The sequence below is a fragment of the Ahaetulla prasina genome, chromosome 4 (assembly GCF_028640845.1).
Source record: "Ahaetulla prasina isolate Xishuangbanna chromosome 4, ASM2864084v1, whole genome shotgun sequence".
Lineage (NCBI taxonomy): Eukaryota > Metazoa > Chordata > Lepidosauria > Squamata > Colubridae > Ahaetulla > Ahaetulla prasina.
In genome coordinates this window covers 129,890,763-130,998,036 of record NC_080542.1, presented here as the reverse complement: position 1 = coordinate 130,998,036, position 1,107,274 = coordinate 129,890,763, and the positions used below count along the sequence as shown (strand labels likewise).

The 1,107,274-nt window shown below is 39.4% G+C and overlaps 3 protein-coding genes across 26 annotated transcripts; 2 read left to right on the top strand and 1 right to left on the bottom strand.

Moving 5' to 3' along the window:
* Positions 1-38,732: 38,732 nt before the first annotated feature.
* CREM (cAMP responsive element modulator) lies at positions 38,733-86,057 on the bottom strand. 12 transcript variants are annotated; one of them, XM_058184379.1, is made up of 9 exons: positions 85,737-86,057; positions 85,342-85,549; positions 69,481-69,597; positions 67,422-67,568; positions 64,834-64,931; positions 64,578-64,720; positions 58,386-58,574; positions 42,202-42,358; positions 38,733-39,420 (listed from the first exon to the last, which is right to left on the bottom strand). In XM_058184379.1, exons 2-9 carry the CDS (start codon positions 85,423-85,425, stop codon positions 39,276-39,278), a joined length of 1,080 nt encoding a protein of 359 aa, XP_058040362.1. In that variant the 5' UTR covers positions 85,426-85,549; positions 85,737-86,057; the 3' UTR covers positions 38,733-39,275. The 12 variants fall into 12 exon arrangements, with proteins under 12 accessions (XP_058040362.1, XP_058040374.1, XP_058040361.1 ...); XM_058184391.1 differs by lacking the exons at positions 85,342-85,549; positions 85,737-86,057 and adding exons at positions 75,119-75,309; positions 78,659-78,979 and having other exon boundaries at positions 69,481-69,601; XM_058184378.1 differs by having other exon boundaries at positions 39,279-39,854.
* A 116-nt stretch (positions 86,058-86,173) lies between these two features.
* CUL2 (cullin 2) lies at positions 86,174-140,837 on the top strand. 2 transcript variants are annotated; one of them, XM_058184377.1, is made up of 21 exons: positions 86,174-86,321; positions 88,114-88,252; positions 91,917-92,019; positions 92,301-92,395; positions 94,289-94,394; positions 96,694-96,776; positions 104,023-104,119; positions 104,215-104,325; positions 106,726-106,888; positions 107,501-107,625; positions 109,776-109,883; positions 113,821-113,880; positions 114,556-114,684; positions 114,782-114,868; positions 116,164-116,316; positions 118,308-118,385; positions 127,896-127,962; positions 133,440-133,642; positions 135,572-135,673; positions 139,120-139,236; positions 140,226-140,837. In XM_058184377.1, exons 2-21 carry the CDS (start codon positions 88,134-88,136, stop codon positions 140,355-140,357), a joined length of 2,238 nt encoding a protein of 745 aa, XP_058040360.1. In that variant the 5' UTR covers positions 86,174-86,321; positions 88,114-88,133; the 3' UTR covers positions 140,358-140,837. The 2 variants fall into 2 exon arrangements, with proteins under 2 accessions (XP_058040360.1, XP_058040359.1); XM_058184376.1 differs by lacking the exon at positions 96,694-96,776 and adding an exon at positions 96,535-96,617.
* An 87,887-nt stretch (positions 140,838-228,724) lies between these two features.
* PARD3 (par-3 family cell polarity regulator) lies at positions 228,725-963,659 on the top strand. 12 transcript variants are annotated; one of them, XM_058181702.1, is made up of 26 exons: positions 228,725-229,197; positions 347,557-347,658; positions 508,445-508,613; positions 567,933-568,111; positions 597,226-597,360; positions 658,904-658,992; positions 663,675-663,758; positions 674,581-674,706; positions 676,929-677,305; positions 687,059-687,198; positions 692,316-692,441; positions 704,113-704,151; positions 723,415-723,603; positions 726,183-726,353; positions 757,399-757,549; positions 764,803-764,992; positions 768,026-768,174; positions 770,788-770,832; positions 782,335-782,562; positions 785,361-785,577; positions 821,547-821,648; positions 835,301-835,549; positions 941,238-941,352; positions 951,529-951,579; positions 952,221-952,348; positions 961,637-963,659. In XM_058181702.1, the coding sequence occupies exons 1-26, from the start codon at positions 229,078-229,080 to the stop codon at positions 962,061-962,063; spliced, it is 4,098 nt and encodes a 1,365-aa protein (XP_058037685.1). In that variant the 5' UTR covers positions 228,725-229,077; the 3' UTR covers positions 962,064-963,659. The 12 variants fall into 12 exon arrangements, with proteins under 12 accessions (XP_058037685.1, XP_058037690.1, XP_058037686.1 ...); XM_058181707.1 differs by lacking the exon at positions 597,226-597,360; XM_058181703.1 differs by lacking the exon at positions 770,788-770,832.
* The last annotated feature ends 143,615 nt before the right edge of the window (positions 963,660-1,107,274 follow it).

Here is a 1,107,274-nt window from a genome sequence, read left to right as displayed (position 1 = left end):
GTTTCTGGTTCAGCCAATGGTAGAAGACCCATCTTTTCGCTTGGTAAGCTGTTGCATCCAAACCATCACATATCGAAATACATTTGACAGATCCAAGCATAGCATCTTTTTAACTCTACAGGTAGTCCCCAACTTACAACCATTCGTTTAGTGACCATTCAAGAGATACATAACAGCACTGGGAAAAGGGTCTTACAGTGATATGGGTGACCATTGCAACATCCCATAGTCACATGATCAAAATTGAGATGATTGGCAACTGATTCATATGTATGAAGTGTGCCTGGGTCATGTGATCCCATTTTGCGATTTTCTGATAAGCGAAGTCAATGTGGAAACCAGATTCGCTTAACAGCTGTTTTGCTAACTTAACAACTGCCATGATTCATTTAACAAACTGTGGCAAGAAAGTGAATTAAAGGGACAACACTCTCAACACCTGTCTTGCTTTAGCAACACAAGTTTTGGGCGCCACTGTGGTCATAATTCGAAGATTACCTGCACACAAAAGTTTCCCATTTTGTGTAAATCTATCTTTTTGTAAGGTAGCAATCAGGATAGTAATTGGCTGGAGTGAGATTTTTTTCTCCATTAATTTTGTACCATCTTTTGTTCTCCAGGAGCTCAAGGCAGGGTATGAGGCATGGGTCCTTTCGGCTTTTCCCAAATAAAATCTTTGAGAGAAAGTGACCACCCCTGAAGCATTTAATATAGTTCCATGATGGACTGCACTCAGTGGTGGGTTGCTAACAGTTCACCCTGGTTCAGGCGAACTGGTAGCAGCGGTATGGGGGAGGCTCAACCCACCCGCCTGGACGTCATCAAATACAATCTGCACATATGCAGAAGCTTCTGCGCGTGTGTAGAAGTGTGGCACACACGCAAGCAAACCGGTAGCAAAGGTAAGTGAAATCCACCCCTGACTGGACTCAAATATACCGTTTCTTAGGCTTCATAAGTGTTTCAGGTAACTACCTCCCACAATTTATTTTTTATTTATAAATCATATTTATATAGCTACCAATCTCACAGAAGGTGACTCAATGGCTTTCAACAATTCAGTATAACCATAAAAATATAAAATAATTGTTTCTTTATTTTTACAAACAAACAAAAAGTAAAAATAACCTCAGGAACAGATGTAGCACTAAGTTGACCAAAAACATGAGCAAATGAGGATTTAAAAAAGGAGAAAGATGACTAGGTATCTATGAATAAATATATAATATTTGAAAAGATATGCACATATTTTAAACCCCCATATTAAATACTTTGGTTCAAAACAACCTGTCTATGCATGAAAACGAGACCATGAGTTCAAGTCCTGCTTTAGCCATGAAAGCCAGCTGGGTAACTTTGAGCGAGTCATTCAGCCCAACTCAAAAGTTAGTTGGGGGGGGGAATAGGAGGAGGAAGGTGTATTAGATATGTTTACTACCTTGAGACATTTGTAAAAATAAAAGCAGAATATAAATAAATATTAGCATAACAAATGATAGCCTAGTTAGACTGAATCTGTTTTTCATTGTAAAATTAATTCTTTGATCACGTAATTTCCATTTTAAAGCCATGAAAGTTACCTTCTTCCAGTAGTTAAATATTAGTATTTAATCTTAGTATTTAATAAGTTAGCACTTAATCTAAAATACACAAAGTGTATTTTAAATACAGGCAATCCTTGGATAATACTGGTAATTGGGAACCAGAATTTCCATTTCTAAGTGATATGATTATAATATGTGATGTCACATGATCTCTCAGCAATGATACTGGGCACTTCCTGTTGCCATCGTTAAGCAGGCATCCTAGGTTAAGTAAATCCCAGGCAGCCCACAAGAAGGCAGGTAGACGACCCAAGTGCAACACGGGCAGAAGTGTCTTCTGCCAGGTGGCAGACAATGCGAGCAACTTACCAGAGCTCTAACTGACTGATAGGGAAACGGAAGGATTTTTTTATTCTTTGCAGCCATCTGCCATTAGCACTCTGAGAGTTGATCATTAGCTCTCTGAGGCCACTTGGGGGTTTATCTGTATCTTCAGAGCCATCTAAATCAATGGATATGGATGTAGAAGCTTCTTGGAACTGCTAAAAGGATGGCGTTGTATCCATCCCTCTCTGTTGAAGGAGAGCTGTTCAATTTTAACATAGATAGCCTCCTTGACTCCTCTCTCAAGTGCTTACCAGAGCAACTTGCAACCTTCCCTGTCAGATTTCTATTGACTTTTTGGGATGTCAACAAGAAAGGTCGTAAATTACAATCATGTGACACAAGGGTACTTAGAAGACAGGAACTTCCAAGGACCGGTGATAATTCCCAGTTGTTCAGCACCTTCGTAATTTAATTGAAATTAATCCTGATAATTTATAGGGGTGGCTTCTTTTTCCAGTGCTTTGAGCTATAGTAAAAATTACTTATGTCCCCATAATAAAAAGTCCTACATCCCCATAATAAAAAAGATGCATTCTGGGGCATACCAAGGAGTCAGAGACATGTAACATGTGATCTCTTGACAATTAGAAATGTAATCTGCCCCCTCCTCCTTCCACTTTTACAACCAGCTTTGCTCAGTTGGGACCTGGCATATTTCATTCATACTTAATCATGTTCCAAAGTGTTAAATAACTGATACGAAATAGCATCTTTGAAGAGATTAGTCCCAGTGAGGTTTGTAGGATCACAGTATCTGTCAGATAGTTCCAAAGACATTTCTAGTTATCACTTTACAGCTAAATATACACATGGGAAAAAATAAACATCAGAAAGTTGTATTTAAAGGCTAGTGTCAGATGAGTGATATGTGAAAATATAGTGTACAGTATGTGCCAATTTTAAAGCTTAAAGTATGTGCAACAATAATGTGAGTTCAGTCTTTGGTGATAAATTAAAAGCTTAGGGGAAAATCTGCTACTCAGTCAATGGAATTATTCATTTCCCTCTCTCCGGTTAAAATAGAGAGCATTGTACACATCTGTGACAATGGTTTAATAGGAGACAGTCTGGTGATTTAGCAAGGCTGTGACATGGACAGAACAACTGGGCTAACTAACGACATTAGTTCATCAAGGTGGTAATGAGGAGCATAGATGGGAGCAGTTTGCAATAGTACATGCTCCAGTCTCCCATCTCTGGAAAATTGAATTTAATTTCTGTCTTGTATCCATCCTGAATCATGTAGATTAGTATGTTGTAATGACATGATGCAGCTTGACTTTATAATCAACCAATTTTTAGTTGTTGGAGGAGAGTAGTTATATGAAAAAGAAAACAAGATTAAAATATTGAGGACGACTTCCGGTGTCCAGCGGCAACGGACGTCTGGAAGGCTTCTCCTGCCTCCAGCGCCCGAATCCAGCCGCCGCCGAGGCCCTCAGGGGCCAGGTGTTCCGAAAAGGACACCTGCCGCACGGACGGCTCGCCAGGGGTCTCCCAGCCGACATACAGGACTGTGGGGACCGATGCTGGCGCGTCCTAGGCTTGGCGGGGTTTGGAGGCCACAGGCCGCGGCCATTATTTTGGTCGTCGCCTGGGCCGCTGTGCCCGGTGACACCGGGGCATTGGATTTATAACTGCAGCAGCCTGGTGGTGAACAGGGAACGGAGAAGAATTGAGGAGGAGAAGGGAAGGGAATATCGGTTAAAGTGAGTGGAGTGCTCCGGAGTGCGGGGGGGTTTTTTCTCCCCTGCGGTTGGAAGGAGCACGAGTTATTCTGGAGAGAGGAGAACTTAAAATAAGAAGATTACCGGTTTTGTGGAGCTCTGGAGAGAAGAGGTGATGGAGAAATTTAGGAGGGAAGGTTTGAGGCCCCCCCTCCTTCTGGGGAACAGTGGTGGCGTCCAGCTTCCGCCTTCATTATGAGAATTTTGATGACATCACTTCCCTTCGGCTTCCTGGTTGACTAACTGTACTCTGGACTCGTTGCTCCTGTGAGTGCCCCTTGGTGGATCCGGAGGAAATTACAAGGATACTGTGCCTGCCTGAGGATTTTGTATTTTTTTTCCTTAATGGCAAAAGGTCAGAGACCAACTGCTGGAGAGATGGAGAGAATTTTGGAAAAGTTATCTAATATGGACAAGAAATTGATGAAATAAGAGCAGAAATTGTGACTATCCAAAAGGATTTAAAGGATACTCAACAAGTTTCAGCAGAAAACAAGCAGAAAGTGGAAGGTTTGAGGGTGAGATGCGGCAGTGCAGAAAAGAGAGGAGACGACAGGCAATGCTGTGCTTGGACTACAGATGGATAAAATGTCTTATTTCCTTAGGTTTCAAAATTTGGAAGAAGTGGACCAAGAAGACTTGAGAGATGTTGTGACTAAATTGTTGGGAGAATTTCTTGGGAGAGGTGTTGATTTCATGAATTGGGATGTGGATCGAGTTTATAGAGTTAATTTGCAATATGCACGCACGCATGCAGTTCCCAGAGAGGTTCATGTCAAATTTGTGAGAAGAGAGACGAGAGATGAAATTCTTAGAAAACATAGGAGTGGGGCACTGATTTACAGGGGCAGGGAGATAGCCATTCTGAGGCAGATTCCCAGACAGGTACGTGAAAAAAGAAAGAAATATTATTTTTTGTCAAGCAAATTGTACCAGAAGGGAGTGGGCTTCAGATGGCTGATGCCAGAGGGATTGATGATTTTCCGGGAGGGCATTACGAAAAAAATCAGTACAATTGCGGAGGCTACGGCCTATGTGGAGGAACACAAAGCCCTCCTGGAATCAGATGACCCAGGAATTGAAGAAGGGGAGGTTATAGATCATGGGGCGGAAGCGGCTGCCGCTGTTGCGGCCCTGGAGTTGGGTCAGGCTGAACCCAGAGTTCTGAGATCCAAAACTAGGAAGTGATAAAGATATTTGGGATTGTGTTGGTTTTCCTTATTCTCTTTTGTACGATATTCTGTTTATTCTTGACCCTTCTTTATTACGTATTTAAAATTTGTAAACTTAGCTACTTCGTGTCACCTGCTTGCCATATGGCTGTTGTATGTGTTAAAAAATTTGAGTAAAATTCTTATTTTAGATAAGAAAAATGAAAATTTACCATACCTGATATGTATTTGTATAAACCTTTTTTTGACTAATAAAAACTTTTTGAATAAAAAAAAAAAAAGATTAAAATATTGAAATAAATATATAATTGTTTTCTGAGGTTTTCGCAGGTGTTTGTATGTAGGTCTTTGGTTATTCGGGTTTTCGGGTTTTCTCCCACGTAAAATTGGAAGTGTCTTGGCAATGTTTCGACAAAGTCTCATACGTCATCTTCAGGCTTCAGTTTCGTGCTTCTGGGAGAAATGTGTAACCACAGCTGTTTCTTCCTTTTAACTGCTAGTGGGGGTTTGAACTGATTGGTGGGAGCTTTTTTTTTTTTTTTGATAGTCCATAATTTAAACCAACTGTAGTCCCTTTTTATTTCATTTTGTCACAACAGTATACACAAACATTGTCATAAATAAAACAACCTATCTAGAAGAATATATATATATATATATATATATATATATATAGGTCTTTGGTTGTTCGGGTTTTCTCCCGTGTAAAATTGGAAGTGTCTTGGCGACGTTTCGACGAAGTCTCATTCGTCATCTTCAGGCTTCAGCTTCGTGCTTCTGGGAGCAATGTGTGATCGCAGCTGTTTCTTCCTTTTAACTGCTAGTGGGGGTTTGAACTGATTGGGTGGGAGCTTGGCTGTGCTCTGATTGGATGGGGGTTTTTCTGTGCTCTGATTGGCTGGGGTGTGTCCTGTGTTGGTGGGGGCTTGGTTGTGCTCAGTCTAGTCTGTGCTGCAGGGGGATTTGAGCTGGTGAGCTGCATAGCTGTTGTTTGGCTTTGTGGTCGTGCTACATCTTCATAGTGGGTGTCAGTCTGCTGCATGAATGGATTGGAGGGGTTTGAAATGGCTAATGTTGCAGCTGCGGTCTGGCTTCTGGTCCTTGGTCGTGCTTCATGATCAGTGTGGGTTTGGGTCTGCTTTCTGGGTGGATGTGCGGTGGTGACATCCTGTGTGGACCTTGTGAGTGTGGGTCTGGTGTCATTCCTCGTGTTAGGGACTCGTTTGTCAATAAGGCGGGTTTCCAAATGGCTGGTAGGCGGAGGTGTCATCTCGTTTGTTCATGCTGTGTGGGCGTTTTCTATCTCAATGGCTTCTCTGATTATTCTGTTGTTAAAGTGTTCAGTTTTGGCGATAGTTCTGGTCTTTTAAAGTCAATATCATGTCCTGTGACTTTAAAGTGTTGGACCAGGGAAGAAGTTGGTTCCTCTTTTTGAATGAGTTCTTGTGTTCTTCAATCGTGCACTTATTCTTCTGTTGGTTTGTCCCATGTACGTGGTGGGGCAGGCGGTGCATGGGATTTCATATACTCCTTGATTTTCTAACTCAATTTTGTCTTTGGGGTTTCTTAGGATGGTGGATATTTTTCTGTTTGTGCAGAATGCTGTCTTGATGTTGTGTTTGTGGAGGATCTTGCTGATTCTGTCTGTGGTGCCTTTTATATATGGGAGGAGGGCTGTGCCGTTTTCTTGTTCTCTGTCTTGGATTTTAGTGGGGGGTTCTTTTTGGATTAGCTTGGTAATCTTATTTGTTTGGAATCCATTGGATGTTAGTACGTTAGTGAGAGTGTCTAGTTCGGGTTTTAGGTGTTGTTCATCAGCTAAGCATTTTGTTCTGGAGATGAGTGTCTTGGCTACGGAGTTGACTACGGAGTGGTGGTGTGAGAGTGCGTGCAGATAGCGGTTTGTGTGTGTTTTCTTCTGGTAGATGGTGTGTCCTAGGGAGCCAAACCAACAGAAGAATAAGTGCACGCATTGAAGAACACAATAGGACAGGAACGGTAGGCACTTTTGTCCTCTTATGCACGCCCCTTTTAGTTCTCTTAGGAATGGGGTGAGGTCAATAGTAGACAGTTTTTGGTTGAAGATTTTGGGATTTTGAGTAGAGACTATGGAGTCAGGTAATGAGTTCCAAGCATTAACAACTCTGTTACAGAAGTCATATTTTCTGCAATCAAGTTTGAAACAGTTGACCTTAAGCTTGAATCTTTTTTTTGCTCTTGTAATATTGTGATTGAAGCTGAAGTAGTCTTTTACAGGAAGGATATTGCAATAGATGATTTTGTGTGTTAAACGCAGGTCATGACGAAGTCGACGGAGTTGTAAGTTTTCTAATCCCAGGATTTCAAGCCTGGTGGTATAAGGTATTTTGTTGTTTTCAGAGGAGCGAAGAACTCTTCTAGTAAAATATTTTTGGATGTGTTCTATTGTATTTATGTCAGAGATGTGGTTTGGGTTCCAGACAGATGAGCTGTATTCAAGAATAGGTCTGGCAAATGTTTTATATGCTCTAGTTAGTAGTGTAGAGTTTTTGGAAAAGAAGCTGCGTAAAATTAGGTTTACAACTCTTAGAGCCTTTTTTGCTATGTAGTTGCAGTGGGCTTTGGCATTAAGGTCATTTGATATAAGAACTCCAAGATCTTTGACAGGGTGGGGGTCGTCAGTAAGGTAATGACCATCAAGTTTGTACTTGTTGATAGGATTCTTTTTTCCAATATGTAAGACTGAGCATTTGCTGTGCTCTGATTGGCTGGGGGTTTTTTTGTGCTCTGATTGGCTGCGGGTGTGTCCTGTTTGGGTGGGGGCTTGGTTGTGCTCAGATTAGTCTGAGTTGCAGGGGGATTTGAGCTGGTGAGCTGCATTGCTATTGTTTGGCTTCGTGGTCGTGCTACATCTTCATAGTGGGTGTCAGTCTGCTGCATGTATGGATTGGAGGGGTTTGAAATGGCTAATATTGCAGCTGTGTCTGGCTTCTGGTCCTTGGTCGTGCTTCATGATCAGTGTGGGTTTGGGTCTGCTTTCTGGGTGGATGTGTGGTGGTGACATCCTGTGTTGACCTCGTGAGTGTGGGTCTGGTGTCATTTCTCGTGTTAGGGACTCGTTTCCAAATGGCTGGTAGGCGGGAGATATCATCTCGTTTGTTCATGCTGTGTGGGCGTTTTTCTATCTCGATGGCTTCTCTGATTATTCTGTTGTTAAAGTGTTCAGTTTTGGCGATAGTTCTGGTCTTTTTAAAATCAATATCATGTCCTGTGGCTTTAAGGTGTTCGACCAGGGAAGAAGTTGGTTCCTCTTTTTTGACTGAGTTCTTGTGTTCTTCACTGCGTGCACTTATTCTTCTGTTGGTTTGTCCGATGTGGTGGGGCAGGCGGTGCATGGGATTTCATATACTTCTTGATTTCCTAACTCAGTTTTGTCTTTGGGGTTTCTTAGGATGGTGGATATTTTTCGGTTTGTGCAGAATGCTGTCTTGATGTGTTTGTGGAGGATCTTGCTGATTCTGTCTGTGGTGCCTTTTATATATGGAAGGAGGGCTGTGCCGTTTTCTTGTTCTCTGTCTTAGATTCTCTGTCTTGGATTTTAGTGGAGGTTTTTAATCCAAAAAGAAACCCCCACTAAAATCTAAGACAGAACAAGAAAATGGCACAGCCCTCCTCCCAATTTTCCCACCTGGCCTCCAACAAAATCAATGGGGAAAGCTGCACTTCCTGAGAAGTAATAAACAACCATCAAAGCGGACTCATGGAACTTAAAGAGCTGAAGAAACTTGCATAGGTATGCTCATACACCGGCTAAAACAGTAGCTGATAAACAGCAATAGACCAACAGAAGAATACAAATTCAAAGACCCAAATTCTGCTAAGACCCAAGTTCTGCCACAACGCTGCTAAGACAGCCTTCCCAAACTGAAGACAATCTAAATGTTAGACTTCGGCTACTAGAATTCTCAGCACAGGCAATGTTGGCTATTCTGAAGGTTAAAGTCTACATGCCTGGAGGGCACATTGGTTATTGGAAGGTTGTACTAATACCTACATATCTAGGCTACGTTTACCTAGCCATTTTCCAATCCGATACACATCATTGTTAGTAACATTTTGTATAGGACAGCCTCTGACTAAACATTTAGAATTGGAAACAACACATTCAAAATACATTTGGAATTCTACTACTAGCTTTTGCGCTGTTATAGAAAGAAACTGTAGAGAAAGATCAGGAGAATCTGCTGAGTAACAATTTGTAAGACATTTTTTCTCCCATGATCTTTTTAAAGGATGTTAAACGTGTGTTTAAGTGGCTTGAATATTTTGCTTGATATTGTGACAAGCTTTTGATAAAAGAGCCAGTCTGAATAACTCAACCGGTATTTTATTTTGTTAGAGGAAAATAAGCACATACTTTTCCCAAATACGTGCATAATGCATTGTATATGCATGTTAGGCACTAATGCAAAATACATTACATATCTGATTAATTTGATCAAAGTTCATGAAATCTTCAGGATAATAGACAATCTATTTAATTGTGGACTCAGATTTGACTCAGTTAAAAATATTTATTTTCTAATGTGTCACAAAACTGTGCTTGCTACATCAGATATTTTTTCAGATTCCAGAATTTAAAATTCCAATCCTTAACCCCATTTATATTTTAAAAATTCCAATCTAAAGTTTATTTTATACTTTTAATAAAATGCATTCAAACATCCTTTCCATGATTCTTTTTTTAATAACAATAAATCCATTGCACGTTCATGGAAGACAGAATAAGGGACTTTAACATATTTCTGTGTTGCCTTTCAGAATAGTTTACAATAAGTCATGAAGCTCCAAGGAAGCTTTTCAAGCAACATAACACAAAAGTGACAAGTTTTGGAACATCCAGTGCAGTGATAGGTTTCAAAACTTTTCCCTACTGGTTCTGTGGGTGTGACTTGGTGGGTGTGGCATGGCTTGGTGGGCGTGGCTTCAGGAGGATAATGTAAATTCTCCATTCCCACCCCACTCCAGGGGAAGGCTACTGCAAAATCCCCATTCCCTACCAATCAGTTAGGACTTGGGAGGCAGAGAATAGATGGGGGCAGAGCCAGTCAGAATTTTTACTACCGGTTCTCCCAACTATTCAAAATTTCTGCTACCGGTACTCCGAATTGGTCAGAACCTGTTGAAACCCACCTCTGATCCAGTATTCCAATTTTGAAGGCTTTGTGGGTAGCTTAAAGTGGTTATGGATTTATTGGCTGTTATTAGGCACTGCAAATAGATTTCCCTTTGGTTAGAAAAATGGAATGTGCATCAGATCCTGAGAATAATACAAGCAAAGGAAAGCCATTTATATGCTCAACTTTTAAGCTTTCCAGAAACATTTGACCACAGTTCAGAAAGCTTCGAATCAATCCTGAAGGTTCCCTTATGTCTGGATTTTATTACTGAGGAGCACCTTTTTATTGTTATTTCTTCTCTCATGTTAGGATGGTTAAGATTAAACCAAGGAAGATGAGTTCTTTCCTGCAATGTATGTTTTGTTATTGATTCTGATTAGCAAATATGATTCACCCAGAGAGAGCTGAGATTTGTAGAATTGCCTCACATACTACATAGAAATCTCTCTCTCTCTCTCTCTCTCTCTCTCTCTCTCTCTCTCTCTCTCTCCCCCTCCCTCCCTCTCATCATGGATGGATAGACAGACAACTGACACACATAGATACAAACAAACGATAAACTCATGTTTGGGAGAGAGTGGTTCTGCCTGCCTTGATTGATTTGATGGTCAGAAAATCATTGCTGAACCTAATGGTTCTGGACAATTTTCATTCAGTCTTTAACCTTCCCTTTTTAGGCCAGTTTGTTGAGGAGTACTGTGTTTCCCCGAAAATAAGACCCTGTCTTATATTTTTTTGAACCCTGAAATAAGTGCTTGGCCTTATTGCCATGCACTCAAAAGCCTGATTGGGCTTATTATGGGGGGATGTCTTACTTTGGGGAAAACAGAGTAGTCTCATAATTCCAGGGGGTTCTGGAGGAAATAGATTATGTGGGTTTATTGCAGTTGGATTTCAAGCCTGGATACAAAATTGAGATAACACTGATCAAGTTTATGTATATTAATAGTGGGGGGAGGAATCATAGATAGATGGATGAAGAGATAGATAGATAGATAGAAAGAAAGAAAGAAAGAAAGAAAGAAAGAAAGAAAGAAAGAAAGATAGATAGACAGATAGATAGACAGACAGACAGACAGACAGATACAAATGGATGACAGAAAAAGGTAGAATGTTTATTTAAAAATTTCCACAGAGTAAAAGCAATACAAAATTTAAAGAGAAGCAAAATAGAGAAAAATAGTAGAAAAGTGGTGAAAAAAGAAGGAAAAATAACAATAAAGAAATTCCAATCTTAATAGCAATTATAAGTACATTTATATTAACTTCTCTCTATGGCTCCATCAAAGTTCCTTTCCATTATCTATCCTTTTCAATTATCAAATCCATAAATCATCAGTTCGGTGTGTTTTTTTTTTCTCAGCAAAAACTCCACAAAGTCAGTAATAAATGCAGTAACTGAATCTTCTCTAAGCAAATTTGGGGTGAGAGCTTTTCTAGGACATTAATTAAGGACAGATCCAATCTAGAATTAAGGAGAAACTTCCTGACGGTTAGAATAATTAATCAGTGGAACGACTTGTCTCCAGAAGATATGGGTGCTCCAACACTGGAGGTTTTTAAGAAGAGAGTGGATAACCACTTGTCTGAAAAGGTACAGGATTTCCTGCTTGGCATAGAAAACCTCCAAGGTCCTTTCAACTGTGTTATTCTGTTAATGTTCTGTTAAACACTGATTTTGCCATCTTTGTTCCTATCCTATTCACCAACCTTTCATTACTAGCACCGATCAAGTTTGCTGAGGACCTCTGGTGGAGCGAAGATAGAGGTGGTCTGATCATCCTGATTCTTCATTTTTTGATCCTCTGCAACTTTCAATGTCATTAATCATGATCTTCTAGACAGACAAAACTCTAGGCTGGCCAGTCACTACCTTGGGACTTAATTTATTTTACATTTTCAACAGGAAAAGGAGGAAACAATGTACGCATTGTCTTGAGTTAATATTACAATTCTCTGATTCATGGTAACTGATGCATATAGGAATTTGACTTAAACCGTAATGGAGGCTGCTTGTTATGGTTGCAAGTTGTGACAGTCATTCAGCAATTGATGTGATTGCCTTGCTTAATGACCCCATCCCTGCTCTCCCAGTTTTTAAGCAGATCGCACAATCCCAAGTTGTCCCCATCCCATAAGACACTCAGTGTTCTGCAACCCACCCTTGCTGAGTCCTTCCAGATTTTGGGCCTCATCCTGTTGGATCCCACATCCTCCTCCACATCTTGTCACAGCTCAGTCCACTTATCTTTTCCAAAAATCTTCAAGAAGCGGCCATTTGGCCATGCAACCTTCCTACACAGAGGCCTCATGTCATTATCCCAGATGTGATATTTTGGGAACAGCCATGATAAATCGTGGCTATTCCAAAATGGTACTCACTTCCAAGATGGTACCATGCCACCTTTGCACTTTGTGTTCAAATTGTGTTCTGGCTCTTTTTCTTGAACACCACCTCTAAGATCCAGATAAGGTTTTTTTCCCTCCAATATTCTCAGAATCTTTTAGCAAAAAAATAATAATAATAACAACACAGTTGGAAGGGACTTTGGAGGCCTTCTAGTCCAACCCTCTGCCCAGGCAGGAAACCCTACACCATCTCAGTCAGATGGTTATCCAACATCGTCTTAAAAATTTCCAGTGTTGGAGCATTTACAACTTCTGCAGGCAAGTTGTTCCACTTATTAATTGTTCTGTCAGGAAATTTCTCCTTCATTCTAAGTTGCTTCTTTCCTTGATCAGTTTCCACCCATTGCTCCTTGTTCTACCCTCAGGTGCTTTGGAGAATAGCTTGACTCCCTTTTCTTTGTGGCAACCCCTGAGATATTGGAACATTGCTATCATGTCTCCCTTAGTCCTTCTTTTTATTAAACTAGACATACCCGTTTCTGCAACCGTTCTTCATATGTTTTAGCCTTCAGTCCCCTAATCATCTTTGTTGCTCTTCTCTGCACTCTTTCTAGAGTCTCAACATCTTTTTTACATCGTGGCAACCAAAACTGAATGCAATATTCCAAGTGTGGTCTTACCAAGGCATTATAAAGTAGCACTAACACTTCACGTGATCTTGATTCTATCCCTCTGTTTATGCAGCCCAGAACTGTGTTGGCTTTTTTAGCAGCTGCTGCACACTGCTGGCTAATATCTAAATGGTTATCCACTAGGACTCCAAGATCCCTCTCACAGTTATTATTATTGACCAAGGTACCACATATATGGTACCTGTGCATTTTGTTTTGTTTTTTGCCTAAGTGTAGAACCTTATTTTTTTCACTGTTGAATTTCATTTTGTTAGATAGCGCCCAATGTTCAAGATCCTTCTGTAACTTGAGCCTATCTTCTGGAGTGTTGGCTATTCCTGCCAGCTTGGTGTCATCTGCAAATTTGATGAGTTCCCCATCTATCCCCTCGTCCCAGTCATTGATGAAGATGTTGAAGAGTACTGGGCCTAAAACAGAGCCTTGGGGTACTCCACTGCATACTTCCCTCCATGTAGATGTAATTCCATTGAGGACTACATGTTGAGTACATGTATTAATTGATCCCAAAATCACCTTAATTCAGTGGTGACATCTGAATCGGTTTACTACCAGTTTGCTGGCTGCGAAGTGCACGCGCACAGTGCACGCCCAAAGGAAGCATGTGGTAAGTAGAGCAGCGCGGGGTGGGGTGATCAGCTGTAATGCGTGATCTTTTTTTTTTTTTGCTTTTAAAAGTAAAAAGAGCTCTGACGATCACTCGGTTCAGCTGGGATTGTCAGAGCCTTTTAAAAGCATTTTTTATAATTTCTTCAGCCAAAGAGGTCGTAGAAAAAATGCTTTTAAAAGTAAAAAAAACCCCTGATGATCAGGCAATTTAGCTGGGATTGTCAGAGCCTTTTAAATGCATTTTTTACAACGTCTTCGGCAGAATAGGTTGTAAAACAATGCTTTTAAAAGTAAAAAAAAAAAAGGCTCTGACAATCATGTGGCTCAGCCAGTCATGGGCGGGGGGAGCAGGGATTTTTGCTACTGGTTCTCCGAACCACCTGCCACCATCACTACCAGATTGGCCGATCTGGTCCGAACCGGGAGCATTTCAACCCACCTTAATCCAGGGATTTCAACGTATAAGTATATCCCAAAAGGAGCAAAACCATTGTGCCATTGTTTAAATGAGATAAGACTTGCTTTCTTTTTGCTATAAATAAACATCAGATAAATCATTAAGCTTATAAATGGGGGTTTGAGAAGAATTAGTCATTGACCTAAAAACGCTTCTTACTAGATCTTAATACTACCTCTTTTAAGAGTGTTTTTAAAAAAGCCGACTTCCTGATAGAAAAAAACAAAAGTAGAGCCTATGAAAAGTAGGTATCATAAAATTGAAAAACAAAACAAAACATCAAATGGTGGCAGCTCAAACCAAAATCAAATTGTAGGAAATATAACTGGCACACAATGTTCTTATTATATAGGTTTCAGAATTTTTTTTAGAAAGATGAGTGAAACTGGTAACTATGATCCCCATGAAACAAACCACATCTTTAACAGAAGGAAAATCTAAAAATAGGACTTTTCTTAATTTAGCAAATAGAAGTAGATAAAAATTCTAAGTGACTCACATAAATGTCAATAATTGTCAAGATCTTCAGCTTTGTCAAAGGATCAGATCACGGTAGCTTTCACTTTCTCAAATATGCTCATTATTTTTTTTAAATATATTTTAAAATTAACCAATCTCTGGAATCTTCCAAGTCACACAATATTGTTTGTGGTAACACCAAAATCCTTCATAGGATCTCACCAGGATTTCCCAGCTAACACCATGGAAAACTTGTAAGATTTGGCCATTTCAAGGGAGTTTGGAGAGAGAGTGCCACCATATGAAACCACACAGTGGCCTTCAGGATCTGAAACAATTGCGGACTCTTGGGTTAAAGTAATAATGCAATGAAAAGATGGAAGAATATAATAGAATAGAATTTGTTATTGGCCAAGTGTGATTGGACACACAAGGAATTTGTCTTGGTGCATATGCTCTCAGTGTACATAAAAGAAAAGATATCTTCATCAAGGTACATTTACAACACAAATGATGGTCAATATATCAATATAAATCATAAGGATTGCCAGCAACAAAATTACAGTCATACAGTCATAAGTGGAAAGAGATTGGTGATGGGAACGATGAGAAGATTAATAGTAGTGCAGATTTAGTAAATAGTTTGACAGTGTTGAGGGAATTATTTGTTTATAGTGATGGCGTTCGGGAAAAAACTCTTCTTGTGTCTAGTTGTTCTGGTGTGCAGTGCTCTATACCGTCATTTTGAGGGTAGGAGTTGAAACAGTTTATGTCCAGGATGTGAGGGATCTGTAAATATTTTAACGTCCCTCTTCTTGATTCGTGCAGTATACAGGTCCTCAATGGAAGGCAGGTTGGTAGCAATTATTTTTTCTGCAGTTCTAATTATCCTCTGAAGTCTGTGTCTTTCTTGTTGGGTTGCAGAACCAAACCAGACAGTTATAGAGGTGCAAAGACTCAATAATTCCTCCGTAGAACTGTATCAGCAGCTCCTTGGACAGTTTGAGCTTACTGAGTTGGCGCAGAAAGAACATTCTTTGTTGTCCTTTTTTGATGTTTTTGATGTTAGCTGTCCATTTTAGATCTTGCGATATGATAGAACCTAGAAATTTAAAGGTTTCTACTGTTGATACTGTGTTGTCTAGTATTGTGACAGGTGGAAGTATGGAAGGGTTTCTCCTAAAGTCTACCACCATTTCTACGGTTTTGAGTGTGTTCAGTTCCAGATTGTCGGTCATTGTTGTGATTGTTCCCAGACCCTGGGGATAGGCTTCCCTGGCTTAGCCATTTTATTTATTTTTATTTTATTTATTTATTTATTTTGTCGCACAGTATATATAAGCATAAGCATGAAATAACTATACAGTATATAAGCATATATATGTATAAGTATGTAATAACTATATTAATTGGATATAATGAAAAGAAACAATAGGACAGGAACGGTAGGCACGCTTGTGCTGTTATGCACGCCCCTTACAGACCTCTTAGGAATGGGGAGAGGTCAATAGTAGATAGTTTTTGGTTGAAGATTTGGGGATTTTGGGAAGAGACCACAGAGTCAGGTAGTGTATTCCAAGTATTAACAACTCTGTTACTGAAGTCATATTTTCTGCAATCAAGATTGGAGCAGTTAACATTAAGCTTAAATCTCGTGTGATTCAAATCTCATGTGCTCGTGTGTTGTTGCAATTGAAGTTGAAGTAGTCTTCAACAGGTAGGACATTGTAATAGATGATTCTATGAGTTAAACATAGGTCATGCCGAAGGCAGCGGAGTTCTAAGTTTTCTAAACCCAGGATTTCAAATCTGGTGGCATAAGGTATTTTGTTGTATTCAGAGGAGTGGAGAACTCTTCTTGTAAAATATTTGGGCTTGGTGTTCAACCCTTTCCATTTCTACTGGCACTTACCATCTATTCTAGTTGGTCATTCTTGGACAATTAGTCATTGTTATACCTGTTAATTCTGCTTTATGGATGGAGAACTATCGCAGGATGTCTCTTTCAATGTTTAACCTTTATTACTGGTATATATACACACAGAACATTTTGAGTGGGGATATTAAAAAGTGCAAACAAATAGTAATGCAGAGGAACATGAAGTCATGTCTGCATGTCAGATTTTAAGACCTGCGCCTGTCATTTTGTTCTCCTCTCTAGCACATCACTTATTTCTTCCACAATCTTTGGAGTTATATTCATATATACATTTATTTAAAGAGTATTTATTTATTAATATTATAGTGGAATAACACTAGGTATTGGCCTAGCAGGTAATACGCTGGGCTTGTTGACCAGAAAGTTTGCAGTTTGAGACCAAGCACCGTGTGCAGGGTGAGCTCCTGTCCTTAGTCTCAGCTCCTGCCCACCTAGAAGTTTGAAAGCATAGAAACGCACGTAGATAAATAGGTATCACTTTGGTGGGAAGGTAAAGGTGTTCAAGTGCCTTGGCATATAGACATGTTGGACACATGACCACAGAAGGCTCTTCAGAGAGCCCTGGCTTTCTTGACTAAGAAACAAATGGATACCACACTCAAGAGTCAGACATGACTGGACAGGAGAAACTGTTACCTTCTCTTTAGAGCAAGGATAGGCCTTGACTTATGATCACAACTGAGCCCAAAGCTGCTATTGCAAAGTGAGACAATTGTTAAATGAGTTTTGTCCCATTTTATGATCTTTCCTTGCCACAGCTGTTAAAGTGAATCGCTGCAATTGTAAATTAAGTAACATGGCTGTTCAGTGAATCTGACTTTCCCTATTGATTTTGCTTGTCAGAAGGTCACAAAAGTCCACATAAATATGGACCATTTGCCAAACATCCAAATTTTGATTGTGTGATCATGGAGATGCCTGCAATAATCATATGAAAAATGGTCATACTTTTTTCAATGCTGATGTAACCTTTAATGGTCATTAAATGGTTGTAAGTCGAGGACTATCTGCAGCAGTGGTGAAATGTAAAATTTGTTACTACCAGTTCTGTGGGCATGGCTTGGGGGGGGGGTGTAATGTAACTGGGTGAGCATGGCCAACTTTTTGTTTTTACTTTTAAAAGCATTTTTTCTACCATCTCTTCGGCTGAAGAGGTTGTAAAAAATGCTTTTAAAAGGCTCTGACCATCAGGAAACTCAGCTGGGATCGTCAGAGACTTTTAAAAGCATTTTTAACAATCTCTTCGGCCAAAGAAGTTGTAGAAAAAATGCTTTTAAAAGGCTCTGAGTATTCCAGCTATGCTGCACGATCATCAGAGGCTTTTTTTAACTTTTAAAAGCATTTTTTAAGCCGAAGAAAAAATGCTTTTTAAACTAAAAATAAAAACCCTCTGATGATCACGCAGCTCAACTGGGCATGGGGGTTGGGCAGGGATTTTTGCTACTGGTTCTACGAACCACCCACCACCATTGCTACCGGATCAGGCGATTCAGTCTGAACCGGGAGCATTTCACCCCTGAGGCAAACTGAGTGGACCTTGGACCTGTCATATCCTCTCATCCCTAGGAAGGAGACAATGGCAAACTACTTCCAAAATCTTGCCAAGAAAAACTGCAGGAACTAGTCCAAACTGTTAACAATTATTTGAAAGGACATACATATACACACAAACACAAACTAGCATGACGATAGGATCCAGTAATTTGAAGCAATGGTGGCTAATATTATTACTGAGTTCAAAATAATAATGTTAATGATAGCCCATCAGATATTATATCTTCTTTTGAAAATACAGAAGGAGAGTAATAAACATATTAACTATTGTGGCTGGGTTAGTGTTTGATTAGATGAGAGTGAGACCTCAGAAAAATAGCCTGCATGAACACTCAGCCCTCAAGTAAAGGAAACTGAATAGTCAAAACAATGTAGGGACTAGATGGGGAAAGATTAACTAAAGAATTCAAGTCTTCTTCCAAAAAAGACAGGAAATAACAATGGATGCCTAGGAGGACAATTGCAAGATACTATTTCAGGGTTTGTTAAACAGTAGAGATAGATGGGAGACCAAGGTCTGGAAAACCAGTTTGACATTGTGAAAAATATAGTGAGGGAATAGGAAGAATTCATCAAATTTGCAGATGACATTAAACTGGAAGGAATAGCCAACACTTCAGATGATAGGCTCAGGATCTAAATAACCTTGACAGACTTGAACACTGGGCCCTATCCAACTATCCAGCTAAATGAAATTTAATGTAAAGAAGAATAAGGTTTTACACTTGGGCAGGAAAATGTACACGTACAGATTAGGTGAAACCTGGCTCAAAAGCAGTAACATAAGAGGGATCTTGGGAGTTCTAGTGGACAATCACTTAAATATAAGCCAGTAGTGTGAGGGAGCAGCCAAAAATGCTAATGCAATCCTTGGTTGCATAAACAAAGGGGTAGAGATCATGTGAAGTATTAGTACCACTTTATAAAGCCTTAATAAAACTACATCTGGAATACTGCATCCAGTTTTGGTCACCACATTATAAAAAAGATGTTGAGCCTTTGGAAAGAGTGCAGAGAAAAGCAACTAAGATGATTAAAGGCCTGGAGACTAAAACTTATGAAGGGTTGCGGGAATTGGGTATAACTAGAGAAAAGAAAGAGTAGGGGATGACAGGAAAGCAGTGCTTCAATATTTGAGGGGCTGCCACAAATAAGAGGGGGTCAACTTATTTTCCAAAGCATCAGAAAGCAATACATGAAACAATGGAAACTGATGGAGAGCAGCAATCTAGAACTAAGGAGAAATTTCCTAACAGTAAAAACCATTAAACAATGAAGTGGCTTGCTTTTAGAAATTGTAGATGCTTCATCATTGGAAGCTTTTGACACTGGACAGCCACTTGTCTGAAATGACATAGGGCAGCGATGGCTAACCTTTTCCAAACTGAGTGCCCAAAGCGTGTGTGTGTGTGTGTGTGCACGAACGCACACGCACACACCTGATCCCCCAAAATGCAATGCGAGTGTGGGCCCCGTGCATGCGCCCTGCCCTCGCACATGTGCACATGGCCCCTGTGCATGTGTGCGAGGCCCCTTCATGCTTCCTGTCCCCTGTGCATGTGTGTGCACTCCCTGCACGTTCCCCACTCCAGCGCATGTGGACACACACATACACACACCTTGCTCCCGCATGCGTCCTGCCCCCCCATGCATGCGTGCGCAGTCCCCCCGCAGTGCCCTGCTCCCCTCCCTTGTGCATGTATGGCAGAGACCCAAAGACCAGCTGGCCGGCGGGAGGTGTACGTGCATGCATGGTGGAGCTGAACTACAGCGGCGGGTTCCAAGTTATCAAAGTTGGAAACTATTCTTGGGAAAAAAGCTTCAAAATTGCTGTGTGTGTGCTGGATATGTGAGCTGAGGCCAATGAGATCCTCTGAAGAAGGCATTGTGAATAGCATTAAAAAAAACTGATGGCTATGTTTGGGAGTAAATCTCACAAGATTGGTTGGTGTCAGCATGCGTGCCCTGATTCCTGCCTACCATTAGCAGGAGCTTCATTTGTCAAACCTGAGCAGCCTGAAGGATCAGCCCAGTATACATCTAGGTCTAAACTATTGCTGGGATAGTAAGTATTAGTTTAAAGAACTCTTATGTTGACATGGCATCTTCTACTACTGTTGTTAATTCTGCACTGGCTTATCGAAGGAACTACTGCAGATAGTTGACTTATGGCAGTGATTAAGCTTAGCAATTATAGTCATGATAGTCATAGAGCACATTGGACTCATTTTTCTACTTTTGTGGCTGTTGTTAAGCAAACACAGCTGTCATTAAAGAAACATGCTTGACTTCATTGGTAAAACTGTTGGCAAAACTGTCATAAATTATGGTCATGTGACCGCAAGGCACCGGATATAGCTGAAATGCAAGTTGGTGGCTGAGCACCCTCAATGCAGAGTGAACAGTGTAAATTTGAAATCAGGTCTTAAGTTCCTTTTGGGGTGTCTATTGTAACTTTGAATAGCCATTTAGCAACCAATCATAATTCAAGGCCTACCCGTATTTCAATTTCAACCTGAAAGTAATCTAGACATGTATCGGTGCATATATCCTTGCTCTGTGCTTTAGGTAAAAATATGTTAACCTTCCAGATCAACCATGTCTCAAAAGTCGAGAGGTTTTGGTATTGAACCACAGGAAAGCACTTTCTGGCTTTGTCTAGACCAGGGGTCAGCAACTTGCAGCTCTAGAGCCACATGTGGCACTTTCATCCCTCTGCTGCAGCTCCCTGTTGCTGGTCAGCTCCACAATTGATAGGGCTTTTGGTTAGGACAGGTAAAAGAAAAAGGATGGGGGAATGGACTTCCAGCCGGCAGAGGAAAAAGGACGCCAGGCTAGGAGGAGACTCTTGTGTGGGAATCGGACTTCTGGTCAGCAGAAGAAAAAGTACGCTGCGCTAGGAGACTATGATGGGGGAACTGGACTTTCGGTCAGCTCCAGTATTGAACAGGGGCTTCCGGTTTGGACCTTTGTGGCTCTTTTGAATGTTTAAGGTTGCCGACCCCGATCTAGACCACTTTAGCAACCTTCCAAGGAGAGGATGTTTTTCATCTTCTATTAATCAGCTAAAGAGCAAGCTATTTTGTTCACTGCGTTCCATTTATGCTTTTCTGCTTCTGAGATTGCCAGAAGAAACAATTACCTTGGATTAGTTTCAAACTGCTTCAAGTAGGATTGTAAGGTAGAAATGCTGGTGATGCTACTCTTTTGTGTGACTGTAAAACTCAAAGCAACCTCTATTTTTTGTCCTGGTACTGCAGAACTGGTGAATTGTATTGGAGCATGTTGCAACAATGCAATGGTGTAGTACATCTACTAACTGCATTAAACAAAAAAGATTGATGAAAAGACCAGAAATGTGTATGGTATGAATCAAATATTTTATTGCAACAAAATAAATCAAAATAAGTGAACAAAATAACTACATCTTTTCAGATCAAAGTGGCTAAAATGTGCATTTTTGAAGAAAAAGCATCATAAATAAAAGGAAACAAGTATGGAAGACTTTCAAGCAACAATTATTGTGATTTCATTGGCATTACATGGATACTAAGCAAATAATCCCCCATGAATTGCGTAGAACATATACATTCTGGAAGCTAAAACATATGAAGAACGGCTGCAGGAACTGGGTATGTCTAGTCTAATGAAAAGAAGGACTAGGGGAGACATGATAGCAGTGTTCTGATATCTCAGGGGTTGCCACAAAGAAGAGGGAGTCAAACTATTCTCCAAAGCACCTGAGGGTAGAACAAGAAGCAATGGGTCTAAACTAATCAAGGAGAGAAGCAACTTAGAATTAAGGAGAAATTTCCTGAAATTTCCTGACAGAACAATCAATAAGTGGAACAACTTGCCTGCAGAAGTTGTGAATGCTCCAATACTGGAAGTTTTTAAGAAGATGTTGGATAGAAGATGTTGGATAACCCGTTCCAGTCCGTTCCAGTCTAGACCCGTTCCAATCCGGCTTCTGACCCGGATACAGCACGGAGACAGCTTTGGTCGCATTGGTGGATGATCTCTGGAGGGCCAGGGACAGGGGTTATTCCTCTGCCCTGGTCCTATTAGACCTCTCAGCGGCTTTTGATACCATCGACCATGGTATCTTGCTGCGCCGGTTGGGGGGATTGGGAGTGGGAGGCACCGTATATCGTTGGTTCTCCTCCTATCTCTCCGACCGGTCGCAGACGGTGTTGACAGGGGGGCAGAGGTCGACCGCGAGGTGCCTCACTTGTGGGGTGCCGTAGGGGTTGATTCTCTCGCCCCTTCTGTTCAACATCTACATGAAACCGTTGGGTGAGATCATCAGTGGCTTCGGGGTGAGATACCAGCTGTACGCTGATGACACCCAGCTGTACTTTTCCACCCCGGGCCACCCCAATGAAGTTGTTGAAGTGCTGTCCCGGTGTTTGGAAGCCGTACGGGTCTGGATGGGGAGAAACAGGCTCAAGCTTAATCCCTCCAAGACGGAGTGGCTGTGGATGCCGGCATCCCGATTCAGTCAGCTGAAGGCGAGTTATTCAGTCAGCTGGAGGCGAGTTATTGGCCCCAAAGGATAGGGTGCGCAACTTAGGTGTCCTCCTGGATGAACGGCTGTCGTTTGAAGATCATTTGACGGCCGTCTCCAGGAGGGCCTTCCACCAGGTTCGCCTGGTTCGGCAGTTGCGCCCCTTCCTTGATCGGAATGCCTTGTGCACAGTCACTCATGCGCTCGTTACCTCTCGCTTGGATTATTGTAATGCTCTCTACATGGGGCTCCCCTTGAGGTGCACTCGGAGGCTTCAGTTAGTCCAGAATGCAGCTGCGCGGGTGATAGAGGGAGCTACGCGTAGCTCCCATGTAACACCGCTCCTGCGCAGACTGCACTGGCTACCTGTGGCCTTTCGGGTGCACTTTAAGGTTTTGGTTACGACCTTTAAAGCGCTCCATGGCTTAGGGCCTGGGTACTTATGGGACCACCTGCTGTTACCACATGCCTCCCACCGACCCGTACGCTCTCACAGAGAGGGACTTCTCCGGGTGCCGTCCGCCAAGCAATGTCGGCTGGCGGCCCCCAGGGGAAGGTCCTTCTCTGTGGGGGCTCCCACACTCTGGAACGAGCTTCCCCTGGGTCTATGCCAAATACCTGACCTTCGGACCTTCCGTCGCGAACTGAAGACGTATCTTTTCATTCGCGCGGGGCTGGCTTGAATTTTATCAATTTTAAATTTTTTATTAATACTTTTAAATGGGGTTTTAGTTTATTACATATTTAAACTTTTTAGGCTAATTATAAAATAAGTTTTTTAATTCGTATTTTAAATTGTATATTGTACTACCTGTTTTTATTTTTGCCTGTACACCGCCCTGAGTCCTTCGGGAGAAGGGCGGTATAAAAATCAAATAAATAATAATAATAATAATAATAATAACCATTTGTCTGAAATGGTGTAATTAAGACTTCCAAGGTCCCTTCCAACTCTGTTATTCTATTCTGTTCTGTTGTTCTGTTCTGTTATATTCTTTTCTATATAAGCTGAAAATACTGTGAAGTTATTTCCTAATTAAACTTTGGTTCTTCTGACCTTAATTCACACAGGACAGGTAGGAAGCCATTTGTCTAAAACTAATCTATCAGAAAATATAATAATTTCCCACAGGAACACATTTCTCATAATTTAATTAGGGAAATCCATATTCTGCTATGAGCTGTCTAAATTTCTAAAAATTTTGGTTAAACATTTATATGTCCATTATTTCAAAATAGTCTCATCTACTGTACCAGATTTTTTAAAAAATACTTCCCTCTAGTGGTTTGGACCTGAAATACATTTTTAGGTTAAGCAATGTGTATATTTTGCTTTCTATTTTCAGAAAGTTGCAAAGATTTTGCATGTATGTAAAATGCATATTACTTTGCTTTAACTGATATTCTAATTGCAGTGCTGTAAACTTGTTTGCAGTTATCCTTAGCAAAATTCAGTGTAATAATTTATAAGCAAAGTTGCCTTTATGGACAGTCCAGAATCATCAGAGTAAAATGCAACTTCCCAGAGAGATGACAGGACGATACAATCCTAATAGACATATAGCACAAATTTCCAACTTCAAGCTACTGAATTTTAAGAGGGCAAGCATGTGGCACTGCTGAACTATATTACTAATAATATGCACTATCGTGAGGAATGCTGAGACCTACAAGTCAGAAAAATCATGATTGCCATAAATTGTCCATTGCAGTTTAGGGTCAAACTATAAGTCAGCTCTGACACATGCTTGCTGAAGGTACTTTTTGCAAAAGGCAAATGGAAGCTTTTTCAGTTCAGATCAGGATTAGTTTGGATCAGGATTAGATGAGAAACAAAATATTTTCAAAGGAAAAAAAATCAAGAAGTTGCCTCTTGTAAAAAGACCTTTTGGAACAATCATGACCTAGATCAGGGATAGTCAATCTTTTTATACCTACCACCCACTTTTGTATCTCTGTTAGTAGTAACATTTTCTAACCGCCCACCAGTTCCACAGTAATGCGCCATGTATCCTCGTCTGCACTACCCTCATGCATCATGGATTGGGTTTGGGGGGGCGCTGGCTACCAGCTCTCCTTGTCTGTTATAGCTGGGTGGTGGTGGGGAGATGCGCGAGCTATTCTGGGATGAGACTCTTTTGTTTGCGGTCGCACTATAGCGCCATTTAGTTTCACTTACATAACGTGAACTAAACCTATGTGCGGGCAATACAAATAGTATATTTTCAGAAATTTAAATTGTCTTTTTTATGAAAACTTAATGAAAATGTTTTTAAATAATGCTATGAAAATTTTTTAAAAAGTCAATTAAATTTTTTAAAAAAGGAATGTGCTTCAGTATCGGACAAAACCCCTATCGCCCACCATGAAAGCTGGAACGCCCACTAGTGGGCGGTAGGGACCAGGTTGACTACCACTGACCTAGATGATTGAGAATATCCAAAGACACATTCCTGCCAATTCTCATATATGCATAATAGATTTTTAAAAAAAGTTTCAGAATCTTTTATACATACAATCAGGTAGTATTAAGCAGTTAGAAGTTTGAAAGTTAGGAGTAAATTTGTTTAGTGTAATTAGCTCATTATTTATTTATTTATTTATTTATTTACCACTGTATCTACAGACTGGTGAAAGTTTGGATCAGAATTAGGGGAATTATACTTATTCAACACTAGTAATGCTCAAGACTCATTCAGATTATGGGCTGGGATAATATGAATGTTATAACACACAAAGTAGATCGTTGATGAATATTTTTGCTGCAATTGGAAGCAAATAAGGAAAAGTTCCTAATCTATTATTTTACAAGAAACTTTCAAAGTTATAACTACTATCTGGAAACTGGAGTCTAAGCCTAGTAAATTTCTGTGCTTAATTCAAAATCATGATAACAATAATAATAACCCTAGCTTCATTACATTAAAATCGCTTAGTATTACAGTTCTGACTTTCATAGTTTTATTTTAGGTCTCACTAAAAGTGAAATATGAGAATTATAGAATTATACTCTGAAGCTTGGATGTTTTTTACTTCCAAATCCCAATTCATTAATATGGAGCTACCCATATTTTGACTTTCTATATCCACAAGATGGCATTGCTCAACTATTTACAAAAAAAATAATAATCTCATTTTAGGACCAGGGCTTTATAATAAATCTTGGTCTCTTAACTTTACATAGTTCAACTTGGCTACTAGGCTCAAACTTGTCTTTTGGAGGTACAATATAGCATGCTTAGGCAAGAATCTTCATTGTAAATTAGATTGCAGGCACACTAAACTGTTGGTTGTCCCTATGTATGGAAATTTCGCTCTTACATGATAAACTTCTAAAACTAAAATTCTACAACATCTCAGGACCCCTCCACAACTGGATAACAGCTTTTCTATCAAACAGACAACAAGTGGTCAAAATTGGCAATGCTCTATCAAACCCTGTTCCTGTTAAAAGTGGTGTTCCCCAAGGCAGCGTTCTTGGACCAAAACTCTTCATATTATACATTAATGATCTCTGTGACCATATTACAAGTAATTGTGTTCTCTTTGCTGATGATGTCAAACTATTTAACACCACCAACAATACAGCTATCCTCCAAAAAGACCTGAACTTCTTATCTGAATGGTCTAAAACTTGGCAACTCCAAATCTCAACCAGCAAATGCTCAGTCTTACACATTGGAAAAAAGAACCTAAACACTAAGTATAAGCTTGATGGACATTACCTTACTGATGACCCCCACCCTGTTAAAAGATCTTGGAGTTTTCATATCAAAAGATCTAAGTGCCAAAGCCCACTGTAACTACATCGCAAAAAAGGCTTTAAAAGTTGTAAACCTAATCTTGCATAGCTTCTTCTCCAAAAACACTACACTACTAACCAGAGTATATAAACATTTGCTAGACCAATTCTTGAATACAGCTCGCCTGTTTGAAACCCATACTACATTTCTGACATCAATACAATTGAACGTGTCCAGAAATATTTTACAAGAAGAGTACTCCACTCCTCCGAATACAACAAAATACCTTATGCCACCAGACTTGAAATCTTGGATTTAGACATGACCTGGGTTTAACTCATAGAATCATCTATTACAATGTCCTTCCTGTCAAAGACTACTTCAGCTTCAATTGCAACAATACACGCGCACACAATAGATTTAAGCTTAATGTTAACCACTCCAATCTTGATTGCAGAAAATATAAAGTAAAGTAACAGAGTTGTTAATGCTTGGAATACACTACCTGACTCTGTGGTCTCTTCCCAAAATCCCAAAAACTTCAACCAAAAACTACCTACCATTGACGTCACCCCATTCCTAAGAGGTCTGTAAGGAGAGTGCATAAGAGCACAAACGTGCCTACCGTTCCTGTCCTATTGTTTTCCTTCGTTATATCCAATTAATATAGTTATTACATACTTATACTCATATACATACTTATATATTGTATAATTATTTCATGCTTATGCTTATATATACTGTGTGACAAAAATAAAAAAATAAAAAATAAAAATAACAATTTAAGCTACCTGACTTTTGGTTGTTGACATGACTGATATTTCTGCCGTGAGGAAGACTGGTTCTCAATTTATCTCTCTCCTTTTTCAAGTTATGAGAGAACTAATTACAGTGATTAGATAAATCAAGTTATTTTCCACCTAATAATTTATGAACAGATAAAAGATTAAAACTTGACCTCAATTTAATGCAATTTTTAAACATAAATATTCTGTAAAGATGCCAACAAGTATATTCTAAAAACTTGAAGGTTTGCATGAATTTCAATGTATTTTCAAATGAAGTTGGCATAAATCTCAATAAAATACACTTAACCTCTATGTTGTTTGACTGTTCCATTATTATTCATCTTTATTCTTTTTCCAGGTGAAGATATTATATCATGCCGTTATCTCCGGAGTGGAGAGTTAAATGAGAATGTGATTTTTGAAAAAAGATACTTTACTGTTTCTGACAGGAAATTGGATATTGACGACTTGTATTCTAGAGTTAGCAGTACTTTGGTTTTAAATATCATTCTAATGGAAAATAATTGAATTAAAAACTACAACAACTTGATTCAGTAATTTAAAAAAAACCCAGCAGAAAATAATTATGTTTTTCCATCAGCAAAACCAATTTCCAGTGATGGAACAAAATACAGAATTAGAATATAGAATAATAGAGTTGGAAGGGACCTTGGAGGTCTTCTAGGCCAACCCCCTGCTTAGGCAGAAAGCCCTACACCACTTCAGACAAATGGTTATCCAACATCTTCTTAAAAACTTCCAGTGTTGGAACATTCACAGCTTCCGGAGGCAAGTCATTCCACTGATTAATTGTTCTCGCTGTCAGGAAATTTCTCCTTAGTTCTACCCTGTTTCCCCCAAAATAAGACATCCTCTGATAATAAACCCAATCGGGCTTTTGAGCACATGGCAATAAGGCCAAGTGCTTATTTCAGGGTCAAAAAAATATAAGACAGGGTCTTTATTTTCGGAGAAACGCAGTAGGAAATTAGTCACCCTAATTTCCTTCTTATGCATATCATCCCAAAATCTGATCACAATTTAGGAGTCATGCTCTTGTCATTCAGGGCTTATAAAGGGAGGGGGGCGGAGGAGAAGACAAATTTTCTGCAAGTAAGTTTTGCTTGTGCACTAGATTCCACCACAATTTACTACATTTAGAAATCTGGGTAAGAAATCCACAATTTACTACATTCAGAAATCTGAGTAAGAAATCCACCACAATTTACTACATTTAGAAATCTGGCAAGTAAGTTTTGCTCGTGCATTAGATTCTACCACAATTTACTACATTTAGAAATCCGGGTGGGGGGGGGGTTGTGTTTTTTGGGGGGGTAATATACGATTGAGCCTTAGAAGGACAAATTTAACTCAGCTGCAGAAGGGAGATGTAGGGAGCTCTGAGTTTTAAGCAAGCTCCTTTTTTTTGTGGAATTTGTGGAGGTTTTTTTGCTTTTTTTTAAAGAGCCAGAAGTGCTACTAGTTAGGACAGCGGTTCTCAACCTGTGGGTTGCGACCCCGTTGGGGGTCAAATGACGATTTGCCAGGGGTCGCCTAAGACCATCGGAAATATGGGAAGTATACTTGCGAGTCGAAGAATCGCGCTCCAATGGTTGACTCCACAAGCCAGCTGCAGGCTCTTCAAATCGCTAGCCGAATTCGGCTTCAGGCGCGATGAATTAAAAAAGAGAGAAATCTTTGCTCTGATGTCTCCCTCTCAAGCCAGCTGCAATCACTCCCAATCGCTAGCCTAATCTGGCTTCAGGCGCGATAAACTTAATAGGGGAGGAGTCTCCGCTTTAATGCCTCCGTCCTCAAGGCAATCGCAAGCAGTTCAGATCGCTAGCCAATACGGCTTCAGGCGCGATAAATTCAAAATGAAAATAATTTTACGGTTGGGGTCGCCACATCATGGGGAATTGTATTAAAGGGGTCGCCACATCGTGGGGAATTGTATTAAAGGGGTCGCAGCACTATAAAGGTTGAGAACCACTGCGTTAGGAGAAGAGCAAGAGATCGCTATGAGGCTGGCGGCTTCTGAAAGAAAGCTGAGCATCACATCTCATCAGTCAGGCTCCTCTGGAAAAAAATAAAAAAGGTAAGTTGGATGCCGCTGAGCCCTGGAACTTAGTGAGGAACAGGCCCGCAAGTCTCTTGGATGGCTAGATATGAACTTGGCCTCGGCTTACAAGTTGTAAGTGCCCCGCGTGCCAATCATTTCCCTGGCCTGACTGGGAATGGCGGGCTTGGGAGCAGGCTGAGGCCGAGGAGCAGGGCACAGAACCCTGGTTTCCCCAGGAGTTGGGAGGTCTTGGTTTGGGCCTCTAAGGGCCTTGTTCATCCCTCAGGCAAACCAAGTGTTCCACATAACAAGGCGCACATTCATTCAATGATTGCATTCGGGAGAGCAGGAATGGAAAGGTCATTAACTGATGCTTCACTTAATGGCCATCGCAACATGTGACAATAACGGGCAGGTTTCGTTATAGTTGAATAGACAACCTCTATTTAAATGTTGAAATGTATCAATTCCTTGGTGCTCTCTGAGTTTGTCTGTTTTCTTGCAGACTTGTTTCGTTATCCAAACTAGGTTTGCCATCATCAATACTAGTTTAGGAGTAGGATTTGCTCTCAGCTCCCCACTCCTAGCTAGCACTGATGATTTTACCTAGTTGGGTAATGAAACATCTGCAAGAAAACAACAAAGCTCAGAGAGCACTAAGGACCCCTCATTTAAAGCCTGAGCTATAAATATTCTCCTTTTTTTTGAAGTATACTAGACAACGCTAGTATATTAGTATCTTTTCTTTTATGTACTCCAAGAGCGTATGCACCAAGACAAATTCCTTGTGTATCCAATCACACTTGGCCAATAAAGAATTCTATTCTATTCTATAAAATCTGTAAAAAATGACACTTATGAAAATAACATGCAAAAAGTATACTAAAATGCATATTAGGCAAAGCTGAAACAGAAATCTATAAACCAAATTATTTTAAGACATCTTAGACATTTCTAAAGCAAATTTTATAAAGTGGACTTGACAAATTTTCAAAATAAGAAAAATAAACTTGGCAGATGCACGTAATTCAGAAATTGACTTATGCATATTTATACAGCCAATATATTTTTTTGGATTTACTGCAAAAGAAAGAAAAGAAAACCCTGAGAAATTTATACAATGTACTATATCCAGATAATCAATATAGTAACAAGGAATGGAATGTTACTCTTCACTGCCATTGACAGTAAATGGTAAGAATTCCCCACCATTCAGCCAGAACTATGGAAGCTTCTTGGATGAGAAGCAAAACATTTTCAAAGAAAAAAAACAAAGAAAATCTAGTTGCTTTTCCGGTTGGAAAAGCACTTTTGGGACAACCATGACTTGAATAATTGAGAATCTCTAGACATTTTGCCATTGACTAATATTTTTATTTTTTTTTGCATCCTTGATCAGGTAGTTCTATTAGGTAGATCAAGTGGAAAAATTCAATGTAGGGTTCAAAGCAATCTGAAGAACCACTTTCTAAGAACAGAAAAAACAGCAATAGTTGTGTGTTTTTATTGCCTGCTTATAGAATGTTCAGAGGCAGGTATCTGAGGAATAAACAGGCTTTAATGTGAATTAAATATTTCACTGTGCTCTTATAGTATACTAAGAAGCAACTCCTAATACAAACTGATCTTTGTAAGTATGTTGTACAAAGATACTGCCTTTAAAAAAAAATTACTAGGATAAGTTTGTCTCAGTCATATATATGTCCTTGCGGCATAACAAAATTATGTAAGACTCCATTGCGTTTTAAAGATTCCATTTGATTTTAGTTTTAAAAAGTTCAAGGATAAAAGGTTGTGAGACACTCTGAAGGAGCACTGTCTCAAAGTACAAGTACTGTGCTTTTTTTTAATGAACAGACTCTCCCCTATTTTGCACATAGTACATCATTCAGATGTTTATCAGAACTAATAGTAATATATTCAATCAATCTTTTTTTCTCTAATATGAACCTGATGTTACAAAGTCAGACCTCATAAAACATGCCACCACAGCTCCTTACACTTTTGATTGTAGAAGAACTGCCCTCTAAACTCAGTGAACAACAATTTGCTTGAAAACAAGATGCAGGAGTGACATCAGTATCCTAACCATTTTTTTCAGGTTAACCACATCAAACATCATTAACACAGTCATTTCAAGGACAGGAAAAACCCCAACAGGTAACACCACTTCCTTTCTTGCATTGTTGCTACTTCATTTTAAGTAGACTTCAAAAGGCAGTTTAACATGATTTAATTCACCCTCCTTCCCACCGCCATTAATCTGCTTGATTCATCTTTCCTGATGACAGCATGTGCGTTAATCATTTGTGACCTGAAAAGTATGATGAGCAATGGTGAATACATGTTGACAGGCAGGTTCAAAACACTACGGTTCAATTGGACTGTCCAATTTGATACCTTTACACTGCCAATACAGCATTGGAGTTGGGTGGCTGTAATAAGTTTAGATAATAAATTCAAAAACGTTGAGAATTTTGGAAAAATTGGTTAGGTTGATGTTGATGAAGACAAATACCAAACAACCATAGAAATAGAATCAGGTGGCATCCCACATAACAAAGATAAATAATCCCTTTCATTAAAGAAATCAGATTAAACATAATATTTAGAAGCTAGGACAGGGAATTTTAAATCAGTTACTGTCTTTCCCATTGGAAGGGAATACTTCTTGAGAACTCAACCAACCATCAATAGAAGCCTCAGAAGAAACCTGCAAGGTTACAAACACGGCATCTGGACACAAGCAATTCCACAAAGAGGGAAAAACTTAATAGAAATATTGTTTTGTTTTTTCTTACTAAAATTTGAAAAATGCAGTTATTTGGGGACTTCTGCACATTCTCGGTTGGTAAAAGTATAGATAAAAATTATCAACATTATGAATACTAACCCAATATTTTTTATTAGCTATAAATATTTGACAGAGAGATACAGACTTTAGCTCTTTACTAGATATTATTTTTCCTAAGCATTTTTTTCTCCAATACTATATTGTTATTGTACAGGTAGTCCTCAACTTAGAATCACAATTGAGGCCAAAATTTATGTTATTAAGTGAGAAATTTGTTAAGTGAGCTTTGCCCCATTTTACGACTTTTCTTGCCACAGTTGTTTAATGAATCATTGCAGTTGTTAAATTAGTAATATGGTTGTTAAGTGAATCTGGTTTTCCTATTGACTTTGCTTGTGAGAAGGTTGCAAAAGGAGATTACATGACCCCGGGACACTAAGGCTGTCAGAAATGTGAGTCACTTGTCAAGCAGCCGAATGTAACTCACGTGATTCCTGGGATGCTACAATGGTCATAAGTGTGAAAAATGTCACGTTTTTCAGTACGGTCGTAACTTCGAATGATCACTAAATGAACTGTTGTAAGTCGAGGACTATTTGTCTTGTAGCTTAATTACTATTTTCCTGCCTGTTATTTTGCCTACCTATATACTGAAATTTCAGTTTTCTTTCAATACTGCCAGATATATGTACCAACCATAAATAATGTAGGTAACTGAATAACAGATCTGAAATGTATAGGAGTCCAATTCTTTTTTCTAAGTTCTTTGAATCACTTGTAAGAATGTAGCTTCTCGTTCAAAAAATCTTTATATGAACAGCCATTCATATAAAAACAAAATAGTATTGTTATACATATATGTATATTATTGTCTTTCTGTCTCCCCTACACATATATTCTATTTACCACTGAAAAGCAAATGGACTGCATAGAGCCACAGAAACATTTTTCTGTCCCAATATGCCATAAAAATGAAGGGTCAGTATTTGCTATTTATTGGACTATTGTTTTAAAGAAAGAATAAATTTCAATATAGTTTGTCATTTTAAATCTGCTCTATTATCTTTATTCCTAATAAAGATCCATCCGGTAAGTTTGTTGGCAGAGTTATTGTAACTGCTCTTGGTTAAGAACTGCCTAAGTCAGGGGTGGGTTCCAAATTTTTTTACTACCGGTTCTGTGGCCGTGGCTAATTTGGTAGGCGTGGCTTGGTGGGCATGTGACTGAGTGGGTATGGCCAACTTGAAGTCACTCAACATAACAGACTCACACACAATGTAAAAGCAGCTGCACTTCACCCAAAATGGCCCCTGCAACAAGCAGGAACCTCACAGAGCCACAAAAAGCTCAAAAATCAACTTTCACACTTTACACACAAACAACACAACTGACTCACACACACACACACACACACACACACACAAAATGCCACATACAGCTTTGTGAAATTCTGTGTGTTTGTGTAGTGAGAGTGAAACACTACAGAAACACACCAAATTTCAGAAAGCTGCACAAATATTTTATTATTTTATTTTATTTATATTTTTTAGAGTACTCGGGACTTGGGCCTCCAGCCAGAGTACTCGGGACTTGGGCCTCCGGCTGATGTTATGCAATGCAAGGTCCGTGGTTAACAAAGCCCCCCTGATCTCAGATCTAATTCAGGAGGGGTCCACGGACGTTATGGGCATTACGGAGACCTGGTTGGGCACGGAAGGGGGGGGTTCCCCTAGTGGAGATGTACCCACCAGGTTTCCGTGCATTCCATCAGCCGAGGGCCCAAGGTAGGGGTGGCGGGGTGGCAGTTATTATTAATGAAAGCCTAGAACCGAGGGAGACCACTGTGGCTCAGATAGCTGGTTATGAATCCCCCTATGTGAAATGGGGTCGTAGGACTCAGGTGGGCTTGTTGATCACGTACCTGGCTCCTTGCTGCGTGACAACAGCCCTGCCCGAGCTGTTGGAGTTGTTGGCTGGGTTGGCAGTTGAAACCCCTAGACTGTTGGTCATGGGGGATTTCAACTTGCCATCAACTGGCGTGGCATCCTCAACGGCTCGGGAGTTCATGGCTTCCATGATGGCCATGGACCTGACTCAATTAGTGGACGGCCCTACCCACATCGGAGGAGGCACTCTAGATCTGATTTTTGTCTCTGGCCAGTGGGCGAATGATCTGATTTTAAATGATTTAGTTACTGAGCCTCTGTCATGGTCAGATCATTCTCTTCTTCGTCTCGACTTTCGGACCGCTACTCATCACCGCAGGGAGACGGAACCAATGCGTTGGTTCCGTCCCAGGCACCTGATGGACCCAGAGAGGTTCCTGACAGAGCTTGGGCCGTTTCCCGAGAACCTGGCCGAGAACCTGAAGAACTAGCCGTGGCTGGAGCTTTGGACCGTGTCGTGCCTTTGCGGCCTCTGACCCGGCGCAGGTCTCAACCAGCTCCTTGGTTCTCCGAGGAGCTGAGGGAGATGAAACGCCGGAGAAGACGCCTAGAGAGTGTCTGGAGATCCAGCCATTCCGAGACTGACCGGACACTAGTTAGGTCCTATATTAGGACATACCTATGGCATTGAGGGAAGCGAAGCATTCTTACGTTTCCTCCCTCATTGCGTTAGCAGATAACCGCCCAGCCGCCCTGTTTCGGGTCACCCGCTCTCTCCTTCAACAGGAGGGGCGGGAGGACCCACTACAAGGGTGCGCCGAGGAGTTTAACGGTTATCTATATGATAAAATCGTTCAGCTTCGGGATGGATTGGATCAAAATAGGGCCGGTGAATGGCGCAGGCTGGTAAGGCCTGTTATTAAGAACAGCCTGTTATTAAGAACACAAAGCCTGCAATTACTGCAGGTTCGAGCCCGGCCCAAGGTTGACTCAGCCTTCCATCCTTTATAAGATAGGTAAAATGAGGACCCAGATTGTTGGGGGGGCAATAAGTTGACTTTGTAAAAATATACAAATAGAATGAGACTATTGCCTTATACACTGTAAGCCGCCCTGAGTCTTCGGAGAAGGGCGGGGTATAAATGTAAACAAAAAAAAAATTGGGTAGATCCAGGCGAGAGTTGCGAGACTCGTCTTGTTGAGACCATTTGGGATGATTTTGATCCTGTGACTCCCGAGGACATGGACAGGTTGCTGGGAAGGTTGAATGCCACCACATGTTTACTGGACCCGTGCCCCTCCTGGTTGGTGCTGGCCACACAGGAGGTGACACGAGGCTGGCTCCGGGGGATTACAAATGCTTCTTTGCGGGAGGGGGTCTTTCCCACTGCCTTGAAAGAAGCAGTGGTGAGACCTCTCCTCAAGAAGCCTTCCCTGGACCCAGCTGTTTTAGGAAATTACTGTCCAGTCTCCAACCTTCGTTTTATGGTGAAGGTTGTAGAGAGTGCGGTGGCACGTCAATTACCCCAGTACCTGGATGAAACCGTCTATCTAGACCCGTTCCAGTCCGGCTTCCGGCCCGGATACAGTACGGAGACAGCTTTGGTCACGTTCGTGGATGATCTCTCGAGGGCCAGGGATAAGGGTTACTCCTCTGCCCTGGTCCTATTAGATCTCTCAGCGGCTTTCGATACCATCGACCATGGTATCCTGCTGCGCCGGTTGGAGGGGTTGGGAGTGGGAGGCACCGTTTATTGGTGGTTCTCCTCCTACCTCTCTGACCGGACGCAGACGGTGTTGACAGGGGGGCAGAGATCGACCCCGAGGCACCTCATGTGTGGGGTGCCGCAGGGATCGATTCTCTCACCTCTCCTGTTCAACATCTATATGAAGCCGCTGGGCGAGATCATCAGTGGTTTTGGGGTGAGATACCAACTGTACGCTGATGATACACAGCTGTATTTTTCCACCCCAGGCCACCTCAATGAAGCTGTCGAAGTACTGTCCCAGTGTCTGGAAGCCGTACGGGTCTGGATGGGGAGGAACAGGCTCAAGCTTAACCCCTCCAAGACGGAGTGGCTGTGGATGCCGGCACACCGGTACAGTCAGCTGCAGCCACGGCTGACTGTTGGGGGCGAGTCATTGGCCCCTATGGAAAGGGTACGCAACTTGGGCGTTCTCCTGGATGGATGGTTGTCTTTCGAAGATCATTTGACGACCGTCTCCAGGAGAGCTTTTTATCAGGTTCACCTGATTCGCCAGTTGCGCCCTTTCCTGGACCGGGATGCCCTATGCACGGTCACTCATGCTCTCGTGACTTCTCGCTTGGACTATTGCAATGCTCTCTACATGGGGCCCCCCTTGAAGAGCACCCGAGACTCCAGTTAGTCCAGAACGCAGCTGCGCGGGTGATAGAGGGAGCGGTTCGGAGCTCCCATGTAACACCCATCCTGCGCAGACTGCACTGGCTGCCTGTTGTCTTCCGGGTGCGCTTCAAGGTATTGGTGACCACCTTTAAAGCGCTCCATGGCTTAGGACCAGGATATTTACGGGACCGTCTACTGCCATCTTCTATCTCCCAGCGACCGGTGCGTTCTCACAGAGAGGGACTCCTTAGGGTGCCGTCAGCCAGACAATGTCGACTGGCGGCCCCCAGGGGAAGGTCCTTCTCTGTGGGGGCTCCTACCCTGTGGAACAAACTTCCCCCTGGACTTCGTCAACTAGCCGAACTTCTAGTTGTAGAACTACTACTATTGTGTTGTAGATGTTGTACCTTGATGAACGTATCTTTTCTTTTATGTACACTGAGAGCATATGCACCAAGACAAATTCCTTGTGTGTCCAATCACACTTGGCCAATAAAATTCTATTCTATTCTATTCTATTCTATTCTATTCTATTCTATTCTATTCTATTCGGACCTTTCGCCACGAACTTAAAACCTATTTATTCCGTTTAGCTGGACTGGCTTGATTTTAAAATCTTTAATTTGTTTTTATGGGTTTTAAATTTTTGTAAATTTTTATAGAGTGTTATTATATTTTAAATTTTCGGCCAATTGAATAAGTTTTTTAAGGGGTGTTCTTAATATTATATGTATTGTTTTTCTTTGTATTTTTATTCTGGCTGTGCACCGCCCTGAGTCTTTCGGGAGAAGGGCGGTATACAAATTAAAATATTATTATTATTATTATTAGATCAGGGGTCTCCAACCTTAGTAACTTTAAGGTTTGTGGACTTCAACTCCCAGAGTTCCTCAGCCAGCAAAGGCACTAAGGAGATGGATTGCAGGCAGCCAGGCAGATTCAGTTGCTAGCTGATGCAACTGATTGCAGAAGCCAAAGGAAAGCGAGCCTGAAAGGAGCAGTAATTATGTAAGTGGGTAGGGGGGATTGGGTGGGCCAGAGGAAAAAATGATTTTAAAAGGCTCCTCTGACAATCCCAGCTGAAGATGCCTAATAGCAGTCCAGAATCTCTTAACTCAGCTGGGATCGCCAGAGGAGCCTTTTAAAACCTTTTGTTTTAAAAGGGTTCTGATGATCCCTGCTGAGCCGCGCGATCATCAGAGGTTTTTTTTTTTTTTACTTTTAAAAGCCATTTTTTAGCTGAAGAAAAGATGCTTTTAACAGTAAAAAAACCCAAACCTGTGATGATCGGGGAATCAGTTTGGGAGCATGGCCAGCCAGCCATTACTACCGGTTCTCCGAACGCCAGCAGATTTTTACTACCGGCTCTCCAAAACCGGAGCAAAATGGGAGCAACCCACACTGGCCTAAGTTCTTAACCAAGTGCTCTTGGTTAAGAACTGCCTAAGTATGACATCATGGTAAAAGGAAGTGTTATTATATCACTGAACAGGATATCCTCCCTTATAATCATTCATAACAACCTTGAAGAATTGCTTCGTGTCAGCACAGACTCCATACTATTTACTCCACATCAAGAAAACCTTTTGTTCAAATACGTATTGCATTAAATGACAGCATGAAGCTATGTTTACCTTCTAAAACAAAAAATAAGCATCAGAAGTCCTGCCTTCATTGAGACTTTGTCTCAATGTCACAACTATTTCTTTTCCCAGCCACAACTTCTCAAGATGTCCTTCACACCTGGTTCACAGTGCAAGGTTTCTAGAAAAAAAAACTTTTGGTGGGGGGAGGTATGAGAATAATAAAAATTAGATACTGTAGCCACACTACAGGCTAAGACAGATATAAGTCAAATTATAATAAATAAATTATAATAAACTGTTGGAACATCTTGAGTTCCATTGCCAAAACAATAGGGGGGTATAGATGTATAAAGTAAAATCTCACAAGATCAACACATATCACAGAATTGGGTGACTAGCTCATGAATTCATGCAATACCACACGAAGATATCAATATTTTGCACATTCTCACTTCATCCGAGAACACAAAATTCTTTTGAGATTGGAGTATTATCAGATTTCAGCTCAATAAGAATTGCTTATGGAACTAGTGTGAAAAATCTGAAATATGTTTTTTTTAATTAGTGTTAGCTATAATTCTGGAGAATCTCAAAGGTTGTTTTTTTTTCAAAAGGAAAGTGGACTTTCTTGGTTTTTGGTTGAAGACGTTTCGCTTCTCATCCAAAAAACTTTTTCAGTTCTGACTTAAAAAGCTTTAACAGAAACCTCTTGGATGAGAAGCAAAACGTCTTCAAACAAAAACGAAGGAAATCCAGTTGCCTTTTGGAAAAAAAAAACACCTTTAGAACAACTGTGACCTGGATGACTGAGAATCTCCATAGACAATTCTGGAGAATGCTTGTGAAATATAAAAGACAGTAAATTGTCTAATAAAATATTTCACAGCATATGCCATTAGTTTTATTCTTTAAAAATACGGAATAGATAATTAAATAAATACCAAACACTACAAAGTTTATGCAACATGGTTCTATTTAAAGTAGTTTCAACCATGGCACTCAGTGACAGCAATACAATTTTTCTTCACAAAGCAATGAATACAAAAATATGCCATAAATTCATTTGTAAACCAGTATTCTAATACACATACGTCATAGCACAACGCACATGTTTATATAACATCTTCCTGAGATACTTTGGGTGGTTTTTATTTTATTGTGTTAGATTATCTTTGATCAATTTAAAACTGGTGCAAGTGGGACACTAATATAAAGAAAATAATTCAAATAATAGGTAGAGGAGCAGCTCTTACACATGCTTCCTCTAAAAATATGGGACATACACTGTGTTTTTAAAGTATTTGACTCTTTCTGGGTGAGAAAAAGTGAGGTGAAGTTTCATTTAATAATCTAGAAAAAGCAGCAGAGTGTTTCAGGAATGTTAGAGGTGGAGTAGAATACAAATGATAGAAAGGAAAAGTCATAATTCTTTTGACTAGACATTTTCTGCAGTAGCATTTGTACATGCTGTACCCAGTTCACAGTTTCAGTATCGACACTAATCTGTCTTGGAAGAGCAAATGTCTTTTAAAGTTTCTAGCTCTTCTATAAGTTTCTTGTTCTGGACTTCTAACATTGCAACACGACTCTCCAGACATTTCACATATTCTTTCTTCCTTCGTCGACATTCTTTTGCAGCTTCCCTGAAAAAACAGTAAAAAGGGCAAACAGAAAAAAAGCTTTTGTGACATGCTACTGACATAAGATAGGATGGGGATGGTGCAGTGACCAAGGTCAATACAATATGGAGACAGTGATGCTTTCCAAAGATTAGAAATCACACATCTTTTTAGAAAAAAGACCTAAGAAAAGCCAAGATCACAAAGACCACACACTGCCCCTTTCTTAAGGGTCACTTGGCAATCTGTAGAATTGCTTCATCTCATGCCTTGATTACTGTTCATAGTAAAAAGTTCCATGGCCAAATGCCAGTTACTCTGCTTTATGGCAATAAAGGTCTTTGAGTGCCTTGAGTTCCTCAATGAGCGTCTTGTTCTGATTTTCTAGAACCGCTACGCGATTTTCAAGGCACTTGACATATTCCTTCTTCTTCCTGCGGCATTCTCGAGCAGCTTCCCTGGAACCAACACAAGGCAAATGACTACTCAATCAGCTACAAGGCAAAGAAAAACCTGGATAGCTAGGATAACCTCTGACACCAGAAAAGCTGAAGTGATTCAGTAAATGCCAAATCAAGTACACTGTACACCAGTCTCAGCATAAAATCAGACCACAGTGCTCTGAACACAATGCAGAACAGACAGACAGAAGACACCAGACAGAAGACACCACATAGTACGGAAGTGAGAGGAAGCTGTTGTAAAATCAATTATGAGATAGTGCTTTACAAAAGCAACTGAAGCTATCACAGAACATGCATCAAAGTAACAGCTCGTTATCTACAGCCCCCACATCATCTGTTCACCAGTATTAAGCCCACATGCTTAAATAAGTAGCTCAGTCATCTCAGAGTATACCTGAAAAACGTTAGGAAATTAACTGTTGGAAAAGAAAACATGGTACCTTCTCTCTTCAGTTTGAAAATTTCAGCTTCTCTTTTCAGGTAGTTTGAAATGTTTTGTTAATTGTCCCAATTTTTTATCAAAACCAATAATATTATTTAAAATGAATACAATATGAATTAATATTTATAGTTTAAGCCTTAAACATTAATATAATAATTAAGGATGAATGGGAAGTTAAACTACTATTTAAACTTTTATGCTTCCTGCTGGTTCATTTATTGCACTTCAGACCTTTTAGTTCTCTAAAATCATTAGCCTTTGAGTGGGAGATGAAGAAGCAAACCATCATCAATGTTACCTCTTTAAATTATATAATATTTTATATATATGTTACTGCTTCTAAGGCCTTTGTAAAGGCCACCATATATGAAACTTTTTGTTAAAGCATTGAACAAAAATGTTTAAAATTAATATAAATTCCCTAATTAATTTGGAATACTGTGATGACATTAACCCATCTGAACTTATTTCTCTCAAAGCTACAAATTTTATTTTGGAGTCCTCCCTGCTTTAATTTTTACAAGGACAAAGCCTGTCAAAGCCTTTTCCTTGTATATTGTTATAGATAAGATTATTTCTCATAATGCTTTTCCTGGAATACTAAACTAAAAAGATCCCTAAGATCTTTGACAGGATTTTTAAGAAAATACAGTCTAAGAGGAAAGCTCAAAAAAACTACATGAATGAGAAAAGTATCTGTAAGTGCTAAGCAAGAATGTTGGCTAGTTGGTAATCAAAATAAGCTGACACATATTATTTAATTGCCAGTAACAATAGACACTAGACAACCTGAAGAGAGAAGAACACGAGATGGAAACGAAGACATTTCTGGATTAGCAATTTGAAATTAAAAGGCATGAGAAAAAGCAATACCATGAAGCACGATTAAGCAATAGTGGGGTTAGTTACAAGAAGTTCAGCTTCTTCCAGTAAAGCACATGCCAACAATATCCACAAATACTAGCAGTGGACAATGAGTACAACATTAATACTAACACACATACAGGAAGTAAATAAACAAAAGGGTAATTTAGCCTGGACAATGTAAAAAATTTAATAAATAAAGTGAGAGAAATGCAACCTAAAGGTCACACCCAAATTCTTAAAAATCAGTTTACTACAAAATACAAGAGGACATTCCACAGTGAATTTATTTTCTGCAATAAAATATAGACTTGCAAAAAAGCTTTACCCTTTGTTAAGTTTACAAAATCACAGGCTTTGGTAAAACTGAATCAAAACAGAATTTGCCATTTAAGCAAATGACACGTGCCCATAAAAATTAGATGTATAAAGTATTATTTAAAATATAGGCATTCTCCATTTAAAATCTATTCATTCAGCGACTATCTGAAGTTACAGTAGCACTGAACAAAGAATACTTAAAGTGAATCTTCATAGTTGTAGCCACTGCAGGGTCCCATAGTCACAATTGCCATTTGTGACATTCAATGCCAATCCTGCCAGTTTCTCCATTGACAAGCGAAGTCAATGGAGAAGCTTGCAGATGGTCACAAATAGTGATCATGTGGCCAGGGGACACTGCAACTGTGTAAAATTCGCCTAACAACAGTAATTAGGACTTTTGGAACTTCCACTAAAAGTCAGCATTACCATCCCTTAGCAATGGAGTTCCCAGTCCTAATTACTGTCAGTAAATGAGAATTATCTGCATTAGGATATGCAACCGTATGTATGATATTATAATCTGTTTCTGTGTGAGAGAAAAATTTTTATTCTTATTAATGCTATGGATTTTCTGAGTGGAAAATGTGTATAGTATAATATAGTATAGTATAGTAGTTAAAGTACTACACTAGTCTTTTTAGCATTACTATTTCCTTACCACTGATTCTGGGAAATAAACAAATAATTATTAATTTAAATTCTAATTGGTACCTATTTTTCATAAGCCTTAGTTCTCTTTTACGTGTTGCTTCTTCCGCTAGCTGCTGCGGGTTATGCAGTGTTCCTGGGGAAGCTGCCATGACGACTCCTTGAGGTAAGGCTGTGGTTGGAGTACGGATTTGGTAAGTTGGCATGTCGCCTGTAGCAGCTGCAATTTCAAAAAAAGAAGACATTATCTAATACAAAGGAAAATGGCATAGTTTATTATCAAAACAAACAAACAAAATAATAAATGTTGTAGCATGGCGTATCAGCAGCCCTCATTTCTTTCCTCTGAACTGATTTTTACACTTTTCTTCAACAAACATTGATTCTTTCTTTCTAACCCAACCTTACACAACATAATAACCCACAGGCTGCATATGACCCACCAAGCAACCTTGTGCAACTTTTTATAAATATTAAGTAAACTGACTACTGTCCCATCAGACTTTGTGACCCCTAATAAGGATCCACTACCAGTGCCCCGAAAAGCATGCTAAGTGCCCCCAATTCCTCCAGAGCTTTACCAACTCCATTATCACTGCCACTCCTTAGCTGGAGAAGAGCTGATTAGCACACCAAGTATTTCCTCCTATGCATTAAAATCATCTTTAACAAAACCAGTGCTCACGTCTGACCATCAGACCAAATATATTGGACCTATAGACTGGGATTTAAAAAAAAAAGAATGTATGAATATAAACTAACGGGATTTTTTAAAAGACAAAATTACTAATCTCACTTATCTATCCTGATTTTGCTGCAAAATGTTAAATTTCTACCTTTTCTCTAAGCTTGTGCACAACAGGGCAAATGCAAATTTTATTTAGAATCTAAAATCCAACTAATGTACTTTAAACCAGCATATAAATTATAAGAGAATGGGAAATGTCTATCTTCCTGCCTAATGAAGGAAGGCAAATCTTTAATTCATAGACTATCCATATAGCCATCTGGAAGGGAAGAAAGCTAGAACTGTGAAGCAGACTCAGATTCCTGAATGTGACACAATTTCCACAATTCCACAATTATATTCCCTATAATGCACAAGCAGGTAGTAGGAAGCCATTCCTGGCACTTCATGACAGTTGACCGTTGATAAATTGGCTTCAGCGATACGTAACTTGAAATATGTGTAATACAAGAAAAATCAGGGACAACTGATTTTATCAATAATCAAACTCTTCTTTTACTGTTACTTTTCATGCTGAAGAACCCCAATTTACTGTTGCAGTAATTTTAAGCGAATGACAGTCATGAAGTCAAGACTAGATTTTTTTGGCAGTTAACATATTTTACATATTATTTAAATAAGCCACAGCAACAATACTAACAAAAAGTTCATTTAATTTAATAGTATTACCCAAGAAATGAGAACAAGGGATAGACCTCCACAACATACTAAGATAAACAAAACCAACTAGCAAAGAAGATCTGACAAGACCCAGATAGCATTTAGTTTTCCTGGTCCCAGAAAAATAGCAAAATGAAGCCTCTGATGATCACAATGTTAGTTTCCTCAACATGGCATCCTACAAATCGTGGAACATTTGTGGATTCACATTTTATGCTCAGGGGCTAACTCCACTTGCTATTTTGAATCTTTCAAAAAATATATTTATCTTTTCTTTTATGAAAATGAACAGGCAAATGATAAAACAAAGCAATGACTCCAGCTTCCATCATCCTTACACAATACACATATCCTTATTTCCCATAATGCATTTTGGGCCCTATGCAGTCCCAAAGGCTTTTTAAAGAAAAAAAATCACATTCTCAATACACATAGCCCTGAAAAATGCCCAAACTACTTGCAAAACAAGTTTTCAAAAAAAAGAAAGTTAGTATTGTTGTCAGAGGTTGAGAAAAAAATAGTAAACAAATATAAGGAGGAGTGTGAACTATTGCTAAATGGAATATCAGCTTATATTTGTTTGAACAGATGAATGGAAACTTTGGGAAAAGAAACAACTCTGATAGGTAAAAATCCACAGAGTGAAGAGATGTGAGGTCTACATGATTACTGGGCTAACAAACTAATAGCAAGCTTTCCTTCAAATTAAATTGGTAGTGGGGATTTATTCAATTTAAAGAAATTTATAAAATAGGTTACCATATTTTTCGGTGTATAAGACGCACCTTTTTACCCCCAAAAAGAGGGTGAAAATCTGGGTGAGTCTTATATGCCGAATGTAGCCCCGCCCACCTGCCGGCCTCCACCCTTCGGAGGTTGTACGTCACATTTTCCAGCGGGCGGAGATCCTCACATTAAGGTGCTGCTTGGAACCAGCTGAAAACCTCTGCTGCTGCGTTTTCATGGGGATGCGTGGTTCTGCAAATTGCATCAGGGAATTGAGGAGGAAAACACCGGAAAACGCAATGTATGGAGGCAATGCTCTTTTTCCTCCCCGACTGCCCAAAGCATTCGCAAAGCCACGCGCCCTCCTCCTCCTTTTCTGTAGTCTCACTTTCTCTTTCCTCCTGGCCAGATCCGCCTCCCGGGCCAGGAGCAGAACCCAACTTCAGAAAAGGAGGAGGGGGGCGCGCGGCTTTGCAAATTGCTTCAGGCAATCGGGGAGGACCCAGCCTGATAGGTGGGGGAGAGCGCCTTCCTGGACGAGGCCAGTTTTGGTCCTGGCTTCCTTCTTGGTGTGATCCCCTCTGCTTTGGGGTGGGGGAAAGGAGAAAGGAAGGAAAGGCAAAGGAATACCAGGCAGATGGAACTGCTTATGGTATGCTCTTGTAGAGAAGGAAGGGAGACTTCCAGCTCTGCAGGAGGTGTCATCTCTCACACTATTGCAAAGTTGGCATTTCACCTCGCTGGTCTGTTTGTCAGTTTCCTCTGGTATTCCTTCGCTTTTCCTTCCTTGCTCCTCCCCCCCTCCAAAGCAGAGGGGATGCTTTCCTTTGCATAGCGTAGCAGAGAATGGGGGTGGGGGGGGCTTGATCGGTCATTTGAAAGGGAGGGGGAAGATGCACGCTCTTAACTGCATGCGCCATGGTCAGTGTGGAGGAGAGGCAGAGGAGCTGGGGGTGCTGATGCTTTGGCCCTCTGCCCCACACCAGACTGCCCCAGATAAGATCTCCACCATCAAGCTGTTTGGAGGAGGTTGCAGATGGCTTTGTAGTACTCACTAAATTGGCTCTTCAGCCATAGCACCCGGCACCTCTCCACCATGCAGTCCTTGCAGAAGGCTTTCACCGAGGAAAGAGCCAAAGCCGGCGTCATCCAGGAAGATGTCCCCCCCAACCTGTCAGCCTGGGTCCTCCCCCATTTCCCTTGTAGAAGTAGTCAACCATGTCCTCTGAGACCCGCTTGACGGTGGAGATTTTATCCGGATGCATCTTCCCTCTCCCCTTCAAATGACTGATTAACACCCCCCCCACCCCCATTCCCTGCTATGTTATGCAAAGCGCTTTCCTTCCCGAATCCAAAAAGTGCGGCTGGCGCTATCACCTGAAAATGCTTTCTTCACTGGTTCACCAAAGCATATTGGAGGGAAACTGGCCGCCGCCTGAAACACGGCTCTGCAAATTGCATCGGGCCAACGGGCAGAGGTAGAATTCTTGTTTTCTTGTTTTCCTCCCCCAAAATTAAGGTGCGTCTTATACTCTGGTGCGTCTTATACATCGAAAAATATGTTGTATCTTCTTGAAGTGAATTAGAAACAGAATTAAAGTTTAATTCACCCAGGAAAAGATATTCAGTGACATTCATTATGCTCTGAAGCTTTTGCGCTACTCAGTATTAAAATACAATATAATGTTTTAATCCTTGCATGCTAAAACTACTTCTGAAATAGATACAAAAAAGTAGAAAGAGTAGAAGAGGTGAAATACTTGAAATATTTACATTATGTAACCTTTGCTGACATTCAGACAAAAGACAGCAAAAATAACTGTATGAGGTAATTTCATTAATTGTTCCAACAGGGTTTTTTTGTACAACCTGAAATGATTTTGCTAATAGCCATGCGGGTTGGGGAGATATTGGGATTTACAGTCCCATGAACTTTACAATAGCTAATTAATATGTACAGAGTATATCATCAGTACATTGTATTTTTAAATTTTTGCATTTTGTTTTAAATGGGGAAAAAAACCTAAAACGATCAAATGCTTATTTAAATAAGAAAAGAGTATTAGTTCTGAAGGTCACTGTATCATAGATTAAAATCAGGTGACTTCCCATCTTTAAAAGGATCATTTGTTTATATTTGTATTTTATCATAAACATGTACATCTGCAAATACCAATAATTCCTTCAAAAAAGTTAGTATCTGAAAAAAATCATTGTCCAAAAGAGAGCCATATATAATAATAATAATAATAATAATAATATTTTAATTTGTATACCGCCCTTCTCCCGAAGGACTCAGGGCGGTGAACAGGCAGATAAAATATAAATACACACAATAATTTAAAAACAACCCTTAAAAAACTAATTTAAATGCCCAAAACGTTAAAAACATACTCCCTGTAAAATAACACAATTTTAAAACCCATCCAATAAAAATAAAAATCAGGCTAGTCCAGCCATATGAAATAAATAAGTTTTAAGTTCGCGAAAGGTCCTAAGGTCAGGTAATTGTCGAGTCCGAGGGAAGTTCGTTCCACAGGGTCGGAGCTCCCACAGAAGGCCCTCCCCTGGGGCCGCCAGTCGACACTGTTTGGCTGGCGGCACCCTGAGAGTCCCTCTCTGTGGGAGCGTGCGGACGATGGGAGATAGAAGCCGGCAGTAGGCGGTCCCGTAGATAGCCGGTCCTAAGCCATGGGCGCTTTAAAGGTGGTAACCAATACCTTGAAGCGCACCCGGAAAACAACAGGTAGCCAGTGCAGTCTGCGCAGGATAGGTGTTATGTGGGAGCTCGAGGCGCTCCTCAATAACCAGCGCAGCGTTCTGAACTAGCTGAAGTCTCCGGTGCTCTTCAAGGGAGCCCCATGTAGAGAGCATTGCAGTAGTCCAGGCGAGAGGTAACAAGGGCATGAGTGACTGTGCATAAGGCATCCCGGTCCAGGAAGGGCGCAACTGGCGGATCAGGCGAACCTGATAAAATGCTCTCCTGGAGATGGTCGCCAAATGGTCTTCAAAGGACAACCGGCCATCCAGGAGCACGCCCAAGTTGCGTACCTTCTCCATCGGGCCAATGATTCACCCCGACAGACAGCCGCATCTGCAGCTGACTGTACCGAGGTGCCGGCATCCACAGCCACTCCGTCTTGGAGGGATTAAGTTTGAGCCTGTTCCTCCCCATCCAGACCCGTCGGCTTCCAGACACCGGGACAACACTTGACAGCTTCACTGGGGTGGCCGGGGTGGAAAAGTACAGCTGGGTGTCATCAGCGTACAGTTGGTATCTCACCCCAAAGCCACTGATGATCTCACCCAGCGGCTTCATATAGATGTTGAACAGGAGGGTGAGAGAATCGACCCTCGGCACCCCACATGAGGCACCTTGGGTCGATCTCTGCCCCCTGTCAACACCGTCTCGTCCGATCAGAGAGGTAGGAGGAGAACCACCGATAAGCGGTGCCTCCCACTCCCAACCCCTCCAACCGGCGCAGCAGGATACCATGGTCGATGGTATCAAAAGCCGCTGAGAGGTCTAATAGGACCAGGGCAGAGGGTAACCCCTATCCTGGCCCTCCAGAGATCATCCACCAGCGCGACCAAAGCTGTCTCCGTACTGTATCCGGGCGGAAGCCGGACTGGAGCAGGTCTAGATAGACAGCTTCATCCAGGTACTGGGGTAGCTGACATGCCACCACTCTCTACAACCTTCGCCGTGGCGAAGATTGGAGACTGGCGATAGTTCCCTAAAACAGCTGGGTCCAGGAAGGCTTCTTGAGGAGGGTCTCACCACAGCCTCTTTCAAGGCCGGGAAAGACCCCTCCCGCAGAGAAGCATTTGTAATCCCTGGAGCCAGCCTCGTGTCACCTCCTGAGTAGCCAGTACTAACCAGGAGGCACGGATCCAGTAAACATGTGGTGGCGTTCAGCCTGCCCAGCAACCTGTCCATGTCCTCGGAGTCACAGGATCAAAGTCATCCCAAACCACCTCAACAAGGCGGGCCTCGGAACCCTCGCCTGGATCTACCCAATTTTGATCCAATCCGTCCCGAAGCTGAGCGATTTTGTCGTATAGATAACCGTTAAACTCCTCGGCACGCCCTTGTAGGGGTCCTCCGCCCCTCCTGTTGGAGGCGGCGGGTCACCGAAACAGGGCGGCGGGCGGTTATCTGCCGGCGCAATGAGGGAGGAAGCGTGGGCAACCGCAGCCCTCATTGCCACTAGGTAGGTCCTACTATAGGACCTAACTAGTGTCCAGTCAGCCTCAGAGCGGCTGGATCTCCAGGCACTCTCTAGGCGTCTTCTCCGGCGCTTCATCTCCCTCAGCTCCTCGGAGAACCAAGGAGCTGGTTGAGACCGACGCCGGGTCAGAGGCCGCAAAGGCACGACACGGTCCAAAGCTCCAGCCGCGGTCCGTTCCCAGGTCGCAACTAGCTCTTCAGTCGAGTTGTGGGACAGGTGTTCGGGAAACAGCCCAAGCTCCGTCAGGAACCTCTCCGGGTCCATCAGGCGCCTGGGACGGAACCAACGCATTGGTTCCGTCTCCCTGCGATGGTGGGTAGCGGTCAGAAAGTCTAGACGAAGGAGAAAATGATCTGACCATGACAAAGGTTCCACAACTAAATCATTTAAAACCAGATCATTAAACCACTGGCCAGAGATAAAAATCAGGTCTAGGGTACCTCCCCCGACGTGGGTAGGGCCGTCAATTAACTGAATCAGGTCCATGGCCGTCATGGAAGCCATGAACTCCTGAGCTGTCGAGGATGCTACGCCGGCTGATGGCAAATTGAAATCCCCCATGACCAGCAGTCTGGGGGTCTCAACTGCCAACCCGGCCAGCAACTCCAACAGCTCAGGCAGGGCTGTAGTCACGCAGCAAGGAGCCAGGTACGTGATCAACAAGCCCACCTGAGTTCTACGACCCCACTTCACGAAGAGGGATTCACACCCAGCTATCTGAGGCACAGTGGTCTTCCTCGGCTCCAGACTCTCCTTGATGATAACCGCCACCCCTCCACCCCTACCCTGGGCCCTCGGCTGATGGAATGCTCGGAAGCCTGGTGGGCACATCTCCACTAGGGGAACCCCCCCTTCAGTGCCCAACCAGGTCTCCGTAACGCCCATAACGTCCGCGGTCCCTTCCTGAATAAGATCTGAAATCAGGGGGGCTTTATTAACCGCGGACCTGGCATTACATAACATCAGCCGGAGGCCCAGGTCCCGATTATCCTGGCCACTGGTCACGGGAAATTTCTGGGGGCGGAGCACGCAATCGTCAGAAACAGCGAGGCGAGCCCCGAAACCTGATGTGGCCCCCTTCCGTCATATCTGCCTCTCCCACTTACCGTAGTAATAGCTCGACCCTGACAAACTGGAACGACACCTCGCCATAACCCCAGGACCTATTAAGTTACCGCGAACACATGGTGGACCTAGCCCCTTCCTGATGGGCCCATCCACCCCCAGAACCAAACCCGTCAGTTTCCTCCCCTTAAAATTCCCCTTAAAACTCCCTGGTAAAAAACGATTAAAACAGTTCATTAAAAATCCCCTAAGCCTCCTAGATTTCGCATGCCAACTCTCGGGGTTCCAAAACCCGTCCTCGAGATGTGCCCTCGATAGTGTGGAGGGCCAGACCTGCGAGAGAGGGGAATCTCGCAGGGCAAGAAGGTCCGCAGTTGAAAATCTTCGCATCAATAAAAATACAGTACAGTCAGCAGTCCATCCAAGCCGGTCAAGATGGCAAAATGTCATTGCAGCAAGACTAGACTCCCTGGCTGGCGAGATGGACCATGGACTTCCAGGATTCCGTGGGGCCGTTATTCTACCCCCAAACCCAAACGGCCCCACTTTCCCAGGTCCAGATGACAAGCCATTCTCCTCCAAGTCAGTCCGTACGGCCTTGGTGTTACAATCAATCTAGGCCTTGATGTCAGAAAAAGGGGGGTCTAAAAGAAGGTCAGCCTCGCCTCCAACTCCTCCCTCAGCGGGCCGAACCCTCCAGATGACACATCTGACCCCCTGCGCTACCACTCAGCGACCGATCTTCTCCTGTCTCCTCGTCTCTGGCAAATGATGGAGAAAAGTTCTCAAAAGTTCTCAAACGTTGATAAAAAGTCCTCGGCCCCTGGGAGTAGGGGAGGCCGTCCGCCGCCGCTGCCACCGCCGGCGGAGCCCGAGGGGCAGGCGCAACCACCGCGGCCATCACCCCAGCCATGGCCCACCAGAGGACAGAGGAAAACGCCGAGAGAAATGTCAAGAGCCGAGGGGAGAAAGTCCGGCCAGCATCGATGAAAAAAGTCTTAGCCCCTGGGGGAAGGCCGCCGCCGCCAGACCCGAAAGTCATACAGCGACCGCCACGGCCGCGGCCGCCATCCCAAGCAGGCCAAGGGGGACACCGAGGAGCCGCCAAGCCTCCGAGCCACCACAGGGCCGCCGAGCCCACCAGCTGTTCCGAGGCTCGGAGGGAGCCGCTGAGGAGCCGCCAAGCCTCCGAGCCACCACAGGGCCGCCGAGCCCACCGCCAAACGACCGCAGGCCCAGGCCGGCCGTGGGAGGCATCGAGGACGCCGCTGAAGCCGCCGAAGCCTCCGAGCCCACCAGCTGTTCCGAGGCTCCGGAGGGAGCCGCTGAGGGAGCCGCCAAGCAGCTGAGCCCCCCACCGAGCGGCCACCGCCCCAAGCCGGCCGTGGAGACGCCGCCCCAAACAGGCCGAGGAAGCCGCCGGAGGAAGCCGCCGGAGCCGAAGCCGCCGAGACCGCCGAGCCTATCAGCTGTTCCGAGGCTCCGGTCCCGGTCAGCCCCAGCCCAAACGCCGCTTCAGATGTTCACCCGGCAGGGTCCGGGACCGAGAGGGCCCAAAAACAGCCCCTCTCGGTCCCAGACCCCCGGAAAGCCACCAACCGCACCGCCGAAAATCCTCAACGCGCCATCTGAAGAGCTGAAGAGCTGAAGCTGGAGTCTAGAAGGCTAGACAGTGCATATTATAACAACATCATATGGAACAATGGAACAATTCATATCTCCAATAATTAGATGAACATATCTTAACAATTTCTTTTCTAAAAAGACTCATGCATTTCCAATAGTCACGAAATAACATTATTGCTGAAATAATTGTAATTCCATGTTTTAATAATTATAGATATCAAAATGATCTTCTGTTGTCATTCATATACTGAATGGTCCAATCCCTTCCATCATACTTTTCAATCCTCTTGAATATGCAATCTGTATAATGTATAATCTGACCTTTTCTAATACATATTTATGATTGATTTACCATTTTGTAAAGAACATATTTAGATGTGAAATGATACTTATGCTCCTCAGATTCGAGACACTATCATTCCATTAGTTTCAAATATAAATTTTCCCATATTTTTTAGGATGTTCATCACTGTCAAACTGAAAAACTGAATTCTATTAACTTCTGAACATATTACAAATTTAATATCAATGGACATTTTATTCATATCCTGTTTACTCTTACTGTTTCTATTGTTTTGCTATAGAAGTCTGCTTTTACATTCTTTGTGTACCCCCATAAAAATATTATGTATTGTTGTGGGGGTTTTTTCCTTTCTGACATGGGTATCTTATAACACTTAGAACATTTTTTTTATTTTTTCAGCATAAATTTCATCAGAAAAAATATGAATTATTATTTAGATACTACATGACATTTATACTTATCAAGTCATGGAAAAATATTTGTTGTTGCTCCATAGCTGTGTCCAACTCTTCACAACCCCATGGACCAGACTGTGCCAGGTCCCCTAATCTCTACTATGTTCCAGAGTTTGCCAAATTCATGCTCATTGCATTGATGACACTATCTAACCAGGAAAACTATTAAGGTATTTTAAAGAGGTTAAACGATTCTACTCTACAAAAGCGCCAGGTCTATATGAAAAAAAGAAACAAGGAATTTTGATTCACTTTAAAGCTCTCAAATTTGTTGGGGGGATATGCTGTCATGGGCTTCTTTAATGGACTACAGCCAAATTCAATGGTGGACTTTAGAGAAGTTTATGCCACAATAAACATGCTGCTTGTGTTATTCTACAAGACACAGACAGCCAAGGAGCCTATTCAAAAGTTATACAAAGCTTTATATCATAGATCGATTCTAAAACTCTTTCTGCAGAGCAGAACTTGACTGACTACATATTAGGAAGAATACTGTTACACCCCCTTTCTTTCTCCTCCCTCTTCTAAGGCAGTATCTTACCAGAACGATTATAAACTTTTCTCAAAAGCCTGTTGCGCAGCTCCTAGTTCTTTGCTCAACCAACCCGAGGTCTTTAGAAATAGCTGAGAGCAGTGGGATAAATAACACAAAACACACAAACCAGATTTACTTAGCTCAAGAGATCAGGAAAGCGGGCTACAGAGTAACACTACAAAACATGCCAGCAGTTCTAGCTGAAGCAGAAAGGAACTGACTAAATCACAGCATGACTTGCGGCTGACGTCAATGTAGGTGTTGTTTGTAGAGTTTAAGTTTTCCAGCTCCACCACTGAAACATGATTCCAGGAAATCTAGTGACGTCAGCCCTTTGAACTTGATTAGCTGTGGAGCAGACCACTTTCAAAGGGTGGGGGGGCATAAGATAACGAACAGTCCGCCAAAAGTTTGCTAGACTCAATTCCCTTTTACTGCCATAGTGATCTGTCTAAATGAATGCCAAAGGAGTAATTGCTGAGCTGAAAAAAGCACACACATCGCCACTAGATTCCCGCTAACAGAAGCCTAACAAGTGATCTTTCATTCACACCAAAGTTTAAATAGAAAGCATCAAGAGAGATAAGTTGCTGGTTTTTCATGCTACCTGGCTAATAACTGCAATAAACTGAAGTGAAGTCTTCACTACTGAGGAAAAAAAATTTTTTTACTCCACGCTGAGCTTGCAAGAAGAAACAATTTTTAAACAAACAGCAATCGGTTCACCCTAAAATATTTCACTCCCTTAATAACATTTTATAACGCTTAATAAAAATAAGTAGCAACCAAAGAACCAAGAATCAATAATTCTTGGTGAGGCTTTTAGCAAAAAAGTGAGAGCTGTGATGAACCCGATTACGTCTGTGCTGTCAAACATCTCACTGAAGAAAACAGGATTGCCGCACCCCAGCCTGAGTTCTTTCTTTGGAAAGAATCATACAGGTTCACCTACCAGTTTCATCTCTGGTTACAGCCATGACCAGCAGCTCGTACTCAAAGGCTTCACGTCTGCCACCAACTGAATAGAAAATTTTCCAAACAAACAAACATGTGCGGGATTACAAGCTTCAAGGACTGACATCAGAATGACCTCACTAGCCTACCCCGTCATTAATGTGCTTTCTGGCTGGAACAGCTCTTTAAAACAGGAACTGGGGGAGGGGGAGACTAAATTGCAAATAACTGCTTTGGCATTTTCAGCTTTGCTTTCCTTTTCAATATATTAAAAACATCCACAAATCAAGGGAATCAACCAAAGATTAAGCATGCCAGATTTATTTGTAGCAAAGAAGGAAAGCTCTGCAAACACTTTTCAAAACAAGTTAGTCTGGAAGCTGCACTTTAAACAATAATGCAATCCAAACCCAAAACACTTCAGGAACCCCAGATGAAACAGTTTTCTTCTGTATCTTAATTTAGCAACAGTGAAGACAACAACAGAACCAACCACTATTATTGACTGTGGTTGGTTGCACAATCAGCTTGATGTTCAACTGGATTTGGCAGTTTTATCCCCCTGTTGAGTTCTTCTCAAGAACTTGGAATAGGCAAATGTTGCTTAAAGGCATCATCCCAGGATGCAAGCTGTTCCTAGTAAAGCTGCCTTTTGCAATTGACGGTGATACTGTCAATGCCAGTGGCATTCAAGTGATGCTCCAAATGTTTTGGGATTGCATCCGGGGTGTCTATTGGTACTATCTTTACTTTCCTTTTCCTTTGCTTTCTTTGTCACATCATTCTATTTCAATTTGAAAGTCTTTGTATTTTCTGATTTATTATCAGCACCACCATTGACAAATCCTATATTTTCTTTAACACTGTCTGCTATCTCACGGTCTTCTTAATTTCATCTCCACAATAATCCTAAAAAGTAGTCTGAACTGCAAAAAATCATACATTGAGCTCTATAATTAATTACAGGTTTTTGACAAAGATCGCCTGCACTATGCTAAGAACTGTTAAAGAGTGTTATAAAATGCAAGTGTAATCCAGCATCCTCAAGTAGATTCTTCTACAATACGAAAAGTTATTTCAAACTGGTAATGACTGTTACCAACTGGTAACTGGTATTTGGAAGCATTCTTTTCCAGATCACTAAGTCGTATATAGGTATTTTGATTGTCAATGATATACCTCAGGAAACCACTTTATCATCTGCAACTTAAAACCCTAACCCTAATCCAAAGAAATGTATAAACAAAGGGGGGTGGGAACACCTCCACAAAATAATTTCTCTATTACTAGATTTTAAAAAATAGTTTATTTTGCTCAAGAGCACTAATTTATCCTTGTAGGGAAAGGGCAGGCAAACCCTTCATTCCCATCACCCCATCCTACATTCACTGACATTCACATCTGAGTTTCAACCTCCATTCGTTAATTTTATTTGCCTAAGAGAAAAAGATGCATAGATTTTTTTAAGGGAGTATTGGGGAACCGATACTTGAACAACTAACAGGGGACTCTTCATCTCCCCAACAGCCTCAGATTCAGCTAACTAGAATCCTCAGGGATTGGGAAGAAAATCAAGGAAGAAACCTGTTGTCTAAAAAGCAGCTTTCTTCCATAGATAAAAGCTGTTTCAGTATAGGTACAGTGTTATGATTACCGACTGTGGATATTTAAGCCTAATTTGTCATTTTGGAATCTAAGGCTTCTATATAAGCTCAGTTCTGGTGTGTTTTTGTGCAACCTAGAAAATTGTTGTTTCTAACTATAAAACTATCTTGTTGGTCAGAACTTTATATTTTCCTTTCTATTGAAGACTAAGATGCTCTCTCATTTTTGCAGCTCTTTATTTTATCTCTATCACTAAATCTTTGCACACTATTCAAAAGAAATATTGACGTTTTCTCTTTCCCCCTTTCTTCTATAAAGCTTTTTTCCCTTATTTATACCCTGTGAGGTTGATCTATCTACCAAAACCAGATATTCATTATAGCCAGTAAAGTGCAGACTGTGGAAGTCCTCTCTCTCCCCCATGTGGCAATTGGGATAAATGGTGGTAACAGTAACTAAGAAGTCATTTCACTAAAGCAGAAGCATGATTGGGATGTGTAGATGCAGGGTGTTTTTGAGAAAAACCAAAGGCTTGAGACCTCCAGGCTTTCACACTCTAGGCTCAGCCCTGCTGTTACAACCAGACTTGCTTTGCATCTAGTCTAATTCACTATTTCATAAGAGTCCAGAGAAGAGCAACTAGAATGATTAAGGAACTGGAGGCTAAAACATATGAAGAATGGTTGCAGGAACTAGGTAAGTCTAGTTTAATGAAAAGATGGATTAGGGAAGACATAACAGCAGTGTTCCAATATCTCGGGGTTGCCACAAAGAAGAGGGAGTCAAGCTATTCTCCAAAGCACCTGAGGGTAGAACAAGAAGCAAGGGGTGGAAACTAGTCAAGGAGAGAAGCAACCTAGAACTAAGGAGAAATTTCCTGACAGTTAGAACAATTAATCAGTGGAACAACTTGTCTGCAGAAGTTGTAAATTCTCCAACACTGGAAGTTTTTAAGAAGATGTTGGATAATCATTTGTCTGAAGTGGTGAAGAGTTACCTGCCTAAGCAGGGGGTTGGACTAGAAGACCTACAAGGTCCCTTCCAATTCTTCATTAGCAAAAAATCTCAGGACGTTTCTACAGATATACCAGCCATAATCATTGGAATCACTGTAGTAATTGTTCAATTTTAAAAAGAAACCATTAAAAAAACCCATTTACTGGGCTTTTAGTTCTGTGCAACAACTCACACAGAAGTCTTAGCCACCATTCATGTAAAGTTTCTATAACAATAATTTCCTTGCAAGTATTCACAATAGCACTCAATCATAGATTTGGTGCTAAAACTAATTATACTCTCCTAATGCTAAGTTTCCAAAAATCTAGAAATCAATCATAATAAAATGTTCAAGATTAGAACTAGGCTATAAAATGTATGAAAGTATAAATGTATAACCTATACTGGTAGATATAATCAAAGTTGCTAGCTTTATAAAAAGCCAGAGTGTTGGAACATACATTTACCTCAATTATGTGCAATATGTGGCATATATATAGTCCTCAACTTACGACCACAATTGAGCCCAAAATTTATGTTGTTAAGTGAGAAAGTTGTTAAGTGTATTTTGCCCCATTTTACAACTTTTCTTGCCACAATTGTTAAATGATTCACTGAAGTTGTTAAATTAGTAATATGGTTGTTAAGTGAATCTGGTTTCCCCATTGACTTTGCTTGTCAGAAGGTCACAAAAAGGGATCACATGACCCCAGGATACTGCAACCGTCATAAATGTGAGTCAGTTGTCAAGCATTCAAATGTAAATCACATGAGCATGGGGATGCTGCAACAGTCGTAAGTGTGAAAAATGGTCATGTCACTTTTTTCAGTACCATTGTAACTTTGAACAGTCACTAAATGAACCGTTCTAAGTCGGAGGACTACTTGTATTTCTAAAGCATTGAATCTCAAATTACTATTTTTTCAATTTAATAAAATCTAAAACATATTGCTCGAAGCCCATGAGTTGGAACACTAAACCAAAAGTCAGTATATTTTATTTTAGATGAAACAAGTCATTATGAATGTCGCGCCTTCTGCACTCAAATATTTTAAACTGGACCTTCTTCCATTTAATCTTATTAGCCATGAAGAGTGGGCAGAATCAGAACTGGAAGGGGGAAATGTAATTCAGAATAATAATAATAATAATAATAATAATAATAATAATAATAATAATAATAATAATAATAATAATAATAATAATAATAATAATAATATTTTAATTTGTATACCGCCCTTCTCCCGAAAGACTCAGGGCGGTGAACAACCAAATAAAATACAAACACAAACACATACAATACTAAGAACAACCCTTAAAAAACTTATTCAATTGGCCAAAGAAATTTAAAATACGAATTACACCCTATAAAATTACAGAAATTTAAAACCCATTAAATTAAATTAAAATTAAAATTTACACGTGGGTACGCATGCAATCCTGTCAGAAGCATTTTAAACCAAAGTTGTCTTTTCCCAAGATCATGCCATAGTTCCTAAAAATTGCTCTTGAAGAACTGCTGTTAAATGTTCTTGAGAAACTCTTCATGCATGACCACATAGACTTCAAATTTATTTTCTGTTTTAAACTTGGATTTCTTGGAGGTCTGTTACCTACGTTTTTTTCCAGATTTTCTTCTCCCAACTGAAGTGATTAAATTAACTCTTTCCATAATTTCATATAACCAATAAGATAGGACTCTTTTTCCGCCTTGATGCACAATATCATTAATGTAAGAACTTCTCTAGGTTCTAAAATTTACTTCAGCGATTTTCCTTCAAATTTATTCACTGCTAGGAAGAATAAATTATAACTGATGGAAGTCCCATTTTATGGAATATCTCTTCATGCCTAGATAAAAGATACATCAATAATGGTGTCTTTCCAATGAGAAATGCATTATTTTCTAAGTGACTAATTCCTTGAGTGCCTTATTTTTGTATAATAATAAGTATTTGATTTTTTTTTCAAGCAGGGTTACTTCTTTGTTAGATTTACAGTCTGTCATTCAGAAGCTCAGCAAGGAATAGGTAGCATTCCCTCTTTCCAGTTTTTCCAACTACCCAGGGAAGTAGGTTCGGTACAGAGAGGGTGACCGACCCAAACTCACACAGTGAAAGTCTGAAGCTGAAAACAGATTACAAACAAGGTCTTCCCACTTCTAGTCCAATGCTTTCAGCACCATGCCACCTTGGTTCTTTTACCATTTGCAGTAGTTTTTCTTTTTTATTACAACCCAGTTAAGAATTATTCTTAACTCAGTTAAGAATAGAGAAGCAAGTAATAGAAGTTGAAAACAAACATATTTATCTGTTTAATAAAAAATGAACATTTTACCTTGGACAACAACCTGACTCCCAGGTACGAAGAACTGTTGAGTGCCATCAGGTGTTTGAGTTGCATATTGCACAATCGTAGCACCAGGTTGAGGAGCTCCTGAATTTGTCATAGTTAGTGTTTGTAATCCTTGAACACCATCGGAAGTTGGATTAGAAATCTGGATGGTTCCACCTTGGGCTATAGCAACTTAATCAAAAATAAATTTCTATGTAAGACATCAGCAGTAGAGATAAAAACACTTTAATTTAGTTGCTCCCAAAGAGTGTTTAAGGGCAAGATGACATGAATGACCAATATCCAGTATGAAACTGTATACAAACACACACACACCAGTTTACAAAACTGACCTGGAATGCCTATTACTTGGGGCAACAGAGCTCTGACTGTTTCCCAACTTTTTGCAATTAGGTTTTATTTTAAATAAATCAAGCACCGAATATTAATTTTGAAAATCAGTTAATAGGAACTAGAGAAAGTTGTTTTTCCATATATATATAGCAGCAATACCCACTGGCAGTAGAAAGGAAGGAAGACTATTTAGACTCACTTTCCATATTGCTCTATAACAGGGGTGTCAAACTCGATTTCATTGAGGGCCGCATCAGGATTGTGTCTGACCTCGGGGGGCCAGAGTGGGCGATGCTGGGGTGGGAGTGGCCAGCTCGAAGTCACTTGTGGCGGGAGCACCTGGCCCCAGCGCTCTGCCAGAGAAAATGGGCTCCTGAGCTCCATTTTTGGCTGTGACAGCTTTCTGCAACCCTCTGACAGTGAAAACAGAGCTCGGGAGGTCTCATGCCTTTTCCCTGGTAGAGGCACCATGGACCAGTCCTTCACTGCTTTCAGGGCAGCCCTGCGGGCCAGATCTAAGCACCCCGTGGGCCAGATACGGCCCCCGGGCCTTGAGTTTGACATCCTTGCTCTATAAGATCCTCCTGATATTTAAAGCAAATATTTTGTGGGAGGCCAGTTTCCCTCTCTTCCACCTTACCTTTTTGTTTTAACTCACTGTTTATTAACATATACTGTATTTAAAACTATGTAGCCACTATTATTATTTTTTTCTTATGCAAAGTTGTACAGGTAGTCCTCAACTTGTGAACATTCACTTAATGGCCATTCAAGGTTACGGCACAAGGGAAAAAAGTTGCAACTAGTCTCCGCAATTAAAATTTGAATGATTTGCAACCAGCATGTATTTACAACAGCTGCAGGGTCCCGAGTATTATTTACCATCTGCAAATTTCCCAACAGCTTCCAACAAGCAAATTATAGCAAGGTTCACTTAATGACCATGTAATTCACTTAACAACTACAAAGATTCGATTAACGATTGGAGGAAAAAAAGGTTGTAAAACCAGGTGTGATTCACTTAATAATCACCTCCCTTAAGGAGTGAAGTTCCAATCCCAATTGTGGTCATATGTTGAGGAATATCTTGTAACAAACATGATATTATGACAGGAAATGCTGAGTTTCTGATTATAAAGGGACACTATAGGCACTCACAGAAAGAACTGACAGTCAAAACATGCTATTAAAACTAGGTCCGTTTTTCCAAACACAAATTCAATTGCATAATTATTATATCCTGCAAGTCCCTTGGACTGCAAATATATATATTATTTATATATATATATATATATATATATATATATATATATATATATATATATATATATATATATATATATATATATATGTTTTCTGAGGTTTTCACGGGTGTTTGTATATAGGTCTTTGGTTGTTCGGGTTTTCTCCCGTGTAAAATTGGTTAAATTTTGTAAAAAAATCATGAGTTAGAAAATCAAGGAGTATATGAAATCCCATGCACCGCCTGCCCCACCACATACATTGGACAAACCAACAGAAGAATAAGTGCACGCACTGAAGAACACAAGAACTCATTCAAAAAAGAGGAACCAACTTCTTCCCTGGTCCAACACTTTAAAGTCACAGGACATGATATGGACTTTAAAAAGACCAGAACTATCGCCAAAACTGAACACTTTAACAACAGAATAATCAGAGAAGCCATTGAGATAGAAAAACGCCCACACAGCATGAACAAACGAGATGACACCTCCCGCCTACCAGCCATTTGGAAACCCGCCTTTATTGACAAACGAGTCCCTAACACGAGGAATGACACCAGACCCACACTCACAAGGTCCACACAGGATGTCACCACCGCACATCCACCCAGAAAGCAGACCCAAACCCACACTGATCATAAAGCACGACCAAGGACCAGAAGCCAGACCGCAGCTGCAACATTAGCCATTTCAAACCCCTCCAATCCATTCATGCAGCAGACTGACACCCACTATGAAGATGTAGCACGACCACAAAGCCAAACAACAGCTATGCAGGTCACCAGCTCAAATCCCCCTGCAGCACAGACTAGACTGAGCACAACCAAGCCCCCACCAACACAGGACACACCCCCAGCCAATCAGAGCACAGAAAAACCCCCATCCAATCAGAGCACAGCCAAGCTCCCACCCAATCAGTTCAAACCCCCACTAGCAGTTAAAAGGAAGAAACAGCTGCGATCACACATTGCTCCCAGAAGCACGGTTGAAGCCTGAAGATGACGAATGAGACTTCGTCGAAACGCCGCCAAGACACTTCCAATTTTACACGGAGAAAACCAACAACCAAAGACCTATATATATATATATATATATATATATATATATATATATATATATATATATATATATATATATATGTTTTCTGAGGTTTTCACGGGTGTTTGTATATAGGTCTTTGGTTGTTCGGGTTTTCTCCCGTGTAAAATTGGAAGTGTCTTGGCGACGTTTCGACGAAGTCTCATCCTACCAGCAGACAAGGGCAACGCCACGGTGGTTATGAACACAGCCACGGTGGTTATGAACACGGTGGTTATGAACACATCTGACTACCAAACCAAATTAACCAACCTACTCCAAGACCCTGCATACAAGCCCCTAAAAACAGACCCCACCACCTACCTAGAAAAAACCACTAGATCCAAAATAAAAGCCTCCCCCATCAGCGAAGAAATCCAACAAAGAATCATTCCCAGAGAGAAATCATCCAGATGCCCTAAGCTCTACGGCCTCCCCAAGATACACAAAGAAGGAACCCCACTCAGACCCATAGTTAGCTCCATAGGCTCACCTCTACAAAACCTAGCCAAATTTCTCGCCAAACAACTACAGCCCTATGCAGAATCCATCGCCTCACACGTAAAAAACTCATTCCAGTTCATAGAGATCATAAAGAAACAAAACTTACAGCCCAGCGACCTACTCGTGAGCTTTGATGTCATATCCTCTTCACCCAAGTGCCAATCAAAGAAGCCTTGACAGCTATCCAAAACAAATATAACCCCCAAGCACATCCTAGATCTGACCAACCACTGCCTATCCAACACATACTTCATCTATAACGGACAAAAATACAAACAAATAGAAGGCGCACCCATGGGATCACCCTCTCACCTGTCATTGCCAACCTCTACATGGAACACTTTGAAACCCAAGCACTAGAAAAATCTGATCACAAACCCAAACTCTGGCTCAGATACGTAGACGACACCTTCATAATCTGGCCACACGGGAAAGAAAAACTTGAAAACTTCCTCACACACCTCAATAGCCTACACCCCAAAATACAGTTCACCATGGAAACAGAAGTTAACAACCAACTTCCTTCCTAGATGTCTTAGTCTACAAGAAACCCAATGGCTCCCTAGGACACACCATCTACCAGAAGAAAACACACACAAACCGCTATCTGCATGCACTCACACCACCACCCAGCACAGATCAACTCCGTAGCCAAGACACTCATCTCTAGAACAAAATGCTTAGCTGACGAACAACACCTAAAACCGAACTACACACTCTCACAAACGTACTAACATCCAATGGATTCCAGAGAAATAAGATTACCAAACTAATCCAAAAGAACCCCCACTAAAACCCAAGACAGAGAGCAAGAAAATGGCACAGCCCTCCTCCCATATATAAAAGGCACCACAGACAGAATCAGCAAGATCCTCCACAAACATAACATCAAGACAGCATTCTGCACAAACCAAAAATATCCACCATCCTAAGAAACCCCAAAGACAAAATTGAGTTAGAAAATCAAGGAGTATATGAAATCCCATGCACCGCCTGCCCCACCACATACATTGGACAAACCAACAGAAGAATAAGTGCACGCATTGAAGAACACAAGAACTCATTCAAAAAAGAGGAACCAACTTCTTCCCTGGTCCAACACTTTAAAGTCACAGGACACGATATTGACTTTAAAAGACCAGAACTATCGCCAAAACTGAACACTTTAACAACAGAATAATCAGAGAAGCCATCGAGATAGAAAACGCCCACACAGCATGAACAAACGAGATGATACCTCCCGCCTACCAGCCATTTAGAAACCTGCCCTTATTGACAAACGTGTCCCTAACACGAGGAATGACACCAGACCCACACTCACGAGGTCCACACAGGATGTCACCACCACACATCCACCCAGAAAGCACACCCAAACCCACACTGATCAGGAAGCACGACCAAGGACCAGAAGCCAGACCGCAGCTGCAACATTAGCCATTTCAAACCCCTCCAATCCATACATGCAGCAGACTGACACCCACTACGAAGATGTAGCACGACCACGAACACGAAGCCAAACAGCAGCAGTGCAGCTCACCAGCTCAAATCCCCCTGCCACCCAGACTAATTTGAGCACAACCACGCCCCCACCAACACAGGACACACCCCAGCCAATCAGAGCACAAAAACCCCATCCAATCAGAGCACAGCCAAGCTCCCACCCAATCAGTTCAAACCCCACTAGCAGTTAAAAGGAAGAAACAGCTGCAATCACACATTGCTCCCAGAAGCACGGTTGAAGCCTGAAGATGACGAATGAGACTTCGTTGAAATGTCGCCAAGACACTTCCAATTTTACACGGAGAAAACCCAATAACCAAAGACCTATATATATATATATATATATATATATATATATATATATATATATATTAGACATATATATATATATATATGTATGTATAGGTAGGAAGTGTCTGGCGACGTTGATGAAGTCTCATTCGTCATCTTCAGACTTCAGCTTCGTGCTTCTGGGAGCACGAAGCTGAAGCCTGAAGATGACGAATGAGACTTCGTTGAAATGTCGCCAAGACACTTCCAATTTTACGCGGGAGAAAACCCGAATAACCAAAGACCTAATACAAACACCCACGAAAACCTCAGAAAACAAATATATATATAAAATTATTATATCCTGCGAGTCCCTTGGACTGCAAAGCGAACAAACAAGTCAGTTCTAGAGGAGATCAACCCTGACTGCTCTTTAGAAGGCCAGATCCTGAAGATGAAACTGAAATACTTTGGCCACCTAATGAGAAAGGAGGACTCACTGAAGAAGAGCCTAATGCTGGGAAAGATTGAGGGCAAAAGAAGAATGGGACGACAGAGAACGAGGTGGCTGGATGGAGTCACTGAAGCAGTAGGCATGAGTTTAAATGGACTCCAGAGGATGGTAGAGGACAGGAAGGCCTGGAGGAATGTTGTCCATGGGGTCGCGATGGGTCGGACACGACTTCGCAACTAACAACAACAAAGATAGTTCAGCAGTAGGCAAACTTGCCATGTTTGGCAACTTTAAGATGTGTGGATTTCTACTCCCAGAATTTCCCAGCCAGTATGAATTCTGCAATTTGAAGTTGATACCTCTTAAAAATTGCCACGTTTGAAAAATATGTGCCTATAGCCTGTTTGGAATTAGATCTTAATCACAAATAAATGGCTGTCAAAAATGTGTCTTTATGAGAAATAACTACATAGATATGTCTTATGTTCCATAGTCTGTGACCAAAGGTCCTAAAACTAAATGCAAGAAGGAACATTAGTAAAAAGATGGAAAAAAACCCATAGGAATACTGTATATCAAGGACATTTCTATTTAAGTAATAACCTATCTACGAGGTTATTAAAATAAATTGTAACAAGGAAAGCTGCATCCAGGTTTCATGGCTTAAAAGAATAGTTTTATTATTTTTTTTCTATCAACTATCACTTAATTTTATTGCTTTTCAAAATTGTAACTTTCCTTTTAAGAACAACAGATTATTAAACAGGTAGCCTAATATTACAGAAGACCTACTGTATTGCCCGGTGCTAGTCTGATAAAGGCTGGTTGGCATGGCCATAGCAGGGATTCCAGAAGATGCTCCTTCTTCCTCTGGTTTTCCTTCTTCAATCTTAGCAACGCCAGGTGCATCAGAAGAAAGCTCATTCAGAATTTTTCTGCCACAAATAAATAAATATTTAAATAAATATTTTTAAGGATGCTGACCTATGCCATGAAAGAGTGAAATAGTAAATAAACATAAAAACTTTTGTATTAGGACAGAGCTTACCGATATGAAGGCCTCCTTGAAAGTATCTCCCTCCGCTTCTGAGAATCAATTACTACCTCGGATTCTGTAGATTCATCTGCATTTGTAGCCGGAGCAACCTATTTTTTTAAAAACAAAAATTTAATAAGCTGCAATTCTAGAAAGTTTGTTGCCTGAAACTCTGTTCAATAGTCAGCCATTTTCACTGTAATGAAGCCTGATTTCTATTGTAAGATCTAATGTTAATAATCTGTCACATGGAATTTTATTCACTTGTTCTATTTCTATCCCATTGTAATAACAAACAACTTTTGATTGGTATAACACTGTTTTGCAAATTTAACAGACTATTATAAAGTACAAACAGATACAGTAGTTTTGAAGAACATATTCAAGAACAGACTGTATGCTTGACAAAAGAGGCAGAGAGAGAGGGAGAGAGAGAGAGACAGACAGACAGACAGACAGAGGGAGACAGAGAGGCTGAAGGGCAGAAATGGCAGTGACAATCAAGTTTCATGGAATAAGGGGGGAAAGGAAAAAAAGTGAACCAGTAGAAAAGAATAGAGTGGGACAGGAAAGCAAAGGAAGAGAGAAGGAGATAAAACATAGTCAACAATGCCAGAAAAGTTTTAGAGTTAAATTTTGAAGTAGATGAGTAAATAGGCCTGATTAATGCATCATGAACGTGCATGCACACACACACACACACATACAGACCAGTTTGGTTTTGACTCAGGGCTGAAAACAGACCAATCCCATGAAAGAAAACATTGTTATCAATTGTACCAGCACTGGCACAATTCACAATAACAAAACCAATGACTAATCCACATTTTGACTTACTATGTCAAGCCTGACTATAGACATCTAACCAAGACGGCAGGGTTATTAATGGCTAGGCATGAAAGAGGATTGCAAAAGAAGTTACAAGTTCAAGATTACATTAATTCCAGAATCCACTGGTAATTGCCAGAGTTTTTAAAAATGAGAAATTAAAAGAGCACACAGGCTAGCAAGTTACAGGTAGCCCTCGATCAGTGATTGTAATGGAGGCTGACCCATTATGGCTGAAAGTTTTGACAGCCATTAAATGAAGTGCCTATGCGATACCCTCACCTAATGACCACCCTCCTCCCATGCAGCAGCCGAGCAGCAGATTTGCAAGCAGCAGGCTTAGGGGCAGTGAAAGTGAGCAGCAGGCTTCAGTGCAAATGAAGGCAAGCGCACCCAACTCAGCTTGCTAAGCAGCAGGCTTGCAAGTGCTGAAAAGAGCAAATTGCTCCATCCCTAGGCCATATTCCTCTGTTCCAGAAGGAAGCACCACAATTCACCATGGCCACTATGAAAATGGCAGTTGCTTCGGGAGTGTAGGCATGCTGCCTATAGACAAAGAGGGACAGAGCAGCTACTTCCCCAACCTGAGCTCCAGAACTTCCAAAAGATCTATAGTAAAAAATAAGTGATTGGTGGCAGGAATGGGAAAGAGCATGTCGGATGTAGGCCCAAGGCTTGTGGGGACTCTAAGGGATAGGATTGGTGGGGATGGTTTGCAATAGGTGGGGCGGAGCTTTTCAGCATCCCTGTGATTGGTCTTAAAGGCCAAAGACCACGGGGGTGCTGCAGTGACTGTAATTTGAAAACCAGATCCTAAGTAGCTTTTCTGGAGGCGATCATTGGAAAGTCAAGGACTACCTGTATAGGACAAGAACAATTTTAATTGAAACATTGCTTTTCCTTATCATTCTCTTCTCTCTACAGATTCCATCTTCCTGTCCTCCAAATATTTTCCTCTCATTTTTGCAATTCTCATGCCACACATGTTCTATTTATATCATAGCCTCTAATGCCAGCATTCATAATTTGTGATTTAATATTAGCAATAGCAGCAATCCCTGGCTACACTGGAGAACTGAGAGATTTTGGGAAACGTTTGCCCAATTTTTGTGTCGTAAGTCAAGGACTAATGGTAGACAAGCAAGCAAGGGATACTATGAAGTGATAAAATGTTGACATCAAAAGTGCTTACTACAGTATTTACTAACTGTCCTTCAGATGCTGAACCCCTGTCCAGAACCAAAAGAACTAAAATATGTTTTATAAAGAAAATAAAACTGAATGCTTTTTGACAATCTCATCAAATGAACACATTATTTTCTGTAGTTTGTTCAATTAGATATGGATTACTTAAAATATTAATAAAATTCTGTCCATTTAGGGAAAAAAAGATGGAAAAGGACCCTCTTTTGATTTGCAGTTATCATATTTTTAAAAAGGAACCTGAAGCATGGTATCAATTAGGCATACAAAATGCTTTGAATAACACCATTCTAAATTCAAAACATATTCTATATACTGTTTTGAAGTAGATGTTTGAAATCTATAATTGGCATGTTTTGAGTTCAAAGCGCTTGTTTGAGCTAGAAACAAAAGTTTAGAGTCAAGGCATTACATTTTTTTTTAAAAAAAATTGCACCCACTAGTATTATGTTGGCAACTAGAGAAATAAGTACACTTATCCCCTAGTGTTAAATATAGGATCTTTTGTTCGCACAAAAATAAATAGTCTACAAAATCAAAGAAAAGTTAATAAAGGAGACACAACTAACCTGAACAGATTGCAACTGTGGTGATTGAATTACCGAAGACTGCGTGGCTTGAATCACTCCCTGTACGTGGACAGTTTGGCCAGAAGGGAGCTGCACTACAGTTACAGAGGGAGATCCTCTTCCAGTTGTTGATCCAGCTACAGAAACCTATTTGAGGTAAATAAAGCATACCATGAAAACAGCTTAAGTTGCTAGCTGTCAATGTTTGTTATCTGACGAAGTCATCCTTCGGCTTCAGTTAAATTTCACCTTTAACACCGAACAGGCTCTTTTATAATATATATATATATATATATATTGGCTCATATCGAAAAGCAGGGGAAATATCATTTGGGTGGTACTTCTGCTTTCCTATTATGAACATTATTTATTAAGCATTATTATCAGAGATGTTATTATAATTAAAAAAGTAACCTCTTTCCTTCAATCAAAAGAAAATGCAGTCTCACATAAGATGTGATGGGGTGGAATTTTGCCCAAGATACAACTGTTTTCGTAACACAGCTATATTGTATCTTTTTACAAATTTACTATGGTGTTATTTTTCTGCACCAAAACATTGCAGGATCGTAAGTCAATTTTAACGAACAGAAGGCTGAGAACTAACAACTTGCCAAAAAAGCCACAAGCTTCTCAGTTTAATTCCACTTGAAGTAGGGATTTACTATGCTATTTTAATATTTATTAATATTAATAATGTATTATGATTGTCTTAGTAATACTTTAGAGTTGCATGACAATAATTGCATCTGAATATTGTCAAAGCATATGAAACAGTTGACAGCTCAGTACATCAGTAGCTCCTATTTCATTTTTAATACACTTGATAGCACATAAGAATGCCCGTTTCTTGTAATTTAATATGTCATCATGTTTAAGTTTAGAACCTGTCTCTAAACATATACTTTTACTCCCTCCTTCCTCTTCCATTTAGATTTAAAACATGTATTTTGAGGCTGCTGGAAATAAAATAAATCTGTGTCCAAAGAACACTGACTGAAAATTATTTTATGATCCCTTAATATTTAAAGGCCAAAGTATCTTTGGGTTTTACTACATTGCTGCTTTAGAAACTGTGCCAAGCTACATGTTCACTGACACTTCATTTCAGGGAAAAATGAAATATTTTAACAATTGAAAAAGAAGCATGTATGCAGGATCTGACTCTTAAATATGATATAGGTAAAGAATGGCATGAGCTGAATCGGAAGATGATTTATCCCCATAAGGAAGGATTTCTGTAAGTAGGGTGTCATAACTAAGGAGACTCCTGTCTTTGTAGGCAACTGCTTTACTACAAAGAGCCTCCAAAGGTGGCTTCCTGCCAGTTTAATTATATGTGGAAGAAAACTCATCCATCCCTGAACAACATGCAGTTCAACAACAGCTCTGAGTGGCCCATTGGCATTTTCAATGTCAATACACTTGCTCTTGCCCTGGAAAACATGCTACCAAGCATGTCTAACGCCTCAAAGTCTCAACATCACTGCTACCCCTTTGCCAGCCACCAAACAGCTGATTTGTGCCCCAAGTATTCCTTTGCATCTTAGGAAGTTTTAATTTATCACTATGGTCCTTTCTCACCTAAAAGTTATGGAGACCAGTCTTGTTCACAAGCTGTTTAAGACTTTATAAGGTTCTTTATGTTGATAAGAATTTCTGCTTTTAAAAATGACTCATACTGTTGGATTCAGTAAATATCCATTTTTTATACTGAGCAAAATTGACTTATCAAAGTGTTTCTCAAAACCTAGAGTAAGTCCAGGAAGGTTTTTCTCAATACCAACATTGCAATAATTTATTTATTTATTTATTTATTTATTTATTTATTTGTCACAACAATATATATAAGCATAAGCATGAAATGACTATATGATATATAAGCATAAATATAATCATAAGTATATAATTATATGAAATTAGATACAATCAAAGGGAACATTAGGACAGGCACGGTAGGCACGTTGGTGCTCTTATGCATATTATTCTTATTTCATATTATTCTTCATATTATCGATGAATAATAGTATTAAAAAATAAACAGAACATTTCTTATTACTTGAGCTATAGTGGAGATCTGATTTTGGCTGATAGGCGATTGCAAGTTGGCAGAATCGCTTTCTGTAACAGACTCTGTTGCGCTGCCATCTTGTGGTTCAATTGTTTCCATGGTCATCTGTCTAATGGCAAGGGGGAGAGAGTGAGAGAAAACAGGTTAAGATATGAAATATTCAATAATTCGTATACTTCTGCTCGTTTGTTTATTTCAAATTCTGTTACATAAAATATACCACAATAACTTTGTAACTTATAAATGTGCATGAATACGAGAGTCAACTAGTTCCATGGATATGTCCAATGTATTCTATCTAGCTAACTTGTTTCAACATATTACGTTGAACTATAAACATAGATTTAATAAGCACTGAACATAAAAGCTTGGATTATGGGAGTCTCAATCAAGCATTTTAGACAGAGACGTATATGAGTTGCATCTATCATATCTGGAGGTTAAAGAAAGGTGACTTAAACTTTGTAGAAAACTGAGACCTTATTTTTCTTCCCCAGAAGAAAAATATGCCCCAGGCATAATCTTATAATTGAAAGAGAGAGATATTCTTAAGAGATGCAGCACAGCACAATTTCATCACATTTAAAATGTTTGTTCATTGAAGCTTCATTTTAATTTATACAATAATTGCTTTATGTTTTGCTAAGCAATTATGTCCCATCTTTTGCCAAGTATTAAAAATTTATTGCAAATGTCATAATGCACATTTAGACACTTTTAAAAAGTTGGTATAATTACAAAATTGATCTGAAACATTGCAGATATGAATTAGCTGCATGTAGAATATTGCTGCCTGTGATATTCTATTATTGCTTTTTTGTTGAATTCATTGTATCAATGGTTTGTTATTTAGAAGCCAATACAAACTTGGGCAGCAAACATTTATTTCTGGAAGAGCAGAATTTATACAGGGAGCATCAGCTAATATAGGCGGCTAAGGAAATTTGCCACTATCAACCGGTAGGAGAGTAGTACGCACATACACACACTTAAAAGCTGTAGAAGAATTAGAAGTAATAATAATCACAACCAAATTTCAGAAGAGAGTTGCTCCCATACGTCTGTCCAGTCTGAGGGACTGAGTCAAAAGCTGGAGGACAACTGGCTAGGACTAAACAAATCTTCAGACTCAGTCCTCCAATCTGAATGGATGAGAATACCCATGCCTGGCTGCTGTCTCCAACAATACGGAGAATGACAAAAATAACTTATCACTATTTTATTTATTTATTTATTTATTTAGTAATCAAACTTATATACCGCACCATCTCCCGTAGGACTCAGGGCGGTTCACAGGCATATTAAAACAATATAATAAATAAACATTAAGACCCAGTTAAAACTAAATATTATCATGGCCTGGTCACTAAAACAGTAAAAACCAATAAAAACCCCATTAAAATATGCTAAAACATTTTATCTTAGGCTAGTCCTGCGCGCTAAAATAATAGAGTCTTCAGTTCACGTCTGAAGGTCCGGAGGTCGGGTAGTTGTCGTAATCCTGGAGGAAGCTCGTTCCACAGGGCTGGTGCCGCCACAGAGAAGACCCTCCCCCTGGGGGCCGCCAACCTACATTGTTTGGTCGATGGCACCCTGAGGAGGCCCACTCCCACACTTCCAGGCGGGAAGTGACTAGGGCATGAGTGACTGTGCGCAAGGCGTCCCGGTCAAGGAAGGGGCGCAACTGGCGAATCAGGTGGATCTGATAAAATGCTCCCCTGGCGACGGCGGTCAAATGATTCTCTAAGGACAGCCGATCGTCCAGGAGGACGCCTAAGTTGTGCACTCCCTCCCTGGGGGTCAGTACTTCCTCCCCCACAGTCAGCGATGGTGTAAGCTGACTGTACCGGAACGCCGGTACCCATAGCCACTCTGTCTTGGAAGGGTTGAGTTGGAGCCTGTTCCTCCCCATCCAGACCCGCACGGCCTCAAGACACCAGCCCATCACCTCGACAGCTTCGTTGGGGTGGTTCGGGGTGGAAATGTACAGCTGCGTATCATCAGCGTACAGATGATAATCCACCCCAAAACCACGGATAACCTCACCCAGCGGCTTCATGTAGATGTTGAACAGGAGAGGCGAGAGAACAGACCCCTGAGGCACCCCACAAGTGAGGCGCCTCGGGGCCGATCTCTGCCCCCCTGCCAACACCGTCTGCGAGCGGTCAGAGAGATAGGAGGAGAACCACCGATAAACGGTGCCTCCCACCCCCAATCCCTCCAACCGTCGCAGCAGGATACCATGGTCGATGGTATCAAAAGCCGAAGAGAGATCTAAAAGAACCAGGACAGAGGAACAACCCCTGTCCCGGGCTCTCCAGAGGTCATCCACCAACGCGACCAAAGCCGTCTCGGTGCTGTAACCGGGCCTGAAACCGGACTGGAACGGGTCCAGATAGACAGATTCCTCCAGGTGCTGAGGAAGCTGATATGCCACCACACTCTCAACAACCTTCGCTAAAAAGCGAAGGTTGGAGACTGGACGATAGTTCGCTAAAATAGCCGGGTCCAGGGAGGGCTTCTTAAGGAGGGGCCTCACCACCGCCTCTTTCAAAGCGGCAGGGAAAACACCCTCCAACAAAGAAGCGTTGGTAACTTCCTGGAGCCAGCCTCGTGTAACCTCCCGTGTGGCCAGTACCATCCAGGAGGGACACGGGTCCAATAAACATGTGGTGGAGTTCAACCTACCCAACAACCTGTCCATGTCCTCAGGAGTCACAGGATCGAACTCAGCCCAGATAACATTCTCAAGACTCGTCTCCGCCATCCCACCTGAATCTATCCAATCAGTGTCCAAGCCATCCCGAATCTGAGCGATTTTATCAGACAGATACTGAACAAAATCCTCAGCACGTCCCTGTAAGGGGTCCTCCCGAGCCTCCTGCCTAAGCAGGGAGTGGGTCACCCTAAACAGGGTGGCTGGGCGATTATCTGCCGATGCGATGAGTGCGGAGAAATAGTTATGTTTCACCACCCTGATCGCCACTAGGTAGGTCTGAATATATGACCTCACTAGTGTTCGGTCTCGTTCGGAGCGGCTGGACCTCCAGGCGCTCACTAGGCTTTTTTTCCGCGCGTCATCTCACTCAGCTCCTCGTTATACCAAGGAGCTGGCCGAGTTCACCCCGGGGTCAGAAGCCACAAAGGCACGACGCGGTCTAAGGCGCCAGCGGCCACCTCATCCCAGGCGGCCGCCAGCTCCTCAGCCGAGCCGTGGGCTAACTCCCTCGGGAATGGCCCAAGCTCCGTCAGAAACCTCTCAGGGTCCATCAGGCGCCTGGGACGGAACCATTGAACCGGTTCCGTCTCCCTGCGGTGAGGTGCAGCGGTCCGAAAGTCTAGCTGAAGGAGTAAATGATCAGACCATGACAAGGGTTGAGATATTAATTCCCCTAACTCCAGATCATTTAGCCACTGTCCCGAGACGAAAATCAAGTCCAGTGTGTTACCCCCGACGTGGGTGGGGACCGCAACTACCTGGGTCAGGTCCAAGGCCGTCATGGAAGCCATGAACTCCCGAGCTGCCATTGACGAGTCGCCCGCCGACGGCAAGTTGAAATCCCCCATGACCATAAGCCTGGGGGTCTCAACCGCCGTCCCGGCTATCATCTCCAGCAGCTCGGGCAGGGCTGCCGTCACGTAGCAAGGAGCCAGGTACGTGATCAGCAAGCCCACCTGCACCCCCCGGCCCCACCTCACGAAGAGGGTTTCACAACCGTTTATCTGCGGGACAGCGACCTCCCTCGGAGCCAGACTCTCGTTAATAACAACCGCTACTCCCCCACCCCTACCCTGGGCCCTCGGCTGATGAAATGCACGGAAACCCGGCGGGCACATCTCAGTGAGGGGAAACCCCCCCCCTCCGTGCCCAGCCAGGTCTCCGTAATGCCCATTAGGTCCGCTCCCCCCTCTTGAATAAGATCGAATATGAGGGGGGCCTTATTCATGACGGACCTGGCATTACATAACATCAGCCGAAGGTCCAGGTTCCGGGGGATATAACCACTCGGGACCTGAGTAAAGCCTAGGGGCCCGGAGTGCGGTATCGCTTTTAAACAGCGAGGACGCACTCCCCAAACCTGATACAAGCCCCTGCTTCCGCCATACCTGCCCCTCCCTTGAACCGTGCAGATGGAAGTACCCATACATGGTCGAGCCTTAACCTCCTCTAAGACCTTCAATTTACAAACCTCCAGATCGTGAACCTTAGAAGGGACTAGCCTAATCCCCTGTGGGCATGCCCCCCCACCCACCCCACCCCCTAACCCCTTATTTGAATTGGCTAAAAGTTTACAAAAACATGAATTTAAAAACCTCCTTAACCCTCTCTTAGAACTACAACGTATTTTCAAATTTAAGAGATATGGAACCAAAATTGAAAGTATTATTTCTTGGAATCAGGTAGAACTATGTACAAGGAGGTTTTGGCTGTTGTTTGACCATATCCATTTTAAATTCTTATTTTTATTTACATTCTATGTTTGGTTTATAGTCCTGGCGTGTTTTATATTACTTTCAAAGATTATAAGAAAAATTTCACTTTCAATCAAATTATAGAAAATAGCTAAGGTCCATAATGATAAAAAAATCACTGCAAATTGCTATAGTTAAAGACTCGGTCCAATTAGCAACGAGGAGATTCTACCATTCCTGACGGCTGTTTTCCCCGACTGGGAGAATGAAAGGTATTCACTTTAGCTTCTGCAATATTGTTTTAAGTTGTACTCTTAAATCATTTCTGTTTCTCATAGTGGTCTTCATTGTAGTTTCTCACACATATTAGAACTTCATTTGGCTTACATCTTTGTTAACAACTGTTCATACTATTTCACCCCCGTTTTGTTTTTTTAATATGGTTGAAGCTTACCTCCACATGTAACAAGTCAAATGTAGCATCTAACGCAGCCAAACTCCAGATGTGCTGGTCTTTTGACTCCCATAATTCCCAGTCAGCATAGTCAATTACTAAATTGGCTGTGGAGTTGTAGGAATTGACAACTTAAGACATAAGATTGTCCGTAGTTTTACTGCTGCTTAAATTCATGTGTCAAACTTGCATTCCTGTTTCTCAAAATCTCAATCACTCCCTATTTTCAATCTATAAAAAAGTTTTATTTGCTTACTTTATACAAATTAAGTAATTACAAATTACTTAATACAATATGTGAGGCTCAATTTTATTTATGAAAAAATGCTTGATATATTATGGAATCCATTTCACTCCCACAATTCTACTTTAAAAATAGACATGGTGTACTGAGATGCATTCCATTAGAATGGTAGAGTTGTTCTCTTCTTGGTACTTGTAGAGCTAGATAAATGTATTCTGAATACACAAATCCATGCTGCTGTGATTTATTCAGCATCTCCCAGAAAAAGATCCGAACCTCCGAGTAAAAGATTAAAAATTACTGCTTAAGTCCAAACATAATGTATTGCTGAAAGTAAGCCAAATTTAAAACAATTGAGTTAACACATTTACCCACATTCTCACACACTTGCTCTAAATAAGATTGGTAACAAATGCTTGGCTGCATTCCCTTTATCAAAACTATTACTGTAATACAGGGCACAAGCCTGCTATGCAGAAGCATCTTCTAGCGATAGCTAAAAATATAATGGCTACCTTATATTAATTCTGGCATGCTGTTTTTTGCTACATTTGCTCATGATTGAATTTTTTTTTTAAAGGACTTCTTCCTTCTCCAGACCACGCTCTTCTAGTGAATCTTGTAATGAAGTTATGTTCTGTTTGTGATGTCATAACTATTGTTATGGCAACCTACATTCACAATATTACATAGTATTTAGGGTTCGCTGTAGAAAGGAAAAGGAATAAAGGAGAACCGTTTTAGTGCTAATGCAGGAGATTTTGTAAGTGTTACAAAGAACCCTTTGAAAGGAGGAGAAAAAATGTAAAAGAAAACTTTTAAAAAAGATACTTTTATGAAAACATTAGTTGAAGCACTTTTTAGGAAATGTTTGCAACTCAGCAATTTCAGTGCAGTCTGACACCAAATCTTTCGGCATATTTGGTAAATATTGCATGCTCATTTGCCCAAGTGAGGAAGCACATGCAGTTTTAATACAGATACACAGACCGACTTGTGGAACATCAGTGAAATCCAATGCTGATGTAAGATTCCAACATGCCGATGCAAAGGTTAGAAATATTTTAACTTAAAGAGGATGCTTAAACTTAGAAATATTTTTTTATTTTAAATATATATAATTCCTCAATTGGGAAGGAAAAATGTTGCCAATAGAAAGCTACATTCAACTTTTATCTTTTATAGAATGTATTATCATGCCTGAAAATAGAATGGGATCATTTATAATTCAATGAACTTGTTAAATTATGCATGGATACTATTGCTAGTAAATAAAACAAGTATGTTTACAATTTAATCATACTCCAAAAAAAGTATATTACTTTTGAGTGGCACTCTCTTTGGAATAGCATCCCAATCAACATATGGTTGGCTCCCACATTGCCTTCTGGAAGCTGCTCAAAACACAATCTTGGTATGGTTTGGTTAATTTAACTTTATTCTATTTTGGTTAGTCTGTGGATCCTTTATGTATTTTTGGCTGTATGTTGTTTATGTTTCTTATTTGTAACCCCCCCCCAATTAATACTAATTACTAAATAGGTGGGTCAGTTGCAAGCATACATCCTGCAGCAAAGTATTTTCGCCTGTATCTTTCAGCCAAAGAAACCATTCTCCAATTTTTCTATTAGTTTAAAAAGACCTTTTCCTCAAAGAACTTCTAGATTTATAAATAATTCTTTTCATAGAATCCTACTTCGTAACTCGAGATCACACATCTTTCTTCTCCCAGGGACACTATTCTATTTCAGGCCAGAAAGTCTGAAAACTATGCGGCTATGACTTTTTTCCTAGTATAATGGGTACTTAAATTTGCATTCAAAAACTCCAGTAAAAAAAGCAGACTAACAAGCTATTTCTCCCATTTTATGAACTTAATTTTACTGAACATGGTATTCTATCATTTGCTAAAGGATCAAAGATGCAGGAGATGAGAACAGAGCATGGTGATAAGCACAATATAAAAGCAAATATTGAAATATACCGTAGCTCTGAAAAAGGACATTTTTAATCATCTTGACTAAAACTCAGAAATATTACAAACAGGTTTCTAAATGTGCAGAAGCCTTCCAAATGTAGTCTGCAATGAGATTAGGTAGCTCAGCATGTGTGCGTGATAGCTACAATTGATTCTTGCTTTGTTGAACTATCACTCTTTTTTAAACAGGGAAACCCTTCTCAATTATGTCAAAATCTGCACAGAAGGTATTTGCTCTTTTTACAACTTCCTTCCTCCAGCTTTATTTCTTGCCTGTGTTCCTTGGTAGCTCCTTCCACTTATATATGAAACATTCATGCAGAATTGCAAAGAAACCAAATTTTCATAGTAATTGACAAAACGTTGAATACATTAAACTATGGTTTGTGCATTGGGTTGTATTACATCATTTTTTAAAAAATAAATCTAAAATATTTTGCACAAAACAGTGCTAATATTTTATTTATTAATTTAACCAAAAAGTAAATAAATGCTTTATTCTTCGGTTCAATCCATTCTAATATATGCAGTACATTCAACTGCAAAAATGGAGCATTTTTATATCCCCCTTCTTTTAAAGTAGTTTTAGAAATTAATTCTAAAAACTACAGATTAGAGCTTTTTTAAATCATGCTCCCGCTCCAATCAAAATCAAGTTATATAATGAGAACAATGGTGTAATGCAACTGAAGAGGGCAAAATGAAGCTGGTTTGGGGCTATTTCTTACAACCCAGTAGCCAAATGATTTATTTGTGGCTTGCTATGTTTAAGTCTAGGGACACAGTGGCTCAGAAGCTGAGCTTGTCGATTGAAAGGTTGGCAATTCAGTGGTTCGAATCCCTAGTGCCACATAACGGAGTGAGCTCTCGTTACTTGTCCAGCTTCTGCCAACCTAGCAGATCAAAAGCACTTAAAAAATGCAAGTAGAAAAATAGGGACCACAGACCACAGGGTAACAGCCCTGTGTGCGCTTTCGGCATTTAGTCATGCCAGCCACATGACCATGGAGACATCTTCGGACAGTGGCTCTTCAGCTTTGAAACGGAGATGAGCACTGCCTCCTAGAGTCAGGAACAACTAGCACATATGTGCGAGGGGAACCTTTACCTTTATGTTTAAGTCTAGCAACTGTGGTTAATTTGTGGCTTGTTACATATTGGCCAACTCAACAAACCAGGTATATTAATAAAATACAATCAGTTAGTGCTTTGTGCAAACACAGCCAATACCTACTATCTCCAATTGATGTTCTCCAATATGGTGGATCTCTTGGCTAGCCGTTATTAATTGGGATTTACTTTTCATTTTTTCTCAAAGAATTCAAGGCAATATGCATATCACATGCTTCACTATAATTAATCATTGCAACAATTAATGTGAGACAGGAGAGCTGGGAATTTAACAGGCTTAAACATACTCAATGAGCTGCTTTGACAAGCACAGATAGGGACTCGGTCCTCCCCACCTTGGGCGAGAACCTCCTAAGCAGCATATCGGCGCCAAAGATCAAGAACAGCTCAGCCAGCATTAATTGGGGGAAGTTAGGAATTGTTGGTCACATGCTTGGAAGCCACAAGTTTCAGAATGAGGACAGTACCGCACTGCAAACCTACACATGTTGATACAGGATCAAAGTAGACTGAGCACTCAAGCAAACAGAATACGAAAGTGCACTATGCTTTTTGAATACCCCAATTCCATTAAACTCACAGTCTCTAAATGTGGCAATTATCGCTGCAGAGGAGCAGCACGTTCCACAAAGCTAAACTCGTGAATAAGGAAGAACCCCCTTTGCACATGCGCAAATCCCTCTGGACTCCACGAAGTTTTCCCCTCGGCGAAGAGTACGCCGGTCGGATTAAGCTCCGGTATTAAGGCGAACTCCGACCCCCGTTTAAACAGCCCCGACTCCTCGCCCGGCCGCCTGTCCGTCCCTCCCTCCCTTCTTCGAGTCCTCGGCACACGCCGCTTCTTCTCCTGCCCGAGAGCCACCCCTGTGCCACTGCCTCCAAACGCCAAACCGCCTTGCACACAAACACACACACCCGGCGTGTCTCCGCCCCCTCCTCGACTCACCAGAGTACGTGGCGCCCCCGTCACAGGAAAAGCAGGCGGGGAAGAGGGATTGGGCCGGGCGAGCCCGCGCGTCGCCTCACGTCAGTGCTGATGCCGCCGCGCCGTCACCGCAGGGGGCGAGGGAAATGGCGGCAGGCGCCGTTACTGCACAGCCTTTTTCAAGGCCTGTGCAAGGAATAAGAGGCGGGGCGGGGCGTGATCCGCCTCGCCTCGCCCCGCCCACCCAGCCCCGCCGCGGCTCCAGGGCCCTGCTCATTGGCCACTCGTGGGACTCAACCGCTGGAATTCGCGCCAACCGTCTTTCAAGCCCCCACCCATTGGCTAATTACGAGGGGCGGACACGCGTTTAATCGCGCCGTTCTTTGCCTTGTAGGATCGCAAGTGGCGATCCGAGTAAGGAAGAACAGCTGCTCCCGGAGCTGCGCCAGCACAAAGTCCCACGGCTCCACGTAGGCAACCCTAATGGACCTAATGGTATCCCTGAAAATACCTCGAGTGTAAAAGCCCGTCAAACCCCGCCCCCCCCGTTTTGCTCCGTTCTTTCATGAGCCTGCCCTCAGTTGTGGCATGTATGGGAATTAGATTCGGGCTACTCTGTCCGGCCTCAAAACTTGATACGGTCCCTGGAGAACAGGGTAGAGTCATTGTGGTCTGTGCATCTTGTTGCTGTCATCTAGTGGTCATCCAGATTTTTAGAACCCAATTTTGCTAGTCTTCATGGAAGAAAGTGCTCCAAAGTCTCTGAAAGGGTTGGCTGCCTGATTGTTATGTTAGGCAAAATATAGTTGGTTACTTCCTAACACAGTGTATTATTGGTTCTTTGAGAATTTCCTTTCAAGAAGTTAGTAACTGGACTTTTAGGCTGCCTAAAAGCTGGGTTCCTGTAGCATTGAGAACTAGCTAGCAAAACATGTTTGCCCAGACAGTTAACTTGATGGATCAGTGCATCATATTGACTTGAAAAACTTAAGTTAATTCAAAACATGTGATTTCAGTAATTGTGTACGGTGATCATAAAGTATATTCTATTGGATTTTATGCAAGCAATATGTTAGGCTGATTTTATATTACAATAAATGTAGAGATTTGTGAAGTACCATTTTTATCATTGAATAGAACAGAATTTTTTATTGGTCAAGCGTGATTGGACACACAAGGAATCTGTCTTGGTGCATATGCTCTCAGTGTACATGAAAAGATACCTTCATCAAGGTACAACACTTGATAGACATAGGGTACAAATGTAACACTTAATGACACAATACTTAATGATAGTCATGGGCTACAAATAAGCAATCAGGAAACAATATCAATATAAATCGTAAAGATACAAGCAACAAAGTTACAGTCATAAGTGGAAGGAGATGGGTGATGGGAACGATGAGAAGATTAATAGTAGTGCAGATTTAGTAAATAGTTTGACAGTGTTGAGGGAATTATTTGTTTAGCAGAGTGATGGCGTTGGGGGAAAAACTGTTCTAGTGTCTAGTTGTTCTGTGTGGAGCTGAGGCATATAAAAATTAAAAGTTCAATAACTAAACAACTTTCCATGAATAACTAGATATTTAAAAAAAACAAGGCCCTACAATAATAGAAAATGTGTAGGAGTGCTTTGGACAGCACTCAAGCCAAGGAACAGTATCTCCCACTATTCATTAAGCAGCTTGACTTTCTTTCAGCTTCCATGTAGGCCTGGAAAAGAGTTACAAATGTTTTGTATTGAGTCATCTTAAACAGGTGTAACTTTTTTTCCCCAAGATGGTATACAGCGCAGAGATGATTATCTAGCATGGACTCTTTATAGCAATGAGCAAAACTCATTCTGAAGGAGCTGAACCTCCTTCATACCATGTAATTTTGTTTTACTTCCTGATTCTGCTGAATGATCCCCAGGATAACACAGTCTAGAATGCAGCATTTTGTCCCCAAATGAGTGGCTTTTGGCAGTATGATTCCCTTCTCCCTTTATTTGCAAACACCACCACCACTTTCTATCTTCATCCTACTCACTTTAACCATTAAAAACACGAAAGGCAGAGAAAAGGTTTCTTCCCTTCTCTTTTTTTTAAATCTGTTCTATTTATTCATCACTGGAAGGATAATAAAACTCTGAGTCTGATATAGGAAAGATAGAATACAATTTTTCTCCTTAATACTACCAACAACATAAGGAGAACAAACATGTATATGATTAATAGTTTCAAAATATGCACATATGTATGAACTACAAATTGCATCATCTCTCATATTAACCATGTTCAACTATATCTAGATAGCTTTAGGTTGCCCTGCCCTGGAAGTTCTTTTTCAGCTTTCATTTTTCATATCCTGAGGCTCTTTCACAATAAAAACCAGTTTTTGAAGATAAAAAATTCCATCATTTCACTTTGAAACCACTCCACTGGCCAACACACCCACTATTTTGGGTGTCTGTTTCTGTGATTCAGTTTAACTGATTGCAGAGGAATTTTATCTGCCTTTAACATGCCTGGAGAAACAACTGATCACCAGATAAATGTTTATCTGTATAACAAAGAATGGGGCTAAGAAAGAAAATAATTAAACTATTCTTTCTTGGCTGTATTTTCTCTCAAAGGGTCCCAATTTTCTTCCAAGTCTATGCTTATCCTTTGTATTACTATTACTACATTTCTGGTTCTAATAAAATCATCACCCATGTAGTGATTATGGATAAAATTCTCAAGATATTTTTTTAATCTAGTGATTATCTGGGAAGGACTCAGAATGATAGATCATTTTCCTTCCAGCATATGCCACATACATACACCCTAGGATTATAACTTCTGTCATTTATAGTCAGTAGGGTGGAGATAAGAACTGTAATCAAATGCATCTTGACGTTTGAGAAAGATTGAGTTATGTGGCTCATCACAGAAATCTGGCTTCTGGGGTTATCACTAAGGAAAACTAAACCCTGAGGAAATAAAAAAATCATCTAGAAAGTACCATCATGTCTTTTTTCTTCTATTTACATTTTGGGTATGAGGTCCTGTTTTTGAAGGAATTAATTGCTGCTGGAAGCAGAGGGCTAAATCTGAGGCCCATAACTACATCTTGAATGCTGACATGTCTCTTTAGGACAGCTATGAACCACTGCTAAATACTGATCCATTGTATTATAAATGCAGGTGTTATCAAACTCCACAAAACCCAAGTAATTTAATTGGGAAAGTATCTGAAGTTGGTATGAGCACAGTACCCATGGTATTTCTGTTCTGAGAAGAGTGCTCCTAAACAAGATGCACATATAAAACAATGTGATTGAATTCAATTTTTTAAAATGTGTATTTTGTAAAATCACACTACTCCTTTTTTTGAAAATTTGGTTTCAGAGTTAGCATGTCAAGAGAATTTAGTAAGACATTTAAAATATGTGAAATTATAATTTTATTAACTTACTGGATTTATATTTTTATATATTTATTTAATAAATTTGTTTGCCCTCATCTCACCATGAGGTGACTCTGGCTTACAATGTTTAATGGACTAAAACTATACAGAAACATACATATAATAACAAAATACTATAAAAATACAACATCAGCTGTAACTAAAAGATGCGGGGGAAGGGAGTAGGATGAGCGGGAAAGTGGGTGGAGAAGTGGGATCTGTTGTTAATATATCAAACCATCTCCAGCATGACGTTCCCGTATTAGACCAAGCTAAGTGGCAGAGCCAGGTATTCAAGCTCTGGCAAAAAGTCAGGAGGGCGGGAGCCAATCTCACGGGAGGACGGGAGACAGGACACCAACCAGAATTCCCTGGCTGATGGGGCCCACAGCATGTGCCTTCTGCTAGCATGGGTGGGACAAGCCAATCACATTGGGATGATTCCTTAAGTAACCACCCATCTTCCTATTCAACGCAATTTTTTAAATAAATAAATAAATATAAAAGCTTTAATATGAAAGCATTAATATATATAAAAGCTTTAATATGAAAGCATTAAAATTAACAGCAATTACATAAATATAAAAAAAACCAAGAACATGAACAGTACAGGAATGGGCTTTTGTCTATTGTTCCACAAATACTTCCAACATAGCATGTCCCCATTGGTTACCTAAGGCAAAGCCAAATTTTAAGGCCTTTCTGAAAGGTAACAACTGTGGTATTGAATCTCACCTCTGGCAGTAAGATGTTCCAGAGCACAGGGGGTCATGGTATAAAAGGCTCTTTTTCCAAGATCCTGCTAGTTGAAATTTCTTGACCGATAGGATCTGCAGCAAGCTCCTTCTGTCAGAACAAGTGGGGTGGGCCAATCCCATTGTACTGAGTTATGAATGACCAGCAAACTAGCTACAATTAATAGCTAGCTACAGTTTCCTTCCCCCTACCCCACAACCTCCCCATGCCTGCTCAGCATCTGGTTCTGCAGTAAGGCAGCCGTGGGAATTGCCAATCCATCGGCAGGCACACCGGGCTCCGGGAGCCCAGGGGGAGAAAGCTGCACTTACGAGAAGGGGGGCAGTCCCCTCTTCCTTATGGACCTTGACTTTGCTGGAGCTTCTTTGCCCACTCTTAACACCGCCGACGCCGCTGCTGCTGGGAGACTGGCTGGACACAGCTGAATGAGGCTTGCTGTCCTGCCACAATTAATAGAAAGTGCCTAGGATCCAGGCTATGATCAAGATCGCAATGGCATTAGCCCGGATCCACCTCATTGTAAGTCTTCCGAGCTGCCTGGGAGTTCCGTGTCAGCTGAAAAAAGCTTCAGTTCTTGGGGAGAAAAGAGCGAGAGAGTGATGGGGAAATAATGACACCCAATTCTCTCTCCCTCCCTCTCTTCTTTGGCTGGTTCAAGCAGTCACAGCTGTTTGTTGGCACTCTTGTCTCCCGGCTTAGTCCCGCAGAGCAAAATGAGAGTGAGAGAGACTGAAGAAGACCAAGATATCAAGGGCTGCAGGGAAGGAGCTAGCAGCTTATTCCCTTCCCTGAGGCCCTGCCATGCTTGCCTGAGAATCAGGTGTCACCATTTCCCCATTGCTCTCTTGCTCTCTTTTCTCGACTGACCATAGCCTGGATCCTAGGCACTTTCTATTAATTGTGGTAGGACAGCAAGCCTCATTCGGCTACATTCATCCGGTCTCCCAACAGCAGCGGAAGCAGCGTTAAGAGTGGGCAGAGAAACAACCAGTGAACGACAGGATGTAGGGCTAGCAAGTGGAGCCAGGGTGAGGCTTCCCGGGTGGCTGGAATGTGGGACGGTTGGATCCGTTGGCTGCCGTCCCCGCCAAAATGACAGCCCAGCGCAGCGGAGTTGACAAGAGAGAAGAAAGAAAGGAAGGAAAACAAAGAGAAAGAGGGAGAAGAAAGGAAGGAAGGAAGGAAGGAAGGATGGATGAAAGAGAGAGAGAGAAAGAAGAAAGAGTGAGGTGAGTGACATCATGTTGGCTCCGCCCATCCAGTCACATGCTCACCAAGCCACGCCCACAGAACTGGTGGGGGAAAAAATTAGATTTCATCTGGCTTATGTCTTTAAATAAATTCTGTTACTTGGAAAAAAGTGCTTTCAAACTGTCCTGATTTTTTGCACATACTTCTCCCAGAGCCGTAATGGGAAACGTATGGCACACGTGCCACAGGTGGCACATGGAGCCAAATCTGTGGGCACGCGAGCATCGCCCTAGCTCAGCTTTAGTATGCCTGTGTGCACCAGCCAGCTGAAGTCAGGAAACAGGAAATTTCTGGCCTCCAGAGGGCTTCCGGGATAGGGGAAAGGCTGTTTTCGCCCTTCCCAGGCTCCAAGAAAGCCTCTGGAGCCTGGGGAGGGCGAAAAACAGGCCTAGTGGGCCCACCTTTTTGCCGTTGCGTGCCAAAAGCGGGGGGATCAGGGGAGGGGTGTGTGCACATGCATGGGGGGGAAGGGCGCAGGAGGACTGAATTATGGTTGTGGGCATGCACGGGACTCCCTGCGCTTCCCCACTTTTGGCACGCTACGGCAAAAAGGTTAGCAATCACTGTGCTAGAGAATATACATTTCTGTGTGCAGCAGGGGGCAGTGCATAGTTTTCCTGATCCTAAGAAAACTATGAAAGCTGTACCTGGGAAATAGCAGGGTGTAGAATTAAAAAGAATATAATGGAAGAATCTCTTGCTAAACAAATTACGGAGGATTAAGTTTTATGATGCCAGGAAATAATAAGGCTTTTAGGTTATTTTATTCTCACTAGAGGTTATGTGTTTATTTCTCCTTCACCACCCTCTCTCCAGCAACCGCTCACTTGGGGGCTAATGACACAAGGTCAGGGCCTAAATTAAAGATGAAGTTGAAAAACTAGCACTCATTTTAATGCCTTCCTATTCTTGCATTTGTTGAAAGCAAAAAAAAAAAAGTGGGTGGGTTGTCCCAAAGATGCTTTTTTCAAGAGCCAACTGGACTTCCTTGTTTTTTTCTTTGAAGACATTTAGCTTCTCATCCAAGAAGCTTCTTCGGCCCTGACTGTACAGTGAGGATTTAAATTCCTCAATTTATTTACATAAATTTCAAAACGTCTGGGCTTGAGAAAAAGCAGGTTTTCCAACACCAGATTTGATTCTGTATCACAGTATCTTGTCAAACGTTTTAATATTTGGAAGACAAATCTCAGATAAATCTAACCTTTGCGAGGGAGGAGCGGGGAAAAAAGATTCGTAGAAAGCTAGAAGCCCAAAGAACCAACCGTGAAATCGGAGCCACGATTATGCTGCAAAGTCGCAGCCCCCTCATCAGCTCTCCGAGCCCGGCAGGTTCCTATAAGGCACATCCCGCGGTCCTTTATATGACCTGGATTAAGTCCAACAACCCCCTCAGCCGCAGAAGCTCACTGGGTCTCAGATCACCTCAAGGGGGGCTTTTGTCGGACAAACCCGAAGGCGAGTGTTCAGCTCCTGAGGGAAAAGCGAAATACAGTAAATCGAGGAACCGAAGCAGCATTTAACCGGACAATTGTTTCCCTCCGTAGATATATACCGATTTTTTAATCTATTCTATAAAGGCTTCTCTCAAAAGAAAGGGAAACAGAGAGTCGACTATACTCTTCCCCCACTCTTTGACCAGACAGCAGCGCGGACTCACCTGAGACAGTAAAACCCCACCGAACAGGTTAAGGTCTGACTGCGCCTGCGCAATCCAACCCCTCCGTTACGCCGGAGGAAACCGTATTAATTCATGTATGTGAAGGAATGGCAGTGGCGTGTTTGTTTGGCCCTTCTCGTATCCCATACACGGGGCGAAACCAACTCTCCCCACAGCCTGGGAGGGAAGGACAAGTAAAAAAAAAAAAGAGAGAGAGATGAAAAGGAGTCAGGTTATTATTGGTGTTAGCCTGTGGCGCACTGTCTGAGAGGGCGCGCTTGACATGCTGAGAAAAGACGTCGTTGTGGAGAAACGAAACGACTGCCTTCCGGCTTCGGAGGGCGCCAAAGAAAGAGCGGTGAAATGGTCGCGCCTCCTCTGGCCCACAAACCCCCCCTCCTCCTCCTCCTCCGCCCTCTCCAAGCCAATGGGAGCCCAGTGGGCGGGGCTCAACGGGCAGCCGTGGCGGCTGGGTAATGGCAACCCTGTGAGGAAGGTCTGGGAGATCAATCTGCGCGCGCGATACACACGGTGCGGCGAGGGCGTGGGGGACGCGACGCTGACCCAGGCCTCCCCTGTTGCCAGGTAACAAGCAAGAGGAAAGAGGCTACAGGGGTGCATGTGTGTGAGTGGAGGGGGTGGTGGGGGGAACGCTCTTCCTTCTCCAATCTCCCCTTGCCGCCCCCCTCCCTCCCTACCTCCGCGAGATCTCCTTTCATCGCTTCCCGGAGGATCCGGTGCCTCCCGGCCTCTCTCTCTTTAATTTCCCTCTTCCCGGTTACCTCCGTCTTCATTACACTGATACATTACACATCGCACGGCTGGTCGGCAGCCTCCCCGCCCGCATCCCTTAGCCGACCACCGCTTTGGCTTCTCTCCTTTCCCTCCCACCTCCGCTGTCGGCATTCAGTGTGAGTATGTGAGACACACAGACACACACAGACACGCGTGCCTGTGTCTGGAGGTGGTGGTGGTGGTGGTGGTGGTGGTGGTGCAGCGAACCCGTTTCAAGCGGATCGGCTGACATCCGTGCCGGCTTCGTCCCTGTGGAAATCGGCAGAACGTTAAAAGGATGCCGGGGTTTGGATGCTGGAAATAAGACACCGGGCAAGGCCTTGACCCCGCAAAGGCATCCACCAGATCCGTGTGTCAGTAGTTGAGGGCAGAAAATTCGTGTAGGATCGCCCGGTCCGCAGCGGTGTTTTTGTTTCTAATCCATAATCAAGGTGTGAGGGGAGGGGGAAATGGCTGGGTTGAAAAAGGAAGATTTGCACGATCCCGAAAGCAAACCGGCTGATCCAGTGTTTAAAAACCAAAAAAAAAAAAAACCCCAAAAAACCGTGTTATTTCCTTTAATCTCGGTGATGAGATATAAGATAAATTGCCTTCAAACTCCGGGGTGTCCAAGCTTCTGCTGGTTGGTTGTTTTCTGTTTTTTCTTGTCCATACAGAATAAAGGATGCAAAAATGATGATTAAATTGTGGCCAAATCCTAAAAAAATTAAGAGAGTTATATTTAAATTGTACATCTCAAAGACATTTCCCCCCCCCCTTAATAGCTTTTTTTTCTTCACGTGGATGGCCTCATGCCATATCAACCAGACAGAGGATATTTACTTTGCTTTCGCAATGCTGGGGGGGGGGGAGAGAGGATAACAGGAGATTGTGCTCTACTTTAGAGTTTGCAATATAGAAGGACAGCCAGATTATAAGGCATTTGGGAAATGTAATTTAGTGACAAAACCATGATGAATACAAATGTTATATCACTTGCACTTATTCTAGTAATGTAATGTTTTTATAAAAAGTGCTCAAGCTATGCTGATGAGCCATTACTCCCAATTACAAGCCACCACACATGTCAAAAATGGTTCACCAATTTGGCCTTTTTTGTCTTGTTTTAATTGGCCATAAGAAAAGTTAATTTAGGGGCTCCCCCAGTAGTCTAACTATTTGCTTTAATTAAACCTTTATAATAGCCAACCTGCTCTTTAGATTTCATTGTGTATTGCAAAATATAATAGATAATAGAAATAAGCTATTTTTCTTGATACTATGTTATTTTTATACTTCCTTTCACCTAAAAAGTTTTGCTGGAAATTCATCTAAAATATTCTACCATGATTTAGGATTTGTAATTCAGGTGGCAGTAGTAATGATCATATGATCTAAGGATAAATGACCAGTAATTGCAACTTTTTAGGAGCAGTGAACGGTAGAGTTCATTAGGAAAGTTCAGAGGAAGTACCAGCCTTTCTAGCAATGTAGAATATTTTTGACGTAGATATTTTAACCAAAAGAAAATAAGATTGATATCTCAAAAATATATAATTATATTTGCAGCAGATATAATTAATAATTTGGATTTTTTTTTCAGATTCATTTTACTTCCCCACAATGTCCTTGAAACCACGAGTAGTTGATTTTGATGAAACATGGAACAAGCTTCTCACAACTATTAAAGCTGTTGTTATGCTGGATTATGTTGAAAGAGCAACATGGAATGATCGCTTCTCGTATCCTTTTATTAGAGGACAGATATTGATTACACAGGATTAAATGATGTACAGAAATTGATTTACTTACAGAATTCAGAGCTGAATAAAATACATTCGACATCAGTTCTAGCACCAATAGGTTTTATAACATAGTGTCTGTTAAGAATTATGTATGGTATACATAGTAGATTAAGCAAAGTCTAATAATTTGCTAAGAGTGGTAAGTATGTCTAAACTATAAAGAGTATGTTTAGTATTTGATTCTTTGTAATCTGTTCTAAATAGAAAATGTGATTTCTAATTAGGAAAGTATAGTTCTAATAAAGCCCACCAGTTATTCTGGTTGTTCTTGCTAACCTCATTTGAACTACTGTTAAGCTTTATTATGGGCCCATCAAAAGGCACAAAACAGATTTTCATTTGGAATTATTTTGAAGAAAGACTAGCTAGAACTAGAGAATCATGTGCTCTAGAGGAAATGACAGATGCTTTTCTTCCACCTCACTAGCGATTTTGAATCTTGTAAAGTTCTGTTTCAAGGGCAATATATTAGTAAATATTATTTGTGCTTGACCTACTGAATTGTGCTGAGTTGAATATAATCCATCTGCAGTTCATAGATAAGCTTTATTATTATATGAGGGTGTCCATGACAGGGAGATTAAAGTTGTTTGTGGAACAGAAGAAAACCACTAGGAAGTGAAAGTTCAGGAAATCTTTTTCAGGGACTGCATCAGTAGCCATAGATCCAGTCAGTCTACTGAACTGCAATTTATATGCCATCCTTTATTTTCTTTAGATGTAGGATGTTAATATAATTCTAGCCATTACAGTTTGTAAACCATGGCTTAAAGTTAGCATATTTTGTGTTGTAGGAGGCTGTGCTTTATTGACTTCAAGTAGCATGGCTAACTTTAATGTGACAAGTAGCAACTGTCTATGTTAGTACCAACTTTTTAAGACTGTTCCCAAATGATATGTATGAATTTTTACTTTGAAGGGGAGTCCTGTGCTCTTGTCTCCAGCTTTTTCTCTAGATTACTTTTAACTTAATTAATTTATGTCTTTTAACTATGGTTTGAGAAAGACAGCAAATGTTCTCAAAGTTTTTGGTGCATAATTAATATATTTGTGAAAGAAGGTAGAAAAAAATTCAATCATACTTAGTAGTTTTAGATGTAACATAAACTGTATATCTAGGAAAAAAATCTTGTATCCTCCTTAAAAATATAGATTGTTTTACTCCTTTAATCAGAAGCAGAGTTTAGTTGTATCATAGATTTTAATTCCTCTTTTATTTAAGAAATGCTCCTTATGGAACTGAAAGCAAGATTAAGTATGCTTCAGACATTGTGTGTCCAGTATAGTTTCTAGTCTTTTGGAAAAAAGCAATGGAAGGCCACATAGCACTTTTATTTGAAGCAGTAACTCACTTTCTCTTACCTTTTGACCTTCACATCTCCTCTGTTCGAACCTCTTTAGAAGTGAGATATTTCTGGCCCTGCTATGTTTGTGCCACCCTCCCAGCAGATGTATGACAACTTAAGTCTGTTTCTAGAAATAACTGAATGTTTTATGACTTCATTTTATAAAATGATAATTGTTTTTTTATATATTGAGTCCAGGTTACCTTCAGAATGTTGATTTTTTTTCACACTAAGGAGCTCTTTTAAAATTCCGTTCTGCCTTCTCCTTTATTTATGTATTACCAAATAAATAAGACAATTTCTTTTTGCTTAAGGTCTTGTGACTTCCTGCCTCTGGCTTAATTCAATCATTTTTCACAAAATCTTGCTATTTATTTATCCCAGTACTTGTCAAATCTTACAATTGAAAGAGACTACAAGTAATCCTTCACTTACGACCACAATTGAGCACAACGTTTATGTTGCTAAGTGAGAAATTTGTTAAGTGAGTTCCGCCCCATTTTATGACTTCTCTTGTCACATTTGTTAACTGAATCACTGCAGTTGTTAAATTAGTAACACCGTTGTTACTAATCCAGCTTCCCCATTGACTCTGTTTGTCAGAGGGTCACAAAAGGTGACCACAAGACCCGGGACACTGCAACCGTCATAAATGTGAGTCAGTTGTCAAGCATCCAAATATAAGTCACATGACCGTGGAGATGCTGTAATGGTCATAAGTGTGAAAAATGGCCATAAGTCACTTTTTTCAGTGCCTATATAACTTTGAACAGTCACTAAATGAACTGTTATATGTCAAGGACTACCTGTATACAGATACTTAAACCCTGCCCTTTGGATAAAGGTCTAACCTTCATTTGAACATTGCAATAAATAATACCATCTTTGTTGTTAGTTGCGAAGTCGTGTCCAACCCATCATGACCCCATTGACAATGTTCCTCCAGGCCTTCCTATCCTCTGTCATTCTCTGGAATCCATTTAAGCTCATGCCTACTACTTCAGTGACTCCATCCAGCTACCTTGTTCTCTTGTCATCCCTTTCTTTTGCCCTCAATCTTTCCCAGCATCAGGCACTTCTCCAGTGAGACCTTCCTTCTTTCTCATTAGGTAGCCAAAGTATTTGAGTTAATAACACTATCAGTCTTGGTAATTGGTTCATTGTCAACTTGTTGTGTTAGGAATTTTTTCCTTTCTTTTAGTTGGAAAACCTTTCCTTCTTACTGATTTGTTAGGGTTTTTTGAAATTTCACCTTTATTACTTTATGAGAAAACTCAAGGCAGTGAACATACATAATACGCCTTCCTTCTCCTATTTTCCCACAACAACAACCCTGTGAGATGTGTTGGGTTGAGAGAGTGACTGGCCCACTGTTTCATGCCTACAGTGGAACTAGACCTCAAAGTTTCTAGCCTGAGCCTTTAACCACTAGGCAAAATTGGCTCCTGTAGTTTCAAACCTGTGGTCTGCAATAAGGGAAGACATGTTACGGCTTTTCAAGTGTTTAAAAATAGTGTTATCTTTCCTCAGTCATTTTTTTTCAAGGCTGTTCCAAATTCTTTGAAGAAATTGGGTGTTGTTTTTAGGAACTAAGACCATGGTGATCTGTAAACTTGGTGTGATTTTCAACTTAGCACAGAAGCAAAACAATTTTTTTTCTGAGACAGACAATTCCTTCTATATTGTATTTTCACAGTAGTGGTATGTAATCAGGATAAAAACCCACAAAAATGCTAAGTAAGCCCTTTAAAAAGTTGACACAGGAGAGAGAAAATTTGAGCGTTAGTATCAGGCTTTCTAGCCCCAAGGAAGACAACTATGCCAACACAGTTGTTTAAATTCTACAGCTAGGTAACGGGCTTGTGCTCTAGAGTTGAACAAATCATCTGGTCTTTAGAAAACAATGATTTGAAAGATAGTTTCCTTCCCATAGATTCAGTCCAAAGGGCTTTTACACGATATCCTATGAATACATGGATGCTACGCAGTGCCGTATTTTGGAGAAAGTTCTCCCTTTCCACCCCAAAGTATTCTCTACATTACTTTCTGAGAGAAAGGGATCACAGAATTTTTTTCCCCTGTAATCTGAAAAAGTTTGAAAATCATGATTCTTCAAGCAGCTGGAAAAGGCCAATGAATCAATCTCTTTGGAACTCCAGTAAGACATTGGTGGGTTTTTTTTTCTTTCTGTCAATATTTCATTAGAAGTTGAGTTACAAAAACATAAAACATTTTAGCCTTGACTTAATACCCAGGGACATATACGCTTTGTGTGTGGCCTATCCCGAACCTCTTGGAGAGAGACTTTATATGGAAACTAAAAATTTTTTGGAAAATCATGTACGCCATTTGCACAAGGTAACCGTGGAATGGATAAAAATAAAATGTTAATGCTGCATGTCAGAATTAAGTAGTGGGCAAGCTATTTTATAGTCTGCTGGAAGAAAACAGCCATTTGGGGTTTCTTTTTTAATTTTTATTTTCTGAAACAATATAAAGGTGTTAATGTGGTACCTCCCAAATGTTTGAAATAGTTCATATAGTTGAATTTATCATTCAGGGAATTATGTTTTAACATTTCAAATAAAATAGAGCACGAATAATAAAAATAATCTAGTTCCTCTGTTTTTTTCCTATAGAAAGTCTTGGACTCTGAAGAAAAAATATTGGTAATGTATCATAGAAATTGGGATGAATACAGTAAAGGGGCAGACTATATGGATTGTTTATACAGGTAAATGCATTTTGAACTTATTCTGGAATTTGGAAATGTGATTACTCTTAATTGAGTTATGGTTTTGATCCATTGTTTTGATGCTTTCTGTGAACATCCTTACCAAATTTTCATGGGGAGAATCTTGCAAGTGTACAAAGTGGAAGGTTTTGAGGCATGGCTAATCACATAATATCCAAAAGACAATTTATTGCATTCAGGCCACATGTTTCCCACTTCCACTATTGTATTGGTAAAACAAAATAGGATCACAAATCTGTTGGAAACTCTTCCCCCCTCCCGATATCAGGTGTGTGTTTGTTGGAAGGTAGAAAATGGAACAGAAATTTTAGAGAAACGTCTGCACAGTTCTCTAAAATCACAGCGATGTTTGTTTGTTACGGTGCTTTTAGAAGAATTACTTCTAATAGATACCATGACCTTAGCTCAGTGCTTCTCAATCTTGGCAACTGTACCAATTGCTGTGGTAAAACATGGACCAATTCCCAGAATTCCCCAGTCAGCCAAGGCTGAAAAGCACTATCTTAAAGTTGCCAAGGTTGAAAGACACTGCCTTATCTTAACAAATTATGAAAGGTCCTTGGTGCTTTTTGAGCTTGGTTGTTTTCTTGCAGATGTTTTAATACACAAACTAGGTAACGTGATCAGTGCCAATGTTTTCACCAGTTTGGGCAATGAAACGTCCGCAACAAAATCAAGCTCAAAGACACCAAGGATCTTTCATTTGAACCCTGAGCTTCAATTATTCTCCTTTATTGGTTAACAAATTATACTTTTCAGTAGAAGACGATGTATGTAACTCATATGAAACTCCACAAACTTACACATTTTCTTAATATTTTTTATTGTCTTTTTTCCTCCCTCTCTCATTCACAGAAGAGATTCTTGTTATAGGTTTGTTATACTCATGCCAGACTCTCAGGCTTGTTTTTAGTCTAGAGAAGAGAAAGGGGGGGAAATGCTTTTCTAAATAGTTTGGAATTCTGCCACCTTTGTCAAGCTATATTTTGTCGAACTATCAAGTCATAGTTACCTTGTGCATCCTTATAAAACTGTTACCTGTTCTATCCTTAGTAATGCTTCAACCTTTTCTACCAGCCAGTCCACTCCGTAGAGCTGTTTTTTTTTTTAAAAAAAAAATTCCTATTTGGAGGAAATGTGAATCATAGCACAGGTATCTTTAGGAGTGATCCTCTCTCATGCTGATTGGAAGGAAGTCTTATAGGAAGTTCTCTTCAAGATTTCTAAAAAGAACTGTTCTTCATCCAAGCAATCATGATCTCGTTCAACTTTCAGATCGTGCTGGATCCTGAGTTGTAGGTTCCTCCTCCTGCTATACTTAGATTCATACAGTACACATTCAATACCAGCCAACCGCCAACTGTCTCCTTTAGGACCTAACACTTTTCATTTGTTTTCATTAAAAGCAGAGGTGTCTGCTCTTGGGTATTTTAAACAGGCAGGAAACTTCAAGATCTCTATGAGACAGTTTGCCTTAAAAAGTCTTTAAACTTTAAAACATTTTACATAATTCCATGTCCATCAGGCAGTCCCCTACCAGAGATAGTTCATTATGGAGGATAGTTTACCTGTGGGAAACCTTAATCTTAAATAGAACCACAGGCTGAAAGCTCAGAGTTTTCAGTAATTGCAAATGTATCAAGCTTTTATTCTCTCTGTGTGTGTCTCTCTCTCTGTCAACTGATTTCTCCAGGAAGTCAGCCAAAACCTGAGCACCAGCCAAGCTTTGGAACATGGTAGAGATTTGTCATCTTACACGCATATATATTCCTTGGGTCTAAAAATGTTTTTAAAAACTGCTGTGCATTTCCTGTTATTTTCTCTTCCATAGAACAGTTTTATAAAATACCTTACTATAATTTTTTTTCATAGATACCTCAATACACAATTTATTAAAAAGAACAAATTGACTGAAGCTGATCTTCAATATGGTTATGGAGGTGTGGATATGAGTGAACCATTGATGGAGATTGGAGAAGTAAGTAGTATGAAAAAGAATTTTGGAGCGGTATCTGTAAAGTACATATTTTCTGACCACCTAATCATCCGTTAAGATAATTTCTGCCTTTCAAAATTATGTATTTTGTGCAAACCATAAAACAAATCTTGCTTTTATTATTTTCCTGAATAAGATAACACTTGCAGCTATTATTGGCTTTTTTATTAGCTTTGATTTATTTGTTGAGAGAAATTGAAATTTATGTAGTTAGACAGAAAGGAGCAGATATGGGCCGCAATGTTCTGACAAGAAAAATCTCTGGTCCTCCCTATTCTATTGTTTTCTTCTATTTCTTTGCACTGTTCATTTAAGAATGTATTCTTATCTCTTCTACCTATTCTCTGGAATTCTGCATTCAATTGGACATATCTTTCTCTTTCTCCCTTGCCTTTCGCTTCATTCTTTCCTCAGCTATTTGCAAAGCTTCCTCAGACAGCCATTTTGCTTTCTTGCCTTTCTTTTTTCTTTGGGATGGTTTTAGTTGCTACCTCTGGTGCAATGTTGTGAACCTCTGTCCATAGTTCTTCAGGCACTCTATCAGATCTAATTCCTTAAATCTATTTGTCACTTCTACTGTATATTCATCAGGGATATGATTTAATTCATACCTGAGTGGCCTGAGGCTTTTCCCTACTTTCTTCAATTTAAGCCTAAATTTTGCAATGAGAAGCTTATGATCTGAGCCACAGTCAGCTCCTGGTCTTGTTTTTACTGACTGTATAGAGCTTCTCCATCTTTGGCTGCAGAGCACATAGTCAATCTGATTTCTGTGTTGACCATCTGGTGATGTCCATGTGTAGAGTCGTCTCTTGGGTTATTGGAAAAGAGTGTTTGATATGACCATCGTATTATCTTGATAGAATCCTATCAGCCTGTGCCCTGCTTCATTTTGTACTCCAAAGCCAAACTTGCCTGTTATTCCGGTTATCTTTTGGCTTCCTACTTTAGCATTCCAATCCCCCATGATGATAAGGACATCATTTTTGGGTGTTAATTCTATAAGGTGCTGTAGGGCTTCATAGAACCGGTCAATTTCATCCTCTTCAGCACCAGTGATTGGGGCATAGACTTGGACTACTGTGATATTGAATGGTTTGCCTTGGATTCGAACTGAGATCATTCTGTCATTTTGGGGATTCTATCCCGGTATTGCTTTTCCTACTCTTTTATTGATTATGAAGGCTACTCCATTTCTTCTGAGGGATTCTTGCCCGCAGTAGTATACCTGATGGTCATCTGAATTAAATTCACCCATTCCTGTTCATTTTAGTTCGCTGATTCCTAAAATGTTGATGTTCAGTCTTGTCATCTCTTGTTTGACCACGTCCAGCTTACCTTGATTCATGGATCTTAAATTCCAGGTTCCTATGGAGAAAAAATCTTTACACATCGGAATTTCCTTTCACCACCAGATACATCCACAGCTGAGCGTCCTTTTGGCTTTGGCCCAGTTGCTTCACTATTTCTGGTGCTACTAGTACTAGCCCTCTGTTCTTCCCCAGTAGCATATTGGACACCTTCCGACCTGAGGGGCTCATCTTCTGGCGTCATATCTTTTTTCCTTTTTGTACCCATAGGAATTTCATGGCAAAGATACTGGAGTGGGTGCCATTTCCTTCTCCAGTGGATCACGTTTTGTCAGAACTCTCTGCTGTGACCTGTCCGTCTTGTGTCCCTGCACGGCATAGCTCATAGCTTCATTGAGCTATGCAAGCCCCTTTGCCACAACAAGGCAGTGATCCATGAAGGGGCGTACAACATTAATAATCTTTTCATTGAACTGTTTCTTAAATCCTGTATTTTAAACAAAATATTTACCTCATGCAACACATTTACCTAAATTTATAAGAAAACTGGCAGGGTTCAACAAAAACACAAGGAAACATCCCTCCTTCGCTTCGTTTCAAGTGAGAGGAAGCCAATAAGGTTTTTTATTTGGTAGATATTCAGTTGCTGAAAATTTCCTTCACAAGAGGAAGATTTGCTGCACTTTATTTAGCTATTTAGTATCCTTTCACTGTATCCCTCTTTTTTTGAAGCATTTGAGACTGAGCATTAAAAAAAAATGAATGAAATGGCAGTTCTATCATTGACTTTGTTTTTTATCGTACCCTAACAGCTAGCACTTGATATGTGGAAAAGATTAATGATTGAGCCCTTGCAGGCTGTCCTCATTCGAATGTTGCTCCGCGAAATTAAAAAGTGAGTACTTTTTTTAAAAAAAATGAATGAAATGGCAGTTCTATCATTGACTTTGTTTTTTATCGTACCCTAACAGCTAGCACTTGATATGTGGAAAAGATTAATGATTGAGCCCTTGCAGGCTGTCCTCATTCGAATGTTGCTCCGCGAAATTAAAAAGTGAGTACTTTTTTTTTAAAAAAAAAATGTATTATGTAGAATAACTTCTTTGAATGCATATATATTTATTACACCATGGAAATTGTATTTTATGCAACTGTATGTGAGATACCAGGCTGTTGGTATATTTCAAATGTAATAATCACAGCCACCTTTTCACTACAAGTGTTTACCTAAATGCCTAAATAAAGCCAGTGTTTTCTGCTATAATATCAAGAAATGTGTTCTCTTAGTGAATGAAAGCTATAGGAGTGTTAGAACCATTCTCGCTCTGCTAGTTATTGTTGGAACCTTGAGGTCCATCTTTTTTCTAATTCTAGCATAGAACATTTAAATAATTCCATTACTAAATAGCTCTTGTGATTTTAAACTTATTTTAAATTGGGCATTACAGAGTATTGTATAAATGTTTTTTTAAAGAAAAAAAAAAGACTGACCCCAGATTAGATTCCTTTCTGAAATTCTGAATGTGTTACAGAACTGATCAGCAGTACAAGCTTCAGCTACTTCTGTCAGTCAGCCTTGTTTCAGGGTAAGGCTTTGAGTGTCAGCAATATAAAAACCTTGCATATTCTATAGCTTATTAGCGATTGTATAGAAAAGTCAAGTCTAGGCCATCTGATAATTGATTTATTGTAGTTATATACCACTGAATTCATCAAAAATTACTCCTGCTGGTTTACAACACGCTATGTTAAACTGTATGCTGTCATTAATTTGTAATATCTGTTGTAATATAAAATTTGTTGATGAAACACAATATTCTTAAGTTTTATTATTATTTTAAGTTTTATTATTATTTTATTTAACGATGTCAGTATGTTTATTTATGTCATTAATTGTAATATCTGTTGTAATATAGAGTTTGTTGATGAAACACAATATTCTTAAGTTTTATTATTATTTTATTTTAGGGTGTCAGTATGTTTATTTATGGCCTTGGTTACATCCAGTATTATGTATAAATCAATACAGTACATAAGAGTAATGAGCCCAAGTATTCTTAGTATAAAATTTCAAGCAAATGTCAGGGTTTTTTTAATGTCTGCTTATTCAAATATATGTGTACACTTTTCATGGCAAATAATTATTTTAGTTATTTTGAGGAATGAGGCTATCTATCATCTCTCCTTCTCTTCCTATCTCTCTCTATCTATCTGTGTCTGTCTCTCCATCCATCCATCCACCTATCTACCTACCTACCTATCTATCTTCTCCTTCCTTAAAAGGAGGGGTGTGTGTGTGTGTGTGTGTGTGTGTATATTCAAATATAATTTCAAATTGAAAGATCAATTTGAAATAATTGAAGTTGAATTTATTTAATAAGAAATAAATTATTTCTTATTATATGTATTATATATGTATAATTATATATGTAAATATATATGTAAATAATGTTAGATTATATATGTATTCTTCCTTTTATATAAGGGACACACACACACACAAATTTACATATATACATATACTATACACCATATTTTTTGCTCCATAAGTCATACCTGACTATAAGGCGCACCTAGGTTTAGAGGAGGAAAACAAGACAAAAAAGATTCAGACTGAGAGGACCAATTATAGGTGAACACTCATGTGCTAGGTCTGCTAAAGAGACAAAAGAGGCGGGCAATGACAAAAACAGAAGAGGCGGGGCTCAGCACTGTAAAAGGACGCCAACGCCATGTCCTGGCTACTATTCACCAAAGACTCATAGACTTTTCCACCCACTTTTGGGAGGGGGGAAAGAGTATCTTATGGAGCAAAAAATATATGATGAAGTGATGCTCCTAGTATATTTCATTCATATATTTTTTTTCTCTTACAAAACTGTTCTTTATTTTTCTTTACAACAAAGGTTCACAGTAACTTGCAAGAGAGACTGTTAATGCCTGTTTATGTCTGTTCCTTTCTAAACTTTTGTATTTATCGTCTTTATTTTTTGTTGCTGGTGATAAAAACTGCTGTCATATTCAGTGGCTAGTTGGTTTTGATCTATTTGTAGATCTACCTTCGTAAACATGTTAAAGTTTAATTGGTGGAAATTAAAAAATGACATTTAAAAGATTGTAGTAGAACTTTGCATGCTCAGCAACTGTACTGTTCTCTCCTTCGTTTGGACTTTTGGACCGCTACTCACCACCGCAGGGAGACGGAACCAATGCGTTGGTTCCGTCCCAGGCGCCTGATGGACCCAGAGAGGTTCCTGACAGAGCTTGGGCTGTTACCCGAGAATCTGGCCCGCGGCACGACTGAAGAACTAGTCGCGGCCTGGGAGCTTTGGACCGTGTCGTGCCTTTGCGGCCTCTGACCTGGCGCAGGTCTCAACCAGCTCCTTGGTTCTCCGAGGAGCTGAGGGAGATGAAACGCCAGAGAAGACGCCTAGAGAGTGCCTGGAGATCCAGCCGTTCTGAGGCTGACCGGACACTACTTAGGTCCTATAGTAGGACCTACCTAGTGGCATTGAGGGATGCAAAACGTTCTTACGTTTCCTCCCTCATTGTGTCGGCAGATAACCGCCCGGCCGCCCTGTTTCGGGTGACCCGCTCTCTCCTCCAACAGGAGGGGCGGGAGGACCCATTACAAGGGCGTGCTGAGGAGTTTAACGGTTATCTATACGATAAAATTGTTCAGCTTCGGGATGGATTGGATCAAAATTGGGTAGATCCAGGCGAGAGTTTCGAGACCCGTCTTGTTGAGACTGTTTGGGATAGTTTTGACCCTGTGACTCCCGAGGACATGGACAGGTTGCTGGGAAGGTTGAATGCCACCACATGTTTACTGGACCTATGCCTCTCCTGGTTGGTGCTGGCCACGCAGGAGGTGACACGAGGCTGGCTCTGGGGAATTACAAATGCTTCTTTGCGGGAGGGGGTCTTTCCCGCTGCCTTGAAAGAGGCGGTGGTGAGACCTCTTCTCAAGAAGCCTTCCCTGGACCCAGCTATTTTAGGAAATTACCGTCCAGTCTCCAACCTTAGTTTTACGGCGAAGGTTGTAGAGAGTGTGGTGGCATGTCAACTACCCCAGTACCTGGATGAAACTGTCTATCTAGACCCGTTCCAGTCCGGCTTCCGGTCCGGATAAAGTACTGAGACGGCTTCGGTCGCGTTGGTGGATGATCTCTGGAGGGCCAGGGATAAGGGTTACTCCTCTGCCCTGGTCCTATTAGACCTCTCAGCAGCTTTCGATACCATCGACCATGGTATCCTGCTGCGCCGGTTGGAGGGTTTGGGAGTGGGGGGCACCGTTTATCGGTGGTTCTCCTCCTACCTCTCTGACCGGACGCAGACGGTGTTGACAGGGGGGCAGAGATCGACCCCGAGGTGCCTCATGTGTGGGGTGCCACAGGGATCGATTCTCTCGCCCCTCCTGTTCAATATCTATATGAAGCCGTTGGGTGAGCTCATCAGTGGTTTTGGGGTGAGGTACCAACTGTACGCTGATGACACGCAGCTGTACTTTTGCACCCCAGGCCACCCCAACGAAGCTATCGAAGTACTGTCCCGGTGTTTGGAAGCCATACGGGTCTGGATGGGGAGAAACAGGCTCAAGCTTAATCCTTCCAAGACGGAGTGGCTGTGGATGCCGGCACCCCGGTACAGTCAGCTGCAGATGCGGCTGACTGTTGGGGGTGAGTCATTGGCCCCGATGGAAAGGGTGCGCAACTTGGGCGTGCTCCTGGATGGGCGGTCGTCCTTTGAAGATCATTTGATGACCGTCTCCAAGAGAGCTTTTTATCAGGTTCGCCTGATTCGCCAGTTGCGCCCCTTCCTGGACCGGGATGCCCTATGCACGGTCACTCATGCTCTCGTTACTTCTCGCTTGGACTATTGCAATGCTCTCTACATGGGGCTCCCCTTGAAAAGTACCCGGAGACTCCAGTTAGTCCAGAATGCGGCTGCACGGGTTATTGAGGGAGCAGTTAGAAGCTCCCATGTAACACCTATCCTGCACAGACTGCACTGGCTACCTGTCGTCTTCCGGGTGCGCTTCAAGGTATTGGTTACTACCTTTAAAGCGCTCCATGGCTTAGGACCGGGATACTTACGGGACCATCTACTGCCGTTCTCTATCTCCCAACGACCGGTGCGTTCTCACAGAGAGGGACTCCTCAGGGTGCCGTCAGCCAAACAATGGCGACTGGCGGCCCCCAGGGGAAGGTCCTTCTCTGTGGGGGCTCCTACCCTGTGGAACGAACTTCCCCCTGGACTTCGACAACTATCTGACCTTAGGACCTTTCGCCGCGAACTTAAAACCTATTTATTCCGCCTTGCTGGACTGGCTTGATTTTTAAAACTTTTAATTTGATTTTATGGGTTTGAAATTTCTGTCAATTTTATAGGGCGTTATTACATTTTAAATTTGGCCATTTGAATAAGTTTTTTAAGGGTTGTTTTTTAGTATTGTATGTATTGTTTCTTTTGTATTTTATTTTGGCTGTTCACCGCCCTGAGTCCTTCGGGAGAAGGACGGTATACAAATTAAAATTTTATTATTATTATTATTATTATTATTATTATTATTATTATTATTATTATTATTATTATTATTATTATTATTATTATTATTACTGTGCCTCATGCTCTTCCACTCACAATATCTGAGAAAAATAAAATATTCTAATGTAATCTGCCTTAGGTACGCTGAGCACTTCATTTTAGTTATATGTTGATAATAAAGAAAAAAGAAATCCTAGACATAAAGGAGACTCAAACACAACTGCTTCTAAATCTTCAAAAATGTTGATTTGTAGAAGATTCAGGTTTGCAGCGAGTTCAGGACTTAATATTACAATAAGTTATCATAATTAAGTTACATAGCATTACAACTTGGGTGAGTTTATATGATTTCATGCGGGGAAATGTCATGTAATATTAATATTTGGAGCCAAATATTCAATGGCACATTATTCAGCTTCAACTTCAGCATCATTGACTTGGGAAAGCCTGAAAGGAGATAGAAAGTAAAATTGGCCATGGCCCCAGAGCATTAAAATTTGGAGGGGTTAAATATGATCAATTCATGACTAGTTACAGAATTATTTGCATACAAATCAGTATGTCAAAAACTGGTGTTCAGTCAGTGCTGCGGTAGATAGAACAAATGAGATAAGGAATAATTGTAGAAAGAGTAAATTTGCAGCAAGTTTTTGAGTAAGAAAAGAACATTGAAGGCAAAAGGAGAAGGGGACAACATAAAGTGAGATGGTTAGATAGTGTCATTGACTCAGTAGGCATGAGTTTGAGTCAATTTGAGTCAGAAGGGCCGTGGTGGCTCAGGCTGTAAGATAGCCTGTTATTAAAACACAGCTGCCTGCAATTACTGCAGGTTCTAGTCCCACCAGGCCCAAGGTTGACTCAGCCTTCCATCCTTTATAAGGTAGGTAAAATGAGAACCCAGATTGTTGGGGGGGCAATAAGTTGACTTTGTAAATATACAAATAGAATGAGACTATTGCCTTACACTCTGTAAGCCGCCCTGAGTCTTCGGAGAAGGGCGGGATATAAATGTAAATAAAAAAAAAATTTAGGAGACAGTGAAGTAAGGGTGGGGGCTGGCAAGCTATGATCCGTGAAGAATCAGACATGACTTAGAACAACAACAAAGAACAAAGAAAAGAACTCGCATAAGAGTATGATTTTTAAATTGGCCTTTGAATGGTCACTTTGAAATACTGTAATTGAAGTTGAATTAGCTGGAATAGTCTTGAAGTTAATCTGCTAGCATACTTGAAGTGGAAGCCCAAAGCAAGTTCACGTCTAGATCATAAATCCCTGACAAGTTTGTTTGTTTGTTTGTTTATTGCCCTTTGGAAATCATCTGGGGTTTTTTTTCCCCTCAGACTCCTGGGTCTGAGAAAAAGTCATATTTATTTATTATTATAATTTCATACCTTATTTTCACTCAGTTATATCTAGAAGATGTCTGCTGCGGTAGAAACCTTGATTCCAGATTTTAATCTGCTTGATGTAAAGAACAGTATAAGTGTAGTGTGAGTTGTAGTTGTTAAATATCAAAGTTATCCTTTCCTTCCTACCTATGCTTAACAGGGGAATATTTTGATGGATGAAATAGCTTTTCTGTTGAAGCTTTATTTGCTGGCATGCCCTCCTTGTTGCCTCAGATAGTAGTGGTTATAACTATTTTAATTTCAATCTGGAGCCTACACTATTTGACACAAAGGTGGAAACTTGAAAAGTATTGGTGGATCTTTCTCTTCTTTCTTAGGGTATTTTTTTTCTTTACCTTCTCCAAAAATTCTTTCAAATGGGAAAACTCAGGATGTAAGTCAGTATCATTGCCAAACATTCTCCATTCCAATTGTTTGTTTAATAAAAAAAGAAAATTATTCCTTATCCTTGGCTAAGAAGGAATCCCAGAAGCTTTAGCTAGACTGGTACTGAACTGCAGATGAATTAACGAAACAACAATTTTCTATTTTTTACTTCCTTGGCCAAATCCTAGGTATAGCAATAGCAATAGCACTTAGACTTATATATCACTTTACAATGCTTTTGCAGCCTTCTCTAAGCAGTTTACAAAGTCAGTATATTGTCCCCAACAATCTGGGTCCTCGTTTTACCCACCTCGGAAGGATGGAAGGCTGAGTCAACCTTGAGCCTGGTACAATTGGATCTGCCAAACTGCTGGCAGCCGGTGATCAACAGAAGTAGCCTGCAGTACTGCACTCTAACCACTGTGCCACCACAATTCTATATAAATGAAACGAGAGTTCATATCCTGGTTTTAGGCTTATCAGAGACTCTAAGAATTGCCTTGATTGATCGATCACCTTTGACATAAATACTTGAAACAATTCTCCATTTTTGAACATGAACTACTTAGCACTATTTGGTAACTACTATAATATGTCGTGAAGAATTTGGATGAGATCCTCCATCCTCAAAAATAAGTTCTAATTTTTTCAGGGTCTTTTATATAAGCACACTGATATTTTTGAAAATTATATTCCAGAATGTAATATGCTTCAGTATTGAAAAAAAGCTGTTATCTCTGTGAACAACAGTTTTATCATTGTACAGTTATTTTTAGAGTTTAGACAAGTGTTTATCAATCTCAAGATCTTTGAGATGTGTTGACGTAAAACTCCCAGAATTCCCCAGCAAGCATGATGGCTGGGAAATCAGGAAGTTGGAGTCTATACATTTTAAGGTTGCTAAATTTAGAATACTGGTTTAACAGTATATATAAATAGTATGAATTCTGAGAATATTATTTTTCCATCTTTCAGTGATCGTTGTGGAGAAGATCCAAATCAGAAAGTAATCCATGGGGTTATTAACTCCTTTGTTCATGTTGAACATTATAAGAAAAAATTCCCTCTGAAGGTAAAAAGAAGTTTTATTTCCGTCATGGGAAACAGTAACAAATATTTGTTCCATTTGTTGTCTTTTTTGGGGCTGATCCAATTTTCTCAATTTAGTTTTATCAGGAAATTTTTGAGTGCCCTTTTCTGAATGAAACGGGGGAGTATTATAAACAAGAAGCTTCAAATTTAATGCAAGAATCAAACTGCTCACAGTATATGGAGAAGGTAAGATGATCATGTGTATTCTTTGTTCTGTGTATTTTGGAACAAACTGCTTTCCAAGAATTTCAGAAGCAGTTTTGGTGTAAGTCATCAGTGTCATGAGGGTTGATGGTCTGGGGGCGGGGGGAATCAAAATTTTGTTTTGCTAACGTAAGACCTCCTCATGCATCTAAAATGCATTATCAGCTGATTCATATACATACAGATAGTCCTCATATAGTAATTAGAATAGGGACCTGCAACTCCACTGCTTAACTGGTCATTAAGTTGTCATACATGATGACAGCTTAACCTCAGTTTTGACTGCAGTCATTAAACAAATCATTATGGTTCATTGAGTGTGGGTCACTGATTCGCGACTTCCTGCCAGTTTCCCCATTGACTTCATTGGAAACTGGCTGTGAAGGCCATAAACGTAGATCGTGTAACTTGCAACTGTAAATGTTTGCCTGTTGCCAAGTGCCAAAATTGCAATCACATTTCTGCAAGGATGTTGCAATGACCGGAACTTCGAGGACCAGTTGAAATCTCATTTTTCAGGGCTGTTGTAACTTTGAACGGTTGCCGAATGAGTGATCAGTAAGTGAGGATTATCTATATAACCAAAGTCATGTGAAGACTAAATCAGAGGAAGCATTTGCTCTTATTTCCAAAAGCATTATCTTTTTTTTAAAAAAAATTGAACTTTAGTCAGATTGTATAATTATTCTATTTGTGATGCGGTATGTAAGTTACGCTCTATGTCATAAATCAATACTCTAAATTAGATAAAATAAGATGCTTAGAGAAATAAAAGGCATCCTGTTGCAAATAACATATACTACATTGAGATCAATAGGACTTAGACTTATATACCACTTTGTAGGGCTTTACAGCACTCTCCAAGCAGTTTACAGAATCAGCATATTGCCCCTAATAATCCGAGTCCTTATTTTACCATCCTCGGAAGGATGGAAGGCAGAGTCAATCTTGAGTCGGTCAAGATCGAATTGCCGAACTTCTGACAGTCAGCAGAATTAATCTGCAATACTGTATTCTAACCACTGTGTCACCACCGTTCAATAGTTCTCTAGCCTTGAACCATTCTGTTGTCTTTTCAAGAGGCTTTTTTTTCCTTTTTTCTCAGAAAGCTCACCTTTTGCACTCTTAAATTTTAGGTAACCCTTTGATAATAAATTATTTGACTTGGTGTTGTGTCAAAACATTTTATTTGATTATCTACTTTTTAGTCACTGGTACTTATTTATTTACTTATCCATTCATTTAATTAATTTATTTATTCACCCTCATTTTCCTTACAATATAACCACTTAGTAGGCTCTCCAACAATCTCACTGCATCCACAGGCCAGATGGCAAAGCTATGTCTTCAGGCTGTTCTGGAAAGCCAACTAGATGGGGGCTAGTCTCACTTCAGGGTGGGGGATGTTGTTCCAGTGGACAGGCATTGCAGCAGAAAAGGTCTCTTTCTGAGGTGACATTCTTTATGGAGAGGACCTATGACATCTCTGGATCTGATGTAATGGGTAGATGTAACTGGGGAAAGGTGGTCCCTCAAATAACCTGGCCCCATGCCACATGGAACTGTTTAGGTCTCTGCTAACATCTTGAAATGAAGTCAGTGCAACTCATGGAGCAGAGGTATAGCAATCTAGGTGCACAAATAACTGCTCGCATCATATCTTATACCAGATGAAACTTCCGGATACTCTGCAAAGGCAGCCCATCTGTTAAAATAATCCACACAGGAGATCACCAGGGCTTGCTCTATCTTTCTTGTAATTATCCTGATAGGTATTTATTTACTGATATTTTGTAACTTGACCACTTCCAGTTGTGTATATTTTACATAAAACAGTAAGCAAGACGTATGTTCAGAATGATGCGATGGGTGTGAAGCATTAATTAAACAGAGAACAGAATTATAATTGATACTAGCCAAATAACTAATATTAATATGGGATTTTGGATCACCCTGCTTTGTTTCCTTGTTTGTTAAACAAGGAAACAAGCCAGCAGCCAACAAGTCTCTGAAAAGACTTTCAGAGGAGACCGTCCTGATGAATATTTTGAAATTGAAATCTTAAGAATATTTGTTTCAAAAGTTCCAATACAATCTTATCAATGTTGCTTGCTCTTTCTTAAATTCTTAAAAGTCTCTTACTTAGCACCACAGTTCATCGTAACTCATTTTTCCACTTTTTTTCCTAAAATGTTTTCCCTTTGTAATAACATCACAAATAATGCAATTAGATTTTTTTAGAGTATGTAGTTTGAAAAGTGCCCTTTTTATATTTGCCTCGGTATTGAATTGGCCCTGATAACTTGAAAACATATGCTACTCCCTTTTACTTTTAGGCTCTTACCATTTAATTGTGTTCTTAATGTGGAAAATTACTTTTAGGTTTTATCTAGGCTAAAAGATGAAGAAGTAAGATGTCGAAAGTATCTACACCCCAGTTCCTATGGCAAAGTAATTAATGAATGCCAACAGCGAATGGTAGCAGACCACTTACAATTTCTTCATGCAGAATGCCATAACATCATCAGACAAGAGAAGAGAAATGGTAAAAAGTGTCCTGTGGGACAAAAGTTTGAATACCTATTAAAAGTAATATATGTTTGAAAGTATTTTTCCTTCTAACCGAAGTGAATCAGACATAAGAAAGATGGTCATTGGTCTGTGAGGCTATTTAACGCAGAGAGTAAATGTGGATTAGGGCCAAGAGTTTCATAGAAGGTTTATGGATATCTCTCTATTCCTTTTATTAAACTTTGTTTAAAACTAGTTTATGATTCAACCTTCTGTCATGTTCAATGCTAAGTAGTATAGCAATAGCATTTAGACTTACGTACTGCTCTATCATGCTTTATAGCATTCTCTGAGAGGTTTGCAGAGTGAGCATATTGCCTCCAGCAATCTGCATCCTCATTTTACCCACCTTGAAAGGATGGAAGTCTGAGTCAACCTCAAGCCGGTCAGGATCAAATTCCTGGCTGTAGACAAAGTTAGCTTGTAGTATTTGTAACAACTGCATCACCAGGGTTTCTAGTTTGTTTACCTAATGGCATCGGTCAACAACAGCCCATACAAGGTGATTTTATAAAGCAGATTTCTTGAGAGTAATAGTTTTTGAAAAAAGTGTCTATCCTGAAAATCAAGTTCTTTCTTTACGCAGATATGGCAAACATGTACACTTTGCTTCATGCTGTGCCAAGTGGCTTACCTCATATGATTCAGGAACTACAAAACCATATCCATGATGAGGGCCTTAGGGCAACCAGCAATCTTTCTCAGGAAAATGTAAGTTTTTCTTCTTCAGCAGAAGAAAATGATTTGATACTTCAAAATATAACGACGTTGCTAGTGACTGTAAGTTTGCTTGTTTGCTTTATCTTAAGTTTTTGTAGTTTGGTAAACTGATAGACTATATTGCTAATTTCATTAAAGAAAAAAAAAGAGTGAATTAGCATTTCATTGGCCTTGAATGATTTACAGTGGAGTAAGTACAGCAAGTCCCAGACTTGCAACCGTTCATTTGGTGACCATTCAAAATTACATTGAAAATAGTGACTTACGACCATTTTTCACACTTGCAATAATTGTAGTCTTCCCCATGGTCATGTGATCAAAATTCAGACGCTTTGCAACTGGTTTTTATTTATGATGGTTGAAGTGTCCCGAGTCATGTGATCAGCTTTTGAGACCTTCTGACAAGCAAAGTCAATGGGGAAGCCAAATTCACATAACCGTGTTACTAAGTTAACAACTGCAGTGATCCACTTAACAACAATAGGGCAAAAGTCACTTAACAATTGTCTCAGTTCGCAACAGAAATTTTAGGCTCAATTGTAGGCATAAGTCGAGGACTACCTGTGTTTTAGCTCATGCATTCAAACTTGGCTGAGGTTAAAAATGGGCCTAGTACTTGAATGAAAGACAATAAAGAAATCCCAAGTCTGTAGACAAGACTGAGACATTGAAGGAACATCTCAGAAGAAAGTAACAATAAATTATTTCTCTATTGCAATCACGAAAATAGCACAGACAATGTATTTAGAACACCAGTGAAATTCAACCTAAGAGGATCTTTAACCCTGGGTATTTAATAAAGTCCTTTTCATACTGGTAAGTTTGAAATGCATTAAGCTTTCAATTTTATAGAATAAAATATGTATAGCTCAGGGTTGAACTGTGGAGTCTTTGGTGCCTTCTGAGCTTGGTTGTTTGCTTGCAGACATTTCATTACCCAACTAGATAACATCACCAGTGCTAGTGAGAGTGAGATTTGTTCTCTGCTTTTTAACAGTAGCTTACCCTGCCAGTATTAGTGAGAGTGTGGTTTTCTTCTTGGTGGTTCCTCGATTAGGGTATTGTTTTCTGTTTTCAAACTTCTGCATATGTAATGGAATGTGTGGATGAGCTTGGGAACACCCAGGAAACAATCAGACAAGATAGTTAAGAGCCCCTAATGAATTAATAGTCAGAAGAAGAAATGTAGGAAGAATTTGCTCTTAATTGTTCAAATGGTTAAAATTTATGCCTTCGGACTTGCAAAATTCTGTTAAGGCAGAATAATAAAGTAGAATTAACTCATCTAGTAGGATTTTCTATCCCACTTAATTGAAACAGCTTATATCGCAATACTTTAATCAAGAAGCTACCAAAGTGAAAACTATACTTCCACCAACATAGGCAGGGCAAACGACTATATAAAAACAGGGAGAAAACCCAACAGTCACTCAATCCTGATGACATTATCTAGTTGGGTAATGAAACATCTGAAAGCAAACAACTTCAGACAGCATCAAGGACTCCATATTCCATCTTTGATCACCCTGAGCTAAATCTGTAGCCCATCGCATTTTGAAGATTGCTTATAAATATAATATACAAACATATTTCAGCACTATAAACCAAAGTACCAAGCATAGGTAAACACAGTCACAGCCCTGCCTGAGATTATATGCCTTCCAATTATCTTAGCTAAACCTGAATTCTGGCAATCATCAAGATTCTTAAATGAAAATATTCATATATCTGCCAACACAAGAAGATACGTATTTTAAATTGCACTGTCAGCTTGTTCTTTTCAGTGAAGAGCTAGCAACCCATTTATCACATTTGGGCAGTGTTTCTTAGTAGTAATAACCATCATCCTTCTCTTTAGATGAATTGAATTTTAACTTGGGAGGTTCGATGAACTGGGAATTGAGGGAGTTGACTTGCAAAACATTGGGAGTACAACATGCAATAAAATTTGAAAACCCAGGTTATAGCATTGTAAAATGATAACAGCAAACATATTCTGAGAATTATCTTATTCTTTTACAGATTCATACTTCTAACAGGATATGAGTTTAGGCAGTATTTTCTTTCTACCAAAATTATTTTGCTAATAATTGTTACAGAACTGGCTGATTCTTTATTAATCTGTCTGATTTTGTCTTCAGATGCCCACTCAGTTTGTAGAATCAGTGTTGGAAGTACACAGTAAATTTGTTCAGCTCATAAATACTGTTTTGAATGGTGACCAGCGATTTATGAGTGCCCTTGACAAGGTGAGCCCAATGAAAATACTACACAGACCATGTAGTGATGAACATAGGGTTCTAACTAGAAGTAAACAGATTTAGAGCGAATTCATGTAAATTAATGCTATTTGGAAGCTAAGAAGGGTTGCCCTGGTAAAAATTGAACAGGAAAACCACCATGGAATGCCATTGTGGTTGGTAAGACTAAGATGTTATTTAAAAAATAAATCGGAAGGAGCAGCATAAAACCCTTTTCACATTGTTGTGAAGAAAAATATTTGGGTGGCTCTACTGAGTCCTCAGCTTAAGATGAAACACCCTTTTTTATTATTCATACCAAATTCCTTTTTTTGGAGTAGATCTCTTAAAAGATGCCTCGAGACAGTCCTTAATTTGTGAGGATGATTAACTTTTCCATTGAATGACAATCCTAAAGAGCAATGGTGAAACGGGGCTTTATTTATTGTGACTTAAAAATTTCTGTCAGTTATTTTATGCACTTCCCATTCGTAATTCTTTGTAGGTTAAGCAGTGTTTTGCAAAACTTGGAAAAGCATTAAAAAATAGAAAAGCAAAGAAACATATATATATGCATACATAAATACATACATACATACATACACACACACACACACACACACACACATATATATATATATATTATATATATATATATATATATATATATATATATATGTTTTCTGAGGTTTTCACGTGTGTTTGTATATAGGTCTTTGGTTGTTTTCTCCGTGTAAAATTGGAAGTGTCTTGGCGGCGTTTAAATCTCATTCGTCATCTTCAGGCTTCAATTGCTCCCAGAAGCACGAAGCTGAAGCCTGAAGATGACGAATGAGACTTCTAGTCACAAGACACTTCCAATTTTACACGGAGAAAACCCAACAACCTATATATATATATATATATATATATATATATATATATATATATATATATATATATATATATATATATATGAAAAAGTGTACTATAGTGTACTATTTAATTAATTCCATTTAATTTCCCCACCCTTGCAAAAACTCATTGTTTCATACCTCTCCATACTTTGCAGCTATTGGATTCTGAAACAGAAAATTTCTTTGGATGGATGTGCTTGTTGCCTCTCTCAATGTTTGAGTTAAGGTAGCCCTTACAGACAGTGGTGGGATTCAGCCAGTTCGCACCACTTTGGGAGAACCGGTTGTTAACTTTCTGAGCAGTTTGGCAAACTGGTTGTTGGAAGAAATCATTAGGGCAGAGAACTGGTTGTTAAATTACTTGAATCCCACCACTGCTTACAGAGTACATTGTCACCACTCTGTCCCTCTCTCCTTTATCCAAATTGGTATTTTCCTGGAACTGCATGAGTGTCCTGCAGGTGGCGGAAAGGTGTGGTTTCTTTAAGAACAAGCACACATGTATCACTGAACCACTTGTTTGGCTTTGGATCCCACAAGTTCCTGTCTCTTTTGTTCTTTTCACAGGACTCTTTTTCTGGGGGAATCTCTTCAATTCCATCCACTCACATTTGTCTCATTTTCCTTCCCTCTTAACTCATTCTCTCTTTCTTTGTATACTTGTTTGTAGTTCAAATGCTTTTCATTCGTTCTCTCACTTTGTTTTATGCAGCAGTTTTTTTGTCCTTAACTCTCTTTATTTTACCAAGCAGATTTCCTGACCCATTCTCCCTGCATTCAGTTTCATTTTATGATTTCTCTGATGTTCCTCACTGCCACCTCTGGATTAGAGGATTAATAAAAGAATTACGTTCTCCCCTCCTCCTTTTTTTTTTTTGAACAATCTGTTTTTCCTTATAAGCATATACTGCAATGGTGGGTTTCTACCAGTTTGCCCTGGTTCGGGCGAGACAGTAGCAGCGATGGTGAGCTAAGAGCGAACCGGTTCGCTCCGACTGTCAACTGGAGCCTCCCGCCCACCCTTGCGCTATACCTATCTATATTTGTTTGTTTTTAGCCCAGCTGAAAGGCATTGCAGAGCGGTTTGCCGTCCCTCAGCTGTTTGAAATGCAATGCGCTTGCACGGAGCACAAGTTTGGCGTGCATGCGTGAAGCAAACTGGTTGTAACACCGGTTGAAACCTACCATTGATAGACTGCCCTGTATAACAATACTTTTCAAGCCTGGAAACTTTAAGACATAGATACAGAATCTGAAAAATTCTGGGAGTTGAAATCCACATGCCTTAAAGTTTGAAAAAAAACAAAACACCCCACTCTCTGCTATCTCTTAAAATTTCTCCATCCTGTCCCCTGTTTTTAGTGTCCATGAGAAGAAAATGTGACGTAAGAAATTTGTTTTGTAAAAGCAGACATCCCAATTGTGTGATTTCTTTTTGAAGCCAAAGGATATATTGCTATACTTTTTAACATGTGCTTTCAAGAGGAAGAGCAAGGCTTAGAAACAGCTGAATACTTGAATAAGAATGTATTTGCTTTGGCCTATTTTTACCTCCACTTAATCACACACTACAAAAGAAGATAAAACCTACTCCAAGGATATGAACAGCTTGGCTACCTGGTTAAAATCACTAAGGTCCTCTGAAAATGGGTTGACAGATTTTAGCAAATCTTGGAAGCTGCAGTCCCATGTAGGAAACAATAAATGTTAAACTTTCCAGCCCATAAGGAAACAATTAGGTAATAACTGGTCATAGGATGAAAATGAAGTCACTTATTTGTAGATATCACTCTGGTTAACAGATGAGTCCTGACTAACAAACCATATGTAAAGCTCCATGGGATAAGAAAATTCCAAACAGTTTCATCAGCCAACCAAAGTGTGCCCTATAATAGAAACAGACATCATTAAAGACATCTGATTTCTGCAACTTCTTTAATTTAGTAATGCTAAGAAGAGGTACATAGACTTCGCTGCATCTCTCAAGAAGCAGGAAGGACAAATTACCACTGAGTTCTTAGGCATAATATATTTTTAAAAATGCTTCCCCTTCCCAATTCTAATGATGTCTTTACTAAATGGGGTTTGGAAGACATCTCCAAGTTGAATAAATCAAGATGGTTCTTTGCTTTAGCCAATCATCAGTCCAGCTTCGCCACAGAAAAGGGAGATTGACATATTTCTGAGTTAAATAATTATTGGGAGGAAAGGGGCAGCATTGGTTGCTGGTGTGGTTTTTCTGTCTATAAATTGCCCCTTGAATAGTAGTTTTCCCTAGGGCAAAAGTAGAAATTAGTGAGCATGTCATTTTTAATTTAATAAGACACCATTATTCTTGATTAAAAATTCAGTTGACAAAATTATACATATACATATATTTCTCCATCTGTTCCCTATTTTTATTAAATACACTCAGACCTCTACTCCAGTTTGCCCTTATATTAATTTTCAGCTCAGTACTCTTTACTGTATCATGCAATGTGTATAACAATTGTGCAGATCTTTTGGCTTCATAGCCAGTAATGCAGCAACATCTGCATACAAAAATACCTGTATACCTGTACCAAACCAGTGCAGCCTCTAATGCCATTGCATTTGTCCGTAAAACATTAAATCCAGGGGACCTCCTGTATCCTTGTCATATTCTATGCACTGGTGTAATTAAAGACCATAATCTAGCCTACTGTTTATCTTACTAAAAATTTTGTAAATAATGCAGCACATGATGTTTACAAGTCAATTTTGGAAACCATGTGCAGTGTTAAAATTTAATAAGAAATTAATACATTGGTATCTATGCCATCATTGTAGACTATAATATAAAGGATTTGGGAAGAGAATAGGTTGAGATGTAGTGATTGATTCAGAGTCGTAAAGTGAAATTCCATAATTTGAGTATCAACTTGAATATAAATTTCTCTATTCATAATCCAACTTCCCTAATCACAGCGTTGGGAATTTATTCTTAGAGGTATTGTTTACATATGTGTGGTCAGTGCTATGACATTTGCATACCTTATTAAAGTTATTTTTCTTGCACTCCTAATTAGGCTTTAACATCAGTAGTGAACTATAGGGAACCAAAGTCTATCTGCAAAGCTCCTGAGCTGGTAAGTGTCAAATACTAGTTTTATGTGCTTAAATGTAAGTGTAGAACACTAGATAATAATTTTGTAGGTTTTCTGCAGGCAAACAGATAATGAAAACTTTCAAAATGGTGGCCAGAATTGTTATGGACATAGCTTAGTTTGTCTGGATGACAGGAATTGGACTGCAATACCAGAAGTTTTTGGGGTGCAGGTCAAATTCTGGTTGTCACTTTGAAGTCCTACAAAGCTCAGGACTTGGGTATCTTCACAGTTATCTGTTTCCAACAGTGTCTGCTCATCCAGCAAGGTCTGAAATGGAAAATCTATTCAGGTTCATATTCTAAAAAAGTGTCTCCACAAGGGATCATTGGTCTTTTCCATTGCTATCCCATTTCTATGGAAAAGTATCCCTTTTGAGTCAGATCAACACTGGTCCTATGGGAATTAGTAAAGCCATTAAAATTTGGTTTTTCTAGGAAGTATTATGGTCTGTTCAAAATCTGTAGAGTCTGTTTGCAAATGAAGTGCATGTAAGTTTGAAGAATAAATATACAAATAAATGTAATTTCCTTTAATTTAGATAATCTCTTCAGACTGCTGCATCTGATTGCTTCACTTAAGTTGCTTACCATTAGTTAGTTATCATAATGATTTCCTTTTGCCTTAATGACTATTCTTTTTGTTCCTTAACTTGAGTTGGCCAAATATTGTGACAATTTGCTAAAAAAATCAGCAAAAGGCATGACGGAAAATGAAGTGGAAGACAAACTTACAAGCTTCATTACAGTTTTCAAGTACATTGATGACAAAGATGTTTTTCAAAAGGTAAATAATCATACAGATCATTATACTTTTATTTTTCCCCTTGGATAATACTTTTGTTATGCAAGGAAATCTGAACTTCTGCTTTTTTTAACTGTAGTTCTATGCCAGAATGTTGGCAAAAAGGCTTATACATGGTTTATCGATGTCCATGGACTCAGAAGAAGCTATGATTAACAAATTGAAGGTAAACATTAGCTTATCAGTACAATAAACCCAGCTATTCTTGATGCTTAAATTTATTCATGTTATAAACAGTTTCTAACCTGATTGCACATCAATTTTTAACAATATGATGAGCTTTTTTCAGGCTGCTAATATAATTATATCTAATACAATTAATAGATTCTAGTTGTCTTCCAGCTAGAAAATTGCTCCGAGAATTAACTTGCTGAAAATTGCATATTAAGAAAAGAACCTGCAGGTGGTGCTAAGATTATGCATGTTAGAAAAATTCTTAATTTAAAGTTGTGTGCTAATTTTTTTTTCAGTTAACTGAGAGATGTTCTTCACAGAACTTTTATTATGTGTAGTAATAGATCTCACCAGAATCTCCTGTAAATTAGTTCTACCTAATTCAAAATATATGGAAGTTTCAGAGGAATTGTTCTTTATAGTTTTTATTTTTCTTTGTAATATGCACTTGTTTACTTGTTTACACTACTTATAGAAAAATAAAAAAAGGTTTGAAACTGCTCCTAGCATGAGAACCAAGAAGCTGCTATTCAGTTATTCTGTAGAATAACAGACACTATCCAGCTTAGTACCTTGTAGTTGGTATCTAGTTAGCTTTCTTGAATACTGGCTGAATACAGATAGTCCTTGAAGTTACGACAGCCCCCACCCCCAATTATTTATGACTCAGTTCTGACAATTGCCCCTGTGGTCACTTGACTGGATGTCAGGCTTTTGGCAATGGGCCACATTTATGGCTCTTTTCGGCGAAAATGGCCCATAGCAAACAACGGGCTTACGACTGTAGAGGTTGCTTTCCGACCACCACAAAAAAAGTTATATAATGGCCTGCTTTATGACTATTACAACTTAAAACTATAATGAGTAGGCTCCATTATAGTCATAAACCAAGGATTACATGTAGTAGCTTTTCATTTTTAAATTATTCAGTGTCAATATGATGTACAACAGTGCTTCCTAAACTTGTTGCTTTCAGGTTGCATTCTGACTTTTAAAAATAAGAGCTATGGTTAGATTTATTGCTATTAAAGATAAAAACTAATGTGCTTGTATAATATTTACAGAATCACATATAACACCACACTATATTTTTCTAAAGTCCTCATTCTCCATAAAACAGAAATAGCTTCTTTCAAAAGCATCTGTCTTTTCACATATACTTTTTGGATAAATACCTCTAGCAAATATGTTGGTTATGGTGTTATAGGTTATTCGTTCATCTAATCCTTATACCTTTTTCAGTGTCAGGCTACAAATCTGGCATGTGTGTGTTCTTTTGTTTTACAGCAAGCCTGTGGTTATGAGTTCACTAGCAAACTCCATCGAATGTACACAGACATGAGTGTTAGTGCCGACCTTAACAACAAATTCAACAACTTCATAAAAAATCAAGACACCGTCGTAGATTTGGGAATTAGTTTTCAAATATATGTTCTTCAGGTATTTGAAAAGGAAATGTATCCATTTGTGTTTTCATTTGTATGTGTCCACATTTAGTGTGTAATGTTGATGGCACAAGAACAAGTACAAGAGATACTTCTGCTGTATCTGGCTTTCAGATACTATAGTGACTATAGAGAATTCCATTGAAGGATGGAGGGAAGGTTCACTGCCAAGGCAGTGATGAGTAAACAGGACTTGAGCCCAGATCAAGAAAATAGTTTATGAAGACTCCTTAGATAGTTTCCTGCCACCTCAATTCTCATGACAATAAAAAGGGGAGGAGGGGAAGCACGTTCATAGAAATAGTTCTCAACTTACGAACATTCATTGAATGCTTGTTTGAAGTCATGATGGCACTGGAAAAAATTGACGACTGGTCCTTGCACTGGTGACTGTCACAGTATCCCCAAAACCATGTGATCAGAATTAGGAGGGTTGACAACCAGCATATATTTACAACAGTTGCAGTGTCCTGATATCAGGTAATTTTTCAATATGGGACTTCCCAACCTGATTCTAGTAAGCAAAGTCAATGGGAAAAGCTGGATTCACTTTAGTGATCATGGTGATTCACTTAACAGCCATGGAAAAATCATAAATCAAGTGTGACCATGTTCAAAATCCCAACTGTCCTATGTAGAGAGCTAGCTGTGCTTGCAAGATTTTGTGACAATACTGTTCTAATAATAACAGTTATAGGTCTGCATAATATTTGTTTCTTGGTCTGGTCTACTTTTTAGGGTTACTTGCTTTCAGAATTTTTTCTTCTGTTATAAACAGCCTTCAACTTTATATGGCCACTGTACAGAATAAGATTTTAAGAGATATTTTTTCCCCTTTCTGTCTTCAGTTTTTTTTTCCTAAGGCATTTTGTTAATAAATATTAATTTATAACTTTTGTATGATCCTCATTTTGATTAGATTAAATTTTGATATCTGGATTTACTGATAACATACAAGGCAGAGCAAGCATTCATTGAATGTAAATCCTAAATATTTTGTAAACTTCTTTCTATAGATTTTTTTAAAAAATATTTTATACAACTTCCTCATTAACACAGAACATTTTTTACAGTAGTGTTAATGCAATAACATCTGTACAGATGAGTCAGAGGCAATTCTGCAAGAATATGATGGAATGCTGCAAAAAGAAGTCTTCACGGACACCAGCATCCCAGAATCTCTTGTAACATGTTTATGACATGCTTGGAAGGAACAACTGTAGTGCTGGTTTTCATATTGACCATGACTGCTTTTGTCAAAATGAGAAGCTCAGTTAAATGCTTTATATTTATGACTGGTTGAAGAATCTGGTGAGAAAAGTAAAGTAATAAAATCAGGAGTGAAATGTGTTTGGATGAGTTTCCAGTTTGGGTGACCCGTAGTGATAAAAACTGCCGGTTTGGGCAAACCAGTTTTTTTAAAAAAAGCTATTACATTGGGTAAACCAGCAGTTTAAAAAGCTACCTATTTGGACGAACTGGTAGTTTAAAAAAGCTACTGGTTCCTCTGAACTGGTATTTCCAACGACCAGCTTTGCAGCGGGGTTTAGCTTTGCTGGAAAGCAGGAAACCCTGCTTTATAGCAAATCTAGATCGCACGCCACAGCTGATCCCCCCCCTTGCTGTTCTACTTATTTTCCCAAGGCTCCTTTTGGTTTGTTCTCCTATTTTAATTATTATCTACTAAAGCCTACCTTTTCTTCTAAAGTCAATTTGCCTTTTTGCAGCATTTTGCTTTGTTTCCAGTATTACTGACATAGACATGTTCAAGAATTCGTAAGGAACCAAGGAGATTTTCCTTTAGTTAGCTTTCCATGAATTTCTATGCTTTATAATTCCAAATAAGATTATTCACAGCTCTGATTCTCTGATTGTAATTGGATCTCGGTTTGTTTGCTTTTTAAGGATAATAGCTGCTTTATGTGCTCTTTTAGAAAGATGTAATTTATTTTGGTGGTGATGTAAAAAAATATTTTTCCCCCCCAGGCTGGGGCATGGCCTTTGACCCAGGCGCCTTCATCTACCTTCGCAATTCCTCAGGAACTGGAAAAAAGTGTACAGATGGTAGGTTAGTAGGAGACTTATTGCAGATTTAACAATTTAGGAATGACTGAACAGAAATTAACATTTTTGGAGTTTTGACTTTCAGGAAGATGTAACTAATATAACTTTTGGCTTTATCACAGCAACCCTTTTCAGTTTCAATACACTGGACCTTTGTGGTTTTTGCTGAGAATTGTCAGAATTGGTATACATTTATACATAGGTTTATCTGCATTGGGGAAGGTTCTTCACAAAGTACTTCTGTATATCCATATGTCTTCTTTAAGAAGTAGGTGATGCAATCATATCATTCTTCTAATATAACAGTCCAAATCAATATCCTTACATATTCTATAGATTTCTTTGTACTAGAAGTCTGAACACTGTCTAGCATTACAGAATGAATAGTAAGCAAACCTCCCTTGGTTTTCAAATTCTTTTGAGTGAAAATCCAATTAAAACTGACGAAAGTTTGCCAACAATTCATTCTGTAATACTAAACAAGGCAGCTGTGCTGACCTCTGTGGTAAGGCTTAAATAGGCTTTGTGGTTAAAGATAATTTTCCAGGAATTCGGAATATCTATTAGGACAAACTGCCTTTAACAAAAATATTAATTTATATCTTGCTGTTATATGTCTTTTGCTGGATGCTTTCCTAACTACAATGATTCACACAGTATTTGTAACAGGAGAGAGTAAATGTTAACAATGGAAGCATCTTAAAATTTGACTGGTCTCCTGATATGACCCACATGTTGAATATACAAACCTTTTTTGTAAATATAACCTTAAGATTGTGAGATTTCAGAGTACATCTTCAGTTCATCCAGCATTAATCTGGCACTCTGGTAAAATTTTCTCTGCCTTTATAAACAGTAAGACCTGGCAACCTCTACTGTTTATATAAATTACAAGGGTGTGTGCTTCTAGTCTGACCTAACTATTGAATTCAGGATCTTGGTTTTTATGCATCATATTTCTTTCCTGAAGGAATTAAATTTTACAAAATGTAAAATTGCATATTGGGAAACTACATACATCCCCTTTTAAGGAATATACCTGTGTATACTACAGGCAAGAACATTTGTGTGGGGGAGAGATAGACTTTCTCCTGAATTATTTATTTATTTATCTGTATCACACTTTTATTATTTTTAGAAGTAACTCAAGGAAGTGAGCCTATCTAATACTCTTTCTTCCTATTACTTTCTCAACATCAACTCTGTGGGGTGAGTCAAGCTGAGAGAGTGACTGGCCCATGGTCACCCAGCTGGCTTTCATTGCTAAAACACAACAGTCTTCTGCTTACTAGCCTGGTACTTTAACCATTATTTTTTTGTAATCTTGATTGTATAGGAATAGTTCAGGCTTCCCTCCCTTTCATGAAAGATCTTCACTGAATGGTGTTCTTTCACATCTATTTTATCATTATTACAATTCAAACTTCATATATCAGGCTCTTGGCTAATATCTACTTATTAGTATTTTTTTTAAATTGTGGAATGGTTTTTCTAACAATATTTTTATGTTCTGTGGCTAGGGTTTTCTGAAACACCCATCCAAGTTTCTTCTTGTTTTGTGATTTGTCCCTACAAGGCCCCTCAACATAAAATAAATAGTTGATTAATTCTCTCTGTTTTCTGCTTTTTATTATCCATCTTTTTCATAAACTTGTGAAAAATTCCAAACTACTTGAAACAGTACTTATATTCCTTCAATCAACTTTCAGCTCAATATTTTATTTCCAATTTTCCAGCATCAAGAAAGAAGCCTTTGGTCTTTGGCTTAAATTGATGACAATTTAAATGAAGCCCTGTATCTCTGTCTCTTGCCCCAGCCTTCTATCAGATTTCTGAAAAAATGTATCCTCCTTTCTTTGCCTTAAATTTATTTCCATTGCAATTAATTAGTCAGAGGTACATAAAACTTTTCTGTGATAAATCTACTTCTTCGGCCATAAACTTCTCAGAATCAGTTAGCTTTTCTTTTTAGCAAGGATGCTTCTCATAATTCATTCTTCCTCTTTTTCTTTGCCTCTTCCTCCCCTTTAAGAGCTTCATCTTTTCTAGCAATCTCAAGGTCAGTAAATTAGGCAAAGAAATGTCTGTGCTTTGCCACTGAGATTAATGTTCTAACAGAACCACCCACCAATCCTTAGTCTTCCTGTTATTTGTTGTAGTCAGTTACTGCCCAGTATGGATGCTTTTAGAGTTTGTAAAAATCTGCTGGAGGTATAAAGTGCTCTCTGCTTTTATAGGCTAGAATGTGATTTCCAAGAATATTCTAAATAACTTCCTCAATTGCAAAAGCTATGGCCCTGGGCTTCCCAACAATGCCTGGATTGGCAGATTGAGTTGGGTACCTTGGTACTCAACTCAACTGCTTTGAAATTCATTGAATTTGGTACTCAACACATTTTGACCTGAAAATTTTGCCCCATTACTCATTATTTGTGTGGTACTCAATGCACATGGGGTTTTCATGGCAAAAATACTGGAGTAAGTTGCCATTTCCTTCTCCAGTGGATCACATTTTGTCAGAACTCTCCGCTATGACCTGTCCGTCTTGGGTGTCCCTGCACGGCATAGTTCATAGCTTCATTGAGCTACGCAAGCCCCTTCGCCACGACAAGGCAGTAATCCATGAAAGCTAGAACTTGTCAGCTGTCTTGTGACTCAGTACATTATTCCTTATGGGAAAAATGTACTTGGTACTTAACATTTTTTGTACTCATTATGCCTCCCAGAACCAATTAAGAATGAAAACTGAGGAACTGCTGTATATCTGAGAAGACCAGTTGACTGGTGAGGAATAAAACTGTCCCATAGTAGCAACGCTTAAAAATCATTTCGACTCCTGATAATCAATTCTATAGGCATGTTCTTTTCTCCTTTTTGTCATTGGTCGTTACCGATTAGTGGCTTTACATTGGGGACTGAAAAGTTCAAAACTGGAAATCATGCATCTAAGCTACAATGAATGTAGGAATACAGTGTCATCAATTATAAAAGGAAGCTTTCTTTGTTTATTTCCATCCCACCTTTATTATTTTTATAAATAACTGAAAGTAACAAACATAATTAGTACTCCATATCAACAGTCCTGTGAGGTAGGTTTGGCTGAGAGTGACTGGAGCACGATCATCCAGCTGACTTCGATGCTTAAGATGGTATTAGAATTCACAATCTCTTGTTGCTTGTCTGGTGCCTTAACCACTAGACAGGGGTGTCAAACTCGATTTCATTGAGGGCCACATCAGGGTGGCCCTCAATGGCCAGCTCAACATCACTCGTGTCCAGGGCACCTTGGTGGCTGAATGCTAAGGCAGGACTTCCCTGAGATCCTTCCTCACTCTCATTATATCCTTCCTGCCTTCCTTCTCTTTTTTTTTTCTTCCTCTTCATTCTCCTTTCTTCTTCCTTCTCCTCCTTTCTTCTTCTTTCTCCTCTTTCCTTATTTCTCCTTCTTTGCTCTCTTCCCATCTTTCCTTCTTTTTTCTTTGTCTTTCCGCTTTCCCTTTCTCCTTTCCTGTCCCCTCTTGCATGTTCAAATGCAAATGGAGAAATATTTCTCCTTTTATTTTTTTTAGTTTGTTTTGCTATCCCTCTGCCAGCGAAAACAGAGCCTGGGGGAGCTGCATGCAGCCCCTCTGTGAGCGAAAACAGAGCGTGGGGGGTACATGCAGTTTGCTGTTTTGGGGCCAGATCTAAGCACCCCACAAGCTGGATCCAACCTGTGGGCTTTGAGTTTGACACCCCTGCACTAGACTAAACCTGGAACAGCTTACACCCTGTGATGATACCTTTATCACCATCGAGCAACAACATCTGCCTAGCCCAGGTCCCTGGGAAGGATTTTATAGGTGGATACAAATCTGAAATCTATTCTAAACATCCGACTTGCCTGTGTGGCCAACCATATAATAAAGAGAGGAGGAGTAGTAAAATCCATAGAAGGAGAAGTTGGTCATTATCAACTTTGTATCCAATTTTTTCAAAAAAGAAGCATCTGCTTTAGGTACAAAAAAACTTGCAAAATAATATAGATAATTTAATGCTGAGAAAGTTCTGATAGGGACAATTTTGTGATCTGGTTTTGAAAATGCCAAGTGCATAAATGTTATCCTAAGCCTGCGATTCCATGGGATATTTAAAAAATACAGATACCAGAATTGCAGGTTCTAATAAATAGGTGGTAACTGGCTAGAGAATGAAAAGCACAGGACAGGAAAGGTAGAACTAGTATCATATTGGCATCTGTTTCTAGTATATTTATTTATGTTCCTATAACATATCATCCTTAACATTTTAACTTATACTGTTTAACATTTGTATTCAGTTTAAGGTATTATAAAATACAAAATACAAAGTAAATAGAAAAGCAATGGGGAGGGGAAGGGAAAAGAGAAGCGAGGAAAGATAAGGGAGGGGGAAGAAAAAGAAGCATTGACTTCCCACTCTTTCTGTTGCAGTAAAATAAGGCAATAACATCAAATCACAACTTTTTGCTTTTTCATAATAATATGAAGAAGCCATTTCTATAAAGATCTATCAGTCTAATCAGTAAAACCCAAAGTCAGAGTTTCTTTTTTTATTATTATTATTTACATTTATATCCCGCCCTTCTCCGAAGACTCAGGGCGGCTTACATTGTGTAAGGCAATATCCTTTTCCACATCAAGCACAAAGTTCAGAAGAGGTCTCCATGTGGAAACAAAAGCACTTACGTTATTTTCTGTATTCAAAGTGGTCAATTTTGCCATTTCGGCCAACTCCATCAGCTTCTGCAACCATTCGTCCATGGTAGGAATCGACATGTCCTTCCATTTTTGTGCATACAATAGTCTTGCTGCTGTCAACATATATAATAACAAAGTTCCAATTTTTTTCTCCAGTTCTTTTTCCATTAGGCCCAAGAAGAAAAGTTCTGGTTTTATTTTTATCTTTATTTTCAAAATTTTTTGTATTAAAATACAGAAAATACTCCCCAAAAATTTTGCTTTATCACATGTTCACCATAGATGATAAAAAGTCCCTTCCTTCCTTTTTACACTTCCAACATTCACTTATACATCTTAGATAACTTATCTGATGTTAAATACCAACGATATATAATAATAATAATAATAATAATAATAATAATAATAATAATAATAATAATAACAACAATAACAACAACAACAACAACAACAACAACAACAACAAACAACAACAGAGTTGGAAGGGATCTTGGAGGCCTTCTAGTCCAACCCCCTGCCCAGGCAGGAAACCCTACATCATCTCAGACAGATGGTTATCCAACATTTTCTTAAAAATTTCCAGTGTTGGAGCATTCACAACTTCTGCAGGCAAGTCGTTCCACTTATTAATTGTTCTAACTGTCAGGAAATTTCTCCTTAGTTCTAAGTTGCTTCTTTCCTTGATCACATAGTATAGACCTATGGCAATATCATCTATGGCAATATCATCTCGTAGAATTTACATTATAATTTAATGTAAATTTTAAACCCTTCATCCACATATTTTCCCATTGTTCAGGCATCTCATTGTATCCAAAGTTCCTTGACCACTGAATCATACAATGCTTTTCATGTTCATTTTCCAAATTCAATTTCAACAACATTTTACAGATCTTAGCAATAATATGTTCATCATTGCCACATAATGAAATTTCCAATTCATTTTTAACAAAGTCAAATCCATAACATTTTTTAACCAGTTTAAACCTTTAATTTCAGTTGTTGATAGGTAAATCAATGGCAAACCTAACCTTATGATTCAAGTTCTTCCCTCAGCTTTAATATTGGGTCACCAGAGTTGAAAGATAACATTTTACCATACGTCAACCAGTCTGGCTTTGCCATCATTTCTTTTCTGAAAAAACCTTCCTATGGTGACACCCAAAGGGGCAACATCATAGGCAGCCTTTTTTTATATATTTATTCCAAAGTCTTAGTGGCATATCTAACAAAATGGTTATTAAAATCAACATTTACTTTTATCATGCCATAAGTACCCTGCCATCCATCTGTGCCATTCATGGCCCTCTACTTCAGGTAACCTCTTATTCTGGGGGCTCACCCATTCTTAACATTTTAACTTAAAAAGCAAGCTCCTCTCCCAGATCTTAGGCTTCTACCTGCCATCTTGATTCAGACATTTGCAAAAAACTTAAGTTTCTAGTCATTACTATACCATATAATTTGGAACGGGTAGTATAAACTCTTCGTTTAAATATCTTCTCAATTTCCTGGTTTATAATGAGAAATTAACGGAGGGAAATATGCAAAAGTTTTGTGGTCCAACTAATATGGTCTAATTGTGGTCCAACTAATATAATGGTATAATTAAATCAAGAGGAATCATGCTTTAGAGGATGTTTAACCAAAATCTAATAATCAGAAAAATATTCTGCAGCCTTGTAAAAAGAAAGGCAAATTTGTCTGAAATACATTGCATGTAACCTTGTAAGATATTTTCCAGGAATAGCCATTCACTTGATACATAAATATAAGATAATAGCTCGAATATGTATATTAATTAGTCTAAAAACTTTATTCAATGGAGCTTACTTCCTGTAATTGTCTCCTACAACCTGACTCATTCTTAGGAATTGCAATTCAAATACGTTGGGATGATACCTGATAATAAAAAGATGCAAGAAAGCTTAGTAGGGAAATAATTGTCTAAAACCTTGAAGAAGCTGCCAACTTCCAAAAAATTTTGGCCAAAATTTCTCTTTTGTCTATTAAATTCCTTACTAAACCAATCTGGGGTCCAAATGTGGCTGGCATTATGTCAGTGGGCATTCAAGACAACTGTTGGAGAATTGAGGGAATGTTTAGCTTTTTTGTGTCTACTTCTTTGCAGCTAGATAAAATTTCATAATAAGCAAATTCTTAACTGACTTCCTTGCACATTTTGCAAATGAAAAGCTAGCTTGATCCTCAATGAAAACATGTTTATTCAATTATGTGTTTGCTTTCTGATTCACTAGATTAGAGTTAATTGGCTAATATTATTTGAATTTAGCTAGAATTTGCTTTTGCTTTTTAGTTCATTTCAGCTAGGTCCTGAAGCGAGAAAAGAGATATGAAATAGAAAATTTATTCTTTCTTCTTTTAAATCTCATGACAGCAGTGGGAGAAGACACACCACATACTAAGTTCTGAAATTTGGGAATAAAATTTAAATCAGTTAAATGAAGTTAAATGATATTATTGTACTAATTTCCACTCTGGGTATTAATTTCATTCAGTGCACTATTAACATAAGTAACAAGAAATAAATGTATCTTAATACAAAATATATTAAAACACCAATTAAGGTGTGTGCACTTGATTTATAGGATTAAATAGGCACTCATGTAATAAACATTTTTAATATTTCATCATAAGTCATTAATGTGGGGTTTATCTTTTGCAATCAGTGTAGCAAGAGATTCAAAATACTTTTTGGAGTTATTTGAGAATCTGTAGAAAGCCTGTTCCATGTTTCTTTCATCAAAGGACAAACTGTTCTAAGTGCTGTTTAAATCTTCTCAGAAAACAGGTTGCTCTGTTAAAGTAAACGCTAAAGGAATGGAGGTACTATAGTTCCTGTTCTTTATGTTTTTGTTATGATAAAGACTGCTGTGTAGTCTTTTCAGTTGTGGCTTATTGTTGAGAATTAATTTGCAATTTTTGTAGCACAGTTTTAGGGCTGAGGTTCCTTAACTTATTTTAAATTGTCATCTAAGAAGAAATGGCTAACTAGAACGTTTTCCACATTCTTTAGGTATGTCTTTAGGAGTGTCAGATGCCCAATGAATAAAAGAGTAAGGTGTCCCATTTTCCCTGCCTATGGACTTCTTAAAAGCAGTTCCCAATTTCCTTAGTCTCCATTTTCAGATGGGACTGATAGTGATTTGGGGCACATTGTTGCCACGTTATATAAAAATGTACAAATTCATTTAAATGACGCTGTGAATATAACAATATGAATAGAGCTGGAAGGGAGCTTGGAGGTTTTCTAGTCCACCCCTCTGCTTAGGCAGGAAACCCCGTATCATTTCTGGCAACTGGTTGTCCAGTCTTTTCTTAAAAACATCCAGTGATGACATTGTACACCCATGACATTGTACAATTGTTGTTGTTAGTTGCAAAGCCATGTCCGACACATCGCGACCCCATGGACAATGTTCCTCCAGGCCTTCCTGTCCTCTACCATCCCCTGGAGTCCATTTAAACCCATGCCTACTGCTTCAGTGACTCCATCCAGCCATCTCGTTCTCTGTCGTCCCTTTCTTCTTTTGCCCTCAAACTTTCCCAGCATTAGGCTCTTCTCCAGTGAGTCTTTCCTTCTCATTAGGTGGCCAAAGTATTTCAGTTTCATCTTCAGGATCTGGCCTTCTAAAGAGCAGTCAGGGTTGATGACATTGTACAATAATTATATATAATTATAATATAATAATTATAACAAATCTGATGTGAGTATAACATTAAAAAAGGATGAATTCTGTCTAAATCAACACAGATAGTCCTCGACTTACAACAGTTCATTTAGTGACTGTTCAAAGTTACAACAGCATTGAAAAAAGTGACTTATGACCCTTTTTGCCCATTGCAGCATCACTGGGGTCATGTGAACTGACTCATATTTATGATGGTTGCAGTGTCCTGGGGCCACGTGATCACCTTTTGCAACCTTCTGACAAGAAACGTCAATGTGGAAACAAGATTTACTTAACATCCATGTTACTAACTTAAGAAACTGCAATGATTCACTTAATAACTACAAAGAAAATCACAACATGGGTCTCACTTAGCCACCAAAATTTTGGGCTCAGTTGCGGTCGTAAGTCGAGGATTACCTGGAGTAACAAATTGTAACAGATTTGGAAATGATCACCGACTGGACAACTAGTGTGTAAAAGATATGTCAGCTCACAGGAAAGTTTCCATAGGAAACTTTTCAGAAATAACCTTCACTATTTTTTGGGAAAATAAAAAGAGAAAGGGGAGGGGGAATACTTTCAATCTTGCAAGTTTTTATTAATGTATCTTTACAATAAAAATAGAGCTAGTATTCCTAGTTGTGCTCCTTGACTGGGCTACCTTGCAGGGCAGAAATAAATTAGATTTGGATTTTCAGGTTCGAGAAGAAGAATTAGAATTTTGGACAGCTTGGCAGCTTTGAATAAATCAGTGTTTCTCATCTCTGTGAAGGTGAATGAATGTACACTGAGAAATAGTAAGAAACCATTGTTTCTATGAAGTGACATTCAGCTATGTTTTGCTTTATTGTCCAGGGTTCTGCATTCAGAAGTGGAACTTTTTTTACAGGATATAGACATATTTTTACTATGTGTAGTTCAATTATTCCACCTCTGATCTTAGATAGCCTATCTGAAATGCTCATATTTAATCAAGCCGATTATTGTGTTTTAGATATGGTCATTCTTTTTAATGTTTTTAAACATTTTTTTTTGCTTTTACATATTATTTTAAAGTCCATGATATATTTGACCAAAAGAATTATTTTGTTTTTCAGTTTGAGTTATTTTACAGCCAGCATTTCAGTGGAAGGAAACTTACCTGGTTACATTATCTTTGCACAGGTAAAATAAATTTACATGATCCTTAGTTTTTAAAAACATCACTACATTTTTTTTCTTTGCTTAGATGAAATGTATACTGTATATCCTTTGAAGTTTAGACGATGATAATGAAACATTAAATTTAAATTATTTTCTCTGTTTTAGCTAATCTGGTTTTCTTAATACATCTCACTTGAATATTTTTATTACATCTCTTCTAATTGTTATCTGAAAAATCAGTTGTTTTAAATTTTAAATTTTATATTCTTAATTGACGATTTTTTTCAGGAAAAAAGTTAAAAAATAAAATTTCATTGGTATGAGTTGCAAACAATAAAATCTTGTAATAAAAATGGATTTAGGCATGCAGGTAATCCTTGGGTAATAGCCACTTATTCAGTGATCACGTAACAGTAATGAGGGAGTGGTACAAAGTTTTGGCCCACCCAGCACCTCCCCAGTTATGTGATCATGATCTGAATGCTTGACAACCAGTTTGTACTTGTACAGCATCACATGATCATCATTTGTGTCCTTTACTGTTGGTTTCCCACAAGCAAAACCAAGCTGGTGGAGAAGGTTGCAAGATGGTCTGAGGGATCTCATGCTCCATAGCAAATGCATATGCAGCAACTTGGTGTCAAGGCGCTCTCTCCCTCCCAGCTGCAGCCTAACTGTGCTTATGCTGTAGTGGCCCCCTGCACATCCTCTCTCACCAGATAGCAGTCAATCCCTGGCTCCATTGCACTCATGCCATATCACAGCAGCCGCTTGTAGGCTTTCCTGTCGACTTCCCCACTGATTTTTGCCTTCTGTGAAGCCAGCAGGAAGTAACAAGGTTCCTTTCATAACCACCTTATGATCCTTGGTTGACGACTGCAACAGGGATTGTCTGGATTGTGTCCACTAAGTGGATGCCTTAGCGACGTAAATCCTGGTGCTTCAAACAAAGGCCTACCTATAATGGCAATTCTGAGTTTGAACCAAAATTTGACATGTTTGAGAGAAGGACAAAAGCATCATAGAAAAAAGTCAAGCATAAGCAAGTGGTAGCATGTATTTGATTTTGGCTGATTGAAGGTGGGGGGGGGACCTAAATACAAGTCAGGATTTGGATAGAGATCACCAAGGAACCCAAAGATTGTAAACTAGACATTATAAGAGCCACAGTGGTGCAGTGATTAGAATGTAGTACTGCAGGCTACTTCTGCTGACTGCCGGCTGCCGGCAGTTCAATTCCTGACCAACTCAAGGTTGACTCAGTCTTCCATCCTTCTGAGGTCGGTAAAACAAGGACCCAGATTGTTGGGAGCAATATGCTAACCCTGTAAACTGCGTAGAGACGGCTGTAAAGCACCATGAAGCTATTTTTAAGTTATTGTTCTTGTGTTATTGTGTGTTATATGTGTTATTGCTACTACATGGGAGATTGGGAAAAAAATCCAATGAAAAAATGTATTGGAAGAAAAAATGAAAGAAGATGGTGGCAAACTACTGCTTTGTTGCCCAAAGTTGTTGTGCTTAGCATTTTCCATACTGTATTCCCATAAACCAAAGGATATATTCATATAACCACCAGAATTGGAGCCTTTATATTTTGTTCAAGAGAGTGAATTTTTGGAGCACTGGATTATGGCAATCAAGGTTTTTACAGTGCCCACTTACGCAAAAATTATTCAAATTCTTTCTTGCCTTGTTACAATCTTTTGGATCAACTGAATCAAGCATTGTAACTTAAATTTTTAAAAAATGTTTCTGTATTTTTCAAAGTACAGTTAATCCTCAACATACAACTGTTCATTTAATCGGAGGTTATGGGGGGGGAATGTGTTCCTTTTTGTGAGGGTGGTTCCATTTGCACGGTAAGTGGGAGGGGCAGATATGGCGGAAGGGGGGGATCGTATTGGTCTAGGGGGTCACGCGTTCGATGTCTGCAAGCGATCGCGTGCCCCGATCCCTCTGACTTTTCCCGTTCCCCGGATGGTCAAGACCCTCAGAGCCTGGGCCTTCGTCTTATGTTATGCAACGCACGGTCCGTGGCCAATAAGGCCCCCCTAATACACGATCTTATCCAGGGGGGCGCCGCGGATCTTATAGGCGTTACGGAGACCTGGTTGGGCACTGAAGGGGGCGTGCCCCTGGTCGAAATGTGCCCACCGGGTTTCCGTGCATTCCATCAGCCGAGGGCCCAGGGTAGGGGTGGGGGGGGTGGCGGTTGCTATTAAAGAGAGTCTAGAGCCGAGGAGACCACTGTACCTCAGATTGCGGTGTGAATCCCTCTTTGTGAGATGGGGTCATAGGTGTCAGATGGGCTTGCTGGTCACGTACCTGGCTCCTTGCTGCGTGACAGCTGCCCTGCCGAGCTCCTGGAGGTGCTTGCGGGGTGGCAGTGGAGACCCCCAGACTTTTAGTCATGGGGGACTTTAACTTGCCATCTGCCGGCTCGTCATCGACAGTGGCTCGGGAGTTCATGGCTTCCATGACGGCCTTGGACCTGACTCAAGTAGTTGATGGCCCCACTCACATCGGGGGTGGCACTCTGGATCTTATTTTTATCTCTGGTCAGTGGTTGGAGGATCTGGGTTTGAGAGATGGAGGCATAGGACCTTTGTCATGGTCAGATCACTCTCCTTCGCCTGGACTTTCTGACCGCCACTCAACACGCAGGGAGAGGGAACCACACCGTTGGTCCCGTCCCAGGCGCCTGATGGACCCGGAGAGGTTCCGGACGGAGCTTGGGCCACTTCCTGAGGGTCTGGCTCACGGCACGGCAGAGGAACTAGCCGCAGCCTGGCAACGGGCTGCGGCTGGGGCTTTAGACCGTGTCGTGCCTCTGCGGCCTCTGACCCGGCGCAGATCCCAACCGGCTCCTTGGTTCTCCGAGGAGCTGAGGGGATGAAACGCCGGAGAAGGCGCCTAGAGAGCTCCTGGAGGTCTAGCCGTTTAGAAGCTGATCGGACACTAGTTGGGTCCTATACTAGGACCTACCTAGTGGCACTGAGGAAGCGGCGTTGCTCGCCTCCTCCCTCATTGCGTCGGCAGATAACCGCCCAGCCGCCCTTTTTGGGTGACCCGTTCCTCCTTCACCAGGGGCGGGATGACCCGCTGCAGGGACGTGCTGAGGAGTTTAACGGTTATCTATACGATAAAATCGTTCAGCCGAGACGGTCTAGACCAAAATTGCGGCGATTCAGATGAGGCGTCTGAGGGTGGTCTTGGTGACATTTGTTGGGATGAGTTTGACCCTGTGGCTCCGAGGACATGGACAGGTTGTTGGGTAGGCTGAATGCCTGCGTGTTTACTGGACCCGTGCCCCTCCTGGCTGGTGCTGGCCACTCAGGAGGTGACACGAGGCTGGCTCCAGGCGATTATGAGTGCCTCCTTGTTGGAGGAGTCTTTCCGGCCGCCTTGAAAGAGGCGGTGGTGAGGCCCTCCTCAAGAAGCCCTCCTGGACCCGGCTGTCTTAGGTAATTATCGTCCGGTCTCAACCTTCGCGGCGAAGGTTGTAGAAATATGGTGGCATATCAGTTTCCTCTGCACCTGGATGAAACTGTCTATCTAGACCCGTTCCAGTCCGGTTTCCGCCCGGTTACAACACGGAGCGGCTTTGGTCGCGTTGGTGGATGATCTCTGGAGGGCCAGGGATAGGGGTTGTTCCTCTGCCCTGGTCCTATTAGACCTCTCAGCGGCTTTCGATACCATCGACCATGGTATCTTGCTGCGCTGGTTGGGGGGATTGGGAGTGGGAGGCACCGTTTATCGGTGGTTCTCCTCCTATCTCTCCGACCGGTCGCAGACGGTGTTGACGGGGGCAGAGGTCGGCCCCGAGGCGCCTCACTTGTGGGGTGCCGCAGGGGTCGATTCTCTCGCCCCTTCTGTTCAACATCTATATGAAGCCGCTGGGTGAGATCATCAGTGGCTTCGGTGTGAGGTACCAGCTGTACGCTGATGACACCCAGCTGTACTTTTCCACACCGGGCCACCCCAATGAAGCTATCGAAGTGCTGTCCCGGTGTTTGGAGGCCGTACGGGTCTGGATGGGGAGAAACAGGCTCAAGCTCAATCCCTCCAAGACTGAGTGGCTGTGGATGCCGGCATCCCGGTACAGTCAGCTGAGTCCTCGGCTGACTGTTGGGGGCGAGTCATTGGCCCCGATGGAGAGGGTGCGCAATCTGGGCGTTCTCCTGGATGAACGGCTGTCTATTGAAGACCATTTGACGGCCGTCTCCAGGAGAGCTTTCCACCAGGTTCGCCTGGTGCGCCAGTTGCGCCTTTCTAGACCGGGATGCCTTATGCACGGTCACCACGCCTCGTGACGCCTCGCCTGGATTACTGCAATGCTCTCTACATGGGGCTCCCTTGAGGGGCATCCGGAGGCTTCAGTTGGTCCAGAACGCGGCTGCGGGTGATAGAGGGAGCCTCGGGGCTCCCTTGTTACACCTATCCTGCGCAGACTGCACTGGCTACCTGTGGCCTTCCGGGTGCGCTTCAAGGTGTTGGTGACAATCTTTAAAGCGCTCCATGGCATAGGGCCGGGCTATTTACGGGACCGCCTACTGCTACCAAATACCTCTCACCGACCCGTGCGCTCCCACAGAGAGGGACTCCTCAGGGTGCCGTCAGCTAGGCTGTGCCGTCTGGCAACACCCAGGGAAGGGCCTTCTGTGGGGCTCCCACCTCTGGAACGAACTCCCCCCAGGACTTCGTCAACTTCCGGACCTCCGAACCTTTCGTCGCGAGCTTAAAACGCACTTATTCATCTGCGTGGGACTGGGTTAGATTTTAAAGTTATTGGTTTTAAGGGTTTTTTTATTATTTATATTGTTTTTTAAATTCGGCAATAGAATAAGTTTTTTAATTGTTGTTTTTTAATTTGTATTTATATGTATTTTAACTGCCTGTGAACCGCCCTGAGTCCTTAGGGAGATAGGGCGGTATATAAATTTGAAAAATAATAAATAATAATAATACAGTGGCACTGAAAAGAGGTGACTTATAGCTATTTTTCATACTTAGGACAGTTGCAGCATCCAACATCCCAACAGTCATGTGATCAAAATTCAGATTCTTGGCAACTGATTCATATTTATGATGGGTGCAGTGTCCCTATTATCTCTGTTTGCAACCTCCTGACAAGCAAAATCAATAGAGAAAGCCAGATTTGCTTAGCAACTGTGTTACTAACTTAACAGCCGCAGGGACTCACTTAACAACTTCGGCAAGAAAGGCTGTAAAATCGGGCAAAACAACTGTCTCACTTAGCAGCATAAATTTTGGGCTCAGTTGTGGTCATAAATCAAAGACTACCTATAGTTATCTTTTTAAAAATCTAATTTCTCTTCAAGACAGTCTTGCAAATTCAGTTCTTGTTTTGCTTTACCCTTGGATCAAATATTGCTTTCTTCTTGCTGCCGACTTGGAGGAACGAAGTAAGGCTTTAATAATAATATTTGAGGTTTTTATTCCATTAATTCATCCGCTTTATACTTAATTTGCAGGTGAGGTCAAAATGAATTATTTGTCCAAGCCCTATGTAGCCATGGTTACCACCTACCAAATGGCAGTGCTGCTGGCTTTTAATAATAGTGAAATCGTCAGTTACAAAGAGCTCCAGGATAGCACACAAATGAATGAGAAGGAACTGACCAAAACTATCAAATCCTTACTTGATGTCAAAATGATCAACCATGACTCAGATAAGGTAAGTTACACACACACACACACACACACACACACACACACACACACGACACATTTGAGAGTGGGGACATTTTTCTATTATGTTTTGAAAAAATAGGAATAATAGATAGTACAAATAATAAAAACAGGTACAGGTAGAAAATACAGACAGATTAGCAACAAAATTGAACTATTATGAAGCAAATATATTCTATAACTATATATATAGGGAGGATAAAATGAAAATGTATCTATAATCGCTGGCTTCAACTGTCCAAAGGTTAAGTAGTAGGGCAGCTCCACCCCCCCCCATCCCCACCCTAGTTTAATTTTTATACATGCATCCTGGAGTGGGCGGGGTCTTAATTAGGGCTTATTTTGGGGATAGCTCTTATATTGGACACGCCTGTAAAAATAAAGCTAGGATTTACTTTTGGAGTAGGTTGTATTTTCGGAAAACACGGTGCATATACTTTACTGTAGCATAGAGAGTACCTGAGACCTCAGTAAAACCACGAGATACCAAGATTAAATTAGCCAAGAGAAGAAAATTACCATTGTGTCATTCATAATTTGATTGGTATACTAAACTGTTCGGTATTGGCTTAACATGCTACATGCATTCCTTTCACATGGAATGTAAATTAGCATGACGTATCATATGAGCTCACCAGTTGCAGATTACTTTAGAAATTGTGCCCATGTGATGACAAGGACATTGAAATTGTTTCACACCACATGATCATGGCCACATGACCATGGAGATGTCTTCAGATGTATCAGAACTATTTTCCTCTTCGCTAAACTGGGCGTGCCCAGCATGTGACACATCTGGGCCAGGAGTTTGACAGCCCTAGTTCAGATCTATCACCTGAGTAAAAATTGTATTAATGTAGCATTTGAGGAGTTAATCTTATATTCCATTATTTACTTTGCTATTGTTAGTCTGTTATTGTATTTATTTGTTTCACTCTTTTTATTTGCTTTGTTCTTTTAAATTTGTCTGATTATTAACTGAATACATATTATTAATAGATATTTTACAAATTATGGTGCAAATGCAGTCGTAGAGCCAGTGGTAGTATTGAAATGTATCTTTTGTCACTATAATTTAAACCTACCCTTAATGTTATTTCTGGGACTTGGTGGCTCAGGGGCTAGGACGTTGAGCTTGTCGATCGAAAGGTCGGCAGCTCAGCGGTTTGAATCCCTAGTGCTGCCGTGTAACGGCGTGAGTTCCCATTACTTGTCCCAGCTTCTGCCAACCTCGCAGTTTCGAAAGCACGTAAAAATGCAAGTAAAAAAAATAGGGACCACCTTTGGTGGGAAGGTAACAGCGTTCCATGCGCCTTTGGCATTGAGTCATGCCGGCCACATGACCACGGAGACGTCTTCAGACTGCGCTGGCTCTTCGGCTTTGAAATGGAGATGAGTACCGCCCCCTAGATTGGCAACGACAAGCACATATGTGCGAGAGGAACCTTTACCTTTACCTTTAATGTTATTTCTATCCAATAGATTGAAAGGAAGTTATCTCGAAAGAGGTGCTATTTTATAAAGCTGTATTTAATAGCTGTAAAATATTCTGTTCTGTAGCCAAAAGATATTTTCCCAAAAGATCACATTTGCTATATGTAAATCTTACTAACATGAATGTTTCTGTGTTTCTTTTACTGAAAGAATTACATTGGGCTGAGTTTGAAAACATATGTATTACCTTCACTATTTTGAGCATCCAAGATGCTCTGTAGATAATTGAAGTAGTTCAGACTTGCCAAATTGAATAAGTAGCGATATGTTTACATTTCATCAGTGGAGATGTAATCCATATGCAAGCACAGATTTTCAAAGCAAGATGTTCTTCCTTAAACCGACAAGTCTTTGATATGTTTGGCATCATTTATGCGTGTGTGAAAGGAGGAAAAAATCCACTCTTTTTTTTTTCTTGCAGGAGGATATAGAGGCAGAGTCCACTTTTTCATTAAATATGAATTTTAGCAGTAAACGAACAAAATTTAAAATCACTACTTCAATGCAAAAAGACACCCCCCAGGCAAGTATTGTTAGTGTCAATAACAACATGTAACTGTATTCCATGAGGGATCTAACACTGAATAACATCTCTTTTAAGTCAAGCTCACTTCTGGATATTTCTGTGCAGTTTTCTGGCATTCTTTTCTTCCAAAATTATTTATGGGCTTCCAAGGCTAGTCTATATTAAAGTCCTTCTTTATACCAGTACTAACCAGTTCTGACATTGATTAGCAGGTGAGCCCAGACAACAGATTTAGGGTTGACAGTTACTGAAACTTAAAACTGAAACTTGAAAACAGTTGGAGACTTTGTGAAATTAACTATCTGTAAGCATACTTTTTGACATTCCTCTTTCTAGTTGAATTGTCTCAACTATGGTTTGGATCCCCAGTTATTAATATGTAGAGGAAGCCCATAGCATCATCATTAACAAATTCTATTACTTTTAGCAGGTCTTCTTTAAAACTACATCAAACATTCACTAATAATATCAGAAATAAATAATTAAAAAGCACTTAACACTTCTATCTAACCAGCTTTTCTAATTTTTAAATTTTTTATATTCCTGAAGATTTGGGGCAATTTAAGGCGAATTCAGGATTTTTTTCAGTAATTCAACAATTCAATACAATTGAATTATTTATTACAATAAGTAATAAAACTCGAAATGAGAAGGAAATATATTTTAGAGGGGAGAATCAGAAATATTTCTTAATGTGTGTCTTTTCAAAATTAACAGCCATAAAAAACAAACATGAAAAATAGCATATTCTGTTTTCTGATTTATTGCTGCTTGGTTCTTTTTCATTTCATCTGGTGAAAACTACCTATTCTCTACTCTTTGACATAACTTGGAATCTTTTTTGGAAATGCAACCCTATGCATTTTTAGTGCAAGGTAAGATCCATTTACCACTTCCAGACACCGCAAGGAACCAGAATTGTTTATTGCTTATAACTAAGCAACATGGTGGTTTTTGCTACCTGTGGATGTTGCTAGTAAATTTAGACAGCTTTATCTGTTTATTTTATATTTATTTCATTCTTTACAATACTCTATGATAGGTGCCCATATGTTCAGTAGTATTTATCCCCCAATAAGATTATGATATTAGTTCTTCATTTATTATCTTTACTGTCTGTTTTTGTTCAGAACATCTTCTCAGATTTTGCTTCCACATGCATTAAGTTCTATTTACCATTTCTCTTTAACTTACAAGGGATATGTAGGTTCCCCTACAAGACTCTTGTTTTGTATTTTATTTATTTGTTTACTTATGATTTGGGTATATTTCTAAACTAGTAACACTAATATAGTCAACATTATTACATTAATAAATACAGTAGTTCGCACCAGATATTTGTAACACAGCATTACCAATAATTATTTCACTGCAACTATCTAAAATTAATTTTATTAGCCAATACCCTGTTTTGGAAATGATAGCCAAAATGATATTGCCACTATATATTATACGTTTATCTTCAAATAGTTTTATTTTCTGTTCAAAGAACGTTTTTGTTGTATTGAAAATTTCTGAATTTTATCTTTTACATGAATTTGTTTTAACCGATTTCAAATGTAGTTATTGTGCTATTTATTGTATAATAAAATGCTTTTCCCAGAACCCATTATTAGTGGAGATTGGCTGAGAATTTTTTCTTCAAAGGATCACTTGAGGTCTCATTGGTTCTGTACAGCTAACAGTCCTGGTTACTTCAGCATGTTAATAATGACTGCAGCCTCAAAAGTATAAAATAAACTTGGAATGTCATTCCCTTCAGCCATATGTTTTAGGAAATATCTAGAGCAGCTAAGAATTAATGTGTCTTGAACTTCAATTTCATAACAAGTATCACATTGTACTTATTACTCCACTGATCCGATAAGAGTCTTTGGCAAAGAAATGCTAACTGTACTTATTAGGCGGTAAGCTTCTCTAAGATGATTGAAATTACTTCTTGTTTTTAAGGTGTCTGACCATGTTTCCTCAAAAATATTTTCTGTTTTTCAGTGTATGTGGGGGAAAAAAACAATGTTTATTTCATTCCTTAAATTCAGCAGCGCTATACTTCATATTCTGAAAAAGTATTTTTGTTGATTTCATTTCAGATTTTTTAATCTGATAGTCAGATTTAAAGAAGAGTAAAATAAGTGTTGTCTTTGTTTAAGATCTTAAAATTATCAATTTTTTTTTTCATCTTCAATGATAGTTTCATAATATTCATAATTTTATTGTGTCTGGAATCCTTCTAGTTCTGATTAAAAGATGAGCTGAACTGGATCTGATTAGTGGTTCATTTAGTTCAGCATTTTCTTTTCCATGCTCCCCTGATAATCCCAGGAAACCCGGAAGGTAAACACAAAATAGTAGTTTCTGTTGTAGTTGCATCCAGCAGCTTGGTAATTCAGTGACATATCTCCTTTGAGCTTAAGGTTTATACAGAGCTGCAGAAAAAGTACTTAAAGACTGTGGTGACTTCATTTTATCACAGAGTGGAAAGCAGAATTCTTAGTGCTCTATCTCTATATAGTACATTATTTGGATTTATACCACAGGATTTAGAAATATTCGATGAATCCAGAATTTGTAAGAACACAAGCATAGTTTGATGCTCTGAATTATAATAATAGGTAAGAAATTTACTTAAGGTCTCCATCATGTTGCCTGGATTTGAGTACCATTGGAAGCTAAATCGCTATATAACTGGTATGTTGTCCCAATGACATTACTTCAGAAAAGTTGCTTTACAGCAGGGGTGTCAAACGCAAGACCCAAGGACTGAATCCGGCCCATGGGGCGCTTAGATCTGGCCCGTGAGCCCACCCTGGAAACAGTGAAGGACCAGCCCGCAGTGCCTCTGCCAGTGAAAAGGAAGCTTGGGAGGGGTGCATGGGGGTGCATGCGGCCCTGCCAAGCTCCATTTTGAGCCGCGACTGCCTCCTGCAATACTCTGCTAGTGAAAACGGAGCTCAAGGAGGCCATGAGCTAGCCACCCCCCCCCCCCCCCCCAAGGTCTGATACGGCCCTCAATGAAGTTGAGTTTGACACCCTTGCTTCACAGGATCAAACCAAGTATGGCCTACTCAGATCTATTTTTAGCTGTCAACCTCTTTCTTTAAACCAAGGTTTCCCAAACTAGGCAAAACTTTTAAGATGATTCAGTTTCCCCATGCTGACTGTAAAATTCTGGGAATTAAAGTCCACAGATATTAAAGTTATCAACTTTGGAAAATAGTGGTTTAAACTCTGCAAAAGAAGCTAAAGCAAAGGTTTCCCACGGTCCCTTTATTCATGTTTCCTTTAGTTTCTAAGAATGTCAGAGGATTAGCTTTTTCCATATAGTTTATTAAGAAAAGAATCGTTTTCATCCAGATCACAAAAGACTACGCCATCTGAATAAGCCTGGCTCTGCAGGTGATCTCAACTCCTAACCCACTGAATTATATGGTCTTGTATTGCAGGAAATGGAGCAAACCAGGAGCGCTGTAGATGAAGATAGGAAAATGTACCTTCAAGCTGCAATTGTCCGCATCATGAAAGCACGAAAGTTGTTGCGACACAATGCTCTCATTCAGGAGGTAAGATTATGTGCCAATTGGCAATTAGAAACCTTATTAAGTTGGGTGATTAGCTGGGCCAATTGAAATAAGGTGGTCATCCTCTTCCAGTTGAAATAAAGTGTGCCATGTTACATGCTTGACCCCTGGCTATAGAATACAGGTACTCCTTGGCCTACAACTGTAATGGAATCTGGATTTCTGTTGTAAGTCATTAATCAAGGCACCCATGAGACCAGGACCAATTTTACAACTTTTTTCTGGCTCTCATAAGCAAACACTTATTGATTGTTAAGCAAATCAATGTATTATCAATGGTTTTTTTATGGAAACCGATTGAAAAAAAACAGAAAGCGGCAAAATAATCATAATGGTCAGACGGTTGCTAAACACATGAAATGCAATTGTTTGACCACCATCAAAAAAGATTATGTACAGTTCCAGAACCAGGTTGTAAATAGCTTATGGGGAAAGGGGTCTTCATATCTTCAAATGGTCACTAAGCAACAAGTCATTAAACGCAGACTATCTGTACCGGGTTACAGATACATACTTTATGATGTGTAGTGTCATGCTTAGTACTGTTTAACCTCCACCAACTGGCCAGCTTAAAATATGTTGTCTTGCATCAGAAAGATGGTTGATGACTCTTGAACGTAAATGGTTTTGTTCTAGTGATTCTGTTTATGCACAATTCTGAGCCTATTACAGAGACACATGGTATATTAGTATCCAAGCATGAATCGAGTGGTAGTATTTTTCCTTTTCACAAAAGTGCTTTTCCAAAAGTTGTGATCCTAGACATTGCTGCCTTTGCATGAATAAGGAACTTTGCTCCCAAACTCTTCACTTGCTCCAGAAATACACAAACTGCTGTGCAATTTTAAGAAAAATGAATCTGTGTTTAATATATAAATTTGGCTTAGTTTTGAAGTTTCCCCCCCCCACCCCCATCTCCTTTCATTAGGCAGCATTTTCATCAGGTTTTCTTTCTTCTCTCCTTTGCACAGGTAATTAGCCAATCAAGAGCTAGGTTTAACCCAAGTATCAGCATGATTAAGAAGTGTATTGAAGTTCTGATAGACAAACAGTACATTGAACGGAGCCAGGCCTCGGCAGATGAGTACAGCTATGTAGCATGAGTTTAATATTCTGCAGATATGGCTGTAAGGAGATCGTTTCTGTCTCTGCTTGGTGTGTTCTGTGGGGAAAAAAGCAGGTCTGTGGTGCCTCCATAACTGGTCACTTGGCAGCTCCTGTTTTTTCTGCTGTTTACAACATCACCAGTGCCACTCTTGAGCATCAGTGAAGAAAAAAGCCTATAGATATCCCGAGCTCATGTCATTATGACATTTCTTAAAACTTTATTAAAAGAGAATGAGTGAAGTCTTGCTGAAATGTGAAAATTTTGGTTGGATACCATTCTTCCCCTTTCACCTCTCCATCCTCCCACGTTTGCAGTTGATGTTTTTTTTAATGTATCTTAAAACACAAACTTAAAACAGACTAAATATTGTAATATGGCAGATAACATAATAATTGTATCTACACTGAAATGTAAAAAAAAACGAACACAATACTGCTGCTTATCAAATAAATAAAAAATGGAATATGTTGTGCAACTTGTTTTAATTTATAAATTGAACAACGCTGTAGCTCATTCCTGGGCATTTTATTGTTTGATCGGCAGGATTTAGCTCCTATGTAAGCATTGCCCTTTCTCTGTAAAACCAATGATGGTATTTCCAAGTTACTCTGTTTAGAAGCCAGCTTGGAAAAGAGATAATTCTGATTGGCTGGTTACTCTTATGCTAATTTGTATAGGTTCTCCTGCTTAAGCAGGGGGCTGGAATAGAAGACCTCCAAGATCCCTTCCAGCTCTGTTCTGTTCTGTTCATTTTATCTATGAAATAATGGATTGTGTGGTCATTACATCACTGTGATTGGATTTGCCTTAGAAGGCAGGAATAAGTTTTAAAACCTTCCCCCTTTCCATGCGGGCGCCCATTTAGGAAGAGAAAAACTAAAGGCTACTTTAATACCTCAGTTTTAATTCATATGATCGCATATTTGACAACTCAAATTGTGAAGAAAAGTTACTATGAGCCAGGCTGTCTAACTCACAGTGGGAAAAAGTTAATGAATTTATGCTAAGATTTTAGGTACTTGAATTTTTAACGAAGTGTCACTAAATATATGCTTGGTTTTGTTGCATTAAAATAATGTTGAATAACATCCTGGCCCATAAGAATTTTACAAAGTCCTTGGCAATTCCAAACCTTTTCTTTCCCTTACTTTAGACATAATCTCTGTATAATAGTTTTGTCAATGAATATCTTCTAATCTTTATAACATCTTCCCCATCTGTGTAGAAAGAATAGATTAAAATTAAATTTCATCACAGCATCTGTGAAGGAAAACTAGATTAAAATTAAACATGTTGCTTATTTATTTATTTGATTTTTATTTATTTATTCATATCCCACCTTTTATTATTTTTACCCATCCCACTTTTATGTGACCCCAGGCAAATTAAAATAAAACAAAAACGCAAAATGTACTTTAAACAAAAATAAAAATAGATAGCCACAGGGCACAATCTAATCTATAAGCCATTCAATCAAGAGGCAGGCTCTCATCCACAACCATGCCCTAGGCTTCAGCACAAAGCTGGATTTCCAAGGCCTTGCAAAAGGCCTACAGGGATGGGGCCAATCTGATTTTAAGAGGGCTGATTTTCCAAAGGTTGGATGATACAGCAGAAAAGACTCTCTTGTTTTGAGCCTCACCAGTTGACATTTCCTAGTTGAAAATATCTGGAAGCATGCCCTTCCTGCCATATGAGATAGGATGAGTAGAAATGATTGGGGAACGAAAGTCCTGTAAGTAACTCAGTCCTAAGCCACAAAGGGCTTTGAAGGTGATGATCACACCTTGAATAGCACACCAGAAGCTAATGCAGCTCACAGAGCAGTGGTGTCACATGATGAGTAATAAGCACCAGGAACTGCTTGCACCACTGCCTTTTGCACCAGTTGGTGTTTCCATCTTCAAGGGCAACCTTGTGTAAACGTCACTGCAATAGTCCAATCTGAAGGTCACAAGGGCATAAGAGACTGAGTAGGGCTATCCAAGTCCAGGAATGACTGCAACTAACACATAGACCTAAGCCATGCAAAAACCTTTCTAGCTATGGGTGCCACCTGCTCCTTGAATAGGAGCTGTGAGTCAAAGAATTGCCAGTTTGCACACTTAATGTCTAAGCTAGTGTGATCCAATCTATATTCAAAATAGAAAGTCGTCTGGAATCTTGATCTTGCTTGGATTGAGCTAAAACTGTTGCATCCCATCCACGTCTCCACAGCCTCCAGGCAGTGAGACAAAACTTAGGCATCACTCAGACACCATGGTGGTGGAGATATACAACAAGACATCATGTTGAAGATTCCACAAACTTCATGTAAAGATAGGACAGGAGAGAGCATGGAGCCCTGAGGCACCACAAAAAGAAGGGGCCACCAGCTGGATCTCTCCATTCGTTATGAACATTGAGTGGAACTTATTCTGAAGGAAGAAGGAGAACTAGCAGAAAACTGCTGGCCATTTCCAACTTCCAGAACAAACCTAGAAGGATTTCATGATCAATAGTATTGAAAGGCACTGAGAGGTCATGAAGAACAAGGATGGACATACCATTTCTATCCTACTCCTGCCAGAGATATCCAAGCATGCAGTCAATGCCTTTGTCCGTACTTAGTCTTGATTATGTATCTATGTACCTTGAGGGGTTCTTGTTCTCTAAGCTTGGTTGTCTTGCAGATGTTTCATTACCCAATTAGGTAACATCTTCGGTGCATCGATGATGTTACCTAGTTGGATAAAGAAATGTCTGCGAGAAAACAATCAAGCTCAGAAGGCAAGAAGAACTTCATAGTTCAACCCTGAACTATGGTACACAGGAGAATATTCTCTTCTGTGTACCTTATCTTGAAAATATCAGTATAAAAATCCAATAATATTTTTGGAAAACAGTGTTTGTAGCTTCTATCACACACTGTTAAGTTTTAGTGTTGGAGTTTTTAATTATGTTGATTGTTGTAAAGATTAATTACTGCATGAATGCCTTCTAGGAAATGTAACCTGCAAATATGGAAACTGAGGAAACTCGGCTCCTGTTCTTCAGGTAAAAAACCTGTAAAGGAGATTGAGTATGGACTGACCCAAAATGAACTCTATGGTCAAGGGTAACATACACTTGTGATCTTCACTGCTAGTCCCATGCCTTAATTGCTAGAATACACAATGTATTTATTTTGAAGGTTTCATAATCCAGTTGGATTTCTGTATGTGGCAAATAAAGACAGTCTTCTCTGTGGATAAGAAGTACACTTTTATATCTTGACAGCATCCAAGAAATCTTGCATAATTACAAAAGACAAGTATTAGCTGTTCCTTTTTATAAAAACATTAATTTTTTATTTTCTCTAATAGGATTCCTTCTCCTCTTATCTTCCTTACTGTGATTTATATTTATTTCTAATTCAATATACTGTCAGAACCATCAGCCTGGGGAGAGATTAGTTAACATATACTGCTGTTACTCTTGGGAAAAAATTGATTGTGTGCCAACTTACTATCTGAGCTATTGATGGCATTCATATGGTGTAATGGACAAGGTGCTGATGAACTAGGACCAGGGCAAATACACTCAAATCTGGGTAGCATAGGTGGGTGCAGTCCAGTCACTATTAACTAGCCAGCTTGCTTCTCAGAAATTGTTACTTTATTCTTATAAAAGCACCCTCTACTTTATGTAGTATGAAGAAAACCCACTATAGCAGTCTTCAACTTAGAATCTGAATTGGAATTGGAAAACATTATTGTTAAGCGGTATAGCTATTAAGTGGGGCATCATGTGACCATGCCTGATTTTATGACCTTTTGCCGCAATTGTTCAGCAAAACATTGTGGTCATTAAGCAAGGAATCATGTAATTGTGTGATTTGCAACCTTTCCTGCTGGCTTCCCCATTGACAACTTGTAAGAAGCTGACTTGGAAGGTCGCAAATGGTGATTGCATGATCTTGGGACACTGTAATGATCATAATTGTGAGCCAGTTGCTAAGCATAGTCATGTAAGTATGGGAATGTTGTGAGAATTATAACTATGAGATCAAAGGTCATGTCAATGCAGTTGTAATTTCAGTTACAAATTGAGTGATCATAATGTCAGGGAGTATGAGCTAAAAAGAATGCCATGTTTAAAAACATTCCAACCTTTTAATAATAATATCAAACCTATTCTTTGCTTCACTAACTTTTCCAAGAATACAGGAAAGACCTAGAACAAGAAAACAATGCATTGATTCTTGAATAGATTTGGGGGTGGTTACAATGCATCATTTTTAGATATACAACATGTAAATCAACTTTAACATTAACTATAAATAAATTATTAATTATCAGTCCAATTTCAGATAACATGCCAAATCCCAGTCATATTAGCTGCCATTTTGGCTTATTGCATGCCTACCTTTTTGGTAATCAGTTTACCAACTATACTTGTTGTTGTTGTTGTTGTTGTTACCCAATCAGTTGTTGTTGTTACCCAATCAGTCACAAGGGAGCAGGAGGAATGGGTTGAGTGCTTTCCCAGCTGCTTCTACATCCTTACCGCTATGGGGAAAAATGGAACAAAAATGTTTTGGCTAGAATCATTCTACAGGCAGCTCTCAACTTATGACTGCAATTGAACCCAAATTTTCTGTTGATAAGCAAGATAGTTGTTAAGCGGGTTTTCCCACATTTTATAACCTTTTGAATGACCAGAAGATTGACTTAATAACTGTAGTTAAAATGATTCATTACAGTTATTAAGTCAATCTTCTGGTCATTCAGTGAATCTGCATAATTTTGATTATTGGAAGCTGGCTGGGAAAGTTATAAATAGCAATATCACTTATATACCACTTCACAGAGCTTTACAGCCCTCTCTAAGTGGTTTACAGACTCAGCATATTGCCCCCAACAGGGTCCTCATTTTACCCACCTCGGAAGGATGGAAGGCTGAGTCAACCTTGAGCCTGGTGAGAATCGAATTGCCAAATTTCAGGCAGCTGGCAGTCAGCAGAAGTAGCTGTAGTAAGTACTGCACTCCAACCACTGTGCCACTGTGGCTCATAAATAGCAATAGCACTTAGACTTATATACTGCTTCACAGTGTTTTTTCAGCCCTCTCTAACTGGTTTGCAGTCAGCATATGGCCCCCAACAATCTAGATCCTAAATGGTGATACATGAGTGCAACCGTCATAAATACATGCCAATTGCTAAGCATCTGAATTTTTATTATGTTATAATGGGGCAATATTATACAAAAATGCAGCAGTTGTATGAAAAACAGTCATTTTTTTCAGCACTTTGAACAGTCACTAAACAAATCCAGTCACTAAACAAATCCAAAGCCAGTCCGGCTTCAGGCCTGGGTACTGCATAGATAGAGACTGCTTTGGTCGCGTTGGTTGATGACCTCTGGAGGGCACGGGACAGAGGTTGCTCCTCTGTTCTTGTCCTGTTAGATTTGTCAGCGGCGTTCGATACCATCGACCATGGTATCTTGCTACAACGGTTGGGGGGGTTTGGGAGTGGGAGGCACCGTTTTACGGTGGTTCTCCTCCTACCTCTCCGACCGTTCGCAGACAGTGTTGACAGGAGGGCAGAGATCGACCACTAGGCAACTCACGTGTGGGGTGCCGCAGGGGTCGATTCTCTCACCCCTCCTGTTAAACATTTATATGAAGCCGCTGGGAGAGGTCATTCGTGGTTTTGGGGTGAATTGTCAGCTGTATGCCGACGACACTCAGCTGTACATCTCCACCCTGAACCACCCCAACGAAGCCATCGATGTGATGACTCGGTGTCTTGAAGCCGTTCGGGTCTGGATGGGGACAAACAGGCTCTGACTCAACCCATCCAAGACGGAGTGGCTGTGGATGCCGGCAGCCCGGCACAGTCAGCTTACCCCATTGCTGACTGGGGGGGGGCAAATCTTTGGCCCCCAGGGAACAATTTAGGCGTTCTCTTGGACGTACGGCTGTCTTTAGAAGACCATTTGACGGCTGTCGCCAGGGGAGCTTTTTATCAGGTTTGCCTGATTCGCCAATTGCACCCTTTCCTGGACCGGGACTCGTTATGCACAGTCACTCATGCCCTTGTCACTTCCCGCCTGGATTACTGCAATGCTCTCTACATGAGGCTCCCCTTGAAGAGCATCCGGAGGCTCCAACTGGTACAGAATGCGGCCGCGCGGGGGATTGAGGGAGCTCCTCGTAGCTCCCATGTAACACCTCTCCTGCGCGGGCTGCATTGGTTGCTGGTGGTCTTCCGGGTGTGCTTCAAGGTGTTGGTTATCACCTTTAAAGCGCTCCATGGCATCGGACCGGGATATTTACGGGACCGCCTGCTGCCGCCAGTTCCCTCCCATTGTCCAGTGCGTCCAATGCACTCTCACAGGGAGGGCTTCCTTAGGGTGCCGTCGGCCAACCAATGTCGGCTGGCAGCCCCCAGGGGAAGAGCGTTCTCTGTGGGGGCCCCGGCTCTGTGGAACGAGCTGCCGGTGGGACTCCGTCTTCTCCCTGATCTTCGGACCTTTAAACGCGAGCTCATGACTTTCTTTTTTCACCAAGCGGGACTGGCCTGATTGATTGATTTTAATATTTGGGGATTTTAGCGGGTTTTTAACAGGGGTTTTATCTTTGTATTTTTATCTAATAGTTTTAAGTATACAGTAGTTTAATTAGATTTTTAATTTTGTTATGGTATTTTAAATGGTTTTTTGTATTATTGTCGTTTTATTTGCTGTACACCGCCCTGAGTCTTCGGAGAAGGGCGGTATAAAAATGTGAATGAATAATAAATAAATAAATAAATAAATAAATAAATAAATAAATAAATAAATAAATAAATAAATAAATAAATGGTTGTAAATTGAGGAACTACCTGTATTTTGCAGGCCCTCCCATTTCAGCATCTGAATGCAATAGAGTCAGCTGCCACCTTATGGTTGGTTGTGCTTTGCTGCTATACACTGACAAACTACCATGAACTGTTGGAAGTGTGGATGAAGGAGGGGATACTTCAGGAAATGAAAGTAAATGCTGTATCTCCTTGAGATGCTGCCTCAAGGTCACCCAGCTGTGAAAGAAAGGGGGGGGGTGCATACCAAGCATCGCTTGGATTGACCGTTATGAAAATCTCTTGCCTGAACCTGATTATTGATTATTGGTTACTCTAGGGTGGGTAATGAGATACAGTTAAGGAATGGAAAAATAGAACTTAGGTATTTTGGCACGTGATTTTCAGTTCTGGTTTTGCAATATTGCAATGCATTTGATCTCTAATAAACTATATCCTTCTCAACAAATGGAGCCAAGGATCGTTTTTATTTAGAGATTTAAGGCGTGGCAGGTCCATGCATATCATGCATTAGTATGATTACATCATAGCAGATTCTTACACCTACTATGAACATATTATCATAGTATGATATACTGTGACATATTATTCACAGTATAATAATACTACATCATAGCAATGCTGTGAAAAAATGGGAGCAGAAGATTAGAATTGTCCTGATTTGCAACTCTTTCCATCTCAGGATCTGAAAAATTAGTAAGTAAATCATGTCAACGCGAAATACAGTACAGGTGGTGGCTAAACCACTCCTCAGCACTGCTTCTTAATCCAAGGACTATATTAAAAAAAAACAACCTAGTCTTAAGATCCTAGCAGTCAATTCAGTTATATATCTTCTACAGAGACAATATATGATTCATCTCTTCCAGGGAAGTCTTTGACTTTGGATAGAAAAGTATATTGAATAATAACAGCAAGCTAAATTGTTAAGTCTTTGTAGGATACAAAACACAATGTCAATTTATCTAATTCGGAAGCATTTAATAGTCTGCGGTAACGCCATAATATCTGTAACTTGAATTCTCCAAAGATTTCTTTTTTTCGGGCAAAGGCAATATTTTTTTCCCCCAGTTCCCAGTCCCTTTTTCATTAGGCTGGTTAGGAAATAACAATATACTACTGCTGCTAGTTCTCAACTGCCTTTATTTGATTACTCTTCACTTTTATGCCCATCTTTGCCCCAAACACATTGCAACTGTATGAGTATCAGTTTCCTGCCAGGAATTAAATCACATTTATTTTGTTCTAGCAGCCACGAATGTCAACATTTCATATTAGGAGGTGCCAGAATTGGCTGATGCCTGAAGGCTTTATATGCAGCAGTATGCAGGCAATTCCATATCCCATTAAAAATTTTTATTATAAACAAGTGAATGAGATGCAAAATTAAAAAAAAAAGCTGCAGGTTTTTTTTTCCTGACCCAAAGATTGAAGAATAGAAAACACAGAGAAGTGTTTTTCAAACGTGGCAACTTTTAAGATATGTGCACTTCAAACCTGCTGACTGAGGAACCCTGGGAACTGAAGTCCTCATATCTTAATTTTTCAAAGTTTGCAAAAACACGAGCTGTATGAATGTACAACTCTTCCATGCATCTTAATTTTATTAGCAACATTTTCCTCAATATGGACAGAAGATTATATATTCGTATACCATATTGGATTAGGTCAGTTTGTAATTGAGTGTGTTATTTTAACATCTGCAAACCAGGCTATTTTTATCAAAGCATAATTCAGGCAATCTCAATTTACAACCACTCATTTATTGGCCGTTCAAAATTAAAATGACAGTGAAAAAAAGTGGCTTACAACTGGTCTTTGGAGTTATGTCTGTCGTGCCATCCCCAGCATCATGTGATCAAAATTTGGGCGCATGGCAACCAGAATGTATTTACAATGGTTGCAGCATCTGAGGGTCACATGATCACCATTTGAGATTTTCCCAGCCAACTTCTGACAAACAATGTCAAAGATGAAAATAGCAAAGAAAGGTCACAAAATCTGATGGTAACTGTTAATAGCAGCTTCACTTAGCAATGGAAATTCTAGTCCCAACTGTGCTCATAAATCAAGGGGTACCTGCGTGAATTATTTGGGCATAGTATGTTATAGGGCCACAACAAAAGTGTTTTGTTACCCTGGATTTAGGCTATGTGCAATGTAGGAACCAACTTAATGAGGAAAGTTGCTATGGCCATTTGTGTGCTTGCACAATCTGTTTAATTTTGCTATATGTTTTCATATCAACAGCTGCAATTATCAAGGAAGGTAAAGATTAAAGATAACTTGAATTTATAACACGGAGTAAAATCTACACTAATTTGGTCCCTCGTTTGCATTTTGTTCCATTATGAAGGAACTGAAGTCAGAAACTTGTTTGTCAATAGTACATTTCTTCTGTTCCTTTGTTTCCAAACTTCTCACTATTGCGGAATACTTGTCATGTACATTTGATACATAGAACATAGTTATGTTCCCCATTAAAGATGCATTTAAATTACTGCTGGGAACTGTTAGATTGATAGTGAAAAAATAAACCACTTCATGCCCTTGCTATCTGGCTGACATTAGATGTGCTATTAATTTCTCAGTGATAAATAATGTGGATTTATTGTTACTTTTGGGAGGATTAAGCCAAGCAGGCAACTAATGCCAGCTAGTCTTCTGAATCAAGCCTCTGAATTGAAGCAGACAATGGTCTGTTGTGAGAAGTAAATACGAAAGATGTAATTGTGCCATAAGGAATTCTCTGCTGCCCAGCTAGCATTATCCATCTTTCTTTCCAGTCAGTTCCTTGTTTTATGAAATGAGGCAAGGAGTCAGTTACAAAAAGTGGGAGGATGGAATGGTAGAAGGGGGGGGGAAATAAAGCTTCATCTTTACAATGAAACTCTGGAAATTTTTGACAAATCATATGAGGAAAAGGAGAAGAAAATACTTTCTAATATTCCAGGAACCGAGTCTCCTGAGGATTGCTTGAACAGAAAACTAAAGTCGGAAAGAAAACTTTAGAAAGTATTAACAGGTGCTAATAATTACTTTTGCTATGGGACATATCTTTGAAATTGAACATGTTATCTCCGGATACATTACAGTATGTCAAAATTGCTTACATATTCAGTACTTGATGGATTAGAGGAACATCTCAAAATGAATATTATTGGACAACTTTAGATTTTCACTGAGCTAATTTCAAACATTTCGTGTTTCAAAAGTGCTGCATATTTTTTTATATATTTCTTTTACCTCAGGCATCTTAGGCACAATAAATCCTGCCTTTGGGACTCTGTCATGACGATACTCAATATTATTTTAACGTTTTTCAGCTGTCCAAGAAAAAAAGGATATCCCCTCGAATAAGCTTCCTGCTTTGTAGACAAAAAGTTATAATATTTATACCTGTTTTATATTTGTTCTGTTTATATGCATGTTTGTTGGGAAATGTAAAGAGCACTAATGAATTTTTTGTTTTTCCTTGAGCAATTCTAAACTCATCACTTAGTCCATAACTGTTATCAAGGGACCATCTTCAAATGTCAACCCTCATGTCTTGAACATATAACCTATTTTCTGCATTTCCTTGCCACCTTCCCGTCTTCTGTTTTCTGTAACATTTTGCTTGACAAAAAGTTCTAGGAAACTTCAAAGCTTAACCATTATTTTAGTTATTCCCAATAATAGCAACTACACTCAACTTGGGGATTGGTGTGTTTGTTTATTTCTTAGGGAATGTCATAGCAAGCAATGTCCTATTTATTTTACACCTCGCTGTATTTTATTTTATTTATTTTCCAACTCGCTGCATTAAATTACAGAGGTGTTGAGTCATTTTTCCACTGTTACCCATTCAACACGCTCTCAACTGTTATCCATTGGCAAACTACCTATAGACCTGAAGTAAAAATGGAAGAATAAGTGTTCCTGGGTGTTTCTAACAAGCTGTCAATTAATTATTTACTGCTAAAGTTATGTTCTACTTTTGAATTAAAATGGGTACTCTAGGATCATGAAGGAAAGGCAAAAGCAATAAAGACCTCTCCAGATGGAATATAAAACACCTGTGTAAAAAAACAAACACAAAGCTTTCTTCTCTCTTATTAAACCGATGAAGCTTCTTTGATGAAAAATTAAACATCTTCCTCAAAAACAGTCCAGTTGACGTTTGAAAAAGAGAGATAAAAAACACCTTTGAGACAGCCATGACTTGGATGACTGAGAATCTTGATAGACATTACAGGTTTTTTTTCCCTTTCTTTTGGTTGTCTAGTGCTACATTTCAATTAATGGGAAATTGGAGAATGAGGAGGGGGGAGGGAGGATACCCCATGAGGAATTGCTTTCTACAAGAGGTATGAATGCATAAAAATAAGAGGACTGCAACCGAGATTATCCTTTTTTCCAGCACACTCAGTGGATGAGAAATACTGTAATTATTAGTACAATTATGTTATTTTCTCCAATATGCATAAAATGTCATTCTTCGCAGCTGTGAAGGAAACGCCAACACACAAGCGCACACACGCACACACACACACAAACCCTGCAATGCTTGCCTGCAAATTACTTTGGCACCAGTCCTCCTCCATGCTTTGTTTTCAGCTTTGTGCTCAGCAAAGATCATACTGCCTTTTATTTATGGCTTTGTTGGAAAAGCTTGTCATTCATTCCTGCCAGACCAAAGTCATGGTCTTCTCTAACACTTAACAAAATGCAGCTGGCAGATGAACAGACATATGATAGAGCAGGTTAAGATGTATAAATATTTGGGTGTTATTTTCCAGCCCTCAGGATCTTGGAGGGCTCAGGCTGCTTACATTATAGAATCTGCTCAGAAATGTGGCTACGATTCTCTTTTTTCATTTCTTTTGTTCGCAATCAGAGTGAGCATATTATCTGTGCCGTTAGGTTCTTCTATGGCAAGATGGTTATGCAACTGTTGCATGATATACGGGACTTCTCCTCCATTCAGACAACTTAGTCCATACTTTTGAGGGCTATCTTTGAAGGTCCTTGTTGTACGCCCAATGTTAGGGTGGCAGAAACTGAAGACAGTCCTTGACTTCAGCTATAACTGGAACCAGAATTTCCATGGCCAAGTTACATGGTTAATCAAATCAAGAAGAGGACCATGAAAATATTTACAGATCCCTCATATCCAGGACATAAACTGTTTCAACTCCTATCCTCAAAACGACGCTATAGAGCACTGCACAACAGAACAACTAGACACAAGAACAGTTTTTTCCCAAAGGCCATCACTCTGCTAAACAAATAATTCCCTCAACACTGTCAAACTATTTACTAATCTGCACTTCTATTAATCTTCTCATCGTTCCCATTACCAATCTCTTTCCACTTATGACTGTATGACTGTAACTTTGTTGCTGGCAAGCCTTATGATTTATATTGATATATTGACCATCATTTGTGTTGTAAATGTTGTACCTTGATGAATGTATCTTTTCTTTTATGTACACTGAGAGCATATGCACCAAGACAAATTCCTTGTGTGTCCAATCACACTTGGCCAATAAAAAAATTCTATTCTATTCTATTCTATTCTATTCTATCTATTAAATTAATCACGGCCAATTTTACAACCCTTTTTGTGATCATTGTTAAGTGAAGCACATGGTCCCTTAGTGAATCTGGCTTCCCTCATTGATTTTGCTTATTGGAAGACATCCGGGAAAGTCACAAATAGCAATCATATCATCCTGGGACATCGCAACTGTTGTAACAGTGGTGGGTTTCAAAACTTTTTACTACTGGTTCGGTGAGTGTGGCTTGGTGGGTGTGGCTTGGTGGGCATGGCAGGGGAAGGATACTGCAAAATCCCCATTTCCGCCCGATCAGCTGGCATTCAGAAGGCAGGGAATAGATGGGGGCGGGGCCAATCAGAGGTAGTATTTACTGGTTCTCTGAACTACTCAAAATTTCTGCTACCGGTTCAAGCGGAACTGGTCAGAACCTGCTGAAACCCACCTCTATGTTGTAAGTACATGCTAGTTGTCAAGCACCCAAAATCTGATCATGTGACTGTAGGGATGCTGCAGCGGCTGTAAGTGAATGGACCAGCAATAAGTCATTTTTTTCAATGCCGCTGTAACTTGCAAAATAGTGGTTATAAGATGACGATTATCTGTGTTTCAGCTGAGGTGTGAAACTGGATAAGCAGGATTTCTTATTGCCTTAAATCAAGTTTCTGCCTAAAAGCTAGTCTCCTTGATTCCACTACAGAATATGGAGGAAGTGTGAGAGGATGAAAATACATAACTGTAGTGTTTCTATAATTATCCCTACAGTCCTGGGATTTTCCCAAAGCTAATAGGAATAGGAAACTGTGGATAGTGATTTCCAGGGAAGCAATCTGAAGATCTTTTGTTTTGAAAACAGAAACCAGCGATGATTTTGCCCCAGGAAAATATTGTAACTTGGATATTGTCAAATATCACAGCACTTGTTCAAATCACCAGGACCCTACAAATTACATCCCAGAGTTCCAAAGGAACTAGCAGATGAGATCACAGAACCATTGAACCATATATTTGAAAGATCCTGGAGCACCGGGGAATTATCAGAGGACTGGAAAACAGCTGGTGTGGTTCAGTGGTAAAATCCCAATTTTTTTACTACCAGTTCTGTGGGCATGGCTTGGTGGGCATGGTGTGGCTTGATGGGCGTGGCACGGGAAGGATACTGCAAAATCTCCATTCCCACCCCACTCCAGGGGAAGGATATTGCAAAATCTCCATTCCCACCGCACTCTGGGGCCAGCCAGAGGTGGTATTTGCTGATTCTCTGAACTACTCAAAATTTCCGCTACCAGTTCTCCGAACTGCTCAGAATTTCCATTATTGGTTCTCCAGAACCTGCTGGATTTCACCCCTGGTGTGGTTCCTATTTTCAAAAAAAGGAAGAAAAAACAGATCCAGGAAACTACGGCTCAATCAGCTTGACATCAATACCTGGGAAAATCCTGGAAAAGATCATCAAGAGCAGATCTGCAAACACCTAGAAGCAGGCTAAGTTATAACCTGAAGCTAACATGTGTTTGTCAAAAACAGATCATGCCAAAGAAATCTTATTTCATTCTTTGACTAAATTAATGGACCAGCGAAATGCAGTGGATATGGTATACTTGGATTTCAGTAAGGCATTTGACAAGGTAGACCACAACCTACTTTTTGGTAAGCTTAAAAAAATGTGGGGTATACAGCATCACCACCAGATGGATTTACAACTGGCTGACAAATCGCACTCAGTTCTCAATGGAACTACATCTGCATGGAAGTAAGTATGCATTGGGGTTCTCCAAGGGTCCATTTTAGACCCAGTTCTCCTCATAAATGATTTAAATGGAGGAATAGAAGGGGAAATCATAAATAAATGGTCATAGGTTTACTTTTTTCATAATGTAAGTTTGAAAGGTCTTTATATGAACCGTTGTAAGTCAAAGACTACCTGTACGGTCCACTGTGAATTGTAAAACCTCAAGCAATAAGTTTTAGCTTCTTTTTAGTCCTGAGTCCAGTGCACTGAAGTAAGCCGCTATTTTGATTAAACTGTCCCAAGGACAACTACAACACTGATCTGGCTTGAAAGTCAAAGATGATTACAAAATGGGAGAAGATGATCATCCTTTTAAGAGCAGTGGTATTAGGTTAGAAAATAAAATGTTTGGGTATGCTGAGCGCGAATGTTCTCTGTTTAGTCGTTCTCACACCTGGAAAGCACTGGTTCTACAGGCTTGCCAAGGCAGCCTGCCCACTCCCTTCCTTGTTTGCACTGTTCCTGGGCATGAGAGATAATGTGTCCCAACCTGCCTTGCTTTTTTGACAACTATGCAAGGAGAATTCATGTGGGAACATTTTTAACATATTGCATGATCTATTATCCTGATCACAGAATATGTCTCTTTCCTTTTTAAAAGATTTTTTTTTAAAAAAAAAAATCAGAATTGGTAGATCTTATAAACCTAGCCTGGATAGAAAAGGAAAGGTTCAATATGCCATTGGGCAGAAAACCCATTTTTGTAAGATAGGCTGCTTTTAGAGAAATATTGAAAGTAGTTCTTTTTATTTTAAACAAACAGAAACCTCTGAAAACCGAATGAAAAAATAAAGGATATGTGAAGCAAAAACTACCTGTATCATAAATCTGCAGTCTTGACCTTAATAGTTTTAATTGTTGCATTTCAGGTATCAGTTACCGTGCTGACTTCTTCAAAATGCTGGCTAGCCTTTGAGAAGTATGTTTCTCCTGGAAGCTACTGCAAGCATGAAGTCATCCTTAGAACCAGAACTGTAGCCAGGATATTTAATTCAGAAATAGACCCTTCCCCCATAATTTTTATCCCCAAAGTAAAACATTGCTATCTTTGTATATGAGAGTCAGTTTGATTCAGAAATTAAAAAATCTGGCCAGGAGGTTGTGAATTCTAATCCCACTTTAGACATGAAAGCCAACTAAGTGACTTTGGACCAGTCACCATTTCTAGTCTTGTCTTAGCCATTAAAGTCAACAAGGTGATCTGGGGCCAATCACTCTCTCTCAGCCCAACTGACATCAAAGGATTGTTATTGTGGGGAAAATAGAACGAGGAAGGAGTATAGGTATGTTCATTGCCTTGAGTTATTTATAAAAAATAAAAAAATAACCTGAACATCTGAATTTTGAATTGAATTTTGAACTGAACAAGTGGAATTTTGGGAGCAAGCTGCATCATTCTTACAAAATGGCTGCCCATGAAGAAATATGACAAATTCCAAAACACTGATTACAAGAATACTACCTGTTATTCCAGAAAATCCCCTACTCCCTATTCTCCATATCATCCTCCTCTATAAGGATGTAAAACCCTTCCAAGAAAGTGGCTGCAATATCCAATATTTAAATTTACCAAGAAAGATTGTGAGGGTAAAGAATAATTTTTAGCTTTGGCGCCGGAAGTTAACACTTAACATATTCAACAAGCCAGTTTCCCTTTTCATTTGCTTTTGTTTGTGGAGAGAGCAGGGACTTCTTCTTAACTATTTTGGCACTCTCTGATACCAGTTCCGGACCCTGGAGATTCAAAGTTGAATTTTAGTTAAATATAGTCTTCAACGTATGACCACAACTGAGCCCAAAATTTCTGTTGCCAAACAAGATGTTTGTTAAGTGATCTTTGCCTCATTTTTTGACCTTTCTTGCCACAATTATTAAGTGAATCACTGCAGTTTATTTATTTATTTATTTTGTCGAATACATATTAAATAATACATATAAGTATAAGCATGAATTGAATACATAAAAGGAATACAATTAAAAGGAACATTAGGACAGGGACGGTAGGCACGCTGTTGCTCTTATGCACATCCCTTACAGACCGCTTAGGAATGGGATGAGGTCAAAAGTAGACGGTCTTAGGTTAAAGATTTGGGGATTTTGGGATGAGACCACAGAGTCTGGTAGTTCATTCCAGGCATTAACAGCTCTGTTACTGAAGTCATATTTTCTGCAATCGAGATTGGAGCGGTTCACTTTAAGTTTGAATCTATTGTTTCTATTATTTAACAACTATTATCAGTTGTTAAATTAAGAACATCGTTGTTAAGTGAATCTGGCTTCCCCATTGATTTTGTCTGTCAGAAGATCACAAAAGATGATCACATGACCCCAGGCCAATGCAGCTGTCATAAATATAAGCCAGTTGTCAAGCATCTGAATTTTGATCAGATAGGAATGCTGCAAGCACGGAAAAACAGTGATCTTTTTTCAATACTGCTGTACCTTCAAATGTTCACTAAATGAATGACTGTAAATTGAGGATATCTATAGTGGCAATGAGTTTGGGCCTTCAGTCACAGCTGAAAATCACAGTGTAAGGTGTACAAAATAGACTAGGCAAATAGCTTTGATTTCCAAAAGCAAAAAGTTATGGGAGGTGATTGCAAACAAATTCAGAAGAAATAACCAGGGCTCAACTGCTACCACCTCCAGTACTGCACAATTTCTTTCTTTCTGTGCCTATAGCAAAACACAAGATTTAAATAGAGGGTAGTAAGTATGAATTGAGGTTTGCAGACTGATCTTCATCTTATCTATATGTGAAGACACATAATACAGTCTCTCGAATTAGCAACATACTAATTCCCTAGAGTCGGGAAAGACTAGCATAGGGGTCTGCAAACTCGGCTCTTTTAAGACTTGTGGACTTCAACTCCCAGAGTTCTGGGAGTTGAAGTCCACAAGTCTTAAAAGAGCCGAGTTTGCAGACCCCTGGACTAGCACATATGTGCGAGGGGAAACTTTACCTTTAATTTAATGCAGGGATGTCACAATAGTGTGTGTGTGTGTATGTGTGTGTATATATATATATGACCTACATATATATATATATATATATATATATATATATATATATATATATATATATATATATATATATATAGGTCTTTGGTTGTTGGGTTTTCTCCGTGTAAAATTGGAAGTGTCTTGGCGGCGTTTCGACGAAGTCTCATTCATCATCTTCAGGCTTCAGCTTCGTGCTTCTGGGGGCTGAAGCCTGAAGATGACGAATGAGACTTCGTCGAAACGTCGCCAAGACACTTCCAATTTTACGCGGGAGAAAACCCGAATAACCAAAGACCTACATACAAACACCCGCGAAAACCTCAGAAAACATACATACATATACACATACATACATACATACATACATATATATTCCAATTCAAGGATTTGATTGAAAGTGAATTTCAATCCTAGCAGAAGCACCTGACGGTCACAACCGCAAATGCCTCTCTCAAAATTAAAAACAAGAGGCCATCTTCAGTGCTTAGCTTTTTAGCTGCAGGGGAAATTATTTAGCATAGAGCAGCTACTCCTGTGTCATCATTAAAGGAGGCCTCCTTACCTATGGGGGTTGCTGGCAAGGATTCAGTAATTATGGGAGGGTTCCCATTTCCATCTGTGTAGACTGCCAGACTTATGCTGTGTTTAAAATCAGTGCAAATGAGCTTCCCCACACTCTCTTCTGCCTTTGTCTCCTGGGCTTATTCAGCTTCGTAGCTAATTGCCATGCCATGTTGGGCTTCTCCAGCATGCCCACCTGCTTGGCTGATGCTCCCATCTCCTCTAAGCAGCTGTCAAGAAGGAATATTCCCTTTACAAGCAAAACTGCTTTAGTTAAGCACTTGGCCCCCTCTTTGCCACTGTTTAAATTAAAGCATAGTAATGGCCATTGTGAAAATTTCCTTCATGGGCCATAGAAAGGTCAGCATATGCTTTTCCTACTGTCCCCATTTATTTGTGTTCATTTCTTTCGTTCATATCCATGTTTATATTTATATCTGCTCTCTTGTACATGTTTGACAAACTAATAAATAGAAATATGCTACATTGGTGTGTGTGTGTGTGTATGTGCAACCTGCAACCCATAGACTTTTTATTTTGCTCCCCAGCTTTGGTCCAGTCCCCCCCCCAGTTTTATATTTCTATAGCAGGCCTCCCTGCAGCCTCCTGGGGGAGCACGAGGGGGAGGGTCAAGTGCAGATGTGTGGAGGAGCCGGGTGAGCACAGGGGTTGACACGCACATGTGCAGGGGTGGGGCGTGGGGGGGTCGCACACATATTGCATTATGGGTGCAGGCATGTGCGCGCACTTTTGGCACGCAACAACAAAAAGATTAGGCATTACTGATCTAACCAATCTAATCTAGGGGACAGGAGATTAAAACATAAATTGAGCTATTACAGGAACTGGGCATGGCTAGTCTAGTGAAGACAAGGACCAGTAGAGACATGATAGCAGTCTTCCAATATTTGAGGGGCTGCCACAGAGAGGAGGGAGTCAACCTATTTTCCAAGGCACCTGAAGGCCAGACAAGGAATAATGAATAAAAAACTGATCAAGGAGAGATTTAACCTGGAAATAAGGAGAAATTTTCTGACAGTGAGAACAATCAATCAATGGAACAGAATGGAACAGAATGGAACTGCCTTCAGAAGTTGTGGGTGCTCCATCAGTGGAAGCTTCCAAGAAGACACTGGTCTGCTATCTGTCAGAAATGGTGTAGGGTCTCCTGTTTAGGTGGGGGGGTTGGACTAGATGACCTAGAAGGTCCCTTCCCATGCTTTTATTCTTTTAATCTAGCCTAGGGGTAGTCAACCTTTTTATACCTACTGCCCACTTTTGTATCTCTGTTAGTAGTAAAATTTTGTAACCGTCCACCAGTTCCACAGTAATGTGCCGTGTATCGTTGTCTGTGCATGCCTCTCACGCATCGTGGATTGGGTTGTGGGGGGGACCGGCTACCAGCTCTGCTTGTCTGTTACAACTAGGTGGGGTGGGGGGAAATACGCGAACTATTCTGGGACGAGGCTCTTTTGTTTGCGGTTGCACTATAGCACCATTTAGTTTCACTTAGGTAACATGAACTAAACTTTTGCGCAGGCGATACAAATAGTATATTTTCAGAAATTTAAATTGTCACGGGGAATTTTATGAAAACCTAATGAAAATGCTTTTAAATAATGCTATGAAATATGAAATACGAAAAAATGCAAGTAGAAAAAATAGGGACCACCTTTGGTGAGAAGGTAACAGCGTTCTGTGTGCCTTTGGCATTGAGTCATGCCAGCCACATGACCACGGAGACGTTTTCGGACAGCGCTGGCTCTTCGGCTTTGAAATGGAGATGAGCACCGCCCCCTAGAGTCGGCAACAACTAGCACGTATGTGCGAGGGGAACCTTTACCTTTACCTTTATGAATTTTTTTTAAAAAGTCAATTAAATTTTAAAAAAGGAAAGTGCTTCAGTATCGGACAAAACCCCTACCGCCCACCATGAAAGCTGGAACGCGCACTAGTGGGCAGTAGGGACCAGGTTGACTACCACTGATCTAACCAATAATCCAAACAAATAAACAATACAAGGTAGTCTTCAATTTACAACCATTTGTTCAGCAATAATTTGAAGTTACTATGGCACTGAATGGTGGTTGCCACCATTCTTTGGAATTCCCTTCCCCACTGGCATCTCTTGCCTACCCTTGCTTTACAACACATCACTTAGTAATGGAAAATGTGGTCTTGATTACCATCGTAAATTGAGGACTATCTGTACCTGAATTGGTTTACAGGCTAGTTTGGGAAACTGAAAATAATTATTCTGGGAAAAGGCAGTGATAATACATCCCTTCTGCATTTTGTGGGGGAAATGCATATAATAGCATGCATACAGTCAATTTCAGCTTGAGAGAATCCTTACCTTGCTCTTTATCTATTTGGGACAGCAGTGGGACTACATAAAACCTCCTCAATCCAGATTTCAAATCTTGGTCTTCAGGATACTCCAAAACTGTGCTGCCAAAATTGAAGGAAGTTGCTAAAATAAGAGGAGAAATAAGTATGCTAAATCAAAATGGATGGAAAGATTCTGGTCCAAATCAGTTCTGGAACGTTAAGCTAATCTGACTCCATTTCCTAAATCAATTTTTTTTAAAAAAAAACAACTCACAGTATTTGCACAAGCATTAAAGCTGTTTCAGGTTGTTAAATCAGTTTGATACTGCAACCTGAATTGTCAACCCAAGGCAGAAAAATGGAATAAAACCACCTTCAAAGTGAATCATCGAATGAAAAGCCTCATACTAAAGCTCTCTGACATAAACGTGCCCAATTCAGTTTTAAAACATCTCTAAATGTAAAATATTCAGCTCTGCTTCTGAAGCACTAGACACAAAGTGCTTCCAATTTGTTAACATGGAATTCTCCGCTCATGGCAAAAGAGTCAAGGAAAGTCCTTCTTTGGAGATCTGAAAAACAAAGACTGCTTTGTCGAATAATTTGCCATAAATCAGAACGATACATAAACATATACACACCAACTACATTTAATTAAAAAGTCCTTTGTTTCAAAATCCAGTGAATATGACACAAATCATCTTGACCTACTTCCAGGAACTTGTAAACTGAAATGTGATCACTGTTGGAGCCAAAATTTTCATTCCTAAACAAGGCGGTTGTTAAGTGATTCATGTTCAATTTTACGACTCTTTTACCATGGTGGTTTAGCAAATACCTTCAGCTGTTAAGTGAACCACATGGTTGTTAAGCGAATCTGGCTTCGCCCATGGCTTTCAGGTTGCATGGGAAGGCCGCAAATGGCAATCACATGACCCCAAGATGCTGCAACCATCTTAAAAAGGTAAAGGTAAAGGTTCCCCTCGCACATACATGCTAGTCATTCCCAGTTCTAGGGGGTGATGCTCATCTCCGTTTCAAAGCCGAAGAGCCAGCGCTGCCCAAAGACATCTCCATGGTCATGTGGCCGGCATGACTAAACATCAAAGGTGCACGGAACGCTGTTACCTTCCCACCAAAGGTGGTTCCTATTTTTTCTACTTGCATGTTTATGTGCTTTCGAAACTGCTAGGTTGGCAGAAGCTGGGACAAGTAACGGGAGCTCACCCCGTTACATGACAGGGATTCGAACCGCCTAGCTGCCGACCTTTTGATCAACAAGCTCAATGTCCTAGCCCCCTGAGCCAGTCAACCAGGAACAAACAGTACTAGTTAAGCAGTTGATTTGCTTGCCACGAAGGGGTATAGCAGCCCGTGCTGCTTTTATATCCTGTGGCTCCATGATTGAGCACTTCCTAGGCCTGCCCCACCCTTGCTTCTGCTGTTCCTGCCTCTCCTGCCTATGAAACCTAGGGTCCTGCCAGGCCTGATTGCCATCAGCCGGGTCTGGAGGCGTGGCCTGGGAGGGGGGAAGAGTCAGGGGACGGAGGCCTCGTTATCTCCTCCACCTGGCCTGCCTCTCACTCCTGGAGCTGAGCCAGGGAAGCCGGTGCTCCAGAGGTAAGTCCTGGTGGCCCTTCCCCCTCACTTTCTGAGTCACTTTCTGGCAGGGGCCCCAGCTCGGTGGGCGCAGACACAACAATAGCATGGTCCAGGCTATCTAAGGAACCATCTCATCTCAGTGGGATTGTCCTGCCCATCTCATTCTAACAGAAGGGGCATGCAATGGACCCCCTTGGCCAAAGAATTTCAACCTAGGAGGAGAGTTTTTTCCTACCATGGCTTCCGCTCTCTGGAATATGCTGCCCCTCAAAGTGATATTCCACCCACTCTCTTGGACCTCTGAAATTGCATGGGAAACCTGCCTCTGCGAACTGGTTTGGGGACCCAGTGGGGACAGTCCATGCTCCAGTTGGTTAGTGGATTAAAAAGAAGATTCCCCCTCCTCCACCCCATTGTGAACTGATTCCTATCTGTTATTTTATTTTTAGTCACTTAATAGTGAGATGAGTGATATGTAAGGTTAATATATAAATAAAGTTTAGCTACCTGCCTACCATGACATGATGTTCTCCAAGTGTGTTATAGTTAAACATATTTTAAGGGAAATGGGGAAATGTTATTATAGTACGGGCTGTAAATATATCCCATAAAATATTTAGGGGCATGTAAAGAATATCTGAGATAGACACAATGGGAACTTCATCCTCTTCAACCCAACAACAGATCTCTCTAGATGCTTTCTACATTGTAGTCTTTTTTTCCTGCTGCATCATTTTTTTTAAAAAGCAATGTTATTTCCCTTTTTATACTTCTTTCTATCTTTCTAGGTACCAAAACATTTACTTCTACCTATGATGGTAGAAAAGCATATCTTGATTATGGAGGCATCTTCATGTCCTGCAATTTCAAATGATTTCCATTAAAAGTGTAATAAGTTTATGGTTTGGACTTGCATTTGAATTTCATCCATGGCATGGATGGTAACCCCCATTTGCTTGTTGTTTTTAGCCTTCCTTTTTAAGAATTTAATTTTAAGTTTAGATAGTTCTTCTATTATAATATCCTGATTTTTTACACCAATGGAAGCCTTTGGGATTTACAGGATGCATTCCTATTTAACATATAACATAACATAACATAACATCAGAGTTGGAAGGGACCTTGGAGGCCTTCTAGTCCAACCCCCTGCCCAGGCAGGAAACCCTACATCATCTCAGTCAGATGGTTATCCAACATTTTCTTAAAAATTTCCAGTGTTGGAGCATTCACAACTTCTGCAGGCAAGTCGTTCCACTGATTAATTGTTCTAACTGTCAGGAAATTTCTCCTTAGTTCTAAGTTGCTTCTTTCCTTGATCAGTTTCCACCCATTGCTTCTTGTTCTACCCTCAGGTGCTCTGGAGAACAGCCCAACTCCCACTTCTCTGTGGCAGCCCCTGAGATATTGGAACACTGCTATCATATCTCCCCTACTCCTTCTTTTTGTTAAACTAGACATACCCAGTTCCTGCAACCGTTCTTCATATGTTTTATCCTCCAGTCCCCTAATCATCTTTGTTGCTCTTCTCTGCACTCTTTCTAGAGTCTCAACATCTTTTTTACATCGTGGCGACCAAAACTGGATGCAATATTCCAAGTGTGGCCTTACCAAGGCATTATAAAGTGGTACTAGCACTTCACGTGATCTTGATTCTATCCCTCTGTTTATGCAGCCCAGAACTGTGTTGGCTTTTTTAACAGCTGCTGCACACTGCTGGCTCATATCTAGATGGTTATCCACTAGGACTCCAAGATCCCTCTCACAGGTACTACTATTGAGCAAGGTACCACATATACGGTACTGGTGCATTTTGTTTTTTTGGCCTAAATGTAGAACCTTACTTTTTTCACTGTTGAATTTCATTTTGTTAGATAGCGCCCAATTTATCAGGCAAAGAGGAATTCCAGAGGGAGTGTTTTAAATTATTTAAAGAGAAGCAGTTGTGAAGTTCATTATGGAAAAGAGGGGGTGAAATCTGTGCTTTTCAGCACAAGCTCTTTATTTTTCTGGTCCTCTGGGAATTTTGGTGTATCATTTAGAAGCTCTTTGGCCAAATGCAAAGCAAGTGGATTTTCTGCCCTTGAGATGAATATTTTTAATACATTAAGAAATAAAGAAGTAAAAGTTCTCTTTAGGGAAGGAAACACAATCCTAGAGTGCAACTGCTGCGCACATTTGCACTTAACTTAGCTAACCAATATTCTTTTGTATATTTTATTTGATTGTAATAAAATATGTTTTGAAGTTGTATTTTGGACGCTTGGGAGAAGATTAAAATAATTATTGTACCAGGCGCTTCTAAATTACAAAGTGAGATAGAATGATATTTTAAGAGCCAGACCAAACTCCAAAGGGACAAAAATCTGCCTCATTTTAGTAGTTATGAGAACATACATCACAGTAATATTTGGCCACATCTTAAAATAAAATCTTAGAAGTAACTTGATGCAACCAGATTGTCCCAATCTGCTCCCCCTCCAGATTTCTTGCTTTTTTTATTATGATCAGGATAATAGAAGTTGTTTTGTTCAATCACAAGATTGAACAAAAGCATAGGCAAGAATCCATGTTGGATTGGACTGAAAGGGATGCCTAGAAAATTTGGCGAAGCAGTGGTTGAATTTGGGAAAAATAGTTTCAAGTAAAGCTGTGAGAACTATGATTCCATAACGCCAGATATCAGAAATATCAGTATTACTATGTGTGTAATTAGTGGTTCAAATTAGTTAATTGGTCATCATCATCATTATGAAAAGAGGCATAGTGGTGCAGTGGTTATTAACAGTATTGCAGGTTAATTCTGCTGACTGTCAGCAGTTCGATTCTGACTGGCTCAAGTTTGACTCACCCTTCCATCCTTCCGAGGTGGGTAAAATGAGACCCAGATTGCTGGTGGCAGTATTCAGACTCTGCAAACTGCTTAGAGCAGAGGTGTCAAACTCAAGGCCTGCAGGCCAGATCTGGCCCATGGGGTGCTTAAATCTGGTCCGCGGGGCCGGACTGGAAATATCTCTGCTGGCCAAAATGGGCCATGGTGGGGGGGGGGCGTGCGGGGAGTGGTCAGGGAGTTTTTCTGCCTGGAAAAGCAATTTACTATTAAACAATGGGGTATAAATTTAAAAATAAAAAGTTTAGTGGAGTATAAAGAATAAGTAAAAAATGTTTGGCAGTAATATCTGGTAGAAAAGATAGGTAAATGGTTATAGTAAAGAACTGTGGAAAGAAAGAAGAGAAGGGAAATATATGCATCTTGAGCCTGTGTCAAACGCCCACTATGGCCACGGCCACTCCAGCCATGCCCACCATGGTCACTCCCGCCTCCAGCCACACACACACACACACCAGCCCTCCGAGGTCAAACACAACTCTGATGGAGCCCTCAGTGAAATTGAGCTTGACACTCCTGGCTTAGAGAGGGCTGTAAAGCACGGAGAAGTGGTATATAAATCTAAGTGATATGGATATTGCTATTAACATCATCACCTTTTCTGTTGTGACATCTACCCTCTGCAATGAAGTCCCTGCTGAGATCCAGGTAGCTCTTTGAAAGAGCTTTGAAAGCAATTTAATGTCTAGAATATGAATATTTATTTTCCTTTAAATTACCAGCACGCAGTAAATTACAGGTAGTCCTCAATTTACAATCAAAATTGGGACCAGAATTTCTGTTGCTAAGCATGGTGGTTATTAAGTGAGTCACACCCAATTTTATGACTTTTTTTGCCATGGTTATTAAAATTAAGTGAGTTATTAAGTGAGCCACTGCAGTTGTTACATGAATCACACGCTCATTAAACAAATCTTATCTAAATTTTATATACAGTTTTTATGTTTTAATATTTTACTCTTGTACTACCCACAGATCCTCTATGTAGAAGAGGGCAGTGGTGGGATTCAAGTAATTTAACAACCGGTTCTCTGCCCTAATGATTTCTTCCAACAACCAGTTTGCCAAACTGCTCAGAAAGTTAACAACCAGTTCTCCCGAAGTGGTGCGAACTGGCTGAATCCCACCACTGGAAGAGGGGCAGATTTCAAATTTAATCAACAAAAATAAAATAAATACAGCTTTCCCCATTGACTTTGTTTGTTGGAAGCCAGTTGGGAAAATCACAAATCATGTGACTTCTGGATGCTGCAATTGTTGTAAGTACATGCCAGTTGCCAACCTCCTGGATTTTGATCACATGATCATGTAGATGCTACAATGGTTGAATGTGAGGACTAGTCATATGTCACTTTTCTCAGTGCTGTTATAATTTTGAATAGTCGCCAGAGATGGTTTTTTATTTATTTATTTATTTATTTTGTCACACAGTATATATAAGCATAAGCATGAAATAACTATACAATATATAAGCATATATATACGCATAAGTATGTAATAACTATATTAATTGGATATAACAAAAGGAAACAATAGGACAGGAATGGTAGGCACGCTTCTGCTATTATGCACGCCCCTTACAGACCTCTTAGAAATGGGGTGAGGTCAATAGTAGACAATTTTTGGTTGAAACTTTGGGGATTTTGGGAAGAGACCACAGAGTCAGGTAGTTTATTCCAAGCATTAACAACTCTGTTACTGAAGTCATATTTTCTGCAATCAAGATTGGAGCGGTTGACATTAAACTTAAATCTATTGTGTGCTCGTGTATTGTTGCAATTGAAGCTGAAGTAGTCTTTAACAGGAAGGACATTGTAATAAATGATTTTATTTATTTATTTATTTATTTATTTATTTGATTTTTATACCGCCCTTCTCCCGAAGGACTCAGGGCGGTGTACAGGCAAGATAAAACCAACAATACAATATACAGGTTAAAATACCATTTAAAAAACTTATTTAAAATTAGCCTGAAATTAAAATTACCATAAACTAAAAACCCCGTTTAAAATTCATAAAATTTCACATTAAAAATCCAATTTAAGCCAGCCCCGCGCGGATAAAGAGATGTGTCTTCAGTTCGCGACGGAATGTCCGAAGGTCAGGTATTTGACGTAAACCCGGGGAAAGCTCGTTCCAGAGTGTGGGAGCCCCCACAGAGAAGGCCCTTGCCCTGGGGGCCGCCAGCCGGCATTGTCTGGCGGCCGGCACCCTGAGAAGTCCCTCTCTATGGGAGCGTACGGGTCGGTGGGAGACATATGGTAACAGAAGGCGGTCCCGTAAGTACCCAGGTCCTAAGCCATGGAGCGCTTTAAAGGTCGTAACCAACACCTTAAAGTGCACTCGGAAGGCCACAGGCAGCCAGTGCAGTCTGCGCAGGAGCGGTGTTACATGGGAGCTACGCATAGCTCCCTCTATCACCCGCGCAGCTGCATTCTGGACTAATTGAAGCCTCCGAGTGCACTTCAAGGGGAGCCCCATGTAGAGAGCATTACAGTAATCCAAACGAGAGGTAACGAGCGCATGAGTGACTGTGCATAAGGCATCCCGATCAAGGAAGGGGCGCAACTGCCTAACCAGGCGAACCTGGTGGAAGGCCCTCCTGGAGACGGCCGTCAAATGATCTTCAAATGACAGCCGATCATCCAGGAGGACACCTAAGTTGCGCACCCTATCCTTTGGGGCCAATAACTCGCCTCCGACAGCCAGCTGCGGCTGCAGCTGACTGAATCGGGATGCCGGCATCCACAGCCACTCCGTCTTGGAGGGATTAAGCTTGAGCCTGTTTCTCCCCATCCAGACCCGTACGGCTTCCAAACACCGGGACAGCACTTCAACAACTTCATTGGGGTGGCCCGGGGTGGAAAAGTACAGCTGGGTGTCATCAGTGTACTGCTGGTATCTCACCCCAAAATCACTGATGATCTCACCCAACGGCTTCATGTAGATGTTGAACAGCAGGGGCGAGAGAATCGACCCCTGTGGGACCCCACAAGTGAGGCACCTCGCGGTCGACCTCTGCCCCCCCGTCAACACCGTCTGCGTCCGATCGGAGAGATAGGAGGAGAACCACCGATATACGGTGCCTCCCACTCCCAATCCCCCCAACCGGCACAGCAAGATACCATGGTCGATGGTATCGAACGCCGCTGAGAGGTCTAATAGGACCAGGGCAGAGGAATAACCCCTGTCCCTGGCCCTCCAGAGATCATCCACCAATGCGACCAAAGCTGTCTCCGTGCTGTATCCGGGTCGGAAGCCGGACTGGAACGGGTCTAGATAGACATCTTCATCCAGGTATTGGGGTAGCTGTCGCGCCACAGCACTCTCTACAACCTTCGCAACAAAGCGAAGGTTGGAGACTGGACGATAATTACCCAAAATAGCTGGGTCCAGGGAGGGCTTCTTAAGGAGGGGTCTCACCACCGCCTCTTTCAAGGCGGCAGGGAAAACCCCTTCCAACAAAGAAGCGTTGATAATCCTCTGGAGCCAGCCTCGTGTCACCGCCTGAGTGGCCAGTACCAGCCAGGAAGGGCACGGGTCCAGTAAACATGTCGTGCCGTGAAGCCTCCCCAACAACCTGTCCACGTCCTCGGGAGCCACAGGGTCAAACTCATCCCAAATGGGCTCAACAAGACGTGTCTCCTCTCCCTCACTTGGATCATCCCAAATTCGGTCCAGACCGTCCCTCAGCTGAGCAATTTTATCGTATAGATAACCACTAAACTCCTCGGCTCGTCCCTGCAAAGGGTCATCCCGCACCTCCTGATGTAGGAGAGAGCGGGTCACCCGAAACATGGCGGCCGGGCGGTTATCTGCCGACGCAATGAGGGTGGAGGCGTAAGAACGCCTCGCTTCCCTCATTGCCACTAGGTAGGTCCTAGAATAGGACCTAACTAGTGTCCGATCAGCTTCGGAGCAACTGGACCTCCAGGTGCTCTCCAGGCGTCTTCTCCGGCGTTTCATCTCCCTCAGCCCCTCGGAGAACCTAGGGGCCGGACGAGATCTACGCCGGGTCAGAGGCCGCAAAGGCACAATACGGTCCAAGGCCCCGGCCGCGGCCTGTTCCCAGGCCACGACCAGTTCCTCAGTCATGCCGTGGGCCAGTTCCTCAGGGAATGGCCCAAGCTCCGTCAGGAACCTCTCAGGGTCCATCAGGTGCCTGGGACGGAACCACCGTATAGGTTCCGTCTCCCTGCGGTGGTGAATGGCGGTTCGGAAGTCTAGGCGAAGGAGAAAATGATCCGACCATGACATTGGTTCTGTTACTAAATCATCTAACACCAGATCATTTAACCACTGTCCAGAGCTATAAATCATATCCAGCGTGCCTCCCCCCGTGTGCGTAGGGCCATCATTTACTCGAATCAGGTCCAAGGCTGTCATGGAAGCCAGGAACTCCCGAGCTGCCGTCGATGACAAGCCAACTGATGGCAGGTTAAAATCCACCATGACTATAAGTCTGGGGGTCTCGACCGCCACAGCAGCAAGTACCTCCAACAGCTCAGGCAGGGCTGTGGTCACGCAGCAAGGAGCCAGGTACGCGATCACCAAGCCCAACTGATTCCTATAGCCCCACCGCACATAGAGGGATTCACAGCCGGCAATCTGAGGAACAGTGGTCTCCCTCGGCTCTAGATCCTCCTTAATAACAACCGCCACCCCCCACCCCTACCTTGGACCCTCGGCTGATGAAATGCTCAGAAACCTGGAGGGCACATCTCAACAAGGGGGACCCCCCCCCTCTGGGCCCAACCAGGTTTCCGTAATGCCCATAAGGTCCGCGGACTCCCCCTGAATAAGATCGCAGATCAGGGGAGCCTGATTAACCACGGACCGGGCATTACATAACATTAACCAAAGATCCAAGCTCTGAGGATCATGGCCACCCGAGGAACGGGTAGGGACTGAGGGGCCGGAGCACGCGATCGCTCTCAGACATCGAACACGTGCTCCCTCAACTCGGTACGGCCCCTCCCCCCCGCCATATTTATGAGTTAAACTCAAGTTATGTCGAAGGCGGCGTAGTTCTAAATATTCTAAACCCAGGATTTCAAGTCTGGTGGCATAAGGTATTTTGTTGTACTCAGAGGAGTAGAGAACTCTTCTTGTAAAATATTTCTGGACATGTTCAATTATATTGATGTCAGAAATGTGGTATGGGTTCCAGACAGTCAAGCTGTATTCAAGAATTGGTCTAGCAAATGTTTTATATGCTCTGGATGGTAGTGTAGTATTTTTGGAGCCTTCATTATATCAAATTAACATAGTTGTTGCATACTTTTGCTTATATATATGTTTTTCTTTTATGATGTGTTGTTGTTTTATGTCGATGTTTATGTATACTGTTGTGACAAAATGAAATTTTAAAAAAAGTTTAGGTTTACAACTCTTAAAGCCTTTTTTGTGATGTAGTTGCAGTGGGCTTTGGCACTTAGATCATTTGATATGAAAACTCCAAGGTCTTTAACAGGGTGGGGGTCATCTGTAAGGTAATGTCCATCAAGCTTGTACTTAGTGTTTGGGTTCTTTTTTCCAATATGTAGGACTAAGCATTTGCTGGTTGAGATTTGGAGTTGCCAAGTTTTAGACCATTCAGATACAAAGTCAAGGTCTTTTTGAAGGGTAGTTGTATCGTTGGTGGTATTAAATAGTTTGACATCGTCAGCAAAGATAATACTTGTAATATGATCACAGAGATCATTAATAGGGCCTCTGGTGGCGCAACAGGCTAATGCAGCCTGTTATTAACAGCAACTGCTTGCAATATTGCAGGTTCAAGTCCCACCAGGCCCAAGGTTGACTCAGCCTTCCATCCTTTATAAGGTAGGTAAAATGAGGACCCAGATTGTTGGGGGGCAATAAGTTGACTTTGTATATAGTATACAAATGGATGAAGACTATTGCTTGACATAGTGTAAGCCGCCCTGAGTCTTCGGAGAAGGGCGGGATATAAATGCAAAAAAAAATAAATGTATAATATGAAGAGTGTTGGTCCAAGAACGCTGCCTTGGGGAACGCCACTTTTGACAGGAACAGGATTTGATAGAGCATTACCAATTTTGATCGCTTGTTGTCTGTTTGACAAGGAAGCTGTTATCCAATTGTGGAGTGGTCCTGAAATGCCCTAGGATTTTAGTTTTAGAAGCTGCAAGTGGGCAAGTGGGCCAGCGAGCGACCAGGCGATTGGGTGGGCATGGGGGGCAGGGATTTTTGCTACTGGTTCTCTGAACCACCTGCCACCATTGCTACCGGATCGGCCAATCCAGTCCGAACCGGCCGATCCAGTCCGAACCGGGAGCATTTCACTCCTGCTTTACAGGTTTGTTTAGTTCTCTTTTTCAGCCATCTAAACTGAGGGTCACTATCACATGATGATGATGATCATCATCATCAATGTGGCACCAAACACCACCAGACAGATTTGCCCCCAATAGAGCTGAGGTTAAGTCCAACTGCACGATTATACTGCTGCAGCAAAATTTTGCAGTTAATATCTTGCTGTTAGTATTTTGCAACTGGAATTGGCATGGTGCTTAACAAGAGTAATAATAAAAACCAGAGAAGTGCCTACCTGTAGATATTTACAATTTATGCAAAATGGGACACAGAAAAGGAGAAGCAAAGAATCACAGAAATATGTGGGGGAAGGAGTTGGGTTCTTTTTGGTAAGAACTTAATAGGTTAGTAACCAAAAAGAATGTGTCAAAGATTTTTGCAGGGGGGAGGGGGGGAGAATGGTACTGAGGAAGAATAGGAATAGGATAAATACTTTATTTATTTATTAATTTATTTATTATTTAGATTTTTATACCGCCCTTCTCCCGAAGGACACAGGGCGGTGTACAGCCAAATTAAAACAATACAATATACAATTTTAAAACAACAAATTAAAATAACATATTCTATAATGGCCGAAAAATTTAAAAACCATCAAATTTGACCCAATAAAACAGAATACCCAATTTAAAATTATTAAAATTCAAAAAATTCAAAATTTAAAAATTAAGAATTAAGAATTAAGCCAGTCCCACTTGGATGAACAAGTACGTTTTCAATTCACGGCGAAAGGTCCGAAAGTCAGGTAATTGACGCAAACCAGGGGGAAGTTCGTTCCAGAGGGTAGGTGCTCCAACAGAGAAGGCCCTTCCTCTGGGGGCCGCCAGCCAGCATTGCTTGGCGGACGGCACCCTGAGAAGACCCTCTCTGTGTGAGCGTACGGATCGGTGGGAGGCATAAGGTAACAGCAGGCGATCCTGTAAGTACCCGGGCCCTAAGCCATGGAGCGCTTTAAAGGTGGTAACCAACACCTTGAAGCGCACCTGAAAGACCACAGGTAGCCAGTGCAAACTGCGCAGGAGCGGTGTTACCCAGGAGCAACGTGTAGCTCCCTCAATCACCCGCGCAGCTGCATTCTGGACTAACTGAAGCCTCCGAGTGCACTTCAGGGGTAGCCCCATGTAGAGAGCATTGCAATAATCCAGACGAGAAGTGACTAGAGCATGAATGACCGTGCATAAGGCATCCCAGTCAAGGAAGGGGCGCAACTGGCGAACCAGGCGAACCTGGTAAAAAGCTCTCCTGGAGACGGCCGCCAGGTGGTCTTCAAATGACAGCCGTCCATCCAGGAGAACGCCCAAGTTGCGCACACCCTTTCTGTTAGGGCCAGTGACTCGCCCCCAACAGCCAGCCGTGGTTGCAGCTGACTGTACCGGGGTGCCGGCATCCACAGCCACTCCGTCTTGGATGGATTGAGCCTGAGTCTGTTTCTCCCCATCCAGACCCGTATGGCTTCCAGGCACCAGGACAGCACTTTGACAGCTTCGTTGGGGTGGCCCGGGGTGGAAAAGTACAGCTGAGTGTCATCAGCGTACAGCTGGTAACTCACCCCAAAGCCACTGATGACCTCACCCAACGGCTTCATATAGATGTTGAACAGGAGAGGCGAGAGAATCGACCCCTGAGGTACCCCACAAGTGAGGCGCCTCACAGTCGATCTCTGCCCCCCTGTCAACACCATCTGTGACCAGTCAGAGAGATAGGAGGAGAACCACTGATAAACGGTGCCTCCCACTCCCAAACTCTCCAACCGGTGCAGCAGGATACCATGGTCGATGGTATCAAAAGCCGCTGAGAGATCTAACAGAACCAGGGCAGAGAAACAACCCCTATCCCTGGCCCTCCAGAGGTCATCCACCAACGCGACCAAAGCTGTCTCCATGCCATATCCGGACCGGAAGCCGGACTGGAACGGGTCTAGATAGACAGCTTCATCCAGGTACCGGGGAAGCTGCCATGCCACCACACTCTCTACAACCTTCGCCAAAAAGCGAAGGTTGGAGACTGGACGATAATTACCCAAAATAGCTGGGTCCAGGGAAGGCTTCTTGAGGAGGGGTCTCACCATCGCCTCTTTCAAGGCGGTGGGGAAAACCCCTTCCAACAATGAGGCATTTATAATTTCCTGGAGCCAGCCTCGTGTCACCTCCTGAGTGGCCAGCACCAGCCAGGAGGGGCACGGGTCCAGTAAACATGTAGTGGCATGTAACCTCCCCAGTAACCTCTCCACGTCCTCGGGAGCCACAGACTCAAACTCATCCCCAACAACATCAACAAGACGCGTCTCCGTCATCTCATCTGGGTCATCGCAATTTTGGTCCAAACTATCCCGAAGCTGAGTGATTTTATTGTATAGATAACCACTAAACTCCTCGGCACGTCCCTGCAAGGGGTCATTCCGCCCCTCCTGATGTAGGAGAGAACGGGTCACCCGAAACAGGGCGGCCGGGCGGTTATCTGCCGACGCAATGAGGGTGGAAACGTAGGAACGCTTAGGTAATAGGCTTCACTTCTAAAAAAAATAAAATAATGCTTTCACGATACTAGCATTGAAATGGCACAGGGTCAAAACTATAACAAAAGTTAACTTGTTCTGAACCAAATCAAAAAAACAAAAAACAAACAAAGACACCCCGCCCTTAACTGTGTGGGGGTGCTTAGTTTATGTAAATGTGCATAACTTATTTTGCATAGTGCATTGTTTCCATGTTGTACATAAGAGTGGACAGTGAGCTCTGTGGAACATAAACATCCTGTCCCTGTTAGAAGTTTGCTCCAACCTTACTTTTCTCTTTAGAAATCTCCACATTGCTACACATTTCTTTCAATAAGGACAGGAAGATGCTTTCTTAAGAAACTGAAACTCCCATGAAGGTTAGTTCTGCATCTAATGCTGAACCATTTTTGAATAAACCACCCACCACTGGCTATGTTTCAACACTAAGATAGGCTATGGACCAAAATTTTAAAAAAGGCAATGCTGAATTTACCTACATATGTAGCTACAAATACCAACTTTTTCCTGGGGTGATTCCAGTTAATGTTGGAAATGGATTGAGGCAGTGGTGGAATCCAAATTTTTTACTACCAGTTCTGTAGGCCTGGCTTGATGGGTGTGGCTTGGTGGGCATGGCAGGGGAAAGATACCATTCCCACCCCACTCATCGGGGAAGGTCACTGCAAAATCTCCATTTCCTCCCCACTCCAGGAGAAGGATACTGCAAAATCCCAATTCTCTTCCCACTCCTGGGACAAGGATACTGCAAAATCCCCTTCCCTCACCACTCCTGGGGGAAGGATACTGCAAAAACTCAGTTCCTACCCCCTTCTAGGGGAAGGATACTGCAAAATCCCCATTCCCTCCCCACTCCTGGGGCCAGCCAGAGGTGGTACTTGCCAGTTCTCCAAACTATTCAATGTTTCCACTACCAGTTCTCCAGAACCTGTCAGAACTTGCTGAATTTCACCCCTGGATTGAGATCTAACTCTAGAATCTTGCTTTGCAGGGCTTCTCGGGACTTCACAATCTCTCCATTGTTATTTAATATTTTAAAAGGTAAAGGTAAAGATTTCTCTTGTCCAGGCATATCTGACTATAGGGTGTGAGGCTCATATTTGTTTCTTAGCTAAGAAGGCCACATTGTCCAAACACACTTCCATGATTATGTGGGCAGCCTGACCATATCCTGAGGCTGCCTGGGATAAAGATATACAATTGAATCAGGAATACCTTAATATACTAATCCTTCCCACCAAAATGATAACTCCTTGTAGGTCCTTGATTAGTATATTAAGGTATTCCTGATTCAATTGTACATCTTTATCCCAGGCAGTCCAGAAGGATACTATGAATGACAGTATCAAAAGCTGCTGAGAGATACCTTAACCAAGTAGTACCTTAATACCCTAATCAAGAAGGTTCAGCACCAACCTTGACAAACAATTGAGCAGCCTAATGAAAGAACTATCAAAAAGAAAAAATACCCCCACCAACACTGATAAGGCAAGTCATTGTATATAAATAGAGAGCAAATCCCACTCCTTTCTAGCATTAAAGGTGTTACCTAATTGGAAAATGAAACGTCTGCAAGAAAACAACTAAGCTCAAAGAAGGCCAACATGAGTAGGTAGCTCCCCTTTCTGATTTCCCAGGGTTGAAATCCAGCAGGTTCTGACAGGTTCTAGAGAACCGGCAGTGGAAATTTGAATAGTTCGGAGAACCAGCAAATACCACCTTTGGTTGGTCCCAGAGTGGTGTGGGAATGGGGATTTTGCAGTATCCTTCCCCTGCCACACCCACCAAGCCACGCCCACAGAACTGGTAGTAAAAAAAATTGGATTTCACCACTGAAATGTTTTTCAGATAACGAAACACATATTTTTTTTCCTGATGGGCCAATAAAATAGTGGCTTTTAAATCCTGGAGATCTGGTGTCATATAATTCTATGTTCTTCGTTGCATTTGCTTAGCACCTTAAAATTAACTATAGCATCCCACAGAGCAATCCAATTCTGTTTTTCCTGTGAAAAACTAATTATATATAACAGCTTTTTATGGCCAACAATAATCTGGACCTATCACTAATCCTCTTCTGTGTGTTTATATCAGTGCCAGGCACAAGAAATTAGGATCCAGGGTTGTTCAAATGAGTACAAGTTTATTCCATGCTATCTCTCTAAACTACTAGCGGTCAAGGCAAATTGGCTGTAAATAAGTGTCAATAGAATTCAAGGAGGGCTGGACTTGGCTCTCTTGTAGGCATGAAAGGATTCCAACTGATGACATGTTTGACCTCTCCCTCCGGCTCAGCTTGGTCAACTTCTACAATGAGTAGAAGACTACTTGCTATCCAAAAGAATTTATAACAGTATGCTAACTATGGAAAGATATATGTTATTATTTATTTATATTTCTACTGCAATATCAATTTATCCTGTGAGATGCTTGTAATCAGAAACAACATAAAAGTATCAACAATAAGTAAGTATTAAAATAAGATATAACAGGTTCAAAACTAAATTGCTTTTAAAGTTTTTATTAATTTCTCTACTCCTTTTGCTTTTCTATTCCGTTATTTCCAATTTTTATCTAATGTACAAATGCACAAAGATTACTTTTTTCTAGCTATAGAATTACATAAATTCTAGATCTTTTCCATCATCACTGAAATATAATTTCTCATAAAATATAAAACTCTTGTGTGAAAACTGTTGTGTTCTTTTTAAAAAAAATTCAGTCACTGATTACATTTTAAAATATGCAATATCCTTTGCCAAGTTTTCTCTCATTTTCTGTGACTCTAAAGGGAACAAGTCCAACATAATTTAATGAAATGTTTTCCTAAATGGGATATTTGCTTTTTCATTTGTTATTATAGCAACCTAGCAAGCTGAAATATTCTACAGGCTAACTGCCTATCGTGTCACAGCAAATTATTAATTTAACATTTGCCTCTATTAGGAAAAAACAATAGCCCTTAGCAGTTGCCAGTTGAAGCAGAGGTGGTAAATTTCAAATCTGCAGGGGTATATTGAAGCAGCGATTTTGGCTAAACAACTACATCCTGTTTGCAAACAATCACCATCTGCAGGAACTTCTGCCCTGCTTCTCTGAAAAAGCCAAGTAAAAATTAAAATGTATTTTTCTCTCTGCCAGCATCAAGTGAGAGCATCCTCCTCTATAAAGAGAGCTGCCGTAGATGGGCGTTTAATGGAAGGAGCCTCATTCTATTAAACCCCGCCACATGATGTCATCCTCAACCCCATGAAGAGGTCTTTGTTTGAGCTCTCATCCGAAGTCCCCTGCTTTCAACAAAAGCAACCCATCCCATCCTGGTCTATTAATTTCAGAGATTTCAACTATACTGGTTGGAAATCCTAGAAAATGAAGTTCCCAAAAAATTTGGAGGGAACTAGCCTGAGACTGTATCTGCTTATCTTCTGGCCTTCTGGATATCAAAACCTGGCTTTGCTGGTTGTCCTACGATCCTGAAGGGGGACGCTCCCAACTGGAGGTGTGTGATGGGATAAGAAAATCTCATCCATCACCCGTCCAACTCTCAGCTTTTGTAGGCATGGTTTTTAGCAGTTTTTAATAATATTTTAATGTCAGTTTGTTTATGTAGGAGATGATCAGACTGAGGCTGGTCAAATGAAGGGATCAACTGCATCATCAGTCATGAATCCTTTTGCACCCACAAGAGTTCCAAGTCCAGCCCAACTTAAATTCCTCCTGCTCTTATCTCCCACTAATTTCCCTTGGGCATTAGTAGTTTAGATTCTTGTTAAGACCTCAAGCTTACAATAAATCTTTATACCATTTGAATTGTCTGGATTACAATTTAAATTGTTTAATATTTTTCTATTAAGTATTTATTATTTTTCACTTGTTCCTATAATTTGTAAGCCACTCAGAATCACCTTGAAGGGGAGATGGGTGACATAGAAATTTAACGAGCAATCAAACAAACAAATATCTGGAAATAAGTCTCATTGAACTTTTCTGAATCGACAAATCTGCAATTATGTTTTTGATGAATACACAGTTTAAAGTCATCAACTTTTTGAGTACATTTTTATTACGAAATAGAGATTGGTTTCAGATTTTTTGATCAGTGATTTTATTACACACAGAGAGACATAAAAGCATACCAATTAGTGGTGGGTTTCAAAAAAATTTACTACCGGTTCTTGGGTGTGGCTTGGTAGGCGTATCTTGGTGGGCGTGGCAGGGGAAGGATGCTATTAAATCTCCATTTCTACCCCACTCCATACTGCAAATCCCCATTTCCTCCCAATCAGCTGGGACTTGGGAGACAGAGAATAAATGAGGGCGGGGCAAGTCAGGATTTTTACTACCAGTTCTCCAAAACTGGTCAGAACCTGCTGAAACCCCCTTTGATACCAACCAATTCTAATAGGATCTGCCCCATTTTCTAATACAATCAATACATACCACTGCATGAATATTGTAGTTTTTAAAGAACTGACCACAAGACAATAACTATGCTACTTGCTAACCTTCTTAAATAAATGTTAACGTTATGAGAAAAGTTTCTATTTGTTAACATTTCATCAACTGGGCAATCCACAAATCAGTAGAACTACAACTTCCATAAACGCTTCAGCTGAATCAATCTAAAGAGATTAAAAAGAAGCAAAAGATGAGAATGGAGCATATATCTGGATTTCAGAAGTTATTTTTCCTGATTCCACATTACTTCCCTGTCCTCTGCCACCCTCTAACTCACATTACCAGACTATTTTTTCCTAGTCAAAATACAGGCCAAAAATAACAAGAAATGTAGACATATGAGCAGTGTCACACACAGATTAAACTTCAAAGAAAAAAGTTTGCAGGAACTAGAGGTGAACATTCCAAATTATCTCTATGTGATGGTGTTGGAATGTGTCATTGTAAAAGCTGAGAGCCTTAACAAGTTTATCACTTTAAGTTAAACAGTTGAAAAGCATGTGCTTCAAGGGGTTTTTTACTCTTGTACCCCTGCTTGTGCATTGCATCGATATCAATACACTTCCCTCTTGGGATGTTTTGCACACCTTTTATACCAGAATACACACTCAGATAGAAATGGGGACTCCTGGAAGAGCCATTCTAGAGCAGGAATTCCTAACCCCTGGGCCACGGTCCACTACCGGGCCACAGCCTGTTTGAAATTGTTATTGTTTGTAGGAGAATGGGCAAGAACATGTACATGAAGCTCCACTTTCATGAGCGGAGAGTACTTAAGTTTACACATGAAGCTCCATTCATGCCAATGGAGGTTCATGCATGAGCACTCTTTGCTTGTGCAAGTGGAGCCTCCTGCTCAAGCACAAGCGCCTGCTGCTTGCATGAGTAGAGCTTTGCACATGAGCGCAAGCACACAAAGCTCTATTTGCATAAGTGAAGGGTGTGCGTGAGTGCCACTCGCACAAATGGAGCTATGGGGGCACGCACCTATCTGCCAATCCCACACACCCTGAGGACACAGATAAACCTCCAAGTGCTTTAAAAGGATGCAAATGACCAACTGTCTGTAAGGAATATAAATTTTTCTATTCTTCACTGTCTTGTCAGAGCTGAAGAAGCTTCTTGGATGAGAAGCGAAATGTCTTCAAAGAAAAAAGAAAGTCCAGTTGCCTCCTGAAAGAGCACCTTTGGGACAACCATAAACTGGATGATTGAGAATCTCTACAGATTTATATAAATATGGGTAATCTTCGACTTACGGTTGCTTGCTTAGTGACTCTACAAATTTATCATGAACTCCAAAAAACATACTTACAACCTGGATTCATAGTTCCAAAACCCTCTCCAAATCACATTATTGAATTTTGTGGGTTTATATCTGTTTGCAGAATCCTGCAATCACATAATCCCAATTTATGATGGGTTTTTTTTTTGCTTGAAACTGGTATTTACTCCCAGTTTCTGGCAAAAAATGTCCTTTGTTGACCATGGATTCAATTAACAACTTTTGCTTAATGATTAATATGTTTAGTGTAAAACCAGCCGGTTTGCTTAACAACTACTGCAAAAAAAAAGAAAAAAGAAAAGATCATAAAATCAGATGCTGTTGCATGATGATCTGTTTAACAACCAACACGACTTCTGGCTGTCATTCCAGACTCAGTTATGGTTTTAAGTTGGGAATTTGTACAAACGTGGAAGAACATTCATTTCTTAAGAACTGCACAACTATCTGAAGAACTTTCTATATTTGAGCAGGCATTTTATTACGCAGAATCTTGATTGGGATATTATAAATTTTGTCTAGATAGAAGAGGGAAAATTGCTTTGCAAAGTGCATAGTGTACCTATCAGAAATTTCTTATAGAACCTGGGTCTTTTTAAGTGCACTGTATGAAGACAGCCGCTAAGTCTTTGTGAAGCTAAATTATGGGGCAACATTTGTGATGCTTTACACGTTTATCAGAGAGGAAACTCCATGGAATACAGAGAAGAAATAGACATATAATTGCAATGTCACAATGTCGAGTGGCTAACTAGCTCTTATTCTTGACAAGTATGTGCATCCTGTGGTGGAAACAGAAATTTCAGGTGCTTTTGCGCGCAATATGAAGCCTGTGATAATTTGCATCATTGTTCCATCTAAACATCAGCAGCTAGGCTCTGTGGGAATTACTCTAAATGTTGGCAACGAATTAGTTGGTGCTATCTCAGATGAAAGAGGAAATAAAAATTAAGCTTTTCTCCATGTCAGATGATTAATGGCTGTCATAAACAAGTCAGTAAACTTTTCCCTAGACAACAGCCCAGTTTAATCTTAACAAAGATGCAAGATATACCTCCTTTGTACAAACAAGCCATTAATATTATAGTCTCACTGACTCAAGGCTTACAGTTCTATCTAGATACCTTTGTCCAACTCATTTACAAATAATTTTCATCTTCAATCATCTTTTTTTTAATGTTTATTCCTTGCAACTGTAGTAGTTGGTGTATTTTACCCATTTTTCCTTCTTATATCATTTGTTTTTATGTTTGCAAAATCTCTTGAATCATTCAGAAGTTGTAGATCTGATGATGTTTTTGCCAGTTGTCCTCAACTCCCTTGTAAAATAATTTTCTGGGAAAATTCCCAGAAGAGCTGTCTATTTAAAAGAAGTATTTGCATGAAGAGGTAACAGTTAACTGCCTAAAGCCACTCATGAGAAAACTAGAACAATGACGAGTGAAAGTTATCCACAGCGATATAAACAAGCAACACCTTTTAACCCACCAATGATTCTTTTCAAGACATTTCCCCAAGTTTTGTATTCCCCAATCAAGCTGTTTTTTTAAAAAAATGTATATTATTTTTGATTTGGTTATTGTTTCATTTATGTTGTTCTTTCCTTTGTGACAATCTGATCCGATATATGGCTCATGAAGAAGGAAAAAAAACCGTTGAGGAAAGAATTCATTCAGAAGCTCTGAAATCTTAGATTCTACGTAGCCAGGTTTGTTGCTGAAGATACATATTCTAATAGGGAAATCTTTCATGTGATTGCATGAACTTACTACTTTAAGCAAAAAATATTCTTAGGCTCCGTAGTTTCGTTAGTATGGTTTAGTGGAGAACACACCAGTATGTAGTCTGAGTGCTGGCTTTGAACAATGTTTAATAACTGTAATGGAAAGTTGTTTTTTTATTTTTTTTATTTTGTCACAACAGTATACACAAGCATCAACATAAATCAGCAAAATATCATACAAGCATATATATGAGCAAAAGTATGTAATAATTGTATTAATTTGATATAATGAAAGGAAACATTAGGAAAGGAACGGTAGGCACTTTTGTGCTCTTATGCATGGCCCTTATAGTCCTCTTAGGAATGGGATGAGGTCAATAGTAGACAGTTTTTGGTTAAAGCTTTTGGGAGTTTGAGAAGAGACCACAGAGTCAGGCAGTGTGTTCCAAGCATTAACAACTCTGTTACAAAAAATCATATTTTCTGCAATCTAGATTGAAGTGGTTAACATTAAGCTTAAATCTACTGGTTGCTCTTGTATTATTGCGATTGAAGCTAAAGTAGTCTTTAACAGGAAGGACATTGCAATAGATGATTCTGTGTGTTAAACACAGGTCTTGTTGGAGTCGGCGTAGTTCTAAATTTTCTAATCCCAGGATTTCAAGTCTGGTGGAGTAAGGTATTTTGTTGTTTTCAGAGAAGCGGAGAACTCTTCTTGTAAAATATTTCTGGACATATTCAATTGTATTAATGTCAGAGATGTGGTGTGGATTCCAGACAGGTGAGCTGTATTCAAGAATACGTCTAGCAAATGTTTTGTATGCTCTGGTTAGTAGTATAGAGTTTTTGGAAAAGAAGCTACGCAAAATTAGGTTTACAACTCTTAGAGCCTTTTTTACTATGTAGTTGCAGTGTGCTTTGGCACATAGATCATTTGATATGTAAACTCCAAGGTCTTTAACAGGGTGGGGGTTGTCTGTAAGGTAATGTCCATCAAGCTTGTACTTAGTGTTTGGGTTCTTTATTCCAATATGTAAGACTGACCAATTGCTGGTTGAGATTTGGAGTTGCCAAGTTTTAGACCAATCGGATACAAAGTCAAGGTCTTTTTGAAGGGTAGTTGTATTGTTGGTGGTGTTAAATAGTTTGACATCGTCAGCAAAGAGAACACAGTAACTTGAGATAAGCTCACAGATATCATTTATGTATAGTATGAAGAGCGTTGGTCCAAGTTCTCTAAAAATATTTTAATAATCTACATTCTGTGATTGTGAGAAATCATTTACAGGTAGTTCTCAACTGACAACCATTTGTTTAGTGACTATTTGAAGTTACAATGGCATTTTAAAAAATGTCTTATGACTATTTTTCACATCACGACGGTTGTAGAATTCGTGTCCATGATCACATAAACATTTGGATGCTTGGCAATGATGATGCACTTAGTTGCAGGATCCCAGGGCCATGATGATCATCTTTTGCGACCTTCTGCCAAGCAAAGTCAATGGGGATGCCAGATTCACTTAACAACCATGTTACTAATTTTCTGGGAAAATTCCCAGAAGAGCTGTCTATTTAAAAGAAGTATTTGCATGAAGAGGTAACAGTTAACTGCCTAAAGCCACTCATGAGAAAACTAGAACAATGACGAGTGAAAGTTATCCACAGCGATATAAACAAGCAACACCTTTTAACCCACCAATGATTCTTTTCAAGACATTTCCCCAAGTTTTGTATTCCCCAATCAAGCTGTTTTTTTTTTAAAAATGTATATTATTTTTGATTTGGTTATTGTTTCATTTATGTTGTTCTTTCCTTTGTGACAATCTGATCCGATATATGGCTCATGAAGAAGGAAAAAAACCCGTTGAGGAAAGAATTCATTCAGAAGCTCTGAAATCTTAGATTCTACGTAGCCAGGTTTGTTGCTGAAGATACATATTCTAATAGGGAAATCTTTCATGTGATTGCATGAACTTACTACTTTAAGCAAAAAATATTCTTAGGCTCCGTAGTTTCGTTAGTATGGTTTTGTGGAGAACACACCACTATGTAGTCTGAGTGCTGGCTTTGAACAATGTTTAATAACTGTAATGGAAAGTTGTTTTTTTATTTTTTTTATTTTGTCACAACAGTATACACAAGCATCAACATAAATCAGCAAAATATCATACAAGCATATATATGAGCAAAAGTATGTAATAATTGTATTAATTTGATATAATGAAAGGAAACATTAGGACAGGAACGGTAGGCACTTTTGTGCTCTTATGCACACCCCTTATAGTCCTCTTAGGAATGGGGTGAGGTCAATGGTAGACAGTTTTTGGTTAAAGCTTTTGGGAGTTTGAGAAGAGACCACAGAGTCAGGCAGTGTGTTCCAAGCATTAACAACTCTGTTACAAAAAATCATATTTTCTGCAATCTAGATTGAAGTGGTTAACATTAAGCTTAAATCTACTGGTTGCTCTTGTATTATTGCGATTGAAGCTAAAGTAGTCTTTAACAGGAAGGACATTGCAATAGATGATTCTGTGTGTTAAACACAGGTCTTGTCGGAGTCGGCGTAGTTCTAAATTTTCTAATCCCAGGATTTCAAGTCTGGTGGAGTAAGGTATTTTGTTGTTTTCAGAGAAGCGGAGAACTCTTCTTGTAAAATATTTCTGGACATATTCAATTGTATTAATGTCAGAGATGTGGTGTGGATTCCAGACAGGTGAGCTGTATTCAAGAATACGTCTAGCAAATGTTTTGTATGCTCTGGTTAGTAGTATAGAGTTTTTGGAAAAGAAGCTACGCAAAATTAGGTTTACAACTCTTAGAGCCTTTTTTACTATGTAGTTGCAGTGTGCTTTGGCACTTAGATCATTTGATATGTAAACTCCAAGGTCTTTAACAGGGTGGGGGTTGTCTGTAAGGTAATGTCCATCAAGCTTGTACTTAGTGTTTGGGTTCTTTATTCCAATATGTAAGACTGACCAATTGCTTGTTGAGATTTGGAGTTGCCAAGTTTTAGACCAATCGGATACAAAGTCAAGGTCTTTTTGAAGGGTAGTTGTATTGTTGGTGGTGTTAAATAGTTTGACATCGTCAGCAAAGAGAACACAGTAACTTGAGATAAGGTCACAGATATCATTTATGTATAGTATGAAGAGCGTTGGTCCAAGTTCTCTAAAAATATTTTAATAATCTACATTCTGTGATTGTGAGAAATCATTTACAGGTAGTTCTCAACTGACAACCATTTGTTTAGTGACTATTTGAAGTTACAATGGCATTTTAAAAAATGTCTTATGACTATTTTTCACATCACGACGGTTGTAGAATTCGTGTCCATGATCACATAAACATTTGGATGCTTGGCAATGATGATGCACTTAGTTGCAGGATCCCAGGGCCATGATGATCATCTTTTGCGACCTTCTGCCAAGCAAAGTCAATGGGGATGCCAGATTCACTTAACAACCATGTTACTAATTTTAACAACTGCAACGATTCATTTAACAATTGTTGCAAAAAATGGTTGTAAAATGGGACAAAACTCATTTAACAACAATCTTGCTTAAGAATGGAAATTTTGGGCTCAACTGTGGTCATAAATCAAGGAGTCTTCTATATGGGAATTACCTTAATGTTAATATAGTTGCTGGACATTGCTGGACATGTGTATGTGTGTTATTTATATATATAAATAACACACATACAGCAATGTGTGATCGCAGCTGTTTCTTCCTTTTAACTGCTGACCTATATATATATATATATGTTATGACAACCAAAGACCTATATATATATATATTTGTTTTCTGAGGTTTTCGCGGGTGTTTGTATGTAGGTCTTTGGTTATTCGGGTTTTCTCCCGCATAAAATTGGAAGTGTCTTGGCGACGTTTCGACGAAGTCTCATTCGTCATCTTCAGGCTTCAGCTTCGTCTTCTGGGAGCAATGTTTGATTGCAGCTGTTTCTTCCTTTTTAACTGCTAGTGGGGGTTTGAACTGATTGGGTGGGAGCTTGGCTGTGCTCTGATTGGATGGGGTTTTGTGCTCTGATTGGCTGGGGTGTGTCCTGTTTGGGTGGGGGCTTGGTTGTGCTCAGATTAATGTGAGTTGCAGGGGATTTGAGCTGGTGAGCTGCATTGCTGTTGTTTGGCTTCGTGTTTGTGGTCGTGCTACATCTTCATAGTGGGTGTCAGTCTGATGTATGTATGGATTGGAGGGGTTTGAAATGGCTAATGTTGCAGCTGCGGTCTGGCTTCTGGTCCTTGGTCGTGCTTCCTGATCAGTGTGGGTTTGGGTCTGCTTTCTGGGTGGATGTGTGGTGGTGACATCCTGTGTGGACCTCGTGAGTGTGGGTCTGGTGTCATTCCTCGTGTTAGGGACTCGTTTGTCAATAAGGGCGGGTTTCCAAATGGCTGGTAGGCGGGAGGTGTCATCTCGTTTGTTCATGCTGTGTGGGCGTTTTTCTATCTCGATGGCTTCTCTGATTATTCTGTTGTTAAAGTGTTCAGTTTTGGCGATAGTTCTGGTCTTTTAAAGTCAATATCGTGTCCTGTGGCTTTAAGGTGTTGGACCAGGAAAGAAGTTGGTTCCTCTTTTTTGAATGAGTTCTTGTGTTCTTCAATGCGTGCACTTATTCTTCTGTTGGTTTGTCCGATGTATGTGGTGGGGCAGGCGGTGCATGGGATTTCATATACTCCTTGATTTTCTAACTCAATTTTGTCTTTGGGGTTTCTTAGGATGGTGGATATTTTTTGGTTTGTGCAGAATGCTGTCTTGATGTTGTGTTTGTGGAGGATCTTGCTGATTCTGTCTGTGGTACCTTTTATATATGGGAGGAGGGCTGTGCCGTTTTCTTGTTCTCTGTCTTGGATTTTAGTGGGGGGGTTCTTTTTGGATTAGTTTGGTAATCTTATTTCTCTGGAATCCATTGGATGTTAGTACGTTTGTGAGAGTGTGTAGTTCGGTTTTTAGGTGTTGTTCGTCAGCTAAGCGTTTTGTTCTAGAGATGAGTGTCTTGGTTACGGAGTTGATCTGTGCTGGGTGGTGGTGTGAGAGTGCGTGCAGATAGCGGTTTGTGTGTGTTTTCTTCTGGTAGATAGTGTGTCCTAGGGAGCCATTGGGTTTCTTGTATATATATATTGTGCGTGTGTGTGTGTGTGTGTGTGTGTATATATATATATATATATATATATATATATATATATATATATATATATATATATATATATATATATATATATATGTAGGTCTTTGGTTATTCGGGTTTTCTCCCGCATAAGATTGGAAGTGTCTTGGCGACGTTTCGACGAAGTCTCATTCGTCATCTTCAGGCTTCAGCTTCGTGCTTCTGGGAGCAATGTGTGATTGCAGCTGTTTCTTCCTTTTTAACTGCTAGTGGGGGTTTGAACTGATTGGGTGGGAGCTTGGCTGTGCTCTGATTGGATGGGGGGGTTTTGTGCTCTGATTGGATGGGGGTGTGTCTTGTTTGGGTGGGGGCTTGGTTGTGCTCAGATTAGTCTGTGTGGCAGGAGGATTTGAGCTCGTGGATCTGCATTGCTGTTGTTTGGCTTCCTGTTTGTGGTCGTGCTACATCTTCATAGTGGGTGTTTGTCTGCTGCATGTACGGATTGGAGGGGGTTGAAATGGCTAATGTTGCAGCTGCAGTCTGGCTTCTGGTCCTTGGTTGTGCTTCAGGATTAGTGTGGATTTGGGTCTACTTTCTGGGTGGATGTGTGGTGGTGACATCCTGTGTGGACCTTGTGAGTGTGGGTCTGGTGTCATTCCTCCTGTTAGGACTCGTTTGTCAATAAGGGCGGGTTTCCAAATGGCTGGTAGGAAACAGAAGTTAACAACCAACTTCCCTTCCTAGATGTCTTAGTCTACAGGAAACCCAATGGCTCCCTAGGACACACCATCTACCAGAAGAAAACACAAACAAACCGCTATCTGCACACACTCTCACACCACCACCCAGTACAGATCAACTCTGTAGCCAAGACACTCATCTCTAGAACAAAACGCTTAGCTGACAAACAATACCTAAAAACCGAACTATACACTCTCACAAACATACTAACATCCAATGGATTCCAGAGAAATAAGATTATCAAACTAATCCAAAAAGAACCCCCCATTAAAATCCAAGACAGAGAACAAGAAAATGGCACAGCCCTCCTCCCATATATAAAAGGCACCACAGATAGAATCAGCAAGATACTCCACAAACACAAGATCAAGACAGCATTCTGCACAAACCAAAAAATATCCACCATCCTAAGAAACCCCAAAGACAAAATTGAGTTAGAAAATCAAGGAGTATATGAAATCCCATGCACCGTGCCCCACCACATACATTGGACAAACCAACAGAAGAATAAGTGCATGCATTGAAGAACACAAGAACTCAGTCAAAAAAGAGGAACCAACTTCTTCCCTGGTCCAACACCTTAAAGCCACAGGACACGATATTGACTTTAAAAAGACCAGAACTATCGCCAAAACTGAACACTTTAACAACAGAATAATCAGAGAAGCCATTGAGATAGAAAAACGCCCATACAGCATGAACAAACGAGATGATACCTCCCGCCTACCAGCCATTTGGAAACCCGCCCTTATTGACAAACGAGTCCCTAACACGAGAAATGACACCAGACCCACACTCACAAGGTCCACACAGGATGTCACCACCACACATCCACCCAGAAAGCAGACCCAAATCCACACTAATCATGAAGCACAACCAAGGACCAGAAGCCAGACTGCAGCTGCAACATTAGCCATTTCAAACCCCTCCAATCCGTACATGCAGCAGACTGACACCCACTATGAAGATGTAGCACGACCACGACCACGAAGCCAAACAGCAGCAGTGCAGCTCACCAGCTCAAATCCCCCTGCAACACAGACTAATCTGAGCACAACCAAGCCCCCACCCAAACAGGACACACCCCCAGCCAATCAGAGCACAAAAAAACCCCCATCCAATCAGGGCACAGCCAAGCTCCCACCCAATCAGTTCAAACCCCTACTAGCAGTTAAAAAGGAAGAAACAGCTGCAATCACACATTGCTCCCAGAAGCACGAAACTGAAGCCTGAAGATGACGAATGAGACTTCGTCGAAACGTCGCCAAGACACTTCCAATTTTACGCGGGAGAAAACCCGAATAACCAAAGACCTACATACAAACACCCGCGAAAACCTCAGAAAACACACACACACACACACACACACACACACACACATATATACACACACATACACACACATATATACACACACAACGCGTGTGTGTGTGTGTGTGTGTGTGTGTGTGTGTGTATTAAGTGGGGCTTTTTCCTATTGAAGCAACCTTCGATAGGAAATTTAATATTTAAATTTATATAGCTAGCTGATGAGACCTAAATATTAAAATAGATCTATACTAGTCTCCCTTGATTTCTTTGTCAGTAAGTATAAATTTAACACAAAATAGTTTGTCGAGAAAGCGACTGCCTGTGAGGGCTCCTGGATTGGGGCTGAAAGGCAAAAGGGAAGCATATGCTCCCTCCCATATTTGGGTAGACCAGGTTGCTTTGATAGGAAAAAACTCACTTAATCTTTCCCCTGGTACAGCTGACAAAGTAAGGATAACCTGTGACTTAGAGATTAATACAATGCACATATGCAGAAGCATGCGCAGATCACCAAATATGATGCAGGGCAGGTGGGCAGAGCTCCCGCTGCTTTTACTACCAGTTCTCAAGAACCAGACAGAACCGGGAGTAACCCACCACTGGTAGTAACTATACTACCATTCATAGTAACTATATATAACTATATGTAGTATATCTATCCCTATCCCTCTCTCTCTTATCGTCTGTCTGTCTGTCTGTCTTAACCAAAATATTCTGCCAAGTCTTTTCCCATAACTGAAAGAAAAAAATAAATATTTTCAGGTTACAAAACTGTGAAAATAGTGCACAGTGAAATTTAACATTTTTTCTTTTAAGTATATTATATGTAATATCCAAAATATATACTATATATGCTGTTGGGACACTCTCATTAAAAATTGATGTCAACTTTATCTTGACATGAGTTTTGTGCTTGTTTTCCTAAAAAATTTTTTTTTTTAAAAAAAGCTATGTATACCCAATTCTTTGTGTGTATATACTAGATTTGTGTTTCTCAGACTTAGCAGCTTTAAGATCAGTGGAATTCAACTCCCAGAGTTCCTCAGCCAGCATTACTAGAAAATTCTGGGAATTGAAGTTGACTCATCTAACGTTGCTAAGGCTGAGAAACACTATACAAGACAGAGAAAGAACCTAGTTAATTATTGAGAAAGTTTGGTGATATAAATTGTACAAAAAGGATGATAATCATAAATGTTTATTGGAGTATGGTTAGAAGGTTGAACAGCTTATAAGTAAGACATAAGTAGAAGCCCATAGTATTTTATTGCATGTTTTTCTTTAAGCTGGAAAATCTCAGTCTCGACCTTGGAAGTTGATAGTTATATAAGAGGTGATATCCACAGAAACACACCTATTATATAGCCATGCAACCTTCAAGGTCAAGATTGAGACGGAGGAACAGCTTCCTCAAACCTCCAACCCTTCTAACAACCAGCTGCCATAGACTGCACTGGAACTATGAAAGTAGGAAATTGCTAAATGGATTGCGCACAGGAGCAGGAAGCTCAAAGGACAATATTAAAAAATGGGCCTTCCCAATGGAAAATACTCTGTGTGACTATGGAGAAGGACAATTAATCTCACATATACTAAGCTACATACAATATCCTTCAACATGTAGAGAGGAAGTCCTCATTCTGATGAGAGAAAATGGCCCAATATTGGGTGAATGTCATTTAGTTTTAGTAGCAATAGCACTCAGAGTTATATAACATTTCATAGGGCTTTACAATTTACACTAAGCAGTTTACAGAGTCATCATGTTGCCCTCAACAAAATGGGTCCTCATTTTACTGACCTTGGAAGGATGGAAGGCTGAGGCAACCTTGAGCTAGTGAAAACTGAACAGCCAACTGTTGGCAACCAGCGGTCAGCAGAATTAGCCTGCAATACAGCATTCTTAGCACAGCGCCACAACGGCTCTTATCCAGGGGTGAAATGCTATTGAATAGGACCGGATCGGGCAAGTAGGTAGTGGAGATTGGGTCTGGTTCGCTGATCTGGTAGCAATCACTGGCTGGCCATGCCCCTGAACCAGTCCACAGCCCGCAGTCCAGCCTTTGCAAGTTGGAGACCGAGGCCCATTACCCGAGGTCCCGGAGCCGCCGCCTGCCCCAACCAGGTCAGGGAATGCACCATTCCCCGACTCCGGCCTTTCTCCAGAGCTGCTGCCCACTCGCTGCCTGCTCGCCGCCCGTTCGCCCTTCGCTTTTGGTCAGGGCCCAGAGCCCAGGGATGCCTCATTCCCCTGAGAACTCAGAGCCACCACCTGCTTGCCGCCTGCCTCAAGTGGGTCAGGGAATGCGCCATTCCCCGACACCAGTCTTTCCCTGGAGCCGCCACCCACTCTTCCTTCACCACGCGGCATATACTTACTTTCCTCCAGCGGCTGGCTTTCAGGAAAGGCAAGCATCCAAAAGTTACTGGAGTCCCTCTCCTTGAATATGCCGCCGCCATTACTTTTCCATGCACCGGCTGCGCAAGCGCACACCGTTTATTTCATTTATTTATCAGCGGCAGGTTGGGTGTGTGCTTGCGCAGCCGGCGCATAGAACAAGGCAGCATATTCAAGGAGAGCAACTCTGGTAACTTTTGGATGCTTGCCTTTCCCTGGCAGCCAGCCACTGGAAGAAAGTAAGTATATGCCGCGTGGCGAAGGAAGAGTGGGCGGCGGCTCCGGGACAAGACTGGTGTCAGGGGATGGTGCATTCCCCGACCCGGTTGAGGTGAGCGGGCGGTGAGTGGGCGGCAGCTCTGGAGAAAGGCCAGAGTTGGAGTTGGAGAATGGTGTATTCCCCGACCCCGTTGAGGCAGGTGGCGGCTCCGGGACCTCGGAGAATGGCACATCCCTGGGCTCTGACCCAAGGTAAAGAGAGAACAGGTGGTGAGTGGGTGGCAAGCGGGTGGAGAGGCTGCAGCTGCAGGCATCTTGCAAAAAGGGAAAAGGCAGAATAGAAATTTAAAAAAATTTCCTACTGGGTTCTGTGGGTGTGGCTTGGTGGGGGGGTTGTAACTGAGTGGGCGTGGCTGTGAGGGACAATGAGTTGGCTATGCCCACTCAGTCACAGGACACACCCACCCACCAAGCCACATCCACAGAACAGGTAGCGAAAATTTTTAGATTTCACCCCTGCTCTTATCCTACTTATTTTACATACTGTTTTTTTACATTTGCTATATTTTTATGAACTATTTCAATTGCTCAGTTTGAATGTTATATATTTACAATTTGAAGGTGCTTGTGACATGAATAAAGAAAGCCTGAATTCCTTGTTGTACTGGTTGAGTAAGTCTATGCGTAGCTAACTTTTCCAAGATTTTATCAATTGTTGCTTTTTAGAAGTCTATGCGAGATGTTTCAAGATACATGCCATGACTTCTACATAGAGTTTTCCTTCCATTTTTCATCATCTTCAGAAGTTTGATTCAGCCATCCTCCAGAACTTCCAATCAGCATAGATGATGGCATCCAGAAGTTGTAATTGGACTGTATTATAAATAGCTTATCATTCATCTGATTCTGTGAGGATTCCACTAAAAACAGAGTTAATTATTTGATTATTTTCTTGATGTGAGACCCGCAAAGAAAGTGACATAGCTGCAGGCATTGCTCCAAAGATAGTGAGATTGGTTCAGAATTGTAGGACAACGGGCCCTTTTAAATCCATCTCTTTCTCTGCATGCATTTGATTTCCTCTTATTATGCATTCTCTATACATGCCCTGGAGAATAGAGCTGATATAGGCAATTTAGAGCTGGCCCAACAGATTACATGGAAGACGGCTAAACTCTTCCTTATGTCTTGGAAAGGTTGAGCTAAAATATTTATTAAAATTGGTTCTCCCTTTAATTTGTGACTTTGCAATTTTGAGGACTTCTATGTTAACATTTGAGAATGAACCTTACTTTGCAAGAAGGCTAGATGTTCTATAATATGTACAAAAAAATGAATTGGCTAGATCACAGCATGACAGAAATCTGGTTCCAAATGTATTAACTGTGGAATATGATTAGGAAATGTTTTTCCTTTGACACTAGTAAGCACTTGTACATGTACTTCATGAGGCTCTAAGACTGTACCCAGTCCCTCAAACCTTAGCCTTGTCCCTTAAAACTCTTCCAGGAGATGCCACCAAATTGTAATTTTAAGTGTGAAGAAAGAAAAATGATTAAAGTCACATGGATAAATCATATTAATTATATTTTATTATGTCAAATAAAGTCTAATGTTTGTTTCTTCCCCCTTTGTCCTGTATTTCACTGTGTGGGTGCCAATCAAGGTGTGAAGAAAATCATGACCCAATTGTTTAGAATGATTATTCATGTAGATTTTCCTACCTTATGTAAATGTCCATTGATAAGAATAATTACTGTTATTTGTGACTTCCCTGACAGTCCTACAGTAATGTTAAGAAACAATGGCCAATTCTAGTAGCATTTGCTGTTTAACTTGCCATGCTATACACTTTATGCCAAGACCTGAGGCCCTGTCCCATCCATTTCTTTCTTAAGGATGGTTTTAAGCAGGTTGAAACACATCTGGGAAAGAAACTTTGTCTTTGTCTTGTTGTTCAAGACGCTGCTTTTAGCTTCCCAAGGTCCACACCTGTTTCACTGTCATTCTCTTACTAATGTTTGAGGCATATGAAGTGGCTCTTATTTCTTCTTATGACACTAGAGGTGATTTATTCAAATAAGACAAACTACATCTCCTAAACTGCAATGTACTAAACTTCATAGTTAATTTTTTGCTTTTTCCTACAGTTGTCTACTATAGAACCTTGTTCGGGCTTGTTGTAATTTGGCAAAGCTACACACACTATTTTTTTTTAAAAATTGGTTGCGAAACTCCATAGAACAGAAGGTCTTCAGTCAAGTTTCCCTTTGCCTGCTTAGGTTCCAGTTCAATTTCCATGAAATTGGAAGTTTTCTTAATAGTCTATTAACAGGGTGTCTTCCAGCTTTATCCATGGCTGTTCCAAACCACTATCTTTCAACCATTCATGAGAAGCTGGTCAAGAAAAAAAAAAATCCTGGGGAAAAAAAAACCCTAGGAATTCCATTTAGTTACTCCATAACTTTATTGCTGAAGAATTTCCAGGAATTCTACTTAGTTACTCCATAACTTTATTGCTGCAGAGCACAATAACTTTATCTTGAAAGCCAGTCGAGGTTTCTTTCTGTTCTAACATATGCTTACAACCATTCATTTAGTGAGCATTCAAAGTTACAATGGCACTGAAAAAAGTGACTTATGATTGTGTAGGAAGTTAGAATAGAATAGAATAGAATAGAATAGAATAGAATAGAATAGAATAGAATAGAATAGAATAGAATAGAATTTTATTGGCCAAGTGTGATTGGACACACAAGGAATTTGTCTTGGTGCATATGCTCTCAGTGTACATAAAAGAAAAGATACCTTCATCAAGGTACAACATTTACAACACAATTGATGGTCAATATATCAATATAAATCATAAGGATTGCCAGCAACAAGTTATAGTCATACAGTCATAAGTGGAAAGAGATTGGTGATGGGAACTATGAAACGATTAATAGTAGTGCAGATTCAGTAAATAGTCTGACAGTGTTGAGGGAATTATTTGTTTAGCAGAGTGATGGCCTTCGGGGAAAAACTGTTCTTGTGTCTAGTTGTTCTGGTGTGCAGTGCTCTATAGCGTCGTTTTGAGGGTAGGAGTTGAAACAGTTTATGTCCAGGATGCGAGGGATCTGCAAATATTTTCACGGCCCTCTTCTTGATTCGTGCAATATACAGGTCCTCAATGGAAGGCAGGTTGGTAGCAATTATTTTTTCTGCAGTTCTAATTATCCTCTGAAGTCTGTGTTTTTCTTGTTGGGTTGCAGAACCAAACCAGACAGTTATAGAGGTGTAAATGACAGACTCAATAATTCCTCTGTAGAATTGGATCAGCAGCTCCTTAGCACCCACCCCTCTCCTAGAAAAATGAAATATTCTAGAAAATATTAAAAAGGCAGAATATTTTCCTTAAAAGAGAAATAGAAATCTTAAGACAGAAACTCAGCCCCAGCTCCCTGCCCTCAGCAGATACTTTGGTTATTTACATGACAAAAGGCTGGGCCAATTTATCTACAATACAAAAGACATGGCCTTCAGGACATGATAGGATTAGCCCTCACTTAATATCCAAACCAGGACAAAGCCAATAAGCCATAATAGGAATTGCCCAAAGTCCCTTCATTACATCATCACCCAGCAAGATCCAACCAGGTCTGGGACACAGCTACAAAGTTAGCTAAGACTCCCACCCCCTGGCAATCTGAAAGCCAGTGGGATACATTTCCTGTACAGGAACAGGAAACTCTAAGGTAGGGCCCAAGAGAGAGTATAAATATATCCCTCTCTCCACTCCATCTGCTCTTTTCTGCCCAGGACCCAAATACTCCATGTGGTCCTGTCTGCCATTAAACCATCTTTCCAAGCAGTCTCCATGTTTCCAGTGTCTTTCTCCCCACTTGGAACTGAATCCAGTTGGACATTTCTTCCAACAATTGTTTTTCACGCTTATGAGCATTGCTGCATCCCCATTATTATGTGATCAAAATTTGGGTGTTGGAAACTGGCATGTATTTATAACAGTTGCACCATCTTCAGAGTCATGTGATCATCATTTGTAATCTTCCCAACTGGTTTCCAACAAGCCAATCCAATGAGGGGAAACTAGAATCATTTAATGACCATATGATTCATTTAACAACCGCAATCGTAAAATGAAGCAAAACTAAGTTAATTGTTTTGCTGAGCCATGGAAATTTTGGGCTCAATTGTGGTTGTAAATCAAGGACTACCTGTATTAAACAACATCAAGAAAGGTATTTTAAGTTTCTTTCTCATGCTTTCTTCTATCTCTGAATTATATAATCTTTTACCCTGAGCAAGTTGGTAATATTTTCTCCAAAATCAGAACTAAATATTTTTTACACTTTCCTCTTTACTGTTTATGTCAAAAATTTGTAAGAGACAGATTTTTTTAAAGAGAAAAAAAAAGATAATCCAGATTTCCCTAACCCTTAAATGGATCAAATAACAACTACCATTGCCATGCTGGACAATAATGATAGAAGATACAACCCAATTATACTTGTGTGCTAGTTAAAGAGATTGGAATAAAAGTATAATTACTCCACGTCTCTGTCATTAATACATTTATTATATAGTTACCTTAATTAGGTATCTTTCAGTTGGCTTTGGCTCCTAGTAACTACCGTAATATCAGTCTACTTATAACTTGTGCAAGGACATTCTAGCAAACTCTTTGGTCCTATCTCTCCATCCCTCCATCCATTAATCTTATTGTCTTCTTTTTTTCTACTTTTCTTCAATTTGAGCAACTTGAGTTTCTGCTTGCTGATCAATAGAGCTGTTGCAGTGGTGAAATCCAATTTTTTTACTACCGGTTCTGTGGGCGTGGCTTGGTGGATGTGGCAGGGGAAGAGTACTGCAAAATCTCCATTCCCACCCCACTCCAGGGGAAGGATACTGCAAACTCTACATTCCCACTCAACTCTGGGGCCAGCTAGAGATGGCATTTGCCGGTTCGCCGAACTATTCAAAATTTCCGCTACCGGTTCTCCAGAACCTGTCAGAAACTACTGGATTTCACCCCTGAGCTGCTGGCATTTATTTGATCCAGGACTGACTAATTGGTACTTTTTACTATCCACAGTATTCTTAGAAGTTGTCTACAATTCCCTATCTGCATGAGTACATGTGTAACTCCATGCAGAATCACACATTAGAGTCACATATTAAATCTGATCCTATTCTGGTTTGTTTGGCATTGCTGAGGTGATGTGTGAACCCTGCTATTAACTTTTGTTATAATGGTTTATGTACTATGAGGCAAACTAGCGACTGCATATTTAAGAAACCATCATTAAACAAATCATACTACAATGTTTAAATCCAATTAATTATTATTATTATTTTTTTTTATAAAAAGTTTTATTTTTACAATCATATCAAATAATTCATCCAATGTACAGTTATATACAATTAGTCGGGCTTGCCCAGTCACCACCACCCTTTTTAACACTCTTCCCTCTTCTACCTTCTTTTACTTTCCAAACCTTCCTCTCCTTCTCTTATCTACATCCGCTCCTCCCTCCACCCTACATCTTCCTTCTCCCTCTACTATCCCTCTTCCTTCCTCTTCTCCTCTTTCCTACCTCCTACTCTCTCTTTTCTCCCTCCTCACCGTTCTAAAATGGTAACTATGCAGACCTGACCCTACATTAATTATATTTCTTCAATAATCCCTGTACATTAACCATCACTCCATCTCTACCAAACCCCCAATTCCCTCCCCTTACCCCCACCCCCACCCCGACTTTCCAGAACAAAATGCAGGGTATCAAAACTAACAATCATAATCCAAAATAATTCCTAAATTATAATCTCTAGTCACACCACACCACACTTAGTCACACTCTCAGTTCCCCTCTCCTTCAAAAATATATCTAATACAAAATATTCCCTAAATTTACTCATATCCTATTCGATATTTTTCTATCTGATACTTATTTTGAATATAATCAATCCACATTTTCCCTTCTAAAACATATTTTTCTAGTGTATAGTCTTTCAAGTAAGCGGAGATTTTGCCATCTCTGCCAGATTTGATACTTTGAGTGTCCATTCTTCGATTGTAGGTAATTCTTCTTTCTTCCAATACTGAGCAATCAAAAGTCTTGCGACTGTTATTAAGTTCAAAATCAATTTAGTCTCTATAGCTGTATAGTCCATAATTATTCCTAGTAGAAAGAACTGCAGTAAACTTAATCTTCTTTTCAAAATATTCTGCATGATCCACCATACTTTAATCCAAAATGCTTTAACTTTTTTACAAGTCCACCATATATGGTAATAAGTAGCATCTTCACAATCGCATCTCCAACATTTAGCAAGATCTAATATGTGTTTCTTGTAAACAGGTAATGTCATTTTTAAATTGTTTCAAATAATGAAATACTTTCCTTCTCTTCTGCGGTGAATTCAGGCCATTAACATTCCAAGATAATAGTTTAATTGCCATTATCAGCCGAAGGAAACTTTTGGAACACCAGCCGCAGATCACATTTTACTTTAGGCCTTGCTCCTCCCACTGTTTCCGTTGTAGTAGTTGCCAGTTGTTGTTGTGCCTTCATCTCTTGTTCCTTGCGTTTAGCAGCAGCTCTTGTCAGCCTTTGTTCTTTTGAATCTAAACCCGTCGTAGGTATTTCCAACACTTGTAATAAATCTTCTTCCATCACAATCTGTTCTTGTACCTGCTTCACTTCTCTTTCCTTCACTTCAGCCCCCTTCTTCTAGCTTCCAATGGGGGAAGACTTCCAACTTTTAATACCTCAACATAAAATTCTCTTGCTTTTCCAACTGTATTGAAACGATGTACTTTCCCTGCATAATATACTATTATACCAGTTGGAATATCCCATCTATATTCAATCTGATGTTTTTTAAGTTCATTCACCAGGAAGGCAAATTCCTTCCTAGCCCTTAACATTTTGGTGGAATTTCCTTTAATATCAAAATATCTTGACCAGCAATCTGAATCTTCTCCCCCTTATATGAAGCTTGCAAAATCTGATTTCTCACTGTTCTGTTTGTAAAATAAATAACAACATCCCTTGGCAACTTTTTTGCCTTGCTATCCAAGAATTCACACGATATATTTTATCAATTTGATAAGCCACATCTGCTGGACGAGCTGCTAATATCTCAGCAAATACTTCAGAAAAATTTCCTTAAATTCTCTTCCTTATTTTCTTTCAAACCTCGAATTCTAAGAGCAAATTCCATATTTCTATATTGTATCAAAACTATTTCATCCTCTGTTTTTCCATTTTACTTTGAAATTCATCCATTTTATTTTCTAATTTTAAATTATGTTGCTTAATTTCTTCAACCTCCTCTTCCAATAAAATCACATTCGTTGCCAAACTTGTACTGCCATTACAAATCCTTCTTTAACTTCTTTATTTCCCACTTGAATTTCTGATATCTGCTCTTTCATTTCAGACATCTCATCAGTTATTACTTTAAATTTTTCTTCTATAAAGCCTTTTAAGTTCTCTTGTAACGCCTCTAAATTCAATGTTCTAGTCTCTGCTGTATGAGCTGGAGAGGCACCAGCTGATAAAGTTCCAGAGCTCTTTGTTACAGTAGACTTTAATTGTTTGGCTGCCATCTTCTATAAAATTATTTATTTATTTATTTCCAACTTAATATTCACTTTAAATCTTCTTAACCTCTAAGAAACACAGTCTTTTAAAGCAGTATTTAAAAATCTCCCCTAGATTCTATCAGCAGGCAGCAAAGAGTTAAAGAGTAAAAGCAGCAAGTAACATGCAAATTACCAACTGCAGACGGCAAACGCTGAAAGTATCACTTTCGCTTTCCACTCGTTAACTTGTTAACAATTCGCCTCCATTTTTTTACTGTTTTCAAGCTTGTTACAAAGTATCGGGGAATCGGCTTGGCTACTTGCATAAAGTTCTCCCACTTTCGTTCTGTCCGGTATAATCCTTTATTGTCCAAAATAAATCTCGGCGTTTGGTCGTGGTGATTGGTTCCGCCAAAGCAGAAGAATCCTCGGATCTGGAGCACTTCGGGTTACTGGAGGGAACTTAACCCTTCAAACCCCTTTTTTCTCAGGGGCTTTAGGGAAATTCAACCTCTGCCCTCAGCTCACCACCTTCTCCTTCTCCCGAAGAGGGGGTTTTCCGAACCGCTGGACAGCAGATTTAAGCTGTCCTAGCGATTCCACATAATCCAGAGGTTGGTGATCGTAAAGATCACCGCCATCACCTACGGTACCAAACCGGAAGTCCTAAATCCAATTAATTATTAATTACAAATGAATAATAGACTTCCCATTACAGTAGTGATCCAAAATTTTAAACCAAAGTGCAGCAGAAATATTGGAATGCATTTGAAGTATATTTATTTACTTTGTCAAGTCCGTTTGTATTAGATAATACATATCAGTATAAGCATGAATTGAATACATAAAATAAATACAAATAAAGGGAACATTAGGACAAGGATGGTAGGCACACTGGTGCTCTTATGCACGCCCCTTACAGACCTCTTAGGTCAACAGTAGCCAGTCTAAGTTTAAAATTTTGGGGTTTGGGGATGAAACCAAAGAGTCAGGTAGTGCATTCCAGGCATTGACCACTCTGTTGCTGAAGTCGCATTTTCTGCAATTGAGTTTGGAGCAGTTCACTTTAAGTTTGTATCTATTGTGCACTTGTATATTGCTGTGGTTGAAGCTGAAGTAGTCATTGACAGGTAGAACATTTATTTATTTATTTTATTTGTCAACAAATACAAGAAAACGAGTCCCTTGGACTGCAAGGCGAACAAACAAGTCTGTTCTAGAGGAGATCAACCCTGACTGCTCTTTAGAAGGCCAGATCCTGAAGATGAAACTGAAATTCTTTGGCCACCTAATGAGAAGGAAAGACTCACTGGAGAAGAGCCTAATGCTGGGAAAGATTGAGGACAAAAGAAGAAAGGGACGACAGAGAACGAGGTGGCTCGATGGAGTCACTGAAGCAGTAGGCATGAGTTTAAATGGACTCCAGAGGATGGTAGAGGACAGGAAGGCCTGGAGGAATGTTGTCCATGGGGTTGTGATGGGTCAGACACGACTTCGCAACTAACAACAACAAGAAGAAGAAAAGAACAAACAGAGTAGACACAGACATGGACACATGAAAAAATTTTGGCACCAAAAAAAAAGGATATAAATAGGCAAAACATAGCCATAAACACATAGAATGATTACATATAATTGGGAACAGTAGGACAGGGACAGTAGGCACGCTGATGCGCTTATGCACGCTCCCTTACATTATAGCAGATAAAAATATATTGATCCTAATCTTACATATCTCTCTTATTTACTTGGATATTGGAATTATCAACTTCATTGACGGGATGCCACAGAGTGTCTCTCTCAGCTAATTGCATCCAAAGAAAGTGTTTGTTTCGTCCTTTAACTTTCTAAGCATTCTCAGGGCTTGGAGTCAGTCACTCCCAAAGTGGTGATTCATTCCTGGGCCTCGAGCAAGTCTCGTCACTTGCTGCTTTGTGTTTCAGATTCTCCCTTCTGACTTTCCGGGTGATATTCCGTCCCCCTTCCCCACCCCCCATTGTCTGGGATTGGAAAACAGTTGCTCCTTTTCTTGATTTATAAGCTCAGAGAGCTGAAGTCTGATCCTTTATCCAGCTCTCCTTTGCCTCAAAGAATCTTGAACAGGGTTGAAAGACACGATGCATAGTAATGGTAATAGTGACAGTATAGTTAATAGAAGTCAGTTTGGTAGGTAGATGGTTTTTAACCCTGGATTTAAAGCTCTTATGCCCCATGGGAGTCTGACAACCAATCAGAATACAGGAACAGGAAGCTCCAAGGCAGGGACCAAGAGAGGATATAAATCTCTCTCTTCCTCCTTCCCTCCCTCTCTCCCATGTGCTCTTTTTGCCCAGGACCTCAAACCGTGTGGTCATATCCACCATTAAACCATCTTTCCAAGCAGTCTCCGTGTTTCTACTGTCTTTCTTCCCACTTGGAACTGAACCCAGATGGACATTTCTTCCAACAATTCTTAAACCCATAAGAAAAACAACAGCTACCCTGTATGGGTTTGTGGAGTTTAGGATCCTAGCTGGAAGCCTCAAGACTATTTTCTCCCCACTCTATCACTCTGGCTTTGTTGTGAAGTGGCGTCTTAGGGTTGAAGATATTTTTTTTCCCTTATTCTTTTTTCTGTGGTCCCTAAAATACTCCTCTGATGGGTTGCCAAAATTGGGGAGTTGATTTGTTGAAAATGGATGGCACCGCTTAAGACAGGCTTGAAAACAAAAGAAAAACGAAGCAATTGTCCTTCCTATTTTACAGACAAGTTGGCTGAATTAAATCTTTATTCACTTCTGTTGAAGCCAGAGGGCTTTCCAGCCATCTGAAGGTAGCTTAAGGAGCCAGGGATGTCTGCAGGATATGGTTAAAAAAACAGTAAATAGAGTAGCTGGAGTGGTGCAAAGTTCTGCCCATTTTTTAAATGAGCATCACACTTTTTTCACCAACTCTGAGGAGCACAGAACAAACTGCCATGGTAACCACAGCGCTCTCTAACTCAGTATTTTTCAAACTGAAAACTTCGAAATGCTGTGTAGATTTCAACTCCCAGAATTCCCCAGCCACTATGCTAGCTGCATAATTTTGGAACATGGAGTCCACGCAACTTCAACTTGCCAATGCTGAGAAACACGGCTCCAGCTGTTATCATGATCTAACTTTTGATGCCCGAGGCAACATCTTCACTATTCTTACTGGAAAAACCAGTTCTAAAATGGGGGAAAGTGGAAAATCCTGTTCTGTTTTATGGAAAATGGCCCCCTTTTCTTTCTTTTCTTGCCCCACCTGCTGTAGCATGGGCCCTGTAGGAAACAGCAGCTCATACCCTTCCATATTTTCAGCTTTCACAATACTAGACAACACAGTATCAACAGTAGAAACCTTTAATTTTCTAGGTTCTATCATATCGCAAGATCTAAAATGGACAGCTAACATCAAAAACATCATCAAAAAAGGACAACAAAGAATGTTCTTTCTGCGCCAACTCAGAAGGCTTAAACTGCCCAAGGAGCTGCAGATTCAGTTCTACAGAGGAATTATTGAGTCTGTCATTTGCACCTCTATAACTGTCTGGTTCGGTTCTGCAACCCAGCAAGAAAGACACAGACTTCAGAGGATAATTAGAACTGCAGAAAAAATAATTGCTACCAACCTGCCTTCCATTGAGGACCTGTATACTGCACGAATCAAGAAGAGGGCTGTGAAAATATTTACAGATCCCTCACATACAGGACATAAACTGTTTCAATTCCTACCCTCAAAACGACGCTATAGAGCACTGCACACCAGAACAACTAGACACAAGAACAGTTTTTTCCCGAAGGCCATCACTCTGCTAAACAATTAATTCCCTCAACACTGTCAAACTGTTTACTAACTCTGCACTACTATTAATCTTCTCATCGTTCCCATCACCAATCTCTTTCCACTTATGAATGTATGACTGTAACTTTGTTGTATCTTTTCTTTTATGTACACTGAGAGCATATGCACCAAGACAAATTCCTTGTGTGTCCAATCACACTTGGCCAATAAAAATTCTATTCTATTCTATTCTATGAAATTGTTCTTAGGTGCATTGTTCAATTTGGACTACAGTAGACATAAGGTAGATCTCTGATGACATGGGAAAAGCCACTCTCCTGGCTTTGTCCAGGTAAAAACCAGTATAAAAATTCAGATTTTTATAGATAGCTTAACTAATTCCTCCAACTACAGGGGGCATCTTCTCAAGGTCTGTCTGGGTTTAATGTATATATGAAATGGCTTTATGTAATTAGGACGTGTCATTTGTTGTTTTAATAATTGGACTTTATAGGCAAGTGCTCTCAGCTGCTACCTGTCAAGCACAACTTCTTTCGGTTGTTGAATGTTTATCTTCGTATCAGTTTTGATGTTATCAACCCAGTGTGTTCTTTGCTTGCCCCTTCTTCTTGCTCCACTATCCATTCCATTCCATGACATACTTATAAAATAAGTACAAAATCTGGGACTTACATCAGAAAGTGCAGAGAGAGCCCTCAAATTAAAGTGGCCTTCATTCTTGCAAATGAAAAGGCTGCAGCCTTCAATTATTCTCCCTGGAGCTGAACTCCTATAACCCTGTGGTTAGTAAATTATAGGATGGAAAGAAACAGGGGAAATGTCTAGAGATGAAATACAACTTTGACATGCAGGGTTTTTAGTAGTGAAAAAGGAGGCAACCTACAGTATATGTTAAACCAAAAGCTAAGTGCATGTGATAACTTTTGGGAGAATGGTTAAAAATGTACAGAAGAAATGTACAGAAATGTACAGAAGTTGCTTTGATGGGTTTCATACTAACGCTATCGCAAGTTTTATTATATTCTTAAGCCCCCCCCCTTCATTTTACATGTACCAATGTATCCAACCTGCTATGTATCTGCATCTGCTAACAATTTAGTTTGGTTTTTGTGTGTCTATATGAACAGGGAGTTCTTTTACCAGTTTCCCAAAACCCACATGAACTAATACAAACCACGAAATAATGTTAAGGGTAGCCAAGGGAGGTCTTTAGATATCCAAGTATGCTCCTGAAATTAAATGGCCATCATGCCTACCCTGTGCAAGTAATTGCCTCCCTAATTTTGTATGTAGTCTCAGTTTGCAATAATTCCTGGTCCTCTAAATAGTATAGTATAGTATAGTATAGTATAGTATAGTATAGTATAGTATAGTATAGTATAGTATAGGATAGGATAGGATAGGATAGGATAGGATAGGATAGGATAGGATAGGATAGGACAGGACAGGACAGGACAGAACAGAACAGAACAGAACAGAATAGAATAGAATTCTTTATTGGCCAAGAGTGATTGGACACACAAGGAATTTGTCTGGTGCATATGCTCTCAGTGTACATAAAAAGACAAGATGCATTCATCAAGAATCATAAGGTATAACACTTAATGATAGTCTTAGAGTACAAATAAGCAATACTAGGAAACAATCATACTAGGAAACAATCAGTATAAATTGTGAGGATACAAGCAACCAAGTTAAGGAAAGCTCATTCACAAATAACTTGCCTATCCTTAAAATGTAATATTCACTTTTTCTGGAAGCTCTTGATGATTCAGAAGACTGTTAGCTATTTAAATAGCATTAAGGTGAAATATTTTATTTTTGTATTTTTCAAGTTTGTTTGAAACTTGTGGTTTGGCACAGCAGTCCTGTTGCAACCCATCCCCCTCCAAAAACAGTCAAGTGATGAATCTGTTGTAATTTTCTTGATAGAAATTCAGTGTACCCCATCCAATCTTAAAAGGAAGGGTAGAATCAGAAAACAATTATTATTATAGTCCTTCAGGTTTTTGCAATATACTCCTGAAAAATATTCAGAAGCAGAAACTGGTGCAAAATAAAGCAGCCAGGCTGCTAACTGTACAAGAAAAGAGACCTTATGGCCTTTTGGGGCACAATGTATGGCATTGTTAATTGCCCTCTATTGAGCTACAATGATTTGTAAGAAAAATCCTTCTGAAGATCCGTCAGATGCCCATTTGGTGGGACATGAAATTGTTCCTGTTTTTCAGTAAATATGGTGAACATCCTTTTAGGTAGGTTTTTGAAGATAATTTGCTTACTTATTTATCTTTTAATTTTACTTGTTATTTTTATAGATAGATAGATAGATAGATAGATAGATAGATAGATAGATAGATAGATAGATAGATAGGAGATTTTCAGACTTCTCTACAAGGTGTGGTCAAACAAGTTAAGAGGAAAGCCATGAAGATGCAGTTGTAGACATCAATGGAAAGTTTGATAGTCTATTTCTATTGTAAATAAAATGACTCCACATAAGCCAAGTGAATAACAAACAAATTTCATTCTGGCTAACCACAGAGCTAACCCCCAGAATCAGGGGTTGGAATTAAAGGAGGGATCAGCCCAGTGGTGGGATTCAAATGTTTTTACTACTGGTTCTGTGGGTGTGGCTTGGTGGGATACTGTAAAATCTCCATTCCCTCCCCACTCCAAGGGAAGGTTACTGCAAAATCCCCATTTCCTACTGATCAGCTGGGATTTGGGATGCAGAGAATAGATGGAAGTGGGGCTAGTTAGAGGTGGTATTTACCGGTTCTCTGAACAACTCAATTTTTTATTTATTTTATTTTGTCACAACAGTATACACAAGCATCAACATAAATCAGCAAAATATCATATAAGCATATATATATGAGCAAAAGTATGTAATAATTGTATTAATTTGATATAATGAAAGGAAACATTAGGACAGGAACGGTAGGCACTTTTGTGCTCTTATGCACGCCCCTTATAGTCCTCTTAGGAATGGGGTGAGGTCAATGGTAGACAGTTTTTGGTTAAAGCTTTTGGGAGTTTGAGAAGAGACCACAGAGTCAGGCAGTGTGTTCCAAGCGTTAACAACTCTGTTACAAAAATTATATTTTTGTATCAGAGTTACAAAATTACATAATTTCTGCTACTGGCCCTCCAGAACTGGACAGAACCTGCTGAATACCACCTCTGGATCAGCCTAGAATCCTATGTAACCACAAATGGCCTAAATCCAACCCATCTTGAAAACTATTGACTCTTATTTTACTCCAAGCAGGTTAGTTGAAAAGATTCCTATGTGTAGGCCAAGGATCCCCAAACCTGGCAGCTTTAAGACTTGTGGACTTCGACTCCCAGAATTCTCCAGCCACCATAGCTAAGCATAAGTCCATAATTCTTAAAGCTGCCAAGTTTGAAGACCTCTGGTGTAGGCTTTTAGCAATAAATCTGTTTAATTGGACCTTCACGTATGGACCTGGTTTTTTGTGCCTGACATTAATCTTCTCAACTAAAGGTCACCACCTGCTTGTTCAGAAGAATTACATACAGCACAGTTTAACTAGGAAAGAAACATGATTTCTAATTGTTGTTAATGACCTAATGTTAATCTAATGAGAGAATTACTATTCATTTCTGTGATCGGACAATATAGCCTAACCAGAGTTAATGTGGCATTTCTTTTGAATACAGGTAGTTCTTGACTTACGATCAGTTACTTAACAACCATTCAAAATTACAACAAAGCTGCCCCAAAGCTACTCACAATTTATTTTTGAAATCATAACAGCCACAGTCATTTGATTGCATTTTGAGGGTTTGGCAATTGGCTTATTTTTACAGATGTTTGTCCTGCAATCACATGACCATGATTTAGAATAGAATAGAGTTGGAAGGAACTTTGGAAGTCTTCTAGTGCAGCCCCCTGCTCAAGCAGGAGAACCTTAAATAGTAAAGGTAAGATAAGTGACTATCCAGTCTCTTCTTAAAAACCTCCAGTTTAAGATGGAGCGCTCACGATTTCTGGAAGCAAGCTGTTCCACTGGTTAATTGTCCTCACTGTAAGGAAGTTTCTGCTTAATTACAGGTTGCTCCTCTCTTTGGTTATTTTCCAACCATTGTTTCTTGTCCTGCCCTATGGTGCTTTGTAGAAGAATTTGACCTCATCTTCTTTGTGGCAGCCCCTCAAATTTTTTTTGACAGTTTCTGGCACTTAGTTTCAGGTTAAATCAAACAACAGCCACTGGGGAAAATTGGTTCACTTAACGACTGCTGCTGCAGGAAAAAATATATATCAAAAAATTTAATCTGGTCATGTGATGCCTTGAGTTATGACCACAATGATTTACAACCATAATGCTGGCCTCAATTACTGTCTAAAATGGAGGATTGTAATGATTCTTGCATTCAGGCATAATTACTTTAGTCATCAAAGGCTTCTTAGGAGGAGGAAATTACATCAGACGTTTTAATTAGATTTTTTTTTTGTCAGGATTCACTTACTTTTGATACAATTCACGGAAATTTGAAAAAAAAAAAGAAAAACCTAACAATCCCTCCGGAAATTGTTCTATCTTGTTTACCAAACTTCTATTATAATTTATTGTGGCAGCCTATATTTTCACAATTCCTGGTTTCTCTGGCATGTGAATTAACTACAGTATCACCCACATACACCAGGAAATTATGATGAATCATGATTCACTCAGAGGGGAAAAATTAATCTCCTCTTGGGCTTGCATATTCCCATGTTCCTTTTCTCTAGTACAGCTACAAAAAAAGAAATAAACTGTGACTTTTTCGTTTTAAACAACAAGGGCTTATTTGATTTATTTAGTTTATATTTTTGTACCTTTCTCTAACAGGAGTCCAGCAAGGCTGCTCAGGTTCTCACAAATTTAGCTGTTGTTCTTGTGAAAGAAGCTTCTCTCCACAGAGTTTGCAGACTGTTTTATTTCATCTGATCAGTTAAATATAACCACAGTTTAAGTTTACCATCTAGCAGTCAGATAATTTCTATCCTGTATGCTCCAAAAATTTACAGTACACTAAACTGGAATTGGACGAATGACAGTAGTTTTATTCTAACACCAAAGCAGAAATTTCCCACCTTTTCATGGTGGTTTTGAACAGGGAAAGGTGGTAGGGGCAGCATATAAACTTGTAGTGTCATTCCTTGCAACAAATTGTAGCTTATTGAGAGATGTCCATATGCTGCTGTTATATGCTACAGGCCCATTAGGAAAACAGTAAAGAAAAACAAACAAACTTGTAAACTTGATGGGAGCATATTTTAAAGTGTAGAGTTGGCAAGGCTTAGAAGCTGAGTCATACAACATAAATATTGTATTTCAGACATCTTATCTTGCTCTGTTTATTGTCAGATGTCTTCCTTCTGCTCAGCCAAATGCAGATGTATATTCAGGGCATGACATATTGTCATATACATTTTAGTTCAGCAGAAAGAGATCTCCAATTTCACTGGCTTCCACAGCTGTATTTCAAGAGCTACAAACAGGAAGAAGATGAAAGAGAAGAAGAACCTGATGAAAAAAAAAATACAGGTAGTCTTCAACTTAAGGACTGTTTAGCAGCCATTCAAAGTTACAGCAGAGCCCCTGAAGCTACCTATGACCTGGTTTCAAAGTTATGACAGCTGCAGCCCCCCGCAATAATTTGCCCTTACAACCGTGAGGATGCTGTAGCATCCTACCACATATCTTCCACATCCCCACCCCTCAGGTTATGGTAGGCCTTAGTCTATTTCCCACCCCACCGGTTGTTTTTTTAAATTTAATTTTGTCATAACAATATACATAAACATTGTCATACCCTCCTCCTCACTTACCTTTTGAAGATCTCTGGAACATGGGTTAGGAAAGGAAGGCAGGTTGCTCCATTCCTGGGCCAGGTAGCACAATCCTGGAAGTGGCCACCGTGTTGGAGTGCCCACAATTCAATACAGCCACCTTGAAAATGCTGGTCGTTTCCACAATTGTACCACGCAGCCCAATAATGGTGCAACTTGTCTTCATAGCTTAAACCAAAGCTCCTGAGATCTTTGAATTGTGTGCAGTTGGTGATTCAGAAAAAGGAGGAGGGTTGGAGCTTAGTGGATTGGGAAACAGGTCTGTGGGGATTTTGAGTAGTGGGAAGTAGAGCACTGAGTTCTTCAAGGGGTGTCCTAGCAGGGTGGGGCAGGGCTTGAATTAGGCCTCCCCACAAAGCACCATCTATTTAACAACCTGCACATTCATTTAGTTAATTGCATTGTTAGGGATAGGGGTCATAACTGAGGCAATCAAATGGGGCTTTACTTAATGGCCACATGTTCTGTGAAACCAGTGGTGGGTTGTCCCCGGTTCGCACTGGTTCTATAGCACCGGTAGTAAAACCAGCAGGAGGCTCCGCCCACTGACCTGAGCCTCATCAAAAGCGATCTGCGCATGCGTGCGCGGGCACAATGAGAACCAGTAGTAAAGGTGAGTGGAACCATCTAAAACTTATCATCTAAAACTAAAACCACCCCTATGTGAAACCATCTAAAATTTATCATCAATGGTACTTCTGAATCTCTCCTTATTCTGATTTTTTGGGGGGCTTTATTTCCTATTGATCTTGCTTTTCCTGGGCTTACAACTGCTAATAAGAAGGTGGCGGTCTACAAAAATGTGAAAATTAAATTTGATTTTCGATACTGCTACTCTTCTTCCACCAATCTTTGCCAAGCAATACTGAATTCCTGGTGTCTCATTTTTCTCCATAAGACTTATTCCTGAACTACAAGCAGCAAAATAACTCTGGTTTTCAAGAAAGCATATTTCTTATTTATGTGCCATGAATAACATAAATAAACATAAATTTATTGGGGACATATCTATCTGAATGATAGCCAAGGAAAACCTTTTAGGAAAAGAGTCAATATATTTCTGCATATTGTATCGGTTTGACCTTGCTACTATGTTAGCAAGATAATGCATTTTTATATTCTTCCCATAATAGTGTAATGTAGTCCTGACTAGTTAAAAATCGGTGGTCTAAGGAAGCACAGATAATACAGAATATCTAGCATCTTAATTTATACGCAGTTAAATTGTATTATGGGTAAAATGTCCTTAGTAGAATTAGGGAGATAAATTCACGAGGTGATTTTGGTGGAAAGTCACAAGCTGAAGTCCCTCCTGGGGAATGGATGCTGCAGTACAATCTTAAAAATAAAAAGGATATCGTTTTCCTTATCTTGTTACTTCATTGTAATTGTGTTTTAGAAAAGGAAAAGCACAACAAATAGTTGGCACACTGCCATAAAGGAAACCTCTATGCTCTCAGATCAGAAACAAATACACACATTTTTACTTGCATAAAAATAATATTCTACACATTTCAAGGGAAACTAGGGATTTTTTTAAAAAAGTTGAGAATAACTTTTTTAAAACAGGCATATATATTAGTTAGACATTTTCTTTCTTTAGAGATCAATTGTAGCATAGGGATTAGAAAAAGAAAACTGCAGTCCAACTTTGGCACTAGTTCTTAATTGTCAAATTCTTTGCAGCATTTTATCCATAAAATTGCCGAGGGCAAGAATTGCTGTTGTCTTGGCTAAGCTGATAGAGTGTGCTGCCTGAGGAATTTTGGGAGTTGAAGTCCACACATCCTGAAGTGGCCAAGATTGAGAGATCCAGCATTACCCAATAGGAGCCCTTGATCATTTTTTTGGGGGGGGGATCTACGACAACTCACCATGGCTAACTTCCCATGGGACAACTTGCCACAAGAGTTATGCTAATATTGAACAAATAGTGAAATAGAAACATTAAGGAAAGGATGCCAAAAGAGGGACAAGATGAAATGTCTATGACAAAAATTAAGATATGTTTTAAAATTATTTTAAATAATTGAATTGTTGAATTATTCCATAATGAGTTGTCCCATGGCAAATTGGCCATGGCAAATTGGCCTGCAGTGAGTTATCCTGCAGTAGGTTGGCTGCAGCAAGGTATCCCATTCCATCATATATCAGTTGGCATTAAGTTAAGAACTGAAGGATTTAATGTAAGACTAAATATGAAAGTAACTACATTTCTCATGGGGCAAAATTCTGCCTCTGAATGCTAGGAAAATGCCATTTTATCACAATTTGTGGTTCTGTTTTTGAGAAATCTTGTAGCAGTGGCTATTTAAAAGATTGTCCTAAAATCTCAATCTAGAACAATTCTACTAATCACGGTTCTGGGAATGATTTTACTCCATTTTATTTCAAGTTGCCTGCCCATGTTGGCAGAACTCAAAACAATAAGTTAATTCTGTGGGCAGAAGAAAATCTTACCCTGGAGCCAATATTTACACAGGATATGTGAGGTTAGAATTTTGGTGACCTCAAAGAAGCCTCTCAGAAAGCTTTAGAAACACATGTTTGTGCACAACACTATAAAATTCTCTTTAAAATGTTTAAATATCCATTGCATTATTTTAAGACGAGGGTCTTTAAGCAATGTACCACGCATCTTCAAGGATCCAGAAAATCAACAAATCCTGAATATATGAGTTTGGGAAGGCTTCCACAAAAAAATGAAACTATATCTAGAACATTTTTCCTATAACTTTTTTTTCTGGGGCTACATCCCTGAAGTTGGCATGCAACTTATCTTACATTCCTGGTGTCTCGCTCTAAAATTCCATTAAGACTTTGTCATAAATAACTCTTAGCTTCCTCATACTGCTTTCCATCTATGTAAAAAATAAGAAATAATATCAAAACATAAAAATGAAGATTGAGGCAAAAGTAGGGAAACCATTTTTTTAAAGATTACCTGTGTTATTAAGTCTTGCTTACTGTATACAAGTAGTGTTCGACTTACAACCACAATTGAGCCCAAAATTCCTGTTGCTAAGCAATATAGTTGTTAAATGAATTTTGCCCAATTTTATCTGTTTTATACATCTGTGGCAAGAATGCCACAGATGTTTAGTGAATCACTGCAGTTGTATAGTGGAGGGTTGTTAAGAAACTGGCTTCCACATTGACTTTGCTTGTCACAAAGTCACAAAAGGTGATCACGTGACCCAGAACACTGCAACCATCATAAATATATGCCAGTTTCCAAGTGTTCAAATTTTAATCACGTGACCATGGGGATGCTGCATTGGTTGTGTGAAAAGTGGTCATAAGTCACTTTTTTCCAGTGCCATTCTAACTTTGGTCATTGAATAAATGTTGTAAGTCGAGGACTACCCATAATCATCTTGGGTTAGTTTTCCTAAGGCCTGTTTATTTTAAAAGGGTCATTTATTTATTTATTTATTTATAATTTCATTTCTATACCGCCCTTCTCCCGAAGGACTCAGGGAGGTTTACAGCCATATTTAAAAACACAAAACACAAACAGCAAATTTAAAACAGAATTAAAACCAAATATTTAATAGGCCGAATCAAACTAAAACGGTCATAGACCGACGTAAAATCCATTTAAAAATTTCTATTTAAAATTACCCTTAGGTCAGTCCCGCACGATCAAATAATAAAGTCTTAAGTTCACGTTTGAAGGTCCGGAGGTCGGGGAGTTGGCGCAACCCCGAAGGCAGCTCATTTCAAAGGGCCGGTGCCACCACAGAGAAGGCTCTCCCCCTGGGGGCCGCCAACCGACATTGTTTGGTCGACGGCATCCTGAGAAGGCCCACCCTGTGAAAGCGCACAGGTCATTGGGAGGCTATTGGTGGCAGAAGGCGGTCTCGTAAATAGCCCAGTCCTAAGCCATGGAGTGCTTTAAAGGTGATGACCAGCACCTTGAATTGCACCCAGAAGGCTACCGGCAGCCAGTACAGGCCGTGCAGGATCATCCATATTGAAATCAAACTAGCAATAGCAGATCAATTTTTAAATGTTGTATGCTGTTCTGAGTCACTGCCTCTGAGTTGGGAAGCCACATGAAAGTGTTTAATAAATAAATAATAAATAAATAAATAAAAAAAACCATCATCCACATTAAATAATGACTTTACTGAATCCACTGTAATCAGCTATGTTTATATAACACAGAAAGCCATACCTTGCTACTGGTTAATTACTTTTATTAATTAGACCATATAAAGAAATAATGGACACCAGTCACAATAAAGGAGAATAAGCTAAAATAGAGAAAATAAAGTAGGGTGAAATAGAATGAAATACAAAAAATTAGTAAGTTGGATATTACAATAAAATATAGTCTATGCATGCAGATGAAAGCAAGGGTCCCAATGTTTTCTATAAAACATGTTTTCAGTTGACTAGTCCTGACTATGAACTCAGCGGTTCTCCTGACTATACATATGCTTGATTCTTGATGGAAACAAGACAACTATTACCACCCCAATGGGTAGTTTTGTCAAATAATGTCTGTAAATACTCCATATGTTTCTAAAATGACTGCCATAAATTATTGGAACATCTAGAGCCAAAACTAAAGAAAACAAATTATTTATAATACTATGAAACACTTCAAATATGAAATATGACTATTTGAAAGCTGCAACAGGTCTGGAAGACAGTGGCATATGTAGTTTTGGGTACTCCATGGTTCATCCAATTTATACCAGGGCTGCATGAGCTGCACTGGCTCTCAGTCACTTTCCAGGTGTAATTCAAGGTATTGGTTATCACCTTTAAAGCCCTAATCATACAGGGCTAGCTTATCTATGAGACTGCCTCTCCCTGAGCACATTTGCCCATCCTACTAGGTTAAAAAAAGATGGATACACTCTAGTTTCCTCTCTTATATGTTGACAACTGATAGGTCCTGGTTGGTGCATCTCCTAGGCCAGAGGTGTCAAATTTGATTTCATTGAGGGACACATCACAGTTGTGTTTGACCTTGGGGGGCTGGTTTGGATGTGACCAAGGTGGTGTGGCCAGCTCGATGTCACTTGTGTTGGGGGCACTTTTGGTCACCCGAGAGCTCTGCCAGAGAAAACGGGCTCCCAAGTTCTGTTTTTAGCTGCAACGGCCTCCTGCAACCCTCTGCCAGCAAAAACAGAATCCAGGAGGGCCGCATGCAGCCCTCGTGAGCTCTGTTTGCACTGGCAGAGGCACAGCGGGCTGATCCTGTTATGTATTTGAATTTTTGGAGGGAATTTTGGGCGGGAAAAAAAGCATGTTCCTGATTGGCTGGTGCCTCAGCCAAGATACTATATAAGGAGGACTGTTCTGCTATTGCTTTGCTGAGTTCTCACAATAAACTTAAGAGCTGTTGTCACCAATGACTGTCTCCTGCCTCCTCATTGCCTGAACTTAACAGATCCTTCGCTGTTTCCAGGGTGTCCCCACAGGCCAGATCCAGCCCCCTGGCCTTGAGTCTGACACCTTGTTGTAGGCGGTCCTTGACATAGGCTTTGTCCTGAAATCGAAGGAATCCTTGCCTTTAAACTTTCAAGAGGTCATGAAGATTTGTCTCTTTCCCTAAGAACTGCATTAAGATAGGAATTATACACGGAGGCTGTTTGCTCTGGTATCTTAGGGGAGAAGTAGTTTTCTCTTTATGGATTGTTGTGAGCAGCCTAGAATCATTATATAATCCGTATATGTCCTGTAAATAAATAAATACATAAAACATGGAAAGTCATGCAATCCCAACAACCCACATGCATACAGAGGTCAAACTTAACCAAAATATATAGAATAGAATAGAATAGAATAGAATAGAATAGAATAGAATAGAATTTTTTATTGGCCAAGTGTGATTGGACGCACAAGGAATTTGTCTTGGTACATATGCTCTCAGCGTACATTAAAAAAAAAGATACCTTCATCAACGCACAAAACTTACAACACTTAATGATAGTCATAGGGTACAAATTTAACACTTAATGATACAACACTTAATGATAATCACAGGCTACAACTAAGCAATCAGGAAACAATCAATATTAATATAAATCATAAGGATAAAAGCAACAAAGTTACAGTCATACAATTATAAGTGGAAGGAAATGGGTGATGGGAACGATGAGAAGATTAATAGTAGTGCAGATTTAGTAAATAGTTTTGATAGTGTTGAGGGAATTATTTGTTTAGCAGAGTGATGGCCTTCAGGAAAAAACTGTTCTTGTGTCTAGTTGTTCTAGTGTGCAGCACTCTATAGTGTCATTTTGAGGATAGGATTGAAACAGTTTATGTCCTGGATATGAGGGATCTGTAAGTATTTTCACAGCCCTCTTTTTGATTCAATGCAGTATACAGGTCCTCAATGGAAGGCAGGTTGGTAGCAATTATTTTTTCTGCAGTTCTAATTATCCTCTGAAGTCTGTGTCTGTCTTGTTGGATTGCAGAACCAAACCAGAAAGTTATAGAGGTGCAGATGACAGACTCAATAATTCCTCTGTAGAACTGTATCAGCAGCTCCTTGGGCAGTTTGAGCTTTCTGAGTTGACGCAGAAAGAACATTCTTTGTTGTCCTTTTTTGATGATGTTTTTGATGTTAGCTGTCCATTTTAGTCTTGAGATATGGTAGAACCTAAAAATTTGAAGGTTTCTACTGTCGATACTGTGTTGTCTAATATTTATTTATTTATTTATTTATTTATTTATTTATTTATTCATTCATTCATTCATTCATTCATATTTTTATACTGCCCTTCTCCGAAGACTCAGGGCGGTGGACAGCCAATAAAACAACAAGAATCCTAACAAATTAAAATACTATATCAAGTTTAAAAAACTGATTCAATTGCTGTATACTTAAAATATTAGCTAAAATTTATCAAAACTAAAACCTTAGTAAAACCCTATTAAAACCCACTAAAACCTCCCATACTAAAATCAATCAGGCCAGCCTGATTGATTGGTGAAAAAAGAAAGTCTTGAGCTCACGTTTAAAGGTCCGAAGATCAGGGAGGAGACGGAGTCCCACCGGCAGCTCATTCCATAGAGCCGGGGCCCCCACAGAGAACGCTCTTCCCCTGGGGGCCGCCAGCCGACATAGCCGACGGCACCCTAAGAAGACCCTTCCTGTGGGCGCGCACTGGACGTACCAGACAATGGGAGGTAACTGTCGGCAGCAGGCGGTCCCGTAAATATCCCAGTCCAATGCCATGGAGTGCTTTAAAGGTGATAACCAACACCTTGAAGCGCACCCGGAAGACCACTGGCAACCAATGCAGCCTGCGCAGGAGAGGTGTTACATGGGAGCTACGAGGAGCTTCCTCAATCCCCCACGCGGCCGCATTCTGCACCAGTTGGAGCCTCTGGGTGCTCCTCAAGGGGAACCTCATGTAGAAAGCATTGCAGTAATCCAGACGGGAAGTGACGAGGGCATGAGTGACCGTGCATAATGCGTCCCGGTCCAGGAAAGGGCGAATCAGGCGAACCTGATGAAAAGCTCCCCTGGTGACGGCTATCAAATGGTCTTCTAAAGACAGCCGTGCATCCAGGAGAACGCCTAAATTGCGCACCGATTCCCTGGGGGCTAATGATTCGACCCACACAGTCAGCAATGGGGTAAGCTGACTGTGCCGGGACGCCGGCATTAGCCACTCCGTCTTGGATGGGTTGAGTCGGAGCCTGTTCGTCCCCATCCAGACCCGAACGGCCTCAAGACACCGAGTCATCACATCAACGGCTTCATTGGGGTGGTTAGGGTGGAGATGTACAATTGAGTATCGTCAGCATACAGCTGACAGCTCACCCCGAAACCACGGATGATCTTTCCCAGCGGCTTCATATAAATATTGAACAAGAGGGGTGAGAGAATCGACCCCTGCGGCACCCCACAAGTGAGTTGCCTAGGGGTCGATCTCTGCCCCCCCGTCAACATCGTCTGCGAATGGTCGGAGAGGTAGGAGGAGAACCACCATAAAACGGTACCTCCCATCCCCAGGCCAATCACCGCAGCAAGATACCATGGTCGATGGTATCGAACGCCGCTGATAGATCTAACAGGACAAGAACAGAGGAACAACCTCTGTCCCGTGCCCTCCAGAGATCATCAACCAATGCGACCAAAGCCATCTCTGTGCTGTACCCAGGCCTGAAGCCGGACTGGCACAGGTCTAGATAAACAGTTTCCTCCAGGTACTGGGGGAGTTGCCAAGCCACCACACTCTCTACAACCTTCACCAGAAAGCGAAGATTGGAGACTGGATGATAATTAGCCAAAATAGCTGGGTCCAGGGAAGGCTTCTTAAGGAGGGGCCTCACCACCGCCTCTTTCAAGGCGGCTGGGAAGACTCCCTCCCTCAAAGAAGCGCTGGTAATTCCCTGGAGCCAGCCTCGTGTAACTTCCTGGGTGGCCAGTACCAACCAGGAGGGACATGGGTCCAATAAACATGTGGTGGCATTCAACCTCCCCAGTATCCTGTCCATGTCATCGGGAGTCACAGGATCAAACTCAGCCCAAACAATGTTTTCAAGACATGCCCGCGTCATCCCGTCCGGATCTACCCAATCTGTGTTCAACCCATCCCGAATCTGAGCGATTTTATCGTGCAGATAACTGGGGGAGTTATTGCGAGAGGTGGAAGTTTGCAAGGGTTATATAGATATAAAACATATAAATATATATTTATATGTTAAATAGCCATTGTCTATCTAGGGCAGGATGAAGGCCTCTTTTGCATGTTTCCAATCAATACGGTCTTGAGTTTTCCTTTGCTAGTTGGGCTTTATATTTATATAAAAATATAAAACATACGCTCTGTGTTCTAAAAGAGAAAAGAAACTGTTGCCCCAGAAGTACTAATTTCATGAACTGAGATTTAAAAATGATCACCCAACGATGCAAATGTCAGCAAAAACCTTTAGGTACCTGGAATGGCTAATCAGAAGGAATATACAATGTATTGCAACTATTTATTTCATAGTTGACAATAGCAGAAGGCTGCTATTGTCATCTAAGCCATTCATTGTGTGTGGTGTGTGTGTGTGTGTGTGTGTGTGTGTGAGAGAGAGAGAGAGAGAGAGAGAGACGTGTGTGTGTGTGTGTGTGTGTGTCTGTGTGTCTGTGTGTCTGTGCGCGCCCATGTGTGTGTAGGGTATTCAGCTTATATTGGAAGGACAAATCTCTGGCTACAGTTTAAACACAGTGTGCCTTCTAAGCTCCTTCTGGCAATGTTTATTAGAACTGACAACCAATTAATCACTTAACTTTGAAGTTGAAATGTCTGTATTAGCATTAATAGGTACTTATATCAATGCATACTTTACTTGCATCTTCTTTATATAGTGCAGAAGCAATATGAACAGTTGTCTATTTAGACTTTTAGAGAAAAGCTACCTCCTAAATCATACACTCTGCTACTACTTAGGATAAATTCCTGTTCACTTTAAAAGAGACTATTGACAGAACCAAGTATCAAAATTTATTTTTTCTCCTATTTTCATATGGTACAAAATTAGTCCTTAAACAATGGTTGGGGTTGTTTAAATAAAAATGAAATATTGGTACTCCTCTGAATTTTGTTGTCACGTCAATTATCTTAGAACAGAAATTATTTAACAACATTTTCATTAAAGATGAGATTTGTCACATTTTGAAGAGTTATTAGACAGGACAAAAAAATAAATTAGCATCTGAAAAAAAGGTGTGTGTGTGTGTGTACCACCCATGATGAAATAGGGTGTTGTTCCATTACACGCATGGGAAACATTTTAAATTTGTATAGAATACACTTAATCCTTTCCAATTTTATTCTTGATCACTATAATCTGTCATGTTATTTCATTTTGTATGTCTTTTCTTGAGTCTTCTCAGAAGCTGGCTTACTTTTAACTAAGTCCTTTTAAAAACATATTGTCTGGGTGATCTCTGTTTCAAAATGAAAACCATGAAGTATTGAAAAGCAGACATTTGTTCTTTCTTCAAAGGTCTTTCTGGGGTTAAGATCTGGCAGTAATAAAACTCCACAGCTGCCTGGTTTTGAAAAACCTTTTCCACATGACCAGGAAACTATTGTGATTTGCTTATGTAAGGGTAAGCTACAGTTTGCAGAAGAGAAATGTTTACATGGAAATGAAAGTTTATACCAAAGTTTAAGACATGTATGTAATATATTGAGGAAAACACAAATAAAACCCACTGAAAGGGGCCATTCTGATCATGACAAATGAGAAATAGCTATCACGCTACCTATCACACTGAAAATTATTTAACAGCTTAATTATATATGAGTTCAAACTCCTTTGCATTAAATGAATAAAATAATGTGTTTTGGTGAACATACCAGCAAAAATGAAAGTTACCTACATAGTTGAACCTCAGCAGATGACTTTGGCTGATCTTTAAAAGCTAAATAAAATTGGACCTGATTCATAGGAGGCCATCAGGATATCCTCAAAACTATTCTCAAAGAACCCAGGGAATTCCATTTTAATTCTGCTGCCAAAGAAAATGGCATGGACTTTCCTGTCAAGTCACCTCTTCACCTTCTGTCAGTCTTCCAATCACCTGATCGTGTTTCCCATCTGATGTGTCAGACTAGGATTGTGCCTAAATGTTGATTCTGTAAAGCTTTCTGAATGGCAACTGTCTTGCGTGTTTGGGATTTTTTGCATTCCCCTTGTTCAAGGAAGCAATCTGTACTCATTGCTGTTTTCTTTGATCTCTAACTTTGAACACTGAATGGTTTACCCAATATGCAAATGTCAAAAACTAACAGACTGAATTGGACTTAGAGTAATATGTGAATACAATAATGCAGAACGCAAGTTGTACAATGATAGTCCCTTTATTTTACGTAACCAGTAAGTCAAAAGAGCTTGAACTCTTTTGAATCTGGCTAACTGGATGACATCTAATTTCTGCATTCTTTAAAGTTCTCTAAAAATGGAGAAAAATATTATTTAATTCACAGATGTTTCAATAGGATATTTCATTCTACCTAAATGTGTTGAATGTTCCTTTAAAATACAGTGATTTAAACACTCCTTTCAGCTAGGCAGAAGGCAATTTCAGTGATCACTAAGACATAAAATAGCAACTAGTCAACAGAAAAAGTTTTATGATCTTCAATAATGAATTTGATAAATTACCAGTGCTATAAAACAAGAAATGCATTTGTCAGTTCCAGATGCATTGGTTGAAAACAATTTATGCTAGCATTAGTTTTTCAAGGCATTTATACAACAGAAAAATTTTGAACAATGTGCCTGTGAAAATATATCTTATATGGATACCCAGATTTTATTCACCAGGACTACGAATTAACTACTATACTATAGGTGGTCTACTGCCACCTATAACCTCTCATCGGCCTGTGTGCTCCCATAGGGAGGGCCTCCTCAGGGTGACGTCAGTCAAACAATGTCAACTGGCGGCCCCCAGGGGGAGGGCCTTCTCTGTGGGGGTTCCTGCCCTTTGGAATGAGTTGCCTCCGGGCTTGCGTCAACTCCCCGACCTCTGGTCTTTTAAACGCGAGCTCAAGACCTTTTTATTTCACCGTGCGGGGCTAGCCTGATGTAATTTTTAAGTGGGGGTTTTATGATGGTTTTATCTTAGTTTTAATTCTATTTGGCCATTTTATAATCAGTTTTTTAATATGTTTTTAATTTTTGTTTATGTTTATGTTGTTTTATTGGCTGTAAACTGCCCTGAGTCCTTCGGGAGAAGGGCGGTATAAAAATCGAATAAATAAATAAATAAATAAATAAACAAACAAACAAACAAACAAACAAACTGCATTGGATTTTGAACAGTTAAGATTATAATCTAATGCTTGCTTAGGGTTAAGGGTTAGCCCAACTGAGCTCAATGGACTTTACTTTCATGGAAGGATTACCTTGTAAGGCGAAATCATATCCACATTTATTTTGTTATAAGTCATCTAAATATAGTGTGGCAGGAACCACAAGCAGAAATGCTATCTATGCTTTGATTCGATATAATCTATTATACAGGTAGTCCTTGATTTACAACCACAGTAGGAACCCCAAAAATTGTCATTAAGTAGTGCATTAAATGAGGCATTAGCAATAGCACTTAGACTAATATGCCGCTTCACAATGCTTTACAGTCCTCTCTAAGCAGTTTACAGAGTCAGCATATTTCTCCCAAAAATCTGGGTCCTCATTTTACCCACCTCAGAAGGGTGGAAGGATATATCAACCATGAGCCAGTGAGAATTGAACTGCTGAATTGCTGGCAGCCAGCAGTCAGTGTAAGTAACCTGCTGCATTCTAAACATTGTGCCACCACAGCATTATGTGACTGCTCCTCCTCTTGATTTTATGACCTTTTTTTGTCATGGACATTAAGCAAATCATTTGTTAAATAAATCATGTAGTTCCCAATTGACTTTGCTTCTTGGAAGCCAACTGAAATATTACAAATGGCAACCGCATGATCTGCAAACATCGTAAATACAAGCTAGTTAACAGGCCCTTTGAGTCACATGATTGCAGGGACTCTGATATGGTCATTAGTGTGAGGACTGGTCAAAAATTTTCCCAGTACCACTGTAACTTCAAACAATTGCTAAATGAATTGTCATAAATTGAGAAATACCTGTAATTCATTTACCTGCCCAGCAAACAGAATTCTGTCATCAACTCTGCTGGGTTATGTCTGTCTCCATTGATCACTGCCCCCCACCCCGAACATGTTGAAATACACATCTGATGTTGTCCCTTGTTGCCTTGCTTCCCTTTATATCGTTGCTTCTAAATCAGAATAACAAGAGCAACAAGAACATTAAATCAGGATTATCTATTGTGAACAGATTGAAAATGGTCTAGTTATACACGTGGTTATAGAATGTGGGTGAAGACTAAAACAAATTGAGACCCTCTCTTTTGTGGGACCTCTCTAATATTTTGTCTTATCTATGGATAAAACAAGGATTATTTAATCCCACAATCAAATATGATGGAACAGCTGTTTGTGGGATTAATTTACCTATGTCTCCTGCCTTAAGCAGGGAGAATTAGTTTAATCCTATGCAAGTTTGGTTCAGTTTAGATTTAATCTAATTCCTGAGAGTTAACTGATTTGGTCAGTTAGCTACATTTTAAGGTAACCATTAGCACTGCTTCAGTTCAAAAGATTGCAGGAAAGGGCTATTCGTGTTAATCTACCCCAAATACAAGGAGAAAGAGCTATTGAGGCATTGCACAACAGCTGGATCCGTATCCTGCATTGAGCCCTATTGTGCACCATTTTGTTTAGTGATGTATCAATTTAGAATCATAGGGTTGGAACCTCAGAGATCTTCTAGTCCAACCCCCTGCTTTAAATAGCATCTTTCTATAAGAACCCAGCCAATTCTGCCAATTCATGGTTTAGCTGTTAAGCCTTAGTGTGAACTATGAACCTGGTTAAGAATAGAATATTAATTTTGTATTAGGCCAAATATTTATTTAATTCAGCAATGTGCTTCTCACAAGATGCAGTCACAAATCTATTGGATTGTTAAATAAGTAAGCCGCAGGGGCAAAATTCATACATAACACCAAGCATTACCCACTGTTTATACATTGTCATGTTGCGTGAATTCATTTATCAAATTTTATATGCTGCTGCAATCACAAGACTCTTGATAGCTAACAAGATATAACAGTCATTAAGTCAAGACCAAACAAATCACATTAATTGGCATATTAATTAGCATATGCATTCACCCAGCGAAAGTTACTAAACTGAGATATTATCGTATTCAAGCTTCCTTAGAGATTTATTTTCTTGAGCCCTTCCCCTCTGAGCCTTTTTACTCCATTATTTTGAGAATCAATTGAGTCTTCATAAATAGAAAAGAATTCATTCAAACCTGTAGGTGAGGATATTAAAAAACAAATCCTTAGATTAAAATGGGGTCGCAGTCAGTGGTGGGATTCAGCCAGTTCGCACCACTTCGGGAGAACCGGTTGTTAACTTTCTGAGCAGTCTGGCCAACTGGTTGTTGGAAGAAATCATTAGGGCAGACAACCGGTTGTTAAATTACTTGAATCCCCTCACTGGTCGCAATCTTGTGTCTTTAGAAGTTACTTTACATTTAGTAATTACATTTTTTCATCTTTAATAGTTTTGTGCTAAATTTCAGCGGTGTAACTGCACTGCACCTGTTAAAATATGTCAATGTAATTCAAGATATGTGAGCCTTTTGCTCCTGTCTTTCTCTCTCCTTTTCTCCTCCCCCACTTCTCTCTTTCTCTTGACTACAGAGCTTTTACTAAGGTCCCAGAAATTAACCTTATTATATATTTGAATAAAATGGAGCAATGGTATTATAATTTAATTTAAAAAACAATACAAATCAAGTCACTGTAGCCCTCAATTTTGAGCTTGGTAAATATTCTCCCTAATCCCCAAATGACACTGGGCATACCAAAGTGCCCAGATCTAACACCCTTGGAGATGGTTAAGATCTCTCCTTATTTGAATTGTGCTTTTAAAAAAATCAGATTGAAAAAAAAAACACCAGCAAAATGGCATGCTGCCAAGTAAAGCAAAGCTCTGATTTTCAGCATCATCTGCTTAAAAAAATGTCCCAAGATTCCTAATGGGATTTATAAACTTTCCTAAAAAGTACACCTGTTACTTTTAGAGTAGGGATAGCAGGGTCAAAATAGTCAAGATGGCAGCCATAACCATGTAATTGAAACCCTGCCCTTATTTACGTGCTTTGAGATACACACAAAAAGGACACACATTTTTGATCAAACAGCTGTGAGCATTGTTTTGACTTCTTTTTTGAATAGCCATGGATACCCTTCCTATAGGAAAGTGTTTTTTTTTGGGGGGGGAGAGAAATGCTCTTATGTGAAGAAGAAAAAAAGGATGGTAAACAGATGTTTAAAAACATTCTGCTGAAGGTTTCCAAGGTGCTTTTTCAAAGGACAACTGGACTTACTGGTTTTTCTTTGAAAGATGTTTAGCTTCCCCTCCAAGAAGCTTCTTCACTTCTGAAGAATTGTTCAGTTCTGAAGAAACTTCTCGGATGAGAAGCAAAATGTCCTTCAAGGAAAAAACAAGAAAGTCCAATTGCCTTTTGAAAAAACACCTTCAGGACAACAGGTGATGGTTGTCCTGAAGGTGTTTTTTCAAACCATCACCTGGATGGCTGAGAATCTCCATTGGCATTCTAATGAAGAGACAGTATTCTGGTGTAGATCAGGGGTTATAACTAGTTCTGTTGGAGAACAACACAACTAATTCCAAACTTGCTCCACCTACTAAAAGTCGATTACTCCCTCCCTCCTTAAAGGTTCAAGACTTCTACTCTCAGTTTTGCAGAGAAATTAAGCTCTTTCATCAGGGCTTATTTATTAGATTTTTATCCTGTCTATATCATTTTATACGGAATTCAAGCAGGAGTGAAATCCAGGCGGTTCTGACAGGTTCTGGAGAACCGGTAATGGAAATTTTGAGTAGTTTGGAGAGCCGGCAAATACCACCTCTGGCTGGCCCCAGAGTGGGGTGGGAATGGAAATTTTGCAATATCCTTCCCCTGGAGTCGAAAGGGAATGGGGATTTTGCAGTATCCTTCCCCTGCCATGCCCACTAAACCACACCATGCCCACCAAGCCACGCCCACAGAACCGGTAGTAAAAAAATTGGATTTCACCACTGAATTCAAGACAAGGGACATAGAAGTTGATTTACAATAATTCTTCATATGACCCTTCAAAGTTATACTAGTATTGAAAAAAAAATGACTTGCGATTGTTCATCATAGTTGAAGCATAGTCACATGATCAAAATTTGGATCCTTGGCAATTGGCATGTATTTATGATAACTGCAGTGTCCTAGGGTCATGTGAACACCTTTTGCAACCTTCTGACAAACAAAGTTAATGGAAAATCTAAATTGACTTAACAACCAAATTCTAAATTAAATAAATTCAGTTAACAACTTAACTGCAGTGATTCACTTAATGACTATCACAATAAAGGTTGTAAAATGGAGCAAAACCCATTTAACAACAGAAATTTTGGGCTAAATTGTGGTTGTGAGTGGAACTAAGGTAAAGCTAAAGGTTCCCACACACATGCGTGTGCTAGTTGTTTCCAGCTCTAGGGGGTGGTGCTCCTCTCCATTTTTAAGCCAAATAGCCAGCGTTGTCTGGAGACGACTCTGTGGTCGGGGGCCGGCATGACTCAACGCCCAAGGAGCATTGTTACTTTCCCACCAAAGAGGTCCCTATTTTTCTACTTGCATTTTTATGTGCTTTCAAACTGCTAAGTTGGCAGAAGCTGGAACAAATAACAGGAGCTCACTCGTTACATGGTGCTAGGGGTTTGAACCGCTGAACTGCTGACCTTCTGATCGACAACCTCAGCGTCTTAGCCACAGAGCCACCACATCCCTTTAGTTGACTTGAGACTACCTGTACTTAATACTCTCCCTATTTTCTCCATACAACTACTCTGTTAGGGAGCATAAACTGGTTCCTCTTCTGCAAAGGGATGCTCTTCCCAGAACATAGAATCCTAGGGCTGGAAAGGACCTCAGAGATCTTCCAGTCCAACCCTCTGTTCAAGGCAGGAGATCTTATCCCATCATGCTTATTCCAAAGACTCAACTCACTTAAGAGAATGGTATAATCTTAAACTCTCTTATTTAGGGAATAAAAGCCCACATCAGGGATTCTCTGGGATAAAGATGATTGAATTCCAGTTCTCCCATTTTAACTTGTTCCAGTTTAGGGCTTTGTATCTTTACCAATACTGCCAAGCTAGATGCACTTATTTCAAAGCAAGCACCAATATCCTGGACTGGGCCCCTGTTGTGTATTTTGTGCTCTAAAATCAATTAATGTTTACTAAATCACGTTTACTGTGTTCAGATGGCAGATTTATCCAGGATTAATCCTGGCCCATTTATTTACCCCCGTTTTGCAGGAGAGACTAGTCATATAAGCTAGGCTTGCCCAATACTCTAGGCCAGTGATGGCTACATTTTTCGTCACTGCATGCTGAATGCACACATAATGCAATGCACCTGAGCCCCCCACCCCACCCCACGCATGCACACGCTTCTCCTGCATGTGCCCAACCTCCCATGCATGCACGGCAGAGACCCAAAAAACAGCTGACTGGCAGTAGGTGGGTGCGCATGTGCGGTGGAACTGAGCTGGGCAACAGCTTGCTTGCCTACAGAGAGGGTTGTGTGTGTGCCACCTGTGGCACACGTGCCATAGGTTCACCATCATGGCTCTAGGCTGAAATCTGAATGGATGGCTACAGGAATGCCTAATATACTTAACACAGTTGAGGCCAAGGTTTATATGGTCAAGCAAGACAGTTAAGTGAGTTTTGCCTCATTTTATGATCACTGCTGTTCAGCAAATCACCATAGACATAGTCAATGAATCTGTCTATGGAGTCTCTCAGTCATAGAGGTCACGGTTGTCCCAAAGGTGCTTTTTCAAAAGGCAACTAGACTTTCTGGTTTTTCTTTGAAGATGTTTTGCTTCTCATCCAAGAAGCTTCTTCAGCTGTGACTGGATGGTGGAGAATGGAAGGATTTATACTCCTTGCAGACAGCTGGTCATTTGAATTCTTTTAGAGAGTCTCCTTAGGGTCACCTGAAGGTTTATCTGTGTCATCAGATCACCTGAGTGGTGCAAACTGGTATGGAGCCTTCTTTTAATTGCTGAAAGGATTGTACTGTAGATTGGAGGCTCAGAGAATCTGGCTTCTCCAGTGACTTTGCTTGTCAGGTTGCAAAAAGTGATCACCTGATCCTGTGTCACTGCAACCATCGTAGATACATCTACATCATCATCATCATCATCATCATAACAACCACCTTTATTGTCACTGCACAACATATGTACAATGAGATTGGTGGAGCTCCCTCAGTGCAGCCCCCCAACACAATACAACTCACAGTGGAAACAGAAAATCCCTAATCCAATAAATCATATTAACAAACAGCCAGTCCTATTACACCAGTGTGAACATGTTACACGTTACGCCGGCCCTGCAAGTCCATTGTATTACGTAGTTATGATGTTATTTGGCATTCAGGAATCTGACACCCCACAGATAAAAACTGTTCTTCAGCCTGTTTGTGCAACTGGCTATGCTTCTACATTTCCTTCCAGATGGTAGGGTAAAGAACTAGGGGTGTGAGTCTTCCCTGAGGATTTTCCTCACTCTTCTAAGGCAGCGAGTGGTATCAGGGGAAGTCCATATGTCAGTTGCCAAGCATCTGAATTTTGCTTATGTGACCATGGAATGCTACAATGGTCATAGGTGTGAAAAATTTATTTATTTTATTTATTTATTTTTGTCACAACATCATACACAAAGATTATATAGTATATACACATATAAACATATATAGGAAGAAGAAAAGAAAAACAATAGGACAGGAACGGTAGGCACGTTTGTGCGCTTATGCACGCCCCTTATGGTCCTCTTAGGAATGGGGTGAGGTCAATAGTAGAAAGTTTTTGGTTAAAGCTTTTAGGATTATGGGAAGAGACCACAGAGTCAGGTAAAGTATTCCAAGCACTGATGATTCTGTTGCAGAAGTCATATTTTCTGCAATCTAGATTAAAGCGGTTTACATTAAGTTTAAATCTATTGGTTGCCCTTGTATTATTGCAATTAAAGCTGAAGTAGTCTTTGACAGGAAGGACATTACAATAGATGATTCTGTGAGTTAAACTTAGGTCTTGTCGAAGGTGACGGAGTTCCAAGTTTTCTAAGCCTAGGATTTCAAGTCTGGTGGGATAAGGTATTTTGTTGTTTTCAGAGGAATGGAGAACTCTTCTTGTAAAATATTTCTGGACACGTTCAATTGTATTGATGTCAGAGATGTGGTGAGGTTCCAAACAGGTGAGCTGTATTCTAGAATTGGTCTAGCAAATGTTTTATATGCTCTGGTTAGTAGTGTGGTGTTTTGGAAAAGAAGCTACATAAAATTAGGTTTACAACTCTTAGAGCTTTTTTGCTATGTAGTTGCAGTGGGCTTTGGCACTTAGATCATTTGACATGAAAACTCCAAGGTCTTTAACGGGATGGGGTCATCTGTAAGGTAATGTCCATCTAGTATGTACTTAGTTTTAGGTTCTTTTTCCTATATGTAAGACTGAGCATTTGCTGGTTGAAATTTGGAGCTGCCAATTTTAGACCAAGCGGTTAGATGGTCAAGGTCGTTTTGAATGATAGAAGTGTTGTCTGTGGTGTTAAATAGTTTGACATCGTCAGCAAAGAGAACACAATTACTTGAGATATGGTCACAAAGATCATTAATGTATAGAATAAAGAGTGTTGGTCCAAGGACGCTGCCTTGAGGAACGCCACTCTTGACAGGAACAGGATTTGATAAAGCATTGCCAATTTTGACCACTTGTTGTCTGTTAGACAGAAAAGCAGATATCCATTTGTGGAGGGGTCCTGAGATGCCATAGGATGTTAGTTTAAGGAGAAGTTTATCGTGTACTACTGAGTCAAAAGCTTTGCAGAAGTCTATGTAGATTGCATCTATTGATTTGCCTTGATCTAGATTTGAAGTCCATATGTTTTTGCAGTGGAGAAGTTGTAAGTTACATGATAACTTTTTCCTGAAACCAAATTGTTTGTTGGAGAGTAGGTTGTTAGTTTCTAAGTGTGAGGTAATGGATTGGTTGATGATAGATTCCATGACTTTGCAGGTGACGCAGCAAAGGGAGATCGGTCTGTAGTTTTCGACTAAGCTGGGGTCTCCTTTTTTGAAGATGGGGATGACTGTGGCTAGTGACCAAAGTTTGGGAAGAGAACTGGTAGTGAAAGCTTTATCAAAGATAATACTTAGGGGTTCAGCTATATTAATGGAAAGTTTTTTTAAGAAATATGCACATAGTCCATCGGGTCCAATAGAAAGCGATGGTTTTAAGTTGTGAAGAACTTAAATGGTCACGAATCACTCTTTTTTCAGTGCCCTGTAACTTCAGGTGGTCACTAAGCAAACAGTTGTAAACCGGGGACTACTTGCACTTGGTAAATTCGTGTGCCTTGAAAATGTAGCCTCAGCTTGGTGGGCCTTTTCCTTTAAGTAAGAAGGCATGGAATTGTCCTGACCTTTAAAAGCTCCTTGCAAGACTTAAGTTTTAGGGGACGGGGTAAACTTCGTTGCAAAGTAAGCAACCCACCGAAACGAGATAAATTTTATAGAGCTGCTAGGGAAAGAGGGAAAAAAAACACGCTTAAGAAAAGTGAAAAATTTCCCCCCGCTCCCTGAGTTAATTGATTTTACAACGGAAGGGCTCTTTAATCGGGCTCTCAGGTAGTGGGCGTGGGGGGAAACGAGGCAATAAAAGCAATACCCGGCACAGCCTTGGCGGGGAGACAATTCGCCCCTTTTCCGCAACATGAGTGAGGCGAAGAGAGAGAGAGCCGCCGCCTGGCTGTGCTCAGGAGAGACGCCGAACAGGTGGCCACAGGCAGTTGCGGGCGCGCCAGGAAGGCAGCCGACAAGCAGCGAGCAGGCGTGCGTAGCGCTGTCGGAGCCCTCCCCCTCCCGGTCCGCAGCATGTGAACCCGTCGGCCAGTCCTCCGGAATAGCGGCACGATTCTGCCTACTTGGTTGCCGCAGGGTGAGGCGCCCGCCCTCGGGCCGGGCTCCCGCTTGGCGCTGCTGGCCCAGTAAGAAGAACGTTCCCCCCAAAGATCAGTCTCCCGTGGCCGGCCAAACCAGACTCGGGTGGAGACAGTCGTTCAGTCGCTTCTCTTGGAGGGCCGTGTCTGGAGGAAAGCTCCGAAGAAAGAAGATGAAAGTCACCGTTTGCTTCGGCAGGACCCGGGTGGTCGTGCCCTGCGGGGAAGGGAACATGAAAGTTTTGAGTCTGATTGAACAAGCCGTCACCAGGTACAGGAAGGCAATCGCCAAGGTGAGTTGGGAACGCTCTCCGGGGCCGCGGCGGAGGCACCCGCTGTCGGAGGGAGGGGGCGAGCGCCTGGTTGAGGAGAGAGATGGGGTAGAGAGAGAGGCGAAGAAGGCGCAGCCGGAGGAGGAGGGGGGGAGGGAGGGAGTGAACGAGGGCGCCTGGGATCAATATGGCGCTTCCTGGAAGGGGGAGGCAGGCAGGCGGGCGGAGAGGAAAAGTGGTGGCTGAAGGGGCTGAGGCTGCTTGCTTGGCGGGAGCGAGGAGAGGGACCGGCGAGGGACTCTCCTCTCCTTCGCCCCGCCGACCTTTTGGGCGCATTTGTGGTACGCGCGAGCCAGAGGTGAAAAGCTCCCTGAGGGAGCGGGGAGAGAGAGTTGGAGAGCTGCGGCCGCTTCCTCGCTTCCCTCCCTTCACCTCGGTAAACTTTCCAGTGCCGCTGCCGAGCTCCTGTAGCTTTCAGCCGGCTGGGAAGCCAGCCGAGAACGCGGGCGAGGAAACCCGCAGCTCTTCGCCAGGGGTTGGCGTGGCCCGGGGGCGCAGCTCCATCCGCTTTGTGGAGCGAGCAGAGATTTGTTTCCGAGACCGGGTGGAGAGATACACAGTTGCAAAGGGTCGCGGGTGACGTCTGGGGCCTCAACTCTTTGTTGTTAGGTGCCGGGGAAACCCGCAAGTGCCCCGCCAGCAGGCCTGTAGCTTTCCTCCTCCTCCTCCCGCTGACTTGCCTCTCCTCTCGTCCCCGAAGCTTTGGGGAGCCTCTCGTGCTTTTCTCTTCCCGGCCAGATCACGGGTGGGATTAAGCCCTTCATCCGTCTCCTCGCTGTTAACGTTGGGATCTGTACGGTGCTCGACTGCATCGGGACCGAAGGCACTCATAGCTTTGCACAATATGCGACCGCGGTCCTAACACACACACACTTTAGCCCGTTCTTTTCCCACTCCGCTCTCGGTGTGCAAGTTTCTTCTCCTGGTGGTAATTCCTGCTTATCAAATCCAGCCCCAGGCTTTCTAAGCAAGTCCAGGCCCAAGGTGGGGGAAAGTAATGGTGGTGGAGATGGAAAACAAATATCAAACAATCATGGAGGAGTCCTCATACTTGTTGGGAAGAACCATACTTTGTCTGGTGGAGGTTCCTTTGTGTTTGAAGAAATGCTGTGCTGCCACCTCATTTTAGTTAACCATAAACACCAGCAACACATGAGTTGGACAACTATTTCTAAAGGGGGGGATTATTGGGGAAAAAGAACCCTTTGCTTTGGTTATAGTGTAGGCCAAGTTTCACACAGAAATGGTATTTTTCCCCTGCATTTTTAGAAAAGCAGCCAACATGCAAGAATATATGTCTCCTTTGAGAGGGGAAGGGCAAATGGTAAGGCATTCTGGAGATGGGGCTCTCATTTACATGGTTATCTCCTGGAAACAAGCAACCAGTGAATGGGCCGATCCTTTAAGTGCTAAAGTGTAGGAGCAGTTTGTCTAGGACAGTTGCTCTTAATCAAACAATCTAACGTGCCTTTCTGGCTTGTAGAAGCTTGTTTCAATGTTTATTAATTTTTGCAGTTCTGATACCAAGGATGTGTTGAGAAAGAAAGAAAGAGCAACATTGATGAAATCCTGTAACTTTCCTTGGGCTGGTTATACATACCTGCAAATTTTCACCCTGGAGATTGTTTACTTCTAGATCTTTCCATCTTGCTGCAAAAGTGGAGGATGGTTTTAGGGTAGCTGTAGAAAACTCACAATGGCATGAAAATATTTGGGGTTAATGTGCTCTTTTCTGCCTCTGAAGTGGAAAGTTCTACTCTGAAAGTATAAATTGGTGTTTTGTTTTGTTTTGTTTTGTTCCTTGCCCAAACTCATGGACTTTAGTGCAGGGATAGTGAGAAGTAGAATAAAAGTTTGTGAACAAAGTCAAAAGACTACTTAGGAAAATGAAATGTGACCCTTGAACCTGGAAAATCAAGTGTAAATGCTTTAATAGTTATTAGAGGTATGTGCTAGTATACTGAACCATCACACAAAGTTCAATAATCATAATCTTGTTATGAAAAGGAAATTGAACTCCAGGAAAAGACAGGATTGGAGGAGCTGCTGATACTTGTTGAAGCACAAGAAGGAATTCTGCTCTTCACTATATAAAATTATGAAAAGCAGTGTACGTTTTCATCCAATGAGAGAAGCACAAATGACTATATTTTAAAATAAGTAAATTAATCCCTCATGAAGGTGTCATAAATGCATCAAAATTACAATTCCAAAATCCTCTGCCAACATGATAATGAATTGCAATCCCACCACATTGGGGGAAGACCAGATTGGGGAACAAATTGAGAGATGATCAATGACCTCTGATTTAGGCATCTCAATGCTTTAACTGTGGTTTGTTATGTAAAACAAAGTTGACTGAGTTTGTACAGCAAATAATCCGTAAAACGTGGCTTGTAAAACTGAAGCAGCTGAGTTCATTCATACTGGTCACTAGATTATAATCCAACAAACTGCATTTTGGGTTAGTGTGGTCCAGCCAGTGTGTACTAATCTGTTCCTTATGTCTTCCATGTGCACTCATGACCACTCTAATTTAGTTCATGCACTTTGCTTCCGTGGTCCTTTACTATTTCCTTCCACATTCCCTTGCATTACAGACTTCTCCACACAGTTAGTTATCTATTTACATAATGTATCTAAAGTATGATAATTTGAGCCAGGTCATTTGTGCCTTTAGTGTAATGTTTTTCAAACTTGGCAACTTTTAAGATGTGTGGACTTTCCCATACTGGCTGGGAGTTCTGGGAGTTGAAATCCACACATCTTAAAAGTTGTCAAGTTTGAGAGGCACTACTCTAGCGATAATAGCACACATTTTAAAAGGTATAGTACAGTGATGGCAAATCTTTTCAGCATCAAGTGCCCAAATCAGAACACACTGGAGCCTCGGAAACTAGTGTGCTGGACAGCTAATCTTCCTGTGCGCCAGAGCCCCAGAAAGTCTAGCTGGCCAGTGCACATGCGTGTGCTGGTCTTTATGCATGGTCAGCACGCACATGTGCACTGGCCATCTGGTTTTCGCACACATGAAGATCAGCGTGCTGGAAACCAGAAAGCCGCTGGCGAGGGCGTGTGTACCCAAAGAGAGGTCTCTGTGTGGCACTCATGCCATAGGTTTGCCATCATAGTACATAACACTTTATTGTTGCAACCTTATATTGACGTTAAACTAGAGAACAATCATTGGGTGTTCCTATTGACTTGAGGTTTTAATCAGACACGTGTCCCTTAAATTTAAGCCTTTACTTTTGGATTTCTGCATATGCCAAATATATTTAATGTTGGCATTCGCAAATAATCTCTAGATATAGTCCAGATTTGCAAAAGGTTCTGTATTGCAGCTTTTATATATTTAAACGGGGATGTTGTGAAGGGAATATCTCTGAATATTAATATTTTCCTTGAGTGAGAAGTCTGTGCATCATACTTCAATCAATCTCTCAACACTAGAAGCATCAATTGCTGGTTTTTAAACTCGGCCTCAAATGGATAATTTGGCTTCTAAAATATTGTATGTTCCCCATCTTTATGAAATGTTACTTTTTATTAGTATCTCCACTCCTCATCTCTTCTGCTAAATCTGGTTGAAACAGGCAGGAAAATAGGAAATAGTGCATTTAACCTGATTCAGAAACAATGCTTTGATTTTCTGGCTGGTAAAATTTGCCATATACTTGTACTGAAATAATAAACTTTTAAACTATCCCTGGAGTGTTGCAGGTATAAACTAAAGGAAGTTTATTCAAAATGTTTGGATTAATTTTGAACTGTAAAGAATAAGTACAGTAATAAGTTTGCATTTTAAATAATGTGTTAGCACCAAATGTGGTGCATGAATTTTGTCTTAATTGTTAAAGGGATAGCACACTAAAAGGGCTAGCACACTATGTGAATACAAACACTGAGTCAGATCCAGTGGTGGGATTCTGCCGGTTTTACCCGATTTGGGCGAACTGGTAACTGGGGCTGTGGGAGGCTCTGCTCACCCACCCTGACGTCATCACATCCGTGGTGCGCAGGGAGGTGGTTGCTCACATTTGTGAACCAGTAGTTAAGTGAATACCAACCTTGGTCAGATCTGAGGTTCATCAAACCTACCATTCTGCATTATGGCTATAGCATCCCAATATTTCAAGCAGCTTTTCCAACTTTATCTGGATAGTCTGGGAGTTTTATTTGGGATCTCCCACAGGGGAGAATTTATCTTCCATTGCACTGTGACATTTTGCTTAAGATTAAATTGTAAAAAGTGTTGAATGCTGATGTTTAAAAATAATTATCTATTTCAATCATACATATTTATAAATACATGTGCTTACATGTATTTGTGTATTTATAAATACACACATCATATTTAAAAATATCATGTAACAAAATTAGTATGTTTAAGATTTCAGCTGTTGAACCTCAAAAACAGGTTAAAAAGTCAGTATTTGGGTATTGCAGATAAAACTATTTGCAATGTAATGTTTTTATCATAAGCAATTTAAATCTATAGGTAATCCGTGATTTACAACTGGTAAAATGTGAGTTTATGACAAAGCTACCTAGGGATACTTTCAATCTGGATTGAAAGTTCTGATGGTTACTACACTTGCCCCTTCAGTCATGTGACTGAACTTCAAATTCTTGGCAATTGGGTTGCATTTGGGACGCTGTTTGATTATCCCATGGTCATGGGACAATATTTTATGATGGATTTGTTGAAACTTATAGCATTAACTTCTGGTTTTCACAAAATCCAGTCCATTGTGAACCATGGGTTCATTTTAATGACTATGGCATTCACTTTACAGTTGCCATTTCTGCTTAATGACCTCCATAGAAAAGGCCATAAAATTGGTTTGATCATGTGACTAGCCTGCTTTATGGCTATCAAGATTGACAACCTAATGGACAGGCTCCATACCCCAATGCTTGTATACCCAATGCTTGTATTGCGATTTAGTAGTACCCATTAGAAATCTTTATGACTATATGTGTTTGCAACCTGAGATTTACAAATTTACTTGGTAAGAAAGCCTTGTGGTCTACAGCAGCTTATTTAGGGAACTTATTTATATGGCTCAACACTAATATAATACACATCTGAATTGTAGGATCAAGTTTGTGGCGGAAATGTATTGAATTATCTGTTCTATTTTTCCTTCCGACATAATTATGTGAATGCAGGCTGTCAGAGGAGTATTTTTTCAAATTAAGAAGCAGAGCTGTATTCTCAAGAGCTGATAATGCTTTTGTAGGAAGCAGTGCTCCAAAAAATTAAACCTAGTATAATGCAAATTACATCTTTTGTTATGGTTACAAGGGCCCTTTTATGATAGGAAAATGAAAAGTTAATTACATGGCAGGAGACAGAACTTGCTGTAAACAAGAAGACTTAACAAAATCAGGTATGGTTAAATATACCTTTATTTTGCTTTGTTTTATAATAAAGAACAGATTGAATCATTTTTCATCCCTCTTCTCCACATTTTTAATTGTGGACTCAGACACACACCAATTTTTTTTTTTTAAAAAAAAGACTTTGAATGCAGGATGGATGGTAAGACTAAGGCTTTATATATTATATGTATGTATGACATTGATGGAGCTTCTATCCAAGCAACTTTGTCACTGAGGCTTAGACATAAATGCATTTTGGGATATGTCTCTCTCTCTCTCTCTCTCTCTCTCTCTCTCTCTCTCTCTCTCTCTCTCTCTCTCTGTGTGTGTGTGTGTGTGTTTTTCTGATCAAGCATTGGGAATGACAGGAATACTTCAAAATAATCACAAACTATAGTTTATACAGATCTATAAACCCCAAATACTGATGTCACTTGAGGGTATTTCATTTTCATTTGTATACTAGTGTGTGTATCTTCAGCTCAGGTGTCTCATGACTGCTATCTTGCCAAGGTTTTAGAAGTGATTTGCCCTTACCTTCTTCCTGAGACAGAACTTGGTGGTCCAAGATGAGCCTAGAACTCGTGGTCTCCCGGTCTGTAGTTTGATGTCCAACCAAAACTCCCACTTTGTATGATAGATGGAGCTGTGAAAGATTGTTCTTGGAGCTTCAAATAGATGGTTGGATATCACCACTAATAGTCAAACTACAATTAGCATGACATATTGTTTTGAAATCTGACTTTGGTGTGCTTTCTTTTCATCCATTTAACTTATTAGTTGCCCTGCCAGGTTTTCAAGGTCTCCAAAGAACAACATCAGAGGCAAATCTTATCTTTTTGGAGAAGGTGAGAAAACAGCATGGAGGTTATTAAAATTCCTTCTTTCAGTGCTTCAGTTTCTTTAGTTAATGCTTCTATTGCCGTTCCCGCCCCCCGCATCATCACCTTAGTTTCTTTTTCATAGTTCATATAAATTACTTGTTATCTGGATGAGCTCAAATTTAACCCACCTTTTCCCTTGTAGCTCTTAATCAATACAAGAGCTGGTTTTTGTATTTAATCATTTTTTTTGTATTTAATGAATCAATGGTTTTTATACTTGATGTGTACTAATTTTTAGGTTCTGCTCTTGAAAGTGTTGCCTTTTGCTAAGAGTTATTATGAACAAAAGCAAATTAAAACCACCTTTATTTTCAAACAGCTGCTCAGTGAAGTCTCTTATTACACTACCTTAAGTTGCTTTTGTTTGGGAAGGCAGAATTTTGGTTTGGGCCAAGATACACAGGTTTCTACAATATCTGCCAGCAAGTTTGGTATATTGTCCTTCACAGCATAAAAAGCATGTAAATTCCATCCTTGTTGATTCACAGCCCAGCTTAATTTCTTGTATAACTGGTTTTTGGTTCTGTGGGAATTATACCTGTTTAAATTATTTTGAACAGCATTAATTTTACAGCATAAAGGATAGAACTGTGTGGTTGTCAGTACACGTTCAACATCTTACTAAAACGATTCTTTAGTGATAAAGATTCTAAAACAACTTCTCATGGTAGGAATGGAAGATTTGCATAGTTAGGTTTATGCATTGCCACCATTCAGTTACCATAGTGCTGAACAAGGAGGATTATGACTGGTCCTTGGAGTTTTAGCTGTCACAGAGTTCCCACAGCGATGTGATTGGGATCTGGGTGCTTGGGTGCCCAGCTCAGAATTATGACATCACAGCCAGCTGTGGTCATGTGATCACCATTTTCTGGCTTCCCCACTGATTTTGCTTGTGGAAAACTGGCAGGGAAGCCCACAAATGGCTTCCATAAGTTGCTTCTGCTGGTTTTTCTTCCAAGCAGCCCCACTTTGCAGTTTGAAATCCCATGGATTTCTGTTGCACCCCCTTGCCTGCTTGTGTTCTGTAATGCCCAGCTGCATTCACTACCTGTAACACTGCCATCAGCCTGCTTGGTAGCATTCAAGTCATGTGCAATCTTTTCTTCTCGACCTGCATGGTCTCTAGACGACATTGGCAACTGGGACTGCTAGGATTGTTGCTAAGTGATGGGGTCATGTGATGCTATGCTTTACGATTGCATCACTTAGTGATGGAAATTCCAGTCCCATTTGCAGTCATAAGCTGAGGACTATTTGTAATCCTTTCAATGCCGCTTAGGACCATTTGAAAATTGGCCACTTTGGGGAAAAACTGAAACAAATTGGAAATGAGATCTGTTCTGTCCCTTGGCCCGAATCTTTATGACTTAAAGTCTGCCATTTCCTTCTTTTCTTAATTAAAATTAACCTCTCAATTTTTGTTCATCTTTATCTACTCTTGAATCCAAGGGAATAAAGCTATTAATCTCGAGAGTTAACTGAATGTCCATTGAACACACTGTCTGAAACTGTGTTTTCTAACTATGTTATCCTTTTTTATTCATATAGTGGAGTTAAAAACCATTGCTTTTTTCCTAAGAATTTGCATATCTCAGGTTGTTAGTATGTTTTGACCAGTTTTGATTTCATCTGTCACTTCTTTCAGAGTTTGGGGATGTGTTTGAAGCAGGGAAGGGTGCCTTTGAGTCAGTTTTGACTCCTGATAACTGCCTGGAATGATCTCTGAAGATTTCTTGGCAAGATTTCAGAAGTAGTTGTCCTTCCCTTTTTCTTAGGACTTGAGAGGGAGGGACTGGCCAAGGTCACCTAGCTGGCTTGTTGCCTAAGGCAGGACTATACTTAATCATTATTTCAAATTGCCTCCCTGTTCAAGTCCTACTGTTCTTAAAATTTTAATTAAACAGATATGGGGCCAATATATCCTCGTTTTATTTCATTTTCTCTTGTGAACTACTTTGTTTCTCTACATATAGTTATCATAGTAGCTTTTTGTTTAGGTAGAAATTCTCCAAAGAAGAATCAGCTGTCCTGGTTTTTGTTAGCAATAGCATTAAATTTATATACTGGCCCACGGTGTTTTACAGCCTTCTCTGAGCAGTTTACAGACTCAGCATATTGCCCCCAACAATCACTGTCTTCATTTTATCAACCTCAGAAGGATGGAAGGCTGAATCAGGATCGAACACCTGGCAGTGGGCAGAGTTAGCCTGCAATACTGCATTCTAATCACTGTGCCACTACGGGCTCTAGCCTTAATATATTCCACGTTCTGGCACAGTTTAACCAAAATCAGTAAAACAAAGGTAAATTTGCTCCGATACTCTTATTTGTTTCCCCATTATCCAACTTGCCTTGGATACCTGCTATCTGATTGCAGGTCCTTCTGCCTTTTCTAAAATCTGCCTGTTCCTTTGACATTTTTGTCATCTTTTTAAGATCTTACATAATACTTTGCATTGATTGAAATTGATTCAGTGTTTGGTTTCTCATATTGTCTTTATTTATTTATTAAATTTATCAGGCAACAATGAGAAACACTTGTGTCTCTCTTCTTAGGTTTAGATGTATATACTAAATATTTTCCAATTTGTAAGTCACAAGACTTGTGTCGTATTTGTTGATGTAGAAACAGAACAGAATAGCAGAGTTTGAAGTGATTTTGGAGGTCTTCTAGTCCAACTCTCTGCTCAAGCAGAAAACCCTTCATTATACCAGATAAATGGCTGTCCAATCTCTTCTTAAAATGATGGGGCACTCAAAAATTCTGATGGCAAACTGTTCCACTTATTGATGTCAAGCACTGGAGAAATCAGGATATTCAGGCAGTTCTAATAAGTATAATAATTTATTGTAAGCTTAAGCTTTCTACAAAAATCTGACCTACTAACAGAATAAGAAAGCATTCAAGATGGGCTGGACTTAGATCTTTTGCAGGCAAGCAGGGACTCATGACTTATGACTCATTTGACCCCTCTCTCAGGTTCAGCCTGGTCATGTCCTGCAATTAATAGTTCTAACCAGGAAATTTCTCCTTATTTCTAGTTTTCTTCCTGATTAGTTTCCATCTATTGCTTCTTGACCTGCGTTCTGGTGCTTTGGAGGATAGGTTGATTCCAGGGGTGAAATGCTCCCGGTTCGGACTGGATCACCTGATCTGGTAGCAATGGCAGAGGGTGATTCGGAGAACTGGTAACAAAATCCCTGCCCCCCCCCACCATGCCCAGCTGAGCCCCAGGATCATCAGAGGGTTTTTTTAAACTTTCTTCAGCCGAAAAAATGCTTTTAAAAGTAAAAAAAAAACCAACCTTCTGATGATCACGCAACTCAGCTGGGATCATCAGAGCCTTTTAAAAGCCTTTTTTCTACAACCTTTTCAGCTGAAGAGGTTATAAAAAATGCTTTTAAAAGGCTCTGGCGATCCCAGCTGAGTTGCCTGATTGTCAGAGGCTTTTCTTTTCTTTTAAAAGCAAAAAAACTCATACTTTTAAAAGAAAAGAAAAGCCCCTGATGATCAGGCAACTCCGCTGGGATCTTCAGAGTGTTTTAAAGGCATTTTTTTACAACTTCGGCTGAAGAGGTTGTAGAAAAAATGCTTTTAAAAGTAAAAAAAAAGTTGGCCACGCCCACCCAGTCACATTACCCCCCACCAAGCCACGCCCACAGAACTGGTAGTAACAAATTTTACATTTCACCACTGGTTGACTCCCCCTATGAAGCTATTAGTGTTTTAATTCCTCTCACCCTGATCTTTAGACATTTCAGCAGATTTTTAATGTTCTCCTGAAGTCTTATTGACAGCTGGTCTACTAACTGTTGTCTAGTGGAATGGCTTCCTAAAATTACTATCTTGTCGCTAATGTTTATTATTCTTTAATTCAGTTTACAAAGCATAAAATAGTATTTCCATTTTCATTTAAGCAATTTATCCCTTTTATAGAGGTGTCCTGTAATAATTTCTAAGTATCTCTTGCCTACCTCTCTGCAATTTGTTAAAGAACATGTTATTTTTCTTATTTCCCTGTTTGCTTCTGTTCTTGTTAGAGATGACTTTCTTTATCCATGCTTGCTAGATGTTAGAAGGGTTTACTTTTATATAAATATAAAAGTATACATTAAATGTACCAAATCTGTTCCTTATATTCTATTCTGACTGAATGTCCTTCAGTTCATAAACAGCTAGCAAGCTTACCTACCTGTAATCTTTTACCTTTTAACCCATGTGCTTGTAACCAAGAATTCATAATCTGCTTTACGATTTGCACCTGGAAGGAAATTGGCTAACTGTATTACACTTCTGCATCGTCATTATATTGTTTTAATCCAATCACATAGTTAGTTGATTTGATTCCAGTGTGTCCATTTGGTAATGTTCAGGTATGAAGAGATCTTTGTAATATAGTCCATATTTTCTTTGCAAAACCAGATTACCCGTTCCTTACATTATTGCATTTGCCCATTGCAAATCTTCATCTAATTCTAACTTCCTTCATTTTCCAACTATGATTACCTAAAACTTAATATGATAGATGTCTTTTAAGTTGCATTTAACATTTCTTGCTATTCCCATATAATTATTTAGTGTCTTTCGCTATTATGTTTGTAATAGTATACAAGCTATATGTCACTTAATTTAATGGCTCTTTCCAATTTCAGCATCTTGTGTAATTTACAGCATGCTACACAAATTAAAAATAAATTCGTTTTGGTAGTTTTGGTAGTTACCTGTATTGGCTTGTGTGGGTGATGATGGCATGGGGACCAGTTTCCAGATTGGCATTCAATTCTTTTGTTTTGATAGAACAAATATTTTACTATTCTATATCCATGAAGAAGCACTCCATTATAATCCTAAGCATCATTATTTGAGAATATGCCTCAATGAACATTATTAATTCCCTAAAACCTGTGGTGCTATTCAGTTGGTTCTATCTTGTTCGGGTGAACCGATAGCAGCGGCTTTGGGGGGGCTCTGCCCACCTGCCTGGACATCATTACATCCCGGTTTTGACGCTCTGCGCATGTGTGTGCGTGCATTCCCATTTGCGAACTGGTAGCGAAGATAAATGAATACCACTCCTGCCTAAGACTACAAATTTATATTTTCTGTTGGGTGTCTGAAGAGATGTGCTGGATACATTTATTGCTGAGCAAGCAGGTTAGCTTTTAACATCCATGTAGTTTCTTTCACAAATCTTGATTTTATTTGGCAAAACATTTTAGCAGCTTTGGGTTTAGAGAGTAGCAGCTCCATTGGTTGTTTTTCCAATAATATGTTCCCGATGCATTGTGAGATAAAAGGAGATGTTTAAACAAAATCTTTGTAGTTTCTATCCTTCTCTAAATAGCCCTCTAAATAGCCCATTGTTTACCCAAAAGTCTATAAATTTTCTTATTTAAAGGTGGTGCATTGCTTACAATGGAATAGGGCTTATTTTAGCAAACACACTTGGTTTCACTCATATGAGTAGCAACCAAATGTACCCCTTGACCCCTACATTCTTGCTAAAAGATATGACATGGCTAAACCAACATTTGTTTGGTTTGTTCAATCAGTCACAATTGGTAAGGGTTACAAAAAAACAACTTTTTTTTTTGCCTGGGGAATTCACCTCATTGGAGCCTGGGTTTCAGGAGGCATATGTGATATTGAAAGACAAGTGGAAGGCTACATTTTGATGTTATGTATGTGTTTTATGTGGGTGCTTGAATTTTTAAAGAGACCTGGTAGGCTACATTCATTTTGCCTGCACCGAAAAATCACTGCTGAATTGTAGTCATATAGATTTTGCCTATAGCCTAAAAGATTTTGTGAGAGGCAAAACTGAGCTTACAAAGTCCTTCCATTAACCCTGGCATATAAATCAGTTTGTTAACTGATAACATTGAAGAATGTGCAAGACAATTGAGTAGAGAGATGAAACAAATTAATGTCAAAATTTTAGAAAACAAATAGAAATAGTAAACAGAAGAAATGAAAATATTCCCAAAAGATGAAAAAATGATATGAATAATGGATTACTATTAGGTTTACAAGAGAAAGAATCCTGATTGAGATTCAGAATATTTATTGGACAACTTGGTGCAAATTGTAAGGAGATACTGTTGAAGTCTTGCATTTTTTTTAGGATGGGAAGAAGATATGGATGGAAAGCAGATTATACAATAGACTTAATGTCAAGTCAAGAATTAACAATGCTAGAATGTTATGTAAGAGAACAGAATACAAAATTGATGAGAATAAGGCAATAATATATATGTATGTATATATATATGTATGTATATTACAAAATATGGTAATCTTTTATGGATTTCTTGCTGAAAATATAACTCAGTTAATGATCTTTGGATTTTCCAATGGAAAAGCATTGGATATGGAAAGAAATGATCTATGTAATGTAATTTGAAAACAGGAGAAGTGATATTAAGTTTGTAACTGCTGTAAAGTCACTTCCTTAAATATCTTATTCTTTTTCCTTTTTTCTTTTCTCTTCCATTTCCTGCATTTTCTGTTCTTTCCTTATATTTTTCTTCTTTTATTTTTTTCTCTTAATCTTATTTTGCATTAGCTTTTATTATTATTTAAATCTTTAACAATATTTTTTTTTAAAAAAAACAAGGGTTATAAGATCAGCTTGTTAAAACAACATCAAACAAGTCTCAGTAAGTGAGATGTCAGTATGTGTGAAGCCAATTTAGGGACTCTGAGCAAGCACAGCATACATATATACATACATAAGCAGAAACCTTATGCTTGTAATCTTAAAGAAGATCCTTTGAAAAATGGTCTAGATGTTCTCAAGATAAGAAGCATAATCCAAGACATTGGGATCTAAATAATGTTTCTGAAAGAAGTAAAAGTTAGCACAGTCTTTTACATGCCATTCTTAGCAGCACAAATGCAATTGAATTCACTTGCTTACATATATAGGGCTGGAGAGTCTTAAAATATTACAAAAAAGCCATTTAATAACATTAGCAGAATATAATAACTGAAAGCACTTAACAGGAGCCAAAGAGATCTTTATAATATAAAGCCCAAGTCTCTTTCTGAGTATTTTATATGTTTTTAATGGATTATAACAAAGCTTTCTCTGGATGTGGTCCCAATTTTGAAACTCATAAAAGGGTCAGATTTGCCAAAGCGTCTATCCTCAAGACTAGCATAATTGTGTGTACATTTTCTTTAAACCTGGGAAAATTCATACCCGTGACAATTCCAGAAAAGTAGAACACACTCTGGCTCCAAATTACACATAGTAGATGCACACAGGTATATTACAAAAATGGCAACCCCATTGTTTCTTGAACTCAGCAGTTCAAAGGGAGAGACCTTGGTACAAGCTGAAACAATTGACATTCCAGGTAGAAAATTTGAATGTCTTTAGTCTCTTTCATTTCATCTTAAACATTATGAATAAATTCAAACATAGTAGGTTAAAAAAAATCCTTCCTCATACTTGGCCTGCTTTTGGGATCTGTTATCTTGCCTGAGAAAAAGTTCTACAAACTTGAACGCTTGCATGTTGAATTTGGAATCTTTTAACCAAGATATTTCTTGGTTAAAAGATATTGATACTAATGCATAAAACGCTTAAAATACAGGTAGTCTTCTACTTATGACCTCAATTGAACCCAAAATTTCTGTTGCTAAGTGAGACAGTAGTTAAATGAGTTTTGCCCATTTTATGAACTTCCTTGCCATAATTAAGTGAATCACTGCACTTGTTAAATTAGTAATTGCGGTGTTAATTGAATCTGGCTTTGCTTCCCCATTGACTTTGCTTGTTGGAAGGTCACAAAAAATGATCACATTATGACGGGACATTGCGGCCTTCAAAAATACGAGTCAGATGCCAAGAGTTTGACTTTTGCTCACGTGACCATGCGGATACTATAACAGAAGTGTGAAAAACGGTCATAAGACACTTTTTTCAGTACTGTTGTTATTTTCAATGGTCACTAACTGAACTGTTGTAACTTGAAGACTACCTGTATGTCCCAATTGATTGACCTGATGATCGGTGTAAAAAGAGAAGGCGGTTTTAAAACAACATTGATGAGATGAATAAATAGGTACTTGTTGATAAAGGGGAAAATATGCTAATAGAAATCTGCATTCTTCGCTAGTTTATTTTCTCTTTGTCATCTTCTTGGATCAGTGAGCCGAGAGATAAATAATAAAAGAGAATATGTAGCTCAGGATTGAACTGTGGGGTCCTTAGTGATCTCTAGGCTTTGTTGTTTTCTTGCAGGTGTTTCATTACCCATCTAAATAACATGATCAGTGAACTATTCAGTAATGAAAGAAAACAACAAAGCTTATAGGGATCTAGATAAATAATAAGTCTGTAAACATTATTCATCGGAAAACAATGGAATAAGACTTTATTTTCTGTCTCCATCCCTCCCTCCCTCTCTCTCTATCCATCTTTCTATCTATATTTTTCTCTCTCCTCCTCCCTTCCCTCCCTCCCTATCTTTCTCTTTCTATCTCTATCCATCTTTCTATCTATATTTTTCTCTCTCCTCCCTCCCTTCCCTCCCTTCCTCCCTCCCTATCTTTCTCTTTCTATCTCTATCCATCTTTCTATCTATATTTTTCTCTCTCCTTCCTTCCTCCCTTCCCTCCCTATCTTTCTCTTTCTATATCCATCTTTCTATCTATATTTCTGTCTCTCTCCCCTCCCTCCCTCCATCTCTCACTCTCTGTATCTCTCTTTATCCTTCTTTCTATCTATAATTTTCTCGCTCTCCCCTCCCTCCCTCCCTCTCCTTCCTCCTTCTCGCCCCTCTAATTTTTATGCTGTACGTCTCATTATCAAGTGACTCTGATGATATATAATGTAGCCATTCAAACAGAAAGTATTGGTGATACTTTGGAGAGTATCTTTACCTTTGGAGTACTCTTTGGAGAGTACTTTAACTTTTCACAAAAGTGGGAAAAAATGGAAAAAGAATTTGGAGTAAATTTTGGAAAATAAGGATTATTGTTGGGAAAAAAAAACCTTGAGCCCTTTAATCTACATTTGTACACAAACTCCATTGGGATTAACCTTGCTAAATTTGTTAGGATTAACATCCAAGTAGACCAGGGTTTTTGAATGAAAAGTATACTTTCTCACAAATTTTCTTTCTTAGAAAGCAAAATGTTGATGCTACTTAAGGTATGAGAATGTGTGAGGATAATAGTATGCAGTTATATATAAAATGGTGTTCGCGTGTGTGTATGCATGCATGTGTGTATGTATGTATATAATATTTTGTCTCTCAGCTAACAACACTTGGCTGAGTATGGAAAAACTAAGCAGGATCAGATCTCTAGGGAACATTTGTCCCAGGGGCTATAAGCTAGACTAAGAGGCTGAAAAAAAAGAACCCTGGAAAATAAGTGGAAAAACAGCTTTCATATTATTTGCACACACACACACGCGCGCGCGCACACACACACCGTGTTTCCCAAAAATAAGACCCTGTCTTACATTTTTCTGAACGCTGAAATAAGCGCTTGGCCTTATTGCCATGTGCTCAAAAGCCTGATTGGGCTATTATCAGGGGATGTCTTATTTTGGGGAAAACAGGGTACATACATACATACATACACACATATATATTTGTATTACAGTGTTAGAATCTAGCCACTATGTTTTCATTGCCCTTTGAAATGGATTGTATTGAAAAAACACAGAAGGTTAAAAGCTAGGTTTTATTTTTGTGATGTAAGTTACAACAAACTCTTCCCTCTTCTAAATATCTTCTCTGTGTATATATATACAGTATATCACAGTATATATATATATATACAGTATATCACATTTTGTAAATATTTTAAGTATATTTTTTCATGTGACAACACTGAAGAAATGATACTTGGCTACAATGTAAAGTAGTGAGCATACAGCTTGTATAACAGTGTAAATGTACTGTCCCCTCAAAATAACGCAACATACACCCATTAATGTCTTAAACCGCTGGCAACAAAAGTGAGTATACCCCTAAGTGATAATGTCCAAATGGGGACCGTTTCCCTCCCTGGTGTCATGTGATTCATTAGTGGTACAAGGTCTCAGGTGTGAAGGGGGAGTAGGTGTGTTAAATTTGGTGTTATCACTCTCACTCTCATACTGGTCACTGGACGTTCAACATGGCACCTCTCTGAGGATCTGAAAAAAAAATGAATTGTTGCTCTACATAAAGATGGCCTAGGCCTGTGGTGGCACGCAGAGCCATCTCTTCAGGCATGTTGCCCTAGGTCAGTTCCACCGTGCATGCGTACGTACTGGTCTCTGCCATGCCTGTGGGCTGCACGTGGGGGCTGGGGGGTCACACGGATGTGTGTGGTGTGCCCCCTATGCCTTGCTTTTTGTTCCAGGAGGCTTCAGGGAAGCCTGCTAGGCCCAAAACGGGGCGTGGGGGTGCAACACGTGTTCTGTCCCCACCAACCACAACCAAGCAGACACGTGAGCTGACTATATCTGCCAGCAATTTACTCTGACAACAGATATCAGTTCTGGCAACGAACCTGCAATTGCCTGCCAAGTTCTCCTATCTCCTCAGACCAGCGTAATTGCAGTTCAGAAATAAACAGAAGCCAAAGTCTTAATCTCAAACTATTGCAGCCAAAGTTTCCAAGAGTCAGTTTTTGTCTGTCACAAGAAGCTATAGAGCAGCTCCTCCTGCTTTTATACCCTGTGGGGTGTGACTCCATGACTCAGCACTCTCTAGGCCTGCCCCACCCCTTCTTTTGTTGTTCCCGCCTCTCCTTTCTGCGATGCCTGGGATTTAACCAGGACTGATTGTTAGCAGCTGAGTCTTGAGGCATTTCCTGGGAGGGGGAAGGTGCGGGAGAAAGAGGCCTTGTCATCTCCTCCACCTGGCCTGCCTCGGACCTGGAGCGGAGCCAGAGAGGAAGGTCCTGCAGAGGGAAGCCCTGTCGGCTCTTCCCCCTCACTCTCTGAGTCACTCTCTGCCAGGAGGCCCGGCTCGGGGGGCTGAAGACACAACAACATGCATGCAGGGGAGGCGGGGAAGCACATGGGGGTCCTATGCACATGCGCAGGGGGGGCACATGTGGGACATTGCATTATGGGTATGGGCACGCAAGTGCATGCTGTCATGTGGATGCTTTCAGCACCCAAGGGGAAAAAAACGGTTAGCCATCACTGGCCTAAGCTATAAGAAGATTGCCAAGACCCTGAAACTGAGCTGCAGCATGGTGGCCAAGACCATACAGCAGTTTAACAGGACAGGTTCCACTCAGAACAGGAGTCGCCATGGTCGACCAAAGAAGTTGAGTGCCTGTGTTCAGCGTCTTATCCAGAGATTGGTTTTGGGAAATAGATGTATGAGTGCTGCCAGCGTTGCTGTAGTGTAGAGGTTGAAGGAGTGAGGGGGTCAGTCTGTCAGTGCTCAGACCATACGCCAAATGCTGCATCAAATTGGTCTGCAGGGCTGTCACTACAGAAGGAAGCCTCTTCTAAAGATGATGCACAAGAAAGCCCGCAAATGGTTTGCTGTAGACAAGCAGACTAAGGACATGGATTTCTGGAAACATGTTGTGTGGTCCGATGAGACCAAGATAAACTTATTTGGTTCAGATGGTGTCAAGCGTGTGTGGTGGCAACCAGATGAGGAGTACAAAGACAAGTGTGTCTTGTCTACAGTCAAGCATGGTGGTAGGAATGTCATGTTCTGGGTCTGCATGAGGGCTGCTGGCACTGGGGAGAAACAGTTCATTGAGGGAACCATGAATGCCAATATGTACTGTGACATACTGAAGCGGAGCATGATCATCTACTTTTGGAGGCTGGGCTACAGGGCAGTATTCCAACATGATGATAACCCAACACACCTCCAAACTGACCACTGCATGTTTCCAGACCTAAACCCTATTGAGCATCTGTGGGGCATTCCTGAAATGGAAGGTGGAGGTGGTCAAGGTCTCTAACATCCACCAGCTCTGTGACATCATCATGGAGGAGCGGAAGAGGATTCCATTGGCAACCTGTGAAACTTTGGTGAACTCTATGCCCAAGAGGGTTAAGGCAGTGCTGGAAAATAATGCTGGCCACAGAAATTATTGACACGCCAGATAGTAATGCAAGATCTCATACTAATTTTGGTTTCTGTTCTCCGCAAATGCACCAAAGCAGGAAAAGAAACTGACACCTTGCTAGATTGTCACACAGTAGAGACCCAGCTGGGGGGCGGGGGGCGAATAGGCAGGGTGAATGTTGCAGTGCCTCTGGTCATGCGTAAGTGTGAATGACTGCCCCATGGTGTTGCAATATTTGTAACTTCAGGACTATGTTGTAAGTACTTGGGGGGCAGGATTATGTCATAACTTCAAATAGTTGCTAAGTGAACTGTTATAACTCAAGGATTACCTGTATATTTTTAGTACGCACGTATCTGCATGTGTATAAACACATTTAATGCAATAAGAACATGTATACATCTGATGTATTTTATGTAGATTAAATGTTTTAGTTAAAGTGAGAAGATTTGATGAAGCAGTTTGTGTTTTTTTTATAAGGGCTTCCTTCATAAATCTAACTGCAGACACAAACATCATTCATAAATGACACAGCATTTTCTTCACTTTTTTGGATGGAAAAATTTCACTGTCTGGTTTGTGGTTAGTATATTGGGACGAGTCAAAAATTTCTGTGGTTTTTTTGGTTATTTTGAGTGTAAATGGAAAAGTATTAAAAATAGCTGGTGTGATTGCAACATGTTTTTTGACTGTTCCAGATAAATGATATGGTGGCCCCAACTATTACATTAACTTTTCCTTTGCTGTAAATGTAGAGGAATACATTAGAGAGTAGAGAAAGATTGCTGTACAAATTTGACAAAAAATAAATTAATAAGCATTATTTATTTATTATTTATTTATTATTTCAACTTCTATACCGCCCTTCTCCCGAAGGACTCAGGGCGGTTTACAGCCAAGTAAAAGCAATAATACAAAAGTTAAGAGCAATTTTAAAAAAACTAATTTTAAATTGGCCGAAATGTAAAAATTTGCTAAAGCCCATTAAAAAACTAAAACTATTAAAAACTACTAGGCCAGTCCATGCTAGTAGCATGCGATATATGTTTGTATATTGAAATATTCTTCATCCAAACCTTATTGCTGAAAGGGAATGTAAATTGGTTAGTTTTATGCAACTTTTCTTAAGGCTAATGTTCTTCAGGTATGTTGATTATCCTGTCTGAGAATTCAAAAAGTCTTAATTAAGATTAACCAAGTTGAGAGTTTTTAGATCATATTAAATGATGGTCAGTTGATCACAGAAGTTAATCTTTATAATATTCTTTTCAGAGCTGCACCAATTCTTTCATGTAAAGTAAAACATTGCTTATTGTATCAAATACAATATTTTGGCTAGTTCTCAATTTACAATAATTTTTTTAGCGACTGAAGTTACGACAAGGCTGAAAAGAAAGCAATTTACTAACCAGTCCTTGTTTTTATGACTGTTGCAACATTCCTGCAGTCGTGATAAGAATTTGGGTGCTTGACAACTGACAAGTATTTATGATGGTTGCGGGATCCTGGGGTCACATGACCATGATTTGTAACCTTCCCAGCCTGTTTCCAACAAGCAAAGTCAATAGGGGAATCAGGATTCATGTAAGAACCTGTGTGATTCAGTTAATAACTTGGTGATCTCACTTAGTGATAGAAGTTCTCTATCTCTTGCCGCCTCCTTGTGCAGCAGACTTAAATTTAGTGCACTTCACAATGGGGGAGACGGCATCTCCTCTTCCTTCTGGATCCCATTATGACACAGAGCATCGGCCACAGTTGGGCTGGGCCAATGTCTCAGACCAGAGAGAAAGTCGCATGTCTCCCCAAGTGACCAAGGTTGTGCGCAGCATCAAGAAACACCGGAAGAAGTGCCCGCAAGATGAAAGTATAGGGGCGTTTCTCTCTTGCTCTGGAATATGGAGTGGGTCCCCATCCCTGCCATCGCCCTTACCTTCTCAGGCCACGCGAAGAGTGACTGGGAAGGGGGAGTGAGCAGTGGGGCCAGCCAGCTGGCAGGGAGCCACAGCAGGGGGATGAAAGAGCCGCGTGCAGCTCGGGAGCCACACATTGCCAACACCCAGTCTAGGACTATCTGTGTTAATGTACAGTTCATTAGAGTACAATAATTTAGATAGCAGAAGAGTGACAACAATCTTGTTATAGTGACCATTTTTTTTAAAGAATTTGAAATTAGTAGAAGGAATTAAACATAATGGAGAATGTGCTTAGACTTGAAGCTATACTAAATACGGGCTAAAGTTATAAAGCAAAGCAACTTTTCTTGTTAAGATTTCTTTATAGATCCCACACAAGTAGATGCCATGGTGTATATTTAAGCACTACCATCTGTGATGAAAGAGCTGAATTTGACATAGAGTTGCTATTTTGGGGAACATCATTATATCCTCTGTTACATGTACTTTTGCCCTTAGTTTTTTAAAAATCAAGCTGTGCATGTCAAGCAGAGAAAGAAAAATGCATTCCTGGAAACTTCTAAGGGAGAAAGAAGCATTTTTAATGGTATTTCCCCTCCATTAAATGGTTTTGGAACATGTGCGTATTGGGCAAGCATAAATTGTTAATGATAAGGGGTGGGGGAAGAAGCACTGCAGAACTTGTTCAATTAAAAATGGGTTGTTTCTTCAAATATATAATTGCCTTTCTGGAGCAGATCAAAAGTCCATTTCGTGCAGCTTTCTTTATCTCACGTTATTCTCTGTGTGGTTTTCAGAAAGAGATCATGAAGATATTGGTTATATTCTTATTGATTTTTTTTTCTAGTGTTGGTTACTTAGGGATGTGTTATCTCTAGACATAAGAGTCCCTTTCAGTATCAACGCTCTACTGCTTGCAGCCATCCATTATGCTAGGGGTGTCAAACTCAAGGCTTGTGGGCCGAATGTGGTCCACGGGATGCTTAGATCTGGCCCGCAAGGCTGCCCTGGAAACAACAAAGAACTGGTCCACGGTACCTCTGCCAGTGAAAAGGGAATTTGGGAGGACCACATGCAGCCCTCCCAAACTCCCTTTTCGCTGGCAGAGGGTTGCAGGAAGCTGTCGCAGCCAAAAACGGAGCTCGGGAGCTTATTTTTGCTGGCAAATTGCTTGGGCCTTGACAAGAGTGACATTGAGCTGGCCATGTCCTCCCCAGCCAGTGGTGGGTTTCTACCCATTCGCCCTGGTTAGGGAAAACTGATAGTGGTGACGGCGGGAGGCTCTGCCCACCCGCCTGGACATTATCATGGCTGTGCGAGCGCACGCATGTGCACGCTCCTGATTCTGAACTGGTAGCGAAGGTAAGTGGAACCCACTACTGCCCCTAGTCCTCAAAGGTCAAACACAACCGTGATGCAGCCCTCAATGAAATCGAGTTTGACACCCCTTCATTATGCGATAGACGATATCCAGATGAAAGGTGAAGCAACTAGACAAACAGTAGTATGCAAGAATTGATTGTAGTGAGGTGTTGGTGATCATCTTGCACAGTCTCTGTACAGGTAGTCCTGGACTTACAACAGTTCATTTAGTGATTGTTCAAGGTTACAACAGTTCTGAAAAAAAGTGATTTATGACCATTTTTCACACAAGAGTGACAGCCGTCCCTGTGGTCACATGATCAAAATTCAGAAGCTTGGCAACTGACCCATATTTATGACATAGTTGCAGTGTCCAGAGGTCATGTGATCTCCTTTTGCAACTTTCTGACCAACAAAGTTGAGGGGGAAGGCAGATTCACTTAACCATGTTACTAACTTAACAACTGCAGCAATTCACTTAACAAATGTGGCAAGAAAAGTCAGTAAAATGGGCTAAAACTTACTGAACAAATAAGTAGCAACAGAAATTTTGGGCTCAATTGAGGTTGTAAGTCGTGGACTATCTGTACTTATGCCCATGTTTACAAATTAGGAAAAAGCTGTAAAAAAATTGTGATATTTGGGATGAATAGGTATGATAATTATGTTTTAATCCATGCCCAGAGCTCATCTTTTCATAAGACATAATGTATGTTATTGCATTTGAACTTATCATGATACATCAACACATTTATTTTAATTTGAAAACTTGTAATTTGGAATGGTTGGAAAAGGAAGGCCAGCTGTGACATCTTTCAGATACAATATCAAGCAAATTCTTGTCATATCATGATGTGAACTGTTTCCAGCATCACTTACTGGAGATCTGCATCAATTTTAGCCAATCTGCTGCTCTTCTGTTGTGTTGAAATTAAAACTCCCAGAATTTCTAAGAAACCTAGTCAAGACTTGTGTTTCTTAGAAATTCTGGACATTGTAATCTCATCATATCTTGGAGACCACTACGTTGGGGAAGATTGATTTCTATATTTTGTTGTGGTCTGATTGTCTGTCTGACTTTTTCTCCACTCTTTTCTAATTTACTGTTAAACAAGAACCATAACCAAATTGGCTGGGATGGAATTTCACCACATTGCCTTCATTATGACATTCTTTTATAATCATGCAGGCTGTTGGTTCCATAGCTTTGCCATCTATCAGTAAAGGAGAATATCTGTAACTCAGGGTTGAAATGAGGAGCCCTTGATGCTCTCTGAGCTTGCTTGTTTTCTTGCAGATGTTTCATTATGCTAACTAGCTAACATCACCAGTGCTTGATTGTTGGTCTAAACAATATCTATATACTATTCAAAAGAGACAATCAACCAGCCCAAAAGAGAACAAAAAGACTCCAGCACCTCTCCACCAGTAATCAGCATTCAGATCAGCATAGATTAACTTCAAGGTTAACTTCAGATCAGCAATCAAGTAAGCAGTAGCCCAATCAAGAAACTGTCAAAGAGCCCAAATAAATAATCTCTTAAGACTACCCCCACAGACAGACAAAACACCAATAATATAAACCAGGGGTCTCCAACCTTGGTCCCTTTAAGACTTGTGGACTTCAAGTTGAAGTCCACAAGTCTAAAAGGGACCAAGATTGGAGATCCCTGATATAAACAGACAGCAAACATCACTCCTTGCCAGCACTGATGATGTTACCTAGTTAGGGCAATGAAACATCTGCAAGAAAACAAGCTCAGAGAACACCAAGGATCCCTCACTTGTCATCTATATTTAGTAGGGCTGTCCAAACTTTCAGAGTTGAAGGAAAATAACAACATTTTAAAACATAGATGAATCACCTCTAGGATTCCTGCCTCCCCCCCCCCCCCGGAATTGGGCTGCCCCTTTGAAAGGCAGCCATACAATTGTGGAAAAAGATAACTTCTTTAAGGAGTTGCTGACAGATATTACATGAGTACTACTGCTGTTTTGAAAGAATCCAAAGAACTGCAAAGCCGTATCAAACAAATAGTGTTCTTTCTATAGTTAGTATTGTATTGAGGGAGAGCACATTCTACGAACACTTCTCTTCTTTTGTTCTTAGTTGTTGACTTTGGTTCTTGGATACAAGGCTCTTTCTAGGATCAAGTAGGAAGCTTGAAAATAGCAAGGCAAAAGAGAGGAAATTTTGGAACAAAGGAGAGAATTGAGTTGGTTTGAAAATGTAAGAAAACATGAGAAGCTTCTGCCGATGTCATTCCTCTGGTGAATAAATTAAAGATTGAAATTAATGGGCTTGAAAACTGACAGTATGAAAAAGATGGATTAATTGCGTTGTATTGAGGGTTGTTTAAAAATGATTTTATTTTTTTTTGCGTATGAGACAATATTAAGATTACATTAAACAACAAGAATACATACTATCTTATTATCTTCCGGACTAGAAGATAATTTTTTATTGCTTTAATGCCTTTTAAATTGTATAATTTTAGAATTGTGAGCTTCCCACTTTAGTGGGAAAGTTCTATGTGCCTCGGCATATAGTTATGCTGGCCTTATGACCACAAAAGTGTCTTTGGACAACGCTGGCTCTTCAGCTAAGAAACCTGCCCCTAAGGTCAGGCCCATTTGGATGGGGGAAATGTTTACCTTTAATCCTGCAAATCAGGTCTTGATTTCCGATATCATTGAAAGTAAAATGTAGGTCACACATCAACAGTATGGACATGATTATCACAATCCAAAATCCATAGGGGTTCATAGAAAAGGCCACTGTAATATAATGCTTTCCCACACGTGCTTACCTTCTTTGGTTTTTTCAACTTTGATGCCAGTTACTTTTTGGAGAGACTGGTACAGTGGTGGGTTGCTACCGGTTCTCCCGGTAGCAGAGATGTTGAAGTGGCAGCGAACTGGTTCTCTCCAACAGTCATCTGGTCCCTCCTGCCTGCCCTTGCACTATACCTACCTTTATTCCTCCGTTTTCAGCTCAGCTAAAAGCCGCAGCAGAGCGGATTGCAATGCCTCAGCTGTTCAGCAAGTCATTGCACTTGTGTGAAGTGCAAGTTTGGTGTGCACGTGAGCGAAGCGTGCATGTGTGTGCCGATTGCACACAAAGCGTGTGCATGAAGCGAACCAGTGGTAACACCGGTTAGAACCCACCATTGGACTGGTGCTGTGTGTTTCTCCATTTAGAGAAAAAACTTTTGCACTCCAAATATTTATCATGCAAAGTTCTTTTTTGTCCCTTTTATAGATGACAACCACATCTTAGGTTACACCCATCCAGATCCTCCACTCTGGAGGAAAATATATGTTTGGCCTCCTGTTATTTGTTTTATTTTATTTATTTATTTATCAAACTTATATACCGCACCATCTCCCGTAGGACTCAGGGCGGTTCACAGGCATATTAAAAACAATATAAAAACAATATAATAAATAAACATTAAAACCCAGTTAAAATTAAATATTATCATAGCCTGATCACTAAAAAGTAAAAACCAGTAAAACCCCCATTAAAATTTAAACTAAAACATATTGTTCTTAGGCTAGTCCCGCACGCTGAAATAATAGAGTCTTCAGTTCACGTCTGAAGGTCCGGAGGTCGGGGAGTTGTCGTAATCCCGGAGGAAGCTCATTCCACAGGGCTGGTGCCGCCACAGAGAAGGCCCTCCCCCTGGGGGTCGCCAACCTACATTGTTTGGTCGACGGCACCCTGAGGAGGCCCACTCTGTGGGAGCGCACAGGTCATTGGGAGGCAATCGGCGGCAGAAGGCGGTCTCGAAGGTATCCCGGTCCTAAGCCATGGAGCGCTTTAAAGATGGTAACCAAAACCTTGAATTGCACCCGGAAGACTACCGGTAGCCAGTGTAGGCCGCGCAGGATAGGTGTTATATGGGAGCAGCGCGGTGCTCCCTCTATCACCCGCGCGGCCGCATTCTGGACTAACTGGAGCCTCCGGGTGCTCTTCAAGGGGAGCCCCATGTAGAGAGCATTGCAATAGTCCAGGCGGGAAGTGACGAGGGCATGAGTGACCGTGCGTAAGACGTCCCGGTCAAGGAAGGGGCGCAACTGGCGGATCAGGTGGACCTGATAAAAAGCTCCCCTGGCGACGGCTGTCAAATGATCCTCTAAGGACAGCCGATCGTCCAGGAGAATGCCTAAGTTGCGCACTCCCTCCCTGGGGGTCAGTACTTCCTCACCCACAGTCAGCGATGGTGTAAGCTGACTGTACCATGACGCCGGCACCCACAGCCACTCAGTCTTGGAAGGATTGAGTCGGAGCCTGTTCCTCCCCATCCAGACCCGTACGGCCTCAAGACACCAGCCCATCACCTCAACGGCTTCATTCGGGTGGTTCGGGGTGGAAATGTACAGCTGAGTATCATCAGCGTACAGATGATAATCCACCCCGAAACCACGGATAACCTCACCCAGCGGCTTCATATAGATGTTGAACAGGAGAGGTGAGAGAACAGACCCCTGAGGCACCCCACAAGTGAGGCGCCTTGGGGTCGACCTCTGCCCCCCTGCCAACACCGTCTGCGAACGGTCAGAGAGATAGGAGGAGAACCACCGATACACAGTGCCTCCCACTCCCACTCCCCCCAACCGTCGCAGCAGGATATCATGGTCGATGGTATCAAAAGCCGCCGAGAGATCTAATAGAACCAGGACAGAGGAACAACCCCTGTCCCGGGCTCTCCAGAGGTCATCCACCAATGCGACCAAAGCCGTCTCGGTGCTGTAACCGGGTCTGAAGCCGGACTGGAACGGGTCCAGATAGACAGTTTCCTCCAGGTATCGAGGAAGCTGATTTGCCACCACACTCTCAACAACCTTCGCTAAGAAGCGAAGGTTGGAAACTGGACGATAGTTCGCTAAAACAGCCGGGTCCAGGGAGGGCTTCTTGAGGAGGGGCCTCACCACCGCCTCTTTCAAAGCGGCGGGGAAGACACCCTCCAACAAAGAAGCGTTGGTAACTTCCTGGAGCCAGCCTCGTGTAACCTCCCGAGTGGCCAGCACCATCCAGGAGGGACACGGGTCCAATAAACATGTGGTGGAGTTCAACCTGCCCAACAACCTGTCCATGTCCTCAGGAGTCACAGGATCGAACTCAGCCCAGATAACATTCTCAAGACCTGTCTCCGCCATCCCACCTGAATCTATCCAATCAGTGTCCAAGCCGTCCCGAATCTGAGCGATTTTATCAGACAGATACTGAACAAAATCCTCAACGCGACCCTGTAAGGGGTCCTCCCGAGCCCCCTGCGTGAGCAGGGAATGGGTCACCCTAAACAGGGTGGCTGGGCGATTATCTGCCGATGCGATGAGTGCGGAGAAATAGTTATGTTTCGCCGACCTGATTGCCACTAGGTAGGTCTGAATATATGACCTTACTAGTGTTCGGTCAGGTTCGGAGCGGCTGGACCTCCAAGCGCTCTCTAGGCTTCTTTTCCGGCGCTTCATCTCTCTCAGCTCCTCGTTATACCAAGGAGCTGGTTGAGTTCGTCGCCGGGTCAGAAGCCGCAAAGGCACGACGCGGTCTAAGGCGCCAGCGGCAGCCTCATCCCAGGCGGCCACCAGCTCCTCAGCCGAGCCGTGGGCTAACTCCCTCGGAAATGGCCCAAGCTCCGTCAGAAACCTCTCAGGGTCCATCAGGCGCCTGGGACGGAACCATTGAACCGGTTCCGTCTCCCTGCGGTGAGGTGTAGCGGTCCGAAAGTCTAGTTGAAGGAGTAAATGATCTGACCATGACAAGGGTTGAGATATTAATTCCCCTAACTCCAGATCATTTAGCCACTGTCCCGAGATGAAAATCAAGTCCAGTGTGTTACCCCCGACGTGGGTGGGGACCGCAACTACCTGGGTCAGGTCCAAGGCCGTCATGGAAGCCATGAACTCCCGAGCTACCATTGACGAATCACCCGCCGACGGCAAGTTGAAATCCCCCATGACCATAAGTCTGGGGGTCTCAACCGCCGTCCCAGCTATCATCTCCAGCAGCTCGGGCAGGGCTGCCGTCATGTAGCAAGGAGCCAAGTACGTGATCAGCAAGCCCACCTGCACCCCCTGGCCCCACCTCACGAAGAGGGTTTCACAACCGGCTATCTGTGGGACAGCAACCTCCCTCGGATCCAGACTCTCGTTAATGACAACCGCTACCCCCCCACCCCTACCCTGGGCCCTCGGCTGATGAAACGCATGGAAACCCGGCGGGCACATCTCAGTGAGGGGACCCCCCCCCCCGTGCCCAGCCAGGTCTCCGTAATGCCCATTAGGTCCGCTCCCCCCTCTTGAATAAGATCGAATATGAGGGGGGCCTTATTCATGACGGACCTAGCATTACATAACATCAGCTGAAGGTCCAGGTTCCGGGGGATATAACCACTCGGGACCTGAGTGAAGCCTAGGGGCCCGGAGTGCGGTATCGCTTTCAAACAGCGAGAACGCACTCCCCGAACATGATACGAGCCCCTGCTTCCGCCATACCTGCCCCTCCCACTTACCGTGCAGATGGAATTGCCCTCATGTGGTCGAGCCTTAACCTCCTCTAAGACCTCCATTTTACGAACCTCCAGATCGTGAACTTTAGAAGGGACTAGCCTAACCCCCTGTGGGTGTGCCCCCTCACCCACCCCACCCCATAATCCGTTTGTTTTTTTTTTTTTTATTCAAAAAGTTTTTATTAGTCAAAAAAGGTTTATACAAATACATATCAGGTATGGTAAATTTTCATTTTTCTTATCTAAAATAAGAATTTTACTCAAATTTTTTAACACATACAACAGCCATAAGGCAAGCAGGTGACACGAAGTAGCTAAGTTTGCAAATTTTAAATACGTAATAAAGAAGAGTCAAGAATAAACAGAATATCGTACAAAAGAGAATAAGGAAAACCAACACAATCCCAAATATCTTTATCACTTCCTAGTTTTGGATCTCAGAACTCTGGGTTCAGCCTGACCCAACTCCAGGGCCGCAACAGCGGCAGCCGCTTCAGCCCCATGATCTATAACCTCCCCTTCTTCAATTCCTGGGTCATCTGATTCCAGGAAGGCTTTGTGTTCCTCCACATAGGCCGGAGCCTCCGCAATTGTACTGATTTTTTTCGTAATGCCCTCCCGGGAAATCATCAATCCCTCTGGCATCAGCCATCTGAAGCCCACTCCTTCTGGTACAATTTGCTTGACAAAAGTAATATTTCTTTCTTTTTTCACGTACCTGTCTGGGAATCTGCCTCAGAATGGCTATCTCCCTGCCCCTGTAAATCAGTGCCCCACTCCTATGTTTTCTAAGAATTTCATCTCTCGTCTCTCTTCTCACAAATTTGACATGAACCTCTCTGGGAACTGCATGCGTGCGTGCATATTGCGAATTAACTCTATAAACTCGATCCACATCCCAATTCATGAAATCAACACCTCTCCCAAGAAATTCTCCCAACAATTTAGTCACAACATCTCTCAAGTCTTCTTGGTCCACTTCTTCCAAATTTTGAAACCTAAGGAAATAAGACATTTTATCCATCTGTGGTCAAGCACAGCATTGCCTGTCGTCTCCTCTCTTTTCTGCACTGCCCGTATCTCACCCTCCAAACCTTCCACTTTCTGCTTGTTTTCTGCTGAAACTTGTTGAGTATCCTTTAAATCCTTTTGGATAGTCACAATTTCTGCTCTTATTTCATCCAATTTCTTGTCCATATTAGATAACTTTTCCAAAATTCTCTCCATCTCTCCAGCAGTTGGTCTCTGACCTTTTGCCATTAAGGAAAAAAAATACAAAATCCTCAGGCAGGCACGGTATCCTTGTAATTTCCTCCGGATCCACCAGGGGGCACTCACAGGAGCAACGAGTCCAGAGTACAGTTAGTCAACCAGGAAGTCAAGGGAAGTGATGTCATCAAAATTCTCATAGTGAAGGCGGAAGCTGGACGCCACCACTGTTCCCCAGAAGGAGGGGCCTCAAACCTTCCCTCCTAAATTTCTCCATCACCTCTTCTCCAGAGCTCCACAAAACCGTAATCTTCTTATTTTAAGTTCTCCTCTCTCCAGAATAACTCGTGCTCCTTCCAACCGCAGGGGAGAAAACCCCCGCACTCGGAGCACTCCACCACGCCACCGATATTCCCTTCCTTCTCCTCCTCAATTCTTCTCCGTGCCCTGTTCACCACCAGGCTGCTGCAGTTATAAATCCAATGCCCCGGTGTCACCGGGCACAGCGGCCCAGGCGACGACCAAAATAATGGCCGCGGCCTGAGGCCTCCGAACCCCGCCGAGCCTAGGACGCGCCAGCATCGGTCCCCACAGTCCTGTATGTCGGCTGGGAGACCCCTGGCGAGCCGTCCGTGCGGCAGGTGTCCTTTTCGGAACACCTGGCCCCTGAGGGCCTCGGCGGCGGCCGGATTCGGGCGCTGGAGGCAGGAGAAGCCTTCCAGACGTCCGTTGCCGCTGGATACCGGAAGTCGTCTCCCCATAATCCGTTTGTTGATTTAGGTAAAAATTTACAAAAAGCTGAATTTAAAAACCTCCTCAACCCTCTCTTAGAAGCATGCCACCTCTCGGGATTCCAAAATCCATCATCAAGGTAGGCCCTCGATAGAGAGGAGGGCCACACCCGCGAGAGGGGGGCATCTCGTAGTGCAAGAAGCTGGTTATGTGAAAAAGTCTTCAGAGTCTGAAGAAGTGGTGGTATCCTGGTCTGTCGAGATCTTGAACGACAATCGTTGGGTAAAGCCCTTAGCAGGGAAACGGAGAGATCTGAAAAAGTGCACGGTATAGACAGCATAGTCCTAGGTGGAACTAAGATGGTCAATCACCCAGGTTCTCACGAAGATTCCAAAATAGAGAGAAGAGCAGCGACCGCCACCGCCGCGGGACGTCTTCCGCGATAGCCACGTGCCATCGCCGTCGTCACCACCCCGGCATCCAGCAGCCGCTCACGGAGCCATTCTAGGACCCCCCAGCGGAGCCCCCAAGAGGCCACAGAGCCCCCCTGAAGGGGAAGGGTGGGAAAGGGCGAGTCAGTCACCGTCGCCAACACCTTCAGGATACCACTGCCGGCGTCACAGATGTTAAAGGCAACCCCCGTCACCCCAACACAACACCCCCCCAACAGCAGGGGCCCCAAGGCCCCAAAGGGCCCCGTCGGGTACCCAGAAGGGCTCCACAAGTCTCCCAAGATGTATAGGATATTTAAGGGCCAAGGCCCAAGTGCGTCCAAAACAAAACTGTGGGCACCGCTGGCTCCCCAGGAAATAGATTGCCAACAGAAGAAAACATCTGTGGCTGTCTCCCCCGACAAGTCAGCAGGGCCACAGCCACCCTCAGGGCCCGCTCCGCCGGTCTTCGCCATCACGACGTGCCTCAGCTCATCCCCTCGGCATGTCCTCGGCCTTTCTGCCACCTCCGTTCTCCCCTACCGCCTCGTCGTCGTCACCCCCGTTCGTCCTCGCTGCCTCTGACCGTCCCAGCATGAAACCGCCAGCCACAAGTCAAGAGACCCCGGGGAACGACGAGAGAGTGCCGGGGAAGCCGGGGGCGGCTAGCCATCGCCCCGCTCAGGCCCGCCGCGCCTGGAAGCCACGCCCAGGAACCGCCGTCTTCGAGCTGCCTACTCTATCCACCAAACCTCCGTTTCCGTCGCCCCGACCGTTCTCGAGGGTAAAAAACCCTCATCGGGACGACGAGATGTTCTGCTGCCAGGTACAGGGGCCATGATGACAAAAAGCCCCCTCCTTAGCCCAACATAATCAGAAAAACCACCAGCCTCCGCTTCGCTCCGTTCCACTATACCGCCATCTTGCGCGTACAGAAGTCTTCTTTGTTACAAAATTTGTTACAATTTTGCTGACCATTAATTATCTATGTAGTACTAAATGTCTCATGTCTTTTTGATTGGTCGTAATCTTCAATTAGGTGAAATGGTGCATCATAGAACAACACTTTTTGAATCAATGTATAGAAGGTGTCCAAAATTCTATGACCAATGGATTTTTGGGGGATTGAAATGGGGCAAAGCTACGTCTGCTTCATGAAACGTCAGACGTTTTTCAACTATACTATACAGGAACATCTAGAATGTGTGGTGTAAGGAAAGATGAGAAGAGCATATCCTTGCTCTCTTTCCTGCCTCCCTCTGGCCTGCTCCCAATGAGCTGATGGCAAGGCCTGATGGGCAGGTGGTGTCTGAAAGGTGAAATTTTAGATCTTTTAACAGAATGATGGGGAGGAAAAAAAGAGGGTGTGATTTAGATGCTTGTTGGTGAGGTAGAATTAACTGGGAGGAGGGTTTCCTGTGGACAATGGATGAGCAGTCTTCCGTCCTGGGAGGGACAGGTCTCTTGGCAACATACTACAATAGGGAACAAGGGTGCAATTTCATCTGATCTACAGGTCATTGTCAGCAAAGTGTCAGAAAATTCCATACATCCTCCAAGGAAGAGAAGGCTTCGCTGGGGCTCTGCTGAGAGTCATAAGGAGACTGAAATGGCACAATCTATATTATATGTGTAAGGAGAGTGATCCAATGGGTCATAGATTGTCTAGTGCAGGGGTCTCCAACCATGGCCATTTTAAGATTTGTGGACTGGAGGGGATTCTGGGAGTTGAAACCCACAAGTCTTAAAGTGGCCAAGGTTGGATACCCCTGGTCTAGTGAACCTAGTAATTATGTTCTGGGTTTTGTTTTGAAGTTTTACTTTTTCATATTATTTGGCTACTTCAGCTTTGGTTATGTCAATAAGCACTTAAAAAAACAACAACTTTGAGACAAACTGGGACTCTGGATGCTTGGCTGACTTCACCTGAGCAAGGAAAATAAGCAGAATTGGCTTTACTCATATGAGAGACCACTTGGGATTGTGGAAGAGGAAAAAACAATCACAAAGAAGACATTGGCATACCTTTTTTGTATTGCTGCCATGAAAATAGCAAGGGTTTGTATCTTTCCCCTTTTTAATCCAAGTAATGCGTAAACAATAGTGCACTTCTGATATAGATAATCGATGATTCATTTTTAAAAAGAAAGCCCAAATGGCAGATTCAGGACAAAGTACAGGGTAGTTAAGTAAAATCCTTTATCTATATCCCTTAATGGTTTTAACAAGATCCCTTTTAATAGCAGAATAATTTAGATTCTATAGTTTCCTCATTAGGACTATATTTTACAGTCTAGGAATACCCATAACACCAAGTCAATACATCCAGTAGTTTGAGATACTTCCAAACAGCTAGAAAAGATCAACGTTTTCTTATTCAATTTAATTATAGACCTTGTGGAGAAGAGGAAGAACTTGTTTCTTCACTTGCTATTTTAACTGGTTATGTTTTTAACCAAACATCCTTGAGATAAGCTAAATTCCAAAATTATGCAGCAAAAAAATTATAAATTAACATTGTCAACTGCATACAAGTACAAAATGTTTTACAGGTGACATTTAACACCAGTGAGATTGGCTAAAATGTATGCAAATATGAAACTGGAGTGCTGAAAGTGCAAGTGCAAAGATGGAACATTTTATCATATGTGGTGGCAATGCCGTAAAGCAAAAAAAAAAAATATTGGGAACAGATAAGGAGATGGCTGCAGGAGATAACAGGAGAACAAATTAAAATTTAAAGCTGAATTAGGAATGATTAACCGAAAAATCAAGAAGCAACTCCAGTACATTATTCTACACATAATAACAGCAGTGAGAATTGTCTACGCTCAATGTTGGAAATTAGAAAATATATCAGCCAATGAGATTATTATATACAAGATACTAGAATGTGCTGAGATGTACAAGCTCACGTTAGAAATGAAAGGCAAAGAAGAAGCAGAATTTTATAAGGTGTGGGAGTTCGCACCACTTCGGGAGAACCGGTTGTTAACTTTCTGAGCAGTTTGGCAAACTGGTTGTTGGAAGAAATCATTAGGGCAGAGAACCGGTTGTTAACTGGTTGTTAAATTAAATTGAATCCCCCCACTGGATAAGTGGCATTTCTCTGGTTAGAACAGAGAAATAAAAATAGGAATAAATGTAAAATACCTGTAAGAGACACATGACACAGTACTGTTAAAAATGTTTATTGTTATTTAATTTGAAAATAAAAAATAAAATTGGGGGGAAAAAGAGATAAGCTAAATTCCGTGTCCATTTTGGTTTCTAGACTGCCGTGTGAAAGTAGGTTGCTATTGTTTTCTTCTTGGATGTTTTTCTGACCAGCTTACAGCCTTAAGATTTCTTGATGATGACAAGCCCTTGATGATGACAAGGGCTAATTATTAGATCTTGGTTAGCTTTTACCAGAACAGTCAAATGCTATATTCCATAGTAGTAGTTATCAACTGTAAGATGTGTGGACTTCAACTTCCAGAATTCCCCACTCAGAAAATTGTCCTAAAGCAGAAAAGAACAATCTGTGTCCTTAGTCCTCTATGCATACCTCTCAAAGTCTTGTGTTAAACTACAGCTGCTGCCTGTGATAGAACTAAAAAATTAGTCATTTGTTGGGTTGGTGATTAAAGTTATATGTATGTAAAGTAATTAAGTTTATGGCTCTTTCCACTCTTTAGGGCTGGCCTTGCCAGGTTTATAGTTAAACCACCTATATGTTCCTCAAAGACAGATTTGGCTTTTGATCAGAAAAAAGCTGCATATGTCTTTTCACAATAGCTGCTAAATTGCAGCAAAGGTGCATTTATCACAGGCTACCTCATTTTCCTGGGTAATGCACTACATTGATTTGAGACATTAAGGAACCAAATAGCCTATATTCATACATCAGTTGAAGCTGAAGCCGTGAAAAAAAGTAGCTAAGTTCACTATTAAGCAAGCACAACACACTGTTTGCTTGTACCTGCAAGTTTTTAAAACTAATTTGGTACACATATGGCAGAAATATTCCACCAGGCCAATTGTCCCAGGACAATTAGCTCACATTATGTGCCCTGCAATTCCATTCAGGAAGAAATCACCATGTATCTCAGATCTCTTGTGTGGAGGGGTGGCATGGAATTGATTTGAAGAGTCGTCTTACCTTCAAATCAGCAGATGGAACGGCTAGTCTGTCCTTTGGCTGAAACTGCTAAAACAATTAGTGAAACATTGAGTTAAAGCATATACTTGAATCGCAATGGAAAGACATCAGATGAAACCACAGAACAAAGGGAGAACTGGGAAGTGTAACTACCAATCAGATAAGCTTGTTTTATTTCTCTTACTTAGAGGTTGTTTCATTTAGAAGTTGAAATTGGGCATAGCCAAAAAAAGAAAGAAAGAAAGAAAGAAAGAAAGAAAGAAAGAAAGAAAGAAAGAAAGAAAGAAAAAAGAAAAGAAAGAATAAAAAAAAATTAAAAAAGAGAAACAAAATATTCCTATGAAGTGAGAAGCTAATTAAACAATATATACTTAGGTGACTAGTGAGAGCTAAGGAAGCTGAGTAGGAGAAGCAGCCCAATTTAGAAGAAAGCTTATCATTTTTAGATAAAAGGGGGCTTGAAAACTAGCAGAAGCAATGCGGGACCAGGCAGGGTCAGCATTTCTCAACCTAGAAGCATATGCCATTGCGAGGGGAAGATACATTTAGTCCTTGACACAATTGAGCCCAAAATTTCTGCTGTTGAGACGTTTGTTAAGTGAGTTTTGCCTCATTTTATAACCTTTCTTGCCAAGGTTGTTAAGTGAATCTGGCTTCCTCATTGACTTTGTTTGCCAGAATGTCACAAAAGGGATTCACATAACCCCAGGACACTGCAGTAGTGTTATAAATATGAGTCAATTGCCAAGCGTCTGAATTTTGCTCATATGACCATGCAGTGGTGGTTAAGTATGAAAAATGATAATAACTCACTTTTTTTCTGTGCCGTTGTAACTTTGGATGGTCCCAGAATGAACTGTTGTAAGTCAAAGGCTACCTGTAAAGGTAGAAAAAGGTAAAAGGTGAAGGTTCCCCTGGCACATATGTGCTAGTCGTTCCCGACTCTAGAGAGTAGTACTCATCTCTGTTTCTAAGCCAAGGAGCCAGTGCTGTCCGAAGATGTCTCTGTGGTTATGTAGCCAGCATGACTAAATGCCAAAGGTGTAAGGAATGCTGTTACCTTCCCACCAAAGGTAGTCCCTATTTTTCTACTGGCATTTTTTATGTGCTTTCGAACTGCTAGGTTGGTAGAAGCTGGGTCAAGTAACGGGAGCTCACCCTGTTACACGGCACTAGGGATTCAAACCGCTGAACTGCCAATCTTTCAAGTGTCTTAGCCACTGATCCACCGTGTCCCAGATTAAAAGGTAGAAAACACAGTTTTTATTCAGATTTAAACTGTTTTGATCAGTTTTAGCTGATATAGGCCTATGTATTTCTACAAAAATCAGATTTTTTTTTCCTGTTCTACTACGTTGGGGATTTTTAAACTTGGAAACTCTAAGACTTCAACTCCCAGAATTTTTTAGTTCAGTCATACTGGCTGGGGAATTTTGAGAGTTGAAATCCATAGGTCTTAAAATTGCCAGGTTTGGAGATTCCTGACCTATAAGATCAGGCCAGGAAATTAACTTCACAGTAAAGCTAAATTTATATTAACTGAGACTGGCTATAATTAAGGAATCTTGCTTCTCTGATTATGCTGAACCTCTGGCAGCTACCTGAACTGTTTCTGGATGTTATTAGAAGCAGTTTAGACCCTTTTGCCTAGTTAACCATTCTTGTCTATTTCTATCAAGGGCATCTTCCTTACTCTCTAGAGCTCTCCAAATATTCAGATGGGGTTTTCCCCCATTATCGAGAACTGAACTTGGAATTTCTGCATGTACTACTGAGCTATACAGTGCTCTCTAAAATATTGTTATTCTTGAAAGAGCCAAGTGGTTGCATGTCCTTGGCACTTTCCAGAGAACTGTAGAGTAATTTGTAGTTACAATATATGCCAACAAAAACATGAGCTCACTTGATCCGTGAGACCATCAGGAAGTTTGAAATAAAATTTGCACAGCAAAAGTTCAGAATGTGAATTCAGGCCCAGAATTCTGGAATTTGTACTTCTAACTCATCTTTGAGAACCACAGAATACAGGAAGCTGAAAAAGAGGAACAGTTGGAAGAGAAGTTAATAAAATCATATTGGATGATTTGTATAGATCAGAAGTCTTCAAACTTGGCAGCTTTAAGATTTGTGGACTTCAACTCCCAGAGTTCTCTGCCTGGCTGGCTGGAGAATTCTGGGAGTTGAAGTCCATAAGTCTTAAAGCTGCCAAGTTTGAAGACTTCTGGTATAGATTATGATTTGCTGTTCTGTTTGTATATCCATCATTTTGACAACTGTCAAAAAGCTAAGGGATAAGTTGCAAGTATACTGTGAGTTATTTAGTCAATCAAATTTGCCCTCAGGACCAGTAAATCAGTAATGGAGTATGTCTTGTTCTAAAGGGCATTCTCAAAAGGACAACTGGAAAACAAGATTACAGGTATTTGGGTAATGAGTTTGAATTTTCAATTTCATTTGCTGCCGAAAACCTTGGTTGGTTTTCACCATGCCTGAGTCTTCCTTCTGAGTCGAATGGGACAACTCACAACAGCCAATGCACCATGGACAACTTGCCATGGACAACTTATCATGGCCAATTCACCATGGACAACTCGCCATAGCCAACTTGCCAAAGGACAACTTACTGCAGCACAATTCAATTTAATTGTTTAAAATAATTTAAGAATTTTTCTAATTTGTGTCATTCACATTTAATTTTGCCCCAACTTTGTCATCCTTTCTTTAATGATTCTATTACACTATTTCTACGGTTAATGTAAGTCTTGTCCTGCAGTGAGTTGTCTCGTGGCACAGTAGTGAAATTTAAAATTTTTACTACCGGTTCTAAGGGTGTGGCTTGGTGGGTGTGGCAGAGGAAGGATACTACAAAATCTCCATTTCCACCCCACTCCAGGGGAAGAATACTGCAAAATCCCCATTCCCTCCCTACTCCTGGTGAAAGGATATTGCAAAATCTCCATTCCCACCTCACTCTGGGACCAGCCAGAGGTGGTATTTGCTGGTTCTCCAAGCTACTCAAAATTTCCACTACCGGTTCTCCAAACTACTCAAAATTTCCACTACCGGTTCTCCAAACTACTCAAAATTTCCACTACTGGTTTTCCAGAATGTGTCAGAACCTGCTGGATATCATCCCTATCATGGCAAATTGACCATGGCAAGTTGTCGTAGACCTCCTTCCGAGCCTACACATATAGGGTTATATATATATATATTGCACCACCAAGATTTTATTGTAAATGATTATACACACACATACCACACACACATACACACGCATACATACACATGGTATTTTACCCTTAAATAAAAGAATTAAAAGAATTATCTGCTTGGAAAAGATAAACACGGGAGCTTTGAAAGCAGTGGGATATTCCTTATTAATAAGATAAGCCTACCTGTATTCTTCCTAGACAAATTGTTCTCCCTCTTCTTTAATTTACATACATTTGTGACCTTTTGCTTTAAGAAATACTTGTTGGAATACAGATGTGGATATAAAATGAATAAATGAACCAGACAATAACTTTGTGTAGCAAATCAAGGAAGGGTAGAAAGTTTTAAGCAAGAGGATGGAAATAAACTGATGTTAATTCTGGATGATTTACAGTAATAGTCATGTAACACTCTGTATGTCAGTATCTTTGCAAACACTTATTCCAAAATCTTCTGAATTAGGAAATTGCCCTAATGACAACAGAATGCTTCAGATTTAGAGTTTGGTTTGTTTAAAATGTATTGATGGCATTTATATCATACGTTTTCTTCAAAGAGGTGAATCTAATCATTTATTCTTCTCACTGAAACATCAAAACAATTTGATGAAAGCCACCTAAAGGCCATGGATCATCCACTGAGTTTCACAGTTGAATAAGGGATTTGAATGTGGATTTCTCTAATCCTAGCAATGTTCTTAACTGACACCATCGCAACCTTGACTTTATGCTAGTTGGGTGTTTTATCTGGGATCAGTACTGAGATAGCTTTGCTTACCAGGATTACCCATAATTCCTTTCCCTGTGCTTTCCTGACTAATTTTATTCTAGCAGCAGGATAACTTGACTGAAAATGTGTGGCTAGTAATTCTGGACTTTTTGAGTCCAAATAATATTCATTAAATGTCAGGACAAGCTCTGTAAAGAAGACATATAGCTTGGATTAGACCTTCCATTATCTCTGGCCAATTTGCCTCTGATGGAAGCTGATGTAATCTAATGCATCTGGAGGTCGCCAAGGGGGAGAAGACTATAGCATAAACTTGGACAATGGTTCAACTGTTTGACCCAATTTCAAAAATAATATCATTAACTAGGGAAAAAAAATCACTGGCTGTTAGGAGTGGGTATTTACACAAGTATCACAGCAGGGGCCAGCCCAAATTGGATCCTTGATTGACAAACAAGCAATTGCAAATTGTCCTGGCCTATGCCCCAAATACCCTCTGGGAGGTATCTCAAGTTTAAAACTATTGTGCTACAAGAGCAGTGCATTGGCCTCTTTTTCTGCTATTTACATACTGATGAAACTTATTTATAATGTACCATTGACTTGTCCATCCAAAAGAAACTTCATGCCTGTCAAACTTCACATAAATCAGGACACACATTCATCCTCTCTGATCTCTGAAAACCACCCCTTTAATTAAGATTAAAAACAAACAAGATGGTTTTGATTTAAATCAAATACACTTAAATCATTGTTGGAATCAATCAAGATAATTCTGTTTTCTTGTTTTAATTGTGTTTTATATTCTAGGCAGAAAGATTCTGTATAATAATCAAAGTTGTTTAATGTAACCCAAACACATATTTTTCAATGCTCTATAAGTAATCTTATTTTTAAAAGAAACGGTGATATAAAACAATACTAATCGTTATGTCTACGGAGATTCACAGTCATCACGGTCATGGTTGTCCCAAAGGTGCTTTGTCAAGAGGCAACTGGATTTTCTGGTTTTTCTTTTAAAGATGTTTTGCTTCTCATCCAAGAAGCTTCTTCAGTTCTTAATCACAGAGGGTCAGTTTGATATCATGTTTATGGCATTAGACTAGAAACGGGAAAATTCTTGAGTTTCCTGTCCTAGACATAAAAGTTGATTGAATGACTTTGGGTCAATCACCAGGAGGTTGTTAATTCTAATCCTGCTTATGCATAAAAGCAAGACTTTGGACCAATCTTCAGGGGACTTGAGTTTAGTCTTCTCTTAAGCATCTCCTAAGCATGAAAGCTAGCTAGCTAACTTTGGGCCAGTCTCAGCCTAACCCACTTACAGGGTGGTGGTGTGGGGGAAATAGGAGAAGGAAGAAATATTGGCTATGTTTCCCAAATGAATTATTTATTAAAATAATAAAGGTGAGATAAAAATAAATAAACAATTCTTCCCTCCTTCCAGAGTAATTGTTAAGAACAATTTCATGAAAGTATTAAAAAAAAATAGAAATATCAAATCTATCTGGCAGTATTAAGTTACCACAGGTTTCTAACTATATTTTGTTCAAAGGCTAAAATTGTAATAGCTTCTTTTACTGTTTGATTCTTCCTGGGATGATCTCTTCTGCCTTGCATTTTTATTTATTAACTAAGCACATTTAAAAAGAAGGCAGTTTTCAGGTCTATAAATGATTTTATCATGTGCAGGTTGACAAATAAAACACATAGTAATTAGATGTTATATTCATGATTATATTTTTGAAGATTTTTTTTATGAAACCCTGATTTTGAAATAAATATATTAATGAATTTTACTTGCTCTGGCGTTCTGACTATTTGTGTATTTTAGCTGCTCAAAACCATAAAAGTTAAGATTTGTATTTTACATCATTTTTCAGTATCTCTGGCACCTTATCATTTACAAAGAGTTATTGTTTTAATAACTCTTGGAAAGCAAATGCTGTTTGTTTGGCTTTTTAAACCATTGGCAATGTATATTGGCTAATGCATTTGTATCCAGTTTTTCAGTTGCTTGTACACGTTCACAACACATTAAGGCTGCAAACCTGAATAAAGTCTCATTTAATTCAGAATTATTTATGTCTGCACATTAGTACTTTTTAAAGATAATGAAAGTCTTGTTGCTCTTCTTCATATATAAGAGCTAATAACTTTATTGGGCACAGTAATGATTGATGCAAACAGCCTGCCATGATTAGATTTTTCTGAACTCTGCCTAAATGATTTGTTGAAAATTTAAAGCGTTTGCGTTTTACCCTGCTAATTTAATATAATCAGAATGTTATTATAGGCTGCTGTCAAACAATAGCAGAGTCTTGCCAAAAAAACCTTTGTGAATATTGTGGGTTCAGTTGTGGCTGTGCCTCAAGGATTATCTAATAATTAGCTTTTCTTACTAGAAACTGGTTTTCTTTGGTTTTAAACATTTTTTGTGTGTGAATGAGTTCTTAGGCAAATTAGGAAAGAGCCAATGTGTAGTTAAGGTAGTTGAAGTAAAATTGGGTAGATCCTCTTTCAAGTACATCAGCAAGCCTGTTTGAGGATGACTTTAGGTCAGTGATTCTCAGAAGTATTGTTTGGGAAAAGAAGAAGAGAAGATTCAATCTGCATTGCTCCAGCTTATGGAGAAAAGGTAGAATATAAATCTATAATACTGGATTGCTACAAAAACTATGGAATTGGGGTTGAATGGTTGGTGTAAAGGGCCATCCTAGTAATGAGTCGTAGAGGTTGATAATAAAAATAGCACAAAGAAAAATGTAGTAGTGTGATAGAGGGTAGATAGAACTATTTATGATACTTCATCATTTAGAAATTGCATTACCCTCTTCCTGTTTAAATTTTTAACCTTTAGATGAGGGATGTCAAACTCGATTTCATTGAGGGTCACATCGGGGTTGTGTTTGACCTTGGGGGACTGGGGGCATGGCCAGGGTAGGTGTGGCCAGCTCAGTGTCACTCAAGTTGAGGACACCTGTGGTGGCCCAAATACTTTGCCAGCCAAAACGGGCCATTTTTGGCTCCTGCAACCCCCTCTGCCAGCAAAAATGGAACTCCGTTTTTGCTGGCAGAGGCACCGTGGGCTAATCCTTTGCTGTTTCCAGGTCAGTCCTGTTGGACAGATCTAAGCACCCTGCAGGCCAGATTTGGCCCCCAGGCCTTGAGTTTGACCCCCCCTGCTTTAGATAATACATTGATTGAGAAATCCATATATTTCTGAATGTTCTGCAACCCAACAAGAGAGACACAGACTTCAGAGGATTATTAGAACTTCAGAAAAAACAATTGCAACCAACTTACCTTCCATTGAGGACCTGTATACTGCACGAGTCAAAAAGAGGGCTGTGAAAATATTTACAGATACCTCACATCCTGAACATAAACTGTTTCAACTCCTATCCAAAAATGATGCTATAGAGCTGTGATGGCAAACCTATGGCATGTGTGCCACAGGTGGCATGTGTAGCCATATCGGTGGGCACACTATCTCAGCTCTGGCACGCATGCGCGTGCTGGCCAGCTGATTTTTGGGCCTTGTGGCCCCACCAGAAATAGGGAAACAGGTTGTTTCCTGCCTCTGGAGGGCCTCAGGGGGCAGGGAGCCTTTCTAGGAGTCTGGGAAGGGCAAAAATGGCTTTCCCCACTTTCCCAGAGGGCAAAAACAGCCAGTTTGTCAACTTCTGGTCCCACATAGAATTATGAGTGTGGGCAGGCACCAACACGACCGCCCCCCTCTCCTGGCACGCGATGGCAAAAAGGTTAGCCATCACTGCTGTAGAGCACTGCACACCAGAACAACTAGACACAAGAACAGTTTTTCCCCGAATGCCATCACTCTGCTAAACAAATAATTCCCTCAACACTATCAAACTAGTTACTAAGTCTGCATCACTATCAACCTTCTCATCGTTCCCATCACCCATCTCCTCCCACTTATGACTGTATGACTGTAACCTTGTTGCTGTTATCCTTAAGATTTATATTGACTCTTTTCCCTTGACTATCATTATGATAGTATGATTCTTGATGAATGTATCTTTTATTTTATGTACATCAACAGTGTATGCACCAAGACAAATTCCTTGTGTGTCTAATCACACTTGACCAATAAAGAATTCTATTCTGATAAAAAATTCTATAATACATTGACTGAGGAATCCATATATTTCTTCCGAAGTTAGGGCTGTGTTCTGCTGCTCTCTGGAGAAAAGCCAACCGGGGCATAGACTCACTGTTTCTCTAAAATGTGTAATTTTTGGTCTGAAACAAAATCCACATTCTTGAGGAAACTCATTCCTCGTTAGCTTTTTTTGGCTCTAAAAAACAGCATTTCATAGAACCCTTTGAGATATTCATAGGACTCACCGTCTCCTTGAGAGGTCTCACCACTGTCCGTGCTATCTGACCCTTCTTCTTTTTCTTCATTAGTAATGGAAAAAGAGGAGAAAGACAGGAATCAAGATTGTTCTACACTGAATAGTATTACTTGAAGTTCAGGTCTTTATGAAGCATCTTAGAATAAGAGTCCATAGCTTTTAAAGACTCCAGAGCCTCTAAAAATTGCCACCAAATAGTACTTATATTGTGAGAGGAGACAAACGATTAAATATATGGAAAGTCATTGTATTAACAATATATAAATGTGGATTAAGTACAAATTTAATAAATACTAGTGAAACAAGTTTGGCTGTATCATCTTTTGCAATGTGGATCCTGACATGCTTTTGTGAAGATCCGTTGTGTCTCTCTGCCCTTGACAATCTGTTCATTTATGCTTCTGGAAGAGAAAAAGAGACAAAAGGGAAAATTAAAAGCTATGATGATGATGATGATGATTATTTATTAGATTTCTATACTGCCCTTCTCCCGAAGGACTCAGGGCGGTGTACAGCCAGAATAAAAAACCCAAACACTACAATATACAATTAAAACAAAATTAAAAAACTTATTATACAATTGGCTGAAAACTTTAAAACATTTAAAATTCTAAAAACCCATTAAAATCATATAAAATTTAGAAATATAAAATATAAATTTAAAAATACAACAAAATTTAAGCTAGCCCCGCGCAAGTAAATAAATACGTTTTCAATTTGCGGCGAAAGGTCCGAAGGTCAGATATTTGGCGTAAACCAGGGGGAAGTTCGTTCCAGAGGGTAGGAGCCCCCACAGAGAAGGATCTTCCCCTGGGGGCCGCCAGCCGACATTGTTTGGCGGACGGCACCCTGAGAAGTTCCTCTCTGTGTGAACGTACGGGTCGGTGGGAGGCATGAGGTAACAGTAGGCGGTCCCGTAAGTACCCAGGCCCTAAGCCATGGAGCGCTTTAAAGGTAGTAACCAAAACCTTAAAGTGCACCCGAGAGACCACAGGCAGCCAGTGCAGTCTGCGCAGGAGTGGTGTTATATGGGAGCTACGTGGAGCTCCCTCGATCACCCGCGCAGCCGCATTCTGGAAGCCTCTGAGTGCACTTCAAAGGTAGCCCCATGTAGAGAGCATTGCAATAATCCAAGCGAGAGGTGACAAGAGCATGAGTGACTGTGCATAAGGCGTCCCGATCAAGGAAGGGGTGAAACTGGCAAACCAGGTGAACCTTTTGAAAAGCCCTCCTGGAGATGGCCGTCAAATGATCTTCAAATGACAGCCGTTCATCCAGGAGAACACCCAAGTTGCGCACCCTTTCCTTTGGGGCCAATAACTCGCCTCCAACAGTCAGCCGCGGCTGCAGCTGACTGAATTGGGGTGCCGGCATCCACAGCCACTCCGTCTTGGAGGGATTGAGCTTGAGCCTGTTCCTCCCCATTAGCATGTTAGTTTCTTTTGCTGTTTGTTTATTTTAACTTTATTGATGCTTTGATTGGAAAAAAATGAGATGTGTTGCAATTAGTCCTCAATTTACAGCCATTTGCTTAGGGATAATTCAACATTACAGTGACACTGAAAAAATGACTGATGTCTGGTTTTCACACTTTGGTCATTGTAGCATCCCTATGATTATAATTCAGGTGCTTGGCAATCAACATGTATTTTCAATGCTTGCAGCATCCTGGTGTCATGTGATCATCATTTGCAACCTTCCCATCCAGCTTCCGATAAGCAAAGTCAATGGGAAAACTGGATTTGCTTAATAACAATATGATTCACTTAATGACTGCAGGCATTCACTTAACAACAGTGGGGGGGGAGATCACAAAATCAGGTACTGCACACTTAATCACCTTGCTTAGCAAAGACAATTCTTGTGTAGTTATGGATGTAAACTACTTGTGTCTGGATTCCATCACCTCAGAAAAAAGGCCCTGAAAAAAACAGGTCTAGTTAAATTCTCTGCACCTTTTTTTGATTCCAAGTTCATTTTTATTTAAGTTCTCTCTTGTTAGTTCCATTGGAAGGAAATTCAGATATGCAAAGCCCAAGATGTGGTAAAAGAGAACCTAGTTTTGACACTTTCCAGTAATATTAAAAAATCCCATTCCAATATGTCTATTCTTACTGACTACTAGTGATATTTTTAAAATTATGCTTTAAGTTGTGAAGTCATCAAAAAATTCACAGGAATTCTACAGGAGTCCCCAACTCCCATGTCGTGACCCAGTACCGGCCTGCAGTCTGCTTGGAACCAGGCTGCAGAAGTGATGGGCGAGCATGTGTGTGCATGTGTGAAGCTCTGCTTGTGCAAGCGCGAGGGCATCCCCATTTGTGTGAGCAGGAGTTGTGGGTGCCCGTCATTTGTACACATTGAGCTGCTCACAAGGAATTGTTCCCCCCCATCCCGGTGGGTCCACAAATCTAGAAAGATTAGGAAACTTTGCTCCAAGGTAAACTCACATCAGGCAGTACAAGTAGTTCTCAACTTACAACCATTCATTTTGTGTCTGTTTGAAATTACAACAGCCCTGAAAAAATCCCTTGCAACTGGTCCTTGCAATCAAGGACCATGGCAGTATCCCCCATGATCAAAATTCAGGTGCTTGGCAATGGACGTGTATTTATGATGGCTGCAGCATCCTGGAATTATGTGATCCCTATTTGTGACCTCGGCCAGATTCCAACAAGCAAAGTCAATGGGGAAAGCCAGATTCTCTCTAACAGCCATATGTTTCATTAAGAACTGCAGTGATTTGCAGACTACGGCAAAATAAACAAAAAAACATTGTGAAATCAGGCACAGCTTAATCACTGCCTTGCTTTGCAACAAAAAGTTTGGTTCTGATTGTGGTTGTAAGTTGAGGACTATCTACCGAAAGTCTTAATGCTGAGATGGTTGGCTATATAAATCAAAATAATAAATAACCTGATCCATTGTTATCCTGATCCAAAAGATAAAAACCAAATATAGTTTTAAGTAAAACAAATACGAGTGAAATCCTAAAATTGCAAATAGGATTTAATATTTCTGTATGTATGTATTGGTATGGTAGATGGTAGGGGATAGGAAGGCCTGGAGGAACGTTGTCCATGAGGTCGCAATGGGTCGGACACAACTTCACAACTAACAACAACAACAACATGTATGTATTGCATACGTGTCAGTGCCCAAACTGGAAGAAAACTGGACACTAATACACTTTAGTGATGATTCCACCATAACTAAGACTTTAATTCTATGCCAGTAATTCTCCCCCCCCCTCGGATACACATACAGAGTTATAATTCAATAACCTTATTTTAATCTCAAAAGTAAGTATATTTAATACGTCTGTTTAATTATACTTTGCCCTAGATGCTCTTGGGTGGGGAACAGAAACAGGTGCTGCAATTTTTTTACATGCTCTAACATGGAGTGACACTGATAGGCAGCTCTCTTATGCGTGGGATTATGTTTTCATTATTTATCCACGTGTGGAAAGTTAAGCCTTAAATTATTTAGAATGTTAGGATGAATATTGAACAATTTGTGGTATTTTTCATTGGAAAAAAAGAGATTATTGCATTATGTATCCTGATATTTGGACATGTATTTTTTTCAGAGTGGCTCATTTTTCCAGGTTTAATATACCATTATTTAGTGGATTAATAGACACTTGCATAATGATGAATTAACTTCCTGAAAAGAACTTGGAATGTTAAGAAGTAGACATAATATGATCTGAGTTGTTACTGCTGGAAACCTTGTACCCTCATAAAATAAGTACAAATTGGTTCATGGGTTTACTGCTGCAGTAGCAACAACAAATAAAACATTTCCAATTTGTTGTGTGCATTGACAGACAGACAGACAACTGCATATTTTTGGTCAAGATTTTTTAATAAGTAGTTTGCCATTTTTTCCTTTCTAGGGCTGAGAGAAAGTAACTGGCTTAAGGTCACCCAGCTGCTTTGTGTTAAGAAGGAACTACTCCAGTTTCCAGCCCAATGTCTTAACCTCATCACTATAGGATCTGATTGTTACAACATGGATGTAATACGTTACAATATTAGTCTTTTAAAATAAAGCAAATAAAATAATATTGGTATTAGATTTGACATTTTATATACCAATTTCTCTATAGAGCATGCAATGATTATGCTTGCATTACAGATAAGAGGTAGGTTAGTATGATTTGAGGAAGGAGAAGATACTTGAAATTCAGATTTAGGTAAGCTGCTATTTAAGGAGGTTGAGATATAGACAGTAGAATTGCCTTTAAAGACGTATATCGGAAGGAGTTTGACGCTATCTTTTCAGAATAACCAATTTTGTGGACTACAGACCACAGAAAGTACAATGTCCATTAAGGCACATGGGACTTCTTAGAATCATTTGGATAGAATTAAAGAAATAGAGTTCCAATATATACATTTGTTTTAAAGCATGGCTTATTTATTATACATTTAAATTAGGAACCATTAAAAAATATTTCCCTTGACTCATGGTTGCAAGCTGGAGACTTGTTGATTTAGTTGACTTTGTATATAAATATACAAATAGGATGAGACTATTGCCTTACACAATGTAAGCCGCCCTGAGTCTTCGGAGAAAGGCGGGATATAAATTCAAATAATAATAATAAAAAATTTAAAGCAATGTATCTCTAGCTGGATGCAGGCAAATACTTTGAAATCTAGCTCCGGTTTTAGCTGGAATAGCCAAACTTTGAGGTTAATGGGAATTTCCCAAAAAACTGGATGACTCCCAGGCTGTGTCAGCATTTGTAAAACTTACTGGAAGGGAGCATGGATGAGAGCAATGATTTAATTACACCATCTCGTATAATCACAGAATTTTGTGGGTTTTTTTAGTTGAGTATTTTAGTTTGGACTCCCTGTTGATTAATGTTTCTTAATGTTACTGGGTTTTTTTGAAAAGTTTTGTATGACACTCAGAGACCACTGGAGTTATTTTAAGATTTAAGATAATCTTTATTGTCATTTTTTACTGTGGGCACACTGGCAGATATTAAAAATGAAATTCAGTTGCCTGCTCTCAATGTAACACTTATATAGATATGCTATATACATATTTTTTTTTGTTTACATTTATACCCCGCCCTTCTCCGAAGACTCAGGGCGGCTTACAATGTATAGGGCAATAGTCTCATTCTATTTGTATATATTTACAAAGTCAACTTATTGCCCCCCCAACAATCTGGGTCCATATATATGTATATACCTACACTCATACATATAAATACATATAAATAAATGTTAATCATTGTGCATCTTGAATACAAAGGAGAAAGAGGAAGCTTGAGAGCTATGTATTATATTGCTAATTCAACAACTATTTTGAAGTTATGGTTCTGAAAAAGGAGATCTATGACCAGTCCTTGAATTTTTGAATCGTCACAGTGGTCCTGTGATAACAATTCAAGTGCTTAGCAAGGGCCATGTGTGTATGATGGTCACAGTATCCCAAAGTCATGTGACTATGGCCTTAGTAACTGGCTTCCAGCAAGATCAATGGAGAAGCTGGCAGGAAGTCACAAGTTAGAGCCACATAATGTCACACTTAATCACTGTGGGATTTTGGTTGAGGACTGTGACCAGAATTGATGATGTTAAGTTGGGTTTGATTTTAGGTTTCACTTAGCGACATAATTGCTGGTCCCAATTGCAGTTGGTAAGTGAGGAGTACCTGTAACGATGCATTTCCAGCCTAGTTATGGGGATGATTACTCTTTTAGTCATAGAGTGTAATGCTATATGGGAATAGAATAGAATAGAATAGAATAGAATAGAATAGAATAGAATAGAATAGAATAGAATAGAATAACAGAGTTGGAAGGGACTCTGGAGGTCTTCTAGTCCAACCAACTGCTTAGGCAGGATACCCTATGTCACTTCAGACAAATGGTTGTCGGTCTCTTCTTAAAAACTTCCAGTGTTGGAGCATTTACAACTTGTGGAGGCAAGTTGTTCCACTGAATAATTGTTCTAACTTTTTTATTATTATTTAAATTAATTGTTTCCTTAATTCTAAGTTGCTTCTCTCCTTGATTAGTTTCCACCCATTGCTTCTTGTCCTGCCCTCAGGTGCTTTGGAGAATAGCTTGACATCCTCTTCTTTTTGGCAGCCCCTGAGCTTTTGGAACACTACTATCATGTCTTCCCTAGTCCTTCTTTTCATTAAACTAGACATACCCAGTTCCTGCAGCCATTCTTCATATGTTTTAGCCTCCAGTCCCCTAATCATCTTTGTTGCTCTTCTCTGCACTCTTTCTAGAGTCTCAACATCTTTTTTTACATTGTGGCAACCAAAACTGGATGCAGTATTCTGAATGTGGCCCAGAGGTGGGCTTCAGAAGGTTCTGACCAGTTCTGGAGAACTGATAGTGAAAATTTTGAGTAGTTCGGAGAACCGTAGTAAAAATTCTGCCTGCCCCTGCCCCCATCTATTCTCTGCCTCCCAAGTCCCAACAGATATGGAGGAAATGAGGATTTTGCAGTAATCTTCCCCTGGAGTGGGGAGGAATGGAGATTTTACAGTATCCTTCTGCTGGAATGAGTGGGAATGGAGATTTTACAGTATCTTTCCCCTGCCACACCCACCAAGCCATGCTACACCCACCAAGCCACACCCAGAGAACCGAAAGTAAAAAAATGTTGAAACCCACCACTGATGTGGCCTTACCAAGGCAATACTACACTTGGAATAACCTTAGGAAGCAAGACTGGGATGCAAACAAGACAACAGCCAGATAAAAAGTAGCATAGTGCACAATATGAGGATGGAACAAGACACTCAGCAAGGACCCTCCCTAGTTTTAGAGCTGTAAAAGAGAGAGATGGAGGGGCTGTCTCTTTTACAGCTTTCAGACTTGCAATATTCTGTTAATATAACGTTACAATAAAGTTGAATTAGCTCATCTGATTGTGCTTTCTGCCTGGTGTACCTTGTAAGACTGACATACATTTTAAAGTTCAGTTGAGGCCACATCGGTTGAGCCAGAAACAACCAAGCCAGAAAGTTAATCTGTGTTGATGTCCCTATCTTTTCTTTGAGATTTTAATCAAAAGTGTTTTCAAGGTTCCCATGCCAAGTGCGGCTGGCTAGGTGTCACTTGCTGTTGATGAGACTGGATTTTCCCAATAGACTCTTAACTCCAAGTCAATAGTAGTTGGGCTTAAGCAGAAGTTGTTAGAACATCCTTTTGATTTATTTTTCATTCTGATACTGTTTTGTCTCTTCCTCTATTAGCAGGATAGGAAAAGCAGTGGTAGGATTCTACTGGTTCGGACCGGTTCACCCAAACCGGTAGTTCCCACTTCCTGCTAAGAGCAAACCGATTCTCTGTGCTGTGAAAGTGGGCCCGCCGGCCTCTTCCCGGGTTTTACTGACCTTTATTCCTGCTTCTGAAGCCCAGCTGATCGGAGGCGGCAGATGCGTCTGCTCAGCGAAATGGTTGTTCAACTGGTAGGATCCGACCCCTGAGGACAAGGCATTCTTTCTAGAAATCCAAATGAAGTGCTTACAGGCAGCTTTTGAAATGTGGTACTTTAAGATCATGAGTTACTGATTCTGATGCAGTGGATGACAACCTGGGATAATCATCAGTGTTATTCCAACTCTGATTGTATGAGTTAACTTACTTGTAGTGAAGATTTATTATTTATCTAGGTTCTTTTAACTTTTCATTTTTTTTGTTGATTGACTTGGATGATGCTGTAGAGAACATTAGTTTATGGCTTGTTTTAAGGTCTTGGTTATTTTATGAGTCACCGAGATAATTCATGAAATGGCTTCTTGTAATTCAGAGATACAGAAGGAAGCCTGCCAAGTTAACAAAAGCTTGATCTTATTTTCATACTGAGCCATAGTTTATGATCCTGATGAGTTTGGAATTTTGTTTTGATTTTAAGGAAGCAGTTTGAAGTTGTTGCATAAACATAGAATTCAGTTTTCAAAGAGACGGGTCTAAGTTGCTATAAAAAAGGCTCCTCCAAATCATGGTATTACTCTGGCTGTCATAGAGTGGAACAAGATGGAATTTTAATTTGCACGTTGGGTCAGATCATGGCAGGATTTTTTGGGGTTTGTCTAAACGGTGGGTGAAAGTAAGCAGAAAAGTTTGAAAAGTGTGTATCAGGATGCTGTTCATTCATGATCATCGGAGCCCTCAATTCTTTTTCATTCTGACATGTGAACATTGTGGTATCGACACACTGAGAAGTAATTCACTTCTCCACTGGAAATCCACTCTTCTTCTTGATACCGTGTTTCCCCAAAAATAAGACCCTGTCTTATATTTTTTTCAATCCCGAAATAAGGGCTTGGCCTTATATTAAGGGGGGGGGGTGTCTTATTATTTTGGGGCATAATTTGGGGGTGGCAAGTGGGGAGGGGGAGAAACGAGGGGCAGGAAGCCCTGCCATGCTCGGTGAGAGAAAAAGAGAAACGGTGGAGGGGAATGGGGTAAGGATCAAGCCTCCCTTGCCCAGGAAGATCGGGTAGACGAAATGCCGGGCGGTGAAGGTGGCGGCCATCGCCTGCCACAAATGAAGCACCAAGTGGAAGTACCCGCTGTGTAGGGGCGGCTGAGCCTGCATCGCACGGCTGGCTTCGGTGGGTATCTTCATTTAGATCACACAATACAAAGAGGTTGCCTATATCAGTGCCACACAAGTTCATGTCTTAACATGTTAAGAGTACTTTGTGTTACAACACTCTTGCTCTTGCTATCTGGCCTGTAAAAAAGTTGGTACCAGGAAAGGAATTACAGTATCACTCTACTTTTGCTCTCTGTCTCTGACTCACCCTTTACCTTTGGGTGGGTTGTTTCACTTCGTCCTTGCTCATTGTACAATAGGGATGTACTCTGTTAAGCTACTCTGAGAATAAATGTTCTTGTTTCCTGTTTCTGCAAACAGTCAAGTCTTAGCTGTGTCATACTACCTGGGGAATATGCACATGAAACAGCACCAATTCACTCTGCACAGAGAAAGGATCCTTTGAGTTAGAGTGGTTAGAAATAATGCACTCAGATGACGCTGGAATTCCTGGTCTTTATGACATGCAAGAATGTAGTTAATAATGTACTGATAGAAGTAATGGCTTCTTGAACCAATTTTTATTCTTCTTTTCTTAGGCAGATGTCATCTATAGATCTTTCTATAACTTTCAGAATTGCTTCTGATGGCAATAAAAGCTGGAACCCATTCATTAGTTCTTACAGGATTAAATGGGCTTCTTATAATTAAATCTGTGCTTTTTATTTATTTTATTTATTTTTATTTATAATTTAATTTCTATACCACCCTTCTCCCGAAGGACTCAGGACGGTTTACAGCCATATTAAAAACCATCACAAAATACAAACAACAAATTTAAAAACAAAAATTAAAACCAAATATTCACAATAGGCTGAATCAGACTAAAACGGTCATAGACCGACATAAAACCCAGTTAAAATTTCCATTTAAAATTTTTGCTTAGGCCTGTCCCGCACGATGAAATAAGAAGGTCTTAAGTTCGCGTTTGAGGGTCCAGAGGTTGGGGAGTTGGCGCAACCCTGGAGGCAGCTCATTCCAAAGAGCCGGTGCCGCCACAGAGAAGGCTCTCCCCCTGGGGGCCGCCAACCGACATTGTTTGGTCGACAGCACTCTGAAAAGGCCCACCCTGTGAGAGCGCACAGGTCGATGGGAGGCTATCGGTGGCAGCAGGCGGTCTCGTAAATAGCCCGGTCCTAAGCCATGAAGCCATGAAGCGCTTTAAAGGTGATAACCAGCACCTTGAATTGCACCCGGAAGGCTACCAGCAGCCAGTGCAGGCCGCGCAGGATAGGTGTTATATGGGAGCAACGTGGTGCTCTCTCTATCACTCGCGCAGCCGCATTCTGGACTAGCTGGAGCCTCCTGGTGCTCTTCAAGGGGAGCCCCATGTAGAGAGCATTGCGATAGTCCAGACGGGAAGTGACGAGGGCATGAGTGACCGTGCATAAGGAGTCCTGGTCTAGGAAGGGATGCAACTGGCGAATCAGGCGAACCTGATAAAATGTTCCCCTGGTGACGGCCGTCAGATGTTCCTCTAAGGACAGCCGATCGTCCAGGAGAACGCCCAAGTTGCGCACCCTCCCCCTGGGGACCAATAATTCACCCCCAACAGTCAGCGATGGCGTAAGCTGACTGTGCCGGGACGCCGGCATCCACAGCCACTCTGTCTTGGAGGGGTTGAGCTGGAGCCTGTTCTTCCCCATCCAGACCCGCATGGCTTCAAGACACCGGGACATCACCTCGACGGCTTTGTTGGGGTGGCTCGGGGTGGAGATGTACAGCTGAGTGAATTTTTTAAAAATTCACATCAATATATCTTAGAGGATCCTGACATTCTGCCTTGGCCCCTCACTCGAATGAGTTGAATTTCCTCCATAATAGCAGTTTTCTAGGGTTTGCCCTGGATTAATAATTAGCTTAATCTGATAAATCTTGTTACATTTTAAAAAGATGCACATGATTATATTTAACTTCGACCCGTAGTTTTTATTCCGAAGAAGAATGATAGACTTAAGAAGGACAACACGAGGTATAGCACAGGTCGGAGTTTTTGACCTGCATTTTCAATATGCAGTGTTTGCTAGATTTCATAATTTATTTTGATAATTGAACTTTGGTGGGGAATTTTGGGAGCCTGTGCTGTCTGTGCTGGTTGGGAAATTCTGGTTGAGCTTGTTTGGCAGTACAGTTAACAGTAAACAGGTCAACCAAAGAACAAGGAGAGGACCACCTCTACCAATACTGACAGGGCAAGCCACTAGAATCTAGCACGGATGATGCTATCTAGTTTGGGTAATATTGGGAAGAAAGCATCCAAGCTCAGAGAGCACCAAGGACCTCTTTATTTCAATCTTGAGCTAAAAAAATATTCTCTTTTAAGATACGAATGATTTAATAAATAAATAAACATAACCATTGAACAAAAATGCATGCATTGAACAAAAATGCTATTTTTTATTATAGATTTGAAAACCTCAACATGATTTTTCCTCCAATAAAGAAATAGCAATACCACTTAGACTTATATACCGCTTCATAGTATTTTATAGCCTTCTCTAAGTGGTTTACAGAGTCAGCATACTGCCCCCAATAATCTGGGTCCTCATTTTTACCAATTTGGAAGGATGAAAGGTTGAATCAAGCTTGAGCCAATCAGGATCGAACTCCTGGTAGTGGGCAGAATTAGCCTGCAATACTGCATTCTAACCACTGCAACACCATGGCTTCTTAAGTTAGTAAAGTTACTAGTAAACAACCTAGTTAAAGAATCACAGGTCCATTCTCACTAAGAGTGACAGGGCAATCCACTAGAATATAAACTTCATTGATCTGCATTGAACAACATGCTATTTAATAATAATAATAATAATAATAATAATAATAATAATAATAATAATAATAATAATAATAATAATAATAATAATAATAATAATATTTTAATTTGTATACCGTCCTTCTCCCGAAGGACTCAGGGAAGTTTACAGCCAAAATAAAATACAGCAACACATACAATACTAAAAACAAACATTAAAAAACTTATTAAATTTGGCCCAATATTAAAATACAAGTAAACCCTAAAAATTAGTAAAAATTAAAACCCCTAAAATCGGCTAAAAAATTAAAATTAAAATTCAAGCCAGTCCAGCAAGATGGATTTTCTATTATAGTTTTGAAAAACTCAGCATGATTTTTTTCGTATGGTTTTATTATGTTCAATTTGACTTCGACCAAAAATTATAAATTGATTTCATTGTTGGAACTCCGCACGATTTTTAAACTGGAAAATAAATAACATAGTTAAGATGGTAATATTTTTATAGAACTGTGTTTAGAAGTATGAACTTGATATTCATTGTTCAATTTAAGAGCAAGTTTAGGAAATGCATGACTGGCTGGAGAGCAATATGTTCAGTGCATAACTCATTGCTAAGTAATTTATTCACTTTCTGGGATGAGAAGGAGAACAAGAGATCACCATATTTAGCATCCCATTCTTGGAATTTGTGAATGGCCTGGGCATGCTTAGACAAAGTAGCTAAAAGAGAAGTCACAAGAGTTTGCTTTTCTAAAGTAAACATTTTGCAATGCTAGCTTACACATACACGCCTACAAACACTTGAACATTTGCTGAACTTGCAAGAGTAGCATGATTCCTTAACACTGTGTGTTCCACTTTCTGTTTTGGATTTCTGAGAGAGTAGAAGGATGTTGCAACATTTGTTGCTTGAACATAATATTTAAGTACAAACACAGGGTTTTCCATTGATGAAATAGAAATGAAAAAAAAAATCTACCCCTCCAATATGGTAAATAACTCTGAAAGAAATAATCTCAAACTACTAAAACAATTTTTACAGCAAATTTGATAAAGCATCCAGTTTTGTATAGCCTTTGGAACAATTTGTTTTTGGTGAAGGGAAATTCTGACTACTATTTGTTAAGAAGTTCGTATCTTTCATGCAACTTACATTTATTAACAAAAATATTAATAATGTTCTCCAAACCAACATGAATGTTATTGTACTCTTTTAATGACCTGGGAAGTATTGGGGCAGTATAAGCATCGAGATACTTATGTTCTACATTCATGTTTGTTTATATTACACTTTCAGACGGACTCTTATATACAATAGAATATCATACAGAGGATTAATGGACAGAAAATGAACTTAGGAAGGAGCCCCTTTAATGGATCAAACAGTTAAGGCTACTAGCAGGAAGTTTGTACTTTCAGATATGCAGGATTCTGTTAATATAGCTTTATGATAAAGTAGATTACGTTCATCTAGCTGTGGGTAATTTGGTGCTCTCTGAGCTTGGTTGTTTTGCAAATGTTTCATTACTGAACTAGGTAATATCATCAGTTGAACTTGTTTGGCAGTTCCTAGGAACAGTAAAGCTGACAATAAAGAGCCCAACCAAAGAACTTTCAAGACCACTTCCACCAATACTGACAAGCCACTAGAATATAAACTGAGAGCAAAGCCTACCCTCTTCTAGCACTGATGATGTTATCTAGTTTGGTAATGAAACATCTGCAAGAAAACAACAAAGCTGAGAAAGCATCAAGGAATCCATTCAGTTCAACTCTGAACTACAAATATTCTCATTTAGTTATGTTTCCTGTCTGGTTTATCTGGGAAAACTGTCACATGAGGATATATGGCCTTTCTTTCAAAGACTGACCCAGCATTGGATGACCAAATGACTTGCAGCCATTTTTTCACACTTGCAATCATCCCTTTGGTCACATGGTCAAAATTCAGATGCTTGGCAACAGGTTCATATTTATGATGGTTGATCACCTTTTGTGACCTTCTGATAAGCAAAGTCAATGGGGAAGCCAGATTCACTTAGCAGTGAATCTTGCTTCAAACGCTCTACCATCATCCCAGTGCCGAAGAAGCCCACCATCAAGGAACTGAATGACTACAGACCAGTTGCTTTAACATCTGTAGTCATGAAAACCTTTGAAAGGCTAGTGCTTTCCTACTTGAAAACCATCATGGATCCGCTGTTAGACCCCTTGCAATTTGCATACCGAGCAAATAGATCAACAGATGATGCTGTTAATATGGCTCTGCACTACATCCTACAACATCTTGAGTCTCCAAAGACCTATGCAAGGGTCCTTTTTGTAGACTTTAGTTCAGCATTCAATACCATCATTCCAGACATTCTTCTAACTAAGCTAAACCAGCTACAGGTACCGGAACAGACTTGTAAGTGGATCACAAGCTTCCTAACAAACAGGAAGCAGCAGGTGAAGCTAAGCAAGATCACATCAAATACCTGTACAATTAGCACAGGGCCCCCCCAAGGCTGTGTGCTCTCCCCACTTCTCTTCTCTCTGTATACCAATGACTGCATCTCCAACGATCCATCTGTTAAGCTACTGAAGTTCGCAGATGACACAACAGTGATTGGTCTCATTCGAGACAATGACGAATCCGCATATAGGCGAGAGGTCGAACGACTAGCCTTGTGGTGCAACCAAAACAATCTGGAACTGAACACACTCAAAACCGTAGAAATGGTGGTAGACTTTAGGAGAAACCCTTCCATACTTCCACCTCTCACAATACTAGACAACACAGTATCAACAGTAGAAACCTTCAAATTTCTAGGTTCTATCATATCGCAAGATCTAAAATGGACAGCTAACATCAAAAACATCATTAAAAAAGGACAACAAAGAATGTTCTTTCTGCGCCAACTCAGTAAGCTCAAACTGCCCAAGGAGCTGCTGATTCAGTTCTACAGAGGAATTATTGAGTCTGTCATTTGCACCTCTATAACTGTCTGGTTCGGTTCTGCAACCCAACAAGAAAAACACAGACTTCAGAGGATAATTAGAACTGCAGAAAAAATAATTGCTACCAACCTGCCTTCCATTGAGGACCTGTATACTGCACGAATCAAGAAGAGGGCCATGAAAATATTTACAGACCTCTCGCATCCTGGACATAAACTGTTTCAACTCCTACCCTCAAAACGACACTATAGAGCACTGCACAACAGAACAACTAGACACAAGAACAGTTTTTTCCCGAAGGCCATCACTCTGCTAAACAAATAATTCCATCAACACTGTCAGTCTATTTACTGAATCTGCACTACTATTAATCTTCTCATAGTTCCCATCACCAGTCTCTTTCCATTTATGATTGTATGACTATAACTTGCTGCTGGCAATCCTTATGATTTATATTGATATTGATCATCAATTGTGTTGTAAATGTTGTAGCTTGATGAACATTGTGTTGTAAATGTTGTACCTTGATATCTTTTCTTTTATGTACACAGAGAGCATATGCACCAAGACAAATTCCTTGTGTGTCCAATCACACTTGGCCAATTAAAAAAAAATCTATTCTAAGTTGAGGACTACCCATATAAGTAATTTTCAATGGGGAATCTTGTTCAGAACCAAGAAAGGAGAATTGAAAGACCAGAAGGACCACCAGTATTTACGTATAGCCAATCAGCCCAGGGGTGAAATGTAAAATTTGTTACTACCGGTTCTGTGGGCATGGTTTGGTGGAGGGTAATGTGACTGGGTGAGCGTGGCCAACTTTTTTTTTTTTTTACTTTTAAAAGGATTTTTTCTACAACCTCTTCAGCCGAAGAGGTTGTAAAAATTGCTTTTAAAAGCCTCTGATGATCAGGCAACTCAGCTGGGATCGCCAGAGGAGCCTTTTAAAAGCATTTTTTCTACAACCTCTTCAGCCAAAGAGGTTGTTAAAAAATGCTTTTAAAAGCCTCTGATGATCCCAGCTGAGCCGCACGATCATCAGATGCTTTTTAAAAAAATTTTAAAAGCATTTTTTTGGCCGAAGAAAAAATGCTTTTAAAAGTAAAAAAAACCCTCTGATGATCGCACGACTCAGCTGTGCATGGGGGGGAGGGATTTTTGCTACCAGTTCTCGGAACCACCAGCCGCCATTGCTACCGGATCAGGCGATCCGGTCCGAACTGGGAGCATTTCACCCCTAATTCAGCTTTGTAAGGATTAAGATTGAGGCTGTTGCTTTCTATCTAACCAGAGCAGTCTTTCGAGAATGAAACAGGAGCTTGGCAGCCTTTTTCGATTGATCAAGTCTTACGATGTAAAACTGATTACCATCAGTTTTATGTACTGATAACTGAACCCATTTCACTACATATGTTCATCATCCAGTAGATGTTAAATGGGAGGGGTTGAATATTGAGCCCTTCAAGGTAATATCCATCTTAATATCAGAGATGTTTCACAAATGTCTGAGTGGTTCTGAAGGGGCTCTTCGATTTCAGAGAATTATGCATTGTATTAAGCCAGGGGTCCTCAAACTTGGCAGTTTTAAGACTTGTGGACTTCAACTTCCAGAATTCTTACAGCTGCCAAGTTTGAAGACCTCTGAATTAAGCAAGCCATTGAATATTTCATAACATTAAGCCCCCTCAAAAAAAACAAAAAAAAAACCCAAACCCAAAACCCAACATACTTAAACAAATAATGACATGAAGAGAATGAAAGCCATTCACAGCATGCTGAAATGTTGTGAAGTCTTACTGCCTCTTGAGTTTTGAGCAGAAGTCATATCATGATGCTATGCCGCCTGTAAAATGTTCCTTCTGCTAAAGGCCACCTGTTCTGGCTCCATTTGGCTATCCCATTTTCAAAGCTGGTTTTGGACTCAGATACATCTAAGCCTGAGGGAGGAAATTCCAAGTTACAGTAGCAAAATCCATCTGGAATGATCTGGAGTCAAATTATACAGGACATAAAACTGTATAGGGTTTCAGTTTTGGTGCAAATGTTTTCCCAGACTTTTTTTCCCCAAACCATTTCCATCTGAATACTTCAATATGTAGAAACGAACTGTGTTTATAATTTTAAAGGTTATTCAAGGACCATTCGGCATAACTCACAAATAAAATAAGGCAGATCTTTTCCAGATTTATTATTTCTCTCAAAAAGGCGATGGTTGACATAATATGTAATATGAAAACACTTAATCCTAATTTGGTCTTAATTAGCATCTTTTTTCTGTGATTCCTCCTTCCCCTTCCTCAAGGGGTAACTATAGTTACATTATTTGGTAGTTTTTAGCTCACCTGCATTCTTGTATTTATTTTTATGAGTACCAGTTGAGTAGCAAATTTATAATTTACGCTCTGTGAGCTAAAAGGACAGCATTTGCCTATTTCCAAATTCTAGCACAACTGTTTTTTTTAAAAAAATAGTAATTTTATTAAAAATTATACTTAAAATATTTTAACACTAATTAAATCTAAAAAAAGAAATGCCAAAGAAAAAAATGAAATAAAAATAAAGAAAGAAAACAAACACACACACATATATATGAATATATATATATATATATATATGTAGATTGACAGACAAAAGATATATGATAGAGAGATTATTGATAGATAGATAGATAGATAGATAGATAGATAGATAGATAGATAGATAGATATTTACTATATTCTTAACTTTTTCTGATAGCATGACTTTCTGAAAAGCAGTTTTCTATTGTGTTTTGGGTTCATCAATAAAACTGGAGCCTTTTAGTCATTATGTCAAGGTACAAACATTTTCCTTATTTTTATTTTCCTAGGGTGTGTATGAGAGAAACATGCTTACATCTGTAAAAATTGGCAATGCTTTTGTATATCTTACAGAGTTGATTGTGAGAGTTGTGAGAAGCAAAGAGAAGGAGCTCTGGGGAAGATTGCATGACTAATGTGAACCAGCTTTACTGTGTATATAATTTCACAGCTGTCGTTCCAACATGTGACTTCGGGTAGATGGTTATGATACGGCTGCCATTTTGCCCTGAGTGCTTGGAATGAATGGTGAGATATTTCCAAGGGTGATAATTTGTTTTTCCCTCTGGCCAAATGCTGTTTTCCGATGTCTATTTTTCTCTGTTTGTTAAAAGAAAAGATGAAAGCATATTTTTTACAAAAGAATGGAGCAAAGTTGCACATTATTTAATATATATTTGTATATTATTATGCTAAAGTTGTTATGGGATAATATATATAGAATATAGCATTTTTATTGGCCAAGTGTGATTGGACACACAGGGAATTTGTCTTGGTGCATATGCTCTCAGTGTACATAAAAGAAAGATAAATAAATGTTCAGAGATAGCAGCAAGTATATCAAACTTGTGGCTCACACACTTAAATTGGCTTAGATCTTCCCTTTTCACATTTTCTTATTTTTTCTTCCCTTCCTTCAGGAAGACCATTTATAGACCTACAGTTAGGTAGAACCATTCGTTTACTGACCATTTGACATTGTCCTATTTTATGATCATTTTCACAATTATAAGTATTGTAGCATCCCCTTGGTCACATGGTCAAAATTTAGATGTTGGCAGCTGACTCATATTTAAGATGGTTATAATATTCCAGGATCATGTGGTCACTTTTTGCAGCCTTCTGACAAGCATAGTCAACAGGGAAGTCTGATTCATTTAACTGTGTTGCTAAACAACTGCCCCACAGTCGTTAAGTGATTCACTTAATGACTGTGGCAACAAAGGTCATAAAATAGGGCAAAATTCACTTAACAACCATCTTGCTTAGCAAATGAAAATGTTAGGTTCAATCATGATTGCAAGTTGAAGACTACCTGTACTTAAGACTGCATTCAGTTTTCATGTTTGGAGTTTCTCTACCATTTCATATAATTGATGAAACTTGCTCTATATAAAGTTTCTGAAACTTGAATGTGGAGACCTGTTTGGTAAAGCTTTATTTGCTTAAAAGTTGGAGTCGGCTAAAAAAGAATATAGTAATGAAAATAAACTGGGAGATAAACTTAATTTTGAGGCGTTCTTGATGATCTCTGAGCTTGCTTGTTTTCTTGCAGGTGTTCTTGGTAACACCTAAGTAATGAAAAGTCTGCAAGAAAACAAGCAATCTCAGAGAGCACCAAGGATCCCTCCTTTCAGCTCTGAGCTGCCAATATTCTCCTTTATTGAAACTTAATTTTTGAAGCTCAGGGCTTCTGCAAAATTATGTAATGGTCCTTACAACCTTTTTTTTTTAAAAAGTAAACTTTGGTGAAGATATCACCCGGCAGTAATCAACATTTGTTCTGATGTCCAGAGTTTATTGGATTTTTTGATTTGACTAGGAAATATCCAGTTGAACTGGGGAGTTTCACTCTTGAGAATTTCCTTGCTTTGAAAGCATCTCTGGAAAGAAAGAGACCAAGGAGATTCAATAGCTGCTCCTAATCTAAAAAGAATGTGGAAAAATTAGAAAAGGGGTTTAACAACTGTGGTGCCCAGCAGGTTCCTCTTCTCCTTTTTCAGGTTGCAAGTATCTTAGCTGTGTGCTATAACAGAAATGCTTACACATGCAAGCACATATGCACCCACCCCACCCGCAGATACTGCTTTGTAGGAAAATCTGAGCAATAGGTAATCATCTTTAAAATGTTCTCACAATGCTTGTGTAATTCTCTGCTAACTGCTGTTTGCCATTGTCATCTCCCAGTTCTCTGGTAATAAAATCTGATGATGGGATAGAGGCCAAGTGAGAGGTTAGGAATTGGTTTGATATTAGCATTAGTTTGAAAGGACACTTAGACAGATGGTCAGTGCTGGAGTCAAACATGTATCAAACTCACTTCAAATTAAAAAGGAAAGCAATGGTCTCTGGCGTTCCCAGTTTTTATCAGCAATAGGGTCCTAACCAGTTCAGGCAGAAGGCATATCCTTTTTTGGAAATATAAAAATGTTGTTAGTGGAATGATCATAGGACTTTTTATGATATGAAGAGCAACCTGGTACTTTCTATTTGGGGCGGGGGGGGGAGTAAAGTTTTTTTAAAAAGCATACATCAATATCATCAATATCCTTGCATGGACAGTGTGGCATCTATTTCTATTTATGGGTGTCATTCAGTTTGATCCAAACCAATATTAATACAAGTAAAAATTACTACATTGGTCAAACTGTAGTCTGGTCTAATGTTATTATACATATTTATATCAGCACATATTCCTTCATTTTTCAATTATTCAATATTAGCTATATCCTTCTAATAGTCATGACATTATTCTTGAGCATATCTGATATCCTTTTTCAAAATCTAATCTTAACTTCTAAAATTCACTTTAAATGTGTTATGCAAAAATATGTATAACAATATTCCCCCTGTTTCTAATTTCTTAATCTATTCTAATTCTCAGTACAGCCAGTCTTGGTTTTTGTTTTAGAAAAGATCCTTTCTATCCATCATCTCTCATCCTCTTGGAAGTTTCACTTCTTCTCTTTTTAACTAGCCTCCCATACTCCTCCCTTGGGTCTTCATCTACATCCTTTGTTTTCGACACAACTGTTATTCCCATCTCCACTATTTTTTGCTGCCAACCCACCCACGGGTCTGCCAAATCCTTTGTCTTTTTTCCAAAAACATTTTTTGATTTATTGAATTCCATTTTTCTACCACCTAATATATATTCTCCCAACTTTATTTCACCCAGCTTTATTATCTCCTTCTCCTTTTTTCCTTGTTCTATTTGTTGTGTGGTCTGTTCTGTCTCATCCTCTAAGCTTCCCGTTGTCTCCCCTGTTTCCTGGATTTTATTATCTTGATTTCTTATTCCTTGTTGCCCATTTTCAGTCTTTCCAGTTATGTCATTTATCTACCTGAAGTTCCACATCATAGTGTCATACGTGTTTTGGAGTAACAACATATTTTCTTTTTGAAGTTCCTCCAATTCTTCCTGAAGATCCATCTTGCCTTGTCTAAAAAAGTCCAAATAATACTCAAGGTTCTGTCAGTAATATGTCACCGCTCTAGAGTCTATTCTTTTTGACTTCCCAAAGCTAGCAGGTTACTAAATCTTAACATTGTTCATCAGGAGATAGTTCTTTATATCCACAGTTAGTCAATTTATACAGTCCAGGGGCTTTTCCAAATAACTCTTTAAATCCACTCTTTAAGTTGCTAGGTAGTTCCAGTATTCAGTCATTCCATTAGATATCTTCCAGGTTTTCAAGGTTGATCCTCTAATGAAGGATCAGAAGAAGACTCTTTTATTCCATCGAGCAGGGCTAGCCTAAAAATGCTGTTTTAATGGGGTTTTAGATTGTTACTATTTAGTTTTTAGATAATTCGGCCATAAGTTATATTAATTTTATCTTATTTTAACTTGTTGGATATTGTGTTTTTAAATTGGCTGTTAACCGCCCTGAGTCCTTCGGGAGAAGGGCGGGATACAAATATGATTAATAAATATGATTAATAATGACCATAAAGTAGATGTGAACAGTAGATAATACAGCAGACTTCCAGGTGTTACTCTTCTCTTATCAAAAATTTTCAAAGTTATTTTATTATTCTAGGAGTATAGCATAGTATATATCCATTTACTAGTAGATGGCGCCTTCAGGTTAAAAAGCCAATGTTAAAAATCCACTTTAAAAACTATTCTGCCAGTTATTTATTTCAAATTGGTTAAAACAAGATATCTAATAATCAGATGTCCAGCCTTTTAAAATGCCTGTTCAAAATCATGCCAGTAAGATTTATACATTCAGTCTTTTCGTATTTTATAGCTTTTACTTATTTCCTGTTAGGGTTCAGTTTCTCTCTGCCTCTCTTTAATCGCCGCTTAAGAACATTCCAAAGAGCCTCTTTTCCTGGAATAATTTTCTTTTCGGGTCAAATCCTAATCAAAAATTAAAATTCACCTCACCCAGCTCCAATCATTATCCACTCACACCGCTCCAACATAATCTTAATTTCCTTGGCTGCCCCTGCTTCATGACAGCCATGATGGCCACCTTGTCTTCATTTCTGGCAAAGAGGGAAGAAACCCTGGGTCCAGCAGGAGAGCCACCACTCTCCACGACCTACAGGATGCCCCTTCTTATGAGTCACCCCTACAGGGTAATTTTAGTCTCTTGAGAGGCCTTCTGATGAAGAGGATTCGGTGTGAGGGTGCGGAGCCCCACTCCCCTGCACCGATCTTGCAGCGACATCACCGAAGCCTGATTCTTGGCTAGTAAGAAGGTCCAGGCAAACATTTACCGTGTATGATATTGTTCCAGGTTGTTTAGATATGATTGGGAGTAGGCAAGAAGAAACATCTGCAATGTTTCTTTGTTTTCAAAAAATTCACCATAAATGTGACAAATGATGGAAAGCAGAAGGTAGCAAGTCCTTAGTTTAACTGAGGAGGTCTTTTACTTTATTTTTAGGGTTGCTTAAGGAACTGTCCAGAGAGGAATTGAAAATGGGACTTGGAAAATGGGATCAATGAGGAATTTTCCACTTATTTTAAATGCAGCTTTCTATAAAACTGCAACTTCCGTAAGTCATGACTTATAAAACGAGTCATCAATGTGACCAGATATGATTTTACAATATTTTTTGTGGCAGTTTGAAGCAAACGTGACAATCCTTAACCGAATCCATTGTCTTTTATGGGGAATTTTTTGCCAAAAACGGGAAGTAAATGCTGGTTTTCAGCAAAATCATAGTCACATGACTGTGGAACACTGTGAATGGAGGTAAATGCAGGCCAGTTGCCAAGCACCTGAAATTTGACCCTGTGGACTCACCTGGCTGTCAGAACTTTGAACCTGGTCATAACATTTTGGGAAGGAGCCTGTTTGTAACTTTTAATGGTTGCTATGCAACTGGTCATAACTTGAGGTTTATCTGAACAATTTCCAAAATTATCAGCCATTCAGCTTCCTGTGGGGAGAAACTTGCAGCTCATCACCATACAGAATGGAACTAAATTAGGAAAAGTTGACTTGGAGGCTTTTCATCTTTTTTGCTCTGAGTTGAAAGAACTTAGAATGAATCATTGATTAAATATTTCCACCCCTGTTAATATTTAGTTGATTTGCTGGTAGCTGCTCTTGGGAAAAATTAGGAATAACTAAACTGTAATTTGCAGTTTACAACTCTCTTGCTTGTGAGGGATGAAGTGAATGAGCAATATTTTTTATTCATCTTGCAAGAAATTTACAGCCCCAAGATCTACCCAATATTATTTCCTATTTAAATCCTGCAGTCCAGGAAAAATGCAATCACAAGTTAGGCTATTGTGATTGCCTAACCCTAGTTAGCATAGCATTTCACTGTAGGAATCATGTTAAGTGGTGCACTGAACCCAATTGTGCCAAGAGAATTTGTGTCTTGATTTTTCACAAGAAATAGATTGCATAAGAGCATAAGAAAGTACAGCTCAGGACTGAATTGTGGAGTCCTTGGAGCTCCCTAAGCTTGGTTGTTTTCTTTCAGATGTTTCACTACTCAACTAGGTAACATCTTCAACATCCATATGTTCTGCCCACTATAGCACTGATAATGTTACCTAGTTGGGTAATGAAATGACTGCAGACAACCAAGCTCAGAGAGCACCAAGAACTCCACAGTTCAGCCCTGGGCTACAAATATTGTCTTCTGTTGGCCTTATTTCTCCTTCTCACAAGCTTATTTGGTGCCTCAATTATCATGTTGCCAACTGTGCAGCTAAAAGACAATGTTGTGATCTGCTGGTTTCCATGGCCCAGGTGCCTTACAAAACATGTGACCACATGTTTTCAGATCTGGATCAGCTATTCTTCCTTTATTGAAAACAAGATGCTGTTCTATCCCTTAATCACATTTTCTACCTTAGGGCTAACTTTTAATTCTTCATAGATTACTGGTGTTTTTCTTTGGCTAAGATTTTAAAAATCAGTGCATTTAAATAAAAGAAGGTGATTCTTATTTGTTCTTATTTCCCCAAGATATATTTGTCCTCTTCTTTGCAAATTATCCCAACTTGGTACCAAAATGGCAAATTATCAAATGCTTCTCCTGCCCAAGAAGATCCAACAATAGTAAGAATAGCATAGCATAGCATAGCATAGCATAGCATAGCATAGCATAGCATAGCATAGCATAGCATAGCATAGCATAGCATAGCATAGCATAGCATAGAATAGAATATTATTGGCCAAGTGTGATTATATACACGAGGAATTTGCCTTGGTGCATATGCTCTCAGTGTACATAAAAGAAAAGATACCTTCATCAAGGCACAACACTTACAACACTTAATGATAGTCATAGGCTACAAATAAGCAATCAGGAAACAATATCAGTATAAATTGTAAGGATACAAGCATCAAAGTTATAGTCATAAGTGGAAGGAGATGGGTGATGGGAACGATGAGAAGATTAATAGTAGTGCAGATTTAGTCAATAGTTTGACAGTGTTGGGGGGAATTATTTGTTTAGCAGAGTGATGGCATTGATGGAATTATCCATAAAAGGTCTGCAGATGTTTTTATCAAGAAAACTGCTAACTGCTTATCAGTTGTTCATTGCATAAGGCAGAATTACACAAACCTAGAACTTGCATATCCAACCTATATCTACACCATTTTTTTTCTCAGCAGAACATGGGGATTAGAGTAGAACTACTTTTTCATACCAAGCAACCAATTGGTGAACAACTATAGATGATAGATGGGCAACTATCATAAGAGATTCTTCTGCAAGCTGTAGCAAAGAATATTACACCAATAACTAACATTGATATGTATTCAACTGTGTGTGATTCTTTTGGTTTATATTCCACACACACACATACACACAAGCCAAGCCTGCCCAATAAAACCCCTTTTCTCACCAACCTACTGTACCAAATAACAACCCCTCGAAAAATCAGTTCAGTATACCTTTGTAACAACTGCACTCCTGTGAGCATCTTTGCACAGTTCAAACTGCTATTTGTGACCTTTAAAGCCTTTCATGGCACAGGGTCTTATCTGCAGGACCACTTAATTTCAATTCCCACTACCAATCTGATAAGATCTGACTGAGTTGGTTTTCTCTAGGATCTGGCTCTTAATTAGTCTTAACTGTTGGGACCCAAGAATGGATCTTCTCTGTCACCATACTTGCCCTAAAAAGCAGCATTGGCTCAAAAATTCAGATGGCCCCATGAATTGAATCCAAATCACTACATGCCCATGTCAGGACTGAATGGTCATATGTTAGAATAGATGCATTCTTGGATTGGATTGGACTGGATGACCTCTAAGATCCCTTCTAGCACGCTGATTACACAATAAGCTGAATGGCTCAATGCTGTGGGATATTTTCAAAAAGGACCTCAGCTTTTCCAATGGAGTTGTCTTACTCTTTCATAGATCAGTTGCAGGTAACATCGATTCAGAGACAGCTGAAAAGAGATAATAGGGAATAACACTGAATTCTCTCCAATGTTGCTTTGGCTCAGCAATTTCAGTTATGTAATAATTGTGACTGTTTGGGGATGGGCAGTAGCATTTCTTTAGAAATGCCAAAATTTTTAGGTACTGGATTATTACAATAACTTTGCCATGCCTCCAGGCTATCCAGAAGTGCTCAGTTAATACACAGTGTTAGCCTGTGACCTTAATATTTGGCAATGAACCAGATTCCTTTGCTAATGGGGCCTGGCTGTATCATCTCAGCTAGGAGAAACACTAGTTATAAGTGATTATTGAAGTGTGGGTTGTGAAACGAAGGAGATAAGGTCCTTGTTGAAGTTGGCCATATCTCTTGTTGGTTAAATTGTTATCCTTGCAGTACTTCACCCTCTTTGAAGAAATCATGAGGTTTACCTAATTTACGGGTGCACTGAAACATCTTATCAGTTGCCTGGTAAGAAGTTCAATAAATAAAGTCCAAATTCTCCTGTTGGAATTTATCCATTTCATACATTATCATTTTTAACAGGAAAGTTTTTTTTTTTAAAAAAAGCAGAAATGTTTTATATTTCTCCTGACTTGGAAAAATATTGTTAGAGTAATTTGGCAACTGTTTTGCTTATCTGAACTGTGTTTATTGAATAAACCAGTTTGCTGGTTTCAGAGATATAAAGTCAAAGTTAAAAACCCCCCACATTATGGCTTTGTTAAATAGAGTTGCAGTTAGAATAGAGTTTCTGAAGGTAGTACCTAGGAAGATAAGTGTTCTTTTAAATCTTAATTTCCTTTTTATAATATGGAGAGGATACAACTTCTTAGGAATTTTTGGATGAATTCCTGAGATAATGTAATAATGTCATATTTTGAAATGTTTTGGATTATAGCCAAAGGCAATGCTATTCGGGAATGAAGATAGGATGTGATTTAAGACAATATTGATGCAAGAAATTGTGGAAGACAGATGTGGGATTATGGCAAACACCTTAATTACTCATTAAACATTACTAATTCAAAAAATGTGGCACTGTAATTTATTTTATATCTCTCTGTGAACTGCTCTTCTCAGATTTCTTCAGAGTGGTCCTATTGATTATTTTAGAATTAAGTGGTTGATAGATCTCAGTTTCCTTCCTCTTGTGTTAGGATGTGTCTATATTAAAAATGCAGATTATAATCACTACTTCAAATTGTTTTTAGGAAACCTTCGGATCTATTTGCTTTCTGTCAGAGAAGTACTTGCTGTCAATGAATAACCAGGAAATTAAGAGATTTCTAGCATTCATTGTTACCGAAATAGCTCAAAACTCATCTGCCCCAGAATGCATGACTCAAAAGAAATGGGAACAGATAAAAAACACATTCTATTGTTCTCAGAATAATTAGGTTATTTTAAATCTGAGGGTAATATTTTCTACATTTCAGTCTAAACTCACATCTTTATAATCAATGGTATAATTTGTTGAGTGTTATGTTGGAAGAAATATCCATCTGGGTTCAGTTCCAAGTGGGGACAAAGACACTGGAAACATGGAGGCTGCTTGGAAAGATGGTTTAATGGTGGCCAGGATCACATGGCTTGAGATCCTGAACAGAAAAGGGCGAGATCCTGTGTGCTCCCTGGTTTTATGCTTTTTCTGAGCTTTGAACTTTCTGGGGCACAGGAAGAGTACCCTGATTGGCTGTCAGACTCCCAGGGGGTGGGGGTCTTAGCTAGCCTTGTAGGTTGTCCCTCAAGCTTGCCTGAGCTTTGCCATGTGGTGAGTTTCAGTTCTATTGTGTTGCAAATGATGGGGGGATTGAGTGAGCTTGGCTGAAGCCTTAATTGCCCATTGACAAAGGTGGGGAGTGGCAGGAAGTTGCTTTGACTTTAAAACATGTTTCTCCATTTCTCATTCAGGGAAATATATTCTGCCTTTTAAATATTTTCTAAAATATTTCATTCTTCTAGGAGGGGGTGGGTGCTAAATTCCTACAGTTACAAAATGAACTCATGTCTTGCTTTGAGAACTCCTTTAAAAATGAAAGTAACTCAAGGATCCATAAAGAAATTTCCAATATAATACAGTAAATATAGTACAATAGAGTAAATGGGATAAGAACAGTTTGTAACTATATGCTTTTAATTTTCAACACACAAGTAGTCCTCAACTTAATACAATAGTTTGTAAGCACTGAATATTGCTATTCAACAGCACTGAATTGTTCAATAGCACTGAATAAAAGTGACTTAATGACTGTCTTTTACATTTAATGACTATTGCAGCATCTCTATGATAGTGTGATCAAATTTCGGATGCTTGGCAACTGGGAGGTATTTATGATGGTTGCAGAGTCCTGGGGTCCTGTGATCAGTTTTTGTGACCCTCTGCCAAGCAAAGTGGGAAACTCAGATTCACCTGACAACAATCTTACTAACTTCACAACTGCAGTCATTCACTTAACAACCTGGCAAGAAAGATTTTAAAATGGAGCAAAATTCACTTAACAGTTGTCTTGCTTAGCAACAAAGATGTTGGCTCAATTGTGGTTGTGAGTCGAGGGCTATTTGTTTCAATAAAATCTTTTTATTCAGCATCTGGTATTCTGTCAAGTCAATTTTTTAATCGTTTTATTGCTGCTGTTTGTTTTACTTTCCCTAGTCTCTTTCCTGAACTTTTCCTGAAGTCCCATGTGATTTGAATCTAACCAGTTCACAAATGGAGCCTTGGAAGGGAATTTTAAAAGGTAGCACTTCCGCCCAAAATGGTGGTTATATAACTCATGAACTCTTTCTTCTTTTAAAATACAAAAGAGGATGGAGGACATTAAGCAAAAAAATCTTGGGATAATAACTAGAACCATACAGATCTTCATGAGTTACTTTAGTGCAAGCAATGTTGTATCACTAATCATATCAATACCACTATTTATATGTATGGATAACAAGGGACTGCTTTCAAAGCAGCCATTCCAGTCTTCCATATGTGTAAATCAGGGGTGTCAAACTGGATTTCTTTGAGGGCTGGATCAGCATTGTAGTTCCCTTCCACGGGCTAGCGGGGGGGGGGACGGGAGACGGGGGATGGGATGGACACCTCCTGCAGCACCCGGCTGGCCAAAACGGACATGGCGGGCCGTGCACCTCCCTCATGCCCCATTTTGGCTAGCAATCTGGGATGAAAGGCCATGCGCAGCTCCCATGACCTATTTTAGTAGCAGAGGCACCATGGGTTGGTCATTTGCTATTTCCAGGCTGGCCTGTGGGCCAGATTTAAGCAGGCCTTGAGTTTGACACCCCTGATATAAATGGTGGTGTTGGTGTGTAACAAACCAGAATGAGGTCAAAGTGATAAGGTGTACAGTCATTTTATGTAATTATACCCTGAATGGTCTAGCACCTGATCTCAACCTTCTGTTTTGAGGTAGGATCCTGGGACAGATAGGAAATGGAAACAAAATGAAATGAATACCTATGACAAAAGTTGAGCCCAAATTTTTTGTTGTTAAGCGAGACACTTGTTCAGTGAATTTAGCCCCATTTTACAACCTTCCTTGCCACAATTGTTAAATGGATTCCTACACTAGTTATATCAGTGACACCGTTGTTAAGCAAATTTGGCTTCCCCATCAAATTGCTCGTGAAAAGGTCGCAAAACGCATTTCCTGCATCAGATGAGGAGCTCTTTCTCCTTCTGCCTTGGCCATTTTTTTACAGAAGAATGATTGGGAGTGTTTTAACAGACTGTATCCCTGTTTGTTGATGGCAGCAGTGCCTCAGATAGAAGGTCCATTCAGAGTGTGGTAAGGACAGCTGAGAAGATTATAGGAAGCTCACTTCCTGTCATTCAGGATACTGCTTATAAGCGCTATGTGCTTAGAACTCGAAGCATTGTTAGAAGCCCCACACACCCACTTCACGGTCTGATTCTGTTGCTCCCCTCTGGGAGGAAGTTTTGAAATATTTCTAGCAGGACTACCAGATTCTGTAACAGCTTTTTTCCCTATGCCATTCCTCTGGTAAACTCGCAAGATTTGTTTTTTTTGCCATGTATACGTAAACATATAAATTAGACTATGTTGTTTCTTAGTGTCATATAATATATATGGGTATATGCATAATTCTTTCTTTCTTTCTTTCTTTCTTTCTTTCTTTCTTTCTTTCTTTCTTTCGTGATGTTTATGCCAGTGGTGGGTTGCTCCCAGTTCGCTCCGGTTCTGGAGAGCTGGTAGTAAAAATCTGCTGGCATTCGGAGAACCGGTAGTAATGGCTGGCTGGCCAATCCCCCGAACCAGTTCCCAGATCATCAGAGGTTTGTTTTCTTTTTTACTTTTAAAAGCATCTTTTCTTCAGCCAAAAAAAAAAAAATGCTTTTAAAAGTAAAAAAAAACCTCTGATGATCGCGTGGCTGTGCAGGGATCATCAGAACACTTTAAAAAAAATTTTTTAACAACCTCTTCAGCCGAAGAGGTTGCTAAAACAAAAGGTTTTAAAAGGTTCCTCTGGCGATCTCAGCTGAGTTAAGCGGTTCTGGGCTGCAATTAAGCAATTTAATTAAGCTGGGATTGTCAGAGGAGCCCTTTAAAATCTTTTTATTCAGCATCTGGTATTCTGTCAAGTCAATTTTTTAATCGTTTTATTGCTGCTGTTTGTTTTACTTTCCCTAGTCTCTTTCCTGAACTTTTCCTGAAGTCCCATGTGATTTGAATCTAACCAGTTCACAAATGGAGCCTTGGAAGGGAATTTTAAAAGGTAGCACTTCCGCCCAAAATGGTGGTTATATAACTCATGAACTCTTTCTTCTTTTAAAATACAAAAGAGGATGGAGGACATTAAGCAAAAAAATCTTGGGATAATAACTAGAACCATACAGATCTTCATGAGTTACTTTAGTGCAAGCAATGTTGTATCACTAATCATATCAATACCACTATTTATATGTATGGATAACAAGGGACTGCTTTCAAAGCAGCCATTCCAGTCTTCCATATGTGTAAATCAGGGGTGTCAAACTGGATTTCTTTGAGGGCTGGATCAGCATTGTAGTTCCCTTCCACGGGCTAGCGGGGGGGGGGACGGGAGACGGGGGATGGGATGGACACCTCCTGCAGCACCCGGCTGGCCAAAACGGACATGGCGGGCCGTGCACCTCCCTCATGCCCCATTTTGGCTAGCAATCTGGGATGAAAGGCCATGCTCAGCTCCCATGACCTATTTTAGTAGCAGAGGCACCATGGGTTGGTCATTTGCTATTTCCAGGCTGGCCTGTGGGCCAGATTTAAGCAGGCCTTGAGTTTGACACCCCTGATATAAATGGTGGTGTTGGTGTGTAACAAACCAGAATGAGGTCAAAGTGATAAGGTGTACAGTCATTTTATGTAATTATACCCTGAATGGTCTAGCACCTGATCTCAACCTTCTGTTTTGAGGTAGGATCCTGGGACAGATAGGAAATGGAAACAAAATGAAATGAATACCTATGACAAAAGTTGAGCCCAAATTTTTTGTTGTTAAGCGAGACACTTGTTCAGTGAATTTAGCCCCATTTTACAACCTTCCTTGCCACAATTGTTAAATGGATTCCTACACTAGTTATATCAGTGACACCGTTGTTAAGCAAATTTGGCTTCCCCATCAAATTGCTCGTGAAAAGGTCGCAAAACGCATTTCCTGCATCAGATGAGGAGCTCTTTCTCCTTCTGCCTTGGCCATTTTTTTACAGAAGAATGATTGGGAGTGTTTTAACAGACTGTATCCCTGTTTGTTGATGGCAGCAGTGCCTCAGATAGAAGGTCCATTCAGAGTGTGGTAAGGACAGCTGAGAAGATTATAGGAAGCTCACTTCCTGTCATTCAGGATACTGCTTATAAGCGCTATGTGCTTAGAACTCGAAGCATTGTTAGAAGCCCCACACCCACTTCACGGTCTGATTCTGTTGCTCCCCTCTGGGAGGAAGTTTTGAAATATTTCTAGCAGGACTACCAGATTCTGTAACAGCTTTTTTCCCTATGCCATTCCTCTGGTAAACTCGCAAGATTTGTTTTTTTTGCCATGTATACGTAAACATATAAATTAGACTATGTTGTTTCTTAGTGTCATATAATATATATGGGTATATGCATAATTCTTTCTTTCTTTCTTTCTTTCTTTCTTTCTTTCTTTCTTTCTTTCGTGATGTTTATGCCAGTGGTGGGTTGCTCCCAGTTCGCTCCGGTTCTGGAGAGCTGGTAGTAAAAATCTGCTGGCATTCGGAGAACCGGTAGTAATGGCTGGCTGGCCAATCCCCCGAACCAGTTCCCAGATCATCAGAGGTTTGTTTTCTTTTTTACTTTTAAAAGCATCTTTTCTTCAGCCAAAAAAAAAAAAATGCTTTTAAAAGTAAAAAAAAACCTCTGATGATCGCGTGGCTGTGCAGGGATCATCAGAACACTTTAAAAAAAATTTTTTAACAACCTCTTCAGCCGAAGAGGTTGCTAAAACAAAAGGTTTTAAAAGGTTCCTCTGGCGATCTCAGCTGAGTTAAGCGGTTCTGGGCTGCAATTAAGCAATTTAATTAAGCTGGGATTGTCAGAGGAGCCCTTTAAAATCTTTTTTAAAAGATTTTTAAAAAATCTTTTTTCCTCTGGCCCACCCAACCCCACATCCTCACTTACCTCATTACAGCTTCTTTCGGGCTGGCAAAGCTGCCTGCCTGGAATCCCATCTCCTCAGTCAGCAACTGCTTTGCTGGTTGAGGAACTCTGGGAATTGAAATCCACAAACCTTAAATTTACTAAGGTTGGAGACCCCTGATCTAAAAAATATAAATAAAATAAAATAATAAAATATTTGTGCAGCTTTCTGAGATGTGGTGTGTTTCTCTAGTGTTTCAGTATAACTACACAAACACACAAAATCTCACAAAGCTGTACGTGGCATTTTGTGTGTGTATGTGTGAGAGTCAGTTGTGTTGTGTTGTGTTGTGTGTGTGTAAAGTGTGAAAGTTGGTTTTTGAGCTTTTTGTGCCTGTGGGAGGTTCCTGCTTATTGCAGGGGCCATTTTGGGTGAAGTGCAGCTGCTTTTACATTGCGTGTAAGTCTGTTGTGTTGTGTTGTGTTATGTATGTGTGTGTGTGTGTGTGTGTGTGTGTGTGTCCCTTCGCAAGGACTTGGAGGCAGCTCCTCTGAGGAAAAGAGGCGGCGGCGAAGCTCTGGCTGGCCCGCCCACCCCCCGGGAGAAATTGCCCTGTCTCTGCAGCATTGGTCATGTGACTGAGTGGGCGTGGCCAACTTGATGTCATTCACAGCAAGCTGCTCCCCTACCTTGCCCTGAGTGACTTCAAGTTGGCCACGCCCACTCAGTCACATGACCACCAAGCCACGCCCACAAAACCGGTAGTAAAAAAATTGGAACCCACCCCTGGTTTATGCAATGCATATTGGAGGTGGTGACCCTTTGAGAGCTGTATGCAACAAGATTTCATTTTAATGTTTGCAGATTAGTGCATTGCATAAACCAGGGGTGGGTTCCAATTTCCAAGTGACAGTAAAGTTATTCTAAGTGCTAAGGTGATCACATGACCCTGGGACAGTGCAATCATCATAAATATGAACCTGTTGCCAAGCATTTGAATTTTGATCATATGACTATGGGGATGCTGCAGTGATGTTAAGTTTAAAAACAGTCATAAATCACTTTTTACAGTGCTGTTGTAACTTGGAATGGTCATTAAACAAACTGCTTAAGTTGAGGACTACTTGTAATAGATACACCGAAGGAGGCCATTGGTTGCTTATTTAAAAAACGGTAATTAAATCCAGTTTCCAAGAAATCTGGGAGGAATATTTTCAAAAGGTACCAATATATTTCACCTTAACGAATTCACTAATAAGCAAGGGCTAGAAATTTATCTTGGAGTTTTTAATATTCTGCTCCTGCAGTTTTCTTGGCAGCATTTTCTTCCTAGGACTGAGAGAAAGGGATTGGGCCAAAGTCATCCAGCTGTATCTAAGGCAAGGCTATTTATTTATTCATTAAGATTTAGGCACTGCTAGACTCCAGACTAGCTCTGGGTGGCTCACAATATCACCAGGAAACAAAATAAAAAGCCAGTACAATAAAAACACAGCCAAGATGATACACGGATGCAATGGAGAATGTTCACAATATTGCCAAGAAACAAAATAAAAACACAATACAATAAAAACAAAGTCAGAGTGGTACATGGCTCAATGCAGAACATGTGCAAAATTTTTATCAAACAAGGGATTGCCATACACCCCTAATTTAAGAAACGTATAATCCTCATTTGTTCATTATTCTGTATATTTTTTCTGGAGGTTTGAATATTGTGGCAAGTTGTGAGTAATCAAAAGTAGAAGCTAATTTTTCCAGACATGGCAGAGAATAATGTTAATGCTAAAAGGCTTGTGTTCATTTAGAGTTAGATTTGAATCAGCTTAATTTGCCAATGGAGATCCTGTTTAATATAGTGGTTAAGGTGTAAGCTAGAAACTAGGAGACGGTGAGTTCTAGTCCTGTCCTAGGCACAAAACCAGTGCGGTGACATTAGGCCAATCTCTCCTAGCTCTAGGAAAAGAGGGAAGGGCAAATCACTTCCAAAATCTTGCAAGGACGTAAGACATTGAAGGAACACAAGAGTAAAAAACTGAGTCAAAGGCATTACAAAATATGCCAGTGAGGAGCGTACATTATGGTGATGCCCCATAAGCCACAACTGATTGCATGATTGTTTTTGAAAAGATGACAGATCCCTTTCAAAATCAGCTGTATTATTGAGTCATAAGGTGTGTTTTGCTTGGTGTATGAACAGTCCTTGTTTGGTAATTTGCTTTATGTCTTACGTTTTTAATGCACTAAGTTCATTGATAAACTGTGATTAATCCAAACTATGGCTTAGTATTATGCTTGAATCTAATTAATGGCTTGATTGTATGAACTGGGCTACTTCAATGAAAAACAGAATGATGTCTGCTTTAATACAGGATTTTTACATTGGAATTGCCTATCTGACTGTAATACACCTGTTTTACTGTAATAGATGGTAATAGTTCTTCCTCTTATTTCTTATTGGTCAAAGGTAATATTCCATGGATCCTACATGATTATGTTAGAGTTATGATTATGTTGGGGTTACCTTGAGGTAGCAGCCAGTGAATTTTATGAATGAATGAATGGACAATTGTTTTACCTAAAAATATTTAGGAAGCATATCAGTGCAGCCTCTGAAATAGAAGAATAATCAAGAAATAATTTCTGTTTATTGTTTGACATCTAATAAAATATCTAATAAAATGCATTGCTCCATTGGCAGTTGTTTAGAAAGGAGTACCATTTATCTGTTCTTTTATAAAAAGCAGAACTTCTGCACTTAAAAGCTACAGATTGAATTTTCAGTCCTTTGCTTCATACATGAATCAAAACTCCCAGGTTAGGAAGCTATTCATTTTAAAAATAATGGTGCGACACATACAGTAATTGCTATTTCTTAAGTTACCTTCTGTTCACCATTTTCTGTGTTGTCCCCCCTCCCCCAGTTCTTTTTCTCCTTGTCTCCAGCAACAGCTGTGGTTATATAATATCCCTTTCTTAGAATTGTTCTCTGAGCATCTGTTGAAATAGACGGTGACCTGCAAAAGCTTATGTGATAATCTTTAAGGAGCCGCAAAAGTCATTGTGGTTTTGCTATGCAGAATTCATGCTTGAACAGATCTAAGATTTCTTCTGGTTCTGAGATCAAATACAGCAGGTTCCATTCTTGTAAAATGGGGAAACTTCTGTAGTGGCCTCCTCCATCTGACCTGGGTTGATCTCAGAAGGTAGGTAGAAGGAAGCGTCTATGGAGATTCTCAATCATCCAGGTCATGGTTGTCGCAAAGATGCTTTTTTTTTTTAAAGGCAACTGGATTTTGTTTTTTCCATGAAAATGTTTCACTTCTCATCTAAGAAGCTAAGCAGCTTCTTCAATTCAGAACTGAAGAAGCTTCTTGGATGGGAAGTGAAACATCTTCAAGGAAAAACAAAGTCCAATTGCCTTTTTAAGAATGCACCTTTGGATGGGGGAAGTGGACTCAGCTTGAGTGCATTCACAGTCATAGGAACAACAAGGGAAGAGAAAGCTGAAGCAATAGTTCAATACTGGGATTTGTACAGCAAACATCAGGAGCTATACTTCTATCTTTGTCAGCATTAGTATACTTCAGGGGTGAAATCCAGCAGGCTCTGACAGGTTCTGGAGAACTGATAGTGGCAATGTTGAGTAGTTTGGAGAACTGGCAAATACCACCTCTGACTGGCCCCAGAGCGGGGTGGGAATGGAGATTTTTGCAATATCCTTCCACGAGGAATGGGAAGGGAATGAGGATTTTGCAGTATTCTTCCCCTGCCACGCCCACCAAGCCAGACCCACAGAACCAGTATTTCATTTGGATTTCATCTCTGGTATACTTCCATTTCTTGATAAATGACTGTTATCTGATAGTTTATAAGAACAGCTCCATGACAAGAAAATAGATAATTGGAATATGCTGTTTAATTCCATCCTGTACTGAAGTTTGCATTGTGTACTGAAGATCTATTATCTTACATATGTTTCTGTAATGAAAGACAACCAGAAATATTTATTTATTTCATCATACTTACGTAGCTGCCCATCTGCACAAAAAGTAACTTCATAAAGTAAAAACAAAGCATAAGATAAAACAAATGTTACTGTTAATAAAGACCAGTATATGGGAGTTTCACAGGGAGAATGCCGTATTAGCAAAGGCCTTTTTAAAAAATCTCACCAGATGTAACATGAGACCTGCAATATGCCTCTTCTGCTGGACCAGATAGGACAAGCAGGTGTAATTAGGAAGAGGTGACCTCTCAAAATATAAAAGAGTGGTTATGTTTACATTATTTGACATTATTTGCTAATAATGCAACTAGTTAGAATAATGCAACTAGTTAGAATGGGCAGGCAAAGCTTGCAGAGTCTGTAAATCTTGCCTTGAATATAAGAGAGAAAAACACAAATCGTGATAATACAGAATATTGGAGAAGACATAAAAAACTTGAAATAAATGGGGCATAGGTTTTAAAAAAAAGAGTGGCATGTATTTGAAGATCCGTAGAGTTAGTTAATTAAAGCTGAGCTTTATTTACATTTCTGTTCCACTAACTTTGGCTTTTGGATGTTAATTTAAGGGATTTGAAGAGAGCTACATGCTGAAGTGGAATTCTGATCTCATCTTACCTTTGGCTTGCTTGATTATTTATATAACAACAGAAATGCTAATTCGCAGAAGAAATGGAAGCTTGTTGATACATGCATATTGTTTATGAAGAAAGTCTTGACTTTCAAAAAGAAAGATCAGCAATTTTCATTCAGAATCTCAATCTTCCATTTGTTCAGGTCTCAGCACTCCATGAGACTCCTACACTTCCAGTAGCAGTTTTCTTGGACTGAACACATGAGATGAGACATTACATGCCCCCCTCTCAATAATAATGCTTATCAGTGCAACCAATTAGGTAAAAGTAAAGGTTTTCCTGTCACTCATGTCTGTCTCTAAGGCATGGTACCCATCTCTGTTTCTTGGCCAAGGGACCCAAAATGCCCAAAGAGATTTTCCATGGTCATGTGGCCAACATGGCTATATGCCAAAGGTGCACGGAACATCGTTATCTTCTCATTGATGTGATACCTATTAATCTATTTGCATGCTTTTGAACTGCTAGGTGGGCAGAAGCTGAGATTGTAGTACATCCCCTCCTATAATAATGGTCCTCAGTGCAAGTATCATATTTTTCGGAATATAAGATGCTCTGAAATATAAGACACATCTAGATTTTGGGGAGGAAAACAAGGGAAAAAAATCTGCCTCTTCCTCTGCCTCCCAGCAGTTTATCTCCTTGCAGCAAACAGCCTTGTCAGTTTTAACACAGCCTGATTTAGCACAAGTAGCTGATTGGCAGTTGGATAGGTCTCCCGGAATACCGCCTATCAACTGATCCAGGCTGTGGGGATCGCCACCGCCCATCGCCTCTGTGTGTCCCATTTTTGGCCCATTCCAGGCGGTGGGGATCGCTGTCACCACCGCCAATCCCCGCCTATCCCCCAATTGACTGCTTGTCAGAAGCCTGATGGAAAGGTTGCAAATGGCGATTACAATACGCTTGGACATTGTAACCATCGTAAATACATGTCAGTTGCCAAGCCCTGGATTTTAATTATGTGATCCTGGGGATGTTATGACAGTTGTAAGAGCAAGGATCAGTTGAAAGTCACTTTTCTCAGTGCTGTTGTAACTTTGAATGGCCGCTGAAGGAATTGTTGTAAGTCAAGGATTACCTCTAATCTGATTTGGCTATTACATTCCTGTTCCTAACAACCTTATCCTGGTCACTCCACTCTCAACCAGCCATCCCGTCTAAACCACATTCCACATAAACCCATCTGTAGAACTAAAAAAATGTTAACTTTCCCAATTATCTTCATGGGGGAAAAATAGTAACAGATGTCATAGTCATCCATTTTTTTTGTTTTGTTTTCATTGGCCCTCCATGGTAGACTAAGCTTGGAAAGAAAAAGCACACAAGCTAGTATTATTTTATTTTAAGTTATAGCAATGGAAACTTGTAAGTCTGCATGTGCTTCTCCCTCACTCTTTCTATCTTCATAAGAACTAGGGTGAATCATGTCTCAGATACTTTCACAAATTATATTTCTGCCCCAGACTCTGGTTTCTTGTTTGAACATTGCCTTGATTGCAATTCTTCCTCTTATTTTCAAAGTTATTCCCGTCTACTCATCATAGTTTTAGATTCAAAGGAGAGATTAAATTTGGTTTCACCAAATCCAAGTAACCACTCAGCCATGAACTTTTTCTTATAACTTGCAATGGTTGGGTAAGTAGAACATATCAGAACATAAAAGTGATTCGTATATCATTGATTAACATATTGTCCAAGCCCAACCACTATGGTTTGTAAACTATTATTATTCAGGCCGATTGTCATTTATTTAATGAAGCATGCCTAGAAAAATAATAATTTAGGCCAAGGTTAGTAGAGCAAGGTGCTATAAGTTGGAGGATGGGGGTGTTATTGCTTTTTTATTTTTATTTCTATACTGTGTTTTATTGCTTGTAGGCCTCCTAGAGTTGTTGCGAGAGAGTAGGTGGTTATATAAATTTTCTAAATAAAGTAAATAGAATAGAATAGAATAGAATAGAATTTTATTGGCCAAGTGTGATTGGACACACAAGGAATTTGTCTTGGTGCATATGCTCTCAGTGTACATAAAAGAAAAGATACGTTCATCAAGGTACAACATTTACAACACAATTGATGGTCAATATATCAATATAAATCATAAGGATTGCCAGCAACAAGTTATAGTCATACAGTCATAAGTGGAAAGAGATTGGTGATGAGAACTATGAGACGATTAATAGTAGTGCAGATTCAGTAAATAGACTGACAGTGTTGATGGAATTATTTGTTTAGCAGAGTGATGGCCTTCAGGAAAAAACTGTTCTTGTGTCTAGTTGTTCTGGTGTGCAGTGCTCTATAGCGTCGTTTTAAGGGTAGGAGTTGAAACAGAGTATGTCCAGGATGCGAGGGATCTGCAAATATTTTCACGGTTCTCTTCTTGATTCGTGCAATATACAGGTCCTCAATGGAAGGCAGGTTGGTAGCAATTATTTTTTCTGCAGTTCTAATTATCCTCTGAAGTCTGTGTTTTTCTTGTTGGGTTGCAGAACCGAACCAGACAGTTATAGAGGTGCAAATGACAGACTCAATAATTCCTCTGTAGAACTGAATCAGCAGCTCCTTAGGCAGTTTGAGCTTACTGAATTGGCGCAGAAAGAACATTCTTTGTTGTCCTTTTTTAATGATGTTTTTGATGTTAGCTGTCCATTTTAGATCTTGCGATATGATAGAACCTAGAAATTTGAAGGTTTCTACTATTGATACTGTGTTGTCAAGTATTGTGAGAGGTGGAAGTATGGAAGGGTTTCTCCTAAAGTCTACCACCATTTCTATGGTTTTGAGTGTGTTCAGTTCCAGATTGTTTTGGTTGCACCACAAGGCTAGTTGTTCTATAAATAAATAAGTTAGAATGCCAGTTAGTCAAGTTATTTCCTCATTAAAGATGTCAACTAGCAATCTTTCTTCTTAAGGCAATAAAATGATCTCTGTTAGACCTTTTGAGAGTAACCACCACTTTCATTCCTCCAGAGGCTCTGAGTTCGTGTAGGTGTAACTGTCATAATATAATCATATTTCTTTGACAACCAGTTACAGGAAAAAATTTCTAATCTTTACTATCATATCATCAAAAGCTATCAAATTCCCGAAGGTGCATTGCTGAATAAATTGAACAGTCTTTGTTAGCTTTTTCAATTAAAATTGACTTTTAAGTAAAGTCAACTTTGGTGATTAATTGGACATCTCCCATGTGATTTTCTTTGCAAAGAGACAGAAGGGATTTGAGATTGCCTTCTTCTATGTTTTTTTTCTTTTTAACTTCTCAGTCCAGTCCTGAGTCCAGTCCTGGAACTTCTGATGTCATTCTTTAAGCTTTCCCAGTTTTTGAGAATAACCACTATTGGTTGGGTGATTGATTGTTTAAAAAATTAGGTTACTATAGTGGGGGACAGTGGTATGTGAACATTTTTCTCTCTGAGCATCTACCTGAAATTTGAGGCAGAGAGGAGTGATTACAGGAATCCAGCTTCCCAGACCTCCAGATTTTGCCTCTTACTGGACGGAAAATCTACCAAAAAATTAAATTAAATTAAATAATGAGTGCATGCAGTCCTTGGCTTATGACCACAATTCAGCCCAAATTTTTTTTACTAAGGAAGACAATAATTAAGTGAGTTTTGCATCATCTTGTAACCTTTCTTGCCAAGGTTGTTAAATGAATCACTGAAGTTGTTAAATTAGTAGCGTGGTTATTAAATGAATCTGGCTTCCCCATTGGCTTTGCTTATCAGTTGCAAAAGCTGATCACATGACCCTGGGACACTGCAACCATCATCATGCATGCCAGTTGCCAATTATTTTGATCACGTGACCATGGAGATGCTGCAATGGTTTTAAGTATGAAAAACAGTTGAACTGCAGTTGTAATTTTGAGCAGTCACTAAATAAACAGTTGTAAGCCAAAGACTACATGTAATATGTCCTCTGCCTGTATTCTCTTTAATAAAACCTTAGTGATGCAAGCTCAGTCAGCAGGAGTCTACAAGTATCAAGTTTTGGTAGTATTTTTTCCTGTTCACCAACTTGGCATTTAGAAGAACTGAAATGCTACTGCACAGTAGTACTTTCAGCCAAGGGGGATCTTATACAGACCACACAGGAGGAAAGGCTATGCAAGAAATACAATACAATTTACTAAAAAGACGAGACACCCTCCAGTCAAACTTGATTCTTGGCAACTACCTTGGATATACCCATGCAATTTTCTTGGCAGTAGTGCAAAAGTGATTTGTCTTTGCTACCTCTTGAGGTTGTTTTCTCTAGCACCTAGTCTAGACTGTGAATCTGGAATCCCCTCTTGGTATTCCATCCAAGAAGTAGCTATGCATGTCCTACTTTAGCTTCTGAATCCAGATCATGTCAGCAAGGTTGTACAATATTTGGATTTTCTTTTTTTCAGCATGATGTGAAGGCTGGATCTTACACTTAATTATTGAACCTAAAGAGTTGAAGTCTAAAGTGAAATGACCCACTATCATCTGCATCCAAACTCAAGTCAGATTCTCATGTATGTCTGTATGTAGCTTATGAATTTGAAAGATGGGCAAGATTAAAAAGTAATGAATCATAAATATTTTTTTATCTCCCTTTATACATTTTGGGGAATTTCAAGTTTTTCCTCTTTTCTATTGAATACAACCTATGTGCTTTAAAAAAAAAGATATTATGCCATGAGCTAGGAAGACTACTCGTCATAAAGTGCTTGATGTGATAATGAAATAAATCCTTTATAAAAACCGGTTAGTCTACTGGGGTGCAGCTAGTTCTCTCTTATTCTCTCTCAAGTAAAGGCATCCAGCTAAGCTTAAGGTGAACTAAGTTAGGGACAATGTGACATGTGATTGAGGCAAGGAAGAAAAGTTTTTATTTAATCAGAAGGCCCTGTACGTGTTAAAATATATTTGTGTTGCATCAACACTTTTCTGCTTTTCCTTCCATACGTTTTTCCAAAATCCATCATACAAAATTTGTTGTGAGAAAATATCCTCTCAAGAAGGATGACTCATGCAAACACTTAAGCTGTTTGTTTATTCTCATTAAGGCACCTTTCAGGGTTTTATTATAGTTTAAAAAGAATTAGTACTACTTCAAAAGGATTTCAATCAGAATAGAGCTGGAAGGGACCTTGGAAGTCTTCTGGTCCAGCCACCTGCTCAAGCAGGAGTCCCTATACCAGGGGTCGACAACTTTAAACATTCAAACAACCACTTGGACCTATTTCTTACAGGAAAAAAAAACGCACTGGGAGCCACAAAACCTGGCTGGGCGTGGTTAACTCAATGTCACTGACTCCCATCCAGTCACATGACAACGAGCCACACCAACCCAGCCACAAAACTATTCCCTATGTTTCTCTCCCCCTCTTTCCCTGTTGTGTTTCTCTCCTTCTGTATCTCTCCCACTCCCTCTCTCTATGTATCACTCTGCATGTGTCTCTCTATGTCTCTCTCTCTCTCTCTCTCCACCCTCCCTTCTGGTGATCGTCCTCCTCCTCCTCCCCTCCTCTTGTAACTCCCTGGCTGGCTATGCCTGAGCCAGGAGCGTTTGCACACTTAAGGAGACTCCAGCCTAAAGTGGCAGGAAGCGAAGGCTACCTTATGTGCAAATGTGGCATGAAGGCAGGTACAGGACAGCTTCCCTCCTGGACATTCTGGTGACCCACTTCCCTCTCCTCCTCTCAGGATGCCCGAGACATCCTGTGGCTGACCTGGGAGTGTGTGCACATGCGAGGAGATCCTCCTCAAGTGAATGCCAAAGCTCAGGAAAGGCACGTTTCGGGTGGGCAGCAGTCTCTCCATGCATACTCATGCTCCCAGCTCAGCCATAGACGGCCAGGGGGTTATGAGAGGGAGGGGGGAGAGGAAAGTGCAGAAAATGCAAGAGTCCAAAAAAGAAATAAGAGGGGCGGAGTGAACCAGTGATGGGGCAGGGAGCTGCAGCAGAGGGCTGAAAGAGCGACTTGTGGCTTTGGAGCCATGGGTTGCCGACCCCTGACCTATACCATTTGAGACAAGTGGCTGTCCAGTCTTTTCTTAAAAACCTCCAGTGACGAAGCACCCACAACTTCTGAAGGCAAGCTGTTCCACTGGTTAATTGTTCTCATTGTTAGGAAGTTTCCAGGTTGCTTCTTTCCTTGATTAGTTTCTATCCATTGTTTTTTGTCTTGCCTTCTGCTGCTTTGAAAAACAAGTTGACCACTCCTCTTTGTGATAGCCCCACAAAAACCAGAATACTGCTGTCATGTCAGTCTAGCTCTTCTTTTCTCTAGACTAGCGTTAGCCAGTTCCTGCAACAGTTCTTCATATGTTTTAGTCTCCAGGCCTTTAATCATTCTAGTTGCTCTTCTCTTCACTTTTTCCAAAGTCTCAAGATCTTTTTTGTAATGTGTTGACCAAAACTGACCACTCTTTATTTTTTAACCTGCATTTACATGTTCTTGCTTTCTTTATAATCCTTCTGCTATGATCAAATCAGACTTTCATATTTTTTTAGACGTTCCTCTGATTTTTCAGGACTAGATCCTCTATGGGCTTATAATCAGATCAGCTTGAAGATTAAGCAGTCTTTTTTCAGGCTTTTCTCTCCAATATGATTGTAATTATTGCAATTTTGGACTCAATTTTGGGTGGCCGTAAATCAAGGACTATCTGTACTGTATTTGAGTCTCTGTAGTCAAACATACTACTGCAAATGCTGGTGGAGATGCAATCTCATTCAAGAAGCATCACCATCATTGTGGTTCTGTTCACTGGTCACAGAAGTCTTTGAAGGATTTTTGCAGGTGTCCGTTCCTTAAAAGTAGAAGAAAGCTATTGATCTGTGTAGAAGTTCATGCTCAGGAATTTATAAGGAGGTTACAGTTAGGCTTAGCTTGTAATTTGAATTTTGACATTAGTTCTGCTTGCAGAATTTCAGATATTTTTAAATGGATGAGGATTTTAAAAAATTAACCACATGGTACAATCTCATATGTGGAGAAAAAGGAAGCAAGGCAAGGCAGAAAACTGGTAGACTGAACTTTTTGGGTGGCAGATGAAAGAAGAATCTGGGAAAGAACAGGCTACACTTTAAATAATCTGGATCAGGGCTGATAATCCTAAAAATGGGAAACCTTTAAAAGACTTGCTTACCCTCTCACAGATACATAGGACTCCTGCTTTATGGAATAAATACTAAGATTTGTATCCACAAATGAGTCTTGGCAGAAGAAACATGTAACAGGTAGTCCTTGATATACGATCATAATGGAGCTTTACATAACCGACTTGATTTTATGTGGCCGTTAAGTAAATATGGCAGTTGTATTAAGTTTGAATGCCCTGGTCATCAAGCAAATGCCATGATCATTAAGCGAACCCATTGTTCGCTTTGACCTGGGTTTTGCTGAAAATCTAAAATGTGTGCTGGTTTTGAGCAAAACCATCATAAAACATGGGCATGAATGAGAGATGCTGCAAATGGCTGTGAATTCACCTGAAGTTCAGTCATGTCATTATGGATCATTGGAATTTTGAATCCAGGTTGTAAGTAGTAGGTTGATCATAACTGAGAATTATCTGTATGGGACAGTTAAGGATGACTTGTATAGAAAAGAAACCGTAGGCATAGACAGTTGGTTACAGGAACGTAGAGAATTTTTTTTATTTATTTATTTATTTATTTATTTATTTATTTATTTATTTATTTATTTATTTATTTATTTATTTATTTATTTATTTATTTACTTACTTACTTACTTACTTACTTACTTAATTACTTAATTACTTAATTACTTAATTTCTAAACCATTCATCTTCCTCAGAGAAAGACTATATAGAATGAGAGAATATAAGATGAAATCAAGACATAAATTAAGGGCAGAGACATTTTGTTTTCAAAGGTTTGCTGCCTACAGATAAGAAGATTTAAGATAGCTAAGAAGGCATTTGGAATTGAACAGCACAACACAGAATTTTAAATTGATCTATATACACATGGCAACCTATAATTGCTAAATTGTATAAACTTTTGTTTGAATTTGGAACAGAATAAAAAGAAAAGAGTGGTTGGTAAAATTTGCTAAGAACTTTGGACATAATGTACATAATGAAACAATGGGAAAATACACATCTGAAAGGACTAAAATTTACATTATGATTTAAAAGACTTTTAAAGAAAACTTTTTTAAAAAAGGTGCTGTTGATATATGAGTCCAGAAAAATTATCTAGATGGTGTAAAGGTATTTGAAATTTATGTTGGAAAACATAAAAGAGTGATTTTGTAACTCTTCTAGTAAAAAATAATAATAATAATAATAATATTTTAATTTGTATACCGCCCTTCTCCCGAAGGACTCAGGGCGGTGAACAGGCAGATAAAATATACATACACACAATAATTAAAAACATCCCTTAAAAAACTAATTTAAATGCCCAAAATATTAAAAAACGTACTTCCCCGTAAGATCACAGAATTTTAAAAACCCATCCAATAAAAATAAGAATCAGGCTAGTCCAGCCATACGGAATAAATAAGTTTTAAGTTCGCGGCGAAAGGTCCTAAGGTCAGGTAATTGTCGAAGTCCGAGGGGAAGTTCGTTCCACAGGGTGAGCCCCACAGAGAAGGCCCTCCCCTGGGGCCGCCAGTCGACACTGTTTGGCTGACGGCACCCTGAGGAGTCCTCTCTGTGGGAGCGTGCGGACGATGGGAGATAGAAGCCGGCAGTAGACGGTCCCGTAGATAGCCCGGTCCTAAGCCATGGAGCGCTTTAAAGGTGGTAACCAATACCTTGAAGCGCACCCGGAAAACAACAGGTAGCCAGTGCAGTCTGCGCAGGATAGGTGTTATATGGGAGCTCCGAGACGCTCCCTCAATAACCCGCGCAGCCGCGTTCTGAACTAGCTGAAGTCTCCGGGTGCTCTTCAAGGGGAGCCCCATGTAGAGAGCATTGCAGTAGTCCAGGCGAGAGGTAACGAGAGCATGAGTGACTGTGCATAAGGCATCCCGGTCCAGGAAGGGACGCAACTGGCGGATCAGGCGAACCTGGTAAAATGCTCTCCTGGAGACGGTCGCCAAATGGTCTTCAAAGGACAACCGACCATCCAGGAGCACGCCCAAGTTGCGTACCTTCTCCATCGGGGCCAATGATTCACCCCCGACAGACAGCCGCATCTGCAGCTGACTGTACCGAGGTGCCGGCATCCACAGCCACTCCGTCTTGGAGGGATTAAGTTTGAGCCTGTTCCTCCCCATCCAGACCCGTACGGCCTCCAGACACCGGGACAGCACTTCGACAGCTTCACTGGGGTGGCCCGGGGTGGAAAAGTACAGCTGGGTATCATCAGCGTACAGTTGGTATCTCACCCCAAAGCCACTGATGATCTCACCCAGCGGCTTCATATAGATGTTGAACAGGAGGGGTGAGAGAATCAACCCCTGCGGCACCCCACACATGAGGCACCTTGGAGTCGATCTCTGCCCCCCTGTCAACACCGTCTGCGTCCGATCAGAGAGGTAGGAGGAGAACCACTGATAAACGGTGCCTCCCACTCCCAACCCCTCCAACCGGCGCAGCAGGATACCATGGTCGATGGTATCAAAAGCCGCTGAGAGGTCTAATAGGACCAGGGCAGAGGAATAACCCCTATCCCTGGCCCTCCAGAGATCATCCACCAGTGCGACCAAAGCTGTCTCCGTACTGTATCCGGGCCGGAAGCCGGACTGGACCGGGTCTAGATAGACAGCTTCATCCAGGTACTGGGGTAGCTGACATGCCACCACACTCTCTACAACCTTCGCCGTAAAGCGAAGATTGGAGACTGGCCGGTAGTTCCCTAAAACAGCTGGGTCCAGGGAAGGCTTCTTGAGGAGGGGTCTCACCACCGCCTCTTTCAAGGCAGGAAAGACCCCTCCGCAAAGAAGCATTTGTAATCCCCTGGAGCCAGCCTCGTGTCACCTCCTGAGTAGCCAGTACTAACCAGGAGGGGCACGGATCCAGTAAACATGTGGTGGCGTTCAGCCTACCCAGCAACCTGTCCATGTCCTCGGGAGTCACAGGATCAAAGTCATCCCAAACCACCTCAACAAGACGGGCCTCAGAACCCTCGCCTGGATCTACCCAATTTTGATCCAATCCGTCCCGAAGCTGAACGATTTTGTCATATAGATAACCGTTAAACTCCTCGGCACGCCCTTGTAGGGGGTCCTCCCGCCCCTCCTGTTGAAGGGCGGCCGGGCGGTTATCTGCCGACGCAATGAGGGAGGAAACGTAGGAACGCTTCGCAACCCTCATTGCCACTAGGTAGGTCCTACTATAGGACCTAACTAGTGTCCAGTCAGCCTCAGAGCGGCTGGATCTCCAGGCACTCTCTAGGCGTCTTCTCCGGCGCTTCATCTCCCTCAGCTCCTCGGAGAACCAAGGAGCTGGTTGAGACCGACGCCGGGTCAGAGGCCGCAAAGGCACGACACGGTCCAAAGCTCCAGCCGCGGCCCGTTCCCAGGCCGCAACTAGCTCTTCAGTCGAGTCGTGGGCCAGGTGCTCGGGGAACGGCCCAAGCTCCGTCAGGAACCTCTCCGGGTCCATCAGGCGCCTGGGACGGAACCAGCGCATTGGTTCCGTCTCCCTGCGGTGGTGGGTAGCGGTCAGAAAGTCTAGACGAAGGAGAAAATGATCTGACCATGACAAAGGTTCAACAACTAAATCATTTAAAACCAGATCATTAGACCACTGGCCAGAGATAAAAATCAGATCTAGGGTACCTCCCCCGACGTGGGTAGGGCCGTCAATTAACTGAATCAGGTCCATGGCCGTCATGGAAGCCATGAACTCCTGAGCTGCCGAAGATGCTACGCCGGCTGATGGCAAATTGAAATCCCCCATGACCAACAGTCTGGGGGTTTCAACTGCCAACCCAGCCAGCAACTCCAACAGCTCAGGCAGGGCTGTAGTCACGCAGCAAGGAGCCAGCAAGGATCCAAAAATAATGGATGGGCATTATAAAATAAATTTAGGGATATTATTTTCATGTATGATAATTACTGAAAGATGGAAAAAACAAAAAGGCTCTGAAATACAACAGAAGAGTGAATGGTGAAGATGACAGAATTAGAAAAACGGACTTCTTTGATTAGGAAAAGATAGTACAATAATTACATTTATTAGTGATTGAAAACGCTATGGACTTCTTTGCTGAAAAAAAGAAATTGATCTTGTGATTTATAGATTTGCTTGTTAGAAAGGGTAGACCATGGAAAGAAGGAATTTGTGTAATAATCTTGGAGATAATAAAATATAAACATATTTTTAAATTCTCTTAAGGTAAAGGCTTCCCCTGTCTAGTTGTGTCCAACTCTAGATGTCTGTTGCTCAGCCAAGGTAGCCAGCATTGTCTGAAGACATTTCCATAATCATCTAATCAGCATGGCTGTATGCCAAGGTGCATGGAATGCTATTACTTTCCCACAGAAGTGGTACCTATTTGTCTGCTTGCATTTGCTTGCTTTTGAACTGCTAGGGGATGCAATAGCTCAACGGTTAAACAAACTGACAGCCCAGATTCTAGACTTGAGCACTGCATGATGACAGAGCTTCCATTACTTGCCCCAGCTCCTGCCCATCTAGTTCTTTAAGAGCACTATGAAATAATGTCTTCATTGTCATTATTTCTTTGCTCCTCCCCAAGATTGACTCTTGACTTGTTTTGATCTTGTTCTACAATGTATAGTATAGTTAAAACCAGCCATTCTTAACCTAATGTGTGAACTGTTTTATATATTTTTGGCTTAGGGTCAATGAGCTGATTAGGCTACATATTTTAGTAGGGTTTGGTTTTTTTTAGAACATCAACAACTGAAGACTTGGGGGAAATTTCATAGTGCTTCCTTTCTACATGTAAGTGGCTGTCCAGGCATTTTAAATACCAAATTTATTCACCTGGTCCATACTTTACTCAGTTTTAGATATGAGTCATTTCATTGAAATGGATGGCATGCCAGTCAAACAAATGCTTTCGTTTGGGTTAAATTTTCCTTCAGACATTATGGAGATAACATCTTTATCTTTTCCTGCTATCAGCTGTTTTCAATTTTTCCTGCTAATTTAGTTTTTTCTTATATTGATGTGGCTCCAGATCTTACAATAACAGCTATTAGAACCAGAAAAAACCCATAAACAAAAACAGTAACATAATTAAATGATAATAAAACAGCTTCATAAACTTGATCTAACCCAAATGACATCTGAGCTTTGTTCAGATCACAATTCTAGGTCACCCTGGGGAAAGAAAAAAGAAATAACAGTGTCCTGCTTTGAGCATTAATGAAAAGACATAGATCTGACTTAGGTGTAATATTATGCCATGAATTTTTAGGCATACTTTATTGAATGAGCACATCAGTTGTCGCTAAACTATAAATGGTATTTTAGAAATCCCTAGTTGCATTTACCCACTAGACTAAATCAAAACAAAAGAAACCACAACAAAGGAGAGTTAATACAATCTCTAAAGTTATCCATAGCTTGACATTATGTCTGGACTGTAGAAAAGGATCAGCTCTTTGGAGAAGCAGCTGTACCAGAAATGTCAAAAATATTGGAAAGAATTACTATGGAAGTAGATTGCTGCTTGGTTACTAATTAGTGAGTGTTAATGGCCTTTGCCAGTTAAATGAAATGAAGCAACTGTTGTTGTGACTTCTTGCTATTAAAGAGATGTTCAAGAATGTCTTTCAGTCTTGTTAATTGACCAAGAATGCCATTTCAGTTGAATGGATTGGGGACTGTATCTTAGGCAGTGGATGGCTAAGAGAACTAATGCTTGAACCGTATTGTTCAGTCCTGAAAAATGCATTGCACTCACTTCTTAATGAACTGTGATTTCTGGCTTAACGCAATTTGTGAGAAATTAAAAAACAAGTGCATAATTCTGGAAAAGGTTCCATAGAGGAATAATTACCATAATGTCTTGTTAGATAAATTCTTACTTATATTCACTATCTACTATTTTTTCCTTCTGTAATTCATGAGCGTACTACATTTTTTGTGGAAATGATCAATTATGGATTTTTGAAAACCTGACATTTTAAACTAATATTGGCTAATGCAAATGTGTTCATTTAAATTTGGGGTCTCCAAACTTGGCACTTTTAAGACTGGTGGACTTCAGCTCCCAGAATTCCCCAGCCACCATGGGGAATTTAAATTCCTAAGTCTTAAAGTTGCCAAGTTTGGACACTCCTGGTTTAAATTGTTATAGTTATTCCCTGGTAACCGTTGCAGTATAACTTTCTAGTTTGTACATTCATTCATTCAATTTTAATATTGTTAGATGTCTAGTTTCTAATTGGATGTCTGTCTATTATCTATCTATCTATCTATCTATCTATCTATCTATCCATCCATCCGTTCTAATTTCTATTTCTTACATTATCATGAGTGCACCCAGCTGACCTGGCTAAATTTGATCAGAGTATGTGGAAATTTTCTGTTTGTTAGTTTTTGTATGCTTTTTTTTTAGTCAAAATTGTTCTTAGACCAGTGTTTCTAGCCTCTATTACATTCCCTGATCTCATTTTTAAATAGTGAATATTTGGCCCTTAGAAGAGCTCAGTACTTAAAAATTACATTGGTCTTGGCAATGATGCGGAAATGGTGTACTATTTTTTTGGTCCAGATTTTTTTCCTGTCTAATATAGAGCTTCTGGATCTTCTGTGATATGTTATCCAAATACAATCATGTATTTAAGATAGGTGGCCATTATTTAAATCCATTAAATAAACAAATAAATAAGCAAGCAAGCAAACAAAGTGAAACTCTGCTATGTTTTTTTCAAGATCAGCCAACGCTAACTCATGCTGTCATCTGTCCATTGGTGGAGCTTTGATGGCCCAATAGGTTGGTTTTTTTGACCTGCAAATTTCCCTTTGAATGTTGTGGAGTTTCAATTCCTACTGGATTGAAAGCTTTCCTCTCCCATTCTCAGTTTGGTGGAAAGGTCAAATCTGTGAGACTGTGGCTTCCATGTGAAAAAGTCCAACTATCCCTGACATGTTCAATTAAAATTATCAAGTAGTAAACTAAAGGAAGAGAAACATTTCTGAGAAGTTGAGCAGGAGAGTATGTTTTCCGTTCAATGTGTTTTCTGAGTGCACATTCTTGCCCTTTTAGAAGCAGCTGTCAAAATGTATTTTCCTCTGCTTGGGATATTATAATAATTGCTCACCAAATAATCACCAATTAGTGAATAATCTTTGCTGGCTTCCTTTTGTTGCAGAATGCTAACTAAGCACTTGCTGAACACTTTTTCCAATGGAGAACCTTCTTTTTCAAGCCTTAGATTAGTCTTGGGTAATCTGAAGGTCTATGTTTCTCAATTTGGCAACTTTAAGAGTGTGGACTTCCAAAATTTCTCAGCCAGCCCTGTTGATATAGGGGGATATATTTCCTCTAGGAAATCATCAGGTTGAGAAAAAACTATCCTAAAATATTTGTACTTTGGATCATTAAATCACTCTTCTTATGATCTCACTCTACTGCATTAAAATGCAGCTGATGAATAACCAACAAAGGACTTTCTAAAGAACTAGGCTGGATGAGTTACTCTATGCTTTACAATTGCATGAACAACTTTTCTTTAACAAAATACAGCGTGGGCATAACAATGAAATTTTGTATGGGAAAGGATACCATGATTCTTTGATCTCTTCTTATGATCCAAATCTGTATGGATATTGCATTCCTGCAATTTAGGTCTTAGTATTATTTATAATAGAGGATTTGTCTACATGGGCTGCTTAAAATGCCTTGTTTTGCATATCCACCCGTCTAGTTTCCAGTACTCCTCAGCCAAAGGAAGAATATGCAGAAAGAAGAAGTGTTTTAAATAACTTAGCGCTGTTAATGTGATTACTGATTATATGGATGGTGTCTCACTTAGATTTTCAAAACACAAAAGAATATGAGCAGAATACCAGCCAACAATAAAAACAAAATAGAATAGAATTCTTTTATTGGCCAAGTGTGATTGGACACACAAGGAATTTGTCTCTAGTGCACGAGCTCTCATTGTTCACACAAGCAATAAGTGATAAATCATGATCATAATCGTCATAAATCATGATTCGTCATAAATCTTAAGATACAACATAGTGATAGTCATACAGTACTAAATAAGCAATCAACATAAATCATACTAGATTACTAAGTAAAACAATATAAATTGTAAGATACAAGCAATAAAGTTATAGTCATAAGACGGAATGGGACTTTTTGCCTTGCCTGTTTCTCCTAAAGGTTTTCGCCTCCGTGTTATTAGCCACAAAGTTTTCTCCTTGGCTGGCCCTCCCGCAGTCTTTCACCCCAGCACATGGGCCACGGCCCCTCTGTCCTAGTCCCTTCACCATAGCCCATTTGTTGAAGTACAGTTTGCGTCGGGGTTTTGGCTACCCAGGACAGTTTGCAGCCAGCCAATCTGAACTTCCAGGTGAGGGGCTCATGGCTGGGGGAGGGGGCAGAGGCCCTCCTGAGCCTCCCTCTGAACTGCAGGCCCCGCTCTTTCACCCCGAAAGCCCCCAAGTCCCTGCACCGATTGGCTGGCTGTGAACTGTCCTAGGCAGCCAAAAGCCTGATGTGCACTGTACTTTGACGAATGGACCACGGAACAGGGATGGAGGGGCCGTGGCCCATGTGCCAGGGGGAGGGCCAGCCAAGAAGAAAAGTTTGTGGCTAATAACACGGAGGCAAAAATTTTGAGGAGAAACAGCCAAGGCGAAGGGTTCAAGCCGAAAAGTCCTAGACCCTCATAAGAAGATAAAGATAAGGAGATAGGTAATAGGAAAGATGAGAAGAATAATAGTAATATAGCTTTATTAGATAGTTTGACAGTGTTGTGGGAATTAGTTGTTTAGCAGAGTGAGGGCATGGGGAAAAACTATCCTTGTGTCTAGTTGTGATTCCACATCACAACAAAATTGATTTCAGCTTTGACATTTGAAAGTTTGAGAGCCAGTTTGATCTAGTGGTTAAGGCACCAGGTTAGAAAGTAGCAGACTGTGAGTTCTAGTCCATCCCCCCAGCCATGAAAGCCAGTTGGGTAACGTTGGTCCAATTTCGTTTTCTCAGCCTAACCCATCACACAGGTTTGTCAGGAAAATAGGAAGATAAGGTATTTATTTATTTATTTTATTTATTTATTATTTAGATTTTTATACCGCCCTTCTCCCGAAGGACTCGGGCGGTATACAGCCAGATTAAAAACAGTACAATATACAAATTAAAACAAAAATTAAAATAACATATTCTATAAATGGCCAAAAATTTAAAACCATCAAATTTGACCCATAAAATCCATAAAAATACCCCAATTAAAATTATTAAAATTCAAAAGTTTTAAAAAATTAAGCCAGCCCCACTTGGATAAACAAGTGCGTTTTCAATTCACGGCGAAAGGTCCAAAGGTCAGGTAATTGACGCAAACCAGGGGGAAGTTCGTTCCAGAGGGTAGGTGCTCCAACAGAGAAGGCTCTTCCCCTGGGGGCCGCCAGCCGACATTGCTTGGCGGACGGCACCCTGAGAAGACCCTCTCTGTGTGAGCGTACGGGTCGGTGGGAGGCATAAGGTAACAGCAGGCGATCCTGTAAGTACCCGGGCCCTAAGCCATGGAGCGCTTTAAAGGTGGTAACCAATACTTTGAAGCGCACCCGAAAGACCACAGGTAGCCAGTGCAGACTGCGCAGGAGCGGTGTTACACGGGAGCAACATGTGGCTCCCTCAATCACCCGCGCAGCTGCATTCTGAACTAACTGAAGCCTCCGAGTGCACTTCAGGGGTAGCCCCATGTAGAGAGCATTGCAATAATCCAGACGAGACGTGACAAAAGTGTGAGTGATCGTGCATAAGGCATCCCGGTCAAGGAAGGGGCGCAACTGGCGAACCAGGCGGACCTGGTAAAAAACTCTCCTGGAGACGGCCGCCAAGTGGTCTTCAAACGACAGCCGTCCATCCAGGAGAATGCCCAAGTTGCGCACTCTTTCTGTTGGGGCCAATGACTCGCCCCCAACAGTCAGCTGCAGTTGCAGCTGACTGTACCGGGTGCCAGCATCCACAGCCACTCCGTCTTGGAGGGATTGAGCTTGAGTCTGTTTCTCAAGGTATGTTGGTTATATTTGTCACATTACTTGTAAATGTAATAAAGGGAGGATAAATAAATAAATAAAATTCCTTGACAAGGTGGCAATAATGTTGCAGAAGAGTTTAATTGTACCGTATTCAGATTAAGTGCGCAGGCATAAACACAAATGGGTATGAAACACTCACACCATGCATGTGGTTGTATTTGTTATTACTTGCGAAGTCATGTCTGACCCATCATAACCCCATGGACAACATTCCTCCAGGCTTTCCTATCCTCTGCCATCTCTGGAGTCATTTAAGCTCACACCTACTGCTTCAGTGACTCCATCCAGCCATCTCATTCTCTGTTGTCCTCTTCTTCTTTTGCCCTCAATCGTTTCCAGCATTAGGCTCTTCTCCAGTGAGTCCTTCCTTCTCATTAGGTGGCCAAAGTATTTGGGTTTCATCTTCAGGATCTGGCCTTCTAAAGAGCAGTCAGGGTTGATCTCCTCTAGTACTGATTTGTGATTGTATACAAGTGCATATATTTATTTCTTAATTTCAATACTTATGTACTTCCCCACTTATGGACTCTCTCTATATATATTTTTATTTACATTTATATCCCGCCCTTCTCTGAAGACTCAGGGCGGCTTACAGTGTGTAAGCCATATTTGTAGCACTTGAGGTAGAACTGTAACACAATCTGCCCATTGTGGTTGTAGGTTGTAATGGTTGTAATATGGAATGGACACACGACTGATTTAATTTTGTCCATCGTTCGCTATAGTTCAGTGTTGCTGAAAATCATAAGTAAGGGCGAACTTTTAGCCAAAATGTGGTCATGTGATCACAGGACCATGAAAATATCTGTAAATACAACAGTGTTGCCGGTACCCAAAGTATACTCATGTGACTATGGGCGTAGGTCCTGACCATCAGAAATTCGAATCCAAGTATAACTCCACTTTTTCCAATCCACCAAAACTTTGAATGGTCATTAAGCAACCCGTCTTAATGTAGCCCTTGACTTACAACATTCATTATTCATGACTACTTGATGTTGCAATGGCACTGAAAAAAGAGTGCTTTAAGGCCAATCCTTGCCCTCATGATCATCACAGCATCCTCAATGTCTTGTGATGAAAATATGGGCACTTGGCAGTTGACAAGTATTTGATGCCATGATGGTGTAGTGGTTAGAATGCAGTATTGCAGGCTAACTATGCCCACAGTCAGGACTTCAATCCTGAGTCATGGTGGACTCAGCCTTTCATCCTTCTGAGGTAAGTAAACTGGGGATCCAGATTGTTGGGGCAATATGCTGACATCTGTAAACTGGTCAGAGAATGCTGTGAAATATAATGGAGAGATATATAAGTCTAAGACTATCGCTATTCCTATGACAGTTGCAATGTCCTGGAGTCATGAGGTTGCCATATGTCATCTTCCCAGCTCAACTTGCTTGCAGGACAACTCACCATGACCCTCTGGCCACAGGACAAGTTGCTGCAGGACAAGAGTAACACTAACATCAAAGAAATGGTGAAATTGAGTCTAAAGAAAGGATGCAAAAGGCGGAACAGAATAAAATGTCAATAGCAAAAATTAAAATATTTTTTACTTATTTTAAATTATTACATAAATTCTTACAGCGAGTTGTCCTGTGGTGAGTGGTCTGTGGCACGTTGTCCCACGGTGAGTTGGCCATGATGAGTTGGCTGTGACGAGTTGGCCATGGTGAGTTGGCCGCAGCAAGTTGGCTTTGGCAAGTTGTCCCATTCCTTTCCTAGCTTGCGACCAATGAACAAGCTGGAGTGACAATCAAAGTCAAGGGAGGAAGCTGGATTTGTTTACCAACCACATGATTCATTTAACTAGTGCATTGATTCTCTTAACTGTGACAAATAAGTCATAGACTTAGAATTGAACGCGATTCAATTAACAATCATTCTAATTGGCAAAGGAATGTACTGTCATGCACTCAAAATAGTTAAATACAGAATTATTAAGTAGCTTAACTTTTTGATTTCCTCTAGCTGTCATAGAGTCACCACACTTGAAAGCCTTAATCTCACCTCCTATGTTTGTAGAACAAGCCAATTACCTTTACATTCCAGTAGGTGACACCATTTCTTCAGCTCTGAAAAGTGATGCTGATGACATACTGATATTTAGTGAAGATGGTCCTGGTTAGATCTGGAATTACTGGATTTCGCCATCTTGTTATCAATCTGCACATTAGCTCTGCAGTGCTGCTTTTCCTCCTACTGTTCATGGTCCTCAGATTTGGGTAAGCAAGTCCTGTAATTAAAATATTGTTTTGTCTATATCCAGTTTGATGAACTGGCATTTTATTGTTGTAATAAAATACATATTCTTAAGAAGGGTTTCTTTTTTATTTTTTCATTTGTTTGGTTTTGTGCATTGGAAAAGAGGTTATGTTAAATTTACTTTATATGTGTGAGACAGGGCTTTTTTTTTTTTTAAAGTGACAGAAGCTGTTTCTTAAAAACTACTAGAATAGAATGAAGAAAAATGTAGCTTCTGGGCCTGCAATTAAAAATTTATATGTATTCCAACACCTTATATTATTTCATCATCAAGTACTTTGATGAACGTATCTTTTCTTTTATGTACACTGAGAGCATATGCACCAAGACAAATTCCTTGTGTGTCCAATCACACTTGGCCAATAAAATTCTATTCTAGTCTATTCTAGTCTATTCTAGTCTATTCTAGTCTATTCTAGTCTATTCTAGTCTATTCTAGTCTATTCTATTCTATATTATTTTAGATAATGCTAAAAGAGTTTGTCTGGAATACTATATTGGTTATTGATATATTTAATTAATCTATATCGTGCCTTTATTATTTTTATGAATAGCTCAAGGTTCTTATTTGGTTAGACCAAGACATGGCAAGGAGAAATTTCCTGACAGTGAGGACAATTAATCAGTGGAACAACTTGCCTCCAGAAGTTGTGAGTGCTTCAACACTGGAAGTTTTTAAGAAGGTGTTGGATAACCATTTGTCTGAAGTGGTGTAGGGTTTCCTGCCTAAGCAGGGGGCTGGACTAGAAGACCTCCAAGGTCCCTTCCAACTCTATTATTCTATAATCCTATAATTTGAGTCTCTTAAAACCCTAATTCTTATAGTTTATAGTACACTCTCTGCCAAAACATACAAATTGGTGGGTCTTTCTTCTCATGGCCTGAGACTGCTTTTACCATTCCTTCCCCCACCCTGTTTACGCCTGCAAATAATTGTTCAACATAAGATTACTTAAGAAAAGAGTTATGTAAAAAATGTTTACGAATGTGAAAATGTTGAAAAGAAGAAAATTGTAAAAAGGTCTTTTTTGTTTTTTTAAAAAAAACTATTTAATTAAAAATTATTTTTTTAAAAAGATTATTTAAGATGTCTTACTCTAGAATGTAAGACTAGAACATCCTAAAATACAAATACAAGGGAAGAACTAAGGAGGACGAACCTCATTCTCATCTATACTAGTGCTATAACATGGTGATTTGTTTTTAAGCACAGCTCAGATAGAACCGATAATTGCAGCGAGTTGAAAATGGCAGATAAATCTTTTTCCAGTCACATCTCCAGGGTAATATTGAAGGCAAAATGAGTATGCAGAGATTGTGTCTTGCAAAAATAGCACTAAACTAAGAAGTGCATGAAATAATGTGGCGAGTCTCGCTGAACTAAGCACTGCTTGGGCATCGGGAAGAGATGTTCCAAATCTTCCTAGGTTGTGAAATTCCAGCTTGTGAAGACGCACTCAAAATGTAATCATAGGGAAAATATAACTGGGTGTAGGCAGGAAATAAGATTTGACTTGTCTTATTTCCTAAGTGAGTGTACCAAGCTGTTTATCCAGTTTTCTGGTAAGCTGGTCCATCCAGAAATGTAGAGCAGCCAATACACATTTTGTAATCATAGTTTCTTACATTATTATTGTTTCAGTAGATGGCAGTATCAGGCTGGTCCTTGGGTGAACTCAGAAACTAAGCAGGATTTGGCCTGGGCAATTATTTGATGGGAGATTTATTTATTATTAAATTTATATGCCACCCATCTCATTATCAAGAGACTCTGGATGGCTTACTTGGGGGACATTAGTTGGGAAGATGAAGCGTTAAGTTCTCCGGCAGCTATTGTACATCAGACCAAAAGTTACTTTCCCAGAAAAGATTCTCACAACCTTTGTTAACTGAATGTTCTGAGCTGAGCGGTATGGGGCTATCGGAATTTCAACAATTAAAAATTTCTTATACAAAGTTCATTTATCTCGTGAAATAACGTTGGGTAGGGACTTATTTCATTTCTTGGTGCTCTCTGAACTTTTGCAGACATTTCAAATCCCATTATTTACTAGCACTGATGATGATACCTAGTTTGGGTAATGAAATGTCTACAAGAAAGAAACTAAGCTCAGAGTGGCAGCATGAAGGACCTCTTATTTCAATCCTGAGCTACAAATATTCTCCTTTAGTGATAGTTCATTTCTTTTTAATGACTTTCTAGTGAAGTGTCACAGGTCTCTGTAGACTTGTTTAGCATGTGGCCTCCTCGCTTGATCGCTTGGCCTGAGGAGACCAGTACAGGTAATTCTTACTCTGCTTAGTGAAAGTTCAAAGTTACCACAGATCTCCCCAGAGATATTTATGAACCATTTTTGAAGTTCTAATGGCCATATACATCTCCCTCTAAAAGTCATGTGATCACATTCTGTGGGCTTTGCAACCAGCTTGCATTTATGCAGTGTCCCATGGTCACATGACCATGATTGTCAGGGTGTTGAGTAGTTGTTTTTTTTGCCAGTTTCTGATCTTTATTTCCATTTACAGCAAAAAAAAAAAAAAAGACCATTGAAGAAAACTGGTTTGCTTAACAACTGCACTGTTCACTTGACAACTATTGCAATAAAGGTTGTACAATTGGGCATAGTTACGTCATAATCTACTTAATAACTATCACAACTTATGACCCCAGTTCTGATCTCAGTTATGGGTGTAAAGCAAATAAAACTACATATATCAGGGCTGTAAGGTAGATTGTAAGGTTGGCAGTTCAGCAGTTTGAATCCCTAGTGCCGTGTAACGGTGTGAGCTCCTGTTACTTGTCCCAGCTTCTGCCAACCTAGCAGTTCAAAAGCATGTAAAAAATGCAAGTAGAAAAATAGGGATCACTTTTGGTGGGAAGGTAACAGCGTTCCATGCGCATTTGGCATTTAGTCATGCTGGCCACATGACCATGGAGACGTCTTTGGACAGCACTGGTTCTTTGGCTTTGAAATGGAGATGAGCACCGCCCCCTAGAGTTGGGAATGACTAGCACATATGTGCAAGGGGAACTTTTACCTTTTAAGATAAGATTGAGAAACTGAAAAAAAATCCAGAAAATTATTACAGGATCAGCCAATAGGGCTTGACTTGAAGGAGATCTTATTACAAGATTCACGGGACATATTGTATGATTCAGTTTTACACAATTGGACATATATTTAACAGTTCTTTCTACTAAGATCTTTATCCAAAGTATAGAAAACACTTCTATGTATTACATTTGCCATGTTACTTTTAGTTATTGAAATCAGAAATATGAATCTGGAAACTCAGCCTGAATTTACAGTTTTTAGACTGGCAGGCTCAGTTTGGATTTTGAGTGTAGGCGAAAGTATCTATGTAAATTGGCTGGCACTGGGAAGATTTGCCTGTTTGTAAAATGGCTTCATTGATGGATGTGCCAAGTCACAATGCACCTGTTTACCAGGTTGACAAAGTTGCTTCCCACCATCTTATCTGACTATCTAGGACTGTGTTTTTCAAACTTATCAACTTTAAGATGAGTGAACTTCTACTCCTACTTCTACTTCTACTTCTACTCTAAATGAGCCATGGTGATTCAGAGGTTAGAGTGCAGTACTGCAGGCTACTTCAGCTGCCTGCAGGCTGCCTGCAATTTGACAGTTCAACCATGCTCAAGGTTGACTCAGCCTTCTATCCTTTCAAGGTGGGTAAAATGAGGGCCCAAATTGTTGAGGTCAATAGGCTGACTCTGTAAACAGCTAAGAGATGGCTGTAAAGCACTGTAAAGCAGTATATAACTTTTAAGTACTGTTGCTAGTGCTACTCCCAGAATTCCCCAGCCAGCATGCTGGTTAGGGAATACTGGGAGTTGAGCTCCACACATCTTAAAGTTGACAAGTTTGAAAAAGTTTGACGATATTCCTTTATATTTAGTTTTGCAGCTCATTGAGTTCTAAAGCAATTTCTGGTCACATTTTTTTCCATTTTATTAACTATGAATGTTGTTGTGGTCCAGTGGGAACCTAATCAACATTGCTTGTGAGCACATCACTTTGAAGCATATCAACTTCAATATTCTTTTTTTATATCTGAAAGAATCTTAATTAGAACATGGCTGTTTTGCAATGTATTTGCAATATATTATCTGCCTCTTAGAGTCCATGAGTATCACATTTGTTTCTCTGATAAACCAGATACCTCTTTCCCAGTTATCTCCCAATTTTTAGAAGAAAATATATTATTGGTTGCTTGATAGAAAGTTGGCAAAATGTTTCTGAGGATCAGCAACACAGTAATTTATTGTTTTCTAAAAAGCTAGGTGAACTAATTTTTTAAAAACATAATCCCAGCAAACGACTGGCTGAAACAGTATTTTCCCATTTACTTGTAAAATAAGCTACAATTAGACTAGATTGAGGTGTTTCTATCTTTGTCTCTTCTTGCTGACCTATTATTTGTGCCTTGTCAAACAGGAACAATGGTATATTTGCCTACTACTTTCGCAAAGTGTCATGCAGGAACTCTATGTATGTAAAATAAAAAAAAACTTCTAAAAGGAGAACAGCTTAAACTTGAGTGAGAAGCAGTATGTCCTAAAGTACTATAAAAGAAGAGGGAGCAATGCAATTTTTATAAACACAAATGCCTTTGTTAGCTTTATTACTATCATTAAGTTTAAGGTGATCTGTATCAAATAATTTAGGAGCCTTTAATTCAGCTGATCATGGCTGGTTTTAAAATAAATTAAACAGAGCTGGACCTAGTTTGTACATCAGTGGGAGCTTCAGAGAAATAACCGATTTTTGGAAATTTGAAAAATTGTGCTGGAACAAGACACATTTCCTGTTTCTGGCATATAGACTACATGGGCAAGAATTAGGCTTAGTTTAAGAAACTCCATCTTTACCTACACCAGGAGACTGCAACCTTAAACACTCTAAGAACCATTTGGATCTGTTTCCCACAGAAAAGAAAACACCTGGAGCCACAATATCTGGGTGAGCGTGGCCAACTAAATGTCACTCACTCCCATTCAGTCACATGACCCTCCAGCCACACCTACCCAGGTTTTATGGTTCCTGGTGGGAAATGGGTCTCTCTCTCTCTCTCTCTCTCTCTCTCTCTCTCTCTCTCTCTCTCTCTCTCTCTCTCATGCGCATGTGCATGTGCACAAGCAGGGATAAAACTTGTATGGGGGAGTTTTCGCCATCTGGAGGATGCTTTTCAATCAATGCCGGCACCGCTCAGCTAGAGGAATAAAGAAACTCAGGGCAGCGGGAAAAGGGTGCTGGCCCTGCTGAACCTCGCACTCCTACCCTGGGGATCAGGCTCAGAGAAAGCCAGAGCACCCTCGGCAAAGACGCTTGCTCATCAGCCAGTCAACCCGTCTGCTCCACATGCCTTCGCTGCGCTTTGGCCAACCCTGGCTGCTACTTTAGGAGGGTATCATGTGCACCCTCCTGGCCAGGGGGTTGCATGAGGAGAAGGAGGAGGAGGGTCATCTTTGGGGAGCCGCCACCGTGGCTCATGCTCTCTCAGCTGTGAGCATGTCTCCCTTTCTATTGTACCCTCCTCCTGGATCCCATTCCCACCCCGTCATCCCTCGTGTTATCGAGGTTGGTATCAGCCACGGCTGAATTGGGCCAGTGTCTCGGGGGCAAATAGCAGGTCATGTGACCGAGTTGTCAGGGAGCCACAGGAGAGGGGTCAAAGAGCCACATGCAGCTCCAGAACTGTGAGTTGCTGGAAGTGGACATATACTAATATTTCCACATATTCTTATACAAATTTTTGTGTATTTTTAAACATAGATCAATCACTCTATCTGTCTTGTGCTGGGTGAAACTGAAGCTTAAAAATGACTGTTTTCTTGAAATGGTCTTTGATTCATAGAAACAGTGAAATGAAAAATCAGGTATCACTGTCTTGTCTTTTGATAACAAAGATGGTTTAGCTGTGATAGAAATTTAATTTGGACCCTGATTTTTTCAATAACTTAAAAATAGTCATTTCAGTATTATTATATAGTCTAAATAGAACATTCTTTGTATGCAAATAACTGTTTAAGAAGTCTTGTTGCTGTCAGTATATAATTACGCAGTGAAAGTTTGGAGTCTGTAATTCTGCTGATTCTAAGAAATCTTTGTGAATGTGGATTTGTTTTTTTAGAAAAATAACAGTGCAGGCAAAGAGCTGAGTTTAACTGGAACCTTGATAACATTGAACTAAATATTCAATGATGGATATCACTAATTGCCCTTGATAAACTGAAGCCTGGAAATGAAAGATAGTGGAAGAATATACTTTGATTTGGAAAATGTGCCTCTTATTTTCCTTAAGAGTGGCTAGCTTTGGTCTGGCTGAAAAGTTTGAACATTTATATTTATTGCTATGTGATTCAAGAGGGAAAAAATACAGTCTGGATGATTTTTATCACTTGAACCATTGTAACCACTTACATTTTAGTCTGTTAGTAATATTGCTTATGCTACAAAAGTAACATTACCCAGAAGAAGAATAAAAATTCTAGCAGATCTTTCTAACAAATCTTTAGGAAGAGGAAATATCTTTAGGAGATAACAACAACAACAACAACAACACCCACACACCCACACACCCACACCCACACCAACAAACCAGTCAAATAAGTCAATACTGACTGGGGGAGGGTTTAGAAGGAAACAGAGAGGTTGGAATTTTAAATAGGTTCCTTGGCTGCATCCTTTTGTCTCAAATTCCCATTTATGAAGAATGAAGGTGTCTACACTGAAGCTGCTTTCACCCAGACAAAAATTCTTTGGGGCCCTAGGACCATAGTAGCTTTGCTAGTATTTATTATAGCAATCATGCCTTTCCCCCCCCAGTCTTACACATGGGAGGCTGAAAAAAAAAATTTGTTGCTGCTTTAGTAAACTGGCTCGCTAAAGGGACTCTTATATAAAAATGTTATTTTTTCCTCCCTGTCTTTCTATGGATATATGTGTGAGAGAGAGAGGTAGGTAGAGAATGTGATTTGTACAAAGCATGCAATTGTGGAGGATTAAGTTAGAAAGCCCTCTGGTGGTACAGTGGTTAGAATGCAGTACTGCCAGGAGCTCGATCCTGAGGGTGCTCAAAGTTGACTCAGTCTTCCATCCTTCCAAGGTCAGTAAAATAGGATTCAGATTGTTGGGGGCAATATGCTGAACTGTTTAAAGAGGGCTGTAAAACATTAAGAAGTAGTATATAAGTCTGAGTGATAGTACAGGAGCAATTTTTTTGGCCCCTGTTCTTCCATTATTGGAAATATAGCTTCTGGGTATATATTTTATACATATGGTACATACATACATACATAATACATACATATATACATACATACATACAGGCATGTTCAAATAAATTATCTGCCGAGCAGTGGTGGGTTCTAATCAAATTTTACCACTGGTTCACATCACACATGTGCCTTGTGTTTCACACAAGCTCATTGAGTAAAAAAACAGCTGAGGCATAGCATTCCACTCAGCCCTGCCTTATAGCTAAAAACAAAAGAATAAAGGTAGGTATAGCACGGGGCCGGGTGGGAGGGCCCAGCTCATGTTAGGAGCGAACCAGTTCGCTCTCATATCAAGATTTCTGCTACTGGCTCTCCTGAACTGGGGAGAACTGGTAGCAATCCACCACTGATGCCGAGGGAGGGAGGGAGGGAGGGAGGAAGGAAGGAAGGAAGGAAGGAAGGAAAGGTCAATGGGAAGCTGACAGGATGTCAGAATTCATTTCCATTCTCACTGCTTTCCACTGGGATTGTTCTGTTTCTCAATAGAAGTTATTTCTCAAAGAATATCCCAACTGGGCACAGATTATCTAGTATGCACTAAATGTATCTCCGTTGTATTTCCATCCTTATTTTTATATAATCAAACTATAGTAGATGACAGCATATGCCTCAATAATCTTTTGACTTTTAATAATCTCATTTTTAAAATCTAATTTTAAAGGTGTATTAAGCATGCTTTTAATACACTTGGCTAAAGTGAACGGGTTGTCAACTGTTGTTTGGCACAAGAAGTTGGTTAAATTAAAGCATATAGAACAACCTGCTCATCCTGGCCTCTCAGCAGCTCCTCTTCATATATGCTCACAAATATGCCAAGAATTTTAGATGCCAAAATGCATCCCCAAAATGGCTTTGGCTTATCTGCAGACAGGCTTATTTGAGAGTATATACAGCAATACTTTTTAAAAGGACTTGTCTATTCTTTATATATGTTTGCTGGTAACTCCATTCATAGCTAAGCTAACCATCACATTTTAACCAGAACACCATGAAAAATGGGTAATCTGTCGATTATCCATGGATAAGCGAATTATGAAAATTAAAAATATAAAACATATTGAGAGCTGTCTTATTCACAGTGGAATATTTTTCACAGTATTTGAGTTAAAAACCCAAGGGTCACCCTAACCATGGATGGATTTATATGTGAATATGTATGTTTTATGTTTTGCACCATATATCAGGTAAAAATATGGAGTTGAGGAATTTGGGATTTTTAACTGGCAGAACTGTAGTCTAAAACAGTAGGCAATAGATATCCACTTGAAGTATAAAAAGTAAAGGTAAAGGTTCCCCTCGCACATACTTGCTAGTCGTTGCCGACTCTAGGGGGTGGTGCTCATCTCCGTTTCAAAGCCGAAGAGCCAGTGCTGTCCGAAGACGTCTCCGTGGTCATGTGGCCGGCATGACTCAGCGCCAAAGGCTGTTACCTTCCCACCAAAGGTGGTCCCTATTTTTTCTACTTACATTTTTACGTGCTTTCGAAACTGCTAGGTTGGCAGAAGCTGGGACAAGTAACAGGAGCTTACCCCGTAACAAGGCAGCACTAGGGATTCAAACTCCTGAGCTGCCGACCTTTCGGTGTACCTGTTAAAATGCCAGGGATTTTTTTTTTTTTGGGTAAGAAAAAACTTCCATCTTGCCACTCTACTCCACAGCTCAGACATAGGAAGAATACAGGAAACTATTGTCACATATAATACACAACCAGTATCTATGGGAAATATCTGTAACTCCTTTAATGTTGCTGTAGGCCTCTTGGCAGCCTCTCAACCAATTTTCTTGTTTTCTGATCTATTTTGGAAGAACAACCAGTTCCTGGAAATGTCATTGTTATGCCATACTTTCTCCTCTTGTTGATGACCATCCTCATTAGGTTCCATGGTAGATCCAATGTCTTGGAAATTTTTGTGTGCCCTTCTATCTGATACCTTCCAACAATGAAATGCCTTGAATACTTTGGAAACTCTTCACAGACCAGGCCTATTGCTGTAAGAGGCAACTCAGAAAAATCCTAGTATAACTTCTGAACTTTATATGGCCTTGATCAGAGTCATTTTAATTGATGGCAGGCGTTTAATACTATTTTACCATCAGTTTGAATATAATTGATTAATTCTGAACACAGCCACATTCCTACTGACCAGCTAGTGTGCACGTTAAGCATATTATTGTGTGTTTTTTTAAATTATTTCTCTCTCCAAAGATTTCAGTTTGTTTTTTAATCGCACACATACACATATTATATTATATTAAGGGTGGGAAAAATTCTGAAGTGATTTATCTGATTTTTTTTGTTACATCTAAAAACATGGCATTTTAATAGGTATGTATAGCCTTTTTATATCTAATGTATACAGTGTAAAGGAAGTCTTTGACTTACAACCATTCATTTAGAGACCACTCAGTGTTACAGTGTTACTGAAAAAGGTGACTTGTGGCTAGTCCTCACATTTATGACCATTAGAGCATCTTCATGGGCACACAACCAAATTTAGGTGATTGGCAACTGGTGTGTATAATGGTTGCAGAATCCAATAGTTGCAGAATCCATGTGGCCACCGTTTGTGACCTTCCCTAACCAACAAGAAAATTGAAGGGGAGTGGGCAGGAGAAGCTAGGTTCACTTAACCATGGCAAAAAAGGTAAAATTCGGTGCAATTCACTTAACAACTGTCTTGCTCAGCAATGATAATTCTTGTCTTAATTGTGGTTTTAAGTTGATTATTACCTACATCCGTGATGGCGAATCTATGGCATGCATGCCGGAAGTGGCACGCAGAGCCATGTGTCTGGGCAGTTCTAGCATGCTGGGCAGCTGGTTTTAACATGTGCAGGAGTGCTGGAAATTGGAAAAGCATCTGCCTGGTCCGCATGCGCATGCTGGGAAGATGATTTTCCTGTTTCTGGCACACGCATTTGCACCAGCCACCTGGTTTACAATTTCTGGCATGTATGTACGCATGAAGACCAGTTGTCCAGAGCGCATGTGCATGCTGGAAATCGGAAGTTCATGTTCCTGCTGTGCACATGCTGTTATGTCCTCCTCACCTCCATCCGAACGATGGCTTAATTAGCCGGCTCTTATCAGCTCTGGCAGCAAAAAAGCCAGCGTCTGCGAAGAGCCCTCATTGGCTGCCAAGACGCTGGTGAGTCACAACCTCCAGCTCTAGTCAACCTGTGGATTTGCCTGATACAAAGAGACACACCAGCTCTCACTGTCTTTTATATCCTGTGGCTCCATTTATTATTATTTATTTTATTTTATTTGATTGTTGTTCTCTTCTCTCCTGCCTACGAAACCTGGGATTGAGCCAAGCCTGATTGCTGTCATCTGGGTCTACAGGCGTGGCCTGGGGGGGGGTCAGGAGAAGGAGGCCTCATTATCTCTTTCGCTTGGCCTGCTTCTGGCTCCTGGAGCTGATCCAGGGAGGCCGGTGCTTCCGAGGTAAGTCCTGATGGCCCTTCCCCCTCACTGTCCAAATCACTTTCTGGCAGCAGGCCCGGCTCCAAGGCACTTTCGGGCATGGGGCCAAGTTCGGAGGCAGGAGCCACAACACATGCGCATGTGTGCACGTTCCCTTTCAGCACTCTGTTCCAAAAAGGTTTTCCCAACATTGACCTACATCAGTGGTTCCCAACCAGTGTGCCGCGGCACTAAGGGGTGCCGTGAGATCTTTTGAGGGTGCCGGGAACTTTTGAGCTACGGAGATTTTAAATATCTATTTCCTTATAAGGGTGCCGGGAACTTTTGAAAGGCTTTCCAAGGGTGCCTCAAACAAGAAAAGGTTGTGCCTCAAACAAGAAAAGGTTGGGAACCACTGACCTACATCCTTCAAAACTGATTCAGAAGTAGTACTTGAATGTTTTTACAAGCACTTCTCAACCTCTTGGTTGCGAATTAAAAGTAGTCACATTCTTATTTCAAGTTTCTATGGAAGGCTGCTTTAAGGGGTTAACTGTTTAAAGCATGCCAGATTTGGAGCACTTCTTCCAGAAAATTTTCAGAACCTGCACAGAACTAATATGAACAGAGTTAGATATTTATGGGCCCCTGTGTTTACTAACTCATTATTTTGCCTTCCCAGATTCTGCTTTCCAATGTTTTTTTTTAAATCCCCTAGGTTAATTTGGTAAGGCTGTTATAAATTTAAACTTCTATACAAGCTAAGAACTATGAGGGAGTAGAGCAAGGGAGTTCCAGCTCATAAGATTGAAGAATGATAACTTTGTTTTATAATCTGTTTTCTTTATGAGCATAAAAGCTTTCTTTTTCTACTTGTTTTCTTTTGGGCTCTGCCACCAACAGTGAAATGATTGGGAGGGGAAAAATGTGTACCTATACCACATAGATCACACGTACACACACACACACACACACACACACACACACACACAGAGAGAGAGAGAGAGAGAGAGAGAGAGAGAGAGAGAGAGAGAGAGATTTTAAAGAGGAGTGTATTAAAAAACTAGTTTCAATAACAAGTTAATCTTAAGGGAATGTAAAAAAGGTGAATGTGTTAAAGTTAGTGACTAAGAGAAAAAAAAGTTTTAGATATATGTTTGGATGTTGGATATATGTTTTAGTAACTGAATGATTCCTAATGCATGATGCTCAGGTGAAAAAAACACAACATGGGAATGCCTTGGAATTTGAAGGACAGTTTGAGTGCTAAACTGGCTAAAAACCAGGAGACTATGAATTATAGTCCCACTTTGAGCATAAAATCTGGCTGCCATTGTCATATTTAAGGACAAACTACCATGCACTTTGGGCCAATCACCAGGAGTTCTAGTATCACTTTAGTCAGGAAAGCAGCTGGCTGATTTTGAGCCAGTCACCAGGAGGCTGTGAGTTCTAGTCAGTGGGAGGATTCAGCCAGTTCACACCACTTCGGGAGAACCGATTGTTAACTTTCTGAGCAGTTTAATTAACTGGTTGTTGGAAGAAATCATTAGAACAGAGAACCAGTTGTTAAATTATTTGAATCCCACCACTGGTTCTAGTCCCACTTTAGGCATTAGTCATGAAAACTGGCTGGATGATTTTGAGCCAATTACCAGGAAATTCTAGATTCTAGTCCCACTTTAAGTGTGAAATCTTGCTGCCATTGTCATATATAACAACAAAATGTCCTACTTAGGCATGAAAGCTGGCTGGGTGACTTTGGGCCCGTCCCTCCCTCTCAGCTCACAATATCAGGCTCACATGACAAGCCAGTTGGTCAATTCCTGTTGCAATCAATAGATGAACAAGAGATGAACTTTTTATTGATCCACCAAAAAGTGGACCCTGCACTTTGGGGGGGAAATGCTGTGGGAAGAATAACAAAAGATTAGGAACTCTTTCCATGAATCCCAGCCTACTCCCCCCCACATACTTTATCTCAGTGAAAACAACCAGTACTCTCTTTTAAAAACAAATATTCTGGGCATTTGCACTTGCCACTGTGTGCATACTTTATCATATGTTTTAATAATGACATTAATAAAAAAAAATTCTGCAGCCCCAGAGTTGGGAAAGTTCTGTGATCATACAATGAAGAACTAAAGCCTACTATACTGATTAAATATAATAAACACGTCTCCCCCAAAAGCATTTTTAGAGGCTTATGGTTGGAATTCTGCAATAAATCATTTAATATTTCTGCATTTTCTTTATTGTTTTATGGTTGGAAGTCTGCAATAAATCATTTAATATTTCTGCATTTCCTTTATTGTTTTATGAGGATTACATTACAGTAATATTAAGACTTGAGAAAGATCCTATAAGATGTGCAAAGTAAAGTTCAATATATTTGCTTAATGTGCACAGTAAAACATTGCCTGAAACATTAGCCATGAGGTTACAAAGGATTATATTATCTATAATTCATCCATATCAATCTAGATTGATAAAAAATAAAACAAGTATATGACAATATTTATGTGATGATTGATAGCAGGGCTATTACAGAAAATAAATTGGAATTGGCTGTTAATCTAGTTACATGCTGAAAAGGCCTTTGATAGGATTCAAATTAAATGTATAATGTATTCTAGTAAAGTTCGGCTTTTCACTGTCTTTTGTTCATTGTACAGTATTACAATTTAGTATCTCCACCTAGTGGCTACATTTATTAAAATCTGATTTGTTTCTCAGCCTATCAAGTTATATCATGGCACCCAACAAGGATATCTTATTTCCCCTAATCTTCAGTTTGGTTCTCATACCCTTAGTTTGTACATTAGATTGTCTCAAGGTATTGTGCATTGGCACTCAGCATTGAATATAAATTGTTCTTACATAAACTATTAAAGTTATGGCTAATGTCATAACCAAAATGGTTGAAACTCATAACAGAAATACAGTTTATACTCTGATTATATCATTAGCTGGAACAAATCTTTTTTTTTTTTTTTGGAACCTATTCTACCTCTAGATTACTATGTAGGATTAGGATTGCCAATTTTTTTAGAATACCTTTAAAATACTTGGGTTTAGTGAATACCTGTAATTTCATTAGATATAACAAAGTTAAAATTTTTGGGGGCAAGTTTAATGTTATGATTAATCTTAATTCTATCAGATATTAGACCTTTATATTAACATCTATATATTTTTGAATAAGATACATTTTGGAATGAGACTTTTTATGACTTTGGTCTACTTGGAATGTAAGCATGTAATATATATGAAATTGTGCCAGGTTTTAAAGTCCAGGTATATTTAAAATGATTCTTCATTTTCAACTTGGAAAAGTGCCAGGCGTGAAGTCTCAAGTGACAACAAATTACAAAATTGTAGGGTAGATTTTTAGTTTGAATATTGGGCCAAACAAATCAACACATTTGGAACAGTTGATTTCTAATTGTTATAAAATATTTTAGAAATAGTACAGTATGCTGAATATGACTCATAACAATATTTGTTTAGTGATACATGCAGGGCCAGATAGTCTAGCACTCTGTGAGGTAGTTGTAATTTTGCACAAGAATCAACAATTCAATTTTATGGGAAAATATAAAAAAAATTTACTATAAATTTTTACTATATACCTAAATTAGGGAGTAAAAACCTAGAATATCCAATTCTGAAGAATCAGTGGATCATGTCTGTAAATAGAATAGAATAGAATATAATTTTTTATTGGCCAAGTGTGATTGGACACACAAGGAATTTGTCTTGGTGCATATGCTCTCAGTGTACATACAAGAAAAGATATGTTCATCAAGGTACAACATTTACAACACAATTGATGATCAATATATCAATATAAATCACAAGGATTGCCAGCAACAAGTTATAGTCATACAGTCATAAGTGGAAAGAGATTGGCGATGGGAACTATGAAACGATTAATAGTAGTGCAAATTCAGTAAATAGTCTGACAGTGTTGAGGGAATTATTTGTTTAGCAGAGTGATGGCCTTTGGGAAAAAACTGTTCTTGTGTCTAGTTGTTCTGGTGTGCAGTGCTCTACCCTCGTTTTGAGGGTAGGAGTTGAAACAGTTTATGTCCAGGATGCGAGGGATCTGCAAATATTTTCACGGCCCTCTTCTTGATTCGTGAATAATAAATAAATAAATAAATAAATAAATAAATGTGAAATATATTTCTTAGGATTTAAAAATGTAGTTGATTCATTGAAATATTATTGTCTGTTGAATCACTTAAAGAAATGGTTAAAAGGGTGTGGACTTCAGATTTTATAATGTTGGCATTGGAAGAAATTTGAATGTTCTTGAGCTCAAATTCTGTTATCCAAAAAGTGAATTCATATCGTTGATGAATTTTGCATTCAGTTTTGGTCGCCACGATGTAAAAAAGATGCTGAGACTAAAGAGTGCAGAGAAGAGCAACAAAGATGATTAGGGGACTGGAGGCTAAAACATATGAAGAACGGTTGCAGGAACTGGGCATGGCTAGTTTAATAAAAAGAAGGACTAGGGGAGACATGATAGCAGTGTTCCAATATCTTAGGGGTTGCCACAAAGAAGAGGGAGTAGGGCTGTTCTCCAAAGCACCTGAGGGTAGACCAAGAAGCAGTGGGTGGAAACTGATCAAGGAGAGAAGCAACTTAGAACTAAGGAGAAATTTCCTGACAGTTAGAACAATTAATCAGTGGAACGACTTGCTTGCAGAAGTTGTGAATGCCCCAACACTGGAAATTTTTAAGAAGATGTTGGATAACCATCTGTCTGAGATGGTGTAGGGTTTCCTGCCTGGGCAGGGGGTTGGACTAGAAGGCCTCCAAGGTCCCTTCCAACTCTGTTGTTGTTATTATTATTATTATTTATGCTTACATTTTGTATTTAAAACAGCATTTTACAAGACTAATAAAAGGTAACAATTGTTCATAATTTTTTATAAATTCTTTAAATCAATAATATTTATTTTTAGGTTGACATACTGCTGTCATACATGTCATAGTAGTTTATCATGGGTATAATGATGTTTCTAAACAGGAAGACAACTATAGTAAACTATATTACCAGGAAATTGTGGCTTCACAGTAGTTGTTTCTTTTTGAACTGCTTTGAGAACATTCCTGAATTTATATCCGCGAAGATTAGGTCTCCTGCAACCTTAGTTAACCTGAGAACTTCAAAAGGTTCACCTGTATTATTAAAAAAAACAACAGCTATTATATCCAACCAAATCTTTGTAAAATATGCTCTGCTATTGGCTCCAAGCACAAGTGGTTTGTGATTAACTGTTGAAGAATGTGTTAGTTGCTTATTTGCTCCAATCTAACAATGCCCTTGGTTTCATAGCATCTGTTCTATCTATGTCAAAGTTTACAAATGGATTCATTTGGTTAAAGGAAAAAATTTCAGCAATATTGAACTGTAAGTCAAGTTCAAGAAGGGGAAGGCATTTTTTCCATCTTGTTTTGATTCTTCTGCCTAGAGAAATCTATTACAACCTTTATTTTTCCATGCCCATAATTAATTTTGAACTAGCATTCCTACTAAGCTCATCCTTTTGATGCTGCATGGTTACTGAAGTCTTGCTGCTGCTTGGTTTCAGTCATCCGTACTAGGCTCCTGTCAGTCTCTATCACCATCAAACGTCTGATGCCTGATTATAGCCCAGGGAGCTTTGATGGCAAGTTCAGCCAAGTTTTCTTTTATAGCGGGTTATGCACAAGGGATGACAAGCTACTGTTGAGTTACATAGGTACCTTACTCAGCTGACTTATGAACGAGTCATTTTCATGCACATTGTTCCATGACATCAGGGGTGTCAAACTTACGGGCCGAATGCATCATATGCTGGCCACGCCCACCTCTGTTTTATCGAATGGGAAAAAAGTTGTGATACGTCACATGACAATAACATAACAACGCGAGTTTGACACCCCTTGATTACATGCACGCACAAATGCCTCTACCTCTAAGGTTTATTTTTTTATTTATTAAATTTATATGCCATCCTTCTCACTGTTGCAACAACTCTGGGTGGCGTACAAAGTGATAAAAAAGATAATGTAAAAATGAATACAGCTAAGAGTCATTGAATAAAGATTAGAATAGGGGTCTTCTTTTTACATGATCACTCCCATTGGGGCCCCAAGCCAGCTGGTACAGCCAGATTTTAAGATTCTTCCAGTTGACTAAAACAGTGGGAGATGGATCTTCCGTCCTATGGGAGAATATTCTAAAGGTTAGTGATATTCCTAGCAGGAAAGGCTCTTCTCCTAGATCCTGCCAGTCAACATTCTTAGATAGATGGGATCCCATAGTAGGTTTCTTTTGTTGGAGTGATTGGGATAAAATAGGTCAATCCCATTGGGATGTGACTGTTTCTCAGATATTAAGATGGCCATATCTGAGCTTTTTAAAATGTTAGTAGATCTTAATATGTCTTATTCAAGGAAAAAAATTAAACTCTATTTGTTTTTCTGGACTCCACTGCATTATAGAAAAAGCTTGGGTAGATCATCATGGGATTAATGCTTCATTTAAACATATTTTTATACAAGATAATTGTTTCTTTTAGGGAGGAAGTCTTTGCATGTATTTAATCAACCATGAGGCAAGGTTTAATATTCTGATTTTTAAAAAACTGTAGCATTAGATGAAAATAGACATCTAAACGAAGAAACGTTTTTCTTCGTCTTTAGATAGACCTCCAAACGAATTTTCCTAAGACCTGTTAGTAGGTAGAAAAACTCAAAACTTGTCCTGCTACATTGGAATGATAAAAATATAACTCCAACTACTCAGTGGTTTATAGAATTTTCATTATTTGCAACATTAACACATTGCTTGTGTTATATATGAATTATAATGAAAGATGGTAAAGATTCACTAAAATAGTTCAGATTAATTCAGATTAACAGAGTTGGAAGGGACCTAGTCCAACCCCCTGCCAAGCAGGAGACCCTACACCATTTCTGACAAATCTCTTCTTGAAAGACTCAAGTGATGAAGCTCCCACAACTTTCAAAGGCAACTTCTGTTCCATTGATTGTTTGCTCTCACTGACAGAAAATTTCTCCTTATTTCCAGGTTGAATCTCTCCTTGGAATAATGGATGAGTTTCCATCCATTATTCCTTGTCTGGCCTTCGGGTGCTTTGGAAAACAGCTTTACCCCTTCCTCTCTGTGGCAACCCCTCAAATATTGGAATACTGCTATCATGTCTACCCTGGTCCTTCTCTTCACTAGACTAGCCATGCCATGTTCCTTCAACCATTCTTCATAGGTTTTAGTCTCCAGTCCCCAATCATCCTGATTTTATTTATTTTATTTATTTATTTTTATTTACCAACTTCTATTTTATTTCTTTTACTTACATTTTCTATATTGTGTGACATTTTACTTAGGGAGCAGAGGAAGTAAGGTTTGAACTATTCCCAATAATCGTTTGTTGTTATATTCCACCACTGTATTCCATTTTGAAATAGGGGATGCTTTCTCAAAGTAGACATTATTTTCTTGGACAGTGGAGTTGACTAGCTTTATTAGAGGTTGTTTCTAATAGTTCCCTCGGTTTAACTAACATTTTTGTAATGCCTACTTTTATAAGACTCACTTGTTCAGTATCTGATAGAATACTGAATGAGTTAATCAAGTTGGTCCTGAAGGAGTCTTCAAAAAAAATTCATAACTAGAGGTTTTCAAGAAGAGATTGGACAATCCTTTGTCCAGAATTGAATACAGACTTCTGCCTGATCAGGGGTTAGACTAGATGACCTCCAAAGATTCTTCCAACTCTGTTATTCTACTAAAACTCACTTGCTGTTGGAAGTCCAGGTGTCTTATTCAGGCTATCTCTGCTCAAGGACAGTGGTGATAGAACAATTTTGGACTTACTAAACTTTTATTCTTCAGAAAACTGACTTGCTGTGTGACATCCAGGTGGTTTATGAATGCTATCTCTACTCAAAGACAATGTTGACAGAATATCCTTGGAGTTATTAACTTTTGCGTTAATTGTTTTATAGTTAAATTTTAAAGTAGAAGAACTCCTATTTCCAAAATGAAGGGACTGACTCCCCCTGTGGGAAAAGTCTGTAATGGGAAGAGTTCAAACTTGTGTAAAAAAAAGGCCTTTATTTTAAACAGCATGCTGGCAATAGTAAGATGTTTGACAGAAAGGAGGGTATGTTTAGAGTTCTCCTGGATGGGGGAGCCAGTTATGAGGAACATCTTGTAAACTTGATTATATGTTGCGATTTTCTGTTTTCTTTGTATATTTTTAAAAAAATATTCCTTATAACCTCAGTTTATTTCTTTTCTTTTTAATCTTTCTTTCTTTTTTATGGTTAGAGATAATCTTTTATGGTTAGAGGGCATTTCCCTCTCCTGGTTCTTCAGATCTTTGCAATGAAATACGACAATCCTAATCCATGCTTGGCTCCTGGAAGAGATGTTGTTTAGGAATATAGGAGTAAGCATTTTTCACTGGTTTCAAGTTACACGCATTCACTTTTAAACCGTCATTGTATTGTGTTAGGATCAAGTATTTTCACACATCTCCCGGTTCAATCCCTGATTTTTTCAATGAAAGGCATTTTAATACTTGGAAACTTTGAGGATCCACTACCACTAATGTAAATAGTGTTGACATAGGTAGTAATAGAAATAGCACCTAGACTTACATATTACTTCATAGTGTTTTACAACACTCTAAGCGGTTTACAAATGTCAGCATGTTGCCCTAACAATCTGGGTCCTCATTTTATTGAACTTTGCAAGGATAGAATGCTGAGTAATCCTTGAACCGGTCAAGATCGAACTGCTGGCAGTCAGCAGTAAGTTAGCTTGTAATACTGCATTCTAAACCACTGTGTCCCCAAAGCTCCTCAGTGATCAATGCCTTGGTGGTGCAGTGGTTGGAATGCAGTACTGCAGGCTACTTTTTCTGACTGCAATTTGGCAGTTCGAATTTCACCAGGCTCAAGGTTGACTCAGCCTTCCATCCTTCTGAGGTCAGTAAAATGAGGACCCAGATTGGTGGGGGCAATATGCTAACTGTGAAGCAGTATATAAGTCTAAATGCTATTGCTATTGCTATCAGTGCAACTGATTTATAGAAGGCAACTTTACTTGGAAGGCATGAAAACTCATTGTGGGGAGCACCGTCAAATAAGCAATAGCTTATTGATTTATAAATCGTATGTGTTTAGTAATATCTAATGGTTTTCTTTTTGTGTGTGCAGGATCCAAACTATTGGATACAGGTGCATCATCTAGAACATAGCGATGGTGGAATCCTAGACAGCGATGACATTGTTCGTGACGTGGCTGATGACAAAGACAGAGTGAGTATTAATACTTCAAAGAAGACTATTTCTTGTATGTGAGCTGTGAGAAATTATTGATGCTAATATTGTATGAAGAACTGGAATACTTTACCTGAAAAGAAGGTAACATTGAATTTAAGACAGTCCAACTGAGTAGAAACCGTGTTTACTGGTTAACTGTATTTTCAGCAAATTTATCATGCTTCTCTTATTTTACAAATTAGTTGAGTAATAAGTCCTTTTTCCAGATAAATAAAGAATTGGGGAAAAAGAACATTTGAAACAAATAACTTAGAATTGACAAAGAGATCAGTTGCTAAGTAATATTTTTTATTTTTTTTATGATGATGCTTGTTCTAATTAAAATTATAAATAATCTGAAGGAACAATTAACAATGTGAGACAAACATTTAGAAGTTCTACTCCAAGCTGAATTTTCAAAAGAGAACTATAAAAATGTTATTTGGAAATGCGTACTTTAACAAGTACTTTAAGAATGCCTCTAAAACTTATTTTATTTCACTGCATTATATGATTAATATTTCTACAGCTACATTAAATATTCAACTTCAAATATACATTATCTTGGTAGAATGGAAAATCTTGACAAAACATTTTGATTATATTTCACAGGTATTTTGACATAGCGGATTTAATTTGACTATAGCTTGGAACTTGAAACATTATGATTATAAAAAAAAATAACCATTGTCATGCAGAAGTTTATTCAAGAAATTAGCTTATTAAATTATAAAAATGTATAAAATTTTCTATGATATTAAATGTTTTAAGACAATATTAAGCAATGTTATTATTAATATTATTTATTTGCCTCCCTATTTCGCTGTGGAACTACTCTAGACCAGGGGTCTCCAACCTTGGCAACTTTAAGGCTTTGCTGGCTGGGGAATTCTGGGAGGTGAAGTCCGCCAGCCTTAAAGTTGCCGAGGTTAGAGACCCCTGCTCTAGACAGCTTGTAACAATAAAAAGGAATAAATGAAGAGTGTAAACAGAAATAAAATAATAGAACAATAGAATAAACAATGAAAAAGAACACAAGGAAAAGAAAACATCAATATGATAACAAAACGATGGATGGGTAGAGAGCAGAGAGCAAGGAGTGTATGTGGAGTCTGCCCTCAATCCAGCAACTATTTCCAACATGGAATTCCCCCATCTGGTCCCCAGGCCAACCAGTAGAGCCAGATCTTCAAGCTCTTGCAGAAGGATAGAAGGGTGGAGATAGATCTTAGCTTAGACAGCAGGATGCTCCAAAGTGTGGGTGCTGCAGAAGAGAAGGATCATCTTCAAGATCCTGATAGTCAAAATTCTTTGACTGATGGGATCCATAGTAGGCCCCCTCTGCAGTAGGATAGGCTTGTTCTAGCGGGACAAGATGGTTCATTAGGTAGCTTGGACCTACGCCATTAAAGGCTTTAAAGTTCATAACCAACTCCTTGAACTGAATTTGGAAACCAACCAGTAACCAATGAAGCAAAGGTGTAATATGGGCCATCCTGGGGCCCCCAGAGATTGCTCTTGCTGCCGTGGTTTGCACCTGCTGAAACTTCCAAATGGACAGCCCCATTGAGCACACCGCAGAAGGGAGATGACCAGATCTTGAGTAACTGAGTGCAAGGAGGCCATGATCCAAGAAAGGTTGCATCTGGTGCACAAACCAGAGTTGTGCAAAAGCTCTACTAGTTATGCCTGCCTCCTGCTCTTTGAGTGCAATTCCATTCAGAACTAAGGATGATCCTGAGGTTCCATACACCCAAAGCCACTCAGTCTTGCCAGAGTTTAGTAAAAATCTGCTGTCCCTCATTCAAATCCCTAGAGCCCCCAGGCCTTGTGAAAGGGCAGATGCAGCCTTGCACATGGGTCACCATGTGTAGGATATTTAGGATAAGAGTCTTTTCTTAAACTTTTTTTTCACAATAATAGCCAAAACAGCTTCGTTGACTTGATATTTTTCAGAAAAATTGAATTTCATACTAGTTGGAATTCTGGTAGTTGACATTCTGGAATCTGGAAACATCAGATTAGGGAATTTTAATACAAAGCTTCTCTGGAATCTTTTTACCTTTCACTACAATATGTTCTTACCCAATAAATAATATTCCTGGGTTGCTACTTTTAAGGAATGATGGAAATTCCACCTTCTAAGGAAGACTGAGAATAAGTTTGATTATGAGAAACCATCATGTTCCCATCGTCTCTTACTGTCCCCTCATGTAGTGGTTGAGTAAAGAAATATTGGGAGTAGATTTGGATGCTAGGATTCGTGTGATCAACCTTTAATGTAGTGAGATAGATTTAGCTTTGTTGACTCCAAGTAGTATACACTTTAATGATAGATTAAAGTTCTTGTAGGCGGGAATCTTTTGATAGATTATCAGGAAAGGAAGTTAACTGCATTAATTTGCTCCTATCACTCCTCATCCCAGTTGCTTTTGAAGACCTGAAACTTTAGAAACACCAGATTTCAAAAGAACGTTTGACTAGCGAAACTATGAGTATTTAATATCAATGGCTTATTGATCATAATTCTTGAGTGCCTCAGCTTAAAATAGCAGCATTTGCATTAGTAGCCCAGAAACCTGTCAGATAATCGAGGCTCACCAGTTTCCTCCTCCTATTAAGCTTTGTTTCCTTTTTTCTGAAGGCAAAACTCTGTTGCAAAATCTTGGGTTGTTAGTCAGATGTGCAAGGCGCATAGTTAATATTTGTATTGATTGCCACCAGATAGCAATGAACTAGAAATTCAGGCTGGATTCTTGTTTCCTTAGAAGGCCTCTGACTGTCATGTTTGCCAGCTGCATACCTTTCTACGCCCACTGGCTTCTAATATTTTGGTCATTCCCTTGTCATGAATGCTTTTAATCGTGCTTTATTAAACCTTAAGAATCGTCAGTTAGTTTGGACTTGTATACTCTGTCTTGGCGATTTTTCATGCAAGGTATTTAATAGCATGCTTTTTTTTTTTTTTTTTACAAATTGGCTAAAGCAGTGAATTCCCAATAGTTCTGGCTCTGTGGACTGGCAGTGGGTGGAAAAGATGGTGTTGTGCCTGGGTCCGCTGCTTCTAAAAGACTGTAGCATTCCTAATAATAAAATATTCATCATCATCATCATAAGTTCTTAAATTATTGTTTATTAAAGGTGCCATTAAAAAAGCAGAATATGCTTTCATTTTCTTATTTACAAGTTAAGAGTTCCACAGTCTATCAATGGCTAGAGAAAAGAAACAGAAGTTAGGAAGGAGGAGATATAAGAAAAGAAAACGTTGCTATGGAGAGAAGTTTATGACAATGTTATATACTATTATAAATCATATTGATAAATAGTTATATTATTAATATTGTAACGAATACCACAGATATGCAAACTATGAATTTTTAAAGAATTGTACCCAATTCACACACTGTTCAATGGAGATGAAAAGTACTATATATAAAACAGAAAAAAAAAAGAGGTTGCGTAGTCTAACTTATAACTTGTTGCATAGACAAGTTGCACAGTCATGTTTAAAGAAGCAGGAACAAATCGTTATTAGACCAAGAGGGAATAAACTGAATGTTTAAGTGGAAGTTGAGGCTATGGTGAGTGGAATCAGGTCTCAGAATGACCAAGGTTAGGAGAGCTTGTCTGATGAGATTTGGGGAAGAGTGGGTAATTCTTTGTGTTTTGTTGTTCTTATTAAGGTTAAGACTATAGTCTAAAGTTAAGCACAGCATAAAGCATAAGATAATAAATGGTACTTTGTTGTAGCACTTCCCTACAAGTTGCATTATATTGGTGGCATTGAAATAAACCAACCAATATTTAAAAAGGAACTGCTATAGAGATTCTCAGCAATTGGGCTTAGAAGGTGCTCTATTGATCTGGCACCTTACAGAGTCCACAGGTTGTCCACCTAATATCGCCAACCCTTAGACCAGTGATGGCGAACCTTTTTGGCACCTGGAAGAGGAGCTGCCCAAGGCACATGCCCACGCCCAAAAATAAACTTCCAGTTTCAGCTACTCTTCCGGATTTCTGAAGCACATGTGTACACAATGATCAGCTGGGTTGACATGCATGGTCACGCAGGAAAATGGAAGACCAACTCTTCTAGTTTCCAGTATGGCTGCATGCAAAAAGGCAAGCTGATCGTTGCTCGTGCATGTGTGCCAGAAACCCGGAAGAGGAATGGTTGACGGTGCACATGCCAGGCGACATGGCTCCATGTGCCATTTTGGGCATGCATGCCATAGGTTCGCCATCACGGCCCTACACCAAACAGTGGCAGAATCATCTGTCCTGAGACCTTAGACCATGGTAAGTTGATGAATTACAAATGATGGAGAGCTTCTATTTAGACATTTGAAGAACTGAAGGTAATGTTTATTCTAGGGTAGAGGTGATATTTAGTTTTGGTAGACAAGGGTCACAGCAAGCCGGCCAAATGCCATGGTGATATCAAATAAGGGTGAGAGAGATTCCCTGGGAGCTTGTTCTTTAAGTTAGGAGGGATAGTTTATGTTCTTATTTTTGAAGTTTTCCACCCCTAGTTTTATTTTTGTGATACAGTCGAAAGGCCTGAAGGGGTTTCCAAGTAGATTAAATACAGGTAGTCCTTGACTTACAATAATTCATTTAGTGACTGTTTGAAGTTACAATGGCACTGAAAAAAAGTGACTTATGACGATTTTTGACAGTTATGACCATTGCATCCCCATGGTCACATAATTTATATTTGGATGCTTGACAACTGACTTACATTTATGATTGTTGCAATGTTGTGTGAGATTGCCCCAGAATTCCCATTTATTGAAAAACAATTAAGCAAATTCTTTTTCCCCCTATTTATTCTGCTGCCAATTTGTTTAAAATGCTATGTTAAAATCTATGTTCTTAGATTAGTTGCATCTTCATATTTAATATATTTCCTAGTTTTTACTATTTAACAAATTGTAATGATGTTGTCTAATCAAAGTATAAGTAGTCCTTGACTTACAAAAGTTTGTTTAATGAACTTTTGAAGTTAAGCAGCAATGAAAAAAGAGGCTTATGACCATTTTTCACACTTATGACTGTTACAGTTTCATCATAGTGATATGATCAAAATTGAAATGCCTGTTAACTGTATATTTATGATGGTTGCATTCAGGGATGAAATGTAAAATTTGTTACTACCGGTTCTGTGGGCGTGGCTTGGTGGTGGTGGGGTAATGTGACTGAGTGGGCGTGGCCAACTTTTTTTTAACTTTTAAAAGCATTTTTTCTACAACCTCTTCAGCCGAAGAGGTTGTAGAAAAAATGCTTTTAGAAGCCTGTGATTATCAGACAACTCAGCTGGGATTGCCAGAGGAAAAAAATCCTTTTAAACGGTTCTGACAATCCCAGCTGAGCCGCGCTCTTCAGAGGCTTTTTTTTTTACTTTTAAAAGCATTTTTTTGGCCAAAGAAAAAATGCTTTAAAAAAAAAACCCTCTGATGATTGTGTGGCTCAGCTGGGCATGGGGGGTGGGTGCAGGGATTTTTGCTGCCGGTTCTCCGAACCACCTGCCACCATTGCTACCGGATTGAGTGATCCGGTCCGAATCGGGAGCATTTTACCCCTGGTTGCATTGTCCTGTGGTCATATGATCACCTTTTGCAACCTTCTGACAAGAAAAGTCAGTACGAAAACGAGATTCACTTAACAACCATATTACTAATTTAACACCCTTTTGCAACCTTCTGACAAGAAAAGTCAGTACGAAAACGAGATTCACTTAACAACTATACTACGAATTTAACAATTGCAATGATTCATTTAACAAATGTGGCAAGAAAAGTCGTAAAATGTGGCAAAACTCATTTAACAAATTTCTCATTTAACAACATAAATTTTGGGCTTAATTGTAGTCTTAAATCGAGACTCCCCTAAGAAAGAATTTACAAACCTTTCAGTATTTAGAAATCCTGAGTGGCCTTCCATGCTGCATATCTAGATGAAAACCTGAACAGCCTTAAGACTTTTTAAACTGAATGAAAATAAATAACATTTTTTTCCCCTCTCATGCCTGGAGTGGACTGGCTGACTTGATTTGTAACCATATATAAAATAAATCAAGTTTGGTAGTGTCTTGTTGGCACCAGTTTATCTATACTTGTTTCGTAAGAGTTATTAGTAGGAAGACAGGTCTATCAATATTATTTTTCTCTGCTTTAAAATCTGTCACAGCTTAGCTGGCAGATGGGGAATTGAAGTCCATGCATCTTGAAGTTGCTGAGGTTGAAAACACTTCCCTATAGGAATGGTTGTGACTGCTTTTGACATCCTATGTTCAGTACCTGAGAACAGGGATGAAATCCAGGTTCCGGAGAACTGGTAGTGAAAATTTTGAGCAGTTCTGAGAACCGGTAGTGGAAATTTTGAGCAGTTTGGAGAACTGGCAAATACCACCTCTGTCTGGCCCCAAGTGGGATAGGAATGGAGATTTTGCAATATCCTTTCCCCAAGAGTGGGGAGGGAATGGGGATTTTGCAGTATCCTTCCCCTGGAGTGGGGTGGGAATGGAAATTTTGCAGTATTCTTCTCCTGCCACACCCACCAAGCCACCAAGGCACATCACGCCCATTAAGCCACGCCTACAGAACCAGTAGTAAAAAAAAATGGATTTCACCACTGCCTGATAAGCTTATGTTTTTCACTGGCCTTACCATTTCTTAATATTCAGCCAGCATTTTTCTCCCTGCTCCCTCCTCTCTTTTTTCACTCAAGGCAATACAATGCAGAGTGGTAACATTGTTTAGATCAGACATCTTTGCAAGTGGGGTCAGTGTCATTGCTCCTTATTTGCCTTCTTCAGGTCAGCTTGGCTCACCTATGGAAGAGGAAATTATAGGCATGTCATCTTACCAGCCTGACCTTGGAAAAGAGGAGCCGGCTGAATGTGTGTTTTGAGGAAGTGGCAGTGAAAACAAAAGGCTCATTTTTGTAGTGACTGCTGAATAGATGCTCATGAAACATTCATAGAGTAAAGCTGTGTTAAGTGATCAAATTGCCATCTGAAATTTCCAGTGAGATTGTAAATTGCTTTATGTGCAAAATCCATTTTAACGCTCTGCAAGAGATCCTTACCCTTTCATTAACATCTGCCTGTCTGCTCCCTGGCTGCAGAAAATGTAGGGTGTAAGTAGCCCACGTTTAGATGGCTGGAGAGACAATTGATTGAAGATAGTTTGTGGAGTGGTCGAAGATGACCTGGACCATTTTATGTTTAATTTTTAAAAAAAAAAAAGATTCCTCAACTTTCAGTTGAATTGCTGAACTCAGTCGGTGGCTAGTGATTGAGGTGAGGAAGGATACTTGATCCCATCAGTTTTCCTACCAATCTTATTGATATCACATATGGTAGGCATTCATTTCACAAGTTTTTCATTTTAAGAATGAAGTTGCTTGTGAAAGGTATCTGGGCTGTACCTTAATCAGGGGAACAACTGTATTCATGTCCAGATGACACATTTTCATGGCCAGTTTTTTCATTGGCTTTTCTCACCTGTAAAACTGATTAAATGTTGTACTTGTTCAAATGCAAACATATTTATTGTTGCACTAAATTCTTTGACCCAAAAGAACAAGCTGGGACATGTCACTTAGATGATACAAGTCCTGAAATCCACCAGAAGTTTTTATTTTGAAGCCTTAAGTTCACTTCTTTATTTGAAAGATACTCTTTCAAAACAACAATTGAAATGATGATAAAAATGGATTCACAATAAACAGTTGAAATCAGTCAGCATTCATAAAGTCTTCAGATACTCAGGGTTAATACTTGGAAACCACACATTAATGGCTTCTCTTGATCGTAAATTGTCTTTACACTTGTAAATATTTTGGGGTACAGTTCTTTTAATTTTCATGTTTATTCTACAAAGAGCAACTACATCATAGGATTGTCTCATTGGAATCATAGTAGTTTAAAGCCCAGCTGGCTTTTATGCTCAAGGTGAGACAGCAACCCCACAGACTAGAATAGATTCTAGAATAGACTCTAGTCTGTTGCTCTAGTCACTAGACTAGATCCAACTCACTCTCCTTTATAACTTTCCTGTTGTTAGTTCTACTTTTTTTTTTTTTACGTTTATATCCCGCCCTTCTCCGAAGACTCAGGGCGGCTTACAGTGTATAAGGCAATAGTCTCATTCTATTTGTATATTTTTTACAAAGTCAACTTATTGCCCCCCCAACAATCTAGATCCTCATTTTACCTACCTTATAAAGGATGGAAGGCTGAGTCAACCTTGGGCCGGGCTTGAACCTGCAGTAATTGCAGGCTACTGTGTTCTAATAACAGGCTTCTTAACAGCCTGAGCTATTCCGGCCCTATATACTTCATGCATGCAATCCATTGCTCTCTTTCTGATTTTGTTTTTTAAAAAAGTTCTTATGAAATAGGACTAATAACATCTGTGCTTTTGACCTTAGACAGTTGTTGCTCATATGCAGATATAAATATTTGACATTCTTTGAAGTGACTATGTTTTGCCTTGAAATATATAGAAGGGAAATATATATCTGGAAATATATCAACAAATATGTTTATTGTTCTGTACATTCTAGAACCCATCCATCCATTTATTCATCCGTCCGTCCAGGACAGTTTGAAGTTGCAATGACATTGCAAAAGTGACTTACAATCATTATAGAATCCCCATGGTCACATGATTAAAATTTGGGTACTTGGCAACCAGCATGTATTTACAACAGTTGTAACATTCCAGGGTCATGTGGTCATTCTTTGTGGCCTTCTCAGCAGGTGTCCAACAAGCAAAATCAACCAGGATTTGCTTAACAAGCATGTGAGTCACTTAGCAACTGAGTGGTTTGCTTACCAACTGTGAGCCAAAGGTATCATAAAATCCGGTGCAATTCATCTGACAACTGTTTTGCTTTGCAATGGAAATTCTGTTTTTACTGGTAATTGTGGTCATAAGTTAAGGACTATTTGTAGTATACTCCAGACCTGATTATAAGGCAGGCTCTTTACTGACTTCCTGTTCAAGCCAGAACCCAATTTAAAGTCTTAGTGCTTGTGTTTAGCCTTTCCCCCAATAAAACTCTCTCCCCACTTTGTCTCCATTTTATTTCCCCTAGCAAAACTGTTTACTCTTATTTAGGACTTTTGTTATAAATTCCAGGCTCTGTGAAAATTTGATGGTCTTAAGAAGGGTTTAAAAATTTTCTCTTTGATTGGTGGATTAGTGTAGGACTTGATAATTTCATATGACCATCATTAAACTTGATGGTTCTTACACTAATGTTTCTTTTATTTTAATTATGGAAATTGATGTGCTTGGTCCAATTGTGGAACATTGCTTTAAGTATTTGTGATAGTTATATTTTGTTGTGTAAAGGCTTGTTTGTTACTCACAGTTTTTGATGCTGTAATTGCTGGGGTTTTCTGATTTATTAGCTGCAGTTTAAATGTAAAATGCTTTAAATACAAATTAAACATATCAAATGTCCAAATATACACCCTCAAAGCTTGTATTTTGTTTAGGTAATCTACATTCGATTCACAGTCTAAGACTGTTGGAAACTTAATAATTTATGTCCTAAGACTGTTGGAAACTTAATAATTTATGTCCTAACCGAGGACCTAAAAATTATTATACTAGTACATTTTAGGTTTTGATATTGTCTAATTGCTTTTGTACTATTTCTTCATGGTTTCCATTCCGAGTACTTTCACTGCATTTTCAACTTTCTTGATCCATGTTTTTATTTCTATAGTGGCTCCTATTGTTTTCCTTCAAATGTTTCTAAAACTTTAGTCTTTTCTTTGATAGGTTTTTCATTATTTGTGGGTTTTAGAGTTGCTACAAATCTGTAAATACTGCTGGAATTTAATCATTTGATTGTCATAGCACTTGATTTCTTTGCAATTTGTCATGACTGTTTTTCAGTTGGTCTACAGTGTCTGCAATTCCTTCGCTGTTCACATTGTGTATCACATACAAATTAGTTTTGATTTTCTTATTTTTCAAGTTTTTCTGCCTGAAATTCTTTAATTGCTCAATTATATGTGAATCTTTTTATCTCCAATTCCAATTGCATTTTCCATTTAAGGTTTCTTTTTTCTGTACGTCATATCTTGATGTTTTAAGACTCAGTTCTTCAGCAGTTACATAGTCTTTATCAACTGGCTCCAATGTTGCAGTTGGAACCATTGTAACAGTTTCAGTGGTTTGGCCAAATTTTTCTTGTTAATTTGATTCAGTTTTGGCAAACACACATTTTCAGCTTCTTTTATTCAGTCCTTGCTTTTCACAATGAGTTCTTGCAATAGTGCTTGCAATTCTTCAGCAACTCGAGTTTCTTTTCCTTATTGTTCTTCATAACATAGTCTCTTCGCTTTCTACTCTTTTGTTGCCCAGTCTGCAAATTGGTATTATCATTGATAGTTCTGAATAAATCTGAATTTTGAGTTGTTTGGTTTTTCCCCCGATTACTTCCAATTCAGCATTGGTAAAGAACTTGTGTTTTACAATTACACACCTTTGATCCATAAGTTCATTTGCGCCATTGATCTCTAAATCCAGACACCTTTCTTTCCAAAGCTGGTACATTCACTTTTGAAATTCACATTTCAGTGGTGTTTATTGGGAAAAAAACATTCCACAATTGAGTAGATTTTTTTCATCAAATATTTCGCTTTTGATTGCCTTCTAGTAGCCTATAAGCTGCATGCCTTGGGTGGCTAGTACTAGCTAGAACTGAGCCCTGTTCAGTAGCATATATTTTGATGAATGTCCAGGAGCCATATATTCAATGCAGCCTTGTTAATCTGGGTGACAGTCAATTTGATATGAAATTCCAATTATATATTTTTATTATATGGAATGTGTTTTTTTGGAACATCTTCAGCTAAGGACCTGTTTGATATGGCTGCATCTGTTTAGTACAGCCCTTAGCATTGCTGGATTTCACAGGGCCCTCTCCTTTGGATGGGATTAGGGGTGAAATCCAGCAGGTTCTGGAGAACCAGTAGCGAATATTTTGAGTAGTTCGGAGAACCGGCAAATACCACCTCTGGCTGACCCCACAGTGGGGTGGGAATGGAGATATTGCAATACCCTTCTCCCAGGAGTGGGGAGGGAATGGCGATTTTACAGTATCCTTCCCCTGCCACACCCACCCAAGAGCTGGTAGTAAAAAAATTTGGATTTCACCACTGGATGAGATTACTAATTATGGTTAGTTGTACAATCAGCCAGATATTTGACTGGATTTGGTACATTCCAAGGATGTGGGACAGGCAGATGTTGACATTTTATAGTGTTAAAAGCACTGTCATAGGATGTAAGCTTTTCCAAATAGAGCTGCTTTTTTTTGGGTTAGATTGATGGTGATTTTATCAATGCCAAATATGTTCAAATGCTACTCCAGATGTTGTTGGAATGCATCCAAGGTGCTTATTACTATTGGTACTATTTTTGCTTACTTTTGCCACAGTCATTCCACTTCAATTTGCAAATCTTCATTTTTTTAATGATTTTCTCCATTTCTTTCTCTTCTAGTCTGCTGTCTCCAGTTAATACATTGTCCACTATTCAGTCTCGTGTTGGTTTTATTGACAGTTGTTAATTCTGACATTTTATGTGGTAGATGTTATCTCTTTGAATTCTATAGTCCCAGAGCATTTTGGCTTCTTCGTATTCTATTATTTTGTCTATTTTGTGGCCCCACCTGCTCCTGCTTGCAGTTAAATGATATTTCTTGCAGATCTTTCATTAAAATAAGTAAAATAGTAAGGGCCGGATAGCTCAGGCTGGTAAAGCCTGTTATTAAGAACACAAAGCCTGCAATTACTGCAGGTTCAAGCCCGGCCCAAGGTTGACTCAGCCTTCCACCCTTTATAAGGTAGGTAAAATGAGGACCCAGATTGTTGGGGGGGCAATAAGTTGACTTTGTAAAAATATACAAATAGAATGAGACTATTGCCTTACACACTGTAAGCCGCCCTGAGTCTTCGGAGAAGGGCGGGGTATAAATGTAAACAAAACAAAACAAAAATTATTTATACAGATAGTACTCATCTTACGACCACAACTGAGCCCAACATTTTTTTTGCTAAATGAAACGTTTGTTAAGTGAGTTTTGCCCCACTTTACAGCTTTTCTTGGCATAGTTGTTAAGTGAAATCTGGCTTCCCCATTGACTTTGCTTGTCAGAAGGTCGCAAAAAGTGATCACATGACCCTGGGAGGCTGCCACTGTCATAAATATGAGCCTGTTGTCAAGTATCTGAATTTTGATCACGTGGCCATGGTGACACTGCAACAGTTGTAAGTGTGAAAAATGGTCCTGAGTTACTTTTTACAGTGCTGTTGAAACTTCAAACAGCCACTAAATGAACTGTTGTAAATTGAGGACTATCTGCACAAGGTAAGCTAGCTAGTTTGATCTAATAGCTAATGTGCCAGGCTAGTAAATGGGAAATCATGTGTTCTAGACCCAACTTAACCATGGAAACCACCTGGGTGACCTTGGCCCAGTCTCTCTCTCAACTCAATCCATTTTACAGGGTGGTCGTTGTGTGGAAAATAAGATGAGAAAAGTGTATTGGATAGCAAGGACTTGTTTTATTTAGAACAACACACACTTCTCCCTCTCTCTCTTTCTCCTACCAATAAAGGTAGGATAAAAATTCCCCTCGCACACATGTGCGAGTCATTCCTGACTCTAGGGGGCGGTGCTCATCTCTGTTTCAAAGCCAAAGAGCCAGTCCTGTCCAAAGGCATTTCCGTGGTCATGTGACCGGCATGACTAAATGCCAAAGGGGAACGGAACGCTGTTACCCACCCACCCAAGGTGGTCCCTATTTTTCTACTTGCATTTTTTACATGCTTTCGAACTGCTAGATTGGCTGAAGCCGGGACAAGTAACGGGAGCTCACCCCATTACGCGGCACTAGGGATTCGAACTGCTGAACTGCTGACCTTTTGATTGACAAGCTTAGCGGCTTAGCCACTGAGCCACTGCATCCCTCAAAAAAGGTGAGATACATATATATATATATATATATATATATATATATATATATATATATATATATATATATATATATATATATATATATATATATATATAAAGAGAAAAACGCTCAAAGTAAATGTTCAAGCATAGGAAGGGCAAGTAAATTTGGACTCTGGAGACATCTGTTGCCTCTATATCTTACAGAGACAATGAAAAATGAGGTGATAAGATTTTGTTTGTCTAATAAATATACTGTTCTAAATAAAACAAGACCTTACTATCCAATGTTGTGTAGGAAGTAAAATTCTGTTTTCAATACTATAGAAGTTTTATTCTGGTCCCCTGGTAACCACATACCTTTCTACTTTCTACACCTTTCTTGTTTCATGCGAAAAGAAATTTTGTGTTGCTAATGACAATTGGAAAGTAGAAATTTGTAAAGGCAGTTTTTTATGTTTTGCGTGATTGACAGATTTCACAGATTTCTTAGGATGCCTCAGCTGTTTATTGGTGTACTGCTTGCTTGAACCAACTTGTTGATGCCCATGAAAAGAATGAGAAATGACTAGACGGTATCTTTTCGCTTAGTCTGTTTTCAGGTTTATTCACATTTTCTTTTTATTGAATTCTACAAATTTTTTATTTTCTCAGCTGGTTTTAGTGGACATATAAGGAAAACAGTAATTGTGAATATAATACTTACAATAAACCAATAAAAACAATATTGGTACTTGTCTATAAAATTTTTATGTTGCTTTTTAAAATGTTTTAAATCATTTCTCTTTTTAAATTACACTGTTGAGATCAGCTAATATGATGCTAATAAAGGAAGGAAGCAAATGCAGGATGTAGACTGCCAACATTCTGACAACAGCCTTCCTGATTCATAAAAAGCACACAAATGGTTGCATACACACATTTTGTGTTGATTTTGTAGGACATGCTTACTTGGGGACTTATTATTTTTGGTTTTAAAGAAATTTCTGTCAGGATTGCAGAATATGATGACCTCCACAGGAGGAGTTTTTCAGAACATTTTAAATAATGTTTTCTGGACAAATGAATACAATGCTAATAATTCTCTGAACTCAGGTTAATATTTTTTTTTTTATTGAAAGAGTTTTAAAAAACAAAAACATTTCCCCCCTTTTTTTCCCCCCTCCCAAAACCCTTCCCCTCCCCTCCCGGCTTCCCGGGTCAATCACAAGGTATTGTTATACATAAACCAAACATAGAATAAAATTTTCCCTTCCAATCCAAATAACCACATCCAAAGCTTTTCATCTCCCAACCCCCTCCCCATTACATAAAATAACTTTCTAATTATTCAAAGGCAATCTGATATTTCTTAATCTGATATCTGTTTTGTAGATAATCAATCCATTTTTTCCATTCAATTAAATATCTTTCCTGCGTATTGTCTTTTAAAAACGCTGAGATTTTAGCCATCTCAGCCAAATTAATAACTTTCAGTATCCATTCTTCTATTGTAGGTATCTCTTCTTTCTTCCAGTATTGTCCAATCAACAGTCTTGCTGCTGTTATTAAACTCAGAATCAATTTAGTCTCAATCCTTGTACAATCCGTTATAATTCCCAAAAGGAAAAATTGTGGCAGGAACTTTATCTTCTTAAGGTCAATATTTCTTGATGCAAACATAAACTGCAAATTATTTTATGAGGTTTGAAGAGTGCATTCAGGAATTCTCCACAATTTGAAATGTGGAGAAAAATCAATAATTGAAATATTGTTGGGCAATACCATATAAAACGCCAGGGAATTCTGAAACTCCCAAACAAGTGAAACATTTTGAATTTTATGGAAGCTCCCCCGGAAGTATAAATTTGGGGATAAAGGTAAATAAGTGAGATACATACTGTATAATTGATCAATTTTAGCGTAAACATTTTAAAAGGAAATAAACTGCACTACTCCTACTATGTTTTCCAGAAAATAAGACCCTGACTTATATTTGTTTGAACCCTGAAATAAGAGCTTGGCCTTATTGCTATGTGCTCAAAAGCCTGATTGGGCTTCTTATCAGGGATGTCTTATTTTGGGGAAAACAGGTCACACGAGAGCTAGTTTGGTCTACTGGTTAAGGCACCAGACTAGAAACCAGGAGTCTGATCCTTCTTTAGGATAAAAACTAGCTGGCTAACTTTGAGCCAGTCATTTTTTCTCTCAGCCCAGCCCACCTCACAGGGTTGTTGTTATGGGGTAAACAGGAGTGGGACCTTGACCTATGACCACAGTTGAGTACATAATTTCTGTTTCTAAGTGAGATATTTGTTAAGTGAGTTTTGCCCCACTTTAGGACTTTTTTTGTCACAGTTGTTAAGTGAAACACTGCAGCTGTTAAGAGAATAACCTGGTTGTTAAGTGAATCCAGCTTTCCCATTGACTTTGTTTAACAATACTTCACAAGTAACATAGGTCAGTCTGTGCTCATGATTTTCCCATGTCTAATAGAAAACCTCTGAGGTGGGAATCTCAGAAATGAATTAAAGGTAGTTCTTGGCTTTCAACAGTAATTGGAACCAGGGCTTCCATTGGTAGGTGATGTGGTTAAATGACTTGTGCCCGATTTTACAACATTTTTTGCTTTGTTAAATCATTAAGTGAATCACCATTATCCTTAAGCAAATCTTCACTTATCACATCTCAGCTGGGACCATTGTAAACAGTGATCATTGCAAACATTCAAATGTAAATATATACAAGTTGCCAAGCACCCAAACCTTGAACACAGGGAAATTGGCATGGTCACAGGTATGAGGACTGGTTGTAAGATGCTTCTCAGTGTTTTCCAACTTCGAAAGATCTCTAAATGAATGTTTGTAAGATGAGGACTATTTGTGTTAAACATTAAATGCTTATGCTTCATTCCAACTGATGAACCCAACCAAAGCAAGAACAGCTGAGACGATCCAAACTGTTAATGCAAAACTTTATTGAGTATATCATATCGGCAAAGATGAGGGCAAAACCATTTCTAACTACTTCCCACGCAAACCCATATAGTTAAAAGTTCAGGTCTTCCCTCACCACTTTGGATCACAATGTCCAATGGAGACTTCTAGTATTGCTGTGAAAAAGTCTTTTCGGCTCTGGCAAACATCTGCCAAAATAACCTTGATTCCCATAACTGGCATCTTGATGTCGAGCTTAATTCTATTTCCCCCATCCTCTCCTTATAGTTTATTGGCAAGTTGAGAAGCAATAATAGTTGCAACAGCAAAAGCGCCTTTGGAAGCTTGACTGCTTAACTAATTTGTATGATATGACAAAGTGTAGATATGCATCTACATATGTCTTGTTATATTAATGGCTACAACTGAACTTTCCATTTGAAGAATTAAGATTCTATGGTGTTTGGATATATGGCCTTCCATTTTCCTTCATGGCATTTTATAATTGCGCAATAAACTTTGTACTAAATCTAGACTATGTTAATTTCAATCAAGCTTTTGTGCTGTTCATCTATCAGTGCTATCATTCACTCCCACATTGCAGAAAGAAAATAGTGCATATGCTTTAAATTGGAGAGTAACACATAATTTCTTCCCTTTTTGACATTCGAAGGTTTTTACTTACCTAAAAACATTGAAAACCTTGGACTTAAGGCCAAGAGTTAATTTTCATTAAAGTAAATTCTCCTCAGACAGTTCATATCTGTCTCATCTGGAATGATTAACAACCTTGCATAGTGGGGTGTTTTAAATCAAGTCTAATTATTTGAAGCAAGCCTGGTTTCTCTTTAAAATGCCTTAAACATGTTCTAATTTATAATCTTTGGGCTGTATGACTGACTGATGCAATGTCATTATGAAGGTTAAGTTGATTTTGGCTTGGCATATAATGCAACCTAGCCACTGTGATTTGTAAATCAAGAATTAAAACTTAGCATAATGTGGGGATGCTGCAAAAGCTGGTGTCTGTGAAAAACAGTTATAAATCACTTTTTTCAGTGCTGCTGTAACTTTGAATGACCACTAAATGAACTGTTGTAAATTGAGGATTACCTGTACTGATGATCAACCCACTCTCTCCATTGGAAATTGGTCCCAAGCCTCCACTTTCTGTGAAGTCACACTTTTTAACATTAGTTTGGAACTTCCCTCCTGTCAGTTTGAGGTTATGCCTCTGTATTCTTAGTTTTGCTCAATACAGGCAGTCCTTGACTTGCAACACTTCATTTAATGGCTGTTCAAAGTTACAACAACACCGAATAAAGTGACTTATGACCATTTTTCATTGTTATAAGCTTTGCAGTATCCCTATGGTCACGTGATCAAAATTCAGATGCTTGGCAACTGGCTCATATTTATGATGGTTGCTGTGTCTTAAGGTCATGTGATCACCGTTTGCGATCTTCTGACAGTAGGAAGACCAGATTCAATTAACAACCGGGCTATTAACCTAACAATTTCAGTGATTCACTTAACAACTGTGGCAAGCAATGTCGTCAAATAGGTAAAACTCACTTAACAAATGTTTTGCTTAACAACAGATATGTTGGGCTCAATTGTAGTAAGTCGAGGACTACCTGTATTGAAAAATATTGCCTTCTAAAACTTTTTTCACACCCTTGATATATTTAAAGGCTTCTGTCACGTCACCCCTTTCCCTTCTGTCCTCCAAGCTATACATATTCAGTTCCTTCAATCTCTCCTGATAATGTATTGTCCCTCTGACCTGGCACCATTTTTGTTGCTGATCTCTGAAGTCACTCAATCTTATCAATATCTTTTTTAAAGTGATTTCTCCAGATTTGGGCACAGCATTCCAAATGGATTTTGGAATAAGCCATTATTCCAAATATAATTCCCTATAGTAGTGATGGCTAAACTTTTATGTCACTGCGTACTGGTCTGCGTGCCACAAATGGCATGCAAAACCATCCCACCTGGACCGTGCAGTCTTGCTGGCCTTTGTACGTGTGGGAACGCCATAACCTGGAAGAGCAGCGTTCTGTCGCACGTGCAAGTGCCAGACCCCAAACTTCCGGTTTCTGGTGTGGATGCACGCCCAACGAACAGGCTGCGTGCACCCAATGAATGGCTTGTGATGGAAACCTGGAAGTTCGGGTGCCGGTGCATGCATGCTCGATAGAATGCTACTCTTCCAAGTTTCAGTGCTCCCACTTTCTCAAAGGCCAGCTGACCGGCATGTGTGTGCACAGGAACGTGGAAGAGGAGTTAGCGAGGCTGTGTGTTCTGCGCGGGGTGGTTCCGTTTGTCGCTTCCGGCATGTGTTCCATAGGTTCACCAACACGGCCCTATAGAGTGAGATTAGAACTTCCTTTTTCCTGCTGGATGATCCCTCTAATGATGCATCCCGGAATTTTGTTTGCCTTCATGGCTGCCGGGGCCACACTATTTGTTCACTTTGAAGTCTGTGAGCAGACCTAAATCCTTGGGTTCAGTTGTTCTGTCTAACATTGTACTCCCAATACTGTATCCTGACAAAGGATTCTTTTCCCCCAAGTATATAATCTTTCATTTAGAAACAGTGGATTCAAAGCAGACCTGAATTAAATTTTCCTGAATAGTGAAACATAGTTTGATAGATTTGATTCCAGGCATTGCAAACTAGTTTTGAGAATAACCCTTTTACTGAAAGTTAGCATTTTTTGGTCGCACTGGATGCCAATTATTCTTGAATCGAATAATTCCAGTTTATATTTTTTCCTTAAAGCAGCCTGTTTGTTAACTCCCTGGCCGTATTGCTGATTATTGCCAGTAGTAGTCTGTTTGGTGTTATTGTTTATCTGAGGTTGTAAGATGATACAGTTTAATTTGTTGGCAATCAAAATAAAGAACCAAAATTGCTGCCATCTTCCTGTAAGTGGTATATTTATGTGAGCTATATGAAATCCAGTTTCAATGAAAGTGCAGACGGTTTGCTGGTGTGTGAAAAAACCCTGGATTGTTGATTGATTCAGCATAGCTTAGTAATTAGTCTGTGCAAAGGAGGAGTTAGAAAGATGGCTCTGAACCCCAGTTGGTCTGCCTTGCCTCACCCCGGAAGATTTCCTTCTGACAGCAGTTCCACTCCCTTTTGGCTCGGCTCAACCCTGCTTTTCTTTCACCTTTAGAGTGCTATGTAAAAGTGCTACTATTTTGCATCCACCTTGCCAGCTCTGGAGAATCTATGCCGGTTCTTCAGTGACAGCAACTTTCAGAAGAAATGGCGTCATATTTTGGACACATATTCTTAAGCGGCACTTGTGCTAGTTTGCTTACCTGGCTCTAAGAGTGAAGAAACTTCATCTACCCAAAAGTTGGAAGCTTTTCGAATTGGTATTTCTGTGTGCACCTTGGACCACCAACAGCTTAGAGCTGGCACTGGTTTGGGGTACTTTAAAATGGCAGACAAGCCAATAATGAAAATGAGAAAGAAATCTAAATCGTTTTCCTATGATCGCAGGAGAGATTCAGTGAAAGTTAAGAGACAGACCAAGTCTCTTAGTTTCAAGTCTGCTACCTCGGAAACCTGTAAAATACAAATGAAGGAAAGACAGGTTGGTACAAATTCATTTGGCACTGTTCCTAATAATATGATAGTAATTCCGAATTTACCAAGACCTTTTTAATACCATTGATTTCACTTCCTGCTATTTTACAGTGATCGGTTATCCTACTTAGTTTTCTTCAGTGTGTATGGGGAGAGAGACATATTTTTTAAATCTTAACAAAGTTAAACCTTTATTATTCTCAGTTTATTTGAACAGTAAAATATGTGGGGTTATATCTACTTTTTAAAATATAATTCCATATGTATTATGTTGTGTTATATCAGTATTTGGAGTGTTGTATACTCCAGTGATGTCTAATTTTAATGCATCAGGAATTATACCAAGTCACTACCAAAAATTGCAAGACTAATAAAAGTTTTAGTATTTTTTTGGGGGGGGGGACAGTTTGAGTATGTTTAAAATTATTGAGAGAATGAATTGATTCCTTTTATATTACCTGTAAAATTTATTTCTGTTATGTTTGAAATATTTTCAACTCTTCATGTTTGGTACAGAATGTTCTCAATCGAGTATAATTTAGATGATTCTACCTTTGTAGTACTAAAAATGTTACGAAGTATCATAAGATATTTAGAAGTTCAAACCTGGTTAATTTGGGGTTGAAATTTGTTATTTTATCTCCTCTTCCAATGCATACATTTAGCTTTGGACTTTTGAATGTAATTCTTGATAGGACTAAAGAATATTTTGGTGAGCAGCAGATGAATAAATAACCAACCAACCAGCTAACCAACCAATCAACCAACCAGGTGTTAGGTTGCTCACCTGTTTTGGAGGAAATAATTTTTTGATGAAGTTGTCGGCCACTGCTTTTGGCATTATATTAGGAAGAATGCTAAAGAAAAATACTGAAAGCTACCTACAAACTTTCTGGACCTTCAAACCATTTGCTCTTTGCAGAATCATAACAAGCAGAAAAGCACCTGTTGTAAGATATGGAGTTAGTTCCAGCCACACTGTAATCTAAAAATCTCACAGAACGGGATAGTTGGGTGTAGAAATCAGCATAAATATAAAGCTGTTTAAAAATTATGGCAGTTTGATTGGCTTTAGCAGGGAAGAGGACTGGAAACCCATAATGTGATTTTGTAAATATTCGTCTCAGTATCCCATGAATCTTGAAGTGTTTGCTTATATTTTGGTCCTTCCACTTCTGTTTTTGCCTTGGATATGGTTTGTTCTATTACAGACCAAGACAATGAGACTCTGTTTTAATGATTCACATTATAATTTACAAAGCAATAGTATGCATTTTCGTCAACAATTAAAGCATGCGTAGTAGAACAACTGTCTCTCGCCTGATGTCATCAGGATGCTTTGAGATCGTATCCCTCATACTTGCCTGGGGATTTGTATTGTTAAAACAGCCTGGGAGACGAGGTAGAAGGCTCTTCCAAGACTTGTGTCTTCCAAGAGCAGATTACAGTTTATTTTAGCCTAGTGTTCTTTCCAAAATATACATTCCAGCAATCAACAGGTATAAGTGAGTGAAAAAGCAAACAATAAAGAAAACAGCTGCAAGACAAAATAATAAAGGAGAAAGAATGAGAATGAGTGTCTCAGGGAACGTTGGAAGATATGCATTGTCCTCCAGAGTTGGGACTAGAGAATTGGCTTATTAATTAGGATCACCATTTACATATTTATGTGCCTTTTTATAACACTGTATAGCAATTTGGATAGAGGCCACAGATTCTGCATGACCTCTAGTGGTCAGTTGGAAACATTGGAGGAAATGGATCTGTTGATGTGGAACAACTTTCGCATTACTTTTATTAAATTATTCTTGAGTGATAAAATCACTATTATGCCCTATATGACCAAAAAAAATATGAAGAAGTCAGTTGTAATGGCTATCATATTTTTATATTTCTTGAAGTTGTGAAATCTGAATGAAAATACAATTATTTATATTGTGTTACTCTACAGGGAGTCCTCAATTTAAGGCCACAATTGAGCCCCAAACCTTTGTTGGTAAGCGAAGCAGTTGTTAAGTGAGTTTTGCCTCATGTTACGACTTTTCTTGCCAGCTTTGTTAAGTGAATCACTGCAGTTGTTAAACTAGTCACATGGTTGTTAAATGAATCTGGCTTCCCCATTGACTTTGTCAGTAGATCACAAAAGTGATCACATGATCCTAGGACACTGCAACCGTCATAAATACAGGCCAGTTGCTAAGCATTCGAATTTTGATCACGTGGTCATGGATGGGAAAGCTGCAATGTCATACGTGGGAAAAACGGTCATAACTCACTTTTTTCAAGGAGTTCAGTGGTCACTAAATGAATGCAAGTTGAGGACTACCTGTATTTAAGTTCCTTCAAAGAACTTAGCAGACAGAGTATCCCTTCTTCCTTAGTTTGTAAAGGAAATCAATAGTGCTTTTGCTCTTTAGCATTTAAATTTTTTGGATCATAGATTAACCACCAAGTTCATCAAAAATAGCAAATTCCAATAGGAATCACTTGATTTTGTTTATACTACACTTCATATATTTATTCTCCTTTTATTTGTGAGCTGTAATCCTTAATGACAGTCTTGGTGGCTTTTAAAAGAAAAAAGCAACAACCTGTGACACCCATTCTACCAGATGCTACTTCATCTGGCGGCGGTCTGATGATAGCCACATCTGGCAGCTGATTAATGATAGTCACATCTGGCAGAATTAAAACTGCAATTAATCCTAATGGTAGTTCATCTATTATTGAAAATCAAGTGAGGGAAATAGCAGTGGCAGCCTGGCTGCATTTAAATCGTCATACAGACTTATGCCTTAGTTGGGATGTTTTAATTCTTAGGACACCGTTCATTTGGGAGTATTTGGCCTTATTTTATGGTACACTTGAATAGATGAACAATATTGTATGCCATGTCGCTTTTCAGACAGCAGGCTGTATGAAATTCATTATCTTTCAAATTATAGTAAAGCAAAATTCAAGTATGGATCAGAATGGACAGAGAACGCACAACCCTGAGGATTGCCTAATAAAAAGCATGCTAAATTCTGGTTTTGGTTGCCCCAAACTATTATGAGGGTGTGCCCGTCATAATCCCTCCAAATATGTGGCTCAAAAGTGTAATTTCCAATGTGAAAATGATTAAATACACAGGGAGAGATCATGTTAACTGCATGCATTTTAATTAAATGCCAGTGTAACTTAATCACCTTCATTTTGGAGTTTAGCCCTGGCATGGCACTAAAGGCCAACAAGCATGGTTCTTGGAAAGAACTTGGATGTCATGATTTAACCAGCATTAGAGTGCTTCAAGCGAGAAATAATTATTAGCTTCAGCGTAAGAGTGACATTTGCATTATAAAAGCTCACAATGTATGCTGTGTCTCCATTTCTGTGAGTGTGCCAAGCATTGAGTTTGTAACAGTTTGGTATGGCACATTGAAGTAGAGAGCTTGACTGAACTCACTCATTATGTATTTCCTCATATTTAAGTCATAATTGGACAATTGGAATTAATGTTTTTGAGTTATAATTTGCTTCCAGGAGCAATTTATCCTAGCTAATTCTTTGCCATCCATTCTTATAGTACCATGATGGCGAATCTATAGCATGCATGCCAGAGGTGGCACGGAGTCCTCTCTGTTGGCATGCACACCATTACCCCAGCTCAGCCAGCTGGCTGTTGGGTTTCCGACGTGTGCATGCATGTTGGCCAGCTGATCGTCCGGTTTCCGAGGTTCGCATGCGCACCAGCCAGGTGGTCGTTGGATTTATGGTGCGAACACGCACACCTTCCGGTTTGGGCACTCTGTGCCTAAAAGGTTCACCATCACTGTTCTAGTATGTTACTTTTAGATTGGATAACTTGTTTATTTTACCAGTTTACCAGTTTGCTTAGTGACTGTTCAAAATTACAGTGGCACTGAAAAAAGAGACTTATGATCGTTTTTCACACTTACGACTGTTGCAGTTATGTGATCAAATTCAGATATTTGGCAACTGACTCACATTTATGACAGTTGCAGCATCCCAAGATCATGTGATCCCCTTTTTTAAACTTTTGACAAGCAAAGTCAATGGAGATTCCAGATTTCACTAATCAACCTAGTTACTAACTTAACAACTTAACAATGGAATTTTGAGGCTCAGTTGAGGACTATCTGTATGTACAGTTATGAGATAATGTTCCTTTTACTAAGATATGCCAAAAAAGGATTAAAATATAATCTATATTTTTAGTTGCTTTTCATAATTCATGGTAGTATAATTTTATGAGTCAAGATTGATTGACTGATTTTTTTAAAATATACATGGCTGCTAGCTTAAATAACAATGCTTGGGTGACTAACAACCACTATGCAAGAGACAAACAAAATGACAGCTCCCCAAAGAATTAAAAAATAATAATCACACATTACAATAACTAAGGAATTGCATAAGTAACACAAAACATGAGAACAGACACATTGGGTCTCACTAACATGCTGTAAGTCAAGCTACCTTTATGGCTTTTTAGAGATGAGTCTTGAAATCTAATTCCATTTTAAAATGTATCACCTGGTGTTTTAGAAATTTTCTTTTAGTACATTTCTATAGCATGAACAACAAGAATGAATGATTTTTTTATCATCTTTCTATAAAATTGCTTGAATGTAGGATTGTAATTGTTGCTCCTCATTCTTCTATGAGTCTTCCTTAATTTGAGTCGGTTGTCTTTAACAATCACATTTAGATAATTCAATGCAGCACATATATATCTGGATAATAGATTTAACTCTGGGACTTGAGGACATGTTTTCCAAATAATGATAGGCTGATTTCATTAGCTCTTAGTCATTAAAATAAAATGGTAAATTGGCAGATTCAACTGTCTTTCTTCCTAGATCCCCTTAACATATTCTGATGTAGGAGTGTCATACTCAAGGCTCACGGGACACATCAGACCCACAAGGTGCTTAGATCTGGCCTGCAGGGCCACCGTGGAAACAATGAAGGAATAGCCCACAGTGACTCTGCCAGCAAAAGCGCAAGTCAAGAGGGCTGTATGCGGCCCTCCCAACCTCTGTTTTCAGCTGTGATGGCCCCTTGAAGCTCTCTGTCAGCGAAAATGGAGCTAGGAAGGGTGCAGTCCTCCCGAGCTCCGTTTTCACTGGCAGAGTGCTCAGGCCACCATAGGCGCCCCCGACACGAAAGATGTCAAGCTGGCATGCCCACCCTGGCCATGTTCTTCCCCAAGGTGAAACACAACCCTGATGCAGCCCTCAATGAAATCAAGTTTGATACCCCTGCTCTGAGGAGTTGTGCTGGGGTATTGATTGACATTCTGAAACAGGCTTCTAGGTTAATTGGTGAAGGAAGTTAATTTCAGGGAAGATTGCATTGTAGTCTGCTTAACTGAAACAAGTGCGTAAAAATCAAACAAAAACCAAAACCCAGCCATGGTATAAAGATGGATGGGGGAGCCTTGGTACTTCATATGTTGCTGAATTTCCACCAACCTCATCCAGCATTGTGAGAAACAGATCCCTAAAAGTTATGCTAGGTCAATCTATACTTCAATAGCTAACTCCAGCGTCTGAGTTCCTAACTTAACAGAAAGCTTCCTTTATTTCTAATAATCTTAGTATTGTACAAATCTGTGCTTATATTTGGAATGACACACACTGAAGTGCGGGAATATATATAAAGATGTTTTTATTGTGTGTAATCCATAACTAAAGAACAGCCATTATGTTAAGATAACCATAGCTATAACACATCTGTCTAAATCCAGTATTCAAAGCAGGTTTTAGCAATTTATTAAAAATGCCAGCGAACTGCTTCTGAATAAAAATTTTTCCTTTCTGTACCAAAATGCATCTGAATACATAGAGATGTATTGGGATCTTGGGGTCGAAACAATAGGATCTCAGTTTCATTTTTGGATGTTACTTATTTTAGTAGTCATGGTTACATAGACGACTTGTAGTTTTTCGAAGTTGAAATATTCTTTGTAATAATCTTACCTGGGTTTTTTTTGCAGTAGTTCACCTGGGAAGTAGTTGATAATGGCTTGTTACGGTGATAGCAAACGTATGCTACGCGTGGCTAAAGTGGCACGCGAAGCCATGTTGCCCGGCACTCGCGGCCTTGCCTGTTTGTCTTCTGGGTTTCTGGAGTGCATGCGCTTGCGATGATCAGCTGTCCTTCATGCGAGTGGCAGTGCCAAAAACTGGCCAGCTGATTGTCGGGTGCGCATGTGTGCAAGAACCTGGAAGTTCGGCTTTTCCGGAGTGCAGCCCCAATGAGCGCGTGCATACATGTGATGTTTCTGCACAACCTTTTCGGCATTCGGTGCTGAAAAGGTTCGCCGTCACTGGCTTATAATGTGAAGACACTCTCAAGATCTTTGTGATTCATTGCAATTGGATCCCATTGATTGATTGTTGACCCATTTAAGACTTGTTCATAGTTCTGACTAATCTCTGTATGAATTCTTTTTTCAGCAAAGATTTGTGTTTATGTAAATGTAACTGTTTGCTAGAGATGAATGCAACAAAAAGGAACTTTTGGGAAACATTTCAGTATTATAAGTACTTTTATGATCAGTGAACCTTTCTATAGAATAGGAACACACTAATTCAGTTGACCGGAGAAGAATATTGTAATGCTAGGCATATTTTTATTGAGGAGAAAATGTATTTAGCTACTTTGAAGAAAAACTGCTGAGGTTGATCTTGTCTAGCAGAGTCTAAGATAGAAAAAGGATGCAAATTGCTTTCTTTATGACTTTTTAGTGTGAGTTAAAATACTGTTAACTGCTTAGCGATTACAGAGAGAATATTATTACTGTTGTTTTTGTACTTTGTTGAAATTTCAAAAGCTTTCTGCTTCAGCTTTTGATGCTGATTTTAGTTATTTCTGTTCCAGACAAAAATAGTTTTTTAAAAATATGGTCTTAATTATACGTGTCTCTTTTGAGTTTTGTAGTTCTGGTACACTAGAAGAAGAAAAAAGAATGGATTTGTTTCAACTCAGTTGTGGGTTTTGTGTGTGTGTGTGTGTGTGTGTGTGTGTGTGTGTGTGTGTCTGTCAGACGCCATAAATTTTCTCACCTGTATTTGCATGAATTACCTTGCTAGTTTCTATGTCCATGATGGCGAACCTATGGCATGTGTGCCACAGGTGACATGCGGAGCCATATATGTGGACACGCGAGTGTTTCCCTAGCTCAGCTCCAGAGCACATGCACATGCCGACCAACAGATTTTTGGGTCTTCTGGGCCCACTGGAAGTCAGGAAACTAGCCGTTTCCGGCCTCCAGAGGGCCTCTGGGGGGGTGGGGAAGGCCATTTTCGCCCTCCCCAGCCTCCTAGAAAGCCTCTGGAGCCTGGGAAGAGCAAAAAATGGGCCTACCAGGCCCACCGTGCCATCGCGTGCCAAAAGCGGTGGTAGCACAGGCACTTGCATGCACAGGCCCAGGGGGGCATGGCACATTGAATTATGGGTGTGGGCACACATGCACGATCCCCCCCCCACGCTCTCCATGCTTTTGGCATGCAACGGCAAAAAGGTTAGTCACCATTGTTCTATGTTGTTCTTCTGCACCTATAATATATGATGGTACGAAGAATGATTAATTCTTAAATGTCACTCAAATCTTACATAGTATTTTCTTTCTAGGGTTAAGAAAGGAGGAGCCTTGGCCTTCAAAGTAATTTAACATGTGGGCTCTAACTGATTCCCAGCATTTACTTCCATGGTCATTTGGGCCGTGGCTGCAGGGAAGACTCACATCCTTTGGGCCTAGTCTGTTTCATTTAAAGGAGATGCTTATGACTGATGGCTACAGGAGATAGAAAGGTTTTCAGTGCTGTTGTAACTTTGAATGATCACTAAACCAGGGGTCTCCAACCTTGGTAACTTTAAGCTTGGCTGGCTGAGGAACTCTGGGAGTTGAAGTCCACAAGTCTTAAAGTTGCCAAGGTTGGAGACCCCTGCATTAAATAAATGGTTTCAAGCCAACAAGCTACCTATATTGTCTCCTTAACACACAATGTTTACCACATTCCTGTGCAAAAAAACGCATTAAATCAAATGTGAGAGGGAAAAAAAGTTAGATTGCCAGGACTTTATTCATATTACAGTGAAACCATGCATATACAAGAAGGAAAAGGAGGCATTTTATGTATGTATGTACCATGTATGTATGTATGTATGTATGTATGTATGTATGTATGGCCTGCCTGCTTGCCTACCTATTATTTACCAATAATATTTACCAATTATTGACTGTTCTGCTTTTTGAAATAAATCATGTTGTGAACATATCTAACCCACCTTCTTCCTTCTATGTTCCCCACAACAATGACCACAACTCTGTAAGATGGGTTTCACAAGCCACCTTTATTCAAGAAAAGTCCTAAGTGAAATGATTGTATGTTTATCAGTTTCTTTAGGATAAATCTTCATTCTGCCCTCTTCTATTAGATTTATATATCAACCTGAAGCTTTTGTCTCTTAATATAACGTTTCTTAGAATCACAAATAATTCATAGTTTTTTAGACAGTTAATTTATGCCGGAGAAACATCTGTAGGGCAAGACTAGTCCCATGTGTGTGGGGTGGCTTTAGCAACAGGTTGTGCTATACAGATATGTGGGGTAAGACTTAGCCAATAGCCCTCATTCAGACGAGAAAATTTATTTTCTATTCCACATTTTATGTGAATTTTCCACCGTGTTTTTTTAAAAAATGCACAGAGACAGCTGAAGAACAGGTTTGTGATCCTTGAAACTTGTTTTGACTTGCCCTTTCTGATTGATTCATAGTGCAGAAACTCATGTAGATTGATCACGTGAAGTAATAGTTTTAATTTCTTCATGTAAATTTAGGGAATCTCCTCAGAAATACTATATGTCGATATCTGTCGATATTTTTGTTGATAGATATTTCATGTGGGAAGAAGAAAAACAGCTAGGTTTCTTTTATGATTTCATTTCATCCAATAATCTTCAGTTTAGATCTCAAAAGGCAACATTTTCTGTTCAAAGACTGCTTAAGGAAAACATAGTCTACGAATATATAAACCAGAGACAAAGATAAGTCAGAAAGTTTTAGCAAGATGAACAACCGGAACTGAGGGAATCAAATCAATGAAATCACTCATCTAGGTGGTATTTGTGTATATTTTATCTATACAGCCGTTAAATAACCATGTGGAGAAACAGTTTAGCATGGTTAAGGCCCCAAGCTAGCAACCAGGAGACCGTGAGTTTTAGTTCTACCTTAAAACACAAAGCCAGTTGTGTAAACTCGTGCCAGTCGCTCTTTTTCAGCCCTAGGAAGAAGACAATGGCAAACCAGGAAAAACCTTGCCAAGAAAACTTTAAGGACTAGTCTAGATGGTTGTCAGGTTGTCAACACTGACTTAAAGGCACTAATCTTCCGCCCCCATGCCCCTAAAAAAACTATGTACAAGATGGCAAGAAGGGAATTTAGAGGTAAATCAATGCTGACAAAACATCAGGAGAAGGATTCTATCAGTAGTAATATCAATAATTGTCAGAGAGGCATTTGCAAGAGACAGGAAGTCTACAAACTGATATTTTGTTAGTTTTCAAGAGTAATCTCCCTTATAAAGTCCAAACAGTATTGGTAAAGAGAAGAAATTAAATCTACCAAACAATTAAGAGTGTTAAAAGCAGATTAAATTAATGTTAAAAGAGGTTCTTGTCTTCCTTTTAATCAAAAGGAAACATTTTAGTATTGATTTATTCACCATATTTATACTTCTATTGAAGTGACTCAGGGCAGAAGTTAATATTATTAAAATCTTAATGAATAGGATGATACTAGGAAGGAATGATTATCAGTTTTCTAACACAGAGGCCCCCAACCCAGTGGTGGGTTGCTACCGATTTGCCCCAGATCGAGGAACTGGTAGCGGCAGTGGCGGGAGGCTCCTCCAACCCACTTGGATGATTCTGTGCAGAGGTGTTGCGCGCACACATATTCACAAGCAAACCGGTAGCAATGGGTTTTGAAACCCGCCCCTGTCCTAATCTGTGGGCCACAGTGCACTACCGGGCTGTGGCCTAATTACCACTGGGCCATGTGACTGAGGGTGTTCATGGACGCACTCGCACGAATGTCGTCATGGGCATTTGTGGCTCCAGTCACGTGAGCCTCGTTGCAGGTGCTTGCGGCCCTATTCGCACAAGTGGGACTGTGAATGTCATGGGCACTTTCACATGTGCATCTGTCCCTCCCACAAAATCATCTCCTCTTCCCCCCCTTTCCCTGCTCTGAGCTGCCAACCCAGAAAGGTTTGGAAATTCTGCTCTAACATGCTACTTCAGATCTGATGTAATAGTATCAACCTAAACTCTGTGGCCATATGTTATCAGTAAACTTAAAACAGCTTCATCCAGGCACAGTGTTGTGTCTGCGCCCCCTGAGCCAGACCTCCTGCCAGAAAGTGACTTGGAAAGTGAGGGGGAAGGGCCGTCAGGAGTTACCTCGGGATCATGGGCTTCCCTGGCTCAGCTCCAGGAGCCAGAGGCAGGCCAGGGGGAAGAGATAATGAGGCCTCCGTCCTCTGACTCTTCCACCCCCAGGCCACGCCTTCAGACCCAACTGATGGCAATCAGGCTTGGTTGGACCCTAGGTTTCGTAGGCAGGAGAGGAGGGAACAACAGAAGCAGTGGTGGGGTAGGCCTAGGAAGTGCTGAGTCATGGAGCCATACCCCACAGGATATAAAGGCAACGAGAGCTGCTGTGCTTCTTCGTAGCAGGCAAATCAACTGATTAACTAAGAGCTGAAGTTTGTTCCTGGGTGACTCATCAGCGTTGAGGGAGATAACAGAGACACTTGGCAGACGCTCGCTATTCTGCTGCCAGAGCTGATAGTGCCGGCTAATTAAGCCATCACTCGGACAGAGGCGAAGGGGGGACAGAGCAGGCAGGTTACTAAAAGTTGGAAGCGGTTTTGTTAGAGGTTTCTTCTGAGTTTTTGTGACTATAAATCCCATGGTGTAGTACAAGTAGAAACACGTAGCTGGTCATGGCTGAACTCCAAAAATTTAAGAAGAGTCAAACTTTCTAAGTATTTGGATGGGATATTATCAGGAAATATCATGGCTGCAAGGTAGACTATGAAGCTGAAAAAGTTATGGAAAGGCCAAACCACTTCTACGTTGTAACTGAGAAAGCTACAAGGACAAGTCACCAGAAGTTGGTTCGAGGGACAGGCTTTACCGTAGAGAAATTCAGGAAGGCAGAAAGGAGCAAAAGGCAGTTTTATAGCCAGATTTCCAACCAGACAGTGACAACACAGACATTTGTCATTGTATGACTTTTATGTGGCATCTCTAAATCTGCAGACATTAAAAATAGCAACTAGGCCAACAGTTTGATTTTTTTTTCCTTTTTAGATGGGTGGGTATTTCATGCTTGCTCTTACAGATAGGTTATTGTTCATTATGTATACATAATTAATGAAAGAAACTCCCAGGAATGAAATGTAGACAAGAATAGGTCATTTTCACCAGATGGTTAATTATTACAACTAAGAAAAACACTTGGATATACCTGGTGTGTCCTTTTGAAAAGCATAACAAAACTCGAATTGGCTTGATTTTGATAGATAGCTTCTATTGTGTTAAATGATTATAAAAATGATTACTCACGCAGAGGGAAAACATTGATTAATCATCACGAGATCTTTATTAGACAGGTAATAATTATGCTATACTGGCTGCGTTCTTTATATCCACATGCCATCAGGTGTTAGTTGACTTTGCAGCAGGTCCAAAATTTAATTAAAATATTTTAGAAACGTCACTGCCTGTAATTATAACTTTAGTAACTGTGTTTCTTGTAGAAATCAGTGAAAGAAATTTAGATATGGTGATTTATTTTACAGGAACTGTATCAAAATTAGTTGTATGACATGAGGGGCATATACATTTGAAATAAAAATAGATAAAATCTTAAAGGAATGTCTTGTAATATTAGTTAGCACTTGAGATACAGTTTATTACATTTCGCTGTGTAATTGGATAATAATATTAAATGGTGCTGCCCAGATAATTTGTACAGGTAGTCCTTGATTTATAGCCATTCATTAAGCAATCTTTCAAAGTTACAATAACACTGAAAAAAGTTACTTATAACTGGATTTCACACACATGATCTGTCACATGATCAAAATTTGGGCACTTGGCAACTGGCATGTATTTATGACAGCTGTAGTGTCCTGCGCTCATGTCACAATTTGTAAATTCCAGTCAGCTTCCTGCAAGCAAAGTCAATAAGAAAGCCAGTTTTGCCTAATCTCTGCACTTAATAAATTTGTGGTGACTCGTTTAAGAACTCTGGAAAAAATGTTGTAAAATGGGTCAAAACTCACTTAACAACTGCTCTGCTTAACAACGGAAATTTGGGACTCAATTGTGGTCATAAGTCAACAACTACCTGTACTATGCTTCTCATAAATCACAACAGCAAAGCCTGGGAATTACGACAATGAGTTATGGCCGTGATGGTGAACCTATGGCATGCGTGCCCAAAGTGGCACACAGAGCCATGTCACCTGGCATGCATGGCATCACCTGTTCCTCTTCTGGTGCACTTGCACTCATGATGATCAGCTGGCTTTTTTGCGTGCTGCAGTGCCAGAAACTGGAAGAGCTGGTCTTCCATTTTCCTGCATGAGTATGCGCGTCGGCCAGCTAATCCGTTGTGAGCACATGTGTGGCAAAAAACTGGAAGATAAGCTGGCGCGCCGGAAATTGGAAGTTCATTTTCAGGTGTGTGCATGTGCCATTGGCAGCTCCTTTTCTGGGTTGCAGCTCAGACGTGTGAAGTGTGCATGTTCCCTTTACAGCACTCAGTACTGAAAAGGTTCGCCATCACTGGGTTATGGGATGAGGGTTCTTTGCATGGCATTATTTTTGTTTGCAAAAGCAGAAACTCTTTTCTTTATTGCTTTTCAGCAAAGGATGTTGCCCTTTGATGCATTCTATAACTATATAAACTATAGCTACCCATGTTTTAAAAAAATGATGGGTAGACAGACTATGGTTTAAGTAAACTAAGGTTTCCAAACCAATACCTCAAAAGTAAAAGTAAAAATAGCCCAGCCATAGAATAGAATAAACTGGAAGGGACCTTGGAGGTCTTCTTTTTAAGCAAGAGCCTGTATCACTAGAATATCCTGACCAGCGATGAAGATCTGGCTCTCTTGCAGTGATTTTTATGTTCCGGGAAAGCAAAAGTAAACTGTGGAGCTGATGGCAGAGGAAGGATTGTATAAGGGGAGAAAACTTTTACTCTGGTAAAAAAATTGCTGTGTTTAAATTGTTCTGGATACAGAGAGTCTCTTGAACTGGTAAACTCAATATATTTCTGATACTTTGTCATGCAATATTTCTCCTTCCTGTTAATGATATTTCTGCCTTGTGTAAATTGAACTATATCCTCCTCCCCTCCTCAATTTCTACTCTGTCTTCTTTTTTCTAAGGTTCCTATTTCTTCCTTGCTTTTGTTTTGTGTACTGTGCTGGAATATGATACCAATAGCCACCTCTAGTGTTCATTATGTTAAAGTGCAATCTAAAATGCCTTATGGAAAACAAAGTACTTGACAAGATTAGTACTTCCAATATTGATTCTCCCCCCTTCAAATAATGAACTGGATTTTAGTCTTTATACCTTTCCCTGACTTATGTATTATTCTTATATGTGAATTTGTTTTTTACTTTAAAATAGTTTTGCAGCTAGTTTGGAGTTTGGAAACAGAAGATTTGTGAACAGAACATTTGAAAACTCCTAAATTGATGCAATTGTACAAACTGTCAAGCAATGTGTGAGTGAAGAAGAAAAGTATAAGACAGTTGGCCAGGGGGAGGGTAAGCTATTTGCCTACTGAATCATTTGTAGTTATAAAGTGCATTAAAATCCAAGTGGAATGTTTGCAAGCCTACTTTCCACCTAATATTGCAATTTATTTATTATATTTATATGCTGCCCATCTCACTATCGAGTGACTCCGGACAGCTTAAAACATCACAAAAACAAGAATATAAAAATCTTAAAATTAACAAAAGTTGGGTAAAAGTAGAACCAGTACCTGTGAGGTGGAATCTTCTCAGCCCATTAACCACCATTAACGCCTGATGGGGAATCCAACCACATTGAATACTCCAATCAGGACCTTAATCCAAGTAGAACCAGGTTTTAGAGCCCTTCCAGAAGGCCAAGAAGATGAGCAAAACAGAATCAAACCTTTATTTATTAGCAGTGACAAATAATGCTATTTAAAGCATTGCCTGACTGCATATAGTCCCAAGTCAGTTATAATGTTGGTCACTGATCAAACCACCTTATACTTATGAATTCTAAACCTGTGAAAATGAAAGATTGACAATATCAGCAATGCATTAATAGTCCATTTTGCATTGACTGTTATTATGTGGCTAATCTATACTGAAGTGTACGGTTTCCTCTCCTTGTCTTCCTGCTTAAGTATTTTCTTGAATGAAATTTGCTAGGATGGTACAGAAACTGCATTCCATAATGAGAAAAGCAGGAGAAGACTTCACCACAGTAGATGGCACCAGTTTTATGTATCAGAGCTGGTTTATGTTTGGCATTGTTTTTCTTTTCTTTCCCCTTTCTCTCACCTGCCCCTTGAACCTGGAGGAATTGTTGCTAGTTCTGGCAGATTCTTTTCTACCTTGTTCAACTCTTCATAATTATTAAAACTTGAACTCAAAGCTTCAAATTGCATCTCCTCAGCAAGAGAGATACTTTAAAAGAATAGCATTCTGAATAACCAACATGTTAGGTCTTCTGTCTTAAATCATGTTAAAATCATTAATAAAATTCATAGATTCATAGTTTCCACTCTTTGGGTTAGTGTCAAGATTTTTCAGTGGCAATTAAGTAGTAATATTGCAGGTTAAAATGTGACATTATCATCAGATGTTTCTAGAGGGTACAATTCAAATACTCATATGGTCTGAAGTGGCCTTGATTCCTGATAATCTTTTAGGTCCATATTTACGGGATTTAAATATGGATGATTCTTGATTTGCTTATTTGCAATAACTGGGAATACTTATTTTCTATCATTCTGGAGTAAGTGGAAAAGTTTGAGTTATAGATCTTTCTTAGAACTTTAAAATGGAGTCATTCTCTCAAGATGAGCAAAATAATTTTCTTTTCCACTGAGAACTTTATCTCTTGCATCTGGGGTCAAGAAAATAAATTTTCAAAGCCCAAGTTTGTGATTCTTCATCTAGCTTTATGGATACAGATTTTAATTACTTGACACATATTTAAACCAAACTCAATGACTACAAAGCCCAGCTGCTCTTCCTCTCTTGAGAGAGATTTTATTTCTAACGTTATGAATTTGTGGTATGTGACTCTATGTAGTTTTGCATTAAAAGGGCAAAAAATGCTCAGGTGTTTGCGGTTGCTATGTTTACTGGCTTTTGATTCACACTCTCTGCTTTATACCATTTGATGGGTTGTGAATCAATTTTCCCTTGAGAATAGTGCACAAACTTTTATGGATGGTGGCTCATCTGTTTTTCTTTTTGATGCCCCATTCAAAGCGCTTTGGAAATACCAAGTGCAAATAAGAATATACATTCAAAGTTCAAACTTGTAACGAACCATGTGAAATTTCATATTACTGATTATCTCGTGGGAATTAACACTCCAACAAAGATAATTTGAAATTAAGAAATGCCTCTGCATATGACAGGCTTTCTTGTTTCATGTATCTCATAAGAGAAGTACAGAGGAATATGTAATTCTTTCCTTCCTTGGTTCTTAGGAAGAGTGCCAAGTTTTTCTTAAGTCAGGTTTAATCACAGTTTAGGTCTGCTTCAGAGGTGGTATTCAGCAGGTTCTGGAGAACCTGTAGTGGGAATTTTGAGTAGTTCGGAGAACCGGTAAATACCACCTTGACTGGTCCCACCCTTATCTATTCTCTGCCTCCTGAGTCCCAGCTGATTGTGAGGAAATGGGGATTTTGCAGTAACTTTCCTCTGGAGTGGGGAGGAAATGGAGATTTTACAGTATCCTTCCCCTGCCACACCCACCAAGCCATGCCCACCAAGCCACACCCACAGAACTGGTAGTAAAATTTTTTTGAATCCCATCACTTGGCTGAAAACTTGCTTTATGTCCTTTAGACATAGAAAGCAAATGTTCCTGCTATAATTATAAAGGTATAATGACTTGATGATTTACATTGGCAACAGAGAAGAAACTTGGAATTCATGGTTTAAATTTAAAAAGATTCAGTGTCAAAAAGCATGCCTTAACAGTAAGACACATTGTTTAGGATTGCAAGGATGTGGAAATATATGGGCACTACCTATTTGTTTTTTGTTTTTGTTTTTTTTAATGATCTTAACTTGCAACTGTGCTAACTTGCAGGCTCATATCACAATAAGATTTTGGAAAATCAGGTTGCCACATGAAAATTATGATAACGAAAGAGTAAAATGCAAAAGGAGGTTGTTAGATTTCCAGGACTTTAGTCATGGGGGCAATAGGAAAAATCTTCCTCTAAACTAAAGTGATTATTGGGGGAAAGTAATCTCCTGACTGTAAGCAGAAGAGCTGAAGCAGACATTACATTTTGCTGCTGCTTTTCTATTCAAACAATGAAATCAAACAGTAGGTCATTTTCAGATTACCTTTCATGATGTTTGAAGAAAAAAAAATTAGAAGTTTCCTTTGTGTTTTCTTAATATGTGGCTTTTTGTCTATTGTATTAGGAAAGCGCTTCTCTTGTAAGTCTTGCATGATAAATAAGGAAAGATAATGATGTATTCAGCTTAACAGTAACAACCAAGTTCAGTTGTAAAGCTTCCTAGTGACTAAAATAATTAGAGCTCTTTTGATTAATGGATGTGAGTTTTGTGTTTTTATGTTAAGGCCATTCTTGCGAAATCAGATAGATGTTGATCACAGATTGGGCTGTAGTGGGACTATTTACAATTTTGAATATACAACATGGAACCCAATTCTGAGGGGGAATCTTTAGCCTGTTATGGATGCCAATTCATTAGCAGCCAACTTTTCTGTACTCCCAGGGTATTTTATGTGACTGTACTTTAGCTTTTTCCCCTTGGTACTTCCTTATCCCATAAGATAACAATGTTCGAATGAGTTGACTTTATCAAAATGTATTGATCTGGAAGAAACAGTAAAGCAGGTATACGTAGCCTCTTGAGTTATGACCCAATTGAGCCCAAAATTAATGTTGCTAAGTTTTGCCTCATTTTACGATATTCCTGCCACTGTTGTTAAGTGAATCACTGCAGTTGTTAGTAATACAGTTGTTAAGTGAATCTGGCTCCCCCTTTGACTTTGCTTGCCAGAAGGTTACATTGGGGGCTATTACTGTAACTTCAAATGTGGGAATTTGGGAGAAGGAGTGACAATGGCAGAAGACCAGATCATCAAACCGGATTGTACCAGGATCTTCAAGACCATTTGTCCTGAGAATGGAATGTTACCAGTTTGACATCTCAGAGTTTTTCAAAACATCTTACTGGCATCGCATTGGCTGGCAGGGGGACTGGTGATTGGGGTAGGGAGTATAAAATGAAAACAATAGCTTAGCTTATTTTAAGTGGGAATACCAGATTCTGCCTGACTTTACTGCAACCAATTTTTTTCAGTAAAAGTTCCTTTGCTTCAACTAAATGGAGTCATGAGTCTTAAATTTCCTGAGAGAGTAGACCGGGACATGGCTGACAGGCGGTTATTTCTGGTTTCTGGCAAAAAAATAGCCCATAGCAAACAGTGGGTTCACTTAATGATTTTGGTATTTGCTTAACATTGACAATCAGTTGTGCCGTGCAATCCTCAGAACCTTTTTAAAAAACTTTTATAAAGCATTTTTTTTTACTACTGGTTTGGGTGAATAGGTAGTTAAAAAATGCTTTAAAAAGTTAAAAAAAAAAAGGTTTCGACAATAGCGCGGCACAGCTGTGATCTTCAGAACTTTTTTTTTTTAATTTTTAAAGCATTTTTCTATTACTGGGTCGCCTGAACTGGTAGTTTCACCTGAACTGGAGCGATCTGGTAGCATTTCACCTCTGAGTGTAATGTATATTACATTTCTGGATGGTTTCTTCTGTTGATAGTCATCATGTATTGTTTTAATGTGAAGGCTTACTATAAATTGACCTTTGTTCCTCTTGCTAACCCATGTCTTGTTTAACTATGTTTTATTAAAGAATCCAAATAATTGAGTTGATGTAACATCAGTGGTGGGATTCTACTGGTTCTAGACGGTTCGGCTGAACCGTTTGTTAAATTGCCGGTTCGCCCCGCCCCTTGCCCCTCCCCTCCCCACCATTACTTACCGGTGTCTGTCGGCAGCCATGTGGTGCTTGGATCGGGTGGGCTGCAAGACCGCCGACCGAAGCAGGCCTTCATCCAGGCGTCTCTCTAGCCAGTGATTAAAGCGCCTCGCTGGCCACGTGGCCTGCGAGGCGCTTTAATCGCTGGCTAGAGAGACACTTGTATGGTGGCCTCGCAGCCCACCGGATCCAAGTGCCACGTGGCCGCCGACAGTCACCGGCAGTCACCGGTAAGTAATGGTGGGGAGGGGCATCTTCATCCCAGTTTCTTCCATTCAATTTCCTCCCCCACACACAATTTAGCAGCCACTTCCATCACCCTGACAAGCAGGGAGCTGCTGCAGCTTCTACATTCCGCTAGGCTGTGAGCCCTCAGCACGGTAACCCCCCCCCAACTCCTCTCTCCCCATAGCTTTTGGCGCCACTTTTGGAGCCGCTCGCGCTCCCTCCTTCCCGCCGCCACTGCCGATTCCCCGCCCCCTTCGCCTGTCAAGATGCGTTCGGCTTCATCTCCTTACTTGGCGCACCCGGCCTCGGCGTGACAGGGATGAGCTGACTCGGTCATGACCCAGCCCGGGGAGACCCCGGCTTCGGGAAGGGAAGGCCGGTGGTGGTGATGGGGGCGGGGGCGGGGGGAGGAGCGGGAGCACACCGGCCTGAAGCGCAGCTTGCTAATTCTGCCTCGACCTGGGTGCAAAAAGGGAGCGTGGGAAGCGGAGAGGAATGCAAGCCGCAGAGGGAGCAAGGGGAGGGAGGGAGGGAGGAAGGAGGGGGTGGTGGGCATAGAAGGAGCTTGCACATAGGGACTACCCAGAGGGCTGAAAAAAGTGATTTCTGACAGGTTCTCGCACTTTTGACCAGTCCTCACACTTACGACTGGTCATCATTTATGCCTGTTTGCAGCATTTTGTGCATAGGGACTTCTCAGAGGCCTGAAAAAGTTATTTTTGACCTGTCCTCACACTTTTGACCGGTCCTCACACCTACGACTGCACATTTTACATTTTGCGCCCTATCTTGTAACCGTGGTGAAGAGAAGCAGTTGTGAAATGAGTGACACGGTTGCTAAAAATGCTGCAATGGGCATTAATGTGAGGATGGTCATAAGTGCGAGGACCGGTCAAAAGTGCAAGGACTGGTCAAAAATGACTTTTTTTAGCCCTCTGAGTAGTTTCTATGCCCATAGCCACACCCACCCAGTCACATGACCAGTCAGCCACGCCCACCCGGTCACATGACCAACCAGCCACACCCACCCGGTCACATGACCAGATAGCCATGCCCCAAAATAAGCCACGGCCACAGAACCGGTTGTTAAAAAAATTGAATCCCACCACTGTGTAACATGCTATTTCATAAACTACAATTTACAAATGAAGTTAGGTGCAGATCAGGTTAAACCTGATATGATTTTTGTGGAACTTTTGACAGAGTGCTTTAACTCATTCTAACCCTGTTGAATGTATATTGCTTCTTTCCTATGGGTTTTTCAAAATAATTGGCTGTTTACCTGGTATTTTTAGGTTCATGGGGCTGAATGTATTATTTTGAGTTCTACATTTAGAAATAAATCTGCTTAGCCAAACAAAACAGCTCTTGGAATCTGACATGCTTTGTTGAGCTCAGGATAGCAATTTATTTTATAATATTAACCATGTAACATGCTTTAATAACAGATCAGGTGTACATTTATTTTGCTATTTATTTGTTATTCTTTTTAATATAAACCATGCTACTGAATTATCTTTATTAAAATAATCATTTCGAAAGGAACTGGGAATAGCATAGCTTTACAAATTCTTCCCTTTGTCCACTACTACTGAATCTAAAAGCATTATGGATTAAAAGACTCAGAAATTACCAAATGAGATATGAAAGATGTGTAAAATGTCCTTATCTAAATAATGACCACAATGTGCTTGTCGCCAATGATGCTACATTGCTCCAATTAAAAATTTAAGATTAAACCACTTTCATTTTAATAGAGTGATGATGATGATGTTGATGATAATAATAATAATGTGTTCTATCTCAAATTGCTACAGAATTCTCTGATGTACAAAGTTATATTAACAGTTATTTTTAAAAAAAAATAAGAAATAACATTCTATGGCATGGGTATCATTTCAATATATTAAAACATTTCCTAATGCACCACTAAAGCCTTTGGGTGCAAAGATGAAAATGAAATAGTTTAATTTTAAAATGCAATGGGGAAATATATTTGTATCTAAGAAAAAAAAACTTGAGATGAATTATTTTTGCTGATGATGGAGGTACTTTTAAATTACTAGGACATAATTGCAGTTTCCATGTGACTTCTTTTTGAAGGAAACAGTCCGTACGGTAGTTCATTTTCTGCCTGGTGAATGGCTTTTCTTCATACAACTGGCAAAAATGAAGTTTAACCTCTGTAAGAAGAAAAATCCATCTGAGTCAGTTCCAAGCCGGGAGAAAGGTACTTGGAAATAAAATTGAGGCTGATTGGAAAGAAAGACTCTATTTATTGATGAGCAGAACCACAGCATGCAGTTCTGGGACAGCTAACAAAATGGCTGAATGAGTGGATGGATCTTTATCGGTTTCTGGGATTTTTCTTCAGGGGATTGTGCAATGTAGTGAGCCTGGTATCTTTGTCTATTCTAATAATGATGGGTTAATCTTATTATGTCCTAAAAGGTCACGTCCTGTCCAGGGGTGGGTTCTACTTACCTTTACTACTGGTTTGCAGCGGGATTGCGTGCGCTTCCTGATGATGTCGGAGTCGGTGCGCGGAGCCTCCCGCTGGTTTTACTACCAGTTCGCAAGAACCAAGCTGAACTGGGGGCAATCCACCACTGGTCCTGTCCTTAGAATTTGGGTGGGGGAATACAGATTTTAATCCCATCATTTGGAGCTGAAGGTGTTTTGTTTGTGAATAGATTGGCCCAGACTCTCTTTGTTGTTGTTGTTAGTCACTGAGTGGTGTCCCACCCATCACGACCCGATGGACAACATTCCTTCAGGTCCTTCTGTCTTCTACCATCCCCCGGAGTTCATTTAAGCTGCCGCAGACTGCTTCATACTCCATCCAGCCACCTCATTCTCTGTTGTCCCATTCTTCTTTTGCCCTCAATTGTTCCCAGCATTAGGCTCTTTTACTGTGACTCCTTCCTTCTCATTAAGTGGCCAAAGTATTTGAGTTTCATCTTCAGGATCTGGCCTTCTAAAGAGCAGTCAGGATTGATCTCCTCTAGGACTGACCGGTTTGATCACCTTGCAGTCCAAGGGACTTGCAGGAGACTTCTCCAGCACCATAGTTCAAAGGCCCCTATTTTTTGGCATTCAGCCAAAGTCTGTCTTAATCTATACAAAATAGCCATCTCTAAAAACTTCAGGCATCTGCTGGGGGCTGTTTTACTATGCAGGAAACTGGGGCCGCTTTCTGTCTTTAAGAGCATGTTTCTCTGTTTCTCCTTTGAGTATAGTGATCAGACGTCCCGCTTTTGGTGGGACAATCCTGCTTTTTAATAATTTGTCCCGCGTCCCGCGGCAATTCCAAAAAGTCCTGATTTTTTTCATTGTTCCGCTCCCATTCTGAAAATGGGAGGCGGCAACGCAAGAGGAGGAGGCGGAGAAGGGGGAGTGTCAGAGAAGGGGGCGCGAGAGGGAGGAGAGACGCCGCTTGACTTCACCCGAGAGGAAGAGAAGAGCCGAGAGGAGAGCCGAGCCTGCCTGGAAGAGCCGAGAGGAGAGCCGAGCCTGCCTGGAAGAGTGGAGAAGCAGCAGCCGCTCCTCCTCCTTCAGGCAGATGGCAAGACTCAGCGCGCATGCGCAGCCCCCCCTCCCCCCCGGTCAATGGTGTCCCGCTTTGCCATTGCTGAAATCTGGTCACTTTACCTTTGAGGAAAGTATAATATTCTTTCTCTTAATATTCCCCAAATAATTTCATTCTCTAGAAGGGGTGTGTGTGTTATAGTCTAAGTGTTAGATTAAATAATGTGGAAGGATGATCTCCTTCCAGAAAAGGTCGAAAGCAGATAGATACTCGTGTAGTTTTATGAATCTAGATATCAAGCTTTGTAAATCATGATTTTTGGATTGATACCAAAACCCAGTAATAGAACTCATATAAAAATTAACAAAATTGAAATTTTAAAAAAATCTCGCTTTAGCAAAACATGTAAATGTGCGACACACAAATTACATAAGCAGTGCATTCCCATTTTACTATCCCTTTAAAAGGGGTAAGAAGATTGGATCAGACCAAAAGTCTATTTCGATAAACAAATTGTTCTGGCATGGTCAAGTAGCTGCTTTAGAAATTCTTCAAAATAGTCTTCATGGGAAGAGCTTGTACCTTAAAAAAATATAGAGTCACTTTCTTCACCAGATTAAATTTTGCATCCTTTTTGTAGGAAAAGTTGCATCATCAGATACAAGAATGTCACATGGACTGAGATATTTCTTTAAACTCTTCTTCTTCTTTTATTCAGACACTCTCAAACACGTAAGAATGTCCAATGAGCTATACTCAAACCGAAAATGTTTTTCAGTGTGAGTCTGTTTTTGAAATATTCCATAATATCCTATACTCCAAGTGCTCAGCAGAGGTCACTATAAGTTTGCAGTTGGAATTGTTTACTTGTCGTTATTATGCTGCTGTTCTTTTCATAAGCATTACATCCACAAAGTATTATTGTAAGTTTCACTGAAAATGCAGAATGTGTTGTTGTTGTTACAAACCCCACCTTAGTCCCTTTGGTTTTGTTTTGTTTTTAATTTTTTTAAAATTTATTTATTTTGGTTGTAGATAGAAGAATTTTGAGGACGCTTCGAAGGCTTGGAACAGAAATGTAGATTGCAAGCACAGGCGCTATTTCTTGAAAAGCATAGAGTGATATTGTCTGTTACAGAAAACGTATTTCAGGATAGCTGTTCGGGGAAAACAATTTTAAGCCTCTGTATTCAGTTTTGCTATTAGCATCAATTTGCTGTTAACCAAAAGAGATGTTAACCTGAAGCCAAGATATGTGCTTAACCTCTCTCTTCCACAAGGCGGTTTGCATAAAACTTTTGAAATACAGTTGAACGATTCATATGCCTTCTAAATTTTAATTAGTCTCCAAAGGCAATTGAATTTTTATGTTTTCTTCGCATTTCCCTTCCCTTCCCTTCCCTTCCCTTCCCTTCCCCATGTTTATTGTTCTGGAGAAAAAACAATTAAAGAAATTGTCCTGTTTTGAAATACTGCTGTTGAAATGTCGCAGTAATTTCATGCCACCAACATGAAAATTAAACAGAAAACAAGTTGATCCAAAATTAGAAATTGCTTTTGTGTCTAATGAGGACCAATTAATGTTTCTGATTTGGAATAAGATATTTCTTTTCATTCAGTTCTCTGTTTTAGTATTGGCTACAATGCTAGCTTGAAAAGTTTCTACACCAGATAAGAATTGTTTCCATATAGATTTGACTGCCAAGTGAGCCCAGGATTCTAACCATCAGTTTTTCTACCTGTTCCAGTTTTGGAATTAAATGAGAAACTCACTTGTCAAATCAGTATGGCCATTTTTGGCTATTAAGGAGAAAGTGATAGGAAGATACTTGCTTGCTTCTTATAGTACCGTGATGACGAACCTGTGGCATGCGGAGTCATATTTGTGGGCATGCAAGTGTTGCCCTAGCTCAGCTCCAGCTAATTTTCAGGCCTTCTGGGCCCACCGGAGGTTGGGAAACAGGCTGTTTCTGGCCTCTGGAGAGCCTCCAGGTGGCCTCCGGGAGGGCGGGGGAGGCTGTTTTTGCCCTCCCCAGGCTCCTAGAAAAGCTCTGGAGCCTGGGGAGGACGGAAAACAGGCCTTCCTGTCCCATCCGAAGTCGGGAAGCAGGGCATTTCCAGCCTCCAGAGGGCCTCCAGGGTCGGGGAAGGCCGTTTTTGCCCTCCCCATGGGTGTGGGCACACACGCGCATGACACCCCCCCCACGCTCCCCCTGCTTTTGGCACGTGACGGCAAAAAGGTAGCCATCACTGTTATAGTAGTTTCTTCCCCGCCAAAAGCAATTTAAATTAACATCTGATCACAATCAAAGTGTGATCTCAGAGTAGAAGCTGAGAAAATGATGGAAAAAATTGGGAGAAAAGTTAGATTTGTACAGGAAGTCCTCTTTCAGTGACTGCTTCATTTAGTGACCATTCACAGTTTTACAGTAGTGGTGAAAAATAACTTTATGACCAATCCTTGCATTTAACACTGGCAGGTTTGCAAACTAAAGAAAAGATGAAGTAAGATCCTAAGCATATTTATGGTTTCTGCTTTTATTAACACCTGAGTTGCCCATCCCAATTGTGGTTGCTAAATGACTACAGGTAGTCCTTGACTTACGGCCACAATTGATTCCAAAATTTATGTGGTTAAGTGAGACATTTGTTAAGTGAGTTTTGCCCAATTTTTCTTGCCACAGTTGTTAAAGGAATCATTGCAGATTTTAAGTTAGTAACTCTGTTGTTAAGTGAATCTGGCTTTCCCATTGAATTTGCTTGTCAGAAGGTCGCAAAAGAAGGTCCCATGACCTTGGGACAGACACTGCAATTGTCATAAATATGAACCAGTTGATTAGCATTCAAATTTTGAACACATAGCCATGGGGTGCCTCAACGGTCATAACTGTGAAAACAGGGCATAAGTCACTCTTTCTAGTATTGTTGTAACTTTGAACAGTCACTAAATGAACTGTTGTAAGTCAGTTGCACATCCAGAAAAAAGAGAGATACTTTTCACTGAACTCTACTGGGATCTCCAGTTCTGGTTAAATAAACCATCCATCCATCCATCCATCCATCCATCCATCCATCCATCCATTTGTTTATTCATACTAATAATATAAATGTGCTACTCAGAACAGCCAACAGTAAAACAAAACCAAGCAACCCCTCCCAAAATGGTAAGTATAATTAAAAATAGTTATATAGATGTCCTCTCCATCTCTACCATATCAAAAATATTACTCATGTGAGCTCATATTATTATAGGCCTGTGATGGGTGGACCTATGGTGTGTTTGCCAGAGGTGGCACACAGAGCCCTCTCTGTGGGCACGCACGCTATCGCTGGCTACTTTTCTGGTTTCCAGCATGCACATTGGCCAGCTGGTCTTGGGTTTCAGCACACGCATGCATGTGCACGCATGTTCCAGTTTGGGCACTCAGTGCCGAAAAGGTTCACCATCACTGTTATAGGCTATTTCTAGCTTTTCAACCATTAGTTGAAGATCAGAGTTCTAACCTATATATTTAAGTGGATGCTGGCCAAATTCTTGAGTTTCTATCTGTTTTCAACTTTAGGATAAAATCCAAAATGGTGGGTAAACTGTCATGGAAACATATTCCTATTAACTAGCATATAAGTGAGGAATCCAAATAAGATTTTATTTATTTTTTAAAAAATGTCTGCCTATCTGCTTGCAATTGTGTAATAATGCATGCTATTAATAAAGCAATCCCCCCTCATCTCTCATTAAATTAGAATAAGGAGAAGACAAACATCCTTCTTTCTTATTCTAATATGCTGGCTTTTGTTTTTAATCCTATTGTTGGTTTACTAAATCCCAACTGAATTGTACTTATTGAAGTGGGCCTTTCCTCCTTTCCAATCCCAGCTTGAATAGGTGAAAGATGATATTAACTTAACCTTTGCATGCTTTGGTGTCAAGAGAGAGTTTTGGTAGGGAGGCAATTATAACAACCCCTTTTAAAAAAAAATCCTAAGGAAATGATTACTCAGCAAGAGAATAGGAATAGTGGTTCACCTTGCTGGTTGTTAAAAGAAAACAAAAATAGATATTGCAAATACGATACAAGGAATGTCTCTCACATAGCATCATCATGAGAACTTCTTAAGTATTCCCTTAGGCCAAGAACAAAAATAAAATAAATATAGGAAATCTTTCCATAGTCTTTCTGCATAATTTGAATGTGTAGATATTTATATACAGTATGATCATTCATTTTAGTTTGCTAATAAGAGCTGCAGTGGCACAATGGTTAGAATGCAGTATTACAGACTACTACTGCTAACGGATGGCTCCCTGCAGTTTGGCAGTATGAATCTCACCAGGCTCAAAGTTGACTCAGCCTTCTATTCTTCCGAGATGGGTAAAATGAGGACCCAGATTGTTGGGGCCAACATGCTGACTCTGTAAACTTAGAGAGGGATATAAAGCATTGTGAAGCAGTATATAAGTCTAAGTGCTATTGCTGTTGCTAAATAGACTAGAATAACAGTTGGAAGAGATCTTGGAGGTCTTCTAGTCCAACCCCTGCTTATGCAGGAAACCCTACACCACTTCAGACAAATGGTTATCTAATCTCTTCTTAAAAGCTTCCAGTGTTGGAACATTTACGACTTCTGGAGGCAAGTTGTTCCACTGATTAATTGTTCTAACTGTCAGGAAATTTCTTCTTAGTTCTAAGTTTCTTCTCTCCTTGATTAGTTTCCACCCATTGCTTCTTGTCCCTCCCCCAGGAGCTTTGGAGAATAGCTTGACTCTCTTTTTGTGGCAGCCCCTGAGATATTGGAACACTGTTATCATGTCACCCTTAGTCCTTCTTTTCAACTGACTAGATATATCCAGTTCTAGCAACCAGTCCCCTTTTTCAGCTATCTTTCAGATAGGTAGATAGTCTGATAAATGGTAGTCAGTTTTCAGTATACTCAGCCAGCGTGGCCATTGTTAAAAATGTAGAAGTTATACACATAGGTTGGAGAAAGATGCTATAAGAAGTTTGGAAATATATGAGCAGAGATTTATTGTTAACTTAGCCTTAGCCTTAGATAAAATGTAGCATCTAACTGAGACTAACCTGTGAGGTTCTTGACTCTGCAAGAATTCATAACCTGTTCTTTGCTACAAAGAGCAAACATTGTTTAACAGAAAATTGTTGTTGTTGTTGTTAGTTGCGAAGTCGTGTCCGACCCATCGTGACCCCATGGACAATGTTCCTCCAGGCCTTCCTATCCTCTACCATCCTTTGGAGTCCATTTAAACTCACGCCTACTGCTTCAGTGACTCCATCCAGCCACCTCATTCTCTTTTGTCCCATTCTTCTTTTACCCTCAATCTTTCCCAGAATGAGGTTCTTCTCCAGGGAATCCGTCCTTCTCATATGATGGCCAAAGTATTTCAGTTTCATTTTCAGGATCTGGCCTTTTAAAGAGCAGTCAGGTTGATCTCTTCTAGGACTGACTTGTTTGTTCGCCTTGCAGTCCAAGGGACTCGCAGAAATCTTTTCCAGCACCAGAGTTCAAAGACCTCAATTCTTTGGTGCTCAGCCTTCCTTGTGGTCCAACCTTCACAGCCATACATTGCAACTGGGAAAACCATAGCCTTGACTATATGCACTTTTGTTGGCAGGGTGATGTCTCCGCTTTTTAGTATGCAGTCTAGATTTGCCATAGCTTTCCTCTCCAGGAGCAAGGGTCTTTTAATTTCTTGGCTGCAATCCCCATCTGTGGTGATCTTGGAGCCCAGGAAAATAAAATCTGTCACTTCCTCCATTTCTTCCCCATCTATCTGCCAGCAATTGAGAGTGCCGGATGCCATGATCTTAGTGTTCTTAATGTTGAGTTTCAAGCCAAATTTTGCATTCTCTTCCTTCACTCGCATCAATAAACTTTTTAGTTCCTGTTCACTTTCTGCCATTAGAGTGGTATCATCTGCATATCTGAGGTTGTTGATATTTCTCCCAGCAATCTTACTTCCAACTTTTGATTCATCCAGCCCCACCTTTCTCATGATGTGCTCTGCATATAAGTTAAATAGGGCAGGGCTCCTTTCCCAATTTTGAACCAATCAGTGGTTCTGTGTCCAGTTCTCACTGTTGCTTCTTGACACGCATATAGGTTTCTCAAGAAACAAATAAGATGGTCTGGTACACCCATCTCTTTAAGAACTTGCCACAATTTGTTGTGATCCACACAATCAAAGGCTTTAGCATAGTCAATGAAGCAGAAGTAGATGTTTTTCTGGAACTCCCTAGCTTTCTCCATGATCCAGCGTATGTTGGCAATTTGATCTCTAGTTCCTCTGCCTCTACGAAATCCTGCCTGTACTTCTGGTATTTCTCGATCCACATACTGCTGGAGTCTAGCTTGTAGGATTTTAAGCATAACTTTACTAGCATGTGAAATGAGTGAAATGGTGTGATAGTTTGAACATTCTTTGGCATTGCCTTTCTTTGGAATTGGAATGTAAACTGACCTTTTCCAATCCTGTGGCAACTGCTGAATTTTCCAAATTTGCTGACAAATTGAGTGTAGCACTTTTACTGTATCGTCTTTTAAGGTTTTGAACAGCTCAGCTGGAATACTGTCTCCTCCACTAGCATTGTTGTTGCTCAGATTTCCTAAGGCCCATTTGACTTCACATTCTAGGATGTCTGGCTGAAGATCAGTGACCACCCCATCGTGGTTATCAGGGATTTTAAGCTCATTCTTGTATAGTTCTTCTCTGTAATTTTGCCACCTCTTCTTAATCTCTTCTTCCTCTGTTAGGTCCCTGCCACTTTGGTCCTTTATCATGCCCATCTTTGCATGAAATGTTCTTTTCATATCTCCAATTTTCTTGAAGAGATCTCTGGTCTATTCTATTATTTTCTTCTATTTCTTTGCACTGTTCATTTAAGAATATATTCTTATCTCTTCTAGCTATTCTCTGGGATTCTGCATTCAACTGGGTGTATCTTTCTCTTTCTCCCTTGCCTTTCGCTTCCCTTCGTTCCTCAGCTATTTGCAAAGCTTCTTGACAGCTATTTTGCTTTCTTGCCTTTCTTTTTCTTTGGGATGGTTTTAGTTGCTACCTCTGGTACAATGTTGCGAACCTCCATCCATAGTTCTTCAGGCACTCTTGTCTATCATATTTAATTCCTTAAATCTATTCGTCACCTCTACTGTATATTTATCAGGGATATGATTTAGTTCATACCTGAGTGGCCTGGGGCTTTTCCCTAATTTCTTTAATTTAAGCCTAAATTTTGCAAAGGAGGAGCTCATGATCTGAGCCACAGTCAGCTCCTGGTCTTGTTTTTACTGACTGTATAGAACTTCTCCATTTTTAGCTTCAGAGCACATAGTCAATCTGCTTTCTGAGTTGACCGCCTGGTGATGTCTGCGTGTAGAGTCGTCTCTTGGGTTGTTGGAAAAGAGTGTTTGCTATGACCATCGTATTATCTTGACAGAATTCTATCAGCCTGTGCCCGGCTTCATTTTGTACTCCAAGGCCAAACTTGCCTGTTATTCCGGTTATTTTTTGGCTTCCTATTTTAGCATTCCAATCCCCCATGATGATAAGGACATCATTTTTTGGTGTTAATTCTATAAGGTGCTGTAGGGCTTCATAGAACTGGTCAATTTCATCCCCTTCAGCACCAGTGGTTGGGGCATAGACTTGAACTATTGTGATATTGAATGGTTAGCCTTGGAGATCATTCTGTCATTTTGGGGATTGTATCCCAGTATTGCTTTTCCTACTCTTTTATTGATTATGAAAGCTACTCCATTTCTTTTGAGGGATTCTTGCCCGCAGTAGTATACCTGATGGTCATCTGAATTAAATTCACCCATTCCTGTCCATTTTAGTTCGCTAAGATGTTGATGTTCAGTCTTGTCACCTCTTGTTTGACCACATCCAGCTTACCTTGATTCATGGATCTTACATTCCAGGTTCCTATGGAGAAAAAAATCTTAACAGCATCGGATTTTCCTTTCACCACCAGATACATCCATAGCTGAGCATCCTTTTGGCTTTGGCCCAGTCACTTCATTCTTTCTGGCGCTACTAGTACTAGCCCTCCGCTCTTCCCCAGTAGCATATTGGACAGTTTCCAATCTGAGGGGCTCATCTTCTGGCGTCATATCTTTTTTCCTTTTTCTACCCATAGGGATTTCATGCAAAGTTACTGGAGTGGCTTGCCATTTCCTTCTCCAGTGGATCACGTTTTATCAGAACTCTCTGCTTTGACCTGTCCGTCTTGGGTGTCCCTGCACGGCATAACTCATAGCTTCATTGAGCTACACAAGCCCCTTCGCCACGACAAGGCAGTGATCCATGAAGGGGAAACAGAAAATTACCTATTTTAACTAATAAATGAAAAATAAATAAGCAAATACAGGTAGTCCATAACTTACGGCCATAATTGGGACTGGACAACTGGTTGGTAAGTGGCACAGTTGATAAGTGAAGCATTATTTGATAGCCCCCTGATTTTTCAAACTTTAATTTTACAACCTATTAAGCAAATGATCACAGCTGTAAGTGAGACATCACCGTTTGCAACCTTCCTTGCTTGACTCTTCTAGTCAAAGGCAGATGGGAAAGTTGCAGGTAGCAATAGCAATAAGACATATACTGCTTCACAGTGCTTTACAGCCCTCTTTAAGTGGTTTACATTGCTCCCAACAATCTGGGTCCTCATTTTGCCGACCTCGGAAGGATGGAAGGCTGAGTGAACCTTGAGCCTAGTGAGATTTAAATTGCCAAATTGCAGTCAGCCAGCAGTCAGCAAAAGTAGCCTGCAATGCTGCTAATCACTGGGCCACCGTGGCTCATGATGATCACATGACCCTGAGATGCTGCAATTGTCATAATTGTAAATTGGTTGATAGGTACTCAGATTGTGATCATGTGACCATGAGGGTCCTTCCATAGTTGTAAGTTGAAGGATGGTTATAAGTCACTTTTTTCAGCATAACTGTAACTTTGAGCAGTTCCTAAAGAAATGGCCTTAAGTCAAGTATTACACCAGTCTATAAGGAGAAAGCCTCAGAAATGAAAGTAAATTAATTTTACCAGAATTAGGTCACTAATAAAGGAAAATTAAGCCTTGAGTAATTAACTGGTTACCAAGATTCAGCATCAGGTCAAAATTGCATCAAAATAATTCAAAATTATGAGGCAGATGTGCAATTATGCTCCATAACTTTTCTGCAAAATGTGATTATCGCAATGAGAATGGTGCCACACCATCATTATAAATTTATCTTTTTATTGATACCAATAATATAACTTTCCATTCATTTTTTTTCCATGTAACATTTTCATGCTTTTTGCATGAAAAACTTACAAGCTCTGACATCAGATTAAATGACGGTATCTAAATTGTGGTTTTTGGCTTTTCTCTTGTGAACTGCAGTAAGATCATCCCTGGGAGATTCCTAGCGGTAATTGGAAAGCATGGACAGACAAATGCCATTTCCCTTGGTATCTTTCCCCATGCTCATCACTTACTGCCCCACAGTTCAAAGGAAAATAGTCTAAATGCGAGTATAAGAAGTGAATTTTCAGTCACACGTTTGCATCAAGTGCTTTATAGAACCTAAGCAAATTTTCAATGTGTTTTTCATAGTCATCTGCCTTGTGAAGATAAATTTATACAAGTGCTACCATTTTCATTGTTCTACTGTACTTTGTCGAGAAGTTAAGAAGCATCATGATCACAGGACACCTCCCTCCCTTGTAGGCAAATATAAATCGTAGGCCTGTATATAAATATTTATTGTGAAATATCTTGAAAACTTTAGCCAACCATCACTTTTGTCACCTGTTTTCTAATTCATCTAATCAAAATATTTAAAATTAACACATTTAACACATTAACACATAGGACCCGGGTACTTACGAGACCGCCTGCTGTTACCCTATGCCTCCCACCGACCCGTACACTCTCACAGAGAGGGTCTCCTCAGGGTGCCGTCCGCCAAACAGTGTCGGCTGGCGGCCCCCAGGAGTAGGGCCTTCTCTGTGGGACCATCAACGCTCTGGAATGAACTTCCCCCTGGCCTACGTCAAGTGCCTGATCTTCGGACCTTCCGTCGTGAGCTAAAAACACACTTATTTATTCAAGCGGGACTGGCATAATAGTTTTGATTTTAATTTGGGGTTTTATTGATATTTTTAAAATTTTAAATTCAAATTCTTAAATTATCAGCCTTTTGTAATTTGTTACGTTTTAATTGTTGGTTTTTAATTGTATATATTCTGTGTCGTATCTCTGGCTGTACACCGCCCTGAGTCCTTCGGGAGAAGGGCGGTATAAAAATTTAAATAATAATAATAATAATAATAATAATAATAATAATAATATTATTATTATTATTATTATTATTATTATTATTATTATTTTATTTCAGAGGACAATAATTTCTCAAAATTTGTAGATGAGTGTTCTCTGTAAATACATAGAAATAACTTAGATAAAGGTATCCAGTGTTGGACTCCTATTAGCTCCAACCAGAATCTTGGAGTCTGTGGTTCAAAATATCAGGACAACATTGAGATGGAAGAAGTTGGATTAGTCCCTGCACTTTAATATCATTCTTATGACAGTTGAAAACTTTAAAAGAAGTAAATCCTGCACTAATTTTGACAGATGTCATTCATACTGCAGGGCTGTGTATATTTCGAGAATGTTCTGGGGAAAACTTCAGACTTTTCCCAAAAGTGCAGCCCCTCTCTGCTATTTGTTCAAGTAGCCCATTTTTTTTAGGCTTCCAGATGAGTCTTTAATAGATTCACTGGTGTAAGGAATTGCTCATTGAAATTAATGTGAATATAGCAGTAATACTTTTTTTCCTCATGCTTGGGTAGAATGCTGAAGAAAAAGCAGTTTTCTTCATCTTCAGTGAATAGTAGAGAGGTGCAATGTTCATATGAAATCCAAAGTACTTCTGGGTTCAATATGTATCATATTTTGAGGTTTTGATGCTTTGTTTTCTTCATGGCTTCAACATGGGTGGGGAACATGTGGTCCTACAGCTACATGCAGATTGTGAAGCCCTAATGTATGGTCTCTTTTGCAGTCTTTGAAGGACTTTTTAACTGCACTACCAAGTTAAGGAAGATGGGACAACCATTTGTCTGGAATGGTTTAGGCTTCCTGCCTGAGCAGGGGGTTGGACTAGAAGACCTCCAATGTCTCTCCCAACTATGATATTGTTGTGTCTGCTCCCCCCCGAGCCGGGCTCCTGCCAGAAAGTGACTTGGAGCCGGGCCTCCTGCCAGAAAGTGACTTGGAAAGTGAGGGGGAAGGGCCGTCAGAACTCATCTTGGGAGCACCGGCTTCCCTGACTCAGCTCCAGGAGCCAGAGGCAGGCCAGGTGGAAGAGATAATGAGGCCTCCATCCCCTGACTCTTCCTCCCCCCAGGCCACGCCTTCAGACCCAGCTGATGGCAATCAGGCTTGCTTGGACCCTAGGTTTCATAGGCAGGAGAGGCGGGAACAACAGAAGCAGGGGTGGGGCAAGCCTAGGAAGTGCTGAGTCATGAAGCCACACCCCACAGGATATAAAGGCAGCAAGAACTGCTGTGCCTCTTCGTAGCAGGTAAATCAACTGATTAACTAAGAGCTGAAGTTTGTTCCTGAGTGACTCATCAGCATCGAGGGAGATAACAGAGACACTTGGCAGACGCTCTCTATTCTGTTGCCAGAACTGATAGTGCCGGCTAATTAAGCCATCATTTGGACAGAGGCGAAGGGGGGACAGAACAGGTATTCTTTTATTCTGTTACATTTAATCTTCAGCTGATGAAAAACTACCAGGAGATAGGTAAGGTAGATAAGATCAAGTTTGCTTGCAGATTCCTGTTACTCCTAGTTACTAAGAATGAATTACTATTAATCTTCTCATCGTTCCTATCACCCATCTCCTCCCACTTACGACTGTATGACTGTAACCTTATTGCTGGTATCCTTAAGATTTATATTGACTGTTTCCCTATGACTATCATTAAATGTTGTACCTTATGATTCTTGACAAATGTATCTTTTCTTTTATGTACTCTGAGAGCGTATGCACCAAGACAAATTTCTTGTGTGTCCAGTCACACTTGGCCAATAAAGATTTTTATTCTATTCTGTTACGTTTTCCAGAGAAAAATTCCCCAGATTGATGTCTTTCAGATACATGGAACTTACACAATTCCCAGCCAACATACTCATGATATACTATAGGTGGTTAGGAATTCTGGGAGCTGAGATCCAAGATATTTAGAGGGCATCTTATTAGTAATGGCTATTCTGGAAAGAAGCCTCATCAGTTTTCCACATGTTTGTATTTCTCTAGGATATATAACAAGTAAATCAAGAGAACTTCTCTCCTCGAATGTTCAAATTAATTTAAGGTGCATTAGGCCAAGTTGCCATTGTTTGAGCTTAGAAATGACTGTGTACCATTGGTATAGAGCTTTATTTCATAACACAATTTCCCTCTCCCCTCCCAGCACATAAACATTCATGTTATCTTCCCAAGTTAGAAAACATAGTAGAAATTCAACGTTTTAGCCTGTTGGTTTGAGTCTCATAAAGCAGTCATATTGTGTGGCATAAGTTAAAGTGAGACAGATGGCATTTTTGGATTATGGAATCTGTGTTGTCCAGCTGGGATCTCCTGGCAGCTATTGTGTTTTCTCAGTGCCAGGCAAATATGTCACTTTTAACATTCCAAGACTTAAACAGCTTATAACCTCCTAGTTTACACCTTTCTTTGTTGTTTGTTTGCAGTTATTTTTATATGCCATCTTTGCTACATTGATATTGAGGGTCATTTTACAAATTCTGAATGCTATACTGGTAGTCCTTGACTTAACCTGTCTTCAAAAAAGGAGACATCAGCTTAGTTGAAAATTACAGACCTATCTCTCTATGCTGTGTCACCTGTAAAGTTATGGAATCTATCATCCACCATTCCATTACCCTCCACCTAGAAACAAACAATCTACTCTCTAATAAACAATTTGGATTCAGAAAAAAACTATCATGTAACTTCTTCACTGCAAAAACATATGGACTAAAAATCATGATCAAGGCAAAACAATAGATGCAATTTACATAGACTTCTGTAAAGCTTTTGACTCTGTGGTACATTACAAACTTCTCCTAAAACTAAAATCCTATGGCATCTCCGGACCCCTCCACAATTGGTTAACAGCGTTACTGTCAAATAGACAACAAGTAGTCAAAATAGGCAGTGCCCTATCAAATCCTGTTCCTGTCAATAGCGGTGTTCCCCAAGGCAGTGTTCTTGGACCAACACTCTTTATATTATACATTAATGATCTCTGTGACCATATTCAAAGTAATTGTGTTCTCTTCGCTGATGATGTCAAAATATTTAACACTACCAACAATACAGTTACCCTTCAAAAAGACCTTGACTTTGTGTCAGAATGGTCAAAAACTTGGCAACTCCAAATCTCAACCAGCAAATACTCTGTCTTACACATTGGAAAAAAGAATCTAAACATTAAATACAAACTCGATGGACATTACCTTACAGATGACCCCCACCCTGTCAAAGACATTGGAGTTTTCATATCCAATGATCTGAGTGCCAAAGCCCACTGCAACTACATCGCAAAAAAGGCTTTAAGAGTTGTAAACCTAAACTTATGTAGCTTCTTCTCCAGAAACACTACACTACTAACCAGAGCTTATAAAACATTTGCTAGACCAATTCTTGAATACAGCTTGCCTGTCTGGAACCCATACCACATTTCTGACATCAATACAATTGAACGTGTCCAGAAATATTTTACAAGAAGAATTCTCCATTCCTCTGAATACAACAAAATACCTTATGCCACCAGATTTGAAATCTTGAATTTAGAAAACTTAGAACTCCACCGCCTTCGACAGGACCTGTGTTTAACTCATAGAGTCATCTATTGCAATGTCCTTCCTGTTGAAGACTACTTCAGCCTCAATCATAACAATACAAGAGCAAACAATAGATTTAAACTCAATGTTAACCATTTCAATCTTGATTGCAGAAAATATGACTTCTGTAACAGAGTTATTATTGCTTGGAACACACTACCTGACTCTGTGGTCTCTTCTCAAAATCCCCAAAGCTTTAACCGAAAACTCTCTACTATTGACCTAATCTATTCCTAAGAGGTCCGTAAGGGGAGTGCATAAGAGCACAAACGTGCCTACTGTTCCTGTCCTATTGTTTCCTTTCATTATATCCAATTAATATAGTTGTCACATGCTTATGCTCATATATATGCTTACATATTATATAGTTATTTTCATGCTTATGCTTATATATACCGTTGTGACAAATAAAATAAAATAAAATAAAATAAATAAATAGGGACCATTTGAAGTTACAATGGCACTGAAAAAAGTGTAAAATATGAAAACATTGTAAAAGTGCCATGACTGTATTTCACACTTACAACCACTGAAGCATTCCCATGGTCATGTGATCAAGATACAGATACTTGGCAACTGACTCACATTTATGATGATTGTAGTGTCCCAGGTCATGTGATTTCCCTTTTGTGACCTTCTAATAAAGAAAGTCAATAGGCAAGCCATAATAACAACAGTATTATTAGCTTAAACAGTGCAGTGCAGGGGTGAAATGCTCCCGGTTCGGACCGGATCACATGATCTGGTAGCGATGAGGGTAGATAGTTCGGAGAACCGATAGCAAAAATCCCTGCCCCACCCCGCCCGTGCCCACCCAATCGCCTGCTCCCTACTTGGCAGCTTCCTGCTTCTTTCGGTCTTGCTCACTATTCCGGCCTTGCTTCAGCTGCTGCAATCAACTTCATCAGCTAGCAACTGAATCTGCCTGCCTGCAATCCATCTCATTGGTGAGCAACTCAATTTGCCTGCCTTTTTTCTTGAATTAGGTAAGCAAGGGGGCGGGAGCTTTAAAAAAATAGTTAATTGGGGTTTTTTTAGGAATTTTATTTTTTTTTAGACATAACAATTTAAAGTTAAGGAAGGAACTTAACTTTAAGTTAAGGAAGTTTTAAATTTAGCTGTTTTTCTCTAAAAACATAAATAAAATAATAAAATAAAATATTTGTGCAGCTTTCTGAGATTTGGTGTGTTTCTGTAGTGTTTCATTCTAACTACACAAACACACAAAGCTCACAAAGCTGTATGTGGCATTTTGTGTGTGTGTGAATCAATTGTGTTTTGTGTGTGTGTATGTGAAGTGTGAAAGTTGGTTTTTGGCTTTTTGTGGCTGTGTGAGGTTCCTGCTTGTTGCAGGGGCATTTTGGGTGAAGTGCAGCTGCTTTTACATTGTGTGTTAGTCAGTTGTGTTGTGTTGTGTTGTGTGTGTGTGAAGTGTGAAAATTTGTTTTTGGGCTTTTTGTGGCTGTGTGAGGTTCCTGCTTGTTGCAGGGGCATTTTGGGTGAAGTGCAACTGCTTTTACATTGTGTGTGAGTCAGTTGTGTTGTGTTTGTGCGTAAAGTGTGAAAGTTGGTTTTGTGGCTTTTTGTGGCTATGTGAGGTTCCTGCTTGTTGCAAGGGCCATTTTGGGCGAGGTGCAGCTGCTTTTACATTGTGTGTGAGTCAGTTGTGCTGTGTTGTGTGTGTGTAAAATGTGAACGTTGGTTTTTGGTACCTCTTATTGTTTTGTGTACTTTATAATTTTTATTATTTATTGTTACTGGCCATGCCCACCCAGTCACCTGACCACCAAGCCACACCCACCAGCCCACAGAACTGGTACGGAAAATTTTTAGATTTCACCCCTGGCGCAGTGATTTACTTAATAACTCTAGCAAGAAAAGTCATAAAATGTGGCAAAACTCACTTAACTAATGTCTCACTTAGCAATTTTGGACTCAATTGTGGTCATAAACTAAGGACTACTATAGAAAGAAACCTTGATTTCCCCTTTCATTAAGCCAATCCAACCAATCTGTCAATAAAGTGGGACATACTTAAAATTAATTCCTCTATCCATGTTTAAAAATATCCTTCAGTACATTTAATGTTAAAACATTTTGCTTCATGCTAAAGCAAGCTTGTCCTTTAATTGTAATGTTTAGTTCCTCCTTGTTCCCTCTAGTGTCCAACTTTAATAGTTTTATCCTATCATTTTTTACGAAAATATCAAACAAAATATTTTCCCACGAGTTTTCTTATGATTAATTCTAAAGTCTTATTTCAGATCTACATGGACCCTTAATACATTTGTAACTTTCTAATATCAAAGTTTTAATCACCTTTTTGCTATTCATTCCATGTGTAAAAATGGGAGAAAGTTACTGTGGCAACCCATGAATATAGTTTATCCAAAGTAATGAGGAATGTGTGTTTGCATAACATTTAATTGTTTTCTTTTTTAAAAGAACAGCATTTTTGTAGTTATCTGTTCTCGTTTTTTGTAACTTTACTGTCAGCCCTAAAATTGGTCTGACTGAGGCCATTTTGAGACTTCAGCACTGACACGCTGGAGAAGAGGGTCAGGGAAGGGGGAATAGAGATAGTTGGGGTTTGTAGTCAAACCAAAATACTGTATTTTTTGGATTATGAGATGCACCAGAGTCTAAGATGCACCAAGATTTTGAAGAGGTAAAGAAGAAAAAAAAGTTTTTGTCCTCCCCGGCCCCCAGGAGCACTCTGCAGACCTCCCAAACCCTCTGTGTGTCCCATTTTTGCAGAGGATTTGGGAGGCCTGCAGAGTGCTCCTGGGGGCTGGGGAGGGCAAAAAGGCAATGCGTGGGGAGTTTGGGAGGCCAAAAATTGACCCATTTTTTGCAATAATGGGGCACACAGAGGGTTTGGGAGGTCTGCAGAGTGCTTCTGGGGGCTGGGGAGGGCAAAAACGCCCCCGTTTACAGGCCTGTTTTTCGTGAACATGGGACACGTGGGGTGGGGTTTCAGGAGGCCAGAAATGACTGTATTCAGTGTATAAAATCCACCCTATTTTTTGGGGGGGGGGTTGGGAAAGTGCATCTTATACTCCGAAAAGTATGGTACTTTTACTTGGGAACCAAGGACATTCCTAAAGGTGCTCAGAAGGAAGGGACTGGAGTCACCTAGGAACTAGATAGTATCCTGATTGGATCATGTGACTGATTGTTTTGAGAAAGTGAAAAACTTTTAATTAGGTGAAAACCGCAGGAATAATCAGAGTCTGTTTTCACCAGCCAGTGGCAATTTGACATATCCAATAAACCTATTCTTTAAGGGATCTACCTGCCTCAGAGTTTTGTTTGCTACGGGTATATTACTTGGAACCTTGATATTTACTCTGTCTTTTTCTCTGTATGGATCTGAAGGAACAAAAGAAAGATTTATACTTCTGCTACACAATTTTTTTAAGGTGATGAAAATTCTATAGGTGGGGAAGTTTTGAGAATTTCTCTTAAGAATTTATGAGGAAAACAGTCAGTTTTGCCTGGAGGATGACAATGTGAATATTGATGTGATATAGAAGATTCATTCATTAATGTTTGGAAACCCGCAGATAAAAGAGGTAGTTAGTTTTTTTTGTCAGCATACTCAAGAAAATACCTTATTGGCTGAATGTTGCCTATTTTTTCTGCTTCCTACTAGTTATTTTGATTTTTTTAAGCACAGATATGTCAGTCCAAATGATGTCTAAGTGCAGCCCTTTAGCTTATGAGTGAATGGAGTAGGTAGATGGTTGGATTCCTTGTTAATGGGACATTCCTTCATAAATGTATAATATGGTGTCATCTAGATCAGGGGTCACCAACCTTTTGACCTCAGGGACCACTAAGTTCATAATTTTAAATCCCACAGACCACTCATTTGATCTGCCTAATGACCAGCTGGGTGGGCATGGCTAGGTGGGCATGTGACTGGGTGAGTGTAGCCAACTCCTCACCTCGCTGCTTGGGCTCCTTAAGGCCCCAACAGGAAGCAGTTGTTGGAGCTAAGCAGCCACCAGGAGAAAGAGTTGGCAAAAAAGCTAGTTCAAATTGGATCTGACCGAGAAGGAGGCTCAGAAGAAGCACCTCACTGAGGACTAGGAGCATAGGCATTCCAAGTAGAGGGAAGACCTGCAGGAGTGCAAGGCTAGGTACTGGCACCTGGAGGCTCAGCAGGCTGAGATGGTCAGCCAGTTCCAGGCCATGATGCAGTCCCACTGGAACAAGGTCCTTTGGCTCTTCGCCATTAGCGGCACTTCCCTCCAGCCTTCGCCCAAAGCCCCTGCACCAGGAGGCCGAAGCAGATCCCAAGTCGGAATTTCTGTCCCCCTCCGACTCACACAAAAGACCTCAAAGGGGGAGATTCTGCAGCAACACAAAGCTGGCTGAGGAACTCTGGGAATTGAAGTCCACAAGTCTTAAAAGAGCCAAGTTTGCAGACCCCTGCCCTATACTCATGATGGCAAACCTATGGCACGCATGCCACAGGTGGCACATGTAGCCATATCAGTGGGCATGTGAACTCAGCTGATTTTTGGGCCTTCTGGGCCCACCAGAAGTAGGGAAACAGGCTGTTTCCTGCCTTCAGAGGGCCTGGGTGGTGGTGGGGAAGGCCTGTTTTTCTCTCTCACCTGGCTTCAGAACCTCTCTAGGAATTGGGTGTGTGTGTGTGTAAAACTGTCTTTCCCACCCCTCCCTAGGCCCTCCGGAGGCCAGAAATGGCCCTTTAACCAACTTCCATTTGGACAGGAAGTGATGTTTTTTGCTGTCCTCAGCCTCCAGAGCCTCTCTAGGAATCTGGAGGCTGGGGACAGCAAAAAAACATCACTTCCTGTCCAACTGGCAGTTGGTAAATGGGCCGTTTCTGGACTCTGGAGGGTCTCCAGAGAGATGGGGAAGGCCGGTTTCCGCGCTTTCAGACTCCTAGAGAGATTCTGGAGACAGGTGAGAGAGAAAAACGGGCCTACCCAGCCATCGTGTGTCAGGAGTGTGTGTGGGGGAGGGGAGAGTCACGGGGTGGGGCACATAGAATTACGGATTTGGGCATGCATACACATGATCCCCCCCTCCTGGCACGTGATGGCAAAAAGGTTAACCATCACTGCCCTATACCATTTCAGACAGATGACTGTCCAGTCTTTTCTTAAAAACCTTCAGTGATAAAACACTTACAACTTCTGAAGGCTGGTTAATTATCCTCATCGTTAGGAAGTTTCTCCTTAATTCCAAATTGCTTTTCTCCTTGATTAGTTTCCATCCATTGTTTCTTGTCTTGCCTTCTGGTGCTTTGGAAAATAAAGTGACCACCCTTTTCTTTGTGGCAGCACCTCAAATACTGGAATATTGCTATCATGTTACTCCTAGTCCTTCTTTTCTCTAGACTGGCCATACCCAATTTCTTCGCTGTTCTTCATATGTTTTTATCTCCAGGAACTTAATCATCTTAGTTGCTCTTCTTGGCAGTTTTTCCAAAGTCTCAACATCTTTTTTGGAATGTGGTGATCCAAATTGGATGCAGTATTCCAGGTGTGGTTTTACTAAGGCTTTATAAATTATAATGTAGCAATAGGTAATGATAACTTGGACTATTAGAAGCTATACTAGATTTTTGAGATTACTAGCTGGGAAAAGGCTGATACATTAACTTAAAATTAGCAGAGTCTTTTACTCTTACTTTTTTTTGTAACTTAAACTTGATGGTTACTTAATCTTGGTTGATCAAGTTTTTAATCAGTCCTTTTGCTTTAGAAAAATCCTTTTACTTAAGGAATGTATGTTGATTTTTCCTTGCTGGATCACAATTTCTTTTAAGCCTTGTATTGTGGAACTCATAATGGGATAAGATTGCAAGGCTTTGTTTTGTTTTAACATATTATAATGATGAGGAAAAACACAGAAGTAATGGATTAAATTCCTCACCTGATACAGCTTCAGTGGTAAAAAAGAATCTCTGTGTTTCTCCTTTCAATTTTTTCCAGGTTGAATTGTTAAAATTCCATTTTTTCTTTGCAGTTCTTTCTCTCTTTCCCCTCCTCTGCTTTTACACTACTTAATCAGACAGTGCGGCTGTCATGCTGTCTCTGGCAATATCACAACCCAGAGCAGTAATTTTTACACTGGCTTCTAGTGTATTGATTGGTTTGCACTTGCTAGCTATACTGCTGGGAGATTAGTGAGAAGGCAAGAGTTGAGAAAAGGGCGCTTGGATAATAGGTAAGAAAAGGTTATATATTTTAGTTTGGCTTTAAAAATATACAGTTCTGTGGTGTGTGTGTGTATCTGTCTGTCTGTCTGTCTGTCTCTATATCTCTATTATCTGCCTGCCTGTCTGCCTGCCTACCAACCTACCTACCAATCTATCTACCTATGTTATCTTTCTCCATCCATCCATCCATCCATCCATCCATCATGTGTATAGTCCTACAGCCGTAATAGTGAATCTATTGCTTGCATGCCATAGGTGACACATAGAGCCCTCTCTTGCATGCACGCAAGCTGTTGCCCCAGCTCAGGCCACCATGCATGCGCATGCACCTCTTTCTAGCCAGCTGGTTTTCAGGTTTCTGCTGCGCATGTGCGGGGGTGGTGGAACATATGTGGGAGATGTGTGTGTGGGGGAGTGGGGTGCATAGGGAAGTCTTGTGCGCTTCATGGGGGGGAGTCGCATGCACGTATGTGTATGCTTTCCTGCACGTGCATGCTTCTGGCACTCTGCACCAAAAAGGTTAGCCATCACTGTCCTACAGTGTGTGTGAAGCATGTTTCTGAGCATCAAGGGAAAAAAAATGACTGCATCTGAGTTTTCATGGGTTAGGATTCTGACATAAGTAATTAGGGGTTGCTTGTTAGTGCTTAATGGATCATTGTAAAATGTCTTAAAGTGTGTTTATTTCACAAAGAAGAAAACTCCTGTGCCATGGAAGGACTAAACACTCTATAAGAAAAACCACTTGCCAGACTTAAAATGGTCTCAGAAAAATAATCCAGGAGAAAAAAAAATACAAAATCCTACATGAATGCAAAAGCTATAGGTGTCTCTAATATTTTCCATCTAGAATATTATAGGCACAGAGTGGTTTTTTTTAAATTTTCACAAGAAAAAGTTGTTAAAAATCTACAAGCATTTGCCTCAGTGTGATTACAAAAACTCCAATGCTTATTTTTTTTAAATTTCGGCTTCATTCTAACCAGAAGGTGCACACAACGTTTTCTACAAGAAGGCATAAACTTCGTACATGCCAATCTTCCAAGGTAGACCAGAGAAGAAACAAGACCAGATGAATTAATTCTACTTGAAATGCTATATTAACAGACTCTTGCTAGTCTGAAAGTACAGATCTTCCGCTGTCACATTTTCAGGCTGAGAAGAAAGGAAGGTTCTCTTCTGAACCTCTTTCTCCATACATTATGCAGCTGAGAGCTGCATTCTTGCTTATTTGACTGTTCCCTATGGGCATTTCTTCACTATTTCTCTCAAAGTCTTTTTCGTATCCTGTTACATATTCAGAGGAGTTCAGGTAAGTTGTTTGATGTGTTTGAGACTAAACCAGTGACACTAGCAACCATACATTAGGAACCTGTCTGGTATGGATTAATTTGTCTGAATGAGTTAGCTACTTACAAATTGGGAGAAGTGGGCTAGTGGCTAAAGATACTGAACTGGTTAGCTGGAAAGCTGACGGCTTGAGTTCAAGATTCAAGCACCATATAATGGGGGTGAGCTTCTATTACTTTCTTGCCTGCCTAGCAGTTTGAAATCATTCAAATGTGAGTAGATAAATAGATAACACTTCGGTGGGAAGGTCACAGCATTCCATGCACCTTGGTGGATAATCATGACTGCAGAAGTGTCTTCAAACATCACGGGCTTCCTCAGTTAAGAAACAAAGATGAATCCCTACCCCCAATAATCAAACATGATCGGACAGGGGAAATCTTTACTTTAACTTTTATCTATACCTACTGAATACTTCATATGAATGAAAGCCGGAGGCAGGCCTTTTGTCACTTTTGAGAAAGCTAAAATACACCATTCAGTTGTGGTTCAAATAAAGATACATGGTGACAAAGCAGCTGTTTTTGAGTATATTTTATTAACTACTAGCTGATAACCCGGCGTTGGCCGGGTATTTATTTATCCCAATCCTGTATTAGACAGGAAGAGCAACTTCACCCTGAGCCCTGATTTTGGCGAGAATTAAATTAGTTAAAAATGTTTTCCCTGTGCCATCAGAAGCGTCAAGTAAAATGATACCACCTGGTTGTTTTGCTAGCTGATCCATGATCATTTGCTTTTTTTCTGATCTTGATTTAGAAGTGTCTTCTTGTCCGCAATATATGCACTAAGCTTGTCGACATTGTAGTTCTTTTCTCGTATGTAATCTGCGTGAAGTACGTCATGTCAGTCTCATCATGGTGCAGGCAGGCCGAGTTGCAGTAATGTTTTATTGATCATCAAAGCCTATTGAAAATGTCAGAACTAAACATAATTTCTAATGTAGGATTTTCCCCCTTACCAGAGGGAGCCTCCTTGTGGAGTACTGTGAAGCTGTTACCATGGCAACTCCATTGTGCTGTACAGTAGAAGCCATTTTAAGGCAATCCAGTAGAAACCATTTTAAGGCACAAGAGGCTGCATCTTAACAGAACACACACCCTCAGGGGTGTTAGGGATATCTTACCCCCACAGTGTTTCTTTCCAGAGAATAAGTCATCTGTGTACCAAGTTTGGTTGAAATTGCTCGAGGCGTTCCAGAGTTATGCTGGAACATACAAGCATAGACACATCCATCCATTTATATATTATTTATATATATATATGTAGGTCTTTGGTTATTCGGGTTTTCTCCCGCGTAAAATTGGAAGTGTCTTGGCGACGTTTCGACAAAGTCTCATTCGTCATCTTCAGGCTTCAGCTTCGTGCTTCTGGGAGCAATGTGTGATTGCAGCTGTTTCTTCCTTTTTAACTGCTAGTGGGGATTTGAACTGATTGGGTGGGAGTTTTTTTGTGCTCTGATTGGCTGGGGGTTTGTCCTGTTTGGGTGGGGGCTTGGTTGTGCTCAGATTAGTCTGAGTTGCAGGGGGATTTGAGCTGGTGAGCTGCATTGCTGTTGTTTGGCTTCGTGTTTGTGGTCGTGCTACATCTTCATAGTGGGTGTCAGTCTGCTGTATGTATGGATTGGAGGGGTTTGAAATGGCTAATGTTGCAGCTGCAGTCTGGCTTCTGGTCCTTGGTCGTGCTTCCTGATCAGTGTGGGTTTGGGTCTGCTTTCTGGGTGGATGTGTGGTGGTGACATCCTGTGTGGACCTCGTGAGTGTGGGTCTGGTGTCATTCCTCGTTTGACTCGTTTGTCAATAAGGGCGGGTTTCCAAATGGCTGGTAGGTGGGAGGTATCATCTCGTTTGTTCATGCTGTGTGGGCGTTTTTCTATCTCAATGGCTTCTCTGATTATTCTGTTGTTAAAGTGTTCAGTTTTGGCGATAGTTCTGGTCTTTTTAAAGTCAATATTGTGTCCTGTGGCTTTAAGGTGTTGGACCAGGGAAGAAGTTGGTTCCTCTTTTTTGACTGAGTTCTTGTGTTCTATCTATCTATATATTCTATAGATATATAGATATATAGATATTCTATATATATTCTATATATATTCTAATATATATAGATATTCTATATATATTCTATATATATATAGGTGGTCTTAATCACATAAGTTTTCAAGATAAAAGAAGACACCTCCCTGATTATGTCAACAATCCATTTAGTCTAACTACAGTGGTAGTCTGGTCCCTGAAACTATAACCATTGCGGTGGCCCCACTGTCATGTGACACTGTCATGTGATAAAAATTGGACATGTGGCAGCCCACCTGCACAGGAGGGTTTCTCCCCCACTTGTCCCCCTCCCCTCCCTTTGTCTACTGTTTTTATCATCCTGCACAGCAGCGCTCCTTGTTCGTATTGATTCTGAGATTGAAGTAGAGGCCTGGGGCCTTCAACAGTTTCAGCTGGGCACCAAAGCCTCCAGCCTCGACTTCAGGTCAGCACTGCCTCCAAGGAATGAATGAATTTATTTACTCAATTTCTGTAGCCGCACATTTCAGCAAATGGCTCAGGGTGGAATGCCATCTCAGGTGATGCATTCAACCATCTCAGCAGCAGAGCACAAAGTCTCAGTTGCCTTAAGCTCTGCAGACCCTCTTGTGCTTAGCTAATATTTGCCATCTTCCTCCCAGTATTGCTAAGGTGCATGCAGCCTATTTCTATGTGAGACAGCTGCTGGCTGTTCCAGATCTTTTCCAAATGCTTTTTGACAGCATTATTTAGTGACAAAAATTCTGCTCCAATTACCTTTATAACTAGAGGACTACCTGTATTTCATTTAATAAATTTGGTTAGCTGACATAGCATAGATTCTCTAGACTGGCCAAAGAACTATTAAAAATGCACTTGTGCATGAGTGATAAAAATTCACATGCTAGCAGAATGATTCTTGGGATCATCCAATGCAAATTAAAGTCCTACATGGAAAAGGAGATGCCAGATGTTGCATCTGGTTTTAGAAGAGACCAAAGAACAAGCAACATTATTGCAGATGCAAGCTGAAATAATGAGAAATAATACCAAAAAAATTAAATAAATATATGCTTTGGTCAGCCTTTGAAATAGGTCAGGGTACGAAGCTGACACCATAAGTGTTGCTGTGATTGTACAGTTGTTGAATGTAATAACAGTATGTTGAAACCAAGCTGAAAGTGAACACAGGCAGAATTATTTTAATTGCCTTTTTTATGCTAGGACTAAGTTGATTGTTTTTTTTTAACGAATGTTTATGGTGCATTCCTTATTTATTGTGTCCCCTTATTCCTCTGCACCTCATTCATTATAAACAAGCCTTCAGTTGTAAATATCAGTCTGTAAAATGATCTTAGGAAAATGCAAACCCCCGGACAACTCACAAGGGCAGGAAATCACGGTCTGGATAGTGAAATAAATTAGATCTAAGGTTGCAAAGTGTGAGACAATACTCAACTTATATGCTAAATATTTGCTGAAGAAGGCTGGATGTAAAGAAGATGAGCATGATTTTGAAATTAGTGGAAGAAACATCAAACAACTGCACTATACTGTTGCCACAAATATGTGTAATGGTATATATGAGAATGACCGTGGAGATTGGGGAAGAGATACTGCCTACTGAAAAATCAGATAAGAGAACATAGCTCCCAGGTGCATAATGGAGAGATACGGGTGGGGGTGGGGAAAGGGGGAGGGGAGGGGCGAGGAAAGAGAGAGGGAGAGTCTGAGAGTGCCTGGTTTATTTATTTATTTATTTATTTATTTATTCGAATTTTTATACCGCCCTATCTCCCGAAGGACTCAGGGCGGTGTACAGCCAAATAAAAACATAAGAATAATACAAATGTATTATAATATGGTTGACACTATAATAGCTAAAGATACAATGGTTTGTAAGCTCTAGTAATAAAATTCAAGGAACACTTTTTTAAAAAGGCCTAAAAATAAGTACAAAGAAGAGCAAACTAGTGATTGCAGGTATGTCAACCAGTCTTCAAATTGACAATGAAGACATTGAAGTAGTAAATAACATCTGCCTTATAGGTTCAACAATCAACTGCAAAGTAACTATTAGTCAAGAAATCTGTGCAAAATGGCACTTAGGAGGATGGCAGTGAAGGTCTTGAAAAAGGTATTCAGATGTTGTGATGTGTCTATATCTATGATGACTTGTGCATATAGTAATTTTTCCTATAATGTTCTATAAAAGTGAAAGCTGGATTTCGAAGAAGCAGGATAGAAAGAGTATTGACACTTTTGAATGTTGGTGTTGTGAAATACTGCTAAGATTACCAAGAAAACAAACGAATGGATCATAAAACAAATTAATGAAGAATTCTCACTTGAGGCATAAATCATCTGGGTCAAATGATCTTATTTCATTATGTGAAACTAGATTTAAAATGGATATATAATATTTGGGTGAAGGTTTTTACTTGGCACTGAAGCCTCCGACATAAAACTGAGAAATTGTATCTTGTGAGGCATTTCAAGTGCCCCTGTGTTTCTATTTAAAAGGCTCTCTTGCCAGTAGATATCACATAATCTGATTCCAAGCTAATTACAACTTTTAATGCCTTTAATCATTTTAGGGTATACTTTAAATTTTCCACAATGGCTGATCAGATGCCCCCTTCTGGAATTGTTTTGGCTTTCTATCTAACAAGTTCTTCTTGATCATAGTATTTACATCTGATGTCTTCAGCATCTTTTTTTAAAAATGAGCAAGATAGCTTCCTTTCCTGAGTCATCAATATGCTACTTTCTCTCTCCCTCCCTTCAGCCACTTAGCCATTTCTCTCCACTTTGTATTGGGATTTTAATACATTTACTAGACCAAATCAAAGCAGGTCAGATATGTTCCGCTGAGTCGTATCCTATAGTAATAAAAAGAAATTGCAAACTAGTGTATCTTTATTTACAGCAGCTGCATAGCTTGGGGACAGTCTTAAGTTTTGCTTGAACAATGTGTATATCCAATATTGTTCATCCTTTTAGTTGGTGGGTCATTAGTCTCTAGGAAGAAAAAAAAAACCCCTTAATTTATTGCATCAAACCCTTAAGGAAACAAAGTTTCTGAAAATAAATTAAAGGAATCTGATGAAATATTAGAAAGACATTATAAAGAAGCATTTAACATCTGTTGTAATGATGAGGATTGACACTACTTTGGTAATTTTCTAAGGAGCCTGGTGTTACCAGCACAGTTAGACGGTGGAGGCTAATCATACTGCTGGGAATTTAATTCTAGGTTTATTGAACATCTGTGGGGTAATTGTTTTCCTGCATTCCATATATATGTGTGTGTTTAGCTCTGATTGCATGTATGCATATATTTACCCTTAGTCATACATACATGGATATCCTTGAATTTTTTTGTGTTTCTTCAGTCACAAAGCATTCATTTGTACTGTGTTGGATATTGTGCATATATATTTGTAAGAGTTTATAGATTTTTCACTCAATGCAAGATTTTTGTATTATGATAGCCATTGATCAGTCAGAATGTAGAGTAAACCCAGAATTTCTTTTCCACATTAGGCCTAGGAAATGGCACCAGTAAGACTGAAATCAATCTTATTAATTTCTTGTTTCATATGCAGAAGAATGCCTGCTCTTGATTAAGAGCTAGATATATTAATTAGCTATTGTCTAGACTAATCTTCCCCAACTTGGTATTTTTTAGGACTTGGGATAACAACATGTAGAATTCCCAACCTGGACTTAAATCTGCTTTCCCAACATTGAATTTATACTGGTTTACTATTCTGAGAACATTTGGGCATCAGCCCTCCTCACCAAGATGTTAGTCAACATTGACAGATAGAAGGTATAAAATTGACTACATAGAGCTATGATAAATTTGTCTATTATTGCAGAAACCAGAAAAGCCATAATAGAACAGAGACACTGCAATTGCCAAATAGAAGCTATATCTAGAACAGTTTTGAGTTCAAGCCTTACAAGCTTGGTGGCTCAGTGACTAAGACACTGAGCTTGTCGATCAGAAAGGTTGGCGGTTCGGCAGTTCGAATCCCTAATATAGGTCTCCTGCCTGAACAGCGGGTTCGACTAGATGACCTCCAAGGTCCCTTCCAACTCTTGTACTGTTAAAACCTTGTAACATCTTTCTTCTCTTTTGCTCTCTAATAGAGTTAGGTTTGTTTTAATGTTGCTTTATTATATAAGTGATCTGTTTGGTCTCAGGCTGTTTGTATATCATTTTTTTGGACCCTACTTACTGGCCATTTTTCTAAAACTCCAAAGATAACTGCAAAGTCTTCTCAGACTACTATGTTTGTCTCAAAGCTAGATGGAGAACTTTTGGTGTCCATTATCACAGTTATTAACAATTGCAACAATAAAAATGGAGGGCAGAGCAGTAATACATCATCAGTGGAATTTTCAGCTTGTGACAACTTTATATGAGTTTTTGTAAATTCGCTGGATTTTCATTCCCATCAATCAGAAAGAAGTTGTGCCATGTTATCCAGTGGTTCACCACCAAATTTGACAGCATGAACTTGAGAATTCTAGTCTCAACCCAAGAGAGTTTTCTTCCAACATTCCTTCCACCATTACCGGAAGGAAGTAAAATATTCATAACTGTTTGTGAAGGTGCCCTTGAGATGGGGTAGTGACAGATTTATATTGTGCGAGTTTTAGGAAGGGATAAAGCAAGATACATTGGCATGCTCAAAGAGAGCACATATATGAAGTTGTTTCCTCAGGATCCAAGTGTCTTTTGCTTGAAGACTTTGGAAGTAGAGTGGCAAATTCTTGCAAGGTTGGCAATCTCAGGAAACTTGAATTTAAATTTAACCACAACTTGAAGCACTTGAATTTCCTAAGCAACTTTTATTGCTATAGAATTTAAGAGCCTATTAAAGCAGTTCTCCCATTAGACATGTATGCTTAATTAGAGCAGACAAACTCTTTCACAGTGTCATCCCTTGCTGTGCCCTGCCCAAGGATGAGGTGTTTACTTTTGCCTTGCTAAGCATTCCATTGTGTATAAGCTGAAGTTGTTAGTCTTTTTTGGGGGGAGGCACTTCAAATCAGTGTTTAACTCCTTGAAGTGCTTAGATCAGTGTTGGCGAACCTTTTCGGCACCGAGTGCTGAAATGGGAGCAGGTGTGTGGATGTGGGGAAGCACCGGAAGTGCAGCTACCTGGTGTACATATGCGCTCCAGGAAGCTAAGCTTCTGGTTTCCAATGTGCATGCGCGCCAGTCATCTGGTCTTCTAGTTTCTGGCACTCATGCGCATGCACAGACCAGCTGGCCACATGCGCACCAGGGAGCTGCTCTTCTGTTTTCGGGCACTCCCACATGCGCACTGGAACCCAGAAGAGCAATGGGCGATGGCTGGCATGCCTGGAGAGATGGCTCTGCATGCCACTTCCGGCATGCATGCCATAGGTTCACCCATCACAGGCCTAAATAAATCCCTATAGCTATCTTGGAAGGTTCTCCCCCCCATTAAATGGTTTGCTATTGTCTGTTTCCTTGCGCAGAGAGTGACTGGCCCAAGGTTATGCAGCTGGTTTTGTGTCTGTGATCGACTAGAACTCACAGTGTCCTGGTTTCTAGCCTGAAGCCTTAACCACCATATCAAACTGGCTGTTGAAGTTAGCCTAGTTAGTAAATCATTATTTGAGAACAGTTTCATATTCATTTTAGTTAGCTTTATTTTATCCTTTGAAATAAATTTAAAAATCTTTTTCACACTTGTAGTTTATAGTATTAACATGTTCTCTACTAAAAAAACTGGATCTCTTTGGATTTTGATAGTTTTAAGTACAAATACAAGAAGACTCTTGATAGATTTAGGTACAAGTACAAGAAGACTCAAATTGAGAATCAGTTTGACTTAGTTATACATATTTGATTTTTTTTCAAACCAGGAAATGGGAGACTGAATTGCTAGCTCTGTCTTTAGAAAGATATGTAGTTTGACCCTGAGGATCAATCATTATAGTTGGAAGAATCTAGAATCTTCTTATATGGTTTCACTAGGAGGAACTTGCGGCATTGGTTTTTGAAGGGTGTTTTTTCCCCCTCCTTTCTCTTCAAGTGGAACATGTGGGAATATATAAAATTTCAGTCTTAATGCAATTTTGTAGTAGAAATAGCATTTGTCAAAGACAGTTGTGTGGGTTAGTAGGGCGGGCTTTGCACACTATTCCATTGTTTCCCTTTCTGGTTTCCAAATTGATCGTGATCTGATATTTCAAGTGGATATAAACCAGGACCATAAAGCTCCTGTCTTGTGTAATTGTTTTGATTACCCTGTTCTGTCTTGCCTGGTAGATATTGTTAATCATGATTAACTCAGAGACAAGCTCCATGAATGGCCATGTAGAGTGGACAGTAATCAAATAAACATAATTATTTTAACATAATGCCACTAATATGTACTTAATGGCAGATAGTCCCTTTTAAAAGACAGTCCTTCTCTTTGTGATTTAAAAGTGTGTTTATGCACACACACACACACACACACACAGTTGCTTGCATGCAAGCAAGGGTTATTAAAGGCTCATATTTCAGATAATAAAAACCTTCTTTCATTCTTGGGTCTTGGGTGGCACTGTGGTTTAAATAAGCTTTGGGCATCTGCTTTTTTCAAGCAGTAATGCTCCTTTTAAATTCAAAGAGAGAAAAAAAGGAAAGAATAACTTAAGAGTATTAGGTATTATTGATTAACATATTTATAACTCTATCCTTACTTATTATTGTCAGCTTTTTTGGTCTCCGTTGTATTTCAAAGGAAGCTCTGTTCATGTATATGTATTTTAATTATCCAGGAAATGAAATAGCTTTCTTATTATTTTCTGCATGCCAGAATTATAGATTTGTACATGTGATCAGAAGTGTATTCTCTCAAATAAATATTCCCATTAGGTATGCATACAATACTTCAGGGTGGACTTTAGAGAAAAGTGAGTCAAGAAGGAATGACCAGTTCTACCCAGCTTTTATGGCTATTCAAGTGGGCTTCTAGGACTTTTAAATCTTAGCTAATTATTAAAAGAACTGTAACTTTAGAACAGGTATCTGAACACATTTTCTCGTTTTCTTTCCTGTGTCTTGCTAGTAAATCTTGGTGATAGAGACTGCCTTACTCTCTGTATATGTAATCTGATCTGTGAGCCTTTGGGGCAAGGAGTGGGATAAAGTATTTTCAGTAAATTAGCCAATAATTCTACTGTAGATTCCCAACAGAATCAACATGGCTTTCTACTATAGATGAAAAGAAAAGAAGAACAGTCAGGCTTCATTTAATAATGTGGAAAAGACACATAACCACCTAAGCAGCCACACACAGTGTATGTGAAATTAAAGCATACAATTTAAGAATTAATAACAGCCTTCCTTTCAAAAACACTGCAGAAGAAGCCCTTCAAGCGCTGGGAAAAGAGTGTCAAAATTTAGAAAAAGTCATACAGTAAACACTCCTTGATAGAGAACTTTAATGAGTAAATGTAGAAGGATTGCTGTTGATTAAAAAAAAAAGCATTAACCAAAGGAATAACTTGACAAACATCTTTACACAGCCAGATTTGACAGGTTTCTACATTTGTGTATACACAGAAAGATCTTTAATGTATTGTATCCATGTATATTACAAGCTTTCATAGATCCTGCAGAGAAGAGTGCAGAGGTTCTGAACATCACGTTTGAGACATCAAGATGTCCAAGAGGCTGACTTAATGATTCTTTCGCATTCTAGGCAGCCTTTGTGGTATCTTTCTCTCAGTTCCCCAGGCAAGACATAAAAATCAGGACAGTTTGTTTAGATTATATGTAACACTCCAAGCTTAAAATCTCGGCTTCATAGCGTTCAACCCTCATTTTATTCTTCCAAAAGGTTCCTAACCAACCCCAGGACTCATCTAAAGAAACCCAGAGCTAAATGTATCTAAAATTTGTTATTATTCAACAGATAGCAAGATCGGCCATTTTTTTTTTGCTCCAGCTGAACATAACTTCTTATGGTCTGTGAGTTTCTTCAAGTCAGTGTTGACTTCTGGTGACTATCTGGATTAGTTTCTGTAGTTTTCTTGGCAAGATTTCAGAAGTAGTTTGGCATTGCCTCCTTCCTAGAGCTGAGAATGAGTGACTGGCTCATGTTCACTCAGCTGGCTTTGTGCCTAAGGCAGGACTGGAACTCATGGTCTCTCTGAGTTTCTAGCTTCGTGCCTTAACCAGTATATTAACAGGCTCTCTTCTTATGATCTAAATGCCTCAGTTTCTCTCTGAATTATATCATTCAGAATATTTATGATTTCTACAGAGATTTACTTGCATGCAGCTCAAGTCTGTCACTTGCAGCCTACAAAGTCTGTGGCTTATTTTTCTCAAGAAGTCACCTTGTTGGCAGGTTTGTCTCTACACTTTTGCTTTCTTTCTGAAGAGAAAACTGCCACTTGTTCTTTGACAGGAATCTAGGCTTTTCTCAGTAAACAAAGGTATTGTGTTTCTTCTTTTGCCTGGAGAGTGCCTTTTCCTCTGTCTCCCTTCAAAGCTCACCTTTTCTTTATGTTTAATCTTGCTAAGAAACATTTGACAACCAGAGTCTTCTCTGGGTGATATTCATCTCCTCACATGCTGGGTGAATGAAGGCTACTAGAAAACATTGTTCAGATATAGTATTATAAGCAAGTCTCAAGATACAACTATTTAATTTCAAGTTAGAACAATAAGGTACACAGCAATTAAAGTAGTATTTGTACTTTATTTCCTGCAAATAATAATTATAACGTTTTAATTTTCTTTTTGAATCTTTTTTTTTTTTATAAAATGGGGAAGTGAGAGTCTTGAACCTTTGATCATGTTGCATCCCTATCTGAAGTCTGTGCTCCATTACTTGTACATAAAAGAGAGACCTTCGCTTGGAGATGTTAGTTCTGCTACTAATTAAGAATAAATAAAAGGAAATGTATATTCTTTCAGATTTGTGACTTAAATCAGTTCAAACTAGACTAGAAGCACAAGGAAAACTAAGGAAAAGTTGAGGTTCAAGAAGATTCTAATGTAAAGGTAAAAGTTCCCCATGCACATACGTGTTAGTCATTGCTGACTTTAAGGGGCGGTGCTCATCTCCGTTTCAAAGCCGAAGAGCCAGCGCTGTCCAAAGACGTCTCCGTGGTCATGTGGCCGGCATGACTCAACGCCAAAGGCTCATGGAACGCTGTTACCTTCCCACCAAAGGTGGTCCCTATTTTTTCTCCTTGCATTTTTACGTGCTTTCGAAACTGCTAGGTTGGCAGAAGCTGAGACTAGTAACGGGAGCTCACCCCATTACACGGCAGCACAGGGGATTTGAACCGCCAAACTGCTGACCTTTCGATCAAAAAGCTCAACTGTCTTTGCCGCTGACCTAAGAAGATTCTAGAAAGCCTAAGAAGATTCTAGAAAGGACAAATGTAAGATATTTGAACAAACGCAAGAGATGCTTTTTATTGTGTCTTTCTTGTGTTTTTCTTTTGTTTTTAAAAATATTTTGGTGTTTGGTATTTTAACCTTCTCTGAATAAATTAAAATTTTCTCTCTCTCTCTCTCTCTCTCTCTCTCTCACACACACACACACACACACACACACACACACACACACACACACGATCTTGAAGAAACTAGATATGTACTTTTGTAACTAAAACAATGCAGATAGCTGTGGGTATTCAATAAAAAATGAATTCATGGGAAAATTAACTATTTCACATTTTATATTATTCATGTTTGAAGATCAGAAAAATCCTGTTTAAGTCAAGTTCTAAATTATTATTTTTCTAGAGTGCCAGAAATTCTTGTTTTTGGATCTGACTTTTTATTGTTTTCATTATGACCTACTAGAATTATGACACACAAAGATTGGTGACCATATAAGTAAATTTAAATAAATAATATATAAAATAAAATATTGAAGATGGAGAGCAAGAATGGCTTTAAGGGAATTAAGATGGACTGGCTAATAACAAGAGGGAATATTGTGTATCCAGATAAGTTTTTTTTGGCTGTGGCTTCATTATACATAAGTTACTTTCATGGTTTGCAGTTAGATGGTTATATAAAGAGGGCTTTTTAGACCATTTGATGGTATTAACAAATATAGAATTGAATGCCTAGAAGAATTATCCTGGTTTATTTACAAATGCATTGATGCTGGTCACTTAATTAAGGCAAAAAATGCCTAGGAGCCATGGTGGTTAGAATACAGTATTTCAAGCTAATTCTGCCAGGAGTTCGATCCTGATCAGCTCAAGGTTGACTCATCCTTCCATCCTTCTGAGGCTGATAAAATGAGGACTCAGATTGTTGGGGGCAATATTCTGACATTTGATTAAAATTGGTATCTTTTGGCTACTTTTATGGAACAGAAGAGATAACCTTTGGTCCTCTCCTTCAATGCACTAGGTAGTTCTGCCACATTTAAATTATTTCTGATTTAGTTGGGAAGACATCTATTTTGATGCATGTCTGTGTGAGAGTGAGAAAGCAAGAGTGAGAGTGTGCAGTATGTTTAGATACACTGTAAAAGATTGATTTAGGGGGAAAAACAAGAAACAGTTATTTTCAGCTGTGATTTTTTTCTTGTCATTGTTGCTGAATTGCTGGAAGCAGCAGAGAATTTATTGTACACTTAAACATAGTGTTTTAAAATACAGCTGTTTTGTATGAACACTTATTCACAAACTTTAGTCTTTCTTCACAAACTAAATTTGATGGAAGCTACTTTCATAAGTCAGTCATTAATGAAGCTATTTACTAGGCCCAGCATTACTTCCATCCTGGAGATGATAAAAAAACTGTTTGGTCTCCTATACACAGATCTGTGTTATGAACTGCTGAGTTTAATTATTTTATTTGATTGCAAATTCTTTTTATTTGATTGCAAAATGCTTTTCAGAGAGCTATTCCTCTGTCTGTTCCAGTAAGGTTGCTTTCTGTATAAGTTTTATTGCAATCATTATAACACAAATGTAAACTAATATTCACATTTAATTAGATTTCAGCATTAGTAGATTAGCTTTAAATAATCTTTCCATGTTTCAACATGCATTCAATATGGAATGATTTTTTTTTTATTAAGTAATTTAAGTGTGTACTTTTTCTTTACATATGTTTCGGACTTTTCCCTCCCTACCTTTAGAATAAGATTTGGCAAAACTATGCTGCCCAGACTGTTTTTAGACCTTTATAAGGAATGCCAAGAACATTGTTGTTTTGTTACTAATATCTAGTGATCAAATGAGTCCTCATTTAACAACTGGTTTGTTTAGCAACCAATCTGAAGTTACAGAAGTGATGAAAAAGTAACTTTATGAGTAATCTTCACATTTATTCTATTTGCAAGTCTGTGAAGGGTAGAAAAGCTGAAGTAAGATCATAAGCACAATTGGGGTTTAACTTAGCAACTGCTTCACTTAATGACTTAGTTGCTGATCTCAAATGTAGTTGTTAAATTAGGACTCCTTGAATTCAGGGTTCCGTAGCTCAGGAATCTATAAAACATTGACCACAGATAACTAGGTACCAGTAGATATGCCTAGACTAGAATTCCTAAACTTTTTACCATCATACTTCCCTTTAGTGTAAACTTAATGTCCACGCCTCCCCTAAAAACCCAAACACCAAGATGGACACAAATGATCAATGAAAACAATACTATGAAACTTTGAGAAAGATGAATTTATTATCATAAGATACATCTAAAAGTCCTTCATATTCCTCCTGGACTCTTTGTCTGTAAATTTTCCCAAGAATAGAATAGAACAACAGAACAGAACAGAACAGAACAGAACAGAACAGAACAGAATAGAATAGAATAGAATAGAATAGAATAGAATAGAATTTTTTATTGGGCAAGTGTGATCAGACACACAAGAAATTTGTTTTGGTGCATATGCTCTCAGTGTACATAAAATAAAAGATCATCAAGAATCCTAAGGTACAACACTTAATGAAAGTCATAGGGTACAAATAAGCAATCAGGAAAGAATCAATATCAATATAAATCGTAAGGATACAAGCAACAAAGTTACAGTCATATAGTCATAAGTGGAAGGGGATGGGTGATGGGAACCATGAGAAATTAATAGTAGTGCAATTTTAGTAAATAGTTTGACAGTGTTGAGGGAAGAAACATATATACTATAGATTGGTAAACCTTGTCTTAGCTAGTCCTCAAAATTACTTGTGCAAATGTGTATCTGTGACCAGATAAAGACATAGATAAAAATATTGTAATGTTATGTGAAAAAAACCTTGGGAAAAGGGTGAAGAGATGTTGCCTAGGAAAAGATAAGAGGCTTGCAAGATTGATGACAGCCTTATCAGGTAGATCAGATAGCAAATAAATCCAGATAAACTAATTCTACTTTATTTAAGGCTACATTAACAAAACCTTGCAAGTCTGAGAGTAAAATTCTCCATAAGCAGTAATGGAAACATTTCCTGTCTTTTCTGCCTAATAAGGCTGACACATACATACTTTAGTGTTAGATTAAATAAAAATAGTTGAAGTATTCCAAAACTACTACATCTCACAAATTTTCAATGCCTTCAAATGAGATCTCATAGGATTTCAGGTGAGAATTCACAATTCTCATGAGCATTCCATAATTTTGTCAGGAAATTTTGTTTTTTTGGCCAATTTAAATTTTAGCATTGCTATGTGCTATAAGGATTACATTTCTATGTCTTCTTTTGCAAGCTACTAATTTATGTTAGGCATAAAGAGTTTACTTAGGTTGTTAGGAATAAAGAAACCGCAGGTTGTTAGCAAATAAAATATAGAGCAAGCAATGATCTTTTCAAACGGAAGATTTGAAGATTAGTATTTTTATACAACAGTCTTCTCTAAAAAGGTTTTCTAATATACTAGTGACAAATGTCTAGAAAATATTTGCACCTAAAATGAGGTAAAAGTCTGATTTTCAAGAGGTCCATGGAGATAGAAGGCAGAACTTGATATGATCTAACAAAATGATAAATATATGGATAATTGCCTTTTGAGTTATATTTAAGGATGTTACACACCTGTCTAATATCATCCCTTTTATTTGTCTTTGGTAGATGATTTGGGGATTTATATTTTTCTGTAAACTAAATGTCTCAGTGGGTCTGCTTTCTGCTCCTTTGCAAAGATTGTGAAATTCTTTTTTCTTTTATTTCTAAAGTAGATATTTGTGAATGATTTACACTGAACTTCAATCCAAACCTGTGAAAATCCATGCCTTAGAGTTGCGCCTCAAGAGAAGCAAGAATTAGCAGTTTGAAACTTTAGTAAATTGATTCCTAAACTACTCCAAGACACTGTATCAAGTCTACTCCCCAAGCCTAGTATTTTCAAAAGTATCCAACAGAGAGAAGTTATAAATATCCAGTAATAGTTTAAAATAAAACCTTTTTCAAACAAAAACTTAGGACATAGCTAATTAGAAACTAATCTTCATATAGTATTAGTGGATACTTACAGTATGGGGCAGTTTTTGGGACTGTGAAGATCTGACCGTTACTGACTACCAGCCACCTGAACACAAAACAATTCATGCTTCTTCCCCAGCATTTTGCCAGTTATCGAACTACCTGGGAAGACTTTGGCAGAGGACTGGACTCAAATAACCATGGCTTGACTTAATGAGAATATAAACTCTTAGTGAGCTTAAGGATTTCAAACCAATAATACAACCGAGCCAGAAAAGAATAACTTATCATACTAGATAGAAGTCAGTTGAGTAATTGACTGCAATTGACTGCCAATAAGACATGGAGTAGGCAGCAGAGAAAAGTTTATGGTGTACCATCTGGATACTTATTGGCCTGTCTCCTCCAACCTGTATTAAACCAACCTGAGAGACCATCTAGAGAGGAATTTCTTATGGTCCTCTACTTCTGAGAAGTGAGATGAGCCAATACTAGAAAGTAGTACTTCTCAAGTGATAGGGGAGGTTTTGTGGAATGGTTTCCTCATAGAGATTAGACTAAATTTGCAAGAATTGTTAAAGGCTGTATTAAGACAGACCTGAATAAAATAATTAAAGTGATAACAATAACTTTGTACATTGCAGATAAGTCTTTAGAGATGCTGAAAACTAACTAAGTGATAGTGCCAAACTAAATTTGGACAGAAAACAAATTCTGTAACTGGGAGACCAATATAAAAAATCTTGTAATTGGACATTGCCTTCAGTCTGATACCGGTCTCTGCATTTGAAATGTCATTTGGTTTATTACACTGCTTTTATTTTTCCAGACTCACAGCCTTTTCTGGGAAGTTCTCTCATTTGCTGCTTCTTTCTGGGAAGCTCTCATTTGCTGATTTTGTAGGGGTGGGTTAGTTTGGTAAATTAGTTTGGTAAACTATTTGCTGCTTCTTATTTCTCATTTTGTCTGCTTGCTTTGCAAAAGTCAACTATCTTAATTCCTATTGTCCTGTGGAATGGTTTTCATTTTCTTAAAAGCAAATAGACTCTTTGATCAAGGTGGGTTCTTAGTGATTGTGTAGGCACCTTGGTAGAGTAGAGATAGACCTCCGGACCTTCCGACGCGAGCTCAAGACCCTTTTATTCCATTGTGCGGGGCTGGCCTAATGGGTTATGGTTTTTAATTGGGGTTTTACTATTGACTTTTAATAGTTTTAATGTTTAGTCAAATTTGAATTAGATTGTTATAGTGTTTTTTAATCTATTTATGTATATTGTTTTATGCTGACTGTAAACCGTCCTGAGTCCTTCGGGAGAAGGGCCGTATAGAAATTTAATAAACTAAACTAAACTAAACTAAACTAAACTAGATGTGTAGCCTACAGGCCTGATAAACCGGAAATGTATCTTAAAATTAAAACACAGTTGAGAGCCACAGGAACATCTTATAATTGAGTTGGTGTTGCAGTGATTAGAATGCAGTATAGCAGGCTGAATCTGCCCATAGCCAGGAGTTCAATCCTCACAGTTAACTCAGTATTCCATCCTTCTGAGGTTGGTAAAATAAGAACCCAGATTTTTGGGGACAATAGGCTGACATTGTAAACCACTCAGAGAATGTAAAACACTGTGGGGTGGTATATAAGTCTAAGTGCTATTCTAGTATAATGCAATCTTTCTTTCTTCTAGTGAGTGTTCCTCAACCTTGTCAGCTTTAAAATGTGTAAACGTCAGCTCCCAGAATTTTAAAGATAACTAAAATAAGTTTAAAGTAAGAAGTTCACACATCTTAAAGTTGCTAAGGTTTAAAAACACTGTTCTAGAAGAAAGAAAAAAAAACATGCTGTCGTAATTCAGTATATTGCTGTTAAAAGTTTCACAGGTGGGCCTTGGAGATTTAAATAAGTGAAAACTAGTAGTTCATGGGTTTCCTAGCATACCCAAAATCTATACATGTACCCATCCATCCATCCATCCATCCATCCATCTATCCATCCATCCATCCATCCATCCACTAAATGAAGTATACAAACCCCAGAAAGTCTTAAGACATTATTTTGCTTTTAGTCCTTTCTTTTCTTTACCATGAGAGCTGTATTTCCCTGAACTGGAGGAAGAAACAGAAAAAGTCACGTTTTCAGTGTGTTATCTTAACTACCACACACTGAACTGATTAGTGGAATTAGTTTCAAATAAGTGCTTAACTTTTGTCAAAGTTCAGCTCAGTAATGGCATTGGAGCCTGTGACAACTCTATCAGGTTTTTTTTCCTTGGCTCATGAAATGTAACACAAGCACTACATCCTAATTGGCAACCTTGTTTCCCCCCCACCCCCCCTCAACCTCCCAAGTCAGTCTGCATTCTCTGATAAAGCATTAATCATTGCAAGGTTCCATCCAATCCCCATTGACAGAAATTGTAAATGTAATTCAGCCTTGGGAGTAGAATTAATGTTTTCTAATAGCTCTAAGCAATTCAGTGGTTTATCAGTTTCCATGCTTGAGAGGGTTTTTTAATAATCTGAATTGGTGATGACAAAGAATATACAGCAGTATATATTTTAAAGAGGAAGTGGAGATTAAAATGAGTGTTTTCATTTCATGTAGATGGCCTAGATTAAGAAATCTGACCATAGCTACTTATTATTCTTTCCACTTCTTTATTTTGGGATGCTATCTAATGTTTCTTGGTCCTTATTTGTTTATTCTGGAACAGGGATTGACAACTCTTGGGAGAGGGAGTTGTCAAAATCTGTATTTACTCCTCAGTTTTATTTCAAAATGCCTTACCTCCTAAATTAAGCAGGAGAGGAATAAATACAAATTTAATTTAAAAGTGCACTAACTACAATTAATAATACAGGTAATGTTATTCTATCACAAAAAAAGCTATTAGCCAATGTTTCGGAATGTCTTCTGCATATATCTACAAGTAGTGCTCAAGTTACGATTGTAATGAATCCTGCCCCTTGCAGTTGTAACATGTGACAGTTGTAAATGGAAGGATGGTGTGACCTTTTTGTGGTGGTCATCATAGTTGTTAAGCCAACCAGTGGTTTGCTATGGACACAGTTTTGCTGAAATGTGGAATTAAACTCTAGTTTTTGGCAAAATTACCATAAAATGCGGTCATGTCATTGCGGGAAACTGCAAACAGCTTCAAATTTGGCCCAATTGCCAAACTGCAATCATGTGACTGTGGAAGGGTTCAATGTCAGACATTCAAATCCCCTCCCTCCAAAAAATAGTTCCATTGAAACTTAGAGGCTGGAACAATTGCTAAACAAACAGTTATAAATTGAAAATACTTATACTATTCATCAGAGTTAGGTATTAAAGATTATTTACAATTATATAATACTAATTATTAATCATTATTAAAATAAGATGTGTTTTTATTTAATAGTTAATAGTTATTGATTAGAATAGAATTCTTTATTGGCCAAGTGTGACTGGACACACAAGGAATTCATCTTTGGTGCATATGCTCTCAGTGTAAATAAAAAGACAAGATACACTCGTCAAAACTTAATTAACAACACTTAATGATAGTCATAGAGTACAAATAAGCAATCAAATCATATTAGGAAATAATCAATCAATATAAATTGTAAGCATACAAGCAGCAAAGTTACAGTCAGGCAGTCATAAGTGGGAGGAGATGGGTGATAGGAACCATGAGAAGATTAATAATAATACAGACTTAGTGAATAGTTTGATAGTGTTGGGGGAATTATTTGTTTAACAGAGTGATGGTGTTTAGATGTATGTTCTACTTTGTGTGTGTATATGTGTGTGTACATGCATATGTACATGCATATATAATACATATATCCTATGTGTATTCTCAAGGGGCTCAAGAGACTTCATACAGAGACCTTCGTTCATTTTATCCCCACACAAAAAATGGTAGTGAAGGCTGAGCTGAGATACAGGGATTGGTTCAAAACCTGCTGATAAATTTCAGTATCTGAAGGTAAATTTGCACCTGGGTCCAGATAGCTACCCTCACCACCATTTATGTTTATGCAGTGATTAAATATGTCTGATTCTGAGTTTTATTAAGAAACAGTTATGTTCCTCTGTCAAGCACTCTGTGGCTCTGATGTTGAAGAAACTTGGCCTTAAGAGAAAAATGTGGGTAGAATGTGAGCTATCTTCTTCACTTATGTTGTTATACACCAGGAAGTGATCTTACTGTCCCTCTGCATCCTAGAAATGTAGATTAGTTTACCTTCATTAAATTCTGGTTTATACGCCCTGTTATTATACAGAAACCATAAAACACCAATATGTGCTTTCCATATATTTTCAAGTGATTACATTGATAACTTAATAATCCATAATATCATGAATTTCAGCAGGTGAATTGTGCAATGTGCATTGTGCACTGAATGAATGTGATCTGGGGAAAAAAAATTGCTGAGACAGCAGAGAAAAATGATTAGGCCTAGAGAAGAATGAATGACTGCCTGTCTACAAAAAGTCTTTTGTTTCAGATACATAGTTTAAATCAGTTGTTTCGCATATGTGGAAAAAAATAATTTTGAAAACTATGATTTATTTGGTTATTGATGAAGAAAGAGTGAAAGAATTAGCTGAAAGTACAAGGATGATGAGAGATACAAAATGGAGATTGTTATTTGCCAATGCCAAGGATATATCTTGAAATGGAAAAAAAGGAATGTAATGTAGAATTTTATACAGGAAGAACAATGTGATTCCTGTCTGAAAAATGGTTAAGATGTACATTCATTTCCCAACTGAACGAATGGCAAGTGATGAATGATAAATGGAAGCAAAGAAAGAGGTTGTGGGAAATGGTTAGAACAAAGTGAAAATAATTACTTTACCTGGAAACGCAGATGGGGAACATTCAAAGAAAGACTTAGAATGCTAACGTAAAATAGATCTGGATGAGAAGAAAAATACTTATACAAGAATAATTAATGCAAAAAAAAAAAGTGGAGAAAGGTTTCTCTGTAATCTATTCAGAGAGAAAATATAGTTGCAAAGAAAGCATGAAGTAGTAAAGTTTAAAGGAAGCAGAAATGTAGCATGAATGCTGAAAATAACATTGTTTTGGAAATGGGAGAAAAAGGTCAAACAAGGAGCCTTGAGTAAAGAATGTAATTAAAAATACAGCAGATTAAATGATGTGAGATGAAACTGAAGTGAGGATGAGCTGCAAGGCTTGGCTTCCTTTGTGGGTTAGTACTGCTGCATTTGTTGATTCAGTAATTGGCCCAAACGTTTGATAGGGATTGTTTAATTGCTCGGATTCCTTTTAATAATTTCAAGTCAACCTGGAAGATTGCTCCAGTGTGGCTTTTAGCACTGGGATTTAACAGGATCAGTGCTGGTATTTTTTTTAAAGCTATTCTAGGTACAGACCTCCTCAAATATTAGTAAATACATGTCTAACTGTGATTGGAGCTAATAGAAAACTAGCTAATAAAGCAACCATAATGCTTCCTAGTTTGTTTCAATATTTTACTCTGGGCAGTAATAGAGGAAAAGTATAATAATTTATTCTTGGAGCAAATTTGCCCAAGTGAACATAAAGAAGTAGAGTTTGTAGAGCACATATTTTTTTTTGCTCCCTCTCTCTCTCTCTCCCTCCCTCCCTCCCTCCCTCCCTCCCCCTCCCTCCCTCCCTCCCTCCCTCCCTCTCTCTCTCTCTCTCTCTCTCTCTCTCTCTCTCTCCTGAACCTTATAAATCTCATTATATCTAACAGACATGGAAGAACAGAGCCTTACCTCCACCTCTTACTATTACTACCTCCACCTCTTACTATCAGTGAGCTTGGATCATTAGCAGAGGTGAAAGTTTCATGGTTATTGTATTGCTTATACATACATACATACATACATACATACATACATACATACATACATACATACAGGCAAATCTAGTTGTTTATAATGTCCTTCTTGAAAATAATGAGAAATTTAGAAAACAAAAGGCAGTGTTTGAATCTGTACGGTCAATGCGTAACCAAGCATGATTTGCAAGGCTAGAAAGTAATAGAATCGTGATGGCGAACCTATGGCACGTGTGCCAGAGGTGGCATGCAGAGCCCTCTCTGCTGGCATGTGTGCTGTCAACTCAGGTCAGATCTCCGTGGTGTTTCTTTCATGAGCTTCTGTTTCCCTGCAAATGAAGAAACAGAAGCCCACAAAGAAAAAGATCTTAACTCTTGCTGCGTTGCTGGTGTTGGGATGCCCCGCCTCCCACTGGCCAGCTGGCCAGCTGCTGTTTGGGTCCCTGCTGTGCATGTGCGCACATCCGTGTGCATGTTCTGCATGCACATCTTCATGCATGCGCGTGCACACACCTTTCAGTTTGGGCACACACGTGCACGCAGTTTGGGCATCGGTGTCTGAAAGGTTCGCCATCACTGTAATAGAAGAAAGGCATAGTAATTGGTATTGGTATAAACCAGATTTAGGTGTTTTTTTCCCCTTATCTCATGCTTTAATTTCTTTGACCTACTATTTCTTACTCTGTAATTCTCTTTTCATAACTTTGATTCCCCCTTAAGGTGGCGTGAGGGCAAGAGGAAAGAAAAGTCACCTAGCAAAATTCTTAGACAAATGAGAATTCCCCAAGTCCAAATACTTGGATAGAATCTAATTGGGGAGATATTTTATTGGAGTGAGTGACATACATAAAGTCCTCAACTTATGACCAGTTGTTTTAAAGACCATTGGCAGTTATGATGGGCTTGTACAACCCATAAAGCATTTTTGTCCATTGTAAAGTGGCAACCCTGCAGTCTCATGACTACATTTTGGATGTTTGGTAACTGTTTTGCCTTTACAATTTGCTTTGCCCCACAATCACGTGACTGTGATTTGCAATGTTATTCAATGGTTTCTGACAAAAGATGCCCATTTTGGAAGAATGGGCTCATTTAATGACCACATCATTCACCTAATGACTGTGTGATTTGATTAATCACCCAGGTCATTCACTTAGCAATGTGAAAAATGGCAAGGAAAGGAAAATGGTGCCTTGACTTGCAATCACAATGACTTGTGGTGAGATTGCCATTTCCAATTGTGGTCATAAGTCAAGGACTATTGGTACAAGTATCTTATTCTTAACTGTTGAAACAGTTTTGGAAGATTCTTCTTGACTTGTCTGGTAAACACACAAAGGCTGCATCTTAGAATACATTTTATTATCAGATCCAGTTCATAGATGATAGATAAGCCTTATATTGTATTTAACTTGCATTTAATAGATTCATAATATTTGTGAATACATCAATAAAATGTTATTATGGCTTAGTAATAATAGCTGTACTGTGAATATTTGGGTCATACATACTTAAGCAAAGTCTACCATGGTACCTCTTTTGTTTGGGGAACTATGATTGTAGGTAAATTTGTAGTAAAAACAAAACAGTTGATTCTTCATTAGCAAAAGGTACCCAGTTAATGGCTGAAGACTTGCTTGGAGCACAAGATTTGATTTTCCTAGAGGAAAATCACTTTTCATTTGTTAAGTCTCGGGATCATTTCGCTAGTGGTAAAGACCCTTTCCTTCTGTCTTTTTGTATAGCAGCTTTAAATCAGATTTGTATGAAGTAGTGGTTGCTGATTAGGTCCTAATTGGAACATAGGCATGAGCCTTTCTACTTCATTTTATCCTGATTTCAATCTATAGCGACTGTTAAAGAAAAATTTGAGCTAAGACTTTAATAAACACGGTTCCTTCTACATCAGTTTTCATAGGAGTGTAATTGTCTGCGAAGGTTTTGAGAGATGGAGGGAATTGGAGAAGAAATAAAAGCTACTATCTTTGCTGGAGCAAAATAAACTAAGAGCCTCCAGCCAAAGGGCTGGTTGATTCACAGAAAAATGTGACCCCTTCTTGACCCATGTTTGTCACACAGGCGTTCTTATTCACTCACCTCAGGCTCCCTATAGTTTAAATTTCCTAATTCTGCCTTTTATTTCCACTGATAGCTTTGGATATCCTGACCTAAACTGAATGCTATTTTGCTAACAGCAGTGTTATCAAAGGTTGAACATTTGCAAATGATCCATACTGCCACAACAGTGCCATCCAAAAATAGTCATAGGTGCTTCACCGCTGTCAGGCATCTGACAGTATAGACAGATTAACTTCTCTTCAGTCTTCCTTAAATTTGATGATTTTACAAATACTGATTTGTGACTTTCGGTTGGTGATGGTTTATTTTTTATTAAAGGGGTCTAAATAAAATGCATCTGCATCTATCTATATGTCTGTTCAATCTTTCTCTATATCGGTTTACTATTATCTGGCCAACTTTAAAGAAAACACAACTTTTGGTATCTGTTCTACTTATGTGCATTCAATGAAGCAAGCAACATGTCTTGAATTGGATGGATGATTTATAGCTCGATTATCAAACACTGTCCCTAGAGACAAATTCATTAGGTGTTTGATGAGCTTGACTTGAGGGAATAAAAAGTCTTTGAGCATTTTGCTTACTTAGGACTTCTTTGCAGTTTTGTTACAGAAAATAAAACATTCCCAATGGCAGTATTAAAACATCAGTCAGTGTTTGGATTTCTTTTCTATTTGGTCAATTTCCTTCTTTAAACTTTTTTTTTTGGGCAATGTTCAGTTGAAGTTTGCCTTCAACCTGTCCTAGAATAAGGAATATTGGAGAAGGTGCATGGCTGATTTTTGTACACCACTCATGTCTCTTCTCAACCTTCTTATGTTAACCAAATGAATTGCTCCTTTGCAGGATCCATTTGTATTGACCAAAATCTGTTTCTACAGGTTAGGGCAGGGGTGTCAAAGTAGCGACCCATGTGCTGGATGTGTCATATGCTGGCCACACCCATCCCTGATTTAGAGAAGGGGGGGAAGTCACGATATGTCACATGTCAACAACATGATGATGCGAGTTTGACACCCCTGGGTTAGGGCAATCAGTTCTCCTGTACGCTGCTAAGAGAGTCCAAAGCAATGGGTTGTTAACTTCATCTGATTGGCCTGAGACTGAGTTGAATTTGTTTAAACACACCTCCTCTTCCTGTTTAGCTCCAATTTATTAACTCAGTCGGCCATAGAGAGACTACCTCCTTTAGCTCCATTGCTTTTGACTCTTTTATCAGCTCATAGGACTTCAATAAATTAGGAAATTTTTTTAAAAAAAGTTTTAAAGTGCCCAATTGTTTTTTCTTGACTGCTGGGAGCCGGAGCGGCAAGGAAAGAGGCTCGTGCTTCGCGCGCAGCCCAGCGCCGCTCAGCTGAGCTGCCTGAAGGCCGGCGGCCATTTTTTTCACATTCCAAGCCTCTCAAGCCTCGTAGAATCGCCGGTTTGAGGAACGGACATCGCTGGACCTCACCAAACTGTAAGTGGAGGCCAGCGGAGCACAGGAGAAGCCGTGGTGTCGGCTTCGCGCCTGCAGGGGTGGAGAAAAAGATCCGTGGTGTCGGAGGCTAGTTCCCCCTGCCAATGCTGCAGTAAAAAGGGCGCTATAGGAGCAGTGGTGCCTGCTTCGCGCCATTTGGGCCCCCCCCCAAAGCAACCCCCCATGCAGCCTTTGAATGCTTTGAATCCAGTTGTGGTGTCAGCTTGGTGCTAACTGGCCCTTATTGTTTGATCTTATTCCAGGATTCTCAGATCAGGGCCACTATATTATTTGGGCATATATTCCAAGGCCTCTGATAACCACTAGGCCTCATTTCCAAGATGGCGGATCGCAGCAGATCTCCTTCCCGGGCTTCTGCCTCGCCCTCCCAAGGACACCTTACTAACGTGGCTCCTCCCTCTCACAAGAGCAGATCCAAATCAAGGGCTTCTGCCACCAAATCTAAGTCTTCTACTTCTCTCCAAACCTCTGCTGCTGCAGAGAGAGATGCCTCCAGAAGACAACGGGCCTTGGATAGGCAATTTGATAAAGCAAAACAAAAATTAGCAGAGGAAGGCAGGGAAACTTCTGTTCCACTAACTGAAGATTCTCAGTTTCTCCTTTATTAAATCAGCCTGGATGGTCTCCCACTATCCCTAGTGGTTTAGGAGAAAACCAGGAAACAATTTGTACAGTTTTTGGAGATTCTTCTAGTGCCATGCCTGAGCCCCCACATCAGGCACCTTCTGCCACCTTCACTCCCACAGCAGCGGGAGTCTCCCACAGAGAGGACAGTAATCCTGCCATTTCTCAGGATATACGTCATCTTATCATGCAAACCATTTCTCAAGGCATTGACAATGCCTTCACTCAGAGAGGTTTCCCAGCTCCAGCTCCTTCGGGCAGCTCTGACCAAAGACCCCATTCTGATAGCCACCCACCCAGACTATGCGCGTTGCGCACACGCTCTCCAACCCCTTCACACCATAGTGAGGACTCCTTTTTGGGGGAGGAAGACATAGCAGAGTATAATCTGTCTGAAGACGAAGAGTCTGCCCCAGACAAACCTGCTCCCACCGGCCTTTTTCGCCATGAGCTTTTCTACACATTACTACACAAGGCAAAAGTTACGGCCAACATGGGGGTTGCCTTACGCCAATCTGAGGGAGCTTCAGATCCGTCAGACCCCAATAAATTCCTCTTTACTGAACCAGTCTCAGAGCAACGGGTAATTCCTTCACCCAAGCTCTTCTTGGACACCATCCAACGTCAATGGGGTCACCCTGGTGCCATTCCTACTCCTAGTGGCTCAGACAAAAAGATGTACACGACGGATCAAGATCTTGAGGACCTCCTCAAGGTTCCTACCGTAGACACCCCAATTGTCACCTTGGCTTCTTCCTCCAACATTATACCTTCAGATGCAGCAGAAGGTCTCCGAGCGGAGGACCGCAGAGCGGACCTCTCCACCCGCAAAACCCATCAAGCAGCTGCCTGGGCTATCAGATCTGTCACAGCAGCCTCATTCTTTGCTAGAACCTCTTTGATATGGCTCAGACAAATGCAGGAGAGGATTCCTCAGGATGACTCCAGATTACATCAGGACATAAATAAATTGATAGCGGCTGCTGAATACACTGCGGATGCCACCCTTAATTCTGCAAAATTTGCATCCCGAGCCCTTGCCTCCAGCATCACCTCCAGGAGGCTGTTATGGCTCAGACAATGGCAAGCCGACATGAAGACCAAATGGCGGTTAGCGGCTGCCCCATTTAAGGGTGGATCTCTCTTTGGTGAAGCCCTAGACCAGGGGTGTCCAAAGTTTTTTGAGTGAGGGCCAAATACAGAAAAATTAGCAAAGGCCCGGGCCACGGGGGGGAGGGGGGGTGTAAATTTTTTATACCAGTTCTGTGGGCGTGGCTTATTTTGGGGTGTGGCTTGGTGGTCATGTGACTGGTGGGCGTGGCTAACTCCTCATGTGACTGAGTGGGTGTGGCTATGGGCATAGAAACTACTCAGAGGGCTAAAAAAAGTAATTTTTGACCAGTCCTCACACTTATGACCATCCTCACATTTATGCCCATTGCAGCATTTTTAACAACCATATCACTCATTTCACAACTGCTTCTCTTCACCACGGTTACAAGATAGGGTGCAAAATGTAAAGATAGTTGTAGGTGTGACCAGTCAAAAGTGTGAGGACAGGTCAAAAATAACTTTTTCAGCCCTCTGAGTAGTCCCTATGCACAAAATGCTGCAACAGGCATAAATGATGACCGGTCATAAGTGTGAGGACTGGTCAAAAGTGCGATATAGTTTTTGTCTGGAGACATTCTGCACACTTCCCCCCACCAACGATGTTCGGCCCCTCGCCTCCCTCACCTGTTTCTCGATGCTGGTCTTCTTTTCCGCCAGGGGAGTCCCAGCTGCTTTCTATCAGTCTGCAGGGTGCAAAACTGTCACGCTGGGAGATCCTGCAGCATGCAAAGAAGCCCCCAAGGGTCCCTCGGTTTGGGCACAGGTTTGGGAGCAGAGCCCCCAAAGGGCTTTGAAGCTGCTCTGAGGGGCAGCTGGGGCCCATGTACAGAGTGCACACAATAGCCTCAAGCCACAAGAGTTTTGCAGCCAGCCAGTCCTTCTCAGAGGCAGACAAAATGAAACAGAAACAAGCCAAGCGGGTGAGAGACACCTTCAAAGGCAAACAAACAAAAAAACTTCCCTTTTGGGAAGAGGCAGCGCTGTGCTAGGAAGGCCGGCTGTTCTCCCCCTCCGAGGGCCTTGTGGGTCAGCCAGGAGGCTTTGGCCCCTTGGAGGAACGACCCTGGCAATGCCCCATGGGGCACAGGGGCCACCAGCCGGCCAAGCTGGCTTGGGCCCAAAAGACTCTTTGAGGAAGGGCTTCATCCCCCTTGGGCATCCCGGCATCCCAGGATATTGCCATCTTCCCCAGCTGTGGCAACACTGCGGGGGGTGGGGTGGGGTGGGTCTCTTCGGCTCTCTCCCAGAGCCTCCTTGGTCACTCAGCTTCCCGGACAAGGCCCCAACTCAGCTGCGCCCCCCCTCACCAGGCGTCGAGGGATTCCCACCAACTGAGCTGCATCGCCGGGGGAGGGGGGGAGGCAGTGGCTGGAGAGGGACAACCCGCCTTCGCCGCCCCCCACCCAGAGGTTCTCCGGGGAGTAGAAGCGTCCCGTTCCCGCCGGGACCCTCGGCAGCCCCGGCAGCGGGGCCCACTCAGCAGCTCAACCCTCCCATCCTCCTCCGCTCCGCTCCCCCGCCCGTCCAGCCCTGCTCTGCCGACCCACCCGGAGAGCCTACCTGCGCGGCGCCGCGAGCCGAGGGCGCCCGGAGCAGCGCCAGAAGCTCTGCCGCCCGCCTCCTCCTCTGTCTGGTGGGCCGGGCTGGAGCCGTGGGCGTCCCGGGCGCCCCCTACAGCCCAGTGGTGGAATGGCCAGCCCGCAGCCCCGGGTAGGCGGGGGTCACCTCAGCGGAGCCTCCCCGCATCTGCAACCGGGCGAGCGGCGGCGTTGCCATCTTCCCCAGCTGTGGCAACACCGCGGGGGGTGGGGTGGGGTGGGGTGGGTCTCTTCGGCTCTCTCCCAGAGCCTCCTTGGTCACTCAGCTTCCCGGACAAGCCCACAACTCAGCTGCGCCCCCCCTTACCAGGCATTCCCACCAACTGAGCTGCATCTCCGGGGGAGGGGGGGAGGCGGTGGCTGGAGAGGGACAACCCGCCTTCGTCGCCCCCCACCCAGAAGTTCTCCGGGGAGCAGAAGCGTCCCGTTCCCGCTGGGACCCTCGGCAGCCCCGGCAGCGGGGCCCACTCAGCAGCTCAACCCTCCCATCCTCCTCCGCTCCGCTCCCCTGCCCGTCCAACCCTGCTCTGCCGACCCGCCCGGAGAGCCTACCTGCGCGGCGCCGCAAGCCGAGGGCGCCCGGAGCAGCGCCGGAAGCTCTGCTGCCCGCCCGCCTCCTCCTCTGTCTGGTGGGCCGGGCTGGAGCTGTGGGCGTCCCGGGCGCCCCCTACAGCCCAGTGGCAGAATGGCCGGCCCGCAGCCCCGGGTGGGCGGGGGTAGCCTCAGCGGAGCCTCCCCGCATCTGCAACCGGGCGAGCGGCGGCTTCCTTGGGGGCCAGGACGGGGGCCGCACCCAACTGTCCACTGAGAATTTGCTGCGAGCCAATAAAAACTGACCCGCGGGCCGCAGTTGGCCCGCGGGCCGTAGTTTGGACACCCCTGCCCTAGACCCTATTTTAATTGAGGGAAAAGACAAACGTAAGATCCTTCCCTACGTCTCTAGACGTTCAGATAGACGTCCTTCTCTTCCTTACCGCAGACAGCCTTTTCGCACCCAGGATCCCGGGTTCCAATCCCCGGCCTATCAACGTTCCTTCCAACCTCCCCCTGACAGGTTTCAGGACAGACAGTCCTTTCGTGACAGGACCAGGCAATCCCAGAACAGACGTCCCTACCGTGTATCCGGCTTCCGACCTTATCGCAGGAACAAATGACTATCCCGGCCAGGATCCCATCGGTGGTCGTCTCACCAAGTTCGTCCCTACCTGGTCCCGCACGACAACCGATGCCTGGGTACTGCAAACCATCACCCTTGGTCTCTCCCTCGAATTCAATTCAAATCCTCCGAGGAGATTCATCCAATGCCAGATTCCCAAAGAACCCACCAAGAGGGCTCAAATGGAAGATGAGATTCAACACCTGTTGTCCATCAGTGCCATAGAACTGGTTCCCACGCCTCACCAGGGGACCGGCTTCTATTCAATTCTTTTCCTAGTGGACAAAAAATCAGGCGGCACCAGAGCCATCTTAGACCTGAAGCAACTGAACCTTCACTTCAAATATCGCAGATTCAAGATGCACTCCCTCAATTCAATCTTAGGAAGCATCAGAAGAGGGGACTATCTAACATCCATCGACCTCAAGGAGGCCTATCTACATGTACCCATCAGACCAGCCCACAGACGCTTTCTCAGGTTCAGTTATGCCAGAGCCCATTTTCAATACAGGGCCCTGCCCTTCGGTCTATCTTCCACTCCTCGTACCTTCACCAAGATTCTGGATGCTGTGGCGGCCCACCTTCGCGCAATTCCAGTAAGAATGCAATGTTACCTGGACGATATATTGATTCTGTCGTCTTCCGCCCAGCAGGCGTTACGGGACTTACAGGTAACAATTCAATCCCTACAGGATCACGGCTTTTCGGTCAACAAAGCAAAGAGCCATCTAGTGCCTACGACCGAAATTGTCCATCTGGGAGCAAGAATCAACACCAGATCCTGCCAGGTGTTTCTTTCCCGAGACCGTCTCCTCAACATGAGAGACATGACAAAAAAGGTAAAGGCACTCAAGAGGGTTCCACTTTCACTGCTCTCACAGTTATTGGGAAAGATGGTCTCTTGTCTGTCGATTGTGCCCTGGGCATGTCTTCACTCACGACCCCTACAATGGCTACTTCTCCCACACCAAAGAACAGGCAACAGCCATACCGATATCAGAATTCCTCTGCCCCCAAAGGTCAGAAAGTCTCTACAGTGGTGGCTGTCTCCAGCCCTGACAAAGGGCTGCTCATTCCAGGAACATTGCCGTCTCGTCTTCACCACGGATGCAAGCCTCTACGGCTGGGGTGCCCACCTATCAGACCAGGTAACTCAGGGTCGTTGGTCCCCCAACGACCTCAAGAACGACATCAACTGGTTGGAAATGAGAGCTGCTCATCTAGCTCTCAGGTACTTCCAAGCGCAGCTATCAAACCATCATGTGCTACTGCTGACGGACAACACTACCACAAAGGCCCATGTGAACCGTCAAGGAGGCACCTGATCCCGCATATTGATGAAGGAGGCTACAGCCATAGGCCTGTGGGCAGAAAAACATCTTCTCTCACTACAGGCAGCCCACATATCCGGAGTCGCCAACACACAAGCGGATTGGCTGAGCAGGACGACCATCGATCAATCAGTGTGGCAACTGCATCCGGATCTGTTTCTCACAATCACGATCAAATTCGGGCAACCCATAATAGACCTCTTTGCCAGCCCGACCAACAAACAACTTCCAAGGTTCTTCTCCAGGTTCCAAACCCCAGGAGCAGAAGGAACAGATGCTCTACGATGTCAGTGGCCCCGGGGCCTTCTTTATGCCTTCCCCCCGACTCCCCTTCTGCCAAGGGTCATACGAAAGATCTTGGAACAGAAGGCAGAAGTTCTCCTCATAGCCCCTTACTGGCCTCGACGGAGTTGGTTTGCGGATCTGGTGAGCCTGTCCATCAATCCACCTTGGCGAATTCCACCGAATCAGATTTCCCTACGCCAAGGAGCCATTCTCCACCCAGAACCTCAATGTTACCAATTAGCCGTCTGGCACTTGACAGGGAGATACTAAGGAAAGAAAAGCATTCCATGGGGGTCATCTCCACCCTTCTGGCTTCTAGACGCCCATCCACAACGCGTATTTATGAGGCCACATGGTCATCATTCCATCGCTGGTGTCTTAGACATCGAATAGAACCTACTTCTGCCTCCATTAGACATATCCTGCAATTCCTCCAGGACGGATTGGACAAGGGTTTAGCCACCAACACCATCCGCCGGCAGGTTGCAGCTCTTGCCACTGTTTTATTCTGTGACAGGACCTCCACACTTTCTCAACACCCCCGTATCCGACGTTTTCTGAGGGGAGCTTACAATCTGCGACCGCCTCCGGTACACAGATACCCTACCTGGGACCTAACCCTTGTCCTTCAGAAGCTTACGTCTTCCCCTTTTGAACCCTTGAGCTCTTCCAGTCTCAAGCTCTTAACCTTTAAAGTCGCTTTTCTCATAGCCATAACCTCAGCCCGCAGGATCTCCGAGATCGCTGCCTTTTCGGTCAGGAAGGACTTACTGATTTTTCACTCTAACCGAGTCATTCTCCAATTAGACCCTACCTTTCTTCCTAAAATAAACACAAGCTTTCATAGGTCTCAAGAAGTCATCTTACCGGATTTTTGTCCTCATCCCAAGCATCCATCGGAGCGTCGATGGCACACGCTGGACGTAAGAAGGGCCCTGTGTATTTACCTCAACAGAACAGCTCCTTTCAGGAAGACAGAATCCCTATTTGTTTCCTTTCAACCAAGGGCTCTGGGCACCAAAGTCTCCCCATCCACCATAGGCAGGTGGATAAAAGCCTGTATTTCCATGGCCTATGACCAGCAGAAACACCATCTTCCAGGCCGCATCACTGCACACTCCACCCGCAGCGCGGCCACCACAGCTGCCTGGGCCACCCAGGCCTCTATCTTGGACATTTGCAGAGCAGCCACGTGGGCCTCTCCTTCGCCATTTATTAAAAACTACAAGATGGACCAATTTGCCTCAGCCGAGGCCTCATTCGGAAGGAGGGTCCTGCAGCGAGTTCTTCCTGTTGCTGAGTCTTCCTAATCTTTCCTTTCCCGCCCTAGGGATATTTAGCTTGGGTATATCCCATTGCTTTGGACTCTCTTAGCAGCGTACAGGAGAAGGAACATTGGCTTACCTGAAGGTTCCTTCTATGTACGCTGCGTGAGAGTCCAACCCCTCCCTATTTTCACTTATTGTTTTTGTCTATATACAGGGATCTGGAGGTTATTGTTCCATTTTTTCCAGTTTTCACATTGAGTTCGTCTTCTCCAATACCGCTTCTTCGTTAATAAACTGGAGCTAAACAGGAAGAGGAGGTGTGTTTAAACAAATTCAACTCAGTCTCAGTCCAATCAGATGAAGTTAACAGCCCATTGCTTTGGACTCTCACGCAGCGTACATAGAAGGAACCTTCAGGTAAGCCAATGTTCCTTTAATCCAGTTGCCCTCCTGCACTAATGAATTAATTAAATGTATCTGCCATCCTTTTTAAACATCAAAGTGGAAAGACCAAGGCAGGACTGACACTAAGAGCAAAAACTGCTCTTATACTTGTTATGAAAGTATTTATTTCTACATTTAAAACCAAACAAACATTGAATCAATTTTTACTCTAGTTTAGAGCTTGCAACTTTAAAAATTAAACAAAATGCACTGGGAATAGAATTTAAATTTAAAGACTTGGATTTAGTTAGCAGTTCTCATGGTTAGGTGTAGGTCGGGGTGGGTTCTACTTACCTTTACTAGCAGTTTGCAGCAAGATCACCTGTGCGCGCTTGCTTTGCTCACACTTGCTTTGCTCACGTTTGCGCACGCGCAGAAGCTTCCTGATGATGTCAGGGTTGGTGGGCGGAGCCTCCCTGGTTTTACTACTGGTTTGTAAGAACCAGGGGCAACGCACCACAGGTGTAGGTGTACATGATATCTGTATATATCTATTACAATAATATATATTGTGTTTTCATGAGTTCAGAGTACTATATTGTATCTTGTAAGCTTACCAAGAACTTTAAAAATCAGTATTCTTGGGCATTATGTCCCATCTGTGATTTAAATTGGGACCTGCTTAATTTATAACTGCCCGCGTTTTGGATACAATCCTTTATATACTGTGAAAAATTCAATGGAGTGTTTGTGTGAAATACATGGTTAAGAAGGCAAATTTGAAGAAATTCAAAAACATACCTGTTTCTTTCATGAAAAAGGAAATGAGAAATGGGTGAAAACAGAATTGGCCAACAATTTAGTTATGTTTAGATAAATGTATGGAATTATGCAATATCCTTCATCCAGAATTTTTTTTAAGGACCCAGTATTCTGTTTTGATTCAGAACTCAATTACAAAGTACTTTTCTTTTGGGTTTTCATTAGTATTCATAGCTCCATCAGACTGCAGTTCAAACTCTTTTTTCTTGTTTTTGTCACAGAAAATGATAGAACAAGGTTGCTTAGAAACACTTAGCCACACTCTCCATGGGAATTATCAATCTGTTCAGTGTATTCACCTCCACATAGAAGAGAGAAAATTCAGTTTAACTGCTGACAGTGTTAATTGATTGCAAGTTGTTTTAGTGAGAGTATTATGTCTCAAGTAAGATTTTCCTTTACTCTCATTAATTAGATATAGGAACAAACATACAGAAATAGTTATTTCATGCCCCTGCTACAGAGAGCATTTTAGGGTTTCGAATCTAATTTCAGTGCTCTTTTGGCAATGCAGATTATAATAACATCTTGGTTTTATACATGTTTTGATTAACAGCACACATTTGGCTTTATAATGTGTCATTTTGCAGAGGCAGCTGATTACATCTGCAAATCTAAGAACAGAAGCATCAAAAGAGGCAAGCCCACTACTTTTGAAATTTATTTGAGATTGCATAATCTGACTTTTGCTGCCTTTTAATTGACAAACCACAGGGGGTTAATATGGCAGCTAGCCCTTCTTATCTAGAAGAATAGGAAGAAAAGATGAAATTTTTTAATGTTTTACCTGGTGTGACTCAGTTTGCTTCTGTTCATTATTTGTAATCAAATGCACTTTCATAATATTTTAGCTCATCTTTATTGCAGTTTCGCTTGTCTACTTATTTTTCAGTCCATGTTTATCTTTCAATTGCTGAAGTACTTTGATCAAAGCATTGGTCATTTCATTGCAATTTTTAAAAAATAAATATCAATTTTCCACATTAAACGATCACTATTTCTCAACAGTTATTTTTATATATTTTTAAAAACCAAAGTTAAATGTAATTTTTGCTTCTCATAGTCTGACTTTTCAGATTCCTTAATTAATTTTTTTCCCTTGTGTTATTTTAAAACAATCCAATCTAAATTATGTGGCATAAAATTAGTTAGTTTGCTGGGCTAATTTCTGTATGCTTGTATAGTTCTAAAATCCTGAATTTAAATAACTAAAGGCTGGCTCTACTTGTTGAAAGGAGCAATATGCTATAATTGTTTATCAGTTTATGGTTAATGTGCAGAATTTAATTGCAGAATCACAAGGGGTTTTTTTTGTTTGTTTTGCAGAGTTTTTTCAAACCTGATTACTGTCTCTGATAACACTTATTGCTAACAGAATATTACATAATGATAACTTTATTAAATTTTGCTGTGCTTTAAAAAAATCTTAGACGCCAATGTTATTTATCAAAGTAAAACATATGCTGGTAATACATGAGTAATTCTACTCTTCAAATCAGAGCAGAGCATAACATCAGAAGAGGATAGTTTTAGCCATGTAGAATGCTGCTGGCTACGGAAACTGAATACCAATATGAAAATTCATATTATTTTAACATTTTATCTTGGCTACATGTTCCTAAGAACATTTATTGTAGTCTCCTTTTGTATTAAACAACTGTTAAGCTTTAAGAAAATAGTAACAGTTTCACTTGGATTCTGGAGTATCTTTGAGGATTACATTTGCTGCAGATAAATACTTTTAATTATAGACACCTCGAGCTGATTTAGCAAAACTGCTTTTTGCCAGTATGGTAGGGTTCTCACCATTATTCAATAGAAACCATCAGTTTAGCAAAGCTTTGGATCTAATCTAGTTGCTCTCCCTGATCATGCTCCAAGCTGAGTTACTGATTCACTTGTGGATTGATTTACACCCTTTGAAAACATTAAAACCTATTCATTAGTAACAGAAAATTACATTCATACTGTGAACCAAAAGGCCTGTTGATTTTGCAATATGAAAAGGCAGGTGTCAACCATTCCAGTTGGCACATTCTAAAAAAGGAACTCCTGGTACATACAAACAACTAAGAACTTGTGTAACAGAGACAAATTCCTTGTGTGTTGAATCACACTTGGCTAATAAAGAATTCCATTCCATCTCATCCCATCCCATCACCCCACCCCACCCCATTCTACTCTACTATATCCTTTTAGAATAATCAAAATAGGTCCCTAGATATGGAGAGGAAGTTTTTAGGAACATAAGGCTATTGGTATCTTCTCAACATGCTTTTGAATAATGTTTCTCGGACAACAGCTATTCGGAATTGTCTTCAGCTCCAATTATTGGCTTCCTGGATGGTTATGAGTTATCACCATGAGACCCAAATTCTGGACTAAATAAGCTTTTGGCTCAATCTAGCAGAGCTTCTTCTGTGCCATTTTACCTTACTGTTTTTCCCATGATGCCCTGTAGGCAACAAATCCCTATCCTGAGAGCACATTATTTTGTACAGGAAAATAATTGATGTTTTCATATAAGAATGGAGAAGTACCTTTTTGCCAGGTGTGGGACTTGAACAAAATTTATGGTAATCAGAAGACATCATTCCTCACAACTTTTAATTCTCCACTCTCTTTTCCTTTTAATTCTTTTTTTATTAAATTCTTTTTATTGAACTTATTTGAATGTAAAATATAAATGAAAATAGTGGAAAATGGGTAACAGGAAAGTGTAAGTTAAAGGGGGGAAAAAGAAAGAAAAGCACTGATTTATGAACTCTTTTCAGCCCAGTAGAATAAATTAATACCATTACTATTTCAGCTTTTTACTTTTACACACCTAATATGTATTAGCCATTTCTATTACAACAAATTTATCTAATCAGCAAAAACCCAAAGTCAAAGTTTTATTATTTTCTGTCTTAATGGCAAAATCCAGAAGTGGTTTCCAAGTAGAAATAAAACTGGATGTATTCACTTCTTTGATTAAAAGCAGTTAATTTATCCATCTCTGCTTGTTCCATCAATTTTTCCAGCCATTCTTCCATTATAAGAATTAGAGTAACTTTCTACTGTTTCCTTTTAATTCTGTAAGCTGCCCATCATCATTATCATCAACCCTGGTGGATCAGTGGTTAAAATACAGTGTTGCGGGCAATCTCTGCCCACAACCTGAAGTTTGATATTGATGGGGCTCAAAGTTGACTCACCCTTCCATCCTTCTGAGATAAAATGAGGACTCAGATTGTTGGGGGCAATATGCAAATAATGCTTCTACATTGTAACCAAACCCCCCTTCCCCCCCGCGAGAGTGCTGTGGAAAGCCCTTTGGCGTGATATATGAACCTAATTGCTGTTGCTATTTGAGAATTGGCTTTCAGTATCAAATCAAACCCATAATCAGTTGATAGGTAATCACTTTATGAATGAGTGAATGAGTGAATGTGGCCAGGTTTACGCAAAGTGCAAAAAACTATTGTTTATTAACCTCCTTTTCTATGAGATATTCACCTTTTGAACTTTTTCACTTGCGAGATTCCCCCGCCTCGCAAGAATGGCCCTCCACGTTATCGAGGGCCTACCTTAATGAAGGGTCTTGGGACCCAGAGAGGTGGCATGCGGCTAAGAAGAACCTTTGGGGATTTTTAAATAGATTTTTAAATAAGGGTTTTTTAAGGGGGGGGAGGGATATGACAGGTGGGGGTGAAAACCCGTTGGGGAGAGAGCCAGTCCCCGGGCTTGGTCGCGGCATTACGATATCTGGTCTGAAGGCAGAGGGGGAGGGGTTCGTTTCAGGTTTAGAGGGTCGTTCAATCTGTACGGTAAGTGGGAGAGGCAGATATGGCGGAGGGGGGGGGCTGCATCGAGTGTTGGGAGCACGTGCTCGCTGCTTGAAAGTGATCACGTGCTCCAGCCCCTCAGTCCTTACCCGTTCCTCGGGCGGCCATGATCCTCAGAGCTTGGATCTTCGGTTGATGTTATGTAATGCCCGGTCCGTGGTCAATAAAGCTTCCCTGATTTGTGATCTTATTCAGAGGGAGTCCGCGGACCTTATGGGCATTACGGAGACCTGGCTGGGCCCAGAGGGGGGGGGGTTCCCCTTGTTGAGCTGTGCCCTCCGGGTTTCCGAGCATTTCATCAACCGAGAGCCCAAGGTAGGGGTGGTGGGGTGGTGGTTGTCATTAAGGAGGATCTAGAGCCGAGGGAGGCCACTGTTCCTCAGATTGCCGGCTGTGAATCCCTCTATGTGAGGTGGGGCCATAGGAATCAGTTGGGCTTGTTGATCGCGTACCTGGCTCCTTGCTGCGTGAACAGAGCCCTGCCCGAGCTGTTGGAGGTACTTGCCGGTGTGGCGGTTGAGACCCCCAGACTTATGGTTATGGGGGATTTCAACCTGCCATCAGCTGGCTTGTTATCGACTGCAGCTCGGGTGTTCCAGGCTTCCATGACGGCCTTGGACCTGATTCAAGTAAATGATGGTCCTACACACATGGGAGGAGGCACGCTGGATCTAATTTATATCTCTGGACAGTGGTTAAATGATCTGGAATTAGATGATTTAGTAACAGAACCGTTGTCATGGACAGATCATTTTCTCCTTCGCCTGGACCTCCTAACCGTCACCCACCATCGCAGGGAGACGGAACCTATACGTTGGTTCTGTCCCAGGCGCCTGATGGACCCTGAGAGGTTCCTGACGGAGCTTGGGCCATTTCCTGAGGATCTGGCCCACGGCTCGACTGAGGAACTAGTTGCGGCCTGGGAACAGGCCGCGGCTGGGGCCTTGGACCGGGTCGTGCCTTTGCGGCCTCTGACCCGGCGTAGGTCTCATCTGGCCCCTTGGTTCTCCGAGGGGCTGAGGGAGATGAAATGCCGGAGAAGACGCCTAGAGAGCACCTGGAGGTCCAGTCGTTCCGAAGCTGATCGGACACTAGTTAGGTCCTATTCTAGGACCTACCTAGTGGCAATGAGGGAGGTGAGGCGCTCCTATGCCTCCACCCTCATTGCGTCGGCAGATAACCGCCCGGCCGTCCTGTTTCGGATGACCCGCTCCCTCCTTCATCAGGAGGTGCAGGATGACCCTTTGCAGGGACGTGCCGAGGAGTTTAGTGGTTATCTATACGATAAAATCACTCAGCTCCGGGATGGTCTGGACCGAAATTGGGATGATCCAAGCGAGGGAGAGGAGGCACGTCTTGTTGAGCCCATTTGGGATGAGTTTGACCCTGTGGCTCCCGAGGACGTGGACAGATTGTTGGGGAGGCTTCACGCCACTACATGTTTACTGGACCCGTGTCCTTCCTGGCTGGTACTGGCCACTCAGGAGGTGACACGAGGCTGGCTCCAGGGGATTATCAACGCTTCTTTGTTGGAAGGGGTTTTCCCTGCCGCCTTGAAAGAGGCGGTGGTGAGACCCCTCCTCAAGAAGCCTTCCCTGGACCCAGCTATTTTGGGTAATTATCGTCCAGTCTCCAACCTTCGCTTCGTTGCGAAGGTTGTAGAGAGTGCTGTGGCGCGACAGCTACCCCAGTACCTGGATGAAACTGTCTATCTAGATCCGTTCCAGTCCGGCATCCGACCTGGATACAGCATGGAGACAGCTTTGGTCGCATTGGCGGATGATCTCTGGAGGGCCAGGGACAGGGATTATTCCTCTGCCCTGGTCCTATTAGACCTCTCAGCGGCTTTTGATACCATTGACCATGGTATCCTGCTGCACCGGTTGGAGGGATTGGGAGTGGGAGGCACCGTGTATCGGTGGTTCTCCTCCTATCTCTCTGACCGGTCGCAGACGGTGTTGACAGGGGGGCAGAGGTCGGCCGCGAGGTGCCTCACTTGTGGGGTGCCCCAGGGGTCGATCCTCTTGCCCCTTCTGTTCAACATCTATATGAAGCCGTTGGGTGAGATCATCAGTGGTTTTGGGATGAGATACCAGCTGTACGCTGATGACACCCAGCTGTACTTTTCCACCCCGGGCCATCCCAATGAAGCTGTTGAAGTGCTGTCCCGGTATTTGGAGGCCGTATGGGTCTGGATGGGGAGAAACAGGCTCAAGCTTAATCCCTCCAAGACGGAGTGGCTGTGGATGCCGGCACCCCGATTCAGTCAGCTGCAGCTGCGGCTGACTGTTGGAGGCGAGTTATTGGCCCCAAAGGATAGGGTGTCCTCCTGGATGAACGGCTGTCATTTGAAGATCATTTGATGGCCGTCTCCAGGAGGGCCTTCCACCAGGTTCGCCTGGTTCGGCAGTTGCGCCCCTTCCTTGATTGGGATGACTTGTGCACAGTCACTCATGCGCTCGTTACCTCTCGCTTGGATTATTGTAATGCTCTCTACATGGGGCTCCCCTTGAGATGCACTCGGAGGCTTCAGTTAGTCCAGAATGCAGCTGCGCGGGTGATAGGTACTTACCTATCTGCCTGGGTACTTACGGGACCGCCTGCTGTTACCGCATGCCTCCCACCGACCCGTACGCTCTCACAGAGAGGGACTTCTCAGGGTGCCATCCGCCCTGTCGGCTGGCAGCCCCCAGGGGAAGGTCCTTCTCTGTGGGGTCTCCCACACTCTGGAACGAGCTTCCCCCGGGTTTACGCCAAATATCTGACCTTCGGACCTTCCGCCGCGAACTGAAGACGCATCTTTTCATTCGCGCGGGGCTGGCTTAAATTTTATTGATTTTAAATTTTAAATTTTATTGATTTTAAATTTTCTATTATTAATTTTAAGGGGTTTTAGTTTTATATATTTTAAAGTTTTTTAGGCCAATTATAAAATAAGTTTTTTAATTTGTATTTTAATTGTATATTGTATTGCCTGTTTTTACTTTTGGCTGTACACCGCCCTGAGTCCTTCGGGAGAAGGGCGGTATAAAATTTGAATAAATAATAATAATAATAATAATTGTCTACATTTACAGGCTGCTCCAATACTTACAAGTTCTGAATAATGTAATTTATTTGTTTCATGAAACAAGCCATTGTAGAATATAAAGCAGTGTTTACGGCTTAGTGAAATGAGTGTTCTCACCCAATTGTAGTTTAATCGTCACACATGTTTAAAGAATATAATTTAACGCACTGTGTGAGCTTAGTTCCTATATAGCAAGTTAAGAATAAATACTAGTGTTAGCATTCTATAGCTTTTTCTGATTTAGGTTTTGGATCAACACTGGTTTTTTAAAAGTTATTTTATTTATTCATATATATGATAGAGCTGTTCGGGGATCATCCTCAAATTGTAACATGATAAAACTTGAGTTGACATTTGCACTTGAAACAAAACTTAGATGGAGTTACTGTATTCTTTGCAATTTCTTTGATAATATTAATGCATTTTTTAAAAACTGTTTTTCCAGTTTGGAGTTTCTCTGAAGTGCATATGAAATAAATGACTGACTGACTGACTGACTGACTGATGCACAATATGTTGGCCTTGTCACTTTTTCATTAGACTGCAAAAGACTTCATCTGTTCATCCTAGATATTTTACTAAGGCAATCATCACAGAATAAAGCCACACTCACACATCCATTTAAGCTATTCATGCTGCTATTAGCGAACAGGTTATTCATGTTCATATTCAGAACTGAGGTCTCTAAGTCCTTGTATGCTCTATTGCTTGCCTTTGATGACAAAAAGATAATTCATCTTCTACATTATGAGTTATTATATTAAATTCGATGTATTTATCATAATTAACTATTAGATTTTTAAGCTACAAATGTAAGAACATGGCATATTCAAACTTAATCTAATTTACAGTAAATTGTTAATTTTTCTGACAAGAATTAAATAGGTATTGGTAAAGGAAATTGTAGCTTCGAAGAGTGGGAAATTGGAAAACAGTCTTTTCTTTAAAAATACATGTATTTAAAAGTTGAATACATAATGTTTAATTTGATATTACAGTAAAGTATTCAATTAATTAGAGTGGCTAAATAAGATTGATCATAATTTTTCATGTTATAAACAGGCTTTAAAATATTGCTTTGGTTTATGAAATGAAATTGACTATAATTGTCTGGAAATTAATTAATGTTATACTGTAATAATATTGATTAACATACTACCTAAAAGTCTTGAGAAATGCTAATAAATGATAACATTTCATTTTTCCCTATAGCTATAGATATTGATTAGTATACATGCTTGATTACACTTGAAAAATTTGTCAGTTATGTAGACCCATTATTAATATATCTATATCTATCTATCTATCTATCTATCTATCTATCTATCTATCTATCTATCTATCTATCTATCTATCTATCTATCTATCTATCTATCTATCTATGCGTGCACACACACACACACACGTGTGTGTAATATTATTACTTTCTAAATATATTAAATATGGTAAGAAGGTACAGTAGTTAGAATGCAGTATTACAGGCTTACTCTTCTTACAGCCAGGAGTTCAATCCTGAATGGCTCAAGGTTGAATCAGCCTTCCATTCTTCTGAAGTTGGCAAAATGAAGACCCATCTAGGTTGCACTTTTCCCTCTCCCCTGATCTGTGGAAAAATTACCTTCCATGAAACTGGTCCCTGATGTCAAAAAGATTGGGGACCACTGTTGTAAAGCACTATGGAGCTAAGTGCTATTGCTAATGGTCTTTATAACTGGCCATCTACAATGCAGATAAATCAAGCCAATGGAATATGGATGGTTTAATTTAGTATAGAAATCATACATGTGCTTGTGCATGCAACTCATTTTTAAAAATTAAAATGCTAATACCTTCTCCCTTCTGCTTCTTCCCAAGTGCATGGGAATCCTATTGCTTCCTTTTTGAGTCCTCATTCCCACAATACATGCATGCCTTGTGACTGTGTACTCCCAACAATGAATGTGGAGATGGTAACAAATTTGAATCTCAAAGTTCCTTATTCATATACAATAACATATACATATACATATGCATATACATATATGTACACATATTCATATACAGACACACAGCATTTCTGCATTTCTATATTACATTTTCATTTGTTGCACTGTTTCCTCTCTAAGGGAATGTATAAGTTGAGATGAGGCTTTTATAAAAGCACGCCTGAATCTGCTGTTGGTTGAAAAAGGTTGCTGAATTCAGTCACAATTCTTTCTGATGCATTAGTTGTCTTGTGAGATCAGGATTGGTACTTCAGTTTAACAACAGTTGTTCCATTTTTCTCAGAGGTCTTCTAGCCCATCTCCTGTCAAGCAGGGGACCCTATACCAGGGGTGAAATGCTACCAGTTCACATGGGTTCAGGAGAACCGGTAGTAATAAAAGCTACTGGTTTGGGCGAACTGGTAGTAAAAAAAATTCTACCAGTTTGTCTGAACCAGTATTTCCAATGATCAACTGTGCCATGTGATTTATATTCAGAAATCCTGCTTTCTAGCGAATCTAAATTGCACGGCATAACTGTTCTTCTTACCTTCTTAAGCCTCCTTTTTCCATACTGCACGGTAACGCGCAGCATGCATTTGGCGTATACTGCACATGCATGCACAGCGTGTATTTGTTGCACACTGCACATGCATGCGCAGTTTACCGGTGGCAAACCTTGGAGGATTTCACCACTACCCTATACAATTTCAGACAAGTGGCTGTCCCTTCTTAAAAACCTCCAGTGACGAAGAACCTACAACTTCTGAAGGCAAGATGTTCCACTGTTTAATTATCCTCACTCCTTAATTCCAGATTGCTTCTTTCCTTGATTAGTTTCTATCCATTGTTTTTTGTCTTGCCTTCGGATGCTTTGAAAAATAAATTGACCCTCTCTTCTTTGTGGCAGCCCCTCAAATCCTGGAATATTGCTATTATGTCACCTCAAGTCCTCTTTTTTCTAATCTACCTATACACAATTCCTGCAATCCTTCTTCATATATTTCATATATTAATAGCTTCATATGCTGCAGCCTACCCATTTTTAATTGCTGTTGCTCTTCTTTGTAATAACAAATCCAACTTTCAGGTTGCAGTCCTGTGTTTCTTTTGTCTTCATTACTATGTTCTTCTATTCAGCATTTATCTACAACTGGCAGCTCTTTTTATGAGTTAAAGCTGCTAGAACAAGAGTCTTATGGCACTTTCAGAACTTAAATATTTATTATGGTATAAGATTCAAATGTCTGCAGGCCGTTTATCAGATGCATGATGAAATCCACAAATAGACAACTTGTCTATGAAATCCACAAATACAACTTGTCATTGTAATGTGCCATAAGGTTTGCTTTGCCACAGTTGAGCTATCTTTCTTGAAATTGAGCAAGGGGAAGTCCATGAACCGGGAATACATAAATTCAATTTCTTACTTTTGCTTTTGTTATGAAGCTTGTATAAAGTGAATCTGTTTGCATTTACTTAAATAGGGTAGAGCAAATATAATGTGATGTATGAACCCAACCACAGCTTTTTAATCTCTTTTTTCATTGATATTACTTCAAACAGCATGTTGAAGATCCATTTGTTTGTTGGAGAACCCAATTTTCTAATTTCCTTTTTTATCTAATTCAGACTAAGTAAAATCTTGCATATATTTTAAAGTCAAAACCTTCCTGTTCCTTGTTTTTCCTTGGCTTATAGCTTTGGGTGATGAGGGAGTCTTGCAAGATAACTTTTAAGATCTAGCTTTCACATAATATACCTAGATGTAACATGTTATTTAATATGGAAAAACCATTCATCTACTTGTAATTGTGGGATACGTAAATCCATTTTGTTCATATTGCTGAAAGCGCATAGTAGATACCATTTCCCCTAATTAGTGTAGTTGAGTGCTTTTAAACTTAATTTAATTACGATAGATCATCTTTGTCCTTTTACCCATGTATCACTAAAATACAATAAAGGGGATATTGTGGATTTGGTTAGTTTGTACAACTGTTTATTGTAGATAAAGATACTAGAATATAAAACTATCTTCTTCTCTGAGATATTAAACTGTGTGTGTTTTTTTCATACCAAATTATTCTTTAATATTTATATAATTAAACAGGTTTATATTCTAATTGGGCCAGTCCCAAATTTAATGCATCATGACATCATTTTTGCAAATAGATAGACAACTTTTTCATAAGTAACTATGGAGGAATAGAGAAAGGGAAGGAGAGGCAAAGGCACTATTGTATATGTCTCTATGTAATTGAATAAAACTGCTGCCTCTTTGGTAAGTCACTGCAAAGCTACAAATTAGATTATATTGTAAGTGAGTGTATGAATAGTGCTATTTAAAAAATCTTTACTTAAACTAATTAATGAGTTGGAGTAAGTACTCCACAGGAGGTTAGCCTTGAGGCCTGTTTTCAGAAAACGTGACTGGAAACTACAGTTTAATTGTGAGAAAAATGTATCTCTATTAAACAACGATGGCACACACGTGAGAAAAAACACTCTTTAGAAAGGTAATTGAGAACTAATTGCGGTGTAACAGTCTGAGAAATAACAAAAATCTCTATTACAAGGTATAAGTTTAGCAAAAATATGAGAATGGCTTAACTTAATGAATCTTGAATGGTTTAACAAACTGAAAAACATTGCACTTTAAAAAAAAATATTACTGTATCTTTCAAGTGTATTCACCATTGAAAAGGGCAATAATAAATCACTTCTGTATTCTTGCAAATAAAACTTCATGGTTCAGGAATTGAGTTTGCCTTGAAGGATACTTTACCATTTATACTGAAATATTTGTAAAGCTCTGATTTAGGGAGCAGTTGCATATTGAATCAGAACACATCCCATCTATCAAAGTATTATTGACCCCAGTTGGTGGTACAGTCTGAAATTTGAAGAAGGATTATGAACCTGGGATTTTTTTCTTCTTCATTTTTAAATAAACGTTCTGCCAATGAATTACAGATGGTCTCAGTGACTCTACCAAATATTTTCAATATTTTTACAAATTTTTAAGGAAGACTGGAAGAGGCAAGATAGGACTCTGAAGGCTGATAGACTTTATGAGAAGATTAACTTTCAAGGGGATGTTATTGGAGATGAAAATCTGGCTCAAAGGTTCAGAACAGTGGTAGTCAACCTGGTCCCTACCGCCCACCAGTGGGCGTTCCAGCTTTCATGGTGGGCGGTTTGTCCGATACTGAAGCACTTTCCTTTTTTTTAAATTTAATTGATTTTTTTAAAAAAAATCATAGCATTATTTAAAAACATTTTCATTAGGTTTTCATAAAATTCTCTGTGACAATTTAAATTTCTGAAAATATACTATTTGTATCACCCGCGCATAAGTTTAGTTCACGTTACATAACTGAAATTAAATTGCGCTATAGTGCAACTGCAAACAAAAGAGCCTTGTCCCAGAATAGCTCGTGCATCTCCCCCCACACCACCCAGCCGTAACAGACAAACCGAGCTGGTAGCTGGCACCCCCCCAACCCAATCCACGATGCGCGAGAGGCATGCGCAGACAACGATACACGGCGCATTACTGTGGAACCGGTGGGCAGTTAGAAAATATTACTACTAACAGAGATAGAAAAGTGGGCGGTAGGTATAAAAAGGTTGACTACCCCTGGTTCAGAAGATGATTAAAAAATGAAGTTATGACTATATTATATGCAAGTTTGGTCAACATAAAATATGTTGGTGGTGAATTCTTGTCATTAAGAAAATAGTCAATCACAGCTTGTATTTGGCTAAGCAAGGTCTCTCAATGCACCATATTGATAGAAGAAACTTCTGTTTTTCTTTTGCTGTGTGGTTCTTAATCAGGTTTTGCAACCCTGATTTTAGGTAGTCTTCACTTGCTGATTGCAATTGGGATTAATGATGCTAGCCATATGGTCATAAAGTGAAATACCACAAAATCATGTATGACTCATGATTTAATTCTGGCTGTGGTCATTAATGAACCATCCATGGTTGTTAGGCTCAATGTCATTTAAGCTTCCTGCCCAGTTTCCCAATTAACCTTGCTTGTTGGAAACCAACAGGAAAGTTACAAATGGTGATTACATTACTGTGGGACTGACTGTCATAAATGCATGCTGGTTGTCAAACACCTGAATCATATCACATGATACCCAATTTCCAGGATCAGTTACAAATATCCCTTTTCAGTACTGTTGTAACTTTGTACATTGCTGAACAAATAATTGGTAAGCGAAGACTACCTATAGGTGCATGTTTCACTTTTTTTAAATGTGATGCTTTATTTTTGATTTTTCAGAGTGTCGTTAATTGATTAATATATAAGGGCTGGGTCCACTGGGGCTTTTTATTATCTTCCTTTTTCACATTGGTTTTTGGTGACCATTGAATTTTCTGTAAGATACTTTTCTTAAAGATGTATGCAAATATTATACTCCCCCCTTACTTAAACAAAGTAAGCAAAACTTACTTAATAAATGTTTCACTTAGAAGCAGAAATTTTGGGCTCATTTGTGGTCATAAGTCGAAAGCTACGTGTAGTTCCTTCAAAAGTATATGCTGATGAGTTGATGATATATAATCCTTTCTAAACTATACAAATTATCATTTCTAACAGACTATATCAATTAAACTAACCCTGATGTTTATAAATATGTCGTCTGGAAACAGTACTTCCTCAGTAGTTCCCATTAAATTGTTGGAATGTATCTGCAGTACAAATTTTTGAACAGCTGTAATATGCATTTTGGAATTCAGTGCTTCCGATAATTTGTTTGCTCTTTCCAAAATAGATCGCTGCTCCTTCCCAGCTGTTTATGGAGGACTAAAATAGCACCATGGCTCTAGTACCCACCTTTACCCTGAAATGAGAATATACCAGGAAGTATGTTAATGGCATGGGAAGTGGCCTTTAAAATAAACTTTGTATTTTGCACGTCTGTATTTTCATTAAATCTTATAAACACTCTGAATTAAAAACAAAAACAGTATGAAACTAAGTGCTCTATTTTACAAGGATCATTAAGAAAAAATTGCTGGTGAATTTCAAAGTTATTAAAGGAAATCTGAACCAACTGATGGGCGCAAAACATTGAGAATTTGTTTCTGGCCCAATGAATTTATTAAAACCTGATTTCATGGCAAAGATAGTGTCTGGATTCTAGAAAAAATAGAACTATGGCAACAGATTCTTTTCTTTAGTAATGTACTTACCTTGTTGTCACTAGAAAACTGTCTTTAACAGAATAAGGTATTTCTAATCATAGTGCTAGGATAAACATGGATGTCATACTTAATCTGGAATAAAGAATAAAAGCTGCTACCTTATTAAACTGATTCTCGGTTTCAGTTAAGATATATGTGTGTATATAAAAATATTTCATATAGCTTGCATATGAAATATTCTAAAATCTTTGTAAATCTGGAAAAGTAATATTAATACAAGAGCAAGAACCCCATAGAAAGGCATATTTAAAGCTAGTCAAGGATAAAACCAATCTTTAAAACAGTAAGAATAAACACCCAGCCAGATTTGCTATTAAGGTAAAGTCTCTTTTGAAAACATTTCTTTCCCACAGCTTTAACATCTGGGCTGGGTTGCCTCTTATCACAGTACCATTCCTACCTATTACCACAGTCTCTCACACCACTCATCTGAGAACAACATTAAGGAACATTGCTGAATCTTCTGCACCAAGATGATTTAACAATCACTGAGCATTGCAGGAAGGAACTAGTTACTTGGACATAACTTTTCCGTGCAAATCCTGGGAGCCTTAAAGAAGAGAAGCCATAATATGAAATCTCTGGCTCTTAGTGGAAATATATAAGGTTCTGGAGGAAATAGGTAATTACCTCAGATATACAAACTGAATAAAATAAAAATAAATCAGGAAATGATTGTGGACTTACCCAGAACCACAGTATAATGGATCTGTTGTAATTCTTGAACAACATTAAATCCTTACTGATTCTCTGGGGTCAGATGCATGAAATCAGGAAGCAGAGCAGTTCAAATGACTACAGATTTATTGCATGCAAACAGTCTTATTTATTATTATTATTTATTTATTTATTTATTTATTATATTTGTATACCGCCCTTCTCCCGAAGGACTCAGGGCGGTTCACAGACAAAAAACAACAGAAAACATATAATAGATTAAAAACAGCTAAAGAATAGATAGTTGAATTCAATTGATGCTCTAACTTTTGAATACAAATTTAAAACCTCATTTAAACCCCTTTTTTAAAAATCCCAATTTAAAAAACTACATTCAGGCTAGTCCTGCTCTTGAACAACAACGTCTTCAGCTCATGGCGGAAGGACTTGAAATCGGGAGTTGACGGCCCCAGAGGAGCTCGTTCCAGAGGTAGGGGCCCCCACAGAGAAGGCCCTCCCCCTAGAGGTCGCCAGCCGACATTGTTTAGCTGACGGTATCCGGAGGAGTCCCTCTCTGTGAGAGCGCACTGGTCGGTGAGAGGCTAATGGTGGCAGTAGGCGGTCCCGTAAATATCCCGGCCCTAGGCCATGGAGCGTTTTAAAGGTGATGACAAGTACCTTAAAGTGAACCCGGAAGACCACTGGGAGCCAGTGCAGGTTACGCAGGAGGGGTGTTACATGGGAGCCCGCGCAGCTGCATTCTGGACCAGTTGGAGTCTCCGGGCACACTTCAAGGGGAGCCCCATGTAGAGAGCATTACAGTAGTCCAGGCGGGATGTAACAAGGGCATGAGTCTTCACAAGAATCTGTAGAGATTGTTAGTATGCAACACTAACAGTTAAAGGAAATTGATGGTAGGGTCAACTGAAGTCAAGGTGAACTGGATTTAGATCTCTTGTGGGCACAAAGTGACTAGAGACTGTTGATGTGCTTGACCCCTCTTGGTCATCTCCTACATCTGACCATTTGGAATTAGACTTACTTAAGTTCTCTGCTTGATTCTCTGAATATTGCATAATGATATTGCGCATATGTATATATACATATACTTTGAACAGAGTAATGATTGTTCCTTTCCCTTAGTCTTGGAGAGCAATTGGGCAACGGCGTTACTATTGATGCCCATCACCGTACATAGGTGTATCAGCAAGATATTGCCTCCTTTGAATTTATCGAACTTTTTCTTAATTATTACACAAATTGTGGGATTTAAGGCAGGTGTATGCTTTCCATCTTTATAAGATGCACTTGTCCATTTCTTCTTGACAACTTTAATTTCTTCTACACAGAGCACTACAGGCAAATGAAAGCAAAGTCAAACTAGATTAAGAGATGGTAATTTGTGTCAAGCTAGGATCTGCAGTTTTGTCAATAATTAGAACTGGGCAGAAGATCATTAGGATATAACATGACTATGATGAAATAGGATATATTTTAGCTGTGAGATATCATATTCAAACCAATAAAGAATTTGAACTTTTCTTCTTTTGGAGTATGGATTTATTAAGTGAGATTCTGAAATAGAACATGTTCTCATGATGTTTCTGGCATGGATGTAGCACCACCATGAAGGCCATTGAAAAATGGTATGAAAGAAGCATCTGCTTGAATTGTTGATCTCTGTGAGATTTAGCCAAATGGCTGAACTTTGAATGCCTTACTGAGCTTTCCCAGAGTTTCACGTTTATGTATGTTATTTAAATAATAATGATAATTAGGCTGCGGAGTTTGCATTTAAAATGTTAAAAGTTGAGTCACAAAGGAAATAAATAGAAAAGAGGCCTTTTCATAAGGAATGGATAACAGGCTGACTTCCTCTTGCTAACTCTCTCTTCAGAAGTATTTGATAAAATGTCTTATTGTCCCTATTTCCTTAAGCCCCAAAGCTATTATGTGCCCATATATGGTCATTCTTTGCTGTGGAATCATAGGAAATGGGATAATTTAAAAAGAACTGGTTTCTCTTGATTGCCAAGCAAATCTTTTTCTTAAACTAGACTTTTAAATAAGTGATTTGGAAATCTGTATTGCTTATGTTCTACTTGTTTTAATCTTACTGTCTGACCTGTAATTGGGGGTGGTGGTGTCAGGTGGGTATAGCCAGGGTGGGCATGGCCAGCTCAACATCACTTATGTTAGGGGTGCCTGCAGGGGCCTCCTACAGTGCTGTGCCAGTGAAAATGCCACCCTCCTGACCTCTATTTTTGCTGACACAGGCACTGTGGGCTGGTCCTTTGTTGTTTCCAGGGTGGCACCATGGGCCCGATCTAAGCACCCTGCAAGTCGGATCCAGACCATGGGTTTTGAGTTTGACAAGATGGACAGTAATATGGAATGAAATATAGTTTTATATCAGTACTTCTCATCTATATGAAATCGATTGAGCAGAGATTCTGTTTTGGCATTGATTAATAATATCATACTTTAATAATTTTTAAAATAAATTTGTAAGGCTTTTTAAAAGAACAGAAAAAAAGAAAAAAGGTACAAAATAGAAAAATACATACAGAATAAAAACATGTTAAGTGCTTTGTTTAAGTAGCACAGAATTGTACTAAATAAATAAAATGAAAGAAATATATTTATATTGTAATTTATTATATTTATATAAAGTTGGCTTTTGTGTATATCATGGCTGGCTGTTTTTCTCAGTTTATGCCTGGATTATGGCAAAAGAGAAATGAAAATGCAACAAATAATAACTGGAAATTCCATTAATATTGCTAAACCATGTAGCCGCATCTTTTGCTGGCAAAACATTTTACATGGCTCAGTGTCTGCCTGTATTCTTGCAATTGTACTATGATAAAAAATTGTAAGCAGCCATTAGTCCTTGACTGATGGAATTATAGAAGCCATAATAGAGTTTATACTTGATCTAGTAAACATACACAATTTAGACATGTGCAGTCCTATTTAGTTGCTTGTTATTTTTTGGAAATAATAAGAAAATATCAATCATTTTATCATTCTCCCTCCCTCCCTCCCTCTCTTTCCAGCATGCTCATATTGATTGTAATTTTAAGCTTGCTGTTAATCATATTTCCAGGGAATTTCACTCCTAAATTAATGGATTAATTGTAAATAAAATCAAGTTCTATTAATGTTAGTCAAGGACTGTTTTTTACAAGTTTGCTTCTCTGTACAGATAATTCTAGACTATTTATTCTCCATGTCGGGGGAAACGCCAGTCAGGTCTGGGAATTCCTCTTGTCTTGCTGGAGGACCGAATCTGCCGTTTATTTTTGATCGTAGTAAGCTCCACCTCCTGCTGTCACTCTCCAGCTTTCGACTCAATCCTGCCAGGACCAGACGTGTCGGCAATTTCTCTCCTTTTTTTCCTCAGATTCTACAGTCAGTTTAATTCTAGCGCGAAGGATTTTTTAACCTGAGCCCACCGAGGACCGGTCTCTGGACATTGGATCGACCGGTATAGTCCTGGGAAGCGACCACGGGCTAGCCCTGACGCGCTCCCAGAAGGTCCGTTGCCAATCTTCGCAACGGACAAGCGGCTGCGGCTCGAAGGAAAATAGCCGTTTGAATCTGCCGCCAAGCCTCTCCGGCTTCTAAAAGTCGCACTTTAAGCCTTTGGGCTAGCGACTAGCGAGGCTCACCTTTTTGGTTCGCTGGGGGATTCCCAGCCTTATTCGCCTCATTCTCACACAATTGAATTGCCTGTGTTAGTAGCCAGCTGGTTAGCGGGCTGCCCACGGTGCCTGGGCTAAAAATAAACTGCCATAATCGCTGTGATGCTGCGGCTAGCGATTGCCTTCCCTACTGGACGGAGAGGGAATTGAACGTCGGAACACTCTACCATCCAGGCTCCGTAAGTAGCGGTTTTAACCGCTTGGCATTTAAAAAAAAATTTTTTTCTCTCTCCTGGCAATTAGCAGAGAGGTTCTTGGCGGGAAAAAGTAGCGGTTTTTTTCTTTCAAAATGGCGGACGACAATCATTCCTCTCATCCTCAGGGAATTAGTTACAGGGAGCTTAGTGACCCCAGGGAAGGAACCTCGTGGACACCCTCACAACGTCCCTCTAAGGCAAAATCTAAGTCCACCCTATCAAAAAAGGATAAGGCGGAGGATCGTCGCCACAGAGCCCTGGAGAAGGCCATTGACAAGGCCTTAGTGAAGGCAGGTCGCTCAGTCACAAGCCATCCTGATCAACCTAAAAGTTCAGAACGCCGGCCATCTTCAGGTCCAGAACTGGGTTCTTGGTCCCCTGACCGACCTACAGTGGCACCTTCTTTAACTGAGGCCACACTATTATTCAGGACCCTATCTGAGTCAGACATTCAGGTTCACGGGAGGTTCCTCCCTCAAATATATTTCCGTCTGCAGGGCAGTCTGAGATAACTGGCCCTCAGGTGGCTATCTCTCCCAGTCAGACCATCTTTCCTAACACACAGCAACCTATCATCCAACTGCCTGACTCCTTTGGTGTCATGCTCTCTGAAGCAATTAGGAAAGGGTTGACACAATGTTTTCAACAACAGGCATCCTTGGAGGGTCCTCAGTCCTCACGAGGCAAGGATCGCCTTACTAATGTGCAAAGGAGCTATGGTCGGGGGACACAAGGCATCAACATATGGAGCAGTCTATAGATTCGGAGGGTTCCCTTTCTGATGATGATTTCGAAAGAGGCGGCTATTTCTTTTTTTTTTTTAATAATTTTTATTTCCATTTTCCAATATCATATTTATGTACAAACTATTATCCATCATTAATCATTAATTTTTATTTATTACTGATTCAGGCCTGCCCAATTGCCACTTCCTTTCTTCACAACCTCCCTCTCTACCCTCTACTACTTTCCCATCCTTCATCTCCTTCACTTTACTACTTCCTCTCCTCCTTCTCCACTCCTCCCTTCTTCCACCCTATCTAACCTTCTTATTCCCCTCCTCCTTCTCTACCCTTTCCTACCTACTTTCTTCCCTCCTTCTACTCCTCTCTCCTTTTCTTTCTGAAATGGCAGTCGAGCATCCCCAATATCATTTTAAATTTTAATTTCATATCTTCAAAAATTACTGTACATTAATAATCAATCCATGTATCATTTCCCCCCTCCTCCCCTTCCCCCCAGACTTCCCAGAGCAAATACCGGTATTATGACCAACAATCACAAGCTAAAGTATACAAAATATACATAACCTCCCACCTTTAAAAATTTAAAACTTTAGATTCCCTCACAATAAAAATAAAGAGATAGGAAAGAATAATAAAAAGAAAAAAGAAAAGAAGCAATACCAACTTCACATATTACTTCTTCTTACAGTCCATTTTTAAAATTAATCCATCTTCTCAAATTCAATTTTTTTTCCACTTGTATATTCCTTCAAATTTCATAAATCCATTTCTCAAATTATAGTCCATCTTCTCGAACTCAAATTTTCATCACTTATATATTTCTTCAATTGCCATAACATTTAATGTCCGTTCTTCTTACAGTCCATTTTAAAAATTAGTCCATCTTCTAAAATTCAAATTTTTTTCACCCACTTGTATATTCCTTCAAATTTCATAAGTCCATTTCTTAAATTACAATCTAGCTTCTCAAATTCAAATTTTTATCACTTATATATTTCTTCAATTGTCATAACATTTAATGTCCAATCTTCCAATACTACTCCATCAATCAAATATCATTTCGAATAAAATCTCTCAAATATAATATTTCCAGCTTAACTTCATAACTTTTACTATCTATAAACATGTCAATTAAAACAAATAATCATTTAAACTACATCCACAATATAACAGTAAACAATTAAAATCATTACATCCACATTATCTAAATTCATAAATTTCACTTTCCATCCTTCACAATTAAATAATATCATCCCATAGATTTATACCATACAAATAGCAAATAACAAAAATCCTATAATTTATATCCTAAACAAATCAATTCCAAAAATTAACCATAATCATCATATTCACATCTTAAACATTCCTCCCCTCTCCCATTCTATTTTCCGTCATTTCCAAACCAATTAACTTAGCATCTAACAACAAAGGATTCCCACTCTTTAAAACATTAATATAAAAATGTCTCGCTTTCATAACTGAATTAAGAAAATACTTTCTGTCTCTAAAATTCACCGACAAACCCATTGGAACTTCCCATCTAAAATATATCTGATGTTTCTTAAACTCATCCACTAAAAAAGCAAATTCTCTTCTCTTTCTTAACATTTTAGGAGGAATTTCCTTCATCATTTTTATATCTTGTTCCAATATTTGAAATTTATTTTTATAAAAGGCTTGCAAAATTTCATACCTAACCTTTTTAGTTGTAAAATAAATAACCACATCCCTCGGTACTCTATTTTGTCTTGCCCACCAAGAATTAACACGATAAATTCTTTCAATATTAATCTCAAAATCTTCTGGCTCCACACCCTTTATCTGAGCAAAGGCTTGCGTAAAAATCTCCTTAAAATTTCCTTCCTATTTTGCTTCAAACCCCTCACCCTTATAGCATATTCCATTAATCTATATTGTAATATTACTCTTTCTTCATCTGCCCTATCTACCTTTGCCTGTATATCTTCCATCTTATTATCTAAGTTCCAATTGTTTTGATTCTTTTGAATTTCCTCTATTTTCCTTTGCAACTCTAAATTAGCTTTATTAATTTCTGCAAGATCATCTTCCATCTGAATACAAGAGCTTAATATTTGCGCAATTGCATCCTTTACCATTTTCATTTCCCTCTTCTGCTCTTCCACCACTTCCTTAAAATCCAACATCTCTTTCTCTATTTCATCAAATTTTTGATCTATTTCTAAAAAATGACTCTCCAAAAACTCCTGTAAAGAATTTCTTAATTCCTTTTTGATTTCTTCTTTTAATTTTTGAATCTGAACTGAAGAAATTTCAAAGTTTTTAATGACTTTTGGTACTATTTGCTTAAAAGCCATTTTTTAAAAATATAACCTAATAACGGACAAAAAAAAAAAAGAAAAAAGAAAAAAGAAAAATTCAAAAAACTTTTCTTCTAAATTACTATAATCCCAAAGAAGAAGAAAAAATATAAATCATAAAATTCTCGTTTCTTCCATTTAATCAGTATCTTCCTATATATCTTCTAATTCGACACTAGCTGTTAGTAAGCATTTCTTTAACTTTCGTTTCCAGTACACACATTCCACAAAACCGCCATTTGCTTTCTTCTCTCCTATCTTCGCAGCAAATATATCCTCAGGGGCTTGCAATCTTCTTACAAACAAGTGCTAGAACTCCAGTTTCTGCTCCGTCCACGTTACAATCCATCATAAATCCATTCCTGCCGTGGAAGTTGGACGCTACGTTTTGTCTGCCATGAAAGGCAGATACCCTCCCCCAGCCAGGAGCTTATCAAGCTATGGAAGGAGAGCTCCCCGCAAGCCTCAGAAGCTTTTTCTGTGGCTATATTTGGGTGTCTCAACTTCAGCCTGAATGCTTATCTCTCCCTCTTTGCCCGAGGGAAGAGATTTCCAAGCTGTTGGACCAGATTTACGATGTCCTGACAGCTCTACAGACTAGGGAGTTAGCAGCCTAATCAAAGCTGCTTTTCAATGAGCGGAGCCATACCGGAAGTCTCTCGAGAGGCGGCTCTTTCTGATGATGAGGGTCTGGCTCCAGACTAACCCTCATTTGTGGGCCTTTTCAAACTGCACCTTTTCAGGTCACTCCTGTACAAGGACCAAACCTTTACCAGATTGGACATGACTTCTTCAGTAACAGCGCCCCCTACAAATGACCAGAAGCCTTTGGGCACCTTATTTGCAGAACCAACTGTGGTCTCAGAGGCCATTCCTGCACCCAAGCTCTTTCTAGACGTGGTGCAGAGGCAGTGGCAATTTCCAAGCTCAGGCTACAATCCAAACACATTGGATAAGAAATTTTATAATGTGGCTCCGGAGCTTGACAAACTACTACAGATACCAACTTTTGTTGCCACTCTCACAACACCATCACACCTGGCGGGGCACGCGGATAAATATCTCCGCCCAGAAGATAGGTGGGCTGAACGTACCCTCGTCAAAGGCCATCAAGCTGCAGCTTGGGCGGTCCGCGCATCAACAGCAACTTCCTTTTTCAACCGAGCATCCTTGCTATGGTTGAAACAGCTTCAAGGCAGACTCCCATCGTTGGATGTTAGATCACATCAAGACTTGAATAAAATAATAGCCACATTGGAATTCTCGGCGGATGCCTCCCTGAACGTGGCAAGGTTCTCTGCAAAGGCCATGGGTTCATCAGTGTCCTCCAGATGGCTTCTCTGGTTGCGACATTGGCAAGCGGACAACAGAAGTAAATGGCGCTTAGCTTCTTCCCCTTTCTCAGGGTCCAACCTGTTCGGGGCTTCTCTGGACCCCATAGTCATTGAGACCAGGGATAAGAGGAAGGTACTTACATCACTTTTCAGATGGGGAGAGCTTCGTCACCACCCTTATTTTCATCCGCAGTCCTTTCGGAACACGGATTCGGGAGGATTCACATCTAGCAGTCAACGTTACTTTGCTGCCAGACCAGGTCAACCACGAGATGGGCAGGTCAGATGAGGCCCCTCTTTCCCCAGCTGCAAGCCCTTTTATGGGTGACGGGGCAGAGGATTTAGTTCCAAGTAGTTCAATACAGGAATCCCCCATTGGAGCGCGTTTAAATCTTTTTTACGCCCAATGGAAAGAATCTACATCAGATCTCTGGGTCAGAAACATCATACATAATGGCCTTTCGCTTGAATTTCTCTCCAGCCCTCCGACCGTTTTCCTACGTTGCCCAGTATCCCGGGATCTGGTAAACCGATCTCTGGTGACTTCAGCCATTCAACATTTGATTGCCATAAGAGCCGTCGAGCCAGTTCCCCTCAACCAAGATGGCCAAGGTTTTACTCCCGTCTTTTTGTGGTGAGCAAATCGTCGGGGGGCTGGAGAGCTATTCTTGACTTGAAGGTGCTGAACCGACACATAGCCTATCACTGGTTCAAAATTCATTCCCTCCGTTCCATCCTGGAATGCATTTGCCCAGGGAATTTTTTTTCCTCTATAGATTTGACGGAGGCTTATCTCCATATCCCTATCCTTCTGAACCACCGTAAATTTCTATGGCAATCATTATCAATATAGAGCCTTACCCTTCGGACTGTCTTCAGCTCCTCGGGTATTTACCAAGGTCCTTTCAGTTTTATTGGCACACATTTATAGCACACCGATCAGACTCCAAGCTTATTTGGATGACATCTTAATCATGTCATCCTCCACTGAAGCAGCCAACAGGGAGGTCTCTATCACCATTCGGATCCTACAGATCATGGTTTTTCAGTAAATTGGGCCAAAAGCCACTTGGTTCCCTCTACACATATAGTACATCTGGGGGCAGAGATTGACACGATTCAGTCTATAGTCTCTTTATCACAGGAAAGATAGGCCAGTCTCTCTGATATGACCGTTCAATGTCGCAGGGAGGGACCTATCCCCTTATTACAACTATCCCAACTGCTGGGGAAAATGATCTCTACCTACAATATTGTTCCCTGGTCTTGTTTACATAGCAGACATCTCCAATGGTTCCTACTCCCATACCAACGGAAATGCATCAGCGCATCCCTCTCTCGAATAACCCTGCCTCAGGACGTGAGGACGTCTCTAGATTGGTGGACTTCCAATGCTATTTCAAAGGGATCTTACTTCAGGGAGCCTTCCCGTCTGATCCTCACCACGGATGCCAGCCTTTTTGGATGGGGGGCACATCTAGGACCATTTCTGGTGCAGGGTCAGTGGTCAGACAGAGAATCCCGCCAAAGCATCAATTTTCTAGAGCTCCGAGCAATATTCCTGGCACTAAAAGTTTTTCTGCAACATGTGTCAGAGCAAGACATCTTAATCCTCACGGACAACACCACAGCGAAAGCCCATGTGAATCGAATGGGGGGCACACATTCTTGAGCACTCCTCCGGGAGAGGAGGAGGCTTCTCCTAGGCCACTGGGTAGAATGCAATCTGCGGTCGTTGAAAGCAGGCCACATTGCGGGGACCTCCAATGTGTGTGAGGATTCTCTCAGTCGCACCATGATCGACCAGTCGGAATGGGCTCTGGCTCCGGCTCTCTTTGCAGATCTTTCCAGTCGATTCAAGAAACCACGGTGGTTCTATTCGCATCGGGGACGAACCACCAGGTACGGAGGTTCTTTACCAGATTTCCAACACAAGGTGTGGAGGCAGTAAATGCTCTCTGCAGCAGGTGGCCTCGGGGTCTTTTTTATGCTTTTCTTCCCTTACCACTCATTCTCAGAGTGATCAGAAAACTCATGGAGGAGCAAGCGGAATTGATCCTCGTAGCACTATTTTGGCCCAGGAGGTCTTGGTTTGCGGACCTACTGTCTCTTTCAGTGGCAGAACTGTGGAAGATACCGGCAGCCAAAGTCAAACTTCTTCAGGGGCCCCTTCAACACCCAGACCTAAAGTGGCTGCATCTAACAGTTTGGAGGCTGAACGGCTCCTCTTAACACGGGCAGCCGTTCCCCCTAGCGCCATACCTACTATTCAAGCAGCTCACAGAGGCTCCACCACCCGGATATACGGGGCTACGTGGCGCACTTTCATATCTTGGTCGAGCACGTGGCAGGGTTGCTACTGCGGCTACTATCGGACATATTTTGGAGTTTCTCTAGAAGGGGTTTGAATCAGGACTTGCTCCAAACCCCCCTACGAAGACAGCTGGCAGCCCTCTCTTCAGTACTCACCTGTGGATCAGCAGATTCCTTGTCCAGAATCCCTTTACTCCGAGACTTTCTTTGAGGGGCCTCTAACCTCAGACTTCCAGTAGTTCACAGGTTTCCATCTTGGAAGCTGAATAAGGTTCTGGCTGCACTTACCAAAGCTCCTTTCGAACCCCTCAGAGAAGTCTCTTTATGGTTTCTTTCCTTCAAAGTGGAGTTCCTCGTTGCAGTCACTTCGGCACGCAGGATATCCAAGATCTCAGCACTCTCGATACGACAGAACTTGTGCATGTTTCATCGGAGTACAGGGTAGTACTCCGTCTTGACCTGAGCTTCCTTACTAAGGTCAACTCTCTGTTCCATCGTACACAGGAGCTTGTGCTTCCAAATTTTTGTCCGGACCCTCAACATCGCCAGGAATATGTTTGGCACACTCTTGATGTGCGTTGCGCTCTAAAGATCTATATCAGTTGCAGTTCATCGATCCTCAAAACGGAAGGTTTATTCATTTCCTTTCAACCGTCCTCCATTGGCACCAGGGTTACCAAGTCGGTTTTGGCACGATGGATTCGGACTACCAATATCACTGCATACAAACGGCTGACACTTCCAGTTCCACACCCTATCACGGCCCACTCTATCAGGAGTGCGGCAACATCAGCTGCCTGGGCTGCGCATGCCTCTTTGGAGGAGGTGACAGCAGGAGGCGGGGCTTACTACGATCAAAAATAAACAGCAGACCCGGTCCTCCAGCAAGACAAGAGGAATTCCCAGACCTGACTGGGGTTTCCCCTCTCCAAGAAGGGGCGTCTCAGGTAAGCCAACGCCCGTTTAGTGAATGTTCAAGTTATAATGGCTCTGAAAAAGTGTCTTATGAATGTTTTTCACGCTCATGACTGTTGCAGCATCCTTATGGTCATGTGATCAACATTCGGATGCTTGGCAACTGGCATGTATTTATGACAATTGCACTGTTTTGAGATCATGTAATCATCATGTTCTAACAAACAAAATCAATAGGGAAGCCAGAGTCACTTAATAACCGTTACTAACTTAACAACCTCAGTGATTCACTTAACATCTGTGGCAGAAAAGATAATAGAATTAGGCAAAGTTTGTTTAGCATCTTAAATTTTGGGCTAAATTATGGTCAAAAATTGAGGACTACCTGTATTGGGCAGGGTGAAAGAACAGAAAAAAAAATATTATTTAAATTTAAGACCTCCTGCCAAAGATAGATGAATCAATGCTGACGACAGATGTGAATTCAATCTGGATTTTTTTTTCAAGGCATTGCAACGTAGAGGCCTAAAGTCAATTGGTCCCCCCCCCCCCAATCCATTGCTATGGTTCAAAGGATGGATAAGAATTAATCCTGTCATCTTTTAATAGTTTCTTGTATTGTTGGTTTTTGGATAAAAGTGATCAGAACAAATTAGTCACTATATTTTCACCTTTCTATCTGTCTCTCTGAAAGGATTTATAAGGATTACTTCCAAGCTGATTAAGACATATCAGCCATTTTGTCAATGAAATGTATTGATTTTTGTAGGTATCAGGCAAATTCTTCTTCTGTATCTTGAATATATGTTTATAGTATCTCTTTTGACTGTAAATGGTACAAATTAAGCATAGAACAAAAGCTCTCTGTGTTACATCTGTACGGGAAGCTTTCGACTGAGCATTATTCTTTTTTTTCTCTGGGTATAAATATGGCTTTCACATATATAGTTGTCAAATTTCATTTTCTTAATATTTTTTGTTAAAAGAAAATTTTACAAAGATGTAAAAGACTTACAAAACATACAAGAAGATATAGAAAAAAAGATCATAAAAGGGTAAAAGACAAAATAAAGACTAATGAAAAAGCAAGAAAAATAACAATAATTGAATAAGTGACGTCTGATGTTCTTTGCAGCAGTTGCAAACATAACAATCCCCATCTCTACCTTCCCATATTGCATGCCATAATTCCCTTCTTTCAGGGGTGAAATCCAGCAGGTTCTTACAGGTTCTGGAGAACCGGTAGCAGAAATTTTGAGTTGTTCGGAGAACTGGCAAATGCCACCTCTGGCTGGCCCCAGAGTGGGGAGGGAATGGGGATTTTGCAGTATCCTTCTCCTGGAGTGGAGTGAGAATGGAGATTTTGTAGTATCCTTTCTTTGCCACGCCCACCAAGCCTCATCCACCAAGCAACACCATGCCCACCAAGCCATGCCCACAGAACCGGTAGTAAAAAAAAAATGGATTTAACCATTGCCTTCTTTTCATAAGCAACACTTTAAAATCACTCAATCAATCACTAATTTTTATCCATTTTCAGCAAAAATTGTGTAAAGGGTTTCCAGTCTTTTAGAAAAGTAATTATAATTCTGTCCTTAATCAAATAAACCGGTTTAGCCATTTCTGCAAACAAAGCCAACTTTATTATCCTTTTCTTCATTACTGGTATTTCTGTAGTTTTCCATCTTGGTACAAACAATATTTCATTTTCTATTGCTGTTGGATCACCCTTTCGCATCAACGAGACCCTAACATTAAATGAAATTGTGATTTCAAATTAATCTTATAGTTTTATTAGTTCATGCGGAAAAACTCTCTTTAAGATGTCTGGTAGTTTGTTTTGGGACTAACCTACATGAATGTGTAAGCTGTTGGGCTCCTCAGAACTCTCATAAAAACCCAGAGTTAGGAAGAAGACATGTTGCTGTAGTAAATGCATGTGAATATCATTCCCACATTTAATATAGGATATAGTTTAATCCTGCAAGCTGTTTTCTTTAGCTTTAGATAGATGAAATAATTTAATTCCATATTGCCCTGTTATGGACAAAGACTTTTTGAGCCACATAGTCTGTATCAGTGACTTGGGTGAGATCATCAGTGGCTTTGGGGTGAGATACCAGCTGTACGCTGATGACACCCAGCTGTACTTCTCCACCCCAGGCCACCCCAATGAAGCTGTTGAAGTGCTGTCCCGGTGCGTGGAAGCCGTACGGGTCTGGATGGGGAGAAACAGGCTCAAGCTTAATCCCTCCAAGACGGAGTGGCTGTGGATGCCGGCACCCCGATTCAGTCAGCTGCAGCCGCGGCTGACTGTTGGAGGCGAGTTATTGGCCCCAAAGGATAGGGTGCGCAACTTAGGTGTCCTCCTGGATGAACGGCTGTCGTTTGAAGATCATTTGACGGCCGTCTCCAGGGGGGCCTTCCACCAGGTTCGCCTGGTTCGGCAGTTGCGCCCCTTCCTTGATCGGGATGCCTTGTGCACGGTCACTCATGCGCTCGTTACCTCTCGCTTGGATTATTGTAATGCTCTCTACATGGGGCTCCCCTTGAAGTGCACTCGGAGGCTCCAGTTAGTCCAGAATGCAGCTGCGCGGGTGATAGAGGGAGCTTCGCGTAGCTCCCATATAACACCGCTCCTGCGCAGACTGCACTGGCTGCCTGTGGCCTTTCGAGTGCACTTTAAGGTGCTGGTTACTACCTTTAAAGCACTCCATGGCTTAGGGCCTGGGTACTTACGGGACCGCCTGCTGTTACCACATGCCTCCCACCGACCCGTACGCTCTCACAGAGGGACTTCTCAGTGCCGTCCGCCAAGCAATGTCGGCTGGTGGCCCCAAGGAAGGTCCTTCTCTGTGGGGCTCCACACTCTGGAACGAACTTCCCCGGGTTTCGCCAAATACCTGACCTTCGGACATTCCGTCGCGAACTGAAGACACATCTTTTTATTCGCGCGGGGCTGTCTTAAATTGAATTTTATCAAATTTTTAAAATTTTTATTAACTAATTTTAAATGGGGTTTTTAGCTTACTGTATATTTTAATTTTCAGGCCAATTTTAAAATAAGTTTTTTAATTGCATTTTAAATTATATAGTGCACTGTTTGTTTTATTTTTGCCTGTACACCGCCCTGAGTCCTTCGGGAGAAGGGCGGTATAGAAATCAAATAAATAAATAAATAAAATAAATAAATCATGGCTTAGGGCCTGGGTACTTACGGGACCGCCTGCTGTTACCTCATGCCTCCCACTGACCCGTACGCTCACACAGAGAGGGACTTCTCAGGGTGCCGTCCGCCAAGCAATGTCGGCTGGCGGCCCCCAGGGGAAGATCCTTCTCTGTGGGGGCTCCTACCCTCTAGAACGAACTTCCCCCAGGTTTACGCCAAATACCTGACCTTCGGACCTTCCGCCGCGAATTGAAAACACATTTATTTATTCGCGCGGGGCTGGCTTAAATTTTATTGGTTTTAAATTTTTATTATTAATTTTTAATGGGTTTTTAGTTTTATATGTTTTAAAGTTTTTAGGCCAATTATGTAATAAGTTTTTTAATTTGTATTTTAATTGTATATTGCACTATTTGTTTTACCTTTGGCTGTACACCGCCCTGAGTCCTTCGGGAGAAGGGCGGTATAAAAATCGAATAAATAATAATAATAATAATAAAATAATCTACTTTTTGTCTGCAGCTTGGGTTCTGTTTTCTGATTTTTTAAAAAAATAATGAAGAGCATACATTTCATTGCTGCAGAAAAATGTTGCCTATCTTGGTCAAATGAAAGGTAAAATCTGCCTAAATTTGTTTGAAAAAATATGATATAAAAGTGTTTAGGCATGTTCTAAAAAACTATAGCATTACCAGAGAAAGACATCAGTGATCTAAAGCATTCTGTTTTGAAGCATTCTGTTCAAGATGTAAGTTTTTCTCTTCGCCAGCTGGCAAAACGTGTTTTCTTGCATTCAACTTCTGTGGTTAGTTTCTTAAATTTGTCTATCAAATATGGATTATAAATGTACGATTGTTTGTGTGTTAGCCTTCCTTTGGAATGTTGGCACTCAAGTATGGAAGGCATTTGCTTTCTGCTCTCTCTTGCTATAATTCCTGACTAATTTCTTGTTGTGCACTAAACAGCCTGATGTTTATAAAGAACTGGAGAGAGTGTAGGATAATTTATTTTTCCAGATGACTTAAATTTTTCATTGTGACAACAGATTTACATTTCTGGCTCCAGTTTTTTTAGTTGCTTCAGACCTTTCTCTTGGTTTGCAATTTTTTTCCCATCAGAACAATATGTTATTTTTAAAAAACTAGTATAAGGTTTGGGTCTTGAAACACTTCACCAAATTAAATTCCCCTCTAAACATACTTAATTTATTTGTAACCCTCAGTTCATACTGCAGAAAAATTAATGGTTCTGGATTTTTTTGAGCCTTGGGGCAACTCCTGAGATAATATAGTTTCTATTTCTAGTAATAAGTTACTGGAGTTACTTATTATTCAGAGTTATTCAGAAGTGGGCCATGTTGTTTGCCAGACACATTATCTGCATTGGAGTTTTGCAAAATAAAGTACGGAATGTAGTCACTAGTTTAAAATAGAAACATTGAAGAGATTCTGAAGGCTGCCTAAAGAACTGAATTTGGCTACTATTCTATCAGTTATTCAAAATTCTTGGGGGAATAACAGTTATTTTTTAAAAAACAATTGTAGATACAAAATGGAAAGCTATGAATAGTCTTCCTTCTTCCTAATCCAGGGGTCTACAATTTGAACCCCCATGAAGTATGTGAAATCTGATTTCCAGAATTCTCAGTGGTTACATTGACAAAGAATTTTAGAGATTTAAAGTATATACATCTGGAGGAAACAATGAAAAGCTGCTATAACATATTCTATTATATTATCTTACAATTGTCTGCAGTTGAAATCTCTGTATCAGAATTGGCTTATTCTGAAGGTCCTTTTTATATAGCACAGATAGGATGGTCGTAGTCTCATACTAGGGGAGTGATAAAAACTCTCCTGCCAAGAGACATTCTGGCTGAGGTTTAAGTCTTGAGTTTATATTGTCCAGTGAAGAAGGCATGTAAAAGATCTAAAGATGTTTCTAGCAGGGTATTTATGGCTGCATATCTACTCTGTATCTTGATGTGACAATTAGCTAAATACATTTATTATGCTATTGTGCTTCTCTACCCATATTGTCTGGTTGTGAGTAGTGTATGGCTGTTAGATTATCATTTGCAGCATTAACCATTTTTTCCAAGTTCTCTGGGGAAACAGATAATAGTGAAATGAGAAGTTCATTGCTGCTCCCTTGAGATCAAGTCTACTCATTTGGATCCCGCCATTGGAGAAGTTCTGAGATATGTTTGAAAAACAAGTTCCTTTCTATTGATTTGCTGCCTATGGACGGTCTGCAAAGTTGACCTATAGAAAAAGTAAAAAGAAAGAAATGGGAAAGGGGGGGGAGTATACAAATATAGTTTGGCCTGGCCATATGAATGGAATGGAATAGAAGAGAAAAGAGAAGAGAAAGAAGAGAGAAGAGAGAAGAGAGAAGAAAGAAGAAAGAAGAGAAAAGAAAGAAGAGAATATACCATTTCAGACAAATTATCCAATCTCTTCTTAAAAACTTCCAGTGTTGGATCATTTACAACTTCTAGAGGCAAGTTGTTCAACTGATTAATTGTTCTAACTGTCAGGAAATTTTTACCTAGTTCTAGGTTGCTTCTCTTTATTAGATGAACTAATAAATTATGTGTCTGGAGCAGGGCAAAGCTGGAGCAAGGAAAAAGGGTTGTTCTTACCACAGAAACTAATGATGTAAAAAGAATTTAAGATCTCCCTCTGAAGTGAATGGAAGGAAGTATCCATTTTTGAATACTGCAACTCTGCTGTAGGAAAACAGTTATACATTTATGCCCCAGATGAATTTAACTATTAATTTCAATGTAACTGTGATGTAATTATAATTACACATAATTTCTATGTAACATCAATATCACTGAATATGGGCAATCATGCATTAACTTACTCATTTGCTGAGTCTCATTGTCACCTAATAGCTGAAACATGAAGATATTATTTAATTGCTGGAAACTGTTGTATTCTGAATTGCTGTTATTTGTTCTTGTTAAATTATAAAGGCACAAATAAATGCTTGTTTGATTTATTTTATAAAGGTAGCTTTGTCCTTTAACAGTAAATGTTTGGCATTACTCTTCCCTTGCTTACTTCATTTGGTGAAGATGAATTTGCCAAGTATATCCTCAGCCAGATATGTCTGATTGTTGTTTTTTTGACAGTGTTCATTGTAAACTCTTGTTGTCTGCATAATATTTCTTAATAATTGATGACTTGAAGCCAAAGAGGGATAGGAATCCTTAATCCTAATGCTGATGCAACATTCTGAGCACTACATGTTGTAATATGTTGTAGATCTATCACAGCGAATGTGCAATTGAATTAAATGAAGGAAATGATTGGCAATCTTTAGAGACAAATTTCTAATCACTGAATGGATGAATTCCCCTAAGTGAGTGAAGAAACGAATGACTTTGAGGTTGTAGGGCAACCTGACTAGAAAAATTAATATACTTCTGCAGTGTTTGGGAGAATCAGGAAATCTGAAACAGGGATTTTTTTTTAATTGTGCAAGGTAGGTGACAAAGACTTGCTTCAAAATTAAAATACTGAAAAGGTCAAAGTATAATTGTGTGTAAATCAGCACAATAGTATGTCACCCAATTTGAAGTTTCTTTGCTATGTATCTTGGATTTTAATGTTAATAGTTCTTGATTTAGAGAAATTCTTGAAGAGAAGTCTTAAGAGGAATAGCAAGATAACAGAACAATTGGAAGAGCTGTCAAAAGACAGTCATTTTATTCCAATCTTGACAGAAAATGCCTAGAATTTGTACAATCTATTCTCTCCTCCCTTAATGCTTTGATTGTTCTTCACAGCAGAGAATTTAACAGAGATCTTAATTTTTGTTTTTAGGCATGTAGCACTTGTATATCCCCATTTAGGAGATTTACCTCTCCACCCTTCTGTTGGTAAAATTAGAGTACTTTGGTATAAGGTTTGACTCAAGGTTTGTTAAATGAACATCTAGCTTCAAAGCTCCAGTTCCCTTTAAAGCAAGGGTATCAAATTTGATTTTATTGAGGGCCATATCAGGCTTGTGTTTCACCTCAGGTGGCTGGGGGGACATGGACACGGGTGGGCGTGGCCAGCTCAACATCACTCGTCTCGGGGTGCCTGTGGTGGCCCAAGTGCTCTGCCAGTTAAAACGGGCTCCCAAGCTCCGTTTCTGGCTGTGATGGCTTCCTGCCATCCTTTGCCAGCAAAAATGGAGCTCATGTGCACAGCCCTTGCAAGCTCTGTTTTCGGCTGCGATGGCCTCCTGCAACCCTCTGCCAGCGAAAATGGACCACACGGCCCACCCGAGCTCCATTTTGTCTGGCACAGGTGCCACGGACCAGTCCTTCATTGTTTCCAGTGGTTTTGAAAAAAAATGTATATCAATAGAAGATAATATCTGCCAAGGGGGTGAACTATAATGTCCTTGGTGCTTCCTGAGCTTGGTGGTTTTCTTGCAGATGTTTCTTTACCTGACTAGGTAATATAATCAGTGCTAGATGGGACTGGGGTTTCTATGCCAATTCAGTTTTTCAGTGAACCAAGGATCACTGGATCATCAGGAATATTTTGTTTGGGAGTTTGAGCACTGTATTGAGCACCGTATTAATAAGAATTTGAGCATTGTATTAGGATCAACTTGTGCTTTTTCTTGGTGATAGTGAGCCAATTCAATAAACCTAAATTCTGGTGTTGGCTGGTAATCTGATATGTTGGGTTTTTAATTGGGATATGTAAAATTCAGGCTGGGAGTTTTGAATGTTGGTATTCAAAACTCCGAGTATTCACGATTTGGTCTTTTGAATAAATCCTGAAAGGTAAAATTCTATGGCATGGCATTTTTAGATTGATTGTTGTTCTTCCAGTGTCCTGGATATGATTGTGTCTGTTACTTTATACAGTACAAAGTTTTGTTACATATCTTTTACTTGCTTGGATTAGGGATTGATTGATTTGCAGCTATATATTATTGTGTTTTCTTATTTTCTCAAAAAGTAAAAAGTGGTTGATTTAGTAGAACATCTTGTTGTGGTTTATACAGAGTAACAACATTGATATTGTTAATGACAAAAGTAAAAAAAATGTAATCTGACAGAAATCAATCACCCAACTAAGAATAAACATAAGATGATGAATTAATCTTCTTTTCCTCTTATAAATGAATATCCTTCCTTCCTTGGGAAAAATGTGGATAAGTGGCAGATCTGGGTATTTTTAAAAAATCAGTTTGAAAAGACATAGCTACAATGGCTTTAATTAAAAAAAAAAAATTAGACAGCATACAAGCTCTTTTCTCTTGAAATCTGAAATTAATACTAAACACGTTTTACATAATTGATACTAAGATATAAGTACAGTTGTTTTGAAAATGATCTTGTACTCATTTTATGCATGCTTATTATTTATGTATTCCAGAATTTCAGTCTAAACTGTCAGGTTACCTCTTAAAAATGATTAACAGTTGGATAAAAAGAACCAGAAGACTTGCTTTTTTCCTGTAATATTTGTGACTTTGTCTTTGGGTGTCTTTGTAAGTGACTTTGTCTTTGGGTGTCTTTGTAAGAAACTCACTCTTTCTTAGCCCAACCCTTATATGGGGGTTATTGTGGGGAAATAAAAGGAAGGAGTATCAGATATGTTCACTGCCTTGAGTTAATTGTAAACAATAAAAAGGCAGGAGAATATATATGTATGTATGTATGTGTATGTATATGTATATGTACGTGTCTAGATGTGTGTACAATGTTTCAACAAGGGACTTTGTGTCTGGAAGTGCTTTGATTGTGTCCTCTAACACACCAGAAGACTTGTATGCAGAATTTACTTACAGAGAAATGATTCCTTTGTCTATCGCTGTTATTGTGTGACCGATGGAATCAACTGTGTGAACTAGTAGAGAATGAAAAGGTGTATTGCACAAATATTGGGATCTTTCTTGTTTGATTATATTTGTACTTCAAGAAGAGTCATTGCAGGCAGTCCTCAAATGAGCCCAGAATTTATGTTGCTAAGTGACAAATTTGTTAAATGTGTTTTGCCCCATTTTACAACTTTTGTTGCCCACTTTGTCAAGTGAATCACTGCAATTGCTAAATTAGTAACAAGATTGTTAAGTGAATCTGATTTCCCTATTGTCAGCAGGCGACAAAAGATAGTGTCACATTACACTGCAACCATCATAAATGTGAACCAGTTGTCAAGCATCTGAATGTAAATCATGTGAATATGGGATCCTACAACTGTTATAAGTGTGAAAAAAATGACTTTTTTTGAGAAAAAAAATTCACAGATTTAGCACAATGGTAAATATTTCTTCTCCCTCCCTCCCTCCCTCCCTTTCTATCTTTGCATCTCTCCAAATTATTTATAAATCTGTCTTCAATACTAGGTATGTAAAGTCATTCATAACATTGTGTGCTAGAAATAGGAATTTTCTGTTGCTTACAATTTATATTCATCATCCTTGCAATGGAAACAAGAAATACAAACTCTTTACATTTTTTATAATGTTATTGTTTCCCCTCAAACCTTTTCCTGTCAACTATTTGGATTATTTCCTTTCATTAAATGTTAACACCTTTGAAATGTATTTACATACAATCTTAAAGGTGCTAATTGGCTTAAGAATCTTTGATGAGTGGCAAACAATTTGAAGACAAGTTAAATATTTTACATTATGATGAGCAAAATGTGTTGACTTGGGTAAAATCTGCTGATTTGAGAATAAAAAATTGTGGAGAAATCCAGAATATTTTCGTCTGGGCTATGTCTAAAATCACCTCAATGTTTCTAGCTCATAGGATTTAGTACTGGATACCATTGAACAATTTCCCAAAGTTTTATCAGATTATTATTTAGAGAGAAATGAAATGTTTGGAATTAGGATGTTTTATTCCTAAATCAATTAACTTTGTACATCCATAGGATTTTCTTTTCTTTTTTCTTTTCCCCCAATATAATAATTCCATCTTTAATTAAACACTGTGTCTTCCTGCTAAAAATATCTTTGTAAAATGATAAACAAGTTTTACAACAACATTCATTACATTAAGATTAATTCTATATTAGAATGATAATATTAAACATAATAATCATAATATTTGCTTCTGTCTCTTATTTATTTCTCTTCTTTATTTTACTAATCTTTTTCTTTTGTTTCTCTGTTTCTAACTTCCATTTTTGTTATCTAACCATTGATAAAATAAGTCCCATGTCATACAATATTCAGTTGGTTCTTTCTCCTTAATTGCTAGCGTTAGTCTATTCATTTCTGCACATTCTTCTATTTTCCCGATCATATTCTCATCTGTGGGGATCTCTTCACTTTTCCAATTTTGTGCAAATACAATTCCAGCTGCAGTTAATATGTGGATAATTAAATATGCATTCCCCTTACTATATCTTTCCGGTAAAATCCCCAACAAGGATATTTTTGGCTTTAAATCAATATGCTGCTTTATCATGTTTCCAGCCACATATCTATTTTTGTCCAATATTTTTTTTTTGCTTTTGAGCATATCCACCACATATGATAATATGACCCAGGTATCTGGTGACACTCCCAGCATTTATCTGACTTATCTTTAAACATCTTTGCCAACCATCCATAGGATTTTCTATTTTTCCCCCTTGATCAGCTAAATATAACCATCTCCAATCTTTTTGAGCTAATAGGCACACTTGAAATATAACGGCATTGTGGGTGCTTGCATAAAATGGCTGCTATTAAGGAAAATAACTAGTTACGAAGTACCAGTTTTTAAGAGTGATGTGTCATCTTTTCCCACAGAACAGACTTTACATTCCTTATATCTATTCTTTTATGGTGACCAAGTAAATGGGCTAAAGCCATTCATCATTTCTTTCCCTAGGTAGTTTTAGTTAGGTAATTAGACAGTCTCAGATAAAACATAATGAAATTTTAATTAAATTTAATTTTCGTCCTGATTGTGCTCTTTTCATTGTCTTAATCCACCTCATCTTTTAGAAGTCAGCTGCAAATATATCCACCCCAAAATGTGTATTATTTTTGGTCTAAATTCTGGCTGTGAAAATTTAAGTCAACAAGAAATTGGTTAGGCTTTGAAGCTGTTTGAGAAAATTAAAATAAAAAGCATAATATTTGTAAAATACATAATTAAAATACATTTCAGGTATTGCTTATTATATAATATCTTCATTTTTAATAATTAAATTTTAATAATTAAAATCCTTCCTCTGAGGACGAAGAGAGAATTATTTTGTTAGACCAAGGGTATCAAATTCAATTTCATTAAGGGCTGCATCAGAGTTGTGTTTTACTTCAGGGGGCCAGAGTGGGTGTGGCCAGAGTGGGTGTGGCCAGTTCGACATCACTGGTGTCAGGGCGCATGTTGTGGGCAAAGCACTCTGCCAGAGAAAACAGGCTCCAAGCTCCGTTTTCGGCTGCGACGACCTCCTGCAACCCTCTGCTGGTGAAAAAAAGACCTCTGGAGGGCTGCGTGCAATCCTCTCGAGCTCCATTTTCACTGGCAGAGGCATCACACGCCAGTCCTTCGTTATTTCCAGGGCGGCCCCACAGGTCAGATCTAAGCACCCCAGAGGCCAGATCCGGCCCCTGGGTCTTGAGTTTTACACCCCTGTGTTAGATCCTTCTTCCAGTCACTCAGTTCTTCCCTTTCAGGCTCACTAATGCTCAACTCAGTAAGTCTCTTTCTTTACTGTCTATGGAGATTCCCAGTCTCCTCAGAAGGTTCCACATCCATTTGCACTATTCGGCTGATCCAGCGGCCTCAACAACTCTCAGAATGAGTGCTAACAATCAAATGACTACAAGGAGTAATAATCCTACCATCCTCTACCATGCAGTCAGAACTGAAAAAGCTTTCTTGGATGACAAGCAAAACATATTCCAGGAAAAACAAAGTCCAGTTGCCTCTCTTTTCTTAGGTTTCAACAAAGAACTAGTTAACACAATGGTACCACTGGATAGCTTTGGTGTTATAATTCCTCTTTAGAGAACAAAACTTATCCTTGGCAAAATTTTGATCAAAAGCCAAACTTGCAAAGGTAGTAAGTAGTGGAATTCTCTAAAATACTAAGTTGCTAAAAGCAAAGGTGAAGCCAGTTGGTGAACTGAAATTTTTGAAGGCATACAAGAAAGAATCTACCATCTAAGATTACTTTTGTATTCTGGCCTTTATGCTTTTTAAAAACAAACAATTGGAATGGTGTGTGTGTGTGTTGGGACCATGGTATAGCTGGGTTTAACAATCCTTCAATCACGGTCTGGTGAGAGAAGGGGGAGTTCACATGTTTTACATCCAACTGATATTGAAGATCTTATCTTCAGTTAAACCAATCTCATTGCGAAGGAAAAAAAGCCCCTAATTTTGATCATTGTTGGGTAGGATTACAGAAGCTATGATTCTAATCCTCTTGGGTCTCTCCATCCAAGTTATGTATTTATTTAAAAATAAACACGCCCCAAATCTCACAAATATTATCTAGTCAAATTTGGCTCTTGGTGAATTAATAGTAAATCTCTGTTGATTTTCAATTGCAAAATGTAACACAAAAATAGACACAAAGGTGTTAATATTTGTAATTCAGTTCCACACGTCTGTATTTTAGCAGTTATATTCTAAACACTACTGTTCAAGTAGAAATTGTTTTGAATATATGTGGTTAACTTCAATAGGAGATATTTCTTAACCTATCACCTTTCAATTTACTAAGTACTGCCTTTTTGCTGTGTACTATTAAGAAAGAGAAAACACTTTTTCTCTTGGAAAGTTTTGTGTCTTTGAGCTAATAGCTCCTTTAAAGCCACTGATGAACCAATGTAGAATTGAAGCTAATAAGTGAAAAATTAGCAATTTGCTCATGTACCATTAATGATGCCTTTGGAAAGAGGGAACATTCTTATTTGTTGCTTTACTCGCTCAGCAAAACTGGAAGTGATCTTACTGATAGTGGGTTTAATTGCTTTACAAATGAGTTGGCTAATTAAAATTGTTTATTTTTCCAGAAGTGCCATGGTGGCATGGTTGGGCCTGCCTTTGCCAGGTGTCACAGTGGAAATTGTCTTGGGGTTGGAGACCAAGCAGTATCTCACTTAGGCAATCTTTTCCAGGTGATTTCTCACTTGGTGATCAGAGGAAGAAGACTGATTGTATATAAGGGCATGTTTCTGGGCAGATGGTGGAAAAAAAGGAATTGCTCTCTGTGAATTGTTACCGCTGCTTCTAATCTGTCAGCTGTGCAAACTGCTTTTCACTTCGGTCTAATTGTCTAATCTGCTGCTCTGACAGCCACAGTGGAGTGACAGAGAGTCCTACACACAAGCCCGCCAAAACCATTTTTAGGAGCCATATCGAATGCCTGAAACAGCAGCCTGTATTCCTCCTGGAATAATCTCTTCCTTTGCTTTTCACCCTTCCATTATTTCTAGTTAGCCATAAAGGCATGAGAAGTATGAATTATCCTAAAAGCTGGATTGTGCATTGTTCCATAAAGAAAGACATGTGTTGTGTTTTTGCAATAGGAAGAGGTATCTGCAATTTTCACTTACATCTTTCTATATATCACAATGTGGCAGGTTTCTCCTGTATTACTGTGGAGGGTGTTGCCTGCATAATGGAGCTATGTACCTCTTAATCACTTAAGTGTTGTGCAAAGTTCATTGAATAATCAGTTTCAGAATAAAAAGAGGAGAAGGAGAACCAGTAGGTCATTAGTTTTTGCTCTTGTGCGGTGACATTTACAAGGAAACTGAGGAAGCAGATCAACCTTATCCTTGTCTTGTAAGCTAGGCAAAGCAGTTGCTCAAAGTAGAGAAAATATGTATAGGCAAGTTGACTATAAATGAGCCCTGAGAAATTAATTATTAAATATTACCTTTTTGCTCTTGGAAAATACTTTGTCTTCAGCTGATATAATGGTAGATATTTGCCTTCTCTGCACAATATATTCCAGTCAATATGTTGATGAAGATTCTCAGTCACCTAGATAGACCTGTCTGGAAGTTGAGCCATGGCAATTGGATTCTGTCTCTTTGGTGTTGAAATGTTTCACTGCTTATCCAGATAGCTTTTTCAGACAAGAATTGCCATCGTTTTCTTCTATTGTTCAGAGAGCTAGTTTGGTGTAGTAGTTAAGCCACCACATTAGAAACAGGGAGAACTGAGTTAGGTCTAGGACAACTCGCCACAGCCAGTTCACTGTGGGACAAAAGTTATACTAATATTGAAGAAAGGGTGGAATAGAATGATTAAAGAAAGGATGCCAAAGGTGAGACAAAATTAAATGTGAATGACAAAAATTAAAATATTTAAAATAATTAAATTGAATCATTGAGTTGTCCTGTAATGAAAATTCACCATGGTGAGTCGTCTGTGGTGAATTGTCCTGCAGAGAGTTGGCCATGGCAGGCTGGCTGTGGCAAGTTGTCCCAAAGTTGTCCCATACTGGATTAAGTTCTAGTCCTGCCTTAGGCACAAAACCATCCTGATGACCTTGGACCAGTCAGTCTCTCACAACTCTAGAAAAGCAGCAATGGCAAACCACTCCTGAAAAATCTTGACAAGAAAACTGCAGGGATCTGTTCAAGCATTCCCCAGAAAGTAGCACTGATTTGAAGATTCTCTTTCCCCATGGCCCCATATCTTGTACAGTTTCAAGTCTTAAGTTTTGAAAACTGCATGAGTCTGGTTTCACATTGTGGGACAAAGCAGCTTTTTTTGAACTTTGGCTTCAATAAGTTTTCTAGTGAAAGATGAATGAAGGAGCACCGAGCCATCTTGAGTACCAACTTGCAAAGCATCCCTGGCCTGTTCTCCAAAGGCAAGCGGAATGAGAAAATGAAGGCAGCTGCATCAAGGTGCTGGTATGTCAGTCAAAACAAAGCACATTCCAACTGATAAGCCGAGGTTGTCTCCAAGGAAACCCATGGTGGCCGGATATATATAACCCGCTTCATTGGAGAATGTGACTGAGGACACACCTTGAAGGGAGGGGGAAACAGGGTCAGAGTCAGGATGTAAATTAAGTGAGGTCAGAGTTGACTTCGTTTGGTCCATGCCAACATGAAGCGCCTAAAAATAACTGGATTTCTTTTGAAGCCTGGCATGAGGCTTATGATTTAATTAGGGCATCGGTCGGAACTCTGACATTTAGCTTTGAAGAAGATTCAGATTCAGTGGTCTCTATTACTAAAGAAAGTAATTATGGGAAGCAGAATAAATATTATCTATTTTGTTCTCTGAAACATTGATTGATATATGCTGCTTTTTGTAGTATATAAATTATTAATGTCTCTTTTTATAAAGGCTTGGGGAGGGAAGAATGAATTCCTTTGTCATTTCTAACAAATGTGTTTGTTTGTATGTGTGTATGTGTGTATATAGATGTACACACACAAGACACATATATAAAAACACACACACATATTAGCTGAGAGAAACCTCGATAATATGAAATACCTGCCTTCCATGAAGATATGCCTAGATAAATGCTACCAACATACAAAAGGGTAAGATAGTTTATAAATTCAAGATTCTTAAAGAATTTCACATTCAAAGGCTTCTTTTAATATTTGCATAGATGAAATCTGATAATTATTTCTTTTATTATGAAAGTGATTCCGCAGAGAAGACATGGTGCTGCTTGATGGAATAAAGCTTGTGTTCTGATTATGTGTGATGTGGCTCCAGAGTGCCTTCCATATTTATAGGGATAGAAAGCTGTAATGAACAAATGATTTCCAATGAGGCAGACAATTTAAAAGTGACATTAAACTCCTGAAAATGTGGCTCATCTGGGGGGGAAAACACACAAAAATGCCCTCTTCTGAAACCATTCCATCTGTGTATTTCAGTCTTTCTCACCATTTTTAATTACCAGAGATGTTTTCATTAAAGCAGGATCTTTAAGGTATTATCTACTCCTGCTGTTTATTTCCCATTTTAAATTCTAATCCTATGTGACAGCATAATAATTTCCACAGCAACTGGTCTTGTGCAATAAGACATTATTTTGTACCCAGACTGTCTCATATGGAACTTGGATTTTTTTTTAATACCTTGATAATAAGGTTACTGAAACGTGTGCCTGTGTGAATATGCATTTGTATACAGCAGGAATGACAGGAAAACTGAAGTTACGGTCATAGGAGAAAAGACGTGACATAAGAGATTAAAAAAATAGATTGAAAAATGATGAAACAAAGAAATATAGGCAAATCCTTGGAGATGAGAAGGCAGCGGGAGGCAATCATTGCTTCCTTGACCAAAAGAAACGTACATGAAAAACAAGGATCTAATGGAAGCCTTAAGATAAAATCCCCGTAGAATTTTAAATATGTAAACAAGATTAAGATAAGTGGAAAATAAGCAAGAAAAGATACGATGTTTACATTATGTTACCATGCAAAAAAGCATGGAGAGAAATAAGGAAAGAATTGTTGAAGAAATTTCTATTGCCCACTGTATGTTGGCTAGAAGCAATTAATTTTCATGGATGGAAATATGAATGTCACAGCTTCTTTACTCTTCAGACAATGACATTTAATTTTCAATATGATCTGAGTTCCAGCATGAGCCTTCAAGCCGTAGATTAGTTACCCACTTCTCACCTTGGCATAAACCCCCCCCCCCAAATCATCTTATGCGGTTGCTTGTTCTCAAATGTTCATTCTTTAGTGTTTATGACTTTTCACTTTTAAATCCTTGCTAACTTAGAAAATATGTCAACTGCAAATGAAACATTCCTCAGGTCATTGAAAGTGTGTTGAGTTGACCCACAAGTCATGTGGGATAAAATGAAGGCAAAAATTAGGATAATGAGAATGGGGAATGGTTCTTGCGTGTCTTGAGTTCGTTCATTCGTTCGTTCGTTCGTTCATTCATTCATTCATTAGATTTTCTACATCCAAGATAAATGCAAGCCACATGATTAGTCAATATGGCTGATGATGGCTGGGATTGAGATAATTTGAAATTAAGGTATCTGAAGAATGCTAGATTTGGGATCATTAGCATAAAGTGTTGAAAAGAGTTTCCTGAGAAGAGAAAGTCTAGAATTATGATAGATGAGACAGAGAGGTAGTTCTTGGGTCTTTATGGTTTCTTTTGCATTCAGAGTTTTACTTGCGCATAACTTCCATTGTTTCATTCGCCATCCCATATCTGATGGCTGGTTTAAGGGATGCCACTTTCATGTGTACATCATGTCACCTTTCCCACACAATCATTGGTGATGCCTTGGAAAAACAATATTCATGCTAGTCTAGAAGTTTCAGAATGATTCCCAGTAATTAAGTTTTGTTTCCTCCCCCAAACCCCTTAAAGTTAGACTGGAATTAAAGATGTATATTGTGGTATTAAAGATATATGGATAATAATTTTTTAGTAATCCATTAAAAGGAAAAAAATCTATTCTGATTAATGACAAGAAAGAAGGCTCAGAAAATTACAGAGCCAAAACTTAAATTGCCATATTGAACTCATAAATTTCTGTAAGTGTGCATGATATATTTAATGGTGGAGAGAAAAGAGCATTAAATTCTTAGATAAAACAGCTATTATAAGTGAGATGTGGTATCCACAACAGTGCTTTTCAGTCACCCTTCTTCTCCCTCTCCTTCTCCCCTCTCCTTTTCTCCCTCCCTCTCCCTTTCGCCCTTCCTGTCTTTTTCTCTCTCCCCCTGTCCCTCTTCCTCTCTGATTTATCTCTCTCTCTCTGTCCCTCCTTCCTTCCTTCCTTCCCTCTCTCCCTCTCCCTCTCTCTTTCTTTTAATGAAAAAGACCTAGACCTGAATGCATTCTTTGGTTTGTTCAAGAAAAGGAGTTAAATTCAGAATATTTTTGCATAATAAATATAAGTGTTGACGGTGTAATGATCCATTTGGCATAGTGAGATAAAAATCTTGAATGGCTTTTAATAAAACTAAGCTAGCTAGACATGCTATGAATTCAAGATAAACAATTAAGTAAGAATTAAAGCCAAGGTCTCTATGAACTGATGGGGTATTGAAGTATTTCCTACTTTTCCTCTCTAGCAAGAGAGCTCAGTTAACATGGACTCTTATTTATCAGGATTTATAGAGGTCATGCCAGGATCCAATACTTAGATTTTAAGCCACACCTCACCTAGAAAATGTTTCATGCATAGTGATCAATCAAACTAGAACTTCAGATTCTTATTCTTTCTAAGTAACTTCTTTCCTCCTTCTGCAATGTCATGTGAGATGTATTTGACCAGTCCTTTAAGAACATAAATATATATACGGTGATGACCTAACCTATAACAAGTTTAAGCCTTTGAAATCTCAGCACGAAATATAAATATGATTATAAGTGCCAAACATTTTTTTCTGTGAAATGCTTCTTTAGTTATCTTCTCTCTTTTTCTCTGGTGAGAGATACCCAGTTATTGTGTAGTGTCAATACGTTGTATTAGAGATCTTTGCTATATATTTTCAACTTCTGAAAATAATGGAAGTTACTGCCACGAACATGTAAGTTCCTATCAGTTCAGATGATGAATTGAAACCCACCAGAATCTCTACTGAATTAGTCCCACGAGGAAAGCAAAAGAAATGCTTTAGTAATAATATATTTTCAAACTAATTATCATTAAAGTGTTATTCGAAAGAAAGAGGGCACATCATCAGTTCAAATGCTTAAGAGAGTCATGAAAACCTCACAGTCATTCAAGTTAGCATAGCTAACAAAATTAGCTATGATTGTCAGTTTTGCAATAAATAAAGATTCAAACAAATGAAGAGTTTTATCCCAAAATTAATAGTGAAATTTTCTAATTTTCAAACTAGGAAATTGCCACAAAACAGACTGTCTATAGTCAGAAGATGTACTTATTTCAGTTAAATAAGCAGTATATAACTGTGATGAAGAACCTATGGCATGTGTGCCACCTATGGCACATGTAGCCATATCAGTGGGCATGCAAGCTCAGCTCCTGTGTACATGTGTGTGCCAGCCAGCTGATCTTTGAGCCTTCTGGGCACACCAGAAGTTGGGAAAGCCTCTCTAGGAGTCTGGGGAGGGTGAAAACAGCCCATTTGCCAACTTCCGGTGGGACCGGAAGGCCTGTTTTTTGCTGTCCCCAGCCTCCAGAGCCTCTCTAGGAGTCTGGGGAGGGCAAAAATGGCCTTCCCCACCCCCTAGAGGTCCTTCGGAGGCTGAAAATGGCCCATTTGCCAACTTCTGGTGGGACCAGAAGTTGGCAAATGAGCCATTATTGGCCTCTGGAGGATCTCTGGGGGTGGTGGGGAAGGCTGTTTTCACCCTCCCAGACTCCTAGAAAGGCTCTGGAGCCAGCTGAGAGAGAAAAATGAGCATACTGGGCCATCACACGGGGTCGGGGTGCATAGAATTATGGGTGTGGCCATGTGCAAGCACGATTCCCCCCCTCCCTGGCAAAAAGGTTAGCCATCATTGGTATATAACATTGGTCTCATTTAGTATGTATATATACAGTATATAACATTAGATTTCATTGGTTTCTTTTTCTAATTAGTTAAATTCTAAGTTTTTCAGTATAATCTAACAGAGTTGAAAAACATTTTAGTCAACTAGACTGATTTCCCCCTTTTTTGAGAAACTGAAATAGTAATATCATTTTCTTGTATTTACTTTTGAATCAACCTTGGCAGGTTAATTACATTGCATACCAAAGCTAATTTAGGCTAATGTTAAGGAAAGAACTACTCTTTTTTAAAAAAATATTATAGCTTGGTATTGAAATAATGAGTGGGACAATAGGGAATAAAAATGTTTGAAGTTTCTCGTCTCCGTTGAGAATTTTTAATCACATTTTCTTGGCTTTTCATGCAAATTAAAGTAAATATGCTGTGTATTATAGAACATACACGGTGTATTAAAATTTTATTTTTAAAATTCTGTTTCAATGAGTGTTTAAATATGCTGCAGATATTGGTTGTATACATTACTTTAATACTGCTGCATCCTTGTGTTAAATTACACTCTTACACTTAGTTTAAAGCATGTGTTTGATTCTTTCTTTCTTTTCTTTTTAATCCTATAAAGCTGAGCATCTGATGGTGTTTGCATTAGAGAAGCCTGCAGTGGCTGATATTTTCCTCACATTTAAAGCCTCCGGCTCCTGGCGACAAATGAGACAATGGATAGACTTAATATATCTGTATTTGAACAATATATCTTGCAGTGTGACACTAGGCTCTCTAATAAAACTGATGTCTGGATTACTTGCCATGTAACATTAATGCTTTAACTGCCAACCCTGGTGTCAGAAGTAAAAGTGGAGACTTCTATATGACCTGCATTTAGTCGGTCAGATATACTTTTTTGCCCCTGTCTTTGTTGAAAAGCCATTGACCTGCACACTTGCTTCAGATTCGCAGTGTTAACTAAAAAAGAGGGGAAAAGAGGATAGTTGGTGTGAGGCTTTAAAACAGTGTTTTTCAAACTTAGATGAAGATGTGTGGATTTCAATTCCCAGAATGCTGGCTAGGGAATTCTGCGAGTTGAAGTCCACATATCTTCATCTAAATTTGAAAAACACTGCTATAAGATGATGCTATTTGTAAATGATTTTATAGGGCGTTTTGATTAGAATAGAATGGAGTGGAGTGGAGTGGAGTAGAGTAGAGTAGAGTACAGTAGAGTAGAGTAGAAGAGTTGGAAAGGACCTTAGAGGTCTTCTAGTCCAACCCTCTAGCAGGAAACCCTACACCACTTCAGACATGGTTATCCAATCTCTTCTTAAAAATTTCCAGTGTTGGAGCATTTACAGCTTCTGGAGGCAAGTTGTGCCACTTATTAATTGTTCTAGCTGTCAGGAAATTTCTCCTTAGTTCTAGGTTGCTTCTCTCCTTGATTAGTTTCCATCCATTGCTTTTTGTCTTACCCTCAGGTGCTTTGGAGAATAGCTTGACTCCCTTTTCTTTGTGTCAGCACTTGAGTGATTGGAACACTTCTATCATGTCATCCATTGCAAGATATATTGTTCAGATACTGATGTATTAAGTCTATCCATTGTCTTCTTTTCATAAGACTAGACATATCCAGTTCCAGCAACCATTCGTTATATGTTTTAGCTTCTAGTCACCTAATCATCTTTGTTGCTCTTCTCTGTACTCTTTCTAGAGTGTTAACATCTTTTTTACATTGTGGCAACCAAAACTGGATGCAGTATTCCAATTGTGGCCTTACCAAGACATTATAAAATGGTATTAACACTTCACGTGATCTTGATTCTAATAATGCAGCCTAGAACTGTGTTGGCTTTTTGGGCACCTGCAGCACACTGCTGGCTCATATTTAAATGGTTGTCCACTACAATCATTTATTGTAATGTCTTGCTTCTCTCACATATCTGTGGTAAAAAAAGCAAAGATGTTCTCTCTTTTCAGTTGGGTGCCCTGCTTCTTAATACCAATTTCTTTAATTTGATCTGCTTTATTTACTAAATGAAACATGACATAAAAGATTGAGTATCCCATAAGATATTTTTTTAAAATGTATCTATGAAAGAATCTCAGTTCAGGAAATTTCTTTGTGCAAAAACTCTGCTGAAGATTCTGAGACATTGTGGGAAAATAAAGTAACAAACCTGGATGTTAATGCTTTGCATTTCAAATTTCGGATTCATTTTAGAAATACAGGTAGTCTTCATTTAACAACCACAATTAGTACTGGCAATTGGTTGTTAAGCAAGCAGTTGCTAAGTGAAAACAACAATTATGTTTCATTTTTATGTTTCATTTTATAGAGCTGAGAAGTTGTAAATGTGAGGATTGGCTGTTAAAATTACTTTGTCATCACTATGATAACTATGAACAGTTGCTAAATGAGGCAGTAGCTAAACAAGAACTATGTGTAGTCTTGTTTTGCTATCACTTAGTTTTTAATCTGTCAGTTCAGGAATGAAAATTTTAAAACATGTATAAAGGTAAAGGTTCCCTTCATACATACATGCTAGTCGTTCCCAGCTCTAGAGGGTGGTGCTCATCTCCATTTCTAAGCCGAATAGCCAGCGCTGTCTGATGACGATTCCGTGGTCATGCGGCCAGCATGACTAAATGCCGAAGGTGCACGGGACGCTGTTACCTTCCCACCAAGGTAATCCCTATTTTTCTACTTGCATTTTTACATGCTTTCAAACTGCTAGGTTGGCAGAAGCTGGGGCAAGTAACAGGAGCTCACTCCGTTATGCGGCACTAGGGATTTGAACCACCAAATTGGCAACCTTTCTGATTGACAAGGTCAGCGTCTTAGCCACTGAGCTACCGCATCCCCTTTTAAAACATGTATACCCACACATATATTAAACGTGTTTAAGGATGGCTTCTTCATCTATATCTGGCAACTAAAGTGCCCTCTTTATATAATGAGTACTCTACAGTATATGGGTGGTGTGGTGACTCAGTGGTTAGGGTGCTCTGCTTCTGGGCTTGGAAAGCTGACAGCTTGGGTTCGAGACTCAACATTACACAGTGGTGTGGGTATCCATCTTCACCTAGCTCCTGCTTACCTAGCAGTTCGAAAGCATGCAAATGCAAGTAGATAAATAGATAGCACTTTGGTGGGGAAGAAATGGCGCTCTGGAATGTCATGCTTGATTACCTGACCGTGGAAAGGCAGCGCTGGCTCAACAGCCTTGAAACAAAGATATGCACCATCCCCTGTAGTTGGCAACAAATAATGGACTAAAATCATCAGGGACTACTTCTTTCTACTGTATATCCATCTCTGTAGACTATAGATCTATATATCACTATATTGACAATTTCCACATGCTACAATTGTATTTTTCTTTCTGCTTGGAGATTTCTTTCCAAGTATTTCTCCATTGTCGCTCTTCTTGACTAATAGGTTTTCCTGAAGTGTTTGTACTAATGTATGCCGATGTTCTGGTCTTAGCTGCTACTGCCCATTCTCTCTCAGGTGTCACCTTTTTGCTGAAGATGAACATCTGAGGAGATTTAATTGGCCAACATGAGAAGTAGACCTGTCTAAATCTTTGAAAGAAATATGCCTTACACTAACAAAGCTTTTCATTGTGGTGATTCCAGTGACAAGTCAGTAATTAAGACAGACCCTAGGTTTCCAGGTTTTGGTTGAAAGTTTTTGCAGCTTGATCAGACAAGCAATTAAATACATAAATAAAAGCATGTTTCCTCAGAATATTAATGAACCTTTCTTCCTCCAAACATAGCAAAGATTGTTCTGAACTATTCAGGGGCAAGCAAAACAGTTATAAAATCCATTTTTAGTGATATAGAGTAAGTATTTTCCCCCAATTAGATCCCTGATGGATAGTTGTTTTGAAGGATAATTGTAAAGAAAAAGATGGATTTGTATGAAATATTGACGATGAGGAACTAGCAGTAGAATAGCTAATTGTTTATTAAATGTACTAAGTACTCCATAGTTGTAGACATTATAAAATGAAGCCATATTTTAAAGAAATAACTTATTCTTGATACAGCTGCGTGAACTTTTAGATTTTGTTAGATGCTGTTTGTTTTTAAACTCTCTTTCTTTCTCTTTCTCTCTCTCTCTCTCTCTCTCTCTCTCTCTCTCTCTCTCTCTCTCTCCCTCCCTCCCTCCCTCCCTTCCACTCAGTCACTCAGTCACTCTCACTCTCATCTATCTACTATAAAGTGATATGGCACTACAGTTTTCACTGGCAAACTGAAAAAAATATGAAAACCAACTGAATGACTTTGGACAGTCATTCTCTTTCAGCCCAACTTTGTAAAAATTAAAAGTGTATTGAATACAATACATTTGTTTGTGCTATATTTGGAATGGTACCTTACCTTGAAATGCATTTTTTAATAAGCAACTTTAGAAAGTGAAGCTCAGGGAATGATTAAATATTTTGGGCTGTCTCTATGCTGTTGAAAGTCAGTTCATTCATCAGAAAGCTTACAAATTGATTTCATAGTTACTTTCTTCTTTTCCAAACAATAATTGGTTGCTCCCTGATTATATGTAATTCTGCATATCATATTATTTCTTTACATGATTCTGCATTTGCAATTCACAACAATGGTAGATGATCTCAAAATTGTAATTATGAATCTTTGAGTTTTATGAAAGCCAAAAGAGATTGCTGCTTTGATCTGCTGGAAATAATTCATTCTATGATCTGCAACATAATCCTTAGAATTTTGCAGATATAGTTAGATGCAACCCTTTGGATACCACATTATTTTTTAAAAAATAGATAGATGGAATTTAATTATGTATTGATTTAAGGGAGGATATTAAATCTTTATATACTGCCAGCACAAACCAGTATTAAAATTTGTGCTCAAATAAAACTATGTGTATATAATTTAGCATCCTAATAAAAATACAGTTCCAGAGATGCTTTGGTATCTTGTTTTAGTCTTTTTATATTTTTATCCTAATTTAGAATAGAATGAGAGATAATTAACATTTTGCATTAACTGGAAAGAAAGGACTGGAATTTCCACAACCATTCAGTAAATAAAGATGGCTGAGCTTGGCACTTTTTAAAAGTGGTTTGTTTAAGATCCGAGTATATTCTTTAGTCCTCCAAAATGTGCTTATATTTAGCAATAATAATATTTGTACCAAATATTTCTCCTGTATTCAATGTTATACCAGGCTCAGAGCAAGAAGATTGATATGATAGATATTTGCTTATCTGGTTTGTCTTTTGCAGCTCATTTAATGGAGCTGTTTCAATACCTTCTCTATCTATCTATCTATCTATCTATCTATCTATCTATCTATCTATCTATCTATCTATCTATCTATCTATCTATCTATCTATCTATCTATCCAGCTCTCTATCTACCTTCTCACTCACTTCCTCTCCCCCCCCTCTCTCTATCTAAAAAAATTTGTAGGTGTACATTCATTGTTTTTCAGGAGCAAAGAATTATAAAATCTTGATTCATTTAGCTCAAGGAAAAATACTTGTTTGTATTTGATCTGGTTGCCTGCCTGCAGGCCGTCTATCTGTCTGTCTGTTTGTCTGTCCGACTGACTGACTGATTGACTCCCCTCTCTCTATCTAAAAAAATTTGTAGGTGTACATTCATTGTTTTTCAGGAGCAAAGAATTATAAAATCTTGATTCATTTAGCTCAAGGAAAAATACTTGTTTGTATTTGATCTGGTTGCCTGCCTGCAGGCCGTCTATCTGTCTGTCTGTTTGTCTGTCCGACTGACTGACTGATTGACTCCCCCCTCTCTCCATCCATCCATCCATCCATCCATCCATCCATCCATCCATCCATCCATCCATCCATCCAAATAAAAAATATACATTCTCTATTGCAGTTTCTACTATGAGAATTAGTTTGGTCCACTGATTAAGGCACCAGGCTAGAAATCAGGAGGCATGAAAACCACCTTGATGACTTTGGATCAGTCACTCTGTCTCAGCCAACTCACCTCACAGGGTTGTTGTGTTTAAAATAGGAGGAAGTAGTATTAGATGTTAGTCGCCTTGAGGTTTTATTAGAAAAAATAAGGTGGGATATAAATAAATGCATGGTTCAATAGGAAAAATACCACGCCATCTCCCTCTCCCTACACTTACATGCCCACACACACATGCACACAAAGTGGTGTTGGGTTAGATATGGCACTGCAGCGTTTTGATTGGCAAAGTGTGAAAAAGCCCTTCTGGTCTAGTTTTGTTTGTCTTAGTACTGTCCTATCTCCAAAATTTCCCTGTTCCTGTAGTTACAGTCTGGAGCTTAAGCCTGTCAGACACCCCTTAATTAAATTAGACTTGGAAATATTCCACTGATTGTTAGGCATTGAATTCTTCCTCAACTGTTTCTAGCAGTGAGCTGGTGATCTGAATGCCACCAGCCAAGTGCTTTACCAGTATCAAGGGACTAAAATAAGCCAATGAAGTTCATGGATGGAGTTGGATTTCTGCCTGGATAATTTTGTTGACACTGTAGCTCGCCTGATTATTTATACTGCTCAGCTATAACTGTAAAATGGGATATAATAATGATCTGTCCAAGATGGCTGTGTTGAGGAAAAATTAAGCTACTGGCAGGCCTATATTTGAACCAAAAAGGCTGTATAATGCTATATCTTGGGGGTGAGGCATGAAATTAGCTTATTTCTTTTTACCGAAGAAGCACTTAGAAAGTGCTGAATTTTTATCCTTTATATTTGCATTGGGTGACAAGTTATTTGATGTTCTTTTTCTGTGCCCAGAGGAATGAAGGGTGTTTTTATTTCTATGCCCACGCAGAAATCATTTCCACTGAATTCACATTAACCTATTTACAGGCAGGTGTTTATAAGATTCTCGTCTTAAAATCACTAAATTTCATTTTAGTATACATGGTTATATACCGGTATATATCTATATATAGATAGATATAGGATGTATATTATCATATGTCAACATAAATTAATTTCTGTCATCAAAATCCCCAATCAAGCTGATATGACTTCAGAATTGATATTAAAAAGATATATATTTTCCATTTCATTTTTATATCGCTCTCATTTCTTAGTACACATTCTTTCTACACACTATGCTCTAAAAGGTAGCAGATGGGATTAGAATGAAAACTAAATCTGGTTTAACTTCAGTAAAAATAAATGTAACTAAATCAGAGAAATGATATTTCTCCGCATTTCAGATGCATGGTATCAGGAATGCATTCAATCTTTTTACCCTCTTTTCATATTTAAAGTTATAATTTGGTGAGGCTTTATACTTGGACACACCCAGTCTGTCACAATATTGTTAAATTTTAGGAGCACAATTTCATTTCATCTGAAAAGTGCAAGGTTAGGAAATACTGTTCTAAAATCTCTTTCAATAAGATGTTACCTCTGTTTCATTTATTGTCAATATCCTGTGAAATTCTTCCACTTCTTGGATTATTTTCTGAAGTTAGTTAGTGCCTTATGGCATTGCTAACCTACTTTTACAGAGAGTAACTCAAGTGTGCCAGAACATTACTGTAAAATCAGAGCATTCAGTTGTTTACCTTATAACCTGACTAAAGCTCTTTTTTTGTTTTATTTCTAGAGGGTGTACAAAAATATGACTTCTCAAAGTGCTTTTCAATGGAATTGATTTTTTTAATAAAGAATGTTTGTGCTACTGGCACTGGTAAATAACAACTATGATATAGAAGATCAAAGAGGGCTTGAAATAAGGAATGTTAATTTCCTGGGAACGCACCACTAGTGAATTATACTTGAGCTAGTGGGTTGGAATATTGAGAGAAAACAGAGGCAATTTCGATACATGGGTATATTACAGATCAAGTTTGTCTGCTAATCTGTATGGAAATTATTGCAGTTATAAGGAGAGATTTTAAATGCTTAGTATCAGTGTGAGAAGAAAACCATATATCATGCATCCCTTTCACAGCCATATATGTATGTCTTGGAAAAAAAAGTGGGAGGAAGAAAAATGTATTTCTAGAGGAGGAATGGCTAACTGAATGTGGAGCCAATAACCACAGGAAAAACTAAGAAACTGGTGAAAAGATTGGTTCTCGGGATTTCTCTGGATAAAGAATGAACAGCGATTTCCCATATACAGTATGATATGGACAGCTGCTTTCTCTGAGGAAGACTGCAGGACAACAGTTTTACAGGAGTTTGAGTGTGGGGAGATGGTGGGATTAGCTATCTTGTTCCCAACCAGAGCAGAGACTTTAGGTTTGCAAACCTCTCTTTCTATAATCACTTTTGGAAATTGTTCATTAACTACTTCTAAGCTATTAAGAGATTTTGGAATGACTCAGTGGGTGAGTCTGCTTTTAATCCTGAATGAAAGAAAAACTAATCCTAAAGCTGAGAATATAGAGAATCTGAAATAAACAGCAAAAAGCTAAATAAGATTTTGATCTTAGGAAGTTATAAAGGGACTGGGGTTCCAGATAAAATTGGAATATTGAATCTTATGGATTTGGAATTAATTATAAACTATAAACATATTTTTATGGGAAATAGATCCTGTTTTGGCTTTTATAAGACACAACATAAATAATTCCATGAATTCAAGAACCGGACATTAAGGGGGCTAAATATTTTAGGTAGAGGAAATATGTTGATTTGCAAGACAGTGTATGTTGTGATGGCAGTCAAAATACTAAAGGAGACTTTTGAAGAATGGAATAAAAAAATAGTAGCCATAATATCAACTATGTCAGTAATGATACACCATGTCCAAAAATAGTATAAAAGAAATGTCAGATATAAAACAAATTTAATGACAAGTTAGAGATGGTATTGAACTTGAATTTACAACTAACAGGCCAAGGGAATGAGGAAAGAGTATTTCACTGGATCTACAAAAAAACTTGCTGATATTTTAAAATCTAAAGTGGGATATGGGATGAATATAAATGTTTTACACTTGAGAAAGTTTGAAGTGTTACTAAATATGTTTATGCTTGTGATCAAGATTGAAAATCACTTTTGTATATTTTTTGTTACATTGTTACTTCTTTCCTTTTTCTCTCTTTTTTGTCACCCTTTTTATTCCTTTTTTGTAAATTCTGTTTCTATTAAATTCTACTATTAATCAAAGTTCTTAATAAAATTATATATATAAAAATAAAAAATCTTGGCTTAGCTTTCTTTGAATGATTTTTTTTAATGTTGGGTTGAAAGTTAGCATTTGCCAATAAAGCTAAATCACTGCAAAATTAAAGTAACAGGAAACAAATGATTACAGAGTAATTAAGCAAATATTCAGGAGATATAGCTTTTTGGATGTGAAATACATTGACTTTTATCCCAACCTGTTGTCTTTGTATCTGATGTTTCTACAGCTCTCAGAATTCATATCATATCTATGTTGAATATACAGCTTCACTTTATCTGTTGGATATCAGGCGGAGCTCTCAGAAGGGAGAAAGTTCAGTGTAATATATACCATAGCTGCTCTCCTAAAAATTAATGAACTTTTTTTCAGTGAAGTAAATTGTAACCTTGTTCTTACTTACCAAGTTTCTCTGTCAACTTGGATGAATAAAGGTAGTCTTGACACAATTGAGCCCAAAATCCCCATTGCTAACAGATGTTAAGTGTGATTTTATGACCTGGGATTCATGTAACAACTCTGGCAAAAAATATAATGTGCAGTCAAGACACATACAATATTTTGTTAAAGCAAGAAAAACCATAATAGGGAATCATTATTTCTAGGAAATTGTGACATATTTGGGAAAGACTGGTAGTGGATCTGTTGATCAATCAGTCACAATTCACAGACTCAACAAATGCGGTTCTTTTTTTAAAAATCAAAAACAGTTCATTCTACTGAACAATTCTTTCGTCTTCTACATTTTAGCTAATTCCTTTATGTTGTCAAAAACAAATGCAAGATTATTCATCTAAACCAGTTTCTAAATTATAGTACATATTTAAGTGAAACTGATTTTAGTTGCAAATGCTTCTATTATTAGGCTGGTACTTTTGAATCCAGTTTTCCCTCTTCAGGGGCCCAGGGTTGCAGATCAGTACTTAAACATAATAACAAAATCATTGCTTTACTGATGACTTATTTCTAGATATTAAGTCATAGTAAGTGTTCCTTAGAGAACAATGTGATTATAAAGTTGGCTTACCTATATTATCGGTTTGGACCGCATGATACATTTTTTTTTTCTAATGAGCCTGTGCCAAATTTTTTGTTGCTGTGAAGTTAATTAGTCTTAAGAATCCCTTTAGCTTCCCACCCCTATATTTGAAGTTCAGATGGTGATCTTGAGACCTACCAGTGAGTTATGAAAAGTTTTTGGCTGAAAAGGAACTGATATAATAAGACTAACATTAGGGGAGGAAATTTCATCTGTTCAATTGACCTCATCAGAAAAGTAATATAGATCAGATATCGCCTACACTATGTCATAATATCTACTTTTCAACTATAATTTATTTTTATTTATTTATTGGAATTTGTCAAACAAAAATGAGAACAAGAATAAGAATAAAATTACAATAGGCATGTTAGTGCACTTATGCACACCCCCTCCATTGACCACTTAAGTAAGAAATAAGCTCCACAGAAGTCAATTTGTGACTGAAACTGTGAAAATTTGTAGCTGAGAAAACTGAATCAGGTAGGGCATTCCAGACTTCGACAACTCTATTACAGAAATTGTATTTTTTACAGTCAAGTTTAGACCAATTTATATTGAATTTAAAGAAGTTGTTCGCTCTCATATTATTGCGATTAAAACAGAAAAAGTCATTTACAGGTAAAACATTACTATTATGTATAATTTTGTATGCAATAGGTCTAACCGCAAGCGACGCAGTTCTAAGTTATCCAAACCATGAATTTCAAGCCTAGTAGCATAAGGAATTCTATTGTGTACAGAAAAGAGCAAGACTTTTCTCATGAAGTACTTCTGAACCCGCTCGATTGTACTGATGTCAGATATATGGTGGGGATTCCAAACAGTTGAACAATACTCTAAAATTGGTTTAGCATAAGTGTTACAAGCTTTTAATTAGCAATACAATGTTTCCAGAAAAAAAGCTTCGCAAAATGAAGTTTACAACTTTTAATGCTTTTTAGCAACACTGTTACAGTGAGCTTTTAGAGCATAAATCATCAGAGATAAGTACACCAGAGGTGGTATTCAGCAGATTCTGACCATTTTTGAAGAACTGGAAGCGGAAATTTTGAGTAGTTCGGAGAACCAGTAAATACCACCTCTGCTGGCCCCACTCCATTTCCACCCCACTCCAGGGGAAGGTTACTGCAAAATCTCCATTTCCTCCCGATCAGCTGGGACTTGGAGGCAGAGAAAGGATGGGAGTGGGGCCAGTCAGAGGTGGTGTGCAAAGGTTCAGAAATGCCGTTAAGAGTTTAATTTCAACAGCAGTTTATCATGTACTACTGTATCAAAAGTCTTACAAAAATCTATGTAAATTGCATCAACAGCTTTACCTTGATCAAGACATGTAGTTCAGATGTTTTTGCAGTGCAAAAGTTGTAAATTACAGGACAAGTTTTTCCTAAAGCCAAACTGTTTGTCGGATAGCAAATTATTTGTCTCTAAATGATGAACTCTTGTGGTGAATGTTCATGTGGTGAATGATCATGTGGATGTGAACTTCTCTCTTTAATAATTTTTCCAAATGCATAATTACTGCATGACACTTTTGCTAATCTCACAACTCTAGGCAGGGAAACTTATCTATATGAGTAGAGTGAATTACCGTACATTCTATTTCTGTCTTCTCAAAACAAATAGCCTCACAAAAGCTAAGAATACAAGATTTCTCAATCTGCACAGTGCTAGAAACCTGAATATAAATTTGCACTATAGTGTTTTGATAAGAAAATTGCAAAATGAAATGGTAGTAGAGGTAAGGGTTGGCTTTGCATAGAAGCAGAGAAGAGCAACAAAGATGATTAGGGAACTGGAGCAGTGGTGGGTTTCAAATTTTTTTACTACTAGTTCTATGGGTGTGGTTTGGTGGGTGTGGCAGGGGAAGGATACTGTAAAATCTCCATTCCCTCCCCACTCCAGGGCAAGATTACTGCAAAATCCCTATTTCCTCCAATTCAGCTGGGACTAGAGAGGTAGAGAATAGATGGGGGTAGGGCCAATCGGAATTTTTACTACCAGTTCTCCAAACTACTCAAAATTTCCACTAGTGGTTCTCCAGAACTGGTCAGAACTTGCTGAAACCTATCTCTGGACTGGAGGGATAAAACTATTCTCAAAGCACCTGAAGGCAGGAGAAGAAGCAATGGATGGAAATTAATCAAGGAGAGAAGCAACCTAGAACTAAGAAGAAATTTTTTGACAGAACAATTAATCAGTGGAACAGCTTGGCTCAAAAAGAAGTGGATGTTCCAGTACTGGAAGTTTTTAAGAAGAGATTGGACAGCCATTTACTGTATCTGAAATGGTATAGGGCAGGGGTCTCCAAACTTGGCAACTTTAAGACTTGTGGACTTCAACTCCCAGAGTTCCTAGTCAGCAAAGCAAAGCTGGCTGAGGAACTCTGGGAGTTGAATCCATAAGTCTTAAAGTTGCCAAGTTTGGAGACCCCTGGTATAGGCACTCTTGCTTGAGCAGTGGGATGGACAAGGAATCCTCCAACGTCCCTTCTATCTCTGTTATTTTGTTAAATCTGCAACAAAAAAGTTGTTGTGTCTCGCTCGCTCCCCCTGCCACAGCTGGGCCCCTCTTGTCTCCTGCCGGATGCTAATAGTTCGGAAGAATGTCCTGGCATGCCTCCAGGCCCCAGCCCTGGCACCATGCCCCAGCCCTGGCACCATGCCCGGACAGGCCGAGCAAGACGAAGGGTCTGACGTGCCTTCAGCCCCCAGTCCTGGCACCATGCCCAGGCAAATGGAGCAACTAAACCCCTCCCCCACAGCATGTGAGCCTGAAGAATGTGAAGCCAGTCATGAGCTCAGATTACCAACAGCTGGAGGCTGGAGAGATCCTCGCTTCCGGAGAATTGAGAGGCGACGTCAGCAAAAGGAAGGGAGGGGCAGGCCTGGATAAGTGCTGAGTCATGGCCTATATAAAGGATCTGCTTTCTGGCATTCTCTGAGTCAGGCAAAGTCTAACTTGGATTGCTGAAGTCACTTCCTGGTCTCCTGCCTGCTTTGAGAACTCTGATAGGACTTTGGCAGAGCTGCAGAGGCACGCTTGATACGGACTTCCCCGACCCGGCCGTCAGCGGAGGAGTGGGACACGACAAAAGTGCTACCAAATATCTACAATGATATTTTTGACTTTATGTCGCCACAGAAACGATGTAGAATTGTAATCTGGTTTTTTGAGAAAAAGTTTGTTGGGATGTTTTCTGTATCACTTTCTTGTCCACCAGATAATTTCATTTGATCAGATTGACTGATTAAGTCACAGGATTCTATTTGTCTTTATTCCTTTCATATTTTCCCCATAATATTTATTTAGATAGTTAAAGTTAAGATATCTATTCACCAAGGAACATCATGAGTACCATCTTCATTACTCTTCCAAGTTACTTTGGTAGCTGAGGCATTAATTTCCCTAAAGTTAGGGAAAGTTAGGTTAAATTTTAGAAATGGAGATGGGATGTCATCCTACACAGGGAAAGCACACAGTTCTCTGCTCTTTCTACTTAATACATTAAAAAGGCGAGTGATGGTCAAATTTAGAATTGCCATGGAAATGATTCTGTGATATTTCTCTTTTTTTTTCAAACATTAAGGTAATCAGCATGTCCTTTCTTCTGACATTTATATATTCATCATGAACTTCTGTAACAACAACACTTTTGTGCAGATAGCTGAAATATAAAAATTTTCTTGTTTGCAGAAATGTATATTGAATATTTGGCCATCAGTTCACAGGGTATATATGTGGGCATGTCAGTTAAGTTCTGGAGGAGTTTCCAGTACCAGGTTATGCCCTTTGGACTCCAGGGGCCCCTGGCAGTCTTCATGCAGCTAATCAATGAAACCCTGCATAGCCACCTGTATAATGGAGTTCTTGTCTACTTGGACGATATTCTTATATACACCAAAAATATGGAGGAGCATATGAAGTTGGTTAGACTAGTTCTGAAAAAACTCCTAGCTGCCAAATTATACATGAAACTATCAAAATGCGAGATTCATAAGGAGTCCTTGGACTACCTGGGCTACCGGGTGTCCAACCAGGGGATCGAAATGGACCCAGGAAAGGTAAAGGCAGTGCTAGATTGGCAACCCCCACGCACATGTAAACCACTTCAAAGTTTCCTAGGATTTGTGAATTTTTACAGGCAATTCATCCCTTCCTCCGCGGAGGTTGTTCTCCCCTTGACGGAATTGCTAAAGACTAGTCAGTCTCCTGGCAAGCTGAAACCTAGCCAGCCCCTAGCTTGGACGATGAACTGTCAGAAATCCTTTGAACAGCTAAAACGCCTATTCGCAATGGAACCGATTCTCCAGCACCCAGACCCAAATAAACCATTTGTGGTCCAGGCAGATGCAAGTGATGTGGCAGTAAAGATAATTAACCCGGTGACTGTCCAACTTAGCCTCCTTTGAATATTAGGGAAAGTGCACCCAGTGTTTCACAGTAGCTTATTGAAACCAGCTAGGGGATCTAGTTTGAGGCCCTTATCAGCTGCTCCCTTCCTCCTTTGGTAATCCAGGGGGAGACCCATTACAAAATTTAAAAAAATCCTTGACTCTAGACTATACAGGAGTCGCTAACAATATTTGGTCCACTGGAAGGGGTACCCCTTGTCTGAAGCTACTTGGGTGAAAAGTTGGGATGTGAATGCTGATGCTCTAGTCAAGCAATTTCATGATAAATTCCCTGAGAAACCTGAGGGTCCTCCTGGAGTGGGGGAGAGGGGGTTAGGAGAGTGTGTGTACAGGATGTTAACCCCTTCTTTTGCGTTTTTGTCTGTGTTGTTTTCCAGGGTGTGTTTTCTTATGCGGGGGGGGGGACGCCTGCCAGCTTTGGAAGCTATACTAGGCCGAAGGCTTCTACACGCTGTCACTTTCTCCTGTAGGGGAGGAGGGGTGGTACAAGGGATTATTAGACATACCAACATTCTTCCTGCAGGCTGAGCTCGCATCTAGAGAAGAAGTGGCTGAAGTGATGTCTCGAGATGGGACAGTTTAAGATTGGAGCATGTGATCGGCAGAGGGATCATGAGGGTGGGGATTTTGGAGTTTGTATTACTGAGGGAGGAACCCGGATCCCCAGATTAGGATTTTAACTAACTGTGCCAGATTACCCATGCTAGTTAAAGAACTTTGAAAGATGTTTGATTTGGAGTCTTTTCTGCAAGAAGGGTTTTCTGGAACGCTGACAGTCAGATGCTTAGCTTGCCCACAAGGTATCACCTATGATTAGTTAATGTAAGACCATGATTTAAAGAATAGTACTACATTGTTTTGGTACTATCTGTAATTCTACATGTGTTTTCTTTCTTATATTACTACAGCAGTCATAAGGTATTAAACCCAAATCTATAATTTGTCACAGATTTTAGGAATTGCCAGCTAAGTAGCATTGCAACATTTTCCTGCTTTATGTGGTATGATAGCAAGAATTCGTTCAAAGGGCTTACATCCTGATACAATTAAACTCCCAACTACAGGAATCATCTATCTATCTATCTATCTATCTATCTATCTATCTATCTATCTATCTATCTATCTATCTATCTATCTATCTATCTATCTATCTATCTATCTACCTACCTACCTACCTACCTACCTACCTACCTACCTACCTACCTACCTACCTACCTACCTACCTACCTACCTACTATTTATTCATCCATCCATTCCGCTTTTCTTTGCTTGTGTGCTATCCATTTTTGGAGCCTCTGGGTGACTCACAGTGTCAACACAGAATGAAATAGGAATCTATGATTTTATTAGTGCTGCTCCTTACGCTTTTTTGTATAAAATCTGATCTCATACAAGGGAAGGAATATCTGTCTTGGGAATTGGTTAATGAGCTGATATTTTCAGGCTGCATTAAAATACTGTTATAGATATTTGGTCGCACTTTTGTTGTGGATTAGGTTCACAGCTTTCAGTGCAAAGCCAACCACCACCTCTACTACCATCTGGCTTTACACTTTTTGGATAAAACATTGTAGCGCAAATTTATATGCGAGCTTCTAGCACTGTGCTAGCTGACAAATCCAATATCTGTAATTCTTAAGATTCTGGGAGAATCTCTTATTTTGAGAAAGTTGAAGTAGAACGTCTAGAAATTCCTCCATTTATTAGTTTCTCTGCCTGGAATAGCTGTGAGATTGAGTTGTGACATAGACAAATAGACATTTTGTGACTATAATTTCTTGATAGTATTATCACTTCTGTTCTATATGAAGCAATCTGGGAACCATGTCCCAGCAGGGCTGCTTTTTATAATAAGCTAACATTCTCAGCTAACAGCTTACTGTTTGTCACAAATACAACCAATAGCTCAGATTATACTTTGCTTATGCTAATATTTTGAAGAATGCAACTACTAAATGGCATGCATATAATTCAGGTAAATATGGGATAAAGTACTTAATAGTAATTTATAAAAGTAGTCCTTGATTAATGATGATAATTGGACCTGGAAAATTCTTTGCTAAGCAATATGTCTTAAAGGATGGCATCACATGACTTATACCAACTCAGTTCCGGTTGTGGTCATTACAAATCCTGCACAGTTGTTGAGCATGATATCATGTGATTGCCATTTGCAATCTCTTGCTTGGTTCCCCTTTGTCTTTCTTTTCAGAATCCAGCAGTGGTGTTACAATGGCTGCAACTTTAGGGACCTTTGTACACCACCATTGTAACTTCAAACAAGTCACTGAACAAATGATTATTAACTGAGGGTTGCCTGTTACATACCTTATATTACATAGCTTGCAAGCCATGTCCTCCTAACTTTCTAGAACCATAAGAATTGGAGGAGAAGTTAGATCCTCTTATCACAGATAAAGGGTTGTCCAAATTTTCCTTGAAAAATTCCAGTAATGTCCAGTGATGGACCTCCAAGGTTCCAGGAAGCAGTTTGTTCCTTCTCCTTTTGAGTTTGATCTTTTTCTGCAAAACTTCTAGGAGTCTTGCAACAAAGAAAAGTTGTGTACAACAGTTAACCATTTAAATATGACAGGACTTACATCCTCTTTTGTGTAGCTCTATTGAGAAGTCACCTTTTGATTACTTTTCAGTAAGTTCTAATCAGTATGGATCCATTCCTGAAAATGTTTATTATTTATTCATTTTGAAACACATTTATATAAAGTTACAGGAGATGATGACTACATCAACAATAATGAGTCCCTGGTCAGTGTCAGGAGGGGAGACAAGGGAGAAAGGAACGTAGAATTAATGAAGTTATAAATCTTTGGGTAGGGTAACGGAAAAGTCCAAGGAATTTTTTTCTGGGGAAGAGTGAACTACAAGGACCTACATTTATTTTTTTAGCAGGAAATTCAGTTCTCCGTATGCCTCTGAAGAATGGAGTATATAAGTCAATATCCACCTTTATTGCTGAGTGTAGGAGAAGCAGTACTCTGCTCAATTTAATTGAATATGCTGAATGCAAATATATAACACATTTCATGCTTAAAAATTAGCAGAGTTAAGGTGCAGTTCTATATGCATTTTCCTGCAGATTTATGATTAAGTAGGTAAATATGGGATTGTATTGTAAGTATTCCATCTAATATTGAATAGAATTGCTTCTCTTTCAACTTTGCCAAAGTAACCGTCTCCTCTTAGGAAAATGAGAGTGAGAGAAACTTTTTTAAAATGTCTATAACATTTCTACCTTTTCTTATATATATAGCTATAATAGTTATATATTTAACATCTGATGGTTTAAGAATGGAATCAAGTATTTGACTTGAAAAGACTTCCTATATCAAATCTGGTAAGATACTTTTGTGTCTGATTTTTGGTTAAATAATTTTATTTCCTCCCATACAGAATAGTACATTCTGTACACAATAGTACGTTCAACAACATAGTTAACGGTTGTAAAAAATACTGGAACAATCTAAATGGCAGCATGTAGTGAAGGAAGAGCCTTATTTAAAACAATAGTAACTGTGTTTTTTTTATTTCTTTTTAAAAAAATGTGCTATAAAGGATTTGGGACATGCGGGGGAGGTTGTCCTGTGACTTCAGTTTATTCCATTTGCACAGCAATCAAGAATTCTAATGAAGAGGTTTCACATGACTGAGTAGGAGCAATGTGATTCTGCAGGGCATATTCTTATGCAATTGATCAGTCCTATTAATAAAATATCCTTCATTGCTTGATGTAGCTGATAATGATGATGGAGTTGTAGTATCACTCCCCTTCTAATTAGAAATTAATTTGTTATTTGTAGCTTGTGGCTATATTTGATGAGCAAGATCCGAACCATGGAGGAGATGGTACCAGTGCCAGCTCCACAGGCACTCAGAGCCCTGAGATTTTTGGTAGTGAACTGGGCACAACTAGTGCATCTTTCGAAGCAGCAAGTGAAATTGAAGTCACGCCTTCAGTTCTTCGCACAAGTAAGTAAAATCTCTCCATGTCTTTGCACATTTTAACTTCATTTACTAAGATGCCAAGTTCTGTTAACTCTCCTTTCTTCTGGGGAGATGATTCATTATGTGTCTCTATCATAAGCCAATTAAAAGGCAGAATTGGAGTAAATGTTGAAAATAGCCAAGGAAAAAGCTTGGATCATTTTTCTTTTCTTTTAATAATGTGGCTGTATTTTTTAACAAAAATAAACTTGGTTTATTTTGATGAAATGAAAATGAAAATGAATGAAAATTTCTGTTGCTAAATGAGAGAGCTGTTGATAGCAATAGCACTAAGACTTATAAACCGCTTCACAGTGCTTTACAGCATACTCTGAGTGGTTTACAGAGTCAACATATTGCCCCCAACAATCTGGGTCCTCATTTTACTAGCCTTGGAAGGATGGAAGGCTGAGTAATCTTGAGCCTGGTGAGATTAAAACTGCCAAATTGCAGGCAGCCAGCAGTCAGCAGTACTGTTGTAAGTTAAATGAGTTTTGCTCCATTTTATAACTTTCTTGCCACAGTCAGTAAGTGAATCACTGCATTTGTTGTTAAGGTTGTTAAGTGAATCTGGCTTCCCCATTGACTTTGCTCATCATAAGATTGCAAAAGGGGATCATGTGACCCCCAGAAGAATGCAACCCAGAGGTGGTATTCAGCAGGTTCTGACCAGTTCTGGAGAACCAGTAGCAGAAAATTTGAGTAGTTCGGAGAACAGGTAAATGCCACCTCTGACTGCCACCCCCTGATCTATTCTCTGCCTCCCAAGTCCCAGCTGATCGGGAGGAAATGGGGATTTTGCAGTATCCTTCCCCTGCCACGCCCACCAAGCCACAACCATAGAACCGGTAGTAAAAATTTTTGAATCCCACCACTGGTGCAACCGTCATAAATATGAATCAGTTGCCAAGTATCCAAATCTTGATCACATGACCATGGATGCTGCAACAGTGACGTGAAAAAGGGTCATAAATCACCTTTTTTAGTGCCATTGTTACCTTGAATGGTCATTAAACAAATGGTTGTAAGTTGAGAACTACCTGTACATTGGGAATAGTTCTTTTGGTTTTTAGAACTCCCAAAGAACTGTACAGGGCTGTTTCCAAAAAATCCAAGCAGAAATGTGTGTATTTGAAAAAAAGGCGATGATGGTTAACCAGATACAGGAAAAATGTTTAAATTGCAGATTAAGGAAAACAATTTACAAAAATGCACATACAGGCCGTTTGTTTAACAACCATTCATTCAGTTACTGAACTTATGTCAGTCCTAAATGGGATGGTACTTACAACTGGTCCTCAGAGTTCTGGCCATTGCAGCATCCTGTGGTCCTGTGATTGCCATCTTAACCTTCTTTGCTGGCTTCTTATAAGTAAAGGCAGTGTGGAAGCCATCAGGAGATTAGAAATGCATGGTATTATTGCTTAACGATCCATGGTGATTCGCTTAATAACGCCAACCGTAAGTGCTGGAATTTCTATTGCTAAGCGACCTACAACACTCATTACAATTGGGTCACCTAGCCACAGAAATTCCAATCTTGATTGTTATAGTTAGATGAGGACAGCTGTAATTAGCCACGTGTGTATAAAAATGTCTACATTGCCACAGATGCAGGAAAAAAATCAGGTTAACTAATATACTTTTCAAAAAATAAATTGATGTGGAATGGACTAAGGAAGAACGAGAAACCAATGGGAAAAACAGTTCTGACGAATTCATCCATTATTCTTTGTGTTTCATATCTACAGTTCCAAAATAACCAAGCAAGAAGCTTTTGCAACTAATGTTCTTTGTTTGTAGTTCTGGAATTGCATTTTTAACCTGAAGAATAAAGATGAAAACAGTGGCTTTAAAATAATAAGTGCTTTGTGATGTACCATTGGTATGAAGGCTGCAGTGTCCTTTCTTTCTGTCTCCCTCTCTCTCTTTTTCTTCATTCTCTATTACTTTCTAGTTGTACATTACCTGCTGATGTACTGACTTCATATAACATTTCTAGTCAACTGATTTTTGTTGTCAGTAGAATAACAAAGTTGGAAGGGATCTTGGAGGTCTTCTAGTCCAACCCACTGCTCAAACAGGAAACCCTATGCAGATAGTCCTTGACTTAAGACCACAATTGAGCCCAAAATTTCTCTTGCCAAATGAGACATTTGCTAAGTGAGTTTTGACCCATTTTACGATGTCTCTTGCTTCACTCAATAAGTGAATCCCTGCAGTCGTTAAGTTAGTCACACAGTTGTTAAGTGAATCTGGCTTGTCCATTTACTTTGCTTGTCAGAAAGTTGCAAAAGGTGATCACATAACCTTGGGACACCACATCATTATAAATATGTCGGTTGCCAAGTATCTGGATTTTGATCATGTTTCCATGGCTGTAAATGTGAAAAATGGGTGTAAGTGTGGAAAAATGGCCATAAGTCGCTTTTTTCAGTTGTTGTAACTTTGAACGTTGACTTAAATGAAATGTTGTAAGTTGAGGACGACCTCCATAGCATACGGTCAGGAGGAACACCTCCTCTATACTTCCCCAGCTTATTCTCCTTGTGTGAACATGCTATAGTTAAGGAGAATGCAAGGATATTTCATTACAAGCATTATTTAGAAAATGTATATTGCCGCACATGGCGACTCAAGGCGGCTTATTATAACCAGAGCTGCCATTGAAAGTAGTGGCCTGCTCTATTAGTCCATATATTTTCCTCTTGCTACATTCCATGCAGAGCGTATATTTCATTGTTCAGATGTCATGCTGAGAGACCCAGGGAAACAAGCTTTGTCTTTATTTCACAACATGTTAGAAATTGGCCAAAGGCAAAACAATGACTTGAAGTGCCATTGTGGTTGTCATCCTATATTTCTGAATTTCTATTACTTTTTTCTGCCCAATCTTTCCCTCATTTCTTTTTGCAGTGTTTATGAAGCAGAGTTATATATCTTTGAGTTATGGGGTTTCGCTCTTGTAGGCTCATTTTTCTTGTGGCTTTCTGAAACCTAGCAGGCGATTGGAGTCTGACATTCTGTTATGGAATAATCTTGTCAGCTCAGAAGCCTTCACAGCTTATCATATGGGAGCAAGTTGAGTTGATAAATTCCCCGTGAAGCAGTGAGGTGAGAAAGTGAAATCAATTATTAGATCCCCATCATCCTCCAGAAATACCATAGGATGAACGACTGAGAAGGATGGTGCTTTCTGTGTCCTGTTTTCAGGCACTGTAAAGAATTTCAAAGGATATAACTTGCTTTTCTAGTACTAAATGTGCAGATGTATACACATGTTCTCTATTACCTTCTCCAACAGGGAAATTGAAGAAAGGTTAGGTTCAGTTTCTTCACAAACACCATCACTCTGCTAAACAAATAATTCCCTCAACACTGTCAAACTAGTTACTAAGTCTGCACTACTATTAATCTTCTCATCGTTCCACCACCTTCCACTTATGACTGTATGACTGTAACTTTGCTGCTTGTATCCTTATGATTGATATTGATAGGTTCCTGATTGCTTATTTGTATCCTATGACTATCATTAAGTGTTGTATCTTATGATTCTTGATGAATGTATCTTTTCTTTTATGTACACTGAGAGCATATGCACCAAGACAAATTCCTTGTGTGCCAATCACACTTGGCCAATAAAAAATTCTATTCTATTCTATTCTATTCTATTCTATTCTATTCTATTCTATTCTATTCTATTCTATTCTATTCTATTTATTCTACTCTACTCTACTCTACTCTACTCTACTCTACTCTACTCTACTCTACTCTACTCTATTCTATTCTATACAGGTAGTCCTCAATTTACAATCATAATTGAGGCCAAATTTTCTATGGCTAAGTAAGACAGTTGTTAAGTGAATTTTGCCCCATTTTACGACCTTCCTTGCCACGGTTGTTAAGTGAATCATTGTAGTTAAATTAGTAACACAGTTGTTAAATGAATCTGGCTTTCCAACTGACTTTTACTTGTCAGGAGATTGCAAGTCACATGACTGGGTACACTTTAGCCGACATAAATGTGAGTCAATTGCCAAGCATCTGAATTTTTAATCCCATGACCATGGAGGGAAGCTATAATAGTCGTAAGTTTGAAAAACTGTCATAAGTCACTTTTTTATTTATTTTTTATTTATTTATTATTTAGATTTTTATACCGCCCTTCTCCCGAAGGACTCAGGGCGGTGTACAGCCAGATTAAAAAACAGTACAATATACAAATTAAAACATTTATATTCTATAAATGGCCAAAAATTTAAAACCGTCAAATTTGACCCATAAAATTCATAAAATACCCCAATTAAAATTATTAAAATTCAAAAGTTTAAAAAATTAAGCCAGTCCCGCTTGGATAAAAAAGTGCGTTTTCAATTCATGGCGAAAGGTCCGAAGGTCAGGTAATTGACGCAAACCAGGGGAAAGTTCGTTCCAGAGGGTAGGTGCTCCAACAGAGAAGGCCCTTCCCCTGAGGGCCGCCAGCCGACATTGCTTGGCGGACGGCACCCTGAGAAGACCCTCTCTGTGTGAGCGTACGGGTCGGTGGGAGGCATAAGGTAACAGCAGGCGGTCCCGTAAGTACCCGGGTCCTAAGCCATGGAGCGCTTTAAAGGTGGTAACCAACACCTTGAAGCGCACCCGAAAGACCACAGGTAGCCAGTGCAGACTGCGCAGGAGCGGTGTTACATGGGAGCAACGTGTGGCTCCCTCAATCACCCGCGCAGCTGCATTCTGAACTAACTGAAGCCTCCGAGTGCACTTCAGGGGTAGCTCCATGTAGAGAGCATTGCAATAATCCAGACGAGACGTGACAAGAGCATGAGTGACCGTGCATAAGGCATCTCGGTCAAGGAAGGGACGCAACTGGCGAACCAGGCGGACCTGGTAAAAGGCTCTCCTGGAGACGGCTGCCAAATGGTCTTCAAACGACAGCCGTCCATCCAGGAGAACACCCAAGTTACGCACCCTTTCCACTGGGGCCAATGACTCGCCCCCAACAGTCAGCTGCAGTTGCAGCTGACTGTACCGGGGTGCCGGCATCCACAGCCACTCCGTCTTGGAGGGATTGAGCTTGAGTCTGTTTCTCCCCATCCAGACCCGTACGGCTTCCAGGCACTGGGATAGCACTTCGACAGCTTCGTTGGGGTGGCCCGGGGTGGAAAAGTACAGCTGCGTATCGTCAGCGTACAGCTGGTAACTCACCCCAAAGCCACTGATGACCTCACCCAACGGCTTCATATAGATGTTGAACAGGAGAGGCGAGAGAATCGACCCCTGAGGCACCCCACAAGTAAGGCGCCTCGTGGTCGATCTCTGCCCTCCTGTCAACACCATCTGCGACCGGTCAGAGAGATAGGAGGAGAACCACCGATAAACGGTGCCTCCCACTCCCAAACTCTCCAACCTGGTGCAGCAGGATACCATGGTCGATGGTATCAAAAGCTGCTGAGAGATCTAACAGAACCAGGGCAGAGGAACAACCCCTATCCCTGGCCCTCCAGAGGTCATCCACCAACGCGACCAAAGCTGTCTCCGTACTATATCCGGACCGGAAGCCGGACTGGAACGGGTCTAGATAGACAGCTTCATCCAGGTACTGGGGAAGCTGCCATGCCACCACACTCTCTACAGCCTTCGCCACAAAGCGAAGGTTGGAGACTGGACGATAATTTCTCCTGTACGCTGCTAAGAGAGTCCAAAGCAGTGGGTTGTTAACTTCATCTGATTGGCCTGAGACTGAGTTGAATTTGTTTAAACACACCTCCTCTTCCTGTTTAGCTTCAGTTTATTAACTCAGTCGGCCATAGAGAGACTACCTCCTTTAGCTCCATTGCTTTTGACTCTTTTATCAGCTCATAGGACTTCAATAAATTAGGAAAAATTCTTAAAAAAAGTTTTAAAGTGCCCAATTGTTTTTTTCTTGACTGCTGGGAGCCGGAGCGGCAAGGAAAGAGCTCGCGCTTCGCGCGCAGCCCAGCGCCGCTCAGCTGAGCTGCCCGAAGGCCGGTGGCCATTTTTTCACATTCCAAGCTTCTCAAGCCTCGTAGAATCGCCAGTTTGAGGAACGGACATCGCTGGACCTCACCAAACTGTAAGTGGAGGCCAGCGGAGCGCAGGAGAAGCCGTGGTGTCGGCTTCGCGCCTGCAGGGGTGGAGAAAAAGATCCGTGGTGTCGGAGGCTAGTTCCCCCTGCCAATGCTGCAGTAAAAAGGGCGCTATAGGAGCAATGGTGCCTGCTTCACGCCATTTGGGGACACCCCCCCCAAAGCAACCCCCCATGCAGCCTTTGAATGCTTTGAATCCAGCTGTGGTGTCAGCTTGGTGCTAACTGGCCCTTATTGTTTGATCTTATTCCAGGATTCTCAGATCAGGGCCACTATATTATTTGGGCATATATTCCAAGGCCTCTGATAACCACTAGGCCTCATTTCCAAGATGGCGGATCGCAGCAGATCTCCTTCCCGGGCTTCTGCCTCGCCCTCCCAAGGACACCTTACTAGCGTGGCTGCTCCCTCTCACAAGAGCAGATCCAAATCAAGGGCTTCTCCCACCAAATCCAAGTCTTCTACTTCTCTCCAAACCTCTGCTGCTGCAGAGAGAGATGCCTCCAGAAGACAACGGGCCTTGGATAGGCAATTTGATAAAGCAAAACAAAGATTAGCAGAGGAAGGCAGGGAAACTTCTGTTCCACTAACTGAAGATTCTCCTCTATTAAATCAGCCTGGATGGTCTCCCACTATCCCTAGTGGTTCAGGAGAAAACCAGGAAACAATTTGTACAGTTTTTGGAGATTCTTCTAGTGCCACATCAGGCACCTTCTGCCACCTTCACTCCCACAGCAGCGGGAGTCTCCCACAGAGAGGACAGTAATCCTGCCATTTCTCAGGATATACGTCACCTTATCATGCAAACCGTTTCTCAAGGCATTGACAATGCCTTCACTCAGAGAGGTTTCCCAGCTCCATCTCCTTCGGGCAGCTCTGACCAAAGACCCCATTCTGATAGCCACCCACCCAGACTATGCGCACACGCTCTCCAACCCCTTCACACCATAGTGAGGACTCCTTTTTGGGGGAGGAAGACATAGCAGAGTATAATCTGTCTGAAGACGAAGAGTCTGCCCCAGACAAACCTGCTCCCACCGGCCTTTTTCGCCATGAGCTTTTCTACACATTACTACACAAGGCAAAAGTTACGGCCAACATGGGGGTTGCCTTACGCCAATCTGAGGGAGCTTCAGATCCGTCAGACCCCAACAAATTCCTCTTTACTGAACCAGTCTCAGAGCAACGGGTAATTCCTTCACCCAAGCTCTTCTTGGACACCATCCAACGTCAATGGGGTCACCCTGGTGCCATTCCTACTCCTAGTGGCTCAGACAAAAAGATGTACACGACGGATCAAGATCTTGAGGACCTCCTCAAGGTTCCTACCGTAGACACCCCAATTGCCACCTTGGCTTCTTCCTCCAACATTATACCTTCAGATGCAGCAGAAGGTCTCCGAACGGAGGACCGCAGAGCGGAACTCTCCACCCGCGAAACCCATAAAGCGGCTGCCTGGGCTATCAGATCTGCCACAGAAGCCTCATTCTTTGCTAGAACCTCTTTGATATGGCTCAGACAAATGCAGGAGAGGATTCCTCAGGATGACTCCAGATTACATCAGGACATAAATAAATTGATAGTGGCTGCTGAATACACTGCGGATGCCACCCTTAATTCTGCAAAATTTGCATCCCGAGCCCTTGCCTCCAGCATCACCTCCAGGAGGCTGTTATGGCTCAGACAATGGCAAGCCGACATGAAGACCAAATGGCGGTTAGCGGCTGCCCCATTTAAGGGTGGATCTTTCTTTGGTGAAGCCCTAGACCCTATTTTAGTTGAGGGAAAAGACAAACCTAAGATCCTTCCCTACGTCTCTAGACGTTCAGATAGACGTCCTTCTCTTCCTTACCGCAGACAGCCTTTTCGCACCCAGGATCCCGAGTTCCAATCCACGGCCTATCAACGTTCCTTCCAACCTCCCCCTGACAGGTTTCAGGACAGACAGTCCTTTCGTGACAGGACCAGGCAATCCCAGACCAGATGTCCCTACCGTGGATCCGGCTTCCGACCTTATCGCAGGAACAAATGACTATCCCGGTCAGGATCCCATCGGCGGTCGTCTCACCAAGTTCGTCCCTACCTGGTCCCACACGACAACCGATGCCTGGGTACTGCAAACCATCACCCTTGGTCTCTCCCTCGAATTCAATTCAAATCCTCCGAGGAGATTCATCCAATGCCAGATTCCCAAAGAACCCACCAAGAGGGCTCAAATGGAAGACGAGATTCAACACCTGTTGTCCATCAGTGCCATAGAACCGGTTCCCACATCTCACCAGGGGACCGGCTTCTATTCAATTCTTTTCCTAGTGGACAAAAAATCAGGCGGCACCAGAGCCATCTTAGACCTGAAGCAACTGAACCTTCACATCAAATATCTCAGATTCAAGATGCACTCCCTCAATTCAATCTTAGGAAGCATCAGAAGAGGGGACTATCTAACATCCATCGACCTCAAGGAGGCCTATCTACATGTACCCATCAGACCAGCCCACAGACGCTTTCTCAGGTTCAGTTATGCCGGAGCCCATTTTCAATACAGGGCCCTGCCCTTTGGTCTATCTTCCGCTCCTCGTACCTTCACCAAGTTTCTGGATGCTGTGGCGGCCCCCCTTCGCACAATTCCAGTAAGAATGCAATGTTACCTGGACGATATATTGATTCTGTCGTCTTCCGCCCAGCAGGCGTTACGGGACTTACAGGTAACAATTCAATCCCTACAGGATCACGGCTTTTCGGTCAACAAAGCAAAGAGCCATCTAGTGCCTACGACCGAAATTGTCCATCTGGGAGCAAGAATCAACACCAGATCCTGCCAGGTGTTTCTTTCCCGAGACCGTCTCCTCAACATGAGAGACATGACAAAAAAGGTAAAGGCACTCAAGAGGGTTCCACTTTCACTGCTCTCACAGTTATTGGGAAAGATGGTCTCTTGTCTGTCGATTGTGCCCTGGGCATGTCTTCACTCACGACCCCTACAATGGCTACTTCTCCCACACCAAAGAACAGGCAACAGCCATACCGATATCAGAATTCCTCTGCCCCCAAAGGTCAGAAAGTCTCTACAGTGGTGGCTGTCTCCAGCCCTGACAAAGGGCTGCTCATTCCAGGAACATTGCCGTCTCGTCCTCACCACGGATGCAAGCCTCTACGGCTGGGGTGCCCACCTATCAGACCAGGTAACTCAGGTTCGTTGGTCCCCCAACGACCTCAAGAACGACATCAACTGGTTGGAAATGAGAGCTGCTCATCTAGCTCTCAAGTATTTCCAAGCGCAGCTATCAAACCATCATGTGCTACTGCTGACGGACAACACTACCACAAAGGCCCATGTGAACCGTCAAGGAGGCACCCGATCCCGCATATTGATGAAAGAGGCTGCAGCCATAGGCCTGTGGGCAGAAAAACATCTTCTCTCACTACAGGCAGCCCACATATCCGGAGTCGCCAACACACAAGCGGATTGGCTGAGCAGGACGACCATCGATCAATCAGAGTGGCAACTGCATCCGGATCTGTTTCTCACAATCACGATCAAATTCGGGCAACCCATAGTAGACCTCTTTGCCAGCCCGACCAACAAACAACTTCCAAGGTTCTTCTCCAGGTTCCAAACCCCAGGAGCAGAAGGAACAGATGCTCTACGATGTCAGTGGCCCCAGGGCCTTCTTTATGCTTTCCCCCTGACTCCCCTTCTGCCAAGGGTCATACGAAGATCTTGGAACAGAAGGCAGAAGTTCTCCTCATAGCCCCTTACTGGCCTCGACGGAGTTGGTTTGCGGATCTGGTGAGCCTGTCCATCAATCCACCTTGGCGAATTCCACGGATCAGATTTCCCTCGCCAAGGCCATTCTCCACCCAGAACCTCAATGTTACCAACTAGCCGTCTGGCACTTGACAGGAAATACTAAGGAAAGAAAAGCATTCCATGGGGGTCATCTCCACCCTTCTGGCTTCTAGACGCCCATCCACAACGCGTATTTACGAGGCCACATGGTCATCATTCCATCGCTGGTGTCTTAGACATCGAATAGAACCTACTTCTGCCTCCATTAGACATATCCTGCAATTCCTCCAGGACGGATTGGACAAGGGTTTAGCCACCAACACCATCCGCCGGCAGGTTGCAGCTCTTGCCACTGTTTTATTCTGTGACGGGACCTCCACACTTTCTCAACACCCCCGTATCCGACGTTTTCTGAGGGGAGCTTACAATCTGCGACCGCCTCCGGTACACAGATACCCTACCTGGGACCTAACCCTTGTCCTTCAGAAGCTTACGTCTTCCCCTTTTGAACCCTTGAGCTCCTCCAGTCTCAAGCTCTTAACCTTTAAAGTCGCTTTTCTCATAGCCATAACCTCAGCCCGCAGGATCTCCGAGATCGCTGCCCTTTCGGTCAGGAAGGACTTACTGATTTTTCACTCTAACAGAGTCATTCTCCGATTAGACCCTACCTTTCTTCCTAAAATAAACACAAGCTTTCATAGGTCTCAAGAAGTCATCTTACCGGATTTTTGTCCTCATCCCAAGCATCCATCGGAGCATCGATGGCACACGCTGGACGTAAGAAGGGCCCTGCGTATTTACCTCAACAGAACAGCTCCTTTCAGGAAGACAGAATCCCTATTTGTTTCCTTTCAACCAAGGGCTCTGGGCACCAAAGTCTCCCCATCCACCATAGGCAGATGGATAAAAGCCTGTATTTCCATGGCCTACGACCAGCAGAAACACCATCTTCCAGGCCGCATCACTGCACACTCCACACCACAGCTGCCTGGGCCACCCAGGCCTCTATCTTGGACATTTGCAGAGCAGCCACGTGGGCCTCTCCTTCGCCATTTATTACAAACTACAAGATGGACCAATTTGCCTCAGCCGAGGCCTCATTCGGAAGGAGGGTCCTGCAGCGAGTTCTTCCTGTTGCTGAGTCTTCCTAATCTTTCCTTTCCCGCCCTAGGGATATTTAGCTTGGGTATATCCCATTGCTTTGGACTCTCTTAGCAGCGTACAGGAGAAGGAACATTGGCTTACCTGAAGGTTCCTTCTATGTACGCTGCGTGAGAGTCCAACCCCTCCCTATTTTCACTTATTGTTTTTGTCTATATACAGGGATCTGGAGGTTATTGTTCCGTTTTTTCCAGTTTTCAAATTGAGTTCGTCTTCTCCAATACCGCTTCTTCGTTAATAAACTGGAGCTAAACAGGAAGAGGAGGTGTGTTTAAACAAATTCAACTCAGTCTCAGGCCAATCAGATGAAGTTAACAACCCATTGCTTTGGACTCTCACGCAGCGTACATAGAAGGAACCTTCAGGTAAGCCAATGTTCCTTCCCAAAATAGCTGGGTCCAGGGAAGGCTTCTTGAGGAGCGGTCTCACCACCGCCTCTTTCAAGGCGACGGGGAAAACCCCTTCCAACAGTGAAGCCTTTATAATTCCCCAGAGTCAGCCTCGTGTCACTTCCTGAGTGGCCAGCATCAGCCAGGAGGGACACGGGTCCAGTAAACATATGGTGGCATGTAACCTCCCCAGTAGCCTGTCCACGTCCTCGAGAGCCACAGAATCAAACTCATCCCAAAAAACATCGACAAGACGCGTCTCCGTCATCTCACCTGGATCATCACAATTTTGGTCCAAACTATCCCGGAGCTGAGCGATTTTATCGTCTAGATAACCACTAAACTCCTCAGCATGTCCCTGCAAGGGGTCATCCCGCCCCTCCTGATGTAGGAGAGAGCGGGTCACCTCCCTCAGTGAAATGTTTCACCTCCCTCAGTGCCACTAGGTAGGTCTTCGAGAAAGACCTAACTAGTGTCCGATCAGCCTCGGAACGGCTGGACCTCCAGGTACTCTCTAGGCATCTTCTCCGGCGTTTCATCTCTCTTAGCTCCTCAGAGAACCAAGGAGTCAATTGAGATCTGCACCGGGTCAGAGGCCGCAAAGGCACGACACGGTCCAAAGCCCCAGCTGCAGCCTGTTCCCAGGCCGCAACTAGTTCTTCGGTCGTGCCATGGGCAAGATCCTCAGGGAACGGCCCAAGCTCCGTCAGGAACCTCTTGGGGTCCATCAGGTGCCTGGGACGGAACCAGCGCATTGGTTCCGTCTCCCTGCGGTGGTGAGCGGTGGTCTGAAAGTCTAGGCGGAGGAGAAAATGATCTGACCATGACACAGGTTCCGTCACTAAATCTCCTAATACCAGATCATTAAACCACTGTCCAGAGATATAAATATGTCCAGTGTGGACCCCCCAGTGTGTGTAGGGCCATCAGTTACTTGAATCAGGTCCAAGGCCGTCATGGAAGCCTGGAACTCCTGGACCACTGTTGATGACAAGCCGGCCGATGGCAAGTTGAAATCCCCCATGACCAAAAGTCTGGGAATCTCAACCGCCACTCCGGCAAGCACCTCCAGTAGCTCAGACAGGGCTGTAGTCACGCAGCAAGGAGCCAGATACGCGATCAACAGACCCTTCTGATTCCTATGGCCCCACTTCACAAGGAGGGATTCACAACCGGCTATCTGAGGCACAGTGGACTCTCTCGGCTCCAGACCTTCCCTCATCACAACCGCCACCCCTCCACCCCTACCCTGGGCCCTCGGTTGATGGAATGCTCGGAATCCCGGAGGGCACAGTTCGACCAGGGGTACACCCCCTTCTATGCCCAGCCAGGTCTCCGAAATGCCCATAAAGTTCGCGGATTCCCCCTGAATAAGATCGCAGATCAGGGGGGGCTTATTGACCACGGACCGGGCATTGCACAACATCAACCGGAGGTCCAAGCTCTGAGGATCTTGACCTTCCGGGGAACGGGTAAGGACTAAGGGGCCGGAGCACGTGATCGCTTTTAAACAGCGAGCACGTGCTCCCAACAAATGATACAGCCCCTTTCTTCCGCCATATCTGCCCCTCCCACTTACCGTACAGATGGAACGGCCCTCAACACCTGGAACACACCCCTCCCCCCCCGCCCTCGGACCAGATGAAGAAATGCCGTGAACAAACTCCGGGACTGGACATTCTCTCCCTGATGGGTTTTTCCCCCCACCCATCTCTTCGCTCCCCCCCTTTAAAAGACCTTTTTTTAAAAAACCTATTTACAAATCCCCAGAGGTTCTTCTTCATCGCATTTCAGTGCCATTATAACTTTGAACTACATGAACTGTTATAGGTCAAGGATTACAAGCATAAGAAGGAACTTGTGTGCCCTGTAAGGCCTGCATGTGATCAGTGCTAAGGCCATTCTCTAGCCTAGTGATGTCTAACCTTTTTCTCGTAGTGTGTCGGCCGCATAATGCAATGTGTCCCACCTACACATGAGCATGTGACCCCCCGCATGCTCCATTTTGGGCCTAGTAGGCCTCCCTGCAGCCTCCTGAGCCCAGAAATTGGGCCATGGGTGTTGGGCACACACCCAGTGCTTCCCCATTTTTGCACATGCATGCAGAAGTGCGTGTGACCCCTGCGCATGCATGCACATCTCCCACATGCACCCGTCCCCCCGCGCATCTGGCAAATCAGCTGGCCAGTGGGAGATGCGCACACACATGCATGGTGGAGCTGAGCTGGGTGACAGTTCGCATGCTTACAGAGAGGGCTCTGCCTGCCAGCTGTGACACACATGCCATAGGTTCGCTATCACAGTTTGAGCCTGCAGATGGAGCTAAGACAAAAATGAAAGTTGCTTTAATGTGCTTGACACTTTGTAGTAGTTTAATTTGATTGCTTTCATTTTGCCACAGTAAAGATATACTGTTTAGAGGCATTTGGAGGACAGTGAATGAATTGTTGCCTTTTCTTTCAAGAACTGGAGCGTGTTTATATCTGATGTTAGTAGAGGCATTGGGCATTGGTGATGGTACCACTAGATTTCCTTAGCCAGGATAATCTCCTGTGTTTGAACATCCAGCTCCCAAAATTCCCCAAACATTGTGGCCATTGCTAAATATTAATGTGTGTATGTATGTGTGTGTGTGTGTGTGTGTGTGTGTGTGGCGGGATGGAGAAAGGTTTCTAAATTACTGCGTTAATCTGTTATGGGTCTATCTCTTAATCTTCTATAGCTATTTTTCAAATTGGGCTGCCTGCTTAAAATCATAAGTTGGAAAAATGCAAGGTGGTGTATTTGCATGACATCAATGCTTAGAGAAAAAGTGTGTGAAATATTTTGGCAATTTACCCTGGTAAATTAAAGGCAGTGTTTTGTTGTACCACTTAAAAGAATTCCTTCCTTTGAGAATATCCTTTTGTTCTTCAGAATGCTCTACCGTGCTGATAATTGAAACCATACTAGCAGGGCTACAGAAAACTGACTTTGAAATTCCTTATTTAAATCTACTTTTAAAATGGAAATAATATCCTTATTGAATTTCCTTTTTTGATTTAGGAAGCATGGTACACAAGGGGCATTGTCCATATTTCAAATAATCATCTTCGTATTATTCCACCTCAGTTCATAAAACACATCTAGTATCTGATAGTTTCAGATTCTGATTATTAGGTGTTGGCAGGATCATATATCTATTAATTAGATTGGAGATGGGATGCCAAATTGCTGTAATTATTGTAATGTTCCAGCTAATTGTAGGATTGGTGGTGAATATTTTCCTTCCGCAAAGTGAAAAACAGTATTCCATTTCAAATTGTTTGCTAGTGGTTGTATATTCTTCTCTCTCTTCTTTGGTGATTTTATAATTTTATTATTATGTTTTCCTTGAAGATGCTTTTTCTAAGTATTGAATGGATTATTTTATTGGCCAAAGTAGTTCAGGTGGTAAAACTTACATTTCATCCTGCTGTTCACACTCACTGGCAAGGTAACAGTGCAAGCACTGTTCAGCTGCACATCTAAGCATATTAGGCTAAGGTTAAATGAGTTGCTGAGATTTTCATTTTCTTTTGTTCAGGTTGCCATGTTACCCTTTTTTTTTCTTTTCTTTTCTTTTCTTTTCTTTTCTTTTCTTTTCTTTTTTCCCCTTTTGTATTTGGGTATAAATTGAACCACCTTCCCTAGAAACAGAAGGTTAGGTATATCAGCTCCAGCTGAGAAAGTAATATGCATCTGGAATTCTATCCTCCCTCCCCCTGCACAAATATGTAAGCATACATTCTTTGTAGTGTAGATAATGCAGAATTCGATCTTTGCAATGAAGCAAGATTAATGCTGCACAACCATGTCTTTGTGATCTCCTATAATGAAACCATACAAACCATATTGTATATTTGCTTATTGTTTGATGTGCGGAACATAACCGTCTTCCTTCCCGTTTTCCGCTGAAGTTTCTATTTGGTGGTAGTGGTGGTTGCTGCTGTTATTATTTCCTTCGCTTAATTTTTTGGTGCAGCATTTTGTTTTGGAAGACCTAGAGCTCTCTCCTCCCACCTTCTACACCCCCCCCCCCAAAGTCTGCTACGTCTGCTTTAGTGGGATAATGGATTTCTGTCCATTTGGAGAAGAACTGAGAAATTTGCTGTAGAAGATGGGCTGTGGAACTGAAGTTTATTCCCTGCTGAAATGCATCATATGTTGGCCAGGTGAAAATTGCCAAAACTAATGAGCAATTTGGTAGATAAGATGGCTTGTCATTCTGTGACAGTGAGGCCACAGTTGCACTTGCCTATAAATCAATTTGTTTATTTTCAAGGCTAACTATTAAATACTATAAATATAATTCTGATTCCCTTGCCATCACAAAGCCATCAGCTTTAATACAATTATGTAGACTATATATATCTATATATATCTATATATATATATATATATATATATATCTATATCTATATATATATATATATATATATATATATATATATATATGTTTTCTGAGGTTTTCGCGGGTGTTTGTATGTAGGTCTTTGGTTATTCGGGTTTTCTCCGCGTAAAATTGGAAGTGTCTTGGCGACGTTTCGACGAAGTCTCATTCGTCATCTTCAGGCTTCAACCGTGCTTCTGGGAGCAATGTGTGATTGCAGCTGTTTCTTCCTTTTTAACTGCTAGTGGGGGTTGGAACTGATTGGGTGGGAGCTTGGCTGTGCTCTGATTGGATGGGTTTTTTGTGTGTGCTCTGATTGGCTGGGGGTGTGTCCTGTTTGGGTGGGGGCTTGGTTGTGCTCAGATTAGTCTGAGTTGCAGGGGGATTTGAGCTGGTGAGCTGCACTGTTGCTGTTTGGCTCCGTGTTCGTGGTCGTGCTACATCTTTGTAGTGGGTGTCAGTCTGCTGCATGTATGGATTGGAGGGTTTGAAATGGCTAATGTTGCAGCTGCGGTCTGGCTTCTGGTCCTTGGTCGTGCTTCTTGATTAGTGTGGGTTTGGGTCTGCTTTCTGGGTGGATGTGTGGTGGTGACATCCTGTGTGGACCTCGTGAGTGTGGGTCTGGTGTCATTCCTCGTGTTAAGGACTCGTTTGTCAATAAGGGTGGGTTTCCAAATGGCTGGTAGGCGGGAGGTATCATCTCGTTTGTTCATGCTGTGTGGGCGTTTTTCTATCTCGATGGCTTCTCTGATTATTCTGTTGTTAAAGTGTTCAGTTTTGGCGATAGTTCTGGTCTTTTTAAAGTCAATATCGTGTCCTGTGGCTTTAAGGTGTTGGACCAGGGAAGAAGTTGGTTCCTCTTTTTTGACTGAGTTCTTGTGTTCTTCAATGCGTGCACTTATTCTTCTGTTGGTTTGTCCAATGTATGTGGTGGGGCAGGCGGTGCATGGGATTTCATATACTCCTTGATTTTCTAACTCAATTTTGTCTTTGGGGTTTCTTAGGATGGTGGATATTTTTTGGTTTGTGCAGAATGCTGTCTTGATGTTATGTTTGTGGAGGATCTTGCTGATTCTGTCTGTGGTGCCTTTTATATATGGGAGGAGGGCTGTGCTGTTTTCTTGTTCTCTGTCTTGGGTTTTAGTGGGGGGTTCTTTTTGGATTAGTTTGGTAATCTTATTTCTCTGGAATCCATTGGATGTTAGTACGTTTGTGAGAGTGTGTAGTTCGGTTTTTAGGTGTTGTTCGTCAGCTAAGTGTTTTGTTCTAGAGATGAGTGTCTTGGCTACGGAGTTGATCTGTGCTGGGTGGTGGTGTGAGAGTGCGTGCAGATAGTGGTTTGTGTGTGTTTTCTTCTGGTAGATGGTGTGTCCTAGGGAGCCATTGGGTTTCTTGTAGACTAAGACATCTAGGAAAGGAAGTTGGTTGTTAACTTCTGTTTCCATGGTGAACTGTATTTTGGGGTGTAGGCTATTGAGGTGTGTGAGGAAGTTGTCAAGTTTTTCTTTCCCGTGTGGCCAGATTATGAAAGTGTCATCTATGTATCTGAGCCAGAGTTTGGGTTTGTGATCAGATTTTTCTAGTGCTTGGGTTTCAAAGTGTTCCATGTAGAGGTTGGCAATGACAGGTGAGAGGGGTGATCTCATGGGTGCGCCTTCTATTTGTTTGTATTTTTGTCCGTTATAGATGAAGTATGTGTTGGATAGGCAGTGGTTGGTCAGATCTAGGATGTGCTTGGGGGGGTTATATTTGTTTTGGATAGCTGTCAAGGCTTCTTTGATTGGCACTTGGGTGAAGAGGGATATGACATCAAAGCTCACGAGTAGGTCACTGGCCTGTAAGTTTTGTTTCTTTATGATCTCTATGAACTGGAATGAATTTTTTACGTGTGAGGTGATGGATTCTGCATAGGGCTGTAGTTGTTTGGCGAGAAATTTGGCTAGGTTTTGTAGAGGTGAGCCTATGGAGCTGACTGTGGGTCTGAGTGGGGTTCCTTCTTTGTGTATCTTGGGAGGCCGTAGAGCTTAGGGCATCTGGATGATTTCTCTGGAATCCATTGGATGTTAGTACGTTTGTGAGAGTGTGTAGTTCGGTTTTTAGGTGTTGTTCATCAGCTAAGTGTTTTGTTCTAGAGATGAGTGTCTTGGCTACGGAGTTGATCTGTGCTGGGTGGTGGTGTGAGAGTGCATGCAGATAGCGGTTTGTGTGTGTTTTCTTCTGGTAGATGGTGTGTCCTAGGGAGCCATTGGGTTTCTTGTAGACTAAGACATCTAGGAAAGGAAGTTGGTTGTTAACTTCTGTTTCCATGGTGAACTGTATTTTGGGGTGTAGGCTATTGAGGTGTGTGAGGAAGTTGTCAAGTTTTTCTTTCCCGTGTGGCCAGATTATGAAAGTGTCATCTATGTATCTGAGCCAGAGTTTGGGTTTGTGATCAGATTTTTCTAGTGCTTGGGTTTCAAAGTGTTCCATGTAGAGGTTGGCAATGACAGGTGAGAGGGGTGATCTCATGGGTGCGCCTTCTATTTGTTTGTATTTTTGTCCGTTATAGATGAAGTATGTGTTGGATAGGCAGTGGTTGGTCAGATCTAGGATGTGCTTGGGGGGGTTATATTTGTTTTGGATAGCTGTCAAGGCTTCTTTGATTGGCACTTGGGTGAAGAGGGATATGACATCAAAGCTCACGAGTAGGTCACTGGCCTGTAAGTTTTGTTTCTTTATGATCTCTATGAACTGGAATGAATTTTTTACGTGTGAGGTGATGGATTCTGCATAGGGCTGTAGTTGTTTGGCGAGAAATTTGGCTAGGTTTTGTAGAGGTGAGCCTATGGAGCTGACTGTGGGTCTGAGTGGGGTTCCTTCTTTGTGTATCTTGGGGAGGCCGTAGAGCTTAGGGCATCTGGATGATTTCTCTCCGGGAATGATTCTTTGTTGGATTTCATCGCTGATGGGGGAGGCTTTTATTTTGGATCTAGTGGTTTTTTTCTAGATAGGTGGTGGGGTCTGTTTTTAGAATTTTAGAATTTTACGTGGGAGAAAACCCGAATAACCAAAGACATATATATATATAGGTCTTTGTATGTAGGTCTTTGGTTATTCGGGTTTTCTCCTGCGTAAAATTGGAAGTGTCTTGGCGACGTTTCGACGAAGTCTCATTTGTTATCTTCAGGCTTCAGCTTCGTGCTTCTGGGAGCAATGTGTGATTGCAGCTGTTTCTTCCTTTTTAACTGCTAGTGGGGGTTTGAACTGATTGGGTGGGAGCTTGGCTTTGCTCTGATTGGATGGGGTTTTTTTGTGCTCTGATTGGCTGGGGGTGTGTCCTGTTTGGGTGGGGGCTTGGTTGTGCTCAGATTAGTCTGAGTTGCAGGGGGATTTGAGCTGGTAAGCTGCATTGCTGTTGTTTGGCTTCGTGTTTGTGGTCGTGCTACAACTTCATAGTGGGTGTCTGTCTGCTGTATGTATGGATTGGAGGGGTTTGAAATGGCTAATGTTGCAACTGCGGTCTGGCTTCTGGTCCTTGGTCATGCTTCCTGATCAGTGTGGGTTTGGGTCTGCTTTCTGGGTGCATGTGTGATGGTGACATCCTGTGTGGACCTCGTGAGTGTGGTTCTGGTGTCATTCCTCGTGTTAGGGACTCGTTTGACAAACGAGTCCCTAACCCCACCCAAACAGGACACACACCCATCCAATCAGAGCACAAAAAAACCTCCATCCAATCAGAGCACAGCCAAGCTCCCACCCAATCAGTTCAAACCCCCACTAGCAGTTAAAAAGGAAGAAACAGCTGCAATCACACATTGCTCCCAGAAGCACGAAGCTGAAGCCTGAAGATGACGAATGAGACTTCGTTGAAACGTCGCCAAGACACTTCCAATTTTACGCGAGAAAACCCGAATAACCAAAGACCTACATACAAATATATATATATAAATATAAATATATATATAAATATAAATAAAGAATAATTTAAGGATATACAGTCTGCCTTATCTATTAATTATGGGTTGGAGATGACTATTCTGAAAAAGATTTCTTGTTTATACACACACCCATTGGGGATGGGGGGCTAGTTACCTAGGATAAATACCAATCCAATCCCATATTTATAGCAAACTTAGATGTTGCCCCACCTCAAAGACGCTAAATGGATTAAATAATAAATGAATTTTCTTAAATAATGATCTAATCAGTTCACACATAATTTGAGGATTAAAGCATTAGGGCAACATGTTATTTCTCTTCTTCAAGGAAATTTTGAATTATTACAGGAGAATGTAGTTGATTTTTAGAATTCTAGACCAATAGCATTTCATTGAAATGTCACCTTCACCACCCACTGCCTCCTCCCCCCCAGAATAGGTGTTCACAATATTCCCATTTCAATATGTTCTCAGAACTACCCAATGACATGGGCTAAGTTGAGATGTCCCAACTCAGCAGGGAGTTGAATCTGTTTCTTCACAGGATAATAAACACTGTAATTGGTATTCCATCCTGCCTCTCTTTTCATGCTCAGTCATTCTATGCACCTGCCTTGATTGACTTTGTGATCTGGAGAAAAAAGAAGAGAAGAAAAATGCTAGCATTTTCACCGACTTTCCACTCCTTTCACCATCTGGCAGATTGGTGTACAAAAATTCTGCCTTGACAGAAAAGCAGGATAAAGGCAATCCAAGTTACACAAGGTACTTGCCCCAGAGAGTGCCTGAGCTGTCTAAGCAAACAAGTCCAAAATAGGCATCCAAATTAAAACAGCCCTGACAAAAGTCCTCCTGCTTGAATAAACACAGCAAAGGGACTCTTGATCTCTATCCAGCGAATTGTTTGCAGTGTGGAAATATCTTACCAAGGTTTTCCTCACTTCCAGCTCACTTCTGCTTTTCTGTAACTTAAATTCATTATTATATGGTCTGGAAAAAGGAACATGGTGGCTGAGTGGCTAAGACGCTGAGCTTGTTGATCGAAAGGTCGGCAGCTCAGCAGCTCAAATCTCCAGTGCCGCGTAACTGGGTGAGCTCCCATTACTTGTCCCAGTTTCTGCCAACCTAACAGTTTGAAAGCACATAAAAATGCAAGTAGAAAAATAGGGATCACCTTTGGTAGGAAGGTAACCACGTTCTGTGTGCCTTTGGTATTTAGTCATGCCGGCCACATGACCACAGAGATGTCTTCGGACAGCGCTGGCTCTTTGGCTTTGAAATGGAAATGAGTACCACCCCCTAGAATCGGGAACGACTAGCACATATGTATGAGGGGCACCTTTACCTTTATATGGTCTGGACCTAGTAGAGAACAGATTGTGGCCTTCCTCTAGCCAAGAAACTCTTACTCTTAGTTGTCCGTTCTTCAAAGCCAATCTTATTCAGATCCTTCAGTTGCTGTTCTACAGATCAATGGCTGACCCCTTTACTACTTGGTTCTACAGATCAATGGCTGACCCCTTTAAATTTCCATTGGACTTCTGTTAACCTTAAGAAAACTTGACCAGTCACTAGCAAGATGGATTACTGCAAAAAATTGTCTTATTTTTCTATTAGAGGTTGCATGCAAAAATGTAATTCCAGTTTATGTGACTTGGATGGTCATGAGAATCTGCAGTGAGACATTCGCCTGAGCCAGTTGGGGAGGGGGGGATAAGAGGAAGAGGTAGACCACCCACAGCAAGCTGTTCTTGTTGTTTTCCTCCAATGCACAGATGTCATTCCCTTGAGACTAGGAGCATAGAGTAGGTGGAGCAGGAAAGATTCCATCCGTGGTTCCACCCTGTGGTGCTGTCTAATCAAGGGAGAATTGAAGCAGATAACAAACCAAGACTAGAGCCCAGCTGTTTCTTTTCCCTGAGCTATCTGCGGAACCTTCAGTGCAAACCTTCCATTCAAAATGACATCTAACTTCCCAAAAATAAGAGAGGAGGAGGGGAAAAGTTGCTTTCCCATATACAAATTTGTTGTGAAAGGTTCCTGGAAATTCAGCCTCCTCCTCCTTGTCTCCATAAATCCAATTTTTCTATAAAATGCAATCAGCCTTTTTTTTATGGTTTCTTTGTTTGTTAGCCAGCAGTGTGGATTTCTGCTCTTCTATATTGTGAATGATTTTGTCAGCACCAAAGCGTGGCAGATAAAACTTCTTCCTTCCCTTGATAAGGATCACTTTGTTTATCTGTCCAGACTGTATTTACTTTTCATTTCCCTTTAATGTGAGAAATTGCTTTGCAGTCTCAGTTTGAATTTTCTTTCTCCCAGCTGGAGAAATGCTTTGTAAGTTCAGATTTCCCAGCCTTCCCCTACAGATATGTTGAAGTGCAATACCCAGAATCCCTGGTTGGTGGAAAGATTGGAACCAGAAGATCTTTTACATCTTCAAGGCACCAGATTGGAGAAGGCTGCTTCTGGTGATAATTCATTATTTATTTTGTAAGAGAAAATAGATGCCGGCCCATGTAGAATAAATATAAGATTATAATCAGTCGGGCAAGAATAAAAGAAACCCGAGACAAAATAGATCAGGGTTGTCAGACTCAAGCCCGTGGGCTGGATCTAGCCCATGGTATGCTTAGATCTGGCCCACGGGACTCCCTGGAAACAGCAAAGGACCGACTCACAGTGCCTCTGTCAGCAAAAGTGGAGCTCAGGAGTGAGCTCCACTATGTGACCCTCCCAAGCTCTGTTTTTGGCTGCGCTGGCCTCCTGCAACTCTCTGCCAGAGAAAACAAGAGCTCAGTTTTTGCTGGCAGATCACTCAAGCCACCACAGGTGCCTCCGACACGAGTGATGTCAAGCTAGCCATGCCCACCCTGGCCATGCCCACCTCCCCCCCAGGTCAAACACAACCCTGATGCGATCCTCAATGAAATCGAGTTTGACACCCCTGGAATAGACTCATATAGCAGTTAATCATTCTTCCCACCCAAACAGGGATATCTTGATAAGGGTGTCAATAAATCAAGTTGGCAATCAGACAGCACAATTAAAGCTGAACTCTTGTACAAGACTGCAGTGTTGGCACATATCGAAAATGGGTGGAGCTTATGTTGTGTAGTCATGATTACCAATTTGATTTTTTTAACTACTTCCACGGGCATTGCTTTGTTGAAATTCAGAGTCCTCTATACCAGGGGTCCTCAGTTTGGAACTGGTTGCACAAGTGGCAGGGGAGCATATAAGTGGCAGATGCATGTGCCTGCTGCTCACACAAACGGAGCTTGTGCGGCCCACAACCATCTCCTCCCCCTGTCATTACCACCACTGCTCCGCAAAGCCAGAAAGTTTAGGGACTGTTGCACTATGCAACCAGAGGGAGAGGAGACTTTTTAAAAATTAAATTTGAACTTTGGTTCTGCAGTAGTACATGAGGTTTCCATCTGCTATTCTGTAGTTCCTGAGGTTCCCTTAATTTATCAGAACAAAAACTTGTTAATATATAGTATATCCAAATAATGAGTGCAATGGCTCTTGAGATTAGAACTCTGGGCTGACAGTTGGCAGGCCCATGTTTGAGACCCATTGCTACTAAAAGTAGTGGCAGGGCGAGCGCCGTTATCCAGCAGTTCAAAAGCAGACAACCGCAAGTAGATTAACGGGTACCATTTTGTAGGGCAACTTCATGGAGACATGAAAGGAGTCCCCAACTGGGCATCTCCTTGACAATGGTGATGTCCTTTTGCCACCTAAGTTCTTTGGTGCTTTTGACATGGGGAAAAAAAGGTATATTGAAATTGTTGTTAGAGGAACTGTTAGTTCATTTTAAGACGATACTTGAACTTCTTTCATTTTGTCTTCTCATCTATTTTTCCTTTGGTCACTTCTTTCTACCAAGTTGTGTACAGAAATTGAGTTTTTCTTCTGGTATCATAACTATACCAGAGCCATTTTGTGGCTGGTGAATGCAAATACTATATGTCTAATAATGAATGAATTGATATGCATTGGCCAGAGTTTCATTTAGGAGAATAGTAGAATACAAATACATCAATTGTCTAACAATACTTTTCATGCATATGTCTGTCAATTGAAACCACTACTTACGTGATGTAAGAATGCAACCTGCAATTAACAGTTCTGTTCGAAGAAAGCTTTCCTGGTATGGTACAGTAAATACAAACATGTAGTCCTCAACTTCCAATTATAATTGAGGACAGAATTTATGTTTCTTAAGTGAGACAGCTGTTGCAAGTTTTGCTCCATTTTATGACCTTTCTTGTCACAGTTGTTAAGTGGATCACTGTAGTTGCCAAATTAATAACTGGGTTGATAAATTAATCTGGCCCACCTATTGATTTTGCTAGTCAGAAGGTTGCAAAAGGAGATACCGGAACATTGATTATGTGACCATGGAGATGCTGCAATAATTGTAAGTGTAAAAAATGTTCATAAGTCACTTTTTTCAATGCTATTGTAATTTTGAACAGTCATTAAACAAATCGTTATAGTCCAGAGAATTGTACAGGACTGTCTCCAAAAATGCAAGTAGAAATGTGTGGATTTGAGAAAAGGGCGTGGATGGATGGCTAACTAGATACTATATATTCAGGAAAAAATATTCTAAATTGCATATTAAGGAAAGCAGTTTAGAAAAATGGACATACATTGCCTAGCATACTGAAGTGGCAAATATGAATTGATTGCCAAGCATCCGAATTTTGACCATGTCCATGAAGATACTGTAACGGTTGTGTAAAAAATGGTCGTAAGTCACTTTTTTCAGTACTGTTGTAACTTTGAATGGTCACTAAATGAACTGTTGCATGTTGGGGACTACTTGTACATGGAAAATTAACATTCTAAAGTGTGATCTCAGCATTTTTTACTTTAAGGTCAATAGTTTGCAGAATGACAAATCTGTGATCAGGGCTCTGAAAATGGTCTCCTAGTATAGTGGTCCCAATTTTTCCAGTTTGAGGACCGGTGGGTGGGAAGAGGAAATGGTTATGTGGGCATACCTGCTAGGCTCAGCACGTCTCTTGTGCGTGAAACGAGTGGCAAGCCGTCGCTTGCAGAAATGAAGTTATGCACACATATGTTACTGCCCACTGTTGCACAAATGGAGATGTGCACATGCACTCTCCTGCCGCTTACGCAGGCTCGTTCTGAACAAGCTGTGGTCCAATACTGAGCTGAGGCCCAGGGGTTGGGAACTCCTGTCCTAGTAGATTTAGAATCTAAATATACCAGTGAGGAAGAACAGAGTAAGGTCTGAAAAGTTTGCACTTATGGAACAAAAGTGAGCCTAAGAGAATTCATTTGTCTGCAATTTTGATGGATGTGGGCAGAGCTAGCATTTTTTGTTTTAAATTGAACCAGATTTACTATTACATTGTTCACCATTGAGCTTGATATATGAAATGTATTAAACAATTTTAACTGTCAGCATTCATGATTTAGCCTTCTATATGTGAAAATATATGATTTACTGCCTTGCAGGGGTATCAGAGTAGTTCTGCAATATTCTGGATTCACAATTTTACTTTCTGTTCCTGAAAATTAGCTTGTTCCCTTTCTTTAATAAACATTGCAGGATTATTATTTTTTAAAATATAAATTTCATATTGCTAAGAAACATATCCACTTGGATAGAGAGGATTCTGTGCTGTGTGGAATTAAAGTTGTAAAAATGTCAGTTTACATAACTTAAGATCAGTAGCATTGAAATGAGGTGAAATAATTGAAATCTAGATGTATTAAGAGAAGAAAATACATAACATTATAGAGTAATACCAATTTCACCATTTCAGTTATCTTTTCTTTTAAGATAATTTGTCATACAAATTGTATTTTAAATAGTAATATTCTTTAAATATTACACTTGTTTGTAAAACAGCTGCAAGAGTTGAGATAATACAGTTATTTCAACTTATCATTGAAAAGGTGCCACTGAACTCTCTTAATAATTAAGTGAACACACATATATATCAGTGCATTAATTGACTGCAGTGCTTCAATTTAGAATTTGCTAAAGTTTCTTTTTGCACATTTATTCCTTCAAACATTATTTCTGATTTTAGCAGTTCCTTCCAACCAAAATTGGTGATATGTTAGTCCAGATTCTTAATACTTAATTTCAGTAATTCCTTGGGATGTGCTTTTACATAATCCGAAAAGATTTAGTGGTTCTGAAACTTGATTCATATTAGCAAATGTTGAAGGAATCAGTAGTTTCATCCTGAACATTCCACACTAGGTTTTCAAACTCTGCTTAACAAAACCTGTTCTATGAATGGCAAATACACAACCAAAAACCACCCTGAAGAATACTGTTGTGATATTCTGACAGCTATTCTCCTAGTCAGTGGGAATGCCGGTCAGGCTGGGTTTTGTCCCATGCTAGCCAATTAGGACCGAGTCTGCTAATTTCTTTTGGCGCCGCCTCTTCTGCCCTCCAGCTTTTTGACTCGGTCTAAGCCAGGGGTGTCCAAACTACGGCCCGCGGGCCAACTGCGGCCCGCGGGTCAGTTTTTATTGGCCCGCAGCAAATTCTCGGTGGACAGTTGGGTGCGGCCCCCGTCCTGGCCCCCAAGGAAGCCGCCGCTCGCCCGGTTGCAGATGCGGGGAGGCTCCGCTGAGGCTACCCCCGCCCACCCGGGGCTGCGGGCCGGCCATTCCGCCACTGGGCTGTAGGGGGTGCCCGGGACGCCCACGGCTCCAGCCCGGCCCACCAGACAGAGGAGGAGGCGGGCGGGCGGCAGAGCTTCCGGCGTTGCTCCGGGCGCCCTCGGCTCGTGGTGCCGCGCAGGTAGGCTCTCCGGGCGGGTCGGCAGAGCAGGGCTGGACGGGCAGGGGAGCGGAGCGGAGCGGAGGAGGATGGGAGGGTTGAGCTGCTGAGTGGGCCCCGCTGCCGGGGCTGCCGAGGGTCCCGGTGGGAACGGGACACTTCTGCTCCCCGGAGAACCTCTGGGTGGGGGGCGGCGAAGGCGGTTGTCCCTCTCCAGCCACCGCCTCCCCCCCCTCCCCCGGCGATGCAGCTCAGTTGGTGGGAATGCCTGGTAAGGGGGGCCGCAGCTGAGTTGTGGGCTTGTCCGGGAAGCTGAGTGACCAAGGAGGCTCTGGGAGAGAGCCGAAGAGACCCACCCCACCCCACCCCGCCCCCCGCGGTGTTGCCACAGCTGGGGAAGATGGCAACGCCGCCGCTCGCCCGGTTGCAGATGTGGGGAGGCTCCGCTGAGGCGACCCCCGCCCACCCGGGGCTGCGGGCTGGCCATTCCACCACTGGGCTGTAGGGGGCGCCCGGGACGCCCACGGCTCCAGCCCGGCCCACCAGACGGAGGAGGCGGGCGGGCGGCAGAGCTTCCGGCGCTGCTCCTGGCGCCCTCAGCTCGCGGCGCCGCGCAGGTAGGCTCTCCGGGCGGGTCGGCAGAGCAGGGCCGGACGGGCGGGGGAGCGGAGCGGAGGAGGATGGGAGGGTTGAGCTGCTGAGTGGGCCCCGCTGCCGGGGCTGCTGAGGGTCCCGGCGGGAACGGGACGCTTCTGCTCCCCGGAGAACCTCTGGGTGGGGGGCGGCGAAGGCGGATTGTCCCTCTCCAGCCACCGCCTCCCCCCCTCCCCCGGCGATGCAGCTCAGTTGGTGGGAATCCCTCGACGCCTGGTGAGGGGGGGCACAGCTGAGTTGGGGCCTTGTCCGGGAAGGTGAGTGACCAAGGAGGCTCTGGGAGAGAGCCGAAGAGACCCACCCCACCCCACCCCCCGCAGTGTTGCCACAGCTGGGGAAGATGGCAACATCCTGGGATGCCGGGATGCCCAAGGGGGATGAAGCCCTTCCTCGCAAAGAGTCTTTTGGGCCCAAGGCAGCTTGGCCGGCTGGTGGCCCCTGTGCCCCATGGGGCATTGCCAGGGTCGTTCCTCCAAGGGGCCAAAGCCTCCTGGCTCACCCACAAGGCCCTCAGAGGGGGAGAACAGCCGGCCTTCCTAGCACAGCACTGCCTCTTCCCAAAAGGGAAGTTTTTTTGTTTGTTTGCCTTTGAAGGTGTCTCTCACCCGCTTGGCTTGTTTCTGTTTCATTTTGTCTGCCTCTGAGAAGGACTGGCTGGCTGCAAAACTCTTGTGGCTTGAGGCTATTGTGTGCACTCTGTACATGGGCCCCAGCTGCCCCTCAGAGCAGCTTCAAAGCCCTTTGGGGGTTCTGCTCCCAAACCTGTGCCCAAACCGAGGGACCCTTGGGGGCTTCTTTGCATGCTGCAGGATCTCCCAGCGTGACAGTTTTGCACCCTGCAGACTGATAGAAAGCAGCTGGGACTCCCCTGGCGGAAAAGAAGAAGACCGGCATCGAGAAACAGGTGAGGGCGGCGAGGGGCCGAACATCGTTGGTGGGGGAAAGTGTGCAGAATGTCTCCAGACAAAAACTATATCGCACTTTTGACCAGTCCTCACACTTATGACCGGTCATCATTTATGCCTGTTGCAGCATTTTGTGCATAGGGACTACTCAGAGGGCTGAAAAAGTTATTTTTGACCTGTCCTCACACTTTTGACTGGTTCTCACACCTACAACTATCTTTACATTTTGCACCCTACCTTGTAACCGTGGTGAAGAGAAGCAGTTGTGAAATGAGTGATATGGTTGTTAAAAATGCTGCAATGGGCATAAATGTGAGGATGGTCATAAGTGTGAGGACTGGTCAAAAATTACTTTGTTTAGCCCTCTGAGTAGTTTCTATGCCCATAGCCACATCCACTCAGTCACATGAGGAGTTAGCCACGCCCACCAGTCACATGACCACCAAGCCACACCCCAAAATAAGCCACGCCCACAGAACTGGTACAAAAAAATTAGCCCCCCCCTCCCCCCCCGTGGCCCGGGCCTTTGCTTATTTTTCTGTATTTGGCCCTCACTCAAAAAACTTTGGACACCCCTGGTCTAAGCAGAGGACTGGATGTGTCTACCCCTGCTAAGACCTTCCTAATCGTTTAACAAAAGAAAAAAAAAGGCCTTTCTTTGACAGTTTCGGTGGTTTCGAGCCTTTGCTTGATACCGCCGAAGGCCGCAGAAGATAGCTCAGGATTGCCAGCAGCACCTGGGGGTGGTGGTGAGCAACTGGATAGCTCCCCCCAGCCCACTCAGAGGAAGGAATATATTTTTTTTAAAATGGGGCTATTTTTCTACCATTTTCGAGTCATTTCTGAGGTAAAGTAGCTGGTTCATTCTTGGCATTTAAGCAGGCATTTGCTTGTGTTGGCATTTCTCCAGGGCTAACTATATTTAATTTAATCACTGAAGGAAGCATGCCCCTTTTGGTAAATAAACCATTGCCAGAGAGAGAGATATTTTACAGAATACATAAACCTATTTTAACTTTTGGTCCTTTGTTGTTCCTAAGAACATTGTTCTCATTCATAGTCCTTTCTCTACTTTAGTGATTGAAAATGGATTTTAACTGAGTGATATCTTAGTAATACAGACAGAAAAATACCAGACACTACTATAAATTAATGGAAAGCATGTCTTGAGTATCATCACAAATAATGCTTTTGCAGTATCGTCATAAATATTGCTTTCTAAAACGTGTTTAAAATAAGAACATATTTCCTGGCAATATTTTCAGAATGGTATGACTTTACATCATATAATCATTACATAATCCCTGCTGTCTCCTTTATCGCTTGGAACTAATCTTGAAGCATGTCTGGTATCTCATCAGATAAGGAAGGTGTCAGCTAATATTGCAAGACATTCTAATTACATTTATACAATTGTATAAAAGTCTTTGATTTACAACTGAGAGATTGGCGACCAGTGTGATTAGCAGCCATTTGAAGTTATGATGGACCTCCCTAAAACCTGCTTACAACCCAGTTTCAAAAACCCAGTTTCAAAGTTATGATAAGTACTCCTTCCCGTTGGCCATAAGATTGTATTTTGGGGGCTTCGCAACCAGCTTGCAATTTTGTCCATTTATATTATCCCATTTTTACTTTGTTTCCAACAGCAAACTCTCCATTGGGTATTATGTATTAGTTTAATGACTGTTGCATTTATTTAATGGCATTTACTGCTACAAAAAAGACCACCAAAGACTTATGACCATAATTCTGGGCTCAGTTATGGTCGTAAGTATCTTTCTATCTAACTCTGAATTTGGTAAGTTATTATGCTTAATTGGAAGGAACTGGTTTGATTGCCAGTTTTCTGGGCACAATTCAGAACACTAGTTTTAACATGTAACCAGTGTCTCATGATGGAGGGATATAGAGCTGATTTACATCCTACTCAATGAGTTATACATCAGGGGCTTTGTATCAGAGCGGAAGGAAGTGTCAAATGGAACACTGATAAATACCATGCTAGGCTTTTTGCTGCTCAACATAATTATAAATTGCATGAAAGAGGCATTAAAAAATACAATTATAAAATTTGAGAGGGCAAAAATAAAGACGGCAAATTTCTTAGATTGGGGTGTCAAACTTGATTTCATTGAGGGCCTCTTCAAGGTTGTGTTTGACCTTGGGCTGGGGTGGTCGTGGCCAGCATGATGTCACTTTTGTCGGGGGCCACTTGTGGTGTCCCTAGCACTCTGCCAGTGAAAACGGGCTCCTGAGCTCTGTTTTCAGCTGAGACAGCCTCCTGCAACCCTCTGCCAACAAAAATGGAGCTCGGGAGGGCTTGCAAGCTCTGTTTTCGCTGGCAGAGGCACCATCACGGGCCAGTCCTTTGCTATTTCCAAGATGACCTCACAGGCAGATCTAAGCACCCCTTGGGATGGATCTTGCCTTAGATAATAGCATTAACATTCATGAACATCTTGACAAGCTAGAACAATAGCCAGAAACTTGAAGTATTTCAACTGTTTCAAATGGAAAGTTTTACATTTAGGTAAGAAAATCAAAGGCATAAGTATCATGAGCATAGAATGGGTTTGAGTGGGACTATTATTGGGCAGGGTATACGGTATACAAAACAATACCTGTCTTTCTTGGTGGATCACAAGCTTAACATTAACACTTTTTGCTTCACAAAAAGCAATCATAGATTTCATCAGCAGAAACATAGTGTCAAAATGGACATGTGTAATTCTTTATAGTTTGTTGTTCACACTAGACCTAGATTATTGAGTCCACTTCCGGGCACCCTAGTTTAGGGAGAACATTGACAAATTGAAATACGTTCAGATGACAACACCCAAGCTGACATGGAAGGAACAAACTGAATAGTTGGAGGCTGGATACATTTAGACTGGATAAGAAGGCTGCATGTAGTCCTAGTAGTTATTGTTGTTATTTATATGGAGTTGTTATTTATATGAAGAACTGTTGTGGAAAATTGAGTGGACATGTGTAAAATTTGTCACAAAAAGACACACTCACATTTTTGGTTCTGTACTAGGCGAACCAGTTGTTAAATGATAGGAAGCTCACTTCTGGTTGATATTATTTGAAATGTAGCATCAAATGAATAAATCCGTTGCTTTTACGAAAGAGATCTTTAAGATAAATTAATATTTATTTCTTTAAATGAAAAATCGTTTATCTTTTCTCTCCCATAAGTGATGAAAATGACTTAAACTGTTTTGTATATGCTTAACCATGCAAGCATTTTAATGTACATGTAAGAAACATGTAAGTTGAAACTAAGAAAAACTGTTCAATGCAAATGGATAATTTGCCCAAAACACAAATATTTGATGTAGAAATATATTTTTATGACTTGTAGTTAGCCACTTGAAAAAGATTAGAATTAAAAGGAAAAAAAGCACATTTCCAATCAGTATAAATCACTGTCTATTTTTATATTGAATACTTGTTCTGCTTTCTCATTAAATTGTCTCAAAGCCATTATTATTTTTAGTAGACAATCACACAACTAGTCTTCAGTACAGTAGACTTAGAAGTTCCCAATTTGCTTACAGACAAGCCAGAAACGCCATAAAAGGCCAAGCTTGTCACATACATTTTTCTGTGAATTATTCACTTGAATTCTAATTGGGAGTGTCCGCTTTTGTGACATGAAGAATTGTTTGTCAGCAACAGTCAAGAAGAAAACAAGGGAGGGTGCCTGGGGGAAAGAGGAAGAGACATCCTTGTTATGAGTACATGTCATCCCCTAATAAATAATAATTGCTCTGCTGCAGTTCTTGAATACAGAAACAATGTCTGAGTGGGGAAACTATTAGATACATAGAAAGCAATGTACTGTAAGAGCCTTTTCAGAACCAGTGGCTGGATTCACATATCTGGCTGAGGAATTTTGAGAGTTGAAGTCCTCAAGTCTTAAAGTTGCCAAGTTTGGAGACCCCTGCTCTAAAGGCAGGTTCATACTGCATGAAACTGTAGGTCAAGCTATCTCTGTTCACATTGTTGGTTCTTTCATGAGTCACAGATACAGTAATTAGAGTACATCTTATTAATGTTTGTAAGGACTATCGCAGGTCACGGTGTTCAGGATACAAAGGGAATTCTTTTAACTAAAAAAGCCACAAATGAAACTCTCTTTTGAATACAGGTAATTCTCCATTTACAACTATTTGTTTCTCAAACATTTGAAGTTACAATGCCACTGAAAAAAGTGACTTACGATTGGTTCTCACACTTACAACTGTTGTTGCATATCCAATGTGACATGATCAAAATTCGAGGGCTTGGCAAGCAGCATGTCTTTATGATAGTTGTGGTTGCTGGGATTATGTGATTGCCATTTGCATACTTCTCAGTTGGCTTCCAAAAAGCAAAGTCAAAAGGGAAAGGTGGAATTCACTTAATGATTTATAGTGATTCATTTAGCAATTGTGGCATAATGTAAACTTGATTCACTTAACAGCCCCCTTGCTTAGCAATGGAATTCACTTAACAACTATCTTGCTAAGCAATGGAATTTCTTGTCCCAATTATGATCGTTAGTTGAATATTACCTGTATCAAATCCGTCTACTTTCCACAAATTGTGTACAGAGAAAATCCATTCTCTATGACAGGGGAAACGGCAATCAGATATGGGTAAAACCTTCTGGCTGCCAATTGGACCGAGTCTGCAGATTTTTCTTTCAAGCTTCGCCTACGCTTGCTTCCTCTGAGCTTTTTGACTCGGTCCTGCCAGGGCCAGACGTGTTGTTTCGCACTTATCGTTGGATTTGCTTCTTTGGCTATTCAGCTTTTTTCTGTGTGGACTTTTACAATCCCAGCATGAAGGGACTTATTCCTGAGCCCGCTGAAGGCCATTCTTGGCATTGGTCTGCCGGCCGGCAGATAACCCTGGGAAGTGACCATGGGCTTGCCCTGACGTGCCAGAAGGCCGCTGCTCATCATCGCAGCGGTGTGAAGTTGCTGCTGTCAGATCTCCTCAGCAGTCTGCATTCAACGCTTGAATCTACCATGCTGTTTTGCTGATTGCGCTTGAAACCTGACTGGCTAGCGATCTCTGCTCTTGCCCGCAGCCCTATTTCGGCACCTGGAGACTCTGCGCCTTTCCAGATCGTGCTTAAAGCTACTTCTAGCTTTCTGTGACTGCTTTTGGGCTAGTTTCTACATTTAATATGCTTTCATATATTTATTATCAGTTGAAACAAAAAGTAGTGCTTACATTCTTAGGATTCTGGATCAAAGCTGCCCAAATCTTCCTTTTGCATAGAATTATTCTTTAAGATTGTCCTGGCAATTATATTGCTTGTCGTTAAAGATTAGCTGCATATCGTTTTGGAAACAGGAAATAATGCTGACCCATGTAAATGATCCAGCTCTCTGAACCTGAACTATCTAGAGCTAAAACAGGATTAGAGTTATGAAAATTTTGACTTCCATTTGACAGAGTTTTTAATGACTGTTATAGCAAGCAAATCAGATGCCTTTACAAATCAGGTATTTAAAAATGTTTAGAATAGTGTCAAATATTTATGAAATCTTATTTCTGAATGTTGATATTTATATAGATGTTTGCTCTAATTACCTCACACTTCACTGTTGTAGGCTACAAATTGAAAACTGCAGTTCTGTTAAGCTTAATACGACCAGAATAATATAGTCAGATAAGGCAAATGCATTTATCATTAAATGCCAATTTTCTTTTATTCTATGTTAGTCAGTCAAACTTTTATCACAGGATACTGAGCCAGATAAGCCGGCCAGCAAAGAGGGAGGGAAGAAAAAAGAGGGAGGGAGGGAGGGAGGGAGGGAGGGAGGGAGGGAAGGAAGGAAGGAAGGAAGGAAGGAAGGAAGGAAGGAAGGAAGGAAGGAAGGAAGGAAGGAAGGAAGGAAGATTACAGTGTAGCATGTAATAAGCATAAAAAGGCCTTCAGTTGTGCATAGTCTACTTTGCTGCAAAAGAAGCATACAAATTCTACAAAGTATAAACACCAAGAGTTATTTCGGATCTACTTATAAAAGAAGCCATACCTAGAATCCTTCTGTCCAATCTGTTCAATATGGGCGCTGTAATAAAAATTCCAATATTCAGGTTATGATTCACTGTTTCTATCTTTTTTTTTTTTAATTTACATTTATACCCCGCCCTTCTCCGAAGACTCAGGGCGGCTTACACTATGTTAAGCAATAGTCTTCATCCTATTTGTATATTATATACAAAGTCAACTTATTGCCCCCAACAATCTGGGTCCTCATTTTACCTACCTTATAAAGGATGGAAGGCTGAGTCAACCTTGGGCCTGGTGGGACTTGAACCTGCAATAATTGCAGGCAGCTGTTGTTAATAACAGGTTGTTTAGCAGCCTGCGCCACTCAAGGATCTTTGCAGTTACAAAATCTTTCAATGGATGTGATTTTTATTTATTGAATATAAAATCCCGTCGGCAGGATCCTTCCTTCCTTCCTTCCTTCCTTCCTTCCTTCCTTCCTTCCTTCCTTCCTTCCTTCCTTCCTTCCTTCCTTCCTTCCTTCCTTCCCTCCTTCCTTCTTTCCACTAGATTTTGATATGCAATACTTACTCCTTTACAATTAATTAATTGCATGAGTTTTAGGATTTAGAAAACACTTTATTTCATAACAAATGCCAGGATAGTATGAATATAAAAGTGATCAGCTAAGCCAATGTTATAAATGTTAGAATGATTTCATTGTTTTAATATTTGCCTTTTTTCCTTTATATGTTTTGATTATATAAACTGGGAGCCTCTATATTAGTCAACAAGATGGGAGGATAAAAATGATAATAGCTCAAAGAAAGTAGTTGATTCTAGAGGCACAGGAAGGATTTGATCCCAAGACCAAATGGAGTCAGTCATGTTTTTGTCAATTTCAGCTATCCCTAGGAAAGCTTGCCTTATTAACAGCTCTTTACAAAGATTCTGTAAAGATTGAAATTGGTTCTGAGGGACTAATTACCAGACTAGTTAACATCATCAGTTCCCATGTTTCCTGGCAAATAACTTAGTTAGACATAATTCCGGAAGGATGTGAAGTGTTATTCCAACTTGCCTATGAGGTTGATTGCACAACTCTTTAAAGTTGTGATGCTGAAAATGCAGCCTATTAATATCTCTTTTGTGACCCAAAATATTGTGGGGTTCTTTTGCACGGGGTGTAGGGAGGGGTGCATGGGTGTAAAAGGAGTATTTAATCACCATTTCATCTCCTCTAACACTGATTTCTCCCCCAAGTCTCCGCTCACTTTCAGAATGCAGCCTTCAGTTTATAAATCTCCATAATTTTATTCAGTTAAGATGTAGCAAATCCATCCACTTGTGATTATTCAACCATTTAGAGTTAAACAAATTGTGGTTTAGTATGAAGTGTGATGTGAACCTATTCAGTCTAATTAAATGAGTTAGTGCATTAGGTAGCCACACACATAGTATAATCTGAAATAAAATTCAGCACACAGATTTGTTAATAACTAGCTACAAATTCCTGTGGTTCAGTATGGTTCAGTATCAGTCCATATCTTGGAATATGGAATCTATTGAATTTTTGATGGGCTATAATTCAGTTGTTGAAATTCTGGTAAATCCTTCCCTTTCTTCTTAATAAATCTTGCAAAAGTGATACTGTGAGCATCATATTTTGGAGAATTGCTTGTAGTTCAAGTAGATAGCAAAGATTCTAACTTTGTTATTTGTGGGCCAGGAAGTAGAATATGCTATCTGCTGAAAATAATCTCTGATTTACCATTCAGAAAAATAAATGTCAATAATATATTTAGTTTGTTTATCATATTAAAATTGGAATATATGACCTTACTAGGAGAGGAAATAATGACAAAAATAATAATGTGTTACTTGGAAGCTGTTTCTAGATAGGATTGCCTTAGGCTAGCAGTTAACATTTTTCAGTTGATACTGTAAAAGATCAAAACTACTTATGCAGTATTAATTTAGGCCAAAAAACAAATTGGCATTTTAGAAGCATTCAATTTACATCATAATTATCTCCATTTGCTTGGTCCATTATCAGTGATTTCAAGCAATTAAGGGTTCCCATCTTAAAAGTTTTTAGTTAGCTCTTTGAAATTCAAGTTGCCAAAGTCTGCATTTTCTCACACTTTGAGTTGCATCACTGTTTGGGATATCTTAAAATTTTTTGTATTAAGTTTTATTTTACTTATATTCATATGTATGTTGTTTAATTGTTCTAACCCAGGATTGATGTTCATTCATTCAGTTTAGTGATTCCTCTAGTCTGTGTGCAGTGTTTTGGAAAGCATTCCGTTTGAAAAGGTCTCATATTTAAAGAGCTGTCCAATTCAAGTCTTTTTCAATTCTGAGGAAGCTTAACCAAGGGAGTGTGGGAAACAGGTCCTTAAATTTTTCATTAACAATTAGCACATGGATTACATACTGAAAAGTCTCACATTAGAGAGTTATCTGATTTATCTACATAATACCACCATTCTTCAATTTAGGGCTCACTAAATCATTTATTCACAGTTTTCCATAAGTTGTTGAATATATTTTGCTGTATTATTTAACACTAAAAAGAAGTATTCACAAATCTAAAATTAGTTTTTGGAAGTTGTATACAATTTTTGGCCTTTTGTGTATTTCATTATTATTATTATTATTATTTGTGGTTGTGTTTCAAAACCAAGTAGTTTTCCCATTCACCCGAGGTTCCAAAATGAATAGTTTGGTCAAACTTGGTGTGTCTTGAGAACTGAGTTATCTTAAGTTTGTTGAAGGTTTCGACTAATGTTTCTCTAGTTTTCCTACACAAAAATGCAAATATTGGTCTCCATCTCCATCTTTATTTTTCTGAGTTTGATTTTATGAGAGAAGGTAAACCATGGTTGTGGAGATCTGTGAGGAATGAGGATATTATGGTAATATGATATTTTATAAGGTTGCAGGAAGACCTAAAATGTGAGAAGACTGCATATGGCAGACATTCCTACTAACAGGAAACCCCTTACATTTAGGTTGTATTCAGCTCTATTATAGTGAGTTCCAAAGGGAAACTTGGCAATTGGTTTTCTACTGAACTGGTTGAAAATTAGTTCAGCTGCTGAACTGTGATCATGTGAGATCACAGGCAATCCTTGACTTATGGCCACATTTGGAACCAGAATTTCCATTGCTAAGCAAGGTGGTTCTTCACCTTCACCAAACTTTTTTTTTTGGCACAGTTGTTAAGTGAATCACTGCAGTTGTTAAGTGAAACATGTGGTTAAGCAAATCTGGCTTCTCTCATTAATTTGTTAGAAGCTGGTCAGGTTGGTTGCAAATGGTGATCACGTGACTCCAGGATGCTGCAACCCTTTTAAATACATGCTGGTTGCCAAGTGCCTGAATTTTAATCACTTAATTGTTGGTGAGGTTGCTTAACATTTGTTAAGTATGGGGGTCTGTTGTAAATCATTTTTTTTTAGTGCCCTTGTACTTTGAATGGATTGTTGTATGTTGAGGACTACCTGCATTGCCCAAATGCAGTGAGAAGGCAGTATTCCTTTATTCCTTTCCCCAACATGTATGGCTTGGAATACTCATAGGGAACTTTAGAAGAGTTGCACAACCGTCATGGATTCATCATGAGCTGCAGTGGCGCAGCGGTTAGAGTGCAGTACTGCAGGCTACTTCTTCTGATCACCAGCTGCCAGCAGTTTGGCAGATCAAATCTCAGGCTCAAGGTTGACTCAGCCTTTCACCCTTCTGAGATAGGTAAAATGAGGACCCGAATTGTTGGGGGCAATATGTTGACTCGTATATATTGTTAGAGCTGTAAAGCACTGTGAATCAGTATACAAGTCTAAGTGCTATTGCTATTTTTGAAAGTGTATAGGAATGCAGTGATGGCACCTTCCTGATATTAATTAAAACAAGCATGTTTATTTCCAAGACCTGCAGCTGTAACCAGGCTTCCTGCTGTCCTAAGTAAACTCCAAAGTGTGGCCCAGCTACATAAGGTCTTATTACTTTCTAGAAAACACCTTTCATCCCCCTTTCAACCTGAATTCTACAAAGCTCTTGAGGGAGAAATATAATTGCCATTCATCTTCTGACATATTCTGCCTCTTCTTACTTTTCTGCCACAGAAGCACCTGCTCAACACTGTTAAACTAGTTACTAAGTCTACATTTCTATTAATCTTCTCATTGTTCCCATCACCCAACTCCTCCCACTTATGAGTGTATGACTATAGCCTTGTTGCTGGTATCCTTAAGATTTATTTCCCCTATGACTATCATTAAGTGTTGTACCTTATGATTCTTGACGAATGTATCTTTTCTTTTATGTACTCCAAGAGCATATATACCAAAATAAATTTCTTGTGTGTCCAGTCACACTTGGCCAATAAAGAATTCTATTCTATTCTATTCTCATTTGCAGCAAGTCCTTTTTTTATAAGGCAAGCCCAAAGAAAAAGTAGGAGTGTTCAGTTTGATTTTTCAGTTGTTTACCTTCATAACAGCCTTGTAACAGGAATATTGGTTTTAAAATAATAATAATAGTAGTAGTAGTAGCAATAACAACAACAACAACAACGAGTGGGAAACAACAACAACAAGGAGTGGGAAACCGCGGTGAAAAATCAGGTTGGAGTTGAAAATCAAGTGCCTGCAAGCAGATGCAAGCAACTTGAAGAATTGGCAGGAGAAAAACCTGAAGAATAGTAAGATCAAGAAACATCTGATAAAAAAATACAGGCTCAGCATAAGAAAAATTGACGAAGCAGCAGATTATAGCAACAGCAAGAAAAATCGAAAGATACGAAGCCAGAGTCATCCAGTATGAACAAAATCAATTGTTCCAATCAGACCAAAGTCGATTCTATCAGAGTCTGAACCAGATAGGGGATACAAAAATTGAAAAACCTGAGAAACGGAAACTACCCAGTTTGGAAAGACCTATGGGAGACTGAGAAAGGTTATAACAAAAATGCTGGGTAGATCAGAGACTTTGAGACGAAATTCTCCAAGAACACAATGGACCAACTGAAAATAACTACTGAAATGATAAGCAACAGAGTGAAGAAAATCAAGAACTGGACATCGCCTGGCAAATGTCAGTTGCATAGCTTTTGGCTCAAATACCTGACCAGCCTACAGGGAAAAATGGCCGAACAATTCAATGAGATGCTGCAGACAGGAAACATCAGTGAATGGTTAACAGCTGGGAAAACATATTTGATACTGAAGGATCCAGCAAAAGGGACAACACCTGCAAATTACAGGCCAATAATGTGTCTACCAACCATGTTCAAGCTGTTGACCGGCATCATAGCTGATAGGATCCAGGACTACCTAGAAGCAAATAACATCTTGCCAGTAGAACAGAAAGGAAACAAACGAGGAAGCAGAGGAACAAAAGATCAGCTCCCGATTGACAAAATGATTCTAGAGAACTGCAAAAGCCGAAAAACAAATCTGCATACAACTTGGATTGACTTCAAGAAAGTATTTGATTCACTACCACACAGTTGGATCATCAAGTGCCTGGATGTCATCAGAATATGCAAGTGCATCGGTAATTTCATTGCAAATATGATGAAGCACTGGAAAACAGAACTGTTTATTGGAAGTGAAAACTACGGACTGGTCAACATCAAAAGAGGGATTTTCCAGGGTTATTCTTTGTCACCTCTGCTGTTCATCATTGCTATGATCCCCCTGTCAACAATTTACAGAAAACTAACCTGGGTTACCAAACTGCTAAAAATTCACAGAAAATCTCTCACCTGCTGTACATGGATGACCTGAAGCTATACGGAAAATCAGAAATTGAAATTCAGTCACTGACCAATACAGTTGACCTAGGACGCTGGCAGCAACCTGTATCAACCATCAGCACCAGTCAATGATATTTGTGATGCATTTTTGAATGTTCAGTTGACTGAGGTTCATGTTTAATGAATAAAGTAAATAACAACAACAACAACAACAATAATAATGTTTTGAATATAAACATCTCAATGGTAATGACAAAAAATGATAAGAAAATTAAAAATAGTCGTTTGACTTTCAAGGTGAGATCTCTGCCACTTTGCAGGCATTCCGTTATAAACAAAGAGTTCTCTAACACTTTAAAGTCTAATGCATTCATTTGGCCTATCTTTTCAAGGACTATGGTACATTTCATCAGCTATGCAAAGCTAACCTCCTGGTAGTTGTAATCTATTTACATAAATTATGTTTGAATTTGGCTCATGAGTCAAGACATTGGTCCAAATGGTCCATTAAGCCCTCATATTCCTTTAAAGGACAGCTTTCCAAAATGTTGCAAGCATTCCTGTGAAAGAGGGATTAGTCAGAATCCTTGTGATGTAGTACAAGTGTTTTCAGATTTTCAGCACTAAAAGTCAATAGGGGAGATTAAGCTACAATACAGTAGTAAATATAACTTTAGGTGATAATGAAAACTGTAGATTTTGCCCTTGTTAAATAGTATGAGAGGTCACAGCAAGTGGTAGCATTTAAGTTGACTTCTGGCTGTCTGATCGTGAAATAAACAAAATAGGAACAGAATTCATTAGGCTGGAAAACTAGCAAGAAATCCCAGCACTTCGGTTAAAATAGGAAATTGAAGAAACATCCTGAAAGAAGGCAGTGGCAAAATACATCTGTAACCACAGAATAAATAAAGCCAATACATCTACATGGATGTGTCCAAGTAGACAACAGGCTACAAGCTCTACCCAAGGGAGACAATGCCTTTTAATTGTGGGTTAGGAGCAGGGTTGAAATGCTCCAGGTTCGGACCAGATCGTCCGATCCGGTAGCGATCGTGGCAGGTGGTTCGGAGAACTGGTAGCAATCGTTGTGCGAGGCTCTGCCCACCCGCCTGGCTGTCATTACTTTCTGGTTTTAACAAGGAAGTAATGGGTTTTGTACCCTCTGTGCACGCGCACAAAGGTTTTGCGCGTGCACTTCCGAACCGGTAAGGAAGGTAAGTAGATTTCACCTCTGGTTATGAGTCATTTCTTTAATGTCTTCTTGTACCAGAAACCTGATGAACATCCTAAACATTAAGAGTATTTTATAATTACCAAAGTACTTCCTCCATTGCCTTCAACCCCCAAACTGGACGTGTGTATGATTCCTATCTTCTCTTTGCGTGCCAAAATCTTTTGAATCTAAGCATAAAGATAAATCTTATTTTGAAGTTGGAAAGGATTCCTCACATGTGATCCCTCCCAATTTCAAAAGAAGATTTATGATCCTGATAAATATTTGTTGAGTTGTTATTTGGGGAGCTATGTACTTTATTTATCTTCAGAGGGAACTTTAATATAAATGAGATGACAGGTCTACAGCTGATACTTGCTGATAATCGACCTAAAGTAATGATAACTGGGAGCACCAGTGAAGTATGGAACTGAGATGCAATATAAAATATTGGTTTCAAAGGATATGATCACCTTCAGCTATTAGAAAATGAAATACAATATGTCAAGAAAGGGAGACAGTAAATTAAAACATACAGTTAAATTATGAATGCATATATCTCTTTCATAATCATATAGGAAGTTCTTGACTTATGACTGTATTGGATCCTAGAATTTCCATCATAAGTCATGACAGTCAAAAGTTGAATCATCCATGTGACTAGACCCAATTTTAGGGCCTTTCAATTGCAGTGGCTATGAATGCTGCAGTTGTTAAAGGAACACAGTGGTGGTTAAGCAAATCAGTGTATGGATAGTGTTTTTTTTGCAAAAACTGGCCCAAAAAAGCCAGAAATAGAAAAGGGTACATCATTATCATGTGATCTCAAAATTCTCTGACCAACCATAAAAGTGAATCAAGTGTGTGAAATGGCAGCCATGTGATTGTGTTGTGTGTGCAGCCATTAGAATTCTAGAACTTGGTTGTAACTAGCTTTTGGGGAGTCCATTGCAACTTCAAATGGTAGCTAATCAATCAGTCATTGACCAAGGACTGTATGTATAGTATAGTAGTCTCTTGGTGTAACTGAACCGTGAATCAATGGTTTTAGGCATAGTAGAACTGAGGTCTATTGGTAAGTGTAAATTTGATATATTGTGTGTATTCATTACCTTTGAGTTATCTATGAAGTAATAAAAACATTGAATAAATAAATAGCAATATGGATGTTGTTTTGAGTGCAGACAATGTGTTACTCATTGAAAAGCCAAAGGATTTACAGCAAATGCTGGATAGATTGTGTGAAATGACATACAGTATGGATCTGAAAATTAATGTATCAATGCTCAAGTTATGTGAGAGGGAAAAATGAGGCGAATGATTGCAAATTGTACATGAATGATGAAAAAGCAAGCACATTAATTTACGTACCCTGATAGAATGTTTACTAGAGATGACAAAATGGATGGAAGTGTTTTATTATGTGCTGAGCTCTGTACTAGGTACTTTGAGATCCGTTGCAAGGAATGAATGTTTGTCAAAAGTAATAAAAATGGATGTGCATGAAGGTATATTTCTGCCTGCTGTGTTCTATGAAATAAGAGTTAGGTATGCTGGAGAAACATAATCATAAATGGAATTGGCAAGTAAGAGTGGCAAGGTAAAGAATGAAGAAGTGCTGAATGAATGTGAATTCAATATTCCAGTGAGTGACCAATAAAAAAAATAAGGACTTCATGGTGGCGTGGTCCTATGAGGACAGAATTGCAAAACTGTTCTGTCTCCTTCCCCACTTCAGATCCACGAGCTGGCCTTCAGCCAGTGGATTCACAGCTCTTATCAGTCCTGGCAGAGAAATCGCAGCTGCCTGCCAAAGTTCAAACAAATGACTCACATAGCAAGACTTTCAGCTCTTTTTGAAACAGTTCAGCTAAACTTTTGCTTCCTGTGGAATGAGAGCAGTCCCAAAGCTCCTTATATATCCTGTGGGGTGGGGCTCCTGCCCCACCCTTCCTTTTGATGACGACGTCTCTCTAATCTTGTGAAGCACGGGTCAAGCCAAGCTTGATTATTATTATCAGCTGGGTCTGAAGGTGTACCCTGGGGAAGGGAGGAATCAGGGATGACGGCCTCATTACGTCCTCCGACTGGTCTGATTCTGGCTCCTGGAGCCAAGTCAAAGGAATCGGTACTCCCGAGGTAAGCCTTACTGGCCCTTCCCCCTCACTTTCTGAGTCACTTTCAGGCATGAGGCCAGGTTAGGGGGCTAGAATCACAAAAAAACCAATAAAGGAATGAAAAGGAGGATTGTGAGTGAAGAGGGTTGATACCAGTGATGGGTTGCTCCCGATTCTGCCAGGTTCTATAGAACTGGTAATAAAACCAGAGGGAGGCTCCGCCCACCCACCCTAACATCATCAAGGGGCTTCTGCGCATGTGCAGAAGTGCGTGCAAGCTCGATGGAATGTTGTCCAGATACCCAGGAGGGAAGAAATACATTCCACTATCAAGAGATAGAATATGTTATATGTGCGTTTCATTTCTCATAGAATATGTTTTATGGTGGAAGCAGTCTGCTTTAGTTTGATGAGATTTTTGTCTATTAGTGAGGAACAATAAAAGAAACTGCTCAGAGGAGTCTCAATGTATCTTTTCTGGTTTGGAGCCTGATAGTTATGTAGAAGGAGAATGGCAAGATAGTTGGGATCAGGCAGGGTAGAGCAGATCTTCAACATTACATCAACTGCCCCATTACATCCAGCATAGAAAGCATGTTATGGATACCATTTGCCAGGGACTTACATTTACTTTGTGCCAGGCAGTGGGTTTTCTCTGTGTTGTGGCCCTGGCCCCCGAGCCTGTCTCATGGAGCCGGATAATTCTGAGAATGAGGGGGAGGAGCCGACAAGGCCTCCATCTCCAGGACCCTCCTCTCTGGCTTCGCCCCAGGTTCCAGCTGCAGGCCAGGAGGAGGAGGAGCTGACAAGGCCTCCCTCTCCCAGACCCTCCTCCTCCTCCCTGGCAACGCCCCAAGCTTCAGCTGCTGAGGATCAATCCTGGATCGACCTGAGGTAGCGACGAAGAGATAAGCGTGCGCAGCAGAGGAAGAGGTGTGGCAGGTTCAGAGAGTGCTGAGTCACGGAGCCACACCCCACAGGGGATAAAAGTGGGCGAAGCTGCCATTGGGCTTCGTGACGGACAAAAAGCTACCCAGCATGTGTTGCAGCTCGGTCGCTCGGGAGTTAAAGGCCTTTCTTTTTATTTATTTATTTATTATTTATTTATTTATTTAATCATATTTGTATACCGCCCTATCTCCCGAAGGACTCAGGGCGGTTCACAGGCATATAAAAAATAACATATAAATACAAATTAAGAACACAAGTAAAAAACTTATTCTAACAGCCGAATTATTAAAACTAATATAAATACTAAGACCAATTAAAATCGATATAAATTTAAAATTTAAAAATTTAAAAATCTAGTCCAGTCCTGCGCACATAAATAAGTGTGTTTTAAGCTCCCGACGGAAGGTTCGAAGGTCCGAGAGTTGACGAAGTCCTGGGGGGAGCTCGTTCCAGAGGGCGGAAGCCCCCACAGAGAAGGCCCTTCCCCTGGGTGTCGCCAGACGACACTGCCTAGCTGACGGCACCCTGAGGAGTCCCTCTGTGAGAGCGCACGGTCGGTGAGAGGTATTCGCAGCAGAAGGCAGTCCCGTAAGTAACCCGGCCCTATGCCATGGAGCGCTTTAAAGATGGTCACCAAAACCTTGAAGCGCACCCGGAAGACCACAGGTAGCCAGTGCAGTCTGCGCAGGATAGGTGTCACACGGGAACCACGAGGGGCTCCTTCTATCACCCGCGCAGCCGCATTCTGAACTAACTGCAGTCTCCGGATGCCCTTCAAGGGGAGCCCCATGTAGAGAGCATTGCAGTAATCCAGGCGGGACGTCACGAGGGCGTGAGTGACCGTGCATAGGGCATCCCGGTCTAGAAAGGGGCGCAACTGGCGCACCAGGCGAACCTGGTAAAAAGCTCTCCTGGAGACGGCCGTCAAATGATCTTCAAAGGACAGCTGTTCATCCAGGAGGACGCCCAAGTTGCGCACCCTCTCCATCGGGGCCAGTGACTCGCCCCCAACAGTCAGCCGCGGACTCAGCTGACTGTACCGGGATGCCGGCATCCACAGCCACTCTGTCTTGGAGGGATTGAGCTTGAGCCTGTTTCTCCCCATCCAGACCCGTACGGCTTCCAGACACCGGGACAGCACTTCGATGGCTTCATTGGGATGGCCCGGTGTGGAAAAGTACAGCTGGGTGTCATCAGCGTAAGCTGGTACCTCACACTGAAGCCACTGATGATCTCACCCAGCGGCTTCATATAGATGTTGAACAGAAGGGGCGAGAGAATCGACCCCTGCGGCACCCCACAAGTGAGGCGCCTCGGAGCCGACCTCTGCCCCCCGTCAACACCGTCTGCGACCGATCGGAGAGATAGGAGGAGAACCACCGATAAACGGTGCCTCCCACTCCCAATCCCTCCAACCGGCGCAGCAGGATACCATGGTCGATGGTATCAAAAGCCGCTGAGAGGTCTAATAGGACCAGGGCAGAGGAACAACCCCTATCCCTGGCCCTCCAGAGATCATCCACCACCAAAGCCGTCTCAGTGCTGTAACCGGGCCGGAAACCGGACTGGAACGGGTCTAGATAGACAGTTTCATCCAGGTGTAAGGGAAACTGATATGCCACCATACCCTCTACAACCTTCGCTGTGAAGCGAAGGTTGGAGACCGGACGATAATTACCTAAAACAGTCGGGTCCAGGGAAGGCTTCTTGAGGAGGGGCCTCACCACCGCCTCTTTCAAGGCGGCCGGGAAGACTCCCTCCACCAAGGAAGCGCTCGTAATTGCCTGGAGCCAGCCTCGTGTCACCTCCTGAGTGGCCAGCATCAACCAGGAGGGGCACGGGTCCAGTAAACATGTGGTGGCATTCAACCTACCCAACAACCTGTCCATGTCCTCGGGAGCCACAGGGTCAAACTCATCCCATACAATATCACCAAGACCACCCTCAGACGCCTCCCCTGAGTCACCGCAATTTTGGTCCAGACCGTCCCGAAGCTGAATGATTTTATCGTATAGATAACCGTTAAACTCCTCAGCACGTCCCTGTAACGGGTCATCCCGCTCCCCCTGGTGAAGGAGGGAACGAGTCACCCGAAACAGGGCGGCTGGGCGGTTATCTGCCGACACAATGAGGGAGGAGGCGTAGCAACGCCTCGCTTCCCTCAATGCCACTAGGTAAGTCCTAGTATAGGACTTCACTAGTGTCCGATCAGCCTCAGAACGGCTCGACCTCCAGGAACTCTCTAGGCGTCTTCTCCGGTTTTCTGTAAGCTTGGCAACGGGACTTGGTCCGAGATAAAGACTTCAGAACTTGGCAGGCCTCTGCACGGTTGCTGTCAAATCTTGTGCTTCCTACAGAAGAATCAGGTCTGTGTCAGTAAAAGGACTGTGAAAGTCGTGTTTCTCCGTGAAGTGGGAGGTGGGACAGAACACTCTGCGATGGTGCCCGTCTTGTAGAAGAGGAGGAAGAGGAAGAAGGAGAAGAAAAAGGAGAGGAAGAAGGAGGAAAGAAGAGGAAGAATTATTCAGACTCTACCACTTGAATTCCAAATATGATTCAAAAGGGCTTCCACTCCAAGTATTTATTGTCGTGCTCCCGAGAGCCCACCCTATGAATACATGCCATGGAAGCATTTTATTTTTACACATGAAAATGTCGGTCTTCTGTTGCATTATTATGTAGCTAGGCAACATCCATAATCTTTTCCATCTTTTAAACATAAAATTATCAACGTGTCTCTCAAGTCCTTCTCTCATGAGATCATGTAAAGATTCTGGTCACAGTTACTTGAACATCCTGAAGTCATGAAGGTCAAATTATTCAATGCTACATTAAAAATAATGTCAATACCATACAAACTCTTTCTTGTGTAAGCACTTCCCAAAGTTACTATTAGGGTATAATGATTTTCCCACAACTTATCATTTCAGCTAAAAATAACATTTTTATGAATTGTTATTCCTGAGGAGGATAATAGAAATTTAGTGAGACTCAACTACTTAGAAACATTTGATCCTATTCTTTGTTAGAGCTAGAGGAGTTTTCACTATCTATAACCTAAGCAACTTGTCTAAAACATTTGTTTAAGATAATATACGTAATTAAAAGGAGGACAGAATATTCCTAAAAAAACAAGATAATTCTATAAAGCAGAGAAATCTTGTCCTGACCAATGTTACAGTAGTTTCTAAAGAAAGTAATGGATTTGCCAGAACAATTCTAAATCCCCCCCTTATTCCATTATTCCTTTACAATTTAGGCACCCAGATGAAAGTTCTACTTTGTCATAAAAAGAAAATCTCCAGAAACTTAAATAAGGCCAATAACAAGAGGAAGAATATAGAGAGAGAATCACCACAATGGAACCACAAGATACCAGAAAATTCAAAAATACCAAAGCTGCCTACAATTCTAAATTGAAAACTTTACCTTTGCATGTGATAATTGTAAACACTTAGTTTGAACTCTAAATGGAAAAGAAATTCATCACAGATATCAATGGGAATGAATTATTATGATCTAACAAATTGATCCTGCAAGGTCATAAATGAGCAATGAATGGAAGTCTGAGAGCGTCAGTCACTTTTTCCTGAAAAATGTGTGTGTGCACAAAAATGGAAGATAATATTTGTAGTTCAGGGTTGAAATGTGGGGTCCTTTGACCTTGGTTAATTTTTTGCAGACATTTCATTACCCATCTACGTAACATTATCAGAGCTAGGAGTGTTTCATTACCTAGTAACAAGCATCTTCAAGAAAGCAACCAAGCTCAGAGATTGAGGACCACACAAAAAAAGTGCTTATTTGTGAAAGACATACTCAAAAAAGAGGACAGTCTTGAGAATATTACATACCCACCCTCCCCTCCCTTCAAAAAAGTAGGGATAGTTAGCTTTACAATGCTCCTATTGAAGGATGTTCTCCCCTCCCGCCCTCCTCTTCTTCCTCGTAGAACATTTGTTAAGTGAGTTTTGTCCCATTTTATGACTTTTCTTGGCAAAACTGTTAAGTGAATCATTGCAGTTAATAAGTTAGTAACATGGTTGTTAAATGAATCTGCCTTTCCCATTGATTTTGCTTGTCAAAAGGTGATCACATGACCTTGGGACACTGCAAAAGTATCAGTTGCCAAGCATATGAATTTTGATCTCAAAATCCATAGGGATGCTTCAACAGTCGTGAGTGTGAAAAATGGTTAGTGACTGTAACTTTGAACGGTCACTAAATGAACTGTTAAAAGTTGAAGACTACCTTTATACTGTAAAGGTCTTGGGGAGATTCCTATTTAGCAGACTTTAGACATAGCTTACAAAAGTTTTGTTTTGACATCTTCACAAAATAATGGACAAAATTCTTAGCTGTTTAGTTTGCATCAATTTATGTCATAATATTAAGTCATTGATAGTTTGACATCACTTGTGTCAGTTATGAAATTATGCTAATGATTGGCATGATGTAAAAAGTGTAATTATATAATTATGCAAGTGATGTACATTGATGTAAATAATATACATTCAAATTGAATGAACATTTGGGTATAACTGACATTCTCTCCCCTCCCACTCAAAATGGTCCTTTAAAATAAGTTTTACATTTACATCTTTTCTGCCCAACTAGATTGCTGAAAGTTTTTACAATGTATGCTTTGCCCAGTTAGTTTCTATACTTGGTTTCCTAGGAAACAGTTGTGAGGAATTAGATTTGCTTGGTTGTCAGAGGTATGGCTGAAATTTAAACTGGGGAGAAATACCCATAAAAGAATATTTGCACAAGCCAAAAGCTGACTAGATCAACTTATGAATTTTTGGCATCTCAGTCAAAATAGTGTTAAGAAGGTCACAAAAAGAAAATTGAGTATGTTTGGTGGTATATAGCTCAAGATGGATATGGATGCATTTGAAAATGTAGGATTAAGTTCAGTTTGATTTTTCCCCCCAACTTCAGTTAAAATCAAATGTCAGAAAAGCAAGATGAAGAATCTGAAAGTTCATATCAAATAAGACAGCTGGATATCTGTTCACCTATTAATAAGTTGAATCTTTAAAATATTTTTATAGGCTGATCCCTGTAATATTAACTCTGCTGAAATCACAGGGATGATTTATACAAAATGCTGTTTTGAAGGTTCAGCTGATTGGTATAAATGATTTGTGAATGTTCAACTTACAATAAGATGCATGGAAAAATTACCTAATGATCTGATGGCTGAACAGTTCAGTTGGGAATTTTACTCCTAGAATTCCTATAATATTTAGAAGGCATCAACTGAGGAACATCCTTAACCTAGGGATGGTGATTTAGGCTGTGTCCAAAAATGCTTTTTCAAAAGGCAACCTGACTTTGTTTTTCCTTGAAGATGTTTCACTTCTCATCCAAGAAGCTTCTTCAGTTCTGAGAATTTCAGTTCTGAGAACCTGAAGAACCTGCTTGGATAAGAACTGAAATGTCTTCAAAGAAAAACCAGAAAGTCCAGTTGCTTTTTGAAAAAGCACTTTTGGGACAAACATGACGTGGATAGAGAATTTCCATAGACAGATTTAGGCCTTGTTTTTATTTGCAAAAGAACAGTAGGACATAACATAGTTGCTCATTGTAAAATTCTTTGTACATTAAAGCACTGAAAAATCATTATTATCTATCCTTGGGAAATTATTTCTATTTGATATCATGTTCTGTTACCATGTGAATCTATCCTGTTATAGCTTGAAGCAGGGGTAACAGCTTACTTAGCAAAATATAGTCTTTGGCATGTCCATACAAAGTTTCTTTATGTATTTCAGTATCCATTTGTTCTTGAGTTAATAACACTGAGAATGTTTTCAAAGATACTTAAGCTCCCGGTACATCTTCATTTCATTTCATTTCATTTCATTTTTCTCCTCTGGTTCTTTGACTTAAAAAAACCTTCTACAATGAGTGATTAGATTTCCCATTTTCAGTGCTTATTTAAAATGCACCTTGGCTCCAGAAGGAAATCAATATTTACAGTGCATTAGTGCCACTGAGAATTTGAAGCCTTGTGATTAGAGATCATTGCTGTTTTATCCAATCTTCAAAGGAACCTTAAGCATTAAATATGATCAGGTATCATCCAGGATTTTGTGATACTACATTGTGCCTATAAATGTCCTATTCTAATGTTTTAACTATGTAAAATAATTATATAATTTCTTTTTTAAAAAGGAGTATATTCTGAAATATATAAATTAACTAAAGATTATATCAATTAAGACATTTTTATTCTTATTATTGTGCAATATTTACATAATGCATTTTACACTGAGAGACACTATGGTATAGTTGTTAAGGAATCAGGCTAGAAATAGGGCGCTTATGAATTCTAGTCCCACCTTAAGCACAAAGCCAGCTGGGTGACCTGGAACATGTCGCTTTCTCTCAGCTCTTAGAAGTAAGCAATGGCACACCACTATTGAAATCTTGAGAAGAAAACTTCAGAGACTTGTTCAGGCAGTCACCCAGAGTTAAAACTGATTCAAACAAACAAACAAATAAATTTTAAAAAACTATATAATAGTTCCTGTTTACAGTAGGAATTACAGGTGTAGTTGGGTAAAGGGGGAAGTTTATTAATGATCTGTAAATAAAATTCAATAATACAATCTACTTCTGGTAGAAATTCAATCCTTTTAGCATATGAGCATATCTGGATGTTTAAAAACTTCCTATAAGGAACATTACTGTCAGGTGCAAAGAATCAGAACTATTCGTGTAAATTGCAGCATAAATGATTTATTGAAGCCTATAGACAGCTAACTGTCAGTGCTAAATTGGCTTTAGATAAGTGTCAAAGGAATTCAAGGGGCTGAATTTGGAGGTTGTATACCAGTGCAGGGCCTCTAAACTAATGACACATTCTCCCAGTCAGTGGGAATGCCGGTCAGGTTGGGGTTTCTCTCGTGTCTAGCCAATTTATTTATTTATTTATTTATTTATTCATATTTTTATACCGCCCTATCTCCCTAGGGACTCAGGGCGGTTAGGACCGAGTCTGCTTATTTCTTTTGGCCCCGTCTCTCTTGCCTTCCAGCTTTTCGACTCAGTCTAAGCAGTGGACTGGATGTGTCTACCCCTGCTCAGACCTTCCTTTGATAGATTATCCTGCAAAATTTTAAAATTGTACTACTTTGGAGATAGCTTCTTCGCAAGCAGTTTTTCCCCCCCTGCTTTATAGGAGGATTCGTGCCGGCGAGGAGGGCTTTTGCCCGTAGCCACCGAAGGCCGCTTGTGACGGCGCAGGGCTGACAGCTGTCAGTGCCTGAGGGGAGAAAGGGCAGCATTCCTCCCCAAGCCCATTATCCCTGTTGGGAGGGCAATTGACACTGCATAGGAGCCTTTGCTCAGCAGTTTCAGGTGCGACGTTTATTCCGCGCCAGGCTGAATAGCCTCCCTGCCGCGGCTCAAGCCTTTTATCTACAGCTGACTAGCGCGCCACTGAATTACGTGCTGATCGTGATCGCTGCAAGCCGTCGGCTTAGCGATCAGAGGGGAATTGTTTTCTTGCCCCCCTGAAGCCAGCGAAGGGATTCCTTGGCTGCAAACAATTTTTCCTTGAGCCCTTTATCATCAAGGAATGTGAGTAGCCGGAGGCGGTTGAAATTGGCGGGAAAATATTACCGGCTAGATTCAAAATGGCGGAGGCTGCCTCAGAGGCTAATGATCCCCTCAGGGACACGGAGGTTCGTGAGGCTAGCCCTGGAGAGGGCACTTCTTCTGGCCACAAGAAAAATGCCAAGGCAGTTTCTAATAAGAACAAGCCTAACAAGCCCAGCAAGGCAGAGGAATGCTGCCATAGGGCACTTGAAAAAGTGATTGACAGGGCTCAATTCCTTAAGGATAATGCCCCAAGTAATTATTCTGGGCCATGAACTGTTCCATTAAGGGAGGTTAGCCCACTTGGAGAGGTTTTTCCTCAAACTGTTTCTACTGCTTGGTCTCCAGACTGCTCTATTAGGTCTGACCAGCGCTCTTCCACCAGCATGGATACCCTTTTTCAGTCTGTCTCAGAGCCAGTGATCCAGGGCCAGGCCCCTCCTTCACTTTACCTTTCTCAGAACCCAGTTATTTCGTCTGCTTCAGATGGCCTTTATCAATCAGGCCCAGGCATTTCCCCTGTCTAGACTGTAGGCCAGAACCAAGAATTTCTGATCCCAGAGGCTTTTGGCCACATGATAACTGAGGTAATCAAACAAAGCCTCACCCGGTGTCTTCAACCCAGCAACGCACCAAGCGTTCCATCTTACTCTCATAGACCTGAATGGTCACAGGTCCTCACAGTGCAGGAAGATAGGCCTTATCAGGACCTGGACATGGAAGGCCATGGATCGTGGTCTGAGGAGGAGTCTCACAGGGAGGAGGCTTTGTCGGATGATGAAGATCTTGACCTAGATCAGCCGGCTTTCATCGGTCTCTTTAACCTGAGCATGTTCAAATTGCTCTTACACAAGGCGTTGGTTACTACCAAACTGGGAGCCACTTGACCTCCTTCGGACACATCAACATCCTCGGACCCAACCAATGTCTTCTTCGCAGAACCAGCCTTGGAAACTGAGAAAGTACCCAAGCTATTTGTGGATGTGACATAGAGACAATGGACAGTCCCAGGGTCGGGGCCTGTTCCCAGCAGCCAAGATAAGTGGCTGTATGGTGTCGCCTCAAATTTAGATTTGGCTGTTCAGGTCCCTACCGTGGACGCACCTATTGTGGCATTAACATCTTCAACACCTGTCGCGGGGCCACCAGAGGAGTCCTTGCGATCCGAGGATAAATGGGCCGAGAGGACCCTCGTCAAGAACCACCAAGCAGCCGCCTGGGCAGTGCGAGCAGCTACTTCATCCTCTTTCTTTGACCGCACATCGTTGATTTGGCTCAAACAGCTTCAGGAGCAGATTCTGGCTTCTGACATCAGGTCGCACCAGGACCTGAATAAGATCTGAGCCTCGCTAGAGTATTCATCTGATGCGACTCTTAACGCGGCCTGGTTTGTGGCAAAAGCCATCGGCACCTCGGTTACCTCAAGACGTTTACTATGGCTCCAGCATTGGCAGGCCGACGCTCGTAGCAAGTGGCGACTGGCGGCCTCTTCCTACTCGGGAGACAAATTGTTTGGTGCTCCATTGGAGTCTCTGCTCATCAAGACACGTGATAAGCGCAAAATACTTCCCTCAATGTCTCATTGGGGCGACACCCGCAACCAACCGTACAGCAGGCTCCAGTCCTTTCGGAGTTCGGAATCTTATAATCAACAACAAACTCAACGTTATTTCGGACAGGTCAGTAATTCCCAGCGAAATTTTCAGGGCAGACAGGGAGCTGGGTTCCCCTCCCGTAGACCCTTCAGGGAAGCAAGAGTCGACCTTTCAGAAGGTCCAAGTAATGCAGATTCTATCCCAATAGGGGCCCGCCTTTCCTATTTCTTCCCAATTTGGAATCTTACAACTTCTGATACTTGGGTTAAAACCACCATTAGGGATGGACTTTCTCTTGAGTTCCTCTTCATGCCCCCGATGGTTTTTGTGCGCTGTCCCATTTCTCGACAACCTTCGTCCAGGGTTCTAATTACCTCAGCAATTGACCATCTTATTTCAATTGGAGCAATTGAACCTGTTCCACAAAAGGAATGTGGACTTGGATTCTATTCACGGCTTTTTGTCGTGCCCAAGACCTTGGGGGGATGGAAAGCTATCCTCGATTTAAAGTCATTGAACCGGTACATTAGATACCACCGGTTCAAGTTGTCCACTCTTTCCTCTATTCTGTCCAGCATTAGGCCAGGGGACTTTCTGTCCTCCATAGATTTGTCAGAGGCATACCTCCATACATCCCCAATGTCGTCAATTCTTTCGCTTCTTCTACTTGGGACGCCATTTCCAGTACCGAGCACTTCCATTTGGCCTTTCTTTGGCCCTGAGGGTACTCACGAAAGTCCTGGCGGCCCTAATAGCCTACATTCAATCCTTTCCCATCAGGATACAAGCATATCTTGATGATATCCTCATACAATCCAATACTCCTGACTCAGCCAGACAAGACTTAAAGGCGACTGTCAGGGAACTACAGGCCCACGGATTCTGCATTAATTGGGAGAAGAGCAATCTTCATCCTAGCACTCGAATCCTGCATCTGGGCGCTCAAATAGATTCCACAGAATTGATGGTTTTTCTATCTGAGGAACGTAGAACTAGCCTTGCCTCCTTAGCTTCCCGCTATAGAAGACGTAGACACTCCTCTATCCTACAATTATCCCAACTTTTGGGTAAAATGGTGTCTACGTTTGGCATTGTACCTTGGTCACGTCTTCATTGCAGGCTCCTGCAATGGTTTTTGCTGCCACACCAACATCGTCATCGTAGCTCAGACCACAGGCAAGTTGTCTTGCCGCAGGAAGTCAGGGATTCCCTAGAGTGGTGGAGTTCAGATGCTCTGAACAAGGGCAGCAGTTTCAGGGAATCTTCAAGAATAACGATAACCACAGATGCCAGCTTGACAGGTTGGGGCGCCCATCTCGGTCAGTACATGTCTCAAGGTCGTTGGATTTGGATGTTGTATATCAGTGCAGGGCCTCTAAACCCATGACACATTTTACTCCACTTTCCAACTCTGCTTGATCTTGTCCTACAATCACAAAAGGATTTTCAAGAGAAGAATTGATTCCTAGAGGTTCCCAAAATAATTTTTACAAACATGTCTTCCTATCCTCAACGTGCTCTTTAGGGTAGTCCTGTAATTCCAAACATAGCATTAGCTTTAGCCACCTGCCACATGTATTTTCCAAAAATTTCTACTTCTTTAATTCCAGATGCACTCTTGTAAAAATGCTGTTGGAACGCCGATTCATTCTTTCACAACATATCAGTTTCCTATTCAGTCATTTAATGAAAATTAATGATTTTGATTAAAACTAGATAGGTGTAGCATCAGCAATAAAGAGTTGATGGGACAATATTTTTTATTTATGTAAAATTGTACATGAATACCCTCTGTGTACATGTATACCCTCTTTCAAATTTATTGTACTTCTGGATTTAAACAAATGTCCTATTATTAATATTCCCTTTTTAAAAAATGCTGTAGTACATTTAGGCATTCTAATCGGTTTTTTTGGTCACAAAATTGTCTATGCTACTTGCATTTGAAGATAGATTTAGCCTCAAGGAGGAATATAAACTGGTGTAAGCTGAAAAGATGTTTCCTTGCAGACATTTCATTGCCCAAGTGTGTAACATCATCGATGCTGGAGGAGAGTGGAGTTTGCTATAAATTTATATGCAAGTAGTTTGCTCTGGCTCACCAATGACCCTCTGCCCCACTCCCTTCTGGCACTGGTGATGTTATCTAGTTGCATGGTGAAGTGTCTTCAGGAAGGCAATCAAGCTCAGAGAGCACCAAGGACCTCAAAGAAGGAGCACTTGAACAGTTTGAAATCTGGCCTCCAAAAGTTGTGGGTCCTCCAACCTTGGAGGTTTTTAAGAAGAGATTAGACAATCATTGTCTGAAATGGTATAGGGTCTCCTCCTTGAGCAGGGGTTAAACTGGAAGACCTCTAGTGTCCCTTCCAACTCTGTTTTTATTTGATTTTATGTTATTCTGTTACTTAGAGAGCAGCAAAGCAGTGTTTGTTTCATTATACTTAACATCTGTTCTTGAGGAATTCCAAATGAGAGTTTGGGAATCATTAACTAATCAATGAACGTATTATTACAGGCTTCATTACTTCTGATTTCTTTTTACGTTACAATTTTGGGGTCATTTTTTAGGCAGCTAGATGTCCAGCAAAAAAATATGCACAGTTACTTATTCAAATCTGGATTAGGATTTTTAAAAATTGCTTTTATTGCTCTATTTTTGATGGCTAATTGAACTGGGAAATAGGATGGAGAACTCTGATCAAGAAGTTTATACTTTATATGTCCCACTATTGGATTCTAAATCTTCCATAATTCTACACATAAACAAACCTGCATATGTGCAGAAGTAATTTTTTAATAATTATCAGAGAAAAAAATGTAAATTGGATGCCACAACATAAAGGAAATGCCAATTTAGTATACCATTATGGAAGGAGCAAAAACAGATTGGAAATTATGAATAAAACAACTGATATTATTACATTTTAATGTAAAATATAGTGTGGTCATATGTATAACATTATGTACGTTTCTGATAATTTGAAAAGAATGTGTGGAGCCAAAACCAAACACACAAACACACACATCCAACTCTCCAAGATATTCCATTGTATGTTCCTGCTTTTGTCTAAAAATGGTTTGGGTTTTTTAATGATTAGAAATAACGATTTTTTAAAAGGCAAATAATATTGGTTAAATGATGGTTATCTGGGGAAATAAATGACAGCACATTAAGCATTCACAAAAATATGCATTCTTTCACACAGTGCACAACAATATTTGCACAGCTTGTGTAGCTTTATAAAAGAATTAGAAAATAACTTTTCTGAGCACATTCCCACATTTGGGACAATTAATGGTCTGAAAGCCTCTTATGGCTCATTAACACTTTTTTATGGACCTTGAATACTAAAATAATAATAATCAAATAAAAATTACCTCCCAGTTTTCAAAAACTCTACTTTGGTTTTGGAGCATTGCCTGTATTCAAATGTTCGGTTATATTAGTTGATGGAAGCATGCATCAAAGAACACATACTTATGGTCTTGGCTTGAACATAATAATAAAACTGATTAAAATGTTTAAAAATCTCATAAATTGCATGCACATAAATTGTATGCTATTAGGTAAGAATAATATACATATACACAAATTATTTTTATTCCATTTTTATGTCCCAAAGGTGCTTTAAAAAAAGGAACTGGATTTTCTTGGTTTATTTTGAAGACGTTTCACTTGTTATCCAAGAATCTTATTCAGTTCTGGATTAAAAGTGAAACATCTTCAAGAAAATCCAAGAAAATCCAGTTGTCTTTTTAAAAGCACCTCTGGGACAACCATGACATCAGAGAATCTCCATAGACATTCCATATTTATATTATATTCTCTGTCATTGCTAAAAACATGTTTCTTGAAAGTGCATTTCCTTTACTGAACATCTTGAAGTGCAATAAAAATATATGGTGTTTAAACAGGGCAGGGAGATAGTGTAATGCAGGAGTGTCAAACTCACGTCATCATGGCAGCATCACCTGACATATTGGGACTATTTCCCCCTATGCTAAACTAGGTGTGGGCATGGCCAACGCATAATGCATCTGGCCCACAGGCCGGGAGTTTGACAGCCCTGATATAAATGCAGATATAAGATATAAACTGTATAGCATCAAATGTCTTGTCTGTCGAAAGTTAGATAAGAATGCAGAACATAAGATCAAATCAAATGCGATACTTAGAGGTTTAAACTAACTTTGAAAAGAGAAGTTTGCAACTCTCTTGAACTTATGTGCATTATGTAAAATTGTGCTTTGTATGAATGTCTCACAGCTCCAGCCCCATTTTTGCAACTTATATAAGTTTTTTTAAAAAAAGAAAGAAACCATGCTGCCAAGATTTAGTGACTCACAATATTTTTGAAATGTCCTAATTTTTCCAGGACATAGTTTACTAAGCTCCTGGACTATTTCTAAAAAGTAATCCATCACAAATACTGTAAAAGGAGAAGCACAATAAATAGGCCATGCTTTTGGTTTCCTTCTTAGATGTGGAGGGTAAATCTGTAATCCATGTGAAATAACCTGGTCCAGGAATTGCTGATAAATGGCTAATAATGAAGAATGCTGGTGGTGAAATTCTTGGAGTATCCCAAATTGTTTGCCCATGGAAAATGATTGTTCTGGTGTTTTTGTAAATAGTATTGATAATATTATATTTTTAGGGACAGGAATCATAAGGAAGAGTGTAACATCTAAAGCCAAGTTTATTTAGAGGCTGTGCATAGTATGTTGGAAGCATGCTCTTTGCTATGTGTATATATATCCGTCAGGGTGAATAAGGACTGAGCCAAATCGCTTTGAAACACAAATGGTGTGATACTGTCCTCATTTGTTTTAATGAAAGGGAAAATATTATTCAGAGTCATCCAGGGACTTTAGAGACATCTTGCCAGTGTGTAATCATTTTTGGTTAAAATACCTTCCTTTGACTAACTGTTGCATTTTATAAATGAGTGAGGGAAGATTTGGAACTTCATATTGTTTGTTCAAGGAAGTTGGGTGTTTAAAAAAAGGGAGTACAATCCAACCCAGGGTTGTATATATTCCATGAAAGTTTTGATTCATTGCCCCAAAGCTCCTCAAAAAATTATAATTATATTTACAAGTAGTCCTTGATTCACAACTGCAATGGAGTTTGTAATTTCCATCACAAGTCATGGTGGCTTATGTGACCCACATCATTTTATGATCTTTTTACATGGTGGTTATTAAGTGAACACTGTGATCACTAAAATGTATCAGTGCTTTTGCATGGACAACTTTTGCTGGAAACCATCTGAGAAGACTGGTTTCTGACATAAATCATCTCACAAAATCACCAAAAACTGCAGCTGGCCAAAAAAGTTAGTTGTTTTGCTAAATACCCAAGTGTGTTCATGTGTGTGTGTGTGTGTGCACGCACGTGCACACATCAGAACTAGGGAACTGGGATATAGGGGGAATCTGTTGTAACTTTGAACAGTTGCTATACCAGAATAATTGATATAACAATTGTAAATTAGACTAAATTGATGCAATTGAAAGGGAGAATTATTAAATACTCAAAGTAATATATTAATTGAATTTTTTTTATTGTGCAATCACCCATTGATTGCTTAGATCAGGTGGGTCAAACTCAAGTTGTCATAGTTGTGCCACGTGACGTATTAGGACTTTCCTCCCCTTTGTTAAACCGGGCATGGACTTGGCCAGCACTTGATGTAGCCAGCCTGCGGGCTGTGAGTTTGACAGTCTTGGGTTAGATCCTATCAGTTGGGATTTCTGGCCTTTGAGCAACGTATTCTTTCACTGATTATATTAGGTAACTAATTGGGTTTTTTTTGTATCCTGCAGGTTGGATATTATAGCCATTTGGCTTCCAAATAAGAACAGTGTGAGTCTCTTACTTTGTTGGAAAAGTCTTGTCTCATAGTTTATTTTTGTTTTTAATCTCCTCAGATATGCCGCTTCATGTACGGCGCAGCAGTGACCCAGCATTAGTAGGCCTCTCCTTATCAGTCAGCGATACCAATTTTACTTCAGAAGAGCCTTCACGAAAAAATCCTACAAGATGGTCCACAACAGCAGGCTTTCTGAAGCAGAATCCTTCTGGTGGCCCAAGAAGTCACGAACGGAAGGTATTACATTTTTTCCCCCTGCTAGAAAGATGACATTCTTGAATGTTTCAGCATGGTTGCTTCATTTGGGAACCTCATGCTTTAACTTACACTGAACTGTCAGCTTTAAATTGGCTTGCTTATCTTCTCATACTGCTCTAATCGCCAAACTGCTAATCTTTTTATACTGTTCTAATCGCCAAATTGCATCACGGAGAAGCTCAGGGATTGGGTTATTTGAGGCTTGATTCAACAGTTGACAGACAAGCTCTCATCAATTCTTGATTTGCTTCATGGCATGCTAGGTTGAAAATAGACCAGTAGACAATCTCCTATCTGGTTAACAGAAGTCTTTATAAATTGCACCGAGATTTCTTCGTTCTTTAGATGTGACAGTAATTGATTGGAGTTTTTGCTCAATTACTTTGGCACATAAAGTGTGTGTGTGTGTGTGTGTGTGTGTGTGTGTGTGTGTGAGAGAGAGAGAGAGAGAGAGAGAGAGAGAGAGAGAGAGAGAGAGAGGGAGGGAGGGGGAAAGAGAGAGAGAGAATCTGTGTCAAACTTTGATCAATGACTGTCACATTTAAAGAACTGTATCTATCTATCTGTCTGTCTGTCTGTCTGTCTGTCTGTCTGTCTGTCTGTCTGTCTGTCTGTCTGTCTGTCTGTCTGTCTATCTATCTATCTATCTATCTATCTATCTATCTATCTATCTATCTATCTATCTATCATTGTCTGTCTGTCTATCTATATATCGTTGTCTGTCTGTCTGTCTGTCTGTCTGTCTGTCTGTCTGTCTGTCTGTCTGTCTGTCTGTCTGTCTGTCTGTCTGTCTGTCTGTCTGTCTATCTATCTATCTATCTATCTATCTATCTATCTATCTATCTATCTACCTACCTACCTACCTACCTACCTACCTACCTACCTACCTACCTACCTATCTATCTATCTATCTATCTATCTATCTATATCAGATTGCCTCTCTGAGTTGTTTACCTAATGGTCACATTATTGAATCTTTTTTTTTTTTTTAAATCCTTTTTTAAAATTAAAGTGAATATGCTATATTAATTTGGAGAAGGCCTGATGTAGCTAACTGTTTTGTATTTCGCCTTATGTAATTTTAGATCATGGTTATGTTCATCATCATCATCATCATAGTTTGTACAAGTATATATTTTCACATGTAGGACTATTTATGTATAAAATTTCCCCACTCTCTGTTTCATTACACACATGCAGTTTACTTTCTTTTACAAGAAAAGCGAAATCCACGCTTGGTACCCTCCAGTGAATATACGAGTTCTTCTTAGGTTATTTTGCTAAAATATATGGGCTTGCTTGCTTTCACAGTAATTCTGGATTTTTCCTAGTCTAGCAAGATTGTATCATTTAACTGCAGAAGTCCTTCTGCACCTTTCGCTAGGGAACAATGAACAGATAAATATAATAAGGTTACTAATTTAATAGCATCATTTAAATTTCTAAGAAATACGGATACCCAGTGAGTGGTATTATTTCCATCCACCCATCATAATTTTTCTGGGTTCGGTATCTCCAGATAAACAATGATATTGGTAACTAAAGAGAACAGCGTGAAGCATTTTTTCCTGTATACTTTATTCTTAAATGGGAGACATCAAAGACATTTCCCCCCATTTTTGTTTAGTCCCTCTGCAATTTCTTCCTTGACCTAATTCTATCTGTAAAAGTATTTTTCTTTAGCAACGCGATATCATTTCAATTTCAAAACACAGTTATAGGAACCTAGGCAAAACAAAGACTGCAAGTTAATTGGTTAATTAATGAAATTTTAATACACATGCTGACACTGCATCTAAAAATAATGAAAGAAAGTGAATTCACACATGCACAAATATCCCTAAGTAGATTGAGGTTCAATATCACATGTAGCAATATGTATCTTATTTACACTGACAGATGAGTGGATTGGGTTGTTGAAGAGATAGAGGAAAGCATTTTTTAAAAATTTAGAATCCTTATTTTTCTCTTTTATTCTCTATCTACCCATATCATTTCTTTTGTAATACATGCTTTTGTTCCTTTGGTTCTTTTGGGGGTCTTTTCAGTCCACAGACAAAAAGCTTTAATACCCACATTATTTTATTATTATTATTATTATTTATTCAATTTTTATACCGCCCTTCTCCCGAAGGACTCAGGGCGGTGTACAGCCAAAGTAAAACAAACAGTGCAATATACAATTAAAAACGAATTTAAAAACTTATTGCATAATTGGCCTAAAAATTTAAAATATATTAAACTAAAACCCATTAAAATTCATGATAAAAATTTAAAAAAACAATAAAATTTAAGCCAGCCCCGCGCGAATAAATAAGTGTGTTTTCAGTTTGCGGCGGAAGGTCCGAAGGTCAGGTATTTGGCGTAAACCCGGGGGAAGTTCGTTCCAGAGGGTAGGGGCCCCCACAGAGAAGGCTCTTCCCCTGGGGGCCGCCAGCCCGCACTGTTTGGCGGACGGCACCCTGAGAAGTCCCTCTCTGTGAGAGCGTACGGGTCGGTGGGAGGCATGAGGTAACAGCAGGCGGTCCCGTAAGTACCCAGGCCCTAAGCCATGGAGCGCTTTAAAGGTAGTAACCAAAACCTTAAAGTGCACCCTAAAGACCACAGGTAGCCAGTGCAGTCTGCGCAGGAGTGCTGTTACGTGGGAACTACATATCTTACCAACATATCTTCTTGGTAAGCTTGTAATATGAGACATCACCTAAAGAGTTAATTTTTTTACTATGAAGGATCACATGGTCCTTTATTAGCTATTAGTAGGAAAAAATGCAGTTTTACCCTGGGAGTCGGTGGGCGATGAGGGAGAAAAGCGATCAGGTTGAGAGGTTTTTAACAATTCCCAGTAAAAGAAAGGACAATAAGAGTAGTTACTCCACAGTAATGTATGTTTTTCAATAATTGTGTTAGATTATATTTTAGCTAAGTGCCTATAGCTGAGTTCCCTATTTTTTCCCTTTAAATAATTTTGTGTACTAAAATAATATTTTGATCTCTTCAATTTGTCCTTTGTGCCCTCTGCAAAAACATGTCATCAGTTTCCTGGTTTAATCTCAAACTCAAAGTAAAAATGTAAAGAAGTTTTTTGCTATGTTCACGGCAAAAGGAAAATATGTAGCTAATGGCAACTTATTACTTTTTTAAAGAAGAAAACTGCTGTAGTAGAAAGGCGTCTCTTAAGCATTCTTGATTGTCACTTTGTCTGGGAAAATGATTGGGTCATCTTGGAAGCTCTCTAGAACAGTGGTCACCAATCAGTGGTCTGTGAGGAAATGTTGGTGGTCCGCGGCACACCTTGGAGGAGGAGCTGTTTGGGATTAGCAATGGCCAGTCCTATGACTAGAGCTCTGGAAGATGGGACTGGCCAGGCAGCTCATGGTGGGGATGTAAATCACCACTGTTGAGGGAGGTTCGGGCAATTTGTAACTTTGTAGCAGATCCCTCGCCAGCTGGAATGATGTAATGGTGTAAGGGGGGGGGGAATGGCAGTGCAGGCGGGCCGAAGGAACAGCGGGCAGGAACCCCAGGCTGTTTCTTCCCCTGCTGTAGCTTCCTGTTGGTTGAATCCACCAGCCCCTCGCCCTCCCTTCCCAGTCACTCCTCACCTGGCAAGGGAAGGGGAAGGGGTAATGGAGATTCGCTCCATATTCCAGAGCGGGAGGTGGACCTCGCAGCTGTTTTTCCAGCCCTTGTTGGTGCTCCTGCACCTCAGTCTCTTGGGGAGATGCTTGACTTCCTCTCAGCCCCAAGACACTGGCTGGCCCATGATAAAGAGTGGGGGAGAGAGAGAGAAAGGAAGGGGGGAGAGAAAGAGAGGGGAGAAAGAAAAGAGAATGAGAGAGAAAGAGAGGGGGGAGAGAGAAAGAATGAGAGAGAAAGAGGAGGGAGAAAGAGCGAGAGATAGAGAGAAAAAAAGAGAGAGAGGGGAGAAAGAAAAGAGAATGAGAGAGAAAGAGAGGGGGGAGAGAGAAAGAATGAGAGAGAAAGAGGAGGGAGAAAGAGCGAGAGATAGAGAGAAAAAAAGAGAGAAAAGAGGGAGAAAGAGATGACAATGAGTGGGAGAACAGAAGGAGAGAGAAAGAGAGGGGGAGAGAGAGAAAGAGAGGGGGCAGAGAGAGGAGGAGAGAGAGAAAGAAAGAAAGAAAGAAAGAAAGAAAGAAAGAAAGAAAGAAAGAAAGAAAGAGAGAAACGGAGAAAGAAAGAGATGACAGAATGAGTGGGAGAGGGGGAGAGACGGGGAGAAAGAGAGAAGGAGAGAGAGAGAGTGAAAGAAACAGAGTGGAGGAGAGAGAGAAAGAGGGAGGGGTGAGAGAATGAATGGGAGACGGGGGAGGGGGGAGAAAGAGAGAGGAGAGACAGTGCCTGAAGGACCCCATCCCGTCACTGGGAGTCCAGGTGCTTCAGCAAGCGGTGTGAGGGATTCGTATTAGTGGTCCCCGGGATTTAAAATTATGGACTTGGTGGTCCCTGAGGTCCAAAAGGTTGGGGACCTCTGCTCTAGAACTTCTAGACCAGGGGTGTCAAATAGGATTTCTTCAAGGGTTGGATCAGCATTATAATTGTCCTCCGCAGGCTGGCTTGGGTGGGGGGAAAAGACGGGATGGATGGCAGATGGGACTACCTAGGTGACTACCTGAAGCACCCTGCTGGCCAAAGCAGGGCGTGGGGGGGATGCATGAGGTTCCCCATGCCCCATTTTTGGCCTGGATGGCTTCTGCAGCTCTCTGCCAGCCAAAATGGGGCTCTCGAAGCCCAGAGTGCTGCAGGAGGCCATCGAGGCTGAAAATGGGCACTGGGGCGGATTTTTGTGCCCCCATGCCCTTTTTTGCTAGCAGAGTACCACAGGCCAGTCCTTTGTTATTTCCAGGCCAGCCCGGCTGGCCAGATCTAAGCACCCCTTGAGTTTGACACCCCTGCTCTAGACTATCTTAGATTTAGTGTACCTATTTTGTCTTAAAGGGGAATAGTAATGACCTAATGCAAAGCCTCAGTAATAATCCTTACCTATAATTAAAAGTTAAGATTAAGATTTTTTTTTTGAGAGAGAGAGATAGCCAGAGAAACCAAGGGCTTTATAATAGACTAAGAAGTAAAAAAATATATCCCAGAAGAAAGCAATGTGAAGCTACTTCTATACTGTTGTCAAGAAAACTCTTTGAATGTATCTATGATATCATCAGGAGGTTAAGGTCAAGTACAGGTAGTCCTGACTTGTCCCAAAGGTACTTTTTCAAGAGGCAACTGGACTTTTTTGTTTTTCTTTGAAGATGTTTTGCTTCTCATCCAGAGCTCTCAGCTCTGAAGAAGCTTCTTGGATGAGACACGAAATGTCTGCATGACTGAGAATCTCCATAGACATGTAGTCCTGAGTTATGTTCACGATTGAGCCAAATATTTTTGTGACTAGATGAGACAATTGTTTAGTGGGTTTTTAGTGAGTTTTGCCCCATTTTACCACCTTTCTTGTCACAGTGAGTCACTGCAGTTAAGTTAGAAACATAGTTGTAAAGTGAACTGGCTATCCCATTAACTTTATTTGTCAGATGGTCTCAAAAGGTGATCATATGACCCTGGGATACTGCAACCAGAATAAATGCAATCTTAATAAATGCAATAAATGCATATCATAAATATGAGCCAGTTGCCAAATGTCTGAATTTTGATCACATGACCATGGGGATATTGCAAAAGTTGTAAGCATGATAAATGGTCATAAATCTCTTTTTTCAGTGCCATTTTAACTTCGAATGGTCACTAAATGAATGGTTGTAAATTGAAGAATACCTGTAAGTGGAGACATTTCCTTTATTGCTATTATTTAAGATTGTAACTACAATCATCTAAATATGGTTATATTTCTCTCAAGACCTTTTCATCAAACGTGAAGAACAGGGCTACAATATTTATTCTTGGCACCCTCAAGTTTATTTTTTTTCTGAATATTTATAGAAACTTTTTAAATGTTAGTGTTTGCATTTTAGCATAAAGCAGCCATATTTTTTTTTAAAAAAATGAATAGGAAATTAATGCCACCCAACTATGTTTACATTTCTTTGCATCATTTGCAGCTGAGCATTTGCTTTTTTGTCTTACAAGATATTTTCCTGAACTTCCCTGAAACATGACATCTGTAGAACTGAGCAGAATGACCAAATGAAAAGGAATCTTATTGCTTTAGCATAGTCACTGGGAATTTGGACACTAAGGAGCATTAAATCAAGAAGATGGGAGAAATATTGTAGTGTGGTTTAACATATATTAATATATCATTGTTAAAGTTTTTCATGAAGTTCATAATTGTAAAATAAAAGATCATTGTGAGTTTAAGGAATAATTCAACAAATACCTTAAATATACAGTGATCTACTTTTTAAAAAGAAACCTGAATGTTCCTAAAGTAAAATTTTAGTTATGGAGAGTCAAGATGTCTTCCTTTCCAAACCAGGGAATGCTCCTTCTGTTTCTGTTGCAAAAAGTTACACAACTGTAATAAAAATGGACAATAAATTGGTATAATGTTTTCTTTGGAATTCAAATTGCATCTTAAAGCATACCTATTTATAGGTATAGCTTGGATATACTTACATTTTTAATTTTTCAGCCACGGATTAGTCTTACTATAGCCAGAATATGGCCTTCAATGTTCAGAATATTTGAAGATGTGTATGATTCCATTTTTCATATGAAAGGGCGATTAACCTTTCATTCATGCCAGCACATTTCTTTATAACTTTCAACTGAGCTTTGGTATCCATTTTTTTTATTTCTTCTATTCAATCATCTCTAGTTTTAAAAGACTCCCTGGAAAGTCTGTACGATTTTCTTGGAAGGTTTGGCATGGTTTGGTAACAGTGGTTGCCATTGCCTCTTTCCTAGAGCTAAATAAAAGTGACTGTCCAAGATCTCAGTGTCACCCATGTGGCCTTGTGTCTAGGGCAGAAGTAGATCTCATGATCTCCCAGTGCTTAATGCATTAAGTACTACATCATATTGCCACTCAAAATATTAGATAACCTATCCAAAAACATTTGAACTGGACTTTTAAATCTCAGTATGAAGAAATGTATGTTGAAAATAAGAAAACATAATCAAACCCCTCTTTAAATTATTTTGTTGGTAAACCTTTCATTTGTTTACAAAATATGGTTTGCAAATTATGCAGATTTATTTCAAAATTGTTATATTTATACAATTATTTTAAAAAAGTTAGTATGGTTAAAAAATAGAATAATGTATTCATTTACATTAGGTAAGGCATATTTTTTTAAAAAAATCCATAGAATTCTATACATAAATGACTTGTTTGAAATCCAATAATCTACTATCAGCTTTTCATATGGGGATAATAAACATTAAGCAAATGCACCAAAACAAGTGTAACATTAAAATAAAGAGGGAGAGAGGCAGAGTATGAGTTAAAGAATATTTACAGTTTTATCTTCTTTTTTGAGGAATTGTGATTCATAGCTTTTATAACAAAGCAGGTATGTTTTTACAAATGTAGTAAAGCAATAAAGTTCATGAACAAATAGTTTCTCTGCTGTTTTGGCTATAGGTGATTAGATGGGCGATTTGAAAATGGACATTGGTCCTACCTGAATGTCCTTTCTCTGTTGGCGGGACCAGCAGCCAGGCATGGGAGTGACTCGGTCTGTATCCAATGGGATCGAGTCTGCTAGTTGAAAAGCACCTCCTCCTCCTGGTGCCTTCCAGCTTTCGGACGAGGATGATGCGGCAGACCAACGCACTGAGCTGTAAAATAGGAACTGCAAGAATATGTTATTATGCCCTCCCCCCCCAGCATATGACCATGAGAGACCGTATGACCTCCATAGAATACAGGAACCGGGCGTTCAGGGAGGGGCTGGCTGCTGGTCCCGCCAACAGAGAAAGGACATTCAGGTAGGACCAATGTCCATTCTCCAGCAGGGCGGGACCAGCAGCCAGGCATGGGACATACCAAAGCAAGTCCTATCGGGAGGGATCCGCCCGGTCCGGGTTAGAACCCCTTTCTAGGACCCTTTGGAGAACCCTGTGGCCGAACGCCGCATCAGCAGATGCATAGGAATCGATCTTGTAATGGCGTATGAATGGATTCGGAGAAGACCATGTGGCTGCTTTGCAGATTTCTTCTAATGGAGCCTGGGTGGCCCACGCAGCTGAAGTAGCCATGCTTCTAGTTGAATGCGCAGTGATGCGACTTGGAATAGGAATTCCCTGAATCTGATATGCTCTGGCAATGCATGCCTTAAGCCATCTACCGATGGTAGAGGAAGATACCTTAAGGCCGATAGTGGTAGGTTGAAAGGACACAAAGAGAGCCTCCGTCCTCCTGAGAGAGGCGGTATGCTTGATATAAATACGGAGGGCTCTCCGGACATCTAGGGTATGCCAGGACCTTTCCAGCCGGTGTACCGGATCTGGAGAAAAGTTGGGAAGAATGAGCTCTTGTGATCTATGGAACAGTGAGTTAACTTTAGGTAGGAAGGTAGGATCTAGCCGGAGGACCACCCTATCTGAGTGAAACACGCAGAGATCCGCCCTGGTGGAAAGGGCAGCAAGTTCAGAAATTCTGCGAGCTGAAGTAATGGCTACTAGAAAGGCCACCTTGTATGTCAAATATTGCAGGCCACACTCCCTCAAAGGTTCGAAGGGGCCCTTGGTGAGGGATGTTAGAACCTTCGTGAGGTCCCAAGATGGGTACCTGTGGACTACTGGAGGACAAAGGTTTGTTGCTCCCCTCAGAAATTGACGGATGAGGGGCTGGTGGGCTAGGGAGCGTTTAGCACTGCAAGTTAAAATAGAAGAGAGAGCAGCTACCTGTCGTCGAAGCGTGTTCGCTGCCAGACCTTGTTCCAATCCGTGTTGAAGGAAGATCAGGATAGTGACCGTAGAAGCGGTGGTAGGGTCTATGTTCTTGCTTGAACACCAGGTGTAGAAGGTGCGCCACGTCGAGCCGTAGATGCGAATGTTGGAACTACGACGAGACGCCTGGATGGTGTTGGCGACGTTGGCAGGTACATGTCTCTTCCTCAGGAGACTCCGCTCAAGCGCCAGGCGGTCAGCTTGAACCACTGAGGGTCCGGATGAGTCAGCTGCCCTTGGCTGAGCAAGATCTTGGTCTGAGGAAGTTTCCACGGGGGAGCCACTGAGAGAGCCACCAGGTCCGCAAACCACGGGCGCCGAGGCCAGTGTGGAGCCAGCAAGATGAGTTTCACCTGTTCCCTCAGCATCTTCCTGATAACCTTGGGTATTGTTGGAATGGGAGGGAAGGCATAAAGGAGGCCGGGGGGGCCAAGGGCTGCGCAGGGCGTCTATGCCCTCCGCCCCCTGGACTGGGTACCTTGAGAAGAACCGATCCAGTTGACGATTGTCTCGAGTGGCAAAGAGGTCTACCAGCGGGTTCCCGAAGCGGAGTGTGATCTCGAGGAACATATCCGGATTCAGTCGCCACTCCCCCTGGTCGACTGAGACTCGGCTGAGCCAGTCGGCCTGTGTGTTTGCCACCCCTGATATATGAGAGGCCCGTATGGACCTCAGGTGAGCCTCCGCCCAGAGACCCAGTTGCACTGCCTCTTGCAAGAGAGGCTGAGAATGGGTTCCCCCCAGGCGGTTCACATGAGCCTTTGCGGCCACATTGTCCGTTAATACTAGAATGTCTTGATTGAGAACAATGTCCTGGAATGATAGTAAGGCCAGATGAATGGCCCTGAGTTCTAACCAGTTTATGTTGTGGGTCAGGTCCCTTGGGGACCACTGACCCTGAGCCATGTTTGATCCCAGATGGGCGCCCCAGCCATGAAGACTGGCATCTGTTGTCAAGATTAGGCGTTGGGGTTCCCTGAACTCTCTGCCCTTTGACAGGGCTGGGGAGATCCACCATAGAAGAGAGTGTCTGACTTGTTGTGGAAGTTGGACAAGTATTGGTGACGTAGCTGTGTGTGCCTTTTGATAGGGGAGTAGAAACCACTGCAGTGTCCTGCAGTGGAGACGAGCCCAAGGTACAATGCCGATGCAGGAGACCAGTTTCCCCAAGAGTTGGGAAAGGGTCTTTAAAGGAATAAGACGTCTCTTGGTTACCCCCCTGACTAGGTTCTGTAAATTGGTGAGACGCTCCTGTGACAGATAGACCCGGCCCTCGATCGTGTCTATGATGGCTCCTAAGTGTTGGATTCGATTCGTAGGATGTAAGTGACTTTTGGCCTTGTTGATCGAGAAGCCGTGGGCTTCTAGAACCTGAATGGTTGTGGACAAATCCGCTGCCGCCAGGGTCTCTGTCCGAGATTGGATAAGGAGATCGTCCAGATAAGCTTGGATTCTGATTGGAATGGCCTGGAGATGAACTGTGAGGGCGGCCATTAGTTTTGAGAAGACCCTGGGGGCCGAGGAGAGCCCGAATGGAAGGGCACAATATTGGTAATGGAGACCCCCGTGGCAGAAGCGGAGGAATCGTCTGTGAGCCGGAAGGATAGGGACGTGTAAGTATGCTTCCGTCAGGTCTACTGACGTGAGGAAGTCCCCCTCCCTGATGCTCTCCAAGATGGACTGGAGTGACTGCATCTTGAACCGCCTGTAGACTATGTGGCGGTTCAGAGCCTTCAGGTCGAGGATTGCTCTCCATCCCCCCGAGGCTTTGGGACTATGAACAGTCGGGAGTAAAACCCCTGACCGTGCTGGTCTCGTGGCACCGTTTGGATGGCCTGAATTGAGAGAAGATGTTTTATGGCCAATGCCACGAGCAGCTGTTTCATCGGGTCGCAAGATAACGGGCACCTGACGAAATGACCCGGAGGGGTGGAGAGGAATTCCAGGGAGAGACCGAACCTGATTGTCTCCCTGACCCAGGAGTCCGTGGTGGACTCCTCCCATTGGCTGGCGAAGAGCGCCAGTCTGCCCCCAATGGGAGGGACGGGCAAGCAGTCAACGTGAGCGTCTGAATGGCCGACCTCTCCCCCCCGAAAGGGCCGCTTGAAGGAACCCCTCTGACCTTGACCTCCCTGTCTATCCTGTCTATCCTGTCTACCCTGTCTGGGGGAGAAGGGTCTTTGGGTTCTGGAGTTTCCAAAGTTAGAATCAGCCGCCCTGAAGGGACGAAAATATGGGGTTGGCCTGAAGTCTGAACGGCGGGACATGCTTGGAAGGATCTTGCGCTTGTCCTTGGTCTCTATAAGTAAAGGATCCAAGGCTGCTCCAAAGAGTGAGGTCCCTGAATAAGAGGCTGAGGCCAACCTCCATTTGTTTTTGGCATCGGCTTGCCAACGCCTAAGCCAGAGAAGGCGGCGTGAGGATACTGTGGAACCAATCGATTTGGCAGCAAATCGAGAAGCATTTAGGGTGGCATCGGCTGAGTATTCGATGGCAGCTATAATCTTGTTTAAGTCCTGATGTGACCAGGAGTCAGTGACTGGTAAACGGTCCCGCAACTGTTTTAACCATAAAAGGGCAGCCCGATTAAAGAAAGAGGCCGAGGAAGAGGCCCTAACGGCCCAGGCAGCCGCCTGATGACTTTAATCAGGGTTTGTTCGGCCCGCTTATCTTCCGGGTGAAGGGTTTCCTCTGGAGGTCCTGTGACCACAGATGGCCCTGCTAATGCAACTACTGGGGCATCAACTGTGGGGATTTGCAGTAATTTAAGGAAGTTAGGTTCCAAATTATACAAGCGACGGTCCAAGGCATTAGGATTAGGACCAGTTATAGGAGTGTTCCATTGCCTATCGACTACTTCCACAAAGAGTTTGGGGGCAGGCACCTCTTCTGACTCGACCACCGGAACTGAAAACAAGTCCATGGGTGGATCAGTGGTCTCCGAGGTGGGGACTGGGGCCGGTTGGGCCACTCCCAGCCGGGTAGTGACCTTGGCCTTGTGTAACAAAGACCAAAATAGTTGTGGGTTGAAGAGACCCACAAAGGAGGGTTGGTCTGGGACCAAATCCTCATCCTCAGAGAGGTTCTCATCCCTAAGGTCCCCTTCATCCACCAGTGAGGCCCGAGATGGAGAATGAGCCTGGAAATCTTCGGCTTGAGCTGTGGAGTAGTCCTGCACCAAATCGTGACTAGTTTGGGATGCTACATATTCTGAAACCCATGAATGGGTTCTTGCCTGCCTGGAAGCAGTAATACCCCTCTGAACAGCAGCTGCAATCATTTCTGCCATAACTGCAGGGTCATTAGCCGCTGGGGCAGCTGCCTGGTGACTTACAGGCCCCATAGGAATAGTGGCTCTAGAAGAAACCTCTGCTGACTCAAGTACTGGCGGGGCTGCAGGTAAAACCTCCATTTCAGATACAGAAATAGGACAGAATAAATCAGAATTGGGCAGAGGTTGGGATGAGTCTACAGATATATCAGGAGATAAAGTTAATGGAGCCCCAGGAGACTGCACAGGAGGCTGAACTGGTAAGGAGGTGGATTGCTGTTCCTGTATAGTATCAGCAGATTCCCTCACTGCCCTAGCAATGGCCCTATCCATAGCCTTCTGGCGTTGTAGGGCCTTCTTTTCAGAAGTCTTAGAAATAGCCTTTTGGGGCTTAGAAATGGAGGATTGAAGTGTCTCTGACCTTGTGGGTGCATGAGAGCTCGAAGCACTAGGCCCTGGGCTTGGACTGGTCTGATGTTGCTTCCTTTTACTAGGCCGGACTGGAGGAACGGCGGCCATCTTGAAAGGCCTAACCGATAGTTAGGCCTCAAACCCCACGTGGACAAGGCCTGGATGCGAGGCCTATGAGCCTTTAGAGGCCCAAGCCAAGGCCTATTACAGAAATGACCTAGGACAAATTATAATTAAATTACCATTTAAATAAAAATTCAGTGGGGAAATTTTTCCATTCTCTAGGGCCTACTAGGTATTTTGCCACGTGGCTAGTAAAACCGGAGGTGGCTAAAGGTAATCATACTCACAGACTGAAGGCCTCAGTGGTGGCGGAGAGCCAGTCAAGATCGATGCAGAGGCCCTGCTGAGTCACCAAGCGATCGGGAATGAAGCCCGGAGCGCCCACGAAGATCCGTGACTGGAAAATAGGCCCATCAATGGCCTGATTAAAGACGCCCAGAGCTCAGGCAGGGCAGGCTGGCCAGCCTAGACCCTTTATGGGTAGGCCGAGGCGATCGGGAAGCACCCGGAGCGCCCAAACTTAATATTAATTAAAGCCGCCACGCGGCTGTGTTTTAAATTCGGCAGCCGCCGAATTTGCCAGCCACGGGAGGCGAATTGAGGCCCAACAGCCTCCCCGTTCTTCCAGCAGCTTCTTATGCTGTCCCCAGCGGTATCGGGCTGAATCGCCCTTCTCGCTGGGGAGGGGGAGAGCTCACCTACAATGGGAGCCTCAACCCCGACATCAGCAGCTGGAAAGGAATAAATAGGGCTGAATCGCCCTCCTAATTACTAAAAAAAAAAAAAAAAATGCTTACTTTCCGATGAACTCAAAGGGAAGCAGCTCCGAAGTGCGTCTGTTCCCAATCAGATCGAGTCTGAAAGCTGGAAGGCACCAGGAGGAGGAGGTGCTTTTCAACTAGCAGACTCGATCCCATTGGATACAGACCGAGTCACTCCCATGCCTGGCTGTTGGTCCCGCCCTGCTGGAGAATGTCATAATCTTTCTCCTGTATTGATATTGGCTAAAAAACAAAGGGAAGATAAGTGGAATAGATGATGATGATGATGATGATGATGATGATGATGTATGATAGTAATGTAGATGATGGTAATAACATAGCTAAAACATGGATAAAGTATCTTTTAAACTAAGTATAGTTGCTGTATCTGAAGAAGATCTGAAGTTCATAATCTGTAGGTTGTCAGGGTTCAGTCTGATGCCTTAATTAAATCATGATATTTGACCCAACCTTCATGTTGGCACATTCCAAGTGAAGCCAACTCTGATCTCATTTAATTCACGCCCCAGCACTGACCGTGTTTCCCCCTCCCTCCAAGGTGTGTCATCAGTCACATTCCCCAATGAAGCAATTTTGCGGGTTATAGAGTCCCTCCCTCCAGCCACTGTGGATATCCGTGGAGATGGCCTTGACATAGGTCTTTTGAAAAAAAACATGTTTTAAGTTTATACTACCTCCAGGTGTGTTGCTATCCATGTTTTTGCTCTGGAGCATCCTGTTCTTCTACATTTCTTTTTAAAAAAAAAATATTAATTCAAGAATTCCTGGCCCTCAGTGGATCAAGGGGAATGGCATGTTATGGTTGTCATCTCAATATGATAGCTAGCATATGTTGAGAATATCATGATTGGTGTGTGTGAGAGAGCTTAGCTTACCATATGGCATTCCGGGTGCTGCATCATCTTACAGATGATGAATATTAATATCTAAAGCTATTAATATAAATATTTGTGAAATAATTAACTCAAAATTTTGGGAAGTTGATGATGGAAGGGGCTGTTATTGGGGCCTGGCATCTATTAAATTCCACTCCATGTTCTCTCCCACTGGATATCTTTCTGTATCTATTAACAGATAAGGGCTACCTGGAATTACCAATCTTTAAAATACCTAGGTTGCAAGACACATGGGGCTTTGTAGGTAATAATCAGAATCTTGAACTGTTTTGAAAACCAGTAGCTAGTGCAGTTACTGCAGGAGTGATATGTCAGTAGCAGAACTGAACTGCTCTTATACAGAATACATATTTCTCATTGTAAGAAGATAGGCTACTTGCAAAAGGACCAGTACCTAGGTTGTCCTGTATCTTTAAGACCACTCCTGACCCAACTTAGCAACTAGCTGTAAAAACTGAGCAGTGAGGCAGGTAGTGGTGTTGGTGTGAGAAGGAAAATGCTTTGTGTTTGTTTGGGAAACTGTAATACCTTGAAGCACCCTAAGGAAAATAGAAGAATTACTGTTCTCCAGAAGTAGGACTCACAAAGAGAAGTAGTGGAGAAACAGAAGTTGTAGTAGAATTTAAGAAGAGTGCTTTAATAAATAATGAATAATAGCCTTTGACTACTTGTTGTGTTACTCAGAGGCCACGTGGAGTGGTTTAGGTCTCTGGGTTTTGGAGTCCACTGACCTGGATATCTTCTGAATTTTTTGTCTAGTCTTCAAGAATAGTCTCTAGTGAAATTTACATAGCCTATTGACCCAAGGATCATATATTGATGGAAGCATCTTTTTCCAGCTTCCCTCCCTCCCATCTACCCGCTAGGATCTTATTTAACAAAACAGGAAAGTAGGACATGAGAATAGAAAATGATGACCAAAGTGGGTGAGATCTTACAGAATTAGAAAATGGAAAAGAGAAAAAATAACCTTATTAGAGAAAGCGAATGAGGCTTAAATTTAGAAACTTTGAATGCTGCTACAGTGTGATAGGAAGCAAAAGGGCTTAAATGTTATAAAGTAATCATGGTATAAGAATAAAATAAGAAAGGGCTATAAGAATTGAATTTAGTCATAATTTACACAATGTAAGCCGCCCTGAGTTACACAATGTAAGCCGCCCTGAGTCTTCGGAGAAGGGCGGGGTATAAATGTAAATTAAAAAAAAAATTAGTTCTCATCTTGATGTAGATGGATGATCTTATATCATTGTTTATTTAAGTGTTATTTGTTATAAGAGTTCTTTTTGAAAATGCACCTGAGGAAATGAACATAGCTTTGTTTTTTTTCTTTTTGTCTTATTAAAACTACCCCCATGACAGAAGCTCTGCTTCTGCATTGTAATTACATTACATCAATCACTGAATGTGTTTTGTTTGTTTTGCATTGTCTTTATTGAGGTTTTATTGGGAGATTAAAGAAAGGAGAATGAGCAGAAAGAGGGGAAAATCTGCCAGAATTCCTGGATCTTGGGAATGAACATGATCTGCACTTCACAAATTCTTTGTTTAGCCCAGTGTTTCTCAACCTTGCAGCTTTAAGATGTTTGGACTTCAATTCCCAGAATTCTCCAGCCAGCAGGGAGTTGAAGTCTGCATGTTTTAAACTTGGCAAGATTGAGAAACACTTAGCCTGTCGTACAGATGTAATATTGGGCATTATCCCAGTTGCAAGAATTGCATTGTAAATAAGAGGAAATAACTATGGCATTTTGGTTTAATCCACAATGTGGATTCAGATCTTTCAGTGCCACTTTCCAAATCAAATGTTTGTTGTTTAAACGAGAAATATCCCCCCCCAACGCCTTTTACCTTAGTAATTTCTCCTTCCTCCCCTTCTCACCCCTCCATCTTGGTTTGGCTCACATATAGCTGATCTTTCCCAACTAAAACTAAAGTATATTTAACTTTGCTAGTTGCATTTCCTGAGCTTAAATCTATTTAAATTTAACATAGTCCTTAAAAAAAGAAGTATTTCTAGCTTCTTCCTGGCATGGCTAGTTTTCTTTTTTTATATATATGCGTGACAGATTGGTTCTTCCAGTTGCCAGAGAACAGGGATTTTTAAAAGGCTTTTGATAAACAGGATGAGTAAGAGGCAGTTATTTTTCTCAAATGCTTTTTGCAGAATGCAAATAGTCTGGTCTTTGTGAGGATTGGAACTAAATACTTGCTCTTGTCTCTTGTTTTCCCAATTAAGGAACACCATTATTTTTAGCTGTTTCATTCTTCTCTATTCGAAGAAGACTCTTTCTCTATTGGTATAATTTTGAAGTACAGACTTTCTCTGTGTATTCTGATTAATATACACCTGGAATTGTGCTCCTAGACCTGCCTGCTTTGTTAAGCATAGCTTATGGACTGCACCTGTCTCATCTGCTTTGGTTTACAAGGACAGAGTTCCAAAATCATCAGGAAATAGGCAGAGTGTTCAATTGCATTGTAGAATGATAAAATAAACTGGAACTACCCAGAGGGGAATAGAGACTGCCAAACAATGGTGTCCGTCTCATTTAATATATACAAACATTTGTAACAGGTCACTTGCTGACGGACACAATTAGTCTCTATGTCCTTATTATAGAGCCCTGAAGTCCTGAAATGTGTGCCTGCCTGACATCCATATAAACAGAATAGTCCCAAAATGCTGTTTCCCCCAAGAATCTAGGTAAAAATGGGTATTCTATATTTTTTTAAATCTATCTTCACATACACATTAGTCCTTCAATTGTTCTTACCTTTCATGGTAAATGATATTCTGCAATAATATGTTTTTTCATTCATGGAAATCATTTATAAGTAGTAGCACACATTATGAGCAAGATACCTGGTTTCTGGCTTGGCATCTAGAAAAGAGGCGAGGAACATATCATCTAGCAAAAGGGTCCCCAACCCCTGGTCCGTGGAAACGGGCCATGCAAGCAGCGGGTAAGTATATGAAACTTCATTTGACCATGTGAAGCTATCCCCTCTTCCCCGCTGCCTATCACCACCACTGCCGGTCCACTAAACCAGAAAGGTTGGGGACCGCTGATCTAGCAAGTTTCAAATAGCACCTCCAGTTTTGGTTAGAACTGCTGAGAATTGGTGGCAGGGACATCAAGTCCTTGCCATGATCTTAGATTGTATTTTATTGAATGATACATACAGTCCAATATTATATTGTCAGAAAGGTTGTGTCAGGGGTGAAATTCAGCAGGTTCTGGCAGGTTTTGGAATTTTTGAGCAGTTCGGAGAACCAGTAGCGGGAATTTTGAGTAGTTCAGAGAACCAGCAAATACCACCTCTGGCTGGTCCCAGAGTGGGGTGGGAATGGAGATTTTGCAATATCCTTTCTCCAGGAGTTGGGAGGGAATGGAGATTTTGCAGTAACCTTCCCCCAGGAGTGGGGAGGGAATGGGGATTTTGCAGTATCCTTCCCATGGAGTGAGGTGGGAATGGAGATTTTGCAGTATCCTTCTCCTGCCATGGCCACCAAGCCATACCCTGCACACCAAACCATGCCCAGTAAAAAAAAAGTGAATTTCACCACTGGATTGTGTCCCAGTTCCTTATTTGCTTGTGTTCTGACCTAGACTTCCTTAATCATTAAAACTCACCAGTAGTCCCAAAAACCTCTTTTATTGCAACAGCTGTAAATTCTGTTCATTCACAGATGAGTCCCAATTAGTTATAAAGAGTCCTTCAGGAGAAGTCCTTCGGGATAATCACCCACCTCCCTTGACACGTTGCCAAAAACCTAATTGGCAAAGCCACATGGAATCCAAAATCAAAGAGAGCTTCAAGCTTTAAGCTAAACCAAATGAACAAACATTGCTTCTGCAAAGGCCCATGTGCCTTGCTCCTCTTTTAAGTCTTATGAGAGGGGCCAATCATCTCCCAGCCCTACTCCCGAGTCAACCCTTTTTGTTTTAGCTGCTCTTGCTTTCTGGCAGCACTGCGCATGCACGCACTGGGAACAGGCTCCCCCTGTTTCTCTGCCTCGCTGAGGTCCAACTCTGGAGGCTCCAGAGGCAGCATGTACCTCCCAGATGGACCTTTCTCTGCCTCCAATGCAGAGCACTCGTCCGAGCCTTCCCCAGACTCCAGGACTGGCCCATGGTCCTCCCCAGCCTCCTCACTGTCTGACTCTGCTGCCAGCTCTGCAGGATTGATTAATTATCTCAGGGCAAAATCTGTTTCTACATAGTCATTAGTCTTTCTTTCTGTCTCTCTTCAGGTCTTTAGTTAAACCCATGGAGGCCTTCACAGTAGATCAAGGGCAGGGTTGAAGCTTCCTCTATTTCATGCCTCTATTCAATATGCATATAAAGGAGAATGAAGCTGTTCTTGAAAATGAGAACTTTTTTTGGGCTCTCTAGGGCTCTATTAAATTAGAGTTCCACTTTGAGAGTTAGAAAACTTCTGCTCAAAATCTACAAATATACTGTAGCTCTTCCCTTTCCCCAGAGTTGAACATGAAAAATAATGTGCATCTAGTTTGAACTCTTTATATATTCCAAAAGAAGTAAGGAAATCTTTGTTGCTCAAATGTCAATTCAAGATACGAATGAGCTCTTGTTCATATAGACCTCTTTCCTTTCTCCATTCGAGTCCATGTGGCCAATGGCACCCTTTTATACTAAAGGTAGGCCTCAGTGAACAATCACAATTGAGCTTTGAATTTTGGTCATGGATCATTGCGGTCCTTATGTGGGTTCCCATGTGACCTGATTTAATTTTATGGTGGCTTTATGATGGTTGTAAAATGAATTACCAGAATCGTTAAACGTGATTATTAAGCAAATCCATTTTCTTGAATGGGCGATTTTTGGTAGAAAACTGCAAAAAAAATAATAATAATAACGTGTTCATGTGATTGTGGAGATTGCATCCATTTGTAAATGTGAGCTGATTTCCAAGTACCTGAACTGTGATCACATGACCATGGTCGTGCATGTGGGGTGCAAGCTTAACTTTGAATGGTTGTTAAGCAAGGACTATGTGGGGGTGAATATTGTTGAACGAAGAAATAATTATCATTAGCTTTGGATAAACAATGATATTAAACCAACTTTTCATTGCACTTCAATATCCTGCTTTCTGTAGGAAGCTGTCATAGTTTTTGAGTTCACATTAAATATGAAATTGGTTATTTACGGATTTCCTGGGTAGTTTCACCATGTCACCAAAACACTTTATTTGAATACAACATTGAATACTGACAGAATTGAATCTGCACAATGGGACAAGTTTGTCATGGCTATGATTTTTGGGTTCCAGAATTGTAATTTTTTTTAATGTATTTATATACTTACAATATAATACATAATAATATAATATTTATTGATAAAACTACAAAATGTAAGCCAGTTTGGCCTAGTAGTTAAGGCACTAGGTTAGAAAGTGAAAGATTATGAGTTCTAGTCCTGACATAGGCATGAAGCCAGCTGGGTCACTTTAGGCCAGTCACTCACTCTCAGCCCAACCTACTTCACAGGCTTATTGTTGTGAGGAAAATAAGAAGAGGAAGATGTTTTGGACATGTTCACAGACTTGAGTTACTTATAAAAACAATAAAGGTGGGATACAAACTCCATAAATAAAATAAACAACTAAAAAAAACTAGAGAAATGAAATAAACTAACGTTTTTCTTTGCTAAGCCTCATTGCAACAACAAAAGTGAATATATTATCTAATACGGATTTCTTATTTAAAATGGTAGTTATTTTACATTCTGACAAAACCTTTCAAGATTAGCAAAGAACAATAACTATATACTGTATAACGTATCTTTTCTTTTATGTACACTGAGAGCATATGCACCAAAACAAATTCCTTGTGTGTCCAATCACACTTGGCCAATAAAATTCTATTCTATTCTACTGTATTTTTCAGAGTATAAGATGCACTATCCTTCCCCCCCAAAAGTGGGTGGAAAAATCTAGGCGTCTTGTACAGTCAATATTGCAGCAGGGGGGAGAGGGGGGTTGGTGTGTGCCAATCAGCTGTTTTAGAATGTTCGACAGCGAACAGACTGTGCCAATGGGTGGCGGAAAATGGGCAGCGCCAAATGGTTGGTGGAGAACAGAACATGGCAAATGGGCAGTGGTAGCAATGAATGGGTGGTGGCGAACGGACCATGGCAAACAGCTGCCACAAACGGGCCAGATGAATACTGGATGGACGCTGGGAAGCAGAGGTATTTTTTTTTCTTGTTTTCCTCCCCAAAAGCTAAATGTGCTTATAGTCTTATACTCTGAAAAATACGGTATATAGACAGAGAGAATAGGGAGAAAAAATCAAGAGTAAAATTCAAATTTTTGCAAGATATCAAAAAAGAGGTGGATTTACAGTTCCTAATTTGAATTATATATCATGCAAGCTGTTTCTTGTTGATAATAGAAGTGATCAAATCCACAAATAGCGTATTATCCATCATAGAAGGCTTAGCTGATAATAGGTATTTATGAAAAAAACCCCAAAATGAATTAAAAGGAAACATTATAAGACAAAGTTTGGTAAAAAAAAATATGGTAACTTTTTAAAAAACAAGTTTTAAAGTCTGCAACTTCACAATTAACGTGACTGTCAAATACTTTTTACTCTAGAAACAACTATAATAAGGGAGATTTAATCACATATGTCAATTTGGTGTATCTGGACTCTGAGATTAAGAGCACAGTAGGAATTGTTCAGTGAAGGTAGGAATTCACCATAGTTGATATATTTACAATTTGCTGGAAGAATAAAAAGTGACATCAAGAGAGACCTTGAAAGAAAGATGACAAAACCAAGATAATATACCAGGGCATATATATCAATATAAAATGATCACAATGTGACAAGGAGATGGAAACAATTAAAAACTGAAAGATAAAGTAGGTGCAAAATTGCTACAGAACAATGGGAAGTGTTTTAGACAACTCCTTTAAATAAACCATGTAGATTACTTTTTCCCTCCCAGAAATCTACTTCAATTATAATCCAGTATTTGTGCCATTATTACTTTGATAAATATCAACAATGTTTTCCCATTTGTTTAATTATATTGAGCATTGTATCAGATCCAGCAATCCAGCATTTGTTTCTGAATACACAAGATTAAAAAATATATATCAAAATTTCAAGGGCGTAATGGGATTTTTAAGACAATTGATTGTTTTAAGCGCTGGAATGTGGATAAACATGCTAATACAGAGAAGGGGGAAGTTGTATAGTTTAATGACCATTATATTCAAGGCAGAAACTCCAATGTTTGGTTTCTTGTATATGTATCTGGCAAAATTTGGCAAATATATTTCTGGAAAGTTCTGGAAGGTTAACAGTGGGAGAAATATCTTAAAAGAAGCCAGTGGCAATTCACTTACATGTTGACTCCAAAAAATATGCATGGATATTCACTAAATAAGTCATGATTAGGTCATCAAAAGTAACTCCAGGGAGAATTTAGTTTGTCTGGGATATTTAAGTGAAGCCTTAATAGGCAAAAAGATAGAACAAGAATATTGGGTTTTCTTTTTACTGTAAAGGGGGGTAGATCTCACAAATAGAAACAATTTTCTCTCACTTATTTAGTGAATATTATTGAAATACAGGTAGTCCTGACTTATGACCACAGTTGAACCCAAAATTGCTAAACACATGAATTTTGCTCCATTTTATAACTTTTCTTGCCAAGTTGTTAAGGGAAGCACAGCACTTGTTAAATTAGTAACATGTTTGTTAAATGAACATGGCTTCCTCATTGACTTTGCTTGTCAGAAGGTTGCAAAAGGTAGTCTCATGGCTGCAGAACACTGCAACTATGATAAATATGAGTCAGTTGCCAAGTGTTTGGATTTTGATCACTTAACCATGGGAATGTTTTGATGGTTTCATGCATTGGTGGGATTCAAGTAATTTAACAACCAGTTCTCTGCGGTAATGATTTCTTCCAACAAGAAGTTTGCCAGACTGCTCAGTGGTGCAAACTGGCTGAATCCCACCATTGGTTGCATGTGTAAAAAACAGTCATAAGTGGCTTTTTCAGTGATTTGTAACTTTGAACCGTCACTAAACCAACTGTTGTAAGTTGAGGAATACTTGAATTGAAAATGGCTCAACGTAAGTTTGAAGTCTATGCAAACGCACATAGTTTACTTATCATTTAAATATTGATGTGCTTCAAAGCAAATGGTTTATGTCCATGCTATTCCATAAGCCCTGCTTACCAAGTTCTACAGAGGAATTATTGAGTCTGTCATTTGCACCTCTATAACTGTCTGGTTCGGTTCTGCAACCCAACAAGAAAAACACAGACTTCAGAGGATAATTAGAACTGCAGAAAAAATAATTGCTACCAACTTGCCTTCCATTGAGGACCTGTATACTGCACGAATCAAGAAGAGAGCCGTGAAAATATTTGCAGATCCCTCGCATCCTGGACATAAACTGTTTCAACTCCTACCCTCAAAACGACGCTATAGAGCACTGCACACCAGAACAACTAGACACAAGAACAGTTTTTTCCCGAAGGCCATCACTCTGCTAAACAAATAATTCCCTCAACACTGTCAGACTATTTACTGAATCTGCACTACTATTAATCGTTTCATAGTTCCCATCACCAATCTCTTTCCACTTATGACTGTATGACTATAACTTGTTGCTGGCAATCCTTATGATTTATATTGATATATTGATCATCAATTGTGTTGTAAATGTTGTACCTTGATGAACGTATCTTTTCTTTTATGTACACTGAGAGCATATGCACCAAGACAAATTCCTTGTGTGTCCAATCACACTTGGCCAATAAAATTCTATTCTATTCTATTCTAAAGCTATGATTGAAAATACAACAAAAATACCAGTTGATAAGTGATGTATGTTGATATGTGATGTATGTTGATATATGATGTATGCTGATATATATGTGTATATACTGATACGTGAAAAACTACCTAAGAAGGAAGCAAATTTTAAGATGCTAACTTTTTTTAAAAGATGTAAATTTAGTTTATAGTGATAGTGAATACAGTTCTTCTCAAACGCTGTGGTTAAATATACCAAAAGTGAAGGTGACTCCAACCCCATTAGCCTTCCAGAGGGCCCTTAAAACTTGACAATTTTGTCAACTACTGTGGGATCCTGTGATAAAGTGGTATCTGCTAGATCAGTGGTCCCAAACTTTTGGGCATCAGAGACCAGTTCCCTGAAGAGAGGATTTTCCATGGATTGGAGGGGATATGGTTTCACATGCTGTCTGCATCCTGCTGATGGGGCATCACTTATTTGCATGGCCTGGTTTCTGTCATGGACCAGGGATTTGGGACCTCTGTGCTAGTTACAGCATGATTCATTCAAAACAAATTTTATATTCTTTTTATAATGAGTTTTTATACTTTTAATTTATTCTGGTTGCATTTGTAATGTGGTAATGAATTTTAATGTATATGCATTGTTTTATTATGTACACTGTCCCAAATATCATTGTGTGATATGGGTGCATAGACAGACAGACAAACAATAGATTGGTCTGCCTGCCTGCCTGCCTGCCTGTCCCTGTCCCTCTCTCTCCCTCTCCCTCCCTCCCCATCCATCCATCAATTTGACCACCCACTCACTCTGAATGACTCTAGTTTACAAAAATAATAGATAGATAGATCTCTGATCTATGTGAACTCCAGTGAACAAAACCAGTAATAGGTAGGGCAAGAAATGACAGTCTACCCTCCATTTCATTCCCAAGTAGATCTGTTGACTCAGTAGTCTTAGGTGGGTAGACACTTCAAATACAGAGGTGTTAAAACCTTGTCTTGGCCACACACTATAGCTGACACATACTGGTATTAGTAGTTTTTTATAGGTAAGAGTTAGATGACATACCTATTTGAATTCCTGAACTGTTTCTACTGACTGAAGTTATTAATCAGATAACTGGCTTATCTGATTCTGAGCCCTGGACAGCTTTTCACAGAGGACCATTATGATAATTGACCTCTTTGCTATTTTAATTTACTTCCCTGTTTCCAGATTTAATCATGCTGAGAAAGAATAGTGACTTCCCAGGCCTAATTTTAATATTTTTAGTTTTGCATGATCCTTGTAAGCTCACCATGATATTTTCCTTATCAGATACTCAGTGTTGCATAATAGCCATTTGTCATAATGCTTGAGAAATTTGGTATAAAATATACATTTTATTTATATTTAAAGTTATATTTTTTTCGCTAATTCAAGAGTCCTTGATTCTGGACTATGATAATTAATTAGATAACTAGAAGATTTTTATTATGCAAATAGTTACTTGTATAGGGGCAAGATTTCCATTTGTGTGAGAACCAGACATATTTTAAGTTTTATTTTATTTAAGATTTAAATTTCACTTTGAGTTTATAGTCCTTAATAAGAGGAGAAAAGGATATGTATGTTTGCCACCTTATTTGTAAAAATAATAAAGGTGGGAAAAAAATCTAATAAATAAACAATGGATCTGTAGTAAACTAGAAGTAAGGTAAGATTATGCATTTGAAATAGATGCATAATCTCTGAGGATCCTAGTGTTTGTTGGTAGTTTGAAGATGTACATACACATCTTCCGAGAGAGGTAATTTAATGGAAATTGAAAGATGATCCAGGATTATTCAGGCAATCCTGTTTCAAAAGTACACATAGGAAATTATAATTATCAGTCAATATAGAAATGGGAATTAACTTTTCATTATCTTTCTGACATGTTTTTGAGGATGATTATCAGGTCACTCAAAAGTTGCTGTAGAGTAAGTTCACATCAGTAAACTAAGGCTTTGGAGTGAGTTTCATTCATATTAATTTATATTGCTTTTCTTGACTTTGATTTTATCTTACCTTTGCACCATTTCAATTAATTTAATAATTGTTTCTGGCTTTTAGTAATTGCAAATACATTTTTGACATAAAGAGTCTGTATCTGACCCTTTTACTAAAGGTTTTTGGATATACATGCTAGTAGCATAAAGTGAAATTTCTAGGTCCTGCCTGTTATACCCCCTAGTTACATTTTAATAAAAGTTTAGTTCTGTTTTATTCTGATAGACAGATGGGCACACAAGGGCACATCTTGAGTTTATAATGGCAGACACAAACTTACAAGCATTAGGCAAAAAACAAATACTGCTTTCTTAATGTATTCTGGTGTGAGGGTTTCAACCAGGGGTGAAATCCAGCAGGTTCTGAAGGTTCTGGAGAACCGGTAGCAGAAATTTTGAGTAATTTGGAGAACTGGTAGTGGAAATTTTGCGTAGTTCGGAGAAGTGGCAAATATTACTTCTGGCTGGCCCCAGAGTGGGGCGGGGAAATGGAGATTTTGCAATATCCTTGGCCCCAGAGTGGGCCGTGGGTGGCTCAGGCTGTAAGATAGCCTATTATTAAACACAGCTGCTTGCAATTACTGCAGGCTCGAGTCCCACCAGGCCCAAGGTTGACTCAGCCTTCCATCCTTTATAAGGTAGGTAAAATGAGGACCCAGATTGTTGGGGGGACAATAAGTTGACTTTGTATATAAATATACAAATAGGATGAGACTATTGCCTTACACAATGTAAGCCGTCCTGAGTCTTCAGAGAAGGGCGGGATATAAATGTAAATAAATAAATAAAAAATAAATAAAAAATAAATAAATCCTTCCCCCAGGAGTGAGGAGAAAATGGGGATTTTGCAATATCCTTCCCCTGCCACACCCACCAAGCCGTACCCACCAAGACACATCACGCCCACCAAGACATGCCCAGAGAATTGGTAGTAAAAAAAAATTGGATTCCACCACTGGTTCCAACCAGAGCCCTAATGCAATTAAGAGTCTCAAGCCATCTGGCAATAAAAATCCAGTCTTTAATTAGGAGCACCATGTCAGCATTACCTAGGTGAAGCCAATTCTGACTTCACCCCTTTCACGCCTTGCCTCTAACCCTGTTTCTCCCCCTCCCAAAAGTGTGTCAGCCGGTCACATTCCCCAACGAGGTAATTTCATGGGTTGTAGAAGTCACTTCCTCCAGGCATTGCTGGTATCCACAGAGATGCCCTTGATGCCCTGATGCTCCTTCAGCCAGAATGCATCTTGTTATGACTGAGGAATAAATTCCTTGATGCAACTCAGGAGCAGGTCAGGGAAGCTTCACGAGTTGACATTCTGGTAGATTTGATTCCAAAGAGAAACCAGATTATGCTGCTATACCCAAGATATTCACTAAGTTAGCCAAACCCTGTCTCATTCATGTTGGAGGAAGTGTTTAACACACTTCCAGGTTGAAAGAATTAGCTGGCGACATCACCCGTTCCCAGGGCACATTTGTGGGTGCTCCTTATATATACTTGTCAAGGAGCTGGAGCGAAAGATGAGTTGTCAACCCACCATTCAACAGTACTTGGGTCTTGAAAGTGAGCTTGTTAATCTCCAACCCAGAATCCTAACAATGCGAAGCACATGCTCCTTGCATGACTGCTTAATTAGCTGAATTCATCTTTGGTGGGTCGTGATGAAACAGAGAGTTTGGGAGTATTCATTAGATAGTCCTCTACCCCCCCAGGTACCCCCTACCTGAATACTTACAACTATTCATTTAGCAACTGTTTGAAGTTACAATAGCATAAAAAAAACAGTGACTCATCACACCATATCAATGGTCCTGTGTTCAGAATTCAGATTCTTGGCAACTGGCATGTATTTATGATGGTTGCCGCATCCTGGGGTTATCAAATTGCCATAGGTAACCATCTCAGCTAGCTTCCAATAAGCAAAGCCAATGGGGGAAACCCATATTTATTTACTGACCATGTGATTCACTTAGCTGCAGTGATTTGCTTAACAAAAAAGGTCATAAAATGAGGCACAATTCAATGAAGAGCCATCCTGCTTAGGAATGGAAATTCTGGTCCTGATTGTACCAGATTGTAGTTGGAATCAAGGATCTAATATAATATAATATAACAACAGAGTTGGAAGGGACCTTGGAGGCCTTCTAGTCCAACCCCCTGCCCAGGCAGGAAACCCTACACCATCTCAGTCAGATGGTTATCCAACATTTTCTTAAAAATTTCCAGTGTTGGAGCATTCACAACTTCTGCAGGCAAGTCGTTCCACTTATTAATTGTTCTAACTGTCAGGAAATTTCTCCTTACTTCTAAGTTGCTTCTTTCTTTGATCAGTTTCCACCCATTGCTTCTTGTTCTACCCTTAGGTGCTTTGGAGAACAGCCCGACTCCCTCTTCTTTGTGGCAACCCCTGAGATATTGGAACACAGCTATCATGTCTCCCCTAGTCCTTCTTTTTATTAAACTAGACATACCCAGTTCCTGCAATCGTTCTTCATATGTTTTAGCCTCCAGTCCCCTAATCATCTTTGTTGCTCTTCTCTGCACTCTTTCTAGAGTCTCAACATCTTTTTTACATCGTGGCGACCAAAACTGGATGCAATATTCCAAGTGTGGCCTTACCAAGGCATTATAAAGTGGCACTAACACTTCACGTGATCTTGATTCTATCCCTCTGTTTATGCAGCCCAGAACTGTGTTGGCTTTTTTAGCAGCTGCTGCACACTGCTGGCTCATATCTAAATGGTTATCCACTAGGACTCCAAGATCCCTCTCACAGGTACTACTATTGAGCAAGGTGCCACATATACGGTACCGGTGCATTTTGGGTTTTTTGCCTAAATGTAGAACCTTACTTTTTTCACTGTTGAATTTCATTTTGTTAGATAGCGCCCAATGTTCAAGTCTGTCAAGATCTTTTTGTAACTTGAGCCTATCTTCTGGAGTGTTGGCTATTCCTTCCAGTTTGGTGTCATCTGCAAATTTGATGAGTTCCCCATCTATCCCCTCGTCCAAGTCATTGATGAAGATGTTGAAGAGTACTGGGCCTGAAACAGAGCCTTGGGGTACTCCACTGCATACTTCCCTCCATGTGGATGTAGTTCCGTTGAGGACTACACGTTGAGTGCGGTTGGTCAGCCAGTTACGAATCCATCTGGTGGTGGTACTGTCTAACCCACATTTTTCCATTTTATCTAGTAGTAGGTTATGGTCTACTTTATCAAATGCTTTACTGAAGTCCAAATAAATTATATCGACAGCATTCCTCTGGTCTACTAATTTTGTCATTTTGTCAAAGAATGCGATAAGATTAGTCTGGCATGATCTGTTTTTGACAAACCCATGTTGGCTTTTGGTTATTTGTTTGCTTCTAGGTGTTCGGTGATTCGTTGCTTGATTATCTTTTCCAGAATCTTCCCCGGTATTGAGGTCAGGCTGATAGGTCTGTAGTTTCCTGGATCTGTTTTTTTTCCTTTTTTGAGGATGGGAACTACATCAGCTCTTTTCCAGTCCTCTGACAGCTCCCCTGTGCTCCAGGATCTTTGAAAGATATAGTTCAGTGGTTCTGAAATCACGTCTGCCAGTTCCTTCAGAACCTTGGGGTGTAATCCATATGATCCTGGTGATTTGAACTCGTCTAGGGTAGACAGGTGTTCACTTACCATTTTCTTCCCTATTTTAACTTGTGTTTCTAATCTGTTTTTTGTAGTGCTGTTTTTGATAGGTTGGATTGTTTTTTCCTTTTGTGTAAAGACAGATGCAAAATCTGTAGCAGTCCCTTGAAGTTCTACAGAAGATTTGCAGTGCAAATATTCCAAACAAACTCATTTGGTTTATTGACCAGCCAGTCTTGGAAAGCTATCTTTTAAAGTCTTGCCCTAAGGTTGCTGTTCTTAGACAGTGTTTTTTGCTTTGGCTTTATATCATAGGAGTTTCCTCCCTTTGTTTTGAAACAGAAAGATGAAAATTACAGAAGTCTCCCTCGGGACACCAGTGCCTGGTCTTCTAACCAATTTCAGAGGGATAATGCTCGTTCTTCACTAAGTGCCACTCATCCCATGGTAGATAAATGGCTGGAGAGACAAGAACAGGTAACATATATCTGTTTAAGATAATCTAGTATGAAATATTAATTTTATATAGCTTCACAACCGTACAGGCACACAGAGGTAGGCAATTTAGTGGACCCTGGGAAGTACTGAATTTTAGTTTCCATTAGTGCCCTGTATTTATCCCAGTGCCAAAGGATGGTAGTGTTGGGGATTAAAACAGAATAAAATGTTGCATATCCTTGCAAAATATATATATATAGTTTAAAATATATATTTTAAACTATATTGGCTTCTGAACAGTTGATCATGATCAGAAATATAGAGATATCTTAAGCACAATAAGTTATAATTTCAGTTTATGGAAGTGAGTTTGGTCTAGTAGTTAAGGCACCAGGCTAAAAAGCAGGATACTTTGAGTTCTAGTCCTGCCTTAAGCATGAAAACCAGCTTGGTAATTTTGTGCCAGTCACTCTGACTCAGTGCGGTCCTCTTCATAGAGGTTGAAGTGGTGAAAATAGGGGGAAGAAGAAATATATGCTCATCAAAATGAGTTATTTATAAAAATGATAAAGGTGGGAGAAATAAAATCTATAAATAAGTCTCAACAATGCCATTTCTGTCATCCTCGTTTAAGGATAGAAGCACTGAGCTCTAGAATTCCAGTGTATTTTAATAAAACTGGATGAAAGAATATTGGAAAACAGTGTGCCAGGTCTAGAGATTTCAGTCTTGAGCTAAAGGAGCCATGGTGGTGCGGTAATGAGAATGCAGCATTGCAGGCTAATTCTGCCAACTGCCAGCAGTTCGATCCTGACTGGCTTAAGCCTTTGATTTAGCTCTTCATCTTTCCGAAGTTGGTAAAATGAGGAGCCAGAAGGTCAGGGGCCATATGCTGAGTCTGAAAACTGCTTAGCAAGGATTATAAAGCACTATGAAGCACTATATCAGTCCAAGTACCATTGCTATTAAGTTTTGTATTTTTTATTATTGATCTGTATTATTTCATATGAAAGATCAAAAATATAATGCCCTTCCATTTAAAAAATCTGTAATATACCCACCTCTTTGTAAATGGCCAGGAATATACATGAATTCCCCATCCACAGCTAAACTGTTCATATGTAATACAAAAGATTTCTGTTCAGTGTCATGTGAGGCTGTAGCATGGAATACATGGAATCCTATTATCAAATTTTAAAGAGATATTCAACTAATAATTTGCCCATTAATGAAATTAGGTTGTATGAAATGGAAAATCACAAATTGTGTTTTGTCCTGAATCTTGATGAAATATAATTTATATGACAGACTAAAGCAGTGAGTGCCAGTAATATGGGTTATTAGTTAGAATGTAGTAGTAAGCTCACTTGTTTGATGGTTTTGCAGGGTGCAAGCAAACTGTTAATTTGACAATCTGGCAACAGCATTTAATGTGGCAGTTGAATTAGAGCTGTTAATCTCATAATCTTGTTTTGATTCTGTAGAATGTTATGGCCACACCCAGTTTTAGTATAGCAAGATGATAAACCTGGCAGTAAATACCCTGCACACTGGCTCTGACATTTACCTCAGAGGGCTCTCTGTTCACATTTCTCTTTCCTTCACTGGAAAAAGATCAAACACACAAAATCCTTTTAACATTTTTCTGCAGTTTTGTTGACTTTGGATGGAAGTAAAACCCATATAGTATTTCTTAGTCTTGTGTTCATTACTTAAACTGAAGATTCTAAAGCTATTCTTATGGTTATTATTTTCTTTTTCGTCATTAAATTACATGTTCGTTTTTGAAAGCGAGTTGAATCAGGAGTCTTATTGGATGACCTTCTAGGAGATGTATTCTATTTGCATATTTGAATACGTTTCAAATACAGTTATGCCTTGTAGTGTTCTAACCCAAAATTTTAAATAAGACATTTATTTTCTAGAAAGTTAAATTACTATTGAGATAGAAGTGATAAAACAAGTCAGAATTTCATTCCATAGCTAAGTGCTTTTTTCTTTAAGTATTTTTCTGTGGTGGTTTTAAAAAAATCTATTATATTTGATGTTAATGAGTTTGCATGTACCTAGAAAGAAAGAATTCTTTGGTGATTTCATATCAGCGGGATAATTAATTAAACTGAAATTGTGTAACAGGGCAAGAACAACGGAAACAAATCCTTAATGAGAAAAGACTGGAATAAAGTACTGGACAGGGTGATGAGGTTTTGCACATGAAAAATATTAAATATGCTTAAAAATTCTGATCCTCTTCTCCCTCTTTCTCCTTTTAAAAGTGGAAAGTATTCAGACATTTAATAATTTGCCTTGCTTTGGGGACACACCACTTGCCAAACCTGCTTAACTGAATTGGACTTTCTTTCATAGTAAAATGATTAAGTCATATGAGGTAATATTTCCCCTGTAACTTTCCACCTTCAGTTCACCTTTCTACATTATGAGTGGAATGTAGAATTGAATGAATCAATGAATGAATCAATGAATGAATAAATAAATTTCAGAAAAGAGAATGAGAATTCTACTTAGAAGCCCAAGATTTTTTTCTGAATTATCCTTAGGTAGACTGAATCCCATAAGTAAAAAAAAATCATCTGAGGAGAAATTCTCCATCATCTGATGGAGAAAAATGCTATGGAATCATTAGTTGGCATTATTGATTTCAAGGCATGGTTGGATATAAATGCCTGACTTGATAGTTCTGATCTTTGAATATTATAAAGTGTTTCAAGGTAGTAGTTTCATGAAATGGGATTAATTGAGGGAAACAATTCATTCCACAGAAGCTGAATTTAGGTCAGAATATAGTGGTCTCAATAGCCAAGTTTAATATCTGAATCACGTATCAAGCAGGAATGGGACTTTGTGGGCACTCATTCTTTATGATTATTTCAATCCTTAGAAGTGAGAAAGGGCAGGTATTTGTCATTGCATTTTTCCTTTCCTCTATTTTTGAGTGCAAGGGAAAAAACAATAGTTTATCAGTAGAGAACCTGTAAAAATTACTGTAGTCAAAGGACAAAGGTCCTAGACATTCAGGCTTATGTGTTGTTTGTGCATGGTAGGGTGAATAAAAATTGATGGCTTTTTATTTTTATTTTTTAAAATGGATTTTTTAAAATTTAAATTGGATTTTTTAATTTTTATTAAATTTATTTTAATAAAATGCTTTTGAAGTAAAAATCTATCTAAAGAGAGTTTTCTATTTAAGATACATTAATAATTTAATAATGAAATTGTTGGTGAGTCAACAGCAGGTCAGAGTAGGAGCCAAAGCGGGACAGAGATGACATTTGCGCTTTAAAAATTATGATTTAAAAATCGACTTGATTTAAATCAAGCCTTTTCACTAGTGATTTAAATCATGACTTAAATTGTGATTTAAATTGACTTGATTTAAATCAAATCCACTCTGGTGCATGGACACATTGTCTGACAGAAGGGATCATTCAGTCAGTTTGTTATGTAAATTGAGATTATTTTGTGCCATATTGTACTTACTATTTAACTTCCTCCCTGCAATTTTAAGTTCAGGAGAGAATTTTCATTTAAGTTTTGTTACATTTATGTCGTACATCATCATCATTCTCTGAGTATTGCATTAATACTAAATGCAACACTACTTTAGTACTGAGGGTTGCATTAGTACTAAAACTAAATATTTAAAGACACCAACAACATCATCTTTACATGTTTGTCAGAGTTGACTTCCATTAAGTACAGTTCCTAGTATTTAGTTTAGATTGTGTACACACACACACACACACACACACACACACACACACACACACACACAGAGAGAGAGAGAGAGAGAGAGAGAGAGAGAGAGAGAGAGAGAAACTCCCAGTGAATAACAGTGAAAATTTGGCTTTAGTGAAGAGTGAGTGAATGTTGTTCAACAATATCCTTAATTACTATAGTGCCCAGCTAATGCATAAGTGAAATACATTAGTAGAATTAAAAGTTTGTATTTTTATTCCCTCGCTAGGTAATACAGTTAATGAATATAGATCTGACCAAATTAAGATTATTTATTTTAATGCTTTACATCATTGTAAAACTTTTAGCATAGCATGGGCCCTTCAAACTTAAATAAAAGCAATCCTTACAGCCACTTCAAAGATTGTGAAGATTAAAAGTTTCAAGTGCATTAAAGCAATTCCCTTAATTGTGTCTGTAGAGGATATTATATCTTCTGCTATAGATTTCTTTGTTTACAATTCACAAAGTATTAACTAGAAGCCCTTTTTGAACTTGGTACTTAGGGATATTTTCACCGCTGAACTACTTTATAAATCGTTCAAAATACTAGCTCATCATTTGAACCCAAGAAATGGCTAGTGCCTATCAGAGACATTTTCCATTCCTCATCCTTTCATTTTTTGATGAGCTACTTTTAATTAAAAAAAAAAAAGAAATTTATGAAATTCACTGATAGAGGGTGTAGGGTTTGTCCTGGGATTTGATGACTTTTACATGGGGCTAGAGAAGTTGGGAATGGATATCAATTATCAATTGGTTATAGTAATTAGAATTCAAAGATTCGTAGTTGATATAACTAAGAATGGGGAGGAGAAGGGCAACCAAGTTACTATTTTGTATTTTTCACAGAGCCGTCTGTTTAGACAGTATTGAATTAGTAGCTCTTTCATTCAGCTACCACTCTGTGAAGAGATATCACATTCTTGTGGACTTTTTAGATGTTTGCAGATCTTCACTCTTCATGTTATCAGAGCTCTATGTCAGGTATCTATATGAAGTCCGAGATGCTGACACAAGCTTACAGTTTTATATAAATATATTTTACATCTATCTATACATCAAACAAGATAGTAAGGCAAACAGGAGCATCATGAGATAAATCACAGAGCATACAGGCCACACAGAAGAAAAAGTCAGAAAAGGGAAATTCCTCCTTCACACTCACAGCAATCAATCATAGTGCAAATTGCCTCAAGCAGGAGTCAGTATTCTTCAGCCAATCAACCACAACTGTGTGTTCTGGTTCATCACACAACTCTACTGGTCCAGCGACTAAATTTAAATATCTGAGTCCTATAAAGGTGACTTAAAAACTTCCATGTGATATCTCTAAAGTGAGTCCTTTAAAGATTTACAAGATCATACTCTAATGTATCCTCCTTCCTTGGACTGTCTTATAGCAGTGCTAAGAAAAGTTATATTGAAGAAAAACTTGAATATTAAGTGTATTAAGTGGAAAATACATCTTATCGAGAATTCTACCAGTAGAAAGAGGAAAATTATGTTGTAGAACAAAATATTGGAAAATTTAGATACTTATTTTAATGCCTGACAACAACGTGTAGACTGATTTGATGTTCCATGTTTCCTTTGTATAAGAGAAAGAAACCAGGACAGAAAAACACCATAAATGCTGTCCAAGATATCATTCATCCTTTTCAACATCTACCCATTGATCTGCAATCAGTTTGAAACTTAGTGTTTTGTCTGCCAATCTTGAGGTCCTAGGTTATTATTGCAGAAAGATAGGACTGAAAGCCTTATCCTCTTCCTGTTGGATATTTCATCTTTCTTGTTAATTTAGACTTTGACAAGGAGATGGACAAAGGGGCATAAGCAGAAATTTCCAATGCAAGGCTGGGAAATATTTGACTAAGGTGGCTTCCCATTTATAGGTGTTACCTTTCTTTCTGTTTGTACATTTTAATTTTTACTATCCTAATCTATAATAACAGTTTATAATAATAATGCTTTTATGAGTCTTTTATAAAGTTACTTCACTATTGTGGCTTTACTTGACTATTCTTTGTCACCCACAGCAAAACTTAAGAGGCACACAGATTATCAGAATCTTTTCAACTAAAGGCCCTAAAGGTTGTAAATTCTTTTCCTAATGTTTATTCATTTACATCCTGCCTTTATTATCTTTATAAAAGGATTAAGATTGCAAATATGCATAATATTTCTCCTATTTCCCCCCATTAACAGTCCTGTTAGGTGTTTGGGCTGAGAGGAAGAGTGACTGGCCCAAATCACCCACCTATCTCATGCCTAAAGTGGAACTAGAATTCCCAGTCCCCAGTTTCTAGGCCAGGACCTTTTTTTTTTTTTTTTTTTTTTTTTTTTTTTTTTGGATTTATATCCCGCCCTTCTCCGAAGACTCAGGGCGGCTTACACTATGTCAGGCAATAGTCTTCATCCATTTGTATACTATATACAAAGTCAACTTATTGCCCCCCAACAATCTGGGTCCTCATTTTACCTACCTTATAAAGGATGGAAGGCTGAGTCAACCTTGGGCCTGGTGGGACTTGAACCTGCAATATTGCAAGCAGTTGATGTTAATAATAGGCTGCATTAGCCTGTTGCGCCACCAGAGGCCCTTTAACCACTAGACTGAACAAGCTTGACAAACTTTCTTTGCAGGTTTTTTATAGTATTCAGATATAAAGCACTATAATGATATAAACACAGAGTATGTTTGTTTTCCAAAATGACAAAGTGGGCTTTCATCCATGAACCCTTTTTACATCTGACATTTGTTCATGTTAAAAGGGCTGCAAGCTTTCACATTGTGTTGCAATCATATTAGCATGCAACTGTTCATCTGGAATCTTTCTTCCAGAAGGAGGGGTGAATAAAGAATTACATCTTTTTTTTTTTTGGAGCAAAATTACATTGGAACAAATCATAGCATGCACAGCACAGCAGCGTGGCAGCTATTTGGAGTGTAGAAAGTTTGAAAATCAGTACATATAAAGGAACAATAATCTGCTGGTGGAACATTCTGCTCATTTCATTGAATTTAGCTGTTAGATGTATAATGTCAGGCTCCTCTTGTCAAACATTAGAACTAGAAGCAATGCCAAGAGGCATTCAAGGCTGCAGACCTCTGATAAGCATGCTTATTGCACATACACTTTGCAAGCTGTTATGAAAAAATTCCAATGATTGCTGTGTATCAAATTCAAGTCCTATTTATAGTGAATTCAATGTTCAAAGTGATGTTCCTTCTTTTGCTGACCATATGGTGCAAAGGGCTTAAAATATCTCACTTTTGGGCAGTTGTTACTATGATAATAGGCTAGACTGCTTGCTTCTAACTTTGCCAGGATTGATGTTCCCATATATCTTCCCCTTTTCAGCAGAAATTCAAGGCAATATATGTATCCATAATGATCAGATGGTATAAGTTCAACTGACTGTGTCAGTAGCCCAACATCTTAACCATTACACAATATTGTAGCTTTTACATTTAATGAAACAGTCAGTCTTTTTTTAATTCCGGAATCCTGTTTGTTGTATTTGTTTCAAGTCTTTATATCCCATACTTCATCAGAAAGTCAGAACACTTATCAGATCTATGAAAGACGATCATCCTTGACTTCAAGCTTGTCATCTATAAAGACAAAAGTTGAAAGGAGGAAAATTGGAATGATTTTTAAAAAAAAACACCATATTTTTAAAAGGTGTGCTGCAGGGCTGTCAAACTGTATAGGAAATGGCAAAGAGAGAAGGTACCACATAATGATGTCAGTGACCACTTGTATTTGATGTAGCCTGAACATCACTTGTTCTGTTGAAATAAAATATCTCACTTTTGGGCAGTTGTTACTATGATAATAGGCTAGACTGCTTGCTTCTAACTTTGCCAGGATTGATGTTCCCATATATCTTCCCCTTTTCAGCAGAAATTCTTAAAAGTGCTGAGTAAGGCTGAAAATCATTTTCAGAATGACTTCAGCTGAAATCTGATGGCTTCTTGTCACTTCTGCTACAATAGATAATGCTTGGGTTTGTCACTGATCATCTCTTCCAACAGATTGTCCCTTTGCTCATCCTTACAGGGCAATGGTTAAAAGGAGCAATGAATTAAGGTGGCTGCTTTTTCTTATAGAATAGAATAGAATAGAATAGAATTTTATTGGCCAAGTGTGATTGGACACACAAGGAATTTGTCTTGGTGCATATGCTCTCAGTGTACATAAAAGAAAAGATACGTTCATCAAGGTACTTATTACTTATTACTTATTACTTATTACTTCCTTCCTGGTCATTTGCCCTCAATAAAGGAAAGCCTAGCCATTTCTATCACTTTATTCATCATGGTTAAAGATGTTATTCTCATTATCCTCTTTCAGAATCACATCCATCTTTATTCACATTAGAACTGCATTTTTCTGAGTATTAAAACAGCCACGTGTATTGACAAACAAGGGGCAGCTGCTGCTTCTGCTTTTCTTGTGGTTTTTCGTTTTCACCGGCACCATTACCAAAAATGAGCCAAACACAATTTGGAGAAACCTTTGAAGCAGTGGTGAAATCCAAATTTTTTTACTAGTGGTTCTGTGGGCGTGGCTTGGGGGCGTGGCAGGGGAAAGATACTGCAAAATCTCCATTCCCACTCAGTTGCCAGTTCTCCAAACTACACAAATTTTCCGCTACTAGTTCTCCAGAACCTGTCAGAACCTGCTGGATTTCACCCCTGCTTTGAAGGGACTGCTTTAAGGCCTCTAGAGTTTGTAGTTGCTTTAATTCTCTGAGAAGGAGTGATTTATTGATAGTAATATGCTTTGCTAAAACCCTGTTTTGAATGATTTGCATAGCTGGATGGGTGGATGAATAGATGGATGAATGGGCAGACTGTTATTCACCAAATCTGAATATTTTCTGCCTCATGGCAGAATATTGAGGCAGCATTGTAGAAATATCTACCATGTCTTCTTTCTCTCATAGGCCAGGCCAAACCAATCTCTTTCCAGGAACCATTTTGTTTTCAGCTGCAGTACAGTTGCTGCAATGGCTGTAGAATTGCAGTTTGATAGGTTTCTAAGAATGTCTGCATTTTAGAAAATGCCTCCTCTTTCACCAGTTTCTTTACTGTTATTCTTACCTTTATTTTTTGAGTGTGACACTTCAGACAGAATAAATATAATGGTCTGTTTTGCCCCTTACATTTTCTTGGTAAAGATTGGAATCACTGAGAGCATCTTGCTTTTGACAATCTGTGGTTCTCTACAAATTGTAATAATTTTCTATTTCCTTGAAACTAATTTAAAGGTTAAAGATCAATAATACTGCATCACTGAAAATTGAAAGAGCAGTGAGAAAAGAAACTGATTTGCATTGCATTTTTTAGAGATATTTACATCTCGCCAAATAAACAAGTAAAGCTGTGAAATTATACAGTCAATTCATCCAAAAGGTTCATATACCTTTTAAGAATATGTCTTCCTGGGCAGCTGGGCCCACAGCGAGTCTGTTTCTTTACACGGAAATTTCACTTTAGCCTACATGTTTTTCCTATTTTGAAATAAGACTTTTGTAAAGCTTTGAAGTTTTAAATAACAATATTGTTCCAAGCCAGAGTAAATGCAGTGTTTGAAATAATCAGTTTTTCCAACTGCATTAGTTAAAAGTAACTTTAAAGAATAAAAGGAAAATGCTGATTTTCTATCTTTAATTCAATATGCCTACTTAAAAAAACTTTTCAAAAAAGAAAGAAAGAAAGGAAATAAATGTCATAAAGGGTAAAATTTTGGAGTGAGACAAGTATTGTACATAGATATAGAGATACAACCAAAAAAATAGGACCCATATAGTGGGTTTCCTACTCTTCGCTCCAATTGTTTCTTATTTCTACCTACAGAAAGTGAAAATAATGGTAATGTTGCTGTTTGATAATGTTAAACTGGAAGTTGTCAGGAATACAGTATATTTTGGAAACTCTGAATATCATTCCATAACTATGTGTTTTAATTGTTGTTTTATCCGTAGTTAGTTGTGGCCAGAATTACAAGGATCTGTTTTATGTTCAGTAAAAATCTTAAATAGAGCCATTGTTATGTGTAATTTTTTTAATGGAGTATAAGAGAGCTAGATGCCTTATCAAAAAGTCTTTCTGAAAGGTTTTTATTTGAAGAATGCTTTTTCCATATGGCAACAAAGGCTAATGTAATAATGGAATAAGTTCAAAACTCTTTTGGATGAACTCAATTGCAGACATTGTTTCTTGGGTCCTGGCTATTGTTTTTAAGAGTCACACAGTTTTGATATGTAATTGGAGGAAGATATACTGATTGACTATAGTCAGAAAGTGATTAATTTGTCTACATAAAACTTTGAATGATCCAGGTTTAACCTTAGTGATAAATTTTGACTAGAATAGAAGATGAAATACATTGTGTTCAAGAATCTGTGACAAAATTACACCTAATGAATTTAAATGATTTCATTCTATACATATGTTTTATCCTTATCCATTATGTTTCCTGCTTGGAAAGATTGAGTTGTTCTTGGCTTCTGTATATAGCTCTAACATTACATTGTGATTTTGTTTCTATATGCATGCATAAATCCCAAAAATAAATTTGCTAATACCAGTTGATTGTTTAATAACTCTTAAATTTAGGACTGCTGTTCATTGTGCTGTTTTTTTCCAGAACAATGAATAGGAATATCCAAGTTTTTATAGTCTGAACTATTTGGGTCATATTTGGATTGTGGAAGGCTATCAAATTAAGGATTGTAGCATTGTTTTTCAGGTTTTGTAGGGATGTGGATTTTTTTTTTGTGGTGGTTGTGGTTGAGTTGTTAGTCATGCATTCATTGATTTTCAACAATACACTTACAGATTGATATTCAATAAGTGCACTATTAACAAAATTCTTAAGTAGGTTATTTAGATGAGTTTTTTTAATGCTTTTATTTTTTATTGATTTTGTGCCATCAGGTTGTTGTTGATTCTTAGCAACCACACAAATAGAGTTTCTTCATAATGATCTGTCCCTAATCTTTTTTTTAAAGTTCTTCTGATGGTACATTCATAATCCTATCTGCTTCTTTCATCTTTCCCAAATTCGATACTTCTCTGGAGAGCTAGATCTTTGCATAATCCAAAGCAAAATATTTTGAATCTGGTCATTTGTACTTCAAGTCAGGACTTTGGGTTAATGTGTTAAATGATATTTTTCTTGTCTGTTCATGATATTCTCAGAAGTTTTCTTGAACACCAAAGTTCAAAAGCATCAATACATTTCCAATCCTATTTTTTTCAAGGACCAATTCCTTGAGCGTGTTACAGAGAATATCATTATTGCACAATTCTCATTGCTGTAGGTATAGAAACATCATAGTATTTTAATATCATTCCCAAGACTTTGTTTAATTAACTATTCTCATCCTTCTGGGCCATCAATAAATATAGGTTAATACATTAAAATGTATAATTAACTCCATAACTCTATTTCAGGTGGTTTCTGCTCCTACCCATTCAATGAAGCATACCAGTGATTTTTTGTTTATTTGCATGTAGCTATAGTTCTGTCATGGCCTACCGTATTTTGAGGATGTTTAGATTGGCCCATATCAGGAAAATGATGGATTCAGTTGATTTCCTTATGAATTTTTAATGTTTTCTACTGAATGCTCATTGCTTGTTGATGTTTCATGATTTGGCTATGTTGGAAATGTGCAATTTATAAATATGATAAATGTACTTCTAACAGGAGGTATATTTTAGCAGATTGTTACTTATTTATAATTCAACTGCATGTAGCTACCCATCTTAATAAAACTGACACCTACATACAAACACAACAGGGAAAAAAAAAGATTCCAGGTAAAAAAGAAAGACCTCGATTGACACAGAGGAAAAATACAGGGTTTCATTAATATTCTGTCATAAATCTTAAGGGCAATTACTGAGCACCCTTTTCGTCTTCATAGAACCATACAGGTTCCATGACTTTTTGAGAAGATTAAGCAGTAGAGGATCATTGGCAAAAGTCATTGGGAATTTTTGAAATCATAAATATCCAGAATTTTCAGTGGAATGTCTTAGTGGTTAGCAACCCATTGCTTCCACTACAATAGAAAATGATAATGATCTGGTGCCACACACAGAAAATGTTATCCAGATGAGAATTTAAGGTCTTATCTTGTACAGCTACATAGATTATATGGGTATAAGCTATATGGGAGAGCTCATTTTTATCTTATTAATAACTGCAGAATAATGGTTAGTCCCACAATCCGAACCCTTATTAATAGCATATGAGGATCAATCTGGTAAGACTATCTGTGAGTAGGAATAAACTTTAGAAATTTTAGATAAATCAGGCTAAAATAAACAGCAGCAGCTGCAGTAATAATGAACAGGTCATGGAAATATCACAATAGCACACTTACATGTAAACCATGACAATGGTGAAAAAATGTAATCATGCTGTTCTGACCCAGCTCCCTAAACACAACAAATCCTCTGATGTAAACTCAAAAGATTCCTTTTTATTAGGAATGCCAGCAAAAAATTTCTCTTGCAGGCTAACAAGTCCATCCATCTCGAAGATGAATAGTTGTCTATTTATCTCAACCCCCTGCCTTTTATCCCCAGAGTTAGAGTGGGCCTTAGCTACCAGCAGTGGTTCTTCCTTCTCCAGGATCTGCCCACAGCTTCCCCCTCGGAGCTCTCAGATTGCCCTGATGTCGAATCTGACTCCTACCCCTTCTCCTCCTCTGATTCAGCTGTTGCACTCTCACAAATTAGCCATCAATAGAAACATAGTGAAAAACAATATCTACATATTGTACAAAAGAGACAATCAACAAGCCAAAAAGGGAACAAAATGACCAAAAGTTCTCCCAATCAGCAATCAACATCCAGATGCGAATCAATCCAAAATTAACATCAGATCAACAATCAAGAAGTCAGAAATATCTCAACCAAGGAGCTGTCAAACAAACTAACAGTGAACAATCCAACCAAAGAACCTCCAACTGACAGGGCCAACCATTAGAATATAAACGGAAAGCCAACCCTGCTCCTTTCTAGCATTGATGATGTTACCTAGCTGGGTAATAAAATGTTTGCAAGAAAACAACCAAGCTCAGACAGCACTCCATATCTGAAGTAGGACTCCATATCTGAAGTACAGGAACTGAGAATGCTGATCTTAGAGGCAGGGGATACAAATAAAGGGAGAAAACTTAGATTTCTTGCTCTAACCAGATAACCTGTAGATATAGTGGAGCTCAACATTATGAGCCAGTCTATAAAAAAGCCTACTAGGAATTCTAGAACTTGAAAGTCATCAGGAGGGTGCCTGATTTTATTTTTTATTTTATATTTATTTATAATCGAATTTGTATACCGCCCTTCTCCCGAAGGACTCAGGGCAGTTAACAGCCAATTTAAAAAACACAATATAATACAAGTTAAAAACACTATAAAATTAATATAATTTATGGCCAAATACTAAAAACTAACAATAACAATAAAACTAAAACCCCATTAAAACTACACTTTTAGGCTAGCCCTGCTCGATGAAATAAAAGAGTCCTGGAGGCAACTCATTCCAGAGGGCAGGAGCCCCCACAGAGAAGGCCCTCCCCCTGGGGGCCGCCAGTCAACATTGTTTAACTGATGGTACCCCAAGGAGGCCCTCCCTGTGGGAGCGCACCGGTCGATGGGAGGCTGTTGGTGGCAGTAGGTGGTCCCGTAAATAGCCCGGTCCTAAGCCATGGAGCGCTTTAAAGGTGGTAACCAGCACCTTGAATTGCACCCGAAAGATCACCGGAAGCCAGTGCAGACCGCGCAGGAGAGGTGTCACATGGGAGCCACAAGGTGCTCCCTCTATCACCCGCGCGGCCGCATTCTGGACCAGTTGGAGCTTCCGGGTGCTAGACAGCATTGCAGTAGTCCAAGCGGGAGGTAACGAGGGCATGAGTGACTGTGCAAAGGGAAACCTGGTCTAGAAAGGGATGCAACTGGTGGATCAGGCGGACCTGATAAAAAGCCCCCCTGGCAACGGCCGTCAAATGATCTGCTAGAGACAGCTGTGCATCCAGGAGGACGTCTAAATTGCGAACCCTCTCCGTGGGGGCCAACGACTCGCCCCCAACAGTTAGCAATGGAGTAAGCTGGCTGTACCGGGAAGCCGGCTTCCACAGCCACTCAGTGTTGGAGGGGTTGAGCCGAAGCCTGTTTCTCCCCATCCAGACCCATACGGCTTCCAGACACCGGGACATGACTTTGATGGCCTTGTTGGGGTGGTTTGGGGTAGAAATGTACAGCTGGGTGTCATCAGAGTACAGGTGGCAACGCACCCCAAAACCACGGATGAGCTCACCCAGCGGCTTCATATAGATGTTGAACAGAAGAGGCGAAAGGATGGACCCCTGTGGCACCCCACATAAGAGGTGCCTCGGGGTCGACCTCTGTCCCCCTGCCAACACTGTCTGCGACCGATTGGAGAGATAGGAGGAAAACCACTGATAAACAGTGCCCCCCACTTCCAGCCCCCCGAGCCGCCGCAGCAAGATACCATGGTCGATGGTATTGAAAGCCGCTGAGAGATCTAATAGGACTAGGACAGAGGAACAACCTCTGTCCCGAGCCCTCCAGAGATCATCTACCAACGCGACCAAGGCCGTCTCCGTGCTGTAACCGGGCCGGAAGCTGGACTGGAATGGGTCTAGATAGACAGTTTCATCCAGGCACTGGGGGAACTGTTGTGCGACCACACTCTCAACAACCTTCACCACAAAACGAAGGTTGGAGACAGGATGATAATTTGCCAAAATGGCTGGATCCAGGGAAGGCTTCTTGAGGAGGGGCCTCACCACCGCCTCTTTCAGGGCGGCAGGGAAGACATCCTCCGTCAAAAAAACATTAACGATTCCCTGAAGCAGCCTCGTGTAACCAGAATAACCTCGTGTAACTAGCCTCCTGGCCAGTACCAGCCAGGAGGGACACGGGTCCAGTAAACATGTGGTCGCATTCAGCCTCCCCAGTATCCTGTCCATGTCCTCAGGAGCCACAGTATCAAATTCATCCCAGGTGGAAACATCAAGACCAGCCTCCGCCATCCCGCCCGACCCTACCCAATCTGCGTCCAAACCTTCCCGAATCTGAGCGATTTTATCTTGCAGATACTGTACAAACTCCTCAGCTCGCCCTTGTAAGGGGTCCTCCAATGCCCCCTGATGAAGGAGGGAGCGGGTCACCCCGAACAGGGCGGCTGGGCGATTATCTGCAGATGCAATGAGAGTGGAAAAATACTCCCATTTTGCCACCTTCATCGCCACCAGATAGGTCTGAATTTGAGACCGCACTAGTGTCCATGCAGATTCGGAGTGGCTGGTCCTCCAATTACTCTCTAGGCATCTTCTCTGGCGCTTCATCTCTCTCAGCTCCTCGGAATACCAAGGAGCTAATTGAGAGCGGCACCGGGTCAGAGGCCGCAAAGGCACAACGCGATCCAGAGCCCCAGCCGCCGCCCTTTCCCAGGCGGCAATGAGGTCTCCAGTCGAGTCGTGGGCTAAATCCTCAGGTAATGGCCCAAGCTCCTCTCCGGGTCCATCAGGCTCCTGGGACGGAACCAACGAATCGGTCCTGTCTCCCTGCGGTGAGGGTCGGCAGTTCAAAAGTCAACTTGAAGGAGAGAATGTTCTGACCATGACAAGGATCTGAGGACTAAGTCCCCTAATTCCAGATCATTCAACCACTGCCCAGAGACAAAAATCAAGTCCAGAGTGTTTTCCCCAATGTAAGTGGGACCATTCACTAACTGGGTCAGGTCCAGGGCTGTCATGGGAGCCATGAACTCCTGAGCCGTCGTGGATGCCTCGCCAACTGACGGCAGGTTGAAATCCCCCATGACCATCAGCCTGGGGGTCTCAACCGCCATCCCGGCGATTACATCCAGCAGCTCGGGCAGGGCTGCTGTCACGTAGCAAGGAGCCAGGTACGTGATCAGCAGGCCCATCTGCCTCCCCAGGCCCCACTTCAAAAAGAGGGACTCACATCCAGCTATCTGTGGTACAGTGGCCTCCCTCGGCTCCAGACTCTCATTAATAACAACCGCCACCCCCCACCCCTACCCTGGGCCCTCAGCTGATGAAATGCACGGAAACCCGGTGGGCACATCTCTACCAGGGGAACCCTTTCTTCCGTGCCCAACCAGGTCTCCTTAATGCCCATCAGGTCCGCACCCCCCTCTTGAATAAGATCACAAATGAGGGAGGGCTTTATTTACCACGGACCTGGCATTGTACAACATCAACTGAAGGCCCAGACTCTGAGGATTCAGACCACTTGGGGAACGGGAGAAGTCAGGGGGACCGGAGCGCGCGATCGCTCGCAAATAGCGAGCACGCACTCCCCGAACATGATACGGGCCCCCGCTTCCGCCATATCTGCCCCTCCCAGTTACCGTGCAGATGACACCACCCTCATGGTATAGAGCTCTAGCCTCTTCTTCCACCTCTGAACCAAAAATGTCCCTGCCGCGAGCCTTCGCAGGGTCTAGCTGCGGATCTGATGGGATTCCCCCTAATCCCCTCTCAGACCTCCCTCCACTTAAAAACCCCTTAAAAATGATTTAAAAAAACCCCTGAGTCACTTCTTCGACGCATGCCACCTCTCGGGATTCTAAAATCCGTCATCGAGGTAGGCCCTCGATAACGTGGAGGGCCATATCCGCGAGAGTGGGGAATCTCGCAGACCAAGAAGAACAGCTGCTGAGTACATATGTCCTGTGGAGAGTAGTGGGTAGTAAGTAGTAGATTAAGAATGTTCCTTTAAAAGATGCTGGAGATTTGTAGGCAGCTATCTGAGCAGCTTGTGATCATCAGCACTAAGCCTGCTGATAAACATTTTTCCTTTCTTAATTGTGAAAGTACTCATTGGCAGTATATTTACATTTTCGGCAACAACACTAGAATTTATTCTAAAGCAGTGATTGAAATCACAAAGTTCCAAAGAGATTAAAGGACCAACAGAGTTATTAAAGAAGGTGGGTGTGGAATCCCATAAAATAAAAACCTTGGAAAGCTCACACTGCTTTCATCTGATACGTAAAGCTTGGTAATGTATCCAAGAGAAAATAAGTGAAAATGCTCATAAATAGCCAAATCTCTATCAGGCCTGTCATATTAAAACCTGCAAATGGATTTTATGTGTCACCTTTTATTTCACTTTAAAAAAAAAGCACGAATAGTTTCTTTGATCGCAGATATTAAATTTCACAGTGTAGAGTGGTTTAATTTTCTTTCAGTTTGGGATGATTGTCAGTGGCAGTATTAGTATTATAAAACATATTTTAAGCTATTCTTTCCGCAAGAAGAAAATTGGTGCTCTTCCATAAACTGGAAGTTAGATATTTCTATTCTAGCACTGGATTGTGAAAGCTGGAAACGTCAGGATCCTTGCCTCTAATAACATTATTTGGAAAAGGATATGCAGTCCTCTTGCTTTTAAGATTGTAGGAAAGGTTTTCCTTTCAGTATCAGCATTGTTTTGATGGAAAAACAAAAGAAAGCTTCCTCAGTACCACAGGTTTTTATTCAGAATCTAGCCAGTTATAGATTGTTTTTCACTAATTAGGAACTCTCCAATTCTTTTTCATGTATAGGTAGTCCTTGACTTAAAAACCATTTGATTAGTGGCTGTTCTAAGTTAAAACAGCACTATAAAAAGATATTTATGACCGGTTTTCACATGATGTTGCAGCATCTCCATAGCCACATGATCAAAAGTCAGGTGCTTGGCAACTGTCATGTATTTATGACAATTGTACTGTCCCAGATTGATGTGATCATCATTTTGTAACCTTCCTACCCAGCTTTCGACAAACAAAGCCAAATTTGCTTAACAACGGCAGGATTAGTTTAACTAAACATTGATTTGCTTAGCAACTGTGGCAAAACAAGGGTCATAAAATGGGGCAAAACTTACTTATCAACTGCCTTGTTTAGCAATAGAAATTTTGGGTTTATTTTGGTTGTGAGTCAACAATTTTTAGTTGGATAGTGTTTTGTGCGAAAGTGTTTTTTGCAAAAGCAGGATACAAACAACTTAAAAAACAAACAAACAAATGCTCCTAAATGTCATAACTATTTCCTGGCTAAATATAAAATGGATAAATAATTTGTAACCTTCAGAATATAAACTTTTTAAAAAGAGTTTCTTTTCTTTTTCTGCAGTCAAAGATCTCCTTGAGAATAAGATATACAGTTTTTATTTTATATTGAAATAAACATCAAACTAAACATATCTCATAAGTTTCTTCATATTTGATAAGTGTTTTGGCTGTTGCTTCCAATATACAGGTTGTCCCTGGCTTAGAGACATTTCATTTAGCAACCATTTGATGGCACTGAAAAAATGTGACTTATAACTGATCCTTGCATTTAGGACTGTCATAGCATCTACCAGTCAAAATTTGGGACCTTGGGAATTGGCATGTATTTATGATGGCTGCAAATATCATGTGGTCATTATTTGTGACCTTCCCAGCCAACCAGCAAAATCAATGGAGGACACTTAATTGATTCTCATAACAATTGCAGTGAAGCATTTAATAATCGTGGCAATAATAATTATTATTATAAACATGGACAATGGCTTACTTCAAAACTGCCTTGCTTTAGCATTGGAATTTCTGGTCTCAGTTGTGGCCATAAGTTGAGGTATAGTAACCTGGTGTATTGAAACACATTTGGAAGATTTTTTATATTGTCATCTTGGTTCTATTCTGTGTCTTTAAATTACACAACAGTACATGGATTTAATCTGGCAAATCATTTTGAATTTGAAATATTTGAGTTTGAAACATCTTGAATTTGAAACATCCTATTTTAAATATGAAATAATTAAAAAAACAGCTCCCATGAACATTTTGGAGCCGTTTTGAAGGAATCTCCCTAAAATGATTGAAACAGTCTGTTTCCTTCTTAAAAAATTAGAATTTGAAAGTAAAAAGGTTCACATTTCAAGTGTTTTGCAAGTGCCTAATTCTACCTATTAATTGTTCCACCTAAAGCATAGTATTAATATATTTGTAGGATCCATTTTAAGTTATATATTACATTAAAAAGACATACCTATCTTAATATAGAAGCTTAAAGAAGAATCATGATGAAAATTTTTAGCAATAAATACTATTCTGATCACATGAAAGGCATTCTGGCCTTTCTAACTTAAATAATATTTAATGCTCCAGAGGGACCAATTTTCATGAGAAATTTGTTTTGATAATCACAAACAGACTTAATGCGGTAATTTTCTCATGAAGCATGGGCTAAAGTTTTGCATTAATGACCTGAAACTTTCCCAAAATGGGATACATTTTTGTTCAAAGTCCAAGAAAAATAATTTTGGAGTTAGGAGGAGAAAAGAGAGAAAAGTTATTGTTAGTGTTTTAAAGCTATTTTCATATGTATCATTTTGCAACATGAGAATTCGAGTCTGTTCTAACATTTCATTAATATTTTTGAAGGCTGTCTTATTTTTATCAGTTATTTTTTAGTGATATTCTACTAGAAGATTGCATTATGAAAATAGTGGGGTTTCATATACAAATATGAAATGTGATGCAAGTTTCATTGAGTCTTTTGCATGCCTGAGCATGAATTCTAATATTATTCCAGTAATCTTTCTTCCACTCCCAATTTCAGGTATGACTCTTTCATGGTAGTCAAAACTTTAAATGTTTCATTTGGTCAGAATTATATATAGCCTCTTTTTGCCAATGCCTTCTCCAATTGCTTCTATACCTGGTTTTAAAAATGAAAATATACTCATTCGCCTTCATGTTTACCGTTGTTTATATATGGCACTTTTTTTAAGGCATATATATTCTCCCTGTCAGTGGGAATGCCAGTCAGATGTTTGGGTTTTCCCTCCTGTCTCTGTGCAAGGACCGAGTCTGCTAATTCATTTAGCTCCGCCTCTTCCTTTCCTTCTCCAGCTTTTCGACTTGGTCTCACAGATGACAGTCGCGTCTATCCTGCTCTGACTGAGCTTAATTACTTAATTGGTTTTCTTCAGCTCCTTTTTAACACCTTTCAGGAGACTTAAATACCGGTGAAAAGGGCTTTTGTCTGAAACCACCGAAGACTGCAGCTGCGATTCCAATCTGCCGGCCGGCAGATCGGAAAGGGAGATTGCAGCAGGAGATCTCCTCTCCCTGGGCGCCCATTTTCCCGGCTTGGGAGGGCGATTTTTGCTGCAAAGAGAGCCTTAGCTCTGCAGCTTAAAGCGCGAGGTTTGAATTCTGTGCCTCCAGCTCCGATCTTCATCAGGAGCCATTTAATCTAGTGATCCTGCAGCCTTCCCAACTCAGCTGAGGATCTCAGATCGTGGCCACATCCAGGTAGGACGGCCGGTGAGTACACATAAGAGCCCTTATTTCCCATATCAAGGGAAACGGTTTTTGGTGCCTATTTTGGCCATTTTAAGTCAGCACTTTCCAAAATGCGGGCGCTGACTCACACCAAGCCTCCTCTTCCAGAGGGAGATCCAGGCACCGCTCTGACCCTGGGGAAGGTTCCTCTAAGGCCCAATCCACTAAATCAAGGGCCAAAGCCTCCCCCCCAAAAGTCCTCCAAGCAATCCAAGTGGAAGAGCGCAGACACAAGGCCGTAGAGAGGATGATTAATAAAGCACAGCTTCAAGCTGCTTCCAGACCTGCTTCCCCTCTAGCACATACAAACCTATCTGTTTCTCTTGTAAGAGGCCTCAGCCCAGCCAGGGCTTCACCCAACCAAGGAGGCTCCACTGCTTGGTCCCCAGATCGCAGATCTGCCCGAGCCAGCTATCCAGCCCATTGCAGCCAGCCAATAGCTCAAGCAATCCCCCCGTGGCTCCTTTGAGCTCGGGTCAAGGTGTTTCTCTTGCACCAGAATTCCAAGTGCCTCAAGCCTTTGGTCTGATGATTTCTGAGGCCATTAAGCAAGGCATGGCTCAGTGCCTTAATCAGAGCAATTCTCCTTCCAGAATGGATATTTCTCACAGGGCTGAAAAATTCCATCCTTCTACTAACCTAGAAGGATCTGGCACTTATCACAAACAAGAGGATGAGGGACATTTCTCAGATGAGGAAATCCTCAGGGAACAGTCCTTGTCAGATGACAAAGGTTTGGAACCGGATCAACCCTTGTTCATTGGCATTTTCAAGCCTTTGTTGTTTAAACCCCTGGGCAGTCAGGGCTTCCACAGCATCATCCTTTTTTGACAGGGCTTCATTGCTGTGGCTGAAACAGCTCCAGGCTCGCATTCCTACTTCTGATGTGTGCACGTACCAGGATATTAACAAAATCAAGGTCTCTTTAGAGTACTCAGCGGATGCCACGCTGAATGCCGCCAGATTTGCGGCTAAAGCATTAGGAGCCTCTGTCACTTTGAGGTGCCTTTTATGGCTCCGCCAATGGCAAGCTAATGCCCATAATAAGTGGCATCTTACCACATCCCCTTATTCTGGGGAGAAATTATTTGGAGCTCCTTTAAACCTCTCCTAATAGAGACGAAGGACAAAAGAAAAATCCTGCCTTCCATGTCCAGAAGAAGTGATTACCCACTCAGCAATACACTAGACCTCAGCCAATTCGCTCCTCAGATTCGGCTTCTGACCAACAACGTAACCAAAGTTACTTCCCGTCCAGCGGCTTCCAGCAAAACACCAACCAGGTCAGACAGGGAACTAGGTTTCCCCCACTTAAGTCCTTTAGAGGGGGCAGAGGACATCCCTTCAGGCGTTCCAAATAACCTCCTTTCCCTACCAGTTGGAGCTCATTTGGCCCACTTTGTGCCCAACTGGGACCTCATAACATCAGATTCCTGGGTCAGATCCACCATTCGACATGGCCTCACTCTGGAGTTTTTTGCCAGACCCCCGAGGTTTTTCATTCGCTGTCCTGTTTCCCGCTTTCAATCATCTAGGACTTGGATAGAATCGGCCATTAATCATCTCAATTCTATCAATGCTGTAGAACCTGTCCCTGCGCAACAGAGGGGAATGGGATTTTACTCCAGGCTTTTTGTAGTAAGAAAATCCTTGGGGAGCTGGTGGGCAATTTTAAATTTAAAATCCCTTAACTGGTATATCACTTACCACCGGTTAAAAATGCACTCACTCACCTCAATTTTGAAGAGCATCCGCCCGGGGGTTTTCTTGTCGTCCATAGATTTGACGGAGGCTTACCTCCACATTCCTATACACCCTTCCCACCGACAGTTCCTTAGATTTGCTTACTCTGGAAAACATTTTCAGTATAGGGCTTTACCGTTTGGCCTATCCTCGGCCCTGAGAGTATTCACAAAAATTCTAGCAGCTCTCATAGCTCATATACGCTTCTGTCCCATCAGGCTTCAAGCGTATTTGGATGACATTTTCATTCAATATACTTCCTTACAATCAGCTAGACAGGATCTTAGGACCACTATTAGGTTGCTCCAGGAACATGGCTTCTTGATAAATTGGGACAAGAGCCATCTCTCACCATCCACCCATATTTTACACTTAGGCACAGAGATTGTTTCCTCCCTATCCTTAGTGTTCCTTTCCCAGGAATGACAGTCAGCCTGTTGGCCTTAGCCAATTGTTGTCATCTCCACAGTAAGTCTTCCCTTTTTCAACTGTCCCAGTTACTGGGTAAAATGGTGTCATCCTTTGGGATTGTTCCATGGTCTCACCTACATTGCAGGCATCTACAATGGTTTCTCCTGCCACACCAAAAGAAGCACCGCAGCTCTTCTTCAGTGATGGTCACCATTCTGCAAGATCTTCAGGACTCCCTACGTTGGTGGTCGCCCAACGCCATTGCCAAGGGCAGCCTCTTCAGGAATCAACACACATTGACTCTCACCACAGACGCCAGTTTCGTCGGCTGGGGTGCCCACCTGGGGACCCACATGATCCAGGGTTGTTGGTCACCCGAGGAGTCACAATTGAACATCAACATCCTGGAACTAAGAGCAATCTACCTTGCTCTGCGCAACTTCGCCCATCTAGTTGCGGACCATCACGTGCTAGTTATGACAGATAACATCACTGCAAAAGTGCATGTCAACATCTAGGGGGCACTCACTCCAAGTCCCTCATGACAGAAGCTCTTCGTCTGGGACTCTGGGTGGAAGCACATCTCAAATCCATTTCAGCTGCTCATATTTCAGGTCACCTGAATCTCCAAGTGGATGCCCTGAGTCGCGAGATGATTGACCCGGCAAAATGGTCACTACATCCCAGCCTATTCCAACAGCTGTCTGTCAGGTTTGGCCTCCCGGCAGTGGACCTCTTCGCGTCACAGAAGAATCATCAGGTCCCACACTTCTTCTCTCGGTACTCATCTCCGGGGGCAGAGGCGGTGGATGCCCTGCGATCTCCTTGGCCTCAGGGCCTCCTCTATGCTTTCCCCCCTCTCCCACTCATACCCAAGCTCATATCGAAACTTCTACTGCACAAGGCGGAGTTGATTCTGGTGGCTCCCCGATGGCCCAGGAGGCCTTGGTACGCCGATCTGCTGGGCCTGTCGGTGGCTCCAACATGGACAATTCCCGACAATCAGGTGATTCTCACACAGGGCCACATCAACCATCCCAACCCACAGTGGTTTCACCTCACTGTGTGGAGATTGAGTTCTAACATTCCAGACAGAGTCATAGTCACCTTGCAGGCCTCTAGATGGGGTTCGACTATCTGTATTTACGAGGCCACCTGGCGCGCCTTCACAAAATGGTGCGTGTCCCATTCTGTTTTGCCACTGGAGGCTTCCATGTACAACATCCTCCTTTTCCTCCAGGGTGGATTGGAGGCAGGACTGGCCCCCAACACATTGAGGAGGCACGTGGCGGCCTCCATTCTGCCTGGCGGGTCCCTTACAGCAGCAACCAAAGATCATCTCATCCGGCACTTTCTGCAAGGGGCGTCCAATCTATGCCCTCCTACAATTCACCGCTTCCTCACTTGGCGTTTAAATGTCATTCTTACAGCTTTAACCAAGCCTCTATTTGAGCCTCTTCGTTCAAGATCACTATGACTCTTATCACTCAAGGTCTCCTTCCTCGTCACCATTAACTCGACTAGATGTGTCTCCAAGCTTGCAGCTCTCTCTATTAGGAAGGACCTTTGTGTGTTTCATAGGGATCGGGTGGTTCTCAGGCTGGACCCGATCTTTGTTTCTAAGGTCAATTCCTTTTCCCACCGAGCTCAGGAAATTGTCCTACCGGACTTCTGCCCATCCCCAATCCATCGTTTAGAACACCTTTGGCACACCTTGGATGTGCGTAGGGCATTGAAGATATACATCCCCTGTACGGCTTCTTTCCAAAAATCAGAGGCCTTGTTTGTTTCTTTTCAACCTCCGTCCTTGGGATCCAAGGCCTCCTCCCGTTGTCTGGCAAGGTGGATTAGGGCTACTATCGCCTCAGCCTACAACCAACAGGCTCTTCCTCTCCCACAAAGCATTTCAGCCCACTCCATCAGAAGTGCGGCGACCTCTGCGGCCTGGAACATGCAAGCATCATTGCTGGAAATTTGCGAAGTGGCCACCTGGTCCACACCGACACCTTTTATCAGGCATTACCGCTAGATACGTATGCATCCGCTGACACTGCATTTGGTAGAAGGGTGCTGCAGCAGGTCATCGCTGAATAGATGGAAGGAACCATCATCTTCCCACCCGGAGAGGACATCAGCTTTGGTATGTCCCACGCATCTGATTGGCATTCCCACTAACAGGGGGAATGGGCGTTGGCTTACCTGAACGCCCCTTCTTGGAGAAGTGGGAATGCCAGTCAGCTCCGCCCTAGATTCCTTTCGGGTCAAGGATGTCGGGCTGGGTGGCTTCTAACTGTTTCTTGTTTCAGGTAGACACAACAGTCTGCTACACACCTTCGCCAAAAAGCTGGAGAAGGAAAGGAAGAGGTGGAGCTAAATGAATTAGCAGACTCGGTCCTTGCACAGAGACAGGAGTGAAAACCCATGCATCTGACTGGCATTCCCACTTCCCCAAGAAGGGGCGTTCAGGTAAGCCAACACCCATTTTGTACAATGATTAGTGGCATTCATCAAGATGGAGTAAGAGCATCATAGTATAAACTTTCATGTAGATGATGATGTATTAAATCCTTTCCTTTTCATGTAGGGCTAGAAGATACCTGGAGAATGAGCATACTGGTTAGAAATTCATGGAGTTGCAGATTTTGAACATTATGCAGTTACCTATTTTACTAATGGCTTTATTAGTTTGCGATCTATTTTTCAGTTGTTTTTTCTGCCACTTTTATAGCACAGTAAAGGCTACAAAAATGATCAGTTGCAAATTTTCTATATTTCATTTTGTAACCTTATATGCAACAGAGATGAAAGACTAGTGGGAGGGAGGGAGGGTGAGAGGGGGGTTGTGAGGAATGATATGCATGTGAAATATGATTGGAAAGTTGTTCCTTGTAATATTTTGGATGTGTTTGTAGTTTTTAATAACATTTGAACTGTTTGGCAGTTCAAATCCCACCAGGCTCAAGGTTGACTCAGCCTTCCATCCTTCCGAGATGCATAAAATAAGGACCCAAATTGTTGTTGACTCTATAAACCGCTTAGAGAGGGCTGTAAAGCACTGTAAAGCAGTATGTAAATCTAAATGTTGTTGTGATTGCTATTCTAAGGACATAGTATTTTCTTTGAAAAAAATAATGCTGAGAATAAATACTGGAAGTTGTTATTACTGTTTTAGATATTATTTTTGAATATTAAAACACCACACATGTTGTCTTTTTGAAAGAACTTGGATGCTTGAAGTAAGGGTGAAGGACACTGTTTGATGTCAAGCAATATTGTGAAACCTCTTCACAGTATCTATCACATGACAGTAAATGCATAAATATAGCCATTTTGATTGTTAGACCTTCTTAACGTCCTCTAGAGCAGGGGCATCAAACTCAGGGGCCGGATCCGGCCCATGGAGTACTTAGATGTGGCCCATGGGGCTGCCCTGGAAACAGCAAAGGACTTGCCCGCGGTCCCTCTGCCAGCGAAAATGGAGCTCGGGAGCCTGTTTTTGCTGGCAGAGCGCTTGGGCCACCACAGCCACCTCTGACATGAGTAATGTCAAGCTGGCCACGCCCACCCAGCCATGCCCAACCTGGACCCCCAAGGTCAAACACAACCCTGATGTGGCCCTCAATGAAATTGAATTTGACGCCTCTGCTCTAGAGACCTTCTGGTATTTACTTCACCTTTCTTTGGTAGCTCTCTTTTCTTTGTTTAAGATTTTAGCTTCATATTTAAAAGACATGTTCCCTTTAATTGAGTCTGTCTCTTGTGCAAATAATGCAAAACAATAAGAACAAATTTACATTTGCTCTATTTCTATTCTGCAAAAATTGCCACAAACAACCATTAGGTTATCTGGATTAAGCAGTCTGAGCGGCTTATTATTTTTTAAAAATTCTTTAAAACCCTTATTCCTCCTCCTGCCCCCTCCCAAATTAAATGCCACCACCATATCTGCTTCTGACCTCAGGATAATAGTTACCCGAGCCAAATAGTTTTCTGCTAAATATCTATTAAACTTAATATATTTGTGTTTATGTTAGCTGAGCTTTATTAGTAAGTTTACCATACTAGTGTTTTTATGTTTTTCTAATATTGGCAAGAATTGGTCAGTGTTGTTTGGTTGCTGGAGCTGCAGCTAAATCTTAATGTTGTTACTTCTTACAACTTGGTCCACTTGATAAAATCCGTGATCGTGGAGACAGCAGCCAGGATGGGTTTGACTCCTCTGATCAGATTGGACGACTTGAGTCTGACAAGCTTGTTAAATCCCTCCTCTGTCGCTAGGCATTTCAGCTTTTGATTCAGTTGTCAATCTGGACAGACGCATCAAAGGTTTTTCCTCCCTTTCTGACTTTGGATTCCTTGCATTTGCCCATTAATTTTTCCAATTTCCTTCCTTGTTACTGTTGTTGTTAAACTTGAACTGTGAGTTGAAAGACTGATTTAAATACTGTAGAGGAAAGTCCCCACTGGTGGAGCTTTGGCTCTTGCTGCTTGCTGGGGCCCCTCAGTGTGGCAGGGCTTTTCATGTCCAGCCCATTACGATCCCGTTAACCAGCTGACATTCAGGGATTTCGGTGGAGTCTAGCACTCCAAAAAAACACTAGGGGTCGGCTAGTGGAGTATCGTGCTCCAGAGGCCATTGAGGGATCGGAGAAAGCACGTTTTTCCTCAGCGCTGTGGAGCCATTTTGGCTGTCAAAACTATGCCGCCCGATCTTTTTCTTATTCATCTCACATGGGGAGCGAAGATTTGAGCCTTGTGCTCTCTGCTGGTCTGCCTGTTATTGAGGCAGTAGCCTACATCCGATCCTGGCACTGTGAAGCTGGCAACAACAGCAGCAGCAGCATTTTGAAATCTGGTGGAGCTTTCGCACTCCCGGCTAGTGCGGGAGTGTGAAAGGTTTCCGCACATTTCATCAGCTGAGAGCCCAGGGTAGGGATGGTGGGGTGGCGGTTATTATTAAGGAAGGTCTGCGACCAAGGGAGGTTACTGTACCACAGATAGCCGGATGTGAGTCCCTCTTTGTGAGGTGAGGTCAGGGGATACAGGTAGGTCTGCTGATCATGTACCTGGCTCCCTGCAGCGTGACAGCAGCCCTGCCCGAACTGCTGGAGGTGATAGCCGAGCTGGCGGTTGATACCCCCGGACTTATGGCTGAATGATTTGGAATTAAGAGATCTAGTTACTCTACCCTTGTCATGGTCAGATCATTTGCTCCTTCGGCTGGACGTTCGAACCGCCAACCCTCACCGCAGGGAGATGGAACCGTGTTGGTTCCATCCCAGGCACCTGATGGACCCAGAGAGGTTTCTGATGGAGCTTGGGCCACTTCCTGAGGACCTAGCCCACGACTCGGCTGAAGAATTCATCACCGCCTGGAAAAGGGCGGCGGCGGGGGCCTTGGACCGCGTCGTGCCTTTGGCCTCTGACCCAGCGCCGATCTCGACCGGCTCCTTGGTATTCCGAGGAGCTGAGAGAGATGAAGCGCCGGAAAAGACGCCTAGAGAGTGGTTGGAGGGCCAGCCGTTCTGAACCTTACCGAACACTAGTAAGGTCTCATATTCAGACCTATCTAGTGGCGATAAGAGTGGCGAAGTGTGAGTATTTCTCCGCTCTTATTGCGTCGGAAGATAACTGCCCAGCAGCCTTGTTTAGGGTGACCCGCTCCCTTCTTACTCAGGGAGCTAGGGAAGATCCCTTGCAAGATCGTGCTGAGGATTTTGGACAATATCTACACGATAAAATCGCTCAGATTCGGGATGGGCTGGACACTATCGTTTCGGATAGGATGATGGAGGCAGATCTTGAGACGGTCATCTGGGAGGAGTTTGACAGTGTGGCTCCCGAGGACATGGACAGGATACTTAGGAGGCTGAATGCAACCACATGTTTATTGGACCCGTGTCCCTCCTGGTTGGTACTGGCCACACAGGAGGTTACACGAGGCTGGCTTCAGGGAATTGTTAACACTTCCTGTGGAAGGGTGTCTTCCCTACTGCCTTGAATTTTATTTATTTATTTATTTATTTAATCAAATTTCTATACCGCCCTATCTCCCGAAGGACTCAGGGCGGTTCGCAGTCCGATAAAAATACAAATATAATACAAGATAAAACATTAATTAAAAAACTTATTTAAATAGGCCAAAATTTAAAATTACAATTAAAATGATAAAACCCCATTAAAACTAAATTTAATATTAAAATTCTAGTCCAGTCCTACACAAATAAATAGATGTGTTTTAAGCTCGCAGCGGAAGGTTCGAAGGTCAGGAAGTTGGCGGAGTCCTGGGGGAAGTTCATTCCAGAGGGTGGGAGCCCCCACAGAGAAGGCCCTTCCCCTGGGTGTCGCCAGTCGGCACTGCGTGCCGGACTGCACCCTAAGGAGTCCCTCCCTGTGAGAGCGCACGGGTCGGTGGGAGGCAATCGGTGGCAGCAGACGTTCCTGTAAGTAGCCCGGCCCTAAGCCATGGAGCGCTTTGAAGATAGTTACCAAAACTTTGAAGCGCACCCGGAAGGCCACAGGCAGCCAGTGCAGTCTGCGCAGGAGTGGTGTCACATGGCAGCCACGAGGGGCTCCCTCTATCACCCGCGCAGCTGCATTCTGGACTAACTGGAGTCTCTGGGTGCTCCTCAAGGGAAGCCCCATGTAGAGAGCATTGTAATAACCCAGGCGAGATGTCACGAGAGCATGAGTGACTGTGCATAGGGCATCCCAGTTCAGGAAGGGCACAACTGGTGAACCAGGTGAACCTGGTAAAAAGCTATCCTGGAGACAGCCGTCAAATGGTCTTCAAAGGACAGCCGTCCATCCAGGAGAACACCCAAGTTGTGCACCCTTTCCATTGGGGCCAATGACTCGCCCCCAACAATCAGCCGCAATTGCAGCTGACTGTACTGGGGTGCCGGCATCCACAGCGACTCCATCTTGGAGGGATTGAGCTTGACCCTGTTTCTCCCCATCCAGACCCGTACGGCCTCCAGACACCGGGACAGCACTTCAACAGCTTCGTTGGGGTGGCCTGGTGTGGAGAAGTACAGCTGAGTATCATCAGCGTACAGTTGGTAACTCACACCGAAACCACTGATGATCTCACCCAGCAGCTTCATATAGATGTTGAACAGGAGGGGCGAGAGAATCGACCCCTGCGGCACCCCACAAGTGAGGTGCTTCGGGGTCGACCTCTGCCCTCCCGTCAACACTGTCTGCAACCGATCAGAGAGATAGGAGGAGAACCACCGATAAACGGTGCCTCCCACTTCCAATCCCTCCAACCGGTGCAGCAGGATACCATGGTCGATGGTATCAAAAGCCGCTGAGAGGTCTAATAGGACCAAGGCAGGGGAATAACCCCTATCCCTGGCCCTCCAGAGATCATCAACCAACGCGACCAAAGCCGTCTCCATGCTGTATCCGGGCCGAAAGCCAGACTGGAACGGGTCTAGATAGACAGTTTCATCCAGGTACTGGGGTAATTGACATGCCACCACACTCTCTACAACCTTCGCCACAAAGCAAAGGTTGGAGACCGGATGATAATTACCTAAAACAGCTGGGTCCAGGGAAGGCTTCTTGAGGAGAGGTCTCACCACCGCCTCTTTCAAGGCAGCAGGAAAGACCCCCCTCCAACAAAGAAGCGTTCATAATCCCCTGGAGCCAGCCTCGTGCCACCTCCTGTGTGGCCAGCACCAACCAGGAGGGGCACGGGTCCAGAAAACATGTGGTGGCATTCAACCTCCCCAATAACCTGTCCATGTCCTCGGGAGCCACAGGGTCAAACTCATCCCAAACAGTCTTATCAAGACAGCTCTCCGACCTCCCACCTGGATCCACCCAATTTTGATCCAAGCCCTCCCAGAGCTGAACGATTTTATCGTATAGATAACCACTAAACTCCTCGGCACGTCCCTGCAACGGGTCATCCCACTCCCCCTGTTCAAGGAGAGAGCGAGTCACCCGAAACAGGGCGGCCGGGCGGTTATCTGCCGACGCAATGAGGGAGGAGATGTAGCAACGTCTCGTTTCCCTCAGTGCCACTAGGTAGGTCCTATTATATGACCTAACTAGTGTCCGATCAGCTTCTGAACGACTGGACCTCCAGGAACTCTCTAGGCGTCTTCTCCGGCGTTTCATCTCCCTCAGCCCCTCAGAAAACCAAGGGGCTGGTTGAGACCTGCGCTGGGTCAGAGGCCGCAAAGGCACGACACGGTCTAGAGCCCCAGCCGCAGCAAGTTCCCAAGCTGCGACTAGTTCTTTAGCCGAGCTATGAGCCAGACCCTCAGGAAACGGCCCAAGCTCCGTCCGGAACATCTCCGGGTCCATCAGGCACTTGGGACGGAACCATCGTATTGGTTCCGTCTCCCTGCGGTGTTGAGCGGCGGTCCGAAAGTCCAGACGAAGGAGAGAGTGATCTGACCATGACAAAAGTTCAGTGACTAAATCTCTCAAGTCCAGATCCTTCAACCACTGTCCAGAGATGAAAATCAGATCCAGAGGCTGTGGTGAGACCCCCTCCTCAAGAAGCCCTCCCCTGATCCAGCTGTTTTATCGAACTATCGTCCGGTCTCCAACCTTCGTTTTGTGGCGAAGGTTGTTGAGAGTGTGGTAGTGCATCACCTCCCTCAGTACCTGGATGAAACTGTCTATCTGGACCCGTTCCAATCCGGTTTCCGGCCTGGGTATAGCACAGAGAAGGTGTTGGTCACGCTGGTGGATGATCTCTGGAGGGCCCGGGACAGGGGTTGTTCCTCTGCCCTGGTCCTATTAGATCTCTCAGCGGCTTTTGATACCATCGACCATGTTATCCTGCTGCAACGGCTGGAGGGGTTAGGAGTGGGGGGCACCATTCTTCGGTGGTTCTCCTCCTTCCTCTCTGACCGGTCACAGATAGTGTTGGCAGGGGAGCAGAGAGCGACCATGAGGCGCCTCTTATGTGGGGTGCCTCAGGGGTCGGTTCTCTCACCTCTCCTGTTCAACATCTATGTGAAGCCGCTGGGTGAGATCATCCGTGGTTTTGGGGTGCGGTGTCATCTGTACCCTGATGATACTCAGCTGTACATTTACACCCCTAACCACCCAAGCAAATCCGTTGAAGTGCTGTCCCGGTGTCTGGAGGCTGTGCGGGTGGGAATGGGGAAAAACAGGCTCTGACTCAACCCCGCCAAGACTGATTGGCTGTGGATGCCGGCATCCCGGTATAATCAGCTGAGGCCATCGCTGACTGTGGGGGACGAGTCATTGGCCCCCACAGAGAGGGTCCGCAATCTGGGCGTCCTTCTGGATGCTTGGCTGTTATGGAAGAGCATATGATGGCCATCGCCAGAGGAGCTTTTTTTTAGGTTCGCCTGATTCGCCAGTTGCGTCCCTTCTTAGACTGGGATTCCTTATGCACAGTCACTCATGCCCTCGTCACTTCCCGTCTGGACTACTGCAATGCTCTCTACATGGGTCTCCCCTTGAAGAGCACCCGAAGACTCCCAACTGGTTCAGAATGCGGCCGCGCGGGTGATAGAGGGAGCGTTGCTCCCATATAACACTCCTCCTGCGCAGGCTGCACTGGCTTCCGGTGGTCTTTCGGGTGCAATTCAAAGCGCTCCATGGCATAGGACTGGGTTATTTACGGGACTACCTGCTGTAACCGGCGGCCTCCGATCGACCAATGCGCTCCCATAGGGAGGGTCTCCTCAGGGTGCCGTCGGCCAGACAGTGTCGGTTGGCGATCCCTGGGGGAGGGCCTTCTCTGTGGGGGCACCAACCCTCTGGAATGAGCTACCACCAGGCATTTGCCAACTCCCTGATCTCCGGACCTTTCGATGTGAGCTGAAAACATTTCTGTTTCATCGCGCAGGACTGGCCTAATGGTTTTAAATGGGGTTTTTATTGGTTTTAATTGGTCCAGCCAACTCTGAATTTTTGCTTTTAAATTGGTTTTAACTTTTATATTGACTGTTTTATTTTGGCTGTAAACTGCCCTGAGTCCTTCGGGAGAAGGGCGGTATAGAAATTTAAATAATAAATAAATAAATAAAATAAATAAATAGTGCGGCCGCCATTTTGGAGCCGTTTTGACAGCTTGATAGCCATTTGAATTTTCAAGCCCTTTTTTCTGATTGCCGTGGAGCTTGAATTTGATAGGAGCCTTGTGGATATCTTTTTCTGGCTGTTTTCCCTGGATCTGAGACAAGGGGTTTTTACCCTGTGAGCTGCCTTTTCGCCCTCAATCTAAAGCTTTGCTCTGCTATTCATTAAACCAAAGAGTTGTACCCTGTGAGCTTAATTTAGCCTTCCAGCTGAGGCTTTATCCTGCTGCTGTTTTGATTCTGGACAAATTTTAATTGTGCTTTACTTGCTTGAGCAGCTGACCTCTAATAACCACGCCCAACGCATTATCTAAGTACAAGAGGGCTGGGGACTGAGATTCATTGACTTCGTCAACTTCCTGACCTTCGGACCTTCCGCCGCGAGCTTAAGACACATCTATTTATTTGCGCAGGACTGGACTAGATTCTTAAATTTTAATTGTTTAAATTTTAGATTTGGTTTTAACTTGGGGTTTTATTATTTATGTCTATTTTAAATATTCGGCCTATTTAATAAGTTTTTTAGATTAATGTTTTACTGTGTATATTTATATTGTTTTTAGATGGCTGTACACCGCCCTGAGTCCCTAGGGAGATAGGGCGGTATAAAAATATGAATAAATAAATAAATAAATAAATTCCCCTACCAGGTCTGACCCACCTGTGAGACCTGAAACAGCTTCAAAGGTTCCTGGAAGGACAAAGGACAAGAGCAGTCATCCTTCCAAGAAGGCTGCTGACTCCAAAACATCTTCGAGTCAACATAAATCAGCCTTCAAAGCATTGCTTCGAGATGAACAAATAATAATAATAATAATAACAACAACAACAACAACAACAACAACAACAACAACAACAACAACAATAATAATAATAATAATAATAATAATAATAATAATAATAATAATAATAATTTAATTTGTATACCGCCCTTCTCCCGAAGGACTCAGGGCGGTGAACAGGCAGATAAAATGAAAACAATACATTGCAATAAAAACAACATTTAAAAAACTTATTCCAATAGCCTAAATTTAAAATACAATACAAAATATAAAATAAACCCCATAAAATCCATATTTAAAACCCTATTAAGCCAGTCCTGCTCGAAAGAATAAATATGTTTTAAGCTCGCGGCGAAAGGTCCGGAGGTCTGGAAGCTGTCGAAGTCCTGGGGGAAGCTCATTCCAGAGGGTAGGTGCCCCCACAGAGAAGGCTCTCCCCCTGGGGGTCGCCAGCCTGCACTGTCTGGCTGACGGCACCCTGAGGAGGCCCTCTCTATGAGCGTGCAGTCGGTGGGAGGCATGTGGTAACAGAAGGCGGTCCCGAAGATATCCCGGTCCTATGCCATGGAGCGCTTTAAAGGTGGTAACCAACACCTTGAAGTGCACTCGGAAAACCAGAGGTAGCCAGTGCAGCCTGCGCAGGATCGGTGTTATATGGGAGCCACGAGTGGCTCCCTCTATCACCTGCGCGGCTGCATTCTGAACTAACTGAAGTCTCCGGGTGCATCTCAAGGGGAGCCCCATGTAGAGAGCGTTACAGTAGTCTTGAAGGGATCTCACCCTTCGAAAGATCTATAATAAGGCTTCTGCCTCTAAATCTAATTTACCTGCCCCTGCCAGGTTGAATGAGTCATCACAGACAGTGCCACGCTCTGCTTCTCCAGACCAATTATCTTTGCAAGGGGCTCCTTTGTCCATATCTACAACAGCCTTGTTGGGTGATCCTTCAGAACAGCCTATTCCAACGCCTCAACATCCTCAGCCGCCTTCTATCGTTGAGTCTCATGGTACGGCTCCAGAACCTCTCTCAGTTAAACAATCAGTTGTTTGTGTTGCTCCTTTCTCCTTACAATCTCCTTGCAGATTGTAATCCATAATTCCAAATGCAATTCAAGGGCTTTCCCAAGGTTTTCTTCTGACATGCCAGGCTCTTTCTGAGCATTCTGTTTGGTCTGATCATTCTGTCGACCTTGAGGTGGATGACATTCAGTCATACATGTCTCAAGCATCGCCTACCCAGTCAATTGACAGTCATCACTTTATTCTGGACGATGTGGAATGGAAGGAAGACCAACTTTCCGATGATGAAGGGTTGATTCCTGACCAATCAGCTTTCATGGGGCTTTTTCCATCCAGCCTCTTTAAATCGCTGTTGTTTAAGGCCACCAAGGCGGCTCAACTTCTTCATCCTCTGTTAGTTCTTCAGAGACCCCAGCAGGAGGTTCGGCCAATTTCCTGTTTCCAGAACCAGATGGGGCTTTGGACATTGTTCCGGCTCCACGTTTGTTCGTAGATGTGGTCAAACATCAGTGGAGCATCTCTTCCATCATAGACGGATAAATAATTCTTTAATGGGGCTCAGGACTTAGCTTCTATTTTACAGGTTCCGTCTATTGATGCTTCAATCATCGCATCCTTTGCTTGGTCCACTATTCTGGGTCAACCGGAGGATGCGCTTCGACCTGATGACAGACAGGCTGACCAGGTGTTGCAGAGAGTACATCAAGGTGCTGCTTGGGCCGTTCATTCTGCCACCATGGCCTCTTTTTTTAACAGAGCCACGTTAATCTGGCTCAAACAGCTGCAAGAAAAGCTTAAACTGGATGACACAAGTACATTACAAGACCTTAAAAGATCATTGCTGCTGTACAGTTCTCAGCCGATGCAACTCTGCATTCTGCTCAATTCACGTCCCGGTCCCTGGGTTTGACGGTAGCTGCTCGTCAATTGTTTGCCCTAACTGGCAAACCGATGCCCGCCATAAATGGCATCTTGAGTCCATCCCATTTCTGGTGGTCATCTGTTTGGAGACGCCTTGGAGCCACTCCTCGTTGAAATGAAGGATAAGTGAAAGGTTTTGCCGACGGTCTAGCGTTGAGGGGAGTACCGCTATATCCCATATTCTAATCGCCTTTCTTCCAAAGTTCCGATTGGGGAGCTTGGTCTTCATGTTCCCACAGTGCTTTTAGTTCTCGGCAAAGGGGGACGCAGGATAGGCCCTTCCAGGAATGGCCCTTCTTGAGTAAATGGCTCTTTCGGGGAGAGGAAGTCTTCATTCCGGCGCCGTCGTTAGAGATCTGCAAAACTTTCCCATTGGCAGCAGATTGGCTATTTATGCCAACCATTGGGAAACTACTACCTCTCACATCTGGGTCAGAGATATTATTCGATCTGGACTATCCATTTAATTTCTCTCCATCCCTCTGAAATTTTTTATTTGTTGCCTGGTATCTCGTGGTACAAGCATTCCTTATGAAATCTGCAATACAACACCTTCTGGAGATCAGGGCTATTCAGAATGTACCACTGGACGAGTGCGGGCAGGGGTTTTATTCCCTTCTTTTTCTGGTACCAAAATCCTCGGGGGGGGGGGTGGAGACCTGGACCTTAAGTGTTTGAACTGCTTGTCACCTATAAACACTTCAAAATGCAGCTCTACATTCTATATTGGATGGCGTTAGGAAGGGCGATTTCCTCACCTCTATTGATATAATAGAAGTATATTTACATGTTCCGATTCATCCCTCTCATAGACAATATTTAAGATTCTGTTATGATAACACTCATTACCAGTACAGAGATTTACATTTTGGCCTTTCTTCGACTCTCTGTTGTTTCATTAAGATTTTGGCTGTATTAGATGCTTCCCTTAGCTCTACGTCTCCAGTGTTATCTGGAGGACATCCTTATCTTGTCAAATTCCGTGCAGAAAGCTGAGGTGGATTTGCAGACTACCTTGCGGTGTCTTGCAGACCATGGTTTTTCTGTTAATAAAGAGAAGAGTCATTTCACCCCGTCACCTGTATTCTTCATTTGGGAGCGGTAAATAATTCTGTTGAAGGCAGGGTGTTTTTAACCCAGGAGCGTCAGGATAGTTTACGGGAGTTGGTCGGTAAAGTCCAACGTGAACGTAGAGTTTCCCTATTTCTGCTCTCCCAACTATTAGGGAAAATGGTCTCAGCCATTTCCATTACCCCATGGGCCCGTTTACATGCTAGGGACCTTCAATGGTTTATTTTACCATTCCAGAAGGCAGGAAGAGGATCTTCATCCACTAAGGTCCAGGTGTCTGAGGATGTTTTCTAATCCCTCGATTGGTGGTGGTCCCCAGCACTAGCCAAAGGATGTCTATTTCATCAGCCGCAACAACTGGTGATCATGACGGATGCCAGTCTCTCCTGCTGGGGAGCACACTTTCAGTCCAACTTTGCTCAAGGAATGTGGACTGTGCTCGAGCAACGCCAGAACATCAACTGGCTAGAATTATGGGCAGTATTTCTGGCTCTTCGGTGATTTCAGGAGTCGATCTCAGGCGGGCATGTTTTAGTGCTTACAGACAATATTGGGACAAAAGTGCATATAAATTGTCAGGGGACACCAGGTCCCAGGCCATGATGTTGGAGGCCAAGAAATTGGGTCTCTGGGTGGAACATCATCTGGTCTCTCTAAAGGTGGAGCACATTTCGGGAACGTCCAATATTCAGGTGGATTGGTTAAGTCATCAGGCTATCGCCCATTTGGAATGGCACCTGAATCCAGTTCTCTTTCAGGACCTGTCAAATTGCTTTGGCGTTCCGGAAGTGGACCTCTTCGCAACCAAGGTGAATGCTCAACTGCCTCATTTCTTCTCATGATTTCTGTCACTGCAGGAAGAGGAGGTGGATGCCCTACGATTCCCGTGGCTGAAAGGCCTTCTCTACACATTTCCTCCACTTCCCCTTCTGCCCAAAGTGATTCGCAAGATCCTTTGATGAGGAACAGGCAGATGTCATTCTTCTAGCTCCTCGCTGCCCACGGAGGCCTTGGTTCGCTGACCTTGTCTCCCTGTCGGTGGCCCCATCCTAGAGAATCCCTCTGGGAGTTGCTCAGCTCAGCTAGGGGGCCTTGGTCCAGCTGGAACTGGAGTGGATACAATTGACCACCTGGCGCTTGAGCTCTCCTCCAGGGTTATCCAGACCGTTCAGACTTCTCATCGACCCTCGATGGAACACATATATTCTGCCACTTGACGGGCATTTTGCGCTTGGGGTGCTTGTGTTGGCGTTGTACCTCTTCAAGCTTCTGTAGCTCAGATTTTGGAGTTCTCCAAGATGGCTTGGAGAAGGGTCTATCCCCTAACACTTTTAGACGGCAGGTGGCGGCTCTGGCTACTGTGATTACTTCGAAGTGCGCTTCTTCTCTCTCGCAGGATCTGGTGATTCATCATTTTTTGACGGGGGCTACTAACTTGAGTCTGGCTGTAGTGCATCGGTATCACACTTGGGATCTTTCTGTTGTCTTGAATTCGCTCATGGGGGTGCCTTATGAACCATTGTGGGACTCTAGTTTACGATTATTGACATGCAAGGTTGCTTTCCTGGTGACGATTACTTTTTTACGGCGGATTTCGGAACTTGCAGCCTTTTCCATTCGGAAGGACCTTTGTGTGTTTCACGCGGACCGTGTAGTCCTCTGGCTGGATCCTTCCTTTGTCCTCAATACTTCTCACAGGATGCAGGAGGTTATGTTACCGGACTTCTGTCCTAACCCGGTCCACCCATTGGAATGTATTTAGCACTCCTTGGATGTTTGCCAGGCTCTTTGCTTGTATCTGAGGAGAACGGCAGATATTCGCAGGACAGAGTCCTTGTTTGTTTCTTTTCTCCCTACCTCTTTAGGTACCAAAGTCATGTCTTCTACGATTGGCAGGTGGCTACGTCAAACAGTTGCCAAGGCCTATGATCTGCAGTCTCTTCCAGCACCATCACATCTGACAGCTCACCCGCCCCTTAGTGCGGCGATCTTGGCAGCCTGGGAGACGCAAGCATCCTTGGCGGAGATCTGCAGGGGGTGATGTGGACTACTCCTTCGTCCTTCATCAAACATTACAAATTAGACAGATTTGCTTCTGCTGGAGCGGCCTTTGGACGCAGAGTTTTACAGCAGGTTTTCTCTGACAGGGAATCCTCAGACCGGACGGTTGCCGCCCGTAGTTAAGGACATGGGGCTTTGGTATGTCCCATCCTGGCTGCTGTCTCCACGATCACAGAGAAGGGGTGTTGGCTTTTGCCTGACATGCATCTTCTCGTTGGGTGGAGACAGCAGCCAGCCCCGCCCTTCTGTGTGTCTGGTCTGTGTGTATCTGTATATTGTACTCTACTTACCTTTTTATTCTTTGATGCGTGGAGTCTGATCCTTCCCCTTTGCCAAAAGCTGGAATGCCTAGCTACAGAGGAGGGACTTAACAAGCTTGTCAGACTCAGTCGTCCAATCTGATCAGAGGAGTCAAACCCATCCTAGCTGCTGTCTCCATTCAACGAGAAAGTGTGTGTCAGGCAAGAGCTAACACCCCTCCTCTCAACCCCCCCTCCCCAATAAGAATTAATTGAAATGCTGTTTGAAATTAAACTTGGACAGGAAAACTATTTAATTTTATTTATTATTTTCATTTTATTGGTCTTTAGTAAGAGAAAATATACCTTTGGTGATATTAGTACAAAGCTGCCATTAGAACTGTGCACATTGACTTCTCATTGATTTAATTTGCAAAATTATGGAATAAGATCAACAATAATCTTTTTATAAAGTTTCGTTTTAGCATTCTTCCAGTTTTCAAAACATGTACTTATATTTTTCACAGCTGTCCACATTTAAGCAATCAAGCAGAGAGCAGAGTAGGGGGTTGCTGGTTTTCCAAGGATCCAAATTAAAATGTATCTATTTGTAAAAAAATAGCATTAATTTTATCAATCTGTTCTTTTAATGTGATACTGTATTTTTAACATAACAATTTGAACTTTACTAGCCATGTCAATTATTGTCCTGTCCTGCTTATGGGGTTTTAAGTATTTTTGATGTTTCACCATTCCCAAATAATAATCCCCAGTATTCACCTCGTGCAGCAATCAGTGCAAAATCTAATGAGTCCAATTCTCAAGTCTGAGAACACAGAGCAAGTGTGTAAAGTCACTCACCAGGTTTGGAGCCCTAAGACAAATCCATGGTCACAGCACATATCACAAAACCAAATTCCAAGTCCAAAGTTGAGTTGCAGGGTCAGGGCTTAAGTAAATTCAAAGGTGAGAGTCACAATGGTCCTCAAACACACATCAAGAAACAGATGAGTTGTTTCCAGCGTTGCTTGCTCATGCACCAGGCTAAGTAGGTGCCAGCCGGTGCAGCTCATTAGGAGACACAAGGTTGGTTCCTTGTGAGTAGCCTCACCGATCTCCATTGTGCCTCCCTCCTCTCAGCCCTGTGTGCTCTTGGATCTGGCAGGGGAGGTAATTCATTCTCTACCCTCTTCTCCACTCTCTGCTTCTGGGTGGTCTTGTGTTTCTACCCTCTCTTTATCAGCCAGATGCTCACCTGGTCCTCCTCCTCCTCTCACCCAACCATGCCTGGTTCAAAGACCCCCGTGTCTTCCACATGCTCTCTCTCCTCTGTGCCCCACCCCAAAGCTGGTTTTTCCTTCTCATCTGAGTGGAACTTCTAGGGCAGGGTTGTCTAACTCAAGGCCTGGGGGGCCGGATCTGGCCCGCAGCATGCTTCGATATGGCCCATTATGCACCCCTGGCAACAGTGAAGGACTAGCCCATGGTGCCTCTGCCAGTGAAAATGGAGCTTGTGAGGGCCCCATGCTGGTCCTCCTAAGCTTCGTTTTACTGGCAGAGGGTTGCAGGAGGCCGTCATTGCCAAAAATGAAGCTCAAGAGCCCGTTTTCACTGGCAGAGGGTTCAGGCCACCACAGGCACTCCTGACATGAGTGACATCAAGGTGGTCACACCCAACCTGGCCACACCCACTCTGCCCTCCTTCGCCACCGAGTTCAAACACAATCCTGATGCGACCCTCAATGAAATCGAGTTTGACACCCCTGTTTTAGGGCATCCATTGCAATTGTGTTCTGAACTACTTTTGAACATGGTTGAGTACTATATGAACATCCTTTTTTTTGAGCCATGGGGAGGAGAATCTATATTTATAAAATATATAAAATAGGGTTCCAATATATAAAATATAATGCTGACTGTTGACAGGTTACTGTACAGGCGCTTATATTGACATGTTTTTATGCTTTAAATAGAAAGAACAGGTTGCAGGTGTAAAGTCCTCAGAGTTACGACGCGTCTCTAGCCTGGCAACAGCCAGGCGTCCGCTGATTGGTTGAGACGCGCCACAAGAAAGGCGGGAGATTTGGAGCCCTGTCATTGGTGCAGCCCTTCTGGCAGCCGGTATATAAGAGCTGTCAAGAGTTTTCTAGTTGAGTCAGAGTTCTCTTGTTGTTATCCCGTTGCTTAATAAAGTTGTAAAAGCAGTTCCTGACTGGACTCTTCCTGGTATCGGACACCAGACTTAATACTGGCGACGAGGGTCAAGTCGGACCTGCAAGGTTATCGCCTCCACTTGAATTGATTCATAGATGGCAACTCAGCCGTCTTTCGCTCCTTTCGAGCCTCACGCTGAAACTTGGCAAGCGTTCCTCGACCGTTTCGAATGTTTCCTGCGGGCAAATGATTACGCTGAGCTGTCAGCTGAAAGGAAGCGTGGCTACTTCCTCAGTCTTTGTGGAAGAGACATGTTCGGGACGGCCAGAGCTCTGGCCACTCCCATTCCTGTGTTTGAGGTGCCGTGGGACACTCTGCTAGGCAAGCTGCGGAGCCACTACTCCCCCACTCCCTCCCGTATTGCCCGAAGACACGCGTTTCGGCGAAGGATTCAGCAACCGGGCGAATCGATTAACACCTATATGGCTTCTTTGCGCACGGCCGCCTTAGAGTGCGAGTTCCACGATCTAGATGAGGCCCTCCTGGAGCAGCTGGTGAGCGGGGTTGCCGACCTGCGGTTGCAAAGGCGGCTGCTGGCGCGCGCAGATGTGACTTTGACCGCGGCGATTGACGAAGCCCGAGCAGCTGAGATGGCTGAGAAGTCTGCGACGGAGATCCATAAATTCCAACCTTCCGCCGCTATTTCCGGAAAAGGCTCAGCTGTCCTTCATGTCGCGTCGGACCCGTCGGATTCCTCTGACGATGACAGCGGTGTCCGCCGTCTTAAGGCCACTTCCAAGAAGGCGTGGCCTCTGCCCAAACCGTCCCCCGCTAGTTGCTTGGGATGCGGAGGGAGCCACGGCAGATCTGATTACCGTTTCAAGGCTGCCAGTTGCCGCCGGTGTGGGAAGAAGGGCCATCTTGCCCGCGTCTGCCGTGCCGCATTGCCGGTTTCTGACCCTCCAGCGGAACCTAAAACCCGTAAGAAGATGACTTGGAAGACCGCCTCCCGCCGGGAAGACTGTTTTACCATTGGCCATGCATCGGCAGCCCCTCATGGTAATAAGATTTACCTCACAGTAAATCTGGAAGGCTCTCCTTGCAAGATGGAAGTGGACACTGGGTCCTCCAAGTCCTTAATTTCCTGGTCCACCGTCAAACGACTTTTGCCAAATTTCTCGAAATCTCAATTGTGGCCATGCCCCATCACCCTAAAAGATTATCAGGGGGGGGCTATTCCGGTTTTGGGGTGCTGCGAGTTCCATATTCGCCATGGGGAGTTCTCGGGGTATCTGCCTCTCATTGTGGTTAAGGGGTGCCTGCCCACTCTTTTGGGGTTGGATTGGTTTGACGCCCTCAAACTTAATGTCCTAGGGGTCCACTCCACTACCCCCTGTTCTTGGGAAGGCATCACCCGGGAGTTCACCGATGTCTTCAGTGATCACCTGGGGAGATATACGGGTTCTCCAGTTTCGTTTAACCTGGATCCCAGCATTGCGCCTATCCGTTTGAAGTCTAGAAGGGTGCCCCTCGCATTGAGGCATAAGGTTGACTTGGAGTTGGATAAACTCCTCTCTCAAGGGGTTATTGAGCCAGTGGATTATTCCCCATGGGAGACCCCTATTGTTCTCTCCCTTAAACAGGACGGCTCACTTAGAATATGTGCAGATTACAAGGGCACGATTAACAAGGCGCTGCAGGCGAACCCATACCCTGTCCCGGTGGTGCAGCATCTGCTCCACTCCCTGGGACAGGGCTCTATCTTCGCCAAGCTTGACTTGGCGCAGGCCTACCAGCAGTTGCCGGTGGACGATGCCACGGCGCTGGCACAGACCATTGTTACGCACCGGGGGGCGTTTAAGTGTAACCGACTCCAGTTCGGCGTCAGTGTAGCCCCCGGGTTGTTCCAGTGTTTAATGGAGAGGTTGCTACAAGGGTTAGAGGGCGTCGTCCCTTATTTTGACGACGTCCTCATTTCCGCTGCCGGTCCTGAGGACCTGGCCGCGAAGTTGAGGGCTGTCTTGTCCCGGTTTCGGACCGCTGGCTTGAGGCTTAAGAGGCAGAAGTGTCAGATAGGAGTCTCTCAGGTGGAGTTCCTGGGATTCCTGTTGGACTCTCGGGGGATTCACCCTACCCCTTCGAAGATTGAAGCTATACGTGGGGCCCCTGTCCCCACGAATAAAACGGAGCTCCAGGCCTTTTTGGGGCTCCTAAACTTTTATGCCGTTTTCTTGCCGCATAAAGCCTCCCTTGCGGAGCCCCTGCACAAGTTGCTGTCAGCTAGCACGCCGTGGTGTTGGGGGAAGGAGGCAGCTGCCTCCTTCGAGGCTGTCAAGAGCCTCCTCACCTCCCAGGCAGTTCTTGTCCAGTATGATCCGCGCCTGCCGGTCACTCTGACGTGTGATGCCTCCCCTTTTGACATCGGCGCGGTCCTGAGCCATGTTCTGCCTGGCGGAGCTGAGGCGCCAATTGCCTATTATTCCAGGACGCTCTCGGCGCCCGAGCGGAATTATAGTCAATTGGACAAAGAGGCTCTTGCGGCCGTGGCAGGAATCAAAAGATTCCACCACTATATTTATGGCCATTTTTTTCCGCTGATTACAGACCATAAGCCGCTCCTTGGCCTGCTGGCCGGGGACAAACAGTCCCCTCAAATCCTATCCCCCAGAATGTCACGCTGGGTGGAGTTTCTGGCCGCCTATAATTACAAACTACTCTATCGGCCGGGGAAGGCGATCGGGCATGCTGATGCCCTGAGCCGGTGCCCTCTACCTACCCCTGTTGTAGACCCAGCACCCGCAGAGCTAGTCTTGCTCATTGATGAATGGCAGTCCCCAATATCCTCTTCAGATATTGCGCACCACTCTGCCTCAGACCGGATCCTGTCTCAGGTTCTGGACTGGGTGCGCAGGGGGTGGCCAAGGGACCCGGTTCCAGAAGAATTCCTTCCGTTCCGGCGCAGACAACATGAGCTGTCAGCGTTAAAGGGCTGTCTCCTGTGGGGGAATAGGATAGTAGTCCCACAAGAGCTAAGGGGGAGCGTTCTTACGACGCTCCACGAGGCCCACCCGGGCATTGTTAGAATGAAGACTTTGGCCCGTAGTTATGTGTGGTGGCCAAAGGTAGACCAGGACATCGAACGATGTGTGGCTGGGTGTCTGAGCTGCCAGCAATCACGGGCAGCGCCCTCAGCTGTACCCATCAGGGAATGGGAGGCCCCCCACTCACCCTGGTCTCGAATCCACCTGGATTACGCGGGACCATATTTAGGGCAGTCAATTTTGGTGGTAGTTGACGCCTACTCCAAGTGGGTGGAGTTGGCATGCATGTCATCTACCACCGCGGAAGCCACCATTAGGGTGCTAGAACGATTGTTCGTGACCCATGGGCTACCAGACCTTGTGGTTACCGATAACGGGCCCCAATTCGCATCGGCACCCTTCCAGATGTTCTTGGCCAAGCATGGCATTCGCCATGCACCAACGGCGCCGTTCCACCCGGCGGCGAATGGCCGGGCAGAACGGGCCGTTAGATCGGCCAAGGAGGCGTTGGGTCGCATGGGACCCACGAATTGGCATAACAAGATCTGCCGGTACCTGCTGGCACAACACTCGACACCGTGCCCGGTCACCAACCTCAGCCCAGCCGAGTTACTGATGGGGAGGTGTTTGCGGACGACTCTGGATAGGCTACACCCCCAATATGACACAGAGCGGGGGCCAGACAATTCAATCACAACTAGGGGGTTCAAGGGAGGGGACACCGTGTTTATCCGGAACTTTGGGTCATCACCCAAGTGGGTGCCAGGCACCATTATACAAATAACCGGGCCCTATTCCTACAGGGTCCGGCTGGCCGACGGACGAGAGTGGCGCCGCCATATAAATCAACTCAGACGGCGGACAGCCAGCACGGAGGGGCCCATCTATGACCAGGACTACCCAGGAACATCGGAGCTGGCCGCTCCAGCTACACCTCCCAGGCCACCAGCCCTGGAAGGAAACCACGACCACGCCGGCCCGTTTCGGGAACCCGGCCTTCCGGACTTGCAGGCTGGGGAGGGACTCCAACCCTCAAGACGTGGATCGATCTCGTCGAGAAACGTATCTGAAGTTTCCGAAGTTCCCGCACGGGCCAGGCCTCCTTTAGGGGTGGAGTTGTCGTTCCCAGCAGAAGCATCAGAAGACTCAGCCACTCCTCCTCCTCCTCCGGCAGCTACCGCCCCTGAACTAAGAAGATCTGGGCGGAGCCGACGTCGGCCTACATACTTGGCCGATTACGCATGCGCGGTCCAGGAGGGGAAGGGTGTAAAGTCCTCAGAGTTACGACGCGTCTCTAGCCTGGCAACAGCCAGGCGTCCGCTGATTGGTTGAGACGCGCCACAAGAAAGGCGGGAGATTTGGAGCCCTGTCATTGGTGCAGCCGGAGCAGAAGGAAAGTCAAGGAAGACTTTAGCATTTACAGTATTACCCTTTAATAATACTTTTAATGTGTGTTATGATCAGTTTTTTTTCTTTCTGTGCCCACAGAATTATGTATCTTTTAATGGTACAGGTGTGTGTGTGTGTGTAGATATATATATATATAGATAGATATAAATAGATATATATATATATATATATATATATAGATATATATATATATAGATAGATATAAATAGATAGCTGGATAGATAGATGATAGATAGCTACACACACACACACACACACACACACACACACACACGTTTTAGATATCTTTCCTTCTCTTAATCTGGCTATTCTTGTATAGGTAGTCCTCAATTTACAATGGTTCGTTTAGTGACCATTCCAAGTTACAACAGCAGTGGAAAAAAGAGTCTTATGACCATTTTTCATACTTATGACCACTGAAGCATCCACATGATTTACATTTGGATGCTTGACAACTGACTGATATTTATGATGGTTGCAGTGTCCTGGGTCATACGATTACCTTTTGTAACCTTCTGAGAAGCAAAGTCAAAGGGGAAACCAGATTCACTTAACAACAGCAGAAATTCATTTAAGAATAGTCATAAAATGAGGCAAAATTCACTTAACACGTTTCTCAACAGAAATTTTGGGCTCAGTTGTAGTTGTAAGTTGAGGACTACCTTTTCTATATATAGAATAGAATAGAATAGAATAGAATAGAATAGAATAGAATAGAATAGAATTTTTTTATTGGCCAAGTGTGATTGGACACACAAGGAATTTGTTTTGGTGCATACACTCTCGATGTACATAAAAGAAAAAGATACATTCGTCAGGAAACATAAGGTAATAACATAAGACATAATGATAGTCATAGGGAACCAATAAGCAATCAGGAAACAATATCAATATAAATTGTAAGGATACAAGCAACAAATTTACAGTCATACAGTCATAACTGAAAGGAGATGGGTAGTGGGAATGATGAGAAGATTAATAGTAGTGCAGACTTAGTAAATAGTAAATAATTAGGGGACTTTTGGAAACTTTTCTTTTATCACCTTTTATGAAGCTGATTTTTGTTTAAATTCTAGAGTTGATCATCAGTTTCTAGCTCTGGCCTCAGTTTAGCTCAGCAATACACCTCTTCAGTCTTGCTTATTTTCCTTTTTTTTATAGTTAGCCTGGCCCAATTTAAAGCAAGGATTTCCTCTTCATCCTTTCCAAGCTTCCTAGAGGGATGCAGAAGAACTCGTTGATAACCCAGGGTGATTGGCAGCAAAGGATCCTAATTTTCCAGTTAGTGCTCATCCCCAGGCAGGGATTATCTCAAAATACCTAAAAGAGTGGGGATGGTTGGATCCTGAGGTGTCTTTGGTTTATGGCAGTTAGTGAAATATTTTTAAGGCTGCTCAGGAAGTAGTGGAAGTGACTGCAATAATAGGAGCAGGATTCTCTCCTCCCCCACTCCAAATTTCTACTTGTTCTGGGTTGTAGAGAAGGCAAGTAGAGAAGAAATACCTTTATTTTCAGAGATAATCTGATACTAGCTGTTGACCACTTTCCATTAGAAAATTAAAGGCATTAAGAAGTTTGAAATAAAAGCAGAGTGTTATTCTTTGGAATTTATTTCTATAAAAGAAATAACAGAGACCTTGGAGGTCTTCGAATCCAACCACTTGCTCAAGCAGGAAACCCTATCATTTCAGACAAATGGTTATTCAGTGTCTTCTTATAAACCTCCAATAGTGGAGCATCCACAACTTCTGGAGGCAAGTTGTTCCATAGATTAATTGTACTATCTGTCAGGAAATTTCTATTTAATTTTAGGTTGGTTCTCTCCTTGAATAGTTTCCATTCAAATATTCATAATATTTTATAATATTTTATTAATATTTATCTCTCCCATTATTAATACTATGATTTTTATAATAATATATAAGTATTATATACTCTGTATAAATATTTGAAATATTCAAATATTCATCCATTTAAATATTCTGGAAGAATCTATTTTTCCTTTAATGAATGAAAAAGCATTTTAATAGTTTCATTTACATCTTGTTAGATTCCATATTATAAACTGAATGGAGAGTATAATATGAAACACCTTAAGAGTGGAAGAAAAAAAATAGTTCTTGGTGTTATCTAAAGTTATTTTGTTCCTTGTAGTTGTTACATTACCAGGCTGGATAACATCATCAATAATTATGAATGGAGAAGGAAATTTTCTAACTATTTCTATATGGTTGCTTGTTCTAGAAACCTTGATTGAGGCGCTGTTTTTTCCTTGATACTCTTTGAATGGAACATTATTTCTTAGTTGTTTTTGTTTACCTAGTACTGGTTCCTCCTTCCTCTTTGGGAGTTGGTTAATAGGTAAGTGATAAAAACTGACACTTAGGTAAGCAGGAACCAACACCAAATAAACAGAAACAATGCCTTGCTATTTTTCCAAGAGTTTGAGAGGTTAGTTAAACTAACAAATGTGATAAATAAATAAATAAATAAACTCACATGATTTCCTGGTTTCCTTGGTTGCCATAATATGTTTGTCCCTGTCTTTAGTTGTCGTTTGCTACTATAGTTTTTTATCTTTTTGTTACCCATCCTGACACAGATAAACAGCTAGATAAACAGCTATATAAAAAAATAAAATAAAGAAACAAAGAAATAAAACGCAACCATGGCTGGTGGGACAAGTTATCATACATAAATACAGTGGTACTTCTATACTCATTGTTAATTGGTTCCGAAAGTGAAATGACTACCAAAAAGGATGGGTATCAAACCGTTTTTCCCATAAGGAATAATGTAGTGAGTCACAAGGCAGCCAACACCAAGACGTTCTAGCTTATGCATTGAGTATCAAACAAACAATAACTATTTGAAGTAAATTAAGAAATTATTCTGAAGACTACATTTTCATGTCAAAAAACATTGGGTATTATATAGCTAACAAACTTCACTCCCACTTGAACCTATAATTCTCCCTAGTCTGGTAGTGAAATATCTGCAAGAAAAAAAAAAGGAAGCTAAGAGAGCACTAAGATATTAACAACTTAATCATGATCTTACATATAGTTTCCACTAAAGAAAACCCATTTTTTCTTTTCTACTTAGGAAAGACATTTTGGAAGCCTTTAATATTACACTCAATCCAGATGATTATTAATAATTGATAAATTAGTCTGCAAGTAGATTTCCCACACCAAGATATTTTGCTAAGAGATAATTAACCTTTTCCATCCATAATAATAACAAAATATAATTTATTGAATCCCCAGTAATTATTTTTCATGTTCTAATGTAACTAATTATCAAGTGCTTGCATATAACCTGTGGTCAGTGTTGAAAGTCTTCATCTTTTTTAGACTGGGTATGCTCATGTAATGGTCAAAATGATTTTGTTTGAAAGAAAGATATCAAAATAAATGGTGGTATGTAATATTATTTATGGCCTTTAATTATATCAAGAGAAGCAATGTACTTTTTTTTCAAATATTTACTTAGATCGCAGTTTTAACGCCCTCTCCACCCACCTCTCTCTCTCTCTCTCTCTCTCTCTCTCTCTCTCTCTCTCTCTCTCACACACACACACACACACACACACACACACACACACACACACACACACACACATCTATATACTACTAAAACTGTCATCATGATCTTTACCCATTTGAAATGGTGCCTCATAGGGCTGCCATTTTTGAATCAAAGTACTACAAATGGGCTAACCTACAGCATGTTTCCAAACTTCAGGGCTCGGTCTCCTGCTGGAATAAAATTTAGGGAGGTTGTGGATGCTTCAGTGCTTCTGGCTGCTGCTAGGCTACTGCTACAGGTATATCAGTGATGGCTAACCTTTTCTGGACCGAGTCCCCAAAGTGCATGAACCCCCAAAATGCAATGTGCATGTTCCTGTGCATGCATTCCATGCATGCGTGCACCCCCCGCATGTGCCCTGCCCCCCCTCGCATGTGCACCATGTGTATATGCACCCTTCTGCATGCGCCCTCACGCATTCACAGTAGAGGCCCAAAGACCAGTTTGCAGAGCTGAGCTGGGGTGATGGCTCATGTGCCCCCAGAGAGGATGATGCATGCCACCTCTGGCACGTGTGCCATAGGTTCATCATCACGGAGCTATATGATCTTCGTTTTCAACTTTCCATTACAGTTTCCCAGCCAGTCTCAACAGTCTCCTTGGTATTGTCTTGTCTTGTCTTGTCCTTATATTTTGTATTTATATTTATTTATATATCAAATTTAGAGATATCATTGTACTCACAGACTGAGCCACCAAGTAGCAAGTAACCGACTCAACATATGGCTCTTAAAGAAGCAAAGCCTTTAAGATATATGAAGAAAAGCCTGAATATTTTTATTGCTCTTTTGGGCTTGTGTCTGGCCCCCAAATATCTATATACCATTTTTATTCAGGAACTCAGAGCGTATAATGCAGGGGTGTCCAAAGTTTTTTGAGTGAGGGCCAAATACAGAAAAATAAGCAAAGGCCCGGGCCACGGGGGGGGGGGGGCTAAAATTTTTGTACCAGTTCTGTGGGTGTGGCTTATTTTGGGGTGTGGCTTGGTGGTCATGTGACTGGTGGGCGTGGCTAACTCCTCATGTGACTGAGTGGATGTGGCTATGGGCATAGAAACCTAAATACATAGAGACCTAAATACTGACAGCGGCTACCAGTAATCCTCGGCTTGCAACCACTCATTTAGCGACCAATACAACAGCACTGAAAAAAGTGACTTACCACCAGTCTTTGCATTTATGACCTTCGCAGCATCCCCAGTTACATCAAAAGTCAAGCTTTTGGCAACCAGCATGTATCCCGCGCGGGGCTGATGTTATCTACTTCAGTAATGAAATGTCTCCAAGCATACAACCAAGCTCAGAGAACATCAAGGATTCCATAGTTTGGACATCATTTTAAATCTTGATTTTCATTAAGCATAAAGTCTGAACTGAGGCATTATTTTATTCTTAGCAAGGCATTAAGAATCAGAGCAAAGCCAATTTTCATAGCACAATTTCTGCTATATATGAACATCTGTATTCTTCTCAAGTACTGTATGAATTTATACAGAAGTTATAACTTTCAAGCAAGCATTTGCAGATACAACCAACATCAATTACTGCAGCCAGGAAAGTGTCACTATCATCCCAGGACTTGCTTCTGGCTATATGCATGATCACCAAATTCATAATTTACATCAGCCACCCCATTTCCATACATAAAATGTGAAACAGCCCTAACAGAATTAGCAGTCTAGCAACCTGACTCCTTCTTACAGTTGCTTTTGCTTAAAACAATAAAGTAAAACGTATCTGTACAGATAGCTGTGTATCACTCCATGAACTGCACTGTGCTAAAGATTCTTTGGAAGTCTAAAAATAAAGAGTGCAGCATAGTAAACAGCTATAATAGATTGTTTTCCTCTCTCTTACATATTTTGATTGTTAAACTAACAGAATTAGTACCTGTAGTTAGCTAAACAAACCCTTGGACTTTAATTGGTCAGATGAAGGGAGCATTTTAAAACCTTTAGGACACGCAATCCTGGGAGGGGGGGAGCAGGAGACTTTGGAAGAGTGGTGGACTGAAGCTTTGAGACCCAGGGATGGATGCAGAACTGGCAGGAAGTGAAAAATGGACAACGCGGAGGTTTGGGGGCGGGGGCAGTGCTGAAACAGAGTATTGGTTCTTTCTACCAGACTTTAATCATTAACCATCCACAGAGTTTCAACTAGTTCTCAAAGAGAAACCACAAGAAGTTCAAGTATGAGAGGCAATATTCTGCTCAGTAGCAATGACTCCACCTTGCCCACTTGTCCGCCTCCCCTGCCTAAACTGCACAATCCAGCGTTGCACTTTCTAATAAATTATTTAGTATGCCTTCCACCTTTGCTTCCCTTTGCACCCCCTCCAAAGTAGCAGTCACTTTCAAGCTGCAGAAACATAGGGGTCATTCTAATCAGCAGAGCAAAGGAGGCTACTATGAATGAGCCTTAATAGTTCTATCATCACTAACTTATTCTGAACAATTTCACAAGCAACAGAGATCAAAGATGCCCACTGATTGCTCCTTTATTCGCTAATGCTTCAGGCAACTAGTAAGAAGCGGAAATGGATTTCATTGAGCCACAGGATTAGTTATCTCCCCAAGTAGTTTCCTCTTGCTTTCCTACAGCCCTAGTTTAACTGCTGAAAGGAGGGGGAAAGGAGCTAACTGGGGCTGTGTGGAGGGTAGTGTCCTTAGCCTTGCAGGCTCCTTAGGAGAAGAAGCGCCCGTCCCACAGCAGCCGTTTAGTTTTGAGCTCCTGTGTATTTGCTGCAGTCTTCATATAACCCCAGATACATTCTAGCAATACGTTTGCCTGGCAAAGAGGTTTGCAACCAACTCAGAAAGGACATTTACAAAAGGGCAGAGAGCGATATGATGACGACAGTCAGTTCCAGCGATGTAAACGCCGGTCTCCATTCCTCCTCCTCCTCCTCCTCCTCCTCCTCCTCCTCTCCCATTTCCACAAAATCTCCTCGCTACCACCCTCCTTCCAAAGCAGGTATCTCTGCAGCTCCGTTTTCCCCAGCCTGGTGCCCTTTGGATGCCTTGGGTGAAAGCTCCCTTTATCCCCATTGGAGCTCCACGCATCTGAGGTAGTACCAGCCAACAGTTTTCGTGGAAAGCTCTGGGAAATAAGCAGCCCCAGCCGGCCCCCAGAAGATTCACACCCGCCTTGCGAACGCACAACCAAACACACACACACACACACGCCCCCTCCTACACACAAACACACACCAAATATCCCCTAACAACGAAGCTGGAGGGACAAGAAAGTTGCCTAGCGGGGGATCTCTGCGCTATTCGCCGCGGAGGGAAACGCGATCCCGAGTCTGCGCCCAGCGGGAGCCGCTGCTCCTCATCCGATTCGACCCGACCCGCTGCCCCGCGGATGCAGAAGGGGAGGGTGGGAGGCTCCCACTTCGTGCAGACCCGGAGGTTTGAGATGGGGGCATAGCCGCACGGGAGCGCGCCACGGCTGCCTAACAAAGGCAACCGAGGGATTGTTCCCGAAGCCCCTGAGGAGCGCTCGGAATTGGACGCTGCCCGAGTTCGGCCCAACTTCCACCCCGCATTCCGACTTCCCCAGAGGGACCTTTGTCTCGGCCACCTCCGGGACCGTGCGAGCGCGTCATGGAGCTAGGCATCCTAAGGCTTTGAGTGCGCCTGGGCTCCTTTGTCAGGGGCGGGAGGGGAAGCGCCACGACCAGCATTTGCGGAGATTCCGCGGGCGCCAGCGAAACGCGGCAATCACACGCCTCCCAAGTGGCCCTTTGGGACCCCCGAGAGCCGCAAGCATTCCCGGTGCAGCGGCGCGCCCCCTCGGTCCGGCGACACTTACAGCCTCTCTGCGCTCCTCGGGATGTTCTTAGGAATAGCGCGGAGCCCCAGCCCGTGACAGTCTACCGTGGTGCCGCTGCAGGCGCATGGTGTGGGGCAAGCGCTCGCCCGGACGCGGCAAACGGCCGCCCAGGCCAAGAGGCAGGCTCCTGCCCGCAGCCACACGCCGCCGGACTCCGCTCGGCGCTTCGGAGCCACTCCGCATCTGCAACCGGGCGAGCGGCGGCTTCCTTGGGGGCCAGGACGGGGGCCGCACCCCACTGTCCACCGAGAATTTGCTGCGGGCCAATAAAAACTGACCCGCGGGCCGCAGTTGGCCCGCGGGCCGTAGTTTGGACACCCCTGGTATAATGGTACTCCATCTTTCTAAATTTCCTCACAATAACCCTATGGTGTAGGTTGGACTGAAAATCACCAATTTAGCTTCTATACTGCAGATGGGTAAGAAATTGGATGTCTCCATTAGCCACTAAACCTTAGAGCAAATACTGGTTCATATTTGTGCTACTTCTTATTCTGAAACTGAGAGTACACCGGCCCCTTTTACAGGTGCCAAAGATCAGGTAGCACAGTCCCCTCTACCGGTAGGAGGCTACGTGATCCTGTTTTTAAAATGTCTCTGATAGTTTCCCACAACTCAGTAGAGAACAAGGCAGAGTTTCTAAACTGTTCTGAAGTGAGAAGAAAGGCCCAACCGATCATGGGTTGTCTAGTATGTCCATATCTTTGGCACCTGTAAAAGGTGCCGGTGTACTCTCAGTTTTCCATATGTATATGGAATTATTTCATATATTATTCTACAAAGAATATTGTATCTTTATACATTTCACAATAAATTGCTTAATTGCAGCATTTTAGAAATTTAATAAACAAAATTCTAGGTTTTATACATTTATTAATTGACCTTAGGTTTGCTTGTTGGGATTCTTTCTTTTTTGTGCTTCTCATCATTTTAAAATATGAAATAATTCCATATACAAATTCTTAATTTCATAATTTGAGAAAAATTACATTTTTGTGAATGTGATTTTGGGCATAGCTCTTTGAGCAGAAAAATTGCATTTTATTTAGATTTTTCTTTTTTTGGTAGATGGAATTATTGTTTTACAAAAAAATTTTTTTTCCCCTTTCCCCCCAACCCCTCTCCCTTCACAAACCCCCCCCCCTGGCTTCCCGGAACAAACACAAGGTATAGTTAAAAATAAAACAAACATATGCTAAAAAAATTTTTTTTCCCAAAACTATTATACCAATTCTCCCTCTCTAGCTCTGACTTCCTCCTTACATAACCAAAATCCTTCAAAAAATTAACAATAAACAGTAATAAAATATATAGATCAGTAGAACAAATTAATCCTAAAATATTTAAAACCAGCTAAAGCATAAAAATCCAATCCAGTTCAGAGAATATCTCCCTTATAGCTTCTATAACCATATAATTTTCCCCCCAAGTCTTTCTTACATAAGATCTTTCGAGAATATTCTATTTAAAATTCAATACAACAGATTATAAAATTTCAATACAGGGAAATTACAATATCTATTCAACTTTAGTCCTTCCTCGTCAAAATCCAGTATAAATCCAAATATCTAGTCTTTTATGATGGTTATAAAACATATAATCAACCCATTTCTTCCAAATCTTCCTTACGTATTGTCTTTCAGAAACGCTAAAATCTTTTTCTGTTAATATTTCAAAAAAAAAAAATTCTTTCAAAAATGATACTTTTGTCTCTTGCCATTTTTGATGCATTAGTCTCTGTCTTTCCTTCATTACTCCTTTTGAAAAGTCAGTCACAATATTTCCTAATAGTTCCTTATGTCCAAGAATCCACGAGTTACTGCCGTATATTCCCTCAATCCGAAAAGAGAACTCTTGGAAAGCATTAACCCTGTGAATTTTTCCATTTCGGGAGACAGCCTCCTGTAGCACAAATTCAGGCTTTTCATCCAAACTTTTTAAAAAAGGCTTCTTTACATCCATTCCATATTCCAAGTCCTGATTACTTTGGTTAATTTCCTCCAAACTCTCATCCAAAACGCCTCCATTTTTTTCCAATTCGTATTGTTGAGTAATTAAATACATTCTTTCTGTATAATCCTGTATAAAGTCACGAATCCATTCTTCTGAAAAAACCTTCATGGCAAAGTTCTTGCTGAAAATCCCCTTATAAAATACTTAAACAAACTAAAATAATCCAACAATCCACAGTCCAGTACAATAAGATAAAATCTCCATTCAGTTTCACTTTCTCAACAAGTAAACGCCATTTTATTTCATTGTGTTGATTGTAGATGAGAGGGAAAAAAAATTTTTTTTAAAGAAAAAATAGAAGTCAGATTTAATACTTGCAATTTAAATGACTGATCTCCTGTGTTTTATTCCGTCTGCTTATAAATATCCATAACAATCAATTGAAGCAGAAGTGGTCGCTCTCTTCTCTGTCTGCTTAAAGCAGAAACACGCTGGGGCTGGAGCTTTGCAGAAGGAATTCCAGGGAACTTTCCCTTTCGAGTTCCCCAAACGGGGCCTCTAGAGAGAGCTCTACCTTTCCTTCTTCTTGCTCTTTCCCTTCCCCTTACCGGGGAAGGTACTTTCAGCCGTTGATTTCGCCGGCTTTTACAGAATCCCAGCGCGGGCGCCCTTAGGGCATCCTTCGGAGAGAGCGGAGCCACCAGAAGCCCGTAGATGGAATTATTGTTGACTCTGGATGGCTTAAAGTTAAATTTGTTTTTCAGTTTTTGAACAGCTGATCTTGGAATTTATTACAGGAATTTGCTGCACAAGAGCACTTGGGTAAAAAATATTATAGGTAATTAATGTTCATTGTACTACTTCTGCATAGTCTGATGCCAAGCCGAAAACCCAGCTACCTCTTGTTACTTGGAATAGTCCCAAATCTTCATATGTGATAACTGATCTTGTATTTTCATCTATTTCCCTTGTTTGTTTTGTTTTAGAGATGTTTATATAAAAAAAGAAATGAAAATCTTGTGACAGTACTCCAGTAAAAAGGAACATCAAAAAATATAGATGCAAATATTGTGCATAATCCTATCACTTAATTGTAATTCTAATGCATTATTCCTATATTAGGCACATGGACTATTAGGACTATAATGGGTATTATGCATTCCTGGTCTACTGTTCAGGTTTGGCATGTTTTTCTTCAAACAAAATGAAGTAGGTTGATGGTAACATTTTACTGGGTTGTGTGTTATATGAAGCTCAGCTGTTGCTCCTAAAGTTACATAGTTATGTAAGGAAGACAGAAAACTCTTTGCAGAATTACATTTTCACTAGAGGTGTTTTTCAGGTGGTTCGGAACAGTTCTGGAGAACCGATAGCAGAAATTTTGAGTAGTTCAGAGAACCGGTAAATACCACCTCTGACTGGCCCCGCCCCATCTACTGTCTGCTCCCGAGTCCCAGCTGATTGGAAGGAAATGGGGATTTTGCAATAACCTTCCCCTGGATTGGGGAGGGAATGGAGATTTTACAGTATCCTTCCCCTGCCATTCCCACCAAACCATGCCCATAAAACCAGTAAATTTTTTTGAAATCTACCAATGATTTGCACGTAAGCAAAAATGTCAAAAAGTTATAAAATATATAGTAAGACATACAGTATTGTAAATATGTTGTATTCCATACTGTTCTAAAAACTGAACTTGCCCAGATTTTTGAAGCTTTCTGTTATTACATACAATTGGCATGCATCTAACATTTAAAATAGCAAGATATTTAAACAACAAATAATGTGAAATATTTAAAAAATAACAAATCAGTAATCAGTATGGATAATATTGATGCTTTGTGATTTTTCAGCCGCTGAAAACGCAGCAAAGAGGATGAGGATGGGAAATTATTAAACCAGATTTTCTTTATTGTAAGGACCAGAATACTGTTCAGGATGGCATTTTATCAAACAGATACTGCAGCTGTATTTTAAAGACATCATTATTAATGCTAACTGTAGTTTATTCTTAACAAATCGCCGTGAATAAAAATGGAATCAGAAATTGGACATCCTCCTCAGAACCACATAAGATCTGTTGGTTCAGTTTGTGACCCTCCTGATTATTGTTGGGACAACTCTCAAGTTCTATAATCTCTCACAATTATCTAAGATAACCAGGTTACTTAAGTTTTAAAGTTTAATAATATATGCAAAATCACCATGTCATCATTCATGACCTAAAGAGAAACTGAAACTCTATGTAGTTTATTCTTCTTTGTCGGCTTTGCATTAAATCAGGATTTTGAATGGTGTGCAAAATAGCCACGATAGAGGAAAAATAAGGTACATCCTGTTTTATTGCACAGGTTTTTGTTTTATTTCAAATATGGTGAAAATATGGCATTCACAAAGCATGGCTTTGTCCATCAGCACCTTGCCTTGAGTTTTCATATTTGATCTTTCTTATTACTGATATCTTTAAAAAGCAGAACTATAAATCATGGATTCATCTGCTATCCATCTCAGATCTGGATAAAAGGAACAGATAGTTTACTTAAACTAGAAAGATAAGGAAGAGATTGGCAGTCCTAAGGAAGCTAGGAAATATTAGACTTGGGAAAAAACCTTAGCTCATGGACATTACATGGGGAAAAAGCCCTCATATTTAAAGACTGGAAAGCTTAGCTGGCAGAAGGGTATTATGCCACAGAAATAGAAAAAAATAGCTTTTCCTGGAAGTGTGACTGAGTTGTTTCCAAAAGTGTTATTGTATATCTTTTCTTTATGTTTGAAGATTGCTTCTCTTGAGTAATTTTAGCCAGTAATCCTAAAGTGAAGATTACAGGAAATCCATTGAAGTATATTCAGATACCCAGATAAGGCATAGTCCAATTGTGATTACATAGAGAAAATACATTCATGAGGTACATATTCTTAATGATTTAGAAAATGGAATTCCAAAGAGCTTTAATCAGTACAGAGTAATATTTTATCTACAGTAATTCATTATTAAATATGTTTTTATTTATGTGCAGTGATTGGATATTCTTCAGTTTCTCCAGTCTAGTACTGTACTACAAATACTACAATCTTTAATAAAAATTTAAAAAAAAATTGGATGCTTTTAATCTATAACAATAGTAATATAGACTGTTTTAATAACACAGGTAAGATAAAGTGGTATAAAATATTTCATAAAAACTACTCTTATACAAAGTGTTTTGGCTAAATTTGCTAAATAATTCATTCTCAAACTTTTTCCAGCCTGTAAATAAAATATAGCACTTCGAATTTACCTCTATAACAGGTGGGCTTTTTAATTTAAGAAGAAATCCAAGGCAATAATTGCTTGATGTAGATACTTTCAAAGCTAGTTACTTTTTTTAGTAAATGAGAATTCTAAGTTACTTCCCTGTGCAGGTGTCCAAATTAATCTATGTTTGGTTCCATGTAAATGAAAATCTGTGTTATGTGGGAAAGAAAAGAGTTGCTGATTATGGCACTATTAAAATGTTTTTTTAAGGGATACATCTGTTGATTATAGTATCATGGTACCAGTGCGCCAGTGAAGTTTAGAAGCTTATCTTACTCTAAGTATCATAATTGAGAGGCATAATTTTTAGACTTAGAAGATTACCAAATGAAATCGAAACAGTATACTAACTATTCCCTTAGAGTTGGTAGTAAATTTGAAAAAAAAAAAGGTGAGGTATTTGACACATTCATATAGCAACCATATTAGTACTTCTTGAATAGTGATGCTAATTGGAACCATTGTTAAGCAATGTGGTAATTAGGCAAAACATCACAAGACCACACTATTAGAAATGGTAATTCCAGTAGTTCCTGTTATTAGGCCAGAACAGCATTGTTAGGTGAGGACCTCACATTTCTGCCCTGCAGTACTTGCCCTTGATTCAATTCCCACCTGTCTCATCTCTGCCCTTTTGGTTGCCCCACACATTGCTGCAACTGAACTTCATCATCTTCCTCCTACTGCTAGGCCAGGATTCTGACATGGGTGAGGGTGAGGCTGCTGGCTCTTCATGAGGTTTTTCAGGAGGAAAGCTGGACCAAGAGTGAACAGACTGCCGGCAATGGGCTTGCTTCCACTCCTCGCTGAAGCCTACATTCCAGTTTTCCAAGAGCATTTCCTCCAATTTTGCTGTATCAACCCAAACAGCACTTCCCACACAGCCTCCACCTTCACCCAGGTTCTCCTGCACTGCCATGCTCACTGTGCACATTCCAAGATTGTATCCTAGCCCATTTTGTGTATAATCCACAGATATTCAAGACCCATTCATTCTTGACTCTACCAGTTCTTATTGAACTAGGTATAGGTTTGGGTGGTGTATTTTGTTTTGTTTTTTTGTAACCCAGTTCCCCTTGCTTTCAACTTACTTTTATATTTCTCTTAAATGATTCAATATTGTTAGAATACTAATTTTAATAGCTGGAATAATAAAGTATATAATGGTCCAGAACAAACAAAATCCTCCTTTACACTCACTGCAACCAATCATAGCATAGATTGCCTTAAGGCTTAAGCAGTGGGTGTAAAGGAGGATTTTCCTTTTCCCCCCACCTTTTTTCTTCTGTAGTCAGTCTCTGTATAGTGTTTTTTTTTTCCTGCGTTACTGACTATCTTGTCTATTTTAAATATAAATTTGCAATATATTTATTTATATAATACTACATATGTCAGTGTCTCTGACTTCATTTGGACACTTGTAGCTCAATTCCCTGACAAATACTCATTTACATCTAACAAGAACATTTATATTTAACATGTTGGACAGAGGCACACTCTTGTTCATAGCCATTTTTGGTTGCTTCGTTCTAAATATATATTTATTCTTTTGACATGGTAATGTTTGAGTAGAATGATGTTTTAGTCTTGTATTTGAAGCAAAAAGATGTTTTTTCCCCTAAGCAGTAGTTACTAATCTTACTCATTTCTGAATTTCCAGATGATCCAATCACCTTGTCTGTACCATTACTATTATGTAACATAAAAGAATATTTTTTCTTTGAGTCACATTAATTCAGATTGTCATACATTTTTCTCCCAAATTCATCTACGGTTCTTCCATTATCAGTGCTCACTGAATTGTTACTGGTCTAAGATTAGATGAGATTAATTCATTCAAAAATACATTTTAGTTCTTTCATTCATAATTAAGCCTGCATATTCCATAAAAAATTCTTGGCTAATTGAATACTTGGAAGATCTACTACAAGAATTAAACCCTTATTTTTCAGTTGTGCACCATGTATCACATTTTAATGCAATTAAGCATTTTAACGTTATTATATTTTTTCCTATTTGGGGAATATTTTGAACAATTAATATGGTGGTGCATTTGTGTAGGGATGTACTGAGGAAATAATATAAATTTATTTTATGTTTATTCATTCATTAAATTTATTTGACACATCTTGCTGCAAAAGTTTATATAAATTTATATAGAATAAAATAAATTTAAATATAGGCACATATATACAGTTGAATAACTTACAAATGCTAAATTTTGCTGCGATTTACAAATAGATCCAATTGCTGTTTCTATTTCTGTATTTCTATATAGTTCTAGGTCAGGGAAATATACTGGTTAATGTAATATATAAATTTGGTTCACACAGTGTTCTGTCATTTAGCAGTTTGGTTTCTACAGTACAGTTTGTAGTAAGAACTCGTAAGATTTCCAGGTCCTCAGAGGAAATTCCACTTGGACATACCAAATGCCTTGGCTTTGTTTTAATATCTCATTAATAATTCATATTATTGATTCTCTTAGGGCTGAATTCATAACCCATAATCCAATACTTATCATTTTGCTGATTGATGCTTCAGCAAATCTGAATTTAAACTGCTGATTGTAGGACAGTAGACAAAGTATTCATACAAATGACATTTAAAGACATTCATGTTTCTCTGAAATTGTGCAGTTGGTTCCTTCTTTCCCATTTTGGGATTGGAAATTAGGCAAGTCACTCCTGGTTAATATTTGGATATAAGCCTATCAGAAATCCCAGTAATGTAGGTTAGACCAAAAAGTTGACAAAAATCTGAGTTTACCTACTAAAACTAGACCTCCACAATTGCTACACATCAGGTGGTTAAAATGTTAATAGTTTTTGATAGTTGTCATGCAAATAAATAAATAAAATTCAATTCAAAATTTCTATTCAAATGGCTTTAAATTTTTTAAAGTATGGTTATGTTTTAAACCTTTGTGTGTTAGAATAAGCAAATTTGTAAACAGAGCAATTGTAATTGAACTGTACTAATTCTGCCTCTTTCGTGACACTATGCTTCCTTTCATATATCTGTTAGGGTTTTTTTTTCTCTTGCATAAAAACCTGGGCACATACACTGGTCATGGATCTTTCTCTGTTAGTCATTAGCACTGTACTTGTGGATACTGGAAGAAGAAACACCAACTCTGTTCAGGGGTTGTGATATGCAGTGTAATTCACAAAGGCTTTGGATGTTCATCAAATCAGATGCTTACCATCCAATTGCACTTGCTCTTGTAAATGTCAGATCTGGCACATACCTTATTTGCATTCTGTTTGCATGTTGTCACTTTAAGGCAGCCTTTGAAAAGTAGCTGGGTACTTCAGCCTGCCAATATTGTGCAATCTGTGGTAGATGTTGAGAGTATGTATTTTGTGCCAACAACATCAGAGGCTATTTAAAGTGATATGTTGGAATTGCTGTTGCTAAGCCATGCAGTTATGTGATTTTGGATTATATAAGTGCATTTTTTTTAAAAAAAAGTTATCCTGCCTTTTTGTTTCATGTACAAAACCTTACCAATATTCTTTCTACCTACTATTGTCCATACAGTAACACACCTGTAGGTGATTTGGGGTTAGCTGAAAGGAGTGACTCAGTCAACATCCAGCCAGTTTTCATGTCTAAGGTGGGACTAGAACTCACCATTTCCTGGTTTCTAGCCAACACCTTAGCCATTCCAGTCCCAAATGCTGTGTAACTCAAAGACATCTGTATGCTATTTAAGATGCAAAATATTTTAATAATTAAGTATCAAAATTGTGTGAGTATCCTTACACATCACCTGTGCTTAAATATGGTTATCTCTTTTGCTATTACTAGGATGATGATGGTACAGAAGAAGAGGAAAACAGAGTAGAACCAGTGGGTCATGCAGATGCAGGTTTGGATAACATCACCTATTCGTTAGAGTAAGTTTATTGTTTTTTAAAAACTATTTAATACTTAAAACATTAAGACTTAAATTCAGGAAAAAAGTTTTGGTAGGTTTGAACTTTAGTGTTGAAGACATGGACACTTAGAAAAATGAATAAAAATCAACCCAGAGTTCTCACTGTAGGTACAAATGAGCTGTCTCAAATTATCCTATGTTGGACACATTATGCAAAGATTTAGCTTTCTAAAGAGCCACGGTAGCGCAGTGGTTAAAGTGCGGTACTGCACGCTACTTCTGCTGATTGCCGGCTGCCTGCAATTTGGCAGTTCGAATGTCACCAGGCTCAAGGTTGACTCAGCCTTTCATCCTTCCTAGGTGGGTAAAATGAGGACCCAAATTGTTGGGGGCAATAGACTGACTCTGTAAACCACTTAGAGAGGTTTGTGAAGCACTGTAAAGCGGTATATAAGTCTAAGTGCTATTGCTATTGCTAAAGAAAACTATAGGCCCTGGAAAGGCAAAAGAACAGAAAGCAGTAGAATAACTACTAAAAAGTGGACAAATTCAGTTACAATAGTGATGTCTGTACCTTTGGAAAGTATTCAGTACAGATCATCATGGACAAAAACTGTGTGATTTTTTAGAAAAAATACCACTGAGGCACTGTCTTGTCATGTTGTAGGCCTTGTGTGAGTTGAACAAAATGGGAGATATGCAACAGGTGAAGCCAAAGATGAAGCCACACTAGACAAGTCTCATCTGAAGAGCCAGATAATACAATGAGATGTAATATACAACAGTGGTCCCCAATCTTTCTGACTCCACAGATCAGCAGCGGTAGTGGCAGGTGGCGGGTAAGGAAGAGGATGGTTTGTTGTGTACAACCTAATCCAGTTCATCTGCCAGTGGAGCTTCGTGCACTTATTGACTACTTGCAAAGCCTGGTTCCCAACTGCTCTGCAGACGGGTTTGCGGGCTTCTGATTTACAGATATCTATATTGGATCTGTTCTTGGCTGGGTCAAAAAGGTGTCCTGGACACCTTAGAAATCCTGAACATCTGTGGAAAGAAGGGCTACATATCTATACTGTGGTGATTGGCTGATGCCTATTCCAATCTAAACACCTGGCTCACTGTCGGACTAATAATTATATTAATAATTTGATACAGGTTCAAATATTATTCATTCAAATGCATGTGTCAGGTTTCTGTTGGCTAAGAAGGCAAATATTCCTTGTTTTTGAAAATGCCTGTTTAGTTTTGACTGTGAAGAAAATAATTTTCACAACACATTGGGTTGACATCACTTGAGGCATCACAGATATCTTTTTTTTTTAATTATGTGATTGATTGTGCATCATAAAATTGGTGTTAGCTCTCAGTGGCTATTTTTTTTTTCATAATTACTTGTCCCTAATGTTGATCAGGATTCTGGTAACTCTGATGATTTGTTAAAATGTTCTAATGTTGAAATGGCTGAAATAAAGTTTGGTGTTGTGGCAAGTTTCATAAGCTTGTGAGCACATGATAAAAGACCACAAGATGTATGCACAAATATTTTTGTAATTTCTATACCTTAACTTCACTGAGAACTATGTATGTCACCTTAGGTAACTAAGTAAAAACAAAAAATCTATACATACTTGCTTCAAACTACATTCAGAGTTCTTCCAATCTTATGAGAGGACCCACCTTTGTTCATATAAACACGCATTTTAAGAGAGATAACCTGGACTCTGTCTCTTTGGTTGCGTCAAGCCGCACCTGATTTCTGCCTGACACTAATAAGGATTTTCAAGTTTTCCAATAATATACTTGTTATTGCTGTGGCTGAGTTCACCAATTTGGCTGCTAATCATCTTCAACTCTTTGTTCTACATTTCCAGATTTAAAGGCTTGTCCAAAAAGCTAGATCTTTGCATTATGGGTCTGCACATACCTCTTTAATCTTAGTGAATAAAGTCCTCGTGAACAGATATTGTCAGTAAATTTTTGCAGAATTGTTTTCAAAATTGAATGTTTTGGAAAATTTGAGACATTTATAATGATATATTTTATTAATTTATAATGAATGGAAGACACATGCATGCCAAAATATAAAATCAAATTACAAAATCAGTATCTTTTTCTAACTATTACGTGTAACATTGATAGTTACAGTTCTGTACTTGAGAATACATCTGGAAAGAATCCGTTATGACATGTACGATTACTATTGGACTTGCTCATTTTTAACACAATAAGTGGAAATTGGATAATTCAAGCAGTGCAGAGAGAAAGAGAAAATCATTGACCAAATAATGAGAAGTCAATTTGATCATTTTCTAGGCTCTTCCCTCTTTTGTAGCTTCCATTTACAGTGACTGCAATATAATTTAAAAACTACATTGTAAAGTGTGCTGGCTGGAAAGGATTAGAATGAGGCACAAATCAGTTTATCTGGAAAAGCCCTTCTTTGGAAAGAAAGCTAAGCAGGCGAACCAAGCAAATGGCACAAAGAAAGGGTGAGACAGGATGATTAGAAAATGAACTACATTCGAATTACAAGAAGACTGGGAGAATGCTTAAATATTCCTTGCAGAAAGAAGCTGAAAAGCTGTAGTAGAATTTAAGAGGTAGAAAAAATAACATTTTCCTCCCTGTGATATCTGACAAGCTGCTTTTGAAATGTTTCTCATGTTTAAAAAATAGTTTTTAATGCTGCATTGGGAGTAAGAGTTATCATTCAGATGTGCCAAGCTCATTGAAAACTCCAAAGCTTGTGATGCAGAACATAGTTTAGTTTCTGATTGCAAAAGATAAGCTGACCATACATTCTTAGAACAGTCCAATGAAAAAAATATAAATTACAAATGTATTGGAATTAATAAGAAGTAAAGAAATTTTCTATATGAATGATACAAAGATAGCTATTTTCATTATTTGAATAACAATTTGCTTATTGCAAAAAGGTAAAAATGCACTCTTCTAAGAAGTTGGCTGCATCCTGATCATGTCTTCTATAGCTAAGTTTATATCAATAATGTTATGTATGGCTATACATGTCGCATGTGATTTCATATAAGTAAGGTAAAAGTAAAGGTTCCCCTTGCACATATGTGCTAGCTGTTGCCGACTCTAGGGGGCAGTGCTCATCTCTGTTTCAAAGCCGAAGAGCCAGTGCTGTCCGAAGACGTCTCCGTGGTCATGTGGCCGGCATGACTCAACGCCAAAGGCGCACAGAACGCTGTTACCTTCCCACCAAAGGTGGTCCCTATTTTTTCTACTTGCATTTTTACTTGCTTTAGAAACTGCTAGGTTGGCAGAAGCTGGGACAAGTAACGGGAGCTCACCCCGTTACACGGCAGCACTAGGGATTCGAACCGCTGAGCTGCCAACCTTTTGATCAACAAGCTCATCGTCCTAGCTCCATTAATATGCAATCCAGATTTCAATGTATTTCAAAAAAACCCTGAAGCTAATATCGATATTAGCCCAGAGAGAACCCAGATTGCACATAGTATTTCATTATTTCATCATCCTGTTACAAAATTGGGTAATAAAAACATCTGATGAAAACAAAATATTTCAAAGAGCTTTGAAAATAATGTGTAAAAATGAGTAGTTACACATGAAATGAAAGCAAATGAATTTATATTGTATGTATTTTGATGTATGCTGCATAAGGATTTGCCAAATAATATTATAATTGAATGGAAATTATAGTTGAATGGAATATGCTGTTTTACAAATCTAGTTGTATTCATAAATTACGATTGTTTAGCTTTGATAAATTTGAGCTAAAAATAGTTTAGAAGAGTGTCAGAAATCGCAGACAGTTGGAAACTACCAGAGATATTACTATGTTGGTGATGTGTGAGAACTTCTGTCAATGAATGTTTAGCATACCAGGGCAAAAAACAGTTTTGCATTATGGTTTGAACATTGCATTTGCAAATTCAGTCATTGATGTGATTATTATAGGGCTATTAATGTGCTTATGGGGAATCTTTGAATTGACTACATATTATCTTGATAATTCTCAATTTGACAGTTAAGTTCAGATTGATCTGAGTGTTACATTGGATCAATTTTTTTAAAAAACCAAACACATGGTTTGAAGCAGACCAATTTATCCTGATTTTAATATTAATTAAGAAAGGATGACTGTTTATGTTTTAATTAAAGAGCCAAAGGACTGAGAGATTTATATTATGAACTCTTAATACAAATTATTAATTTATAAAATTTGGAAATATAGTGATAATTATGCCAAGACAATATTTATCTAGTTAAGCTCTTCAGCCACATACAATACTATTTCAATTTATGTTTATGTTATTTTTAAAGTTGTTTATGAAAACATACTGGAAAACAAAAAGAAATGGAACCTTCTGTTTTCTTTAGGACAATTCTATTTAGTCATAGTTTGATACCTAATTCCTAGAAAAGCTAATTTCAAACTTCTTTCATTATTGGACATAATATAATTTGTATTTTGGCTTATATTTACACAAATGCATTTTACTTGAATAACTAATGAAATTATTATTTTTTATTATGGATTTTTTTTCATGCTGTCAGGTTATTACTGAGGTATGTAGGAATCAATGTTGCTTTTATCTATGTTAGTTTTCAAATATCTGTGTTTTCATTTTTGAGTTTGTGTTTTTGTAGAAGTGTATTTGTCATTTTTTGGTCCATGTTCACATTCCTTCATTCATCATTGTCTCACAGTGATATGGTGAAGCTCGTTGAAGTTTCCAATGATGGTGGACCTTTGGGGATCCATGTAGTTCCTTTTAGTGCTCGAAGTGGAAGGTAATGTACCATATATATTTTTAATTGATTTATTTTCTAAGATACATTGGTTTCTGATTTTATCTGATTGATTGATTTGTAGGTTGGTTGGTTGATTGACTGCCCATTTCCAGAACAATTATGGACAGCTTATACTTTATAAGAAGAGTATCTCTATTTGAAATAGAAACATGATTCTTTCACCAGAAAGTTACTAACTGATCCCTAAGAATTTTTTTTCTGAATACAGCTCAGCTAGTCAAGATGAAAATGGCAGAACCTAGTTCTAATTTATGACACGACTTCGCAACTAACAACAACATATAAAATTATATTCTGTCCTAATACGAAACTGGATTGCAAAAATGTAAATTATTTCTGTCACAGTCTCATAAAAAATTTCTTGTGTTTCACCTTAGTCTGATATTAGAAATGGTGCACCATTTTTTTGCTAGTTGAAAGATTATAATTTATAGATTAGCAGCATCCAAAATCATGACAGCATTCTGTGGGTAGTTTTTCACCCAAACATGGAAGGAAAAAAATTAACAGTCAAGGTAGTGTTAAGTAAAGTTAGTTATATAAAATATAGCACACATTTTTGATTTGTTGATGAACATAAGTGTATTATATTGCATCAGATCCAAAAAACAAGGAAAAAAAACTAGGTGATGGGTAAAATGAATATATTACCAATAATGGCCCTAAGCCATATTCTGTCAGGGAGCTGAATTAAAATATCAATTCTTACTCTATTGAGATAGAATTCCAGTCAGGTTCTGTAATTAAATGTACCTGGAAAATTAAATGAGCTATGACACACATATGATTCTGTGCAAAAATTTGCAAGTTTGTGGTACAAAGTCCAAATGTAAGTAAGACTTGAGGAGAAATAGGGAAAAAAAGTAGATTACCATTAACAGAAAAATTTGCATTTACAGTATATTTTACATCAGTGATGGCTAACTTTTTTGCCACCAAGGACTGGTTTTGTGGAAGACAAGTTTTCAACAGACTGGGAGAGGATGGTTTAGTTTCACTTGCTCATCCGCGGCTCACCTCCACCTGTGTGGCCTGGTTCCTAATAGGCTATGGACCAGTACGGGTCTGTGGTCTTGGGGCTGGGGACCCCTACTGTGTAATATGAGTTTTTAAGTTTGCTACACAGTCTCTGCAATCTTTGCTGTTTCATCAGTGGAACTTTGTGTTTTGTGCATCATGCTGCTATAAAGGCTACATAACTCAAGTTGTGACATTGCAGAAAGGGAAAATATTAACTTCTCTGAGAGGACCTCATAATTTCTTTATAGAGCAAATATTCTGATACATTTAAACGCACATCTCAGTGACACTTTATTGACACTAGCATTAAAATTAAGAAGTATTTTGCTTAAGATTTTTAAAATCCCTTAAAGGAAATAGCCAGTAACAATACAGCTTTGTGGGACAGGAGGTTTGGAATGAAATAAAAGCTTTGTGTGTTATCCTTGCTCTGTTCCTTAATTGTTGGGACTATTCCAATTCTGTGAAGAATTGTAGTTGTCACAGATAGAACAGTATTGAAGGATAATAATGTATTTTATTCATTGCTAATATTTTTATCTTAAATATTAGGAAATTAAAAAAAGACTAAATGCACAATGTTTGGAATAATCAGTACAGTAGTATCTTATCAGTAGGTGTCAGACTGAATATTACAATGCTAATCTGATAATTCCATGATTTTTTAGAAGTGAAATTCTACTTATAATTCTTACCCTTCTACTAATATTGTTAAATATAGATAATGGGGTCAATAAATGAACAATGAATTTTAGGAGATAGAGCACCAGGCTGCCGTTGTCTGAGTTTGAAATCTAAGCAGGATTGGGTCTGGTTAGTATTTGGATAAAAAATATTCTGGGAATATCAGGGTTTAGGGTAGACTGGGGAATTTAATTGCTTCTGCGTTGTTTCCAGAAAACATGATGGATTTGTCTATATAGTCTTTGGAGACAGAGTGCAACTAAAGAGACGCTTTACATTTTGCAAGTAATTTATGTCTTTGGAATATTACTCTTTCTTATCAATTTATATCCATTTCTTCTCTTACTAATTATATTACAAACTATCTCATCATATTTATACTTTTGTTGGTGAATACCATCTTCCCCCCTCCCAAGTTACCTTGGTATACTTTCACCTTAGTTGAAACAGTTGAAATGATAGACATTTGTCTAGATGTCTGTCCAACTTTTTGGATTTCCTAGGTCACATTGAGTGAAGATAAATTGTTTTGGACCACATCTAAGACATATAGTTAATGTATATAAGTAGCATAATAATGTTAAAAGTTTATAATCTTGTGGAGCTCTAGCATTATTAACTGTCAGGGTTGCGTGTGGTTTGTTGGCCACAGATTGGACATGCCTGGTCTAGATAAAAGGGAAGTAGGAACCCAGTGGCTTTTTACATGATTTGGCCATTGAGCCAACAAGAATCAAACAGGAAAAAAAAAAAAGTCAGCTGCAAAATAATAAAAAGGAGATGGAGAACTTTAAGTGAAACATTGACTTCATGGAATACTCAATTTAAATAATTAAAATTAGAAAAGGATTGTCAAAAAAAGAGTCAATTGGACATCTCCAGCTGAAATCAATCCTAAAAATTCTATTTACTCATATAAATATTTTCATGCAATACATTTGTATGCATTTATGTCCATGGATCTATATATGTTTCATACTTGCTAGAAATCATAATGCCAAAATAACAGAGCCAGGACACACATTTCTGTCTTCTCAAGTCATGCTTTGCTTTGTCTCTTCCCTTTGTTTCTAGCTGATTGATGTGGGTAGCCTCTTTGAAAAAGGGTATCAGAGATAAGGGGCTCCCTGCTTGTTAAATACCGTTTTTCCCAAAATAAGACATCCTCTGATAATAAACCCAATCGGGCTTTTGAGTGCATTGCAATAAGGCCAAGCGCTTATTTCAGGGTTCAAACAAATATTAGACAGGGTCTTATTTTCAGGGGAACACAGTACAAAGATAGTTGGAGAACAGGGAAATTTGACCCCAAAAAAAAAAACCCACCTTAAAAGCCCATTAAGATTCAGTGGCAGACAGTATATATGAGGTTTTCAGATGCAAACATGGAAAACCAGGACCCAAGTTAACTAATTTAAAATATTCTTTATTTTTAAATTTTGCAAGATACAAAAAGCTTCAGTTTTTTATGAGAGTTTGACACAGCTAATGCAGATTAAATGAAAACCTTTTTATGGAGGCTTGCCATAAAAAGTCTGGAGTACAGTAAAAGTGGTACTGTAAATCATTTTATGCCTCTGCCATTTAGATATTAATTCGTTCTTTTCCTATAAACTGATGTTTCTGTTGAAATCAATGTCTCTAAACCACTTTTTTCTGCAAGTTCTCATTATTGTCCAGGGAAACAACCTTACTCCTGATGACGGGGCAAATTCTTTCAGTTTGAAAGTGGCTTTGCTGCAATGGTGGGTTGCTCCCGGTTCGGTCCAGTTTTTGCGAACGGTAGTAATGGCGGTGGGAGGCTCCGCCCACCCACCTGGATGTCATCATGAACGATCTGCACATGCGCAGAAGTGTGCACGTGCACGCTTCCGTTGCGAGCGTGCATGCACACTCCCATTACAAACTGGTAGCAGAGGTAAGTAGAACTCAACCCTGCTTTGCTGTACTTTGTCTTACATTTCAGAGAAAGTGATTGGCTCAGAGTCACAAAACTGGCTTGTGCCTAAGACAATATTTAATTCACTGCTTCTTAGGTTCATCTCAAAATGCTGCATAGATCTAATGTTTAGATTTGCACATACAGAACCAATCAACTATTAACATCCCTATCTGGGAATGCTGTGAACTTTATGTATAGAGGCAGCCCCTTATAAGTGAAATAAAGGTAGTCCTTAACCTACAACAGTTCATTTAGTGACCATTCAAAGTTACGACGACACTGAAAAATGTGACTTATGACCGACCGCTTTTTACAGTTACAACCTTTTAAACATCCCCATGATCATGTGATCAAAATTCAGATGCTTGTTCATATTTATGACTGTTGTTGTGTCCCATGGTCCCCTTTTGTGACTTTTTTTGTGACTTTTTTGAGGTTTTCAAGAAAATATTGCACTAGCATTACCCAACTCATATCCAGTATAACATAAGGTCTCCTGCCTTGGGTAGGAGTTTGGACTAGAAGATCTCCAAGGACCCTTCTAGCCCTATGAATTCTATGAATACTGGAGCTTCCTAACTTCCTAAAACTGACAGGGAATCTTAATAGAGTATTATAAATTCCCGCTTAGCGTAACAGTTTAATTCTTTTTTTTAAAAAAAATAATTGTCTGTTGGAAATTAGTTGAGTACTGCAATATAACTATCTAGAAGCATATTGATAGAATTGAACACATACAGTTTATAGTGGCATGGTAGTGATAGCCAATCATATAGTTGTTGGCTGCATGCCAGGGCTTCAAGATATCAATGTATTGTTCAGACAGAAGAAAACATCCTATGCATATACAAGCATACATTTATTGAGGAATCATATTTTATTCCCCTGTGAAATTCACATTTGTCTGCATTATTGTGTAAGTGTTTCTTGATCAGGGTTTTAATTATAGTGCTAAAAGGTTTTACAAAAGACAAGCTTTTATAATACTTTGAAATTTGGGGAGATATCTGTATAGAGAATAGAGACTGGAATCTTAAAAGAATATTACATTAGAATCTTAAAATTGAATTAAAATCTTAAAAGAGCTGTGGATTGGTGTGGTTCTAGGCAGCAATGCATTTTTAGGGAATTTTCACTGAAAGTTATTTATCCTGGTATATTTTGTTTGGCTGACATGTGATAGGCTTATATGTGAATTGTTAGAGATTTTAGTTAGAGAAGGAAACTCAGACTTGGTCACAAGTACCACTTGAGGATTAGCTGGATGGCTTGATGGGTACAAGGCTGAAGCTTTTCATACATTAATATAAAATCTCTTGTGAGAACAACAATAAATAAAAAGCTAATGGATTTTGTTAAGTAAATTTATTGGAAGAAAATAACCATCATCACCACCATTGCTATGTAACAAGGCTGCAAAACAAAGCCATTTTTTTGAATAGCCACTTAGTTGACATTATTTTCATTAACCAGAACACAGTACTTAGTTCTTTTCCTGTGATCTGTAATTTCTCCCCACCCACCCCAAGATCATATCCAGAGTTGCCAGAATCATCATCCTCCTCCTCCTCCTTGTCCTTGACCTTCTCCCCCCCCCCCCAATGGACATGATTTGACAGAAAGGAAGTTCAGTTGCAAGTTTGTAAATAAAGCCCAACAGATTTAATATATTCCTAAATTTACAGTTAAGTGTACCATTCACATGTATCTGAAAAGTTTCAAAATTAATCTTCCATCAATGCCTTTTCACTAGCTTTATTAGTTTGATTATATAAATAAAATAAACTCTGCCACATATGCTAACATTCCTCTTGTATATTTAAATTGTAATCAGTGATAAATCTGGAAATAATCAGCTAATGTATTATTGATGTCTCAAATTACTTGCATTAATATGCACTGTTGCTTTGAATATTTGAATGACCCCAACTGTCACCCAGCTGTGTGAATAAAGTAATGTAACCTAATAACATTAGGCAGTGCCTCCATCTATAAGGAAGATTATCCTAGGTATATCAAAGTGTAGTTCTCCCTATTTATTGTACCTTGTATGTGTTGAAACAGATGTCTCTCTGACTAAAATTGAGCATAACTGAATTGACGTAACTATAACAACAGTCCATTTTAATTTTTTTTAAAAAAATCCCACCTCTTAAAATAAAATTACTTGTGCATAAAAGGGGACTTCTTAAAAAATTAGAGCAAAACACATTTAAAATCAATTCAGACTTTTTGTTCCTTACATCCTGTACTCTTTCTCCTCTCTGCTTCATATATTCATTTTTTCTCTTGCAGTCAGGATCACTAATGCAGTTTACTTGTACAATCCAACTCAATTTGTATCTTAGCAATACTAACTAAACAATATCTGGTCCCTGGCCTGTTACACACCAAAAGTATATTTCAAATTTGTTGAACTAATTTGTTGTCTTCTTACAGACATTTAAAAACCTAGTAATTTGAACAAGCTGTTTGCTGTTTTTAACTTTACTTTTAAATTTTATTTTTTTAGTGGCTTTGTCTTTTGGTTTATTCATGATTAAGGGCATTGTGCAAACTCTGAAAAGTCGGTTAATTCAGCAACCAAGTTAGATTTTTTCCCCTGAGTATATTAACATAAGTTTGCATTGCATGCCAGCTACAATTTAGCCATATTGAAACCAGTGTGAAATTAAAACATTTCTTAGAAGTTTAATTAATTTTAAAAGGAAAACTATGAGCGTTTAATTTTGTTTAGCTCCAAGCTAATATTTTTAAATGAATAAGTCTATAACTGGCAAATGTGACGTAAAGTCTCTAAACTATTAAGGAATGGAGCTGGGAGAGTACAGAAATCTTATTTATTTTATTTTATTTTATTTATTGGAATTTGTCAGACAAAAATGAGAACAAGAATAAGAGAATAAAAATATAATGACAGGAACAATAGGCATGTTAGTGCATTTATGCACACCTCCTCTACTGACCACTTAAATAAGAAATAAGTTCCATGGAAGTCAATTTGTGATTGAAACTGTGAAACTTTGTAGCTGAGACAACTGAATCAGATAGGGCATTTCAGACTTTGACAACTCTATTACAGAAATCGAATTTTTTACAGTCAAGTTTAGAACGATTTACATTGAATTTGAAGCATTTGTTCACGTGTGTGTATTACTGCGATTAAAACAGAAAAAGTCATTTATAGGTAAAACATTACTCCATATATTTTTTTTATGCAATACCTAGGTCTGACTGGAAGCGAAGCAGTCCTAAGTTATCCAAACCAAGAATTTTGAGCTTAGCAGCATATGGAATTCTATTGTGTACAGAAGAGTGCAAAACTTTTCTTGTGAAGTACTCACTTGTACTGATGTCACATATATGGTGGGGATTCAAAACTGTTGGAACAATACTCTAAAATTCGTCTAGCATAAGTGTTATAAGCTCTAATTAGCAATACAATGTTTCCAGAAAAAAGCTTCACAAAATTAAGTTTATAACTCTTAATGCTTTTTTAGCAACACTGTTACAATGACTTTGGAGCATAAATCGTCAGAGATAAATTCACCTAGATCCTTAACAAATTGAGGCTCATTTGCTAGATCAATGCGTCCAAGCTTATACTTGACATTCTGATTACGTTTACCAATATGTAAGACACAGCATTCATTAATCGAAATTTGAAGTTGCCAAATAGATGACCATTCAGACACATAGTCGAGATCACTTTGCAAAACTTATCTTATTATCTGTAGAATTGAATAATTTTACGTCATCTAAATAATTTAAGAGGAGAAAGAGATAACATACTGTCATTATTTTGCTTGGAAGGGTCAAGGACAAACTTTTATTGGGATTCCTGGACACTTGCTGCATTGAGATTTTAAAAATTGTTGGGGAGTTTGGGAAATATAGGGATAACACATCTGAAGGAAACTGGGTTCATGAGATTTGGTTGGTTTCTCCAGCAGAAGCATTTTTCCAACTTTCTGCATTAAGACTTTTTTTTTTTTGATGATTGGTTTACAAAAGGGCTGTGGTGGCTCAGGCTGTAAGATGGCCTGTTATTAAAACACAGCAGCCTGCAATTACTGCAGCCTCGAATCCCACCAGGCCCAAGGTTGACTCAGCCTTCCATCCTTTATAAGGTAGGTAAAATGAGGACCCAGATTGTTGGGGGGGGGGCAATAAGTTGACTTTGTAAATATACAAATAGAATGAGACTATTGCCTTACACACTGTAAGCCGCCCTGAGTCTTCAGAGAAGGGCGGGATATAAATGTAAATTAAAAAAAAAGAGAGAGAGAAATGTATCTGAAATATAAATTTGACTATAAATAAACATAAATTAGAAGAGACCAGTGAAATCTGACTCTGCTCAGGAGATATGTTAATTGAAGCATCTGTATCTGTTGAGTTTCTTCTTGGGTGAACACTTCAAGTGAAAGGGGATTCTTCTTCTCCCTTAGTAATTAATACTATTGTTAAAGCACTTTAAATTTTATCTATTTAGTCAACTGGAATGGCTACCAACTCACAGATTTTGATTCTCAGCAGCTGACATAACATTTAAAAATAGTAAACAAAGTAACTAATGAACATAAAACATACACACACACAAAATGACACAGTATAACCTCTCCTAATGTGTTGTGGCCTGTCGGCTGCCGGCCCCTCCAGTAGCGGAATCAGATGAGGAGGAGGCATGGGAGTCAGAGCCAGCATCAAGGCAATCAGAGAGCTCCTAGGAGGAAGAAGGATTGGAGCTGTCAGAGATAGAAACATAGGTGGAGCCTGGGCTGTCCATCAACCCTCAGATGGAGAATTGACAGTCCAGGTCTGGAGATGACTGATGATGAGGAAGAGGAGGAACAGCTGGGTTCAGTGCCTGAAGCTCGGATGCGCAGAGGAGAGGAGAGCAATAGAAATCTATGGGCCGATCCTTGGGACAGAAGAGCCACTGCTGCTAGCAAAGCTCTACCCTAGCTCTGGGGATAAAAGGCAGGGCATGGTGTGGCAGACAACTATTCCTCTCCCTGCTGGACAGACTTGTTAGTCTGCTGAGAGAGGGGCGGGGGAGAGAGAGATGAGAGAGCGGGGGGGTGGGGGGGTGGGAGGAAGAGAGAGAGAGAGAAAGGGCAAGCCAGCAAGCATGGGTGTGCATACTCCATTTGCACAAGTGGCGGATGCGCGTGTCCACGCCCACCGCTTCTGAAAATGGAGCTGTGCACACTTGTCCGCTGCTTGCAAGAAACCATCCCTTCTCCCTGTCCCACCAGCCAGGCTGCAAAGCCGAAAAGATCAAATTACTTAGATCAAATTCTCAAATCTATTATTTTCAGAATAGGAAAAAAATTTTTTATAAAGTGACGTGGTACATATTATGATCCAAGTAACATGTTATAAAAATGAATAAATAGAAATGTGTCTCACACATAGTAATGTATCAACACCTCACTTCCACAACAAACTGTGTTGTGCAGCAGTTTCAATTAGAAGGCAAAATGGTGCTTCAGAGTGTGCCAGCTGCAAGTAGCTATGCCTGCTGGAAGGATTTATATTCTTTGCAGACAGCTGGTCATTTGCATTCTTTTCAAGAGTCACCTGAGTAGTGCAAATGGGTATGGAGCCTTCTTGGAACTGCTGAAAGGACTGTGTTAGACTGATGATGCCATATCCTCCCCCCCTCCTCACTGAGGGAGGCTGCTTAAAGAGGAATCAAGATTCGTTTTACACTCATTAATTCTACCAGGTACTTGAAAAGTGCTGATGGTTCTATCATCACAGGTGCACAAATATTTTGGTCATCTTGTTTCCAAGCCTAAGCATATGTCAAGGTCAGGCTGTTGTTTTTAGGCTCCTGCAGGTGGCTATCCCTATCATTTCATTTTCTCAATCCTTCTTAAAATGTGGTGAATTCTCCAGAATCAGGATCATTTATCTACTGTGGAATGCTAACTTTCTATAGCGTGGAATGTTCAGTGCAGTTGGTGCAGCTTAGCAATTCATTTGTCTTTTTTAGAACAACCATGTCATGCTACTGACATTTTTCAGCTAAGTTTCTTTTCATAAATTCTATTGAAAAGCCAAGTATTTTCCCTCCTTTACCTATATTCTTGTTCCTTAATAAACTCTGTATTTATTCTATTAAATATAATTATTTTTTCTTAGTTTGCTATCAATGTCTTCTACAGTATTAACTGTCTGATCTGGCTTTACAATTTCCTAAACATTTTCATATTCAACTATCTAATGCTTCATGCAGGAGTGAAATCCAGCAGGTTCTGGAGAACCAGTAGCGGAAATTTTTGTGTAGTTCAGAGAACCGGCAAATACCACTTCTGGCTGGCCCCAGAGTGGGGAGGGAATAGAGATTTTGCAGTATCCTTCCCCTGCCACGGCCAACAAGCCATGCCCACGAAGCTACACCATACCCACAGAACGGTAGTAAAAAAATTTGGTTTTCACCACTGGCTTAATGCTGTCTCATGATTTTAAAACCAAATATAGATCTGGTGTTTTCTGATTCCTTATTATTATTATCAGAATATCATGGAATCATATATTGAACTCTTTACTGACATCAAAATATATCATATTCAAAGTATTCTATTAATTAAGAAAAAGTGATCTAAGGTAAAAAAAAAGTTCTCAAAATGTTTACAGATTAATTGATTAATGATCTTGTCTATTATCTTTCCATGTATTGTAGTCAAGTTGACTGTTCTATGGTTACCTGGATTGTCCTTTTTCTCTTGGCTGAAAATAGTGTACCTGGTACATTTTCCACTCTTCAGGAATTCTCAATAATTTAGGCATCTCTTCTGATATGCCTAGGAAGAGTGGAAATGAAATGAAAAATACTTTGTAATCCATAATTTTAATGCACAGAAGCCATATAAATGATTAGTACATAGCACCTATCCATTCTTTCACACACACTACAAATCATTTCAGTGGGCTTTGTGTGACAAACTTTCTTGCACTCATAATGTAAAATGTCTACTGTACAGTTAATATATGGTAATCACTTTGAACTGTGATCTGAGACTGCTGATTTTAAAGGACAATGGGAACATTTTAACATTAGGATGGGGTGTATGCTTTTTTGTAAAATCTAAGTGCACCTTAAAAGCAATTGCCTGTCTAATAATAGTTTATGTTTTGTTCCAGAACTTTAGGTCTATTGGTGAAGAGACTGGAGAAAGGTGGTAAAGCAGAACAGGAAAATCTCTTTCATGAAAATGACTGTATTGTCAAAATTAACGATGGCGACCTTCGAAATAGAAGATTTGAGCAGTAAGTGCATAATATTTATCCGTGTGTCATGTTTGTGTTTTTCTTGACCTCGAAATCCAAGGTAGAAGCAATTTATAAAAGCAAAACAATTTTCTACAAGGCTTTGCTTTCACTGGATCATTTTGCTTTGGTCTCTATGGTTGTTATCTTCAGTGAATCAACTTGTATATAGGAAAAGGAAAGCATTCTGTAATTATTAACAAGTAATCATTATGTTTACTTGTTAAAGAAAATATGCAATTTTGTATTCAAGATATACATGCATATCTAGTAAGTGCCATAATCAGTAAAACTATAGAATAGAATGCAAGTTTAGAAGAACACTGGAGCTTCTCAGAAACCAACATTCCCCCCCTTCCCTGGTGCAATGTTATAATTGGCATGGATATTTTAATGAAAATAAATGTAAAGGGAAAAAATGGGCACCATCCAACAAAATAAAATTTAATTGTGAAAAAAATAAGGTTCTACAGTTAGGCAAGAAAAACAAAATGCACAGGTACAGTATATGTGGTAGCTCGCTCAATAGTAGTACCTGTGAGAGGGATCTTGGAGTCCTAGTGGACAACCATTTAGATATGAGCCAGCAGTGTGCAGCAGGTGCCAAAAAAACCAACACAGTTCCAGGCTGCATAAACAGAGGGATAGAATCAAGATCACGTGAAGTGTTAATACCACTTTATAATGCCTTGGTAAGGCCACACTTGGAATACTGCATCCAGTTTTGGTTGCCACAATGTAAAAAAAGATGTTGAGACTCTAGAAAGAGTGCATAGAAGAGAAACAAAGATGATTAGGGGACTGGAGGCTAGAACATATGAAGAACGGTTGCAGGAACTGGGTATGTCTAGTTTAATAAAAAGAAGGACTAGGGGAGACATGATAGCAGTGTTCTAATATCTCAGGGGCTGCCACAGAGAAGAGGGAGTCAGGCTGTTCTCCAAAGCACCTGAGGGTAGAACAAGAAGCAATGGGTGGAAACTGATCAAGGAGAGAAGCAACTTAGGACTAAGGAGAAATTTCCTGACAGTTAGAACAATTAATCAGTGGAACAACTTGCCTCCAGAAGTTGTAAATGCTCCAATACTGAAAGTTTTTAAGAAGATGGTGGATAACCATTTGTCTGTAGTGGTGTAGAGTTTCCTGCCAGGATAGGGGGTTGGACTAGAAGACCTCCAAGGTCCCTTCCAACTCTGTTATTCTATTCTATTCTATTCTATTCTATTCTATTCTATTCTATTCTATTCTATTCTATTCTATTCTAAATGCATAGTTTATACCTTTTGATAATTTATTAATTAATTTTAAAAAAAGAAACAGTACTAGAGTTTTTTTGTGTGTGATCAGATTATGTTTTTTATGAGTGGTAGTCATAAAAGCTGATCTCACTCCCACAGCTTTTTTATGTTTTAGAATTTTTCCAAATATAGACCATATGTTTTGTAAAACAGAGAACTCTAGTTTGTATTCAAAATCTCTCATGAGTACAGTATTATGAATTGTTGTGCAAACTAGTGGATTTTTTTGCATATGTATTGTGCAATAACACTAGTACTTAAACATATAGCGTTTATTGTTGTAGCGTATGCTAAATTCTTGAGTGGATCTTGGGATCACTGCTTCAACTATTTTTCAATTAGATGAGATCCACAATTTTCTGGAATAAAAAAATGAATTAGATGTACATCACCATTGCATCCAAAATTATGTCACTAAATACAACTGATTCAGAAAGAATCATTGAAATAATAGAAAAATCATCTTATATGGCTTGTGATTCTGAGTAAACTGAAAATGCTAGTTTTACAGTTTAATATGTTATTTCGAAATATGCTAGATGGACATCATGCAGAGTAACTCCATATGTTTGTTGATTAACAGTATTCTGTATTAAATATCTTGGTGAGAAGAATTGTCAAAATTGCAGCTTTATGCTATTTTTTAACATTACAACCAGGATCTCAAGAATTTTATAACACAGTTATTTTAACTAGCAGCAACAGGAAAACTTAAAAAAAAATAGTCCTAAGAAGAACATAGTTGAGAAATAAAAGGCATGCGTGAACATATCATTCCAAGAAATATCCTTTTCAGTTTACAGTTCAATTAGAACAATATGTCTGTCATTTCATAATGGCTAATTAACATCAGTAATTATGCTTGTAATATCTACTAGTCTGCCAGTCTTAATTTGTTAATTTTCCATTCGTTTTAAAACCTAGAGCACAACATATGTTTCGTCAAGCCATGCGTACACCCATCATTTGGTTCCATGTGGTTCCTGCTGCAAGAAAACAACAATATATAAAGCTGTCCCAAAGCGAAAAGAATGCTTACCATTCCAGCCGTTTTAGTCCTGATTCCCAGTATCAAGACAGTAAGGGTATCGACCACTCTGGACTTCACACTTTACAAAAAATACCCCAAGCGAGCAACCAAGGTGATGCGTTGGACTCTTACTCACAACTACCTCATAATGTGAATTCAGGAAAACCACCTCTGGGTCTGTCATCAACACCACAAAAAGTTCATGCGACTTTGAACTCTGGCTATAATACCAAAAGGATAGGGAAGCGTCTTAAAATACAGTTAAGGAAAGGTAAGTTTATTGTTTCTGTATTTTCATTTATGGGATGGATACAAGTATATATTAATGGAGATAACCTTAGGACCTAGAATTCCCCAATAGAGGAAAATTGAAAATGGTCAATTTTCTCATTGCTCTAAACAAGAGAACAAGGAGGGAACATTTCCTTTCAACCTGGGAAGGGCAGAGGAAATAGGCAGTGAATTAAGAGGATGTAAGAAGAGGTTGCAACTTCCACTGACTAGCGTAATTAGCTATTTAGTGGTTTCCACATTGACATATTAATAATGGCTACTTACCAGCTGTACAGTATTGACTGACTGGAATATTTCAGCCAAGTTCAACGGCTATTTCATACATTAACAAGACTTTTTTTTGCATAGCTGTCACAAGAGGCTTTTATTATGCTTTTATTATGATCTAATTAAAGATCATTGTATTCTTTTTTTTGCAAACTATTATTTTTTCTTATGAGCAACCAGTTTGCTCTTTTCTAGTTCCTGAATGATAAGCTCAACAAACTTAAATGATACAGAGTTGAGTTTGTGTGTGTTTGTGTATGCGTACAAACACATACATACATACATATATATTGCTATTGATTGTGTACAAAATTACTTAAGGTGACCAGTTTAAGATGATATCCTTGTGGTTGGAGAAACGTTATTCCTAACTGAATGAATAATCCTGTGGTTACAATTATAAATTTAGTCACTATGGAGATTTACCAATTTTTCAACTGTAATAGATAAGGAGAAAGTCAATTAAAACACTGCAAGGACATTGTGCACGCTTCTGATTTTCAATAATTGAAATCCCAATCTTGTAATTTATATAATTGCAAAAGAAATTTAAACTTAATAATGGACTAAACACATTTTATGTCTCTTGAGAATACACAACTGTAGTACAAATAGATGTGGAGCAGCGTAGGACTTCATTATCGTATTACATTAAATGAGGCCAGTCTTTGAAGACTGCAAGTTAATTTAGAATAAGTTACTGAACTATTCAAACTAGGGCCAGTCCTAATAAAAACATACCAGATTTGAAGAAACCACAAGGCTGAAGACCAATTTCTGAATATTGTTCTAATAGCTGATAGATATATTTCACCATCTTTTGTGACATATATGATTTGATATATATTAATGTTTATATCTACCAAATATTATGATACCAACAAAGATCTTTTTTTCTGGTGCTTGCTTTCTGGGTTAGATGGGTAGAACAATGGAAAAGTGTCTGCAAACTAAATGTCATCTCCAGAAATATTCAGTACTTGCCTTTGTAACTTTTTAGATCCATTCAGTTATATTTGTTTCTTTATTACATTATCACAAAGTTTTGTTATAAGAGCCTGAAAATATCATTCGTGCTCAATTCTGATTCCAGTCAATTTAATTTTACTAAACTTTAATTCACACAGTCTATACAGAATCAGTTACATGTAACCATTAAATTAAAGATCTGTAATGCCAATTCATATATTCCATTTAGCTCTGCTGAAGAGTCCCCTAATGCAAGTCTCTTCAAATTATGCAATCTGGTACTGCAATTGAAAGAACTGCTCATTCGTCAGCTCATTCATTCAATTGAAACAAACAGTACATTAAAAAGTTACGATATTTATGTAGCTGCTTACCAAGCACATCTAAATTATATTAAAGTAACCAAAATATATTTATAATCCCCATGCCACAACTTGAACGCTTCTGGGCAGTTGCAATTATTTTAAACAAAATCCATAGAACATACAGCCTATGGGCTGCTTGCAACCCTACCAAGCAGCTTTGTGTGGCCCACTGGTATTTTTTTTTTAAAAAAAGTCAATACATTCACCAGCACTGCCCTGAAAGCTGTCTTGCTGATTGTCTCCTGTGCCTCCAGCTGTTGCTGCTTCGTAGCCATTAAACTGTTGATTGGTGTCCCAGATATTTCTCTGCGACCGACAGGGATTTTTCATTGATCAGTTGGCCATTTCTCTCCTATATGTTGTGCAGGCCTGATTTAGAACATAACTGCAGTGTTGTATATTAATACAATCAGAATGTGCGGTGCAAGTAAATACTTTCGCTCTTTATAGCAGTTGGTGAGTCCCCTTCTGACAGAGCTAAAGTTCATTCTCGGTAGAAATAATGCCCTGTGCCATAATTCTCATTTGATTGTACTATAGAAAAATCTACATGTGGTACCACAAATGAAGAATACCCTTGCTTAAAATAGCCCAAAGTCAACAGTTGATCACCTTTGTTTTAAATAAAGGATATCATAATACAACAGATCTTAAGCCTAATCTGCTATTTAACAAGTAGCAGTTACTTTACCATCATTAGGTTAAAATTTACTTGTTTTTGTATGTATGTATTTTTATGTGGAGGGGAAAGAAGAGAGGAGGGGGGGGGAGAGAGAGAGATTGTCATTCTTTTCATATTCAACCATTCAATTTCAAATTGTGATATAAATGGAGAAGTATACTTAGTATAATGCACAAGAGTCCTTGTTAAAACTGTGTTTTTGCAAGCTGTAGAAGCTGTATTGTCTAAAATGACAAAATAAGATACTCTTGCAGTAATTGTGCTTACTTCCATTATAATTTCTTAATATTTATTGCCATTTTGGCATTTTCAAATAACCTGATCTTTCATAGGAATTAGTTATTTAATAAAGTTAGAAGAGAAGGTCAGTAATATGCTTCTGTCAATGGAGAATGTTTGTTGGCTTTTTCTAAATGAAAATTGATATCTATTTATCTTTTGTTAAAGGTCGGGGCTTGAACGTCTAGCATACAGATTTAGCAGTTATTGGTGATGTTCTAATATGACTGGGATTTTGCAGTTCTGCCAATCTTTGTAGCTCATATAAACTAAGGTCAATTCTTAAAGACACTTTCACGAGTATAATGCTTTCCTTATATACTACAGTGTTGAACCCATACATCTTAAAACATCACACATGAAGTGGATTGAGACTGATGTTAAAATGGGTCTGTGTCAATCATTTTGAATGGCATTGTGAACAATGAATGCAACATAAAGCACAGTATGAAAGAGAAAGACGTGGGGGATGGAGAAACATGGTGGACAATGCAGTGGAAGCAAAAAGTGTACTTTCGGCCACATTTGGTTCTTCAAAATTGCCAGAGTTTTTGGAAATATATTTATATATTATTTATTTCATTCTTTATATTTATTAGAACCAACCACTCCAGAAAATTCACTACTTGTTAGTGAACAAGTAGAAATAATTGTATGTCTGATGTTTGCATATTTAAAACTTTGTATACTATACCAGAGAACTTTTGAGAATTAGTTTCACATCTAAGATGCATAAAGGATTATCTGTATTACTCTTATCTCTTCTCCCATCAAGCAGTGGCATTTTTAAAACTGCAGTGCTGGGCTTAGTGGTAAAAATAAGTAGCTTTAATGCTGTAGTATTTTAAGCAGGGTCAAAATAGTCCATCTTTCCAGTTACAGGACCATTTCTGATTGCATTTCTAGAGGACATATCCTTTGATAAGCATTGTACAGAATGGCTCATATTCTCTCAACAATTCCAGCAAATACTTGTGTAATTATTTTGATTGCACATGCAGCTGCAGAACTTTCATTTTCAGATGACCAGTTCAAGTTTCTAACTGGTCATTTTCAGACACAATTATTGTGATTGCCTACGTGCAATTCCAAAATGTGGACCACCAGTATAAAAGGATTTGAAAAGCACAGCATCTTAGTAGTTTTGCAAAGGATGTAATTAAACAAAACATTTACTTAGCCTTGATCCATGTGATATTGAAAAACTTCCCTGAATAATGGTTTGCATATAATGGACTTCTAATGAAACATAGTAAACAATGCCATTTGTATTTGATGAACAATTCACTAAAATCAGAGTGGGATTGCACCTTATTGGGAAAAACAGCAAGGAACAAGTAGGCCTGTAATCAGCTTGCCATCATTGCTCTATTTTTGTGTGGCATTCCTATAGTTTTTCTTTTTGCTTCAAACATCATGGGGTACTTAATTTTTCTATATGGTCTCTGTTGTAACAGAAAACATAATCTGAATGATCAAAACCTTTAAATTCAGACAGCAGAGATCTCCAAAATAGTTACAAATCATAATTTTGAAAAGTACAGAAAGGGGAAAATATAAATACATGATTGAAGTGCATTGATATATTCATTTCTGTGATAAGCCAATAAAATAAAATAAAATTTAGTTTTAATACCCTGATTCAATCCATTACTTTGTGGAAGGCAGTCTTGAGATTGTCACTCAAAGCAACTTTGAGTGACAAGTTCTTAAAAAAGGATATAGTATAAGCAACATAGAAACACAGAAAACAGATGGCAGAAAGGATCCAGTGGTTTCTTGAGTCTGCCCTTTGAATTGTGTTTCATTGTTTTAGTTTTGTGTTCAATTTAGTTATTATTTTTAATTAATTTTTATTTTATGTAAAAAAACCAGATAAATATATGTTTATCTCAAACATGTTTACACTTAGTTACTGATGATTAAATAATTGGTTCCAAACTTCCGCTAGTCTTTCTGTTAAGTAATACTTTCTAACATTACTTTTGAGCTTCCTGTCTTGTCAGTTTGAGGAATGCCCCTGAGTTCTTGATTTTTGCTTAATATTGAAAATACTGTCTTCTAGAATCTTATTCAACTCCTTAATATATTTAAAGGTTTCAATTATTGTGACCCCTTTCCTTTCTGTCCTCCAAGCTGTACATACTCCAGTTTCTCCTGATATGTTTTGTCCCTCAGACCTTACACCATTTTGTTTGCCTGTCACCCAACACTGTATATCCAAACTCTGTAAACTAACAGTTAGAAACTTGTGTCATAATGACTCATTGTTTATACATCCAAACAATCCCCAATTTTATTTCTGCTGCCTATAACCCCATTAGAAATTGTTTCTAATATGCTTGTTATTTTGCTTAAGCAGTACTGCAAAATTTTGTCTTGGTTGTCCTGGTTGCAAAGTTACATTTTCATTACCATCACAACTGCAAAAGGTCACTAAACAAGGGAGTCACTAAATGAGGATTACCTGTATAATTACTATTTTAAGCAAACTTTATTGTAAAAGAGGTGTTCCTTATGAAAATTGATCCTAATAACAAATACGTTGCCAATTTTTAAATCTAGTATTGCTTTTTTAAAAAACATAATTTTATACTTTTTATAACAATAATAAAAGAGAATACAAAATAGAAAAAACTCATAAAGAAAAGTAAAAAAAGAATAAAAGGTGTACAAAAAAAAAAGAAAAAAGTAAGAATTTAAAGAAGCCACTTCCAATCTTCTTCAAAAATATAAAAAACCTAATTCATCATCTCCTATAATGTTACACGCAATTATCTTCTTTTTCTGTAACCCATCCCTTCTCCATACACATTAATCGTTTAACACTTTACTCTTAGGATTAGGAAATAGTCCTTAAAGGGACCCCAAATTTATACAAATATTTTTCATTTTAACCTTAATGAAACAAACCAACTTTGTACTCCTTCATTTTTTCATATTGAGCCATGATGGTTAGAATGCAGTACTTCAGGTTACCTCTGCTGAATGCCCTCTTCCAGCCATTCAGCAGTTCAAATCTTACCAGCTCAAGGTGGACTCAGCCTTCCATCCTGTCAGAGGTCGGTAAAATGAGGACCTGGATTGTTGGGGGCAATATGCTGACTCTGTAAACCGCTTAGACAGGGCTGTAAAGCACTGTGAAGCGGTGTATAAGTCGAAGTGCTATTGCTATTTTGTTTCTAACAATTTTAATCTTCAGTTCATTTAGATGCTATTGTAGGATTTGATCTTCAATTTTTCTTTTGCCCATATGGAAGACTTCTTCAAGTCTTTAACCAACTTCTTTTATAAATTCAGTAAAAAGTTCCTTTCGAGGTCAATCTTTTGGTTTTTCATTTTTATTTCTACTTTAATTGTTTTCTCAGTCTTTTAATCCCCCCCCTCTTTTTTTTTTAAAAAAAATTCAAGCATTTCTGTGACACAATAGTACTGGTCATAATGGAATATCCTCCTACTCATTCTGGTATAACTTCTTTCATTAGTCAATTTTGCAAATAAATAGATTATTGTGGGATGCACTGACTATGTTTATACATATTCTTTTTGCTGAAATATGAATGTTACTCATGAATATTAAACAAGGATGGTTTTAGAGTTAATCTTCCTCTGTGTATTCTTCCATATCTTGTCTTATTTCAACAATAATTTTTATAATGCATTATTATTGTCATCTATACAATAATGGCATACAAGCCAATTTAAAAATACTCTAAACAAGCAAATAAATAATATAAATAAATAGAATTAGAATTAAACAAAATAATCACTTGTATTTCTCTCTGTCCAAAGGCAGATATTTCCCCTGAGAATTATCCATTGCTAAAGGACATATGATTTAAACTCTGGAATGTTCAGTTTGGTTTTAAATGCTTTCAATTCTGAACACATCTTTTTAAAAAAACTTACCTTGTTAATAAATACAAATATTTTGAGAGTTTTCATTCTGAGAATGCCTCAATATCTGTATGTTTATTAATCAAATCTTTAAAGTAGGGAACCTAATTAAAATTCCACTACTTCGATCCAGAATTATTTCTGTCCATAGCAAACCATAGTGTTTGATTTAGATACTAAGAGGGGAAAAAATGCGAGAACGGAAGATATTAAGCAATCAATTCATGATTTAGGTGAAACCTCTGGGAGGTCTCAGCACACAAAGTAAGAATAAAATTAATTAAACCCAAAGCTGCAAAGAACATTTGTTGTAGAAAAGTGTCGCTTTTTTATGTTCACAAGCACTTAAGTCAAAAGATGAAAACTTTGGAGAGACCTCAGCTGGTTCCACATGGGAGATTAAAGGAGATAATAGTCTCTTAACGACTGAATGCTGTACAAGGTTCCTTTCTGCTTAAACCCAAGTGGAAAGAGAAAATAAAGGGAACTTTTTAAATGAACAATCTGTTTTTCAAAATGTCTGCTGGGCATGTGGACAGCAACAGCAATTAAATGCTAGGCATGTATGTCTGCATCTACGTATATCCCTTCTCACCCTATGGGTGTTATGTGTCTTCCTCAGTATTGGGTCTTGTACCAGAGATCTCTTGGGGAGTTTGAGGGTTTTATGCAATATTTATGTTGTTCCTAACACTGCATTTTTTTGGACAGAAAACTCCAGTGGTGTTTTTGGGATCTGTTGGAGCCACACTCCCAGTTTAATAACCACAGCAATGAATGGTCCTACCACCTATGGGATCACTTTGCTTTTTGCTTTCAAACATCCTCTACAGTTCTGCTTTCAGGCCTTGGTACTCCTCTAGTTTCTCATGCTCTTTTTTCCCCCTGATGTTCCTATCACTCAGTACTGCTACATCTATCACCACCATTGTTTTCTAGTCCTTGTCTTCTACATAGTGCCTGGTTAATTGGCCACTATTTGCCTAGCCATCTGAACCTGGAAGTTCTACAGCAGGGGTGTCAAACTCATGGCTCATGGCTGGATGCATGCTGCACTGATGGTTTAGCGAAGGGGGAAAAGTCATGACACGTCATGTGATGACAACGTGACAGTGAGAGTTTGACATCTCTTTTCTACAGGATCTTAGCCCTGTTTTTCTCCACATCATCCTGTGGAATCCCCCATCTGGGCTTGAGAGGGTGTAGTCCATTCACTTGCAGATATTCCTATACGCAGTGCCAACTGCTTGGTTGTACTGATCACATGATTCTCAATTTATGACCATTCTTTCAGGGACTATTCCAAATTATGAACAAATTATGCAGAAAGAAAGGAGTTATGACCCCTGCCCAAAGTTACAGCAATGCTCCTGTAGTCACATGACCAAAATTCAGGAACTTGGAAATGTGCCCAACTATAGGGGGCGCTGAAACTCTCCCCACTGCCTAGCCCACTAGGATGTGCAAAGCTGCTGCAGCCTTGGAAGTCCTCCTCTGCTTCCTACAACTTCTCCCTCCTTCTTCCTGGCCAGAAAGCTCGTGAACTTGATGTTTCTATTCTTCAGAGACATAACTTCATTAACTTTATATGCAGAAAGTCAGCACGCAAAGCTACAGAAAGGAAGCTTAGATTCTGGAGATTTGAGTTACCTTTCTCCATGCATAGATGAGAGGGGAAGGTTGGGATGGGCGAGAGAACAGAAGCTCGGATTTTCAGGATCCAAACTTTATTTATCCAGTCGATCATGGAGTTACTTTCCATGCTCCCTTTGGTATGGAACTTTCTTGCTCTATTTGTTTAACAAACACAGCTAAGAGAGCCAGGGTTGCAATTACTAGGTGAAGTGATAATGTGTGCATCTCAATTAACAACTGCAATGACTTACGACCAAAATTCTGGACCCAGTTGTAATCATAAATCTAGGATTGCCTGTATGCTTTTCCTGCTATACCCTACCACTAGGATTGGACCGAGACTTCCCTGCATAGTTTGCACCTTGGGTAGACCCCTGCTTCTAAGATCTTTTGTTCAGCTGTTATGTGCCTTTCTGCTGGTTTTTTTTTAAATCCAGCTTTTCTAGCTACTGATATGTGCGTGCATGCGCGCGCGTGTGTGTGCACACACACACACCATTTGGAAATATCATATAGTACAGCCTTGCTTTCTGCTCTGATTAGACAGCTTCTGGTTTCTACTGTATGTTCTCTATGTGCATGTTCTTTTGAGACACAGCAGACTTCAAGGCATATTTTAAATCTTGTTTTTAAAAATTAAATCAGGCTAAAACTAGAGTATCTGTGGGCTTGTGTAGGCAAAATTCGGGAGCAGAATTTTCTGATGTCTTTTACTCTTCCTTGCAACTTTGCAGAGGCCAGAAAAGAATAGTTGTCAATGGGTAGCCAAGCCTGCTTCAGGTAGAGGAGGCAACATGAGTTTAACCATCAAAACTCATTATGCCTTTGTGGCTCTGTGCTGTCCTTCTTTTAGGATTCTGGAGGAAGCTGACTGGATTAAACAAACTGGAATGTGAAAGCAGGACAATCTTAATCAAGCACAAATTTATAGCTATCTTAAAATTTTACACTATTACCTGCTTTTATAATGACGCCACGTCTATTTCAAAGCATGGAACTAAAACGGCAGCTTATTAAATTCTGCATAGAATGCCTATTCTCAGTAGGTTAGTTATTATATAGAGCTCATAATTTAAATCCATTTCCATCTGGTTTTAGGTCTTGATACAGAATTGAAACAGCTTTTATTATCCTGGTTAATTATCTATACTGGGAGATTGCTACTATATTGATTCTCCTGGATTTCTTCCCAGTCTTTGAGGTTCCTTTGGACCAGGAAATATTACTAGAATGACTCCATATAGTGGTGCTTAGAAGTTTGTGAACCTTTTTGAATTTTAAACATGTCTTCATAGATAGGATCTAAAATATGATCTATTCCCTCTCCCAAGTACTAAGACTAGATCAAGAGAGAACCCAATTAAACAAATGAGAAATATTATACTTGTTCATTTTTTTATAGTATTGAAAAAAGCAAAAATATGTTAAGCAGTGTTAATGAAGCTGTCTGATATGGTTATCAGAGCTATATGCACATTCTGAGATACTGAAGAACCATATCAAACTGTATTTATTCAATATGATGAGCTGTAGAAAGAAAATATGGATGCCTTTAGGTAGCTTTATGTAAATCCAAAATTTCTGATAATGCAGAGGCACAGAATAAGCTGACAATACTTTTAAATAATTTCTATAGGTACTGAAGGCCTAGGATTTAGCATCACTTCAAGAGATGTTCCTATTGGTGGCTCAGCTCCAATTTATGTGAAAAATATCCTTCCAAGAGGCGCAGCTATTCAAGATGGAAGATTAAAGGCTGGAGACCGACTTATTGAGGTGATGAAATGTCACAATGCTATTGGGAATTTTATAAGTCCTTTTGGCAAGCATCTTACTTTTATATGAGTTATATAGCAATCCAATTAATTTTTCCCTCTCATCTCCTGTGCCAGGTTTCTAGAGTATTGTCTTCTGATTTTCATATTTTCAGAATAACAACATTAATAAACAGGAATAACTTAGCTTGCTTTACAAAGAACATCTGTCTCATTTAGAAAATAGAGATTTTTAAAATATGATATATTTTGGGATGGGTGCACGGGCTTGATTCATAGAAAATAGTTGGGTATATTGACTGTTTTGGTAAGATGTTGCTGTATTTTTAATAGATTGACATAAGGAATAGTGCACTGCGGTGGAACAATTTATTTGGGATAAGACACAAGGCTTTGTATCTCAGTTTAATTCTTATAAAAATATTTATAAAAGCTGGATATATTGAATATATATATTCAATAGATTCTAAAAAATAGAATCTGTTTCATTGCAACAATTTTTGGGAGAAATCATTCTTAGTCGCATAGAACAGCAGGAATTTGCCTGGTCTTAGAATTTATATAGTATCTGATAAGCATTTTTTGTAATGACACAAATTATATGTCTTTCAGCTGGATCAAACTCTCTTGAGCTGTAGTTTTGAACAGATATCCTGGAGAGATGGAATGATTTGACCTTTACAGTTCATTGAAAGCAAAGACATAGATTAGAATAACAAGGGACATATAGTGAATGATGGTGAATTTGAGGAACAAATTTTAGATATAAAGTATTATTATGTATGTGTGGTCAGAAGTTAATTTTTTAAAAAATGAATATAGGTAATAATTGTCAAAATAGAAATTCAGATAGATTCATTTATTTACTGTTTTATGGGGGGATTTAATACTGTAATATTATTGTCATGTTTATGATATGATACAACATTACCATTAAGTATGGCAACATCTTTTAATGCAGGAGGGTACTAACTTAATGATTCATTTCTTTTCTTATCAGTAGGCGCACAGGAAGACATAGAAAATGAAGAGGGAAAATATAATAATGTTTAGTCCAGTTCTGTATGTAATAGTTGCCATTTCAAAAAGTATGGACCATTTTAGAGAACTGTGTCTTAAAATATTAAGAAATTGGAGGAGGTCGGTAGCAAATTCTTCCCAGGAATAAATTGTATCTCACATTGGTTTCATCAGTACTATTTTTGTTAAACATTTAAATATATCTTGTTTAAAAAAAAAAAGAAACTAGACATTCTAATTTTTCTATGCCTTTGTAGGCACTATTTACAGTTATACTCCAACAATATGAGAAATTCTGTATTAGAATGAAGCAAAGTCCATATACCTTCTCTATGTCTAAATAATTTTGTGATCTAATTCCTTTATTCACTTTTGAAAAAGATTTCCTCCACTAGCAGCACATATTTTAAAATAAAATACAAACCTTATGAAGCACCATTAAAATTATCTAATAGAATGATTGAATATAAATTCAGATTTTTTTATCTGGTATGACACAGAAATACAGCAGGCATTGGTCAGGCAAACCTCCCTGGGGAGTGTATTTCTCAGTCTAGAAGCTGGTTTCACATATTATCATAACTCACATACATTAATGTTGAAAGTATTAATGTACAAATAGATTGATGGGGAAGCAGTTCATAGCTTAAAGGTTTTAAAGTCCATCATAAATTTGTATTGTTTTCAGAAATGGATCTTGAGCCACTTCTTTTTTTAAGTAAATAGCTTGTCCCTTAATTAACTAACTGATTGACTTATATGCCTACCCATTTTGTAAAACACAACTCGAGCTGTTCATAATGACTTAAAAAAAAAATAAGGAAAATGACAAACAAATTGTGTGCCTTATCCACCATCCTAAATCCATAAATCCAGGGGTGGGCTTCAAAAATTATAGCAAGGGGTTCTCTGCCCGGTTGCTGGATGGGCGTGGCCTAGTTGACCTCCTGCATCATGGGGGAGAATTTTTGCCCTTCCCAGGCTCCAGAGGCTTTCCTTAAGCCTTTGGGAGAGCGAAAATGGCTTTCCGAAGCTCCGGAGGCTTTTTGCCCTCCCCGAGCCTCTGCACGCATCCTGTGCTTATCTGCATCCAAAACAGATAAGGGAGGGGCAGGGTGGGCGAGGCCAGACAGGAATGAGATTTTGGGCTTCTCCAAACTGCACAGAATCTTAGCTAGAGGTTCTTTCGAACCCCCAGCAGCCCACTCCTGCATAAATCCATACAATCCTAGGCTTCAACATAAATTATCCCAGTATTTAGGAACAAATACTTAACTGAAAAACTATTCTTATTAGTTTTCGGTAAACATAAAAGATTTGGTGCAGAGGGATGCTGTATCATGTTGTAAGGATGTTCCTCAGAGCATACACTACTATGAAAACTATTTTAAATTAATGATCTTTGTATAATCCTTTATTTCGGGGTCTCCTAAACCATACTAGTGAAAAATGTGGCATTCTTAGAATCCTGAGAGCTAAAAGGTTCCAGGTTAAAGTATCTCAGTTTAAATTGTGCCTTAATGGCTATTCTGAGCTTTACATATTCATTGCCTATGAGATCAGTCCCCCTGAACTGGAGCTAACTAAATCTGTCAAGCTTTGCATGATCTTCTGCAACGAAACAAGAAACAGAGATTTGCATGTGGAAGTTTTTGGAGATTCTGTTTATAATTTTGCTTTCCAAGTGAAAGTATAGTACAGTTTACAAAGGCATCCAGATTGTTCTTTGGGCATGCTGATTTTGCAATAGTGCAAACATTTTATGATGATTGATAAAGAGCCAGCTTCCAGTTTATAATGAAATCCAATAGCTTTTTTTGCTCATGCATTTAATTTCACTGAAATTTACTTAAGTATGGTTTAAGTTCTCTGGCAATTTAGTGGTATTGCAACATATGAGTGCATTATTTATGCTAATGGAATTCCCTGTTCCATGGTAGAAGATGATGGTATGTTAACATGTAAGGAGGTTTGTATATAATAGTGACTATCATAGTTGATTTAATGCATTTTCTTTTCTCTGGAGGTTAGCTTTTGACTTGGTTTTAAATGTACGTGATCTGGATTTACACTATTAGTAAATTTTCAACAATAGCAGTGTCCTCATAAATGATCTAGATAAGAGGCACTTATCAAATTTGTGAATGACACTAAACTGGGGGTGGGAGTAATTGCTAACACATTGGGAAGATAAAGATTCAGAAGGATCTTAACAGACTTGAACATTAGGCCCCATCCAATAAGATGCATTTCAGTACTGAGAAAAGTGATGTCCTACAGATACAGGATGGGCAGTATTTGGCTCAACAGTTGTGCCCTGTAATCTAGATATCCTAGGGGACTACTGCTTAAATATGAGTCAGCGGTGTGTTTCAGGTACCAGAAAAACCAATGCAGTCCTAGGATGCATGAACAGAGGGATAGCATCAAGATCATGAGAAGTGATAGTACCGCTCAGTATTGCAATTCTGTATTTTTGGAATATATTTGGAATACTGCATCCAATTCTGGTCATGATACAAAAAAGATGCTGAAGCCCTAGAAAGAGTGCAGAGTAGAACAACAAAGATAATAAAGGGTTTGGAGGCTAAATCATATGAAGAAAATCTAAGGAAATTAGATATATTTAGCCTAATAAAGAGAAGGCTTAGGGTAACCTGATAGCAGTCTTCCAATATGCCTGAAGGGCTATCAGAGGGAAGAGGGGTTTTTTTTGGGGTTTTTTTGTTTACATTTATATCCCGCCCTTCTCCGAAGACTCAGGGCGGCTTACAGTGTATAAGGCAATTGTGTATAAGGGTTGATTTTGCTCCAAAGCTCCTGAGGGCAGGGCAAGAAGTAATGGGTGGAAGCCTGTCAGAAGAAGATCCAGCTTGGAAATAAGGAGGAATTTCCTTAGGGTGAGAATGATTAATCAATGAAACAGCTTGCCTGCCCAGAATTTGTCCAAGATGATATAGGACTCCTGACTATTGTTTGACGTTTTGAATATCTTACAATATAGTCATTCAAACTTGTGTGCATTGTAGTCTTAATAATTGTATATTTCTTTCTTTTGTTTGTTGACATACTTGATAGCCTACATTTATTTTGTTTTTGTCTAATTTCAAGAGTTGGCTTCAATCTAGTCCCTTCAAATTTGTGTTTACTATAGTCTGTAGACTCATCATGTTTCTATAGTAAAATTTCCATTGCGTCGTTGTCGATTCTATGTTATTCCTAGCATATGTTCTTAAAAAATGAAGATTTGTTAGAAAATATTTTGATTAAAAAAGCCATTCTTTCTGATATTTGAAAATGTAATTTCCTATACATAAAGGCCTAAACATTTTTTCCCCCAATTTTTGTTGTAACAGGTGCTAAGAAAGTTAAACTGTTAGTATGGCTTCTTTCCCCATTTGGCCTCCTTCCCAATTATCCGAATTCTTCTTTGCCTGTTGAGAAAGCTGATAATTCTACTTGTGGACTATGGACTATGACACACACATGCTTAATCATAATTTATTTAACCTTGACTTTTCTGTACACTAGCCTTGGCTGGGTCTGCACATGTTAAGCCAAAATCAAACAGACCATATTATTTTTTGGTGTAATTGGAGAACCTGGTCATAATTTTGGTTTCTTCAAGGACTACAGACATCTAGCAACTTTTAGTGATTTATTTATCACTGTGATGGGTAAATAGCTAATAATCTCGTTACATAAAGACAAGGAAATCAGCTCAAGGAGTAAACATAGATTGTGCTAGAAAGATCAGAAGAGTGCAAAAGCAATTACCTTTTTAATTAGCATTTTCTCTTTGTAGTTGAATGTTGCGCAGTCATAACCAAGGTAATAATGAAATCTACGGTTTGCTGACTCAGCAATGGCATTTAAGTGTCTGAGTAATTGATTTGAGAGCTAGCCTAATCCATTTTTTAACTTAAAAACATTTTGAATTGGACTTATACACAAGTAAGGCATGGTTAAGATTTCAGCGTTAAACAATGATAAAGCATACTTGCTTTGTGAATGTTAACCTTCAGTACTGGCTGATCTATCATAATATCATTCTTGCTATGGCTACTTTAAGATTTCCCCTCCCCCCCTTTCTTTTAGGTAAACGGAGTGGATTTAACAGGAAAAACCCAAGAAGAAGTTGTTTCTCTCCTGAGGAGCACTAAGATGGGTGGATCGGTTAGCCTTCTAATTTTTCGTCAAGAAGAATTCCATCCTAGAGAATTGGTTCGTATTTTATTTTATTTTATTTTTCATTTCATTTTAAAGTGATTGTGGTTATTTTAAAAATGAATACTAGAAAATAATCTGACAACCTGCTGTTGCACATGTGTGGGTAGAAATGGAACACACAGAATCCCTTCTATTATGTTTCCCATGGACGCTATTTCTGAATTGGTTTTCCATATTAAAATGTGAACCAATATTTTCAAATCATGGGTGACAGGAAATGCAAATTATAAAGTGTTCATGGCTCCTGCTTTTATGCCTACAGACAATGGGATTGTTCTGTCTTTTGTACTCATTTCTCTGTTGGAAATTTTTGTTTGTCATACTGAATGAGCTTGCTTTTTTTTATTGCTCTGAGAGCATTAAAATTAATCCAGAATGGGGTGTAAGAATGCTGTGGTTTGGAAAAGAGGAACTAGTGCAGGGACAAAAATGTTCTTTTTATTAAAATAATGATCCCCATGTGGTGAAGACTCCCCATGGTTCTTAATTTAGCAAAATGATTCAGATAATGCCTTTTGTATAATAAAACATTTCTATTTAGGCTACTGTTCCACAAATTAGACATAAATGTTTCCCCAATAAGTGTGCAAGATAACATTTTTGTATTTGGATAAAAGCACATATTAAATATATGCGCTGCTTTATGGTAGATTGTACATTAAACAGTCTCATTTCTAAAATTTATATTAACTTACCAGGAATTCAAGTTTGTCCATATCAAGCAAAACATTTTTCTAGACTTCTCTGTAATATAAAATGAAAACTAGCTGCATTAATCTCTACTTTTTGCTTTAAATTCTGTAACATCAGCAATATAAATTCTAGGAATTCTGGGAAAGGTAACTTTTCATAGTGCTGTTACTCATTTTAAGGATTTAGATGTTTAGGAAATTCAATTTCCTGGGACTTTTGATATGTGATGCTCTGTTATTGTAATGCTCAAAGCATTAGGAAAGGAGAAATTAGTAAATCCTTGCCCTAAATTTTGAAGAACTGCAGCCAACATTTTTAGTATTAAAACTATTATGTTAAAAGGACCAAAGGTATGAATAGAAAACAGCTATCTGGGTTTCTGAATATATGGGTCAATCATGCTATTTGAGCTTCTTCTAAATAGTAAAACCTCTGGTACGTAGAAAATCTTTATTTTTGGCTTGCCCTGTAAGTGGTCTATGATGTTCTATACTAAAAAGATTATTCCTAGGTAAAAGAAAAAAAAGTTTCCTTTTGATAAAATTGAAATATTTTCATTATTTGTATTGATATTTGAGGACTTAGCTATGGAAACTAGTATTGGATAATGGATGAGTATTACCGTATATATGAGTCACAAATGGGAAACAGGCAGCTTTACAAATTGAATGAATTAATGAACAAATAAATAAAATAAAATACAGTGTAGTAACCACTATTAAGGATAGTATAAGTGTATTGCCACATAAAATACTATATCTACTACCAGTGGATATTCCCTGATGGAGAAATTCATTTCAGATGTGGTGCTAGCGACCAACTTGGCTGGCTTCATAAAAGGTCTGGACCAGTTTATGGAAATCATGGGGATCCACAGATATTAGTCTTAGTGGCAATGTAAATACATATGAAGAGTATCTGAAAAGAGACTAGTAGATTTCCTAGTACAGCTGTTTGGCCACTGCAAAGACAGGCTGCTCGATTAGATGGGTCAGAGTTCTAATCCAACAGGACCTGTGTTCTTATGCTTATGTTCAAGAACTTATGTTCTTCAGTAGATTAGCACATTGAAAAAAATTAAATTGGACTATAAATTGTCTAAATCTAAGTCCATGTCTAAGTAATTAAAGCCATTTCTCTAATGGAAAGAGCATTTTTTTCCTTTTTTTTTTAGGGCTAGGATCTAATAGGCATTTCACAATTTTATGAAAAGTATACATAAACACATAAATACATTCTAGAATAATTTGTGGATGGAATTTAAAATTGACGTTTTCAGATTTATGTCAGTAGAGTGTGTACGCAAGTGTACAATATTATGTATAGCTTTGAATACAAATTACTTAATTTGTAATACGATTATACCCATAAATAATAGGTTAACCTGAATGACAAGTCAGATAGGCAGATTTTAATTTACCAGATTTATCACTGTTTGTGATGTGTTATAATCTAAAAAGATGTAATTAATGTAATATAAGAGGAGAGCAATTGTAAGCTTAGCTTAGAAGAATTCTTATTTTTCAGGAACAATGCTGAAAACAATTGTTTCTGCCAATAAAATAATTCCTTTCTTTATCCAAATTATCTTGTCATTCAGATAAAACATAATATGGACATTAATATCAAATAAAATAAATATCTGTAATATTTGTATTAAACTGACATATTGAAGTCAGTGAAAATATCAATTTATTTTGAAAGAAATTCATCTCTTTCTTTTTTGCAATAATTTTCATATAGAATCAGATAAAATACACATACACAGACAGACATGTATGTATGTATATGTGGGTATGTATGTATGTATATATATATACACACACATACGTAGACATACACACACACACACACACACACACACACACACACACACACACACACCCTAATTAAATAGGTCATGTTTATCAAAAAATATTGAAAGAAGCCTTGTCAATTTCAGATTGATTATTTCTAAAATGTTAAGACCTGTGTTCAGATAAACATTTGAGATGAAATGCTGCCAGGAATTATGCACACCAGCATACAAATAATTCTTATTGTATACTTACGTAATAATAATTACAAATTAGAAGAAGTAGATGTATATTAAACATTTCAAATTCAGAACATGTTGAGGTTGAAGAATACTATTCTGAATCTAGAACAGTTGCTTCAAGCCCAAAATAGGTCTCTTTGTCCATACTGAGTGTGTTTCAAGTTAGAAACAATTGTTTGAAGTTTGGAATTGGTGCTTTCACTTGAAATGAAGCTGTTTCTGTCTTGGTATATTTCTAGAATGAGACAGTCCTATTCCAATCTTGAAGCAGTTGTTTTGAGCTGAAGTCATTCTGAATGTAAAACATTTTTTTTAAAAAAATACACTTTTAGTTAAAAAAAATCCAGTTATATTCAAGATTAAACGCAATAGCAAGGCCTATTTTAAACACGAAGCCTATAACGATCTGAGAGTCAATTTACCTCCTTTCTTCCCATAATCTTATGGAACTTCTAGAAATTTGAGGTGCTGAACCAATTAAGTTTGGATTTGGTTTCTGTTCAGAAATAATACTAAGAAAATTTCTGTTTGGCACTCCAGGGCTGAGAATGTGAATAGTTTCTGTTTTGATGGAATTTTTTATGTTTTTCCCATCATCCCTATATATAAAATTACGCTATTGTCCCACAAGAGAGCGTTTTCTTTCTTTTCCTTTTAAAAAAAAGTTTTATTATAAAAGAATCTGCAGCAAAGAAAAAATGAAGGTATAACTCTACTAGTAAAGGAACTGCATTGGCTTCCAGGTATAATTTAAAATGCTAGTTGCCCTATATAACTGGCAACAGGCCTGGATATCCTTGAATTTGCCTTCTCTAGATTTCCAGAAACTGTCTGAAAAAATCTCAAGGACAATGCTTGTAAGGTTCTCTCCACTTTGGAAATGCCATCTATAGGGATCCCTTGTTCAAAGCTTTTTAATTATAGCTTCATTTCTATATAATGGGTTGCTCCAGGTACAGTATCTGAACAATTCCCTCCAATTTGGATTTTTCAAAACCTGTGAAGAAAAAAAGTGTTATAGAGCAGCGGTCACCAACCTTTTGGACCTCAGGGACCACTAAATTCATAATTTTAAATTCCATGGACCACTAATATGATCTGTCTAATGACCAGGTGGGTGGATGTGGAAAGGTGGTCATGTGATTGGGTGGGCATGGCCAACTTGATGTCATTCACTCCTCACTCCTTGCCTGCCCGCCTGGGCTCCTTAGGGCCCCAACAGGACGCAGTTGCTGGCGCTAAGCAGCCACCATGAGAAAGAGTTGGCAAAACAGCTCAGTTCAAATTGGATCTGATCAAGAAGGAGGCTCAGTAGAAGCAACTCACTGACGACTACCAGCATAGGCTTTCCAAGCAGAGGGAAAACCCGTGGGAGTGCAAGGCAGGTACCGGTGCCTTGAGGCTCAGCAGGCTGTAATGGTCAGCCAGTTCCAGGCCATGATGCAGTCCCAATGGAACAAGGCCCTCCGGCTCTTTGCCCAAAGCCCTGTGCCAGGAGGCCAAAGCAAATCCTGCTGGAATTTCTGCCTCCCTCCCACCCACACAAAAAGACCCCGAAAGCGGAGACTCTCTACAGCAACACAAACGTTCATTGCACGTATCCAGCCCAGGGTCTGTGGGTTGATGATCCCTGATTTAGTGCAATATAAAAAATGCAAATAATGTTTCTGCACACCACCAAAATTTTCTTGTGGACCACCAGTGGTCTACAGATCACCAGTTGGTGACCACTGTTATAGAGACAACAAGGATTGATCCAGGGGTGAAATGCTCCCGGTTCAGACCATCTCATGCGATTCAGTAGCGATGGCGGCCACTGGTTCGGAGGACCGGTAGCAAAAATCCCTGCCCGCCCCGCCTCTGCTGAGCCGCACCATCAGCAGAGGTTTTTTTTTTTTACTTTTAAAGGCAGGTTTTTCTTCATGCCTTTAAAAGTTTAAAAAAAGCCTTTGAGGATCCTGCCCCTCAGCTGAGATCAGCAGAGCCTTTAAATTTAAAAAAAAATTTTTTTTAAGGCTCCTCTGGCGATCTCACCTGAGTTCCTCATCAGCAGAACCTTAAAAAATATGTTTTCTGTAGAAAACATGTAGAAAACCTCCTTTTAAGAGATTCTAAGGCACTTACCTGATTACTGATTGACCGCATGGCTTTTTTCCCAGCCCGAAAGCCCCAGTTTCACTTTCAGCACCAGACAGAACTAATCTAAATTTAGCTAATCTATTTCATCACTGAGCAACTAATGCTGGCTGGCTTTGCTGGCTGAGGAACTCTGGGAATTGAAGTCCACAAACCTTAATAATAAAATAAAATATCTGTGCAGCTTTCTGAGATTTGGTGTGTTTCTGTAGTGTTTCATTCTAACTACACAAACACACAAAATCTCAGAAAACTGTATGTGACATTTTGTGTATGTGTGTATGTGTGTGTTGTGTGTGTGTAAAGTGTGAAAGTTGGTTTTTGAGCTTTTTGTGGCTGTGTGAAGTGTGAAGTGCAGCTGCTTTTACATTGTGTGTGAGTCAGTTGTGTTGTGTTGTGTGTGTGTAAAGTGTGAAAGTTGGTTTTGAACTTTTTGTGGCTGTGTGAAGTGTGAAGTGCAGCTGCTTTTACATTGTGTGTGAGTCAGTTGTGTTGTGTTGTGTGTATGTAAAGTGTAAAAGTTGGTTTTCGGTAGCTCTTATTGGTTTTTTTTTACTTTGTTATTTTTATTATTTATTGTTATTGGCCATGCCCACCCAGTCATCTGACCACCAAGCCACACCCACCAATTAAAGCACGCCCACAGAACCAGTAGGGCAAATTTTTAGATTTCACCCCTGGATTGATCTATCCTAGTGGATGATGTAACTAATGAAAGCTCTTTGTTATGTTTGGATTTTTATTGTTTTAAACAGTTATGGCTAGATACAAGTTGCTTAGAGACTCTGGTAATGGAATGGCATGGAATCCAGAGTAAATAAATGAATAAATTACTGGGAAATCACTGTTTTTAGGGCTTGCCATTGACCAGCTAGATGAGTAACAGTAGGGATACTTACCTAATAATTTGAAGTTGCCACAAAAAGTAAGAAGGATCTGGTTGATTAAGACGTGGAAGTTACTAAATTTGGCCATTGATTTAATAATGATAATCTGATGCTTTTCAGTTGCATTACATTGGAACTCTTCTCCCACTCATTTGGCCACTGTAGGAACTGAAGTCCACTATCTGGGAAAAACCAGGTTGGGATAGTCTTTCAGATCTTGGTGGATAAAAATCAATGTTTTTTTTTTAAATCAAATTTACTTTAATAAAATGCTTTGGAGTAAAAATCTAAAGATAGTTTTCTATTTAAGATACATTAATAATTCAGTTTATTCAGCATGAAATAGAGCTTAGTTATATGGCATGAGGCTGTATATTGTGCAATATTGGGACTGTCAGTGAATCAACAGCAGGTTAGAGGAAGAGCCGCTGCAGGACAGAGATGACAATTGCTCTTTAAAAAATTATGTTTTAGATCGAGTTGATTTAAATCAAGCCTTATTACTAGTTATTTAAATCATGATTTAAATTGACTTGATTTAAATAAAATCCACCCTGTTTCAGATACAAGGATAATTCTAAGCACCAGCACTTAATTGAAGTGCAATATGGAACAAGGTAAATGCAGAGGAAAATTTGATGTAATGCTGAACCCTCATAACTGCTCTGTGGAATTTTATCTTGAGTCTGTGTAGTTCAGCCTACTTGTAATATTGACAGAATAGGCAAAAGGTGTGACTATTTTGGTTCTATTCTTCTCCAGAATTGATGACCGAAAGTGTGGATATGTTTTGACAATATTAAAAATTGAATTAAGCATAATCTCTGGCTATGCTTAATTCAATTGAATTAAGCATAGCCAGAGATCCAAGACTAAGGGTTTAAGTTTTCTTCACTATGCTCGTTTTGCCAGTGTTCAGCCCCACTGATTTGGGTTCCAGAGTGAGGATTCAGCCAGTTCTCACCACTTCGGGAGAACCAGTTGTTAACTTCCTGAGCAGTTTGGTGAACTGGTTGTTGGAAAAAATCATTAAGGCAGAGAACCAGGGGCCAATATTTTGGAGGAGACCATATGAAAGTAGCAGAGGATGGGTTAATATTCAAGATGGAAAGAGTTACTGTATGATGTGCTACTACTGATAATGATGTTGATGATGAATAAGTACTTCTTGACCTCGTTTCTTGTAATTGTCAGCATCCGAGGTTTTGAAAGGTTATTCTCCCTTGATTGTAAGCAGAAATTAATTAAAAGTTCCCATTTCAGAATAGAGCTGATAGTCTTGGTTGTAGGACTGAAGCTTGATTGAGAGGAGCTTCAAAATAAATAATATAAATGTATTGAGGTGTGAATGCACAATATAAAAGAGAAGCATATTGGTGCAGAGGTTAAGGAACTTAGCTAGAAACTAGAGATCATGAGCTGTAGTCCTATCAGGTCCAATACAAGGAATGATATTTGGTGACTCTCCAAGCTGAGTGCTTTATTGTTTTCACATGTAGAGTCAAAATTTTGCAAGACTGAGTCTACTATCTGCATCTACGTTGTACTTTGCAAATTATTGGGGAGGTGCTATCTTCATCCACTTTTTCTCACATATAACATCCAGATTGAGTTGCCTCTTATTCCTCTGGAATGTACCCCTTTCCTCCTGGGAATCCACCTCCTTACTACAATCCATCACATGTCCTGCTTTAGCATTAATGACTGAATGTCATTTAGTTGAATGACTTTAAGTCAGTCATTTTCTATTAATCCTAAGAAGAAGAGAAACAATTTCTCAAAAGGCTGACAAAACAGTCTATTCAAGTGGTCTCCAGGAACCCAGACTGAGTTGGAGGGAGGGAGGGAGGGAGAGAGAGAGAGAGAAAATATTCTTTCCATGCTGTTAAGCTTGGTATCCAATGGATACATATATACGCATACATACATCTCCTGAATGTTCTTTACTTAGAACCATTGGCATTAGGACCACATCATGTACAGCATACCAAGATGAAATTAACTATTATGGGATGGTGAGCTGGTAAAAATATGGCAGGAACACAGCAAATGAAGCGATAAGGTTGAGGTGTGGGGGGGGGGAGGTGAGAGGGATAGCTTAATAACAGTTTGGCCTTAACAGAGATGCCAGAATATCTCAGAACTGAAGAAGTTTCTTGAATGAGAAGAAAAATGTATTCACGGGGGGTGGGGGGGAACCAAGAAAGCCCAACTTCCTTTTGGAAAAGCACCTTTCCGAGAGTTGCATCTTTTGCAAGCCACATTTACATTTCACTTCAGCCAATAGCAATTTCTAAAGCTGAAGTGTGAATCTTGCAAAATACATAGCTGCTTTAATTATTGGAAAGTTAGAAACAGGGGAATAGTGTGTTTTTTTGTGTTGTGAAACACCCTCACTCAAATACTTTTTATTTCTTCCACTCTTCCCTTCATTTCCTTACTTCTTACTTCTCCGTGGGGACGCGGTGGCTTGGTCGGTAAGATGCTGAGCTTGTCGATCGAAAGGTCGGCAGTTCAGCTGTTTGAATCCCTAGTGCCATGTAACGGGGTGAGCTCCCATGACTTGTCCCAGCTTCTGTCAATCTAGCAGTTTGAAAGCATGTAAAAAATGCAAGTAGAAAAATAGGGACCACCTTTGGTGGGAAGGTAACAGTGTTCCGTGTGCCTTTAGCATTGAGTCATGCCAGCCACATGACCACGGAGACGTATTCTGACAACTCTGGCTTTTCGGCTTTGAAACGGGGATGAGCACCACCCCCTAGAGTCGGGAACGACTAGCACATATGTGCGAGGGGAACCTTTACCTTTACCTTTTTACCAAATTTTTAGCTTTCTCTTGCTTTATTTTATCAACTTGCGTGCTGAGATTCCACAGTCATTCTATTAAAGATCTATAGGAAAATAAACCCTTGCAGTGATTGTTGGTGACATTGGTAAAATAACTGCAGAAACATCTGGTAAGAAGAAGGGAGAAGGCTTATGCTTATATATCAACAACAGCTGGTCTCAGGATATAACTATAATATATAAATTCTATGACGCCAACTCAGAAAGGAGCTGCTGATACAGTTCTACAGAGGAATTATTGAGTCTGTCATCTGCACCTCTATAACTGTCTGGTTTGGTTCTGCGACCCAACAAGACAGACACAGACTTCAGAGGATAATTAGAACTGTAGAAAAAAAAAAATTCTTACCATCCTGCCTTCCATTGAGGACCTGCACGAGTCAAAAAGAGGGCTGTGGAAATATTTAACAGACCTCTCACATCCTGGACATAAACTGTTTCAACTCCTACCTCAAAATGACACTATAGAGCAAAGCACATCAGAACAATTAGACACAAGAACAGTTTTTTCCCGAACGCTATCACTCTGCTAAATAAATAATTCCCTCAACACTGTCAAACTATTTACTAAATCTGCACTACTATTAATCTTCTCATCATTCTCTTCTACTTCCACTTATGACTGTATGCCTGTAACTTTGTTGCTTGTATTCTTACGATTTATATTGATATTGTTTCCTGATTGCTTATTTGTACCCTATGACTATCATTAAGTTTTGTACCTTATGATTCTTGGTGAACGTATCTTGTCTTTTTATGTACACTGAGAGCGTATGCACTAAGACAAATTCCTTGTGTGTCCAACCACACTTGGCCAATAAAAAATTCTATTCTATTCTATCCTATCCTATCCTATCCTATCCTATCCTATCCAAGTTGTGGGATACATAAAATTTCAAATAGGCTAATTAGCTTTTCAACTGTTGCACTAGAGAGGAATATCTTTCTTCATCTGTTGTCATTACCCTGTGTTTCTAGATGAAAATTTCCTTCTTTCTTCATTTTCCTCCCTTTTCAAGGAGATACAACCAATTTTGTATTTTAGTCTGTGTTTTTTATAATGCATCATTTGGAAAAATGATGTCTTACCATTTCTGATGTGCCTAATACACAAACTTTGCACATGAGGACTCTGTCTGAATTATTGTGCTGCTTGGACAAAAATGCCAAATCACAGAAGAATTTGGGGATCATAATGCTTCGCTATACTGAAAAGTAAGCATTAATGGTTTCCAATGTTTGTATTCTAAATGAAGATACTCTGTCTTGGACTGCAGTATTATTTTTTTCTCAGGGTTAGATTAATGTTGGAATGTAAGATACCTTGCAGTTTTCCCTCAGGTTCTTTCACTAGTAAAAGAAGCATCTGTTTTTTAATCTTATTCTTAGGGTAGTTTTGAATTTCTTTTGATGGGTTTACTTTGAGCTGAGTTCAATTCTGGAAACAACAGAAAATATCACTCTTGGTATTCCTTTATTTTATGCATCTTTATAATATGCTAAAGTCTTCCCAGATCCCTTGCTTACCAGTCTGAAAAAAAGCAATATTGGACGAAAAGAAGGATTTTTCTTGGGAACAAATGGAAGGCAGAGAGGTTGTAGACTACTGGAAACTTGAGTACTCAATGAAAAGTTGGGCATTACTTAGCCATTTTGTATTCAAAAATGCAAGAACACCATAGAAATGCATGAGATCTGCTGGAAAAAAGTAAACAGTGTTTAAAAAATGTGATGACAGCCCACAATGTGACGACAAGCACTATGAAATTTAATCTAATTTCTTCTTTTATCCCACTGCAAGTTGATGTACTTCTTTCTGCACTTATAAAAATTATCAGCTTTGTGCCAAGTGATTCTCTCTTCATACGTAGAATGAAGAGTGTTGGCCTCTTAATTTTCTTTAATAGAATAGAATAGAATAGAATTTTTATTGGCCAAGTGTGATTGGACACACAAGGAATTTGTCTTGGTGCATATGCTCTCAGTGTACATAAAAGAAAAGATACGTTCATCAAGGTACAACATTTACAACACAATTGATGGTCAAGAAAAGTAAAGAAAAGTAAAAAGTTGTTAGGCTAGTCCTAAAAAGGATTGGGGAGTTTCATTGTATTCAGTGAACCATTCCAACTATTATGCTTTGCTAATCCAATGTTTGGAATGGGCATGTTATATGCATCCAGCCAAAATATAGATTAAAAAGACATACTGTTCAGAAGTTTCAATTTTGAGGAGGACACTTGATACTGAGGTTGTTGGGCTTAGATTGGAGATTTGTTTGATAAGACTGTACAAATAGTGCTCAACTTACAACCATTCATTTAGTGATCATTCAACGTTATAACAGCACTGATAAAAATGACATTTTTCACCATTATGACTGTTGCAGCATCCCCAAGTCACATGATCAAAGATGCTTGACAATCGACAAGTATTTATAACGGTTGCAATATTCTGGGGTCATGTAATCACCTTTTCTACCTTCTGACCTACAAAGACAGCTACACTCACTTAACAAATGTGTTACTAACTTAACAACTGCAGTGATTCACTTAAGTGGCAAGAAAGGTAATAAAATGGAACAAAATTCACATAACAACTGTCTTGCTTAAAAACAGAAATTTTGGGCTCAGTTCTTGTGGTAAGTGGTGGACTATCTGTATTACGTAATAGTTGTCTCTTATGTCTATCTGCATGCATTAAAATCACTTTATATCTATATATTAGTAGATAGTAGACTGTATGTATGAGTTAAGTGTAGGATTTTCAACTATTGTTCCTTATCTGGCCTAAGGGAAGAGGATGTAAGAAATACTACAACGTTCTTATTTCTGTCTTTTAAAAACAGCTTTTTGTGGTGGGCCCACATGACTGTTTAATCAGTAATTTTGGAATTTTTAAACTAGCTTTTAACTAGAATTGATTAGTATCATTGGTTGGTGAAAGATTTCTTATTAGTATTAATAGCTATGAATGATTTTGGTTATCAGGGTGCTTACTTGTCCTTTGAAGCAAATGCCTTATCCAGCCTTGTTCTTATTTCATTTTTTCCCACTTCTTTTAGAATACTGAACAAAGCCAGTCACAAATTTCAAAGGAAACGGTAAGAGTTTTGTCTTTGAAATGTCAAGGAGGGTTGCAATGATTTTTGAATTATAATGTTGGTGTACTCTATCAAAGGAAGCTTTAAAGATAGTTTTGTTCAGGTGGCTCTCTCCTGTCTGAAATTTAATTCTATGTTACATGCTACATTTACGGTAATACACATACATTCTGCTATATTTTAGGAATTAGAACTTGTGACCTTGTTTCAAATGTGCATATCCAAACACATTATTTAGATAAATAATTTAGATGTAGATAAAAATGATACTTCTAGTTCCTGGAGTTCATTTGTAGATCAACTTTCTACAAGTGTAAAAAAAATATCTTGAAACTGAACTACAATGTCTTCATCCTCAGTAGTCGGGTCCCAACACACTTGTTCAAAGTATACTCCCAACTATTTAAGAAGAATCATTATATTTATTTCGAAGCTGTGGGTGATTTTCATTAACATATTGACTACTTGTTAATAAGTTATATGAGCAAGTTAAAGCAGGGGAGTTAATGATATTGGTTTTGCTTTTTTTAAACATTTCAATAAGAATTATAATGTTCATAGATCCAAATGGTCTGTAATAAATATCAATTATATGAATTTTGAATTTTAAACAGAGCTCTGTTCATTTTGTTTTAAAATCTCATATTAACTGGTAACATTACCTCTAGAGGGTTTCAAGTTGACACAGCTCTTTCAAAATATTGCCGCTTGTGGAACATCACTAGCACAGTGATAATCTTTTTAAGTAAATCTAAAGCAAAGACACTAAGCATATATTTCAGAATGTAGTGGCTCCTTGGTAGGTAGGGACTCTTCAGGGAAGATTAAAGAAAGAACTATCGAAATATAATCACATAGACAATTTTCTTATTAAATCAGTGAGTTTAATTCTGATAAATAATTGTAATAGCAATAGCACTTAGATTTATATACCACTTCATAGTGCTTTACAGCCTTCTCTAAGCGGTTTACAGAATCACCCAACAATGTTGGGTGCTCACTGTTTAAAAGCGATCGCGTGCTCCGGCCCCTCAGACTTCACCCATTCCCCGGGCAGCCAGGATCCTCAAAGCCTGGGCCTCCAGTTGATGTTATGCAATGCGCGGTCCGTGGTTAACAAAGCCCCCCTGATTTGTGATCTTATTCAGGGGGAGTCCGCGGACCTTATGGGCATTACGGAGACCTGATTGGGCACAGAAGGGGATGTTCCCCTTGTTGAGCTGTGCCCTCCGGGTTTCCGAGCATTCCATCAACCGAGGGCCCAAGGTAGGGATGGGGGGGTGGCGGTTGTTATTAGGGAAAGTCTACAGCTGAGGGAGTCCACTATGCCTCAGATAGCCGGTTGTGAATCCCTCTTTGTGAGGTGGGGCCATAGGGGTCAGATGGGCTTGTTGATCACGTACCTGGCTCCTTGCTGCGTGACTACAGCCCTGCCCGAGCTGTTGGAGGTACTGGCCGGGGTGGCGGTTGAGACCCCCAGACTTATGGTCATGGGGGATTTCAACTTGCCATCGACCGGCTTGTCCTCAACGGCAGCTCGGGAGTTCCAGGCCTCCATGACGGCCTTGGACCTGATCCAAGTAGTTGATGGCCCTACGCACATGGGGGGAGGCACGCTGGACCTGATTTATATCTCTGGTCAGTGGTTAAATGATCTGGAGTTAGGAGATTTAGTAACAGAGCCTTTGTCATGGTCAGATCATTATCTCCTTCGCTTGGACTTTCGGACCGCTACCCACCACTGCAGGGAGAGGGAACCAATACGATGGTTCCGTCCCAGGTGCCTGATGGACCCGGAGAGGTTCCTGATGGAGCTTGGGCCATTTCCTGAGGATCTGGCCCACGGCATGGCTGAAGAACTAGTTGCGGCCTGGGAACAGGCCACGGCTGGGGCTTTAGACCGGGTCGTGCCTTTGCGGCCTCTTACCCGGCGTAGATCTCAACCAGCCCCTTGGTTCTCTGAGGAGCTGAGGGAGATGAAACGCCAGAGAAGACGCCTAGAGAGTGCTTGGAGATCCAGCCGTTCCGAAGCTGACCGGACACTAGTTAAGTCTTACTCTAAGACTTACCTAGTGGCACTGAGGGAAGCGAAGCATTCCTACGCTTCCTCCCTCATTGCGTCGGCAGATAACCGCCTGGCCGCCCTGTTTCGGGTAACCCGCTCTCTCTTTCATCAGGAGGTGCGGGATGACCCCTTACAGGGACGGGCCGAGGAGTTTAGTGGTTATCTATACAATAAAATCGTTCAGCTTCGGGATGGTCTGGATCAAAATTGGGATGATCCAGGTGAGAGGGCGGAGACTCGTCTTGTCGAGATTATTTGGGATGAGTTTGACCCTGTGGCTTTCGAGGACATGGACAGATTGTTGGGGAGGTTGCATGCCACCACATGTTTACTGGACCCATGCCCCTCCTGGTTGGTGCTGGCCACACAGGAAGTGACATGAGGCTGGCTCCGGGGGATTATCAATGCTTCTCTGTTGGAAGGGGTTTTCCCTGCCGCCTTGAAAGAGGCGGTGGTGAGACCCCTCCTCAAGAAGCCTTCCCTGGACCCAGCTGTTTTGGGAAATTATCATCCGGTCTCCAACCTTCGCTTTGTTGCGAAGGTTGTTGAGAGTGTGGTGGCGCGTCAACTACCCCAATACCTGGATGAAGCTGTCTTTCTAAACCCGTTCCAGTCTGGCTTCCGACCCGGATATAGCACGGAGACAGCTTTGGTCGCGTTGGTGGATGATCTCTGGAGGGCCAGGGACAGGGGTTGTTCCTCTGCCCTGGTCCTATTAGACCTCTCAGCAGCTTTTGATACCATCGACCATGGTATCTTGCTGCACCGGTTGGAGGGTTTGGGAGTGGGAGGCACCGTCTATCGGTGGTTCTCCTCCTATCTCTCTGACCGGTCGCAGACGGTGTTGACAGGGGGGTGGAGATTGACTGCGAGGCGCCTCACTTGTGGGGTGCCGCAGGGGTCGATTCTCTCGCCTCTCCTGTTCAACATCTACATGAAGCCGCTGGGTGAGATCATCAGTGGTTTTGGGGTGAGGTACCAACTGTACGCTGACTACACGCAGCTGTACTTTTCCACCCCAGGCCACCCCAATGAAGCTATCAAAGTGCTGTCCCGGTGCCTGGAAGCCGTACAGGTCTGGATGGGGAGAAACAGGCTCAAGCTCAATTCCTCCAAGACGGAGTGGCTGTGGATGCCGGCACCCCGGTACAGGCAGCTGCAGTTGCAGCTGACTGTTGGGGGCGAGTTATTGGCCCCAGTGGAAAGGGTGCGCAACTTGGGCGTTCTCCTGGATGAACGGCTGTCGTTTGAAGATCATTTGACGGCCGTCTCCAGGAGAGCTTTTCATCAGGTTCGCCTGATTCGCCAGTTGCGCCCCTTCCTTGACCGGGATGCCCTATGCATGGTCACTCACGCTCTTGTTACCTCCCGCCTGGATTATTGCAATGCTCTCTACATGGGGCTCCCCTTGAAGAGCACCCGGAGGCTGCAGTTAGTTCAGAATGCGGCTGCGCGGGTGATAATCACTCTATCCACTCCTGCGCAGACTGCACTGGCTACCTGTGGTCTTCCGGGTGCACTTCAAGGTGTTGGTCACTACCTTTAAAGCGCTCCATGGCTTATTTATTATTTATTATTTATTATTTAAATTAGTGCCAGGGTACTTACGGGACCGCCTTCTGCTACCGAATACCTCCCACCGTCCCGTATGCTCACACAGACAGGGGCTTCTCAGGGTGCCGTCCGCCAAGCAATGTCGGCTGGCGGCCCCCAGGGGAAGGTCCTTCTCTGTGGGGGCTCCTACCCTCTGGAACGTACTTCCCCCTGGATTACGCCAACTGTCTGACCTTCGGACCTTCCGCCATGAGCTCAAGACCTATTTATTCATCCGTGCGGGACTGGCTTCATGATTTTTAAATTTTATAATTTTATATTTTTAGAGAGTTTAATTTAATTTAATTTAATTTAATTTAATTTAATTTAATGGGCCGTGGTGGCTCAGGCTGTAAGAAGCCTGTTATTAAAGCACAGCAGCCTGCAATTACTGCAGGTTCAAGCCCCACCAGGCCCAGGTTGACTCAGCTTTCCATCCTTTATAAGGTAGGTAAAATGAGGACCCAGATTGTTGGGGGGGGCAATAAGTTGACTTTGTAAGTATACAAATAGAATGAGACTATTGCCTTACACACTGTAAGCCGCCCTGAGTCTTCGGAGAAGGGCGGGATATAAATGTAAATAATAAAAAAAATAATAATTTTTTTTTTAATAGGATATTGTTTTATATCTCAGCCCATGTATAATAAGTTTTTTAATTGTTGTTTTAATTGTATATTGTTCTATTTTTTATTATGGCTGTGAACCGCCCTGAGTCCTTCGGGAAAAGGGCGGTATAAAAATCTAATAAATAATAATAATAATAATAATGTGGCTCCTCATTTTACCCATTTCGGAAGAATGGAAGACTGAGTTAACCTTCAGTCGGTCAGGATTGATCACCTGGCTATATTGTAGATTTAGCCTGCAATACTGCATTCTAACCACTGCACCACTACCACTAATAGGTGAATAATAAAACCAAATGCTCTAATTTGTCTGGTATATCTGGCCAAACTAAGACTTACATTTTATAGTCTTTATTGCAGACTTGGTAGTTATGCCCTGATGCACTTAAAACCCTGCATGTATTAAGAGCTGGGCTTCCTCTACATCCTGTGATGTGTATTTCAAGGATGTCCTATGCTAGTAATCTTGTTCTCTAAATCAGTGGTTCTGATCAGTGGTTCATTTTGATCTCAGGTCATTTTCACTGTATATTCTTAAAAATGATTGAGGATCTAAAGAGCTTTGGTTTAAGTGGATTATATCTATCGATATTTACTTAAAACTGATAAAAATGTAAAATATTTATTTATTTGATTTTGTGGAACTTGAATGGGTCTCGGGAATCGCATGGATCCCCAGACACATGTTAAGAGTCACTGCTCTAAATAATTTATGTCTATAATGTGAGTGTTGGGGGTGTATAAATATCTCTTTGAATGCCTACATGATACTTTTGTATGCCAATAAGTATCTGTTAGAGAAAACATACTGGTGAGATGTTTCCCCCTTCTCTTTAAATCTATTCTGCATATCAAATAGAAATCAGTATGCTGAACTTGTTTCATAGTATGTCACATGTGGATTCCATTCCCCTCCCTGTTTGGTTCTACATGATTCCCCATTTAGGTTTTCTGTTTCTAGTTGTCAGATCCTTCAGTTTCTTATAGTTTTTTTTTTTAACCACTGTTGTAGTCTCTCTTATGCTGTTAATGGTGAGTGTTGCTGTCATGAGGCTGCCAGCAAAAGAAAGCAAAGCTGAACTACTAGCAGTAAGAACGCTGGGAAAATCACACAAAAACTTAGTGTTTGCTTTTTCTCCCCTTACACTATCTTTCAAGCATTTGCAGTATATGCTGAAGGGGACATCAAATGGAATTTGGGATGAAACTGAAATGCTTTAGAAGTTTACTTTCAACAAAAAATAAAAGTATATTTTTAATATTCATGAAGTAGCATTTTACCGTTTGAATTTTCATAATGAGGTCATTGCAGAGCATAGTATAATGAAAGGAATACAGTATATTAGCAAATTCTGGACAATATCTGTAACATCACTAAAAGACAACACTTTTTTAAAACTCATTTATGCCAAATGTAAGTTAGCAATAGCACTTTGATTTATATACCACTTCATAGTGTTTTACAGCACTTGTAAGTGGAATATATTACAGAGCAAGTATATTGCTCCCAACAATCTGGTTCCTCATTTTACCAACCTCAGAAGGATGGAAGACTGAGTCAAGTTATGAACTTTTAGAAAATTTTACATTGATTCATTTGTTTTAGAAGACTGAGCATTGTAAGTTCTACAGTGTTGTTTTTTTCTGAAGCATTTGAGAATAGCAAATAATTATCCAAAGTCTCAAGTCACCAACCTACATAAGTATCAAATAGTTTTATGTCTTGCACTAAGATGGCACCCACTCAATTACAAAGGAAAGATACCTTGACATCAAACTTCTATTTTCTTATTCTCTGTGTTATAGGGAACCTAGTACAGTAGATTTTTAGACCCAGTGATTGGGATCTGGTCTTGACATTCAATTAATTAGAGAATATCAATCACATACCAGTTTTGAATATGAATTAAATTAGAAAATACCTGAGAAGGAGTACCTTGCCATAGTCAAGACGCTCAAGTTAAGTGGAGCAGAATTTGTTTCATTGTTCATATCCTGTCTTTATTATTTTTACAAATAACTCAAGGCAGTGAACATACCCAACTCAAAATATATGTAGATGTTTCCGCCTTCTCAGTTGACCTGATGGGAAACATGACCAGATGATTTAATTGATGATTTAATTCTACTTTATTGTAAAACTACATTAACAGAACTTTACATGTCTTATTCCACAAATCTCCCATCATCTGTTTTACAGCCTGGGTTTTTTTTTTAAACGAGAAATGTTTATATTAGGTTTACGCTGAACAGGGATTCTCATGCATGCTCCATCTTAGAAAAGGGAGACAGTTTTGTTGTCCGTTTTCCAGGAATCAGAAAAAGATCGATACAAGGGGACTTGAGAATTATATACAAGCCATGAATTCAGACTGTTCAATCTACCACTGAACTCTGACTGCATTCATATAAAAGGATAATGATAATGAGTCAAATTTGATAGCCTAGGATTGTATGGATTTAGGCAGGGATGGGCTGCTGGGGGTTTGGGAGAACCTCTAGCTAAGATTCTGTGCAGTTTGGAGAACCTCCAAATCCCACTCCTGACTGGCCCCGTCCATCCCACCCTCCCACGAGTCCCCAGGTGGCCCGTTTTGGATGCAGATAAATACAAGGCATGTGCGGAGGCTTGGGCAGGGCGAAAAATGGGCCAACCTCTGGAGCATGGGGAAGGCAAAAATGCTTCCCCCCCCCGCCATGGTGCAGGAAGCTGACTAGGCCACGCCTGCCATGGCCACGCCAACTGGGCAGAGAACTACTTGCTAAAAGTTTTGAAGCCTACCCTTGACTTTCATTATGCCTGAGCTAAATGAAAGTGATCTGTTAAACTGACAATGAAAGATATTCCATATTTCCTTTTTAAAATACCAATGAAGTATAGTCAGTGTTTTTTTTTAATCATACTTAAAATGCATGGAGTGCTAGTCCAACTGAAAGTGTGTTACCTATTAAAATATTCTAGAGCTAGTCAGCCCACTTTCTGCATTGCTATCATTTTGGCTTTGTGGGTTTCCCATATGGCAGTTCAGAATCAATATTTTAAAGAATTCAGTCTAAAATGGAACAGATGAATCTTCTGCTTAAAGCATGTTGATTATTTTAATGTGTAAGAGATCAACTGCAATATAAAAAACAGTAATTTGTCATTGCATTGCTGTTTCGGGATAATTATTTTAATCTTTTTTCAGTGTCTGTAAATAAATTGTTAATTATGATATGAGAAATGTATGCCAATTAATCTTTGTCCTGTTTTTCAAAAGTCAATAGAGTATTTTGCATTTTGAGTTGTATTTTTCTCTGTTTTTCTCAACCTATGACCTGCTTGTTAGTTTCACCTGTAGTGATTTGAGAATACTTTGCCAACGAATATTAGCTTCAGGGATTGAGTCTTAGTAGACCCCTGGGAATCCAGGAGAATGGAAAGAAAATATATTTTTGATGTGACTTTTCACAATGAGCTGAATTTCCGGATGTATTACAGGAGATTGTAAGAGATTGCTGTGTACTAATTTAATCAAACAATATTGTTTATCCATTGCATATACAAAAAATTGCATACAATATTTTACTACTTACTGGTTACTAAACTTATAATTAGCATATTCAAAGAATGTGTACTATATTGGTAGCCTTCAGGCTATGACTGTTTGAGGTGAATGACACGGCTAAATGAGCAGTATTTGGTGATGTCACAATTTAGTCACTGGCTTGAATTTACGTTATTTGCAGATTCCTCTGGTTTTGTGATCCCTGTTTCCGATCTTTCATGCTGGCTTCCCATAAGTAAAATCAATCAGGAAGCCAACAAGTAAAATCACAAGTTGCTCCCATAAGTTGGTCCGCTAGCTTTTTTCTAGATATCTCAGGCAATACATACAGGCAAGCTCAAACTGAGAATCAGAAAAGAAGAAAAAACAGTCAAGACTCCCAAACACTGAAATTATTTATGAAGGAAAAGGTCCTTGATGCAAATGCTGGAATTCGGTATGTCTACTTTAATGAAAAGAATGGCTAGGGGTGACATGATATTAGTGATCTTACTATTTAGACAAGATAGAGGATAACCCTTAACCAGAGTGAAATGTTTAATGCACAGTCAGTCAAGAAATGAAAAATAATGGGTTGAGAGATCCATGATTTTATATCCAAGCAAGAGTTTCTTGAAAAACTGTCTCATAAGCTATGTAACGTGTGGAACCCAACATTAGAATAGGTTGGTTTATATCCTAAAACTTCCCTAGGGTGCTCCAAGGGACATTTTGGAAGCAATTAAGGTCACCCACATTGATAGGATTGTGTTTAAATCAAATCTACATAAAATTATAATGCAAATATTAAACTTTGCTTGAAGAAAAATTCTAAGCATCATTTGTTTGCCTCACTATATATTTAAGTTTGCATCTCTAATTTATACCACAAAGTAAAATCCATATTAGCATAAACTGGGTTCTACTATTTCATACAGAAGGAAGATATACCTTTCTTTCATATAGCCATCATGGAATAGAAACTATAGGAAAGTAATGAGGTATTTCTCTTCCTAAATTCTTATCACATAGTATAGGTACTCAAAAGTGACCACAGAGGAACTGTCATCTAGGTAGTTGGTAGAAAAGGATAGTTGTTTCCTCTAATGTTCCATCCTCGACTCGTGACTTCTCTGGAATTAGCATTGTTACCATTTATATTCTGGCTGTCTTCTAAACCAATGAGGGTCCTTGGAATAAAGTTCTGTGAAGTAGCCACAGTTACTGTCTGGGCTCTGTTCTCTTGCATCATTCATATTTTAGATGGAGCTATCCATCTCAAGCAGGATGAACCAGTAGAGGAACTTAGGCCTTTTCTCAGCTGGCTGTCCATTCAGACTTACCCCTTTGAAAGCAGCTGGGTTCATTTCATCTCTTAGTAAGGCCTGACTTTTACAAAGAGAAAGAGAGTGAATGTGTGAGAGAACAAAATATTTTTGGATGTTGTTTGTGAGACAGCTTCATTTGACACTCTGACACACGGATTTGGTTTTAGTAGCAGATTGTTTCTTATGATTCTGCTGGTTATCTTGTTGATAATTTTAAGCTTTCTGGAGGAATAATAGGAATTTTAGTCAAATCTCTCCTCCCCAGCTTTCTTCTTGATGTCCACCTGATTTGTTGAATTTCTGCTCTCTAATTCTTAAGCATCCTAAGACTGGTTGAAAGTCTCTTTACAAGTTTGTGTAGTTCCATTTTAAAGCCCTACATCCCAATTTGTTCAGGAGTCCCAAATTTAGGTTACATTGAGATTATGTATTTATTCAGATGGTCAGTGATGCATCTTGATCACGGCATTTAAGCAGGCCCCTTTACTATTTTTGTTGCAGATAAGCAGTAATACATGATGGTTAATAGAAAAGTTGAAACTACTGACTTTAATCCAAACCGATATTGTAAAAAAACAATATGTTTTAACTATTGGTACTGTTATTTTAAACTGTTATTTACATTGCTTGACTAACACAGTTTGGTAAAGGTAACCACCTGGCTTATTTCAAAACACGAATATTGCATATGATGAATACTTCTTTTATCGTATCATATTATTGGAATTGGTTTCTTATTACCAAATAGGGAGATATTAGTTGCTGATGAGGCTGGCAGAAGCATTCTCTGTGTTGATTGGGAATGTTATTGCTTTTAGAGAAAGAAAGGAAAATGCAGTCTTTTGTCTTCGAATAATGAGAAAGTGGTCATGTTAAATAGGAGGTACATCTATTTGGGTTGGGAGTTGAATGGTTTCAGATTTTTAAAGTGAAATCTTTTTCTAAAATAGCTTTTAGAAGATGGGAGAGAGGGATTCATTTTCCCCAAATGTGTTTAGTTTCTTTCTGTAGCTGTTTATGCAAAGGTTATTGGGAACAATAATGCCTAGAACTAATGCAATTACCCCTCAGGAATAGTTTTATCTAATACGCATTATCTGTTCTCTGCTTAATTTGAATCTCAGAATTAATCAGTGGAGTGTTGGTGAACGATCCTTTACTTGTGCTTAATTTGAGAGCAACTGTTAGCGCTGCAGTGCATCTCTGAATGCACCGTAAAGTGTTCCATCTATTTAATCACATACACTTGTTTCTTTGTGGATGAGTATCATTGGCTGTGTTTGAATCAAGATTATTTGATGGCATAGTTCTGGAAGTACATTTATTTTTAATAATAAAATTTGCATTCATAATATTTGGCGATGGTCTAGTTCAGCCCGGTGATGAAATCCAATTTTTTTCCCCTACCGGTTCTGTGGGCATGGCTTGGTGGGCATGGTGTTGCTTGGTGGGCATGTTTTGGTGGGTGTGGCAAGGGAAGGTTACTGCAAAATCCTCATTCCCTCCCCAGTCCTGGGGGACGGATATTGCAAAATCTTCGTTCCCAACCCACTCTGGGGCCAGCCAGAGGTGTCATTTGCCAGTTCTCCGAACTACTCAAAATTTCTGCTACTGGTTCACCAGAACCTCCAGAACCTTCTGGATTTCACCCCTGGTTCAGTCCCTTGCCTAGTACAGCAACTCACTATTAAAGAATCCAGCATCTCCTGAGGCAGTCTGTCCCATTGCTGGGTAACTTTACCTTTAGAAATCAATTCTCGTGTCTTTTCTTTAAGGTAGTTCTACAAGAAATACGTGAATTCTACTTTATCCACATAGAGTACAATAACAGAATTGTGAAAGTCTGACAGTGTTTCTTTCCCTTCCCACTTATTCCCAAGAGAGTCAAGGTAGGGCCATCTTTCTCATGCTTTCTTGTTTTCTTGAGTTGAGCTCATGTTTTACTAATGCAACTTTTCTGCAGTGTTTTAGCTGGAATCTGAGCAAAACAGACTAAAGAAGTGCTTTCTTCTGATCTTGACATTATTCTGGTTGATATAGCTGCATATAGAACTGCATATAGAATAGAACAACAGAGTTGGAAGGGACCTTGGAGGTCTTCTAGTCCAACCCCCTGCTCAGGCAGAAAACCCTACACTATTTCAGACAAATGGTTGTCCAATCTCTTCTTAAAAACCTCAGTGTTGGAACATTCACAGCTTCTGGTGGCAAGTTGTTCCACTAATTAATTGTTCTAGTTGTCAGGAAAGTTCTCCTTAGGCCTAAATTGCTTCTCTCCTTGATTAATTTCTACCCATTGTTTTTTGTCCTGCCCTCAGGTGCTTTGAGGAATAGCTTGACTCCTTCTTCTTTGTGGCAGCCCTTCAGATATCGGAACACTGCTATTATTTAGTATTTAGTATTTATTGAATTTTTATACCACCCTTCTCCGGAAGGACTCATGTCTCCCCTAGTCCTTCTTTTCATTAAACTAGACATACCCAGTTCCTGCAAACGTTCTCTATATTTTTAATCTCCAGTCCCCTAATCATCTTTGTTACTCTTCTCTGCATTCTTTCTTAGGTCTCTTTTTTGCAGCTGCCTCACGGTTCTGGCTCAGTCCACGGATCATATTCTTTAGTTTGTGATGCACCAAGATACTCAGTTTTTTTAAAGATGTAGATTGCTGCCCAATATAATAGCCCACGTTCTATGTTTTTCTCCCCAAATGTAGGACTTAACGTTTTCCCCTGTTGAAATCCATATCAGTTTCTCCTCCATTCTCCCCAGCCGTACCCAATTTAAATCTTACATCAGTCTGCATGGTTTGATGAAGTAAACTGCAGCCCGCAAAAGCTTTTTAATAAAATGGTTAGGAAAAAAAATCAGATTCTAAATTTTTTGCTATCATAGAATCAGAAGGGACCCTTCCTATTGAATCTTAATAGTATCCTCAAAGGTATTTCATAATATACAAGTCATTTGTAAACATATTATACAATGGAGCTCTGGTTTATGCCTTCAGCAGTTCCTTCCAGCTTGATACAGAACCACTGATTTATTTATTTTTTACTACAATCATTCAACCATCTATTTAATGATAATATACGCTAGCCCTTACCATCTTGTCTATTAAAATTTCCTAGGAGAATTGCAGAATGCATTGCTGAAATCAACATTTACTATGTTCACTTCATTCCTAAAGTCAACTAAACTATTGGAAAAGATCAGGTTGCTTGGTGTAATTACTCTTGATAAAGCCATGTAGCTTCCTGTCAAGTGATGCCTTCTTTTCAAAAAGTTGTGACAACTTAATAATCTGTTTGAGAGTTTTGCCTGATATCAACATGAAACATATTCTAGAGTTTTATCTTCAGTGCGTGTGCAGAACTGATTTACAGTATGATCCTAGGCATGTCTATTAGAAATAAATCATACTGAGTTACCACCCTACGTAACTCCAGAAGGAATTCTTCCAAAATTATCATTGCATTCTTAGGAAGTTTAAAAAAGTTTAATTTGCAACAAAAGAAGTCAAAACTGTGCCTTTAAATTTTTCTGATAATTGTAAATAAGAAGATAACCATTGCAAGTATAACCTTTATCCTTCTCACCAATTGTTCTCTTGATTTTATTTTGTATCCCCTTTGGCAAAAGGTTAGTATCTCACAATACATTACAATAGTCTTTGATTTACAGTTTATTGATTGATTGTTCCAAGTTACAATGGCAGTATAAAATGTGACTTATGACTGTTTTTCACACTTACAACCATTGGACATCTCCATGATCATGTGATCAAAATTCAGACGCTTGGCAACTGACTCACATTTATGATGGTTGCAGTCCTAGTATCATGTGTTCACCTTTTGTGACTTTCTGACAAGCAAAATCAATGGGGAAGCCAGATTCACTTAACAACCATGTGACTAATTTAACAACTCAGTGATTCACTTAACAACTATAGCAAGAAAGGTCTTAAATTGGGCAAAACTCACTTAACCCTCTCAATTTTGGGCTCAAAATATGGGCGTAAGTTGAGGACTACCTTTAGTCATTTTATTTATTTCTTGTCTAAAATTCTGAAGTAGCAGTAACTTGGATATGAATATGTGTCCAGACGATCAAGTAATTAATTGATTTAGTTGGATAACAAAACAAATAAGAGATAATACCTTGTAGTGACATCATCATAGAAGTGGAAAGTTTCTCTTAAGTCAGTGTCATTTGTCTTGCATTGCTTAGGTTATGCAGACTATGTGTGTCAACACAGATATTTCAAACTGCTTCATGTTTTAATTATTACCAGGTAATTGCTTACACAGCAACTTAACAAAACATTCATTTAGCCATTTATAACATTAAGCTAAGTCTCTAGCTTTCTCAGTCTAACGTTTTCCACATAGATTGGGACTATAATTCTCCAAATTTCCAGCCAGAATTTCTTTCAGTCATAGAAAGTTCGGCTATGCCTTAGTATCAAGAGCAGATCTTTGTAAGCTTTGGCTCAAACCTTTCCTCCTCTCATTTGTACCTATTTCAAGTACCCTGTATGACTTGTTAGAGTTTATTCAGAATTCATGGGGTCACTATAAGTCCTTGCTAGAAGAGGAAGACAATCTTTAACTTAAATCTTAATGCAGCACACCCTGGGATGCACTTTAAGATGGAAAAAAGCTTATGCATTTTCTGGCTAGGGAATACTCTGAACAAAACAGAACTATTCCCTCTGTAGCTTTGAGTACCGTTTGAAGAGAATTCTGCCAGAACAAATCAAAGTCAGTATATCCTGAGTGTAAAGTCATAGAAGACTAGCTAGGAGAAAAAAGGTAGAAATCTCATGAGCTTTGTTCATGTGCTTTGCCTGTCAAACGAGTTTGGGGTATAGATATCACTGGAGAATTACAAGCCTGGATTTGCCCAGACTGTCCCCTAAAAATCCAATTATCACATTTGTATACCCTTCTCCACAGGACAGATATACTTGAGGCTGTCATTTCATCCTCTCAACAGACTTGTGAGGTAAATTAGGCTGAGATGTAGTTGTTAGTGAAGTAGGTTAGGCTGAGAGAATAGCTCTCAAGAGAAAGACAGATCATACACTGATAATAATTGCATTTCAACTCATATATTGGATTTATGTTATTCCAACTCCATCTTGTCTTCTGCAGCCTACCCTCTCAAACTCTGCTTCAGAGGGTGCAAAGGCCTGAAATGTGTTCAATGCAACTTAGTTCTGGCTGTTGAACAGCTTTTGCAAGAAATTAAAAAAAATCCATGTTTCTATATTAAACTAGAATTGACAGTCATACACCCAGCATAACATTCTCTTCAAAATAGCATATTAGAGAATGGCATTCTCTTCAAAATGGCATATTAAGAAATTCGTGCAATTTATTAGGCAGTATTTGGTTAATGTCCAGCTTTAGATGATGACCAGATTCAGTGTGCCGAAAATCTGTTTTGTCCACATAAGTTTCTCTTGCATTTTGTACTTTAATATATCTGCCATCTTTCTGAATGAATGAGAAATGTTACGGCCATTTGGAAACATGTATGTGTCTTTCTGCTTTGAGGGGAAAATAGAGGAACATTTCTGGGAGTGCGAATTTGCCCTATAGCAAGCTAGCCAGTAAAAAGTTGTGTAGGTACAACATCGATTGTCAGCCTGGTGTCCATTACATCAGTCGAAAATGATAAAAGCAGCTTGGACCTGCTATTGCTATTTTCACCTTCTGACTGACATTGCCTCTGTATCAATATGTGTTTCAGTTGCTGGGAAGGCTACCAAGTAAGAATGGAGAAAAGATAAGAGTAATACAACATGGCATAGGAAGCAAAAGTAACATGGGAGTGAATGTGGAAATGTGTGGGTTATCTTTGCTGTGAGCTGGGGAATAAGGCAGTTCCAAAATTTACCCCTTCATGCCAGTGCTGTGGGTATCAATGGTATATTTTAATTTAAGACCAAGAAGTCACCTATACAGCTTTTATCACTCGCCAGATTTTATTGCAATTACATACTTGAACAGCTTCATTCAGCTGAAGTGACTTTTTCTTAGAACAGCAGTTCTAAGCAGAGTATTGTGAAGTTATTAATTATTTCAGATGTGGTATATGATACTATTCTTGAGCGAGCTGAATTGTGTTGTTCAATCATTGCACTAAATAAATTGATGGGGATGTTTTATTTTATTTTCTGTTGATAAAACAAGATGCAATAAATTTCTTCTGCAGTTCATTAAATTGCTAAAATTGTATCAACTTATTTTGATTGACACAGTGAAGTTTTTAATTTAGAGCACATCAAGATCAAATGGAAGTTATTGCAATCTTTTAACTTCTAGATTACAAATGCCACATTTCACAGTTTTGGTGGTGCTTAACTTATTTTTTAAACAATTTTTTTAAAAATATGGTAAAGTAGCTCCTGACCCCATTATTTTTAAAAATTTCTTTAAATAGACTTCCCTCCCCCTCCCACTTGCCGGCGCTTGTGTGTTCCTATGATCAAGCAGATGGCGATACAATGGAATGTATTGATCCTTAACCAAAGTAGTGTTTTGCTTTAGTGGGGAAAATCATCTTTTTTCTTCAGATTTATTTTTACAAGCAGAGTGCAGAGGGAAACTCTCTAGTTCTAATCTTAAATGTGGATCCACTGCTGAATTGAGTCATCACTTTCTCTTTTGATATTAGCAAAGAAAACACATTACACACAATGGCAAATGTCTCTCAAAGGAGACACATATAAGTTTCCTAAATAAATACATTGATATTATCTAGCGACACCTTAATGGCTACACCTGCACAGTTTCGTTGTTAAGGCAGCGAATCATTGCTCACTAGTCTTGCCTCACTCAAAAGCAAATGTATTCACAACATGACAATATGTAGAGCATGTTTCATTAAACATGAAAGTGTTTAATGTTTAAAATACAGTAGCAAAATGCCATATATGTTACCTTCGTCACTGTCTGTTTAAGGCCTCTATCTGTAGGCTGTATTCAGAAGGGTGGATATCTCTTATTATTTATTTGGATCTAAGGAAGCATACTGAAAGGAACAAAGGTTCCTGTGTGAAAAGAGAACAGTTGTGAAAGGAAAGTAGACAAAAGAAAATTATACTGGCGGTAGTGTGTTGCATAGAATTTTTCTGGTGCTCAGAGTAAAAGGACTTGCTGTTACCTGACCGTATTTTAGGTGGGTTTTTTTGTCACTTCTTTGAATGATATTAATAGTCCTAACTGAAAAAGAAAAACCACACAAATGACTAATTGGTATTTATCCATTTGCTTGATATTTGTAACTTTCTTGCTGCTTAGAAAACACAGATATTCAAATGCCACTATTTCAAAGGACAAATGAACTTGCAGAACATTAGATTTAATGCATACAATAATAGTTGGATGCATTAAGCAGTTGTATTTTGTAATAATCCAGAAAGCACCACATTTAAATCCATGTGCATATATTCTCTTTCTCTCATACATACAGCCATTTCCCCTCTGTTTTTATACATGCAGACTGCCACATCTGGTTCTAGGAATTATTTGACAGTGCTGGCAGATGTTACCATTATCACAAATTTCCCTACAGAATGTTAATAGTGATTACACTAGTAGTATTTATTTATTTTATTTATTTATTCGAATTTTTATACTGCCCTATCTCCCGAAGGACTCAGGGCGGTTCACAGCCAGATAAAAACATGCAAATAATACAGGTAAAAACAACAATTAAAGAACTTATTAATTAGGCCGAATTAAAAATATCACTAAAATAAAATAATATAAAACCCCATTAAAAACTAAATTTAAAAACTAAAACCCTAGGCTAGACATGCGCAAATAAATAGATGTGTCTTAAGCTTGTGGCGGAAGTTTCGGAGGTTAGGAAGTTGACAAAGCCCTGGGGGAAGCTCGTTCCAGAGGGTGGGAGCCCCCACAAGAAAGCCCTTCCTCTGGGTGTCGCCAGTCGGCACTGCCTGGCGGATGGCACCCTAAGGAATCCCTCTCTGTGAGAACGTACGGGTCGGTGGGAGGCGATCGGTGGCAGTAGGCGGTCCCGTAAATAACCTGGCCCTATGCCATGGAGCGCTTTAAAGATGGTAACCAAGACCTTGAAGCGCACCCGAAAGGCGACAGGTAGCCAGTGCAGTCTGCGCAGGAGTGGTGTAACATGGGAGCCACGAGGGGCTCCCTCTATCATCCGTGCAGCTGCATTCTGAACCAATTGAAGCCTCCGGATGCCCTTCAAGGGGAACCCCATGTAGAGAGCGTTGCAGTAATCCAAGCGAGATGTCACGAGCGCATGAGTGACTGTGCATGAGCCATCCCGGTCTAGGAAGGGGCACAACTGGCGGACCAGGCGAACCTGGTAAAAAGCTCTCCTGGAGATGGCCATCAAATGATCTTCAAAAGACAGCCATCCATCCAGGAGAATGCCCAAGTTGCGCACCCTTTCCATCAGGGCCAATAACTCGCCCCCAACATTCAGCTACGGATGCGACTGACTGTACCGGGGTGCCGGCATCCACAGCCACTCCGTCTTGGAGGGATTGAGCTTGAGCCTGTTTCTCCCCATCCAGACCCGTACGGCTTCGTTGGGGTGGCCCGGTGTGGAGAAGTACAGGTGAGTATCATCAGCGTACAGTTGGTAACTCACACCGAAACCACTGATGATCTCACCCAGCGGCTTCATATAGATGTTGAACAGGAGGGGTGAGAGAATCGACCCCTGTGGCACCCCACAAGTGAGGTGCCTCGGGGCCGACCTCTGCCCCCCTGCCAACACTGTCTGCGACCGATCGGAGAGATAGGAGGTGAACCACTGATAAACGGTGCCTCCCACTCCAAATCCCTCCAATCGGTGCAGCAGGATACCATGGTCGATGGTATCAAAAGCTGCTGAGAGGTCTAATAGGACCAGAGCAGAGGAATAACCCCTATCCCTGGCCCTCCAGAGATCATCAACCAACGCGACCAAAGCCGTCTCTGTGCTGTAACCGGGCCGAAAGCCCGACTGGAATGGGTCTAGATAGACAGTTTCATCCAGGCATCGGGGAAGCTGACATGCCACCACACTCTCTACAACCTTCGCCACAAAGCGAAGGTTGGAGACCGGACGATAATTACCTAACACAGCCGGGTCCAGGGAAGGCTTCTTGAGGAGGGGTCTCACTACTGCCTCTTTCAAGGCAGCAGGGACGACCCCCTCCAACAAAGAAGCATTTATAATCCCCCGGAGCCAGCCTCGTGTCACTTCCTGTGTGGCCAGCACCAACTAGGAAGGGCACGGGTCCAGTAATCATGTGGTGGCATTCAACCTCCCCAGCAGCCTGTCCATGTCCTCGGGAGCCACAGGATCAAATCCATCCCAAACAGTCTCAACAAGACGGGTCTCTGACATCTCACCTGGATCCACCCAACTTTGATCCAAACCATCCCGAAGCTGAGCGATTTTGTCGTATAGATAACCACTAAACTCCTCGGCACGCCCTTGTACCTGGTCATCCCGCATCCCCTGTTGAAGAAGGGAGTGGGTCACCCGAAACAGGGCGGCCGGGTGGTTATCTGCCGACGCAATGAGGGAGGAGATGTAAAAACGCCTTGCTTCCCTCATTGCCACTAGGTAGGTCCTACTAAAGGACCTAACTAGTGTCCGATCAGCTTCTGAACGGCTGGATCTCCAGGTACCCTCTAGGCGTCTTCTCCAGCGTTTCATCTCCCTCAGCTCCTCAGAAAACCAAGGAGCTGGTTGAGACCTACGCCGGGTCAGAGGCCGCAAAGGCACGACATGGTCAAGAGCCCCACCCGCGGCCAGTTCCCAAGCCACGACTAGTTCTTCAGCCATGCCGTGGGCAAGATCCTCAGGGAATTGCCCAAGCTCCGTCAGGAACCTCTCTGGGTCCATCAGGCGCCTGGGACGGAACCACCGTATTGGTCCCGTCTCCCTGCGATGGTGAGTGGCGGTCTGAAAGTACAGGCGGAGGAGAGAGTAGTAGTATTATTGTAGTAATATTAGTAGTAGTATTGTATTGCCACCATTTTTCAAAATGTTATGTAGGTGTAGTTAAGAATAATTGCAAACAAGATTATTTTTAAAAAAATAATAATACCACGTTGCATTTTTTCTGACAGAAACCAGAAGAAGAGGATATTATTCTCACCGCTGATGGCACCAGAGAATTTCTCACTTTTGAGGTTCCACTTAATGATTCTGGGTCAGCTGGACTTGGCGTCAGTGTGAAAGGTAACCGGTCAAAAGAGAATCATGCAGACCTTGGCATCTTTGTGAAGTCCATTATTAATGGCGGAGCAGCTTCTAAGGCAAGTATATTTCAGACATGTTAGATAATGTTCCGTAATCCAGCATCTCTGGCAAACCATTATTGATTTCCTGTTATGCATCGTTCCTTCCTCCATTTCCCAGTCTTCCATTTGAATAATTAGTCTGATGATGATGATTTAGCAAATGTTATCTGCACTTTGGATGCTCCAAATAAAATATTATATAGTTTAGGTTTGTAATATGTCCAATAGATAGTATAGCTAAAGCAAAACACTAAGGTAGGGGTATCAAGCTCATGCTGTCACGTCGTCATGTGATCTATCATGATTTTTTCCCCTCTTCGCTAAAGTGGGGGTGGAGATAGTTAGTGTGTGATGCATCTGGTGCGTGGGCCACAAGTTTGACAGCCCTACAGTAAGGGATTTGATTCAACATGGTTTAATATAATGGGTGATTCCAGTCAGTGTAAGACTGACAGGAATCACCCATTATAATGTATGTAATGTTATGTGGGAAAAGGCAGTTAGGAGAATGCTGTCTAGGAAACACTCAGATAAGAGACAGCACAGCAAAATAGGCAGGACAAGAGACTCAGAAGTGACCCTCTCTAGTTGTGAAAAAGATGGTGGGAGAATCCTGTTTTGATCAATCTATGACGTAGACAGACAGGAAATAAAACCTTATAAACCAATTCTACTTATTGTAAAGCTACATTAATAGAAGTTTTGCAAGAGATTCTGTCAGCATCTCCTTTTTACAGTACAACCAGTGGTGGGATTCAGCCAGTTTGCACCACTTCGAGAGAACCGGTTGTTAACTTTCTGAGCAGTTTGGCAAACTGGTTGTTGGAAGAAATCATTAGGGCAGAGAACCGGTTGTTAAATTACTTGAATCCCACCACTGAGTACAACCCTACCACAGGGTTGTCAAATTGGCACACACAGGCCATGCCTACCCCAGTTCCACAAATGGGAAAAATGCCACAAAAGTCACGTGACGGCAACATGACACCGCAAGTTTGACACTTGTGGTCTACTAAAATCACTCTTGACCTTTATCTCAAAGCAAGAAGGGCCAAGAAAAGAAAGAAATGTGTTGAACTGATTTCATTACACAAGTCAAGTTTGTTGTGAAACCACAACTAAGTATTCCTAGCACATCTTTTCTCAGTTATAGGAAATTATTTGCATCTAAAGATCACTTTGCTTAACAAGGGAAATTTGGATCACAATTGTCAATCTTCTAGATTAGGAGATTATCAAATTATCGGAGATGCAATAAGAACAATGCTTATTAAAACATATGTTTTTGTAATGTTCCAAAGTTCTGTTTTGGTAAAAGTAATTATATACATTAATTTGATTTTAAGGGAAACATTCTTATTTAAATATTCATGTAATATTTTTGAACATACACATTATTTTGAACTACCTGTGTATTACATGGAAATTGACAGATGTACAATGGAAGTAGATTCACTGTGTCCTTACTTTTGCCAAGAAATTAATTCTTGAAAGATAAATTTATTATTCCAATTACCCAGTGAATTGAATATTATTGATATTGAATATCAATAATATTGATATTGAATAACTGATATTATTTGCAATTTATGAATAAATACATGCACTATATGCACTCTATTTGGATAAGTCTGATAAAACATGGTAATATTTTATTGAAATTATTATAAAAATTTCTCCCCCACACACACACAGGCCATGCCTACCCCAGTTCCACAAATGGGAAAAATGCCACAAAAGTCACGTGACGGCAACATGACACCGCAAGTTTGACACTTGTGGTCTACTAAAATCACTCTTGACCTTTATCTCAAAGCAAGAAGGGCCAAGAAAAGAAAGAAATGTGTTGAACTGATTTCATTACACAAGTCAAGTTTGTTGTGAAACCACAACTAAGTATTCCTAGCACATCTTTTCTCAGTTATAGGAAATTATTTGCATCTAAAGATCACTTTGCTTAACAAGGGAAATTTGGATCACAATTGTCAATCTTCTAGATTAGGAGATTATCAAATTATCGGAGATGCAATAAGAACAATGCTTATTAAAACATATGTTTTTGTAATGTTCCAAAGTTCTGTTTTGGTAAAAGTAATTATATACATTAATTTGATTTTAAGGGAAACATTCTTATTTAAATATTCATGTAATATTTTTGAACATACACATTATTTTGAACTACCTGTGTATTACATGGAAATTGACAGATGTACAATGGAAGTAGATTCACTGTGTCCTTACTTTTGCCAAGAAATTAATTCTTGAAAGATAAATTTATTATTCCAATTACCCAGTGAATTGAATATTATTGATATTGAATATCAATAATATTGATATTGAATAACTGATATTATTTGCAATTTATGAATAAATACATGCACTATATGCACTCTATTTGGATAAGTCTGATAAAACATGGTAATATTTTATTGAAATTATTATAAAAAATTTCTCCCCCCCCCCCACACACAAATACACAGGTATAAAAAAATCATAATTTATGTTTTTATGTTTCTTTCTGTTCTGTCTTATTAAATTAATGAAGCCAGAAAAAATCTTTAATAAGTCTCAGGGTTTTTTTTTTAATTTGTTAGGATGGAAGACTCCGAGTGAATGATCAATTAATAGCAGTAAATGGAGAATCATTATTGGGAAAGACGAACCAAGATGCCATGGAAACTTTGCGTAGGTCCATGTCCACAGAGGGAAATAAGCGGGGAATGATTCAACTGATTGTTGCAAGACGAGTAAGCAAAAGCAATGAGGTAAAAAACAGTGTGATTCTAGCTAAATATCAGAGGAAGAAGTATATCCCCCAGTAATAGGCAATAAAAGTGTTTAGCCATGTCAGAAATGAATGCATTGTTGTTGGTATCTCTGTAAGGAAAGGAATATAACTTCACTTCTATTGTATTGTCATGGGCTACTATAGTGCAAGGTAATCTGGATTTCCAGAAAGGAGGGGCTGCATTCCAGAGGACAAAGAGATAGAAAGTTTAGATAGTTTAGTTGGGAGGAAGATGATCAAGGCAAGGGTCAAGTCTACAAAAATTCCGAGTATATATTTAATAATGCAAAAAGTTTGCTTCAGTTTGGCAAGTTTTCTCTCTATAAACGAGGAACAAAAAGGAAACTGCTTAGAAATAAATCTACATTACTTCTTGGTTCTGGCATGTAGTCTCAGAAATACAGAGTTTTGACTGGGAAATTATGATGGATGGAACAGTTTGTGTGTTTATGTTTTATGAGAATATTTAGAAACATTAAAATTAGCCAAGTCTAAATAATAGAAGAGAAGAAGTGGGGCTTACGTACTTAGCCAAAAATTTAGAAGACTATATTCAAAGAAAGTTTGTCTAAAATAAGATGGAATTAGCAAATGAAGACTATCAATTTCAATAGCTTTGCTGTTTTGTCCTCATATTCAAGAACTGTAGTCCATAAATACAGTGTTGGGATATTTTACCCCTTGAAAGGTTTTGAATGGATCGTCTGTAGAAATGAGGTGGATTTACTATATACTTCTCCATGGGTAAAAAGATTCTTTGATGTTCAGGTTTCATTGCCTCTAGCAACATAGACCAAGTTAGTAGATTATGATATTAATCATCAAAACCTACATATATTTTACCAGTTTGATAAAAATACAGTTCTGCTAGCTAAATAGAATTCAGGATATATTGTTAAATCAGATTTTAAGGGTGTTTTTTTTTAGTTTTAATGGCATGATTTTGCAAATATGATACAACAAAAATTTTAGCATTTTACTGTACAATTAGCTTTTTGATTAACTTTTTGAATAGTGTAAAAAATTAGGGCTTATAAACACATCTGCCTAGCCTTGTTGGAGGTTCAATTTTTTTTACTACCGGTTCTGTGGGCATGGCTTGGTAGGTGTGACATGGGTTTATGGGTGTGGCTTGGTGGGCATGGTAGGGGAAGGATACTGTAAAATCTCCATTCCCTCCCCACTCCAGGGGAAGGTTGCTGCAAAATCCCCATTTCCTCCCAATCAGCTGGGATTCGGGAGGCAGAAAATAGATGGGGGCAGGGCCAGTCAGAGATGGTATTTACTGGTTCTCTTAGCTACTCAAAATTCTACTGATTCTCCAGAACTGGTCAGAACCTGCTGAATACCACCTCTGATGCCTAGACTGTATGTTCTCCAAAATCTCTTATGGATAACTAGGACAACATTTGCACATTACAGTGTAGGATTACCTAATTTCACTGTATGCTTTCACAATAATAAACATTTCTATTATTATATTTTGTATGCTGATGAAGATACATATACTAATATCAAGTATTCTAAGAACCATATCATTGAAAGAAACATTCATGTCCTGAATTAATCTGTACATAATTCAATGCATTTTCTCAAGGCCAGTTCAAGATGTTTTACTACTGTAGAGAATCAATAAATGGCAAAGAAATTATCAAGATTTAGCAGAACTTCTCACAAATATTTGTTCAATACTGATTACAATAGTGATCTAAAAAATAAGTTTTACCCAAAGTTACCCTGAAACAAGATGGCTGCCAATACATTTTATTTTATTTTTTATAAAAATGTTTCTGCCCTTTTATAAAACCCAAAAAAATGTTGTTAGAGCTACCTAACAAACAGGAAACAGCAGGTGAAGCTAAGCAAGATCACATCAAATACCTGTACAATTAGCACAGGGGCCCCCCAAGACTGTGTGCTCTCCCCACTTCTCTTCTCTCTGTATACCAATGACTGCATCTCCAACGATCCAATCCATCCATCGAAGTTCGCAGATGACACAACAGTGATTGGTCTCATTCGAGACAATGACGAATCTGCATATAGACGAGAGGTCGAATGACTAGCCTTGTGGTGCGACTGAAACAATCTGGAACTGAACACACTCAAAACCGTAGAAATGGTGGTAGACTTTAGGAGAAACCCTTCCATACTTCCACCTCTCACAATACTTGACAACACAGTATCAACAATAGAAACCTTCAAATTTCTAGGTTCTATCATATCGCAAGATCTAAAATGGACAGCTAACATCAAAAACATCATCAAAAAAGGACAACAAAGAATGTTCTTTCTGCGCCAACTCAGTAAGCTCAAACTGCCCAAGGAGCTGCTGATTCAGTTCAACAGAGGAATTATTGAGTCTGTCATTTGCACCTCTATAACTGTCTGGTTCGGTTCTGCAACCCAACAAGAAAGACACAGACTTCCGAAGTTAATTAGAACTGCAGAAAAAACAATTGCTATTAACCTGCCTTCCATTGAGGTCCTGTATACTGTACGAGTCAAAAAGAGGGCTGTGGAAATATTTAACAGACCTCTCACATCCTGGACATAAACTGTTTCAACTCCTACCCTCAAAACGACGCTTTAGAGGACTGCACACCAGAACAATTAGACAGAGAACAGTTTTTTCCCGAAGGCCATCACTCTGCTAAACAAATAATTCCCTCAACACTGTCAAACTATTTACTAAATCTGCACTACTATTAATCTTGTCATTGTTCCCATCACCCTCTTTCCACTTATGACTGTAATTTAGTTGCTGGTAATCCTTATGATTTATATTGATATATTGACCATAATCTGTGTTGTAAATGTTGTACCTTGATGAAGGTATCTTTTCTTTTATGTACACTGAGAGCACATGCACCAAGGCAAATTCCTTGTGTGTCCAATCACACTTGGCCAATAAAAAATTCTATTCTATTCTATTCTACCTTGTTTCTCTAGGACCCAGCCTTTTGCAATCACAGAAAGAGGGTTTTCAGTGAGAAACTTATACTTTATGCCAAAAATCCTAGCTAGGCTCCATTTAATTTAGGGCGTATGAATAAAATATTTGAGATCTGAATTATAGCAATGGAAAAGCTGCTTTAAGTTAGTCTGCATTATTAAGGGAGAAGCAATATCTTTTCTCAAGGCATCAAAGCATATTTTTTCTTTGAAAAATCCCAGAGATCATTGTTGAAATTGTTATTTATGCAGATACTACTAGCTTCGGTTAGTGTTAGGAAATAATGAGTTTTATCAAGGTTCTACAACTATAACATGAAAGATTATGTTACATTTTATAGAGGTTCTCCTTATAAGCAGCTGACATCGTTAGTTCGTAGTTTCTCTCTCATTCCTATTGATCCCATTGATCTAATTGAATAGTATGTCCAAAATTTCTCCCCCAACTGATCATTTTAAATCTTATTAAAAAATTATGCATTTTGGTAATCATTTTCTCCCCTGTTCCTAATAGTATTTTGTCAAGTTCCAATTGTTCTCCATAAATGCTGTATTGTTTCCGATCTTTTTTATATTTTGTTACAATTTAGAGTAATTTTTATTCCCTGATTTTTTAGATCTTGCTCCGATTTTAGATTTCCTTGTTCATCTAGCAATTCTGAATACCTTACCACTTTATTTATGTCTAATACATTTGGATAAATTATTGCCTCCATCATTGAAATACAAATTGGAATTTTCATATAGTGGTTTCTTTTAATTTTATCCCAAATATTTATCAAGGCATTTTGCACTAGATGTCTCTGAAAATATGTATGATTCTTTCCTTCCCATAAAAATGTGTCCCATCCCAATTGAAGAGCGTGGCTTTCTAGAGTTAATATGCTCTTGTTATTTAATTGGATCCAATCTTTAAGCCACATTGCTGCCACTGCTTGATAGTATAATTCCCAATCCGGGAGGCCAAAGTCCCCCGGATTGGGATGTTTTACCGGCGGCATTTACCACCAGCGAGATTGGCCAAGATGTTCTCAGACCAATTGCCGGACTGTTGGAAATGTGGCTATAAGCAGGGAACATTCTACCACATGTGGTGGACCTGCCCCAAGATTAAAAAATATTGGTATAAGATAAGAAAATGGCTCGAAGAGATAACCGAACAGAGGATAGAGTTGAGGTCGGAACTGTTTCTGCTGGGTATTTTTGATGGGAAAATGGGGAAAGAATTACAATATTTAATGTTACATATCTTAACTGCAAATAGAATTGTTCTAGCACAGAATTGGAAACAAACAGATCAGACTACCTCCAGACCGAATTATAATAAGGAAAATTTATGAATGTGCAGAGATGGATAGACTGTCTATGGAAATGAAGGAGAGGGAAGAAACCGAGTACTATCAAATTTGGAATAGATGGTATTCCTGGCTTAAGAGTAAATATAAAACTTAAGGTATAAGATGTAAAAGTACAATATATAAATTGTAAAATTTATAAGAAATATATGATATTGATTTATGAGAAGATGTAACTATAACTTAAATAAGAATATAATTTAATTGCTTCAACATAATATATAATATAATTATTTCAACATGAGCAATAAGTGAGAAATGTGTATGTTGTTTTTTTTTTGAGTAATTTGCTTTGGGTTTTTTTTATTTGGAAAGGGATTTTGGAATATATAAATGATGGGAGACCTTTTAATTAGGGTGAGAGTGAAAGCAGGAGAGATTTATTTTATTTTTGTGTGGGGCTCTTTTTACTATTTGGATTGGGACTTTTGAAATAAATAAGGAGGGATGGGTGACCTTTTGATTAAGGTGAGAATTAAGATAGGAGAGATTTTTGTTTGTAACTTTTTCAATGGCTTTTCTTTTCTTTTTTCTATGTGAAATGGGATTTTGAAATAAATAAGTGATGGGTGACCTTTTAATTAAGGTGAGATTTAAGCCAAGAGAGAATTTGACCTTGTTTTTATTTTATTTTTTGGCTATAGGTCTTCGATAAATATTAGAGATAATTGAGTTGTATTTTGTTTAATGGAAAAAGGGTGGGGCAATAAAAGGGACAAAAAATATGGTGATTTGATTTGACTAAACATTTTCCAGGATAAAGGGATGGAACAAAGGTTTTTTAAAGAAAAGGGCTATTATAAATTTGAAGAGGGGGAAATATTGGATAAATGATACAATGAGAGGGTGAAATTTGAAATATGTTAAAGTATATATCCGATTGATATCTTGTTCAACAAAGATTTGTATGTTTTGTTTTTGTTTTTAAAAAATAATAAAAAACTTGTTTTCAAAAAAAGAATATAATTTAGGATAGTGATATATAGAAGTAGGATTTATGTAAATATGACTGTTACAAAAGCTATAGATAATGACATGGAAAAGCTATTATAAGTGTAAATTTGTGTCTTTTGTGTTTTAAATATTGGGAAATTCAATAAATATTATTTTTTTTTAAAAAAGAAAGATTATGTTACATTTGGTCTCACACACATTCTGAATTCCAAATGCTGTAATTTTGTAAACCTGGTCTTGAATCATGAGGAAAATTTGCAGTCATGCAACTAGAGGTGGAACTTTGTTTTGAGAAACCAACCTAGCTCTTGAGAAACTAAAAATTCTATTTTCTGTGTTTAACTGAGTAGCTACTTTTTCTTTTATAGTAATCATATTACTGATATTACTTAGTCTGAAATTTAAATTGGAATGTTTGTAATAAATATTATGATAAAAGGAGAAAAACTCTTGAAGATCTTTTCTATACATATTTTAAAAAACATCTTTCAAATTATGGAGAGAATGCCAAAGAAAGTTTATTTGCCGTAAATCAGGGGTGTCAAACTTAATTTCATTGAGGGCCGCATCAGGGTTGTGTTTGACCTCGGAGGACCAGGGTGGGCATGGCCGGGGGTGTCCGTGGCCAGGTTGGCATAGCCAGCTCAACATCACTCATTCCGGGACACCTGTGGTGGCCAAGCGCTAAGGCAGGACTTCCCTGAGACCCTTCCTCACTCTCATAATCTTCCTTTCTTCCCTTTTTTTTCTTTATCTCTTCTTCTTTCTTCTTCCTTCCCATCTTTCCTTCTTTTTCCTTCTTTTTCTTTCTGTTTCTCTCTCCCTTTCTCCTTTCCTGTCCCTTCTTGTATGCTCAAATACATTTCTCTTTTTGTTTTTAGTTTGTTTTGATAGTTCTCTGCCAGTGAAAAGGGGTGTTGGTACTTACCTGAGACGCACCTTCTAGTTCAGTGGAGACAGCAGTCAGAGTGGGTGGAACTCCTCTGTTCAGATTGGATAACTGAGTCTGTTGAAGCTGAAAAGTCCCGCCCCTTGCTGCTGGGAAGCCCAGATTTTGATGAAGGCGAGAAAAACCAGACTCAATGCGTCGTGGAAAAGAGAGAAACCAAATTTTATTATAAAAACAAACCAGACCAAAATAGAGAGGGGCTGACTGCTGTCTCCACTGAACTAGAAGGTGCGTCTCAGGTAAGTACCAACGCCCCTTCTCCGTTATGGTGGAGACAGCAGTCAGAGTGGGACATACCAAAGCCTAGTGTCCCTAACTACGGGAGGGATCGGTCTGGACTGATTCAACCTCAGATACAAGCACCTGCTGCAGCACCCTACGGCCAAAGGCAGCTTCAGCTGAAGCACACTTGTCCACTCTGTAGTGTCTAATAACCGGAGAGGGCAACGTCCAGGTGGCTGTTCTGCATATCTCTGGCAAGGATGCCTTAGTGGATCAGGCTGCTGAGGTAGCTGCACTGCGAGTGGAATGCGCTGTTAAACGCGTGGGCCTAGGCAGGGATCTCATCTCGTAGGTGTTGGCTATCGTATGCCTAATCCATCTGCCTATGGTAGACGAAGTCACCTTGTGCCCTAAGGAAACAGGAAGGAAAGACACAAACAAGGACTCTGTTCTCCTTAACTCTGCCATTCTCTTAATGTATATTCTCAAAGCTCTTCTAACGTCTAAAGTATGCCAAGGTTCTAACCCGTGAACTGGGTGAGGACAAAAATTAGGCAAATTAAGTTCCTGCATGTGATGGAAAACTGAATTTACTTTAGGAATGAATGAAGGGTCCAAACGGAGCACCACTCGATCCGGATGGAAAACACAAAGATCACTGCATACAGAGAAGGCAGCTAATTCTGAAATCCTTCTGGCAGAGGTGATAGCCACCAAAAAGGCAACTTTACAAGTTAATAGCCTCAGAGTGGTAGACCTCAATGGCTCATAAGGAGGCCCTGTTAGGGAATTTAGGACCAGTGAAAGATCCCAAGTGGGATATCTGTGGACCACGGGAGGACATAAATTTTTGGCCCCTTTGAAAAACCTCCTGATAGAAGGATGTTGAGACAAGGAAGTCAGTGGATCACAGGATAAAACAGTGGAGATAGCTGCTACCTGTCTACGAAGGGTGTTGGGAGCTAACCCTTTGTCTAACCCTTCCTGCAAAAATTCCAATATCTGCAAAATAGAAACCCGGAGTGGAGAAACCCCCACCCGTTGACACCAGGAACAAAAAGCCCGCCAGGAGGCTGAGTAAATGCGTTCAGTGGAAGGCCTCTGTGACGCTAACATAGTCTGGATAAGCCTGGCAGACATATTGTCTCTTCTCATGGCGCCCTGCTCAAGCGCCAGGCGGTCAACTGGAGCCATAGAGGGTCTGGATGAACCAGAGCCCCTTGAGAGAGTGACACTCTGCTGGGAGGAATCCTCCAAGGGGGGGCCACTGACAGCGACTTGAGGTCTGCGAACCAAGACCTCCGAGGCCAGTGTGGGGCAATTAGGATGACCTCCGCCTGTTCCTCCAGAATCCGATGCACCATTCTCGGGATGATTGAGAGAGGAGGGAACGCGTAGAGTAACCCCTCTGGCCATGGACTGCGAAGAGCATCGACTCCCTCTGCTAGGGGATCTAGAAACCTGGAAAAGAAGTGAGGAAGCTGCGTGTTCTGCCGTGTTGCGAACATGTCCACCACTGGAGTGCCAAATCGATGTGAGAGGTCGTTGAACAGATCTGGGATGCAGACGCCACTCTGCCTGGTTGATGACTTGACGACTGAGCCAGTCTGCCTGAATATTGGATACCCCAGAGATGTGTTCTGCAGTTAAGGACAGAAGGTTCCGTTCTGCCCACAGGAATAGGTTCCTTGCTTCCTTCATCAAGGACTTGGATCTGGTGCCCCCTTGTCGGTTGACATGAGCCTTGGCTGTGATATTGTCCGTGAGCACTAGTACATGCTTGCCTGATAGATGGTTCTGGAAAAAACAAAGAGCTAGATAAATAGCTCGTAATTCTAGCCGGTTGATAGGAAAACAGCGTTCAGTGATGGACCAGCTCCCTTGAGCCACCAACAATTTGAGGTGTGCTTCCCAACCGAGAAGACTGGCATCCGTAGTCACCACCAAACGATGAGGCTCGTGCAAAGGAGATCCCTTGGAAATCGCCGATGACAACCACCAGAAGAAGGACTTGCGAACCTCCTTGGGCAGCAGAACTTTGGAAGTAAAATTGCCTGTGCCCGCTCTTTTGAATGGCAACAGGAACCACTGGAGGTCTCTAGAATGAAATCTCGCCCATGGAATGATGGAAATGGTTGAAATCATCTTCCCCAGGAGTTGGGATAATGACAGCAAGGAAACTCTACTTTCCTTTATTAAGGAACCAGCTAAAGATCTTAGACTATCCTGTCTCTCTTGTGATAAAGAGACTCTGCCTAATATTGAATCAATATTTGCTCCTAAGTGGAGTAAACAGGTTGAGGGGGTCAAATGACTTTTCTCTATGTTAATAGAGAAACCATGTAATGAAAGAGTCTGAACTACAATCTGTAGATCCCTTCTGGCCATTGACTCTGACGATGATAAAATTAAAATATCATCCAAATAACATCCAAATAACAATAGAGTCGAATAGGTATGGTCCTAAGATGAGCTGCCTTGGGGCCGAAGACAACCCAAAGGGCAGTGCCCTATATTGATAGTGAACCCCCTTATAACAAAACCAGAGGAACTTCCTATGATCCGGGAAAATAGGGATATGAAGATAAGCTTCAGTGAGGTCAATGGAAGTGAGGAAGTCGCCCTTCCGAACGCCATCTAGAATCGAACGAAGAGAGTGCATTTTAAACTTATGATAAACAATAAAACGATTTAGTCTCGTAAGGTCCAAATGGGCCTCCAGCCCCCCGAAGATTTGGGAACTAGAAACAAAAGAGAATAAAACCCATGTCCCCGTTGCCTTACGGAAACTGGTTGAATTGACCTAATATCCAATAAATGCTTAACTGCTGCCGCCATGTAGGCCCGTTTATCCCTGTTCCTAGATACCGGACAGCGAATGAAAAAATCTTTTGGAAAGGAAACAAATTCCAGAGACAAACCGTATCGAATCGTATTCTTAACCCAATTATCAGAAGTAGTAAACTCCCATTGATCTGCAAAATAAGCTAATCTGTCCCCTATGGGAGGACTAGCAATGCACTTATCAATGACGCCGGAATGGACGACTTCCTCCTCCACGAAAGGGCCGCTTGGAAGAAAAGGGCCTACCCCGTGAAACTCTATCTTGACCTCCTCTTTGTCTAGGGAGCCAGGACCCCTGGAACTTGGAAGAACCAGCCTCCCATTCAGAACCTCGAAAGGAAGATTGACGGGAGAAGGGAGTGAATCTGGCTTCCCCTCTGCGATGGACTGAAGGTAATATCTTTCTTTTGTCTTTAGTCTCGACCAATAGGGGGTCCAATGCAGCACCAAAAAGCAGCTCCCCCGTGAAGGGAGCCAACGCCAGTCTCCATTTGTGATGGGCATCCGCCTGCCAATGTCTAAGCCAGAGTAAGCGTCGAGCCGTTAAAGCTGAAGCCATGGATTTGGAAACAAAACGTATGGCATGTAAAGTGGCATCCACCGAAAATTGAACAGCTGCAATTATCTTATTCAGGTCCTGATGGATACGAGTATCCTCTGCTGGAAGTTTATCCTGTAATTGTCTAAGCCACAACAAGGTGGACCTATTAAAGAAAGATGCTGAAGAAACCGACCGGATTGCCCAAGCTGCACCTAGATGTGCTCTCTGCAGGACTTGCTCCACCCGTCTATCCTCCGGATGAAGGTTCTCTTCAGGCTGGCCCAGAATGGATGAGGAAGATGCCAGAGCTGCAACTGGACCGTCTACAGTGGGTGTCTGTAGAACTGAAGCTAATTTGGGTTCCACATTGAAGAAACGTTTGTCTGCTGAGGACGGAACCATAGAAGAACCAGGGGCTGTCCACTGGCATTTGATTACGTCCATGAAAAGTGGAGGTGCTGGAATAGAATCAGGAACTCGGTCAGGTTCAGAAAAAAGAATGTCAGATGCACCCTTGGAGGATGATGCCACAGGTTGATCCGAGGAAGAACTCAATTGAGCCACATTCTTTGCCTTGAAAAGCAAGGACTTAAAAAGACTAGGAGGAAAAAGACCAGTAAATGCCGGCTGGTCAGGTAATAACCCTTCATCTTCAGACAGGTCAGGATCTCCCCTTTCTAATCCCTCCAAAAGAGAGGGATGGCTAGTTACTGAGTGGGTAGGCGAGACTGTACCCAGCTGTGACTGCATTTCCTCCTCTTCAGGATCCTCCTCCCTCACTGATAGCCTTGAATGGGACAAGGAAGCCCTCTCAGATATCTGCATGCCCGATAAAAGGGTCCTTTGAATCGTCTGTTCAATGATTGCCTGAATATGTGGCGAAACAGGCAAGAGGCTCTGCCCCCTGACCAACAACTTGGGTTGCAGTAGAAGGAACTGTCTGAGAAAACTCCTCAGGAGACTCAATAACTGGCGCATCTCCTGTATGAGAAACTGGGGGGATGGATCCACCCCATAATGTAGGGATATCAATTGGGCAACATTGTAAAGAAGATTGACCAGGAGAGGTAGAAATAATACCCTCTCGAATAAGAGGCCCAGCAGAAATACTGGGTTCTGGATTGGCCATTGTAGAAGAGGGTAAATTAGATACTGCCCTACTACAGATTCTTTGTATTGCTTCATCTCTCCTCTGCTCATCCCTCAGAGAAGCTTTAGACGACTTACTGCGGCCTGGAGTAGATTGGGCCTTGGTTTTCTGCTTGGAAACACGGCTGCTCTTTGCAGTAGGAGCCCTGGAAGAGACACCTCCCGATGGGCCCTGCTCTTCCGGCAGTGGAGACCCCTGTCGTTTGTTGGATTTTGCCAAGGCCTTAGGCATGATGAAATATTAAGTTTCTAGACCTCAATAAGGCCAAAGGATCACTTCTCCTCTTTTTTTTTAAATATTCAAAATGGCGGCCGCCAATAGAGAGAAGGAAAAGCCGGCTAATGAAGCCCCAAAATTGTCACAGATGCGTGCTAGAGGAGAACTGCGGCTGCAATGATGAGAGCACAAGGCTCCACACCCGAATTCACCCTTAACTCTGCCTACTAGAAAGCTTCAGGACTAACTCTTCTGAAGACTCACGCCAAATGTGCTCAAAATGGCCGCCGGCGTGTGGATAGGGGAAGGGCGGAGCGGAGCGAGCACCAAGCTCTAAACGTCTCCTTCTGCTGCTGCTATTAGCGAGCCGTTTAAAACTGTTTTAGGCGGCAAACATCGGATCGCGCGAAATAGGAGACGGAGGGCTGGGTAAATGCAGGCTACCCGTGTGGGAGCGTAAACAAAACTCCTCAGCGATCAAATTTAAAGCCAGGCGGCAAACTAAGCCAAACAATTCCTACACCGCCCAGCAAGCCCTCAGCAGCGTTAGAAGCTGCCACAATACCGGGAGCGAATAACTCCACTCATCCAATCCCTGCTGGCTTCGGGGGCGCTAAAACCCCATCAAAAATATCCTGGAACGCCTGCAGCTCAACAGGATTGAAGCAGAATTAAATAAAACTTCTGCAGCCAGCGGAGAAAGCCCCCCCCCCAATAAAGCCTTAGTTCAACAGAACTAATAAGGGGGCTCTAAAACCAGAAAAAAAGGTAAGAAAAGTATTACTCACAACTATATACCCTGCAAGTCAGGCAGGGAGGAATCCACAACGCAACCGTCCAGGCTGAACAACTGTCAAAATCTTGGGTTCCCAGCAGCAAGGGGCGGGACTTTTCAGCTTCAACAGACTCAGTTATCCAATCTGAACAGAGGAGTTCTACCCACTCTGACTGCTGTCTCCACCATAACGGAGAACGGAGCTTGTGGGGACTGAGCATAGTCCCCATGAGCTCCATTTTTGCTAAGCACCCAGATCTGGCCCACAGGCCTTGAGTTTGACACCCCTGCCCTAAATGAATGAATGAAGGTTGATAGTGTTTCAAATGGCTCTTTGTTCACTGTTCGTTGTTTTGTCTTATTGCTTGTACCTCATGCATTCATTTGAAATGTCCTAGCTTTGATTCTGAAAATCCAAATGAAATTAGTTAAATGGCATCTAGAATGACCATTTCTGATACATTTCTAGTCCACATTTTCTTTCACAACTTATTTATTTGTCAATGTTTATGGATTTCATCCTATCCATTAGATAAATGCTAATTAAAATGAAGCTAATAGAAAACCTTAATTTTTCCACTAACTATTTTTCCAGGAATGTATTTTCTCATATTTTATTAATAGAAGCTCCTGGCACGGATATTGTTGAAGTGTCTTTGGCTGCTTAACTATATCTTTAGTATTTTTTTTTTTTTTGATAAGGAAACTAGTTATAGGCGGAATAGGCATTATTTATCAAGTACCCTGCATTTTAAAGCAGATTTTTCTTACCTGGATGATAAAAGAGCACGGAGTGAAGTCCTGTTTCTTTTTTAAAGTATGGCATTTTCTGTATAAGGACCAAAGAAAAGTTCTCTGTTGTGAACAGCAAGCTTGTACCAGTCTGGCATAATTAAGTGGCATTCAAGTGGCTGAAAATGCAGCTGTGATTGAGGCTGTATTGGTTGCTAGCTCTTATGGCTTGAAAAGAACAGAAGCCAGCAGCACTTAAAGTAGATTCTTAGATGCTTCAGTAAAATAATGATGAATGTATAAGTTTTATAAGTAAGAAATCCATGTTTTAAGATAGCAAAACACTTAGAAATGCCATATAAATGAAAGTCTGTTTCATAAGATTTGGTTCACAAATTAAAGGCAAAAAATTAAGAGTAGTTTTACTCTGGACCACTTATAAAACTAAGATGAGACAGGCAATTTATAATAAGGAGAAGGTCAGCAATCCAAGGAACTGCCCAACTGCAAGTCCTAGAGGGATGCATGGCCACTGCCAAATTGACTTATTTCCTAAGTCAATTTTACCTATGACAGTTTCTTTTTCACAGCAGACTTGGTCCTGTTCTTTTGAAAGAGTTATTATGCTAATAGGTAGACAAACAGCCCAAAACATATGGTATCCTTGGTGCATTCTGAACTTGGTGGGTTTTTTGCAGATGTTTCATTACCAAACTAACTAATACCATCAGTGCTAAGATGATGTACTGATGATATTACCTATTTTGGTAATGAAACATCTGCAAGAATATCATCAAGCTCAGGGAACACCAAGGACCCCACAGTTCAACTCTGAGCTATCAATATTCTCCTCTATGGGTAGCCCAAAGCCTTTTCATGATTTTCTTATAATATTATTTGGGTTGGGAAAAATAATTCTATACTGCCACATTCTTATTAACAGCTTTTTTTAAAAAAAATAGAAAAGACTCCACATATATTTCTCAGTAGTTCTTAAAAGTACTATAAATTGCAGAAATATTGCGAAACATGCTAAGAGACATAAGTATATTAATTAACTGATACCAAGGGAGAGTGGCAACTCCAATAGTACCTACAGAATCCCCAAACTAATATTTTAGAATATTAAAAATATTCTAAAATTAAAAACATTTTAAGAGTGTTGCCATACACCAGATTTAATTATATTTTGGCACTTTATGTGAGTTCTTAGGAGTGTGAAGTAATGTAAAATTGGACCATTTCCTCTGGAGTTGAGTATAAATGGACAGGTGAAAGATTTACCTTTACCTTAAAATGTTGTGTATTCTACATTTTTCAAAATTAATTATTTTTTGAAGTCTGTGTTTATTGCACAAGATTATGTGATGGCATTCTGAACTTGAAAGCACTGTTAGTTTCTGCTATTTCATGTCTATCCAGAATAGGGTTATAAAAATTTGGATGCCATTGGACAAAAGCAGAGAGAATTTAATATAACACTTCATATCAAGTTCTACACAACTGGGCAAGAACAAAGAATGTAAGAGGTTTTAGTTAAGTTCTGGTACAAACCACAGACCAGGAGACTAAACATTTTCTTTTGATATTTATGCAATGTTGATTGATTATACAAACTTAACAGATTTTCCTTTTCTCCTCTCTTTTGATTGTCCACCTTTTCTAACAATAAAGTATTACCATGTCTTTTTCCTATTTTTAATTACTTTTCTATCATACCATTGTTTTTTAGATTCTTTAAATTTTCCTGAGTCTGTTGGATCAAATTCATTATTTTTTCCTCTCTGTTCAAATAGTAAGAACAACTTTTAAATCCTTTCCCCCCCACAAGAAAACAGTGCAGATTTCAGCAAGATATATTTAACATTAGTTTGTAGTAAATTCAGAATCCTGGAAATTTTCCATACTCATTTGTAATGAATTAATTAAAGGAGAGTTTCTTTGGATGGTTAGAAAATGCATTTTCCCAGATTTTTTTCTCCTACCTGGGCTAAATTGATGTTTTTGAGATAAGCTCTCAACTGATCTCTTAATTGTTTGTCTGTTTCTGCTCCTTTCCCCCTTCTTTCCCAGGCTTCTTATAATCACTTATAACTTATTAGTGATATTCCTGATTTTGCAGTTTGTAGTCTCAGCAAGCCCTAGGTAATACTTTGGTTTTCAGCTTGCTGAGAGCTATGAATACATGATAATTTACAAGGAAAGGTGTCATAAAAAGTTCAATAACGGTGCCAAAATATATAAAGTTACAGAGTGAGGAGGAAAGACAGGGAGAAAGAGAGGGAGGGGGACAGAGAAAGAGGAGATAATTAGCATGTATGTATGTATGTATGTATGTATGTATGTATGTATGTAAGTATGTATCGGGGTGAAATGCTCCCGGTTCGGACCGGCTCACGCGATCCGGTAGCGATGGCAGCTGCTGGTTCAGAGGACTGGTAGCAAAAATCCCTATCCCTGCCCCCCTGCCTCTGGTGAACCCCACCATCAGCAGAGGGTTTTTGTTTTTTTTACTTTTAAAAGAAGGTTTTGCTTCAGCCGAAACATGCCTTTAAAAGTAAAAAAAAAGCCTTTGAGGGTCCCGCCTCTCAGCGGAAATCGGCAGAGCCTTTCAACTTAAAAAAAAAAATTAAAGGCTACTCTGGGGATCTCACCTGAGTTCCTCTTCAGCAGAACCTTAAAAAACATGTTTTCTGAAAAAACCATGTAGAAAACCTCCTTTTAAGAAATTCTAAGGCACTTACCTGATTACTGATGACCTCATGGCTTTTTTCCCAGCCGGAAAGCCCCAGTTTCGCTTTCAGCACCAGATAGAACTAATCTAAACTTAGCTAATCTATTTCATCACTGAGTGATTAATGCTGTCTGGCTTTACTGGCTGAGGAACTCTGGGAATTGAAGTCCACAATAAAATAAAATAAAATAAAATATTTGTGCAGCTTTCTGAGATTTGGTGTGTTTCTGTAGTGTTTCACTCTAATTACACAAACACACAAAATCTTAGAAAGCTGTATGTGGTATTTTGTGTGTGTGTGTGTATGTGAGTGTGTGTATGTCAGTTGTTTTGTGTGTGTGTAAAATGTGAAAGTTGGTTTTTGAGCTTTTTGTGGCTGTGTGAAGTGTGAAGTGCAGCTGCTTTTACATTGTGTGTGAGTCAGTTGTGTTTTATTTATTTTATTTTATTTTATTTTTATTTATTTATTTATTGTCACAACAATATATATAAGTATCATACAAAAAGATTATTGGGTATATAAACATATATATGAGTAAATATTAGGAGGAATAAGCATTATATATAGAAGAAAAAGAAAAACAATAGAACAGGAACGGTAGGCATGTTTGTGCTCTTATGCAGGCCCCTTATGGTCCTCTTAGGAATGGGGTGAGGTCAATATTAGAAAGTTTTTGGTTAAAGCTTTTGGGATTATGGGAAGAGACCACAGAATCAGGTAAAGTATTCCAAGCACTGATGATTCTGTTACAGAAGTCCAGAATGGACTTGGTCCAGAATGCGGCTGCGCGGGTGATAGAGGGAGCACCTTTTGGCTCCCATGTAACACCCCTCCTGCGTAATCTGCACTGGCTCCCAGTGGTCTTCCGGGTTCACTTTAAGGTACTTGTCATCACCTTTAAAACGCTCCATGGCCTAGGGCCGGGATATTTACGGGACCGCCTACTGCCACCATTAGCCTCTCACCGATCAGTGCGCTCTCACAGAGAGGGCCTCCTCCGGATACCGTCAGCTAAACAATGTTGGCTGGCGACCTCTAGGGGGAGGGCCTTCTGTGGGGCCTACCTCTGGAACGAGCTCCTCTGGGGCTTCAACTCCCGATCTCAAGTCCTTCCGAGCTGAAGACGCTGCTGTTTCGAAGAGCAGGACTAGCCTGAATGTAGTTTTAAATTGGGATTTTTAAAAAAGGGGTTTAAATGAGGTTTTAAATTTGTATTTATAAGTTAGAGCATCAATTGAATTTAACTATCTATTCTTTAGCTGTTTTTTTTTTTTTTTTTATTGAAAGAGTTTTAAAAAAAACAAAAACATTTTCCCCCTTTTTTCCCCCTCCCTCCCCAAAAAAAAAAAAAACAAAACATCCCCCTCCCTCCCCCACCCCCGGCATCCCGGGTCAATCACAAGGTAAAGTCCAATCCAAATAACCACATCCAAAGCTTTTCGTCTCCCAACCCCCTCCCCATTACATAAAATAACTTTCTAATTATTCAAAGGCAATCTGATATTTCTTAATCTGATATCTGTTTTGTAGATAATCAATCCATTTTTTCCATTCAATTAAATATCTTTCCTGCGTATTGTCTTTTAAAAACGCTGAGATTTTAGCCATCTCAGCCAAATTAATAACTTTCAATATCCATTCTTCTATTGTAGGTATCTCTTCTTTCTTCCAGTATTGTCCAATCAACAGTCTTGCTGCTGTTATTAAGTTCAAAATCAATTTAGTCTCAATCCCTGTACAATCCATTATAATTCCCAAAAGGAAAAATTGTGGCAGGAACTTTATCTTCTTCTTCAGTACATTTTGAATAATCCACCAAATTCTTATCCAAAAGACCTTAATTTTCTTGCAAGTCCACCAAATATGAAAATATGTAGCATCATCACAATCACACCTCCAACATTTCGCTTGGATATTAGGATACATACATGATAATTTTTTGGGATCTAAATGCCATCTATAAAACATCTTATAAAAATTTTCCCTTAAATTCTGTGCTTGTGTAAACTTAACATTTCTAACCCAAATTTTCTCCCATGTTTCCAACATTATTGGTTCCTGAATATTCTGTGCCCATTTTATCATACAATCCTTTACCAAATCCTTTTCGAATCTATTTCAAGCAACACATTATACAATCTCTTTATATGCTCCTGGGTCTGATTTCTAATTTGCTTTATTAAATTTTCCTCCTTTGCATTATACCAATTTTTGATCTTCTTTCCATCTAGCACTTATTTGCCCATATTGAAACCAAGTATAATTCCTCCTTCTTCATTTTAATACCTGTAATGATTTTAATTGCAATCTACCTCCTTCAGCATACAAAAGTTCTTTATATGTAATCATTTCCTGTTTCTGTTCTATATTTATATTCTCTATTGCATGTCTAGGGCTCGCCCATATAGGAATCTTATAATCTAATTTATAGGAATATTTATTCCAGACCATAAAGAGCACTTCTCAACACATGATTCTTAAAAGCCCTATCCACTTTTTTCCATAAAATAAGTACGCATGCCATCCATATAACAAGTCATAACCTTCTATATTCAAAATTCTTTCCTCTGTTAAGTTAAACCAGTCACTTATTACTGAAAGGGTTACTGCTTCATAATATAGTTTAAAATTAGGCATTCTTAAACCACCTCTTTCCCGTGAATCCTGTATTATTTTCATTTTAACCTCGCCTTTTACCCTGCCATATAAATTTATTAATCCCACTCTGCCAATCTTCCAAATTTTTATCCTTTTTAATTATAGGTATCATCTGGAACAGAAACAAAAATCTAGGTAACACATTCATTTTAATAGCCGCAATCCTTCCCAATAGGGATAACTGCAATTTCTTCCAGCCATTCATATCATTCTGAACTTTTTGCCATAGCAAGTCATAATTATTCTTATAAAGTTTCTTGTTCGATGAGCTAATATAGACCCTAAATATTTAACCTTTTTACTCCCTCAAATCCTGTCATTTCCTCTAGTTTTTGTTTCTGTTGTATAGACATATTTTTAATTATCACTTTTGTTTTTTTCTGATTTATTTTAAATCCTGATACCTTTCCATATTTATCAATTACTTCCAACAAAAATCTACTTGAATTTATAGGATTCATTAACGTAACCACTACATCATCTGCAAAAGCTCTAACTTTGTACTCATATTGTCTAATCTTAATTCCTCTATTTTCATTAATTCTCGTATTTTATCTAATAATGGTTCCAGAGTCAAAACAAACAATAATGGTGATAAGGGACATCCCTGTCTTGTTCCTTTAATCTTAATAACTTCTGTCAAACTACCATTTACTATAATCTGTGCTGTTTGCTCTCCATAAATCGCTTTAATTATTCTAATAAAACAGTCTCCAAATTGCATTTTCTCTATTAATTTAAATAAAAAATCCCAATGCAATCGATCAAAGGCTTTCTCTGCATCCAAAAAAATAAGTGCCGCTGAAGTATTCTTCTTTTCCAAATATTCCAATATATTAATAATCTGTCTAACATTATTCCTCATCTGCCTCCCTTTTATAAAACCAGATTGATCAGTATGAATTCTTTGTTGTAAAACTAACATTAATCTATTTGCTATTATTTTTACAAAAATCTTATAATCATTATTTAAAAGTGAAATCGGCCTATAGTTACCAGGTTTAGAGCAGTCTTGCTCCTCTTTCGGTATCAGTGAAATAAAAGATGTTTTCCATGACGGGGGTATTCCCACTCCTAATTGTATCTGATTAAATAATTCTTTAAGTGGGCCTAATATTTCATCCTGTGTTTTTTTATAATAAGTTGCTGTAAGACCATCTGTACCAGGGGTTTTCCCCATTTTTAATTGTTTAATTGCCTCCACTATTTCTCCAGTAGCTATCGGCCGGTTCAGCTCCTCCCTCTGTTCTAATGTTAGAATATTCACCTTATAATCTTTCAAATAATCATAAATATCCCTATCCAATATTTTGTCTTTTGCATATAGTGCAGTATAAAATTCTGAGAATGCCTTTTTAATTTTATCCTGTTGATATGTCTCTTTACCTTTATATTCTATTTTTTGTATGACACGTGCTTTCTGTTTCTTCCTTAAATTATATGCCAACCATCTCCCAGGTTTATTTGCATTACAAAAAGTATTATGTTTAGCATATTGTATATTCGTTGCCACCTGGTCTGCCATTAACATATTAAATTGACTCTGTAATATTTTTATAGCCTCTTTAAGTTTATGATCTTGTGGGTTTTGAATTAATAACTGTTGCTTCCTTTGAATTTCTTCTTCCAAATATCTCGCTGCTTTTGTTTATTATTCCTTTGCCTGTTGTCCAAATAAAATCAATATCCCTCTAATAAACGCTTTGCTCGCTTCCCACACAGTTCCTATAGGTGTCCCTTTGTACATATTAAAATCAAAAAATTCTTTTAACTGTTTCTTACAATAAGTTACATTATCCTCATATCTAAACAGATTTTCATTCAACCTCCATGTTCTACCACCTTTTTTCCCTTGTAATAATTCCATCCATACTGGGCTATGGTCAGTTAAACACCTCGAAAATATCTTCGTTTTCTTCACCCTAGAAAGCAAGTCATTAGAAATTAAAATAAAATCAATGCGTGAAAAAGATTGATGCCTATCAGAAAAAAAAGTAAAATCTCTCTCATCTGGATTCCGTAACCTCCATATATCTCTAAACTCAAAGTCTTCCATCATTTCAAAAAAAGATTTTGGTAATTTTGCATGTATAGGTATCTTCTTGGAGGAGGTTCTCTTATCCCTTCTTGTATCAATTACTCCATTCCAGTCTCCTAATAAAATAAACGAACTATAATCCCAGAGGGTCAACCTCTCATGTAACATTTTGTAAAACTTTTCTTGTTGCTGATTAGGTGCATAAATACCTATCAACAAAGTCTTTTGCATCTATCACCAGTTCAATAGCAATAAATCTACCTTGAATATCTGCCTCAATTAGCTTAGCTGGTATATCCTTCCTGATATATACAACAATTCCATGCTTCTTTTCCAAAGCTGATGCAACAAAATGGTTACCCAATTTTGAATTAATTAAATATTTTTGGTCTGATAATTTTATATGTGTCTCTTGCAAACAAATCACATCATTTTTAATTGTTTCAAGTAGTGAAATATTTTCCTTCTTTTCTGAGCTGAATTCAAGCCATTAACATTCCATGACAAGATTCTATTTGCCATTACTGGCCTCCTGAAGCTTTGAAGCAGACAACGAGCTCCTCCTCCGGTATCTTCCGTCTAGCTCCTCCCACAGCTTCCATAATGGGATCCTGACTTTTACTTTGAGACTGTTGCTCTTCTTTACGCTTAAGGGCTCCTCTTGTCACCCTTTGCTCTTGTGGTTCCTCTAATACTGGCAGCAATAAAGGCTCTTGGGTCACCACGCCTTCTTGAGTCTCTTGAAGTTTTCTATCACTTCTATTTCGACTTTCAAAACTGTAGAAAGAAAATCCTTTGCCTTTAAAACAGTGTCAATTCTATATCTCCTTCCTTGATAGAATAGTGTCAGTCCAACTGGCACCTCCCATCTGAATTGAATCTGATGTTTTTTAAGTTCTTGTGTAAAAAAAGCAAATTCCTTCCTGTCTCTTAACATCTTTGAAGGAATCTCTTTCAACACCTTCAACTCCTGTTCTCCAATTTTTAAAGTTGTCTGATATGAAACTTGCAGAATTTGATTTCTCATAGTCCTTTTCACAAAATAAACCACAATGTCCGAGGAAGCTTTCTCTGTCTTGCAATCCAAGAATTAACTCTATATATTTTATCAATTTGGTAAGCTACCTCTTGGGGTCCGCTTCAATAAATTCAGCCAATGCTTCTGATATAATTTTTCTTAAGTCTTCTCCACGCTCTTCTTGCATACCACGAATTCTAAGAGCTCCTTCCATAAGTTTATATTGTAATATCACAACCTGATCTTCATTTTGATCCACTTTTTTCTGAACACCTTTCATTTCATCTTCTAAATACTTATTTGACTGAGAGATCTGTTGCATTTCCACTTCCAATCCTTCAATTTTTTTACTCAGTCCTTGAACTGCCATAAGAATATCTTCTCTTATTTTTGCATTAAAATTCTCCATCATCTCTTTTTGCCTATCTTCAGAAAGTTTTAATTGTTCTTTCAATATTTCCTCAAGACTTGGTCCAGATCCCCTTCTCCCAGAAGGCTTTAAAGGTTTAGCTGCCATTCTGTCTTCAAAAGAATCAGAATTCAAACTTAATAACTCTCCTTCCCTCCTTTCAGTATAAAAACTCCGTTTGTAACAATCCACAAGTAACGCTGCTTCATCGTACTAAAATTTTTTACTTTCACTTTTAGACGCCATTTTAAAAGTCAATTAATCAAAGACAAAGAAAGGTTTCAAATTTCAAAAAGGGAGTCGGTACTTGCCGTGCTGATTCTACATCAAAGTTCGAACGCTTGTGAAATTCCCGTCTGCTTGGAATATCAATCAATTTAATAAGTTCTCTAGAGCAGAAGCAACATTCCTCTCCTTTTCCCTGATAAAAACAGGGGCGTGCTGAAGTTGGAAGGAGTGGAATTCGGTGGGGTCATAAATCCAGGAAAATTCGCTCTTAAGAGCAAACCCCCTGTCAGACCTGCCACTCTTCCACAATTCTGATAATCTCTTTCACCCAGAGATTATGCTAAGCTCAGTGAACAGTGATTTATTTTCTGTTTCACTGACTTTTACAATCTTCTAACACGGAGTGCTCTGTTTGAGCACCCAGCAGGAGGGTGACGTCACTGGAGCCAGCTGTTTTTATCTATTATATGTTTTCTGTTGTTTTTTGTCTGTGAACCGCCCTGAGTCCTTCGGGAGATGGGCGGTATACAAATATAATAAATAAAAATATAATAAATAAATATTTTCTGCAATCTAGATTAAAACGGTTAACATTAAGTTTAAATCTATTGGTTGCTCTAGTATTATTGCAATTAAAGATGAAATAGTCTTTAACAGGAAGGACATTACAATAGATGATTCTATGAGTTAAACTTAGGTCTTGTCGAAGGCGATGGAGTTCCAAGTTTTCTAAGCCTAGGATTTCAAGTCTGGTGGGATAAGGTATTTTGTTGTTTTCAGAGGAGTGGAAAACTCTTCTTGTAAAATATTTCTGGACACGTTCAATTGTATTGATGTCAGAAATGTGGTGAGGGTTCCAGACAGGCAAGCTGTATTCTAGAATTGGTCTAGCAAATGTTTTATATGCTCTGGTTAGTGTAGTGTTTTTGGAAAAGAAGCTATGCAAGATTAGGTTTACAACTCTTAGAGCCTTTTTTGCTATGTAGTTGCAATGGGCTTTGGCACTTAGATCATTTGATATGAAAACTCCAAGGTCTTTAACAGGGTGGGGGGTCATCTGTAAGGTAGTGTCCATCAAGTATGTACTTAGTGTTTGGGTTCTTTTTTCCAATATGTAAGACTGAGCATTTGCTGGTTGAGATTTGGAGTTGCAAAGTTTTAGACCAAGCGGTTAGATGATCAAGGTCTTTTTGAATAGTAGATGTATTGTCTGTGGTGTTAAATAGTTTGACATCATCAGCAAAGAGAACGCAATTACTTGAGATGTGGTCACAAAGATCATTAATGTATAGTATAAAGAGTGTTGGTCCAAGAACGCTGCCTTGAGGGACTCCACTCTTGACAGGAACAGGATTTGATAGAGCATTGCCAATTTTGACCACTTGTTGTCTGTTAGACAGAAAAGCAGATATCCATTTATTGTGTTGTGTTGTGTGTGTGTAAAGTGTGAAAGTTGGTTTTTGAGCTTTTTGTGGATGTGTGACGTGTGAAGTACAGCTGCTTTTACATTGTGTGTGAGTCAGTTGTGTTGTGTTGTGTGTGTGTAGTGTGAAAGTTGGTTTTTGAGCTTTTTATGGCTGTGTGAAGTGTGAAATGCAGCTGCTTTTATATTGTGTGTGACTCAGTTGTGCTGTGTTGTGTGTGTAAAGTGTGAAAGTTGGTTTTTGAGCTTTTTGTGGCTGTGTGAAGTGTAGCTGCTTTTACATTGTGTGTGAGTCAGTTGTGTTGTGTTGTGTGTGTGAAGTGTGAAAGTTTGTTTTTGAGCTTTTTGTGGCTGTGTGAAGTGTGAAGTGCAGCTGCTTTTACATTGTGTGTGAGTCAGTTGTGTTGTGTTGTGTGTGTGTAAAGTGTGAAAATTGGTTTTTGGTACCTCTTATTTTTTTATACTTCGTTTTTTATTTTTATTATTTATTGTTATTGGCCACGCCCACCCAGTCATCTGACCACCAAGCCACGCCCACCAATTAAGCCACGCCCACAGGACTGTAGGGAAAATTTTTAGATTTCACCCTGATAGATAGATAGATAGATAGATAGATAGATAGATAGATAGATAGATAGATAATCTCCTCTCCTTTTCCCTCCCTCCCTCTCCTTCTTTCCCTTTCTTTATGTAAACCTTAGAAAAAGAGCGATAAAAGTGCTTCTTAAAAAGTTGTAATATATTTTTCTGCTTCCTTTATAAAATGTTTTTGTTAGTTTATAAAAAACATTATATCTTCAGTTAAATATTGTGCGGCTGACAGTTGAGGTCTTGCTTTGAATCTGGCTTTTTATTCACCAATTACTGTAGATACTGAATAGTATCTTTTCCCATGAAAGAGGTACCACATTTGCTGACTCATTTGTAAAGCAGAGCAATTTAAAAATAATGCTTTTGTTTATCTTGTTTATGCTATATTGATACGAAAGCTTGCCATTAAATATCTTTATTGGATGAAAATCTGCTTCTTGGGTAACAATATTTTAAGCTTGAGCCCAGTTTTCATTCTACATCATCCTGAATAGTTGATGCACATTCAGAAAATAGCTAGATTTTTGTTGATAATTTTGAAGTTACATTCTGTTTTCCTGGGAACATAATTCATGTTTGGAATAGAATAGAATAGAATAGAATAGAATAGAATAGAATAGAATAGAATAGAATAGAATAGAATTTTTTATTGGCCAAATGTGATTGGACACACAAGGAATTTGTCTTGGTGCATATGCTCTCAGTGTACATAAAAGAAAAGATACGTTCATCAAGAATCATAAGGTACAACACTTAATGATAGTCATAAGGTACAAATAAGCAATCAGGAAACAATATCAATATAAATGGTAAGAATACAGGCAGCAAAGTTACAGTCATACAGTCATAAGTGGAAGGAGATGGGTGATGGGAACGATGAGAAGATTAATAGTAGTGCAGATTTAGTCAATAGTTTGACAGTGTTGAGGGAATTATTTGTTTAGCAGAGCGATGGCGTTGGGAAAAAAACTGTTCTTGTGTCTAGTTGTTCTGGTATGCAGTGCTCTATAGCGTTGTTTTGATGATAGGAGTCGAAACAGTTTATGTCCAGGATGTGAGGGATCTGTAAATATTTTCACGGCCCTCTTCTTGATTCGTACAGTATACAGGTCCTCAATGGAAGGCAGGTTGGTAGCAATTGTTTTTTCTGCAGTTCTAATGTTCACTCTTTGAAGAAAGTTAAAAAATAAACTCATGAGTACAGTAGATTTGACCTGCATCTTTAGTTCCTGGTTATCATGAACAGCATTTTGCAATTGTAATAACTTAATTTGTTTTAAATTTGCTTTTCAGTCTTTTACATCAGAAGTGTTGAATATTGTTTAATTTACTTTTCAGCAGAGCTGTCAATTATAATCACAATTTAGGGCAGAAAAGAAACTAGGAAAAATAAATATTCAGTTCACAATATAAAGTTCAATTGAGTCTAATTCACTTGCATGGCAAGTTTATTATTTTCCCACCATCTGACATACCTGCAATTGTAATTACGTTCAGCCTTCATTGCAGCAAAAAAATTTCAGGTCTGATCAAACTGGAAAAGACAAGCTTGCTATTTAGAACTTCATTAAAAATATCATTCACATTGAATAGATCAGAGGTTCCCTACCCTGGTCTATGGACTGGCTTGAAGTCCATCCATGGATGCGAAGGATCCAGACAGTGCACGAACCCATGCTCCCCATCTTGTCTGTGGAAAACACATCCTCCAAAGAACTGACCTCTGGCACTTAAAAGGTTAGGGGCTGCTAGAATAGATGTAACTTTATACAGAAAGAATACGCTCTATATTTTCTCTAATTGTTCTGACCCAGACCTGCTCACAGTGTGAGCCAACTATAAAGATACTTCCCCCTTACTACAGCACTGCTTCAATCACTGCTAGGAAATAAAGACAGTATTGCTGCATAATATTTTTTTTTTAGAACTATGGCAATCCCTTGAAAGTCCTGCTTCAGAAGATGCAAAAGCATATAGAAAGTACCGTATATACTCGAGTATAAGCCGATCCGAATATAAGCCGAGGTACCTAATTTTACCACAAAAACTGGGAAAAACTATTGACTCGAGTATAAGCCGAGGTACCTAATTTTACCACAAAAACTGGGAAAAACTATTGACTCGAGTATAAGCCGAGGGTGGGAAATGAGGCAGCTACTGGTCAATGTAAAAAATAAAGATAGAGCCAAGTAAAATAACATGAATATTTATTTGAACGAAAAACAATAAAAGTGCAAAAGGGGGTCCCCAAAAAGAATATGGTATCAAAAATACAGTATCTTTAAAAGTAACAGCAACCAAGCTAACGAGAGCTAAAATCCCTCAAAACTGGAGTTCTCCTCCTCATCATCTGTTTGTCCAAACAGAGCTTCAGCTACTTCAGCTTCTGTGATGTTATCCGCATATACGTTGTCGTCATCACTGAGTTCACAGTCGTCATCATCACTGCTGTCACTCTCATACAATGCGTTGTCTTCACTGCCATCCATAGCATTACTAATGCCACATTTCTTGAAGGCACGTTGCACCATGTCCTCTGGAATATCTTCCCATGCATCACGAACCCACTGTGCTATTAGTTCTATGTCTGGCTTTCTCAGATTTCCAACTTTTGTCAGACGAGCTTGACCAGATGTCATCCATTCATGCCACATCCTTTGCACACGGTCCTTGAAAGGTTTATTTAAACTGACATCTAGGGGCTGCAATACAGATGTAAGCCCACCTGGAATAACGGCCAAAGTGACTTGAGATGACTTTGCCAATTTTTTTATGTCATCAGATGTGTGGGCTCTGAACATATCCCAAACTAACAGTGATCTTCTAGTCCAGTCCCCACTCCTCAAGCAAGAGATCCTATACTGTTTCAGACAAAGGATTGTCCAGTCTGTTCTTTAAAAACCCTCCAGGAATGAAGTGTCCAATAAGGTTCAAATTGCAAGTACCGGTAGTCCTCAATTTAAGACTGCAATTGAGCCCAAAACGTTGTTTTGTTATTTTTCCCTAACTGTATGTATCCCCTGCCCCCATTTCGTCAGGCTGCCATCAAAGCGAAGCACGGCTGAATATTATTATTATTATTATTATTATTGTTATTATTATTATTATTATTATTATTATCATTATCATCATCATCATCATCATCATCATCATCATCATTATTATTATTATTATCATTATCATTATTATCATTATCATCATCATTATTATTATTATTGTTATTATTATCATTATTATCATTATCATCATCATCATCATTATTATTATCATTATCATTATTATCATTATCATCATCATCATCATTATTATTATTATTATTATCATTATCATTATCATCATAATCATCATCATCATTATTATTATTATTATCATTATCATTATTATCATTATCATCATCATCATTATTATTATTATTATTATTATTATTATCATTATCATTATTATCATTATCATCATCATCATCATCATCATTATTATTATTATTATTATTATCATTATTATCATTATCATCATCATCATTATTATTATTATCATTATCATTATCATTATTATCATTATCATCATCATCATCATCATTATTATTATTATTATTATTATTATCATTATTATTATTATTATTATATGATGATGATGATTTTTTTGCATTGGACAGAGCGAGCTTCAGTTTACCAAACTTTGTATCTTTTAATGAAACGTGTTAGTCTGGAAGGGACTGTTTGAACTCACAAAACACTTGCAACTTTTAGTTCCGTGCTGAGGATTTTTGGAAAGCAGCCCAGCAATATTTATTTATTGCTCGGACTGCTCTTATTTTCACTCCCCCTTTTCTTTTCTTTTCCTTCCCTCCCTCCCTCCTTCTCTGCCTCTCTTTCGTCCCCCACCTCCCGGGATCCTTGCGGGTCGAAGGTTCTGCCCTGCCTTACACCAGCCGCCCACCTATGCCAAGGTCTCCCTGGCTCTTTCGCTCTCTGTAAGCAGCGGCTTCTCGGCAGCGTCGCCCCTCCCTCCATGGATCGGCTCCTTCCCCAGCACTGAAGGCATCCTTAGGAATACACCTCCACCTCCAGGAAAATAAAAGAGGCAGAGAAGGTAAATCGCCCGCCCGTTCGGAAAGGAAGGAGAGGACTCCAATGGAAGAAGGAGAGGAGAATTACCAATAACAAACACAAAGCGCTGGGTTAGAGGTGCCTTGTCATGTACAAGGAGATCAGAGAGGGCAACCATGAAACAATAATCAGACTCAAAGCAGGCTGCTTATTTGCCATTTGCTCTGGGTAGAACGGGTTTTTTAAAAAATTGGTTTGGAGAAGGAAAGCTAATTTGCTGATCTGCGAGGGTCGGTTTTTTTGCCTCCTTCTTCTTCCTCCTCCTTCTTCCCACCCTAGCTTGCAATGCCCCATCTCTCCTCCTCCTCCTCCTCCTGCCCCCTCTCGGATTCGGCGTTCATTTCTTGCCTTTGCAGAGCGGAGGTGTTGGGGGAGGGTTTGGGAATAGATTTGGCAGAGGAGATTACCGTAATTTTGCTCACTGTTTACGAGCAAGTCTCGGGTGATCTGGGTTACAATGTTCACTCGGGGGAGTGAAACGCAAAGTATAGTTAGCCTGAAAAAAATCTGAACCGTGTGACTGGCGGGAGAGAAGGACGGCGCCGGGAGGGGCGGGGGAAAATCGTTTGTTCTTGCCGTATTTCTCCGCTTTCCAAGAGGCTTTTCTTTTCACCTCTTTCTCCCCACCTCCCCAATTTCCATAGGGGAAAAAAACCCTGGGAAAACTTGGCAAAAATAAAATAAAATAAAAAGTACTGAGTGCAAATGTTTTTTATACTGTAGTTGGAGTTTTCCACGTTTCTTTTCACATTCAAGGCAGCATTCTCCCCATCCCTCGCTGCTTTTCCAAAACATGCTTTGAAACCTTTGCATTTTATTGGGATGTATTCGTGACAAACGCCCCCTCCGCCCCCACCGCGGGCAAGAGGAGGACGAGTGAGAGGGGGGCGAAAATGTCGAACGCCCCCTCCGCCCCCCGCCCCCTCCACCGCCGCCGCCGCCGCCGCCATCAAAAAGTGGTGGAAGAAAACGCCGGAGGCCAGCCGCCGCCCCAAAACGAGCCGGCCGAGCTGGCAAAGCATGCCGGCAGCATTTGGGCTCGTCCTGCCGGCCCAGCTGTTCCCGAGGGCAAAAAACCCTCTCCCTGGGTCGGCTCTGCAAGGGTAGACTCGAGTATAAGCCGAGGGGGCGTTTTTCAGCACAAAAAACGTGCTGAAAAACTCGGCTTATACTCGAGTATATACGGTATTTCCTATTTAAATTATTCAAGCAGCCATGTCTTTTTGTAGTTTGTGTCCCTGTTTTGGAAGCCATACCTACTAGACTTGTGTGTATTGCTTGTGCATCAGTGGGAAAAATGTGATGCAGAATGCTGCATGTGCATATATGCAAGGATAATTGAAGGTAGCTGAAGCAGTTGCACACATCTAGAAAAATTATGGTAGCAGCAGAAGAACTCATATAAACTCCTTCCATGTTTTGTAGCATCATTTAAAGCAAAGAAATGCAAAAATTGTACAATCCTAAATTATATTTTCGACACAAAGTTTACAAAAGAAGTCAGTGCAGGATTTTTGGAAGAGTCAAGAGTAAAACACATTTTATATACTGGTATATATCAGCTTCAATACTCAGTAGGAAAAACTGAGTTTTTTTATAAATCTATAAATATTTGCAAATGCTGGTCATACAAATAACTCAAGCCAAATCCATTAATAAGGTAAATGTGTAATGTTTTGTAACACAATATGTATATTTATGAATAAAATGAGTTGGGTAATGTAAAGTATTTTAAAATAAGTCATTAAGGGAAAAGAACATAGAAATATTACAGCTCTTTTACTTTCTACAATAAACAGACTTGCTGTCTATATCATCCCATGTTCATTTAGTCCAAAACTGATAACAAATCTTCTATGCTTAGATTCATGTGCCCATTCTGTACATTTTGTGCTTAGTTTGAATCCATGTGGATCTGTTCCTTTCTTTTGTTGGTCTGCTTGCACAAACTATTGATCTTGCAAAGAACCGCCATGATTTCTTTCATGATACCTTATTAAAAAGAATGGCATAAATATTAGTCGACTTTCAATAACTGTAAAGAATTATTTAGATTTTGAGTGAAACTCAATCTTATTTAATAGTATGAGGTGATAAGTGCCAAGCATAATTAGGGTTAGCTCTGACCCAAATCTAAACCATATTTACGCTTTTCAAATGATAGTGTCTGTGGGGTATGTGATCCTGTGGTTCACACTGACATGCATTTAAAATCACAATTGTAATATTAACATGTAGTATGCAGGCGATTAGAAAGGCAAAACAGTGAAAGAAGCAGTTTTATTATCAACTCTTCCACAATTAATATTTCTATGTATTCTCTTTTCTCCATCTTTAAAGCATGCTGGCTTGTAGCTTCCTGCTGGGCAAGGATCTTTGAAAAATGCTTGTAAGGGATGAGAAAAAGAGAAACAAAATTCATATGTGGGAATACAGCAGAAGTGGTAGATATACTGGACATATTCTGAAAAGTTGTCAGCTTAAAGATCAGAAATACTGACAAGTCCTATGGCCATTTACTTTGCTACTGCCAAAGCCAAATGACTGAATTTACTCTTAGTAGAAAGCCATAGTTATTTGAAATAATGGTAGAGTTTGGAATATTATAGTTATTTATTTGTCCGTGTTGATACTTACGTTCTTGTATAATGATTGCATATGAAAGCATATTGCTTCACTAGAAAAACACTCTGAAGCCAGATTTCTAATTATGACCAGAGATATTATTTTATTCTATTAGTTACAGGGAGAAAAGTCTCTCTTTTTCTCCTCAGGAACCTGTTGGTTGGTACCCTGACAACCATTTTATAAAGGGAAAAATCATGCCAAAATGCAAGAGTGCTGTTTTATAGATCAGCTATAAATGAAAATATAACAGTTTGTTATATTTGTTTGTTATCTAAACACAGAGGCTGAAAAAAAATCTGTAGAAAATGTTGTGCCAAGTATCTTGACTGGATGGTTGGTCAATAAGCAGCACTGTCAATGAAAATAATTGAAATACCAGTTGAGAATTCCTAGCTTATTTCATATCCAGACATTTCCAAGCCTAAGGTGCTTTGATTGGTTTCATCTTGCTGTGAAATGGGTCTTCAATAATGATTTTCCCCCCTTTTCCTGCAGTTGGAATCACCTGGGAGTCCTCTGGGGCCGGAGCTGCCCATTGAGACAGTAATGGATGATCGGGAGCGTAGGATTTCCCATTCACTGTACAGTGGGGTTGAAGGGCTCAATGAATCACCCACCAGAAATGCTGCCCTGAGTAGACTAATGGGTAAGTCAAATAGACTCAGTTACCTTGTGCTAGGTTATCAACCAGTTCATAGGGTCTTGCGAATAGATTATCGGTGCTTTTCTCTGTCTCTGTCCCTCTGTGTCTTTCTCTCTCTCTCTCTGTTTCTCTGTCTTTCTCTCTCTCTATCTTACTGTCTCACTCTCTGTCTTTATCTCTCTGTGTTTCTCTCTGTGTGTCATTCCCCACTCTCCCTGCCCCCCCTCTCTCACGCGCATGTGTGTGTGTGTGTGAAGGCAGTGTGGATCAGAGCAATTGGAGCCAGTAATTTAAAAGACTGCTTTTCTCCCTTCCTAACTTTTCTTTGAAGGCAATCAATATATTGATTAAATAAGTGTCTGACCACAGTGCAAATGATAAACCTGAGATATTTTTTTTAAATGAGGTTGGAGACAGACTTTATGCTACTTTGTGATAGTTTTCCCAGTTTAGTTTCATTTACTATAAATTCAATGAAAGTTATAATGATCAAGGAAGTACCACTGAAGTTTAAGTTTTGATTTTACTTTTCCATAATTCTACATGGTAATGTGAACCTTATCAATTTTGGACTTTGGATGGTGTTTGTTTAAGAACAAACACAGGATCTTAAAATACCATTTTTGTGCATCCTTTTGTGAATCCTTATGTATTCTGTTCTATGTGAAGTCACCAATGGAATTTTTTCTTTGCTTGCAGCAATGTATTAGTGTTGCGTTTAGAAGAGTTGGGAGGATGTTGATATTTACTTAGAGATCCATTTCATTAAAAATGCTTGCTTACCGAAACGTTTTGATTTTTAAAAAAGTACTCTGCAGAGGATTTACTTCATATGAAATATCAATATATATTCTGCTTATTTATTTATTTATTGTATGTACTGTGGTCAAAGAGCAACAGACGTTTGGGCAAGTAGAGTATTTGAGTGCTTTGCAATCAAAAGGAGAAAGTGTAAAAAATGTGATTTGACATAATGCAAAGGCATAGCACCTATTTGAAATTCTTTAAGATGGCTATGACTTTTCTTGGCTTGTTCAGCTATTGTATGCATCTGTTGTGCAATGCAGATAAATAATGTATTAAGTTTACTGGGTTTCTGGCAAATCATTCCCACATATCTTCTGACCATTTCTAAATCCAAAGGAGTTTAGTGTCTTATTGTAGTCGATTTTCACTCATTCCTCAGTTTTTAAAATTCAATCTAGATCAGTCACTGGAACCAGAGGTTTTGTTTTCCGAGCTTTCAGTCACTGGATGCAATCTAGATCAGTCACTGGAACCAGAGGTTTTGTTTTCTAGATCAGTCACTGGAACCAGAGGTTTTGTTTTCCGAGCTTTCAGACTCATACTGGAGCCCATCCTCATGAAATTTCTCTCTAACCCTGAAGATAGGCTCCAGCAAGAGTCCAAAAGCTCGGAAGACAAAACCTCTGGTCCCTGTGACTGACCCATTAACCTGGGACATGTATATTCACCTTCATTTGTCAGTAATACCTAATTGTTTGCCGTGTGGCTGGATGAATCAGAATTGGATTTTGTTGAGGTCTACATAATAGTCATGGCAAGGTATGATTTCAATGGATGAACTCCATATTAATAAAATCTCTTCACTTTTATGTTAACTTAAAAATTGATGATGATGATGATGTTAGTCAGTCATATCCAACACTTGACAATTCCATGGGCCAGGTCTCCATATCTTCCAATCTTGCACTACTTCTTTGAATTTTTCTAGACCCTGATTAGTGTCAACTTTGATAGTGTCCAGAACTATGTTCTCTGGTGATCTAGTTTCCTTTTACTGCTAACTCTTAAAAGTAATAGCCACATTGAAATATGAGTTGATTATTACTTAAAGGTGCTATATCCAGGAGATACTAATTGTATGCAGTTTTCCAAGATTAAAAATTCAAGATTTAGAAAAAAATTGGGGAGATTATTCTTAATCTCCACTAGCTATACTTACATTTTCTAATTTCTAAGCCAGATATATTTTAGTTTAGTGCATATTTTCATTCTTTTGGTAAGAATTCAAATACAACAAGGGGATTGCAGAATTCAGTGGCGCAAGCAGATATTGATTGGACCTAATCTCTTCATATAATTTTTCTTCATATATTTTAAATTATAGTTTGATATTTAAAACCATTAAGTTTACACACACACACACACACAAATGCATACAGTACTGACACACCTAACACATATACATACATACACACATATAATAAAACTAATACAAACTAATATAAGGTAAGAAAAGAAAAAAAAGAAAATAAAACTTGGATCTATTTTACAGCAGATACAAATACAATTATAAATTTAGTCCTTACTCAGTGTTATAACATAACTCTTCTGTCTATGATCTATCCTGTCTAATCATCAAAGCCATGAATCATAAATTCATTTTTTCTGTTTTATGCAAAAAGTTTCTAGTCAGCAATAAATATATATTGTGGGGTTTTTTTATCAAAGAAGTCAATTTGCCATCTCAGTAAGTTCCATTATGTTCATCATCCATTCTTCCACTGTGAATACTGCTGAATCTTTCTATCTTTCTGCATACAGTAATCTCACTGAAGTTATTATGTACAAAAACAAAATTTCATGACTTTTTTTCAGCTGTTTATCCATTAATCTCCAAAGAAAAATCTCTGGTCTCAATTCTATGGTAATCTTTAAAGTTCTCTGTATGTATTTGAATCCAATTTTTTAAGCTTTTTTTACACATCCAGAAAGCATGATAAGCCGCAAAAATATATATGGACACAACCTGAACTATTGTAAATATATTATGGTCTCAATATGGCACATTCAACTATGATCTTTGAAATCCACACTGACCTTAAGTTTATCATACCATAAATATCTATGCCATTCAAATCTCACACCCTGTCCTTCTGACTCCAAAAGCCTTCTTTTCTCTCAGCAGCACCTATCCTTTATCTAAACCAAGCAATTTCAGAGTAGGTAAAATCGCCCCCACTCATTTTTGTCTGTAATTTATATTTATATTGGGGACAAATATAACAGAATAACAGAGTTGGAAGGGACGTTGGAGGTCTTCTAGTCCAATCCTCTGCTCAAGCAGGAAATCCTGTACCATGTCAGACAAATCGTTGTTCCATCTCTTCTTAAAACCTTCCAGTGTTGAAGCATCTACCATTTCTGGAGGCAAGTTGTTCCACTGATTAATTGTTCTCACTGTCAGGAAATTTCTTCTTAGTTCTAGGTTGCTTCTCTCCTTGATTAATTTCCACCCATTGTTTCTTGTCCTTCCTTCAGGTGCTTTGGAGAATAAATTGAGCCCCTCTTTTTTTCTTTTCTTTTTTTTTTTTAGCTATATCCTTTTGCCACTTAAACAAGCATGGTCTGAAACAAAAGCAAAATTTTAGGAGACATTCATATTTATCACATAAATTCTTCTCAGTATTGACAATTGTAACTTCTCACATCTTAACATATTTTTTATAACTTCATTCCATGTCTTAACATAATTATTTTGAAGTCACATGCATTCCTGTTTGTGATATTAATTATGTTACCATCTTCTCAATCTCAAAATCCATTTTATTCATCAGTTATGTTTCATCTTCTATTTTCATATTTTTTAAACATCTTTATCTTTTGTTTATTAATCCTGGAGCTTGCTAATGCACCAAATTCTCTTAATTTGCCCATTAATATTTCTAAGTGGAAGAAATTTATCTCAGTAGCTCAGTTCAACATTATGGGATTATCGGTTCATTACAGCAACTTTGTGATGGCACATAGTGCCAAAAACAAAACTCCTAAACTAAATAAATAAATAAATAAATTTTATATACATTCATTTCAATTCCAACATAGTCATTTTGTTACTGATGAAAAATCAGAACTACTTCTAATAGCATTTTGGCTTATCCATTTAGTCTTTCACAAACTGTAGATAGGCAATCACAGTTTTTGTAGAGTACATGCACACCATTGCTATTTATACTTCATGTAAGGAGTTAGTAAAAACTGCTCCTGCAAAGAAGTTCACACTCAAGTCTGAAAAAGCAAACAAGGTGGAGTCCACATTTAAAGGCCTTCCAACAGCATTTCCCACAAAGTCATCTCTATCCAAAGGTAATTGGAAGGCCTCATTTGAGGCTACATGAGCAAAATCAGTAGGTTATGGATCATATTAGAACCATGGAACAGAGGTAGTGTCTCCCTTCCTCACTGCTTGGTAAGTGAATGAACCTCCATTTTAGTTTAATCACAGTCAAAACTCAGTTACGATTAATCTTAAACTTTGTTGAAACAAGCTGATTTCTTAAAATGATTTGAACTTGGCCTCGGTGAACAAACTGTAGTTAAGATTAGCCAGTTTGAAATGCTTCAGTTCAACAAGAGAAAGTTAATTGAAAAAAAAGGGGTGGGGAAAGCTGCTTAATGATGTCTGCATACCCTCATACCCAAAAGAGGAAAAGGAGGTGAAGAAGGGAAAAGACAAACTCTTCTTCTAAATGATGGTCTTAAGTATTTTGCACAAATCAGTATAAAGAATATGTGACAAAATATTTTGAAATTCTCATTTATAAATTCTTTACATCTGTGACTCATTTTTAATTTTTTTCTCTTGCATTGTTATATATTCACCCAGGCTAGATTTAGGGCATTTTGGGGTGGGGTGGGAGGTTCCAAAATTTCTTAATTTGTATTATTTATTGTTTTATCATAAAAATATTTTTTAAATTGTAGTCTTATCCAAGGGTGGCTTAGTGGCTAAGATGCTGAGCTTGTCAATTGAAAGGTCGGCAGTTCAGCAGTTTGAATTCCTAGTGCCATGTAACGGGGTGACTCCCATTACTTGCCCCAGCTTCTGCCAATCTAGCAATTTGAAAGCATGTAAAAATGCAAGTAGAAAAATAGGGACCACCTTTGGTGGGAAGGTAACAGCGTTCCATATGCCTTTGGCGTCTAGTGATGCCGGCCACATGACCACAGAGATGTCTTCGGACAAAGCTGGCTCTTCAGCTTTGAAATGGAGATGAGCACTGCCCCCTAGAGTCGGGAACGACTAGCACATATGTGCAAGGGGAACCTTTAGCTTTACCTAGTCTTATTCAGCTATGTTCTTACCCATATTAGGCTGATAGTAGATAAACTAGAGACCAACTGTACTTAAAAAAGGAGCATGTTGTATTTTTATCAAATTGGCATCAATGGGTTTAACCTGATTAAGACAAATAGAATCATTTTAAATTACCTATAGTGGGCCTTTAGTGTTTCTTTTTCACTGGGCTTTCTTCCTAGGATTAGCCTGAAGAAGGTTCTTCTTTAACTCCCTGTTTCAATCTACTGAAAAAGAAATGCATTTACAGTCAGATTTAGTTTATCTGCTAAAACATCATCATTCAGGCTTGTTGAAATATTAAGAAGTGCACAGAAAACTTAGTGTCAGCTTGCCTCAGATCAATGTTTAAGAAAATAAAGATCCAACTCCATCATTTTGAAGAGATTGGTAATTTTTACTAAACACATCAGATTGCAAACAAAGCTAAGCCAGAACTGAAAATATACTAAAAACACAGACGTCATATACTCTCCTGAACCGTCCTACCACTAGAGTTCAAACAATCATAATCCAATGTCGTCTTCCTCCTTGGCCACCCTTCCGATATTCTCCCTCTGTCAATCTTCTGGATGGAATGCGAAGCAGGCAACTCCCGTTACATTCATGGGCCAAATCAGTTCAAACGTCTGTTTGAAAGACTATCTCCACCCACCCACCCCCACATGCAATGTCAGCCGAACCTGGCAACAGTACAAACCTCCCACGTCCTCCATAAATCATGTAAGACATTCAGTAAGAAGAAAACTTAGCGAAGTAATAAAACAGTAAAACAGTCTAGTAGGTGAAATACACTTAAATAAAGCGGAGGCTGACACCTAGGCATGCCATTGAATTACTTCTGCCTCTCAACCTTAGAGTCATGATCTGTAAAATGCCATAAGGTTATTCAATTTCACATTCAATTCTTTGGAGATATTATTAGTAATAAAGTTAACAATCTTGTAGGCATTATGTTTGAAAACGAGTGGATTTCTAGGCTCAACATTAACCTGTCAATCAAAAAAGCTTTTGCTGAGAAAAGAATTAGCTGCTATGCAAACTTGAGCACATTCATTTCAGCTTGACAGTATGGGATGTCAATGGAATGCCCTCCTCCTCCTCTTCCTCTTCCTCCTTCCCCTCTGCCCCTCCTCCTCCTTCCTCCTCCTCCTCCTGCTCCCCATCTCCTCCTCGTCCTTTTTCAACATTTTTCCTTTAAACTTTACTGGGTAACCATATTTGCTTCAGACTCTCTTAAAGTTTCCAGAACTGTTTTTTGATTAGCTAAACTAAGATTTGATTAGGATTAGCTAAATTAAGAAAATTTAATATTGCCCCAAAATAGTGGATTTCTTTACACCAAGTGAATATTTTAAATCAAAATTCTTCATAAGTATGCCAGAATTTGAATTGTCAGTCAGATCTGGAGAACATGAATTATATATCTGAAAGGTTTTTCCCACTCTGTTTAGCTAACTTTCTAGGTCATGTTGATTGCCCTTTAGATAAGAGGCTGATTTAGCGTTAAAAAAGCCTGTAGGATTAATTCCAGCACCATAAACTCAGTGGTTCAGCCTTAGGAAAGTTTTTCACTTTCAGTTTTACCTTTGATATTAAACAATGACATAAACAAAATGTATGTTAAACATAGTGCACACTTGAACATTTCATGCAGATGGTAATGATGACTATTCTAAGACAGGGGAAAAAGCAGGCAGAGAGAAAAGACATACACTGATGATTCATTAAACATAAATGCCTAATAGGATACTCTTAAATGTATGTCAAAGGTGAAGATAGATCTATTTTTGGTGTTATTGGAGATTTTTCTAGGCACTTTTTCTTCTAAGCATTTTTTTATATGGAATTTATTATGGTTTTTATATGTCAACAGACATTTAGAATTTTGAAATCCATGCCTAGAAATTCTATTTCCAATGAAGACTTATATCAAAATAAATGGCACTGGAATTACATAACTTCTTAGTAGTATATTTTTAAATGTTGCCCTGATTCAAATCAATGTTGACAATGGAAGTTCACTGAAAGACTTTGGGTTAATTGTTTCAGTTCAACTTAAGCCACAAACTTGCTGTTATACAAAAGTGATTTGAGAAGGGAATGCTGTCTTACAAATCTAATGAATAAAATATTGTCCATCCATTTTCTGCAGGTAAATACCAGCTTTCTCCAACAGTCAACATGCCCCCGGATGATATGGTAATGATAGAAGATGATAGACTACCTGTACTACCTCCATATCTTTCAGACCAATCATCTTCCAGTTCTCATGATGATGTAGGCTTTGCAACAATGGATGCTGGCGCCTGGAGTAAACCAATAGTGAATGAATCACCAGAAGGGTAAATGTTGTGTTTATTTGCATATTTATTTCTCTTTACTCTTTAATTCATTGGTTTCATAATTGAAATAGAAGCAGAACTATTTTTCTAGACATCTATGGATATTCTCAATTATCCAGGTGTTGGTTGTCTCAGAGTCCTTTTTTCCAAAAGGCAACTGAACTAGAAGGTGTGTCTCAGGTAAGTACCAACGCCCCTTCTCACCGAAGAAGCTTCTTCAGTTCTAAAGAATACTCTATCTATCCCTTGTTCCTGTCAAGCCATTTAAGAACTTAAGTGGGGAAAGCAAATTTCATATTATTATGGCATGGGATCTCATATCAGCACTTTGGAGTGGGGGCAGCAATGATTGCTTGCGCCTTCTTTGTTATCTTACATAGAAGAAATACTTCCTAGTTTTTAAGTCTTTTTTTTTACACAATCTTTATTAATTGCAGAGAATAACAATAATTTGTATGTGTGGTAATTATGTTCAGCAATAAGCAAAATAAAAGACCTTTCTATGGAACTCCTACTAGGCTTGTGGTGATAATTAACAGAAGCAGGTTGAAGTATGAGTGTTTCCAAGTCTCATATCCTCCTGAGCTTGATATAATTGTGTCAGCAATATCTTACTAACTATTACCCACAGCAAAAATCTCTGTTTGGCAAGTCAGCTATTCGTTACACACACATGTATATCAATGTGCACTGGTATTCAGTCATATTAATTTTACTCTTACTCTATCTTTGAAAAAGCTTTCAGTTATTATGTTAAAAACCATTACTTCTCCTATTACAATGCTGTTCTCTATCACATTGTGCTTCTTCTTTGACTTCTCAGACTCCCACCAGAGCAAAATACCTAAAAACTAACTAACTCAGATTTTAGAAATGCATCTATGCCTTTCAACAGCACGCCATATTTCATGCCGAGGATAATTTTTTTAAGTTGAAACCAGTTCTCATTTGTTGATGGCATAGAATTTTATTTTACTTTCACATTTTACAACCCACCCCCCCCAATAAGAAAAAGAAAGAATGAGCAGTTTTAAAGGCTTACTTTTGTTCCTATAACTGCCTTTATGCCTGCCCTTTCAAAGCCTCAAAGAGAGTAATGCAATTACAAACGGGACTGATCTGTTTGGATCCTTATTTTTGTTGACTGCATTCTATTCGTTAAAAAGGAACCCAGTAAAATAAAATAAACAGCAACCAAGGGTGGTTTTTGTATTAATTTCCTGCTGGTAATGGACAAAGGAAGGATTGTAAAATGAAGGTGTTTTCTGTGAGTTTGCTTCAAAGCACCAAGGGGTTGATGTAAAGAAAATGGAAGAAGGGTTATCCAAACAAGAATGGCAGCTGTTCTGAATCATGGCTGAAAATATATGCTTTTTCCAGCCTGACAGTATCTCCTTAATCCTTGATGAAAATGTTATGAAAACAAGGGACAATGAAGAAGGATTAATATGTGGAATTTTAATAACACTGAGGGTCATAACACGGTTACATTCTTTACAGAGTCAACTTCTTTGTTATAGTATATTCTGTTGCCTGTTGATTCTAGAAATAATAGCAATAGCCCTTAGACTTATATACCACTTCACAGTGCTTTACAGCCCTCTCTAAGCGGTTTACAGAGTCAGCATATTGTACCCAACAATCTGGGTCCTCATTTTACTCACCTCAGAAGGATAGAAGGCTGAGTCAACCTTGAGCCTGATGAGATTAGAACTGCCAAACTGCTGGCAGCTGGTGATCAGCAGAAGTAGCCTGCAATACTGCACTTTAACCACTGAACCACCGTGGCTAATAATAATAATAATAATAATAATAATAATAATAATAATAATAATAATAATAATAATAATAATAATAATAATAGAACGTTGCATTAATGTCAATCTGAAATATTAAGGACTATTAATGTGAGATGTTGTTCAGTTTTACTAAGCGACTTCATTCTTTATAAATTTTACAACAGGTTGTTAACCATTTTGGAAGTGTCTATTAAAATGCAACGTAATGCTTTTTGTACACTTTCAGTAAATCCTGAGTATGACGTTTTATAGATATTCAGTCCACCTCTATGGAATTATTTTTTCTAGGGAGGCCAACCTGGCAGCATCAGATAGTTTGTGAAAATAGGCAGAACCTGATTCTTTAAAACAATCTGTTTTTTTGTACTTACTACATGCCAGTTAGAAAATTAGCATAGCTGATACACTAATAGGGTGATTATTATAAATCATTAAAATGATTTATTCCCTGTAGTCTATCTTGATGATTTAATCCTTTTTGGTGGATTATCCTCTCTGACATTTTGCAACAGTTGTTAAGTGAATCACTTCAGTTGTTAAGTTAGTAACACAGTTGTTAATTGAATTTGGCTTCCCCACTAACTTTGCTTGTAGAAGGTCAGAAAAGGTGATCACGTGACCCCAGGACATAATATCCATCATAAATACAGTTTTCAAGCCCGATTAGATTGAGAATTTATATATTTCTGGAAAATCTTAATCTACATAGGAGAAACCCACTCTTTCTATATGGATATTCAATCTAAAAGTTTTATGTAGCTTGTTCAGTCTACTGGTTTTTTTTAGAAGTGATAAGGACATCTAAGAACCAACTAGAGAGCCAGGCATGGCATTTCCACCTGCAACTAACCCTTGAGAATTTCAGACTGAAGAGACTGAAATTTGAATTTCTGTTTCATCATTCACATTTAGTATCTTTAGTGTTCCTTTTAGCAGAAAAATTTTAAAAAAGCATTTCCAGGACAGTTTATAAATTAATCTTACCATTAGAACACTTTAAGCTTCTTTTAAAACCTGGGTTGAAAGGCTAATAATTCTATATTCATGGGGATCAACTAAAATTAAATAATAAAAGAAAATAAAATCTAAAATAGTAAAGTAAAATTAAATAATAAATATCCTCTCATGATTTCCAACTTTTTTTTTTAATTTTATTGATAAGCTAATGATATAACATAAATGTATACTTTAATTAAGCTTTCTTTATATTTATTTATTCTTATATTTCTTAAAGCGTATTAAGTCCAGATATGGATCCAGGATTGGCTTTCCAGCGAGAAGGATTTGGACGCCAAAGCATGTCAGAAAAACGTGCTAAGCAGTTTTCAGATGCCAGCCAATTAGACATCGTTAAAACACGGAAATCTAAAAGCATGGACTTAGGTATTGGTCATAGTCCTTCTTTGTCATTGTTGTGTTTCAATGGTATATTGATATTATTTTCCTTATTGTTTCCTGTTAGCATTTAAATCATTTGTAATATTATGCAGTTGATTATCCCATGCAGCTGAGTTCAATATGTGGCATGAAAATTTTTAAATAAGATCAAGCCAAGTGCATTATATATGCTTCAGCAATTTTAATGTTTATTTAACGTATTATGATTATACAGATTTAGGTGTTACAGGATTGTTCAGTATATACAGCAGCTGTAAACAGCTTTAAATAGGTAGTTTTTTCAGGAGATGGAAAATAATGCAAAATTGCATTTTAAAATAATTCTGCAACAACATATTTCTCATTTCTAGCATTGCTAAAACCTTTTCTCTAACGAATGATTCTAACATAATTCTAAGAAGCTTAGACATTCGGCTTTAGCTTAATCTTTAATCATTTAACAGCTGGGATGTTTAGTCCCATTACTTGTAATGACATCTATTGCTAAAGGCAATAGCGATTGACCTAAACACTGTCAGGGATAGTAAATGGGACTTGGTTGAAAGAATAACCTCCAATGGCAACTGCACATGTTATAGGACAGGGATGTCAAACTCACATCATCACAGCAGCATCATTTGATGTGTCGGCACTTTTCCCCCCTTTCCTAAACCAGGTATGGGCGTGGCCAGCACATGATGCATCCAGCCCATGGCCAGGAGTTTGACAGCCCTGTTATAGGAGATCTCTCTTTCAACTTTACAAATGATAGAGTTCATGGTTTGCATGGTTCGATGTAAATGATAGGAATGTGGTTAGAGTCATCTGCTTGTGACATTGCTCATGGGTCTAGCAAGTCTTCAGTTTAGACTTAGGTGTAATTCCAGCAAAAAGATAGAGATAGCTTTGAACTGTATTAAAGTAGTGTAAAAAAGTGAGGAATGGCAGAATTCTGGTCCAGAAGTCTCAGTCTGGATTAGACACTACTTTCTAAAGAATTCTATTATAGGTGAAAGAGTGAAAAAGCTGGAGATGCCTACAAACTTAAACATTTATTGTGGCCAAGTTTTTCACTGAGATAAAACCTTGCTTCATCAGAAAAGGCTAATTGTCAGGCCTGAGAATTGTTGAGAAAAGATTAGCAATTATAAATTATAAATGTCAGCTATCAGTAGGTCAGATTACTGTGTAGAACATATAAAACATAAATATGTCTATGTAGATTCTTAGTCATCCAGCTCTTGATTGTCCTAAAAGTACTTTTTCAAAAGACAACAGGACTTTGTCTTTCCTTTAAGACGTTTCGCTTCTCATCCTTCTTCCGTTCTGATTAGAATCAAGGAAAACAAATTCATTCAAGGAGGAATTAATGAATTCCTCCTTGAATGAAGGAAAAGCAAAGCAAAGCAAAAGCAAAGACCAGTTGTCTTTTGAAAAAGCACCTTTGGGATAAAAGGTAAAGGCTTCCCTGTCAATCATGTCCAACTCAAGGGCATGATGCCCATCCCCATTTCTTGGCTGAGGGAGCCAGCATTGTCGAAAGATAATTTCCATGGTATGTGGCCAGCATGGCTGTATGCCAAAGGCATGCAGAATGCTTTTACCTTCCCACTGAAGTGGTACCTATTAATGCTTTTACCTTCCCACTGAAGTGGTACCTATTAATCTATTTGCATTTGCATGCTTTTGAACTGCTAGGTGGGCAAGAGAGCTGGGGCAAGTAGCGGGTGCATATACATATACGTATGTACATGTGTGTGTGGATGGATGGATGGATGGATAGATAGATAGATAGATAGATAGATAGATAGATAGATAGATAGATGATAGTGTGTGTGTGTGTGTATACATACACACACACACATACATATATATGTATATACACATACACATCTTAATGCACATCTTTGTTCTAAAATAACATACTCCAACATAATTGATACATTTCTCTTAAAAGATAGTATATTTATATATGATGGGGATGAATTCTTTTTAAGGAAAAAGTGGAATATTAGTGATTGGTATTCATGTAAAATTTTACTCCCATCTTATTAGCTTAATTTCTAAATTCTCAATAAGTTTATGATTCTGACAGCAATAACTAATCTTGAAATCCTACAGGTTCATATCTCAGGAATAATGCTGAAGGAAAGCTAGCAATAGTAAATCTAGTAACCCATTTAATAATTCAAATTCAGCCTTTCTAACCAAGCCTTTTTACATATCCCTTGGGAAGATTCATGAGCTTTGATATGTTTTTTTAAGTGTGAGAAAATGTAATAAATATGTAGACATTTACTGTTTTTATAACCCCACTGGGACTTTTAAAACTCAAATTGCTATTTGCTGATATGTGGTAGTCTTGCCTCGGCTAATTGAGACATGCTAGCATGTGAATAACATATTAAGTTTGCCTGTGATCCAGAGATGACTGACACAAAAGCATGAATTTTCCTAAATATTTTTCTCTAGGGCCTCATTCTACCCCTTAAAAGTATCTGAATAATATGACATATTTGCATGAGTAGTGATATTGGCAATGTCCTCTAAATAAACAGTGGATGCATGAGGGATGTGGGCACTAACAAAGCTAACCATTATACATTTACCTTTTAACAGTAGCTGACGAGACTAAGCTCAGTACAATGGATGGCCAGAGAACAGGTAAGAATTAACTGTAGGGTGATTGCCATAATTTTTTTGGTCAAAGCAGCTTATGACAATTACAGGGCTGCCAATCACAGTGCATGTAAAAATAATATGTCAACAGTTGCATGAATCTTTTTACTCTCCCAGAATTCAAATATTACACACACTTTATAATATTTGAGAACAAATACTAGCAATATTTAGCAATTGAGCTTACCAATTAAATACAGTTCTTAAAAAGATAATACTTTGGAGAGCTCTTCGGGTGATTCATCACTGGAATGCAGACTTGGCTTATGAAATTTTGAAAACTTATCTAAGGCACTTCTCAGGTTAAATTTTTGAAATTTGGCTTTTAACCACAAAATTCTACCATGCTTGGAAATTCCTTAATCAAGCTTCCATCTCATTATTCAGTAAGCAGTAATGAATGTTGCTGTATTCACTGTTCATCCTGGCATTTCTTGGCTTGTAAAGAATTAGAACAAAACCCCACTAATAATAAAACTGTGTTTCACAAGCTATGCATTAGAGCTATTTTGCTTTCTGTGTAATTTGTCATGATTCCAGATTAGAAAGCAAGACTTTATTAGCAATTAAAATAATGCACCAGCTGCAGTTATGAACATTCATAATTTATTAATGCAAGTAAACTTTTGACTTATAGATTGTTGTTTTAATTAGGGTAGTTCAAGAGTACATAGTCACTTTCCATACCAGTGAAACTATTTTAATTTTGGATGTCATCTTAGAATCATGAAAATATTACTTGTTTCTAACATTAATCATTGAACAGCCTATTCCTAGTTTTGTGTATCTGTCTCTCTGTAAATAACAGAAAAGTCATTTTTATCTCATATATCATCATCATCTGGTAAAGTGATTTTTTTTAAAGTAGTAAAATTTTAGGTTTTTATAAAGCAAATACTGTAGAAAGATTAAGAGATAACAGGAGCTTTACAGCCTTGTTGGTCTACATTATAGAATAATCATGCTATAGTAGGCATTATTAAAGCACTGAAAGTTTAAATGACAATGCTATTGGTTGAGCTCTACCAATATGATTGTTCTCTGAACTAATAGGCAGCAGTCTAAATGATGTATTGACAATATAAGGAGTATTGACAATATAAGTATTGACAATATAAGTCTCCATTTTCTTCTTAATTTTGTATATTTCTACTACATTTTTGGCTGCAAAGGTATACTAAGCTTTTGTTGATATTCTAGTTTGTCACAGTATGCTTTTTTTTCTTTTTCATTATGTCCACATTAGTTTCATTTTGATCAGTTTTGAGATAGACTTCAGAAATATGTGTGAATTGAGTAGATGTAAAAAAGATATCAAATTGGGACTGAGCACTCAAAATACTTAACCATTAAGCTTTTTTTGTAATTTCTTTTTTCTGCCACATATCTGTAATTAGATTTTTTAATGGTTTTATTTTGAAACGCAACAAAACATAACACCCACAGCTGAATTGAATCAGTTACTATAGTCATGACTAGCATAGAAACTGCCATCATAATCATGCATCCCAGGACTCTTTCTTCTTACCAGCTTTCCCTTTCTTCACGTTTTTGCAACCTTCCATTCTGATGATTTTCCCAAAGCATCCCAAGAGCACATTGATCAAACATTTAACAATTTCCTTCTTAATACTGTTTAACATTCTTTTTATTTATATAACTTTCATATGAACTTTTGGCTAAGTGTGGAACACTTTGACACATCTTTAGCATATTAACAGAGGTTATTAAAATGAATAGCTTCATTCTGTTTTGATATCTGCAAAACAGAATGTATTTCACGGAAGACTATAAAGTACAATAGAGTAGATAATGTTTACCTTGGCAGAATAAATTAGAACCTGTTTTAAAAGCTGCAGTTGAGTTTATTTGTATTAATCCAATGGAAAGTGATGTTCTTGCCTGGATGGAATATGTTGTAATAGATTTTTAAGATTGTTTTCTTTCTTCAATTGACTTAAATTGCCTAATCCTTTTCAGTGCTTATAGTTCATTCCAAAGGTCAGAAGTGTATTATTCGGTAGCAATTGAGTAAGGCTCATTTATTCAGTGTTATGCAGACAGGAAGTATGATGGGTTATTTCCATATTCATCTTGTCATAATGCCAACAATAAATCTCTGGAACAACAGCCAGAATTTATTAAAATAAAATGATAGTTAATTTTCAGTTGAGCTAGGGGATGAGATAAATGGTTAATGGTATTTTCCAGTAATTGCATTGTTTAGGTTTTTTTCCCCCCCACGTTAAAATGCAATTCTTTATTGCGTGAACTAAATTAGAGATATTATTTAATTTATCCTCTCATCAATACCAGTTATTTAAATCACCTGGAACAGTTCAGATTGTAACAGTTTAGTAATAGAAATATCTTTGCCAGATTTGAAATATTTATTCTAGTATTCTGTGTTCATGCTATTCAGATGAAATGCTTTTGAAACTAACATCCTCACAAGAAAATAGTCAGTGGCTAACACTTGCATGGATATAAAAGCACAATCTTGAGCCATAAAAGTATGTGACATCAATAGTAGAATAAATTAGGGAGACTTCAGTAAATAGACTAATTAAAAGTAGGAGAATTCTGTCTAGAAAAAAATATTTAAGATGACTAATACTTCTGCTCAGCTGATTCTTTGTTCCCTTTCCTCTCTACATCTACCCCTGTCTAAATTACATTTCACAACACTGGCTCAAATAAAAATGCATGTAAGAATGTACATTTCAAGGCATAACCAAAGAAGCAAAATTCATTAATTTCACATGAAGTTTCATTAATCCCAAGAACTCAAGAGATTGGGAGGCAGAGTGCTTAAAAACTTAATAAGCAAAATTTGAGTCCTTGTTTATTGGTGAATTCATTACGTAGAATATCAGTGAATAGCTTGAACATCAACAGTTCCTTTATCAGATTCTGGTATGTCCATTGGTCTTCATTCATGATGTTTTCAATTTTTTTTTCTTTTTCATTATGTCCACATTAGTTTCATTTTGATCAGTTTTGAGATAACTTTAGAAATATGTGTGAATTGAGTAGATGTAAAAAAGATATCAAATTGGGACTGAGCATTCAATAACTTTTATTTAAATTACTGTCCTACAGAGAGTTTCAGATAAGCCAAATGCACTTATAGACTTACTGTATACTTTTTATGTCAATGTGTGAAGTATGAGGTGTCCATACTCCCACTATTGTCTCAAGGTCTCAAGAACAGAAAGGTAGCAAAAATTATATGAGGCTTATCTTGAAATGTTAACTTTGTACATGCAAGAAGAGCCATGCTGGACAGATTGTTGAAAGAAACATGTCAAGAGAGAATGCAAAATGTCTATGGAGATTCTCAGTCATAGTTGTCCCAATGGTGCTTTTCCAAGAGGCAACTGGACATTCTGGTTTTTCTTTGAAGACATTTTGCTTCTCATCCAAGAAGCTCCTTGGTTGAGAAGCGAAATGTCTTCAAAGAAAAACAAAGTCCAGTTGGAAAAGAAAATTGAAAAAGATTTTAAGGATAGGATAATTGGAGCTAATAGTTCTAAGATGTGACCCAGGTTGCTACTACGCAGCCCTGAACCCTGCCTGAGGACAGAATACCTGGTCCTACTGAGGTCTGGCTACTGAAGCTGTGTCTAAGTATAGTCAAGCATTTTTGTACCTGTCTGGCTTCTTTTTCATTATATTGCATTATTTAAGATTGAATAAATGAATTTTAAGGTCGGCATCATAATCTGCAGAGTCTAAGTCAGGAACAATGGAGGCAGTTGCTATGACTAACAGTGCAGAGTCCACTTCTTGGGATAGTTTCTTGTGATCTAGAAAGATAGCTACCAGTATGTCTTTATATAAATGCTTCACATAATTCCTGTACTTCATTTTAATCAGCTGATTTGTATTGGGATGAGGATGTTTTATAGTGTTTTTGTGGAAAGTCTGATTGGCAGAAGTTATTTTATTTTATTGGACTTGGGTGGCTAGCTTGGTGAACATAGAATAGAACACAGACTATCTCAGGAGGCAACTGTACTTTCTTGTTTTTTCTTTGAAGACGTTTCGCTTTTCATCCAAAAAGCTTTTTCAGCTCTGAAAAACAAAGTCCAGTTGCCTCCTGAAAAAGCACTTTTAGGACAACCATAACCTGGATGATTGAGAATGTCTACAGACTTTTAGAACACAGAATATTTTATTTTGCCACATGTGATTAGACACACAAGGAATTTGTCTTAGATGCAAAAGCTCTCAGTGGTCATCACAAAGAATTTTGTATTTATCCCAAGTTCCAAAGTCCCAAGCTTTGCATAGAGTAGCAGTACATCCAGGATAGCTTCTTTAAATAAGTCATTGATGAAAAACATTCTGGGAGAAAACAGTGGCAAGCTGCTTTATTAATGCGGTTAAAGAAACAACCTGTAGTACTTAGGAGTTAAGCTTGACTCAAGGGTATCTTTACCTTAGATAATATTTAGGTCATTTAACTTTAATTACAAATACATGCATAGCCCACTGAAATAATCCTGGAGTAAAATCCAGTCAAATAACAAATAAAACCCTATGAAATCACAACATTCAAAACAGTACAAAATCACAAAAAATGTAAACAGTGTAACAGGAATATGATAACATTAACAGAAATAATACACCTTTATTTATTAGCATCAATATTTTTGCACTTGGCTGACATACATCTTAACTTCCTGCAGGCTTTCCAGAAGAAATTAATTATAAAGCTGGTTGTTAGGGTGATAGCAGTAAAATACCAACATAAAAGTACATAAATGAAAAACAAAAACTTTTTATACTGGTAGTAATACTTTTCTTCTTCAGCAGTCTCCCCTCCTCTCATCTTTCCTTATAAATTATCAAAATATTTTCAGTAATTTCTCTTCTACATGATACATTATCCCTTTTAATTATTCCAACCTTAGAAACCTATATTTTGACATCATTAGGAAGGATGCCACAAGCTACAAAATGCATGAACACCTTTGAAGTGCAAAAGATTCAAACTTCTATTTGGTTCACTCAGGTCACACTTTGCAACTTTTACACATTCACACATCTGACTGTGTTTGTTGAATAAGACATAATGGCCCAGTTTTCTCACTATAGCTAAGACCCAAATAAGTAGGTTATTCTGTCATATCAAATAAAAAGAAAACAATACTTATTAGTTTTATTTGTGAACTAGGTCTATATTTCAGTTAGGCAAATATGAAAAAATGAGCAAACATGGTCATGTTTGTGTTATATTTAAAAAGTTGAAGATTTTATTAAATTTTCCTTAATAATACAAGTACAAATATATTCATGAAGGCCCAGAGGACCATATCAGGAAACCACAAATGAATCGTTAAGCCAACTGTGTAGCTTTAATGAAATATTACCTTCATGTTTTATCAGTAAAGCAGCTTTACCATGGGGATAATTGTAAAAGTAAAAGTTGAACGTGCATTATTCTAAAAGGAATGTGTAAAGCTTTAAAAAAATAATATGAAGATTCTGATACTTGCTATTCCACTTCTAACACATGTTATGCGTTAAAGGGTGTGGGAAATGTGGAATAAATGTGGTCACCACAAGAATGTATATTGAGACAATGAAGCATTGTTTCAGCCAAAAATGTCTCCATGGAAAATGAGTCAGTGTGGTTCATGCCTGTCCAATAGCCAAAAGTTGCTTACAAAGCAAAAGATCCATAGTAGCTAAATATTGCTAAATAGCCTAGCCACATATCACATAAAAATATCATCCGTCACCCTAGGTTATTTTGACTTGGGATTGTTTAAAGATAGCAATAGTCAAAAACCTCAATAAAACCTAACTATTCTGAATTTTGACTGTAATTTCATGTAATTCAACTTCATGATCTTATCTTTTCTGAATAGCATAGAGGCATGAAAGGAGAGAAATAAATTTGAGTTGTGGGAATTATATTTTATGTATCTATTGGAATATACTGTACTATTCCCTGTGAAAATCCAGACTGCAATATACAGGATTACTATCAAGGTTCCAGGAAAAACCTCTTCTGCATGAAAAAAACTCTGAAGCCATTGTCTTTCAAAGTTTTTTACTAGCATAAGGAAACTGGCACACGATGAGTGAAATTCCAAAACTGAAACTTCCGGATTCTTTTCCCAGTTATACAAACCCCAAGAGTCCCACCCCACTAACCCCTTTGCTGGTCACATGGTCCAATGTTCTTCCACTTTATTCGAAACCTCTTCTTGCCACTCCTTCTGCAGATGCAAACACAATCCGATCTTGACCGCTTGAAGAATGTTACCATACCCATCAACCCAAATTCTTCCCCTCAGGGGAGAAATGTGGCAGCGTCTGGAAACCTACGGCCTAGTATGGTTTCCAGGGCTGACAATTACAGGTAGTCCTCTATTTACAAGAATAATGAAGCATGCCTATTATAAGTCATGATAGTTGTAAAGCAGGTTACCTATGTGACCAATCTAATTTTATGACTTATTTTGTACATGCTGTTTAATCAAATGCTTCTGTCATAAAGTGAACATTGTAATTGTTAATCAAATGAATTGTTCACTCTAGGCTCCTTTTGCTGAAAACCAGAAATATATGTGAATGCTAGGGGACGGGGGAGGAGAGGACATCAGAACCAGGCCATGAGTATCTGGTCATAAGGACTACCTATTTACTGTTAGGACAAAAAATAGCACCTCTAGTACAGTCCTCATTTAACTTGTTGCTACATATACAGTACCAAATAGAAAAATACATACTATGCATATTTACAAGTACCCACATATTTCAGTAATGATATTTCAACGTTACTTGGATCAATTTAAAATCTTCTCTTTTATCTAAACAAAGCTTAATTTTATGCCCAAAGACAATCTTTTTCAAAGAGAAGCATTTTGATTAAATCTCAAGGGTATTAGCATTCCCAAGTTCTTAGGACTAAAAAATAGCAACTGAAAATTGTATTCTGTTGCAATATATTAAGAAAAACAGCGAATGTATGTATCATAAGTTCTGAATGAAATTTATTAAAAGAAAGTTTCTGACTTATGGTGGGTCATCAGAGATTTGTTGAACAATCCAGATCATGCTTTCTAAGACTCTGTTCATGCTTTCTAATATCTCTGTATAGTAATTTGAACCAAATTAGTTGTCTATGGAGATTCTCAGTTATCCCAAAGGTGCTTTTTCAAAAGGCAACTGGACTTTCTGGTTTTTCTTTGAAGACATTTTGCTTCTTGTCCAAGAAGTTTCTTCAGCTCTTGTCCAGTTACCTCTTGAAAAAAGCACATTTGGGACAACCGGATTGGTTGTAGTCTACATGCAGGGACTTATACTATATATAATGTAATGAAATGTATGTTTGGCTAGAACTAAAAAAACCAAGGTTTGCTCACCGCTAGAGCAGCTCACTAGTGACTTGTGTTAGTTATTAGTTCCAGTCTACCACTGATTTGATGTGCTAATAATTAAATTTGAAGAAGAGGTACAACATAGATCTCAAACTCTTCATGGAATATGCAGTATAATTTAAAGGAATAAACCATAACTGATATTCATAAGTTTATGAATAATTTGAATTATGAATAAATCAGGTCCTAAACCCAAGAAAGCCATATTTAAAACCTACTAGAACCATTTCTTTAAGATAGGAGGAGGACACAGGAGTCTTCAACCAAACGCTTAATTCTTACAATTACTTCCTGTCTAAAAGAGACCCATTGAAACAATGAGATGCTTACCCAAAAGTATTTTTAATCATTTTACTACATATTCTGCTTATGTAGGATTATGTCTTTATTTTCTTTGTCTGCAGACTGTCCACATCTATTTTGATGACCACCCAAGTTCAACAAATAGTTTCTGTAGTTCATTATTAGTTTTACAGTACTCTGGGAACATTAGGTCATATCCCATCTCACTTTTCCTTTGGGATTCTGTGTTTTACATAAATATTTTTCTCACAATAGTCCATACTGGTAGCAGGAAATATGTTCCCTTGTGAACATGAATAGGTACCTAATATAACTACCATATATAAAAAGAGTAAGGAACCATTAAGTAACTAAAAAAAAAAAAGATTGTTTCTCATTATAGATATTCAGATGCAAGGATTAAGGAATAGTCCTTGCATCTGTCCGGATAAAGAAAAAGAAGCTTTTCTCCTTAAATTCATTCCAGATCAAATTTAGCCTGCCTGCCTGCCTGCCTGCCTGCCTGCCTTCCTTCCTTCCTTCCTTCCTTCCTTCCTTCCTTCCTCCCTCCCTCCCTCCCTCCCTCCCTCCCTCCCTCCCTCCCTCTTTCCCTCCCTCCCTCCCTCCCTCCCTCAATTATTTTTGCTATTTCTCAAATTGCATTTTAATAACAATCAGGATTTTGAAAATAATACTATGTGTTTGTATTAAAATTATTTTAATAAAATCTTTATTGATTGCCAAATATATACGGCGGCAAAGATAAAATACAAATAGCTTTCCATACTCACTGACAATATGTACTTCCCCAGGGCAAATACACAGACTTAACTACAAATATTTTTCAAGCCTAACCTGAAGTTTATTTACACAGCTGGAAAGCACTGAACCTTCCTTTCCTTTCTTCCTCATTTCACACTTGACCTCTGCCTCTACTTATTTCAGGCCTTTCTGCTTCCTAAAATATTGGGAATCTCTGAGGTGGGATCTCTGAGGTAGAAGTATAAATTATGTGACTTCATATTGATTATGGCTTTATAGATTCTTTTTTTTTTCAGTTGATTCCAAAATTTGCCTTTTTGTTCATCCTAATACTCAAGGCTGAATTCTGTTAAAAACAAATTCCAACAATTTGAAATATAACATTAATAATAAAGTTAATTAACTGTTAAAGCCCTAGAGAAAGAAATGAGTTTTTTTCCTAAATGCTAAGAAAATGAGAGCTAAACACAATTTCTGAAGCAGTGCATTCAGCATCCCTGAAGCTCTATCTATGCTAGATACGATCCTTTCCTGAGGGCTATGTATATGAGTTTTTGTCATTAGGGACATATTCAAACAAATCTTACAGATTTGAATATTGAGGTAGATTTAAAGTGGCAAAGACAGACTTCAATAAAGTAGACCTGAAATGCTGTTAAATTCAATAGTAAAACTCAGTAGTAATATCATCAATTGTCCTTGATGAGCAGAGAACCACTACAGATCCTTTAAAATATTTATCATGTGATCCCTATAACTTTTAATGGTTATCAGCCCATTTGACATTCATTTCAGTTTTTATACAACTATCGAGGATAGTCCCATATCTTCGGGTAATAATTAAGATGAAATGCAATCCAGGCATTGATAACAAATCAGAGCAACTCGGAACTGGAGCTGATTCTAACCATAAGAGCCTTGGTGGCACAGTGGATAGAGTACAGTACTGCAGGCTACTTCTGCTGATCACCAGCTGCCAGCAGTTTGGCAGATCGAATCTCACCAGGCTCCAGATTGACTCAGCCTTCCATCCTTCTGAGGTAGTAAAATGAGGGCCCAGATTGTTGGGAGCAATATGCTGACTCTGTAAGCCCCTTAAAGAGGGCTGTAAAGCACTGTGAAGCGGTGTATATATATATATATATTTAAATTTCTTTTTGTCACAACAGTATACACAAACAATTGTCATAGATAAAACAACATATTTTGAAGAAAATATACATATATGTATAAAAATATGCATCAACTATATCAATTTGATATGATGAAATGAACAATAGGACAGGAACGGTAGGCACTTTTGTGCTCTTATGCACGCCCCTTGTATAAGTCGTAAGTGCTATTGCTATTATTATTATATATATTACATATATATTATATTATATTATATTATATTATATTATATTATATTATATTATATTATATTATATTATATTATATTATATTATATTATATATTATATATATATTATTATATGTCTAAGTGCTATTGCTATAACCTCACTGTAACTACCATCTTGCAAACCAGAAGGATCAAGAAGTTCCTCCCAAATGCAGACCTATTCTTTTTGAGGAGTTTAAACTTACTTCCAGGTTCATATTTCTAACTATCAACAGCATCCATTTTGTCTAGTTTTCATTTCAGTTTGTTCTACTGCAACTAGCTGAATATAAAACTTAAAACGCTTTATAAGGATACTAATTACTTAGCTGAACTTGAATGACAAGAAGCAATAAAGTTGGAATTTCAGTAGCATACTGATGGAGTCCCACTCCAAAACTCTGAATAACCTTTCTCAACAGGGAAACTGTCTGTCCTGATCCATATTTTAGTCTTAATTTGCATGTTGCTATTGTTTTTAGTAGCATTAGGTAGGATAACTTTTGGAAGCATGATTCTGAATACCATTTGTATTGAAATATCATATATTTTAGATTACTTTCTAATAATTGTCTTAATACCGTAGTTTTATCTTTTCTGATCTGTTTGTGGATATGGGTCTATCAACAGCGATCAGCACATGTGATGCCTGCTGTAATAAAACCTCAGCTAGGTAGAAACTTCTTAACTTCAGTTTGAAATAGGAACATCTTAATTTGAATACTAAATGTATTTGTAGTGAATGAATCTCATGGAACTCTAATGAACTATAGGATATAACTCTTCTATAAGATCCATTTCTAGTCTTTACTAGTGTTGATTGGATATATTACAGCTACTCTTCGGTATGCCATTTAAAAATCTATATTTGTTATTTTAATTATTAAATAAAATACAATAATTATTGTATGGATTTCTGTTATTTATTAGTTTATATTCCCTTTGTGTTTATTTGTGAATGCCAAAGTTTTACCATGCTGTAGTAGTCTCTGTTAATAATCAAGATAAGGAAATTTACATTAGTTCCACTTAGTCCATAATAAGCGTTGACATGAGTTTTTATGAATAATAACTATAGTGGTACAGGTTAATTAATTCTAGGAGAAAAATCTATGTGTACTAGGCCTTGGGAAAAATGTAATATTTAAGTGCAGATTATTAAATTCTCTTCATGAAAGTGGCTAGTAAGGCAGAATTTTCCCTAGATATTTATATTAAGAATGCAAGCTAATTTTAGGTCAATACAATCTCTAATGATTGTCATTTCCAATAGTTACATAGGATTGTTTTGTTCAGTTGAAAAAAAATGAAATTAACTGGCTATGCCATTCAAATTATAATGCTGACATCTTTAATATTTGAGTTCTAATTCCCCACCTTCCTTTTTAACCACTTGGTAATTATTTTGCTCTCATTAAATTGATTGAAACCATGGTGATGAGTTTGCCTTCCCATCAATTTGAAAAGTGGGATGTTGCTAACCTTATCAAATTTGTACAGTATGACTTGACAGTCATTGGTTAAACCTATAAAACCACCTAGAATTGCCTAGATTATAGAGATAACATGAATAATATTGGAAGTATTCTCTGTAGACTGTTGTGGATGTGAATAATGACCTTCTTGTGAATTCTAATTAACTTTTTTTAAAAACAAAACTATTAAGGTTCTCCAACAAGGGATGTGGGCCCTTCATTAGGCCTGAAGAAATCCAGCTCTTTAGAAAGTTTGCAGACAGCAGTTGCTGAAGTGACACTGAATAGTGACATCCCCTTCCATCGTCCACGACCACGAATAATCCGAGGACGAGGATGCAATGAAAGTTTCAGGGCAGCAATAGATAAATCATATGATAAACCTGTTGCTGATGAAGATGATGAAGGCATGGAAACCTGTGAGTAAATCATGTAGAATTCCATTCTTTACATTCTTAAAGTCTTCTATAATTTTGGATTGAATTCTGTTGGAAAACCCAATAGATGCTTTAGGTTTCATAATAGAATTATCACAGGACAAAATTGTTATATTCAGTTTGGCTTTGGTAAAACACACACACACACACACACACACACACACACACACACACACACACTTTACCATATATTTTATACATAAAATACATAAAATTCTGGGTAACACACCTCATGAATGACTCAATTATGGGACAGATGCCAAGAAGGGCACCAAATAACATCAGAAAACTAAAAATGACTGGAAATTTTTGGTTTTGTTTACATGGTCCCCTAAGACTATATGTATACGAATATAGCACAGTTCTTTAGATCCAAATTGGAGTGTAACATAATGATCACAGTGAAGTGCATTTCACAATGTTCATTATGGGCTGGGTATCAGGGAGTTGGTTAAACGGTTGATTGAGGCTTCACTAGTTAAATTACATTCAATAATTTTTTTTATTCCTTTCATTCTTTCCTCAGCTTATGTGCTTTCTGTGTGTATGTGTCTAAAATAATAATTTGGAAATCTTCCTTATGTCATTGTGAAACCAATGTAATGCATCACTGGAAAATTACTGGTTTTAGAAGCCTGAATATTTCTCTTTGCCAACCAACTGACATTTTTGTTTTGTTTTGTTTTGAAGAAAGAGTTACAATGAATTGTTTATAAAGAAATCTTTATGATGTTGTATTGGGAGTTCTAAAATTATAGCATGGAACATGTGATAGAGAAGTACACTGACTTTGCAAACATAATATAATTGCTCCCCTTAGAAGAACAAGCTATTCATACTCTTAAACAATGTATGAAAGATAAGTTTGGCAGGAGGTACGTATAGATTTTAAGAGCTATAATCAGAAAGTCAGAGATGACTGCTTGGGATATTCCGATCATATGAATCATAGCGCTTGTTTTCAAACTCTTGAAAAGAATGACAAGAAACAGAACCCATTTTTAGTGTGTGTAGTCTGAAGCAAGCCATTTGAATCTGAATAAATTGGCAAACCTTTCTTATCTCTCTTAATTACTGGAGCTTCAGCTGGTATTAAGTAATACAATAAGCAGTCTAGACACTCAACTATGAAACAGTTTCATATTCAGTAATTATATTTTCTTATATGCATTTTGCTTGCTTTATGGAGTAATTAGGAAAAGAGCTTCAGAAAATTCGGCCTATGGTCCTATTCAACAGAAATTATGTGCACATTTGCGTCATGTTCAAAAGGGCAATCTGATTTAATATTCTATCTGCAGTTATATGCGAATCTATTAACCAGGGCTATTTTTATCCTTTTATTTTTATTTAAAACAAAGGTGTATTTTTTAAAAAAACAGAGCCTGTGAATGAAGAGATAATTATTGAAGTTACATAATTAATTTTCAATATAGCATTATTAAATGATACCAAGCACAGTATGAGGAGTTGTTTTCATGATATAAAAGAATGATATATATGATATATTTTTTTGAGCTTAATGCCAAAACCTCAGCTATGTTAATATTTATACATGTTAAAAAAAAGAAGAAAGAGAAAAGTTCATCCTCTTATTAGGAACACATTTATTGAACATAGCTGGCTTATACTGACTCATATATTGTGCTATATGGCGTTTTATTCAGTATAGTGGCATATAGCATACTTTTATTTGTCCATACATCACCTTCTCATGTCTTGTAAGAATTGGCTGTAATTTTCAAATTTTTATTTTAGTCAGAGACATTGAAAATTCACACACACACACACACACACAAGTAAATATGCATATTCTTATTATCCTTCTGGATCCCTCTGTATCTTTTGATCTCATCAAACGTTTTGTCCTTTTGGACTATTGAAGGGGTTTGTGGATCAAAAGTAGTGCTTCTATTCCTAAGTAAGCAGTTCAGTTAAGTGTTCATGAGGAACTCTCAGGAATAGCCCAATGAATGACTGGATGGGATAGAGCAAGTTCAGATTGAATCTCAGCAAGACATAAGTACTGTCTGATTGAAGGGTAGTTTCAACTTAAATCTCTGGGTGCAGCTGCATTTCTTTGAAGGAGCAGCATGTCCTAGATGGGCAGATTTTATTTATAGCAGATGGTTCCAAAGGTATCTTTGATCATCTGCTCTAAGTAAAATCTGCCCCTCTAGGACATGCAGGGCATGTAGTTTGTCTCAACATTCCAGAAACTAAAAGGAAAGCAGTTGAGAGAAGGATCTTGGTCATGGCCTCTTCATTTGGAAAGTTGTCCCTTAACAAATAGAATGGTTTTAGCCTGCATTTAAAAACAGTCAAGATCAAATTTCACAGAGTAGACGTGTTGTTTTTTTTAGAGTGAAGAGTGGAATGGGACAGTGGGCATCGTGAATCATAAGTTGGTGTTACCATAGTGTTCAACTGGTTTTATTAATGTTAGCTTGTTGTAGAACTTAAAGTTACTTAGAATCCATTGGGTAAGCAGAATATGTGTACCGTAAATAAAAAAGTAAGATTATAACCTGTATCACATGTTTCAAGCTAAATGAAATCAAATATAGGATTAAACCATAGTTTGAGAGCAAAAATTGTCAATTAATGGGTAGTTTCTCTGTTGTCTAAATATAACAAAAGTGCATTTACAAAAATATGTGGAGCTGGTAGGCTGCAAAACACTTACAATTCTTGTGTTTGAAACTTATATTTTTAACAAAACAAAAACACCTTCCTTTTGTTTTTCTCCTTCCCCTGATAAAATTTCCTTACTCTTTTAGTGGAAGAAGACACAGAAGAAAGTTCACGATCCGGTAGAGAATCTGTGTCCACATCTAGTGACCAACCATCCCATTCTCTAGAAAGACAGATGAATGGCAGTCAGGAAAAAGGGGACCGGAAAAAAATTGGGAAGGACAAGAAAAAGGATCGAGATAAAGAGAAGGATAAAATCAAAGCCAAGAAAGGAATGCTCAAAGGTCTTGGGGACATGTTCAGGTAGGAACTGCAGACAAGCTTAAATGTTTATGTCTCGTTGTGCTTGGCTATTCATCATAACATTATTTATAGCTCACTATCCATTTCCAAAATACAAATACTGTGGCTATAGTTAAACGGTGTTATTGAATGTTTTGTCAATCATTCACCCTTGCAGCCTTACCAATATTCTATTAGAGTCCATTTTTTCCTGAGATTAGCACATCCGGATGAGGGACAATATTTTCACCAAGCAAAAGAATACTGTAGTAACATGTTTCTTCAAAGGAGACAAGAGAAGGGAAAGTATGACCTGAGGCATAAATAGTAAACTGTGTTCTGTACGCAATGAGAACAATAATGCATGTTTAATATTTTTTTTTAATTTGCATTTATATCCCACCCTTCTCCGAAGACTCAGGGCAGCTTACACTATGTCAAGCAATAGTCTTCATCCATTTGTATATTATATACAAAGTCAACTTATTGCCCCCAACAATCTGGGTCCTCATTTTACCTACCTTATAGAGGATGGAAGGCTGAGTCAACCTTGGGCCTGGTGGGGCTTGAACCTGCAGTAATTGCAGGCAGCTGCTGTTAATAACAGACTGTCTTACCAGTCTGAGCCACAGAGGCCCATAATAGCATCATCATGGCTTATAACAGACATAACTGAATACTAATCCTAGATATTTTGTACATTTATGATAATGTACTACTAAATGCTACCATGGCCCAGTTCATATCTCCATAAACTTCAAATATTACCATAGAAAATATGCTTCATGTAATATACTGAGATTTCTTGTGAAATTTGGGCAATATATGCTATTATTTCATTTCTGGAGAAAATTTCCTAACTGCCAAACAGGAATTTATTTGTTATTTGCATATGATTATGAATTGGGAAAAATAGATTCAGACATAATTATTTAAGTATAGTCTTATAGTGGTTAATGAATGATAAATTGGTTATTTGGAATGTGAGCATATCCTCTGATCAAGTTCTTTTAAAGACAACCCTTCCCTCATATAAAATCTCGGTTTTCTAAAACTGTTATTGTTTGTGTTCCTACCTGATTTAATACTGCAATTTACATGGGTAGCAACAAAACCTGTGGGTAGCACAAATCAGCCAAATATATATTGGAAACTGGAAATTCATATTAGTGTATACAGGTTACTTAGGATCAGTATTGAAATCCAGCTGGATCTATCTGGTTTGCGTGAACTGGTAGTGCCGGCGGTGGGAGGCACCGCCCACCCACTGGGATGTCATAATGTCCCATTTTTGACCCTCTGCACATGAGCAGAAGAGGTGTACGTGCTCACATTTTCAAACTGGTAGCAAAGTAAGTGCATTTCACTGCTGCTTAGGATTCAATCTGTGCAGAAGTATCCCAACTTAATGTGGCCACATGCCTTATGACGTTCTTATTAATAGGTATGTGCACAGTAATTGCCTTTATTTTTTAAAGAACATGCAGTCAATTCATTGTGGAATCATGGTTTTGTATCTTCCATTACAAAAGCAACAATGTGAACATTAATTGTATTTATAAGAACTATTGGCTATTATTGATGAATTTGCATAGGACTGGGCTATCGGAGAGATCAGCTCTCCCAAGTTACATCAGATTACCCCATTAGATCTGGCATAGAAGGCATGCTACAGATATCTTCAGTTATGGACCTCCATTTTATGGGCCCCAGGAGCCATGCTTTCTCTATTGTGGTGCCCACTTTATGGAACATTATTTCCCCTGAAATTAGATTAGCCTCATGTCTTTTGATATTCCAGAAGGCCCTCAAGATCTGGTTATGTTATCAGGCCTGGGACTCCCAGAGAATCAGAGACATAATTAGATGGCTCCATTGCAGAGTTGGCTGTTTTTATTCCCTATTCATGTAGAGTTTTAATCTTTGTTTTTATAATATTTAGAGTTAGTTTTTATATATTTTTTTACGTTTGTGGTGTTCTTACCACAACAACATTTGTTGTGCACTGCCCAGAGTTGGAGAGATGGGCAGCTATTTAAACTGGATAAAATAAAATAAAAATTCCTCATTAACAATACATTCAAATTCATGCTGACCCACTACACGAAGTCTCATTTGTATGTTTCTAGTCAGCTGAATGCTATCACAGTATCCCTAGACATAAAACAATAAGAACAAAATCACTTTCTGAGAAGGATAATATTTTGGTTTGTAAGTATGAGGTTTCCTTCCAAAACAATAAGCATGCAGATATAAGCAGCAAATTCTATCTGAATAAAATGACAAGGGTTTTTTTTTTAGTTTCAGTTACTTATTGTAGCAAATACTGTAATCCTTCATTCATGGTGGTTGTTGAAACACGTCATATGAAATACTGTAAAAAAAAAATCTTTCTCTGATGTTCAAAACTGCTCTTTTTAGTTCATTTGTTTACATTCGTATTGGTTTATTCCTCCCTTTCCCAATGCTATTTCTTAATTATAGACCTCTAAAAGACTGTTTTATTTATATATTTGAAACACTGCTTTTCCTCATAGCATCAATACCTGTACATAAGAAGCATGATTAATGATAATCAGAGGAATGTAGGATTCAGTACTCCCCCACCCCCATTACTTACACAAACACACACGCACACCCAGCCTTTTCTCTGTTGTAGATTTCTATTTGTCAAGTATGGCATAAATTATGCTTTTTCTGAGAAAGCACAACTCCATCCAGGGTTACTCTCAATTGGAATGTTAAATCATTGATTTGTTAACCACCTTTTGCGCCTTATTTTAGTTGCATCACTGAATGGCTTAGACTAATAAAGAACGTTAAGAAAGAGACAAAGAGTAAATACTATTGGTCAGAGAGCTGCAGCTCATTTCTCATAGATAGGTAGGAGAATGCCATAGAATCTTCTTATTGTATTTTGAGAAATATGAAGCCCTGAGGACCATACCCGGCAGAGGTGGTACTGTGTTGCAAGAAATTCCAGATTAGGGTCCATGAGAAAAATTATTTGCAATTATTATAAAGTATTCCATTTCAGACCATTTATTTAAAAAACTTGATAAGGGGGAAATTATTTTTACACGTTGTATGGTAAGCTTTATATTTAGGAAATCTTGCATGGGCAACATAGATCAGCAGAAGACAAGGTGTCCCTAAAACCTTTGTATGACCCGTAAATACCTTCCCCTCTTTTCCTTTTTTGCCTCTTAGGACCTCCCAAAATCAAAACATTTTCATCTTTTCTTTACAGTGTGAGAATGGGGAACTTCTTTAAAAGACAAAATAGGCCCTTTCCAAATTAGGTTCCTCTCTTTTTTTTCACCCCAAATTGTGAGAAAGGTGTGATTCACCATTCACTTTAGTCCTTTCTGTCTTATATTGTATATATTCTTCCATCTGTTAGAAAACAAAGGCTGTGCTATTTTCTATAGCAGGGGTCTCCAACCCCCAATCCGGACCATGGAATGCCAGAAACCTGTCTGTGCAAACAAGTGAACCCCATCTGTGGTATGCAGACAGCACATGAAACCATGCCCCCTCTGGTCTGTGGAAAAACCTTTCTCCACAGAACCAGTCTGTGCTGTCCAAAAAATTGGGGGTTACTGTTCTAGAGTCCTTGGTGTCCTCTGTTTATCAAAAGAGGGCGCTATAATGCTAAAAAGCAGAGCAATTTCATTTTGCCTTCTATTAATAAAAAAAGAATTATGGTCTATATTGGAGAAAAATTGACAATTACTTACTCTTTCCCCCCCAAAATAAGACATCCCCTGATAATAAGCCCAATCAGGCTTTTGATCACATGGCAATAAGGCCAAGCATTTATTTCAGGGTTCAAAAAAATAATAATAAGACAGGGTCTTATTTTCGGGAAAATACGGTAGCAATAGCAATAGCAATAGCACTTAGACTTATACACTGCTTTACAGTGCTTTATGCCCTGTCTAAGCTGTTTACAGTGTTAGCATATTGCCCCCCCCCCTCACAATTTGGATCCTCATTTTACCCACCTCGGAAGGATGGAAGGTTGAACCAAATTTTATTTTAAACCAGAAGTATAAAATAATATTTCAGGAAAGGAAAAGTGAGCATGTTTAGTTTAATATGTCTCAGCATGCCAAATAAACCCAATTTTCCTCATTTCATTTAATTTAATCTTGCAATCTTTGTCATGTTTGAAAATACAATCTGGGTCTTTTTAAAATATTTCAGAGCAGTAATCAAACACAAGTTATTGATCTATACTCCTCTTGATACTTTTTAATTTATCAAAGACTCATTAGAATTGATGCAAAAATATTATAAACACTCCAGCTACACAGTAAACTGGAGTAATCAGACCATAATATTTTGCCAAGTGATAAAGGTATCATTAAATGTATGTAAAAATAGTTCAGCTCATAATAAACACTAGAAGACAATTATTCAGATAAAAAGATCTTTATTAGTAGATATGAATATTTATATAGCCCTGATAAATGGGACATTAATAAGTGAATGAAAATAGGGATGATTCTGTGGATAGGAATAAATGTACTGAAAATGAAAACTGCATTAATGATAGCAATAAATGAATCAATTTCACTGACATATTTTAAAGTGATACATTAGTGGTTGATTTTGTATGGGATGGATAAACCCCAAGGACACTTTTGCAGCCTCTAAAAGTTTGGTAGTACAGAATACATTGGAGATTTCTTTTATAGTAGCTAAACCAACAATTCCATATTATAGATGCTATATTTTTAAATAAAACTAGATGTCGATAATATAAAAGGAATGGAATATAGAATTGAGCTATCTTATACTATCAAACCAATGGTCCTAAGTTTTAGAAATGTTGTGGTTACAATTTAAAACTAGTTCATCAAACAATTTTTTTTTTAAAAAAATAATGTCTATTAAGTTCCTCAATAGTTGTTTAAATTCAGTAGGTCTCCAATAATAATCTATGTTGGAGACCTAATGAATTTGAAGATAAATTAGTTCATACTGTTTGGTCTATGCTCAATGTTACTTCCTTTTCAGATATATCTATTACTAGTTAGAGCAAGCAGGCTCTTGGAAGGAAAGGTTTTAGGATGTTGTTGAATTTTGATTTATTGACTGATTATTTACTATTAAGTCATTTTCAAATCTTGGTTTTCACATAGATAGATCAGGACAACCAATCTCTTCATCCATCTTCCTTCTGATAGCCATCCTCTTTATTTTCCTTCTTCCTTTCCCAGCATTAGAGGCTTTTCCAGAGAGCTTGGTTTTTTTCAATGTGCCTGAAGTAGAATAATTTGACATTTAACATTGCTTCGGTTTCATTTAATATTTGTCTAATAATATAATCACTTTCATTTGTAGCTTTTCTTTTATAGCCATAAATACCAGCGTAAAGTAACAGTAATAGTAATATTTATTCAGTCAATGACCAGCAAAATTTAGAAATAAAAGCATGGAACTAAAATCAAATAAATGAGATAAAGTATTATTTTAGGAAGGAGGTTCCATGATAAAAGTATAGCATACTCTACAGGTAGTCCTTGACCTACAACCAAAATTGGGACTAGAATTGCTCGGCCAGTTTTGAGTCATCACTTCACCAGCTTCAATTTTATGACCATGTTTAGCCATGGGTGTTAGACAAATCATAAGCAAATCTGACTTCCCAATTGTTTTTACTTATTGGAAGTCAGCTCAGAAAGATAAAGATTTTGATCAGATGACACAAAATGCTGCAACTGTCAAAAATGAATGCTAATTGCCAATGCTATTTTGTCATTAAATGGTCAAAAGTTATGGGCTGTTTGGCCAATGATTTGCAGGAATTCATTATTCTCTGCATATGTCTTATAGGGGCCTCTGTGGCTCAGACTGCTAATGCAGTCTGTTATTAACAACAGCTGCCTGCAATTACTGCAGGTTCTAGTCCCACCAGGCCCAAGGTTGACTCAGCCTTCCATCCTTTATAAGGTAGGTAAAATGAGGACCCAGATTATTGGGGGAAATAAGTTGACTTTGTATATAAATATACAAATAGAATGAAGACTATTGCTAACATAGTGTAAACCGCCCTGAGTCTTCGGAGAAGGGCGGGATATAAATGCAAAAAAAAAAAAGTAAAAGGAGAGTTCAAAAGCAATTGAAAGTTTAAGAGCTTACAGCAAGCACTGTACAATTCTGGTGCATATTACAGATTCCTTTAGATTAATAACCATCCCAAGGTATTTAAATGTAGCAAATTTTCTTCTACTGTCCAGGATTGTTGGATAGCTCTCTTAGCAAAGACCAGAATTTTAGATTTCTCAAAATTAAGAACTAGTTGAATTTGTTTGCTGTACCAAAATATTGCTGGCATTGGTCTTTTCAGGTCTTATAAGGATTTGTGATATTATAGCAGTAGCATCAGTGAAGAGCAATGTAATGTATTTTGTTATCTTAGGTACAAATTATGTAGATTAGTCTTTAGCATACTCCATGATCTTTGTATCAACTACAAATACAGTTCTCAACTGCTTTGAAACTCATTGAATTCAGTATTTGATGAATTTGATACAAAAATTTTGTCTTAGTATTCATGGTTTGTTTGGTACTCAACACACAAGCTAGAACATGTTAGTATCGTCTGTCTTATTATGCACTACATTATTCCTTATGGGAAAAATGTGTTTGTTACTCATTGTTTTTGGTACTCATCATGCTGGAACCAATTAACAATGAATACCAAGGTACCATTGTAGTAGTTTTATAGAACCTTATTTTTATAATAGCCCTACTTTTTTATGGTTTATTATCTAGAATGTGTATATTATTAGACAATCTGATCACTTGCCTTAAAAAATAACAATAGTTTTTGCAAACGTGTTGCAGTTATATAATACACATATTTAAAGATGTGCCTTCTATTACTTGAAATACAGACTTCCTTGTTTTCATCTTTGGATCTGCTATATATCTGAGTACAGATGGCAAGCCAACCTATTGGAAACCAATGCAAATTAAATATTCCCTGATTACCATTAAATTGAATTCTTCAATTGCATTTGGAATGATTACTCAGAGTGTAACTGTGCTGTTTCATCCACTTCTGCAAAAGGAAATAGATAATTTAGTTTTAAAACCCTATTTAGCTGAAATCAGATATACTGTTGTCTCTTCTTACACAGCCATCTGAAAGTGCACAGAACATGTCCAGTTTCATAAACATATTATTTGAGCTTTGAATTGTGTGTGCCTCCTACATTAGCCACCTGAGACTTCTGACTAGACGTTTGGGAAAACAACAAACACAGATTGTTCTGCCCGTATTGTAGTTCACAATTTTTTGTCTGCCCAATGCTTTTTAATTTACTGTGGCTTATTATGCCTGAGGATAATTCAGAGTCTACAATGCTGAAAAGCAGGTGGCTTTTTCATTACATATAGTTAGAGGTGTAGGTACAGGAATAGGTATATATAGGAGAAGTTAATAATTTCCATGTTTTAGGCATTAATTCATAGCTCCTGCAAATGCATTTCAGATGCTTTACTAACTATACTATATTTTTTCTAGATTGTAAACTTGATTTATATTCTAATTGTGAAGTTGCTCAATATTCAAACAAAGAATTAATGCTTTTAATTACGTGATTTATTTATGTGATTGTTGTATCTGTGTAACTTTTGTTCTTTTACTAATAATTTTTAGGGGCTTCTTCCCCTTAGGTAACTAAGAAAGATGCATTACAACATCTTAGCTATTGTGTGAGTGCTCTGAAATGTTTTCACAATAAAAGCTAAGCAACACCCATCCTATCATCAAACAGAGAAAATTGCAGCATCTCTTGGCCCCTAATACAAAGAGTTATAAATAGTATAGGCTGGTTAGGGTAAAAAGCACCAACCAGGTGCTTGTTCTAATGAGAAGCATGTCTCATATACCTAGCATAAATAAATAATTGATTCAGTTATTTAATGATAGTTCCAGGTTACCCAGAACACTTACAGCAACAGAGAAACCTACTGTCACATTATCAGATTGCCATTTCTCTATAACTTTCAAATGGGATAGCTAGCTACTTAATCACATTCCCATTCCATTAAGCTATTAAGATCTGATATCAAAGTTGGAAGGGAGGGAGAAAAGGAAGGAAGGAAGGAAGGAAGGAAGGAAGGAAGGAAGGCTGGGTTTCAGCAGGTTCTGACTTTGGAAAACCGGTAGTGGAAATTTTGAGCAGTTCAGAGAACCAGTAGTAAAAATTCTGACTGGCCCCGCCCCCATCTATTCTCTGCCTCCCAATTCCCAGCTGATTGGGAAGAAATGGGAATTTTGCAGAAACTTTCCCCAGGATTGGGGATGGAATGGAGCTTTTACAGTATCCTTCTCCTGCCAGGCTCACCAAGCCACACCCACCAAGCCACACCCACAGAACCGGTAGTAAAAAACTTTGAAACCCACCACTGATAGGGAGGGTGGGTGGGAGGGAGGAAGGAAGGATAGTTTCCGATTTCCTCAGTCATCTTCCCACAACTAAATTCTGCAGAAAGTCAAAAATCTCTCCTGCTCCCACTGCCTTTGGTCTATCTATCTCTTTGTTTAAGTAGGCAATACCTCTGATGATGATGTAACAGGACATAAAATAAATGTTGTTTGCAATTATCTTTCTGTAATGACTTTGGATTTTCCAGTCTAACTTACAGACTTGGCTTACCAGTTTGGTTTCCCCTATGAAATTATTTTATTTTATTTTAATTTTGTTTTGCTTTATTTTAATTTATATTTTGCTCATTTTAGAAAAGATCAGGTATGGCAGTTAGTTATTAGGAAGTTCTCCGAAGGAAACTGTTGTTGGCTAATTATAGCTTTTAAAAAAAATATTATTTTAAACATTTGTGAATTTTCCATTTGTCATCAAGAAATGGCAGTAACTTCTTCCTACTAACTTCTTCCAGCTGGGTTTTCCGTAGAATAATTCTTGGATTTTGATACCTCTGGGGTATAAAGTATGGGATTTATTTTAATCTGAAACAAGATCATCGTTTTGTTTTGTTTTTTTAATGCACCAAAATAATGTCAGACTGACCTACTAATATAAAATAATGTCAGACTGACCTACTACTGAAGACAAGTATCCGTGGCTCCTGATAACATATTCTCTCAGTGTTCTTCTTTGCTTGTCAGTGAGTTAAAGTAAAAAACCTCTGACATCAACAGCACAATATCTGCCAAGCAAGCCCAGAGTGGTTTCTACTATGACAGCTAAGCCGTCTAAGACCCTTCCTGATGTTTTATAATGTTTCTCTTCCAGGCCCGCAATCTGAATATAAAATGCAAGTGTCAGGCATGACACCTACTTTATAATCTCTGTAAAGCAAACCTTTTCATAAAAAATGTGTTGACAGTTCAGAGATTCAAAGTCAATTTCAATTCAAGCCCATGTTCAAGATTGGTTTTTTCCCCCCTTCTCATCCTCAACTCATGTGAAAATTGAAGGCTGATGATTATTCAGCCTATAGCAAAGCATGGTAAATTAATATCTTCTAAGTATTAGATGAAAAAAAATGTTAATGTCATTCTTTTCAGTATGTATTGAAAACATTTCTTTTGATATTTCAATTGTGATATTGGCAGAGATTGAATATCCACAATGGTTAGCATAATCTTTTAGAGTAGTTTTGTAAGGTTTTGTTTTGCTTTATTAATATTTAAACATTCTTGAAACAGCCTTTCTGGTTTAATATTGCAGAGTCATATATAATTCGTAGAAGGAGAGATCTGTCTTTATGTAAACATACAGATTGCTCCCACCGTAAATAAATAAAACTTCAGTTTATCAAATGGCATATACCTGAATGAATGACTTTTTAGTCTGAGATACGATTTTCAACCCATAAACATAATTATATTATATTGGAATCCTAATGCACGTAGAAAGAAAGTTAATTAGAATTCTACCCCCAACCCCCCTCCTGCCACAGGAAATAGCTATATATGTTACTTTCTGGTCTTAATCATATTTTCTGTAAGTAGGACAAAGTTTAAAAACTTCACTGATCTAAAATTCTGTCCACTGTCTAAGATCTTGGAAAATCGAATACCTCCATGAATTGAAAATACCAGACTACAGCAGAAGTTAATTATTTTTGTGTTATTCAACAGTTTATATCTTTTCATTTTGGCAAAATTCTCAGGACAACTTACAAACCCAGATAAAATTGACCATGATGGAGACAATAAAGCATTAGCACATAAAATGATTAATACTATAATGCAACTTAAAACTGGAATAAAAAAAGCCAAAACCTGTTATCCATTGTAAAAGTGAAAAGAATCTCCAGTGTTGTCCATGACTACTTAAATTAAAATGTTTTTGAGTTCCCAATTACTGTGTGCATTGATTTTAGATCCAAGCATGTATCTGAATATGGGCTGTAATGGTAGAAAATATAGACCCACATTAGCACGAGAGGTAATAGAGTTGCAAAATGAACTTCCCATTCTTGCACTGACAAAATATAACATTTAAAAGTTGGTACAGCAAGTGCTTTTCTCTTGAGAACAAGTGCTGGAACTAACAATGAAGAGATCACTGGCTTGATGTAGCAATAGCATCTTAACTTCGTATTCCATCAAATTGCAGTGCACTCCTGAAGTTGGAAAAGCAAGTGCTTGCCATCTTAACTGTCTCTAATATTAACTCATAAATCTTCCAAGGACATTTTAGTAATCTCATTGATCCCATCCATCTCTTGCCAATTGTGTTTCCATTCTTCTGCTGCCCTCCATCTTGCCAAGCGTCATTTTTCAGCAGAAGAAAATACATGGAGTTCAGGGTTGAACTGTGAAGTTCTTGGTGCTCTCTGAGCTTGCTTATTTAAAGCACAGATGATGGACCTACTTGGATAATGAAATATCTCTAAACAAACAGCAATGCTCAGAGGGCACAAAGGATTTCCCTATCTCCCCCCCCCCAAGTTTATTATCAATTTGTATCTCTACACAGCATGTGAGTTTCTGCTAGCTTATTATTGCTTCAAGAAATCAGTCTGTCCAGGATTGTCTGATACTTTTGGGAGCCCTAAATTCTGTAATTTGAGTTGTCTGTATTCTTTCTCTTGTTTCATCTTAACTTTTAGAGCCATGATTATTGCTTCTTAATATCTTTATTCTAAACTTTTAGGTCATTGAAATGTTTTATAGATATCATTTACAGACATAGAAAAAAAATACTGTGTGTATATATAAGAATCAGTAATTTTTATTGATATAATTTATATACCACCTTTATTATTTTTATAAACAACTCAAGGCGGCAAACATATCTAATGATCTTTTCCAAACAAACCTGTAATGTGAGGTGGACTGAGAAAGAGTGACCAGTCCAAAGCCAGCTAAGGTGGGAATAGGATAGGATAGGATAGGATAGGATAGGATAGGATAGGATAGGATAGGATAGGATAGGATAGGATAATATAGGATAGGATAGGATAATATAGGATAGGATAGGATAGGATAGAATTTTTCATTGACCAAGTATGATTGGACACACAAGGAATTTGTCTTGGTGCATATGTGCTCAGTGTACATAAAAAGACAAGATATGTTCATCAAGAATCATAAGGTACAACACTTAATGATAGTCATAGGGTACAAATAAGCAATCAGGAAACAATCAGTATCAATATAAATCGTAAGGATGCAAGCATGGTCTCCTGCATTGTAGCCTAGTGCTTTAAGCAGAGAACAAACTGGCTCATAGTTTTGGTATATCAGTATAGCAAACTGAGTATATCATTTCTCATTGGGTTTTGCTTTTTGACATTTTTCTTGTAAATGCACTTGAGAACTTTATTTTAAAAAATGGTTCCAGAATCAGCGTAGTGTTAGAGAAAATCTTGCTCTTTTGTGCTTCCCTAACTGATGGTACTCAGATAATATTCCCATCTCGATGTGTAAATGCATAAGCATATAATGTGGGAAGTAAGCTGTTGTTCTGAACTGGGATATGAATCAAATAGCAAGTAAGATAGATCTTTCAAAATAACTGCAATAGAGTTTCATTTTAATAAACAAGTTAGAATTCTAGTCACTAATTTTTGAACTAATTGAAGCCTCTAGGGAATCTTCAAGGACGGGCCCATATATAATACATTACAGAAATTCAATTGGGATCTGTTGATGGTGATTAGTAGTAGACCAAAAAGGAATATTTGGCCTGATCAAACACATTAGCAGTACAGTTGTTGTACACTTGAGAATTGCTAGTTAATCCACCACATAGCTCTGCACAGGCTATTTACCAAATTTTTGCTTTCTTCAAAAACTGCACAGTGTAAAATCTTTTTGAAGGCCTATTAAAAGCAGAACCAGGAACAAGGGGAACACACTGCAACAAATTTGTCATCAGATACCCCTGTTGTCGCTTTAATAGGTCTCAAGTTTTAAATATTAATTTATATTTGAAAAAGCAACATTAAAAGTTTATTATGCTTATGAAGAATGTTTTGTCTCAGGTAAGTTTTATAACTTGCTCTTCCTAAATTGGAGTACAAGGAAATAGACAGACAGACAGACAACACCAGATGTAATAATAGTTGGTGTTTATTTATAAGAGAAAGTGTCTTACAAAAAAATAAGATCAGATGCCAGCTGATCTTTTCAGATTAATTTGAAAATCTGGTTTACTTTTCAATGCAAAGCAAAGGCCCTGTTTTCCTTTCAGAAGATGACAGAATACACTGAAAAAAAGTATAAGCTTCCTGATTGTTTATATGAAGTTCTGGATTTTCAATTCAGTAAATTTAGGACTATTTTTTTTATACACATAAGATTTTTCCTGTTGTATTCATTGAACAGTGAAAATATTATCTAAGCCATCTATCCTTGTTTCTTCCCTAATATTTTCCTGTTATCGTCAAAGACACTTCACAAGTTAGTGATTCATATACATTAATGATATTCCCAATAGCATATGATAAATATTGTCCATATAATCAATTTATAAAATTTTATCAGGCTGAGACCTATTACAGTTTAAGATAGGAGTAGGAGTTTGGTGTAGTGAATAATGCACAAGGCTGATATCATGATTTCTTGCCTGCCTTTGTCAGAAAGCCAGTTAGCTGACCTTGGGCTAGTCACTCTTTCTTAGCCCTAGAAAACAGGCAGTGTCAAACTACCTCCAAAATCTTGCCAAGAAAATTACACAGACTTGTCCAGGCAGTCGTTAGGAGTCAACAAACAGATAAAAAATAAAAAAGATCAGGACAGGCCAGTTCAGACATTATATATTTTGTCCATAACTCCACAAATTTCTTGTGTCATATCAATAATTTCTGGAGAGCATTTTCTATCCCTAACTTAAAATATGGAATACCTGTGTGACATAATATAATATAGTTTAACATGTGCTGTAGGCCGTTCCATGTGTTTCCCCTCATTCTGCTTAACATATTTTCAAATAGCATGAATCCAATCTAAATTAACTTTATCATGTTTCAGCATGAACCTGAAATTAGCTGTCTGTTATCAGTGAGTACTTTTTGTTATAAATATGGAACAGCTGTTCAGTATACTTGAGCAATTGCTCTGGATAAGTCTGAAGCAATCGGTTTTGGTTGATCGTTGCAGATTATTCAAGTGCAAATTAATCAAAAGCGCTTCATTTAGATTTTCTTCTAAGCCATTTTGCTCAATGTAACATTTGCTACTGTAGTGCCATATTTGTAAAGTAAATGTAACCTAGCAGAGCCAGTTTGGCCTAGTAGTTAAGGCACCTGGCTAGAAAACCGGAAGTGGTGAGTTCTCTCCCATCTTAGTCATGAAAACCAGACCTTGAGCCTGTTGCTCTCTCAGCTTAAGCAACCTCAAGGTGGTTATTATGAGGAGAACAGGAGGAGGAAGTTGTATTGGATATGTTCACCACCACTTCATCATTTGTAAAAATAATAAAGGAGGGACACAAATAAATAAAATATCTATTAAAATAAAGCATTATTGTTATGATTCTGTAAATGTATATTTTGCTATCTGTTTACTTCTTGGTATTGGTAGACTTTAAATTAAAAGGGCCAGAGAATTTTTTCAGTATCATTTCTGTGTCCTGATTGGAATACGTTCCTAACACTAAAATTAAATGGGCGAATACGTTTTCAGGGTAATATGCCTTGCTTAATTTATTCAGCCAAGGGTATTCCTTAGGAAATTTACATCAATAAAGAATTTCTGTTAATTGGCAAGAAAAAAATGCTGACGTATTAATGCTTTACAGATAATGAGGTCTATAGGGAGTTTTTAATATTGGGATGTTCCAGGTGAACTGTCAGGATTTGATTAACCTTTCATATTCTTATGTAAACTTTCACTATAAACTTTTCTGTAGTTGCCTATGGGGCCCAGTCATGATAAACATATATATATATTAGATTACATCCAGATTTAGTAATACTCGTGTTTCCACGAAAATAAGACCCTCCCTTATATATTTTTGAACCTTGAAATAAGCGCTTGGCTTATTTTGGGGCGCGTGGAGCAAGATGGGGCTCCTCTTGCTATCTTACCTGATTTCCAGCTTTGCATTTAAATATTTTCGGGGAGGGCGTATTTTCGGGGCGAGGCTTATTTTAGCACATGCGCTCAAAAGCCCGATTGGGCTTATTATCGGGGGATGTCTTATTTTCAGGAAACAGGGTAATTGAATATGTCTATTTAAATCAACTATCATAAACCAATCCGTTACGATCTTTTGTGTGAAGCATGTTTTATGTGAATTTAGTCAACTACCAGAAGGTCTAATTTCTACCAATCAATTTTCATGAGTCATACATCATTGGTAAAAAAAAACAGTTATAAACTGTAAGTTTATGAGTAGGGTTCAATGTGCATTTTTTTTCTTAAAATTATTTGAGAATCAGCTTGGCATCTATTTTTTCTGCAGTTGTATTTCTTCCTGTTTTCTAGAAAGATAATGACAAACAAATAATCAATGAGCATCTCCTTCATTCTTTGGTTGAGCTGTAAGGAGGAAGAATATAGTTTTACTAAAGCTTTTGTTGACTCATAAATTCTACCAAATATTTACTACAGAGTTATAAAGAGGGAAAGTCTCCCTCCCAAGTAGTTTGGGGGTGCTTTTTCAACAACTCACAGTAGCCCCTGGAAGTGTCTGCAGGCTCTCTATTTAACTAGTTTCAGTTCAGGAGTTTTTCATGATAAAATTGAATCCAGTAGATCTCTATTTAAGTCTCTGCTTCGTGTGCCTTTGCTTTTATAGGAAAACTCTTTGCTTCATCCATGGCTGTCAAAGGCATGATATCATTTTTTGGCTTTCTGCTTTTATTTTATTGCACTTAAAGCTAAACAAATGTTGAGTTGGGAGACCCTTTGGTAAGAACACTGTAACATAAAGCTGTCATAACTCTAGCATTTCAAGTACAGCAAGTTCCTTTTGGGAGAATAGCAGAGAAAATGCACATGAATATCATCCAGTTATGACTGAATTCACAAGTCAGATGGTGATTTGGTTTGTTTGGTTTAGCAGATCATATTGTATGGAACTATCTATCATGAACCGTGATTATATCCTAGCACGCACCAGTAGTTATGCTTTATTCCATGAAGCAAGGCATAGCATTATACAAAATGAAATGAATCCAACCAGTGCAGAACAAGCACCAAAATTATGCAATAGCTATAGTAATATTTGGATACATCAAAGGCTTTTGATTTTTTCCCCTTATAGAATGGGGGAGATGTTGAGCATTTTTGGAGCAGGTCCTCTGGAACAGCTTATCCTTTAAGATATGTATGGCTTCTATCTTTGTGGCCCTTTGGAAAACTTGGTTCTTCTGTCTTTTGGAGATTAACGTATCATGAATACCACTCCTTAATTTGCTAATGTTGCATTTTAATTCTATATTAATTTTGAAGTTGTATGTTTTCTTAATTTCTATAAATCATCCTAAATTGGTTTAAATTAGCTCAATCATTGCTATATTATTGCTTCTAAACTTCTCTTTTCTAATATTTTAACCTCCACTGTTTCATTAAAAAAAAATTCTATTTTTTTTTTACTTTGAATTATGGTAGTGGCAAAGATTATTAATGATACATTTATAGTAATTCTCATCTATAATTTCATTGATCTTTACGAAAGCAAAAGTTAAGGCAATAGAGCAAGAGTATACTGATAACATATAATAAAATCCACTGGCAAAATTTGTTAGGAGTGACATTTATATAAGAGACACTTGGAAGAAGAACTATATATCTTGAGAGATACGGTTGACAAAAATTCTGTTCCAATATTTTCAGATTTTCTTTTCTAAAGATATAGAAAATGCTGCCAGACAGCGAAAACAGTATTGCAAAAAGTTGATAATACTCCTATAATGACCAAAGTTGCTTTTTTCAAAAGACAACTGGACTTCCTTGTTTTTTCCTTGCAAATGTTTTGCTTCTCATCCAAGAAGGTTCTTCAGTTATCTTAACATAACATAACATAACATCAGAGTTGGAAGGGACCTTGGAGGCCTTCTAGTCCAACCCCCTGCCCAGGCAGGAAACCCTATACCATCTCAGTCAGATGGTTATCCAACATTTTCTTAAAAATTTCCAGTGTTGGAGCATTCACAACTTCTGAAGGCAAGTCGTTCCACTTATTAATTGTTCTAACTGTCAGGAAATTTCTCCTTAGTTCTAAGTTGCTTCTTTCTTTGACCAGTTTCCACCCATTGCTTCTTGTTCTACCCTCAGGTGCTTTGGTGAACAGCCTGACTCCCTCTTCTTTGTGGCAGCCCCTAAGATATTGGAACACAGCTATCATGTCTCCCCTAGTCCTTCTTTTTGTTAAACTAGACATACCCAGTTCCTGCAACCGTTCTTCATATGTTTTATCCTCCAGTCCCCTAATCATCTTTGTTGCTCTTCTCTGCACTCTTTCTAGAGTCTCAACATCTTTTTTACATCGTGGCGACCAAAACTGGATGCAATATTCCAAGTGTGGCCTTACCAAGGCATTATAAAGTGGCACTAACACTTCACGTGATCTTGATTCTACCCCTCTGTTTATGCAGCCCAGAACTGTGTTGGCTTTTTTAACAGCTGCTGCACACTGCTGGCTCATATTTAAATGGTTATCCACTAGGACTCCAAGATCCCTCTCACAGGTACTACTATTGAGCAAGGTACCACATATACGGTACTGGTGCATTTTGTTTTTTTGGCCTAAATGCAGAACCTTACTTTTTTCACCGTTGAATTTCATTTTGTTAGATAGCGCCCAATGTTCAAGTCTGTCAAGATCTTTCTGTAACTTGAGCCTATCTTCTGGAGTGTTGGCTATTCCTGCCAGCTTGGTGTCATCTGCAAATTTGATGAGTTCCCCATCTATCCCCTCGTCCAAGTCATTGATGAAGATGTTGAAGAGTACTGGGCCTAAAACAGAGCCTTGGGGTACTCCACTGCATACTTCCCTCCATGTGGATGTAGTTCCGTTGAGGACTACACGTTGAGTGCGGTTGGTCAGCCAATTACGAATTGTTCAGATTACGAATCTTGCTCATCTTGTTCAGATGAGAACTGAAAAAGCTTCTTGGATGAGAAGCAAAATGTTTTCAAGGAAAAAAAATCCAAAAAAGTCCAGTTGCTTTTTGAAAAAAAACCATTTTTGGGACAACCATGACCTGGATGATTGAGAATCTCCATAGAACTCATATAATAAATTTGATTAATATCTCTTACTTATTTTGGCAACCCCTTAATATTTAGAGTTTATTCCTCTCCCTCAACTACAGTTATAATGTATCATGAGCAAGATGCTGTTGGGTTCTTCCTATTTGAACATGTGCTTTTCTGATTTTTATTGAACAGACTTTCCCTATGTTTCTTTTTCAGAAGAAAAATCCCTCACCTTTTTTTTATTTCAGCATCCAAATTACTTGAAAACCTAAATAGTCTGCCTTTTTAAAAAGCCCTCTCCATCCCCCCTTGTTGGAAAGTACCTGTAGTTTAAATTGTACAAAAACCATGGTAACCAACTGCAGTAAGTTTTGTTGCCTCTGTTATGTCAAAGTGTTGCCTCTAACAAAAGAAGCTAATGGCAGCGTTCAGATGGACCCTTCTCATGCAACCACTGGCAACTTAATCAATCTATTATTATTATTATTATTATTATTATTATTATTATTATTATTATTATTATTATTATTGTTATCATCATCATCATCACCATCATCATCATCAGATTTATTCAAGCAGAGGCAATAGTGCTAGCATTTCTCAAAATCAGTCCTTAAGCCAGATGTAATTTGCAATTTGTAGTATTGTATTTTGAAACAATAATGCATTTAAATGTACAGTGCATGAAATTAGAAGCAGTGTAGTCAAAAGATGCATTGGAGAACAGCCACTGCCTGAATGTCCTCTTCCAAGCTATCTTAAGTGGGTACTGCTAATTTAAAAGGGCCATAATGCAATTTTATTAGCACCTAATTTAATTCAGAGTTGTTACCATCAAGTCTATTTGATTTCACAGACTAGATAGTAGAAATTGACTGACTTTTTGCACATGGTAGGTTTTTTTTTTACATACGCAGCTCTTTTGTGATCTTTGTGTGGCTTAAATATGACAACATGACATTAACCATCGATGCTAAAGCCAGCAAAATATCCTTTTGTTTTGTTTTCCATTTTTTGAAAGCTAGTTTCAAAACTCAAAGCACTCTATTTTTTTTAACTTTGTTGCTCCAAAATCCTGATAAGCTTTTTTGCATTTAATTTTTTGATATTGGTAATTGGCTCTTTCCTTTTAAATAAATCTTTACCAGATTGAAAGTATACTCTCACAGGAGGCATTGGATACTGTGCTGCTCTGAAGATCTCTTTTCACTTTAAATTTGCCCGGTTTTAGCATGCTTTAATGGTCAATCAGATGTCCTTTAAACAGGTTTCATGCAAAGCTGTAAGCATGTTATCTTTTCTTGTTTCTCTCTGCACTCTATTCATGGATTGCCTACAAGATCTACAGAGCTGCTTCCCCTCACCACCACCACCACTGCCATCATCACCTCTACCACTGAAGCTCATGTGGGTAATCTCATGGCTTCTCCTTATCAATACAAACTCCATTAGTTTGGGCATATCCAGATGTCAGATTTTGTCTCTTGTTATTTTGTGGAAACATGTTAGTCTGCCATGCTTCTACCCAGAAGCTGACAAAATTGGTAATAAAGCCCATTTGAATATTGTTAGCTAAATGCGGCATGAAATGTTTTATTGGTATCTTGATAGCTGTCTTAAAATCCTTCAGTTTTGGTCTCTGTGGAGTTTTTAAGTATTTACTTAATAACTAACAAACCACCACAAACCTGACTGCATAATACTGACTTGGAAACAGAATATTTCTGAGAAGTATTTCATAACAGTAAGGGTGAAGTTATCTGTTATGACTGTATTATCTATTATAATGAGTTTAAACTATTTAAATCACCAAACTTTGATCCCCTCCTGCCTCCCGCACCTCCCTGGATAAACAAACCATAACTAAGATCCTTTCCGAATTCAAACCAAGATAGCTAATCTGTTTCCACCACGATTACTAAATGTGCATGTATATTGCATTCAGTTTTTCTTATTTAGCTATTCTTAACCAATCCCAAAAATGTGTTTGATTTTGTAAGATTTCCATTAAACTTCAGTGCTCTTTTTCTGTGGTTGCTCTCATCACTGCTGATTACCAAGACTCTTATCTCTTAATAGAAGCTTTTCTCTTCCTAATCTTGCATCTTTGATTGAGTCATTGAAACAGCAACTCTCTGTTTAACCCATTACATTTTGTTCCTCTTACGTGTTTTATTGAAATTTCACTGATATAAATATGCAAGCATGATGGCTCGAATTTGTGTAGTTGCTAAGGCCTGCATATCTGTTGGCTAAACAATAACTTTTAAGGATATAATAGTCTGTTCCAAAGTTCAATCATATGGGCATAACACTTATGGCCATTGTCATATATGCATCTATTCACTTCTAAAATATGCTTCAGGTTTGTTTATGTATTTATTTCAAAATGCATATCAGTTACTTTACAGCAAGTGTGTCAAACTCGATTTCATTCAGGATTCTGTTTGATCTTGGGAGGGCCAGGGGCATAGCCAGCTTGACATCACTCGATGAGGCTCCGTTTTCTGCCTTGATGGCCTCCTGCAGCTCTCTGCTAGTGAAAATGGAGCTGTACACGGCACCTCCAAGCTCATTTTCACTGGCAAAGAGTTGCAGAAGGCCATTTGGCCGAAAATTGAGCCCAGGTAGACTCTCCCAAGATCAGTTTTTGCTGGCAAAGGTACTGTGAGCCGGTCCTTTGCTGTTTCCAGGGTGGTCCCACAGGCCAGATCTAAGCATCCCATGGACCAGATCTGGCCCACAGGCCTTGAGTTTGACATCCCTGCTCTACAGCATTCCTTTGTAGGGAGACATGAAGTAAAAAAAGGTTAAAATGTATATAAAATAAGAAGAAACCATAAATTGAAGCAATCAACTGTTAGCCACCACACAGCAGATAAAGGATAAAATTGTTTAATTAATCACACTGCAACAGTAAGATTAATATCAAAAGTTAAAATAAAGGAGAATAAAAATGCAATTTCTTGGCAGAAAAAAAAGACAATACAGTAGAAGCCAGGCATTACTGTATAGCAGTGGTCTGCAACTTTTCTGGCACCAGGAACTGGTTTCATAGGAGACAATATCCACCATTGATCCAGAATCAGAAAAAGACTATGAAAATTATATAATGTTTGTGCAGTAATGTTTCAAATTGCACCTAAAACCTATCTGAAACTTTGAACCCTTTTTGGGACAGTAGTACATGGCGCACATTTCAATATATTTAATGATGAGTGATCAGGTCAAGAATTATTACAATTCACTCTACAATAAAAATCATACAGCTGTAACAGGAGATCAAGCAGCCAGTTGCTGAATAATAATTTTCCTTCCTTTGTTCCTAGGCTCTATAAATGGGCTGGCAGTGTATTTTCCAAGGTTATGAACAATCATAGCTGATCCATAGAGCCCAATCTAATGAACAAGGGCTTTGTATCTGGTAGTTTGTAAAATCTCATTTTGTGTCTTAGAATAGGGTTCCCCAACCCCTGGGCCAAAGCCCACTACTTTGAGCCTTTCGGAACTGGGCCATGGAAGTAATAGGCAAGATGCACATGCACCCCATTTGCACAAGCAGTGAACAAGCATGTGTGCGTGTGACTATTTGCATGAGTGGTAGGTGCACATGCCCGCCACTCACGCAAATGGAGCTACGTGCATAAGCTTGCCCACTGCTCATGCATGTGCGGATTCACGCACATGCTTGCCCACCACTTCCAAGGTGAAACCATCCCCTGTGTCAGCCTACCTGCACCCCCAGCCAGTCTGCAAAGCTGGAAAGGTTGGGGAACTCTATCTAGATTTACTTGTATCCTCATCCTACTCTTTTTATGTGTTTTGTATTCTCTTAATGTTGGTTGAGTCCTAGTGTGTTCTTAAGCACTCTAGGATTTAAACTCCCTTTGATTGTTTATTAGTCAGCTAGGAGTAAAACTCAAGCTTAGTAAGTCTTGACTTGCCTGCCAAACACTGATGCCAAACACTGATGTGCACAAAGGACACCTACAATCCACTAACAGAATCTCTCCCTTGCTTGAATTCAGCTTCAGCTTTTGGCCCCCATCCTGGCAATTACTGCCAGGATCAGATGGAAAAAGAAAAAGCTTAGATTAAAGTTCAAAGCAGGTAATATTAAATATAGACATCTTTAGAATTGTTCATTTAAAAATTTGTTGGAAAAATGTGTCACATATGTGACCTTTTTTGTCTGCATCTATTTAAATCCTGTAACAAAAGGCCAGACCCTATTCAAATGATGCATGGTGTTTGATAAACCTCTAGAGGAAAAAAGATTTTGGTGTAATTGCCAATAATGTCTTCTCCATAAACACTTTATGATCATTGTTAGCTATTTTAACGGGGCATTCTTGTTTCCTTCTATGGGTTATGCAAAACGTCCCCACTATGCTGTTCGCCAAATGTTTTGGAATGTATTCCAGTCATCCCTTATTATTGGCTGTGCTAGCTGAAGACAATAAGAGTTGCAGTCCAAAACATATGGACATGGAAAAGATCACCTAATTAATATGTGGAATGCATAGCTTTCTTGAATTATTGACAGTCGTGTGGAAGTTCTGTCTGCCAGATTAGACAATTGCCAGATTTTATGTAGGACATCAATCATGGTATTTGGCATTATATTTTTTGAGTTTTATTTAAACATACCCTATTTAACTATTATGTTCTTTCTGGAATATCAATTAGGAAAATCATGATCACAGCTAGGAAGGCTAGAGCAGAGATAGGAATCCTCCAGATGTCAATGTTGTTCAAGATTAACCAGCTATACAAAGGATGGCCAATTGGAAGGGATACTGGGCATTTAGCAATATATGGAGTGCCCCAGAATACCTACCATTGGGACAAAAAATGGGGAAACTATTATGCAAATGGATTTAAGCAAATTAAAATAATATCTTAGAACACACTAAAATAATTGTAAATTATGAATAATCATGTATTGAATTACACTCTCCATATTCTCCAGTAGCTAGTTAGAAATGATATTTCTAATCCATCAAATAATAAGGTTTCCAGGTTTAAATTAATTACTGGGGGTCAGGTAACATATAAATTTAATATGTGATGATGCTGATATAACTAAATATTTGGTTGGTCTGGGCTTTTTGTTGCTATTTTTCATTTTCAGATGAAGAATGGTTTCTTCTGAATAGTTCTCAGTATAATTGTTTTCTTAGTGTATGAAGCATCTGGTATACAAGCATGTGCATTTACAAGTGAATATAAACCTTTGTTCCCCTCCTGTCATTTTTGTGAAGAAAATATATACTGTGGTTTTTTTAGGTCTTGAACCCCTACCAAGTAACCATAGCAACCAACACCCAATTTGGGACAAAAGTCTAGCAAGTCCGTTGTTTGGGGAGAAGATGGTGACTAGAAGCAAGCGAGGAAGAAATAAATTAACAAAGATCAAGGGGAAAAGAATAAAGGGGAATATTTTTTTATTATGCTATCGTGTAATCTAGGAAATATTTTGAGTTATGATATTTAGTATGTACTTGTATCAGACACCCCTGTGTAAAATAATCATTGGACATATTGTTAATAAATTTATATCTTAACTTCCCCATGCTCAAAACAGCTAGACATAACCAAATAAAAGCACACTGTAAAAGAAAAATAACAGTACTCACTGATTTAAATCTAATTTTGTATCAAATCAAGATTAAATGCCAAAAAGAAAAATGTTGGCAGAAGATGCTTGATTTTCTACAGTTATAAGATTGGCCTGCAGAAATCTAGAAGGCTCCTGAGTTCCAGTGGCAACTATCTTTAAGAACATTCCCCGTTCTAAGGAAACATTATTTTATTCATTTGTTCTTCTCCTTCCCAAATCATCTTTTTAAGCCAGGAAAAGCAAGAACATATATTTTTCCAAATATTTTGTCATCATTCATAATTAAAGCTAATGTTAGATTAATGACTTCTTTACCCTTTAGAGATACTTTACAACAATTCAGAAGAAGGATAACAGAATAACAAAATAACAAAGTTGAAAAGGACCTTGGAGGTCATCAAGTCTTGCTTGAACAGGAGACCCTATATCATTTCAGGCAAATGGTTGTCCAATCTCTTCTTAAAAATCTCCTGTGTTGGAGCACCCACAATTTCTGAAGATAAGCCATTCTACTTGTTGATTGTTCTCACTGTTAGGAAATTTCTCGTTAGTTCTAAGTTGCTTCTCTCCTTGATTAGTTTCCATCCATGGTTTCTTGTTTTTTTTTCAGGTGCTTTGGAAAATAGTTTTATATTATCAATTGTTTGTGGCAGTCCCTCAAATATTGGAACACTACTATCATATCTCCTCTGATCCTTCTTTTTGTTAGATTAGATGTACCCAACTCCTGCAACGATTCTTCATATATTTTAACTCTAGTCCCCTTATCATCTTTTTTGCTGTTCTCTGCATTATTTCCACACCATCAACTTCTTTTTTATATTGTGACCAAAACTAGATGCAGTATTCCAAGTGTGGTCTTACTAAGGCGTTGTAAAGCAGCACTAATACTTTACACGATCTTGATTCTAGAAAGATCTTGACAGAATTGAACACTTATACAACAAAATGCAACTCAGTTCTGAGAAAATTACGCTTTACATTTAAGGAAGGGGAAGAAAAGCACAAGTATAGAATAATTTGTAACTGGCTCAACAGCAATAACTATGAGAGGAATCTACGAATCCTAGTGAACAATCACTTAAATATGTATGAGTGCTTTAGCTGCAAAAACAACAACAGTGCTGCATCAACAGAGGGATAGCATCAACATCACATGAAGTGGTAGTACTGCTTTATGCTATGGTGATAGACAGTTGTTGGAATACTGCATTCAGTTTTACTTACCATAGTACCAAAAAAAAATATGTTGGGACTCTAGATAGAGAAGAGCAGCAAAGATGATTAGGGGGCTGGAGATTAAACCATATGGTGAATGGTTATAAGAACTGGGATTGTCTAATATAATAAAGAGAAGGACTAGGGATGACATGATAGCCGTCTTCCAACATTTGAGAGGATATCACAGAGAAGACGAGGTTAACCTATTTCCCAAAGCACCTGGGGGCAAAACAAGACTAATGGATGAAAACTTATCAAGGACACTGTTTGCACCCAGACCCAAGTAGGTAGCAACAAACTCAGACCTTGATAAAACAAACTTTATTTGAACAGCTGGGAATGAGGCAATCATTCAACTCAAAGTAAAACAAAGGCCTTCCAAACACCAATTCTTCAGTTATCACAAACCTGAATCCAATTAGGCAAACTGCCAAAGACCCTTCCTGATAAATGTCCAGAAGTTACCAAAACACGAAGCAGAGGATGCAGCTACAATGTTGTTTTCTGGCAAGCTGAACACCGGTGCTGGTCTGTTATTAAGCCTTATGGGTGGGGCAAATCATCTCTTGGCCCTACTCCCAAATTGTCCTCTCTGCTTCAGCTGCTCTTGCCTTTGGCAACTCTCCTCATGCGTGCACTAGGAACAGGCTCCGCCAGCTCCTCTTCCTCACTATTATCAGGCTGTGGAGGCTGTGGAGACCGCACCTCACTTCCCGATGGCCCTGGATTCACCTCAGCCTCATCGCTGTCCGACTCCTTGCCAACACCATAGGCAGCTGATGGACCACAACAGAGAGAAGCAACATAGAATTAAGGAGAAATTTCATTCACATTTTCACTTCACAGAAGCTAGGAGGGTGGAGCTGCTGGCTGTATGGGGGGAGTGAGGGTGAGTACAGAGAAAAAGGAGATTGAAACTGCCTTCACTACATTTTCACTTCACAAAAGCTAAGGGTTGGAGCTGCTAGCTGTGAGGGGGGAGTGAGGATGAGTACAGAGAAAAAGGAGAGTGAAACTGCCTTCACTACATTTTCACTTCACAGAAGCTAGGGAGTGGAGCTGCTGGCTGTGAGGGTGAGTACAGAGAAAAAGCAGTGAAACTGCCTCCACTACATTTTCACTTCACAGAAGCTAGGGGGTGGAGCTGCGGGCTGTGAGGGGGGAGTGAGGGTGAGTACAGAGAAAAAGCAGATTGAAACTGCCTTCACTACATTTTCACTTCACAGAAGTTAGGCGGTGGAGCTTCTGGCTGTGAGGGGGGAGTCTGAGAGTGAGTACAGAGAAAAAGGAGAGTGAAACTGCCTTCACTACATTTTCACTTCACAGAAGCTAGGGGGCAGAGGTGCTGGCTGTGAGGGGGGAGTGAGGGTCAGTACAGAGAAAAAGCAGAGTGAACTGCCTTCACAACATTTTCACTTCACAGAAGTTAGGCGGTGGAGCTTCTGGCTGTGAGGGGGGAGTCTGAGAGTGAGTACAGAGAAAAAGGAGAGTGAAACTGCCTTCACTACATTTTCACTTCACAGAAGCTAGGGGACGGAGCTGCTGGCTGTGAGGGGGGAGTGAGGGTGAGTACAGAGAAAAAGCGGAGTGAAACTGTCTCCACTACATTTTCACTTCACAGAAGTTAGGCGGTGGAGCTTCTGGCTGTGAGGGGGGAGTATGAGAGTGAGTACAGAGAAAAAGGAGTGTGAAACTGCCTTCACTACATTTTCACTTCACAGAAGCTAGGGGACGGAGCTGCTGGCTGTGAGGGGGGAGTGAGGGTCAGTACAGAGAAAAAGCAGAGTGAACTGCCTTCACTACATTTTCACTTCACAGTAGCTAAGGGGTGGAGCTGCTGGCTGTGAGGGGGGAGTGAGGGTGCGTACAGAGAAAAAGCAGATTGAAACTGCCTTCACTACATTTTCACTTCACAGAAACTAAGGGGTGGAGCTGCTGGCTGTGAGGGGGGAGTGAGGGTGAGTACAGAGAAAAAGCGGAGTGAAACTGTCTCCACTACACTTTCACTTCACAGAAGCTAGGCGGTGGAGCTTCTGGCTGTGAGGGGAGAGTCTGAATGAGTACAGAGAAAAAGGAGAGCGAAACTGCCTTCACTACATTTTCACTTCACAGAAGCTAGGGGGCGGAGCTGCTGGCTGTGAGGGGGGAGTGAGGGTCAGTACAGAGAAAAAGCAGAGTGAACTGCCTTCACTACATTTTCACTTCACAGAAGCTAGGGGGTGGTGCTGCTGGTTGTGAGGAGGGAGTATGAGACTGAGTACAGAGAAAAAGCAGAGTGAAACTGCCTTCACTACATTTTCACTTCACAGAAGCTAGGGGGTGGAGCTGCTGGCTGTGAGGGGGGAGTGAGGGTCAGTACAGAGAAAAAGGAGAGTGAAACTGCCTTCACTACATTTTCACTTCACAGAACCTAGGGGGCGGAGCTGCTGGCTGTGAGGGGGGAGTCTGAGACTGAGTACAGAGAAAAAGCAGAGTGAACTGCCTTCACTACATTTTCACTTCACAGAAGCTAAGGGGTGGAGCTGCTAGCTGTGAGGGGGGAGTTTGAGAGTGAGTATACAAAAAAAGCAGATTGAAACTGCCTTCACTACATTTTCACTTCACAGTAGCTAAGGGGTGGAGCTGCTGGCTGTGAGGGGGGAGTGAGGGTGAGTACAGAGAAAAAGCGGAGTGAAACTGTCTCCACTACACTTTCACTTCACAGAAGCTAGGCGGTGGAGCTTCTGGCTGTGAGGGGAGAGTCTGAATGAGTACAGAGAAAAAGGAGAGCGAAACTGCCTTCACTACATTTTCACTTCACAGAAGCTAGGGGGCGGAGCTGCTGGCTGTGAGGGGGGAGTGAGGGTCAGTACAGAGAAAAAGCAGAGTGAACTGCCTTCACTACATTTTCACTTCACAGAAGCTAGGGGTGGAGCTGCTGGTTGTGAGGGGGGAGTCTGAGAGTGAGTACAGAGAAAAAGCAGAGTGAACTGCCTTCACTACATTTTCACTTCACAGAAGCTAGGGGGTGGTGCTGCTGGTTGTGAGGAGGGAGTATGAGACTGAGTACAGAGAAAAAGCAGGGTGAAACTGCCTTCACTACATTTTCACTTCACAGAAGCTAGGGGGTGGAGCTTCTGGCTGTGAGGGGGGAGTATGAGAGTGAGTACAGAGAAAAAGGAGTGTGAAACTGCCTTCACTACATTTTCACTTCACAGAAACTAAGGGGTGGAGCTGCTGGCTGTGAGGGGGGAGTGAGGGTGAGTACAGAGAAAAAGCAGAATGAAACTGCCTCCACTACATTTTCACTTCACAGAAGCTAAGGGGTGGAGCTGCTAGCTGTGAGGGGGGAGTTTGAGAGTGAGTATACAAAAAAAGCAGATTGAAACTGCCTTCACTACATTTTCACTTCACAGTAGCTAAGGGGTGGAGCTGCTGGCTGTGAGGGGGGAGTGAGGGTGAGTACAGAGAAAAAGCGGAGTGAAACTGTCTCCACTACACTTTCACTTCACAGAAGCTAGGCGGTGGAGCTTCTGGCTGTGAGGGGAGAGTCTGAATGAGTACAGAGAAAAAGGAGAGCGAAACTGCCTTCACTACATTTTCACTTCACAGAAGCTAGGGGGCGGAGCTGCTGGCTGTGAGGGGGGAGTGAGGGTCAGTACAGAGAAAAAGCAGAGTGAACTGCCTTCACTACATTTTCACTTCACAGAAGCTAGGGGTGGAGCTGCTGGTTGTGAGGGGGGAGTCTGAGAGTGAGTACAGAGAAAAAGCAGAGTGAACTGCCTTCACTACATTTTCACTTCACAGAAGCTAGGGGGTGGTGCTGCTGGTTGTGAGGAGGGAGTATGAGACTGAGTACAGAGAAAAAGCAGGGTGAAACTGCCTTCACTACATTTTCACTTCACAGAAGCTAGGGGGTGGAGCTTCTGGCTGTGAGGGGGGAGTATGAGAGTGAGTACAGAGAAAAAGGAGTGTGAAACTGCCTTCACTACATTTTCACTTCACAGAAACTAAGGGGTGGAGCTGCTGGCTGTGAGGGGGGAGTGAGGGTGAGTACAGAGAAAAAGCAGAATGAAACTGCCTCCACTACATTTTCACTTCACAGAAGCTAGGGGGTGGAGCTGCTTGCTCTGAGGGGGGAGTATGAGAGTGAGTGCAGAGAAAAAGGAGCGTGAAACTGCCTTCACTACATTTTCACTTCACAGAAGGGGGGGGCGGAGCTGCTGGCTGTGAGGGGGGAGTATGAGTGTGAGTACAGAGAAAAAGGTAGCAGCCCATGCGCCTAACGGCAGGCAAATCAATTAACTATAAACCAAAAATAGCAATAATATATTCAGGGCTAGTCCACTTGAGATTGTGATTTTATTCTATTTCAAAATGACTGGTTTAGTTCAGTGTGATACTTTTTTGCAGCTGTCTTTCGCAGTACTCTTTTCAAATTTGGGTACTGTTCTCTTTGTAAACAATTTAGTAATCTACGTGCACAGGTTAGCTATCTAGAATCTCAAATCTGTGCTCTCCAAGCAGAAATTAGGTGCCCAATTCAGCCATTCCACTCTATTGAGCTTCCGTGCCATCAGTCCCCTCTACCACAAAGATTCTGCAGGAGAAGGGCAGTATGGACAACCTTGGGATATGGCAGGGTGAGAGCTGTGAACCATAAACACAAAGCTTTTGTAGTGTCCCAGTATAACAGATATAGTGCCCTTGCTGACCTTAATAGGGACACTAAAGTGACAGGTCAAAGTAGTTGTGATACTGATAACTCAAACAAACGGGATCATGGTCCAAGATGAAGAACTTACTTTGGAAAGGGGAAAGTGTGAATCAGGTATTACACATTGGTCACACAAGAAGAGCACGGTATCCGAAAAGAGAAGCCACCTTCTGATTGGTGATTCAGTTGTAAGGGATTTAAATTTAGGAAAGGATATGGAGGTTTTGAAAGAGGCCAGGTGTCTGCCAGGTGCTACTGCCTTCAGAGACAAGAGGCGTATTCTTAAGATAATCAAGAATGCCAGTAAGGATTGTGAGGTTGATGCTATTATACATCTTGGCACAAATGATCTGTCCTAAAAGGATGTACTTTCCATGCAGAATGATTTCCAGAGCTTGGGGTATGAACTTAGTAGTATAGATTGTAGGCTTATCTTTTCAGAGGTTTTACCAGTATATGAGGAACAAAAAGGTAAAGACCAGCGTGTACTGAAGTTTAATGTATGGCTAAAGAAGTGGTGTAATAGGGAAGGCTTTGGTTTTATTAGTCATGATGTCTGCAAATGGTTAAAATGAAAAACTGTACAAAAGAGATGGATTGCATCCATCAAAAAAAAGGACTGAGTATTTAACAATAAATTCACAGATTTTCTGGATAAACATTTAAACTGAACAGTGGGGACAGAGAATTAATTGATACAGAACATATCTGTCCCCAGCAATCCAAAATTAATAGGGTTATCAGTGCATGTAACATAGATGTCTGTGTGGGTAAGATTATCAGCCCTGCTATCCAGAAAAACCAAGCATTATATAGTGAGTGCCATACCATGTGCACTAGTCAAACAGGTGGCAAGAAATTAGGGGCAGTCAGGCACAACACAGGCTATGTAGACAGTAAACACAAGGTCAATCAAAATGGACTCAAATGTCTATATACCAATGCACAGAGTATGAGGAATAAACAGGGTGAATTAGAAATTCAAGTAAATGAGGGCAGATATGATATTGTTGCCATTACAGAAACTTAGTGGGATGAAACCCACAAATGAAACATACAGCTAGAGGGATATAAATTATTTAAAAGAAATAGACTAAATAAAAGAGGAGGTGGAGTTGCACTATATATAAGAAATAACCACATCTTTACAGAAATAGAGCACAACAATGATGAAAATTATTTGGAATGCATTTGGGTCAATATTAAAGGGAGGGAAAATGTTATTGCCATAGGTCTATACTATAGGCCACCCAACCAAACAGAGGAAGTAGATGAACTTTTTGTTAATCAGCTAACTAAGGTATGTAGGAAGCACACCACAGTAGTAATGGGGGATTTTAACTACCCTGACATCAACTGGGAGACAAACTCTTCACCAAGTGGAAGATCCAACAGGTTCCTAACAAACCTAGCAGACAACTTTGTTTCCCAAAAAGTAGGGAAGGGAACAAGGGGATCAGCCATATTGGACTTAATTCTCATTAACAGAGATGAAATGATAGAAGGTGTTGAAACTACAGGAGCCTTGGGGGCAAGTGATCACGCAATATTGGAATTCAACATTATGCAAACACAAGTAGCAGAACAAAGTCAAACTAGAATCTTGGACTTTAAGAGAGCTAATTTCAATAAACTTAGAGAGAGGTTGAGAAGGATTCAATTGATGAGAATCCTCAAGGGGAAAACAACTCAAGAAGCTTGGGAAATTTTGAAAAGTGAGATTATAAAAGCCCAGTCTAGCACAATACCAATGAAGAAGAAAAATAATAGATCTCAAAAGAAACCAGCATGGATGCATAAAAGAACTATCTGACAAATTGAAAGACAAAAAGGACAAGCATAAAAAGTGGAAAAAGGGGCAAATAACTAAGGCAGAATATCAGCAAATAACCCGAGCCTGTAAAGATGAAGTGAGGAAAGCCAAGGCTCAGAATGAACAAAGGCAGTGACAAAAGTAAAAAAAAATAACTAAAAAAAACTTCTTCTAACATGTTAAAAACAAGAAAAAAGTCAAGGAAACAATTGGCTCATTGCTGGGAGAAAGTGGCAGGAAGGTGACAAGCAACAGGGAGAAAGCAGATCTACTTAACTCATTTTTTGCATCTGTCTTTACACAAAAGGCAAAAACAATCCAACCTATCAAAAACAGCACCACAAAAAACAGATTAGGAACACAAGTTAAAATAGGGAAAAAATGGTAAGTGAATACCTGTCTACCCTAGACGAGTTCAAATCACCAGGACGGAATGAATTACACACCAAGGTTCTGAAGCAACTGGCAGAGGACTGGAAAAGAGCTGATGTAGTTCCCATCTTCAAAAAAGAAAAAAAAAACAGATCCAGGAAATTACAGACCTATCAGCCTGACCTCAATACCAGGGAAGATTCTGGAAAAGATAAGCAACCAATCACCGAACACCTAGAAACAAACAAAGTAATAACCAAAAGCCAACATGGGTTTGTCAAAAACAGATCATGCCAGACTAATCTTATTGCATTCTTTGGCAAAATGAGTGACAAAATTAGTGGACCAGAGGAATACTGTTGATATAATTTACTTGGACTTCAGTAAAGCATTTGATAAAGTAGACCATAACCTACTACTAGATAAAGTAGAAAAATGTGGGTTAGATAGCAGCACCACCAGATGGATTCGTAACTGGCTGACCAACCGCACTCAACGTGTAGTCCTCGATGGAGAGAAATATGCAGTGGAGTACTCCAAGGCTCTGTTTTAGGCCCAGTACTCTTCAACATCTTCATCAATGACTTGGACAAGGAGATAGATGGGGAACTCATGAAATTTGCAGATGACACCAAGCTGGCAGGAATAGCCAACACTCCAGAAGATAGGCTCAAGATACAGAAGGATCTTGACAGACTTGAACATTGGGCGCTATCTAACAAAATGAAATTCAACAGTGAAAAAAGTAAGGTTCTACATTTAGGCTAAAAAAACAAAATGCACAGGTACCGTATAAGTGGTACCTTGCTCAATAGTATTACCTGTGAGAGGGATCTTGGAGTCCTAGTGGACAACCATTTAGATATGAGCCAGCAGCTGCCAAAAAAACCAACATAGTTCTGGGCTGCATAAACAGAGGATAGAATCAAGAACACGTGAAGTGTTAATACTACTTTATAATGCCTTGGTAAGGCCATACTGGAATAGTGCATTCAGTTTTGGTTGCCACAATGTAAAAAAGATTTGGAGACTCTAGAAAGCAGAGAAGAGCAACAAAGATGATTAGGGGACTGGAGGCTGAAACATATGAAGAACGGTTGCAGGAACTTGGCATGGCTAGTTTAATGAAAAGGACTAGGGGAGACATGATAGCAGTTTTCCAATATTTGAGGGGCTGCCACAAAGAAGAGGGAGTCAAACTATTCTCCAAAGCACCTGAGGGTAGAACAAGAAGCAATGGGTGGAAACTAATCAAGGAGAGAAGCAATTTAGAACTAAGGAGAAATTTCCTGACAGTTAGAACAATTAATAAGTGGAATGACTTGCCTGCAGAAGTTGTGAATGCTCTCAACACTGGAAAAATTTAAGAAAATGTTGGATAGCCATTTGTCTGAAATGGTGTAGGGTTTCCTGCCTGGGCAGGGGGTTGGACTAGAAGACCTCCAAGGTCCCTTCCAACTCTGTTATTATTATTATCCTTAATATCTTTTTCAACTGTGTAATTCTGTCATTTTTTTTCATTTATGACAATTAAGTCAGCCCAGATAAAAAGACATTTATCATTTGAAAATAAAGTGGCATGAGCATTTAGCTGCTGAGTGACCAATTTTTCTTCCTCATGAATCAAAATACAATAAATCTTTAGTGTTCCAACACCTCCTTCCCCTTTCCCCTCCCCCGGATAATTCTCTTTAAAATTATTTGCAACAGTTCCAAAAGAAAGAACAATTGCAGCCTATGTTTGTCAGATTTCTGTCAACATTATTTTAGCTACTTCTCCACTGAATTCAATACCTCCAGATTTTCTTTTTAAAAACAGTGATAGATGATACTGGGGATAAATTGTGTCAACCGGTGCCAGTTGCTGTTAGAGTGATAGGAAAATCCTTTGCAGGGAATTTGGATTAATTAATGTTTGGAACAAGCCATCTTAGTTGGCTGCCTACATCAGTAAAGATTCTGAACTGAAGTAAACCAAAAGCTGCTTTAAATGTACATTAGCACTGTGTATCTGAGACCTCTCCTTATTCTGGAATCCTTACATATGTGTATGGGTTCACATCAGTGATGGGTTGCTACCAGTTTGTCCTGGATTGGGCAAACCAATAGTGGTGGTGGGAGGCTCCGCCCACCCGCCCGGACAGAAGAGTTGTGCACACGAGCACTCATGACCAAACTAGTAGCAATGGGATTTGCAACCCACTACTGGTTCATATGTATGTATATTTGATGCACAATAATTGGATCGTCAGTGTCCTTTATCTCAGCTGTTGGATTTGCTTAGAAGAAGTACTTCCTTTTAATTTTGTTAATAGTGGGTGAGGAAAACTAAGATAACTTTGAGAAGCACACTCAGTTCTAGAAGAAAATTTATATCACAGTGGGAACTAAATTCTAACTAGTGGCCGAACAAAGAACTTAATTATATTAAGGAATTAAGGAGATAAAATTCATACCAGTTTCCAGGAGTGGAGAAACAGGTGTGTTTATTTGATTGCTCTGAAGTCATTATTTGCTTGCATAAAACTTGAAAATAAAAATCTGTTTTGCTTATTTACTACTGGATTCCTGAATAAGACGAGTTTCTTGTACATGAACTATTTTTAAGTTGTCATACTGAACACATGAGTTTGTCTATTGGGATTCATTTCCTGAACTCTCAGTATTTAGAAATAATTTCCTGGGATTTATCTTTATTTACTATGACCTTATTACAACAAAATGATTTGAATCTATCTTCTTGCAGGAATGGATAGCTTTGAACTTCTTACTACTTGGATACTTTGGATTTGGAATGTATTGTGAGGGTCCTTTTTTTCCGTTAGAGTTCAATTGTGGTATTGTTTGAAAAGGAGAACCATTTTGCTTTCTTTCTTTTTTTTAAAGGAACTATTAGGAACTCTCATTTCTAGTGAATCATCTGAAGAAATATTTGCAGATCCCGAATTACTTCTTAGCTATCTAGAACATTTGTAAAGAGATAGAGTATTAGTTTAGAACATTAAATTATCATTATGTAGTTGTCTCAAATGGGAGAAACCAAGAATTAAAATAGCACTAGGTTTTTGAGAGTTCATAGGTAACTCAAAGCATCTGTTCAGGTAACTGAACAAAATTTCATAAGTTTCTCTTCATTATATTACACTTTGAGGAAAGCAGAATATTTTAATTTGCAACTTTTATGTCAGGCTGTCATAAAAACAAATCCCTAAAATAAACTGCTTTTGTTGTATTGCCTTTTTTTTTAATGCTTTCAAATATATATTGATTCCTGGCAACTGCCTGGATAAGTCCCTGCAGTTTTCATAGCAAGATTTTGGAAGCAATTTGCCGGCTTCCTAGGGCTGAGGTAGAGTGACTGATCCAAGGTCATCCAACTAATTGGCTTTGTGCTAAATAGATACTGAATCTGGATTGTTTCTATTACTCATGTTGTTTGTTTATATGATTAACTTAACCACCCATCTCACTTTTACAGTTTGCTTAGAATAAAACAATTATATTGTATTTTGGGAAATTGGGTATTGTGAATATGCCATAAATCATGAAGTGACTTATCATTTTTTGTTCAGTGAACGAGACAGGAAGATTTTCAATCTGATATTGTTCATGGTATATGGTTCCAGGTAGCAATGTGGAAGCTTCTGGTGTTAATATGGCTTCCAAGCTGACAGGCGTGGATGGGGGAAGAAATTAAATTGTACCAGTAAGATGCCATGCTTTATTTATTTGGCCAGAATTCATCCTTAAGTGAAATTCATGCGATGTAGACTATATCCATTTTTAAAAATATATTTATAATGCCAATATCCTTACTTTGTCCTAAAGTTAATAGTGGTCTCAAATCATCTCCAGTAACAGCTTATAGTGGATGAGGCCATGTTACTTTTTGAAATAGATGGAAGTATGTACTTCTAGGACAGTGGTGGGTTTCAAATTTTTTTACTACTAGTTCTGTGGGCATGGCAGGGCTTGGTGGGCGTAGCAGGGGAAGGATACTGTAAAATCTCCATTCCCTCCCCAATCCAGGGGAAGGATACTTAAAATCCAAATTTCCTCCCAGTCACATGGGACTTGGGTGGCAGAGAATAGATAGCGGCGGGGCCAGTCAGAAGTTTTACTACCGGTTCTCCAAACTACTCAAAATTTTCGCTACCGGTTCTCCAGAACTGGTCAGAACTTGCTGAAAGCCACCTCTGTTCTAGGACTTATCTTGGCAAATCAAAGTTAGTGCTGTTTAGAGCTGAATAAAGTATCTGTATTTCATACATATACCATACAAGAACAGTTTATTCCTCAGACGTTCAAAGAGAGAGATTTTACCTCTGGGCATTTTGATTAATGATAACAGGTTGTTGCATTCACATGTAAATAAGTATAGTCGAAAAATACTTGGTTGCAAATTTAATGAGAGAACTTTCATGGGGATGTCAATAAAATATAAGCATTTTCAAGAATTGAAACTGATATTTGTTTGACAAGCAACATAATATTTCGCATCCCATCCCATTAGGTGACTGCTATCTTATACAGAGGGCATAATTTCCTATGTCAATAATGGAAATTTTACACAATTATTGATCATTTTGACAAGTTAGAACTTTTATTTTGTTATTAACAGGTTTGGCAAACATCGAAAAGATGACAAGATTGAAAAAATAAAAATGCAGGGAGCTGTTACTTCAGAAGAGGAGAGAATACGTATGAAACAAGAACAGGAAAGGTAGACTTTAATCTTTTACTTAACACTTAGTGAATCTTTGATATTTTTAGGTGCAGTATTTAGGTGTTCGTCTTGAATTCATTTTGGGTCAAATAACTTAAATACATATTTTTTACATCTCATGTATCTTAATAGGAAGAAGCAGAATTTATATCAGCCATAACAACATTGACTTTATTCAGAGGATGATACAGTCCTCAATTTATTTTTTTTCTTTAAGAAGGCAAGTGGAACTATGGCTGTTCCATTTGCCTTCTTAAAGAAAAAAAATAAGAAATGGATACTTTGTTACCATATCATCCTCTGAATATCATATTATTTGTACTATAGCTGATTGTGTAGACAAGTTACGAAAATATAAATATTTCTGTAACATTAAAATGCATTTTGAATCTTTTTTGCCCAAATCTTTGCAATATTTTTGCATATCTTCATTTGTTGCAAGCTGATTATTATACCTTCTCATAACTTGGATTTTAAAACACTGGAAATATTGTAACTGGATTTCTTTTTTCCCCCCCCTGTTGTCCAGGTACAGTGTGAAATACTTGGCTATAAATAACAAGTGTTTCTTGCTGCAGTGGTTTCTTCCAGATATTTTTTTTTTGTCAGATTATTGTTCATCTAGTTATATGTTACTTTTTGCTTAGTTTTCCAGTAGTCAGTAACTTGTCTTTCTGATATATAAACATCCTAGGGTGAACAGAGAACAGCCTTTTACCCTGTGCTTTCACTTCATGAATGGATATTTTGCAGATATTTTGCAGAAGCTAGAGAAGCTTAAATAACTGAGATTTATGAATCCATTCACTTTCTCATGGACATATGTGTAAGGTTGCAACAGTAATATTCATTTCATAATCATCATGCACATGTTTGAACATAGGATTTACAGTAATATTCTGTCACTATAAGTAAAATATAAAGTATAAATATAAAAACAAAATTAAAAATATGAATCAAGTCTGATGATGAACTTTATTAACCATGATTAAGTTTATGTTAAAACAAGTTAAAACAAGCAAAATCCTAAAACGATACATGTTTTATATTTCTGAAAACATGTAATTGAGCCCATTAAAAATCAGGTTCATACAAATCTATACTCATTAGACTTTGAAACTGATAAAGAAGAAAAAGAATCAAAATTCTTCACCCCAGAGCTACAATTTCAGTTGAAAACAGGTTCCTAGATGAGCTTACAAATGCACACTGAGCTTTCTTTGGGAAGTTCTTCCACATTAGCTCATGATATACTTGTTAGATGATAACTTCTTAGAAGGAGTTTTTTGTTGTTGTTGTTGTTGTTGTTGTTGTTTCTCCTTGTTTTTAATGGCATAGGTCATTTAATCTCTTTACTTGCTCTTTAGATTGCTATACCTTTAACAATGAAATACACTGGGGGACCAGATTGGGTGTAATGAATTTACTGTGTGTTGCAAAAATGCAACAAAAATCCACAGGGTCAGAGAATAAGTAGGTGCTCCATTAAAAAAATCAATCAAGGCCACAATTATATAAAATTATTCTACACTGATTCTATCATTTTAATAATGTTTGCTTGCATAGTATTTTGCTCTAAGCCTTGAAAGTATTTTGTTCCCATTGATTAGAAGCTAAGCAAATTAATGTAGCTTAGTTTTCCGTTGAATGAATTGAATTGAATTGAATTGAATAGAGAGACTGCTGTTTGGTTCAGAACCCATTTCTTTAATATGAATACTATAAAAAAGCAAGAATTTCCTCAGTTGTTCCTGAGTGTTATTGCAAACCAGAGGAATTTTCAGTATAATTGCTTAGATGTGCAATAACAAGTTTACTAAATATCATATACATCCAACTTGTAAGCATATTTTATTGATATAATAATCTTGTTCATGAACAAATATATATACATTTATATAATGTAAATATACTTTTAAACAAGTACAAACTATTTAAAAAATGTTTTTTAAAAGTTGATGTTGCTATTAAGAATCAATCAAAGCCATTTGTTACTGTAAGTCTGTCACCTTTAAATTTGCAGGGGCTTTTACTGTTGAAAATAACTGTTTTACCAGTTATTATTTTGGAAAAAAAGTGTAGAGTCTAAATATTAATCTCAAATATTTTTGCTATGAAATGTGTGTGCAAAAACTGGGCTTACACTGTAAATTTCACATTCTGTGAGAAGCCATTTTAACATTAGAACTGTACAGATAGTTACAGTGACTTAACAACTATTCATTTACTGTGTTTCCCTGAAAATAGTCCCTGTCTTATATTTTTTTGAACCCTGAAATAAGCGCTTGGCCTTATTTTGGGGTGAGGTTTTATTATTTTGGGGTACATGGAGCAAGATGGGGCTCCTCTTGCCATCTTACTGATTTCCACCTCTATCACCCTAACCCGAGAAAATGGCAGGGACTGGCTGCACATGTGCTTAAATATTTTCGGGGAGGGCTTATTCTGAGCACATGCGCTCAAAAGCCGAATTAGGCTTATTATCCAGGGAGGTCTTATTTTGGGGAAAACAGGGTAGTGACTGTTCAAAAAAGTAACATGACTGTTTTTCAAAGTTATGACCATTGCAGCAGCCCCATCCATGGTCATGCAATCAAAATTCTGGCATTTGGCAACTAGCATATATTTATGATGGTTGCAGTGGCCTTCTGCGATCTTCAGACATGTAAATGTAATGGGGAAGCCAGTTTCCCTTAACGCTCAAGTTGCTAACTTAACTTTGCAGTGACTCACTCAACAACTGTGACAAGAAAGGTTGTAAAATGGGGCAAAACTCACTTAACAACTGGCTTGCATAGCAATGGAAATTTTGGGCTCACAATTTTGGTCATAAGGAGGACCTGCAATATATATAATGAAAAGTATTACATATTGATACATATGCACATGTTGATATTTTTTCTCAATGATGTTGTCATAAGAATGGTTGTGATTCTTATAAAATCTGTTTAAGATTGGCAGTATCAAAGTATAATGGCTTCCTTAAGGAAGGCTTTGAAAGAGAGAGTTGAAAAGTACATGAACTTAACATTCTAAACAATTGTTACTTTCATTTTGCACAGATAATAATTCCCTTAGCTGCATGCTTTAGTGAAATAACTTAAAATAAAATATTTGTGTAATGTAGGTGTGTGCGTTTTGTTATTTGCCCTTTGTATCTTATTTTATAATATGTAGCATTTAGTTGGCAATAAATAGCTCCAGCAGAATATGCAAGCCTGAATGGCATTATCTGCAGAAAGGCTTAGATTTTGAAGATTCTGCATCAGTATTTAGAAGCTAAAATACTTGTGTATATGCACAAAATACCAGTGTGCTTGGGCATTTGTTATTTTAAAACAGCATTGCATTTTGCATTCATGTTCAGTAGATTTTATGTGTTGCAATCTTGCTTATATTTCTCTGTGGTGTTCACAATTCCCAAACCAGAAGGGGGCGCTCCCCACATTAGTTTTGCAGTAGATCTTTTACATCCCTTCCATAATAATGGAAGCAGAAACTGAAATATTCCAAATGGAATGTCTAATTCGCAGATTGAAAGGAATGACTGAAATAAATAAATATTTATTTACTAAGTAAGACCTTCATTTGTAAGCGAATGCTCAATTTTATATTTGAAAAGACATTGAAAATTATTAAGAAAACTGTAGGGAGTCTACTAAACCACTTATAATGTGGTGCTCCAAAAATAATCAAACTCTTTAACAGAAAAGTGATGAACAAAAAAGTTCCACTTGGGTGGGAGAAATAGTGCTGAGTAAATTTTTAAAAAATATTTAGTACAGAATCTCTTCTGGAAATTTTATTACTGACCAATTATTTATCCTTAAGTACGTACTTTGTGCGCGCACACACACACACACACACACACACACGCGCACACACAAACAAGCATAAATTGAACTTAGTTATTTTGATCTCCCATTCTCAACTGGGTTTGTGAGATATTTCTAGGAATTGAACAAGGGATTATCAATGTCTATTCATGCATCACACAATGCTAGCTAATTTTTAATTTTTATGCAGAGACTTTCTGAGACCTGAAGATTATTCCAAAGGTTTATCCAGAGTAAAAAAAAAAAGAAGCACTTTAGAGAGGTTGGTTAGACTAGAGAAATGTATGAATGCAAATGTGCTGCTTTATAAAACCTTAATAAGACCACACTTACAAATACTGCATGCAGTTTTGGTCACCATATTATAAAAGAAGTTGTAGAGACTTTGGAAAAAGTGCAGAAGAGAGCAACAAAAATGATTAGGGGTCTGGAGGCTAAAAAATATGAAGAATGGTTGCTGGAATTGGGTTTGTCTAGTCTAGTAAAAAGGACTGGGGTGACATGATAGTATGTTCCAATATTTGAGGGGCTGCCACAAAGAAGAGGGAATCAGCCTATTTTCCAAAGCACTAGAAGGCAAGACAAGAAGCAATGAACAAAAAGTAATAAAAGAGAAATCCAACCAAAAACTAAGAAAAAAATTCTTAACAGTGGGAACAATTAACCAGTGGAATGGAAGTGGAAGCTTCATCACTGGAGGCTTTTAAGAAAAGAGTAGGCAGCCACTTGTCTGAATATATAGGGCCATGATGATGAACTTATGGTACGCGTGCCACAGGTGGCATGCGTAGCCATATCAGTGGGCATGCCAGCTCAGCTCCGGCATGCGCCAGCTAATTTTCGGGCCTTCTGTAGGAAAACAGGCTGTTTCCTGCCTCTGGAGGGCCTCGAGGGCCTCCCTGTGGTGGGGAAGGCCCGTTTTTCTCTTTCATCTGGCTCCAGAGCCTCTCTAGAAGTCTGGGGAGGGTGAAAATGGGCTTTCCCACCCCACCCCACCCCCAGAGATCCTCTGGAGACTAAAAACTGCCTGTTTGCCAACTTCTGGTCCCACCGGAAGTTGGCAAACAGGCCATTTCTGCTATCTGGAGGACCTCCGGGGGTGGGAGGCAGTTTTCGCCCTCACCAGACTCCTAGAGAGGCCCTGGAGGCTGGGGACAGCAAAAAATGAGATTTCCAGTCCCACCAGAAGTTGGCAAACAGGCTATTTTTGTCATCTGGAGGACCTCCGGGATGGGTGGGGAAGGCTATTTTCGCCTTCCCCAGACTCCTAGAAAGTCTTTGGAGCCAGATGAGAGAGAAAAATGGGCCTACCGGGTCATTGTGTGCCAGGAGCGGGGAGGGGGTTACACACACATGCGCGGGGGCAGAGCACATAGAATAATGAATGTGTACATGCACGTGCACGACCCCCTTCACACACCCCTCCTGGCACGCGATGGCTAAAAAGTTATCCATCACTGGTATAGGGTTTCCTATACAGAAGGTTGAACAGAAGGTTGGACTAGAAGATATCCAAGATCCCTTCAAGTCAGGATGGATTTGAATTAAATCAAATCAATTTAAATCACGATTTAAATCATGATTTAAATTACTAGTGGAAAGGCTTGATTTAAATCAACTCTATTTAAATCATAATTTTTAAAGAGCAACTGTCATCTCTGTCCTGCACTGGCTCCTCCTCTGACCTGCTGTTGACTCACTGACAGTCTCATTCACTTTAATAGGACGGCTGGTGATGGGGCAGTAACACAACAAGGTGAGGGACGTGACAGGTAGCAGGTGAGTAGATGCCCACTAATAGGCGCTACCATGATAGATATGAAATGGCAGGTGCTCTTTAATATTATATTTATAAGCTGCTTGGAAGGTTTCACTTTTATTTTTACTGCTTGCCCTTCGTCGTACTTAGAGCCTGGTAGTACAGATGCATTTCTCTTCAAACAATAATATAGTTTGTAGTGTACATAGATTTGGAAAACAATGGGATAAAGGAATGTTAATGAACTTTGTTTTATGATTTATCTCATGGTTATTGTGAAATTGTGTGAATTCATCAATGCAATGCATGTTATCTCAGCTTGCAGAGCTTGGATTCATTCAATGAGTTTACTAAAAATGTAAATATTGCAGAATATACAGCCTCATGCTACATAACTAAGCTCCATTTCATGTTGAATAAACTAAATTATTAATAGAAAACTATCTTTAGATAGATTTTTACTCCAAAAGCATTTTATTAAAATAAATTTGATAAAAACCAAAAAAATCCAATTTAAATTTTAAAAATACAATTTTTTTAGATTTTTTTTAAAAAAAATCATTGATTTTTATCCACCCTGCTTCAAGCTCTTTGTTAACAGACAATACTGTCTGTCAATATAGGACAATCTGTTATTCTGTCTGTCTGTATATATGCATATGCTAATACCTATGTATATGCTATTACAGTGATAGCTAACTTTTTCCGGACCAAGTGCCCAAAGTGTGCGTGCAAATGTGCCCGAATCTCCAAAACGCAATGTGCATGTGGCTCCCCCGCATGCCCCCCCCAATGACTAGCTGACTGGCAGGAGGCACGTGAGCATGCGTGGCAGCTAAACTGAGGCAACAGGTCGCATGCCCAGAGAGGGCACTGTGTGCCACCTGTGGCATGTGCAATCACGGTGCTATTGCTTAAGTGGCAGCGATAATAGCCAAAAAGCTTTTGCAAACTAAGCCTTAAACAGGTTTAGAAATACATGGCCTATAGGCTATATTGGGAAGTGTAAAGAACATCCTAGAAGGCAGCAATTGCTGCTAAGAAAGTTAGTAGGAATCATGCTCAAGGCCTGGGAAACTGAATGAGATATAGACAGATACAAACATAATTTGTTCTAAGGATTTGACAATATTCTGTATAGTACTGCCTGTTCTCCTGTGATTGGAAATCCTTGCATATATTAGTAGTAATACAATCATTCTTCCTATTTCTTTAATTCCATTCAAATTCCAATACTTTTTTCTTTAGCAAAGTATATTAATGAATAGAAATGTTACAACAAGAATAGAAGTCTTGTGTTTTTTTCTGCGTCATGCATCATCCATTTTAATTAGAGGAAAGGATAGTGAGTATAGTGACAAGAGTGTGGAATTAAAATCATTAATTGATGTCAAGCTGAAGAGAGGCTGCTAACATGAATTTAGTGACAGCAGGAAGGAAATTAACCTTATTACTTTATTTAGAGCATCCGTTTATTTAATATTTTGTCTAAGTAAATGCAAAGTGTTTTATTTATGACAATGGCAAAGGACAAATAATTCATTAAACTGTGAATATTTATTTCAACGCAATGAATCTTAGAAATTATACATTTTGAAAACATACATTAAAGTTGGGAGATACATAACTTAATGGGCTTAGGTTTTTTTTATTTTTCCAAATGATAAGGGTTAACACTGATCCAATTTGTTTTTAGTTGCTTTATACGTGAAGGAAATCATCTGATGTATGTGTATATATATATATGTATGTATGTATGTAGCTAGCTAGCTAGCTAGCTAGCTAACTAACACCTTTCTTCTAGTTTTATGTATAGAAGTAAAAGAGAAGACTGATCATGTTCATTTTGTCAGTGAAAATTGAAGAAGAAGAACAAATAATTAATGCAAGGAATACTAGTTCTTAAAAAGATAATAGTACTACTTTTTAGATAGTTGCTGAACCAAGAGATCATGATAAAAGAATAGAATACTGTCTGTCAACGAAGGCCATCTGGAACTATTAAAACATCAAATAGAATCACAGCATCAAAAGCAAGACACTTTGTGTATTTGTAGAATTTTCAAGGAATTGAAGTTCATTTGGGGATTTCTTAGTCTGGGAAATCTGAATTTAATTTCTGTGAAGCACATTATTATCTTATGGTCTGGATGAGATTTGTTAGTAGAAGGAAATCTACTATAGTTCTTAAACTTCTGAATTTTAAAGGACAAAGTTTGCTGATTTATTCAACACAGATTGGTTAAAAATTGTGAGCCAAGCGCAAAGTCCACAAAAGGTTTCCAAGTCTTGCGCTTGGAACATTGGACGCTTCGGTACCTGTACCTCGAGAACGTGGATTTTGGCGATCGTGAGGATATATCCGAAGACCCAAATCTTCCTTTTTTTATGTATAGCACAAGGGTGTAATAATGTATTTTCTTTTTTTTGTTTGTTTGTTGCAAAAAAGTAACAAAATTTTTTTAAAAAAAAATTGTGAGCCAAAGTATGAGCAAACATCTTGACCAGAATTAATGAAAATGTAGATGTTCAATTAGAGTGACTATCTAGAGCTTCAGATCTCACGGGGAATAAAAAGAGATACAGGTAGTTCTCAAGTTACAACAGTTCATTTAGTGACCGTTCAGAGTTACAACAGCACTGAAAAAAGTGACTTTTGACCAATTTTCATACTTACGGCCATTGTAGCATCCCCATGGTCATGTGATCATAACTCGGACAATTGACAACTGATTCCTATTTATGAGGTTACAGGGTCCAGGGGTTATGTAATCATATTTTGCAACCTTCCGACAAACAAAGTCAGTGGGGAAGCCAGATAACCGTGTCACTAACTTAACAACTGGAGTGATTCACTTAACAACTATGGCAAGAAAGGTGGTAAAATGGGGCAAAACTCACTTAACAAATATCTCACACAGCAAGAGAAATTTTGGGCTCAACTGTCAAACTTGATTATTATTATTATTTTCAAATAATTACTTTGCTCTACTATTACTTTGTTAATAATACATTTTAAAAACTTAGCAAGTTATGAAATAGAAGTATAAAAATTTAAAATATGACATGGATTCAACTGTTCGGAAGCCATACATATATCTAATGTTAACCACAGCCAGGTCTTTTAGGCTGTACCCAGACCTTGATTTATGGAGAGAGCAGTGTAGCCTAGTAGTTTGACAAAGAATCTATGTGGTGCTTTTTTGGGGACACAGATTTGTACTGGGACAACGGTTTGTAGATAGATGTGCAAAAATGGAATGGAGTCAAAAAGGAGTGGTAAAGAATTTAAGGAAAAGTGATGCAGTACCAAGGATTATGAAATTTAATGATTTATAATTTAATGATAGAATAGAATAGAATAGAATAGAATAGAATAGAATAGAATAGAATAGAATAGAATAGAATTTTTATTGGCCAAGTGTGATTGGACACACAAGGAATTTGTCTTGGTGCATGTGCTCTCAGTGTACATAAACGAAAAGATACGTTCATCAAAGTACAACATTTACAACATAAATGATGGTCAATATATCAATATAAATCATAAGGATTGCCAGCACCAAAGTTACAGTCATACAGTCACAAGTGGAAAGAGATTGATGATGGGAACGATGAGAAGATTAATAGTAGTGCAGATTTAGTAAATAGTTTGACAGTGTTGAGGAAATTATTTGTTTAGCAGAGTGATGGCCTTCGGGAAAAAACTGTTCTTGTGTCTAGTTGTTCTGGTGTGCAGTGCTCTATAGCGTCGTTTTGAGGGTAGGAGTTGAAATAGTTTATGTCCTGGATGTGAGGGATCTGTAAATATTTTCACGGCTCTCTGCTTGATTCGTGCAGTATACAGGTTGGTTGGTAGCAATTATTTTTTCTGCAGTTCTAATTATCCTCTGAAGTCTGTGTCTTTCTTGTTGGGTTGCAGAACCGCACCAGACAGTTATAGAGGTGCAAATGACAGACTCAATAATTCCTCTGTAGAACTGAATCAGCAGCTCCTTGGGCACTTTGAGCTTACTGAGTTGGCGCAGAAAGAACATTCTTTGTTGTCCTTTTTTGATGAAGTTTTTGATGTTAGCTGTCCATTTGAGATCTTGCGATATGATAGAACCTAGAAATTTAAAGGTTTCTACTGTTGATACTGTGTTGTCTAGTATTGTGAGAGGTGGAAGTATGGAAGGGTTTTTCCTAAAGTCTACCACCATTTCTACAGTTTTGAGCGTGTTCAGTTCCAGATTGTTTTGGTTGCACCACAAGACTAGTCATTCGACCTCTCGTCTATATGCGGATTCGTCATTGTCTTGAATGAGACCAATCACTGTTGTGTCATCTGTGAACTTCAGTAGCTTGACCGATGGATCATTGGCGATGCAGTCATTGGTATACAGAGAGAAGAGAAGTGGAGAGAGCACACAGCCTTGGGGGACCCCTGTGCTAATTGTACAGGTATTTGATGTGATCTTGCTTAGCTTCACCTGCTGCTTCCTGTTTGTTAGGAAGCTTGTGATCCACTTACAAGTCTGTTCCGGTACCTGTAGCTGGTTTAGCTTAGTTAGAAGAGTGTCTGGAATGATGGTATTGAATACTGAACTAAAGTCTACAAAGAGGACCCTTGCATAGGTCTTTGGAGACTCAAGATGTTGTAGGATGTAGTGCAGAGCCATATTAACAGCATCATCTGTTGATCTATTTGCTCGGTATGCAAATTGCAAGGGGTCTAATAGCGGATCCGTGATGGTTTTCAAGTAGGAAAGCACTAGCCTTTCAAAGGTTTTCATGACTACAGATGTTAAAGCAACTGGTCTGTAGTCATTCAGTTCCTTGATGGTGGGCTTCTTCGACACTGGGATGATGGTAGAGCATTTGAAGCAAGAAGGAACATAGCACATCTCTAGTGATTTATTGAAAATATGGGTAAAGATGGGGGCCAATTGGTCAGCACAGACTTTTAAGCAAGAAGGAGTTATCTTGTCTGGGCCTGGAGCTTTTCCTGGCTTTTGTCTGTGAAATAGGTCCTGCACTTCCTTTTCTGTGATCACTAGGGATTGTGAACCCAATGAAATGGGGTCAGTTGTAGGAGGCTTGGCTGTTGTTGGTGTGTCTGAGATGGGGGTTGTGGAGATAGGTGGCTGTAGTTTCCTTTCAAACCTGCAGTAAAACTCATTCAGGTCATCTGCCAGTTGTTGATTACCTTCAGCCTGGGAAGGAGGTTTGCCATAGCCGGTGATATTTTTAAGAGTTTTCCACATGTTTGCTGGTTCATTTGCTGAAAACTGATTCTTTAGCTTTTCAGAGTAGCTTCTTTTTGCTGCTCTGATCTCCCTTGTTTGTGCATTTCTGGCCTGATTGTACAACATTTTATCACCTTTTCTGTAGGCTTCCTCTTTGGAATGTCGTAGCTGCTTAAGTTTAGGTGTGAACCAAGGTTTGTTGTTACTGTATATTCGCAAGTTCCTTGTAGGTACACATAGGTCTTCACAGAAGCTGACATATGATGTTACAGTATCTGTGAGTTCATCCAGGTCTGCAGAGGTATCTTCAAAATAGTCCAATCAGTGCAGTCAAAACATACCTGTAGCTTTAATTTTGATTCCTCCGTCCAGGTCTTCACTGATTTAATTGTTGGTTTTGTGGTTTTAAGTCTTTGCCTGTAAGCAGGTACAAGGTGAATCATGCAATGATCAGAGTATCCTACAGCTATAGTGTATAGTGTGATTAGTAACCAAGAATGATGAGAAGGGGCAGGATATATTGAACAATTTGACCTGTCTTGAAATAGGGTAAAAATGGGCATCCATCAACATAAATAGACATTTTTGGTAAACCAAAAAAAGTATCTAGTTGCCTTCCTTTTAATGATTTGTTTACTTACCAATTAAGAATTAATTTTATAATAATCAGAAAGAATAGAATTTTTTTTATTGGCCAAGTGTGATTGGACACACAAGGAATTTGTCTTCGTGCATATGCTCTCAGTGTACATAAAAGAAAAGATACATTCATCAAGGTACAACATTTACAACACAATTGATGATCAATATATCAATATAAATCATAAGGATTGCCAGCAACATGTTATAGTCATACAGTCATAAATGGAAAGAGATTGGTGATGGGAACTATGAAACGATTAATAGTAGTGCAGATTCAGTAAATAGTCTGACAGTGTTGAGGGAATTATTTGTTTAGCAGAGTGATGGCCTTCGGGAAAAAACTGTTCTTGTGTCTAGTTGTTCTGGTGTGCAGTGCTCTATAGCGTCGTTTTGAGAGTAGGAGTTGAAACAGTTTATGTCCAGGATGCGAGGGATCTGCAAATATTTTCACGGCCCTCTTCTTGATTCGTGCAGTATACAGGTCCTCAATGGAAGGCAGGTTGGTAGCAATTATTTTTTCTGCAGTTCTAATTATCCTCTGAAGTCTGTGTTTTTCTTGTTGGGTTGCAGAACCGAACCAGACAGTTATAGAGGTGCAAATGACAGACTCAATAATTCCTCTGTAGAATTGGATCAGCAGCTCCTTGGGCACTTTGAGCTTACTGAGTTGGCGCAGAAAGAACATTCTTTGTTGTCCTTTTTTAATGATGTTTTTGATGTTAGCTGTCCATTTGAGATCTTGCGATATGATAGAACCCAGAAATTTGAAGGTTTCTACTGTTGATACTGTGTTGTCAAGTATTGTGAGAGGTGGAAGTATGGAAGGGTTTTTCCTAAAGTCTACCACCATTTCTACAAATGTTTGAGAACTCTCCTGATCACAGACACACGTGGAGAAATCCATATAAATCTCAGCTCTTCTCAATAGCTTAATTGATATAAATCAACTCATTTTTTTATAAGAAAATAATTGTAACACATGAGTATACTTATAGTTGTGGTTAATATTTTGGAAAGAATTAAAACAAAGGTGTTTTGATCTCCCAAACCATTTGGAAGAGAACTTTTAAACACACTACACTATAAAAAGCCATTTTTGTACAATTTAGGTAGACAAGTATGCACAGTTTATAATTTTGACATTCGGTTAAAGCTGCTACATTCAATATATTCTACAAAGAATAATATTACAGTGAGATAATAACTTTACATTTGGTAATTTCCATAAACAGACTTAGAGCCACTCAATGTTGGTCCTTGTAGGACTTTTCTTGTTGTATTTTTTTATCATATCTCTTTGGGCAAGAATCTTATTTTTTCAAATTTAATCTTGTATCTGAAATGATGATTTTGTGTCCTATCTGACTGTTTTTCTCATATAAAATATAGATAGCTGGTTAGTTTTGCCCTGTTTGTATAAATGACATTCTTATGCATCTAGAGCTAAACTGAGCAATCTATAAGAATGTTTGCATGATAAGAATGCAATGTAAATACTTTTTTTTGGTAATATCCAATATGTAAAATTTATGTGTATTTGCATGCATTCTGTTGAAAATTTTCCATGTAAATCAGATCAATATTGACCTTCAGAATCCTTGTTAAAAAAACATACAATAGGGCAGTTGAAAGATGTGAAAGAATCTGAATAAAGAACAGAATTAGGATAAATATAAGATAAAGCCATAAGTATATTCTTTTCATAAAATGATTGTGGCAACCATAGAGATACAGTGTGATATAGTGTGGAATACATAACGATGCAAACAGAAATGATTAATAATTACCATGTTAAATGGTCTCAAAGCTCTTATAACATTATGATTCATGTCCACATAGTATGGGAGAAATATTCAAGGGTTCTTGTGCTAAAGCAATCTAGTTTTTTTAAAAAAATTCTTATATTCAGTAACCCAATGGTTTTTTCAGTGCATAATTAGGCAAAGTAATATCAATATAGCTATATGCAAACCTGTGTAATTTGCAAACCATCCATCATGTCTATTATATTAATTTTTCTGATAATTTTTAAGTAGTAAGAAACTGCATTGCAAAAACCCCATGCATAGCAGTACTTAAGTATTGAGACCTTAAAACTATATTTTTTAATCAATTTAAATTTCAGTTACCCATGAATTGTAATTATTTTCTCACCCTATTTTCAAACTTATTTCTCATTTCCAGAATACAAGCCAAGACCCGAGAGTTTCGTGAAAGACAAGCCCGAGAACGAGATTATGTTGAGATCCATGATTTAAGCAGGAGTTATACATGTGATTCTGAATCAATCTTTGCTGGAATTTCTTCATATTCCTCCATAAGTACCAGCACAATTAGCAGTAGACCACAGAGCCCAGGGGAAGCATCGTCAATAGAAGCATTATATGCCCAAGTGAAGAAAGGACGCAGTTCAAAGTCTTCACCTGTAGACAGGTAGGCACCAAATCAGACTTTGGTCAATATTCTGCTTCCAATGTCTGGTTTGTAAATTTTCATTATTATTCTTGGCTGTGGGAGGTGACTGTCAGCTGTAAAGCCAGAACTATATTTTATTAATGGATTTTTAAAAGCTTTTATAAGGTAAGATATTGGATTTACACAAATCAAGTCATAACGGAATGAGCAGTATGATCTTTTCAGTTGATTTTAACACAGCTCATTATCTTCTGGAAATGCTTTTAGATTCAAATTGCACTGTTTAGCATAATTCAGGTTAAAGTCACATTTGGCTCAGCCTCTGCTGCTTCAACATCAGACATCCTAGAAATACACTGAGGTGTTTATGAGCATTTTTGTCATTGATTTTTCTGAAAGGGGTTGAAATCTGTAGTGGTTCCAGAAATTGTTAGGTTTTTTCTTTGGTCATCAAAACTGGGAATCAACAGGCACAAATTAAGAATCATTGTCAGCCCTTTGGCTGCTTTACCCATTTTAAATTGAAACTTGAGTCAAATATTAGTCTTAGAACACACAATACCCAACTTAATATGTTGGTCTTTTAAACTCTAATAATGTTCTGCTGACTGGCAATCTTCTCTGATTTAATTTGATGCAAGTTTGCTTGCACCAGTAACAGAATACAAAATTCTGGAGATAATTTTTCTGTCTTGGCTGGTAAAATATAAACTGAAATGTTAAGATAACAAATTCCTAAATGGTCCATCTTGACAGCTGTCTGTTGTAAAAAAAAAATCCTGTTATTATTTCTAGTATCAGTCACATTATGCCTATTCAGTTGCTTTCAACTTCTGCTTAAAGGTTCCCATCTAATTGATCACGTTTGGTCATCACTGAGCAGTTGGTTTGATCCAGCATGGTTTTTATTACACTGGTCCTTAAAGAAAGTTCATAATATGATTGTGGTATATCTAAGAAATAAAGAACAGAGAATAAACTTTAATTCTCAGAATTTTCAATGTTGGAATTGAAGCTTATGAATCAAAAGAGCACCTATAATTGGGAAAAGGCTAATCTAGGATAAAGTGGAGGGGGGGGGGTAAGAATGCAGAAAAGCAGTGGAAAAATAAGAAAAATTAGATAGAGAATCTGCTATTGCAGCTTTGAAGGAAATTGAAAGTCAATTATCATTTGCAATACTAGAGGTTGTCCACAGTGTATAGTTGAGAGAGAAAAATCTATGCCCACAGTTCTAAATTCAGCCCTAGATCTCCAGTAAAAGATTAATAGTGGTAGGAAAATGCCTGACACTTTAAATAACTGCTTTTATTGATAGAGTTATATGAGCCAGGGGCCTGGTGACATAAAATGGATTTATATTGTTATGAGGTTATGACAAACTGCTCATTTTCCTCAGTATCTGGTCTTACGAGGGGAAATGGCATTATTTCTCAATAATGTGTTAGAATATCATTCCAAATATATGGTCAAGTAGACCAAATCAGTTGGCAATAATATTCTCCAAAATCCAAACTTGTATTCAGGCTTTCATGCCAACATTGTTCTGCTTTCTTTGCCTGTTATTCTTGATGTAAAAAGGCACAAAGGCACCACTTGCTACGAAGAAGGTTATAATTTTTAATGTAGAGCTCAGTATGCTAGAGATATGTGTGTAACATTGTGATGTTAATGACATTTAGACCAAAGATGGCTTTCAAGATTTTCATCTCAATGAAACAAAAGAGAATTCTATGCGGAATACAGGCTGCTACTGACAAAATCTGTTATACCTGTTGTACCCACATGAGTGGCAACTAACATTTAGTTTATTTTATTATGTATGCATTGCATCATTTCAGTAGTGGTTCTAAAAATTCAGAAGACCTCTTAAGATACATTTGGGAGGACTTCCCCATGTGAATGGTTGTTGTTTTGCTATTTTTCTTTTTTAGGGTACAGTGAATTATTATTGGCATCTTTTCTTTCCTAATTGTTATCTATCTCTCATGGATTTTACAAGGCACTTTGTGGAAATTCATATATATGTAGGGATCCAAACTAAATTAGTCACACTTCAGGCCTACAGAAATCAAAGTGAAAGTTAATCATATAATAAAGACAAATTTTATTGGACCATTTGTTAAAATTGCTTAATTTATTGGCTGACTCCAATAAATCTACAGGAAATTACAATTTCCTGTAAATTGTACCAAAACATCACTAGACAGCATTGGAAAAATTAATAATTATATTATATAGCCTCAAAATAAAAAGTATGGGGAAGGTATCTTTTTTTCCAAATTAGGATTCTCTGCCATTGTTTATAAAGTATTAAACAAAAAAAAATTAGCTTCAGGTTCATCACTAGTTGGGTAGATCTATATAGAACTCCATATAAAAAGTGGATTGTGGATACATAACTATGTTTTTTCTCGAATAATTAACTTGCAATTTCCTTTCAGGTGTTTCAGAGAAAGGAGAAAGGAAAAGGGGAATGGGAAAAGGGAGAGCTGGATGGAATTTTTAATTGTTTTTTCTTCTTCTGTCATACTAAAAAATTTCTAGGGAGTTACAATCCTGTAGGAAATGTTTTTAGCCAAGCTAAAAAATCTGTTGTTTGTATCTTTCCACATGGAAGAAAATGCAACCAATGGCTATGCGGGTCTGGTTTCATTTTTTTCTTTTAGATGACAGTAATATTACATTAACATATGATATACATATACCAACGTGAGTGTGTGTGTGTGTGTGTGGTGTGTGTGTGTGTGTGTGTGTGTGTAAAATCTAGTATATAGAGATAATTCCATGAACAGACAGCTGCTAATGGACATTTACAGGCTGTTGCTATGACATCACTTCCCACCAAAGAGTGCATTGTCTTCAAAAGGAATTGAAAGGAAAAGGGCATTGTGCTGCTTAAAACTTAATAGCTTCAAAATAGTAGGCTAGAATCCCACAACTTGCTCTGGACACTATAATGGAAAAGTAAATACCATAATCATATGTTTTTTTACATTCACTATGGCATTTAAAAGATACCCATCAGGAAAAAAATCTTTGTGAAATGGTTCCTCTTCCATTAAAAATGGAATCAAGATGCATCTCACAAAACTCAACTGAAAAAAAAAATTGTGAAGTAGGATAGAGAGGAGAGAAAATCATTCTTGTTTATTTTTAACGCACATATGATATTGACTGACATAAAAAAGTGACAGGTTAGTTTTGTATTAATTTTCATTTGCAGTTTAATACAACTTCTAAGAGGAATATGATTTTGTATAATTTAGAGAGATGCAAGGAAAGAAGTATGAGATTTGTTCTGAAACATTTTTATGAAAAGGAATTTTTATAATATAAAATAATATTTTATGAATATATGATTATATCATTTGAAGTTTCATTCATATCATATTTTTAATGTCTGAGAGTAATTCATTACATATATTCCAAGTTTTTTCAAACATACCTTAGGCTGAAAGATATGAAATAATACTCCAGATAATACTTTCTGCAGGTGCTAAAAAAGAAATTAATTTCTCCCAGAAACAGTGAGGTTTGACATTTAGAAGGAAGGAATCATTTAGACCAATCAGCCCAACCCTAGTTCAGTTCAGAAAGTCAAAGTAAATCATAAAGCTGAGGATTTGTTATCTTATATTCTGCACCGTGCTAAAGCATAGATTCCCAAATGAGCTGAGTGGATATTATTCAATAAATTCCTACAAAAAGTGTTAATGGGACAGGTAGTTTTCTCTCAGGATACTTAACATGAAAGTTTTATCAGTTAGTTGATGTTATATTTTGCTTGGGAACTTTGGGAGTAAATCCCAAATGCAGTTCAAAGACAGCTGATCCCCCAACTATCTTTTAAACAATAATCGAGACAAGCTCTCTGAATCAATCCATCTTCTTTCCTTTAAAAATAATACTTGATTTGGATGATGATATAAGCATAGTTAACATATATACATATAACAACAAAATCCATACAATTGTCTGTGTGTTACCTGATTTCACAACACTGTTGTAGTTCTTCCAGCAAGTTTAATATTCTCATCATTTGAATTTAACATTGGATGCCAAGAGAAGCCCTTTTACTTGGTTTTAAAGTAACATGTAAAAATGAAGCTTTTCTGGTCTTGAGGAAAGCAAAGAATACGTAGCAGTTGATTAGAAAAAGTATTATTGTAAAAACAGCTAGTCATATGCATCAGCCTTCCATTTCCTTGAAGAAATTAGAATTCTCAGTTGATTTAAAACTTATTACATATGCACTTTAGGGTTTTTATATATTATTTTTTCCTGCTGCATGCATCATGCACCAATAACCCCCCGATCTATTCCCTGTATAGATTGATAAGACCTGTTTGCTATTCCATAAACTCAATGTAAGAGAAACAACTAGTACCTCTAACTTTAATGGTCTTAGGTTACTACCTACTCTTCTGCCAATATGGATGCAATAAAAATCCACTTTTAATATAAATTCATGAGGATTTATGCAGAGCCCCTAGTGTGAGGTATATTTGCTTTGACCCTATTCATTGTTCGGGTTATGATTTTTGAGTTGCTGGGAAAAGAAATAAAAAGTTTCATCTAAATGTTTTTGAGTCTAACTAAGAGCTGATGTGACAGCAAGATCTTATAGTGTTTTCAAATGAGCCCTTTGTTTATTATTGGTTTGTTTTGGGGTTTGTTTTGGTTCCTTTTATATTCCTTTTATAATTGAAGACAGGCAAGTGTTGGCTTGTTTTTAGTGTTTTAACCCTAGTTCTTTAAGACATATTGTAAATTGGAAAATGTATGAAGAGATAAGAGACAAATGGTCTTCCAGGAGCAGGTTTCAAAACAGGAAAAGAATTGGGGGGCAGGGAGCTCATATGAAGGCTAGCCTACAAATGGAATAAGTCATTTAACAATCATCCTTTGTTTCAAGCTAACAATCACTCAGTTCAGTTTACAAATATTTTATTCAATTGTATCAGCTATCAGCAGTATGCAAGAAGAGTTCTGTAAAATACAATTTGTTTTTAAGAAGTGAGTCAGAATTTGTCGCTCTTAATGATGCTATGGTTGGTATGTGGACAAGGAAAAGCCAGGAATGTAGAAGAAAGCAGCTCTTGTTTTTCTCAGATTAAGAATGCAGTTTAATAATACAGATTTTTTTTTAATCTGAAACACAAGATCTGGGTGCAAAGGGATAGCTATTTTTATTTGAATTTATCTGGATGTGAATTCAAAAGACTGTAAATGTAGAAAGACACAGTTTTCCTGAAAAAAATATAGGAACATGCAGTTTGAGAATGTTTGTGAAAGCTGGTGGATTTCTGTCGATATTTGACTCTATCTTCTAGGGAGCCAGTTTCTGTAGAACTTTCAGTTTTCATTCCTGTAGGTTTCATTCCTCCAACTCAGGTGGGAGAGGAATACATTTCTATGTTTATATTTCTATTTTTTGATTATTTTGACCTATGATGCTAAGTCACTCCAATTTAAAATAACCCCCAAATCATATGAGCATAAAGCAGTATGGCTTACTTAGAGTTTATGTCAGTTTTGCAAACAATTCACCTTTCAATCTAGATATTAGGAGAGTTATGATGTTAGATGTTACGAGAGTATTTGCTTATCCACTTTTCTCTTATTAAATGAAATATATACAGGTGGTTCTCGATTTTCAATCACAATTGAGTTTCAACATTACTGTTGCTAAGTGAGACAGTTGTTAAGTGAGTTTTGCCCCATTTTTGCTGTCACACTTGCTGACAGATTTTGCTGTCACCATTGTTAAATTAATCAGTTTAGTTAAATTAGTAACATGGTTATAAAATGAATCTGGCTCCCCATTGACTTTGCTTGTCAGAAGTCTCAAAAGGTTATGAACCCAGGATACTACAAGGTCATAAATATGTGTCAGTTGCTAAGTGTCTGAATTTTTTGTCAAGTGACCATGGATATGCGGCAACTGTTGTAAGTATGAAAAATGATCATAAGCCACTTTTTTCAGTAAATTCAGTAAGCCATTGTAAGTTCAAAGTGTCACTAAGCAAAAAAAATGTACGTTGAGGACTAGCTGTACATTAAATTTTCTCAGTCATACAGTGAACCATAATACAGTGTTGTTGGGTTGTTGCATTTTAAATAAAACATTTTATTTGTTTCTGAAAAGATGCAAAAAGGACAAAGAATTTTCTCTTTTCATTGGTTTTACAAGTCATTGTTACAGATGAAGCTTATGCTAATTTATATATCTATTAAACTTTATTTCTGTTCTGTCTCTGTAATTTCCCATATAGATGTAGGTTTGTAAAAGCCACATGTGTTGTCATCTTGGCAAATGGGAGAAAGAGTATGTTTCAGAAATATTTCACTTCCCCCCCCCCCCCAAATTTTCTGTTTTCTGACATATTTTACAATTCACTTAGATACCACCTGATCTGGAGACCTTTCCATTTGAATAAATCGCAAGTATGAATCTGAGCTATTCAGGCAGATGTATTTATGTACCCAACATCGTCTACATGAACACCTGCAGGTGTAATGGGAGGTCACCCAGAAAAGTACATGTGAAGGAAGCTTAAATATGTAAACATATGCCACCATTCTTGAAACAGATGAATGTTTGTCAAAAGTGGGATCAGTGCATTTAAGTTGTGTTAATTGGGAAGATGTGATTTAAATCAGAAAGGCTTATTCATGTTTCATCAATAATCATTCTCCTTAATATTTCATCAAAACTGGCTGATTTGCAGACAACCTTCTAATCTTTGATTCATAATAACCGCAGACATAATTTAATCTTCCCTGCTTCTTCCTTTGCTCATTCAAAGATGCTCTCTTTCATCTCCATGACATTGTTAAAATGTTTCTAACTTTCAGAAATTGCTAATTGATCTAAAGTATTAAAAGCTGTATTTAAAGCTCCAATGTCTTTTTTACTGAGGCATTTGTTCTTAGAATTTTGTTTGACAACAAATTGAAATATCACTCTAAGAACAGATAGCATGTAATTTTCCCCTGTGTATATGGTAAAAAAAACTGGTATTTTAATGTTTATTTGTTGCTGTGTTGTCTATAGGAAATAGTCCATTGCTTATAGATTCAAGGTGACATAAGAAAATCTATTTCATGCGTGAAAGTTGTTTTCACTTGTTGTTCAAGGTGCTTTCTGATACCAAACATAAAGGTGTGACTGAATTCCCCACAGAGTTCACAGTTTCAAATTAGATAGATACTGGGGGATATGGGAATAAAATAATATTAAACAATCTATAGTAAGAAAAATGGAAATGATGAAGTTCGGAAGAGTCCTTGGTGCTCGCTGATCTTGGTTGTTTTCTTGCAAATGTTTCATTATCCAAATGACGTTGAAATAGCTGTCATTTCAACCCTGAACTACAAATAATCTCCTTTTTGGATGAAATTCTACCTTTATGTCTGCATTGTCTGTAGTTCTACCAGTTTTAAATCTTCAAAAGAACTAACAAAAATAGTCTACGTAGCTCAAAACCTTTTTATTTATTTTCAGTTTTATCCCTGGATCCTCAACCAGACAAGCATCCCAATAAAAGGATTTTGTTTCAAAAACTCTGTTAATACATTCCCAAGATGTCAAGGAAATTTATAATTCTGTACCAACTATTAGTAGCAACACCATTAATGTACCGTTCCACTAACCTTGTTATCAGAAGATAACCTTGATATTGTCATACACAATTGAAGTTATCCTAGAAAGGTGTTATAATGCTTTCATTAGCCAATGAGTGTTCAGTTTTGAATCCTTCCAGACAAAAGTTAAGTAGCATAATTCTTAATTGATTATGAAGGTCGGGAATAATAGGAGTTGTAGTCTCATCAGAATTTGGGAACTCTGCTTCGTTTCCACAGATAGGCATATAATTTAATAGGTACTATAAATAGATATTATTTAAGGAGGATTTGGGTGTTGTTGTTGTTTTGTTGTTTTTTTACAATTTCTTGGAAAAATAAGTGAAGGTAGTAAAGCAAGCTTCCAGCTAGTGGCAAAATACAGTAATTGAGACAATATATTGATGTAGTCTTAAAATAAAATTTTTATTTGGAATTTTAAGTTTCTATATTTTTATATATATGATTCAATTATACATATAAAAGACTATTATACAATTTTAACTAACTTTTATGAGGAAATAAAAATTTTGGAAGGAAAAAGAAGTACCCTGAAATATAAAATATGATGAAACATGCAAATTAATAAAAATTCTGCTTCACAATTTGAATCACTTGCTTTGAGTAATTTCCAATATAGAAATTATTAGATCTGCCATAGCTGGAATTCGGGATTTCCCCTCAATTAGCTGCATGTCTTTTAGGGCTATAAAACATTTATGACCTATAAAAGGTCTCTGAATTCTATAATGACTCAAACTGGGCAGAATTCACTCATAACACTAAAGTTATTATTTGAACCATAGTTTATATATCAACTTTTATGTCTATGCTTGCAGATGACATTAAACTATAAGCAATGTTTCACAAATCACAATGTTCGATTTCATACATCTCACAAGCCAGACAACCATCTTATTTTGAGATGGAAACCCCTAGCGGCTCCTCAGAATTTAAAAGAGTTGTTGAAACTGAAGCTTTATCTGGCCCACAATAAAATTACTTTGCATGCTTCTTGAATCAGTATTGTTCCGATTGTACAGCTGATATCAACCAGTGTGACTTACATACATTCTTGTAGAATATTTTCCATCTAGCACAATGGAAAGTCATCAAAATATTTTTCTATCAACAACATGTTTGATTCAACAATTGATATTTCTGTTGAATATGTAGTCAGGCTTTTGGGATCCCCCCCCCTCTTTTTTTTTTTTAACAAAGGAAACATAATTGTCAGCAAGTCTCCCATACAATCATGTTCTTCAAAAACTTGTCACGTTTGGTAAGCAGTGTTGCTGGCCATGTTATATATTTGGTTTAAAGCAAACCAGCATTTACAGTTCGTTTACACAACTGTCTACCCCAGATCTCACCTGAATTTTGAAAAATCTTGTCTGAAGTTATTTATATAGTCATATATATATATATATATATATATATATATATATATATATATATATATATCCCCATGAAATTGCTTTGATTAGTTCATGGAGATTGAATTTCATTAAATGCCGTTAGCTGTACCATCAGGATTTAATAGGACAATAGGTAAAACCGAGTGATGGTTAATTTTGCTTCACTGGATACATTTTTGATTCCATACATATTCAAATTATTTTCCTGTATATATTTATTGCCAAAGGAAAATTGATTGGTACATGATTCTCAGCAAATGGTGCAACATTTTGAAGTTTCATAATTATGGAATAAGGAAAAGAGAAAAAAGAAATAATGTCATGCTGACTTTCCAAGTCCTGCTGTGTTGAAGGATGAGGAAAAAGAAAGTTTGTCATTTATTTCCTCCCTCCCTCTTCCAGACCTCATAGTCTGGCATGCATGAATGGTATGGAGAGCAGGTACTTTGGGTAATGAGCCATAAGGTATCTGTGGACTCTTTTATCTCTGTTGCATGAAGTCTTCACCTCTGACCTCCAAGGATAGCTCTCAGAATGTAAAAACTAAGTAGATTTCCCTTAACCCAACAATAAACTACCCTTTAATGGCTATTCGTGTTTGTGTTCTTTGTGTTTGTTTTAACTGGAGGACATTATAAGTAGGGGTACAATTATCAATTGTCACGAAGAACATGGTTTTTGGACAGATTAACACTGCATGCTTCTAAAATTATTTAAGAAAGTGTTAGGAAAAGTGTTAGAGAAAGGGAGGTGAAGAATTATAGTTACTGATATTTATCAAAGCAAAATATAGTAAAAAGGCAATGCTAATAATCATTTCGCCAGGTAAGTACACTTTTAGTATAATTACTTTCTGGTTAAAAAGAAGCTATAATAGTGCAATATAAGCTGTTATCTTAGAAGAGCTGCTTATTGTATATATAGGAAATTGTTTCATATTAAAATGCAAAAGATATCTCTGATTTTTTTTTAATGCTGTAATAAAGTAACTTAAGGAAGTTCACTAAGGTAAGTTCCCTGATTCTTCTCACTATAGCACTTATTCCTTTATACTCCAGAAAAAGACATAGGGTCCTTCTGATTAATTTGAGCCAAATCTTACAGGAAATGTAGAAATGCTCCAAACTAGATTGTTTTGATTCTCAAATAGAATAGAATAGAATAGAATAGAATTTTTTTTATTGGCCAAGTGTGATTGGACACACAAGGAATTTGTCTTGGTGCATATGCTCTCAGTGTACATAAAAGAAAAGATACGTTCATCAAGGTACAACATTTACAACACAATTGATGATAATATATCATTATAAATCATAAGGATTGCCAGCAACAAGTTATAGTCATACAGTCATAAGTGGAAAGAGATTGGTGATGGGAACTATGAAACGATTAATTAAATTAATTAAATTAAATTAATTACTGCAGATTCAGTAAATAGTCTGACAGTGTTGAGGGAATTATTTGTTTAGCAGAGTGATGGCCTTCGGGAAAAAACTGTTCTTGTGTCTAGTTGTTCTGGTGTGCAGTGCTCTATAGCGTCGTATATAGTATACGACGCTATAGAGTATACGTATATAGTATCCCATAACTTAAGCCATTTGATACTTACAGTGGTTCTTCGCCCCTCCAGGAAAACTGCTGAGAGAGTAAGTGTTAAGAAATTTTCCAATATGTTCAGTATCATCAATTCACAGTAATAGCAATTTGCAATAAATTTAAATTTTGTTTGATATAAAAGATTTTTTTTATGCGGCTACACGAGTGACATTTAAATCTAGAAGTTCTACTTCTGTTTCGTGCAAAACCTACAAGGTGTTAAATGTTGGAAGGTTGTATTAAAATATGGAACATGGAATATTACTCTTCTGACTCTTTGAGATTACAAGCCAAAGAATCTCCACCAATAAATAATGCGCCTTGCATGGCATTGTTACAGAAGGTTACTGACAGACTTCATTTCCACTTGGTGTGTGTGTGTGTTTGGATAAAGCTGGTTTAGCAATTTTTTCACTTCTTGGTTCTTCCAGTGTTTCAGTAAAATGTGCAAGAGAACTGAAGAAATTGGATGAGCATTATATATCTCTATTATATTGCATTGTAGTCTCACGAAGCACAATTTAAATGCAGGTTAAAATTCATTGTGTAATTTAATAAACTTAACCTCTATTGGTAATAGTAAGAGATTTCTGCCACTGTCACACTACTATGTCACCCAGTGGAATATTTCTAAGGAGTCAGAGACTTCTACATTCTGAATTAGCAATTAAGCTCAAGAGTGCATGCTCTACTGAGCTTGCAAAACACTGAGAAAAGTTGCTCATGCCTAACGGGACTTGGATTCATTAATAAAGTTGTTGCTTTGATTAAGAATTTAGAACATCATTGAACCAGTTTTGTTGTATGAGTCTCAGCTGTAGAATGCCAGGAAGTAATCCACAGTTATGTGGAGTTAAGGACCTCCTAAGTTGTTTTGAATTTCTTGGAGATGAAAACTAAGGCATATATGTACATTTTTTTTCCATATGTAATGATTGTTATGCATGGGACTCAACAACATTTAGCTTTGTTTTTCATCAGAGTTTTATTCCCCCAGGAGTTAGTTAGCCAAAGCACTAAAGACAATGAAAGAGCTATCTACTGATTCTCCTTCCACTCTGTTTGCCTTTGTTCTTTTTCATTAGAGCAATTAAAACAAAGATGACACAGCAGGACAAGCAATATATGTTATTTAGATTCTTGCAGTTTGGTCACATTTGTTGCGCTGTGTCTATGAGAGTGTTGCAAAAGTTGATTAAGAAAATTAATGACAAGAAACAAGCGAGAAGAGAGCAAAGCAAAATGAGGAAAAGTTAAGTCTCTGGAAGGCATTCATTGTCTAAAAACTACCTTCTAGAGCAGGGGTCCCCAACCTTTCGGACCTCAGGGACCACTAAATTCATAATTTAAAATCCCACAGACCACTAATATGATCTGCCTAATGATCGGCTGGGTGGGTGTGGCCAACTTGATGTCACTCATGGTGAGGGGCGCCTCACCAGCTTCTACTCGCCCCTCCCCTCCCAGCCACTCCTTACCTGCCCGCCTGGGCTTCTTCCAACAACAGGAAGCAGTTGTTGGAGCTAAGCAGCCACCAGGAGAAAGAGTTGGCAAAACATCTCAGATCAAATTGGCTCTGGCCAAGAAGGAGGCTCAGCAGAAGCACCTCACTGAAGACTACAGGCATAGGCTTTCCAAGCAGAGGGAAGACCTGCGGGAGTGCAAGGCCAAGTACCTGCGCCTGGAGGCTCAGCGGGCTGAGATGGTCAGCCAGTTTCAGGCCATGATGCAATCTCTCTGGAACGAGGCCCTCTGGCTCTTTGCCCAAAGCCCTGCACCAGGAGGCTAAAACAGACCCCAAGTCAGAATTTCTGCCCCCCTCCACACAAAAAGACCCCGAAGGGGGAGACTCTCTGCAGCAATACAAATGTTCATTGCACATATCTATCCCAGGGGCTGTAGTTTGAGGATCCCTGATTTAGTGCAATATAAAAAATGCAAATAATTTTTCTGTGGCCCACCAAAATTTTCTTGCAGACCACCAGTGGTCCATAGACCACCAGTTGGTGACCACTGTTCTAGAGATAACATTCTTCAGCTGTGAAAAGTCTGAAGTTTATTTATTTTTTTCAAAAATAAAATTTAAAAACAAATGTTACGGCTGAAGCATTGGGGCTCCTCACTCGCTAAATGCTTTAAAAAATATACATTTATACCATTGTTTTCAAGATTCCAGAAGCAAACAGTGAACAATAGATTTTGGACACTTGAAAGGAGGGATATTAAAAAATAGGCTGTGTACCAAAATATTTCTTTATAACAACAATTTTCCTATGTTGTGGGCTTGGGTCTGCCACTCCTTAAAACACTCGGAATCTTGAAAAAAAGTGTGAGAAAACTTGGTGTGTGTGTTTTGTTTTGTTTTGTTTTTAAGATAAAAGTGTGAGATAGGAAACTCTGGGAAAAATAAACAAGTTTAAGACTCAGAAAGGAAAATATTCCAGAGCTATTGTCCCATTCAGCTTTTAGCTTTAGTCATAGGTCATGGAAGGATCATTTGGATGTTGTATATTTAACCCTTATTGAAATACTTAAGGGAAAGCTAAGCCTCTTCGAAAGCTAAGCCTTTGTTTTCCAGCAGGCTTTCCTCTTTTTTGGCAAGGTTATCAAATGGCTCTTTATTTTAAATCTCTGTATTATTTTATTTAACTCTTCTGATATTCTCTTCTGGAATTAAATATCCCTACCAATATAGCCTTTCTGACCAGACAGCATTGCAAATCTTTATTTTTATTTTTCAATGGGATAAAAGTGCCAAGCAGAAATAATAGGATGCTCTTTAGATGTTTAGGACTATCTTTAAACCCCAACAAGCAATGAAACTTCATTCAGATAAAGTTCTTTCATACAGCTGTGCCAGCAGTACTCTTACTGCAGTGTACATAGTTGAAATTAGTTGAAAATAGTTGAAATTGTACAAAAAATGCACATACAAATAAAAAAATAAAATTTTTAATTACTGTTTATTACAGTTGTATTTGCAAATGGCTACTAACTTCGGCATGTGGGAAGTTGTATAATAAAATACATATTGTGAGAAATAGCCTGATCCTATGCAATATTGCATGCCACTTCTTTTGATTAATTTCACATGACCAAACATTGCTCCAGGCTGCAAGCTGAATTCAGGACACTCTTTCAAGTCATTTTTATGTTGTATTGTCAGAAGGCTTGTTCATAAACTAACCAGTTATATAGTGGTACCTCGGTACTCATTAATTGGTTCCGGGAGGCACGATGGGTACCAAAAATGAGTACCAAACAGATTTTCTGCATAAGGAATAATGTAGTGAATGAAAAATCAGCCAACACCAACAAGTTCTAGTGTACCAAATTCAATGAGTTTTAAAGCAGTTCAAAGGTATTTCTATAGAAACTATAGATAGTTTCTTAGCTATCCCTAATCCTAACCTGAAGAAAACGTTAGTTTGTGACTTAAACTTGAAGGTTTTAGAATTTACATAGTATTGTGAAGTTTGAACTGTTGGATAACAACGAAATTTTAAAACCTGAAGATTTGAACTTGAACCATATGTTTTGGCACCAAGGTTATAAGATAACCTTCCAGATATTCTGCACCACAACTCCAACCTCTCTTGGCATCAGTTATGCAGATAGGCTGATAAGAGAGTACTAAATGTCCATCCAGATATGAAGTTACTTCACAATCCATTAGAGTAATAGTAGTAGAGTAGTCTTTGGTGAAGGCCTCCTCATTGCTGTGTGAAATCTGGGAACAAAAGGAAACAGTTTTGTTCTTTCTTTCTTTTTTACCAGTTCTGTGGGCATGGCTTGGTGGGCATGGCATGGCTTGGTGGGCGTGGCAGGGGAAGGATATTGTAAAATCTCCATTCCCATCCCACTCCAGGGGAAGGATACTGTAAAATCTCCATTCCCTCCCCAATCCAGGGCAAGGTTACTGCAAAATCTCCATTTCCTCCCAATCAGCTAGGACTTGGGAGGCAGAGAATAGATGGGAGCGGGGCCAGTCAGAATTTTTACTACCGGTTCTCTGAACTACTCAAAATTTTTGCTACCAGTTCTCCAGAACTGGTACTTTACTTGCTTTACTTGCTTTAGCTGTCATTTGCAGAAATACAGGCAGTCCTTCACTTACAACCATTCATTTAGCGATCATTTTAAGTTACAACAGCAACTTCAAGTTATGTGATCATCTTTTATGGCATTTTGATAAGAAAAGGCAATGGGGAAGCCAGATTCACTTAAAACCTTGTTACTAACTTAATAACTGCATTTTAATTCCATTTAACAGCATGGCAAGAAAGGTCATAAAATGGGGCAAAACCAGTGGTGGGTTGCCCCTGGTTTGGACCGGTTCTATAGAACTGGTAGTAAAACCGGTGGGAGCAGAGGTGGGTTTCAGCAGGTTCCGACCAGTTCTGGAGAACTGGTAGCAAAAATTTTGAGTAGTTCAGAGAACCGGTAGTAAAAATTCTGACTGGCCCCGCCCCCATCTATTCTCTGCCTCCCAAGTCCCAGCTGATTGGGAGGAAATGGAGATTTTGCAGTAACCTTGCCCTGGAGTGGGATGGGAATGGAGATTTTACAATATCCTTCCCCTGCCTCGCCCACCAAGCCATGCCATGCCCACCAAGCCATGCCCACAGAACTGGTAAAAATTTTTGAAACCCACCACTGGGTGGGAGACTCTGCCCACTGACCCGAACGTCATCAAAAGTGATCTGCACATGCATGCGGGCACAATGCAAACCAGTAGTAAAGGTAAGTAAAATCCACCCCTGGGCAAAACGTATCAACAACTGTCTCACTTAACAACAGAAATTTTGGGCTCAATTGTGCCCAAATGACTATCTGGAGAAGAGCTTTTTGAACATTTCGAATTGCTGCGAATGCTGGAGAAAGCTTGGACATGATGTAAAGCTTTTCATCAAGGCACATTACCTCCTCTTTACTTTGATGAAATACATCATGTTGTCTCTGTAGCACTTAGTTGTGATAAATGAAAAATGCCGTGCACAAGCCTGAGAAACACTAACTTTTCTCTTTCATCTCCCAATGCTTCTGATTTTACTGTATAACAAATTTTTAATTTTACCGTGTCTAAACTTAGTGGCTATGGTTCAAATTGCAGTTCATGAAGTTAAACATGTGAATTTGGACTAATTCTACCTGTGGAACCTAATTTATTTTATAAGACTGTAATATTACTTAAACTTAAAGACTCAAATCCATCCCACCACTAAAAGATTCTAACGGCAAAGAATGCAATGACGAAACAGTTAAAGCAAACCTGTTAAACACATTCTTTGGCTCAGTTTTTGTTAACAGTGATGACACATATCTGACATTCCCAAATCGTACCAGCAATGAGTATGATGACTTAACACATAGATTTCACAGAAGATAATGTCGGAAAAGCTCTTCATAACTTGAAACCATCGCTATCTATTGAACCTGATGGACTATGTGCTTACTTCTTTAAAAAACTTTACACTAATATAGCAGAACCCCTAAGCATAATCTTTGATAAAGCGTTCCCTTCCCAAACTTTGGTCACTAGCCACAGTCATCTCAATCTTCAAAAAAGGAGACCCCAGCTTAGTTGATAATTACAGACCAATCTCTCTATGCTGCGTCACCTGCAAAGTCATGGAATCAATCATCAACCAATCCATTATCCTCCACTTAGAAACAAACAACTTACTCTCTAATAAACAATTTGGTTTCAGAAAAAAATTATCAGGTAACTTACAACTTCTCCACTGTAAAAACATATGGACTACAAATCTTGATCAAGGCAAAACAATAGATGCAATCTACATAGACTTCTGCAAAGCTTTTGACTCAGTAGTAAATGATAAACTTCTCCTAAAACTAAAATCCTATGGCATTTCAGGACCCCTTCACAATTGGATATCTGCTTTTCTGTCTAACAGACAACAAGTGGTCAAAAGGACCGTGGGCGGCTCAGGCTGTAAGATAGCCTGTTATTAAACACAGCTGCTTGCAATTACTGCAGGCTCGAGTCCCACCAGGCCCAAGGTTGACTAAGCCTTCCATCCTTTATAAGGTAGGTAAAATGAGGACCCAGATTGTTGGGGGGGCAATAAGTTAACTTTGTATATAAATATACAAATAGGATTAGACTATTGCCTTACACAATGTAAGCCGCCCTGAGTCTTCGGAGACGGGCGGGATATAAATGTAAATAAATAAATAAATAAATAAATAAATAAATAAATAAATAAAATTGGCAATGCTCTATCAACTCCTGTTCCTGTCAAGAGTGGCGTTCCTCAAGGCAGCGTTCTTGGACCAACACTCTTCATACTATACATAAATGATCTTTGTGACCATATCTCAAGTAATTGTGTTCTCTTTGCTGACGATGTCAAACTATTTAACACCACCGACAATTCATCTACCATTCAAAAAGACCTTGATCATCTAACCACTTGGTCTAAAACTTGGTAAATCCAAATCTCAACCAGCAAATGCTCAGTCTTACATATTGGGAAAAAAAACCCAAACACTAAGTACATGCTTGATGCACATTACCTTACAGATGACCACCTCCCCGTTGATCTGAGTGCCAAAGCCCACTGCAACTACATAGCAAAAAGGGCTCTAAGAGTTGTAAACCTAATCTTGCGTAGCTTCTTTTCCAAAAGCATTACACTAGTAACCAGAGCATACAAAACATTTGCTAGGCCAATTCTAGAATACAGCTCGCCTGTCTGGAACCCACACCACATTTCTGACATCAATACAATTGAAGTGTCCAGAAATATTTTATAAGAAGAGTTCTCCACTCCTCTGAAAACAACAAAATACTTTATCCCACCAGACTTGAAATCCTAGGCTTAGAAAACTTAGAACTCCGTTGCCTTCAACAAGACCTAAGTTTAACTCATAGAATCATCTATTGTAATCTACTTCCTGTTAAAGACTACTTCAGCTTTAATTGCAATAATACAAGAGCAACCAATAGATTTAAACTTAATGTTAACCGCTTTAATCTAGACTGCAGAAAACATGACTTATGTAACAGAATCATCAGTGCTTGGAACACATTACCTGACTCTGTGGTCTCTTCCCATAATCCCAAAAGTTTTAACCAAAAACTTTCTACTATTGACCTCACCCCATTCCTAAGAGGACCATAAGGGGAATGCACAAGAGCACAAATGTGCCTACCGTTCCTATCCTATTGTTTTTCTTTTTCTTCTTATATATATATGTATATGTGTGTGTGTGTGTGTGTGTGTGTGTGTGTGTGTGTGTGTGTATATATATATATATATATATATATATATATATATATATATATATATATATATATATATATATGCTTATACTTCCTTATATTTCCTCATATATATGTTTATATACTGTATAATCTTTTTGTGTGATACCTATATATATTTTGTGACAAATAAATAAATAAAAATAAATAAATAAATAGAATTCACAATTTCTGGAAGTAAGTTGCTCACTCATTCCAGTTAAACACATGTAGAGTTACAGGGTTTGTTTTAAACAGATAACTGTGCTGCTCGTTATCAAAATCAAGTGGAAGTCTGGACATGGCTGATTCTGATGCTGATAGGCAGACGCAAAATTCTTTTTTTCTTGTCCCCCCCACCCCCGGGCAAAAAAAATTAAGGTGCATCTTATATGCCAAAAAATACGGTAAGTGTTTGCATGTTGTTGATCTTAATGTTAAAGAGAAATCTCGTTTTAATAAATGCAGACATACAGTAGATATGTATATAAAATATGGCCTCCATCCCTTTCCAGTACATTAATAAAGGGATAGCCCAAATAAAAATATGTCCAATCGGGCTTTTGAGCGCATAGCAATAAGGCCCAACGCTTATTTCAGAGTTCCAAAAAAATATAAGACAGGGTCTTATTTTTGTGGAAACACAGTAGGACTTGATAGCATAGGTGACAGCCATCTGGATATTCTTGAGTAATAATGTACCAGATGGAATTTAATGCAAATAATTATGTGAGGTGGACAAAGTGTCGATCAAGAGAGTATCAGAAAAAGCAAACCCTTCCAACAAAAATTACAAATCTTGCTCAGGCAAAATCATCACACTTATAATTCAGTTATATTTAAGAAAATAAGAAGAAATCCATTTAGAATAACTAACATATGCTCAGTAATGAATGAACAGTGAAGTAATTCATGTTTGTTTGTTTGTTTGTTTGTTTGTTTGTTTGTTTGTTTGTTTATTTAATTTAATTTATATACCGGCCTTCTCCCGAAGGACTCAGGGCGGTTTACAGCCAAATAAAAACAGATTTCACAAAAATTTAAAAACATTTTAAAAAGCTAATTCAATTAGGCTGAAACAGACTAAAACTATAATAAAACCCACATTAAAACTACATTAAGCCAGCCCCACGCAATGAAACAAAAAGGTCTTTAGCTCGCGTCAAAGGGTCCGGAGGTCAGGGAGTTGATGTATCCCCGGAGGCAGCTCATTCCAGAGGGCAGGAGCCCCCACAGAGAAGGCCCTCCCCCTGGGAGTCACCAGTCGAGATTGTTTGACTGACGGCACCCTGAGGAGACCTTCCCTATGGGAGCGCACAGGTCAGTGGGAGGCTATTGGTAGCAGCAGGCGGTCCCGTAAATAACCCAGTCCTATGCCATGGAGCGCTTTAAAGGTAGTAACCAACACCTTGAATTGGACCTGGAAGACCACCGGAAGCCAGTGCAACTTGCGCAGGAGAGGTGTTACATGGGAGCCTCAAGTTACTCCCTCTATTACTCATGCAGCCGCATTCTGGACCAGTTGGAGCCTCTGGGTGCTCTTCAAGGGGAGCCCCATGTAGAGAGCGTTACAGTAGTCCAGGCGGGAAGTGACGAGGGTGTGAGTGACCTTGCACAAGGCATCCCGGTCTAGAAAGGGACGCAACTGGCGTATCAGGCGAACCTGATAAAAAGCTCCCCTGGCGACGGCCATCATATGCTCTTCTAAGGACAGCCGTACATCCATGAGGACGCCTAAATTGCAAACCCACTCCATGGGGGCCAATGACTCACCCCCAACAGTCAGCGATGGAGTCAGCTGGCTGTACCGGGGTGGCGGCATCCACAGCCACTCAGTCTTGAAAGAGTTGAGTCGAAGCCTGTTCTTCCCCATCCAGACCCGCATGGCCTCCAGACACCGGGACATCACTTCAACGGCCTTGTTGGGGTGGTTAGGGGTGGAAATGTACAGCTGAGTATCATCAGCATACAGATGACATCGCACCCCAAAACCACGGATGATCTCACCTAGCTGCTTCATGTAGATGTTGAACAGAAGAGGCAAGAGAACCAACCCCTGTGGCACCCCACACATGAGGCGCCTCGCGGCTGATCTTTGCCCTCCTGCCAACACCGTCTGCAACCTGTCAGAAAGAGAGGAGGAGAACCACCAGAAAATGGTGCCCCCCACTCCTAAACCCTCCAGCCATCGCAGCAAGATACCATGGTCGATGGTATCAAAAGCCGCTGAGAGATCTAATAGGACCAGGGCAGAGGAACAACCCATGTCCCGAGCCCTCCAGAGATCATCTACCAACGCAACCAGTGCTGTCTCCGTGCTGTACCCAGGCTGAAAGCCGGATTGGAACGGGTCAAGATAGACAGTTTCATCCAGGTACTGGGGGAGCTGTCGCGCCACCACACTCTCAACAACCTTTGCCACAAAACGAAGGTTGGAGACAGGACGATAGTTTGCTAAAATGGCTGGATCCAGGGAGGGCTTCTTGAGGAGGGGCCTCACCACCGCCTCTTTCAAGGTGGTAGGGAAGACACCTTCCATCAAAGAAGTGTTGACAATTCCCTGAAGCCAGCCTTGTGTAACCTCCAGGGTGGCCAGCACCAGCCAGGAGGGACACGGGTCCAATAAACATGTGGTCGCATTCAGCGTCCCCAGTATCCTGTCCATGTCCTCAGGAGCCACAGTATCGAACTCATCCCAGATGGAAACATCAAGACCAGCCTCCGCCATCTTGCCCCAATCTACCCAATCCGAGTCCAGACCATCCCAGATCTGAGTGACTTTATCCTGCAGATATTGTCCAAAATCCTCAGCACGCCCTTGCAAGGAGTCCTCCTGTGCTCCCTGATGGAAGAAGGAGCGGGTTACCCTACACAGGGTGGCTGGGCGGTTATCTGTCAATGCAATAAGAGCGGAAAAATACTCACGTTTTGCCGTTCTTATCGTCACTATAGGTATGAATATGGGACCTTACTAGTGTTCAGTTGGATTCAGAACGACTAGTCCTCCAACCATTCTCTAGGCGTCTTTTCCGGCGCTTCATCTCTCTCAGCTCCTCAGAATACCAAGGAGCCAGTCGAGAACGGCACTGGGTCAGAGGCCGCAAAGGCACGACGCAGTCCAAAGCCCCTGCCACCGCCATTTCCCAGGCAGCCACTAGTTCTTCAGATGAGCCGTGAGCTAGATCCTCAGGAAATGGCCCAAGCTCCATCAGAAACCTCTCCGGGTCCATCAGGCCCCTGGGACGGAACCAACAAATCGGCCCCATCTCCCTGCGGTGTGGGTTGGCAGTTTGGAAGTCGAGTAGAAGGAGCGAATGATCTGACCATGACAGGGGTTTGATGACTAAATCCCCTAATTCTAGATCATTCAACCACTGTCCAGAGACAAAAATCAAATCCAGAGTGTTTCCCCGTTGTGAGTGGGACCATTAACTAACTGGGTCAGGTCCAAGGCTGTCATGGAAGCCATGAACACCCGAGCTGTCGCTGATGTTTCACCGACCGACGGTAGGTTGAAATCCCCCATAACCATAAGTCTGGGGGTATCAACCGCCATCCCGGCTATCACATCCAGCAGCTCAGGCAGGGCTGCTGTCACGCAGCAAGGAGCCAGGTACCTAATCAGCAAGCCCACCTGTATTCCCTGACCCCACTTCACAAAGAGGGACTCACATCCGGCTATCTTTGGTACAGTGACCTCCCTCAGTTCCAGACCTTCGTTAATAATAACCACCACCACCCCACCCCTACCCTGGGCCCTCGGCTGATGGAATGCACGGAACCCCGGTGAGCACATTTCCACAAGGGGCACCCCCCCTTCCGTGCCCAACCAGATCTCCGAGAGGCCCATCAGGTCCGCACCCCCTTCTTGTATAAGATCGAAAATAAGGGGGGGGGACTTTATTTACCAAGACTATGTTGTCAAATAGTCTTCTGTACAAATACTTGATACATTTTGATTGATGTATAATGGTACACATTCATCTCTTGGGAATGCTTTGATTATTAATACAGTGTATAAGAGTGGGAGGTCATGAGTGGAAATTCTAATTAACTGTCTAATAATAATTCATAAAGGATTATATTTATTTAATAATCTTTAAAATTCGAAATGTTGTATGAGGTTTTAAACTGTAGGACAAAGATTATCAATGTGGTACGTACAGATTAGGGCCGTGATGGCTAACCTATGGCACACCTGCCAGAGGTGGGATACAGTGCCCTCTCTGTGGGCACACAAGCCATCACCCCAGTTCAGCTCCGCAGTGCATGCACACATACCTCCCACCACCCAGCTGGTCTTTGAGTGTCTGCCGTGCATGCATGAGACATGTGGGGGGCCCGTGTGTGCATGCTTGTGGGCCCTACGCATGCATGCATGTGGACCCAGTGCATGCATGCGTGTGGGCCCACGTGCACATACATGGGGGCCCACATGTTCATGCACAGTGGGCACATATGTGGGGGCCGCACACACAAGTGGAGGGTGGGGCACATGCAGGCATGGCATTTTGGGGTTTCAAGTGCTCACATGTGCTTTGGGCATTCAGTCTAGAAAATGAAGTAATGCAAGCTAGCCAAAAGGACAGACAGATGGTGAGGAGTAGTTGAATTGACCTTGCAGTTGTAAGTGCAGATGTCTTCATTTTGATCACATGACCATGGAGACAGCCAGGCAGCAGGCATAAGTACCATTTTTTTCGACATCACCATACTTTTACTAGAATGATCACTGAATTAATAGTCATTAATCAAGGACTAAAATAAGCTTTCATAATTTAAAAATTATGATTGGAGAACACTTAAATAAGTCAGAACTTTTGTCCAGAAGAACTAGTTCAGCAGTTCTTTAGGAATTTTTCCAGATTTACCTAGAAATTTCTGAGTTTGAACTTTAAAGTCTTCTGCATACAAATACTGCTTCTCTCCAATTTATTGTTACTGAAGAAATAATTGAAATCTGTACTTTAGCTAGAATTGAAAGGATACATAAGTTCCCATTAATGTTTTGAGACTTAAGGTAATCACCAGAAAATTAAATTCCATGTCTGATTCTCCATGTGATTACCTACTCATATAAAATGGCCATTACATATTTTGAAGAGCTCCTGATCACTTCAGAATATGGAAACCTGTTTTTCTCAATTCTCTAATTAATCGGCCCATTATCTCAATTTGCCACCATTGTGCTTTCAAAAGATTGTTTAAGAATTGGCATAGATGTTCTTTTTCATCATCTCTGCATTTGATTTGTAGACACATTTTTTACAGTAACAACTTGTTGGCTTATTTAAACTGGGTGCATAATTGCATCGTTTCAAACTGCTGCTTTTAATTATCACTGCCATTGGATGTTTACAGAATGTGGGAGGTGTTTATTTTTTTTAAAAAAATACAGTCATAATGGTTTATGTTGAGAATCCAAGGGGCTTCTTGATTGGATATCAACACAAATCTTTGCATAAGCGTTTGCTTACTGAAGCCACATTTAGTTAACTCTAAACAATTTCTGTGAAATTTGTTTCCATTTCCACAGCCATTTTGAGTCCTCTTTTAATTGAAGAACAGAATATTTAAATGTGCAGATTTCATTGCATAAATAAATTGAACAATGGCCTTACTGAAAATGTATCAGTTCTTGATGAGAAGAAGTTAAGAAGATAGAAATCTAACTAAATTTGGAATTCTGCTGTCATGAGTAACCTAGGATCCAGATTATAATAAAAGGCAATGTCGGTTGCACTGGTTAAAATATTATTTATTGTTACTTTGATTTATAACTTACCACTACTAGAAGTTCAAGGAATACAAATCAGTCCTGTTCAAATTGTACTGTTTTTATTAAAAAAATAATAATAACAGGATCATTTTAAACACAAAGTTTTTCATGTATTTTATTATTCTACTAGATAACATTCGACTTGGTCTGCATCAGTCCTTCTGAGTTTTTGGACGGCTTCTGATAAATTACTGTGTATTTGACCCATTATTTTTTACTTTGTGCTTTTCTGAGCTATTTTTTCATATAATTTAATTTTTTTTATAATCTATCCTTTTTATTTTTTAAAAATGAAACCTTAACCCAGATTGGTAGAGCATGAAACAAAACTTTATATTTGTTTTTATCATATAGTTTGCAGCTCACTTTTGTAGAACATAGAGGTTGACATTTGCTTATTAAATATATTAAGAGTATTGACTAAATTATAAAATCCATCAGTCACTTTGCTAGATATGGAGATGTTAAGATTATAAAATGTACCAAGAATTCTAAGGTAAAAGTGAACACATTTTTTGTGTAATTACTCATTGGGGAAGCTACAATCTGTTGCTAGGGATGGTTATCATCAGCTTTGATTAGAAATCTTGAAAGACAGCTGCTGACACCATTGAGTTGGAAAGATTGTATTGAATTAAAAGGAGTTCCTTATAATTTAAAATAATAGGATGACCTAGATAGGGAACCTGTGAATAATCCTTCAATTTAATATGCAGAACGGAATATCATATCCGAATGCAACTTTTGTATGATTGCCATATGAAAACTATACAGAGGAGCCTTTGCAAGTAAGACCTCCATCTTCAAACCCTAGCATCCTGTCTAATTTAATTTCATTCATACAATTATTCTCAAAAATGCAGATTGGCTGCATAAACTTTCCTTAAAAATATGCTTTGGAACTGGCTTCTTAGCCTCTTCTGTTTGCTTGTAAGGGTAGTCCTCGATTTACGGCCACAATTGAGCCCAAATTTTATATTGTTAAGCGAGACATTTGTTAAGTGAGTTTTGCCCTATTTTACAACATTTCTTGCCACAGTTGTTAAATAAATCACTGCAATTATTAAATTAGTAATACTGTTGTTAAGTGAATCTGGCTTCCCCATTGATTTTGCTTGTCGGAAGATCACAAAAGGGGGTCACACATGACTCTGAGACATGGCAACTGCCATTAACCAGTTGCCAAATATCCTGACCATGGGGATGACACAATGGTTGTATGTGAAAAACAGTCAGAAGTCATTTTTAAATGACGTAACTTTGGACATTAAATGAACTGTTGTAAGTCAACAACTACCTGTATTTCTGAGGGGAAAAAAGTTATCTGAATGGTGAAGTGTGTTTTTTAATATAAAAAGTCAACCTAGCTGTCTCTCTGAAAGGCTGGCTTAACAGCAAAACCATTAGAACATCATAATCTGACTATTTACATATAGAACCTGGCAGTCCGCGCTGAATGTTAGTGTACTGTTAAGGTGAAACTGTAATATTTTAGTAAAGATGCGGCTCGGGAAAAATTCCATTGTAAGTTATTATTCACATTAGTACTAACCAAATAGAGATATACAATAAGTACTGAATTTCTGGCCATATTATTAGCTTCTGTTATTTATAGATTTGAAGGGGGGAAACTGCTTTGCTCTAAATTATAGCACTCAACACTGTGTTGCTTAAATAAAACTAAGATAACATTCTCTGACTGAACAATGAATATTTCCTGCAAAATGGTTCCTTCATCCTCATTTTTCGCCATCTGTTCTGAAAAAAACCCAAAAATCTCATGGGAACCTTGACTCTAATCTGTGGCTATTAGCTCTTAAACACATTGATACTTTCACAAGTATACACCAAGTGTATATTCATTATGTTTACCAAGAGCCACATTAGAGTTCTTAATAGTTGCAAAAATTGGGTGATTAGATTCCAGCATCTGGCGTATACATGCTTAATATATACAATTTATTTATTGCTTTGTACAAGCATGTTCATGGTTTTCATAGTATTTCAATTGGGATTTAGTTATTTCTTTGATTTTAAAAAAAATCTAAATGTTAATAATATTTCAACCTGCTGTTTGGTGTTTTTTTATTTTTATTTTGTCAACTTATCTATCTATCGTTAAAACATTCCAACCATAATATTCCTGATTTAAGTGGCACTCTTTTTACCAAACGCCCACCCATTTTCATATCAAAATGTATTTTGGGGGGGGGCTCAGTAACGTGCTGAAAAATAAAGCATTTTAATTACCTGGTAGGACATAGACTGGAGATAGATCTGTAGTAAAACCATAATGCCTATGCTTTGGAAGAGAGAAGAGAGCAAGTAGTCTTTTCATAAAGTCCTGAGAAAATCTTGCTCTTGAAATTTTGGAAAACCTTTTCCTGATTCATTTCAACAATACTTTTAAGACATGCTCTTTAAGGTTGTCAATTTAGAAATGTTTTCTTATCCATTATTAAATTGTCAGAGGAGAAAGTTTCTCAGTGACTGAGAAATTGTGGGCGTTCAGTCATCTTAAAGGCGACAAGGTTGAGAAATAATAAGGATGTGATTTTTAAAAAGTCTTTAAAAATGCAGTGGTCAAGATATATCAGTGGTCAGTTTAACTCTGTATTCCCTTACAAAGAAATGTGTTTTGTGTTCTGGAAACAGTACAATCATGATGATCGTTATAAATTGAACTTCATGTCTGATGGAGCAGGTTCAGTTTAATGGAGTCCTTAGAAAATAAATTTATGATTTTTAGATTGTAATCTTAGCATATCTGCAGGCACCAAATTTTGTGTATACTAGATAACACTTTAGAAATGTCCATTGCTCTTCTTCTCTGATGATCTTCTAGTATAGCTGGCCAATAATAACTTTTTTGCAACTATAAGATAACAGAATAGCTATTGTCTGACTTGTCCAGTCAAGTCTCAATATAAAATAGTTCCTTTTCACCAATAACAGTAATTCTGAATTCTCAGTGCCTCTTGACTGTAGAACCACCAGATTTTAGCTGCAAAAATCAACTGTCATTTGGTTTAGGCTTTAATAAATTGAATTCAGCAAAGATTGCAAATTTATTCAACATAGTGACTTTAGTATTGAAGACATAACTTTCATATCTGCCTTGAGGCATAAAGATTAGGAATCAGTGCTTAGGTAATTTAAATAAAATTCCGGCAGAAACCACCAGTCTAAAATGACTGACTCCAAGCAACTAAATGCTGGGCAGAAAAAATGGCATAAAGAAAACTTATTTATCAAAATATTAAAGAAAGTGTATTGGTTTTGTATGAAAGGAATTCACCCATTTCAGAAAACAATGTGTCCCTTTACGATTTAATTCAGTTTATCCTTTGATTTCATTTATTTTAATCTGACAATATAGAAGGCTATCAATTGCCTGATTTTTTCTTACACCATTTATACTAACTGATCACTTACATTTCTGTGGTAGTGGCAAAAAATACATTTTGGAAGTTTAATGTTGATGTTATCCTTTTATTTTTCCAGAATGTTCTGAAGATCGTTTTGCTTTGTGTTATTCTGGGACAGATAGTGGACATTGTCATTATTTTTAACCAGCCAAGCTTTTTAACGATCTTGGCACCTATAGCCTAACAGCCTTTAAACGATCAGCCTAACAACTCTTGTTGAAAATGATTAATAGTTAACTGAGGGTTTTAAATAAAAACATTTTTGCAAGACCAAAACAAAAACCCATACACGTAGTGAAAACCAAGATACAATTTATAAAAGAATGTCAACTGAATAATAGATAGATAGGGGAGGTCTATAGTGAATTTATATGGTTTAGTTGCTGCCTTCATTCTTTAATAGGAACTCTGCCCACTTTGTAGAGCAACTGTATACATAGAGGATACTTGTTCATAGATTATCTTCAGATAGTTTGGGAAAAGTTGGCAGGTACATAGGAAGCCAAGAAACAATTAGGAGTATGTCTGTCTCTGAATAATCAATGTCAATGCAAAATAGGACTTAATGGACTTCAGTCTGGCTGATTTTAGCTGACCAAGGATAACTCCTTTAGAATGGGAGGTAAAACACTTAAACTTTAAAAATTGCAAAGTGGCTATTTTTTTCCAGGGTAGAAGTTGGACCAAGTATCTATTAAATGTCTGATAATTTATCATCCTCTGTAGCCTGGTATTTACTTCGATATCAGCCATCGTATCCAAGTAGGAAGAGATGTACATCTTGTCTTAGTTTATTTCTGAAGACCCCCAACCAGGGGTGAAATGTAAATTTTTTACTACCGGTTCTGTGGGTGTGGCTTGGTGAGGGGGGGTAATGTGACTGGGTGGGCATGGCTAACTTTTTAAAAAACTTTTAAAAGCATTTTTTCCCTTTAAAAAGAAAAAAAAAGCCTCTGACAATCAGGCAACTCAGCTGGGAGGCTGAAGAGGTTGTAGAAAAAATGGTTTTAAAAGACTCCTCTGGCAATCGCAGCTGAGTTGCCTGATCATCAGAGGCTTTTAAAAGCATTTTTTTTTTACAACCTCTTCGGCCGAAGAATTTGTAAAAAAAATGCTTTTAAAAGCCTCTGATGATCCCAGCTGAGCCACGTGATCATCAGAGGCTTTTTTTTAACTTTTAAAAACATTTTTTCAGCCAAAGAAAAAATGCTTTTAAATTTTTTTTAAAAAAAACTCTAATGATCGCGCAGCTCAGCTGGGCACCGGGGAGGGGCAGAGATTTTTGCTACCGGTTTTCCGAACCACCCGCCACCATCATTACCAGATCAGGATACCAGATACCGAACCGGGAGCATTTCACCCCTGCCCCAAACTATTATTCTCTTAAGTTTTAGCCAATAGGGATTCATATCACTTACCTATTTTTGTCAAATATTGTTTAAGTATGTTAATATGCACATAAAATTGCCGTTGCAAAATTATTTGTTTATCAGAAAAATAAAATGAAAGAATCAAAAAAGAGAAAAAGAAGCAAAGACATAACATTTTTAAAGTGATGAAATCATATATTAATTCATGACAGTATCATTAGATATACTAGATAATAGAGCAGGAATGGATTTAATTTCTATTCTTTAAAGATATTTTTAGCAAGTTAGATGTTGCTAAATTATCTCACTGGACCTATAGAAAGTAACTTTTAATCTTGCATATTGTCCAACATACTTCAGTGTTGTAGAACATGGATGGATGAGGACAAAACGATGTGCCAAATGTCATAGGTCGTTAACTGAAAAATTTAAAAGTAGTTTAGAAAATTTCAAAGAGGTAATTTAAAAACAAGGCTTTCTTCCTTATTGTGAACCAAGATGGAAACTACTCAGTGCTTACTCTGTTCACTTCCCTAACTTCATATGAGAAAGAGATGTCAGAGTCTTCAAGTATATAAAAGCTGAACATCTTTTATCTTTAGTTCTCCCTATGGCTAAAACCTTTAATCAAGTGTTTTAGTAATCGCAAAGATTTTTCATTTGATTTATAACTTGTACAATGACACTGCTGCAAATAATGAGGGAAAATGTCATGAGGAAGACAGAAAGGAAAAGGCAGTGTTCATAATTCAGTTTAAATTGTATTAAAATGTTTGCCACTTGTTTTAATCCAAGATTTTTTTATTAAAAAATTTAGTTACTAAAATGAATCATAAATGGTATTGTGTAATCTTAAAACCGTCCATTTTAGTATCCCTTCAAACAAACTGAAGGACCTGGGGGAAGGGAAAAAACAGGCAACTTGACATATATTGATTTCAAATTACTTTTAGGACTACATATTTTAGAATTATTCTCTATATTTAAATTTAGCTAAATGAAAGAAATATATATATTGAAATAGGAATGGAGAGCATTGAAAAATAAATTTTGATTGTGTAATTAGAAATAAAAATCCTGAAGCCATCAGTATATATTGAAGATTATTTAAATAACACTTCTGTTTTTAATGGGTATTTGACAAATTGTATTTCTAAATTAGTCAGTGTATATCTTTGATTTGAATCCTATATCAGCTGTCTAGAGTCACAACTGTGAATTGAATAGCCACATAAATTGAAAGAAAGAAAGACTTAATTTGTAGTTGTCCAGAAGATCTGAGTCTGTGTGCAGCTTTGTCAGTGGTGAACTGACAAAGTGAGCCTATTGAATTATAGGCTTTAACTTCCTGAAGATTTTTCTTGTTTTCACACCGCATTATTGAATATTTCTGGGCAGAAAGAAGTATAAAGCTAACTTTAAAAACTTTAAAAAAAATAAAATTGAGATCCTATTTGGTGATAGTTAAGGTGTTGGCCTAGAAACCAAGAGCCTGTGAGTTCTAGTCCCACTTTAAGCACGAAAACTAACTTATGAGAACAGTTGGAATGCAAATTGGCATTGCTAAGTAATGCAATCATAAAGTGCAATGTCATGTGAACATGCAGTTTAGCGACAGGAATTCACACACTCCAAGTTGCTGTCATTAAGTAAGGACTCTGAGGTAAAGTGAGGACTTCGTGTAAATCATGTCACAACTATTAGTTGGGCAGCCATTATAAATTGAAAAAAAAAGGAATGAATATGAATGAATGAATATTTTAATTTGTATACCGCCCTTCTCCCGAAGGACTCAGGGCGGTGCACAGCCAAAATAAAATACAAAAACTACACATACAATACTAAGAACAACCCTTTAAAAACATATTCAATTGGCCACATTTAAATAAAATTCTCCCTATAAAATTAACAGAAATTTAAAAACCCATAAAATCAATTTAAAATTTTAAAAATTCAAGCCAGTCCAGCAAGACGGAATAAATAAGTTTTAAGTTCGCGGCGAAAGGTCCTGAGGTCAGGTAATTGTCGAAGTCCAGGGGGAAGTTCGTTCCACAGGGTAGGAGCTCCCACAGAGAAGGCCCTCCCCCTGGGGGCCGCCAGTCGACATTGCTTGGCTGACAGCACCCTAAGGAGTCCCTCTCTGTGAGAACGCACCGGTCGTTGGGAGATAGACGATGGCAGTAGACGATCCCGTAGGAAGAAGTCAAGGGCAAGGACCGGAAGGGGGGAGGAAGGGAAGCGAGGGAGAAGGAAAGAGAAAGAAAAGGAAAGAAGAAAGGAAAGGAAAGGAAAATGTTAATATTACAATGAAGAACTGAACTCTACTTATCCTTAATTTCCAGCTTGGAACCTTGAGCATTGTTGTTATTGTTATTAGTTTTGAAGTTGTATCCGACCCATTGTGACCCCATGGACAACGTTCCTCCAGGCCTTCCTGTCCTCTACCATCCCCTGGAGTCCATTTAAGTTCACGCCAACTGCTTCAGTGACTCCATCCAGCCAACTCATTCTCTGTTGTCCCATTCTTCTTTTGCCCTCAATCTTTCCCAGCATTAGGCTCTTCTCCAGTGAGTCCCTGAGCATAGGATCATCTTTTCTCTCAATAACTATTCTTGTTCTCCAATGATAAAATTACAGATAATTTTAAAGGTTTATTATATTTGGAAGTTTTTAATTCTATTTTCTGATTAAACAGAAAATAAATGCTTTTATTTATTTTATTTATAATCCAAGGGATTTTGCCACAACTTTCCTTTGGCTATTTGGGACATGTCTGTTTAGTTCTGAGAAGCTATGATGTGATATGCTTTCATATCCTTGAAATAAAGAGTGAGTGGTGATGAATATAGGGTTGAGAATGAAGTTTCTGCTTTATAGGGTATGTAAAGCAAAGAAACAGGTCAATGCCTATAGGCCTACCTTATTTTTCTGCAGCTTCCAGGAGCCTTCAAAATCACGTCGGTGAAATTCATTGGCAAACTGCTGGCTATCAACTGCATATTTCCTGCAATTTTCCAAAAAAATGGCCAAAGAAAAAGGAAACAATCTAACTTTTATATCTCAACTCTGAAATCCTTGAGGGATTTCCTGGTGGAATGTACTTTAGGGTTACCAAATTTGAGGTGCAATTAATACAAATGACTTCAAATTAGAGTTTGGGGGATCTTTTTACTGCCATGTGGATTTTTATAACTCAAATGTAGGAACCAGCCCCAACTCTATAACAACCATATAATTATTAGGCGAGATAATAAAAATGACATTAGTCCAATTTGCTTGTTTATTACAGTATATTTATATCATTGTTCGGACCTTCCATTCATACACAAAGCAACTCAATTAAAGAAGACATTGTTCTCAAGAACACAATCTGAAATAGTGGCAGAAGGAGATAGTTCTGAAGGCTAGGAAGAAACAAGGAATACATTGTCCTGGTGTACAGTACAGGCTTAGGCTACCTCCCGTTTTCTTAAACAGCAATTTGTGAGCCTTTTCTTTTTGATTGATGGACAAAACTATAATTTCTTGTTTGTTGAACAGAAACAGACTGGGTGTTATGGATTTCAGTTAAGTGGCTGTTTCCGAGGAAGCAGGAGCACATTCTGCTTCTGGGGGGTGGGGGAGATAAGACAAGAACAACATGGCCAGGAGTTGAACTGGAATTAGAGAAAGAAAGCTAGGATGCCATTCCATAGAATTACATCCACTAGTATATCTTTTATTTATTTATTTATTTATATCCCGCCCTTCTCCGAAGACTCAGGGCGGCTTACACTGTGTTAAGCAATAGTCTTCATCCATTTGTATATTATATACAAAGTCAACTTTTATTGCCCCCAACAATCTGGGTCCTCATTTTACCTACCTTATAAAGGATGGAAGGCTGAGTCAACCTTGGGCCTGATGGGACTTGAACTTGCAGTAATTGCAAGCAGCTGTGTTAATAACAGACTGACTTAGTCTGTTGAGCCACCAGAGGCCCCTGAGTAGAAAACTTTTCTATCTGAGTAGAAAAGGTTTAGTCTGGCAAGATTCTATCTACTGGATGCCAGCAAATAAAGAACTGAACGTTGCCTGAATTGCTCCTTATCATTCTTTGACTAGGCCTGATTGTAAGCTGCTTTTTGTCTCTCCAGCCAGAGATCAGAACTAGTAGTCCTCCACTTAAGACCACAACTGACCTGGAATTTCAATCATTAAACAGTAGTTAAGTGAATCATCCACATGACCATTTCACACAACTGCAATTACAGCTCTCCCAGTTGTGATCATTATCCAACCACTGAGGCTTAATAACCAAGTCCTCTCTCTATGCCCTACCACATTGATGGCGAACCTTTCTGGCACTGAAAGCCCAAACCGGACCGCATGTGCATGCACACGCATGTGTGTGTGCCAGAGCGCCGGAAACATAAAGACCAGTTGGCCTGGCGTCGGCACATGTGTGCGTGCTGGCCAGCTGGTGTTTGTGTTTGTTGGAAACCCAAACACCAGCTGGCTAGTGGCGCATGCCTGTTTGGGGGATGTTTTGGGGGGCATTTTCAAACCGTTTTGGGGGCCGTTTTCCGGGCCATTTTTTGGGCCGTTTTCAGGCCGTTTTTGGCCATTTTTGGCTGGTCTTCAGGCCATTTTCCAGCACGCCAAAGCCGGCAAAGACCAGCTGGCCAGTGCGCATATGCGCACTGGAAACCAGAAGAGCAGCTGATGATGGTGCGCATGCCCACAGAGAGGGCTCTGCGTGCCACCTCTGGCACCTGTGTCATAGGTTCGCCACCACAGCCTTACTGCATCCAGGTTCGCTTACTTGCATTGTTCTTCAGATGTTGACTACCAAGGCCGTCTGTTCCAGAGGTCTTCAGACAAAAGGGGAAATATCTCAGCGTGCTGGAGGAATAAAAACACTAGAGAATGCGATTGTTCTGTAAGGTTCAGAAGGCTGGCGTTCACTCCTATTTTCTTCTTCCCTAATGCCAGCCTTCTGAAAGGCTCAGAAGGTTGCGTTTGTTAATGGCATTTCCACCAGCACACAGTAGGATCTCCCTTCCTTGCATGGAAGGGAGCGGAAATCCTTTTCTCTGTCCTCTATCCTTTCCACTAATTTCCCAGCCAGATGCACGTTGGCTTTTACGGAAAAGTGGCAGAAAAGATTGCAAATGGCAATCACATGATTGTAGGCCACTTGGCAAAACATCATAAATGTTGCCAGTCGCCTGAAATCCAGTCACATGACTGCCCAAGTGGAGAGTGACCATATAAGATGGCCAGAAGTACTTTGCAGCCATTTACAAGGCTTTCTTAATGCAAACAATTATAAAATGATCGGTCATAAATCGAGGACTTCCTGTAGATATTTCCTTACTCTTATAAGAAAGAATTTTACCATTCCTGCCCCCATTCATTATTCTGTAGATACTTAGCAAAAAAAGCGAATATTAGATAGGAATAGAAATGTTTTTTTTTTCTCACATTAGGTTTGCTTGGCAAGAAATCTATGTAGGATAAAAATCAAAATCACAAAAACATGCTTTTTCCTAACTTTAGAATATTAATAACTTCAGAACCCACTTTAAACACATATTTTTCAGAAAGTATTAAGCAGTGTTTCTTCTATAGAATTTATTCCATGCAGACTGGGCCTATGTTGATATTTTATTTAAAAGCTGATGGCAGTTAAATATAAGTTGTCCAAGAAAAGTATTTACAAAGACGAATAATTTAGCAGAACAAAGGGGAAGGGAGGGATGAACTGTTACACTCTTTGCAGTTTATTTTAGCTAGGTACATCTGTATAAATGCAATTTACTCTGACGCAGAACTGCTTGATAGTTTTAAAACTCCCAGTTCTGTTGCCAAACCAATTGCCCTTGATGGCTTTTATATTCAGAGATACTTGCAATTGCCTTGTTTACATTAGTGCCATTCATAAAACATTTAGAATGGCCGTTCTGCTGAATAAACAGTCAAAAGGCTGGAGGATAAGTCTATCACCATCAACTGAAGAGTAAACTTTCCAAACCATTTCCTGTCAGTGGGGACTTTGTCAGTAAAATTGCAAACTCTGTGCTTTAAGATGCAAGAGGAAGAATTAGATTAAGCAGGTTACTGCTGACATGTCTACTGATCAGGATTCAGGACTAAAATTGCTGTAAACAATAACATTATTTTCTTTCTTTCTTTCTTTGTCAATCATATATAACAGGTAAAAGTATAAACAGTATAAAAAGAGTAAGTAAAAAGGAATATTAGGTCAGGGACGGTAGGCACGCAGGTGCACTTATGCACACCCTTTACAGACCTCTTAGGAATGGGGTGAGGTCAACAGTAGACAGTTTAAGTTTAATGTTTTGGGGGTTTGGACAAGAAATCACAGAGTCAGGTAGTGCATTCCAGGCATTAACCACTCTGTTACTGAAGTAATATTTTCTGCAATTGAGTTTGGAGCGGTTTACCTTGAGTTTGTATCTATTATTTGCTTATGTATTATTGTGGTTGAAGCTGAAGTAGTCATTGACAGGTAGGACATTGTGGTAGATAATTTTATGTACTATGCTTAGGTCAAACTGATGATACATGAAAATGATGTTCTGGTGGTAAATGAAAATGGGCTCCCCAAGCATCAATTACAGAAGTAAGGTGGTAGTACAGAGAGATACAGTTAAGATGAAACCTCACAGCTTCCCCTTTGATTTTTAAAATTAGAATAAACTTTTAAAAGGCATAAGATCTGCAGAAGCAATGACCCAAACAGATACCAATAGAAGAGTAGATACGCTGGTGATATGGGTATTAAATTTTCTAATAGGTCATTAAAGTAGTATTAATGTGATGCTTATAAAGTAGCAGTGTAGAAGCTTGAAAAAGGATGAAGCTGTTTTAGTGAGCAGCAGACTACTACTTCTCAATCATTTTCATGGGATTGGATATAATATTTGATAGAATACGTGGAAGAAGCATAAGAAAGAAAAGCTACTTGTTTGTACCTACAACCATTTTTCTAATAAATGTATTTTTCTGTATTTTTTACAGTGAACATTATCTTTTCATAAAATCAATTAGAATATTATGTGTTGACATTAGAACCCATAGTGCAGTTTTGATCACAAAATTTAATAAGGGAACCACTTATTTTTATTTTATTTAAGAGTCAGTATTTAATTATTTTGCACATGGCCTTGTTGCTTGAATTAGATATTTCTGAATTCTGTGTCTAGTTTTGGTTGCCATAGTGTAGAAAAGAGACTCTAGAAACAGTGCAGAGAAGAGCAACCAAGATAATTAGGTGACTGAAGGCTAAAGCATATAAAGAACAGTTACTGGAATTGGGTATGTCTAGTTTAATGAAAAGAAGGTTTAGGGGTTGCCGCAAAGAAGAGAGAATCAACCAGGGATGGGTTCTAATTTTTTTGACTACTAGTTCTGTGGGTGTGGCTTATTTTGTGGGCATAACTTGATGGTCATGTGACAGTGGGCGTGGCTTGATGGGCATGTGACTGGGTGGGCATGGCTAACTCAATGTCACTCATGTCAAGGGGTCCCTCGCCTGGCCCCTCCCCTCCCAGCCATTCCTTGTCATACCCAGCCTCAACATATCTAGTTTTGTAAAAATGTTGTTCATCTTTTTTCAACTTTTATTATCTACATATTATAGATGCACTTTCATGGACCACTTAAAGGAGGAAATGGCTCATATGCTTTGCCCAAGAATTTGATGGGCAACAGGCTTTTAAGGGGCTGCCAGAAAGAAGGGGGTGGAATGTATTTTCCAAAGCACCAGAAACCAAAACAAGAAGCAATGGATGGAAACTGAACAAAGAGAGAAGCAACCTAAAACTAAGGAGAAGCTTCCTGACAGTGTGAACCAATTTAGGTGCAGAAATATTTCAGTCATAATTTTTTTTTATTTGAATTTATATCCCGCCCTTCTCCGAAGATTCAGGGCGGCTTACACTGTGTTAAGCAATAGTGTTCATCCATTTGTATATTATATACAAAGTCAACTTTTATTGCCCCCAACAATCTGGGTCCTCATTTTACCTACCTTATAAAGGATGGAAGGCTGAGTCAACCTTGGGCTGGTGGGACTTGAACTTGCAGTAATTGCAAGCAGCTGTGTTAATAACAGACAGACTTAGTCTGCTGAGCCACCATTCGTGCAATACAATCTGCGTATTGTTCAAAACAGTAATTAGTATTATGGCTGATGTTTGACAGCAAGCCTAAAAGTCAAAGATCACAAGAGTGCTTCTTTCTCTGTATGTATACAAAACATTACATACCAGGAATAGCATATTAAGATGGACTTATGCAACCTGATGTACAAAATAAACACACACATACCGTATATACTCGAGTATAAGCCGAGTTTTTCAGCACGTTTTTTGTGCTGAAAAACGTCCCCTCGGCTTATACTCGGGTCTATACGGCTTATACTCGAGTTTTGTTTTTTTTTTAAGCCCCTCGGCTTATACTCGAGTATATACGGCTTATACTCGAGGTTTTTTTTTTTTCTTTTTTTCACATTTTACCGGACGGTGCGGGGAAGCCCTGCCGGTGCAGTGAGAGGGCGGGGCGGGGGAGCCGCCAGCCTTCTCAGCTGAGGGAGGGAGGGTTTCCCCAACCGGTAGGTGCCTCATTTCCCACCCTCGGCTTATACTCGAGTCCCCAGTTTACCCCAGTTTTTGGGGTAAAATTGGGGACCTCGGCTTATACTCGGATCGGCTTATATTCGAGTATATACGGTATTTATGCTCTGGACTATAGACATTGAATGCATGTAAATCTCTGAAAAATATGTGGTAGCCAGCAGCTCGCAGGCAGCAAAAGAAACTGCCACTCCCTACCTCCGTGCATCAAAAAAGGCCAAGCAGTAGCGGGAAGAGCATGGGATGGGAGGCGCAGAAAGTAGCTGCCAGTGATGCCTTCAGTTTACTCATGAGCACCATTGGCCTTTCTCCCTGCCTCTCCCGGCTATTTTGCTCACGAGTAAACTGCAGCTAGGATTTCCTGTATGCATCCCACACAGGCCAGGCCAGCTGGGGGAAACACACAGGAAGAGCTCCAGTGTCGCAATCTCCAGCACGCTCCCCTCCCTCCCCACATGCATCAATCCACCACCCGCTGCTGGTATCAGCCCTCCACCAGCTCTCCCTCCCCTGCCCAACTGCCGGCCCGTGCCCTTCGGCCTTACCTTTGCCAGCAGTGGTGAGCAGAAGTACACAGCTAGATTCTGCAAGTAGTGGCAGGGCGGGCAGGCAGGGCGAGCGAGCGAGCGAGCTTCAGGTGGGTGGGGTGTGTGAGTGGGGACCGGTTCGGGGGTGTGGCCAGCCAGAGGTCACTCCCAGTTCAGGGAACTACATCAAATTTCCACTAATGGTTTTCCCGAACCGGTCCGAACCGGTAGCAACCCACCTCTGGAATCAACCTATTCTCCAAAGCACTTGAAGGCAGGGCAAGAAGCAATTGGGTGGAAACTAATCAAGTAGAGAAGCAACTTAGAACTAAGAAGAAATTTACTGACAGAACAATTAACCAGTGGAACAACTTGACTGCAGAAGTTCTGAATGCTCCAACACTGGAAGTTTTCAAGAAGTGATTGGACAAACATTTGTCTGAAATGGTATAGGGTTTCCTGCCCAAGCAGGGGGTTGGACTAGAAGACCTCCAAGGTCCCTTCCAATTCTGTTATACTGTTATTCTGTTAAATTTGTCTGGCAATGCAAAAATCTCCAAGATAAAAATGAATTACAGATGAAAATGAAAGGGGAGTTGATTTTACCTATGTGCTGTGCTGTGCTATTCTGTTTTTTTGTGCTCTTATCTATTCTGTTCTGTTGTGTTGTGTTCTGAACACTAATTTATCCCTGCATCAGGTTAGGATTACATGATGTCTGGCAAAAAGAGGATATGACTATCTTGAGTCCTCATGTCTCTGGATTTTTTTAGTAAAGAAGTCTTTGGCTTTTGATAGCAATATAGATCAGATTCACTGTTGTTACAGTAAATGATGCAGTCATAAAAGACTACATCAAGTGAAGGCACCACTTGGTGATGGCAATGCCTGAAGTGAGGACAATGTAGTTCATAAAACGAGGACCGCACATGTCCACAGCTTCCAATTTTTTGCTGGTTCCCTATTGAGTTTGCATATGGAAAGCCAGCAGCAAAGATACGAAATCATGATCACATGACCACTGGGATGTTGCAGTGACATAAATTCTGAGGATCTATCATAAATACCATTTGTTCAGCGCTGTCATAATTCTGAACAAACACTATACTGCACTTCCCTAATAATATTAAATGCAGGTTAACAAGCTAGTTTTGTGGCCTTCATTCTCGATTAGTATTCTCCTGCTGATTGCATTGCTGTCTGAAATTGAAAAGACCTTAATCAGTTACATGGTGATGGGTTTTGCTTTCTTAACTGGTTCATAACTGGGTCACACTAGACAAACAGCTGATGCTAGCACACTTCTCTCAATATGTATTCTCCCTTGTCCACAAATTTCTCACTTGTAATTTCTTCCTTTCCAATGAAGGTAAATACTAATACAGGTAGTCCTCGACTTACAACAGTTCCTTTAGTAACCATTCAAAGTTACAACAGCACTGAAAAAAGTGACTTATCACTATTTTTCACACTTACAACTGTTACAGCATCCTCATGGTCACGTGATCGAAATTCAGGCACTTGGCAACTGGTTCATATTTATGACAGTTGCAATGTCCAGGTTCCTGTTATCTGCTTTTGTGACCATTTGATGAATAAAGTCAATGAGGAAGCCAGATTCATTTAACAACCGGGTCATTAGTTTAACAAATGTAATGATTCACTTAACAACTGTGGCAAGAAAGGTTGTAAAATGGGGAAAACCACTTAACAAATGTTTCACTTAGCAACAGAAATGTTGGGCTCAATTGTGGTCATAAGTCAAGGACTACCTGCATTAAATCTTCAGGTTGTCGTTCTCTCCCCATCCAATATGTTCGCCTCTTCAATAGTTTGTGTCCTTCTTTGCCTCTTCAGATGCCCTATAACCCTAAAACTGGGGCTTGATTTTTTACCAGCTGTGTTTTTATTCTGAGTCGTTCTGTAGTACTGACTATACATACAGTACTTCTGTGGTATTGTTTATATATCACTTTGTCCCGTGTCTTTTGGTAATCAAAACAACTCTTGTATATTGTTCACAAGTCTTCTAGATTCATATTCAAACAAAGAAGAGTGGAAATTTGGAAATTATCTGGAAATTGTAGGAATAATATACCAGGCAGAACTACGGTCTAGCCATCATTTTAATCTCATACAGGGTCCTCTTGCATTGTCGCAACAAACTTATTTCTGATCAACCAGGCACAGACTTGAACCAAGTGGTAAGAGATGTGTTTAGCCCTTGAATATTCCAAAGGTGCTTTTTAAAGAGGCAACTGGATTTTCTGTTTTTTCTTTGAAAACATTTGAATGAAGAAGCTTCTTGGATGAGAAGCAAAACATCTTCAAACAAAAACCAGAAAGTCCCTTTGCCTCTTGAAAAAACACCTTTGGGACAACCATGACCTGGATGACTGAGAATTTCCATAGACATCAAGCCCTTGAGTAGTTATTAGCAATCCCTTTTTTCCTCATGAGCAAGGAGAGCTCTAAGGAAAGATATAAAATATTTTGGGTTCCTATAAGTTACTATCTAGATATTGCCACAGGGAGAATTTTGCCAAAAAGATAGTTACAAGGGTAGAAAAAAATAAATATTAAATATAGCAATGAGTGTATGTGTGTATAAGAGCAGAACAATTCTAAAACATAATCCTTATATTTCAGATAAAAATCACTATCCATTAATACTTCTTCCTATTTTATATATGTAAATACAACATTTGTGTCACAGGAGTTAATATGATAGGAGATGATTAACTTAATTGAGCAAGTAATAATGCTCTTCTAATGAATAGCAACAGTTCAAGACTAGCTCTGGATAATTCTGAAACAAAGTCAAAGGATTTCTCATTACACTTATTAGAAAATGTTAGAATAATGTCCTCTCACATTGGCTTTTGATTCCTATTGTTATTACAAGTAAAAATAACCAGAGTGCTGCCTGATAAATGAAATAATTATTGATAGACTAGAATCCTTGATTCGGTTTTGTAAATACAAAAATAATAAAAAGTTTAGTGGGTTATGATAATGATTGGGAAATGAAAAGGTTTATTTGAAATAGTTAAATGAACTAGTTGGAATGCCTTCCTTGACTGTGGAGTCTCTGATGGTCTCTGAATTTTGGTTGTTGTTTTCTTGCAGACATTTCATTATCAAAATAGGCAACATTATCAATGCTAAAGGAAGTGGGGTTTGATCTCATTTTATGTATCAGTGACTTTATGCCTTGTGAGTATTGTTGGGAGTGTTCTTAGTGGTTTTTTGATTAGGCTATTGTTTACCTGTTTGTCTGCATTGATAATCCCTTGATTGGAATATTGTTTACTTCTTAATTGCCCCACAGTTCAACCCTGACCTATAAATGTTGTCTTCTATTGAAACTTTCCTTCATTGATTTTACTTTTGTACCTTTCCCCCATACCATAACTTAGAATTGAATAACAGATAGTCTTCCAGATGTTCAACCAAATAAGCATTCTCCACTAACCAAATTTAATGGTGATCAGTGATGGAAGCATCTATAGAACACTGCACACCACAACAACTAGACACAAGAACAGTTTTTTCCCAATGGCCATCACTCTGCTAAACAAATAATTCCCTCAACACTGTCAAACTATTTACTAAATCTGCACTACTATTAATCTTCTCATAGTTCCCATCACCAATCTCTTTCCACTTATGACTGTATGACTGTAACTTTGTTGCTGGCAATCCTTATGATTTATATTGATATATTGACCATCAATTGTGTTGTAAATGTTGTACCTTGATGAACGTATCTTTTCTTTTATGTACACTGAGAGCATATGCACCAAGACAAATTCCTTGTCCAATCATACTTGGCCAATAAAAAATTCTATTCTATTCTATTCTGTTCTGTTCTGTTCTGTTCTGTTCTGTTCTGTTCTGCTCTATTCCATTCTATCTAGCTTTCCACTGACCCACTATTAAGCATATAATTTTGTAGTTTAATTTTGTAATTAGATAAGATTTAGAAAATCTGGGCAAAAATCTGTATCTTCCACTGATGTCTTATCTCAAAAGTGCTTTTTCAAAAGGCAACTGGACTTCGTTTTTTCTTTGAAGAAATTTCACTTCTCATCCAAGAAGCTTCTTCAGCTCTGAAAAACAAAGTCCAGTTGCCTTTTGAAAAAGCATTTTTGGGACAACCATGACCTGGATTACTGAGAATCACCATAGACACTAACTGCCTTAGTTTTACTGAAGATTATGTTAATCTAATGCTGTTTTAGTAGTTCTGTTATAAAATGTTCTAATTTCCTCAGGATGTGTTGAACTTTATCTACTCTAATCCTTAGCCAGCCCAACCATTTGATTATGGGAGTTAAAATGGAATATCCCTTTCAGCATTTTCTATAACAAATGCTTGAAGTATATGCTTAAAATTTTGAATAATACATTTTTCTTTACTTAGTCATCTTTACACCTTAGTTGTAAAGTTCAGTTGGGCTGAGGAAATTCTTCATGGTAACATAAGTATTCTCAAAGTTTTTGCTTTTTGTGCTATATAAATCACTTATAAGTTACATATCTTTTTGTTTCTCCAAAATATAATACATTTCAGGAAAAAAAATGAGAAAGCACGAACTGAGGTTATAGGCAATGCACTCAGAATTTTGACTGTGGTATTTTCAGTACCCAAAGAAATATGTTATTAGAAACCTGACTGATGTGATAAAAGAAGCATTCAATAAATTGGTATTCAACAAATATGGCTTCCATCATTCTGACTGTCAAGCCTAATAGCCATACTGGCTGAGGCTGATGGAATTGGAAGTACAATACATCTATAGATCACCAGGTTGTGGAGGGTTTATATTTGGAAAATTGAAAGAAATAATACACTAGGCATACATAAAAATTAAAGGAAAGCAGTGATATAGATAGAATTGTGTGTGTGCATATATGTATATACCTAGTAATATTCCAGAAATATACAGCTAGTCTGATCTGTGCCTTTTGGAGTTAAAGATGGTGTTGATTAACATATTTTACAAAAAACACTTTCACTGTAATTATGTTCTTACCACATTCAAAACAAACAAGGTTTGACCTGTTGAGAGACTGATTAGCTGACAAGAGCTTAATCTGTATGTTTAAAAATACAATTTGACATTTTATTAATACAGCTTTTGAGAAGGGAGTTATCTTTTAATGAGAAGCTAATTGGTTTTATTGCTTTTTTGTGTATAGAATGTCTAAATTGGAGGGATTTAATAACGTTAACTGTCAGCTAAAATTTCTCTTTCTACCTTGGGTTTAACCTTGTGTTGTAGGATTTTTGTCCTCCGCATTATTGATAGAAATGTGTCGTGCCTGATTGTCATAGCATTTAATGATTTCAAATAGTAATGTTTCTAATAGCTTAAATAAGCCTCTGAAAATACTACTTTCTTATCTTTCCATATATTGCTTCTGAAAATATCTGTTGGAAAGTGGTAGTCAAATCTTAAGAGGTTTCCTGACATCTTTCTGCCTTAGTTTTCCATATGCATTTAATCAAGGAATTCAATCAGGATGAAAAGGGATTAATACCAGGTAGAATTAATCTTATATGTTTTGCCATTAATCATGTCTACTGATGTTGGTAAAAGTAATCTTGAATCTTCTTAGTAGCCAGGTTGAGCTAGTAAAAGAAGAGACAGCTACTCTCTCCCCCCAACCCTTATAAAAAATAGGATAGAATAATTTCTTGCTTCTCAAGATACAGAATTAAACCATTGGGGGTTGGGGAAAGACATTTGTGCAGCTAGCAAATACAATTGCATTTCAGTTTATTTTGTATCTACCTTAAAAATCTACATATATAAATAAATAAAATCCAGCTATTTCCATTATACAGCAGGCATTAAAGATCACTCACCAATCCTTTTGTTATATGCTACTCAACTATTCATGAGGAATATTAGTTAACTTTGCATTTAAATAGTAATGTAATTCAAATTTGGGGTATGCACTCATCATAAACTACAATGTGTTTGAATAATAGACACTATAATATTAGCAACAATTTGCTCAATTGCTATTCTAAATTTGACCCTTGTGGCTTCTAAATTTTGGATATATATTCACATTATATTATTGCAATTCATTTTATTGTGAGTGAAAAATAAAAGTAAGATAGTAAACGACATTCAACTGCTGTAGAAGTGATTAGATTCAATGTAATTATTTCAACAAAAGAGAGAGGGAAAAAAAACCTATTCTCCTTTTTCAGAATCAAAGAGGTTATAGGAACTGCCTTCAGTCAATACATCCAAAATTTTTCATCTAATGCTATTTATCTATGAAATATATATGTGTTCTTTTTTTTTAGATATTCTGGTTGGATTACCAGACAAAAAAAAATTAAACAAATTATAATGCAATCATTGCAAATGAAACAATATAGGTAGCCCTAAACTTACAATATTCATTTAAAGGCCATTCAAAGTTGCAATAGCACTATAAAATAATGATTTGAATAATGACACAGCATCCCCCCAAATCACATGATCAAAAATCAGGTGCTCAGCACCTGGCATGTGTTACAATGGTTGCAGAATCTCTGAATCATATTATCGTTATTTGCAACTTTCCCAACCAGTTTATGACAAACAAAATCACATAGGAAACCATATTTGCTTAATAACCACACAATTCTTGCTTAACAACAGCAATGATTTGCTTAATAACCATGGCAAAAGTTCATAAAATTGGGCACACCTCATTTAATTTATCATCTAACTTTGCTTAGCAATAGCAATTCTGGTCCCCATAGTGGTGTTAAGTCAAGGCTACTTGCAATAATAGAGCTGTGTGAACTGCAGAGCTAGATGTAGTTGGTAATTCAACCACAGCTGGAATTTCATATATTGTACAACTTTGATTTATATAAGAGGACACAGTGCTAATTTCCCAGGAATTAGTATTTTTACTCAATCTTATTACCTAGGAAGGAAACAAGTAAAGACTTCCTTTTAGAAAAAAATCATAAACTATTCCTGAACTTAGAAATTTTAATATTTAATGATAAATTAATGTAATTTAAGGCTGTGGCTTCTTATTCGCTTCTGATCTTCTTTATAATTGCAATATTTTTATACTTTCCTTTCCTTTCCTGTATGCTAAATACTGGTACATGGTTTTTTTGACCTTTATGTGATTTGCTTCATATATAATCTGTAGATATTCCATCAACTGAGTTAAACTATAGATTTCACAATGTAGAAATGAAACACGTGTTTTATAAATGAATTGCATTATTTTCTTACTTGGTCTCATAAAGATTCTAGGCGAAATTCAAGATTCAATCACACTTAAGGCAATCACAGTTAAAATCAATAGAATTGGAGATAATCAGGACTTTTGCAAGTCTAATTACAGTTCAGTCTGAATTTATATGAAACTGAGCTAATGCTTATTATTATTACTGCTGTATTAATAATAGTTATTATTAGAAAAGCAAGTGAATTTGGCATTTAGAGAAGTCTTGGGAATTCATAAACAATGCCCCAGATAATTTCTGGTTTGATCCACACAGGTGGACAGTTAGAGAGGTGGACAAAGTATATTATTAAAGACTGATTATGAGGATACCATTCAGTCAAAGCTAAAAAACCTGGCATAGGGTTGAAAGTGTATTTGTCAATGGATTGATCTTTTTTGCCATGGGATAGGACTTCCTTTTAGTTCAGTTTGACCTCTAGAGGCAAACTAAAGAAATCACTGATCATAGAAATAAAATAAAATTAGAAGATTACTTAAGACAAATAAAACAAAATGGTATACAGCAGAGAAAGATATGTTGAACTTGGCTAGCCCAGGTAAAAATGTTCCTTGTTCAAGTAAACTGATTTGAATATTGAAGCTATTATCATTAAGACTTCATTGAAAAGACAATCGTAAATCATAGCTAAAATCAAATAAAACGTCGGAATAACTTTTCAGCAGAATTCAGTACCATAACCATGGTGTTTTTCTTTATTGCCCCAAAGTGGTAGAAATATGAAACACTATTGTATTGTTTCCATCCCAGTAAAAATGAAATGAAATTAGTTCAGAAACCCTCCGATTATCTGTTCTGATCATAATCCTGAGTAGAATATTGTGCCAGCTGAAGGTCTATGACTTCAGTGTCCTCCTAGACTCTTTGCTCTTGCAAGATTTATAGATTGAGATTTGTGACAGGACAGATTTCATCCATCTTTGCTGCACTTCTTGGGTTCTTGTATGCCCTGGCAACGTTAACTCATGCCTCATCACCATTATATTAGAATAGTGCAATATACTTTATATAAAACACATTTGGCGCAAAATGCACTAAGCCACGAGCTTGTGGCTTCTAATTTGAAACTGAATCTCATTGATTTAGACTCAAAATATTACATGAACCTGAATCCTATTGCTTTCAGCAGATCTACTTTAAATATGACTAGATCAGTAAATTTGAATCCAGCCAAATGAAAGGGAAGATTTTAATTGTGGTAAGCATAAATGGATTTCTTGGAAAGATACCAGCCATGACTCTCTCTTGATATTAGAAATAGATTTGGTTAAGAAAATCTACTATGATAATTCATATTAATGCCAATAAATGCTTTGTGCTCTAGGTTTAACAAAGAATTATTCAAAAATATATAATAATTGTCTCTGTTAAAACAGAATGCGGAAATAATTAATTTTAAAGAAGTGGGATCAATTGGAAGCTGATGGAAAATTTCTCTCCCACTTCCTAAAGTATAATATATCTCAAATTTTTGTCAAGATAATCTCATCCCTATTTTTCCTGGGTCATAGGAATCCCTTTTTCCAATATGTACCACAAATATACACAGGCTAGACGTTCTACCTCAGAAGGTTGTTGTTATTCACACAGTCTAATGCAGCGGTCCCCATCCTTTCCTACTTGCTGGAGTGATAGTGGCAGCTGGTGGGGGGAGATGAGATAGTTTTGTGTGTATGTGCATGTTGCTTTCACAAAGGAAGCTTTGCATGTACACTCACCCACCACTTCCATGCCCCGGTTCCTAATGGGCTGCAGCCAACACCAGGCTGGAGGTGGCCCCCCCCCATCTAATGGACATGCCTACATCTGAGAAGATTGCACTGATTATTCTGAAAGACGTAAGATGTGTCTTCGATGAGAAACATGCATGAAACGTGGTTTTTGCTTTGCCCAAATCTGAAGCAGGTTTTCTTTTCATTCTCCTATCTGCTCTTTTCTGTTGAGTAAATTAGAGCATAGAAGAGTAGGAGTTTACACAACATCTCACCTTTTAAGATTTTTTCCAAGAACGCTTTTTCAAATAGTGCTGTATTATTTTAAATGTTTGCAAAAGAATTCGCTTTGTCCATAATTCTTCATATTATCTTAAGAAGGTTGAATCGTAAACACTTTGAAAATTAAAATACTTAAATGTAATAATATATTAATAATAAATAATTATTTTGTTGTTAATAATAAATAATTTCAATATAGTATTTAGAAATGTTAAATACCTAAATAAAATACTAAAAGTTTGCATAGCAGTATCCTATTTTTTAATGTATGAATATTTAATTTGTTATTCATTACAGATATGTAAAAGTATATCATTTTTTTTAGAAATAAGAGATAGGTAAGTATCTAAGCAGTAACAGTTTTAGTAGTGATGGTCTTTGATGGTTGTTGAAAGGGAAGGATGAGAATTTTTATATGCCATGACTCAGCTGGTGGCCTGCTTCTTTGCTGTTGTTACAAATACTGAAAAACATGGAATGTATAGATTAGAACTGAAATGTATTGTGAAGCTTTTATGTTTCATGGGGATACAATTTTTATGCAAAGTTTCCTTAAGATCTTAACTTATTTCAAGGATTTGTCCAGGATAAAAAGGCATTTGGAGTTCACAACTGGGTTCATCAATTATACTTCTTTGCCTGTTGGATATAACAAAAAGAGAAAAACCCAGTTGATGAAATCATCAGAAAAAGTGCAGTGCTGAAAATTGCCTTACAATTTGTCAAATGCTTTCTTCTCAAAGCAAGCTTCTATTCTCAGAATGCTTGAGGATTTCTTTTTAATCTCTCTTGCAGGTGTTCTGTGCTCTTATTACTGAAGGTGATAGAGAAGGCTGTTACTATTGAGTTTGTTTTGTGGTCTTAATCTTTTCAAACTGTGACACTTCTCATGCCCCCTCACTTCCCAGTTTGGGGCAGGTGGAGGGAGACATAGGAATTCCCTCATTACATCCTCCTCTAAAATTTAAATGGAGCATAAAAAGATCAGGAAACTGTAGAACTGGGGAGTTGAAAGATAAGATAATTCAATGCACTGCTTGGATACTAAATGAATAGCCAGATAACTGTAGTTATCCCTGAAAATTTCTGCAAATGTTCTTCTCTTCTGAAATTTGGAAACATTTGGAAATATAAATAACTTGTCTAATTTAATATAATGAAAACAATGAAGGGGGAGAGGGAGGGAGAAAGAAAGAAAGGAAGGAAGGAAGGAAGGAAGGAAGGAAGGAAGGAAGGAAGGAAGGAAGGAAGGAAGGAAGCAAGCAAGGAAGCAAGCAAGCAAGGAAGCAAGGATAATCTTCCCTCCTGGTGAGAATAGTTGTTGTATTTTTCAACTACTATTACAATAGCCTTTTTTTTTGAGCCAGAGCAGGGTTTTTTGTTATTGATTTTTTGAGCCAGAGCATCCAAAGGCCCCCATGGCATCGTTCCAAAAGCAAAAAGTAATAGGCTAAGTCCAGACAATATGTCACTTGAATACTAAGATTAATAATAGTAATTGCATCTTAATGCTAAGCGTTAGTATTTGAGTACATGTAAATGTACTCCATAGACTGTGACATGCCAAACATATTGTTGGTGCTCCACATGCAACAATAAATGTTGGGCCTGCATTTAAAGTTTCATGACAATTCCTTTACAAATGGCAATAGAAGCTTTAAAAAAAATCAATAGAAGTTGTGAAGTGGAAGTACCTTGCTTGTTAATGTGTGTTAAGATATATTTATATCATTATTGTATTCTCGGAAACCATTTAATTTCCTGTTCAGTTACACCTTCTCATTTTGCACTTATGGATACTGACGAGCCTAAACGATTAATGACCATATCTTGACTGGATATTTAATGAAATTGTTTCTTTGATTTCAGAAATGAGTATTCTGTCACAGAAATCTATTTACAATTTTAAGTGTGTCCACATATGGACGAAACCATCCTTATAATAAAATACGTTCAAACTTGAAAAGGATCTGGGAACACTTATGACTACTCTCTTGAAAATATTCTACTGGAAAGTAAGAAATTATGATCCTAAACTAGAATATGTGGAACTTCAGATTGCAACAAATTCCAAACTATGTTATTGAAGTTGTATCCCACTTGATTGTTGTGTGAATTAGGCATGATGAAGGAGCAGATTACAAGCAAGGAATTAAGTATGTGAAAAATGCCAAATGCTTTAACTGTCTCATTAGGAATACTCCTTATGCACATGATATTTATGCACACACAAGGAAGGCAAGGCAGGATATTCAAAAGGTGCAGATTACCCCAAATTGTTTCTATCTGATTCACAAACAAGATATACATATTATACCTTATTATTCTTATTTATTTATTTGTCAACAAGAACAAGGAAACAAGTAACATTATAGACATTATAGACATGGACACATGAAAAAAAATTGGCACAAAAAAGGATATAAATAGGCAAAACATAGCCATAAACACATAGAATGATTACATATAAATGGGAACTGTAGGACAAGGACAGTAGGCGCGCTGGTGCGCTTATGCACGCCCCCTTAGGGACCGCCTAAGAAACATGAAAGGTCCACGGTGGATAGTTTAAGGTAAAAGGTGTGGGGATTAGAGAAACTAACAACAGGATCATATAGAATGTCCCAGACATTTACTATTCTATTGCAGAAGGCATATTTCCTACAGTTAAGATTAGAGTGAATTACATTGAGTTTAAATCTATTGATAGCCCTTGTGTTATTATGGTTGAAATTAAAGAACTCATTTAGAGGTAGAACATTTTGGTAAATAATCTTATGAACTAAGCATAGGTCGGAATGTAGACGACGTACTTCGAGGCTATCTAGACCTATAATTTCAAGCCTGGTGGTATAGGGAATTCGTAAGAGTCTGACTTACCCTTAGCCTTCAAGCAAATAAAACACAATTTATATATGAAATATATAAAGCTTTCTCTAGTAAAGTGGGGCGGGGCACAGGAATTGAAGAAATCAATTGCTGAATAATTTACCATTCAAGACAAATAGGGATTTACATCAATATGATACTTAGTTAGCTTTATATGCAGTTGTAATTCTACTGTCTCAGGTGTAAGTTCTCAAAATGAAATAAATGTATATTATTTATTGCAGGTGTAAACTGCCATACCATTTGCTGAAGTGAACAAAATATTTTCCTCCTATTACTAGAGTAGCAACAGATATCATTCCCCAACTCCAGGTGCATTTTATGTTAGATTTACAAGTTATTCTTACATCAGTGGAAAATTCTGAAAGGTCATCTCTTTGCCCCAGAAATCAAAATGCAACTTAAATGTAGTTTAAAAATCAATTAGGCCTCCTCCTCCTTCTTCAGTGGCCACAGCACTAAAAAAAATAACTTATGAGCAGTTTTTCATACTTTCAACCATTGCTGCACATGATCACATGATCAAAATTGAGACATTTGGCAACTCATTTATGATATTACAGTGTCCCAGAGTCATATGATCATCTCTCTTATGATCTTCCAACAAGAAAAATCAACAGGAAAGGCAGATTCATTTAACAATCATGTTACTAACAACAACTATGGTAAGAAAATTCGTAAAATGGGGCAAAATTCACTTAAGAACAGGCTTGCTTGGCAACAGAAATTTGGGACTCAGTTGTGGTAATAAGTAGAAGACTATCTGTATGTTTCATTCCTAATGTGTTCAATGGCATTATGCTTCCTTTCTTACTGCTTTTTTCCTAGACTCAAATTACCCTTGGCATTTGTTAGAATGATACAGGTACAATAATTTTGCTTAATTACTGGTACTAAACGACTTTTCCCTTGAGTCACAGAAAAGTTTTATTGGTACCCTTTAGTATGATTATGAAAATTAATGACCTTGCACTATCTTTTAATGCATAGGTGTAAGAGGAAATAAACTTTGCATTACTCCTATTCAATGCCAGTAAATTGAAAATATATTGGAGGTGTAGAAAGAACCTCAATTTATTATTTGCTTTTACCATTTCATTCAATTTATTGAAAGATCAGTACACATATTGTATTAGGAAGCTAATGAAACATGTATTTTGATGTCCATGATTTCACCTCAAAATGCATAATTCATGTTCCAGTTCATAAACTGGATTATAAATGTCATTGCTTGTCCTGTATCAAGTCATAGTTCTTTATGTTAGAGAATTTATGGAGATCCCTATTTAAGCTATGAAACTCATCAGATAATTGATCAGTCATTTCACATCCTAATCTTTCTCACATAACCAATTTACAATTATTTGGGAAAAGTGCAAGATGAAATCTGATAAAGAATAGTTTTGAAGATAGTGTGATATTAATTTTAACTACTCTGAAGTTCTATCAAGATCTCCAAAGATCTTGGGTGACATTAGGTTACAAAAGATATGACATAATGATATTACCATGTAAATACCATTCCTATTACTAATTACTAATTCCTGTTACTAATTGTCACAACAATTTTGAGAATGGAAGCATTGGTATTTTTTAGGAGAGCAGATTGCCTAGGCTAACTACCCCGTTTGGAGACCTCCTGTTTAGAAATTAACATTAATTTTAGCACTTATAAATTAAGCGCTTACTTATTATCAGCTACTAAACTTTAAAAGAAAAATTGTCCACATATTAGCATTTTCGATGCACACAGAAACTGACTTCCTAAGGCAATCAAGGGACTTTTTAAAATGGCAAACTAGCTGCTCTCTGCAAGGAATTCTCGCTTATGATTAAACTACTTGTGATTATTAAATCCATGCAGAGTTGAATCTTTATATTTCAAGAAATTTTCTGCAGGTGGAATATAATGGAATGAAAAGAACTGTCTCTTTTGATTTTGATTTTTTTTTAAGGTATAATTATGGTCAAGTAGAGGAAATGTCTGTTTCAGCAATATATATATATATATGTTTTCTGAGGTTTTCACGGGTGTTTGTATGTAGGTCTTTGGTTGTTCGGGTTTTCTCCCGTATAAAATTGGAAATGTCTTGGTAACGTTTCGACGAAGTCTCATTCATCATCTTCAGGCTTCAGCTTCGTGCTTCTGGGAGCAATGTGTGATCGCAGCTGTTTCTTCCTTTTAACTGCTAGTGGGGGTTTGAACTGATTGGGTGGGAGCTTGGCTGTGCTCTGATTAGATGGAGATTTTTTGTGCTCTGATTGGCTGGGGGTGTGTCCTGTTTGGGTGGGGGCTTGGTTGTGCTCAATTTAGTCTGTGTTGCAGGGGGATTTGAGCTGGTGAGCTGCATAGCTGTTGTTTGGCTTTGTGGTGGTGCTACATCTTCATAGTGAGTGTCAGTCTGCTGCATGTATGGATTGGAGGGGTTTGAAATGGCTAATGTAGCAGCTGCGGTCTGGCTTCTGGTCCTTGGTCGTGCTTCATGATCAGTGTGGGTTTGGGTCTGCTTTCTGGGTGGATGTGCGGTGGTGACATCCTGTGTGGACCTCGTGAGTGTGGGTCTGGTGTCATTCCTCGTGTTAGGGACTCGTTTGTCAATAAGGGCAGGTTTCCAAATGGCTGGTAGGCGGGAGGTATCATCTCGTTTGTTCATGCTGTGTGGGCGTTTATCTCAATGGCTTCTCTGATTATTCTGTTGTTAAAGTGTTCAGTTTTGGCGATAGTTCTGGTCTTTTAAAGTCAATATCATGTCGTGTGACTTTAAGGTGTTGGACCAGGGAAGAAGTTGGTTCCTCTTTTTTGAATGAGTTCTTGTGTTCTTCAATGCGTGCACTTATTCTTCTGTTGGTTTGTCCAATGTATGTGGTGGGGCAGGCGGTGCATGGGATTTCATATACTCCTTGATTTTCTAACTCAATTTTGTCTCTGGGGTTTCTTAGGATGGTGGATATTTTTTGGTTTATGCAGAATGCTGTCTTGATGTTGTGTTCATGGAGGATCTTGCTGATTCTGTCTGTGGTGCCTTTTATATATGGGAGGAGGGCTGTGCCGTTTTCTTGTTCTCTGTCTTAGATTTTAGTGGGGGTTCTTTTGGATTAGCTTGGTAATCTTATTTCTTTGGAATCCATTGGATGTTAGTACGTTAGTGAGAGTGTCTAGTTCGGTTTTAGGTGTTGTTCATCAGCTAAGCATTTTGTTCTGGAGATGAGTGTCTTGGCTACGGAGTTGATCTGTGCTGGGTGGTGGTGTGAGTGCGTGCAGATAGCGGTTTGTGTGTGTTTTCTTCTGGTAGATGGTGTGTCCTAGGGAGCCATTGGGTTTCTGTAGACTAAGACATCCAGGAAGGGAAGTTGGTTGTTAACTTCTGTTTCCATGGTGAACTGTATTTTGGGGTGTAGGCTATTGAGGTGTGTGAGGAAGTTGTCAAGTTTTTCTTTCCCGTGTGGCCAGATTATGAAGGTGTCGTCTACATATCTGAGCCAGAGTTTGGGTTTGTGATCAGATTTTTCTAGAGCTTGGGTTTCAAAGTGTTCCATGTAGAGATTGGCAATGAAAGGTGTGAGGGTGATCCCATGGGTGCTCCTTCTATTGTTTGTATTTTTGTCCATTATAGATGAAGTATGTGTTGGATAGGCAGTGGTTGGTCAGATCTAGGATGTGCTTGGGGGTTATATTTGTTTTGGATAGCTGTCAAGGCTTCTTTGATTGGCACTTGGGTGAAGAGGATATGACATCAAAGCTCACGAGTAGGTCGCTGGGCTGTAAGTTTTGTTTCTTTATGATCTCTATGAACTGGAATGAGTTTTTTACGTGTGAGGTGATGGATTCTGCATAGGGCTGTAGTTGTTTGGCGAGAAATTTGGCTAGGTTTTGTAGAGGTGAGCCTATGGAGCTGACTATGGGTCTGAGTGGGGTTCCTTCTTTGTGTATCTTGGGGAGGCCATAGAGCTTAGGGCATCTGGATGATTTCTCTCTGGGAATGATTCTTTGTTGGATTTCTTCGCTGATGGGGGAGGCTTTTATTTTGGATCTAGTGGTTTTTTCTAGGTAGGTGGTGGGGTCTGTGTTTAGGGGCTTGTATGCAGGGTCTTGGAGTAGGTTGGTTAATTTGGTTTGGTAGTCAGATGTGTTCATAACCACCGTGGCGTTGCCCTTGTCTGCTGGTAGGATTATTATGCTGGTATCTTTTTTCAGGTTAAGTAGTGCTGTCTGTTCCTCTTTGGGTAAGTTGCTTTTGGGTGGCTTGCTGGTGCAGAGGATGTTGGAGATCTCGAGTCTGATTTTGTTAGCGTCATCGGGGTTGATTTTGGTCAGGCTGGTTTCAACTCCACATATAATGGTTTCGGTGGGGATGTATTTGGGAGTGACTGCAAAGTTGAATCCTTTGGAAAGGACATTGGTTTCAGCTTTGGTGAGGATCCTACCTGAGATGTTATGCACTGTTTGTTTCATGTGTGGCTGTGAAGGGGGAGGGGTTTGTTTCTGGCGTTCTTGTAGTCTTCGGAGTTTGTTGGTGTGCGTGTCTGTCTTGAGGGTGGTCTGTGTTTCAGCTCTCCAGATGGCAAGTTGTTTGGATTTGTCCCAAAGTGCAGGGTGCATCTTGTTGCTGAGTTTGAGGTGAAGTGTGAGGAGATCTTTGTTGATTTGATCTAGGAGGAATCTTTTTGTGTGAAGTTCATTTCTGATTAAGGCCAATTCTGTTCTTTTTAGGATGCGTTTGGTGGCTGCAGAGTTGGAGTGGAATTTCAATTGGAAGCATTTGGGGATTAAATTTTGATCTCGGCAGTTTCGTAGGAATGCGAGGTCACATAAAATGGAAGCTCTTTGGACTTCTAGTTTTTCATAGGTCCTGGTCAGATGGTGGATTTCTTCCCCGTAGAGGTGCAATATTTGTTTTCTGAGGTTTTCACGGGTGTTTGTATGTAGGTCTTTGGTTGTTCCGGTTTTCTCCCATGTAAAATTGGAAATGTCTTGGCAACGTTGAGCAATTGAGCACAACCAAGCCCCCACCCAAACAGGACACACACCCAGCCAATCAGAGCACAAAAAACCTCCATCCAATCAGAGCACAGCCAAGCTCCCACCCAATCAGTTCAAACCCCCACTAGCAGTTAAAAGGAAGAAACAGCTGCAATCACACATTGCTCCCAGAAGCACGAAGCTGAAGCCTGAAGATGATGAATGAGACTTCGTCGAAACGTTGCCAAGACATTTCCAATTTTACACGGGAGAAAACCCGAACAACCAAAGACCTATATACAAACACCCGTGAAAACCTCAGAAAACATATATATATATATATATATGTGTGTGTGTGTGTGTGTGTGTGTGTGTGTGTGTGTGTGTGTGTCTTTGGTTATTCGGGTTTTCTCCCGCATAAAATTGGAAGTGTCTTGGCGACGTTTCGACGAAGTCTCATTCGTCATCTTCAGGCTTCAGCTTCGTGCTTCTGGGAGCAATGTGTGACTGCAGCTGTTTCTTCCTTTTTGTAGTCACACATTGCTCCCAGAAGCATGAAGCTAAAGCCTGAAGATGACGAATGAGACTTTGTCGAAACGTCGCCAAGACACTTCCAATTTTACGCGGGAGAAAACCCGAATAACCAAAGACCTACATACAAACACCCGCGAAAACCTCAGAAAACATATATATATATATGTATGTATGTATGTATGTATGTATGTATGTATGAATGGCTTTTGTGGTTCAAAATAAGGAACTGCACCTCTAATGTACCGGTTTTTTCTTGAAATAGTAATGGAAGCATTTATTCTGAGCTGTCCCTGTTTGACTTGGTCTGGTACTGTCTAGGCAATGCCCCATCTTCTGGGATCTGTAGCTGCACTCCAATAGATTAAAATATGCAATCTTATTCAGGGAAGTGAGCCTTGTGGGGGAAAAAAACTATAAAAGGGGAGGTGGATAAATGAAGGAATTCTCTGTAGAAAAGCAGGAAGCATAGAAGATAGAGCAATGAACAGTGTTTGTTCCTATGGTAGGAAAAAATAATTGCCAAATTGTACTCATGAACACTCCTACTAGCAGAACTGTCATTTTGGAGGTGACTTTCACTCAATCCTGTTGTGTCTCACCTACTCAAAACACAAAAAAACATTTGCTAAAAAGAGATGGGGGCCTCTTATGGAAGACTAGATAGTGCAGTATGGAGGGGGTAGAATTAAGTCAAAAGTGCGTTCTCTTCCCCTTTTGATTAATGGAATATTCTGCTGGACTCAGTTCTTGAATGGAAGGTCTCCATCTGCTCATGGGCAATTAATTAGGCTCCAAGCTAGTTTTAGTAAGAGAAAATAAAATTCTCAGCTAAGATAGAAAACTGTTAGAAAAATCAGCTAACTAAAAGGAGAGATGACAATAATAGATTCAGATGGTCCGTGAGCTCACAATGATCTCAGTCTGTGTTAATAACTTATAATAAGGGATGCACCAAGGCCTGAAATATCAAAGCTTTTTTATTTTTAAAAAAAATGATAATCAAAAATACCCTCTGTGAAAAAGGTTGCTTTGAACATTTAGAAGGCCAAACTTCAAGAATATTTTAAGAATTCTATTTCAAAATACAATATTTAAAATCACTGCTCCTTGTGAATTAAGGGCAACCGTTTATTTTGCACGTGGAGAGTCATTCACTTTGCCTGCAAAGGTTTTAGGCTTTGTGGGTTTTTTTATAGACATCAAAAAAAGTGATACTTAATACTTAAGCATTGCAAAAGATGTTGAATAGAAGACACTTTGAAGAATGGAATGATATCGCTGTTTCACATGATATTGATGTAGTTAATATTTCGTTACACATACATCATATGTAAAGTTTGATGTGATGTTGGCTGTTTAAAGGATGGTCTTAATGGAGACTAGACAAATTCATGGAGAATTGGACTATCAAAGATTATATGCAAGGTTTTGAATCTATTTAGGACTATAGCTAAAATACAATGTGCCTCCTATTCAGATTTATTATCTTTTCAATTGCTTCTAGTTGAACGCTGTAAAACACAGATTTCTAAACTAAATAGGCCTCTTTTCGACAGAGCTTTTATGTTCTTAATACCGGTAGTCGTCGACTTACAACAGTTCGCTTAGTGACCATTCGAAGTTAAAACAGCACTGAAAAAAGTGACTTATGACCGTTTTTCACACTTATGACTATTGCAGCATCCCCATGTCCCGTGATTTACTTATGAATGCTTGACAACTGACTCACATTTATGATGGTCCCAGTGTTCCAGAGTCATGTGATTGCCTTTTGCAACCTTCTGACAAACAAAGTCAATGGGGAAGCCAGATTCATTTAACAACCATGTTACTAATTTAACAACTATGGTGATTTACTTAACAAATGTGGCAAAAAAAATCGTAAAATTGGGCAAGACTCACTTAACAAATTTCTCATTTAGCCACATAAATTTTGGGCTCAATTGTGGTTGTATTTTGAGGACAACATGTAGTTTATTGATTGATTTATTAAGTTTTTTTATCCCATTTTACTACTCAAAAGCAACAAATGCTGACAAGACTCATTCCTCTTATTTTCCCCAGCACAACAACCCTATGAGATACGTTGGGCTGAATGAGAGTGACAGACCCAAAATCACCTAGCCTGCTTTCCTCCCAAGGTAGTACTAGAATACTAGAACTCACAGTCTCCTGGTTTCTAGGCCAGCCTCTGAACCACTACACCAAACTGGAAAGGTTATAAAAATAATACATTTAATTTTAAACTGATGTTGTTCCTTGACAGGAACCATAACTAAGATTTAGTACTTTGTAATACAGTACTTACTTAGCAATAATTAGTGCCACAAAGTGTACTAAGTAGTACACTAAATACTTAGTAATATAATGTCTTTCAGTACTTTGATTTGTTTCCCACCATTCTGTCGTGGATAAATTGCAAATTATTCATAATGATTCAGTCAAAATCATTTTGGTATGTTGGAGAACCCTTGAATCAGAGGTAAAATCTACTTACCTTCCTTACCGGCTCGGAAGTCCACACACCGCACGTACAATACATTAATAATAATTTTGATTCAAATGGTTAAAACCAGGAAGTAACGACACCCGGGCGGTGGGTGTTGCTGGTGGTTTGGCGATCGCTACCAGATTGCCGAACCACCGGCCACAATTGCTGCCGGATCAAGAGATCCAGTCAGAACCAGGAGCATTTCATCCCTGCCTTGAATGCCACAGAAAGCATAAGAAACATTAAGCAATATATCAGTTTAAATAGGTTTTGTGAACTTGGATGTACAGTGAATATCAAGGAACATGGTGGATCTCCTCTTTATCTACCTGACATGGCTTCCATGATGACAACAAACTGTTATGGGAGAAAACCATGTAGTCATATTGATTTAGGAATATTGCATTTGAGTATTCACTAATCAGTAGTTCCCATACTTCAGTATCTTTGCATAACTCTCCAGAAAAACAAGCAAATCAATTTTGCTTTTCTTGATTAAAAAGAAAATTTGTTATTTCATCTCAGCCAATAATTATCAAGCATTTGCTTTTTTCTTTATATTGCATATGTGTTTTTAAAAAAAGATTTTTGAGTTCTCTGGATGTAAATATTTCTAGGAGACATGTAAGTACAGCATATAAGCAAAACTGTGATGAATTGCATAGAAATTACGTATCTAATTTAAGATTTGCCAGAAGAACTGGGTAAATAGTATTGCTTTCTGAGCTTTTTTTAACATTTCTTGCAAGTGATGAGCAGATATAGTGCAAATAAACAGCCTTGCCAGCAGAATGCTTAGCAGTGGAAAAATGTGAAAGTTTAAAACAGTGTGAGAGGAAAATGCTTCTAATTAAGGTAATCATGTAAAGAAATGTAAAGAGTTAAATGAGATGCCTGTCTTGAAAGAATTAGATGGGTTATAGATAAATGTTTGCTTCTGTGCTTTAAACAATTTGTTTCCTTATTGGTATTTATAGATTAGAGAGATTTAGAGAGTGTTGTCCTCTCATCCCCCCCCCAAAAAATCATTTCTCTCAGATCATCTTTATTACTAGGCAAACAGAAAAGTCCAGGCTCAAATGCCAGCATCTGCAGCAAACCATGGTCATGCCAAAAAGATATGTGACATCCTTTTTCACCTCTTGCCATTAGGCCGTGGGGTCCAAACATGTACAGTACATAAGTGTTGATATTTGTGTGCTGTAACACAGAGAGCTGCTCCTTCCTGCAATTCTTGTGTGGGCCAAGTTGGATAAACTTCTTTCTTCCTTTAGAAATCGATAGACTTCTTAAATGATGGTCAGATCTTTATTGCCATGAGGATAGACTTCCGTTTTTCTTCCTAAGAAGAAAAATAATTTTATACTGTTATGATTGACAATAACAAGAGAATAGATTGGAAATGTTAGAACATGTTTATGTTTCCTATCAGAGCTACTTAAAGTCAGCCACAAGAAAGTCGCGCTGATACTGGTATTTTGGATTGTAGCTATAGGAACAAAACACTGAAAATGCTGTACCTGGTACTCCTCAACTTATGACCAAATTGGCCCCACATTTGTGTTGATAAGTGAAACATTTCTTAAACAAATTGTGCCTCATTTTACAACCTTGCTTGCCACGGTTGTTAAGTGAAATGCTATGGTTGTTATGTTAGTAACACGGTTGTAAAGTGAAACCGGCTTCCCCATTCATTTTGCTTGTCTGAAGATTGCAAAAGGGGAACACATAACCCCAGAACACTGCAACTGTCATAACTATGAGTCAGTTGCCAAGCATCCGAATTTTGATCATGTGACCATGGGGATGTTGCAGTGGCCATAATGATCATAAGTCACTTTTTTCTTTCTGTGATTCTAGAGAGACAATTGTGTCTCCTATTAAAATAATTTTAATATAAAAATGGTTAATGTTATATATCCATGGTGGTGAACCTGTGGCATGCGTGCCACAACTGGCATGCAAAGCCCTCTCTGATGGCACACGAGCTGTCACCCAGCTCAGCTCCACTGGGCATGCGCGCGCCTCCCACCAGATTTTCAGGATGTGCGGGGGGTGGGGCGCATAAGGAGATGCATGTGCATGGGGGTTGTGTGCATGCAGGGGGGGTCATGTGTATGTGCGGGGGGGCAGGGGCGGAGCCCAGGGGGCTGCAGGGAGGCCTGTTAGGCCCAAAACAGGGCATGGAGGAGTGGCCTGCACCCCCCACTGCCTGTTTTTGGGCCCAGGAGGTGGCAGAGTGCATGCATAGGGCTGGGTGAGAGTGGGGGGATCACATGTGCATGCGCAGGGAGATGGGAGAAGCATGGGGAGTCACATGTGCATACATGGAATAAGAGGAGAGATCGTGCACCCATGCACACAGGGATGCACGCATTGCATTACAGGTGCTGGCACGGCATTTGTTGTTGCATGCGTGTGTGGGCGCTTTCAGCACACGAGAAAAAGGTTAGCCATCATTGTTATATATTATGTCCATTTACACTCACATTGCTATGAAATATGTAGCTTTTCATGGAATCACCTCTGTTATTTTAAGATTTCATAAATCTTGGACAATATGATAGGGGAGGGAGGGAGGGAGAGAAAAGAGGGTCAGAGAACATATTGCAATCAACCAAAAGAGCAAATAGCTCACACTTGTCAGATATAACATATGCTACCAGAAAAAGAAGAAGAATAACACTAATTTTTGTGACATTTTATGCTTATGTCTGACAGTGTTGCCTCATCCAAGGCTGAAAAAAAAAATCACACATTTAGCTTCACACAGCAACATGTGCTTGAAAGAAATTCCTAGATACCATAATCAGTTTTCTAGAACCACACATAAGCAAATGCCTGGATTTCTGATTCATAATAACCATCAAAATTAACATAATAGTTACAAAATGTCAAGATTTTTTTTTCCTATTCATAAAATGAAATGGAACAGAGGAGTCTGTTAATGTATTTCTCCACTGATGTTAAGCATTGATATTTTCTCTAGGGATTGTATGTTTTTGCCCTGCATACAGGGCAAACAGGACATTCAACACTTATCTGAAAAAAAAAAAGCAATAATTTCATCTGATGTCCAAAGCATTATTTCAGAGACAGCATGTGGAGGAGGACAGCAGCTGAGCAATTTAATGGCATTGGGCCATTCATTTCTGTATTTGTCTTCCTTTTCTTAAGGTTCCTCCTGTTGTACTTGTGTTTGAAATGATGTTCATTAGCCATTTGCTTCAATTTTTCAAAAGTGTAGCTTGTATTAATCTTTTCATTGAAAATATGCACATAGAAATGTGTACTACTAGTATTATTTTTATGTGTTTATATCTATCTAAGTGTACTACAGATTATGGTGTTCCCCTATAAGTTATATTGGAAGGGAGATAATGAATGCCCAAAGTCAACTGGTAAGTTTTTGTGGCTAAAGTTAGATTGGAATTAGTGTTTTCTTCCACTAGGCTGACTCAGGAATTCTGGGAGCTGAAGTCCATAAATCATAAAGGGGCCATCATTTCTCCCTTATTAGACCAGGTGTGTCAAACTGGCAGTCCCCAGGCCGGATGAGCCACACCTATCTCAGCTCCATGAAAGAGAAAAACGCCACAAAAGTCATGTGACTGCAAAGTGATGCCACAAATTTGACATCCATGTATTAAACCAAGGTCTTAATCACTGCACTACATTGGCTACCATCTATGCACTGAAAGTCCTTCAGCAGATGATTCTGCAAAGCTAAATTTCTGACATGGGAATCAGGAACTTAAAATGCCTTTAAGGCCTCAGTTATAAATGGTTGTCACTTTGAGTTGTACATATGAAATTCCCTAGAAATGCAATGAAACTTTTAACTCTGATTCCATTGTGATTGATCTTGCAGATTTTTAGAATAATTGATGGCATTGCCTTAGTTGAGTCTGTTAGTGCAAATAATTATTAATCAATATGCACTCAGCTCTTACTTCAGAAGATAATTTTAACACATGATTTATTCTGAACATTTCAATTGAGCTACCTTTACAAGAAGAAAATCAATTGGCTAGTGGTCTAAAGCACTTTAATTATCTCAAGAGCAGTGTCCTTTTTTACTAGTTTTTTTTTCTTCCCTAGTAACTTATTGTCCCAAACAGAATAAAGCTTTTTATTACTTGGCACAATTGGCATGGTATTTTTCATAGCTTCTTTACAGAAGGAAATGTTGCCTTTTATTGACCTTTTAAAAATTGTTTAGTCAGATACTATAAAAATTTATTTAAGATAGTGGCATAAAATATGAATAGGGAAGATTGTAACCCATATATTAGTTGGGTTGGAAGATCTTTGAAGAATGAATTGCATTTCAAACACAATTGCTTTAGTTTCTTGATCCAATTTCTTGGTAATTATTTTTTTCTTTATGTTTGCCAGATATAAATTTTGGGTTAATTTAATGAGTAATTCTTACCCAAAACTGGGAATGGAGCTTGAGAGCTTTATTTAGGTGTAGCTTGGATTATTGTTGTACAACTATCCTGTTATATACACTGATAGTGGCTTGGATAATATGCATCACCTATAAATTCAAATACAAGCTATCATTCATGATTAAAATATGGATGTGGTGTCATGGGATAGTTTCAATATGAACCACCTGAAATATTCTAGCTCTGTTCCTTATATTTTCAGCCGATTCATCTCTCTTTTCTCAATTTGTAAAAACAGATAAGAGGAATGAAAAAGAAAGCAATCTTCCCATTTCTTGCCTTTATTCACTAACCAATGTGGTGCAGATTGGGGCTATAATCTTAAACATCCATTTACACACTCATAAAAGCAGAATACATCAATACATTGAAGGTTGTAGATGTTATCTACCATGCTTGTCCATTATGGGTTGGTAGGTGCAATATGAGGTTTTTTTCACTTCCCAGTCTAGGGCTGAGAGAGAATGATTGGGCCAAGGTCACTCAGTTGGCTTACATGGATCTTCTGTTCCTAACCCACAATTTAATCAAGTCATATAGGCTTTCTCATAACTAGCTAGCCTAGAGTGTGTATTTGTGTTTATGTTTGTAACTAAAGATACAAAGTGATATAAACATGATGCAATGGCATCACCGAGCCAGAATAAATGACCTTTTGTGGAGAATTTGGGATGATTTATGGATGGGGAGATTTATTTATGTCTTGAAATAACAAAACCTTACAACTCATTCAAAATCAGCCATTTTGCTTCCAAGTCTCACAATGCTCTGGGGCACAAAATGAGGTAACATATGGTCTGCAAGCTACCCAAGCCAGATAAATTGTTATATTTATCAAAAGGGAGATAGTCTATTAACAGACAGCAAGATCATGTGGTTTACCAGAAGTTTCTGTAAATGGAAGGAGAAGAGGCTGTATTGACAGGCTCACTCTTTGGCAATTCCTACAAGAGTTCTGTGCAGATGTGAAAAGCATAGGAAGCTGCAAAAGCAAACAAACATTGGCAGAACTGGATCAATGAAACCTCTGTGTGTAGAATAAAAATGGAAATTATCCAAAATATCTGTTCTTTGCCAGAGGCTTAAGGCATCTTAACTCTTTCGGATAAAAAAGATGCACAATTAGCAATGCACAGTATCTTTTAATCCATAGCTAGGTGCCATTTCTCCCCTCCTTCCTCCTTTGAACTGGTACTTGAGGTACTGGTGAACAAGGGTGATGCTTAAAGGGATTTTTATCCTGCTTTACCAGAAGGTCCTGAGGCAAATTGCAGCATATGCAAGTGACCAAATTCTTATAGTTGAGATGTATAACTGAATCCCTTGATATTCAAGTAAGAAAAAAAAATCACAGACTTTGATGAAACTATTTCCAACAATGAATCACCCTTTTATTCATGGAATATGGATCCCTTCCTCATTTCATACATACATTTGCTTCACGGAACTGGCTGCTTGCAATTAAAAACTTTGAAACAACTTCTCCTGCTTCCAACGAAACAGTATCCTTATCAAGAAAAGTTGAGAGCTATTGTTTATTCCAAACATCTTCATTTTTAACAAGAGTCTTGAGACTTCTGTCACTAGCAAAGCATCTCAGCAATCTGATGATGATTGCCTATGACAATCTGAAGGAATTTTCTGTGAACTAGAAATTTTTTTTAGTAGGTGTGAAAGATCAAAAAGGTTAATTCTGTGCCAGTTCTCAGGAAGTTTCTCCTTTCCCATCAGAAGCTGCTAATGCCACAGTGCAAATGTAGGTTTATACTGTAGAAATTTAGGAAATTTAAATCTGGTTTTGTCATCTGTTTTGAGCTTCAGAAGTATAGCTTGGAAGAGTTAGAAACTACATTGCTAGCGGTTTCCAGACACGTCGTTGATCATAAAACTTAAGTTACTGACATTGCCAATCAGAAATCTAAAAAAGATTGAATGGGATTGTAACCTAACACATCCATTGCCCAGCATTAAAAATGTGTTAAAATTTGACCAAAGACAGGAGATTTTTTTTATTCTGTCTGGTAGATTATGGATGTATTTTGAGGGGTTTGTACACATGGGTCAATCCAATTTTTTTTACTCCTGTTCTGTGGGCGTGGCTTGGTGGGCGTAGTGTGACTTGGTGGGCATGGCTTGGTGGGTGTGGTAGGGGAAGGATACTGCAAAATCCCTATTCCTTCCCACTCCTGGGGGAAGGATACTGCAAAATCTCCATTCCCATCCCACTCTGGAACCAGCCAGAGGTGATGTTTGCTGGTTCTCTGAACTGCTTAAAATTTCCGCTACCAGTTCTCTAGAACCTGTCCGAACCTGCTGGACTTCACCACTGACCTGGGTACTTCTTCAACTACAAGTCTGTGGAATGAATGCATATTTTTCTGTTGATTTTGGAAGTTGTTATAGACATCATTGACCGCTTCTTTTGTTTGACCCCTGTATCATGAGAGTGTGAATCCCTTGAACATATTTCTTCGGAATTTTAAACATTTTGCTTGTCTTAATTTTAAATGTGTATAAGCAAAAATGGATTGATATGTGATAATTTAGTAAAAAATGGAAATGAAGATTTCTTCTTTTCATCATACAAATCTCATCATTTTTCTCATATCAATAAATCATAGCATTGCATCTGAATACAACTACTCTCCCTTTGTATATCACCTGTACAGGTTATCTGCATTTGTTTTAAAATGATCAACCGGAGTATTCCTAAGCCTATTCGGTTCTGTGATATATTAAAAAGGGTATACATCCAAAGATAAGATGAAATTCATGTTTTTAGATTAACCAAGCCAAATATGATTTTAATGCTTTTATTACTTGATATAAACTTCATCTTTCAGGTTGGAATTCCCATAAAACTGTCTTAATTTATTAGCTTTGTCATGTTAGTATTGGATAACTAGCTCAGAGATAAATCTGTGCTTAGTACGAATGTGCCTGAGTTGATGATGTTCCATGGTAATTTATATAGAAAATCTGGTTTGGGTATGAGGGAAGTGCAATTTTATGTGACAGCTTTAGATGGTGTAATGCTTATTGATCTTAGGTTTTTGCATATATTTGGAAGTCTATTTTCAACCATGTTTAGAATTTGATGAGGCCTCTCCACCCACCCCTATCTGATTGAGTAAAATACCACTTTTATATGATGATGGATATTATCTCACTCTTCTTCTAACTGCTTTTAATATATTTGCAATGTTTTCCTCATGATTTCTGCAGGGAGTGAAAATATGTAGGACTTTGAGAAAGAGTTTCTAATAAATGTTAATACTAAACTTTTCCACTAAGCCAAATTATACTCAATGGTAGTAGAAACTTCTCTACATAGAGCGGCAATATAATTTACATGATTACTTCATGTTGTGTGCAACTATTTTTGCCTTAAATTCCACCATCCATATACTCTTTACTTTTTTAAAAAATAGTGACATTGAAAATCAGCAGCCAAATAGCCAAATTCCACAGTATGATTTGTTTCGTAGAAAATGATATTTAAGGATAGAAGAAAAAATGGTTTTACAGATTTTTAATTCCCATTCCCATTTTAATATACCTGATTAAAAAATGAAGTTAAAAAGCCATAGCATAATCCAGTAGTCTCCTGTTAGGACACTGGAATTCAAGTTATGAAATAGAAGTTGCAGAAGTTGGATTGTACCAGGCAGTATCCTGGTTGCTACCTGGGAAGTAGGATGGATGGATATAGAAGGGACAAGTGATGGATTGTGATTATGAGGTTTTTAATAGTATGTATTCTTTCTTCTCCAGTATCCTTTATTTAAAAGTGGCTACTTACGAAGAGAAATATCTATAAAATCATCTCAGAAAATAGGTTAATTTGGTGAACATGAAAATTAGGAAAGATGTTTGCCTCCCACTTGGAAGTCTGAGAGTTCAGTGCTAGGCAAAGTTAAATGGGCGCAAAGAAAATATCTGCTGCAAACTCTGCGTAAGCATCAGGAAGGGCATCTGGCCAATAAACGTTCATCTCCATTCAGTCACCCCAACTTCACCTGAATCAAGGGATTATAGGGTTATAAAAAAATGATGACAGTTTAAGAAATGTCGAGCATATGAAAAAGAAGCTAATTTTGATCCAGATTTGTTAGATATATTCACTTAATTTAGGGCTAAGTTTAAATCATTACAAATTGTAAGCCAACTAAATTTGTGGAGTGGAGCCTCTTTAATGCAAACTTTCAGAGGAGAGCTGTTACCTTTATAAAGATTGAGACCAACTTTTTGATAGAGGATGATTATCTTTGCTGTTCAGATTAAAATGCAGCAAAGGATCAGTTAGTTATAAGATACGGAGACACAGAACAGAACAATTTCCAAAGGGAACATGTGCCTTTTTATATATAGCTTTGTTTTTAGAAAATAATATTTTTATAGTTTGACGCCATGCCATCATTGTAACGCCATTTGCAACCTAAATTGAATGTTTATTGAAACTGTGATTGTTAAGTAAATCTGATGTTTCCAGGGGGCCTTTCATTGAACATTGACTCTGGGTACAACCCAAAATAGGTTGTAATTTAACAACTACAAGATCCAAATGAAAGATCCCACCTGTCTCGTTTTGTTCTGGCTAACAAAAGGATCAAGCTTTTGTGATATTAACCACTTTGAAAACACTGCCTGAATCTTCCCTTTTTTTAAAACAGCAGCTGTCCTACTCTCAGACCCCACTCAGCCTTAATTTCTTTTTGTTAAAAGTGTCAAAAAGTATGAACATGAATACTTTCAGGAATATGAGTTTGAAGTTCAAATTAAACTCTTACCCTAATCCTAAACTTCACTAACAGAGTCGACATAAATGATCACTTATCACAATAGAGAAAGAAAGAAGGAGATGCGGGGGAAGCACCAGAATTAGTAATAGAATTGGTACACCTATTCAGAGGATCAATTAATAGATAGAAAAATTACGTGAGCTGCAAGTCCTCAGTATAATTGCTATCTGAGACCAAATTGCCGAATGATTTCCCCCAGGGCTTCCTGTAAGGAGCTAAATATCAGAGAAAGCAAAGTAGAATCCTGCAATATTCTTCAGAACAAAAGTTTTATGGTAAAGTGGATGTTCTACTACTGCTACTTTTCAGAAGAAGTTTGCAACAGAAAATCAGAGCCCATATAGCACCTTGACTCCTAACAGAAATAGAATAGAATAGAATAGAATAGAATAGAATAGAATAGAATAGAATAGAATAGAATAGAATAGAATAGAATTCTTTATTGGCCAAGTGTGATTAGACACACAAGGAATTTGTCTTGGTGCATACACTCTCGGTGTACATAAAAGAAAAAATACATTTGTCAAGAATCATAAGGTACAACACTTAATGATAGTCATAGGGAAACAGTCAATATAAATCTTAAGGATACCAGCAACAAGGTTACAGTCATATGTATGTATAAAAACATCATGGGATGTTCTTGAAAGATAACCTTGGTTGACAATATCATAATCCAGGGTTCAAGAATGCTAACGTTTTGGGAGGGATTTTTTTTTTTCAATCTGTTGCTGAATTTAGAAAAGGTCTAGCTGTCTAAATCCCAGATTTTTTTGAAACCTTATCATTGTGTTCAGAGCTTCCTTAAAGTTTAATCTTTTCTGAGCAACCATCTTTTTATTGTTGAATGAAAAGAGTTTCATGGTTCACCAGGTTAGTGTCATTGCTTAGTTTAAGCTAAGCCGTTAAAATTGAATTTCTTCATAATGTAAACAATCTGTTTTACCTAGGGTTATTTTTTTAAAAACTGTAGTAGAGCTTCTTAATATTAGTAGAATTTATCACCAATGCGGGTCATTTGGGTGTCCTTTCCAGTTTATTAGAAATTTATGGTTCAGTTTTCTAATTGTATTTGTCTAAAAAAATAAAAGGAGTACATTAATTCCTCCCTGCCCATGTCTCATGCTACTTTCCAGCTGCCTATTTAACTATTTATGTACTCACTCTAAACTGCTATCTTCTATTGACCTGCAGTTAAGAACTAATGCATTTGTAAATTGCAAATTAAAGTTGCTAAGTGTGAAAATGCTTGAAATGCACAAATTATCTGGCCAGAAGAATATAACCCTAATTAAGGAAAATGAGGAACTGTTGCTAATTGTTTTAGATCATTATAGATTACTGGAAATGTATAACATGTCTACAGGACATTTAAGAAGTATTGACTTTGTTTTCCCAAGCAATACTCACAGCAGTTCAGTACAGTAGTTAAGGCAGCAGCCAGTTTAGCACAGAATTTAAGATACCGTAGTCTCAAAAATAATAGCACCATTGAAGAAAAGGCGAAAGAAGAAATAAAAATATAAGAAGTGTGACAATTTTACGGGGGAGACAGAATGGAGGGGGGGAGTTTTGAGCCTGGTTCACTGGGAAAATCAAAGCAATAGGACAAAATAATTCCTGGTTTGAATCCCATTTCTGAAAATTGCAGGTGTATTTTCCATAATTATTTTTTTCACAGCAGCAATCAATAGTCCAGAGTAAATTCTATATAGCTCCAAAATCAAACATGAAAAATGTGTAGCTAAAGCCCTCTTGGTCTTTACCTCTTTTTGACCAATTCCTTTCTGACATTTAAATCAGCACTAGGTCAGGAAGAAACCGTCCATACCTGTAGAATAACATAGTTTACAGTAACATAGTTTGCAATACTGGTTGTACAATATTGAAAAATGAATCCATGAATTGACTCAACATGGGAAATAATTTTTCTCTAGCATTTACCGAAAGAACTGTTGGTTCATTGGGAATAAACTTCAGGATATCCCTGCTTTCACAGAGTCATTTTATGCTGAAACAACTTAGCTCACCTTTATTTTAATTGTCTATGACTAAATGTTGTGGGATCGAAGAAAAAATTATGTTTCATAATTCCTTGTATTTAATATTTCTGGCTGAGTTAAGCCAAACATTTGGCCTGTTTTTTATTGCCTATAGATGCTTTCAACTAAATATCTTGTATCAAGCAAGCAGACAGAATTCTCCTAGTCATAGTAATAGCCAGATTGAATAAACCCATTCCTTAAAACCATAACCATTGTGGAACTCATGTTATAATTCCTTTGAGGGGTAAGTGACAAGAAATTCTGGATGCACACATTTGAAAATATTACCTTTATGTGCAGAAGTATTGCTAATTGTTTTCAGTCAATTACAGAGAAAATTGTGCATTCAGTTTTTGGAAGCAACTTTCCTCCTTTCTTTTGCATATGCATTGCACTTTTGGGATACAAAAACCAAAAACCCTGACTATAACAGACAAAAATACTGTACCATTCTTCTTCATCTATTATGTTGGTTGGAAATGCATAACCTGACCTTTTCCATAAACAGTAGCTATAAACGAATTATATCAATTCCAGCATCAGCAGCTTTAAATGCTAATTGTGCCTTTTGGTGGTTAAAGAGGTAGTCTGTCCTCTTAACCTGCTGATAATTTATCATTTTTAATTCCAAAATCTGTGCATACTTTTCCTGTGTTGTCATTACCTGTGGTGTTTACACTTAGCAAGATGGATGATCAGTTCTTTTCCAATAAAATCCTACCAGACTTTTTATTGTTGTTCTCAAATACCATTTTCAAAAACTGAATATTGGACACAGTCAACCTCATCCAAAATATAATGTATTTTAATAAATACAAATAAGACTAAGCAGTTGGTCCCACTGCTGGGAAACCCAACGTGATCTTGGAGATGACTGGATCACTTTCCTTATTCTTTCTCATCATTGATTCTGCTGCTAATTGATAAAGTAATTGAACCACGTGTCTTCTAGTTTGTTTTGAGTGTCATGATTATACTATGCCCTGTTGACATGATTGGCATCCTGGGGTCAAAATATAGTGTTACATGAGAGCATAGTATTTCACGACAAAATAGCAATTTGAGTTTAAAGGAAAAACACCACTGCAACGCATATGCTAACAAAAAGAAAACGCCAGCGATTAATTATATGTATCTCATGCCTTCACTAATACATAATTCTGGACATGGTTTTAAATATTTTATAAAGGAAGCTTCTGCAGCAGACATGTTAATAATTTATAGGCTTTGTAGTACATATCCGATTCTTAGACGTAGTGATAATTCTGTGGCTTGCATGAAGGTTTCAAAAAAAAACAAAATCCCAACCTCTTGATATGTATTTTCTAATGTTTCTATTTATATTTTTCCTCCTGACTCAATTTTACATATTACTCAAGTGAGGCAAAGCATGTCTTAATGAATATTTTCATTCAGACCTAAACTGTGTCAAGAAAGGAATAACATCCAATATACTAATTGTAATCTGACTTTCTTTGTGGCCAATTCTTGTATAATCAAAATATGGATGACAGAAACCTTGTTAAGAGGGGAAATATCAAGAGACTCTGAGGAGCTAAAAGTTGTATATGAATGTGATCTAAATAGAAGCTAGAGTTGTTCGAGAAAATATCTGTTGAGAAAGCTGCAGTTGGGCTCTAAAGTTTGCATTATTATACATTTCTTTTTCTCATCTCATGTCAGTTTCTTTGGCTTCCTATTTTTTCTTCACTTCCTATACACTGCATGAAATTGCTTAGGAATAGTATAATTACCATAGATGGATCAATGAATTAAATACAATTATTTATTATTGTTCATCAGTTGGAAATGCATATCATTTATATAGAAATGGAAAGATTTAAAAAGACAGACATGGGAAAAATAGGCATGCCTTTGATTCCAAAAAGCTGAGTAATTGTTGCAGAAAAAGCAATGGAAAATTAATGAAATGCAACAATGGTAAGCATTCAATAAGTTTTCAAATATTGTAGATATTGAAATTGTTCCACCATTTCAAAATGGTGAAATGTGCTGGAATTGTAGTTCAATAATAGCTGGAAAGTCACTGATAGTCTTAGAGTATCCTAAACCACAAGTACTATTTTGTTCTAGGTGACACTTGTTTCCTTTCTGAATAACTTAAATATGTGTTCAATATTTATTGGGCTTATTAAGCTTATTAACCTTAAACCTAAAACTGAAGTAGGGTATTTAAACCAAAATCTATTGGTGACTTTCCAAATGTGTATGTTCTCAATGGCCTCAATGGCCTCAATGGCTTCTTTGCAGATCATACTTAAAAAGATCATTATAAAAAATCTATGCTAAGATATAACTGTAAAATATAAACTATATTCTACAAATTTGAAAAAATATACCAAAAGGAAAAAAACAGCACAATCATCATTGTCGATGTTTCAGTTCTAAATAAGTTTTCTTATTTCATTAGAATGTATCTTCAAAGTGTAATCTGTTCCAAAGCGTAAGAGTATTTTTTTTACTTTTTACATTAGTCTTTTGCAGCATAACCTCATACTGGTCTGCTATGAAACCCTATAAGCAACTGTGCTGTGTTTTGTTACCTTGATAATAATTTAACAAACTGCATGTGTGTTTACCTACATTTGAGAAATTATGAGTCCTATCCCTGATTGAAATTTGGTAATCCTGATTGGGGGTAGATGGGGAGAGAAAATGGTTTCCCAGGTCAAACGGATTCCATGGTTACCCCTTTTAGCTCACCAAATTGCTTTGCACTAAGTATGTGTATGCCAATGTGTCTCTGTATGTGAGAGAGGGGAAAAATGACAAAGTGCAATTAGAATGAACAGGCATGTCCCAATATGTCACTACAGTTTTGCAATTTCATATATATGAACGATAGAGTAAGTGCCATGGTTTATTAAAATATGCAATTAAAACCTTCTCAATGGACATGTGTTGACAAGGTTAGCATGGCAGCTGAGTCACTGTCTCCCCATCTCTCAGTCTTGGCCAGTAATAAAGAGCTGCTCTTATTTGGATTTGCTAATAAATGTAAGCATTCATATTTTAGTAACTGATATGGATGGGAGAGACAAGATATAGATTTTTATTCTGAATTAGAAAGCTCTTTGAACTGAAGGTTGATTAATAATCATTCAAGATTAAAGTGCTTTCATGAACTAACACATACTGCTGAAAATTGCCTCACTTAAAAAGAAAAGAAAAGAAAAGAATGAACACTTTCAAAGCAATCATTTTCATAACTTGATAGATCAATTATCTGAGTGGGAGGAGATTATTTGTTCGCCTTTGCTAGTTCTAAAATGTTATGAAATGAAGAACATTCAGCTAATGTATTGTATAGTAACACAGGTGGAATTGATCTATTTAAGTGTTTCTGGCGGGCCCATTGGTCAAATCTCTGATCATTGTATTGGCATATTTTGTGATGCTTAAGGAACTCTATAGTGATGAGAAATAGCTGAACATTGGAATGCAATGTAATAACACAATCCATTACAAAATATGGGTCCTTGCTCACATTTGCCCCTTTGCTTTGTGGCAATAAACTTTTTGGGACATATACTGGATCTTTCATCAGACCAAATTATGGTCAGGATGCACATCATTTCACTGTTATGATAATACACTAATAACAATCACAATAGTGCTTAAACTTATACACCACTCCATTGTGTTTTTCAGCCCTCTCTAAGCGGTTTACAGAGTCAGCATATTGTCCTAAACAATCTGGGTCCTCATTTTACCGACTAAAAGGATGGAGCATTGATCCATCAGGATCAAATTGCTGACAGTCAGCAGAATTGGCCTCCAACACAGATAGTCTTCGATTTACAACAGTTCACTTTATGACCGTTCAAAGCTACAACGACAATGAAAAAAAGTTAGTTATGACCATTTTTCACAGTTACGACCTTTGAAGCATCCCCATGATCATGTGATCAAAATGCAGGCAATTGGCAACTGGTTCAGACTTATGACCTGTGTCCCAAGGTTATGTGATCCCCTTTTGCAACTTTCTGACAAGCAAAGTCAATGGGGAAGCCGGAAGCCGGATTAACAGTCAGGTTGCTAGCTTATCAACTGCAGGGATTTACTTAACAGCTGTGGCAAGAAAGGTCATAAAATGGGATAAAAGTCACTTAACCAATGTGTCACTTAACAACAGAAATTTTGGGCTCAATTGTAGTCATAAGTCAAGGACTTCCTGTACTGCATTCTAACTTGCACCACCACCGTTCTAATGTGAAATGTGTTCTAGGAATGATACTGGGAACTAGCTGGTAGATTAATCAAATCATAAAGCAACTGGATTTTCATTGTTTCCTTTTCCTTTTAGGATTTGTGAATTCCTAATAAATGTGACTGCATTTACTTTCATTCTCCACCCTTGTGTATTGTCACGTGAGGTGCATTTTTCTAAAATTGATATTTGAAAATAAAGGAATGAATAGATCATTATTTCTTGATGGAACTGTTGTCAAAGAAAAAATTAGCCGATAAGGTCTAGGTTCACATGGAAATTGTATCAATAGCATTTGTTACATACTCTTGCCATTGTCTTTTTTACTAGCACTCTCACATTAATATTTTGTAGATAAAATTATGGGATTATTTTAATAGTGTTCTTGAATTAAGCTACAGATCTCCCTTTTATCTTGAATATATCTCCAGTTCAAAACAGTATATTAATCCAAGTATAATTGTAGGGTGAAAAATATTAAATCTTTTAAATCTATGCTATTGTTAGCCCTGCAAAGTAGCCCAGACAAGAAACATAACCAGGAGAACTAGCTCTATCTTTTTTATAAGGTTTATATCAATAGAATCTTGCAAAACTGAAAATATTTCTCCTCATCTTTCCTTTAATCTCTTTAATTCCCATACCATTCACCCATCGGTGGGCTGGGACATCTTTTACAGTACATTTCTGTACTGTTTGCCGCTCTTACTCTTGGCCTCCAAGGTCATTTTCACATACCATTATGTCTGTGTTCTAAATCATTTCTATTAACCATCTTCTCTGAGAGGCAAATTGTTCATTTCATCACTCCATATGGCTACTAAACACACACACAAAACATATTTTAATATATAGTGTAGCTCACAGCATGGAAAAGCTGTGAGTCACATCTGATTATTTTTATCTGGAGGCTAAAACATATAAAGGGGCTGGAGGCAAAAACATACAAAAGACGGCTGCTGGAATTCGGTATGTCTAGTTTAATGAAAAGAAAAACTAGGGATGAACCTGATAACGGTGTTCCAGTATCTAAGGACTTGCCACAAAGAAGAGGGGGTCAATCTACTGTCCAAAGCACTTGAAGGCAGGACAGGAAGCAATGGATGGAAACTAATCAAGGAGAGAACCAATTTAGAAATAAGACGAAATTTCCTAACACTTAGAACAATTAATCAGTGCAACAGCTTGCCTTCAGTTTTTATGGATGCTCCATCACTGGAGATGTTTAAGAAGAGACTGGACAACCATTTCTCTGAAATGGTATAGAGTCCTGCTTGAACAGGGGTTGGACTAGAAGGCTTCCAAGGTCCCTTCCAACACTGTCATTCTGTTATTCTGCTATCTCAAAAGATATCACTATAACAGTGCTCTGACCCATCTTAATTTTCAATAGTGCTGCTTCTGTCTCATTGCAGTTCAAAAGGCATCTCCAGTAAGCATAGAGGGAAGTCCCAGTAGTTCAATATGTTGCCTGCTGAAAATCACAGAGCCAGGTGTAAATAACAGTAGAACTTTGACTTGGATGTCTGGGGCACAGTATAATCTTAATGTATATAAGCCTTTTTACTACTAGGATTGACAAATGGCAACGCCCAATCATAAGTCCTAAATCTAGCTCTTCCGGTTGAATTCCAGCCATTTTGTCAATCACAATCACAAATAAGTGTTCCTTAACCACTGTTACTTTTGCTTTGCTGCAGAATACCTTGTTAAAACAATATATTTCAAGAATAATGAAGAGAATAAAGGAGAATACAAGTTTGACCAGGTGCGATTGGACACACAAGGAATTTGTCTCTAGTGCAGAACCTCTCTGTACATAAATACAACAAGTAACATAATCATAAAGTACTAATAAGAGAAGGTAGTAGAAAAGATGAGAAAGATAATAGTAATATAGCTTTACTACATGGGTAAATAATGTCTGGATTAAATACTGCATGACCTAGAGACACAATTTATGAAATGGTGTTGGTGGCGGTAAATATTGTCTGTAATAAGCATTCGTGGAAGTTCATCTCATCCCATCTCTACTTTATTATATGCACTCACAGTTGCTCTGCTGGATCCTTAAACTTTGTGAAACCAATTGGGTAAGGGAGGAGGTAAAAGGAGGAAGAGCATATTTGATCTTCCAGTACTGTCTGTTGTATTCATGGGAAGACGTTGTTGGCTATAACCAATAAGTAGAAAGACATTTTGCAGCTCATGACCTATGCACTGAAATTGAGGAGGTAAATCTTGTACTGTTGGCATGTGGTAAGAAAATTATGGTGTATTGAACCAGAAGACTATGCGCTGCTTCAGTTTTTAAATCAGTGGAGGAAGAGATGGCTTATTGCAGAGTGAATGATTGCAGCAAATCATGGGAGGCTAAAGCTTTCAGCAATCTATGATTTTGGTAAAGGGGAGCAAGAGGAATATTTCATTTGTGAAAATCAAGATGCTGCAAGGAGGCTTCTATTTTTATCAAAAAGGTTCTGGTCAGGAGGAGGGAGGGAAAGACATGGAGAAAAAAGCTAAACATTGAAAATGGCCTTAATTGGTCAGGATTGACACAGGGGTGTCTTTGTAGAACTGAAACGAAAAAGCCCAAGAATGCTTTATTCATGTTCCTCAGCCTTTTATTTCTATTTCAGATATGATACTTCGAAAGGGCAGAAAGGCCAAAAGTAATATCTCAACCATAACAATCCTGTTGTACACTATCAGACCAGGTTATCTTTCAGAATCAGATCAGATCAATTAGGATGCCAGAAAACAGTCCTGGTAGTCTTGCTGAAAGGTTACTAATCAGTGTGATGCCCCTTTACCAACTTGGTCATGTAACTATGTGATGTAGAAGGTCAGAGTTTATAAACTGTTGGGGCTCTGCAATCTTTGAAGGCTGCTATTCTCTGCCTTACATTTTCCATTGAAAAGTAATTGCTTTGAACACCAAAAATGATTATAGAAGATTATACCTTTTAAAGGCAATTGCAGAATTTTGTGCATTGGAGGAACAGCACGTTAGATGTAGCATGACTTGTGCGGCAATTACCTTGTTGTAGCTAATCTCAAAAGCTCAAATTGGCCATTATTTCAGCACAGTCTTTCTGTGCACCCAACAGAATGGAGAAAATGGCTGCCTTTGCCATAAGATTTGAAAGATGATGTGGGTGCTGCTAGGTGTCTGCCATAAATGGGAGTAGAGCTTAATTGAAATAAAATAAGCCATTTGAAAAGATCAAGAATGCTATGCCCAAAATAGTCACTATTAACACAGCAGGTCCCAGAGAGTTGTTAATGCGGTAGACTTTCATACAAACCCCCAACCTTTTACATTCAGAGACCTTTAAACCCTACCATCTGCCTTCAGGAACAAAAGTGAAAGTCTAGCACACCTCTACTGTCACTTTTATACTTTAAGCAAATAAGCAGATCTATTGAAATTGTATTGTTAGCGTGCTGAATGCTGAATTCTCATTCATACTTTTGCTGTTGGTGAACCTGGCTAAGATGCGGTGAGGACAATGAAAGCAGATGTTTTCACGTATACCATGCAAGTTGGGTGCCGCAGAATTTTTCAGCATCATAAGAGAATGGTGGCTCACCAGTCCTTAACCAAATAATGTTATTTATTATAATTCATTTATAAATTGAAGAGCATGTGAAAGACTTGTGGGTGGCAGATATTGGCTGGAAAAGAGTTGGGTTAAAAGAAAGCACTGATACACAGATCAATATCAATCAGATACCATGATGAGAACTAAAAGACAGAGGTGGTAGCTATAGAAGTGCCAAGTGATAGCAACATCAGGAAGGATTATAAAAATCTGGAGAACTTCTGGGGCCTGAAAGAAGAACTAGAAAGGATATGGAAAAGGTCAAAATGGTCCCCTTGTGGTAGGAACACTCAGGACTGTGACTTGGAGAATGGCTCCAACAGATCCCAAGAACAATATCAGAGTTCTCTGTCGAGAAGAGTTCAGTGCTAGGAATAGCTACAATATTAGCCTTGGTAAAGGATTCAAGATTGACAAAGAGACAGTTTAAGGACAGAATTATCTCCTCCTCAATTATACCAAACTAAACAATTCATGTATCTTTGCATTGTAATACAATTTTTGCCTTTTCTCACTTGCTTTACAACACCACGTGCAAATACATAAGGGAAAGAGTTTGTATCATGGTGTCCTTTTCCTCATTCACTATCTCCTACCAGTAGATAACTATGCCTCCTCATGTGCTTGGATGGTACTCTTTTGGCTACACAAAGTCTGAAGCTTAGCAAAACCATAAATGGTTTTGCTAATCATAAATAATAGTATGTGCTTAGGATAGTCTTAGTTATTATTAGGACACATGGTACTCATTTGTCCACAAGAAAACCAGGCCGAGTACAATCCAAAATTAAGATTATTTCTTTGAGAGATTCAATACTTAGCTCAAATTGCTAGAAAAATTGAGGAAGAAAGTTTCTTTGTTTCAGGACAATTCCATGCAAAAATCTCACAGAACCACCATGCTCTCTCCTTCAGTAAAATGAAATGAAATAGTTTGTATTTTCTACAAAAATAATGATCCAAAATGTAGAAACTAAATTATTGGTATATGCATCTTGAATGTCTGTCATAGCTACTATTGATGAAATAGAAAGTCAATGCTATATAGTACTTTTAAAAAACAAAAATGTGAAGCAATCCTTAAGTGTGCCTTAGCTACCAATCCCTGCAGTTGTGGAAATTGGAAATAGAATACAGTACAATTTAAGTACAGGGTTTTTTTTATTCAGTCCATCCTTACTAATAGATGTATTTCTTTTGGGAAAAATGAGGCAGTTAAGAATTTAGCCTGCTGTTGTCTCTCAGCTGAAGCCTTGGATCTGAAAAAGCTCCTACTGACATCAAGGAAACTTTGATTTGAACCAACAGAGGAACAGGCTTAAGGCCTTGAACTGTCACAATGGACATCTTTGTGACAAACCTTTCTTTACACCTAAAGATATTTAAACATCTTATTTTCCACTCAAAGGAGAAGTGTTATTCACAGGAATTTATTGTCTTAGCCCATCGAATGTTGGAGGAAAAGTGTAGCAATATTTCATTTTTGGTGTATTGATGTCTGAGTAAGTATAAATTTTGTTGTTGTTGTCTACTTGCTAAGTAATGTCTGATTCTTCATGACCCCATGGAGCATAGCGTGCCAGATTTTCTCCCTGCTCCCCCAGTTCTCTACTTTCTCTCAGAGTTTGCCCAAATTCATGTTCATTTCATCAATTACACTATCTTAAACATCTGATCTTCTGCCATCCCTTCTCCTTTTGCCTTCAGTTTTTCCCAACTTCAGGATCTTTTCAGTGAATCCTCTCATTTGGTGGTCAAAGTATTTGAGCTTCAGTATCTGCCCTTCCAAATTAATCCAGGGTTAATTTCCTTTAGGATTGACTGATTTGATCTTCTTGTAGTCTAAGCGACTCAGTAAACTTATTCTCCAACATATAATAATAATAATAATAATAATAATAATAATAATAATAATAATAATAATAATAACAACAACAACAACAACAACAACAACAACAACAACAACAACAACAACAGAGTTGGAAGGGACAACAACAACAACAACAACAACAACAGAGTTGGAAGGGACAACAACAACAGCAACAACAACAGAGTTGGAAAGGACAACAACAACAACAGAGTTGGAAAGGACAACAACAACAACAACAACAGAGTTGGAAGGGGGGACAACAACAACAACAGAGTTGGAAGCAACAACAACAACAACAACAACAACAACAACAGAGTTGGAAGGGACAACAACAACAACAACAACAACAACAACAGAGTTGGAAGGGACAACAACAACAGCAACAACAACAGAGTTGGAAAGGACAACAACAACAACAGAGTTGGAAAGGACAACAACAACAACAACAGAGTTGGAAGGGGGGACAACAACAACAACAGAGTTGGAAGCCTTGGAGGCCTTCTAGTCCAACCCCCTGTCCAAGCAGGAAACCCTACACCATCTCAGACAGATGGTTATCCAACATTTTCTTAAAAATTTCCAATGTTGGAGCATTCACAACTTCTGCAGGCAAGTCGTTCCACTTATTAACTGTTCTAACTGTCAGGAAATTTCTCTTTAGTTCTAAGTTGCTTCTTTCTTTGATCAGTTTCCACCCATTGCTTCTTGTTCTAACCTCAGGTGCTTTGGAGAACAGCCCAACTCCCTCTTCTTGGCAACCCCTGAGATATTGGAACACTGCTATCATGTCTGCCCTAGTCCTTCTTTTTATTAAACTAGACATACCCAGTTCCTGCAACCGTTCTTCATATGTTTTAGCCTCCAGTCTCCTAATCATCTTTGTTGCTCTTCTCTGCACTCTTTCTAGAGTCTCAGCATCTTTTTTACATCGCGGCGACCACAACTGAATGCAGTATTCCAAGTGTGGCCTTACCAAGGCATTATAAAGTGGCACTAACACTTCACGTGATCTTGATTCTATCCCTCTGTTTATGCAGCCCAGAACTGTGTTGGCTTTTTTAGCAGCTGCTGCACACTGCTGGCTCATATCTAAATTTCAATTCAAAAGCATTATTTTTCGACTCTCTACCTTCCTTGTGTCCAACTCTCATAGTCATAAGCATAAATAGGTTTGTACTATTGATGCATGCCAAACTTCTTTAACTAGAAAATGTTTTATATGGAAAACTAAACATACCTACTTACTATACTTCTCTTGTCTGGAACATGGAAGCTTGCATTATTTTGCTGCATAAAAAGATCCAATAAACAATATTAATTCTTTTGATGGATATGTTTAATTTTCTAGAATAGTTTCCTAATTGCAAGCTCTTGGGAATTTTTAATATTATAGATGTAGCTCAAATATATTTGATTGAAAAGGATCAAAAAATAGAGAAGATTGCTCTGGAATCAACAATCTGTAGAAAGACTTGATAAATAGTGTGACCTTTTTTTAGAAGTTGTAAAACTTCTAAATGTAATAAGCAGACCTCATTGACAAATTTATTCCTGTAAATTTATAGTAGAATTTGCTTTCATGCTAACAAATAGTATCAGCTTATAAGGCAAATAATAACTGTCTATATTGATTATACAAAGATCCAATTTAAAAATGGTCTATGTCTGTATATGAGTGGAATTTATGTCATAAATTGGTGAGGTTTTAAAACATGACCACATCAACATATGGCAACCCCAGCTCTTCCCATTATAGTTGTTAACCTAAAACACTGAGTTGTTGAGTTTTTGGTTATGCTTCACCACCTCACCAACTTATGACATAGATTCTATTCATAAAGAGACATACATCATTTTTAAATTGGGTCTCTGTGTAATCAATATAAACAGTTATTATTTGCTTTATAAACTGATACTATTACTTTACATAAAAGCAAGTTTTACTATAAATGATAAAATATCATTTATAGTAGAACTTGCTTTCATGTAAACAAATAGTATAAAGATTCAACCCAGAACCCTGAGTTGTTGAGTCAGTATTTCCTGCAAGCCAGGCCCAGGCTTGGTTCCTCCAGCACCAAGCCTCAGAAAAATAAGATCTACCTCCAACTGTCCCCAACCACTTTTCTCCTTTCATCATGAGCCACGGTGGCCCAGTGGTTAGAGTGCAGTACTGCAGGCTACTTCTGCTGATTGCCGGCTGACTGCAATTTGGCAGTTCAAATCTCAACAGGCTCAAAGTTGATTCAGCCTTCCATCCTTCCGAGGTGGGTAAGATGAGGGCCCTAATTGATGTGGGCAATATGCTGACTTTGAGAGGCCTGTAAAGCTCTGTAAAGAGGTATATAAGTCTAATTCTATTGTTACCTGTGCCCTTTTGCACCCTGCCTTGTGGGGCAACAAGCAGTGTCAGAATCACACAGCTCTGCAATTACATGCCAAGTCCCAGGAAGTCTCAGCAAGCATTCATTTGCCCAGTTGTGTTCCATAGCCTCACATTGCTCCCCAGCCCACCTCTGCAAGCAAGCTGGAACAAGTTGGAGTCAGAAAAGGCAATAAGTGAGTGCAAAAGGTGAAAGATTGGTCTGTAGAACAGGGAGAGAAGGCAGCTGGGTAAATGAACGATTGCTGGGAAGTGATGATTATTGGCTTGTGGGTTGTGGAGTCATGTGGAGGTTGGGACAGTAGGCAACTGGATGGATGAATTCTTGTTAGCGCTTACTGAGGTTTCCTGGGCATGGCAAGTAGTCCTAGAGACACAAAATTCTGGGCCTGATTGTCAGTTCACAAGGCAGGGAGCAGAGTAAACAAAAGGACAGCAATAATGGGGAGATGGGCAGATGTTATAGTGTGGGTGGGCTGCCAAATATCAAAGTTTTGATTATGAAACTGTGGTCACAATGGTCATAATTTTGGACACATGTCGTAAGTCCATTTTTTCAGCAACTGGCATAATTTCAAATGGTTGCTTAATGAATGGTTATAAGTCAAGGGCTACCTGTATGGGTTGTCTCTAGAATGTTTGACTATTTTTCTATGATAACTCTTCATATCAGATAAGGAGAAATTAAAAAATTGCCTATTGCATTGGCACAAGAATATCACAGGAGCTTTGTGGTATAATAATTTTTAAAAATCATGATTTGAATGATTTGCCATAATTCTCTCTACGTGTTCAAAGATGGCCATTCTATATTTTTTTTCACAGCACAAACAAGAAATGGAAAAGCACAACTTCTTTGGATAGGATTGTTTATCTGAACCATTTGTTACTTTTCACTCAAGCTGAGAACATGCAACAAAAATACTATAAGATATTTCTCTTGAACCCTAAAACTTATCTGTTTATCTTTTACAGGAAGCTTTATTTGAATTTTAATTCATAATGTTAGTTTGATCAGATATTTTGCTTTTTCCAATTTCCTTGAGTTCCTAATTAAAGTCCAGATACAGAGTAAGAATAATTAAGAAGATAGTTCATTAGAAAAAAATATATAGCAAAGTTAAAGTTGAGTGTTCCATTATTTAGAAAGAAACCAAAAAGGTAAGAAAAAAGAAATGCAAATGTCACATATACAGAGTATCTTATCTGACTTAGGGCTTTTCTGTGGTGTGTGTATGTTTCTCTGCGTGTGTATATATAAGGAGTTTTTTATTCATTGGATTATGCTTTCACACAGTCCTCCTCTTGCCAGAGGGAGCGATCCAACAACTGATTTGCATGCATGAAATATGTAAGTCGTATCAGTCTAAATTTTAAGTACATTTAAATTCCTTCAGATCAGGCAGAGATCAATATATGTACAGTGACTGTACTCTACCTGGATTTGAAGGGGAGGGGCACAAAGCTAGCCCCCAGGCAAGTAACAGAGGACAGTGATGACAGATGATGGAGGTGGCAGAGAACTGGCAGTGTTAGCTTTGCATGAAGAACTGCCCACCAGGGCTGATGTCTGTCACAATTTTTTAAAATTTTTTTTGCAGTTGTTAATAATTAGTTGAGCAAGCACATTTTACAGAGAGGGACCAGCTTTACTTGCCATGAAGTGCTTCAGGGAAGACAAATGTGATGGATGTTACCAAGACTAGGACAGCACATATTCACTGCATAGCATGTCTGCCCAAATCAATCTTAGAAGAAAAAGAAAGAAAATGATCTGCTTCCTGACCTCATATAAAATGTGGGAATGGGAAGGAAAGGGAGTGGGGAGGATAAGTTATCTGAAGTCCACAGCCTTGTCGTATTCAGTGGTGCCACTACACTTAACACTGTCCATTTACTCTTGATCACATTTGCCTATATATGCATCTTTAGATATATGACTGAATTACAATCAGGGTTCCCAGTTTTATTTAATTTTTTAAATTAAGTTTATATTTAGACAATTCTCTTTATCTTCAAATAAATGTTTAGATTGACCTGGCCTAGAGAATATTATCACACTTTGAACCAGTAACACATGATCATAATACAGTGGTACATTTGTACTTGAATGCTTCAGAACTCACCAAATTTGTTACTCTATGCATTTTGATGCAAAAATTTTGCCCCCAGTACTTGTTCTTTGTTCGATACTTGATACACTGTGCTAGGAAGAGGGGGATGGCCTTAGAGAACAGATAGGAAGTCAGATATGCTAAGGAAAGTCACAGCAAAAGGAAGCAGGGGATGGCCAAAGGACAGTGGACAGGAAGTCAGCCATGCTGATATAGGAAAAGGGACAGACAGGAAATTGTTCCCAGCCAAAACAAAGGGTCATGTGGTACTTCACTTAGTTTGATTCATACTCATTTTTTTAGTATTTGTCTCACTGCCTGGAACCAATTAATGACAGGTACCATTGTAAATATTTTATACTTTATATATAGTGGTGGATTCCTGCCCTGAAACTGATTAGAACTTCTCAGTTCAGAGTCAACTACTAATACGGTAAGAGATAAGGAGTTTCAATTGGTGGCAGTAAAGCTTTTCCAAGTTTCAAAAATGGCAATACAGATATTCCTCGATTTACAACCATGATCAACCCTGGAATTTTGGTTGTATGTCATTGCAGAGTTAACATATGTCAAAACATTATTTTACAAACATTTTTACGATAGCTGCCAAGTGAGCCACTGTGGTTGTTAAGAAAATCACATAGTCATCAAAGAAATAATGTGATCATAAGTCTAAATAAAGTTTATCAATGGTCCTTTTTTGGCAGAAACAGTGCAAATATCACAAAATGTAATTTTAGAAATATGGGATATTACAGCCAGTAAAAAATATGAGCCAGTTGCCAAACACCTGAAATGTATTTACATGACTGTAACGGTGGTATGGTAACTTTTTAAAAGTCTGTCATAACTTTGAACAATTATTAAGTGAGTGATTGTAAATCTATGTACTGCCAGATGCAATCTTATATTCTGTAGTCTATGAACTGTCTAGTAGCTTGGTTCCTGGGAATTAGACAAGTGATTTCTCATAATTATTACAGAATAAACTCATAAATTGGAGATTTTTGAATAAGAACAAGTGTTGCTATTCATAGAAGAATAAGTAAGAAATATTTTCCTCTCTTCCTTAATCTTTTCTATATAATTCCAGTTGTAGTGTATGTTGTCACTAAAATCAGTTTATAATCCCTAAATAAATACAGGAGGGCATTTTCTTTGGCTCAACAATATCTTGAAGAAAAACAAAAAGGCATTCCATTTGGATTAAGGTTTTGCCCATGTTGGAAAGCGGCTATTTAAAATGTTAATCCCATTTTATTATATTTTTTGCTAGCATAAGGTTAGAGTTAACAATGCCATATTTAAGCACATATCCTGGTTTATTTTCTACATTTTCTGACCATACTTAAAATTTTTACTCTCAGATCTTCATGAATATTTTACCCTGAGTACAGCTACATTCTATTATATGTCATTCATTTATGTCATATGCAAAATGTGCAACTGACTACTAATACTGTATATCCAGATAATTTTTTAGTATGTATATATATGCACGTGTCTCTGTATATGTATATTATATGAAGTCCATGATTTAAGACTGGTCACTTAACAACTTTTTGAAATTAAAACAGATTCAAAAAAAGTTGCTTGTAACCCATCTTCAAAGTTACATTTGGGAGAACAGGTTTGAACTTATAACTGTGTGACTTGCTTAATAACCAAATGATTCAGACTTACGATCATGTGGTTCTTTTAACAGCAGCCATTAAAAAGGTTCCTAAAATTAGGTTTGGTAATTTGGACTCCATGACCTATAACTTTCAACCAGTATTCTGGTCTCAGTTGTAGTCATAAATTAAGAAACTACCTATATTGGAAATAACATGTCTGTTTTTGATATGAGTCTCTCCAAGTAAAGTTCTTTTTAAAATCCATAGAACAATATTACAGTAGTGGCTTTAAGTAGCAAGTTTACATTAATCAAATAGAAGCTTATGCAGGCCTTGTATTTGATTAATATTTAATTAATCTTTAATAGAAGGCTGTGATTTTAAATTAAATAGGTCACTGATAAACAAACCAATTTGCTGAACAGTTCATATAAATATGACCTGCTAATATGAGGATTAAGATTGGATATGTTTTGTTTTTGCCTTTTAAAAAATAATTGGTATATGTCAACCACAAGTAATTGACCAGAGCTAAACAACAAAAATGGAAACACTAGATGGAAAACATGCCACATACATAGTATTGAGGAGAAATTTGCATTAGGGACATTGTACATACTTCCAGTTCATAATTGTTGCTAGTGGATGTTTGCTCATTTATTTAGCCCTAAGATTGCTATCTGATGTCATACATTCTCTCATAGAAGACTGCATAATAATGAGGGTCCCAAATTACAGGATCAAAAAAAGGGAGTTAGCTCTTCCAAAAATAGTTTGGAAGAGGGTAAAAGGCGGGAAATATATGAAGAATAGTCATATTAGTGGTAAGTTATTAATTTAACATTAATTGAATTTAGATCAAATTTAGTTGCATCTATTTCATTGTTTTTATGTCTTCATCCCTGCTTGTAATAATTGGTTACTAGATTGATTTTAAAAAAATTAAAAAAATCTATAAACAGCTAGCTATAAGCTTTTTTGTTACCAGTGTAATGTTCCATCTTCTTTCCAAATCAAAGAAAGGCTGTTAGGACAAAAAAATAAATAAAGATGTGTTCACCTTAATGCCCATGGGAAAAAATTAGTTCTAAATAGGAATTAGTTCAATTGTTGGAATTCTTAAAATCTCATTCCATGCTACCAAATATATTTTACTAAAGAAAATTCTGTGAGAATCACACTAGTAAAGAATAAACTGTTTCTAAAGAACATGATGTTGTGCATGGGTAGTCCTCAGATTAGTGTTCGTTTGAAGTTATGATGGACCCTGAAAAGAGATTTACAATTCAGATTCAGAGTTCCAGTATCTACTCTCACAGTCACATGCGAGTTATACTGTTTTTAACTGGAAACCAGCATTTATTTCCAGTTTTTAGCAAAAACAAACCTATATTGAACAACAAGGTTGCTAATGATCATGGCATTCACAACAGTTAATCCAGTTAACGACTGCCACAAAAGAGGTCATAAAATCAGGTCTGATCCTAATGTAACTTGTATACAATTATTACAATTTATGACTGACATTGGGTTCAAGGACTGCCTGTATATTTTGGAGTACCTTTAGTCCCTTTCTTAAAATCCAACACTCATATGGAGAAAAAATAGAATAAAATAGAATTTTTATGGAATAGAATTTTTATTGGCCAAGTGTGATTGGACACACAAGGAATTTGTCTTGGTGCATATGCTCTCAGTGTACATAAAAGAAAAGATACGTTCATCAAGGTACAACATTTACAACACAATTGATGATCAATATATCAATATAAATCATAAGGATTGCCAGCAACAAGTTATAGTCATACAGTCATAAGTGGAAAGAGATTGGTGATGGGAACTATGAAACGATTAATAGTAGTGCAGATTCAGTAAATAGTCTGACAGTGTTGAGGGAATTATTTGTTTAGCAGAGTGATGGCCTTCGGGAAAAAACTGTTCTTGTGTCTAGTTGTTCTGGTGTGCAGTGCTCCATAGCGTCGTTTTGAGGGTAGGAGTTGAAACAGTTTATGTCCAGGATGCGAGGGATCTGCAAATATTTTCACGGCCCTCTTCTTGATTCGTGCAGTATACAGGTCCTCAATGGAAGGCAGGTTGGTAGCAATTATTTTTTCTGCAGTTCTAATTATCCTCTGAAGTCTGTGTTTTTCTTGTTGGGTTGCAGAACCGAACCAGACAGTTATAGAGGTGCAAATGACAGACTTAATAATTCCTCTGTAGAATTGGATCAGCAGCTCCTTGGGCAGTTTGAGCTTACTGAGTTGGCGCAGAAAGAACAGTCTTTGTTGTCTTGAATGGGAAAAAAAAAAGAACTTGAATGAGCCATAAGGTGTAACCTGCTTTGTTTAAATCTATGTACTGCCATGAATTCACAAAAATATATTAAATAAACCACAGGCTCATAATCCTTTCTTCTATTAGAATAATTGCAATATAATTATAGTAGTTTTCCAAAAGATTATTCAGATAATATTAATCCAATGCAATTAGAAAATATTTACACTAAACCCAGAAATTCGTAAGTTGCAAATTAAAAATATTAAAAGTTCCTAAGAACTAGATTGGGAAGAATCTATAATGTAATGGAAGAAGAAAAGAAATAAAATAGTTTTCCATTAGCTAAAACAAACAAACATTAGCTAAAACAAACAAATCTAAGAAAACATCTGAAAACAACAACTTAATTATGAACTGTAACTTTACAGTGGTTAGGACCATGATGGTGAACCTATGGCACGCATGCCAGAGGTGTCACGCAGCGCCCTCTCTGTGGGTGTGCGAGCTGTCACCCTAGCTCAACTCCGCTGTGCATGTGTGCTCACCTGCCACCGGCCAGCTGGTCTTCAGGTCTCTGCCGACATGCGGGGGTGCACATATGCGTGGGGTGTGGGACGCCTGTGGGAGGGGTGGGGCGCATGCAGGGGCACATTGCATTTGGGGATTCATGCATACATTCATGCATGTGCGCTCTGGGCACTTGATTCGGAAAAGATTAGCCATCACTGGATTAGGAGATGCTATGGATATAACATCCATAACGTTAGATATTATGTGAAAAATTATGATAGGGTTTGCTTTATCTGTGTTTATCATGGTTATCCAAAAATAAATTAAATATGAGAAAGGCTTTGACTACTTTTAAAATGCGTCATCATCAGTAATAGCAGTAATAGTAGTAGTAGCAGTAGTAGTAGCAACAGCAGCAATAATGAAATTTGAGACTGACCTATTCGGGCTTCTCGAATAATCTTTAAAAGTATTACTTTGGTCTTACTAATTTCATAGTAATAATTAGGATGTGGATTTCTTCTATCAAGGTTAGAGTCATTATTATCTTTCAAATATTATACTTCCAAGTGAAATTGATGGCATACAAACTTGATAAATATATATGTATACACTTAGGGGAGTATATCTATAATTCAATAATACCTATGATATTACATGTCATTTTTAAATATATCTCTATACTGTAAAACCAAGAAGAATGAGACAGGATGAACTGTATATAAATACCAGTAGGAATATAATGTGTTTGATCTTCTTATATAGATGTTTGCTTAACTGTAAGAATCCAATGTATAGAGTACCATGGGATCTTAAGTATCACCGCATTTTATTCATGAAGAGGGATCAAGGGATTGTTTCAAATAAACCTCACTAGATTTCCTAAAATACAATAGCAGTGGCAATTCTGTTGAACATGATGACTCTGGTTTGATTATAATGGGCATATATTATATATTCTATACTTATCAAATATGAACAAAACAAAACTTTAGATATTGCTATATTGTTCAATAGCATACAATGAATATATTTCAATTAAATGCAGTGGATTTCAGAAGGTCCTATTAAATTTCTCATAATTTTTTTTAAAAAGTTTTCATTTCAGTGGGTTATTGTATATAAAAGCAGTTTGATAAGATACTTCAAGTAGATCTATGCTTTTTAAGGTCCTTACTCCACAATTTCACTTTGATCTATGCTGCAGAATCAAAACTTTGTGAAGTACTAAATATAGATGTGTCAATATTCGTTTTCCAGTCCTACTTTTTAAACTTGGGAATATTTTTATATTGTTTGTAGTTAGAATAGTTCATCCTAGTGGGCAGTCACTTAAATATCAGCCAGCAGTGTGCTGCAGCTGCCAAAAAAGCCATAGTCCTACCCTGCATTAACAGAAAGTTAGAATCAAGATCAGATGAAGTATCAGTACTTTATAATGCCTTGGTAAGGCCACACTTGGAATACTGCATCCAGTTTTGGTCACCACAATATAAAAAAGATGTGGAGACTCTAGAAATAGTACAGAGAAGAGCAACAAATATAATTAGGGGACTTAGGGCTAAAACATGAATGGTTGCACGAATTGGGTGTCTAGTTAAATGAAAAGAAGGACTAAGGGAGACATGGCAACAGTTTTCCTATATCTGTAGGGCTGCCACAAAGAAGAGCGAGTCAAGCTCTTCTCCAAAGCACAGGGGCGTGGCCAGCGTCACAGGTGAGACGTCGCAAACCCCGATGTCTCCGGGGTTTGCACTGATATCCCCCCGCCCAGGGGGTCCGTCTGAACTTTGGATCAGACCATAGCTGCCTTGAAGGGGCAGCAAAGAGTGGGGGAGCTGCCGGAGCAAATGGGAGATGGCAAACTCCCCATAGCTCCAGATCTTTTTCCCCGACCCAGCGGGGAGGAATGCAGCACCATAGTCCATCATGGCAGCTGCACCAAAGCCACAGCGGCTACAAGAGCGGGCAGGAGGAAGAAGCATCAAGAAACAAATTGTTGAAGTTGGGTGAGTGATGATCTCACGAAGAAAAAATAAGAATTTAAAATAGACACAAGCTTTGGGGAGAACTTGTAGATTGGCGACTAATTGAATAACAAGTGAAAGTGAACGTCAATTTGGAAAATATACATTCGGGAAGTGAAAGAGAGAAGAAAGGGCTTGGAATGGAAGCAGAGCCCCATTTAAATAAAGAAAAGGAAAATAAATTTTTTCCAACTAAACAATGGTTTGGAGATTTTTGGAAATCTTAATGGATTATTTTGGAAACTAAAGAAATAGAAGAAAAAAATAAAAGAAGCTATTGAACTGTTTTTTATGCAAATATCTCAAATCCCTCTGTTTTAAATTTATGGAATAATCAATTTATCAATAGGACATAAGAATTTAGAAGATAAATAAATACGATTAAGGGGAAACCTTGGAAAATTGACCTCCACGTACCAAAGCATTTGAGAACAAAGGAACTTTATCACCAAAATGGCTACCTATTATTTGTGAGCAGTAACTGTTTCAAAAAGGGACATCTAGAGGCATAGGAAGACAGCTGGAGGATTGGTGTTGCTGGGATTACACAACAGCTTTAGAAGAGAGTTTCAGAAGGCGTGTCTTTGAACTATAGAAATTGAATTCCCTATTTAAACAAGAATCCAGAGGCAAAGAAAGTATGCAAGAATGGAATAGCAGACTATTCCCCATGGAGAAAGTGCTGTGGGTGTGGGCACACGACTTTTTTTTAAAAGGAATTTATGGCTAACTTTATAATTAGAGGTAGAGGAAAATAGCAAGAGTCGAATGGCTTTCTTGTGACTATTCCCATGAGAATTGATGTCGTTCAGCAGAGACCTGAAGACCAGCTGACCGGTGGGAGGCATGTGCACATGCGCGGCAGAGTTGACCTCTGACACGCATGCCATCACAGCTAAAGGCTTTCAAACTTTCTGTTCTTTTTCTCAGAAGTAGAGGGCAACTTGATGCCCAGCAGTTATATAAATATTATATTAAATAATATTATTTAATATAATATTTATTAAATAAATATTTATTTATATTTATTTAATATATTTATTATTTATATTTATTTTATTTATAATAAATATTTATTTATTAAATAAATATTGGATATTCTGTTAGCCAAAAGGAGATATTATACAACCACTTTAATTTTTATTGTGTACAGGTAGGTGTAAGTATCAGCCATAGTAACTATTCTATGTTGTAAAGCTAAATGCACTTTACAAATGCAAGCCATGATTTCAAGTCCCATTGAAGTTTTGAACATAGAACTAGCTTATCTCTGAAGAGACCCAATAAGAATGAAACCAGTTGTGTATTACTTCATATTTGTTAGTAACTATACAATAACTAAAGGCAGGAGGCTTGAGGCCTCTAGCATGAGGCTCAGATCAATACAAAACACAACACTGTCAAGTACAAGAGCACATTTTTAAAAAGGAAGGCATCCCTGGATAGCATCTATAAAGAAAGCTATAGGAAAGTCAGCTGAAATATCTCTGTGATAGAGCCATATTAGGAATAGTATTTAGACCTTTGTAGTAAAACAAAAGTAAACATATAATTTTTATTTTATTTTGTCTGCAGGTCTAATAAACCTATTATCTAATTTTTCAAAGAACAAGGAAACTGCCATTCCCTGCGATTTTCCCCCAATCTCCTTTATATTACCCAGTCCTTCTCCTGGTTTCATTGTCTTTATAGTAAACTTGTAGAGCTAACTTAATAATTGAAATTACATGACTATTGTATCACATCAATTGTTCTTTCCCTATCCAATTCTCCTATATTGTATTATAGTTATTATATATTTTCCAGGATAGCCTACTTGTTTCCCAATTCTCCATTCCACTGTCAGTTTGCTTACCTGACATTTTTCATTTTACCAATGTGTTGTTCTTATTGTGCCAGTTTCACATCAATCTAGCTGGCTGGATTATTTCTTCCAGAATAATTATGCCTACAGAATCCTTACCATTGGTTATATTTCTTGAATTATGCCTTTAACCTAATAAAGTGGTTAGTCCCAAGAGTATTATCATACATTAAATATTCTTTGTGTGGAATTCCTTATCATGAAGCTTTTTTTCCCCATAACTATTGCATTTTATGTTCATTTTTATAGAGTCTGGACCATGACTTTAGCACTTTCCTATTAATTAATGTTCTGTTTTTTTCAAATAATGACTATGATAATGATCTATCACTATTGTTGCAGGTAAACTAAGAGCTTATGCACCAGAGACAAATTCCTTGTTTGTCAAGTGTGTCACACTTGGCCAATAAAGAATTCTATTCTGTTCTATAATGAATGAACTGTTGGCTTCATCCTTTGTTAGAACATTTTAACCAAGTATTCCTCCTCTTAAAAACTTACCTTGAATCATATTTCCCCTGTTCTCAATTAGGAAGAGATCTTTCAGAACTTGTTTTAGTTTTCTCCCTCTAAACATTTCAGGTATACACAAAATACAGGTACCCCCGCCCTCATGATCGTAATGATTGGGACCAGAACTTCCATCATTAAGCAAGGTTCAGTGAATCATGCCTGATTTTACAATCTTTTTGCTAAGGTTGTTAAGCAAATCGCTGCATTTGTTAAAGTGTATCGTAGAGTCATTAAGCAAAGCCAGCTTCCAACAGTGACTTTTCGTTTGCCAGAAGCTAGCTGCAAAAATCCCAAATTGCTAGGAAGTAAATGTGAGATGGTTGTCAAGTACTTGAATTCCAAGCATATGACCGTAGGGATGCTGCAATGGTCATGACTGCAAGGACCATTTGTTAATCTTTTTTTTTTCCAGTGCTGTTATAACTATGAACAGTCACTAGATGAATGATTGTAAGTTGACAACTACCAGTAAATTTCAGAATTAGATATTTTGTTGCTCTTATAATAAGTTACAAGGAATCTTTTATTTACAGTCACAATTAATGCCAAAATTTCTGCTGCTAAGCAAGGCAGTTGTTAAGGGACTTTTGCCCTTTTTTCCAACTTTTTTGCCAAAATTATTAAGTGAACCACTGCAATTATTAAGTGAATCATGTGGTCATTAAACAAATCTTATTTTGTCAGAAGTTTGCTTATCAGAAGCTGGCTGGGAAGGTTACAAATGGTAATCACATGCCCCTGGGACAGTGCAACTGTCATAAATACATGCCAGTTCCTAAACACCCGAATTTTGATCATGTGGCCATGGAGATACTGCAACAGTAGTAAGTCACTTTTTGCAGTAACATTATAACTTTGAATAGTCATTAGATGACTGATTGTAAATCAAGGATTACCTATAATTATAAATTAATAAATCATACTAAAGGAGCTGGATATATTTAGCCTAAAGAGGAGAAGGGGTAACATATAGCCTTCTTCCAATATTTGAAGGGATGTCATAGGGAACAGCGTGTCGATATATTTTCCAAAGATATTTCTGTCCATCTGTGCAGGACAGAAACAATGGGAGGAAGCGTATCAGAGGGAGATACAAAGTAGATTTAAGGATAAATTTTCTGACAATAAGAACTTATTAATCAATGGAACAGTTTGCCTCCTAGAATTGTGAATGCTCCATCACTGGAAGCTTCAAGAAAAGATTGGAAAACTATTTGTCTGGGATGTAATAAGGACTTCTACCTTGGGATAATCTAGGCTAATCCAAAATTTGAAGTTAAATTGGTTACATCATTTGTCATAGTGTGTTTTCAGAAAGGTCTGGAATCCATTTAATAATGAAAGTGTTGCTTGAGTACTTTATAGTTTGACCATTTGAATGCAGTTTCTGCAATAAAAACTGGATTTTGGGAAGAGTAATTCTAAAAAGTTCTATTTTAAAATTCATTTATGATTAGTATATAAATTCATTTATGATTACTGACAAAAACATCAGCTTGGCATACATATATAGGGCAGTTTTCTACACTTAAAGGAACTATTAAGCTGCAATGCTTCATAATTGTTCCTGGAATTTATTCTATTTCATCAACATCTTGACAGCCATCTGATTTAATAAAGTTTCTCACAAACAAGAAATTAATTAATTAATTAATTAACAAGTCATTCAAGTCATACATTCAACTCCTATAACTTGTCTAGCAGAATCAATGACTTTGGGCAGCTTAGAAGTTTAGAAATATAAAACACTTTTTAAAAACAATAAAAAGCATTTTGAGATCAGTAAAAACCAATTTAAAAAATAAATAACAGAATAATAATGATGTAATATAGGAATCAGACTTCCCCTACCTTAGTTGTATATTTTGCTCTTATATTTGCATATATTTGCAAAATTCACATATTCAGGCTCTAGTGTGAAATGTATCATCATCTGCTAGCAATGTCTCTCTGGATTTTGTGTAGGACAAATGGGACAGACTTTGCACAAAAGAATTAATGGATGCAAGTTTGACCTCAGAACTCAAAATAAGGACAAAGTAATATCAGGACATTTTAACCTCCAGGATGCTCCATTACAGGTGACAATATATAGCACAGTGGATTTATTCAAACACTGTGTCAAAACAATACACCATCTAAAATCCACGAAGATGCCATTTTAATGTCAAATGAAAAATTGTCTGCACAAGTCAATGGAGATACTTCTCTGAAAAAAACAAAACCTTTCATAGTAGTATCAATTAAAACCCATAACATTATAAGGTTGCCAATTCCCTCCCAAAAGACAGTTGATGTGTTCAATGGAATTTCTTTCTCCCTTTTTTTGCATTTATTTTTATTTGCTACTAAAAACACTAATTATACTATTTAGAACAATTGGAGGTTTAATGGCATCCACTAGAAAAGTTATTAAAGCTGAAATCCAAATCAACCTTATTCAATAGCTCCTATGTTGCTTTATTAAGGAGATTCATTTTGTTTTGTTATTATTTGTTCCTTCATTAAGAGCATAAGACTACAAAGATGGAGACCTATTTTCTTGCTGAGATCCTCATTATTCTATTGAAACCTGTCAAGAGCTGCATTTTTTACTAAAGCCAAACTGGGAATGAAAAAAAAACTATTACTTTTATTTAGTAAACTACAATAAGAGACATGTTTCTTCCCAAAGCTTTGTGTCCTTTGTTGAATAGTTTTTATGCGTTCTATATTGTAATTTTGTGTTATTATAGTATATGTGTTTTTCATAATAAATGTGTGCCACCCCTGGGAACTTTTGTAGTTTAAGGGCAGTTTAGTTTTTTAAAAAAAATAGTTGTTCAATGGAAGGGTTTTTTTATTTTATTTTATAAATTCCCTTAGCATGTTCTTTCCCAAGAAAATCCACTCAAATAAACATGGAGAACCACAAAAAGGATATGGGTCTCTTGAATAATATCTTTTGATAGTCCACCCAGGTCTTAGCTTATTTATTGATGATGAACCATACAGATGTGCTGAACAGACAGGAACAAAGAGAGTAGCACTGATTTTTTTACTCCTTTGTCTCAAATTATTATTGTTTGAATAATTCATTCAAATCTCTCAGAGCAAATTGCCGCTCTAGCAGCACGAGAGAATGAAAGCATGCATGAGACTATGAAAAACTTTGTACCTTATAAATAAAAGTATTTCCCAGTATATCCTGGTCTGCCCAGTATTTTGTACCCCCTTTTATCAACTTTGGGGCTGTTACAGTTCTTATTGAGGCTAGGAGTATTTAAAGTCAGATCTTAATCTAAGCAATATCTTTTAATAGCAATATCTTTTAGTTTCAATGTTTGTTTGCTAAGGTTTTTAAAAAGAGCAGTCATATACTATATTTAAAAAGTATTTCTTATATTTATATTGTAGCTTTCCTCCAAAACCAATTTATTTATGACTATAGATACATTATGCTAAAAGACAGACATTGTCCTAATTTTGTTCACCAAACTGATGGCTAATAAGAAATATCTGCAGATATGTTATTGGAATTGAGATTTAACTCTGTCTGCACCGAATATCACTGTTTCTTATTAATAAATGGTAGAATTGTAAGTGTTTTGCAATTGCCTATGATTATACTTGACTTATAACAGTTTGTTTAGTGACTGGTTAAAATAGCACTAAAAAAAGTGACTTATGACCGTTTTTCACATTATGACTGTTGCAACATCCCCATATCATGTGATCAAAATTTGGATAGTTGGCAACTGGCATATTTATGAAGGTTGCTGTGTCCTGGGGTCATGTGATCACCTTTTGTGACCCTCTGATAAGCAAAGTCAATAGGGAAGCCATATTTACTTAACAACCGTGTTACTAATTTAACACGGGGTCTCCAACCTTTGCTGGCTGAGGAACTCTGGGAGTTGAAGTCCACAAACCTTAAAGTTACTAAGGTTGGAGACCCCTGATTTAACAACTTAAGGACTGTAATGATTCATTTAGCGACTGTGGAAAGACAAAAGTTGTAAAATGGATCAAAACTCGCTTAACAAATGTCTCACTTAGCGACATAAATTTTGGGCTCCGTTGTGGTTGTAAGTCAGGGTCTACCTGAATTTTGTATATTTGGATTCAGAATCCTTTGACTCAGATCCAATTATCTAATATCATTACACTATTCTCCACTCCTTGAACTTTCACTGTGTTGAAAGAAATATGGGAGATGTTTTCTGCTTTTCTGTTTTTAATTCATAGGAACTATTTTGCAAGTATCAGTAGTCTAGTTAAGGGGAGGCAGAGAATGCTGCGGGTCCCATCCCCGAGGGAGATACACCTGATTGGACCCAGAAGAAGGGACTTCTCCGTGGTGGCTCCCTCTCTCTGGAACATCATTCCCCCAGAGATTAGAATGACCCCCACCCTAATTCTCTTCTGGAAGGTGCTGAAGACCTGGTTCTGCCAGCGGGCCTGGGGAACCCAGAGAGGGATGGAGCCCATTAAATGGCTCGTGTAATTGGCTGTCGCTGGGGCGGGTGGTGAGGGTCGGGGTGATTTTATTACATTAATTTATTTGATTTTTTATGAGTTTTACTGTTTTTTAAATGTGGTTTTATATATTCTGTTAGCTGCCTTCAGTCGCCATGGGCGAATAGACAACAATATAAATCTAATAAATAAATAAATAAATAAATAGAAGCACTAAAACATTTTGTTATCCCAGTAATAAGTACAATAATAACATCTATTATAGATTGCGAGGTGAATACCAATGAGCAGTTCTGTTATTATTTTAAATTAATCTGTTTTAAAATAAAAATCTGAATTTAGCCACCACAATACTTTTGAAAAAAAGTTATTTTTTTAAAGAAAAAAGCATCAATATGTTCCCCACGATTGAACATTTTTATTCAACTAATATTTTTATTATTCCATGTTTATTGTAGGATCCTAAAATAATTGCTCATTTCTCATCCTTTGTCATAAAGGAAAGAATTCCCCTGAAGAGTGTTCCCAGTGTGAACTCTGACAAGCTAATAAGGAAGAATGATGGAAGCAATAAAAACGAATCTGGGGTGCATTCCTTTGATTTACTGTTATAAAATGATGGGCCTGTTACAAAATGAACTTGTGTTCCTGAACATTTGGGATATGACCCAGACTAACCTCTCCCTTAATTGTAAACCATCCAAATAATCAGGTTGAAACTTAATGACATCTTAACAGCTTCTTTTAAGTCTGGACACGAGAATGGTGTGTTTTTAATTCACTATGATTTACTACATTAAAACTGGTGTGAAATGTATGACAAATTGTGGCCACCAAAGGGGGAAGTGGATGTTTTCAGCTTAAAGAAAAGACAAGCTCTATAGAATTAGCATAAATTTTCTTTGGATGATACTCGCTTTCCAAAAATGCAGGTGAATTTGCTCTAAAAGAAAAGTCAAGGTGAGTGAAAACTTCCCAAAGCATCTGAGTTTATGCTTTCAGAAAGCTGATGTGTTTCCTAGGTTTTAAAGCTACCCTTTAGATGGAAATTTGTCCGTTGTGTGAATTTCAGTGATTTATATATAATGTGAAAATATTTTTCTGTTATATTAAATTGATCCATGAATTTAAGTACGAGAAGAAAGTAGGGGCATTAAGGGATATATATTCTAGTAGTCATCTTGGAATATCTGAGCTAATAAACAGGGATTTTTATGTATCCTGTATAATGAAAGTAAATATATACTGGGGAATAACATGCAAAATAGAATTTAGATTTGCAAGTGTAATGCTCAGCATTCAAGAAGCTGTCCTTGTTAGAGAAACTAACTTTGCATGCATAATCAGTTTGAGCTAAAACATTTAGTTTGTGCATAATTTAATTCAAATGCTTATTCAACATGTGACATTTTTACTGTGAATTTGCAGCCCTGGATTGCCCTTAAAACTCTATGCTGCTAGCTGATCAAATTAAAGACAGCATAAGTAAATTCAACAAAAACATTGCTTTTATCTGCAGATTAGTCATTTATTTCTTGTGTTGTTCTGAACGTTGCAGTCTTTCTCGCATTTCAAATTCTTTGTTCCAATGATAACACAAGTTATAAAATTTTAAAATGGTTCAGAAAATAACTTTAAACAAAACTGAATATACAGATACAGTGTTCAGGTAGAAGGACTAAATAACATTTAGAAAGAGCTAAATGAAGTCTCGACATCAAATCTTGTTTGTCAACATTTGTACTTTTTTGTGCCTGACTCTTATGACTCAGTACAGTGATAAGAGATAATTTAAATATTTTATTTGGCAGGAACATAATTTAAAACAATAAAATATAACTGATCAATGGGATCTAATTTTATATATCCTAAAAGCTGTATAGCTTATGTAGCAATAAAGGTAAGGTGAAGAAGAATGGAGAGGCAACAATGAAAAGTGCTTGTCTTTAATATCATTTTTATTTCAATTGTTTTCTGTTTATATCAAGGTCTCTTGGACATTTTGAGGTAATTAAAATAATGGACAACTGCAACACTGGGCTTTGTAACTTACTACTGCATTCCCCTGTAGTGCTAGAAAAAAACCACATAGCTAAAGGGTGTATTGAAGAGGTATCTCAGCAGTTCTGCTAAACTCATATAGACAAACCGAATGCGACTGAATAAAAACAAAATTTCAATAAATATTTGGAGGGATGAAAAAGCCTTCTATTATATGGAAGAAAGCAGTGGGTTAATCTGTGCGTTTCCCTAACTTATTTTATCCTACTAAGCAATGACAAGAGAGCTCCAATTTAACATAACACATAGGTTTCTCTCAACTTTGCCAACCATGCATTCTGTGACTGTATGTATTGGCAGCAGAGTGGAGGTTTCATCACTAATAAACAAGGCAACCTTTTAAAAATTCATTGTAAACAGCCTGTGTTTCTCTTTGCTTTCTGTAGATAAAGGATACACAATAACTTTTTTTATTTGCATAAACTGAACTCTTTAAATGAAACCAGAGCATATAATTAACACAAGTTGAGATGGTTTGTTCACTAGTGGTAGGACACAAGAACCCAATTTATAGGTAATCCTTGCTTAATGAGCAATTGTTTGAAGTTATGATAGACACTACTGTAACTTACTTACAACCCAGTTCCAGATTTCTCATGGTTACACACCACCATTCCTATGGTCGCATGATCATATTTCAGGAACTTCACAACCAAGATACCTTTATAGTCCATTGTAGTATTCCATAGTCATGTGACTGTGATTTACAATGTTTTTGCATGGAATGCTCGCTTAACTACGAAAAATGCAAAATGGAATCCAGTAACTTGGATACCCTGGCCTATGACTATCATGACTTACAACGGAAATTCCAGGGTCCATTATGGTTGCCTGTATTACATCCACATATTTGAGTTTAAAGACTTTTCTGCTGCTGGAGAGATTATGTGAAAATTCGTACTCCCCCTCTTCCTCCTCTTGCTGTGCATTTCTCAGTTTTGTGTAGACAACTTCCACCAAAAAGAATTATTTGCTGAGTTTGTATTTGTTTGCTGGTTTTGTACTGTACCTGTAATGTTATTGCTTGTTTGGCTTTATTGGAAAGCTTCTTTTTGTTTTGTTTTTCTTCTCCTCAATCTAATCATTTTTTTTCCTTCCCAGAGCTTTAGTCATTCATACTCAGTAACTTGTCGGTATCCACTTTATCACCCTGACATCTCTTTGTTCGGCAACTCTGTACTTCAGTCCATGACATCATAGTGAGATACCACTTAATGATCTGAGTCTCTAAACAGTATTGCTCTGAATTCTAGTTGCAGGAAATATGTGACAGATCTGGCCTAGATGAGCATTGCTTACACTGCTGTTTTCAGGACCAAGCAGGGGTTTGCACATGTCAGTCGCACTCATGAAACTGCTGAAGCTGCATTTTAGTAATGTGCATTTGGCAGACATCAAGTGAGAAGAGGTGAATCTGGTGCAAGTTGCCCCATCACTAAGACGGTGAATCTGGGCTCAACTCACAAACTCATGGCTAAATGAGTTTAGCCATTAAAGCATTTGATTTTATTGAATAATGTCAAGTCTTTTTTTTTTTTTACAAAGAGATGGGGCAAGAGATAGAGGAAGAAAATTAAATTGTCCCAGAATTAAACACGGATTCAGGAATGTGGTTATGCTAGACATATCTACATCCAAGCAAAGAAACTCTTAGTCAGATTAAAGCCAGGCTAAAAACAGCTAAGAGATGAACGTATAGCCCTGGCACTTCCTTTTACACTTTCTGAAATATCTTTGAACTTGAATATATGAAATAATGTTTCTTTCCTTTAAGTTTGCTTGCATTAAGATCTTCCATTGAAGCTTTAGCCCAGAGGTGGAACGCTTCTTGCTCTTAGTGGGTACCTTTGGACTTCTCAGAGAAGAGTTGTTGATGCTTTTATAAAATGATTGCATTACAAGTTTTCCGTATTCACAAAACAGCTGGTGAGACAGAAAACAATCCATTCCATAGCCTCTCAACCATTACTATTTTAGCATTTCTGGTCAGTTCTGCCCTCTTTCAAATAAAACACTGTAATGATTTTTCCCCAACTTTCTACTCTTTTGACCTACATTAGGGAAGCAGTCCATTTATTAACTTTTATCTAGAAATTCATCCAGGCTCATGTTGTATCCCTAAAATTCCAAACAGCATCTGTGGTTTTTTCTCCTTTGTGACTACAGAATGATGGAGGAACGTCCATGATTTATCAAAAAAACAAATGTAAGAATAGTTTGCCACATAGCTAGAATATTTAAATTGTCTAATTGAGAGATTAAAGGGTGCAACAGGTGCCTTAAATATCAACACACACCCCCAATACTTTAGAAAAGGAAAAAAATGTACTGCTAAAGAAGAATATTTGTAGGTCAGGGTTGAAATGAGGGGTACTTACTAGCGTTGATGATGTTACCTAGTTTGAGTAATGAAACACCTGCAAGTAAACAACCAAAGTCAGAGAACACCAAGAACCTCTGAAGAAAAATTATAGCTGGAGTGTCCAAATAAGATGCATGAGCCAATCTCAGCTTTTTAACTTTTTCTTCTCCTTCATAAAATATGATAAATTTTTAGGTTACATAATTGTACCTTGGTGTCCCAGCTATCTGTTCATTCACTCAGGTGTGGTGAAGGATTTCCAATGTGGAAGCAAAATTCATTTGCTTTTTAGTTGATGTAAAATGGAAGGACCATCATTATGTCCATTGCATCTAACAGATAAACAAAAAATCTTGGGTGTGCTTGGCTGATTCTCTTTTTCTTTATACGCTGGAGGGATGATTTTTGGGGGGGCCTTACAATAATCTATTTCTTGAAGTTCTCAAAAATAAGAACCCAAGGTTCTTATTGGTCATATTATAAAAAGCATAATATTTTTCCTATTGTTAGGATGTGCCAAATAATTTTAGATCATCCAGAAATAATACTGCAGGTCTGAAGTTTGTTAACTGAAAAGTAATTCCACTGAATTTGATAGATTGTATTTCCAAAATAAGTGTGCAGAGAACTAAGCTTTCATATCAAGTCAAACTTTATTACGGCCTTTAGACTAGAAAGGGACATATCTATTCTTGTGCGCGCATGATATGATTTCTGATAAATGTTGTAGGGGTTTCACATATTGAAATGTATCACATGCCTATTAACCTTTTAACACTAAACTGATAAGTTCAAACTACTTGTCAGAAGCAGACTTAAGTAGGAAGTTCTTGACAAGGAAACATTTTAATAGTGCCATCTGTAAATTAAGTTGAGGAAACTCTTTGAAATGAAATTCAGACATCTGCAGAGTACCTGAAATGAGTAACAATTAACTGTCACAGGGAGATCTCATTAAAAGATATTTGCCTTTCTTTTAAAAATCTTTAATGCATTCTTCACATGCCTACATGCCTTAAATGCAGATAGTAATAGAAGAATGAATGTTCTTATTTGTTAGGGAAATTTTATTTGGGTTTTTCAACTGATAATGCATGTATATAAAGCATGATTTATATGTATGCATGCTTGTATATAAAGCATGATTTGTGTCCATGCCTCTGAGCCTTCTGAATACCAGCTGGTAAGTGTCACAAAGCATGCTGGCTGAGTCGAGTTTTTGAACCCTTCTGATGCAAGGCTTCTTGTTACATTCTTATGAATTAGATCAACTGAAGAAAGCTTAGAAGATGTATATTTGTTTTAAGTTTGTGTTTACATTAAGAAGTGTTTCTTTCACCAGAATCTAAGCATTTGTGGTAAAATAACAAGACGTATACATACATACATACATACATAAATACATACATACATACATGTAGGTCTTGGCATTTTCAGGTCATTTTCCATGTAAGCTTGAAAGTATCTTGGCCACATTTTGACGAGGTCTCACTCATCATCTTCAGGCTGGTGCTTTCGGCTTCAAGCTTCTGTGGGCAAAGCGTGGTCGGAGCTGCCGTCTCTTTATAAATACTAGTGGGGAGGTGGGGAGTGTTGCTGTGAGCAGGTTGCTTGGCTGTGTGGTTGCATCTTGATTGGTAGATGGAGTGGGTGTTTGCAGATTGGTCGAGTTGGGGAGTGTTGCTGTGAGCGGGTTGGTTAGCTCTGTGGTTGCATCCTGATTGGTAAATAGAGTGGGTATTTGCAGATTGGTCGGCTGTTTTGTAGCATCCTGTGTGGATGTGGTCCTGGTCTTTTGTTCCTGAGCTTTGGTGTTGTGGCTTCTGAAGTTCTGTGATGTGATGTCTTGAGCAGATGGCTGTGATGCAGCATCCCGGGCCCTGGTCTGGCTCTGAGTCTGAGGTCCTGTCATGTGTTCCTGGTGTGTGTCAGCCTGCTTTGTGTGGGGATTGGAGGGGGGCACAGCAGCCAGTGTCAGCATGGTCTGGCTTCTGGATGGTGGTTGTGTTTCATCTGTGGGATGGGTTTGGGTTTGAATCTGGTGAGGATGATTGGTGGTGGCGTTGTCCTGGGTCTGGGGTCAATTTTCATGGCTGGGACCCATTTGTTGACCAAGGCTGGCTTCCAGATGTTTGGTAGGCGGGAAGTGTCGTCCCGTTTGTTCATATTGTGGTGATGTTTCTCTATTTCAATGGCTTCCATAATTATTCTCTTGTTATAGTGTTCAGTTTTGGAGATTAATTTGGTTCCTTCAAAATCAGTTTCGTGTCCTGTGGTTTTAAGGTGCTGGAAAAGGGAGGAGTGTCAAGGTTCCAGAAAAACCTCTTCTGCATAAAAAAAACTCAGAAGCCATTGTTTTCCAGAGTTCTTTACTAGCATGAGGAAACTGGCACACGATGAGTGAAATTCCAAAACTGAATTTCTGGATTCTTTTCCCAGTTATACAAACCCCAAGAGTCCCACCCCCCTGACCCCTTTGATGGTCACATGGTCCCACGTTCTCCCAGTTCATTCGAATATCTTCTTGCCACTCTTCCTGCAGATGTGAACACCATCCGACCTTGACCGCTTGAAGAATGTTACCATACCCCTCAGCCCCCCTTCCTCCCCTCAGGGGAAAAATGTGGCAGCGTCTGGAACCCTAAAGTCTAATATGGTTTCCAGGCCTGACAGGCATCCCCCCTTGGAAAAGAAGCTATATCCTAGGAAAGAAAACAAAGAGTTGATAAAGAAGAGTGTCAGTGGTCCACACTTCCCTTCTACCCCCAAGAGGTTTTTAGGTTTGTCAGGGAAAGTGTCGTGAAATTGTTTAATCAAATTGTCCGCATTTACTTTCCAACTTTTGACCCAAGTAGATTCAGATAATGGATATCCCTTCCAGTGGACTAAATATTGTAATTGACCTCTGTATAGTCTAGAGTCAAGGATTTTCTTGATTTCATAGTGGGTTTCACCTTGGATTATCAAGGGTGGTGGGGGAGCGGCAGGTTGAGGTCTCAGACCAGACTGTCTAGCAGGTTTTAATAAGCTGGTATGGAATACCGGGTGTATTTTCCCCAACATTCGAGGGAGCTTGAGTTGGACGGTAACGGGATTAATAATTTTTACAATGGGGAAAGGACCCAAAAATTTTGGACCAAATTTTCTGCTGGGTCTCCGCAACCTGTGGAGGTTGCAGAGGCTGGGGCCCAGCACCCCCCTAACGGGCCCCCTCTGAGCAGAGGAGAGGGTACCGTTAGCAAAAGAAAGTTAGGAGTTTTGGAATAATGTCAAGGTTCCAGAAAAACCTCTTTGCATTGAATATCTTCTTGCCACTCTTCTCCTATTAGTTTGTCCAATGTATGTGGCTGGGCAGATTTTGCATGGTATTTCATAGACTCCTTGGTTTTCTAGATGGATCTTGTCTTTCTTAAGATGTTGGCTCTTTTTTGGTCTGTGCAGAAGGCTGTCTTGATGTTGTGTTTGTGGAGAATTTTGCTGATTTTATCTGTGGTACCTTTGATGTACAGGAGGAGGGCAATGTCATTGTCTTGTTCTGTGTCTTGGTTCTTGGGCAGTGTCTCCCTTTGGATTAGGCTAGTAGTTGTGTTTCTTTGGTATCCGTTGAAGATTAATACATTTGTGAGAGTGTGTAATTCAGTTTTCAGGTGATCTTTATCGGCTAGGCGTTTGGTCCTGGAGATGAGAGTCTTGGCTATGGAGCTGATCTATGCAGGGTGGTGATGTGATTGTGCATTTAAGTAGCGGTTGGTGTATTTTTTTTCTGGTAGATGGTGTGTCCTAGGGAGCCATTGGTTTTTTTGTAGATTAGGACGTCCAGAAAGGGGAGTTGGTTGTTAGCTTCTATTTCCATAGTGAATTGTATTTTGGGGTGTAGGCTGTTGAGATGTGTGAGGAAGTTGTCCAGTTTCTCTTTTCCATGTGGCCAAATTACGAAAGTGTCATCTACTTATCTAAGCCAGAGTTCGGTTTGAGTTCAGATTTATCTAAAGCGTTGGTTTCAAAGTATTCCATGTATAGGTTTGCGATGACAGGTGAGAGAGATGATCCCATGGGTGCTCCTTCTATCTGTTTGTATCTTTGTCCGTTATGGATGAAGTATGTGTTGGTTAGGCAGTGGTTGGTTAGATCTAGGATGTGTTTGGGGGGGTTGTATTTGTTTTGGATAGCTATCAAGGCTTCTTTAATAGGCACTTTGGTGAAGAGGGATATGACATCGAAGCTCACGAGTAGGTCGCTGGGTTGTAGGTTTTGTTCCTTTATTGTTTCTATGAAGTGGAATGAGTTTTGTACGTGTGATGTGATGGATTCTGTGTAGGGCTGAAGTTACACAGTGTCACAGAATCCAACACCTCACACGTACAAAACTCATACATACATACATACACACACACACACACACACACACACACACACACACACACACACACACACACATATATATATATGAATGATTTTTTTCCAGGAGGCTGCGAAAAACCATCCATAATGTATTCCTTATTACAGTAGCAACATAACAATGTGTGCATTCCTTATCCAAAGTTTTGTTTAATGCTGTGCCTGATACGGCATGAACGTTTTAAGATGTTGTAAGAAATAGAATTAACTCTAAAATTCTTACTATAAATACTAATTCCAACCAGGACAAGAAAACTTTAGGATTTGAAGAAATAACTCATCACTTATGTTCTCATGTCTTACTTTGTAACAGATCAGCTCCAAGCAATCATGACCGGATACAACGATTAAGGCAAGAATTTCAACAAGCCAAGCAAGATGAGGATGTGGAAGATAGGAGGCGTACTTACAGCTTTGAACAACCATGGGTACGTGCTCACTATCTGAGTATAGCAAACAGCAAAGTCCTAAGGAAGCTATCTTAGATTAAGTCAAATATAGACAGCTATTTTGTCTGTCAATAGTAGTTTAGGAGAGTTTCAGGATAGAGTTCTTTTGGTCCCAACTGGAAATGCTAGAAAGTGCGCCTTGTAATTTTTGCATGCAAACAAAATATATTCTTCTGTAGTTCTATATCCCATTCTTTGATTTGGTTAAGGCATTATATTCAGTTCCTACTGGAAACTGATTCCATGTCTTGAATGACCTTTTAACCTATGACTCTTTGCCTTTCCATCTGTGGTGCAACATTCCTAATTTTGTTTTGGATTGTGCTCTGCCATCTGTCCCTTCTGTAAAAGGATATTGTCTGGCCTGTTGGAAGCCATTCCTGGGTCACACAATTGATGCTGACTAACTTATCTGCCCTTTAAAGGATGTCTCTAGGGGATTTCTGTTGGCGACACTGAAAAGAACATGATTCTTTGCTTGTATAAGCTGTATAGACTTAAATAAAACATGGTAGCATTCAAGACACCTTTACTGGTTTACTTGGATGCATTTTAAACCATGCATTACGTGTGTGTGTGTGTGAGAGAGAGAGAGAGAGAGAGATACTGGCAGAAATTGAATGGCACTACTAAACAGCTGCCATAGTGTACAGTAACTTTTGTGTAGAATATGGGCCAGATTCTACAACATTCAAATAGAAGATCCCACAGAAGATCATGGAGAAGAAAGCTAAGGTCCTGTGGGACTTCCAGATCCAGACAGACAGGCAGGTAGGTACTGGCCAATCAACCAGACCACAGTAGCAGACAAGGACCAGAAGACAGTGGTGGTGATAAATATGATGGACCAAGTGACAGCAACATCAGGAAAAGGAGTATGAGAAGTACTAGGAGGAACTAAAGAGGATATGGAAAGTAAAGGCCAAAGTGGTCCCAGTGGTGGTAGGAACACTTGGGGCCATGACTACTAAGCTGGGAGAGTAGCTCCAACAGATCCCAGGAACAACATCAGAGCTCTCCATCCGGAAGAGTGCAGTGATAGGAACAGCTAAGATCCTGCACAAAACCGTTCTGCTCCAATGGCCCTGGTAGAGGACTCGAGATTGAGGCGGATGCATACCACCCATAAGGATGAGAAGGGGCTTACTTTTGTATATAGGTATGTAGGTATAAATATATATGAGAAAGAAAATTATATGTCAAAATTTGCAGTTTGATTCTGGCCATCCAGCCGGAATAGACTATTTATTTATTTATTCATTTTACTTTGCTTATATGATTTTGCCTCTTGAGTCCAAAAAGACACGTAAGGGTTTTTTCTTAAAAAAAATTAGTTTTCATTAAGTGCAGAGGGGAAAGAATCCGTTCTGAACCTCTGAGATTAAAATTTAACTCACTATTGAGAGAGGATGTTGCTGTTGTAACTACACCAAATAATCTGTAACCACCCAAAATTTGTTGGGCTACATCAAAATATAGGTATATATGTTTATACCTATGTAACGAAACCAGCCCTTGAAGCGAGTTTTGAAATTAAAGGGGGGAAAAAGTCATCAGCATGTTCAAAACTGGAAGAGAAGGAAACTTGTCCATATGCAGATTTATGCAGAGCAGGCTCTGCTCCTTGCAGCTTCAGGCCTTATTCTCTGTGGCCTCAGCAATGTTCCCAGTTGAACAAGGATGCTTTTTAGTAACCTAAATTTTATTTATGTGGCAGCTGACATTGCCTAGGTATCCTAAATGAAAAGAGAGGGAGAGAGAGACTTAATTACTCTGTGGTAATGCTGTCAATTTCCTAACCTAAGGTATTTGAGTTCACAGAAAGATCTATCAGTATATAATACAGTAGAAGTTGTAGTAACGAGGAAAGCTATCCCATAGACATATCTCCTTTGTGTGTGTCTTATTTCAAATTTTCTATTTTCTTCTGAACTTCTCCTTTCCTCCTCCAGTGTTGATCTCAAATATAGCATTAAAAATGTAGGGAACCAATGACTCTTACATCAGCCTGCTTAAATCAGTTCCTTAAATCAAACTTAATGTAAAAGAGATACAGACTTCCTTTTAATATTCTGTTATAAAATATTGTATGTTCTTCATAAATTAATGTAATGAAACATCTATACATACGTTATTTTAATGGGTAAACTATTTTGCTATTGGCCTTGTTAGATACAGAAAAGAAAATTCATTAACTTTTAAAAAATGTTTTCTGAAAAAAGAGGACTTTCTACACCAGAGGATGAAGATCGGCTGGACAAGCCCGAAATGTGATAGTGAAGGATCTTGGGAAAACTATCTGAGAAAAATGAAAACCTTACTACTGTAGGTCATGGCCCAAATGTTGTCTATGCAAATATGAATAGCGCCCTTAGCAACTTTAGACAGGCAACCGCGGCATGCTTTATAAGCAATGACTGAATGTGGACAATTATTTAGATGACAGGTTGATTACCTCAAGAATGGAATAATTTCCTGAATTGTAGGTCAGAAGCCTGACCTTTTTTTCTCTCTCTTTTTTCCTCACAAACAATGGGGAGCTATCTCCCTCTGGAGTAATAATGAAAATGAGCTTAAAGAGTCTGAAATTGTGCTTAATATAGTTATATTTATCCTGAGCTTTGGTGATTCTGGGCTGCACATGTAGTTTTATGTACAGACACGCTCATTTAGCAAAGGCCATGTATACTTTAGGATTAATTTTCTCCCTCTTATGTATTGTCATCTAGATAAGATCATGATACTTGGAAGGGATAAAACAATGATCTCATCCCTTTTGAGATCACACAATGTAGCTTTAGCACTGAGGAACTAAAAACCCATCTCTTATAGCAGCATATGTGACTTTAACCTGTTGGCTTAAAATTATAAAGGTGTGTGCTTCAAAATGCACCTAAATACCAAATACCAAATAGAAACACAGAAATGGAATTGGATATTTTACCTATAATCTTAAATCCTTTCTTTAGTTTATAACTTGGGTTACAGTCTAAGTGTTGGAGAAAAAAAATCACCTACATATCTGCCTGTTGTCAAAGCTGCTATATAACTTGATGGAATTAGAGAGTGGTGCCAGATGCTCTTTTTACAATGAGAGGATGTAGAAAGCTTAGGACAGGGCTGTCAAACTCCTGGCTAGTGGGCCGGATGCGACATGCGCTGGCGACGCCCACGCCTAGTTTAGCGAAGGGGGGAAAAGTCACGATGTGTCATGTGACGTCCCTGTAACGATGTGAGTTTGACACCCCTGGCTTAGGACATGAAAGCTTTACAGAAATAAATTTGCATGCATATATAATGCTATAGAGAAAAAATCTCTCCAATTCTTGAGGGAAAGTAAAGAAAGCCAACTTCCATTTGTAAAATAGCAAGGTCTCCCTGTCACTCCTCTTCAATTTTAATGTGGAGATTTTGAGCTGAATTCTAACAGCAGAACAATTTATGCTGTCTCAGCCATATTTCCCAGGATCTGTTGCTTGATTATAATGGTCCTATTCAGAACATAGCGAGCAAGCATTGATTGTAAACTAGGTTTCATTATGACATCTTTGGCAGAACTTTTTCCAGTGGCTGAGGGAGAATGGCACTTCTACCCCAAAATATCTGCTGGTCCAATAATTTGTGAATCCCTGCCTTGAAGGCAGTCAGTCCAGTAACTTTAATGAACACAGACATTCTTATTAAAAACTTTAAAATGACAGTTCCTGAGACAGCTAGGCAGTATACTTGAAGTTGAGGGCTCAGGGTACAGGTATCTAGGGCTTCATTCTTGTTAAAATTATGTTTTAGGTTCTTAGTCATAGGATCTTTTTAAGAATACATACAATCATGATTCTCTAATACAGTGTCTTGTGTATAGTGGAAATAGCTTCACAGGTGTCATAGAAGGGAAATATCCCTTCTGGGTATAGCTGAATTACAACTCTTGTTAATTTTCTCCATTGGCCATGACAAATGAGCATGCTAGGAGTTATATTCAAGTATTAAGTGTCCATCTTTGGTTTATACGTAACCTATCTCTGATAACATCATTGAATAAGAAAGTCATGGGTTTTGTATATGAGAGTTTTTTCCCCCCTGTGCTTTTGAGTCAAGGCTGATTCCTTATGACTGCCTGGACAAGTTCCTGCAATTTTCTGGGTAAGATTTCAGAAGTGGTTTGTGATTGCCTTCTTCCAAGGGCTGTGAAAGGATGACTGGCCAAGGTCACCCAGCTGGCGTTGTATGTCAAGTAGAACTAGAATTTATAGTCTCCCAATTTCTAGCCTGATACCTTAACTGCTGCTTGTTTTAACCATCTGTCAGGCCTCCTGTAGGCCAGGAGATTCCAGGAACACTATGTTATTGTTGAAGAATACTTTTGAAGAAACTTCAAATTTCTTCCTGATTCATCTTATACTAAACAAAATAAAGGCACGGTTCTTTAGAATTTCTTTTTCACACTTGCTTTAATTTTTCGATTGAATAATCTTTTTTTCAGGTCTCTCTAGCAGATAATTCCTTCTTCCCACTCTTAAAAGCTCTTTCATACTTTCCTGAAGGTCACTTTAAAATTCCTTAAACTATTCACATACACACTCTATCATCTATCTGTCATTCATTCATGAATATGTATATATGTACATGTTCAAAACATTAAATAGTTTTGATAAGGTAGGCAATGTCTTCAAGATGACTTGCCCTCATGTCCCCATGCAAATAATCATCTGTGTTCTAGAAGTGAAATTCAAATTCAAATCAACATTAACTTATATTTCCTTCTCAACTATGCTTTGTAAAGCTGAGAGAGGACGAACGTTATTTGAAGCTTCTGTCCCTTATTGAGAAACTAATTCATATCGATCGTATATGTCAAATAACATTATACAACATAGGCACTCTCCAGAATTGTGTGAACTCTAGGATTTTCAGCAATGATCATAATAAGGGATTATGGGGTGTCGACATTCACATTTTGGAAGAATACCAGTTTGGGAAGGTTGACATATGTTTCTATTAAAGATGAGGCTAGAAACCTGTTCTGATGCTGTTACCAACTAGCCATATGTGAGTGTAATATGCCCACATGCATATGGATTTACCAAGATAAAGGATATTCAATATCCTATTAAGCTTTCTGAAGGTTCTACATACCTTTCATTACTAACCATTGTCATGTGGAGAGTCATCTTGCCATAGAATATCCTGAGGGCCAGCGAATCTGTGTTCTAAATTATATTGACTATTCTATGATACCTAATTATTATTCTTGATAATTTACAAAGAAAACAAAACAAAATGTGCTACTTTAAGGATGACACTGCTGAAGATATATTTTAGAGGAACTATTCCAAAAATTGATCCTTGTGCTCGTAAGAAATCCTAATTTTGTTAATGTCTTTTTGTCACGGATAGAATTTATCCATATGGACGTGTGACATCTTAAAGATTAATAGAGCCACTGTGACATCAGCCTTCATAGTTTGCAGACCTTTTCATAAAATGCAATCTGGATTCTATATACAGCATTGTCTAGCTGTAAATTACACTGATTGAACACAGTTTTTTTTATATTTTTTTGCAAATAATAAAGGGATATAGCTCTATTTCAACAAGATCTTTCTGAATGCTTTTGCAATTTTAATCTTATATGCCCTTTTGCATAATGCAAGAAACATTTTCTTGTAACTCTTTATTTTCTTATCATATTTAGAGAAGTTATATTTCACAATATCTTAAATTACAGTTCATATTGTAAAAAATATTAGCCTAATGTTGAGATCTTAAAAACAAATCCCTTAAATGATTTCTGTATTAAAGGTTTAGGATGTCAGCATTCCTATCAAGCATCATTTTTCTCCTGTGCTTTCATCGAGAAAAGTTCAAATGATAAATACACTTAAGTTTCATGATTAAAGATACAAACTTATATGTATTTGGATAAGATATATTTATATCAGCTTTGACTGTTATTTGATTTAAAAGATCAACAGTTATCATACATCTCCACATAGACAAGGGCAAAATCCCCTGCAATTAACAGGGTTAAGACATAGCCAGCTTTATTTGATAGCTTTAAAGAATTATGATAATTATACTTCACCTTGTACTGCCCTGTTGTGTAGGTGTTAAGATGTTTGGGAGTTATACTCTGAGCACACAATTTGTACAGGGAATTATATTTTACCATCTAATGAAAAGGCTAGTTTTGATATTTGCGGTAAATATTGTTGCCAGGATTAAACATTGTATATAAAATGAACATGAATAGTGAATATTCAGCAAAGCATTTGATAAAGTAGACCATAACCTACTACTAGATAAAGTAGAAAAATGTGGGTTAGACAGCACCACCACCAGATAGATTCGTAACTGGCTGACCAACCGCACTCAACGTGTAGTCCTCAATGGAACTACATCCACATGGAGGGAAGTATGCAGTGGAGTATCCCAAGGCTCTGTTTTAGGCCCAGTACTCTTCAACATCTTCATCAATGACTTGGACGAGGGAATAGATGGGGAACTCATCAAATTTGCAGATGACACCAAGCTGGCAGGAATAGCCAACACTCCAGAAGATAGGCTCAAGATACAGAAGGATCTTGACAGACTTGAACATTGGGCGCTAACTAACAAAATGAAATTCAACAGTGAAAAAAGTAAGGTTCTACATTTAGGCAAAAAAAACCCAAAATGCACAGGTACCGTATATGTGGTACCTTGCTCAATAGTAGTAACTGTGAGAGGGATCTTGGAGTCCTAGTGGACAACCATTTAGATATGAGCCAGCAGTGTGCAGCAGCTGCCCAAAAAAGTGCTGGGCTGCATAAACAGAGGGATAGAATCAAGATCACGTGAAGTGTTAATACCACTTTATAATTCCTTGGTAAGGCCACACTTGGAATATTGCATCCAGTTTTGGTCGCCACGATGTAAAAAAGATGTTGAGACTCTAGAAAGAGTGCAGAGAAGAGCAACAAAGATGATTAGGGGACTGGAGACTAAAACCGGGGTGAAATGCTCCTGGTTCGCACCGACTCGCCCGATTAGGTAGCGATGGCAGCTACTGGTTCGGAGGACTGGTAGCAAAAATCCCTGCCCCTCTGCTGAGCCGCACCATCAGCAGAGGTTTTGTTTTTTTTTACTTTTAAAAGTTTTTCTTCAGCCGAAACATGCCTTTAAAAGTAAAAAAAAAAACTTCTCTGATGATCGCGGGGCTGAGCAGAGATCATCAAAACCCTGTAAAAGTTTTTTTTTAAAAACCCTCTTCAGCCAAAGGGGGGGAAAAAAAACAAGAAAAAAAATGAGGTTTTAAAAGCCTCCTCTGAGGATCCCAGAGGAGTTTCCTGATCCTCACAGGCTTTTAAACTCACTCTTTAACAGCCCCCACTTACAAGAGCCTCCACCCATGCCCAGCCAGTTCCCCCTCCTCACTTACCTATAATTACTGCTCTTTCGGGCTGGCAATGCCATGCTTTCTTCAGCTACTGAAGAAAAAAAAGCTTGCTTTGACTTCCTGCTTTGCTGGCTGAGGAACTCTGGGATTTGAAGTCCAAAATAAAATAAAATAAAATAATAAAATAAAATAAAATAAAATATTTGTGCAGCTTTCTGAGATTTGGTGTGTTTCTGTAGTGTTTCACTCTAACTACACAAACACACAAAATCTCAGAAAGCTGTATGTGGCATTTTGTGTGTGTGTGTGTGTGTGTATGTGTGTATGAGTTGTGTGTGTGTAAAGTGTGAAAGTTGGTTTTTGAGCTTTTTGTGGCTGTGTGAAGTGTGAAGTGCAGCTGTTTTTACACTGTGTGAGAGTCAGTTGTGTTGTGCTGTGTGTGTGTAAAGTGTGAAAGTTGGTTTTTGATACCTCTTATTGTTTTTTATACTTTATTATTTTTACTATTTATTGTTATTGGCCACGCCCACTCAGTCATCTGACCACCAAGCCACGCCCACCAATTAAGCCACGCCCACAGACATGATAGCAGTGTTCCAATATCTCAGGGGTTGCCACAAAGAAGAGGGAGTCAAACTATTCTCCAAAGCACCTGAAGGTAGAACAAGAAGCAATGGGTGGAAACTAATCAAGGAGAGAAGCAACTTAGAACTAAGGAGAAATTTCCTGACAGTTAGAACAATCAATAAGTGGAACGATTTGCCTGCAGAAGTTGTGAATGCTCCAACACTGGAAATTTTTAAGAAAATGTTGGATAGCCATTTGTCTGAAATGGTGTAGGGTTTCCTGCCCGGCAGGGGGTTGGACTAGAAGACCTCCAAGGTCCCTTCCAACTCTGTTGTTATGAATATTAATGTACTGAAAATGCATTTAGAGAATCACCAGTTTGGGCATGTATACAGAGTGCAATGTCAGCTATGATGCTAATTTTCAAACCCTTGGGAATTAAATGCAGATAAGATTATGATCTTCATGTTATTTTTCTTGCCTAGATTTTATCTTTTTATTTGCCACTTTCTGCCATGAAAGCCCTGTCAAGATTGCTTACCCATTGTTGTTCATGTTCTTATTCTTATTTCTTATTCTTATTTCTTCATCAAGAAAAAACATAATACAATACAAACAAACAAACAAAAACAATCACATCTTCGACTAATGTTCTTTGGAATTCAAGTTCCAGTCAAGAGCTTAAGAATTTATGCAAGCAGCATTGCAAGACGGAACTTTTTTTAAAAAAAATCTACAGTTGGTATAGCAAACTGATTTAGCTCGTGTAATTTTCATTATTTTTGTGACTAGCTAAGGCTAGTGATTTATTCTGACATGTTTTTTATATGATTAAAAAATTGGTCAGAAGTATGATGGGCAGTGGAGATCAATATCTAAAAGCCATTTGGTGATACAAATATATAAAAAGTTTAATTTGTAATGCAAAAGTTGTAAAGAATATGAATTAACAAATAACTGGCAACAATGGAAAATAGATATGTTGTGTGTCTACAAAACTCAGAGAAAGGTAACAGAAGACACTCTAATGAGGATAGACTAATCTTCTGAAGTAGAGCTGATGACTATATGGAAGTAAACTTATAGGATTTATTTTGAATGAAAATATATATCAGAAAGTATGAATTGGTATGGCCTAGATTGTTGTGAGTACAGTACAAAGGAAAGTATAAGTTTGTACATTGGTGATAGGTCGATGTTATGTAGTAGCAAGTGAGACTAGAAGAAACAGGATCAGTTTGGAAAATTGTGCTACATTCTGAATGGATATGATTCAGAATTTTTTTAAATTGGAAAATTAAAAACTTATTTTTTTAGAGAGAGAACTGTTTAATAGACTTTAGGAGGAATGGTAATCATGCTAATCAGTAAGAGAGTATCAAGATTAAAAATGGAAGCATATGAATTTGAATCTCCCTGAATCATGAAGCTTCTTCTAAGGCATTAAAGTAACTATTGGTAGTTGTTTGTATGCTTATATCCAATATTTCTTCCCTTGTAGAATATGTGTGCAATTGTTCAATACTGAACCGACCCCAAATCTGAAAGGGTACATTGTCAGATCACAAAATTGTCCCCTGTCAAAGGTGCCAACTACTTATTTTGAGTAAAACTAAGTCAATGGGATTCCATTCTTATATATAATATACATAAATATATATCTTACTAACAGAGATGAAGCTCTTATATTCATCTGAAAACATTGCTGAATCCAGAAAAATTATTCAAGCATCCATATTTTAATAATAAGAGGGGAAATATCTCTTAAACATATTTTCAGTGCTGAACCTTTTTAGTCACAGTTTTTTTTTAAATAGACAGCTAAGGTTATGTTATTGTATGATAAGTGAGTCTACTTCATAAATTTGAACTGAAGGTTTTATGGTTCAGATCAGTCTCTGACTTTGAAACAGTATGAGATATGCTCTCAATTTTTAATTTTTCTTATTTTTGTTCAAGTGTCATAATTAACAAAGAAGCCAAAATACAATTACGCAAAAAAAAAAGACATATTTTAAGTGATTGAATGGAGTGGGGGGGAATTCAGTATCTGCAACTTTGAGTTATATTACCTTTTCCCAACATGACCTCTGGGTGATCTTAGAACTACAAATAAACTACCCTAGTTTTTTTTTCTTTTGCAAGGAAATGCATTTGTTTCCTCTTCCTTATCTTTTACATTTTCTTTTGCTTTTCCCCTTTTCTCCAACCAGAGGCATACACAGAATCCAATAGCAAGAGGAGTGATGCAGAAGACCAGGGATGTACGTCATTAGGAAAGTTTGCATGCCCAAGAGGTTCAGTAGGGTAAAACTAAATGTGTTTCCCCAGGTGACTGAAGCTTCTCTATTGCTCTAGAGAAACTTCAAAGAAATCCAGAAAAAATGCAGACGGCAGTAGTAATTTTAGCATTTAATATTTCATTTACAGAAGTCTGCATTTCAATGTATCCCTGAAAAAAAAGACAATGTCATCAGTGTAAATTCGAATCTTTTATAGATGTTTACAGAAATGTATTTATGCAAAGAGACCGCTGTTATAATAAAGGTAAAAGGTAAAGGTAAACGTGTCCAGTCACGTTTGACTCTAGGGGCAGTGCTCATCTCCATTTCTTAGCTGAGGGAGCCAGAGTTACCTGAAGACACTTTTGTGGTCATGTGGCCAGCATAACTTTATGCCGAAGGGCACGGAACATTGTTACTTTCCCACCAAATTGGTACCTATTTATCTACTTGAATTTGCATGCTTTTTCGACTGCTAAGTTGGCAGGAGCTCATCCTGTCATGCAGTACTTGGGTCTTGATCTGTCAATCTACCAGTCCTCAAGCCCAGGGTTTTAACTGCTAGGCCACCACACCCTTTCTTATTTTCGTACTATTAACAATATTTGTTTTTCATTTCCCAGCCAAATTCAAAGACCTATTCACAGAGTGGCAGACATTCTGTATCAGTAGAAGTTCAAATGCAGAAACAACGGCAAGAAGAGAGAGAGAGTTTCCAGCAGGCTCAGAGGCAATACAGTTCATTACCCAGGTATGACATGTACCTTTAGCCAACTAATAAACAGTTTCTTCAGAAGGAAATACAGGCAGTCCTCGACTAACAACAGTTCATTAAGTAGCAATTCAAAATTACCATGGCACTTTAAAAAGTGACTTATTACCATTTTGCAGCATCCCCATAGTTACGTGATTAAAAGTCAGATACTTGGCAACTAACTCATGCTTATGATGGTTACAGTGTCCTGAGGTATGTGATCAGGATTTGGGACCCTTTGTGATGAACAAAGTCAATAGGGAAGCCAGATTCACTTAACAATATTATTAATTTAACAACTGCAATGATTCACTTGTGGCAAGAAAGTTCGTAAAATGGGCAAAACTCATTTAAAAAATGTTTCATTTCACAACATAAATATTGGGCTCTGTTGTGGTCGTAAGTCGAGGACTACCTGTAAACCTTTATGGTGATATGCCTTCTTTGTTCAGAAGAATCTCTGGTGGGGCTAAATTTGATCTAGGATAAAATGAAGTTATGGGATATAGCATGGGTGTCAAACTGGTGGCGCGCAGGCTGATATATCACGTGCAGGCCATGCCTACCCCAACTCCACGACTGGGGAAAAACGTTGCAAAACATCATGTGATGGCAACATGACATGATGAGTTTGAAACCCGTGAGATAGAGCAAGACTGCAGAACAGTTAGACAAGGAATGGGCCAAATTTTGATTCTTGGCAACTCTATTTGGAATTCTGAGATTGGGGGAGGCAATTTGCTTATTCAAAAAGTCAATTTTTGGAATTGACATCTTGATACCATTTCAGCCAACCTTTCTTACTTTGTGAGCACCCTTCTACCGATATTCTAATGAACATACATATAGCTCAAGAAAAGAACTTTAAGCCATTCTATAAACAGCCATGATGTTCACCTCATTTATAAAACTTCCCTGTTTTATTGCAAGTGCACCCCTGAAACAAATTATATATATATTGATTTTATAATAAGGGGGTCAGGCTACTCAGATATTCAATATGCAATTGTGTGCAGTATTTCTGAAACAATCTTTTAAAAATTGCTTAGAATATACCAGGAGATGAAGCTGATTTTCTTGCAGCTCCAGTCTATCCAGCCTGGTATTCTCCTGCTAAATTGAACTATAATTCCTATTGTGTGAAATCAGCATGACTTAGTCTGTGAGATAAAATAAAGTTGTAGTATAACATATCTGAAGGCACCTGCCTGAAGAAAAAGCTACAGATCATAGAAAATATTATAGGTCATGGAAGAGTCTGAAATTCCAAATGTATAAGGCCTTGTATAATTCAAGTAATTAAAAGAACTATTAACTTGAAAATACTTGTAGAAGTAATAACCACTTTCTTGTATTGCTGATAACATTTTGTTCAAAAAAGTTTTATTTTGACATTCTTATCCAATAACATATCCAATAACATATTTAATGTACCATCATATACAATTAATCGGATCTGCCCGGTCACCACCCCCTTCCTTTTCTTTTTACTCTCCTTCTCTACCTTCTTCCACTTTCCATAACCATCCTCCCCCTCTCTTATCTACATCCTCTCCTCTTTCCTCCCTACTCCTTTCTTCTCCCTCTTCCCCTCTTCCTTCCTTTCCTCCTCCTCCTCTTCTCTTTCCTCCTTCTCTCTTCTACTTCCTTCTTTCCCATCATTCTAAAGTAGTAGCCAGGCAGGTCCGATCTTACATTAATTATACATCTTCAATCATCTTTGTACATTAACTATCAATCCATTTTCTGCCCCCTCTCCCTCCCTTCCCCTTCCTCCCCACCCCCAGGACTTCCGAGAACCGAATACAGGGTATAAAACTAACAACAAAATTAAAATCTAGCACAAATCATAATCCATAGTCATTCCTTAAAACCTCCACTCCTTCCAAAGACAAAGAAGATACTTTTCTTCCAATCCATTATATATCAGACCATTCCACTCCTAGAGTTCTCAGAAGTTTCCGATTGAGTTAGTGTTTATTCTTGAATAAAGTACATAGTTTTAATATCCAACCTTCATCAATCAATATCAAAACAACGTTCCATCTTCCAATATTCACCAAGGGTTCTTCTAAAATGTCTTTCTTCCTAAGCAGTCTCTCAAAATAGTTCATATTTCCAACTTAGTTTCTTTAATTTTTCTGTCCAACCTTCAAGGGTAAGCAATAGTCCATCTTTTCACATCTTTAACATTTATATATACGACAAATAATATTACAAATATCCAAAGTATCAATTGTAGTAGTTAAAATCTTCACTTTACCTTACTTATATCAAATAACATTATTAAAATTACACCTATAACTTATCCAAAATATATCTATTATAACAATTACATTCTAATTAACATTACATCCATCTCTTAAATATAATATTTAATCCAAATTCCTAAATTTTACTATCTATCCTCCAAAATTAAACAATATTCCATCTTCCTATTCCTTTATACCTTAAATATATCAAATAGTACCCCTAAAATTACACATTTATATCCACAATAAATCATTTACAAAAATTAACCATAATCATATATAATAAAGTTAAACATTCTCCCTCCCCTTCTTCTGTCTTACACATTTTCGACCATCTATTCACCATTCAACTTAACATCTGTTAACAAAGAATTCCCAATCTTTAATACATTAGTATAAAAATCTCGTGCTTTACAAATTGTGTTGAGAAAATACTTTTTTCCTTTATAATTCAGTGTTAAACCAGCTGGAACCTCCCATCTAAAATATATCTGATGTTTCTTAAGCTCATCCACCAAAAAGGCAAATTCTTTTCTCTTTCTTAACATTTTAGGAGGAATTTCCTTCATCATTATTATATCTTGTCCTAATATTTGAAATTTATTTTTATAAAATGCTCGCAAAATTCCATACCTAATCCTCTTATTTGTAAAATAAATAACCACATCTCTCGGTAAGCACTTCTGCCTTGCCCGCCAAAAATTAACACGATAAATTTTTTCAATATTAACTTCAAAATCTTCTGGTTCCACTCCTCTATCTGAGCAAAGGCCTGAATAAAAATCTCTTTCAAATTTTCTTCCTTACACTCTCTTATTCCTCTCACCCTTATAGCATATTCCATTAATTTATATTGTAATATAACCCTTTCTTCCTCTGCCTTATCAGCCTTAACCTGAATATCATCTATTTTATTTTCTAAATTCAAATTAATATGAACTTCATCTATTTTCCTTTGCAAATCTAAATTAATTTGGTTAAATTCATTCAGTCTTTCTTCTGTCTGTGTACTAGATAACAATAATGGGGTAATTGATTCCTTTAATTTTTTCATCTCCCTACTCTGCTCTTCCACCAAATCTTTAAAATCCAGTATTTCTTTCTCCATTTCATTAAATTTTTGATCTATTTCTGAAAGATGAGCCTCCATAAGCTCCTGTAAAAAATTCCTTAGACTTTCTTTAATATCCTCTCTCAATTTCCGTACCTGAAGTGAAGAAATTTCCAATATTTTAGAAGTGGTTAAATCTCTTTGCTTAAAAGCCATTTTTAAACTAAGTAATATCAAGAAGAAGAAGAAAAAAGGGGGGGGGGAATAAAAAGAAAAAAAAACCAATAAATTTTTCTTCTTAAACACTGTAAGAAAAAGATAATAAAAAAAAAGAATAAATTTTTAAAAAAAGAATTCCATTTAAAAAAAAATCTTGTTATTTTCTTCTTAAAGGTTCCACGCCAGCAATTGTAATCAGCATTTCCTTAGCTTTCACTTTCAAAACACAAAACGCCATCTTTCTTCATCTCCACTCTTAGATACAAATAATTTCTCTGTCAGGGAGTTAAAATCATCTTACAAACAAATGCCAGCCCTCCTGCTTTCGGCTCTTTCCGTGTTGACAATTTATCAATAATCCTCTTCAGTCACGGAGATGGACGCTGCGTTTTGCTCTGCTTTTGCAGAGGCGTTCTGGATTCTGGAGCTTTTTTTGAGCTATAGAAGGAGCGTTCCCATCAAACCACCAGAAATCATTCTGGGGCTTTTCTTGGGGGCTCAACTTCAGCTCAAATGCTCATCATCCCCCTCCTTGCCCGAGGGTAGAGATTTACGAGCTGTTGACAGCAGATTAACGCTGTCTAAACAGCTCTCACAGAATCACAAAGAACGGGCGGACTGAGATTGCCCGCCATTTAGCGCAGCGGAGCCACCCGGAAGTCGCTGATAACATTTTGGATGATGGCACAGATGTGTGTCATAAAAGAATAGACTGAACAAATAGATTGTATGCGAAAATGTAGGTTGCAATATTTAAATGCTGTCTATAAATAAGCTTTGGAATTGAAGACTTATGCACAGAGTGCAGCATGTGATTCCAAAAGCCAGTATGGTGAAGTGGTTAAGGCACCAGGCTAGAAATCAGGAGGTTGTGATTTCTGCCAACTGGAATGACTTTGGGCCATTGTTTCTTTCTCAGCCTTAGGAAAAAGTGAATAATCCAAAAGTCTTGCCAAGAAAACTGTAGGGACTTTTCCAGGCAGTTGCCAGGAATCCAAATTGACTCAAAGACACCAGAAAGAAAAAAAACCCACCCTTCAAACAAAACATACAGTCCTCAATTCATAACAGAGATGAATTTCAAAAGGAAAAAGATTTTGCTTGTAACTACTGTATATCTTGGACGCATATATAAAGGCTTCAACACATTTGGTGAATGATTTGAACTTACCAATTAGTTGAGTTACTGTAAATTTTGTAAGAGTCAGCCTTCAAAAACAAGCAAAAAATAGGCTATAGTTTTTTTTAAAAAGTCAAGATAACAACCACTACAATGCTATTAAAAACAATTGATTGCACTATCTTGGTTTCCATTTTAACTTTTTGGGCCATCTGGAGATCTCTGACAGTTTGTAAGTAGAATGAAGAACAGAATTTACAAATGAATCATAGTTCCTTAGAAAAATGGATTTATGTATGGGAAAGGTTTTCATTTAAACATGGTATAATGAAGGATTGTTTTTTCTAAGAATCAAAAGAAATGTGTCCACAAGGTAGAATCTCTTTTGTGCTCCATAAAATGGAAAAATGATTGAGAAAAGCCTACCTTTACTCACTTTTCTTTCATTAGATGTAGCAACAGTAGCCCAGCAGATGTTACTTGATCACAACTCACTTTGTACAGATTGGGGGAGATGGGAACTGCAGTTTACAAGATTTGCAAGACCACACGATCCCTTCTTAATCTTGTATGGGACCAAATGACTGCAGAATGCTCATGAATGACTCCACTTCCATTTGGAGGGAATTGGAGTGTCACAAGTCTTTGTCTTTCGTTTCGTTTTGTTTTGTTTGTTTACCATTTATAAATTTTGTCCAAATTGACCCTAACTGAGATAAGCTTGAGAAGAAGGCTGCAAAGAGTAGGATAGAATTTAACAAGGGGGAATATATAGTTTTGCACTTGGGTAAGTCAAAATGTGAGGCCAAAAGTAGGATGGCAAGACCTGATAGATGTAAAAGGGATCTGGGTGTCCTTGTCAATCATTGGTTCAATGTGAGCCACCAATGTAATGCCATTGATTCAAAGACAAGTCATACCCCAGCTTGCATGGACAGGGATCATAGAGTCCAGATTTCAGGAAGTGTTTCTTTCACTTCCTGAAAGTGCTGTGCTGGTCAAACCCCATTTGAAGTAGTTAGTTCAATTCTGTCAACTGTCAATTCCGAAGCAAATTCTAAGATGGCTATCAAGATAGTGAAGGGTCTGAAAAGCAAACCACATTTTCAGAGTATTTGAAAATAAAAATGTGTGATGTGTTTGTGTTTTAATCTGCAAAACATATATTGCTTTGTTTCATCTACTAATTTCAAATAACCTTTGTAAAGATTCAGAAGATACACTCGGTTCAGAGCAAACCGTTAATTCAAGCTCTGTATTACAAACTATTTATACACAAACAAATTCATAACTACTGCACTATATCCAAGCATTTATAAATAGAATTGGTATTCATAATTCATAACTTATCTTTCTATCCACTGATCAAATTGTTATAAATAGACTAGCCAATTTTGAATTCCTTTGAACAAGAAGGATATCCAATTAGTATTTGTCATTTTAAGTCCAAAACTCCTTAAAATCACATTCAGCTGCAAGCTGCAACATGCTATTCAGAAACATTTTTAAAAATATATATATATCTTAGAATCTTTGGCAGCATTATATACTCAGAGGGCTCATTCAGTTTACTGTAAGTCATTTCACGAAGAGATTCGAAAGCATTGTTATTCTACGAGGCTTATCTAAACTTAAACAAAGGGACCTAAAATGTAAGAATGAAATTCACATTAGATATAAAAGACAAACACTTCACAATCTCATTGTGTTACACGCAGGTGCACAGAAATTATTACACCAGCTTATATGGATAGAAAACAAGGCTACCGTAATAGTAACAGATCACTTGCAAAATATTTTGCACAAGAAGAAAACCTTATAGATTACTTGTAATACTTCTTAGCATTATCAAAGGACTCAAACTTATCTAATATCAGAGCATTTGGCAACAACATGTCTTTATTGCCCATTTTTTATTTCTCCCTTTGGTTTTACGAAGAAAAGGTTGCATTATCTCAGGTAGAAACACCATTGGGAAGTGCAGCTCTCTTGAGCACCTGAATTCAGTGGATTCAGGAACCCAAAGAGAAAGGCCTTTGGTTCATGGTTGATTACTTTAAAAGGCTCAAAAGAGAATAAACCTAACTGTCCTGTTCATGGAACATGTAGATTAGGGGTCTCCAACCTTGGCAACTTTAAGACTTGAGGACTTCATCTCCCAGAGTTGGGAGCTGAAGTTCACAAGTCTTAAAGTTGCCAAGATTGGAGACCCCTGATGTAGATGAACCGTTAGACTGTTGTTTCAGACAACATTCAGATAAATTATAATAGAATATGGGTTGAAATACTTACTTTTTGTAGCTGGATGCGGGTGACTGCTGGGTATGATCCAAAAAGTCAAAATGACCACCACAAAAAAAGTGATAGGAGCTCTGCCTGTTTTTATGTGTGATCACTATCACTTATGATTGCTATCTTGACTTCTTTTTTTAATCTTGTAGCAAGATTAAACTTCTGGAATTATTTTGTGCTCTATAACATCCCTACTATTTGGTTCTATTTATTTAAACACGTTCTCTCCATGGCTGATTCCATTGGCAAGTGCTTAAACAGTTCACATTAAATGTGCATGCCTTTAAAAAAAAAATACCTGCCACTAATACATAGACTATGCAGTTTCTTTTCATAACTCCACCTTTTTGCAACCAGTTCAACTTAATGTCATATGTTTTTAGATGTTCATTTCCTTAGCCTAGTCATTGTTGCATGTACTTTTCTTTCATGTACATAATTTTGAATGCATTTTTTTAGTTGCATCACTTAATGGGTTCAGGGCAGACAAATTGGGTTAACCGCTCATTAAAATGCAAATTAAATGAATTTCTCCCCTGTCACTTTCTTGGATGCTGTAAATGGCCTGCTTCTTGCAAAACACAGATTCTTCCTATTATAGTAAGACATCACCACAGTAAAGGTGATATGATACACATAAATAGGGCTTCTGGTTGCAATCAATCGTTTGGTTAATGCTTCAGAGAGTGAATATATTGCAAATCATTTTTATTGAGAGAGTTTGAATTTGCAGACCAAGAAAAAAGACAGGCCTTTGGCTATCAAGGTCATTGATTCTATGCATATTAATGTCTCAGTCTGTGGCCCCTTTTAAGGTGTTTGAAGGTTCTAATTATTCTAACCATACTAGATGTCAATACCATAATACTCAAAAAAAACTTTTACACTGAAGAACAGCTGGTTGTGTTAAACAAGCCAGACTAGGCAGAGACACATTAGGTGGCAGAAGAGAGAATAAAAATCATCATCTCAGCAGAATTTTAACATGATAGAATTATCAGATCAGTTTTCTTCTAAGATGCAATCATTTTATCCAATGCTATTTGCTATTAATCATTGTCATATTCCAGTTTAGATTTTTCCAGATTTAACCTATTATAATAACATGCAGACGTTGACTAGAAAATAACTTAATTGTAAAAATCTGGCTATTTATATGAAACATGTACAAAAAAAGCTGCTGCATCATGACAAAGACCCAGGATTTTGCTTCTTACACTGGCTTACCCAATGCTGGGGAAACAAGTGGAGGCCATCTTCTCACTTGCTCTTCCCCTGCAACTGTTATTTAAAGGCATCCTGAATCTAGCTCTAATACAATCAAGACATTGATAATCCTCTCTGACGTGGATTTATTTAGTCCTGTTTTAAAACTCTAATTAACTAGGCATTCACTAAAGATTAGGATTGTTAACTCTATGGGGTAATATTTTTGTTTTCTATGCACTTTTAGATTCTTCTAGATTTGGATATTGTGATAACTAGAAAGGAAAGGGAAAGGAAAGTGTTGATTAGACAGGTATCCACATAACCTGAAATGGTATATGGGTTTAATAAAGGAAAGTAAAAAATATTTGGAACAAAAGCGTATTTTGCTTTTGGTCAGTTATGTCTAAAGTAGCTGCCATTAAATACGTTAGGATGTGCCTAATGCCTCTAACTAAAACACCATCATATTCTCTACAAAAGATAAGGTTCCAGCCGAAAAGCTGGTCTCATATATTGAACTATAACAATCTCAGTATTAGGATGTGATCATTGTCAAGAAATATATAGGGTATAAATAGTTAAATGCTTAGCATTATTTTTATAAACAACAAAAACAAACTGTTCCCCTATTGATCATCAATTTATGTCATATTGATTTGGTACAATCTTCTTGTTCCGGTATATTGAACTCATTTTGGGATGGGATTCTTGGCAACAATGCTTAAACGATGGAACTCATTCCAGAGTGAGGCTCACTTTGTAGTTTGGATTGTAAAAAATAAAGAACCTCTAGTTGAGATCTCTAGAAGTCCTGCAGAACTAAAACATGGAAAACATTTGAGACTATACTATTTCCACATTGGCCAGTAGATACTTCCTGAGGTACACCCATCAACATGATCTTAACTCTCCCATGTTATCTCCATCTTGCCGTTAGCGCTAAACACTTATTTGTGGTTCATTTATGTTACTATTGGTATTGTTTGAGATCATATGGATAAAGCCCTCATTCAAGACAGAATGAGTACAACTTAACCTAAAACAGGGCTTTATAAGAGTAAAATATACATTTGAAATGCAAGTAACCCTTTTTACATAAGTATACCTTTATACTGTATATATATATATATTTCTATTTTTAGACAAAGTCGGAAAAATGCCAGCTCTGTATCTCAAGATTCTTGGGAACAGAACTATCTTCCTGGTGAAGGTTTTCAAAGTGCCAAAGACAACCCTCGATACTCCAGTTACCAAGGCTCTAGGAACGGCTACCTGGGGGGCCACGGCTTCAATGCGCGAGTCTTGCTTGAAACACAGGAGCTCCTCCGTCAGGAACACCGGCGGAGAGAGCAGCAGCTGAAAAAAAAGACTTCTTCTGAAGGGCCCAACAACTATGAGTCCCATAAGAAAGCTCAGGACCCTAATTATGCCATTCCCAAAGGTCCTTTCAGGCATGATGTACCACCTTCACCATCTCAGGTTGCCAGGCTGAACCGACTGCAAACACCAGAAAAGGGAAAACCTTTTTATTCTTTAGTTGAAGAAAAAGGTCAGCGGCCCATGCAATAAAGGATTTTTTTTTTCATATGGAGAGACTTAACATTATGGAACTCCATGTTTCAAATGGAGGGGACTCTTATTTTGTTTTTCAGTGCCTTTAGCAAGATGGACAATGAATTGGAAGGCCTTATATATACACATAATTTTTTTTTTGCCATTATTTTTCAAGTGTTATATCCACAAAACGATTATTCATTATTTGACAATCATATTTGAGGCAAGTAATGAGTCTTGGCTATCAAGTATCCTAGCCAATCTTTATTATCAATAACTGCCCACCAAGTTACACCATTAGTGTTGTTCAAAGAGATACATACAGTTCTAGTATATAGCATTGATTGTTTTCTAATTTAAAATCCCATTGCCATATTTTCTTTGTTTATTTCCCTTAGCTTGAGGAAAGCAAGTACCTATCAGTTATAAGCAGTGAGCCAGAAATCTATTCTACTCCACTCCTTGTTGTTTCCTTTCTGTTCATTATTTAAATATCTGTTCACTAAAATACTGTTTTTCTATGACTTCATTGGTCATTCTCGAATTGTGCACAAACTTTATGCTCATTCCTCATTCATTTATCTCAGAGACCTTGTTGCATTTGTCTCATACCTTAACATTATATACCTGATATTATTATGAGACATTTTATTTATAATTTACATCAGCTAATGGTGGGGAAGGGAGTGTGTTGTTTGTCTGTGGAATGGTGAATTTCTCCAGACTGGTTTAGCAAGTGTTTTATTATTATTATTAACTGTTCTCTTTATGTACAATTTCAGCCCCCACCCGAATTATAGATAAACGATTGCTCAGATATTCCATACTTCCTAATAATTTAATTTGTCATTATTATATACCTTTTGTTAGAAGGAAGAAATGCAGGACAAAATAAAATGAAAATCTATTTTTTGAATTAAAACTAGCTTTTGTAAACCTGTCATTTTGACAGTTTGTAAAAACCTGTGGACAATTTGTGCTATGCTTCCATGTTGCTATATTTTGCCTCTTTGAACAATATTTGGAATTAACCAGTAAAATATAATAATAAGACAAATGTGAGAAAATTGATATATCATCAATTGGTATCATCATAATAATACATTGGTGTTAAAAACAATTGGAAAAAAAGAGCTGTGAGGATATATTTTCAGTGCATTTTGAGTATACAGAATTTTCTTTTGCAACATCTAGTTTTGTGTTTGAGGATCTGAACATTCATGTATTGTTTTATAAGTGCCTGAAGTGAAAAAGGCTTGAGATTAAAAACTAGGCATATCATACTTAAGTGAACAAAAAACATAAACTGTGTGTTACTGTATGATTGTTAATTTGCCTTTTTTAAAAAACAAAGAAACCTGGCCCATATTACTTTTGCTACAAAAAATACTTTACTTTTGCTCTTTCAAGAATATATGTGAATGTTCAGTAAATTCCAGCAGTGTCTCCTATACCTGTTTGCTAATTTTGTTTGTTAATATACTCAAGTGTTAAAGATTTGTTACTAATGTAAGCACAGTGACATCTGACAAAAATGGCTTTTTCACACAGCATTGGGGGAAATGGTGTAAATACAGAAATTTAGAATAAAAACACTGTTTGTGTCTTCTTCATCTTCTTCATTTCGACATTTCTTTTCTAGTTTCAGAAATTCCAGCCATCATTACTTGATTTTTAAAAAAAAATACTTTACAGATGTTCTTTTATCATGTTTCCACAGACTTAAATTTCCTGTTCTTTAACCAATTATAGAAATAAGTTACAAGAATAGGAAAAAGAAGAATGCCTTGTATCTGTATTGAAGCCTTTCCAAGAAGAAAAGCAAAAAAAGAGGAGGGGAGACATAATATGAATACAGATGTTGATCAAATCTGAAATAGGGATAGCCTTGTTATGCTGCATTGGTTGTCCCATTTGAGGCAAGTTCAACTACAGTTGGTCCTCAATTTATAACATGTCAATTAGTGACCGAAGTGGAAATGGTTCTGAAAAAAAGTGACTTCTTATTTCAGCCTCCTCAGGTCACATGATCAAAATTTAAAAACTGAGCAACTGATTCATATTTATGAGGGTTGAAGTGTCCCAGAGTCATGTGATCACCTTTTGCGTCCTTCTGTTGAGGAAAGTCAATGGACAGACTAGATTGACTTAACAGCCACATTACTAATTTAACAACCACAGTGATTCACTTAACAACTGTTGCAAGAAAGGTCATAAATGGGGGGGGGAACTTACTTAACAACTGTCTTGTTTACAAAACAGAAATTTTGGTCTCAATTGTGGTTGTAAATTGAGGATTACCTGTATTCAATAGTTTTTCAGCTGCATTCAACATGTAGTCCTCAAGGAACTGCATCTATAGCGACTGGAAGGAAGTATGCAGTGGAGTACCCCAAGACTCTGTTTTAGGCCCAGTACTCTCAACATCTTAATCAATGACTTGGACGAGGAGATAGATGGGGAACTCATCAAATTTGCAGATGATACCAAGCTGGCAGGAATAGCCAACACTCCAGAAGATAGGCTCAAGATACAAAGGATCCTGACAGACTTGACCATTGTTCACTATCTAACAAAATGAAATTCAATGGTGAAAAAAGTAAGGTTCTACATTTAGGTAAGAAAAACAAAATGCAGAGTTACAGTATATGTGGTACTTTGCGCAATAGTAGTAACTGTGAGCGGGATCTTGAAGTCCTAGTGCACAACCATTTAAATATGAGCCAGCAGTGTGCAACAGCTGCCAAAAAAGCCAACACAGTTCTAAGCTGCATAAACAGAGGGATAGAATCAAGCTCACGTGAAGTATTAATACCACTTTATAATGCCTTGGTAAGGCCATACTTGGAATACTGCATTCAGTTTTGGTTGCCACAATGTAAAAAAGATTTGGAGACTCTAGAAAGAGTGCAGAGAAGAGCAACAAAGATGATTAGGGGACTGAAGGCCGAAACATATGAAGAATGGTTGCAGGAACTGGGTATGTCTAGTTTAATGAAAAGAAGGACTAGGGGAGACATGACAGCAGTGTTCTAATATATCAGGCGTTGCCACAAAGAAGAGGGAGTCAAATTATTCTCCAAAGCACCTGAGGGTAGGACAAGAAGCAATGGGTGGAAAATAATCAAGGAGAGAAGCAACTTAGAACTAAGGAGAAATTTCCTGACATCTAGAACAATTAATCAGTGGAACAATTTGTCTCCAGAAATTGTGAATTCTCCAACACTGGAAGTTCTTAAGAAGATGTTGGATAACCATTTGTCTGAAGTGGTGTAGCGTTTCCTGCCTAAGCAGGGGGTTGACTAGAAGACCTCCCAAGTTCCATTCCAACTCTGTTATTCTATTCTATTCTATTCTATTCTATTCTATTCTATTCTATTCTATTCTATTCTATTCTATGAAGCAATGGATGGAAAATAATCATGCATTGTTCAGTTCACAACCAACCCCAGTTATGTAGAGGCATCCATTGCAGGGACTGGTGCATCTGCAAAAGGATGGTATGGGCTGGTGGATACAATTTTCTCCACAAAAAAACGGCTTCTTTTCAAAATTGCTGTAATCCTAAATCATACTAAACATATTTCCGCCAACAGTCTGGATATAGTAAGAAATTGATACATCCCAGACAGATTGTAAGTTACCCAATGGTTGGAACAAATCATGAGATGAGTGTGTGGGAATCCTCAGCTAATTTTATGACCCATGCTGTTTTTTTAAGGATTTTGCCATAGCTATGGTTGTCACTTAAAAACCAGCTGTTCCTTTGAGTCAATACATAACTATTTTGCTAAAAGAGAATACAGCATTCCCCCCTCCCACTTCCTTCTCCAATTCTGGAGCACTTGCTGTAGACCACATTTCTCATACTAATGAGATTCAATCTCCAGGGAGCATATAGTAATGAGAGTGAGCCACTTTTCATATAAAATTGCCTTTTGTTCTGATTAACAGTTGCATACAAAAGTTAATGGTAATTGGAACAGAGAACAAAGATCTAGGGTCATGATAAAAAGGAAAAATGACTATAGACTTGACAGGTTTCAGCTTCTCAACTTCATTCAGCTGTGGTTGGTTGCTGTGAACCATCTAGAATACAGTCCGAGGTAGGCAGTCATCCCTCCTCTCTCTCTCTCTCTCTCTCTGGTTCTTTCTCTCTCACACTAAAGAGATTAGAATGAGAATCCACTCAGCTTCTTTTTCTGGAGCATTGTTTTTGAATCTTCCAAAAATCGATAGTTTTTGACAACTCTTAATATCCAAGTCATCTTCACCAGCTAATGTAAGTAATAAATCCTTCAAGCGTAGTCTGTACCTTTTCTGTGTCAGGAAGTAACTCAAGACATTCAGGCCATTGAACGTCTTCCAGAGAAATCAAAGAATATTCAAAGAATATTCAAAGAAATCAGTAGTATATTCGAATGCCAGCAACTACCCCAATGGGAATTATAAATATCAGGGCACAATGGATAAAATAAGATGAATATCAGTAATTCCTATGTCTCATAAAGGAGAGGTCCCAACATTTTTGCACCAGGGACTTCCATGGAAGACAATTGTTCAGTGGTTTGGGAAGGCTTCAGTTTTGGTCGCTCACCCACCACTGACCTCCAACTGTGTGGCTTGGTTCCTAATAAGCCATGAACCAGAACTAGTGTATGTCCCATGGATTGGGGCATGATTGCCTAAATTGATATAGGTAGTATACAATATGTACTGTGCATATAGCATGATAAATGGGAATAAAATTTGACCTGGATTACATTCCTTCCCACACTTTTTCTCGTGGGGGGGAAAAAAATCAAGAAGAAGACAGTTTAAAGCTCTCTTGCCTAAAAGGTAGTATTTGAGAAGTTTCCTTTTTGGGGGAACTCAATAAAAATGCTAACTCTCAAAAAAGTTTGGTATGATGATTAAACTTGAAATTCAGACCTTCAAAGGTAAGTATGCACAACATGGCAGCTATTGGGATTGTTAGGACCCAGGTGGTCAAGGTAAGACAGTTCTTTATTTCTCTGGCCAATGGCCCTCCAATGACCATAGGCTCCATCTCCACGCTACTCTGAAGGCAGCCATCCTCAGGCTCCCAAACACAGCCCCGGTAATATAAAGAAAGCCCCACAGAGTAGGAGTACACTCACAGGGCACAAGGTCTACAGTTCCAAGTCCAATCCACAAGGCAGAGTCCAGGCACAAGACAAGGGCAGTTCTCAGAACAAGAAACAGGCCCCATATAATAAGGAGTTCCAAAGGCAGAGTGAAGCAAAGGCCAAACGCAATCCACAAGAGAAGGACTAAGTCCAAAACAAAGAGTGAAGAGCAATCTTCCAAGCGAGGCAAGGCAAACAGCAACTGGCACAAGTTAAAGCTGGGAGAGTGTAATCCAAAGCCAGCAATTGTTCCTGGCAAAGACTTGACTCTCCACGGCGTCTCCTTAAATTACATTAAAGTTAAGTTAAAGTAAATGTTAAGTTAAAGATGTTGAGGCTCTAGAAAGAGTAACAAAGATGATTAGGGGACTGGAAGCTAAAACATATAAAGAATAGTTGCTGGAACTGGGTATGTCTAGTTTAATGAAAAGAAGGACTAGGGGAGACATGATAGTAGTGTTCCAGTATCTCAGGGGTTGCCACAAAGAAGAGGGAGTCAAACTATTCTCCAAAGCACCTGAGGGCAGGACAGGAAGCAATGGGTGGAAACTCATCAAAGAGAGAAGCAACTTAGAAGTAAGGAGAAATTTCCTGACAGAACAGTTAACCAGTGGAACTACTTGCCTCCAGAAATTATGAATGCTGCAATGTTTTAAGTTTTTAAGAGATTGGAAGTCTGAAAGAGGTTTACTGTTGAAGCAGGGGGTTGGATTTGAAGACCTCCGAGGTACTTTTCAATTCTATTATTCTATATTCTATACTCCCCTCCAGGTGTTCTTTGAGAGGAGAAGTAGGGTGACCCCCTCCCATGTAGACTCACAGCCCTTCTCTGGGCTTGCCTATGTTCCACTATCCTTGACCTTGGATTGTTGTTCCCTATCAGGGGAGATCGGCTGCCTATGAGCCCCACTACCGGTCAGCAGCCGATCCTCCCCTGTTTCAGCGCAGGCTGGCAGCTCTCCATCTAGTCAACCACCTCTCATAATGCCTGAGGGGCCTGGGACAGCATCTTCCTCAGCCCCTGGCATGCCTTCCCTAACAAATGGTCACAATCCCAACTACTCCTACTCAGAACTAGGCTCTGACGGGGCCATGGGAGGGGTTCAGCTTTCAACTCTCAATGGGTAGGCCCATTGTTAGGAAAAGTAGAGATTTAGTGAACCATATGGTAAATTCCTATGATCAATATTCCCAGATGAGTTGAATTGCAACTTTGTCAGATGTAAATTAAACAATATAGAAGAAACAATTCCACCTAAGATTTATATGAAAATCTTAAAACAGTTTGGTCCATTTGAGGCCAGGATAGACATATATTTGCAGGATATGAATTCTTAATGAGATTTGTTCGTTATTTAGCATAATAAGCTAAGATGGAGTTAAGATTTCAGGACTGAAGATATCACTATGAATTGTCAAGCATCTCTCCTGACTCTGAAATTAACCACAATTTTTTCTAACTTAAGTGTACAGATAACTTAATACCATAAATATGCCATAAATTACTTATTTCATCAAAATTCTATTCATCCCACATTTTTTTTAATAAAACAAGAAAATCCTCATTTATTTTCGTGTTCAAAATATTTGCTATGATAAAAACGACATTTTCGTCCCTATGGTATGATTTGTGTATGCAACTTCTTTGAAATATTGGGTTTTGGCACACAATTTGTGAACCAAAATAATTTTGAGATTGTTTTGAGAATCATATGCCTATTTGTGCAGCAATGGACAGCTTGTTTGATGGAACCCACTATTTCTCTGGAAAAAAATCTGTGATGAAATTTTCTGCAGTCCAAATTGCAGAGTTAGCTTCAAACTTTCTGAATTATACTGCAACTTTTTGACAAAAAAGTTATATGAGCCACAGTGGCACACTAGTTAGAGTGCGGTACTGCAGGCTAACTTGTTTTCAAAGCTCTCTTAATTATATTTGCTCTGTTCAGACAACTTATTACACCATCAGAAGTTGGAAGAATGCTTGGAATAAAATATAAAAAAATCTCTATATAATAGGTGCATGTTCAAAGCAGAGATTTTAGATGATTCTGTTCATCTAAAAGTAACTATTCCCAAGTGAAGAACAAGGGTGAAGAACAAGAATAATGAGTTTCAATTATTTTTGAAGCTTCTCAAATGTTCTCCTTATCTTCTAACCTTTTATGTCTGGTGAGTACCTTTATGGCCTATAAACATTCTGCCTGCTCCTTCCTTCATAACTGCTATTGGTATCATCACTGGTTTCTCATCAAACTCAATTATCAAAAAGTGTTCACTCTTTCATATTTTCATTAATGACTTAAGAGTGGAGAAAACGCTTATCACTATTTGTGGGTGCCCTAGAACTTGATAGCTAATATCCAAAAGTCAAACAAAATTCAAACTAGGCTGAAGAAAGGAAATTAAAAATAATATATAAAATTTACTAAAGATAAATGCACAGTTCTTCACTTTAAAAACAAATTCAAAGCACAAGTGTAAGTATGTACATGCAGAGATTAATACTAAAATTAACATTAGACCACCAACAAGAAGCAAACAATACCCCAATCAAGAAGCTACCAACTAGGATAAACAAGCTAACAGCAGTCCAATCAAGGAACCCTCAAGATTATTTCCACCAATACTAGCAGGACAAGCCAAGAATATAAATTATAGCAAACCCCAAGCTCAGAGAGCACCAATTACTCCATAGTTCAACCTTGAGCTACTGTATATATATATATTCTCATCTATAGATATAAGCTATTATAGGTAAGAGGGGAAATTAATTAATAACAAGCTGATTATGATTTAGATCCGGGGTCACCAAACTTTTGGACCTCAGGGACCACTAACTTAACAATTTTAAATCCGGCGGACCACTAATATGATCTGCCTAATGACTGACTGTGTGGGCGTGGCTAGGTGGTCATGTGACTGGGTGAGTGTGGCCAACTTGATGTCACTCACATCAAGGTATGCCTCGCCGGCTTCTACTCGCCCCTCCCTTCCCAGCCACTCCTCGCCTGCCTGCCCGGGCTCCTTAGGGCCCCAACAGGAAGCAGTTGTTGGAGCTAAGCAGCTATCATGAGAAAGAGTTGGCAAAACAGCTGGTCCAGTTAAAATTGGATTTGACCAAGAAGGAGGCTCAGCAGAAGCACCTCACTGAGGACTAGAAGCATAAGCTTTCCAAGCAGAGGGAAGACCTGCGGGAGTGCAAGGCCAGATACTGATGCCGGGAGGCTCAGCTAGTTCCAGGCCATGATGCAATCCTACTGGAACAAGGCCCTCCGGCTCTTTGCCACCAGCAGCACTTCCCTACAGCCTTCACCCAAAGCCCCACACCAGGAAGCTGAAGCAGACCCTGAGTCAGAATTTCTGCCCCCCTCCGACCTGCACAAAAAGACCCTGAAGGAGGAGACTCTGCAGCAACACAAATGTTCATTGCATGTATCTGGCCCAGAGGCCGTAATTTGAGGACCCCTAATTTAGTGCAATATAAAAAATGCAAATAATTTTTCTGCGGACCACCAAAATTTTCTCACCGACTACCAGTAGTCCATGGACCACCAGTTGGTGACCACTGATTTAGACTGCAACAACAAAAATGTAGTTTTAAATCCTAGGATATAATAGTTCCATCATTTTCTGCATTAATCTGATTCCTTTGAATAAATTTCCACATCTGGCCATCATCTTTTTAAAAGGATTCTGCAAAACTGGTGCACTCCAAAGAGGCAACCTGAAGAATGGAATCAAACATTCATAAGTATAGACTGAGGATTCATCTTCAGGAAAAAAGAATGAAGAGAGACAAGATAACACTTTTTAAGAATTTGAAGGATGCCAAACAGAAGAAGGTCAATTTATCTTCTTCCTTATCCCAGTGTGCAGATCATGGAATAGCATAGATTGATTTTTCAAAAGGGCAAATTCTGATTGAATGATAGAAACAATCTTTAACATTAAGAGAAATTAGACAGTGAAACAACCATGGAGATTAGTGTACTCGGTTAGAGCTGTTCAAACAACCGAAAAAAGTTGATCAACTGTTAAGAATATTATTAATTGGATTATTGTACTGAATATGGAGTTAAGCATAATTGGTTCTAAGCTCAGATTCTAGGTTTATCAGTTAATTTACAGTATTTACAGTAAATACTGTAAATTTGTATTTACAGGTGCAATCTTCAACCCTGGTTGTGTTTTACATATAATTATTAGTTTGCAGTATAAGAAATAATATTCTCCTCCTTAACTTGTTAACTGTTAGATTATATGTGGCTTTGTGTTCTTTTATTTTACCTACTAAGGGGTGCTTTTATTCCCTATGAATTTTGTTATATCGTAAAACTATACATTATTATTTTAGACATGCACTCCTTGATACTTACAGATGTTTTCTTTTAAATGTACTGAATGTAACTGGAGCAAATAACATCTGTACAAGAACATTCTTTTTTTTAATGCCTCATTCTGTCTCTGTTACTATATTTGGTAACATGTTAGTTCTGTGGAAAATGCTTAGGAACTTGACAATTTGAACATCTGGTTAAGCACTGCTTACTGGAACAGGTTATTAATTATGCTGGAAACAGCACACCTTTTTAAGTATAAATGAGTCAGCCTAATATATTTCATTGTGTTGCCCTGAGTCAATGGGCTTAGGGTGAAAAGAGCTTGTTTTATGATATACCTGTCTCTCATAAATTCCAATTACTTTTCTTATACAAATGAGCTGGTCTCCAACCAAATGTTTATCAGATGAACTTTCAGCTTCAAGGATTGCGACCAACGGATTAGCAAAAATGTACCATCTCATAAGGGATTATTTGTGCCTCTATCTCACTATATTTAAATCTAAGTTCATCTTGTCTGAAAGGTGCTTTTTTTAAAAGGCAACTGGACTGTTTTTTAACCAGAGGAAGAAGAAAACAACATTTTGCTTCTCATCCAAGAAGCTTCATCAGTTCTGGCAAGATGTTGGGGGTGATGGAAGGATTAGTGCTGACAGGAGGGGAAGGGGTTGGAAGGATCATATTTCTTTGCAGTCATCTGGCTGTTGGCACTGTCCCTGAAGGCTCTTGAAATTTGCCACTTGGGAGTTTTGCCTTTTAAAAAAGCATCTTTGAGACAACTATGACCTGGATGACTGAGAATTTCCACCGACACTAAGGTCATCTTGCCATCATCAGTACATGTTGCTACATCATTGGTAAGGAATGCACTTAACACTTCTACTGCTGTTGAGCCTCAAAGGTTAGGAAGTGAATGGAGTACTTTGAAATCATCTCCTAATTCCCTACAAATTTTAATACAGATGTTTGTGAACATATTTTTCCAAAGCACTGTTTTCCACTTGCCATTCCTAAGCATCCTCTTTGATGATCACAACCCAACTATGTTGCCTTTCATTTTCTCTCTGAAAGGTGATTTTAATTACACAAAGGACAGTTTTAGATACTTTCCATCATTCCTCTCCCCTTCCCACAAATAATAAGACTTTGTCTTTTCATATTTTGATCCAAATCCAGTGGGAGTTTATCAGAACCTTCTTGGTCTTTCTTCAATTTTTCTTTTTTCTTTTTTTAATGCATTAAAACATAATGGTCACAAGGCATCAACAATTTGTTTCAACCCATTGGTTTGAGACTAGATTTAAAATAAGGTTGCTAAAATCCATGAGACATAACTAGGCTTAATGATCTCAAGTCCAATTGATTCCTAGTCTATAAATGACTTGATTGGATGTCCTTTATGTCGGTGTTGGAAAGTAGCCCTAGTAATTCCCTCCTGAACCATAATTTTAGCTGTGTGGAACTTGTTACTAGTAGTTATCTATTTTTTAATTGGATACTCCCTGCCACCTAATGTTTGTCCCTGCATTATCAAGAGGATTATTATCTGACATATTAGTTGACATATGATTTCATTCACCACAGCAGCTAGCAGGAAGCTGGAAGATGAGTACTAGATGGGTCCTTGATGCTTTCTAAGCTTGTTTGTTTTCTTGAAGACATTTCATTAGCCAAACTAGGTAACATCATCCGTGCTAGTAAGAACTGGAGTTGGCTATCAGTTTATATTCTAGCAGCTTAGTGTCAGTGGGAATGGTCTTGGGGATTCTTTGGCTGGAGTGTTTGCTTGGTTGGCAGTTCCTTGATTGCTGGTCTGATGTTAATCTTGGTATTAATTTATGCAAGACCACTCTAGTAGTGGGTTCCACTTACCTTCACTACCAATTTGGAATCGGGAGCGCCCAAGGGGCTTCTGAGCATGCACAGAACCTTCTGCACATGCGCAGAGCGTCTGTGATGACATCCGGGCAGGTGGTGCAGAGCCTCCCGCTACCACCACTACCAGTTCACCTGAACCAGTAGAAACCCATCATTGGACCACTTCCTCCAACACTGATAGGGCAAGCCACTAGAATATAAATTGAGTGCAAACCCCCCTCCTTACTAGCACTATTGATGTTATCTAGTTTTGGTAATGGAGCATGTGCAATAAAATAACCAAGCTCCATGAGCCCTCATTTCATCCCTGAAGCTATACACATTGTCCTTGATCAGTGAATACCAGAGGATCTTTGGCAAGTTAGTTGCTGAATGAAGGTAGTCCTGATGGCACATATTAAAGACTGTGCATGGTCTTTTGTCAAGAAACATATTCCCACCAAAATGTAAGCTACAGTACCACAGATGGGAGGAAGGTGCAATGATGAAAGAGATCGCTTGTGTGTCTTGGTTTTGCTTAGCTAAAGATGAGAAGAAAATGATCTTTCATTTGAAATTTCAATCAAGGCTTTTTTTTTTCTTTTTCTTTTTTACAATTCCAGGATTACATTTCTACTCAAATTATAGTGTTGCTAAAGTAATCATACGAAGATGTATATATTAATGGATCCCTGATCTGAGCACAAATCATTGTGGAAAAATGCCAGTGACTAATGGGAATGGGCACATGTCACCCTTCTTTGCTGTTGTTTTCATTTGTACTGTGATTGCCACATCCAGGACAATAGCTATAGATCTTTTTTGGATAGTATTGAACAGACGTATTCAGCATCTTCCAACTAATTATAGATCTATAGGAAACAATGTCCCAATTTCTGCATAAAGACTGTTGTCTAACCATCTTGCTGATTGCTTGGATTTTCATTTAGCACCTTTTTTCCCCTCTTTAAGCAAAAGAAAACAGCAAACGGAAGGACCTTGAATTAATTTGTATTCAATAACTCTATTCTATAAGGTGTGGGTTTTTTTTAAAAAAAAAGGTGGAAAGAATAAAATGCAATGCTTTTGTGAATAGCCATGTACCAGAATTTTGCAACTGCTCACTTGTGGCTTTCAAAGTCAGTTTGCATGCATAATTTTCTTATCTTTATGCAGAATTTCGCCATATTTGTTGACTAAAATATTACTCATCTAATTTCCTATTTTAAAAACTCATTTCCAGCACTGCTGAATTGAAAGGTGCTACCAAGCATTTAGCCTTCAATTTGCATACAGCAAATCCTGTAATCTGATGGGGGTTTTCACACAAGGATGGCTGCAAGCAATTACATGGGCAGAAAAATATTTTCGGCGGAGGTTCTGCCCTGCATTCATTTCATCTGCTGAGCCCCTGTTGAGATTTCTTCTATTGTACAATTGCTTATTGTGGCAGATTTAGTAGAGGGGGAGGAGGGACAAAATTTGCACCAAGCTGGGATACTGAATTTGTAAATGCATGTTTGCCCCTCTCTCATTTTCTTCTAACTTTTAAAACTAATTTTTGAAAAATTAGGTTCAGCAGGAAAAACAAAGTTATTGGCTCAGAACAATTGATTTAATACTCACAGGTAGAATTCCGTAGAGATGGAAATGATATAGTGAGAAATTTCTGGAACTATATATATATATATATATATATATATATATATATATATATATATATATATATATATATATATATATATATATATGTTGCAAGCCATTATTATTGATCAAATTATGTTAACATATTATAGTCTACCTATTAGCCAAGAAAATTAAAACAAATAGAATTGCCATGTATAAGTTGGGTGATCATATCAATCAATCAATCAATCAAATAAATAAATAAAAAAATTTAGTCTTTTTTACCTGGAGCCTTGCAGATATTTTATACTTCTATATTGCCGGGCAACCACTGGAAGATATATATTTCTAGAATTCTAATTCTTTTAGTAGATAGATTAGGTCATGGATTTTGAACGATCACCAACTAAACATAGCCATGATTGTTTAGAATCACAAACTCAGCTATACAATCAGTAAATTCCGCTATAATACTTCCAAATGCTATGAGAACATTCTTGGTGGTATAAATAGACTTCACATTCCATTAACCTACTTTTTTAATTTGCTTTTTTCCCCTATCTTCTTCATCAGATATGGTAAGTGGGTTCCCTTTTGCCAGATGTCTACTGGATAACATTTGTTGTGAGTGCTTCAGTTTGGATTCCTGAACTGAACAAATGACTGATTTCAATAGCTTAAAAGGCCTCTTCCACATGTAGGTTTCTATAACCACTTCAGTAGATTCTGTATTGTTCATGTGATACATGGTATTGCATCCAGTTAAATCGATACGTCATTTAAGGATCATTTTTCCATGAAAAAGTATCCGGAATGGCAATCAAGCTCAGATAATCTAGGTATTTTACAGAGAAATGGAGCAGTCTTGAATGCCATTGTAACAAAGATGTAGAATTTGGACAGGAGGATGAAGAATTGGAATAAGCCATAAACTGTTTACAGTGGGACACATCTATTCTTTGCAGGAGAGGTTTAAACAGATGTTCACTGTTCATTTCTCAGGGATCTTTTACTGAGTGGTGGAATTGGATTAAGTGATGGGGCTGATTGACTTTTTCAGTGCCTTCTCTCAACTAAGCAACTGATATTAAACTGGGCATGTGCATGATGCAACACCTTGGCACTAGCAAGCATTGCGTGAATTCTGAACAATCAGAATGGGACATAGGTTTGCCATCATTCTGTGAACTTAATTAACCTAGTTGTGAGTAACAAGGCTTTGTTCATCCTGGGATGACTCTAAAAAGGTTGTGTGTGCATGAACATATTGCCTTTGTGCTGCTAGAGAAGGCACAAATATTATCTCCTGAATGGCTGATTGTAATTTATACATAACCAGATGAACGAATTGAAAATAAGCACTTTATCATGGTTATTACAGTACTTTCTCCAATATCTGCTCCTTCAAATTCTGGAGGCTGAAGCCAAATACCCCGATTCACTGTCCATTATTTTGAGAGATCTAAACAAGGCAAATTTAAGGAAAGAGCTACCAAAACAGTTTCAGCATATCAATTGTCCCACTAGAGGCAAGAATATTTTAGACCATTGCTACACAACACTAAAAGATGCTTATTGGTCTTTACCACGAGCAGCTGTAGGACACTCTGATCATTACATGATTCACCCTATACCTGCTTACAGGCAAAGATTTAAAATCACAAAACCAGCAATTAAATCAGTGAAGACTTGGACTGAGGAAGGGAAAGTTAAAGCTATAAGCTTGCTTTGATTGCACTGATTAAAATATTTTTGACGATACCTCTGCAGACCTGGATGAATTCAAACATACTGTAACATCATATGTCAGCTTCTGTGAAGATGTTCTGTTTCCCTCCCCCAATACTCTCAACAGAGTCAGTCAAAGGCCTCTTTCTAATTTATTTACATTTGGCTGAATTCCTTCTGGTACAGAGATGTCTCCCACACGCCTGCCAAAATCCCTAGAGATAACCAGAAAATTATAGATAAAGCATGATTCACTCACAAACAGATTCGTCTATCCATGATACAGTTTGCCTGCGCAAATTCATTACTTTGTCCAAGACAAAAAGCCAGGAAGTTCCACCTCCTGCTTTATAGCCCCTGTGAACGTCACTCCGTGACTCATCATTCTTTGACTTTGTCTCAACACCTCCTCTGCTGCGCGTGCCGGTCACGTCTGCACAGTCTTGCATCAAGCCAAGATTGTTCTTGGGGCGTTGCCAAATCAGAAGAAGGCCCGGGGGAATCAGGTCTTGCCGGCCCCTCCTATTCCTCCTGGATGGGTGCCAGGGAGGGAGAGGGCCCAGGGGAAGCAGGTCTTGCCAGTTCCTCTTCCTCACTTTCTGAATCATCCTCCAGGAGTCCGAGTCCGGGAACCTGGGTCACAACAGAAGACCTATGTGCACAGACAACAAACCTTGGTTCTTGGCTAAACTTAAGCAGCTATGTCGTTCCAAATAGGAAGCCTACAGAAAAGGTGACAAAATGCTGTACAATCAGGCCAGAAATATATTAACAAATGTATTAACAAGCAAAAAGAAGGTACTCTGAAAAGCTAGAGAATCAGTTCTCAATAAATGAACCAGCAAACATGTGGAAAACTCTTAAAAATATCACCGGCCATAACAAACCTCCTTCCCAGGCTGAAGGAAATTAACAACTGGCAGATAACCTGAACGTATTTTACTGCAGGTTTGAAAAGAACCTACAGCCACCTATCTCCACAACCCCCATCTCAGACACACCAACAACAGTCAAGCCTCCTACAACTGACCCCACCCCATTAGGTTCACAACCCCTAGTGATCACAGAAAAGGAAGTGCAAGACCTATTTCACAGACAAAAGTCAGGAAAAGCTCCAGGCCCAGACAAGATATCTCCTTCTTGCTTAAAAGTCTGTGCTGACCACTTGGCCCCCACCTTCACCCAAATCTTCAATAAATCACTAGAGATGTGCTATGTTCCTTCTTGCTTCAAACACTCTACTATCATTCCAGTGCCTAAGAAGCTACCATCAAGGAATTGAATGACTGCAGACTAGTAGCTCTAACATCTATAGTCATGAAAACCTTTGAAAGGCTAGTGCTGTCCCACTTGAAAACCATCACAGATCTGCTGTTAGACCCCTTGCAATCTGTATTCCGAGCAAATAGATCAACAGATTATGTTGTTAATATGGCTCTGCAGTACATCCTACAACATCTTGAATCTCCAAAGACCTACACAAGGGTCCTCTTTGTAGACTTTAGTTCAGTATTCAATACCATCATTCCATACACTCTTCTAACTAAGCTAAACCAACTACAGGTAGCTGAACAGACTTGTAAGTGGATCATAAGCTTCCTAACAAACAGGAAGCAGCAGGTGAAGCTAAGCAGAATCACATCAGATACCTGTACAATTAGCACAGACCACCTCCCCAAGGCTGTGTGCTCTCCCCACTTCTCTTCTCTCTGTATACCAATGACTGCATCTCTAACGATCCATCTGTTAAACTACTGAAGTTCACAGATGACACAACAGTAATTGGTCTCGTTTGAGAAAATGATGAATCCACATACATACAGGAGGTTGAACAACTAGTCTCATGGTTCGACTGGAACAATCTGGAACTGAACACACTCAAAATAGTAGAAATGGTGGTAGACTTTAGGAGAAACCCTTCTATACTTCCATCTCTAACAATACTAGACAAAACAATATCAACAGAGAGACAATTTCTAGGTTCTACCATATCGCAAGATCTAAAATGGACAGCTAACATCAAAAATATCATCTGAAAAGGACAACAGAGAATGTTCTTTCTGCACCAACTCAGAAAGCTCAAACTGCCCAAGGAGCTGCTGATACAGTTCTACAGAGGAATTATAAATTCTCTCATTTGCACCTCTATAACTATCTGGTTTGGTTCTGCAACCCAACAAGACAGACACAGACTTCAGAGAATAATTAGAACTGCAGAAAAAACAATGGCTACCAGCCTGCCTTCCATTGAGGACCTGTATAGCGCACGAGTCAAAAAGTGGGCTGTGAAAATATTTACAGTCCACTTGCATCCTAGACATAAACTGTTTCAACTCCTACCCTCAAAATGATGCTATAGAGCACTGCACACCAAAACAATTAGACACAAGAACAGTTTTTCCCTGAACTCCATCACTCTGCTAAAGAAATAATTACCTTAACGCTGTCAAACTATTTACTAAGTCTGCACTACTATTAATCTTCTCATCATTCCCATCACTCATCTCCTTCCACTTATGACTGTATGACTGTAACTTTGTTGCTTGTATCCTTACGATTTATATTGATATTGTTTCCTGATTGCTTATTTGTTCCCTATGACTATCATTAAGTGTTGTACCTTTTGATTCTTGATGAAGGTATCTTTTCTTTTATGTACACTAAGAACATATGCACCAAGACAAATTCCTTGCATGTCCAATCACACTTGGCCAATAAAAAATTCTATTCTAGTCTCTTTGTCACTAGATGTCGAAGATAATGTAGAAACAAAGAAGGAATCTCTATGTCACTTGACATTCACTAGGGAATCTTTGCTGAGAAAAGTTTGGAAAAATCTGAAATAAGGGGGGAAAAAATGTCTAAGTCAAAGTTGGCGTCTAACTTAATTGAACACCGAGTGTTACTTGTTTGTTTCATTCCATAAAGAAAATCCCCCAGTTTCAACATTCCACGTTAGTCTTTGTGAAATATGATCAGACTGTTCTCAACACAGCTGGGCAGCATCTACTCTTCAAAGTCGCTTTTTTTGCTGGGGTTATATATTCTGCAAAGCAATCCAGACTTTAATCTAATTCAGAGTACATGCCATTTCTTTTGTTAACCATCCTGCCCTCTCCTTCCCAATAACTCTTCCTTCCTGTTTCAGTGGTTCTATTCAATTTTATCCTATAGTTCCAAATTGTTCTTAGATTATTTAGGTAAAATGTTGGGGGAAAACCATAGAAATCATGCATAAGTAATCAAAAATCTGATATGTATCATTTTTTAAATATATGTTACATTGTGATACTTTTATATTCTAAATTTATTTTATTTTATTTTTAAATTTAATTTTATACTCTAGCCAACTCTCTGCTTCTATTGTCAAAAGAATGGATTTGGCACCTGTGTATTACATAGTACAATTCAGTAATATGACAGCAGGAGCAGTAATCACTGGCAGTTAACCTTTTCCAATAAGCTTCAGTTCAGAGCTGCTTTTAACCCGATTTTTCTCCCTTGCTGAATTTTTAAAGGGCTGAACTGTTGAGATAATGCAAGTAAAATAGTATTACCTGTGGTGAACTTGGCGTATTTATAATCACCTCTCACTAACAAAATTGAGCAGCACAGATTTTTCCAGGTGACAAGAAATGAGGTTATATTTTTAGCTCCTAATAAATGAGAAGTATGACCCAGCAACAGAAGAATCAACAAAAATGAGAACTGATATACTTAGGAGTGTTGGGCTGGTTGTAGAACTGTATTTTCTAGTTGCAAAAAGTTAGCCTAATGCAATATTCCTGCAAGAGCAATGCTCTCTTCTGGGAAATGTGCTTTTTTCTCTTACAATTGCATTTTGCAAATTTACAGTGCCAAAATAAAATAAAAATGGTGAAAGAACAGGTTTTAATTAATTCAATTCTTAAACTAGGAAAAGCTCTCCTCTTTTGACTATCATGTTACCTGATAATTAATTAACGATTAAAACTATATGTATATTTTTGCATAGAAAAGAATATGAAGAAATTTCTATAAGAGATTGTAGGTTGCATCCAATATACAACAACATACCAGAAGAAAAATATTGTTGTACTGTTGCCATGAAAACTACCTGGATGTGTTTATGAGATCATCATAATTTGAACTTGAGTTGAAGAAGATTATATCATAGATATGACCTTTGAGATCTTCTAATTTTATTTTCTGCTCAATCAAAGAATTCACCATATAAAATCACAGAATGTAAAAGGTGGAATTTTGGAGAATCAGCAGTCTATTCTGTATCAGAAAATATACTTGCATGCATTTTCTTTAAGTTTACATTCCTTGGCTTAATAACTAATATTCCACTTGGAACAATTCCAGAAAAAAAAATCTGTCAATTTGAAAGCAACTCCAGATTTCTCTGTTCCCACAATGTTGGCAATGTTGCAGAGCTGAACTAAATTATTTCTAACCAAGCTGTGGTCCATTCTTAAAAAAAATAAAATACAAGGTTAAGGTCCTGCAAGGGGCATTGATACTTTAATAGGCAACTCATTTTTTGTAGGTGATGGTATTAAAAAGTGATATTATAAAATTGACAAGAGTTTTTTTAAGGATAGGGGTGGCTGTTGTCTTCCAAGAAAGACTTTCAGATATACTGTTAACACAGAGAAATGAATGTTAATCCCTTTTGTGAAGTTGGGCTTCAAGGAACAAATGAAATTGCTGTTACAGTTCTGATTTTAGCAGTTCATTGCTACCATGGACACCATGGACCGGACCCAAGTCATCCATGGTCTGAGATACCAGGAAGGTGAGTATCTGTAATGTATGTGGGAATGACCTTGAGAGACTGGGCAGACACATTGTCAAGAGAATGATCAAATAGGAGATACAACAATCACAAGTCTGGGAACAAGAAGGACAAGAGTGTTGTGTCTGCGCCCCCTGAGCCAGGCCCCCTGCCAGAAAGTGACTTAGAAAGTGAGGGGGAAGGACCATCAGGACTTACCTCGGGAGAACCAGCTTCCCTGGCTCAGCTCCAGGATCAATAGGCAGGCCAGGTGGAGGAGATAACTCTTCCTCCCCCCCGGCCACACCTCCAGACCTGGCTGATGGCAATCAGGCCTGGCTGGATCCTAGCTTTCGTAGGCAGGAGAGGCGGGAATAACAGAAGCAGGGGTGGGGCAAGCCTAGGAAGTGCTGAGTCATGGAGCCACACCCCACAGGATTTAAAAGCAGCAAGGGCTGCTATACCTCTTCGTAGCATGCAAATCAACTGCTTAACTAGAGCTGAAGTACTGTTTGTTCCTGGTTGACTCATCAAGAGAGATAACAGAGACACTTGGCAGATGCTCGCTAGTTTGCTGCCAGAGCTGATAATTAAGTCATTGCTTGGACTGAGGCGAGGGGGACAGAACAAAGAGGCTCAGAAGATATTCTACTTAGTTTCTCGAGCTCTGAAGGAGAAATTGGAAGATTTGTGCTTTCAGATTTGTAAAATTCTGTCAATGCAGTTTTACAATAAAATACAACTAGCTCATCAGGTCATGTTTTGTATCTGGTCTGCCTCACAAGGCTGACATATATCTTGTATTTCTTGTCTTTTGTCTGACTGCCTGAAGACCCTATTGGGCTTCATAAGATGCTTAGGGAAGTTACTGAGGATCTGATAGATGGTTCAACTGAGCCTTTAACTCCAGAAATGGCAAGGTGATTTCAGCTTTGGATTGGATTATGACAGCATGGTCTCTCTATCTGTCCATGGATCCTGAAGGAATTTTGGAAGATGCAACAACAGAAGAAATGAATCACTGATGGAGAAAGAAAAATAATGAATTTGAGCAAACAGATGTAACAACCTTTATTAAAATGGATAAACCAAGCTTCTCTGTTTTCCTGCATTTGCTGATTGCTATCTATAATCCTATTTAAAGTTATCTGGTCCCACTTAGGGAAGATGGGTCAGAGGATAATCTGAAGGCTATTGTGAGGTCTAGTCAATGCATCTGTTGAAGATCCTGTTAAGCCAGCTGAGATATGGTCTGTCATAATTATTTGGAAAGAATTTTAGCCTGTTGGTCCTCGGGAGGTAATCTAATAAACAACACTTGTTTATTAGATCCATGTTCTTCATGGTTGGCTAAGAAGACCCACTTGGCTGTGACTAAATGGTGGTGCATTCATCTCTTAATTATGGTAAACAGTAGTTAGTGAAGAGGTTGTGATTAAGAAGGTGGTGGCCCATCCTATCCTCAAGATAGGATGGGCCACTGTATCACTGGAAAATTTCCAACACATCTCCAAATTTGTTTTTTCTAAGAAACATTGTTGAGAAAGTGGTTGGCTGCAACTTTAGAGTATTTTAGAGGACTCTAAAATGGTTGGCTACAACTTTGGAGGACTCTGAAGGAAAACAATTATCTGGATCCCCTTTGACTTCAGACTGGGATATAGTATTAATACGGCACAGATACTGATTATGGATTGGTCATGTTGTAGTCAGGATTGGGTTCTCCATCCACTGATGGAGTGGATCATTCCACAATCTTCAATACATTAATTATTGTATGCTTCTGGACTGGGTTAGAGAGTTAATATTGGAAGGCTTGGTGCAGCCTTCACCTGGGACTAATTCCAGTTAAAGTTGATAACTACCTGCCTCTCTTCAATATGGCTGGGTTCCCCCATTATGTTGGTATTTGATTTTTTTCTAACATGTTATAAGAGCAGAGCTTGAGTGAAGATTTGTAAAGTAGTGCACCAACATTCATAGCTATCATTTTTATTACAGTCATACAAAGGTAGCAGGCATAAAAAAGGTTAAGCTTTACACTTTAACTATTTTGTGTTACTCAACAGGTTATGATTCAAATCCGGAATGCAAAACTGCCCTTTTTCAGCCCACAGAACCTTCTGCTGTTTGGTCAGAACCCAAAATTTTGATTGTTGTGGGCAATAAATTCATTGGGGATAAATAAGTTCTCCCCTTTAAAATGTCTGCTGCCACATTGTGAACTGCACACCTCAAACGCCAATTGTATCTGATCAGCTGTGCCATTTTTCTCCTGCAATAAAATGTAAAAAGAGAAAAGCAGCTTTGTTTTACAAAGTAATATTTTGCAGTCTATTAATCAGTGATATGAGCTATGATTCTAATGATCTTGATAATTCTTAATGCTACATTAATTTAGTATATGATAATGAAACACTGTTACCTTGAATGTGCTGTCTCTCCATTATGAGTTTTATCTCATCATCTCCATTTAATAGAGGCATTCACTGATACTTTTGTATTAAAAAGAGGACGGATTGAAGATTGCCTGAAAGAAAGGGCTTCCTCATAGGTTAAAGTTAAAATTAAAATGCAGCACTCAGAGCCACCCTATCAACAGGCTAACTTTTTTTCCCCTAAGTGTAAAAGATTTCAGGCCTTTCACATTGTTCAATGACTCATTGCTTGTCCTAAAATGTGATTGTCCTCAGCAGAAATATATGTTGCCTGAAACACAATTAAATGCATTTAAGGGATGATCCACGTGTATTTAGATCAGAGAGAAAATGTGAGAGTGTGAAGTCTTTAATTCAGAAAGATTATTTTCAAGCAAGACATCCAGTCTCTGTAAAGTTCTTCCATAGCTTTCCTTTTAGAAATAAAATAGCTGCACTCCCCTGCTGGCAACGATCAGATGAAATTTACCTCAGTTGCAACATTTCCGTGTATGAAGTGTCTTGTCAGTTACCTCAAACTTTAAGAATGGTGTTCCATTACAGACATATGATAAGATTTAAAACAGCTTGTTTTAGCGGTCGACTCATCTAAAAATGTTGTGCTCCAAACGTTGCCTCATGCCTATGTAGCTAAGTTGCAGCTATTTCAGTATTTTCTTTGTAGATCTAGCCCAGTCATTCTTCAGAGACATCAGTACTGGTTACCAGTTTGTACCCCAAAACTTTCCTATTATTTTCTCTTCTTGTTCTTTCTGAGCTGGTAGGTAGGCTGTCTGGCACCCTTGATCTATAATCCATAAATGAAGAAAATTCAACCAGCAATTTTTATATGTGAATGGGAGTGCCAGCCTGTCCTTTCAGGCAACAAAATGTCTTGAGCCAATCCTGCTTATTTGTCCCTCAAAGACTGAGAGCATTTTAAGCTGTTATAAATATGGGCACCACAAAGAGAAATATTATCCTCTGGGAAAGATTCTCTCTCTCTCTCTCTTTGTCTCTTTACTTGTTACTGTCTATAGTATTTCTGGACATAGCAGTCCTGCCTAAATGACTTACATTTGCCCCAGTGAAGACTATGTGCTGAGGAAGAAACCCTATTCCAGTGGTAGTCAATCTGGTCCCTATCGCCTACTAGTGGGCGTTCCAGCTTTCTTGGTGGGCAGTAGGGGTTTTGTCCGATATTGAAGCACTTTCCTTTTTTTTAATTTAATTGACTTTTTTAAAAAAATTCATAGCATTATTTAAAAACATTTTCATTAGGTTTTCATAAAATTCCCCGTGACAATTTAAATTTCTGAAAATATACTATTTGTATCGCCCGCGCATAAGTTTACGTTACATAAGTGAATCTAAATGGCGACCGCAAACAAAAGTTCCTCATCCCAGAATAGCTTGCGCATCTCCCCCCCAAACCACCCAGCTGTAACAGACAAGCAGAGCTGGTAGCTGGTGCCCCCCCAACCCAATCCACGATGGGCGAGAGGCATGCGCAGACAACGATACACAGCACATTACTGTGGAACTGGTGGGCGGTTAGAAAATTTTACTACTAACAGAGATACAAAAGTGGGTGGTAGGTATAAAAAGGTTGACTACCCCTGCCCTATTCTGTTGGTCAAGACAAAGAGATGGTGATTTGCTTCACTCACTGCCTGCTCTTTGTCTCTTCCCTATTTTGCATATGCTTTTCTAACACTTGTGAAAGTTAGGATGGCTTCTGGGCAGATGATACACGTAGATGTAATCCTCACTTAATGACCATAGTTGGGCCCGGCAACTGTGTAGCTATGTGATGTGATTGTTAAGTGAGACATCATGTGTCTGCAACAGACTTACCCCTTCACCTTCACTGCCGTTAAGTGACTCACCCATAGTCATGAAGTGGGACATTACATAACTTGTAATTTTTCTGCAGGCTTCTTCATTGACTCTGCTCATTAAAATCCACTTGTGAAGTGTGCAAATGGTGGCTGTGTAACTCCAGGGCCTTGTGACACTCACATAAACACTCACTGGTTGTAAAATATCTGAATTTTGATCACGTGACCACAGGAATCCTGCAATGGTCATAAGTGCAAGAACCAGTAGTTAAGTTTATCAGTTCTGTTGTAACTTTGAATGGTTGCTGAACAGAGTGATCATTAAATGGGGACTAGTTGTTGGGCATAAATATTTTGCAGAAGGCCATTCTGGCACCTGGAAATGCTAGGGAAAGCTGTGAAAGAGATAACTTAGGGAGAAAAAGTGGAACAAAATAGCCACATCTGCTTATAGAAATGAAGGAGGTTGGCAGTCATATTGCTTCATGAAATTTTTTTTGGGGGTGGGGGGGGTGGGGTGGGGCTTCACCTAAACTAAAGATTTGCCAATCTCTAAATTTGAAGCTTGAAATAATGGATTCTAAATGAAATTTAACCTACTTTTCTTTGGCAAACACAGCCCTCCACAGGTAGCTGCTAAAACTAATTAAGACCCTTCTGAGGCTTTTATTGCTGCATTGGTATGTTCAAAAGAATTTTGTTTTAAAATATTCTAAGTTTTATTAGACCTGTAAATCGGATGGCACTGTCTGTTCAGCATGTCATGACCATTTGACCACAAGGGGGCGGTGGGGTGTAGATAGAAAATTAAGAATTTCCTGTGCGCGCCCTCTTTGTCTGTAACTCTGCTTGTTGCTTGTCTAAAGGTAGCTAATCTGAGATCATTTCTTTTTGCCTTTCTTTCACACAGGTACACACACTACATGGCCCCAGACTCTTATCCTGATAGTATTCAATTAGCCCATCCCTGTAATTATATTCTATTACAATTATAATACCTCACACTAGCCAACAGATTTGCGTTCTCCAGAGGACTCTCCCACAAAAAAGTATTTGCCAATTTCTGACACTATTATGGTTTGAGTTCTAGTTGATTTTAATACAAATTGAATGGGAAAAGCCATAGCCAAGCAGGTTCACTGCAACCACAGGACAGGAAAGAGGAAACTGGATAAATTAGGAAGTTATCAATTATCGTGAAAATCAGGCAGGTGGAACTTTTCAAGCTCTTGTATCCCATGAGGTACTACTTCCTCTCCCATCACCCCCCCTACACACTCACACTCCCTGCCTCTCTCCTCCCTCAGTAAACCAGTATTATGGCATGAATTCTTCTATGTCAAAACAGCTTTATTAAAAGAACCCGGAACATTTGTCTTCTAGCTACTGTAGGCAGGAAATCTGATGCTTAGCGATTGAAATATGTCCTCAGCTCAGCCTGTTATGCCTGTGAATAGAAAGAACTATTTTGCATCTCATAAAAAGAAACGCATGTCAATAGAAATCTCATCACTTGGCAATCCCAAATAAGACCTGAAATGCATGCTACAGATATTTCACACACACACATACACACTGACCTTCTATTGGGAAGAAAACTTAAGAAGAGGCAGTAGTATTGATTCTGGTTGGTGTTATAGATCGAAGCCTGTCAAACACGAAAGCAGGAAATTATCTGGACTTCACACCAGCTCTGCCGTTTTCTTTTTTCACTTGGAAAATAATAAACAAAGGCTAACTTCATATTATTCTACTACTAAAGTATTCTGTATTATTGTAATCCATCTACCCTTCATGACAAGTGACTTGTCTGGATTGTTTGCCAACTCTTAATATATCCTGCAATAATTCCAGCCAAAGGTTGGGGGAAGTTTTTTTTCCCCCTCTTCCCCTTTTGCAAAGCAGTGCCACTTAAGGAATGAAAGACTCTTTCAGGAATTAATTTTAATTGGGGTTTTAATTCGGAGAGCCATCAGAGAGAAAACCTTGCATCTGTCACAGATACATCAGTGAGTTCTCCTGCTTATCATTGTAGTCTGCTTACATTCTTGTAAGTGCATTCTTGTATGCAAGTGCAGAGCTTAAAGGAAAGTGGGCAAGATTTTTTTTGTAGCCATAAATTATATTTTAAAAATTAAAATAATCAACCTACCTGGGAGCTTCAGGCTAGGTGATGGTGAATCACCAAGGGTGTGAAATTGATCTTTCTACATTATTTTGAGGCGTCCTAAACAAAAAAGGGTGAAAAATTGTCCGGCTGAATTACCATGTGGACCTGATCAGTTTTAACAACATAATCGAAGTGGGGGGGGGCATTCATTATGTCCAAACTCAATGGGGTAGAATGTTCAGATAAATGATACATTGCTTTGTCTGAAAGCAAGAAAGTATAATGCATCTAGTACCATTTTTCCTGTAGGTAACAGGAGCAACGTGGGAAAATATTTCAGTGCTCTGTGGACATATATTAGAAAAGGCTCTTGCATGAAGCCCTAGATACTCAAATAAAAGAGAGTATCTGTAGTTCAGAGCTGAACTGTGGGTCCTTGGTGCTCTCTAAGCTTGGTTGTTTTCTTGCAGACGTTTCATCACCTGGCTAGGTAACATCATCAGTGCCACTAGATATAACTCTGGAATATGTGCTCTTACTCAGTAGCTTCACTACCATCCTGTAAAATATGCACTCAGATAATCTAACCATTATATAGCTTTCATTCATACCTTTCACAGAAGATGGTAAGTTGATCACAGTTGACCTCATCTGGGCAGAATTAGACCATATTAATAGTTGAATAGGAAATTAAAAAACCTGAAACTGAACAGAACACACTGCTTTATTTTTTTAAAAGAACATCCTTAAAATCTGAGCAAAAAAAAAAAAAAATTCTGAGCGTGGTACATTCTTTTCATTATAAAGTTGTATGATCAGGACATAGCTGCAGATGGAAAAAAAAGTGTATTTGTCTATTTCAATTCCTATCACTTGCATCAATGGTGGGTTGCTACCGGTTTGCATTGGATCAGGTGAACTGGTAGCAGTGGCGGCGGCGGCAGGAGGCTCTGCCCACCCACCCAGATGCTTCTGCGCATGTGCAGAAGTTTTGCGCGCGCGCGCGTGCACCCATGAGCAAACCGGTAGCAACGGATTTTGAAACCCGCCCCTGACTTGCATGTCTGTTTATCTATACATCATTTGCACAGTATCTACTATTAAAATTCCTCTTGCAACATGCATCATGTAATAGTTCTAATGCATATTTTAAATACCTGTTTAATAGGTTGCCTGTTTTGTGGTCATCTGTGGGTATGAAACACATAATTTGAGATGGGAGATGCGCAACCATTTTTGGGGAAAAAATATGAAAACTGGGGCAATGCTACTAGATTCAACTCTTCCAGATAGAACTCTGTGAAGACTGAAGTCTTAAGGAATGCCTAGACTCCATTTCTGCAAGTACAACAGTGTAAGAAGTGTGACATTTCCAAATATATACAAGGTAAATATTCCTTTTTTAAAATAAGCTTCATTATAGAGGACATTATCTTATACTAGGGTTATCACATTGTACAAAAACATTCAATGAACCAAAAAATAGAGCTTGTTTGGCATAATAGTTTAGGGCAGCTGGGTTCCTTTGAGCCAACCACAATCTCACAATGCACGGGCAGACCAAACCATAATTTCCACTGGGAAAGTGTGAGCATCCTAGACAAAACTAAAACCAACAACATAAAGAATTCCTAGAGGCTTGGTATTCAGACAAACCAGCCATCTATAGACACCTAGCAATAAGCTACATATACACACCATTCAAGAAAAAATAAAAAAGCTAAGAAGGAAACAAAACTACATCTTCTCTAGCAGCCTATAGCCAGATAAGCCGGGTTCAACACCAGACAAACAAACAAACAAAAAACAATGCCCTAATCAATTAACAAGAAAAAAAACTCACATCGCCACCAACAGTAGCAGGGCAAGCTACTGTACAGGGAAGAAATCTAACACTCTGATGATGTTACATAGTTGGGTAATAAAATATCTCCAAACAAGCATGAAGTTGAGAGAGCACCAAAGACTCTTAGCCCAGCCCATTTTAAAAGGTTGCTATTATGAAGAAAATTGGAAGTAGGAGTATTATGTTCACCAACTTGAGTCATACCAAGTAAAGACAAAATAGAAATCTAATATACAAACAAAGGATCAAAACTGAATTATAATTTAGCAATTGCAATTGCACTTAGACTTATATTCTGCCCCACAGTGTTTTACAGCCATCTCTAAGTGGTTTACAATGTCAGCCTGTTGCTCCCAACAATCTGGGTCCTCCTTTCACCAGCCTTGGAAGGATGGAAAACTGAGTCAGCCTTGAACCCGTTCAGGATCCAACTTCCAGGCTGTGGAGGGAGTTAGCTGTCAGTTGGCAGTTGATATGTCCTGCTAAACTACAGATTCATCAAAAGAGATATCACAGTCTTGGGCTAAATCAACAGTGGTGTAATGCCATGGAAATTATTATCTATGATGCACTGGTCAGATCACCTCTGGAATAATGTGTCCAGTTCTGGTTGCCATAGAACCAGACAACTTGGATGCCAAAGAACCAGAAAAAGTACAGCGAAAAGTAATAAAGATGGTAAGGAGGCTAAATGAAGAACAGTTTTAAAAATGAAGTATTTTAACTTAAAGAAGAAAAGCCTAAAGGAAGTCATGATAACTATCTTCAAATACTCAAAGGGTTGTCCCAGGTAAGAAGATGTGAATTTATTCTCATGAGGCCAAAGCAGGAACCAATGGCTGGAAGTTTAACAGAAAAAGATCCATACATGAAATAAGGAATTTGCAAACTGTGAGAGCTACTAAGCATTGCCTCATGGAGCCATGGGTGTGTTCCATCACTAAAGGTTTTCAGACAAAGGTTGGACAGCTGTGTTTCAGGTTAGTATGGCATTTCCTGCATTGAGCAAACAAAGGATTGCATTAGTAACTCCCTAAGGTCCCTTCTAACCCTATAATTCTAATTTAGAGATTTGTTTTAATTGTAAAGCAAGAGAAGTTTTTGCCTCAACATATATTAATCAGAATGTTGTTCAGGATGCAACTTATATCTAAGAATACTGTATATGTTTTATATACTGCATATATATGTGTGTGCATGAACTTAAAATGCTGTTCTTTATCTCAAGCAACACCTGAAAGATAAGCACCTTCTGGAATAAAGATTGATGCCAGTTTAAACAAACAGTGGGGGGGGGATCAGCATTCATTCAGAAAATGAAGGCTAACAACACCCTTGCTGTGTCAGCTCCTTCAAACATGCAGATAATTAGAAAATACAGAAGCATTGCAATAACATCATATATCACTTTGCCAGCACTGTGTACTCCAGGTAGTAATTCTCAACCATATGCTAAGTAAAGAAGCCAGCTGGTTTGTACCACTATTGCTTAATTACAGATGATGCCATATGAGGAATCACACAAGAAGTAATGGATTTGTTTTCACTCAAATCATCCCAAGCTAATAAAAATCCCTGTGGATACTATCTATGGAATAGACGCATGAGAGTATATTGGATCCAATAATAATCCAATTTGTTGACTGTTGTGTTGTGTTTAGGCACAGTAAATTAACTATCCTTGGTCTTCTTAAGTACAACACAGCCTCTAGGCTTTTATTATGTGTCCTGACATTGCATAGTTATTATATTTCTATTCTAAGCTGCTTCAGAATCCTGATCCAATTTAATATTACTGTCTTTCTAAATAGGCTAGCTTTGATTTCAGGGATGTATTCCATAGCCAAATGTATTAACAGGATAATGTAAGCAATTTTTAAAATGGCATTATAGCCTCCGCTAATAAGGACGGCCAGCATTTAAGAGGAAAGTGAAGAGATTTGTAGGAACTTTCACTGTTCCTGAAAGAGAGCATTGATCCTTTGAGAGTCCAGATACAGAAGTGAAGTACAGGGAACGGGTTTTGTCTTTTGTATTCTCTTTTGTATGGGCAAGTTTTCCCGTGTGAAGACACACAATATATGTGTGTGTTAACATTGGAGGGGGGGGGAATGTCCATTAAAAAATCCCCTTTTAAACTCACTTCTCAGCCCTAAAACGGGAATTGTAGACTCTTTAGAGAATTCATTTGAGGAGAAAACATATAAAATAATTGTACATTTTATTGTCTATATATATTAACAGAAGAGCAGCAGAGAAGGCTATGGAGGAGAATGAAGAATGAACTAGATTAAAAAGCAGGGTAAAAGCAGTTGGTTAAGGATTACCCCATGGCGATAAGAGTGACAAAACCTAATTATTTTTCTACTTTTATCCACAGATAGCCTGCCAGGAGCCCTATTAAGCTGACCCTGGGTAAGGAGGGGCTCAAAAAATATCGGCAGGGCTGCAATGGGGACTATGTGAGGCATCCATTGGATAAAATCACATGGCTCACATGGGTTTATTTAACTTATTTTATTAATTTATTTTAATTTATTATTTTAATTTTGAGGTTTACCAACTCCGCAATGACTCCAGGCAGCTTATTATTAAAGAAAAAGAAAAAGAAAACAACTGACAAATTAGGGGACCCTGGTGCTCTCCTAGCTTGGTTGGTGCTACCAGCACTGATGATGTTACTTAGTTTTTGGATAATGAAACATCTGCAAGAAAACAACCCAGCTCAGAGAGCACCACGGACCCTCATGTCAACCCTGAGCTACAAAGCTTTATTGGTACAGCTAACAAAATTAAACAACAGCAAAAAAAATGCTCAGCAACCAAGCCTGGAAGAACCACTGAGGTTTGCGGAAGATCAAAAGAGTGAGAGTTCTATGCTCCCCAGGGGGATCGTCATCTGGCAAGGCAGAAGTTATCTTTGAAAAGACGTACTTTCTGGCTCCTAAAGTGACACTGTTTTAACTTATTTTATTAGCTTTTAAACAAATAAAAAACAAAAACATAAATACAAAAATGAAATTTTTTGTGCAGAACTGTGACCATTTACACGACGTATCACTACAAAGTTCTTATACTCTGTACATTTTACTTCATCAACTTCTATTATATCTAAATCTGTTTTGTTTTTCTGTTTTCAATCCATTTGTACCATTTCTCCCATGCTACATAATACTCCAAGTCTATCATTCCTTTCAATTCCAATGTTAATTTGTCCATTTCAGCACAAAGATTTTTTTAATTATTAAGTCATTGGGAGGCATCTTTACATTCTTCCAATATTACGCAAAGGCCAATCTTGCCGTGGTTGTTATATGTAGAATCATATGTCTTGTTTTCTTATCATAAGTTTTTTTCATTATCCCCAGAATGAACAATTCTGGTGTATATTCTGGTTGAGCCCCAGTTATTTCCTGCAATTTTTTAATTTTTTTCCAATAAATTTTTTGATTCTGAACATAGCCACCATGAGGGATAGAAAGTACCCTGCTTCTGTTCACATTTCCAATAATTTGGAGTTAAATTTGGATATATTTGTGCCAATCTTGAGGGAGCCAGATGCCAACAGTAGAACATTTTGTATTGGTTTTCTTTATATTTTGCTGATCTTGTTGACACTGTTATTTATTTATTTATTTATTTATTTATTTATTTATTTATTTATTTATTTATTTTGTCACAACAATATACATAAGCATCACACAAAAAGATTATATAGTATATAAACATATATATCAGGAAATATAGGGAAGTATAAGCATATATATATATATAAGAAAAAAACAATAGGACAGGAATGGTAGGCACATTTGTGCTCTGAATGTATGCACGCCCACTCTTAGGAATGGGGTGAGGTCAATATAGATAATTTTTGGTTAAAGCTTTTGGGATTATGAGAAGAGACCACAGAGTCAGGTAGTGTGTTCCAAGTACTGATAACTCTGTTACAGAAGTCATATTTTCTGCAATCTAGATTAAAGCGGTTAACATTAAGTTTAAATCTGTGGGTTGCTCTTGTATTATTGCAATTGAAGCTGAAGTAGTCTTTAACAGGAAGGACATTATAATAGATGATTCTATGAGTTAAACTTAGGTCTTGTCGAAGGCGACGGAGTTCTAAGTTTTCTAAGCCTAGGATTTCAAGTCTGGTGGGATAAGGTATTTTGTTGTTTTCAGAGGAGTGGAGAACTCTTCTTGTAAAATATTTCTGGACACATTCAACTGTATTGATGTCAGAAATGTGGTATGGGTTCCAGACAGGCGAGCTGTATTCAAGAATTGGCCTAGCAAATGTTTTATATGCTCTGGTTAGTAGTGTAGTGTTTTTGGAAAAGAAGCTACGCAAGATTAGGTTTACAACTCTTAGAGCCTTTTTTGCTATGTAGTTACAGTGGGCTTTGGCACTCAGATCATTTGATATGAAAACTCCAAGGTCTTTAACAGGGTGGGGGTCATCTGTAAGGTAATGTCCATCAAGCATGTACTTAGTGTTTAGGTTCTTTTTTTCCAATATGTAAGACTGAGCATTTGCTGGATGAGATTTGGAGTTGCCAAGTTTTAGACCAAGCGGTTAGATGATCAAGGTCTTTTTGAATGGTAGCTGTATTGTCTGTGGTGTTAAATAGTTTGACATTGTCAGCAAAGAGAACACAATTACTTGAGATATGGTCACAAAGATCATTTATGTATAGTATGAAGAGTGTTGGTCCAAGAATGCTACCTTGAGGAACGCCACTCTTGACAGGAACAGGATTTGATAGAGCATTGCCAATTTTAACCACTTCTTGTCTGTTAGACAGAAAAGCAGATATCCAATTGTGAAGGGGTCCTGAAATGCCATAGGATTTTAGTTTTAGGAGAAGTTTATCATGTACTACTGAGACAAAAGCTTTGCAGAAGTCTATGTAGATTGCTTCTATTGTTTTGCCTTGATCAAGATTTGTAGTCCATATATTTTTACAGTGGAGAAGTTGTAAGTTACCTGGTAATTTTTTTCTGAAATCAAATTGTTTATTAGAGAGTAGGTTGTTTATTTCCAAGTGGAAGGTAATGGATTGGTTGATGATTGATTCCATGACTTTGCAGGTGACGCAGCATAGAGAGATTGGTCTGTAATTTTCAACTAAACTGGGGTCTCCTTTTTTGAAGATTGGGATGACTGTGGCTAGTGACTAAGGTTTGGGAAGGGAACTGGTCATGAAAGCTTTATCAAAGATTATGCTTAGGGGTTCTGCTATATTAGTGTAAAGTTTTTTTAAAAAGTATGCACATAGTCCATCAGGTCCAATAGATAGAGATGGCTTCAAGTTGTGAAGAGCTTTTCCAACATTATCTTCTGTGAAATCTATATGTGTTAAGTCGTCACACTCATTGCTGGTACGATTTGGGAATGTCAGTTAACGAAAACTGAGCCAAAGAATGTGTTAAAGAGTTTTGCTTTAATTGTTTCGTCATTGCATTCTTTGCCGTTAGAATCTTTTAGTGGTGGGATGGATCTTGAGTCTTTAAGTTTATTGTTCACAAAATTATAAAAGGCACGATTGGAATTTGTGTGCAGAAGGTCCTCTTCTTGCTTGGTGTGGTAATTTCTGCATTCAGTTTTTATTTGGTTGCATATATTTCTGTAGCGGTTTTTGAAATTTGCTACATAGCCCTTTTTGTTTCTTCTCCAGAGGGATTTTTTTTTTGATTGAAGCTTTTTTATTGATATGGGTAGTTTGCTTTTCCTGATCGTGGTGGTCGTTTGTGGTACATATAGTTTAATGACTCTATTGATTTCAATTAGGAAAACTCTATAGTTGTCTTCAGCAGTTATACAGGTTGAGAACTGATTTTGCCAGTCCAGAGATGAGAGATCGTTGTTTATAAGGTCATAATTGGCTTTTTTGAAGTTGTAGTTATGAATACTATTGTTCTGACGATTTATGTAAGGGCGTATGTTGAGACGAAAGTCAATCATGCAATGGTAGCTGTTGGAAAAGGGTTCTTTTATTTGTAGTCCATAAATTGAGTTTATGTTGTTGCAGAAGGTGAGGTCAAGGCAGTTGTTGAATCTTGTATTGTTAGTTACAAGTTGTTCAAGACCTAGGTTTGTAACAGCGTTGTATAATGTAGTATGGATTGGATCAGTTGTACATTCATCTGTTATCCAGTTAATAAGAGGTAGATTTAGGTCACCCAGGAAGATGAGAGGATATGGGCAAGAGAGGAAAAAGAGCATGTCCATTCTAGCTGATTTAAATGGATAAGCAGAAACATATAGAAACTGATGGCATCTCAAGTAGCCAGACCCTGTGTCTTGAAGAACATTATAGGTGATACTCAACACTTTGAACTGCACTTCAAAGTCAACCAAGAATCAGTGCAGTCATCAAGCGGGGCTTTGTTGCTGCATTCTGGGCTACTTTTGGTTTCTGATTGGTCTTCAAGGGCAGTCCCATGTAAAATGGATTACAATAGGTGACCTTTGGAATGGGGGCTATGCAGCCATGTCAACCATCATTGATCTGTTATCAGCCTTTAGTAAAATTAAGTATGGTATTCTTCTTCTGAACTGGTTTTATGAGTCAGGAGGCATTGTTTTGTAGTGTCTTCCTAACTCTGGGACTGATTCCAGCTGGTCTTGGTACAGAGGAGAGGTGTAGCCCTATACATCTGCTTTGTGCCTTCCTCTGGATTATTAACATCTGCCTGAAGCCATGATGAATAACAGAGTTGGAAGAGACCTTGGAAGTCTTCTTGTCCAGGGGTCTCCAACCCTGGCAACTTTAAGCCTTGAGGACTTCAACTCCCAAAATTCAAAGCTGGCTGGGTATTCTGGGAGTTGAAGTCCTCCAGGCTTAAAGTTGCCAAGGTTGGAGACCCCTGTTCTAGTTCAACTCCCTCCTCAGGCAAGAAACCCCATGTCATCTGAGACAAATGGTTGTCCAATCTCTTCTTAAAAACTTCCAGTATTGGAGCATTCACAACTTCTGGAGGCAATTTGTTCTACTAATTAATTGTTTTGTCAGGAAATTTCTCCTTAGTTCTAGGTTGCTTCTCTCCTTGATTACTTGGGTACTTGGGTACTTGGGTACTTACGGGACCGCCTACTGTTACCTCATGCCTCCCACCGACCCGTACGCTCACACAAAGAGGGACTTCTTAGTGTGCCGTCCGCCAAACAATGTCGGCTGGTGGCCCACAGGGGAAGATCCTTCTCTGTGGGGGCTCCTACCCTCTGGAACGAACTTCCCCCTGGTTTACGCCAAATACCTGACCTTCGGACCTTCCACCACGAATTGAAAACACATTTATTTATTCGCGCGGGGCTGGATTAAATTTTATTGTTTTTTTAAATTTTTACTATGAATTTTAATGGGTTTTTTAGTTTTATATGTTTTAAAGTCTTAGGCCAATGGTGTAATAAGTTTTTTAAATTCGGGTTTTAAATTGTATATTGTATTGTTTGTTTTATTTTGGCTGTACACCACCCTGAGTCCTTCGGGAGAAGGGCGGTATAAAAATCGAATAAATAATAAAATAATAATAATACTTTCCATCCATTGCTTCTTGCCTTGCCTTCAGGTATGGAGAATAGGTTGACCCCCTCTTCTTGGGGCCCCCTCAATCATTGAAACATTGCCATCATATCACACATACACACCGAGGCCTGTTTGTTTTTTGTTTTTTTTTATTGAAAAAGTTTTAACAAACAAAAATATTTCCCCCCCTTTTTTCCCCCTCCCCCACTCAAAACCCTCTTCCCCCCTCCCTTCACCCACCCACCCACCCGGCTTCCCGGGTCAATCACAAGGTATTGTTATACATAAACCAAACATAGAGTAAAATTTTTCCCTTCTAATCCAATTAACCTCATCCAAGTCTTTTCGTTTCCTAACTTCCCCCATTACATTCTAAAATAATACATACTAATTATTCAAAGGCAATCTGATATTTCTTAATTTGATATCTGTTTTGTATATAATCAATCCATTTTTTCCATTCAATTAAATATCTTTCCTGTGTATTGTCTTTCAGAAAGGCTGAAATTTTAGCCATCTCAGCCAAGTTAGTAACTTTCAATATCCATTCTTCTATTGTAGGTAATTCTTTTTTCTTCCAATATTGTCCAATCAGCAGCCTTGCTGCTGTTATTAAGTTCAAAATCAATTTAATCTCAGTCACTGTACAATCCATTATAATTCCCAAAAGGAAATTGTATCTTCTTCGGCAGGAATTTTATCATCTTCTTCAAGACATTTTGAATAATCCACCAAATTCTTATCCAAAAGGCCTTAATTTTCTTGCAAGTCTGCCAAATATGAAAATATGTAGCATTATCACAGTCACATCTCCAACATTTCGCTTGGATATCAGGGTACATACATGATGATTTTTTGGGATCTAAGTGCCATCTATAAAACATCTTATAAAAATTTTCCCTTAGATTCTGTGCTTGTGTAAACTTAACATTTCTAACCCAGATTTTCTCTCATGTTACCAACATTATTGGTTCCTGAATGTTCTGTGCCCATTTTATCATGCAATCCTTTACCAAATCCTTTTCCGAATCTATTTCAAGCAACACATTATACAATCTCTTTATATGCTCCTGGGTCTGATTTCTAATTTGCTTTATTAAATTTTCTTCCCTTTGCATTATACCAATTTTTTGATCTTCTTTCCATCTAGCACTTAGTTGCCTATATTGAAACCAAATATATTTGCTCCCTTCTTCATTTAATACCTGTAAAGATTTTAATTGCAAGCTACCTCCTTCAGCATATAAAAGTTCTTTATAAGTAATCATTTCCTGTTTCTGTTCTATATTTATATTCTCTATTGCATGTCTGGGGCTTGCCCATATAGGAATCTTATAGTCTAGTTTATAGGAATATTTTTTCCAGACACGCAAAAGAACACTTCTCAACACATGACTCTTAAAAGCCCTATCCACTTTTTTTCATAAAATAAATACGCATGCCATCCATATAGTAAGTCATAACCTTCTATATTCAAAATTCTTTCCTCCGTTAAATTAAACCAGTCACTTATTACTGAAAGGGTTACTGCTTCATAATATAGTTTAAAATTAGGCATTTTTAGGCCTCCTCTTTCCCGTGAGTCCTGAATTATTTTCATTTTAACCCTCGCCTTTTTACCTTGCCATATAAATTTATAATCCCAATCTGCCATTCCTCCAAATTTTTATCTTTCTTGATTATTGGTATCATCTGGAAGACAAACAAAAATCTAGGTAACACATTCATTTTAATAACTGCTATCCTCCCCAATACCAATAGCTGCAGTTTTTTCCAGGCATTCATGTCTTTCTGAACTTTTTGCCATAACAACTCATAATTATTCTTATAAAGTTTCCTGTTCGATGAGCTAATATAAACCTTAAGTATTTAACCTTTTTTACCACCTCAAATCCTGTTATCTCCTCTAATTTTTGTTTCTGTTGTTCAGACATATTTTTGATTATCACTTTTGTTTTATTCTGATTTATTTTAAATCCTGATACCTTTCCGTATTTATCAATTGTTTCCAACAAAGATATACTTGAATTTATAGGATTTGTTAAAGTAACCACTAAGTTGTCTGCAAAAGCTCTAACTTTATATTCATATTGTCTAATTTTAATTCCCTCTATCTTTTTTAACTCTCGTATTTTATCCAATAATGGTTCCAGAGTTAAAACAAACAATAGTGGTGATAAAGGACATCCCTGTCTCATTCCTTTTGCAATCTTAATAACTTCTGTCAAACTACCATTTATTATAATCTGAGCTGTTTGCTCTCCATAAGTCGCTTTAATTATTCTAACAAAGCAATCTCCAAATTGCATTTTCTTTATTAATTTAAATAAAAAAAACCAATGCAATCGATCAAAGGCCTTCTCCGCATCCAAAAAAATAAGTGCTGCTGAAGTATTCTTCTTTTCCAAATATTCCAATATATTAATAATCTGTCTAACATTATTCTTCATCTGCCTCCCTTTTATAAAACCAGATTGTTCAGTATGAATTCTTTGTTGTAAAACTAACATTAATCTATTTGCTATTATTTTAACAAAAACCTTATAATCATTGTTTAAAAGTGAGATCGGCCTATAATTCCCGGGTTTAGAGTAATCTTGTTCCTCTTTCAGTATCAATGAAATAAAAGATGTTTTCCATGACGGAGGTATTCCCCCTCCTAGTTGTATCTGATTAAATAATTCTTTAAGTGGGCCTAGTATTTCATCCTGTAATTTTTTATAATAAGTCCATCTGTACTGGGGTTTTTTTCCATTTTTAATTGTTTAATTGCCTCCACTATTTCTCCAGTAGCTATCAGCCGATTCAACTCTTCCCTTTGTTCTAATGTTAGAGTATTAACCCTGTGATCTTTCAAATAATCATAAATGTCCCTATTCAGTATTTTATCTTTCGCATATAAAGTAGTGTAAAATTCTGAGAAGGCCTTTTTAATTTTGTCCTGTTGATATATCTCTTTACCTTTATATTCTATTTTTTCTATGACACGTGCTTTCTGTTTTTTCTTTAAGTTATATGTCAGCCACCTCCCCGGTTTATTTGCATTACAAAAGGTACTATGTTTAGCATATTGTATATTTGTTGCCACCTGGTCTGCCATTAAAATATTAAATTGACTCTGTAATATCCTTATAGCCTCTTTAAGTTTCTGGTCTTGTGGGTTTTGTATTAATAATTGTTGTTTCTTTTGAATTTCTTCTTCCAAGTACCTACGCTGCCTTTGTTTATTATTCCTCTGCCTATTGTCCAAATATATCAATATACCTCTCATAAAGGTTTTACTCGCCTCCCACACAGTTCCTATCGGTGTCCCCTTGTCCATATTAAAATCAAGAAATTCCTTCATCTGTTTCTTACATTGATTTACATTATCCTCATATCTAAACAAATTTTCATTTAGCCTCCATGTTCTACCACCTTTTTTCCCTTGTAGTATTTCCATCCAAACTGGGCTATGGTCAGTTAAACACCTCAGAAATATCTTCATTTTCTTCACCCTAGAAAGCAAGTCATTAGAAATTAAGATAAAGTCAATACGTGAAAAAGATTGATGCCTATTGGAAAAAAAAGTAAAATCTCTCTCATCTGGATTCCGCAACCTCCAAGTCTAAACTCAAAGTCTTCCATCATTTCAAAAAAGGATTTTGGTAGTTTTGCATGTATAGGTATCTTCTTAGAAGAGGTTCTCTTATTATTTCTTGTATCAATTACTCCATTCCAATCTCCTAATAAAATAAACAAACTGTAATCCCAGAAGGTCAACCTCTCGTGTAGCATTTTATAAAACTTTTCTTGTTGCTGATTAGGTGTATAAATACCTATCAGTAATATCTTTTTTGCACCTATCACCAGTTCAATAGCAATAAATCTTCCTTGAATATCTGCCTCAATTAACTTAGCTGGTATATCCTTCCTGATATATACAACTATACCATTTTTTTTTAATCCAAAGCTGATGCAACAAAATGTTTTCCTAATTTTGAGTTTATTAAGTATTTTTGGTCTGATAATTTGATATGTGTCTCTTGCAGGCAAATCACATCATTTTTAAATTGTTTCAAATAGTGAAATATTTTCCTTCTTTTCTGAGCTGAATTCAAGCCATTAACCTTCCATGACAAAATTCTATTTGCCATTACTGGCCTCCTGAAGCTTTGAAGCAGACAACAGAAGATCTTCCTCCGGTATCTTCTGTCTAGCTCCTCCCACAGCTTCCATTCTGGGGTCCTGACTTTTACTTTGAAGCTGTTGCTTTTCTTTACGCTTAAGAGCTCCTCTTGTCACCCTTTGCTCTTGTGGCTCCTCTGGTGGTTGCAGCAATGAGGCCTCTTGGCTCACCACGCCCTCTTGAATCTCTTGAAGTTTTTCTATCACTTCTATTTCAACTTTCAAGACTGTAGAGAGAAAATCCTTTGCCTTTAACACAGTGTCAATTCTGTATCTCCTTCCTTGATAAAATACTGTCAGACCAACTGGCCCCTCCCATCTAAATTGAATCTGGTGTTTTTTAAGTTCTTGTGTAAAAAAGACAAACTCCTTCCTGTCTCTTAACATCTTGGAAGGAATCTCTTTCAGGACCTTCAACTCCTGTTCTCCAATTTTCAAAGTTTTCTGATATGCAACTTGCAAAATCTGATTTCTCATAGTTCTTTTCACAAAATAAACCACAATGTCCTGAGGTAGCTTTCTCTGTCTTGCGATCCAAGAATTAACTCTATATATTTTATCAATTTGATAAGCTACCTCTTGGGGCTCCACTTCAATAAATTCAGCCAGTGCTTCTGATATGATTTTTCTTAGGTCTTCTCCTCTCTCTTCCTGCAAACCGTGAATTCTAAGAGCTCCTTCCATAAGCTTAAACTGCAATATCACAACCTGATCTTTATTTTCATCCACTTTTGTCTGAATACCTTCCATTTTATCTTCTAAGTGCTTATTTGACTGCGAGATCTGTTGCATTTCTTCTTCCATTCCTTCTACTTTTTTAGACAAACATTGAAAAGCCAGCATAATATCTTCTCTTATTTTTTCATTATTCTCCTTCATCTGTTCCCTTATTTCTCCATTAAGTTTTTCCATCATCTCCTTTTGCCTCTCTTCAGAGAGTTTTAATTGTTCTTTAAGTATATCCTCAATATTTGCTTCAGATTCTCTCCTCCCAGAAGGTTATGATGGCTTAGCAGCCATTTCAATCTTCAATAAAGTCAAGAATTTGAACTTAAAAACTTTTCTTTGCTCCTTTCAATATAGGAGAGCTCCATTTATAACAATCCACAAATAGCGCTACTCTGTTAGACTGAGAAATTCACACTTTCGCTTTCAGACGCCATTTTAAAGAGTCAATTAAGCAGAGACAAAGAAGGGTTTCCAATTTCAAAAGGGGAAGTCAGGATACTTGCGTGCTGTTTCTACTTCAAAGATTGAGCGCTTGTGATTTTCCCCGCCTGCTTAAGAAATCAATCCATTTGACAAGTCCTTTTGAGCAGAAGGGACCCCTACTCCCTTTTCCTGAAAAAACAGGAGCAAGTTTGAAGTCGGAGTACAGCGAGGCTCGATGGGACCTCAAACCCAGGAATTTCGCTCTTAAAAGTAAAGCCCCTGGGGAGATCTACCACTCCCCCGCAGCTCTGCACCCCCCTTTTTGCCCAAGGGGTATGCTAAGGCCGGTGAACAGCTGATTTATGCTGTTTCGCCGACTTTTACGATCTTCTAACGTGGAGCGCCCTGTTCGAGTGCCCAACAGGAGCGGTGATGTCACTGGAAGCCTCACCCAGGCCTTTTTGTTAAATCTGACATACCCAATTCCAGCAACTGTTCTTTATATGTGTTAGCCTCAAGTTTAAATATCTCTCCTATGCTGAGAATGCTCTTTCCCAATATCCGGAGGTTATTGGGGGTCTGTATAAAGAAAAACAGGGATACGCTGGCTCAGTGGTTCAGACTCAGAGCTTGTCGATCAAAAGGTCGGCAATTTCAGCAGTTCAAATCCCTAGTGCCGCATAATGGGGTGAGCTCAGTTACTTGTCCCAGCTTCTGCCAACCTAGCAGTTTGAAAGCATGTAAAAAATGCAATTAGAAAAAATAGGGACCATCTTTGGTGAGAAGGTAACAGCGTTCCGTGCACCTTTGGTGTTTAGTTATACCGGCCACATAACCACAGAGATGTCTTCAGACAACACTGGCTCTTTGGCTTTGAAACGGATATGAGCAGTGCCCCCTAGAGTTGGGAATGACTAGCACACATGCTTTTTTACCTTTTATAAAAAAAAACCAACAGGTTTTGCCTTCACCCAAGCACGAAAGAATGGCTATAGGTTTCAGGATACACTGAATCTGGGAACTTGCCATCTTTAATTTTGGATGAAGTTGCACAATCCAGATAGAACTCCTGTGCATTTTGGGCCTAGACATACAACTCTATTCTTTGATTGGGAAGCCCAGTTTAGGATTACTTCCCACTTGAAATATTATAGTTTCCTCTATGTGGAGCTGCCCATGAAGACCATATGGAAGCTACAAATGGTGCAGAGTGTAGTTATGTTTACTAATAATGGAGAATATTTGTAACTCGGGGTTGAAATGAGGGGCCCTTGATCCACTCTGAGCTTGCTTATTTTCTTGCAGATGTTTCATTATGCTAACTAGGTAATATCATCCAGTGATTATGGACCTGAAACTTTGCAGAATGCAACTTGATTATCATAACCTCACATTTCAGCTGAATTTCTAAAGTTTTCTTTTTCTTTAATTGAACAGGAAATATGTACTCTTTCTTTCTTCTCATATGAATTCTGCAAATATCTTTGGATTTTTTTTCCCAATACAACCTCTACAGATAAATTTCATACAGATTTCAAACTAATGATTCCATATTCCTTACTAATATGACATACCCTCAGACATGGCCATAATCACCTCCAGGCCTGATAAGACATCCCAAAACCAGGTCTTCACTAAGGATATAGTATTTGACATTTCATGTCTCCCATTTCTCTGCCAGAGATATGAAAAATGTCATACTTTAGAGCTCAGCAAGAACATTTAAGTATTAGGTAATAATCCTACTCTTTTATGTCTGGAGAGCTAGTTAATACTGCTAATAATGGGAACTATTGGTATCACATTTTACTTTTGCTAGTATAATAATCCTCAGTGACCTAAGATTTTCTATGAGCCAGGGGGCAGTTAAAGCTCATCTGGCTAAGCTTTTCCATTTACAGGCCTTTGTATGCCTTAAGAGATTTACAGAACTAAATATCTTTCATATTGTCACTTTCAGTACCTGCAGTGTTATTTCTTTTAAAATGTTCTTTAAATGACTTTTTGAGTTTATATATATATACATATACATATATATACATATATATATATATATATATATATATATATATATATATATATATATATGTCTTGGTTGTTCGGTTTTTGAAAATTAAATGCTTCATTTAAGTCTCATTCGCCATCTTCAGGCTTCAGCTCTGTTTCTGGGAGCAATGTGATTGCAGCTGTTTCTTCCTTTTAACTGCTAGTGGGGGTTTGAACTGATTGGGTGGGAGCTTGGCTGTGCTCTGATTGGATGGGGTTTTTTTTTGTGCTCTGATTGGCTGGGGTGTCCTGTTTGGGTGGGGTTGGTTGTGCTCAAATTAGTCTGTGTTGCAGGATTTTTAGTGAGCTGCACTGCTGCTGTTTGGCTTCGTGTGTGGTCGACATCTTCTGTAGTGGTGTCAGTCTGCTGCATGTATGGATTGGAGGGTTTGAAATGGCTAATGCAGCTGCAGTCACACATTGCTCCCAGAAGCACGAAGCTGAAGCCTGAAGATGATTTAATGAGACTTGGAAAACGTCGCCAAGACACTTCCAATTTTACATGGGAGAAAACCCGAATAACCAAAGACCTACCTACCTACCTACCTACATACATACATACATACATACATACATACATACATACATACATATATATATATATATATATATATATATAAATATATATATATATATTTGTTTTCTGAGGTTTTCACGGGTGTTTGTATATTCAAACCCCTCCAATCCATTCATGCAGCAGACTGACACCCACTATGAAGATGTAGCACGACCACAAAGCGAAACAACAGCTATGCAGCTCACCAGCTCAAATCCCCCTGCAGCACAGACTAGACTGAACACAACCAAGCCCCACCAACACAGGACACACCCCAGCCAATCAGAGCACAGAAAAACCCCATCCAATCAGAGCACAGCCAAGCTCCCACCCAATCAGTTCAAACCCCACTAGCAGTTAAAAGGAAGAAACAGCTGCGATCACACATTGCTCCCAGAAGCACGGTGCTGAAGCCTGAAGATGATTTAATGAGACTTCATCGAACGTCGCCAAGACACTTCCAATTTTACGGGAGAAAACCGAATAACCAAAGACCTACATACATACATACATACATACATACATACATACATACATATATATATATATATATATATATATATATATATATATATATATATGTTTTCTGAGGTTTTCATGGTGTTTGTATGTTCCAATGGATTCCAGAGAAATAAGATTACCAAACTAATCCAAAAGAAACTAAAACCCAAGACAGAGAGCAAGAAAATGGCACAGTCCCATATATAAAGGCACCACAGACAGAATCAGCAAGATCCTCCACAAACATAACATCAAGACAGCATTCTGCACAAACCAAAAATATCCACCATCCTAAGAAACCCCAAAGACAAAATTGAGTTAGAAAATCAAGGAGTATATGATCATGCAGCCTGACCACATACATTGGACAAACCAACAGAAGAATAAGTGCACGATTGAAGAACACAAGAACTCATTCAAAAGAGGAACCAACTTTTCCTGGTCCAACACTTTAAAGTCACAGGACATGATATTGACTTTAAAAAGACCAGAACTATCGCCAAAACTGAACACTTTAACAACAGAATAATCAGAAGCCGAGATAGAAAACGCCACACAGCATGAACAAACGAGATGATACCTGACCAGCCATTTGGAAACCTTTATTGACAAACGTCCCTAACACGAGGAATGACACCAGACCCACACTCACGAGGTCCACACAGGATGTCACCACCACACATCCACCCAGAAAGCACACCAAACCCACACTGATCAGGAAGCACCATGGACCAGAAGCCAGACCGCAGCTGCAACATTAGCCATTTCAAACCCCTCCAATCCATTCATGCAGCAGACTGACACCCACTATGAAGATGTAGCACGACCACAAAGCCAAACAACAGCTATGCAGCTCACCAGCTCAATAACACAGACTAATTTGAGCACAACCAAGCCCCACCAACACAGGACACACCCCAGCCAATCAGAGCACAAAAACCCCATCCAATCAGAGCACAGCCAAGCTCCCACCCAATCAGTTCAAACCCCACTAGCAGTTAAAAGGAAGAAACAGCTGCGATCACACATTGCTCCCAGAAGTTGAAGCCTGAAGATGACGAATGAGACTTGAAGTCCAATAATTTATGGAGAAAACCCGAATAACCAAAGACCTATATACAAACACCATGAAAACCTCAGAAAACAAATATTGCACCTCACGGGAGGAACCACCATCTGACCAGGACCTATGAAAATAGAAGTCCAAAGAGCTTCCATTTTATGTGACCTTGCATTCACGAAACTGCCAGATCAAAATTTTAATCCCCAAATGCTTCCAATTGACCCAACTCTGCAGCCACCAAACGATCCTAAAAGAACAGAATTGGCCTTAATCAGAAATGAACTTCACACAAAAGATTCCTCCTAGATCAAATCAACAAAGATCTCCTCACACTTCACCTCAAACTCAGCAACAAGATGCACCCTGCACTTTGGGACAAATCCAAACAACTTGCCGCCTGAGAGCCAAACACAGACCACCCTCAAGACACACACACACACCAACAAACTCCAAGACTACAAGAACGCCAGAAACAAACCCCTCCACCACAGCACACATGAAACAAACAGTGCATAACATCTCAGATAGGATCCTCACCAAAGCTGAAACCGATGTCCTTTCCAAAGGATTCAACTTTGCAGTCACTCCCAAATACATCCCCACTGAGACCATTATATGCGGAGTTGAAACCAGCCTGACCAAAATCAACCCCGATGACGCTAACAAAATCAGACCAAAATCACCAACATCCTCTGCAGCAGCAAGCCACCCAAAAGCAACTTACCCAAAGAGGAACAGACAGCACTACTTAACCTGAAAAAGATACCAGCATAATAATCCTACCAGCAGACAAGGGAACGCCACGGTGGTTATGAACACATCTGACTACCAAACCAAATTAACCAACCTACTCCAAGACCCTGCATACAAGCCCCTAAAACAGACCCCACCACCTACCTAGAAAAACCACTAGATCCAAAATAAAAGCCTCCCCATCAGCGAAGAAATCCAACAAAGAATCATTCCCAGAGAGAAATCATCCAGATGCCCTAAGCTCTAGGCCTCCCAAGATACACAAAGAAGGAACCCCACTCAGACCCATAGTCAGCTCCATAGGCTCACCTCTACAAAACCTAGCCAAATTTCTCGCCAAACAACTACAGCCCTATGCAGAATCCATCGCCTCACACGTAAAAACTCATTCCAGTTCATAGAGATCATAAAGAAACAAAACTTACAGCCCAGCGACCTACTCGTGAGCTTTGATGTCATATCCTCTTCACCCAAGTGCCAATCAAAGAAGCCTTGACAGCTATCCAAAACAATATAACCCCCAAGCACATCCTAGATCTGACCAACCACTGCCTATCCAACACATACTTCATCTATAACGGACAAAAATACAAACAAATAGAAGGCGCACCCATGGGATCACCCTCTCACCTGTCATTGCCAACCTCTACATGGAACACTTTGAAACCCAAGCACTAGAAAATCTGATCACAAACCCAAACTCTGGCTCAGATACGTAGACGACACCTTCATAATCTGGCCACACGGAAAGAAAAACTTGAAAACTTCCTCACACAATAGCCTACACCCCAAAATACAGTTCACCATGGAAACAGAAGTTAACAACCAACTTCCTTCCTAGATGTCTTAGTCTACAAGAAACCCAATGGCTCCTAGGACACACCATCTACCAGAAGAAAACACACACAAACCGCTATCTGCATGCACTCTCACACCACCACCCAGCACAGATCAACTCCGTAGCCAAGACACTCATCTCTAGGACAAAATGCTTAGCTGACGAACAACACCTAAAACCGAACTACACACTCACAAACGTACTAACATCCAATGGATTCCAGAGAAATAAGATTACCAAACTAATCCAAAAGAACCCCCCACTAAAACCCAAGACAGAGAGCAAGAAAATGGCACAGCCCTCCTCCCATATATAAAAGGCACCACAGACAGAATCAGCAAGATCCTCCACAAACATAACATCAAGACAGCATTCTGCACAAACCAAAAAATATCCACCATCCTAAGAAACCCCAAAGACAAAATTGAGTTAGAAAATCAAGGAGTATATGAAATCATGCACCGCCTGCCCCACCACATACATTGGACAAACCAACAGAAGAATAAGTGCACGCATTGAAGAACACAAGAACTCATTCAAAAAAGAGGAACCAACTTCTTCCCTGGTCCAACACTTTAAAGTCACAGGACACGATATTGACTTTAAAAAGACCAGAACTATCGCCAAAACTGAACACTTTAACAACAGAATAATCAGAGAAGCCACTGAGATAGAAAAACGCCCACACAGCATGAACGAACGAAATGATACCTCCCGCCTACCAGCCATTTGGAAACCCGCCCTTATTGACAAACGAGTCCCTAACACGAAGAATGACACCAGACCCACACTCACGAGGTCCACACAGGATGTCACCACCGCACATCCATCCAGAAAGCAGACCCAAACCCACACTGATCATGAAGCACGACCAAGAACCAGAAGCCAGACCGCAGCTGCAACATTAGCCATTTCAATTAGCCCTCCAATCCATACATGCAGCAGACTGACACCCACTATGAAGATGTAGCACGACCACGAAGCCAAACAACAGCAATGCAGCTCACCAGCTCAAATCCCCCTGCAAAACAGACTAAACTGAGCACAACAAAGCCCCCACCAACACAGGACACACCCCCAATGAATCAGAGCACAAAAAAACCCCCATCCAATCAGAGCACAGCCAAGCTCCCACCTAATCAGTTCAAACCCCCACTAGCAGTTAAAAGGAAGAAACAGCTGCGATCACACATTGCTCCCAGAAGCACGAAGCTGAAGCCTGAAGATGACGAATGAGACTTCGTCGAAACGTCACCAAGACACTTCCAATTTTACACGGGAGAAAACACGAACAACCAAAGACCTATATACATACATACATACATACATACATACACACACACACACACACACATACACACATACATACAAAATAGCTAAAGTGCACATGGCATGTGTGTGTGTGTGTGTGTGTGTGTGTATGTTTTTTGAGGTTTTTGCGGGTATTTGTATGTAGGTCTTTGGTTATTCGAGTTTTCTCCCACGTAAAATTGGAAGTGTATTGGCGATGTTTCGACGAAGTCTCATTCGTCATCTTCAGGCTTCAGCTTCAGAGAAGCCACTGAGATAGAAAAACGCCCACACAGCATGAACAAACGAAATGATACCTCCCGCCTACCAGCCATTTGGAAACCCGCCCTTATTGACAAACGAGTCCCTAACACGAAGAATGACACCAGACCCACACTCACGAGGTCCACACAGGATGTCACCACCGCACATCCATCCAGAAAGCAGACCCAAACCCACACTGATCATGAAGCACGACCAAGGACCAGAAGCCAGACCGCAGCTGCAACATTAGCCATTTCAAACCCTCCAATCCATACATGCAGCAGACTGACACCCACTATGAAGATGTAGCACGACCACGAACACGAGCCAAACAGCAGCAGTGCAGCTCACCAGCTCAAATCCCCTGCAGCACAGACTAATTTGAGCACAACCAAGCCCCCACCAAACAGGACACACCCCAGCCAATCAGAGCACAAAAAACCCCATCCAATCAGAGCACAGCCAAGCTCCCACCCAATCAGTTCAAACCCCACTAGCAGTTAAAAGGAAGAAACAGCTGCAATCACACATTGCTCCCAGAAGCACGAAGCTGAAGCCTGAAGATGACGAATGAGACTTCGTGAAACATCGCCAAGACACTTCCAATTTTACGGAGAAAACACGAACAACCAAAGACCTATATACAAACACCCGGAAAACCTCAGAAATATATATATATATATATATATATATATATATATATATAAATATATATATATATATAAATATATATAAATATATATATATAAATATAAATACACACACACACACACACACACAGGCACACACATGCATGTATACATACATACATGTATACATACATACACATACATATATATATATCTGTGTATATATCTGTGTATATATATATGTGTGTGTGTTATATGTACACACACAAACACACAGACATATACATCTATACATACACACACACACACATATGTATGTATGTACACACACACACACACACACACACACACACACACGACAACCATCCACCCTATTGCAATTTACAAGACAACCATCCGCCCTGTTGCACTGTATGGCACTGAATGCTTGGTAGCAACAATAGGGACCAAAAACTATCTCCATGGCATGTAAATACGAATGCTCCATTGGATATCAGGCATCTCCCTTCCTGACCACATCACAAATGACACCATTCAACAACATTTTGGTGCGCCACCAATTATATTGAAGATGAGAGAAGGGGATTCCACTAGTATGGACATGTCCAGAGAGCAGCACCTTCCACTGTGGCCAAGACTGACTATCAATTAGAAGTCAATGGCTGGCGACCTCACGGGTGCCCAAAACAGAAATGGTAAGACACCATCAACAAAAATGTACCTGCGGCCTGGAGATGCAGCTGACTGTGCAAAGTGGTGTTCAGTGATCCGAAAAGTGGACCCTGCATTTATGGGAATACACAAATAAGAAGAAGAAGGAGGAGGAGGAGGAAGAGGTAGAGGATGATATACATAAATACACACTCACTCTCACAGACACACGATATATACACATACATACACACACGCATGCATACACCACACACACACAATATATATATTGCTCCCAGAAGCACAAAGCTGAAGCCTGAAGATGACGAATGAGACTTCATCGAAACGTCGCCAAGACACTTCCAATTTTACACGGGAGAAAACCCGAACCACCAAAGACCTACATACAAAGAGCCGTGAAAACCTCAGAAAATACACACACACACACACACACACACACACACACACACACACACACACACACACACACATGTTTTCTGAGGTTTTCATGGGTGTTTGTATGTAGGTCTTTGGTGGTTCGGGTTTTCTCCTGTGTAAAATTGGAAGTGTCTTGGCGACGTTTTGACAAAGTCTCATTCGTCATCTTATTTTATCAGGTTCGCCTGATTCACCAGTTGCCTCCCTTCCTGGACCGGGATGCCTTATGCATGGTCACTCATGCTCTCGTTACTTCTCGCTTGGACTATTGCAATGCTCTCTACATGGGGCTCCCCTTGAAGAGCACTCGGAGACTCCAGCTAGTCCAGAATGCGGCTGCGCGGGTTATTGAGGGAGCGTGTTGTGTCTTGCCCGCCCTCAGAGCAGCCGGGGCCTTCTTACCTGCTCCCGCACACTGAGGAATGTATGCCTCCTGGTCCCAGTCCTGGCTCCATGCCCACACAAACTGCAGAAGGAGAATCTCCCTGCCCCAGCCCTGACTCCATGCCCAGGCAAACGGAGCAGCTAGACCCCTCCCCCTCCTCCACAGCAGGTGAGCCTGAGGAGGGTTTATTACCAACAGCTGATTGGTGTGACCCTCGCATCAGAAGATTGGAGAGACGGAGGCAACAGAGGGAAGGGAGGGGCAGGCCTTAATGAGTGCTGAGTCATGGTGCCACACCCCATGGCCTATATAAAGGAGCTACTTTCTGGCAGTCTCTGAGTCAGGCAAAAAGTCAAACTTATCTTGCTGAAGTCACTTACTGGTCTCCTGCCTGCTCTGAGGACTTTGCTAGGACTTTGGGCAGAGCTGCAGAGGCAAGCCTGATTCGGATTTCCCGGACCCAGCTGTCAGCGGAGGAGTGGGACACGACAGAGCGGGTTGGAGCTCCCATGTAACACCGATCCTGCGCAGACTGCACTGGCTACCTGTTGTCTTCTGGGTGCGCTTCAAGGTATTGGTTACCACCTTCAAAGCGCTCCATGGCTTAGGACCGGGTTACTTACGGGACCGTCTACTGCCGTCTTCTATCTCCCAGCGACCAGTGCGTTCCCATAGAGAGGGACTCCTTAGGGTGCCGTCAGCCAAACAATGTCGACTGGCGGCCCCCAGGGGGAGGGCCTTCTCTGTGGGGGCTACTACCCTATGGAACGAGCTTCCCCCTGTATTCTGACAATTGCCTGACCTTAGGACCTTTCGCCGCGAACTTAAAACCTATTTATTTCGTATGGCTGGACTGGCGTGATTTTAAAATTTTAATTTAATTTAATTGGGTTTTAAATTTCTGTAATTTTATGGGTGTAATTTGTATTTTAAATTTTTTCGACAAATTGAATAAGTTTTTTAAGGGCTGTTTTTAATATTGTATCTGTCTGTGTTTGTATTTGATTTGATTGTTCACCGCCCTGAGTCCTTCGGAAGAAGGGCGGTATACAAATTAAATAATAATAATAATAATAATAATAATAATAATAATAATAATAATAATAATAATAATAATAATAATATTATTATTATTATTATTATTATTGTGTGTGTGTGTGTGTGTGTGTTATTATCTTCAGGCTTCAGCTTCGTGCTTCTGGGAGCAATGTGTGATCGCAGCTGTTTCTTCCTTTTAACTGCTAGTGGGGGTTTGAACTGATTGAGTGGGAGCTTGGCTGTGCTCTGATTGGATGGGTTTTTTTGTGCTCTGATTGGTGTCATTCTTCGTGTTAGGGACTCGTTTGTCAATAAGGGCGGTTTTCAAATGGCTGGTAGGCGGGAGGTATCATTTTGTTCGTTCATGCTGTGTGGGCGTTTTTCTATCTCAGTGGCTTCTCTGATTATTCTGTTGTTAAAGTGTTCAGTTTTTCACAACGACGAAGCCAAACAACAGTAATGCAGCTCACCAGCTCAAATCCCCCTGAAACACAGACTAAACTGACCACAACCAAGCCCCCACCCAAACAGGACACACCCCCAGCCAATCAGAGCACAAAAAAACCCCATCCAATCAGAGCACAGCCAAGCTCCCACTCAATCAGTTCAAACCCCCACTAGCAGTTAAAAGGAAGAAACAGCTGCAATCACACATTGCTCCCAGAAGCACAAAGCTGAAGCCTGAAGATGACGAATGAGACTTCATCGGAACGTCACCAAGACACTTCCAATTTTACACGGGAGAAAACCCGAACAACCAAAGACCTATATACATACACACACACACACACACACACACACACACACACACACACACACACATATATATACACACACACACATACACATACCATGTGCACTTTAGCTATTTTGTTCATATTTTGAGGATGATATACTCTTTTATTTAGCTGGTTGAAGGCAAGGCTAGCTGACATGAAGAATCTACCAAGGATTTACAGGAGAGTGTGAAACAGAAGTGTGGAGCAAAAGGGCTTGAAAATGCAGAAAAAACACTGTTGCTGGAAATAAAATATGGGCTTCACCTTTTGTCATCAGTCAAACACTTTTGCACTGAAAAATGAAAATATCAAGGGATCACATACAACTGCATGAATACAATTTGTTTTTGCTATATAAGCAGAAGATCTGGAAACCCAAGCAGATTCTTTCACAATCATTGTGGGTTGGACTAGACTTTTCCAGCTTGGCACTTGCAGATGTGGTGGTACTACAGTTGTGTTGGGATATTTTGCATTGCTTTACTTTTTCTGTGTTGAATGCAATCCAGAGTGACTGGATTGGGGCGTGTTACAAAAAAATGGTAAATCAAGAAAAAAATTTTTTTAAAACTCTCTGGACAGTGGTTGAATGATCTGGATTTGCGAGATCTAATTAACGAGCCTTTGTCATGGTCAGATCATTCTCTCCTTCGTCTGAACTTTCGGACCGCCACTCAACACCGCAGAGAGACGGGACCAATACGTTGGTTCAGTCCCAGGTGCCTGATGGACCCGGAGAGGTTCCTGATGGAACTTGGGCCGTTCCCTGAGGATCTGGCCCATGACACGGCAGAAGAACTAGTCGCGGCTTGGAAACTGGCCGCGGCTGGGGCTCTAGACCATGTTGTGCCTTTGTGGCCTCTGACCCGGCGCAGGTCTCAACCAGCTCCTTGGTTCTCCGAGGAGCTGAGGGAGATGAAACGCCGGAGAAGATGCATAGAGAGTTCCTGGAGATCCAGCCATTCCGAGGCTGATCGGACACTAGTTAAGTCATATAGTCGGACCTACCTAGTGGCATTGAGGGAAGCGAGATGTTTCTACATCTCCTCCCTCATTGCGTCGGCAGATAACCACCTGTTTAGGGTGACCCGCTCTCTCCTTCAACAGGAGGTGTGAGATGACCCATTACAGGGATGTGCCGAGAAGTTTAGTGGTTATCTATACGATAAAATCGTTCAGCTTCGGGACGGATTGGATCAAAATTGGGTAGATCCGGATGATAGGTTTGAGACACGTCTTGTTGAGACTGTTTGGGATGAGTTTGACCCTGTGACTCCCGAGGACATGGACAGGTTGCTGGGGAGGTGGAATGCCACCACATGTTTGCTGGACCCGTGCCCCTCCTGGTTGGTGCTGGCCACGCAGGAGGTGACACGAGGCTGGCTCCGGGGGATTACAAATGCTTCTTTGTGGGAGGGCGTCTTTCCTGCTGCCTTGAAAGAGGCGGTGGTGAGACCCCTCCTCAAGAAACTTTCCCCAGACCCAGCTGCTTTAGTAAATTATCATCCGGTCTCCAACCTTCGCTTTAGGCGAAGGTTGTAGAGTGGGGTGGCGGTTGTTATTAAGGAGAGTCTGGAACCAAGGGAGACCACTGTTCCTCAGATTGCCAGTTGTGAATCCCTCTTTGTAAAGTGGAGCCATAGGGGTCAGATGGGCTTGTTAGTCGCATACCTGGCTCCTTGCTGCGTGACAACAGCCCTGCCCGAGCTGTTGGAGGTGCTTGCCGGGGTGGCTGTTGAGACCCCCAGACTTATGGTCATGTAGGACTTTAACTTGCCATCGACCGGCATGTCATCGACAACAGCTCGGGAGTTCAGGGCTTCCATGACATCCTTGGACCTGACGCAAGTAGTTGATGGCCCTACTCACATTGGGGGAGGCACACTGGATTTGATTTTCATCTCTGGACAGTGGTTGAATGATCTGGATTTGCGAGATCTAATTAACGAGCCTTTGTCATGGTCAGATCATTCTCTCCTTCGTCTGAACTTTCGGACCGCCACTCAACACCGCAGAGAGACGGGACCAATACGTTGGTTCAGTCCCAGGTGCCTGATGGACCCGGAGAGGTTCCTGATGGAACTTGGGCCGTTCCCTGAGGATCTGGCCCATGACACGGCAGAAGAACTAGTCGCGGCTTGGAAACTGGCCGCGGCTGGGGCTCTAGACCATGTTGTGCCTTTGTGGCCTCTGACCCGGCGCAGGTCTCAACCAGCTCCTTGGTTCTCCGAGGAGCTGAGGGAGATGAAACGCCGGAGAAGATGCATAGAGAGTTCCTGGAGATCCAGCCATTCCGAGGCTGATCGGACACTAGTTAAGTCATATAGTCGGACCTACCTAGTGGCATTGAGGGAAGCGAGATGTTTCTACATCTCCTCCCTCATTGCGTCGGCAGGTAACCACCTGGTTTGGGTGGCCCGCTCTCTCCTTCAACAGGAGGTGTGAGATGACCCATTACAGGGATGTGCCGAGAGTTTAGTGGTTATCTATACGATAAAATCGTTCAGCTTCGGGACGGATTGGATCAAAATTGGGTAGATCCGGATGATAGGTTTGAGACACGTCTTGTTGAGACTGTTTGGGATGAGTTTGACCCTGTGACTCCCGAGGACATGGACAGGTTGCTGGGGAGGTGGAATGCCACCACATGTTTGCTGGACCCGTGCCCCTCCTGGTTGGTGCTGGCCACGCAGGAGGTGACACGAGGCTGGCTCCGGGGGATTACAAATGCTTCTTTGTGGGAGGGCGTCTTTCCTGCTGCCTTGAAAGAGGCGGTGGTGAGACCCCTCCTCAAGAAACTTTCCCCAGACCCAGCTGCTTTAGTAAATTATCATCCGGTCTCCAACCTTCGCTTTAGGCGAAGGTTGTAGAGAGTGGGGTGGCGCGTCAACTACCCCAATACCTGGATGAAGCTGTCTATCTAAACCCGTTCCAGTCCGGCTTCCGACCCGGATATAGCACGGAGATGGCTTTGGTCGCGTTGGTGGATGATCTATGGAGGGCCAGGGATAAGGGTTATTCATCTGCCCTGGTCCTATTAGATCTCTCAGTGGCTTTTGATACCATCGACCATGGTATCTTGCTGCGCCGGCTAGGGAGTTTGGGAGTGGGAGGCACCATTTATCGGTGGTTCTCCTCCTATCTCTCTGGCCGGATGCAGACGGTGTTGGCAGGAGGGCAGAGATCGACCCCGAGGCGCCTCGCGTGTGGGGTGCCGCAGGGGTCGATTCTCTCGCCTCTCCAGTTCAACATCTATATGAAGCCGCTGGGTGAGATCATCAGTGGCTTTGGGGTGAGTTACCAACTGTACGCTGAAGATACGCAGCTGCACTTTTCCACCCCAGGCCATCCCAACGAGGCCGTTGAAGTGATGTCCTGGTGTCTGGAAGCCGTACGGGTCTGGATGGGGAGAAACAGGCTCAAACTTAATCCCTCCAAGACGGAGTGGCTGTGGATGCCGGCACCCTGGTACAGTCAGCTGCAGCCTTGGCTGACTGTTTGGGGTGAGTCATTGGCCCCGATGGAAAGGGTGCCCAACCTGGGCGTTCTCCTGGATGGACGGTTGTCTTTCGAAGATCACTTGACGAATGTCTCCAGGAGAGCTTTTCATCAGGTTCGCCTGATTCGCCAGTTGCGCACCTTCCTGGATTGGGATGTCCTATGCACGGTCACTCATGCTCTTGTTACCTCTCGCCTGGACTACTGCAATGCTCTCTACATGGGACTCCCCTTGATGAGCACCTGGAGGCTCCAGTTGGTTCAGAATGCAGTTGCGCAGGTGATAGAGGGAGCCGCTCGCGGCTCCCATGTGACACCACTCCTGCGCAGGCTGAACTGGCTACCTGTGGTCTTTCGGGTGCACTTCAAGGTGCTGGTTACTACCTTTAAAGCGCTCCATGGCTTAGGGCCGGGTTATCTGCGGGACTGCCTACTGTTACCGATTGCCTCCCACTGGCCCGTGTGCTCTCACAGAGAGGGACTCGTCAGGGTGCCGTCCGCCAAGCAATGTCGGCTGGCGGCTCCCAGGGGAAGGGCCTTCTCTGTGGGGGCTCCTACCCTCTGGAATGAACTTCCCACAGGACTTCGCCAACTTCTTGACCTTCGAACCTTTCGCCGCGAGCTGAAAACATATTTGTTCATTCGTGCAGGACTAGCTTAGGATTTTAGATTTTATATAGTTTTAATTTTAATGGGTTTTATTGTTTTAAATTTTATTTTAAATTGAATAAGTTTTTTAAATAGTATTTTATCTTGTATTTATCTTGTTGTTTATTTTATCTGGCTGTAAACCGCCCTGAGTCCTTCGGGAGAAGGACAGTATAAAAATCTAATAAAATAAAATAAATAAATAAATAAATAAATAAATAAAATAAATAAATAGTGGGTGTCAGTCTGCTGCATGTATGGATTGGAGGGGTTTGAAATGGCTAATATTGCAGCTGCGGTCTGGCTTCTGGTCCTTGGTCGTGGTTCATGATCAGTGTGGGTTTGGGTCTGCTTTCTGGGTGGATGTGTGGTGGTGACATCCTGTGTGGATGGTGTCATTCCTCGTGTTAGGGACTCGTTTGTCAATAAGGGCGGGTTTCCAAATGGCTGGTAGGCGGGAGGTATCATCTTGTTTGTTCATGTTGTGTGGGCGTTTTTCTATCTCGATGGCTTCTCTGATTATTCTGTTGTTAAAGTGTTCAGTTTTGGCGATAGTTCTGGTCTTTTTAAAGTCAATATCATGTCCTGTGGCTTTAAGGTGTTGGACCAGGGACGAAGTTGGTTCCTCTTTTTTGACTGAAACCCTGCATACAAGCCCCTAAAAACAGACCCCACCACCTACCTAGAAAAAACCACTAGATCCAAAATAAAAGCCTCCTCCATCAGTGAAGAAACCCAACAAAGAATCATTCCCAGAGAGAAATCATCCAGATGCCCTAAGCTCTATGGTCTCCCCAAGATACACAAAGAAGAAACCCCACTCAGACCCATAGTCAGCTCCATAGGCTCACCTATACAAAACCTAGCCAAATTTCTCGCCAAACAACTACAGCCCTTTGCAGAATCCATCGCCTCACACGTAAAAAACTTATTCCAGTTCATAGAGATCATAAACAAACAAAACTTACAGCCCAGCGACCTACTCGTGAGCTTTGATGTCATATCCCTCTTCACCCAAGTGCCAATCAAAGAAGCCTTGACAGCTATCCAAAACAAATATAACCCCCCCAAGCACATCCTAGATCTGACCAACCACTGCCTATCCAACACATACTTCATCTATAATGGACAAAAATACAAACAAATAGAAGGAGCACCCATGGGATCACCCCTCTCACCTGTCATTGCCAACCTCTACATGGAACACTTTGAAACCCAAGCACTAGAAAAATCTGATCACAAACCCAAACTCTGGCTCAGATACGTAGACGACACCTTCATAATCTGGCACACGGGAAAGAAAAACTTGACAACTCCTTCACACACCTCAATAGCCTACACCCCAAAATACAGTTCACCATGGAAACAGAAGTTAACAACCAACTTCCCTTCTTAGATGTCTTAGTCTACAGGAAACCCAATGGCTCCCTAGGACACACCATCTACCAGAAGAAAACACACACAAACCGCTATCTGCACGCACTCTCACACCACCACCCAGCACAGATCAACTCCGTAGCCAAGACACTCATCTCCAGAACAAAATGCTTAGCTGACGAACAACACCTAAAAACCGAACTACACACTCTCACTAACGTACTAACATCCAATGGATTCCAGAGAAATAAGATTACCAAACTAATCCAAAAGGAACCCCCCACTAAAATCCAAGACAGAGAACAAGAAAACGGCACAGCCCTCCTCCCATATATAAAAGGCACCACAGACAGAATCAGCAAGATCCTCCACAAACACAACATCAAGACAGCATTCTGCACAAACCGAAAAATATCCACCATCCTAAGAAACCCCAAAGACAAAATTGAGTTAGAAAATCAAGGAGTATATGAAATCCCATGCACCGCCTGCCCCACCACATACATTGGACAAACCAACAGAAGAATAAGTGCATGCATTGAAGAACACAAGAACTCAGTCAAAAAAGAGGAACCAACTTCGTCCCTGGTCCAACACCTTAAAGCCACAGGACACGATATTGACTTTAAAAAGACTAGAACTATCACCAAAACTGAACACTTTAACAACAGAATAATCAGAGAAGCCATCAAGATAGAAAAACGCCCACACAGCATGAACAAACGAGATGATACCTCCCACCTACCAGCCATTTGGAAACTCGCCCTTATTGACAAACGAGTCCCTAACACGAGGAATGACACCAGACCCACACTCACGAGGTCCACACAGGATGTTACCACCACACATCCACCCAAAAAGCAGACCCAAACCCACACTGATCATGAACCACGACCAAGGACCAGAAGCCAGATGCAGCTGCAATATTAGCCATTTCAAACCCCTCCAATCCATACATGCAGCAGACTGACACCCACTATGAAGATGTAGCATGACCACAAACACGAAGACAAACAACAGCAATGCAGCTCACCAGCTCAAATCCCCCTGCAACTCGGACTAATCTGAGCACAACCAAGCCCCCACCCAAACAGGACACACCCCCAGCCAATCAGAGCACAAAAAACCCCCATCTAATCAGAGCACAGCCAAGCTCCCACCCAATCAATTCAAACCCCCACTAGCAGCTAAAAAGGAAGAAACAGCTGCAATCACACATTGCTCCCAGAAGCACGAAGCTGAAGCCTGAAGATGGCAAATGAGATTTCGTTGAAATGTCGCCAAGACACTTCCAATTTTACGCAGGAGAAAACCCGAATAACCAAAGACCTACATACAAACACCCGCGAGAACCTCAGAAAACAAATATATACACGCACACACACACATACACATACCATGTGCACTTTAGCTATTTTGTTCATATTTTTGAGGATGATATATACTCTTTTATTTAGCTGGTTGAAGGCAAGGCTAGCTGACATGAAGAATCTACCAAGGATTTACAGGAGAGTGTGAAACAGAAGTGTGGAGCAAAAGGGCTTGAAAATGCAGAAAAAACACTGTTGCTGGAAATAAAATATGGGCTTCACCTTTTGTCATCAGTCAAACACTTTTGCACTGAAAAATGAAAATATCAAGGGATCACATACAACTGCATGAATACAATTTGTTTTTGCTATATAAGCAGAAGTTCTGGAAACCCAAGCAGATTCTTTCGCAATCATCGTGGGTTGGACTAGACTTTTCCAGTTTGGCACTTGCAGATGTGGTGGTACTACAGTTGTGTTGGGATATTTTGCATTGCTTTACTTTTTCTGTGTTGAATGCAATCCAGAGTGACTGGATTGGGGCATGTTACAAAAAAATGGTAAATCAAGAAAAAAAATTTTTTTAAACTCTCTGGACAGAATTTGGCTATTATCCTTACTGGAAGGAATTCTAACAATTTAATAGGTTAAATTGTTAAATCTAACAATTTAACAAATTAGGAAAGGCTTTTTATGTTGCTATTCTAAACTAGAAGGAACATATCCCTTTTCCTTTCCTTTTTATTAACTTTTATTATTCTTTTACTTTTTATTGAGCTATTAACAATAGCTCAAATTCATAGCCATGAGAAAAGTCATTAGGAGTTATCTAAGGCACCAAGTTAAAAACCAGGATATTGTAAATATTAGTCCTGTTTAAGGCATAAAATCCAGTTGGGTGATCTTAGTCCAGGCACTCTCTTTCTACCCCAGGAAACAAGCAATGGCAAATTATTTCCCCAATCTTGCAAAGAATACTCCAAGGACATGTTCAGACAGTTCCCAGGATCAATAGGGATTGAAGACAACCCCAACAAAATGTGCATTGAAGTTAATGTAAGAACTTGAAAAAAAAAATTTAAGTAGCCACTTCAATGGTTATGCCAGAATATTTCAGCCAATGGGTTGTAAAAAGACTAAACATCATGGCACTTAACCTATCTGTCAATTATTGGAAGTTACATTCATATAGAACAAGGCTGAATCTAACACAATTGCTGGTGGATTTAATTAGAAAGTGATGCGGCTTGATCAGGAGTTATAATTTAGCAGGGTTCATGCTCATTACCTCATCTACAAAGTTTCCTCTGTGTACTTTATTCACTTCTCAAAGTGAATAAAGCTAGAACAGCTCTCATGTTTTTTTTCCTATATCCCCCAAATTCTTGCCATTAGCTCACTATTCCATTTTCTACTTTATATTGTAGCCAAGAGATGAAAGTAGAAGATATCCCAAGGGTGGTTTTTTCAAGAAGCAACTGGAATTTCTTTGTTATTCCTTGAAGATATTTTTCTTCTCATCCTCTTCAGTTCAGTTCAGAACTAAAGAAGCTTCTTTGATGAAAAGTGAAACATCTTCAAGGAAAAAAATCCAGTTGCCTCTTGATAAAGCACCCTTGAGACATCCATGTCCTGCATGACTGATTCAAAAATAATAATAAAAAAACCTCATCTATTTGAGGCTGTTGACTTGCAACATGCAATAGTTTTGCAGTATATGCTGGAAAACTATGATGGCCAATGAATGCAAAAAGAAATTCACAGAGAATTAGCAATGGGTGTACCTTTCAAGTATATTTTGCTCATGCATTTCAACTGATGTAATGTCTGATGCATGGGAACAGAAATTATATGACCTAAAATTATTTGTGAAAAGAATGAAATTCCAGTTTTATTAATCTATTTGTGTAATATAAATCTGCCTTTCAATTTTGCTTCTGGCCCTCAGAAGAAATGACTCTTCAAGACTGCCCTGAAACACTTCAGAGGAGGAAGCCAGAAGGGAAAATATTTCAAGTTGACGTTTTATTTTTTTTATATTAGTCATTCTGCAAGAACAAATGAAAGAAGCATTATGATGGAATGTCATTACACATGAAAGTTGTAATTGATTTATCCAAAAAGGATCTTAAGTTTTGTGTTTGTATTGATTTGGAATTTAAAATAGAGCAAGAGAATGATTTGCATAATGGTATCCTGATGGGATAAGTTTTTCAATTATTATAAAATTTCTTCCTTTTTCCCTCCTGTTTTGTAATCACATATGATCCTAGAAGAAGCTATGGATTCTTTTACAAAATGGAATTAAAGGATAATTCAGGCAAGGCCTTCTATAAATATAGAAAAAAACAAACCTCCCCCATTTCTTTCATATACCATTTATTTCCCTACCACATAAACACAATGAATCAAAGATATATTTAAAAGAAAAATATAAAATGCTTCTATTGATAATGAGAATTTGTCAGCTCTGAGAATTTTATATTCTTTATCAAAGTTGTTAGATACATTCTGAGAAAAAGGAGAAATAGGATATTAAGGAGAATCTTGTATCCTAGGAAGAGAAATGAAGTTGACAAAAGCAATTTTCCTCTTATAGAAAAGTTGCAGGTGGCTATATTATTTCTGTAAGTAGCCTACACTTGTCCAATATGGCTCTTAAACTATTTTGTAAACTTCTTTTTATTTGCACACTCAAAATGTTATTGTCAGAATCCATCGTGAGAAATAGGCTTGCCTATAGAAAAATAAATTGAAAACTTGAAGGAAATGAAGATTGTGATTGGGGATATATATTTATATTCCATCTAGCTATAAGATGGATTCGCAGTTGCTAAATCATAAGATAGTTTGCCTATCTGATGTTTAATGTGTTATATAAACCCAATGATTATGATTTATATATATGGTTTATGTCTTACTGCTGAGAAGGATCTACCCTTGGATCCATCCTTCTGATTTTGACAATCTAGAGCTTCTGAAGATTTGCAGAGATATTCAAGCAAGCATTAGAGTTCAGGCCAATATTGAATACCCATGGATGATTCTTGGTGAAATATAATTTTGAAATATAATCTTCAGTTTTATGGCAACAGGAAAATATGTTGCATGAGATTTTATATTCTTATGATGTCTTCATTCTATATATTTGCTTTCTACAGAGCATTCTGGATTCTGGTAGGTTGAAGCATCAATGTCTGCTTTCCCATCACTGATATCTGCAAAAAGACAGAAAAAGGGAGGAAAAAACCCTTTTTTGTTCTAGGAAAGAAAAGAAAAAACTCAAGCCTTTTTAATTCTAACAGGGAGCCTCACAGCTGTCCAGAGTGGATTAATGTTGAAGCAAGTGGCCTCTTTCATGTAGTTCCACTAATTAATTTGGCAAGCACTTGAATAAAAACTACCAAATTATTGTCCCAGTGCCTTAAACCTCTAACATGAAAGCCAGACAATTTGATTGTCAGCGAGTTTTATTTGTCACCCCTCAAGAGAGGAGAACTCCTTAAGGAAGGGGGGGGGGAAGCCCTGAGATTTTAATTATTGACTCCGAGGCAAACATGATTAACGAGGATTTCACATCTTCAGCGATCAACTCCCAAGTCCTCTTTCTTTCTTTCTTTCATTCATTCCCTTTTTCTTTTTCAAGCAATATTCCCATGAGGCACATTGCACTCCTCAAAATAGCCTTATTAAGTCAGCTAAACGATAAGCTGCTGGAAGATTAGAACTTGTTGGAGGGTGGGGGATATAGATGCAACTCTTGATTACTTTTTCTTACACTGATGGAAGAAATTGATTCCTCAAACCCACTGTCTCTTTCCAGCAAGCTCGTTTCTCCTGTAAGGGATCCTGGATCTCCAGAAGGCAAGCAAGACGTTTAACCTGATTGGGACCAAGGAATGGAACTGCTTTGGGGAATTGGTTAATGGCTGATGACATGTCAACTGGGGGGAAATGCTTATGGATCACAATAATTATTCTAGTCTCACATCTATGTGGCAATCATTCCTTTGGGTGGGCATATAATTGTACAAAATCAGGCTATGTTCACCAAAATGTCAATGGAAAAATGCAAGTTAGGCAGAGTTATGCTGAATAAATAATTATTTTGTTGTGGATGAGTAAGAACATTACAACTCTTTTTTTAAACAGTTTATTTATACATTTTCACATTACATACATAAGTGCTTAGTGAAAACTTGTCTGGATCGATTTATTTACATAAAATAATACTTTTCCCACTCCTAATTTCTACCTCTACTGTCCAACCATTTATAAAACAAGCTCTTGTTCAAAAATAGTCTGTATCTTCTTTTTCTTTTATTTTTAATGTCAATCTGTCCATTTCTGCGCAATCTAATTTTTTTTAAATTATATCATCCTCTGTAGGTGTTTCTTAATATTTCCAGTACTGTGCAAATACAATTCTTGCTGCTGTCAAGATATGTAATATTAAGTATAAATTCTCTTTATCATACTTTTCAGGTATTATGCCTAGCAAAAATATCTCTGGCTTAAAATCTATATAGAATAGAATAGAATAGAATAGAATAGAATAGAATAGAATAGAATAGAATTCTTTATTGGCCAAGTGTGATTGGACACACAAGGAATTCGTCTTGATGCATACGCTCTAGGTATGCATAAAAGAAAAGATACATTCATCAAGAATCATAAGGTATAACACTTAATGATAGTCTTAGGGAACAAATAAGCAATCAAATTATATTAGGAAACAGTCAATATAAATCGTAATGATACCAGCAACAAGTTTACAGTCATACAGTCATAAGTGGAAGGAGATGGGTGTTAGGAATGATGAGAAGATTAATAGTAATGCAAATTACTATTACTATTTAATATTAATAGTAATGCATATTACTAGTATTATTAATAGTAATGCATATTACTATTACTATTACTATAATAGTAATGCATATACTATGTTATTTTAATATTTTTTCCAATCATTTATGTATTTTTGTCCAATATTTCTTTGCTTTTACACATTTCCACCACATATGATAATATATCACTGGTGTCTGGTCACTAAAGTTCTTCTTAATGAGGCTTGTCCAATAATGGAAGTATGAGTATATATACAAAAACCAACATCAGGAACGAGGAATATAAGAAGCCGAAGGCCTGAAAGATGGAGGGAGGATGTGAAAGTGGCCAAAGTGATCACAGTAGTGCTAGGAGCACATGGGGCTATGAGTGTGAGTTGTTGGTGACAGCAGTCTCTTCCCTTTATCTTGTCTAGAGGCACAATCTTTCCTTTTTTGTTAATTTCAGTCGCTACTAGAGTTGTCCCAAGGGTAGGTTTTGTTTTGTTTGTTTGTTTGGTCTGAAGTTCTGTTCTCCATACCAGACTACTTTTAAGTCTATTTCTATGCTGTCTGCTTTTAGCTTTGGGAAGATGTTATCTAATGACAATTAGATTTTTGGTTAAATTTATATTATGAAATGTTATTGATAGTCTGCTCTGTTTTAGAATTCAGTAAAGCTATCTTAAGCACTTTGTACTGAAAGGCACTTAAATAATTATGATTTATTAATAAGAACTGCGCTGTTCATATTCAGACATTGTAAAATCTTTATAGGCATATCCTTCACCTTGTGATACCTAAGGTAAAGAATATAAATTGTTGGGTTTAGTTTCTGCACATTTTGGCCATAACAGGATTGCTTTTTGAAAACCGAAATGCATTTTATTATGCATTTAAGCCAAAAAAGCAGGCAGAGACAAAAGAAGAGATCTTGATAGTGAGGGAATCCTCTGACTTATAATTTAAAAAATGAGAAACACAAGGTGATATAGAGAGAAGAAAAACAAAAATAAAATAATGAGGCCTTTTAACCTTTTTTATTTTTAGCATAACTAGTTCAGATTATAGAATAGTTGCTGGCTAGCTAACTCTTCTCATCAAAGGAGGTTGCTCCTAACTCATCTTAAAAAGGAACATGGTGGCTCAGTGGCTAAGATCCTGACCTTGTCAATTGAAAGGTTGGCAGTTTAGTGGTTTGAATCCCTAGTGCCGCATAACGGAGTGAGCTCCTGTTACTTGTCCCAGCTTCTGCCAACCTAGCAGTTTGAAAGCACATAAAAAATGCAAGTAGAAAAATAGGGACCACCTTTGGTGGGAAGGTAACAGTGTTCCGTGCGCCTTTGGGATTCAGTCATGCCGGCCGCATGACCACGGAGATGTCTTCTGAGAGTGCTGGCTCTTCGGCTTTGAAATGGAGATGAGCACTGCCCCCTAGAATCAGGAACGACTAGCACATATATGCAAGGGGAACCTTTACCTTTACCTGAACAATAGATGCAATCTACATAGACTTCTGCAAAGCTTTTGACTCAGTAGTACATGATAAACTTCTCCTAAAACTAAAATCCTATGGCATTTCAGGACCCTTTCACAAATGGATATCTGCTTTTCTGTCTAACAGACAACAAGTGGTCAAAATTGGCAATGCTCTAGCAAATCCTGTTCCTGTCAAGAGTGGCGTTCCTCAAGGCAGCATCCTTGGACCAACACTCTTCATACTATACATAAATGATCTTTGTGACCATATCGCAAGTAATTGTGTTCTCTTTGCTGACGATGTCAAACTATTTAACACCACAGACAATGCATCTATCATCCAAAAAGACCTTGATCATCTAACCACTTGGTCTAAAACTTGGCAGCTCCAAATCTCAACCAGCAAATGCTCAGTCTTACATATTGGAAAAAAGAACCCAAACACTAAGTACATACTTGATGGACATTACCTTACAGATGATCCCCACCCCGTTAAAGACCTTGGAGTTTTCATGTCTGAGTCCCAAAGCCCACTGTAACTACATAGCAAAAAAGGCTCTAAGAGTTGTAAACCTAATCTTGTGTAGCTTCTTTTCCAAAAACACTACACTACTAACCAAAGCATATAAAACATTTGCTAGACCAATTCTAGAATACAGCTCGCCTGTTTGGAACCCTCATCACATCTCTGACATCAATACAATTGAACGAGTCCAGAAATATTTTACAGGAAGAGTTCTCCACTCCTCTGAAAACAACAAAATACCTCATCCCACCAGACTTGAAATCCTAGGCTTAGAAAACTTGGAACTCCGTCGCCTTCGACAAGACCTAAGTTTAACTCATAGAATCATCTATTGTAATGTCCTTCCTGTTAAAGACTACTTCAGCCTTAATTGCAATAATACAAGAGCAATCAACAGATTTAAACTTAATGTTAACCGCTTTAATCTAGATTGCAGAAAATATGACTTCTGTAACAGAATCATCAGAGCTTGGAATACTTTACCTGACTCTGTGGTCTCTTCTCATAATCCTAAAAGCTTTAACCAAAAACTTTCTACTATTGACCTCACCCCATTCCTAAGAGGACCATAAGGGGCGTGCATAAGCGCACAAACGTGCCTACCGTTCCTGTCCTATTGTTTTTCTTTTCTTCTTCCTATATATATATTGATGCTTATACCTCCTAATGTTTACTCATATATATGTTTATATACTATATAATCTTTTTTATATGATGTTGTGACAAAATAAATAAATAAATAAATGAATGAACCTTTCAGATTATAGAATAGTTGCTGGCTAGCTAACTCTTCTCATCAAAGGAGGTTGCTCCTAACTCATCTTAAAAAGCAAAACGGAATTGGACCTTATTAGTACTTACAGGGGAAACAGCAGGTAATCACAGTAAGTCTGAAAGTTGGGGAGAAAAGTTCTGGAAGAGGACACTTCTGTATACTTCCTAAGGAAACCATGAGGAAGATGTCCATGTATCACCAGAAGAAAAGAAAAAGATGGATTTTTGAGTTTATATACTGATTAGTATTTTATTTGTGAACTTTTCTGAGATATGAATTATAAAGTATATGGTACAATAGAATAGAATAGAATAGAATAGAATAGAAAAATAGAGTTGGAAGGGACCTTGGTGGTCTTCTAGTCCAACCACCTGTTTAGACAGGAAATCCTACACCACTTTAGACATGGTTATCCAATCTCTTCTTAAAAACTTCCAGTGTTGGAGCATTTACAACTTCTGGAGGCAAGCTGTTCCACTGATTAAGTGTTTTAACTGTTAGGAAAATTCCTCTTGATTAATAATAATAATAACAACAACAACAACAACAACGAGTTGGAAGGGACCTTGGAGGCCTTCTAGTCCAACCCCCTGCCCAGGCAGGAAACCCTACATCATCTCAGACAGACGGTTATCCAACATTTTCTTAAAATTTTCCAGTGTTGGAGCATTCACAACTTGGTTCCACCCACTGTTTTCTGTCCTACTCTCAGGTGCTTTGGAGAATAGCTTAACTCCCTCTTCTCTGTGGCAGCCCCTGATATATTAGAATACTGCTATCATGTTTTCCCTTCTTTTCATTAAACTAGACATACCCAGTTCCTGGATAGACATACCTAGTGGTGAATTGCTACCGGTTCGTCCTGGATCGGGCTACCGAGCGGTGGTGGTGGGAGGCTCCACCCATCTACCTGGATGCTTCTGTGCATGCACAGAAGCATTGCGCGTGGGCATAAGCAAGCAAGCGCCCACGAGCAAACTGGTAGCAATGGGATCTGAATCCCACTAGTGCTGCAACCTTTATTCATATGTTTTAGTCTCCAGTTCCCTAATCATCTTTGTTGCGCTTCTTTGCACTCTTTCTAGAGTCTCAACATCTTTTTTACATCTTGGCGACCAAAACTGAATGCAGTATTCCAAGTGCATTCAAGGTTCTGAGATGGAGGTAGTTGTAGGTCCACAAGTATAAAAGTATCAATCAACTAACAACTAACTGAGGGGGAAAAATCAGAATCATTTGGTTGATTCAGGAATTTATTAAACAGGATGCATTTCTTTTTTTAAAAAAAGTTTTTCCTATTGAAGATAGTCTACTAACAAGAGACAACTCATATTTTTTCTGATCATTACTAGTAAAGCAGCATTGTGATCTATAGAGTTTCTTCATACATTCATTTAAAAGATCCTGGGGGAAAATATGCATCTGTTTCATTTTCCCTAACAAGTTGCTGGTTCTGCAACTTCCAGCAATGTATGTAGTTATTAATGTAATTTCCCTAGAAAACCTGCATTTTTTAACAGAAATTTCCCACTGGTATTCCTTCTCACATATATTTCTGATTTCTGATTGGCAAGTTATGTCTTGGATTGCAAATTTTTCACAGCGGAAGGTTTCAAAGGGATGAGATCTGAAGGAAATCAAAAGAGGCACGAATCTTCAAAAACAATCTCAGTCTGGAAATGTTTGGACTGAAGTTTTTTCTTCTTTGGAAATTTGGAACTCCACACGGTTCAGAGAGTTCATTTAGTAACTTTCGTCCAGGGGTGGGATTCAAATGCTATATCCAGCAATTATCAAGAGTTACTCCCCTGAAAGTCTTCTTCAGAAATTTCAACCCAAACCCTCTCAGAAGCTTCCTTCTTTTTAAATCTCACACTGTGGACTAAGCAGCAGTTCTGTCTCACTTATCTACCAGTACATTATCACCTTGTCATTGTAGAAGTATTCTCACACTTCCTAGGTTATAAGATGCCTAGATAATGCAATAAAAATGAAGGGAAGAAAGGAAAAGACAAAGACATTAAAATTTGTAAAAAGGCTTTTGCTGGACATTATTGAGCAGGTGCATATTTGATTGTGGTCCTTTGAAAGGTTTATGGCTCTTGTGCTCTCTAAAAAACTCCCAAGAAACCTCTTTGAAGGCCATGTCTGAATTCAAAGCTAGAGTTGCTGGCTGCATTTTCCATGCTACCTACATTAGCCCTTCATTTCTCAGAAACTCAGTAATTCCCAATTGTTCTGATAGCCTATTATCTAGCAGAGTACTGGTCAGTGTATCAGTGTGTCAGCCAGTGTTGATGAAGCAGAAAAAGGTATCTAACATTGTTTATTTATTTATTTATTTATTTTGTCATAACAATATATGTAGGTATCATACAAAAAGATTATATAATATATAAACACATATATGGGTAAATATAAGGAGGTATAAGCATATATGTATATAGGAAGAAGAAAAGAAAAACAATAGGACAGGAATGGTAGGCACGTTTTGTGCGCTTATGCACGCCCCTTATGGTCCCCTTAGGAATGGGATGAGGTCAATAGTAGACAGTTTTTGGCTGAAGATTTTAGGATTATGGGAAGAGACCACAGAGTCAGGTAAAGTATTCCAAGCACTGATGATTCTGTTACAGAAGTCATATTTTCTGCAATCTAGATTAAAGCGGTTGACATTAAGTTTAAATCTATTGGTTGCTCTAGTATTATTGCAATTGAAGCTGAAGTAGTCTTTAACAGGAAGGACATTACAATAGATGATTCTGTGAGTTAAACTTAGGTCTTGTCGTAGGCGATGGAGTTCCAAGTTTTCTAAGCCTAGGATTTCAAGTCTGGTGGGATAAGGTATTTTGTTGTTTTCAGAGGAATGGAGAACTCTTCTTGTAAAATATTTCTGGACTCGTTCAATTGTATTGATGTCAGAGATGTGGTGAGGGTTCCAAACAGGCGAGCTGTATTCTAGAATTGGTCTAGCAAATGTTTTATATGCTAGACCAATTCTAGAATACAGCTCGCCTGTTTGAAACCCTCACCACATCTCTGTAGAGGATGATGATAACAATGATGGTTTTTGCCTAAGTAATTTGGAAAAGTTCACCACAGGAGTCTAATTCTATAGGCCAAGATTTCCTGACTCAATGTATGTGATCTCTCTAATCATTACTTTGAAATAATTAGAATAGAACAACAGAGCTGGAAGGTATTTGGAGCTTCTCTAGTCCAAACCCCTGCTCAGGCAGGAAACCCTGTACCATTCCAGACAAATGTCCAATATCTTCTTAAAGATATTCTTGTCCAATATCTTCTTAAAAACTTCCAGAGTTGGAGCATTCACAACTTCTAGAAATTTAATTGTTCTAACTATCAGGAAATGTCTTCTTAGTTGTTCTCTCCTTGGTTAGTATCCACCCATTGCTTCTTATCCTGCCCTCAGGTGTTTTGGAGAATAGCTTGACTCCCACGTCTTTGTGGCAGCCCTGGAGATATTGGAACACTGCTATCATGTTACCCATTATTTCATTAAGCTAAATGTAAGGTAAAGGTTCCCCTTGCAAATATGTGTTAGTTGTTCCTGACTCTAGGGGGCAGTGCTCATCTCCATTTCAAAGCCAAAGAGCCAGCGCTGTCCAAAGTCATATCTGTGGTCATGTGGCTGGCATGACTAAATGCCAAAGGCACACGGAATGTTGTAATCTTCCCACCAAAGGTGGTCCCTATTTTTCTACTTGCATTTTTTACGTGCTTTTGAACTGCTAGGTTGGCAGAAGCTGGGAAAAGTAACGGGAGCTCACCCCATTACATGGCACTAGGGATTCAAACCACTGAACTGCCAACCTTTCAATTGACAAGCTCAGCATCTTAGCCACTTAGCCACTGCATCCCTTTTCATTAAACTAGACATATCCAATTCCAGCATATGTTTTAGCCTCCAGCCCCTTAATCATCTTTGTTGCTTTTCTCTGCACTCTTTCTAGAGTCTCAACATCTTTTTTTTTACACCGTGGCGATCAAAACTGGATGCAGTATTCCAAGTGTGGCCTTACTAAGGCATTATAAAGTGGTATTAACACTTCACGTGATCTTGATTCTGTTAATATAGCCAAGAACTGTGTTGGCTTTTTTGGCAGCTACAGCACACTTCTGACTCATTGGAGTCAAGATGGTATCCACAATTGTACAATTAAAACTTCATTCTTTTTAGGTGTCACATTTTCAATTATATGGCGGTGGAATTGTCTTGCTTTTTAGGACAATGAGGATATCTGAGTAATAGACCCAGAGATGATATGAAATCTTATTAGTATGCAAAGAAAAAATGGTAGAAGAGAGGTGGGGTAGTAACTATGTAAGTGGAAATATTAAAATAGAACCTACTGATATATATTGTATGGAGAGGGCTATCATTTGAGTAAAAAGAACTGTGATTTTCTTTGTTGATATTTCAAATAAGTCTACTAGGTAGACTAGTAGACTTCACTTGGTATTAGAACTATGATATGCAACTGTTTCCTGCAATGATGCTTACTGATTGAAGCATCTGGTAAAAAACATAGGTGTTATGACATCACAAATAATGAGAAATTTGTGCAATGGTATCATGGTATGCTTGATGACATTCAGAGACATTGAGAATCAATATTAATACAAAATTAATAAATAATTATTATCATGTCATTTGCTGTCCCAGCCTTGCCTGCTTCGATAACCATACTTAGGAGGATGAAGAGAAAAGCAGGTATGAAACAGCATATTAAATGATCTGTGAAAGTCTATCCGGTCTTGTTCTATTGACCCCTTCGATTCCGCATTAGCAAGGTAAGACAAATGGCCAGCTGCATTGTGATCAATCATGATGTAAATGCAAATCAATAGAGCATGAAACAAATTCCCCACCCCTTTGGGATATCTGTACTTTTAAGATATCACCTGTATTTTCTGCAAAACCTACTAAACTGATGAATTAGTAACATGGTAAGTACATTTATTCTGTAAGAAATTTGTTCATATTTAATTAATTTCATAGTGGACTTTTGAGACTACACTGTTCCTTGTTATGAAGAAGAGTCTAAATTCAATCTCAATATAACATATTTTAATAGTAATTAAAAAATGAAACAAGAAAAATGAATTATTTCCACAGTTGTGCTGGGTTATTCATCTGAGTAGTATTTTCAGGTTCAAAATCTTAGTATATAATTATATAATGATCAATAATTTGCTCCATAATATGATATCAATGTACTTCATTTATTTTTTACATTTCTGAACTGCCTGTCCTCCTTGGAGAGTGGTGCTGGGTAGGGTAAAACAAAGTTATCACCAATGTAAAACAGTATATAAAAATTTCAAAATGTAGAAACAATGTTCTGGAAGGAGCATTTAGGCTAGGCTAGGCTAGGCTAGGCTAGGCTAGGCTAGAGTAGAGTAGAATAGAATAATAATTTTATTGTCACTCTGAATGTACACTAATCGGCATACATTAAAATGAAATTGTATTGTGTTGTATATTCAGTTAATTCATTACTTTAACTAAAGGTTACTGAATATTTTAGATATACAAATTCTTCCACTACATGTCAGTCCTCAGAGAGCAAAAATAAAATCTGTGCGGATAGTTTGCCAAAATGTCAAAACAAATGAACAAACAAACAAACAGGGTGAATGCCCATTATTAAAATGGAGAAATATTAAACCAGATAAATTAAAAATGAGCAACATTCATAGCCAAAGAATATAATTAGCTTTTGAAATATAGGTCAAATGACAGAAAGGCCATGGAAAAGAATTCTGAGGATCCAGAACAGTAATGGCGAACCTATGACATGTATTTCAAAATTAGTCTGCCATAACATTTTATATTGGAGAAGCTGTGTTCACAATACCCAACAGCTTTTTTCAAAATCTTGTTCTCATCCAATTTTCAGAGCCTGTGCAAAGACGAAGCAGACCTTTTCATGATCTTTGGACCTTCCAGAAGTAACACAAGAAAGTATGTTCCTGTGTGGCTTCTGGAGGCTCTGAAAATCGTGCAAGAATGGATCATACTTTCACGCAGTTTTCAGAGGCTGCCCTGATTGTGAAAAAGCACTCTGGAAAGCTGTTTCCAAGAATGAAGTTTTCATTTGACCTGGTGCAGTTTTGAATAGGCTGCAGGACCTCTCAACAAAAAGAGAACACCACTGAAGGAGCAGATTGGATAAGGAATGCTGGGCTATGGATTAATTGTGTCATTTCCCCAAGACTTGGGAAATGGCACAAGGCAATATTTTGGGAATGGCAGTGGTGACAATAGGGCTGAAGTTTCTATGCCCAACCCCAGTGGTCACCATGCTATTGTTCAGGTGACCTCTATGGATGGGGAGGGGGGAGGAGGTAGACAGAGAATTGTTTCTCTACAAAATTTTGACATACTGAGTCAAAGTTTCATCATCATTGATCTCAATTAGAAGAAGTCTTGGCTATCTTATTGGGGCCTCTGAGGAAGATTCTGCAGCTGATCCAACTTACAAAACATGGAGTTAATGCTTCATTTAGCTTTTCAAAATTCACAAAGCAATGTTTCTCTTCCTTTTGGGACAGAGGGTGAGAAATTCTGCTTTGTTCCATAAGTGTGAGCTTAAATGCAAAGAAGGAGCATTGATTTTGCCATTTCCTTACCTCTAGAGAACAATTCATAAAGGACGGAAGTTTTAACTGGTCAATCAATAGTTGCTACTCTAAATCAGAACCACTGTAGTCTGCCAGAGTTATTAAAAGTGTTCCTTTTGAAGATGCTGTTCAATGAAAACAGAGGAACTGATTCAATCTCTGCTTAGACTTCAGACTGAAGTGCTGGAGGAAGCTGTGTTACTAACTTCATTCAAAACTTTTCCTGTTTGGTTCATGCCCAAGAAGAAATGAGGGAAATACATCTCCTTAAAAAGCCATTCAGCTGTTTCTAATGTTTCATGGGAAAAGGAAAAAAGAAACCTGTTGACTATTTCCACCCACCCCTGTCTTGATGTCTGCGAGAATTAAATCAAAAGTCAGCATTACAGGATAACTGTTGGCTGGTCTCTTCCTGAAATGTATTTATAGAATGATGAGATTAATCCTGCTGCAATTTGTTTGAAGGATTGTGGCACTTGATAGGAAATGGATGTTGTTCTTATGAGTTCCTGGGAAATGTGAAGAAGAAATTCTGCTTTTTTTTTTCTGAGTATCTAACAATCTGGAACTTCAAGATTCCTTGGTTTACCTTTTTTACTGTATTATTTATAAATTCTTTGGCATGGGTTGAAGGTTTTACATTAATTTCAAGAAGAAGAAAAGAGAGACGGAGAGAGACTGAGTTCATACAGCGTGACTTGGTTTTGCTTAACAACTTACTGGAAAAGACCAACAATTGGCTTAGTGCTTGCAAATCACTTTGTTTTGGTTCATATGACTACATAGAGCCACAGATAAGTAACACAGATTTTGACTTGAGACAGATTTTTCATCCATGTTCCATCTTGATAATAATACCATGACCTCTGCTTAGAATTCTGAAAATTAAAATCTGTGTCTGAAAATTCCCTAAATTTGAGAAGTTGTCATAGGGTATTATGTGAACCCAGACAATTGTCTCAGTCTTCATCATAAATGATGAAATCAATTACCCTTTAAAGTTATATTCATATATGGTATGTATGAATAGACTTATACTTGAATCACTTCTTTGAAACAAATCTTTTTTTAAAAGGATGCTTATCAATCAGTTTCCTTTATCTTTTATTCTTAAGTTTCTGATTGGCCCAATCAATTTTTCTGAACTATCTTATCTAGTCTCCATCCTTCAGTTTATGGCAACTAACAGAACAATTGCATACTGGATTGCATTCATTCAGAATGCTGATTTCACACACACACACACACACACACACACACACACACACACACACACACACACACTCCATGATCACCATTTAGTGGTGAATGGTAATTCACTAGCATGTTTCTCTCTTTTTCTTCTCTCTCTCAAACACACAAACACAAAAGTATATTCAAAAACATTTTATTTTTACTTTTTGTTATGCATGGGAATATGTGTACAAAGTGACCTTAGCTTATGACCACAATTGAACCAAAATTTCCAGTGGTAAGCAAGACAATTATTAAGTTTGGCAACAATTATGGGAAAGGAACTACAAATTAACAATGTCCACAGCATATAAAGAGAATATAACTTATAGATTTAAAACCTGAACTGTTCCTATTAGGTATCCTCCCAGAGAAATTTAGTAAAGAAAACATATATTTGATTATACATGTAATAACTACAGTGAGGATAGTATTTGGGCAAAGATGGAAAGCAGAGAAAATCCCTATAGAGGGAGAAGTAATTAAGAAAATATTGGATTGTGCAGAAATGAATAGATTGACTTTGACAATTAAAGAGAGAGAGGAATCTGAATATTTTAAGATATGGGGACAATTTTACCATTGGTTAAAGTGTGTGTGTGTGTGTGTGTGTGTATGTGTGTTAATGTTGTAATGAAACATGGGAAGAAGAAAGAGGAGAAAGAAGATTGATAAATGTATTAATAATAAAGCAAGAAATGTGGGAGAAATGTTACAATAAATGAAACAATATTATGAAATGATTAATATTTGAGAATAAGAACAAGACACAAAAGATGTACTCAGATGAAGCACTGAATGATTGATTATGTATTGTATTGTATTGTACATTGATTATGTATTATATTGTTTATAAAATATTTTTTTTAAAAAAGACAATTATTGAGTGTTGCCCCATGTTATGATGTTTCTGCCCCATTTGTTAAGTGAATCATTGCAATTGTTAAATTAAGTAACATGATTGTTAAGTAAATCTGGCTTCTCCATTATCTTTGCTTGTCAGAAGGCTGTAAAAAATGATCAAATGACCCCCATGGCACTGCAACGATCATAAATATGTACAAGCATCCAGATCTGGATTATGTGGCTATGGGGATGTTGCAATGGTCATTAGTGTGAAAAATGATTATAATTTTGGATACTTTTTTCAGTACCATTGTAACTCCAAATGGTCACTAAACAAATGTTTGAAGTCAAGGATATCGGTTTATGAGAGACAGAGAAGGAGAGAGACCAATATTATTTATTAGTTATATGTTGCAAAATCCACTCAGATGCCTGGTGGTTTATGAGCAAGGGTCTAAAATATCCACAACACAAAAATATAAACCATAAAAGATTAATAACTGAAGAACTGATTGGATTTGCTTATTAGTTCATATTATTCATTCATGTGCATCACATTAGATGCTGTCACTAACACTAGATTCATGTTATCACATTTGTGTTTGATTGTTTCCTGCTTCCGCCCTGTTTCCAATCTTTTCATTTTTTATTTCAATATAATTTGCCTTGGGATATGGCATTGAAAAACCATTGCCAGAAGCTGCTATTTCTTTTTCAGAGAACCAGAGGGGTTAAGAAGCTGGCCAAGAAACCATGATATTGTGACTTTTAGCCCCAATTTAAAGTACAAGTCTTTATTGGCTAAGTGTGATTGGACACGCAAATAATTTGTGTCCGGTGCATAAGTTTTCACTGTACATACAAGCAACAAGTGATAAATCCTGATCATCATAATAAAATGCAATCATCATAAATTAGGCACAAAAGATGGCTGGGTGACCAAGCCAGGCTCTCTCTCTCTCAGCCCATCTAACCTCACAAGGTTACTGTTGTAGAGAACATAAGAGGAGAAAGGAATAGCAATAGCACTTAGACTCTTCACAGGACTTTACAGCCCTCTCTAAGCAGTTTACAGAGTCAGCCTATTGCCCCCAATAATCTGGGTCCTCATTTTACCCACCTCGGAAGGATGGAAGGCTGAGTCAGCCTTGAGCCTGGTGACAACTGAACTGCCAAATTGCAGGCAACTGGCAGGCAGTAGAAGTAGCCTGCAGTACTGCACTCTAGCCACTACGGCTCAATATTAAATATGTTTACCACCTTGAATGATTTTTAAAAAATTATAAAGGCATGATAAGAATCTAATAAATAAATAAATAAGTATATCGTATAATTTTGGGCATAGTGGGGAAGTGCTTTCCTTTGAATCACTTTTTGATTCCTGATAACTTTATAGACAAGTCCCTGAAGTTTTCTTGGCAAGATTTGGAAGTGGTTTGCCATTGCCTCCTTCCTAGGACTGAGAGAGAGTGACTGGCCCAAGAAATTTTGCTGGCTTTGTTTCTAAGGCAGGATTAAAATTCATTCTCTCTGGATTTTTAATCTGATGCTTTAATCACCACACAAAACTGGGTTTCTTCAATAGTACAGGGTTGGAGAATTACTGACTATCATAAAAATGTCTAGAATATCCCAGAGTTATAAAGTATTCAAAATGGAGCCTAGAAATTGAATTCCTCCCCCCCAGTACTGTTGCACTTTTGCAACAGATCAAATTATGGAGGGGGGGGGAATGTATATAAGAAGCATAGTGTTTAAATCAAATAAAAACTTGTTAAAGCAGGAACTTTGAAGTACAAAAACTGCAAGTTTTAATGTGTCCTAACCTTGACAGTGTCCCTTTAATTAGCTTGTAAAAAATGAGGCAGCTTTCAATACATTTGCTTGCCAAAAATGTCTAGAGGCTATTTTATATACAATGAATGTCAGCATTTGTCACTAAGAAGATCCTGGTAAGTGAAAGCAACGTGACTTCAGAAGGTTGAAGTGGACCATTAATCATATGAACAGAGAACCAAGACACTCTGGAGAGAACATTTATGCATAGTGTGGGTAGCCAGTTGAAATGCTAAGTACAGTCAGGTGATCAAAGGCCTTCCCCTTTTCATATGCCTCACAAACATACCATATTAAAAGGAACTGGACTTTAATTGTCTGATCATGCCCACAAAATTGAAACCAGTGATTGTCGTTGTAGTGTGACAATTGTTCCATAAGATCTTTGACAGATAGTACAGTACTTCACAACAGATATATATCATTTGACTTTTCCTTAGGCAAATGAATATGAAAAGATTTCAATCTATATCATTGCCCGTGGCAAAGTGATAGTTTTAGATACTCATGGGCTCACTAGAAGTGAATTTGTACACAGAAACATAAAGTGGGGAGAAAAGTAGTTCAGCAACCTGCTTAGTAAATATCTTCCCATTGCCTAGATGTCTTAAATCAATGACAACAGTGGATTTTCTGGGGAAGCTCCATGGTGGGCAGACATGGTTAAATAATGTGTGGTGGATTCTGCTGAAATCAGGGAGGGAGGAGTGGAGTTTAGAGACTGGGTAACTCTTCCCTGTAGAGGAAGAAGCAACTGAGATTTATTTCCCACCTCCCAGTTCCTGAAGAACTCATATGATTGTTCTCTAGAGAGTGCAATTAATCTGGCAAGATTCCTGTAAATAGGCAAGCAGCCATAAAGAAATTTTTATGATCAACTCGTAGACATTGTAGATATTGTTCTGGTCTTTTGCACCTGATAGTATGCTCACAGTTATTTATGCTGTCTATGTTAGACAAATGGGTTTTAAAAAATTGGTTCTTTTGGATTGCACCAGATTGGTTTGCTAGATATGCCTGAGCAGAAATGAATAGGCAAAAGGCAAAAGTGGTAAGATGATGAGATACAAAGGCTCGCTAAATATAAGCAGATATGTATTCCAGACATTTTGATACTGACAAATGAAAGTAATTATCTCTTATGATGAAAATGAAAGACAGACAATTTATTAAGAAGATGAAGAAGAATGTGATGGAAGTTATGATAATGCATTAGACCAAAGATACGTGCCCTCTATTTTAAAAATAGAATACAATAGATTAAAAATAACAAATGTCGCTATGCAGAGTATAAGATACAGTGTCGGTCTACATACCGCTGCTGCCATTACCAAAGCCACCTACATAGATGCTGGCTTGATCACTGAAGAAGAGAAGAGACTTGTAGTTGACCACAATAAAGTCAAGAGAGCCCAGGAAAAGAAATATGAAGTCCCTAGATCAAGAATTTAATGAGCTCTATAAGAATGTGCGAAATAGAACGCATCTTCTTTGATGGCCATATAGATGCAACTAATGTTATGCTGAAAGCAAACAATTCAGACCAGCAATTCCCTCCCCCTTCCCAAATACCATCAAAGAAAAACATTATTCTGTGTACAGTGAGCCAGGTTAAAGATATTTTTATCATTTCACTCCAGAGGAACCTACTCAAGTTTTAATGTTTTAATTCGGCCATTTGTATAATAAGTTTTTTAAACTATGGTTTTATCTGTACATTGCTGTTGTTTTTTATTATGGCTGTAAACCGCCCTGAGTCCTTCGGGAGAAGGGCGGTATTAAAATTTAATAAATAAATAAATAAATAAATAAATAAATAAATAAATAAATAAATAAATAAATAAATAAATAAATAAATAAGTGATTGCATATAATCTGGTGTATTTCATGAAGAAGAAAGGCATTGACCAAAGCTTGAAGGCCATTGGAGAAGATTCTTCAAATGTTAATACTGGCTATGAAGGTAGTGCCATGCATTGGGTAGAAGTCAGGCTTGACTGGAAATTGATCTGGTTGGGGTGTGCACGCCACACAAATGAGTTACCCCTACAACACTTAGTCACAGAATTGGATGGGAAGACCTTGTCTAACAACAAATGATCAGGTAAAATTGGCATCATGCTAGACCCTGCAACAGAACTTGACACTGATCTTTCATTCCCCAAAGTTTCAATTGGTGAGCCTCTCATTTCACTGAGCAGTAGTGCTGTAAAGGATTTCTCTACTGATCAAGTGTATGGATATAGGATCACATAGGCAATAAGGGCAGGAGAACTTCACACAGATCTGGCTCTTCTGGAAATTGGCCAACCAGCCTGAATGGCCCATTAGCCATTAGCTATTTGGTGGCTCAGGGGCTAGGACTTTGAGCTTGTCGATCGAAAGGTTGGCAGCTTGGCGGTTCAAATCCCTAATTCTGCCGTGTAACGGGGTGAGCTCCTGTTACTTGTCCCAACTTCTGCCAACCTAGCAGTTTCCAAAGCACATAAAAATGCAAGTAGAAAAAATAGGGACCACCTTTGGTGGGAAGGTAACAGCGTTCCATGTGCCTTTGGCGTTGAGTCATGCCGGCCACATGACCACAGAGACGTCTTCAGACAGCACTGGCTCTTCGGCTTTGAAATGGAGATGAGCACCGCCCCCTAGAGTCGGCAACGACTAGCATGTGCTAGTCCTTGCCGACTCTAGGGGGCGGTGCTCATCTCATCTATGTGTGAGGGGAACCTTTACCTTTACCTATTTGGTTGACAACTACAAATAGACTGTCGAATATGGGTTTCATAACATGGCTTTAAAGGCAAAACTCTCCAAAACTTAAGAACAATAGTAGAATACATCATTCTTGTGTACTACCCTTGCTCATTCAAAGTAAAACATTCCTAGATTGAAGGCCCATATCATGTGTTGTTTCAGCTGCAGCAAGTCAGACTGCAAAACAAGGCTGTAGTAGATACTGTTTTTCCAACCATTGCTCAGTGTATGCTCAGTATGCTTTCATTGAAATGATAATCCAGACACTCTTATGTTCAGATGACATTCAAGAGAGGAGAGCTGGTGTGCAAAGATCATTGACTTGAGGGATGTGGACAATGACACACTGGGAGATTTTTTTGTACATGCAAGAAAACCACCTTTAATCAGTGCCATAGCATCCACTCAGCTGGAGCTGATCCACTGAAGGTGTATATGAGCCGCCATTGATGTTCAAACTGACTTCAGCAGAAATAAAGAAGTTCATTGATGAACCAATGCAAGTACCACAGTGACCCTGTCATGCCCAATCAGTACAGAGATGTGTGAAATAGGTCACAGAGGCAGGAAGCAGAATGTATACACACGAGAAATGTAAGGAATATATCAGAGGCCAAGAAGCAAGTTGGCAGCTGATGTTGAAGAATGAATGAAAACACTTGATTTTATTATTATTTTTAAAATTTGTTGAATTTATATTGCCGCCTATTCACCCATGGCGACTCAAGACGGGTTACAGAATATAAAATCACATTTAAAACAATAAAACTAATAAAAAGAATCAAATAAATTAATATAGTATAATATAATAAAATCACCCCCACCCACTCCGCCCCAGCGACAGCAGATTACATGAGCCATTTAATGGGCTCCATCCCATTCTGGGTTCTCCAGGTCCGCTGGCAAAACCAGGTCTTCAGTGCCTTCCAGAAGAGTATTAGAATGTGGGCTGTTCTAATCTCTGGGAGAATGATGCTCCATGGTGACTCCATGGAGAAAGCCCACCTTCTGGATTCCACCAGGTGTATCTCCCTCAGTGATGGGACCCGCAGCATTCCCTGCCTCCCTGCTCTGATGGGTCGGGTAAATGTGACTGGCAAGAGATGGTCCCCCAGTTAATTGGTCCCAAGCCAGCACCCTGAATTGCACCTGGAAGCAAATTGGCAGCCAATGCAGCTCCCACAGGAGAGGTGATACATGTGCCCACTGGGGTCTGCACAAAACCATGTGGGCTGTTGCATTTTTTACCAACTGGAGTTTCCGGATGCTCTTCAAGGGCAGCCCCATGTAGAGTGTGTTGCAATAGTCAAGAGGAGAAGTGACTAGGGCATGAGTGACTGTGATAAAATTCACTTGAATGTTTGTGTAACTCAGATGATGTTTTAGTAACATTTATGATTGCGTGGGTTATATTTTGCTTAGCTAGATAAGATTCATGCAGAAAAAAATATTTTTGTAGCACAAGGTGTAATTTTAAGAGGATAAAGTTAACAGTATAACAAGAGACTTTTATGGGGCATATGATCAGACTTGGATTTACCATACCAAGCTAAGTGTTGTGCAATTGCTAAAATAACAGCAGCTTTAAATTCTTGGTGTAAAAACACATATTTTTAGAATCCCTCGCTGAAAAAAAATTGCCAAAATTAATTTTTATCCCATTAAAAGACCTGCCCTACCAGGAATGTACTTTCTGTAAACTTTGGAATTCCAAACCGAAACAAATCAATAAAGAGAAAGACGAAAATGTGGTCCACATGTTAACCGTGGGCAAAGAGTGTTAACTGAGAGTTCGATTGACAAAAATGACACGTCTGTCTGCTTTGTTGAGATAGGCTGGTGGGAAGGAAGAGCTGTAGCATTTGTTCATTTAAAGATAAGGCAAACTCTCTGCTCAGAGCACCAAAAGCAGAATTCAATGACTGTTCTGTCAAAAAAGAAGAAAAGAAAAGAAAAAAGCATCCAAGTCATTTGAAGGCACTTCTTCTGAATTCATTATGAGAAAGTTTGCTCATTCTCATTCTAAAACTCCATAAGCCATTGTAACAATTGTGGCTCTTTTGCAGAGTTATGTCTTGCAGAAATAGGCAACTTGATGAGTACCAAAGACAATGTTAGAAAGTTATTAAAGCTTCCTGATTGAGATATCATTCTAAAGAACCAGGTGGACACATACAAGTAATCCTCAACTTATGATTGTAATTGTGACCAGAACGTCTATTGCTAAGCAAGGTGATTGTTTAAGTGAGCTGCATCTGATTTTATGACCTTTTTGCCATAGTTGTTAAATGTGTTACCAGGTTGTTAATTGAACCACAAGGTTGTTAAGTGAATCTGGCTTCCCCATTGATGTTATTTGTGGAACGCCATAATGTCACAAGTGGGGAGATTATGTGACACTAGCATACCACAATTGTCCTAAATACATGCTGCTCACCAAACATCCAAATTTTAATCATGTGACCATGGAGACATTGCAACAGTTGTGTGAGAATCAGTTGTAAGTTTTCTATTCCTGCAAAAGAATGTTCTATTTTTTTATCTTATCTCTGTGGTACCTGAGGATTTCTTGTGAATTTCTTAGTAGTGTTTTGGGAATTACTTGATAGTTAAATATGGTTTGCATTGGTTTTTTTTCCCCAGCACATTCTTCCATCACTCTGAAACCTCTCTAGTTGCTGCACTTTCTAATTTGAAAGAAATCCAAAATATGAAGTTCCTTCGTGATGTCTTCTTCTGAGAATGAGTATGAGAAACCAAAGAGGCCTTTGGAATAATAAAGAACAAGTTATTTGCACATACAGCTTGGCTACTTTTTAATCAAGGTAATTACAGCAACATCCAGTGTTGCCCAGGAAGATCCGGTACAATGCTGAAATTATTTGGAAACATTTCAACTGTTCTCCTTTCCCACGCACTTCTAATCACACTTTCACTGACAGATGCTGCCCTGCCAATCACCAGTCATCTGCTCTCTAAACATCTGAGGACCATCTTCTGAGGTAGCCAAGGATAACGTTCAGAAAAGAAAATGCTACAGCTATTTCAGAGTGTTGTTTTCTAAAAAAAAAAAAATTCCTCAGGGAGATTCCTGTAGAAGGGTCAGATGGAACAGCAGGCTGTTTTTGACAACTGAAACCCTTTGGTGCAGTACAAGAACTGTTCCAGAAACCAAGTCAAAAGGGTAATTAGTAGAGGCAACCATAATCTTGATAGACTGCCTGAAGTAGGGGCTTCCTTCTGCTTAGTGCTAAATCCTGCCCTGAAATCCCTGCTTTGCAACCACAAGACTTTTAGCAGGATTTTCTTCCTTTAAAATCAGAGAGGAAAAAGTAATTTATTTTCTATCAAACTGAAAAACGAATCTCTGATGTGGCCAGAGACTAGAAGCCTTCAAAGACCATCTCATGTATTTAAACTTACCTGCTTTCTATTTTATACATTTCTTCACAACTAATCAATCACATTATAAAGATTTCTATTTAATCGAGAACCAACATTTTCAAGTATCCAGTAGTACATGATAAACTTTTCCTAAAATTAAAATCCTATGGCATTTCAGGACCCTTACACAACTGGATATCTGCTTTTCTGTCAAACAGACAACAAATAGTTAAAATTGGTAATGCTCTATTAAATCCTGTTCCTGTCAAGAGTGGTGTTCCTCAAGGTAGCGTTCTTGATCCAACTCTCTTTATAATATACATAAATGATCTTTGCGATCATATCTCAAGTAACTGTGTTCTCTTTGCTGATGATGTCAAACTTTTCAACACCACTGACATCCACAACATCCACAATTCAAAAGGACCTTGATCATCTAACTGCTTGGTCTAAAATTTGGCAACTACAAATCTCAACCAGTAAATGCTCAGTTTTGCATATTGGAAGAAAGAACCCAACCACAAAGTACATGCTTGATGGACATTTCCTTGCAGATGACCCCCACCCTGTCAAAGACCTTGGAGTTTTTACATCTAACGATTTAAGTGCCAAAGCCCACTGCAGCTATATAGCAAAAAAGGCTCTAAGAGTTGTTAACTTAATTCTACGTAGCTTCTTTTCAAAAAACACCACGCTACTGACCAGAGCATATAAAACATTTGCTAGGCCAATTCTTGATTACTGCTCTCCTGTCTGGAACCCATACCATATATCTGATATCAACATAGTTGAGCATGTCCAAAGGTATTTTATGAGAAGAGTTCTCCACTCCTCCAAAACCAATAAAATACCTTATTCCACCAGACTTGATATCCTGGGTCTAGAAAACTTGGAACTTCGTCGCCTTCGGCAGGACCTGGGTTTAGCTCATAAAATCATCCGTTGTAATGTCCTTCCTGTCAATGACTTCTTTAGTTTCAATAACAATATCACAAGAGCTACCAACAGATTTAAACTCAATGTCAACCGCTCCAGTTTAGATTGCAGAAAACACGATTTCTGTAACAGAATTATATATGCTTAGAATGCATTACCTGACTCTGTGGATTCTTCTCATAACCCCAAAAGCTTTACTCAAAATCTATCCACGGTTGACCTCACCACTTTCCTAAGAGGACTCTAAGGGGCGTGCATAAGAGCACAAACGTGCCTACCGTTCCTATCCTATTGTTTCTTCCCCTATATATATATATGTTTATAGTACCTTGTTTCTCCTCATATATATGTTTATATATTATATAATCCTTTATGCAATGCTTGTATATATTGTTATGACAAATAAATAAATAAATAAATAAATAAATAAATAAATAAATAAATAAAGTTTCTGATAGCAGCATATAGTGTTTATGTACTATAAAGATGTAGACTGCAAAATAGTCCATTCTATGATTCAGCTGTTGTTGCCAGGTTGTTAGGGAGACAAGTATTAAAAACAAAATCAAGATGGTGGACATGATTGCACAGTTGAAGCCATGTCCCTTTTTATGTCCATCACGTGACACATTTAAAAAGGGGCGGTCTTTCTGTAGTTACAGATACTCTCTTGACTCTTTTGACCTTTCCTATGGTTGCCTCTGCATTGTTGAACCTTGAGACTGCCAAACACAATACAGCATGGACTCTATTTTTCTCTCCTTTAATCTGAAATATAAGATCATTCCTGTTCCAATTCCTATGTTCCCCAATTATTCATATGTATGCTTAAATATAAACCATGATGCCGAAATATCTTATGTTTTCAAAAAGTACAGCAATAACAAATTGCTTTGATCCATCTTTCACTATTTTTGTTCCAGAACTGATTAATATTGATACTCTCCTATTACTGCAATAATTTTCATGAGATGGAGAAACAGGGGAGAGAAGAGGAATCAGGCTTAGGGAAATCTCCTAGGAACCAAAGTGGAATATATTATTAGTTGCCTTCAGCTCTGAAGGTTTAGATAGTCCCATTATCCTGAATTAAATTGGCTTAGTTTAATGTATACAGATGGCAATACCTTGTGTAAGCTACAGCTGTCATATTTTTGTCCTCAAAGGCAACGAAGGGGGAGAAGAATGTCAGTTCTCTACATGTAACAAACAGCAAGCTTTCATAACAGAAAGGGGACAGAAGTGTGTGTGTTTGAGGAGGGGGGAGGTTCTGATTTTGCAGAAGCTCACTTTGGAATTGGACTTGTGTTTTTGAAATGTTTAGATGCAAATTCTTCCCCCAACTTATTTTAGCTGGTTGCATATCTTGAAATAAAAAAAGAGAGGCTAATAAATTGCTATATTTTCCTGGAATAATTTATACTGCTATAAGAATGTGTAAGCCTAGAGCTGGCACAGAATTCATGTGAAATTCTCAAGAAAGGGTACTATCCCATCTGTGGGCTTGGTAACCCCAACATAGCCAGTAATGTATATAATAGGATTGGAATCTAATTCCATGATAGGATTAAAGTGCAACTGCACAAATGGAACCGTGTGGGGTTGGATGGGTGGGGTGGGGGAACAGAGTCTTTGGAAAAGATGGCCTTTTGTCTTCTAATAGCCATTTTCCTGGGAACTCATTTTTTTTTAACAGGGAAGCAGAGGCAAATAATTAAATGGTTTTAACCTTCTACTCTGAACATAAACAAAAGATTCTGACACTTGCAATGATTCGAAGCAAAAACACAGAAAAACACCTGAATGTTTCCCATGCAAATGGGGGATGTTGACTCCTCTTTAATTCAAGCTCCATTAATTCCAGTGAGGGGTTATTCTTTTTTTTTTTTTTTGGTATCAGATCTATTATGTAGGCAACCTTTTCCTGTAAGGATCTTGAAATGTTTTTCTTTTTTTTCAAGCAATTTGCATAGATGTCATATCGTAAGCATTTTAGCCTCTGTGGGGATTACTGATGTACAGGACACCCAAGGGAATAAGCCACGAGTGGGGCTGTCAATGGTGGTGAAGAAAAACAATTTCTCCTGCTATTTTGCCTATAATAGTAGGCTTCTCTGTCAGGAAAAATTTCTCAATATTTTGAGAGAAGCGTTATCAAGTGCTAATATCTTGAAACTGGGGCATGCATGAAACTTGGAGAAAGGGATAATTAGTTTAAAAAAAAGAAGAAAACTCTGTTTTTGAAACCTGTATTCCTGAGTGTTGTAAGACCTTACAACAGCTGTCTTATACGTAACTTTAGTGAAGCTCAGTTAGACTTATTCCCATGAAATTCTATTTAGACAGGTTGTAGTCTGCGTGCTTTTACAACAAAAACTTAAATGGGAGAGAACTTCAAATCTAAAATATCATCTCTTGATATTGGCGAACAGAAATGGGATAAGGAGACGTTGCAAATTGCTTTGGAGAACTGGCTGAAAATTGGATTTGGCTGTTTTTCTTGTGAATCTTTCCCAAAGCAGATCCCTGAAGCTTTGTTGTGGCTTTGGAAAGAAATCTTGTCCAACGACCAAGCGCTATGACAAGAAATACAGCTGGTGTTGTGCAAATGTCATGGAAAGTGAACACAGTGATAGATCTACTTAAAAAAGGTTATCTAATTTTTGATTTAAAAAAACAACAACAACAACTGAAAATCCCATCTGTGCACAGTGCTATTTTGCTGAGACAAACAGATAAAGAAGAAAATTGGACTGACAGTTCAGAAAGAGAAAATAATGCCAGTAAATCAGAAAGAAATACATTTTCTCATTCATCATCATTCCCTGGAGATAATATTAAATAATAAGTGGGGTCAATATGGAGCTGTGCACTGAGAAGCCTTGAGTTTGAATCTTGAGTTAGACTTCGAGTTCAACAGGTGATTTAAGCTAGCCACTGTATTTCTAATGGATTTGATCATAGATCTGCTTGTAAAAAATGGGATTGGATAGGCATTTGCCTTCTTCTTATATGTGGAGCTCAAAGGAACTCTTTGAGCAAGTGATAATTAATTTATGGCTCCTCATCTCATTCCCAAATGTGATGAAGTTTGCTTAAAAGTAGGTTAAATCATTGCATGCAAAGTACACACTGTATTTTATTGATGTCATATTGAGCAGCAGATCGCTTGGCTATGGAATGCCGATTGCTAGTGCTCTTAAACAGTCATGCTGATTTGGGGCTTCCCAAAAGTTTTTTTTTTTTTAAATTATTAGCTCTTGAAAAGAGGAGGACTTTGATCTAAATTTTGGACACAATTTTAGTCCATTCAAATTTATACCTGTCACAACTGTCATTTCCGAGTGGGGAAAAACTACAATCAGAAAATCTTGGGATGTTGTTTTCTAAGGAGGATGCTGTTTTATCAGGGGAGAAGGATAAGCAGATGATGCTGACACCAGGTGCTGATAATTAAGAGATTTCATGGAATACGGCTAGTTCTCAAGTTGAAATTCGTTTAGTTATGGTTTGAAGTTATGAAGGTGCTGAAAAAGTAACTTGTAAACGGTCCTCCCACTTATACTGTTGCAGCATCGCCATGTTACATGATCAAAATTCAGCTTTTCAGCAGCTAGCATGGTTGCCAAACCCTGTGGTCATATGATCTCCATTTGCAGCCTTCCCAGCTGGCTTTTCACAAACTAAGTCAATGGGGGTAACCGGATGTGCTTAATGACTAGAGCAGGGGTGTCAAACTCAAAGCCTGTGGGCCACACCCGGCCCCCAGGGTGTTTAGATCTGGCCCATGGGGCTGCCTTGGAAACAGCAAAGGATCAGCCCATAGTGCCTCTGCCAGCAAAAACAGAGCTCAGGAGAGCCATCTGAGCTCCGATTTCACTGGGAGAGGGTTGCAGGAAGCTACTGCAGCTGAAAATGGAGCTTGGGAGCTCAGATTTATTGGCCACCACAGGCACATGAATAACATTGAGCTGGCTAAACCCACCCAGGCCATGCCCACTCCAGCCCCCCCAAGGTCAAACACCCTGATGCAGCCCTCAATGAAATCAAGTTTGAGACCCCTGGACTAGAGCATAAAAAGTCATAAAATCAGGTACAACTTACTTAATTACTTCATTTATTCACTGGATAAAAATTCCAGTCCCAATTGTTATCAGAAGGAGGAGTGGAGGACTACCCATATCTCCATGTAATACATAAGCTATGTTATTGTCATAACATAGTGGTCATTAGTGGTCATAATTCAATGCAGATGCAGAATACATAGCATTTCACCTTATTTATTTTGTACCACATCTGAATGTCTATGGAGATTCTCAGTCATCCAGATCATGGTTGCCCCAAAGATACTTTTTCAAGAGGCAACTGGACTTTCTGGTTTTTCTTTGAAGATGTTTCACTTCTACAGCTCTGACTGGATAGTGGGGAATGGAAGGATTTATATTCCTTACAGACAGCTGCCCATTTGCATTCTTTTAGGGACTCATTGAGGCCACCTGGAGGTTTATCTGTGTCCTCAGGGTCACCTGAGTAGTGCAAATGAGTGTGGAGCATTTTTGGAATTGTTGAAGGACTGTGTTGTAGACTGGAGATAGATGGTGTCATATCCTTCCCCTCTGTTGAGGGAGGGCTGTTCAAATTTGGCATAAATGGCCTGTTTGATCCCTCTTTCAAATCAGCGCTCCTCTCTGTCCAAAATGTGGACTGTGCTTTGTCTTTTAAATGCAGATGGACTGTTGAATCTAGTCTTGATGGGTTCATTCTCCTATGTTGTGCCATGTGTTTATGAAGTGGCTGTTTTGTTTCACCAATGTACAGATCCAGAATAGAATAGAATAGAATTTTATTGGCCAAGTGTGATTGGACACACAAGGAATTTGTCTTGGTGCAGATGCTCTCAGTGTACATAAAAGAAAAGATACGTTCATCAAGGTACAACATTTACAACACAATTGATGATCATATATCAATATAAATCATAAGGATTGCCAGCAACAAGTTATAGTCATACAGTCATAAGTGGAAAGAGATTGGTGATGGGAACTATGAAACGATTAATAGTAGTGCAGATTCAGTAAATAGTCTGACAGTGTTGAGAGAATTATTTGTTTAGCAGAGTGATGGCCTTCGGGAAAAAACTGTTCTTGTGTCTAGTTGTTCTGGTGTGCAGTGCTCTATAGCATCGTTTTGAGGGTAGGAGTTGAAACAGTTTATGTCCAGGATGCGAGGGATCTGCAAATATTTTCACGGCCCTCTTCTTGATTCGTGCAGTATACAGGTCCTCAATGGAAGGCAGGTTGGTAGCAATTATTTTTCTGCAGTTCTAATTATCCTCTGAAGTCTGTGTTTTTCTTGTTGGGTTGCAGAACCGAACCAGACAGTTATAGAGGTGCAAATGACAGACTCAATAATTCCTCTGTAGAATTGGATCAGCAGCTCCTTGGGCAGTTTGAGCTTACTGAGTTGGCGCAGAAAGAACATTCTTTGTTGTCCTTTTTTAATGATGTTTTTGATGTTAGCTATCCATTTGAGATCTTGCGATATGATAGAACCCAGAAATTTGAAGGTTTCTACTGTTGATACTGTGTTGTCAAGTATTGTGAGAGGTGGAAGTATGGAAGGGTTTTTCCTAAAGTCTACCACCATTTCTACGGTTTTGAGTGTGTTCAGTTCCAGATTGTTTTGGTTGCACCACAAGGCTAGTCGTTCGACACATGCATCACTGCATTGTATTGCATATACCACATTACTCAATTTGTGTCTGGGTGTTTTATCCTTGGGGTAGACAAACTTTTGCCTTAGTGTATTCCTGGATTTGAAGTGTGCACATATATTGTGTTGGTTGAAGATCCTCCTGAGCCTTTTCTATATTCCTACAATGTATTGAATTACAACATTGCTTTGTTTATTGTTCTCTTCATGGTTTGTTATGGATGAGCTCCTGCTGGGTCTTTTTTGGAGATTTGATGAAGGCCCGCTTGGGATAGTCATATGTTCTGAGGGCTTCCTTTGTACCACATCCTTCCAGTAAAGATTGTTCTCTACATATCTCAGGCTATCAAGTGGCCATCCTTGTCTCGTCCCAGCAAGTTTTCCTCAGGGAACTTCACTCTTGGAGCGTGCAAGCCTTGATCTGCTGACAGGCACAACACTCTCAGCAACAGGATTTCTTTTTAATTTGCCTATCTGTAAACAAAAAAGGGGTCCCAAAGACCTAGCTTTCTGCAAAAGACTCTAATGTTGGGAAAGATGGAAGGAAAGAGAAGAGGATGGGCAATAGCAAGATGGACAGATTCAGTTATTGTGACAATGAGTGCAACTATTGGAAGACTTGAAAAACTAAGTTAAGGATAGATCATCATGGAGAAAACCTATATATTTTGTCACAAGCAGTAAAAAACAACTTGAAGACACATAATCAATCAATCAATCAATCAATCACTCAATCACTCAATCAAAGTCCTGCACACTCTGTTGGATGTTTAGAAGAATTTCGTGTGATTATCCAATTTCTTATAGTTATTACATACTTATGCTTATATATATGCTTATATATCGCATAGTTATTTCATGCTTATATATACTGTTGTGACAAATAAATAAATAAAAATTATGAGGATTCTTCAGACTTCTGCCACTTTTGGCTCTACCAGATCTACTTTCAATTATGCCCTTTTAACTGAAATAAATCTGAACATGGTCAGAACAGCCCCAATCAATATTAGCTAGTTTTCAAAATGGATTCAGAAGTGTTGAGAGATGAAAAAAAATCCTGTTTGTTTGCTCAGTCTGCTGTCCATTTGCCTGCTTTTAACACTGAGAATCTTATTCTCCATTTTGATAGGCTTTCCCCCCTGTTTAATCAGATATGGACTGAACAGTTCTTCAAAGAGAAGATGTCTTCAAACTGACAGCTATTCCCTAGCAGTTCTTCAAATAGCAGATTGTTCCATGTCAGTCCTCAATTTATTTCCTGAGACAAATTGCCACACAAATAATTCTCTCGCAGTTTTTTTCTTACCATTTCTTATTTGATTGGAGAGAAAAGAATTATTTCAAAGAAGAAAATTTCAGACGAATTCTCATAGGCCGAATGAAATGTTTGTGCCCCAATCTTAGCTACAGGATGGCCAGGAAATACCTGTGAATATTGTGTCATCTATTTACATTTCTCTTTCCAAAGATCTGCTGCCTTTTTACATTCAATTGAACTGCAGGAGAAGATAGTTAACTCTTAAAGAAAGGTAATATTTTGTAATTTTTTTCCCCAGTTGCACTGCTCACTATTAAGAGAACCCCAGTCTTTGACTGTTGAAGAATTTCTCTGTATCCTAAATAAGGTATCTATCTTACTTCCTAAGAATTTTACTTGCATTCTGATATTGGTACAAATCGCAAGGTTTGCATTATAATTTCATTATACACAGTGGTGAAATCCAATTTTTTTTTATTACTGGTTTTGTGGGCATGGCTTGATGGGTGTGGCAGAGGAAGGATACTGCAAAATCTCCATTCCCACCCCACTCCAGGGAAGGATACTGCAAAACCTCCATTCCCACCCACTCCTAGGGGAAGGATATTGCAAAACCTCAATTCCCACTCCACTCTGGGGCCAGCCAGAGGTGGTATTTGCTGCTTCTCCGAACTACTCAAAATTTCCAGTACCGGTTCTTCAAACTGCTCAAAATTTCTGCTACTGGTTCTCCAGAACCTGATGGATTTCACCCCTGATTATACATGTTTTGTCATGGACACATCTTTTATCATTGATACCTCTATTTGTGTGGAATAATTTGAAAGATTGTTGGTTTCCAGCTCTGCCAATGTATTCAGTATATTTGTATTCCCTTTCAATTAAGATACTAAGCATTCCTTTTACAGGACAGCTTAGGTTCATCTTTGCATTGTTCAGAAGGTAATGTTAAGGTTATGTCTGGATCACCATAGTCAATAACAGTAACAGAGTTGGAAAGGACCTTGGAGGTAATCTAGTCCATCCCCCTGCTCTTGCAGGTAACCTATACTATTTCTGAAATCCAGTCTCTTAAAAACCTCTAATGCTGGGTCACCCACAACTTCCAAAGGCAATTTTGTTCCACTGGTTACTTCTTCTCATTGTTAGGAATTTGTTCCTTAGTTTTCTCCTTGATTAGTTTCCATCCATTGTTCCTTGTCTTGCCTACAGTGCTTTGGTAAACAAGTTAATCCCTCTTCCTTGTTGAATACCCTTCAAGTATTGGAAGATTGCTATCATGTAACCCCTTGGTCCTTCTTTTCACTAGACATGGTATCTCCAGTAATCATTCTTTGTATGTTTTAGCTTCTAGGCCCCCTATCATTTTTGTTGCTCTTCTCTAAAGTCTTTCCAAAGCCTCAACATCTCTTTTGCATTGTATTTGTCATCCATTTTTATCGGGATGACCAAAACTGGATGTAGTATCCTAAGTGTGGCCTTGCCAAGACTTTGTAGAACAGTAACTAGTACTTCATATTCTTGATTCTATCGTTCTGTTAATGCAACTTAGGACTGCATTGGCCTTTTTGGCTGCTACCTCACATTGTTTAGATGATTGTCTACTAGGACTCCAAGATCCCTCTCACAATTACTAGCGTTGAGCTGCATTTCCCATAGTCTGTACCTATGTCTATACCAAGAGTCAAGAGATTCCTTATCCATGGGGGAGGAGCAGTAGTGGGATTCAAATTTTTTTACTACTGGTTCTGTGGGTGTGGCTTTGTGGGCATGGCAGGGGGAGGATACTGCAAAATCCCCATTTCCTCCTGATCAGCTGGGACTCGGGAGGCAGAGAATAGATGGGGGCGGGGCCAGTCAGAGGTGGTATTTACTGGTTCTCTGAACTACTCAAAATACTCAAAAACTGCTGAAACTCACCTCTGAGGAGGAGAGAAAAATTGTCCAAGAGCTTTGTCAGTCATATTTGATGCAGGTAAACTGCGCGATCACTGAGTTGAGACTTTTGACGCTTTAGGAAGGAAACTTTAAGGGACATGAAGAAAAGTACATGAAGAAAATGTGTTCATAATTAATTTTGGTTAAAGAAAGTGGGGGGAAAATTCTGGCTATCATATCACTGGAACATACCATGTAGCTTCTGTTAGAAAATATGCTGCCATTAGCAGTCACCTCTTATTTGTCCCATTCAATTTTCTTCTTGGAATTGTTTTTTATGCTTGGCAGTTGCTGGATCCAAAAACATTTGTTCATTGCCTGAGAAGCAGGACATTTAGAGTGAGGCAGCAAGCATGGCCTAGTTATTGGACCACATTTCATTTTATTTTTTATGGATGATTACATTTCATGTTCAGTGTCTATAGGGAAAAAAAATAACAGTCATCAAGATTGAAACAAAGAAACTTCTTCATCCATTTGCCCTAAGTATCTGCCAATTCTGGAGCAACAGATGATCTTCAAAGGAAATTGATCTTCTAAATATTGTGTCTTTTTTATTCATTAGAATAGAATAGAATAGAATAGAATAGAATAGAATAGAATAGAATAGAATTTTATTGGCCAAGTGTGATTGGACACACAAGGAATTTGTCTTGGTGCATATGCTCTCAGTGTACATAAAAGAAAAGATACGTTCATCAAGGTACAACATTTACAACACAATTGATGATCAATATATCAATATAAATCATAAGGATTGCCAGCAACAAGTTATAGTCATACAGTCATAAGTGGAAAGAGATTGGTGATGGGAACTATGAAACGATTAATAGTAGTGCAGATTCAGTAAATAGTCTGACAGTGTTGAGGGAATTATTTGTTTAGCAGAGTGATGGCCTTCGGGAAAAAACTGTTCTTGTGTCTAGTTGTTCTGGTGTGCAGTGCTCTATAGCGTCGTTTTGAGGGTAGGAGTTGAAACAGTTTATGTCCAGGATGCGAGGGATCTGCAATATTTTCACGGCCCTCTTCTTGATTTGTGCAGTATACAGGTCCTCAATGGAAGGCAAGTTGGTAGCAATTATTTTTTCTGCAGTTCTAATTATCCTCTGAAGTCTGTGTTTTTCTTGTTGGGTTGCAGAACCGAACCAGACAGTTATAGAGGTGCAAATGACAGACTCAATAATTCCTCTGTAGAATTGGATCAGCAGCTCCTTGGGCAGTTTGAGCTTACTGAGTTGGCGCAGAAAGAACATTCTTTGTTGTCCTTTTTTAATGATGTTTTTGATGTTAGCTGTCCATTTGAGATCTTGCGATATGATACAACCCAGAAATTTGAAGGTTTCTACTGTTGATACTGTGTTGTCAAGTATTGTGAGAGGTGGAAGTATGGAAGGGTTTTTCCTAAAGTCTACCACCATTTCTACGGTTTTGTTTTTTTTTTTGCAAAATTTTTTTATTTTTCCATAATAATTCCCACAATTTGACCAGTGTACAATACAATCACTTATCCAACAATCAGTCCTATACTCAAATTATACTCAGTCAGGGCTGCTCGACTGCCACTCCCCCCTTTAATCCTTTCTTCCCTTCTCATCCTTCTTAAACTTCCCCCACCACCTTCTCCTCGCTTTCCTACTTCCCCTCCTCTTTCCCACTTCTCACTACCATCCTTTCTACGGTTTTGAGTGTGTTCAGTTCCAGATTGTTTTGGTTGCACCACAAGGCTAGTCGTTTGACCTCTCGTCTATATGTGGATTCGTCATTGTCTCGAATGAGACCAATCACTGTTGTGTCATCTGCGAACTTCAGTAGCTTAACAAATGGATCATTGGAGATGCAGTCATTGGTATACAGAGAGAAGAGAAGTGGGGAGAGCACACAGCCTTGGGGGGCCCCTGTGCTAATTGTACAGGTATTTGATGTGATCTTGCTTAGCTTCACCTGCTGCTTCCTGTTTGTTAGGAAGCTTGTGATCCACTTACAAGTCTGTTCCGGTACCTGTAGCTGGTTTAGCTTAGTTAGAAGAATGTCTGGAATGATGGTATTGAATGCTGAACTAAAGTCTACAAAAAGGACCCTTGCATAGGTCTTTGGAGACTCAAGATGTTGTAGGATGTAGTGCAGAGCCATATTAACAGCATCATCTGTTGATCTATTTGCTCGGTATGCAAATTGCAAGGGGTCTAAGAGTGGATTCGTGATGGTTTTCAGGTAGGAAAGCACTAGCCTTTCAAAGGTTTTCATGACTACAGATGTTAGAGCAACTGGTCTGTAGTCATTCAGTTCCTTGATGGTGGGCTTCTTCGGCACTGGGATGATGGTAGAGCGTTTGAAGCAAGAAGGAACATAGCACATCTCTAGTGATTTATTGAAAATATGGGTGAAGATGGGGGCCAATTGGTCAGCACAGACTTTTAAGCAAGAAGGAGTTATCTTGTCTGGGCCTGGAGCTTTTCCTGGCTTTTGTCTGTGAAATAGGTCCTGCACTTCCTTTTCTGTGATCACTAGGGGTTGTGAACCCAATGAAATGGGGTCAGTTGTAGGAGGCTTGGCTGTTGTTGGTGTGTCTGAGATGGGGGTTGTGGAGATAGGTGGCTGTAGTTTCCTTTCAAACCTGCAGTAAAACTCATTCAGGTCATCTGCCAGTTGTTGATTACCTTCAGCCTGGGAAGAAGGTTTGCCATAGCCGGTGATATTTTTAAAAGTTTTCCACATGTTTGCTGGTTCATTAAAAAAATCATTAATTTAAACTTGATATAATTAGAGTTGATGTAATCAAGCAATATGTAATTTATGTAAATAGGTCTGGGATAAGAGCATCCATTGGAGGTAAGTCCACTTGGAGCCTTTGGAGGAAAATTGGGAATTGGAGATGGCTTTGTAAGCGTGGAGTTGATGACTGCAATAGAATTAAAAGTCTAATTAAGTAGACTGTCTTTTTTTGGAATTCTTTGGCAGACAAGGAGAGGACTTCAGATAACTGCTCCTTACAGTTATTTCTCATAAGGAAATCACAAGATAGCAGTTTCAGGCAGTGGTGGGATTCAAATAATTTAACAACCGGTTCTCTGCCCTATTGATTTCTTCTAACAACCAGTTCACCAAACTGCTCAGAAAGTTAACAACCGATTCTCCCAAGTGGTGCAAACTGGCTGAATCCCACCACTGGTTTCAGATGGTTTAGAGCACTGGGATATGAGGAAATAGCCATCTTGCTTAAATGTCTTTCCCTCAGAAGTGAAGTCCTACTAAAGATTCTGAATGGACCTACATCCCATGGTTGGGGACCCCCTCAGGCCATTACTGGGCTATGGCCTGTTTGGAATGGGGCCATGCGAGTGACAGGCCAGCACAAGTGCACATGTGTGTAGTTTGCTTGCACAAGCGGCAGGTCAGCTGACATGCGCACACAGCATTTGCCTTGCACGAGCCGTGGGCCAGCATGCTTGTGGAACTCAAGAGATAATTTGCTGCATTTTAAAAAAGGTGATAAGTTACTAAAATTGTTTATACTTGGGGTGAACAGGAGACTAATTTCTTTCAATAATTTTCTTTCTCTGCATTATATTTCTATTTTTCCTTTTCTATTTTTCTTCCTAATTTTTCTGTTTTCCTGTTTTTTAAATTTTTTTTAGTTTGTACTGTTTTAATCTTTGCAATTGTAATTTTTAACAAAATTACTATTTTAAAAAGAAAGAAAGAAAGAAAGAAAGAAAAAGAAAAAGAAAAAGAAAAGAACGAACAAACGAATGAACTAGGGCCTCCAGCAACCTGGACCTGGGTCTACTGGTCCTGTAGTTTCCCTGGAGCTCTGTACCCTAGTCAGCCAAATTGATCCATACTAGACTATAATGGGCTAAACGGACAAATTGTTTAACTCATTATAAGTTTCTTGTTAAAGCTTAAAGATAATGCACTCTGAAATTACCCCTGAATGTCACAAATGGGTACACAGCTGGAAATATCACAATTTCCTCCCTGAAGCTACCCTTATCTTGGGAACAAGAAGTCTATGATAAGAATTGTGGCTTCATCCAATCTCATTGCCTGGCTTAGCCTACCTTTTCCAAATTCCACCAGCAGCCTAAGAAAAGGCTGAACAATTTTGCCCAGTCTTTATTTCCATTATAGCAGCAGGATCAGGTAAATGGAAAGCTCCTTTGCTTTTTTCATTCACTGTTTCCAGGTATCCCTAGCTTGCAAGCTGCCTTGTAAATAGCAGCTACATGTGTTTTGAAACAGCCTTCAATTTAAAGCAGCAGGAGGCAGTAATTAAATTTAATAGAAACCATGTCAGTGAGGTTTAGGGTCAAAAAATCTTTCAACTCATCTACTCCTCTGCTTCCTCCAACAGCCCCCCCTTTCCCCTTTAGCCGATAGAGCAGCAGAGAGGGCTAGTCAAATAAGCACTTGCATTAGATCTGTGGGCAGGTTTGAGATTTGTGAGATTATCCTATTTGTCCTTTTATTGCTATTGCACGCATTTTGATTCTTCCTTCCCTCATTGAGCAATTCTCTGAATTTCTGATATGTGCCCACTAATCTTCATGGGCAGATTCCTAGATTAATTGGCAAGAGTATACCTTGTTAACTGTTACCAGTTAAAGGCAATTTTCATATCATGTTTTCAGCTGGGAAATGTCTCAGAGCAGATAAAATGAATATGCTTGGGGATTAAATGGGACAAGGAAATAAGCCTGAACACTTTGATCTTAGAGAGTGGCATGAATTTTTACTAGTACATCAAAATGATGCTGACGTTAATAGTATTTGCCAAGGGCAAAAGCATAGAGAAAGCAGGAAGGTGGCCATGTAGCTTCCTTTCTGTCCAACTCCTTGTCTGATACCTTTAATAAACTGGGTTATGTAGTCAGGGATCAGGAGGAGTCATGCATGCAGACAAACAGGGCAGAATAGGGTTGTCCAGCTTTGGCAACTTTAACACCTGTGGACTTCAACTCCCAGAATTTCCCATTCTGACAGCTGAAAAAAACTTAAATTTTCCAAAGTTGGTCAACTCTGGTGTGGAAGAAAGGAAGTCGTGAATGAACGAGGAAGGTAATGTTAGTCTGGCTGTAGCTGGCGATGCAGTGAGCAGGGGACAAATTATGGGGTAGAAGTTGTTGGTTTTTCTTGTGCTTGCTACAGCCATGCATTTTCTCATTTCCATCATTCCTTATAGGATTCAGACCAAACTTGTATCAAAGTAGCCGTGGGATTCTTCTCCTTCCTTCTTTTGTACATCTTTTATTAGTTTATCAAAATATAAAATGCAAATTTTTTTTAAAAAAGTAATACTTCTCCCCCTTTCTCTCAACAGCTACATCCTGGAGCAGGATGAAACTTGGAACATTCCACTAGGATTGTCTGTTACCTATGGACACACATCAATAACGATATCTATAGGCCTACTTGGTGTACTGTACTTCTTACAGGATGAATTATCCCATGAATTTTCCCATTGTTATATTGGGGCAAGCAATTAGAAATGCCATTATATCAGAGGTAGGCTGCTGTGGATTTGGACCGGTTCACCCGAACTGGTTGTTCCGATTCTACGCAGTTCAGAGAACTGGCAAATCAGACCACTGGCTGGCTCCACCCTGCCTATTTTTTGGGCTGTTTTTGGCCCATTTTCTGGCCATTTTTCCAAACAAAATTGGCCTGAAAATGCTGCAAAAATGCCAAAAAAAACCCAGGCCATTTTTGGGCCATTTTCAGGCCATTTTTTGGACCATTCATGGCTATTTTTTGGGGGGGAGGGGAAATAGCCCAAAAATGGTCTGAAAATGGCCCAAAAACAGACCGTTTTTGGAGCTATTTTAGGCTGCTTTCAGGCCATTTTTCCAGCCAAAATTGGCCCCAAAACCACCTGAAAATGCCCCCCCCCAAAGGCCTGAAATTGACCTGAAAAAAAGACCTGAAAAAAAGACCTGAAAACAGCCCCAAAAATGGCCTGAAAATGGTCCAAAAAAGCTGGCTGTGAGAGGGAGAGAAGCCGGGTGAGCTGGACCCAGATGTGTCTCAGATCTCCTCATCCCAGAAGCAGCAACTATGCATTCTTTCCCTCTCTGCTAGCCCCCTTCTTTGCATGGGATTGCCCAGCAACACAGACGGAGAGGGAGAAGGGGGCAGCATTCTGCCTGCTCCCATTTCTGTGCGGCACTCTCCCTTCAATGCTAGTGGCCGCCGCTGCCCCTTCTCCCTCTCCATCTCCACTGCTCTCCGTGCAAAGAAGGGGGCTAGCAAAGAGGGGGGAGTGTGAGATTGCTGCTTCTGGGATGAGGGGACCCAGGAAGCATCTGGGTCCAGCTTACCCAGCTTCTTTTCCTGTCGCAGCCAGCTTTCCCAGTCTAGCTTGACACAGTCTCTTTCTCTGTGTCTCTGTCTATCTCTCTCTGTCTCTCTTACACACACACATGCAGACACACTCACAAACATGTTGGATCTTTCTTCCCCCCCACCCCGGATTCCTTCCCCAATCCTGCCATACAGGTACCATCCACACAAGTGACATAGAGTTGGCCACGTCCATTCAGTCATATGATCACCCAGCCACACCCACCCAGGCATGCCCATCCAGGCAGTCATTAGGGCAGAGAACTGGTTGTTAAAGACTGCGTTATATCACAGTTTTTTTTAAAAATTTGAATTTATATCCCGTCCTTCTCCAAAGACTCAGGGCGGCTTACATTGTGTAAGGCAATAGTCTCATCCATTTGTATATTATATACAAAGTCAACTTGTATTGCCCCCCACAACAATCTGGGTCCTCATTTTACCAACTTATAAAGGATAGAAGGCTGAGTCAACCTTGGGCCTGGTGGGACTCGAACCTGGAGTAATTGTAATTACAGGCAGCTGTGTTAATAACAGACTGCATTAGCCTGTTGAGCCACAAGAGGCCCTAAAGAAATTTAGGACTCTATCTTCTCTTTCAATGTCCTTCATGGCATTCCCCGATGGTCTTTCTTTTGGCATTAACCAAAATAAAGTCCACTTCTCTTTTCAACTCTCTAGGCCTCTATGCAAATAAAGTTTTTAGAATCATGTGTCTCACCTCTATGTTTTATCATTCTGGCTGGTTACCCTATGAAAGTGAATTCTTGGAAGCATTTATTAGAAAGCGAGCAATATACATACAGAATAGAATAGAATAGAATAGAATAGAATAGAATAGAATAGAATAGAATTTTTTTTTATTGGCCAAGTGTGATTGGACACACAAGGAATTTGTCTTGGTGCATATGCTCTCAGTGTACATAAAAGAAAAGATATGTTCATCAAGATACAACCTTTACAACACAATTGATGGTCAATATATCAATATAAATCATAAGGATTGCCAGCAACAAAGTTACAGTCATACAGTCATAAGTAGAAAGAGATTGGTGATGGAAACTATGAAACAATTAATAGTAGTGCAGATTCAGTAAATAGTCTGACAGTGTTGATGGAATTATTTGTTCAGCAGAGTGATGGCCTCTGGGAAAAAACTGTTCTTGTGTCTAGTTGTTCTGGTGTGCAGTGCTCTATAGCATCGTTTTGAGGGTAGGAGTTGAAACAGTTTATGTCCAGGATGTGAGGGATCTGTAAATATTTTCACGGCCCTCTGAATATAGAATTCAGCATAGAAAAGTAGGCAAATGGCCCTGTCAGAAATTATGGGAGTTATAGTCCAGCATTTGTATTTGATTCAGAAGATAGTATGCCATACTATATTTAATGTGATTTTTAAAATGTCAGTTGAATCCTGGATCAGGGGTGTCAAACTCAATTTCATTCAGGACTGCATCAGGGCTTGACCTCGGGGGGGCCAAGGTGGGTGTGGCCAGGGTGGGCTTGGTCAGGTTGGTGTCACTTGTGTTGGGGTGTCTGTGATGGCCCAAGCACTCTGCCAGCGAAAACAGGCCCCAAGCTCCATTTTTGCTGGCAGAGACACCATGGGCCGGTCCTTTGCTATTTCTAGGGCAGTCAGATATAAGCACCCTGTGGGCCGCGGGCCTTGAGTTTGACACCCCTGTCCTAGACAAATCCGTTGTTATTCACCACATATTGACATTTCAATATCTCTGTGATCATGTTTGTGAAGCTAGATATCTTTAAAATATGTGGACTTCAACTCCCAGAATCCCCAGGTAACTTCTCTCTCCCCCACTCCCACTTATTCCCCCCCCCGCAAGCTAACCCCATCCTTCAGAAGCAATGTCTGAAATTTATTTATTTATTTATTTTATTTTATTTTGTCACAACAGTATACGTAAGCATAAGCATGAAACAACTATATAACATATAAGTGTATATATAATGAAAGGAAACAATAGGACAGGAATGGTAGGCACTTTTGTGCTCTTATGCACGCCCCTTATAGTCCTCTTAGGAATGGGTTGAGGTCAATGGTAGACAGTTTTTGGTTAAAGATTTTGGGATTTTGAGAAGAGACCACAGAGTCAGGTAGTGTGTTCCAAGTGTTAATGACCCTGTTACAGAAATCATATTTTCTGCAATCAAGATTGAAGCGGTTAACATTAAGTTTGAATCTACTGTTTGTTCTTGTATTATTGCGATTGAAGCTGAAGTAGTCTTTTACAGGAAGGACATTGCAATAGATGATTCTGTGTGTTAAACACAGGTTTGGATGCCTCCTCTGGCTTGGGATATTGATTTGCCTCTGTTGCTTTCTTACAATATATTCTAATCAGTATCATAGGGAGAGATTTTTGACCAATTGCAGAAATGAAGCTGAGCCAAAATTGTGTTCTCTAGCAGGCAGTGCATCTGTGAATGTGTGGCTCTGCTTACAGGAGGCACACTGGTACTGATGGTGCCACATAGCAATACCTGTCAGAATGAAAAAAAAAAGTGGATGCTAAGTGAATTGTAAACAACCGAAGGACAATTCTGAAGAACAGAACTCTGTGTTTAGATTCAACTACAAGTCCAGTCAGCTTCTCTGTAGGGACTATGGAAAATCATTTCACTTTCAACCTGAAGCAGAGATAATACAAGTGGTTTGAGTGCCTGTGGAATAAATGCCTGTTGCCTATTTTTAATGGTATCCCAGATCTGTCATATTTTTTTTATTTCTTTTTGTCACAACAGTATATACAAACAATGTCATAAATAAAACAACATATCTTGAAGAATATATATATATATAAGTAAAAAAAAAGCATCAACTATATTAATTTGATATAATGAAGGGAACAATAAGACAGGAACGGTAGGCACTATTGTGCTCTTATGCCCGCCCCTTATAGTCCTCTTAGGAATGGGTTGAGGTCAATGGTAGACAGTTTTTGGTTAAAGATTTTGGGATTTTGAGAAGAGACCACAGAGTCAGGTAGTGTGTTCCAAGTGTTAATGACCCTGTTACAGAAATCATATTTTCTGCAATCAAGATTGAAGCGGTTAACATTAAGTTTGAATCTACTGTTTGTTCTTGTATTATTGCGATTGAAGCTGAAGTAGTCTTTTACAGGAAGGACATTGCAATAGATGATTCTGTGTGTTAAACACAGGTTTGGATGCCTCCTCTGGCTTGGGATATTGATTTGCCTCTGTTGCTTTCTTACAATATATTTTAATCAGTATCATAGGGAGAGATTTTTGACCAATTGCAGAAATGAAGCTGAGCCAAAATTGTGTTCTCTAGCAGGCAGTGCATCTGTGAATGTGTGGCTCTGCTTACAGGAGGCACACTGGTACTGATGGTGCCACATAGCAATACCTGTCAGAATGAAAAAAAAAAAGTGGATGCTAAGTGAATTGTAAACAACCGAAGGACAATTCTGAAGAACAGAACTCTGTGTTTAGATTCAACTACAAGTCCAGTCAGCTTCTCTGTAGGGACTATGGAAAATCATTTCACTTTCAACCTGAAGCAGAGATAATACAAGTGGTTTGAGTGCCTGTGGAATAAATGCCTGTTGCCTATTTTTAATGGTATCCCAGATCTGTCATATTTTTTTTATTTCTTTTTGTCACAACAGTATATACAAACAATGTCATAAATAAAACAACATATCTTGAAGAATATATATACATATATATATGTAAAAAAAAAAGCATCAACTATATTAATTTGATATAATGAAGGGAACAATAAGACAGGAACGGTAGGCACTATTGTGCTCTTATGCCCGCCCCATATTGTTGTGACCCAGGCCCAAGTAGGTAGTAGGAAACTCAGTCAGTGAAAAAACAAACTTTATTCGAACAGCTGAGAATTACTTCATTCCCAGCGTAGTTCAACTAAATTAAAGCAAATTTCTCCCAACAGAAATTCCTCAGTCCTATCACCAACTTTGGTCCAATTAGGCAAACTGCCAAAGACCTTTCTTGGCAAACATTCAGAAGACACAGATACAAAAATAAATGCAAGAAGAAGAAGCTATCAATGTTGTTTTCTGGCAAAGCCCAAAAACCATTGCTGGTCTGTTTTTTGTTTGTTTGTTTGTTTGTTTACATTTATATCCCGCCCTTCTCTGAAGACTCAGGGCGGCTTACAGTGTATAAGGCAATAGTCTCATTCTATTTGTATATTTACAAAGTCAACTTATTGCCCCCCCAACAATCTGGGTCCTCATTTTACCTACTCTTGCCCCTACTCCCGAGTCGTCCTCTTTGCCTGAGCTGCTCCTGCCTTCTGGCAGCTCTTCTCATGCATGCATTAATAACAGGTTCCTCCTGTTCCTCTCACTCACTACTATCAGTCTCTGGAGGCTCTGGAGTCTGCACCTCAGCCCCATCGCTGTCTGACTCCATTGCCAGCTCCACAGGCTGCTTGCAGACCACACATATAACCATAAATACAGTCATTGGACTTGTTTCCCACAATGATTTGTGCAAGCCATCGAGTAGTAAAGATGATCTCTTTCTAAGACCTGCACTCTATTCATTTTTGCCTTTAAATTCTAAATGTGATGTGCAAAATTCATCACTACTCTAATCTATGACCCATGAGCATTAGAGATATATTTTCCTCTTTAGGTTTTGCTGAGACTTCCAATGGGTAAATTCCAATTTGTTTATATTTCTTTTTCATTTAATACAGAAAGCTGCCTTAGACTACTAGTCTATCTCTATTTCTAAATCAGACTACTTCTCAAAAACCCACTAAAATTGAGATTATAAAAACTGCTCTTGGATTCTTCTGCATGCATAGTCTCTGAGCTTCCAAAAAGGAATCATGTTTAGTGGAGATCACCCAGAATGTCACATGACTTCAATAATATTTTGTCAATTACATTTCTTCTTAATAGGGCCAACTTTCTACGCATGATTCTTCAATGTGTTTGGCCAATCCCTCTGGAATCCTTTTTTGAAAAAAGAGGAAAATAGCCAATAGCAACCCAGGTTCATCCTTCTTTCTGCCTTGTTCTTCAACTTATTTTAATAATCTGATCCATGAACTTCTGGCATCTCAATATGAAGCCATACAAAGTGTGATGATGACATCTTTACAAAAAAACATCCACAAAAAACAAAGGAAAAAAAAATCTCAAAAACCGACCAACAAAGAACTGAATCCAATGATGTGAAAGTAATGAGGTCAATTTAAATTTCTTTTAAAGAGAGCCATGCTTGCTGATACAGCACACTCTCTCAATTACTCTCTCCTCAGATAAGCCAGAGGTTGGGGAGCATTGTGGTGAAGGATACATTAAAACTGACTTGATAACTCAAAAAACAGCATTGTTTATAGTCAGCTACAATCAACCTGCATGAAAAGATCATTGTGTATCAGAATACATTAGAGATGCAGGCATTGTACTTGTACTGTGTATGCTTTTTTTTTAACGTCCCCAGAGCATTTATTAGTGAAGCAGAAGATATTTCACTCTGTTTGGGTTAAGTGACAATAAATCATCATCATCATCATCATCATCATCATCATCATCCAGCACAGTTATCTCGTTTGCTATGTATACTGTCATTTTGTGTAAATAACAATAAGAATAACAATAATAATAATAATAATAATTGCTATACCTGGTGACAGCAGAATCGATGAGAAACAACTTGAAAAAGTCACCAGATATCAAGATTTGAGAATCGAATTGCAGAGACTCTGGCTTAAACCAGTGCAGGTGGTTCCAGTGGTACTCGGCACACTGGGAGCTATGCCTAAAGACCTAGGCAAGCACTTAAAAGCAATTGGCGCTAACAAGATCACCATTGGTCAGTTGCAGAAGGCCACCTTATTGGGATCTGCTTGCATAATTTGCCGATACATCACACTTGGGAAGCATTCGACTAGTGATCTGTGATACAAAATCCAGCATAGTTATCTCATTTGCTGTGTATACTGTCATCGTCATCATCATCATCATCATCATCATCATTATTATTATTATTATTCGCCGATCCATCACGCAGTCCTAAACGCTTGGGGAATGTTCGACTAGTGATCTGTGATACAAAATCCAGCATAGTTATCTCATTTGTTGTATATACTGTCATTTTGTGTAAATAATAATAATAACAATAACAACAACAACAACAACAACAATAATAATAATATTTACATCTTAAGAAAGTACTTGGTTGATACCTAGGACGCTGGCAGCAACCCGTATCACCAACAGCACCAGTCAATGGTATTTGTGATGTCTTTTTGAATGTTCAGTTGACTGAGTTTCATGTTTAATGAATAAAGATAATAATAATAATAATCTGCCGACTATGCATCAACAAAGTCAAAACTGTTTCACATTTAATATGTGAATACAGCAAAATTGCACAAACTGATTAGAAAGCTAAACACGACCGAGTTGCTAAATTAATCCACTGGTCATTATGTAAAAAATATGACTTACCTGTATCCAAAAAAATCACGGAAGCACAAAGTGGAAAAAGTCACCAAAAATGAAAAGGTGAAGTTCTTGTGGAACTTTTGAATACAGATGGATTGTCAATTGGAACACAATATGCCAGATATCATGGTTGTCGAGGGCCAAAGCATACAGTTTATTGATATCGCTGTACTAGGAGATGCTAGAGTCGAAGAAAAAGAACTGGAAAAAATCATGAAATATTGAAACCTGGCCATCAAAACTATAAGTAAGGCCTTGGAAGAAATATGTAACCGTGATACCCATTATCATTTGGTGCCATGTCCAAGAATTTTACAAAACACATCAAGAAATTGCAGCTTCCTTCAATAACACCAGTGGAACTGAAAAAAACTGCACTACTTGGAACATCATATATTTTAAGAAGATACTTGATTGATACTTAGTAGGCTGACAGCAATCCATATCAGCCATTAGCACCAGTCAATAGTATTTATGATATATCTTTAAATGTTGATTGAACTGAGTTTCATGTTTAATGAATAAAATAAAATAAAATAGTAGTAGTAGTAGTAGTAGTAGTAGTAGTAATACTGTATTTCTCCAAAAAGACAACCCACCTTGAAAAGAAGCCCTATCATATTTTTGAGCACATGTTGCTACTGGTGGCCTCCCATCGACCAGTGCGCTCCCATAGGGAGAGTCTCCTCAGGGTGCCGTCGGCCAGACAATGTCGGCTGGCGACCTCCAGGGGGAGGGCCTTCTCTGTGGGGACTCCAACCCTCTGGAACGAGCTACCACCAGGGATCCGCCAACTCCCTGATCTCCGGACCTTTTGACGCGAGCTGAAAACGTTTCTGGCCCAATGGTTTTTAAATTGGGGTTTTTAGTGGATTTTTATAGTTCTTAGCCAAATTTGAATATTTGTCTTTTAAATTTGTTTTAACTTTTGTATTTGTTGTTTTAATTTTGGCTGTAAACCGCCCTGAGTCCTTTGGGAGAAGGGTGGTATAGAAATTAAAATAATAAATAAATAAATAAAATAAAATAAATAAATTAAGCCCCACACACAAAATTAGACCTAATTAAAACTCTGCCTTCCCTGGGGTGCAGGATGTGGGGTGAGGCACACAGGTAAAAAATAAGCTAGGGTGGGGAGGGGGTGGTGGTGGAGCTGCCCTCGCAGGCCCTTACCAGGCCTCGCACACCCCAACACCTGCCTCACTTTCTTCTGTGGCTGGGGCAATGTGTGCGAATGGCAGCAAGTGGTCGCAGAAGAAGTGGGCCAGCAGCGGGCTCCTGCTGGGCGGTACTCTCGGTGCCACTGCCACATCAATAATTAAAACCCTCCAAAATTTTTGGCAGGGGTGGTATTCACTTACCTTTGCTACCGGTTTGCAAATGTGAGAGCATGTAGAGAGAGACCTACACGCATGCACATAGCATTTTGCGCATGTGCAGAGCGTATAAAATGACATCGGGACAGGTGGGCGGAGCCTCCCACAGTTGCTGCTACTGGTTCATACACCCTGGACAGAACTGGCTGAATTGCACCACTTGATTTTGGACTGGTCAAATGTGCCACCCTTACCATTATCAGAGGAAAAATAGTGAAATACTGAAAGAATCATGATGCCGTATGAAATAAGAATTTCATAATAAGAAATAAGAATTTCATAATAAGAGCCTGAATGAATTCACTGCAAATACTTGAGCATCCTTCAAGCTGACAGCATCAAGCACACTGAAGTCAAGAAGAAGGTTAGAAGTGAATACATTATGCAAGTGAGAAGATCTTAAAAGTCCAGATTCAGTGAAAGAAATACCATCCAGGCAATTAACACATGGGCAGTTTCAGTGATTAGATACACAGCTGGAACAGTGGACTGGACTCAAGCAGAACTAAAAGCCTTGGTCAGGAAGACCAAAAAAAAAAAAATAATGACAATGAATCATTATTCATGCAGCAGTGTTGATAGAATCTACTTACCAAAGAACGTTGCAAATACACCAAACAGTTGAAGAATATCTGCAAGACTGTGAAGATACACTAAAGTTATTATACCAGGGGTGTCCAAACTTTTTGCAAGGAGGGCCAGATTTGTTGAGGTGAAAATGTGTGGGGGCTGACCATTCAGCCTCACATTCTTTGAACCATAAATGCAAATGAACTATTTTATGAAAGGCTAAACAAATAACTTAACTGCACTAATGTGAAGGGTGATACTGAGATCTCGACTGCATTATATAGCAGTCATAGCTCACCGTTGTGGCATTTTCATTTGACTCACGGGTTCTTGTGAAAAAGCGCTGCCATTAAAGCAGCTTCCAGTTCCTTCCATTTTTCGCCGCATTCGTTCCCAGTTAGCTTGTTGTGGTTAGCATGTTTCATCTGGTAGTGCCTCTAGATATTGAATTCCTTTTCGTATTTCAGTGAAAAAAAATTCCAATTTCCACTTGTCCTGGAAACGGTGGCCCTCGCCGTCTACTTTCCTTTTTTTAGTTACAGTCACCATTTTAGAGATGGGCACACAAGCTCACAAGGGTCACATGGCGAGAGTGCTAACTCAGGTCTACTGCCATCTTCTGGTGAAAAATATGGCTGAAATGCTCTGCAGAGCAGGGTGGCTGTGGAGCAGGAGTCAACAGGGGACAGCTGCGGGAACCGCTGTGTAGTGAAGGGAAAAACGCTGGCTGGCGGAGATGAGTGACAGGCTGAGCCAGAGGGGAGAAGACAATGTGGGCCACTCAAAATTTGAACTTGAGCCGCAATTTGCCCCCGGGTCAGTCTTTGGACATGCCTGCATCATACCATGATTGCTTACTAAGTATTGGAAGGACCGAACAGGAAAATTGAAGAAGGATTAAAGCATACAAAGGCATAACTGAGAAGACAGCAACAGACAGTAAATGCCACTTTGCAAACAAGTTAAAACAAATAGTGGACCACCTGGTTCGCTGCTGCAAAAAATTACCCTGAATGCACAATGGAATGACAAAGTAGCAAGAATAGTGCATTGGAAGATCTGCAAGAAAAACCATTTGCCTTCAAGTAAAAACTGGTAGGACCACAAAATCGACAAAGTAATAAAAAATGAAGACACTAAAATTCTTCGGAATTCTAGAATTCAAACAGACAAGACCTGCCACATAACACCCCAAAGTTATCAATTGTCATTAAAAAACAAAACAAAACAAAAAAAGCCTGGATGGTAGGCATTGCAGTACACGGAGACTGCAGAAAAGAAGAGAAAAAAAAAAGGCAGAAAATCACAAAATACAAAGATCTGCAAATGAAAGTAGAACAACTGTGGCAAAAATAATACCAATAGAATTAGTCTCTTGGGTGCAATCCCACATATAGAGCAAAACTTGAATACCATCAGCATTGACAAAAATCACCATTAGTCCAGATCCTTGGGAAGGACTCAATAGGTACATAAAAATGCCAAATCCATTCTAAACATCTGGCTTACTGAGCAATAAATCATAGTCATAATGATATGAGGTTTTTGCTCTGTTATGCAATTGCTAAGTCCATACGGATCTTTAGTAAGGAATATAACTTGACAAGAACCCGATTTGCCATTATTTGGTCTCCATGATAATTATCATTCCCATCATAAAGGTTAAGATTCTGCCTGTCAGGCCAAGCACAATCAAGACCATTTCATAACAAGTGCTGCATAGTACGATTTCAGTGAAAAATGAATGAATGGAGCAATCTTTCTAATAGGAGTTCTGCTAAAGATTATCAAAAGAAAAAAAATGAGAATATCCCATTCCTTGGAGAATCAGGGAATATGAAGTTTTAAAATATAATGAGAACAAAGGACTATGTGACTGTTTAATCTGACGATTGAACACTTTCTCAGTGAAGGATGTTTGTACTCGGATGAGGAAAAAGTAGTTTTCAGAAACGCATAGCCTACTCCCTGTCAGTCGATATGTCTGTGTATTTTTTTAGAATTCTTGAACACAGGAGAGTTGTAGAAAGTGTTTGTCAGGAATTAATTGATCTGGTGACCTGATTTTTATTTGAAAGGTTTTCATCTTGCATACTATTTCCCAAAGCAGGGAACTTGGTAAGGAAACCAGCTGTGTAAGGAAATCATCTTGTTTGAATTGGCCGGTATAAGTCAGGTGATGCCTAGGGAGCTGGCCTTATCATTAAACACAGTTCAGTGGCAATATAGCACTCACTTCCAAAACACAGATGTAATCAGAAATGAAAACCTCAATTTAATTATACTTTCAGGAGTTTATGGCTAAAACTTTACCAAATTAATTTTCTGGGTGTGCACAATACACTGAGCCAAAGCTAACTAAAAAAAAAAAAAAGGCGGGGTTTATACAATATGTTGGGACTCCTTCTATACCTTCTCATATTAGCTAACACTAACCAAGATTAGCATGTCATGCAAAGACATCTTCTAGGTCACAAGCTAATCTGGTTAAATGTGTTGTGTAACATTGTCTTATTCTTTCGGCAACTTGGGAAATATTTATTATAAATTATAACAGTAACGGAAGAGACCTTGGAGGTCATCTAATTCCTGCTCATGCAGGAGACCTGTAGTAGGGATTCGAACCACCGATCTGCCGACCTTTCTGATCAACAAGCTCAGTGTCTTAGCCACTGAGCCACCTAGTCAGGCTTAAATAGAATAGAGATTAAATTAAATAGAGATATAATACAATATATTATTGCATGATATGTTTTCCTGTGTTGGAAGCACAAAAGTGCTGCCATGGTGAGAGGATTTGCATGATATGAATGGAGGAGGAACATGTTTACTTCTTTTCAAGTCAAAAGTATAAGAACTAATTTCAATGTTCTTAATCATTTTTCTGGACAGGGACTCAAGGTGTTCCTGTAAACCAACGGTATTCTTTTTAATCTTTCAGAATTTCCATCCCAAATGTGTATTTCTGGTTTTGGTTTGCTTTTTGGATGTCAGATTCCCTTTTTGTCACATCTGTACCTGGAAGCTGGAAGAGGTTTTTACATTTAATAGGTTGCTTTAAAGTGCTGGATAGGATCACTGTTATCTAAATTCAAGCCCTCCCTTGGCCATAGTTCTCACAGAATGGATTTGCAGCAATGCCTCTCTTCCCGGTCTAAACTAGATCTCAGGGACATTGGGAAGATCGGATAAAGAGATTCCTGTATGTGCCATCAAGAGTTTGCAGAGGAAAGGCAGGAGAAGAGAATAATAAAGAAATAAATAGAAAGTGAAGGACAGGCATGGATCTTCAGTAGATCAGAGGATGATGTAAGAACAAAATGGAGGGTTTTCAGTAATGCTGCCTGAGAATCCTTCAAAGCTTTAAGAAAAAGGCAAAAGCATTCTCATTCCAAAGAGATTGCTTTGGTCTGGAAGACTTACGCTGGAAAAAAAGAGCAGATATATTTTTTCCTAGTGAGGTCAAATTATTATTGTCTGGTCATTGAAGAAGAGAGTTGGAGTTTTTTTCAGTGTTTGCAATTTTCTACTGGGTGGAATGGTTATTAGCTGTTCTCATTAATGCGAATGAATGAATGAATGAATGAATGAATGAATGAATGAATGATTTAAAAATCCTCTAAACTACATTTAGAAAAGACAGAAAACAGGTAGCAGATTATTTTGTGGAAGAAGAAAATTGGGGGACTTTGAAAAAAGGAAAAATGCTAGTCACAAAATAATATTCATTAGCCATTTGTAAAACCAGAATACCCAGAGAAGGAAAGGCTGTATGCAGCTTCTGATTAAATGATGTGGTAGGAAGGATGGGGAGACTTGAAAGAAATGGTTTATGGACTCAGAAAGAACAGTGGGGGGCAACTACGGCCCCTTTAAGACCCGTAGATTTCAGGTCCCAGCATGCTGGCTCAGGAATTCTGTGAGTTGAAGTTTCAGAAATCTCAGGAATTCTGGGAGTTGAGGTCATAAAGGGACCATAGTTGCCTACATCTGAGAAAGAAGATTCTCATCAGGAAACATTTGATTCACTGGAGGAATAGAGAGTTCATGATTCAGCTTTGATATTCTAATATATGCTGCTGGTTTACCTAATGCTTCCCATCCTGAGAATCTCCTGCCGGCCACATCTACCTGCCACATTAGAGGGGAAAGGAGGGAATGTTGTGGGTCCCATTCCCAAGGGAGATACACCTGATGGGACCCAGAAGAACGGCCTTCTCCATGGTGGCTCTCTGGAACATCATTCCCTGAGGGATTAGAACGGCCCCATCCTAATTCTCTTCTGGAAGGCACTAAAGACCTGGTTCTGCCAGTGGGCCTGGGGAACCCAGAGCGGGATGGAGCTCATTAAATGGATTGTGTGATCGGATGTCGCTGGGACAGGCCAGAGGTGATTTTATTACATTAATTTAATTGATTTTTTATGAGTTTTACTGTTTTTTAAATGTGTTTTTTATATTCTGTAAGCCGCCTTGAGTCGCCATGGGTGAATAGGCAGCAATATAAATCTAATAAATAAATAAATAAAATATACTTAGTGACTATTACTTTTTATATGTGAGTCGTGCTTTTCAATGACAGTGTCAGGGTTCCTTGGAAAACTGACAGACAGCTTAAAACGTTTTCATGAGATTCTGCATAAGAATTATTTGTGAGGTTCTCAAGGCTGAAAGTTAAAGATATTGACTCAAAGCCACTCACACAAACAATAGACATGTCCATGGCCACACACAGATATTCTTCAAGGCTTTCTTACTCAACCCTGACTCTTTGTTCTCAAGCTTGTGTGTTAATAATCACAGGAGAGAAAGGCTGAATCTTGGATTGTGAGTGGAAGTGGTGGGCGGATAGCCAAGGAGACAAGAGTGATGGATGAGTGCAGGCAGATGTACTGAAGGGGTGGAGAGATGAACCAAAGAAGACTGAAGACATGGGTGGAGGAGAGCAGAGAATTTTGAAGGAAACAGGGGTGAGGACCCAGGAGAAGACTGGAATGTATGAAGTGGAGACACAGCTGCTCCAAGATTTCTCCAGCCTTCTTGGTAGCCAACAAACAAGCCTAGATATTGGAGCTCTTTCTAGATTCTTGGCAGGACTGAATGTCCACTGCCTAAAAAAGAACTTGTCTGGGAAAGAATAGGCATATGCTCGCCCTTGAAAGCCCAAAGAGACTTGCCAGTCAGAAGAGAATATTTTGAGGCTGACACATGTTGAAACAGCAGCAGCTGAGGCTCCAACTGAGCCAGCAAGTTAAGGATTAAATTCTTCAGTGCAAAGTCTCCCTTAGCAACCAAGGTGGGAAGTCAAATATGTATAGGTCTACTTTTAGTTAACTGTCCAAGCTCCTCTTGCTAGGAAGCTACTTTTATATATGTAAACCTGCTTCTCTTTTTAAAAACATAAAACAGATCTCTTTGGTTAATGCCAGTTTCTTTCGGTAAAGACCATTAGACTTAATTTGTTGGAGTTGCAGTTTATTATTCCGCTCAGTCATTTCTGTTAACGAGATGTTAACAGCACAGGTTTGGCTCAAGATCCATTGCAGGTCGCTTAAAATCAAATAAAATCAAATAAAAATCAAATAAATAATAATAATAAAAAAACCTCATTGAAGGTAATCTCAGATTCTGAGGATTTCACACAAACATCCATATACAGTATACACCTCTTGGCAGTGGTTTACTTTTCTGAAATGCTTTCTTTGACAAAACCTGAACTTCTCCACCATTGCAATTATACTTAAAGCAGCTCATCAACTTGGTAACAATTACCGTATATACTCGAGTATAAGCCGAGTTTTTCGGCACGTTTTTTGTGCTGAAAAACGCCCCCTCGGCTTATACTCGAGTCTACCCTTGCAGAGCTGACCCAGGGAGAGGGTTTTTTGCCCTCGGGAACAGCTGGGCCGGCAGGACGAGCCCAAATGCTGCCGGCATGCTTTGCCAGCTCGGCCGGCTCGTTTTGGGGCGGCGGCTGGCCTCCGGCGTTTTCTTCCGCCGCTTTTTGATGGCGGCGGCGGCGGTGGTCGGCGGAGGGGCGGGCGGAGGGGCGTTGACATTTCGCCCCTCTCACTCGTCCTCCTCTTGCCCGCGGTGGGCGGAGGCGTTGTCACCTCGCCCTCCTCTCCAGCGAAATTGAGTGCGGCGGCAGTGGGGTGGGTGGGTGGGGAGGCCGCCGTGAAGTGCCGGCTGGGGAGCCGGGAGCCAATCCGGGCTCCCCAGCCGGCACTTCACGCGGCCTCCGCCGCTTGCACTCAATTTCGGCTGGAGAGGAGGCGAGTGACAAACGCCAAGCGAAGAACTCTCTTTATTTGTTTGTCACTCGCCCTCGGAGGCGGAGGGGCGTTGTCACCTCGCCTCCTCTCCAGCGAAATTGAGTGCGGCGGCAGTGGGGTGGGTGGGTGGAGGCCGCCGTGAAGTGTCGGCTGGGGAGCCGGGAGCCAATCCGGGCTCCCCAGCCGGCACTTCACGCGGCCTCCCCCTGCCGCCGCACTCAATTTCGGCTGGAGAGGAGGCGAGGTGACAACGCCAAGCGAAGAACTCTCTTTATTTGTTTGTCACTCTCGCCCTCGGAGGCGGAGGCGTTGTCACCTCGCCTCCTCTCCAGCGAAATTGAGTGCGGCGGCAGTGGGGTGGGTGGGTGGGGAGGCCGCCGTGAAGTGTCGGCTGGGGGCCGGAGCCAATCCGGGCTCCCCAGCCGGCACTTCACGCGGCCTCCCCCTGCCGCCGCACTCAATTTCGGCTGGAGAGGAGGGCGAGGGTGACAAACGCCCCCTCCGCGGGCGAGAGTGACAAACAGAGTTCTTCTCGCCCCTTGGCGTTTGTCACCCTCGCCCTCCTCTTACTCGTCCTCCTCTCGCCCTCGGAGGGGGCGGAGGGGGCGTTTGTCACGAATACATCCCAATAAAATGCAAAGGTTTCAAAGCATGTTTTGGAAAAGCAGCGAGGGATGGGGGGAGAATGCTGCCTTGAATGTGAAAGAAACGTGGAAAACTCCAACTACAGTATAAAAAAAAAACATTTGCACTCAGTACTTTTTATTTTATTTTATTTTTTGCCAAGTTTTCCCCAGGGTTTTTTTCCCCCCCTATGGAAATTGGGGAGGTGGGGAGAAAGAGGTGAAAAGAAAAGCCTCTTGGAAAGCGAATCTGGCAAGAACAAACAATTTCTCCCCGAGAGGGGGCAGGAGGAGGAGGAGGAGGAGAGATGGGGCATTGCAAGCTAGGGTGGGAAGAAGGAGGAGGAAGAAGAAGGAGGCAAAAGAAACCGACCCTCGCAGATCAGCAAATTAGCTTTCCTTCTCCAAACCAATTTTTTAAAAAAAAACCGTTCTACCCAGAGCAAATGGCAAATAAGCAGCCCGTTTTGAGTCTGATTATTGTTTGCGGTGGTTGCCCTCTCTGATCTCCTTGTACATGACAAGGCACCTCTAACCCAGCGCTTTGTGTTTGTTATTGGTAATTCTCCTCTCCTTCTTCCATTGGAGTCCTCTCCTTCCTTTCCGAGCAGGCGGGCGATTTACCTTCTCTGCCTCTTTTATTTTCCTGGAGGTGGAGGTGTATTCCTAAGGATGCCTTCAGTGCTGGGGAAGGAGCCGATCCATGGAGGAGGGGCTACGCTGCCGAGCCGCTGCTTACAGAGGCGAAAGAGCCAGGAGACCTTGGCATGGGTGGGCGGCTGGTGTAAGGCAGGGCAGAACCTTGACCCGCAAGGATCCCGGGAGGTGGGGGACGAAGAGAGGCAGAGAAGGAGGAGGAGGAAGGAAAAGAAAGAAAGGGGAGTGAAAATAAGAGCAGTCCGAGCAATAAATAAATATTGCTGGGCTGCTTTCCAAAAATCCTCAGCACGGAACTAAAAGTTGCAAGTGTTTTGTGAGTTCAAACAGTCCCTTCCAGACTAACACGTTTCATTAAAAGATACAAAGTTTGGTAAACTGAAGCTCGCTCTGTCCAATGCAAAAAAATCATCATCATCATATAATAATAATAATAATAATGATAATAATAATAATAATAATAATGATGATGATAATGATAATAATGATAATGATAATGATAATAATAATAATAATAATAATAATAATAATAATAATAATAATAATGATAATGATAATAATAATAATAATAATGATGATGATGATAATGATAATAATGATAATGATAATAATAATAATAATAATAATAATAATGATGATAATAATGATAATAATGATAATGATAATAATAATAATAATAATAATGATGATGATGATGATGATAATGATAATGATAATAATAATAACAATAATAATAATAATAATAATAATAATAATAATAATAATAATAATATTCAGCCGTGCTTACTTTGATGGCAGCCTGGCGTAAAATGGGGGCAGGGGATACATACACAGTTAGGGAAAAATAACAAAACAATGTTTTGGGCTCAATTGCAGTCTTAAATTGAGGACTACGGTACTTGCAATTTGAACCTTATTGGACACTTCATTCCTGGAGGGTTTTTAAAGAACAGACTGGACAATCCTTTGTCTGAAACAGTATAGGATCTCTTGCTTGAGGAGTGGGACTGGACTAGAAGATCACTGTTAGTTTGGGATATGTTCAGAGCCCACACATCTGATGACATAAAAAAATTGGCAAAGTCATCTCAAGTCACTTTGGCCGTTATTCCAGGTGGGCTTACATCTGTATTGCAGCCCCTAGATGTCAGTTTAAATAAACCTTTCAAGGACCATGTGCGAAGGATGTGGCATGAATGGATGACATCTGGTCAAGCTCGTCTGACAAAAGTTGGAAATCTGAGAAAGCCAGACATAGAACTAATAGCACAGTGGGTTCGTGATGCATGGGAAGATATTCCAGAGGACATGGTGCAACGTGCCTTCAAGAAATGTGGCATTAGTAATGCTATGGATGGCAGTGAAGACAGCGCATTGTATGAGAGTGACAGCAGTGATGATGACGACTGTGAACTCAGTGATGACGACAACGTATATGCGGATAACATCACAGAAGCTGAAGTAGCTGAAGCTCTGTTTGGACAAACAGATGATGAGGAGGAGAACTCCAGTTTTGAGGGATTTTAGCTCTCGTTAGCTTGGTTGCTGTTACTTTTAAAGATACTGTATTTTTGATACCATATTCTTTTTGGGGACCCCCTTTTGCACTTTTATTGTTTTTCGTTCAAATAAATATTCATGTTATTTTACTTGGCTCTATCTTTATTTTTTACATTGACCAGTAGCTGCCTCATTTCCCACCCTCGGCTTATACTCGAGTCAATAGTTTTTCCCAGTTTTTGTGGTAAAATTAGGTACCTCGGCTTATATTCGGATCGGCTTATACTCGAGTATATACGGTACATCATCACTGGAATAATATAACCCTGGAGGCTTCCTTGGCGACAAAAAGGAAGTAGAGACCTGTGGGAGGATTGTAGAGATAGCAGTCAAGTCATGCAAAACAATAGAGGAAGTACAGTAGTCCTTGTTTAGCAACTGCTTGTACGATAACAATTCAGAGTTATGGTGGCGATGAGAAAGTAACTTTACAACCAATCCTCACATTTATGACATTTGCAGATCTGCAAAGAAAGAAAAGAACCAGTAAAACAATAAGAATGTAAAATCATATGCAATAGAGAGCAGAAGATGTTCTGCTCTGTGTTGGAATCTACAGTGGCTCCACATCCTAACTGAAGATCTAGACATGTCTTTTCTTCCAGGATCCTAATGAATAGGTTGGACTCACAGATCATTTCATTTTAGCCTGATGGGTTTGTTTATTATATTATGCACAGTCTTTGTGGTTTAGAAAACATGTTTATGCCCAAGTATTATGTATAAAACACATGATGCTTTTTTCCAGTCACGAGTAAAATAAATCCTAGCGCAAAATGACTGTGAACCCAGTTGTGACGGCTCATTGTCCAATTGGTATGCAGCATTTATCTCTTGGTTTTATTTTCTGAAGTTTTGTCATGCCAAAATATAAGCAGGTTGCCCCCTTTGGAAGACATCTTCGTGGAGTGGTGCAATCTTTCAAAATGAATCTGGGCAATGTAAGCCAGATTACTTTTTTTTTTTTTTGCTGTTCATTAAAGCAACCTGACATTTTAGACAAACATGCCAACCCCCATCCTTCATCCCCAAAAGTTGTTGCTGAATTAAGGGCCTGAAAGAAAGTCGGTTTGAATGGCAGAAAGGTCTTGCATGCTTCTAAATTATTTCTGCTGCATGCAAAACCATGCACTGTGTATTTTAGATCACGTCACTTTTTTTTTTGGCTGGTTCTGTTGTAATTTTATAGCCTGGGTCTTGTCTGCCCTTGATTTAAACCCAATTAAATATTGGAATATGCACATATTTTGTTTCTTGTTCTTAAAGGTTTTGCTTTGAACCTGTCCTCTTTGTCTTATTCATAGAATGTCAAGAAGATCGACAGAATTATCTTCCCCTTATAACCCTTCTGTGTTTTCTTCTAACTTTTCAATTTGTACAAAACCAAAAGCAACAAACCTATAATAGAAAAAGTAAAATAGCAACGCAATTAAAAAAAACATTTTATGTCTTAAGATCATTTGTCTTGGAGGAGGGGAGAGAAAATCCATGGGAGCAACTGAGACCTGATTCCTTGGGTCAAATTTGTCTTGGTTGCAAATTGCTTTAGCTCCAAAGTGAGGAACTGATGAATTTTCAAGCTTTGTGTAGTCAGCATGCCAAATAGTTCTGCTTCTAATATATACAGACATCTCTGCAGCCTGGAATTAGGAAAAGTCATCCTTTGGCTCAAAAGAAAGCACATATGCCTGGGAAAAATTTTTTTTTTTGCCTCTTTGAGTTTTCTCTGAAAGTTAATTTATTAGTTGGCATTTGTACTGGGTATTGGGCCCAAACCTTCTCTCATCAAAGGCGATGGGAATCTTGCCACTGATTTCAACGGAAGCAGGTGTGAGCCCTTAATGAGGCGTGTGGCAGAGAAAGTGTGTATACACAGTGAGCCTGGAAATTGTCAGTGTTAGAAACCTCAGGCAAAGCCATTTATACCAATCCTGAAATGCACTGAATGGTACATGCTGGTTGGCATTTAAAATTTGACAAGAAGGCGGGGAGGGGGGACTATTGAGCAGAACAAAATTCAAACAAGGAGATACTGTCATGCTGGAACAGTTCACCCCTCTCTTGGCAAAGTTAGAAAAATCTTGAAGAGAGTGGCAGGATGGTGGTAATAAATGAGCAACGACTAAGCTAGATCACAGATCAGAGGAGGGCTTGTGCCACTGACCTGTTTGTGTATGAGCTTGTCTTTAGAAGCACAACATTGCAACATTTGAAAGTCAACCTCAAGTGACTCCTCTTCCTTCTGTTGAACAACAGTCAGGGTCATTAGTTCCAAATCAAAGCACATGCTTTACCTATAACGTGTCCTAGAGTTAGATCTTGATAACTCAGGTTAAAAATGTTGAGTTGCTGGTAGTATCTAGGGACATGCTCAGGAAAGTTGAAAAGGTCAAAATGTTGGCTATGTCAGTCAAAGCCTATTTGCATGCATCTGATACTCTGTACATGAACTCTTGCGCCTGTGAGGTGCCCCAGCCTCGCAGGAATGGCCCGTTTCATTACCCAGGGCCGGCCTCAATGACGGGTCTTGGGACCCACAGAGGTGGCATGCATCGAGAAAGAGCCTCTGGGGATTTTTAGATAGGGAATTTTTAAGGGGAGGGAGGGTAAGGGCAGGTGTTGGGGGAAACCCGTCGGGGGGGGGGTCAGTTCCTGCGTGAGCTCGCGGTGTTCGAAGGTTGCAGGGGAGGATTGTGTTCTTTCCTGTGAGGGTGGTTCCATCTGCATGGTAAGTGGGAGGGGCAGATATGGCGGAAGTGAGGGCTCGTATCGATTTTTGGGGGTGCGTGCTCAATGTTTGAAGGTGATCACGTGCCTCGATCCCTCAGACTTTTCCCGTTCCCCAGATGGCCAAGACCCTCGGAGCCTGGGCCTCCGGTTGATGTTGTGCAATGCATGGTCCGTGGTTAACAAGGCCCCCCTAATTTGTGATCTTATCCAGGGGGGTTCCGCGGACCTTATGGGCATTACGGAAACCTGGTTGGGCACAGAAGAGGGAGTGCCCCTTGTTGAAATGTGCCCACCGGGTTTCCGAGCATTCCATCAACCGAGGGCCCAAGGTGGGGTGGGGGGGTGGCAGTTGTTATTAAGGAGAGTCTAGAGCCGAGGGAGACCACTGTACCTCAGATTGCCGGCTGTGAATCCCTCTTTGTGAGGTGGGGCCATAGGTGTCAGATGGGCTTGTTGGTCACGTACCTGGCTCCTTGCTGCGTGACAGCAGCCCTGCCAGAGCTGCTGGAGGTGCTTGCTGGAGTGGCAGTTGAGACCCCCAGACTCATGGTCATGGGGGACTTTAACTTTAACCGGCATGTCATCGACAGCAGCTCGGGATTTCATGGCTTCCATGACGGCCTTGGACCTGACTCAAGTAGTCGATGGCCCTACTCACACTGGGGGAGGCATGCTGGACTTGATTTTTATCTCTGGATAGTGGTTGAAGGATCTGGACTTGAGAGATCTAGTCACTGAACCTTTGTCATGGTCAGATCACTCTCTCCTTCGTCTGGACTTTCAGACCGCCACTCAACACCGCAGGGAGATGGGACCAATACGTTGGTTCCGTCCCAGGCGCCTGATGGACCCGGAGAGATTCCAGATGGAGCTTGGGCCGTTTCCTGAGGGTCTGGCTCACGGCACAGCTGAAAAACTAGTCGCGGCTTGGGAACTGGCCACAGCTGGGGCTCTAGACCGTGTCGTGCCTTTGCGGCCTCTGACCCGGCATAGGTCTCAACCAGCTCCTTGGTTCTCTGAGGGGCTGAGGGAGATGAAACGCCGGAGAAGACGCCTAGAGAGTTCCTGGAGGTCCAGTCGTTTGGACTGGACCTAACACTAGTTAGGTCATATAATAGGACCTACCTAGTGGCATTGAGGGAAGCGAGACGTTGTTACGTCTCCTCCCTCATTGCGTCGGCAGATAACCGCCCAGCCGCCCTGTTTTGGGTGACCCGCTTTCTCCTTCAACAGGGGGAGCAGGATCACCCATTACAGGGACGTGCCAAGGAGTTTAGTGGTTATCTATACGATAAAATCGTTCAGCTTCGGGATGGCCTGGATCAAAATTGGGTGGATCCAGGTGAGAGGTCAGAGAGCTGTCTTGTTGAGACTGTTTGGGATGAGTTTGACCCTGTGGCTCCCGAGGACATGGACAGGTTATTGGGGAGGTTGAATCCCCCCACATGTTTACTGGACCTGTGCCCCTCCTGGCTGGTACTGGCCACGCAGGAGGTGACACAAGGCTGGCTCCAGGGGATTACTAATGCTTCCTTGTTGGAGGGGGTCTTTCCTGCCGTCTTGAAAGAGGCGGTGGTGAGACCTCTCCTCAAGAAGCCTTCCCTGGACCCAGCTGTTTTAGGTAATTATCGTCCAGTTTCCAACCTTCGCTTTGTGGCGAAGGTTGTAGAAGGTTGTGGTGGCACGTCAATTACCCCAGTACCTGGATGAAACTGTCTATCTAGACCCGTTCCAATCTGGCTTTCGGCCCAGATACAGCATGGAGACGGCTTTGGTCGCGTTGGTTGATGATCTCTGGAAGGCCAGGGATAGGGGTTATTCCTCTGCCTTGGTCCTATTAGATCTCTCAGCGGCTTTTGATACCATTGACCATGGTATCTTGCTGCACCGGTTGGAGGGATTGGGAGTGGGAGGCACTGTTTATCGGTGGTTCTCCTCCTATCTCTCTGATCGGTCACAGACGGTGTTGGCAGGGGGGCAGAGATTGACCCCGAGGCACCTCACTTTTGGGGTGCCGCAGGGGTCAATTCTCTTGCCTCTCCTGTTCAACATCTATATGACGCCGCTGGGTGAGATCATCAGTGGTTTTGGGGTGAGGTACCAACTGTACGCTGATGATACTCAGCTGTACTTTTCCACACCGGGCCACCCCAATGAAGCTATCGAAGTGCTGTCCCGGTGTTTGGAAGCCGTATGGGTCTGGATGGGGAGAAACAGACTCAAGCTCAATCCCTCCAAGACGGAGTGGCTGTGGATGCCGGCACCCCGGTACAGTCAGTTGCAGCCGTGGCTGACTGTTAGGGGCGAGTCATTGACCCCAATGGAAAGAGTGCGCAACTTGGGCATTCTCCTGGATGGATGGCTGTCTTTTGAAGACCATTTGACGGCCGTCTCCAGGAAGGCTTTTTTACCAGATTCGCTTGGTCTGCCAGTTGCGCCCCTTCCTAGACCGGGATGCCCTAGGCACAGTCACTCATGCTCTTGTCACCTCTCGCTTGGATTATTGCAATGCTCTCTACATGGGGCTCCCCTTGAAGAGCATCCGGAGGCTCCAGTTAGTTCAGAATGCAGCTGTGCAGGTGATAGGGGGAGCCCCTCGTGGCTCCCATGTGACACCACTCCTGCGCAGGCTGTACTGGCTACCTGTGGCCTTTCGGGTGTGCTTCAAGGTATTGGTTACTATCTTTAAAGCGCTCCATGGCATAGGGCCGGGTTACTTACAGGACCGTCTACTGCCACCGATTGCCTCCCACCGACCCGTACACTCTCACAGAGAGAGACTCCTTAGGGTGCCATCCGCCAGGCAGTGCCAACTGGCGACACCCAGGGGAAGGGCCTTCTCTGTGGGGGCTCCCACCCTCTGGAATAAACTTCCCCCAGGACTCCGCCAACTTCCTGACTTTCGAACCTTTCGCCGCGAGCTTAAGACACACCTATTTATCTGCGCAGGACTGGCCTAGAATTTTAATTTTAAATTTTGCTTTTAAATGGGGTTTTTATTACCTTAATCATAATTTTAAATCTGGCCTAATTCAATAAGTTTTTTAAATACTGTTTTTATTTTGTATTTATTCTTGTGTTTTTATCAGGCTGTAAACCGCTTTGAGTCCTTCGGGAGATAGGGCAGTATAAAAATTTGATTAAATAAATAAATAAATAAATAAATAAGTTGCTGCTATTTTGACTTTTTAACACACTACCCCCTTTCTACCCCTGAATTTGCAAGACTGGCCTACTGGGCATAGTGAAGCAGCCATCTCAAGCAGCTCAGTCTTCAAGAATGCTGCTGAACTGAAGATAGTGCCTATCAACAAACAAAAGGGAGATTTGAGAGAAAACAAGATTTAAAAAACAATATTTTGCATGCCTTATACTTTGAGCATAAGTCAGAATTTTTTTTTTAGGAATTTGTGTGACTGTGACTTTAGCATTGTTTTGTTACTCATTAATGCAGTTACATCTTTTTCTGTCTTCTGTGCAAAAAAAAAAAAAGGACACAGCTATTTTAATGAATGGGAAAGAGCTGAAGCATTTCTTCAAAATCATTTTCAAAATACATTTAGACCTATTATGGACACTCCCAAAATTCTTTCCAGTCTTGGTACCATGAATTTGGGAAAATATAAAGAGATAGTGGAGGACAGAGTGGTCCATGGAGTGGCGAAGAGTCAGACGTGACTGGATAGCAAAACAAGAAGAATTTGCCTGGTATCCAAAACTGGCCTTTCATTAAGAAAATTTGAAGGCTATGTGTGGGTGTATATGTTACATCTTCCCTCTTTTTTTCATTCTTATGAATCACCCTTTTGGAATGTAATTATCTTTGCCTTTTCATCATTTTAATCTGGTAGTTACTTATCATACTCAATAGCCTTTTATAAACAATTGAAAGAAATTGATTTAACAGATTTTTTTAAATACTGTTGCTCCTTTTTAAAAAAAAACCCAAAACAGATTAACAAAGTTGGAAGGGACCTTATAGGTCATCTAGTCTAACCCCCCCACCCCGCCGCTCAAGCAGGAGACCCTATATCATTCCTGACAAATGGCAGTCCAATCTTTTCTTGAAAGCCTCTAGTGATGAAGCTCCCACAACTTCCAAAGGCAAGGCTGTTTCATTGGTTGATTGCTCTCAAATGGCAGAAAATTTATCCTTATTTTCAGGTTAAATCTCTCCTTGTTCAGTTTCCCTCCGTTATTCCTTGTCTGGCCTTCAGATGCTTTGGAAAACAGCTTGATTCCTTCCTCTGTGTAGTAGCTCCTCAAGTGTTGGAAGACAGCTATCATGTCTCTCCTTTATATAACTTTATATATATAAAGTTATATTTAGATATAATTTCGGATCTGCTCTGAATTGTACAGCTAGTCCTTGACTTACAACAGTTCATTTAGTGACTGTTTGAAGTCACTAAATGATGTGGCACCAATTACAGAGAAGATGAGAGAAGTCCAGCTTCACTGGTGTGGACCTGTCCTGAGAGCAGCCCTTTCTACCATTGCCAAGACTCCCTACCAACTAAAAGTCAGTGGCCGGTGACCTCACGGATGCCCAAAACAAAGATGGCAAGAAACCATCAGCAAAGATATGGAAATTGCGGGCCTGTGCCCTGGAGACAAGTTGATCATGCAAAGTGGCACTCGATGATCTGAAAAATGGACCCTGCACCTGCAGCAATATGCTAGGAAGAAGATTTAGTGACTATTCAAAGTAACAACAGTACTGAAAAAAGTGACACGACTGTTTTTCACATTTATGACCTTTGCAACATCTCCATAGTTATGTGATCAAAATTCAGATGCTTGGCAACGGATTCAAATTTATGACAGTTGTATTGTTCTGTGGTCATGTGATTGCCCTTTGCAACCTTCTGAAATGCAAAGTCAATGGAGAAGCCAAATTCATTTAACAGCCCTTTAGACAGAAGAAAGTGGACTCTGATATGGCAGTTTGAAACAAACAAACAAAAAACCCTCTGAAACTTTAAAATGTTCTTTCCAGTAGTTGCAATAGGTTGAGTCTGTTTGAATGAATGATTGTTTAGTTCAAGCACTGCAAGTCCACAACTCCCCCACCCTCCATTTTTATGAGATCTGAAGCCTCAATACATTGCTGAAAGGCACAATTTTTGTTGTCTCTTTCTTTGAAATAATGCTGGAAATACTGCTTTTAAGCCTCTAGTATATTTCTAAATCGTCTCTGGAAAGGTGCTGATGATGTTTTAAAGTCCATTGAAGGCAAGCTGGAGATTTATCAAAAGCCTCCCATAGCTGATAAGGCTGGATAGCCTGTCTGCTCTTTACTATGATCTGAATTTAGGGGTCTGGGTCTTAAATTAGATTTTGTGGGCTACCAGTTGGATAACAATAGCAATAACACTTAGACTTAGATACTGGTTCACAGTGCTTTATAGCCGTTTCTAAGCAGTTTACAGAGTTAGCATACTGCCCCCAATAATTTTTTTTTTTTTTTTTCCCGGAAGATGGCGACCAGGAAGGTTGCACCGGAGAAATGCTCTCTGTAAAAGGGCTCTTTTGAGCTCTTAGGAGAGCAGTTTCCCCGAAGATTCCTTGCTGGCGATACTCCAGAGCCGAAGGTTTTTCCAGGCTGCCGTGGATTGAGGCTGCCGAGGTTCTTCCAGGCTGCTGAGGACTCAGGCGGTGGGCGAAGAGTCAGAGACCGCCGGAGCCTGGACTGCCGCAGCCACGCCGCAGCCACGCCGCCCGCTACCGCCGCCAGCCCTGAGCCGCCACCAGCCCTGGGACTGCCGCTGCCGCTTGTGCCGCCACCGGAGCTGCCAGCCCCAAGACTGCTGCTGCCAGCTGCCACTGGTGCCGCGGAGCCACCGCCGAGCCGCCGCTAGCCCGTGGCGCCACGGGCCGCCGCCAGAGCTGCCGCCAGCCCGGGATTCCCGCTACCGCTTGTGCCGCCAGAGCTGCCGCCACACCCGAGACCACCGCTACCGCATTAAAGGCGGCTGGAGACACCCGAAACCACTAAAGCCACCCCACCAGACCGGGACTGCCGCTGCCGCTGCCGATACCGTGAGTCGCACCGCTGCCATCACCGCCTCCATCATCGCCTCCCACATTGCTACAAACTTTAAATTTCCCACCAAGGAGATAAAAGCCCAGCAACATTTACAACAACCCTAATCAACCTATCCCCCAATCGGCAGGACTGCTGCAGGACTACTGGTGAGTTCCTAGGAGACTCCAGTCTCCCGGCCTCTACTGACTTTTTGAATCTCCCGCCATTACAGCCACCTGTAAAGAAGCTTCTCCAACCACCCTATCTCACCATTTTAAATTTCCCGCCAAATCTCACTGTTACCATAGTAACTCCCTATTACCATAGCAACTGCCAAATTGACTACCATTTAAAGTTAAAGAGACAGATATAAAATCAAAGATAATTGATTAAGTGACAGACACTTAATCATTACTAAAATAAAATAATAATAAATAAATAAAATAAAATAAAATAAAAATAAAAATAAAATAAAACAAAGGAATAAGAAAGATCATCATTATGCCAGCCAGAAAATCAAACGCTGATAAAATCTTAGAATCAAGATTAACAACTATTGAACAAAACATAGATAAAAGATTACAAGCTATTGAACAAAACCTAGAAAAAAGAATTCAAAATATTGAACAAAACCTAGAAAAAAGAATTCAAAATATTGAACAAAACTTAGAAAAAAAAATTCTATCAGTTATTGAACAAAGTTTCACAGATTTGATAAAACAAATTTCAACACTAAAAAATGAAAACTCTAATGATCTAAATCTCTTCCAAACTCATCTATCACCACAAAATATACAACTTACAACTCAACCTAGACATCAAATTAATACAACACAACCCAATCAACAAACAACTACTAATCAACTAATCAGAGATGAAATGGAGAGGACAAAAATAAAATAATGCAATATTATTTGGACTTGAAAACACAAATGAACCAGATATCAATAAGATTCACAACATCATTGGAAATTATAATTCATCAACCATCTCCCCAAATGAAATAATTGCTGTCTCCAGAGATGGACCAGAATATAAAAACAGCGATGGGACAACAGCACCAAGATTTTGTAGAGTTATATGCACTAATGAGGACAGCAAACGCAAATTCATAAAGACTATAAACTCAATTGCTAAATCCAACCCTACCTACAGTAAACTTAGATCACGTCCTGACCTATCCTTTCTACAAAGGATACGCCTCGTGAACTTCGCACAGAACTTAAAAGAAGACAAGACAATGGTGAATCCAACCTATACATCGACTACCATGCTGATTGCATAAAAAATAAAACCTGCAATCAAAAAATCACCTCCAAACCCCCCATCACCCATAACAATCAACCAGCCATCCCAGTATTCAACCAAGTACCCATCCCCCTACCTCCCATTCAACCAACCATCTTACCAACTATCCAACCAACAGCCATCCAATCAACAATCCAACCAGCCATCCAACCAACCATCCAACCAACCATCCAAACAGCCATCCAAGCAGCCATCCAAGCAGCCATCCAAACAGCCATCCAACCAGCCATCCAAACAGCCACCCAACAATCCACCCAACCAGCCATCCAAACAACCATCCATCCAAACACCCAAACTACCATCCAACCATCTATACAACCATCTATTGTCCACAACCCCCAACCTACTAACACCCAAAACTACGTATGCACGCCTTACCTCTTCAACACCAATCATATCAGATCTCAAATGCAAATTGATAAATGCAAGAAGCATAGTCAACAAATTACCTGAATTTATCCTCTTATTAAACAGTGGCACATTTGATATCATTTTTGTTTGCGAAACATGGCTGAATTCATCCCTTCCTGACTCCATTATCTCAAACAAAGAATATCAAGTCTATCGATCAGATCGGGAAAACCGAAGAGGTGGTGGAGTGGCTATCTTTACAAAAGACACTGAATCTAAAAATATCCAAGTAGCACATAAACTCTCTCTTCCTGAAACCATAGTATGCGACCTATCCCTTGACACTACTCTTGATTCTTACTATGCTACAGAGCCCCCGACTATGACATTACCCACGCAAATATGCTAACCTCAATGCTAACATGGACTACCTCTTGCCCATACCCTCTTATCTTCCTTGGTGACTTAAATCTACCTCTCATTAACTGGACAACCAATGAATGTTCAACTGACCCAATCCATACTACACTATACAACGCTGTTACAAACCTAGGTCTTGAACAACTTGTAACTAACAATACAAGACTCAACAACTGCCTTGACCTCATCTTCTGCAACAATCCAAACTCAATTTACGGTATACAAATTAAAGAACCCTTTTCAAACAGTGACCACTGCATGATTGATTTTCGTCTCAATATCGTCCATACTTAATTCGTCATAACACCAGAACTCCCAACTACAACTTCAAGAAAGCCAATTACGACCTTATAAACAACGATCTTTCACTTCTGAACTGGCAAAATCTGTTTGCAACCTGCATAACCGCTGATGACCTCTATAGAATCTTCCTACTTGAAATCAATAGAGTCATTAAATTATATGTACCACGAATGACTACCATGTCCAAGAAAAACAAACTACCCATATCAATAAAAAAGCTTCAATCAAAAAAATCCTCTGGAAAAGAAACAAAAAGGCTATGTTACAAACTTCAGAAACCGTTACAGAAACATATGCAACCAAATTAAAACTGAATGCACAAATTACCACACCAAGCAAGAAGAAAACCTTTACGCACAAATTCCAATCGTGCCTTTTATAATTTTGTCAACAGTAAACTTAAAGATTCAAGATCCATCCCACCACTAAAAGATTCTAACAACAAAGAATGCAATGACGAAACAGTCAAAGCAAACCTCTTCAACATTTTCTTTGGCTCAGTTTTTGTTAACTCCGATAACACATATCCAACATTCCACAAACGAACCAGCAATGACTATGATGATCTAACTCATATAGATTTCACAGAAGACAACGTTGGTAAAGCTCTTCACAACTTAAAACCATCGCTTTCTATTGGACCTGATGGTCTATGTGCATATTTCTTAAAAACTTTCCATTAATATAGCTGAACCCCTAAGTATTATCTTTGATAAAGCTTTCACTACCAGTTCTCTTCCCAAACTTTGGTCACTAGCCACAGTCATCCCCATCTTCAAAAAAGGAGACCCCAGCTTAGTCGAAAACTACAGACCGATCTCCCTTTGCTGCGTCACCTGCAAAGTCATGGAATCTATCATCAATCAATCCATTACCTCACACTTAGAAACTAACAACCTACTCTCCAACAAACAATTTGGTTTCAGGAAAAGTTATCATGTAACTTACAACTTCTCCACTGCAAAAACATATGGACTTCAAATCTAGATCAAGGCAAATCAATAGATGCAATCTACATAGACTTCTGCAAAGCTTTTGACTCAGTAGTACACGATAAACTTCTCCTTAAACTAACATCCTATGGCATCTCAGGACCCCTCCACAAATGGATATCTGCTTTTCTGTCTAACAGACAACAAGTGGTCAAAATTGGCAATGCTTTATCAAATCCTGTTCCTGTCAAGAGTGGCGTTCCTCAAGGCAGCGTCCTTGGACCAACACTCTTTATTCTATACATTAATGATCTTTGTGACCATATCTCAAGTAATTGTGTTCTCTTTGCTGACGATGTCAAACTATTTAACACCACAGACAACACTTCTATCATTCAAAACGACCTTGACCATCTAACCGCTTGGTCTAAAATTGGCAGCTCCAAATTTCAACCAGCAAATGCTCAGTCTTACATATAGGAAAAAGAACTCTAAAACTAAGTACATACTAGATGGACATTACCTTACAGACGACCCCATCCCGTTAAAGACCTTGGAGTTTTCATGTCAAATGATCTAAGTGCCAAAGCCCACTGCAACTACATAGCAAAAAGCTCTAAGAGTTGTAAACCTAATTTTGCAGCTTCTTTTCCAAAACACCACACTACTAACCAGAGCATATAAAACATTTGCTAGACCAATTCTAGAATACAGCTCACCTGTTTGGAACCCTCACCACATCTCTGACATCAATACAATTGAACGTGTCCAGAAATATTTTACAAGAAGAGTTCTCCATTCCTCTGAAAACAACAAAATACCTTATCCCACCAGACTTGAAATCCTAGGCTTAGAAAACTTGGAACTCCGTCGCCTTCGACAAGACCTAAGTTTAGCTCACAGAATCATCTATTGTAATGTCCTTCCTGTCAAAGACTACTTCAGCTTTAATTGCAATAATACAAGGGCAACCAATAGATTTAAACTTAATGTAAACCGCTTTAATCTAGATTGCAGAAAATACGACTTCTGCAACAGAATCATCAGTGCTTGGAATACTTTACCTGACTCTGTGGTCTCTTCCCATAATCCTAACAGCTTTAACCAAAAACTTTCTACTATTGACCTCACCCCATTCCTAAGAGGACCATAAGGGGCGTGCATAAGCGCACAAACGTGCCTACCGTTCCTGTCCTATTGTTTTTCTTTTCTTCTTCCTATATATGTTTATATGTGTATATACTATATAATCTTTTTGTATGATGTTGTGACAAAATAAATAAATAAAATAAATAAATAATCTGGGTCCTCATTTTACCCACCTAGGAAGGACTGAAGGCTGAGTCAACCTTGAGCCAGTCAGAATCAACTTGCTGGCAGTGAGCAGATTTAGCCTGCAATATTGCATTCTAACCACTGCACCATCATGGGTCCTATTTATTCTTGGATGTAAGAATAAAAGTGATACAAAAGGAAAAAAGGACCATTCTGTTAATTTGTCCTATGTGAAGGCTCTCCTTGGGTATTTTTTGTTGACCCACAGAAAAAATATATATGCCAAAGTAGCAATATGTCATATAGGTATAAAGTGATAATATGTATCTTTATTACCCCAACCCAAGCCCTCAGTTTCATTTATTGAGTTGAACATGGACAACTTTACAGGTGGGTTTGGTCTGATATTAAAAAATATTTTAAAAATGTTGCCTTATTTTGAGTAGAGTCCGGGGAAGAAATGGTGAACCAAAAATGACTTCATGAAAAGCAGAGTCAACAATTACAATAGAATAAAGAGTTGATGACTAGACTGGTTATAATGTATGTAGTTGCTCTCCAGACAAGGAAGATTGCCCCAAAGTACTCCAGATCAGTTGCTAATCAAAAGGAGACTACAATATAGTGGCTTCTAAGTTTAAAACTCTGGAAGATGAAGGAATAGCCATCTTAGTCAAACCATAAGGAAATTGCTTCCAATCTAAGTGCCAAAACCCACTGTAACAACATCGCCAAAAAGGCATTTAGAGTTGTAAACCTAATCTTGCATAACTTCTTCTCCAATAAGATTACACTACTAACCAGAGCATATATATATAGACCAATTCTCGAATACAGCTCATCTGTCTGGAACTCACACTGCATATTGGACATTAATACAATTGAGCAGAAATATTTCAAAAGAAGAGTCCTTCTCTGCTCGCAAGAAAATACCTTATGCCACCAGACTTGAAATTCTGGGTTTAGAAAATTTAGAACTACGCTGCCTTCGGTACGACCTGAGCATAGCTCATAAAATCATCTGCTACAATGTCCTTCCTGTCAATGACTACTTCAGCTTCAATCACAATACATGAGCACACAATAGATTCAAACTTAAAATGAACCGCTCCAATCTCGATTGCAGAAAATATGACTTCAGTAACAGAGTTATTAATGCCTGGAATGCACTACCAGACTTCATGGTCTCATCCCAAAATCCCCAAAACTTTAACCTAAGACTGTCTACTATTGATCTCACCCCATTCCTAAGAAGTCTGTAAGGGGCATGCATAAGAGCACCAGCGTGCCTATCGTCCCTGTCCTAATGTTCCCTTTAGTTGTATTCATTTTATGTATTCAATTCATGATTATACTTATATATATTATTTAATATGTATTTGACAAAATAAATAAATAAATAAATAAATAAATAAATAAATAAATAAATAAATAAATAAATAAATAAATAAATATTCAGTAGCTACATTAGAGGCAATTAGCACATCTGAAGTTTCTCAGCCTAAGTTCTGAGTTGAAATTCAGAGATGCCTGCAGGGGATGGGGGTGGTAAAGCAAATCAAAATGGTCAGGATTATCTGTTCTAAGACTCTCCCGCCTTTTTAATATGCATCTGGATGTACATAAAAATGGAATGGGCTTTGTTTGTGGCTATTAATTGACTTTTTTGCTCCTTTTGAGGAAAACCCTTCTAAATACATTTGAGATTTTAATGGAGAAAAGCAACTTGCTCAGAATTTATCTTATTATTACATGAATATTGACTTATACCTTGATTACTATGGTTGGAGAGATACGTTTTTATAATTTTCTGTCTTGTTTGCCAAAATAACTTGGCTTTGTCTACTGTAGAGGGGGTGATCTTTTGACAGCAGTGTGAGAGTTTTAATTGGTATTTTTTGTAGGATCTTAACTCCTTTGAGATCGCCGGTATAGTGTTTTATATAAATATGCTAGATGTTTTCATGATATGTTTGATTATCATTGAGAGCAAATGGCCCCAAGTCTCTTCAAGGAAAGTAAGAAAAAATGTGTAGCTGATAACTCTAGCATTATGAGTAAGTAAACCCATGTGTACAACACCTTTTACAAACATAAAAATCTTTCTTTTACCTCAGGGGAGAAAACCCAAACAACTAGCAAAATTCAATATACAGTCTGGGCTTCAGGATATCAATATAAGTCACATGCGAGTAACAAAATCAGACTATGGAGATTCCGCCTCTGCAGGCTACATTAGCAAATATTAGCAAAAATAACATCTGACCAACTGCCACAAGGCTCAGGTTTTGTATGTTCTCATTCTGCCTACACATTGGAAATCTTTACACACTTGGGAATTTGTGTTGTCAGAAATCACATTTTCTTATGTGCATTTTCTAGGGAATTTGTTGCAAAGAAAAACATGCAAAGTGAGGGTTGAAACCTCATTGATTTATTGCTGGACTCTTTCTGTGGCATTGCAAGGTAATAATGGAGCCAAGTTTGATGTACTAGTGAAGGTGCTGGTGTAGAAACCAGGAGGTGGTTTCTCCCCCACCTTAGACATGAAAACAGCCTGGTAACTTTGGGCCAGTCACTCTCTCTCAGCCCAACCCAACCCACCTCACAAGGTTATGGTTGTGGGGAAATAGGAGAAAGAAAATTATCTATGTCCATCACCTTGAATTATTATAAAGTAATAAAAGTGGGATAAAAATCTAATTAATCATAATGATATACTCAAATTTGTGGTTCAGTCACAATGCAAATGCAAAGGCAGGAAAATATTCGTAGGGGGGAATAATATTGTTTTTCCTCCCCACCATTGATACAAGCCTATATCCATAGAGACACAGTGATTAGAATGCAGTTGTCATGTCCCCACTGGAGCCTGAATCTGTGGAGGAAGACGAGCAAGAGCTGAAGCTGAGGGAGACTTAGGGAATGGCTTCCTTGGCTTGGGGGAATGTGGGGAGGAGGCAGGTCAGAGCCCCTCAGGAGTGGGATGGCTTGCTAGCAGGGAGGAATGGGGCCAGGATGACCAACAGAGGGCAGGCAATGGATGTAATGTATTTGAATTTCAGGAGGGAAATTCGGGCGGGAAATTGCACGTTGCTGATTGGCTGATGCCTCAGCCAAAATATTATTTAAAGAGGGGGTTTTGCCTGTTGCTTTTGCTGGGATCACAATAAACCAAAGAGCTGTTGTCACTCGAGTAGTCTCCTGTCCCTTCATTGCCCGAACTTAACATTGGCGACGAGGGTGGGATTTTGAAGGCAGTGAGACGAGGAAAAGAGCTGAAGGAGCAACGTAAATCCAAACCCAGCCAGTACCGAGGGCGGATACATAGCGATGTCTAGCTATACGCCGCCAGCGCCATTCGACCCAGCCAAGAAGAAATGGGGGTCGTACATGGCTCGTTTTGAGTGTTTCCTCAAAGCGAACGAACTGCAAAGAGTATCGGATAATCGGAAGCACGCTTACTTCCTGAGCCACTGCGGGCCAGAAGTCTTTGACACCACCGAATCGCTGTTGGAACCAACCCCCATACAGTTGGTGCCATGGCAAACGTTACAGACAACACTGAGAGCGCACTACGCACCGGGAGCATCAAAGTTGGTGATGGTAAGGGGACGTGGTAGCTCAGGCTGTAAAGAAGCCTCTTATTAGAACACAGCAGCCTGCAATTACTGCAGGTTCAAGCCCAGCCCAAGGTTGACTCAGCCTTCCATCCTTTATAAGGTAGGTAAAATGAGGACCCAGATTGTTGGGGGGGGCAATAAGTTGACTTTGTAAATATACAAATAGAATGAGACTATTGCCTTATACACTGTAAGCCGCCCTGAGTCTTCGGAGAAGGGCGGGATATAAATGTAAATAAATTAAAAAAAAGTTTGTACAATGGTTCAAGCTGAGGCAAAGAGTTCAGCGAGAGGGTGAATCGATAAGCGTGTACATGGCCGCGTTGAGGAAAGCCGCAAACCACTGTGAGTATAGAGACTTGGAGGACTCCCTGTTAGAGCAACTCATTTGTGGGGTCAGGGACATCTGACTACAGAGGCAGCTGCTGTCGAAAAGCAACCTAACCCTGTTGATAGCCCTGGATGAGGCCAGGGCGCACGAGATGTCCACCAAAGCGGTGGAAACCTTGCAAAAGCCAAACATGCCAAGCGCTGCGGCAAAAGCAACGCCAGTCCACAGTGAACAAATCCAGGCCGAATCGGACGGTGAAGAAGAGGAAGAGGTTTTCCACACCGGGTGGCCGGAGAGAGGCGACCGGGACGAGTGCGTGAGTTGCGGAGGCCAACATCAATGACAGAATTGCAGGTTCAAGGACGCAATTTGTCGGCGATGTGAAAAAAAAGAACACATACTCAGGCTTGCTGAGCCTCTCAACCTTCCCGCCCAAAATTCAAACCGGCCAATCAACAGGGCGCCGGATCCGCGAAGCGGCCAGGGATTGGCCAGTTCAAAAAGGGTGCGAAGTTGAATCAGACCACTGTGAGAGTGGACCACGCATCAACATGACTAGAAAAGAAAATATTCACCAAGGCATACATCGAAGGAGTGCCGTGTAAAATGGAGGTGGACACCGGCTCATCAATTATGATTGTGTCTTGGGACACAATTGTAAAGGACCTGCCAGACGTCGTGAAACGCCAACTGCAACCCCAAAAGCTGAGAGTGCAAGACTACCAGGGAAACCGGATCCCTGTTCGAGGAGTCACGACCACCAGAGTGAAATATGAACAATTCAAGAAAACCCTGCCGATCACCATCGTAGATGGAAAACTTCCCAGCTTGCTAGGTCTGGACTGGTTCAGAGACTTGGGAATGGAAGTGACCGAGGTTCACAGATGCGGAGTCAACTTGAAGGACGAATTATTGAAAGAATTCGAGGACGTTTTCCAAGACTGCCTGGGCAAGTATGTGGGGACCCCTATTTCTTTCAGTTTGGACCCCCAGGTGGCTCCCATTAGATTAAAGGCTAGGAGGGTTCTGTTCGCCCTCAAACCCAAGATTGACAGGGAACTAGACAAATTAGTTAGCCAGGGAATACTAGTCCTCGTCGACCATGCAAAATGGGAGACACCAATCGTGATCCCAATCAAATCGGACGGATCAGTCCGAATTTGCGCTGACTATAAGGCAACGCTCAACAAAGCATTGCAAAAGAGTGCTTACCCCATTCCCGTAGTGTAACATTTGTTGCACTTGTTAGGACAAGGCCAAGTTTTCGCCAAACTCGATTTGGCCCAAGCCTACCAGCAATTACCAGTGGACGGCAAAACAGCCGAAGCGCAGACGATTGTCACACATCGGGGCGCTTTTAAATGCACTCAACTTCAATTCGGAGTTAGTGTAGCCCCCGGGTTATTCCAAAACCTAATGGAACGACTCCTGCAAGGTCTACCGGGAGTAGTCCCATATTTCGACGATGTATTGGTGTCGGCCGAAAACTTAGAAGAATTAGGGGGCAAATTGCGGAAGGTTTTGGGCATTTTCAGATCTGCGGGTCTTAAGGTTAAACTCAACAAATGCCAAATAGGAGTTGAATCTGTAGAATTCTTGGGTTACCGGATAGATAAGGAAGGCATCCACCCAACTGAGAGCAAAGTGCGAGCCATTAGAAAGGCCCCAACCCCAAAAAACAAAACAGAATTACAAGGGTTCTTGGGGCTTGTCAACTTCTATGCGGTATTTTTAAAAAAAATAAGGCAACGGTAGCTGAACCGCTACTTAAACTGCTAGCGAAAAAATCTGTCTGGACTTGGGGTAGGGTTGAGGCTAAGGCATTCGAAGGTGTTAAGAATCTCTTATCCAGTGATAGCCTTCTAATCCAGTACAATGGGACATTGCCATTAGTATTAGTTTGTGATGCATCACCCTACAGGGTAGGGGCTGTCCTCAGCCACAGGTTACCAAACAGCTCAGAAGCCCCTGTCGCATATTTTTCCCACACAATGTCCGCAGCAGAACGCAACTATAGCCAACTAGACTGAGAAGCCCTGGCTATAGTCTCTGGGGTTAAAAAATTCCACGAATATCTGTTTGGGCAGCAATTTGAAATAATCACTGACCACAGACCTTTATTGGGACTCTTGGTGGGAGACCGTCCAACACCGGTTGCACTATCACCCAGGCTGACCCGTTGGACTATTTTCCTGGCAGCATACTCGTATAAACTGTCTCACCGACCGGGCAAAGATGTGGGACATGCGGACGCTTTAAGTAGATGCCCGTTGCCAGAGACGATCGAAGACCTGACCCCAGGGACGCCTGTTAATTGACTCTTTGGACTCTGGCCCTGTCACATCTATGGAAGTGACTAGGGCATCTTACAAAGACATTGTCGTAAGAACTGTGATCGGTTGGGTGCAGAGGAGATGGCCCACTAAACCGGGGGATCATTTTAAAGAATTTACAAAAAAGTGTTTGGAACTGTCGGTACAAGGGGGTTGTCTGTTATGGGGGGATAGGGTGGTGATTCCGGACATGTGTTGGAACTATTGCATGTAGGCCACCCGGGGATTGTGAGGATGAAGAGCCTAGCGAGAAGTTACGTGTGGTGGCCACAAATGGACAAAGACATTAGCGACCAGGTAGGGAAATGCCAGGCATGTCAAGAATCAAGGCCACTACCCCCAACAGCCCCCATAAGAGATTGGGAGAAACCCCAGGGTCCCTGGTCCAGGATCCATATAGATTTTGCCGGACCGTTCCATGGGCAGACATTCTTAATTGTGGTAGATGCTTACTCAAAGTGGTTAGAAATTGTATTCATGAAAACCACAAAAGTGGAAGCTGTAATCGCAGTATTGAGGCACCTTTTTGTGACTCACGGGTTGCCCGACACTCTAGTGTCCGATAATGGCCCACAATTCACGGCCACCCAGTTTGAGGGGTACTTGGCAGAGGAGGGCATCCGACATGCCCTCTCGGCGCCTTTCCACCTGGCGACGAACGGACTTGCAGAAGGTTTCGTATGCAGTGCCAAGGAAGCGCTATCTAGAATTAGCCCTGGAGATTGGCAATCCAAAATTGATACCTTCCTGGCAGTCCAACATAGAACTCCCTGTGTAACCACCGGCCGCAGCCCATCAGAGTTACTAATGGGCAGGAGACTCCGGTGCCCCCTAGATTGATTAAACCCAACATACTCCCCTGATGGGTACCAAAACACAACAGGGAGAACCAGAACAATGACAACAGGTGACCAGGTATGGGCACATAACTATAGTGAGGGCCCAGCGTGGCTAAAAGGGACAATTGTAGGAATAACGGGCCCAAAGTCATACATAGTGGACATGGGGGATGGCCGAGTGTGGAGACGCCACATAGATCAATTACGAAAAAGAATACAAAATAATCCAGAAACCAAACAGCCAGACCCTGACTACCCATTATTTGAACCAACAGCTAACTCAAACCCGAGGTGATCAGAGGACTTAGCTGAGTTTGAAGAAGTCCAGCGATGCCAACCGGCTCCTCCAGAGGACAGCAGGGACGACTCTGCCAGTAATCCAGGGCCGGATGGCCCAGAGGAGGAGCTGGGAGGAACAAACAGTCCCTCCGACCAGCTCGACTCACTCCCAGGGAATGAATTGCGCAGGTCAGAAAGAGTTAGGAGATGCTCTGTCTACCTGCGTGACTACGTGGAAAAATAACATGCAAATATTATGCAAAAAACCTATGTAAATATGGTACAATGTGTTCTGGGAGGGGAGGAGTGTAATGTATTTGAATTTCAGGAGGGAAATTCGGGCGGGAAATTGCACATTGCTGATTGGCTGATGCCTCAGCCAAAATACTATTTAAAGAGGGGTTTTTGCCTGTTGCTTTTGCTGGGATCACAATAAACCAAAGAGCTGTTGTCACTCGAGTCGTCTCCTGTCCCTTCATTGCCCGAACTGAACAGTGGAAATGAGGAGCAAAGGAGCCCAGGTGATGAGCAAGAACTGTGATAACAAGCACAATGTAGCAGAAAGGGCCAGTTTTCCAAGACTGCCAGTTCTTAATGGCATTCCTGAATTTGACTAACCTTATTTGTAAACCTTAACCAAATAGTTATTTTATCAGACCTTTCATATTCTACCTGGCAACCATAAAAGCAAGGAGAAAAGTCTTCAGCAATTTCAAGACATCTCAAAATCAATTATGCATAGCCCAGAACAGGGGTGAAATCCAGCAGGTTCTGACAGGTGCTGGAGAACTGGTAGTGGAAATTTTGAACAGTTCGGAGTTTGGAGTTCCGGAGAACCGGCAAATACCACCTCTGGCTGGCTGCATTGTGGGATGGGAATAGAGACTTTGCAATATCCTTCCCTCAGGAATGGGGAGGGAATGTGGATTTTGCAGTATCCTTCCCCTGCAATGTCCACCAAGCCATGTCCACTAAGCCACACCATGCCCACCACACCCACAGAACCGGTAGTAAAAAAAAATGGATTTCACCACTGGCCCAGAAGAATCTGTTTAAAAAAGCAGATGATATGCAACTTTTATGAACTGGATGTGAAATAATATGTGATCATGCTTCTTCATCCTTCAGGTTGTTTGACAAAATAATCCAGGATCTCCCACAGTGCATACAATTTCTCAATATTTTATGGGCAAAGTAGTTCAACAACACTCTTCACACTATGAAACAATAATAAAAAAACCAAAGCCAGTCAGTTTATGGCACAGCTTTCTGATTCATCTTCTAAAGGTGACAATGGGTTGGTCTCACACTCTATATTGTCCTCAAGACTGAAATGACCAGGTTTAAATGATAATTCTTGAGACACATAATGTGAAGACCCAGCTCTCTGGAGAAGTGGATGGGAAGGTGGGAGGAAAAAGGAGAACACTAGATGGATAGATTCAATTACTGTAATAGTATGTGAGAATTATCATAGGAAAAAAGACAAGGAGACACAGCCAAGGAAATGGTCAGATTTAAGGCCGCTTAGCCTCAAGAAAAATGTGGATGGGGCAAGAGGCTCAGAAGTGACCATCCTTAGTTTTAAGGGTTATAAGGTTTTGTGTGTTGGGAAGGAAGAGAAGTACTTTCAGACTTGTAGGATTCTGTTAATGTAACATTATAATAAATGGAATTAGCTCTTCTGGTCATTCTTGTCTAGTCTGTCTAGTAAGGTTGACAATTACAGTGGCAATGGGGTACCTTTGAAATAACTGAAGGACCATGTTGGAGACAGGTCCTCCAGAGAAATTCTATTTAGGTAGTTGTCATTGATTATAGCACATAATCAATAAATCCTGTACAAAAGACTATGTAGGAAACTTGCTGCTGAATAGAGGCTCTGTTTTCTTTTGGCAGGAAGACAGGAGTGGAATTATTTTGTAGTTTTCACCTCCCAAACGGAGAATGTGCAATTTCACTTGCATGTAAGTCTTTGCCCCGCCTTCCTAAGCTACCTTCAAAGGAATCACTTTATGTAAACAAATATCATTGATGAACTCAACAGGTACCGTATATACTCGGTATAACAGTTTTCAGCGCGTTTTGTGCTGAAAACGTCCTAAACTTATACTCATATCCTCAACTTACTCGAGTTTTTTTTTTCTTCTTTTTTTCACATTATACCGGATGGCGCAAACTTGGCGGGCTTTTGCATTAGCGCGGGGAAGCCCTGCCAGTGCAGTGAGAGGGCGGGGCGGGGGAGCCGCGAGCCTTCTCGGCTGAGGAGGAGGTTTCCCGATGACTGCCTCATTTCCCACCCTCGGCTTATACTCGAGTCCCCAGTTTACCCCAGTTTTTTGGGGTAAAATTGGGGACCTCGGCTTATACTCGGATCGGCTTATATTCGAGTATATACGGTAGTCCTTGACTTACAACAGTTCATTTAGAGACTATTTAAAGTTAAAACAGCATTGAAAAAAGTGACTTATGACCATTTTTTAAAATTATGGCCTTTTCAGCATCAAAATTCAGATGCTTGGCAACTGATTCATATTTATGACTGTTGCTGTGTCCCAAGATCATGGGATCCCCTTTTTGCAATCTTCAGACAAGCAAAGCCAATGGGGAAGCCAGATTCACTTAACAACCAGGTGACTAGCTTATCAACTACAGTAATTCACTTAACAACTGAAGCAAGAAAGGTCATAAAATGAGGCAAAACTCACTTAACAACTATTTCAGTTAACATCAAAAATTTTGGGCTCAATTGTCGTAAATAGAAGACTCCCTGTATTATATATTTTTCTGCATATTGATTACAACTTTTTAACCTTTTATGTTAAAACAGTAAATTCATGATCAAGATATACTTTGGTTTTATTCTAAATTTCATACAACAAATGGAGAAAGATGGGATTTCTAATCTTGAACTCATTACTGCTTCCCTTATTATTTTTTTTTGAAAGAGGCTTTTAAAAAGAAATTTCCACATTTTTCAACCAGTGGAAATGTTATTTTTCTAATTCAATATTTAATGCCATCTGTCCAGCACTGCTTCCTTTACTTTGGGAAGGATTTTGCCTTTAGAATCTCAACCATGTCACTCAGAATTTAAAAACTGCTAGATAATTTAGGGAACTGCAGATCTTTGAAAACTGCTAGCAAATGATCTAAAGGCAATAAAAGTCATGTTAAAAGAGAGAGCCAGTAATATTTATTACTCTAGGTGTATATGATGATCCTCAGGGGAGTATTCCATCTCCATTGTTCACAAATTATTTATTTTTACTTAATTTATCAAATTTGTATAGCACTGCAGCGTTTATGGATTCTTGTCATATTATGATATACATAACTATAAATATACATAACTATAAATAGTATTGCAAAAATTAAAATAGCTGTAGTAAAAAAAATCTATAAAATGAACAGATCAATTAAAATGTAGCAAAACATAACAATAGTAAATTAATCTCCCCCAAAATCAGCAGGAAAGTACCACTTTCCTACTCCTAGAAGGCTATGGAATAAGGGGCTAACCTAACTTCTAGACCAGAGGTGGGAAACCATGACCCCATAAACCATGAACTATGACTTATGGACTTGAATATAATTTTTCCCCCATGCCATCACTCTGCTGAAATACTTAATTCCCACAGCACTGTCTCATTTCTCATTTTTCCTACTATCTTCTGCTATTTGTTTCTTATGATTTATCAATTGTTGTTTGTAATTTATGATTAATTATTGTAACTATGATTATTAACCGTGAGAGGGATCTTAGAGTCCTAGTGGACAGCCATTTAAATATGAGCCAGCAATGTGCAGCAGCTGACAAAAAAGCCAACACAGTCCTAGGCTGCATAAACAGAGGGATAGAATCAAGATCACATGAAGTGTTAATACCACTTTATAATGTCTTGGTAAGGCCACAATTGGAATACTGCATCCAGTTTTGGATGCCACAATGTAAAAAAGATGCTGAGACTCTAGAAAGAGTGCAGAGAAGAGCAACAAAGATGATTAGGGGACTGGAAGTTAAAACATATGAAGAACAGTTGCAGGAACTGGGTATGTCTAGTTTAATGAAAAGAAAGACTAGGGGAGACATGATAGCAGTGTTCTGATATCTCAGTGGCTGCCACAAAAAAGAGGGAGTCAAGCTATTCTCCAAAGCATCTGAGGGCAAAACAAGAAGCAATAGGTGGAAACCAATCAAGGAGAGAAGCAACTTAGAACTAAGGAGAAATTTCCTGACAGTTAGACTAATTAATCAGTGGAACAACTTGCCTGCAGAAGTTGTGAATTCTCCAACACTGGAAGTTTTTAAGAAAATGTTGGATAACCATTGCCTGTAGTGGTGTAGGGTTTCCTACCTAGGCAGGGGGTTGGACTAGAAGACCTGCAAGGTTCCTTCCAACTCTGTTATTCTATTTCTATTTCTATTATGACCTATGACCTATTACTTGTTGTTTATATGTACACTGTGAACTTGTGCACAGGAGACAAATTCCTTGTGTGCCTGATCATGCTTGGCCAATAAAGAATTATTCTATTCTGTTCTGTTCTGTTCTGCTCTGTTCTGTTCTGTTCTGTTCTTTTTCCTATCCTCTCCTCATGCCAGAATTCATTCTGGGAGTTGAAGTCTACAAGTCACAAAAGGGGCATTGTTCCTCATCCCTATTCTAGAGGGAGGATGTTGCATTGGACAGATTCCATGACTGAAAAACAATGTAAAAATATTCTTCATGAAAGAAGGACTTTATTACTGGGAGTTGAAATGGAGAATGATGCTCATGGAATGTAAATTGTTCTTGTTTTCTTCCTTGCATCTGGGAGCAGTGGTTTTGAGAAAGAAATTCAAAATAACCCCACCTTGATTCAGTTTGGCATAAGAGGGGCCAGAGAGATTTTCTGATAGGCGTTCAGAATTAAATGTAGGCTACTTCAATGTAGGCTAGCCCAGGAAGCAGACACCATATGGATTACAAGATTCCTACTTTGTTGTTGTAAAGTATATAATAGAACCTTGAAAACCTGCCAAAGTTTCTGCCTGTCCTTGTCAGCCTTACTATGTAGAACAGACAAGAAACACAACCTGATGAGCTAATTCTACTTTACTGCATTGTCAGAATCTTGCAGGTCTGAAAGTACAATTCTCCCTCTGTCTTCTTTGCAGAGAAAGTAACGAGAATCTCTTATGAGCTTCTTGCCTCACCCACTATGCAGCTCTTATGCTGTATTTTATCTGATTATTCCCTGAATTCTTTTGCTCCATCTCTCAAGGCATCTCCTACATAACATTAGGATCTTCTCTTATATCAATCAGCATTAAAGTAGTTTTTTTAAAAAACGTCTTTTCTCAGACTTTCCACTTTCACAGGCCTGAGTTATCATTCCTTCCTTCACCAAGAATGTCTCACATATTTTGAAGCCATCCCACAAGTCCAAACAGCAGTTATCAGGATGTGGCTAGTTCAGACATCAGAGACCACTCTTAACTCTCTTTGCTAGTCCACCACATGGCATCTGGAGTGGATCCAAGAATGAATTCCAAAGGTAACTTCTGTGGCAGGCAACCATAAACAAACACAATTTTCAAGTCCTGTATAAGTGTTGGTTAATCTCATTCCTCATACCATTGAATTTTTTTTAATTTGCATTTATATCCCGCCCTTCTCTGAAGACTCAGGGCGGCTTACACTATGTTAGCAATAGTCTTCATCCTATTTGTATATTTAGATACAAAGTCAACTTATTGCCCCCAACAATCTGGGTCCTCATTTTACCTACCTTATAAAGGATGGAAGGCTGAGTCAACCTTGGGCCTGGTGGGACTAGAACCTGCAGTAATTGCAAGCAGATGTGTTAATAACAGACTGTCTTAGCAGTCTGAGCCACAAGAGGCCCTGACCCTTCCCTGGAAAGTTTGATCTCTGCTTCCACATTGAAGCTAAAAACAATATGCCTGGAGCACATTTGCAACTTTGTCTGGAGGCAACAACTGGGAGATATAGCCTGTTGTGGGATTCAAGTAATTTAACAACCAGTTCTCTGCCCTAATGATTTCTTCCAACAACCAGTTTGCCAAACTGCTCAGAAAGTTAACAACCAATTCTCCTGAAGTGGTGCAAACTGGCTGAATCCCACCACTGGATGTAGCCCATTGTACTCTACCCAGATTAAGGAGACTTGCAATAATATTCTATTGTTCTGATGAACTGCATCAGGGATGAAGCGCTTGGATTGTGATGGTTGAGGTAAAATTTGACCTTCAATGCCACTAATCAATAACTTATACCTTTCCAGATGTGGCTGAATGGCTCTTCCATTTCCAAAAGCCTCTGTAAGTATGAATAGGGGTGAAAATTGCTGGGAGTACAGGTTCAACCTCTGGAAAACTAAGATTCCTAGTCCCTACATCTCAGTCTTGAACTGTTGACAAAAACTTGACAAAAACCCATTCATTTAGCAACCTTTCAAAGTTATAACAGTACTGAAAAAAAGTCACTTATAACCAATCCTCGCACTTACAAGTGTTGCAGCATCTCAACGGTCTTATGGTCAAAATTTGTATGCTTGGCAACCTGCATACATTTATTTATTTATTTATTTTTTGTTTACATTTATATCCCGCCCTTCTCCGAAGACTCGGGCGGCTTACAGTGTATAAGGCAATAGTCTCATTCTATTTGTATATTTTTTACAAAGTCAACTTATTGCCCCCCCAACAATCTGGGTCCTCATTTTACCTACCTTATAAAGGATGGAAGGCTGAGTCAACCGCTGATACTTATGCATCATTGTTTGACACTCAGTAAATGTCATAACAACAACAACAAAAATCAAAGACAGCAAGGAAGAAGGATGAATGATGTTTTCATTTTGGTTGTAGCCAGAACAGTTCAAGACTGAGAATATCTCAGAATCTTTAATCAACCCTTTTCTGAAGTGTGTATTTATTTTTCTTCTGCTTGCCAATTTATCTTTTATTTTCAGAGAAGCTGGAACAAAGGCTTTTCTTTCTTTCTCACAAAAGCAGAGGGAGGGCAGTTGACATCTTGTCCTCCCAGGTTTTCTCTAATAGCCATTACCCAAGCTGCCGAAACGAAGACTTATTGCTTGTCAATACTGCACATATAGATTATAGTCTCCCAAAGCCTGACCTTGCTATGTGTTTACACAGAATACCCGGTGAATTCTGAAACTGAATTAATTATGTTGGCCCCAATCCAGAGATTTTGATAATGTCTAGATATTGCCTGCCAGAAACATAATTAAGTTTGATGAAAATCTGTACCTAGAGGAAGGAGGATATGTTGGAATTTTGTCTTTCCTTTCCAACAGGTGATAGATCCTATCAAAATTGATGCTGCAGTAAGATCTTCAAAGCTCACCACAATGCTGCATAAATATTTGGATACTGCTAAGAACAGCAATCAGTATTTTGTTGTATTCAGAGGAGTGGAGAACTCTTGTAAAATATTTTTGAACACATTCAATTGTATTGATGTCTGAAATGTGGTATGGGTTCCAGACAGGCAAGCTGTATTCAATAATTGGTCTAGCAAAAAAATTACATATTCTGGGAAAAGCAACTGTCTTTAAAGACTGTACAACTAACTATCAGAGGAACTATCCATATCAACACAAGGGTCCTAAGCAGTCCTAAACAACTTTCCAGGAGAAACCAGACAAAACTCTAGAATTAATACTCACTTGGATTGGAAAACATGGTATCAGTCTATGAAACCTATAAACTCATTTGGTGTCTATATACTGCCAACATATGAATGATTGAATGCATGTTGAAATGATGGCCAAAGGAACCGGTCACACTGTAATAAGTCTGGAAAAAATTGTCATTGATTACATCA

What these genes read in the sequence shown, in the direction of transcription:
- PARD3 (XM_058181702.1), top strand. Translation starts at nt 229,078, where the DNA reads ATGAAAGTCACCGTTTGCTTCGGCAGGACCCGGGTGGTCGTGCCCTGC. An exon ending in ATCTAAAAGCATGGACTTAG is followed by an intron (nt 768,175 to 770,787) that starts GTATTGGTCATA and finishes ACCTTTTAACAG; the next exon opens with TAGCTGACGAGACTAAGCTC. An exon ending in TGATGCAGAAGACCAGGGAT is followed by an intron (nt 951,580 to 952,220) that starts GTACGTCATTAG and finishes TTCATTTCCCAG; the next exon opens with CCAAATTCAAAGACCTATTC.
- CREM (XM_058184379.1), bottom strand. Translation starts at nt 85,425, where the DNA reads ATGTGCCTTATAGGAACCTGCCGGGCTCGGAGAGCTGATGAGGGGGCT. An exon ending in GACTAGCACCGGGCAATACA is followed by an intron (nt 58,575 to 64,577) that starts GTAGGTCTTCTG and finishes TTTTTGATTAAG; the next exon opens with TTGCTATAGCCCAAGGTGGA. An exon ending in CTAAGGCTTATGAAAAATAG is followed by an intron (nt 39,421 to 42,201) that starts GTACCAATTAGA and finishes CTGTTTTTTCAG; the next exon opens with GGAAGCTGCAAAAGAATGTC.
- CUL2 (XM_058184377.1), top strand. Translation starts at nt 88,134, where the DNA reads ATGTCCTTGAAACCACGAGTAGTTGATTTTGATGAAACATGGAACAAG. An exon ending in GCTCACAGTATATGGAGAAG is followed by an intron (nt 104,326 to 106,725) that starts GTAAGATGATCA and finishes AATTACTTTTAG; the next exon opens with GTTTTATCTAGGCTAAAAGA. An exon ending in TTCAAATATATGTTCTTCAG is followed by an intron (nt 116,317 to 118,307) that starts GTATTTGAAAAG and finishes TTTCCCCCCCAG; the next exon opens with GCTGGGGCATGGCCTTTGAC.